The sequence below is a fragment of the Choloepus didactylus genome, chromosome 12, assembly GCF_015220235.1.
Source record: "Choloepus didactylus isolate mChoDid1 chromosome 12, mChoDid1.pri, whole genome shotgun sequence".
Lineage (NCBI taxonomy): Eukaryota > Metazoa > Chordata > Mammalia > Pilosa > Megalonychidae > Choloepus > Choloepus didactylus.
Window position 1 is genome coordinate 13,912,982 of NC_051318.1, and position 1,061,871 is coordinate 14,974,852.

The following is a 1,061,871-nucleotide window of genomic DNA, read 5'->3' on the forward strand; positions in this document are numbered from 1 at the left end:
TCACTGCTTCACATGTGTCTGAAGATGACTGTGAAAATGCCACAAGTGTGGATTTTAGGCTTACAAATACATTTAAGCAAGTAGACAAATTCACAAATACAGAGCCCACGACTCATGAGGGTCAGCTATCTGTTGGGGCATATTCAAGTTTGGGCAGTTGAGTTATGGTAAGGATTTTAGAACCATAATCTTAAAACATTAAACCCATATTTCTGCTAAATTGCTTATTTACCTGTATCAATATTGCAATTGGTGAATCTAACTGTAAATATTAGCAGTTTAGCTTTGGGGGCTGATCCGCCATGCCTAGGAGGCATTACCACCTTTCCTAAGTGCTTGATAAGGATGGAGCATCTCGTGGGCTGCTAGTGGGTGAACAACATACTGGGCCAGGTGAGCTCCTTTAGCCCTGGGCACATAGGCTACTCCGTGGGAGTGCCTCTTCACTGCCTGTTGCAGACTTTCACTGCATTTCTTCACACTTAAGTTGCTGATTTTGCATCCCTGTTCTTTTCTTCAGTGCCCATCTACGTCCCGTTCCTCATCGTCGGGTCGGTGTTTGTGGCTTTCATCATCCTGGGCTCCCTCGTGGCAGCCTGCTGCTGCAGATGTCTCCGGCCAAAGCAGGAGCCGCAGCAGAGCCGAGCCCCGGGTGGGACCCGCCTGATGGAGACCATCCCCATGATCCCCAGCGCCAGCACGTCCCGAGGCTCTTCCTCGCGCCAGTCCAGCACAGCGGCCAGTTCCAGCTCCAGTGCCAACTCGGGTGCCCGGGCACCCCCGACGAGGTCCCAAACCAACTGCTGCTTGCCCGAGGGGACCATGAACAATGTCTACGTCAACATGCCCACGAACTTCTCCGTGCTGAACTGCCAGCAGGCCACCCAAATCGTGCCACACCAAGGGCAGTATCTGCACCCCCCCTATGTGGGGTACACGGTGCCCCATGACTCGGTGCCTATGACCCCTGTGCCCCCATTCATGGAAGGCCTGCAGGCTGGCTACAGGCAGCTCCAGCCCCCCTTCCCCCACACTAACAGTGAGCAGAAGATGTACCCAGCAGTGACCGTTTAACTCACAGGCCACCAGCTGCTGGGGTCCCTGTGCAAGATGGAGAAGAAACAGCGAAGCCATGCACAGACAACTCGTGAAGAGGTCTCAAAGTGCAAGTCCCATGCATGCTGGAAGTGTTTATGGTACAGTTCTTTTGGACAGGTTCATTTGCCCCCAAAAGTATGAAAACATCTTTGCATTAGCATTTTCGGATATGTTTCATCCCGGTGCATGATTGATTTATAATGGCAAAGAGGGTTAGCTGGAGATGCATGTGCCAACTCTGATGGTTGTGCCTGTGACAAATACCTGAGCCCTTAAGTGCCCTTGAGGTATGGTTAGCAAAAGAATTTTGTAAATGATAGATTAAGGGTTTTTATTATACCATTATTATTATTATTATCATTATTTCTTTTTTGTTTTGAACTTTACACAATCAGAACACCTGTTACTGCCCTTTTACTTGGGCCATTTTTTTTAATAAACACTCAAGGTTGAGAGGAAGACATAACACAATTGTTACAAAAGGAAACCCATTTGAACTCTATGAAATTAGTCATTGATCTCACTACTTGACAGGCACATCTTAATTTCAGTGTAAAAAGATATATTTTTTTTGCCTATTTTGTGATTGTCCTTTTTTTTTGTTTTACCTTGTGTAGAGATCTTATTACAAAGTGATTTTCTACCTTTAAAAAAAGACTGAAAGAAATTGTATAGTTACTTAACTAATCATGACATTTCAGAACTCTGGGATTATTTTAATCTTGAAGTAATAAGTGGTGTAGTAATAAAACCACCCCCTTCTTGATTGTATCTCTTAATTTTCTGACTTTACAGGTGACATCTGAGAAGATGTAATAGTGAGATGTTTTTAAAATTGAAATCTCAAACTATCAACAGCTACCTTTCCATGTGACTTTTAGTTTTGCTGTGCGGTATGGCTTGGCATATTGTTCTGTTTGGCTTTCAGATCCAGATGTCTCTGTAGTACTGAGGGCAGGGAATTAAGAGTGGTTATAAATGAAGGTCAATCTTTCTGATAGATCTGATAAAACATTGTTTTGTTTTACAAAGGTGTTTAGTATAGCTCTTCAGCTGTAATCCAATATTTGGGATGAAATTTAAGCCACACATACAGATTTACTCTATAAATCATAAAAGCTTTTAATATTCTCATTAGTAAAATGGCTTATTTTTCAGGCAATAGGGACTATTAAGTCAGGAGAAAAGCTTTTCAAAGAGGTCTTGCCTTTCTTCCACCACGGAGTTACTTATTTTTGTTTTCCTCTCTGTTTAGTCCAACGTGCACTGTATTCATTGCCAGTGTTCTGATTTAAATATCCGAGTGAACTTATTTGTGTTTACTTACTAAAAAAAAGTTTACGTGTGTGCAAGTAAATTTCCAACTGCTAGCAAAACCAAGATTTGTAATTAAGCATACCTCCAGGTGGTCTTTTACACATTTATCTCTCTCTATATATATCGTGACTGAATAATGTAAAACCATTGGGTATCAACACAGGTAGTCAAATCAAAATTTTTTTTAAAAACCAAAGGCAGGGGAGAATCATTTTACTTATTAATAAATATTTTATGTTGTGAATTCCTAGGTGATTGGGGTGTTTTTTTGTGTGTGTTTTGTTTTGTTTTTTCATTTTCATTCTACCTGGTAATTTTTCAGGTGGTTTATGAAGCCTGGTAATAGAATAAAATTGGTTAAAAAATCATAAATATTGCTTTCTAGAACCAATAGCCTACTTTTTAAAAAAAGGTATGTCTGTGAACCTTGAGTGTTATTTTACGTATTCCATGGGAAGTGTTGACAGCATAAAAGAGACAGTGCTTTGGGGATCATTAAATCCCCAGGCTAACGTGTGCACCCTAGGCTGTCTTTGATGGAAGATTCCAAGTTACCTAAGGAAGTAAAATTCCTAGAACCTTTGAGTTGAAAGGGAACTTAGAGCTCACCTAACCCAGGGCTTGGCAAACTTTTTCGGTAAAGAGCCAGATAATAAATATTTTCGGCTTTGGGCCATAAGGACTCTGTTGCAATTACACAACTGCCATAGTAGTGCAAAAGCAGCCACAGATGATTCATCAATGAATGAGTGTGTCTGTGTTCCAATAAAACCTTATTTTTGAATTTGAATTTTGTATGATTTTCACATCATGAAATACTCTTTTGATTTTTTTTCCCCAGCCATTTATAGGTCTATGGCCATACACAGATAGGCTCACAGGCCATAGCTTGCCAATCCCTGAGCCAGTTCAATCTTACACAAAACAGGAGTCACCTGTGCAGCGTTCTTGACAGCCTTTTTTAAACACAGAGGGATGGAGAATGCTTGCTGTGCTTACACAAAGATTGAAGAATTTTTGCTCCTTTTTTTATGTGATAATTAAATACCATGTTTACATCAGAAGCACACTTTAATAAATGAGGTGAGGTTTTAACTTAGTGTTACTTGGTCCTTCCAAAAATGTAGTATCATTATCATCAACTCCTGATTTTTTCAGTTTTGGAAAAAAACTAGAAATTCAACTGACAAAATGTTCTAACACTTGGTTTAAATACATCTTACTGTAAAATTGGTTAAAAAAATCATAAATATTGCTTTCTAGAACCAATAGCCTACTTTTTTTTTTATCTGAAAAAATTATTTATTTGATGATGTACCAGATTTTAGGAAGTTCTTGTACCTAACTTCAAAGCAACACTTCTTAATTTTGTGTTGGTTAGACAATATATTTTATTCTAGGATCCCATTTACCAGTTTTGAGATCACAATCAATGATTGGCTAATTTAGCTAATTGGTCCCCCCATTTATAAGATGAGAATAATGTGAGATATATATATATATTTGTTACAGAAAATGTTACAGTTGTGGATGTGAATGTAATGTTTAAATGATTTACTGTCTTTTTTTTTTTTAAGTATTTTTTTTTTTAATTTTTATTGGGATTGTTCAGATACCATACAATTATCCAAAGAGCCAAAGTGTACAATCAGTTGCCCCTGGTACCCTCTTACAGCTGTGCATCCATCACCACACAATTTTTGTTCACTTTTTAGAAACTTTTCATTACTCCAGGCCAGAAATAAAGTGAAAGATTGGGGGGGGGGGGAGGAAAAGAAAAGGACACTCGAATCCTCTCGTATCCCTAACCAACCCCCCTCAATTACTGACTCGTAGTGTTGGTATAGTACATTTGTTACTGTTCATGAAAGAATGTTGAAATACTGCAAACTGTGTATATAGTTTGCAATAGGTATGTTTCTTCCCGATATGTCCCTCTATTGTTAACTTCTAGTTGTACTGTCATACATTTGTTCTGGTTCATGGAAGAGTTTTCTATTTGTACAGTTAATCATGGATATTGCCCACCATAGGATTCAGTTTTATACATTCCCATCTTTTGACCTCCAACTTTCCTTCTGGTGACATATATGAATTAGCCTACTTTTTAAAAAAGGGTGTGTGTACTGTCTTTGAGCCTTCAGTGTTATTTTACGTATTCCATGGGAAGTGTATAATGTGCACTAAGTAGAAATATTATAAAGTCTGTTGGAAAAAAAAGAGACTGTAAGATAGAAAAATAGTTTGCGGCTGCACAGCTTTAGAGTTGGTTTATGGTAGTTTCTGGAGAATGCATTATTTGCAGCTATAACTACTGCATCCCTGAATGTAGGAGAGTAAGTGCAGATTCCAAGGAAGAAATTAACCAGCTCTTTGTGTCAATCTAAGGGCCAAGAAACTATGCATCTCCTACCATTTCTGCAGCTGGAAAAGTTAAAATTTAACAAAAATATCAACATCCAAAGCAGTGAGAATACTGTCAAGACAAACGCATTTTGGCTTAGTATATATACTCTGCCGCACTCACCTTCCTGCTACCCTTCCGCTCCTGATAGTTGAAGTTCCTAGATGCTTGACTAATGAAATCTTCCGTCTGTTAAATTTATCTCGAGCTCATGCTTGCATGATAACACACTTCAATTTCCTGAGTCTTGGAATCCTTATTTTTTCCTTGTTTTGTTACAAAATTAGAATTTAAATTTCCTTCAGAAGCGCTGCCTGTAGAAACCCTGAAGATAAGAGTGACATTGACGAGAGGGGGTAGGTGTTCACAAATGCACTGGCCAAGGGCAGAAAAGTTTAAATGGTGTGAACTTTGGGATCTGAAAGAGTTGGGGTAGTAAGTTCTCATCTGTGCCTGCATCCAGGAGTCACACTGTGGTCCCTTTTCTCCCAGGACCATCGTCTGTCTGTGTTTCCTGCAGAGTCACAGTGGTCTTTTGCGTGTTGGGTATCCCTAGCACACAGAGGCTCAGCAATTCATTCAAGTGGATTAGCAGATGGTGCTTTCAGTTGTTCTAGCTTCCTATATGCTCAAAAAGGAGTAAGTTTGTTTCTTTTTAACGTATTTTAGAATTGAGCCTTCTCATTAATTGAGCCTGGTCTTCCTGATGTCAGTCTTAAGTGACTCATTAAAATACCTAACGTGTGCTTTACTGCCACGTCCAGTGCAGAGGTCCGCTCCTGGCAAGTGCCTGGGGAGCTGGATGGAATCTGCGGAGAGGGGTCCCCAGGGGCAGAGAGTGAAAGCAGTTTTAGGAAGAGACACTGTCAGTCATGAAGATAGAAAGCCAGTCTCAGGCGCCTCCCTGCTGAAGTTACTGAGTTACCGCTAAGTAAATAATGTAGCTGCAGTAATGGCTAAATGAACTGCCTAGGATTTTTTTAAGTGGTCACTTCCCCCTTTGACTTATTTCTTTTGCCCCTCGAGTAAAAGTCAAAGCAAAAAGTCCGAAGAAGCTGCGTAATCTCACAATGGAGCTTATCTTGAGCAGAGGCACCCCAAGGTGGCAGTAGCTTTTATGAAAACTAGGCGGTGTCCCCAGAGAAGGAACAGAGAGCCTGGGCCTTTAGGGAAGGCAGAGTCTTTGTGTTTTTAGGACCCCTCTGATTTTTAAAAGGGGTAGCCTAAATATTGCAAGGAGGAATAAAGGTGCATACCAATGAGAACCCCACTCTTTACCACTCAACTTTAATCCTCCTTTTCTTCTACTTGCTTAGACAGTAGGGCCTTAAGCATATTTCCATCCTGCAACCACCACCACCACCCCCCACCCCCCGCACCCTCCCTCTTTAAAAGCTGGAGATGGGCTATTTTTATTCAATCCACTCATCCAAAAATACCTATAAAGAAAGCTGCTTTGCCTTCTGAATTTTTTTGTCTTAATTAATTGAAAACATAAATACTGCTGTGATTCAAGTGTCTTTAAGAGGCTAAGTGAAAGATGACAACGGATTAAAAATTTGTAACTCTTCCTGAAAACTACAGCAAAAGAGAAGATATAAATATGTTTTATGGCGTTGCTTTGCATTCATTTGCTTTCTCTACTTTGCCCTCTGTTCTGTATGGAATCACTTAGAGAAAAAATGGAGGATTAAAACTCTAAAGAAATACACAGTTACGCCTGTTGAAAACATTAGGTATTTTTGGATGTTAATTCTGACCCCACACCGCCATGATAGAATAACTCTGAGATAAAATGGCAAGGCTTGGTGTGGGGATTTGGCTGTGAGGCTCTGTTTGCTTCTCATAGTTAAAGCGTCAGAATGCCTTCAACGTTTAAGAGAAATGAAGGACCAGGCTTGAACCAAGAACAAGAAATTAAAAATTAATGATTTTAAAAATTTCAAATTGAGAGGTGACAAAAGGGGTAAAAAATTTATGATGGCAGCCTTCAGACAGAATTTTAGACATTTAAACTTGCATCTTAATTTCAGTGGTCTTGAGGTATAGCTCTTTCCAGTTAGAAAAATCATAGATTACACAATACTGTGTTTACTCAGTAGACATAACAGCTGCAGAAGACTGATTGCCATCTGTAACATGTATATAAAGTTACTGTCTATGTGTATAGAAAGTGTCACAGGGAAATTTAAAACAGAAAGAACTTATTATATGAGGCTATCTCATCCAAGACTCTGTTCTCGTTTCTCAAGTGATCTTTTAAAACTGCAGTTTGTTTGCAATCCTCAGTTTTCCTTGTCCCACTTGTGGTTGGTTCTGTTAAACCTGCCCTGGAGTTGGATGGACCCAGTTAGAACCCATTTTTATCACTTGTGGTGTGGCCTTTGACAGTTTAAAGTCTCTAAGCCTCAGGGTACTTGCTGTAAAAAGGGGTAATAACTCCCAACTCCTAGGGTTGGTGTGGAAGCAAAAGGATATGAGACACAGTGTCAGTGGCATCCAACAGATTATAATTAATTTGTAATTTGTCTTCCTTTCAGATTTTTCCCTGTCCAATATAGAGAAATGCATATATATATATATATATATATATATATATATATATATATATATATATATTTATATTGACAAGTCAAATTTATCAAATATAGAGAGATCCTGATGACAGAACTAGCTTAGGAGATCTTTCTTATTTTTGTTTCAATGGCTAATCAATGTGTTTTGACTGAGTTAGTCTAAATTTCTTGTGATTTTAGGTTGCTAGGAGACTTGGCTTCCTCAGAATTGGCTTCCTCAGACCCTTGAAGCAATATCACTCTCTATAATACCCAAAGTGTCCTTGTCTTCTTTCTTTGCCCTCTTGCTTTGCAAAGTCACTTCCACACGTCTTCTCTTCCCTTGCCACTTGGCATCTCTCTGAACCAATCAGGATTCAGCCAAGAAAACAGAGACCACACCAGTTATTTTATTTTATTTTAATTTTCTATTAAACTAACATAAATTACACAAAATTTTTAGTGTACATTTCAATGAAACCATCACCCAGATCAAGAAATAGAAAAAATCCAGTTGATACCTCCTTCAAAGGTACATGCTTTTCTGATTTGTTTTGCCTGGTTTTGAACCCCATTTAATGGAATCATGCAGTCTGTACGTTTCTGTGGCTGCTTTCGCTCAACATCCCGGGTGTTGTCAAGTGGAACGGTAGTTTGTTCCCTTTTAATTGCTGGGAAGTATTCCATCGTATGAATATATCATGGTTATGTATCCACTCTACTGTTGATGGACCTTTGGGTGGTCTTCAGTTTGAGCTATTGGGAATAAAACATGTTCGCCTTTTGGTGAACATGAGCACTCACGGTTCTTGGGTGTTTAACCAGGAATGGAATTGCCATGCCATAGGCTATATATATATCTCTGGCTTAGGACACAATAGCCTATTGTAGATATTTCATGTAAGTGGAACCAGTTATTTTAACAGAGAGAACTGGTGTAAGGAATTGGTTAAACAGGTGTTGGAGAACAGACACGGCAAAAGGGGACAAGATGGTCACAGAGTGACAGTCGGAAGCAGCTACCACCCCAGGGGGCAGGGAACAAAGGGAGACGATTGGGGGTGTTCAAACCTAGAACTTGGAGGAAAGGCCCAGCCATGCCCTGGGAGGGGGTGTCCCCCCGCTGGTTCTGGTGCTCAGAGGGGCACAATGAGGCTGATTCCGAAAGGGCCAAGCAAAGCCAGAGCCCGGCACTGACTGCCACCACCAGGGAGAAGGGCCGTTCCCGTGATGACCCTGGCAGGACAGCAAACACAAAGGAGGGAGCCTCCACTTTGTGGGTCCCCCTAGCGCCCCCACTTGCAGAGCCTCACATGCAACCTCAGACAAAAGGGAAAGAAAGGTGGTTTGCGGAGATCAGTCCCCACCTCCTAAAGCAGGGTCTGCAAGAGAGGGTCGCGTTTGAAAGTCAATAATTGGCAATAAAAATAATTGAACATAAAGCAATTCATACGTCCCATTTTAATGCAAAAATGACATTAAACGCTCCATCAGATCTGAGTTAAGCCAGCATCCCCTGGGCTGATGCATTACACTGGTGGGGACAGTACAGACATCTTTTTTAGAAACCTTCTTTAGAAGGACATTCTTATGAGGCTTGAAGGGGGCGTGAGGTGGGTTCAAATCCCTCTTCCACCCCTGACCAGGGTGCGTTAATTCAGGAGCCCTCTCTGAGCTTTGGTTGGTTAAATTGGTACTCACAGTAGCTCAGAGGGCTGTCGTGTGGGTTAAGTGAGATAATATGACCGTTCCTGCCATGATATCTTTCTACCGGTGCGGTATTGCTTTTGTAAGCTACCTTCCAGATGCTCTGGTTTTGTGTAAGTGGTTTTTTTTGTTGTTGTTTTTGTTGTTATTCTTGTTCATTTTCAAACCATCTTTAAAATCTCATCTACTGGACTCAAACAGATACTTCTGTACACCAATGCTCATAGCAGCATAATCCACAGTAGCCAAAAGGTGGAAACAACCCAAGTGTCCTTCAATAGATGAAAGGATAAGCAAAATGCACTATAGACATACAAGAGTATTATTCAGCCATACAAGGAAGGAAGTCCTGAAACATGCTATCACATGGATAAACCTTGAAAACATTATGTTACGTGAAATAAGCCAACGCAAAAGGATAAATGATGCATGGTTCCACTTACATGAAATATCTAGAATAGGCAAATTCATAGAGACAGAAAGCAGATTAGAGGTTGCCAGGAGCTGGGGGGTGGGGGCTGAATGAGGAAGAGTTATTGCTTAATAAGTGCAGAGTTTCTATTTGGAGTGATGAAAAAGTTTTGGTAATGGATGGTGGTGATGGCAATACAACCTTGTGAATGTAATGAACATCACTGAACTTCACGCTTAAACAGTTAAAATTGGAAATTTAGTGTTGTTTTTATGTTTCTACAATAATAATTTATAATACAAAGGAGTATGGCATGTGAATATCATGTCAATAAAATTGAATTCTAAAAACATACATATATAAAAGAACCCTCACCTATCCACATGCTAATGGGATCCTTCTGTTGCTTCTCTGTTTTCATGTTATTCAACAAACCTTCAAAATTGGGCAATAAGAACTAGAGGCAGCAGAGTTTGGGTAGAGAACAGCTGCTGCTCTCTGCTTCTTTAATATACTCTTGATATAATTCCTCTCTACTCTACATTCCCATTGCACTTGCTTGTTTCATTCTGCCTGGTACTATATTTAGCTAGAGGGCATGTTCCCTGAGATGGCAAATTCCTTGAGGTTAGAAACCAAGATTTCCTCATCTCTAAATGACTCCCAGTATGCACTCAATATTTGTGGCTGTAGAAAGAATTTCTGGATATAAATACCTTTAGTATGTCATAAGAAATATTGAAGAGTTATTTTTAGGCCAACGCAATGCTATATTTATTTAAAAGTAGCATTCAATCACTATGATTGAATCATGTGCCCCAGGAAGACAGATTCAAGTTTTCTCTGGTCCTGTGGATGTGAGCTCATTTGCAAATAGCATCTATGAAGGGTCTATTAAGATGAGGCCAAACTGAATCAGGGTGGGCGTTCATCCAACACGACTGGAGATCTTATAAGCAGAAGAAGTGAAAGGGAGGCTTGAAAGAGACAGATTGTCATGTCACGGAGCAGAGATTGAGTTTCAGATGCCAGCAAGCCTCCATTAGAACCCTTCAGACTTCAAAGGGGGCACGACCCTGCTGATACTTTGATTTTGGACTTCTAGCCTCCAAATCTGTGAGACAATAAAGTCCTGCTATTTAACCAACGAACTGTGGTACGTTCCAGCAGCCCTGGTGAACTCAGACACCAGTGTAACTAAGCATTCCATGGACTGGTTCACAGGATGTTCTTTGACAACTAAAATCTTAAAATAACCAGACAGTTAACAAAGCCTGAGATGGAAGACAGTTAGCCCTATTGGTTTTATTCTAGGACCGGTTTTGTGGTCACCTTTGTGAGAATGATATTTGCTGCTTCTGTTTAGAATTAAACATAAAACACTTGATCCAACAGAACCACATGAGGACCACAAAGATTTGAAATCGTCAGAGCCATCTTAAAATTATTTCCCCCAACAATAAATTTTAAAGCTAAAGATGATTAGAAGCGGATTTTTTCTAGTTTTTAACACTGATAAGTTTTCTTTTCCTTTCTTGTTTTAAACAGTGTTAGTTGTACATATAAGAAATTTTATATCTAACGAAAGGCATATTGGACTAAAAAGAGTCCTCGTTGAATAGCTAAGGATCAGTGTGCATCCGGCAACTACTTACTGAGAAGTGCCAGCATCTCATTTGATTCAGTGACTTTTTTCACAGGGGATGTGGTTATTAGGAAAACTGTGCTTGACAAATGGCATTTGTGGCCACATCTGTCTCTACAATTAGTAGAAAAGAAGTCAGTTGTGCTGGAACTTCACAGAGACAGTTGATCTTGGAGTACATTGTAAATCAAGGGGTTTGCTGCATGCCCATTGCCTTGATTTGCTGTGGAGTGAAATGCAGAATGAGGTGCTCCACATGGCTGTGATCTGCGGGGTGCTTGGTTCCTGCAGTGCCACACCCATCTCTCTACACAGCGGTCTTGCAGCATTGCTCTCCGGGGCAGTACACAGAGTCCCATAGAGAATGTAAGGGTGAGAGTCAGATCTGTCTTATTGTATCTCATCAATTGGGAAGCAGTTGCAAAGCCTTGCCTTAATTCAATATTTACCGTCATCATCCCTGATAACGCATGGGTAGAACATTTAATGGCTTACCTTTCCAAGATGTTTTCTCATCAGTTATTTTATCTTGGATGTAACCTTCTCCTTTCCTGGAGAGTCATCTTTTTGCTACACTAGTTTAGGACCTTGTACATACTTATCACCTTGGGGAAGACTGAAAATAGCCACAGCCTCTTCAGAACTCCGCCCTTTCAGAAGTGGGGGTCTAAGTTCCCTCCCTTTGAATCTGAGTGGGCTCTGCGACTTCTGGACCTATCAATTTTGGGAAGTGATTCTGTGCCCGTTTCCGGGCCCAGGGCCGCTTCTGCTTCCTGTGTCTTGGAACACTTGCTCTTGGAGCCCTGAGCTGCCACATGAGAAGTCTGACCACTCACCTGGCTGCATGGTGGAGAGACTGTGAGAAGATTGCGATGCTCAGCTGGCCCGTGCCATTTAAGTCATCCCAGTTGTGGTTGCGGGCATCATGGAGCTGAGATGGTCCATTCCAGCTGAGCCCTGCCCAAACTGAAGATTTGTGGGCAAAAGAAATGATTGTTGTTGCTTAAGTCACTAAGTTTTGTTTTGTTTTGCTTTGAATAGCCATTTTTATCCCAATGGTTTTTAGCTAATAGCAAGGCATTTAGAAGTTCTTTATTGGTTGTTTATTTGTTATAGGTTTTAAATAATTTTTATTTTGTTGATATATATACAACACAAAATTTCCCATTTTATCCACTTTCCAGTATACAATTCAGTGGTATTAGACTCACAATGTTGTGCAACCATCACCACCATCCATTACCAATGTTTTCATCAACTCAAACAGAAATTCTGTGCCTACTAAGCAGTAAGTTTCCATTCTCCCTCCCCTCAGCCTCTGATAATGTCTAATCTACTTTCTTTCTCTATGAATTTGCTTATTCTGGGCAGTTCATATAAGTGATATCATGCAATGTCTGTTCTTTTGTGTCTGGCTTATTTCACTCAACATGATGTCTTCAAGGCTTATACATGTTATAGCGTGCATCAGAACTTCATTCCTTTTTATGGCTGGATAATTTTCCATTGTAATGGATATACCACACTCTGTTTATCCATTCCTCTGTCTGTGACACTTGGGTTGTTTGCATCTTTTGTAAGTCACTAAGTTTGGAGGTGTGTGCTGGTTTGACTCTATTATGTCCCCCACAAAAGCCATGTTCTTTAATGCAGTCTTGTGGGGGCAGACTTATTAGTCTTTTGATTAGGGTGGGACGTTTGATTGGGTTGTTTTAATGGAGATGTGCTCCACCCAACTGTGGGTGAGACCTTTTGATTGTATCATTTCCATGGAGGTGCAGCCCTGCTCACTCAGGGTGGTCTTAATTAGATCAGTGGAGTCCTTAAGAGAAGCTGAGAGAGACATTTTGGAGAGAAACTAAGATATGCAATCCAGAGTTTCCCCTGAGAGAAGCTAAGAGCCAACACAGATGTCAGGAGATGCTGGGAGATGCAGACAGAAGGACATTTGGAGATGAAGCCCAGAGTATGCCTGGAGAACCTAAGAGAGGATCGCCAGATGCTTAGAGAGAAACGCCCTGGGAGAACAAGCAAGGATGCACAGAGGCTGAGACGGAGAAGCTAAGAGAGACAGAAGCCCAGAGACATTTTGGAGAAAGCCGTTTTGAAACCAGAACCCGGGAGCAAAGGACCAGCAGATGCCAGCCACGTGCCTTTCCAGCTGACAGAGGTGTTCCGGATATCATCGGCCATTCTTTAGTGAAGGTATCCTCTTGTTGATGCCTTAGTTTGGACCCTTTTATGACCTTAGAACTGTAAACTTGTAACCTAATAAATCCCCTTTATAAAAGCCAATCCGTTTCTGGTATTTTGCATAAAGACAGCTTTAGTAAATTGGTACATGGTGTTTCGTTGCACAGTAATATATAACTGAAACACTCAATGATAGTATTCTGTTTATTTACGTCTCTCTCTCTACTGGGCTGAATTCCTTGAGAGTCTTGTTTTCCTGTGTCATCAGCATATAGCAGAGTGCCTGGCACATAGTTATGGAATGAATGAACGGGGAGTTTCACAACCAGGAGTGATATGAAAGTCATTTATCCATCTGAATGTCACCAGCCACTGACCAATCATAGTGGACGAGGGCCATGGTGCTGGGGTAGGGTCTGCAGGCCCCTGCTGGGAAAGCATCACCTCCTCGAGTGCTGAATTGTGGAAAAGTCTAGGTGTGGTGGTCGAGCACCCCAGCAAGGGAAGTGGCTATTTATCCACTGAAATGGGCACATTTCAGTATTTTAACAAGTCGTGTAACTGTGCCAGTGTGGAAGCAGAAGGTCTGCCCTGTTCACCGTTGCCCTGAGAGGAGGGAGGGCACCTCCCAACCCTGGAGGTAAGAAACTGAGGACCAGAGAAGCTAGATGGTTTCTTCAGGGCCAGGGGACTCATGACTGGCCAAGTCAATACTTGACCCCGTGTGCCCTGATTCTAAGCCCAATGCACACTCCATTACACACACTATACTGTGCCGGGAAGTTGGACCACGTGGTAATGAGGCCCTTGTCATTGGAAGTTTATAATCTCCTTGAAAAGGTAAGGCTTACTTACACGCACGAGATGCCTACTCGACAAAAGTGCAGGCCGGCGGGCCCAGAAGCTGCAGGGAAGACCCTCAGGTGTAGAGAAGGGAGCTGAGAAGCGTCCTGGGAAAACCAAGCCTCTCAGGACGGCAAGGGTTAAGCCATTGGGAAGGAGGAGGGAGAGCGAGGAGAAACTGAGGAACAGAGTGGGTGGAAAAAGACCCTGAGGTCTGGCTGAAGTAGAGGTTCTCTTTGGTAAACAGACAGACGGTGGTTAGGCTGGAAAGAAAAGGGGGCACTGTTGTCTCCCCACCCCTAGTCCGGTGTCCATACGGCCAACTGGGATAAGTCTAGTCTCAGAGAATTTTTCAGAGGTTCTTTGGATTAGAGACGGGTAATGGGAATTGTTGAGAAAGAGCAAATCATCCGGCAGGGAGCCTGGTCACCTGGCCATGGAGTTAGGACTTATCTGCGTGGTGTTATACAACAGGCTCTCGTAGCACAGAGTCGTTTGCTTATTGTCTGTCTCCCCTGCTGGAATGTCAGCGCCACGAAGACAGGGACTTCGTTTTGCCACCACAACATCTCCAACACCTGTTAGGTAGTCACAGGACAGCTCGTATTCCAAAGAACAGCAAGGAAGTGTGTCTGATGGCAGAGCTGAGGCTCCCCGGATGGACAGACAGCGGGACTCCCTCAGCCGGAAGGCAGGACCCAGGCTCTCCCGCCTCGGCCTCCCTGCTCAGGCCTTTCCGTGGGAACAGAGGCCTCAGCAGTTTGAGTGGGAAGGCACCAGCGTCTCAGACAAACATCTGGTGGCCCGGTCACTGGGGCTGAAAGGGCCCTGAAGTGTTTTCCCCTTAGCACTCACAGTTGCCAGAAAGTCAGTTTTCTCTGATCTCCAACAAGAAAAGGGTTAAGCCTTCTTTTGCATCGTCTGAGCTGCTTTGCCAAATTCTCTAGGTTAAGAATGAATATTTTTCTTTTGTGTTCATGTGCAGTTATAGCTATTTCATTTCCTTCCACAGGATCGTTTTGTGTGTGTGTGTGTGTGTGTGTGTGTGCCTGTGCTTACAGATTTCAAAAGCACAAAATGATTGGGGCTTGTTACTAAATAAATTGGAACTTTGGCTTACATTAAAAATTTTCCAGCTCAGGTATTAATTTGCTTGGAAGTAAGGAGGTTTCTTTCATAGATTAGCAAGTCTTCCCCAACCCCCACACTGCACCCCCATCCAATTTTAAATCTAATATTGAAACAAACTCAAATGCTCCAAGTATCAGTAATTTGCAGGATGCTGGGAAGAAAAAAAAAAAAAAAGAAAGAAACACGTTTAACAGCTTTGTTCTTGGCTAATGAGCTGTTCTCTTTCAGCTCACAGTAGCTACTTACCTCCTCCATTCAGAGCCATTTGGAAAGGAACCCAACCACCACCCTGTCCTCCCAGCCACGGGGCAAATGGGTGAGGTCAGCAGAGGGGCTTTTAATCCAACAAAACTTCATGTGTGCACAACCAACTGTTTTGAAAGTTGGGGGAAAATCAGGAAGCGTTTCTCAGTAATTAATTTAAAATATTTCAATTCACAACTCATTTTCTTTGGAGTAGAGGAGAGAGTAAGGTTAGCATTAAACTTTATAAACAATGCTAACAACAATTATACAGGAGCTCTTGGGACAAGACCATTCAAATCCTGTAGGCTCTGGGCATATGGCTGCATCTCTAAGGCACCTGTGTTCTCTGACTTTGTGTCCATCACTCTGGGAATGAGGCACGGACAGTTGATTGCAAAACGAGACAGCTCGAGACAGAGCTTCGAGGCCAATCCTCAAGAATTTTAACTCATTTTATTAATGTGTGGCCTACTTTTAATAAATGGAAGCTTAACATTTGTAAGCTGCACAGTGTGTGTTTGGTGCTTCTAGTTTTGGTAAGCGTAGTGGCTCTATTTTATCCTCTGGAAGTCCTGGATCCCCCAGTTACAACAAACTGCTTGGCTTTTCAACACTGCTGGAAAGTTCCGTAAAGAGAGTCCTATGTGGACAGGAAGGTAGGTAGGAGACATCAGAGTTGGAGAAAGGTGCTAGCTGCCCAGGCTCACCTGTGCCCGGTTGCTTTGATGTACACTTCAGTCACTGACACGAGGAACACATCTGCATAAACACTCTGAAAATAAACAGCAGAACCTGAAAGCTTTTCAAAGTATCTTGAGGCTTTTCCAGAGAGAATACCATTCTAAAGGACATCACTTTAGGCAGAAATGCAGTCTGCAAAATCTCCTCAGCTGATCATGGCTTCTTCGTGGCTCAAGTTTTTTCTGGTGAGCAAAAGTGAAGAATGGCCTTTCAAAACCAAACCCAAAAACACTAGCAGCAAAGAAAGATTCTGCAAAGGCATGACTAAGACCTGGCAAATGTTGGAATTTAACACCTCTCTGTAGATTGTATTAAATTGCCCGTGAAGCAACATCATTTTTCCTGATTAAAAATAGTCCTGTTTATGTAGAGCAGGGGGCAGAAGTCCTTCCCGGTTTAAGCCCGAGAACCTGCCTGGAAGTGAGAGGTGCGCCCCTGCTCCTGTCTGTGTCTGCAGATCTGGCCACCGAGGCCACCGCTGCCCTCAGCAGGCCAAAACCACTTCTAAGAGGACCTGGCCTGGCTAGGGGGAATCAAATTCAGCTCCGGGAAATGGGTAATAAACTTGAGGTGGACAAATAAGAGGTCTTCCGGGGTCCAGATTCAGCCTTCTCCTGGAAGCCTGTCTGTCCTCCTGGCTGACTTCAGGGCACTCAATGGATGCTTCTGAAAGTGTGACTCCTTGCATGGACAGGGACTCCCTTTGAAATAATGTCATGATGTCATGCTTGATGGTACAATTTGAACTTTCCAGATCTCCCTTTTGCAGGGAATCTGAGATGAACCCACGGGAATGACGCGGTTGACGGAAGGTGCCCTTCTGTGCTCGGCTCTTTGCTTTGAGTGACTGAGCATGGCCTCCTCAGCCCTCTTCTCAGATGGGAGGCCTGGCCTCCGAGGGCTCGGCCCTCACCCTCACCTGCAGCAGGCTCACCTGCGCTCCTGCCACGGCCCGGTATTTCCAGGTATGTACAACCTGTGCCTGCTGACAAAACCCTGTTAGAGTCCGAAGTCCCTATGGTGGTAACCACTTACTTATTAGTGGAAAAGAAAATTCCAAAGTAAAACGGGGTCTGCTCATTTACTTTAAGAAAAGATTTATTTGAAACAGGTTTGTGCAGACATGTACACCAGTCAACAGGATCGATCAAAGCCACAGATCACTGAATTCTCCCAAACCTCTAAACATACAAGAAAATGCCCTTCATTTGTATTCACCCCAGGAGGGAGCCCAGCCCCACTACACAGCGCTGCTGTGATTTAACAACCAGACGACAATAATAGGATGGGAAAACGGTAACACTTCCAGAGGGAGGGAACAAGGACACCACACACCACAGAAGTCCTCGCTGTCACAGCATCACTGCCCCCTGCTCAACCAGATGAAAGCCTCCCCACCCAACCCAGTAGTTAAGCAATCCAAGCACAGATGTGACAGACAGGAGAGTGCATGTGTTTACTTGCGGGAGAAGACAACAGAAAGATGTTGTGTTCAAACCCTCTTCAGTGGCTGCAGGAAGGAGCTTGTAGGGCCACAGGCTCTGCTACCCGTCCTCCAGCACTCCCCATGGCTGGCCTGGCTGCAAGTGTCTGTCCTGCCCACAGCTTCAGGGGGAAGCCAGAGCCGCAGGCCTCGGAACTCAGCAATTATCAACAACCCAGGGAAGGGAGCTGGAGCTAAAGCGTTTCAGTCCTTGCCTTGTCTTTATTAATTAAAAATAAAATTTTACTTGTACAGGTATCTTGTTGCAAGGAGAGAAACTATGATAGGGCAGTTTTCTTTCTCTGTTTTTTATTAGGGTTTACTAATTCTCTGTAATCGCAGACAAAGCTCTCTCAAGGTATCTAACTGCTTGAGTCCCATCGGAAGTGGGCTTGCATCCTCACCTCCAGGCTTTCTCCCACTTGCCACTTTCCCTTCCACCTTGCAGAGCTCACCTTTACAAAAGGCTCTTGATAAGCTCTCTTGACCCCTCAGTTTCCTGGGCAGGGTTATTTGGATAGTGCTATTACTTCAACTTTCTTCTTTCTATTTCTGTCATAAATCAAAGCCACCTGACACTTTGTTCCTGACTTTTAAAACTAACAGGTTTCCTTTCTTTCCTTAGCCAGGTCAGAAGAGATGCCGACAGGCTAATCTTGCACGAATGTTTTCCTTGGTCTGACGCCTGGGAGAGCGAGTGGAGCAGATATCTCAAAGGCAACGGGGGCGGAGGTTGCCATCTGAAAGTGAGCCAGCCTGGGGTGAAAAGAGTCACTCTTCTGTCTCCCTCAGCCAGGGAGAGAGGTATTCATCTGAAGTTAACAGTTAGGGGTTGTACTTATCTCACGTGGGTGGGTTGGCAGGTGAGCTTGCCCTCTTTTGACCACTTAGATTTATGTGGGTTCAGTAGCCTTTCCTTTCCACTCTAGACTGCATCCTTGATTCACGAATCAACCATTGGTTCACACCCAACAAACTCAGAGAGCTTTAAACAGCGCACCAACTGGAGGTTTAGATTAAATGACACTCATGTAAGGTGAAGAAAATTTGGATAATTTGGGATGCTAAGGAAAAATAAATGAAGGGAACAACCCATCAAGTCAAGTATTTCAGGCCTGTTCCTTTCCGAAAAATCTAATAATGTGTCATCATGGGGGACCATTGGCCTTCACCTCCACAACCCACTGGAAACCTTTCAGAATGTCTTTGCCCTTCAAGATGGAAAAATGGCTAATTTGAGACTAAATAATCTCCCCCAAGGCTATACTGAGACAGAAAGCTGCCTTGAGCCAAAGAACAATAAAGCCAACTGAAGTATGCTCTCTTGTTTGGGAGTTAGGGAAGGGGAGAGCTTTATTTAATTGTCTCCATCACTATTATATTTGCTAATTTAAGCACTTGCATGAAGAAAGTATGTAATTAATATGACAGGGTGCTATCTTTTGACTTGACCTGACAAACTCATCATTTCTTTGCCAAGCTATAATTTCAGGCTCTGCTTAACCACAGTTTCTCTGTTCACATTTTCTATGGATCCCAGGAGAAGGCGCCTACATTACAAATGCTGAAGCTTAATCACTCCTTGAATTACTTTGGAGCAATGACCCTGGGCAGTAACTCAAACCCTGGCTGAAATGTGTACAGGTCTTTCACACATTCAAAACTAAAGAATACCTTATCCCTATAGCAGTTTTGCAAACACTCTATTCAACTTATGGTTTAAGACATAAATCCCTAGAAACAGGAATATCTCATAGAAAATTCTCTTCCTTATGGTTTAAAAAAAACAAGATAAAGGGTCACTGTTCTAATAAATGGAGATTATAGACTATAGGTTTCTTTAAAAAGAATTCTATCTTAAAGCCTGTAATATATATGCCCATATGCATTTTCAGACATTAGCTACTAAGACTTACTGTTTTTTTTTCTTTTCATTATTCACTGCTTCTTGACAAGTTATTACTGATTTTCACTGCCAGCTCCCTACAGCAAGACCTGAAGCCTTGTCAAGGAAAAGAAAATGTCAACAGAGTTCTCAGCAGGGCTGTGCTGAAACCCAGGCTCACTTTTCAGGATACTACTCCATGAGTTGTTAAAGAAATAGCATTGGCTTTCTCCAACACACAGGTTTTGTCTGGCATAGCGATCCAAAAAAGGTTATTATCTGCACACACGTTTTCCTTTTTACATGTGTGCATGTGTGTGTTCAGGGATGGGAGAATGGGAGACTGGTCAAAAAGCCCTAAATATTCTGCAGAGAGATGGGATAGACACGTCAGTTATTCCTCCCAAATTATTTCAAAGCCTGTTGTGATCAGCAATGCACACTGCCAAGCAAAAACGGTCAGGTTATCCTGCTTTTCCACGCCCCCTCGTCCATGTGTACTTCCTGAAGCCCCCCTTGCTGGAACACGTGTGTGTAAGTGAATTCAGAATGGAGTTTGCAGAATGGCTGGTCCTTTCCTTCTGCAGAGTCAGCCAGGAGAAGGACACAGACTGGAAAAAGTATGTGTACCACACTAGGACACGGATGGGGCAAGGACTCCAGAGGACGAGATGAGTGCTGGGGCGAGATCCAAATGGGCTCTGCCAGATTAGCCCTGACCCAGATGCGGGTCCCGAAGTGCTGCCCGGGTCTGACCTGCAGCCTGCACGTCACTTAACTGTGTAGCAGTGATAAGTCCCAGGTGGCACTTCCACTGGGCCAGCAGCCAGCCTGTGTCCCCAGGGAGGGTGTGTGTGTGACACCGTGACCCCGACTTAAAGATACAGCAAGTGACATAGCCTCTGAGTCTGCCTTGGCTAAATCCTGTACATCACACATGGTGACAGCTGCTCCTCCTAGAAATCCATTCATTTGGCTCCAAGAAAGCATAATTGAATGAGAAAATAGAAAGGCATGTCTTTGAATGTTTTCTTCTGTGTGCGTATTTCATTATTGCAAAGACTGTTTCATCTACTTCTCAAAATAATCGGAAAACATACTTAAATCCCAGAAAATTTGAAATGTAATTTCAAGTAAAAATAAAAACAAAAAACCTGAAACAAACACGTACACTCACGTTTAATTCACAAATCTGGCTTGGGAAAGCTTCAAGTTCAAGAAAGAGCGGAATGTTTGACAAAGAATTGACTTTTAACTCACTCTCCAAATAGTTCTAGTTTCCAAATGAAACCAAATAGTCAAGATGCCTAACAGACATTTAGCTCTAATTTTTCTTTTCTCCTCTGTATTTAGGCTACCATCTTTCTGGGTGTGTGATAAAGACATACACTTTGTTTTGTTATGTTAATCAAAGGCACACTTTTATGGTTGTTATAATTCCTGCATGGCAGCCCTTCAATGATCCTTCTTGCTGATTGCACTATGTAAAAACTTTCTTATTCACATAGGAAGCAATGGCAATTCTCTGAGACTCGCCTTAGTTGCATTGTCCCACGTTTCCCCAAGCCCTCTTTGGATCCTGGTCTCCTTATAAGTGAGGGGTTCAGGGATTCATTTCCTTAGTCAGTGCAAATAGTACTCTAAATTATTGCAACGTCCAATATGATATGGATGTTTCCAAAATAAAGGGCTAGAAAGCAAAGTACACTCTTGTTTTATTTCTTCATTTAGCACACCCTTCCCAGAGAAACTGTAGCATTTTAACCAGTAACAGCTGAGGAGTATTTACTTTATGCCTTTCAAAACTCTGGTTTGGCAGCCAAAACAAAGAGGAGAGCGCGCCCCAGGATGCTGGCTAGGGAAGGGCTGTAGGTGCTCCCATCTGTGGCCTGTGGGATCCAGGTCCCTGTCACCCTGAAAACGTGGGACACTGTGGTCTCAGAAGCAGCGACTCACCCTTCCCTCCTGGTCTTAGATTTCAGGATCGAGAAAGGTGCTGGTAGCTAAAACTGATTGGATAAGCAAAGAAAGGATGTCCAGAGTCCAGCGAGTTTCCTTGAAATGTTTGGAACTCTTTTCAATGAAACCTGCATGTCAGATGAAAACGTTTTGCTAACTGATGGTGGTGATGGTAGCACAACATCGTGAACGTAATTAATGCCACTGAAACGTACAGATAAATATGGGTAAAATGGGACATTTTGTGTTATGTCTGTTACCTCAATAAAGATTATCTTTATTTAAAAAAACAAAAAACCACCACCCTGCATGTCCCAGCCTTGTTTTGCCTCCTGCACACGAGGCTGACTGTGACAAGTGCCTGGGCGTCAGGACCAGATTTTAGACCTTCTACCGAGATTTCGATGGAAGCATCTTCTAATGCGTCCTCCCCGTTTCTCTGTGTCCTTCTTTGCTTTCTCCTCCTGTGGTTGTCTTGCTTCACCACCCTCAACTTCCCTCTTTCTGTCTCCCTGGGTTGCCTCATCCTCTCCAGCTCTAGAGCTACAGAGTGACAGATGTGTTACTTCTCCAGGGAGAAATGTCAGGATCGCATTTTTTCCTAACAGTGAAAATCCAAAATGGGCTCTGGACTCCCCAGAAAACAAGTGTAAGTTCTAGTTTCAGCAGGTGCCAGAAGTCCAATGGTCTGGACGTTGGGACGTGAGTGTTCCCAGGGCAGAGGGTTCTCACAGCGCTGACCCCGTCATCGGAAAGAAGCAGATAAACATTTAGAATATACTGTGAATAACTAGGTTTCCTTAGTTACAGAAGGAAAAGGGGGTGGAGGAAGGGATTTCTCCCACCTGCATCTGAGTCTGCAGCAGGACAAGGGAAAGCGCAGTTCGGGGCATCATCTGCAGCCCCAAGCTCTTTGCACCCCGGCCGGCCATGCAGGAGGTCTGAGGAGGGGAGACGCCCGGAGAGGGATGGAAGGACGGGGCCCAAGGCACCTGGGAAGGGGAAACACTTTCTGGAACACCGATCAGTTTGCCCTCCTGGGTATGTGGCTGGAAGGTCAAAATAAGCATTCTTGGATTTACCACCCAGAGATCTATTACTGAGATTTCACTGCAATCAAGAAGTTTATGCCAACTTCATACAAACAGACTGTGAATCAAAGCGGGAGAGCAACCGACCTAAAGAGAAGTTTACATGCTGCCCGGCGGACTTAATCTGCGAGTTAACAAAACAGGAAGTAAATGTACCCCCACTCCAATTACACAAGCTGGGTTTCTCACGCAACATAAAACCCTTTTGCCTTTCTCCCTGAACAACTCATCCTGATGTTTAAACGTTGGTGAAACATAATGTTTTTAATTTCACACCTCAGAGAGCACAGTTGAATTCTTCATAACAACATAAATGAAAGTCAGGCCAAGCACTACAGACAGATTGGGGTGGGGTAGGGGTAGGGGAATGGCTTCCCCGGCTGTGTAGCCTTTGGGTTTGCGAGGGAATATATAACTAACAAACTGGTTGGCTAAGGCCACGGAAATGTGTCTTCCGGTGTTTCGGCTGCTGACGCCAGTCTCTTTTGATGAAGATGTGTTAACACTGGATGTGACGAGCCAAATCTCTTTGCTGATGCCAATCAGGAAAAAGCGTGTCTTATTTCTTCCTAGATTTCTTTTTGGTAGTATCGTAAGCACGGACTATTTCTTCCTGGGAAACGGGCCCATGCTCCTCTTGAGAAAAGGCATACCCATCTGAAAGAGAGAGGCACAGCAGGACTCAGTTAGGAGTGAGATGGGGAGCACGCCAGCTTTGAAAGAGCTGTGTGGTCCCACGTGGAGCTGGCCACACTGGCCACCCAGCCTTGGGGGCCTGAGACCCAGAAGGGAGTGTGGTGGCAGGAGGCAGCCTCCGGAGGGGGGGGGGCTGCGGACGCCGAGGCCGGGATGGGAACGGCTCTCTGGGCCCACCCTCTCATTTCTGAGGCGCCGCTGCTGAGCTCAGCCTGAGAAGCATAAACAGTGGGTCACTGGCCCATGTCTCCACTTTCCCACCACTAATCAAGACGAAAGGCCAGCTGCTGTGCTCCGGAAATGCCACCATCTGCCTGAAACTGAGGGCCAGCCCAGTAATTGATGAAGCCCTCACATGTCGGGGAAAACACACAGAATGTTGGTTGTGGAAGTGGGTAAAGCACGTGCAGCGCCTGAAGCGTTCCTGGTTTTCAACTGGACTGATTCAGATGGTAACAAGTACTTGAAGTGGGTTTATTTTGTTTAGGTAAAGAATAAGATCATAAGATAAAGTCAAGAGGAATTTAGCCAGGATCGGACCTTGGACACAGGAAAACTGGTCATGGCGATCAATGGGGATGATGATGATGATGATGATGATGATGATGATGATGAATAGCCAGCACTTACTCAAAGCTGCTTGTGTATGAGGCACTGTTCTATATACCATTTACAAATAGCATATTTAATCCTCCCGACCATCTCAGGAGATAAGTGATATTCTTCCCTTTTCACAGATGGGGAAATTGAGGTACAGAGAGATTTTGTAACTTGCCCTAGGTCACCGAGTAAGTGGCAGAGCTGGGAGTCAAATCCTGGCAGTGTGACTCCAGGGTCATCCCCCCACATCTCTAGCTCTGAATTTAGTCTTTATAAGCCCAAAACAGAGTTTCCCTTTCTAACTGGGCCTTCCCACAGAAGGGACATTAGAGAATTGCTCTCTGGTGGCTAGCCCTGCTGGGTCACAGGAATTAAGACATTCTGATGGAAAGACAACACAGCAAAAAGCCTGACAATTTTGACTTCCATACACATCTATTTATGATTTATTGATGGAGCGGTGAGCTCTCTGTCATACTCTTTAAAAGAAAAAGAAAAAGAACTTAGAAACGATGCCCATGTAATATCTCCATCATGGATTAATGTACTCAGACATTTGGTTTATAAAGGAACATTATCAGAGTCTAAAGGCAGGCCCTTACAATGTGTAAGAGTCTTCATGAGGACAGAGGAGGACTTGAAGGGAAAAGAAAATGCCAGTGGTGTGGTGTAAGCCATCAGTAGACAGTCTCTATCCCTGGGGCATCCCTGGGCTAGCTTCCCACAAGCCTGCCCAGCAGTGACCACCAGAGAAAACCCAAAGCTCAGGAGGGTCCCACGGCCCCCACGCCAGGGCCTGGCCACCCTGGGAAGGGGGCTTGTCTGTACAGGTAGCCTGGGAGTCGACTGAGGGCACATGGGCAGCAGGAGGGGGGCTGGGCCAGCAGAGGGAAGGCGACTGGGGAGTGAAGCAGAACAAGCAAAGAGAGAGACAACGAGAGCAGCAGAGAGGAGTCATCCACAGTGGACTTTTGTCTACTCACCTCCATTTCTAATTAACCAACAAACCCCAAACCCCACCATGTGGCAGCCAGGGTAAAGCTGCCAAGCAAGGGGGAGCCCCATAAAACCAGGTACAAGAGCAGGTGGCTTGAAGCCAAGACTGGCTGGGTCTGCCGGGGCCCTGAACGCAGAAGCAAGCTGGAGGGGTGGGCTGGGGGACACCTGCACGTCTGTTTGGACCGTGGACCCACCCCAAGGGCATTTGGGCTTCCTCATGATGGCTTTCCAAGGAGGCTCCATGGGTTTAGATTCTTTACATGATCTGCTCCTGAGCCGTGAACAGGAAGTGCCTCTGCTTACCTCTGTCCTCCAAAGAGCCTTTAGATTTTCACAGTGTGGCTCCAAGTCATTACCACGGACAACTGAAACCCCCACACCCAGCTTCGGAGGGGCTGCTCCAAACCTCCGCCTCCCTCCAGCCCGGGCAGCACATCCCACTCCTAGTCCTCACCCAGCATTGAGTTCTCTTTGTGAACAAGTTCCACAGCGGCCCAAGTGGACAGACCTTGCCTTCGGGTGTTTCAAAGCAACATCTAGCAAATAACACTGTCTGCCCCCCCAGGAACAAGGTTGTGTACTGTAGTTGACTTGGACAATTTTCATTCTTGGGCTTTTCAAAAAGGACCATTTTTAAGTAAATATCTGATGTTTTCCAGAGGGAGCCAAGCATTAGCTGGCTTTGGATCAGACGAGCTGTTGGAATGTCCGTCCTGCCCCACGCTCTGTGGCCTGGCTCCCCACTCTGGTTGGTTGCTTCTTATGCTGATAGAAATTGTTCTCACCAAGTAAGGATCACCCTCCTTCCCAGGTAATGGAGATGCCGTGTACATTAATTTCTTAGGGCTGCTGGAACAAAGAACCGCTAGCTGGATGGCTTCAAGCAACAGAAATACAGTGTCTCATGGTTCTGGAGGCCAGAAGTGGGAAATCTAAAGAGGAGAATCCTTCTTTGCCTCCTCCTAGCTTTTGGGGTTTGCTGGCAATCCTGGGGCTTCAATCTCTGTCTCCACTGTCCCCTCTGAGTCTGTCCATGTCCCCTCTCCCCTTCTTATAAGGACAGTGCTGTACTGGATCAGGGTCACCCTAATCTGGTTTGGCCTTGTCTTAACTCATCACGTTTTCAAAGACTCTATTTCTAAATGAGTTCACTTTCACAGAAAGAGGGTTTGGGCTTGGACAGGGCTTTTGGAGGACCACAGTTGAACCCGTAACACTGCGTAAATACTCTTTAGAAGACCTTCTGGTGGCAGGCAAATTCATATCGCGCTCCCTGTCTGGAAGACAGCTTCCTCCTCTCGCTCTGCCTGCATCTTGGGTTCCGCAGATGAAGTGGCTAAAGTACTGGGGGCAAGAAGATGAGTTCTTGGCCATTCGTCAGGCTTTTTAACCTCTCTGGGTCTTGTTTTACTTTTCTGTAGAATAAGGAGCCTGAGAAAGAGAGCACTCAAGAGCTCTTACAGCTCCAGTCCTCTATATGGTTTCTAGGAAGTTCCCTTGGCCAACCATACCCAGGCCTCAGAGCCCCTGTCCTTCCTTCAGTGCTAATTTACACTCTGCACCCATGGTGGAGCTCTCTAAATCCACAAGGATGGCAAGGAGCCTGTTTCAAGAATCAGTCCAAATAGAACAATTACTACTTTTCTTTTTTGATGTTTTTTTTTTTTTTTTTTTTTGGTGGTGGGGAATTAAGAGTGAGGATGAGGTTGGGAGATGGAGAAGACTTGTAGGGACATAAAAAATAAACATTATTTGGTAATGTCCTTTTGGGAAAGGTATCTTAGCATTCCACTCAAATGGAGCGTGAAAGAACCTTGACTTCTATTTATTCTGTTTTTAATTCATAACACGCCCATGCCTTCTGGGAGCCAGGCTTCTGGTCGTATCACTTCTTGGCTTGTGTTTGTATCCCTGGCACAAGGACTCAGCCGCTCTGGGAGGGGAGGGAGAGCAGAGAGGAGCATCTCACCCTACGGTCAACCTCTTCTTCCAGGGGACGCAGAGCCCCCAGACGTCCCTGCCAAGGGCTTCTCCACCGGCTCCCATGGGTGGCATCAGTCAGCGGATTCCAGAATGTTGCTTTTCTTGACTTGACTGTATGGCCCTTACAATTCAGGAATGACAGGAGGATGGTCTGGCAGGTTGATCCTAGGAGGTGTCTCCTCCCTGGTTCCTCGTAGAGACCATGCCAGGTGGGAGTTAGAGCCGCCATGGGAGAAGTTTTAGTGGATAACAACAGCCATCACCATTCAACCTGCCTCTGCCTGCCCCGCCCCACCCAAGGGCCTGACCGAGATGCAGGAGCAGGTCACCAGGCTTGGCCTAATGAATATTTAACTTCCATTTGCATCCAAATGGGAAGCTTGGAGGAAGTCTCCAGCTCTTTGCATCTCCCACTTTTATTAATGTTTCCGTAAGTCCCACCAGACAGGCAGAAAGTAATGACGGGACTTGGAGAAAGTGCTCAGTGGATCCAACTTGCGTACGCTCCCTGGCTGGCTTCCTGATGCAGCTGCGTCTTAAATACTCAGCCACCGCCAGGACTCGGGGACAGAAGGGGGTAGCTGGAAGGAGATGGAAGAGGAGTTGTTTTGTCTTCTGGTAGAACATTTGGTGAAATCTATAAAATTGTCATGTTTCACTATTCCGGGTAGCATTCCTTTGAATCTGAACTGTGATAACATCTTAACGAAAGCAGCAGTTTGCTGTCTGGAAAAAAGATTCATAATAGAAATAGCAGTGGGGAAGATCACTGGCACGAGAGGGAAATTAGATTTCATAGGAACCGCTGATCTCAATTACAGAGAGCAGATGTTTTAATAGGGTGGCTCAGAAGGGCCTAGAAGTGCTTCCAAGATTAGCGTGTCTTCCTCCCCGTTTCCTGGGAAGAGGGGGCCCTGATCGGTTGAAGGACAGATCCAGGAGGAACCGGGAAGGCTGAGAGCAGCCACCCGGAATTCCATGCTTGCCGGGCTCCACTCGGACCCCCTGACAGCTTTCTCTATTTGTCGATAACACAAACGACATGACAAATCAGGTGCTTACTACTAGTCACTGAGTGTTTTTAAAATGGAGTGTGATGTGGGAAGTTTTTAAAAAATTACATGTGTTTGTTCAGTGGATTTCTTTTCTCCCCTTCAAAATACTGAGAGTTAAGCAAAACGTTTCGTAGTAGTTTTAAAACATTTATGGTTCCTCCATGGAAGTTCTAACTCAGTCTCTGACTGCAACATTGAGTTATGGACCATGGATTCCTCTAGTGCTACTTTAAAACATGGACAAGAGAAGCAGTGTGGCTTGCAGGCATGGACTCTGCAGGACAGGGAACCGGGATGGATTTTGTATGTGCGTGGCCAGGAGACGGTGCTTCGCCTACATCATCGTGAAGTCTCCAAAAGACTGTGTAGGATATAAATTACTATCATTCCGTTTTCTTTCCAGAAGAGAAAAGAATTTTAGAGAAATATGTAAGCTTCCCAAAGTTACACAGTTAGTGGCAGGCTGAGTATATTTAACAGCCGTAGTAGTAGCAGCAGCAATAGTGATGCCTAACATTTATTGAGCTCTTTATGTTTTCAGGCACTGTTACAGGTCTTTTATATAGATGATCTCATTTAATCGTCCTAAACTTGCTCAAGGTCCCCCAAAAGTCACAGAGCTGGGACAGGATCCAAGGCAGCCTGACCCCAAAGGGGAGCCCCCAAAGAATGCACCATCAGGCCAGCCCCCATCTGATTTGACTTCCTCTTGGTGTCACCCCCCAAAAAGTGGGGAAATAGGGTCTCTGAAGATGGGATTAGTTGAGATGAGGCCTAACTGGAGTAGGGTGAGCCCTAATCCAATGTGACAAATGTCCTAATGAGAAGGGGAGAAGAGACACAGACAGACAGACAGACACAGGGGAGACGGCCGCGTGACGACTGAGGCATGGGTGGAAGTGATGCGAGTGCTGACGCCAACATGGCCGGCGACCACCAGGGGCTGCGAGAGGTGAGGAAGGACTGTCCCTGCAGGCCGGGGACAGCACAGCCCTGCAGACACCTGGACTTCAGACGTCCGGCCTCCAGAACCAGGAAGATGGTACATTTCTCCCGTTCGAGGAGTGTGGTCCTGTGTCTCAGCAGCCCTGGGAAACTAAGCCAGCCCCGGATCCCACGGCCGGTCACTGAGCCCTGGAGGGCCAGGTCCGTTGCTACCTGGAGCCTCTGTTACCTGCTCCCATGGCTCACTCACACCTCAGGGGGCTGTGGGCGGTGAAAGGAGACACAGCAGTTACCGTCTCCCATATTAAAATCCCCAGGCACGTGGATGGAGGGAGAGAATCACCAAAGGGGCTGATAGTCTCCACTTTTCCTTCTCTCTCCACTGAGAAGTACGTCTCAATGGAGACAGTGTAAACCCTTCAGTACCATGATATTTCAATATAATGTTCTTAACGCTTCTGAAACTTTTCTTGTTTTACCAAGGTTTTCTTTCCAAACTTCTCAAGGAGGGAAAGGAGAGGAAGAGGAAGGGGTCAGATAAAGAGGTAGGGTGGGCACGAGCAGCAGAGGGGATGAGGTTGAAGGAGGCAGACAGACAGACAGACAGAGACAGGGCCAGACAGCTGACCTGCAAACCCTACTGGCCCCGGGAATGGTGATCTGCACAAAGCAGCATCTCCAGGGATACCTAGACTCTAATGACTAGGTGCTAAATGGCTTGATCACTAGAAATAAGCCCCCCAAGATCCCAGAGAGCTCCTCTTCTTTCAGGGCCTCCCCTGCTCCCCTCCCCGGCCCTGCTCCCTGCTCCACACACCCTGCCAGAGCCCCTCTGGGGTCAGACCCCTTTGGTGCAAGCCAAACTCGGGCTTCTAAGCCCTCAGAATTGGGGCACCAAAGACAGGGGTGGGCAACTTTCTTAGAAGCACACAGTGTTTCCCTCGGTGCCTGTTGTTTTAATGGATGTGCTAATAGTAAATAAAACAGATCATATTGCTATCTTTGGGGCTAAATAATTTAAAAACAGTATAACTTCAACTTGCCCCTCCCCTAAAAAAATCCTATTGGGAGCCCGTCAGAAGGATCTTACGAAACATGGATTCTGCATTTAAGGATTTTGTCACTCAGGCATTTGATTGGGTCCCAGGGAATTACCTACATTCAGGCCATACTTGCCCCAGGCCACATGCTAACTCCACTTGGAAAAGTGCAGCTCAGCTTGGCTGCTGTCTCCTCCGTATCAGCACTTTAATTAAGCACCCCATCTTCTGCGCTGGGCTGGGGTCTCGCTGACCCTGGGCAGCGCGGGGCGGCTACTTACGTGGGACACCTTGCTGGAGAGAGCTGCCTCGGAAGAGAGTCGGCGGAGTTTTCCTACTAAGTCTTTTTAACAAGCGATCACGCTCATTCATCCTGCAAAGTAAATCAAACAGGGTCAGTCTCGAGCTCATTTGAACCCATCTCAAAGGTACTCAGAGAATAACGGCCGGCTGTAAAATAAAACAGGCAGCTGGGGGGGAAGAGCTTCCCCACATCAAGAAAAATGTCCCATTTCACAAGCCACTCAATTATTTACATTAGATGCTATCTTGACACTTTGAGTGCACTGCTCTGTCTTCTAAAAGGCGCTCTGTTTTCAGTCTGAACTGTACACAACGCCTCTGAACTCTGCCTTCCTCCTAATTGAAGTGCCTGACAAGCGCCCTTTTCATTCCAGCCGAGACCCGTGGCTTCCCAGAACACTTTTGCAGGGAGTGATCTGTATTTCTAGGGTAAACGTCTTAAAACGTCTTGATCCCACCTGCAGCCTGCCTTTTCCAAAGCCAAAAACCCATCCCGGGGCAAGAGACCGGACAAATGAAATCGCAGGCTCCCAGTCGAGAGAAATAGTTCTTTCGGCAGAACCAAATCTTGTTTTTGAACCACGGTGGAAATAAGGTATATTTCCTTCTAAAACACAAGGATTAGAAGCTCTTCTCCCCATGCTCCTTAAATTATTCCCTCCGAGGTTGCCATTGCTGTGAAGAAGTAGGGAACGACACTGGAGACCAGCTATGGCTTATTTCCATGTACTAAAAGGTGGTGCTTGAAAATTGCCCACGTGGGCCGAACTGCTTTGCTTTTCCCCCATCAGGATGCCACCTGACCTGGCAGGAAAGAGGCTTCTGGTGTACGGCAGTTTGCCCATGCCCCCCGATCTGCCGTTTGGGGGAATCTGAGGGCATGGGAAGCTACAGTAATCCCAAATCCCCTATCTACAAGCCTCCAGCCTGCCCAGAGTGCCCCTTAGAGCTATCCCAAGGGTCTGCTAAAGCAGATTCCACCAGGTGAAATCCATTTTGCACTTGGGTTTCCAGGGGAGATTGTTTCCTGATTGTCTTGGTAGAAATGACAATGTTTAATTCATCACCAATTAAGGGCGAGCCGCAGCTAGCGAAGCTTAGCAGAACATCCGATGGCTGAAAAGGGAAAAAATATTTTTTCTACCCCTGCACAGCAGCTCTCCTTTCTCTCTCATCTTCTTCTTCCACAAACCAAATTAATCTCACTGGGTCCTGCTGAGCGACCGTCCTGGTCTGCAGATAAATGGGCCCCCCAAAGTGTGCCTGTCTCTCTCTAGGGTGCCGCTGGGGCCAGACCATTAGCAGCTCCCCGTGCTGTGTGGCTGCAGGAGTGGGGCGTGTGACAAAGGGCCTGTCCTCCCTCTTTGGTGGTTGCCCAATGATGGTGAGGATTCCTGCCCAGGAACACTGCTGTCCCCCGCCCGGGGCATGGTGAGGTTCCTGAACCGGGGGTCTGCCCGCCGGCCTGCAGCTCCCCGGGGCAGCCTTATATGTGGAAACTCAAAGGGAAACCAAGGCACTCTTTCCCCAGAACTGGGGGCCAGAGCAGGGCTGGGAGCTGACCCTCAGCCCCTCCTCCACCCTGGGCGGCCAAGCATCTCCAACATCTCAGTCCAGAAGCTCACAGGGAAGGGGCTTCAGGAGAACGTCACCAAGGGATCTTCAGAGCAAACCTCATCGTGCAGGTGAAGAAACAGAAACTCAGACCTGTCAAACAACATGCTCCTGCCCACTCCCCACCTTCTGTGCTGGGCAGATCCAGCCTGAGATCCTCATGGAATGGCATATGCTTTCCTCTCTCTTCCTTTTAATGACAAAAATATTCCAAGCACATGGAAATGTGCTTGGAACTAGTAAAACAAATATCCACCCCCTGACTCAGCTTTAAGCAATGTTGAGTGTCACCCTTTGTCCCCAGGTTTTAGAGGGGCCACTCTGTCCCACAGCCCCCCTCTCATCCCACATGGTGGTAGGTCCATGCGGCCAAGGACACATGTCCACCCACAGCCCACGCCAGCCCCCGTCCCAGGGATTTGGGTCCCTAGAAGTCCCTGCTCATGACCCCAAGCCTGCATCCAAGGGTGACCTGAGCTCTTCCCTGGATTTGTTGCTCTGAAAGTTGACCGTGCAGCCACGTACCCAGCTTCCAGGCCTGAGGACTGGCTCTTCGTGTGGGCTCATAGGCTGGGATGTCCACACATGTGCCTGTGAGTCCCTCAACGAGTAGGGCAGAGCCGGGGATGGGAACGGAAGGGGCACGGTGGCTAACTCTTCCCCAGGTCGCCAAGTTCTGGCTCAGACCTCCAAAGGGTCTGGTATTCATAACGCTTTCCAGTCTTTATGGAGATATATCAATCTAGGTATCTAACTCTCTGCTAGCTTGATTTACAACTTTCAAAAATTTGGAAACAGTACATGGTCTCCATTTACAGTCTGGCACCAAGTAATGCAAATGTGAAGAGTGGGCCTGGCTTAAATAAAATCTTAAATATAATATCCCCTTTTTCTCCAGCCTGATCCCATTCCTCTCCCTTCCACTAAAATGAAGTCAGAAATACTCTTCCAGTCCATATCTTATGTGCTTGCTACATGCATATGTATTCCTAAGTCATATATAATTATTTAAAAAATATATATATAAATGTAATTTATGTTATGCATTCTATTTACCATGATTTTTGGCTCTTATTTTTTCTTTCTCTTTTCTTGCCTTCTGTTGAATGGATTAAGTTTTCTTATTTTCTTTTGTTTTGTCTACTAGTTTAGAAGAATACTTTATTGCTTATTTTAGTGCTCATCCTTAAGTTTTTAACATGCATATTTGACAGGTCAAAAGTTAGAAAATAATTTAACCCACCCCTTGACCAATACAAGAACTTTAGAAAGCTTAACTCTGATTTTCCCCATTTCGTCTTTTTTTCTCCAGCACTGAAGCTTTCTCAGTTTGATTGTTGTTCTTTGTAGGTAATGTCTTTTCTTTCTGGTTGCTTTTAAAATAATTCTCACTGTCTTTGATGTTATGCAGTTTCATTAAAATGCTTAGTATGATGAGGTGTAGAACTGTTTTTATAACCTGCTCAGCTGCTCAGCCCTGGAAAGCTATAACAACCCAAGAATTCATATTTCTTTGATTATGGAAAACGCTCTCTGAATTCTGCCTCTCCCCTGTTCTCTGTTTTTGGCTTGTCCTGGAGCTTCTATTAGATCTCTTCCTCTCTTTCTCTCATTCTAGCTTCCACATCCCCAGATCTCTTCCACATTTTCCATTTCCTTATCTCATGTTGGCTATATCGAAACTACTTTTAAGCTATGCAACGTTTTTAATTTGCCACATTTAAGTCAGTACATTTTTCACATCTACACATTCTATTTTCCTTCCAAAGCCACCTGTTCCTCTTATATGCTCTTGCTTTTTGATTTCTGTATTTTCTTTGATCCTTATTTTACAAACTCTTTCAGACTTTCCTTGCATCTCCAGTTTTGGGGAGCTAATGTCCCTGTCGGTGGTACCTGATGACCCTTCCTCATTGTGGTTCCTTTCCCAATGTGTTCTCTAGTTATAAAATCATGCTTCAGAGAGATTTGCCTTTTGCCTGTGCCAGGGCCCTTGGGTTACACCTATTTTATACCGATTTCTATACCAGTATTCCCACAGCATTGGGAATGGTCTACAATTGGACCTCATACATGAGCACGGGCTTCCAGTTTCTAGTGTGTAATTTTTTCTTCCATTGCTTTGGTCACACAGTATGATTCAACGCTGCTTTGCCAGTCTAGTTTCTGTTTCAATAAAACAGCAGCCCTATAAATTTCCCAGCTTTTGGCATAGGGTTCTGTCCCATCCGACATGGAACTGATGTCTTATCTCCCCTGCCTTATTAAGCCCCCAGGCCAGCCCCCGAAGCCTTTATTAAGTCTGATGGTCCACAACAGTCTCCTCTACCTCAGCTAGAGCTCCCTCTAACCATGCTGGCTTTGATGTCTCTCCATTTCTGGCACATGGGGATTTCCCTAACTTTCTTGCAAGCTTGATTGAGTATTGAAAGCCTTTCTTTCTTCATATTCACCCAGCATTTCTATGCATTTGCAAAGTTCTTCTCTGAGCCAGCATCCTCTGCTCTATTACGTCTACTTGGTTTCCATGAATACTCTGTATTTCCTTGACCCAACTACTAGAAAGCACCAGGGCTACAGAACAAGATCACAGAATTATTCTTCTCCCCAAGATTTGCTATACTTAGTGAAAGCCTTTTCTGGAGACTTAAAAAATAGTAATGGATTTAGAATGAAAGGGGGGACATTACTACCATCTCCACAAAAATAAAAAGAATCATAAGTGGACACTATGAATAATTGTATACCAACAAATTAGATAACCTAGATGAAATGAACAAATTCCTAGAAGCACACAAACTACCTATACTAACTCTAGAAGACATAGAAGATCTCAACAGACCAATAACAAGCAAAGAGATTGAATCAATAATCAAAATGCTCCCAACAAAAAAAAAAGACCAGGACCAGAAGGTTTCAGTCAGGAACTTTAACAAACATTCATGGAATCAACACCAGCACTGCTCAAACTCTTCCAAAAAAGTGAAGAGGAGACAACACTTCCCAACGTATTCTATGAGGACAGCATCACCCTAATACCTACGCCAGATAAATATAACTCAAGTAAAGAAAATTACAGACAAATATTGCTCATGAATATAGATGCAAATCTTCGGAAAAAAATACTGCAGCTCAAATATAACAGCATATCAAATTATACACCATGATCAAGTGGGATTTTCCCCAGGTATGCATGGTAGTTCAATGTAAGAAAATCAGTGTAACACAATACATTAATAGATCAAAGGGAAAAAAACAAATGATCATCTCAATTGACATAGAAAAAGCATTTGACAAAATCCAGTACCCCTTCCTGAAAAAAACACTCAGAAAATGAGGAGAGGAAGGAAACTTCCCCGATATAATAAAGGGCACTTATGAAAAATCCACAGCTAACATCCTATTGAATGGTGATAGACTGAGAGCATTTACCCTAATATCAGGAACAAGACAAAGATGCCCACTGTCACTACTCTTACTCAAATTGTACTGGAAGTTCTAGCCAGAGCAATTGGGCAAGAAAAAGAAATAAAGACAGCCAAATAGGAAAGGAAGAAGTAAAACTCTCCATATTTGAAGATGACATGATTCTAAACAGAGAATCCTTAAAAATCCACCACAAAGCTGTTAGAGCTACAAGTGAATTCAACAGAGTGGCAGAGTACAAGATATCAACACATAAGAATCAGCGGCATTTCTATACACTAGTAATGAACAATAAAGAGGAAAAGTTAAATATTCCATTTACAATAGCAACTAAAAGAATCAAATATCTAGGAATAAATTTAAACAAGGATGTAAAGGACTTGCACATGGAAAACTACAAAACATTGCTGAAAAAAGTTAAAGAAGACCTACATAAATGGAAGGGCATTAGGTGTTCCTGAATTGCAAGACTAAATATTGTTCAACTGTCAATGCTACCAAAAGTGAAATACAGATTCAATGCAATTCCAATCAAAATTCCAATAGACTTCTTTGCAGAAATGGAAACATCAAACATCAAATTCATATGGAAGGGTAAGTGGCCTGAATAGCCAAAAACATTTAAAAAAAGAAGAACAAATTTGGAAAACTCATATTTTCTGATTTTAAAACTTATCACAAAGCTACAGTAATCAAAACAGTGTGGTGATAGCTCAGTGACAGACATATAGACCAATGGAATTGAATTGAGAGTTTAGAAATAAACCCCCACACCTTTGGCCAACTGATCTTTGGCAAAGGTGACAAGTCCACTCACAGGGAAAGACTAGTCTCTTCAACAAATGGTGCTGGAAAACTGGATAGCCACATGCATATGCAAAAATTACACCACATGCAAAAATTAACTCAAAATAGATCAAAGGACTAAATATAAGTACTACAACTATAAAACTCCTGGAAAAAAACACAAGGAAACCTCTTCAGGATCTTCTGTTTGGCAATGGTTTCTTGGACTTTATACCAAAAGCACAAATAACAAAAGAAAAAGAAGATGAATGGGACTTCATCAAAATTTAAAACTTCTTTGCATTAAAGGACTTTATCAAGAAAGCAAAAACAAAACCTACCGAATGGGAGAAAATATTTGGAAACCATATATCTGATAAGGGTTTAATGTCCAGAATATATAAAGAACTTCTCAACTTAGCACAAAAAGACAGATGACCCAATTAAAAACGGGGGAAAAACACTTTACAATAGACATTTCTCCAAAGAAGACATACAAATGGCCAAAAAGCACATCACTGACTATTAGGAAAATGCAAATCAAAACCACAATGAGATGCCATCTCACATCCACTAGACTGAAGGGCTACTATTTAATAAACAGGAGATGGCGAGTGAAGGAGAGGTTGTAGAGAAATAGTCACACTCATTCATTGTTACTGGGAATGTAAAATGCTGCAGCCACTGTGGAAAACAGTAAGGTGGTGATTCCTCAGAAAGTTAAGTATAGAATTACCACATGACCCAACAATTCCACTTCTAGGTATGTATCCAAAAGAATTGAGAGTCAGGACTCAGACATTCACACACCGATATGAGAGAGGCATTATTCACAACTGCCAAAAGGTGGAAGCAACCCAGTTTTCCATCAACAGATGAGTGGATAAACAAAATGTAGTATATCTGTACTATGTTATATTATTAAGCCTTAAAAGGGAATTTTCAAGTTCTGAAACATGTGACCATCTGGATGAACCTTGAACACATTACCTTAGTGAAATAAGCCAGACACAAAAGGATCAATACTGTATGATTTCACTTACATGAAAGTAGCAGAATATGCATATTCATAAAGCCAGATAACCAGGGGCTGAGTGGGGGAGGGGAATGGGAAATTAGTTTAATTGGTATGGTGTTTCTGTTTGGGGTGATTTGGCAATGGATGATGGGGTGGTGGCACAATTTTGCATCTCTAATTAATACCACTGAATTGTATGTTTGAAAAAGTACAAAAAGGAACATTTTAGGTGTACCACACACTCACACACACATACACACAGAACTGTACAACACAAAGAGTTTACCCTAATGTTAACAGTGGGCTAAAGTTAATAACACAATTATAATGATATTGTTTCATGAATTGTAACAAAGGTACCACACTATTTTAAAATGTTAATAGTAGGGAAAACTGAGAGAGGAGCATAAGGGAACTGTGTACTTTCTGTATGAAATTTCTGTAAATCTACAAGTGCTCTAATTGGGAAAAAAAAAGGAAAAGAACAGAAAACAGCAATGGATTTGAGAAAGCGTCAGGCCATGAAAAGGATGCCAGGATTTATAAAAACACCTTACTGGAGTGCCTCATGCACTGCCCTCTGCAGGTTCTCCAACGCTGAAATGTCAAAGAATATTGTTTTCCAAATTTGCCTTTCTTCTTTGAGGTAGAAAAGACCATTGTGAAAAGACATTATAAAAAATTCTCATAAAAAAGTTGGAAAAGCTCAAGATTCAGAGGGAGTGGAAATCAGGGAAATAATATTTATAATATTATAAATAATATATAAAGAAATATATAAAGAAAAATAAGAAAAAATGGAGGAAAATGCAACCAGTTTTCTTTTTCATGTTTGTGGTAAAGACAAGAAAACAAAAGAGGAGTACAAATTAGCATGGGGAGAACAATATAGATCAATGAGATTTGTGTTTAAAAAAAAAAACAGGAGGGGAATGGGTCCCAAATCCGAGTTAAATTCCCTCCACCACGTTAACTGTTGGCATCGATGTTATCTTCACAGTTTATATCTCCAGTGGTGGTGGGGATGTTGGAGTTAATGTCATTTCTCAGATTTTTCTATTCTGGCTTAAGCAGAAATGCTGGCTGGGATCTACCGAAGTGAAAGATGTCCTATAGACATAAAACCACCAGCTTGCTGCCTCCCCAGAAATGATGCTGAAACCCAATCTCACACAGCAAATCCTTACAAACAGGCTCTTTCTAGAAGGTGACATATCCTAGAGGAGGTGTTGTATTCCTGTCACAAAAAATGAGTGGCATTAGGAAGGAAGGGAGGGATGAGAAGGGTTACGATGGGGCAAAAGTCACTCCTGCAAACATCACAAGAGCAGGCACATGGGGGGTGTGGCAAGAAACCACAAATCTGATCTTGTCTGTGGTCACACCCGATAAGAACCTCAGCTGATCACACAACAAAGTCAAAAACAAATAGGTATTTTTAGAGATAACTTTATTTTCTTAATTAGCTGCTGGAATCTTAAATGCATAGATCTGACAGGTCCCTCAAGAAAAAAGCTAATCCAACATTCACTTCCCTTCAGGTTAAGGCCAAACATCTACCAACTGGAGACTCCTGAAGTTATAATCTATTTTTAAGGATCTCTAGAGAATGGAATCTCATAGCCTTAATCAGTAACTTCTTTTATTCACTATGACTTTCATCCTTAGGAAATGAGGACCTTTGGGCTTGAGTGTCTTCCAGACGCACCAAAGGCCTTTGTAGAATCAAATAAGGTCACTTTAGTTAAATAAATTTACGTAATGAGGGAAAACAAAAATGATAAAATGAAACAAAATATATTCTCCAGCCTAAGATTTCTGTAAGAGAGAGGTTATGTCTAATTTATATACCCCGAAGCTAGAAGCCATTCATAAATTCTATTCTGACAGATTAAAATAAATTATTTTCCCCTTTCTGCTGATCCATACAAATCCCTTTGTTTAAAATCTGACTTGTGGTTAAGTAAGTGAATATCCTTGTTCTCAGGAAACACACACAGAAGTATTACGTGTTCAAGGAGGAGGATGTATGCACCTACTCTCAAATGTTCAGAAGACAAATGGATAGACAGACAGACAGATGGGTGGGTGGATATACAGATAGATGGGTAGATGGATATACAGATAGAATGGTATGGCAAATATGGCAAAATACTAAAATTGGTAGATCTGGATTTCTGCATGGTGGTATGTTACAATTCTCTGTATGGATTTTGCATTGTTTTTGCAACTGTCCTGTAAATTTGAAATTATTTCACAATAAAATGTTTAGAAAAAATCTGATTCTTGTTCACTCAGCATTTATTCTGCACTTGCTGTGTGTGAGACTCAATGAGCTGCAAACAAACTTCCCCAAGACATAGTCTCGGCCCTTATAAAGCTCAGTCTCCAAGGTGATCTCACTGTGCAGGTAAAGATGACATAAGGGGATGAGTGATAGAGAAGAGACTGTACTAGATCCAGCAGGGATAACAGGGGGGAAGTGAAGAACTCTGAGAAGGTTAGGGAAGGCTTCAAGAAGAACATTAAGCTGTGTCCTGTCTATTGGATGACTTTTTGCTGATCAACCAGGTGGGGAACACAGGAGGGAACAGGTTGAGTGGGAAAGACAATGGGTCAGGTGTTAGAATGAGGACTTTAAGTTGCCTCAGAGATATTCTGAGAGAGGTCCAAATTGGGGATACCACTTTAGAATCATTGACCTGCAGAAACTTGTGGAGAGCAGGTACCATGAGCAGGTGGTCCTGTACCTAGAGATTCCTGGGAAGCACCCAGGGATCTCTAGGTACATTTTCTGAATGTTCAACTTGAGGATTCATTCTCTCAAGCAGGGATCAAGTCTTATACATTCTCTGCATTGTTCACAGCAGCTTCCATGGGCTGAGAACACACGACATGATTTAAATAGGTACAATTTTATTTGTGCCTTGTACATACTGATTTGTGCCATGAGTAAATATCTCACTCATGTGTGTCTTTACAACTGGATCGTGGCATCATTTAGTTCTGCATCTGCCTACAATGACCAGCAATGAACTCAACACAGTGTCATTTCCAACAGTGGCCAGAAGCATTTCTCCTCATTATTCCTTAATGATGACAGCATAGGGACATCATCCCACATCCCACTCCAAACAAGAAGATGCTATGATCAAGTCTGCGACTTTTACAGAGATGGAACATTATAATTCTGTTAAGTAAAGAATCCAGGTTCCCTGGAACAGCTGGGGGCCTGGCTGGCATAGGGTTCAAGGTTAACTAACCTGAATACAAATTCCACTCCAAAAGCAAAAGATGGATTCCTCTAGTCCTCCGTGGACCCAACTCTCCTTTAACCATCAAAACTGGGGAGTAGGGAAAACAAACAGTGTTTGTGCTCTTCCATTCCAGACAAGGTCTTGGATAGTGGGGGAAAGGGCTCAATTCTAGATGTTGAAAAAAATCTTATTCTTTTAAAGTGTGGGTTCAGGTGATTTCCTGTCTAAAAGAGGAGTTTGTCCAAAAAGTTGTGGTATCAAATACTTAGACAAAGAATTTGAAAGGTAAAAGAGCAGATTTTCAGTATCCAAATGGATGGCATATGTCTGACTACCAACCATTAAGGATCAAAACATAGATGATGTACTTAGGCTAATTGTGTGGATGGAGGGAACTACCCAGGAAGCTGTTAATAAAAGGGCCGAGGACACTGAAATGATTTGAAAGCAAAAGTAGGTAATGTAAAACCTTTTCTACCATGCCTCAGAGCTTGAACAGTAATGTAAATACACTGTGGGGCTAGGAGGAATGTTCAAAAAGAAATACAAGCTCACAGCAAATCTATCACACTGTCCTTCCACCTGCAAACGCAACTTGAGTAAAATCTGTAAACATGGCTTCTTCTAAAAATGAGCACTACCATACCTATGTGCTTTTAAAAGGAAAAAAAAACTATTTTAAAAAATTCCTATTGGGACAGACTTCTCTGCTTCTGGGAAGATGAAGAAGATTTACTTTTCCCTTTTCTTCTTGCTAAGTACAATTGAAAACCCTGGACATACATATAAAACAAACATAAGAAGTCTCAGAAAAGGTGGAGAGGAGAAGGAAAACCAGTTAGGGGCCTCAGGACATGAGGGGCCTGGGTTTTCTTTTTGCCTCATATATTCCAGACTTGGCACTGAAGATGCCAGCAATCCGGAAACGTCCACGGGCGTTCACCAAAAAATCCCAACAGAAACCTGCTCACTCTAGCCAAAGAGCCAGGGATGGGGTGGGGTAGGAGGAGAGAAAACTTTTAGACAGTAACTGCTTTACTCCAGCCAAACATCACAGAAAAAACTATGTTCCTACCCCAACTCCTGCCAGCAAAGACCAAGTGGAGCCCTAGACTTCCACCCTCACAAAGCTGTCACAAGTCACTCACAAATCTCTGTGGCTGGTGTCAGAGAAGGCTATGGAATTTTACCCCTGATAGGCAAAAACAAGGTCCCTGGCGTCTGTGGTGACAAAGAGACTGGACTTCCACTCCCACCCAGTAGTAAAGAGGTGCTCTCCCTCTCTCTGCCGGGGTGTTAGAGGAGGCCTGGTGGAATACGAGGACTTCACCATTACCCAATGGCAATGAGGCCACCCCACTGCATATAGAGGCGCTGCCCCAACCCCCACACTGGGGTTCCCCTGGCATTAAGGAGTCAGGACTGTCCCTTTCCTTGCTAGAGTGGTGTCAAAAAGATCCAGCTAAAACAGAAGGCTTAAATAAAATCCAGAGTCTCATAACATCCAAATTGCTGTGGTTTCTTCAGAAAGTCACTTGTAACAAAACAAGGAAGGTCTCAAACTGGTGATAAAAAGAAATCAATAGATGCCAACACCAAAATGATAGAGATAATAGAAATATCTGACAAAGATTTTAAAGTATCCATGATAAAAATGTTTCAGTGGGCAATCATGAACACACTTGAAACAAATTAAAAAAGAAAAAATCAGCAACAAAATAAGAGAACTTAACAACACCATCAAACAACAGGATCTACTTATCTCTCCACCCAACAACAGCAGAAAACACATTCTTTCCAAGTGCATATGAAACACATACCAAGAAAGATGAAATCCTGGGTTATTAAAAAACTCTCAACAAATTTGAAAGAATAGAAATGATACAGGCATGTGTTCTTTGACCACAACGGGATCAAACTAGAAATCAGTAGCAAAAAGATAATGGGAAACCTCCAAACACTTGGAAACTAAAGAGCACACTTCTAAATACTCTCTGGGTAAAAGAGGAAGACTTGAGAGAAGTAAAAAAATACATCAAACTAAATGAAAATGGAAATACAATGTATCAAAATTGGCTGGGCATAGCTAAGGCCACACTGAGGGGAAAATTCATAGCAGTAAATACATACATTAAAAAAGAGAAAAAAGTCCCAAATCAATAAACTAAACTTCTACTTCAAGAACCTAGAAAAAGAAGAACAAAATAAATTCAAAGCAAGCAGAAGAAAAGAAACAATAAAGAGGAGAATTCAGTTAATTGCAAATAGAAAAACAATGGGAAAATCAACAAAACAAAGAGCTGGTTATTTGGAAAGAGCAATAAAATTGACAAACCTCCAGCAAGACTTAGAAAGAAAAAAGGAAAAGACACAAATTACCAACATTAGGAATGAAATGGAATATCAGTACAGGCTCTGTAGACATCAAAAGGATAATCAGGCAGCATTATTTATAATTGCCAAAGGATGGAAGCAACTCAAGTGTCCATCAACGGATAAATAGGTTAAAAAAAAAAAAGTGGTACATAAATCAGTGGAATATTATTCACCTGTAACAAGGAATGAAGTTCTGATAATTGCAACAACCCGGATGAATCGAAGTCATCATGTTGAGTGAAATATGCCAGACAGAGAAGGTAAAAATGGTATGATCTCCCAGATATGAAATAATTAGAATAAGCAAACTCATAGAGTCAGAATCTAGAATACAGGTTACCAGGGGATGAGATGGAGATAGGTAATGGAGAGTTAATGCTTAAATTGTACAGAGTTTCTATTTGGGTTGATTGTAAAGTTTTGTTAATGGATGGTGGTGATGGTACCACAACATTGTGAAGGTAATTAATAGAACTGAGTTGTATATTTGAATGCGGTTACAGGATGAAAATTTAGGTTGTATGCATGTTACTATAATAAAAATTAAAAAACCAACAACATAGAACTGTACACACAACTTACTGTAAATGACAGACTACAGTTAATAGTACAATTGTAAAATATTCTTTCATGAATTATAACAAATGTATCACATGAAGGCAAGGTGTTAATAATAGGGTGATATATTGGAACTCAGTATTTTATGCATGATTTTTCTGTAAATCTACAACTTCTCTAGTTAAAAAATAAAATAAAATAAAAAATGGAAAAAAGGATAATTAGGAAATACTATGAACATCTCTACACACAAAAATTTGCCAACTTAGACAAAATGGAACAATTCCTTGAAAAACACAAACTACTATGATGCATCCAATATGAAGTAATTTGAATACCTTAAATTATAACTATTAAGTAAATCGAATTTGTAATTTTTAAAACTCCCCAAAAGGAAATCTCTACGCCCTGATTGTTTCACTGAAGAGAATTCTACTAAATATACAAAGAAGATTTAATGCCAATTCTCACAATTTCTTCCAGAAAAAGAAGGGAATACTTCCCAACTCATTTATGAAACTACTATTATCCTGATTCCAAAAGCATATAAAGATGGCACACAAACAAATGCATACCAATATTCTTCATGAATATAAATGCAAAATTCCTAACAAACTATTAGCAAATAAATTCAGCAATATAGAAAAAGAGTTATATATAATGATCAATTAGGGCTTATTCTGGGGATGCAAGACTTGTTCAATATTCAAAAATCAATTAATGTAATCCATCATATTAAGAAACTAAAGAGGAAAAAAATCACACAATCGTATCAATCAATGCAAAAAACCTTTTTTTTTTTTTCCGGCAAAATTCAACACCCTTTATGTTGTGAAGAAAGCAAACAAAACAATAACCTTTCAGCAAATTAGGAACAGAAGAGGACTTCCTCAACTTGATATAGAGCATCTACAAAAGCGCATCATACTTAATGGTGAAGGACTGAATGCTTTCCCCTAAGATTGGGAAAAAGGCAAGGATGTCTGCTACCACAGCTCTTATTCAATGTAATGCTGGATGTTCTAGCCAGCACAGTAAGGCAAGAAAAGGAAATATGAGGCATACAGATTTGAAAGGAAGCAATAAATTGCCCCTTATTTGCAGGTGACATGATTGTCTAGGTAGAAAATTACAAGGAATCTATATGTATAAAAAACTCCTAGAACTAATAAGTGAGTTAGCAAGTTCGCAGGATACAAAATCAACAGATAAAAATCAGTTGCACTGCTGTCAGTGAACAAATGGATGCTGAAATTGAAAATACAACAACAATTTAACAATTGCTCAAAAAATGGAATACTTAGGATTTAATCTAGCAAACACGCACAGGATTTGGATGCTGAAAACTATACAAGGCTGATGAAAGAAATCAAAGATCATGTAAATAAATGGAGACATATGCTGTTTTTATGGATTCAAAAACCCAATGTAGTAAAAATGTAAATTCTCCCCAAACTGATATACAGCTTTAATACAATTCCTATCTAAATGCTTGCAAAATTTTTTTGTAAATATAGATAAGATTCTTCTAAAATATATATGGAAAGGCAAAGGAACTAGAATAATTCAAACAATTTTTAAAAAGAAGAATGAAGTTGAAGGAATTAATCTACCTGATTTCAAGGCTTATTATAAACTATAGTACTCAAGACTGTGTGGTGTTCTTAAAGAGACAGAGGCACAGATCAATGGGACAGAATAGAGAACCCAGAATTAGGCCCACACAAAGATGCCCAGCTGATATTTGACAAAGATGCAAATGAATTCAACAGAGGAAAGACGGGCTTTTCAACAAAGCATATAAGAGCAACTGGATATCCATAGGCCAAAAAAACAAAAAAACAAAAAACAAAAAAACCTTGATCTCACATCTTATGTAAAAAATTAACTCAAAATGGATGATGAAATTAAATGTAAAACATAAAACTATGCAACTTTTAGGAAAAAAAAACATTGGAGAAAATCTTTGGGATCTAGGACTAGGCAAAGAGTTCTTAGACTTAACACCAAAAGCTTGATACATAAGAAAAAACATTGATAAATTGGTCATCATCAAAATTAAAAACTTCTTCTGCAAAAGAACCTGTTAATAGGCTGACAAGACAAGCTACAGAGTGGGAGAAAATATTTGCTAACCATCTATCCAGCAAAGAACTAGAATCTAGAATATTTAAAGAATTCTCAAAACAACAGGAAAAAATTCCCAAGGAATCCCATTAGAAAATGGGCAAAAGACATGAAGAGACATTTGACTGAAAAGGATAGACAGATGGAAAATAAGGACATGAAAAGATGTTCAACATCATTAGCCATAAGGGAAACTCCAACTGAAACCACAGTGCGCTGTCACTACCCACGTGTCAGAATGTCTAAAATTAAAAAATAAAAAAATAACAGGGACAATACAAGATGCTGGGTAGAATGTGGAGAAACTGGATCACTCACACATCACTAGAGGGAATGTCAAAATGGTATGGCCACTCTGGGAAACCATTTGGCAATTTCCTAAAAATAAACTAAATCTACCATAACCTTGTGAATATACTAAAATCCACTGAAATACTTTAAACTTGTGCGTTTTATGCTATGTGAATTATCTCTCATAACAACAGCAATGAAATTAGAAGAACCTGGGCTACTGCCCACCCAACTGCCAACCTACAGAATTGTGAGCTAATAAATGGGTGCTATTTAAAAAAATACACACACACAAACTAAACTAAACATTCAACTACCACATAAGCTAGTAATTGCACACCCGGGAATTCACCTCAGAGAAACGAAGACTTAAGCTCATGCACAAACCTGTACACAAATGTCTATAGCAGCTTTATTCATAATAGCCCCAAACTGGGACCAATGCAGATGTCCTCCAGTGAGTGAATAGTTAAACAAACTGTGGTACATCCACACCAAGGACTGCTACACAGCAATAAAAAGGAATGAAACAGTGTTACACCCAACAACCTGGATGAATCTCCATAGAATTATGCTGGGTGACAAAAGCCAATCCCAAAAGGTTACATACTATATGATTCCAATTACCTAACATTCCCTAAGTAACAAAAGTATAGAAAGGAGAGCAAGTTAATGGTTGTCAGGGGCTAAGGAGGGAGCGTGGGGTGGGGGGCAGGAGGAAAGCATATTTAGTTATAAAAGGACAACACGAGTGCCCCTTGCGGTGGTGGAATCACCGTGTCTCAACGGCATCAATGTGAATGTCTTGGTTGTGACATGGTGCTATGGCTCTGTGAGATGTCACCATTGGGGGGTAACGGGTAAAGGCTACTGGCGATCTCTCTACATTGTTTCTTCCAACTGCATGCAAAGCTACTATTGTCTCAAAATTAAAAGTTTAAATAATTTTTAAAACTCCCCTTCAGCTTTTATGCCCCGCCCTTCTATTTTCATGTTCCTCTGCAGATACCCCTTCCTAAGCAGGGCTAAGAAGCGCTCCCTTGCTGAGCTGAGTTGACAGTGGTTGGGGGAGACACTCTCACCCATCTCCTGGAGAGACACAGCTCGAGGGAGAGGCTGTCCACACCACCCTGGAGCCACATGACCTCATTAGCTGAGCAGGCAGAGCTGAATGTGAATGAGCCCGGGCACAGATGGAAACCATTGCCTCATCCACGATTTGCAGTGAGGCAGTGAGGCTCATCTGAAATAAGGCTGAGCTCTCTACTACCATCAGGAGCCCAGGAAAAGGTCAGCTTAGAGTCACGGGGTTGCTAGGGACAGACAAATTAGCAGGACACCTGGTCAAGCTGAGAGGTCTCAGGCAAAATGCTGTGCAGTGGGTTGAAAAGCCCCAAGTGTAATGGAGAGAGTGAGGGGTAGTCCAGGCTCTGTATTTAGGGTTTGAGACATTGGAGAAGATGACAAATCAAAACAATCTGTGGTGGTGATGCCTCAAGCTAATCAGGGAGCTGCTGCTTTAGAAGCAAAAAGGTATTTTATCAAAATTCTACTGCCATAGCAGTCAAAGTTATCCCTTTAAAAAGGTACAGCAGACCATGGTATTTACCTGCTCAAAATCACAGAACAAATGCAAAGACCCTGGATTTCTCTCAAACCCAATTTCTTACTATGTTTCTCCTTCTTCCCTGTGTTCTAGCCACATGTCCTTCCTTACTGCTTCAGGAACATTCTAAATATTTTTCCAACTCAAGGTCTTCACAGATACTTTCCCTCTGCCTGAAATAGTCTTTCCACAGACATGGCCTCTCCCTCAGACGAGCCTCTTCGGGCTAGCTGAATGCTTTATTTTTCTTTACCACACTTATCACTATATAGTGTATTTGTGTTCATTATGTGTTCTCCATTAGAATGTAAGCTACATGAGGGCAGGGATTTTTTTTTTTACAACTATATCCCTAGCACCAAAAACATGTGGTGCACAGTAGGTGCTCAATAATTATTTGTCGAAGGGTTGAAGAAATGAAGAAATGAATGAGTAAATGCAGGCTCGACCTAATTACAAAAGGAGGGCAAAATAGATAATGCTGGATGGATTGGCAGATGGATTGGTTAACAAGATGGTAAGGCAAATGTGGAAAAATGTTAAAATAGGTGGAGCTGGGTATATAGGTGGGGAGTATACTGGAATTCTCTGTATGGGTTTTGTGTAATTTTTCCAATTGTCCTGCATATTTGAAATTATTTTGAAGTAAAAGGTTTAAGGGGAGAAAAGCAGAGGAAAAGGGAAATGGTGAGACACAGGCTTCTAGGTCTTTCTCCTTCCACAGGCTTCTGCTACCTGGAGGCGGAAGGAAGAAGCCAGCATCTGACCTTCCAGGGTTTTCTGTATTCTTTATAAAGCCAAGAATTTCCAATGCCATGGGATTACCCAGTCATATTCTAACTTTGCCAAAGAAGAGTTAACATTTTTCAGATAGATGCTTTTGTTGGCTAACAGTTATTTTCCTGTACAATGGAATTCAAGCATTTCAGACCATGTCCAAAACCCACCCCTATATGATGCTGAGAAACAACCAACTCATTTAAGGGACCAGAGTGTGGAGGTGTGATGGAGAAAAGAAAAGATCTCAAAAAACTCAACGATGATTTTTAAAAGTATTTGATAGTCACAAATAATACCTGGAGGAGAGAAAGAGAACAGGCTGCTAGAAATAAACAAAGGGAAATTTAAACCAAGTATTAAGGAAAATTTTTGAACAGTGAAGCCTACGGTGCTGGAATATAAATTCCCAAGTATATAGTGGGCAGCTCTATCGTGTGAAACACTCAGAATTGAACATGACTTGACAAAGAACCTAATATGTGAAGGTAAAGACATGGGATACAAGACTTACTGGTATTTTTAAATCAATTCAATTCATTGAATGTGAAGTTCCCCTTTTATAAAAATAACATAAAATAAATTTGCTTATAGGAGCTTAAGAAAGTTTGGATCAAGTTTGAATCTGTTGATGTCTCTTGTGGCTATGATGCTGTTTTAAAGTGGCAGAATTCCTAGGTCCATTAAGCTCCAAATTAATAGCAACAGAAATACCCCAGCCCCCAAACCTTCCCTCCTCTTTTCCTGTCACCACCTCAAATGCAAACAGGGTCCAGGGCTGGGCAGCAAACATCTGACTTTACAAATTCAAGGAAGCATCTAAACACACAGAACAATTCAAAGCTGGCCACCACGTACCCCAGATGTGATTTTTCAGGTGATTAAAGAAATATGACTTTCTTCGATTTACCTCCTAAATGCTAATTAAAGATAATAAGGATTTAAGGTGCTTGGCTCAGCCTGACCTCTCTATCTTGCCCAAGTTCACAAACACCAGAAGCACATGCAAAACTCACAAAGAGGAAAAGGACAAAGTTTCCCTGGGAGAATGAATGGACCAGTTGATGGGGGAATACAACAGATTCTCTGTGTAAGAATTACATATAGGAGAGCAAACTAAAGAGACAACGACAATTAAATCCAGTATATGACCATGGATGGGATCTAATAATGGGGGAGAAAAGGCTCAAAAGGACATAACTGAGGCATAGGAAAAAAATTGGAATACAGACTGTAAGCTTTATAGCAATGTTAAAGCTCTTCAACGTGATAACTGTACTTAAGGTTGTTACATAAATGAATATCCTCATTCTTTGGAAATGCATGTGGAAGTATTATGTGTTCATGGAGTATGATGTATACAATCTACTCTCAAATGCTTAAAAAACAAAGATAGATGGATAGATGGACAGACATAAATGGAGGACTGATGGATGGATGGACAACTAGAATGATACGGGAAATGTGGCAAAATGTTAAAATTGGTGGATATGGGTATCAGGGGCAGGGTATGTTGGACTTCTCTGCATGGGCTTTGCATTATTTTTACAACTATCCTGTAAGTTTGAAGTTATTATAAAAAAAAGTTTAAAGAACAATAAAGAAAATAATTAAATACAGGAAATTGTGCAGACCTCAGCCTAGGGTATTTGTTCATAGGACTTTACACTATTGGCAAGTCACTCCAAGTTCAGCCCACCCCCTGGAGAGAGTCGGATGAGTTAAAGAAACTACTCCTTAAGAGGTAACACTTCATTCATATTCTTGAGTCCTTAAAGTCCTTTCTGGAACGAGGCGAGGTGTGTGTAAAGATGTTAGGAAGGAGTGCATGAATGCACATTCCTAAGCACGCTGCACTTTGTGCCACCACAAACATTCAGGAGTATTTTCCGATCATCTTCCAGTCTTCCCATATGGAGTCATGTGATATTAGCAGTTAAGTCCTAATAAGACACATAAAAAGCCAAAGGAAAAAAAATACTCTGTGTGCAGCTGCATTTCCTTCCTTTTTCCAATGGGACCTGGACACTCCTACAATCCTAGTGATTGCAGATGGGAGACTGAGCCGAATGAAGGGAAAAGTGTGTGGTTGCCATTCTCATCCTGTGGAATCAAGGCTTGTCAAGCCCTCCCTGTCGCAGGGGCTCAAGCCTGTGTCTCCACACAGAGAGCAGGGGTGACACTGGAGTCACACGAAGGCCGCAGAAACAGATGGTGAACATCATTGATCGAGGGTGACCCCCACCCTTAGCTGGAGCTGCTGGCAGGAGCAGAACGTGCGAGTGCTTCTGCTGGGCTCTTCTCAGTCGTTAACCTGGCACAGGTCTCCACTAGCCAGCTAAGTTGCTTTGTAGTTGGAACTAAAATTTCGCTTTCCATAATTCTGAATCTCCATACATACCCATGGCTTTATTTCCTATTGCCAGGAAGTTGGGTTAAATCTGAAACTTCTCTCAAAGAATGTCTGGATGACCATATGAAAAAAAATTAACCCACACACTTTCAGCGGACGGTGACTTAAACAGGTGGATCCTCAAGCTATCCAGTCAGCAACGTGAAAAGAGCAAGTGTGCAGCCACTTTTCAAGTAAACACATCTGCAGAAAAGTTCCATGTGGAGGAAGTAGGACGCATGCCACCGCTGCCTTCTTTATTTTCAGTTGTGTTGACTGTTGAGATTTAAAGTCAACGGAAAGGGGAAATCATCAGTCAGTTACCTGGTGCCTGTGAAGGCTGCCCACACCAAGAGTCACGCACGTGGCCTGAGAAATGGGACCACAATCCCTTGCAGCTGGTGGCTAGGGGGGCTCTCTGCAAATTATTCAATTCTCTCTGGGCCTGGTCTTTAAAAAACGCATCTTCCAGGTAGAGAAACTCAGTGAGGTGACACCGTGCTGACTTTGCCAAGCTCTTCTTTCCTTGCCTGTAAGGCCGGGTTGACGTTAAACTAATGAACACATGGGCAGATCGGGCTGCTAGGGCTATTTAGAGGCCAAGGCCTTTGCCTGTCTCCAGGAAGAACAGCCTCCAAACATGCCCAATATTTCTGGCAAGCCATTTCTTTGAAACTTTCCAAATCAGCTGAGTGTCCACATCATGTGGTCCACTCAGATTTGCGGGCTGCAAGCAGTGCTCTCGTTGCAGAGCCTGCCCTGGACTTCCTGACGGGAGGCTGCTCTGACAGGCCCGCTGGCTCCATGACCTTCCCCTTGGCACCTAGCAGGCCGTGGAGAGATTCCTCACGGCGGAGGCTGGGATAGAGTTGTGAAAGACACGGTGAAAAATAAAAATCCATGAGCGAGGGGGAACATGTCCCTTTCCTTTCCCGATTGGAAAAAACAAAACAAAACTTTGGGTTATGAATTCTTTAAAGGAGTAGACTGAATGTTTGAATTAATAATTCATGCATTACCTGGCCTCTCTCTGGATAATCTTTAAAAACTGTGCATTACAAATGTCTAAACATCAAGGACAAGAAATCATAGAGTAAGATGCAACTGGGCCTCTGGGAAGCAATGTGATTTTTCTAAGATTAAAGATTGACAACTCGACCTAACTGTAATGCAAAACCGACATGTAGGGAGATGATGCATACATGCACAATGTTCAACACCCATTTCTTCCCTCCCTGGCTAAGGAGCCCATGCTCACAGCCAAATGTCCCCCCCACTGCCCCGCCGTCCTCTATCACCCCATCAGGTAAACCAGGCCTAAGCCCACCTACCACCCATGTCCCTGATTGCAGAGGCTGGTTCAGGGCAGTCCCCTCAAGGAAACCAGGGACTTCTGTTAACTGGTTTTCAGAGGCAAACTCTCCTCTCCCACTGGTATCTCTAGGTGAGTAAATGCATAGAAGTACCCACATGTGGAAAACTCTGAGAAGCTCTATTATGGCCCCTGAAGATTAGGAAGGCAACTCACCAAGGTTTCTAAAGAATATCACAAGGTATGCACACTCAAGACGTTTTTAAAGAATCATGATATGACTTGCCCAGCAAGTGCTGTGTGCAACCATTTCATAAGGGTTAGACTGTAAAAGAAAAAAAAGTTAAGGGAGCATTATGTCCTGCATTGCTTACAAATGGGCAGACAAAGTTTTGGAAGAACAAATGATAAACTTCACTCTTAACTCTGTGATCAGGTTTTTCTTTACTTTCTTTTGTTTTTCTTGTAGGACTATACCAAAATGCTGAATACATCAATTGTTAGGAATGCGAAAATATTTGTTGCTGACACCAACATGAAATCAGCACAGGAAATCAAAATGGATAAACAGAATGTGCATCCCACAGCCTACAATACATTTTTAATGCCGTCATGAAGTGGGACACTTTCCAAAAATCTCTAAAAAAACAAAAGTCAGAAAACATGAAACCTGCTCATGTTGTAAGCTGCTGTGTTCAAGAAAGAAACCAATAACAAAGAATAAAGCAGGATACAAACTATGAAGTCAACTTGATGGAATTATGTGGTTCTGTCCTTTGAGAATTCAAGAAGGAAGATGAAGAAAATTCGCCCTATGAGAATTAGTAAGAACCAAAGATATAAAGTACACAGATGTGGATGTCTGTTGGGCCTCATAGAGAATTCCCTGAAGATCCTCAAGAAATTGATTTATCTGGAATCAGACAGTGCACTTCGCCCGTAGACATTACAACTGTTTTTGAGGATATAAGTAAGTGTGTTTTCACTTCCAAATACTGAAGAAATGCAAGTGAAAAACTTTTTAGAGAAACAGCAAGAATTCTGTCTTCAGCCAGACAAAATCGCTACTGTATGGTGGTTTCTGGACCCAAGAAGCATGGGCCAAAATGTGGCAGAAATGAGAGGCTGGCTTCTGCATTTCTCTGGGTTACCAAGTAAAGAGCTTGCCTGGGATTTTATTTTGAAGCCACTGTCAAATGCTCCGGTATACAAGAATTTCTTTAGATGTTTGGTCAGAGAATACAACCAATTTGTCCTGCAACGTGGCAGCAAGGCTTGTGCAACAAGCAGCCCCAGTGCCACTTGCTCTTGACTGTTTGAGTGTCTTTCATCCCCTGCAGCATGTGAAAGAAACTGTGCATGAATTGGGAGCATGCAAAAGGGCTTTACGCAAGCCTGGTGACAACGTGGACAATTCTCCAGCTTTCAATAGGTTTGTGTGAGGATGGTGAAAAGATGATAGTGTAGACAATGAGCCCGAAGTTCCATATGACAAAAGTGCTTTCAGAAGTTCCTGTCTTCGGTTCTTTTGCTAAAGGCAAATGCTTTCTGAACAAGTGGGACATAAGAAAGCAGACAAAAGATCTGGAGAATATATGGATGCTTTAGTAAACAAAACAACCATCATTCTAGAAATAGCTTGCCTAATTCCCGTCTAAAATTTCCACCTAAAATCCTTTCTGATAAACCGATGAAAAGAAATATAGGATTGAATTTTAAAATTTTGATTCCATTATGTAATGATGAGTTATGTTTATAAATAAATTCAATGAGTGCATGTAGAACTATTGTTTAAATTACACTTTTCAATTTAAATACAAAATTTTTAAATTATTTATTTTTTATTCCCAAACTAGATTGAAAATAATATTAAATTAAGCAGGTTTTACCCTCTCTAAAATGTATATTCTCTCCAAAGACTTCCAAATTTTTGAAGAATTTATACTTTGGATTTTGTGACTAAACTGAAATATCAGGATAGCATATGCTTTAAGTTTACAGCACAATTTACTATTCTTTTGAATCCTAGTTTTTTAAAAGAGGGCACATAAATGTTTCATATAATACATATCAAATCTTCAGATATTGAAAACCACAAGTGTTTTCAAGTAAATGTGCTTCTGTAAAGAGCTTAGATTAAAGGTTCTTTGCCATATTTGATCTTACCAACCAGTCACTGATTAGAAAGGTTGTGATTCTATATTACTATTGTTAAAAAGCATTCTTCTATGCACATCAATATAAAATAATACTGGCAATTATCCTATTCCGCTCAAAGTACATCTGCTTGACCATGTTCTTGTTTGCATAGGTCATTTGTAGAATAAGAGAACAATCAATTTATCACATGATGCTGTTTAGAACTTACGTGAACCATGGGCTGCTTCTTCATATGACTTTTACATTGATGATAAGAAATTTAAGCAGCGGTTAGATACAATGAAAACAAAGGAGGAATAGTCTGAGATTACAAGGCAATTGTGAAAACCTGTTTAACATTGGCAACTAATCTTTATACATTTAGAAAACAGAAATAAATGGCAAATAGAGATTATACTGTCCTCCAAAACACTAGTTTCAAATTTTTGTCCTTATGTAAATCACCTCACTGTTACCTCTGATTTTAAAACAGATACATGTCTTAATCTGAATTTGTAAATAAATACATTTTATTTAACTTTTTGATTTGAAAATGGAATTCCACAGCTTTAACAAGGTATGGAAATCACACATTCTAGAAGGTGGGCTCAGGCCTTGCCTGCAGAGGCGGGGTGAGCAGGCCCTGCTGCCTCGTAAGTGACCCTGCCAGGTGTGTCCTGGGCTTTCCTGAGCAGTCACTCATTCCCCATTACAACCCCCCGTTTCATCTTCCTCAAGACACTCATCACGCCCGCACAGTCTCCAGTTTATTCTCTTGTTTGTTCATTGTCTGTTACTCCCACTAGAATGTCAGGTCTGAGACACTAGAACCCTTTTCTCTCCTGTTCTCTGCCACACCCTGACCCGGGGCCTCCCTGGTTTTCAGTCTGTGGAATGGACGGATGAATGAAGGACTTGCCCGTAGTGGGCCAATGCTGGTTCTATTTGCTAGGAAGCCAACATGTTTACTCATTAGCGAGTGTGAATTCCCAATTGCCACCACCTGAGGACTTGAGCCAATCCTAACTGCTAGAGCATGAGGGTAAAGGCTGAGGAACACATCACCACTGCCTGTTACAAGGGGAAGGCAACTTGGTCTCACTGCACGGCAAGCTCTGTGATGAGCATCCACTCCTGTGTCCCGTCTCCTGAGGAATTTACTCTCAGGTGCGCTTGCAAGGAGACGACCTCCACCCCACCCCCTCGTTTTCCCATTTGTTAATAGAGAAATCTTTCAAAAAGTCCAATAAATCTATTGTTCAGGGCAGAGATTCACCATAACTGTCTCCTAGTGAGAACTTTTACACATCCTTCTCCAACACAAAGTCAAGAACTCCACATTCACCTGTGATGCAGTGGAACTTACCTGACTTTTCAAATGCTGACCATATGCTATAGACGGGAACTACCACACCTTATGACAAAGACCATGCAGGGACCCAGAGTATCCTGGTATGTGAGATAACCCATCAAATATTAATGAATATATTCAGCACTGACCCTTAAATTCCTTTTCCCTCCTACAGTTAAAAACTTGCAGGGGATTCAGTAATTCTCTTCAATGCACGACAAAAACCACTTCACACATACTTCCAGGAGGCCAGTAGGACTGAAGGAGAGGCCCGTTGAGAAATGAGTAGTAGAATCTGGTTATTCCAGGGTTATGTTTAAATGCAGAGCCTGTTTCCGGAAGGGAGTTTCTGGTCTTGAGGTTTCAGCTGGCTGGAATGGTTCACCCTCAGCGACCCATCACAGTTGGAGGTAGGGAAGAAAGAGGAGTCAAACTGAAAAGCAAACAACTCCCGGATAATGAAGTAGAGAAGTGATTAGCCAAGACCTTCTAAATTTTCCTGAAGAGCTAATCCTTGCCTGGAATGTGTTAAAACCACTATTCAAATTATATGCCCTAGATGAGGTAAAAATCTTTTTTATTTTTAAATCTACCTTCTTATGTTTCTGCTTGCTACTTGAGTAGATTAAATAAAACAGATTTTTCAAAAAAAAGGATTAAAATGTATCATTGCTACTTTAAAGAACACTAATTAGCTACTGACATTCATTTCATGAGTAAAAATGTTTTCTGAAAAGAAGTCTTGCTGGCAAATCGAGATAGTTGACGTTAAACTAACTGAAGTCTTAATTTAAAAAATAAACATATTCAAGTCATCCCGGAAATATAAACATAACTCAAAGGAAAGCATGAGCTGACACTTAACCTCTTCTCTACCCCAGACCTCCCTATCTCACAAAAAAAACCTCTCCTTTCTTCCAGTCCTCTCTTCAGACATTTCATAAGGATGCTACATTTTTACAGGGGACAGGAGCTAAGCTCCTGATTAGATTTACATTATAACACTGATAAAGCACCACTCTAAAAGTGAGCAAGAAGTCTTTTTCCTGCTTCATAATGAATGACAAGTGATACTTATAAATATATTTCTTCAAATTATTAAACATCAGTCCGTGGCAAAAAAGGGTGGTGGGGGGATGGGGGGCACTTGGGATTTAACAGAGAGCCAATTACGTTTAGTTGACATAGGCAGTTTAGGCATTAGCTAGATGCTAATTAGGCTTTTTACTTCCTTAGCAGTTTATTTTCTTCATCCTTTCCTTCCTGTACCTGGAAGACAAACAGTCACCAGAAATCCCCAGTTGGGTAATCCAGTCATCCTTTCTGTAATTTCCTGGACCATTTACTCCCTTTGTCCCACGAATGCATTCCTCACCTGTTCTGTTTGTCAGCAAGCCCAGGGATTAACTGGCCTTGCTTGGGAGTGTTGTTGACTCTCTGTTTTTCTAAGAACTTGCCCTCTTGCCTAAATTAAAACGTTTGCTGACTTCAGGGCTTTGCCCAAGGTTCTACCCTACACGAAGATTAAATACACTTAATTAATTTGGTGATTCTGGCTGGAAATCATCTTCCAGGATCAGGCTGCTCTTTTCCAAACAGTTAACAACTTTCAGGGACTGTTTTGCCTTTATTTGCCCTGAAGCTGTCAGATTGCTTAGCTTCCTTACTCCTTTCAGGGAGATATACTTACTGCCTAGTCTTTCTATATTTAGGGACCCAAAAGGCAATGATATAAAGTTACTACTGGCTAGCCCGCTCCGAGTTCTGCACACTACTTCATCACAGCGACAGGCTCAGCCCCTTTCCTCCGGCGGCTTCCCAGATGCCCGGTCCCCACGTCTCCACCCTCCATGCCTCTCTCGGTGTTACCCTGCCTTCCAGGTGCTCTTGATTTTTTTAATTAAAGAAAATTATTAGAGCAGTTGCAGGTTTACAGAAAAATTGGAAATGGAAACTTTTGGGCAGACTCGCAATATCTGGACTTCAGAGAGCAAGGCCCGGATTCGGAGACGCCGGCTCGGCCCCTGCCTCTACCTGGTGACGCTGCGCAGGTGGCTTCACCTTTCTGAGGCTCAGTTGCCTTTTTTGCACAGGAGGAAACGTCCACTTGCAGCACATGGTGGCGTTATGAGAAAAATAAAATGGGATATCATTTCTTTTAAATACATGACATTTAAGATAAAAAAGGAAGAAGGTATTTTCAAGATTAAAAGAGAATCAAAAAGCACAAAACCCAAACGTTATGTGCGGACCTTGCTTAGATCCTAACACAAGCAAACCAACTCCCATAAGACATTGTTGAGGCAATGAGGAGAATCTGATTATGGGCTACTAGATTAAAACCAAGGAGTTATTAATTTTAGTAGGTGTGACAATGGGCATTGCAGTTATAATATATATAAAATATAACACATACATGTATATTATAACACACTATAAGATATAATATTTAGAGGCACATACTGAAGCATGTACGGGTGAAATGTTGTGATATCTGGGATTTGCCTTAAATCCTTTGGCAAAGGGCAAAGGTGGAAAGAGGATAAATGAAGTGAACATGGCAAAGTCTTAGTAACTGTTGAATCCGGACATTGAGTCTATGGGAGTTCATTGTGTTGTCTCTATGCTGTTGTGCATACTTGGATATTCTCATAATATTAAAAAGAAAACGCTGCATACGAGTGTGTTATGGGAAGCCCAAGCCGACACTATACAGCAGAGGGAGGTGGGTGGGAGTGGAAGCAACTGAGCCATGTAAGACGGCGTCTGGAGGTGATGACTTTGGACAATGTACCCTCAGGGCTGCAGGCCCCTCCAGGACAAGAGTCTGTCCCATTTCTCCTGAGTGCCTGGGGCCTGACCCAATGCCTGGGACACAGTCCCAAGGCGAATGGGTAAAACCAGTTGACAGACAGGCCAAGGCAACCCTGGCCGGACAAGACATGGCCGAGCTCACTGGGGGAAGCTGGTGTGTGGAAAGGCAGCAGGCAGGAGTCACGTAAGAAAAAGCAGGAGATAAGGCCAAAAAGAGTTCTGAGACTGTGACGGTGAGAGGGAGGTCCAGACCTCATTCCGTTGGTTCAGGGGAAACCATGGCAGGTGTGGGACCAGGAGGGGGCAAGGCTTGGGCTGCTGGAGGGGAGGGGCAGGCAGCCCGGTGGAAGGCTCTGGAGTAGGGCACCGGCCATGGGCACAGAGGGTGGGTCCACTGACAGGCAAACACAGCGGCCTGACAAGCAGCTGGACGGAAGACAAGGAGGGAAGAAAGATGAAGCCAAGAATGCGTCTGAGATATGGGGAATAATTAGGCCATTTATGCGAGGAGAGAACTTGAAGGAAGGGCTGACTCCAAGGGGAGAGATGGCATGCTCTGGCTTTGGACATGCTGCACTGAGATGGCCTTCCACATGGCATGGTTTGGCAGGAAAATCTGGACCTAGGGAGACAGCCTGGGTTGGATACATGCTCTTCTATGTAGAGAGGACTTGGTTGAAGTAGTGATCCAAAGGATGACTTGGGAAACTCTCAGGATTTCAAACTCACTAGTCTCCCCACTGCAGCTCCCCAATCCAAATCTCACCTCAAGTGTGCCCCATGCTACTCTGATGGACGTGGGGTTCAGCTGCATCTCTCTTTACCCCAGACTAGGGGTCCTCCGGATTTTTACTCAGATAAAGCAAATGAGAATCTGAATTCACATTCTCAGGAATAAGCTAAGTGCTCTGGGAAAAACCCATGTATGTTAAAATGGTCAGTGAAATTTAATTGTTTAGCTTTTAAGTTAGGGGAGAGATGGGGGTTAACATTTTTTGAATGCCTACATAAGCTACAGATTTAATCTGTATTATTTCATTGAAACCTCAAAGCAAATTTATGAGGAGAAAACTAGAGTTCAGAGATGTTCAAGAACCCTCCCAAGGTCACACAGCTTGTTGAGTGGCAGCGTGGGGCTCACAACTCAGGTCTGCCTCTAAAATTGGCACTCTTTTGACCGTATTCCAGCACAATCATGGAAAAAATGCAGCTGGGAGAGAAATAAATCCTAACCAGGTGCCGGAAGCATAACTTTGCCACCTGGCCTGGAGAGGTGAGCTAAAATGATGCCAGAATTTCCTATCGTTTTAGCTAAGAAAAAATTAACAGATATTTTAGGAGAAAAAGTGTGGGAAGGGGTGAGAAGGGAAACAAAGGGAAGCCAGAGACAGACATTGCCAATACCCGATCCTTGGAGAAAAAATTTTTCCTGAAATCATATAAAGCCTCTACTGGAAAAATAATATGCAAAGAAGCCAATGTAGCTCATATTTTAACCTTGTTTATACTCATCTTTGACTCAGCAGTTGTACCAATTTTGACTTAGAGTGTGACCATAGCAAATCAATTTTTAAACATTATTTTAAAGATCAAAGGATTTCTGTCTAAAAGATCAGAGCATAACAGCTAATTTTTAGTTGGACACTCACTCAAAATGGATTGGGGAGTGTTTTGTTTTGTTTTGTTTTTTTCTTTTAGTTTTTTAATATAATTGGTTTTCAAAAGAGTACTAGGTGAGCACCTGGAGGGGGGCCCGGTATCACCTCTGGTTTGTTTGAAAATCTTGCTGATGCGATTCGGACTCTCTCTATTTCTCGGCAGATAACAGTCCTTGAGATTCCAGAATACTCACTGCACAGGCGTAAGCAGGCTCACAGCTATCAGAGGTAAGCTTGCTGAGATGGATGCACAAGCTGCCTGTGCAGGCAGGGGTGTGAGTCAGGTTTCCTGGCAGCCCCCTGGAGAGGCTGCCTGGCTGTCTAGATTACCTGGAGATAACCCAGAGCCCAGGCTGCAGCATTCACAGATAGCACAAAACCAGGGGGAGATAAGATGATGGCAGCGCCACGGGTGAAGGCCAGTCCGCCCAGCCACTTTGACCAAAGACCCAGAGAAACCCGTGCTTGGGAGAAAGCACTTAAGTGAAAGAAAATCCTGCTACTTTGCTGGCAAAAGGTAAGGGCAGTAACTAGGACTGCTTGACACTGAAACCAGAGAAAATGAGTTCACCACCCCCAACCCTACTCCTACCAGTTTGTGAAGAAAAGAGAAAGAAAGATCTAGATGGAAAACAAAGGTTTTCTTGTTATTTATTCAAATTAAGTATAACTTGAAAACTAGTTATTCCCATCAAACATATTAAACTTTTTGTTGCTTGCCCTAGCACCTAAAATATTACAGAATAATCCTCTACACCTCAGGCCAAATAGGGAAAAAACAATTTAAAGGGCAAAAAAGTTAGCTTTCTCATCTTATGTGACATTGTAAGCATCTATTTAAATTACATTTGTAAAGGTAAGTGGCCATGTGTGTTTTTTTTCCTGCCACCAGATAAAAAAAAAAATGTACAAATTACAGTTCAGGAAGAAAGAGGGAAAAATTATTACCAAGACATTAAAAAAGGAATTCCTCCATTTAGCTCCTCAGTTTTTAGACATGCACAAAATAACCGTTGGCCTGATATGATCTATTCTACACACAAAACAGTCAGAGTCACTGTTCCATCTTGGCAAACATTACTGAGCAAGATGGCTTGGGAAAAGGTATTCCAACCAATTCAAATATTAACCAGTTTCTAGGGTTTATAGGGCAATCAAACAATAGATCAAGAAAAACTCCAATGGGGGGAAATATTTTTGCTTATTACCTTAAGCTTTATTTTTATTACACTATACTTTTTGGATATCTAAGATTGTGATCTGAATCCTTTTTCATAACCAGTATGCTTTATCTAAGCCATGAAAACAGGTTTATTTATGCATAAATTATACAGGTTAATTTTGGAAGACAACAGTTACTGATGAGAAAGTTCAGAAGCATGTTAGTGAAAATTTAACTTTTATCAAAATAGTGCATAAGTCTGAGGCTTAGACATGTTCACTAAAATGTTAGGTTACAATACTGTATTAAATCAATAAAGGGGTTAGAGAGAGATTTAGATTCCTAGCTATCATTTCAAAACTGTAATTATAACTTTCACATGAAAGAATTTTTAAAAATTAATGCATGAAGACTTTTGTACCATTTTCTATGATTAGATGCCTGAGAAAAACTGCTAGAATATCTGCCTGTGACTTGGACCTAGATTTGATTATGTGGCAGAACATCCTCTTAAGGGCCCCAAGGAGCGCTTTGGGAATTTTGCTGTGACCCTCCAGACGGGGATGCTGAGGTCTTGCTGGCCCGGGGAGACAGGCGGGCTGGGGGCTGTTGGAGGGTAACTCCCAGATGGGCAGGTTGAGGACGTTACCATCATATCTCATCTGATTCCAGGCCAGCTCTCTTCCTGCACCAGCGGCCCAGGGACTGCAGCATGCCTTCGCCATGTCTCTGGACTAACTGCCAGGAGCTAAACGCTGGGCCCCAGAAGCTCTGCTGACTGTGCAGATTCAGCTCCCTTTCCTCACTCACCACCACCTCACTGGACTTTTCCAATCCAGCCAATTAGCCAAAAGCCTCTGCTTTAGCATCAAGGAGCTTCTGCCATGTGCCAGACTAACAGCTGCAAACACACGAGTAAATGGGAATCCTGGATGGGTTTGGGGAGGTGTGGGTAGTCAGGATCTCTCAAAAGGGAATCCATGAATTTTTTAGAACGAAGCTGAGCCAGAGAATCCCCTAGTCCAGCCCTCCACAGTGGAAAGACCTACTTCGGGACCCTCTCCCACCCCTCCCAGTCCCAGAGAGGCCAGGAATTCAAGCAGGTGTGAAAGAAGAAAACAAAGGTGATGAAAGAACAATTGTGAGGCAGCTCTCCACAGGCCTGCCATGACACAATCATCTCTTGCAGAGAGCAGCACGCTGCCATTATCTCGTTTGCAGATGGACCACCCAGAAAATCTGGGAGCAATTAGAAGGGAGAAAACAAATGAGGGGGTGGGGGCGGGGAGGAGTCTCCAAACTGTCTCCTGCCTAGGGATCCAAAAGAAGGAAAATAAAGTCTCTGTGGAAGAATATAAAGAGAGAAGTGTTTCCACTGAGTGTTTCCACTGAGACTAGAGGGAAAGGAAAAAGGTCAGAGGAGCTTGTGTACGCACCCTTGCTTGCAAACTCACCCTCACTTGCACACTCACCCTTGCTTGCACATTCATCCACACTTGCACGAACACAACTGCCCAACTACAAAAGTATGTTACAAAAGGACCAGAAAACTGACTTTAAAATGAGGAAGGCTCATCACATTTAAACCACATTCAGTGGATATCAGAAGATTTAAAAGTGAATTTTGAACAGTTTAAGTGAGTTTTAAAAATTATATTTCTGTTATCAACAACAAGCAAAGATAGGCTTATGCCCTTTTTCAAGGCTTACAGTCCACAACTCCTTAAGTACCACGGCTTTCCTGCCCAAGTGAAGATGAGCAGCTGGCACTTTGATTCCTGCGATGGATCAGGCAATATGCTGTGCTGCACATATTTCATAAGCCCTAACCCAAAATAGTATTCTTAAGCATTCTTCCGGGTAACAGATGAAAAGAAAATCTCGGATACGTGAAATAGCTTGCCTGGGGTCACATGGCTTGGACTCAAAACTCAGGCTCTGGGTCTCTGAAATGCCACGTGACCCTCCAGCCTGAACGGAGGCTTTGCATATGCTGTGCCTTCTGCCTGGAACATCCTCTCATTCAAGCCTTCCATGTCGTCAAAGCCCTGTCCTCACCCCGGTCTCCACTGGGAAGCCTTCCTCGATGACATCCCGGATGGCTGCCTCTTCTAAGAGCCCTCATCATCACTGAGCCCATAGCCGGGCTTCGTATGAAAACTTCATAGGCCAGAACGAGCCCCTGTACCACATCAGATCAAACATGTTCCATGCATTCTCAGACTGTATTATATGTAAATTTTCCCTGTAAAATGTTGGGAAGGAGTTCTAGAATTTTGCTTGGGAATTCTCATTTTACTTGGAAACTACAATGATCTATCAGCCACCATTGTGAGTACTTGAGAGTTCTTGAGATATGAGAGCTTACAAGTTGTTCTCAAATATGATAAAACTTTTTGTGTTTATTAAGCTTAACAATTATTAAGATTCATATGCATTTTGTAGAGTTTATTAATTACATTGTTATTAGTTTAATACTAACATTTATTAATTTCAATTTGCAGGGTTCCTCCCCCTCCCAACCCCGCCATAGTTTGAATTCTAGGAATATGTTTTTTTTAGGTCTTGGAGTTTTGTAGGTCCTTGAAAAGCCAGTAAAGTGTCTAAAAGACAGACTAACCCTGCCCTTGGCATTGACCATGTGCTGCCTATATATAACATTTAACAGTTATATATAGACTTGCTTTAAGCCCAGCTCTCTTCCCATACATGCTTACGATTTACACTCATTGAAGACAGTGAGTTTTGTCTTGTTCACTGAAAATTTGCTCCAGTGACTAGCATGGAGGCCATAAAATAAAGGCTTGATGAACTCACTAATTAAAAAATAATAATTCATAAATACACAAGCCACAATCCCTTTCAGAAAATATCTACATTTATTTGAAACTACACTCCTGATGCCTCCCAAAATGTTTGGATTCTCTCTCTTAAAAATGAAATAAAAGTTGCTTTACCTCTGATAAACACATGAAGGATGATACAAATGAATAGAACATAAAACAAAACACAACATAGGAATCTCTAGAAGTATTTGACATTTTTTGTTTCATGAGTGGTTAGCAACAGATTTCCTTGGAAGCATTTACAGGAGAGTTCCACTCCTCAGTCACAAGACATGCCATATCTCTAATACAAATGGCTCTTTATTAAATGGCAAATTGTTGGCAGTGTATGGATTTTATTCAACTCTTAACAGCAAGAGTTTAATATATTTGAGTATGGAGAAGATTAGGCTGCCATCCCATAAACTACCTAGGAAATAGTTCACATGATGCTTTCTCAATTCCATTAGAAAAAATAATAATTCTTAAAAAAAAAAAAAGATATACTCCAAGTGGACTGTAACAAGACTTAACCAAAGAATTGACCATATGCATGATTCAGCTGCACTTCTTCATGGCAGATACTCATCCTTCAATAGAAGATTGGTCCTGACATCACACAGGCTAGCTTTTAAATACTCTTTGGCAGTGCTGCTAACCTGAACACTTCCACCTTACATTAATATTGCTACTATTTCTATGTTTTCACTTGGGTGGTTTTGCAGATGTTCAGACCCAATATAAACCCCAGTCTCATCTGGGGGCAGACCCAGTGACCCCGAAAGTCATGTTTCCAACTGCCACCAAGAGAGTGCAATTGAACTCTTACGCTCTTAGGGAATAACCAAAATGCTTAAAAATGACCACTCCATGGTCCTACTGAAAACTGAGGGAAGGAGCAATATGGAAAGGAAAGGTAGGGAAAAGGGCTGGGTAACTTGTGTTCTTTACACATTTGGAAGGAGTTGCCCTACCTTTTTCCAGTGCTGTCACGAAGCATCGCTTTTCCCATCACCCTGGACTTAGTTTCCAACTCCTGCACCTCCTCCAGCAATGTTTTTTTGCAGGTATGCTTGGCCCTGTATCATCAGGAAAAGAAAAAAAGAACATAACCTGTGAACTTTACATGGCTGTAAAGACCTATTTCTCCCCTTTTGGACCACAGCTGGATGCCCTTTGGCCAAGGGGGAGGCTTGGGATAAATCAGAGCATCCAGAGTCTCCATGCCCGACTCCATCCCATTTTCATAAAACCCAGGAAGCATCCCAGAGGGCAGCAAAAGAGATCTGGACCGTGACTGTCAGAAGCCACCACCCCAAAGAATGCTGCTGGGCTCTGAAAGCCTCTGGATTGGGCTGGGGGACACCAGATGCTGGAGGGTGGGCCTGCCAGACCCCAGCCATTTGGACCAAAGACTGGGATTCATGGAGTGTTGATGAGTCTATGGAGCTTTTCACAGCAGGACCTGTTTTATGTTCTCATCCTAGGGGATCGCTCTGATCCCTTGGTCCTAGTCCCTACTGCATCAGAGAGCTCAGGGTTAGCGCTTTCTTTTCTCCTGTTCTAGTGTGAAAACAGGCTCCTATCATGGCAGGGAAGGCCAGTGTTTGTGTTCTTAAGGCAAAACACTTGAATTGAAATTTGGGGTCAACACAAACATCTGGGCACAGCTTTTCCATCCTCCACTTGCAATGACATTAGGATCCACATATATGCACCCAAATGGCATGAAACAATGATGACACAAACCAGAGCAAGCTGGCCTTTCCGCCACCACGTGGACCAAAGCCTGGTCACATTCCCCTTCCTGAACTGTAGGGAGAGTTAGCTGCACCGTTTTCCTGATTAAACCTAAGAGGAATATCTTACAATTTTCAAATAATTGGCTCATCTCAGGGTCTTTGTAAAATGGGAACAAAAAAAGGCATTTAACAAGATACAGGCTAGAGAATGGAAAAGACAAATGTTAAGAAGGAGGCCCATTACAGAGCAACACATGGCAGGTTTATTATGACAAGCTTTGCATTCATTTTATTGCAATATAAATACAAGTGCGGCTCCCGCCAGGTACCAGGACTCAAAGATAGAAGAAGAACAAAAACTGACCGTATCTGCAGGGAAACACAAACAGTGTAATGGGAACAAATTGAAACCTTGAGTAGCTTTGGCGGAATCAACATATTCCCGCCCACCCACCACCTTCAAGAAAAAGAAAGTCTGTCAAGATAAGGCAGCCATCTCCTGGCACTCCAAGCTAATCTGTGATGGAGTATTACTACCAAAGGCACTGTATATATGCCTGTCATCTCTCTACCCCAAAGTAAACAAGGGAACTTAACCACACAGGTTTTAACACATCATACCTTAATTACATCAAACAGTGTCCCGAAACCCTCAGGACTGATAAGACATCGCAGTTCAAAGCAAGACTGTGGCATTTCAGTTTAAACACTCAACCAGAAAAACATTCAACATTTTGCTGGAAAGGAGATAGTCAAAAAGGATGTTACCGTTTATACTGTTCAAAATCATTAAATATGCTGGGCCTAAACACTCAACCAGAAAAACATTCAACATTTTGCTGGAAAGGAGATAGTCAAAAAGGATGTTACCGTTTATACTGTTCAAAATCATTAAATATGCTGGGCCCCCAGATTTTGCTTTTTATCTTATGGGCTTAGGAGGCCGTATGGATAACAAGCCTCTTGGACACACAGATCCCCCGAGGACAGGGCTGGTTAGTCCTGAAGGATGAAAATGCTCACTCACTTTTGTAGGATTTTCTTCACTCTATCATTCTCCCCCTTCCCTTTTTCCAGCACCCTCTTACTCTCAACCCCCACCAGCAAGCAGAGCCATCAGTCTCGTCGAACAGCATCCAGTGATATCTTCTGGCTTGGGAGAGGAGGGTGCCACTAAGAAGTTGGTTTGGATGAGGAAGGCTAGACCACTGGGCTCAGGGAGATGGGGAATCTACAGCTGAGCCCCTGTGCTGACCTGCCAGCTTTCACTCCTTCACCTCCAGGGGAAATATTCTGAGCAGGTCTGTGCTCCCATGCATTATGCATGTTCTCGGTAGATGAAATTCCATCTATATTTAAGAATCACTCAGCAATTTGATAGCATTTCCACTCTGCTAGCTCATGTGGGCTAGCCTGGGAACGTGGCCACTAGTTGACAACTGAACTGCAACAGGGGGATTCTGTCACTCTGTGTGTCTGGCCTGCGTCCAGCTCTTAAGCAGAAGTGATGTTAGCAATTTATCAAGAACCTTTACCAAATCAGGCCTTAATTAGTAAATGGTTCTAAAATCTCCCCTGTCAAAGTTGACAGGTGAGCTCACTGAAACCTACTACTTGTAGGTTTAAAAAAGTCAATCTATAAGCATTAGCCACGGGCATGTAATTTAGGTCTCGCCCTGAGCTGGGATTTAGCTTGTCGGGAGTCACAGCTTTGACACAGTAAAGCTCTGTTAACTGGAAATAGCTTATCCCCAGTGGTCTGGGGTTTGCCTTATCTAACCACACATCAAGAGCCCAGGGTACAGACGGGTGGGGCACCAACAGATGAGCGAGAGTCATCTGGGAATCTGCAGCTATGGCTAAGGCTATTGCCAGGTTATTAGGGACTTTAAAAACAAAATTAAGAATCTTGACCTTTTCATATTTTTGTCTCTGATTTTTTTTTTCTGTACACTTTTCTGTTGCATGGAAAGACAGCAAGTCAAAAGGCCATGCTAAATTCTAAATGTGAATGAAAATGTAAATATGATGTATCTTAAAAGATATTAGTTTAGTCAGAAAGTTAAAAAAATTCAAGGCCCACTGGTATATATAAATTGCTTATTACCTTTTATTTCTGCTTAACTCTATTTGAGATTATAATGAGGAAATGAAGTCATTCTGGAATTGCTGAATGTATTATGTGATGACTAGTAAAGTACAAGAGATACAGTTAGATAAAAAGAAACAGGTTCCTATGTGCTCAATGGCCTTGAGCATTCTATTATTTCCATAAAGCAATACTAATGAATTTCACATAGATGAGAATAATTACGTGGCAGCTTACTTAAGAATGCTGTCATAAGTAAACACTTTGGAAGAGTGTAAGCTAAAGGATATTAAAGTAGGTCTGGGTAACTTAAGCTTCATGCTTCTAATAAAATACTCATTAGCCAGGTATCACATATAATCAATCAATTATTTTAATAAAAGATATGTTGGTTTAGTCTCTCATGAAAATTCTGGTTAACAGGGAAAATAGCGTAAGTTCTTACTGCATTCCAAATCTGACTTAACAAAGTATAATAATGATGGGTTTTTATGTAGAAAATTGACAGACTTCATGGGAAAAATGACCAAATTACCTCCTTCTCTTTCTCTTTTCTTACTCTTAACAGTCCAGGTCCTAAAATGGAAGTGAAAGACCAGGCAAAGAAAGGAGAGAAATGCAGAAAGGCAGAGAAACTTAACTTTCTTAAGAGCTCTTGGAAATATATGTTGAAAAAGGCAGACCTGCCGTCTGCTGGAATTTAAAACCTTTTCAAAATAGAATGTAACCACCAACATTCAAAACCAAACCAAAATGTCCTTAGGATGAGTACAGTGTAAGATCAATACACCGCACCCATACCCCAGATGCTTCCTTAAGTAGCTCTGTGTCACCATCACTGAACACTTTCTTCACTTTCTCCTGAATTCACGTTTGCTAATTTTAGAACTTTTCTTGGGAGTTCAAGGCCCACAATCCTCAGTGCATCATGCCTCAACAAACATTTGGAAACTCACACTAAAGGGTGGGTGGTTGTGCTGAGCTGTGAACAATCAGGATTGCTACTTGTCCAGAGCAACAGTGTGTGCTCAAGTTCACAGAGAAATCAGCTCAGCCACCTGTCCTCATCAAGGAAAGCGACGGATAATGTTCTTTCTCTTCTCGGGAGAAGCACCTCCAATTTACTTGACTCAACAACAAATATTTTGGGCTCAGAGTGGGAGAGGTGATAGGTCTCGATATAGGCCCCATGATCAAAGGAAAATGTCCAAATAAACTTGCAAAATTCTTGTTTTTGATGAGAGAGGTAACAGAAAGTGTAGGCATTGAGTGCACATTGTGAATTGAGCGTGTAGTTTGGGCAAATACTTCAGGTGGTATTTAGCAGAAGCCTTTGGGGCTCCAGCCCGAAGATGAGGTGCTCTCAGCTTCCGGTTAGAGCACTGTCTGGGCCCACAGGGCAGCGGGGCAAGTGGCAGCCTGCAAGCTGCACTACACACACACAGCACCCCCAACTCCCACCCCCAACTCCCACGACCCCCCAGTATCCCCCCACTCCCACCCCTCTGCAGCGCCTGCTCAGGGCCCTGGTCCCTGCTCCGGCTCTGTCTGGCAAGCTTCTCGGAACGGAAATGCATTTTACTCTTTCCATATGGCAGGGCCGTGAGCAGGGTCACTTGATTTATCCTTGTTAAAACATAATTGGTGTTAATTTTACAGGGACAGGGGAAACAAACAAACAAAAAGGATCCTGTTTGAGGGAATAGATAATTTGCTCTGTGGTGACAGGGAAATTTTACTTGGAATGCATTGGAAAAGGTCCAGAAAGAAGCCAAGGCGTTACAGGGAGTCTGTCATCTGCAAACACTCTCTTTAAAACGGTAAAAAGATACTTTTACGAAAGGCTCCCTTAACAAATATTCAGTTTCAATAAAAAAAAAATTTTATTAATTTAAGATAGTCGAATTAAAATAGTCTAAAACTAATTCATATGCAGGTTACTAATTCTCAATCACTCTAAATGGAAAAAGTAATTTGGTGTGTGTAGCTAAGACTATAATATATTTATCTGAAATAAACGCATTTGATTACCTTCCAAAATTAAAGAAATTCAGTAAAGTAATCTATTGTGCCACAGTTGGGCTATTTGCTAAAAGAGAAAATAATAGAATTAACATTTTCTTATAGTGCTTTTGGTTTAGTAGATGAAGACAACATCTTTCCTTGCTATAATCATTTCATCTCTGAGGATTCTGAATCTTCTATTTACAGAACACAGTTTTAGGAGATAAAATGGAAGTAGTGGTAAATCAAAGCATTTAAGAAATTAGAAATATTTAATTTTAACTAACAGTTGCAAAACTTAGTGAACAGAAGGAAAAAAAACAAAATATGTGCTATAAATCTTTTTTTTCTTTCTTTGCATTAGGTGTCATCAGTTGTCAAGATAATGACAAAATGAAGACTTTTTCAAAAGACATCTTTAACTGTCAGGCAAGAACAATTCTCATTGAATGTGGGAGGAAGGGAGAGGTAAAAATGCAATCTGGTGTCTTTTTCTGGAAAGTTTGGATTAAAGTCTCAATTCTCTACCTCAGGGCCCTAAAATAATTATGCTTTGCCCAAAGTACAGCCAAACTAGGATTCTCAATTTTCAGGGAAGTTGGCAACTATTTGTAAGAACTGGGCATACCCCAAACAAAAATCAATATGATTTCATTTGGAGTAGTCCATCTTCTGCTCATGGAATAAATTAAATTTTACATTATCTTGGAATTAGTTGCTTCTTTTACATTGTACACAACATATTTCAAAAATAATATATTTTGAAACATATAAGCAAAAATTGAGGAGTTATTATTAACCTCCATCAGAATTTCATATGTGCGATTAATTCTGTCATAGACCTGTAAACCGATGCTCTAAAAAAATTATATTGCAAGATTCTGGCTGTGAATTATTTGCAATCTGAAATTATGCATGCACATTTACTAAAGCCAGGCCACGTTTGTGATCAACTTAGCATTGGGTTTTAGATATAAATAGAAATAAATTCCGAGTCATACTTCCTAGGCCTGCTGGAATGGGTCTGTATTTAGAAACTCTTCCTTATAATTAGGTCCAGGGTGACATTCATCCAGAGCTTTCCACAGCCTCTCTCAGGGCTCCTTTCTGCCTATATTCTGCTATCAAGACGAAGCACAGGTTTAGAGGAAACACACTGTCTCTTGCTAGCAGGTGGCGGGGTACCTGCTTCTTCAGAGACCCTGTGATCCTGTGGGTGCAGCTTGACACGAAAGACAATTGTGAGGGCAAATGAGCTAGACTCTTAGGGCTCCCGCTTCATTTTTCAACTTACGCTCTCCACGCCACGTCTTCGATCAAACATGCAGTAGGCACCAGAATTAATCCCAACCAGAAGTGTGCCGAGCTCAGTACCATGGCTGCCTGCAAAAAAACCAGAAGGGAGTCCTATATTGTACTTTTGCTTTCAAAAATAGTGGAAACATAATTTAATCAGCATAAAACAACCCACAATACACACACAAACGGCAGAATGCATTGAATTCAATGACAGTAAAACACAGGCCAGGCACATGTCAAGGGGGCTCAGCTCTCACCTCCACTCTTGTTTTCTCCCTCTTTTATAAAGGGCTTCAAGTCCCCCCTTTCAATCAGAATGCTCTCCAAAAATCCCTATTTTGGAGCCACTAAATTCCTGTGGAATAAATTTTACCTCACTAGGCTCCTTTCATTCATTTTTCCATCCACTCATTTTCTCTCACTTGCTCATTCATTCCCTTCAGCAGAATCCATGTCAAAACTACTTGGTGCAGTACGGCGTGATTCTCCCTGCCCGGACGAGGAAGATGAATGGGTTAAAGTGGAATTTAAAATCACATGGTGCAATCTGCATTACATAGTAGCATATCATATGTATCAGGAAAATATCTATGGGATTTAAAAGGAAAGCTGGAAGGCTGGGAAGACTTCTCAAAGAGGATAGGCACGTGCCTGGAAAGACAGAATTTCAACAGAGAGAGGGGGTGGACAGGCGTGATTCCCAGCTCGAAGCCAAGCCTTTGAGGAAGCATCCTTGCTCCTGGTGGGTGAGCCGGGGAGCGTCTGCGAGGATGCCGGTAGAGAGAGTTTTTGAGGAACAGCGGTGTAGAGTCAAGTTAGATTTTAGTTACATGCGGAGTTGAAGAGAATTCAGGGTAAAACAGAAGGCAGGAGAAGGTTGTTCTGAAGAGAAATTGGGGACAGAGAATCCAGATTCCTTAAGGGCTGGTTTCACGTGAGCAAAGGATGGCAGCCTGGAGCTGGCTGGCAGTTGGCAAGCCGGCCTAGAGAGGGTGGACTATGCGAGAGAGGGACAAGAGTTAAATTGTGACAGTACCCGTTCATGCTAGTCGGCTTTTCTTGAGTCCTCAGGCATCTGATCCCACTGCAGTATCTTTGGCTATAATTTCACTGAAAAGTGGAGAGAGCCTGATGGAGTGAGGGACAGCAGTGGGGCCGGGACCAGCCTCACTAACCTGGGGGCCCTTGTGGGTCTTGGTGAATCAAGGGGGCTGTGGGCAGGGGCCTCTCTCCAGGCTGCCCAGCCAGGGCTGGATTCCCGCTGCACCACCTCGCATCCGAGGCTCACCCCACCCTTGGATGGGAACCTCGGCCGCTGCCAGGCTGCCCACACCCTCACATCGCTGCCCTGCTCCCCTCCCTCTGCCCCGAGGGGCTCCCTCTCCTCACACCCCTCATCAGTCGCACATCCAGCCCCGTTCACCCGCGTCCTGCCCATCCGGCAGAGCCTGCACCATGCCCCATCTCTCCTGCCTCTGAACTCCATCCCACAACCCTTCTGAGGTTACCCGGTATTTAATGATAATTAAACTGAAAAGCAGAGAGATTTGGGATAAAAGAGCTGAACTCCAATCCTGGCACTGGAGGACTTGCTTTCCTTTTCTAAAAATGAGATTGCCAGCTTTCTGGAAGGATAATTTAAAAGCTTAAAACTCTGTGAGTACATTGTGGCCCATCAGTCACACCTCCCAGAATTTATCCTATGGAAATACATTAAAAAAAGAGAGAGAGAGAGAGAAAAGAACAAAAAATGTGAAAAGAGGCAAATACAAAAATATTCACTGGAGTGCTATACCATCAAAAAAAAAAAAAAAATCAGAAATAAACATCCATGAAGAGGATTTATTACATATATTTTGGTACCTACACACAACGGGCTTCTTTGCAGCAACTAAAAGTGAGGTAGAATTGTATCTGTTGCTGTGGAGTGATGTCATGATACTGCAAAGAGAAAAATACAGGCTCTAGGATAGCATCTGGTTTGGGACCTGTCATGGCCATGGGGGATTTGGAAAAGGAAGTTTGATGGGCCCAAGGCTCAAAATTAAACCTGAAATGTCGTCTCCAAATGCATTACACCCACAAGGTATTGCATCTTTGTGTTAAGTGTAAAAGTGATATGCATTGCATAGGAATCAATATATACCAATATGTACCGTCAATTGTGTAGATTTGTATGGTATTTCCTCAATTTATAAAAAACATTCTAGGACTTCAAACAGTAGAAATAGCCCAGGCTGACCCCTCTATCCATCATGTGTTTAGGGTGGTCCAATGGAGACTTTTATTCTCACATCTCTTTTTGGCTCTCTGTATGTTATAGGTTGAATTGTCTTCCCCCAAAAGACGCGTTCAAGTCCTTCCCCTCAGTCAAAGTGACCTTATTTGGAAGCAGGGTCTTTGAAGATGGGGTTGGTTAAACTGAGGCCACACTGGCGTAGGGTGGGTCTTAATCCGAGATGACTGGTGTCTTTATAAGAAGAGCAGAACTGAACACAGACGGAGGAGACAAAGCCCTGTGATGACCGACCGAGGCAGGTGACAGCACGGCCTGCTGCAGGCCACCACCGGGAGCCAGGAGAATCCTCCCCATGGCGGGCAGGTGGGCGGCCAACACCTTGCCTTTGGGCCTGTTGTCTCAGAACCAAGATGTGAACTTCTGTTGGTTGAAGCCACCCCGTTTGTAGGACTTCACGAGGGCAGCCCTTGCAAACGAAGACACTGTGCTTCCTGCTTGTTTAATTCCAAAGAAAACATACACTACTAACAGGATAAAAAAATTTAAAAGCTCCTCCCAGCAAGAAAACCAAAGGGGTTGGATTAGCTGATTTCTTCTGGAGTCTGGCTTTCCTTCCCTCTGTGGCACCATCTGAGACATGATGCATGTTCCTCCTGGTAGTAACCCCAGGAGCCAAGCCTGCACCTGGGGTTGTTCTGCTCTCACTCCACGCGGGTGATGCTTGGCCTGTGGAGGGTGGACCAGGTAAAGCAGTACTAGCGGGATACGAACGGGATCATCCACTAGGTACATATAGCAAAGAATGCAATTGTTTTTAAACACCAATTCACATCAATAATGTAGCATTTAAAATAGATCATGATACTCAGTAATAACTTTAGTTGCTGAGGGAAATGAGGAAAATGTAATTAGAACTCTTCCCCTGCTGGATATTAAAGCCCCCTCTCACCTTAACACAAAGATTATATGGAGAGTTGGAAGTACATACTTAATTATTCAAGTAATTACTCAAGCCCCTCTTCCCTACCAGGCCACGAAGGCCACACCGTGCCCAGGCCAGGATCCAGGAACACGGACACAGACTAGGAAAGTCTTTAAAAGGAGGATGAGGATGGACAAGGAGTGGTATATGGGGGAAAACGCACCAATTGCAAACTATGGACTAATTTTAACAGTAATATTTTAATATTCTTTCATCAACAGTAACAAATAAATATACCATACCAATGCTAGGGGTCAGGAATAGAGGGATAAGGGTTATGGGATGTTGTGGAGTTTTTTTGAAGTAACGAAAATGTTCTAAAATGGACAGTGGTGATGAATGCACGACTAGGTGATGATACTGTGAGCCACTGATTGTATGCATTGGATGGATTGTATAGTGTGTGAATATAGCTCAATAAAGATGCATTTCAAAAAAAAGGAAAAAAAAAGGATAGAGGATGGAGTAGCTGGGGCTGGGTGACACCACTTGTGTTTGTGCTCCACAGTGAGGGGAGAATTTTATAATATGTGACAAGGTGGAGAAGACAAGAGCCCAGCTGGGAGAAGGAAACTGAGATTTCTCTGTGCATCACCATATGCCAAGAACTTGTGTGAAGTGCTTCATTTAATCCTCCACAGCCCCCATTTCACAGAAGAAAAATTAAGTTGGCACCTCCCCACAGACAGCAGAGTCCTCAGGATTCGTTCAATCCCAGATCGTCCTGTCCCCAAGCCTCCTCCAACCCCTCTGCAGTGCACCTCTCCTTTTAGTTTGGACTTCAGCACCAGAAACACCAGGCACCATATTCAAAATTTAAAAGAATACTTGGAGACCTTGTAAAATCACACAAACCAAAAAAAAATACATTAAGGAAAAAAAAAATCCCCAACCCCTCGACCTTCACTCACCAATGACAACAATGCAACCGTAATTATGAGACTAAGAATAAATACTTGTACTTGCGATCTGCGCCTGCTCGCCTCTGCCCTCCCTACCCTTGGCCTTTTTCCCCTCAAGTGTTCTCCAGTCAAAGGCCAAGGGAGCCCCACTTCTGCCTGTGAGCTTCTGAAAATCTGGTTTTCCATTTTTGTGCAGGTCAGATGTTAGATCCTCTTCTCTCTCGACTGAGTGCTGTTTTAAGGAGGGTGACAAGTTTAGTTGTCAATTTATGTGCTCAGGGTGGTTGCCCAGTCCACGTGCTTAGGAGTTAAGGGGCAGGTGGGCTGTGGGCATCCAACTTTGGGAGGGGGGGATGCAAATCCTCAGTGCTTGCAGGACAGATTGGTGTTAGTCCTACATTGCAGCAGAAAAGAACATTCTCAGCTCAATAATGTATTTAGCGAGAACACACTAACTAGCCACAGCAAGAAGGAGACAAATTCCAGCTGATATTCAGTTCTTCCTTTCCTGCAATCATCATGCCCACTCTTCCCCCATCCAAAATGCTTATAGCCTGGTGCCAATTTCAAGCCTAGATTTACCGAAAAGGGGGAAGATATCTCAGCTCAGGACTTTGAAACTCCTTCTAAAGATTATCCTACCAAGCACTCGTTTCACAGAAGAGCCCTGTGTGATTAGACTGGGGCTGTGAAGTTATGCAAATGAATTTTTAGAAAAACAACAAAGTGAACCTGCACATCTGTGACAACTCCAAAAGTGCACAGCCCCCACCCCATCTTGCTATTTAAATATCAACCTACTGGCCTGTCTAGGCACACCTGCACAATAGGGATTTGAACTCACTCATCATTGCAAGTGGTGGTGAGTGAGATTAAACCACCACCCTTAAAACGTCATTCCTACAAATGTAGCGTCATGAAAGACAACACAAAAGAAACACACTCTTTTTGACAGTGAGCTTTATCATTTTTTTTTTTTTTTGTCCAGAAAGCATGCGGTACCTTTAACCTGGAAGCTGCTATTTTGAAAACCCAAAAGTCAGTGGTGGCTTATTAATATAGTAACCTGTTAAGGATTTCTCAAAAGCATCCTCCTATGCCCTTAGCAAGCATATCCACCCTCCAGGAGGACGAGGCAATGCTTTCTTGTGTGTAGAGGAGGGAAAGGGGTGTATAATTTAAACACACTAAAATGCACAACTCTTAAGTATTTAGTTCTAAGAGTTTTTGATAACTGTCTACACCTGTGTAACTACCACCCTCCCAAAAGATCACCTCAGACAGTCCTCTGGTGTCCAGTCCAGTCAATCCCCACCCCCAACAGACACTCACTGTCCTGATTTCCATCACTACAGCTACATTTTGCCTATTCTAGAACATCATATAAATGAAACGGTAGAGTACATATTCTTTTGTACCTGGCTTCTTTTACTCAACATAATGTTTTTGAGATTCATTCACTTTGGTGCATATATCCATAATTCATTCTTTTTAAGTTTTTGAATAGTATTCCATCGCATGAATACACCGCACTTTGTTTATCCAGTCTCCTATTCATGGACATTTGGGTTGTTTCCAGTTTGAGGCTATTAAGAACAAGGCTTCAATGCACATGCTTGTACCAGTCATTCATGTGAATATGTTTCCATTTCTTTGGGTAAACACCTCAGAGTGGGAATGTAGGTCATGTGGGGAGTTTTGATTAACTTTAATATGAAACTTCCAGAGACTTCTCCACCATGGTTGCATCATTTTACACTCCTGCCAGCCATGTTTGAGCGCTCCAGGTGCTCTATCTCCTTGTCGGCATTTGGTATTGTCAGCCCTTTTTACTTCCACCATTCTAGGGGCTCATCATGGTTTTAGTATACATTCCTCCAATGATGAATGATACTGAGCATGGGATGGAGCTACTCCAACAACCAATACCACTTTCATGTTAGTTTCTTAAGAGGGTGGCAGTTCTCTGCCATCTGGCAGGTCCACTTAGACAAGGTTAAAAGATCCAGAAAGAAAACCTTGAAGCAAATGAGGACTCCATTCTAAAGGAGCTAATTCTTATTTCAGGGCATGTAGATGGGGTGATTTTTCTTTAAATTGGTAGTAATGGTTAAATGCTATTTATTCTTTGGGATGAGGAGATATTTCCAGTTCCAAACAGGCAGTGAGGAGGTAGAGCATTGTTATTGTAATTTGCTTATTTACGAGAAAGAAAGGTGGGATTAAACCCTTTAAATTATCAATGTATTTTTCTTTTATAGGTAGTGGTCATTTTAATTCCCCATTTTTCTCTTTAGCACCCAATTTTAGTGAATTCTCCAGAGTTCTCCAGAGAAACAGAACTAACAGGATACGTTTTGTATGTATCTTTACATATAAAGAGATTTATGTAAGAAATTGGTTCACAGAATTGTGGGAGCTGTTTGAATCCTGTAGGACAGACTGGAGGCTGGAAATTTTGGTAAAAGTGATGTTGAGGTCTTTTTTTTTTTTTTTTTTTTTTAACTTTCTGTTGTAGTAACATACGTGTTGTATATTGAAATATTACTGATGATCTTGAATCCCCAAAACTTGTAAACATGTTGCCTACAATTAGAATGAAAACAACCTCAGAAAAATACCACACACTTGTAGACATGTTGACCAGAAAAAGAATGTAAACAAATTGAAAAAATAAAACACCAAAATATTGTAAACATGCTGACCACAAAACAGAATGTAAACAAATTGAGAAAAGCATGTTTTTGTAAAAAGTGATCACTAGACATTTGTGCAAAGAAAGGATATGGACTGGCTTGTTGCAAGCCGGGCTGGCACCTCTTTGCAAATCCCGTGCAGACACTGTCTTGGTGAGCTTCACGCCTGGTCACCCTGACACCTTCCTGCAATGGCCGTGCTGGGAGATTCGCTGCCCTTCTGGCTTTAGAGCCTACCTGAACACTGTATCAGATCTGCCTCCTGAGCCCTTCATCAGAAGGAACTCACCTGAGTCCAGTGGCTCTCCAGCCCAGGGACCTGAGAGACTCGGGTGTCCGCTCCCTTTAGATGTGCTGTGTGCCTGGACCCAGCCATTGTGCCCTGGGCATACTGGAAGCGGCAATTAAGTGAGCAAATAAATTGCATTGAGCATTCAGATCGTAGTTATGTGGAAACTGCTTTCCAATGTTTTCCATTTGATCTGCTTTCAGTTTGTTACAATGACTACATTTATACAATACACCCTACTCAAATTTTCCCACTTTCAAGTGTACAATTCAGTGGTATTAATTACATTCAGAATATTGTGCTAACATCACCAACTTCCATTACCCCAATATTTACATCATTTCAAAGAGACACTCTGTACCCATTAACTAGTAACTGCCCTTTCCCCTCTCCCAAACTTTGGGCCCTGGTAACCTGTAATCTATCTGTCTCTATGAAGTTTGCTTAAGCTAGGTATTTCACATAAGCAAGATCATACAATATTTGTCTTTTTGTGTCTGGCTTATTTCACTCAACATGATGTCTTCAAGGTTCATCCATGTTGTAGCATGCATCAGAACTTCATTCCTTTTTGCAGCTGAGTAATACTCCATTGCGTGTGTGTGTGTGTGTGTGTGTGTGTGTGTGTGTGTGTGTGTGTGTACCACATTTTGCTGACAGCACTAGGATTGCTGCCACCCTTTGGCTACTGTGAATAATGCTGCTATTTGATGTGCAAGTATCTTTTCGAGTCCCGACTTTCAATTCTTTAAGTTATATACACAAAAGTGGGATTGTCGGGTCACATGGAAATTCTATTATCAACTTTTTGAAGAACTTCCAAACTGATTTCTGCAGTGGCAGCACTATTTTACAATGCCACCAACGATGCATAATGGTTCCAATTTCTCTGCATCCTCACTAATGCTTGTTATTTATTTACTTATTTATTTTTAATCATAGCCATCCTAGTGGGTATGAAGTGGTATCTCATTGTGGTTTTGATTTCCCTGATGACCAGTGATGTTGAGCATCTTTCCATGTACTTACTGGCCACGTGTATATCTTCTTTGGAGAAGTGTCTATTCAAGTCCTTTGCCCATTTTAAAATTGGTTTATTTATCTTTTTGTTGTTGAGTTGCAGCAGTTCCTTATATATTCTGGATAGTAAAATCTTACCAGATGTACAGTTAGCAATTATTCTCTCCCATTCTGTATGTTGTCTTTTCACTTTCTTGGTACTCTGCTTCGAGATACAGAAGTTTTTAATTTTGATGAACTCCAATTTATCTATTTTTCCTTTGGCTGCTCAGGCAATGTTGAAGTCTTCAGTCTGAATTCCTTAGGCTGGACACTCAGGGAGCAGTGGAGGGTGCAATCTTGAGGCAGAATTCCTTCTGATCCCTGGAACCCTCAGTTTTCCTTCTTAAGATGTCCAACTGATTGAATCAGACCAACCCACATTACCGAGGCTCATCTCCTTTAGTTAAAGTCAACTGACTGCAGATGCTGATCCCATCTATGAAATGCCTCCATGCTACAACTTGACACCATAACCCAGTCTAGTTGACAGGTAAAATTAACCACCACAGAGACCAAATGGCTGATCTAAGCAAACAGCTATATTATACCAGCCAGAATGGGCGCTGTGCTCTCCCGTCATGGAGCAGTTTTTTGGGAATGAAGACAGTGCAATTCTTACCATTTTACACTGGGTGTGGTGCAGAAAACAAAATGAGGGAAGACAGCATTCTACTCCTCTAGGGTCATGCAACTCTTATTTTCAAGTTGAGATAGAAACTTTAAAAATTCATATGGTGTGGCTTAAAAACAAGCAAACTGTACTTTATTATACTGTCAGGGAAAAAAAACAAGTGACATTTACTTAAGACACATGCCTCTGTCTTCAATGCAATGAAAGCAATTTCCGGGTGGGGATTCCGGGGAAAGCTGCAGAGAAGACATGGCACCTGGCTCTGACCCCTCTAACCCTCCTCCAGCAAGGGAGACCCACTGGCTTCCAGGAATTGTGCAGTGGGCCCGTGTATATGTATATCTGTTTAGATTGTGTGCTTACAGGCAATGCCACACAATCATTGTACAGTCATTATTTTAAGCTTGCAATCTTCACGTGGTTCTACAGAAAGTCAAAAGAGGGACTGGGGAGACATAGCAGTTATCCACTGTCTTAAAGGGAAAAATTAGATGCAAAAAAACATGACTAAGTCATTATGGACATTAGAATTTAGTATTTAGGAGAGAATCCAATAAAGACGGGACAATGACCCCTCTCGCCTTCTCGCCCTCTGAGCTGCTAGCCCCTTGAAGAGAGATGAGTCCCCCTCACCCCTGCTTGTTATTTGCTGGCCTCTGCATCTGGGAGGTCCAGTGACCTGGAGACAGCGGCCAGTCAGAGCCAAAGCTGCTCTCTTGCCCCCACAGAGCCCACAGCCCTGGAATGGACAGGTAGTTCTTCCTCTCGTGCACGTGTGGTTTTCCTTCACTGGCCTGAGCTGGTGCCTGAATACAGACCCCTGCTGCACAGTCTGTGGGATCACGCACACTTTCCAAGGCAGAGACAGGAGGTGCTTTGCTTGCCCCCTTCTCCCACAAAGGGGAAAGTAACCAAGGTCTAGATCAAGCCCTTGGTGGAAGCACTGCTGTGGATGGGGTGTCGGAAAGAGCCAAAGAGGGTGACCACAAGTGTTTCTGGAAAGTCTCAGGGGCGTGAGAGGCCTCTGAGACAGGCTGTATCTAGAGCACAGTATTTAGGACCATCGACTCTGGGGTCAGACTGCAGAGCTGAATTCCAGCTCCGCCACTTACTTGTTACTTAACCACCTGTGCCTCAGTTTCTTCATCTGTAGAATGGGAAAAATATAATACTTCCTTTTCAGGGTTGCCATAAGGCATAAATGAATTAATAGATGTAAAGCACTTTAAAAAACGCCTGGTGTATGGTTGTTAGCTGTCACTAGATTTCCTCCCTCCCTCCCTTCCTTCCTCCCTCCCTCCCTCCTTCCTTCTTCTCTTTCTTTGTTACAGAGGTTGTAGGTTTACAGAAAGATTATGCAGAAAGTACAGGGTCCCTACACACTGACCCCCATTTTGAACATTTTGCATTAGTGTGGCACCTTTGTGACAACTGATGAGAGAATACTATAATTGTACTATTAACTATAGTTAATGGTTTACATTAGGCTTCACTGTTTGTGTTGTACAGTCTGGTAGTAAACGATTTTCTTTACACCACTGACTCTAACTTTAAATTTTGTTTAGACATCAAAGAAGTGGTCAGCACTGACATACAGTGACAGCCACATGAGTTTGGAGGGAAGTTGAGTTGGAAAGATTACGATCAGCTCCAAGTCAGGAGACGGTTTCTTCACCCGTTCTGTGTACCTCAGAATTCCCAAGTTGTCCTGTAAACGCCTTCCTTATGGGTGACAGGCAGTGGGTGCTAGCAGCAATGGTGGTGCCTACAGAAAGCTAAAATCCATTCTTTATACTCATGCAGAAGCACCATTCATCTGTGCTGATGGCCTCTATGCCACCTTCTATTTTATTACGGATGGAGTAAACTTCCTGCCTTCACTCCGGGCCAAGCATGGGCAATGCTGATCTTGACAGAGCTCCACTCCGGGAGACACTCAGAGGGTGCTGCGTGATGACGAAGGGGCCCAAGCAGAAAAGAGAAAAAAGTAGGTGGTTAATTGCTCACCATAAAAGTTCTCCACGTAGCTGCACACCAAAGGCCAAATCCAGATATGGTGGCTGGGGGAGCCACAGTCCAGGAAGAAGAGGGAAATTCTCAACCCAAACTGCGTTCGAGAGCCTTAACTGCTCCCATGAGGTTAAGGGATAAGAGGGTTATTTGACTGCTGTAGAAAAGGGCCCACAGCCACCTGCTGAGTCTCATCTTAGAATGAATGTGAGTTTCAGAGCTGGAAGGTCTGGTAGAACATTTTGATCATCAAGCTTTTTGTGAACTCGTAGGTGGCAGGAAACACAAACTGGAGACATATAATAATTGTTTCTGATGATGATCAAGCCTATCTCTCACCCCAAGAGCTGACCTTACAGGTAAGCAAGTCAGGCCAACAGCCATCCATGTGGCCAGATAAGAATGACATTGGGAAAGAATATTTCCCTGTTTGATGCTTTTCTACTTGAAATTACCATAGATGGAGGTGACAGAAATTAGATCATTAGTAGAAGACACACACACATCCTAAATAGGATACATTTCATCTCGGTAAAAAATCTGTATTAATCACTCCTGCCTATAATGCTAACATTATCTGGAAGAGGAGGGTGTCTTAAATTAAAGTTCCAATGTGCCAGTAGTTCCATCAAACCATATGAGAAACCAGGCACATCTCCCTGGATCTTCATCTTACCCAAAGATTCAGAAAATAAATACATTCACTTGAAAACCAAGAACATTGTCACAATAAATTTGAATGATTTTTAATTAAGTAACCTGAGCCTTCAAATAAATATTTTTGAGATGCAATGATGTAAGAAATATTCCCAGAATGTCCAGGGGTGCGTCTTCTCTCTCCTCCATGACTGGAGGCGTTTCATGGGCAAGTCTGAAGAGGTTGGAATTAACAGTCACTGGTCAGTATCTGGGTTCAAAGTTAATTAATAAATTAGGTTGTCAACCCGCAGGCACAGGACATGCACGGCTGCTGGAAGCAGGAGCCGAGCGTGTTGGGGAGGGGAGCAGGAGTGGGGGGCGAAGGTGGAGAGACCTGGGGTGACTGAACTTGAACAACATCACGATTTTGCTCGGGTCTGGGCTCCCCTGGCTCTCGGTCACTTCCGTGCCAAGTGAGCTGACAGGTCCAGAATCACACTAGTTCTGCATGGACTTCTGGGTACTTCACCATCCAAATCCCAGAACTGAGATATAGGCGAGGACAGGGGTCGTCTTGGGGACACAGCCACTGGGTGTGGTCACTCCACTGGGTGACAGTGAACATTTACTGAGGGAGTAGCGGACTTGAGCTAACTTTTTTTTCCCTCTCTCGGTAGGCGAGTATGGTAGAGTGAGGAGTCTGGGTTCAGAAGGCCCTAGAATGGAATTCTGCCTCTAAGCTTTAGACTGGGGTACTTCAGCAGGTTAGTTACTCACCCCCCAACCCCAGGTCTCAGTGTCCTCATCTGTAAAGCAATGACGGAAGTAGCACATACCTCTGGGCTCTTGTGACTCGCATACAACTAGTTATTCTCATAACCTCACACATTCCATTTCACCAAAACTCTAAGAAGCCCCGGGGCTAAATCTTCAAAAATAAGCACATGCCTCTTCCTTCCTCAAATTCCGCTTTTCTTTCTCCTCCCCCTCAACATCTGCACAGTCCCTTGTGCTGGTCTTGAAACAGCTTTGACTGTAAAATGACTAAAGGAGCAAATGAGATCACTGGCTGACGCCCGTGCCGGGGCTCCCCAGTCCCGCCAGCTGGCCGCCAGCCCACCCCTCAGCTGGCCCTCTCAGAGCCCAGCAATCCGGGGGACCCCGCGATGAGACATTTTCTCCAGTGTTTTTCTTTAACTCTGACAACTGCAACTGAAACTTAGCAGCAGCTTGTAGCCCCCCAGAGATTTCTTCGGCATTTTTCTCTGTCTCACTCTTGCTATTTTTCTTTTTACTGTGCCTCCACACCAAAGTTTGTATTTCCCTTTTAATAAGAAAGAGTTCTTGGGGAGAAAAGAGTCGGTAAAGATTTCATGAGAACCAAATAAATACTGTAAAATTTCTACCCCGAGTACCAAATTAAGAAATTAACACGATCATTCCCACATTTAGAGAGTTGATTGAGTTCTTTCATGAAATCTGCCCTCCTTCCTTCAGCAGTATTTGAACACTCACTATGTGCCAACGTCTTGGCGACACAGAGACACAGAGAGGAAAGAGGCACTGGCCCCCAAGACCTCATCTAGAGGCACATTTGACAGGATGTGGTACCTGCCGTCAGATTATAATCTCTCTCTTTCTAGTGCCTGGTGCATGTATGGGTTTACCAGCCCCCCTCGCATTAACTCAGAGCTCCCAGCAATAGGATCCCAAATACCAGCCATCCCCTAAAACCAGCCCTCCCTTCCCCCACCCCTTCCCTAGCATTTCTTATTGTCACTGACACACCTCCTGCTGTGTGGCCCCAAGCATAGGTGAGGAGTAAGTCTTGGGTTTCAGCTTCTTCTCTCTTCTACCAACCCCTCTTCCCACATACATTATTTTTAAGCCTCTCAAAAACTCCCGCCGAGGAGATGTAAAATTTCCCCATTTTACAGAGGAGGTGATGAAGTCTCAGTAGTTCATGTGGTGAGGAGCTGAATCCGGATTTGAACCCGGGTCTCCTGGCGTCTGTCCCAAGGTATCAGAGATCCCCGGCCTTAACAGACAACGCCTTCACCGTCTATTTCATCGTTCGCTAATGATGATTTGCCCACATTCCAATGTGTTTATTTTAATACATTGCAAACCTTTAAGTGTATATAACCCAGTTTCCATTTTTAGCCCAGAAAATCCTCGTCTGACTTCACTGCACATAAGATAATTCTTTTACTATATTTCTGACCCTTGTCTTTTTCTATTCTGATTAAATGTAACATTTTAAAATGATGACTTTAGTAAATGGATGATTTCCAGGGAGTGCCTTTATTCTCTCCGCACACTGCAGTTGCGCTAACTGAGCAAGCAGCCACGGATCATTACCCAATCAAGCAAAAGCTGCTCTGCCTTGGTGCTCAGCTAATAAGCAACAGGGCACTTATCTGTTACTTGACTGCCCAGAATCTAAACAGGCTGTGGGATCTGATTGGGTTTCATGGTTCCTCACTACTGCTCAGTAGGACAAGTCTGATTAATTATGGGCCCTAGGAAAGCAAAAATAGCATCTCAGTCTTCAGATCATCCCAGAGGGCATTGAAGGGTTACACAGTGGTCGTTTTTATAAAAGGGAAGTAATTGGAAGGAGGAAGGGAGGTCTCCAACTGACACCAGAGCCACCACTTTCCAAGGATTTCAAGCTGGTAGATGTTTTAAGACTTAACTGTATAGGAGGTGATATTATTCTGAAATTCTTCAGGCAAACAAATTCTCCCATCAGGGACCTTGGACCATTGCAACTCACGTCAAAGTTCAGATCTTGGAGGCAAATGCTCGTGTTCCTCTAAGCAGAAGAGGAAAGAATCCCAAAGCCCCCTCTCTGCTCAGACCCAGCCAGGGACTCTGAGCCTGCACATGAAAAGTCCCACGTGACAAAGCTCGGAATCCAGCCAAGTGTCCTTCCCGTGTTGGGCTGTGCATCGACCAGGCAAGGACAGCTAAGCAATACAAGGCCCTATGACTTATCCAGGTGGAAGGTATCAAATTAGATCCCTCCATTCCATACGCAAACATCAATTCCAGGTGGATGAGAGACCCCCAGGTAATAAGCAAAACTTGAAAAGTTTTAGAAAAGAGCACTGGAAAATATCTTTATGACCTTGATTAACTTTCAGAAAATATACAAACAACAAAAACCATAGAGGAAAGGAGATGAATCTGTATGAAAAGGGAAAACTTTTGTACTAAAAGGCACCATAAACAAAGTTAAAGAAAAACCACGAATTGAGAGATTTCCAAAGTGCATTCCATTCCTGGTTACATACTCTCGGAAAAACCTCATGCATGTCCACAAGCCGACAGTGCAGGAATGTTCAGTGTAGCATTTTTAGTAATTGCAGAAAAATGCAAACTTAAATGTTCATCAATAGGAGAATAAATAAAATGTGGTGTATTCCTCGAACTGAAAACGGCACTAAGATGAATGAACTACAGTTATATCACTATGGATAAACTTCAAAAACAGTATTGAAGAAAAAAACAATCCAGCATTGAGTAGAAGGGTAACATAGGATAAAGCTATATAAAGCTTCAAAACCTTGTTAAACCAACACTATATTGTTTATATTTTCTACAGGTTTATACAAACATAATACAACCATGAAAACAATAAATACTAAAGTAACAAAAGTGATTATATGTCCAGAGGAGTGAGATTGGGAGGGTAATTTGGGGAGTCTCAAGAATATCTGGCAATATCAACAACAAAAAAAGATCTGAAGCCAGTGGCATGTTACTATCTCGTTAGGCAGGGTATTTAATTCTATGTCCTTTGTCTCTATGTGTGAAATTTATTACAGTTTTTGCAAATTCCCCTTTTTTGGCCATGGTGCAGCTGTGGTGGATAAACCTTCTCCAGACACTTGGAATTGATCATAATCTGTTAGACCAACTCCTCTCAAATTCACCCAGGAGTCACTGTACGTCACTGTTGACCACTTCTATGATGTGTAAATAAAATGTAAGGCTACGGTCAATAGTGTAGAAACATTAGGGTACAGCTAATGTGGGTGGCATGTACCAACCCCAGGCACTTTTTTAACGTGCTTTGCATCTATTAATTCATTTAAGCCTCATGGCAACCCTAGGAGGGAAGTATTACATTTTCCCCATTTTACAGGAGGACAAGCTGCTGGATGTAAAAGGATGGGCCCACAGCTACGAACTCCCAGAGGCTCCATTCAATGTAATGCTTCCAGGGCTGCCTGGGAAACCAGAGGCACAGTCTTGTTCTCAAGCACCTCTCGGTCCACGTAGGAGGGGCAGGCAGATAACTCCAATGCCAAGTAGAGTAACACAAGATCTAGAAGAGATGCTTGTGTGGGGCTTCCTGAGATTTCACTGAGGTGCCAGTAGGGAGAAGCATTTCGGCCAGAATGACAGCAGGAGCAAAAGACACAGCAGAGAGTGGTGGGGTATGCTCTCCAGGAGAAGACTTGCTTGGATTCAGGGTGAGTGGAGAGGAAGGGAAGGATCTGGGACTGAGGAGTTTCAATTTCATTCAGGAGGCAACAAAGAAAAAACCACAGAAGGTATTTTGAACATGAATGTTAATCCAGACACCAGCTATGGGGCAACTGAAGAGAGCACAGAATCGTGGACACCAATAAGGAGGCTTCTGAAATGGCCAAGGAGAGGAATGAGCACCTGAATTGGCAGGAGGGGACACAGAGAAGGGAAAAAACATGGAGTCTCCTGCAGAATGAAGTCACAGCCAGTGATGCGGGAGGTGGAATCAAAGGGTCGGAGGCTCAGAGACTCATCTTTTCTGAGGGAAGTCAGAAAGTTCTGGCTTTGGAGAGAGGGTGAGGAGTGCAGCCCTTAGTAGACTTCCCAGAGGCAGACGTCCAACTGAAAGCTCACAGAAGAGAGGACCATGCCCTGCCCATGAGGATGGTGGGGATGGTCATACCAATGAGAAGAAAAGAGCCACACTTATTCTTGCTTATTCCAGGCAGTGTTCCAAGTCCTGCCCACAAATTAACTCATTTAATTCTCACAACCATCTCATGAGATTCCTCTTTTACTGATGCAGTAACTCAGGCAAGAAAGGTAAGTACTTGGCCAGGGTCACAAAGCAGAGCCAGGACTCAGCAGTCTGGACCCAGAGCCCAAGACCTCAGCCTCTCACAGGAGATGTCTGCGGTGATAAGTGAACCCACGGAAATATATTAGACCACAAGCAATGGTAACACATGGTTAAACAAAAGCTTGATATCAGGATCCGAGTGATATCTAAATTACGAGGCGGGGAGAAAGAAAAGGAGGCAGCACTTAATTATGTCTTAGGGAAGAGGGAGTCCTGGATGGAGCTTTGCTTTAAAGTGGAAGAAAATTTTTGGAGGGGGCAGTGGGTGTGGGTGACGGGGAGTGTGATAATGAGGATGAGTAAGTAGAGAAAGAAGCAAAGGCCAGGCAGTACTTGGCAGTGAGGGCGAGGTGGCATTGGCGAGGAGGCAGAGAGAGAAAGAATCCTGAAACGTAAAAAAATCGAGAGAGGAACTGGTGAAAAGTGGTCCCAGCGTGAGTGAGACATGACACCAGGCACAAAGCTAGAAAAGGTGCCTTTGAAGAGGCCAAGGGCCAACTGTCAACTCAGAGACAGGAGGCAAGCAGAGCCAGTACATGCTGATTCCAGGAAACTTCTGGGTGGGGAAAGGGATATCGAAGAAAGTGGTGGCAAGTGACTTCAATCTTTGTGGGCAAGTAGAAGGCAAATCCTATGTTCAGAACAAAAAAATTGGGGACTTCAGAGGAGCAAAACACCTTGGGAACTGCTGTGGGGAAAATGGGAAGATAGGCAAACAGACCTTAAAATATCAAGGAGAGTCCAACTATTAGCATAAACAGGTGAATCTGTTGCAGGTCTGGAGCACTGATTTCCTCTAACAGCACTCAACAGCCTAAGAGCACAGGGCTAAGGAATCAGACGGTGGGGCATGGCAGGGTGGGCACATCAGATCCAAAAGAACAAGGAAAAGAATGAACGCACCATTTAGATAACTGATTTTGGAGCCCAGCTGGAAGAAAGGAAGATGAAGCCTGGGTGAAGTGGTAATTTATTAGACACCAACCATAAGGTTGAGGGATTAATAAAGACAATAAAGACAATGAGCAAGTCCAGTGGGGACAAGGGCCTAGGTGAAACAGCAGAACAGGGGTGGATACGAGTCAAGCGGAACCAGATGGAAAGATCTTCTGGGTGATACAGATCTTAGTGACTGGCCGTGGGAGATGTAGCCTTGCCAGACGGGGAGGTGGTTGTGGAAAAGGACCTCACAGGAGCTGAGGAGGTCAAAGGATGATGGAGATTGATAACAGAGGAGCCATTCACATAGATACAGAAATCCCAATAATGTGGTGAAAGTGAGGAAGGAGAGTAAAAAATCAGCATGTTACTAAGAAAAAGAAGGGTAGAAGGTGCTAGAAGCTGGCAGCATGAACTAGAAGAGAGATGGCTGAGGGATGGAAAATAATGGTTTGGGAAGAAGTATGGAGACCCCTCCCTGCTGGTCTATGTCTGAAGTGAGAGAGGTACTGGAATTTATACCATATAAGCTGATCGAAAAAGATTAAAAAAACAAACAAACAAACAAAAAACAAAAAACAAAGTAGACTGGTTGCTCTGAAAGGAAAACACTGTAATTTAGTTCCATTAATGAGCCCAGTGAAGAGAAAGGGGTGGGGAGGGAAAGAGACAGAGATAGAGAGATAGAGAGAGGGAAGAAGGGAGAGGGAGGGAGTGGGGGGGGGGGGAGAGAGCGCGTGCATGGGAACAGGGCACAAAATAAGGGTAAAAGGGGAATGTTAGGAGATCTGGAACAGTTTACATGAGGCAAGCAAAAGTAAAGGAGAAAGTAGGAACAGGGAAATATTTCAATCCAATATGTTGTCTCTGGAATGTGCTATGGACTTCCTTCCACCTACCCATGGCACAAATGACTTCTTTACAACTGTCAAGCTGTGTGTGTATCTTTCTAGCTCTTTGATGAACAGCCCGACTGGAATCACAGGCCGCCTCCCGCCCACTCCGTTCCCACCTGCCAGCACGGCTGGTGCTCGAGGCTCCTGGACGACTTGTGAACCGGGCAGGCAATCCATTATGTGCCCTGTTTGCACCTTTGCTCTCATTACAACTATAATTCAGACAAAACACACACACACGTATGTTTAGGTGTGAAAGTTAACACCATTTACAGTAATATGAAATACTACATATGTGCGATGGGGTTAATTTACAGTTATGGAAGGAACCATAACTTTGTAATTTCCTGGCTTTGGTCTGTATAGTTTTTCAGACTCAACATTTTATTAACTTTTTCTCTAAACCCACTATCTGTCTTTGACTGGTATTCCCCATTGTATTAGCCTGCATACTTCCAAGCTGAATAGCATGTTGTAAAAGTCTGTCCATTTCCTCTCATCTCTCTTAGTCCATCTGTATGTCTTATATCTAACCTCCTGGGTCTTCACCTTTCTGGCTCTGTAAATTTAATTAATGTACTTTTGACTTTCTTTACCAGGTCGCTGTTGAAAATTTACATAAAACAGATGCAAGTTTTATCATCATACCCCAGAAGAAAGATTTCCGATACATTTCCCTTGCCAATATATTTCGATTTATCGTTCCAGTCCAGCTTCCCTCATTTTAAGTCCTTAGATACAATCATACTTGAATATCTTTGACTTTGTGAAGTTCCATCTCAAAATTTGATAGGATATGCCCTTCATAAATTTATCCAGATCTTTTTCTTGATGTCATTTTACCTCTTAACATTGTTAAAAGCTGAGGGATTTTATTGTTGTTATTGTTTTTAGAGAGCAATCTTCTTATAATTTTCCATTAATTTGGGGAAAATGAAGTTGTTTTGGGAGAAGGGAAGGTAAAGTACAAGAATTAGCCTTTCTTTCCAATTTATCAAAAAGAAACCAATGAGGTTTCTTCAATGCTGTTTGTTAAAAAAAAAACAACACACAATTCCTAAGAGATTGAATGAATGAACTCTAATGCATTTGTAATTTTGAGTCATAGAATATTTATTGCAAAGGTGCCTTTTGCTTTTCCTCATATTTTTACTTGCTTACTCACTATGGCCTTTAATGCCAACGAAGTACAATTTTACGTCTCCTTTATTCATTTTTTAAAAAAAACAGTATTTATTTGAAAACTATTGCCAGTTCCTTTGTTCTCCTCACAAACATCCTGACTAACAAAACCATTCACGTGCTTGCCCCAGTAAAAGCAACATATATAATACATTCTCGGAAAACAACCAAAAACTAAATCAACTCCAAGGCAGTAAGAGCTGAGCTTATAACTCCACCTTTCTTCCTACTGACATCCGTAACAGACCTCAAATAAGCCAGCAATGGAACCAAAGGAAGAGAAAAACCCGGAAAACATGTGCTTTCTCCACTTGGTCTTAGACGACCATTACTGATTGTCTTAGCTTCCTGTGGCTGCTGTAACAAATCACCACAAAGCTGGTGGCCTGAAACAACAGACCTCTAACGTCTCACCATTCTGGAGGGCGGACACTGGAACCAAGGAGTCAGCAGGGCAGGGAGCTCGTCCTTCCTCACCCCTCCTAGCTCCTGGGCCCCCCTGGCCTGGGGCAGCCTCGCACCTCCTTCCCCGACCTGGGTCTCACACCCTCCTACGAGCTCCTCCGCCACTGCATTTAGGGCCCACCCCAACTAAACCCAGGATGGCCTCTTCTCTAACCTAACTACATCCACAGAGACTCTTTTTCCAAATAAGGTCACATTCACAGGTTCTAGGGGTTGTTAGGACTTGGATACATCTTTGGCGGGGCCAGAATTCAACTCATCACGCTGATGATGAAAATTCTCATTGTATCATAGCTTTAAGGTTCTTCAAATAATCACTTTTTTTTTTACTGACAGCACTTACTGAAATGCATCAACCAATGCATTTGGAGGCAAACTCTGCTATGAGATGTATAAAACTCAGTTTCATTAAACCAACACGGTGCTACTTAGAAACACTTAAGAAAAACAGGAGGCCATCTTCTCCCTAGCTTTCCACGGACACTGCTGCAATAGATTTTGGGACTACACGTGGGTCCCTTGCTGACAGTAAGACTCCATCAATCCCCTGCATCGTCCTAGGCTCTGGACTCTTGCTCAGTGTCCTGGGTATTAGTTGAGGGGTAGACAGAACCATCTGTGGAGCAGCCATAGAGAAACTCCAGAAAAATCAGAAATGGCTGGAAAGAAAGAGCTCTCTCTGTCTTGTATCAGGGGTAACAAAGCCCAGCCTTAAAGGAATTCTCCCTGGGGTGCAGTCAGCCTTCCAGTACCCCAGAAACCATCTTCCAATGATTCACCATTGAATCAACCAGAGGATTCTACTCTGATACTTACATGCCATGATTCTGCTAATTAATTAAGACATTAGAACGTAAATGAGTATTTCTAGTTTTAGGGCTTCTTCCCCTCTCCATTTGGCATGACTTGAAGATGATGACTTACTATTTTTCTTTCAATTAAAGGATGCCAGGAAAACATTTGTTTTGACTCCTAATGTGAGGGACCACAGATGTCTATTTCCTAGAACTTCTATTGAAGCTTCAGCAGAGCCTGTCTGCATCTCCGCAATGAATTACTTCCGCAGACACACTGGCTCACAGCCTCCCCGAATCCTTCTCCATAATCCTTGACATCTGTTCTATGTCCAGAGCTGATCAACGTGGGAATCGGCAAGCATCTCCTGTCAGCGTTGCACAGATGCGCAAACAGGCTCATAGTGTCAGCCGGCCATGTGATTCCAGCTGAACACTCGGGACACAGCCAGCTCTCGACTGAACCATTCGCAACATAAAGGAAACACCTGCTTAGAACTCATGCCCCAAAAATGTGCATTGAGTATTTTGAGGGGGTTGGAGTTGACAGCAGCAGCTGAGATTACAGAACTCTGGGCACTTGGGTAAATGGCACCCCCTAAATTCCTAGAGTCAATGCTAACCTGGAGTTTTGCAATCTTTGAATTGAAGATGGTCCATCTAGAGTTAGCTTGAGCCTCATTCTTTTCTGGGTGACATGCAAAAATTTCAGGAAATCTATAGCTTTGACCTCAACCAAATGCTCCATATTACCTTGTTTTGGACTCAAACCTAGCACCTAACATAAAAAAATAAAATATAGTGTACAGTTTTTAATATAATGCTTGATTTACTTGGAGAGAACTATTTGTTCCCAATTAAAATTGGGTCTTTGTATCAGGGAAGTACTGATTCTCCACCTCTCACCTAATCAGCTGGGGAACATGACCTAATATATCCAAGTTTGATGTAGCTGGAGATAATTTACTTTCTTTGTTTGCTGTCCTGTTTTGTTCCAAATGTATCCAAGGTAGAATAGCAGAGAGTGAACATGAAACTTTAAAAAAAAAATGATACCAAGATTTAACATAAAATGTCAAATGAGACAACATGTCCTTGCCTAAGGACATGTGCCTAACTCAGTCTCATCTGATATGGTAAGTTCAATGGCTAAGTCACTTAATCTCCCTGAGCCCAAGTTTACGCATCTGTAAAATGGGGCCATCCCACCTTTGCAGGGTGGTTGCTGGATATCCAGTAACAGATATAAATAGCCTAATATAGTGCTTGGCACTTAATAAATAGTACCTGGGATTTTTAGGACATTCGTGTGAAATTTGGCAAAATCCTACCCTGTAGGATGGCATTTAGGGCCATTCGTGGTGCCGCCCCGTCAATCACTCAAGATCCAACCCTTGGCCCTCCGTCTCCGGTCAAGCTGAACTGCCTGCACTCCTCCAGATTCTCAATGTTGTTTGTTGCCTCAGCCTGCAGGGCCCCATTCTGCCATTGCTCTCACTGTGAAAATTCCTCTTCCTCCTTCAAGACTCAGTTCAAATATCACCTCCTCTGTGGCTCCAAGCTGAATTGTAGGCTCCCTCCAGTGCATTCCTCTATGGTGATGACAATCCTCCAGCTCCCATTTATTATGCAGCCACCATAGGTCAGGCTCCATGCTGGTCATTTGCCTTCCCTTCACGTAACACACACAGCTGACCCTACCACAGTAGCATTATCCTCCACTTTATCGGGGATTCAGCTGTAAGATCACACAGACAGTAAGAGACACTTCTGAGCGAGGTCCACAGATCCCTGCTCCTGCCAGGGTGCCCCAGGACCTCTGTAACATCGCGTGATCGATGCTACGACCATTTACCCATCTCCTTCATTAGACGAAAGCCTTTGTCTTAGTTCCTGGGGCTGCTATAATAAACTGGTGGTTTAAAACCACAGAAATTTACCATCTTACTGTTCTGGAGGCCAGAAGTCTGAAATCAAGATGTTGGCAGAACCACATATCCTCCAAAGTCTATGGGGAAGGATCTGTTCTGTGCCTTTTCTAGCTTTTGGTGGCTTGCCGGGGACCCGGGCCCTTCTCTGCCTCGATTGTCGCAAGATGCTCTCCCCTCTGTCTGTCTCTCTGTCTGAGTCCACTTCCCCCTTCTCATAAGGACACGGGTTATATTGGACGAGGATCTGCCCTGACCCAGTTTAGCCTCACCTTAACTAATCTCATATCCAAAGGTCCTGTTTGCCAATAAGTCTCATTAGGACTTAAACATGTCTTTTTGTGGGACCCAATTCAATCCGTAACCAAGTTCTCTTCACCCTGGTATCCTCAGAGGATGCCAGGCAGGCATTTAAAGACAGATTCAGTAGAGACAATGAAGGAGGAACTAGCTCCAAAAGACTATCCATGTGCACTATAAACTCTACACGGTGGCATAGTTGGGGTATAAACATCTGTAAAGGGAGCTGAAGCCCAGAATTCCAATACCACCCAGGTAACACCGGTCTGCAAACTTTCAGCAAACCAGCACTAAGTATCGTTGTCTGGACTCGTAAGGGTTTGTCAGTCGGCATCAGGCAAACCTTCCCTCTTGGGTGGTTTTCCAATGGTTAGATACCAGGTTAGGCCCCCAGCACATGGGTCTGCTTTGAGGCTGATTAGACTCTGCGCAGGGGTCTTCCGTGGGCTCAAGACCAGACCTGCCTCAGCCCCAGGGGATATGCTGCTTGCCTTCAGATCCGGGGCCTTGGCCGTGATCCTAGCAAGGCCTGGAGAGCGGGCTCTGAATCCCATCTTCAGAGTGAGAACTCACTGAGCGACTGGCTTCAGATGGACTTATTGCAGGAGTCCTTGTTGCTTAAAATGCCTGGTAGGAAACCCAGTCCCGTTGACGGTCACTTCCATTGACCCCACTGCGCGTGTTCGGTCTGTCATGTGGCCCTTTGAGGCCAGGTTCTACTGACTTAGGTTCTACTGGCTTAGCCTAGGCTTGCTCATGGCAGTGTGGCTGCGTCTTCCTCATGCCTTGGAGAGGGTTGCGGTGCCCACCCCTGCCAGTCTTCCTGGACCCACTGGCTGCAGCCAACTGGGGCATGCCTACCTACGTCCTCGGGGAATCACACTAATTGCTGCCATTTGCTGCACCCTTATCCTGAGCCAGGCATTGTGCTAGGCACTTTGCCATGATTTTTTTTCATTGAATAAACACAGGATACCCTATGACATTGGAGGAATTTTGACCACTGTGATCCCCATTTTGCAGCTGAGGCATAAAGAGATTTAGTGACTCGTCTGAGGCCAAGCAGACAGGAAGCAGCAGGGCTAGCAGACCCTGTGCTCTGAACCATCATGCTATATTGGCTGTCAGACAACGCTGTGCATTATTAAAGCAGAGACTATCAGCGAAAAGTTGGAAGGGATGCCAAGAACATGACTTTGAATCCCTGTAGAAAAATTGGGACGGGAAACTGGGACAGCTCTGCCAAGGAATCCCCATATTAGAGGAAGGAGAAGCTGAGTAAACAGAAGTTGGAGCAAAAGTTCGCGTTCAGTTCACAATAACGCACCAGTAACGCTAAACCGAAAGTTGAAGATGAAAAGTGAAATTTGAGGGCATTCACTATGGTTCCTTTCAGGTCTAAACCCCACGACTGACTTCCTGAGTAGGCTTTTAGCAGTCAAAACACACCAGACAAATCCCATAAGCGTACCTAATTGAATAATCCAGATTGTTTGCTTGGGTTTTTAAAGCATCAAAACTGTTCCTTTATGTGCTTACTTTGGCTCCCCTGCAATTTTAATTAAGCCTCCCAAGGCTCGCAAGCATATTAAAATTAGGCAGAAAGAGAAAACCTGCAGCCTTTGATGCTACTGACCACAAGGTACAAGTACATTGGTTTGATCTTTTGCTAGAGCCGCTAGAACTGATTCTGAGTCCAACCAAATAGATGTATTTTCTATTTATCTTCCTTTGCGGGGAGGGGGACGTCATTACTCACGTAATGAAAAGGTTTCTTTCTTGTGGGAAATTCCAACAAAACAGGCATCAGGGGACCCTAAGCAGAACGCTGCCTGGCCTTTCTTCTCTGCCAATCCCAAGAGAGAGGGTAGATGCTCTTTTCCAACGCCCCCAGCCACCAGAGGCCTTTTCCCTGTTTGTTTCTCTCTGAGATCCGTATTCAGCACAACATCCCCTCAGCAAACTGGGCCAATATCCTTCTGTGCTACTTTTCCCTACCTTAGGGGAGGGAAGTCATGTCTTGTGCACACTGTGTGGGTAAGGTTGTTACAGCTCCCCAAATCTAAACTCTCTGGCTCTGCCCTCTCCTGGATGCCTCTCAGCATTTTTATCAAGTATCATCTCTGGGGGTGGCCAAGAACTTCAGGATTCTTCCTTAAATTCAAGCTCTTTCTGAATTATCTCAGTTTGGTCCAGCCATTTCAAACAGAACACTCAGCTCTCCCTCCCTCCCAACAGCATGGAAAGCACCAGCTGCCTCCACCCACCTGTTTGTCCAACAAGTCTGTCAAACCAGTCTGCTTGGCTGTGTGATGAGCACCAAGACCAATGGCACACAGTGACAAATGGGACAAAGAGCTTCTCGAGCATCTTACACTCTAGTGCAGGAGAGAAGATGCATACCAACATTCTGTATAGAATATGACAAATGCGACAATGAAGATATACAACATACTACGGGAGACCGAGGGAGGTAGAGATCACTGCTGGTTGGGGGTGAATCCAAGACATGTTCATAAAGAAAGAGATGTATGCTGCATGTGTAAAGATGGGTAGAGTTTTGATAGTTTAAAAAATAGCCATGGGACAGAACTCCACATGGAGATCAGCAACAGCGAAGTGAGAAGGTGGCAAGGATGGACAGTTCCATTTGGCTCCATCACACGTTACATTTGTGGGAGCCGAGAGGGAGGAGGCAGGAGAGGTTGGCTGAAGCCACACCCTAGAGGGCCTTGAACAACAGGCCCGGGAGCTGAGATGCTACTTGAGAGGCAGGGAAAAAGCCCTGAGGCTCTGTTTGTTTGTCATTCAAAAAATATGTTGGAGCCTCCATTATGTGTAAGACACTGAGCTAGTAGACGGGCAGTGAAGATAGAACAGGAAGGTTCCTCATCTCAAGGTGTTTACATTCTAGGGGAGAGGGAGAGAACATTAAAAAAATAACACAAATGTAAAGTCTTGCCATTAAGGACAGTGATGAGACACATTTAGCTGCCAATACAGAAAATAATAAGGGGCCCTAAGACTTCTCTTAAGAAGTAGCATTTGAGCTGAGCCCAAAATGAAGGAGTAGAAATTGGCAAGAGGGTTTGGATGGGGGTTTGGAGTGCTATAACCAGAAAGCATAGCACATGCAAAGGCCCTGAGAGGGAAGGGCCATAGGGAATGTGAGGAAATAAAAAACAAACAGTACGGCTGGATAGTGTCTGATGATGAAGGTGGCAAGATGGGCCAGGGTTACATCAGGGCCTTGTTTGCATTTTGGTTCTACATATAATCCTAAATCATTGAAGGGTTTGAAAAAGGAAAGGGATATAACTTGCTTCACATTTTTAAACAGAACACTCCAGATGTAGTGTAGAAAACAGAAGAGAGAGGAGCAAGACAGGAAGCAGGGAGCCAAGTTAGGAGGTTATAGTCCAGTGGTGATGGTGGCTTGTGCTAGGGTAGTAGCAGTAGAGATGAGGATAAATAGGTACACTATAAAAATATTTAGGAGGAATAATGGAGGACTTAGTGATGGCTTGGGGTGGAGAGGAAAGTGCAAGGTGGTGGTCTACACTAGGGTTGAAATAGGTCAATCCATTAGGACATCACTACACTTGCCTAGATGAATGAGTAAGGGCCACTGCTCAGGTGGTAGCGCTGAAAGTTCAGGAAGTTGTGAGGAATTTTGCTGAGGGGGAATTGATAAGACTTGATGCTTGGGTATAGAACTTGAAGGAAAAGGATGAGGAAGAACCAGGGATGGCTCAAAGTCAAGAAACAAAGATGTACAATAACCTAACAGTTGGAAATGCAGACTAGTTTTCACACTGGACCAAACTGGATCGGATTTAGAATCATTCACACAGAATTAATATTTGAAGGTGGGTGTAGAGTAGGCGAGACTGTCAAGGGGAAAAGTGTGGAGAGAAGAGAAATGAGGCAGGACCTTGGAGAACTCCTACAGTTCAGGGGACAAAGAGGAAAAGAAACAGAGTAAGGCTGGACGGCTGGGAGGGGACATGACAGCTTGGGAGGACTCCAACATGGCAGAAGGAGACAACACTATCCGATGCTGCAGAGAGGTTGTGAAGGATGAAGACTAAGACTCACAGGTTTTACAGACTAGAAGGACACTTATGACCTGGGAGAGACAAGGTTAAGAAAAGTGAGGACTTGAGCCCAACTGCAAGGGGTACAGGAATAAGTGAGCGGAGCACAAGAGCAAGGGCGGGTACTTTCTGGACAAGCTTGAGAGAGGAATAAAAAGAGCACAGAGTAATTTAAGTGGAGACAAAAACAAAGGACAAGAAAGGTGTTTGGTAGTTTGTGACGGGGAAGCCTAATTATGTTTGGAAAAAAGCCAGTGGTGAGAGTTATTAAAATGAACAAGAGATTCCAGGAATAGGCACGGTTTCTGTTTTTGTTTTGTTAGGTAGGGGGAGGTCCACTTAGATTATCTTTGTGTTTGTCTGTGTGTAACCAAAAATTCAACTAGTTGCTTAAACAAATAGCGGTTGATTTTTCTCTCAAAAGGAAGTAGGCATTTGTTTCTCAATGATATCAAGTACCCGGGTTTTTTTCGGTCCTTTGGCACCACCATCTGCAGCTTGGCTTTCTTTCCTCTCGCTTGTGGCCTCGTGGTTCCGAAACGGCTGCATAGCAGTAGGCATGATATCTGATTCAAGGGAGGAAGACAATGTAGCCTTACTCAGCTCATCAGCCAATTCTGGCTCCCAGGGTCACTGACAGCTACAAGGGAGGCTGGGAATGCAAGTATTTGTCTTTTCAGTATCCTTAGTGAGATGTGGTAAGAATGAAAGCAGTTGTTAACAGCTTTTGAGTCAGCCATAGAGATGTAAAATATAATCTAGGGAAGAGGTAGTTAGCCTTAAACATACAGAGAAATTACATAGTTTCTGAGAAAGCAGGAGAAGATACATGACATAGAAGTTTTGAGAAAGAGAGACATAAAATTGAAAGTATGTGGGACAGCCCAGTCATCGAAGCGTGACATGGGGCCATCCTCGGAGAGGGAGGAAGAAGAATGGGTGGGCTGCAGGTAGGAGACAGTAGGTGAGCTCTGGAATGTCACCTGGGCAATGTCACCAAGGTCAACAAGAAAAATACACAGTGTTGACTAAAGCACATAGATCCCAGAGCAGTGTTCTCTTAGGGAAAAACCACTTTGAATACCAGTTTCCTTTTAATTATTTAAGAGAATAAGTCATTTTATTTTTTTTAATGGTTTCCTTTACAACTTTGTGGGAAATTCTTGTTCTCTATTACTTAAAATATTTAAGGAACTGGTTTAGCTAATTTTAGAGAGGAAAAATATCAATATAGCTTTCATGTAGAAATAAGGAGAGGACTGAGAAAACTTTTCAAGTATTTTCGTTTGAATACAGAGAGGTAAGCTGAATAACTGATTCTTCTACATCCTTCAATGACAGAAATAATATGCTTATGAATCAAATTAAAGATTTCTAAAACGGATGATTCCGAAGGGAGTCTTTAAAATGGAAATCTGCTGACTTTTTGCCTCTTCCTTGGAACAGGCCCCCTCAGCCCTCAGCTCAGGGAGTCAGAAAGTGACAGAGGTGGTTCTGTTTGCCAAGCTGGAGCTACTTTCCAATGGACAGGAAAAAAACAAAAAACCCAAAACAACCAAAAACTTGGGTTTGTAGAACTTACCAATTGTTTTCTCTGGGGTTTGAAAGCATAACATTTCCATTGAGAGGAAATAGTCTAGGATGTTTATTTTTTCAAACTTCATGAATATTAAAAGCAACTTAATTGAAGCCAAAGCATAAGAAAAATGAATGCAGTGATACCAAATGCGGGTGTTCTGCTTTCAAAGGAGTCTTCATCATTGTAGACTGTTTGAAGCAAGAGAAGATAAATGGTATAAACAGAAAGCTAAATCAAATACAGTTTTGGAGATGAAGTGATCACAGTTTTTTCTGGGCTTCTGCCACACTCTCTGATGGAAGGCAGCAGGAGAAAGAAAAAGTTGTTATATAAGTGGACTGCAGAGAAGAGTGAACGAACAGATATCTACTGGAAATTCAACGTGCGAGTTCTCTTTGAAAGGTTCAGATTTACCATGACTCTCTAAGGATTTACATGTCTTTAACTTAATGTGAGGAGCTAATAACCAGTGAGAGGCTTAGATAAAACCCTATGAATATTCAAACCTTTTAAATAGCTGAGTGCCAAGACTATTTCTCAACACAAACTGATTAAATTACAGCATCCATCACATTCTTGTTTTTCCAACTCTGCAATCCCACGGTTTTAAAAAAAACAGTAACTGGCATATGACAAAAAAAAAAAAAAAAAAAAGTTCCAAATGCCAACTTAGACAGCTACTGGTCTATTTTGGTATTGGGAATGATTCAGGCACGGCTCTCTCCCCAAATCAAGCCTAATTTAGTCTTTGGGAGGAAAAGCAAACACTGAACTCACTTCCAAAATTAAGAAGTCATTCAAGTTGCTCAATAATGGCAATAAAATACAGACTTTTAGCTACTCGATGAAATGCTTTATCCAACTGTGTTGAGTAGTGGAGGAGATATAAATCTGAAGGTAGCTGGGTTCCTGAGCACGGAACTGGCCATGTGGTGGCCGGGGGAGAACAACATTGAACCAGCATTCATGGGCTTGTATTAGAACAAATTTCACATCTGACTCAGGGAGAAAGGAAGACAGGGAGAGAATGGAGGGAGGGTGAGAGGAAGAGGCAATACAAGACAAGACACGAGAGGAGAGGGGGAGGAGGGGCCAGGAGAATTGAGGAAGAATGTGTTATAGAAAACGCAGGGCCTGGTGTTCCTAAGTTGCTACCAAATCATTCGTTTTTGGTTCATTAGTTCATTCTTTCAAACCTTTCCAAGAGTCACCTATATTAGCTCTGCCATAACTATTTAAATTTTAACTTTTTTGCATGTGACTGGTAAGAAATAATTTATCTACTTTCATTTTGAAACCTTAACTTTATTATCAAAACATGATGTACCAATTGTGTATTTCATTCATTCATTCACGAAACCTTCACTGAACCAGACAAAGGGACAAATATTACATAATTTCACTTATATGAAATACCTAGAATAAGCAAATTCAGAGATGGAAAGTAGATTAGAGGTTAACAGGGGCTGGGGGAAGGGGGATGGGGAGAACTTGCTTAATGGGTACAGAGTTTGTGTCTGGATTGATGAAAAGTTTTGGTAATGGATAGTGGTGACAGTAGCACATCATAGTGAGCATAATTAATACCACTGAAGTGTACAACTGAAAATGGTTAAAGTAGGAAATATCACGTGAGATATATATATAGCACAATAAATTTTTTTAGAAAATTCACTGAATACCTACTACATATCAGACAGTATTTCTTGAAGATACAGTAGACTATAAAGGAGATGTATAAGGAAAAGAAAACAATTAAGTCATTAGTACCAAGAAACCTACGCAGAGGAGAAGAGGATGCTCTGGAAGTTGATGATAGTTAGAGAAAGGGGTGGGAGGCAATCAGGAAAGAAACCCTTGAATCAGCAACTCTTCATCAGAAGCTTGAAGATGAGCAGGAATTGAGTAGGTGACAGGGTGTTGGGGATGGAATCATATCCCCCATAAAGACATGCCCCAAATAAAAGAAAAGAATAAAACAAAAAGACAAAATAATAATAATAATGAAAAGACATGTCCAAGTCCCAACCCCTGGTCTTGTGGGTGTGAACCCATCTGCAGAAGGACCTCTGAAGGTGCTCTTAGTTAAGGCACCCCCAAACTGAACGAGGCTGGGCCTTGACCCAATTTAGCTGAAGTCCTGATCAGCAAAGGGAACCGATACAGACTTCTGAGACCAGAAAGAGACAGACACCACGTGGCGGAGGCAGAGACTGAGCCACCACAGAACGCCAGAGACGCCGGGAGAAAGCATGGCTTGTTGAGGCCTTGATGCTGGACTCTGAGCTTCCCAACTGGTGAGACCATCAATTCCTGCCGCTTGTGGTATCCGTCATAGAGAGGAAGGGCTGGAGCTCCTGCTCCAGGCAAGGTCCAAGTCCCCAGAGCTGGAGAAAGCCCGGGGCGTTGCAGGAACTACTAAGGCAGAGAGCAAAGGAGAGGACCCGCAACAGGAGTGAGGTTGTGGAGGTTCTTCAAATCCCACTAGGAATCCTGCACTTTATCACAGTGTTAAGCTGAAGTTGTTAAATAAAGGGCTATAAGCAACATGGTGACATGCTCAGATTTACTTTTAAGAATGATTATTCAACTATAGAAATTTCCTATAAAAATTGAGAGATTTCACTTGAAATTTTCAACTCTTTATATTTTTTATACTTACAAATGCATCTTCAGTCACATTCATATTAATTATTTTCACTATAAATCTCAGAAGATGAGACAGTTCTCTTTTTGTCTAAAGCTACCTCTTCTTCCTGAACACTTGATCCCACTTCTTCTTTGCCCATTAATTACTTGTGCTGTGAGTCACTCTCTCCCCTGCCATATACCCCATTACTTGTCCCTGAACATGTTCTCTCCCGCTGGAGTGCAGCCCAATGCCTTAAATACTCGGAAAAATCCCTATTTTTCTTCCAGGTTTTGCTGAGGAGGGTTGCTCTTATCCTTTAAGAAATATCTACTGTTTTCTTGACCTCACCTCAAACTTGATCACATCCTTTTACAATTTTTTTTTTTTTATCCATGTACATACTTCAATCTTTACACAGAACTTGTGATATTATGTGTTTACAAGTTTGTACCCTTCACCAGCTCTTGGCAGGCACGAGCTAACCATTTCATTTTGATATCTGCAGTACCTAGCTTAATGCCTGGTAGAAAAGAGACTTGCTTGAAAATATATTTACATTTACCTGAATTTAGTAAAATACGTATCTTTACCTTTATTCAGTAAAAACAGCAAGCATCTGAAAGCTCTTGTGACATTTAAAAACCTGCAGAGAAACTTATTTCTTCTCTGAAACAGAAGGATTATACCACTTAAACTGCAATCCAGTCTTCTACTTGGTTAGTGTCAACTAAGAACTACATATAACAGAAAGAAAAACATCTCAATGACAAATCAATTTCTGATATTAATGAGTGATCAATACTTCATAACATGGTTGCTCTCATCAAGCCTTCAACAGGAGAGCCAGAGTAGACATATGGGAAAGAGAAGTTGGAATTATTTTATGAGCTGCACACTGTGGGACATTATTAACCCATCGGTTCTTGCAAACACAAGGTAAAGTAAGTTGGGGAGCAACTTAGTGGCTAGGATTTGGTTCCTCTCTCCATGTCAGCTATATGGAGAGGAACTACCCTTTGATAATGACAAACTACATCAATTTAAAAACCAGATATAACTACACTATCATTACTGATGTCTTATTCAGCCAATGAATAACACACAGAAAATGCTAGAATTACATAATCCTACCTAGGTGAAATTCTTAGAAAAATAAAGCCAGAAAAGACCTAAATTGCTCAACACCCTACTTACAGAAATAGGAAGCGCAAAGCTATCATAAAATACTAGTTCCTTAGACAAAGGTAGCATCTTTAATAAAATGACTCTATTGGACTTCCATGTGTGCCGTTTTAATAGCTTCTAGGTGACAGGGGAGACTTAACATCCCTGTTTGACAGAAGAAAAGCAAGGGCTAAAAGATTCAGCGAGCTGTTCGCACGTAACAGTGTAAGTGGGTTGGCAGGATGGAACCTGAACCCCATCAGTTACTTCAGTCTCAACAATTTACAGAAGGAAATGTTGGCTGTATGGACATCAACATTAAGAGTGTCACTTTCCTTAAGTTGGAAAACGGCGTAAAAGTGGAGAAAGATGTCACACATTGTGCATTTCATGCTATTTGGTGCCCAGGACAAGCTTCCACGGCCACAGATCAAGATTCTCTTGAACCGCTCTCCGTGCCCAGCAGAGTACCTGGCTCGTAGAAAGCAAACAATAATCGCTCGCTGAAAGTGAAATAAGAGACTTTAATAAAAGGCTATTTTAGAAGGATTTCATGAACTGGCAAATGCATAGCTGTTGCTATTGGCAAGGCTATGCCGGTGGCCCTGATTATGGGAAAACTTTACTGTTACTGTTCAGCCAAATATGATAACTGCCGCACCTTTTCCGATGGGAGTAAGGGCATTATTTTTGACCCTGTGTTCCCACCAAGGATGCGTTTCCAGGTTGTTCCTTTGTTTTCTAACACAAACAAGGTAGCTGAGTCTGGATCTGTTTAGGCCTTTTCCCTTCAAGTTGACAATAAAAAGGAAAGGCTCCACCTCAGGTTTGGACTCCAAGAACGGGGTCCAAGACCAGTCAGTTCCCCCTAAAAGAAGGCGGTTCTGTAGGCTTTCCAGCGGGCAGTGCTCTGGGTACAATTATGGAAATTAGGATACGAGGATCAAAGTCGGCCCGGGTCACAGTCAGAAAGTGCGGCTGCTCCACGGCTGCCGGGGGTGCAAACAGATGAACAACAAATGTGTATAACAGACCAAACCTCCCTTTTCCGGGAACCACACCCCTGTGCGGAATATTTGGATGCATGCAGGGGTATCGGTCGTGGAATCCTAACCCTAACAGCAAGCCAAAGAAAGAATGTGAGGAAGTTGCTACCCCCTGCCCAATGCTCTCCGAAGGGGCTGGGATAATTGCGTATTTATAACCTCGGAGCACGTGGGGGCCTTCTTGGAGGAGCCAGCAGCTGGCTGCGGGAAGCCCACCGCTGTGCCCACTGACTGCCAGCACGTTTCTTTCTGTCATCGTTGTGAATAGCTGCAATTCCATAATGTGACAGTTGTCAGCTTCTTTGCTTCTATTTGTGGTTTGCTGAAATGTCAGTATCTCAAGAGCCCGTCAGCCTGTCACCAGCCACAGTTAAAATCTAAAACAAAGCTGCAACGAGACTCATCCTACTTACTCCTGTAAAATCGTCCTCTTCTTCTAGATTATTACAGATCTGCACGAGGTCCTGTCCAGACTCCCTCAGATGTCCACATTTTGAATGTTACTTCAGATTAGAAGCCTAACAAACACAATGAAATGACCACGGAGATTTTTTTTTTTAACTGAATGTTACTGATTGGGATGATGGACACGTTCATGGAATTTTGGAGTTGGAAGGACTCATTGATCATGTGGTAGTTATACCTCCTAATTTTATATATGAAGATACACTACAGAGAATCACTATAGAGAATCACCATATCCTATACTGTTCCTGATCTGTTCTAAAATTCTAAAAATGCAGCTATTGTTCATTCTTACTCTCCAAATTTCACAAAACAAGAATATCACTGTTTTACATTTTCAAAGTCTAGGAAATAAACCAGAGGGAAACTATTTGATGTATCAATAACTTCTTTAACTTACTTCTGATTTAGAAATGCATTTCAATATATTTTTCACCCCCATACACATTTGATCAAATAAACACTGTTTCAAACTATAAATATTGTGCTTTCTACAACAGATCACATAACAAGCACACTAACATATCCCCGATTCTGGGCTTAAGTCTCTCAGGCCAGCAAAAGATTTTACAGGTAAATAAGTTAAACACAACACACAAATATGAATTTACCTTCAGTTCAGCTTTTCTAATATCTGATGATCTTTTACATACTTTAAGGAGGAAAAGGATTCCACAAAATATGTTTTCCCTGACAGCCACTTAAACTGGCTTATTCTGTTATAGGAAATGCCCTTTAACTGTGCTGTTGAATTTTGCTTGATCTCATCCATTAGTCGCTACTTGTACAGTGTACATGAGAGCACTAGAGCGGGAAGCAGGCTGGGCGGCTTCTTAAGGATACAGGGAAGGAGGATGCTCACAGTTTTTTTCTAGGGGCACAAATAAGTAAAAGCAGAATAAGAAAATGTTGGAATTATTCAGGAAAAGGAGTCTACTAAAGGCAGAGGAAGGGTGTGCAAGTTTGAGAAGCTGGGGCAGCCTGCAGGAAAGCTGGGTGGGGGCCTCCTGGGACCACCTGGGCCAGAGAGGGCGAGGTTCCCAGGAGGCCTTGCAGAGTGGAATGCGGCGACTGAGTGGACCGGCAAGGGGGCGGAATCAAGTACAGGGAAGAAAGGGCAGGCCATTTGTCATATGCTGGATGCCTTCATCAAGTCCTTTTTTTTATTTTCCCTGGATTAACCTGTGTACTTGTCCCTCACTTCTAAGTCTTGACTAGGCACGCATATGAACATTTCAAATAAAATGAACAATCTATAATTTTGGAGGAGAATATATTAAAACAAGGATGGCATCATACCTGGAAAAGTATACATTACTTTAAATGTGAATTTTGTTTACTTCCCAGGCAGTACTTACTTAGTTGACGTTGAGAAAAGAAAATTCATCATCTGCAATCTTGATTTGTGGTTTCCTTCATCCTCCAATTCATGAATAAAGTCTCAAGTGACACAGGGGCTAATGACACTTGGGAATCTCATGTAGTAATACCCCATCTTAGAGGAAGAGCATTTAAACTTTTTTTCCTACTGTTTTACTGCTATTCTTGTACCAAACCCCAGGTAGCTATTTGCTCTCTGTAATAATTATTTCATGATGAATACATGGAAATTAATTTAAAATAACCGATAATGATAACAAATACAGGTATCCCATAACATAATGTTACCAGTGGGGTCCAAATGAAATCAGATGAGCAGAGATGGTCGGCTGGGAGGGATGGGAGATAGTATCCCTGGTTTCACTGTATCAAAATCATCTTGCAGTGATTCATGAATTTTAAGCAGGACTGAAACATTCAAAAATTACAGCAAAATTATCTTCCTTTAAACAAGCTATTGCAATATTTTGCCATGTAAATGTCTGCTCATTTCCTTCAGCACTAAAAGCCCCAGTGACTTCAGAGCATGCCCTTTTCCTGGGTAGACACAGCCTTTTGCACTTTCTTTTTTTTTTTTAATTGTCTACCTGAAATTCAAATTTACTTGCGTCCTGTGTTTTTTTTTTTCATGGTGTACAATCAACTGTTCACAGTACCATCATATAGTTATGCATTCATCACCGCAATCTATTTGTGAACATTTTTCTTACATCAGAAAGAATCAGAATAAGAATAAAAAATAAAAATAAAAAAGAACACCCAAATCATCCCCCCCATCCCACCCTATTTTTCATTTAGCTTCTGTCCCCATTTTTCTTATTCATCCATACCCTAGATAAAGGGAGTGTGATCCACAAGGCTTTCACAATCACACTGTCACCCCTTGTAAGGTACATTGCTATACAATCATCTTCAGGAGTCCAGACTACTGGGTTGGGGTTTGATAGTTTCAGGTATTTACTTCCAGCTATTCCAATACATTAAAACCTAAGAGGTGTTATCTATATAGCACATAAGAATGTCCACCAGAGTGACCTCTTGACTCCATTTGAAATCTCTCAACCACTGAAATTTTATTTCATTACATTTTGCATCCCCCTTTTGGTCAAGAAGATATTCTCAATCCCATGATGCTGGGTCCAGATTCATCCCTGGGAGTCATACCCTGTGTTGCCAGGGAGCTTTACACCCCTGGGAGTTGGGTCCCACGTAGAGGGGAGGACAGTGAGTTCACCTGCCGAGGTGGCTCAGTTAGACAGAGAAAGAGAGAGGGCCACATCTGAGCAACAAAGAGGTACTCAGGGGGAGACTCTTAGGCACAATCATATGCAAGTTTAGCCTCTCCTTTGCAGTAACGAGCTTCATAAGGGCAAGTCCCATGATAGAGGGCTTGGCATATCAAACCACCAGTCCTAATGTTTGTGACAACTTCAGCATCAGTCCAAGTCTTTTGCACTTTTGAGCGTCCTACACTGCATCAGTCTTTTCATTCTTGAACCATGGAGCTGGCTCTTAGCACAACACAGTCAGCAGTAAAAAGTAACCTTGCAAATGGAATATCAGATAGTTGAAAGCATATGTAGTCCAGTCAACAAATACAATATTATGGCTTCCTTATTTCCTGTTACAAATTGCCTTCCCTCCTATTTTAGTAACTGATGTTCTCTCCAAGACAACCTCCTATCTATCACCCATATACCTCTAGCATCTTGAAGTAGTTTATTTTTATCAGAATGCTTTGGGAAAGCTATCCTTTAGGCTGCACCAAGCCCTTTATTTCTAAAAGGTTCCTTATCTGGCAGCCACTTCAAGTCCATTTATGTGGTCTGGCCAGGATTTCCACTTCATAAAAGATGAATTTACTGAATCTAAAAACATATGTCCTTCTAACAGATAATTATTCTTCTCTTCCAAACATCCGCCTTTCTTGCATTTTCTCTCATATTCTTTCTTCATTGTCAACAGCCTTTTTCCTCCTTGCAATTACTATTGAGATAAGTCACATGCCACACAATTATCCACAGTGCACAATCAATTGTTCATAGTATCATCATATAGTTGTGTATTCATCACCAGTCAATTTTTGAACATTTTCATTACTCCCTCAAAACAAAACAAAAAAATAATAAAAATAAAAGTAAAAAAGAACACCCAAAACAACCCACCCTCCTCATCCTCTCACCCTATTATTCACTTACTTTTTGTCCCCATTTTTCTACTCATCTGTCCATACACTGGATAAAGGGAGTGTGAGCCACAAGGTTTTCACAATCACACAGTCACACTGTGTAAGCTATATAGTTATACAATCGTCTTCAAGAATCAAGGCTACTGGGTTGCAGTTCAACCGTTTCTGTTATTTCCTTCTAGCTATTCTAATACACTAAAAACCAAAAAGGGATATCTATAAAGCATATAAGAATAACCTCCAGAATGACCAACTCCATTTGAAATCTCTCAGCTTCTGAAACGGTTTCATTTCTCTTCCCCCTTTTGGTCAAGAAGGCTTTCTCAGTCCTACAAAGCCTCATCCCCAGGAGTCATGTCGCATGTTGCCAGGGAGATTTGCACTCCTGGGAGTCATGGTCCACATAAGGGGAGGGCAATGCGTTTACTTGCAGAGTTGGCTTAGAGAGAGAGGCCACATCTGAGCAACAAAGAGGTTCTCTGGGGGAGAGTCTTAGGCACAATTATAAGTAGGCTTAGCCTCTCCTTTGCAGTAACAGGCTTCATAAGGACAAGCCCCAAGATTGAGGGCTCAGCCTACTAAACTGGTAGTCCCCAGTGTTTGCAAGAATATAAGGAATTCCCCAGGTGGGTAAATTTAATATTTCCACATTTCCCCCAGTGTCCCTCAAGGGGGATTTTCAAATATTTTTTTTATCCCCTGCCCAAATTACTCTGGGATGTATTGGAGCTTCACACTAACCTGTACAAACAAACCCTTTGCATGGTTCCATGTAATTATGGTGTTTGAATAAATTGACCATAGGAGTTAAATTACATAGTGTGCTACAGAAAATAAAGATTTTCCACCCAATAAACATCTCTACCTTTGGTCTCACACAGAAGTATCAACAGCCTTATGGGGCCTCTAGTATTCAGGTAATAAAAATGTATTTTCCTATATTTAAGAAAGTTTACAGTTAAACAAGGTATTTTATTCTATTTCAGTCCATTGCTATGATATACCTAGTAACAGTTTAAAATAAATCACATTATGGAGAAATTATTTTTGTATTCACTGGGAAAATAAAAGCTTATATCTCTAAATATTTATCAGCACAGTGAAAGCCATGCTATTTTTAAACTTCACAAAGATAGAAGTATGTAGTAAATTATTTACATCACATTAATTAGCAATTGCTCCTGAAATTGTATTTATATGACTCCTAATTGGTATAGCCACCTATTAATCATGTGTATCATTATACAGTATAGTGAGTAACATAATACAGTGAACAGGTCTGAAATGAGTCAGAAGTGGGACTGAGTCCTAGCTTTGCAATTTATCAGCTCTGTGGCACTGGTAATTCACTTAATCTCTCTGTTCCTCAATTTCTTCATCAAGTGCAGACAATAAAAAGTGGCACTTCAGGGTGATTGTGAGGAAGAGAGTAAAACAACTAGTACAGGAGTTGGCTTGAATTGGACACCCAGTAACCTAACCTGCAGAGGTAAGCTAAAACTGCTCTCTGCAGATACAGAAAGTCTTTGGGGAAGAAAGAAAGAAGGAAGGGAGGGGACGAGAAGAGAAAGACGACAACTAGAATACTATGCTGTCATCGTGAGTAACATTTGGGGCCATCTTTGATTAACTGTCTCTATAATGACTTCCAGAATAGAGCAGGTCACTGCAGTCAGGAGATGAGTTGGAAGATGGCTTCAAAGAGGCTAAAGCTCTACTTACCAGGTGTGGGTGGCTAGATTCGGTTCTTTAGAGGTGAGCACTAAGGAGTCACAAAAAGTCCAAGATTTAAGAACTTAATGAGTGAGACAATTGGACCCATGGAGAAAACCATCCTTCAGAATGGCCCATGAGGTGGGGTGAAAGGTTTACTGGAAGGTGGGAGGGCATGGGTCTGGAAAGCACAGGAAGCGTGCACCAGCGTCAGTGTGTAGAACTCAGCTGGTGCTAAATGTGTGGGGTCAGGATTCAGATCTCAAGTAAGAAGGTAATAAAAGGTGGCATATAGAAAAAAAAAATCAATGCAAGTAAATCAGAACTAAGAGGAAATGAATAAGGAACAAATTAGGTCACTGATACAGATAATGACACTATAATACTCTGCTAAAAGTTAAGGTTTAAAATAACTTCTGGAACTTTTGCAGCAAAACAAATTCTGGGCTAGGAGTTCCATGAGCTGGGTTCTGGATCAAGTGTGTTGCTCCCATGCTATAGGCCATAAGCAACTGCCCCCTTTTCCTGGGCCTCAGTTTCCTCAATGAGGTAGGATCTTTGAGATTTCCTTAAACTTTGTTCAGCCACCTGCCTCAAATTTTGGATCTGTCAAGGAAGAAACTGCTCTAAACAATGTGAAACAGGCAAGGATGATTTTACCCAAAGCTACATGCAATAGAGAAGAGAGATCAGAAGGCTTGTGTGTGTGTGTGTGTGTGTGAGAGAGAGAGAGAGAGAGAGAGAGAGAGAGAGAGAGAGAGAGAGAGAAACACCAGAAGACTATCTCAATTGAGGAAGGAGAGAGGGCTCAGCTCCTGGAAGCAGAGGGCTGGAGGGTTTTCAAGGACTTCGATGAGCTAATGTTAGAGGATTGGAAGGGGAGCTCAACAATGGAACTTGCCCATTACACGATGTGATTATCGCCTGAGTTTAATGCCAGGTGGAACACGTTCTATCTCGATTCTGGAAGGGCCCAGGTGAGGGAGGTCAGGGCCCAGAGAGAAGACTGTGTAAAGTTTAGTCAAGCCAAGGAAGAGTTAAGCCCATCTTGGGCAGTAACACGATGGATGGGAGATTTCTTAAGCTACGCTGTTTTCCAGAATCACAGGGTTCAGGTAAGATTCAACATGGTCAGATCCTGTGGCAGATTTTAAGTTATACCCTGTGCTCACCCGGTCATTTTGCAAAGGCCAGGAGGCATGAGAAGGTGGCAGCTGAAAGCGGATACCTAAGCCACGTGTGTTGCTGCGGTGAAAGCCTTTCTTCTTTGGAATGTCTCCTTGGAGGGAAAGCAAGGCAACTTAAAAAGGAGAAGCTGGGTCAGGCCATGCAGCTCTCCACCTCAGACCCGCTGTGCTCTGCCCATGGCAAGACCTGCTGAACTCGAAAGACTCTTTCTGCCTGTCACGGGGGAGCCTCGCCACAGACAGGGGAAGGTAGCCGGTTCAAAGGCATATTTAGGATGAGTTATGTGAAAATTGTCCACAGCGTAATTTCCCCCCTTTTCTCTCACATTGTTAGCATTTATTAAATCAATGTCTCCACATTCCTTCCTGTATTAAATCTGACTCCCAGTTGGTGGAAAGTGTTTTGGAAACCAACCCAGAGCTGATAAATAGCATGGACTTAATGTTAAGAAAGAAACAGGGTCCAGACTGAACTAAAGCTTGGGTTTCAGTAAATAATTACACAAAATCTATGATTTTTTATTAAAAAGAAATTCACAGAAATGTTTCACTTTTTGTTTTAACATTATGATAAATGGAGTCAATGTGCTGGTAGAGAACAATGTAATTTTAGTCTTGGGAGGAGACCTTAGAGTTCACTTCAATTCACTAAATATTTATTAAACCTTGGTGCAGGGCACTGTGGTTACAAAAGCAAATAAGATGAGGTCTCGCTTTTTAAACAGCTTAAAAAATATCAGGGAGGCAGATACCACCAATGCCTGTGCCTGCTTGCTCCCTTTCACGCTGGAATCCATTCCTCTCCATCCCTGCTCTGTTCTGTTTCACAGGGGCAGACCCCACCAGGCTGCATTTTTCTGCTGGCTTCCAACTGGTTCTGCCAGTGGGAGTCTCTGGGAAGAGACTGGAAGATGGGAAGAAGAGACGCCAGGGCGTTTCTTCGTCTCTGCCTGAAGGCTCCAGAAGTGGCCATGTTTCCTCATGGCTCCAGCTTCCCTGGGTTATGTAGCTCCTGGGATCTGACAATGTTGCCCCCTTCCTGTGTCCTTCCAGCCTAGGGTGGTAATGACTTTCTGCTGTCGGTCCCTCTGGTTCTCTCTTAGCCCTTCTGTCATCTAAGCAGCAAATTCCGTGAATTAAAAGACAATATTTTAAATAATTAGATTGGTCCTTGTTCTAGTGTGCTAATGCTGCAGAATGCAAAACACCAGAGATGGATAGGCTTTTATAAAACAGGGGTTTATTTTGCTACAGTTACAGTCTTAAGGCCACAAAGTGTCCAAGGTAACCTTAAGGCCACAAAGCGTCCAAGGTAACACACCAGCAATCGGGTACCTTCACCGGAGGACGGCCAATGGTGCCCGGAAAACCTCTGCTAGCTAGGAAGGCAGCTGGTGTCTGCTCCAAAGCTCTGGCCTCAAAATGGCTTTCTCCCAGGACGTTCCTCTCTAGCAAGCTTGCTCCTCTTCAAAACATCAAAACATAAATGAGTCAGCTCATTTATATGGCTCCACTGATCAAGGCTCACCCTGAATGGGCGGGGCCACGCCTCCATGGGAACATCTCATCAAAATCATCACCCACAGCTGGGTGGGGCACACCCCAAGCAAACCTAACCAGCACCAAAACGTCTGCCCCACAAGACCACAAAGATAATGGCATTTGGGGGACACAATACATTCAAACCGGCACAGTCCTGCTTAGGACCTAATATACAACTCATTTCTGAGAATACAGTATAATAAAGATTCTGCCAGCAACTTGAACAAAAATGCTTGGGAGCTATGGGTGAGCACAGAGAGAGTGATTAATTTTGCTGGGAAGTTTGGAGAAGACTCCATACAGGTCGTAACATCTTTCCTGGTGAAACCACGAAAAATGATGAGGGCTTTGTCCTTGAAAGGTGAGTGGGATCTTAACAGTGGAGGAAGGAGGAGAGGAGCATCCACACAGAGGGGCCAGCATGGCCAGAGGTGTGAAAACACGCAGCATGTGTCAGAAAGAGCATGGTCCTAGCACAGGGTGGGGTGCAGGAAGGAGTGGCTGAGCGGGCAGAGAAAGGAGCCTTGGACACTCCTGCTCAGGAGTTGGGGTTTGCTCTGTAGGTGGTTGTGGACCTCACCAAGTTTCAAGCAGAGGCAGGGATGGATTCTCGGGGAAGGTGTGACATGAAGTGCCTTCAGGGCAATTGCTGTAGTTGGGCAGAAGGTGACAAAGGTCCATCGACACGTGGATGGATAAAATGTGGCACATCCATACAGTGGAATATTAGTCATAAAAAAGGAACGAAATTTTGTGATCCACGCTACAGCATGGATGAACCTTGAAAGCATATGTTGAGTGAAATAAGCAAGTTCATAGAGACAGAAAGTAGATTACTGGTTACCAGGGGCTGCGGTGGGGAGGGGAGGATGGAGCGTTATTGCCTCAAAAGTACAGAGTTTCTGTTTGGGGTCATGAAAAATCTTGGTAATGGATCGTGGTGATGGTAGGGCAACACTGTGAATGCAAGTAATACCACTGAAGTGTACAGTTAAAAATATGGTTAAAATATATCACCATAATTTTAAAAATAAATTTAACAAAAGATGATGAGGGTCAAAACCAGCACACCAGCAGTTAGAATATGGAGAATTGCAGATTTACAAGACATATCGATGGAAGAAAGGATGGGTTTGGAAACAGACAGATGTCTAGGTAAGGAGTGGTCAGTATAAGAAAATTTCTCACTTCATTATCAAGATGAATAATGATGTTCATAAGCACACATGTTAGAGGCAGTGGGTTTGGTTTTTGAGAATGTTGAGTCTTAGATGACTATGAGAGAACATACAGGGGAAAATGTGAGGGGTTCTTAGAAATACAAGTCTGGTACTCGAGAAAAATGTGTGGACTCAAGGTCTACATCTGGAATATATCCACTGCTGATAGTCACAGTATAGGAATGGAAGACTGGCCATAGGAAGAGATGAGAAATCCAGGAAGGACTGGATGCTAAAGAACAACACAGTTAAAAGCCAGGCAGCAGGGTCACGATTAGACATTTGCACACCGATGTTTACTGCAGCATTATTCACTATTGCCAATGGATAGAGGAGGCCCAAGGGTCCATCAGCTGAGGAGTGGAAGGGTGAACTGCGGTGTGTACACAGAATGGAATTTTGTGCAGCTGCAGGAAGGAGTGAAGTTGTGATGTACACAACGTGAAAGAACCTTCAGGACATTATGTCGAGTGAAATAAGCCAGAAACAAATGGACAAATATTGTATAGTCTCACTAATATGAACTTTAACGAGCAAACTGTGAGTTAAATTTGGGAGCATAGGTTATCACGAGATAGAAAGAGGGCAGAGATTGGGAATAATACTTAAGGAGTACAGAATGCTTAATAATATTTAGAAATGGATAACAATACTGTATAATGGTAGCACAATACTGTAAATGTAATTAATGCTGAGTGTGGGTATGGTTGAAGAGGAAGGCAAGGGTCATGTATGTCACCAGAAGGAAAGCTAGAGGATAAAAACTGGGACTTTATAACTTAATGAAATCAAGAGTGGACAATGATGGTGGTTAATTGCACAAATAGAAGAAAGTTCTTACATGAACTAGAACAAATGTATGTCCCTATAAGAAGGTGTTAAGAATAGGGTGGTATATGGGAAAAAAATACAATTAACGCAAACCAAAGTCTATGGTTAACAGTAACATTGTAATATTCTTTCATTAATTGTAAAGAAGGCACTATACCAAAGCTAAATGTCAATAATAGGGGGCTATAAGGACTGTGGATTTTTTTTTTTTCGGAAGACATGAGAAATGAGGAAATGTTGACAGTGGTGGTGAATGCATAGCTATGTGATTATACCAAGAGCCATTAACTGCTCACTTAGGATGGATTGTCTGGTGTGTGGATAAAACTGTTGTGTTTTTTTGTTTTGTTTTGTTTTTAAAAAGTCAGGTAGGAAAAGAAGGCCAGCACATGAGATGGGAAGAGACTGACAGGAGGAAATCAGGCAAGAGAGATAATTTGGATGTAAATAGAGAAGAAGTATAAGAAGCAGAAGATGGTTGTAAATATATATAATGGCACAAACAAGATGATGATCAGAATGTTTTTTATCTGGTAGTATTTTCTCATTCAACAATTGAGGAAACTGAGTCTGGAGGGGTTGACTAAACTGCCCAAGGACTCAGCACTGGTTAAGATGAAAGCTGGGCTAGAATTTTGGCTTCTGATGGTCAACTGGAATGGTTGTCACTGCAGAGCCTGCTGTTCATGATAAGAACCAAGATGTCCCATGCAGATGCTCAGAAAGACTTGCTACTCTATATTCCTCCCTAATTCAAGTCATTTCAAAAACGTGATTTTTTGCATGTCATTTTTTATATTTATTTTAATTTTTAAAGAGTGAATTTACCTGCCAGACCACACATCCAAACAAACACAAAATGGACTTCTGATGAGATATTTGAGACCTAAAAGATCCTTTTACCCCATGTTGAGCCATTAGCATGTATCTCAGCATTCTCAGTTTACGCATTATACCTTTTTCTGTGTGGAAAACAAAAAGCTAGATCTTGAGAACTAAAAACCTTAAGATTAAATTCCCCTTCCCCTGATGTAAACTTGTTGGAAAGAAATATGTTTTATGAAAGGAAAACAATTTGCTGGCAAAGAAGATCAGAATGGTCTATGAATTTTCAGTTACATATAATTGAGATTTTTCTCTCACCTTCTGTTTTAAAAATGAAATAAGCATAAGTGCTTTATTTTTCATGATTGCAAAGTGTATCAATATTTTTTTTTTACATTCTAGGGATGAATTGACAATGTGGCATCCTGGGAAAAGGCTGAGGCTTTCCAGCCAAGCACTCCCTCCATCATTGATAGGCAACCTGGGGGCAATCTTACTGCAGCCGGCAAATCGAACGTCACCATTTATCTGACACTGCACTGAATAAAATAATAAATTAGCTCATTTCAGTTAGTGCTACAGTTACTTTACGAAGGAGCCATTTGTATCCTCCTGCCCCTTTCTAAAGCAGCAATGTAAACTTGGGCATTTAGTGACTTCCAGAAGGTCACACAGGCAGAATGACACTAAATTGGGAGTGAAACCTGGTTCTGTCTGACGTCACAGGGCATAACCTTTAACCAGTGCACCACCGCATTTCCGTGGTCTCACAAGCACCTGCTACCTAGATGAGGTGGGAATAATCACTAAACAAACATTCCACATGAAATACCAAGCACCAGGTAGCATCCGATCAATGTTATCATTTGGGGGCGGGGCAAGCTTTAAATGCCAGTCTTGGTTAGAATCAGCACCTAAACCTCACGGAAGGACTTTACTACGTAACCCGTAATGAGCAACCAGGCAATACCATACAGACATAATTGATTTTTTAAAACAAATTCTCCAAAAACCTCAACACGTTGCAAAATTATTTGTTGGATAGCTAATGATTTGTGATAGTAAAGAGCGAGGTAATACTAGGTTTGGGAGCTCATTCGACTGAACATCCGAAATGAAAATGTCCATTTTTGAAAAGGGACAGGTGAAATGATGAACTGTTTTTCACATGTAGAAATCTGGGCGGTGAGGGGAGTGTTGTCTCTACGTGTGCAGTGGTGGTTTGACCCATATCTCCCTTTGACCATATCAGTCCTGAGCCACCAAGCTACTAACTCGTCCCTTTCAAACTACGAACTCCCTCCTTGGTGCACTCCTTTATGATTCGGAGGCTGGGTTCTAAGGCTCTTGCCCTGGGCACATTTCCTCCTGGTTAAACCCAAATTAGTCGCCTCTCCTGGACTCCCACTGGGCTGCCTGGGTACAAAACAGAGCACAGGCTGAGAAAATCTCTTTCTAGTCTCTGCAAATCATCCTCAGACCTGCTCTTCCGACTAGGCCTGCGCTATTATTTATGATGGAATAAGCGCTAGCGATTGAGGGTCAATTATTCCATTGACCAGGCATTACAATAATTCCTGGTAATTAAAAGAGGTACTTCGGCAAATCTGGATGCATATTGAAAGAAACAGTAGTCCCTTTGTCCACTTGGCAAGTCGATTGTTCTCAGCCAGGCCCAACCAATTAACATCTTTTTGCCAATCCCCTTCAGCTGGGGCTGGAGAAAAAGCAAGAAAAGGGGTCAGTCAGATGCTAATTTAGATACAATTGTGTCAGCGCAGTCTGGAGGGGGCTGACTCTAAAGACGCCACCAGGGTTTAAAGAGGCAAACAGCTTGGGTCCCGGTGACCCTGCAGGGGTAATTTTAAAAAGACCCCGCTGTGTTCCTGTGCCAAATAGCAGAGGAGCATCACAAGGAGCCCTTCTTTAAAAAAAATAAAATAAAAAAAATTGAGAGGGATAATCATCCGTTTAATCTGCTCATTAAACAAATCTCTCAGGCGGACTTAACGTGAATTAGCACTTCTCCGAAAAGGTAAAATGTGACATGCAGCAGACCGTTCAGAGCATCTGAAAGGTCACGATTCTTTATAATAAGCTCCACTATTATTAATGTATTAATATTCGAAGATATTGAGCAAAGACCACCACCTTCATTCAGCACTGGGAGCAAACCGGTACATGTTTTCCTAACTGGGAAACAGAAACAAAAACGAAAAATACTTCCATGGGGTCCCAATCCAAGGTACACAGAGGAGCTGCCCTTTGTTTCACGTTTTTCAAACATAGGAATTAAGGGGGAAAAAATCTAGTATGTTGATTTCGTGCACTGTTTTCCACCCAGCGCCCACTATGGGAACACTTGTGGCTAGTCATTTAATAGCCACGCTTCAAGCAAACCTGGCAAGTTCTCGCCCCCGAGTCCCACAGGCCTTTCTCCTTCCATTTGGTCCAAGCCCCTTGGCTCGGGCGCTCAACCCTCAGGCAGGTTTATGACTGACCGGGTCTGGAAGGCAGACTTCCTGGAAAACACTGGAACAACCTTGTATTATGTGCAAAACTTCACACCGATACAAACACCTCCCTCGCCAATCCCCCAGTCCTCTCTAAAGCAGGATAATTCATCTTCTCTTCACATTTACTTATTTGTAGGTGCAGCGAATGGGCCTATTATTTCAAGTTGGTGTTTACAATGAGGCACAAATACTTACACAATTCATACATCATCAACCCAGACCCTCACACAGGAAGCTTACGTCCACTCAAAGATTCCTTGTCAAAAAGTATTTCCTATCATAGGAAAAAGACAGAGTGGGGCACATTTCAAAGTAAATCAACAACTCCCAGATATATTTGCAGAGCTTTCATACTCACTCAAACCATATCAGGTTTAAATAAAGACTCAATAAGTGGATATTATGGGTAAATAAGAATTCTCCAAGTTCAAGGTACATTTTACAAAATCTAGAAATTTAATACATGATTCAATTTGAAGCCAAGGATAGAATATTTAGGTTTTGTTTTAATACTTCTTAATGCTCTTTGCTCCTGTTAGCATCCAAATAATATTTTCTACTTGCTATTTATAAGTTAAGTATCACATACCAAAATTATTCAAAATCACTGGGTCAACTGTCCCCACTACAAAAGGGCCAGGAGACTAAGACGCTATAAAAGTAAATGGACGAAGGACCGTGACAGCACGCAAGAGTCGCTCCTCTCAGGTCTATTTCCTTTGAAGAAAGCAGCAGTCCATCACCGTTTGCAATGTTTTCTCTATTTGGGACTTGTTGCCTGCACAGTAAGTCATGTCAGCTTGGGCCCAGCCCCCTTGAGGCATGACCGAGTGAAGCCTGACGTGGCCATTCAGCAATCGCAGTGGCCACAAGACGTCTGGAATTTGTTGTGTGCACTGAGCTTTAAAAAGGAACAGCTGTTGTGGATTGCTGTTACAAGACCCCCATCGAGGGACCCGAGGCTCCATGGCCACCTTACCTATTTTGAGCAGGAGTGCAACCCCTGCTTCCTTACTGTCTTGCAAGACAAGGAGTTGCAGAGTTGAAAGTAGCCAAGATTGGTCTAAGGAGTAAAGGCAGAAAGTCTTAGCTCCATGGAAGTCCCCACCAGACAAGACGACTCAAGGGGTGAATATGGTCCACGCACCTTAAGTCACTGTCACCATACATGGGTGCTCAGCACAGAGGCTCACACACTGATCATCCAGTGGCTGCATCTTCCACAAATTACAGAGACCGCTGCATTAAAAACCTGCTCTATTAAAAGAAGGAGCAAAGAGTGTGTGTCTCAGTAGAAACCCAGCAGGCACTGAAGGGCTATCTCTAAGTGACATTTCTAAGGGGCATCTCAAATGATGGTATTTATGCGAATTATTTCAATTTTGATAGTCTGCTAGGGGAGATGCTAGATCATAGAGTTCATTTGTCATCACCAAACCCTTATCTGAAAAAAATGAAGGGTCAAGGGTATAGAAATAAGTCAGTCTTAAAATGAAAAAGTAATGCAGATGAAAAGAACCTTCATGAATCTGCCTCTATGAAAAGCTGGCTCTATCATTTCATGCTTTGGACCATCATAAAATGCAAAGAAAATGTTAGTCTTTATTCTACTGTGCTTATTTAAGAGTGTGTGATAATCAGCAGCTGAAAGCACAGGGGCTCAGCCTTGGATTAGAAATAAAGTTAGGATAAACAACAAAAACAAAAAGTGGGGTATAAGGAAAGCCTGTAATGGCAAAAGGGGAGATGGAAAAAAATCTGAGAGGCCTACTACTAATTAAGTAAGGTTTCTGCTGGTTTTCAGAAAATGCCATTGCTATTTTACAGTTGAAAAGGACCTTAGAAAGCAACATGTCCATATACTAGTCATTCACAAAATAGTTATGGAATGGCTGTGTCAACAAACCCCTTTACTGTATAAAGGGGTAAAGCAAAAGATATGAAGAAGTCCAAGACCTCTGTCTTCAAGAAATGCACCGAAGAGGCGGCGATCATTAGTAAATGGTTAACCTGGCAGTTTGATTTTAGTTTAGCTCCTTTTCAAAATTATTATTTGTTGGAATGGAACAACAGACCAGACCCTGAATGTTTTCAATCCAGTTGTGACTGCCCATCACTAAGACATATGGATTAGGAAGGATCTGTTTCCCCAAGCGCTCGGGGAAATAGATGTAGACCCCCGACCCAACCAGGGAATAGGGCAGGACTCTATGTTACTGTACTTTGGGTTCACTTAATCAAGTGCTAAGAAGTAACATCAGAAACCAGGATCTCCTACCACAAGGCTTTCATTTGGTCGTATTGATAATGAAGAAGAAAAGGAGTTAGAAAACCAAGGACTAAGGTTGGATGAGCTCATAAAGGAACATGGAGAGGAAGAGAAGGTGGATATGGCTACGTTCTCTGTGTTCTCTGAAGGAAGGAGAACACTACATACTGGAAGAACTAAAGCATTAAAGAAGAGGCAGGGAAAAGAGCAAAGAGTTGTCCAGCCTTGGAAGAGAAAGCAAAGGGAATGCTGCAGCTTCTTAGAGAGAACCATAATGAAAATGGTCTTTTTGAAAAGTCAAAGTTGTATGCATCGCACAGGAAGGGATGGAAGGCAGGGAGGCTGGGAGCAGTAAAGGCCAGGCAGGTGTGCACTGGGACGGGAAGGCGGCAGGTCAGCGGCACTGGATCACGGCTCCGCCATGAAGGGGAAACGAGGGGGAGGGGGAGCAGGAGGATCAGACGTTTGGGACACTGGATTCAGAAGATGATGGCGAAAGAAGAGACATTTGGAAGGAGCTAATTGAAAAGAGGTGAGGAGGAGAAAAGAGGAGATTTAGACATGTAAAGTTTAAGGTAATGACATATAATGCATATTCAGCACAATAATTTGCCAGGTGTTGAGGATCAAATGGTAGAACGTTCCTATCCGTTAGCAGTTTAGAAGCTAATCAGGAGCTCAAGACATGGAATGGTCTAAAGACACGGAAATGGAGAATTATAATGGGGTATGAGATGGGTATAATTTACAAGGTGTTATAAAAGTAACCATTAATTATTGAGGGGATGGTGCAGAATGAAAAGAAGGTGTAAGAGAAAATCCCCACATAAACATTGACATTTGAACCAAAACTTTAACCAGGAGCAACCCACTCTCCTGAGAGTGGGCAGAAAGGACTTGAGGCCGAGAAAAGGCTGATGCCAGGGAAGGGCACATGAAGCAACATGAAATCATATGCCAGGGAGACTGCACGTGCTTCAGGGGGCAGAGAGGGAGCGGGCGGGGTGCATGGCTGAGAAGTCCCTCGGGCCCATCCACACAAGGCCAGCAGTGTCACCTTCATGCGTGTGGGGCTGATTCCACAAGAAAACAGAGAACTGTGGGAAGGACTAAGCTGAGATGAAACCCAAGGTGACTTCTCTCCAGTAGCTGTGGCCCTCAGTCCAGGCTGGGTGCTGGAATTACCTGGGGGCCTTTAAAAACCATCAACCCTGGCCCCCATCTTGAGATTCAGAGTTGATAGGTCTGAGGTGGAATCTGCACAACATTGGTTTTAAAAAATTCTCCCCCAGATTATTCTTACTAATTTGCTTTAAAAATATTTATTTAGATCCTATTATTTTAGGTGAGGACATAAAAATGAATAAATTAGACAAAAACTACTACCTCATAGAGCTTTTATAAATCTTTCGTGTATGTGTGTGGAAAGAAGACAAACAAAAGAAATGAGTAAATTTAATGGTACATCAGGAGATGAAAATGTTATGGATAAAAATATTAAAAAAAATATGAAGGGTAAGATGTGTATGCGTATGTGTGTGTCTGTGTGTGTATTGCGCGTTGCACTATACATTCAGTATGGTGGTCAAGGAGGTTATCACTGAGGATCTGAGTAACGAGTTGGAGGAGGTGAGGGTGCTGAGACCTGGATTTCCAAGGAGGGGGGTTGTTGGAAAAGGGAAGAGCAGGTTCAAAAAGCCGGAGGAGAGGGTGGGTCTGGGCTGCTTGAAAACAGCAGTGGGGCCAAGTGGCAGAGAAAAATGTGCAGGGAGGGGCAGCAGAGGATGAGGTCAGAGTGGATTCAGGATGCAGGTTGAGAAGAACCTGACGGAACGTTGTAAGGACGTAGACTTACACTCTGAATGAGATGGGCAGGTTTCCAAATAGAGAGATAAACTAATTGAATTTGGTGTTGAAAGGATGATTCTGGCTATTCTATTGAAAACAGACTCAAAGGGTCAAGGCAGGAGTAGGGGACCAGGGGGATAGCAGTGGAGTTGTGAGAAGGGTTGGCTTCTGGATCCAGAGTGTCTCCAGGTCTGAGGAGAAGGGAAGGGCGATGTTCCAGTTTGCTAATGGTGCCGGAATGCAAAACACTAGAGACGGACTGGCTTTTATAAAAGGGGGTTTATTTGGTTATACAGTTACAGTCTTAAGACCATAAAGCGTCCAAGGTAACGCATCAACAATCGGGTACCTTCACTGGTGGATGGCCAATGGTGTCTGGAAAACCTCTGTTAGCTGGGAAGGCACGTGGTTGGCGTCTGCTCCAAAGTTTTGAGTTCAAAATGGCTTTCTCCCAGGACATTCCTCTCTTAGCTACTCCAGAGCAAAAGTCCGCTTTCAATGGCCATCTTCAAACTGTCTCTCATCTGCAGCTACTCTCTCAGCTTCCGTGCATTCTTCAAAGTGTCCCTCTTGGCTGTAGCTCCTCTTCAAAATGTCACTTTCGGCTGCACTGAGTTCCTTCTGTTTGTCAGCTCATTTATTTGGCTCCAGTGATTTCATTTAGACCCACGCTGAATGGTTGGGGTAACACCTCCATGGAAATTATCTAATCAGAGTCATCACTCACAGCTGGGTGGGGCACATCTCCACGGAAACACTCAAAGAATTACAATCTAATCAACACTGATACATCCGCCCACACAAGATTACACCAAAGATAATGGCATTTTGGGGACATAATACATTCAAAGTGGCACAGGCAAGTTATGGCAGTTTGCTAATGCTGCTGTTATGTAAAATACCAGAAATGGATTGACTTTTATAAAGGGGATTTATTAGGTTACAAAAATTTACAGTTCTAAGGCCACAAAAGTGCCCAAACTAAGGCATCAACAAGAGGATACCTTCACTGAAGAAAGGCTGATGGCGTCTGGAACACCTGTCAGCTGGGAAGGCACGTGGCTGGCGTCTGCTGGTCCTTTGCTCCTGAATTGCTTTGCTTTCAACTTCTTATTCCAGTGGCTTTCTCTCTAAGCACCTGGGAGTCCTCTCTTAGCTGCTCTGGGGCAAACTCTGGGCTTCATCTTCATCTCTTGGCCTAGCGTCTCCAAACATCCTTCTGTCCGCATCTCCAAGCATCTCTAATGATCAGCAAGCATCTGGCCTGTGTCAGCTTTTAGCTTCTCTCTTAAATACTCCAGTGAACTAATCAAGACCCACTCTGAACAGGCAGGGCCACACCTCCATGGAAATAATCTAATCAAAAGTATCACCCGCAGTTGGGTGAGTCACATCTCCATGGAAACACTCAATTAAAAGTTTCCACCCTAAAAAGACTAATAAAACTGCCCCCACAAGATTGCATTAAAGAACATGGCTTTTTGTGGGGGACATAATACATCGAAATCAGCACACTGCTATTATTGAGGGAAGTAAGAGGCTAGCACAAAGGAAAGGCAAAGACTAGAAAGCAGCATCGGTGTTAAAACTGGCCCTACAGGCAGCCAACTGCATGTGGAGAGTGTAGGAGAGGGAGAAGTCAAGAGTAAGTCTTGGGCTCCAGGTTTGGGTGGCCTGAAACCAATACAGGATTTACAGCAGGAGAAACAAGTTTTTGTTTTGCTTTGTCCCCCCTTCCTCCTGCCTGTCTGTCTGCAAAAGTTTGGGGGTGGGAGGGTGGTGTATAAAAAATCAATTACTATTTTGGGATGTTGATTTTGAGGGGCTTATGAGACTATGAGACATTCAGGAGGAAATCGCCAATTGAAAAAGCTGGAAATTCAGTCAACAAACATGGGCCCAAGCCTTAGGCGGAGGTCTCCATCCGCTCCTATACCCGGGGTTGAAAGCAGAGGGGTAGATGGGATCACTGAGGTCAACCAGATGGAGAGAAGAGGGTGACGGTCAGTGACAAGGGGAAAATCCACATTTAAGGGCAGATGGAGGAAGAGGGGCAGTTTTTCAGCACGCTGCAGGAAGACACGTGCGCGCGCGTGCGCGCACACACACACACACACACACACACACATGCACAGTGAATACTCTGGATGTTTTGTTTTGTTTTGTTTTATTAACTGAGACTGCTGCTATGATGTGATCAAGCATTTCCAAAGAGTGGAAATAACTGATTCAACACTGATGATCCAAAATGCAAATATCAGATACATAGAATTTATACTCTATTCTTTGTCCACCAGACATGGAGCTTTCTATGGATGGAAGCTGGGTACCTTATTTTGAAATACATATATTATTTGGACAAATAATCCAATCTGCTTGCATAGAAAACTGCCAATGTCCCTCAAGTCTGGGGGAGGGAGGTAGGGAGATATAGTTGACGTTTCACTGTGTGAGTTAAAAAAAAAAAAGAAAACCAAAACAAGATAGAGCATTGTCATCCAGAGGATGTCTTTGGACTGGCATTTGCTGTTTGAAACGTGGAGATGATGGTGGGGGAAATTGTTTCCTATTGACCAATTGAGCAATCTTTGATCCCTTTCCAAACACCCAGTGAACTTTTTATTGTCCTTTTCTAAACCCCACATTCTTGTTTCAGTTGATAGCCAAAGTTTAAAAAAAATTTGTTATCCTTTTCTGTAACTACTAGGCCAATTACTTACTAGATCCCAAATCCAGATTAATATAACTAAATTATTGTGAATTATCTCAACTCATGCATCTTCAAATTTGGTAGATGAGCTAGTATTTATCATTCTGTACATATAATATTTTCATCTCAATCCTCTTTATATGTGTTTTTCAAAGGCGTTATTCCCTCGAGCACTGAGTGATGATGATCTGTTGTCAGAATGAGCACTGTTCATTTACAAATAATCTCTGTATCCTGTTTGGAGATCGCTTCCCAGCCAACAGGCTAGAAGGAGACTCCACGGAGGGACTACAGTTTAGCTAATAAGCTCTCGAGTGAAATCTAATCTAACGTTGAAACTTCAGCCATCCACAGCATTCTCTTTGTCATCAAGGCCAACCTAAGGAATGTCTACTTACTGCCATCAGAAAATCACTTCTGAAACTACTCTACTCCTGCTTCAAAGATTTGTACATGAAAACAACAGGAAATCAGATAGATAATTAAAGCTTTTATTTTGTCCTTCCTAGTTGTTCTCTAAAGTAACACTTTCTGTGCATATCACATAGCTATGAATACACTCATGATCTATTTTGATATGAAAATATATAACCACAGAGGGTAATATATAATTCCTTTTAAGGCATACACTCATGTATTAAAATTTCTCAATTCTCCAAGCACCATGTGTGGTTTTGTTTCCTTTACATGAACATAAATGCGACTGAGCTCCTTACTTGAGCAAAGTTCTCCAATCCTGCAAATTCCCAAGGCCCTTTCAGTTGAGTCCATTTTTCTTTTTTTCTCCTCCTCAAAACAACTCTCAGCTTCTCTTACCCCCAACTCTACTGACAGAACTCTTTGGCCCAACACTATGTATTGCCCACTTCTGGTACCACCCAGGCTGGCAGAACACTCCAGAAGCATTCCTTCTCCCAGCTCTGGCCTTTCCACCAACTCTCTTCAGCCTTGTTCATTGCTACTTTAGCCAATTGCAGCACTGTCTCCAGCTTCTCCTTCCTCTCTACACAAATGGAGAATAATTCCTGGGCCCCACCTGTAGCCTGCATCCTTTAAACACAACACAAATTATACTATCCGGTCGATGATGATTGAAGTCATGCCTTGGATACCGTCTTATAGCAAGAAGGAGTTAGTCGTTTCTCCCACCTGGACCAAACTCCCTGAAGATGCTCACTGACCCTCTTGCTGCTTCTGCGTACCATCTGCTACCTTAGCAACTGTGTTAGTTTGAAGCTGTTATGTACCCCAGAAAAATCCATGTTCTTTTAAGCCATTCCTGTTGTAAGCCTTAATCCTTTGGTTAAGTTATTTCAATTGAGATGTAACCCAGCCCATTCAAGGTAGGTCTGAATCCTTTTACTGGAGTCCTTTGTGAGAGCATAAAAAACAAAAGAAGCCAGAGAGCTCAGGGAAGCCCCAGAAAAGCTGAGAGACAAGGACACACCCCCAGAAGCTGAGAGAGACACCGAAGCCAGAAGCTGAAAGCAACGAAACCCGGGAGAGAAGGACCAGCAGATGCCAGCCATGTGCCTTCCCATGTGACAGAGGTGTCCCAGATGCCAGCAGCCTTTCTCCAGAGAAGGTATAGTCCTGTTGATTTAGACATTTTCATGGCCTAAGAATTGTAACTTGTAAAGTTAATAAATCCCCACTGTGAAAGCCAATCCACTTCTGATATATTGCATTCCTGCAGCTTCACCAAACCAAAATCGCAGCTAACATGGCCAGAATGGAAGAGTTGACTTCCTCCCGCCAAACCCCTCCTTTCCCAGGGTTTTCCGTCTCGGTTAACAGCCACCCCCTCCTACCCCCCACAACTTGCTCAAGCCCAAAACCTATGTTTGGATCCTTCCCATTCTCCAAACATCAAGTCCCAATCCCTGTAAGCCTTCAGCACCCTGTGCACCCTGTGCATGCCTATTTCTTTCTCTGCCAACTTCCTCTCCAACTCAAGCTCTCCTTGTCTAACCAGGATGAGCAGGAGCATTGCCTCTGCACCTACTACTGCACCATCTATTTCCCACATATTGACCTTTCCAAGTGTATATCAGAGCATGTCATGCAATTTTCCTATTTAAAATGCTTCAAGGACTTGCCACCCATTTAGAATAAAACCCGCCTTTCTTATCCTGTCCTTACCAAGGCCTCCATGGCTTGCCTGCTGCCCACCCTTTGCTCCCGTTTCCTGTTGCAGGTGAATGGATCACTGCCTGGCGCTTAAACCACACCACCCTCTGCATCATCCATTTGTTCCCTCTGCTTGGGCTGCTCCTCCCCTGGGCTGGCACCCCTGGCTCCCATTTGCCACTCAGCTCTCCGCCTAGATGGTGGCTCCCCCGAGATGCCTCCAGGACCACCCAGGGGAGAGAAAACACCCAGTCACTTGCTATTGCAATTCTCTGCATAACAATGACACATTGTATATTTTCCCCATTTATTTATTATTCATCTGCTTCTGCCTGACTTCACTAGACTGCAAGTGCCAGGAGGGCAGGGGTCTTCATTGTCACCCTGCTGGATTCCCACGTCCCAGACCAGGGCCTGGTGCATTGTGCATCATGGGCCTTTGTGTTGAATTGACAAAAAGTGTTCCAAAATGATTTCTGACAGACTGATACTAAGAAATGGGAACAATCCTATAATAAATGCCATTTAGTAAGTCGTCTTGGTTTCCCGGGGTTGCAGTAGCAACACAGAACCACAGACTGGGTGGTTCACAGCAACAGAAATTTACTGTCTCAGTGCCAGCGGCCTGAAATCTGAAATCAAGGTGAGCTCCCTCGGAAACCCAAGAACCCTCCTTGCCTCTTCTAGCTTCCGGGGGGCTGCTGGCCACGCTGGCTTCCTTGGCTTGCAGCCGCAGTGCTTCGATCTCAGCCTCATCGTCACACGGCCTCCTCCCCTCTGACTGGGTGTCCAAATTTCCCTCTTTTTAAGAGGACCCAGTCATATTGGATTAATGGTCCCTCTGGATCCAGTTTGGCCTCTTTAACTAATCCCATCTTCAAAGACCCTATTTCCAGATAAGGGCACATCCATGGCACTGGGGGGTCAGGACTTGAACTTGTCTTTTTAGGGGACACAATTTAACCCATAACACTAAGACCCAATCAAGGGTGTGTACCAGACACCTTCACGCATTGTCTCACAGAGTCCTCACTAAATTGGGCCTATATCCTCCATTTTTCAGACACACCCAGGCTCAGGAAGTTAGAAAAGTGGTGGCATGTCACACAACAAGGGGCAGAAATGGCCCCAGTTTCCTGAGCAGAAGCTGAAAACGGCAGCCCCATTTCAGCAGGATCCCAGTGACACCTTGGGGGTCCTTACTGAGGTATCCCGGCTCTACCTCGCTCCCTGTTCAGCCTGGAACCCAGTGGTGCCCACCTCCACGCTGCCTGTAACAACCCTCCCTGGACACTGAGACAAGCAAGTTTGATTGATGAGTCCAATATGTTTGGTGGAAGCAGCCAAACTCCAGAGTATCTAATGTTAAATACCTCTTCACACTTTGAGCTAACATTTAATGCTCTCCACCCTGGTTACCATTTGGAGAATATTCTTCAATCAGGAGCCATTTAATCACTCAGGCCTCATTTTTACGTGAAAAAAAATCAACCACACAAAACTAAACCTTCATGTTTCACACAAAGGCAGTCGAGCCTGTGGTGCCAAGACAAGTCACCTGTGCTATCTAACAGGCTATAACAGAGCAGAGAGGCAGGGAGAAGCTTCCAGCCATGGCCATGAAAGAGAGAGCACTGTATTCTGTATGCACAGAACCGTCCAGAACACCGGACTAACTCAGGTGGAAGAAAGGCCACTGAGATATACGTGTGTTGGAAAAGAAAGTTTCTGTTTGTCTCCATAGCCTTTTAACTCGTTCTTCATAGGCGTCAAGAAAATTCTACCCCTAAGGCCAAGTTGAAGTTCTTATAACAAAAAAGATGCCACCCCTTCCCCCACCCCCACCACCCCATGCCAAGATAGGCTCTGCTGGTGAGCATCCAAACTGATACCACCTACTGATGAAAAATAACGAAAAAATCTAAAGGTCATACACCTTAAAAAAAAAAAAGAATATGAAGGCTTAACACAAAGCAAGCAAGCAAGCAAGCAAACAACAACAAAAACACATGTCCACTCGTTCTGCCAGATATGTTACCTTTTTAATGTGATAGGCAACAGAAAATCATCTTTGGCCTTTCCACTTTTTGTCCTTACTCCAGAGTGGGACACTCTGGCTATCTGGTGGAGCAGACACTTATATGCAGATGCAGAAACTGCAGCGCCTGCTCCACCCTTCAACTTTAGCCAGAACCCAACTCACAGGGTGCCCTAATTTATTTATTTTTAAATTCATAGGAGGGGAGGTAGCGGCAGGGATCAAAGGGTTTTGATCCAGGAAAAAACTCTATTTCGCCACCATTTCAAATGCTGTGTGCTGTGAACATGACCATTTTTGAGGGGCCCTAAAGAAACCTCAAACACCCATAGACAAAAACCACAGATAACACTGAAACCGACTGAGAACGGCATAGGGCATCCATTAAAACACATTCTTTCTTAAGAAGAGGTAAACTCAAGATAATGTAGCTCATGTTTTCAACTTTTCTTTAGCTTTACTAAGTCAACTTGGGAGGAGAAGAAGGGTACTTCTAAAGAAATATAAGGTTCATTTTGTGATCTACAGCTCAACTGAGAATGCGTGGCCTCGCCCATAAAACGGGCGTTCTTTATCAACACGGACCCTCATTTTTGAGCTCTGCTGAGTTGTAAAAATGTGTTCCAGGTTGTAACTTGGCAAACATGACTTAACCTGAGAGTAATGCTTTAAAACAAATTTTCATAACATCTGCCATGTCATTTTTAAGCAATACCTTCTGTTTCCACAGAACTTAAACACAGCTTTGTTTTTAAAAGCTAAATTTCATAGACCTTTCCTCAGCTCTATGGGATATTCACTTCTGGCAATAAAAGGCTCCCACTAGGGGAAAAAAAAGTTCCTAAATGTTTTTTTCTGCCCCATGGACTTATGCTCAGAATCAGTCTGTCCCACAAGAATAAGGAAAAAATAAGTTCTGTGAATTGTCATTTCAGTCTTCAAAATACATTTCCACAAACCTGACAGACAGAATCCTTAGGAACAACTGTGGCCTCTTGGGTCTTCATAGGAAAGACACAAATGTTGGATCACAGAAAGGAAGAAGCTGCATTCATCCCTCTAGTACAATATTGTTTTAGGGCTATTTCAACAGAATTATATCCCCAAATTGAAAACAGGAATTATTAACAAAATATGAGCAAGTTTTATACCCATCTAATGTTTATTACTTGCCGGATACTGTGTTAGGTATCTAAAGATATAGAGAGGATGAAAAAGATCAGCCTCCATTTTCAAAGAGTTGTAGGCATCTGGAAAGGGTTGAGCTAAAGATATATGTTTGCAAGTTGTCAGTTTTTAGCTGTAATTGAAGCCTTTGGTGCAAATGATGTCATTTGGGGAGAGAGTAAAAATTAAAAAAAAAAAAAAGGGGTGGCAGTGGAAAGGACCCTTCAGGCCAATTCCATTTAAGGGCTGGACCACGAAGTAGGATAGAGATGAAATAGGTGGTAGAGGAAAAGGCAAGAGAGATAGGAGAGAATTATGTTTCAGGAGCAAATGACGAATTTGGAGCAGTTCAGTGTTGATCAATGCTGGGAGATCAATACCCTGAAGGTTAAGAAGAGGTCCCTGCATTTGGGAAGGAGGATATGAGATTATCCAACAGGAAAAAAGCTCAGATTCGCATAAAAACTCACATCGAGTTAAAATAATAGTCCTTCTTAAACACTATTCCATAGGCCCACTACTGGGCTTCAGGTAAGTGTGGAAAGACTCAAGATCAGACCACACGTCCAAGTTTTTCTTAAGACAAGTGAAATCCTTCCCTAAAGAGCTCTCTAGCTAAGCAACAGAAAGAAGTGAAGAGATTCAAACAAAACTTATTCATCCTATGTTCCTCCCAGGAGAATTTCAACGTCCTGAAATCATTCTCATTATTTTTAAAAAAATTATTTAAATTATACATGACAAATGATGACAAAGCAAATTGAACAGCAGCTAATAAAAAGTGGGGGGTGGGGAAGAAGATCAGGATTGAAGCATCAACAATAACAAAAATACTAAAACAAATTGTTGTCTGAAGATGGTATACAAGCCACATTTATTTCTCCCTTTGTAGAGAAGGTACAAGAGAGGCCTCTCTTATGAGGTGGCACTTATACATCGTTTGCCTTCCAGCAGTCCCAGCCAGGCCACAGGGGAAAAACACCCTAAGTTAGGGATGAAGGAAGGCAGGCTTCAGAAATACTCTTTTCGTATCAACTCAAATATATGAAAAATATTTATTGATTCCAATAAAATTTTCACCTACACACAATGACCCATGGTCTATATGCTACCTAGCTGAACAACCAGCTCCAACACTGGAACTCACTGAATATCCAGAGCAATTACCACACGCATGGCCCATATTTTGTTGCTGCTTTTTTTGTTTTAGATTCTTCTGAACTTGATTTAAAAAAAAGAGGAAATCAGCCTTAGCCAGTTTCGGAAATTGTATACAAAATATTTATAGGCATCTTTTAGACCTAGTTCTTGAATGAGGAAAACTGTGATGCTACTAAATTTTCAGTCAGGATATTGGTTTGGCCCTGTCCTAAAATTTCACCCACAGAATGTGATAGCAGCTCAATGCCATTTCACTTTTATAATGGGAAAACAAAATTGAATTAGTCAACCAATCGTTTTGTGTGTGTGTGACTGTGTGTGTGTGTGTTAACAGAAACATAACATAAAGTTTGCCATTTTAACCATTTTTAGGTGCACAATTCATTGGTGTTACTTTTATGATGCTGTGCTGTCATCACCACCATTCATTGCCAAAACTTTTTCATCACCCCAAACAGAAGTTCTGAATCATTAAGCAATAACCCTATTCCCCATCCCCATGGCCCCTGAGAACCCTGAATCTACTTTCTGTTTCTGTGCATTTACCTATTCTTAATATTTCATATAAGTGAAATCACAAAATATTTGTCCTTTTGCATCTGGCTTACTTCATTCAACAGGATGTGTTCAAGGTTCATCCATGTTGCAGCATGTATCAGAACTTCATTTCTTTTTGTGGTAGCACAGTATTCAATTATATGACTATACAACATTTATCCATTGATCTGTCGATGGATGCTCGACTTGCTTCCACCTCTTGGCTATTGTGAATCATGCTGCTATGAACATTGGGTACAAGCATCTGTTGAGTGCCTCCTTTCAGTTCTTTAGGACATATAAGAGCAGATTTCCTGGGTCATATGGTAATTTTATATTTAACTTTTTAAGGAACCACCAAACTGTTTTCCACAATGGCTGCACCATTTCACATTGCCATCGGCAATGCAGGAGTGTTCCAATTTCTCTACATCCATTCCAGTACTTGCTATTTTCCATTAAACATACATATATATAATAGCCATCTTAGTGGGTGCGAAATGGTATCTCATTGTGGTTTTGATTTGCATTTCCGTGATGGCTAATTATGTTGAACATATTCTCATGTGCTTAGTGTCCATTTGTGTATCTTCTTTGAAGAAATATCTATTCAGTTCCTTCACCCATTTTTAAATTGGGTTGTTTGTCTTTTCATTGTTGAGCTGTAGGACTTCTGTATGTATTCTAGATATTGAAGTCTTATCAGATATATTCCAAATATTTTAACCCATTCTGTAGATTGTCTTTCACTTTCTTGATAATGTCCTTTGTTGCACGAAAGTTTTAAATTTTGATGGACTCCAATTTACCTATTTTTTCTTTTGTTGCCTGTACTTTTGGTGTAGTCTAAGAATCCATTGCCTAATTAAAGGTCCTGAAGATTTTCCACTATGCTTTCTTCTAAGAATTTCAGTTTTAGCTCTCATATTTAGACTGCTGATCCACTTTGAGTTAATTTTTGTATACGGTGTGAGGTGGGAGTCCAATTTCATTCTTTTACATACGGTTATCCAGTTTTCCTAGCATCATTTGTTGAAGGGACTATTCTTTCCCCATTGAGTGGACTTGGCACCCTTGTCAAAAATCACCTGGCCACACATAATGAGATACCGTTTCACACCCATTAGAATGGCTACTGTTAAGAAAATGGAAATAACAAGTTTTGGAGAGGATGTGGGGAAATAAGCATATTCATTCACTGTGGGAATGTAAAGTGGTGCAGCCATTCTCAGAACAGTCTGACAGTTCCTCAAGAAGTTAAATAGAGAACTACCATATGACCTGGCAATCCCACTTCTAGGTATATACCCCAAAGAATTGAAAGCAGGCACTCTAGCAGATATCTGCACACTAATGTTCACAGCGGCATTATTCACAATTGCCAAAAGATGGAAGCAAGCCAAACGTCTATCAACAGATGAAGGGGTAAACAAAATGTGGCATATCCAGACAATGGAATTCAGCTATAAAAAGGAATGAAGTTCTGATACATGTGACAACATGGATGAAGTTTAAAGACATTGTATTGAGTGAAATCAGCTAGACACAAAAGGACAAACATCGTATGATCTCACTGATATGAAATAATTAGAATAAGCAAATCCACAGAGTCCAAATGGGTCACCAGGGGCTGGGGTGGAGGTAGGAAATAGGGAGTTAATGCTTAAGGGGTATAGAGTTTCTGTTTGGGGTGATGGAAAAGTTTTGGTAATGGATGGCGGTGATGGTAGCACAACACGGTGAATTTAATTAACAGCACTGAATTATATATTTGAATGTAGTTAAGAGGGGAAATTTCAGGTTGTATATGTTACTAGAATAAAAATTTAAAAAACATGGGACTGTACAAAACAGTGAATGCTAATGTAAACAATGAACTACGGTTAATGATATAATTATAATAATATTTCATTGATAATAACAAAGGTACCACCCTAATGCAAAGTATTATTAACAGGGAAAACTGCATGCATGAGGAAGGGATTTGGAAACTCTGTATTGTCTGCATCATTTTTTGGTAAACCTACAACTTAGCTAATTAAAAAATTAGAAAAAAATCCATTGGCTACAGATGTGTGGGTTCATTCTGGATTCTCAATTGTATCCCACTGGTCTATGTCTATCCTTAGCCAATAGCCCACTGTCTTGTTTACCATAGCTTGGTAGTAAGTTGTGAAATTGGGAAGTCTGAGTATTCCAACTTTGTTCTTTTTCAAGATTGTTTTGGCTTTTTGGATCTCTTGTCATTCCACATGATTTTGAAGATCTGCTTTTCCATTTCTGCAAAAATGGCAGCAAGGATTCTGATAGGGATTACACCGATTCTGTGATCTTTGGGTAATACTGACAACTTTACAATATTAAATCCTCTTATCCGTGAACAGGGGACAGCTTTCCATTTATTTAGATCTTTAATTTCTTTCAGCAGTGTTTTGCAGTTTTCAGTGTGCATGTCTGTGATAGTTAGGTTCATGTCAACTTGGCCAAGTGATGGTATCCAGGTGTCCGGTCAAGCAAGCACTGGCCTAACCATTACTGCCGAGGACATTTGTGGCTGGTTAATAAACCAGAAGGCTGGTTTGTTAAATCATCAGTCATTTGGCTGCAGCTGTGACTGATGATGTCAACGAAGGGTGTGTCTTCCACAATGAGAGACTGCAATCAGCTGGATTTACTCCAATCAGTTGAAGACTTTTAAGCGAGACAGACAGAGGACCTTCACTTCTTCTTTGGCTGACCAGCAAAGTGTTTCCTGAGGAGTTTGTCAAAGTTGCCAGTTCGTTTCCTGAGGAGTTCATTAGACAAGTTCATGGAATTTGCCAGTTTGCTGCCTGAGGGTTCATTGAACATCTTTATTGAGTTGCCAGTTTGCTGCCTGCCCTACGGAATTTGGACTCATGCATACCCACAGTTGCGTGAGGACAGTTCTATGAATCTTATATTTATAGATACCTCTTGTTGATTCTGTTTCCCTAGAGAACCCTAACTAATACAATGTCCTTAACTTCTTTGGTTAAATTTATTCCTAGATATTTTATTCTTTTAGAAGGCATTATTAATAGAACTGTTTTCTTTACTTCGTTTTCAGATGGCTCATTGCTGGTGTATAGAGACATAACTAACTTTCGTGCATTAGTCTTGCTGCTGCAAATTTGCTGACTTTAGTAGCTCTAGTGGCTTTCTTGAGAATTCTTTGGGGTTTTCCAAATGTAGGATCATGTCATCTACAATAGTCAACCCATCTTTATCATGCAATCACTGTACTATGCCTAGCCAATTTGTGCTCACCATTGGTAAGCAGAGGGTCATTCATACCCTCTAAATGCCAACAGTCCCTTGGCGTCCTGGGTTCCATTCCTTTCTCGGAATTTTTGGAATTCTCTGTGGGCAGTGCCATCTGCTCTCATGATTTTGATTATCAGCCAAGTGGTAATAATTTCTAAATTAGCATATTGAAACAAATTTTAGGTTATTTATTACATAAGCAGCCAACTGATGCATTTTCAAGAGCATGCGATTGTGGTTCAAAAAAACTGATATGCTTATAATTGTCAAAACAAAAAAACCAAACAGGGAACCCTAAACAGACAAAACAAAACTTAATAAGAAAAGTTATTAAAAGCAAAACAGTACACAGGGGGGATGTGAAGAATGTCCCCTTCTCAAGGAGCTTGTACAGAAGACACATAATCATATGCGTTGCCTTCTTCTCCTTCCTTTTGTCTGAATTTATTATTAATAAAAGTTGGATTGAGGAAAGACATTTTTCCTTATATTCCTAGTCATATGCTCTAATGTGAAATTTTTATTGAAGTATAATATACATTCAAAAAGTGCACAGATCATAAGTTATATCTCAAATGATTTTTCATTTTTATGAAATGAATATGTGTATACCCAGCACTCAGATCAAAAATCCAGAAACTTAACAGAAGTTTCCTCACGAACTTCCATTTATGACTCATCCTCACCCCGCCCAAGCGTGACCACGGTCCTGACCCTCTAACATCGTAATTCAGTTTTGCAAGATTTTGCACTGTATGCAAAGGGACACACAGCATGGATGTCTGTAGAGACTATAGACATGCATAGTTGATTAGTACATGGAAAAACAGCCTGTGTCTGCCAGATGACTGGCTGTTGTCAACGTGCCAAAGTTGACTACCCTTTTCTTTGCAAATTTTTATGAACAACTAGCAACATGATGTGTGTAACATACCTTCCTACTTAGTGCCAAGGGGCTGGGGAGTGGAAGCCTTGCTGAATTTTTCCCATAATTTTCTGCTCTCATGGCAGTAAATTGCTAGACGCTCCCTTTGGAGAAGGCCCTAGGCGTCAGGACGTTTTTCCTAACTGGACCAGATGACACAAAGGCACTGTCAGATGGAGTGGAATTTCACAGGGTACACTGAGAAGTCGAGTCCTCAGAGCCTCCTGCCCCCACCAGAGCCCAGAGCACAAGGACTGCGCAAAGCCATCTCCAAAGTCAGCTGGCTTAGTGAGCTGCTTACAAAAAGCAGACTGCACATGCAGATGTGAAAAAATATAGGGAAGTCAAAAGGGAGAGAAGCACGCAACAGGCATTGTGTATAAATCAGAGGAACATAATCCCCCTTTAATTACAAAAACACACACATTCCATGCAGTCAAACCTAACAAGAGCCAAATGCCACCACTTCCACATTGAGACTCTTCCAGAATAAGAGCTAATTTAGATTTATGACTTAATCCCAGCAACAAATACTGTCACCACTATCGCCACCCAACATCCTGACTTCTTTTGCTGAACACTTAATTTGGAAAATGTAATGTCATTACAGATTAGTTACATATGTATCAAAATATACGCCTCATCAAAGAGATGATATAACATTGCCTGCCAGTTTCAGACCAGTTATTGTAATATTCTTGGAGAAAAAACTCTTAAAAATTAAACACAACTTCAAAACAATGGAGTAGCACTGGAGATGGCTAGAAACATCTTATTCTAGGCGACTGCACTCTTAATTCAGTTATCTTCCCACATCCTCTTTTGTAGCTTTTTTGATTCAGAGTTTCTCTGGAATTTTGAACCTGCAATTCCCTTTGCTTTTCTTTGAAAAATTCCTTCCTTGAATAGGAATCCTGGTTGTTACAAGTTAATATTGGATTACCCAGGGTACGAGAGGATGATAAGAGTTGGGTAAATAAACATCACTGAGGAGTAATGCATGAAAACAGTTTCTGTGGCTGCATAAAAGTCCAGCTTTAAAAGGAAAACATGCCTTGGTTCCATAAATATCCTGCTCTGATCGAATTCCCCTCCCATCAGGTCATGACTGTTTGGTTCTAAGAGAAATAAGACTATAGATTTAATAGGAAGAAGGTAAGAAAATCAGAAATGGTGGGACACGAAGATTCTATGAATTAAGGAGGGACCCACTGGAGGCAGTTGGTGACTGGAACACAGGCCCCTCGATTCTGTGAAAGAGCTGGAAAGGGGGAGCGACAGTCCTTACACAATTACCAGACCCAAGAGCTAGCTTGAAACTCACCCCTTTAAGAAGCATGCCACTCACCCCAGATGGGAAGGATGGAAGGAGAGAGGGGCAGCGGCAAGGAAAGAGATGCAGGAGAAAGGAGGCGAGGGACGAAAGGGGGTGACTCTTGGGGTGCAGCTGGATCAAGGAAGCGAGTCCTGGGCAAAGCAGGAAATGGAGGCAAGAACAGGGGAGCCCGTGAGTTGTTGCCGTGCAAGTCAAGTCCCAGGAAGGTCACGTGGGTGAGGCCACAGCCCCAGGTCCTGTGCATCTCTGCAGAGCGATCTGGTTCCCGGTGGAGTAAACCAGTGCAGCAGGGCATGGGGGTGAGAGTACACCTGAGAGGTGATGAGGAGGAGTAGACAATGGATTTGGGAAGGCTCAAGTGGATGCCCTGAGGCCAGTGAGGAAGGGAGAAGCAAGAGCAGTAAGGAAATCCAAGTCTGTTCACCCAGGCCCTCTGACTTGGGTCCCCTTCCTCAAACATCCTACTCTCCAAAGAACGCTCAGGAAACTTGCAAGCCAAGGTAAGGAGCGACAATTTAGCACCTGTAGCAGCCGTGCCTTTCTCCATCTAAGGAGGGATCAACAGAAAAAAAGGGCTTGCCTTTGACCCAGCTCAAGTGTTTAAAAACCTTCTATCTTTCAAAGACAGCAAACCTTGAAGTGCAAGCCAAAACAGACACTGATTTCAGGATTATCTTCCTGCTTCCTTCTATAGCCTGCTTCCTGATGACCTGCTAATGAGCAGAGGAAGCTGAAGGAGACAGGCAAGACAAAAGAGTGGGAGGAGAGGCAGGGGACCTGAATCCCACCGGTCCCTGACTATTTGGGGGTTGGGAGGATGGGCAGCAGGAGAACGACACCCTGAAATGACTTCCTGCCGCCAACACTGCACCACGCCATCCCTAAGGACCGGCATGAATGTGCTGAATCTCTGGCAGCCCCACTATGGTGGCAAATGAGTTAACACCCACTCAACAGCAATTTGCCCTGGTTTGCCACAGCCAGCCAAAGGCGGACATCCACAGAAGGCAGGCGGAAAAGCCACTGCTCTCAATTCATCATCCTTCCAAGACCTTCCTGTATGTTAGGAATGTTGAGGGTGGGCTAGAGGTATGAGCCTGAAGATCTCGATTTCCCATCTCTCCCCCTCCCTGGAATTCTCTTCCTTCTGAAGGGAAAGGCTGTGTGCACAAAAGGTATGAAATAACTAGAAATGGGAACTCCTGGCTCTGCCTTCTGTCCTCCTCAGCTAGGCTTTAAACCTTCCCCTCCTAAGCCAACAGCAGCGTGTCTATCAAGGCTGACAATCAGGGCCTCAGCTGCAAGAGCTCCCTGCGCATCCTCTTGACTTGCACCTGCAGACTCCATGGATGCTCGTGGTGGGTCCCCGCATGTGCAGCAGACCAGAAGGTGGAGATGCTTTCCCCACCTTCAGGGGAGGACTTTCCTCTAGCCGGTTAAAGAAGCTGGGAGAAGCCAGGAGGCAAGCTTCGACTTTCTTCTCCAGCATTCAACCCAGTGCTGGTAAAGCCATATTATGTCCTCCTACCGAGCCAGAGCGTGGCCAAAAATGAAGACGCTGAACCATCAGCATGCTGGAGAAATGAATTACAGGTCACTTAGGGACTAATCTACACCAGCTCCTTCTCTAAAAGTCCTAACAATCCACTGGTAGAAGGAGATTGTGATAATAATAAAAAATATTTTTTCAAAACAAAATTATGCAGAGGGAGCTCTAAGAGCACAAAGTTGGGGAGGGAATGTCTGGGGGTGGGTCAAGAAAGGAGGAAATGCTGTGTATTGATGTGTGAGAACCTGCAATTAGGGGCCCTAGATGCAGATTGGGGTCCTATCCCAGCTCCTCTACTGGCTTTGTGACCATGGGTAGGTTCATTAACTTCCCTAAGACTCACATTCTTGTCTATAAAATAGGAATTGCAGTGAGGATTAAATATGTAGAGCACACAATAAAGTGTCCAGCACTTGATTAGCTATCATCATCACCGTTACAATCATCATCACTGTCATTGCCATCATCATTGTCGTCATCATCACCATCAGCATCATCACCATCATCATCATCATCATCATCGTCATCATCCTCATCATCCTCGTCAACATCAGCGTTGGCTGAGAAAACAACTTTAAGTCGATTCCAGATAAGATTTAAGAAAGAATATGACTTTTCTCATATGCAGCCATTTCATTAGTGAGGAGGGATAAGGGACTTGTGGCTAATTTAATGCTGGCAAACAGCTTCCCTTGAGACTCCTGAATAAATAATATTTGATGAGCTTCTCAACATGGTAATACAAACAAGCACTTTCGCCCAGGACACCACATGGGGCCTAGTAAATATTGACTGGTGATGACTGCTCAGCCCCAAATAACACATCATGGACACGAAGTGCCACAAAATAAATCTATAAACATTTTACTGGTTTATGGTACAAAGAAGTTGCTCTTAACCTACAGAACTTGATTTTCTCTTCCCTATTTCTCATGGATGCAAGTTTGTTGTGAAAAAAGTGGAAGTGAATGGGTTCTTTTTTTTGGAAACGCTGATAAGCTGCACGGGACAATGTCACTGTCCTACTCCTTTTAACCCTGGACATCCAATTGGTATTGGATTTAAAATAGAGACGGGGGAAAAGTCAAGTGAGCTTAATCTTTTCAAATAATTAAGATTTTATCTATGCTAAAGCAGCCTCTCCAGTTCTAATCGCTTTGCTCTTTGGCATTTCACTTCACCTTTAAAACCTCCCTAATACGATGGTGATGGTGATGGTGCCGTCTTCACAGCCTTTATCTCCTGCTCGCAGAGCGGCTGCCCTCCCCAGTCAGGACTTCCGTCCACTGGTCCACCGGCCCCTGCATTCCTGCCCACGCCCTGGAGGGAACAGAGCCGCTGCAGCTGCCAGGGTTTATTTACACACATTCCTGCCTCAAATTGAATTAATGAGGATAATTTAACTCAGGCAATGTCCTTCCCGGCTCTCATTTCTCTCTGCCCCACTAATCCATCTGCTTTTTCCCTAGAGCCTCCCGTGGAGTTAGTCCTTACTGGAACAGACACAGGCACTCTGGTAGGTAGCATGGAGGTGACTCGGTTTCTCTAACTTGAGCGCACCTCGGAACCACTGGGGATCTGGTTAAAATTCAGGTTCTGGTCTAGCAGTTCCGGGGTGGGGCCCGAGAGCCAGGATTTCCAACAAGCCCTTGGGAGAGGCCAACGCAGCTGATCTGGGGACCACACATGGACTAGCAAGGGTTACTGAGGAGCTCGCTGGCAGGGAATGTAATAAGCAGTGTCCTTAGAATCACCCAGAGGTCCATAGTCACCTTTACTCTTTCTGATCAATCGGATGTAATTAGGCATTTATTAGAAACATATAAATAAGTTCCCACAGGGTCGCTGTCTACATTGTCCATTTCTTCCATATGCGTCAAGAAGACTGAATAAGTCAAACCACACGTCCCATTACCCCCGAAACATGGTCCAACATAAATTCCAGAGCCTGAGAGCTGAAGAGAGCATGGAATAGGAATGCTGGGACCCTTAACTTTTACACAAAAAACAAAAGTGAGCCCACATGAGAAACTTCAGCTGGCTGTGGCTGGATGCTGGAGCTCTGTTTATTGCATCGGGCAGACCAATGAGGGATTTCCTGCATTCTATGCCAAGGGCAGAGTGCGAGAAACTTTCTCTGAAGTCTGGGCAATGAAATCAACAGATCTCCGGTGTATTAACATGTGTTTACCTTTGCTGGTGATCCCGGGCAAAAAATCCTTCCAAATTCTACAAGTGTGGAAGAGGATTAAAAAGGAGGGCAGGGAGAAAAACAATGCCAACAAAAGAAAGTAAATCAATATACTTGAAACCAGCATCAGTGTGTTAGATTTCTTTCTTCCTGGATACAAACACATGTAATACCTCCAGCAATAAATGCCCTTAAACTTGGACCCAAAATTGTTTGCCTAGGTCCACACAAATGCGATAGTTGGCTGCTTTAATAAAGAAAGGCTTCCATGTCAAATTTTGCACAGAAAAGTAGACTTGGGGAATTTTTTTTTTAGAGGAAAGATTGAATTTATCATGAAACATTCTTCATTGAGAAACCGTTAAAAAGAAAAATCTTTTTACCCAAACCACAAAGACTGCAAACTCCTTTGCTAGAAAAGTTGACCGCTTCTGTTGAAAAGATTAATTTATGTTGCAAAGCTTTTGGGGTGCACAGTGGTAGACGATACTGCATTTTCCCTTTGGGGTTTACATATAAATATTAGCTCCTGGGATAGGAAGGATGGAGCTTATCAATACCATCTCCTTAGTGTAAAGGTTCTTCGAGCATATTTACATGAATTGACCTACATGTGCCCTTGAAAGATCCTGGAAATGCCTAAATTCTCCTGCAAACAACAAAGTTCATCTCAAACTCTTCATTCCCACCGAAAGGATTATGGATTAGGGAGCAACTTCCCATGGTAGTAGCGACAGGTTTGTTCATGCTGAAACTACTGCAGTGCTTTCACTAATGTAAGGAAATAATGCCGAACAAATTTTTTTTTTCTCTTCTCTTCCTTTAGTTGCTTCTGGCTTGAAAATATTCTGGGAGAACAAAGAAATTACACTTTTTAATATGATGGAATGTTTGCTTCACAGAGCAACAATTTGTCAAGAGCTACTGAGTTTTCTTGAAGCACAAGCAAGAGGAAAATTGCTACTGAAGTTGCTTTGGGCAAATTATTGACCATTATAAGTAGCTCATCTCTGACGTTAGGATTATCTGGTCCCACTCACAGTCCCTCTGCCCCCAACAGACCATTCCATGGACTGGTCCTTGCCTCCATAACGTTTTTCCATAATGACACCTCCTCTTTACGATCTTTCCATTTCTAAGCATACCAGACTCAAGTATGATTTTCTCCAAGCTCTGTGTCCCATTTACTTAAGTTTTCTCTCACTGATAACTCCTGCTTTGTCTGTGCTCTTCACTGAATATGTTTTTTACTGTCCTTGTTAAACTGACCTCAATTCTTGGTTGTCAAGCTAATCTGTCTTCTTGTTGAGAATAGCTGTTCAAGAAAAGGCCTAGGACTCTCCTCCTAACTCCTTCCCCTTCTGGAAGCCAAATGGAAATGACTTTTCTCCTCCTGTTATTTGCAGGAGAATTTAGGTCAGTTCCCTTCCATCGGGTAGAAGAACCAGTACACTAAGGATACGGCTGGGGAACACGAGACCCTGGGCTTGTCAATCAGGTGCCCCTGCCTGAACTCTGTGTTCTGAGTAACTTCAAGATGACTCACGTTAGGGGAGTCCAGAGTCCACCAAGCACCCACTGTCGGTGGCACCAGGGGTGTCTTCTAGCCAGATGGCCCCGGGTTCCTGCCAGCTTTCTCAGCTGGTTCTAAAGCCTCTCTGTACATTCTGGGGCTGCATTGTAAACTTCCATGTATTCTTTTCTGTTTATTAAGTCAAACTCAGTTTTTTGGATTGCAACCAAGGACTTGGACAGTTAATAAAATTTAGCATGTTTGGGTTACAGCCCCAGACATTTGAAGGTCAAGATCAATGGGCAGTGGGACAGTGTGCTCTCCCTCAGAACCCTTCATTCAGGGCCATACTGGAGAAATTTTCCTGGGCAGAATGGGCCTTGCTTGGTGAAGGAGTGCTCAAAAAGAGACACTAGCAGGAACAAGAGTTTAAGTGTTAAGACATCTTCTGGAACTAAACCATAAAACAAAATCCAGAGTCTTAATTTTTTGAGTCTATTTAAATTCTTGTCCTCAATGCCGAATGCTCTCTCCTGTTCTGTCATTTCAACACGTCCTAAGGACCCAATATGTGTAAAGAGTGTTAATGCCCTCCTGGAGCAAAAGACATCACTATGTCTGATATAAGACTAGCGGTATAAATGCTACAAATACTGTAGCACACAGATGAGCAACTCGGCTGCAGAAGTGACAATCAATGATGCAGGGTGGAATCTCTGAATATGGGTGATGAGGGTGAAGGTGGAAGGGGTCCAGTATGATTCATTAAGCAAAGAGAGAACAGGAGAGGGCTGAGCTAGGGTAGGAGGAAGGCAAAGGGCTGTGCTTCAGATATTTCCAATCAGAGGTGCTGGGAGGCTGGGGTGGGTGGCAGAGATTAGTCAAAATTATTTACATTCACCAAATGGTTACCATCTGTCTATCTTAGCTTAGGGCTGCATGACAAAGCACCACAAACTGGGTGGTTTAAAACAACAGAGATTTACAGTCTCATGGTCCTGGAAGCTGGAAGTCCAAAACCGAGGTGAAGGCAGAGCTGTGCTCCCCCTGAAGTCTGAAGGGAAGAATCTGTTCCTTGCCTCTCCTGGCTTGTGGCAGTGGCCTGATGACAAGCCCTGGCATTCTCTGTCTCTGTCTTCACACGGCTGACTCCCTTGTATGTCTGTTACTGTCTCCTTTCCTCTCCTTGTAGGGACACCTGCCGTATTGGTTTAAGGGCCCGACCTACTCCAGTGTGAATTCATTTTAATCTGCTTAGTTTCGTGTGTGATGACCCTATTTCCAAATAAGGTCACATTCTGAGGTTCTGGAGATGGGGACTTCAACATCCCTTACGGGGGATACAGTTCAACCCATAACACCATACCACAGCACGATTCATCAGTTGATGCAAATTATACAACAGATAAGAAGTAACCCAGCACAGTGAAGGAACCTGGATGGATGGTGATGGGGGCAGGGGGAGAGGTTTATTCGGTTCATATTCTAGTGCTGCCCTCCGGCCTCATTCGTCTATTCCTTAAACACGTACTGAATTGTCTTCCTCATGCAGCAGAGTGTGCTGTCCGCAAGAAGCTTCCATCTAAGGGGATAAGTGAAAACTCCTTTTCCTCCAGTGCTGAGGGGAGGTAACTGGTTTGACCCTTACTTCTGCCTACAATCTATTTAGCAAGTAAGTTATTTCCCAGGCAGTCTACTAAGGTTGACATGTGCATTTCGGGCATCGAGGGCTCCCTTTCTGGGTAGAGGAGAGGCTCTGTGAGGGAGCCACCCGAAAAGGGAAGCTTTCCCTTTGTTAGAAATGACATGGCTACTTTCCAAGTCATGCCAGGAGGGTTTGGGGCACCTATGAAATGGCTCCAGGGCTCAAGGCAATGGTGATTTTGGCAGGAAACATCTTGATTAGGATCTCTTGGCAAAACTGTGATAAACTAAAATTTAAACCTAAGCCATTACAGAAGTGTACCAAAGTTTAGAAAGGGAGTCACTCTAACAAACAGAACAGCGGGTATCCCAGAGCAGCTGCTGAGAAAGACAGGAGAATTAGAGGGAGAAGAAGGGGGTGAGAAGGACAGAGACATTGAAAAGAAAAACAGTCAAGAAATAACTTTAAAGAAGGCAAGATCTGATTCCGAACCAGACTCCAGAGCCTGGGGGAACACGGCCATACCTCCTCACACCAGTCAAGAATTATAGGCTAACAGGCATCACCTGCTGGGCAGAAAAGCACAGTGACCTGAGGCATCAAAGGGTGGAGCAATTTTCTAAAACACACCTGCAGGGAAACCAGATACTGAATATTTCTTCCCTCTGGGACCTGAGCCTGTTCTGGTCTGGGAAAACCTGATTTGGATAACCAAGGAAACCATGCCTAGACAACAGAAAATTACAACCTACACTAAGAAATACAAAGTTATGGCGCAGTCAAAGGAACAAACGTACACTTCAACTGAGATACAGGAATTTAAACAACTAATGCTAAATCAGTTCAAAAAGTTTAGAGAAGATATTGCAAAAGAGATAGAGGCTGTAAAGGAAGCACTGGACATGTATACAGCAGAAATCAAAAGTTCAAAAAAAAACTAGAAGAATCTATGGAAATGAAAGGCACAACACAAGAGATGAAAGACACAATGGAAACATACAACAGCAGATCTCAAGAGGCAGAAGAAAACACTCAGGAACTGGAGAACAAAATACCTGAAAGCCTACACGCAAAGGAGCAGATGGAGGAAAGAATGAAAAACTATGAGCAACGTCTCCGGGAACTCAAGGACGAAACAAAGTACAATAATGTACGTATCATTGGTGTCCCAGAAGGAGAAGAGAAGGGAAAGGGGGCAGAAGCAATAATAGAGGAAATAATTAATGAAAATTTCCCATCTCTTATGAAAGACATAAAATTACAGATCCAAGAAGCGCAGCGTACTCCAAACAGAAGAGATATGAATAGGCCTACGCCAAGACACTTAAGAATCAGATTATCAAATGTCAAAGACAAAGAGAGAATCCTGAAAGCAGCAAGAGAAAAGCAATCCATTACATACAAAGGAAGCTTCATAAGACTATGTGCGGATCTCTCAGCAGAAACCATGGAGGCAAGAAGGAAGTGGTGTGATATATTTAAGATACTGAAAGAGAAAAACTGCCAACCAAGAATCCTATTCCAGCAAAGCTGTCATTCAAATATGAGGGAGATCTCAAAATATTTTCTGACAAACAGACAATGAGAGACTTTGTGAACAAGACACCTGTCCTACAGGAAATACTAAAGGGAGCACTACAGGGTGATAGAAGACAGGAGTGCGTGGTTTGGAACACAATTTGGGGAGACAGTAGCACAACAATGTAAGTACACTGAACAAAGGTAACTATGAATACAGTTGAGAGAGGAAGGTGGGGAGCATGTGAGACACCACAAGAAAGGAGGAAAGATAAAGACTGGGACTGTGTAACTTGGTGAAATCTAGAGCGTTCAACAATTGTGATAAAATGTACAAATATGTTCTTTTACGAGGGAGAACAAGCAAATGTCAACCTTGCAAGGTGTTAAAAATGGGGAGGCATTGGGGGAGGGATGCAATCAGCATAAACTAGAGACTGTAACTAATAGGAAAAAAAAAAAAAAGAAGGCAAGATCCATATATAAACTAATGACTATAAACAACTGTACAATGAGGAAGCCAGCAGTAAAATGACGTGGAGAATTTGCAAACAACAAAGCTTCAAACGTATCATTTCATTACTCAGAGGTTGAATGTTTTGAGTTTTGGAAGGTCATTTCACCTATCAGAGTCTTAGAGGAGAAAGAGGTGATCCACAGATCACGTGGCCCCAAACTACAACTTTCTAGCACCACAACTCCCAATCCTGGAAGTTACAGAAATGATATTGAGGAATAAAGGGGTGATTACTTTTCTTTTTTTTTAAAAGGGTTTTTTTTGGGGGGGGGTGGTGGCCCTAAAATGGCACCTAATGTGTGACAATCTACTACTAAGACAACCTATGTTAGAAGAACTTCATAAAGGGCTTGAATAGTTGCACTTTAGTCCTAAACATAATATTACATCATTAAGCTTATTCCACTAAGTTTGACCCAAGGCATGAAAGATAAATACAGAATTAGTGTTGTCTTTTAACACAATAAACAAATCCCCAAGTAAACACTCTTGTGAATTATCTGAAGTTGCATCTTGATTTTCTATTTCTTGTCCAAAACAAACTATTCTGGCATAATGCCCTATTTTCTAAAATCATGATTTCAGATTAAAAAAAAAAACTCAGAATCAATATGTTTTTATTACAAAAAACTATTATATTGCTCTAATGTGATACTTAAGTGGTAATATTCTGGTTTTGTTTTGTTTTTACAGCACAAACGAAAGCATTTTTTTTTTTTTTAAGGCTTCATTAAAAATGATTTAGCAGTCAGAAAGATAACACAAAACAACACTCATATTCCTGCTATTTCCTTTAGTTTTCAAGAATAACTTTCACACATTAATCATCAGCAGGCAAAATGCTGACTTATTTATGTCACAGGACTGTTTTCATGGTCAGTCTTACTCTTGACGCCATACTTAGGAAAGTTTCTCAGAAGTCCTATAAGTGCCTTCAGTGAAAAATTTAAATCCTTTCCTTTCAGATTTCAAAACTACCCGTCCTTTTCCATCAAATGAAGACTTTTCATCCTTCCAATATCAATCACTTTTTCTTCTGTCTTTCTTTCATTTCTACTGCTTTTGCTCTTACTTAACACATAACCACTTTACTTATGGCCGTTTTTTTTCCTTTAAAATGCTGTGTTGGGGACAGACTTTTCAGAAATGAAACTTCTCTTTTCTTGCAACATCACTTCACTTTACACTAATCTCCCACGTCCCCGCTGGGCTCTTGGTGCCCGACCTTCAGTCTTCTGCTAAGGTGGTCCCTAAGCTTGGGACCCCTTACCCCACCAACGATCCCCTTTGCATGAAATCATCCCAGATTTATCAGAGGCAAGCTGCTAACTAAACTCTAAGTCTGACATCTTCTTGGCCAAAACCTCCTTTTCAACTATGTGCTTATGTTTATTACTTTAAAAATATCTATCCCTTCAATATAATAATGAAAACACTATCAAATGATATATTGGCTTGGTGTATTTTCACGTCTGCAAGTACTATCTGTGACAAAACCTTCTTCACCAGTTTCATCTCTCATGGTAAAACCTCTACATAATCACATAGAATTAGAGATTCAAGAATCCATCTTGATTCCATTTTTACCTTTCCTTTAATGTCAGCTCCAAAATGAGTATTTTTCATGAAATGATTAAATGTTACCATTAACCCTTTCCAAATATCAGGATCAATGAGCATTGCATAAACCATGTAGCTAAAATAGTTCAGTTCAAATTTTAACTGGAAATGTTCCATCATCCTTTGGGCAGAAAAGATGCACGGTTTATGCTATTGGTTTTTTTGAACACATGTCTCTCAAAAAAACTGCTAAAGTCATTAATTCACCCATCACTTATTATGTGCAGATTCTGTGTGAGGCTATTTCTAAATATTCAATATTTTGACTTCTGCTTGTGTTATCAATTCAGCAAATGGTTACTGAATACCTACAACACAAATGAAACATATTCCCCCAATTTCACATGAGCAGTGTTCAATTGTATTTTATTCATTCATCCAAATATTTATGGGATGCCTACCAAAGGTAAAAAAGATGGGAGGTGGACACCAGTGATATATTGGGGAACATTCACTGTCTTCACAGAGCTTACAATTTAAAGGGAGAAACTAATATTATGAAATTCCACAAATATAAATTTTTAATTGTGGCAAGTGCAACCAAGGAGAGGTAAATTGTGTTAAGAGAACATATCATCGGAGGATTTAACTTGGTGAAGGATGACAAAGGTTTCTCTCGGGAAGCGATGACTCACCCGAGATTGGAAATCTGTATAAGCCTTAACTAGGGAAAAGGCAAGACCGAGGCATTCGGGAAGTGAAATGAGGATGTGCAAATGTCCTGTGGTAGCACAAGCAAGCCACATTCAGGAGTGAGAGAAGACTTGGTGCAAGAAGTGAGGGAGACAAAGGCAACAGCTGAGGCTACACAGATCAGCAGGAGTCAGGCCTCGAAGGCCTACGAGCCATGGAAGTGACTTTGCACTTTATCCTGCCAACAACGGGAAGCCATGAGAGAGCTTTAAGCAGGAGGACAACTATATCAAATGTGTGTTTTGAAAGACCACTCTGGCTACAGCACAGGAAGGGATGGGCAGGTGGTGGGACACACTGGATTCTCAGAGACCAGTTACTGGGTTAGAGGCTACTGCAACAATCCAGGCAAGAAACCAAGGGGACAAGAGCTGGGTAAAAGGAGATATTTAAGAGGTGACATTAAATATTGCCTTCATCGTAATGAAGGGTATAATGAAGGGTGTGTGTGAGTGTCCCTGAAACCCAAGAAGGAACAAAGGATGGAGTTTCCACACAATCTAAGGGATTAAATAATAATCCTATTTAGACATTGCCATTTACTAACTAACTTAACCATTTGGGAGAACAGATCTGATTTATTTTTAGTGGCACAGATGCTTTCGGCTCAGCTGGTTGCAGCGTGATATACATGTGTCCATGGTTCTGGGTCCTTACCTCCAAGGTAAGGCCGTGGGGCAAGGGCCAGGATGTTAGCCAGCGCTTTGGAAACACTCAGGAAAGTCCAGACACACACTTTATAAAAGCTTGGTGCAGACTGTGTGTATTCTGCCGTCTCACCCAGGCACTTCCTTTCTCCGGCCCCCCACTCACTGTAGGGCTGAGGGGGGTCTGCTTCACGGGGTCTGCATTTATTCCAAAGAAGGGGTTTGGACCAAAAGAGTTTTATGCTATCTTTCAGCACTGATATTTTTATGATATGACGCCAGGGCAGTCGCTACTCACCAGAGCAACAGTGCATGTTCTGAAGAACACCCACCTGGGGTTACGTTCCTGTCTGGGCCGACGGAGGGGCAGGCTGGGCCTTGCCATGGAGGGTTTCTGCCGCCACTACAGGTGGGTCTGGATGTAGCAGCATTTTCCTCTTTTGTTAAAATGACGCATTTGTTTATAGCAAATGAAAACTGGCATGTCACGCTTTCCTAGAGACCCACATCATAGACTATTCATTTACCTTATATCCATTCTCTACTTCATTTTGAACAGAATCCTCATTTAGGGGTGTGTGTGTGTGTGTTTGGGGGTGGGGTGGGGTGGGTGGGAAATGTGCCCAGCCCTGAAACAGCATTTCCCAGTTTTCCTTAAAGATAGGGGTGGCCACAAGACATAATTACGGCAATGAGATGTAAGCAGAAATCTGCTAGAGATTTTGGGAAAGTTATGCTTTCCTGATATAGGTGTGACCTTTTCTTCTTTGCTCCTCTCCCCTACTTCCTATGTAACGCCTGGAATTGATGGCTGGAGCTATAGCAGCCATCTTGCAACTACAAGGGAAATGCCAAAAAAATCTCGGAGATGTTGGCCTTCACATCCTTGAGCTAATGGACCAAGTCACAATTGCCTATCCCAGACTTTTTCTTGTGTGTAAAAGAAAAAAAAGATGAATATTTAACTTGTTTAGGTTACCTGCAGTCAGATATTCTGTTTCTTGTCATTGAATACATTCCCTATCTGGTATAGGCTCTAAAGAAAATAAATCCAGAAAATTTAGAAAACAAGCCTGCTTTTATATAGTTCTTAGAATTAATCAAATACTTTTTGACCTTTTGTTATATACAGTGAGGAAGTACAAAGTCCTGTCCTCATAGGATTATGAGTTAGATATATGGTCAAGTAAAGTGATAGTGTAATAAAAAAAAAAGAGCACAAACTATACATGCTATTCGAATTCAGAGAGGATAGCACTCACCAGAAGCTAGAGTGAGCTTGACAGCTTCCTGGGAAGACAGATTTGAGCTGAGGCTTGGTATATACACCAAGAAAACAGTATTTTAACTTTAAAATTTAAAGAATAAGTGTTTAGGCTTCCAAAAGTTTCAGTTATTCAAAATAACTAGGAACCAATTAAGTGTACAGCTGTTTTAATCTTCACGTACCTCAAACTTATAAGACTATCTTCTCTCATGCATGTGTGTGTGTGTGTGTGTGTGTGTGTGTGTGTGTGTGTTGGCAGTAGGAGAAAGAGGAGTGAGCCAGGATTTTCTTGCTAACAGTTATCTTATGTTCATATTATAAAACAGACCCAGAATTAGAAAGCTCTCACAAACCAAACGTTCCTTTTAGAATTGAGTGATCAGCAAGTTCTTACTCTGCTTAAAGCAATTAATAAATCCAGACAGATTAACAGCTGGGTCGTCCTCAGATTTTATTTGTAGAGAAAATCTCATGTAATAGCTAAGACCCTTTCAATTGCTAGTGATTGCAATGGCAGTCAGGTACTGCACATCGGCGTGCCCAGAGGGTCACGGAGGCTCAGGGGTCCCCCAGGCCCCATCTCCTTGGAGGCTGGGTTTCCTACCACCTGATCTTGCTCTACTACATTTAGCTTTGGGGAGTAAACCTGCACTTCCAAATCTCTACCAGCCGTGAGCTGTGCTGTGCAATACAGTAGCCCCTGACCAGATGTGGCTGATGAGAACTTGAAATATATCTAGGCCAACTTGAGATGCAAGTGTAACCAACACCCTGGAATTCAGACCTAAAAGTTAAAAAAAAAAAAAAAGTAAAATATCTTCTTCAGAATTTCTTTTTGTCTTGACTACAGATTGAAATGATCATACTTTATATGTATCGGGACAAATAAAATATATTAACAAAATTAATTTCAAATTTAAAATTAACTATGTGTCTCATTGGGCAGTGTTGCTCAAGACGATCTGAATCTAAGCCATTTTGAATTGTTGACACCTCTCCTAGAAAAGCTCCTCTTTCCTTCCACCTCCGTTTCAGACAATTAGCTTCCACCCAAGCCTGTCTTCTTTTCTGGGGGAAAGGGGTGTGTGGGTGGGGATACGCCGAAGGCTACAAAAAGTAGGCAATGCATTTCAAATTCTTGACATTTTTCTACCCAAATCCCCTTGTACTACAGCTGGGTAGACTCAGTAGGAAAAGTTAACTGGCTACTTTTCCTATGACTTAACAAAGATGGCCAGTTTTCCAGATCGAAATAGGAGAATTCTCTCTATCTTCACTTGACCTAGACAATTTTAACTTTTGGGTCTGCAACTTGAATGATTAATTTCTTCATTCATTAGGGCTCTCTTCAGAAGTAAGAGAAACCCAACTTGAAAGGGCATATAGTGGTCTATGTACTCACAAGTTCAGAGCTGGACCCAGGGGCTCACCCCCTGCTGTGCCTCTCAGTTCCACTTCCTCTGTGCTCAGTTCAGCTCAGCCAGGCCTTCTCCCTGCCGCAGCCCCGTGTAGCTCCTGGCTGACCTCTAACAAACCCAGCAGCAAGGGAGCTTTTCTCCCCCGTGAGTTGCCATAGAATGTCCCTGAATCCTCTGATTTGCCTGGTTTGGGTCAGCACGGCATCCCTGAGTCAACATCATGATCAGTGAGATTGTCCCAGGTGTCTGAGTGCATGTTCTGAAAGAGGGGGAGGAATTTAGGGGCTGTGACCAGAGGAAGGAGAAATGGATGGAGGGCAGGCAAAACATGGCAGAGTCATCGCACCCAGCACACAAGAGACCTTTGCTGGTGCTGGGCCAAAGGGGCTTCCGAGTACACCTCGCGGAGTAGCTGCACATTTAAATATGCCCCCTTTTCAAGTGTTATCCTTCATCAAAATCAGGCCGCACTGTTTTTAAAAAAGAACAAATGTGGCATGTCCGTGCAATGGAATACTATTTGGCCATAAAAAGGACTGAAGATCTGATTCAGTTCACAACATGATGAACCGAGAAAACGTTATGCTGACTGAAATAAGCCAGGTACCAAAGGACACATGTTGTATAATCCCATTTATAAGAAATATCTAGAATAAGCCAATTCAGAGATGGAAACTCTATTAGAGCTATCCACGCGTCGGGGTTGATGAGAATGGGAGTTCATGCTTCATGGGTGAGTAGAGCCTCTGCTTAGAGTGATAAAAATATTCTGGTGACGGATGATGTTGACGGCAGCACAACACTGTGAATGTAATTAACACCACTGGGTTGTACACTCAAAAATGGTTAAAATGGTAAAATTTATGGTATAGATGTGCTACCACAATAAAAAAAAACAGACAATGAAAATACACGAATCAAAGTGCACATCAGGCACACACACAGGCACCTGGGATTTCTTCTTCCTGTCTTTAGCCAAAGGAATGCCAAACACTTGTGAGGAGCTGGTGAATCCAGGTACAAAAAGCTTATGGTTTCCTCAATGGACATTTCAATATTTTCCAGTGCCGGTGGCAACAACGGAACTCAAATGTCACCCGCTTTTAAGTCTTTTCAGTCATCTAGTCCACTTGGACACCCTCAAAAACAGCTTTGCATCCTCATTTATACAAAACGGAGAGAGCTTGGCATGTGCTTAATAGCACGTTATGCTTCTGTTTTCTCCCGTCTCCACTCTAACCTACCCCATCATCCTTTCTTGGGCAAATCGTTTATTTGGAGGCCTTTCGCACCTCTCCACCTTTGAAACTGAACCAACCTGAAGACCCCAGCGTCTCTGGGGCGACCACCCATGGCCACCAGACTGGGCATCCACCCTCTGAAGATGCCAGGGACGCAAGCCCTGGGCAGGACGTTAACTACAGCTTCCCACTACACGTTTCCATATGCTGCAAAAAAGAAAAGAAAAGCTCCGAGCCACATCAAAAGCGCTCTGTGACCACGGAGTCTAAATACTGCAAACAAACAAAATCAGCATGTAATGTGCACTTTAATTTGCTGACAGATATTTTAAAAATTTACATCCGAATGAATGACAAATGCCAACACCACAACAAAACCTTTCACCGGAGAGAAAAATGACTCACAATCAAAGCCGCCTGTCCTCTATTTAACACATGGCATCCCTGAAATGAGAGGCCAAAATAAAATAAACTGCCAAAATGGAGAGAGTTGTTGTAGGGGGATGGGAACGGGGGCAGAGACTAAAAAAAATAGGGCTTTCCATATCATACTTATTTTGAAGACAAAACATAACGGCTGTTCAAAACCTGATTCATTGCAGAGAAAACTGGGATTCATGGACAGAAGTTTTCCAGCTATTGCTGCTGAAAAGCAAAGGATGTTTATGTCTCCTACCTCTACATTTATATTTTAAAATTTCTATTATATTGCAGGATAAGTCATTTCAGATACAATGTAATGAAAGCAAAATTTGGAGGAGGACTGACTGATATTTATCAGATACGTGATAAATAGGGATAAGAAGTGTGGGATTCCCCTAGAAGGTTTGAGGGGAAATTCCAGATGTTCACCCACTGGTGAACCTTTATAAGCCTCAGTTTCCTTATATGGTTCTTGAGTAGATGCCTAGATGAGTTAAAGCATATTTCATTGTGCATGTAATTGCACACGTGTAACATATTTATATGAATGTCTATCTTGTCTGGGACATAATAATTACTCAATAAACATTACCTACTGAAATTTACATGCCTGATTTTCCTTAACGTACATATTAAGTCAAAGATGGATATTATCTACTTCATATACCTGATGAAACAGGTTCAGAAACAACACAGTGATAGCTGAATATTGTGATAAGCAGACTTAACTTTAGAAATATCTAGGCATCAGGCTAATGCAGTTCAAACCCCACTTTTGACAGCAAGGGTTTGCACCGAATAGGAAAGAAGGTCGATGCGGGTTACTTCAGTGCAGATGGATTCCGTGGGTCCTGCAGGCTGGGTAGAGAGGGAACCAGGATCAAACCTGCTGTTCCCATTTCTGCTGTAGATGGAATCTGAAGCAACTTTAAGGAGCTTCCAGATTTTTAAAAATTCTCCCTTGCTTGTTAATCAGGAAAAGAAAAAGGAAAACGACTTGGCATTACACAGAACAACTACAAAAGCCACTTTCCGACGCCCTGAGTTCCTGCTTTTAAAGCCAAATGTTTATGGGGCCTGTAGGAACCCACCTGGGCATCTGGCAAGCAAATGCAGGTTACTGGTTTTCCTTTTTGCTATCGGAGAAGAATTTGTTGCTGATAGTCTTAACAGGGTGCCATTTCTTGTGACACTGCCTCAGATGGGGGCTGGCGAGGGGAGCCTTCAAGGAGGGAAACCCACACTCCTGGGGGGCGCGGTGGGGCTGGATGCACTGACGAGAGTGACACATACAAGAGGAGGAACCGGGAAGGGCCTGCCCTCCTAAGTTTGCTCACATTGCTACTTATTCAGATACTAATGTCTTCCAGAAACACAGCCTGTTCCTTCTTATAAGCAACCCTTACTCTCACACAAAATGTACAAGCTTAAAAGCCAAAACGTAAACCGAACTTCAACACATCATTAGTTTGCCCAGGTTCAACACTCAGGGAAACTGTACCAGGACGATGCCATGACATCCTTTCAAATCAGTGCAGCAAGCGTGTCTCAGCTGGGCTGCAAGGCTCCCGAATGCCACGATCTGAACACAAGAGGCAACCAGAACCCACGGTCAGACTTCCACACTTCCGATCAACCAGTATAAATACTAGTTGATATTGCCCAAGAACTTTCCAACCGCTCCCGGTTTTAAAAACTCTGTTATAAAACGTTTAAAAATGTACACAGAAGTAAAATCATAAAAGAACCCCATATATCTATCACCTAGCTTTTGTTTTTTTTTAATAAAATTATTTTTTATGTTCTGGCTATATATATATCATAAAATTTGCCATTTTTACCATTTTTAAGTGCAGTTCAGTACCATTAATTACATTTACAATATTTTACTACCATCACAACTAAAATTTTTTCATCACCTCAAACAGAAACTCTGTACCCATTAGGCAATAACTCCTCATTCCCCACCTCCGACCAGCCCCTTGGAACCTCAGATTTACTTTCTGTCTCTATGAATCTGCTTATTCTACATAGTTCATATAAGTGGAGTCATACAATGTATGTCTTTTTGTCTGGCTTATCTCACTAAACATGATGCCATCAAGGTTTATCCATGTTGTAGCCTGTATCAGAACTTCATTCCTTTTTATGACGGAATGATAGTCCATTGCATGTATATATACCACATTTTGTTTATCCATTCATTGTTTGATGGACACTTGGGTTACTTCTGTCTTTTGGCAATTGTGAATAATACTGCTCTGAGCATTGGTGTGCAAATATCTGTTTGAGTCCCTTCTTGCAATTCTTTTTGGTATATACCTTGGAGTGGGACTGCTGGATCATACGGTAATTCTATGTTTAACTTTTGGAACAACTGCGTCACCTAGTTATGATGATTATCAACTATTGCCCTTCTTGCTTCCTCTGTTCACCTTCCTCTCCCATTTCCTTCCTTCTTTCCTCTGAAGTACTTTAAGGCAAATTCCAGACTTCACATCATTTCAGGCCTCATATTTCAGTTACATGTCTCTAAAAACAGGTCTTCTCTGACCTAACCACCATGCTATAATTAAACACACCAAAATTAATAATTCCTTGGTATTATCTAAGGCTCAGTCCTTAATCAAATGGCCTTGATTATGTAAAAAAGTCTTCTATCCATCTGTTTGAATCAGAATCCACACCCTGCCTTTGCACCATGTTCCTTTCCTTCTCGTGCCATCAGTCTGATGCAGAATCAGCTCAGCCTTCTACAGGAACGCCGTCCCCTTGTGTGTGTGTGCTGCTGCTCCTTCGTGGTGGCATTCAGCGCACTCGTCTGCCCACAGGATTTCCTGTAAACGGGAAGTTGTCTTCAGACTCGGATATAGCAGGTCCAGGGTTGCCAGCTTCTAAGGTCTTTAAAGAGCCTCTTGGGATGGCCACGTGAACACCTTTGTATTAATCTTCTACCAATCCTTCCTTTGCACTCAGCTGGTCACACACTCCTACCTATTCTAAGATCTGAAAACCGGAGGGACTATCAAACCATCAAGTCATGTATTATGAATTCTCTCCCAAAATTCACTTATTTAGCAAAGGGGAGCTATTTGTTGAGCTTTTCATGATATCATAGAAGAGATGAGACATTTACCCTTCTCTGCTTATTCTGTGTCTATACGGCAAAATAACCAGCTTCAGTTCTCACGGTCCACACAAACACAGCCTGTGCCCAGGGCCAGGGTGTCAGTCTGGTGGGACAAAAACACCAACTCCTGGCAGGTGAGGGGACTGCCAGTGCACGCCTTCCCCTACAGTCTGGCTCTGGTGGGCATATGCTTTCAGACATCTGGCTCCACCCCGGGGTACACCTACCCCTGGCGGGGAGGGAGGGGGTTCCTCCACTGCAGCACAGGAACACAAGTCGGGGTGCCCTTTGAAGAGCATCTCCCTGACTTGGCCACAGAGCGTGACCCACTGGTTACGGGACCTGACACCCAGCGGTGAGCTGACCTGCTCTGTCTCTTCTATGTGTCTCTTCTAAGTGAGGAGAACGTCTTTCCACCAGAGCCTGTGTGAGTCGTGCTTCTGCTGGCAACCCCAACATGGTTGTTGGAAGGTGTCTTTCCTTCTGACCAACAGCCACATGCCTGTAAGTCTGAGAACCATGCCAGCCTCCAAGTGCAGATGAAAGAATGTTTCCTGAACACCTGCAACACACCAGGACACACGGCACACGGAGGGGACACCCCCAAAGAGCTGTAAGTAGGGTGGGCTTCAGAGCTGTCTTCATTCGGTGTCTCAAAAATTGCAAAAAAGACTTAGATTTTTTTTTTAAAAAGGTCTTCCTATTCTATCTTTCCCAGCAGCAGTTGGATTCTAAGGTGGCTTTCCTGTTTGTGGCTGAACCATTCCTGGCTTCGCAGCGGCAACTGTATCATTCAGCAGAGGAGCCATTTCCAGGATGGGTTTCTTTAGAAGCCAACACATTTCCATCCCAGAAACCCCTGGCAAATGTCTCCTTGGGTCTCCTTCAGGGTTTCCGGGCCACTCACCATGGCGGGGTGACAGGGTCATGCTCTCTCCCAGAGTGAGGGGCAGAACAACTCCCTGAGACACAGGCCCTCTTACACCCCGAGGGTGCTTGAATACAAGCTGGGGCAACCTCAGGAAGGGGTGGAGGAGGAATGGATGCTGGGGACAACCAGCAATGTCCCCCACAGCACAGAAAGCAACTTGCAGACAAACCCTCTGCTAAACTGACCCGCAAGTGCATTCTCACTGTAAGCACTGCCTTATGGAGACATCCGGGAAACGCAGCTCAACAAAGACATTTACTTGCCCATCACCCCTCCTTCCCACTTCCTTCCTAGTGCAGGTACAACTTGGGAACACGTGGAAAATACCCACCCTGCCATCGTGAGAGGTTGCAAAGTCTGGGTGGTGGTGGGGAAATTGCTCAGGGATGATGAGCAATGAATCACGTGATTCAACAACGGCAAAATGGCATTTATTTATCATCCATTGGGATATGCATCATGTATATACCAGTGGGTATATAAAACTCAAAAGTCAACCTATTCCTGTGTTTAGTACAAAAAAAAAAAAAGCCCGTTTTATGTCAGAAACTGGTTAGAGCCCAGAGCTTGGAACTACAGATGAGCATTTTGTAGACTTCACGGTAAATGTTTTCTTTCCTCTTTTGCTAGCAATGAAAAAAACTTGAAAAGCAAAGCACCAAAGTTGGTGAGGGGTGCTTTCCCATGGTGAACAACGTAAAGTCATTTAGAAAGCTAGCTGACTGAAAGCAATTGCTGGCACTCCCTGAGCTTTTCTTATAGAACCACTACCCAGGAACAAGAAATCAGTTCTGAATATTTTAAGTGTATCATCTCCTGCTATAACACCCAGCGCTAGCTAAAACACTGTAATGGTGGGGTCCTACTTTAGGCATTTTGAGCAGTGGTTCTCTAACTTCAAAGGGAAGAATCAGCTCAGATGTTGGGGCCCACTTCCAGAGATTCTGATACAGTTGTGTGTGTGTGTGTGTATGTGTGTACGTGTGTGTGAGTGTGTGGTTGCCTGCACATATTTGGGGGGCGGGGGGTGTTTTTTTGCATTTTTAACAAGCAATCCAGATGATTTTGATGCAGGTGGTCAATGGACCTTACCGGGGAATATCACATCTTGAATCTATAAAATGTTAAACTTCTTTGGCTAAAAGAATTGGTATTTTAAATCAAAACAAGAATTCTATTTATAAAGGTTCAAAAATAATCTGTCATTCCAGGAAAAAGAAGAGCATGCATGTTTTGATTTTCCAACAAGCTCTCTTATTTTATCTTCACCACAGTCCTTTGAAGTAGTTAGGGCAGGTAATATTTTTCTTATTTTGCTGATAAAGAAATTAAGGTAGGTTAAGTGGTTTGCCAAAGGTTTCATAGCTGGTTGGGGCAGGAACCCAGGTTCTCTTGCCTTTTAAATAAAGCTCAGACAAGATGGTGTCCCCTCAGACACACCTAAAGTAGAAACCTTGGGAAATACATGGAAAAAAAAAAAAAAAAAAAAAAAAAAAGAGGAGGAACATGGTTCTTGTTTCAGTTTTAAATGAAGTTTTCCTCATTTCTCCAATTCAAAGCTCTACTTCTGCAGGCAACTTTGAGGGCTGGAAGTGAACTAAGGGAGGTGTGTAATTTTCTTATCTTTAAGCATTTGCTTTCAGGACCCATTATGGAGAAGCTTATAAACTATTATGAGGAAAATATGGTCCCCTATGGGGAAAAACATAGTCCCCTATGGAAAAAATCATATATTTTCCTTAGCTGAGGAATTGGCATTAAATTAGGAGAAACAATACCTGAGTTTTTAATTCATTTTAGATCTAGCTTGGGCCTAGAAAAATGGAAAAACAGAATGTCCCTTAAAAATCTCACAAGTGTTGTAGATTTTAAGGAGAACAAGTAAGCAGATGACTTTGATTTCAAAAACTTCCCTGGGAAAACTGGTATCAACCCTCCGCTCAAACTCTTGCAAAAATTGAACAGAAGGGAACACTCTCCAACTCATTCTATGAGGCCAACATCATCCTAATACCAAAGCCAGATAGGGATACCACAAGAAAAGAAAACTACAGACCAATATTCCTTATCAATATGGATGTAAAATTCCTCAACAAAATACTAGCAAACCGAATCCAACAGCACATGAAAAGAATTATACACCATGATCAAGTGGGATTTATCCCAGGTATGCAAGGGTGGTTCAACGTAAGAAAATCAATTATTGTAATACACCCATTAAAAGAAGTTAAGGCAAAAACCACAGGATCATCTCAATTGACACATAAAAAAGCATTTGACAGAATCCAGCACCCTTTCTTGATAACAACACTTAGAAAATTAGAAATAGAAGGAAACTTCCTCAACATGATACAGGGCATATATGAAAAAACCTAAGCTAACATCATACTCTTTGGTGAGAGACTGAAAGCTCTGCCTCTAAGATCTGGAACAAGACAAGGATGCCCACTGTTATTTCACCAGAAGAATTAGGCAAGAAAAAGAAATAAAAGGTATCCAAATTGGAAAGGAAGAAGTAAAACTTCCCCTACTTGAAGATGACATGATCCTATATACAGAAAATTCTGAAAAATCCACAACAAAGCTTCTAGAGCTAATAAATGAATTCAGCAAAGTAGTGGGATACAAGATCAACACCCCCAAATCAGTAGTTTTTCTGGATACTAGTAATGAACAATCTGAAGAGGAAATCAAGGAAAAAAATATCCATTTACAAGAAGAAATACAAGAATCAAATATCTAGGAATAAATTTAACCAAGAATGTAAAGGACTTACACATGGAAAACTAAAAAAACATCGCTAAAAGAAATCAAAGAAGACCTAAATAAATGGAAGTATATTCTGCGTTCATGGATTGGCAGACTAAATTTTGTTAAGATGTCAATTCTACCCAAAGTGATTTACAGATTCAACATGATTTCAATCAAAATTCCAATATTATTCTTTGAAGAAATAGAAAAGTCAATCTTCAAACTTATATGGGAGGGTAAGTGTCTGGAATACCCAAAACTAGGCTGAAAAAGAATAATAAAGTTGGAGCACTCACACTACATGATTTTAAAACTTATTACAAAGCTACAGTAATCTAAGCAGCATGGTATTGTCACACAGACAGATATACAGACCAATGGAATCAAATGGAGAGTTCAGAAATAGACCCTCACATTCATGGCCAATTGATTTTTCACAAGGCTGCCAAGTCCACTCAATTGGGAAAGTTTCTTCAACAGATGGTGCTGGGAAAACTGGATATCTATATGCAAAAGAACGAAGGAGGACCCTGATTCCACATTATATTCAAAATTGACTAAAAATCTATCAAAGACCTAAATATGAGAACCCAAACTATTAAATTCATAGAAGAAAACACAGTGAAGTATCTTTAGAATCTTAGGTTAGACAGTGGTTTCTTAGACTTTATACCAAAACATGAGCAACAAAAGAAAAAAAAAAATAGATAAATGGGACTTCATCAAAATTCAAAACTTTTCTGCATCAAAGGACTTTATCAAGAAAGCAAAAAGATAACCTACAGAATGGGAGAAAATATTTGGAAACCATATATCTGATAAGGGTTTAATATCCAGGATATACAAAGAAATCCTACAACTCAACTACAAAAAGACAATTAAAAAATGTTTGGCAAACAACTTGATTGGACATTTCTCTAAAGAAGATACACAAATGGACAAAAAGCACATGAAAAGATGATCAACATCATTAGTTATTAGGGAAATGCAAATCAAAACCACGTGAGATATCATTTCATACCCACTAGAATGGCTACTATTCAAAAATGGAAAATAATCAGTGTTGGAGAGGATGTGCGGAAATAAGAATACTCATTGCACATTGTTGGAGGGAATGTAAAATGGTGCAGCCACTCTCAAAACAGTGTGGCAGTTCCTTAGAAAGTTAAATATGGAACTACCATATGACCTGGCCACCCCATTTCTAGGCATTTACCCCAAAGAACTGAAAGCAGGGACTGTTACAGACATTTGCACACCAATGTTCACAGTGGCATTATTCACAATTGCAAAAAGACGGAAACAACCCAAGTGTCCATCAACAGATGAATGGATAAACCAAATGTGGTAGATTCACACGATGGAATATAATTCAGCTGTAAAAGGAATGAAGTTCTGATACCCGTGACAACAGGGATGAACCTTGAAGACACCGTGTTGGCAAAATTAGCCAGACGCAAAAAGACAAACATAGTACAGTCTCCCTGGTATGAAATAATTAGAACGCACATTTATACAGTCAGAAACTACAATGTGGGTTATGAGGGGCTGGGGTGGGGTACCGGGAATAGGAGGTATTGCTTAGTGGGTATGGACTCCCGGTGTGCGGTGATGGAAGAGTTCTGGCAATGGATGGCAGTGATGGATGCACAACACCGTCAATGAAATTAACACCGCTGAATTACATATCTGAATGTGGCTAAAAGGGGAAATTTAAGGTTGTATATATGTCACTATAATTTAAAAAAAACACCACTGGGCTGCACAGCAGAAACAGTGAACCCTAATGTAAACTACGTACTGCACAGTTAGTACAATTATCATAATATTCTTTCATTAATTGTAATAAAGGCACCACACTAATGCAAAGTGTTAAAAATAAGTGTGTGGGGGGGCAGACGGGAACTCTCTGTCTGCATTTTTCTGTAAATCTACTTCTTTAATAAAAAAGTTATTAAAATATAAAATTAAAAAAAACATGATTAGTCTGCAGCATGCTACAGAGACTGTTCTACCAAGGAAAGCACACTTCTATCTTTAACAAGAAGAAATTAGGAAATACTAAGGGATTTGAGAAGAGGAAGTTTTTCTGGGTAGACAATGAAGATTACGAGAAAAGTTCTAGATTACAGAGGCTCTGGGCAGCCTGTCAGACTGGAAAGTTGATTACCCATGAATGTAGAAAATGAAAAGTTCTCTCTAAACTGTGTGTGTGTGCGTGTGTGTGTGTGTGTGTGTGTGTGGGAGCGCATGTGTGTGTCTGCATCTATGAAGAAAGTTGATATAAAAAAAAATCTACAAAATCCTTTCAGGGGGACTTAAGGGTCTGATTGTCTTCTTGGATATGTACCACAATATGAGGTGCTTTAGGGAAGATAAAGACTCTTTGACAAGGGAGAACAGCTCTTTAATTCTACAGTCCTTCCTTTCCTTTGCCCTCAAGGGGAAACCTGTATTCTTCCCCGTGAGAAAAACTTCAAATATAATGAACAAGACAAAGAAATATTTAATCAAATCAGTTTAGGAAACCCCAGAAGAAACAATGCACCTTTTCAACAGTTTTGAGATGCCGTGAATAGACAGAATAAAATGTTTTGTGTGTCAAGTCTATCTCCAGCACTCTGGTGAGAAATGTTTGCCACGAGACACTAGTCTAATTACAGAGGTCCAAAGAACCACATTCATTTGCTAAAAAAACTACTGTTTTGTGAACTACAAAGATTGGTTTATAAAAATCACTAGAAACATTTCTTAAAATTTTTTTAAAAAAAGGCATTGTTTTCCCAGATCATTTCCTACCCGAACCAAAGGTTGACTACGGTATGGATGAAGTACTGTTTCAATAGTCCCCAAGATGAGGAATTTCCCTTTACTGACTATACTTTCCACATTTTTTCTTCACGATGGCATACAATTCCTCCCATGTCAGCAGAAAGCCTTTTGGAAACTTCAGGTTCGTTTTTGGCACTCTCCAGCCAAATGATTCTTCAAAAGTGTTGAAAAATATTTTGTTTTATGTTTAATACTTTCCTACCACATCTCAAAGAATGAACAAACCACTGAGTCAAAACAGAGAGAGGCAGACATCAGGTAAAAAGAATATCGAAGTTGACTCTAACAACAAGTTACACATTCATGATGTCCTTTCCCCAGGTAGACTCTCCCTTAGAGAAAAGACAGAAATGATAAACAGCTCTTCAAACTTAGCAGATTTCCCACTCAGAAGTTCAACTATGTGAAAACAACAAGAATTAATCATCTCATTCGATTCCTAGTGAAAACCGTGGTCTTCAGTGTTTTATTATTACTGTTCTTTAAACTTTTCTCAGTCAGCTATGTTATATTTCAAAATGATATCATTTGCCTCATGGAAACCAATCGACCAACAGGTTAAAATAACATGGCTTAGGTAGAAAAATAAGTTTTCATACTGAGTGAAATGTGATCTAATACCATCATTTCTTTGCTTTTGGACGGTAGGAGCAACTCACTAAATTTCTATTAGAAAAGTCCCCAATATGTAAATATCACTATTTAAGCTGAGCCTGGAAACCACACAGACCAGTATGCTTAAGTGACTTGTATAGCAAAAATGTCGGCCCCTTAGTGAGTGCATGATAAGCGCTCAAAAGTCGACCACCAGATGGGAGAGAGAGTCGGCAAACAGCCTAATGCATGTACATTTGAATTAGGGTTACGGATTGCAAATGTATACAGAGATGACTCCCCAAAAAGCAGCACCTCCTGAAGTTAACCATTGTTGTCAGACGCAGAAAGCACACTCACCTACTGCAAGTAGCACTAACCTGTCCTTTCATATCTGGAGCAATGGGAATGGTAGGCCAGATGGTCGAGTAGATGCCGAAAAACGCCAGCCAGATCAGCATGCTTCCCCAGACGGCCAGATGACTGAACTGCAGAAGAAAACAGATACTCATGCATGGCCTCTCTGCATGCAAAGACTGACTGCAGAACCTCAGCGTCCAAGTTACCTTTCCTTAGGGAAAGTTTTTGATGGCCCCCTAGATAGGGTGATGTGCCAGTTTGGATGTAATATGTCCCCAAAACACCAAGTTCTTTGATGCAATCTTGTGGGAGCAGACATATTAGTGTTGATTAGGTAGGAAGCCTTTGATTGAGTGTTTCCATGGAGATATAACTCAATCAACTGTGAGTGAAATGTTTGATTGGATTATTTCCATGGAGATATGGACCCTGCCCATTCAGAGTGGGTCTTGATTTAATTGCTGGAGCCCTATAAAAAGTTCACAAACAGAAAGACCTCAGAGCAGCTAAGAATGACAATTTGGAGAGTAGCTAGGAGAGATATTTCGGAGCAGAAGCTAGAAGAGACATTTTGGAGATGGCCATTGAAAGCAGACTTTTGCTAGTCCCGAGTTTGCCTGGGAGGAACTAAGAGAACACCCCCCAGACTCCTAGAGAGAAACATCCTGGGAGAAAAACATTTTGAAACGCAACCTAGGAGCAAGGAGACGCCAGCCAAGTGCCTTCCCTGCTAACAGAGGTCTTCTGGACGCCATTGGCCTTCCTTTGGTGAAGGTATACTTGTGTTGATGCCTTAATTTGGACATTTTCATGGCCTTCATATTTAACTTCATAACAAGTTAAACCCCCTTTATAAAGCCAAGCCATTTCTGGTATTCTGCATCATGGCAGCATTAGCAAACGGGAACAGATGAGTTTGTGCTTTCTAATCTTCTCATGTCCAGATGTTTAATAATTAATTCAAGTGACTAGTGCCCTAAAACTAACCTCAAGATGAAAGTCCTTTTGCTACCACAGATGATGTTCCCCTAGATCCATCCCATAGTGATAGCAGGCATCTCTCAATTCATCAGAAGCACTTGCTCCAACTTGGGGTTTTGTAAAACAAGGGCTCATTAATCCAGTAAGAGAAGGGTTGAACAAAGAAAATGCATGAGACGTTTTTATTTATCATGCTGCAACTTCAACTGTTCTTTAAATTTTCCAAAGATTTTAAAAAATCTGCAATGGATAGTGCATCTTAACAAATCCCCTTTGAGCACCTATTGAGTTGTTAACAGATTTCTCCTTTGTCCTCTTAATATGAAGATCTTGACTTCTTCCTTTCTTCTATACCCTACAATCCAATCTATCAGCAAGTTCTGTTGGGTTTTGTTTTTCTTTTTAAAATAAAAAATGCATCCAGAATTTGGCTACTTTTCATCACCTCCTTCTCTGGCACCCCAGGCTAAGCCATCATCATTGCTCACCTGGATTAACTGCCATTGTCTTCTAACTAATCCCTGATTTGGCAGTTGTTCTCTCCGCAGCCCTTCCTGACCTGCCTACCCCAGCAATAGGGGAGCCTATTGAAACCACAGCTACATCATAGCACTCCATGATAAAACAAGAAGCATGGTTATCATCCCCAAATGTTGGAAATAACCAAAAGGCCTAAAATAGGGGGTTGATTAAATAAATGATGGGACAGCTATACAATTGAATTCTCTAATCCTGAATAGTGACTTTATAGAAGTACCTTTTAAGACATGGAAAATTTCGTGATATATTTCTAAGTGAAAAAAAAAAGACTACAAAACAATATGCTCTGCAATGCATCATCTTCTAAAAGACACACATATGCACACACACAACAAAGTCTGGAAGGCTATATAGCAAAGTGTCAACAGTGATTCTCTCTCAGTGGTAGAGTTATGGAAATTTTAAATTTTCTTTTTTGTCCTGTATTTTCTGTGCATGTATGTGTATATTTATATATTTTTCATTTTACAATGAGCATATATTTTCGAAATGAGATGACTGTTAATAGCTTAGAGTATTAAAGTGCCAAGCAAATGACTCACTAGGAAACTTCAGATTGCAAATTTGCCATAATAGACATCAAACCACAATTTTTACATGCAAAATTTAAAATAAGATAGGTAGACAGTGCTTATTGTTTTCCTATGGCTTAAAAAGAAATCATAGCATAAAAAATATCTGTACCAGAGAGAGAAATGATTCTATAAAAAACTTACTTTAGTCCAAGCTGTAGTCTCCAAACCGGCTTTCAAACAAACAGTAACAACAACATACTGTGAAAAGAAATAGGAGTTCGGAAATGCATGTTATTCTTAACTGAATTACTGTACCTTTCCATGAGAAATCCCATGCCTGCCCTCTGTAGGTCCTCCAAGGTTACACTTTGAGAGGACCATCTTGGTAACTAATTCTCCAGGGTTAGTTTGGGGAAACATTTAGGCAGGTTTACTACCAAGAAAAACCCTCATTCTAGTGTTTGTCTGCTCACGAAAGAACAGTTCCATTTGCCCCTTTCTGAGCCTGGAAGACTTGGGCAATCACTTTACTTGAGTTGTTTTCTTTCACAGGTTGATGTGAAAGGGTCATTTAAAGGAGGGGGGGGTCCTCTCCTCACCTGTCTAGAAATCCTGACTCGGTGTAATTTATCAAAAAATGAAGGAAGCATTTCACAACCATTCTGAACTTTAAGGACACTATAAGGTCTAGTTTAAGGATTTGAAATAATTAGGAAATCACTACATCAAGGTTTTAGCGAGGTAAAATCTACAGGTGTGGTAAAGATAAACTTACCGTGTAAACAATATTGCCAACAAATAAATAGTCTGAGGCGTGACCATTAGCCAAGGCGGTATCTGAAAAAACCAAGAGTTTACTCTTAACTTCAAAGGAGCTGAGTGCTGCAAACTATTTCATTTAGAACACAAAAATAGAACTTTAGACACATCTATCAAAATGTAAGGGTATTGCAAAATTGCCTCATCTGTGATTCTAAAACAGTCTTCCCAATCTCTCTGGCTCTCTGAAATTGTTTCATTTTATATTCTCTCCAAATGAAGCAAAAAAACAAAATCAGGGTTCCAACAAACCAAAAAACCCAACACTTGATCTGTATTGAAACTGACATTTTTATAGATATTAAACTCTTTCTTTGGTTTAAAAAAAATGAAAGGGAAAGGAACACATGAATTGCTCTTGTTAAGTGCCAGCACTGGACATTTTTCATGAGTTCATTTATAATTCACCTTTAATTTTTGCTAAATTAGAATTGTGGCCCTATAACAAAAGACAGCTATGTGAATACAAAATCAATTACTAATGAACTCTTAAAGGATTCTGAGGTAGATCCACTACTCGCATTTTCAGATGCAACTACATAAACTTCTTTTGGAGTCTATAATTTGGGGGGAGTATAAGCAATCCAACGAGGAAGGTCTAGAAAATACAACCAGGATTTGGAAGCTTTAGTTTTTCTATCTTTTCCGATACATATTTTTTTCTTTTTCAGGATGACTACTACAATGCAGACACCACCACTAAGGCAGAACCCTAACAGAACTACCTAATTCATGTCAGCCAGGCCTGCTGAGAAAAGTCTGGTGTTTATCCCGAGGGGTCAAAGCCTATTTATTTTAAGATCAGGAACAGTTTCTTTGAACGACACTGCCGACCTCCTTTTATTCTCTTTCACACATAAATCCAGATCTGTGGTTTACAGTCCGGGTATATAGGAATACATGTGTTAAAATTTCCAATCCAGCAGCTGCCATACCCACATATTTGGGTGCCTGGATTCCCCTGTCTGCCCACGCTTTACTAAAGAGTCAAGGTCTGCTGACTTCCCTAAAAGAGTGTGATCATCACGGCACTTCATAGTTGGAATCTCTGGAAACAGTGGGTCCCTGGATCCAGCTCTTGGCTATGCCCCTTCTCCTGACGCTACATGGGAAAATCTGTGAAGAAGGGAGGATTGATCAAAGTGACATCAACAGACTGGCATTAAGCAAAGTTCTAATCAGAGGGAGGGTCACTGGAGAACACGTGTTAGTCTAGAACAGGGAAAGATATGGCCACCGGCTTAGAAAGGAGTGATGGCAAGGCTGAAGGGAGAATTGGTGAATAGAAGTCAGAAACTTAGGCAGGACTTCAAAAGTCAAAGAAGAGGAAAGTTCAAAGAAGTAAGGAAGAGGCTAAATTAGCCTTAGGAAGGCAACAAATTGATGCACTAGTAAATAGTTATATTCAAAGCTTTGGAGGTTCACTTTTCAGTAATTCACAAAGCTGGACAGAGTTTAAAAGGCAGTTAAAAGGGGAAATCTCTACCTAAGGCTTGTGAGCTAACATGTGACAAGAACACCTCCTTGGAGACACTATTTAACACTACTCTGGCAATTTGGCCTGAACAGAAGGAGCAGACAGGGAAATCTAAAAGACATTTTCCAACCACTGCTTCAAGAGTTCTGCAATGGATTCATTTCCAACTTGTGATAGCGAACACTATTGCTGGTAAATAAAACATGTATGCTGAAGGTCATTCAAACATTAAACTTTTACTTGACAGGATCAATCTACTATTTCAGTTCAGTGTTGAGGAGGGATAAGTCAACATTGCAAATAGGAGTTGTCAGTGTCAGACACAGTATCTCCTTCCCAAGTCAAAACTGATCCCTTCTGGAAATAATTTATTACCTTGGAGGAGAAACTCCCAAACCAAGTTGAGTTTCTGGGAGACACCAAGAGCCTATGAAAAGATAGCATCACTAAACAAGTTAACAAGTCCTCTCTCTGCACACCCTGTTGGGAAAATCTCCGAGGAATCGACTGTTCTCTTATTGGGTTATATTTCAACTGTTTTAATAGCACATAGCCGCAGGCATCACTCCATGTTAAAACCTGTCAGTAAGGCAGTCCCGAAGGAAAGAAGCCCTAAGGAGGCATTTGTGGACAGGGGCATTAGTAGGCTTCAGTTTGCTGATTGTTCAAGGCTGGCGGGGCCCAGCGAGACTTTTCAGTTGATTCCTGAAGCCTGTTCTTTATGTAATATCTCTTCCCACTTCGCCTGGATTGAAATTACAGTTAGGATTCTACCCCACCTCAGGAAACATCTTTTCTGGAGTATAACTGCCTTTATTTAAGTCAGATATGTAAAATCTGAAATAAGGATTTTTGATAGGGTAGGGAAAAAGAACAACCACCCCAAAATGGAGGTGAGTTGTTGGGTTCCCCAAACCAGCCTTCAGAGCATTATTTAACCACCATCTGTGGAAGTCTAGTAATACCATTACTTCATGGGATGCCACGGAATAGTATAGTGGAAAGTGGGGGCAGTGAGAGGGGAAAGGACGTTTTAAGCCAAAAAAGAAAAATAGCGGGGGCATGTAGGTGCCTGCTGAATGGTGGGGTCACTAGAGGTCAAACTGGGCAAGGCTCTAAAATATTCATTTAAGGAGGATCCATCAAAAGTGCACGTGCAGAGAGAGCATCTGACCAAACCTTGGTTTTCTTAGCTTAACTAGCACAGCGCAGAACACTTCCCAACAGAAAAACCCATCGTTTGCACGCGAAGGCTTAGACGAGCCCCTGGCAAAGGTGACAGCGATTAGCTGCCCAAGTGCATCAGAACAGCTGGCGTCCGACTCAACAGGTCTGAGAGCAGTTAGCCTTTTGCAAATGGAGGATCGGATCCACCCTCAGCTGAGGTGCAGTAAGATTGGAGGGCGTTACCAGTCCCAAATGCCCAGACCCTAAAAGCTCAGGGCCTGAGACTAGGAAAAATTTCGCATCTGCTTAGTCTAATAAAAGCACTTAGTCACATTTGGAAGAGATCCGACTGTGATTACAAGTGATTTTAAACCTACTCTAATGATGGTGCTTATTATTTATATCAAAAGTGTGATAAAATAGCAAAGAGGTGGTAACACTAGGGGTCCTGGGTAGCTAACGCCTTCTCTTAAAAGCCAATACCACGTGATGGCTTCAGAATTGAGTGGCCCAAAGGCAGTGGTTGTGCCCCCTGTACCCAACTTGTGGATCATTTGCAAAATTTGGTTGGCTCCAGGGACATATATAACTGTAGGATTAGCTGAAGGAGGTTTGGAAACACAGTCAAAAATAGAGAGTCTTGTGAACGAGTGGGACAAGACCACTCACTCTGCCAGCCACATCAGAAGAAACAGCCCCAAAAATGCTGCACATAAAAACATCCTTGAAAATATTTGTTGGGAAAAGTGCCATTCATAAGAAAAGTATGTCTCGTTTTCCAAACAGACAAAAATGATCAAGGAACTTATTCTGGAATACTCCAAAGGGCTAGGTTGATGACATTTTATAAATACACCATTCCAATTAAATGTTCATTAAAAAACATTACCTCATTGCCCAGCTAAACCACAAAATGTGTTCAGTAATGGCTCTGACAAAAGGCAAAATTTGAAGGCAAAGTTACAGTGTAGAACTGGATAGTCAGAAAAGATAGGGTTTAAAGAGTAAGAAAACAGATGGGGTGAATTAATCGACGTACATTTAATTTAGTAAGCATGTGCGGAACACCTGAATCGAAAATCACAGGCAGTACCTCATTCACATGTGACTCAGGAGGATGCAATGAGGTGGTGACGGCACCGATCCCTTGACATCAACGTGTTTGCCAAGAAATTTCGGTCGGAAAGGGAAAGCTGAGTTTTCCCTTTCCTGCCTGTTCATTTCAAGAACCTTCCACCAGTACTACCTTTGAGCAGCCCAGATTCCAGAATGTTAACTGAGTCCCTGGCCCCTAACTTGTAAGACCTCAGAGATGCAAGGGAGGTGCAATGCCAACCACCTACTGTCGATTTAGATCAAGAGTGAAGATGGAGTCCAAGTTTCAAATAACTAATTTACAAATCAACTTTTAGAACGTCACTTGCTCGTATCTGGGGATTACCTGGACTACACTATACACTATTCTTTCTGCTGCCAACACTACATACTAACCAAGAGAAAATTTATTTTTTCCTTCCTCTGTAAAGTGAGATATAAAATATTGGCAAGAGTTTTATAAAAGGCAGTTTATATAAATGTTAGTGATCATCATTGCATTCAGAACAAGTGCTGGGTTAAGTTCCCAGTTATTAAGCTTTTTGCTGGATTTTCTCCTATTGACATTTCTGCCGTATAAAGTTAAGGATATGAAACTCCAGCTTTGGTATTTCTCTTTTTACTTTTGTTTACTAATAATGGACTTGGCAAAGGAAGTATACCTTATGGAAAGACTGTTCACGCCAAACAGTCATCTAGCGTGGCCGCAAAGCCGCGTCTTACTCCTGGGAACACAGCTGAATGATGTTCTCCACCCTTTGCACCTGGATGGGGCTCAGTGACTAGTTCTTGCCAATCAGATGTGAGCAGAAGGGATGGGTCATTTCCTAATCAAGACTAAGGAACAGGAGACCCTTCTCCTCCCCCCTTCCCCTTACCACTGTCAAGGCTGACAGTGACCTTAGGACCATGTACTAAGTGGAGCTCCCCCTCACAGTGCCCTCCTCCATGAGATGTGACACACATGAGAAGCAAACCTCTGCTGGGCTAAGCCCTTGAGATCTGGGGTTAGTTTGTTGCAGCAGCTATTCCTACCCTGACTAATAGATCTCGAATCAACTCCCAGCTAGAGTTAAAAGGGTGAAATTTAGAATTCTGGTTCACATGTCGTACAACATTTAACCCAAACCCAACTGTTTGAATGTTAATATAGTGTTCATTAAAAGAGACATGAAAACCTAAGAAATATTTAACTGAGTGCAAACAATGGCCCTTCCAGCCCAATTCTGTGTTTCCAAACAGTGCTAGAGGATATGTGAGGCAGAACATGATTATATAGAAAAGTAACCTCTAAAGTTAGAGCTTTATTTGAGCAGTTCTTTACTTTGTTTAAAGTAAATCAAAACAGGATGAAAAAATCCTGCATTTGAATTGGGATATTTGGTTATACTTTAAGCCTATTATAATCATTGAGTTAGTAACCAGTAACTTAGATTCATAAGCTGCAGTTTCATCTGCCTAAATTGTAAAACTTCCAGAGTGTGCTGTCTTTTTAGTTTTTAGTAAGCAAGTTGCATTTGCTTCATTTTTGAGCTTTGGGATTTGATGACCTTCAAGCACACTCCATCTTCTCTGCAGGTTTCCCAGACGGCAGAGGTGGTCACTTAGTTATTATCTCCTCTTCCGTCCCCTGGAACATTTACTGCTCATCTCTGGATCTTTTTCATTTATTGTAATCCTTTTCCAAACTGTGCACAAAGCATCGTCTGTGATTTTTAAAGGGGATCAAAATGCCAGCTTATCATTGCACATACCCTTACTTCAAAAGATAATATCATCTTGGCCTTCATGTCTGCAGTATCACATCTTCCTGACAAATTTAGGACATGGTCTGACCAGGTAGCGTAGAGAAGTGTTAATTAACACAACACTACCTTGCAATTCTACCTACTAGGCAGCCCTTTAGTCCACCCACTTCTCCCCACTGAATCCCTTCTCATGATGCTAAACCAACAACTAGTGGGGCCCCAATAATCATTCTTTCCAGGATGGCTATATTAAAAAAAATCAGATCATATGGCTACCTGCTTAAAACCTGTCAATGCGTTTCATTACACTTAAAATCCACAAGGTTCACTTGTCCCAAAAGGCCTAGAAGGTCTGACTTTTTCCTAGTCTCCATCTTCATCACGCCAAGGCGGTCTGTGCCCGTCCCCCCATCGTTCCCCCAGTTTTACTTGGAATTACACTTTCTCACCCCAGGCTCTTCCCTCAGCTAGGAACCCCCTTTCCTTCTACCCTTCAGCTAGCACCCTCCTGTTCATCTTCCAACTCCGTTTCCGCGTCTCAGGGAAGAAGTTCCTGCTCAGCTTTCCTCGGAATACCTTCTGTTTCACTCTGACCTCCCCTTTGGCATACTTGTGCGAACTGCAGTTTTTGTTCAAAAGGCAGGAATTCACTAGATGTGAGCCCTCTGAGGGCAGGGAACTTGGCTTTATGTACACTATTGGATTAGCCTGGCATATAGAACATGTGCATTGATTTATCTCATTTAAAAAATAAGTAAATAATTGAATATAAGAAGTTGTAATCTCTGAGAACATTTGCAGTCTTGCTCAAAAATAGTTTACTGTGCAACGATGAAACTCATCAGTATTTATATTATCTAAAACAGCCAAATTTATAGGAATGTGGTACAGGTCATCAGGTTGTAAATAATTTAAACTAACATGACCCAGAAATGCCATAGGCAGAGAGAGGCAGACTAAGCTTCATTTCTACACGCACACTTTTATTTCAGTATATAAAATGTCTGATCTTAGAGTAGCACATTTATTAAAAAGTATAAAAGAGGCTTCTCGAAAATTGTTGAAAGACCCTGTTACTTAAGAAAGGTTTCCAGGGTGTGGACTGTGGGGAATCAGGAACAGAATTTTTAAGAACTTTCTCTGCCAGTAAGAATATTCTTTCCCATTGCTTTCCTCTTAAATTTCACCAAGAAAAATCTGAACCTTTTTAAAATCAAAACTGAGTCTATGTTCTTTTGCCAATGGCTGTGTTCCACCTCAAAGAGGACGTTCAAATACGCAGCCTAGATGCACCAGTGGAAAACTTGGGTGTGGCCTGACACCAAGTGTTTTGATAAATTTTGGTCACCGCAAAGGTGACATCCCTGGTTTTAACCTAGGACACTTTTCCGATCAAAGGCTGGGAGCTGTGGGCAGATCATGGGAGAAAGGCTAAGGCTGCGACGGTTGGAAGAGATCTGATCTACTGATTGCTTGAGTGGAAAATTTTGTTTTGAAATTTGAAATGAATCATCACAAACTCCATCAGTGAAACAGCGCTTTGAAAATTATATCCAAAACCACGCGAAAATAAGGCAAAGCAAAATTCTTGGAAGCATTCTCGGAAATGAATAATGTGCCCACACCTTTCCAAAAATACTCCTTTCCAACAATTACATTGCTTGAAGTGAACAGCACTGATATGTACCTGGGCTTCTCCCCATGGATGGGGGGAGAGAATTTCCTAGTAAAAATCACCGCTCTTGGTGACATAATGCACAGAGTCTCAGAGGGCAGAGTAGCTACTCTTGGGACCTTAGTCCGTGGGTCAAGCAAAGCTGCCCTGGGGTGTCCTGCAGGCAGGGGTCAAGGACAGCTTCAGGAAACGCTTGGCGGTGGGCAGGAGAGGTGCGCTTCTGTTAGATCAGGGTCCACAGGCTTTGAAAGGGCCTCAAGTGGTCTCAAATTGGGGCTGTGTTCCTACACTCCTACGGGGGTGGGTGGGACAGATACATCCTCCTAAATGGCAATTAGGAGTGTAAGAAGAACTTGCTTCTATTTAGAATGGTAAATCACCATACATAATAAACAGGTAATCCAATCCTTTGCCATATCTTGGTCTTCAAATTTACAATCTCTCTTGATTTCCACCCTTGCCTCCACTCCACTCTCTCCCCAACAACAACAAAACAGAAAACACACATGCTCTTGGCCAAACCCTTTTGTATCTCTATAGGATAGTCTGAGAGATCTTCTTTAGAGACAAACCCAATCATGTAACTCTCCCACCTCAACCCTTTCACAGAGGTGAGTACCCACCACCTCGCATGGCCTTCCAGGTAATTGACTCTCCTCTGACTGCTTTGTCCTCTCTTCCAGCCACTCTCCTCTCTCTCTATGCCAAAGCCATCTCAGCTAGGGGTGGTGGCATCTCCATCCCCCAGAGGAGACAGTGCAAATACATAGTGACATACTTTGATCCATGGTTGCCACAGCGATGGAGAAAGGGAGATTAGGACGTTGACTGTCCAGGGCCCAGATATGCTCCAGGGCTGGAAATGCTCACCGGAGTCTGACAAAGAACACTCCAGAGCCCAAGCCAAACTAGCTCAGCTGCCTGAGCAGGCCCCCTCCACTGAGACACCCTGCAGGCGGCCCCTTTCCTGCTCCCCAGCAGCTCAGGCTGGTGCACTCTGCTCGCTGAGGACTGGAAAGCTCTTGCCCCACCCTTTCCCATATATGTCTACCCCCCACCAATCACCCCTTACTCATCTTTCAAGAACCTAAATATCATTTCCTTGGAGAAGACTCTTCTCTGACACCCTAGAACAGGTTATGTTCCAGTGTTATAAGCTCCAACCGAGCCTGCAGGATCCACTGGATGGTAATTAAGCAACCATTTACGTAATTACTGATAATCAACTCTGACCCTACATAAGCACTGAGAGGGCAAGCTGGGCCTGGCTCCTGAGAGCTAGACCATCGTTTTGCTGAACGGTTTCTTCTCAAGACATGTGTCTACCTCTCCAAACACATCCCCATAACCTGGGTTTACACTCTTGTCTCAGTTTGCCAGAGCTGCTATGACAAGTACCGCATGAGTTGGCTAAACAACAGGGACTTATTGTCTCATGGTTTTGGAGGCAAGAAGTCCAAAATCCAGGTGTTGCAAAGGAATTCTTTCTCCCCAGGTTCTGAAGCGTTCTGCCGCTGGCTTGCCTCCATCCGTGGGGTTCCTTCACTTGCATCTCCACTGCCAGTTGCATGATGATCTCACTTTTCTTGTATCTGCTCTCTGGTTTCTGCTGACTTCCAGCCTCTGGCTCCTCTGTGGCCTCCTCTGACTGATTGTGTACAAATTTCTTCTTCTTATAAAGGACTCCAGTAAACCGGATAAAGATCCACCCTGATTAGTTGGGTCATACCTTAACTAAAAATAACATCTTCAAAAGGCCTTATTTACAATGGGTCCACACCCACGGGAATGTGGATTAAGATAAAGAACATGTCTTGGTTGGAGCACAAAATTCAATCTACCCTCTTCCCTGGAATACCTGGAGTCCTAACTAGTATTCTTACATCTGGTTTTCCCTGGTACCCCTCACCTTCCAAGACATGAGAGATTCATTGCCCCAAATTGCTCTGATCACAATACTTTCTTTGATCTAAAATTCTATTTTGACCATTCAATGTCTAAACTATTAAATCGCAATATCTTAACCTCACACTCAAAGGCCTCTACAATCCAGCTTCCATATCCCTTTCCAAGCTTTCCCCTTTCTTCCAACCTTCAGGGGTGGAACATCCTGTAGCTTTCTAGTCTGGCCCTGAATTTCTCTCCACTTCATTGGTTTTGCTTGGCTCTCCTCTCTGCTGAGATGCAATTTAACCCCTAAGAGATGAGCATAAGGGCAACTCCTTTCCTACACATCTAAATCCTGCTTGGACTTCAAAGATAACCCTAAATGCTACCTCCTCTAGGAAGTCATTACTAATCCCAAATGAAAGGCATCTCTCAGTCCTCTGAAATCTGATAACACTATCTGTATTTTACTTGAGACAGTAATTTTCTACCCTTTATTAGACTTAAGCACTCACATATCTAATCGCTCTTACCAGATTTCAAACTCTTCACAGGTAAGACCCACATAAATTCACTTATTTTCTTCTCTTAGAATCTATCATAGTGTCTTGGACATAAATACTACATGAATGAATAAGGTTAATGAGCAATAAGTAATGTAATAATTTGTTCTGTATTAATTGTGTGAATTTAGAAATAAATTCTAAAATATTCATTTATTTTGTTAGAGGAAGTCAACTCATGAATAAAAACACCAATGTCCTTCTGTTATTCCATGCCAAATATACTTAATATTTTGCAATTAATTTCACCTTAAACAGTTTGACTCAATAGGTTACTGTTTACAGCACAACAAAAAAGAAAACCCATATGCTGAAGGCATAATAAATATAATAAATATAATGACATTGATGATGATGGTAATAATAAAAACTAGGGAATAAAATCACCCTATTAGCTGGCTGCTGGGCAAATTTCTAAATTTGGGGGCAGCAGAATAGGGTGGAAGAAGCTAACGTGAGCGCCACTTGGCAATATATCTTAGTTAAATCAGCAACTGTTGGAATTTATACATATTTCATGTTAGGAGAATGATGGTCTTACCCCATGGAATCTAGGCAAACAATAGCAATTCCACCATGAACTACAAGCTACAAACTCAAAACCCATGATCATGGCTCCAGGGTGAGACAACCATTATCTGTACTATAGAATGGGGTCACACTGGTTCCTTTTGAGGCAGGAAAGTAAGTTACCTTCCTATAAAACTTCTGGATAGAGAGTCCAAAGGCGAGCATTTCTCGATGTTCAAATAGGAAGGGCGAGGGGTCTGGAGACAGATCTTACAGCCAGTCCAAGCTATTCGTTGTCTCTTCCTAAGTATGAATGGCTATTGCAAGAGGACACTTACCAAAGTTGCCCTTATGCTCATCTCTTAGGGGTTAAATTGTGTCCCCCAAAAAGACATATTTAAGTGCTAACCTCTGGTGCCATGAATGGGACTTTTTAATAGGAAATAGGGTCTTTGAAGATGTTGTTAGTTAAACTGAGGCTGAACCGGATTAGGGTGGGCCCTGACTCAATATGCCTGGTAGCCTTACAAGCAGGGGAGAGGGCACATGGCAGACCCAGAGGGAGATGTCCATGTGGAGATGGAGGCAGATCCATTAGCCAAGTAATCCCAGGGCCACGAGAGCCAAGAGAGAGGGAGCACAGTCTGGCTGACACCTTGATTTTGGACCCCTGGCCTCCAGAACTGTGAGACGATAAATGTCTGTTTGTTTTAAGCCATCTATCGTGTGGTACTTTGTTAGAACAGCCCTAGGAAACTAAGATGTCATCACACTTACGGCCCTCCATCATCAGTTCCACCTGGTATGAGGATGGCTGCTTCTATCCCCAAAATGTTATAGCCTCTGAACAGTCACATTCAAGGTTCTCATACTTACAAAACCATTTTAGAATACATTAAATCTACTGTGAGTAAAGATGAATCAAAGGACGTTTTAGGATGAAAAGAAAATAATTCCCCTAGAATGCCTTTGGGGATGGGTGGGGCTAGAGGCAGAGAGTTTTATTTTCTGATCTAGAGACTTAGGGACCCCTAAAGGAAAAGGACGTCTGATGAAATTGAAAGAATAGGTCATATGGTATAATAAATTGGCTGTGCATGCATCTTCCCTAACTTTCCTATCTAATAGGTTAAAAATAACAGTGAGAATGAATAATTTTTGTTTGAAGCAAAAAACACATTGACACAGGAACAAAGCAACTTGGAAATGTTATAGTCTTTGGTTCTTTGAACAATAAAAGCCCTTGTGTTGTCAACATTTGAAGTAATTTTTCCCAGGGGGGATTATTACTATGTTGAGAGAAATCAAAGAGTAGCATTCTAGTGATACATTTCCATTTTCTGGGACTATGATATGTCTCTTTGGATGTATTAGGAAACACTAACGACACAGCCTTTCTTGCACATCTTCTTCTGGCTCTAGAAAAAGACTAACACTACTTTGGAGAATTAGCCCTCCAATAAACTATAACTTGAAAAGGTGTTTGGCAAGGAAAGATGCTTTCAGAAAACTTTAGGTATAAGATTAAACTCTTAAAAGATTTGGAAAATGCAAGCCTCCGTAATTAACAGAAAAATGTCCAACTCATGGACAAGAGGCAGTGCTGCGTAATTATGGAATGCTCGACACTGATCCTCACACATTGATTAAAACAACCCAAACACTGGTAAAGAAAATGGGTTCTCAAAGCCAGGAGGGGTGACACCTACACACTCAACCTGGGGACTAGCTCCCATTAGACAGGAGGAATGCTTTTCCTCGAAAATATGTTATCGTGATCTCTAGTTCTGCAGAACTGGAAAAAAAAAGTTGTGAACACACTGGCCACAGAGAAACGGACATGCTACTTGTGGACGTTTTGAGTCGTGAGGCAGTTACCGTGCTCCAGAGCCTTCATGGGAAACCAGAAGAGGATGAGGGAGTGGACCAGGGCGTTGATGCAGTGACCCCAGAAAACCTAGGGGAAACAGACAGAGGGGGTCAGAAGCTGCCCTGAAAGCTGACCTCCATGTAATCCAACAAACGGCCCGTTGTGCAGGGGCTGACGTGCTGCACGGCTCAAACAGTGTATTATTCTTCAACTTAAAAAAAAAACCACAACTGTTTCCTCGTTTTTACATACAAATGACTGGATTCTCTCCAGATACTGTGACTTCAGTACAAAACCTACACACACACACACACTCACACACACACACACAACCACAAACACATGGACCAGCACACAAGCTGCCAACATCTGAAAAATGAGTATGATCAGTTTTCTTTAGAATCCCAAGACAGACAAGAAAATATTACAATCAATCAGAAAAGGGGTTATTACGTGAACATTTTTAATAAGAGAATAAATTTGTGTACTGTTGAAAGGCATTAAAAACATTTTACATGAATATTCTCACATAACATTCTCATTCTTGTTTTATTCCTTAAAAAAACCCTCCCATTCATTTTTTTCTTTAATTTTTGAGATTTTGACTAATATCTTGTACACTTAAAAACTCTCTTCTAGTGCTTGAAAGGTCAAACAAAGGCAAAATTTGGTTTATGCTACAATATATTTTCATTAGTGCATAATTTTTTAAACCACTCTGATGACAACTATTAAAGCCAGATTAAACTTCTGAAAATCTGCAAATTGTTCTGGGAATTGTCACAGAGTTGGATCCTAACTAGTGGTGGGATAGCAGGAAATAAATTATTATAAGAGAATGGGATTTTTCCCATTTTCAATGTTCATTCTTCTCTACCCTCCCCCTGACCACACTACCAAAGGGAAAAAATACTTTCTTCCAGGTGCCTGCAAATAAGTCCCAGGGAAGTCTTAACTTTGCTACCTTTTTAATGGGTTCATTCACTTCTCTAACTTTTCACCTCATATGGCTTTTGAATTCAAACTCTGGAGAAAACATATTTGACTTATATAAATAATAAATATGACCAACCAGTCATATTTTCCCATTGACAGATTCACAGCAAACATGGGCTGATAAAATTCATCACCCACGTACGGAAGATGGTAGAACCAGGAGGACACCTTTAACTTTTTTCCAGTCTCCGAAACACCTATTGTTATGAGTTCCCAAGAATAAGGTAGCTCTGCAGGAAGGTGATTGGCAATACCTGGCTCAAAAACGTATTTTCAGAGGCTGTTCCTTTATAGCAGCCTAGAGAGGGGCATCCCTGATCAACTTTACAAAGGTCCCCAGCAGCTACCCAAGCAAGTCATGACCACAGCCTGCACACAGGATTTTAGCTGAACTTGGCACTAATCTCTGTCTAAACCTCCCTGATCCCCTGCTGCATACACTTGAGATGGAACAAGGGCCTGCCAGGTGTGCTGCCACCCTCTCTGCTGCCAGGCAGGTATCATCCCTTCCAGCCAGTGGTCCTGTTTCCCCCTAAAAGCCGTGCTGGGCAGGCTGCGTGCAGATCTCGTTAGGCACGGAGCACTACAGAATCCCTTTACCATCTAACTCCGTTTCTGCTTGTGCCTTCTCAGGATGGCCTGTACATTTTCTTTTCTTGTCTAGAAGATTTATCTTTTCTGATTCTGCAGTCTGAAAAAACAACCACCACCACTCATGACTTACTTGATCCCTGGGCTCATATCTACCCACTTTGACTTATTAGCTAAAGAAACGTTTGCTTTTAAATGAAAAGTCAATCGACTGAGGCTAGAGGGCTCGCTAGGCCAGCTCCGAGTCCACCCAAATGTCTGTGAGGGGACTCACAGACGGCTGATCCCAAAGAAAGTAGGGCCTGATGCTGCCACCACTTCATAACGTGCAGGTGTGTGGGGACGAGGGACGAGGCCAACGAGCTGGGGTGGAGAAGGCACCACATACAACCTGGAAACTTCCTTTCCTACTTGGCATCTCAAATTCACTGGGCTTGCCATTTTAAGGGGGTCGGCTGTGCTCTGGCTACTTTTCCAATTTTCTCTCAAAGGCTTTTTACCTCTTCCTGGCAAGTGATGGGAACTGAAAGACAAAGGCTCACGCCTCTTGGAGAAGACCGCTCTGCAATAAAGCTTTGCTTACCTTCGTGTTGAAGCCTTCGGCATTCTGGGTAATTTTGTAGAGCTGAGGAAACCTGAGCATGCTCTCCTGAGTGCAAGATCTCTCGAAGATTCCCAGGGTGAAGGGTGGCAATGCGGTGAAAATCTATATGAAGAACAGTGATCCATTAAAAATACTTTATTTATAGAGCAGTTTTAGGATTATAGAAAAATTGTGCAAAACCTACAGCATTTCCCATGTGCCCTCTTGCTGTCTCTCCACCCCCTAGTTTCCTCTACTATTAACATCTGGCATTAACATGGTGCATTTGTTACAAGTGATGAACCAATATCGACACATTGTTAACTTAGAGTACATAGCTTACACAGAAGTTACTCTGTGTGTTGGGAAGTCCTATGGGTTTTGACAAATGCTGCTTAATGTTGGTCTCCACCGTTACAGTTTCATATAGAATAGTTTCACTGCCCCCCAAATGCCCTGTAATCCACTTATTAATCTCTCTTCCTTCCCTGTGAACCTCTGGCAACCAACAATCTTTTTACTCTTTCTATAGTGCTGCCTTTTCCGTAATGTCATATAGTTGGAATCATGTAGTATGAAGCCTGTCAAACCGTCTACTTTCACTTAGCAATAAATGCATTTAAAGTTCTTCCATGTTTTTTCCTGGCTTGATATCTCTTTTCTTTGTATTGCTCAGTAATGTTACATTGTATGGATGTTCCACAGTTGTTTATCCATTCACGTACTGAAGGACATTTTGTTGCTTCCAATTTTGGGCAATTATGAATAAAACTGCTATAAATATTTGCATGCAAGTTTTTGTGTGGACATCAGTTTTACCTCATTTGGGTAATCCCCTAGGAATGCAATTGCTGGATATATGATAAACCTATTTTTAACTTTTAAAAAAACCACCACACTGTCTTCCACAGTTGCTGTGTCATTTACATGCCAAGTATACAATTTAGTGCTATTATTTTCACAATGTTGTGCCACCAACAGCACTATCCATTATTCAAACTTTTTCATCACCTCAAACAGAAACTGTACTCATTAAACAATAACTCGCCATCCCCCACTTCACCCCAGCCCCTGGTAACCTATAATCTACTTTCTGTTGCTATGAATTTGCTTATTCTAAGTATTTCATTTAAGTGACATCATGTGGTTAAAAGGGGAAATTTTAGGTTGTATATATGTTACAAGAATAAAATATATTAAAAAATCTATGGAACGGAACAACACAAACAGTGAACCCTAACTTAAATCACGGACTATAGTTAACATTACAATTATAAAAATGTGCTTTCATCAACGGTAATAAATGTACCATACCAATGCAAGGTGTTAACAATAGGGCAGTATATGGGAATCCTGTATTTTATGCATGATTGTTCTGCAAACCTACAACTTCTCTGATTAAAAAGTACATTGTAAAGCAAGTATATATTTGATGTAGTGATATGATCAACCTGCAACTTATTATCATTTATTTATAATGTTAATAGTTGACTATTAAATAATAAAATGCATGGGATAGACTTCACAATTGATAGTCATGACCCCAGTGTGTCATGACACCACATATAAGATCTTCTGCATGTCCCTTATTTGGAGACCTTACAAAAAGAAAAAAATCAAGGGGGTGGCAACTGAAGTGTCTATCAGCATATGAATGGATAAACAAAATACAGCATATCCATAAAATGGAATGTTATTCAGCTGTACAAAGGAATGCCATTCTGACACATGCTACAATATGGATGAATCTTAAAAACATTATGCTAGGTGAAATAAGCCAGACATAAAAGAGGCCTTTTTGATTCCCACAGTTTACATGTTTCAATTCTATGGAATGATGACTTAATTTCCAGTCAAGTCCAAACTTGAGATTCGGTGATTCACAATTCTCTAGACACCCTCCAAGCAAAGAAAACCAGAGAAAGCCCACCTCCAACTGCTACTTAATCACTGTAGAATGAATACACTGAACACCAAAAACCATATAATAAATATTTGACTAGCCAGGGAATCCTGCTAAATTAACAACTGCCTCCTTTTGTAAAACTAGCAGTGATTTAGAATCATACCACAGCTGGCTTTGTGAAATGTTGTTTTCTGTTGGTGCTAGCTAAGGTCAATTTACAATCTCCCACCCTGACTTCATACTTGAATTTCAGGAGACACAGTGTACCTCACCCATTGTTTGAATAAGACAATAGACGTTTATTGGAAATGAATTTTGGGCCAATACTGTGGCAAGCTCCAGGGATATAGAGATTGAAGAAAGAGAGAAAAGAAGCATGATCTCTGACCTCCAGGAACTTACCGTATTACAGAGAAGGGGATGTGGGCAGCAGGAGACAGGTGTGTGCATATGAAACACAGGACTCAGCAAAATGACTGATGAGGGGAGGGGACAGAGGAGGTGTGTGTGGAGGGGGGAGTCAAGAAGGGATTCTTGGACCTAGGAGGATCTGACCTGCAAGGAACTGAACCTAAAGGATTTGGCATGACGATAAGGAATGTGGGGGTGGGTGGGAGGAAGGGAGGGGTGCAGAAGGAAGCACCCCATGAAAAGAGCACCCTTCATAAAGCTCCCAGGCATGAATGGGTACAGTGTGTTTAGGGGGAATTTCTAAGATGTACAGGATGGCCAGTGGCTGGGAAGGAGATCAAAGCAACCTCTTGTGAGCAGTGAGTTCTTGGGGCAGATGGTGGCTGCTTCGAAGACTTTGACTTTTACCTGCACTCGATAGCGGTGTGACCTGACCACGTTTGTGTTCTAGAAAGATACATTTAAATGCTGAAGAAGTAGCTTGTAACATACATGTCATCTCAAGCTCAGGATGTGTTGTGACCCTGGGAGCCATTCTGTTTGGCTGGGGTGAGGGGTCACAGAGACTGACTGGGCCACCCACTCCTGGCATGGGTCAGATCCAAACCCACCATCCCAGTGAGATCTCACGCCCGTGGGAATCGCATGTGCGAGTCTCAGAGAACTCAGAACTCACACCAGTTATCTGAAGACTGAGTGTGCAGAAATAAGTCTGAAAAGTCTGTCAGGGCAAAGCCATGGGAGATGGGGTGAGTAAGGCCAGTACAACCCGTGCTCCTTCACCCTAAAGCAGAAGCACAGTTCAAGGCTTCACGAAGCTTTCAAGGAGAAAAAGAGCCAGGGTTGTTGCCCCACTTCCCTTACAATCACAAAAACAACCACGAGAAGTTCCCTGGATAAGGATGGGAAGAAGGAACTCCTAAGGCACATCACAGAAGCTCGCTGTGCTTTCTTCTTACATATGTCCACGTGTTATTTTACCTAAATGCATAATGTGACATCAAACTGTCTGCGCGGCCGTCTGTATTTTTTCTTTTCATATTTTACTTGACTTTCTCCTTATACGCATTTCTGACTCCTGTCCCACTCTTCGCCTCCAGGCTAACATCCTCTTTGGCCCTCCCATTTTGCCACCCAGCTTACACACAACTGCAAACACACACAAAGATCATCTGGGGCCATGGTTTGTTTTATATAATGGGGATATTATGCACATTTTTCTTCCTCATACTTTCTTGCTGAACAATATATCATGGAAATCCCTACAAGTCCCTTGGGCCCAGCACTAATGCAGTCCTTTTAATGCTCCCATTATAATTCCCGGTATGGATGTACTATATTTTTTCAACCACACACCCGCTGACAGGCATTCCTTTTGTTTCCAGTCTTTGTTACCACAAACGGTATGTAACAAACCATTACAGCATAGTGTACAACACACACACTTGCTCTTTTATTTCCATGGGAAGGATTCCCAGGAGTAAGATTATTGGGTAAAAGGACACATGCATTTCAAATTTTACTAGATACTTCCTTGTTGCTTTCATAAAAAGGTTTCAGTCATTTACATTTTCACTTGCAAAAGACAATAGTGACCTTTTCCCTGAGTCCCTATCAACAATAGGTGTTATACTGGTCTTTTAATATTCTCCAGTCAGAAAAGTTAAGGACATTAAATCTGTCTCTTAAACAATCTACATTTCTCTGACAACCAGTGAGTTTGAGTATCTTTTCATACATTTGTTGGCCAATTGGATTTGTGATTCTGTGAGATGTCTATTTAGGTTCTTTGCCCATTATTTTATGCATGGTTTATCCCTTTTTCTCAGAGTTCTTTCAGTATGATAGGTATCAACTCTGCCTTTATGTTACAAAGTTTCAACCAAATGTACGCTTTGTCTGTTGGGCTTTCTTTATGGTTTCTCTTACCAAGCAAAAGCTTTCCATTTTTGTAGAGTCAAGAGCAGCTTCTGGTTGTCTGATTGTGGTTAGAAAAGTCTCTCTTCCCTGGAACTTACATCTACTTTTCAGGAGGTCCTTGCAAGAGTCGTTTAGTTTTATTTTTCACATTTAAGTCTTTAACACATCTGGAATTTATTTTGTCTGTGGTAAAAGCTAGAAGTCCAATGTTACTTTCTTCCAGATGGGGAGATGTGAGAGTACAATTAATTAATCCAAAATTTTTCCACTAAATTGTAATACCACCTTTGACATTTATTAATTTCCCATTTATCCTTGGATCTGGTTCTAGATTCCCTGACTCATTTGTTATGTTCTATGCCAATACCATATTGGTTTGATTAGGGTGGCTTTATAGTATACTCTGATATTTAATAAAGATAGGTCTACCCTTATGGTTGCTCTTTTTTGAGCCTTCCTTGAATATTTTCACATATGTGTTAACTTTAGGTACTTGGAGTTTCTTAAGATCATTTTATCCAACTCCCTTTTATCCCCCTCAAAATGATCAACTGTTAGAATTCTATTTGGAATCATATAAATTTATATAATTTTAGAAGAATTGAATCTTTCTGGATATTGTCTTCCTATATAAGAAAATGGTGTGCTTCCCCATTTTTACAAATCTTATTTTAGTTCCTTCATTGAGATTTAATGTGATTGCTTTCATATAGGACTGAAAAATTCCCCCCAAGTAATGTATAATTTTAATTGCTATTTTGAAAGGAATTATTATTCCCTTTTCATTCCTAGGTATTTACTGCTAGAATAAAAAGAAGCTATTGATTTTTATATACTTATGTGTTTGGTCACCTCAAATTTTCCTACAATTTTAGTGTTTCTTTACTGTTATCTTTTGGATTTTCTAGCTATACAAACATATACACGCATATCTGCAGGACCATATTTTTATGACCATATTTGTTTAAGCCCAGAAATAGTTTATCTTTTTTTCCAATATTTATAATAGTTATTTAATTCTCTTGGCAGTTGCTAAAAATTCCAAAACAATGCTGTATTATACAGTGATGGCAGGCCTCCTTGACTAATTTGTTATTTAAAATGAAATAGCTTTAGGATTTTACCATTTATGGTAATATGCTACTGGTTTTGGGTAAATAGTCTACATTATAGTTAATTGGCTTCTTTCTATTCCTATATTATTTAGTTTTATTTCAGGAATGTCAGCTAAATGGCTTCAATTGCTTTTGCAGCATCTACTGATGGGGCAGTATTTTCCTTCACTATTTAGCTTATATAGTGATATTTAGAAAGTCTTCTTGATTTTGAACCCCTTGTATTCCTGGAATAAATCCTATTTGACCAAATATTTTATTCTTTTGACACTTTGTGGAATGCTATTTGCTGATATTTTATTGAGAATTTTTGCATTTATGTTTATAAGTGAGGTGATCCATAGTGTTCTCCTCTAATTTATGCTGGCTTGGTAAAATAAGATTAATTTTTCTGAAACAGCTTAAAGAACATTAGAGTTGTCTCTCCGTTAAAAATAGAATGAATGTGAATATATCTCAATAAAATGAATATTAAAAAAAATAGAAAGAATAAAATGACATTTAGCTGAAATCCATCTGATCCTGGTAGCTTTTGTCACTAACCGCCTTTTTAGTCTCATTCTAGCCACAAAAAAAAAATGATCTAGAACTTTGACTATTGTATCATGGGAGTCTAATGGGGCCCCATCCATTCATTATTTAGGGAGGCAATACGAGTTTCAAGTTGGTTTTAATGCTGTTTAACCTGCTATGAGAATTAAATTAGGAATCAGTGGTTTGCTACTTTAGCTGGCTTGGGGACTGAAATATAAAGGAGAAGTACAGAAGCAGGAATAGCGGGAGAGAAATACTGCTTGGAAAAGATAGAAGGAAGAAGTTAGCCCAGAAGACGGGGTTACTAGCAAATGTCTTAGATGCCACAGACTGCCTCTTTCCCTGGGTGTCCATAGAGGGATCCAGGAAAGGAAAAATTGCTAAACAGGACATTAATGGAATGCTAATGGCAAAATCTGACTATGGACTAATATGGGTTAAATAATAGTATTATAGCAATGTAAATTTTTCTGATTTTAATCATTATACTGTGGTTATGTAAGAGAATGGTCTTGAGAACTATGCATTGTAATATTAAGCAATAAAGGGGCATGCTGCCTGTAACTTACTCTCAAATGGTTGGGAAATAAATGTGTGCATGCGTGTGTGCACGTGTGCGTGTGTGTGCATGCATGTCTATGGAGAGAGAGAAAATGTGAATGGGGGCAAAATGCTAATAATTGACAAATATAGGTGAAGGTTACACAGATTTTTGTACTCTTCCTGCAACTTATCTCTAAATTTCAATTTATGTCAACCAAAAGTTAACATAAAATAATTTCTCAGCTATGAAAGGCTTCCATAGGGGCAAAACTCCATGTTTTCAAAAGATCTGGTCCTCCTGCCTGATTGACTCAGGAGGCCAATGACCCAAGTGGGTACCAATGACCCATCTGGTGCCCACTTGCAGAGCCCTGCCCATGCCTGCTGGAGAAGCCTTCTCTACCACTACTTGCTGGTGGCCAACTCCCACAACTGCACTGTTTGAACCTGTCACAACACAGGGCTGTTTCACCTTTGAAGCTCACTTCTCCAGCTGCAGTATTTGCTTCCTTTCCCATTGCTACTGAACTTGCTTTTCATCTTTATTGCGATTTCTAGGTCTTCAACAACAGCCTACATACCCAAACACTTCTCCCAGTCTACCAGTGCCCACTGCTTCTCCACCCAGCTGGAACCACGCGAGGAGAAGCATGTGAGAGCCTTTTGTCCTTTGGCCTTCCATCATGATCTACTATGACCTTCCAGGAGTAACCATACAAGCCGTGTTTCCTCCTCCTGTTCTGGGGTTGAGACATTATAGGAGAATGTGTTATAAATCCCCCTGATCCATTTCCTTTGTGGCACACTCCCTCAGTTAACTATACACACACCCATCCTGGGAATTGCAAGTATTTTTTGCTTCCTGGCATTTCCCCCCTCACTTATAAATATATGAAAGTCTACCCTTCCATAACAGAAAAAAAAAACAACCCTCCCAGGATCCTGCTTTCTACTCAAGCTACTTCTTACTCTCATGCTCTTACAACATGTCACTGAAATTGTTTTATTTATCAGCTAATTTCCCAGTCTCTCATTTATTCCTCAACTCACAGTCATTTCTGCAGGGATACCTTTGGTGACCCTCCAGGCCAGAAGGCATTCCCTGTCACACAATCAGCAAGGTCCCTGCATCTTCCCTTCACAGCAGTTATCACAGCTTCTAGTTACGTATTTGAATTTTGACTATCTCCTCCACCACGTCATAAACTTCATGAAGGCAGGAAAAGCGTCTGTTGTGGTCATCAGTGTATTTCCAGAAGATGAGAACAGTGCCTCGCACCCAGTAGATGCTCAATCTTTTATATATATATTTCTGCAAATGCTCTACCGCAACCATTCTTTTGAAAGCCACCAATAAACTCATCATTTCTAAATTATCTTCTCCATCCACATTCTATATTGCCTCTTGACAGGGTGAATAGGAAATAATCCATGAGGATGTCACTGACAACTCAGAAGTGAACATATTAAAAACGGCCTCATCTCCCTCCCACCCTGGAAGTTTTCCTTTTCTTATATTCACTTTTGATCAGGAGCTGCACCTTCCACCCGACCATCTGTGTAGACTGAATTATGCACTCCAATGTAAACACATCATTAATCTTGGTCAGCAGCCCTGTGGGTATGAACCCATTGCAAACAGGACCTGCTGAAGATGATATTTTAGTTAAGGTGTGGCCAACTGAATGAGGTTGGGCCTTAATCCGGATTACTGGAGTCCTTTATAAGCAGAAGAAATTCCGTCCTAGACAAAGCCATGGGTAGAGCCAGAAGCCGGAAGTCACTGAACCAGGAAGAGAAAGGAGAGCACAGGGCCACGGGACGCAAAGCAGGCCTGCAAACCAAGGGATCCAAGGATCTCCGGCCGACCAGGGAGGAGGCAAGTCTCCCAGCCTCTGAAACCGTGAGCCAATAAATTTCCATTGTTTAAGCCAACCCATTGTATGGCATTTGTCATAGCAATTCTGGAAAACTTAGCCACCGGCTAAGGTAGAAAACTGTTTTCACCGCCACCACCCCACCCCGTTCCTCAGTATCCAAGCCCTAGTCACTGGAACTGGCCATATCCTCTGAATGAGCCTTCTATCCATTCTCACAGCTATTACGCATAAGCTTTTCTGGCCTCAAATGTCCCCACTTAAATCACCATCTTTGCTTAACTGAACTCCCAGCTTACCACCTATCTTTCACAGTGCCAGTTTCTCTCAAAAGCACATATCTGATGACACTGCTCTTCTGAATTAAACTCCTGATGGCTCTCCCCACTCTCTCCTAGATAAAGGTCACAGATTCCTTAGCATGAAACTCAAGACCTTCAGATACAGATGCCTACATCCTGCCTTGCTGGCTTTGCTTGCTCCTATATTTCCTCTAGAACACCATTCCCCAACCAATGGAAGTCCCCATAAATCACACACATGGACTTGTCACACCTCTATAACTCTGTCCACACCCCTCTCCATTCAGCATCACCTTCCTACCCATCTCCTCAAACTCTCTCAAAGCTCAGTTCAGATAACACATCGGAGAAGAGTTCTGCAATCTCTATTCAAAATTCATCCCTCTCCTTTCACGTCATTGCATCTCCCACTTTGCTGTTATTTTTTTGTGTGTGGTATGGTAGTAGACATTTCTCTGTAGAACGGGGGACACAAAAGTGACCAAAATGTATTCCCAGCCCTGGGGATCTGAGGTTGTTGTGGGCCTTAAACTTTAATGCGTGTAACAATCACAAGAACAATGTGTTAAATATATATAATCTCTGAGATGCTATTTGTTAAGTTGGGGTGGGGTTCAGGAATCTGCATTTTTTGAAAACAACCCCCAGTTACTGACACGCAAGTGGTCTCTGGGCCATATTTTGACAAACATTGTCCAACCCATCAGCATCTTATACATAGTGGGCACTCAATAAAGTTTGTTGTATTAATTTGAATTGCCCAAGGCTGCACGGAGCTAAGACTAGAATTCAGCCCTGGTGCCCCAAGCATGCAAATAGAGCTAAAATCCATTGGGTGCATGACCAGTGACGCTATTGCAACCCTCTCTTTGGCTCTAAAGCATACCTGCCTAGGGCTTGATGCCTATTTATAAAATATATATGCGGGCATGGGTCTTGTGTGAGGTGTCCCCCATGTGACACTGTGTCCCTTTCCTGCACTAAATCATTATAAAGGAATCAACATATTTTCCCCCAAACTGTTGCATAACTTCAGGCTACTCAAAATAGTATAAATCCTGAAAAATTAGCAATCTATGCTCTCCCCATAGTGCTCTCCCTTGAGCTGCTACTCAGGTGCTAAAAGGAAGAGTAACTTTTACAGCCCAGGTTTAGCCCTGTGCTCACCATGTCTTGTAGGGTGTAAGGTTTAGCAACCAAACTCTAGTGCTCTTGGTAGGAGTAACGCTGTATAGCTAACTGACCGACAGATTAAAATCAAGATGCAAATTTAGCTTCACTGGCATCTTAGTCTAACATCTTACCCTCTTAACCTGTAAGCACCATAGGGCACAGGGCAACCTGTTTTATTCAACATTTAACACCCAGCACAGTTACTACTTGGAAGTAAAAAAAAAAAAGGGTTAAGTGCATGGATGTCTCTTGAAGAGCCAGCCAGAGATGTATATAAAAGCTGTAAATATTTACAGCACCACAATTTAGATTATTGCATGTCTGGTCACTTTGCTCTACTCCTACCTATGGTGACTGCTCGAGAATGTCAACTCCCACAGGGGAGAGAATGCCAGAGAGAGCCCAGAGCACGTGGGATTGGGTAACTCACTGGATGGGCCGCAGGGGGTCTAAAACACTAAGCTACAGACCCTCAGCTCCTCCTGCCAGTAAAATGAAAAGCCAGAAAGTTAAGAAGCTACCAAGTCATTTTAGCCAACTGTTCATGTTTATTTCTAGCGTTTGAATTCATTACAGTCAAATAATGAAAAAAGAACTCTAAAATCTTGAAAAATACCCAAGAAACTGATTACCATTCACCACAGGAATTGGGAATCAGAATTCATAATTTTAGCACTAACTGTGGAAGAAAATATTCTTCCACAAGGACAGACACTCTTTTAAGAAGGACAAAAAGGACACTAGACCCCACGTGGTATATTCCTATCTATGCTTAAGACTTTGGAAATAAAATTATGAATTGGAGTAAGTTTAGACATCGTTTGGAAAGTTTTATATGAGTTGAAATCATGAACCTGGTGCACAGGCATTTAGCAAGGAGGTAACAAGGGCATATTATCAAGATATATGGGTTAATAATTTCATGGGGTTATTCATGAATGGTCTGCAATGATTGAAACCATATGTGGATGGTTTGGGCTTCTGCAGGATGTTGTCACAGCAACAAAGGCCCTAAAGATGTATTGTGCTGCCTGCTATGTATACAGATGATTGACTTAGATACACTTCCCAGACGTACACAGTAAAGGAATGTCACTGAAGTTCTGCACGCCATGAAGGAGGAGATGGAGAATGCTTACCACATTGTACAAGCCGATGCACCAACGTTCAAATAAAATCTGCCCAGAAAATCCATTAACAAAGGCGAACCAAAGCTGAAAGAGAAGAAAGTTCATGAAGTTTTATATCAATATTGACCTAAATGTTTCCATTCCCTGTAGAAGTAGTGGGAAGCAGGGACCACCAGCTGGTCACAGCTGCTATGGGAAAATAAGTAGCACAGGACCATAGCAGTTGTCCTTTTGTAAAATATGAATTCCCAGTAGCACAAATACCAATAATTTAAGGAAAATGTGTATTTAAAGCATACGTCAGTATGGGTAAGCAAATAATTTACGAGGTAATATGCACATGTTAATAGAAAACAATTAATTTATGACATATGTCTTGTGTCAACACCTTCTCATGGCCTGGAAGAGTCACACTTCACATTCTTTTTCCTATAAAGCAGATTTGATACACTAGATTTATCTTGGTAAGACTTTTAAATAGATAAAAATCTAAAAACAAAAACTCCTGTTGGTCACGGTGTCCCAAGTTCATACAATATTGACCCTCCTTAACTGGATGTCAAGCACCTACGCAAAGCTCAAAACACAATAATAAAAAGGAACATGCCTCATCTCCTCTTCTAGAATAACGATGGATGTACAGATAAATGCAAAGTGGGCTATTATCCGTGCTGCTATGTCATCTATAATTCTAATTGATCAGGTGAGACTGACATAGAAAATAACTACAGAGAAAAGTGCCCGAATGCAACTGGTGCCACACGACGAGTGAATAAAACTATTCTAGAAAAGAGAATGGTCACCCAGGGTATAATCAGGTTGGGACATGGAGGAGGTAAGAATGGCGTGGAGGTAAGAATGGCGTGGAGGAGGGGCAGGATGAGCCACTGCGAGGATGAGTCATGGCCTGAAGTAGAAGGGAAAGCACAAAATATGCACGTACCATGAGGGTTTTAACCTAATTTCCCCAAGACTGTCTTATGTATCTGTTCTCCTATACAACAATTCAAAGAACTCTGATAGATATCTAGTCAGCCCTTAACTATTTTGTTGCTTTAGTCAGTTAATTTGTTGTCTTGTCGAAGGTGGCAAAGTGGTGACAGTTCTGTTGCCCTCCACTCCCAACATCAACTGAAAATGAAAAAATAACTGAACACAGAAAAGAAATCACTATTTGCAACGAAACCATGATAGCCCTAATTAAAACTACAAATGACAGAGAATGAGTGCTGTTAAATATGGTAAGATCAAGTCAAGGGAGAATGGGAGAATGCCAAGAGTACAGAAAAGGTAAAGATTGAGCCAGAGTAAAAAGATTTTCAGGAAATAGGTGAAATGGCTCTGAACAGCTGAACCAGCAACCCATATTCATAAGGGCATAACCCAGAGGACAGAACAATCTTGTGCTGAGGTTTCTGGACCAATTCACCACAGCAGGCAAATTGAGGTTGACGGGCAGTCTGTGCACACATGCCAATGTCGTTTATTTTTGCAAGAAGCAAGTGGGATAGACAGGATAGAGCAGGGAGCATGAATGACAAGAAACTGGCAGATGCCGATCAAAGTAAAGTGAAAAGAAATAAATGCAAAATATCCCACAGAAAACCCGTAACATACAGAAATCCCCTGTGAGGCACACAGGCCTCCTACTCCCCCAAGGGGCAGAAGTGATGGGGAGAGAAGTGCTTGCTATCGAAAAGCGATGGGTAGTCTGTGGAGAAGAGATAGAAAATTTGATGAGAAAGTATTCAGAGGCAGCAGTGAATCCACCCCTCCCCAGCCAACTGCCATCCACTCTTCCACATACAATTCTTCTGCAAATACCTATGTCAAAAGAAAAAAAATGAGTAGCTATATTTAAAAAAAAAAAAAAAAAAAAAAAAAAAAGAGTAACAGCAAAGAAATAGTGTGGGACTTAGACATTAACATAATAAAAAATAATAAAGGAAAAAACACCAAAGAAACATAACAAAACACACATGAAATAATCTCTGTAGAAGAATGAGGCCACAGGGCAGAAAAAAATTTCAAACACTCTTGGCAAGACTAAAGAAACCAAAGAAAACATGGCTTTTCATTAAAACAAGAGCTCAAGTAAGAGGTGTAAGATATCAAAGAAGGAAACAATTAGGAAGAGGTCAATATTATAGATAAAAGACATATAAGGAGAAATAAAAACCAGAAAAGATGCTGCTGAAACCACAGTCAGAGCTAGGTAAGATAGGCTTGAGAAAACAAATGCTAAGCAAAGGACAAAAGGTTAACATTGATTTTAAAAGAAACTGTTAGATACAGAAACCTTTCAACGAATAATAACAAAAAGGTTTTATAAAAAAGATATACTTGGAAAAAAAGAGCCAGGAGAATAGGAAAACAAACAAACAAACAAACAAAAAGGCACAAAGATACAATAGAAGAAAAACTTCTGAAATATTCTAAAACCTTAATCAGTAAATAGAGAGGGTACCTGGTACTCCCCAGGAAACAAAACAAATACAGAAAGATCAACAACCACATGTATCTTGGTTTGTGAACTCATGAGTTTTAAAACTTAAAAAGAATAATTCTCTACTATCTTCATGCAGAAAAAGCAAGCAAAAGGGGGAAAAATCAAGCTGGCTTCATAATTCATTCTAGCAGTATACAGAAACCAGCAGTGAATATTACATGTTCTAAGGGAAATAAATTGTGACAAGAATTTGGCAAAAGATAGAAACCAAGGAACAAACAAAAACCAAAAACAAAACATGAAATGTGATGACAGGATTAATATCAAATATATGTTATATTAATAATAACATAAAAATAAAAAGATGCTAAGGGGGATAAAAAAATTAAATCCAAAATAAATTTTACATATAAAAGAAAAGTAAAACAAACATGAAAAAGTCACACTATTCAAACAGGATCAAATTCAAAACCTTGACCTATAAAGCCCTGTATGATCAGGTCTTTCCTACCTTCTGAAACATGGCCTTTTGCCCACTAAGCTCCAGCTTAGGAGCCTTCAGCTGGTTCCTTGCACACAACAAGTAGGGATCCAGTTTTATTATTTTGCCCACAAATAGTCAGGCTATTATATAACAGCATTTGCTGAACAAGCCGTCTTTATCTCACTTCTTTGAAATGCCCTATATCACATAATAAATTACCACAGGATTCAGAAAAAAAAATATATGACATATAATTTATTATCATAACATTATATGGTCTCTACTCAAATTAATTACACATGAGTGGAACATTCAATAATAAAAAATGAAATTCTGAGAGCATTAGAGAAGAAAGCATGAAAAAAAGGTTTTTTGGTATGTAAAAATAAACATCAAATTCAGAACCCATGCAGAAAGAGTAATAAATTTGTAACTAACTCAGAAACTAACTTCTATACCGCAAAATATCAATAAAGTTGAAAGAAAATCTGTAAACATAAAACACATTTGTAACATCTATGAAAACAAAAGCCTAATTCTCTTAATGCATAAAGGATTCCTAGAAATCAGAAAGAAAAAGTCCTACAACTGCTAGGGAAATGGGCAAAAAGTATATGAGGTCTGATCACAGGGACAAAAATAAGACATAAATATAGGAAATATAAATCATTTTTTATTAAAAACATACACACACACACAAACACACACACACACAAAGGGATACCATTTTTTACCTATCAGATGGGTAAAGATGAAAAGCTTGATAATCTGGGGAAATAGTTAGTTCCATACCCCACTGATAATGTAGTATTGTCTACAGGTATCTTTAATGTATTCTTCATTTGACCCAGCAATTTCAGTTTTAGGAACATGTTCTAAATTATATTTTAAAGCCTACAATCACACAGTATTCAACATGAAAATGTAAGGACATTTACCATGGCATTATTTGGAAAAACAACCTGCATGCCATTGACTGATGGCTGTTCTGGTTTGCTAATGCTGCCATCATGCAAAATACCACAAATGGATTGGCTTTTATAAAGGGGGTTTATTCGGTTACAAAGTTTCAGTCCGAAGGCCATGAACATGTCCAAATGAAGACATCAACACGAGTATACCTTCACCAAAGGAAGGCCAATGGCATACTGAAAACCTCTGTTAGCTGGGAAGGCATGTGACTGGCATCTGCTGATCCCAGGTTGTGTTCCAGCTCCTCTCTCAGCTCCTGTGCATTCTTCAGTATCTTGCTTGGCTGCAGCACCTCTTTCTGTCTGTGAATACTTTTATAGGACTCCAGTAATTCAATTAAGACCCACCCTGAATGGATGGGTTAACACCTCCATGTAAATTATCCAATAAAAAGGTCTTACCCACAGTTGTTGAGTCACATCTCCATGGAAACACTCAATCAAAGGATGTCAACCTAATCAACACTAAATACGTCTGCCCCCACAAGATTGCATCAAAGAACATGGTGTTTTGGGGGGACATAATACATCCAAACTAGCACAATGGCTAACTGGTTAAATCAATTATCATTTACCCATACAATGAGACAGTATGCAGACAGTAAAAAGGGTAATGTAAATCTATAGGCACCATAATGTGAAAATATCACAAAGTATTAAAATGAAAAATATCAAGACATATATGTTAAATGGTCATGATTATGTACAATAGATGTACATGCTTATATACACATGGCAAATTTCTGGAAGACACATAAGCAATTGTTAATATTCATTATCTCTAGGTAACAAAAGTGTTCTCTAGGGCGTAGCGGGGAGACTCGCTTATACCTCTTGCATGACTTTAAACTTTCAAGAAGTGTCCGTGCTTTATTTTTATAATTGATTCAAGCAGTGGATCTCAACTGGGTTGAATTCCCACCCCATCTCCCACCCCAGGAGGTATTTGGAAATGTCTGGAGACCTTTTTGGTTGTCACAACCTGGTGGAGGGTGCTACTGGCATCTGGTGGGTAGAAGCCAAAGATTCTGCTAAACATCCTACAATGCACAGGGCAGCCCCCTACAAAAAATAATTACCTGGTCCAAAATGTCAGCAGTGCCACTGCTGAGAAACTCTGGATCAAAGAAATCAATGTCTTTAGGTCAACTTGAAACACATTAGAAATCTTATTGTAACAGATATTTGTTATAAGAAAAATAAGACGTGACTGGCTGTATGCAGCTGTGATTTATGTAAGTGTGTATGGGGGTGTGAGTTCAGAAAGTGTTTCTCCATTTTGGAAAACTCCCCTCTAACCTGACCTCATATGTATTTATTATTTAGGGGTTATGGTACCTCTGGATGTGAATCCAGTAGTTACCTAAATTTAGATCTCTAAATATATATATATATATATATCTTTGCAAATTATTAATTAGAAGTCATTTTAAAGACCAAGAGTGAATTTTGTATAGTCAAGACACTCACATAGTTGAAAATATACAATAAAAGAAGAAAATCTTCAGAAATTTAGTATCTCCTTCCCAGCACTGACCTTTGTTCTAAGCCATCCTGAATCAAGTAAAAAAAATTTACTCTTCACTTAAGGTTAACATCACTGATCAGCAGAAAGTTAGAGTACTTTCTCTAAGCAGTGGTGTTCTGATTTTGTCCAAGTTGGCACTGGCTCAGTCACATGTTTCTTCAAAGAATTTTGATATGTTTATACTAATTTTTATCAGTTGCAGGTGCTGTAGCTTTTGAAAGGTATAAATAAGATCATTCCCAATATTTTCAACTCCATTTCATTCTTCATTAAAATAATCCATCATTAGATGATCAGACCTGTTTATTTCACTAGAACTATTTATTTGGTAGAGAAAAAAAAGAAAAACCAAAATAAACAAAGCAAAACAAAAAAAATCCACCTTCTAACTTCAGATTCCATGAGCTGGTTTTCTCATACATTGTAAACACTCAAACTTGATTTCAATTTGGCAAGATTTCCCATAGGTGAAATGGAAAAAGTATGAGAACGCACGTATTTTAAAATATTTATACAAACATGCTTGGTTTTTATTTTATTTATTCATGAGACAGGTACATGATGGCTTTCTGACACACTGTAAAAACCACTTTTTCAGACCGGTTATTCATATACAAATGTTAATTCATATAAGAAAAGAAGGCACCGTCCAATTCCTAGACATTAATGTCATTTTTTGGTGGACCACGTGTTCCAAGCAGCGTACACCAAACACACAGCCCTCAACCAAAACAGATGGCCAGGCCCCCAGCTGATGGGCACTTACTTGGACCGCGGCTTGCTTATAGCCACTCAATTTTACTCCTTTGGATTAATGGGAAAAACGATTCCTCTGCTTTTACTTTCTTGTTAACTAGGAATGTTATTAAATGAATATGGTTAAAGCTGAACAAGCCTGATTCTGGCTGAATTGACTCACACTTGGTGAGCTGCTGGGAAAACCTGCCAAGCACTGCTGGCTTGCCAAGCTCCTGGGGTTTTGGGTCCTCAAATGTAGTGCTGTTATGAGCAAACTGACCCAACTTATTAAATGGCTTTTCCTTCTTGGAAAAAGATCCCTCTTTGCTTTAACTGCCGCCTGCCTGCCAAAAATGCAGTAACTGTCTTGGCTAATTGCACAGACTCCTGTCTGGAGATCCCACCAGCCAGTGGACAACCTCGTTGCCTTGGATCTGAAACCAATCTCAGGATCCCAGCACCCAACACACTAGAGAGATGACCGTTTAATTCGGGAAACGGATGAACTGTTCCTCTATTTACTCTGTCCTTCCAATATCCATAGGAAAGATTGAAGAGAAAAGTGTCCTACTGAGAATAATTAAATTAATTTGCCATATGGTCTCTTTCGAAAGTGGCAAAACAATCATCATCTACTAAATTTGCACATTGGCTCTGAGCTGATTAACTGGCATTAAAGATCTCTGTCGAAAAATCAAAGTGCTGAAATCTTGCTGGAAAATATGATCTGGCAATACATACTAAAATATTAAAAAACCCACATACTTGGTCTAGGAATCCTATTTCTGGAATTCCGTTTCTCATAAATAAAAGTATATATATATACACATAATATCTTGTTTTGCAGCATTATTGGGAGTTGAAGATCAAACAAAATGTAGAGCATAGGAAAAAAAAAAAACCCACAATCCTAAATGTCCTTTATTAGGGGGCAAGTAAAGCAATTCTACAAAATATGAAGACATTTAAAATGTTAAATCAATAAGTATGGAAATGGCCAAGGAGTAGTATTAAGATTGAAGTAAGAAGAGGCTAAAAAATAAATGGGAAATCAAGGGGAAAAAATCAGAGAGATTATGACAGAGCAGGCCAGGGTGGTCAGAAATAGAGGCGGTAGCAGCAGTAATAGTTGCAAGATACTCTAAAGACCTCCCCTCAAGTATTTTGTCCAATAAATTATGGGATCAAGTGGCCAGAACAAACAGATACGAGAGAAGACATTGTAATAAACGGGCAGGGCTCATCTGTAACAGCTTTGTGGAGTTTTGACTCGCTGAATCAGTCTTGGACAGGTACAATGGTGGCTGCAAACACCATATTCTCAATAAAAATCCCATGGACTTTTCAAGGCAAACAAACAAAAAGAAAGTTGCAAAGTAATGTGAATAGTTCCCATTGTCGGTAAAACCCCAACCAAAACGCTGTTTAAATATATATGTATTTGTATGATCCCAAAGGAAGGTATGGAAGGCTAACCAAACTGTCGTTATCAATTGCCTCAGCAGAAATGGCAGCAGATGAGGGGAAATTATTGTCTTCTTTATGCATCTCTATTATTATTACAAGTATCATTTCAACTTTCAAGAATTACGTAGAAGGAATCAATTCGTTTTCTCTAGCACTGTGCCATGTTCGTTTCTCTCTTAGCTTGTCGCATTCTATAATTTCTTTGCTGCACTGTTACCAGTACACACCGCCATTCATAAGAATGTGTGAGGCTAGAGATTATATGGATTCCACTCACTGCTCAACATCCGGTATCGAGCACAGTGCTTGGCAAACAGCAGGTGCTCAAAAAAACAAACATAAAGAATATTACTATTTACTATTAAAGAAGAACAGCTGCACAAAAGTGAGTATAGGACAGGTATGGAATTGGCCAAACAGGCTTCATTCCAGCACAATCACTTAAGCACTGCTGAGCTCAGGGGTCAAACTCCCTGATTTTCCAGAGCTGCATATATTTTATGAACTAAGGGAACAGGAACAACAAATTCTGTAGAATTATCGTTTTCGTTGTTTTGGATGATGATGATACAAGTTGACATGCATTTAATACTTACTCTGTGCCAAAAATCTTGCAACACTCTGAATGGATTATCCCATTTAAACCTCATGGCAATCCTAAGTAGGTGTTATCCTGCTTTTGCAGATGAGAAAATCCTGGCACAGAGATGATTAAAGATATTTTAGATCAAATACTGGGCTCAATAAGTGATTGCTATTAACAGTAGACTCCATATAACAAGCAGTTTTTAGAACATCTAAGTTAAGGCAATTCAGAATCAAATCAGTATTTATGGATATTTACTTAAAATGCTGTTGCTATTTTAAGAATGCAACATGAAAAAAAAAATTACAACTATGAGAACATAAGCAGACCAAAGAAATTCTTAAGAAAAATGATCCAAATCTTCAACCTCCAATGCCATGTGAAGGAAACTAAGGAGTTTTCTTTAGATTAGGGTATAAACTATTTTGAAAAGTAGGCTACAAAAATCATCCCCATTTTACAAAACAAAATGCAATCACTCTGGTTTGAAATATTTTCCTAAAGTATTTTGAGCTACAACATTGCAATCTTTTGCTAACATAGTTGAGACTGACCCAGTAAACAAACAGAAGGAAACTCTCACTTTTCATTATTCAAATTCTTTGAACAAAACAAACCACCCACAATAATACTAGTGGGACAATCTCAGTTATATTTTAAAAGGATTATACTTTGAATTTCAAAAGTATGAAATAAAATAGAAATGATTGCATGCAAATAAACGTGGCATATGATATGCATACATAAAATTTTTACTATAGTTTAACACCTTTTTTTCCATTAAAATCCCAAATGATGCAGAAAGTTGAATCATAACAGCTCACAAAAGTCAATAAAGGGAAGTCTGGTAAAGCATTGAAAAAGTTTTCTTAATTACTCATTTCTCAGCCCCCAAATGTCTCTGTTTCTGTAAAATTACATGCTTTTACCTTGGAACATCAGGTATATACAAGATCGTGTTTCTGCCCCTTGTCCCCTCTCCCATAAAACCATAATACTGACCAGATGGGGTATGCACAATTAAACCAATTTTTAATAAGGAATTCTTGGCACAATAGAATGTAATAGCTCCAAATTATGTCAAGGACTATGTAAATTTTTTTATAGTTCAAGGCTTAGACTCTTCAGCCCAAATCCTACGCAAGGGAACCAAATAGCTCTGGAGACCAGTAATGAAATAATGAGCCTTTCATCTGGAGGTCACCAGTTGGGATCTGCTATCGTTCATTAACGACACAGCTGTTTCCAACCTCCTGGTGTTGGAACAGTGGCGGGGGATTTATTATTGAAGGGGTAGCAGAAATATGTATAAGACCATTTCATTTATGGACAGGACCTATGGCAAATATATGAGAACATGGGTTTTATAACCAATAAAGTAATGCTCTTAACTTATTGACAGTCAGATTTAGTGCCTGGCCCCACAGACAAGGAACGAGGGCACAGAACAGAATTCAACACCACCCCTCAGCCCACATCAGCCACTGAGTGCCTGGAGCCTGGGCAAAGCTTAACATTTCTTTGCGTCTTATTTTCTTACTCTGGAATACAGGGAAAAGGACTGTCTACTCTCTCAGAAGAGAATTTCAATAGAGTAATGTGTTTTTTAAAAAGCAACTAGTTACTGAACTATTTACTAAGATCCTGCTTCAAATTCTGTTCTGTGACAAACGTTAATGGGATGCCATCCCTGCCTGGAAGAAATCAGTCTGGCTGGGGACAGGCATGGGTTGTATCAGAAATATGAAAATGTTCTCTGGGAACATAGTGGGAGAGCCTGGTTTTTTCTAGAGGACTTAGCACAGACTTCCCAAAGATGGTGGGCATCTGGGCTGGTATAGAAGCATCAGATTCCATTCATGAAATGGGCAGGGGGAGAAGGGGCTCTGGAGGTAAGGGGGAAGGCCTGTACAGCTGTGCACTGCCGGCAGGTTCAAGGTGTTTGGAAGAAGGGAAATGAATGAGAGAAGAGGGCTGGGATCAGGTAAGCGTTGGTCACATATGTGACTGGCTGTCACACAGTCCTAAGAAAAACTGAAAAACGACATTATCTATTGGTGCATCTAGAAAGTAGAAAACTATAGCAATATGGTTTTAAATTAACAACTAATTTTTTTAAAATCAGGGTTAAGTAGCTGCAAAGGATATACTTTCTGACAAACTGTATATATTGATATTTGCGCCAGTTTGAATGTATTATGTCTCCCAAATGCCATTATCTTTGATGTACTCTTGTGTGGGCAGATATTATCAGTGTTGATTAGATTGTAATTCTTTGAGTGTTTCTTTGGAATGTGCCCCACCCAGCTGGGGGTGATGACTCTGATTGGATAATTTCCATGGAGGTGTTGCTTCGCCCATTTGGGGTGGGTCTAAGTTGATCAGTGGAGCCATATAAATGAGCTGACATAACAGAAGGAACTCAGTGCAGCTGTGAGTGATGTTTTGAAGAGGAGCTAACAGCCAAGAGGGACACTTTGAAGAAAGCACAGGAGTTGCAGATGAGAGATATTTTGAAGATGGCCATTGAAAGCAGACCCTTCTCCAGGGAAGCTAAGAGAGGACAAGTACCCCAAGAGCAATTAAGAGTGACATTTTTGAGGAACTGTAGCCTAGAGAGGAATGTCCTGGGAGAAAGCCATTTTGAAACCAGAACTTTGGAGCAGACGCCAGTCATGTGCCTTCCCAGCTAACAGAGGTTTTCCGGACACCATTGGCCATCCTCCAGTGAAGGTACCCGATTGTTCATGCATTACCTTGGACACTTTATGGTCTTAAGACTGTAACTGTGTAACCAAATAAACCCCCTTTATAAAAGCTGATCCATCTCTGGTGTTTTGCATTCCGGCAGCTTTAGCAAACTAGAACAATATTTAAAACTAAAAGTTACAAAATTTTAAAAATGTAACCAATGATTCTAAATGCCATGAAGGGACGCTCATCACAATCCACTTTAAAAAATGCATGAATAAATACCATTTTTTCTATATTAAAATTCTCATTTACAAACACTCTTTGCCCACCAAGGAACCCCATCCCCACCATACTTCTTTAACAGTCAGAATTTTTATGTCATTCCTTTTCTCCTTGAACTTGGTTTTCCATTCCACTTGACCCACATTAATTTTATCTGAATTTCAGGTATTTTTGCTTGAAAGTCTTTTGTTGACCACTCTATTACACTTCACAAAAATAATGAATGGAAATTGAAATTTTCTTTTAATTTTCTGTGGTCCAATGGCTCTAAGTCTTAAAAAGTTCTTCTGGATTGAGTTTTTACTACAATCATTAGCAGTATACCATTGATAAAAATATGTTTTCATAATGATTAAATAATAAGTAAAATATTGCTGGAACGATATCTCTTAGTGAAATGGATGGAACTGGGTCCTCCCTCTGCCCATTGGTTCATGCAACTGTGGAAGAACATAACCTATTGTTAGACTGAGACAGCTGTGATGGGTTGAATTGGGTACCCCCAAATATGTTCATTCTTGTTATTCACTCCTGTGGGTGTGAACCCATGGTAAGTGGAAACTCTTGAAGACGGTATTTTTAGTTAAGGTGTGGCCCACTGAATGAAGGAAAGCCTTATTTGGGTTACTGGGGTCCTTTATAAGCAGAAGAATTTCAGATGTAGTAAAGGAATGCCATTGGGGAGGGGAGCGAGAAGCTGGAAGTCAAGGAGAACGTGGAAGAGAAAGGACAGGACATCGTCAGCTGACAGGAAAGGCACAGAACCCAAGGACTGCCAGACTGCTGAACGCTCCTGACCCCAGGAGGAAGCCAGCCTTTTAACCCCTGAAACTTGCAGGCAATAAATTCCCATTGTTTAAGCCAATCCATTGCAGGGTATCTGTCATAGCAGCCTGGAAAACCAGACAGACAGAGGTCAGAATCATTTCTATTCCTACTGTTCATTTTTAGAGATCTGCCACCTGAGAAATCTTGTCCACATAATAGATGAGAATGTAAAATTTGGTTATGGTCATATCCACCAATACTTGGGACTTTTACTGAGCCATGTGCCAAAAATAATACTGTGATTGCTATGTACTGAATTGTGTCCTCCAAAAGACATTTTCAAGTCCTAAACTCGGGCCCCATGAATGTGAGCTTATCTGTTAACAGGACCTTTGAAGATCTTGTTAGTTAAGGTGAGGCTGACTGGGCCTGATCCAAGATGACTGGTGTTCTCATAAGCAGAGGAGAGGGAGGGAGACAGGACGATATGATGGAGGCAGAGACAGAATTGTCCCACCACAGCCAAGGAACTCCAAGGACTGCTGTCACCCACCAGACACCAGGGGAGAGTCCCAGGATTGTCCCCTTTAAGAAGCAGTGTGGCCCTGCGACGCTTTGGTTTTGGACTTCTAGACTCCAGGACCAGGAGACAATAAATTCCTATTGTTGAAACTAGCTAGTCTGTGGTCCTTTGTTACAGCAGCCCTGGCAAACTGAGACAGTGAGCTACTAGAAAAGTTACTTTAAATTCATCTATCTTCTGACCACTTGAGTAGGTTCCTTAAAAATGTTTCTGAAAGCAAGGAAACAGAACTCACTTGACTTGCAGAAGAATTTGCTCACTAGTTATGAGAATACTGGCTTCTGGAAGTATACCTAAAAGGCCTGCACCAAGAACTTTCAAATGACTTCTGATTATACATGTTATTTGCTCATCTGTTTGGGAGAACATGATGGTGAACACAGCCCAGAGAGCAACAGAGAGTCAGGGGAGGCTTTTAGGAGGTGGAGACACACAAGCAAAGTCAGGACAGGTGAGGGGGTGTGCTGGTTTGGATGTATTATGTCCCCCAAAATGCCATGTTTTTTGATGCAATCTTGTGTGGGCAGATGTATTAATGTTGATTAGATTGTAATTCTTTGATTGTTTCCATGGAGATGGGACTCACCCAACTGTAGGTGATAACTCTGATTGGATAATTTCCATGGAGGTGTGGCCCCACCCATTCTGCACGGGCCTTGATTAGTTCACTGGAGTCCTAGAAAAGCTCAGACAGAAGGAGCGAGCTTGCTACAGCCAAGAGAGACACTTTGAAGAATGCATGGAAGCTGAGGAGCTGAAGCTTACAGAGACATTTTGGAGACAGCCTTTGAAAGCAGACTTTTGCTTCGGAGGAGCTAAGAGAGGACAAACACCCCAAGAGCAACATTTTGGAGAGAAGCTGAAGCCTAGAGAGGAATGTCCCGGGAGAAAGTCATTTTGAAACCAGAACTCTGGAGCATAAGCCAGCCCCGTGCCTTCCCAGCTAACAGAGGTTTTCCGCTCACCACTGGCCATCCTTCAGTGAAGGTACCCCCTTACCTTGGACATTTTATGGCCTTAAGACTGTAACTTTGTAACCAAATAACCCCCCTTTATAAAAGCCAATCTATCTCTGGTGTTTTGCATTCTGGCAGCATTAGCAAACTAGAACACGGGGTAAGGTAGAAGGGGAGACAGGCTGGGGGAAACCACAGAGGTAGGAAACCACAAATGGGAGGAGGAAAGAATGATCACTGAATCTTTCAGGCATCCAAGAAACAAGGCAGAGGACCCTGACGGTCTGTTTGACTTCCTGTCCTGCTGCTGCCTGTCCAACATCTTATCCTTCAGGGGTGTTGAAATGTTTGCAGTTTCCTAAACATGCCATGCTATTCTGACCTCCCTTTCCATCCTGTTTCCCCTGCCTGCAATGTTTGGCCCACCTTATCTACCTGGCCAATGTGCACTGACTTCAAAATGTAGTTTAGATGCGAGCTCCTTTGTGATTTATTTGGGTAGAAGGCCCATGTGATGTAATAGTATGTCTCTCATCTTGTTATATAATTAACTGTTCACCTGCCTTTCTGCCCTACTCATTCATAACTCACTTAAATGCAGAGCTTTAGTTTGCAAGGGATGCTATGACAAATACCACACAGTGGGCTGGCTAAATCAACAAGAATTTATTGGCTCATGATTTTGGAGGTAAGGAGTCCCAAATCAAGGTTATCAGCAAGGCCATGCTTTCTCCCCCAGGCCTGCAGCGTTCTGCCCTTGGCTTGCCACAATCTTTAGGGTTTCTTGGCTTCTGCCTTCCTTCACATGGTGATCACTCTCTTGTTGGGTCTGCTCTTCCGATTTCTGTTGATTTGTAGCTTCTTCCTGTGTGGTCTTCCCTGACTCTGGCTTCCAGTTTCTTCTCTTCATAAGGCCTCCAGGAGTATGGATTAAACCCCACTCTGATTCAGTTGGGTTGCACCTAAATAGAACCTTCCAAGTTCCTATTTACAAATGAGACCACAGACTAACTCACTTCAACATTTTCAAAGACACTATTTAAAAATGGTTTCACACCTACAGGAACAACGATTAAGATTAACAACATGTGTTTTCTTGGGGTACATAATTCAGTCTTTCACAGGTAGGGACCATGTCTTATTTACCTTCATATCTCAGACCTAGCACAATGTCTGGTCATGAGTGTGTGTGTCTGTGTGTTTGTGTGTGTGTGTGTCTGTGTGTGTGTGTGAATGTGGGTACACACATGTAGGCCTGTATATGAATTAAATGCCAGTTGAATAGAGGGGCAGTGGGAAAACAGGAGAAATATTTTAATCCTTAGTGACTAGAAGAGTGATAGGGAAGAATCTGGAAGATTTAATGAGTCAAGATGGAAGCTGTCATTGTGCATAAAGTACTTTAAGATGGAGTGAAAAAATCATTTCATAAAGCTTCCCCCAAACAGGTTTTAAAAAGGAGATTATCCTGTGCCATCTAAAAATCAATAAAGCATGACGAAAAAAATCTGAAGTTACTAAGTGCTTCACGATTGCACAGGATTGAAAATAAATATAACCTGGTGAATACCTGCTGAAATAGGCTGTCCAGGGTTGGTACAGCAGCTCACCAAGGCCATCAGGGATCCAGTGGGTTGTTCTTTCCTCTCCACCATCCTCAGGTATTAGAAATTTGCTCATTACCTTGGATTTTTAAGATGGCTGCTTTACCTCTGGGCTTCACATCCATGTTCCAAATAGGAAAAAGGGAAAAAGGAAAAGAGAAAGGGGGTATGCCAGTGGAGATTATCCCTTTTCAAAAGCTGTTCTGGAGGTCCTATCTAGAGACTTCCATTTACATGTGACTGGCCAGAACAAGAACACAAGCCCTCCTCCAGAACATCATTGAGGTAGTTATGGAGAAAGGGGTTGAAATGAAGATGGGTTAGTCCACCAATCCTGTCTATCCTATCAGATCAAACACTAAATGGGGGGACTCAAATAGAACCTTGCACACCAATGTTCATAGAAACACTCAATGGAACATTATTCAGCCATAAAAGGAATGACATTCTGATACATGTTACGACACGGATGAACCTCGAAGACTGAACACTATTCCAGCATCTAAACACAAAGGATTGAGAATCACAATTGCATTGAGTTTCTCTCTAGGAAATCAGAAGGAAGCTAAAGGACCACAGCATTCTGAGAGAAACAAGATTTTAGCATGCATTTTATATCCAGCCAATCTACCAACCAAATATAAACATAGAATAAAGATATTTTTGGTTATCCAATGACTCAGAAATGAACTTCCCATTTCTTAATAATCTACTGACGTATGTGCTTCAAGAATACGAATGAAGAAGCTAAGAATAAGGAAGATAAGGGATTCAGGAAAGAGATGCAAAGAGAGGCAAGGGGTAGCAGCTAGAGGCCTAGAGAATGATCAGTCTCTTCTGTTGGCTGGAGGAGCCAGGGATCAAGAAGGGAGAGGAAGGTGGACAGGATATTCAAGAAAGTGCACGTTACAATGGGACATCTGGAGAGTATTTAACATATGTGGAATTCAGGTAATACAAGAGACTTCAAGAAAGTCAATTAGGAACTCCAGAAAATTCTGACATCTGAACAAGAAAGGAAAAAATTACCACAGTTTATTTCCGGGATCTACAGTGAATATAACTGTGCTGGTTTGAACCTGTGATGTAACCCATAAAAGATTATGTTCTTTTAATCCACTCTTGTGGGGGCAGACCTACTGTGGGTGGGACTTTTTGGTTAGAATATTTCCATAGAGATATGACCCCGCCCATTCAAGATGGGTCTCAATTAGTTTACTGGAGTCCTTAAGAGAAGCTGAGAGTGACATTTTAGAGAGAAGCTGAGATATGTAATCCAGTGTTTGTCCCTGGGAAAAGCTAAGAGAGAGAGAAGCCCAGAGACATTTTGGAAAAAGCCATTTTGAAACCAGAACCCAGAAGAAGAAAAACCAGCAGACATCGTTATGTGCCTTCCCATGCGACACAGTAACCCCAGATGCCATCAGCCTTTCCTTAGAGAAAGTATTTACCTCCTTATGCCTTAATTTGGACATTTTCATGGCCTTAAAACTGTAAATTTGCAACATAATAAATCCCCATTGTTAAAAGCAAGTCCATGTCTGGTATGTTGCATTTTGGCATCTTTAGCAAACTGGAACAATAATTTACATAATCTTAAAGAAGTTAACATGGATCCTTGAAATAATTAAAATTAGAGAGGTAGATATTGGAAGGGAGGTGGAGGGGAAATAAGGCTGTAGGGTATGGGATGGAAGCCCTAACCCATCAAAAAGGAAGTCAAGAGATAATGTATAAAATGGACAAATCAGTATATAGCAGAGTAAGTACATTATTTCATGGATAAGAAGATAACTTCCAGGAGAAACATCTATAAAAGGTTTAATTTGGGGATTATGTCCAGAGGAAAAGTACAAGTTGGCAGCACAGAATGCCATTTTTCCTGGTATATACTTATATATACACATGTGCAAACACATACTTTGCTGCTGGTATTATGAGTTTTAAATAACTGCATGTTTTATTTTGATTAAAAATACAGTGTAATTAACTATAATTTCCCAAAGAAACAGTATCAAATCATCAACTACCTGGTACTGTTTTATTTCTGCATTGACATTTGGATCACAGTCAGTATTTTTCTACTGCCAAAGTTACACCACTGATGTAGCAGTATGTTTCACTGCCAACTGCCTTCCACACAGTAATTATCAATTAAAAATCATGTTATTACATCCCACTCAGCATAGTTTATATAATTAAGAGAGGGGGGGGGAAACAACAACCAGGGAACAGCTGCCTCTTAATTAAGATGACAGGGCCTTTTAAAACAGTTGCAAAAATTTCTTCTTTTAGGGAGTCAAATGACAAAAGCTCTGTATAGCTCTTTATTAAAATCATCCCCAAAGATCCTTAACTATAACATCATGGACAAAATGTATAGGGCAAACTCAAAACAGAAGACGGAATAAAATGTAAACCTGATCACAATTCTATCCTTTAATTTTACGTTCCGAAAAACTGACAAAGTTCCTCAATGATTTGTTGGCACCAACTAACAGACCATTATCCCATCATCACCGTTCAGAAAACCAGAAGGGTCTAGGCAGGAACAAATACCCTGCCTGCAACTGAAGGCTGAATCTGGCTTCTTCTGCTTCCTCCCTCTCTTTTCTCAATACCCCAGGCTTCTCACTGACTCATTAATAGCCTATATCTGCGTTTCAGGCTGTCTTGGTCTGCTAATGCTGCAGAATGCAAAACACCAGAGATGGATAGGCTTTTATAAAACGGGGGTTTATTTCACTACACAATTACAGTCTTAAGGCCACAAAGCATCCAAGGTAACACATCAGCAATCGGGTACCCTCACCGGAGGATGGCCAATGGCCTCCGGAAAACCTCTGTTAGCTAGGAAGGCAGCTGGCATCTGCTCCAAAGCTCCGGCCTCAAAACGGCTTTCTCCCAGGACGTTCCTCTCTAGCAAGCTTGCTCCTCTTCAAAACATCACTCCCAGCTGCACTCGTTTCCTCGCTCTGAGTCAGCTCATTTATATAGCTCCACTGATCAAGGTCCACCCTGAATGGGCGGGGCCGCACCTCCATGGGAACATCTCATCAAAATTATCACCGACAGCTGGGTGGGGCACACTCCAAGCAACTCCAACCAGCACCAAAACTTCTGCCCCACACAAAGATAATGGCATTTGGGGGACACAATACACTCAAACCGGCACACAGGCACTGAGGATGATCCCCACCACTGAAAACAGCTTTCCAGGAATTAATTTAATTTTACAGACACAGTCACACAGATTACTGCTGTTGGAAGGTGGATCCATGAATCTGAGATATCAGAGTTTAAGAGCTGGGAAGGATTCATTAATTCAACTTATTTTTAGTGAATATTTATTATATATATTACATATACACACATATATACACATATATCCATACATATTACACATATATGTATGGAGAGAGAGGGAGCCACGTGTGACAGCTGCAGAGATTGAGTTATCTTGCCAGTGGTCCTATAAGAAGACACAAGTCCACAACTGTCAGACAAGCACCTCCGTGGTTCTGAGCCCCTACTTGGGGCACTTTGTAACTGCGGCCCTAGAAAACTAAGACAGAGGTAGACAGGGATTCTCTGCATGGGTAAATAGGCAGGGTTGGCACTCGCCAGTCAACTGACATTTTTAACTTGCTATGCAAGAAACAGAATTTTGAATAAATTGATCTGTGATGACATTAGAGGTCAGGATAAATTCAAAAACAATTAAGAAGCCTAGTTCGGAGAAAGGGCTTTTCCCACAAGTCAATGTTGAATGAAGGGCTGGGGCTATGGGAGTTGAAGGGGAATTACTTTCCTGGGGGGCAAAGCCCAGTGAAAAACAAAACAAAACTAAACAAAGTGGCAATGCCTTCACCCTTTCCTGCGTTCCAAGGCTCCGGGTGCCAGCAGTCCAGGAACTGAGTGGCTGACGGAGTCTGCTCTGTGGCCACCTGTTAATCATGCTTTACATCCACACACGCATTCTCACGTCCTCTGGGGTGTCGGCTCTTGGTTTTAACTCACTACAGTTTGGCCACGTATTGGACAAATATTTATGGAGCATCCACCATATACTAGGAGAATTAGGGGGAAAAAATAGGTAAGGTCCTTGTCTTCAAGGTGATCCTGGACTGGTGGAGGGATCAGGTAATACAGGAATAAACATATTTATTGAGAATGTGGAGCTATGAAGAAAACAAACAGGGCATTGTGAACCAGGAGGGGGAGGAATGGAAACTACTTCTCAAAGTGGGGAGTCTAGGTGGGGGCTCCCAGCCAGAAAGGATGAAGAGCTCGGGATGTTCGAATAACAGGGAAAGAATTTAGTCTGTTCACATTGCAGTAAGGAGGCCGATGTGGCTGTAGCACAGTAAGTAACTGGCAGAGTGGTGGACAGAGATTGAAAAGATGGCCAGGGGTTAGGTCAAACGGCTGGGAGTGGGACATGGGCAGAGGGAACAGAAAGGAGGGGTTCTCTTTTGTCATATTAAGTTTGAGAAGGCAAAACAATACAGATTTAATTTTAAATAAGAAACTTCATTTTTAAGAGCAGCATTTCACTGTCTGACATTGTAAAGCTAATATTATTTCATATACAAGCCAAGTCATGCCAAAGTCAGATAATTTAAAATGCAGTGTTTGAACATTCGACCTCACCATAAATTTAAAAGAATATTGCAAGTGTTTTTCATGTCTAGCTCTTAAGTAGGGCATAAGTCTTCCTTCCGAGATTTGTATTCCTTAGATCTCTTTCAACTTTTTGGACAACCTCTCGGCTCTCTGAAAATACGGATTCTCAGTTTGGTTCTCAAGAGATCTCTCTTTGTTTATAGGTATGAAGGTTGCTAAAAGTTAAATCATGGATAGTAAAGCATATGTATCTGAAGGATTTTTAAATTTCAAGTGGAGATATGCTTTGAGTAGATATTTCATGCATGAAAAAGTCTTTTGGCAGCAAATAAACCAGTTTGAACTTGGGATCTAAAACATTTACGTTTTTTTCAGGACATTTTCATTTCTTGCCCTTAAATTAAGGCAACCTGTGATTCAAAGCACTAAGGAAAATATTTCTAAAAGTGTATTAAGGGACCATCTAAAGGCACAGCTGTTGTAGAGCCTCAGTACTGCCTGCAGTAAATCAGTAGCTTATGGTAGAAAATGGGAAAAACAAAATATTAAAAGGAAATTTACTCCTTCCTGTTTGTGGGGTAGGGGCGGGAGCACAGACAAGTGATTTTTAAGGGTCAAGCTGATTTGCAGTGTTCCCTCTGCAGCACATAGGAAAAGAAATGAGCAGTAAATAGGAACAAGAGTGAGTTAAAACAAACAAACAATATGTAAAGGAATAACAGTATGTAAAGGAATTAAATGGCCTAAATCTCATTCAAGGGAAATAAAGCAAAGTATTCACAGTGATGGCATTATAGATACTTTTATCTATTTTTCACAAGGATTTAATAATGGGACTAAAGTAATGTGCTCACTATTTGTTTTTATTAAAATAATTTTAATCAATGGAATTGAATGGGAAGTTCAGAAATAAACTCTCTCATTTAAGGTTGATTTTTGACGAGTGCCAAGACAATTCAATGGGTCAAGAATAGTCTTTTCAATAAATGATGACAGGACAACTGGATTTCCACATGCAAAAGAATGAAACTGGACTCCCTACCTCACACCATACAAAAATTAATCAAAAATGGATCATACACCCAAATGTAAGAGTTAAAACTATAGAACTCCTAGAAGAAAATGCAGGAATAAATCTCTGTGACCTTAGTTAAGCAAAGGATTCTTAGACATGACGCAAAAAGTATAAACAACAAAGTTTAAAAATAGATAAATTGGACTTCATTAATATTAAAAACTTTTGTTTCTCAAAGGATATCATCAAAAAAGTGAAAGGCAACCCAGAGAATGGGAGAACCCATTTACAAATTATATATCTGATAAGGAACTTGTATCCAGACTATATAAAGAATTCTGGTAATTCAATACTAGAGACAAACAACCCAATTAAAAATGGGGCAAGGACCTGAATAGATATTTCTCTAAAGAAGACAGATAAATGGCCAATAAATACATGAAAAGATGCTAATGAATACAGAGTTTCTTTGGGGGATGATGAAAATGTTCTAGAATCAGTGGAGATGCTTTCACAATTCTGTGAATATACTAAAAAAAATACTCAATTGTACACTTTAAAGGGTGAATTTTATGCTGTGTGAATTACATCTCAATTTAACAAAAAGAACTTAGCTTTCAGCTCTCACCTCTCAAACAATACCAGTTATCTATCTGCAGCTACCTAAGAGTCATCTCATTGGGCTGCCTAACCATGAATCAGCTCAAACTCTCCATATCTGCTGGAATGTAGCAGAAGAAATACAGGGTTCAATGAGAGGAGACCTTAATTCTAATCCAGATTCTGCCTCTCACTTAACTGTGACCTCAGGCAATCTACACAACCTTCCTTGGTGCCATTTTCCTTCTTTGAAAGTTGAATGTGTAGGACATGATCATTTCTCTAGGGTCTTGTGACTTAAAAATGATGCTCTTTGGAGTATGTTCAGAGCATTTTACTGTGAGAGATTTCAAATTTCAAAGTAGCTATGCTCCAGTTGGTGCAACATCTGAAACACCAAATAATTATCAGACACAGTCAACTATTACTTTATTGTAAACAAAGAGCTGAGAAAAGTTTAGTCTTCTACCTAGTTTCTTTGCAACTCAAAATCTCTGATGACAGGCCACTGTTTGTCTATCTTCCAATTCCATCTGGTTTTGGAACTGCATCTTAATCAGAATCTTAAGTCCACTTTCATCTTGTTCTACCAATTATCCTTTTTCTCCCAAATGTCTAGCCTTTCCCAGAATTCTGGCTCTTTGGCCTTTTCCTATAGACAGATTGTCTTCTCCATTCTTAAAAAAATAATAAAAACCATTCTTCAACTCCCTAAAAGAAAAATGGTTTACTTCTTAAAAGGAATCTATACTTTAAACATCCACTTCCACATCAATTTAGTCTTAGCCCCTGATAACCTAATTCATCAACTATGAGATGAATTAGGTTCATGATGAATTAGAGTCAAAACTCATAGTTTTGACTCTCTATGGCAGATTTCTCCCCAGCTAATTATCTAATTTAACGGCCATTTAAAATCCTCGTTATTCTTCACCTCTTAAGAACATTAGCACTGATCAAGCCTTCCTTCACATTCATCTCCTGCATGGCTGTCCTCCTTTTTGTTTTTTTCCCATCATTCTTCTTTGGTTTTCAATTCCTTCTCACCGGCCAGTCCCCTAAATGGGAACACTGGGAGGCTCAGGGCTGGTCCTTCCTTCATGCTTTCCCATTCATTTCTCCCCTTCTAAGTCAACACCTTCTAATGCTCAAAGAGCATCTTTACAGAGATACTTCAAAGCTGCATTCCTCGTGCCAACCCTTCGTCACTGATAGGCTACTCAACATCTTCATCTTTATTGATCACTGCAATTTCAGTTCCTCTAAAATCAATGTTATTTTCTTTACCCAAACTACAAATCTCTTTAGAGGTCCCCATTGGAAGCTTAAAATCTTGCATTCAAGATTTTGCTCCTTCCTCTCTCACTCCCCCTCATTCATTCTCTTTGTGGCATTTTTTGTATATTCCCTAGCTTCATTTCAATTTTTTGTTCTACTTAAATTGTGAGATTCAGTTCAAGCAGGGAACTTGTCTACTTAGTTTTTTTATACCAAGTATCTCCAGGGCCTGAAATTAAATCAGTCTTCAAACAAAAGCTCAATAATAACTACCTCACATTTCATTACCAGGAGCCTGATCATGTGATATGCCTCCCAAAGTAGCAAATGTTATATTATACTAAGTACATGTTGTTACTGTTTTTTAGGTTAAAGTGTTTGGAAGTTTTTTCACTTTCTTTTAAGTATTAAGATATACCTAACGTTAATTAACAGTCCAGAAAAACAAACAGATCTTCAAGGTTGGCAATAATTTAACATCTATGATTGCCTTAATATCAGTGTAAGAGTTTAGTGCTATAAGACCTGTATCCTCCATCAAGACAGTAACTTAAGCATTTCCCCAGTTTCAAAATTAAATGCCATAAATTCTTAGAAACAAAAAGCAGATTAGAGGTTTACAGGGGCCTGGGGTAGAGGGAATGGGGAGTGTCTTTGTTTGCCAAGCTTCTATGACAAATACCACACAATGGGTTGGCTTAAATAGGAATTTACTGGTTCGTAGTTTCAGGGGTTAGAATGCCAAAATTAAGACACTGGCAAGTCTGTAGCCTTCTGGTATTGGCTTGCCTCAATCCTTGGGGTTCCTTGGCTTGTACCTCTGCCTCCTGTCACATGGTGTCTGCTTTTCTGGTTTCCAGTGACTTCAGGCTTCTTTCTGTGTGGCTGCCTATGACTTCTGGATGCTTCTCTTTATAAGGTATGCTGGTTTGGATATATTATTTCCCCCACAAAAGCCATGTTCTTTAATGCAATCTGTGGGGGCAGATTTATTAGTCTGTTGATTAGCGTGGAACCTTTGATCGAGTGTTTCCATGGAGATGTGACTCACCCAACTGTGGGTGATAACTCTGATTGAATTATTTCCATGGCGATGTGGCCCCGCCTATTCAGGGTGGGTCTTGATTAATTCACTGGAGTATGTGAGAGAAGCTAAGAGCCAACACAGACCCAGGTGCTTGCTGACGCTTAGAGATGCTTGGAGATGTTAAGCTAAGAGATAAAGCCCAGAGTTTGCCTTAGAGAATCTAAGAGAGGAACCCCAGATGCTTACAGAGAAACACCCTGGGAGAGAGAAGCAATGATTCACAGGAGCTGGGAGAGAGGAACTGAAACACAACCCGGGAGCAAAGGACCAGCAGATGCCAACCACGTGCCTTCCCAGCTGACAGAGGTGTTCTGGACGTCATCTGCCTTTCTTCAGTGAAGGTATCCTCTTGTTGATGCCTTAATTTGGACACTTTTATGGCCTTAGGACTATAAATTTGTAACCAAATAGACCCCCTTTATAAAAGCCAATCCATTTCTGGTATTTTGCATAATGGCAGCTCTAGCAAACTGGAACATAAGGTCCCCAATAATATGGATTAAGACTTATGCTGATTCAGTTGGGCCACACCATAACTAAAAATAAAATCTTCAAAAGGCTCCACATGCCTTTAACATGGATTAAAAACATGCCTTTTGATGGGGTACATAATCCAGTCTACCATGGGGAGCTATTGCTCAGTGGGTGCAGAGTTTCTGTTTGGAGTGATGAAAAAATTTTGGTAATGGATGATGGTGATGGTACAACACTGTATATGTAATTAATGCCACGGAATTGTACAATTAAAAATGGTCAAAATGGTAAATTTTATGTTTATATATATTTATATATATATACACACACATACATGTTACTACAAAATTTTTAAAAAATTAAATGAAATGTGTGATTTTATAAACAGTTTTTATACTTAATTTATGAAATGCCAACATGGCTTCAGTAGAGAATAGCTTTAGAGACTATACTCATATGCACAGCTTTGGATTTCAAGAATGTTGAGATTTCAAAAGCAAGTTCTCCTTTTAAATACATTATACATATTATTACATATTATGGTTTTCATGAGCAGACAAAAGATGAATTGCCTCATTACTCTTGAATAAAGGTAAATAAGAAAAAGAAATCTAACTCCAAACATCTACCTCTTGGTGGGTTCTAAAGCAAAGTCAGTATTTGCATGAAATAAGAATGTGAACAAGAAAAGTTATTTTAACAAAATCCTTAGTGAAACACCTAAAGTACATGAACTGAAAATGAACAATCAAGAAAAAAAAAAACCCACACTGGCAAATTAATGTTTAATTTCAGTTAGCTGTATAACTGTTACGTTCTGGACCTAAGATATCAATACTTCGAAAATTATGCAACGATGCTAAAAGTCCAACGGCAGTTTCTACCTGCTTAACACTTCATTTTACCCTTAACCAAACCTCTTAAACCTCAGCTAGCTTGTGCCTTTGCTTTATGCTAAAAGTCCCTTGGGCTGGTGCTATGTGCTATGACTTCAAATTCACAGGGGTCATTCTATTACACGTTAATTAAAGAAGTATTAGGCAGGACCACCTAAAATCCAGCCTATGGCAGCTCAGTAGCAAAGTATGTTAGGTAGGAGCTCCTTTATAGTGAAGCAAAATGCCAGCCCATTTGAAATGCTGTGTTAAAAAGAGAAAAAAAAAGTGTTCCTTTCAAAAGACACTTTTAGATTCATAATGTTTACAGAAAGCTCTTGACAGTTTTGGGGATCCAATAAAAATGGAAAAACTAGTCATATAAATGCAGAAACAATAGTTTCTCTCTATTTAATTGTTAGATCAATACAATTACAAAGGAACAAACTCATTATATGAAATTGGTTGGTGTCTTTGTTTCCCAGCTGCTACGACAAATACCACACCATGGGTTTGGCTTGAGCAACAGGAATTTACTGGCTCACGGTTTTGGAGACTGGAAGGCTTGCTTCTTCCCGGGGTTGCTAGCTTTCTGGCTGGCTGGCAATCCTGGGGTTTCTTGGCTTTCCTGTCACGTGGCGATGTCTTCTTTCTCTTTCAGGTTCCACTGACTTACAGCTTCTGCTCCTCCATGTGGCTTTCTCTTCATAAAGCCTCTAGTAATTCAATTGGGCCATACCTTAACTAAAACAACATCTTCTAAAGGTCCTATTTACAATGGGTTCGCACCCACAGGAATGGATTAAGATTAAGAACATGCCCCTACCCCTCCTCCCTTGGGTATATAATTCAACCCACCACAGTTAGTATCATGGAAATTTAAACTGCAAAACACAGGGAGATGACATTACAAAGTTGGAATTAGCTTCTTGTCGCTTGTCAAGCAGGTCGGCTTTTAAATCTTATGGTTTTTCAAGCAGGCAGCACTTAGAGCTACCTTCAAACTCGTACTACAGGTTGTCATATCTAGTAATACTTCTTTCCAACCAAGAATCCACTCTATGTTAACATCCTTAAAATGGCCATTCCTCACACCTTCCAGAAAATGATTATAAATTAGGACAGGCACTTTAATACGTACTGGCAAAACTAAAAGAATCTCTAAGTTTAAACAAAAAGCTTTCCAAAGTATACTATACCCTATTCATCAGGCAGTCTCTTCACCAGAAAAATATTTATTAATGTACTCTTTTTTTTGCTAAAAATGTATCTCTGAACTTGCTCTGATAATTATTGGTTGTCTCTTCTAATACATAAATGGACATTTTTGCCACTCTTTCCGTATTTCAGTATTCTGCTATCTTATGGTCTGTGAAACTGCCAAAGACAAAGCGTTTCAGAAAAACTGGAGATTTGGTGATATGCATAGGCAAACATTTATACCAGGGCAAATACAGTTCTCGGATGCTTGTTCAGTATATGGCTCCCCAAATCAGTTTTCTCTAAGGCAAACAATAGGTAATAATCCAATGTATCATTGGCAAACAAGTTTCATGAATCAACCACCATTTCACATAGGAAAACCTTCTAGAAAAAGTATCCTCTGAGCTGGTTTTTGAAGGATGGGAGGAATTTTAATACTAAGATATGGAGAAAGAGGGAAGTGGCAATTAGGGTTCAGATGTTGGTCTCGACAAAGGCATGAGGACAGGCAGCACATATAATCTGTGTGATAACTAATACGAAATTACTGGAGCTAAAGAGAATTTATAGCTGGGCCAAATCCTTATAAATACACTAATAATTAGTGTACATATACATATATATTTTTATATAATATGATATAGCCTTCAAATTATAACTATGAACCTCTATTAAATTACCGTGTTGTAGCCTTAAGTGTTCCCAAAAACAGAGGGATGATTTTGATATTCAGTTACAACCTGTTGTTCATCAATATAAAACTCATTTAGGGTCCTGCCATCTGATTTAGCTGAGACATGAAGTAAGCCAATTGACTGATGATGCAGTCAAAGCTGCTCCATACCAACCTTTTACCTAACTTAGAAGATATGAAGGTACATTCATTCACCTACCTTTTGTTCTAGAGTCAAGGACTACTGTCTTATTTGAAGTTCTATTTTCTCTATCCTAATTAAGCCATACCCATAATGGATTAATATGATTTCAGTTGCTACAAATTCCAGTTTGAGGGCTTTTTTGTTTTCTTTTGTTTTTTAAATAAAGAAAAAACTTGCAAGACAATTTGAGTATAAAACCCTTCATGGTTTTTAAAAATCATCCTGTTTTTCAAAGTTGTCTCTTCTATACCTAATTAGACAGCTTAAAAACAATACTCACCTTTGAGATTTTCCAAAGCATACAAACTAGTTTTCATTAAAAAACAAACAGCACCACACACACACACACACACACACACACCTTCCTTACTTTTTTGCACATGCATTTCATCATGTTATGTAATAGTTTATATTACAAGGTTACAATAACTTGCCCCACTAGTAAGGCAGTAAGCACTTCAAGGGTGCATGGAATGAAAAGTAAATAAACCCTCATATTTCTTACATCACAAGTAGAAGACATAAGAAATTCCAGTGTGGAAGGTGAGAGGTTTAGTTTTATGATGAAATAAAAAATAAGTTGATTTTCAAATTTATCTATTATAAGTTAATATCTAGCATCCAAGCCCTCTATTTCACAACCACATTAGCACTGACACACATGCCGATAACAAAATCCCAGAGGTTATATTTCCTACTGTTTCCCAGTCTGCCCTTTCTAATTTGAGAAAAAGTTTTCAAATACAATTAACATTTATTCTATCGCTCTACTTTTTGTGTAGGAAAAGTGAGAAGCTCACTTAGGATTACTATACTTTCTAATTAAAACATACAATTCATTCCTCATAATCCTAAAATCGATCTGTTTATATTCTGAAAGTTGGCAAGCATTTAGCAGGCATTAGTCATTGAGACTCTTTAGACTTTTGCCTGTCCCCAGGTGAACACGATGGAGAACGTTCGGAACCACTGACCTTTAGGTCTCCAGGAGGTGCCACGATAGAAAATGTGCCTCAATTACTGAATCTTAATCATTCATTTCACTGCAATTATTCATCGAGTATATTTGTAAAGACAAGTTCTAAAATGATGTAGGATTCTGTTTAACAGTAATGGGACATGCCTCTAACGCAAGGCAATATTTTTAAAGTTCTATTATTCAAATCCTGAATGTAATTAATGTAGGCTACTAAGCAGATTCCTTTTCAATATTGAAATATTCAATTAACATTTGCCAACACCCAACTACTTAATTATCTTTAAGTTTCATGTATACTTTAAAATCTCCCAACAGCAAATTCAAGGTCTCTAGGAAGGGGAAGGAAGATATCCAGAAGCGATTCCTCTCCGATCAGTCTGAAACTTCTTGCCCTCTCCGCAGGCAGACCCCCCAGACAGTGATGTGGGAGGGAGAATTTCTGGACAACACTGTGTAGAATTTGCCTGCTTGAGCTTCAAGCACAGTCATGTGTTTGACCAACAGGCACGAGTGGGGAGCAACACTGAAATGGCAGCAAATTCTGCCTGGAGCTGAGAAACAAGGCAATTTTATATGGGGCAGTACATTAAGCCACACCAGGTAAACAGCTCAGACAGACTTCCAGAAACAGGGAACACCTTACGGAGAGATGCCCTTGGCCCCACAGGCATCACAGGAGGGGCACAGATCCCAGAGCACCCCGAGAGCCAGCAATTCCACCCAGCAAATTTTAATTCTCTTTCCGCCAGGCAGGTTTCAGGTCTGGCTGTAACTCAGGTGTATCTCATCAGACGGTAGCCCAATGTTCTCCCACACGCAGACCTCAGAAAACCAAGCAAATTAGGGTTCAGGCCTCAGGTTTTGTGACTGCCTGAAGTGCAGTTTTGCCATGGGTCAAGATCTCATTCATTCCTGACCCCGAAAGAGGCTTCTGCCCAAGATTACCACCGAGTTGAGTGACTGACAATTTTTAAGGAAGATCTTAGGATCTTAAGTCCCTTTGGGCTGCCTGAACCATTTCCTCATAATACCCCATTATTATTTTAGCTGTTGCCTACTGATAATTTCACAAGGGTTAAATTATCCTCCCAGCATGGATTGAGATGATGGGGCATGGTTGGTGAAGCAGGGACTAGAGATAGAAAAGCTCACTACGACCACAAACAGCTCAGGTACTGGTTACTTCTCAGAACTGAGACACATGAATTTCTCACAAGATGCTCAGTTTCTCAGTTTAGTATTCTCCTCCCTAGGGACAAAATTTTAGGAAAATAATCCATATAGTGCCTCCAGATTTTCAGGAACCTGCCGTACGGCTCCTTTAAAGCCAAAATGAGCTGCTGTTTTGAGTCACAGGCCCGATTTTTGAAAGTCACTGGAAAGAAGGCTTTTATTAGACATCTGCACTGGATTCAAGATCCTGCATGATAATTTCTGGTGCATCCATCTTTTGCCTTACTTCTTAGGTCTGACCTGTTGTCCAATTTGAGATTTTTTTTTTTTTTTTTTTTAGTTTGTTACTCTATTTATTACCTTTCCCTTTGGTAAGTAATTGGCTTGAGTGCTGCTCTGACCTGTCAGAACAGATTCTCTGTACTTGTTCCCGCTGGTTTCTCAGAGACAGTTATTATGGCCGCAGTCTACATACTGCGTGCTCTGGACCCAAACACTGGAACATGTTGGCTCAGCCACTGTCTGACCGGGACAAGCTACTTAACCTCTGGGTGCCTTGTTTTCCTCGTGTAAATGGGGATGACAGAAGTATCTTACTTTCCCAGGGTGCCAGAGCAAAGTCTCACAAACAGAGGACCTTAGAACAACACACATTTGTTGTCTCAGAGGTTCTGGAGCCAGGAGTCTGAAATCAGGGTGCTTACTACAGTGGATGGTGCACAAAAGGGTTCAGCGAATGACGGCTTTTACTATTGCTATTGCTACTGCAGAAGACTGAATCCTCAGAAAAGATCTCGCCTCCTTAACCTCCTTTGAAAAATGTATTACATTTTCTTGAAGATCTGTATGCTCTTTTGGAAATATCCAAATTTTGTTTCAGGAAGAAAAGTCACTGTTTAGCTCTCAGGTCAAAAGGAGAAAAGTGGTGTTTTGTTGCTTCATAATGTTCCTCTGCCCTAAAAGGGCTTCTTATAAAGCCATCTGTAATAGCAGCTGAAATGCTGGAATCTGAGGTGGGCTTGCAGAGAAGGAGGTCCTTAAAATACACATAGAGAAATTTGGGTGGTGAGGGAGAAAGGGTTTCTTCTTGAATATACTCCTTCCTCCACTCTAGCCCACTTCTGCCCTTCAATGAGGAGACTTGTTTATCATTATCTTCAAGTGACAACTGTCTGTCATACCCAACACAATCACCGCCCAACACAGCTCTTTGGCTAAGCAGGGAGTGACACTGAGGGATTTAACTCTGGTAGTGGCTCATAGGTTAATCCCCGTCATAACTATCCCATGATGTCAATTAAGGCCCATTTTATAATCATTAGGACACTGAAGTACACAAAGATTATATAACTGGAGCTAGAATCTACAACTCACTGCAAAACAGGCATGCCTCCCAGCCCCTTCCTTGTAAAGCTAAGCCTTTATAAATCTCCTAGCCTCCCAGTGCCATTTTAATGGACAGCAATTTGATATTACACTCTTACTAAGCAACTAAAACTGTTTAATATAGTCTTTCTCCATTGAGGATGGAACAGTTGTAAAAAGCAATCTATAAAAACAAACCTTAAAAAAAAACAAAAAAAAAAAACAAAAAACAAACAAACAAAAAAACAAATCTTTCTTTTTGATAGGCCAGTTGGACAAAAGACTTCCATCAAAGCACAGGACTTCTGCAATAAATACAAAGTGGTATGCACCAAATCACTAAATGTAGATGCCACCCTGCCTTCTTCCCATGTCCCTCCTAGACGCGCACATATAAAGCTGAGAAAGTTCTTAGAGTACTAGGTGACATTTCCCACAAATAATAGATGCTTCGCAGCGGTATTTCCAGAGTTACATGAATCACTGATCATTTTATGATGTTTCTTCATGGTAGAATAACTACTGTTTCTTGCAGTGCAAATGAAGCAAACAAGCTTGATTTTAGTCTGGACATGGTGGTCATTCGCAACCTTAATCAACTGGAGATAATCCAAGGAGTGAAAGAACCTTGCATATTAAACAGGGAAAAGAGTGTTACAGAATTAGTGAAATAAAATTAACAATGAAACATAAAAAGGGATTCATTACCATTGGATACAGATCCAATCCACATAAATCATCTAAAAACCTACAACTCACATATCTCAAAATGGGTCAAATTTAACCCTTCTCATGGATAAACCACTCATACTTCAAAGAGAATCAATTTGTCAATTCTACAAGTAACATCAAGACCTTTAATTTTTATGAATTCCAAATGGAATGTTTAAGAAAACTTCAAAATGTGCACTTCAAAATGTGCCATTATGAATAATAAACTTGCTGCAAAAGAGCTGAGGCCCTTGAGACCCTACCCATAAACATCATAACATTAAATGAAACTTGGTGGGGGGGGGGGTCCTCTCAAACTTAATGATATAGTAAAAAATGGAATCCAGCCTGAATAAAGGGAACCTAACCTGAATAAAACCTCTAGTAATAAGACAACTTATGTCCACTTTCCACAAAAATGTGCATGTGTACCATATGCGCTATATAGATAATTATAGAGACTATGTAACTGCAGATGAAATAGTTTCTTTCAAGTCAGATTAGTTAGCCAAAAGCTTTATTTGGATGAAAGTATGTCTTAAACACTTGTAATTTACTACCAATTATCACTTAAATGTAAACTTTCATGTACAAAAACACATTTTTTTATAGCAAAAAGGCACTAATTAATATCTAAGAATTTAATACAACACAATACTGCTGACTACAATGGGAGCTAAATTGTGCTTTGGTACAATGTCAATATGAACACTGTACCTGAAACTGGAAAAAGTAAAATGAAATTATGAATTGAAATAATAGATCTTGCAACAGAGTTTTGTTTACCCTGAACCTGTGGTGAGTTGTATTATTATGTTGGTACATCTAAATCCCAACTCATGCAAAGATGCAAACTACGTAACGTCTATTCTAGACCCTAGAAGAGCTAGTGCATGAAACTCTGCTGAGGTGCAGCACCACATAAGAAATTATTTAATAGTATTTATCTTTTAGAGAGAAATATTTATAAATAAATATGTCAGCATTCTTGAGAACAAAAGGCATTTTGATAATTTAAGATTCATTAAGTGACACTCTTTCTCATAATATCCCAATTTTTCCTGCAATGGCCCACTTTTGTTTCTATGCTGTTGTTTTGTTTTGGGTTTTTTACTGAAGATTGCTTTGCTTTCAATATGTACGCCAGCTGTAACATCTGGTTGCCTTTCTCCTAACCCTTTTCATTACAGCATCTATTCAGACACATGTGAACATTAAAATATGACATTTTTTATGATTATAAAAGCAATATACTATTTTAGAACATAAAAGCATTCTGTAAAGCAAGAGAAGGAAAAATCACCTATAAATTTACTATCCAAACATACATACATTAATACATTCATGTCCTTCTTTTTTATATGCACATATATTAACACAGTTGAGTTTATATGGTATAAAAAATTGTCATTATTTACCTTAACAAAGCCTTCTTTTGTTCATTAAAAATGCTCAGGAATCATACTTTTAAATACAAACTTGTAACTGTAAATAAAGTTTGAAAGTGACCCCACCAAAAAGAAAAAAAAAGTGACCTATGCATACAAGGGAATATTATTCAGCCATAAAGAGGAATGAAGTTCTGATCCCTGCTGCCACATGGATGAACCCTGAAGACACTGTGCAAAGTGAAAGAAGCCAGACACAAAAGGACAGATGATTCCACTTACATGAAATATCTTAAAGGGGCAAATTCATGGAGGCAGAAAGTAGACCAGAGGTTATGAAGTCCTGGGAGAAGATGAATGATGAGTTATTGCTCAATAAGTAGAGTTTCTGTTGGGAGTGGTTAAAAAGTTTGGGAAACGGGGAGGGGGGGGATGGCTGCACAACTCTGTGAATATAATTATGTCACTGAATTGCACAATTAAAAATAGTTACACAGGCAAATTTTATGTTTTACATATATATGTAACCACAAAATAATCACAACGTAATTTTTAAAAGTGCTCCTTGCCCATATCAACTCTCACCCCTAAAAAGGGCCCTCTGACACAGTGAAGCTCAAGGGCTCTACTTGGGCAAGGGATACGGTTTTGGTGTCAGGAGTGACACTGTGAATGGCACTTGCGTCTGCAAAGATGTTTCATTAATTTTATATTTGTATTCTTCTCTTTGGATTAATCCAGTCTTTGATTTGTTACCACTCTTAGCTTCTTTTTTCCTCCTTTTATCCTAGTAACTGGTGCAGTAATAAAACCTGGGGGAGGAGAACCTAAGATGGTGGCTAGGAGAGACAGGACAAAAAAACACCTCCGTGAAAAATACTAGATAAAAGCCAGAAAGTCACCCAGAACACCAGCTCCAGTGATGCACCAGCTGGACAAGGTCTGCTAAATCCACAGGGACCATGCACTTGGTGAAACCAGGAGTCTGCGATCTGAAACGAGTGAGTAAGCCGGCTGAATATCTGGCAGCCATGCTGCAATGTGGCGAAACCATGGGTTGACGTTTGGAAGCGGACTAGCTCTTTTTAAAAAAAACCCAAAAGCGGCTGCAGATACGGCAGTGAGAACCACACAGTGAAGCACGGCAGGAATGTGCCGTGCAAACGCCTCAATATCTGGCATGGAAGATAGCCTTTCACACACCCGCTGCTAACTGTCTCGGAGTAAAGAAGGCAGAGATGAGCCAAAAGGGGGAAATAACCATGCCCCTTGCAGCCATCTTCCCAGCGGGCTGGGAACACTCCTGCCCAGTGCAGGCGCCACAGCCCAGAGCCGCACCAAAAATCCCAGTGTGACAGGAAGTGTTTCCAGCAACACATGCACACACCACAATATCGGGCGTGGACAATAGCCTTTAGCGCACCCACAGCTAATTGTCCCGGAGCTGGGAAGGTGGAGCTGTCTGAAAAGGGGGAAATTAACACACCCCATTTAGCCATCCTTACAGCAGGCTGGGAACGCCCCTACACGGCCCGGCAGCCCAGAACTTCCCTTGAGGGATGGTGCACACTTGTGACGTAGCACAACCTTCCCTCAGCAGAGGCCCTAGAAGGGCATGGCTTGGAAGAGAGACCCACTTGGAAATCCCAGGGACCATACATCAATACCAAGGACTTGTGGGTCAGTGGCAGAGACAATCTGTGGCGAGACTGAAATGAAGGTTTAGACTCTTGCAAAAGCCTTAAATCTCCAGGAACACCTGGGAGATTTGATTATTAAAGCTGCCCTCCCTCCCTAATTGCTCAGACACATGCCCTACATTTGGGGTGGACAGCACCAACAACACACCCAAACTTGGTGCACCAATTGGACCTCACAAGAATCAGACTGCCACACACCACAAAGACAAAGTTGGGGAGAACTGAATTGAGGGGAACAGGTGACTCGCGGATGCCATCTGCTGGTTAGTTAGAGAAAGTGTACGCCACCAAGCTGCAGATCTGACAAATTAGAGATTAGGCTTTGAATAATCCTACATATCCTAAAAGAACCCTAACAAGTAAAGCATATGCCAAGAGGCCAAAAACAACAGAAAATTTTAAAGCATATGAAAAAAACAGACAATATGGATAACTCAAACCCAAACACCCAAATCAAAAGATCAGAGGAGACACAGTACTTGGAGCAATTAATCAAAGAACTAAAGACAAACAACAAGAGCATGGCATAGGACATAAAGGACATGAAGAAGACCCTAGAAGAGCATAAAGAAGGAATTGCAAGAGTAAATAAAAAAATAGATGATCTTATGGAAATAAACAAACTGTTGACCAAATTAAAAAGATTCTGGATACTCACAGTACCAGACTAGAGGAAGCTGAACAACAAATCAGCAACCTCGAGGACCACAGAAAGGAAAATGAAAGAACAAAAGGAAGAATAGGGAAAAAAATAGAAAAAATTGAAATGGACCTCAGGGATATGATAGATAAAATAAAACATCCAAATATATGACTCATTGGTGTCCCAGAAGGGGAAGAGAAGGGTAAAGGTCTAGAAAGAGTATTCAAAGAAATTGTTGGGGAAAACTTCCCAAACCTTCTACACAATATAAATACACAAAGCATAAATGCCCAGCGAACTCCAAATAGAATAAATCCAAATAAACCCACTCCGAGACATATTCTGATCAGAGTGTCAAATACTGAAGAGAAGGAGCAAGTTCTGAAAGCAGCAAGAGAAGAGCAATTCACCACATACAAAGGAAACATAAGACTAAGTTGTGACTACTCAGCGGCCACCATGGAGGCGAGAAGGCAGTGGCATGACATGTTTAAAATTCTGAGAGAGAAAAATTTCCAACCAAAAATACTTTATCCAGCAAAACTCTCCTTCAAATTTGAGGGAGAGCTTAAATTTTTCACAGACAAACAAATGCTGAGAGATTTTGCCAATAAAAGACCTGCCCTACTTCAGATTCTAAAGGGAGCCCTACCAACCGAGAAAGAAAGAAAGGAGAGAGAGATATACAGAAAGGTTCAGTACTAAAGAGATTCAATATTGGTTCATTAAAGGACATGAAGAGAGAGAGGGAAAAAATATATCTGACAAACATAAACCAAAGGATAGGATGACTGATTCAAGAAATGCCTTCACAGAAATAACGTTGAGTGTAAATGGATTAAATTCCCCAATTAAAAGATACAGATTGGCAGAATGGATCAAAAAATATGAACCATCAGTATGTTGCATGCAAGGGACTCATCGTAGACACAGGAACACAAAGAAATTGAAAGTGAAAGAATGGAAAAAATATTTCACGCAAGCTACAGCCAAAAGAAAGCAGAAGTAGCAACATTAATCTCAGATAAAATAGACTTAAATGCAAGGATGTTATGAGTCAAAGAAGGCCACTACATACTAATAAAAGGGGCAATTCAACAAGAAGAAATAACAATCATAAATGTTTATGCACCCAATCATGGTGCCACAAAATACATGAGACAAACACTGGCAAAACTAAAGGAAGCAACGTATGGTTCCACAATAATTGTGGGAGACTTCAACACATCACTCTCTCCTATAGACAGATCAACCAGATAGAAGACCAATAAGGAAACTGATAACCTAAACAATCTGATAAATGAATTGGATTTAACAGATATACATAGAACATTACATCCCAAATCACCAGGATACACATTCTTCTCTAGTGATCACGGAACTTTCTCCAGAGTAGACCATAGGCTGGGACATAAAACAAGCCTCAATAAATTTAAAAAAAAATTGAAATTATTCAAAGCACATTCTCTGACCACAATGGAATACAATTAGGAGTCAATAACCATCAGAGACTTAGAAAATTCACAAACACCTGGAGGTTAAAAATGAGGGGGAGTTGAAAACATTCCCAGATAATCAAAAGCTGAGGGACTTCATCACCAGTAGATCAGTCCTATGAGAAATGCTAAAGGGAATTGTGCAGGCAGAAAGGAAGGGACACTAAACAATTGACTGAAACCACATGAAGTAAAGATTTCCAGTAAAGATACATGGTAAATATAAATACCAATACTACTGTATTTTCGATTTGTAACTCCACTATTTACTTCCTACAGGATCTAAAATACATGAAGAGTAATGATAAATCAGTGGTTTTGGACTCCGTGTAAAATATGCAATTTTTGACAAGAACTACATAAAGGTGGGGGAATGGAGGAGTATAGGAACATAGTTTATGTGTCCTATTGAAGTTAAGTTGGTATCAAAGAAAATAAGATTGTTATAGATTTAGGATGTTAAATTTAAGCCCCACGGTAAACACAAAGAAAGTATCAGAGAATATGATCATAGAGATAAAAAGAAGAGTATGGGTTATAAGAAGAGGGGGAAGGGGCAATGGGGAGTTAATAAGAAATGATTGTAGAGTTTCTGTTTGGGGTGAAGGGAAATTTCTAGTAATGGATGGTAGGAAGGTGATGGCATTGCAACATTGTGAATGTGATTAATCCCCCTAAATGGAAAGCTTGGGAGGGGTTGGAATGGGAAGATTTATGCTGTATATGTGTTTCCACAATTGAAAAAAAAGACAGTGTAAATAGATAATGACAATTAAATGCCATAGATGATCCTGGATGAGACCTCAGAATAGAGGAGAAAAGGCTCAAAAGGACACAATTGGGATATAAGAAAAAAATGAAATACAGAATGTAAGCTTTATATCAATGTTAAATTTCTTGAATTTCTTAACTACACTTAATGTGATTACATAAATGAGTATTCCTGTTCATAGGAAATGTATATGTGAATTATATTATTTGCTCAAGGATGTGTGCTACTTGCTCTCATATGTTCAGAAGACAGAGCAATAGATGATGGATGATAGATAGGGAGGGAAAGAAAGAAATGGTAAAGTGACAAAATAGTAAAGTTGGTAGATCTGGGTATCGGTGGAGGGGGGTTGGGTATGCTGGAGTTCTCTGTAGCGGTTTGTATTATTTTTGCAACTGTCTTGTAAGTTTGAATTTATTTCAAAATAAAAAGTAAAACAAAAAACAAAAAAAAAAACCTGGGACTTCTTCTGGAGGAAGAGGAGGATCAGGGTGGACTGGGGCAGGAAAAGGAGCCTTTCAGTCTCACCAGTGAGTCCAGCCACACAGGGCTAGACGTCTGTGGGGTTTGAACCATATTCTCATAGGACATGGGTGTGGATTTACCCATATAAGCTGCAGTAACGATCACACCAAGGAACCTATGCTTGTAGGTATCTGTTGAAGGACCCATGGTCCCCTGCAGCTTTTAATTGTTTTCCATAGAAAATATAAACTGTTTTCTCATCTACATAAAATTTAACTTCAACAATTTAATCCCTAGGTTCCAGGTCTTTAAAGTTGTCTCCTTCCTGGTTCAGAGGAATCAAGTTGAGGCTTCCAGCAGGCAATGCTGTTGAGTAGCACAAGGGCCATGTCAAAGGAGTGTGAAGAAATACATCCCCTTGGGCCAATACCAAAGATTTAAGACAGTCTCCGTGGGGATCCAGGCCTATTCTCTCCAGTGAGGACACAGCTCTGCCTGGTTAGGTCCTCGACTAATCTTATCCTCTGGAGAACCACCTTGGGCCTTCCTTAAATGAAAAGCAATTGAACACGTTTCCTGCTCTCCTTTCCTATCTCTAGTCATCACAGCTTGTACACAATGAAGAGATCACCCCAAATGGGCTCAGAGGTATAGAAAACAATAAACATAACCTTCTTATTGAATATTTTTCAACGTTTCCAGGTAGCAACCAGGTCATAACCATACAATTTAGCCCCTAGTCCTAATAAAGCATTCTTAAGAAACCAAGATCCTTTGATGTCAACATAGATTTTAGAGCAATAGTGTTGTCTGAATTCCAGATTCTAGTTCAATCTCACAAATATACATGAAGCAATTCCTTCTCTTTCTACCAAATTCTGAGCATTCCTTCTTTCCCAAACATTACCTAAGTAATAAAATGCAATAAGGTAAACTCATTCTCAACTATTCCTAAATAATTTTTTTTCTCCATCTTGGGCCAAGAAGAATTGAGATAAATGTCTTTAGTTTTTATTCAGCACAAATCAAACAGCTCTGTTCCAGTAGATGTCAGAATGTTTTCCTGCAAACTCACAATTTCTTTTTTATTTTGCAAGATACTTGCTAAATAATAACTAATTAGGTTGACCATAACCCCAGAGGGAAAAAGAAAATTCCGTAAGTTTGACACATGGAATAACAATTCTTTTCCATAAAATATAAAATAATCTTATATTTCTGAGAAATGCTCACTTAAAATTATTCATTTCCACTAAAAATATACATCTGAAACAATCTGTGTCAATGTACTGTCAATCTGTCATACTAAAGAAATTTATCCAGCTGTCATTGAGCAGGTATGGAAAAGAAACTGAATAAATATGCTAAATGTGGGCACATAAGGTCTTTCTTTGTATTTATGAGTTGTGGCTTATGATTTACAATAATATTCATATTTGAAGGTTAAAGAAATGTAGAGAAACATGAGCATTTTAATTATCTTCTTGCAACTCTAGAGTATTGAAGAATATGAAGTTTGATTGCCCCAGTGGCAAACCAGAAAGTCCTTGCTCAGACACCCTTGGACCATCTAATCCCTCAAGAATGAGAAAGTAGAATGGAAGAAAATTGTGTGTTACTATTCATACATGCATAACTTTTCCAGGCTTAAATTGTGTCCTTCAAACTAAGTTTGATCAAATGTTCCCTGGGTTTCTAAGGTATAGAACCAATATCTTGATCACAGTCCTATAACTTGAATCAGAACTCTGCCATGAATTGATGGCATCTCAGCAGCCCTGTTAGGGACCACAAACAAGAGACTGACACTGGGTGTGAGTTGTAAACGCTCCATAAATCCCATAAAAATGATTATAAGAATGTGTGCAGGTTTGTGTGAGTATATATGAGAGAGAAAGAAAGAGAGGGAGAGGGAAGAGAGACAGAGAAATTAGTTCAATGTAAATAAAGATGTTTCTGATATCTGGGGCACTTGGTGGATTCAAACATCAAGAAGCAATGACTGGAATGTCCCTCTTCTTTTTATTTAATCTTTTTGAGATATAATTTGCATGCAGAAAAATTCACTCTTTTTAGTACACAGTTCGATGAATTCTAATCATGGCATTATGATCATGATATAAAATAGCTTCGTCACCCCAAAAATTCCCTCCCTTTTGTAGTCACCCTTTCTTCACACTCCAAGCCCCTGGACACCACTTATCTGTTTTTCTGTTCCTAGAATTTTGCCTTTTTAATTCCTAGTCTTTTGAGTCTGGGTTTTTTCATGTAGCATAATGTATTTGGACTCAACAACCCATTGTTGCATCAATAGTTTGTGCCTTTTTACTGCTGCATTATGCCCCATTGTATGGATAACATACACAGACCTCAGTTGAGGGACATATGGGTTGTTTCCAATTTGGGGAGATTATGAATCAGGTACAGGTTTTGGTATAAAGGTAAGTTTTCATTTTCCTAAAACTGGGATTGTTGAATTGTATGGTGTTTTAATTTCCTATGTTGTTTAAAGCGATACCATGAAATGGGTTGGACTTAAACAATGGGAATTTATTTGCTTACGGTTAGAGTCCAGCAAAATGTCCAAATCAAGGCACCATCAGGGCAATGCTTTCCTCTCAAAGATTGGCTGCTGGAGACCCTTGGCTCCTCTGCCACCTGGCAAGGCACATGGTGGTGTCTGCTTGTCTTCCTTCTCCTCTAGGTTTCGTTGCTTTCAGCTTCTTACTCCCGTGGCTTTCTCCTCTTTGTCTGAATTTACATTCTCTTATAAAGAACTCCAGTAAGAGGATTCAGACCCATTCAGATTGAGGTAGGTCTCACCTTAATGGAAGTAGTCTCATCAAAAGACCCTACTTACAATGGGTTCACACCCACAGGAATGGGTTAGATTTGAGAACATGTTTGTCTGGGGTACACACAGCTTCAAACCACCACATACGGTAAGTATATACTCAGCTTTATGAGAAACTGCCATCTGTTTACCAAAGTGGCTGAACATTATATTGTAAGGCCTAATTTCAAGTGCTGCCTTGACATCTTTGGTTCTCACAGAGCCCCAGGTCTAGCCATGAGTTCCCCTATTCTCACCAGATACGCCCCACACCCAGCAGGAAAGGCTCCCCACCCAGCTAGTTCCCCCATGAGCCAGATCAGCTCACCCCTCCCCACCCAGTCCTTAATCTAACGGGTTTCAGTTCCCTGCCAGCCTGCACAATTCTTCAAACAAGCCAATCATCCTCCTGTCAGAATTAGGGGCCACTTCATCCTCTTGTTACTACAGAGACCGCCTCCCATAGCCCCTGCGGGTTCACTCTGCTCCTGAGTGCAACCCAAGCATGGTTCTGCCAGGTGTGTGGTGTCCTCCTCCCCCAGGCTATGAGTATACGTGACTAATAAACTGCTGTCATCTCCCCTGCCCAGTGTCAGGTGTCACGTACTCTGCCATCCCCAGACCTCTGGGGCGGGCAACTTTTCTCCACCATCAGGGTGGAGAGGAGACAAACAAGACAACCATTTTCAATTCCCACCTCTTTTTTCCTCTTAATTGGAAACATGTCACTATGGCTATCAGAACACTTATCTAAACTCACAAACTTCTTACAAGCCTCTGTCCTCTCCCCCAACATTCCCTATCTCAAAAACAAGCCAACCAGGTAGCAAACACATATGGAAATTTGAGAGAGGGAAGAGGTAGGGGTGGCACGTGTGTGAAGATTAACTCCTTCTCCCACTCCTCTGCTCCCCAACCGGCTTCAGTGAACCTCTAAGGACCCAAGGTCATGGAGATGGGAGGAACACAGACCATACAGACAAGGCGCGGTTCTTCAAGGCCAAGTTTACTCAGAGCTGGGGAACAGGACTGTTTCCAAAAGCAGAAAGTATTCACAGGTAACATCCAAAAAATCCTCTTTTCAATGTTAGGCCCAATTCAGTTTTCTAAAATTGGCCCAGAGAGTAGAAAAATTTTATCTACTATGAACAAGAGGAAAATCTGGCACCCTTCTGTTCCCAGCAAACTGGACCGTTTCAGTGTTGGAGTCAGTCCAGGGGAACCCAGTGTAGGATGAGCAGGTTGTGCTGCGGGCAGTGGGCAGCTGGCCTGGGGCCTGTCACTGAACTCCAGTGTTTAAAATATTCTCACAACTCGGTTCCTTTAGGATAAATTTGCCATCTTGTGCATTTAAACTGCTGGTTGCTTACCAAAACACTCTTCGGATCCCCCAAAAACGATCGACTCAGAGGTACATGAACCAACAGATAAAGAAACATATTGCCCTGATAGGACATTCAATAGTTATTTTTTAATGACAATCGGTAGAACATTTTTTTTTTCTGGTTATTATGACTGCTTAAAAAGTTGTCCCCAAACTTAGTGGTTTAAATCAATGACAATACTACTTTTGCTCACGCATCTGTAATTTGAGCAGGGCTCAGCAGGGACAGCTCATCTCCACTCCACTCGGCCTCAGCTGGGGAAGCTTGGAGGCTGGGGCTGGGATCATCTGAAGGGTTGTGTGTTCAAACGTCGGGCAGTTGATGCTGGCTGTTGGCTGAGCTCTAAGCAGGGCCTGCTGGCCAGAAAACTACATGTGACTTCTCCTTATGGCCTGGGCTTCCTACAATTTAATGGCTGGATTCCCAGGGTGAGTGTCCCATGAGAGAGAAAGAGAACTGCCTTTTGTGTTCTCAGCTCAGAAGTCCTCAGTGTCTTTTGCTTGAGGCAGTTACAAAGGTCTGCTCAGCTTCAAGGACAGGGAACACAGACTCAGCTGCTCAGTGGGAGGAGTCAGAGACCCTCTGAATAGAGAGCATGGAAGACAGAATATATGTTGGTACAGCCATCTTTGGAAAATACAATCTGCCACTCTATTATCAGTCATCAAGGTACATAGCTACCAGAAGGATCTTCTGGAAGTGCAAACCTCACCACATCACTGCTACCCTGCTTGCAATGCTAGAACTCAAACTCCTTAAAGACATATACAAGGTCTCACTAATGTAACCCCAGCTTTCTCTCACCTGGGATTTCTAGCCACTTCTCTCATGCCAACTCTAATGGGCTAAGTTGTGTCCCTTCAAAAGGTATCTTTTACAATGTGGGTTATAAGAAGTTCAGAGAAGCAAAGAGCTGAGTCGGGCAGGAAATCAGTGTGGATTTCATGGAGACAAGGGCATTTGAGCAGGGCCTTAAGGATCTGTGCAGATAAAGAAGCACATGCAAAAGGAGGGATAAAATATGCCCAAAGCAACCACTGTCTGTATTAGAAGGCCCAAAACCCCAAACTCTGACAATACCAAATGCTGACAAAGATATGGAGCAACAGGAACTCTCATTCAATGCCGGAGAGAATGCAAAACGGTACAGCCACTGTGGAGGACAGCTTGGTGGTTTACTACAAAGGTAAACACAGGCTTGCCACCTGATCTAGCAAGCACATGCCTAGGTCTTTACCTAAGGTAGTTAGAAATTGATGTCCACCCACAAACACGCAGATGAGTGTTTATAGCAGCTTTATTCATAATTGCCAAAAATTGGAAGCAACCAAGATGTCCTTCAATTGAATGGATAAACAAACTGGCGCAGTCATACACAGGAGTATTATTCAGGAATGAAAATAAATGAGCTATCAAGCCATGAAAAGACACGGAGAAACCTTAAATGAATGTTGCTAAGTGAAAGCAGCAGTCTGATCAGGCTACATACTGTGTGATTCCAACTACATGACTGTGTCGGTTTGAGTGTATTGTGTCCCCCAAATGCCATTATCTTTGTGGTCTTGTGTGGGGCAGACATTTTTGGTGCTGGTTAGATTTGCTTGGAATGTGCCCCACTCAGCTGTGGGTAATGATCATTTCGATGAGATGTTCCCATGGAGGCGTGGCCCCACCCATTCGGGGTGGGCCTTGATCAGTGGAGCTATATAAATGAGCTGACTCAGAGAGAGGAAACTTACGGAGTGCAGCTGGGAGTGATGTTTTGAAGAGAAGCAAGCTTGCTAGAGAGGAACGTCCTGGGAGAAAGCCGTTTTGAGGCCGGAGCTTTGGAGCAGACGCCAGCTGCCTTCCTAGCTAGCAGAGGTTTTCCGGACTCCATCGGCCATCCTCCGGTGAAAGTACCCGATTGCTGAGGTGTTACCTTGGATGCTTTGTGGCCTTAAGACTGTAACTGTGTAGTGAGATAAACCCCCGTTTTATAAAAGCCTATCCATCTTTGGTGTTTTGCATTCTGCAGCATTAGCAAACTAGGACAATGACATTCTGGAAAAGGCAAAACTATAGAGAAAGTAACAAGATTAGTGGCTGCCAGGGGTTCAGAGACAGAGGTGGAGGGAGGCAGAGGTGGAGCCCAGGGCATTTTTAGGGCAGTGAAACTATTCTGTATGATACTGCAATTCTGGATACAGGACATGACGCATTTGCCAAACCCATAAAACTGTACAAGACAGAGAGTGAACCCTAATGCAATCTATGGACCTCAGTTACTAATAATGTATCAGTACTGGTTCATCCATTATATCAAAGGTATCACACTAATGTAAGGTGTTAATGAGGGGAAATTGGGTGTGTGTGTCTGTGAGGGGGATATATGGGATCTCTCTGTACTTTCTGTACAATTTTTCTGTAAATCAAAATTGCTCTAAAAATAGTCTATTTTAAAAACTGCTAAAAGGGACTAAGCAACATTATTTTGTTATTTTTATAATTTAAATCACTAAAAAACCTAAACTTTTTAGACCTGAATTTCACAGAAAACATAACTGGATCATAAGCAGTGTCTGATAATAGTGCATTGGTTACATGAGGTTCCTGATTATCAGCTTTTTATAGCACAAGGGTGAATGCTGACATGTTATTTTATTTATTTTTGGTTCTTAATACTGAGTTTATCAGCTCTACTCATGGACAGAAATAGAATAGACACTGCTGTAAAAGTTTATTATTTAAACAGTTTGGTTCTGGTACTACTAACACACACACATTCACAATAGCTTCTGCTTAATTTCTGCAAATAGACAATAGCTAGGTTAGCTTTTGTGTAGGTTTCTCTTGTAAGTGCAAACAACAAAAAAAATCAGCATATACAAAATGTTCTAGATTTTATAGATTTAAAATACACTCAGCAACAAAAAGAGCAATAAGAGTCTAGGAAACCCTTTTTTTGCGGGAGGGGTCTATTTTCATATTAACACCTACTACTGCCAACACATATTTCATTGTTGCTTGCTCTTATGATGGCCTGTTCCAGAGCAGGTGAATTTGAAAAGCACCCTAAAGACAGGAGTAACTCATTGACCAACTAGATCCTTTAAGGCTACAGTCCTTCCTACAACACTGCTCTTGCATGAAAGCGATGGCATTATCTTTATTGGTAGCATAAATACTACAAGGTTGAACTCAGGGAGAGCAGAAGTGGTGTTTCCAGCCAATTAGCAGATATCTGGAGGGCCTGCTTATTTTGGCCACTACAGCGGGCAGATGTTTTGATCCAGTGCATCCTGGAGAACCAGTCTCAGTCAACCTGAGACGGGTTGGCTTGGAAAGCAACTAGCAAAATGCATGTTTTGGGAGCAGAGGGAGCCACGGTCACATGGATTCCTTCTAGCGACTTCCAGGCAAAGGCCAAAGGGACTGTTAATGGGCTGGACCTTCAAGGGACCAGCATGTCAACTTTAGTGTTTCATGTGCCTTCTCTTGATGCAACTCAGACTAAGTTTTTGAACTGCAAGGGCTCCGGGGGGTACCACCGTGGGTTAGGAGAGAAGATCAGGCCACAGATGATGTGAGAAGAATTATTTCTATGTCGTGAACATGTGACCACATGACTGGAGTGCAGTGATTTGTGGGCACCTCAATTATTAGCAATGCACAGAGAGGTACGAAGCAAAGTTCATGGAATCCTGGTTATTTTGCACAGAGGGAGTGCTATGGTTTTTGCTCTTTTGTGATTGTACACAGCTGTATGTTTTCCGACAGAGGGCAGACACCTCCAGCTATTGTGTGGAGAAGATCCCTGCACTGGAAGGAAGCCAGGAACATAAGATCCTTGAACCCTTAACAACGCTAAAGTGCTATGGTTCATCAAATATTAAATTCCTAAAATAATGCTAAAGGCAAATTTGAAAGCTTATTATGTGGTTGGCAGATGCTAAAAAATAGTCTTCACACATATGATTTCATTTAATCCTCAAAAACTTATGATATATAAACTTCAAGAAAAGCTTTATTATAGTAACATATATAAAACTCAAAATGTCCCATTTTAACCACTTTCAGGTATACAATTCAGTGCTACCATATAATATTGTGCAATACATGGATGAGTCAAAGTGTGTTAGGCTCAGTGAAAGAAGTAAGAATCAAAAGACCATATGATATGCAATTCCATTCAAATGGCATTTTGGAAAAGCAAAACTGCAGGGACAGAAAAGAGACTGGTGGTTGCCAGGGGCTGGGTGTAGGGTCAAGGGGTGACCACGAAGGGGGTGGGGCAATTGCCTGGAGTGACGGAACTGTTCTATATCTGACTTTGGTCCTGGTTCCATGACTGGACATGTTTGTCAATATTCACAGAACTGTGCACTACTAGGGTTAATTTTACTGTATGAAAATGATACCTTAATAAAAAAGAGAGAGCAACATAGCATACTAAAAAATACCTTTGAAGGTGTAAAGAAAACCTCTAAAATGAGGCTAATGAGGAGACAAAAGCTTTTGGTTATTGGCTAATGTTGGGAAAAAACAACTTTTAAATTGCCAAGGGGCCGACAAAAAGATGATCAAAAACAACATGCAGCTTAGTTAAAATAGCAATGATAAACCTCATCTTATAATCCCTGGATAAACAAGATCAATATTTTAATCAATAGTCTTTTATTGGCATGCTCTGGAGGTACAAGTGGTATTTAAGAGAAAGAATCTACTTTGCCTCCCTTTGGTTTGAAAAACCAAGCAAGAAAGCAAATCCATCACTCCTGTTCTTGAGCCTTCTTTAAATCGTCTACTTGATCTGATGAGGCACTGGAATTAGAGTGAAGGACACTCGAAACTCCCTAGACATCTGCTGGGAAGCCAATACAGCAGCTCAAATGAGCTGTCAGCATGCAATGGAGACTATATACCATGTAAAGTGAACAGACATTTACTAGAGAAGAGATGAGCTTCTTGATGTGTTACTTATAAATAGAAGCTATTTTAATTGAAGGTCAAAGGCAACAAATTCATATGTACAAGAAAAAGATGAATTACATAACATAAATGATTACATTTTATTTGTACTTATAAAGGTGTTTTAAAACTATGGGCAGAAATCTGTCCCTTTCTTAAAATCAGGGTGACTGGTTTAGAGAAAATAAGCAGAAGAGACACTGCTCCTGATTCTCTCTGAGCAAACATAGGATCATGAAACCAAGGGAGCAGACATTTTAGAAACTCCCTTTGTCTCCTTCACCTTATCTTCTCCTTCATCTGCTACAAAAGATATTCTTTCCTGATGTCCTTTTATCTACCAACTATAATTGCTTCATTCTTGATCTTAGGATTTCTAACCTACTTATCAAAGGTCCCTGAAAGGTCACACAGAGATAAAAATGGATAGACAAGCGTGATCTCGTAAAGGCATGCTCACAAACTGTCGTACAGTTAATTCACAAAATTAAAGGAAAGCTACTTTCAAACATTTGAGAAACCTAGGTACTCCCAGAGCAGTTACCAACTAAATGGTGAGGAAAACCAGTAGAAAAAACCTAATTGGTTAAATCATCTGCCCGAGGCTGAAAACCTATTTGAGAGTTTCAGCCAAAATAAAAATCAGAGTAAGACAGGAATGAGTTTAAGGGATGTAATCAAAACTATCCTTTATTCCCTTGAAAGATGAGGTTAAACAAACTATAATATAAATTAATCTTCTAATACTTAGAGGGTATGTCTCTACCTGAAAATTGTGCCAGGAAAGACTTAAGTTAGATAAGAAAGGCATTTCCCACAAGGAAAGACAAATAATATCATACGCTACTTAAGTAATCTTTTCTTCTATCCTAAAGAAAACAAAAAATGCTCAAAAGATCCTTATGGGCCCGCCTCAGCTGACATGCATCCAACGGGCCATCCATTTATTAAGCATTATATACTTAGTCCTGGAGGGGACAAAGTAAAGAAATGGGACGTCATAACCAATTTGGGGGGGGGAAAAAAAAAGTTGGCCCCTTACAAGCAATCAGCACTAACATATGTGGGTGCAATCTATGAATGAAGCGGGACCTGGTGGAAGGAAGGAAATTGGAATAAGGGAGAGTGAGTGCCCAGGTGAGCTGAGCTGGACTGCTGCAGGTTTGTGTTTTACTCCTCTCTGCAGCAGGGGCAAGAGGGGAGAGAGCACGGGCATTCTGGATATGGGCAATCTTCGGAGTCCTGGAAGGCCTTTGAGTGAATTTTGGTTTAAGACTTCTACTTTCTTTTATTCCAGGGAGATTTAAACATTTTATGGTGTTTCAGAGACTTCATTTTTAAGCCATCAATGCTTAAACACATTTTTAAAAAAATGCTGGGTCTTCATAATGATCCTTTCAGGTAGGACAGCTGCAAAAACACCATTCAAAAGTATATACTGTCACACGTAAAAGGCAGTAAGAGTCTGTTTTTATAAAGTTCAAAGTGACTGTGTGTCTTGTAAGTGAATCCCTCCAGACAGCTAATATTTCTCTGGCTCTATAACAGTCTCGTACACACACACACACACACACACACACACACACACACACACGCACACACACACCTTTTGCTAATAAATTCCCAGGTCTGTAAACAAACATTCCTAAGCACATGGCTAATTCTGCAGCCATCTTCCTACTGAAATATAAAACCCAGCAAACTGCATTCTTCCCTGTTGTTTACTAAAGAGCCCGGCTGACTTGGACATTTATCATAGTGCTGGAATAAACGGGGAGGGTGGAATGGGAAAGACAGGTGCTTGCCTCCTTGGGGCATCCTGGCCTGACCCCCATTCCTCCCCTTCACATCGACTCCTACTCATCCTTCAGGTCTTAATTCCTTTCATCCTGGAAACCTGAGGCCCTGACCCACAAAGGCCGAAAAGTACTTCTAAGACTTCCCAGTGCAAGCTGTCTCCCTCGAAGCCCGCACTGAACACATTGGACTGTAACTGCCAGGATTCTGAAAGCAGTGACGCTATGTTGTTCATCAGGTTCTCAGACCCAACAACGCTTGACTTGGGGAAGGCGCACCCATGAGACAAGAGGAGTGGTATTCAGAATTTTTCTATTCCTAGTTAATTCCCATTTTCAAAGTGCCCATTGGAAACTCTCTCCCTACTTTTCTCTCCAGCATATTAAATTTGGAACGATTGCTCGTTAATTATCAGCATGAAACATAAACCACCCAGATAACCACGATGCTACAAGCCAGAATGTGCTTGGAATGGGTTTGGCCCCATGAACCGAATTCCTGGAGCATGCAACTACTGGAGCACTTTTCACGCTCTATTCCTGTTCCCAACAGACAGGACTTCATCTGCAGGGACAGAGCTTGTCTTGGTGCCCTGGTCTTACCGGGTCCTAGCACCCTGCCTGCCGTAGAGCAGTTAGTCAACACCTGCTTGTTAAACCAACATTATTTGCAGGGTACAGTTCTCCTGATTCTTAAAATGGACTTCAGTTTGCAAAGAGAATTCTAACACTAAAGTCTATGCAAATAGTGTGCCTCTACAACAAAACTTTCTAGTGGTGAAATTAAATGTATAGAAATGAAACCACGGGTAACAAGAAACACAGTATATTCCCATTCTTCTCCTTATAGCTTTTAATAGGAAATGGGTGGCTTCGTACTTGATGAAGCCACAGCCTTTACAGAAAGGTGCACTTGCTGATGGTACTTTCCAGTTCGCCTTGCTCCTATTACCAATGTTAAACTCACGGCCGCCACCACGGGCCTCAAATAAAGAATTCACATCCGGGAAGCTAAAGCCACCCCTGACAAGACAGCTGCAGGGGCCAGAAGAGGAAAGCTTGGCTCTCAGTAATTTTGCCTTTTACCGTAATAAGATTTCCTGTGTGTCGAGAATGAAACACTTTTTTTTGTGTGGTATGTTTAATCCATTCATATTCAAGAGGGAGACGAGCTGCTGGGTGAATTTTTTTCATCATGGTTTAAAACATCTATTCTCTGTCTAATTTAACATTTAAAGCAAAATACAATCCCATAATAGATAATGCAGTCTGGGTTATTATAAGAAATAGGCCTAAACAACTCTGCAGAATTTCTGTAGACTAATTTTTCCATTGAAGAATATAGAAATCAGTCATATATTACATAGAAAAAGAGGCTGCCTACAAGCAATTTTAATAGAATTATTTTCCCACCAATAGGCACCTAAAAATGAAGAAATACCCAAAACCTCTCAGAGGTCCAATAGGAAAAAGTGATGTTGTAAAATGGCTTGAAGAACTATGTGTATAATTTTAGAAAAAGAAAAAAAAATCAAAGTACACATTTACAGATAATTTTTGTTTTAAAGTGGCAATTTACACATAAATCATAATTCATTTTACTCTTTTAGTTTGCAGGCCCAGAAAATGAAATGCTGGTAAGTCTTGTCTCATAACCCATAGCAGTATGTAATACAGGCTTTTTGTTTGTTTCGGCTTGCCAGATTTTGACACATCCTAACTAGCTCTCAACTAAACTGTTGGGTAGGATTCATTTTGCCCAATATTGTTTGGGTCTTAGAATCTCTATTTCTTATGGAGTGCTATTTCCAGATCTCTATGCCTCCTATTTCCTGGCCTTTATTCCATACCAATTTAAGACCCCAATAAAACATTAAAGTTTCTTGGGTATGTTGCCAAACTAAGTCGACACTATACGTGACACATAATTTCCATTTTTTCACATCTGATATGATATGGTTGTACTCTGAATTAGGAACTACGAGCTAATCATTATCATAATTTCAAAATCTCACCTCTATTTCAAAGATAACTTTGTATATCTACTTTACGTTATGCCCAAGCTTACCATAAATCTATTATCACAATTTTTTGAAATTTAGGTTAAAATCAAGTAACTTTCCTATTGTTTTTCTATTGAATTTTATTATCACTTAAAAATTTTATCTATTCTAAATAACTTTTTCCTAGGGAATCAGAATGTCCCATGGACATTTAACATACTGATAAGGTTATATATGCTACTTAGAAAATTCTAAATAACTGATTCCTAGTATATTAAATAGTATAGGTACTTTAGAGAATCCACTCAACTCTTCCCTTTTGGAAATACCACAGAGGGATCACATCAGGAGTTCAAAAATTTATAGGAATACACCAAGGTTTATAGCAGCATTATTCACAATGACCAAAAGGTAGAAGCCACTGAAGGGTCTATCAAGAGATGAGTGGATAAAGAAAATATAGTACTTACACGCAACAGAATATTATTAAGCTGTAAAAAGAAAAGAAGTTCTGAGGCATGTGACAACATGGGTGAACCTTGAAGACATCAAGTTGAGCGAAATAAGTCAAACACAAAACAACAGATATTGTTTGACCTCACTTTAGTGAAAGTCCTAGAAGAAGCAAATTTCATAGACAGAAAGCAGATTACAGGTTACCAGGGGATGGGGTGGGGAGGGAAAGGAGGAGTTATTGCTTAATGGGTGCAGAGTTTCTGTTTGAGGTGATAAAAAGTTGAGGTTAAATGGGTATTGGTGAAGGTAGCATGATACTGTGAATGCAACTAATGCTATTGAATTCTATACTTGAGAGTGGTTAAAATGGGAAATTTTGAGTTGTATATATGTCATAACAATAAAAGTTTTAAAATAATCCATTAGGAAATGTTCCTTAACCTCCCCACCCCCAATTCTGGCATCTAAAGTAAATTCCTCCCATTGTCAAAAACAGAGTTTTAAGAAATCTGCCTATCCTTTGTGCTCATAAAGTATATGGGGAGACAGTTATCTAATGGTCATGATTTATGCACCAGGCTTAAAAACTATATTTAAGCTTGCTGCTTCCCATTTCTGAAATTACTTTTATCATGTAACTTGCCTATTCTGGAATGAAAAAGGATTCACAGCTTCTAACTGGAACAAAACTCCTGTGGTTATTCAGATCACCTCAGTGTCCCTTCCCATATTCCACCAGGCCCTCTCTCCTTGCCTTTGCTAATTTAATTCCCATCCCTGCCCTCCAACACTGACCCACTCAGAACGCATCCCCGCCGGCTGGCTGATAGGAAGCCCGTCTGTCCAGCAAGACACAGCTCTGGCAGCCTCCTCCTGGCTCTGACGATCTCTCTATTCTAGCTCACTGCAGAATTTACCTTCTGAGAATTATGGTCCATCTGGCCAAGACCACGACATTCAGCACTTAATTAGTTTAATGTAAAGCAAAGCCATATGGAAAGTTTGTTTTTCCGATCTTCAACAGCATCCAAAAGTCTAAGGCCTGTCTACTCATTTTCGTATCCCTCAAGGTAACTATAGAGCACTGAAGGCAAACGGGCCTTCAACAAATACTCAGGGCTTGTGACCCTCCAGTCTACTGAGGCAGACAGAAAACCACAAGCTTCTAATGATAAACATCCAGTTTTATTGTTTCAATGTGCTAATTTGTTACATGAAAACATTAAATTGCACCCTGATTTGTGAATGATCCTGTTTTGTTTTTTAATTTTAGTGTGATAACATAAAACATAAAATTTGCCATTTTAAACATTTCCAAGGTGTTCGTTACATTTACAACACTCTACTACCATCACCATGGTCCATTACCAAAACTTTTCACCACCCCCAAACAAAAATTCTATGCCCAGAAAAAATTTCCAATTTTAATTCAAAGAACTGTACACCTAAAAAGGATGTATCTTACCATATGTAAATGATACCTCAATAAAAGTGACTAAAAACAACAAAAAATGGAGGGTTATAGTGGGACAAAGGCTGGCAACAGAGGGGCAGGTGAGTGGAGGGAGAGTTTGGGATCTTATTAGAAGGCTGGGGCAGGTGATGGCATCATTCATTCACTCACTGCCAGCATTTTTGAGCACGTATGTTCCACAAACCATGGAACACAAGTAAATCAAATATTTTAGAAATCTCACTCCAGCTGCATTACAGATGACTGAAGGGGCCAAACTTGTGGTTTCTGCAATTATCCAGGTAAAAGGTACTAATATAAGGCAGCTGCAGTGGGGGTCAAGAGAAAAGGTCATATGTATTTTCAGTCCCATTTATTAACAGAGCCACCAAAAAATCACTAATTCCATCATTTTGTTCCTAATTTTTAATCACTTAAACCTACTGGGTTGAATGACTTTTTCTCTGATTTTAGCAGGAATACATTTTATGTGGCCCACCAAGGAAGCATTAAGATCTGTCAGCAACAAAGATGAGAAGAAACAATACGTAAAATGAGCCTGCGTTCGCGCCCTCTTTCATGGGGCCTGCCCTTATGAAGTTTGTTACTGCAAAGGAGAGGCTAAATCTGCTCATAACTGTGCCTAAAAGTCTCCCCCAGAGAACCTCTTTGTTGCTCAGATGTGGCCCTCTCTCTCTAGCTAACCCAACTTGGCAGGTGAACTCACTGCCCTCTCCCCTACATGGGACCTAACTCCCAGGGGTGTAAATCTCCCTAGCAACGCAAGATATGACTCCTGGGAATGAATCTGGACCCCACACTGTGGGATTGAGGGCATCTTCTTGACCAAAAGGGAGATGAGAAATGAAACAAAACAAAGTTTCAGTGGCTGAGAGATTCCAAATGGAGTCAAGAGGTCACTCTGGTGGACATTCTTATGTACTATATAGATAATCCTTTTTACGTTTTAATGCATTGGAATAGCTAGAAATAAATACCTGAAACTATCAAACTACAACCCAGTAGCCTTGACTCTTGAAGACAATTGTATAGCAATGTAGCTTATAAGGGGTAACAGTGTGATTGTGAAAGCCTTGTGGATCACGCTCCCTTTATCCAGCATATGGATGGATGAGTAGAAAAATGGGGACAAAAAACTAAATGAAAAATAGGGTCAGGGAGGGATGATTTGGATATTCTTTTTATTTTAATTTTTTATTCTTATTTTCACTTTTCCTGTTATAAGGAAAATTTTCAGAGAATGGACTGGGGTGATGAATGTACAACTGTGTGAAGGTATTGTGAACAATTGATTTTCATTTTGGATGATTGTATGGTATATGAATATATTTCAATAAAATTGAATAAAAAATTTTTAAAAATGAGCCTGCATTACGCTCAAGGCAGTGTGGTGGAAGTGGTCTAACTAGATCAGTATCTTAGTGGTGGAATCTTTTAGGATTGCATATTCCATGGGGCTTTATGGTGGCAAAATTGGAGTTGACTTGAAGGTTTATCATATAGGAAAGGTTAAATAGCTTGTAGGAAACCACACTGAGAAACACCACATGATGGATATATATGGAGGTAGTAATGGAGAATGATCTCCAAAGTACTGTCACATAAAAGTTGAATTGCTCAACCTATTGCATAACATGATGACATTTATATAAAACCATCTACTTGTTTGTATACATACATAGCTCTGTGAATACACAGAAAAAGATCAGGACAGAATATACACAATGGGATTGGTGGAGAGGGTGTGGCTTGAGAGTGGAGGGAACTTTCCATTCATGCTCCATATATCCATGTGTCCCTCGTATAGAGAAAGCCGGTTTTCTGGGTTAGCATGCCAAGTAAGAAGACTGTCTTATACCACAGGCTCACCGCTCTTCCACACAGTTTTTCTGGTAATTCAAATCATTCCATGATCCTCATAATAATGGCTAAAGTCATGGAGTGTGTGTGCGTGTGTTTTAATTTGCCAAATCACTTTTTGACTATATTGTTAAATGACTGTATAAAAATAAAACTTGGTATTTACTTGTATCAGAGGACATCTGAGATGAGACCATATTTGAATATTGCAAAAGATTTCTCTTTGAATTACAAGAACACCATTTAAGAGAAACAGGTAATACATTTAATTTATTCACACTTAAGTACTTAATTATAAGATTACTCTTAGAATGTAAAAGTATGTTTTACAAATGAGCAAATCAAATCACAACCATCTTTGATCTTGTAGTTCAAAATAACCTAAAAGAGCATGTGAGCAGCCCTTCTCTTAATCACGTCTGTTTTTAAAATCATATTTGAAGCATATGTTGATGCCATAGCAGTTATGTATTTGGCGATAACGGACACGGTCTGAGCCAAAGCTCCAGCCTGGCTCACTCAAGGGCTTAGTTTCCTTGATTTTGAAATCAAGAACTCCTAGAAGTTCTAAAAGAAAATTGGGCCTAGAGTGATGGAGACTTAAAAATATATTTTTAAAACTGTTTAAAGACTTTAAAAGTACTGGTTATAGAAGACCACTTAACTGTTTTTTAGTTCAAATTGAAAGATTAATTTGAGGCACTCATATGGCACTTCTAGGGCCTACTTCCAAATAGATTTTTTTCAGACAGACTAAAATTGTCCTCTTCTCAGCCTCACCCCAGTTGAAGTTAAAAAAAAAAAAAAAAGGGTGAGATAGTAGAAGTAAATGACTAAGAAAGGCCCTGAGAGATGTTCTGAAAAAGCTAAGGGGCTGGGAGCTTCGTATGGAATGTTTCGATAAGACGTCTAGACTATTGGTAATTTGCTGATTGTGAGGAAAACCAGATTATTGAAACCCTGTGAAGTCAACAGCTATCGTAGTTTGAAATGCATGAGAAACTTGGGATGACACTTAGGAGCAGAGATTCCAACACTCCTTCACTTCAGTCCACCACACCAATTATCTGTGACCCAGAGGACATTTAGGAGTTACTCCTATCACAGCTGCAGAAAACAGGGCACATGGGAATTGTAAAAATGAAGACAAGACAAAAAGAGAACCTACAAAATGCACTGCAAATAATGTCTACAAGTTCTTGAGTTGAATATCACAGCATTAGGACACAGACAAATTGTGGATCATTTTTTTCTTACAGATTGATTTTTAAACTCACCATACTGAATGAAATTGCACTTATATCCCCAAATTTCTCAAGACCCTGCAGAGTATTTTCTTCCTAGGGACATAATACATATTACTAAGAAATTAGTATCTCAGAGCAGACAGGACATCTTGCATCAAAAGGAGCTTCCTCTCAGATTAGGAAAAACAGATCAGTTTTCTGGACCTTTCTCTTTGATCACTTGTTACATTTGATAAGAGTTCCTGTTGTGGTTGAACTGTGCCCCCCCAAATCCATGTTCAAGTCCTAACCCCACCCGTAAAGGGACCTTATTTGGAAATAGGGTCTGTGAATATGTGGCTGGTTAAGATGAGGCCAAAGTGGAGTAGTGGGTCCTCACCCGGTAAGCCTGGCATAATAAGGGCAGATACAGGCAGGAGGCCGCATGGTTTCTGATGCGGAGGATCAAGCGTGGCATCTGCGAGTCCAGAAAGCCTAGAATGGCCTGTAACCACCAGCAGCTAGGAAGGGGCAAGAAAGGATTCTCCCCTCCAGCGTTCCAAGGGATCCTGGCTGTGTGCACTCCTTAATTTCAGATGTCTGGCTTCCAGAATTGTGAGGCAGTAAATTTATGTGGCTTTAAGCCACCAGGACCCTTACAGCACTTCAGGGGACTAAGTACCAAATCCTGCTCAGCCAGGGCTGCCCCAACCTACAGAGACAGCCTCTGTGCAGACAGAGCCCCACCCTAGGGTGCACCGTGTGGCAAGTGGGCTGCCCCTTTGTGCAAATCAGAAAAATGCATCTCTTTTTCCAGATGGGCTTGGTGCCAGCCATTTGCCCCATTTGGCTGCGCAGCCTTGTGCAGACAGTATTCTGCACCACCAGAAAGATCACTTGAAGTCGTTCAGTTACAGTATAGTAAAACAAACTTGTGTGTTTGACTTGAAAGATTCGGTAGGGAGAAGCAGATAATTTAATAGAGATTTGGTGAATCACAATTAGATTAGCAAGCCGCTTGTTAAATTATCTGAATTGAGCATTTTAGAGGACCATATCAGAGAAAGATGATCTCTGCCTCAGTTACCATTTTATGCCAAGAGTTGAGAAACCAGAACAGAATGAGATAGAAAACATAATAAAAATTAACATTGGTTTTCTATTCCTCCAGGAGCAACCAGCTGCTTTCTCCTTTCCCAACAGAAGCCACCTTTGCAAATCCGTTAGCCACGAGGACCTCAAAAGTCACACCTCACAGCCGAGCTGTGCTTAGAAAGGAAGAACCAGGCGGCTGGGTCACCTCCCACTGATGGCAAACAGTAAGTGCCTTTTCCACCTTTTCCTGTGCTCTCTCCTTTCTTCCTCTAGTCCCTCTAGAAAGCAGTTATTTGACTTGTAACTGAATCAGCATCTTGAAAAGTAGTTTGCCAACAGAATTTGAGCTCATTTTAAATTACCTTGTTGGTTTCCTCCCCACCACCTTACTCTCTCCCACTTCCCCATATGGAAGTGCCAGTGGCAGGGAATGCTCAGGAAACTTGCAGATTCCATGAGAAGTACAGTAAGAGATCAGGGCCTGATTATTCCAGTAAAGAGAAAAAATGACTGGGTTGCCTAGAAACCTCTTGGTGTCCACCGAGGAGGGCCACAGCACTGTGTGTGAACATCTGCCACCCAGGCTCTGACCTCACCCGGGGAGAGGAGGGTGCGAGTGACAGCGACGGTCAGCCCCGGTCAAGGACACGAGGGAAAGGGACAGGCAGAGGGGGACATGAGTCAAGAGAGGATTTATCCATCTATCAATGGCAGAGTGAGGCAGGAAGGCACAGTCGTGCAGGAGAAAAGGCTCTGGTTTTGGTTATTTGACTGGAGGAGCTAGATCTGGAAGGTATACCAGCTTCGATGAGGTTATCTGCACCACAGATTTCAAGACGTCACAGCATCATTTTTCTTTAATTAGTTGTATATGAACAAACTCTTCCTGAGTTACTTTCAACATCTAAAAAGTCTTCCTCCTCAAAGGAAAAAGAAATAATAATAATAACGCTCTCTCACCTCGATGATGTATAAGACCACATTCTTGTAGAAGCAGTACAGTATGCATTTGGTCACTCGGTTGTAGCTCCAGGCTCCGTGGACCAACAGAAGCTTCTCTAAGTAGGAAAACTGAAAAAGGAAAAGAACAGAGTTCAGCCCGGCCAGGAATAAACATTAGAACATGTCCTCCTCCCAAACCTTGAACTTCAGGGATACCTTATGAGCAGAAGATGGCAGAGAAGGTAGGTAGAGAACACCAGATTCTGCAACCTGAGAAAACCATCCATTCACTAAAAGCAGAGCTTTCAGTCCTGGTGAGAACTATAATCTTTTAATTTAAATAATTAGTATTTTCCCCAAACATGATGTTGGGCATTTGTTACTCTCATAAAATTCTATTTAAATTAATTATTTTCAGGGTTTTAATGATTTAAGAAGGTGATCACTTGAACTGGAAGGAAAGAAAATCACAGTGGAAACCAGACACCGCTTCTTAATCCCAGATTTTACTGTGACATCAGGAACAAGGGCCAGTGACACTCATGCAACAGTATCATGTTGCTGTTGTTGTTTTTAAAGATACACACATACACCCATTGCCTGTTTCTACCGTCAGCCCTCAGGTTAAAAAAATGACACACAAGTGCTCAGTCGTCCCTGAGCTCTTGCCTCCACTTCCTTCCTCATTGTGTTCCCGTTTCTCACCTCCACCAATGCAGAGAGCACCTTTTGTCACAGTAATTTGTCAGGATAAAAAGGAAATCAATGAGCAGCTAATTGATTCGAAGTTGATACTGATTTAATGACTTTTGCAGTTTGCAAGGAGGAGCCAGGAATATTTCAATAAAATAAATGAATCCTCCTTGTGGTCGGGGGGCTTTTTGGCACCACTCAAATCATAACACCCTCCTCTTAAGCTTGGCTTTGCCTTCTGTGTCCTATTTCATGAAGGGTCCCCAGAAGTTTGGACACTGAGCAGGAGGTAGGAAAATGAGTGTTTTGGTTTTGTGGGTTGTATTGTGCTCTGGCATACAGGCTCCGCTGGGGGTGATCCTGTTTAAATTCACAGTTCCGATGCATTAAATGAGCCACACACAGGGTTGAGTTTCCCCCTTGAATGAAATCCTTAATTCCTCCTGTTCTAACCCCAGCTTCAGAAGGTTCCAGTCTCTGGGCACAGCCCACAAGCTCAAGCTCTATCACTTTACTAACAGAGACCATCAGGCTGGATCCAGAATGTCCCCAAACAATAGAAATCCTCTTGTTATTGTAAACTCCTATTAATTTCAGATTACTTTGATATTAAATTTAATTATTGGTAAGAAAAAAGACCCTGTGGAAAATAATCCAGTATTTTAAAAACAAACAACATATTTTTATAAAGAAGTAACCATGTAATAATTTCCATGAGCACAAAAGGGGACTGAGTCCAATATGAAATCACATTTTCATGAGTTATTCCAGAAGATCAGGGCAAGGCAGCATAACTCCAAAAATCTAAATGACAACCTCAAAATGGCAAAAGTAGGTACATATGGAAAAATTAAAGGATTCCAAAGGGGAATGGGGAATCATAAAATAACGAACTAAACAAATAAAAAGGAAGTTTGCATTTGACCTGGGCCTCCTGCTGTTAAACTTCAGTGGGCACAGAGAACATCTGCTTGAGCCATCCCGAATGTCTCCACTGGAGTACTACAATGATTTGTTTTCAGAAAAAAAATACATCCTAAATCAAAATGCTATTTTCATGAGATCGTTTAAAAAACATTAAGAAGGTAGGGGGCAGGAATGAGTCTCTCCAGAGGGGCACAGGAAGCTGTTGGTTATGGGTGAAATATCACATTTGCACCACCAAAGGCTGTGCACAGACAAGGCAGCAAAACAGAGTAATTGTTAGGCTCAGGGTTGTCTGTGGATACAAGTACCAGGCAGGCAGGAAAGAAAAGGGAAACAGGACTTTGCCTCCTCCAGAAATTTCCTGGGGACAAGGCTTTGAGCTAAATTTCTTTTTTCTTCAGTATGTAACCCTTGCAGTTTCTTTCCCAAAAACACAATTGAAAACTTATTCGGCCACATTAAAACACCAAAAACAGATAAAGCTGAAAGTGTTAACTTCGAACAGACACACTGATCATTTCAATAGGGGCAAAGAAGGAGAAAACGAAGGGCAAAGAAGGAGAAAACGAAGGCCAAAGAAGCCTGGGGCCATTTATCAGTTTCTTCAGTAAAGGCAACTGTTAGGCTGGAGGGGCAAGAAAACCCCCAGACAGAGTTCTCAATCCCTGCTCCCCGCTCCACCCTTCTTTGACGTCGTTTAACTTGAAAAGAGCGATTGCTCAAGATTGCACCTCCCATCGGTACTCAGTTTCAATAAAGGCGGTCATGGAATCTCCCTTCCCTGCACACTTTAAAGAAAAAGACAGCCAAACATTTGCCTGGAACTCCTAGGAAACCCCGTAAGATCCCTTCCAGCCCTGTGATGCCATAACTCAAGTATTTAATAACGCTGGGGTGCACAACATATAGAGTTGCTGACAGACTGCAGGAAGTGCGATTCCCGGAGGCCTTGGAGCAGTTGTCTCGGGAGAGGAAGTGGGCAGGTGTGCGGGGCTGGACCGCTGTTCACAAGCAGGGCTGCTGTCCTCTGGCCCCTGGCGCCGGGACCCCCGGCAGGCCACCTGATGGAAAGGAGTGCCAGATCCCCCACCTGTAAAATCAGAACTCCTTTCCTTACCTACTTCAGCAACTATCTTGAGGATTTATTTGAAACCAACAAAGGAATGAGATTGATTTCATATACTTTTCAGAGCCATGAGAATTTCCCAAGTTCCTCAGGAGCTGGAAGGGATTTGGGGGGTTGATCTAACCCAGATCTCTCTCGGGCAGGTGGAGCCCTAGAGCCATGGAGGAACGGCCTGCAGCCCTGGGACAGCATGGAGCTCTTCAGCATTTTAGAGGCAGCTTCCAAGTTCTGCTTGAAGAGGGGAAAGCTGTCATTTCTTGAACCCATTCTTCAAAACACAAAATCCCACAGTGTAGAAACACAACAGTGTAGAAATATGAAGAGCGATAGCTAGCCGGCAAAAGACTAGGCATTTTATCACAACGGAATGCAACCCAGAGGTGAGGATGGATTCTGGATTTGCTGCATGAGCAAGCAGGCTGGGGGATCTGGCTCAGTAAGGCGCTGGGCTGCTTCCCTTCACCTCTTGACCATCATGAAGGAATAAACCTTTCTTTCCTCCCAGGGCATCTTGTGCAGAAACTACAGTGTGTGTCCTAAGCCTCTGAGTGCACCACGTGACCCCCAGAGGAAGGGATCAGACTCCTAACTGCAGAGGCCACTCTGCCTCCTCCTGCCCGTGGGGTTATCACGGCCCAACCTGGCGGAGGCAGCAGCAATGCATCCCAGGGCCGTGGTCTTGGGCAGTGACCCCTGCTCCTGTCTGAAGGGTGTAGTGGCTGTAAACACTTGCCTTCTCCTGACCATATAGACTGACAAGAGTATACTAGGGGTTCCAGAGAAGGGGACATGCTGGGATGGGAATTACAGGGAGTGGCTTCTAACAGTACAACCCTTCTAGGTTCAGGGACAACATGGGGAAAGGCACACACAGCAGATCCAGGAGTTGGGGGTGAGAAATGAGGCTCTTAGCAGGATTAGAGCTGTCAGGAACAGCATCTTGCCTGGAGGACAGAGTGGCTTGGCCAACCCCACAGCAGGGGCCCAAAGAGACCCAACCAGCAGGACAAGGCCTCCAAACTGCACACAATCAAAACGGCAGGGAAATTCAGAGACACCAGACTTTTCCTCTAGATGGTGGCCTCAAAAGATAGGGCAGGACTCTTGGAGACAGAATGAAGGTCAAGTGCCAGGTCCCATGCCCAGACAACACCGCCGTCTACGTGACGTGCCAGCTGGTCACCCCCTCCTCTGACCTGGGCGATGGCGTAGTCTGAGTTGTTGGTGGCCTGCATGCCCTCGTTTCCGCTGATCCCCACGCCCACATGGGCCGTCTGGATCATCCCCACGTCATTGGCTCCGTCGCCGATGGCGAGGGTGATGGCTTTCACCCGCTTCTTAACCACGTCTACGATTTCAGACTTCTGCAGAGGAGACACTCTGCAAGGGAATGGAGAGAAGTGATCACTGTACATGTCTTTCCAGAGGCAACAGCTGTCATCTACATTTAGCTGCATTAAAAGGGCAGTTGTTGGACAATTTCCAAATTCAATACATACGTTTTCTGCTCGTGTGCAGAGAAGCTTTCAGAAAACAGTAGCTTGTGGCTTTCAAGTATTTGCCAACTTCACAGATGAAATACACAAGTCAAAGCTAAGTTAAAACACAGCCCATTTGTAATCACCCTTCGCAGGAATTATGCGGGTGCACATACGCCCTCCTGAATGACAAAGACTCAGTTCCAGGGGTCTTAGGAAATGACCTCCCAATAAGTCAGGAAAGTAGCACAGACTCCGTTTTTAGTTTTCTGCACAGCATTCATATCCAAGGGAGTTTTCTGTAAAATCTGCCAGTCACTGAAAACTGGGTGGGTGGACTGTGCAAGGGACTTGCAAATCCTTCCCAGGGGGGACAGTCCCCTCCCCTGTGGCCTCCCACTCGTGCAAACACCTGTTCCCAACAGACCAACTCAACTTGTATCTTATGTTTAATTTTACCAACTCTTAAAACAAATGCATTTGGGGAAACAGCAAGCTGAATTTAAAATACAGGGATCTGAAATCCTTTGTTTACAAAGATAAAAGAATCAGCAAGTTAGAAAAACAGAATGTTTGGGTTGAAGGGGCTTTAGCAGCCGTCTTGTACAATCCAATAGCCCTTTTATCATTTTCACAGGGATTTTCAATGATGGGAATTCACTCCCTCCTGGGGCAATTAAAATCATGATTATTAATTTTGTTCTTGTTGAGCATACTTAAAAGTACTAGTGCTGTCCTCTGAGCTAGACTAGAACATATATACTCCACCTTTCAAATATTTGGAAGGCTAAACTCTAGAGGAAACTATCACACCCTTCCTCCTAAAGCTCAGTTTCTACTGGCTAAATATTCTCAGGTCCCTTAACCATTCTTTAATTGGCATGCTTCAGAACTTCAAAACAACCTCCAGATATGATTTTCTAGACTGCTGAGAGCAGACTACAACAGAACCACCCTCTCCCTGGTGTTGGACGCTAGACTAACCTTAATGTAGCCTGAAATAAAATTACTGGAAGCTTTAACTATTGATTATTATTGAACTTCCATTAAACTAACTGTAAGCCACTTTAACATACAGGGATATTAAGCTGTATCTATTCCCTCCGAGATTGTATAACTGCTACTTGGAGCCAAGTTTTGGCCTTTACATGCCTCTCTCCTGTTAAACTTCTTACTGGCAGACACAGGCCATGGTTCCAATATGCTTGGCAATTGTGGCTCCTCATTTCATTTCTGAAGTCAATGAAAGCAGAGATCAAACAGAGCATAGAGAAAACACCTACACAATGTTAAATAAATCAGCAGGACCTTTTCCTGTGCCCTGTACTGACTGCTGAAGGAGGGAAAGTAATTCCATGAGGCCCTATCCTCGCATGAATGAAATGAGGAAAATGAGACGTACCTATTTCATAAGATGGTTGTGAAATCATTACGGTAACTATCAAGTGCTACGCAAGCGTTACCTCCTACCCCACACAGCATAGCCTTATCTGCAAAACCTAAGTTATTGGGGAAAACAACGAAAGAACACATCTGAGCATTGCCTTCATCTGACCCATGGTTCCCAAACTGTGCGTGTAGGTGCCCTGGGGGTGCTACAGTGGGATATTTTAAATATTTAAGGTAAACACAGTGACATCTCTCAGGGACTGCTAAGAACGATGAGCTCAAGGAAGCACGCAGTTTCAACATTAGACTGCTCTACATTCCTTGTCATTACATCTTTGGAAAAAAGCAAGTTCCTTGTAAACATCAATGTAGGACACAAAATGGTTGGTTGACCATGACACCAAGGTTTGAGGAGTTGTGCAAGGCTCAAAAGGCACACGCATACCACTACTAAGTGACTGTGGTTACTGAAGGATGAAAGAAATTAAGTATTCTTTTCTTCCATTTACGTATGGTATTGTTTCAAATGACTACCAAGTTGTTAGGACCTAAACACTCTGTAATTCGTTCGGCCCTAACTGCTTCCTGGCTGGAGGCTGTTCGGTTTTTCTTTGGTCCTAATGACTGGGACAGAAAGGAAACCATGACTCAAGAGCATCTGGGACCTCTGCTGTAATCCCGTCTACCCAGGATCACAGAATCCACTTTCTATGTAAATTATGCACCCTTTGAGGTATAAATTCACCTAGCAGTGGCGTCTTTTGGGCTTCAACTCTTCTTCAGTGTCCATGAAGGCATCGCAAGAGAACAGGAACAGAAATTTAAATTGCACCGGGCCAGGTCTGAGGGGTGCAGCTCCTGGAAGGTCTACACCCCCCCCAAAGGACCAAGCAGGTTGGCCTCTTTACCAACAAACTGGACTGAGATGGGGAGCTCCCCACTCAGCAAGGGGGCCCGTGGGGCCGAAGGTTCAGCCACAGGAGCACCTTGCTGCAGGGGTGGAAAAAAGGAGCTCAACAGATTCAAGGTTTCCTTTGAGGTTAACATGCTATTGCCTTTCTTGTAGGGAGTTTAGCTATGAGCCAACCAACGTAAGACAAGTAGTGGGTCAAGTAGACTCACGACATTTGTCACTCTGGAATTTGGATCTCAAGTAAGTCAAGACAAGTAACGATTCCAATGGTCTAAAAGGCAGTATGTGAACATCCAACAGCTGTCTTTTACCCAAGAGCAAAAATAAGGGGAAAACTTATCTGGGGGTATAAACCAAGTCATATTCTTGTGCTTTAGAAGCATGAAATTCTCATCAAGGATTTATTATACCCTCAGCTGTAATGCCTTGAGAAAACATAATTCTAGCACACACTAGGGGTTCAAAACAGATGTCAAACAGCTAATTTCTAGAGAACTAAACAGGCACCACTATGCTTCAGCCATATGTAGTATCTTTGTATGCCAAGTTACCAGGCAATGCAAACCAGCTCTTTTCTAATCTTAACATTGTGACTAGGAACCACATGCCACATTTAATAAGTATTCCCAGCATATAATACACTCAACCCATAAAATATGAACCCAGACCACATCTGAGCCAAGCTAGGTGTTTGTGGCACTTCCATAATATGTTTTGGTGAGTGATGAATAAAAATATAAAGTCTAAGCTCTTTAATCAACTGGAGAGATAGTTTATTTACCCCACTCCCAACCTTTTCTTTAAAATTTTTTTATTTCTTGGCTAACACTATAGATTCTAACATGAGTTACAAGCTTTCCTATTGAGACTTTTAAAAAAAATTCAGCACCCCGGAGTACCTCATTTTATGGGATATGTGTTCCTGAAATTTAAAAACTAGCTTTCTAAAGTCATTTCAAAAATAACACTTAAGTAACACCTTTGGTAAATGCTTTTATGGAATTAATGATCATGCTTTAATTTAACTGATCTACAAAAGCCTTCTTCTCAGGGTGAGTTTTTAACTTGTGATCCTACGGGGTGGACTGAGCAAACGAACCTTCCCTGGACCTCAGCTGCCCCACCTGTCAGTAAGGGGCTGGGTCAAGATTCCTGTTCTGCGAACTGTCCTCAGTTTAACCAGAGGAGTTATAGGAAACACAACCCAGGGGCATCCAAGAGAGCTTTAGCCAGAGCCACAACCCTTACTAATAAACCATTACATTAGTCCTTATGACTAAAAAGAAGATTGAAGACGACTGGCCTAGATCCAGGGCTTCTCAAACTTTAAGTGAGTATCAGAGCCAGCAGGAGAGCTGCTCAAGTACAGATTCTGATTCCGGAGGGGGAGGGCAGGACTCAGGGATTTGCATTCCCAAATAAGTTCCCAGGTGATGCTGGGGCCGCTTGCCTGTGACCCACAAGAGTTAGTGAGCACCGGCCTAGATAATAACAAAAGTTCTCTCTGGCTCAAAGGTTTTAAGTAGCTAGACTTGGGCTTCCATATATATATATATAATTTTCATATAATGAAATTTAACAACTAATTAGAAGAAACATTGAATCCCATCCCCTTCTTGTAAGCTTTGCATACAGGGGTTCTTCACTGTTTTAAACCAAAATCTAGTAAGTACAAATTTTGGTTGGAATCTCATTTAGAATATTCCTCCAGTCTGAGTGTTTCTTATAAGAGGTTGGCAGGCGGATACTATTCAAGGCTACTGGGTTGCAGTTCAACAGTTTCAGGTATTTCCTTCTAGCTATTCTAATATACTAACAACTAAAAAGGGTTATCTATAAAATATAAAATGCACAAGAATGCCCTCCAGAGTGACCTCTCAATTCCATCTGAAATCTCTCAGCCACCGAAACTTTATTTTGTTTCATTTCTCTCCCCACTTTTAGTCCAGAAAGCTTTCTCAATCCCATGATGGTGGGTCCAAGCTCATCCCCAGGAGTCATGTCCTGTGTTATCAGGGAGATTTACCCTCCTGGGAGTCATGCCCCACGTAGTAGGGAGGGCAGTGAGTTTACTTGCTGAGTTGGCTTAGAGAGAGAGGCCACATCTGAGCAACGAAAGAGGTTCTCTGGGGGTGACTCTTAGGCAGAATTCTAAGTAGGCTTAGCCTCTCCTTTGCAGTAACAAGCCTCATAAGGGCAAGCCCCAAGATCGGGGGCTCTGCCTACTATAATGGTAGCCCCCAATGCTTGTAAGAATATCGGGAATTCCCCAGGTGGGGAAATTTAATATATCCAATTTTTCCTCAGTCCCTCAAGGGGGCTTTGCAAATACATTTTTATTCTCTGCCCAAATTACTGTGGGATGTATCCGGGCTTCATGCTAACCTGTACAAACCAACCAGATCTTATTCCCTATTCAAAGTTCCATGTAATTATAGTGTTTGAATAAACTGACCATGCAAGTTAAAATATACAGTGTGCTACAGAAAATACGTATTTTTTTCACCAAATAAACATCTCTTCCTTTGGTCTCACATAGAAGTTGAAGTTTCAAAACACAGTATCATCTTTTTCCCTTTAATCTGGTTTACCTTAGTCCTAACCAAGTCTATTTTGCTCATATCTCTAATTAAAGTCTGATCTCTTTTTCAGCTTCTTTAACATTTGCTGTATAGGATAATGCTGACATTCAAAGTTGCCAAACTCTGGCTCCGAGTCTCAGGAGTCACACAGATACCCAAAGTTCCAGGGACTGACCAGGTTATACACAAACAGATCATCAGCTCAGAATTTAGAAATAACCATTACAAATCTTGAATAAGATGTAACTGCTGAAAGAGCTTACAATCTAGGAACCTTTACCATAAGCCTTCCCCTGATAATCTATGCTCTCAGATTCAATTCTCAGAGTTTGCACATTATAGTTAATCTATATTAGTGAGGGGTTGCAACATTCATCTTTTCAATTCTGGCTTATATCACTCAATATACTGTCCTCAAGGTCCATTCACCTAGTTGCATACCTCACAACTACATTTCTTCTTGCTGCTGCTCAATATTCCATTGAATGTATACACTGCAGTTCACCATTCCGTTTATCGGTCAGTGTACTCTTAGGTCACTTCCATCAGTTACAAATCATGAAAACTGCCACCATAAACACCAGTGTGCAACGTCCATTTATCTCCCTGTTCTCAGTTCTTCCAAGTCTATACCCAATAATGGGGTTGCAGGGCCATATGGCAACCCCATAATTAGTTTCCTGTGGAACCACTACATTGTCCTCCATATGGGCTGCACCACTCTACTTCCCTACCAACAATGAATAGGTATATCCCTCTCTCCACATTTTCTCCAGCACTTGTATCCCTCTGTTTATTCTTTAAACAGCTTTATTCACACACCATACAATCCATTCTAAGTAAGCAATCAATGATTTCTGGTATAGTCACATAGTTATGCATTCACCTCCACAACCTATATGAGGACATTTCCATTTCTTCTGCAAAGAAAGAGGAAAAGAAGAAAAAAATGAAGATAAAAATATAAAAGTTAGAAGAAAAATGAAAGTAAAGTAAAATATAATGAAAAGGTCAGACAACAACACCAAGAATCCCACATCACTCCCTTATAACCCTCTCTTGTAGACATTTAGCTTTGGTATACTGCCTTTGTTACAATTAACGGAAACATCTTACAATGTTACCATTAACTATAGATTCTAGTTTGTATTGATTGTCTTTTTCCCTTGTACTATCTGATTTTCAACACCTTGCAATGTTGACATTTATTTGTTCTCCCTCTTTTTTAAAACATTCTTATATCTGTATATTTAATCACCTTCATTGACCACTCTAGGTTTCACTAAGTTATACAGCCCCAGTCTTTATCTTCCAATCTTTCCTTTTGGTGTCATACATGCCCCTAGCCTTCTTCTTTCAACTGTACTCACACTCATCTTTGTTCAGAGTACTTTCAATATTGGGCTACACAGTATTAGACTATCCATTTCTGGATCTATATAATCAATCCTGTTTACCCCTTATGTACTCCTTCAGCATCAAATGCCCAATTCCTAACCTCTTTCTATCTCCTGATAACCTGTGTTCTCAACTTTAACTCTCAAATTTTGCCCATCAATGTTAGCTCATATTAGTGATTACAAAGAGTACCTGTCCTTTTGTTCCTGGCTAATTTCATTCAACATGATGTCTACTGTCTATCATTTGGACTTTTGGAATTTATATGTCATACCTTATTTTATTCTATTTTATTTTATTTTCCCTCTCCCTCTCTTTTTACTCTCACTGATAGTCTTCATTTCTACTCTCTTCTCCAAACTTCTCTCTCCTTGCTTTTCCTATCTGCCTGTAGTACTTCCTTTAGTATTTCTTACAGGGCAGATATCTAATTCACAAATTCTCTCAGTGTGTTTGTCTGAAAACATTTTAAATTCTTCCTCATTTCTGAAGGACAGTTTTGCTGGATATAGAATTCTTGGTTAGCAGTTTTTCTCTTTCAGTATCTTAACTATATCACACTACTGCCTTCTCGCCTCCATGGTTTCTACTGAGAAATCTGTACATAGTCTTATCGAGCTTCCCTTGTATGGGATGGATCGCTTTTCAGAATTTCTCTTTGTCTTTGACATTTGATAATCTGATTACTAAGTGTCTTGGAGTAAGTTTATTCAGATCCATTCTGTTTGGGGTACGCTGTACTTCTTATATCTGAAATTTTATGTCTTTTCATAAGAGATGGGAAATTTTCATTGATTATTTCCTCCATTATTGTTTCTGCCCCTTTTCCCTTCTCTTCTCCTTCTGGGACACCCATGACATGTACATTCATGCACTTCATGTTGTCATTCAATTCCCTGAGACCCTGCTCATATTTTTCCATTCTTTTCCCTATCTGTTCTTTTTTGTGTAGGACTTCAGATGTTCAGTCCTCTAGTTCCTGAATCCTTTCTTCTGCCTCTTCAAATCTGCTGTTGTAGGTCTCCACTGTGTTTTTCATCTCTTCTATTGTGCTTTTCATTCCCTTAAGTTCTGCCAATTATTTTTTCAAGCTGTTGCGTTCTTCCTTATGTTCACCCAATGTCTTCTTTATGTCCTACTTCTCTTTTGCCATATCTTCCCTCAACTCATTGATTTGATTTTTGAATCAATTTAGCATATCTGTTTGAAGATCTTTAATTAGTTGTTTAAACTCCTATATCCTTGAAGTGCAAGTTTGTTCCTTTGACTGGGTCATATCTTCATTTTTCCTTGTGTGAATCATAATTTTTGGGAATCTAGGCATCTGGTTTCCATGATTATCCCAATCAGATTTTCCCAGACCAGATGGGCCCGGGTGTCAGGAAGAGGGTGCAATCCGCATCAGGTTCCCTGAGGATTGTTGATGAAAGTTGTGAGACTTTCCTGTGAGGCCTCTAGTTGCTGTGCTTTTCCTATCCCTCCCAGCAGGTGGCACTTGTCGGTCTGCAGCTCCCCACCAGCACCAAGAGGTGTGTTGCCTTTAATTCTCAGCAGACCCTGTCCTGGCCAGGAGCTGAGAATGTCATAAGCCAAGCTTAAGCTGTTTCTGTTTATTTTTCCCCCAGACCCCAGGTTCTGAGTTCTCTGAGGGAGAGCAGCCACTTGAGCTGGGGCCCATCTTCCCCTTTTCTTAGGGAAGATAAGCCTTTATCGCCTACATTTGACTTCTTCCTTTGTCTCTCTAACTCTCTTAACTCCACCTTGCCTGGGTGAACCCTGACAACTGAAAATGCCTGAAGCTTTCTCTAATGAGTTAATTATAATGAGAGAAAAAACAGGAAAAAAGAAAGAAATCTTCTTTTTAGGGCCAGTCCCCAGTCCCCCAGTTACCAGTCAAGAACCTGAGTTGGTGCCCGGTTCTTTGTGCCCCTTTTCTTGGCACAGCCCTTTTTCAGTATTCTGAACTCAGCTGACTCCAAAAGACTGTTTTTATTTATTCATGCATATTTTCCATCAGTCCCTCCTCCTCTCCACTGGGAGAAACCTCTGGGTTCCTTTCCTGCTTGTTCTGGGTTTATCTGTGCTCGTAGCTTGTATTCAGTAGTCCAATCCATTAACTAAAACCACAGTTGGAGCTTGGTTGAGCTACTTTCCCTTCCTTCCAGTAGAAAGTTTATTTTTCCCACAGGGAAGTGTTTCAGCTCAGCCTGCCAGGCCGGTGGGGGAGGGGCGCCAGCTCTGCAGTTTGGGGAGCTTCACTTACCGTTGTTATGCTGTGATCTCAACCATTCGACCCATTCCAGACTGGTGTACAAAGTGTTTCTGGTCACAGATGTCCCCCAACAGTTGTTCCAGGCTATTTACTAGTTGTTCCCGGCTATAGGTTAGTTGTTCCAGAGGACTAACTAAATTCCACACTTCCCTATGCCACCATCTTGCCCTGGTGCCCATAATTTTTTTAGTGATGCAAAAACACTACTATCCTACTGAAATACACAATAATTAACTATAAACCAAAGTTCTGCCAACATATCAAATGATTTCATTTGTGACAGTTTCCATTTGGCCACTGAAAGGGATTTTCTTTGATTTAAAATAAAACACATAGGGAAAAGGAGCTATGGTCCAAGAGGTAGCAAGAGGACCACATCACAAAGACCTGGAAGAACAAAAAAATAAACCCATTGTTTTAGTAATGGAAGGTGGTGATGGCAGCACAACATTATAAAAGTAATAAATGCCACTGAACTGTTCACTTAAAAACGATCAAAATGGCAAATTTTATTTACCACAAAAGAACAAAAAAAAAATTACAACTGATTTCTTACAGTGGTCAGTTATCTTAAATGTTTCAAAATTTATCATCCACAAAAGCTGTTAAAAACACCACACTTTTCCCACGGTCTATGGACCAACTCTTTATGCAAACATCCCAACCAATGTGCCAGTGCTCTTGATGCTGTTTTCTACTAATATCTGGATGGCAACCATCCTTTGCTTCATATAGGGCTCTCTTGGGCAAGACCAGCATGAGCTTGGTCTGTTTGTTCTGCCTCTGTAGATCATAATACTTCAACTAAAAACCCAATCAGACCTGAGCATCATCTTGCTTAAGTGCTTTGACAGCTTAACAGACACTGGATTACTGAGCCTTTATGAATGATCTCGGGGATGGTGGGTGCTGCAAATCACCCAGACAGCGTCTTTATTTGTAAGCACCTCACCATGTATTTGCTTTCTGTGCAGCAATTTAAGTCCAGAGTCCCATTCTACCACAATCGTGTTCACCTCTGTTGGCCCACTACACTGTTAGTAAATATTCCACACAGTGCTTGCTACAGGGTAAGCATTTAATTTGCTAAATGAATAAAAATGATGCACCTACATCTTGTTATTGTTGATAAAATTCACAAAAATAACCATGAACCCTGATCTGATCATGTCACCCCTGTGAGATATGGGTCCATCTGCCACAGCTGATGGATTTGCAAGGAACTAAACAAAGAGTCCCCGATTGCTGACAGCATTACTTACTTTTGGACAGCTGAGGCACAAGTGTTCTAGTAACATTCCCCATATTTCCCGTACCATACGATGGCTTCCATTCTACCAAGAGCAGCTGGGACGCCTGCTCTGGTTACGATAGTTCAGTGTGACGGTACCGAGGGTAGGGGAGAACCAGGAAGTCGTGCAATCAACTTGCTTTTCAACTGGGGGTACAATTCTTCGGTCATTTCAAGAATTCAACACATATATTAGGGCGTATATTCAATTTCGAATTTTAGAAAGTTTAAAATCCCCGAGCCATCCTATAAGTACAAAGGTTATTTTCCACATAGAGTAAATCCGTTTTTCAAAAATACTAAGGTTAAATGTTTCCATACTCCAGAACAGACTCTTCAGGTATAAACCAACTTTCAAAAACAAGAGTTGAGCTCTCCTTCACACTCTACAAAACAAAACAAAAACTCCAGAGAAGTTTTTAAAGATACTCTCTATATAGTTGCCAATGTAACAATACATTAACATTTACTAATAATTTCCTTGTACAAAAGAACCATTTAATTCATTTTCAATATTTACTATTTAATAATAATATAAAGTGTAAGGGGTCTCTGAATATCTCAGTGCCATACAAACACAGAGCACACAAAACATAATCTTGTTTCTCCTACAAATCCTTCTCGTTTTATGTATCTTGAAAAACTATCTTGCTAATCTCTTAATCAAAGTACAGTGCACCCCTCCACTTGGATGGGCACACATGCAGAATATGATGACCAGCTACTGTACTTGCCAGAAGTTAGCCTCATAGGGCTGCTAAATTCTGTTTCCAAACTCTAAAAAAAATCTCATCAAACAAACAAGAATTTTTAAGGGGAAAAACCCTAACAACTGACTTAGGGATGAGGAAATATATGTACATATGTATGTGTGTGGATGTGTGTGTGTCTATAGCTGACTTAATTAGGACACGGCTGGTGATTGCTTTCAACATCCTACCAGCATTCTCTTCTCTCCAAACCAGAAGTTGCAGACCAACCCCAGTACAGTTGTGAGATGAGAGGGCAACTCGATATCCTTTATTAACCAAAAAAAAAAAAAACAAAACCCTTATAACCCAATCCTCTGCCGCAGCCATAAATGCTGCCTTTGCAGCCAAGGCTTTCAGAGACTCTCAGAAAAGGGAGGATACCCCTGTCTGCTCGAGATCAGTTTACTCTGCAGCCAATAAAGGGCTCACTTAGAAGTAAATGTATCCTGCTGTGGGGGGTGGGGATGAGGGTGGGGGGGGAGGGGGTGTTCAGAATTTATGCATCTGTACTTAGTTCTATGACAATTTTATCACACATCCTAGGAACAGATTAATTAAAGCGGCACTCAGACAGGAGTCTAGCTTTTGAAAATCTAACATCTCCACTAAATGATGTAGAATATATTCGGATCCGGGCAACCGCATTTTATGTAAAAATTTAATGGGTCATATGTTATGAATTACATACAGTTTTATGTTCACTGAAATCAACTGGTTATGGTCTGTTTCTTCCTGTTCTAGATTGCAAAGAATGGAGCAGTCTAGGAAGGCTGGGATTTAAATAAAAGATATTAGATCCTTGTGTTCCCAGGCTGAAACGGGGATTAGAATAACACATTTAAATACGTTAATGTTTTTAACACAGAAAGCATTAATTTGATACTCTGCTTCCTTGAAATGCTTTATTAAGACCCCAAGACCCTCTCAGGAGTGTCTGCCTTTCTTGAAGTTAACATATGTTTATCGTACCCCACTGCAAATTTCACTTGCGATGCACACAGCGTGCCTGACCTCTGCCGTGGGGAAGGTGGGAATAGGAAACAGCACTGAGGGGAAAGCTGAGAAGTGTTTGCATTTGGACGTTTCAGAGCAAGCTTATAGCTCCTTCAGGACCAGGCATCATGAGCTCATGCTCCACTGAAAATTAATGATGACCGAGATGCCTCATGCAATGATTTCAGACAGACCGACCCTTCACCTGTCACCTGTGCCTGGAACAAAAGGCCACCTGGTTACTGAACCCATATATCAGTGGACCCGTTAGCTACATGTGCTCTGGAAAAAGGGGGCAGCCTGTCTACCTCTGACCTTCACCCAGTCCTAGAAGTGACACTGGAGCCTCAGTGATGGGTGTCACCAACACCACGTGCACCACCCACCCAGTGGAGTTAAGTCACAGATCAGTGCATCACTCCCCTTTACTCCTTCCCTTCTCCCTCCCTCCCTCCCTTCTTTCTCCTACTCCTCCTCCCCTTCTTCTTCTCCTCCTCTTCCTTTTTCCTCCTCCTCCTCCTCCCTCCCTCCCTCTCTCTCCTTCCTTTTTTTCTCCCTCCATACCTTTCTCCCTTCCTCCCTCCCTCCCTCCCTTCCTTCCTTCCTTTCTTTTCAGTGATATTTATTGGGGGGAGACGGAAATAAGTTACACAAAGCTCTGTTCTTCAAGCAGCATAGAAGTTTTTTAAAACCTAAATCCTGTATTTAACCAGCCATGAATTCTCGATCTGGACAGTGAGAAATGATGTTTTTCGTTTTCATTACCATGTATGTAAAACTTAGAAAAAGAGGCAGCAGCACTCCACCGTTCCCCAAACAGAACAGGAACATGACCCCTAACGATTCTATACATCTGTGTATGTCCTGGAGACTGACAGAGAAAGACAGACAGACATCAGGCAGATGCAGGGGTGGAGGTGGGGGATTGTGGGTGGTGAGTGAGGGCAGGTGGGGGCCTGGAGAGCAATAACACGATGGTTTATATAAAGATGGGACATGAGTCCCCAAACACTGTACACCTGCAGAAGGTATGTTCAATCAAAATACAATCATCAACTATTAATGTAATCTACTGCAAGGCATAATTTGCAACTTGCTCTTCTAATTGATTAATGTCATCATAATTGCACTTCCTTGGACAAACTCCCATCTGAATTAAAGCTGGCTGTGTACTGTCTCCATAATGAGGCTATGAACTACCTGGTAATGGAGATTTGTTTTACTCATCTTTAAATACCCCAGCATCAAACACAATAGGTAATAAACACATGTTTATTAAACTATTTTTTTACGGTTTTTGGGCTTCAAACATAGTTCTCTTTTTGTTCTCCTTCTTAACTACAATCCATGTTCAAGGATAAATTTATTGTAATGAATGAATCTCATGCAGTAATGTAATGAATGATTTTCTTGCAGTCTGGATAGAAAAAAGTGAAGAATTAAGACTGAGTTCCTTATAACCACTGTTCAGAAGACAACACCAAATCTAAACCTTCAAATTCACCTGGAAGCTATATTTTTCAGTGTAAATGAATGCACGGACAGGCAGGTTTATCAGGTTGCCACCTGTTGAATATAACGGTCAGGTTTGCCCTTACATGGTTTGATAGGCAGAGGACAGGTCACGTTTTCCTTGCCTGGCAGCCGGCGCAAAGGAGTGGGCAAGACCCACACTACCATCAAGGCAAATGGCCGTGTCACATGGCTTAGAAAGGAGATCAGGGCCAGAGTGAGCTGGACTCACAACCACGTGGATTAGGGCTAGCACAAAAGGAGAGTTTAGAATGAAGAAAGTTACAGCTAGGAAACTGGAGAAATAGAGGGGAGATGCTCAGGAGACAAATCCCAGCGTCACTGAGAAGGGCTTTTACTTCTCAGCCCCTACAAGTCTTGAAATACATGCCCGGGCCAGGCAGTCACACTCACTTCCCAGCTGAACATGGGAGCTAGCAGCCCCACTGAGCCCCCAGAGTGTGTGAAAATCCTAAAGTGACGTGACGGAGTGAGAGGCTAAAGCAGTGCAGCATCAAGCACCATTAGAGCGAATCTACACACACACACACACAGAGACATATCTCATTAAATTGACCTGGGTAGGTATTATAGATAGAACCTAAAATAGTGGAAGCTGTAGTGATGTCATTTTTTTCCCAATCTAATAAAAATGGCATGGCCTATCAACCCGTTAGATCCGAGTCACCCAATTTCCAGAGCAAGATGACAATGACATGCTAGGTCTTTGTTTAGGCTTGAGTGAAATAAAGGTGAGTAAAGCATGCCCTACGTCCAAGGAAGTTTCAAGGGAGGCTTTAGTTTTTTAATCCCAGGGCCATTATCCCAGATTTGTACCAGAACCCGATTCTGTGACTGGTTTAATCACTCTGAGGCGATTAAAACCTACCTGCGGGGAAAGGCTGTATGGTTCTCTGCATTGCTAAGAAAATTCCACACATCCTCTAAATGCTGCCCTCAATCCCTTGGAGAGTCAGTAAATTCTCTTCCCTACAGGTTTTTAGTACATTCATTGTTAAAGCTTGTGGAGACAGGAGAAAGTGATTCAGATGATGACAATGTGTGAAAAAATAAACAAGGGGGAACACTGGGGAATGTGGAATGCTGGGAGTGAGCAGGAAATTGAGAGAGAGAGAGAGAGAGAGAGAGAGAGAGAGAGAGAGAGAGAGAGAGAGAGAGAGAGAGAGAGAGAAGGAGGGAATAAATGGGATCCTTGCTCCTCCTTGTCTAGATAAATAACCTCCCTGGTCGTCCTTCTCCTCCTCTGTGAAGAGAACAATAAAGATTTCTAACGTTCCTGAAGCTCTAAGACCTGTGCTTTTTAAGTTGAAAGCAAAAATATGAGAATATAATAATGATGAAGATGATAGGATTAGCAGCAGCAGAAGCACTGATTTAGCACTTACCGTTGATGAGTATGTGTGATAAGTGCTTGACATGTACTTCTGATTTAATCCTCACTACAACCCTATGAGATCAGTCCACCGTCCCCTCCTCCGTTCCATGTATGGGAAAGTCAAGCTCAGGAAGGTCAATGCAGTGTGCCCAAGGTCATGAGCCTGCAAGTGGCCAAGGCAGGATGGCAACACATCTTGACTCGCCCAGGGTGTGCACGCTCATAACCAACCACCCTGCCACGCCCTGTGGTTCCCACAGAAGTACACTCATGTGGACGTTTTAGACAGAATTCCCAGTACTGCTGGATAGTCCCAGCACAGACACTGTGGGGGAAAGAGCACAGCACAGGAGCTTCTGGGGCCCACTTACCAACACTGTTACTTTATCAATCTCACTCTCCATGCTTGGCATACAATATGGGGATATACTTTACAATACAGCCTTGAAGACTGAATAAACTTGAATACTGAAAAGTATTTTGAAAGATAGAAAAAACATCTTTCTTCCTGACTCCTTGATTAAGCGTGTCTCAGCTTGCAGGCTGCTATGACAGAGACCATTCAGTGGGTTGGCTTCAAACAACAGGAATTTATTGTCTCCTGGTTTCGGAGGCTGGGAGGCTTGCTTTTCAAGCAGGGCCCCTCGCTTTCTGGCTGACTGGCAATCCTCTGGTTCCCTGGCTTTCCCATCATAAGGCAATCTCTTCTTCCTCTTTTGGGTTCCATTGACTACGGCTCCTCCCTGTGGCTTTCTCTTTACATATCTGAATCTCTTCTGCTTATAAAGTACTCCACTAATTCAGTTAAGACCCTCTGTTGTGCAGTTATTATCATTAACAAAAAATAATATCTTCAAGAGGTCCTATTTACAATGGGTTCACATCCACAGGAATTTAGATTAATAATGTGTTTTGGGGGGTACATAATTCAACCTACCACGAAGTGCCTCCAATATACCTTATTCCAAAGCACCCCTCATTTAGGTTGATCTGTATTTTCATTTCCATTGTGTATACCTTCCAGGCACCAAATTCTTCCTGGCTGGGAATAAGAAATTCCCTTTCCCCATAAACCCCAGGGTCTCTCAAGGTCATAGGGAAGGAGAAGGAATTCGAACCAGGCAGAGAAGAATTTCTCTTCCTTTCCGTAAAGCTCTGTACAGACTGTTGTTATATATCATTTTATATACCAACCCACTAAATTGTACAGCGTTTTCACACAAATATTACAGCACCCTGAAAATAAAGACATGTATGCACAAACGAAATTTTGAGCACTTACAAGGAAAAGATTATGACTTATTTTGTTAATTCCCCACATATCCAACAAGGTGTGTTGCACACAATAGGTACTGATTGTCTTGCTGACATGGATCAGATTCCAGTAATATTGGGAACAGTTCTGATATATGGTATGAGTGAAATGATACACATGTATGTTTGGAGCATGGTGTAAATTAGTAATAAAGAACGAATTTTGGCACTGTCTGCACACTTACTCTCTTTCAGTAGCTTGACCCCTGGGTGAAGCGTGGAGGTGAAATGGGGACTTCCTGCCTCTGGAGTTTAAACTGTAGTAATGTCATTGTTTTTCTTGAAGGATCAGAACTGTGCATTTAGGCTGATCTCTATTCATGCCTTAAAATAACGTCAGCTGCTGACTAGAATAAATTACAAACACATGAAAAATGTGCAGTGATTACAACTATTATCTCCTCCTCAAGTAATACCAAACACCAAAGTAATTCTTTTTCATTCATGTACTGGAAATAGCTTTCCCCTTACTCCTCTCCGAAAACCAAAAGCAGCAAATAGCCCAATCTGGATGCAATTAAGGCAAGTGGAAGTCTCTAATCCATTTTTCTCCTTATAGAAAAATTGACAGAAGTTGACATAAAACAAATTTTTAAAAAGGCTACCTATGGAAAATAACATCAGACAATAAACAAGTGAAAAACAAAACTACTCACTCCAACAGACCATTTTCAGTTAGCTAAAATCCTAACCAAATCTATAATTCTGCCCTCATATTGTAGAAAATCTGTCCATTACTATTGTAAAGAGTAGAATCTAAAAACACTTCATATCTGTAATGATCATTTAATATTACTAAATATTGAAATATATATATATACACACACACATATATTTGAGCTGAACAACTTAAAAACCTCTCTGCCTGTTTTCTTTGACATTAGGCTATTCTCCAGAATCCTCTTATTTATATAGGGCTTTACCAGAGATCTTCTAAAATTGAAGGCTTTAATTTTCAGTCAAAAGGAAATACTTTCCAGCATTAATAAAAAGATAGTTTTAACTGGCTTCCAAGAAACTAGCTGGAGTCCTTCAAGTCATATCAGTAAAAGCTCAAAAAAAATTGCCTAGTTTTTTTTTTTTTTTTCATTCTAAATGTTTAAAAGTTTGAGTTTTCCTAAGAAGCAACAGAAGGCCATTGCTTCAGGGTCCCGTTTGCTGGAAAGAAAATGGCTTGATAAATCTACACAGTCAGCAGGGTAATAAGTCCATTCTATTTGACTTGCAAGCTGATATTTTGAGCAGCAGAGAAGCAGGAGCCAGCCTCCACTGGCTAGTTTAACAAGGAAAGAATATCCTTTGCCAATTTTCTTTTACATTTTTGAACTCTTCATCGGCATGTTAAAAAATGAAGTTCAAGTCATTAGTGGAACAAAGAAAAATATATTACACAGTCCAGCCATGCAGATGGCAGCCAACTAGTCAACCACTGTAAATGCATCAGGCAATTAAGTTAGATTGGTAGATTGGCACCATGATAAGGGGGGGAGGCTATCAATCTTGGCTGAGTCAACCCATATATGCAGTGTGCCTAAAAGCTCAGCGGACGAGTCTCGGAGATGTTGATGCCAAATGCAAGTAGAGCAATTTTTTTCCCAGCCCTTGAGTGAAACAAGGAAAGAAAAATACACACAAAGTTTGGCTTAATATACTTTAACAGTAATTAGGAAACAGCCTTTTTCTATTTCTTCCAGATGCTATGCTAACTAAGGAAATAGACTTTTCATTAACTCTGGGGGCTGATTTTCAACACAGGTGGCGTTTGATTTTTGCAGGCACACCCACACTCCAAACACACAGGAAAAGAAAAAAAGAAAGCCCTGCACACAATCAGTGAGCAGCTTCACTCCCACAGTGGTTGCCAGTTCTATTTACAAAGTATTTCCACAAGATATACTGGGCAATGATAAAACAGCGATTGAGAGGTTATTGCTCTAAGCTGAGGATAATTTTCCCTCTGTGGGAATGACCCCAGGTGGGTGAGAACCACATTCATCCCCTTCATAGCTTAACCCCCATGTCTACCATGACACCTGGCACAAAGTTGGCGCTCAAATAGCATCTGTGGACAGACCTAACGCACTAGAATGAGATTCTTCAAATTGCAGTTGCCTGTTGCTACATTCCATAAAAAGGTAAGCGGAGTATCAGATGCAATAAAGCAAAAGGGAGCTGATAACCAAACAAACAAGAGTGTCTGTTCAACATTCAAATGAATGAACACTGAACCGATGGCAACCAACGGCTGAAAATTAGCTAGAAGGGGCTCTGTAAGTGCGTGTGGGTCGAGCCAGGTGAGCAGCTGCGTGACCCCACCCAGAAGCTGCGTTCACTTGGTTATGGGTTCCTGATGTGCATCGTGCACATTTCACAGATTTACCTGCCCTTCTGCTCACAAAGCTCATCCCTGCCGAATGCCCACCCGGCCAGACTTTCAATGGACAGTGGTGACCTGAGTCCACTACTCCACCATGCCTCATTCGTTTCCTTCTTTCAGCAAATGGTCTTCACACCCAATGTGCTGAAGAGTGCCATGCAAGGGTCCCGGGGTTCCAACAGGGAAGCACACGTGGCCCCTGTCCTCCAGGGCCCCCTGCTCTAGCAGAGTGGATGAGACTTGTTTGTGGATGGCTCCAACCAGGTCCAGAGAGAAGACTGCCACAACAGAGCATCACGGACAATCCGAGCAAAGACCCGCTGCTTTGGAGGGAGGTGAGCAAGGAGAAGGAGTAGCGTTAGAGAAAGATCACAGGAGTCTTTTTCAGCTAGTTCTCAAAAAATAGATGGAGATAGTGGGCTAAAGCTGACAAAAGACCATTTCAGGTGGTGGAACAAAGTTGGACAAAGATTAAATAAACTAAAAATGCATAGTGTTGGTGTTTTATACTATGATGGGCAATGTTGCATAAAGGCGATCTAAAAAATTTTACATGTGTGTAATTTCTCAACAGGCATCTGAACTCAAACTTATACTAGAAAATGAATTGTAAGTGTACAAAAGGTCACAGGCAGACGCACAGGCACCACGGCTTGGTTCCTAGGTATCATTTGTTGAAAATGCCATAGATACGAAACGTACTGACACAGAACATGGAAAAATGTTCACTATGTGTCGAATGAAGAAAGCAAGTTACAAAATTATAGATACAGTGAAATCCAATTTTAGACATAAGTTAAGCAGATTCATGTACACATATACATGCATAGCTAAAACTTCAGAAGAAAATAATTTAGTAAGTGGTTATCTCTGAATAGAATGGATTTAGGTATATTACTCCTTCATGTTGTTCTCTCTGTTTTACACCATTAAAATGTACCACTTTGTAATGAAACAGTAAATAAGTTATTGAAAACAGAAGCCATATGGATAACATGCAAGGCCTCACTTAATTCCAAACTCCTAGTTAAAAGCCTTTTATGATAACACTTCCCCTAAATCATAGTCATCTGAATTATACTACATTTCAGGGCATTTATATTCTCCGCGTGATATGTCTGAACTTTCCAAATGCAAACTATATGGAAAAGGCCTGGAAAGCAAGATGTAGGTATTTCTTTGCATTGTTCTTCTATCCCTCTTGTTACCAGCTTAAGTTTTTAAAGTATAGTTCCAGGCTCGCTAAACATTTATTAATGAGGTTGACTCAAAATAAGTTGAGGAGGTGAGGAGGCGGAGTAAAGCTAAATTTCACCAGGAAAATGTGGTGTTTGTATCCTAAAGACAGTGGAGCTGGCTGTGCACCCAACAGGTCATTTGTACTTACTACTCCGGAGCCCACGATGAGTTTTCCAATACACCGTGATACAGCCAAAAAAATCCCTTCGATTTTAGACCCGAGACAAGCAGAACAGTAAATGCTTAGGCTTTAAAAATGGATACACAGTCACTAGGAATATTTTCGTGAACTATCAACATAATTCCAAAAGGGTTTCTATTATTTCTCAAGCAAGTCTCAAAATAGAGACTTTTCCTCCTGAGTTTTGGGTTCTCTTTCTGTCTGTATAAACGTGTTCCCAGCACTCGTTGTACCAGCTGGAACCCTCACACTCTCACCTACTCTTCTACATTATTTGAATGTATTGCTTTCTAAAGGGCCTTTGTAACAGGAAATATCCCCTCAACCTTTCCGACAGTCAGCTGAAACCACCTGATCTTGGGAATGGAAGCTGGAGAAAATAATTCCAAAGCAAGAAGGTGTCTAGAGGAGAGCCACGTGTAACATCTCGTTAAGTGTGGGGCCTTGGGCACAGCGTGAGAGACTGGGGACTGCAAAACAACTGGAGTAACCAAGGAAGAAGCAAGCAAGTACCAGGGATAAATGTTTTGTCTTTGGAACCTCTGGTTTGGATCTGAAAAATCTGGGCACAATTGTGTATCATTTCACTAAAACTTCATTCCATTGAGTGTCATGAAAGCTTACCAATAGCTCCAGTTAGAAGCTGTTTGCGAAACTTAGCCTGCTCTATCTCCGTGGTGAGCTCTGCCAGCATCGACATTCCTGGCCAGTCTCTCGCTCTAACATGGCCATTTACGCTGCAGAGGATGTCACCGAAAGTCTCTTAAGGTTTTATAGGGACACGGATAAGTAAACAAATACTGATGAAGTCATTCAATGTATAAAGATGAAATCGGTTGCAAAATATACACATAGGAAGTAGACTTAGAAGTCAGTGATCAGAAAATAGGGAGAGAATATTACAGTTATATGCCCAGCAGGTAGTCTTAAGGAATTCATTCTCTTCAACAGTAGCCAGAAATTCCCATTTTAAATTCATTTTCATTTTTAAATAAAATCTAAGCAAACACAATGGGTTTGGCCCCCACCCCCACCTCTTACTGCCCATTGCAGTCCTACTTTGTGATTAAGGCAAATCTGAACTCTATATTTTTTTCTTTTCTCTTTTTTCATTTTAAATTTATTTATTTATTTAAATTAGAGAAGTTGTAGGTTTGCACGTAAATCATGTAAAAAGTACAGTGTTCTCATATGTTGACACATTGCATTAGTGTGTTTCCCTTGTTACAACTGATGAAAGAATATTAAAATTGCACTATTAACTATAGTCTGGAGTTTATATTAGGTGTATTTTCCCCATATACCACCCTATTATTAACACCTTGAATTAGTGATGTACATTTGTTATGATTCATGAAAGAACATTTTTATATTTGTGTTATTAACCATAAACCATAGTCCATCATTTACAATAAATATTTTAATTTTTATTCTAATAATATATATATAACCTAAAAGTTTCCCTTTTAACCACATTCACATATATAATTCAGTGCTATTAATTACACTCACAATGTTGTGCTACCATCACCATCATCCATTTCCAAAACTTTACAATCAACCTAAATAGAAATTCTGTACAAACTAATTTCTCACCCAATCCAGCCCCTGCTAACCTATATTCTATATTCTAACTATGAGTTTGCTTATTCTAATTAGTTCATATCAGTGATAAGCATACAATATTTGTCCTTTCACATCTGGCTTATTTCACTCAGCATAACTTCTTCAAAGTTGATCCATGTTGCCCCATCCATCAGGACTTCAGTATTTTTTTTGGCTAAATAATAGTCCATTGTATGTATATACCACACTTTGTTTATCCACTCATAAGGTGATGGATACTAGGGTTGCTTCCATTTTTTGGCAACTGTGAATAATGTCGCCATGAACATCAGTATGCAAATAATTGTTTGAATCCCTGCTTTCAATTCCTTGGGGTATATAACCAGTAGAGTGATTGCCAGGTCATACGGTAATTCTATACTCCGCTTTCTGAGGAGCCGCCAAACAGTCTTCCACAACAGCTGCACCATTTTAAGTTCCCACCAGCAAAGAATGATTGATACTTTTTCTCCACATTCTCTCCAACACTGTAGTTTTGTTTTTTTAAATAGCAGCCATTCTAGTGGGTGTAAAATAGCATCTAATTGTGGTTTGATTTGCACTTCCTTAATAGCTAGTGATGTTGAGCATTTTTTCATGTGTGTTTTAGCCATTTGTATGTTCTCTTTGGAGAAATGTCTATTTAAGTCTTTGTCCATTTTTAAATTGAGTTGTTTCTCTTTATTGTTGGTTGAAAGATTTCTTTATATATTCTGGACATTAAACCCCCAACAGGTATTTGGCTTCCAAATATTTTCTCCCATTGAATTAGGTTGTCTTTTCACTTTCATGACAAAGTCCATTGATGCATAAAAGCTTTTAATTTTGATGAGGTCCCATTTTTCTAATTTTTCTTTTGTTGCTTGTGCTTTGCATGTAAAGTCTAAGAAACCATTGTGTAACAGAAGATCCTGAAGATGCTTTCCTACATTTTGTCCTAGGAGTTTTATAATCCTGGTTCTTATAGTTAGGTCTTTGATTCATTTTGAGTTAATTTTTGTATATGGTGTGAGATAGGGGTCCTCGTTCATTCTTTTGCATATAGATATCCAGTTAGCCCAGCACCATCTGTTAACAACACTGTTCTTTCCCAATTGAGTGGTCTCAGCAGCCTTGTCAAAAATCAATTGGTCATGAACACAAGAGTCTATTTCTGAACTCTCAATTTTATTGGATGATGTATCTATCCTTGTGCCCGTCTCATGTTGTTCTGTCCACTGTAATTCTGTAATAAGCTTTAAAATCAGGAAGTGTGAGTCCTCCCACTTCTTTCTTCTTTTTCAAGATGTTTTTGGCTACTCCAAATAAATTTGAAAACTTGGCTTTACCATTTCTGCAAAGTAGGCTGTTGGAATTTTGATTGTGATTGTGTTGAATCTTACATCATTTTGGGTAAAACTGATATCTGAATGATATTTAGTCTTCCAATCCATGAAAATGGAATGTCCTTCCATTTATTTAGGTCTTCTTTGATTTTCTTTTAGCAAGCGGCTGTGTACAAGTCCTTTACATCCCTTTACATCCTTGTAATTGGTCTATTGCGGTCTTTTATTTCTTCTAGAGTCAGTGTAGATTGTTCATGCATTTCTAGGAATTTGTCTGTTTCATCAAGGTTGTTTAATTATTATACAATTGTTCAGAGTATCCTGTTACAATTTTTATTTCTTTGTGGTTGGTAGTAATGTCCCCCTTCTCATTTCTGATTTTATTTACCTGCATCTTCTCTCTTTTTTACTTTGGCAGTCTAGCTAAGAGTTTGTAAATTTTATTGCTCTTCTCAAAAAACCAACTTTTGATTTTGTTAATTCTCTCTGTCGATTTTTTATCTTCAATTTCATTTATTTCTGCTCTAATCTTTGTTATTTCTTTCACTCTGCTTGCTTTGGACTTAGTTTGCCATTCTTTTTTTTTTTTTTTTTTTTTTTTTTACTTCCTCCAGGTGTGCAGTTACATCTTTGAGTTTGGCTTTTTCCTTTTTTAATGTAAATGTTTAGGGCTATAAATTTCCTTCTCAGCATTGCCTTCTTTGCATCCCATAAGTTTTGATATGCTGTGTTCTTGTTTTCATTAGTCTCAAGATATTTACTGACTTCCCTTGCAATTTCTTCTTTGACCCACTTATTGTTTAAGAGCATGTTATTTAACTTCCAAATATGTGTGGGTTTTCCAGTTCTCTCTGTTAGTGATTTCCAGATTTATTCCATTACAGTCAGAGAAGAGGTTTTGTATTATTTTAATAATTTATTGAGACTTGTTTTGTGATTCAATGCATGGCTTATCCTGGAGAATGATCCATGTGCACTGGAGAAGAATGTATATCCTTCTGTTTGGGGTTGCAATGTTCTGTATATATCTGTTAGATCTAGTTCATTTATCATATTATTCAAGTACTCTGTTTCCTTATTGATCCTCTGTCTAGATGTTCTATCTATTGATGAGAGTGGTTTATTGAAGTCTCCAACTATTATTGTAGAGACATCCATTTCTCCCTTCAGTTTTGTCAGTATTTGCCTCATGCATTTTGTGACACCATGGTTAGGTACAAAAATATTTATGATTGTTCTTTCTCTTGGTGGATTGCTCCTTTTATTTATATATGGTGTCTTTTTTTTGTCTCTTATAAGAGTTTTGCATTTAAAGACTATGTTGTCCGCTATTACTACAGCTACCCCAGCTCTTTTTTCTTTCTTTCTTTTTTTTTTGGTTACTGTTTGCATCGAATCTTTTTCCAACCCGTTACTTTCAACCTATTTGTGTCCTTCGGTCTAAGGTGAGTCTCTCATAGATAGTGTATAGATGGGTCATATGTTTTTATGCATGCTGCCAATCTGTGTCTTTTGATTGGGGAGTTTAATCCACTAACATCCAATGTTATTACTGTAAAGGAAATACTTCAATCATTTTAACTTTTGGTTGTTATATGTCATATCTTATTTTTGTCTCTCTTTTTACCCTTTTAGTTACCCTTATTCATAATCTTCACTTCTACACTCTCCAAACTTCTCTTTCCTGTCTTTTCCTTTCAGCCTACAGTACTCCCTTTAGTATTCCTTGTAGGACATGTCTCTTATTGACAAACGCTCTCAGTTTCTACTCCTCTGTGAATATTTTAAACTCTCCCTCATTTTTGAAGGACAGCTTTGTCAGATAAAGAATTTGGGACTGGCAGTTCTTATTTCAGTACTTTCAATATATTATACCACTGCCTTCTCACCTCCAAAGTTTCTGATGAGAAACTGACAATATTATTGTGGTTCCCTTGTATGCGATGAATCCATTTTCTCTTGCTGTTTTCAGGATTCTCTCTTTAACTCTGGCACTTGACATTTTGATTAGTATGTGTCTCGGAGTAAGTCTGTTAGGATTTATTCTGTATGTTGCGCTTCTTGGACATGTATTTATGTCTTTAATAAGAGTTGGGAAATTTTTGGCCATTATTTCTTCAAGTATTCTTCCTATTTTCCCTTCTCTTCTGGGACATCCTGATGCATGTGTTTGTGTGCTTTGTGCTGTCATTCAATTCCCTGAAACCTGCTCAATTTTTTTTTCATTCTTTTCTCTCTGTTCTTCTGTCTGTAAGATTTCAATTGTCCTGTGTTCTCATTCACTGATTCTTTCTTCTGCCTGTTCAAGTCTGCTGTTGTATGTCTTTAGTTTATTTTTAATATCTATTATTGTGTCTTTTACCCCCATAATTTGTTATGCTTCCCTTTTTAAAATGTACTTTTATTAAGATATATTCACACACCACATAATCCAGCCAAAGTATAAAAGCAATGGCTCACAGTATCATCATATAGATGTGCATTCATTGCCACAATCAATTTTAGAACATTTTCATTACTCCAAAATAAATAAAAATTTAAAAGAACACCCAAAACATCCCATATCCCTAATCCCCCCTATTATTTATGTATTTTTGTATTTATTTTATTACTCATCTGCCCATACACTGGATAAAAGGAATGTCAGTCACAAGACTTTCACAATCACGTGGTCACATTCTAAAAGCTATATAGTTATACCATCATCAAGAATCAAGTCTACTGTATTACAGTTCAACAGATTCAGGTATTTCTTTCTAGCTATTCTAATACACTAGAAACTAAAAAATAATATCTATATAAAGCATAAGAATAACCTCCAGAACGACCTCTTGACTCTATTTGAAACCTCTTAGCCATTGCATTTCTTTTTTATACTTTCAAATTCTTCTTTACCCTCACATATTATCTTCTTAATATCCTTTAGCTCTATATCCATTTTTTCCTTCATCTCCTTGAATTGGTTTAGGAGATTTGTTTGAACTTCTTTGATTAGTTGTTCCAAATTCTGTGTCTCCTCTGAAGTATCAATTTGTTCCCTTGACTGAGCCACATCTTCCTGTTTTTTAGTATGGCATCCAATTTTTTGCTGATGTCTGGGCATTTGGTTACCTTGATGACTTAACACTGAAGGTCAGTTTCTCCCTCTTGTCTAGGGTTTTTTGTCGATTGGTTTTGTGTTAAGGCTCTTCTTCGATGCTTGGTCCAACTTATTCTGGATTTTTAGAGTAGTCCATGTTTAACTGTTCAGATTTTTCTCAGCTCTTCTCCATCTGATTCTTGCTCTGGATATGCAGTACAATTTTTAAGACTGCAAGTTTTGTGCAATTCTTTAACCTCCAAGAGAAAGCTTCCTTTCCTCTGTTCCTTCTCTGGGAATCTTGATCTGTTCCATTTTTGTGTAGAATTTTCTCTCCACCTCCTATTAGTTATTTAAATTTTCTACCTCACTCAGGGCCCCCTTTCCCTTAATACTTTTCAGTTCTGGGATATGTCCTGTCTGACAGCAGTTCAGTTTATTGCCCCCCTTTATAATGTAAGGCTGCCTCTGGTTTCTTCCCTGTTAGGGTATACCATCCCGTACAGCCACATAGGGTCAGTCCAAAAAGGTGGCTCACTCCAGAAAAGTCTGTTTTGCATTTAGGAGGTCTAGCCAATAGGAACCTGGGTTGAGTGCAAGCACTTCCTGCCAACAGTTATGCTGTGGTCTTTTTTTCCCCTGGAAGCTCTTTTGTATGCAACATGACTTAGGGGCTTGTATTTCTGGGTCTCTACAGACCTGGGTCCCTGTGCCTGGATTTGTGTGGGGTTCTAACTCTCTGCTGTGAGTGGCTTTACAGTCTGCATCCATGGCTGGAGGGACCCAGGACATGCTGTCCCTGCACAAATCTCAAGCTGAGTGAGATCAAGTGAGGGGGAGGGGTATGGACTGGTGGGTCCAGGACAGAAATTTGCTACCTGAAGCTGGAAATTATTTTTCTCTTTCTTCAGTTCAGCATTTGTGAGTCCTTGTCCAGTCTCTACCATCCTCCAGAGTTCTAAGCAAGTGGGATTTGTCCTTTTATTAGATGATTCTCTGGGGAGACTTTTTCAGGGGAAGTCTTAAGTTGCCATGTTGATGATGTCACCCGCACTCTTTCTGAAATTCCTTGGCAGCTGCCCTCTGTGAAAAAGTCTGAGCCAATCAGAACACCACTCAAGACTATACCCTGCCCAACACTGCTCCTTTCCCCAACATTGTCTCCTCCTTGAAAATGTATGCATCCAGAACTATTTGTCTGCATTTGTCTGCATGCTCCATCCACCCACATTACTTTTTATTGTGGCAATATCTATGTAACCCAAATTTTCCATTTTAGCCACTTCTAAAGTGTATATTTCAGTGGTATTACTTTTACAATGCTGTGCTGCCACCACCCCATCCATTACTAAAATTTTTCATCACCCAAAACAGAAACTTTGTACCCATTAAGCAAAAACTCTCCATTATCTCTTTCTGTCCCCTGCTCCCCTAGCCTGTAATCTACCTTCTACCTCTTTGAATTTGCTTATTCTAGATATATCATATAAGTGGAATCATACTATATCTGTCTTTTGTGTCTGGCTTCTTTCACTTAGCATAATGACTTCAAGGATCATCCGTGTTTTAGCATGTATCAGAACTTCATTCCTTTTTACAGCTGACGAATATTCCATTGTATAGATATACCTGATTTTGTTTACCAATTTATCTGTTAATGGACAGATGGCTGGCTTCTATCTTTGGCTATTGTGAATAGTGCTGCTATGACTTTGGTGTGCAAGTATCTGTTTGAGTCCCTGCTTTCAATTCCTTGGGGTATAAACCTAGGAGTGGAATTGTCAGGTCATATGGTAATTCTATGTGTAACTTTTCTGACCCACATTCTTGCTGCTGTTTTCTCTCCTGGCAAGATCTCTACCTCCAGCTCCTTAGCTTCCTTTCTTGCCTCAAATAACTCCTACTCAGTTTTGAAGACCAGCTCCATCACCACCTCCTCTGGGGAAGAGGTCTTCTTCTCTGACGCTTCTCTCCATCTCGAGCCCTCTCTCCTAGACATCCCCCTCCATATTCCCACAGTACTCTGGAAAACACACCCCTCGTAGCACTCACTACATCACACTGAAATGACCAGGTATACGTCTGCCTCATAGCACTAATTCCTTAGAGTGCAAAGACTATTTATTTTGTATCCCCCAGTGCATGGCAATTGCATCTTGTCTATTTAATGGAAGACAAATTTGATCTAATGGAAGACAAAAACAAACCTAAAGATCCACAATTTCATATGATTAAAAACTATTCTGATAGCATATCTTAAAAAGTATTATAATTTCATGTCCTCTAATGACAAGGTTTAGTTGTTATACACATTTTAGCTTTCAAACTTTATGAAATATTTTGAATAGAATCAAATTACAATCCCATATTTTAATCTCTCTATATTATTATTGAAGCATTTATGGTCTATAGAAGGTGGTGATGGTGTAACAAATACTAAAAACCTTAAAATAAATTGAGGGGGAAAAACATTTGGAGATGATATAACCCAAACCAGAAAAATTGCTAATACAAACAGGCCCCCTCACAAATGTAAGCGGGTCACAAGTAATGGCTCACTCAAAGCAGCCGTACGGGGTACTGTTTACTCTCCATTTAGGGCTTAAAAGCATTTTAGTTGATGAACAGGCCCTGATGCAGACAAACTAAACCCATGCTCATGCCCAGCAGAGCCACGACTTCTCTTGATTAATTTACCAGTACCGAAAGCACACACAAAAAGAGATCAGACCAAGTTCTGTATGAAACAATTAAATGAGCCGCCAGTGGCTTCCAGGATGGTGTTCGTCAGGATGAAAGCTGGACGGGGTTGAATGAAAGAGCAACAAATATCTTTCACTGATTAATGCTTTTAGGAGTTCTCCCCTTACATGTCATGATGTTTCATTCTGTGGTCAAACCAGAGAGTTTCCATAATATTTAAAACAGAAAAAAGTTTCAAGGAGCTTAAGAAAATTCAGCTGTTTAATGAGGAGAAAACTCAGGTCAGTTCCAAAGAACAATCAAAACAGTTTGTCAGGAACTCCAACCAGTTTGCTTAAAGATCTTCAATATGAAATACTATAGGGAGGAAATCTCATCACCTCCTTTCATAAAAAAAAAAATAATAATTTTTCTTAGTGAAACTTTCTTAATTTAAACTATTTATCCCACTCACAACATTCAGCATTATCTATACATGCCATTTAGAAAATACAGAGCTAAAACGTTAGTTTTAACAATGTATCTTTACTTAAAAGTCTTTATTTTTTTCAAACTGAAATTTAAGCCAACTGTGATTCTCAAATCAGAATGAACTACCAATGTATTTATCAGTCATCCTCATAAATTCTCTGAATGATTGGCTGAATCTACTTTTAGATACCCAAAGAGTCTCTGCAATAGAATAGAGTTAGTTTACACACTTGTGGAAAAATATCAGAACAGTTACAGATATCAACTGATGAAAGTCAAAATTTGCTGATTCGATGTCTTGGAGGAACACTTCTTATGTAATTCAATATTATTTTAACCAATTTATTCGAGTGCCCTTGGGCTAATTATTACTACTCTTTCCTAAGCCGTAAAATGGGGATAGCAAGGCATGCCTTGTAGGATTTTAAGATGAAATGATGAAGTGTGTTTACAATGCATAAATCCTCAATCCTATTACACTCCTCCCCCCACACTCTACCCACCTCCTATCCGAAACTATTTGCAGAGCACCCCCGGCCTCTGAATGCATCCCCCACCTCCGAATCCATCCCCTACATGGCCAACACCTCCTCAGTAGCTGAGCTTTACCCTTCTGTTTTAGCACGTGTCACACTGCATCCTAAGGGCTGCTATGCAAGTTTGTCTCCCTCAATACATCGTAAGCACCTTAAGGGTGGAGACTGTTTTGCCAAGGGTTCTTTGGGGTATGGAAGACATTAAATAAACATACGAATAAAGGGACCCTATGATACCCTTTGCCACTTTGACCTTTGAATCCCTTTCTATTTTCAAACTCTTAGGTGGAAAGGCCACAAACTTTAGAAACATGAAACTGAAGACGGCTTCTTCTGCTGCCCTTCCCACAGTGTCATGAGGACACACGAGCCCGAGAAGCATGGGCACTTGACAGCTCTCATAGGCTTGAATGCCCAGTACTACTACACATGCATCAAGCAAATAGGTTGTGGATGAGTTCCTTGTGAGACGTTTCAACAGATCTGAACTTCTGATTTCTTATGTGTGTGTTGTCTTGGTTTGCTAGGGCTGCTGTAAGAAAGTACCACAAACCAGGTGGCTTAAAACAACAGGCATTACTGTCTCACAGCTCTGGAGGCCTGAAGTCTGAAATCAAGGTGTCTGCAGGACTGTGCTCCCTCTGAGGTCTCCAGAGCTGGGGAGAATCCCCCCTCGCCTCCTGTGGTGGTCAGTGGTGGCCGGCAATCCTTGGCGATCCTTAGCTGACAAGTGACGCATTGCTCCAATTGCCTCTGGGGTCATATGCCCCTTTCCCCCTGGTGTATCGCTGTCTCTTCGCTCCTTATAAGGACCCAGTCATATTGGATCAGGGCCCTCCCTGCTCCATTTGGCCTCATCTTAACCAATCACCCCTTGCAAACCCTATTTCCAGATAAGGTCATAGTCACAGGTTGGGGATGGGATGTGAACATGTCTTTTGCAGGGACACAATTCAATCCATACAAAACATGTACAGAAAAATAAAGAAGATTTGAAATCTTTTAGAAGATGGTGACATCCTCCTTCACTAAAAATTAATTTTAAAACTCTTGGGTGAAATCAGGGAACCACAAGGAAGAAAGACTCTTGTTTTACAGAGGAAGTAGGAAAAGTGGCATAGAAGTAACACGATCCTCTGTAGGATCCCCCGAAATGAAACCAAATGTATCGTATCTAAAAAGCTATGGTAATGGGGTATTTTGAGAGCCCAGGTTAAAAAGGAGGAGATGATATCACAATACTTAAAACATAATATTAAGGAAAACCTATGAATTATTCCATACAAATTTCAGCTCTGGTTCCAAAAATATGCTTTCATTCTTACCTGTTTATATAGTTAAGTCTTAAATGCATTTCTCTCCAAACTCTTTTCAGCTAGAATTGTCAGACTGTTAACTATTAAGGCAATGTTTTATTGTCGTCCTTGTTGAGGTATCTTTCCCCAGGAAGACATTAGATCCCATTAGATCTCCAACAGACGAACAGCTAATGCAATAGACTCTACCTGGGTTACTTTTTATTCCCTGACCATGATGCAATTTGACAAATCTTTGAGCACCTATAATATATGAAGTAACCTTGGACATATTTTTCTTTAAAAAGAGGCCATTAAATATATGAAAAGAATCACTGAAAGTCCTCTGAGTCAAATTCGAACTGTTTAATCAGTTTCATTCTGAAGACTTCTATTTGCCTATGCGCTAGATTTAGTCTTCTCATTTCCCAAGTTAAATAATCAATGAAATGCCCATCACGTGCATCCATCCTGCTTGAATTTCATGTCAGTAGTTAAATTATTACAGCTTCAAAGCTAAGAAAACGTCTTCTTTGTTGTCACTGGAGTTTTTTTGTTTGGTTTTAGGTATTTTGGTCTTGCGTTGGCTTTTTCAACAGTTCCTTGAGAATGCCTCTGAGAATGCCAAGTTCAGCCAGAAAAAAAAATGATTAATATGAATTACCTTTGCCTGGATTTAAGGTCTTTGATGAAAAGCATTAATGGCAATCAGAAACTCTTGGGTATTGAATAGCATTTTTACAAAAGTTCACTGTGTAGGAAGGAGAAATCATCCCCAACAGGCATTCCGGTTTGGTGAAAACAAAATGCCCACAATCACAGGAGGATTTAGTGAGCCTCGTGCTTGGCATCCTGTCAAATCCAGAGAGATCTATTCTTACACCATTTCTTTTTCAATAAAACATCATTTTATGGCACTGAAAAAAAAATGTTTTCTTCCTAGGAAACTGAACTTCAGGATAAAACTAGGTGTTTTTTGTTTGTTCGCATAAAATCAATCTTATTAAAAAAATTTTTTTTAAAAAAACCAACATAAACTCTACTAGTATCAAAAACTTGCACTGGTGCTAATTTCATTCATACAACATTGATTTCATTCACTGAATACTGACCTACCTTTGTATCAAGTGCACCTTGGCCAGACTCATCTCCACTCTCACGTAAACACTGCAGAGCACCCCCAGCCCCCAGTCCAAAGCATACATGGATTGGGATCAAGCAAACGAAATAGTCCAAGGGCCCTCGTGAGACAATCCTGATAGCGATGCCAAGAGAGACGTAAGCATCTCATCTCCAGTTCTTGGAAACCAACCAGTATATAAAGAAAGATGAGTTAATTGTCCAGGTGGCTTTAGATGGGTTCCCCATCACTGAGTACACATTCCACTGGCACCAACTTGTTTGCACCATGAATTATTAACCTCAGTAAAACAAGGAAGAAGGTGAATTATACACCATCCCCCAATCCCAAAGGCAAATCCAGAACAGCTGGTCTCACAGTTTGGTGCTCTCCAATGAATCCCCCTCCAATCATGGAATTCAACCATAAAATCACTGCCGTCTTCTCAAAAGGTGGAAATTTTCCTTTCATTATCTGCAGAACATGGGAACACAGCCTCTGAAATACTTTAGAGGTCCTTTCCTCTGCAAATGCAATCTTGTGTCAAAGAACTCTGGTACTTCTCTCAGAATCGACATCCTTTAAGATCCCAGAAGGCCTTACAATGAGTGTTGCATCACGAATGGCGTCTGAGGTACATCACGTTCACCACAGTGGCTGTGGAGATTTCTAACCAAGGCCACTTAATAAGGTCATAGTTCAGCGAGGACTGGAGGTGCCTCCTGATTCCAATCTAAATATCAGCCCACTGATAATTCCTAATTAGTAATATCACTGACATAACTGAAATCTAAGAATTTCAAAATGTGGAACTCTGCATGTGACTAATTCTCCCCTGCCTCCACCACAGTCCTTTAGAAAGGACTAAGGAAAGTGCACCCTAAATGAAGTGTACAAAATTATGTCCTGTTTTCCAGTTCACAAAAGCCTCTCTGACCCATACACTTGTCTATTGGGGCAGCATGAACTACCCCCTCACAGAAGAGTGACACACAAATATATAAGGGAGGGAGGAAACTGCAAGCAAGAGTGAGCGCAAGTATCAGAGTTTATTTTACTAGTGCTGAAACAGAAGCGAACGGAGGAAAAATATTTTCCCTACAGTTTCAGAGTTACATGAAATCTACTGCATTCATTCATACTGGCTTAATAAGCTGAGAAGATGAAAACAACTGGGCAATTGTCTAAGAAAATTCATACTTGGGGTAACTGGACTTCAGTTTCTTCTCTCTTACAAGATAGAGCCACATATTGGAAGATGTTCGTTTATAAAAATCACTAAATCAAATCCATAATATAAGATAATGAAAGGCTTTAAACGTTTACACTACAGTAAATGACAGTATATACTTTTTTTTTTATAGAAGTAATAGATGTAGTCACAGGATTAAGTTACATCTTAACAACATTTCAAAACACTTTTTTTATAACTTGAAATCCTCTTCCCCAGGACATTCCATCAATGAATAAATCAACTGTTACCTGATAGTGTGCATGTCCCTTGGAGGGTCTTCACCTCATCCATCAGTATAGGTTTTCATAACTAATTAGCATTCTTGCTAAGGTTAAGAAAAACCCAACAACAGGTGAAGTGGATGAAACTGATCAACGTGTTGAAAGCTCCAGAGCAAATCACTGCAGCACTCTTTCAATGAGGCTGCCTGACACCCCGGGACACATTTGCCTAATATTTTTTTAAGCTTTTCCAGAGCAACACATGCCAGAACCTGATGCACCATCTACCATTACAAATGAGAAATGTAATGGTGAGTTCCATATGCAAAAATGAAGCCACAGTCCCAGAGGAACTGTTCCTCTGGGAACAGTTCCTGTGGGCTCCTCCACACCCCCAACCTCGTTCTTTGTCCTTCCTTGCCCTGGGACCATCCACCACTCCCCATTCTGCTAGAATTCTGCTTCAGGAGACGATCACCTCTATTTCTTCAAAGACTTCCCACCTCCCAACCTGAAATTTGGCTCCCTGCATATTGTCACACAATCCACAGGGGAGGTGGAGTCCTCTTAGACATCCAAAGGCCATTTCCAAATCACTGCTTCCTCCACCTGCTCTAAAATCCCTGGTTATGAGCTCCTCAAGTGCATCCCTCAGAATAACCGATCCCAATGATTCACCCCCCACCAAACAAAAGTTTCAAATAGATCAAGTATGTTTGAGAATCATTGCTTAACTTTGTGTCCCTGTTCTGAAAATTCTAGATAAACAATACCAATTACATTGTTGATGGCAGTGGAGGGGAGGCACAAAATGTTTGGAGAACCACAGAGCTTAAGTTTCTAATTGGCTCCTAACTTGTCATGACATTTTCTTATGATGAAACACATTAAAATGTGTCCCTAATTTGCTATCTGCTTTCGACATGTGATCTTTGCAGCAAGCTGGCATTAGCAACAACATACATATACATCAAATACTCATCAAGGCATTTGATTATTACAAATACCTATAAGGAAGATTGCTGTGATTTCCATCAATAAACATCTACAAAGCCTGAAAGTCTACAATGAAGATAAGACACAAGAGGAAGACATGGCTCCTGCTCTCAGGCATCACAGACTCAAGCTCTGAGATCTCGAGAGCCTCGTCAAAGCTCTCCCATCTAAAGGCAGTGGACCCAGCCTGAGAACACCAATTCTTCTGATTTCTGAGTCCAGCCGCTCTCCCAGTGCTGGGCCCTCATTTTGCAAAGACTGCATTTCAGTTGAGGATCAATAATCCAGCTTTCCTGAGCTTTCAAATACCTGGGGGAAAACACCTGTCTGGTTCTCTCTTAAGAACTACAATTTTGCTTGAGTGTATGCTTCAGCTATTTCACAGATCTGTCTAAACTGGATACCATGCTCATTAACTGCTAGTTAATACCAAGGGATACAGTCAATCCAGTATTTTAAGAAACTAAGTGACCCTCTGATTTCAGCCTTGCACATCAGCATCCATCGAGTGCTGGACTCACACCCAGTACTCAACAAAATTTCCATGATTTTTGAGAATCAGTTGATTTTTAAACAAACTTTTTCAGGCCAAGGCCTTTCCTACAAAAACTAAAATGTGACACCTCATATGAGCTTTCTTAAAAATAGTTATCTTCTAATACAGTTCTTAAAAGCTGTATGTGCTTTTCAATGTCTGATTATTAAAATAGTTTTATCCACTATAGCTACATTTAAGCAAGATAAACAAGCAGAGTCTTATGAAAAGAAAGGACTGCTTGAATGCTTGGTTTCCACGGTTTTGTCCAAAGTGTCTGAGAGCCCCACATGTTTCAGCCTTTTGGGATATAATGTCAAATAAAGGTCTATGCAATATAATTACCTGAAATTTCATATCAATCACTAACATCAAATTAGCCTGCAGATTATCCCACTGGACCTTAACATCCAGTCGTATACTAGAAACTCCTACAGCTGAATATCCCTTAAGCACCTGCAATGCACTAATATGGAATTCATCATCTGTCCCACCAACTCTGATAATCCTCCTAATAAACACTCTCTTAGGTAGTGACAATGACCACTCAAATCCACCAGGCCACACTGCGGAGGCACCTTCATCTTCTCCTTGGATCTTCATCCTATTGATTTTGCTTCCTAAAATTTTTGTTCAAATCGTTCAGTTCCTTCATACCCCACTATCACTGTCTCAGTTCAGACCGTCATCATACCTATTGCTATACCCCCACCTTCCCTATTGTTACTTCAATTTCAGCCAATGACTGGCTTCCCATCTCCTCTCTTAAACAGCGAAATCATGAAAATGAAGCCAAACACTGCTGGTCATCCTTCTGCAAACATCGTCATCTCTTTCTCTATTGAGGATGAGTGATGTAGGTGGCCCCTCAACTTGATCCACTGCAGTGTATTTCAATCCAATGTACACTCCCCTGGATCACTCCCCTTTGGCAAATAGGTACACATTTCTTATGTTCACTTGGGTTCCATATTTTACGTTATTTCTTTCTGCTTGTATTAGTGCTCATTTTCCAAGCTGCATCTCATTTTGTTATTTCCTGCCTATAATTTTAATATCCACAAGGTATATTTATAATATTTCTGTCCTTCTAGATATTTGAAATCTCCCCTGATTCAGGATCATCTGCCAACTTCACTACCATGAAGTTTATTCCCCCTGAAATAAAATGAAACATATCGTACCAACTCCCATAACATCAAGCTACAAGTGGTCACACTGCCATTTACTATTACATTTCATTTACTGTCTTTCAACTATTTTCCATCTGTGTGGCTCTTCTCCAAGCCTAGTTGAATTTATTTTGCAATGAACCAGGGTCAAAATTTCTTAAAGAAAAAGAAAAGACATCCTCCCTCTGCACTATATAAGGTTGCTGTACCTCACTGTCTAGTTATAGGGCAAGCAACTGAAACCACAGGCTTCACTCTTTAAATCTTTCTGCTTCACATACAGCTTCTGTTCCACTACAGTTGACTGGTGGAGAAAAGACTGTTTCTCCTGGAAACAAGAGCATCCAGTCAACAACCTCTAAGATAGCGGCAGGGTTCTGGGGATGCATTAAAGCCTCCGAGCAGGCAGCAGCTGCCCCGTGTACCACCCTCACAGCATCCCAGAGATGCTTCTGGATCTGCGTTGCCAGCACCGTGGAGGGCGGGCGTGCCAGCATTCCTGCTCTGTGACGGGCATCAGGTCGTGCAGACATCTGAGGAAAATGCCAGACAATTTCCTTCCCCTCCTCAAGTGCAGGACATGACTCTCCTGGCTCCAGAAATACAAGAGAAAGGGGAGAGCTTTGACTCACCAACTTCACATGCAAACGTAATTTCCAATCAGGCTCCCCTCCCACATGCACCACGAAGGTGGTGGAGGTTTGCTTGTGATAACTTTGATTGCCAGTTCAATCACTTTCAATATTTTTAGACCTTCAAAGCTTTATGCTTCCACCATTCTTTTAAAAGAGAAATCAATATTCAGATCCCCTATGCTGAATGGCTGTAGCAGATGCAGCCTTATCTCGCCACCTCATTAGAAGAAACAAGCAATCATAAATCTTGTACTCCATCCAAAAAGTTGTCAGCCTGAAATAAAAGCTGGCCAGGATCCAAGTGGCATGTGCCCCTGATTTGAGTCATTTTGCCTGTAGTTCCTAGATATGTAAATTGAGAAGCCAACCAGCTGCAAACAGATGTGTTTAGGATACAAAGACACGTTCGTGGGTCCCTCCAGGCCCTATCGCCTTCCCACCCTTCACCACAAACCCCTTTCTGCTTCCTCCACTGTGCTCCCCTGCCCACCTCCCACCTCCCACCGCCCTCTGATCACAGCACATTTTTATCATTTACTATTCTAAGTTCACATGCCCAGCCTTGGCGGTAGACCTCAGAACGAGGCTACAGGATATAATAAAATTCCACAGCCCTAGAACCTTCTTAAAGATGAAACCACAATAACTACCAGAAAAAGGGGAGCGGAGGGGGAGGGCAGAGACAATTAGGTCAAACAAGGCTCCTATGTTTCAGAATTTGCCATCAATGTCACTCGCTCCAGAGATGTCTCTGGGACGCCTGAGAGTTTGAATCTCAGCCCCACCACTTACCATGTGGGTCATCTCAGGTGCTACAAGGTTTTTCCAAGTGATAACATGGAAGGAGCACTTCAGAAACCAGAGGTTTACATTACAGTTATAAAGCCTGCATATAAAGATTCAGTAAGCTAGCATGCCTAACACACAATGCACAGTGCAGGCCACCGTCAGACTGAGCGAGTGGTATCACATTTACAAAAAAAAAAAAAAATCTGGATTCTGAAAAGGAAAGTGATGATACAGTTTATAGAAATAAGGAAAACAGTCTGATGCAGATTACTTTAATAGGAGTTGCTTTTACCTGTATACTCAAATGGGGAATGAGTAAAGCAACAGGGAACTCTTCTGGGTAAAACCAGAAAGGATTCCCTTAATTTGAGACTTTGCCAAATCACCAAGAGAATTAGCTGGGGCTCAACTAGTAGAGTACAAAAATAATACAGACACATAAGTTTGAATCCTGACTCAGACTTGAGTAATTTACTTTGCCTCTGTGAGGGCCAGTTTCCTCATATTTAAATTTTGGGGGAAAAAAATTCCTGCTCTTAAGGCAGTGGGGAGTTAATGCACAGTGTGGGCAGGGTTTCTGTTTGGAGTGAATGGGAAGGATGGTGGTGAGTATTGCAACATTGTGACCGTGATTAATTCCCCTGACTGGTATGATTGGGAGGGGTTGGGATGGGAAGGTTTAGCAACTGAAGAGACAATGGCAAGAAAATGTAATATGTGATCCTGGACAGAATCTAATAACAGAGGAGAAAAGGTTCAAGAGGTCATTATTGGGAGATATAAAAACATTAGAATATAGACTGTAAACTTTATATCAATGTTAAATTTCTGAAGTGTGATAACTGCACTGAAAGTGGTTACCTAAGCGAGTATCCTAGTTTTTAAGAAATGTACACGAAGTATTAAGTGTTCAGGAAGCATGATATGTACAACCTGCTCTCAGGTATTCAGAAAATAGATAAGTAAAGAGACAGACCAATAGATGGATGGATAGATGGATAGACACACAGACAGACAAGTAGATGGATAGATAGAGTGATAAAGCAAATGTGGCACAATTCTAAAGTTGGTGGATCTGGGTGGGGGCATGTTGGAGTTCTCTGTATGGGGTTTGTATTATTTTTGCAACTGTCCTGTGAGTTTGAAATTATTTCAAAATAAAAAGTTTAAAGAAAAAAAAAATCCCTGCTCTCGTATCTCCTAGGTTTGTTGTAAGCTCTCAAAGAGATGACATGCAGGGCACATGGTCTATACTCACTGTCTTCTCGTCCTTGCCTTCTAGTCATTCTTCAAACCACTCCTATCTCCACTAAGACACTAAAATTTCCCTCCTATCTAATGGACAAAAGCCATGAGCACTTTTCAGTCATTACTTTGGGATATCTCTGCAACAGCTGACTTCAACACCCCTTTCTCAAACACTGAAAACTGTTTCCTGCTTTGGTCTTGACCCAATCGATAGTTGTCATTCTCCTTTGCTGGCTTGTCTTCCTCCTTCCTCTACCCATGCTGTTTAGTATTCCCCCGGATTCTGTCCTCTGACCTATTCCATATTCCCCCCACTCTCATCATCAACTATGACCTATATGTTGACAATCATCTGGACCAGAGTCAAATCCAGCCCATTGCCCATCTCAGTAAATAAAGTCTTATTGAAACACAGTTACATGGATTTGTTCATGTATCGTGCATGGCTGGTTCTGTGAACAATGGCATAGTTCAGTCGCAAGGCAAACCATTTAGCTAACAAAGCCTAAAATATTTACTATCTGGCCCTTTACAGAAAAAGTTTGCCACCCCTTGATGTAGTCTTGTCCCAAGTTGCACACATACTTTTGTCTCTGACTAAATGTGCTAACCTGTATGGCCCACAGGCCCCTCACATCCAAATGTCTGAAAGTGAACACCTCAAACCATGATCGTCTCATCCTCCTGTCACATTCTGAGCTAATGGAAACAAGGTCTGCACCAGGAACCTGAGGTCCATCCGGGAGGCTGCCTTCTTTGACAACATCCATTCGTGACCCAGTTCAGTCATTCCAACCTCCTCCTCTCTTCTAAATTTGTCTCTGGTGCCATCCCCATGGCATCTCCAGCCACTGGCCATGCTGCCACCCTCTCTCTGCTTATGTTCTCTCTCGACTTGCCCTTCTCTCGTTCATCTGCCCCCTACTGTCAGTTATTTCTCTAACATGAAAACTTCAAACTCCTGTTTCTCATTCAGTGTCCTCTAAGACATGGCCCCAACTCTTCAGCTGCATGTAAAATCTCTTATTCTTTGCCTCCAATGCTCTAGTTGGCCAGGAACTTTGCAAGGATTTCCAGGCTGCTAAACCCAGCACCTTACTTTTAGTCAAGGTAATGGGCCTAAACAATTTCACTAAATGAAATTATATTTCAGGTATTGGGCTATGAACCAATTCATCCACCTGTTCTTGGGTTTTCCTGACCATCTGGTAGAACTGATCCCCTGTTCCTTTCTACATCCTTTGCACCTTGACCTCACCTCTATGACAAAGCTTCTCCCAATGTGCTGTGGTTGTTACATCCCGTCCCTTCTATTAGGCTGTGAGCTTCCTGTGGGTGAGAGCTGCTTTACGCAACCTTCAGTTCTAGCACCTAATCTACTGGGTAGCACACAGTAGGCACTCAACGCTCTGTAACCTGCAAAAGGGCTACACAAATAGTTGAAAAGAGAAATCCAGGCTATCTAATGTCCTTTGCTCATTTTACTTCTCCTTTCCTGCCCTGCAGACATAAACTGGGGGGTAAGAAAGCCTTTGGCTAAGAATTTGATCAAGTCATTACAAATGGCCTTTCTAAGCGCTGTCTCAGCTATGGCCCTAGGTCCTTTCCCCAGCAGACTAGGGGGCTTTTCCCAGCAGTACCTATGAGGGGAAAAAAATGGGAATAGGGATGGAGATGCGCAGAAGGTAAGAAGGAAGGAAGGTGATGGTTTATTTACACAGCAATTAACTGCCAATGCTTAAGTTTTTCAAACTTATTTCCACATGCTGGGAACTATGTTTTTGGTGTTCCTAGCAAGATTTTCATAGTAAAAGAGAAGGACTAAAAGAAGAAATTTAGCACAAAGAGAAAGTTAAAGGGTAATTTGATCTTGTTTGTATATTGGGAAAAGGCAACTTTCAAAAGAGGTGACCAGATGTTCCCCATTTCCAGCGAAGAAAAATCAAAAGGAAATGGGGTCAAGCTATGGCTTAGGGAGTTGCAGTCAGGTAGTAGAAACAACGTTTCTGACATCAAAGGGTGTTAAACACTATTTGTGATTTACAATTCTATTTTCAGGAGGTCCTAAAGCAGTCTTGGAGGATCAGGGTAGCTCGATTTGAAGGAGATGGAACTGATGGATTATCATGATACAACTTTGGACCATGAGAGAATTTTTTTCCCTGAAAAGTGGGCCCATATATAAAGATACTAAATGATTCACTACTGACATCTACTATATACCCCTCCTTGGGGAAAACTATTCAAATCCACTAAGTGAGATAGCTGACAAAGTATAATGAACAGAATAAATAAGCAATAACTACTAAATTAGCACAACTTACATGGTAGAAGTTCTTAGCGGGAAGAAGAGAAAGTTGGAGTCCTAGTGACCCAGGTTCCCAATCTCCTCTCCATCATTTAGTACCTATTTCGCCTTGTGAAAAATGTCCAATCCTAAATATACAGAGTTAACCATGAAAAATGACACACACTGAAGGATGCCAACAAAGAGTACGGGTAAGGAGATAACATCAGGATGGTGTCACCATTAGTGATTCCTATTTCCTTCATTTTTCCAAATTTCCACAATAAACATCTATTACTTTTACAGTTAGGGGATAAAAAAAGAAACTGTCTCTTCCCTGATGCAAAAAAAAAAAAAAAGTCTGGCTTGGTTTTTTGGACAATATAATCCTTCATGCCATTCTTTATTATGCTATAAACTAACTTCTCTGTTAATCAAAACACCTGCTGTCACTCAGCTTATTTCCTTGTTAGGCATTTAAGACTTTCATGAAACACATCACCCTCCATCTATATTTCATCATAAAGGCATGCAAAATTGCCGTTTAACAGCTTATTATTTTGAGGCCCTACCCACTCAATTTTCATATGTGTGGGGAAATTACACCACTGAGATATAAGAATTGCCCCCAGCCGACTGTAATCATTCTACATTTTGGATGGGAACAAAGAACGGGTGGGTGTTTTGCACTGAATTTTTAATAAACTTTCAATAACTTCCAAATGTTGATGCTTTCCACATTTATTCACACCTGTGGAACAAAAACAGCAATAATACAGGGTACCATATACTTTTCTTTTCTTTTAACAATTAACTAGTTACTTTACTGGGATAAATTAAGTGTGTCTTTTCATAATTTTTATTCCATTGAGACCACTGATTGATTTGTAAAATGCAATGTCCACTCTATTATCACTTAATTTATTAGGCCAACTCAGCTCATGGACAAGCAGAATACATTACAAAGGACACAGTGGAATTAAAAATTTTAAGAATGACATAATCTCATAGAAAATATAAAGTACTTCTTGAAATGATTCCTTCATATCAGTGAATGTTCTTGGCCAGGAACTACATATTAGAAACAAGTTCAGAAGACATTTCATTTACTTCTCTTAGGTGTTAAAATTCAAGTAATACATAGGATTTTAGAACAAGAAAAAGTACCTTGGAGATAATTTAGCCTATCCCTCTTATTTCACAAACATGAAACCGAGGCCTCAGTGTGAATGGTTTGCTCAAGGGATGGTAGCTGGCTAGAGACCGAATGATGGCCACAACCCACATCTTTTGAATTCTGGTGCAGATTCCTTTCCGCTATGCAATGCTGAGTATCTCTGCAATGACAGTGGAAATAGCCTGGAAAGGATCATCAGTACTTCCAACTTCCAAAGAATTGTTTTGGGGGAAAAGACATTGTCTCCTTTCTCTAAACACAATGACTGGACTATGGGTTCTTCTTTCTTTCCCCTTGGAAAAGCCCAGCTTTTTGGGCCAGGGGAGAGTAAAGCTGGGTTTTACCCTGACTCTAGGGACATAGGCAGTGTGTCTGAGGCACAAAAGCACAAGAGGGAAGTCAAGTGTCAGGGAGGAAAAAATCTAGGAGTTCGGAGATAAGTCGAGTCCAGCCTGGGAGGCTTGCAGAGTCAGACACCAGAGAGCTGAGAGAAAATGCCTCACCCACAGATGAAATAACCAGTTTTCCAGTTTTTACATCATCACCCTCAAATAAGACTTCTGAGAGCCCAAGTTTTGTACATCCTTCTACATAAGTGAAAAAAAGTTCCACATATGGATGTTCACACTTTTCTGTAAGACCCTGTCTTTCCTTTGAGTAAAAAGAACAAGACAGTGACCGTGTCCTATTGCGATGCTTTTTCCTGGTTCTAAGCTACACGTCTACATGAGTCACCTTGTGTGTGTCATTCACATTCTACCATTAATCTCTCCATTTTTTTTTAACTGAAGAGAACATGAGAGTCTACTTTCTGTAAATTTGGTGACACCAATAGGCACATTCTACTAACCAGCTGGGTGCCCATAAATAACTGACATGAGTCCTTGAGAACTCAGTTCCTTTACCCACAAAAACTAAAAGCACAAGACAGAACAGCATTTCCTCCTGAACCAAAAGCACTCTGTGGCCAAAAGAGTTTGGGAAGTGAATGGGGAAAACAAGCACAAGAGTCCAATGAGTCCGTATTTTAAACATTACGGCTTTAATATTTATCTTCATTCCCTCATTTAAATATTTAGCACAGAATTTAAAAAATCAAGAAATCCATCTTACATAGTAAGCTTTTCCAGAATAAGTAAATTGGGCAAGGATTCTAAATTTTCAAAAACTTTTTCCATTTGGCCTGCATTATGGTCTTCATGCTAGGTCTATTAAACATGAAAAATTGTAAAGAGTGAACACAGGACAAAATAAAGAACCTCAACCCATCAGGAGTAATCTGTGATTTGTATTTCTTTTGAGTGTAATAGATATAAAACTACTGGAGACCACAGCCTCTAAGGGCAGAAACTACATATGAACTCTCTTTGAAATTTTAATAAATTTTGAACACCAGCAGTGAAAAGCAGGAGAACACCAGTATAATCCCAGGTGGCCCTGACATGGCTGAGATTGTCAAACCACTATTCCCTTTTGTTCTTCAAAACGAAAATCAATCTGATGGAATTAAAGACAAATCTGTCCTAATCTGTTTTTGATTTCTAATCGATTAAGTTAGACATGAACAAAGATTAGTTTGAGAGGTACCAAATGCTACATTCCCCTCTGGCATAATACACATTAGCAGACTAAAGGCTAGGGGGTGGTTAGAATCAAATTCAACAATTGCACATGTTAATTTGTGCAGGGATACACTTCCGTCCATGTTCCCATTAACATCCTGAATGATTTCCCTTAACCACAGTCTATGAAGTACTAGACTAGATGAGTATCTAGGTTTCTTGTGGACCTTATATCTTATCACTATTTCTAGTTTTTTTTTTTTTCCCAGTAAAAACAAAGTCATCTAAAAGAAAAGGAGAAAACAAACAAGCACACAAACAACATCTTGAAGACGTCATACTTAGTTAAGGAGTGGCCCAATATTATGAGGGTTCAGCATGGGTAGGTTCTCGGCTCAGTGTCTCCAACGCTAAAATCGAGTACCTGCCAGGCTGGGTTCTCATCTGGGGTTCGGGTTCCTCTCCCAAGTTCACATGGTGGAGGCAAAATGCATTTCCTTGTGGTTGTAGGACTGAGGTCCCCACTCCTCTGCTGGCTGTAAGTTGGGACCCCTTCTAAGTCCTAGAGGCCACCACATTCCTTACCATGTGGTCACTTTCACCTTCAACCCAGCAATAGCCCAGGGAATCCTTCTCACTCTAACTTCCCCTCCTCTGACCTCTAGCCCAGGATAGAAGGGCTCGTGTGATGAGGCTGGCCCTACCCCGAGAGCCTCCCTTTCCTAACGTCAACTCTCTCAGCTGTGCACAGAACACGATCACATGGATCACATCCACAGCCTCCAGTGTTATCCAGGCCTGCAGGCCAGAGGGCAGGACGTCAGGGGCATCTGAGAATTCCGCCTCCCACAATCACTCAAGGGAAACCCATTCTCCCTCCTTTCCCACCCCAAACAATAACAGTTTCCACAATCTCTATATAAATGTGCAAAATTCTCCAGCTACAAAGACCCTCCGACTGGAATTAAAACCAAAAACAAAAAAAACCCAATTGTATGATGTTTTAAAGGAATACAGAAAAGCCAAAATAAAAGGGTGGAAGTAGATATGCCAGGCAAATGCCAACTAAAAGAAACCAACTAGAGCCAAATTAATATCAGGTAAAGACGGTAAGGCAAAAAAGAAAAAATGCTAAAAATAAAGACTGTCATCTCCTTAGCAAGTAGGGAAAAACAAAATTGGAACAAAATGATACCATTTCATACTTGAAAGACTGGTAAAGATTAAAACACTTTTTAAAAAAAAAAGAGTCTCAGCAAGGATGTAGATCTATGGAAACTTTTATAAACTCCTGGCAAATCACTTAAGAGTATAATTTTGCATTATTTAGTGAAGTTGAAAACACACATTCCCCATTACCAAGCAATTCTACTCCCAAGTATTACACCTTAGAAAAATATTTGCACATGTGCACAAGGAGACATTTACTATTTTTTCTTAGCCACATTGTATGTAATCACAAAATTATGGCAACAAGCCAAATGTCTATTGACAGAAGAATAATAAAATAAGTTGTGATAGTCATACGATGGAACTTTCTATAGGGGTGCAAACGAATCAACTATAGCTACATGAACTGACATGGAGTAAACCCAAACAGCATTGAACAAAGACAAAGTGTAGAAAAACATAAAATTCCACTTACTCCATATTAAAATACCTATCTAGGAAAGTAACTGAACCATAGATATGTAGAAACTATGAAAAAAAGTAAGTGAATAATGAAACAAAATCAAGGGAAGCAGCTACCCTCTGTGGGGGCGAAAGGGAGATGTGATCTTAGACACACAGGGGATGTCAATGGCTTTGATAAGGTTCTGTTACTTGGGCTGGAGTATGGGGATGGAAGGATTTATTTTATTTTATTGTGGCTCCTATATGTTATGTGCATTCTTGGTATGAACAAACAAAAGTCAAAATAGATAAATAGCTAATGCAAAGCAATACATTAGCCACATTGTATGTAATCACAGAATTGTGGCAACAAGCCAAATGACTACTGACAGAATAATAATAAAATAAGTTGTTGTGATAGTCATAGGATGGAACTTTCTAAAGGGGTGCGAATGAATCAACTGCAGCTACGTGAATTGACATGGTGGTTCCTTAAAAGGTTAACCCAGTTTCCATAGGACCCAGAGATTCTATGCCTATGAAAATATCCAAGGGAAATGAAGCATACGCCCACACAAAAACCTGTACATGAATGCTCACATCTTACACATGTTGCTGTAAGAGCGTGGAATAAACCCCTGGAGCCAGCTTAGGCAGGAAGGGTTTGGGGAAGAGAAGAAGGATTGCAGGAACAAAAGCTCTGAAGTTTCAAAGTACACAGCATGGGCAGGATGCGACGAAGGTATCAGTCTCACTATCAGAAAGCCTAAGATAAAAGGAGAAAGTAAAGCTGCGTCCAATAATGGTGTACCTGCAATTCCAGTGAAACCAGGCAGATGCCACATTGTAGAAAGTTCTAGGACTAAACAGTATTTTAGTAAAGCTCTTGGGTAGTTACCTGTTGATGGAGGTTCTGGAGGAGACTTGACTGCAGGCAAGGAGGAAGGGAGAAGCTTGGGAACTGAGATCGGTACAGCATGGGGGTGAGGAGCCCATGGCTCCACGAGACCCCACTTCACAGCCACGAGGATGGCTAGCATCAAAAGCTCAAGACATAACATGTCACATAATGACAAAAAGTCACATGACAAGTGTCGGCCAGGATGTGAAGAAACTGGGCCCCCTGTGCAGTGCTGGTGGGGATGTAAAATGCATGGTGTGGCTGCCATGGAAAACAGTCCAGCGGTTCCTCAAAAGGTTAACCCAGTTTCTGTAGGACCCAGCAATTCTACGCCTATGAAAAGACACAAGGGAAATGAAGCTTTTGGGCACGCAAAAACCTGTACATGAATGCTCACAGCAGCATGATTCAAAACAGCCAAAGGTGGAAACAACCCAATGTCCATTAACTGATGAACGGATAAATAAAATGTGGCATTTGTGCAATGGAATATTATTCAGCCACAAAATAGGAAAGAAATGCTACACCATGGATGGCCCTGGAAAACATTAAGCTAAGTGAGAGATGCCACTCACAAAAGGCCACATAGTATATAATCTCATTTATATGCAATGTCCAGAATAGGCAAATCCATCAAAGCAGAAATGTTTTAAAATGGACTGTGGTGACGGTTGCACTTATCTGTGAATTTACTAAAAAACACTGGAATTATATACTTTAAATAGGTGAACTGTACAATTTGTAAATTACATCTCAATAAAATTGTTATAAAAACAAACAAACAAGCAGACAGAAACAGCCTATGAGTTGGGTCAAGCAGAGCTGGGGTCTCCATTCCCAGCTCCCCCACTAGTTGCAGACCTGGGGCTGGTCATTGGCCTTGCCCCCCGGGTTGTTAGGAGAACTGAATGAGTGCAGGTGCTTGGAGTCCTTAGCAGAGGCAGAAGCACAGTGAGTACTTCAGGAATATTTGCTGAATGCTGAATGAATGGAGAGGAAGGGTTAGATTTGAAAGAAATAATAAACAAGAAGAACTGCCACACAGCATGGTTAAGGAGGTTAAGAAGGAGAAATGCAAAGTACTCTCAGGCTTCCCACCAGAGCAAGTGTCATTAGCAAATGTGCAGGATCCCCCTTTCCCGGGGAAGGAAGAGGCGATTCTGACTGAACTGAAGGTAACACTCTCCGATGGGAACCCCCAATGTCTCCAAAGATACTTTCTTCGTCAAGTCCTGAAAAGTAGTCTGACATGAAGTACGTTATCTATCATAGCTCAAGTGCAGATAACAGAGATGACTCTAAATAGCAGTTGAACTAAAATAGGGAATTTTATGCAGGCATTCGGAGCTTACAGAACCATCGGAAGGACTGGAGGAGCAGCCTGTGAGCTGAGCCTCTAGGAATATCCTAGAACACCATCTTCGAGAAGTGCCAAGTCACCTGCTGCCTCTACCACGCTCGGGAAACCGGGCAGAGGCCTGGGCCAGGGAGGCTCCAGCACCACTGGCTGCCGGCTGCTGCCGGGCCTGCCTCACCGGAGGTCGGGGGCGGGAGAACCGGGTTTATCCACACCCGTCTCCTTCCCCAGTGAGTTCTGTTCTGTGTTCAAGTCTCTCACAATGAATCTGACTAGCTAACTAAATCATTTCCAGAACCCTGGCTGCAAGAGTTTCTAGCTTTCCTGATTCTACAGTTCAGTAAGGGATATGAGAAAGAGGTGGGAATGGATGTTAGGTGATTCTTCAATCTATCACATCTGCCGCGCATCTCAAAATTGTAACAGCTAAAATTCGGTAAGGTGTGTAATATTTTTCCTTGAAACACTTGCCTGGGAATCTATCTATCTATGTATCTATGTACGTATGCATGTATGTAGGTATGCATCTATCTATCTATCATCTATCATCTATTTACACCTATTATCTGTCTACATCTATCCATCCCCATTACCTATTATCTACCTATCTATCCCTATTATCTATTATCTATCTATATATCTATATATCATCTATCATCATCTATTTCTCTATCACCTGTCTATACATCTTTCAATCTATCCATCCATCTACCTATCGTCTATCAGATATCTTCTCTTAACTATCATCTATCTAGCCCTATTATCTACCTAATCTACCTAATCTATCAATCATCTATGATCTATTATCTACCTATCATCTATTATCTATCATCCATCTATTACCTATATATCATCACCTATCTTCTGTTAATCATTTATATTATCCATTTATCATCTATTTATCTATTATCTCTCCTTCTATTATACCTCTATCTATTAATCTATCATCTATATCTATCTAGTTATCTCTCTCTCTACTGTATTTTCAATTTCAGAGAGATTTCACCTAAACTTCAGACCAGCTAAGCAGCTCCTACCCCTAAGTGCCCACATAGACCCAGTAAGGCCACAGCCCCCTTAGGAAAACATCATTCACCGAACCTGAAAAAGCCAGTTGGGTCAAAGCAACAGTTACTCTGATGTTCTTTCTCTCATGCACCACCTCATCAACACGGGCAACCTCTGAAGGATGAGCAGTTGCCCAACAGCACAGGGCTGGGATGCAGTGGAAGTGTTTTATTTTCGAAGACATGAAATGGGAAGACATTCAAATTTAAAGCCGAGAGCTAAATCTTGAAGTCTTTGTCCAGCACTGAGCTGGACCCAGAGGATCAAAGTGTCCATCTGGGAAAGCCAAGGAAGAAACCATTCGCACAGGCTAACCAACCAGTTTCCACTCAAGTTCTAAGTAAGGCAAAGTGGCCAACAAGGCGAGAGTCTACTGAAACCCTGAAATACACAGAAAAATGTCACTGAATGCATGTAGGTTTTCACACACGAACAGAGGCCATTCCCTTTCACTTCCTCTGTCACTTTGGCACCAACCTGCTATGTCTGTCTGTTGTAATCAATGCCAAAGCCAATTACAACAGAAGAAACACTGGCGGACCTCATTTGTCACCAAATAAAAGTTCATGTTTGTGAGTTTTTAATTCCAATGAACTTCAAAAAAAAATTTAAAACAATTTACTGGTGTTTTAATCTTTCATTGTTATTCTTGGGATAAAATCCAAAAAACTTCACAAAACTTGTTTTCCTTTCCTTTCCCCTGCTCACATTCTGTCTCCGGAGGCTGAGCCTGTGTGTGTATTGGTGTTCTTGGCTGAAGTTTCCTAGACTGCTGCTGGTTTTTTGACATTCTCTGTCTTTCAGTACAATATTGATTTTTGCAGCTCATTGGGCAAAAAACAAACAAAGGAAAAAAACCAACAACAATAAACCTCCAGACACAACAGACTGGTAGCAAAATAACAGCAAATCAGCTTTCAGCTTTGTGTACCAGCTAGCATGCACAACCAGAAATGTGCTAAGCAGAAAGAACCAAGAGATTCAGAGTATGAGGGCAATAAAAAGGAAACAAACGTTAAAAAGTGAATAGTAAATAGAAAAGTCTACTTATTTATATGTCTAGTCATTAAAATGTTTTCTGACCCCAAGACGCTGAGATAGTAAAATGTTCCTTAATAAAAGTCTTAATACAAGACTTGCTCCAACTCACAGAACCTATACAAATTATGTTCCACCTAATTATGGCCAAAAAAAAGGATCTCAACCCAAATATCCTAATGTCACTCTCCCATTCTACAAAAGAGCACAACACACAAATTAAAGTCCAATGGCCAAGATATCAAGGGAATATAGCACCGGAACATACTCGATATAATTTAGGAACAGGCAACTCACACTAAGCCCCCTGAGCCCACTGCCATCTATTCCATCAAACCCGCAAGCCCTCACAGACAATATTGTTTCCTTTTCCTTGTGAACCTTGACTTTTAAACACTATCATAAAAAAATACATTGCATAGTAAGAGGAAGGAAATTAAAATGCCAAAGGTAAGCAACTTAATCTCAGTCCTTAAAGCTGAGCTGAGTGTATCAGACATTTGCTGCACCGTCAGGAACTAAATGGAGCATGTGCTCCCAGACCAGAACCTTCTCCACAGAGGGCTTCTCTCCCAAGACAGAAGCAAGTCCCACAAAGATAATCAGCCGTTCATTATGGAGAGCCAGGGAGACTATGGGAAAGTTACTGTATTTTTTGGTCAGTTTTTCTCTCCAAACTTTCTCCATTCAACATTTAATTAGAATTATTATAAATACATATAAAAAACACAAATATACTTAAATATTTCATTCAATCTTTGGCTACTTTTTGAAAAGAAGAGCTCAGCAAAGGAGCTCATTAGAATAACAGAGGAGCAGTAAGCTTTATTTCAATGTTAAGTTTCTTGAACTGGATAACTGCACTTAAGATGGTTACATAATATCCTTATTCTTAGGAAATATACATGAAAGTTTAAGTGTTTGAGGAGCATGATGCATACAATCTACTCTCAAATGCTTAGAAAATAGATAGACAGACAGACAGACAGAATGATACAGCAAAATGTTAGAAGACAGTAGATCTGGGTATCTGGGCAAGGGATATGCTGGAGTTCTCTTATATAGGTTTTGTACTGTTTTTGCAACTGTCCTGTAAGTTTAAAATTATTTTAAAATAAGTTTGTTTTTTTTTTAAATAGTAAAGGTACCATCATTTATCCAGTTGCACAGTTCTGTGATCTAGAGCAAGTTACTTTATCTCCCCAAGCTTTGGTTTTGTCTAATGATGGTGGTGTGGGGGATGCCTGCTTTGGAGGGTTTCTTGAGCATCACATGAGATTCTGCCTGCAAAGCCCAGAACACAGCCCAATTTAAGCACTCAATAGCTATCATCACCATCAAATTTCTAAATCCCCGATGCCATTCTTGACAACCCTCTCTTCCTCACCCTCATGTTTTACACTTGATTACCAAGTCCTCTCTGTTTCACAGCTAAACCTCTTCCAATTCTGTTCATTTTTCTTCACTTTCTGAATCTAAGCCATGAGCTGATATACAACAAACAAATGATAAATGAATGAATGAAAGAGCAGGCATTTCTTCAGCCTATCAGCCTCTGACAGTGCTGCCAGGAAGCAGACACAGAAAGTAAAGACTCGCTGATGAAAGTCACGAGTTTGGGCCAATGAGAGACACATTTCTTTCCAGAGGAGACTATAAACCTAACTCGACTCTACCAATCTGTTTGTGGCTTGGCATGTTCAGCACAAGTGGGGAGACATTTGAAATATAAAGTTTAAGTTAAAAAGGAGTACAATGAATGTTTTATGTATTCAGTCCAATATCCATGTAATTTATGATGCACAACAGCACTCCATTTTTTTCTTTCACAGTATGTCATCATGTCATTGGCTCGTTCTGGCCTGGTTACAGCCTCATCCTCAGTTCCTGGTTGTAAGCTCCAGGAGGATGGGGCCACATCCAACTTGTTCACCATCATCGCTCAACCATGAGAAGAGCTCAAGAAATGTTTGTTGAATTAGTCTCTACTCCTCCACTCTATCCCCTCCTTAAGCCATTCTCCTCACTTTAAAAAATACATACCTGACCAATACAATGCAATGGGGAAAAAAAAGCCTTTTCAGCAAATGGTGCTGGGACAATTGGATATCCACGTGCAAAAGAATGACGTCGGATACCTACACCTCACACCACATAAAAAAATTAACTTAAAATGGATGAAAGGCCACTTTAGTTCTGAAACTGCAGGAGTCTTAGAAAACACAGGGGAAAATCTCCAAGACATTAGGCAACATTTTCTTGGATATGACACACACCAGAAGCACAAACATCTAAAGAAAACAACAGATAAATAAGACATAATCAAAATTTAAAATGTTTGTGCTTTAATGGACACATCAAGAAAATGAAAAGACAACCTACAGAATGGGAGAAAATATTTGCAAATAATATTTCTAGTTAGGGAACTTTATCTAGAATATATAGAGAATGCCTACAACTCAATAATAAAAAGATAAAACCCAATGAAATGATGGACAAAGGAGGAGAATAGATAGCTCTCCAAAGAAAATATACAAATGGCCAATAAACACATGAAAAGATTCTCAACAGCATTAGCCATCAGAGGTATGCAAATCAAAACAACTATGAAATATCCCTTCATCAATAACAACTGTTGCTGAGAATGTGGAGAAATTGGAACCCTCATACATCACTGGTGGGAATGTAAAATGGTGCAGCCACTGGGGAAACAATTTGGCAGTCTCTCAAAATGCTAAACATGGAGTTACCATATGACCCAGCATTTTCACTTCCAGGTACATATCCAGGAGAATTGAAAACACATGCTCACACAAAAACTTGTACATGCATACTCAAAGCATCATTATTCATAATAACCAAAGTGGAAACAATCCAAATGTTCATCAATTAATGAGTGAGTGGATAATTAAGATGTGGTATAGCCAAACAATGGAATATTATTTGGCAATAAAAAGAAACGAAGTACTGATACATGCTACTGATACATGGATGAGCTTTGAAGACATCAGTTTGAGTGAAATAAGCCAGACACAAAAGAAGAGACATTGTATGTTATCACTTGTATGAAATACCCAAAACAAGCAAATTAATAGAAACTGAAAGTAGATTACTGGTTTCCAGGGGCTGGGAGAGGGAAGAATGATGAGTGACTGCTAATGGATATGGATTTTTTTTGGGGGGTGGTGGTGAAAATGTTCTAAAATTGACTGTGGTGATGGTTGCACAACTCTGTGAATATACTAAAATCCACTGCATTGTACAATTTAAGAGGGACCATTGTATGGTATGTGAATTATATCTCAATAAAGTTATTACAAAAAATACTTACCCAATCATGTCATTACTTGGTTAAAAATTTTCAGAGGTTTCCCATTGTTCTTAGGCTCAATTCCAAATTCCGTTATGATCCAATTTCAAAATCCAAGCTTGCTTCCCCAGCCTCATCTTGCACCATTCTCTCAATGCATACACACAGTAGTTGCTCAAGAAAAACCAGCCCTACTGCACTGATTTTATAACAACATTCAGCAGGATTAGTTGTAAATGGAACCAGCTTCACTCTCAAGGAGTGGCATGAGAATGAGAAGGGAAAAGTAAGGTACATAACTTTGAAAAGAAGCACTTACTCAAATTTCTGGCCAAGACTTTTTTTTTCTATTCTGAATGTGTCTAAGTGGAGAACTTAGGAGCATCCTGTGTTCAGAATTACATGCTACTCAGACACAGAGGCTCTCGGCTCCTCCAAGGGCTTTTTGTGTAACCTCACATGGATGCAATTTTCTTCATGTGGGTAGCAGAGAACGTGCAGGTTAAAGCATCTGTTCAAACTTTGTGGTGATGAAAGCACAACTATGTGACGATTCTGTGAACAACTGAGTGTACACTTTGAATGATTGCATGTTATGTGATTATATCTCAATAAAATTGCATAAAAAATGAAGTCTAAATAAAATATGTACTTCAAATGCTAAAAAAAAAAAAAAAAAAAAAAAAGCCTCTAACTAGGTGCCCATGAATAGGAAAAGTAATTAAGGGAGAAAAGGTTTAACTCTGCTCCGTGAACATTTTCATTTCCTTCATTACATCGCCACCAATCAGCATGATTTCAGCAGTTGTCATGAGAAGGCATGTGGCTGCCTCCACGAAAATAAAGGCTTAGATGGGGCATCCTGCCATTCGTTCATTCACAGATATTCACTGAGCACTCACTATGTGTCTGGCATTGGTGTAGCAGCAGGGGACAAAAGAGCCATTGCTCCAATAGAACTGAAATTCTGTTGGGTAGAGACAGATGATCAACAAGCAGAAGTATAGTATATCAGGTAGTGACGAGTGCTATGAAGCAAGAGAGCTAAGAGGAAGGAGGCACTTCCTTCGCCAGGGTACTCAAGGACAGCCTCGCTGAGCAGGTAGTATCTGAGCAGAGACCTGAAACAAGCGCGTGAGTTTGCCATGCAACATCTGGGAAACGGGCTTTCCAGGCGAAGGCAACTGATTCCGGAGTGGGCCTGAGCCAGCAACCTGCTCGGGGCGTCCAAGGAACATCAAGGAGTCCAGCGTGGCTGGGGCGTGGTGAGGAGCAGGGAAGCAGCATCTGACTTCACTTGGAGAAAAAGGGGAAGCCACAGGAACGTATTTTTTAGCAGAGAAATAGAGCTTCTCGTTTAAAATCAAACTCCAGGATATCAAAGCTGATTGTCAAAGGTAACCAAGGAAATTTGCATCAGAAGCGGTTACATTTAATAGTTCAATCGACCAGAGATCAAAAGCACCTACGTAAAAAATACAACAGACCAAATATCAAATTCATAACTGTACAATGCATGTCATTTTCACTGTCCAGCTTTCCCTGCAGATCCCGAGTCCCACAAACCTGGACCCCTGTGGATTTCGTCCACCACGGAAACTGCTATATCCTACAACCGAGCACTGGGGCGGCGTGTGGGAAAGCAGCCCTCTGCAGCACGTGCCCTCAGGATCCATTCAGCACATATGCAGAGAGATTTCCAACTCCTTTTGAGAAAGGCAAAGTGGCCTACAATTGAGCTAATCCTTAGGAGACTTGAATTTGCTGGAATAATGGCAGAGAATGTACTTGAGGTGCAAGCAGGAAAAATGTAGGAATCATTAATAACTATGGAATTCAGGTTGGTCCACTATAGAATCTTAACTGAGAATCTCAGTTCAGGGTGAGAAGGTATTTTTCCCCCCAGATAATATCTATGCGAAAGCTGTAACACTAAGATTAATGCTAATTAACTTCAGGATTTTGAAAAGTGGACGAATATAAATTTGTTGTAAACCAGTATCCTTTTTTAAACACATTAAAATATGTTTGAACAACATAATGCATATAAACTGGTGAAAATCTCTAAGCTGATAAAACTTGCCTCTCAGTCCTATCAGAAACATCAGACAGTGAGAATGATGAAATTGCAGAATTGTTTAAAAAAAAAAGAAAAAAAAAGGCTTTTGGGTTGGAAAGAGTAGAAGAATTTCTGCTTTCTATCTTTTAAAAATTTATATCAAAACTGAAATATGGACTCCCAATGCTAGGAATTTCAGTAAAAGAGAAGCAGACATCATTCTGGGAAAGGAGGGAATTCTGTACAATGATCACCACTTACATTTTTAGGGATTAAGTTGCTAAAGTTATACTAAGAGAATATAAACCAAGTTAATCTTAGGGTAGCTTTAGTGGAAGATTGGTATAATAAACTGAACTCAGTATTAGGTTTTTAGTTCCATGAGCATATGCTTCACTTTTGCTTTTATCAGATGTAATAATTTAGCCATTGTTGGAACAGCATAGTTTTAAACATAAAGAATTACCAGGGATATTTTGCAGGGAAATATTTTAAGGCTATCTTCTCCTACTCATGCATTACTCCCACCCATCACTACCAACCCACCCCCCAACTCCTTTGCATGCACAAATACAGAGTTTATTAAGGCAACACAGTAACTATAATGCAAATTTTATTAATTAGCTTGGACGGTAAGCTTAGTATCAGGTTTACTTTAATTATGTCTGCTGCTTGGGGAGTCACCTGATAAACTTTGGACGCATCACCTAGTCCCTTAGAGTCCTTAGAATTTCAGCAAACCCACAGGGTGGGCCCTGCTGAAAGTGGCACCTGGATCCCTCTAGGCTTATTTCTCAGCAAGGATTCTTACAGTCTGGTGTCACCACCTTAGCGACCTCTGAAAGTCACCTTACCAGAGGGAGAGGGGAATGAGGGAACCTGCACCTACCTCAAAATTCCCTCCTGCCCTGGATGTGCACGTAGAAAGGGAGATTTCCTACAAGGCTAGTCCTCTGGGATCCTACAGGTAGCAGCAATGACCCATGAAGGGCTTCTCGGCACCCTGAAGATGGAGCCCTCATGGTGCTGTGCAAACCCAGACACAAATGGAAGAATCATTTTCTCATATGGAAACTGCTCGAACAATCCTGGTTTGCAAATCTAAAGTCACACCGCGGCCTATTAAACATATTCTGATCAAAGCAAAACAAACTGATGCAAGAGTGCACATGATTTGGCTGGTTACAGATGCTACTTTATGCATCAAGAAGATCACTACAGAAAAGGAATTGCCTCCTTCGATTGACTTAGAATAATAAAACAACTACAAAACATTCCCAGTTTCTTCCAACAATTAAAAAAAAAACTAACAGTGCCGAATGGTGTGTGAATGAGGTGGAAAGGGGAAGCTCAGAGTCATATATGTCACCAGAAGGAAAGCTGGAGGTCAAAAGATGGGAATGTATAAAACTGAATCCCATGGTGGGCAATGTCCATGATCAACTGTACAAATACTAGAAATCACTTCCATGAACCAGAACAAATATATGACAATACAATTAGAAGTTAATAATAGAGGGGCATATAGGGAAGAACTATATACCTATTATGAACTATATACTACAGTTAGTAGTATTTCAACATTTTTTCATAAACAGTAACAAATGTACTATACCAATACTACGAGTCAACAATTGAGGGGGGTTGGTTAGGGATAGGGGAGGATTAGAGTTTCCTTTTCTTTTTTTCTTTTTTCATCTTTCACTTTATTTCTTGTCTGGAGTAATGAAAAGTTTCTAAAAATTGAACAAAAATTAAGTGTGATGGATGCACAGCTGTATGAGGGTACCCAGGGGCAAGTGATTGTACACTTTGGATCTTTGGATAATTGTACGGTATCTGAACAACCTCAATAAAAATGAAAAGAAAAAAAAAGCATGAAACTGTTCAATGCATGAAGATGACACCTAGATTTCTTCAATCGTGATGCATATACTTTCCAAAGCCTTGCCCTTCTCAAATGCAGACTTTTTCATCCTTGAGGAAATTATTTGGTATTCCCCAAATTTAAAAGCAAGACATAAAGGGAACTCACTTTCCGTAGAAAATTTCCCCCATTAGACCCAGCCCAAAAGCAAATAATGGAACTTGCAGCTGTATGATATTTAATTATCGATCAGTTTTTATGTCCCACATGTGTTGCTTATTTTCTAAGGTTGTATTATGTTTATGTGTTATGTTTAGGTTCCTTTTTTCCAAATTGCAAGCCAAGGGAGGCAGACTCTTTGAGTCATTGCTTCTATCCCTTTTTATACTGCAGTAGCATCTACTACAGTGATCGACTCAAAATGGACATTCTATAAATTAAATTCTACAAATTAAGTAAATAAGGAGGCATTTTCTATAGCTTCATTCAGATTGACAGACTGTGTCTTGGTTGGCCAGGCTGCTATTATAAATACTGCACAATGGGTTGGCTTAAACAACAAGCATTTATTGTCTCATGGTTTTGAAGGCCAGATGTCTGAAACAAGGCACCTGCAAGCCACACTTTCTCCCTGAAGTCCGTCGCATTCTGGTGCTGGCTTGCTGCAGTCCTCGGGTTCCTTTGGTTGCATCTCTGCCTCCTGGGGAACTCTCTCTCTTTGGGTCTGCTCTTCCAATATTCACTGACTTCTGGTTTCTGGATCTCTGCCTGCATTGGAATTTCCTCTCCTAATAAAGCCTCTAATCACACAGATTAAGACCTACCCTCAGTCAGTTGGGCCACATCTAAATAGGATCTTAGAAGATCCTATTCATAAATAAGTCCACGCCTTAACTGATAAAGCATCCTCAAAGCGTTCTATTTACAAAGGGGTTCACATCCGCAAGAAGAACTCATCTTTGTGGGGGTACGTGATTCAATCTACTACAGACTGTAACTGGGAGAATCTGGGCTCAGGGAACTCCCATCTGTACCAGACTTGAACCCCTCACAGCTGCTGGAGATCATACAAGTTTTTAGGGTCCCCCAGACCACCCTCAGATTCAATGATTTGCTTAGAAGGACTCACAGGACTCAGAAAAGCCATTACACTCATGGTTACAGCTTATTACAGCAAAAGGATACAGAATAAATTCAGCAATGGAAAAAGGCACAATGGCCAAAATCCAGGAGAGACCAGGCCCAAGCTTCTAACTGTTCTCTCCTAGAGGAGTCACGCAGACGGAGCTCAGTTCTTTCCCAGTAACGATGTGTGATAACATCAACAGAGTATCCCCAGTCAGGTCAGCTCACCCCAGCCTTGAGGCCCAGGGTTTTGGTTGAGGGTTGGTCAGGTGGGCATGCCTGTCCACCCACATGGATGACCTTAGTCTCCAGCCCCTCCAGAGGTCAAGCTGATGCCACATAGCCCAAGACCCCCATAAATCACACTGTTATCACAGACAACGTGGTGTGGCCCAAGGCCCCCAAGTAAACAGACTTATCAGGCAGGACATTTCCAGGGCTTGGAGGTGATCTCCCAGGAAGTGGACAAAGGCCACATTCTCTTTGGAAATACACAAGGTTATTTCTTTACTGCACACAGCACCTCAAAGTGCTGAACAAATTCCTCTTCTATCACTTCTTACAGGAATTCTCAACTTCTCCCCCAATCCTGCCAATCCCAATCACATCCAGTCAGTCACTAGGAATTACTGATTTTGACTCCTTCATGACTATGAAGTTGGAAATTCAGTCCAACATACTTTTGAATACCTACCATGTCCCAGCGACTTGGGATACCACACACTAGTTTACGTCCTCATTAGAAGTAAACCGGGATACTGTAATGGGCCTCATACCTCGCATAAGTACTCCAACTTGACCTTCATCTTGTTGCCTTCACCTAACACATGCAAGCTCTGTTAACCTGCTCAAAAAGTGCCAAGTCCCCACCATCATCTTTAGAATAATGTCTTTCAGCATAAATCTGCTAATTTAGAGCTGCAGGATCTCCGGGAAATTTCTTCACTCCTCAAGCCTCTGCTCTCTAAGCTCAACAGTAAGGAGCATAACATTTCCCTCCTTGTGGGGTGTTTCTAAGGATTTGCAGCAGGTGTTAGATGCTCACAGATGTCTGCCCACAGTGATGGCTCAAAGGTTAGCTTTTGTGTCATCAGTATTTTCCACCTGATGCCCACCCCCTTGAATTCACAATGCTCCCTCATCTTCCTAGATACGACTCATAGAGCCCTCACAATCTATGTTATCATTTGTCATATCTGGGCTGGCTCTCCCACCAGACTGGGTCCTCTTGGTGGGCCAAGGTTGTGCCATTCGTATATGATAACATTAATCAATAACGCTTCCTTCGTTGGGCCACAGCGAAGGGCCTGCTGGATCCTGGGACCCTGGGCTCTGGCCTGTTGACACAGTAGGCATCTTGTTCAACTACCCTGAAATGATGGGTTTTCAAAAGAGAACAGGATTAAAAAAAAAAAAAAAAAAGCAAAACATAGGACTGTGCAACACGGTGACCCCTAATATAAACTATTGACTGTAGTTAATAGTACAATTATAATAATATTCTTTTATCAGTTGTAACAAAGTTTCCACACTAATGTGAGGTGTTAATAATGGGGGGGAGTATGGGAATTCAGAATTTTCTGCATGATTTCTCTGTAAACCTACAACTGCTCTAATAAAAAAAAGATTGCATTTAAAAAATAATAGGGAAAAATATGTCATAGGATAAAATAGACCTTTGGTGGTTTTAGAAGATGTTGAAAAGCCCTCTTATTCACCACAGCGTATCTAAACACACAGACACTCAATCCAAAGAAGTCTTTAGCTTGTGACAGTCTTAAGTAGAAATGTGAGATGCCTGGTGATGGAATCACAGTGAAGAATTTTGGCAGCCATTTCCCAATAGAGGAAACACAAATGTGACCACAGCAAACTTTTACCTTATTTCTATAACTTCCCCGATCATAAATATTTTTAAACTTCATGACATGTTGGTAGCAGTCTTAATGCATTCATTATTTATTATTCTTAAGTAGCTATGTTAATATTTACATGGGTTTGTATAGAATTGCAGTTATATAGGAACATAAATTCAGGTGTCAACTGTCATTAAAATAAATTAGCATCATTCAACATTTATTTGTTCCCTTTTTAAAAAAGGCTTCACTTCTTTTCATATTCATCTTATAGTTGTTCCCATATATGGTAATTCAAAATTTATATTTTGATGTGACGCACTAAAGTTTGAAAAGACATTACCTATACTCATAAGTTCACTTATCTACATATATACATATATTCCCTTATTGTTTTTTTCTGTTCCAGGAAAAAAATTAGTATATATTCATCATGATTTTATAAAAATGCAATAAGAACTTAAGGTTCAAGCATCTATAAACAGGCAAAATACTGTGATACCATATGACTAATTTCTCAAGCTCTAATATTTTCAAACACCTAGCATTAAAGCAAAGGCAAAATGCACACGATTGGCAGACAGTTTTAACTTGGTACCTGTGCATTTTTGAAGGGATTAGCTTCAAGCTGGGATATTTACTTTGGTCTTGAGTAACTGATGTGTCCAAGTGGTGAAAGGACACCACTATGAATATTTGCTTAAGAGGAGAAAAAATGTTCTTTCCTGGATCTGAATCTGATGGAATGGGGCGGGGGGTGGGGTGTCAGACTGTCTGTCTGTCTTTCTCTCTCTTTCCTTTGCCAGCCTGTCAGAAACTAAGCCGCTGGAGACAACTCAGCCCTGGAACTCGGACAAAGCTCCGTTAGCTGATTAACAAGAAACAACAGAAGCCAAATCACTCATCAGGAGCTCTCAGCCTCTGCTGACCCAGCAAAACTTCGCAGACGACAAGGGTAATAAAAGTTTAGAAATCACCAATCATAAAACTCAACAAAGCACAGGCTTCCGAAATCTGGCAAGTCAGCTTGGCTCCATCAATCTGATGTATCTCCTCTTGACAATTTACTTGTGGTCCTACATGGTACTAAATATAAATATAAGTTCAAGAACTCCAAGAAATAAAAGACATAAATGTTTTGTTAGTTGTGTCCTCTCTAGTGTTAAGCAAGTAGAGATCGAACCAGAGAGGCTTAAGCCAGAGGAGCCTTAAGTCCAAGTGTTGTTAGACGTGGTTCTGCTGCCTGACTGTAAACCCAAGGAATGGGATCCTGAAGCTTCCAAGATGGAATATTCCTTCTGGATTTCAAAGTCAAAAGAGGAATACCGGCTATAGTTCAAAATCAGGAACAGGAAGTCATCGATAATTCAGGAGCTGATAAATGAGGGAAATTGTCAAACATATATAAGGAGGATGGAAAACATAATTTTCTTTGGGACCAATTAACTAAAGAGCTACTTTGCATACTCTCAATCAAAAAGGTGTCAATGTCAGCAGAAGGGGAATTTTTTTAAAAATGAAAGTTAACGTGGCACTTTCTTGTACTAATGAAACATTCGGAACTACTTCACAGGAAAGAGAAAAAAACACACTTTAAGCACAAATACTATCACAAGGCAAGGCTGGGGGCATAAATATTCATGACGTATTCCATGTGTTTAATTAAGCTTTTTTTTTTGGTTTGTTTTTCTAGTAGGAAAGATGCCAGATATTATGAGTTTCTGCTTCAGAATTCTGGATCACGGTTTGGCCTCACATCACCCTGTTTTATTTGGCAAGTAGAATTGTGAAAAAACGACATATACCAATGAATTAATCATTCATGAAGAGGGAGAGAGAAAAAAAAAAACAGGAAGAAACTTGAAAAGCGATGGGTCTATTAGCTCTTGTGGCATCTCATGTGGGTTCCAATGTGTTGAAAGCGGAGGAGAGAATGGATGGGAGATTAATCCACAGATACCCACACCGCAACCCTTAGATGACTGCTAAAAGGGGAAAAGGCTGTTTTACTTCCGTTGTTCATTTTGTATCTCAGCTTATGTGTAGAATTGCCAGTGTGAAGATAAATCAGCTGAAGATAACTTCTATTATGCAGACAACTTTTCAGTACTGTTACAGAAAAGCAGTTCCACCTACAGAAAAGTTATGACACTGATTTTATAACTAAAGAACAAAATTAGATACAAGATGTGTTCCTAAATACACAGCATATTATCACAGATCAAACTCTATTATTAAAGGTCCCGGGGTAGACATTTCTGTCATGTTATCATGCCATAAATGCTGCATCTTTTAATTTGGATTACCTATATGAGTTTTCTTTTTATTCTCAATTTTATACTAAATATTTTTCCACATTTTATCACATGTACTGTATCTCCCTACCAAATTATTTCATCAGTTCAGGACACAAGTAGCAAAGTTGGCAGGTTAATTTTTTTCTACTTCCCACCTGAAGGAGTTACACATAAATAGTGATGATATCTAATATTTAGCTGGGGGGAAATAAAAAACATCAGATAAGAAATCCCTAAAAGTCAAGAGTTGATCTTGTATAGTGGTTGATATAAGTCACTTCCTATAATAGTTATTTAAGATGAAGATAGGGCTTCATGTCTATACATAAGTCAAAAACAAAATACAGTTTTGCTTTCAAAAAGTTCAATAAAACATATTTTTTTTTCCTCACAGCTAGAAATATTTATTTAGAAGTAGTTTCATTTTTCTACTTTGGATTAATGCTCCAAAGCCTCCAAATATTCTGGTCTGTACAATGGTTCAAAGGAGCTATTTTTTATATAGACACAAAATCTAGATGAATCTAATTTTCATTCTAGAAAAATACCAGTTAAAGAAAAACTGTGGGGGCAGGGGTCGGGGGGAGAGCATTTTTTTTCAACTTGTGGGCTTTTAGGAATTGTTTTTATTCAACAAACTGCTAAAGAACCATTAGATGTGAGCACAAACATAAGCAGAGAAAGAGTAAAGCCAGTTAGGGCCAAACAAAATCGCCTTACTCATTCAAATAACAGCATTCATTTCAGAGCTAAAGGAAAAGAAACCAGCATAAAAATAAATTCTACTCTTTGCATTTCATCACCAAATGGGCAAATATACACTAAGCCCTAATACAAACAACTCAAGGATAGGCTTACAACCTGGCAAGTCAATAAGGTTCCCTGGAATAAAATGCCAAAGTAGGAAACTGACTTATAGCTAAACATGTACAACGCTAAGAAATCGCAATCCTGAAAGAAATTAAAGAACAGATTTATTTGTGCAAATATATGATTGGACCCCCATCAACATAAAGGCCAACCAAAACACAATTGGTGGTACAGTTCTAATTACTGTGTCTCAGCTGTGTTACGATACTAATTCTCATGAGTAGTTCATAGGCTGAAAGATACCACACACAAAAGACATAAGGCCCTAAGTTTCCCTATTATCCATTATGCCTCATTAATGTAAAAAAGCTAAGCGGGGGGGAGGCCAAATTAGAACAGCCAGTTCTTTTCTACACTAAGTATTATAAAGGTAGGACAGTTGTACGGGTTTTCAGATGCAAGCTAAGTGAGTTATGTGCTTAAAAGATTCCAGAAAATGGGTAGAAGATTGAGTAGGCTATGGGAACTGACTGCCAGTGTGCTAAAATGCTGGCCTTTTCTGTTCAATAGGGCAAACTGTTGATTTATTTTTAGCTTCTGCATATATATGTTATGTATCCTGCCACAAAATAATCTCTCAATTGCTCCCCTTCTCTGGTTCAGGTCATCAGACCCCTAACTGGGGCTAGGAATACAGGCTATCCTTAATAAAGAGAGGAAAATACAGTTGTCCTGATGGGAAAGAACCACCAACCATATCTCTAAGTCAAATACCTTCACTTGCTTACGTGAAGAGGGCAGCACTGCTTGAAAGTCTCTATGTGACTTGTGCTTGAACCCCTTTATTATTTTATGGAAGGCATCGTATCTTGGCAAAGATTTAGCTGTAAGGTCTTCTTTGTGGTGATGGTCACAACAGTAAAATTTGTTAACAACCACCAGTATATCCAAAGACTAGGAAAAGGTGAAATTAATTATCGTGTTTTCATACAACAGAATGTCAATAAGCTTTTTTTAAAAATTAACTTCATTTATCAAATAAAAAAACACTTCCAAACAAAACAAGCAAAGCAACTGGAAAAACAAACATCCTAAAATAACTTCAATAAGCTTTTAAAAACTATATTCTATGTCAAACTAATATTTGACATAGAAACTGTTTATAACTTTTTTTCACTTAATATATTTGGAACAGTAGATCGACTCTTCCACCAGTCGAGAACAGTGACAATCTCTACTTCATGGGATTGTAACAGCAGTTTCCTTTCTTCTTCCTTATCTTTATTTTCCAATGTTTTCTACAAAAATGATAAATCACTCTTAAAGAATTAGAAAAATAACAAAAATGCTTCTAAAAACATCCATTGAGCTCACTTCTGCCTTCTTCGCTTCACTATCTTTATCCTACGGTATCACCGTAGGTTTATAAATGTTTATCTTTGGGTCTATCCTGAAAGACAGAAGTCTAAACATGCCCAAGAAAATAAATGATGTCTTCTGAAGCCCTTAATTTGTACATCCAGTTGAAATCCCGGCCGTGGTGTTTTCCTTCTACTCCATCTCCTGCCCCGTGGACGTCAGAGCCATAAATCAGCTCTGCTAACAAAGCAGGGCTCCCACAGCCCATGAGCATCCCCTGGACGTGCAGGGACTTCTGGTGGGGCCATAGACCAACTTCCCCACATGGGGAGAGCTGATGATTCTTTCATGACTCTTTTCCTGACAATACACAGAAACTTTTAAAATATCAGAATGTTCCCAAGAGGTCTGGGTCCAGCCCCCAATAGTCTTTGCTGACGAAATTTATCTCCATCCTGACAAAAGTAAAGTTCTTCAAAGTAGAAGGAAAATGAGAAAACAAGAAAGATGGTGATTTTGAGAAAAGGAAATAGGGAAGAGAGACCAGAGAATTCTTTCTTGAACATACTCGAAACGTTTTACACATTTTCCACATGACTCTTATCCCTATGGGGAATGACAATTCCTCCAGAACTTTGTGCTGAGTAGGTTTAAACTAATTCTATCATTTTGAGAAAATATGTGAAAAGCAAATACTTTCATATGAAACTGTGACTGTTAACAGTAATAAACACATGTGACTACGAATTAGGTGACAAAGCCAAGTGCATGATTTAAGAGCTCAGATCCTCTACTTAGATCTGGGATAAATTGCCAGCTCTTCCATTATCAGCTGGGACCATTGATAAGGTATACGATTTTTCTGAGGGCTTTATTTCCTTATTCATAAAAACAAAGAAAATACTTCCAGAAAGGACTAGAAGATTCTGCTGGACCTGGCCAGGCAGAGTCCTGGGGACGTGAGGTTAGCTAGCTTCCCCAAAGGCCTGAGACGGGGCATAAAGGAGATGCAAAGAAGAAGCCAACACTATAATATACTCTGATGTCCATTATTAAAACTTACAAAGCAGAGGCCACGTCTTTTACTTCTTTGTTCTCCCAAAGCACCTAGGACTGTACTATGCAAACAACAAGCCCACAATAAAAATCTTATTGGTCTGACCAATAATGTGGCAACATCCTTTCCAGACACAACAGCAAACTGCAGTAGGAATACACACTCATAACTGTTGTTCTGACCACATTAGGACCTTTCTAGGATTGTGACAACATGGAGAATATTTGGGTAGAGCAATATACCATTAACAAAATTGCTGGGTGCTAATCTCAGTTAAATATTTAACAAATTCTCACATTTTTTCTTTTTCACTACCCAAAATACTGTTTTAGTTTATTTGTTCGTTTTTACGCTAAACTTAACAGTCTTTGAATCAAAATTATTAAGAAACCATGCTTCGTGAAATCATGAAGAAAAAAATTTCCTTCTATTATTAGAGGAAAAGGGTAACACTTTATAACAATTACATTTTAAAGAGGACAACTGAGAATGAAGGTCAACCTTCTACTTGAAGCCACATATTAAATTTATCTTAAATTTAAATTCACGGTGAAGAATAAGTACATCTGACGTATACAAGTGTATTTTTTTGAAGCATGTGTTGATTTTTTTTTAATCTTAAATGTGAAACCAGCCAAGAAATGTCTCTGAGAGCAGGAGAGTAGCACACTATCCCAGATTCCTTTTTTCAATTAGTGCTCCTATTTTGTAGACAGTAACAGTATTTAATTTGAAATTTCCTTTCTCTGTGCCAATTACAGTTTGAACTCCTTCCTGTGAAGTCTTAAAGTATCCAGCCTTGTGTGACACAAAAAGCACTGTGAAGGCAGCCAAAAGTAAGAAGGGGAAAAAGATGTTTTTCTTTGGTATCAAGCACCTGGCAAGAAAAGAGCATGTTCCTGTAAAGCCTGGAAGGCATTCCTGACTCTCCCCTGAGAAGCTCAACGTACTCGTTTTTATTTCCCTTTGGAAAACCACAAAGTTAGATCATGTTTGCTGTGATTTACAGGGTGCCAGACTTCTCCGCATTGTTCCTTGTTGTCACCGCGGCTGCTGCTTGTTTCTGTTCACTGATATGTCAGACGGCTCCTTGACCGAGGGCTGTAGGAAGGCCGATGGGACGCTGGCTTTGGGCAGCAGCGTGTCAACCTCCAGTGTGGGGGAATTCACAGAAACCAGGCAAAGACCTCCTCGGCAACGTCAAAGTTCGACACAAAGGGAAAATTCTGAGCAAAGAAGTGTTTCCCCCACTCCTCTTTCTACCCTGTGTGTGTCCACAATCAAAGGTGGCCAAATGGAATCCAGGAAAGAAAGCACAGCATCAACTGCTTAAAAACAGAGGGCCCATTAGGTATGACAACAAAAGAACCAGGGACAAATGAAAAAAAAAATAGATAAATTGGACTTTGTCAAAATTAAAAACTTGTGCTGCAAACAATGCCATCAAAAAGGTGAAAAGACAACCCACTGAAAGGGATAAAATATTTTCAAAACATGTATCTGGTAATGTATTTGTACACAGAATATATAAAGAACTCTTACAACTCAATAATAAAAAGAGAAATAATCCAATTAAAAATAGGCAAAGGATTTGAATAGACATTTCTCCAACAGGAGATATACAAATGGCCAATAAGCTCATGAAAAAATGCTCAACATCGTTAACCATCAGGAAAATGCAAATAAACACCATAGTGAGATAACACTTCATACCCACTAGGATGCTATTTTTTTAATTTAGAAACAGGAAAATAACAAAGGTCAGAGAGGATGTGGTGAAACTGGAATCTTCATACAGTGCCAGTGGGAATGTAAAATGGTGCAGCTGCTTTGGAAATCAGTCTTGCAATTCCTCAAAAGGTTAAACACAGAGTTACCATATTTCCCTGCAATTCTATTCCTGGGCATCTAACCAAGAGAAATGAAAATGTGTCTCCACATAGAAACTTGTACTCAAATTTTCACAGCAGCATTATTTCTAACAGTCAAAAGGTAGAAATAACCCAAATGTCCATTAACTGAGGAATGGATAAATAAAATATGGTATATCCATACCATGGAGTATTATTCAGCAATAAAAGGGAAGGAAGTACTGATGCATGCTACAACATGGATGATCCCTGAAAGCATTATGATAAATGAAAGAAGCTAGTCACAAAGACTACTTAGTGTATGGTTCCATCTCTATGAAATGTCCAGAATAGGCAAATCCATAGAGACAGACCGTAGCTCGGTAGTTGTTTAGTACTGGGGACGAAAGGCAGTTGGGGGTGGGTAGAGGGATTTGGGAGGCTATGTAGTTTCTTACAGAGGGGATAAAAAATGTTCTGAAATTGATTGTGGTGATGGTGGCACAATTCTGTGAACACGCTAAACACCACTGAATTGTAGACTTTAAATGGGTGAATTGGATGGTATGTGAATTATATCTCAATCAAGCCATTTAGTAAAAGAGACAGAGAGCCCATAATAAAACCAGGACGCATGGTATTTCATTTCCAGATGCTGTGGATGCCATCCTCCTGGCACCCACATCCCTCTTAGCTGCACCAAGTTTCCTCACTTAAAGGTAAAACACAGACTTCTCATTTGTCATTTCAAACACATTTGAATTTGTTCCTCAGCCCCATGGCCATAATACATCCTACAACTACAGGCATAAAACCAGCTTTCCTTTTCACTATGGAGGCCCCACTGACCACCCCAGATGTCCTTGGCCTTTGGTGGCATGTCTCAAATTAAGAAAAGCAACTAGGGCATAAGAATGAAAGGATAGAGGGCTATCACTATGTGCAGACAGACAGTTCAGGGTTTTGGGTAGGGAGTTCTATTCATGGAGGAAATGAGAAAGATCATCAGGTCCCACGTAGGAACCAGTTGGTGGGGTGGAAGGGGTGGGGGGCAAGGTTAGGAGACCTGGGTGAGACACATGTGGCACCAAGGAGGAGACAGCTTCTGTGAGGACAGGGTGGGTGGGATGCTCAGCGGGAAGCGACTTGCGAGGAGTGAAAGGACATCTCTAGGACCTCCTGGTAAGGCAGAACTGGCAGGGCTGTCTTGCCAAGTAACAACTGGTTATTCCAAGCAGACCATGCCAGAACCCACAAAAATATCCAGAGAGTACTAATGTAGTTAGGAATGTAAAACACATACTGATAACTGGCTTCAGAGAACATATGCTAAAGAACAAGGTAAAAACAGTCTGTAATCACAAAATATCAGAACAGTTACAATTATTATTATTATTAATTAATAAAGGATATTAATTCCATTCTATCCATTGACCATTTAACCATGGGCCAGGCACTGTGCAAGCACAGCAAGTTTAGGCATGGAAAACTCCTCTGACCTTCCAGATTGTTACCACATAATTGGGGTGGTGTCACTCATCTCTCTAGTTTATTTTCTTCATAATTCTGCCCAACATTCAGGTCTCTATTGGAAACGGACCTGTGTGCAACCAGTAATCAATGGAATGCACCAATTTCTGCTCTTGAAAACCCTCCCAGACTTCATGAAAAACCAACAACAACTTCTAGTTAGGCCTTAATGCAAAAATTGGTATAGCTTCGCCCCAAACAAAGCTGCTTGCTGATTGAAAAGAAATGCCCACTGAACCTCAGAAAAGATGCCTAAAAGGACCCCGAGTCTTGGAAATTCAGCTCAGACATGCACAGCTAAGGAATCAAGCAGATAGGACCCTAAAACATTCTCACACTGGCTGGAGGCACTTCCGATTACTCTCCGTTGTGACTATGACTGCCTCAGAAGACAATAAACAAAACAAAAATTTATGAACTGCAAACTGCCTTCTGCAAAGATCTGTGACTCGACAAGGTTACATTCGCTATTTTTGTTTTTGTCTTTTCCGGGATGCAGAACGTTCAGCCTAGAATCCCCATGCACCGATTTCTTTTACATGAACACAGAAGACAGTCATGCCAGAAGAAGAATCATGCACAGCCGGCACGTGCCTACCTACAACATATCACTGCTTTGCACGAGAGCGCCAGGTCCAGGAAGCTTCTCCTGACTTCAAAGGAGAGCGCGTACTTGAGTGTGTGGCCGTCGATGATGAGGGCCACGTCGTTCTCCTTGCCCAGCAAACATCCCAGGTCGGTGCAGTGCTGCGTAATGGCTGCTCTCGTGGCCTGAAACAAGAGAAGGGGGAAAATCACGTATGTGTGTGTTTCAGATCTCAAGACCAAGGCAGATATCAAAAGCGAGAACCCTGAAATGGGAACATGCCCATTCTAATATAAAATATACAGACACTATTCAACTTGGTACACGTGTATGTTAAAATTTCATTAGAATGCCCTCTGAGTCTGTTTTATGGGTGGAAATGTCCTCACAATTGGATCCATTTGATATTTACAATAAATCCGACTGGTTGTGGGTCTAAGGCTGATCTAAAGCATCCAAACCACTCCCCGTGGAAATTTCATTTGCTGAGGTTCTCAGGACTCTCTTTCTCCCCTCCTTTACACTACATATCCATTCTTCTTGGTGCCCTGGGAAGATGAGATTCCATATAAACATACGTGCTTCTGGAAACAGACAACGTTGCTGGAACTTAAGTGGTGGAAGCTAACATTTCTCAGTTTGTACAAGATTCTCTTGAAAGCATCCAAAAAAAAAAATCAGGTGATATAAAAATAGCACAAAAGATTAATTTCTGTTTTCTGATGAAATCTTCAAATTAAAGCGTTTTCTCCATATGCCATCAGGATAAGAAACAAATCTATCATTTTCATGTAGAATATATCTAATCACATGAAAACAGCCAATACCTACTAAAACATTACTACCCAACAAAATAAATGCCTTGGTGTGATGTCTATTATCAGGTGGAATATAAGCATAGAACCATTCTTAAATTTTTTTTAAGAAATGATGCTCTGATCTTCATAGTGAATCTATGGCTGACTGGCTTGTATAGCTGGCTCAAGTAAGAGAAAGCAATTTTTGGCTCATTTAGGAAAAAATCTGGTTTAAGTTAAGGAGTGCAATACAAAAAAAGTCTGCTAAAATTATTCTGTCTAGATAACTCTCCCTTGGTTATTAAGTTACATTTGCATGTAATTTATCATATGATCATACGATAGCATAAATTGCAGTCTTAAAGAAACAAATATGTTTAATGAACAGGAATCTTCCTACTTCTAGTTAAATTAGGATGAGCTACCGTTGCAAAGTGAGAAATGTGTGCTGTGTGCTGGCATACGGCTCAGTTTTTCATTCTCAACAACAGACTAGCAGGAGGGTGTATGTAAGGCAAGAGTGTGGCCTCCCCATGGCCTGGCCTCTAGTTGTACTCTCCACCTACCTCTGTGACCTTATGACCTTGGGCAAGATACTTAACCTCTTGAAATCTCCATTCTCTCATGTGTGAAATGGGGCTAACAATATTTACTCCATAGGACTTCAACACTTACTGTGTAGGACTTTTGTGAGGACAAATGAACTAATCAAAGTCAACTACTTAGCACTGAGACTGGCACAATGTCAGCGCACGCGCGCGCGCGCACACACACACACACACATATACACACACACACACCCATCCTTCTTCCTAATACTGTTTATTCATTAAGAACTTCCCATATCAAGGAAACTGCACGTTTCGGATACTTCAGTGAATACATGCCATCATCGACACTGCCTTCTTTGCCAACGTAATAATAGGCTGATTCGATAGAATAACGCTCAAAGAATAAAATGTCAAGCTGATTTTTATTAAAATTAAAAAATAAAGGAAACTATATATTTTTGTTCTTAATTAGTTGTGTCATTCTGAGTCTCTACCAACCACACTGAAACATCCATGTTTCCTTTATCTGTGAAACCAGAAGGTGGGTAGGGAGAAGACGAACTTCCTCTTTAAGCATGTCTCCAAGTTAAGCATATCCCAGACTGGCAGCCTAAGGGTGCTGCCCAGGGACGTCTGGCAAGCCTGGGCAATTCCGGAAGGCAAGCCTGCCAGAGGTCATGTGTATGAAGGATGGAAAAACTTCCTGAGCAATCTCTCGCCTAAGGGATGAGTCAAGGGCACTGGATGAGTCGAGGGGAGGAGATTTGGTGTAAGGGCGTCTCAGTGCTGTGGCAGAGGCACCGTGATGTCTGGTTCAGTGACTTTTCCTCTTATTGGCCTGCCCCACAGACTTGTGCCAGAGCTAAGGAGGAAGGGGTTTAGGAGTAAAAGTGCCTTGAGGTGTGCTGACAATTGCTGTGGTCTTTTTTAGAACAGGACACAGTGAAGTGGGTTTGTACAGAGATAGTAATTTTCTGAAGTGTGCTTTCTCCACTTGGGGTTGTTTCTGGAGCATGCACGAGGGCACACTGCACAGGGATGCTGCTCCTTCATCAGCTGGAGGAAGTGTGGAGAGGCTGTAAGGACGGGCAGTTAATCCCATATCTGGGCCACCACTTGGAGCACGAACACAGACAATGTCACAAGAGTGAGCCTCAGTACTGGGAAACTGAGGGGCAGAAATGCAGGACCTGAGAAAACGATGTCTCTGAGATGTGCACCATCTGCCCCACCACTCCTCCAAAAAGTGTAAGACCTGAATGGGAGCTGGCAGAGTGATGCATATGGCAGCCCTTCCTGAGAGACTCTCAATGTCCCACAGCCGGCCTGGCCAGGGGGAACCCAGCTGATATCAGTTGAAAATAATGTCGACTTGAATCATAAGAGGCAAATGCTTGGGCCCCACTGTGGATGCAGCTCACTTCTCGGCATCAGGGACCCCGAGATGGAAAGAACATGGTTCCTGCCTGCAGTGGGAGGGCTGAGTGCAAACCAGCAGTGAAGACCCACATCAGGGCTTCGCATATAGTGCAGAGTCAATGTTTGCTCTTATTTGACTGCCTAGAATGAGACTTCTGACACATGACAGTACCTGCAGTGGCAGATACAGGTATAGCATAGCGTGGGACGTGGGGGAGACGACCGCTACTGTGTGGCGTGGGAGGGAGAGCATGGGGGAGGGAAGGACAATTCACTGGCTGTGCTGATTTGGAAACCATGGGTGAGAGGTGGCAATCTTCTCCATGCACAGGCAGAGCACCCAACATTGCTAAGTTAAGCCATGGCAATAAAAGAAGATAAATTCCACATTTATAGTCCATCCTCAGGGCATTTTTTCACACACTTATAAAGAGCACAATGCATTATTAAATCATTTTCTCAAGTACAAAATGGGTTTAATGAAGCAGTTACATGAATCAAATCCATTAAAACCAAGCAACCAAGATGGAGCTACTTTTGTTCCTAATGTGCTCCCATAGCCACAATAAAAATGCCCACAAATGTTTCATGCCTCCTACTCCCATAAATCTGAAAATGCAATCAGGGTGTCACATGCAAAACGAGGGATAAAATCATGAAAAATTAATCTTATTGGCAGATTCTAGATATCAACACCATCACACTTTGGCCAACTTTGGCTCATTTTTGTGGTTGGCTGGATTTACACTAACTTACAAATATACAAAGGCAGAAACTCTCTTTGCCGTCCTCTGATCATGCTAACACACAGCAGAAGCTAAATAAATGTGTCAAAGTCCTAAATGATCTGATGTGTCTGAGTCTCGGTTCTAAATATTCTGTTGTAATATACAGGAGATCATTCATGGATCTTGGGAACATCTCTTTGTCTGACCTCCTCATGAGCTGTGCAGCCTTCTTGGTACATTTTGCACGGCCTTAAAAATGGCTGGTTCACATTTTTCCTTATTCCCATCTCCTGACCTTTTTGCTCTCGGCATCTTCTACTCCAAACCTCCCTCCTTACTGATTTTCCATCCTGTTCTCCCCTCACTTCATCTGCTCGGAATCACACCTTTGTCTTTGAGATCGAAAACCTTTCCTACTGCTAAAACCTTGTCTGATCCCATCTTTCCAACTCCACCCTTGACTTGTCTCCAGCCTCCGACTTTACTTTTAATTCCTAGGCATCCAGTGCCCACTCAGCAGTAATCTTTGATCAAGCCCAGACCAGTAGGCTCACCACACGTGCGACAGAATATAGGTCTCCGCTGTGCAGTTCTCAAGCAAGCCAACCGAAGGTATTACCATCACAAACAGCTCCTTATTCTCCAATGGACTATGATTCTAAAGTCTATTTGTAAGTCGGTTATTGGGCACTTAGACTTCATTCTCCCAAAGGAACGATGTTATACATTGTGGTTGGAGTCCCAGGGCCTGTTAATATATCTTTAGCCCAGTCGCTAAACTTTCCACTGCAGTCCCTTATTTTAATAAGAAACGAATTACTGAAAGCTGTAATGGACCTGCCTGTTAGGAGGCAGGTAGGAAGCTGGGGCTGAGGGTTTCGTTCCCCAAAAGGTAAGACCCCATTCCAAAATATTTCATTAGAATTTGCCTCTCAGGAATTAATACTAAACTATATATTTCCAGTTTTTCATATGTTTAACAATTTTCTTTTCCTCCTCAATTAAAAACACAAGTGATTGTGCAGCCAAAAGTGAATGGCTATAACCAAACATCTTCTTCTTGGCCATGCCAAATAATATCCATCTTTTTCTAAGTTGTGTTATATGGTGATCCCTGTATTTCTTGTCATTAGGAACAGCACCTGACTTTGCCTTTCCTGTTTTCAGAATAAAATTAAACACCATATGCGTGCTACCTGTGATGCCAGGAAATGCTGGTTCATCCGCTGATCTACAGGGGATCACAGGTTCATTTGGCGGATGAAAGGCTACAGACGTCCAGAAACTGCCCAATCTATGAGCAGATACGATCTGAAAGGTGGTTCCACTGTGAAAAAGTGTTTCACTTTGAACTTGATAAAAGAAAAAGTTAAATTTCTAAAACCTGGATGCATTTCTACCAATTTACAGATAGCAGGAAGTGGTTTGCTAAATTAAACCATTTCCACAGCACTGAAATGTGCCAAGGCAGGAACCCTGCTCCTCCACAATCTGAGCAGTGTCCCGTAAGGAATTTCTTAGACGCTATGCTAGCAGCAGCTGCCCCAGCCCTCACTTTGATGTTCTGCAAATTCCAAGGGGCTCAGAGCTGATGATGCCAAAAGCCTGATGGTTCAAATTTCATTAGAAGCCCTTCAACCAAGCCATGCTCAGCCTTCAAGTTGGAGAGCAAACTCTCTTCTTCTGAATTCACCGTGGGCTGATGAGCACCTGATAATAATGTTCATTTTCTAGCCCATGTGCTCAAAAACACTATTCTTGCATTGCATTAGTCTACTTTTCTGTGAGTTGCAGGATGTCACATGCCTCTTTTCTTGTCCACTGTGCTATCCCAGCCCCTCAGCCCATGGGCTGCTGCATTCACCATTTCCTCACTTTCAAGGTATTTTTTTTAATTATCTTTTTTTCATTTCCAATATAATTACACAGCTCTTTCTTGACAGCACTAATGCACTCAGTGCTTCTGTGCTTATGGAATTCAACCATTCTAAAAGTACAAACATAGAAAATTCTTCATAAGCTAAGACAGTGAAGGCCAAAACCAAAATAATTGCACATGTTCTCTAATGGTGATGGCAGGCAGAGCTGATTCCTTTTTAGAGAAAGTTCAAAAGTAGATGAAGATCATAAGTAAATCTCATAGTAGATAAAGTTCATAAGTAGATAAAAGGAAGATCTATTAAATGGATAATGTTTCAAGGATTTTCTATAATACTTGTAATTTCGAGAAAGATGGAACAATGTTTCGCATGAAGGAAGCAAATCTTTTTGAGATAATTTGCCCTCTTGCCTACAAGCACCCAGGAGCCTGTCTTGTGCTCCCAGGTGACCTTCTGACAGACACACATACACACACACTCACACAGTGGCCATCCCTACCTCCCACAATGTTTCTATTTCCAATAAAAATTCTTATCTTCAGCCTAATTTACTGAATTCACAAATTCCCATGAGCATATAAACCTCTACAGAGATATTACCTTTTTAATACGTTATTAACATACAATGAAGTTGGTCCATTTTAACTGTACACTGCACTGAGCTTTGACGATGTATCTGGTCTTATAACCACCACGACAATCAAAATACACAACATTTCCACCGTCCCAAAATGTTCCGTGCTACTTTGCAAGCAATCCCCTTTCCATCCCCATCCCCTGGCAACCACTGATCTACTTCTGCCTCTATAGTTTTGCCTTTTCTAGAATGTCATATAAATGGAGTCATTGTCTGTAGTCTTTTGTGTCTGACATATTCACTTACCCTAGAGCTTTGAGTTTCAGTCAATATTTTTCAACATATCAATAGTTGATTCTTTTTATTTCTGAGGAGCATTCCAATGTATGAATATACCACAATTTGTTTATGCATTCACCAATTGTTGCACATTTGACTTGTGTCCAGTTTGGGGACATTATGAATAATCCTGCTATGAATATTTGCATACTAGCACACTGCCCTCCAGAGGGTCTGCACATTTCCACTTCCCTACCAACAGCGAATAGGTGTACCTCTTTCTCCACAGTTTCTCCAGCACTTACAGTTTTCTATCTATTTTTTCAACAGTTTTATTCAGACACTGTATCACCCATTCGGTAGATACCTAAGATTGGAAGGATCATACATAGATACATACACAGTAAGTGTATGTTTAACTTAATAGAAACTGAAAAACTAATTTCCAAAGTGGCTACACCATTTTGCAGTCCCACCAGTAATGGGTGAGCGCCCCAGCTTCTCCACATCCTGCCCACACTTGCAAGGCGGTCTTTAACTTGAATCATCCCAGAGGTATTGTAATGTTAGATCTCATCATGGTGTTACTTATTTCCCAAATGACTAACGATGTTGAGCATCTCTTATTGCTTAGGGAACTAAATGAATTTCTATTTGCTGGGAATTCAGGACATATAAGTAAGGAAAGTGGAATAACTCAAGTGGTATACAGGGGACATTTTCATGCAGGGTTATAACAGCCACGCACATAGTGATACCTTTCTAAGCATCTCTCTGCAGTATGAACTACCCTTAGCTATATCCTTTTCTTTTATATCTGAAATCTCCCAAAGCTCCATGTTTTCTGAAAACAGCATCCCAGGCAGTATTAGAGGAGAGATTCAGGAAATGGGGTGTACAAAATAAGACAAGCACCAAGTATCATCTATTAGAAAGAGACTATTTGTTCATTAAGGCTTCAGAGTCTACCAAGTTTGAAAACTATCAAATCACCACTATTTATTTAATGAAAGAAAAACTGGCTAACTGCAGTGGCAGAGCTCAAATCATTGAAATTTAAAATCTCTGTAAATAGGTACTTTTTTTTTTTTTTTCACTTCTCAAAGGATACCAAATACCAAACCTAATATGCTTAATTTATTTTCTTCTAAAAACTAGACTTTATTTTTAGTATTAGGCATCCTATGAAATACTAAGCAAATATACTGTTGAAAAACAGGGTACAATAAGATCTCAAAAATAAATGTACATGCTTTAAAAAACATTTGTTGAATATAGTGATATGTTAAATTTGTGGATCTGGGTATCTAGGAGGGGGGTTGTTGGAGTTCTCTCTATGGGTTTCATATTATTTTTACAACTGCCCTGTAAGTTTTACATTATTTTAAAATAAAAGTTTAAAGAAAAAAAAGAAGGCAAGAAGGAAGGAACAGAGGAACAAGAAAAGAGAGGACAGAAAACAAAGAGTAAAATGTATTGTAGGACCCCAAGTCCTACAATAGCAATAATTACATTAAATGCTAATGGACTAAAAAAAAACAGCATTTGCTATTTGAACCTCAAATGTGAATCCTTTTTTTCAGAACACACCTGATTTTTAAAATGCAGAATTCACCTGAATGTAGATAAATCTTTCTCTATTATTTCAAAGTGATACTCTCCTACAAGAATGTGAAATCAGCATTTTAAGCAACCACTCAGCTACGTGTAAAATGACCTCCGTAATTCCATGGAACACTTGCCCATCACACTTACCCAGATCAAATCCCTGGAAGTCACTGTATACTTCTAAGATACAATGAATCACTGCCACATTTAACACCATCACACTGACTAGGAGCAATTTTACTATGAATACAACCTTAGCTAATTATTTCATTTCCTGACCTTGGGTGATTTAATTTCTTAACTTTATTATTTCAATTGATGCAGCCATTGCACTTACTATTATTCCTAAAGTCTCCTAGATTCTTAGAGGAATTCTAAATTGCCCAAACCAAACACAATGGTGACTGAATTTATAAATTTTAAAAATCACCGCAGAAATTAATTTATAGACAAGGAAGTTTGCAGAGAGAGTGTTTTTAGTGAACTTTAGCAAAGGAAGATAGCCCTCACACAAAGAGATAAAACACCAAAGACAAACTAAAGACCTATATTTGACTCACAATGACAAATGCTAATATCTATTATGTCATCATAAGTAGCACAAAGTCATTTCAATTCATGGACTCCTTATTTCCTTTATGATAAAACTAGTCTCTTAAACAACATAGTTAATTTTTTAACCAACCTTACACCTAACATGTGAGAAAATGAACATCATAATCTTAGCTTAATTATTTAATTTCCTGACCGTGGGGGTCTTACATTTTTAAATTTAAAATTTCAAAGATACAGTTACTGCATGCACTACTTCTAAGGTCTACTTGGCTCTTAGAGGAATCATAAAGCACCCAGGCTGTGTTTAGACTTGTGCGAATAGCAAATGAAAACAGTAAAATTTCTGAAAGAGAAATATTCAAAGGAGGACATAAAAAATATATATATATTCTGAAGCACTTGTGTGGCCACTACAGGCTGTACAAATAGGAACAGAAGAATGCAGGCACATGACAGAAGCGGGCCCTTGGGTTCACGGGCATTGCCTATTGAAGCAGGAGGGGTGGACAGACAGGGCTGGGGACAGCCTGTCCCCCACTGGCTCCAGGACTGCAGCAGGTCTGAAAAGCATCTGCCAAGGGGAACTGGTACCTCATCGACTTCCCCTGAAACGGTAGAGGTGGAAGGATGGAGAGAGTGACATCAGGAGAAAGAACAGCTGTACACAAGTCCTGTGCCATATTAGGAAAACACCTCATGTATATGTGGAACACTGTTGCTACATCAGAATTGGAAATACTTTCTAAATGATAAACTACAGTTAGTAAAGTAGTATATGGTATGCTCTAGTATATACTACTTTTTTTAAAAAATTAATAAAACCATATGAATAAGCAAAAAGTACAGAAAAAGTCTCATTTCCACTGCAGAACCTCCACCCTAAAGATAGAAATAGGAGGAAATCTCATCTTCCCCCAACACACACACCTGACCACAAGGCTCCCCAAATTGGGCCGAATCCTAACCCACTATCAAGACGTGGGTGAAGGCTGGCTTTGGGGTAGGCTGGGACAGCTCTCACCCTTCTCCTCTCTACATAGTCTGCCAAGGATTTCAAGGTCGTGGAGACAGATTTTTAGGGGAATGCGGAGGAAGAAGGCAATCCTGTTATGTAAACAAGATTCTAGATGCCAGGGAGTCCTGGCTAGACAGAGCAATACAGACAAAGGCATGGAGTGGCAGAAAATCACTGTGCATCCGACATCAGGCAGCAAGTATCAGAGGCCTGTACGGTGGTGATGGACCGTGGACTTGTGTTAGGAAGATTCTGGAGGGTGAAGCACCTAGGACTTCTCCCAGAACCTACAGGGAGCCAGCAAAGGCTTTCACATCTAAAACTAAGACTCGGATTTTTACATGCATTGACCGCGCACCAACAGTATGGAAGTTAGACTGGAGAGAGGACAGAGACTACTTAAGGAGGTTTCAGATGTGGAGGGCCTAACCTCTGACTGTGACAACAGAGGCACAAACAAGAATAAAGAGTACTTGGTAAATGGTAGGGGAGCAGGGAGGAAACAAGGATGAGGTCGCGTTTCCAGACAGGTGAATCAACTCGGCCATTTGCTGGGAAAAGGAATAGAGGAAAAGCTGGGGGAGGGTTGGGGAGGGTGTGACTGGGGATTAGAGGCTACTGGATTTCGACTTTGTGGAGGGAGAGCTAGCCATTTGGTTTAAAAGCAACACCTTTGCTCAACCCTACCTTCTTATACTGATGTCAACCTGTGAACCTCCTTGCTTCCTGGGAGACTGGGGTGGGATTAGAGGAGCCTCTTCCAGCCCTAGCCCCTGCAAAGCTGCTGGCAGGGAATACTGTTATGCAGGACAACAGCCTGGTGGGAGCCACACAGACTGGGATGCCTTTTTTAACGTCCGCAAACTTCCGACTTAACCTCTGAAGGCAACTGCTTGTTTTTGGTGGATCATATGACCTTTCAATCCATGTTGGTTGAAGAAAAGAAAAAGAAAGCATTTGGGTAGTCTCCTCACCACCACCACCCCCCACCCTGGGTGAGAAAAGCAAACAAATCACTCAGCATACAGCAGGTGCTGAAAAAATGCTTGTCACCTTACTTGGGAAATATCGGCTGCTTCCTGAAGGCTGACCCTAGCTGGAACAATCCACTCACTGTGTTCTGTGCACGACTGGCTTTTCTCTGCTCAGGCTATACCCTTCTGTCCATCGCAGCATCAGTCTGTGACAATAGCCTTACATGAAAATTTTTAAAAGTATCTGAGACGTTAGCTTGGTGGACTAGTCATACTTCCAGTACACATCTGTGGATTGCCAACTGTGAGGACACAGTAGTGAATAAAAATACAAAGGTCCTGCTTTCAGGGAGCTTACACATTAGTGAGGGGACAGATACTGAGCAAACCAGTGTCAAGTGGTATAAGTGCCAGAGAAAAATAAATTAACATTTGGGGGGGGGGATCCTCCTAACTTTAGGAAACATCAGGGGCCTTGGTCAAAAAGACTGATCTATGCTATGACTTAAGAGCAGAAGTGCAAAAGTTTATGTTTAAATGAACAAATTGATTTTCGAGTGGGCAAGAAATAAACCAGAGGTCAATTATTCGTGCTACCTTAAAAAAAAGCCAAAATTTAAAAGCCAGGAGACTTCACAGGAAAACCCTTATATCTAGCTTCTCTTGAAAAAATTACAGTATCTGGGAACCCTGGACTGATGTTCCTGCAAAGCAACAGTCATCTAGCTGTATAACATACGGGCTTGAGAGTCTGTCACGTTGACTCCCAATCTCTATGATTTCCCCCATAGTACTACACCAGTTATCACTGGTTATTTGGTATGGACTGTTACATTTCACTATACCCACCTCTCCATGAAACCTGGGTATAAAAATTACCCACGGAGGCCATACATTGCTGTTTCCTGTACACAGATCTACTTTAAACATCTACTTTGGCTTCTGCAGGCATGCGTTCCCCTCTCATCTCGGTGAATACACTGTTCTTTGATTTCTAATGGGACACAACTGGTCCCAAATTGGGATCTCCCAAGGACTCGACCCAACTTCTCTGTGGGATGATCATGGACTGTCTCTAATAAAGCACAGGGCCAGATTCTTTATTCCGCCTGGTTGACTAAGATTCTGCCCCAACATTAAACTAGGAATTTTGTGAGAACATGCAAGGTCCCAGATTTAAAAAAAAGTATCCACAGGGTTAAAGATTTCCTGAAGCTTTTCAAATTGCTTTCTTCAGGGATTTTACCTTCCTGTTAATGCACATGCACACACGAGCAAGTACAGACACAGTCCACACACAATTTTCCAGATGGCTAGCATTTCTGTGGGAAAAAATATAGTGTCAGCTTTACTACTTATAATTTTGAGTAGTATGGCATATTGGATGGGGCTAGTAGCTTCTAATGTGCTTATGAGAGTTTCCTTCTTTGTATATGTATTTTTGGGCTCCCAAGCCCAAAATGCTTTAGAGAAGAGAAGTTATTCTGGAAAAAATATACACATACATACACATGCAATATATGTGTATATACATACAAATACATATATAAGTACCTATGTATAGTAGAAACCACTTTTGTAAAAATAGAATCAAACTTCTCAACTCAACAACATACACTGTGTTGATACATACAGGTGATATTCAAAGTACTGGGGATATAAAGACGAATAAGACCATTTTGTCTTCAAGCAGCAGTCTATTAAGGACTCAGGAATAAAAACAAAACAAAACAGGATAAATACTATTATAGCGGAGTGTAAAAAAAACAATAATATAAATGAAAAAGAAATTCTAACAGGGGAGGGGAGGGAAGCAGGAGGCTTTACTGGAAACTATAGAGATTTGTTTTTAATTGTGTGGCCCTTTAAGGAGGACTGATACACGACAACTGACTGGGATTGGGGGTGGGCAAAGGGGCCTTCCAGCAAGGAAACGCCTGCAAAGAGCTGCAGCTTGAAAATGGTCCTCATCTGTCAACTGCACACATGGCACTGGGGTTAGGGGGTAAAGATCCTTGGCTAAAAACTCCAAATTTCTCAAACCTGTAAGAAAAACGCTTCAGGGATCAGTCCAAGGACTTTTCCGTCTGTACCTTTGGTGATCTCATCCAGCCTGTGACTGTAAACATCATCTCTGTGTTAAAGATGCAAATTTATGTCTCCAGGCAGAACCTCTCCCTTCAGTCTCAGACTGAACCATCCAACTACCTAACTCAGTATCTTCACTTGGCTGTTGGCTAAGGCATCGCAAACCCGAGCTAGATTCCCTCCTTCCCAAGCCTGTTGTTCCCGGCAGGAAATACTTATGGAACACCAACTATGGGGAGATGGCGGTGAACAACTCTCTCCCTCTCGATTAATGACAACTCCATCCTTCCAGGTACTCAAGCCAAAAATATCAGGGTCATGCTTACTCTTTTCTCTTGTACCCACATATTCAACGGATCTGTACTTTCAGAATACATGCAGAACCTGACCCAGTTGCACCTCACCACTGCTGGAGCTGCCCTCATCATTCACCTGCATGATCAGAACAGCCTCCTAAATTAACTCTGCTTCCACCCTTGCACCCCTATGGTCTATTCTCAATGTCACCGAGTGATCCTGTCCACACAAAAGGTAGATCACATCGCTCTGCTCAAAGTCTTCTGAAGGCTTCTCTTACTGTCTGGGTCCAGGCCAAGGTCCTCCCAGTAGCCTGGGAGGCCCTGCACCCTCTGAGCTCATCTCCTGCCACGGCCCCAATTACCTGTTGCTGCTCCTCAAACACGCCAGGCCATTCCCTTCCACCCCTTCTCCCCAGACTCCCATGTGGCTCGCTCCCAGCTCCTCGAGGTCTTCAAACAAACATCACCTTCTCTGGGAGACCCTCCCGAGCAACCCTATTTAAAATCACAACCCCCGCACCTGCACTCCTTACTTCCTGAGGTAGACTGAATCATGTACCCCAATTTAGACATGCTCTTAATGCGCATTCCTGTGGGTGTGAACCCATGTGTTACGGTTTGCTAATGCTGCTGTTTGGCTTTTATAAAGGGGGTTTATTTGGTTACACATTTGCAGTCTTAAGGCCATAAAGTGTCCAAGGTAAGGCATCAAAAATAGGGTATCTTCACTGGAGAAAGGCCATCGACATCCAGAAAACCTCTGTTAGCTGGGAAGGCATGTGGCTGGCGTCTGCTTGCCCCCAGGTTCCGTTTCAAAATGGCCTTATCCAAAATGTCTCTGTGTCAGTTTCTCGGGGCAAACTCTGGGCTAGTACCTCCAAAGCGTCCGCAAAACTCTGCCTTCAATGGCCATCTTCAAAACGTCCCTTTAAGTTGCAGCAGTAAGCTCCTTCTGTTTGACAGCTCTTTTATATGGCTCCAGTGATTTAATTAAGACCCACGCTGAATGGGCAGGGCCACATCTCCATGGAAATTATCTAATCAGAGTTATCACCTACAGTTTGGTGGGTCACATCTCCGTGGAAACAACCTAATCCAAAGATTCCAAGCTAATTAACACTAATACATCTGCTGCCACAAGACTGCATCAAAGAACATGGTGTTTGGGGGGAAATAATGCATCCAAACCAGCACACGATGGTAAGTAGGACCTCTTGAAGAGGCTATTTTAACTCAAGGTGTGGCCCAACTGAATGAGATTGGGTCTTAATTTGAATTATTGGAGGCCTAATAAAAAGAAAGAAGCCACAAGGCAGGGTCACAGAAAAGCTGCAGGGAACAGCTGGACGCCAGAAGTCAGTGGAACCCAGAAGAGAAAGGAAAGGAAACGGCCATGTGACCTGATGCAGGGATGCGAGCCAAGGAACCCCAAGGATCTCTGGCAGCCAGCACCAGAATGTTACAGACTTTTGAGGAGAAAAACACCGCCTTGCTGACGCCTCTCTTTTGCACATCTTCCAGTCAAAACCGTGAGCCAAGAAATTTCTGTTGTTGAAGCCAAACCCATTGTGTGGCATTTGTAGCAGCTAGGGCACACCTAAGACACTTCCCATTCTTGCTTTCTTTTTCTTGGGGCACTTACCACGTTAAACATTCTGCATCTTTTACTTATGTATTTTGCTTACTGTCTGCCCTCTCCACTAGAACATAAACTCCTCAAGGCCAGGGAGTTTTTCACTGACTCGCTTATATGTTCAGAACCCAGAATAGAGCCCAGCCCGTAGACTATATTCACATATATACTGAATGAAAGGATGGCTTAGAAAAGGCAAAGAATGGAAAGCAGGGAGACAAGTCCAGGGATCCTGCCAACATCCACACACAGAATAAGACCTGGACTAAGTGAAAGGACTGAAGACTTTTCAGGAGTGGAAAGCACCGAGTTTGGTAATTAAATATGAGGGCCATGGGAAGGAGATGCTTCGGGGGTTAACTTGAACCCCAGCTTGACAACCTTCCTGGAGATGAGAAAGCCACAGGGAGAGAGACAGGGATGGGGATGGAGGCCAACAGGGAAGGCTGGTCATAAGTTCAAGTTTTGAGCCTGCCTACTGAGGTAGAGTACGCATTTAAATATTAATTCAAAGCCTAATAAATCATTCATGGACAATTTTTTTTTAAAGTTTAAATTTTCCTAAATTTAATAAACCCAAAGGCTCTCAAAGGCTCAAATGCACTCAGTGTATGCTACAGATTATACTCTGTCCACCAGAATAAAACAAAAATTAACAAACACCAGAAATATTTGGAAAATGATGCTCTGCAGAAGACCAAAGGGTCCCCAGTGCTTGAAACTATGTAGAGAATAAAAAGAGAGACGGGCTCTGTTCTCCCAGGCTTACATTTAATGGGTTCTAAATCCAGCACAGATCTGACCTTTGCTTTAAATAGATTTTCTTGCAGAGGAGGAAAGAAAACACTGATTCATCCGAGACTCCTGAACAACCTACTGTTCACATAACTTGAAATAAAGTCTGCTTTAAATCAGAATTCTTGAGACACAGAAATAAATATACCAAGAGGTTTCTAATTCTATGCTTTCACCAACTGATTATTTTCATTCACAACAGTGGATGAACTCAAGATGCTCTCTCCAGGAGAAAGTCACTGACCACAAAGCAGAACACACAACAGAATCACTGTCGCCCATCTCTGCCTCCAGCTTGTCTCTCAATCGACACTTCCAATGGAACAAATAAGATAAGTAAGCGAAACAGAGACGACTTTTCGAAGAGTTTGGAGGCCAGGGTTACTTTAGCAACAGTTGGGGAATAAGAGAAACCCAGGAGCAGAAATGTTTCCAGCAGGACTGGAAAAGGGTAAACCAGAGGCATTCAATGCTGGGACTGTTCACTCTGTAAGCCTGAAACATACAAGCTTTCCTCTCTGCCACATGCAGCCGTTAAGATCAATGTCACAGATTCAAGGGCTAATGAGTCAGCTAATGTATTATCCTGGCCCTAAGCCGTCTTATTTCCATTCCTGAGCAATTCCGTTTTCCTCTTAAGCCCTTTGAGCCTTTCACTGTGGATTATAAATCATCATCAGAAGACGTTTGGAGAAACAAATAAAAATACAAATCAAATAGAAATCTGCTTTGCTCTCTATTTACTTCTCTTTAGGGATGAAATGTGAAAATATACTTTGGGTTCCATGTAAATAAATGACTTCAGGGTAATGAAGGTCTGACTGAACATTGGGGAGTGGTGGGGCCTGTGGCCTGCAGGGATTAGCTACCCCATAGCAGCTAATCATAAAAGCACAGTGCTATCCAAGCAAAGAGCCACTGCACTTAAATGCGGCCCACTGACCAACCATTCTCCCTGAAAATCAAATGTGAACAAAAGACTCATAACAAAAAAGATAAATGATTGATTCATATAGCATATTTTAAAAAACCAACTCTGAACAAACCCTTCAACATGCTTTCACAGCAGCCATCATTTGGAATTCCACGCCGCCCTCCCTGCTGGTTAAAGGAAAGCAATGACGACAGGCATGAAAGCTGAAATGAGAAACCATCCCTACAAACCATCACTGCAGGGCTCTCGTGGCAAGAATAAAATAAATATGTGCAGGCTGAAGCAAAGAGCAAACCCACGGATGTTCTAACACACGCACAAAGGTACACCCCAAATCCAGAAGTATATCCCTCTTCTGCCCAATCAAGCATTTTAAGAATCTTGTGGGCCCAAAGCACAGCTGCAGCCAGTGGCGAGAGCACAGATGCAGAGGACCAAGTGGAAATCACTCAGGACACTCTCAACCAGAACCTACCTTGGATGTTACAGCAGCCACAGCTGAAAGCCTAAGGGCAATGTGTGAACCCCAAACCTCTCTCCTAATTTATTTCCTAGCTGTTTCATCTTGTACACCATTCTTAAAATAGACTTACTTTTTAATGTTAGCAAGTCACATCTCTTTATGATCTTTCACTCTCCATCTATGTCTTCTCAGATGTAATATGTAGAGATCAGTTTAAAGTTTGCTCTTTCATTTGTGCTTTACATAATCAGAGCTTTCAACTTTTTATGGCAAATAGCCACAGAGTCTCTCTCTAATTGCATGAAAAGTTCCTTCTTTAAAACCTAAGTTGAGATGATTAGGTGTAAAAGAAAACTATAAATATATGTGGAACGAGGCAGAGAAAACTGGCCTGAACGTCCAGTCCCGGGACAGCACTACCTTACAGTCCTAAAGTAACTTACCCATGTACTTAGGGAGAAAGCCTCAGTGTTATTATTGTAAACCGATCCCCACTTCTGAATCCTCAGCGCCCGCCCTGCATACAAGAACTTTGGGGAAAGACATGATGCAGCTGAGGGGAGCGCTGAACATTTTTCGGGGTGTAACTCAGTCAACCACTGAGGAAAGTCACCAGATGCTCTCTTACGAAAACGAGCAGAGGGGCCCACTCAGAAGGCACGGGACCCGACCAACAGCAGGCTACCCCATCAAAAGAACACAGCCAGCAATAAAGAAGTGGGAGAGAATTACTCGGGTCTGAGTTTTAAGAGTTTTCATGACAGACGCAGAGAATGGTGGTCAATTAAAGCAACGATACACCTAAGAAAACAACTGCTGGGGAACGTGCCAGGCCGCGCCAGTCTTTCAGTCTGAAAGGTGACCCGGGTCCTGGAGCCAGGCTGTGGGAAAGGATTTTATTCCTGATAATCATCACTCAGAACTTAAGGTGTTTGGAGAGAAGGGCGGAAGCAGGATCTGATTCACAACAGGAACCCACAAGTAAAAGTGGAAGACTGGGAAGCGAGAGGGTTATTGACTTTGAAAATGAAAAGTGGCTAACATACCAGTATCTTCCCCAAAGCTACATGGCCCTTCGTATTTTAATAAAGAGTCTGTTATAAAGGACGATGATCACAGTCTGTTTTAATTTCGGTCTTCTTTAGCTATAGTTACATGCATTTGGTGAAAGCGGGAAGCTGATATGCAACCATTTTGCTTCTTTTTGACACGTTTTTCTTCCACACATCAGCCCCGGCGCCAACCGTTCCTTCAGAGGGTGAGAGTCAGCCCCCTCTTGGTTCCAGATAAACCAGACCACATCCAAAGTAGTCCAAGTCTTCCTCTGCTCTCATCTATTTTTAAAGGTCCACAAGAATGGAACAAACCAGTGACTTTTGGGTCAACCTCTTAGATAACTGTTCTCAGACATCTTCAGTGAATAAATCATTTTGAAGTGTTGTCAAAAAGTTTTTTGTTTTATTTTGATGGGGTTTGAGAGGGAGGGAAAAAGAGAAAAAAATTAAATACTCCTATCTAAAAGAAGGGGAAAACAACCTGTCCACAAGTTTATATTGGCCCCATTTCTCTGTTTGTACCAGGAGCAAGCTGCTGTTCTTATGCAAACTATGCTGAAAACCACAATGAAGGGCTTCCTGCTAACATATGTACCCTGCAATAGATGGTGCAAGAGGCACCAGGGCCCTGAGCTCCACAGTGGCGGGGACCAGAGAAAAACAGACAGGGTGTGTTGTTACCCAAAATTATAAACTATCAACCTCTTGAAAAATTATGAGAGTGGAAAAATGAAAGTAAACGCTTAAGTGAGGGATAGACAAACATTTAATTCTGCACCCAATAAAGGAAAAATCTTCTAAAACTTGAGCACTACTCTCAGGTTCATTTTCCAACACAGGAGCTCTTGGATAACAAATTAAAGACATTTCTTTTCATCAGACGCAAACTCAGGAACCACGGGAGAGAAAAGCAATTTATCCTGTAGGGCGTTTTGTCACTCCCTACATCCTCAATATTGCCAAGTCCAGGTTCTTGGACAAAGATTTCCCAGCTCACCCCAAAGCGTTTCTCAGCTTTCAAAGGCGGTCTTCTCCAGAAAGGTGGTCCCATCCTGGATGGTCATGCAAAAGGAATTAGTTACCTCAATACCAACTGTTTTCTTTTCTTGAGAAAAATGTACTACGGTGTACCGTTTAATTGAGTTTTCTGAGATGAGAATTTTGGCAGGGTGTAGGAGGCACATTGAACCATTTCAGCTAAAGACTTTTTAAGATGCACAGAGCCCCTTTTTTTCCCCAAAAGAAACCAAGTACTGCATATGTAACACAACCCAACACTAGGAACTATTAGGCCTAGACTGCTACGATTAATAAAACTATGAATGTAGAAGGCACCTTCTTGGTAATGGCTAAAGCCCTTGCTTTACTTCTAAGGAAACTAAGGCACAAAGATCCTTATGACTACATGACCAGTTATCTTGGGAGGCTACAGAACTCTGCCCTTATCAGTTCTCTGTACCCTCAGTACTGGCATCAATGTCTCCAAACATCTTGGACTTGCTGACCATCATTTCTGCTTCCCTTTAGCCACCCAGTTAGCACAATTACACCCAAGAACCCAAAGCATGAGTTTCCCCCATCACTCAATTTCTCCAACCCATTCAACACAGTCTGCCATATTTACTTCCAAAGTCACTGACTCCTTCCTTTCTAGTGAGGTCCATTTTTTGGCTTTACCTACCTTTCCACCCACCTTGGACTTCAAGATATTGATGCTGTGCTCGCCCCCTTGCCCTTCTCTTATTTCTATTTTTTCCCTGACCTCCAATCAACAACATATGTTCTCAAATCACATTCTTAATCTATTGAGCAACAGAGGTGAAACATACTACGACTGTCAACTGGTCCCATCTTAATAGCACTCAACCGAGATGACCCCAGGATGGTCCCTGTGGTGGTTTGGAGCTATATGCACCCCAGAAAAAACACTTGTTGTTAAAGTCACTCCATTCCTATGGCTGTGAACCCCTTGTTAGTAGGACCTTCTGATGAGGCTACTTCAGTTAAGGTGTGACCCACCTCATTTAGGATGGGTCTTAATCCTATTACTGGAGTCCTCTATAACTGAAATGAATACGGGGGTGGGGGCAAGGGGAGAAGCCACAGAAGCAAGAAGCGGAAAGCAATGAAACCTGTAAGAGAAGGGAGAGGCCATCAGATGCCACCATGTGCCCTGCCACATGGCAAAGGAGTCAAAGATCACCAGCAGCAGATCTTCAGGAAGAAAGCATCGCCTTGACGATGACTTGATTTGGGACATCTTCCAGGACTCTAACCATGAGCGAATAAATTACCTTGTTTAAGCCAAGCCATTTTATGGTATTTGCTTTAAGCAGCCCAGGAAACTAAAACTATATCCCTGACATGGTCCTCTCCTGATCTACCTTCACCATGACCACCATTGTTTCAGAGCATTCATTCATTCATTCATTCATCCTTTAATACAAATATTTACACAAATTTACTGAGTGCTTCAGTTCAAGTTTCAATGGAAAAGAAGATTAATGCAATCCCTAACCTCCCAGAACTTCAGTGTGTCAGGAATAAGGACAAGTAAATGTACAGTGGTAAGTATGGTGAGTGCCAGAACAAAGGCAGTTTAGGAAACTAAGGAAGCATCAAGGGGTACCTAACACCAGAGGAAGTTAAATCTCCCAATATGCCCCCAGAGCCTGTCTCTGGCCATCTTCTAATATTGTAGCTCTTCCTTGATGATGGTATTCTTTTCCAAAACCACTGCTTCTGAGTGGTCGGCTCCCACACCAGCCTTCATTTTTCCCACTGTGCCTATAACCAGCATATCCTCTTGCCATTTTCTATCAGGATGTTCCAGTGGTAACTGGAATCAATTGGTACCAAAAAAGGTCATCGCCTGATTTCCATTCTTTCCCTGTCCATCTCCTCAGTTAATTTTCCTGCCTTTCTCCCAGTCATCCAAAGGCAGAATCTTTAGACCTTTCTCAGTTCTTCCTTCTCCCTCATCACACAGCCTCTTTCTCCCTGGTTAAAACTGGTTTACACATGGAATTTTTAAACTCTGTCTAGAAATAGTCTATCTGCTGCCTCTCTATTCTTTCCACTACCATAGCCTTGAGTCATGTTCTCATTAACTTGGGGTGACTATTGGGCAGGACAACCTCCACAACTCTCTGCCCACTGCAGCACAACTCACAAATGGCTTCTTGCATTTTTATGGCATGTGAGAGCTTATAAAATGCTTTTGCATACATCCCCTTTCATCCCCCCAACAGCCTGCACTGACAGAATAAGAATGCCTCTCCTTATGTTATAAAGAGCAAGGCGCCTTGGAGGTTAATAGACTTGCCCAAGGTCACAGAGCATGTGGGGGGCAGAGCTGCAATTCCACACTAAGTCTGATTTCACATTCAGAGCTCCACGCCCCCACTGCTGCCAAAGCTATCATCCCAAGGTGCATTTCTTATACCAAGGCTCTGCATAAAACACGTGCTCGAGAGCAAGCCCACCACTTGTAGATGCCTACAGTGGCCCTCTCCTCTCTTTGACTCCACAGGTCCTGCCCTCCTGCCTCCACAGGACCCCACCCCCAGGGGCTGCTGTCCGCGCCAGAACCAGCCCTGGGATGGAGGTGCCAGAAGCTGAACCAGCAGCGTTTACTTTGGCACCTTGGAGCTAGGTAATTCAATCAACTCAGCAGCTCCCCAGTGGGCCTTTTTAATTTCATAAACTCAGCAATATTGCTGGCCACAGCCTCTACCTGCCACCACCCAGTCACTCAATACCTCTACCTTTCTCCCCAGTCTCCTCCACTCAATGCTGCAGTTACCACCCTGGGCATAAAGATCAGTTTAGCACCATCCAGCAACTCCACGACTATGCAGCTTGGTGAACCCCCACCATCCCCACCCAGGCCACAAATGTTTAATAGGAATCACTCACCATCAAGTACCCTGCAGGTACTAAGGATGTCAAGGTGAAAGTTTTGCCATCAAGAACTACCTGGGCCTTCAATACTCTATCTATTGGGTCCTACAGAACCCTTGAGCTATTGCAAGTCGTCTTCCCTCCAGACTATCCTTTTCAAAAGACTCTCGCCTTCTTGCCATCATCAAAATCTGACTTTCTCTGAAGATACCACTCGCCTCGTTACCCTATACACCACCCCCTTTCTCTCCCTCTCTCTCTCCCCCCTCTCCATTTCTCCTTTGCAGCAGACCACAGTGCTCCTTACAGAATCTTTGCACCTCAGAGTCTCCATCATCACTCTTCCCTCTGGAGCCCACACCATCACCTGACACTGTCGTTTCCACCTTCTCTGCTATTCTTGAATTAGTATTTCATGTTCTCTTTTATAGGACAGAGGAGATAGAAAATGTTTGAATCCAAACAGAGGCTGAAGACCGTGAAAAGACAGCTATATAAAACCCTAACAGAGACTACAAGGCCATCATTTTCTCATTTCCCTTTATTCGCCTTAAACTTCAACCAGACCAAGATCCTCCACAGTCCGCAACTTGATCTCCACATCCCACGTTCTCCCAGAACCACCTTCCATTGTCCTTCTGTCTGGCAGAGCACTGTGCATTCTTCAAAAGAGAAGTGAATGCCTGTCTTCTACCAACCAAATCTCCCATGATCTCAGCACATGGAGTTCCCGACTGCCTTCCACAGCCCCCTTCTAATAAATTCCTTTCTATCTGTAGAGATAGCAGCAATTTAGGAGGCTTAGAAGCCAGACTAAAGGCTTTGCATTTAAAGTCTTGAAAAACAGGAAACCATATGGATTCAAAGCCAGCAGTGTCCAAAAGAAATTTCGGTGAGGATGGAAATGTTCTGTGCTGTCTGCAAGTACCCACAGAACAGCTGACAAAGGTAGGGCAGGTGAAGAAGTCAACGTGTAATTGAAATGAATGGAATTGAAATGCCATTTAAATAGCCACAGGTGGCCAGTGGCCTCCGTATTCGGCAACAGAATTCTAGGTTGAGTTGCTCCCACAATGTTAGAGCTTTTAAAAGATGAGCCTGATCCGGTAGGAAGGAAGACTGTGTGTGTGTGTGCATGTGTGCATGTGTGTGTGTGTGTGTGTGTGTGTGTCAGGGTGGGGTGGGTAGAGCAAAGGAGACCAGCATGGCACCCTCAGGAGTGTTTGCAGCATGAGATCACCTTTTCCTAGACCAGAGGAGCAGCAGAAGAGAGAAGAAAAAGATTACTCTGCTCTATCACCGAGACACCAGGGGAAAAAAAGAAGAAATCAAGGAGCTGGAGGGTTTCTTAAATCCCTTCAAAAGAACAAGCCTACAGAACAAAAGACACTTCTTTGGGAGTCTTCACTTTTGACTGTACTGAAGTACACATGGTTGAGACATAAAAAGTGCTATTCTCCAGAGATACTTAGATTTGACCACAGATAAAACTGAACAAGGATGTCTTGGTTTGCCAGGGTTTCCATAACAAATCCCATAGACTGGCTGGTCTAAACAACAGGAATTTACTGAATCACGATTTGGAGGCTAGGAGTCCAAAAGCAAGGCCTCAGCAGGCCACGCTTCCTCCGAAGTCTGAGGCTCAGTCTTGCCTGTATCCCACGGCCATCTGTCTCCTCTCTCCTCCCGGGGCTTCCACTTCCAAGGCCAAATTTCCTTTGCTTTTAAGGACTCCAGTCATGCTGGATGAAGGCCTGCCCCGATTCAACTTGGCCTCATCTGAACAGGATCTTCAAAGATCTACTTACAAATGAGTGCACACCCACAGGACCAGGGCTTGGGATTTGAACATGTCTTTATGAGTGACGTGATTCAATCCTCAACAGTGAGAAAGCACTAACTGGGGCATTTCTGTTTAAAACGCTATTTTTGTGAGCACACAAAGCCTTCATCTAGTCCTGTCTATTAAAGGCTTACCCAGCTCATGAGCTGTGGCCCAGTCCACTTCTCCAATGCAGGAGAGGACTTTCAATTCTCTTCCTAGCACCTTCTCTCTCCAAAATATCCTCACCAGAACAACATCAATTTCAAAACATTTTATGGGATATTCTTCTTTTGCACGCCTTTCCTCTTTATGGCAGCATGCTTTCATGATTCCATCAAAAGCACACAGTATATTAATGAGAAAAGATTGTGTCACCATATTTCCCAAAATAGTAAAATGAAAAATTACTTGATAAAACTTTAACTTCCACAGAGTTGCAAGCATCTGAAAAACAATCGGAGGTATTCCTCAATGTACTGCTCTCTATCTGACCTGGTTTGATTTTGTCTGTCCTGTTCTGCAACTCATCTATTGTCTGGACTTGATTTAAATAGCGTAAATGTGTAAACACAGGATGCCCTCTGGAAAGGAAGCATGCTAGACACTTTAAAGCACTTAAAGATTGACAGCTGCTGAGTAGGGGCACAGGAGAAGTTCAGCATGGCATCTGTTCAACTCCTCCTGGCACTACCGCCACACAACGCAAATTCTAAGAACAAAGCCAACATTATGACGTAGAAATTTCTGCCATTCCAAAAATTCTGTCCTGCTAGGGCCTCTCCTTCCCCTCCAGACTCCACCATGTCTACTTCATATGTTCATCTTCTTTGCAACCCCTGCACACTAACAATCTGGCAATATACTCAAGGGAGCTATCTGGATTTAGGGACAAAGGAAGTGAGAAAAAGCAAGATTACCCACATTTGGCTCCTGAACACTTCCACAAAAACAAAGAAGTGAAGAGAAAAGAGAATAAAGGGCCCTTCTATCATTTGGCAACTGCAGTTGGCTTCCAAACTGCTCAGACATGAGACAAGTGAATCTGTTATGTTCCGAAGCTCACCAGTGAAACGATCTTCTGGTGGTAAGTGGGAAATCATTTAGACTTGGTTTAAGCCTAGAAGCATATTCTCACTTCATCACCAACCTTGATCCCATTTTGTTTGCTACTGGAGTCAGATAATAAATTTGAAAAATTAAAGTTTCACTCTCTCGATAGCCAAGAAATGGGAGGAAATGCTTGGTTGAGATACGGTCATGGGGTGAACATGCCAAAGGGCGCTTCATCCTTTCTCTTTAAAATTCAACCTCATTTTGTTCTCTGAGTCTGACTGGAATTTTAGACTCTGGAGTAAAGAGGAATCAGGAACTCTAGTCTGCTGCCGGGATTGTGAACGAACACACCGTCCACTCCCCTGGAGAAGCAGCAATGGAGAGGGCAGCACTGGCAGGGAGCCCACCCCAACTTTCTCATGCTGACAACATGCCCACAGACACCCAAGACTTGAAAGCAAGCTTGGCTCAACCAATTCCAGAGACTTAATGACTTGGTCTGGAGGCCTAAAAACCGATTGGAAAGAAAACAACAAATTGTTTGAGGGGGCATAATTTGTAAAAGTACCCAATTTGCATACCCAATCCCTGTCTCAATTTGCCAGGGCTGCTATGACAAATACCACACAATGGGTTTTGGCTTAACAGGAATTTATTAGCTAATGGTTTATAGGCTACGAGAAGCCCAAATTCAAGGTATCAGCAAGGCCTGCTTTCTCTCAGAGTCTGTAGCATTCTGGTGCTGGCTTCTAGTGATCCTTGGGGTTCCTTTGCTTGTGTATCTGCCTCCCATGGCAATGTCCACTCCTTTCTCTGGCTCTTTCAGATCTGCTGACTTCAGCTTCTTCCTATGTGGTTTTCTTCAATCGGCTTCCAGTTTCTTCTCTTCATAAAGCCTCCAGGAATACAGATTAAGACCCACCCTCATTCGGGGGCACACCTGTGCCAGTCTGAATGTATTGTGTCCCCCAAACGCCATTATTTTTTATGTAATCTTGTGTGGACAGACGTTATCAGTGTTGATTAGATTTCTTTGAGTGTTTCTTTGGAGATGTGCTCCACCCAGCTGTGGGTGATGACTCTGATTGGATAATTTCCATGGAAGTGTTGCTCCACCCATTCAGGGTGGGTCTAAGTTGAGTCACTGGAGTCATATAAATGAGCTGCTGGGCAGAGGGAACTCAGTGCAGCTGCAGCTGTGAGTGACGTTTTGAAGAGGAGCTACAGCCAAGAGGGACACTTTGAAGAAAGCACAGGAGCTGCAGATGAGAGACAGTTTGAAGACGGCCGTTGGAAGCAGACTCTTGCTCCAGAGAAGCTAAGACAGGACAAATACCCCAAGTGCAACTGAGAGTGACATTTTCGAGGAACTGCAGCCTAGAGAGGAACATCCTGGGAGAAAGCCATTTTGAAACCAGAACTTTGGAGCAGACACCAGCCACATGCCTTCCCAGCTAACAGAGGTTTTCTGGACACCACTGGCCATCCTCCAGTGAAGGTATCCAATTGTTGATGCCTTACCTTGGACATTTTATGGCCTTAAGACTGTAACTGTAACCAAATAAACCCTTTTATAAAAGCCAATCCAATTCTGGTGTTTTGCATTCCAGCAGCATCAGCAAACTAGAACAACACTTTACCTAAAAATAGAATCTTCAAGAGGTCCCATCTATAATGTCTTTACATCCACAGGGAAGTGGACTGAGATTAAGAACATGTCTGTGTTGGGGTACATAATTCAATCTACCACGGTCCCCAGGCATGACTGAAGACAAGAAAGAAGCAGCTAAGAGAGTGTCCCAGGTCCTCATGGAACAGATTTAGTTTGCTAGGAGCTCAGGCCTGGGCCCTCAACAGCATCCCTGGGAGGACACTAGGGCCAGGATGAATTTGTTTCCTCAAGCATAAAAAAGGGGCAGAGGCTTGGTAGCTTCTCCAAGAGTAGAAACGCTACTTTGTCCAGAACATAGAGATTCTTGGATGGTTGGCTTTTAATTTAAGACACCCACACCATGATAATCTCTAGACAATTCCTGAGACTTATTCTTCTGGGAGATAAAGCCATGATGAAACCAAAGTAAAACAGGATTCCAAAATTGCATCATGCTTGTTGTGCTTCCTCTGTAGGACCATGAGAAAATAGGTTTAAAACATCAGGTTAATGATGACAGAGCAGCATCACAGACTATGCAATTTTCACCAAATGTTCAGTCCCATCTTTTGCTTTGTTCTTTCTTCCCCTGAAAGTGTCTTTGCATTTTTCTCCTGTTCCTACATCCCTATATGAAACCAAGGAAAACTAGGATGACACAGGCAAATCAGATTCTAAATATAACTTTTTGTTTGTTTGTTTCAGCTAAAATGCAAAAATACACCATTTTAATTACTGGATTCTTTTTAAGATAGTTCAGTAGCCATTTTTCCCTTCCTCTCTCTCTCCCTCCTCCCTTCCTTCCTTCCTTCCTCTCTTTTTTCCTTTCTACTGCTTGAATTATCATTTATTAGACTAAATCATTTTCCCTACTCATCAATAGCTGTTTTGGTTGGGTAGATGGAATATTATGATGAAATCTGTGTCCGGAGTAAACAAAGCAAGCTTACCAGAGGTACAAAGCAGAGTGAACAGGGAGCAATAAATGCCAATTTGTAAAATATCATGAAATACAGGTGAAATTAGTAGGGTTATATCATTTTCAGAATCACATTTGTTGAAATATTTTTGACTTCTATTCCTATAATTACATCAGTATTGTACATGAGAGGATTAGAGTAATGAGGCTCAATTTCTTGTGTGATATATGGAAGTTAGAATCATTGCTTTATAGTTATCCAATTGGTTCCATTTGCCACATAATGGGTAATCTTCTCGTAATCTCTGTGAAGTTAAACAAGAATTATCAAAGAGGATCCCATGTATATTTTTGGAAAACCACCAGTATTCACTGGTTATAATTTCTACATAACTCAGCTAATAGCACCTGTGAAGACTACGGGACCATCAAAGAAGTAGAGAATAATGCATTCTGTCCCTTTTCGTCCATCTCCTTTTTCTTTTTTCATCCTTGTAGGGAAAAAGCAGGGGTTGAATGGAGAGTCAGGGCTAAGCTGGGAATGCTGTGGTTTTCAATCAAATGCATTATTCATATCTTCTTTGTGAGGAAGGAAGCTGGAGAGACTATTTTCAGGGAATATTAACTATAAAAACTACTGGTTGAACAAAGATTTTTGTCTCTATCCTGCTCCTTTCTTCTTTTCTATCAATTCCTTATATTGTTCATGCCATCCCCAAAGTGTCTTCAACTACTAAAGCCTAACCATTCCCACTCTATTTAATTGCCTCCTTCTTCCTCTGTAACCCAGTGTCTTCCGGTCTTAAATAAGCATGTTTGCAGTTTTGAGATGTTTTAATAGCTATCATATGCAAAAGAAATTGGATTGAATACATTGGCTCAAAAAGGCAGAACCTTTGAGTAAAGAGTAAAGCCAATGCTCAACAACTCTCTAGAGGTAGCTCAAGAAATACTAGAGACTAAAGGAATTCAGGGAATGAAAAAAAGTACCTGGGAACAAGAATCAGAAGTGAGGAAGTGGGGAAAATTAAGTGCTCTATTTATATTCAAACAAGGCACATATCTAAAAAAACCAATTCCTCAGAGTTTTGGATTTAACGTCCCTTACCAAATACGTTATACCAGAATACCTTCCTAACCTCAATCCCCACTCCAAGGAGAAATGGAAAGGTTTTGCTGGCAAAACAATGCTCTGAGGTGAGACTATGAGAGCAGCCAGCACTGCAGATGGTGCTACAGGATGGAAAAACAAAACACCTAGTATTCCTTCTCTGTGCTGCCTTGTAAGGACAAGCTGAAATGGAAGCAGAGTATCTTACGCTGCTCCTCGAAGAAAAGCTGCAATCTTGTAATGAAGGCAGAAGAACACCAAGGATTGGATGAGAGAGAGGGACAAACTCCAAGCTGGTGTCCCTCCAAGGTGGCCTGTCCAGCCTGCAGGGTCTTCCACCAGGCTGAACTGTACCTGCTCCTTTGCTCTTCTCCAGAGATTGCAGCCCGGCCACGGCAGGACACATGGCAGAACTGCCAGCAGGAGCTGAAGTAAGGAGCACCTTGAAGGTCAGCCCCAGAATCTGAGGCTTCATTTTGAAGTTATTCAAACGTTTCTTGGAAGAGTGACCAGATGAAAGCAGTACTTCAAAAACATTAAGCTGGGAGAAACACTGAAAAGTGGAGTGAAGCATGGAGAGATAAGCGGCACAGAGCTACTTTGGCACTACTTTGACTACTGAGGCAGAGTCAAGCCTGAACCCAGAATCAGTTGGGGGAGAAGCGAACACCTCACCCCACACTCCCAACCAAGAGCCCCGGGGGCTTTGACTGCAGGGCAGGGGCACTTCCGAGAACATCTGCTTCAATAAGCCCCAGGCAGAACATTCCCATGCTCCAAAAGCCTGTTTGAATCACAGCACATTTAGTTAAAAATATCACCACTCAGATTTCCATAACCTGAGACTATCTACCTTCAAAAAATAATTACCCCCAATTTTGTTTTCATTCTGCTAGGGGTAAAAAGAAAATAACTAAAGCATATTCTTTATGAGAACAGACTGCATAAGATTAGTCCTTAGAGAGAAAGAGATACCAGAAGTAGTTTTAGGATCATCTCAGCCTCGTGTGTACCCAGAAATCCTTAATCCGGTCGCAAATCCCTGTTGGAGATTTACTCCCTTCCCCTAATCTTCCTAAAAGCAAAGTTAAATGCATGTTCATTTTTCACAGTGCAGCTTGGTGTCATCAAAAGACTTAGAGCTTAATAAATAACAGTGAAAGAGAGGGAAAAATACTGAAACTACCTGCATTTAAAGCAAACAAAATCAAATGATGATTATAATTAACCTCACTATCTCAGATAACAGAAGTTTACCTGAAATCACTAATTTAAAACCAAATGCTTTTAAGATGCATCAATTAAGATGCTCCAACGACAGCTTCCCTGTGAAGTTTAAATACAAATATACCCTACAGTATCAATACTTAAAAACATGAAGACACCCATTGTTGGCCCGTGTAAACATTTTACAAATTTGGCTTGAAATCCATTGATGTCCTTCTCAACAGACCAAAGGAAAGAAGCACCATTCTTAGTCGTAAGATTTCTATTGCATATTTTATGAACATACAAGGCTTAAAAACCTGGCTCCGGATCACACAGCCTAGCCAACCTGGTTTCTGTTATATGTAACTTTAAAACCCTTGATTTCTGGAATTTAATATTGAATGACAGGAGGCAGCAACTGATTTGGATTGAACCTTTAATTGGCAAAGGCATATTGCTTTGTGCCTACATCCTTGGGCACACTCCCACACATACTAAAACAAGAATGAAAGTTGGATACCGGGGAATTAATTTTTGCACATCACATCTCTGTGCTTGATAAGAATAATAAATTATCCTGTTTCTGACATACCCATTCTAAAAGACTCAAAAACGTTGCATGATCTGTCTTGACTGCTAACTTACGTTGACATAATCCTGGTCAGCTGGATGTTAACTTGAATGCCAACGTTTATCAGGAAATAGTTCCCCTGAACTTTGAGGAAAAGGGTTGCATTCTCTGCAGGCTGTGCACTGAGACTTTCACCAACACTGGGACTCTGCTGGCCAGTCCTTTCAGTGTTCTACTGCCAAGCACATCTGAGCTCATGAAGAAGTTATAGTCGTGCTGTTCCTTATCCTTAAAATCTTTTGTTTTAGTTTCCCAGGGCTACCACAACAAAATCACAAACAGGATGGCTAAAAACAACAGAAATTTATTCTCTTATAGCTCTTGACTAGAAGTCCAAAATCAAGGTGTTGGAAGAGCCATGCTCTTCTGAAGTCTGCAGGAAAAAATCTAGTCTACACCTGGCTCCTGGATCCTGGCACTGACCAGAAATCCTTGGTGTTCTCAACTTGTAGCATAACTCAATGTCTGCCTCTACTATCACGTGGCCATCTTCTTTTCTGTCTGCCTGTGTCTTGTCTCCTCCCCCTCTTTATAAGGACCCCAGTCAGACTGGATTAAGGGTTCACCCTACTCTAGTATGACCTCATTTTCATGTGCCTAATTCCATCTTTGATAACTGAATTTCCACATAGGATCACATTCTGAGGTTCTGGAGATGAGGGCTTCAACACACCTTTTTGAAGGACACAATTCAACCCATAACAATCTACACTCTTGCCTCCCCAAATCCATGTTATTCTCACATGCAAAATACATTCAATCCTCCCCAATATCCCAAAGCCTTAAGTCATTGTAGCATGAACTCTAATTCCAAAATCTCATCTAAATCAATCAGGTGCATGGTCCATCCTGGGGTAAAATTCCTCTCCATCCATGGACTTGTGAAACAGAAAACAAGTATCTACTTCCAAAATACAATGGTGGGAGAGTCATCAGATGGACATTCCCACTCCAGAAGGGAAAAACCAGAAGGAAAAAAGAAGTCAAGGATCCCAAGCAAGTCTGAAATCCAGCAGAGCAAATTTCATTACATTTCGAGGTCAGAGAGTCATTTTCAGTGGCTCCAGTGCTTTGACCTCCAGGCTCACTGGTATGGTAGCACTCTCCAATTACCAGTACAGCGACTCTGCCCTCTCTCCGCGCTGTGATGGCAGCCTTGCTCTCTCCAAACACCTGGGCTGTAGCCCTGCCCTCCTGAACCAAGAAGGTTCACTTGGCCCAAGCTTCTATATCCATGTTTCTGCCCTTCAGATCACCCTTCTTTTCATCCCCTCTCTGCCCCTTTCAGTCCAGGCTGTCAGTGTTTCTATGGCATAAAAATTTTCAAAAACCTTGTTGATCTCCTGTGCAATTCATGGGAACAACACATCAGACAGAACGGTCCTCCAAAGATATTTTCTAGATAATTGCATCTCCATTCCTGGATTCTTCTAAGATGGTTGACTGGATCCACAAGTCCTATGCCTAATATTTTTAGCAAGCAGTTATCCAGCCATGCTCTTGGCCCTGTCTCCAGAGCATAGTATGTGGACAGGCTGAGAGTTTTCCAAATCATCAAGTAAGTGCTGATCCCTTTTTGCTTAACAGTTCATTCCTCAATTTGTTTCTTTCCTCTTGCATTTTACTATAAGCAGTAAGGAAAACCAGGCTGGATCTTACACAATTTGCTTGGAAATATTCCCAGCTAAATATCCAAGTTCACTTCCTATAAGTTCTGCTTTCCACATAATACAAGCACATAATTCTGCCAAATTTTCTGCCACTTTATAACAAGGACCACCCTTTTTCCAGTTTCCAATAACACATTTGTCATTTCCTTCTAAGATCTCATCAGAAGCACCTTTCATGTTCATATTTCTAGCAACTGTCTCTTCAAGGCAATCTAGGGTTTTTCTATCAAACACCTCTAAATCCTTCCCACCTCTGCCAATTACCTAATTACAAAGCCACTTCCACATTTTTAGGTATGTTACAGCAGCTTCCCGCTTTCTGGTATCAAACACTGTCTTTGTCTCTAGGGCTGCCATAAAGTACCACAAACTGGATGGTTTGAAACAACAGAAACTGTCTAATCAAGGTGTCAGCAGGGCCAGGCTTCCTCTGAAGTCTGTGCCTTCCACGCCTCTCACGACTTCTGGAGGTGGCCAGCAATCCTTGGCATTCCGTGGCTGAGGGCAGCATAACTCAGTCTCTGCCTCCACTGTCACGTGGCGTTCTTCTCTCTGTGTCTGTCCGTGTCTCCCTCCCCTCCTTATACGGATGCCAGCCATACTGGATTAGGAGTTCACCACACTGCAGTATGACCTCATCTTAACTTGTCTACTTCCATTTGGAATGACCCAATTTCCAAACAAGTTCACATTCTTATGTAGTGGGATTAGGACTTCAACATATCTTTTTGGGGGACACATTCATCCCATAACAGCTCTATCTATCTCTGATGACAGAGGAAATTGTTTTCAGCATCCTAGAACAAAGTGCAGATCTTTTTCTTGACCCTACGCAATAGATTTTTTTTTAGAATCTTTCTTCTTAACAGTGATGGCTCTTTAGCACCCAAGGAAATTGGTTACATCACATGTTACCCCAAGGAAAAATGTGTATATTCACTATATATGAAAGAGAAATGAAAACCAGACCTCAGGAAGCCAGAAGGTGGTGGCAGAGGAGACGTGTGAACAAATCTTTCATGTCTCTTTGATGGTATGTCTGCCTCCCTCTGGGGGTCTTTCTATATCTTCTCAATCAACGTGGCCCCCTCTGCCTACCCAGTTTTGGTTTCATGTGGTCCATCGTCGCCAGAGCAAGCCCAACTTCATTTGGCTCCCCAGCTCCAGCACAGTGCCCACCGGCAACTTCTCTCTCTGTCTCTACACAAGTCTATCCACGGGCACCTTCTGTGTGTGCTCATCCAAGGTCCAATAGGGCTAGAGAGAAGGCAGGTCCATGCTCATCCATGGTCCAATCAGCCAAAAGGAAGGCGGGTCTGTAACCCACTGTCTGCTTAGGAAAAGCTATGGGTGGGGAAGGCAATGATAAATTGTCAAATATCAATACCATTTATTTTACTTCACATTCTCTTCTACAACCTAATAAATATTTAAGGCCTTTCACTCAGCATATGAGAATGTAAATTGTTCTTTTAATCATTCATCTTCTAACTTTTATAGTTGCTAATTAAACTTCAACATTTTTTTCCCTCATTCTGCTACTCTACTCTTAAAAGTTACAGGTTTAATAATGATTTTTTAAAATTATCTGTGGTTAATAAAGATTTCTATTAAGGAGACCACTAAAACTGTCTTTGTTCTCAGTCAATGGCTAGAATAGATGCAAAATTCATATTAGTTCTACACATTATGGGTTGCAATAAAGTCCTGTTGCCAGAAACTAAGCAGGTCAAAGGTGCTTTGTCTTTATATTACCAAATAACAGGTCTAGAACAACTGGCAATTCTAGTTCTGAAAAAGCAGCTGGTCTGTGATCCTTGACATAGAAAAAATGTATGATGCAATTCCAGAGTTCAAGGGATAAAGTCCAGTAGCCGAATTCGCCTTCAGTGAAACATAAAAGATGGATCATGAGACTATTTGAATATTACATCAGGTAATGAAGTTAAGACAAGGCGTTCACAATCTACTTACTCAATTTCAATTGCAAAGCTAATTTGAAGAACAACTCTCCAGCCTGCAAACCCATAAATGGGGCTTGCCAAGTAACAGAATAGAAAGTTCAAGTCAAGCTTTAAAGATAAGAAGAACTTGAAATAACTCAGGAGCGAAAAACTGGAATTAATTTGGGTGCAAAGATCACACTGGCACTGAATTAACTTTTAGGTATATTAATTGCATTTGATTAAACCTACAAATTTGGGAGGTGCATCAACTTTGGAATTACTCAAAATTGAATTTGAATCCTGGCTCTACCATTTACTATGTATGTGACCTTGGCCAAGATACTTATCTTCTCTGAGCTTCAAGTTCCTTAACATGCCAAATGGAGCCATGACATCCTGCTTTAGACAGCTATGAATGTTCACCTGATGGCCCCTAGCACAATGCACAGTACACTGTAAGTGGTTAAATATCTATCACTTTCCTCTCTTCCTGTTTTTTCAGTTCTGGATGGTCCACTTTCCTTTGTATTCAGGGTGCTGACATCTGTTCATTGATAGGGCACTTGGAAATGAGCTTATATTGGCATGTATGGATTTTCTTCTGTATTATAGAAGGATGCTGCATGCAAATTTTATGAAAATACTAAAAGACCTTCAGCACAGACCCAGATTTCTTTAAGCCTTTCAAGTCTTAAAGATCCACCAGCTAATTGTTTCAAGGAACAGTCACATCCTAAAGACAATTTCATATAGGTACCCTGAAGTATAAGGCTTATTTGTCATGCGCTCATTTTTTTTTTCTAGATTAGATTAATCACTAATTCACTTGGCCCAATGTTGGTAAAGTCACACTTCTGTGAATAACTGCTGCATCTGCAGCATCTCACTGTTAATTTGAAGTCAGGTATTGGTCAGTAACACAGAATGTTTCAAGAATATTCTTATTTTTATATCAAAGAATCTAAAACTTAGTAAGTCCACTCTTCTGTTGGATAACATTAGGGAAAAAAATAAGCGACAGGTGTCTTAGTTTGCCAGGATGCTATGACAAATACCACACGCTGATTGGCTTAAAAATAGGAATTTACTGGCTCATGGTGAAATCAAGGCATCAGCAAGCCCATGCTTTTCTCTCTGAAGTCTGCAGTGCTCTGGTGCTGGCTTGCCACAATCCTTGGGGTTCCTTAGCTTCCATCTCGGCCTCCCGTCACATGGCAATGTCTTCGATCGCCTCCTGTGTCTTTTGCTGACAGACTGCATCCCAATTTCTTCTGCTTACAAAGGACTCCAGCAATATGGAGTAAGGCCCATCCTGTTCAGTTGGGCCACATCTAAATAGGATCTTAGGAGATGCTGTTCACAACTGAGTCCACACCTTAGCTGATAACATGTCTCCCAAAGGGTCTATTTACAAATGGGTCCCACCCACAGGAACCCAACTAATGATTAAGAACATGTTTGTAGGGGGTACATGATACAATCTACCACCAACAGGTACAGCTAAAGAACATCAGAGTAAAACAGCAAACTCGAATCCAATATAAAAGCAGTGAGCATTTAGGCTTACAGAAATTCTAGGCTAAGCCAATTAATTCTTTCTTTCTAAAATATGGGGAAATCATCTTGGGCAGGCTACAAAACTTTGCCAAGGATGCATTCCCCCTCCCCCCAATAATTTCATCTCTGATGCTTTGAGCTTCCTTTTTGTCCTCGGTACCCTTTGCCCATTAATGAATGCAAATAACAATAACTAACATACAGGCAGCTTATACTATGCTATGCACACTTTAAGGAATCTGCACATTTAATTCATTTTAATACTCACAATAGTCCTTTGAAGTAAGGCACTATTAATACCATTTTGCAGATGGGAAAACATAGGAATAGAGAGTTTAAGGAATTTGCCACAAGTCAAAGAGCTAGGAAGTGGTAAAACCAGGATTCCGGTTTTACCAAATCAGCAGTCTACCTTCAGATTCTGGAGTTAATCACCACCCTATATTGCCTCAACTGTCCTGGGAAACAAAGACGTTCAAAGTATATAATTCTTATTAATCTCACTGGTTCTTGCCACACATCTTCAAAAGAATGCTTTCCTTTGGGTAAATCACACAATCACTGCAATTAGCATCTAATCCTTTCTTCAATTAGCATCTAATCCTTTCTTCTCACTTTAAAATTTGTTGCCTTAGTTGTTTTGTTTTGTTCAGTTTTATTGAAATAAATTCACACATCATACAATCATCCATGATATGCAATCCACTGTCCACAGTATGATAACATAGTTATGCGTTCATCACCACAATCTATCTCTGAACATTTTCCTTACATCAGAAAGAACCAGAACAAGAATAAAAAATAAAAGTGAAAAAAAAAAACACCCAAATCATCCCCCCATCCCACCCCATTTGTCCTTTAGTTTTTATCCCCATTCCTCCACTCATCCATACACTAGATAAAGGGGGTGTGATCCACAAGGTCTTCACAATCACACTGTCACCCCTTGTAATCTACATTATTATATAATTGTCTTCAGGAGTCCAGGCTGCTGGGTTGGAGTTTGGTAGTGTCAGGTATTTACTTCTAGCTATTCCAATACATTAAAGCCTAAGAGGTGTTATCTATATAGTGCATAAGAATGTCCACCAGAGTGACCTCTCGACTCCATTTGGGTTGCCTTAGTTTTGAAATGCTTTTATATAAATCACAAAATTGCCTGTCACTCCCCAGAATCTGTTTATTCGTATTTCAATGACCATTCAGGTGCTAGAAATGCACACTCTGGGTAAGCCACACTACCCAGGGTTCAGATATTAGATCCATATCTTTTAAATTTTACCTCACAGGAGTGATGCAAGGAAAGGCAGCCTATGCCAGAGCTATGCAAATTGTTTTAGCCTTAACTTCCTAATAATCTTGCCACTCTTTCCTTAAAGTAATTTTCACATTATTTAGTACATAATTGAGATATCACAAGCCAATGAACTAATGAGAAAAAGATAAATCGTGGGCTCCACTCAAGGTTCTATCTGAGTTATTATAGTCAAAAGCAAAAATTATGGAACTATCCTAACTAGGCTCAAAAGACCAGACAATATACAGATAAACAAAAGGAATGAATGAATATCAACAGGTATTGACCTTTACTGCCATGCACTCTTTTTTTTTTTATCATCATTTTATTGAGATATATTCACATACCATGCAGTCATACAAAACAAACTGTACTTTCGATTGTTTACAGTACCATTACATAGTTGTACATTCATCACCTAAATCAATCCCTGACACCTTCATTAGCACACACACAAAAATAACAAGAATAATAATTAGAGTGAAAAAGAGCAATTGAAGTAAAAAAGAACACTGGGTACCTTTGTCTGTTTGTTTCCTTCCCCTATTTTTCTACTCATCCATCCATAAACTAGACAAAGTGGAGTGTGGTCCTTATGGCTTTCCCAATCCCACTGTCACCCCTCATAAGCTACATTTTTATACAACTGTCTTCGAGATTCATGGGTTCTCGGTTGTAGTTTGATAGTTTCAGGTATCCACCACCAGCTACCCCAATTCTTTAGAACCTAAAAAGGGTTGTCTAAAGTGTGCGTAAGAGTGTCCACCAGAGCGACCTCTCGGCTCGTTTTGGAATCTCTCTGCCACTGAAGCTTATTTCATTTCCTTTCACATCCCCCTTTTGGTCAAGAAGATGTTCTCCGTCCCACGATGCCGGGTCTACATTCCTCCCCGGGAGTCATATTGCACGTTGCCAGGGAGATTCACTCCCCTGGGTGTCTGATCCCACGTAGGGGGGAGGGCAGTGATTTCACCTTTCAAGTTGGCTTAGCCAGAGAGAGAGGGCCACATCTGAGCAACAAAGAGGCATTCAGGAGGAGACTCTAAGGCACAAATATAGGGAGGCCTAGCCTCTCCTTTGCAGCAACCGTCTTCCCAAGGGTAAAACTTATGGTAGAGGGCTCAACCCATCAAACCACCAGTCCCCTATGTCTGTGGTCATGTTAGCAACCATGGAGGTGGGGTAGGCGAATACCCCTGCATTCTCCACAGGCTCCTCAAGGGGGCACTACATCTTTTTTTTTTCCTTGTTTTTCTTTCTTTCTTTCTTTCTTTTTTTTTTTTAACTTTCCCTTCTTTTTTAAATCAACTGTATGAAAAAAAAAGTTAAAAAGAAAACAAACCTACAATAAAAGAACATTTCAAAGAGACCATAACAAGGGGGTAAGAAAAAGACAACTAACCTACGATAACTGCTTAACTTCCAACATGTTCCTACTTTACCCCAAGAAAGTTACATAATAAAGCAACCTTTCTGTGAACTTGCTCCTACTATATCCATCAGAAATTAACAGACCATAGTCATTTCTGGGCATCCCCAGAACGTTAAATAGCTTATCTGTTCTTCTTGGATTATTGTTCCCCCTTCCTTAATTGCTCTCTACTGCTAGTTCCCCTACATTCTACATTATAAACCATTTGTTTTACATTTTTCAAAGTTCACATTAGTGGTAGCATATAATATTTCTCTTTTTGTGCCTGGCTTATTTCGCTCAGCATTATGTCTTCAAGGTTCATCCATGTTGTCATATGTTTCACGAGATCGTTCCTTCTTACTGCTGCATAGTATTCCATCGTGTGTATATACCACATTTTATTTATCCACTCATCTGTTGAAGGACATTTGGGTTGTTTCCATCTCTTGGCAATTGTGAATAATGCTGCTATGAACACTGGCGTGCAGATATCTGTTCGTGTCACTGCTTTCCGATCTTCCGGGTATATACCGAGAAGTGCAATCGCTGGATCGAATGGTAGCTCTATATCTAGTTTTCTAAGGAACTGCCAGACTGACTTCCAGAGTGGCTGAACCATTATACAGTCCCACCAACAATGAATAAGAGTTCCAGTTTCTCCACATTCCCTCCAGCATTTGTAGTTTCCTGTTTGTTTAATGGCAGCCATTCTAACCGGTGTTAGATGGTATCTCATTGTGGTTTTAATTTGCATCTCTCTAATAGCTAGTGAAGCTGAACATTTTTTCATGTGTTTCTTGGCCATTTGTATTTCCTCTTCAGAGAACTGTCTTTTCATATCTTTTGCCCATTTTATAATTGGGGTGTCTGTACTATTGTCATTGAGTTGTAGGATTTCTTTGTATATGCAAGATATCAGTCTTTTGTCAGATACATGGTTTCCAAAAATTTTTTCCCATTGAGTTGGCTGCCTCTTTCCCTTTTTGAGAAATTCCTTTGAGGTGCAGAAACTTCTAAGCTTGAGGAGTTCCCATTTATCTATTTTCTCTTTTGTTGCTTGTGCTTTGGGTGTAAAGTCTAGGAAGTGGCCGCCTAATACAAGGTCTTGAAGATGTTTTCCTACATTATCTTCTAGGAGTTTTATGGTACTTTCTTTTATATTGAGATCTTTGGTCCATTTTGAGTTAATTTTTGTGTAGGGGGTGAGGTAGGGGTCCTCTTTCATTCTTTTGGATATGGATATCCAACTCTCCCAGCCCCATTTGTTGAAAAGACCATTATGGCTCAGTTCGGTGACTTTGGGGGCCTTATCAAAGATCAGTCGGCCATAGATCTGAGGGTCTATCTCTGAATTCTCAATTCGATTCCATTGATCTATATGTCTATCTTTGTGCCAGTACCATGCTGTTTTGGCAACTGTGGATTTATAATAAGCTTCAAAGTCAGGGAGTGTAAGTCCTCCCGCTTCGTTTTTCTTTTTTAGAGTGTCTTTAGCAATTCGAGGCATCTTCCCTTTCCAAATAAATTTGATAACTAGCTTTTCCAAGTCTGCAAAGTAGGTTGTTGGAATTTTGATTGGGATTGCATTGAATCTGTAGATGAGTTTGGGTAGAATTGACATCTGAATGACATTTAGCCTTCCTATCCATGAACATGGAATATTTTTCCATCTTTTAAGGTCCCCTTCTATTTCTTTTAGTAGAGTTATGTAGTTTTCTTTGTATAGGTCTTTTACATCTTTGGTTAAGTTGATTCCTAGGTACTTGATTTTTTTAGTTGCTATTGAAAATGGTATCTTTTTCTTGAGTGTCTCTTCAGTTTGTTCATTTCTAGCATATAGAAACATTACTGATTTATGTGCATTAACCTTGTATCCCGCTACTTTGCTAAATTTGTTTATTAGCTCTAGTAGCTGTATCGTCGATTTCTCAGGGTTTTCTAGATATAAGATCATATCATCTGCAAACAATGACAGTTTTACTTCTTCTTTTCCAATTTGGATGCCTTTTATTTCTTTGTCTTGCCGGATTGCCCTGGCTAGCACTTCCAGCACAATGTTGAATAACAGTGGTGACAGCGGGCATCCTTGTCTTGTTCCTGATCTTAGAGGGAAGGCTTTCAGTCTCTCACCATTGAGTACTATGCTGGCTGTGGGTTTTTCATATATGCTCTTTATCATGTTGAGGAAGTTTCCTTCAATTCCTACCTTTTGAAGTGTTTTTATCAAAAACGGATGTTGGATTTTGTCAAATGCTTTTTCAGCATCTATTGAGATGATCAATTGATTTTTCCCTTTCGAGTTTTTAATGTGTTGTAATACATTGATTGTTTTTCTTATGTTGAACCATCCTTGCATGCCTGGAATGAACCCCACTTGGTCATGGTGTATGATTTTTTTAATGTGTCTTTGGATTCGATTTGCAAGTATTTTGTTGAGGATTTTTGCATCTATATTCATTAGGGAGATTGGCCGGTAGTTTTCCTTTTTTGTAGCATCTTTGCCTGGTTTTGGTATTAGATTGATGTTAGCTTCATAAAATGAGTTAGGTAGTGTTCCATTTTCTTCAATGTTTTGAAAGAGTTTGAGTAAGATTGGTGTCAGTTCTTTCTGGAAAATTTGGTAGAATTCCCCTGTGAAGCCATCTGGCCCTGGGCATTTATTTGTGGGAAGATTTTTGATGACTGATTGGATCTCTTTGCTTGTGATGGGTTGGTTGAGGTCTTCTATTTCTTCTCTGGTCAGTCTAGGTTGTTCATATGTTTCCTGGAAATTGTCCATTTCCTCTACATTATCCAGTTTGTTGCCATACAGTTGTTCATAGTATCCTCTTATAATTTTTTTAATTTCTTCAGGATCTGCAGTTATGTCACCTTTTTCATTCATTATTTTGTTTATATGGGTCTTCTCTCTTTTTGATTTTGTCAGTCTAGCTAGGGGCTTGTCAATCTTGTTGATCTTCTCAAAGAACCAACTTTTGGTGATATTTATCCTCTCTATTGTTTTTTTGTTCTCTATGTCATTTATTTCTGCTTTAATCCTTGTTATTTCTTTTCTTCTACTTGGTTTAGGATTGGTTTGCTGTTCATTTTCTAGCTTCTTCAGTTGATCCATTAGTTCTTTGATTTTAGCTCTTTCTTCCTTTTTAATACATGCGTTTAGTGCTATAAATTTCCCCCTCAGCACTGCTTTTGCTGCATCCCATAGGTTTTGGTATGTTGTGTTCTCATTTTCATTCGTCTCTATATATTTAGCAATTTCTCTTGCTATTTCTTCTTTAACCCACTGATTGTTTAGGAGTGTGTTGTTTAACCTCCAGGTATTTGTGAATTTTCTAAGTCTCTGATGGTTATTGACTTCTAATTGTATTCCATTGTGGTCAGAGAATGTGCTTTGAATAATTTCAATCTTTTTAAATTTATTGAGGCTTGTTTTATGTCCCAGCATATGATCTATTCTGGAGAAAGTTCCGTGAGCACTAGAAAAGTATGTGTATCCTGGTGATTTGGGATGTAATGTCCTGTATATGTCTGTTAAATCTAATTCATTTATCACATTGTTTAGGTTTTCAATTTCCTTATTGGTCTTCTGTCTGGTTGATCTATCTATAGGAGAGAGTGATGTGTTAAAGTCTCCCACAATTATTGTGGAAACATCAATTGCTTCCTTTAGTTTTGCCAGTGTTTCTCTCATGTATTTTGTGGCACCTTGGTTGGGTGCATAGACATTTATGATTGTTATTTCTTCTTGCTGAATTGCCCCTTTTATTAGTATGTAGTGGCCTTCTTTGTCTCTCAAAACATCCCTGCATTTGAAGTCTATTTTATCTGAGATTAATATTGCTACACCTGCTTTCTTTTGGCTGTAGCTTGCATGAAATATTTTTTTGCATCCTTTCACTTTCAGTTTCTTTGTGTCCCTGTGTCTAAGATGAGTCTCTTGTATGCAACATATTGATGGTTCATTTTTTTTGATCCATTCTGCGAATCTATATCTTTTAATTGGGGAGTTTAATCCATTTACATTCAACGTTATAACCGTGAAGGCATTTCTTGAATCGGCCATCTTATCCTTTGGTTTATGTTTGCCATATTTTTCCCCTCTCTCTATTAATATCCTTTATTGTACCCATACCGAATATCTTTAGTACTGAACCTTTCTCCAAGTCTCTCTGTCCTGTCTTTGTTTCTCTGTCTGTAGGGCTCCCTTTAGTATCTCCAGTAGGGCAGGTCTCTTGTTAGCAAATTCTCTCAGCATTTGTTTGTCTGTGAAAAATTTAAGCTCTCCCTCAAATTTGAAGGAGAGCTTTGCTGGATAAAGTATTCTTGGCTGGAAATTTTTTCACTCAGAATTTTAAATATATCGTGCCACTGCCTTCTTGCCTCCATGGTGGCTGCTGAGTAGTCACTACTTAGTCTTATGCTGTTTCCTTTGTATGTGGCGAATTGCTTTTCTCTTGCTGCTTTCAGAACTTGCTCCTTCTCTTCTGTGTTTGATAGTGTGATCAGTATATGTCTCGGAGTGGGTTTATTTGGATTTATTCTATTTGGAGTTCGCTGAGCATTTATGATTTGTGTATTTATGTTGTTTAGAAGATTTGGGAAGTTTTCCCCAACAATTTCTTTGAATACTCTTCCTAGACCTTTACCCTTTTCTTCCCCTTCTGGGACACCAATGAGTCTTATATTTGGACGTTTCATATTATCTATCATATTCCTGAGGTCCATTTCGATTTTTTGAATTTTTTTCCCCATTCTTTCTTTTATGCTTTCATTTTCCATTCTGTCATCTTCCAGGTCACTGATTCGTTGTTCAACTTCCTCTAGTCTTGTACTATGAGTGTCCAGAATCTTTTTAATTTGGTCAACAGTTTCCTTAATTTCCATAAGATCATCCATTTTTTTATTTAGTCTTGCAATGTCTTCTTTATGCTCTTCTAGATTCTTCTTGATTTCCTTTATATCCCGTACTATGGTCTCATTGTTCATCTTTAGTTCTTTGAGTAGCTGCTCTAGGTGCTGTGTCTCTTCTTGTCTTTTGATTTGGGTGCTTGGGCTTGGGTTATCCATATCGTCTGGTTTTTTCATATGCTTTATAATTTTCTGTTGTTTTTGGCCTCGTGGCATTTGCTGAACTTGATAGGGTTCTTTTAGGGTTTGTAGACCTATTGAAGTCCTTATCTCTAATTTATCAGATCTACAGCTTCGTGGAGTACACTTTCTCTAACTAACCAGCAGGTGGCGTCCACGAGCCACCTGTTCTCCACAAGCCAGTTCTCCCCTGCTTAGCCTTTTTGGTGAGTGGGGGAGTGAGTTTTGTGGGGCCCAATTGGTGTACCAAGCTTGCGTGTGTAGTTGGTGTTGCCTGCCCTGTATGTGGGGCGTGTTTCTGGGCAGTCAGGGAGGGGGGGTGGCCCAAACAATCAAATCTCCCTGGTGATCCTAGAGTTTTAAAGCTGCTGCAATAGTCTAATCCTTCAGTTCAGTCCTGCCACAGTTTGTCTCTGCCACTGACCCAGAAGTCCTTGGTATTGGCGTATGGCTCCTGAGACTTGCAAGTTGGCCCCTCTTCCAGGCTGTGCACCCCGGGTCCTCTGTTGAGGGATGACTGTGCTATGTCACAGGTGAGTGCCGTCCCCCCAGGGCAGTTCTGGGCTGCTGGGCTGTGTATGGAGGCTCCCAGTCTGCTCAAATGAAGGCTGAATGGGGCTTTGTTAATTCACACTGCTCCACCTTCCCAACTCTGGGACAATCAGCCTGAGGTTGCAGGGAAGGCTAATGTCCACACCCAGTTTTGTGGTGTGTGCCTGTTATTTGAAGCACTTCCGTCACACTGGGTTGTCTGGGGCAGCTCTGGGCTATGGGGCTGGCGATGGGCAGGAGTGTTTCCTGTCCACCAGGATGGTGGCTGAGAGCAGACACCCCCCTTTTCTTGGGAAGTTGTGGTGTTTAGTGAATTTTCTCAGCCACTGAATTATTGCCTTTTTTCTCAGAGCTCTCTTAGTTCTGCTCTTGACTTGACGTGCCCAAATTGAAAGTCTTTGAAGCTTTCTGTATTGGGCTTCTTAGAGTAATTGTTTTAGAAAAAGAAAAAAGGATTAAAAAAAAAACAAAACAAAACAAACAAAAAAAAAACGGGCCCTCCTCAGAGATCTAATGGGTTATTGAAATGCTAAGAGACAAAGCAACCAGGGCCATTAAGGAAAGGTCCATAGGGCAGAGAGATCAGCTTTTCTTCAGGATTTGCATATGCGCCTTAGGGCCTGAGCTCCGCCCTTCCCCTTTCTGTGTTCACCAGAACTCCAAAAATCCTCTGCTTTTATTTTGGAGTTTTTCGTGTTGTTTTTTTCTTTCTATGCCTGTCTCCTCTCTGCTGGGCTGGCTGCTCTCAGATTCTCTGGTGTCTGGTCTCAGTCTGTCTATGGTTGGAGTTTGGATCAGCAGAATGAGTTTCCGATAAGGGCTGCCACTGCAGTTCTCCCTTCTCCTTCCCGGAGCTGACAGCCCCTCCTCCCCCGGGACTGAGCCTGGCCGGGAGGGGCGCGGGTCCCCTGGCCGCAAAAACTTACAGATTTCGCTGATCTCAGCAGTTCGACATTTTCATGAGTGTTGTATGAAGTATGCCCAAAGACAGATTGCTCTGTGGTGTCCAGTCCACGTAGTTCCTGGCTTTCTACCTACTTTCCTGGAGGAGTAACTAAAACATACAGCTCACCAGTCTGCCATCTTGCCCCGCCTCTGCCATGCACTCTTATAAGTAATAAATACACGTAGGCCTAGAGGTGTGGTCCCAGGCAGTGGCAGACTTTTTGGAAATGGAAGAATAGGAGAGAGGGTTCCTATAGTCAGCATCCCTCAGGTGGGCCAGGCTGTGTTCCTAAGTTAGAGACCTGTGTATCACAATACCCTTGGACTTCAGGGAGCTCACTTTCCAGTTGAGGAATCTAAATATCATATATACAGGCAAAGTTAACTCTCTCTCTCCAGACATGTTTGCAAAGACACACACACATACACACACAAATTGGCCATCATTTGAGATTTATTGCTAATACATGCTCAAACTATGCGAATATATCCCATAAGGTTGCTTCGAGAACTAAATAATCCTTACTTTAAAAGCATCACCATGGGTGAGCACTCAACAAACAAATGCCTATTATTATAACAACATCATTATCATCAACATGAGACATACAGAACAAAGTAATTTCCCTACTACTGGGCCAAAGCCTTTATATAAGTTAAAAAGCATATATATGGCCATATACTTTAAGTTTAATGTTTCCCTCACTTTTACTGAAAATATAGTAAGTGGAAAAGTTTTTAAAAAGGTATCCACAAGGCAATCACTCTAGCACAATTACTTTTACTTTGTATAATGCCTCACACATTCATGCACACCAGTTCTCATGCTGGTATTTTCACAAACAGCATTAATAATTCATATACAGCAAATGTGTAGGCTTTTACTAAGTAGGTTTGTTTGGTGCCAGAAAGCAAAAGGTTACCAACCAACCTTGGTCTCAAGGATATAAAGTGGGAATATTTGTAGCTTTATGACTTAGGTTATTGCTTCATACCTGAATCCATTCTCTTTCTTGCCATTATGTTTTCAACAATTTGATCATTCCTGCCACCTACAGTTAACCTGTAGCAGAATTTTATTTGTTTGTTTTAGGTTCATAGAGTGGGATGATCTAACTTTTTGGCTCCAAATTGCCATCTCCCTATTCCAATATCATTCATAAAAAGTTCTCATGTCTAATTTGTGAGCGTTAGGTGATACTAAAATAGTCCCAACTTGCCAGCTAGCTAATTCTCAACTGCCTTCTGAGTTTCTATAATATGATGTTGGCCCCAGCATTACACTGCCTCAAGAACTAACTGACTTCTTAATTTGGATTCTAATATTGGATTGGGTGAAACCCTCTTCACAGGGCTGTCATTACAGAATGTTACCGGAATTTCTGGCCCATTTCGTTTCACAACAAATTTCAGAATCATAGAAAGGCTTCATGAAGGTGATTTATTTTACTTTAAGTAAGAAAACTCAAGCATGAGGAGGCATGGTGAAAATAACGTAATGGCACTTCCCATTCTGTTGTAATTAAAAAAGGAATGAAGACCTTATAGAAGACTATTAAAAATTCTAAGACTTAGAAGAATTATATTTGTGTAAAATAAGGGGGCTGATAGTAAAAGATCATGAGCACCTTTCTGCACACTGTTAGAAACAACTGGCTTCAATTTGGTCTTGTTCATTAAAAATAAAAGGGGGGAAATGGCTAATAGCAAATTCAAGAGGGTAGGTTTCCTCTCAGTAATTTAATTCTAAATGTAATAACATGCCTGTTAAAAATGGAAGGTCACTCTTCCAAAAATTTCCCTAAAGGCAGAGCTGCCAAATTGACTTCTGATCCAGCCTTTGCAACATTATTAATTCGATGACATAACAAAGCCGGCAAGGGATAACTCCATGTTTGGATTACAAAGGGAGATAGCAGTGCCTGAGAGAGGACCTTGCATGTTTCCTTAAAAAAGTAACCTGATAAAATACAAGTCAGCTTACTTTTGCCGTCCTCTTGCTTTTAGGAAAAGCCTACCAAATCAGATTTCCCACTTCTACAGCCCTACAGGCTTGGCTTTGCCTTCATGCATTAGCAGGGAAGGATTCTCTATCCAGTAGCATAGAGGTAGCATATTTCAGGGTGACCCACTGGGATTTGGCCTAAAAGAGGGTGGTGTAGGGGAAAGGCAGGGCATCCCTGCAGGCTCTCCCCTGCCCAGGCAGGCCACTGTTGAAAGAAAGGCACCTGGCAGAAACATCCGCTTCAAAACCATGACTTGGCCAAAAACTCTCATTAAATGAAACTTGGCCACAAAAGGCTTGTTGAAATTAACTTGTCTAAAGTTCCAGACTTGGACAACAGGTTAAAACCTGCTCTGATTGTAATCCTCACACAGTAATCTATAGATTTTTAGAAGGTACTTCTTCTAAATAGGTTTCCAAGGTTCATCTGCAATTACTATCTTCAATGCAAATCAAACTACTTTTGCAAATCTGCCTCTAGTGACTTACTGGCATTTGCAGACATTGAAGAGGCAACAGAGAAATAACCTTGAGAGGGTGACAATTTGCTAAACAGCTTTTTTGGGAAACAGATAATTGTGTTCCCACCGTCAATCTTTCATAAACTCGTCTCCCATGATAGGTCCTGCAGCCTTTAATTTTTCACAAGTATCAAAAAGGAGAAATACAGTAGTGCAAAAAGGAAACCTAAATACAGTCATATACAGGTAACAATATTCTTTATCCAGTGACCCTTGGGAACCAACCTGCAATGGAACCAAGTTGGGGTTATTGGCTCATTGTAATGAGGGAGCCAGCCCACTATGGGGAACTGGGGGGTGCTCAGAAAGAGAGGTTTAGGAGGGCCTTGTGATGGATTTGGGCTCTTTTTAGATGACGCTGGGAAGGGATCACAGAAGCATGATTTTGATCTAGATTGGGTGCTGTAAGAAAGCTGAGGCAGTTCTGTGATTGGGTTTTGTAATCATTTCATCCAGAAGATGGGAACAACCAAGAAAGGCTAAATCTTTAATGGGGAAAGCAGCAGCAGTCACTTGGATTAAGAAAGGAGCCTGGATGGTCATTATTAGGATTTGGATATAGGTAATTCTAGACGCATATGTATCTGTACGGAAAACTTTTAAATTCTTATAAGTTTTCCAAGTAATACAGCTTGGGAAATAACTGTCTGCTAAGGCAGCCATTCACTACCAACAATCAATCAACCATTATTTCACTACCAACAATCAATCAACCATTATTTACTAATAGTACTGTATGCACAAGGATACCAGTTGAGTAGGAGCCAAGTCCTCCAATTTCTTCAAATGCTTCAGTGAGTTTGTTTCAGTTTGCCAGGGCTGCTACAACAAACACCATACTGTGGGTTGGCTTAAACAACAGGAATTCATCAGCTCCTGGCTTTGGAGGCAGATGTCTGACCTCGAGGTCTTGACAGGTCATGCTTTCTCCCTGAAGTCTGTGGCATTCTGGTGCTGATTCGCCGCAATCCTTTAGTTCCTGGGTTTGCATCTCTGTCACCCAGCTTGTCTTTCTGCTTCTACTTCTCCTGTTCAGTGATTTTATGTCTCTGTCTACATTTCCTCTCCTTATAAGGACTTCAATAATATGGATTAAGCACCCCCTATTCAATCAGGCCTCATTTAATAGGATCTTCAAAGATTCTTTTCTTCATTAGGTCCATGCCTTAACTAATAATTACATCTTCACAGTCTACTGTACACTGTGGATTAAATTTGAACATGTCTTTGGTAGGGGACATGACTCAATCCCCTACAGAATTTAAGGCTTCAAACCAAAGAACTACATTATTTAAAAGATTATATTGTCAAAAGTAATGTCACCTTTTTTAATTTAATCAAACATAAAAGGCTCCTGGCTGCTAAATCAAATACCATGCAATGGGTTGGCTTGAACCATGAGAATTTATTGTCACACAGCTTTGAGGACAGCAGAAGTCCAAAATTCCAGTATCATCAATGCATCATTGAGGCGATGCTTTCTCCCAGAAGACTGTGCGTTCTGGGGTGGCTGCCGGCCATCCGTGGTCCTTGACTTCTCTGTCACATGGCAATGCGGAAGGCAGCCTCTCCTGGCTTCTCCTCCCGAGTTCCACTGATGCGCAGCTTCTGGATGCTCCTGGCTTTCTCTCTCTCTGTGACCTGCCTATAAAGCCTTCAGGAAGAGGGTTAAGACCCATCCTGGACTGAACTAACCTCATCAAAAGGTCCTATTTATAAGACTTCACACCTCCAGGAGCAGAACAGGTTTAAGAACATGCTTTTCTGGGGTACATAACTCCAAACCACCAAATATTTTACGGAATGGCAATCTGCTACTTCTGGGCCACGTTTTGCTGGTATCAACTGCTCACTCCAAAGAGAGAATATCAACTAATTAGCTAATTAAGTATTAACTCACACATACATATACCCTGAATAACCAAAAGAAAGCGGGCATTACCTGATAATTTAAACTAGGCCATGAGATTTCATTCTACTCAAAGATTCTAGTAAAATTACCCACTTATCTTGCAATGTTTGTGTACTTTATGTGTAACAATATTTTCTTCCCATTGCAGAAATTGCTACCTGGTGGTCCTCAGTCTAGGTCTAATGTAAAGATATGAATTATTTGGGCCACACAGTACTTTTAAAACTTTGAATTCCTTTCCAGCATGTGAAAATTGGGAGATTTTTTGTAAAAAACCAGATTTTCTGTTTCACTGGAAAAACCAAAAATTCTGGAAGGCAGGGCCTCAATACCTGTATTAAGCAACTAGTTGTAACTGAGCAGGGGCTGCCCTTAAGGGAGAGAAAGTGCTCTGCCATTGCCACAGGCCTCACCTGGCCTGCTGTGGGCACGTATGTTGCCTCTCCAGCCCCTGGAGACAGCTGAGCTTAGAACTCCCTCCTTACAGAAAGGGAAACTATGTCCTATGTAATAACTAAGTATCACAACTGGATGGCTTCCAAAAACAGAAATTTATTCTCTCCATTCATGAGGCCAGAAGCCTGAAACCAAGGTGTTGGAAGGGCCGTGCTCTTCTGGAGTCTACAGAGAAGAATTTGCTCCACGCTTCTCTCTTGGCTTCTGGTGGTAGTCAGCAAACCTTGCCGCCCCTTGCCTTGAGAAAGCATCACTCCAACTCTGTCTCCACCATTACGTGGCTGTCTTCCCCTGGGTCTGTCTGTCTCTCCTCTCCCCTTTGCATAAGGACTCCAGCCTGTCTCATTTTAAGTTGGAATTCATCTGGAATGACCCTATTTCCAAATAAGGTCCCATTCTCAGGAGCTAGTGGTTGGGTCTTCAACATATCTTTTTAGGGGACACAATTCAACACATAAGGGAAACTGAGGCACAAAGCCAATTTCTAAGATGGAAGGGAAGAGATCGCTGACATCCTGCAGTGGCTCATTACCTCTCACTGCTCCTAGAACTTAGTGCTTCTCAGCACCCTCCATGTCTCTAGACAAGGCACTGGGAGGAGAGAAACATTTCCTCCTCTTGCTGTAACACTTTGGTTTCCTAGCCTCCATGCCTGAGTTTTAACTCAATTCATTTTATTTGGCTTTCTGGAGTTTAAAAGCAAGTGTAGCTTCTGGACAATTATTTCCAACCTACTTGGACAATTTACATCCTAAATTAATGAGTAAACATAGTTTAATAATAAGAGTATGAATCTCAGTGATCTGAATCTTTTAATTAAAAACAATCCATCTTTTAAGTGACAGTACAATGCACTAAAAGTCACTTAATTTCAATTAGCATTTTGCTTATAAAGCAAAGCTATATCTTAGGAAGCACTTCATAACACCGGAAGCTAACATTTGCATGCTAATGCTTTGTCAGATACTGCTCTGCAGGCTTTACATGGAGGCATCTACTGAATCCTCACAACTTTCCAAGGGGATTACTGTTATCCCCAATTCATGAACAGGGAAACCAAAGCACAGAGAGTTTAATTCATTGGCCCCAGGTCACACAGGTTGGAATCAGGGTTTCAGCCCAGGAAACGTGACTCAGCCGCTGATCTCCTGCCTTGTATTTAACTATTCTATTTGTTGAAAAGCCTCTTAGAAATAATGAGTTGCTGTCTTTAGAAAGAAGAGCCTTTTAGTTTATCAACATAAGTTTAAATCAAGTGATCTAAACATTGACATAAGACTAGCTGGCCAAGCTCCACCAATTGCCAATTCATTCTGCCCATTTGCACACAAATATTCTAAAACAAAACAGAAATTACACAGGATTCACACCACATTCATCATAATCAACTTTTAGTGGTGATTCACTTAAACCACAGAATATGGAGAGTCCAGTAACTATGTTGCAAGACCTAATACTGTACAAGTTTGGAAAGTTATACGGAGATGTTTAAGGTCAGTTCTAGGGAACCCAAGGGCTCTGTTACCAGCAGAAACATTTGACAGCTGCTCACCTACTGCGTCCCTTGGTGTCTCACCTCTCTACTGCAGGAGATACTTGCAGTTTAGGGGAGCATTTCATTTAAACAATGGCATCTCTTATCTCCAGTTCAACTCCCTGATGGTGTTCAACTGCATCAAAGACAATATTCTGAAGAATGCTAGAAACTTGGCTGAATTAGCATTGACAAGATACCGCCCATCATGAGTGAGAGCAAATTTTGTTAACATAGAACACAAAACTCTTCTCAACTCTTCCACTGCTTCCAACCTTCAAGGCACCACCTGGAATAACATTTCAGTTCACTGAGAGGTTACCCCGGCCGCCTTCCACCCAGGTGCCTCATCCTTCAGTGTACCAGGCAATGAGTAGAAAGCCAGGCTGGTGATGATGTGAAGGCTTAAGCACACTGGGGTGTAAAAATGTATCCCACATAGAGCACAGAACTGCTGAAAAGTGCTCAGGTCACCACCTCACCAAAACAAGCACCACTAACGAGGCCACTGAACCCCCTGCACAGGGCCACCTGCTGAGACACTTGGAAAGGGCAGTGAGGAGGGGGCTGCCCCCCAGCAACAAGGAAGGCAGGGAGGCAAAGCAAGGGAAGGTGACCTTTTACACCTACAGTCAAAGGGCTCTCACTTTAAAAGGACTTCCCACCCTAGAGGAGACCCCACAGCAGCCAGCGCCTGTAGATGAAATTCCCAAGTTGTATAACTGGTAAAGCAAATGGATGGCCTAGTAATTCAGTGCAGTCTTAATATTATAACAGCTATCTTCAAACTCTGCCACAGACCTTGCAACCATTTATTAGAAAGCGCAAATGGGCAAAAGGCAACTGTTGTCTATTCCCACTGTGCTGGTCTGAAACTGTTCTGTATGCCAGAAAGTGCCACGTCCTTTTAATCCTTTCCTATGGGTGTGGACCTGATGTGCGTGGGACCTTTTGGTTAGGTTATTTCAACTGAGATGTGACCCAACCCATGTAAGGTGGGTCTTAATCCTTTTACTGGAGTCCCTTATGAGAAGATAAAGGACAGAAAAAGTCGAGAGAATTTAGAGAAAAACACTCAGAGAGCTGAGAGAGAAGAGCCTGGAGGAGCTAAGAGGGGACCCACAGACACAGGCAATGTGCCTTCTCATGTGACAGAGGGGCCCGGACACCAGCAACCTTTCTTCAGAGTCCAGGTATCATCCTGCTGATGCCTTAACTGGGACATTTTCATGGCCTAAGAACTGTAAATTGTAAGTTAATAAATCCCCATTGGAAAAGGCAATCCATTTCTGGTATATTGCATTCCGGCAGCTTCAGCAAACCAAAACTCCCACCTGAAAGCAGTTTTGTTGGGTTTTGAGGCAAATAGCTCAAGTACCTCTTGCCTGAACTCCAGGGTATTTAAGAGAAAAAGGAAATGTCAGCACCCTCCCCCCCACCTCCTGTTGCCAAGGCCAGCTCCTCTGGGGGTATGCCCTTCACCCAGTTCTCTCACCTTCAGCAGCACCCAGTTGGCACCTAAACCATGCCAATCACCCCCTGTGACTCCTAAATCTAATCCTTATTCTCTATTCCAACTGAGTCTATCTTAGTTCATACCCTTATCCTCCTCTGCCTGGAAAACTGCCACAGATTTTACTTAACATCTGCATCTTCTCTCCTATTCCACACCAATCTCCACATTGACAAAGCGATATTACTAAAACACAAATTTCATTCATTCATTCAACGTATTAAATGTGTCTTGTGCATCTTGCATTAGGTGTTGAGGACACAGCAGTAAAAAGGACCAAAATACTCCTGGCCCTCAAGGAGCTTATGATCTGGCTGCAAAGCACCATTCCAGGAGAGAAGCGTTGTTGGGAAGCATACAGCAGGAAGACAGAACCTAGTTAAAGAATCAAAGACAACATCCTAGTGGAAGTGGCAACTCATCTGAAATCTAAAGCTTGGGAAATAGCCTGATATACAAAATACAGGAAATAAATAGATGGGGTGGCAGTGGAGGGAGTGATGGTGAGCATTCCAAAAAAGAAAGAGGCACAATTAATAAAAGGACAAGTGGCTCATCAGGAGCTGAAAGAACTTCATACTAAGCCAAATGTGGACTGTGCCTTAAAGACTCTTCCAAAAGAAAATCAGTAACCTTCCTAGGTACAAATACAAGCCAGTTAGAAAATCACGGAAATGACATCCTTTTCACAAACTCAAAGGAAAAACAAAAGAAGAAATAATCATAGCAAGAAAGGGGTGGAAATAAACTGAAAAAGATGATCATATATAACAGACCATGTTTTGAATGACATGCTTAACTGGAAAAAACATAACTGTATTTCAGAATAGAAAGATGAGATAAGTTTTTAAAACAGAAGTAAGGAAAAGGAAGGACTAGCCTTAATAAACATTAAAGCATTTTTAAAAACTATATTAAATCTGTGATGTTGGTACAAGAACAAACTGATCCATAGAACCAAAGGCCTTATCAAAGACCCTAGTATACACTGGAGTTTAATACATGGTAAAAGAGGAACTTCAAACCAGCAACAAAGGGAAAGATTTGCTCAATAAATGGTGCTGGAGCAATCAAGCAGTTATTGGAAAAAATAAGCACATTTAAATCAGTGGTTCCCAACTCTGGTTGGTGCCTCAAGAACTAACTGTGATACTTTTTTAAACTAACATTCCAAGATCTCAACCTCACTAAATTCAGGGTTCAGTAAGTCTGAAAGGGGACTGGTCAAAGGTCTTGTTAAAAACAGTTTCAGATGAATTCTAACATGAGGCAGGATTCTGAATCACTGATTTGGAGTCTTATTTTACATCACAGGTCAGAATCAAATTCCAGATTAGAGATAGATTAAGAGTTTGATTAGAGTTAGAGACATAAAAAAATTAAAGTTAGAAGAAATTCTTAAGTCTTTAATTTCTAGATAGAAGATGATTTTCTAAGTTTAAAAGTGATAGAAAAAAATTACAAACAAAATATCTCACTAAAATCAAAATTAATGCAAATTGGTACAACCACTTTGAAAAGCAGTTGGCATCCTTTCACAAAGTTGATATAAGCTCTAACCTGCAATTCCACTCCTAGGTACATGCCAGAATCCTCACGAAAGTGCTATTCACAACAGCAAAAATAATGTGAGCAACCCAAACATCCGTCAACAGGAGTAAGGATGAAAACATTATCCTACAATGCAACGTTACACAGCAGTGAAAAGAAACCACACCAGTATTAAAACATAGATACATTTTTTAACGTGATGTTGGATGAAAAAAAGCAAAACTCAGAAGATCACATGCAACTTATTTGTTAAAACTCAAAAGCAAGCAAAACTAAACATGTTTAGGGAAACATGTTATGTTGGTAAAACTATTGTTAAAAGCCAGGGAATAATAAACCCAAAATTCAGGATAGCATTAGGGGTGCAGGCAGAGAGGGAATTGTGTTAGAGGAAAACCAAAGAGGTGGCTTCAGAAACTGGTCATTTTCTAGGTCCCAAGTAGGGTGTTGGGTTTCATGAGCCATGGCTTACATGTGCGTCAAATCCACTTTGTGACTATCGATATTACTTTTTTTAAAAAAATAATAAGATATGGTATCGCCAGGAAAGCTAAGAACATGGGGTCAATTAGAGATAGTAAATACCTAAAAGTAAAAATTTGCAACCCTCAAATGTCACTTGTTGATATCAAAGGCAACACCATCCATGGGATTCTATGGTGAGATTCACACACGCATATAAAAACACTACAACATTCTTTATGAACTAAGAGTAGTCATGAATACTTAGCAGCATGAAGACTTTGCACTTGATAATATATTAATTTAAGCAGTCACTAATATCTCTGGACTGTCGACTGTGCCAGGCAGGAGTTGAGAGAAGACACAACAGTGAGTCCAAAAGTCCCTGAGGTTAAGACTTAACTCCCTTCCAGGCCGATACCAAAGTTAAAATTGTAATTTTGAATAACCCTGAATAGATTACAGGCGGAAAGTTGTAAGAAATGCCTTCCTTCAAATGTTTTTCATTGATAGAAACACTAGGGCAAGAGGCAGTAGCAGAAGCAACAGCACTCTTGACTTATTTTCAATGCCTCTATTACATCTCGGTAAATTTAAAAGAAAATTTCATCAGTTCAAACTTTCTATGAGATCCTTGAGATCACTTGAGTCATAACATACAAGCTTTAAGATAAACTATCACTCATTAAATGTTGAATTCTTTTTATAGCTTAATTGCAAGTTGAGTTTACAACACATTAGAATTTTTTGAATGCACACTTTATGAGACTGATTGTATCATGCACTCTAATAATATTTACTGCAGTTAGAACATAATGTCAGCATTTTCAAGGGCAAGTGATTTAGAGTTATTATGTATTTACTTTTAAGAAATTATTAATTCTCATGGGCCCAATTTATTTGATGCCTACTCCATCAAGAGCAGTTTCCAGTTGCAGTGATGACCCCCAGAGGAAATCTGACGGCTTTCTTGACAACTCACTTTATGCCACTGTCTCTTGAAACATACTGTAGCTAAAAAAAAAGAGATGGCTTATGGCTCTGTTGAGCTAGACAGAATCTACTTTAAATTCTTAAATTTTCTGATCAGAGTTTCAGTAGATTTTTAGATACAGTACTCAAGTTCATTTTTCTCTATCACTCTTCATATTCACTTGTTTTTTTCCCACAATAAACAATAGGTGCAAGGCTGGCTGTATTTCACTATAATCTCGGTTTAGTTAATATTATGGGGCATCCTATGAACCTCACCCTGAAATTCCTGGGATGCAGGTTTTCCCCAAGGCAAACATAGAAAGAGGCTTACTATATCATAGTCACCATTATCACCAGAATTATGTTGCTGCTGTTGTTTGAAAAGACATAGTAAGAAACCCTGGATTAATTTTTACGCCCATATATTAGATTTCTAAAAAGACCAAGAGGTGATTTGTTCCATATGCTCACTCTCTGTGCCAGTTTACATACATTATCCCTCAGAAAAAGCCATATTCTTTAATGCAACCTTGTGGGGGCAGACGTATTAATCTTTTTGATTAGGGTGTGACCTCTTGATTGGATGTTTCCATTGAGATTTGATGCTGCCCATTCAGGGTAGATGTTCATTAGTTTACTGGAGTCCTTTAAAAAGAGCTGACCCCAGCCCAGATGTTGCTGATGCTTTGAGACACTAGCCCAGAGTTTGCTCCAGAGGAGCTAAGAGAGGACGAAACGCCCCAAGAGCAGCTGAGAGAGACTTTTGGAGAGACGCTTGGGACTGATAGAGATGCTGAAAGATGCTTGGAAATGTTTGGAGATCGTTGCCCAGAGTTTGCCCTGGAGAAGCTAAGAGAGACCCAGAGACATTTTGGAGGAAGCCTTTTTGAAACCAGAACCCTGGAGCAAAGGACCAGCAGATGCCAGCCACATGCCTTCTCAGCTAACAGAGGTTTTCCAGACCCATCAGCCATTCTTCAGTGAAGGTATCCTCTTGTTGATGCCTTAATTTGGATATTGTCATGGCCTTCGGACTGTAAATTTGTAACCTAATAAACCCCCTTTAAAAAAGCCAGTCCATTTCTGGTATTTTGCCTAATAGCAGCATTAGCAAACCGGAACATTCTCTTTCATTTTGGAAAGGAAGGCAAGGCTGGAATTGAAATAAGCTATTCCAAGGCTGATCACCCACAGCTTATATTCGAAGAAATCATACTCCAAGATGAGCCACCTTAAAAACAGACTCACAGGCTGTGCATGTGGAAGATATGACTCCAGGAAGGAAGACATCTCCTTGTGCATCTTTCTGGAAGGGAGGTGACTTACGTGGTCTGTAGACTTTGTGTATCAAATCCTGACCCTGAAAACAAAGCCGACTCAGCCAGATCGACATCAATCCCCGAAGGTTGTGACTTGGTACTTTCATATGAACATGTGGCTCTGCTACAGCCATCGAGAGCCTCCTCCCTAGGGAATGATGAAAACCTGGGAGGTGAGCAGAGCGCCGTCTCTCCCACTGGAAAGGGCACTTCCAGTTGAGTCAGATAATTAAAAGGCAGCCTCATCGCAGAGAGCCAGCTTCCCACTCTAAATCTCACTAAATTAAAGATACCCTCATCAGACCACCCCTGCACAGCACACCCACTCAGTGAGCTACTCTTGTGCTTTTTTTTTAATGACCCCACACCCACCCAGTGAGCTACTCTTGTAGTATTGTCTCACTCAGAACCTACAGAACCCAAGCAGGTAAAACATAGCATGCAGTGAAGTGTAGGTGATTTAGGGCAAAAAATCAAGCCAGTTATGCAATAATACACAAAGCTGAATGAAGTGGGGGGTATGATGCGTGTGTTGATATAGCAGGATTTTAAAAATACCCCTACAAACACTCTGATAGTGGTGGATGGGTCATTAAAATGAAAATCAGCATCATCTGAGAAAGGAGACTACCAAGTCCAGGTATAGTGTTTGGCCCCTTAAGCTTGTGAATGGGGCAGGAAACCCATCAACCACTCCTTTTGCACGTAAACAGCAAACCTTTTCTTTTAGAGTAAATGTGACCATCAACCAGTACTTGGAAAAATGACATTATGTAAACAGAAAGGCTAGATGACTACAAAAATGTAAGCCTCTTCTCCAACCACCAATTTAGAACCAAAAATACTCAAGTTTCCTGGAGTACATCTAGGTACATGATATCTATTCTGAACCATCAGGTAGAACTGTCTTCAGTCTTTAAAAAATATTCTAAATCAACATTGTCCAATATGGTAGCTACCAGCCACATGTGATTAATTATAATTAAATAAAATTAGAAATTGAGTTCCACAGTTGCAGTGGCCCCACATGATTAGAGGCTAGTATATTACACAGCACAGATAGAACACCATTGCAGAAAGTTGTATGAGACAGTGCTGTTTTAAATTCTGAAGACTAGTTTATCCCCATGCAAAAATCACATTATGGTTTTTTTTTCCCTTAATCCGCAATTATCTGAGAAAAGTTACTCACTTCCTGGGCCAGAAAATTAAAAGGCAAATCACACTTCCCACTCTCGCTGAAAACCCCCAGTCACTGATTCGAGATGCAAATATTGCAATTAAGCTACAGCAATAGGCCCACCCAGGCATTTCCTAGGAGAAGCCTTGGGCACAGCCAAAAGCCTTTGAACCAGACTTGATCCCCAGAAAATATTCCTAGTAAATCCCAGAAGCAGTTACTGCTCTTGTAAATTAAAATGAAGGATAAGCAAAAGATCTTTAAGGTTTTTTTTTCAATAGATGATGCAACTGTCATTGGTATGCCCAGAGTTTTAACAGAGAATAAACATCCTGTTTGTTAGCCAATCAAACTGCTCAAGTTATCAGCCAATACCCCATTTATCTGATTAACATGAGCCTGTATTACTAAGAAGCATATTTTACATGTATCAACATAAGGGCCATTTCAAGATGTCCTGTAGAAGCATTCCCTCAAGGAAATATTTGGAAGATCTCCCTATTCTTGACAGGACCTCAGAGTCAGCTAGTTGCATTTAGCAAAGCACAGCTCCATCACTCTGTATTGTTAGCCAGAAGCCAAGTTTTGTCAATGCTGGGATGAACACAGATGCTTAGGAAGTGAGGGTGGGCAGGGGCACGTCGGCAGGGAAAACTGACACTGTGAAATCAGTGTCACAACAAATAAATGTTGTCATATTACAAAGGGAAAGGACTTAGTGTCTGCTGATGAGTCATCTCCATGGAGATGCAAGCTGCCACCTGTCTCCAGACACACCACAATATGTCCAGTGGCTTTTTGTCAATAGGTCTGGGTGAGCTAGACATTGCTCCATGCATTATTTCTCAATAATTGTAGCCAAAGCTAGAAACAATTCAGGGCCACAAGATTAAATCCCTGAACCACCTCGCCTTGTGTTTATGTGACCATATGGTCTCAATTCACTTAGAAATAAAACATTAGAAGCAAGCACAAAAAAATCCTGGGCTGGTTCTCCCGTTTAGTCTCCTTGCTCAGAGGGAAAAAAAGGGTCTTCAGCAGCTTCAGGGCGATGTGCACGTAGATGACAGAATAATTAGCATGGCTTCTTTGAGAGAAATTGCCAACACAAAGCTTTCACTACTATAAACACCTCGCTATTTCTACAGTCATTGATTTTGCCCTAAAATTAAACCACGCTGCCACATGAACTGTGGTATTATATTACCCCTTTTCTCCCACATCTTAAGGTCACTCTCAAATATCAAAATAATAAAAATATTAGTATAAAGTTGTCATATGAAGCGGACCAATTTACACCGTTATGTTAAACCATCATTTCTTCTGTTGAGGTCAGGAAGACAGAAGGCCCCCTGGGATGGGTGAGACGGTGAGATGGTGAGCAGAGGGAAAACTGGTGGGTGGGAGGGGTAGGTGGCCACTGAGAGAAAAGAAAGAACAAGAGAGGGACGCTCTGATGGCCCTCCTGGCTCCTTCACCTGAACAGAGTGGAGCGAATTAAAATCAAGTAGGCTCTTTCCCCCACCAGCCTGCTGCCTCGGCATCTAAGGGGCTTTGCACTGACATGAAGGCTTCATATCTCAGACCCTATTATTAGGTCCCTTAGTGACCACCCCTGATGCAAGACAAACAGCTTCTCCTTCTCCTTGTCCCCAATTCCAACCCAGATTTGAGCCTTTGCAAAGGTCAAGTACAAACTCCCCAATCCCTACTCTTGCTTGACTAGCCACACAGCTCCAGCCCTGTAACAGTAGAAAGACACAGAGTCCCCAGCTCCCCACCTGCCTGGTGGAGCCTGCACCCACCGCGTGCTGCCCCGTGGGGCCCAGCGGGACTGGCCGCTCCTCTCTCCTCTGGGACCCATGAGTCCGAACACACATCTCTTTCACACATCTGTGGGGCCACTAGTCCTGTCTACATAGAGAGCCTTGCAAAACACAAGGGGCCAGGATGTGTGCGAGGCAATGTTGGCACTGAGAGACGAGGAAACACCTGAACTAGGAAAGGAGGAAACGGGGTGCAGGCCAAGGGATCGGAGCAAAGACAGGGAGCCAGGAAAACAACACAGCACATTTGAAAGCCCAGACAGCAGCAACAGTGCAGAAGCAGCGGATGGGAGGCAGCAGACGCAAAAAGAGACACTCCAGCCCCACCTCCCAGAATCTGGAAATGTGGAAAGATTAATTAATCTCAAACCAAGGTTGTGCAGTAGCAATTTAAAAAGACTAAATGATTCCTGGGTCAGAGGATCTCAATTACATATTTTTTTTACCTTTTTTTTAAATTCAATTTTATTGAGATATATTCACATAACATACAATCCTACAAAGTGTACAATCAATTGTTCACAGCACCATCATATAGTTGTGCATTGATCACCCCAATCTATTTTTTGAACATTTTCCTTGTACCAGAAAAAGTGAAAATAAGAAAAAAAAAAGTAAAAAAAGAACACCCAAATCATCCTCTGCCCGCATCCTATTTGTTTTTTTTTTTTTAATTCAGGTTTTTGTGGTTTTTTTTGAGATATATTCACATCCTCAACTATAATGTGACTGAAGAAATTAGCATTAAGGAAAGAATTTGTGGATCAGAAAGGGGTTGGTCTAAAATGAAAGACTATAAAGATAGTTACAGGCAGACGGCATGGATTTCTAAAGCAACAAATGGAAAACTGCACAGAGACATAACCACACCACTGGAACTAAGTACCTTTATAGCTTGAGTCCACAGTCATCAATCAACTTCTGACAGATAACAAGGTTTCTCATATAATTTAATCCACCCAAGCCAGACAGTTCACTTGGATAAAATTTTCATTGTCAAATAATACCCTTGCAACGGGGTCACAAAACTTGTGCCTTCTGACGGTGAGAATCAGCCTCCCCAAACATGACCACTTCTGAAACCAGCAGGAGAGTTTGCATCCATACAGATGAGGTGTGGCCATTTAACCTGAGTGACCGTGCCAAGGACAGGATCCACTTCTCCCAGTCTTCGCCCACTCAGTCCACAGCAGTTCCCTTCAGTGAAGTCCTGGTGCATTTAGAGGAATTCTGCTTCATTCCGTGTCCAACCAGGCCCCACAGGGCTGATCCTTGCCTGCGTGTGGGTCTCAGGCAGCACCTCTTGCTCCTAAGTCCCACCACACCCCCTCCACAGAAACCCTCTGGGGCACTTGCACTTGTGGTTCCTCTGCCAGCCGGGCTCCTCCCCACGCCCCACCTCATCACCAGGTCTCACGGAGGAACCCCTCAATCAGCCTATCTGTGGTAGATTGAATTAGGTGCCCTGACTTAGACATGTTCTTCATTTTACCTATATTCTCCTGGGTATGGACCCACAGGATCCCTTGGACATACTGTTTTAGTTCAGGTGGGTGGGTCTCAATACAGGTTCCTGGAGGCCTGTGTAAGCAGAAGAAATTTAGACATGGAGAAAGCCACAGGAAGGAGCCAGAAATCAGAAGTCAAAGGAACCAGAATAGAAACGAGAGGACTTGGCTATTTGATGTGAGGCAGGAAGACAAGCCAAGGAAACCAAGGATCACTGGCAGCCAGCACCAGAATGCTATAGACTTTGGGGAGACAGCTTTACCTTGCTGATACCTCGATTTTAGACTTCTCCTAGCCTCAAAACCACGAACCAATAAATTCCCATGTTTTAAGCCAACCCATTGAATGGTATTTGTCACAGAAGCCTAGCAAATTAAGACACTATCTAAAGATGCCTTCCTTTACCCCAAATCACTCCCTAATACACCATCCTGGTACAGGTCCTTCAAACCACCTATGCTATCTGGTTGATTCTTTTTTTTTTTCCTTTTTTTTTTTATTTTATTTTGAAATAAATTCAAAGTTATAGGAACAGTTGCAAAAACAATACTAACCCCATACAAAGAATTCCATCATACCCTGACCCCCCTCCCCCGATAGCTCAATCCACCAACCTTAACATGCTGTCACATCGCTATTTCTTTCCCTCCCTCCCTATCTATCATCCATCATCTATTGCTCTGTCTTCTGAACATACGAGAGCTAGCTGCACACATCCTTGAACATACACTATAATTCACGTACACACTTCCCATGAACAAGAACATTCTTTTATGCAATCCCATTAAGCGCAGCTAAGAAGTACAACAGGTTCAACAATGATACAAAGCTTACATTCTATATTTCCTTTACCTTGTGTCTCAACTGTGTCCCTTTGAGCCACCTGTCCCCTATCCTCTAATTCCATCCAAGTTCATCCTTGGCATTCAATCATCTATTTAGACTGTCTTTTTTTTTTTAGTTGTGGGAACATATATACAGCCTAAATCTTCCCATTCCACCCCCTCCCTAGCCTTCCTTTAGTGGGATTAATCACCTTTAGAATGTTGTAATGCTCTTTCCCACCATCCATTACTAGAAATTTCCCTTCACCTCAAAGAGCTACTCCACCCACATTTCTTAACTCCCCATTGCCCCTTCCCCCATTTCTCTTACCCCGAACTCTACAATTCATCTCTATGGTTACAGTCTCTGATAGTTTCTTTGTGTTTGCTGTGGGGGTTAAAATTAACCTCTTAAATCCATAACAATATTGTTTTTCTTTGATACCACCTTCACTTCAATAGGACACATAAACTATGTTCCTATACTCCTCCATTCCCCATCTTTATACAGTTGTCTAAAATTACATATTTTACATTGAGTTCAAAACCACTGATTTGTCATTAGGGTTTGTGTAATTTATATCATGTAGGAAGTATATAGTGGAGTTACAGTTCAAAAATTATAGACTTCTATTTGTATTCCATTGTGGTTGGAGAATGTGCTTTGAGTATATTCAATTTTTTTTTTTTTTTTTTAATTTCTTGAGGCTTGTTTTATGTCCCAGCTTATGGTCCCTTCTGGAGAAAGGTCCGTGATCAGTAGAGAAAAATGAGTGTCCTGGTGCTTTGGGATGTAAGGTACTATATATTTCTGTTAAAATTCTCTATATCTCTTTCTTCTTTCTGCTGTTTCTCTGTTGGTAGTGTTCCCTTTAGAATCTGAAGTAGGGCAGGTCTTTTATTGGCAAAGTCTCTCAGGATTTGTTTGTCTGTGAAAAATTTAAGCTCTCCCTCGAATCTGAAGGAGAGTTTTGCTGGATAAAGTATTCTTGGTTGGAAATTTTTCTCTCTCAGTATTTTAAATATGTCATGCCACTGCCTTCTCGCCTCCATGGTGGCCACTGAGTAGTCACAACTTAGTCTTATGTTGTTTCCTTTGTATGTGGTGAATTGCTTTTCTCTTGCTGCTTTCAGAACTTGCTCCTTCTCTTCAGTATTTGACAGTCTGATCAGAATATGTCTTGGAGTGGGTTTATTTGGATTTATTCTATTTGGAGTTCGCTGGGCATTTATGCTTTGTGTGTTTATATTGTGTAGAAGGTTGGGGAAGTTTTCCCCAACAATTTCTTTGAATACTCTTTCTAGACCTTTACCCTTCTCTTCCCCTTCTGGGACACCAATGAGTCTTAAGTTAGGACGTTTTATTTTATCTATCATTTCCCTGAGATCCATTTCCATTTTTTTGATTTTTTTCTCCATTCTTTCTTTTGTTCTTTCATTTTCTGTTCTGTGGACTTCTAGGACACTGAGATGATGTTCCACTTCCTCTAGTCTTGTATTGTGAATATCCAGAGTCTTTTTAATTTGGCCAACAATTTCTTTTATTTCCATAGGATCTTCTATTTTTTTATTTAGCCTTGCAATGTCTTCTTTATGCTCTTCTAGGGTCTTCTTTATGTAGCTTATATCCTGGGCCATGGTCTTCTTGATGTCCTTTAAATCCTTTGCCATGCTTTCGTTCCTCGATTGTATTTCTTTGGTTAATTCTGTGAGGAACTTCGTTTCTTCTGATAACTTGATTTGTGTGTTTGGAGTTAGAGTCTCCAAATCGTCTGGTTTTATCATATGCATTGAGATTTTCTGTTGTTTTTGGCCTCTTGGCATTTGCTCTGCTCGACAGGGTTCTTTTAATTTTTAAAAAAAAAAAAACCTATCTAATTTTTCAGAAACACTGTTTGGTGACATACACTTTCTCTAACTAACCAGCAGATGGCGTCTGTGAGTCACCTATCCCTCTCAAGTCAGTTCTCCACCTTGTCCCCACGTTATATGGGGAAACGATTCTTGTGGGGTCCAGCCGGAGAACTCAGCCTGGGTGTGTTGCTGGAGCTGTCCGCCCTGAATGCAGGGTGCTTGTATGGGTGGTCAGGGAGGAAGGACAGCCTCAATATTCAAATCCCCCCGGTTCCCGGAGATTCAAGGCCGCCGCAAGAGTCCAAGCCTTCATTTCATTTCAGCCCCAGCCCCTCTCTCTCAATATCCCACAAACCACCGGACTTGATGTAGTGTCTCTGGGATCTCCGAGCAGGTCTCCCCGCCCAGCCGCGATCCTCCAAGACCTCTGCTGAGGGAATGCCATGCTACATCACCAGTGCGCGCCATCCCTCAAGGGAAGCCCCGAGCCACCAGGCCGTGCCAGCTCGCTTTCAGCCTTATGCAAAAATGGCTGAACGGGGCGTCTCCACAACCCCTCCTCACACAGTTCCTCCTTCCCAGCTCCGGAACAACTGGCAGGGCTCTGGGCTGTGGGCACGGCCCCAGGCAGGAGTTTATCCAGCCCTCCCGGGAGCAAGCTGCTAGCCGCGGGGATTCTTTTGGCTTCTGGCTCTCCACTCCGTTCCCCTGGCCCCAGGGATATCTGCAGCGGGCTATCTTCCAGGCCAGACACCGAGAGGCCAGCCCAGCCCCCTCCTGCTGTGTTTTACTGCGTGTTTCCCACGATCGCACCTGCAGTCGATCGCACCTGCAGCTGCTTCTGGGTTGTCCCCTTTTTCCTTTTTTTTTTTTTTTTTTTTTTAATTAAAAGAGCCCATTGGTCTCCAGACGCCAAACCCTGGCTTCCCTGGATCACCACGTGGCTGCGGGACTTCCAGCCAGCTTACTCACTCGTTTCAGAATGCAGACTCTCGGTTTCACCAAGTATACAGCCCCTGGGAACTAGCAGATCTCATCCAGCTGGCACATTGCTGTAACTGGTATTCTGGGTCACTCTCTGGTCCTTATCTAGTGGTTTCCACGGAGGTGTTCCTTAGCCTTGTCTCACCTAGCTGCCATCTTGGTTTTTCCCTCTGGTTGATTCTTTGGTTTCATTTGTCTACCTCTTCCCAACTAAAATCTGAGCTTCATTTAAGGGACCATCTATGTACTTTCTAACCACTCAGTTGCCTAAAATGGTGCTTAGCACCCTATAGTTATTTAATAAACTCAGTGAGTCAAAGAATAAATCTCTTGTTTAATGAGCATCCAGGCTCCATTCTCTCAGCCCAGAATGGTAGATCAAAACAACTCTAGAATCAATTCTGACAATGAAACACTTGAACAGCCAAGACACAGGGTAAAAATCCACTCTGGAGCCAGAAAAGTCAGTCTCAGAAAGTCTATATAGTTGTGTGACTTTTGACAAGTTGCCTTTCTGAGCCTCAATATGCCTGTCTGTAATATGACACAGAGCCAATCATGCCATAGGCTGATGTGAGGGTAAAATAAAAATAATTGTTATGTACCAAAGCATGCCTTTTCATTCACAATGAACTTCAAATAGTGTCTACTCATTCAGAGACCAACACAAAACTTGAAGTAACAGTCAACTGACACAAGAGACCTCTGCCTTTCTTAAACTCCATATGATATGAAGGGTTAGTAAAATCCACACTCTTGGGAAGGAGCAAAACCCATAAGAGATCCTCAGTAGCAAAAGCTGTAACGAAATACCCAGCATCCCTATTTCCACAAAGACCTTCATTACTCACTGCTCAAATGAACTAATGTTGGTTCCCACAAGAAGGTGTAATTTAATAATCTTTGAGTTGCCGAGGCCTGTGTATTTTTAAACCTGAAGGCTCAATTAGCAGCTGGAGTTCAATCACTAGAGCAGCACTTGTAATCTTAGACAATGTCTTCACACTGTGTAGAAACTCTGGATGTAAAGGGCTGTGTATTTTAAGGCACATTTATACTACTACATTTCTACACCCTTTTCTAAACACTTAACGTTTTCAAAGACTGCATTTGTTCTTCCTCAAAAAAAGGAACTGACATGTAACAAAGGTAGCACACTAATGCAAGGAGTTAATCATAGGGGTTTATATGGGAACTCTGTACTTCCTGCATGATTTTTCTGTAAATCTACAACTTCTCTAAAGAAAAAGAGAGAAATAAAGGAAACTGACAATGTAAAAGGTTACCTCTTAGGAAATAACGTGTCTCGTATCTCCTGACGACTGCACTCAAACTTTAGTGTCGCCCCTAATGAATAGCGCCTCAGTTCTCTACTTGCTCAGGTAAACACAATCCTTGGATGTGAAACCGAGTTTTTCTTTCTTCCACTGCTAAATGTACATTTTCCCTTTGCCTACTCTTGCCAACTTAAAGTTCTTTCCCCCAAAATGTGACTACATATAATTTCATCCTGTGCAACCCATTGTTCCTATGAAATTTTCCTTACACTATGAAAGAAAAAGATAGACTTTCATTGTATTTATGGGCAATTCATATGCAGAACCTTACAGATTCCATCTGATTCAAGTAGGTCAGAAGCAACACAGTACTGCAGATAGAAGGACTTTCTCTTTTTAATGACACACTTCTAAAACCTACAGGAGCTGAAACAGAAATGAAAAACTTAGAGGAGTGTGTTCCGGTTTGCTAATGCTGCTGTTATGCAAAAACACCAGAAATGGATTGGCTTTTATAAAGGGGGTTTATTTGGTTACAAAGTTACAGTCTTAAGGCCATAAAAGCATCCAAACTAGGATGTCAACAATAGGGTACCTTCACAGAAGAACGGCCAATGGCGTCCGGGACGCCTCTGTTGTCTGGGAAGGCACATGGCTGGCATCTTCTTCCTTTGCTCCCAGGTGTCTTTCAAAATGGCTTTCTCCCAGGATGTTTCTCTCTAGGCATCTGGGGGTATTCTCTTAGTTTCTCCCAGGTAAACTCTGGAGTAGCAAAAGTCTACCTTCAATGGCCATCTTCAAAATGTCTCTCTTGGCTGCAGCAGCTCTGAGCTCCCTCTGTCTGAGGTCTTTTATAGGACTCTAGTGAACCAATCAAGACCCACGCAGAATAGGCAGGGCCACACCTCCATGGAAACAATCCAGTCAAAGGTATTACCCATAGCTGGGTGGGTCACATCTCCATGGAAACAACTCAATCCAAAGATTCCAACCTAATCAACACTAACACATCTGTCCCCACAAGATTACATCAAAGAACATGGCGTTTTGGGAGACACAAAACATCCAAACGGGCACAGGATGGTCATCAGGAAAGTTGTACCGCTCACTTTATTTGGGTAAATTGGCTTTTTCTGAAAACATCTTATGCAGACAAGATCACCTCTGGGTAAGTATAACTTACACAACTTGTCCTTACCTACTAATTGCTAATCACTTGATAAACTGGATAAACACATAATTGCATACATACCTCAAATGCCTTTAGAACATATAATTTTGGGAAAAAGTATAACTCGTGCTTTGGAAGTGCACTGTTCAACCTTCATGCAGTATTGTACAATACAGGTGCCACTGAAAATATACAAAAAGACTAGTGGACATAGAAATAAGTATCCTGCTAAAGCTAACTGGGTTTCACCAAACACTTAGCAAAACATAAATTGAGGTGAAATGAAAAGGTAAAGCACTTGACCACAATTATATAAGAGAGCTGAGATTATAACTCAAATCATCTTGAGGTAGTTTCTATAATAATTGTCCTACTTTTCCTCTTCTATGTTCATAAACCACAAGCTATAGGTAGGTGATGGAGAAAGCCTTAACTAAACGTACGGCTCTTCCAAAGCCATAAACACCACATACCAGAAGCCTGTATAGATCAGCAAAAGCAAGAAGAAACCACAGCCCTTGTTTTAGGGATTATGTAAACTAGAAAAGAAATATACAGACGAAAAAGCAAGGCAGTTTGCTCATAGGCAACATGCTTCTTGGGGATTTCATTGCAGTAAAAAGTCTTAAGCAACATCTGTGTGCAAAATATTTTAAAGATCAGTACAACAGTTTACCTTCAAGAAATCATGTATTAAAACAAAGTTTACGGTCCTAAGGGAAATATTCAAGCACTGCACTATATAATCAATACAGGACAGGATACACTCCCCAAAATAAGCACATGGAGAGCTAAATCTAGTTTGAGAGACGGGGGGAAAAAAAAGTCAGGAAAGGCTTTATGGAAGAAACGCTATTTTTACATGAGCAGGATTATGGCTTGGGTTGAGGAGCAGGGCTCAGGGACTAGAATTTACAAAGCAAGCGATTCATTCTTTCAACATATTGAGCACCTCGCACAAAGCCAGCCAGTGTGCCAGATGCTAAGGATATAATGCTGAGGAGCTTGTCCAATAAAGCAGTTAAACAGAATTGTAGGGAAAGAGTGATTTAGATAATCTTTCGGGAGGCTTTCTAACAACACTTGAAAGGTTAGTGCAGTTTTATTTCTATCAAGGTAAAAACCTTTGATGTCCAAAAGTCCGTGAAGGTGGTAAGTGCAAAGAAAGAGAAACCCGCCATATGATAGAATCAGGAAATGAGACTAATTAATTAGAAAAACTATGTAGCAAAACACATATTTAGCGATTAGAAAGGATTTTTCTATTTATCTCTTCAAATCCTGCCTTGGGGGGAAAAAAAAACAAATTAAGAGAAAAGAAAAAACTTTCATCACTTCTGAGTTGACACAAAGAACTTAAAAAAAGTTAATAATACTGGCTTTTTAGTTCAAGTTTGACATTTTTTGGAGAGGAATCATCTAAAAGAACATGTTCTTTAACATTCAGTTGCTCATAACTTCATTATAACAAAATATAAAAAATATTTAACTAGTACATTTCTAAGGGACTTACACATTGCCTTTAAAATCACAAAATCTTTGCAAACCAATTTTTCACATTGAGATGATGGCTTAGATCTGTAATACTATAAGCCTTTCTGTTTCAGACTATTAACTCTCTTCCAAAGCATGCGCTGGAGTATGACAAAGGGCTGGGCAAGAATCATTCCTTTTCTAGGTTGCCAAATATGATAGTTTTATATCTCAACATTGCACTATCCTGTGATATTTTTTCTCCTTGCTTCTTCTTGTCTTCACTCCTCTCAGTGTTACTTATCTCATTCTGATCAATCCCATTTCTTTTTTCTCTCCAGAAGAAAAGTAACTTGGAAGCTGCCAAAAATTTCTTTAGTTTTATTTCAACATCTCCCTCTTGGCACATAAATTCCCTGAAAGTCTTAATTGATAAAAATAATACATGGTCAGAGTTGCGATCACGTCACATTCACAGGACAAAACTCTGGGCTCACTGGATTGTAAAAGCAAAAACTATGGGGCAAATTTGCTCTAGGTTCAGTGCATATTTGTTTTTTACAAATTTGCTCTGGGTTAGGGCAGTTTTATTTCTATTGAGGTAAAAACCTTTGATGCCCAAAAGTCCATGAAGGTGATAAGTGCAAAGAAAGAGAAACCCACCATATGACAGAATCAGGAAATGAGACTAATTAATTAGAAAAACTATGTAGCAAAACACATAATTTTAACAACTAACTTTCAGTGCATCACAGGGAACAGATCTCCAGGTCCCTAGAGGGTAATCCACTCTCCCATAAGCAGCCCTTTTTTTTTTGCAGTTTCCATGGGGATGGACCCTCAGATATGTATCAGGACTGAACAGGACTGAATCTGGTAAATATCAACATTAGCTAGTGAAGAATAATGAGCTTTCTCTAAAATGGTAGGATGGCTTTCTGTCTAACAAAAACCAAACCTATGAAGATCGCCGTGGGTAACACCTCTAGTTGGGAAGAACACAGATTATAGAATAAATATTTTTTAATTCTTAAAAACCCCAAGACACTAAATAGCAGAAAAGGCTAAGGGAAATACAAACGAAAGAGTAAATATACTCAATCAAAAATAGCCTAAATACTATCCTTGATTAAATTTTCCTCCAACCTAGGAATGCTACCCACACTGAGCCCTGGGAACGAGGAACCTGGCCTCTGATGCACTTAGGTGGATTTAATACTTCTTAATTCACAAAAGAAGTTATATTAAGAATAACTCCCCTATTTATTAAGTAAACATTTCTTGATGCATTTTAAGGCACTTTCTTGTGCACTAGTGAAGAGGACAGAGCACAAAAGAACAAATGAGATTACTTCCCTGGGACTGCTTGGTCCAGTAGAGAAGACACTTAGCACCATAATTCTAACCCAGTACGGGAAGTGACACAATAGAGGCCAAACTGGAACATTCAAAATCCCATTACTCACCCCAGGGACACTGGCCAATCCCAACCTCCCTCAAAATAACTTCCCATCATAATTATGGATTTATTGTGGCTTTTATATTACTTTAGTTCTTTCTTTTCCTCTCTCTATGATTTCACAAAATTTTACTGGAAAATAAGTACAATTTCATCATTGGATCACTGATTTCCGTATTTCCCTCCTTGCTCATACAAGCACCAAGTAATATATTTGATAGTGCCTCTTTCTAACATTTTGTTCTATGATTCCACTGAAAATAGAGTATATTGGTTTTTTGTCTTAAATTAAGATTTCTATCAATTGTAAAATTGTTTGTGTTAGAGAATTATTTTTCCAGATACTGTGAGGACTTTAACACTTTAAATTTATTGCCCTCTCTTCTCAACTTGTAGGCTACTGTTGTCTGATATTTAAAATCAATATTTTTAAACCCACAGTCATCATTATATACATTCAATATTAATCTAGGCTTAATCATATACTATATTCTTTGCTTTTTATTCTTTCCACCCAAGATCATTTACTTTCTGTACAAAGTACAGTCTTTAAAATTTCCTTTAGTAAGGATCTGGTGGTGGCAAACTCTCAGCTTTTGACTCTATAACCTCATTCTTGAAAAATTTTCTGTCTATAAAATTCTAGGTTGCGGGCATTTTCATTTAACATTGAAGACGTCATTCCACTGTGTTCTGGCTTCCATTATTGTGAGTGAGAAGTCACATGCTTCTCCTAAGGAAGTAACCTAGCACATTCCCCTGCTCCCCCATCTGCTTTTTTATTTTTCCTTTTCAGTAGCACATGTTTTTGGTTTAACAGCAGTTTAAAAATGAACAAAAAAAGGAAACATCTCATGCAGACACATCAGGTGGCATAAAACAATGGGCAATTTAATTTGGAGCATCATTAGCCATTCTTCTGCTTTCCACACACAGGACTGACTGCACTTCAAGGGCAGCAGCAGTTTTAGGGTCAAATCTCCAACCCTCTCTCCTCTCCAGGCAAAAAAATCCCTCTATCACGGGCCTCAAGCTAACCCCCCCTCACCTGAGCTCTCAAGAGAATGAGCAGATGCAAGTGCCTTTAGCACAGCACTTACTATCATTGTTTTCAGTCCCTTCCCAACCAGACAGGATGTAAGATGCCACTTGAGTGGAATACGAAAATTAAAACATTTATCTAATAACATAGTACCATTGATAAAGTCTCCATAGATTTTCTAGCCCAAATGTGTGTATGAATATATATATTATACAAAAGTATATAATACATATAATAATTTCTATATATTTTATATAAATTACATATAAATATAAATAAGTACTTTCTGTTGCCATTATGATGCACTGTTCAGAGGCACAAAACAACAATGCAGATATGTAGAAATGTCCCAGGAGCATCTCATTGTGTTGTGCACACAGCTCATTTCACACTGCTGTGTAGCTGTTCAGAGTCTGTCTTTCCATCAGTCCTCCTCACTTCTCTTCGCTTCTGCTTGATTTTCAAGAAAACAATGACTTAGATGCACTTGCATCCGTACGAGCACTTGGGAAAGCTCCGTGCAGGAATGGGCACAGTGACACGATGAGTGAGATGGCATCATCCCCCAAAATAAACTAAAATGAAACAAAAAATTAACAAAAAACAGAACAGGACTAGAAAACATTTTTTTTTTTTTGAAATATCGAAGAAAGGGGACAAGAACAGTAGTCATTTGCTCTCCTCGTGGGGACAGGAATAAAGAGGGAGAAAGAAAGGGAGACTTGATTTCTTCTGTTCACAAGAGAACGGTTGGAAGGGATTCTTCAGAGTTTTTCAGGGGATGGGATCCAATGTAGTGCCCAGACTGGTCCCCAATGATTTGTTTGATTTTGTTACAAATCTCTTCCAGTGAGTCACCCTGTGCAATGGCTGTAAGGTATTCTCCAAACTCCTGCTCCAATTTCATGACTTTGCCATAGATCTTATTTGCTTGTTCATATGTCTGCCACCGGTTCATTTCCACAAGCACCTCAATGGACATGGGCTTGAAGAAAATGGCAATGGGGTGAAGTGCTTGCAGCAGCCTCTTCTCAGCATTGTCAGAAACATCTAAGATACAGTGCTTGCCCCTCTTAGTGCCTGCCGGACTGACCGATGTTGGTCCCATAGAGATTATCATCGAACTGGCCTGCCTCGATGAACTTGTCTGAATATCCTTCTCCACTTATTCTTGGGATACCACATCTACCTCATTATCACACTGAGGCCGGATAGCATGTGGCACAGGGATCCAAATGTATGTGGGCACTCAGAGATCAGGTCATCCTTGACTAGGTCCTTCATTGGGCGCAGATGATCACAGGCCTTGCATGGCGAATTTCTTGCTGAGTCACGGGCTCATATGACAAAACAGCATCCTGTTGTCCTTTGCAACTGCTTTCGCTGTCACTGGTGTTGGATGACACTCCTGTTCCTGTATGTTGCTTTCCTGGGCCATGTTTTCTTTGCTCTTATAAAATAGAAACTTTCGAGAGAGGCAGAAGCTCTTTTTATGTTTCGTTCTGATCAACCTGTTAGACTCAGTCATCCCCATCCTGGCATGAAACTTGATGGTTTTCTATCAAGCCCTTTCTTTCTTTCCCACCCTCTTCTTACTGGGGAACACACCAGTTTGCTCCCTTTCTCTGTGACGGGTCACCAGTCTTGCTGCCACCACGTGTCATCGGATGCATTAACAACATGCAGGATGTCACCATAAGACAAGCTGAGCCCCTGGCTCAACAGGACGCTGTCCCAAGTCCCATCATAATCAAACAGAGCTCTGACATACAAAGACCTCTTCCCGCTTGTTGGGAGGGACCTGAACCCAGAGCTCATACTGCTCATCACTGGTTCTCGCAAGTCATGTATCTTCAATTCAAAGCAACTGTACTCTGGCGCTGGATCAGGGTCCAGGTCTAGTCCTGAGGAAGCACAAGCTCCAGACGGCCCCCCGTCCTGTGCAGGAAACCACAGACACAAAGGACACAAAGCGGGGTGCAGGAGAGGAAGGAGGGAAGGGGAGGGAGGAGAAGGGGTGCCTGAGGCACATGAGGGGTAAAGCGGGGAAAGGAGGGGCACCCAGCATCCCCGGCCCGGGTCAGGGGCCCGGCGTGCGGCTGGAAGCCAGGCCCTCCCGCCAATCGCCACCCCCCGGCCCGCTGGCCAGGGCATGCCTTCCCCACCTGCTTTTAAAATCTTCTCCTTGTATCTGGTGCTCTGAAGTTTCACTGAGATATGTTTTGGTAAGGATGTTTTACTGATCCTGTTTAGGATTTACTGGGTTTTTTGAGTTTGTCCATTGGTATCTTTCATCATTTCCGGAAAATTCCTAGCCATTATTTCCTCAAATGTTTCCTCGGCCTTCTTCTCGCTCTTCTCTCATTCTGGTGCTCCTTCTGGGGCTCTGAATAAGTATGTGGTAAACCCTCTCGTTCTACCCTGCAGGCCTCACCTCTCCCCTGCTTTTTCTGTTGTTTCTGCTCTCCACACTGTATTCTAGATCACTGGCAGTAAACGATGGCCTGGGGACCAAATCTTGCCCACGGCCTGTAATCTAAAGATGTTTTTTTTACTGTTTAAAGAGTGGCCCTCCATGACCTTCACAGAAAAATGTCAAGAACACATCTGTGTTCTAGATAATTTACTATTACTATTCTTTGATTCACTTACTCTTTCTAGAGTGTTATCTAATACATTGTTCAACCCCTTCTTTGAGTTTTTAATTTGTTATTGTATTTTTCATTTCCAGAAATTCTATTTAGTCATTTCTCACATCTGCTGTGCTACTTTGCAGAGTTTACAGTTCTCTACACATATCCTTAAGCATTTTTCAGATGTCTGCATTTAACCTGATTCTAGAGCAGGTTATTCTAGTATCGCCAATCTTTGTAGTTTGTTCCTAGTATCTTTTTTGTACTGCTCCTTGTTCATGGTGTTTTCCCCCCTGTGCTTTATTATTTTTGATGGTGAACACATTATTTTCATTTAGAATAAGACTGCCCTCCAACTAAGAGGATCTGCATTTGCTTTTGACAGGTGCATGGTTTGAGGGTCCCTAGGCCATTTAGGTGAGGAGAACCCAGGCTTGAACTCAAGAAGAAGCCAGTTTCACTAGTAATTCACTCATCCTGAGGGTGTAGCCCTTTGAGTTCCCCAGCTTTTGGGGAAGAAATTCCCTGGACGGGAGTTTCTGTCATTCTCCCCCTGCAGAGACGTCAAAATAAAGGCTCAAATTCACTGGAGTCAGCAAATGTGGCATCAGTGTTCCACTATTCCTCTGTTTACCTAAGACTCCCTTACTATCTTATCCTCTCTACAATGTTTTTAAAAATATACTTTAAATATTTTATTCAACAGTTTTATTTATTTTCAAAAGGGTTGGTTAGAGTAATGTGGTCTACCATCACTGGCAAACAGAAACCAAAGTTCAATTTTATATTTTGTCATTTAGAGAAGTGAGTTTTTCCATTTCAGTGTTAAGAAGGTAATTAAGCAAGCTCATCCCCATCATCCAAGGAACCTAATAAAAGTGCATGTTGGCTGCAGTCCAGGAGTGCGCTATTCCACGTGTCCCCAAAACGTCTTAAGGTAACTACTAACTGCTACTAGGCATTATATTTCTACCAGTGATATGAAATGTTTCTATCCCACATAAAGATCCTGCTGAAAAAGGAAACTCTATAAATCCTACAGTTTCTAAAGAAGGACAGGTATTCCACTTTGCTAATAGTGCCGTTATGCAAAATAGCAGACATGTATTGGCTTTTATAAAGGGTTTATCTGGTTACAAATTTATAGTCCTGAGGCCATAAAAGTGTCCAAATTAAGGCATCAACAAGAGGCTACCTTCACTGCAGAATGGCTGATGGTGTCTGGAACACCTTTGTCAGATGGGGAGGCACGTGGCTGGCGTCTGCTGGTCCTTTGGTTCTGGGATGCGTTTCAAAATGGCTTTCTCCACAATGTCCCTGGGTTTGTCTCTCTTAGCTCCTCCAGAGCAAACTCTGGGCTAGCATCTCAAAGCGTCAGCAAGCATCTGAGTCTCCTGGCTTAGCATTTCCTGGGGCATTTTTGTCTCTCTGCTCTCCATGTGAGATCCCTTTAAAGGACTCCAGTAACCTAATCAAGACCCACCCTGAATGCGGAGGGTCAAATCTCCAAGGAAACATTCAATCAAGAGGTCACACTCTAATCAAAAAGATTAATCAATGTGCCCTCACAAGATTGCATTAAAGAATATGGCTTTTTTGGGGGGACATAATATATGCAAACAGGCACAACAGGGTTCACTTTTTAATCAATTTTTACTTCAATTAACAGAGTTCTTTGCTGCTCAAGAGCTCAAAAGAAACTAACTCCCTAAGGAATTACTCTAAACATGGCTATCCAGCAAATACAACATTCTAGTCATACGACGGCTTAACGCAGGCCATGTCCCATCCCAGTGCCCATTCCAACACAGCATGTTATTTCCCCCAAGCCTAGAAATCCTTCCAGACAGAAACAAGGCAGCCTGGGGGCAATAACAAAACCCTACATGGAGAACCACCTAAGCATTATCCTTTCCACTTCTTCCCATCACTTCCTCAGCTCTCAGCTCAGAAAATCATGTCTCGCATACACAAACATATGCTCCTAACTAATCCGAGCCAATCACTCTCAACCTCCCCATTGTATTCAACATTTAAAAATTTCTGAAGGCTCAAAAGCAGTAGAATAGTGGCAGTTATACCCATGTATTGAGAGAAAGCAAAATCAGAAATCTACATGAAATTAACTATAAGACTAAGCCATCAACATCTTTAGTACTTGGGTATATAAGAGATATCCTTTCACAGTACCACCTAAATAGCCACCATGCTCATATTATTATAATGTCTGCTTTTCCTTAGCTACAAGACTTCATTTTAATTCTATTTTTATTTTGGCCAATTATCAATATTGCATCCATCTGCCATCTACTCCTCAAAACATTGTGTGGTCTTTCAGCTGCTAAATGTCTCTTATAGGGTATGCACCTTGTCACAAATTTTAACACTGCTTTCATGAATATAGCATGCTTATATGCTGGGAACTTGCAAATAATTTACATATCAATTTCTGGATTGTGTAAATCTATAATACAAAACATGGGAACCCAGACATTAACTCACATAAACAATGTATCGTTGGGCAGCAGGGGATTAAATGGATAGAAAAGATTTAGAATATTTTAAAACTAATATAAAACACTTGTATACATCACATCACCAATTTCTGTATTTTAAAACAGCAAGAAACTTCCTTTCTCTCCCTTTATTAGTTCTTAGCAAGTGTGCCTATTTTAAATGTAGACATTATGATTGGTAAGGGGAAGATTCAAGGAGAGAATGAAGGAAGAGGGTGTTTCTTAAAATATTCACCCCAGACCACCCTAATTTTTCTAATTCTGTTAAAGAAGAAAAACCATGGGAATTTTTTTTTTTAATTCTAAGTTATTCAGTAAATTTTGGGACAGAATTCTAATAAAATTAATAAGTCTAATAAATTCATAAATATAATCATAACAAATAGCAAAGCAGGGGTAATGCCAAGTAAGAACCAGGTCAGCAAAGTGAATATACAGTCCTTTGCCTGGTACCTAAAAAGAGTTTTGTCAAATAAGCCAGTTCTTCATTTTCTTCTACCAAGCTCTGTAACTCATTTCATACTCATTAAATCATCCTGTGAGCTCTCAATAGAGAGAACTGAAACACTGAATACTGATGGCAACTCTTGGATTCAATAGAATATAGATCCCAAAATTTAAATAAATTTAGATATAAATGTAATCAATCCCTAAAATCAAAATCTGAGTTATAACTTCTGTAAATTCCATATGAATATCAAGGAAAAGAACTTCAGACTAATATGTTGGACAATGATAAAGAAATTGCATGTGGCCATTAAGTAATAACTATCCATATAATTATAGCAAAAAAAAATTATCTTTCAGAAAATGAAACTATTTTTACGTTCAACTTGACATGATGTCTTTGTTATTTCTATACAAAGATAGCAAGATTTTCAGTCCTACCTGAATATATCTTTATGGCAATTTATCAATTGAGTCTTTCTACTACTAAAACTATAATTAAACTGTACAATAAGCTATTTATATGTCTGCAATAATTTCCTTTTCAAGATACAATAGGCTTCAATTTTCTTCTGCAAAATCATTTTCAATACGTATTTAACCTCTATACTATTGCTTAAATTACAAATGTACCACCTTCTAGCTCAGATTCAGAGGTTATTATCATGTTCAATAGCAACCGCGTGCCAGTCTGCCTCAGTAATTTGTCCTCTATGATCTACTCTATCCCATCAGATTTTGCTAATGCTTTTCAAAGTAACAAAGGGTGATTCCTGGTAGTCATGACTCAGAGAAAATACATGTTCCAGAGGTGAAGCATCCTAGCAGTATCACCTTCTGTCTTGATACCAAAGCAGAAAACTATAATTTTTAGGGACTTGGAAAATCTTACAAGTTAAACTATCTAAAATATTGGCTCTTAAATTTCAGATTTCACTAAGTGGTCACTAACGAATGGAAACAAGAAAAGGATTCATATTCAAGTATCTGGGAAAAAAGGTTTGCTCTAGTATCCTTTTTGCTCACAATGAAAAGTAGGGACAAGCCACCTAAAAAAGATATGAAGGGTATATTCGTGTCCAAGATACCTAAAAAAGCAACAAGGTTTCAAACACTGATAAAATAATTCTTCACACAGGGCCTGGCACACTGGTGATGAATCAGATGTTATCTGCTGCAAATTTTTTTCCCGAGGAACCAGGAAGCAGGGTAATCAAGTTTCACTTCACAATGACGCCTGCATGGTTGGTAGCAGAGAACGCTGACATACAAATCTGTATGTCGAATTAAGCACTGCGCATCTGTGTATTGATGAGGATATGGAACAATGGAAACTTGTAGACACTTTCGGAGAAAGTGACACTGGCCAAACCATTCTGGAGAGAAATTAGGCAATACCCACTGAAGATGGACAAGTCGAGTCGCTCCATTTCTGTTTCCAGCACATATCCCAGAGATTCTCCTACTGGCACATAAGGGTTTTGCAGATGAAATGTTCTCGGCAGCACTTGTGATAATAGAAAAAATGGAAAACTATCCAAACTAGCTATCAACAAGTTGTAAATACTGCATGGCAATTAACTAGAGCTAGACATATCAATGTGAATAAATGTGAAACACAGAGGCAAGAGCCTGCATAAAAATACATGAAGTAGGACATCATTTACAGATAATTGAAAAGCTCAAAACGGGGTTTATATAAAGTTTATGGATACATACACATATATGCTAAAGGCATAAAACATAACCACCAAATCCAGGATAGAAGATTTCTCTCAGCTAATTGGATAAAGCAGGAGAACAAATGTGGCTTCAATTATCTGTAATGTTTCATTTCTTTCAAAAATCATCTAGCCATCTCTCTTCACTCCTGATTAAAATGATTCATCGGTCGATACTCTTGTATCTTCCATGTAGACAGTCATTATCATATTATCAATTACAGTTGTTTCTCTTCTATATTCATCTTTATAACTTTTATCTTTCCTTCTTTTGTCATACTTTGAGCTAGCATCTTCAGCATAATGTTAAAAAGGACTACTGGCAGGGAACATGCTTATCTCACTCTTACTTTCAAAGAAATGATTCTATCATTTCACCATTAATATGATATTGAACATAGGTTTCTCCAATGATGCTTGTTACTCTTCAAAAAACATTGTTTTAGAAGATGCAGCTGCAGCAGACTATGGAACTAGAACTGTGTCAGTTTCCATTTGACTGGACAGCCCAGGGGTCAACAAGCCTTATCTAAAAAGGACCGAATAATAAATACTTCAGGCTTTATGAGCCATATGGTCTCCGTGGCAACAACTCAAATCCACCATCATAGTATGAGGGCAACAACAGATAGTATGTAAATGAATGTGCATGGCTGTGTTCCAATAAATCTTTATGTACAAAACAGGTGGGTAAGCTGGATTTGGCCTGTGGGCCATAGCTGATCCCTGTCCTAAGGGACTAAAAAATATCTACACTGTGCTGTCTGGTGTAGCCACTAGCTACATGTGGCTATTTAAACTTTAATTTTCATTTATTATTTATTATTAATTTCAATTTTTAAATAATATTTATTTATTATTATTTTTATTATTTGTATTTATCAAATTTAATTTAAGTAAAATTAAGTAAAATTAAAAATTCAGTTCCTCATTCAGACTAGTTATGTTCCAAATGATTAGTAACCAGTGGCTTGCTACGATCTTAATGGATAGCACAGAAAAACATTTCCACCACCAGGGAAAGACCTACTGGTCAGTCCTGATCTAGAAAAATAGAGTACCACAATCCTCTGATCTCTACCCACAGAGTGCTAAATATTAGCAGCTAAAGAAATCAGGATTTATTGATTCAAATGTCTAGACTAACAAATTGTAGGCCTGTATTTCTAAATTTATTTTCTATCACATAACATTATAAGATTGTTCATTTCTCACTAAGTGCTATGAAAAATATGTTCTTCTGTTTTAACACAACAATCACCATTTCATTTTACATTGTTTTTAAACTGAACTTCTGGGCAAAAAAGGGAGAAAGGCCTAAAGGATCTCAATGAAATAAAATGCTAAAGGCCAAAGGAATATATTCAGCTGGACCAAAATATTTTCCAATCCAGTATAATTTAAATTTTAGCAGAAAAACTAAGCCATTAAGCTGGATGAAGGAGACTGTGCTAACCTGGTAAGTCAAGAATTTCCCAACTGAAAGTAGAGCACAGCTCATCTCTAAAGGATATTCATGTGTCTACTTACATTGTAAGCTTTGCTTTTTTCTGCCAATAAATTCTTCTTTAATACGTTCTTAAATCATATGTTTGAGATTGTTCTCATGATGAAAGATTTAAAAGAAAATCGATACATTCAAACATAAAGAGAAGCAGGGGCAGCTATTATATTTCTTGATTCACCTAGCTTGGCATGCTGAATAAGAAAAACAGAAAAGATCCACACAAATTTAAAATTCAATTTGTTTCAAGTTTTAAGATATGAGGCCAACTGAAGAATTCATTTTTTTATGTAATAGCTTCAAATTTAGAACATATTAAATACAATCTCACTTCACAGGTTTTCAACTCTACCAACAATGCTGAGAAAATACCCATGTTTCCAACATTTATTCTACCTGTACAAAACTGCAATAACCTCTCTTCATGCATTAACAAAAATATTACAGGTGAATTGCCAGAAATTATCTGTTTGGGAAAGAGGAAAATATGAGTATGTGTGTATTTGCAAGTAAACACGCGTGTGCATAATCTCCAGCCAAAAAAATAAATTTCCTGGGACTTAGGGGTCTTACTTCCGGGATTTTATTCTAATGAAAGGCAAAAAAGAAAATAAAGAATCGCCCTAAACACAAAAGGTTAGAAACTACCTAAAGGTGCAATAATAAGTGAAGAGCTCAATAAATCATGGCAATATATACAATGGAATTCTATGTAGTTCTTCAAAAGGGGGCTGGAGCTACATATTTATTGATCTAGAGAAAAGACTCCTGCTAAGAGAAAATAACAGGTTAACAAGAATACCTAATTTCTAATTTACATATGGAAGCATGAGCAATTCCCTTTTTGAAAAGCTGGCTATATATACATAGATATACATACGGTACATACGTACATGCATGCACACACACACATACATACACACACACATATATATATATATATATAATTCTTCTATTTATCCCAGAAAAAAATTTCTTAGACCATTAACCAAAATGTTATTTGGAATTCATTCTATGGGTAGTGTGATTTTGAGTTATTCCAATTCTTCTTTTTTTCTCACTTATATCTATATTTTCTACACTAAATGGAGCAGATAATTTTTTTAAAGGGGGTAAATGTAGTATAAAACTATTAAATTGACAGAAAGCCTAAATTATTCTCAGAATAAAGCCCAATGGTAATAATTCCATTTATCAAATGAACTACATCAAAGGTTCTGTCCTAGAGATATCTTAGAAGTCATTCCAATGAAACATGCCCATGTCTGCCTCAGTCACCTTCTATAGGAAAACGGTGCTTGGAAATTTGACCACAGAGTCAACTTCACCAATAAAGGAATTTGACAGACTTAAGCCTCTGATGTAATAATTTTTCTCTTACAGTACCTCAACAGCAACCCTGGCTTCACTGTCACAGCAAAGTCGGTTGTTATCTCAGCCTAAGAGCCATCCTTGTGATGTTAAACATTTGTCATGATATACTTTTACAATATACCATGTAATTACTGATTTTCTCCACTTAGGCAGCCAACAGTGGGCAGCCAAGGATCGTCGGTCCCTGACAGGTGACGTTTGCCTGTCACTCCTTGTGCTTTTGTGAATTCTGAGGACACCATTATCAATCACTATGGTTGGGCAAAGTCTTCTGAGATCAGCCCCCAAAGCTGGATTTCACAGAGATAGATTCTCTATCATAAATAAACCTACTGGTTGGGAATGATTTGTTAAGTAGATCCGGTAGAAAAAGAGGAGCGCTACCACCTCTGTTTTGTGAAAAGCACAGACAAAAGTATGTTACAAGTACTGGTTTGTATATATTTTGTCCCCCAGAAAAAGCCATGTTCTTTGATGCAACTTGTGGGAGCAGACATATTAGTGGGGATTAAGTCGGAACGTTTGGATTAGGTTGTTTCCATGGAAATGCACCCCATCCAATTGTGGGTGATAACTCTGATTGGATAATTTCCATGGAGGTGTGGCCCCACCCATTAAGCCTGGGCCTTGATTAGTTTAGTAGGGCACTATATAAGCTCAGACAGAAGGAGCAAGGTTGCTACTGCCAAGAGGGACACTTTGAAGAATGCACAGAAGCTGAGAGAGGAGCTGCAGATGAGAGACAGTTTGAAGACGGCCATTGAAAGCAGACTTTTTGCTCTGGAGAAGCTAAGAAAGAACGAACACCCCAAGAGCAACTGAGAGTGACCTTTTTGAGGAACTGCAGCCAAGAGAGGAACCTCCTGGGAGAAAGCCATTCTGAACCCAGAACTCTGGAGCAGACACCAGCCACATGCCTTCCCAGCTAACAGAGGTTTTCCGGACACCATTGGCCATCCTCCAGTGAAGGTACCCGTTTGCTGATGTGTTACCCTGGACACTTTATGGCCTTAAGACTGTAACTGTGTAACCAAATAAACCCCCTTTTATAAAAGCCAATCCATCTCTGGTGTTTTGCATTCCAGCAGCATTAGCAAACTAGAAAATTATGTTATAAAGAGTTCACTACTTTGTTTAAAGTTCTTTATTATTTCAAGGCTTTTGGTAATAAACATCCAGTATGTTCAATTAAACAGACAAAATGTTAATGAAAGAATAATCTTTTCATTGGTTGAATTTATAAAAAATATCTTGGTTTATTACACATTAAAAGAATAAGAAAGTACCCGTTAATATGTTAAAAATTTTCAGAAAAACTCACTGAAATTTTCAGTTTTTCTCCATGCAGTCACTTAAACCCACACCAGTCAGGTAATCATTTCCACAATGCCATCCAAACGGCTACTGACAAAGTCATCAATGGCCTCCTCATCACTAAATGCAATTATTAATTCTTGGACCTCATCTCACTGGATCTATCAGCATTTGGTCCAGTTGCTTCTTCCTGACTTCTTAAAAGTCTGTTCTATTTCACTGCCAAGATACAAACCTCTGTAGTTTCTCTAACTACCGTAATGGCCAAATTTTCTTGGCCACTTTTGCTGGTTCCATCTCATCTCCCAAGCTTTTAAACAATGAAGTACTCCCAGAACTTAATTCTTAATGAGATACTGTTGCAGAATTGGAAAAGCCAACCAACAAATTCATATGGAAGGGCAGGTGCTCCGAACAGCCAAAACCATCTTGAAAAAGAAGAACAAAGCTGGAGGACTCACACTTTCCAATTTCAAAACTTAACTACAAAGCTACAGTAATCAAAACAGCAAAGTACTGGCAAAAGGAAGGACAAGTAAACCAAAAGAATAGAATTGAAAGTTCAGAAATAGACCCACACATCTATGGCCAATTGATTTTCGACAAGTGTGTCAAGTATATGCAATGAGAAAAAATAATCTCTTCAACAAATGGTGCTGGAAAATCTCGATGTCCACATGCAAAAGAATGAAATCAGACCCTGATCTCACACCACATACAGAAATTAGCTCAAAATGGATCAACAACATAAATATCAAAATTAAAACCATAAAACTCTTAGGAAAAAAATATAAGGGAAACATTCAGGACCTTGTATTAGGCAACAGATTCTTAGACTTTATACCAAAACATCAGCAAAAAAAGAAAAAAGTAAACTGGACTTCATCAAAATTAAAAACTTTTGTGTGCTCTGCCCTCCCCTCTATGTGGGATCTGACACCCAGGGGTGTAAATCTCCCTGGCAACGTGGAGTATGACTCCTGGGGAGGAATCTGGACCTGGCATCATGGGATAGAGAACATCTTCTTGACCAAAAAGGGGAAGTGAAATGAAATGAAATAAGTTTCAGTGGCTGAGAGATTCCAAAAGGAGTCGAGAGGTCACTCTGGTGGGCATTCTCCACACAAAATAGATAACCCTTTTTAGGTTTAATGAATTGGAATAGCTAGCAGTAAATACCTGAAACTATCAAACTATAACCAAGGACCCTTGAATCTTGAAGACAATTGTATAAAAATGTAGCTTATGAGGGGTGATAATGTGATTGGGAAAGCCATGTGGATCACACTCCCCTTTGTCCAGTGTATCGATGGATAAGTAGAAAAACGGGGGCAAAAAAGCCCCCAGTGTTCTTTTTTACTTTAACTATTCTTTTTCACTTTAATTTTTATTCTTATTATTTATGTGTGTGTGGTAACGAAAATGTTTAAAAATTAATTTTGGTGATGGACACACAACTATATGGTGGTACTATGAACAACTGATTGTATGCTTTGTATGACTGCATGGTATGTGAATATATCTCAATAAAATAAAATTATTAAAAAAAACCTTTTGAGTATCAAAGGACATTAACAAGAAAGTGAAAAGACAACCTAGAAAACGGGAGAAAATATTTGGTAACTATGTACCTGCTAAGAGTTTAATATCCAGAATACATAAAGAACTCCTACAACTTAACAACAAAAAGACAAACATCCCAAATAAAAAATGATCAAAGGGCTGGAATGGACATTTCTTTAAAAGGAATGTACAAATGGTCAATAATTAGCCATTTGGGAAATGCAAATCAAAACCACAATGAGATCCCATTTCACACCCACTAGAAGAGCTATTATTTTTTAAAAAAGGATAATAACAAGTACTGACAAGGATATGCAAAACTTGGAACCCACGTGCATTCCCGGTGGCATCGCAAATTGGTGCAACCGCTGTGGAAAACAGTATGGGAGTTCCTCAGAAAGTTAAACATAGAATTAACCATATACAAGTCCTGGAAATTCCAATCTTAGGTATATACCCCAAAGAACTGAGAGCAGAGAGTCTAACAGATTCCTGCACACCAATGTTCTTAACAACATTATTCATAATAGCCCCAAAATAGAAATAGCCCAAGTGTCCAACAAAAGATAAATGGATAAACAAAATCTGGTATATACACAATGGAATATTATTCATTCACAAGAGGGACTCACGTTTGAACACATGCCACAACACGGATGAACTTGGAAAATGTTATGCTATGTGAAATAAGCCAGACACAAAAGGACAAATATTATATCATTGCACATATCTGAACTGTCTAGAATAAACAAATTTACAGAGACAGAAAAAATATTAGAGGTTACCAGGAACTGGGGGAAGAAAGGGGAAAGAGTTTCTGTTTTGGGTAATGAGCTTAAGTAATGGAAGGTGGTGATGGTAGCACGACATTGTAAGAGGAACCAATACCCCTGAAAGGTTTAAAATGGCAGATTTTACATAATATTCATGTTACCACAATAATTTAAAACAGGTACACACTGACTCCTCCCATGTATCTAACCTCTCCCCTGAACTCTCAGGCATGAATATATAAATATATCTTCAATTGCCTGGGAATTCCTAGCAGTCACTTCAGCCCTAACATGTCACAGAGGATTCCTGACTTCCCACACCACACCTGCTCTTCCTACAATTTTCCTTAACTCGAGTGGCAACTCCACCCTTCCAGTTCCTCAGATCAAAACCTTTAGAGTCACTCTGACCTCTGATCCTTCTTCTACCCCATATTCAACCTATCAGCAAATCCTGTCAGCAATCCTGTCCAAACATTATACACCCAGAACCTCACTCCCATCACCACTACGGCCAACACCCTGATCCAGTTCTCCCTCCTCTCTCTCCTGCACTGGGCAACTGCCTCCTAACTGGTCTCGCTTCTGCCCTTGCCTCCCTTTAGTCTGTACTTGCCTCGGCAGCCACATACTCTTTTAAAAGGTAATTCAGATCATGTGTCTCTTGGGCTCAAAATCCAGCAACAGCTCCTTCATTTCACCCAGAATAAAAGCCACATTGTTACACTGCCCTACATGGCTACAGGATGTAGTCCCTGCTATTTCTTTGACTTCTTCTATCATCTCTCCCTCATCTGCTCCACTCCCGCCATGATGCTGCCCAACTACATTTAGAATGCATCCGTCTTGCCCTTTGCACTTGAAGACGATTCCCCCAGAGAGGGCGATGATATAATTTACAATCCAAACCAGGGCACCTTGGGGAGTAAGAAGAGGTGCTCTTAAAATTATGTCAGGACTGCAAGTGTAAACTGAGGCTATTCCAGGAACACTGGGCTCTGCAGGCCCCTATCCAGAGAGCCCCTTGGCTCTGTCCCTCACTTCCTTCACGTCTGCTCAAATAGCATCTTATTACAGGGAATTTCCCTAACCATCCTATATAAAATAGTAACTAACCTCTGCCTTCCTCTCTAGCCATGTCCCCCTCACTTGCTTTATTTCCCAAAATAATTCTTAAGACTAACACATACAATATGTTTCCTGGTTTTTAAATAGTGACTTTGCCCTCTAAATGTAAGTACCTTCAAAGGATGAAATGAAGTATTAATTGAACACATCTAAAGATAGAGCAGGAAAAATATTTAGAAGCAACATTTGCGGTCTACCACAATCTTACTCCCCTCACAAAGAGAGGTTGCAAAAAAATTTTAGTTATAAAGTGTTCTCACCAAGCAAGTAAATATTATTAGGAATTTAGCAGGTAGTAGAAATAAAAACAGAGAGAATTTTCAAGCAAATACGTTAGCACCAGCCTTGCAAAAACAGAAAACTTCACCACCCTTTAGAGTTGCCAGGAAGATTAAGAGAAATAAGGGTCATCGTGTAACTCTGACTAAACACTAAATCATGCATGTGTAGGGTGAGATGCCATGAAATATAGATAGATATACGAGGAAAAAACAACCATTGGGGCTGTAAGGTGAAGAATTCCCAGAGCTCACATGTTGGGAGACACTCAAATAACTTCCAGTTGCAGTGGGGAAACTATTTATAATAAACACCCAGGATAAATTAAGTGGCAGCTTAAGTTAAATATCATATTTAAAATAAGTCCCCCTAAGATCTAGCCTCTATAACAGGTTAAGAAAACAAATAGACAAGACAGAGACTAGTGAAAAATATTTGGAATACTTATATCTGACCAAGACTTGTATCCAGAATTTATAAAGAACTCTTATAACTGAATAATAAGATAATACAAAATCCAATTTTTAAAATGGGCAAATGATTTGACCAAGACTGCATGAAGGAAGGTTTTTAAATGGCCAAGAAACACAAGAAAAGATGCTCAACATCATTAGTTATCAGGGAACTGCAAATTAAAACCACAATGAGATACCATTACACACCCACCAGAATGGCCAAAATCAAAATGATTGAAAATAATAAATATGGGTGGAGAGGTGGAATTCCAAGAACTCTCACATAGCTACAAGTGGGAGTATAACATGGAAACTCTTTGGCATTTTCTTAGAGAGCTAAATAGAGATCTTCCTTATGACTCAACCATTCCAATCCTAGGTATTCATCCAAGGGAGATGAAAAAATATGTGTCCACACAAAAAGTTGTGCAAAAATGCTCACAGACGCTTTATTCCTAATAGCCCCAAACTGCAAACAACTGAAATGTCCATCAACAGATGAATGGATAAACAAATCATGGTACATCCATACACATTTGGGCAATAAAAAGGAATGGACTAACAATACACACAACAAGATGGACAAATCTCAAAATAATTTTGCTTAATGAAAGAAGCCAGACCCCCCCCCCCCCCAAAAAAAAAAAAAACAACAAAAAAAAACAGAACACAGTGTTTGGTTCTATTTATATGAAATTCTAACAGAGGCAAAATTAACCTATAGTGAAAGAAAGCAGATCAGTAGTTGTTTGGGGGTTGAGAAGGGGTGAGTGCAAAGGGGCTCAAGGGAACTTACTGGGATGACAGAAATGTTCCAAGTCTTGAATGGGGTGGTAGTTACGTGAGTATATACATTTGTCAAAACACTTCAAATTGTACACTTAAAATGGGTACCTTTAATTGCATGTATGTAAACTACACCTCAATAAAGTTGATTTAAAAATTGTTACCTATGGTCAACTTGCAAATCACATCTCTGGCAGATCAAGCAGTTGCTGACATAAATGTTACAACAGGAAGAACATACCAGATGGTGTGTAAGTTAGCCACTTACTGCACTGGTGAGCGTAAAGCAAGACAAGGACAAAAGCAGGGCTCCAGGCAAAGTCAGAAGACAAAAGAGCGTCTATGACAAGCTTCAGAGAACCTCTTCTCTCTTGAAGCAGCACAACATATGCAGTTTTATAAAGTTAATTTTGTGGGTTGCAGAAATCAGTGAATGTTTTACTCAGACTCACCAGATCTCTTCTAGGAAAGCAATGACTGGGGAAGAGTGGGACTTTAAGAACTGGAATAGGGACACCCTTATGAATTTAAATGAATCCAAATCCCTTGACCAGCAAATCCATCACTCCTTTGCTAGCAGAAGCGAATGCCCCACCCTGCTCTCTGAGGACAGCCCTGTCTTGCTTAAAGACTCTGCATTGACCCCCCTTTTGGTGCCGTACTCCAAGCTATGTAACTTTTCCTCACAAAACAATCTAGAGTGAATCAGCAGATTTTGCTCCTTAAAATCACCCAGAGACCTAAACTGGGGAGGGGGTGGCACTCTGCTGTCCTCGCTATGCAGTGTGCTCAAGAAGTAGCTTCCCATTGCCCCAGCTGGTGCCCTTTCCGGCCAGCAAAATGCAAAGAGCTGAAACACTTGGGCAAAGGATTTCCTTTCCAGCGAGTAACACAGAAGCTTCCCACCTTACTTCTGTTCACCTTCAGCCGGTGGCTGTACCAGACACAGGGAGCCAGGGAAACGTGCTTTCTGCCATGAGCGTGGCTAATGAATTTTCATGATTCCATGTTTATTCCTAAGTAGCCATTCCATCAGTGGTTATACACACTTACGTCATAAAACTTTGGGGGTTGAAGGATTAATGCTTGCCAATACATCTTTTCCTGGGTGGCTCATCAACAATTGCGGTCTTTGGTGTATTTTAGAAGTTAACACATGTTAAAAACAGCTACCCTTTTGCCCAAATGTGTAGCAAAGCTCCTAATGTTTCATAGTTTTTTCAATTGTTTCTTATAAAATTCTAGCAAAGTTTTCTAAAGGTCTTCCACCTACATTCATTTTAATTGCTGCCAAATTGTTTCCTCTACATTATCACAGCAGGAAAAACAAATGTTCCCCCAATGGCATGACATTTTTTGTATTTTACTAACAAATAAATATCAAAAGACATTTATCATTCAATGGCTATCAGTAGGTTTAGTGAAATTTCAGAGAGTATTGGTTTGAGTATTACATGTTTTTTAAAAAGTGCTGATAAAGTTGTAGATTTTTATCGTTATACTCAGGATTCTTGGTTTTAAAACGCATCACTAATTATGGTTACGTATTATCACAGCTAATGTTTCAAGATCCCATATTCATTTAGGGCAAGATCTATGGTTAATGACCACAGCCTTGGGGGTAATTTTGAAATAGTGTCTAACTTGTCAGATCTAAGCCTTATTTCACCCTCTCAAGCAGCCGGAGAAAAGCCGGAACCTGCCAAGGGCTGCCATTTGTTTGCTGCTGCTTCTTACCCTGTTGGTATCCTCATTTCACCATTTCTTTATGGGAATCCTTTTAAGACCACATCTTACAAGAGACAGTTTAACCAAAACTAAGCATAGTCCATAAATCTCTTTAACAAACACACACAAAAGGCAATCTATCATAACAGACTAAAAGTGAACCAAAACCTGAGTCCCACTGTCAACCCCTCTTACTTTTGGAACTACCACCCATTTCTCCCTCCTCCCACCCATTTCTGACCAGTAAACCAGAAATAAGGGTTGGGCGTGTCAATGGCAATCTGTAAGTTATTACCAATAAAGCTTACCTCGCCTGTACATTTTTTATCCCCAAAATTGAAAATTACAATATGTTCTTCCCAGATCCTCATAGATCACTTAACCGGTCCCCTGGCGTGCACACCACCATCCGCCTTGTTCCAAAGATCACTGGTCTCAACCACATTACAAACAGAGCTTCCATGTTATTTTGGCAACAGCCAAAAAACTCAAAACAGAAAAACAAATTCTAAGATTTACAAATATATGGAGCCCTATCCCAGATACAGGGGTCAGCCAAGTAAAGACGATGCAAGTCTGCTCAGGGTCTTTGAAGTACATCCCCAATTCCCTCCTACCCATATGATGGATGTAGAAAGGGACGCCAGGCCCAGTCTTTCCATGTCCTGGGCCATTTGCTTTTCCTTGTCTTGAGCATTTAACCATCAGAGCCCTGAAACCTTAAAGGCTCAACTTGGGAGCTTAACTAGGGATCTATTGTACAGCTAATTTATTGGCATCCTAGAACTCTGCTTTCATTCCACAACTACCAAATGAAATTTTAATAAGAACAGGAATGTCTCCAAACCAATCTTAGGAAAAAAAAGAAGTCTCCTCAGTAGACGGTCAGAAATATGGAGTACTCCTCCCCTGAGTTTCAAAAAGCAACCAAAAAAAGTTATTAAAAAATTCAACTATTTTCAGCAGACACTGAACATATTAAAGTCACTCTACCAAAAAACGGAGTTCAAAAATGATTAAGGAAAAAACATTGTTCACGGTTTAATAAGGGAAGTCAGGCATACACTCATAAAATCTTTTTAGTTTGGCACTGCAAACCATTCCTTGGTGACTTTCAAAAACTAAACAGGTCTAAGTGAGCCAAAAGCCTCCAACTCTTAGAGTATTATGCAGACTCAAAGTTCATAGCCTAGATTCCAGAGAACACCTGGTTTTAAAGGAAAATGTAGACTCATTTGAGTTACCATTAAAGTTAAATCAGATTCAACATAAACTATCCCATTTTAAATGCAGAATTCTAGATGAGTAAAATGAAGCATTATCATGAGGCATAATTTTAAGCTTACAAAATATTTTTCTCTTTAAAGATATGGCTATATGATATCTTTCATAAATAAAGCCAGAAAACACATACACATACAATAGTTTTATTATTGTTTTCTAGCAAAAAACCAACAGTGGTTATCAATCACAGGAGAGACAAATAAATAAGAATTTAATAAAGTTATATCAAATATAATTTTTGGAAAACTACTTACATCCAGAGAATCTTCCTTCAGTAGGATAAGGGCCATGTTCTGTGACACCAATCGACAGGAATACCCTAAAATTGGCAAAGGAACAACATAGGTGAATTTATCATTCCTTTCATGAGCTCAACATTTTTCAATGTTTATTTGAATTCAGCCTCCCTTCTTATATTTACCACCCTTTTAAAGCCTACTGATTCATACATACAGCATTTGGGCAAGAGTGAGAGGGGTAAACTTGGATTGCTTTTATTTTATTTATTTATTTATTTTTGGATTGCTTTTAATTCTTGCAGACAGCTTAAATAAAACTTGTTGCGGAGGTCATCATAACAAGAACGAAAATAAGTACTTGTCAATGTTCTATGGATTTTTCTTTATCCTTGTTTTCCTTGTATAACATCAGGACAAGCCTTGGATTATCTAAGATAACAGCAAACACTTTAGAAAGACAAATGGAATCTAATGAAATTCCTAAATCAGCATAAACATGCCTTTCATAATATCAAGATCCTTCATTTGCTTTAAAAATTAGGTAATTTTCATAGCAGGTTTCAAAGGAACACTACTGTACAAAGAGGCAGTCACCTTTCCTTCCAAAAGCTGAAGTAATCCCCAATTCAAGAATGAAACCCAAGTTAGAAAACAAAAAACTTCATTTGGAACAAAAGTATTCCAATACCAATTCTTATTAACAATTTCCATTATATTTTTAAATAAATTTATTTCTATAGGTTAACCAAGATTTTTTTTCTACTTTTCCTCCAGTAGGTGTCTATGTCAAAAAGATCTTTCCTAGTCAAGATTTGCAGTCCACAGAGGCACATGAAGATACTGATGGCCAGAGAGCAAGATATCTCTAAGGGCCAGAACCACTCCTGGTTTCCCCGGCCCGGATCCATGTCCTCTGGGGGAAGGGGGCTCCTGCACACCCTCAGAGTAGGGTTTCCTGTCTGGACTCTATAAACCCCTTTCAAATCACCCTACAACCTCTCAGTGCCCTTGGAGACGGTGGGAATCAACATGTGCTTCCAACAATCCCTCTTTCAACTTCTCTCACTGAGAAAAGCCAAGGAAAGATTCCTCCTACCTAGAAAACAGCCCTTCACAACCAATTTTTCTTTTCCAGCATATTTAGATAACGGATCAATGATTACAGTAAAATGAAACAAATCATCAGCTAGTAGAATTTCAACCTTTGATCAAATATGTACGTGGCAACTCAAGACAGGGCTTTAACCAAGACTGCTCCTAAAACAAGGAGAAAGACTGGATTCTCAAGGAAACATACTAAAACATCTGTTCCCACAAGTATTGTATTTAACTAGAAAAGGAGCTAGGTATTTGACAAGTCATAGAACTGCTCCATTTATGTACTCAACCCTACTCAGCAGCTCTTCTTTTCATCCCTACGAAACCTTATTAGGACATACAAAATAGAATTCAAGACAGACAAAGATTAAGACCAAGAAAAAACATTGTATTTTGGCAGGTGGGGAGACAAATATTTTTATTTGTTTACTTTGGAATGTAAAATGTATACCCTTCTCTAATAAATGTTCTTTGAAAGGGCTATTTTATAAATCACCTCAGAATGCAAATTTTAAAGCATAAAATTATGGCTTTTGATCCAAAGGTTACTTTTTCAAAAGCAATACCATAAAGATACAGTACAGACTGTTAACAATGGTTAACCACTCAAGGGAGTGAGATTATTTCGCTCGTTAAAGCAACCATGTATTATTTTTTAAAACTAAAAATATAATTGAAGTATTTAAACATTTAAAAATTTAAATAATTTAAAATCACAATGCTACATGGGCAAATATCTGCTAGGTCTCTAAGGCAAGAAAGCAGGCAAATCTGAAACAATTTTCTATAAATTTTCCAACTGGTTCTTAATAAAGTCTGTATTTTAACAAGAGTGATGAGTAAAAATGAGACTTTCTCAGAATGCCATTAAAAGTTTTGCATAGTAGAAATCACAGAGACAGGAAGTGGAGCAGAGGTTTCCGGGGACTGGGGGAGGGGAGAAAGGGGAGTTATTGTTTGGGGTGATGGGAAAGTTTTGTTAATGGATGATGATGGTGGCAGCACAACACTATATATATACTGAATGTCACTGAATCAAATACTTAAAAATGGTAAAAATGGCAAATTTTATGTTATATGATACCACAATTAAAACATTTTTTAAAAAAGTTCTGCATGGTAGGATTGAAATAACTGAACTCTTTGCTTCCCATTAAAATTCTACAAATGCATTCTTCCTTCCTACAGGTTTTTAGATTAGGTCCAGAAGAGAGGGAATATTGCAACTTTAATTATTTCCCTCTATGTTAGGCTTACTTTTATCCCCAGAGACAGCCAGCAACTGCATGCAATATAGACTGGTAAAAATGTAGTATAACTAATGCAAAAGGATTTGCTGGTAGTTTTTGATTTGAACAACAGCTGCAGAAGCAAGCTATAACTTTTAAACTCTAGCTTGCTGCTTTATTTTATATTTTTCAACTTAAGCAAAATGCCATTTGACAACTGAAGCTGCACAAGGATTTTATGGAAAAACTCTAAAGTATTTCTCTCACTGTGCTGAGGGAGGGCAGTAAAGAAAACTACTGACACTTTCATGTATTTAAATATGCACAACAGTTTCTGAGAAGAAACAGTTTACAGTTTTTGTTTTTTCTTGTTTTTTTATTTTTAAATTTGGAAAATGCAGTAAGATTTGGTTTAGGAAATTATCACACAGAACACTTACACTAGACAGACCACGGGAGTTTAACGCAGTTAACTGCAACTTAGCTAATGTGGCAAATTAAATTATGTCAATCCAAGTTTAGTGTGCTTGGTTTCTAATGTTTATGGATAAAATGAGATCAACTCTTGGTAAACAGCCAGGTATGAAATGTCAATCCACACTTGTAAATTGAGGTCTAGTTCTTTAATCTCGCAATTTAACAGAACTACCATAAAATCACTGAGATGAAAACCGTTGGGATTTTACTTTTTTACTATAGCTGAAATTAACAGCATGCTACAAAAATGTTTATACTTTTTACCACCTGAGTACAACCAACACTCAAAAAAACCAAACTCTTAAAGTCTAAGGCAAAGTAGAACTTCCTTTTAAGACAATAAAATAATACTTTACACTAGAAAATATTACCAAACCAAATCTCTCAAATCTCTCAACCAGTGTCCCTTTCTTAGGTGGCTCACATTGTCAAAAACATCCCAATCTGAGAAATCCAGACTTCTCTGGAAACCTCGTGTTCAAAAGGTCAGACACGATTCATACTTACTAACCATGTCACCTGGGATCACATTGATCAAGCTACCAATCCATTGGGATTCAACATGGTTCCCAGTTCTCAATAAATGTTGGCTCTAAATATTTTCACAGAGAACTTGCTCAATCAACATTTGAGTGGGAGTGTGTGAAAAACACGGTCCAACACCGCAAATGGATTGTGAAAGATGGTTCCCTAAGGCTTTTCAATGTGGGAACTAAGAGGCTCAGCCCGGGGTCCTTCATCCTCCCGGATGGCTGAGGATCCTTCCAGAGACTTACAAGCCTCGGTGCCTTTCCTCCAATGCTCCAGCCCTTTCCTCCAGCTGCTCCAGCCCCTTTCTTCCAGCTGCTCCAGCCCCCTTCCTCCAGCTACTCCAGCCCATGTCCTCCAGCTACTCCAGCCCCTTTCCTCCAGCTGCTCCAGCCCCTTCCTCCAGCTACTCCAGCCCCTTCCTTCAGCTACTCCAGCTCCTTTCCTCCAGTGCTCCAGCCCTTTCCTCCAGCTGCTCCAGACCCCTTCCTCTAGCTACTCCAGCCCTTCCTCCATCTGCTCCAGACCCCTTCCTCCAGCTACTCTACCCCCTTTCCTCCAGCTACTCCATCCCCTTTCCTCCAGCTGCTCCAGCCCCTTCCTCCAGCTACTCCAGCCCTTCCTCCATCTGCTCCAGACCCCTTCCTCCAGCTACTCTATCCCCTTTCCTCCAGCTACTCCATCCCCTTTCCTCCAGCTGCTCCAGCCCCTTCCTCCAGCTACTGCAGTCCCTTCCTCCAGCTGCTCTAGCCCTGTCTCAGCAGTGTTCTGACTGGTGTGAGAGAATACACTGCCTCAGGCTCACCTCATGATCTCCTCAAAATGGACAGTCCTAACCCATTCTACACTTAGTTGCTTTTTTTTTTTTTTAACAAATTTGTGAAGGCTCAAGATTTAAACTTATCTTATCCATGAAGTCTTCCTCGGTCATTTTCAACTCAGGGAATTTTTCCTTCTGCCAGGTGACTGTCAAGTACAGCAGTTAAGTGCTCAGAATTTCAGCACCCTCACACCGATGTAACCTGGGGTAAATCACCCAACCTCTCTGTGCTTCAGGTCCATCTTTGAAAAAGGAATAAAAGCTACCTCAAAGGCAATTAAAATATAAAACACATGGAAAGGCCTTAGCACAGTACCTGATATAACAGCTAATGCTTATCGAGTATGTTTTATTAATGCCAGTCATACTTGATGTCTATACTGCACAATTAGTTCTTCCTTATCTATTTTGTACTCCAATTTGTCTCCTAATTAATTTATGTCCCAACTAGGGAATGCCAGTTTTCCAAGCCTCTGTGGGGTACCTGGCAACAAAGCTGGCTGCAGATAATCAAGAAACGCATGTCTGCATTTCCTGTTAAGACAACACTAAGATGGAGAATGCCACCAAGGAACGCTGTGACCATCACACCCCAGCTGAACTGGAGATGGGGAATTATCTCCCTTTGCATGGGAAAGGCAACTGTGATATGGTGGGCAAGCACCATATATGCTCAATTTTTAACAGGAAACTTCTAGGATGATGAGAAATGGTTTAAAAGTATCAAATGATGGGTGACAAAATGTATAAGGGGGTGTTTTACCTCAGAAACGGTTTAAGATGAAAGTTGTTTTCCACTTAATGGCTTTCAAATGTAATACTCTCTAGGATTGTTCTCATTCAGCCTACATCCATTAGAAAAAATTAACAGGCTCTGAAAACTCCACATCAATTGCATAACTGTTTAATAGATGTTTTATCCATGGTAATGAGGAAATGATGACTATGCAATTCACAAAGGCTACATCTGAAATTTCACTTCAGACGAACTGATGCCAAATTTTTAAGCTAAAAAAGAAAACTGCCAACTCCCTGAAATGCAGCTATTTAGCATAAATTCTAGCACAGCACACAGGACTCTGGCAGCCTGCCAGCTCCAAACTACCTAAAATCCATAAGCAAGATGACCGTCTACCAAATACCCACTGACTCACCCTTGCTCGCATGAGATACAAATGTTAGAAAAAACAGCTATTCAGACAGACAGACAGACAGACAGATAGATGGATGTGTGACAGAGAAAGATGGCCAATTTGGCAAAATGTTAAAATTGGTAGATCTGGGCATGGGGGAGGTAGGTAGTGGGGGGTAAGTTGGTGTTTGCTGTATGGGTTTTGTACTATTCTTGCAAATGTCCTGTAAATGTGACATATTTCAAAATTTAAAGTTTAAGAAAAAAAATGAGGGACATATATATATATATATACACGAAGGATATATAAAGAACCAAATGCTAAAGATAACAATATCCCAAATGCCAAACTTACCAAATATCACCAAATACAAAGATGAACTCTTACTATATCTGCCACTAAGAAAACGCTGCCAATTAAAATCCTAAGCATCAACAATCATAAGACAACCCAATTTCAAATATGTCAAATGTAAAAACAATGCATACATCAAAATGGGTAAAATATAGTACCAGTCACTCCCACACCCCCAACCCACTCTCTTCTAACTCAAATTTCAGAGACGGGTTCTGCGGGAAGCTCTGGGCATCAGTTTGAAATGAGCTTGCACAAGAAACCTGGAGTCCTGGGACCTAGTACCAGGCTGGTCATTAAGTAGAGTGTACCTCGGCAAATTGGGAATTTCCCCCATGAGCTATAAGACTGGGTAAAGACAGGAGAGAGTTGCCAAAAAGTACCTCCCAGCACAGTGCCCAGTACTCAGCAGACACTCAATTAATTTACTTTCTTTTCCTTTCTTTATCTAGAAGAATCACTAGATATTTGATCTTCTTCCCAAATAGCTTGTGCACACCCTAAACCACACATGGGATGCACTAAAATGTAATGAACAACCAACACATCCTATGGCCTATGGCCAACCGATCAACAATGGTTCACATTAGCTTGATTTTATGACTAAACTTTATGACTAAAAACAGTCATAAAATCCATACTCTAGCAGGAGTGGAGACCTCCTGCTGCTTACAGTTGTTGTCTATGGTCTGACACTGACAAATCTAATAAAATTCCTGGATGTATAAACTTTGCTGAGCCTTCTTTATAATTTGTAGATTCAGCTGACATCCTAAATCAGAAAACTACATTTAGTCCCTCAACATCACTCGGGGTTACAAACTTGATCTTGGAAGGTGAAGTGAAGAAATAATTTGGATAGAGCTCTTCCAAAGAGCTCTTTCAATTCCCAGCTGTCAGAAACATGCTTAGTAACTCTAAAGGGCTGTCTGAGTTCGACTAATAGACTAGAAAAACATGAACAGAGGAAACCTCCAAGGTAATTATAAGTCTATGTCAAAGACAGCAGCCAATAAGCAGAAGGCATCCTCTTCTACAGGTCTTGAGGAATATTCCCTAAGAAAAACCAAGTAAAAATCATCTAACGGATGTGAGTTCTTCTGGTAACATAACTACAAATGCTACTATACATTCTTTTAAAAAAAATGTAAACATAATATAATGATTATATATTTTAAAAACCCGTTTGGACAGGTATCAGCTATCTTGTAAGACTCACAGAAGCCTTACTCAATGCAAGTAAAAATCTCCTTCATGAGCCTTAACTCGTTGTTTTCTGGACTGATTCCCAGCCAGCTTGCTTCCATGTGGGTCCATCCCAAACTTAGCTAGACACTGATGGGGTTGACAAAATGGACAAGCAAGGAAAGAACATATGTGCCTCCCGAGAGCAGGATGACAGGCTGCGAGGTGGAGGGAGAGGGCACTTGTCCTTTTCCAGAGCACACTAAAGCACGCTTTTCATGGTGCACACAAGAAAGCACCTAGGGAAGGTTAAGTCTGGGGCTAGGGATGTACAAACATCCTGAGACCAGCAGGAATACTCAAGATCTGTGATCAGAAGAAAGGTTATCACTACAGTTTGATTTTAATTGATGGGCTATGCATTTCTTTCACACCGCTCTAAAAGAGCAAAAAGCCTACCACCCTGAATTTCAGGTATTTCAGGTAGCAAGCAATTTTATGTGCCATCTATGAATAACAGGAGCCGTATGTCAATAGGTATTTTAGACTAAATTTATATGGGAAATAATACCTGAAGGACCAACCTATAGAGAAAGACATTACACAAAAAGGCAGTGTATTGTCCTTCATTTATAAACAGGTGGCCAACACATCCCCAAAGGGCAGTAAGCTTTGGGTTATTTTTCAGCAGTAGTGACGGTGACAGTTTGCACTGAAACAGCCTTATGCTCTTGTCCAGAAACATGCATTTGAGTGACAACCAGACGAAGTGACGGAAAAAGTCCAAGGGCAAGGCTTGGGGATGGTTTACAAACCACATGTCACTCCTCTGTGACTTAATCTCAGTTGACTGGAAGCCCAAATTGCACTTGATCAGCTGCTGCCTTGATAAGAAATAACTAAATAGCCTTTCTCTATTTCAAAAAAATGAAATGAAATTCGCCCCAGAGAACAGGTACTGCCTACAACTGTGGTTCTCTGAAAGACAGAGAAAGGGTTTTAAGGAAAGGAGGCACTGGTGGATGAGGACAATATTCCAAGGAGACCACCCTGGAGAGGTTCTAGTGGGCTTCTTTCTAAAGTGAGCCATCACATAGGGGCTATTTCCATCAACACATTTTAGATCATCCAGTCTTCACTTATTCATTCCATCCAAAATGTACAAGAGCTTGTTATACCATAATGGTGACAGAGTAAGAGATGATTAAAAAATACTTCAAATAATCAGAATTAGATTTTTAAATTAGTGTTTTAAACTCCTCCTCACACTTAAAATGTGCCTCTTTAATAGAAAAGCTATTTTGACTTAAATTCTCCTTTTTTCAATTTTCCTGTCTGTGATCCTTGGCAACCAAGGAGGTTGCCAACCAAAATGGGGAAGGGAGAGAAACAAGGACCTTGGAAAAATCCATCAATTGGTAAAGAAAATGGTTATAATTATATAAAATAGTAATGCAGATTCAAACTTAATGACATTATGCTCCAAGAGTAAAATTTTGTGGAGAAAGCAATAAGAAGATCCATGTTGTCAACTCGACTCTTGAATTTTATATTCCATACATAAGTGCATCCGATACTTTTCAGGGAGTTATAATAGTTTGAATATTCATAAGAAACAGATACTGCTTATAAGAGCTCCTTCATTTGATTTAGGTAGACTAGTCGTTGCCTTGTGAATAAGGATTTCTACCGAACGTCATTTGTCAGTACATTTGGGGAACCTGTACACACCTCTACCAGACATTCTAAAAACATAATACGTCAGGAAATTATTTTTAAAGTCGATTACCTATATTAATTGCAGTTTCCTGTTTGTCTCCTGTCAACACCCATATTTTAATTTCTGCCTTCAACAGAGTCGCTATGGTTTCGGGAACACCTGCCTGAAGGCGATCTTCTATGGCTGTGGCTCCGAGTAACAGCAAATTCTAGAATGAAAAATATGCTCAGTTAAAGACTAGAACAAAGAGCAGCATTAGGGAATTACTCTGACAAAAGAAAGGCAGTTACGATGTTCTGAGAGGTGACACTATTTCCTCTACACTGAACCTTTATTTGTAGATGGTCAATGATTTCCAGTGTATGACATTTCAAAACTACACACAATGCTGGAACCGCTCAGTACACAAAGCCAACCCAAAACTCATCATTTATTTCTTGGTACACAGGCATGTTGGACTTAGAAAAGAAGTCATCTGTAGCAGAGAGCATGGGCAAGTTTTACTTTACAGGAAATGAGCCTTCCTCTCTCACTGTGCTAAGGAGTAAAGTCTTATGTTATGTGGAATGTATGAGAAAACCTGATTCTAGATGTTTCTATAGAGATCTAGCAGGAGAGCAAAAGAGAAGTATGATGCTAAGAATTTAACAGCTGGAGAAGGAAGCATCAAAAAATCTTAAGACCAAGGAGCTATAAAATTGTGCTCCTCTGAGTCCTCTTAAAGCCACATGGAGTGTCTGCTGTCACTGAGGATGGGCGGCTTTGCCGTCCCCTGGGCGGCCTGTGCTGTGGCCTGCGGGTCTGGTCGGTTCCAAAGCCTCTGTTAACCTCGTACCTGCCCCTGATCCTCATGAGTCAGCACCTCACCTTGAGGAAAAGACCACAGGAAAAGCCAGACTAACTCTTGAGCATCTAGCACCCTCCTGGTACCACGTGGGCATGGTACCTATTTAATAGCTTTTTTTCTGATTAAAAAAATAATTTGGATATCTTCAGTAAAACATGGCAAATGAACACTTGAATTCAGCTCTACTCTTACCCAAATTCCATTAAAACGACAAACAACTGAGTACAAAACTCATGCAAAAACTGAATATAAAAACAAAATCAAAGGGGAATTAAAAAGAATGGAATGAAGATGCAAACAGGTGATGGCTTCAAAGTTAAAGAAACTAAGAAAATGGACAGACCAAGAATTACTGACACGAAACAGAAAAAAATTGTAACCTAGATCCCTAAATGGAGGAATTCAGTAAGTAGAAAGCTACCTAATGCTTTGAGAGAAACAGAAAAGAACAAAAAAAATCGAAGTGGGAAATACAGAGTAACAATGGAGATGCTTATTTTTTACTAGAGTAAGTAATTGTGAAAATTCTTAGCACAATGTCCAACCAGCCTGCAAAGCATTCTGATTGTCTATGAAATTCACTAGGGTGACCTAATCTCATTAAGCCAAATTTTCCGCAAACGCAGAAAGTCTTTGATGTGGCTTTTGACCTGGTGCTCCTTAACATGCCACTAGTGCTTAGCTGAGGGTGGCTTGATCTTTCAGAGAATCCATCAAAATGAAGTGCTTCTTGAAGCAAAGAAATAAATGGTCAAAAGCCAATGGTTAAGACACTCACAAGAAAAGAGAACATCATTACACAGTGGAAGGATTCCTGCTCAGATACTTTGTTCATTAGGTGGTCGTGTCCTTCACTAGGCATGTAACGAGTATGTCATGGGGATGGACGTACCTTTTCAATGATCTCGTAACACTCTTCCAGGCGCTGAGCTCTGTCTTTCAAGATGGTGCAGGCTTCCTGGTAGACTTTCAACCACGCCCCATACTCACTCTCAGAGAGGTCAGCGTAGGCCACACACAGAGTCCGCAAACCTGCAGAAGAGCCACAGTGCATCCTGGTCACCCGCTGGGGAAGTGGGCACATAGAATATTTTACCTCCCACAGGAAAGCATGGGGCTCCAATTTATATCAGAAGGTCTAAAATGATACAGAAATCCCCTACTTTTTTAGATCCCTTTCACTAAACTTTCACACCCCTAAAAGGGGAAATTTTTAAAATAACTATGCTGTATTTTACTATCAATCACCTCTTCTATAAATTTGGAAGCACATGAGAAATCACTACAAGTTCACTCGCCCCATAATCCAAGGGAGAGGATGCAAGAAGTATGTTTCAAGACAGCAAAAATCCAGGCTTTCAAGCAGACATGCTTATTTGTGAGTGTGTGTGCACGTGTGTGTATGTGTGTGCAGCTACGGGGACACACCAAGGCGAGAAGTCAGCAGTCAGCACTTAACCAAGGCTCCAGCTTTCATCACGTTCACTAGCAGGAAAACTTGACATCATTGTTATTTAAAGCCTTTCGAAGAGCTCCCTTCCTGTTCACTAGGATTCAATGAATTATTATTTCCTTAAGACAAGGACAAGCCGGTGTCAAAAGAAACCAAGAGAAGGACAGGGAAATAACATGAGTCTTTCGAGAAAGGGAATAATGACTATAAACTGTCTCCACACATTGTGAATTAGCTGGTCTTTTCCCCATCTGTGTACATCCTGTCCCTGCTGGTTAAGAGTTAGCAGTCATACATCGGTAACTGAATATGGACTCTGCCACACATTTCATCACCATTATAGGCTCAGAATATGGACGGCGGAAGGGACAGAGATTGGCTCTAGAAAAATAGACTCCTAAGAAGCAAGCCAAGTGCTACACAAAAGTGACACATCTCCTCAGAACCTGACTCCTTACTCAAGCACTTGAAAGTGCAACAGCCATGGTTAAAAATAACATTCCAAATTTCACTTACCTTCCGTGGCAAAGTATTCCAGATGGCATAATGTTTCCTCCATGTATTTTGAATCTTTTGAAAGTCTCTCAAAAATTACATTATCCTATAAAATAGGGAAACATTGTGACTTGCAAATCCTTATGTAAACTTTGCAGGCAGCAGTCTAAAGTCAGCTCTGTTTGGCTGGTGTTTATCTAATGCACATGACAATACTTGAGTGGGCAACCAAGAACTATAACTCTTGGCTGGATTGGTCATGAGCTTTGAAAAGCAAATTGGGTAGGGATGGGTCCCAAAAAAACGAAATCTATTATGTGCCCTAAAACTCAAACAGTAACCGTTGGGGAGGACGATGGGTGTCAGGAGAAAAATCAAAGACGATGGTGCTTGCACTCACCCAAATTTTCAAAATTCATAGCAAAGCTCAGAGCACCTTCTTGCAGAAGTAGAAAGGGTAAAATTGCATATTTGAAATTACTTAAGTAAAACCTATCCTATTCTCTCCCTCTCCCTTCCTTCTTTCCCTCCTTCCTTCTTTCTTCCCTTCCTGCCTGCCTGCCTGCCTTCCAACCACTGGAGAAAAGGAACAAGGGAAGGCACAACCACTTGGCACTGAACCCAGTCCAGCTGAGAAACACGCTGGCATGACACAGCTCATCATCCTGTGACTATTTCCAGGACTGACAGGCAGGGCTGGGGGAAATGAACACCACAGATCATCACATAGTTTTAGATACTAACGTTAAAAGAAAAGAAATCTGGTTTGTTGGTTGTGTTTTTTGGGGGGAGGGGGATTGCAGAGAAATAAATCCTACAGAAATACAAAGCACCATTACAGGATTTTCATATTCACCCTGTTCTATATTTGCAGCCTTCCTCTCCTGCCACTCACACTGACCCCTTTTGCATCTGCCGTGGTCTTTAAAACACAATGGCAAAAATACATAAATACTAAAAAGTCAAGAGAGACTCTCACATTAGAACATAAGGGGACATAAATTTAAGTTGTTACTAAAGACAGAATTCTTTAATGGGTCTAGATATAATGCATTTAGTAGTGACACGAATTACTCATTTTTTAAAAGTCAGAGTGTACTCAACGAAGACCATCCTTCTTCAAAGAATTAGTAAAGATCAGTAAGATTGTCAACAAATCATTGCTCCTAGAATAGCTTCTTCTCTAGACATGATCTCACAAATGAGCTTAATAATTCTTTCCTTCAATATATCAAGCCAAAATTTAACAGGATATAATTTTGCAAGTGGGTCCATCAACAATAATTTCTTTCTTTATATTAATCTAATGAGTTAGATTTGATTACTGGGAGGTAGAGGCAGGGTAAAAGCCTGACCAAGGAAACTGACTCCAGGAGTGTAACAAATGGACATTGTCCTCATACCAACTCCACAGCAACTGAAAAGAAAGCTGCTAGAGACTCAGTACAGGTGAGAGTACTTGAAAGAAGACAATCACGTGTATCGTCTCAAAGTCACAACACGATGGTGGTAACTAGAACGTGAATTCATCCTCCAAGGTTGAATCACACTTGGAGTGGCTGTTTCTGAAACCAGCCACTGGTTAAAAGTCAGTTGTTCACCGACCATATTTGCCACGCTGGCACAAACCACTTTTACTGTCAGCGGGCTTTTCCTATTAAGTCAACGTTAAATAGCCAGCCTGAAACAGCCTTTCAGCCTTGGGCAAATGCTCAGAAAACAATGATGATGGCAGATATTGAGAGTAACAGATGAACAAATAGTCACCAAAAATCCCCCGCTCTGTGAGACACTTATCCAAGACTTACAGCCCCTTTACAGTAGAGTCGAAGTTGTCCTGAAGGAGTTCGAACAATTACAGACATCCTTTTCCTGTCGCTGTAAGAGTTTAAAAAAAAAAAAAGTTGTCATTGGTCAAATGCTCCTAGGGTCCACATCCCAAAATAATTAAACACCAATCAAAAGGTGGCCTGGCAGCTCTAAATATGGCCAAGCTCCATTTTTTCCCCTACCTTTTTCCTCATAGTAGTACTCTATTATACATTTCCTACCCTTTTTATTTTATATCTAATTGACATAAATCTGTTTCTTTTTCTCCCACGGAAATTCACTAGCACAGCTCTTTGTAGTAGTAGAAACAGGAAAGGAGAATTTGAGCACTACTATGTATGTCTAATTTACTTCCGACAACATGTTCTATATCAAGCATTTTTCTTTCTTTAACAGCTCAAAACTATTAAGTAAATTTCCTACAAAGTAGCAAAGTGGGAGATTCAATACAGATCCATTTAATTCAAAAGTCTCTCCCCATTTTTTCTTTTAACTGGAGTCGAAAGAAATTACAAATTAGCACATTCCTAACTCAGCACCCAGGTACTCTCTAGCTCTCCTCTTTCCACTTCAGCATAAACACCTGCTCACACATCTGTCATCATGGCCCATCCTCTCTCACAAGCCTTCAGTGGCTCACCATTGCCTCTAAATTTCTCTTCAACCCATCTTTCTAGACTCACCTTGTATCCCACTAACCCTCTCACACACCAGAAGACTCACCTTTTTCCTCCTCTGTACGTTCTGTCCAGGCCTTTGCCAATAGCATCTCATTCTCCTGAAACACGCTCCTACTGAACGGGCCACCCATCTCTCTGGCCTCGCACTATGGTGATTCCCCTTGGACTATAAGCTTCTAAGAGTCGGGGCCATTACCTCCTCAGCTTCAAATAAATCCCCACATCCTAACCCACTGCATTCTTTCTGACCTGGATTTGAATTCCCTCAAATATTATTTAACCTGAGTTTCAGTTTCTGAATCTGTAAAGCAGGCTTACCACTAACTACCTCAAAGATATAGTGTCAGGATTAAGTGGCACCAGGAAAAAAGATGTCAATTCAAAAGAAAGAGAACAAAAACTTTAATCACAACCAACCCCTCTATTCTCTCATAATGTTTTCAGTATATCCTGTTTTCCTCTCTAACTCCTTTTCTTGTCCTAGCCTCTCCGTTAACTGCAGTCCCAGCCACTGCAGCCATGAAGCAGTGCGCAGTGGCCAGGGCTCAGCAAGGGGTGAGGCATAAAAAGCCTGGAGAGGGGTCTGGGATGACTCACACCCCAGAACTCAGGAACACGATGACCCACTCCCCAGACGACCCACTCCCCAGACAACCCACTCCCCAGGTGACCCACTCCCCAGGTGACCCCCTCCCCAGGTGACCCACTGCTGTTATCAACCAGCCCCAGCCCCATCACTAGATCTCCAACCCCACGGCTTCTGACCTCGCCAAGTTCAAGTTTACAGTCCTAAATCTGAAGACTGGGACTGGAAAGTATTTCCTATAAGAGGATAAAACTTGACCTTTTCCAAGTAGTTTATGAAGCAGCAGAACAAAAGCATGTGTAAGTAATTTAACAAAGGTCATTTAATAAGCCACCTAATTTTAATAATAGGAAAATATGCTTTTGAGATAGCAACAGAACCTTCCTCTAGTATCAACAGTTCCATGTTAAGGAGAAGGAAAGAAACAAAACATTAAGATGTGTTTTCTTACAAAAAACTATGAACGTTCCAGGGCTACCAGAGAATCCAACAAATATTCTTCAATTAACAAAATGTCACAGGATACCATTCCACACTCTAGAATGGCTATTATTTTTTTAAAAAGGAAGAAAATAAGAAGTATTGCCAAGGATGTGGAGAAATAGGAATGCTTATACATTGCTGGTGGCATTGTAAAATGGTGCAGCTACTGTGGAAAACAGTTTGGGTGGTTCCTCAGAAAGTTGAACATAGAATCACCGTACGATCCGGTAATTCCACACCAATGTTCACAGCAGCATTATTCACAACAGCCAAAAGGTGGAAACAACCAAAGTGTCCATCAACAGATGAATGGATAAACAAATGTGGCCTATACATACAATGGAATATTATTCAACCATAAAAAAGAATGAAGTTCTGATACGTGCAAAAGACAACATGCATGAACCCTGAAAATATCATGTTGAGTTAAATACGTGAGACACACAAAAACAGATGTGGTATGATTCCACTTACATGCAATAACTAGAATATGCATATTAATAGAGACAGAAAGTAGATCGCAGGTTACCAGGGATTGGGGGGTGTGGAGGGGGAATGGAGAGTTACTGCTTAATGTATATGCAGTTTCTGTTCAGGGTGATGGGAAAAGATTCAGTAATGGATGATAGTAACTAATGCCACTGAATTGTACACTTGGAAGAGGTTAAAATGGAAAATGCTGAGTTATATACAAAAAGTTAAAAAACATATATATGAAGGTAAGAAGAGAGGAAAAGAAAGAAAAGAAAGAGCACAAGAGACGAATGCTTCAGGACAATACTAGAGAAGCGCCCTGACACGCCAAGCTTCTGGTGGGACATTCTGACCTAATCTGTCATCTGCAGCAGCTTCTCAGATCTCGCCTGAGGAGCGCTCAAATGGGGCAAGAGGTAAGGCTTCCTGAGACCTGCGAAAGGCCAACAAAAGCGATCCCTTCATCAGAACACTCCAAACCATGCAGACACATCTGCAGCTGCCAGTGCAAGCACACCAGGCCCTGGAAGTCTAAGGAAAAGAAGGATATGGAAGTATAATGTTTCATGAAAGGAAAGAAAGGAAAGAAAGAAAGAGAGAGAGAGAGAGAGGGAGAGAGAAAGGAAGAGAGAAAGAAAGAGAGAAAGAGAAAGAAAGAAAGAAAGAAAGAAAGAAAGAAAGAAAGAAAGAAAGAAAGAAAGAAAGATGGATGATCAACTTCAATATCTTGTATAATCAAAGTCACAGGTTCCAGGGAGAAGAGGATTTGCAGAGATACATTTATTCTATTTAACAGCTAAATGTTATATTTAATCATACCACACAATCATGCAAGCTCTCTGATCAACCAGCTAACTATATATAAGTATTTCAAGTGTAGGAAAAGAGAAACATACCTAGAAAATTCCAGGACATTAAGGATTCCAAACGTCTGCTCCTGCCCCATCTAAAGGAAGGGAGAAAAAAACTTATTTTTACCTGAAGTGCAAAGGTGCAAAGTATTAACATCTCAAAACAATTCTCTCCCGAGACATAAATACACACACACTTTCCTCCTTCTACCCCTCTGACTTGTACTCTTAAGTCTGGTGGGGCCACAGCTCCCTCTTCTGGTAGAAGCTTCTCACTGTTCTCAGTGTTGGCGTCAACACCTGGCTGGTACAGCAACTTCCAAAGCATGAAGACAAAGGGCACACTCTTCAAGACCTACTGTTTCTTCTCTGAAACCTTGGGGCCAGGTATGTCTCTGAATTTAGAATTTTACAGATTTTTTAAAGGTCTATGCCTAGACCATACACCACAATGTCCCCACTGGGGTCTGTAACACAATACATCAATTTTCCTCAGCAAAATATATGGCAATTCACATAAAGTAAGATTCATAAAGACCTTAAGTGGCCTCCTGTCAGTTCTGGTTAGGCTTGGCTGCCAAATGACACAGTCCCAAACTTGAGGGAAAACTTTTGGACTTCAAAACTTTTCTTTGGAGTTTGGATTTGAGGATAAAGTCTGATGAATCTGCATTCGATTTTAGAGCAATTAATCAAATGTCCTTTCTCTTCAGGTTCTTTCAAGTTAGACCTCAATATTCTCCACATAAAAATTCCAGATAATGTGCATGCCATATTCAAACTCTTTTAAACCTAACCTGCTCTCTATTTCCCCAACACATCAGAGTGGGAAAAGCATGGGCCTTGGAGTACAACAGATGTGAGTTCAAACCCAGTCTCTGCCACGAAGCGAGTGACTTCTTTCTGCTTGGTGATAGCATGGCCAGCTTATTTGAGCCTTCCTCAGCCTCATTCAACTCTTTCTGAATCCACCAGTCCCCTTCCTTCCCAGTCTGCCCCAGCTTTGCGACCAATCCGTCCAGAAATGGCCTCTTTGCTGCCCAAGGAGAGGCCTCCTTTTTGCACCCACTATTCAGTCCCTCTTGTGTGCGGCCAATGGACTCAGCCTGGAGAGGGAGATCGAATCTGCTATCTGATTCTCAGTATGGGCATTTTATGTAAACAGCTGGCAAGTAATTCAGAAATTTTTGATTTGGTGATATCCTGGTTGTGATGGTTTGAAGCTGTATATACCCCAGAAAAGATCGTGTTCTTAAAGCTAATCCATTCATGCAGGTGTAGACCTATTGTGGGTGGCACCTTTTGATTAGGTTGTTTCAGCTGAGGTGTGCCCAGGTGGGTCTTAATCCTCTCACTGGAGTCTTTTATAAAAGAAGCTGAGAGAGAAGCAGCCAGAAGCTGAGAGAGAAGACAGAAAAAGGACATAGAGAAAACCAGAGAAGCTGAGAGAGGACATAAAGAAAATAGAGAGAAACCACAGAAACAGAGAGGAAGCCACTGAAGCCAGAAGCTGGAAGCAATGAAACCCGGAAGAGAAGGGAGAGATCAGCAGACACCGCCGTGGGCCTGCCCATGTCACAGAAGAGCAGAGGAGTGCCTGCAGCCAGTCTTCGGGGAGAAGGTATCGTCCTGTCGATGCCTGGACTTGGACATTTTCACAGCCTCAGAACTGTAAGCTTAGATGCTAAAAAATCCCCATTGTTACAAACCAATCCATTTCTGGTATACTGCACTGAGTCAGCTTTAGCAAACTAAAATACCGGTATTAAAGACCGGAAAGGATTTTTAGAATGATTATGAGTTATGAGCCCTGCCCCGTCAGGTACTGTTTGTTACTCCCAGAAAAGGCCTTAACACTTTGATGAGATAATGCAGGGGCAGCAGCATCTAGCACTATGATGACACGGCCAGTGGGCTCCCCGGCGTTGTTAGGAAAGCAGGAGCAGCTGGCTTCTCCCCGGCCGCGCCCACCCCTAGATGCTCAGAGCTGGCCATCGGCGCCCATGTAACTGACGATACTGCAATGATGGTGAAAAGTCTCCTCAAACCGAGGGGAACAGGACCTCATGTTTGAAAAGCTTCAGTGGAGGAGATGCAAACTTCACAAAGTGCTTCATTCACTTTGAATGACTGCACATTTCCCTCCACTGACTGAAATAAATAAAAATAAATACGATCTGGTCTCTGCACTCTGTAAGAAAAGAAAGAAAAATGCCAAGAAGTGGGCACTTCATAAAAGGTACAACATCTTATAGATTTAGTGTGTAAGTAAAAGAAAAAAAAAACTGACTACTACCATGTCAGAAATGATATCGAGTTATCATACCAGTTGTAAGTGAGCTTTCAATGAATCAAAGAGGTTTAGGGTTTTAAGGACGAACAAAGCCAAAAAGTAATCATATAGGAGTCCTTCCCCAACCGAGGGCTGGGGAACGGCAGAGACGGCCTCTTCACCTGACCAAACCAGACAGAAATAAAGTGCAGTCCTTATAACCGGTAGTCACTGAAAGTGCCCAGTTTCACTGATCCTCATCTTCATGACCCTCTCTTCCCCCCTCACCTGTTGATCTTATTCTTGATTTGTTTTTCCTATCACCAAACTTCTCCCTCCATCCCTAGTAAGGAAAACTCAAAATAAAATAAATTAAATAATAATAAAATTTTAAATAATAAAATAAAATAATGTCAGGAAAAAAACACAGACTCAGTGCAGACAAAGAGATCTTAAACTCTGTCTTCCTTCTCTTGTGACTGAGGACACACCGTTACGTGCTACGGCAAAAAAGCTAAAGACGCAACCCTGTCCTCAAAGACCAGTGGGTCATGAAGTTACTTTCCCAACTCTCAGGGAACGAAGAAGAGGTTTGTTAAGTGCTTTGCTACAAATAACTTCACATCAGCGTCTAGAAGGCTTGTGGCGACTCATCTTCGGGAGAGAAAATGACTGCTGTGCAAAAGCAACAAAGATAAGCTAATAGGACCACACGATCTCCCCGTTTCTCACAGAAAACAAAACAGCAATTTAATTACCGTCTCCACAAAAGGCATGCTGTTTTAAACACATCATCATCAGAACAAGCTGAGTCTAAAACGCTGCGAGGGGAGCAGGCGCTTCACTTACGGCCTCTATGATGACCGAGTAGGGGGTTCTGCCGGCGAAGACAAAGCCGAGCTTCCTCGCTCCTTTCACCAGGGCGGCTTCATCTGTCAACAAAGAGTCTGGGGAGGCACTGACCAGTGGCTCCAAATGACATAACCCCGCATGGAAAGGATTCTTTCTCAAACGAGCACACCCCACGCCAGCTCTAGAGGCCCGGCCGTGTCTGAACGGCGGGAAAGGACTCGGGGTGGGTTGCTCACCTCCCACCACGCGTGTCCTGAAATGGGCACATCTGTCCGTGTGGCCTTAGAGTTAGTGCACCAGGGCAAAGTGAACTGCATGCCTACTTCTCCCGGCAGGGGTCAAGTCCTCTCTAGTTGACATCCCCTTTAATTGCTGACTAAATATCTTCTCTGAGTGCCATGGATTGAATCGTCCCCCAGCCCCAGGATAGGCTGAAGTCCTGCTCCCGGCACCTTAGAGAGGAGGCACAAGTTAGAACAAGGTTGCCCTGGAATGGGGTGGACCTGCAATCCAGTATGACTGGGGAACTTTGGAAGGGAGAGCGCCATGAAGTTCCCGGATGCCACTGGGCCAGGGGACAGGCACGGAGCAGATCCTCCCCCACAGGCCTCAGAGGGAGCCGGCCCCACCGACACCTGGATGTCGGACCTCTGGCCTCCAGCGCTGCAGGACGATCAGTTTCTGAGGTTGAAGCCACCAGGTGGTTGTACCAAGCAACCCAGACACCAAGCAAGGCAATGTCTTGGTGCCAGCGCTGTGGGGTCCCAGCACACAGGATGTGATCAACACTCCCATCCGGTAGGACAGATTCTCCAGCAGTTGGAAAATCCATGAGGTGTTGGGTAAGCAGAGATGCCAACCCTGGTCTCGCTTCAGAGCTTTCACTCAGACCCTCCCTGCTGCCCGGACATGTGCGGCGACCCGGGGTCTCCTTCCCCATGGTCAAAACGTCAGGAGAGCTGGGATAGCCCAGCACCTGGGGCCTGTGGTCTCAGCACCTGTAACCTGTAACCTGTTACCGTGAAAGGGGTGGGGCCAGAGGCAGGGAGCAGGGTCTTTCTGGGGTGGCTGCCCCCCACATTGCCCACAAGTCACCAACAGCACCCGGGTCTCCAGGGTGGGGACCGCAGGGCCCACCCCGCAGGGAGCACTCACCTGGGGAGGAGGCCTGGTAGATTATGTCATTCCCATCCTTCTCGGGCACGACGGTGTGACAGACGGCCAACAGGGTGAGGAACTCCTGGATGCACGGCGCTGTGGGCTGCAAAACACAGGGCTGAGTTAACCCACCCGCGCGACGCCAGGGGTCTGCATGGGACTTACACCCTTCCCGAGGTTCTGAAATTTGTACAGAGAATGCGGTTTCAGAGCTAGGAACCTGCAAGGGCACCCCACAATGCTGAGGACACTGTTCGGCTTTAATACGTCAGAAGGATAAATGCTGCAAACCTACAAAATTAACTTCAAAACAATGTCACTCTGAAAAAAACTAAAATGTGAAATGTACTATTCAAAATTCGAATAAAGAAATCAGCTTACAAATTTAAAGAAGTAAACGTTCAAATGATGTTTAGGAACCTTATGCATTAGTGAAAAGCTATGCAAACAGCCGGAGCCCCTCAGTGCTAAAAGGAAAAACAAAACAAAATGAACAAAGTAACACAGTGGGTTCAAAGCAGGACTCAAATCCAATCTGCATGTTTTTGAATACGGTAGGCATCACTGGCAATGCTAATACTTCAGGTGATTTACTGATTTTCTTGGGTACTTGAAAACTCCTCACTATAAATCTGGGAAGTTACAAGAGTTGATAAAGATTTCTTGACAATGGTTTTTTACATCTTTCAATAAAGGTTAGAATTGATTCCAATTGCTCAGAATGCTTTGCCGCCGTCTCCCAATTGGAAAGCACAATCAGAAGGCATCAACATAGAAAATGATGTAATTGATTTTCATCGTAAAACCAGATATATGTTTGTATGGTGTGTGAATACATCTCAATAAAACTGCATTTAAAAAAAATGTGTGTGTGTGTGTGTGTGTGTGTGTGTGTGTGTGTGTGAGATACTTTTTAAAACATGCTTTTGCCACATTCCAAATGTCCATACTGGTCCAAGGGGGTATGGGTGTGTGTGAAAGTGTGTGTGTGTGTGCGTAAGAAAGAGAGAGAACAATTTGAGAAAGTACAATTCTGCACTGTAGTTACATTAGAGGTTATTTATAAATATGAAAGCAATCAGCCAAAGCCAGAATTTTAATTTTCAAAGTTCTAGAGGTTAAACAATTGGAACTGAAACACTGCTTTGGTATTTTACCTGCAGCCAGAGATCAGCTAGACAATCCTGGACACACTCAGTAAGTTCACTCCACTTTGGTTTCCTCATCTGCAAAATAAGGGTACCGACTGCCCTGCAGGATTACGAGGACAGCGAAGACTAAACAAGGGCTTGGGATACCAGTAAGACTCAACAAATGACAGCAGTTATCATTAAGAATATAAATGAAAATTCACACCAACACAATTCTCATTTCTACATCTGTTTCTGCTCCATTCTGAACCAAGTGGGGATGATAATTGCAAATATAAGCTGGAGGCCCTGAAACATTTGCGGCAAAGCAATGCACCCAGATTCCTGCCCAGGGGTTTCAAGCCTGCCCACTGTCCCAGACGTACAGTCTTTACATTTGTTCCTGCCATCACAGTTTGGCGGGTTCTCTAATAGGTCTACAGCTTACAAATCAGAGAATCCTTAAGGCCTTACTCATCGCTGCCACCCTCCAAGACCAAATTTAATGCCCCTTTATTTCATTTTTAAAGTTTTATTTTTAAATAATTCCAAACTTATAAAACAGTTGCAAAAATAATACAAAACCCATACATACCCCCACCAGATATCCAGATCCACTGACTTTTAACATTTTAACTTTTAACATTTTGCCACATTTGCCACATCGTTCTATCTATCCATCTATCCATACAGCCATAAACACATATAAACACACATACATCTCTGTCCATCTGTAATCTATCTATCTGCCTGTCCGTCTATCTAATCTATCTAATCTATTTTCCTAACATTTGAGAGTAGGTTGCATTCATCAGGCTCCTTGAACACTTCTACTTCCATGTACATTTCTTAAGAACAAGGATATGCACTTACGTAATCACCTTAAGTAGTGTTACCAAGTTTAAGAAATTTAACATCGATAATAAAGCTTACAGTCTATAGTCCTATTTTTCCATGTGTAACAATATATCCTTTTGGACCTTTCTCCTCCCTTATTAGATCCAATCCAGGATCATGTGTTGCATTTAACTGTCATTGTCTCTTCAGTAGCTCTTTTTTTTAAAAATGTGGAAACATGTTCCCTCAACAGCTAAGCAGGTAAAAATGGCCCTAATGAATAAGTATGAGTTTTATAAAGAAAAACCAAATTCAAATAAATTATTTATTTAAATAAATAAACTGGTACTGTGATACAATATGTCTCTTCTTTCCTTGTATCTATTTCATTCATAAAGGGGCAAACCACAATATATGAAAACATACCCTACTTTAAATGTGGTACCATCGTTTCAAAAGCAGCCCAATTAATTAAAAATATTTAATCATAATGAAGAATCTCAAGTTACATTTAGAGCCAGCACTTTCATAAAGCCCTCAGTGGGACTGACATCAACAAAGTTTAACGACAGTCTTGTATTTTAAGCTCACGCTTTTTGGGATACATTCTCAGGTCTTTTTTAATGAGGGAACTGCAAATATAACTGCCATTACCTGGTAATGGGAGCTAAAGACTGTCAAGTCCTCTTGTAAGATTAGAATATCCCTTTCTATCTATTAGTCCTTCAAGGACAGGCAGAATTTTTGACTAATAATCCCATCCTGTGAATAGATTGGTTACTCTTCACTTTGTAAAGGTGGTAACTGAGCTATACAAAGTTTGATTTCAACTGATCTAGATTTCTGAGTTTCAGCTATGGATGAAAACGCGCAATTTTATTACCCCTATCATGAGTGTGCAGATGAAAGCTTATCAGCAAACTATATTGTCTTAGTTTGCTAATGCTGGAGAATGCAAAACACCAGAGATGGATTGGCTTTTATAAAACGGGGATTTATTTCGCTACACAGTTACAGTCTTAAGGCCACAAAGCGTCCAAGGCAACACATCAGCAATCGTGTACCCTCACCGGAGGATGGCCAATGGCGTCCGGAAAACCTCTGTTAGCTATGAAGGCAGCTGGCATCTGCTCCAAAGCTCTGGCCTCAAAACGGCTTTCTCCCAGGACGTTCCTCTCTAGCAAGCTTGCTTCTCTTCAAAACATCACTCCCAGCTGCACTCTCTTTTTCCCCCCAAGTCAGCTCATTTATGTAGCTCCACTGATAAAGGCCCACCCCGAATGGGTGGGGCCACGCCTCCATGAGAACATCTCATCAGAATCATTGCCCACAGCTGGGTGGGGCACACTCCAAGCAAATCTAACCAGCACCAAAACTTCTGCCCCACACAAGACCACAAAGATAATGGCATTTGGGGGACACAATACACTCAAACCGGCACATTCCACCCCCTGAACCCCAAAATGACATTATCTTTCCAAATACAAAATATATTCATTCCATCACAATATCACAAAAACTTAAATCATTTCAGTAACAAAAGTTAAGTACAAAATCCCATCAAAATCAGTTTAGGCTTGGTCAGTTCTAAGGCATAATTCCCCTCTAGCTGTGGATCTGTGAACCTAGAACAAGTTATGTGCTTCCAATATACAAAGGAGAGACATTCATAGGATAAACATTTACATTGCCATAAGGAGAAACAGTAAGGAAAACAGGGTTAACAGGAGCAAAACAGTTCCTAAAACCCACAGGACAAAGTCCATTAGATTTCAAAGTCCGAGAGTCATTTACAGAACAATGTTGCATCCTTGGGGCTTGAGAGAGTGGGAGCCTAACCCTTCCCAAGGGCCTTTTCTGCAGCCCGTTCCTCTCCAAACACTTAGGTGAGTGCTCCAACATTTCCACACATTGGGGAGACCACCTTCTCGGCCCCACCCTCCTCAAACATCGGGGCAGCTCCCGGATTCCCTTCCATCTCCGGGGCACACGCTCAACCCCTTCAGAACAGTGTGGTGGCAGCCAGGCTCTCCCCAATTCCCTGGGAATGTGCTCCACCCTCTTTGGGGCTTGGGGTGGCAGGACATTTCCTGAGCAAGGAGGCGGAAGGCCCGCCCTCGACCTCCAGGGCAAACTCACCCTTTCCCTGCGTGTGGGCTGCTCCGCTCTCTCAGCCCTAGACCTCCTGACTCCAGACCTCAACCTCCATGGCTCTGTCTTTGAAGAGATTTTTCCTTTAATTTTTTCCTTGTCTGTCTCCTCCAGTCCAGACCGGCAATGGCTCTGTCTATAAAGATCTCGCAAAAATTCTGTTGGCTTTGCATGAAGCATGCAGGGGTCAAAGCCATCAGACAATAGGACTTTCCACAAATCCTTTCTGCTTAACTCCTTATCCAATCTTGGCTTGTCCTCAGGTTGGGCTGTAGCTTCTGGGATTCTACCCACTGGAAGCCCGTAATTTTCCAAGCCATCAACTTCTGGTTTCTTTGAACCCAAAAGTTCAGTTCTAAGTTTATCTCTCTCTGCTCGCATTTTACTATAAACTGCAAGGAGAAGCCAGGATACGTCCTCCACACGTAGTCTGGAGATCTCCTCAACTAAGTATTCCAAGTTGTTGCTTCCAGATTCTTCCTTCCATCTGACACCAGGACTCAATTTTGCCAAATTCTCTGCCACTTTAAAACAAGGATCGCCTTTCTTCCAGTTTACAACACATTCATCATTTCTGCTTAAGTCCTCATCAGAAGTATCTTTAGAGTCCATATTTCCATAAACAGTCTCTTTAAAGCAGTTTTGGCCTTTTCTATCAAGCTCCTCACAATTCTTCCAGAAACTTCCCCTTATCCACTTAAAAAGCCGTTCCAACATGTTTGGTATTTGCAAAGTCAGCAGCAAAAGCACCCCACTTCTCTGGTACCAAAATCTTTCTTAGTTTGCTAATGCTGGAGAATGCAAAACACCAGAGATGGATTGGCTTTTATAAAACGGGGATTTATTTCGCTACACAGTTACAGTCTTAAGGCCACAAAGCATCCAAGGCAACACATCAGCAATCGTGTACCCTCACCGGAGGATGGCCAATGGCGTCCGGAAAACCTCTGTTAGCTATGAAGGCAGCTGGCATCTGCTCCAAAGCTCTGGCCTCAAAACGGCTTTCTCCCAGGACGTTCCTCTCTAGCAAGCTTGCTTCTCTTCAAAACATCACTCCCAGCTGCACTCTCTTTTTCCCCCCAAGTCAGCTCATTTATGTAGCTCCACTGATAAAGGCCCACCCCGAATGGGTGGGGCCACGCCTCCATGAGAACATCTCATCAGAATCATTGCCCACAGCTGGGTGGGGCACACTCCAAGCAAATCTAACCAGCACCAAAACTTCTGCCCCACACAAGACCACAAAGATAATGGCATTTGGGGGACACAATACACTCAAACCGGCACATATATCAAAAGAAGTGTCATAATGTCTGATTCAAAATGGGCAAAAGCAAAAGACTAGCTTCCCTTCAAGAAGGATAATTCCAGACCTATGAAAAGGACAATACTAATTTAAAGTTGTATATATAATAAGCTTTCAGAATGTCAACAAAACAGCTGCAAGTTTTGTTTTGTTTTGTTTTGTTGCAATTACAGAGTGGTATTCAGTTAACTGGACAATAATTATTTCAGATAAGCTGCATCAGAGGCAACTGAAGATGAAAAACCTACCATCCCCATACATAACTGATTTGTGCTGGGCACCAACAAGAACCTGCTTTAAATTTCCATGCCAATTTCCAACCCCCGTACTGTATCAGGCAAGGTTAGTGGCTATTGAAAAGAACACCAGGACAGGACTATTTAAAGACACATTTGTTAGTGTGTTAACTATACAAAAAAAAGACACTGTACAGTTTAAAAACAAATCTTACACAGCTTTATATTTCAGTTTTTGTTTCTTTAGAAGGAGTGAGCTGTGTACAAGGGGGTTAAATGCTTTCTAGTCAAGAAAAAAAAAAAAAAGAACTGTGCTAGAACTGACTTATTCATCATCTTCATCTTCGTCATCTTTTTCGTTTCCCTCCTCCTCCTTTTTCTTGCTTTGCTCAGCCTTGACGACTCCCTTTTTGCTGCATTAGGCTTTCCTTTAGCCCAGTATGCAGCAATATCCTTTCTGTACTTCTCCTTCTTTCCATAAGGCTGCTTGTCCTCTGCCATGCTATCATTCCACAGCTCGCCCTGTTTCCTTCCAACATCACCAATGGATAGGCCAGGATGCTCGCTTTGATTTTTGGGTGATAGAACAAAACAAGAAAGGCTGAGGGAGCCCTCTTGGGTGCACTGGGTTCCATGAGCTTCTTTTTTGTTTCCCCTTTAGGAGGGATATGGGTTTTCATTTCTCTTTCATAACGGGTCTTGTCCGCCTTGGCCATGTCTTCAAATTTTCCTTCCTCTTTAGAAGACACAGTCTTCCCCCTCTCCGAGCACTTCTTAGAAAACTCTGAAAAGTTGACAGAAGCATCTGGGTGCCTCTTGTGTTCCCCTCTGCAGGTTTGGATGAAGAATGCATACGATGACATTTTGCCTCTCAGCTTCTTAGGGCCTCCTCTGCCCATGTCTGGTTATTTTCCATCCGTGAGTCACCCAGCACCTGCCCAGCTCGCACCAGCCCCGGCCAACTCTATGGAGCTCAACATGCTGCAATGGCTGCAAGTGCAGGAGCCGGACACAGCCCCTGCCTCATGCTTAATGGGCACATGCTGTTCCGTAATTACAGCACAGTCCCCTACAGATGAACCTTTCATTGCTTTTAATTTTTCATAATGATTAGCACCACTCTGTTTAACACTTGCAAACACATACACTTGCACACAACGCCTATCTCTATTGCTATTTTTCTGGAAGACAATTAGTTCATAAAACATAAGTTCTTTTAAGTATTGATGCACATTGCCCAGCTTCTTTCCGAAATATACTTTTATTATATTCTCAACTACAGTACACCATTTCCCCCAAAGCCTCAGTAAAGCACACTATCATTCACTTCAAAAATCCCATCTCAATTGGCATTTCTTTGATTATGAGATCAAACATATGTTTATTTGACATTTGTAATTAGAAATGTATAAATCGTCTGTCATGTCATTTATTTGTAAGTGTATTTTAAGCACTAAACATGTCTGCATTAGGAATGTTTTGTCCTAACTTATGAGTTCATACCTATATGTTGTTTTTCACAATGTTAAAAAAAAAAAGTTCAATTTCAATGTAGTGAAATAGGCACATAATTTCCTAATTTGGTTTTGTCTTTGATTTCATGCTTTGGAGCCCAAGGTTATATAATGAATTTCTTCTATTTTCTTCTGCATTTTTAAAGATTTGCAAGTGGAAAAATAATCTAAAAAGTTTTTACTGTAAGGCAGGGGCTGGCAAACTACAGCCCATGGGCCAATTCTACCCTGCTGCCTATTTGTCTATAGCCTGTGAGCCCAAGAACGGTTGTTACATTTTTAAATGGAAAAAAATCAAAAGCACAGTAACATTTCATGACAGAAGAAAATTACATGAAATTCAAATTTCAGTGTCCATAAATAAAGTTTCATTGAAACACAGCCACGTTCATTCATTTACATATTGTCTGTGGCTACTTTCTTGCAATATCAGTAGGGTTGAGTAGTTGCAACAGAGACCGTATGACTCACAAAGTCTAAAATATTTACTATTTAGTCCTTTGCAGAAAAATTTTGCCAACCCCTGATGTGAATTATAAAAAGGGATCTAAATATTTAGCCAGGTGTCTAGCACTGGAGAGTCTATCCATTGCCTACTGATTTCAAATATTTCCTTTCCACCTCCCCAGCTCCTCCTCTGCCACTGGCCACTGTACCTTAGAGCTTCTCCGTGGACTCCATCCTCTTTGGTCTTCTCTCTCTGTGCTCTCCTGCTCAGACGCCTCCTCCACTCCCTTAACTTCTAGCATCATCTATGGTCAAAATCACCCAAATCTATATCTCAGGCCCTTTTCTAAATTCCAAATTGCATCCAATTACTAACTAGGGACCTCCCCTCAAACTTTTCACCTATCCCACAAGTGGAACATGTTAGAAACAAAACTTCAATGACTCCTTCCCCTTCCACAGCCTTTTCTTCCTCGCTGAACTTTCCATTTCAGAAAAAAAAGCATCGCTACCCTAACAACTGCTTAAGCCAAGGACCCCAGACATCATCCTTGAATCTTTGTACTCCTGATGTCCCTAGGCCTCGGCCAGCAGGTCCTATCAATCCCACCTCCTAAGTCTCCTAAATGTGTCCGTCTCTTCCCTCCTCCACTGCTATCTCCTCATCCCAACACAATGAAAGCTCATTCGTTCAACAGTTATTAACGAGGGTCTACCCCGAGTCAGGCAGGATGTTGGGATCATTCTCCTGCAACACTTGAAGAGGCTCCTCCTAACTGGTCTCCCCACACTGATTCTTGGTGCCCCTTTCAGTTCATTTTCCATGCTGCAAGTTTAGTTGCCGTGTCAGCCAGGTTTCCAGGGAAATTGAACCAATAGCATATAGGTATATAAGTATAAAGAGATTCATTTAAAGGAATTGGCTCACATGATTGTTGGGATTGGCAAGTTCAAAATCCATAGGGCAGGCCGGCAGGCTAGAAATTCTGGTAAGAGTTCATGTTGCCATCTTGAGTTTGAAATTCGTGGGGGAGGCCAGTGGGTTGGAAACTCAGAGGAGGTGATGTTGTAGTCTTGAGGCAGAATTTCTTCTTCAGGAAACCTCAGTTTCTTGCTCTTAAGGCCACTAACTGATGGGATGAGATCAACCCACACCATCGAGGGTCATTTCCTTTAGTCAACTGAGTGTAGATAATAATCACATCTACAAAATACCTTCACAACAACCTATGGACTAGTGCTTGACCAAATAAATTGGACAGCAGAGCACAGCCAACCTGACACATAAAATTAATCATCACAGTCGCCTTCTCAAAATATAGATCAGGTTAAGTGATCCCCTGTAATGGCTTCCTGCAAATATCCTTCACGTGAAAAACCAGGTTCCACGTGAGCTAGCACCTGCTCCTCACCCAGCCCCATCTCCTGCCACTCTCCTTCTCGCGTTCTCTACCAACCATTCTGGTTGTCTTTCAGTTCTTCAAACAAGGCACATCCTTTCCTACTGTTCCATCCCTCTCCTCTACCTGCCTTCAGCCAGTCTTCTACCTGAAACTTCAGCTTCTTTTTAACCCTCACCTCATCTGAGAAGACTGTCACCACCCCTATCTTGGGGCACTGTTCGTGACGTGCCAACCCATGCCACCAGGTGAGAACCAAAGAGACCTATCCCCTCCTAAAACATCAGTCATATCTAACACGTCTATCACCTACATGCCTCCTTATTGCTTCTGAAAGATTCAGGAGGGCAAGCAAGTTGTCCACTTCCCCCACTCATGCAACCTCAGGCCCAACAAATAGGAGATTCTCAAATATATCTTGAACCAATGTAGCAAGAACTGATTCAACAAACATTGTGTCCCTGTCTACTCACATCTGTTCTATACAAATGTCCATTCTCCAACTTTACAATCCCTTAAAACACATAGGGTAAATGCACTCCTCCACGTTACCATTTAATTGAAACAGAATTGTCCTGGACATATTTTTAATCCACTGCTCCCACCCTCCCTCCAAAAAAGTTCGTACAGCTTTAATTGGGATTAGACCACATTTATAATTAGTGAAGAAATGAAATATTAATACTGTCTTCCCATCTAAGAATACAGCATTTCTTCCTTTTTATAAAAGACTTCTAAATCTTCTAAATCAAGGTGATGGCATAATTCCTATTTGCTTTTTTTTATCTATTAGGTAAATATTTGACTGCCTACTGTATGTAAGGAATACATATCTATCTCTTAATGTGAGGCATTTTATCTATCTCTTTTATATTATAAAAGGAATCTTATTCCTATTATATTTTACAGCCCTTTATTGTTGAGAAACAAGTAAAAACATTGGTTTCTGAATTCTTACTAGCTCTCTGAATTTCAGCTGACTCTTCTGGGTTTTTAAGGTGGCCAATTATATCATCCACAAATGATAAACTTTCCCTTTTCCTTTCTAGTATATATACTTGTTTAGTTCTCACCTGCCTGTGTGGGCTAGTACTTCAAGGGATGTGAACAGGTTTCCTCGTCTCGTGGCTATTTCAATGCTGATGTTTTTAATGTTTCATTTTTAAATAGCTGGTTATATATTTGAGATAGGTTTATATTTTCACATTAAGGAAGAAACTCCGGGTTTGCTATTTTTCTTGGACTTTTGTTTTGTTTTTATTTTATTACTTTAGTCATAAGTGGATAACAGATTTAACAGAAACATTTTAGTTTCTCTTCCAACCTATTAATGTGATTTAATGTCAATTTTATGAAAGCAAATCACAACTGTTCACATGGCTACTTCTTATCTGCCTAAACGAAAAGATAAACCACATTAAATTATATCTCTGTGAAGTCAAAAAAGTTAGATTACAGAGCTTACAAATTTCCACAAGACCTGCACTACAAAAATGGTAAGAAATGTTACCCCAAAGCCCTTTAATTTCAGATCAATCAAGATTTGCCTTCTCCTGTATTTGAATACTAACTACCTGCTTATAGCCCTTGTCCCACAGTGAAACAAAAGGGGAGAGTCTTTGATTTTAAAGCTAACAGATAGCTTAATAGTGAAATATTTTCTGAGCGTTCAGAAAATATTTCAGAAGTTCTGAAATATTTCAGAAGAGGTTCACACAGCCTCAAACTGAGTTTCAATCTTGAGTGTAGTCCAAAAAATTCATAAATACTAAGAAAATGAATTCCTAAGACAAAATTAATCTACCTTTAGTTCTATACTTAACCTGAGATTTTAGAATAAGTTAGGGAAAGGAGACAAAAATTAATCTGAAGCTAAGATGCTTGTAATATATTTCAGACAAGCACTCCATCTTTGAAAGCAAACTTTTTAATGTAACTTACAAAAAGAAAAACTTTTTATAGTTTCCAAGAATTAGCTGTTTATCAGAATGTATATGTGTATATATGTATGTATATGTATATACATCATCTCAGAAGTTACAACTTCTTAATCTGGACAGAATGCTATATATTTAGAAACGAACAGCTCCAATTTATTTGATGACAAAAAAATAGCAGGAAAATGTACTCTAAAGTTGTTTTGCATGACAAATTCTAGCTATAAAGTATCTAAACAATTTACATATACAGATGGTTTCTTTTTGAAGATTCAAGCTCCAGACTTCTAGGTACGATAACCCAAAAGAAAGCTGTGTCTTCTTCCCTGCCAAATTTGTGGAAAATTATCCCACAAATAGGAAGTCACTGTTTAGCAACTTTATCAAGGGACACATGCTTTGTTCCTTGAAATTTTCCATAGGCTGATTCTCTGAGTAAGAACCAAAATCCATCTTGGCCATCAGCCCACAGAAAACTGGAAACATAGTCCTAAAGGATCTAGAAAATCAGAAATGATGAACCAGGACAAAACGAATTTCTGCAGCAGATGAAGTACTCTCTTGGGAGCAAAGGTGTTCTCAGTTCAAATGCTTTAATTTTAGTCAACAGTCCCAAGACAGTTCAAATAAAAATGTAGGGAATCTGTAGCCTAAAAACCTAAAATGTTTCTTCCCTCCTCCAAATCATTTTTTGGCAAAATTACCAAGTGATCATTATAGGCCTTCATTTAAACTGTTTAAAACATCCATTGTGTACACTTAACGCAATCCCTCATCTTCCCAAAGAAAAATACTGGAAGCCGTAGTTATTATTTATGATAAGATGCTAGAAGTCTAAGGGTTTAAGTAATGCAGTAGCCAAGACGACAAACACTACAGAAGGCCTCAAGGACCCTGGAAACCCTCAAAAGGGTAAAACATAGTCAAGTAAGATTTTACTAAAAAATTGAAAATAAATTTCCCAATTCAATGGCCATATAATGCTTTTAATGAACTGTGAATATCCAGATTATTAAAATGCTCTTAAAAGTCCCCTTGTTTTCCTTGATGCTCATGAGACGCTCCCCAGAGCAGGGCTTCCTCTCTGCTAGGGATGCATCGATTCACTGGCCTTTCCACTGAAACAAAAGCAAGTTTGGCTCAGGAGTGCAGAAAATGAGCAGGTTTCTTCCTCAAATGCTTGTTGTAGTGGTTTAAAGCCATTATGCACCCCCCCCCCCAAAAAAAAAACATTTTCTTAAATCTAACCCACTCCTGTGGGTGTGAACCCACTGTAAGCAGGACCCTGTGATGAGGTTACTTCAGTTTAGGTGTGACCCACCTCAATCCGGATGGGTCTTAATCCTATTGCTGGAGTCCTTTATAGGTGGAATGAAATTCAGACACAGAGAGAGAAAGCCACAGTAAGTAAAAGGCTGGACAGACGGAACCCAGAAGAGAAAGGAGAGACCAGGAGACACCACCAGCCGCCTTACCACATGACTAGCTAAGGACCAAGGCTCACCAGCAGCTAGCCCCAGAACACCAGTGTCTGGGGAGAAAGCCACCCCTCGATGATGCCTTGATTTGGACTTTCTTTTAGCCTCAAAACCATAAGTTAATAAATTCCCATTTTATGATATTTGCTTGAGCAGCCCAAGAAACTAAAACAGTTGCCATTCACCATGAAATAGAAAATGTTCTTGAGGAGAAGTTGGGAAGAAGCAGATGGTTAGGGGAAAAGATGGAGAGGGACATGATCTGTGCTCAGGTTTTGACTCAATGTCAAGAAAGAAGGAAAATTTCAAGAGCATAGGACTGGTGGTGAAAAACCCCATAGAGATCCACCCCACACAATGGGAGGTCAGTCTTGGAGCAACCATCTGTGTGTGTAAATTAGCTAAGTATTTAAAGATTCAAGCAGAAGTATTCCTGGAAACACATCTTGCGGGTCCCCAGAGGGTCTCTGCTAACACTGAGGGCTCACTGCTGGCCACCAGGCTTCCATGATGGCCCAGGGTGGGTCAGTGCAAACAGCACCCAGCAGCATTGACTGAGTGGACACACGGCCCACATTTCAACAGTTAAGGCAACCAGGACAACCACAACCACTTGCACAGAGTCATGCCATACCCATCCCGTGATGCAAAGCGTATAAGGCCTCAATAATTCCACATCTCTCTCCCCAATTAACAGGAATCCCTTGAATGTCTTTTAGTCATCTCTTCCCCCATAACTAGCGAGGTACTTGTTACATCCTAGGCCCTTGAACTGAATGGATAAATAAATGAGTCTCTTAACCAGGGAGCCAGTAGTTTGCTTCTACGCCTAACCCAAAGCAGGGATTCTGAGGTACTCCATATAGTATGCTCCTCTCCTCTTCTATTTTTTCAACTGTTGCTGTAGTCTAGGAAAACAAAACCCATACAACTACACGACCAGCAGTGTTGTAAGCCTCCACATCACCCTTCCACTTTCTCCCTTTCTTCTTTCCCATCGCCCACCCAACTTGACCAGACACATCCAGTGGACCTCCTTGGTCATCACCTTCCATCAGAATACTACCTGGAAATACTTGTTTCCTCTTTCGGAAAGCAAGCCCTCACAGCAGTGCACTTGATAAAAATTATCCTCCTTCAGAAAAGATTTTCTTTTTGAGACACCACTCCTCTGCTGCATCCAGTCCCTGGATTACCTTGAACAGACTCTAAGATCCAACCCCAAAAGAACCTCGAGATGCCCGCGACTGTGAACACAGAGCGTGGACGTAAGCAGTGGTTCCCAGTGTGGCCTTGGACAACTGATGGCAGCACCACCCAAAGTGCACAGTCAGTGTCGCTGCATTAGAGCCCACGGGTGTGGGTTCCTTACACACTCACACTTGAGAACCACTGTTGGAAAGGTTTTAGCATCAACAGATGGGCACTAATTACAACAGAGAAGAGAAAGATTTCTCCACGGAAATTTAGAGAAAGTTCTAAACACATCTATTTCATTATAAAATTTCAAAAACAAAGTTTTAATTCTGCTCACATTACCTAACTTTATATCTAGAGTATTTTTTGAGAAAAAATAATCATAATGGATTAAACTGATCTAACTTATACTGACTAAACTAGTGATCACTGAATACTTTTATAAGTTGGTGGTTTTTCAGGGTAACCTTTAAAATGAGAATGAAGTGTGTGATCTTGCAATTATTCTTGGTTTGCTACATAGTTGGGACATTGTGGTTAAGAACCCAGGAGATTTAGGTTGTCAGTCTCAGTTCTACATTGATCACCTGGGTAACTCTTGGCCAAGTCACTTAATCTTTCTTCACAATTTCTTCATCATCTCATTGGAGCTATTCAAGTGCTAAATGACATATACATCAATTATCTGGTACATAATAGGATTCCATAAAGGCAACCTGTTGTTATATCTTACTTTCGTTTCCTAAAGTTTCGTAGTCAAAGAATATTACAATCACTTTTCAAAATATAAGTCCTCTTGACCTCATACCTGTGAAGAAATAGTACTGCAGAAATTTCACAAGACACGTTTTGATCTCTGTGCACTTCTTTAATTTCACAACATATTGAAATTCAGCCTTACACTAACTTATGCATAGTGTTCACCACAAAACACTATTTAAGAAGGCTTCCCTGAAGTGCTGACATCATGAAATTGAGGCTGTGCCTCTCCCTCAGGATCCAAAATTGCAACTTCCAAGATGCTTTCATAAAAGTGAGCTTTAAGCTACTGGATGTCTCAGAAGCAAAACGGCAGACTTACATGGTGATCCTCAATGTTCTTCAACAGCCTAGGATCGTCAAAGTCACACGAGTCACTAGTGGGAGGAGCCAGTCGGCTATAAGAGAGAATAGAAAACACTTATTTTATTTGATTCAAGGTTCCTGGTAAGATGATCACACCTAGTAAGAACCTGTCTTCAAGAAGAATCACACCTAAGGAGCCTACAGAATCATACTAAACATCTAAGGATTCAGAATACTATTTATTCTTTCAAACCTCAAGACACCAAATCCTTAACTTTGTTATAAATAAATATTTATAAATAAAATATTTTAAAGTAATTATAAATAACAAAATAGTTACAAAAAGGGAAAACAGAAGTTGAGGATTGTGCCAGTTTGAATGTATTATGTCCCCCAAAATGCCACTATCTTTGATGCAATCTTGTGTGGGCAGATGTATTAGTGTTGATCAGATTGTAATTCTTTTGAGTGTTTCCATGGAGATGCGACCCATTCAACTGTAGGTGCTAACTCTGATTAGATAATTTCCATGGAGGCATGGCCCTGCCCATTCAGTGTGGGCCTTGATTAGTTCACTAGAGCACTACATAAACTCAGACAGAAGGAGCAAGCTTGCTACAGCCAAGAGGACACTTTGAAGAACACACAGTTGCTGAGGGAGGAGCTTTAGCTTACAGAGACATTTTGGAGATGGCCTTTGAGAGCAGACTTTTGCTCCAGAGAAGCTAAGAGAGGACAAACGCCCCAAGAGCAACTAAGAGTGACATTTTTGAGGAGCTGAAGCCTAGGGAGGAACGTCCTGGGAGAAAGCCATTTTGAAACCAGAACCACGAGCCTTCCCAGCTAACAGAGGTTTTCCAGATGCCACTGGCCATCCTCCAGTGAAGGTACTCTGTTGTTGGACACTTCATGGCCTTAAGACTGTAACTGTGTAACCAAATAAACCCCCTTTTATAAAAGCCAATTCATTTCTGGTATTTTGTATCCCGGAAGCATTAGCAAACTAGAACAAGGATCAACAGCATGAGTTTTTCATTTTAGCTGCTCCCTGGGTAATTTCTACCAGGGAAAACTTCCAGAAGTGCCTGCTCAAAGCAGGTAAAACAAGAGGAATTGCGGCACTGTACATATGCAATCATTTACAGCCAGAGCTCATATATAGAGAGAGAAGAAAGTAAATGCTTATAAGGAAGGAAATGTAACATGATGGCTGTGTGCTATAACATCCTGAAGAACACGCAAAGGGTTTAGTACACGCACTTATCTCTACTCCCTCCTGAAACCCTTTCTTCAAGACAAAGACAACGGAAGAGACAAAAGCAAAGTTGATAATGAGAAACTTCTCAACTGTGAATAGGTATCAGGGAATTGCAGAGCAGAGAAAACAGAAACCAACAGCTTGCAAGAGGAAGCACCTAAAACACAAGCTCATGGACCCAGCAGAACGTGTGAAGGTGGAGATGGCAAAGGTAGCTGTGAGACATGGGAAGGGCTGAAAACAGAACTGATTCCAAATCCATCTGAGGAAGACTCAGCCTGCAAAAATCCTCCCGCAATCCACACAACCAGCAGCAGCCTGTAAAAATCCTCCCACAATCCATGCAACCAGCAACTGAACCTTCTGCACCCAGGAAGAAATGAAAGGTTCATTCTTTGGAGACGTTAGATCAGAGTAGCCCTGGACCAGGCTCACATGTGGATGAACAAGAGCATCCTCCCAAAACAGGAGTGTGAGTGAAATTCTATCTACACCAAAAGGTACGATCCCCCAGCCCACTGCTTCCGCTCAGCTCCTATAAAAACTGCAGCCAGGTTTAGAGCCTCAGCAGGAGATTGGAGGTTTCTTCTCATTAGAAGAAAACGAGCAGTCCACAAAGATGACCCACAGATTTTTACTGATATCCAGACATCCCCTAATAAAATAGTGGGGTCCAAGCTGATCATCCCACAACAAAGCCAACCAGTCCTCAACCACACACCCCACACACATACCTACAGCCAAAGCCAATCAGCTCTGTTCGTGTAGAGATCTTAAAATAAGAGCAGAGAGCCGGTGGTCACCAGGCCTTTGAAGAAAGCCTCTAAAATAAAAGTTAGAGACCCAAACACAAGAACATTTGGGAAGGAGACAAGGAGACGGTGGATAGAGGAGACAAAGCAGGGTTCAGGCACGGGTAAGAGAATGCTCTTGAAACCAAATATGAGAGTAAATTAAAACTTCACCAGAAAGGATAGAAGACCAAGCTGAGGAAACACCAGTAAATTATAAAAATATCAGCAAATTACAGATATATTATATATATACAATTGTGTGTTATTTTTCTTTTCCATTTTCCACACAATTGGAGGATCAACGCAAGAGGTTCAGAATCTGACAAACAGAAAAGCCAGAGGGAACAGAGAAGTTGGAGGGAAGGAAAATTATCACAGATATGACACAAAGGCATTTCCAAAAATTAATTTTAAAAAATGTGCAAATAGAAAGAGCCCACAAGTGGCCCATTAAGTACCCAATATAATTAAGAGCATGAGGCACGTGGCTGAAATTGCCTAAGCAGAAAAACTTAAATGCTTCCAAGAGGGAAGGGGTGGGGGGGGGTGACATATCACACACCAAGGATCAGCTCTAAACCTTCATCTTCCATGGCAGGGAATCTAGAAACAATGTTGGAAAAATGGAGTGAAAACATTTTATTTTGAAATACGGAAATAAATACCAAAACAAAACAAAGCAATAGAAGCTTAGAAAGTTGAAGCTGGCTGCTTCCAGGAAGTAGGAAATGGATGAGAAGTATTGGGCTAGGAGCTGGCTATTTTTTTTGTTTGTTTAAAGTCTATAGTATTATTGGCCTTTTAAAACTGTGTTCATGTTTAAATTTCATTCTGGTTCTCTCTTAAAATAGCATACATGCAAAAAAAAAAAAAAAAAGCTGAAAAAGAGCCCAAACTTCAATTAGTGATATGAATGAAGCAGGTCTGGTTAAGACCAGGGCAAGCCAGGCTAAAAGATAAAGGTTGAACCTGATTGTGTTTTAAAACTTCAACTTTCATATGAGACCAAGGGAATAGATATCTATTTGGTACAGGATCTAAATTTTCTAAACGGTACAACTCTACAGTCGATTTGTTCAGGCACCACAATTGCATGGAACTTTGAATAGGAAGTGAGATACGGTAGGTTAGTATAGGCTGGAGTGAAATGGTGACACATCCTAGAGTAATTTGGGCAGACAATAAAAAATATATTTACAGCCTCCCCCTCCCCAGCCCCGAGGATCTGGGGGAAGGTGCGGATGTGTTGGACATCCTCACTTGGACTGGTGTTGATGTTGTCACAAACACTGGGACTGACGATTTGATGTGCTGAGCCCTCGAGCATGGGACTTGCCCTTATAAGGCTCATTACCACAAAGGAGAGTCTAAAGTTGTATGCAATGGTGCCTAAGAGTCTCCCCCTGAGTACCTCTTTGTTGCTCAGATGTGGCCCTCTCTCTCTCTAACTGAGCCATCTCAACAGGTGAACTCGCTGCCCTCCCCGCTACGTGGGACCCGACCCCCAGGGGTGTAAATCTCCCTGGCAACGCAGAGTATGACTCCCGGGGATGAATGTGGACCCGGCATCGTGGGACTGAGAGTATCTTCTTGACCAAAAGGGGGATGCAAAATGAGACGAAATAGTTTCAGTGGCTGAGAGATTCCAAATGGAGTCAAGAGGTCACTCTGGTGGACATTCTTATGCACTATATAGATAACACCTCTTAGGCTTTAATGTATTGGAATAGCTAGAAGTAAATACCTGAAGCTACCAAACTCCAACCCAGCAGTCTGGACTCCTGAAGACAATTATATAATAATGTAGATTACAAGGGGTGACAGTGTGATTGTGAAGACCTTGTGGATCACACCCCCTTTAGCTAGTGTATGGATGAGTGGAGGAATGGGGATAAAAACTAAAGGACAAATGGGGTGGGATGGGGGGATGATTTGGGTATTCTTTTCTCACTTTTATTTTTTATTCTTGTTCTGGTTCTTTCTGATGTAAGGAAAATGTTCAGAGATAGATTGTGGTGATGAACGCATAACTATGTTATCATACTGTGGACAGTGGATTGTATATCATGGATGATTGTATGGTGTGTGAATGTATTTCAATAAAACTGAATTTAATAAAAAAAATAGCATACATGCACCTTCTATTTACATACAAGGATATTCTAATATCTTAATATGTAAATGATAAATGCCAATATGAAAACGTCCCAAAGTCTTTTCCACAGAAGCTTCAATAAGTGTCGGAATCTACTTACCAGAAGTCATCTGAACTCATCTCTCTTGTCAACTCTGGAAAATGACTTCCAAGGAGAAAGAAAACATAATGGTCACAAAATTGTGATCAAAAGACAAACATTAAGATCAAATCATGAGTAAGTATAAACTTACAGATTCCTTTCTCACTAAGTTAATATTTGCAGAAATCAACTGTATTTTAACTGTTCAATGTTACATTAGGAATACATTTCAACAAATTGAATAATTACATATCTACATCCCCTATAAATATCCTTTCAAAATACCAGAAATTCATGGTATTTAACTAAGCAGCTGAAAATATACCTACTTTGTTGGAAGAATAAAAATGAAATTTTTAGAAGGCAATAAGCACACTTACCCATAAGTTACTCCCGCAATGCTACACTTCTTGAAGTTCATGATATTGCATGTAAGGGTTCCAGTTTTATCAGAAAACAGATATTTTACCTAAATCAAATAGAAGAAACACATTAAGAATGTATTAAGTTGCAAAAACCAATTGATGAAGTTCTTTCCTTCCACATTTTTCAAAATCTGTATTAAATTAAAAGGGGAAAATTTCCTCAAGACAAGCAAATCACTTGCAAAAAATGTACTTTCTTGCTTAGAACACTTACAAATCCTTTTCTTAAGCAATTCTAGAGTCAAATTGCATAGAAATATGGAAAGGAAGCTTCTATAATAGCCCTGTGCCATTTTAGATCTATATGCAGAAGCAATAAGCTCTGTTGCAAGGTATCTCAATGATGAATTATTCTCCAAGATGTTCCCCTGGACTCACACAGTATTCTGTTCTAGTGTCCAGTATGTCAAGACAAGAAGCTAAAACTTTGGCAGCCCTCAAAAAAATTTAGGACTCTGCCCCATCATTGGATTAAGAAGGCATATGCAGAAATGCTACAGAATAAACCCTGAAGCCTCTCAGTGAAGCTTCTTGGTCACTATCACAATTAAGACAGCATGGATCTGCTATAGATTATAAACTTTCCAAGATACAAAGTTTTAGATTTAATACACAAAGCTCTCAATACATGAAGATGAAAGGAAATATTATTGGAGGAGATTACCAGGTATGTCAACTCGACATGATTAACTGAACGCAAAAGAGACACACTTCATATGAAAATAGAGTACGCAAATTATTTTAACTCAAGTGGATAACATATTGGAGAATCGGGAAAAGAACCCACAACCACAAGACAACAGAAATAGCCCGATTCAGGCTCTGGACACAAACTAGTGTTGTGGATTCTGGAAAAGTCACCTCATCTTCTTGGCCTCAATTCCTACAACTACACAATAAAAGGGTTTGACCAGAAGATACATGACATCATTCTACAGTTAACATCTCACTGACACCTCCACAGAGGGGACACTGAGGAAGGGGACGGCACTACTCCTACACTGGGCAGGTAAGCAAGCAAGACCAGCCTTGGACAATCTGCAGTCCCCAATCTGTTATTCACTAACCAGGTATCCTTGGGTAAATTAGGTTTAAATAATAAGATGAATAATATGATATTATAATCTCTCATTACAAGGAATTCAAGAGAGGTTATGGTAATTCCCTGTAGTGATTTCAGCATCAGAAGAAGACAATTATTAAAGCAAAACTCAGTAAAGGCAATGGAGGTTTGGAAGTGAACATGGAAAAGATGATAGTTCCCAGGCATATTCCAGAGAAAAAATTGGGAACATGTGAGGGAGTTAATGGATCAATGTCTTTCAAATCAGCCCCCACAAGTTCCGCAACTTGATTTCTAAAAAAGCTAAACTGTAGCAAATATTAGGTTATGTGCCCTAGTACACATCTGCTGACCAGGCCTTGTCTACTCAGGTTCGCCATCTCATCACAGTGTTGTGGGGTTTTACTTTTTTAATTTTTGTTGTTTTTGTAATTGCAGAAGTTATAGGTTTACAGAAAAACCATGCATAAAATTCATAAAATACAGAGTTCGCATATATCACCCAATAATCAACACCTTCCATTACTGAGGTACATTTGTTAAAATTCATGAAAACATTTTTATAATTGTACTATTAATTAGAGTCCATTGTTTACAATAGGTTCACTATTTGTGTTGTACAGTCCTACATTTTTTTAAATTTTTATTCTAGTAACATAAATACCACCTAAAATTTCCCCTTTTAACCACATTCACACATATAATTCAGTGATGTTAATTACAATCACAATGTTGTGCTACCATCACCACCATCTATTACCAAAACTTCACTAAGAACCCAAAGAGAATTTCTGAACAATTCAAGCATTAAGCCCCCATTCCAAATCCCAACACGGCCACTGGTAACCTATATTCTAGATTCTGACCTTATGAGTTTGCTTATTCTAATTACTTCATGTCAGTGAGATCATAGGACAATATGCATCCTTTTGTGTCTGGCTTATTTCACTCAACATGATGTCTTCAAAGTTCATCCATGTTGAAGCATGTATCAGGACTTCATTCCTTTTTACAGCTGAATAATATTCCATTGTGTATATATACCACATTTTATTTATCCACTCATCAGCTAAAGGACACTTGGGTTGCTTCCATCTTTTGGCAATTGTGAATAATGCCACTATGAACACCTACGTGAAAAATGTCTGTTAGAGTTCCTGCTTTCAATTACTTTAGTTATATACCTAGAAATGAGATTGCTAGGTCATATGGTAATTCTATATTTAACTTTCTGAGAGACTGCCACAACAGCTGCACCATTTTACATTCCCACCAGCAATGAATGAGTTGTTCTTATTTCTCTATATCCTCTCCAACACTTGTAATTTTCTGGGTTTTTTTTTTAATAGCAGCTATTCTAGCGAGTGTGAAACGGTATCTCACTGGAGTTTTGATTTGCATTTCCCGAACAGCTAATGATTTTGAGCATCTTTTCATGTCCTTTTCGGCCATTTGTATATCCTCTTTGGAGATATGTCTATTCAAGTCTTTTGCACACATTTTAATTGGTTTGTCTTTTTATTGTTGAATTGTACGGTTTCTTTATATATTCTAGATATTAAACTCTTATCAGATAATGTGGTTTCCAAATATTTTCTTCCATTGAGTAGGTTGGCTTTTCACTTTCATGATAAGATCCTTTGAGGCATAAAACTTTTTAATTCTGATAAGGTCCCATTTATCTATTTTTTCCTTTGTTGCTTGCACTTTGGGTGTAAAGTCTAAGAAACCATTCCCTAACACAAGATCCTGAACACGTTTCCTTATGTTTTCTTCTAGGAGTTTTATAGTCCTGGTTCTTATATTTAGGTTTTGATCCATTTTAAGTTAATGTTTATATATGGTGTGAAATAGGGGTCCTCCTCCATCCTTTTTCATATGAATATCCAGTTCCCCCAGCACCATTTAAGAGACTATTTTTCTCAATTGAGTGGACTTGGCAGTCTTGTCAAAAATCAATTGGCCATAGATGTGAGGGTCAATTTCTGAACACTCGGTTTGATTCCAATGGTCTATATGTCTATCCTTGTGCCAGAATCATGCTGTTTTGAGCACTATACCTTTGTAAAAAGTTTTGAAGTCAGAAAGTGTGCTTCTTCCAATTTTGTTACTCTCTTTCAAGATGGTTTTGGCTATTCGGGGACCCTTATCCTTCTATACAAATTTGATGATTGGCTTTTCCATTTATGCAAAGAAAACTGTTGAACTTTTTATTAGGATTGCATTGAATCTGTAAATCATTTTGGGTAGAACTGACATCCTGACAACATTTAGTCTTCCAATCCATGAGCAAGGAATGTTCTTCCATTTATTTAGGTCTTCTTTGATTTCTTTTAGCAATGTTTTGTAGTTTTCCATGTATAAGTCATTTACATCCTTGGTTAAATTTATTCCTAGATATTTGATTTTTTTTAGTTGCTATTGTAAATGGAATTTTTTCTTGGTTTCCTCCTCAGATTGCCCATTATTAATGTATAGAAACACTACTGGTTTTTGCATGTTGATCTTGTACCCTGCCACTCTGCTAGTAGCTTTGCTGTAGATTTTTTCAGGGCTTTTTATATATAGGATCATGTCATCTGCAAACAGGGAAGTTTTACTTCTTTCTTTCCAATTTGGATTGCTTTTATTTCTTTTTCATGCCTAACTGCTCAGGCTAGAACTTCCAATACAATGTTAAATAACAGTGGTGACAGTGGACATCCTTGTCTTGTTTCAGAAGGCTTTCTATCTTTCACCACTGAATATGATATCAGCTGTGGGCTTTTCATATATGCCCTTTATCACACTGAGGAAGTTCCCTTCTAATCCCAGTTTTCCAAGTGTTTTTATCAAGAAAGGATGCTGGATTTTGTCAAAAGCCTTTTCTGCATCAATTGAGATGATCACATGGTTTTTCTCTTTGTTCTTTTAATGTGATATAATACCTTAATTGATTTTCTTATGTTGAACCACTCTTGCACACCTGAATAAAACCTACTTCATCATGGTGTATAATTCTTTTAATGTGCTGTTGATTTCAATTTCCTAGGACTGTGTTGAACATTTTTGCATCTATATTCATAAGAAAAATTAATGTAATTTTCCCTTCTCGTAGTATCTTTACCTAGCTTTTGTATTAAGGTGATATTGGCCTCGTAGAACACATTAGATAGATTAGTGTTAATTCTTCTTGGAATGTTTGGTAGAATTCACCTGTGAAGCTATCCGGTCCTGAGCTTTTTTTGTTAGGAAATTTCTGATGACTGATTCAATCTCTTTACATGAATTGGTCTGTTGAGATCTTCTATTTCTTCTAGAGTCAGTATAGGTTATGTGTTTCTAGAAATTTGCACATTTCATTTAGATTGTCTACTTGTTGGCATGCAGGTTTTCATTGTATTCTCTTATAATCCTTTTTATTTCTGTAAGGTCAGTAGTAATGTCCCTTCCCTTCTCATTTCTAAATTTATTTATTTGTGTCCTCTTTTTCTTTGTCTGTCTAGCTGAAGGTTTGTCAATTTTATGGATCTTTTCAAAGAACCAACTTTTGGTTTTGCTAATGCTTTCCATGGTTTTCTTATTCTCTATTTCATTTATTTCTGCTCTAATCTTCGATATTTCTTTCTTTCTCCTTGCTTTGGGTTAGTTTGCTGTTCTTTTTCTCATTCCTCAAGGTGTGCAGTTAGACCTTTGATTTTAGCTCTTTCTTATTTTTTAATGTGCTTAGAGCTATAAATTTCCCTCTGAACTCTGACTTCACTGCATCCCATAAGTTTTGATATGTTGTGTTCTCATTTTCATTAATCTCAAAACACTTAACTGATTTTGTGATTTCTTCTTTGACCCACTGATGGCTTAAGACTGTGTTATTTAACATCAATATATTTGTGAATTTTCAGGTTCTTCACCTGTTATTGATTTCCAACTTGATTCCTTTGTGGTCAGAGATGATGCTTTGTATAATTTCAATCTTCTAAATTTATTGACTTGCTTTGTGACCCAACATGTGTTCTATCCTGGAGAATGATCCATGTGCACTTGAGAAGAATATGTATCCTGCTGTTTGGGTATGTAATATTCTGTATATGCTTGTTAGGTCTAGTTAATTTATCAAATTATTCAGATTCTCTGTTTCCTCCTGTCTAGATGATCTATTTATTGATGAAAGTGGTGTACTGAGGTCTCCAACTATTACTGTAGGGATGTCTATTTCTCCCTTAAGTTTTGTCAGTGTTTACCTCACTGTGGTTAGGCACATAAACATTTATGACATTATTTCTTCTTGGTGGATTGACCCTTTTATTAGCATACAGTATCCTTTCTTTGTCTCATGTAACGGCCTTTGACTTAAAGTCTATTTTTTCCAAAATTAATATAGCTACCCCAGTTCTCTTGGTTACTACTTGCATGAATTTTCTTTTTCCATCCTTTCACTTTCAACCTATTTGTGTCTTTGGCTCTAAGGCAAGTCTCTTGTAAACAGCATATGGCTGGATCTTACTTTTTTATCCATTCTTCCAATCTGCGTATTTTGATTGAGGAGTTTAACCCACTAACATTCAGTGTTATTACTGTAAAGGCAGCACTTACTTCAGCCATTTTGTCCTTTGGTTTTTATATGTCTTATATGTTGTCGTTTTTTTCCTTTCTTTTCCTTTATTGCAGCCTCCTTTTCTGTACAGTTGATCTTTTGTGACGTATATGACTGATCCTTTCCTCATTTCTGTTTTTGCAAATTTTTAAAATACTTTCTTCGTGGTACCCTGGGGTTTGTATTCCACAACTTAAGTCTATAATCTACTAATATGAGAGGATACCAACTTAACTCCAATAGTATACATGTTCTCTGCTCCTGTATCCCTCCATTTCCCCTCTTTATGTTGTCTTTGTCCCACATTACCTCTTTGAATTTTGCATATCCATGATCAGCAAATATGACTATTTCTTATTCAACTGTATTCTAACTTTTATAGGACTTAAATAATAAGAGTTATATATCAAGGACACGGTACTATTGGGTTTTGCATTTACCCATTTAGTTACCTTCACTGAAGATCTTTAGTTCTTCACACTGCTCCAAGCCACTCTCTCCTGTCTTTTCCATTCAACCTGAAGAATTCCCTTTAGTAATTCTTATAAGGCAGGTCTTTAGTTAACAAACTCTCTCAATTTCTGTTTATCTGTGAATGTTTTAAACCCTCATTTTTTAAAATTCAGTTTTATTGAGATATATTCACATACCACACAATCATCCATGGTGCACAATCAACTGTTCACAATACCATCACATAGTTGTACATTCATCACCCCAATCTATTTTTGAACATTTTCCTTACACCAGAAAGAATCAGAATAAGAATAAAAATTAAAAATAAAAAAAGAACACCCAAATCAACCCCTATCCCACCCTATTTTTCATTTAGGTTTTATCCCCATTTTTCTACCCATCCATCCATACAGTGGATAACGGGAGTGTGATCCACAGGGCTTTCACAATCACACTGTTACCCCTTGTAAGCTACATTGTTATACAATCGTCTTCAAGAGTCAAGGCTACTGGGTTGGAGTTTGGTAGTTTCAGGTATTTATTTCTAGCTATTCCAATATATTAAAACCTAAAAAGTGTTATCTATATAGTGCGTAAGAATGTCCACCACAGTGACCCCTCGACTCATTTGAAATCTCTCAGTCACTGAAGCTTAATTTCGTTTTATTTCGCATCCCCCTTTTGGTCAAGATGTTCTCAATCCCACGATGCTGGGTCCAGATTCATCCCCGGGAGTCATATCCTGAGTTGCCAGGGAGATTTACACCCTGGGAGTCAGGTCCCACATAGGGGGGAGGGCAGCAAGATCACCAACTAAGGTGGCTTAGTTAGCAGGTAAACTCTCCCTCATTTTTGAAGGACAGTTTTGTCAAATAAAGAATTTGAGGATGGCAATTTTTCTCTTTCAGTACCTTAAATATATCATACCACTGTCTTTTCACTTCCATGGTTTCTGGTAAGAAATCAGCACTTAGCCTTACTGAGGATCCCTTGAATTGCTTTCTCCTTGCTGCTTTTAGAATTCTCTCTTCATCTTTGGCATTTGACCTTCTGATTAATATGTGTCTCAGAGCAGGCCTATTAGGGTTTACTCTGTTTGGAGTATGTTGCAGTTCTTGGACACATATATTTATATCTTTCATAAAAGTTGGGAACTTTTCGGCCATTATTTCTTCAAATATCCATTCTGCCCCTTTTTCCTTCTCTCCTCCTTCTGGGACTCCCATGATGAGTAAGTTGGTTTGCTTCATGTCCCTTAGACACTGCTAAATTCTTTCTCTTCTTTTCTCTACATGTTCTTCTGACTGAATGATTTCAATTGCCCTGTCTTCTCATTCACTGTTTCTTTCTTTGCCTGTTCAAATCTGCTGTTATATGACTTGTGTATTTTTAATCTCTATTATTGTGCCTTTCATCCCCATAATTTGTTATGTTTCTTTTTAAACTTTCAAATTCTTCTTTATGTTCACACATGGCCTTCTTAGTGTCCTTTATTTCTACATCCACCATTAGTTTATTTCTATCCATATTTGAATTGATTAAGGAGATTTGTTTGAATTTCTTTGATTAGTTGTTCCAAATTCTGTGTCTCCTCTGAAGTTTTAATTTGTTCCCTTGACTGAGCCCTATTTTCCCATTTCCTAGTATGGCTTGCAATCTTTTGCTGATGTCTGGGCATCTGATTAACCTGATGTGTGAACTCTGAAGGTCAGCTTCTCTGTTTTGCCTAGGGCTTTATCATAGAGTGGCTTTGTGTTAATGCTCTTATTTGATGTTTGCTCCAACTTATGCTGGACCTTTAGAGTAGCCCACACTTAACTGTTCAGCTTTTCTCAGCTCTTCTGCCCATGATTCTTGCCCTGGATATGTGGTACAACTTTTAAGATTTCCCTTTTTGTGCAATTGTTTCATCTCCAGGAGAAAGCTTCCTTCCCTCTGTTCCTTCTCCAGGAAACTTGATCTGGTCTGTTTGTTTCTGTGCAGAATTTTCTCTCCAACTGCTATGATTTGTTTAACTTCTCTCCCTCACTCAGTGCCCCCTTTACATTACACTTCTCAGTTCTGGGACTCATCCTGTCTTACAGCAGTTCAGTTCCCCCCACCCCTTTGTTTTCTGTGAGGCTTTTCTGCTTCCAGTTACTTCCCCAATAGGGTATCTTGCCCCAAGGATCCACATAGGGCTGTATTTCTATTCAGGTGATCCAGCAATCAGAGGCTGGGTTGAGTGTGTGCACTTCTTACCAATGGTTCTGCCATGGTCTCCTTTATTTCCTAAGGGCCCTTTTGTTTGCACGTGCTGGTCAGCTGCTGTGTTCCGCCCTGGGTTTCTGCAGCCGTGGGTCCCTATGGCTGGATATGCATGGAGCTTTCACTCACTGCTTTACTGGCTTTATGGTCTGCATCCACTGCAGGAGGTAACAGGGCTGTGCTGCATCTGTGTAACTCTTATGTGGCACTGGAATGAGTGGGAGTGGGGGTGGGGAGTCTGGACTGGTGGGTCCAGGTCACAGATCTACATTTTTCTGTGTTTCTTCTTCTTCTTCAATTCACAGTTGGTGGAGTCCTTCTCCAGTCTCTATCATCTTCCAGCATTCCAACCAAGTGGGATTTGTCCTTGTATTAGTTGTTCCTGATGGGAGATTTTTCCAGGGATTGTCTTATGGAGCCATGTTTATGATGTCACTCCTGTCTATTTAGATTTTAAATACTTTTGTTCAAATCAGAATTATTCATTTTCACTCATTTCTTTGGCACCTTCTGGGTATTTCACCTGAGTTTATTTTATACAAATTTATATTAATTGGTTAGAGGTAAAACAAGTTAACAACAGTCCTATGCCCTGTGAATATATTCTAGATGGCTATATTAATTTCAGGATTAAAAAATCAATTATTTTCCCTTTGTCTAAAAATCCGCCCAAGACCAGAAAACTATCATATTTGCTCTTGATCAAGATGGGCTGAAGTGAACATTGCAAAAAATCCTTTTACATATCATTTTATCTGAGTAAAACTGAAAATAAGGAAGTCTTTATATCATAAACCCATAGTTTAAAATACTTTTTAAAATACTCTTTTAAATAGTGTTTCTTACCATATATTTAACACATTATTCCATGGCTAAGTGATCACTCTCTCATCACGAGCACTAAGAATAAATCCCTAATACTCAGCAAAATAAATTTTGCATGTGTTTATGATATATGGGTATCCTAGCCAGTGTTTCCCTTCAACTTCCTCCCAATGCACATTCATAAAAGTTCAAAGTGATGTTGTACTATACTTTGTACTATCTTTTTCTTAAACTACTTATTTCAAAATAATTTCAAATTTACAGGACTGTTTCAAAATTAATACATACCTCACTGTGCCAGTTTGAATGTATTATGTCCCCCAAAATGTCATTATCTTTGATGCAATCTTGTGTGCGCAATGTAATAGTGTTGATTAGATTGTAATTCTTTGAGTGTTTCCATGGAGATGCAACCCACTCAACTGTAGGTGACAACTCTGATTAGATAATTTCCTTGGAGGTGTGGCCCTGCCATTCAACGTGGGCCTTGATGAGTTTACTAGAGCACTGTACAAGCTCAGACAGAAGGAGCAAGCTTGCTTCAGCCAAGAGGGACACTTTGAAGAATGCACAGGAGCTGACAGAGGAGCTGCAGCTTACAGAGACATTTTGAAGATGGCCTTTGAAAGCAGACATTTGCTCCAGAGAAGCTAAGAGAGGACAAATGCCCCAAGAGCAACTGGGAGTGAAATTTTGGAGAGAAGCTGCAGCCTAGAGAGGAACATCCTGGGAGAAAGCCATTTTGAAACCAGAACTCTGGAGCAGACACCAGCCATGTGCCTTCCAAGCTAACAGAGGTTTTCCGGACGCCACTGGACATCCTCCAGTACCCAATTGTTGACGACTTACCTTGGACACTTTATGGCCTTAAGACTGTAACTGTGTAACCAAATAAACCCCCTTTTATAAAAGCCAATCCATTTCTGGTGTTTTGCAAAAGGACAGCATTAGCAAACTGGAACACCCACCTTCCACCTCACAGATACCTAGATACACCAATTTTAACATTTTGCCACAATGGCCACATCATTCTAACCATCCATCTACCTATTTATCTATTTCCTAAACATCTGAGAGTAGGTTGTATACATCATGCTCCTTGAAATATAATATTTCCCTGAGAATATGGTATTTAGTTATGTAACCACCTTAAGTATAGTTATGATGATAAAGAAATTTAACATTGATGTAAAGCTTACGGTCTGTATTCCAATTTTTTTTTATTTGTCCCAATAATGTCCTTTTGGGCATTTTTTCCTCCAATATTAGACCCAGTTGTACTACTTTTTTTTTGCAGGTACTCTCTAGGTGATAAGATATACGCGTGCTTCAAAAAGCATGTCAAAACAAAATATTTTTCATTTAATAATACTTTTGAATACAACATAACTCTTCAGACGTAATAACCACATTCATGAGGAAAGAGTCTTGCAAAAGCTCTCAGTGGTTCTTCTCCTGACCCTGGGCTCTCTCAGGCTCAAGCCACTGCTGCAAAGTTCCCAAGGAGACGCTCACCTGCCCGAGTTCCTCATTGAGATTTGATGTTCTGGCCATCGCAGGAGTGTCATTTCCTATGTAATACATGTCTGTGTCCTGAGGGAGGAGGGGAGAGAGAGAGAGAGAGGGAGAAAGATGGGGAGATGGGGAGAGAATGAGGGAGGGGTGGGGGAGGGGAGAGAGAGGGAGAGGGATGGGGGAGGGAGGAGAGAGAGAGGAGAGGGAGAGGGATGGAGGGAGAGCGGGAGAGAGAGAGCACTTCAGAAAATGGATACCATTAATCCTCCAGCTAGATTAACAAAGAAAAGAAGTTAAAAACAGGTAACTCAAAACCCTTGCATTTTAATATAAATGCTAATTTTATTTTTGGCTGAAAACATAATAGCTATTAGTGCAGAGAAACATTGTGATGCAACGTGAAAGCCTGGTATTTTATACAGATCTGATCTCCATACGATTGCTTCAGGACTGAGACTCCCTGAAACTTCTGAGCTCAGTTAACACCTCTTACACATGTCTGTGTCACAAAAGGACGAGGTCTGCAAATACTGGTTGCTGAAAGCCATTGCTTGAAAGCATGAGAGTCCCCTTCAGCTTAGAAAATCTGCGGTATGTATTGAGGAATAATAATAGTAGTAGTAATACAATAAATTCTACCGAAAAAATCCCACTTCTGCCCTTAAAATGGAATTCAAGTTTACTATCACAATGAATTCTGATAATTAACACTAAAGTAGACACACCTAAGAGACCTTTTCTTCAGTGCTAATTAGATATAGTAATGCCTCAAAAAGCAAGTCAAAATAAATAATATTTTCCATTGAATAATGCTTTCAAATATTACATAAGTCTTTAGACGTAATGACCACATCAATGGCTACGTACAAATGGCAGTTGCAGACATTTCATCACTGCTCACCAGATGTCAAGCACCAGGTAAGAGTCTATCTCCATGAACTCAATCTTCACAACCCCCTACCCAGAAGGGTCTATGGTCTTCCCCATGTCATGGAACGGAAAGTTGAGACATTAGGTAACTGGCCACCTCCACTGGCTCCAGGGCTGACCTCTTACTCACTTTATTACAGTGTCACGAGTCTGCTGACACCTTTCCTCATCTGCTCGACACACGTTAAACTTTATTTACTAGGGAACTCAGCCTTAATACTCACCCAGTTTATAAAAAGGGCTTGAGTGTATTTCACAACCTCAAGAGTCACCAACAGACTAATGGGAATAAGATTGTTGTACAAGATGATGAATGTCAACAGGTTGTATCCAAAGTTATCCGAGCTTGTGTCTGTGGAAGGAAACCAGAATATCTATATAGCTTTAGTTATAATCTCTATTCAGTTTCTTTTTACTTTGTTATTTTGGACTTTTTCTAAAACAGGTTCACAACGAAAGTCTATTGGTTTACATAGAAATTTAGAGAGTCAAGCTAAAATAATTACTGAATACCTACTATGTGTCAGGAACTGTGAATACAAGTTCTGTTAAGATACAGTCCCTGCCAACAAAGAGCTGGCTCCTAATTGGCAGGGAGGGGGTGGTAAGCGGCAGCAAGCAGGCCCTACAACATAACCATGCACCAAGTTACTATATAAAAGAGCAGTTCATAGGGCATTGCAGGAACCCAGACAGGGGGTTTTTAAATAAGGAGGCACAGGCACTGAGGGCCACCCAGAAGAAGAGATGTTCAAGCCAAGTTGTGAAAGACAGAGGGATGACAGCTAACTACAAAAGATGCAGAAAGGAGGACAGGCATTTGAAATGGTAGTAAAGAGCATCTACAACCTCAATGAGGAATGAGTACATCTGGGACAATCCAAGGAGTTAGAAAGATGGAAAGGAATGTGTAAAAGGAAGACGAGAGAAGGACAATTTGATGGAACAAGATCCCTAGGATGGAATTCAAAGCCGAAGCTGGTCGAGCTTGGACAGGAGAAAGGACGAGAACAGAGGAAGAAGTACAAGGTCTGAAGTTATCAAAAAGGAAGCTCTTCCCTGATGGCCGTGATGTCCTAGGAGGCTGAATAAAAACAGCAGCAGGCTAAGGGTTTGACTAGTATTAAAGATGCCTCTGACGGGAACCAGAATTAGATTAAAGGTAGCAGAAAGTCAGGACTGGAAACTAGAGTTTTTAATGGTTCCAACCACAGTTATTGACATTTTTTCCCAAAAAATCAAGTCAAATGGTGTTGGCTTGATTCAGATTTAGAGCTTCGGGAGGTAGGTGTTAAGTAATGAAAAACTTCTGAAAAAGTATAACAAGGATGAGCGAACGCAAGCTGGTCAACAGCTGGAACTTTCCACCATACCTTTGTTTTCTACTCACTATCAAGTCTTCTATTTTTTCTGACTGCTTTTTCTTCTGATTACTACTTTGTTATCTGGTTCTTCTATCCAATTAAGGAGTTGTTAAATAGGATCTCTAAGTACTCACAGTTAACAAACATCCCTGAGGAACAACATTTGCTTATAAACTAATCTCTAGCTGCCAATTAGAATCCTACATTAAGAAAAAAAAAAAGTCATTTATGGAACACTGGCCAAAAGAGATTCATGTCATCATGTATGGTGTTTTCCCCAGCTTCGAAAAGAAGAACACATTCAGGGAAGACACAAATCTAAGGCTGAAAAAAAACCCTTTTAGGTTCTGGTTCAAAGCCAGGAAAATGGAGAGAAGCAAAAAAGAAAAAAAGAAAATCTCTAGCCATTTGTACAAAGGTTCTGACCAAACAAAACTAATAAGTGGAGATGAATAATGAGAGAATGGGATAGAAATGGAAGTCAGGGGTCCAATAGTAACAATGCAAAAACGTGAACTTGGACGGCTGTTACCAGCACTATTCAGACATTATCATAAGGATAAAAGCTGCTCATATGACAAAGCATTAGCAGTGGGTGAAACATTATTCTGCCGTGGCAGATAATGCAGCTAGTACTAGAGTATGACATTATCCAAGCAATTTAAATGTCACTGAGTTTTTCCAAGTTCAGTATCCAAAGATAGCATTAATAGTGTATGTTTACCCCAACCCTGACATTTTGAAGCCCAGTATCCACATACAAAAATTATCAGGCTTCATATCTGAAGCTAGGAAAACAACAGGATCCAAATCCACATTTTAAGAAATAAAACCAATGGGCTACAACTGAAGCCCCAGGCTCATTTCTCACATTTGTAAACCAGTGACAAGGGACCCCATGGGCAGAAGAGAGTCTGAGTTTTCTACATGAAATAATTAGAAAAAGAAAAAAAAGTTTTGATCAGTTTATCCAGAAAATAAAGATGAAAATAACAGTAACCCCAAGAAACTATCCCCAAGTTTTAACATTCAAATTTACCATTAATTATTTTTGTCATTAAATGTTACTTATTTTCTAGAATGGCTGTGTGAGGAGATCAGCAAATCTTATTCCCAAAATGGCAGCAACAAAACTGAATAAAACTGTCAGGACAACCATTTAAAGAATCTGGAAACTGATCATAAAGTATACAAAAAATTGAAAAGCATGTATTCAAGAAAATCTACTGAATCTCGGTAAGAACAGTGGGATTGTCTGGCATTTAAGCCAGAGGCTGTTCCCACCCCACCACCTCCTCCCACTAGCTCCATGTTGCTGAAATTCTATCCCAGGTGGGGAGGTGGAGCCGGACATAAGTACTGGCAGCTCCCATTAGCCCCAACCTTCACCCCAGCTCCACCTTGCAGAAATTCTACCCGAGAGTGGGACAGGCTGCCAGGATGGGCAACAGCCTGAGGTAGCTAATATAGTTTGGAGCAGAGCACAGAAAAATAGAAATAACAGAGATCCCAGTGGCTAATCATCAGGGCAGGTTAATATGTCCACACTCCTAGGAGGAGCAGGCAAAGGACCGGACCAGCCAGAAATTTAACAGGGCTCTCCAGAGAGACAGCCAGAGAAGCCTTGCTGAGATCTCATTCATCCCTGCTGGTCCAGGAGGCTGTGTGAGAGTGAAGGACAGACCAGAGAGGGCCCCTGTGAGCTACTGGTGCCCAACTGAACCTGGGCCAGACTTGTAAACCCCTCAAACACTGAAAGTATTCCCCAAGCCACACCATATCCAACAGGAAAGAGATTTATTGGCTTAAGGGGTCTTAAGCACAACCGCTGACCAATCGTTGGCTGACTTCTAAACTATACGGACCCAAGGGTGAACCCTAGGAGTGTGGGTTTAAAAATAAAAACAAGGAAGGGAATGATGGTAAATGGGGGATGGGGATTCTTTTGAGGGGGATGAAGAAAATGTTCTAAAATTAGACAGTGGTGAGGTTGCACAACTTAGGAGATGTACTTAAAACCAATGAACTGCACACTTCTAAAATCTTAAAAGTAAGAACAAAGAAGACTGAGCTGTACACTGCGGGAGAAAGAAGACTTCACAGAATTAGTTCAGCAAGTCACTAAACAAATAAACAAATAATAACAATGAAAACAATAGCAACAACAAGTCCCAGAGAAAAGAGAGAGTCAGAATCCAGAGTTGCTGTGGTATATTATCTAAAATGTCCAGTTTCCAACAACAAAGAAATGAGACATGCAAAGAAACCAAAAATAAAAAAGTAATAGAAACTGCCTCTAAGGGGACCTAGATGATAGGCTATGCAAAGATTTCAAAGCAGTTATTATAAATGTATTCACAAAGAATGAAAGGAAAATGTATTTAAAGAATTAAAGGAAAGTATGACAGCCATGATTTGTCAAATAGAGAATATCAATAAGGAGATAGAAATTATTAAATAATAATAATAATAATAATAATAAAGAACCAAATGGAAATTCTCAAGTTGAAAAGTATAATAACTAAGATGAAAAAAAACCACTAGAATGGCTCAATGAGCTGGCAGAAGAAAAATCAGCAAATCTGAAGACTGATTAAAAGAGATTTTGCAATTGAAGAAACAAAAGAAAAGGAACAAAGAAAACTTAATAGAGCCTCAGAGTCCTCAAGTATACCAAAGTTTACATGTAATGGGAATGCCAGAAAGAAAGGAGAAAAAGGGACAGAAAAAATATTTGAATATCTAATAGCCAAAGTTTCCCAAATTTGATTAACAATATTAATTTGCATACCAAAAAAAATCTGGTAAACTACAAAGAGGATAAACCCAAAATGATTAAAAGCCAAAGGCAATCAGAAAATCTTGGAAGCAACAAGAGGAAAAATGACTAATGTACAAGAGAAACACAATAAGATAAACAGTTGACTTATCTATCAGAAACAACGGAGGCCAATAGTCAGTGGAATGACATTAAAGTACTAGATAGAAAAAAGTATGTCAACCAAGAATTCTATACCATTTAAAATTATCCTTCAAAAACAAAGGAGAAATTAAGACATTCTCAGATAAAAACTGAGAATTTGTTGCTAGCCAATCTGCCTTACTAGAAATAGTAAAGGAAGTTATTCAGGATGGAAGGAAGTGACACCAGTCAGTAAATGCACACGAAAAAACAAAGAACTAAAGTAACTATCTAGGTAATTATAAATTACAGCATAATTTCATGTTTTTAACCTTTCTTCCTTACTGGTTTTAAAACAACTACATAAAACAATAATTACAAAATTTCATTGTTGGACTGGGAAAAGAATGAAGCTACATGGAACAAGGAAACGGTACAAGGTGATGACTCAAATCCATAACATGAAATTAAGAGTACTGAAAATGGTAAATAAGTAGGCTAATAAAAAAACTATATATTTTTACATTTTTCTTTTCACTTCTTTAAAAGATTTGATTATATAAAATGAGAAAATAATTGAAAAAATAATCATCTGAGTATAAAACAATCCCCAAATGTGCCCATCTTCACTTCATTGCATGGCTCCTAATCATCGATCTTCCTTCCAAGGGTCACCATATCTTTAGTAGCCAAAGAGAAAAAAAGACTGCCGTGGCCACCGCACAGAAATCATGCTTGGAAGGACTTGGCAAGGATGGTTCTGTCCCACTCAATAAGAAACCCACGCCAGCACTTACTCATCTTCTTGATGTACCAGATCTTTTCGCCGTGAGACCCATTCCAGTACAGGGCCCCCACTGAGCTCACCAGGGCCATGACCAGGAGGATGCCAAACAACACCAGGATCTGCACGTTGGTCACCTTTTCAACATTTGATCTCTTGAGAGGTGCTTTGGTTGAATTCTGTATGGAGCATTTCAAGTCAAGAAGGGTCACGGGTTTGGAGGCAAGAGGTGGGGAGAAAAGGAAGAAAGATAATCAAATTCAGCAACTGAGGGTAAAAGACTTTTCTTTTTTTTTTTGCAAAATAACCAGTGAAATTAAAAAGTATATCATGCTCCTAAATTATGTCCCTCCTCTACAAGCTAGTTTTAAATGAAAAAGACAGAAGGCACCCTCTACCAGTTTAAAGAACACATTCCAACTCTACAAACTATACTTATGATTACATCTTAGGGTAAAAGTGGCTATATTCATCGTCTTAGAACAGAACAGTTTCCAAATAATTTAAGTTTAGAGTAAAAGATATCAGGATGTGTCTAAATCAAAAGAAACTTAAAGAATTTATACCATAAAAATCTAGAGAGAACCTTCTAAGTAACAACACAGCTCTAAATAAATATATTAAGGGATATTAATAAATACCTATGGTCCTTGCAATGGCTCAAAATTTAATTGAGAAAAGAAAAACCCACACAAACACATACACTTCAATAACACATGACAGAACATCAATGGATGTCAAAATACGTGGATGGACAAAAAGTTTATTTGGAGAACTGTGAATAAGAAATGAACAGGAAAAGTCAGGAATGGCGTCCAGAACAGCAGGGGCTGGAACTGAGTCCTGAAGCATAAACAGGGTGCACGCAGGAAGGTAAAACAAAATGGGAAAGTCAGGTTGGAAACATGGCACTATCACAAGTTCAGCATCCAAACACGTGAGAGGCTGCTTTCTCAGTGCTGACAGGAAACCAGCCTGGCTGAAGCTGAGGCCACTCTTGGGAAACAAGTTCAGAAAGATTCGTTAAGGCCAGACCCAAGGATCATTGCATGTCAGGCTAAAAATTAGGGACTGTATCTTCTCAGCAGTGGAAAAGTCAATAGAAATGCTTGAACAAGACATTGAGGCATCAGAATGGCCATTTTATAAAAAAGAGTTCTGAAGTTTGTTGGGGAGGGGAGAACAATGGCCCCCCAAAAATGTTGACATCCTAATCTCCAGATTCTGCAACTATGTTACCTTACAGGGCAAAAGGGACTTTGCAGGTGTGATTAAGTTAAGGACCTGGAGACGGGATTATCCTGGATTATCTGAGTGGGCCCAATTTAATCACATGGTCCCTAAAGCAGAAAACCAACTTTTGTGTTGAGAGATCAGACAATGGAAGAAAAGAGAGATGCAATGTTCCTCGCTTTGAAGGTGGAGGAAGGGACCATGGAGGAAGGTGGAGGAAGGAATGCAGGTGGCCTCTAGAAGCCGGAGAAGGTGAGGAAACAGATTCTCCCCTAGAGACTCCAGAAAGGAACGCAGCCTTGACAACACCTCGATTTTAGCCCAGTGAGACCCACGCTAGACTTTTGACCTACAGAACTGTAAGATGATACATTTGGGTTGTTTTAAGCCACTGAGTCTGTAGTAACTGGTTACAGCCTCAATAGGAAATGAACATAGTAGCATAGCAGATGGTTGAAGGAAACATTGGGAAGAGGACGGCCAGGTGGGAAATGATTATAATGATCCATTCCTGGAGGTGAGCAAAGTCTGGATTAAATCAGAAGCCAGGAAATAGACAGGAAGAGATGGGCACAAGAGCTTCAACCCAGTGGTCAGCTTCCATAAGCCACAAACCCTGCCTCTTTAGAGGCAGCACTGATTTGCATCTAACTGATTTCATAAAGTACTAACGGACTATAAAAATGGTTCCTTGCACCAAACTTAATTCAGCCCTCTCCTTCACTATTCTCACATTATCTGGTCATTAAAAGAGTAACCGTCTCCAAAAATAAAAATACGAATAGTCACAATGTGAAAATAAAATTGAGATGAAAACGGGAGGCAATTCATCACCAAGTTCCATAAAAGAAGCTCATACTGCAAGATCATGAAAATTGTTACCTGAATTCTATCGCCAAATCCAGAAATACTATTATTGTCATACTTTTCCTTGGGGCAGGAATTGCCATTCTGGTGATTTTGAAAAGCTAAGTACTTCAGGTGGCAAAGCAGCTTGGTAACATTTTCCTTTATCTGCACGTTCTGTTTTGTCCTGTTTCGTTTCGTTGCCTTTCACCTTAGTTCTCTAAATTACTTGTCCTTTACAGACTTCTTAATTTAAAAATTCATCTAGAATCTAAGTGGAAATCCATTTGTAAAGGTAGAACTATCACCAACCAAATACCACGTAAATGTCAGTTGAATCCCAGCTCCAGCTCTTTCCAGGTATGTAAACCCTGGTAATGGGTAATGCTCTATGCCTCGGTTTCCTCATCTACAAAACGGGAAAAATAATAGTACCTTCCTCATAGGGCCATTGTGAGGGATAAATGAGTTAATGTTCATGAATTGCATAGAAAAATGCATGGCACTAAGTGTTTTCTGTAATAAATGTGATATGATCTGTTTCCTATTAAATCAACTAATAGAAATAGTAGACATTATGGTTGAACCGTATCCCCAAAGAGATGTGTGCCAGTCCTAACCGCCAGTCCCATGAACGTGGCTTTAGTTGGAAAGAGGGTCTTTGAAGATATGAGTTAAGATGAGACCTGGACCAGATTCAATTACGTACCCCAGAAAAGCATGTTCGTAATCTTAATCCATTCCTGTGAGTGTGAATCACTGTGAATAGGAACTTTGGGAGACGTTGCTTTTAGTTAAGGTGTGGCCCAACTGAATCAGGTTGGGCTTTAGTCTGGATTACTGGAGTCCTTCATAAGCAGGATAAAATTTAGACAGAGAGAAAACCACATGAAGGAGAAGAAACTGGAGGTCAACAGAAATGGAAGAGAAAGGTGCATTGCCATGCGATGGAAAAGCCAAGGACGCGAGGACAGTCTCAGTCAGCCCCAGACCACCACCATCTTTGGGGAGAAAACATCGCCTTGCTGATGCCTCCATTTGGACTTCCAACCTCAAATCCCTGGGCCAATAAATTCCCGTTGTCTACACTGACCCTTCATATGTTATTTGTTTTAGCAGCTGGGAATCTAAGACAAGGCCACACTGGATCGACGTGGATCCCCATCCAATATGAATGGTGTTTTTATAAGAGGAGGAAATTTGGACACAGACACAGACACAGAGGAGGACACCAGTGCAAACAGAGGAACAGAGATTGGAGAGAGGCGTGTCCAAGCCTAGGAACACCGAGGACGGCCAGCAAACACCAGAAGCTGTAAGAGACGGGAAGGTTCCTTCCACACAGGCTCAGAGGGAGCAGGGCCTGCTGGCGCCTTGATTTCAGACATGTGGCTCCAGAATCACAAGACAATAAATTTCTATTGTCTTAAGCCACCCAGTTTGTCGTAACTTGTTACAGCCACAAGGGTGAGAGTTTAAAAAAAAAAAAAAAAAGTAGAATAAGCATCCCAGAGCAATCACGCTTTCTCTCTGTGGTCAAGCGAAACAAGTACAGGCAAAAAATGTTATTACACAAACAGGATGGCTTCCAGCTACACACTACGTTTCTTTTGAAAGCTCATTACTTTTACATGTTGTTTCAACCCTAAAGGCACAGAAAAGCCAGCGCAGATGTTGCTGTGGCTTTTCATTATTCTGAACTCAAGCAGTCAAAAGGTACTGAGCTTTGCAAAGAGGAGTATTAAACCTGGGTGCAAGGAAGTGGGACCATCCCATTCAAGAAGTAATTGAGTGCAGACCCTGCTCACTGAAGAGTTGATAGGATTATTTTAACTCCCACTTTAGCCACAAAGCTATATTGCCAACATATAATCTAGAAAACAATATTACAGACTGAAAAAATCACCCAGTGTCCAAGGAGTTTTGGCAAGTGGTTAAAAGTGTAATCTCTTTGTCACTCTATCCTATAAATCAGGAGTGATTTGTGGTTAGCACAGCTCCAAAACTTAAAGCAGTGGCTACCGGCAATGGACTGGGGAAGTTGGAAGATACTTGCTAGATGGCCGAGCAAAAAACTATTCATCAAAAATAGTCTTCAAGCACAGGCTTCTCAGAAGCAATCAATTTTAAACATCCTGATCACCACTTATGAATGGATGAGAATCTAGCAGGAGAGACAGATCAGGCACAGCTCAGCTAGATGCTAAATGTATAATCCTAAGTAAAACTTTTTAACCGCCACGGACTCCCTAACACACTTCATCTGCAGCCACTCCACCGTGCCTGCAGCCCTACCGTTCCACGACAAAACCTTCCCCATGTGCTCCCCCTCCTGGATGAGGCTTCCCCTACTCCTGCCTTACCAGCCGCGGACACTCCTCCCTGCAGCCCACTTAATTAAGCAGAGGGTAAAGAGTCCCACACCTGGAGTCGGAAGGTAAATTACTGGACAGGGCCCAGTGATACTTCTGAACCTCTATTCCTCTAATGCCGTAGGAATTTAAAAACCCACCCTTTTAAAATTCATGCCATTTGACTACGCTACCTTCTGCCCCTTCCCTAAGCAAGTCCACCAACCTCGCCCTTGCTCCTGCCACCCCCCACTCACCAGAGACTTTGAGCACTTGGCTCATGGGGTTCCTCTCTAGTTCAGCCTGGCCGTTATCCTGTCTTCAAAATCCACAGCACCAACCCATCGAACGAGAACTGAGTCTCTCAGTTCCTGACGTCTCAACCTTCCACGACCTTCGCAGCTCACTGCTCCCATGTTGGCTCACTCCCAGGTGGCATCACTCTCCAAACCCTCCACCCCAGAAACACAAGGACACACATCCAACACCCTGATCAACCTCTCACCCGGGAACTCCAGCAGTCTCCAACGTTACTGAGTCTCTAGATCCTTCTAAACCTTCCTGTCTCCCTTTCCTATTACCTAAGTTGTCTGGACACCATGGTCTACCATTTCCTCTGTTCTAATAAATATCTAACTCTTTCATCATATTATCATTTGACCTCAAAGAGCCATACACCAAACAGATCGACTTTACACAGATCTCCAACTCTCTAAAACATATTTTGGCCCAGGGATCATTCTTAGTACCTAGTCAACTGACACCCCCAGACCTGATGCTAGCTATACATCATAGCACTCTGTAATGACATAGGTTACAACAATTGACTCTCTGCTTTGCAATTCCTTACTACCTTCTTAGTCTACCTAACCCCTAAAAGGCAAAACTGGGTTCCTTTCAATATTGGATCCACAAGGCCTGGCACAGGATTTGATGCACAGTGGTCACTAAATAATTCCCATTCACAAGTATAACCCAAAATGTGCTTCAGAAGGGATACAAAAGGGGTTACAAGCTGAAAAGCCAATGTTCATTACTAGCAACCATTAGCAATTGCTAATTCAAAATAAAATGGTGAGGGATACCTAAGGAATGTAGAAAATGACTCATGGTGTCACTGATTTATTCAAATTTCAAAAGCTTTCTGGAAAAATATGTCATAATAGAATTATGAGCTATAAATTCATAAATAATGAGAAACATTAACAAGGAGAAAGAGCAAGATCATTTTAACTTAATATTTTTTCTTTGGTATATGAACAATAAACATTAATTTCAAAGTTCAAAAATAATTGATTTAATAATAATTTTAAATTAAATTCAGTTAAATACGACAGTTTATATTAAACTCCAAATTGATGGGGTAAAGAGGAAAAGTAGAGAGAGAAATCAAGAAGTTGGAGCTAATCACCCCTTAAGTTAGAAGCAACTGTCCCCCTAAAACCAGAAGACAAAGACCATTTCTATTTCAGGCAAGAGGTAAACAATATCTGATAACAGAAAATCAGAAGAAACTACCTAAGAAACTAAAATAAAGGCACTTCCTTTCCAAATTGAGATTCATAAAATTTGAAATTACAAAATCGACATCTGCATTTTCTACCCTCTACTCAGTAAGAACAAGGAGGAAAAGAAATACTAAAATCAGTACCATTTTTCAGCATAAAAATGTTTACCTGCATGAGCTTGGTGTCGTGGCCAGTATAAACAACTATGCCAAAGACCCACTGAGTATTTCTAAGCTGTGTGCCTCTTAATAAGATCTGGTCAGGCCCAAGGGGAACAGTTCTAAAAATGAGAAACAACATTTACATTTAATGATATTCTGGAAAATAAACAGGAGATTTCCCCTCAAACATAACCCCACGTAATGTTTCCTTCCGTCAAATTTGAACTGTTTCACTGAGAAACAAAGGGCAATAAACGTTACCCTGTGTTTAAACATACAAAATAAAAAGAAGAAAAGGTTTATCTTCTCCATTCCTCACTATAGAAAAAAAGATTCTATAAAATGTTAGCGGGAATAGGGTCTCTTACAGCCCCATTACAAAAGTCAATACCCAGAAGGAAAACTGCTAAAATACCAACAAGCAGCTTACCCATTTGGGAAGCACAGTTTATTTTATACACTAAGATAAGAAAAATAAAAAGCAATAAACCTATGATATCAAATTTGTCAAAGATGACTCAAATAAAAACCTGAATGAATCAGAAATTCAAAACGGGGCGCCTATAGAATGGAAACCAAGACAGCAGTCACCCTTACAGGGGTCAAATTTATTTTGCGTTGATTCTCATGACAAGGTCCTTCCCGGCCCTGGATGGCCCGATAGCCTGCGGGAGGTGCTGGTGAGAGGCATGCAAAAAAAGAGGACGGGAGATAGGAAACTGCATCCCAACAAAACGACAAAAGATGACTCTCAAACAATGAAACAAATGCCAAGAGGACAAGACGAGAATATAGACAAGACGGCACACACCATTCAAAAGGAAGAGAAATTATTGTTCATGTCATTCCACTTTCTAAAAACAAAGGAATGCTACTCAAACAAATGCTGGCAAGAAAAATTGATGTTTCAGCAATAAGTGTATTCCTCATTTTCATACACCCCACCCTCTCTTATTCAGCCAAAACCATCTCTCTGCCCTGACTGATAATATATACAGAGAGAGCAGGCTACATATTTTGAGTCTCACTGGAAACTCTCAGGCATCTATTATTCTCAGAAATCAGAAATTCTTTCCTTAAATTTAAGGGAAGGTACAAATTGACTGAAGCAGTGTTTCAAAAAAACCTCAGTCTCTAATACATAAGCGTAACATGATAAATCTCACTCTTTTAAGATATCATCAAACTAGAGGGCAAACTTTTATTTTTCAAAGCTCCAGTCTGCCTTAGTCACATGAAGAAACAAAAACGAAAACCCAAGGAAAGGAAAAGTGATACTACCTCTCCCCATCCAAGTTCAAGTTTCCAGTGAAGTCATAGAGGTGGCGATTGGGTCCTTCACATTCGATGGTCCCAGATAACTTCATCAAGACTTCCCTGGTTTGCATGTCCGCAGTGAGACTCAGACCCTAAAATGTTAAACCAAAGGAGAAAACTGAAAGCAATCTTCAGGGTGCAGGGGCAATGATCAGCATCCCCGCCATTAATTAAAAGAAAATAATCATCTAAATGGAATAATTTGGAGGGCTAACAAATCAAACTATCAGCCTGTAAGACAGACTTTACCAAAAAATTTTGCCACAACAATCTAATGCCAAGGTTTCAAAATAATTCAGCAAAGCATCAAATTAAGATTCCACCAGTGTGCTGGAAACATCTGTGTGTTAACAATAATAAACATACTCAAATATCTTAGAGAACAGATAATCTATTAGCTGTATTCTAAAACGGGTCGTAAAATTAAAGTATCACTAAATGTAAAAAGTTGACTTTACCTGACGTATTTTAAGGTTTGTCTCCCCATCTAGATTAGCTGTTTCAACATAACACATTGCCTGAGGTTCACTAAGGAGAGAACAAAACAGCCAAAGTTCATTAAGACCCTCTCTACCAAATTCATAGTTCATCAGGGTTCTACGACGGAAAGTATGTCTGCTGATTTAGCCCTTCCAAACTAAACTATTATAAACAACTACCTTAGTAGTAATAATTGATTTAAAGGGCAGACAAACATTCATCTTTGTTGCTCAACACCAATACACAGTTATTTGCCCAAAAGATCCAACCAACCTTACAGCCCCCACATAATTACTGCAGGATCTCAAGCAGACAGAAGTAACTGAGGATGATGCGAATGGGCATGTTATCCGAAACACATGATGTTCCTGCTAAGACCCAACTGTTGAGTTCAAGTTGATCCCTGAAGTCTGAGGCTCGGCCTTCTTTCAAACCCAAGGGCAACTCCTGACCAAAAGAGATGCCCTCGGTGGGGCCAGTACACAAACACCCTTTGAAGAAAACTACAGCCAGCAAAGTTAAGGGATCAAGGCTTGGCAAGCCTCTGCGTCACTGCATTTTTGTTTGACTGCAATTTTTACCATGTCAAACGCAACTTCTTAATCAAAACCTATAATTTTAAGGACAGAAAACTCAAATAATAAAGGTAAGCACAGCAGATGCTGTACTTCCAATCTTCAGGTATTGTAACACAGTTAGTAGTTAAGAGAATGGGCTCCCCAATCACACCAGCCAAGTTAAAATCCCCTAGTTCTACCTTTACTGCCATGTCAAGTTGTTTAATCTCCTTGCACCCTGGTGTTCTCTTGTATGAAATAGGATGATCAATGGCCATTGGGAAGATTAAAGGGAATAATGTATGGAAATTCTGAACATGCTGCTTGGCACAAAGTACATGCTCAAATATTAGTAAACAAGCATCCTGCAAACACGATGTTGGTTTGGACAAACAATCCTGTATTAAAACCAAGTTTTCTGAGGGTCACAGCCAAGACTCATGCCCCATAACTATCAAGTGATCAATATGCTAATATATTTTTAAGAAAAATTTCTTCATTACCAATCACTAGGGGCAAATATTAACCCTACCATGTGCTTTTATGGTACTTTGCCCCCTTGATAAGCCTGGGGTCCTATTTTTAAATCTTTTCTCTCAAGCAGGAAGTTAATGCTGAGGTTTAAAATCCAGTGAGTTATCAAATCCAATGCAAGAAACACTATCGGCCATCAAAGAAAATGCAAACAGAGTAAGTATCCATGATTCTCAACAGCACATAAATATGGGAAGTTAGAGTCTTAACATCATATAATGTAATCTTGAACTGAAGAATAGAAATTTATTCCTACTCTAATTTTGGCTCCTTCTTTGATATATACTTTAATGCATTAAGCTATTCTAATGAGAAGTCAAAGGCTGTGTTGTTCATTATTTATGGCACTGAGTAATGAAAGCTTTGCAGCACAAAACTACCTAGAGAACGTGGAACTGATAGTTGGGCAGGAAAGGGCAAATATTGGGCTAATGAAGAGGAAATACCATCTGCAGGTCACATCTGCTCTGAGAAAAGGCCCAGGGTTCTCTGAACGGCTAGTCAAGGGAGGCATTGAGTTCCGTGAGAAAGATTACAGGCTGGACCCATCAGGAAACTGGTTCTGATGACTCGACTTTGCTGCAACCTGGATGTTACTGAACGTATGAGTCAACTGCTCTTGGATGAGTTTCCCTATAAGTGAAGAATACCCCGGAAGAGCCATGAGACTAAAATGAGGCAAAAAATGAAAAAGAATTCAGAAGAAGTTCAAAGGAATGAATGGGAGAAGGTAAACTAAGGGTTCAGGCAGGAGAGAGGCAAATGGTTAGGAATGGAAGAAGAGGATGTGGAGAGAAGGATGGTGACTCTGGGGTAATAGAGAAAGGTGGCTCAAGATACTGTGCAGTTGTCATTTAATGCTCTATGGTTCTTATCATTTATTTCAGGAGCTGGGCCCACACACACGCCTGACCTGGAGGAGAGCAGGGCCATGTCTGCCGGAAGATACTGCCCATTCACGACCTTCACAATGTCCCCCACGGCCACCTACAGACCAGGGACAAGGGCAGAGGGGCAGGAAAGAAAGAGCACAAATGGGGAGAGAGGGGGTTAAATACTTGAAGGAAAAACTACTATATAGCTAAGCCACAAAGCCAGAGAAGGCCAAATTATTTTCCTTGACAAGAACCAAAAGAAAATGCTTCAATATAGATACCTGGTAATATTGTGCTTTTTTGCAAAGATGCTTTAAAATGCTTCAGTACAGACACCTGGTAATATTGCCTTTTTTTGCAAAGATGCTTAATGAAAAAGAAAAAGGGTGGGGGCAGGTATAAAAGGGATGAGTCTGGACAATTCTCACAATCTTATTTTCTTACAATCATTCATTCGGTTACACATGCTTGAATGCTTCTGTAGCTGCACACTGGGCAGTGGGGTGGAGAGCACGGCTCGTCCACCTGGGCTGGAACTCCCAGGCCGCGTCACGCACTGGCTGTGTGCCCGTGGGCAGCGAGTTACACACTCTGCCTGCCTCAGTTTTCTCATCTGTAGAATGAAGACCACAGCGTGTCTTTCATGGGTCATAGTGAGGATCAACTGAGTTAACCCAGGGACATTTCCCCCATTTACAAATGGGGAAACTGAGGCTTGGAGCTAAATAACCTGCCCCTGGTCACAAAGCTAGTAAGTGTTAGAAACCTGGATTCAACACGAGGCAATCTGATTAGAAGGCCGGGATCTGATTAAAAGGCAACACTCAATTCACCCTTAAACAATGCATCTAAAAGGTCCCCCAGGATACCACAAAATAGAAGAGTTGCATAGCTTCGAGAAATTGCCAGAAAAAAATAACCATGGCCAACGTCAGGGACAACCCTGGGAAACAGACTCCACTGGACAGAAAGCCCCCAGCCAAGGAAACAGGCCCTGGTCTCCGAACAGTGAGCCCCATGGCCAAGGAGCTAAAAATCCTTTAAATGACAGCAGAGAAGCACCACACTGCACAGAGCAGGGCATTCAAATCAGGCCCAGGTTCAAGTTCTAGCTTCTCAAGCACATTCTAGTTCTGTAACTTGACAAGCTTCTTCACCTCTGAGCTTCAATCTCCTCACTTACAACGGGGGGAAATAATGCCATTGACCTTGTCGGGTTGATGCAAGGGTTAAAGCTGGCATATGCAAAGCTCCCAGCATGGCCTGGGTATGCGCTAGGTGGCACAAGTGTGAAAGTCAAGGGTGCTGGAATTCTCCCATGACACAAGAAGAAAGTTCATTCCTCGTGCAGAAATCATTTCACAAAAACTCACAATGGACACTTCTGTTTTCTGTTTTGTATTCTAACCCAGGTTACTATTCACTTAGAAATCAAGAATTTCAATTGAAGGAAAAAAACAGTGGCTCTTATAAGCTAGGAGAATGAGCCCCGCAGGTGTCCACATTTAATTTTCTTTTGGAAGAAAGGCAAGTTTACTAAAAGGCGTCCTCCCGGCGCTTCAAGTCACTTATCAAAGCGCATGGGGAAGTCAAAGCCATCAGGCTCAGCATAGAAAAGGACAGTAAGAATTAAATTCTAGAACCACTGTACATTTGAAGTCAGTAGTATCCAACTTTGTCAAAGAGAGACAAATAATTCAAGTATATTCCACAATAAAGAGAAGCTAAAGAACAGATGCTACCCAGCTATTACAACAGCCACCAGCACAAAAGCAAGGGATACCTATATAAACTGAAAATCTTTGTTAAAAGTAAAAATATTTTATATGAATAGTTTAATTACATAGAAAAAAGCAGAAGAAGCAATTAGTAAGAAAAACGAGCCATACCTCTCAAAAGAAAAAAGGCAGTGGATTTTTTTTTAATTTAAAGTGGGAGGACAAGGGAAATTATGGCTTTCTCCCATGTCTCCTTTCTAAACAAAGAAACAGTTCATCCCAGTTACAAAGTACTAAGAAGTTTTATGTACTGGAGAAACTACTTACTCAGGACTTTGAAAAGCATTTTCCAATTTAGATCCTTGTGCATGAATGTCCTTTGAGTGCATGAAACTAGCTAGAAGTTCCAATTCCTGTGGTGGGAAAGAGCCCCCTCCAAATGGTGGGACCACTGTAGTCTCAGAGGGTTCTCAGGTCTCTAAATCTTGAAGAAGAACCAAAAAGATCTTCCTCTCAGACTAAATCAGAGCTATGGAGATCCACTCAAGAGCTGCCTCTCAGCATCCACCAACTCTACAACTAGAGCCCAGGGGCCAGATTCCAATTTGAGCTTAGAGTTTAGTGCTTCTGGAACATTCAAGATAGCTAACTCCACCTGGCTTTCCATCTCTGCCATCTGTAACCACTGCCCAAACTCAATGCCCTCTCATCTCCCATTGTCTCCCAGATTCTTGGCCCCAAACTGAATGACCAGCAGCTTTGCAGACATGCTTGGTTTCCCGGAGTGCAAAGCTTGGACCCAGCTCCCTCTGTCTTGAGCATTTTCCTCTTAAACCAGCTGCCTCCTACTCATCCTTCAACACACACTATGGCATCTCCTGAAGGGAGCCTGCCCTGACCTGAGCCCCACCCAGCATAGGCTCTCAGACTCCAAAGGACGCCACTCCAGAGCCACAGCCCACGACGCATTCCGTTCACTGGCCTGCCGCTGCTACTGAGGGGTCCTGGGTGTGCTCCGGAGAAAAAGCAGCACCAGCAGCTCCTGGGAACTTGCTCAAAATGCAAACTCCAGGGCTCCACCTGGACCCACTGAATCAGAAGCTCTTGGCGTGGGGTCCAGGCCTGCAGAGTTTGAGAACCCTACCCGAGACTCCTCACGGGCAGGGTCCGTGCTTTATTCTTATTTGCATCTCCCAGGCCTGCCACAGTCTCTGGCACAGGCTAAGAGCAAACAAAATGTATTTCAAATGAAATAGAAAATGCATGTGGCAAAGCATATAACAGGTTCTTTTTGTTGGGTTTGGCTTTTCCAAATGTGTGGGGGAAAAGGCCATCATCTTTAAGCCTGCTAAGCATACTCCTGAACCCAGAATCCAGAGACCATCACCCCATTTTCTGCTGTTTCAGGGCCCCCATAGCCGAATCATGCTCCACTGTTGCCCGTACTGGTGCTTTTCTTGGGGAAGATGGTGACAAGAGGAAAACTAGAGAAATGGAGGGGCGATTCCTCAGGGCAGTGGGAACCCTTGGTTCCTTCGAGCACTGGGAAGGTTTCTATTCTCTGTGAGATCAAGAATTTCCCATCTCTTGACCAAGAACCACTTCACTTCCAATGTAGGTTCCAATGAGGGTGAGGTCAGTTAATACAGAACTTCCAGACTGCCATGAAGATTAAGATGTTATCACGCAATACTACAAAAGGGAGATATTTTTAAATGGGGGATGGTTCTCCCAAAACAAAGTAAAAACAAAACAAAACTCAAATGCTGAATTTACCATAACATGGGCATTTATCATATATAAAAGGACATAAGTATTTTAAAACACTGTTTATTTAATATTTAGTAAAAGAAACTTTTTAAGTTAACGTTCTAAAAAGTAGTTTTCTTTTGAAATTGTGTTAGTCAGCTTTGAATTCTGGGACAGAGTCATCCCCCAAAACATTTTGTGACTGCTAAGAAGGTCCAGCTAAAACGTTGAAAAAGCTATTTTTATCAGACACAAAATACCAGATGGCCCAGCATATTTCTTCTGAATTGACTCCTCATTACTATAAACAACCCCCAAACCATGCCATTCTCAGATCCTGCAGACTTCACACTTCTAAGGATGTGGAGACAAACCCGTCCTCAATATTGTAAAATTAAAAGCAATAACTGTGGCCATGCTAAGCCACCCCTGCCTTGGAACCAAAACTAGAGCTCTGATTTTCAACCTCATCATAAACACAAAATTATTTCCACCCAAAATGTTAGAAGTGAGAATCTTAAAATAAAATTTGAAAAAAAAATTACTATTTTTTTTTTTAATTTTCAATTTAAGCTAGAACAGCAGAACACCAAGGAAAATGTTTCCCAAACTGGATTTAGAAACTAGAAAATTGCTTTGAGGTTTCAGAAATACCCAGCAAGAGCAATGAAGTTCACAAGTCTGAACTGATACAGTGGGTTCCTTCTAGAAGATGCCAGGGAACAGGGCAAACGTGTCAGTTCTAAGTAAAGCTCACGGACAATGCCACAAAGTGACACTTGCATAACATGGAGATGGCCTATGCCCTTACACAAACTGTACACTGCAATCAACACTAGCAATTAATTTCCAGTCTCCAAACTAACACTTTCTGGCATGTCTTTAAAATTAGTTTTTACCTCTTTCCACATAATGGTATGCCACATACCATTTCTTAACACTGCAAAAGAAAAAACAACATATAGGTTAATTCTGGTGATAACCAAAATAAAACCAGCTTTTCAAAGCCAAAAAAAAAAGGCTCTTTAAAAATTCAATTTATTAATTCTAATATTCCTTATCAAGGGTTAAAATTTATCCTTAAACATAAGGGTATAATACTAACCTGCTCCCACCCCAAAAAAATTAAGCCTCAATCTATGTACCCATGTAACATATATACCTTAATGAAGACACATAAATATATTCATGTTCATCCGAAAAGAAGAACAAAAAAAAAAGTCTGTTGCTACAAGATTTTAAAAAAGAGAGAGAAAGAGAGAGAGCTGATCTTCTAGAAATCAATATAATAAAAAGTAGGTTGGTGGGAATAATTGATTGTTTACTTAGGAGGGAATGTATGGTGTGTGAATAGCACTGTTTAAAAAATAAAAAAAATAAAGTAGGTTGGGAGAGATTATGAACCAAGGATGTAAATGCCTGGATGTTTTTATGGCCATTGAAAACTGTCTAGGTCCTGACAATTGCAATGTTTTCTAAAATTCTAAAATACACAAATCCTGTTCAGATTTTAATTAGTAGTACTAACACTTTGATTTGTTTCTCATTTTTCTAGACACTTAAAATATTTCATAGATCATCTTCCCAGTTTATCTCAATACCATTAACTATTCATTACTTAAACTTTCTTCAGTGCAGACTTTATTTTAAGTTTTACAATAGAAAAAAATCATTCAACCTGGTTTCTTACCTATGGTTTTCTTTTTGTTGATTGCATTGTCTGCCTTATGTCGCTTCTGTTAACAGAAAGAAAAGAGTCCTTAGATCCCAAAGTTCCAAATGAATAATTGAAATCACAAACAGTAAGATCAGGAAAAACTAGGGGACAAGGAAACTAACTGTCAGAAGCACTAATGCTGCAAAATTAAGTTCAACAGTTTTAGGACCTAGCATTATCCACTCAATTTAGACGTAATCTATGCTGCTTTAAATGATTATATTTTGATACTAGCAATTAATAAGCACTTTGAAATATGAAACTTCTCTCTCATTTGTTTTAGATCAGAGTAAAAGAATTACTCAGTATGATAATCTAAACAACAGACAACTGATTCATTTTACAGATAAAGTATCTTTTGAGCAAAGTACATTGCTTTGATTTGAATCTCACTTATTCATCAATTCCTAGAAGGTTGTATTATGCATGAGCGAGGGGGAGGAAGTATATAGGGTGTGGGGTATGGGGGTGTGAGAGAGTAGACAATATGAGTGTGGTTACAGACAATGAACATGGAGATACATATTTTCTGGGATAAGTGTGAGGAGGGAGTGGATTAATATAAAATCATCTCCAGCAAAGCAAGCACAACACATCTATAGCAGACAGTACAATCCTTCGTTTGCTACCCACATTAGTAAGCTCTGAAGTAGGATGTAAGGAATGTCGGTGATAAAAATCAAAGAGGCGCCAGAGACCTAACATTTGAAAGCAGAGTTTGAACTACCTGTTTGTCACTGTGTGTCACGTATTTAAGACACTCATGTCCCCTTCCAAAAAATACCATCACAAGTCTTAAGAGACTGGTTCAACAACAGAACAGTCCTCTGTCTTAAACACGTAACCCAAGGTAACTAGGAAGTTATGTTATATTCAGTACAACAGCTATATTATCTGAAAGCAAAAACTTACAAAATCTTCTACAATCTCCTTGATGCCTGCAATTGTTAAAATAATGATCAATGGCACCAGGGTGGTGTATCTTCCTGTGGGAGATACATCGGGAATTTGCTGTAAGATAAAAGAACAAAAGAAAGGAAGTTGGCACATTAAAATCTACACTATGAATAAAACAGCACTTGGCCACTCAATCCTTTGTAATTCTGTTCCTTTTCTGTTACACAAAAATGTTTACCTGGTTTTGAAAACCAGCCACGTATTTTACATACTTTCAAAATTTTATCCAACATTGCTGTGTGTTTGGAACAGAAGAAGGTTAAAGGTATGACCATGGGGCTATTTTTCAATGTCTCTTTTAGTGACTGCAATTATCCTTAAGGCAATTTCAAAAGAAGACTGCCTTTACACAACGATCATCTTTGTTCACGCTTGCAAACAATGGATGCATGAAGGAAGCAAACTATATTCAAATATTGCAACACTTTTCTCAGTGAAGTGGCCTTTTAGCAAAACCTCATTTTGCATGTAAAGTTACAAACTTTAGAAAGCTTTTTTAAAAAAATTACCTGTAATAAGGCAATGAAGAGGAAGAAGGCATTTGCAGCTCTTCTAATCTGCTCGTACAAGAACCGAGGTAGAAAAGTCAGCAAGCTGTACTTAGCTGTACTGTAAGGACAAAGGAAACACCCCTCTCAGTTAAAGACGTCAACTCTGAAAAACTAGAACGAAACAGAAAGGTTCAAAAACATACCCACGGTTTTAATAACAAAATGCTTCAAAACAAAGGACAAGAAAACTGGTATGCTGGCACTCGTTTACAAAGGCTTTATTTCGTAAACAGACGCACCTGACAGGAACATCTTCTCCCCACCCAATCATCTGGAGGCCTTAAAGGGAGAACTGAGAATTTTAACAGTCAGAAAGAAGAATTTCTCTCTCTACTTCAGCCAGCCACCTTCTCCTGGGGAATTCAACATCACTGTCACCGGAGTTTCCAGCTTCATCAAGTTCCCAATTTGGGGCCTGCCCTACAGAATCCAGACTTGACAAACCACACAGCTGCATGAGTGAATTCCTATAACAAATCTCAATAGTCACATATCCCTTCGGTTGTGTTTCTTTGGAGAGTCCCAGTGCAGCCACTTTTGCTCATACTTTTGCTTCTGCCCAGGACACCCTTTCTCTCTGTGACTAAACTGTCCTTCCCTTCTTACCCTCCCACTGAATCCCGATATTCCCTTAAATTGGCCAAATTCATAATGACTCATCTTCCTTTGAGCCCACAGTCTGGTGCTTATACGTGTATTACAGTCAGCTTTGCTTTGATTCAATGTATCACACAGTAGAGAGCCCATGCACAGCAAAATAACCCAAAGGCATAAACAGAGAACCTGGATAAAATGAACCATTCCTCCTCTGTTTGCACAAAGGCTTACCACCCCCACCCCCAACCCCTCCCCGTTCAAACCGTGAGTATAACTTGATTCCCAACTCACCCTCTGAAGGCATGACTCTGAGCCTACTCTTAACTGAAACGCAATTTTAGCAAGACTATCCATCAGGTTTCAAATACACAACAAATTAGAAGCACCAAAGTAGAAGGGCAGGGGCTCAGGGGGATAGAAAATGCTAGAGGCATATGCACTGCTGGAAGACTAGACAGCAACCAATCAGTGGAATGACAAAAATAAAACCAAAGCGGACAACTCGCTATATAACAGCCGGAAGTTATCTGATGGAGCAGGGAATAGCCCCATGTTCCACTTTTCCTGCCCCTGCCTCAGAGAAAATCACCTAGAGCAGCCTGGGATTTTACAAATGTAATCATCAGTCTTCCTTAAAGATAAAATCGTGTTTAGCCTTCTTCTGTTTAAGGTACTAAAGATAAATAAGATAAATTAAAAAAGCACTTCTAAAACAGCTTAAAGAATTTGACACTTGAAGGGAAGTAATCAAATTAGCTAGAAAAATTTGCTTACGTGGAGCCCCTTCTCATTTATCTAGCCCAAGGGGTAATAAGACGCCACTTTAAAATTTTGCTGGAGAAAATAAACTAGCTAACATTAAACTTGTTCAAGAGTAAGGAAAATATATCAAACTTTTGTCCATGACAGCTCACAGCACAGTTTTCTTAACTGTAGCTCAAAGGATAAACAAGGTCAAATCAAACACTGTGCATTCTGTTAAAGCAATACCTTAAAGGAACTCTGAAAGAAAGCCACCGACATTTATTAATAAAGAAAACATGAAAATTCTAAGACTGTAGCAAGTATCTTGCAGTTTGACAACATCTATATCTAACATCTGAATCTAAGATTCCAGCTGGATGAAGCAGACACACACACACACACACACACAAACACACAGTTAGTCCATGACCTAGTCAATGGGCAATTCCCACTTACAGTGACCCACTTGTGTCTGAATGCTGTGAACACAGAGAAAGGGCTGGAGGCGAAAGGGATCCTGGCTTATAGGGGTGAGGGAAGAAGGTGGGGTAACACTAACATTTACTCTACTAGAACTAGAAAAATGAGTCAAATTTTTTCTTCCTGGGATACAATCAGTATAATCAATAATTAAGAGAGACTGATAATCATCAATAGAGGGCTATTATAAAGCATTAAAATAATTACCTTAATATACCCATCAAAATGGCTTAGGTTAGAAGAGGGCAGTTCAAACTTTAAGGCACATACAGATATCCTGGGGACCTTGTTAAAATGTCTATTCTAATTCAGTAATTCTGGGATGGGCCTGAGATGCTGTATTCCTAGTAAGTTCCCAAGAGAGGTCAATGCTGCCGGTCCAAGGTTCGTACTTTGAGTAGCAAGGGTTTAGGGTTGGTGCTGAAGAGGGAAGTGTGTTCAAATCTCCTATTTGAAGGCAATCTAGCTGAACGCTATAAGACGCAAGGGTCATCTGTTAGTAGGATGGGAGAAATTTTACATTCGCTGTACCAGGAAAAAGAATATCCATGGTGGGAGAAAGGAGTTTCCAGCGAAATAGTTGGCTTACCCATGTGAAACGTCACCCCCAAAAGATTCTCGATCAAACTGCACGTGCCAGCTTCTTAGCCAGTGCTGGTGATCACAGCAAGAAAATGAACTGACTGCACTTGAGTTCAGGGATTTAACAAGTCTCAGAGGCATATGAATTGGGAGGGACTGGCCATGAGAAAACCTTTCCTTGTGATTCATTCTGTTCTGTTTCTGCTTAAACATCTGGTAGACCAGTGTTTCCTGAAACTGGGTGACAGGAGAATAAGGTAGGGGTCTGCCAAAATCTGCCCATCCATCCTTTCAACAGATATTTTCTGAGTCCCAACCCTGTGCCGGGTCCTGTCCAAGACACCGGGAATACTGCAGGGAACCAAATGGTCCAAAAAGCCTCCATTCTAGAGGAGTGATGAGATTTAAAAGAAATAAATGAAACACAGAACAGGATAGATGGTAACTAGGTCAGTTTGAAACCATTATGGACCCCCAGAAGAGCCATGATCTTTCAAACGAATCTTGTTTGGTAGAACATTTTGATTGAGTGTTTCTATAGAGATGTGACTCACCCAACTGTGGGTGAGGCCTCTGATTAAATTATTTCCATGGAGATGTGACCTCACCCATCTAGTGATTAGTTCACTGGAGTCCTTTAAGAGAAGCCGAGAGAGACATTTTGGAGAGATGCTAACAGCCGACACAGACACGTGGAGACACGGGGAGATGCAGACAGAAGGACATTTGGAGATGCTAAGCTAAGAGATGAAGCCCAGAGTTTGTCCCAGAGAAGCTAAGACAGGACCCTCAGATGCTTGGAGAGAAATGCCCTGGGAGAACAAGTACAGATACACAGAAGCTGAGAGAGAAAAGCGGAGAGAGCGAGAGAAGCCCAGAGAACATTTTGGAGAAAGCCGTTTTTTAAAATTCAGTTTTATTGAGGTATATTCACATATCATACAATCATCCATGATGTACAATCAGCCGTTCACAGTACCATCATATAGTTGTGCATTCATCATCTCAATCTATTTTTTGAACATTTTCCTTGCACCCAAAAAAGTAAAAATAAGAATAAAAAATAAAAGTAAAAAAAGAACACCCAAATCATCCTCCCCACCCTATTTTCATTTAGTTTTTTGTCCCCATTTTTCTACTCATCCATCCATACACTGGATAAAGGGAATGTGATCCACAAGGCTTTCACAATCACACTGTCACCCCTTGTAAGCTACACTGCTATACAATTGTCTTCAAGAGTCAAGGCTACTGGGTTGCAGTTTGATAGTGGAGAAAGCCATTTTGAAACCAGAACCGGGAGTAAAGAACCAGCAGACACCATCCACATGTCTTCCCAGCTGACAGAGGTGTTCTGGGCACCATCGGCCTTTCTTCAGTGAAGGTATCCTCGTGTACATGCTTTAGTTTGGACACTTATGGCCTTTTAACTGTAAATTTGTAACCTAATAAATCCTCTTTATAAAAGCCAATCCATTTCCGGTATTTTGCATAATGGCAGTTCTAGCAAACTGGAACAATGACAAAGACCATGGAGGAAAGCAGCCCAGGGAAGGGGAATACAGAGTTTTCCTGGGCTGAAAACTCCCTTTTTTTTCAACACTCACCTAGAATTCTGTGAAAACAGTATGTTGCTCAGTTTGAAAACTGAATGAAATACCACTTTCATTGACTCCTATGGTGTTTTCCTGGGCTGAAAACCCACTTTTTTAAAAACACTCACCCAGTGTGGAAGGGTGGGAGATGGTATTAATTTCAACAGAATGATCAGAGAATGTTTCACTGCGAAGGTAACATTTGAGCTACGCCCTGAAGGAAGTAAAGAAGCAGGAAGAAGTCACATTGGTATATAGAGCGGAAACTTTGCAGAAAGAAGGAACATCAAGAGCAAATTCCCTGAGGTGGGAGAGGCCCTGTTGTGCCTCCAACAGGAGGCCAAGGTGGGTGGAATTAATGTGGAGACCTACAAAGAGAAATAAAGTCAAAGACTCACTTGGGGCCTTATAGCTCAAGTCCATACTCTGACCTTTTCTCTTCAGGGGGTGGGAAGCTTCTGGAGGATTCCAAAGTCAGGAAAAGGATCTGACAAGAATACCAATTTGCAAGTCCCTCCTCTGGAGATTCTGATTCAGCAGAGGTGGAACTTGGTTACATGTAAGTTGGAAATGGACACTCTTCTCTTGAAAGTTCTTATGATCTGGCAAGTATGGGAAACAACCCATTAGAAAATAGGGCCCGGCCAAAATACGGGTCCAGGGCTACCCAACCACCACAAATCACCAAGCACTAGAGAAGTCTGATCTCCAGAAGAGAGAGGAAGGCAAGAACCCATAGATAATGTCTGAGCATGATTTTTCAGCTATGGGAAAATCAAAGCTGGCCACTGCACTCTAGAGGTGAATCTAAAACTCAGTAGCTGCTCAAAGTGTAACTTCCCCTCTAAGGCAAGCCTCCAGAAACCCAGAAACCAAGCTAGCTTAACACTCCTCTTCAAAAACATGAGCAGTAAAGGCACATTAAGGTTTAAAACCAGCCCAAACCAATCACCTTATTCCTACATTATATGTATGAGTCCAATGTCCAGTGTGTTTGATATTTACTGGAAGAATTGAAGGACCCTTTAAACTTCCCCAGGAGAAGCTTCCCAGCTCCCTGGAAGACTCCATTCACCTGTCACCTCTCAAAATTCACTCAGAATGAGGTCTGGATTATTGGGACTTGAAGGCAGGAAGATAACACTACATGTCCTGAGAAGGCTGTTCATATCTTTATAAACAGGTAAACTCATGTATACTCTAAAATGTATTACACCAACTGAGAGGAAAGAGCAAGGGCACCTGAGACCACCAGACACAAAGGCACCTGTCCATCTCCTTGATGGTGGGTGCTGCCTGCATGCATGGGGTCAGCCAAGAGGGCAATCCAGTGGACAGCAAAGCCTGTGACCCACCACACTTGCATGATCTCCTGATGCTCTGCCAGCTCCCTCCCAAATTATATTCTGGAAATCTCCTTGTTCTGGTTTGGTAATGCTGTCATTACGCAAAATACCAGAAATGGATTGGCTTTTATGAAAGGGGTTTATTTGGTTACAAAGTTATAGTCCTAAGGCCATAAAAGTGTCCAAACAAAGGCATCAACAATAGGGTACCTTCACTGAAGAACATCTATGGTATCCAGAAAACCTCCATCAGCTAGGAAGGCACAGGCATGTGGCTGGTGTCTGCTCCAGGGTTCTGGTTTCAAAATGTCTTTCTCCCAGGATGTTTCTCTCTAGACATCTGGGGGTGTCCTCTTAGTTTCTCCCAGGCAAACTCCAGACTAGCAAAAGTCTACCTTCAATGGCTGTCTCCAAAATGTCTCTCTTGGCTGCTCTCCAAAATGTCGCTCTCAGCTGCTCCGAAGTCCTTCTGTCTGAGCTCTTTTATAGGACTCCAGTGATTAAATCAAGACCCACCCTGAATGGGCAGGGTCCATGTCTCCATGGAAATAATTCAAACATTTCACCCACAGTTGGGTGGGTCTCATCTCCAAGGAAACAATCTAATCCAAAGATTCCAACCTAATCAACACTAACACATCTGGCCCCCACAAGACTTCATTAAAGAACATGGCAATTTGGGGGGACATAATACATCCAAACTAGCACACTCCTCAAATCAAAGATTACCTTAACAATGCTACCATCAATAAAAAGAAGCAACAAACGTTTGTCAGGAAAACACTTGTCTAAAGGCAAGTACAGAACTAGTCACAATTCAGTTCTGATTCTACCCCAACCCCAAGAGAAAAAGAAAATGGATCAAGGTATAAACTCTAAGGCCATGATATATTGCATTTAATTATATCTTTATCTCTTCACTCAGAATTCAATATATTTTTTCCAAAGAGAGGGTAATAAACCCTATCAAAAGGAAAGACATATGGCTATCCTGGGCGCTGGCATGCTGCAAATGAAATAAGGCACGACTAGACTCTGATATCACATTATCAAAAGAGAAGCACCTAAATCCCTCCTGTTCACACTCCCCAAGCCTCAGCTCTCAGTCAAGAAGGCAGTGATACTGGCTGGAAGGAGAGGACATGGCTAGTTAAAAAGGACACTTCCCAAGCAGACAGAGTTCAGGAACTGTAATAATGAGCAATATCTGAGAGGGAAGCGAGGCTGACACAGGCAAACTGGGAGATTAGCAGAAGGTTAAGGGATTAATACATAGGATCCACTGGTATGCAACAGACAAAAGTTCAATTTAGGTCCAGACATGAAGAAAAATATGTCAGTTCTTTGTGTTGCAGAGTAGAGGGAGTTTACAGATATCAAAAACTCGAGTCAAGCTATAATATTTTTATTACTCTGAATTTCTCACATAATGGCCAAACTTTATTCAAATGTTAATTCTAAATGAAATTTTTCTAAGTTATTTTATTATGCATATGAAAAAATGCACAATGTCTTTTTCATAGAGTGAATACATCCACATAGTCATCTCACTGAATTTAACATTTAGAAATGAGGAAATTAAGTCCTTATGTGTAGGATTCTAACAGCAGTGAAGGTACAATCTAAAGGACACCTGGCTTCTGATTCACAATTGTAAAATGGACACACATTCATCACCTCCACCCACGAGACACCACTAAAAGAGGAGAACAGAATTTCAAAATATAGTCAACTCACATTATTCACGGTAGTCGTGGTCTATAAAATCACTGTAAATGCTAAATGAGGGAATATGGAACCATTGCTTCTAGGGGAAGTCCAGGGTCAGGCTCCTGCCAGCCCCTATTCACAACATTTTTGTCAACCGATCAATGAACAACCTTGTTTTATCAAAGTGTATTTCTGTTTAAAGACGTCTTATGTAGTATATATCATTGATTCTGTAACACTGAATTCATAGCCCACAGCACTCATGCCTGAATGAAGCTTATCTAATGCACGTATCTTCTCCAAATGGCACATCACAGCCTTCTTGCATTTGGAAACACTGGACAGCACTTCAGCACTACACTTGAGGACATTTTAAACAACAAAATCACCAACAAAAAGCATAAAAGCAAGAAAAACAGGCATTAAATATACCATGGGAAGGACACTTGCTTACAGTCTGCGAGCAGAAATAAGAAGGCAGAGTGTTGCACTGTTTGACCTCTGCTGGGATCATGCCCATCAGGAGACTCAAATTCTTCACTGCTCTGTGCATATCCATGAATGGACTACAAAAGACCCCCAAGAACTGATTTTGCATTACAAATAAATCTTAGCAAGTAGGCGAATTCACAAATATGGAATCTGCAAATAATGAGAATCAATTATAGATATTTTCAAAAATAGGAAAGGAATCAGCAGCAAAGGAGTGTTTTCTGAAACAGACTCCTTTCTCTTTTTTGGCAAGAAAGGTGTCTGCATGTCTCCAAAGTGCTTTCTGAGTATGACTTTGTGATGGCTTGAAGCTGTCATGCACCCCAGAAAAGGCCATTTTTAATCCATTCCTGTGGGTCCATTGTAGGTGGGACCTTTTGACTAGGTTATTTCAGTTGAGATGTGACCTGCCCCATTCAAGGTGGGTCTTAATCCCCTTACTATATCCTTTATAAGTGGATAAAAGACACATAGAGAAAGCCCAGAGAGCTCAGAGAAGCCCCAGAGAAGTTGAGAGAGAAATTAAGAGAAGCTTATAGAGAAAAACCTGGGAGGAGCTAAGAGACAACCCACAGAAGGTCAGAGAGGAGGCCGCTGGAACCAGAAGCTGAAAGTAACGAAACCCAAGAGTGAAGGATCAGCAGACTCCGGCCATGTGCCTTCCAATTGACAGAGGAGCCCTAGATGCCAGCAGTCTGTCTTCAGAGTCCAAGTATCATCCTGTTGACGCCATGGTTGGACATTTTCATGGCCTAGGAACCGTAAATTGTAAGTTAACAAAGCCCCATTATAAAAACTAACCCATTCTGGTATATTGCATTCCAGGAGCTTTAGCAAACCAAAACAGACCTGCAGCAGGAGAGGAACCACAGAGGGGGACTGTAGTCTTAGGAAAGGGAAGCCAGGTCCTTTTCCAGAACTGTTTTCTAAGGAGATACTTTGATCCATTTTTAAGGAGTAATGGAGTTCTCAGAAGGGGGCACAGCCTGAGTGTGTCAGGGGGGGCACAGGGACAGGAGCAAGCTGCTTCGGCCTGCAAAACTGAGATGGAAAGGGGTTTGACACAAGCGTGGAAATCAAAGAAAAGTCTATAGACAGAGGTGTTGGCCAGGAGAAACTCCAGGGGACAAATTCTAAAGAGCTAAAAGCAAAATACTAAATAAATGAAACATTATTCCTCTCCCACAGCTAGAAGGTTACACTGATGGCCAAACAACCAAAGATTAATACCTGGGGCAAGCATATAAACCTCACAGGAACTAAAAAAAAACAAACAAACAACAACTCCATATACTCATGTTTAAAGCCAGAAGTGAAGCTGGAGATCTGACCCATTCTCACAGAGCATCCCATCAGCCTTCTCTCCTAGTACTTTGGAAAATTACCATGTATGTATAGAAAGTCCCCAGTATGAAAAAGAAATTCCAAAATGAAAACACAAGAAAGGGAGAATGGAGGCAACAGACAGTGCAGGAAACTTTAAAAGAATACTTTAAAAATGCTAATATCCTCAGTTATAAGAAGATAATACATCCATTAATCAAGAATAAGATGCTGTTTTTAAAAGTTAACAGAATAAAAGAACTACTGGCAATTAGAAGTATGATATCCTAGCTAAAAATTGCAATAAAGAAGAGAGAAATAAAAAGTAGACTCAAATAAAAGATTTAAAAAAAAGAGATTTATTGGAATACCAACATGAGAGCCAATAACCAACCACTATGAGTCCCACAAAAACCAGAGAAAAAGAATATTAAAAAATTATATAAGAAAATTACCCAGAACTCTAAGAAATGAGGTTTTTGATTGAAAGGGCTCACCAAATACCCAAAAGAATAAAAGACACATAACCAAAGATTTAAAAAAAAAAAAAAAAAACCAAGATCATAAAAGAGCTTATTTATAAAGGGAAAAAAGTCAGCATGGCATTGAATTTAACAGAAACATAGAAAACTAGAACAACACTTTAGACTTCTATACCCAGCCAAGCTTTCATACACTCAACTATAGTTTACATGTAAGCTTGCATAAAAGCTACTGTCAAGTGTGCTTCAATGAAACTAAAGAGTAATCCAAGAAAGAGAGAGAAAAAAACTGTAACCAAAAACCAATGAAGCCAATTCAAAAAGGAATAAAGCAAATTTCTGGGATGATCACTTTACAACACACTCAGAGAACAACCAGTCTACCTCAGAAAGAGGTCTCTAGGGGGGAAATAGTGGAACTGAGAGATTATTTTGAATTATAGAGTGGTTGCATAACATAAATACATATTGATCTGATGGAAAAATAAGGGTTTATATGTAAAAAAAAAATGTTCAAGAGAAAAAATGAGGCAGGAAAAGCAAGTTCTACTGGAAAAGAAGCAAACCTGAGTACACTATTACACTACTTGGCCTTGAAGCAAATAAGTTAAATCTTTTATCTCTAAGAGAATTCAGAGAGATCATTTCTAAACTTAATTTAGAAATACGGAGAAAGCCAACAAGAATTAAAAACAGAAAGAGTACATATTGGTTGCCTTTGGTGGAAGAAGAACAGGGTGAGAGAGGTAGAGCTGGACACTTGATTTCCATGATGAGAACTTCCTTACTATTTGAACTTTTAACCATGTCCATATATTATTTTAATAGCAATTTAATATTTTTAAAGAAATAAATAGCATCCAGATATAACTGTCAAGGGGCAGCCGGCTCTTTTAGCTAACTTCAGGTATGGTCATACATGGGAAGCTGTATTTTAGAACATAAATTAGGCTAAAGACCTGATTTATTCTTATATGACTTCCCGCCACAAAAAGATACAGGAACCACCCATATCTGATATTACCCCCTCAGTCACTTCCTTCAGCCAGTGATCACAGAGAAAAGGAAGAGAAATTCTAACCTGTTCCATGAAGAGCCTAACAAGAAACAAACATGAGTGCAGCACACAGAGCACATTTCTAAGCACAGGCATCCTTCTGACTGAGTAGACTGGCTTTCAGAACAAGAGGGGTCTTTACTTTATAACTCAGCCCACAGGGAAAATGAGAGTAAAGTTCTCTCTTGAATGGAAATCACTTTATTCTGCAAAGTATTAGCTCTTATTAAGTTCTCTTGCATCATTTAATCCTCAGCCAAATTCCTAGAACATGGTTCTTTCTTCTTTCCACCAAACCACATCCTTCTCCTGTCAGCCAGCAGCCCAAGGGGTGATCTTCTCTGGCCAGCTTTCCCCTATTTATGTCTGCTCAATGCACAATCTGTAATCTATCCATTCATCTCAATGCTGTGTGCGTGTGTTAAAGCAATTTCTTCTCCTCTTATACAGTGAGCTCTAAGCTGGCCACATCAAATATTTACTGTCTTCTCCTTACCCCCTCTAAGTGCCCTGCAGGCTGCAAATGCTCACAGCACATCTCAGTTCCGACAGCACAGTGCCCCCTGCTGGCCAGCCATCATAACTGTATTTTCTGCCATATCGTCAACACTGGAGCTGCAGGTGAAGCTCAAGGCTCTCAGCAAAGGTCTGGCAAACTCGGACCCAGGTTCAATGGGGCCCAGATACAACTTGAATACAATACGTATACAATTTGGGGGTCTCGATTTAAGAAAAATACAAAACTACAAAAACAAAATTGGGCACAAAAGCAAATGTTTATTTAGAATAAGAAAAGAATCACAATATAACACGTTTATAAAGCTGAAAAATACTACAGCACAATACCCAGAAAATGTAGGAATCTTATTAACTGTCAAGTATTCTGTAATACTTTTCTCCTCACATTTTTAAAGTCATTTGCTTAGATCACCTCTTTCACAACTTTGCAATTTTTTTACTAGAAAGAATGAAAAGTAAATGGGACATTATGCCATTTTCTGAATTTTCTTCTCACTCAACACTGCAAAATCCTTCCAACTCGGTGATGTAGCTCGAATTCAGTCATAATATTTCAGAATTTGTTCACCCATTCTGCTATGTTGGGCACAGTAAATTCAGAGTAAATTCTAGCAATGGTTGATCAATTATTTTCATTTGGTAAAGCTTCTTTCAGCATCCACAATTCATGAAGAGAAACTTTAAAATTTTTTTTAGTTTGAAATAATTTCAAACTTACAGGACAGTTGTAAAAATAATACCAACCCCATACAGAGAGCTCCAACATACCTACCCACTCAGGTGCTAAGTTCCACCATTTTGCCACATTTGCCATATCCTATCTATCTATCTGTCTGTCTGTCTGTCTATTTTCTAAACATTTGGAAGTAAGTTGTTTACATCATTGCAATTTGAACATCTAGTATTTTATGTACATTTCCTAAGAACAGGGATATAAAATGGAAGAATTTCTGCAGACTAGCTTCTGGCTCCCTACATTTCACACATTGTGCCTCTAAAATCACTCACATACTTGGAGTGTAATGGGTCACACTGACATTTTGATGCTTCTAATCCTGAATCTTCGCATCACAGCCCCAGGTGCTGTCGTGGGCAACGGGACACTATCTGGTACTTATTCCTAGCCTGGGACAGTTTAGAATAACCTATCTATTCACAAAAGTGACTGCACACCACATAAACATATCCCTAAGCTCAAACTCAATGTTATTTCCAGCTCAACTTTCCCTTCCCCAGATCCCCAAAATGCCATTCCTACATTAGTTAATAGGAAAGGAAATGTGACAGAAGGGAAATCTGGGTGAAAAGAGACAGCATCTTAACCAATCAAGGTTAAAATATATTTCTTAAGTTAAACAAAAAATACTTGGCCATCTAAACATACTGTAGGGTCCCTCCCGGGGTTTCGAGATGAGCAGATGCAAGTGAAGGGACCTCAAGCTTAAGTTCCATTAGCTGCAAGTAAATCTGCATGATCTAATTATGTAAGTGACCTGCAATATTTTAATAACAATGTATATGGCCTCCCACAATTTTCTTCAAGCTTATATAATCTTATAGGGATGTGCATATGTACCCACACATATAATACAGTGTTACCAATATTCCACAAAAATGGGACATTATGACATTTTCTGAATCATCTTCTCACTCAACATTGCAAAATCCCTCCAACTCAGTGGTGTAGCTCTAATTCATTCATAGTATTTCAGGATTTGTTCACCCATTCTGCTAGGTTTGGCATTCATTGTATTTCCAAATGTTTTATACTATAAAACATGTTATAATGGGTATCCATGTTCATATATGTCCATGAATACTGGTGATTTTATTTCCGTGAGATAAATTACCTGGAGTGGGATTAATGAGTCTACAGATCATGGGGCTTTTTTTTAATTATTAACTAAAGTCCACACTTTATTTAGATTTCCTTAGTTTTTGTCTACTGTCCTTTTTCTGTTCCAAAAGGATCATATATTTCTAATTTAAATAGACAGCAGATTACATTCCAAAAGCATTTTAAAACCTCATCATTCTACCAGCAAGGTAGGGGAATATTCTTTATCTCCACATCCCTGCCAGTAAAAGGTACTAGCAGTCTTTTTACAGTACTTAGGTCAAGTAATATTTCATTGTTAGGTTAAATTGCATTTCCTTGAGTATTAACAAAGTTGAACATATTTTCATACATTTGTGGCCACATGGCTTTGTTCCATCATCACCTCCTCACATACTTTGCCTATTTTCCCATTGGTTTGTCGGTCTTTTCAGTGTCCATTTGTACAAATTCTTGGGATTCTCTAAATATTAATTCTAATTTACATTAAACCATTTTCTAGATCACGCATTGGTATATTGAGTTTATTTATGGTAACTTTGACATACAAAGAAATATCAAACAATAAATGTTATAGCACCTTGGTTTCATATTAAGAAATTCTTCCCCATCCTTCAATTGTAAATGTAATCTCCAGGATTTTCTTTGTAGATTTTTTAAAATGTCAGGCTTTAAATTCTGCAATCAGAATGTATTTTTATATACGATATAGTATGGGGTCCAATTTTGTCTGCATCCTGATAGATAGCCATATTATTTAATAAACAGTACCAGAACAATTATCCATTCAACTGAGATATCACTTTATCATACATTGGCATTTATTTAGTTTCATGGATACCTCTGTCAATTCCTATGCCCATGGATTGATTTTATTACAGTAGCTTCAAATATGTTCTGACTCTTGGTAAGGCAAGTTGTCCCTTGATACTCTTTCTTTTCCAAACTGTTCTTGGTAATATATATATATATATATAAAATCTCCAAGTTCTCAATGGGAAACTAACACCACAAATTAAAAACAATAGTAAGGGAAGAACATTTATTCCTATGTCTGTTAAAAAAAATGGTTATTGCAGATTCAGATATGATCAGTTGATGGATTAATACAGAGAACATGGTTTCATCCTAAGCACCTCTAAAGATTTTTTATGTCACCCACATATATGCTTTATACCGAAGTATACAAACTCCTTCATTTTTAGGTAAAGATTTGGCTTCTTGAAATGTTTGTCACCATTTTAGGGTTATACACTTGCAATTTTTCTAGAGGAAGTTTTACATTATGATTAACAATTCCAATTAACAATGCTTTTATAAATAGAATATGGGGAATGGAACTCAGAATGAGCTAGTCACAAAATGGCCACATGACTGTGGCAATAATCAAAACAAAAAGTCATTAACTCAAGACTGTACAATATTTCAGACAATTTTTCAATGCTTTAGATTTTCAACTGAAAAGCAGACTCTATCTCATTAATAAGACAAAAAAAAAAAAAACAAACCTGAAAGGCAAACAATTTAAGATGCAAGTGAATTCTTAGAAAATGAGCAGATATTTTGGTTAGAAAAAAGTGTTTTTACTCAGAAACTGGGGTGGAGTGGGGGGGCTGTGTGTGTGATTTTTCCTCACATAACAAGAATTCCAGAGGGAGGCAATCTGGAGCCGAGGCAGCAGCTCCCCACATGTCGATACCCTCAGCATCTTTTCTCTCCCTACTCCCAACCTCATGTTTGGCTGCTCCCTCTTCAGATTTGTGGCTATGTTCCAGATAGGAAGAAGGAAAACCAAAAGTTCTGCACCTGTATCAGGGAAGTGGAGCTTCTCCAAAGACCCTCAGTTTATATCTCATTGGCTAGAACTGTATCTCACAGCCATTACTAGTTTCAGTTACATTTCACTGGGCACAACTGTAACAAAATTGGCAGGTGTTATCTGGCCTACTGCCTTTTTCCGGGGATAAGCAAATGTCCTAGACCTGGACAACTTGTCTCAGATTTGTGGTAGGTCTGCCAGGTGGTACACAGCCCCCAGTCCACCCCCAATGAATGAGTCAACATGGGTTGAGGCTCAGAGTTGAATCCAGACTGCCCTACACATTGCTTAGTTTAGGGAAGAGCTAAATTAGTAATGGGTTGTGTTTGGAGCACGGCAAAAATAATTATGCACCCATTTTTAGCAACCATACAATGAATGATCGAACATGGGAAGAAACTTGTCATCACCCTTCAAATGAGCCTCTAGGAACCAGAAAATAACCAACTTCCAGCAATGAGAGCAGGAAGGATTCTGGGAATCATACATAGATAGTATTGATGATAGATACAGAATCGAAAATTATTTTCCTTTATAGTTAACACTTAAAGTAATTTTCCTTTATAGTAAACACTTTGCAAGTATTTATTAGATCTACTGTCCTCAGAGTTACATAAAGGAGAGGAATATGGCAAGCTGGTTTCTAATCCAACTCCAGTACATATTTGTGATTTGACCCCTCTCTGTCTCTTATTTCTGCACTTGTAAGTGGAGACCCTTTTTTCCTTTCTGTGACACCAGTTTTGTGAAATTTGGCTAATTTATAACTTTAGGGCAAGAAAGAACATCTGTGCAGAGAATATAAAGGAAGACTAGAGGATGTCTGATTTTACAACATGAAGGCATAACAGAACAGCAGGAGTGGCTGACAAGGGTTCTGGAAGGAAAACAAAGGGACATCCTCTCACCATGAATGACGCCCTGAGACCTGAGAAGCTAAGAGTTGAGGAAGCTTATGTTGCAGAAAAAGTTTCTCTAGATCAGAAGCACTGAAAACAAAAAAAGCAAAGAGCAGAGGATCAACTAAGAAGTTAAAGTAATATCAGACTGCATTTTAAGAAGTTTTGAAGGTAGCAAAATTATATGTGTGAAGGTGTCTTTAACACGTATAACCAGTTATATACAGGCAAAATGGCAAAACGGTTTCACTATTTAGACTTTATACCTAATACCAGACATTAAGGTACATGACAGATACCTGGGAGGAAAATAATGATCTTACAAGGAAAAATAAATCAAAAAATTTTATACAGTTTGGAGAAAAGAAACTGGAGGAAAGAGGAAAGATCTTATAAGTCAAGTGCTCTCAGAAAGAGAGAGTTAACAGTCAGTTCCAATGATGAGAAAACAGCTGTGACAAAAATATATGTATCATAGCTAACAAACCTAGAAAAAATAAGTTTTATGATCTGCGACCTTGCGATCAGGGCCAAAGCAGCGGATTTCACAGCCATCTAATCCAATCATTCGAAAACCCAAGACACACCCCTTCTTGCTAAAGTGTCCACCACCAGGATGTTACTTCACAGAAGCAAAAGAGCTTAATTTCCTCAGTAACTAAACACTAACTGTTGAGCTTCATTAAAATCACAATTCTGACAATACAGACCAACGTCAATAGTGACAGATGCGCAAGCCTGCTGACCCGAGCAAGGGTTTTAGACATAATGAGAACAATTGTTTGGCTTATGGACATACCCTTACTAACAAAGGGACCAAAGATAATTATATGTGACCTTTCTCACCACACTGTACAGTGACTTGGTCTGCACATAATATACTAAAAGAAAAGAAACAGAAAAATTTATTCTTAATCCCCTATAATAACTTCCAACAAGCATATGAAACAGGTGTCATACTAAGAGTTTGAAAAGAATAGAGTACCGTTCTGCTCTACCTTTTCAAAACTCTATACCAATCCATGAATCATTCTACAAAAGATCTAATCCTCATCCCTTTTAGACACACAAAGCTGACAGAAGTCAACCCAAAACCTGACTGGGGAGTGGGGGGATAGAGACACTAAAAGTAATTATGAATAACATCCCATTGGCATGAGTATGAGGTATGAGGCAAAGGAGACAGCAAAATCCCCACCAGATGCCTTCAAAACCTGCCTTACAACATATAACATACCTGCGTACACAAGGTGATCACCTTCTCTTACAATGGCCCGAGGGATTCAGACATGGGAAGTTACTTTGAACCGTTTCAGTAATCATTATCGAGGGAAAATCTCAATATCCTATTTGAGATGTTTTTAAAGGCCTTGCACTACTGCACTTGGCTGTGCCCCCACCTTGATCTCGACAGTACTCTGCTCTCTGCAAGGAGCCCTTGACTAGGTTATGAGCTGCCCAGAGCAACGCCACAGAGTCTGGCTGAGCTATGCACTATCTCATTGCAGTGCTTTGGGTAAATCTCTGCTTCACTCCTCCTCTGTTTCAACTATGCATGAAGGGGCATGGTGAGGTCAGACGGTATCTTGTGTCAGTGACTTCAGAGAGGTCCTTCCACCCACACGGTGCTCGGAGCCCAGCCCTGTCATCCGTGACACCTGCCGCTGCTTAAACACCTCCAGTGACAGGACACTCGCCTTCCAAAGCAGCCCTCACCCCCACCGCAACCTGCACTGCCCTCACCTTCTGAACACTTGGGGACTCTCCTCCAAGCTAAGAATCAAACAAAAACCTCACCTCTCAAGCTCCCCAACAATTCCTCTTTAAATGTAATTGCAAAACAATATCCATGAAACACCTAATAGGTCTGAACACTAGTGTGTTAGATGCCAAGAATACAAGGCTGATCTCAGGAAACTGAGAAACCAGACAGTTGAGATGGCAATTATACTACAGAACCATAAGCAGAACAACCAACCGCAAGAAGCACTGGATACAATAGCAACACAGAGAACCTGACGTTTGGTCCTAAGGAAGAGTGGGAGTCTGTTCTAAGAAGAGGACGGGGCAAACCAGATCTTTATTCCAACTGTCCTCTTCTGAGTATTATAACAACGGTTACTAATTGCAACTACTCTTTGCAACTCCAGAGTTAACTTGTCCAGTGTCACCCAAATAGTAAGTGACCATTCATGTTTCAAACCCACGCCTGCCCAACTCCAGACCCTGTGGTTTTAAGGCACAGATGACTTGTTGGATTCCAGACCCCTTTAGAAATCAGACGACAATAACATTTTCTACAGAAAACCAAACATTCACCCATTTGCAACATTCTTGGCTTCAATATTTGACAGTAAATCCATCTTGCCCCAAAAGACCACTCTCTATTTCTTCAATACTCACTTTTTGCCAATGACAATATTATGGTGTTATAATGAGGTGCAAAGTCTGAGGTCTTCTCTGCCTGAATTATATAGCCCAATATCTCCCATGTATTCCTTCTTTTTCGCTCCCAATGCCACACAGCCTACTGGAAGTCCTCAGCACCTCTCACCTAATTCATCTCCCTGAACCTATTCCATACAGTGACATCTGACTGCTCTCTGACATGCCACATATCATATTTTTAAAGTACCATGATTCAACTAATACCTAGATTTAGAACTTAATATTTGCTAGGCACTTGACCTATTATCTACTTCAGAGGGTTGCTTTGTAAGTAACTTGCTTTTGAGTAAGAGAGTCGGTAAGCAAAGCCCAGGGCACAGGATCTGGGGTTGGACTGCCAACAAGCTCAGAAAGCCTCTCTCTGTGCTCCCCAGCCTGAGGGTAAGGCACCCAGCCTTCAGCCCTCTCCAGTATGAACCCCCTGTCTCAGACACGCTGGTCCCTGTCCCGTGAACTTCCCATGCTGTTTCTCTCTCCCTGGGGTCCTTCAGGACCTCTCCTCAGAGCCCCTTCCCCAAAGTCTGAGGAAATCTGGTTCACCCTGCAGCATTTAACCTTATACTCTCCACCAGTACAATTTATCCATGTATGTGCGCCTTGTCCTTCCGATTTGATTATAGAGGCCTGGACGGTTCCCACCAGGACTACCATAGCTTTCATGACTACCCCCCTCTCCCAACCATTCTACTAAAATGCTGTCATATAGGTAGGAGTTGAGTGTGACAAAGAAATACTGGTAGGCAGGAAGCACCAGCTTCTCAGAAGAGAACAACCACACTTCGGGGGAATCACAACCGCATATACAATCTATTTAAATGCCTCAAAAGAACAAAAAATGTATTTTGTTTTATTTTTTCAACAGACGAATTTTATTGCATCTTTTCCATATCGGTCTTGGGGATCATCTAGCATCTTGTTGTTTCCACAGGTGGACACCTCTTAGATCTTACTTGTCAGCCTCCTGAACTGTTCCTTTTTCAGAGATAGATTCCGGGCCCAGATTTCCTCCATAGGGCAGCAATTTTTCAAAGAAATCAATTGATACTGCTAAGTTAACCTCGGATGATTCCCAGAGGAGAGCATGGCATCAGGAACGACTGGTCTGACTGTAAATAAGCATGAGTCTCAGTCAAAAGAGCTCTGGTGGATGAGCTGTTCAGCTGTGCTTCCCATGTGAAAATGGACACAAAAGCATCATGTTTCTGTGTCCAAAGGGTGCTGATCTAGACAGAGAGACAAAGCATCTTCCCTCAAGGAAGGCCTGAATTGTACAACTCAAGCCAAGTTGAAGCACAATGTGAAAGTATGCTAGAATTGAATACGGGAAGCCAAAAAATAGTGATTTAAGAAATACAAACAGGGAAGATGGGAAGGTGGGAGGGGGGAGGACACGAGAGGAAGGGTCTTCTCAGCCTGTCTACTCCCCACACAGAGATCCAGGCTGCACAATCCTCTCCAATCTTCCAAAAGCCAATGCCAAGTGTTCCTTAAAACCAACTCAAGCACAATTTCAACATTTTAAACGTACGTCATTTCTAAGGTTATGATATAATTTGGCCTTTTCTGCAAAAAGACAGTGCAGGTAAAGCTAGACAAGCCCCGCCCTCCAGGACAGAAGAAGAGGGCTAGAACTGGGACATCCTCAACTTTCCATTCTTTTTTCTTGGCACAAATCTCTCCCCTCAGAACCCAAAAGGACAATCCCAAGGATGGGCTCACCTAGGTGCTAGGCTGGGAAACAGTTAGCCAAAGGGCAACCTCGGAGGATCTAACTCAGACCACTTAGGAACGGGGATGTTAAATGGATGCGGGAGGCGAAAGCTGTGAAAAGGCAAGGATGGGAACCCAAGGATGCTGGGCCCAAGAGGTTCCCAGGAGGACATGGTTGGATGCTAAGGGCTAAACCCTGAGGTCTGTCTGGAGTTGCCAACCTCACCATGGCCTGAGAAATCATTACTATGTCAGCCTCACCAACAGCGGGGAGGATTCAGACAGGAGGGGTCCACAAGCATCAATAGGGAGACAGGGTTAACTGTGCTTTAACACAACCTGAGAATAGCTTTGAATCCCTTTTTATTGGCATGTGTTCAGTGTTTTAAACACAGATGAAAGCCCTGAGAACTGCACAAGAGCAAAGCTGTTCTAAAATACGGAGACAGCTTCCAAGGGCCTCTGCTCCTCGCCAAAACGAAACAAACAACACAAAACCCAAGCTACTCCCTTCCCTGTGTTCTCCCCTCGAGTATAATCCCTTCCTACATTCATCCCTGCCAAACAAGCTTCCACACCCTTTGCAGCATGGTTTTGCTCCCAGGAAACCTAATAACATATTTATGAATGTTTCAATATTAGCAGCAAGAGTCCTCAGCAGCGGCAGAAAGGTCAAAGCTATCCCCATCGCCACCTGCACACACACACACACACACACACACACACACTCATGCACGCATGCACTCACAGCACTCATATACACACACAGATGCTCATTCACACTCACACATTCACACTCACAAATACACATATCCACACACATGCACACTCACTCACACACACACTCACACATGCTCATAAACTCACACACACCACTTGGAGTTTATATCTACTACACACAAAATAAAGGTAGCAGACCCAAACTAATCTTTTTATTTCATTTGGGTTTTTCTAAAAAAGGATTTAAAAAATAAAGCACATTTTTCAACAAAGCAAAATTAAGTGGATCCCTTTAAATGCACTGCCTGGCGATCATTCGTTTCCGACCACAGACCCTGGACAGCTCCCTCACCCACTCTGGGCAGAGGCTGCTCCAACCCTCCACTCGCTCCATGTCTACCCTAGCCCTCCCCTCCATCCGGAGCCCAGTTTCCCACACCCTGTTCTGGGGGTAAACAGAAGCTTTCCACTGGATTTGATTCACTGTGTCGCCCACAACATGCCAACTGAGCTCCCCATGGGTTCTCTGCCCTTTCCAGCCTGTCTTGGGAAGGAATCAAGTCTGTCTCCCTCCTGCCCAGGTCTGCAATCTCCTCCAGAATCTGGAGTACCTCCAACCGATCCATCCCCTTCCTCCGCTGCTTGCCCCTCACCTACAAATGGGCACAGGAATCTTTTCAACAGGATATTTAAAAGATAAAATCCCTCCCAGCCCTTTCTCCTCTTCTACGTGGTGAGGAGCCCTCTTCATTTTCCTTGGCTAGCACCCTGTGGAAGAGGACAGCTCCATCCTGCTGTCCTTCGGCCTCTCGTTCACCTTTTAACCCACTGCTTCCTGGAGACCAGCCCTCTCGTGAGCTGAAGTGGCTCAGGGATTTGATGACCACACAAGAGGAATTTTACCCACTGCCCTCCTCCTGGAAAGGCTCACCTCGGCTTCTGTCACCCTCGCTTCCTAGCCACCAGCCTCCTCCTCTGAGGGTCCCTTTTCAGTCCCCTGGGCAGGCCCGTTCTCACCCACAGACAGACTCCCCAACAGTGATGTTCCCTGTGCCTCTGTCCTCAGTCTTTACTCGGCTTCCTGAGCCACCCTCCCCATTCCTGTGGCTCACATCAGGGTGCTCACAGCCAACAAATCCACGCCCAGCCCTGACCTGCCATGAGCTCTACCCAGACTAACACATTTCACTTCCTCTGGCTACACCTGCCCAAATGTCCCACCAACGTGACCATAACTGACCACTCCGCCTCCAGTCCTCCCATGTGTTAAGTGCCATTGCCCAAGCCAAAGAGTCAAGACAAGGAAGCAAAAAAGAAGCATAAAGCAAAATGAAGGCACTATCCCAAAGTTATAACAGACACTCGGGACCCATAGAGAGGTGGCTACTGCAGAAACTGACCAACAGGTCAACCCAAACACCTGCTCCCTCAGGGCTAGGTATGACCCGTTCTGCCACAGGATTTCAGAATCAGGAGAACTCAAAAATGCTAACTAAACCCTTGGTTTTACACATAAGAAAAATGACATCTTTAAAGTCACCATGCTATATCTACGTGCCACATCTACACAGGGGCAGGAGGAGTTGCCGGGAAGGGAGGTTTGAGGGCCCAAAATCGGGTCAGTCCCAGCTCCACCAGCATGAGGGCTGTGGCTGGTGCCCCCTCTAGAGAGGCTGACACCCAGAGCAGATTGGATTTTTAACCGCCCTGTAATGGGTTGAGTTGAGTCCCCTAAAAAGACATGTTCAGAGTCCTAAGCCCCCAATCCATGAAGCTGACCTTATTTGGAAATAGGGTAACTGGAAATGTAATTAGTCGAGTTAAAATGAAATAGGGTAGCGTTAATTCAATATGACTGGTGGCCTTATAAGAAGGGAGAAGAGACATAGACAGACAGCGGGGAGAAGGCTGAGTGACGAATGAGACAGGGATGGACGTCCACAAGCCAAAGAACCCAAGACTGGTCCCCCCGGACACCCAAAACCAGAAGAGGCAGGGAAGGCTGCCGCCCAAGGCTTCGGAGGAGCCCCTCTGCAACAACCTGAGTTCAGACTTCCACCTCCAGAACAGGGAAGCCACACATCTCTGCTGCTTCAGCCGCGCAGGGTGTAGTACTTTGTTACAGCAGCCCTGGGAAACCACTACAAGTCCGCTCTTCTACCTCTACCTGGCAAAATCATTTCCAGTAATAATCAGGACATTAAAGCACAGAGAAGACTGACCAGAAAAGGAACACGGATGCAAAAATTGTCTTTATCAATAGTCTTATAATCTTGCCAGTCAATAAATAAAATAATTAAATTATTATAGAACAAAAACAAAGGAAAGAGGGTAATGATTTCTTCAATAGTTTTTATATCTACATAACAGTTTGAACTGTGATCCTTTTCAGGGTGATATAATATTTATGTCAATAACTGTCAAATAACAAGTGAAATTTAACAAAACCAAAACATCTGCAAAAGGTATAATTTAGGCAACTACTACATCGTCCCAGGAATGTTACACTTTATTTTCTTGATTCAGTTTTCATTTTTTAAACAATGATGAATTAAAAGTAAATTTCCATTTTAAGGATATTATTAAATTTAGTAAAATTTTAAATAAACTAAAATTTGAACTTAGCAAACAAAAATATTATACCTCACAGTTCATACTTCTGTTTCACTGTTTCAAATTTTAAACACAAAATTGCTATGTGGTCACCTAAGATGACAGAACTGAAGTAACTCATTTCTTTTCTTTGTGTTTACAAACAGTGTGTTGTCATTGTTTATTTCATGCTCACTGTTTAAACTCAGGAATATGCAGTACTCCAGAGATTGTGGTGACACGGAACAAGTTCAAAACCTTAGGTAGGAAGTGACTCCCAAAATGAATATACAGAGCTGAATCCACATGCTTGGGGGCCGAAAGATTAACTGCAGGTTCTCCCACTTGATTTCCATCTAGAATAAAATACTCATTAAAAAGTAGTAAAAACGTGCTACTTTGAAGTGCTTATATATACAGGTATATCTAAAAATATATAAATAAGTTAAATTAAAAATAAATATATATCTACATAAATATAAAATAGCAACCTCAGCAGTTGTTTAGGACTTATATACCTTTCAGGGAGGAGTCCTTTAGCACTGACACTGCTTAGAATTTCTGGTGCATGGTGACGATAAAAAGCACATCAACTTTTAGATAGATTTATCATTTACACCCTCTTGCTGCCCACAGAAGGCTCCCCCTCCACTCAGCACTGTCCCTGCTACTCTTCGGACTGGGGGAACTTGGGAGAATCATCTACACTTTTTTTTTTGGTTTCCTCATCTATAAAATGGGGATAATCATTCCTATACCACAGGAGGCTTTTAAGGATTAGAGAAGAATATATAAAGTATTAAAACGGCGCCTGGCACACTGGTTAGCTATTCTAATTACTTTCCAATACTGATACCCTTTCCACAGCATCCGGGACACTCCTCTCCTCTGGTTTCCTTCTGAGAGTTCCGTCCTCACCAGCATGTCTTCGGCCCACCCCTCTATGCCGAATGGACCCTCTGCCCCCGGTCCTGGCCCGGCCTCGTCCCAGCCAGGGCTCCCCCCACCGCCCGCAGCCGAGCAGCTGAGCGCGCATCCGCCCCGAGCGCGGCCCCAACACTGGGCTCGGCGGCACCCGCATCCCGCTGCCCCCTGCAGGCGGTGGGTGACCTGCACGAGATACCCCTCCCCGGGCATCTGATGCCAGCGCCAGGGACCACCAGGGCGAGAAGCTTCTCTGGTGATTCATCAGCTGACCTGTCAGCGACATCCCCCAGTGGAACTCACTCCACTCAGGACACGTCCCACCTTGAACCTTTCTCCGCATTGCACTTTCCTCTTAGCCTCACCTCGGGGCGCAGAGCACGCTCGGGCCAGCGAGCCAGGGCTCCCACAACTGAACCCACCCACGTGGGCGCCCCTGCGCGCCTCAAAGGGGCCGGGTGAGGCAGGAGCCAGGCAGAGCCGCTCCCCGCCCGAGGAACGCCTGCACCCCCGGAGACCCCGGAAGGACACGCCGGAGGCTCCTTGAGTCTTTCTCATGCACCTTCTCCTCAGAAGGCAGAGGACATGGGCCAAAAATGGGTGGCAACTAACTCAGCCACGGAAATGGATAATTCATCACGTGTTTTCTATCTCCTCCTCCTTCCTCAAACCCACCTGCCAAACTGAATAGAAGTATGAGGGAGAGGGGAGAGAAAAGAGTGACAAGATCAGAGCCACAAACGCAGAACCTTGTTTTTTTCCATCACTGTTTCCCCAATGCTAAGCACAGTTACTGGTGTGCACGAGGCACTAAAAATAAACTTGTGGAATGAACACATTTCAGCTTCAACTGGTATTAATAACTAAGGTGCCAGCTATCATATTAAATTCCAAATGTACCTGCATTTGAGGGTAGATATCAATCTTTCAAGTCTGGAGAATTGACATTAAAAGCATTTAACTCAGTGGCCCCATTTCAAGAGTAGTTTATATTTATACACACACAAGTACATCAAAACCATACATTACATCAATTTTCAAAGCTTTTGTAACCTGTACATCATTGTGGGGTTATACCTCGTTCAATAAGCAATTAAGTGTGAAGGGGAAAAAAAATCTTAGAACAAGATGTTAAGCCAATTTCTATTTTTAGCCCAAATCTGACCTCCACCTGCAGACTAGTCATTCAGCAAAGATTTTTCACTTCCTATGGGCCAGGAACTGTGCTAGGTGCTGGGCAGAGCCTCAGATGAGACAGACAGACTTTGCCATCACATACGACACAGCATAGCAGGAGAGGCAGAGACATATAAAAATAGATACGCCGGAACAGCAGAGTCTGTGAAATGCCCTGGCACACACAGGGGGCGGTTTGACCTGCAAAGCAGGGGGATGTCGGACAAGGAAGAAAATGCTTTTTAAGTGATATACAAGCTGAGCCTTACAAGACAGAGATCACCAGGAGGAAGAGCTCTCATAGTGAAGGAAAAAGAAGAGCATTCTAGAAAAGTGCCAGGACTAAAGGTTCAGGGAATAACTCACTGTAGCCAGAACACAGGAAGAGAAGGAATTTGGAAGATGGAATGGTAAGCCAGGGATAAAATGAGAATAGCCTTGTGTTCCGGTTTGCTAGAGCTGCCATGATGCAAAATACCAGAAATAGATTGGCTTTTATAAAGGGGATTTATTAGGTCACAAATTTACAGTTCTAAGACCATAAAAGTGTCCACACTAAGGCATCAAGAAGAGGATACCTTCACTGTAGAAAGGCCAATGGTGTCTCCAACACCTCTGTCAGCTGGGAAGGCACGTGGCCAGCTTCTGCTGGTCCTTTGCTCCCTGGTTCTGGTTTCAAAATGGCTTTCTCCAAAATGTCTCTCGGCTTCTGTCTCTCCTAGCTTCTCTCTGTCAGCTCCTGTGCATCTTTGCTTATTCTCCCTGGGCATTTCTCTCTAAGCATCTGAGGGTCCTCTCTTAGCTTCTCTGGGGCAAACTCTGGTCTTCATCTCTTAGCTTAGCATCTTGAAACATCTTTCTGTCCACATTTCCAAGCATCTGGGTCTGTGTTGGCTCCTGAGTTCTCTTAAGGACCCGGGTAAACTAATCAAGACCCACCCTGAATGGATGGGGTCACACCTCCATGGAAATAATCTAATCAATGGTCTCACCCACTGTGGGGTGGGTCACATCTCCATGGAAACAACCTATCAAAAGATCCCACCCACAATAAATCTGCAACCACAAGACTGTTTTAAAGAACACAGTCTTTCCTGGGGTACATAACAGTTTCAAACCAGCATACCTCACATATTTTACTAAAGACAAAATGGAAGTAGCAACAGTCATTCAATAGGGAGAACTGGGGTACCCGAACTGTTTTAGGATGATGACCACCAGCAAGATGGAAGACTTTCTGTGAGAAGAGAAACAGGAGTAGAGTCAAGCCAGAAGCTGAGAAATAAGGGACTGAATCAGTACAGTAGAAACAATCTAGTTGACAAAAAGCAGATCCGATGTAAAAACCTCGTGCTCAGCAACACCAAACTTCTTCCTCAGCCCTGTAATTCTCCAACTTACCCAGGATCATCAGAGGAAAATGGGGGTGCTATACCCCCATGGCAGAAAGGGGAAAAAGTTATTCAAATTCCCTTTAAATTTTTATACCTATTTTAAAAACCATGGTGCTTAACTTGGTATGCTGCAAGGCAGAAGGTAAGTGGTACAAAAAGTAAAGGATAGAGATGTCACTTAAAAATGAAAACTAGATAGAGTACTTATAATGTAGAAAATTACTATTTCAAAGAGCAATATGCCTATCCAACACATCAGGGAGGAGGTGATATACAATATTCCCTGTGTATTATGTTCTACACATTTTTACATTTGTAGCCTCATTTATTTTCACAACTAGCCTTCAAGAGAAGTATGTCCCCATCTGACAAGTGAAGAGACAGAGGCTCAAAAAAATTATGTAATTGGCAAAAGGTTACTGTATTAGTTAATTTCATGTGTTAACTTGGCAAGGTTATGGTGTCCAGATTGTTACTGTAAGAGTATTTTGTAGATGGATTTGCATCTGTAATCAGTCGAATGCATCTTTAACTGATTGCATCTACAATGAACAAAGAGATTGACCTCAGCAATGAGAGGATCTCCTCATCCAATAAATTGGAGGTCTTAAGGCCAGAACTGAGGATTTTAGAACTCAGAAAGAAGAATTTCCATCTTTACTTCAGCCAGCCAGCTTTTCCTGGGAAATTTGACCTCACCTTCATCAGAGTTTCCAACTTGCAGCCTGCCCTATGGAATTCAGTCTTGCCAATTCTCACAGTTGCATGAGCCAATACCTATAATAAATCCTATCATTTCTATTTCTCTGGAGAACCCTGACTAATACAGTCATTCAGCTAGTCACTGGTAAAGCCAAGACTTATCTAACAGGTTTATTTTGCCTCTTCCACTGTAACATAATTGCCCTCCCTCTATGGCTATTCCAAAACAAAGGTAGCTTACAGTGCTAGATGTTTTCCCATGATCATTTTCCTATTAATTTCTTAACATTTTAAAGTTCTCCAGGATAACCTCAGGCAAATAGAACTAATCTTAAAAATCAGGTTACTGCAATAAAGAAAATGTTTCTACTTTGTTCCTTAAATACACTCATCCTACCCAATTTGCACCTTTTAATCTCTACTAATATAATTCAAAACCTGTTTCTTTGCTTTTTTAACTCAAGTGATATGTACCCAGTTTGGGTGGGGGGAGTATCAAACATACCATCTAAAACACAAACACCGGTAATATCGAAGCTTGTAAAGCACTGTTGAAAGTGTTTTACGCATGCACATGAAATATGCACTGGGGGACCAGGTGACAGTGAAGCACCTGGAGGGCTTGTTTCAGATAGACTTCAGAGCCCCATCCAGACAGAGGAAACTTGGGTGGGAGATGAAATCATCAGCCCACCTGTTTAATACGCACCCTAGATTTTTCTTACACAATTGAAGATTAAAAAAATAATAAACTGATCCAGATATCAAGGTCTCAGCAACCAAGTTACCTTTACATGCATGCATTAGGAAATGAGGCACATTACAGCACATGAAGCACAAATCACGCATCCAAAAACAAAAATGACAAGAATGAGATGTTGAGAACAAAAGTAAATATCAACACTGGCATCATTTTGCAAAGAGTCTATAAAAATGCATTTGTTAATTTTATGAGGACCATAGTCCTTGGCAATAAAGTAGTAAGAGACAAAATAGTTCACTAACTTTTCAGCCAGATTTTCTTCAAAGTCATATTAAGCAGAGAATACATCTCAGAAGGAACTACATAGCTATATCACTTCTGCAGAACTCAACCATAGGCTATTATTATTATTATTTCATGGATGGAAGTGGACCCAATTTTATGCTGTTCTAATTTTAAAATGTCCAATATATATTAAAAAGAGAACAGCATACAGATTTCTCTAAAAGGCCAACGTTCTTATTGAATTCATTTTTACTAATCAGGAGATCCCAAAATTCATGAGGTCCCTTAGCACAATAGTTCAAAGAAATTTTGATGAGTAATCAATTTATCTTCGACCGCTAAGTGAGAAAACATGCAGAAGAATATCAAATTGATATTTTCAAACTACTTCTATAAAAAGTATTATGATTTAAAATCAAGGTCAGTTAACTTTCTTATAAAGCAACCCTCTATTCCAAAAGCCTTAAATCATAGGTTGATTTCTATAAAACACTTGCTCTACAGCAAATGCCAGCATTGTTATAAAGAGTTTGTTGTCTAGTTAAGCGTAGCATGTGAAACAAACTTTTTTTTGGAAACACTCTATTGTGCCCATCAACCATCCAAAGAAAATAACTAACAAATGGACCACAAAACAAGAAATATGTAGTCTTCAGGAAGTGAAATAGAAACACATGAAAAAATTGTCAGTAGTTGTCAATCTCTGGCTGTCTTGGCATTTTCTGAAAGTTCATACAATTTAACATGTAGTCTTGGAATTTTCAGGTACAGTAAAGACAAAAAATGAAGATAGCTTCCAAACCTCATTTTAATTTTTGTTGAGAATGAGTGACATAAATCAAAGTAGTCTTCAATTAATAAGTAAACAAACCCTTTGCCAAGGACATGACAGAAGACAATATATGAAGAGGCCATGTGCACTCCAAGAGACAGCACTAAAAGGCTCACAAGGCTCACCCCTCTACAGATGAGTCTGTGGCAGCTGCACCAAACACTAAGAGCTTCATGAACACCACTCCAAGCGTGGAACCAGGATCCATACTGTGTTATAGCAACTAAGATGCTTTAGAACCAACTGCAGCTTTTTCTGTCTGGGAGTCACAGGATGCCTCAGCATAAAGGATGGACTTTCAACACCAGCTAACCATGGACTGGAATGGTTTACCAGATGGATTAATAAGCTCCCAATGGACTTATATATGGGCCAGATAAATTATAAGCATTAAATAAGGGGTGGAGGGTGAATGGTGTGTACATGCGTGCATACATTTACACAAAATGGTGGAAGAAGGTTGGTAAATGAATCGGTGGGGTCTTCATTACACTATTTTTTGCTTTGGCTTACAAGTATAACTAACCTATGTCAAGACCTCCATATAGAGAATAACTCTGTTTCAGACACAGACACACACACACAATTCTCTGTCCTGTACTTAAAATCACTTCTCTTGTACTGTCTAAGCGTACGGTGAACAAAACTTTTTTTAAAAATACATGTGGTGATGAAATCGTGTGACAGCTGGCAGGCAAAACGGTAATTCTAAAAGAAGTTAATGTTTCCTTCTCCCCTCGGCACAGTCTTTCTTTGAAATAACTTAATTTACTCTGATCCATCAGCACTACAATGATTAATGAACTCTAATGTGTAAAGGTAGCATTAAAAATTAATATGAGCCAGTTTGAACAAAGATGGAATACTGGGGAAGTAATTATGATAATACTCAGCAAATAGCTTTCTTATTGTAAAACAAAGAGCCCTATTTAAGAATTGTCTAAATGTTTAAATGTTTAAAAAACATTTCTTATGTAGACAGTAATACTTTCAAAACCTTCACCCTTTACTGGAGTAAAAACAGAGTAATATTTTTAACTGGATAATTTAAAAAGCATATGTTTATATAATTGAATCTATAATTAAGTATTCAGATTAAATATTATGCATAATACCAGATTCCCTTAGGAATATACAAAACAGAGACCAAATGCCTGAAAAGCTGACAGCCCAAAACAAGGAAGGTAGGGGGAAAAAATGAAGGGAGAGAGAAAGATACAGGTTTTATGTTCAAAATTCAGTAAAATTCTAGTTCTCCACTTGGATGAAATATAAGGGTGAATTTTCTGTGAACTTGTACCCAACTTTGTACACAAAAAGGAGGTGAAATTCTTGATTGAACAACAATGCACACTTGCACGTGCACACTCGAACACCTCTTTGCTGCCTTATGCTCAGTGCTTGGTTGTTGCAGCTGTGAGCTAGAGAAAACACATTCAAAAGCCACTAACATCCAGAATTTACCTTGTCATTCTATAGCCTGCATATTTATTCTCCAGGCAATCTATGCCCTGTGCAGAGCTGACTATCAAATGCACTTTCCCTTTCACCCAGTTACAGCTTATCAACTCACTGGGGATTGAAAGAAATAGAGAGCGAGACATGGGAGTTGCATGAAACAACAATATTAGTCAGTAGCCCCTGTATATGCAATGACACAACGCATCTGACACTGCCCAGGGGGCTATATACACACGCTCCTCTAACTCTTACCGCACTGTCAAGTTGGGCATCACTAAATGGAAATCAAACTCATCTAGAGGTGGGGAAGAGTTGTCTCCAACTGGGATGTCTCTCCAGTAGCGTTCATGCCACCCCATTCCCTTCCTTCATTACACAGTCAGTGGAGGCCACTCAAATGCCTCTGATCTCCTGGGATGGTGGAATACTGGGGTGAAGGGGGATTTGGGGCTATTCTGGGTCAATGACCTTGCTCCCAACCCACTGTTCAAATAGTTTTAAAAAAAAAAATCCCCAGTAACACTAGAATCAGTGCCACCACCTCTGCTGTCACCAAAATTGGGAATCGCGCTTGTCTATTCCTCCTTCCACTCCCAACCTCACTTCCAACCACTGCAAGTGGCTTTTTTTCCTTCCCCTACAGCACTGCAGCCTCACATCTTTCCCCCAGGCGATTACAGCACAGGGGCCCTGAAGGGTCTCAGTCACACATGTTCCTTTTGCCTTCAGGAGCGCTTCCTGGCTGCAGCCCCCCATGTCCTGCAGCCGGCCCCTCACAGCCCACCAGCCACCATTGCCTCCAGCCTCAACATCGTTTCTGGAAAGGCTCATGCTTGGCTGCTGGGCTCTGCTGCACTTTTGCATGTGCTGTTCCCCAGGTCCCGGAACCCTCCTTATCCGCCCCACCTCACCGTCAGGCTAACTCTGCTTATCCCATGCAAAACCCAGCTCGTTGGTCACCTACTGGAAGCTCCCCCATTCTTCTACTCTCCCTGTCCTACGGTGCTGTACTACCCCACACCCCCACTCACAGACTTGATAGAAGGCGACTGAAAGGTTTACCTACTATTTACCAAACGCAGGATTAAAGCGGCTCTTTGTCTCCTTACTAAGATCAGTCTCAGCACTGCTGATCAGACTGGGCCCGACAAGTTTTCTCCAAGGAGAAGGGTGAAGAGCCCTACTCGGAAATCTGAGGCAGGTGGCTCAGGGGGTTTGGGAAGAAGTGATCAGAGCTTATATTTATAGGTATCTTCAAAAAATTAAGCTTCGTTAACATTTATTGAATACACTGATGCCAGGGCACTCATGTGGGTCTCTGTTAGGTCGCTGGGAGGGAAATTCAGAAGGACAACAGCGGTATCCTCCTGTTTGTTCTCTTTCGTGTGTCCAGTTAAGTGGATCTGTGGGTTATGCTACCTGATTTCAGCTCAACTCCTCCCAAAAAGAGCAAGTGGCTAAAGAATAGTACAATGAAACTAACAGCTGAAAATGACACTCTCTCTGCAATTACAAGTAAATAGGAAGACAGCAGAATTGAAGCCTGTATTCCTAACAGGAGCTCTTCAAAACCATCTTAAAAGGGTTGAACATCAGAATAACTTAACCATAATCTGATGTCAGCCAAAAATATTCAAAATAATCAAGACGACTGTCCTAGTTTGCTAATGCTGCAGAATGCAAAACACCAGAGATGGATAGGCTTTTATAAAACGGGGGTTTATTTCACTACACAATTACAGTCTTAAGGCCACAAAGCGTCCAAGGTAACACATCAGCAATCGGGTACCCTCACCGGAGGATGGCCAATGGCCTCCGGAAAACCTCTGTTAGCTAGGAAGGCAGCTGGCATCTGCTCCAAAGCTCCGGCCTCAAAACAGCTTTCTCCCAGGACGTTCCTCTCTAGCAAGCTTGCTCCGCTTCAAAACATCACTCCCAGCTGCACTCTCTTTCTTCCCCCCGAGTCAACTCATTTATATAGCTCCACCGATCAAGGCCCACCCCGAATGGGCGGGGCCACGCCTCCTTGGGAACATCTCATCAAAATCATCTCCCACAGCTGAGTGGGGCACATTCCAAGCAAATCTAACCAGCACCAAAAACATCTGCCCCACACAAGACCACAAAGATAATGGCATTTGGGGGACACAATACATTCAAACTGGCACAACGACTCTTAACAATATGGATTTGCATCCACAATTCCTAACTGAGCATCTTGCTATAAGTAAGTATTGGGTTTTGAGATAATCACAATAGCAGTACATGGAAACAGTTATTTAAATAAACATGTTCAAAGGCTGATGGGACAGGCAATCATAAAAGTCTGGACACCAATGACATAGACACAGAACATATGTGACAGAGGCGCACTCTCGAGAGGATGTCTCTCCTAAAGCAGGCCTGGAAACGGAAACCAGCCAACACGCTCCAGCGGCCCTTACAGTGACGGCATAGGTGGGAAACACTGAAGATTACAGAACAATCCCTTGAATAACCAACAGGAATATCCCGAACTCAAGAGCCCAGATCATTTTAATCACATCAAATATAAAAGGATAGAGAAAAACCTAGGATGGAAGTTGTAAAGAGCTGGATCATTTAAATGATCAATTCAATCTCATGGATTTCTCAGGAAATTTCTTTATAAAACATCTCTTCCAACAATGGGCAGTCCTATCCTTTTGTTCTCTGCAAGCATTGTCCCCTTGAAAGTATTGCTGATGAGCATTTCTGAGAAAGCTTTTGCTGTCTGTTGAGTGATTCAGCCAGTAAGTAGAATAAACACTTAGATGCTCCTTTCTAGATTACTACACAAAGGCTCAATTGACTAAACTCTGTGATCACAGAATGTTCTGCAGTCCACTTTGCTTTTTCAACCGCTATACGACTATACTGGATGGTACATAATTAGTGCTGTCATCTAAGGGAATGTTGTTTGACACCCAGCAAGTGTTTTCCCATCTATGTAGCACAACAAATGTGTAAAGATATGTCTGTCCAGCGTCACCCAGACCATCATCTCTTTAAAACCATGTCTGGTGCCAATAAAGCCAACCAAACCTTTTCCAAAGTATCGACAGAAAGGCAAGCGCTTAGCACATAGTTCCTCCTCTCCCAGGTACTTCTGGTTAATTTTATTTTTATCTCTTCATTTTGCAGTAATTTTATACATACAGAAGAGCAACAAAAATAGCACAGAGAATTCCCATATACTCTTCACCCAATTTTCCCCCAAGGTTAACATCTTATACCACCAAAGTACAATTATCAAAGCTAAGAAAATAACACTAGCTGAATACTAACTAAACTATACGCTATATTCAAACATCAACAGTTTTTCCACAACGTCCCTTTTCTGTTCCAGGATCCAACCCGGGAACCTGCAATGCATTCTGCTGTCAGGCCCTCAAGTCTGGTTAAGTTTTAACTTCTGAGTTTCACAAATTCTGATGCCTTATTCTTTCCAGTAATAGGAATCAGAAGTGCTCTCACGTTCTTATTCTTTCCAGTAATAGGAATCAGAAGTGCTCTCACGTTCGCGGGGACAATGAGTTAATTCAATTAACTTATGCGTTAACTTAGCAGTTAAATTAAAAATAATGGGGGACAGGAAAAATAAGTCCCTAACCAAACTCTTAAGCCAAACGCCTTGGCCTATTTTTACAAATGGGAATGGCACAGATGCTCCTTTGGTCAAATTCAACCCATGCCCCGTACCCTCCACGCAAGGGTCAACCTGATAAAGAAATCACCACGTAAGTCTGTTCTCGGAGACACTCAGTTTCCTTCGAAAAGTCCAAGATAAAACAGGCCTGTGGCTGACATGCTTTTCGGTTTCAAGAAAACTCATTCCTTCCATGTTTATCTGAGAGACACAATGCAAAAGCTCCTACAATTTGTGGCTTTATCTGCAGGGTGCCTGCAGAGCCTCTGCCAAGGGCTTCGACTGATAAAAGTTCTAATTGCAAGACTCTTCTACCTCAACAATGCTGCCATTAGGTGTAAATGAAGGACTAACATGCTATGCTATCATGTTCAGAAAACACAGTTTCTGTCTGGAGATTAACCAGGTATACCTGCCTCTAAATTAACAACATACAGAAGGAAAATCTTGAGAGCTGTTTTAAGGTAGGTAGATAGATTGCTTTTAACACAAGCAATTACATTTTTAAGAATTTTTGAATAACTCGTTTACCTTTGCCAGACTCAACTGAATACTCGTTTACCTCTGCAAACAGAGCTGTCTCAATTCAGAGACGGGCAAACGCTGGTTTTTAAGACAATAATCTTTACATACCTCAAAAGGAAGTTATGATCCTTACTAGGATCTTGACATTGTTTCTTCATTAATAAGCAGCCTGAATGTTAATGCCAGATCCTCCCTAAATTCCGTAGCTTTAAAATGTTTAGATGGAGATTCTGATCTGAGGTTTCCTGGATTTTTTCCCCCCACATGGCATTTGAATGAAATATTTCTTATACTTTGGTTTTAGGGAATATATGGTTAAAATTTCAAAAGTAATACTTTGGAATAATAATTTGGGGGGGCTAGACTGGAGGAAAATAAAATACATTGTTTTTAGAAAAAAGTAATTATTTAAATAATATAAATAGATCTCAAACTGAAGATCATGGTTTTAATCTTATCCTTTTAATAGCAAAGATACAGAAAGGAAATAAGGGAATGGCTTATAATTGGGCAGCTCTTTCACTTTTGATTTAAGTTGTGTTATTGTCATATCTTTAATAATAAGAGTGAATAAGTAAATTGAAAAGTTTCCTAAATTCAAAAATCATAAAATTTTATAAGCATAATTTCTTCATTACAGGGCCATCATGGTTATAGTTTTTTTCAGGATAATATTTTTCTCTACCTGTGTTGTTACTGTATACTATCTGTTAAATAAATAAAATCTGCTCCTCATTGTGAAAAAAGAAGTCTGATTCTTATCCCTCATTCTCCTGGTACTTACTAACATTAGATGTAGTAGTAGCATATATGTCATCTATTACCATTACTCATGTAAAAACTCATTATCAAAGATGATTCTGCCTTCTACATTCCTTAAGACAAAAATACCCTCTCAGACATTAGGAACCCAGCATCGTATTATAAAACCACGATCCTGTAAACCCCAGCACAACAGTGTTCAATTCCCTTTTCTGTAAATGCAGTGTTCTACTTGAAACTTGTCTTGACAAGGTCACAAAATATTTGTAAAAAGCAATTTTCTTTTAAGACAAACCAATCTGAAGAAATGCAATAACTTGACAAAGCTCAAGTCATTGCTTTCACGAAGATTTTTGCTAGCTACACCTCGCACCTGAAATGAATGAGTCATTCAGAACTATCTGAAAACATTCCTAACTTGCTTTGAAGACCTCATTTCAATCATTGATGAAAACTGCTTTACAGCTTTGAAACTCACTATATCAAACAGCAAGCTGATAATCACATAGAAAGATGGCATATGCTGGATTTTGACTGCACATGTATTGCTCATTCCTTTTATCAGTAGGTTATTTCAAGTACTTAAACTTTTGTTTAATTTTAAACATCTCTGAAAACAGACACTTGAAATTAAAAAGTTCACCACCAGGTTCCTCTAAATAACAAGCTCTTTTGCAAGCATTTAATATTTAACTGAAAATATTTAAAAGGAGGTATGATTTTCACTTCAGAAAAAAAAATCCTGTTAACATTGGACATATACACAACACTACATAGGTAAATATGTACAGCGTAAATATTCTATTAATCACTACTTATTTCTGGAGGATGAAGATGGTAATTTTCCTTACAGTTAATGCATTGTAGAAAATCATTGCCTAGGAGAAAAAGATGACTTCATAATTTTCCACAATCACAATAATTCAAATTCATTTGCTTCAATAACAGAAAATGTCAATAAACCAACCACAGGCTTCAGATCAAACACTGGTATTATTATTTTAAGTGTAACGAACAAGATTTGGAGACATCCACTTCCATGGCGCAGACCCTACCAGAAAGTCAAGTATTGCTCAGAATTTGGCATTACCCATGTGGGAGATTCCCTGGGAGGAATCAGGGCCCCACCCGGATCCAGCTCTTTCTCGGATGACTCTAGTTCCAAATGTCAACCCGGACCATTCAACATCCTGGATTGGACCACGCTGCCTCTCACAGACCCCCCTCACCCCCAACCATGGTCTCCCTCAGCACTGAACCCAGATCCCTTTCTCGAAGCCCAAATGCCAGCCAGCTACCACCAAGGCCATCACAGAACAACTGCCGCTAGCCACAGAGTTCCAAGACCCCAAGGGTTTGGGTTTGGGATGGGGGAGGAAGTGAGAGGACCCTATTCCAGAGCTGTCTGGCCTCCTCAGGTGCACAGCTCTCAAATCAGACCCTGCCAATTGGGTAAGATAGCATGCACCTCACCTGCCCCACATGGCTCTTCTTTCCAAAACCTCTACTGAGACGCAATCAATCTGGAGAAGACGCCACACCCCTGCCTCTAAGAAAACCATTAACCTTTTCCAGAGAAAAAGTACATTAAGGAAAAAAATCCTTTATCAACTCCCTTTAAAAAAAATTCCTTTCACTATCTTGATCAGCTTTTAGCAAACATCAACAGCCTAGATAAAGAGCCTTATTTTAAAAATCAATATTTTTTAAAACTTCAGCAACACTAAAGCACTAAAAGTACCATGGTTCAATGTTTGTAAAATCCTTAAACAAGAAATCCCAAGAAGCTTTATAATCAATTTCTTAATGAACTGTAAGTTACTAATAACCATTAGTAATTGCTATTAAAATACATGGTCAAGGTGAATCAAATACTCAAAGATCATTTGATAGACTATCTGGGCCATATTTTAACTTCTTAGACCCTATCCACTGTATTCTGAAACTTAGGCTTGCAACATAAACCATGAACTCAGAAATTGTACAAATTTTAATATTTAATATGATATATTTCAACTAATTAAATTATACACTTATACAAGGCTTTAAATAGAGAAAATAGATGGTATTTGCCTACTTCATTCCTAGCCAGCCCTCTGTATATTCCTACATTTTTCTCCCTTCCCCAGAAAAGTATAAATGAAACTGTACAACAGGTAGCCGCTTGAAACCCACCTGATGGATAATAAAATAAGCCTCAAAAGTCAGCTGAGTCTCGACTACAGACCAGGTGATGAGGCCCCATTAGCAAAGCTCTTAAAAACCCTCACCTTCCATGGAAACGAGATAACTGAGACAAAAGCAAAAAGCTCCCATTTCTTTCTTCTGGGGTTGAAGCATGCACAAATGGATACAGAAATTGAAGAAATGAATAGGAACTACGCAAAAATACTACTTGAAAATATACTAAAGCTTAAAAAGAAAAGTAGCTCTTCAATTTCCATATCGTAAACAGTATTTATCTCTTCAGAAGTAATTCAACAAAAACTCATATAAGGTATGAAGCAATGCAATCACAATCACAATTAAGTGCAAGACACGATCCTGGACTGGATCTAATAATGGAGGAGAAAATGCACAAAAGGACATTATCGGGATGATTGGGGGGAAAAATGGAATAGAGACGGTATGTTTACTAGCAAATGTTAAATTTCTTGAACTTGATAATTTTACCTAGTGAAGTCACCTAAGTGAATATCCCTGTTCTTAGGAAATATAGATGGAAGTATTAAGGGGGAAAGGAGCATGATATACACAACTTACTCTCAAATGTTTAGAAAACAGAATAGATGATAGGTAAGTAGGTAGGTCGGTAGAATGGTAAGGGGATACTGGAGTTCTCTGTATTATTTTTGCATTCTTTTTGCAACTTCCCTCTAAGTTAGAAATTATTTCAAAATAAAAATTCAAAAAAAGAAGACAAAGAAATGGAATTGTCTTAGCAGTGCAGGATTCTAGATGCTCTGTAGCATTTTTTTTTAAATAAAAGTTTTATTGAGATATAATTCACATACCATACAATTCACCCTTTAAAGTGAACAATTCAATGGTTTTTAGTATATTTACAGAGTTGGGCAAACCACTCACCACAATCTATTTTAGAATATTTTCATCACCCCAAAAAGAAACCCCATATATATTAGCACTCACTTCCCACTTCTGCCTAGCCCCTTTCATCACCCCCAAACCCTGGCAAACCACTAATCTAATTTCTGTCTCAATTGATTTGCCTCTTCTGGCTATTGCATATAAATGGAATCATGTTATACGTCTTCTGTGTCTGGCTGCTTTCAATTTGCATAATGTCATAGCGATTATCAGCATTTCATTACTTTTAATGGTCAAGTAATAATTCCATTTTATTCCTTGGACTAAAATTACATTTTATTTATCCATTTATCAGTTGATCCACATTTGGGTTGTTTCTACTTTTTGGCTATTATGAATAATGCTGCTATGAACATTTGTTTTTGTGTAGACATATGCTTTGATTTCCCTTGGGTATATACCAAGGAATGGGACTGCCGGGTGATACGGTAACTCTATGTTTAACTGTTTGAGGAACTGTCAGGTTGTTTTCCACAGCAACTGTGTCATTTAGCATTCCCATCAGCAGTGGATGTGGGTTACAATTTCTCCACATCCTCACCAACACTTGTTATTATCTGTCTTTTTATTAAAGCCATACTGGTGGGTGTGAAGCAGTAGCTCCTTACGACCAATGCTCCATATCTTAAACCAAGGCCACTCCTTGGCCATTCTCTAAGCTACATTTTTTAAACTGGAAAATATGCCCAGATGGTCATTCTTAAAACCCTGAATAATCTAACATTCCTTTAAATAAGTAAATTAAGGTATCACCTCCACATAATACGCACCATCATTCTACCCCAAATCCTATGAAACTGCAGTAATGTCCAACAGTCATAACCCTTTCTAAATAAAGATGTCAGGCTAAGCAGCTTGTACAAGTGCAATGCTATTGTGGAATATTTAAACTTTAAACAACAACAAAGTTTTAACCAGAGCTTCCAAGAAGGAGCACCAGATTGCAATTCAGCTTTGTCAATAACCCATGTGTAACCTGATCAATCACTTAATTTCTCTATACCTGAACATAGTGTTTTGCAAAGTTCACAGAACTAGATTATCTGAAGACACTCCCAGATATAAAGTTGTCTAAGCCTGAAAGTTTCATGCAATTTGAAAACATAACTAATACCCATACCTAAAAACTGGAGACACAAGCAGAAAGAATTTGAGCTTAGTAGTCAGGCAGGCCTGGATGCAATTTCTGGCTCTGCCATTTAGTTGCTCTATAACCACAGGTACATCATGTAACATCTTTAAATCTCAGTTTCCTGATTTGGAGGAATTCCGCCTTCATCAAAGGGCTATGAGAATTCATTAAGCTAGTACAGTAAAAGCATCTGACACAGCGGCCAACAAAAAAGCAGGCACTTAAATGTTAGTGTCTGTCCATCGTTCCACTAACTCTGTCTCTGGGCAAAGTTTTCCAGCAAATAGAGACCTCTTAACAAATGTCCTGGACCACTTAGAACTGACGCGGAGCCCTTGTGATCCGTGGGATTCCCTTAGGAAGCCCTTCCCTTCACTATGGTCTGCAATTCGCTAAGAGCTATCAGTTGACTTAAAACAGGACTAAGGGGAATTCTTGGAAGGACGCCTAGGGATGAAAAGATACCAGACTTCATGTTCGGCAGTGACCATAAGAATAAAAACTTCCTGGGGACACACCGACAGCCTGGCCACAGAATAGATGAAACGGAGAGAAAGGTAAAGGCTTTGTTCACGTGACCCCAGTGGAAGCGCCGGTATAGACTGGAAGGCTCTAAATGGAGGGGGAGGGGAGGGCAAAGCGCGGCGGCTGCAGACAGGGGCGGGGGCTGGAGAGGTGCACGGAAAAGAGAACAACGAGAGATGAGCACCATCCCGCTGTGAATTCACCGCAGCTGCCTCCTCTCGGCCGCCTTCTCCTACCTGATCCGGTTGTCACGAAATTTGTTGAGATGCGGCTGGTTGAGGTAAATGGTGCGGGCTGGTGTCTCCAGCTGGTCCCCAGTGGACGTAGCCCGGGACATCTCATCATCTGCCTTCTTATAGCCCGAAGAACAAACAGGTCCTGCAGAGGAGGCGTGGGGCAGAAAACAGAGCACAAAAGAAGTCAGACGCCCGGGAGAGGAGGCAGCGAGCGGGCTGCGGCGGGGACCGGCTGGGGAGAACGCTCCGGGCGCGAAGCTCGGTTGCGCCTCTGTACCTTGCACCCCTGGAGACCCGGCGGCAGCGGCGCGGACTCCGCCCCGCCCCCGGGCCCCGCGCGGAGGGAGCCCCGCCCCCGAGTAGGGACCGCCCCTCGGGGGAGCCCGCCCCTCCGGGACCGTGGGCGGGCTGCTCGGCCCCCTCCCGCTCCCCGCTGCAGGCTGGAGAAGCCCGGGCCGCGGCTCCATCCCAGTGCGCTCCTCTCGGCAAGACAGGGCGAAAGCGCTTCTCTTTCTTGGCTTCACCAGGAACCCTTTAAAAAATGAAAATTGCAAACCCTGGTGCAGAAGGCTTGCTCCCATCGTTATCTTGAACGCACCACCTGTTTTTTTCCTTCCTAGATGTGCTTGGCAACCTGGAGTGTGGCAGCTTTTACCAATCCCAGCTTTTGGCCAGATGCGTGATCTTTCATTTTTCTTTGGTTAAATTACTGTTTCTGTGGTTACGACACAAGCCAGCCTATTTCCTTGTGATTTGATTCCAGCCCTTCAGTCAGACCTCCGGAGGTGAGCCAGATCTCCCCCATAGCCCTCACTTACGGAGGTGTCACCATGGAGAATAGTATACCCAAAATAAAACTGTTACACACACAAGCACAGAGGCCCGGATCCACATCTCCAAATGCGAGGCACTTTCCTTCATTAGATGAGGGAGGCCCACCTTGAGAACTGACCTTTGGGGGGGAGCTTCTGAGGTAGAGAATTCCAGAGCAGTGTCCTACAGATGAAACTGTCACCTTGTTTTCCTTAAATACACATTCGATCTAATACCGGTCATGCTCTTTCCCCTCTCAAAGAAATGGAAGTCCTGCTGGAATCCTTTAAGAAGTCCAAGTCTCCTTTGACTTAAACATCCACTTCTCTGCTACAAAGAATACTGTTCACTGACATAGAGAAACATTTTGAAAGAGAAAATTTGGGCTGTGAATGTCATCCTTTTAAAGACATAATAAGGATCATAATCCTTACAAATTAAAGGGAGACATCCAAATTAAAATCAGTAATTGAGAGCCAACAAACCATCCTAGTTGGGCTAAGGCTGCTCCCATCGCCCAGGTGGAGGGCACCTGGAGTGGGCAGGTGCCACTGGCCAGACACACTCATGTTTTTCCTGGCCCCACAGCAGCTCAGCTGTTCCTCATTGCAGGAGCCCATCCTCACCTCCCTCCTGCCTGACGCCCACTCTTTCATTTCCTCCCACTCCCCCTGGACACTGCTCTGTCTTCTTATCAACAAGGGGCAGCAGAGAGCACCCTACTCCAAGACTTGCTAGCCAGCAAGCTGCTGCTCCCTACCGTCTACCAGATAAGGCTGGATTTCAAAGCATTTACTGATTTAAAGAAGATAGAGAATATTCTTTTAACTAGCCTACCTGGAAGTACTGCTTTTCTCTCTGCCCACTTACTCCACTTTTTCTCCACAGCATTTATCATTACCAGACACTATGTATTGTCTGTCTCCCATGCTCAAGAGTGTAAGCTCCAGGACACCATGGACATGCTTTGTTCACTGTAGTGACCTCAGCCCCCAGACCAGTGCTTGGCACATAATGGGCATTCATATTTATGGGTTGAACAAATTTTTACTCAATCTTATAAAAAGGTCCCTTTGAATTCTCGCAAGGCAGAGATGCAATGATAAGCACAAAAGGCTTAAACCAAGTACACAAGTGTCGGTCAAAAATTGTCCATTGCCTGTGTTGTGTTCTGCTAGTGCTGCCCAATTCTGCTTGCATATTCTTTTTTTTTTATTAAATTCAGTTTTATTGAAATACATTCACACACCATACAATCATCCATAGTATACAATCCACTGTCCACAGTATGATAACATGGTTATGCGTTCATCACCACAATCTACCTCTGAACATTTTCCTTACATTAGAAAGAACCAGAGCAAGAATAAAAAATAAAAGTGAAAAAAGAACACCCAAATCATCCCCCCCATCCCACCCCATTTGTCCTTTAGTTTTTATCCCATTTTTCTACTCATCCATACACTAGATAAAGGGGGTGTGATCCACAAGGTCTTCACAATCACACTGTCACCCCTTGTAATCTACATTATTATATAATTGTCTTCAGGAGTCCAGACTGCTGGGTTGGAGTTTGGTAGTTTCAGGTATTTACTTCTAGCTATTCCAATACATTAAAACCTAAGAGGTGTTATCTATATAGTGCATAAGAATGTCCACCAGAGTGACCTCTCGAACTCTATTTGAAATCTCTCAGCCACTGAAACTATTTTGTCTTATTTTTGCCTGCATGTTCTTATCACCGAGGGAGATTTCATGACTTACTAGATCTTGGGCCCCATCCTCACAGAATCTGCCTGGGTTCTGTTCTGTTTTGTTTTATAAGCTCCTTAAGTGATACTAACCGCAATTAAGGACCACTTTGTTAGATGCTGCTGGAAACCCAAAAATGAAACACCTGGACCCTGCCTTCAAATAATTTACCTCATTTAAGGGGCTATGGTAAGCCACAGCCACACACCAGAGCATGACAGTTTATGATGAGGCAATAAAGAGTGATCTTGAATGGATCAATGACCTAAATATAAGAGCATAAAACAATTACAAGAAAACATTGGGGAAAGTCTTCAGGACCTTGTATTAGGCAACAGATTTTTAGACTTGACTTCAAAAGCACAAGCAGCAAAACAAAAATTAGATAAATTGAACTTCATCAAAACTAAAAACTTTTGTGCATCAAAGGAGATTATCAAGAAAGTGAAGACAACCTACAGAATGGGTGAAAATATTTGGAAATCATATATCTGATAAGGGTTTAATATCCAGAATATATAAAAACTCCTATAATTCAACAACAAAAAGAATAACAACCCAATTTAAACATGGGCAACAGACTTGAATAGACATTTTTCCAAGGAATAAGCATACCCAAAGATACTCAACATCATTAGCCATTAGGGAAATGCAAATCCAAACCACAATGAGATACCACCTCACATCCACTGGAATGGCTCCCATTAAAAAAATGGAAAATACCAAGTGTTTGTGAGGATGTGGAGAAATTGGAATTCTCATGCATTGCTGGTGGGAATGTAAAATAGTACAGCTACTGTAGAAAACAGTTTGGTGGTAAAAAGTTAAGCATAGAATTGTCATATGACCTGACAATTCCATTTCTTGGTATGTAACCGAAAGAACTGAAAACAGGGACTCAAACAGATAACTGTACACCAATGTTCACAGCAGCATTATTTTCAATAGCCAAAAAAGTGGAAGCAACCCAAGTGCCCATCAACAAATGAATGGATGAATAAAATGTGGTCTATCCATATAATGGAACATTATTCAGCCATAAAAAGGAATGAAGTTCTGGTACATGCTACAATGTGGATGAACCTTGAAAACATTATGCAAAGTAAAAATAGACAAATTTGAAAGGGCATGTATTGTATGATTCCACTTAATTGAATTATCTAAAACAAGCCAATTCAGATACAAAAAATAAATTAGAGGTTACCCAGGGCTGGGATAGGTGGAACGGGGAGTTTTTGCTTAATGGGTACAGAATTTCTGTTTGGGGTGCTGAAAAAGTTTTAGCAATGGAAGGTGGTGACTGTAGCACAACATTGTAGAAGGAATTAATGCCACGAACTGTACATTTAAAATGGTGAAAATGGCATGTTTTATAATTTTTTTAAAAGGTGCTGGAAGATGCAAGGATGTTCAGGGGTCAGCAGCCCCTGTGCTGGGGGAGGGGAAATGGTCCAAACAAACTTTGAAGACAGATATGAGTCTTAAAGTATAGGTAAGTTTTATATTAGGAAAGGGGAGTATATTCTGGGTAAGAACAAGAGTTAAGCAAAGGCCCAAATAGACAAAACTATATCAGGAGACCAATTTAAAAACAAAAAAACAAAAAAACAGGGTCCAAATTGAGAAGAGTAGAAGAAGCTCCAAAAAAAATAGCCTCTGGCCAGACTCTAGATGACTTAAATGCAGGCAAAGAACTTGAGCATCATCCTGAAAGTCACAGGAAGCTGCAGGAGGTGTCAAAGCCGGAGAAAAGTGCATCTGGCAGAGATGTCCAAGTAGGGGCAGAAATAGGGAAGGGCATGGAGGTAAGATCAGAGAGGAAATTATTTCCACAATCTAGGGGAGGGGGGATGATAAAAGCATCAATTAAATGGAGAATGGAGGAGAGCGTGGACACGAGAAACATCTCAAAAGAAAACTGCAAGACTTTCCCCAGATTGAGAATGTGGGTATGGAAAGCATAGGAAGCTCTGGATGACTGGGGTTTAAGGACAAAAAAGCGTTACCAACAGAAGTAAGAAGGGTAAGTTTATCCAAATGAAAATTTCAATGTTGGATAACAAATATTGGGATGAAAAAATAATTGACACACACAAGTAGTGATTACTGACTTATGTGAAATAACATCTCTTATGAACCTACCATGCATCAGGTCAGCCCATCTTTCTGTACTACAACAGGGCCGGACACGGGAATTTTATTCTAGGTAGAAATAGTTATAGTTTCCCTCCCAAATCTCAAATAAAATTTTTTCTGTCTTAGTGGCCTCACCTTGACATGACCTGCTTTAGAGAAAAAGATTAATATTTTCAAAATAACACAAATTTGTTGAAAATGTATTGCCTAAGGAACGTGCTATACCATATTTAGCAAAGCACATTATGACTAAGGTCTCAAATTCAGATTCATGAGACAAATCCTGAGTTAATGCATTTTGCAAATATCACTATACAAAATGAGGGTATATGCTTACAATGCCCCATAAAAACAAGTACAGTGTCAGCAGATAGAGGGAGTTCAATAAATATCTATTAGTTGAGAAAGAAACCAAAGTGAAAGGAGAGAATATAGAGAAACAGCAGCAGGCAAATGGTAAGCGCTAAGTTTGCTCATTCCAAAGTGGAAAGGCAGACGCAAACAAGGTCAAGGCCGGCGGGGGAAGGGGGGGGAAGGTGCAGGGACTTTGCCCTGTACCTGCTCTGTCCCCAGCACCCTGTAAATATATGTTAAATGAATAAATAAAGGGCCAATGTGTTGGGTGCCTCTTGAAGGTGCCTACACAGCTGTTATGGATCAAATTGTGTCACCCAAAAGATATGTTCAAGTCCTCACCTTGGTCCTTTGAATTAATTTGTAAAAAAGATCTTAATAGTTAAGATGAGATTAAAAGGGATTGGGGGAGCCCTAACAGAGGTTGAGTGATGCCTCAAATTGCCAGCAAGCCAGACTGCCAGAAGCTGTAGACTTCAGAGGGAGCATGGCCCACCTGACACCTTGACTTTGGACTTCTAACCTCCAGAGCTGTGAGACAATAAATTTCTGTTATTTAAGTCAACCAGTCTATGACACTTTGTTGCAGCAGCCCTGGCGAACTGAGACCCCAGCCAGTGACCACTGACTTCTCCTCCTTTGTTGACAGAGCCCTCACCCTCTCACATAAGGGTGGGGTACTGCAGCCATGTCTATACTGCGTGATGGATACATCCACCAGTCACAGCAATTTGCACCAGGGAAGGTTACTTGATCTAAGATGGGCCACTTAGGGTCACCTGGGAATTTTGACATGGGACCTAGAGGAAACAGCCTCTGCATGTAGCTGGACTGTTGTCGTGGCATCCATGGCCATCTTCCAGCCACTGACAGATCGAGAAGCAGAGAAAGATTATGTTTTTAGATAAGAAGGAAGTGGATCCATGGACAGCAACAGATACCATCCTGCCAGCTTTTTGGATCCTGGATTCCACGAACCACCCCTGAATCATCATATCCATTACTCGTAACCAGAAATCCCAAAGAATGCAGTAGAGGAACACAGAGAACCTATTTTACCCTGTAAAACAGATGAGCATGTAAGTTTCAAGAGGAGGGACAGACACCTGGTCACTTACAGATCACCAGAGGAACCTAAGGACTTAGATGCCCTCAGGCACAGATGCTGCCAAATTAGCTTCAGGGACAGTGGGTCTGACAGGAACATCTTCATGGCAACATTTGGGCCGGATGATTTAGATGAAGCCCAGATGTAGCTGGAAGGTGATGGTCTAAAGAGGCAGGCACCCTCGTCCTCCTCCCATTGGAGCTGCTGCCATGTTGGGAAAAAAAAAAATTTTAAGAAACAGAGAGAGACGTTTGAGTATGCCCAACAGGAGACTGTAAAGAAGAAGTGTGCAGAGGGAGGAGAGGCTAATCATAGGAAACATGCTAGTGACCCACAGAAGGGTGAACAGGAGTTGGAGGGAGAGGAACCCATGCTACAGCTATTCTGGCACCTTCCGCAAGGCCCCTGTCCCACCAGCACCCCCCACCCACGCCTCACCCATGGGCCTCAGCCTCTCTGCAGCTCCAGCTTGCCTGTGAATCTCTTCCCCTCTCACTTTGTTCATGTCATTGTAGTCATATTTTCAATTCCTCACTGTGTCCCTCAAATGTGATGTGTTTGCGGTGATGGGATGTGGAGGCCACTGGTTAGGAAGCAGGGACAACAACAGACAGACGGACACAGACCTTCCACTGGTAGGAGGAGGTGCCTCATTTCTATTCAACTGCATTAAATAATTCCACAGAGTTTGACTGGAGGAAGAAAATGAAAACTCCAAACAGTTTTTGGAAATTAAATAATAAATATTATTTTAATTTAGAATAAACTACCTAGGTCCAGGTAGTTAAGGACCTCAAATAAGAAAATTAAACACAAAAGGAGAGTTTATGTAAAACAAGTTATTACTAGGCATTTTATTGACTTAAGTAACACAAAAACAAAGTCCTTCGCTCTGAACCACAGTATTTTCCCCTAATTCAAATCAAATGTTCAAGTCTCCAAAAGATGCTCAAGACCCTTCTAGCCCATTTCCCTTACAAAGAAGTTTAACTCTTAGAGTAGAGATTCTTAGAAAAGAAATACCCTAAGTCAGAAACTTATTAAAGTGCTTAACCTTGTGGCAGCCCCTCGGTAACTAGGTCTGTGCTCGTTATTTAGTGGAAAGAGAAGTAGCAGGAGAGACCTGGCTTGGACATTGCTGAATGAACTCCAGAACAGCAAAGCCAAAAGGGAACCTTACCGGCAATCACAAAACCATGTTAGCTCAAAAGAAAGGGAGGTTTAAAACCTAGATCTGCAGAAACTTGCATCCAGTTCTCCTTCCCTAGAATAGGCTTCTCCTTGCAAACTTAGACCTGGCAAGCTACCTACCTTCTGAGCCTTAGCTTCTTCATGGGTAAAATAGAAATTGATTATTCTAAACCAGGGGTTGGCAAACTTTTTCAGCAAAGGGTCAGATAGTAAGTAAATATTTAGGGCATTGTACCACAAAGAGTCTCTTTCACATATTCTTATTTTCCTCCTCCTCCTTCTTTTCTAAACACAAAACACTTTAAAAATGTCAAGGCCATTCTTAACTCACAGACCAGACTTGGCCCACAAACCATAGACCCCTTATATAAAATAAATTCTTTCACAACTAACAATCTGATTCTGTCCCAACTCTCAACTCAAGGAAGTACTATCTTAAATTTCTTCTATAACAACAAAAGACATAACATAGAATTCCTAGCAGACACAGGCATTCAGATTTCTGTTTCATGAGTTAAGAAATTGGTTGTGTCTTTTTCCTAATTTTTTATGTGCTTGAAAAGCATGTAAGGATGGTTTTCTCTTTGTCCCCAGATAAATTTCTAAGAAAACAGTGCAATCATCATAGAGCTTTTTAACAAGAGGCATGTGTGCATGTGCATGCACACACACACACACACTACCCTTCCCAAAAGAGTTTCAAGTTCAACTCTGGCCTCTACCCCATATTTACAGAGCTGCTGCACATCCTTCAGAACACAGACACATCAAAGCAGCCCACCCGCGGGGGGAAGCATTTGAACTGATGATTTTTCTTAATCAAACAAACACAATTAAAATGCTGTGCAAATGCAAAATGTGATTATTCTAGCTTTGGCAGACACATTTTGAAGGCCTTTCCAAGACCCCACTTTGCATAAACTACATCTCTCCAAATATAGCATCTGTGATCCATTTCTGCTCAAGAATTCTAAAGAAAAAAAACACAAAGGAAAAACAACATGGAAGAGTCTGCATTTCTCATTGCCACAAGTACTTATTCGTTTCTCTTTGCTCTCTTTTCAGGGGTAGAGAAGATGGGAAAGGAAGTAACAGACCTTTGGCTATTCAGGATTGAAAATATTGTTGGGTGCTGGAGTCACTCAAACAGCTACTGAACACCTACACATAAAGCATTTTGATAGGCACTGGGAAGGGAAAGGAACGAAGTTTAAGGCATGAGCTTACATTTTAGTAGCGCTAACAGAAATGACAATGACACGACTATGAGAGAGCAAGAAATATGGGAGTGCAGAGGACAAAGGTGACTTCCAGTATCAAATAGGGCCAAACAAACAGGGCAATTTCACTAAGGAAGCATTTGAACTAGACTATCAAGAATGAGTATGGTTTGGTTGTGCAGAGAGAGAGCCAAGTGTTCCAGGTGTAATTACGTGTGAACAGAGGCACATGCAGGTAATATCATACCTATAGCCTAGTTGGCTCCAGGATGGTGGTTGAAAGTTTAGCCACAGTAATCTGAAGTCTTGTTTCCAATAAGAAAAGCAATACAGATGGGCCTTCTGTTCCTCGAAACCCCTTTTATACCTTAGATATATTAAAACTGGTCATGCAAACTAAGTAAAGCCAAAATAAATGTGCTTTAAAGGAAATTTATTTCCTATATAAAACCAAAAGCAACAAAAAATAAAAGCTATTTTGCAATCGCTCGATCCAGAGGATTTTTCTATATGGACTGGATTGGCTGAGGCTTAAAGTACAAGCCTTCTGCTCCTAGGATAGATGTTCCTCATTGACCCTAAGACCTCAAAATCAGGTTCAAAGTTAGGAACACCAACTTTAAAATCCCACTGCCAAGTCAGTACACTTGGATGCAAAGTCTTTGAATTCATGACTTGAGTTTCTCCTAAAGGAGTTTCCATTTTCTTTGAAGTTGTGGTTTGCCCACCTTAGCACTCTGAAGACCCACAGTGCTTTGGCTAAGGGCCTATGGATGGACCACCTCTGGTCACACAGCCACCCCAACTCTCTAGGGTCATCAGCGACCATGTCCCCCTGCTCTTGAAGCTCCACCACTAGTGCCCTTCTTCCGGTGCCTTAAAGGAACATCAACTTTGTTCCCTCTCCCGAGACTTGGCACCTGCCTTCCTTTCCAACGAGAATTCTATTCTCCTAGTCTTTGCTTTGCTAACTCCTTTCTGGCACTTGGGCCTGAGCTTAAATATCACTTCTAGGGAGAAGCACTCCCCGGCTCCCGTATCCACAGTACACCCTTTTAGTTGTTCCCTAACACCACATCTCATCTCTTTCATTGTACATACCACTCCCTGAAATGTGTTTGTTCCAACAATGGACACGAGCTCCATGGGGGCAGGGCCACACTTATCTTAATCACCTTTCCATCCCCAGGGCATGGGACACAGAAGACATTCAATAAGCATGTTCATCGGTGAATCAAGGGAGCATGGTCTCAACACTTCGCATTCTACCTTAAGTGTACAGAGAAAAATGTAACTTCTTAAATTAAGGCTACAACTAATCTGACCCAGCCACGAAGGTGCTACCCCAAGGAGAGCTGCAAAAAAATTAAAATGTCCAGTTTGGTTGAAGCTTAGACCAGTTTTTAGCGATTTTAAAAGTTCATGTAAGTGATATTCCACCTCTCTTGAATACAGATGTTTTGGCTCCCAGTTCCTCCTCTTCTTTCCTGAAGAAAGAGTTGGATTAGTGGGGGATAGGGATATGGGTGGTGGGAAGAGCTGGGATCCTTGGGCACAAATTTGTGCCCATCTGGTCTAGAGAATGATCTTCCTGATCCCCAATGGCTCTGCCTCACCCGGGCTCTCTCGGCCTCGACCCCGTATCTGTCACTCTTTACATCCACCTGCAGCCCAGCAAGAGCGGGCGCTCGGGAGGCCCATCAGCCTTCAAATCAGCCCCCAGACCACAGAAGGATAAGGTGGGTAGTTCAGGAAGACTAAACCTCCTCTTGCCCCTCAGAATCATCCTTACTTACCCCACACACCACCCCTCTCTGAGGGAGGAAACTTCCTCCAGAGAGAGAAAAATCAAGACATGCGTTATCATCTTGCTTTCTTCTCTCCCCACCCCTTTCCTTTTCACCTCTAGAAGATCAAAAGAGAGGCAGGCTTTTTAATGTACTTCCCTGACATCACTCTCCTTCCTGATTCCAAGCTATCCTTTAAAAACAGCTGAGATATCTCTTCTTCACTGTAGATGATACTGAGAGTCAAGTCCCCAACTCGATTGTGAATATGATACAAAAAGGGAAGAAAATGAACCAACAAAGTCTTTTCACAATCAGAAGGCTAGCTGACCTATATCTGCTGTTTTTGAAAGGCATCGGATGAAAACCACCTATATGTTTCTCTTGGCATTCCTTCTCATCTTTCCCAGGAAGGTGGAGGCTCGAAACAGACAAAATTCAGCTGTCAAGTACAAGAGAAAAGCACATTCATTTGCTTCAACCATTAACCCAGTGTCACATGCAAAATCAGCCTGTCATGTTTACTTATGCCCATTGGTCACGTTAACCTAACACGCTTTACTTCCTTCAACAATTGTAATGTAACCTTCACATTTATGCAGAAAAATATGAGCAAACCATAATGGAGACCAAGTCATTCACCTTTATTCCCAACTCCATTAATTCAAACTGCTCTTTACCAATGGGATGGCTTTTCCCGATGTTCTTGCAGATTGACATTTTACGTATCACATTCGATTCTCAGACATAGAAGTGAGAAAGCTTCAAATATGAGAAGACTATAAAATAAATTCTAAAATAAGAAAAGCACTGCCAAAGAGAAGCAGATTGCATCATTTGAATCACCAGCAACCTCAACCAATTCATTGTTACCAGGTCCATCAATTGTCTTGATGTCAACTGTCATGTCACTAAGAGGACATAAATAATTATGTTTAAAAAACTATCTTTTGTTGATCCTGGCACTATTCTAAGCACTCTACATGCATCAACCCTCTTCTCCTCATAACAATCATCTGGGGAGCATGGTCCTTTTTAGACGCAGTAAAAATAGGGCAGAGAAACTTGCCCCAAAGTCCGCAAGTTGAATTCTTTCTTTGTTATTATAGGAGTTTTTAATATGATCTTTGTTGCAAATAACTTTGTGAGGGGCTTGCTAGGCAGTCCCTAAATTAAAATAAATTAAAATAAATATATGTTGACTGAATTTTTTATGCTTATTAGGTTCTGGTTTTAATTTTTTTCCTTTTTTTTAATTAATAAGAAAGCTATAGTACCAGTGTCAATGCATTAAAAAGAAAAAATCCCCAGCACCATTCTAGGCTCACAGGCATCAGTGGAGGTGGTGGTGGTGGTGACAAGGGACAAACCAACAACTGTCTCCTTACCTTCAAAGAGCTTGTGACCTGGTGGGGAAACAGACGAATTAGAATGTGAAATATTTCCTTTCACCTGGAATTTCTTCCAGTTAACCTGTTCTCTGTCTACAACTCACCCTTTAAACCACTTAAAACACTTCTCGGGTCTGTCTGAGAAGAATTCCCTCATTATACATCCCCAGGCTGGTTTAGATGACTCTCCTCTAGGCACAGGTTCCCCACGGACAGCAGGGAGGGGACAACTCCAACCTGCATTACCACTGCTGTCATCCCATCTGTGCATTTTCCATCTTATAATTATCTGCTTATGTGTCTGTCTTTCCAATTGGAAATGTATGGACCCTGCCTTATAAGTGTCACAATTCTCAGCCTCTGTGGGAAAGCAGGAAGAGGAGATAATGAGGGCTATGGATAGTGAGAGTCTAAGAGAAAGACCAGTATCTCCAGCAGGGTTGGAAAGGTAAGGGGAAGCAGGGGTGTGGTGTTGGTTGGAGAGATTTAAAAAAGATGGCTTCACTGTAAAATCAACAACTGAGCTTCATCCAAAGGCTTCCAAAAGGTAAAGGTAGAGAAAGACATCCCATGCAGCAAGACAGAGCCGTGAGCAAACGTGCTACATGAGCAGCTATCGTTTGGCCTTCCGGGCACGTCCCTTCGTTTAGGATCATACTCTACTACCCTCCGTTCCCAACAGACGTACAAAAAGGACAAAAGATCTTGTTCTACTTCTCTTCATTACACTACCCCAGAAGAGGACATAAAATGTAGAAACTGCAAAAATATTTTGACAGGTCAGGCATAAGACTGAAAACATGTACAAAATTGCACAGTCCTAGAACAAGATACATTCTGAGAGAGGTAAAAACCAGTTAAGGGCATTCCCACAAAGGAAGGCTCTGGGGTTGTGGGTGAGAGAGCCTGGGATGGCAGAGGGGGAACGGCAGACCTTGAAACAGATCAAAGGAATTGATCAACAGAGCCGGGCAGTTGACTGGAAGGCAGGAATGGAAGACAAGGGCCTGGCACTTTCTGATAGTGTTTCTTTGCCTATTGGATTTCAATCATTTGAATGGTGAGTTCCCCCTCATATGAATGAGTTTTCACTCAAATGAACTATGAAATGAAATTGGAATGCCTATACAACCAAATAGAATATCTATATAGTATGATTTCCTTATAACCAATAATTCTATGAAGATGAGAGAATTAGAGGCTCAAGTAATAAAAGTATCATGCACCATTCTTGGGCAAGAGTTCACCCCAAACAAATTTGGTATTCTACCAAACACACTACAAACAAATGGACTGAGCGTTACGAAACATGCCAGAATTGTTCCAAGTTCAAAGTGGTGTGTAGCATACAGTCCTGAACTGTGAGTGAGTTGCTACAGCACACTCCACTCAGCAAACCCTTTGCCAATGAGCTGGCAGCAAGACATGCACAAAGACTCTTGTGTTGTGCTGACAGTCAGACCTGGTCTACACACCTGCAGCGGGTGATACTGGGGGAAGAGGGAGGACCAACCGTGGAGTTACAGCCCTCCAAAATTTGGAGGCTCCCTCTGAAACTGAAACTCATGCAAATACAGATAAAATGGATTTACTGGTAAAATGCGAAGAAAAAAAAAACAGCTTCTTGAAGACATTAGTAACTGTGACGATCCTAAGAAGAGAATCTCTTAAAATTCTACACTCTGCCAAAATGTAGTTAGGATCAGCTAAAATGATGTGAGCAATTCCATGGCCCATTTTAACAGAATGAAAAAGCTTATGTAGTCTTCAGGAACAAGAAACTCAAAAGAGTATCCAAGAGAAAGAAACTATCTGAAACAAACACACATTCTAATCACTAAAAAAGCAGTCTTCATTTGGGTAACTGTGGGCCCTCTGGCTCTGTTGCAATTACTCAGCTCTGCTGTGGCACCATGAAAGCAGTCAGAGACAATTCACAAACAAACAGGCACAGCTGTCTTCCAATAAAGCTTTATAAAAACAGGTGATCGCCCTGCAGGCTGTAGTGTGCCAACCTCAGTTCTAGAGGTTCCCAATGGGTTGGCCAAGACTTTGTCAGTCTGCATTGCTGTCTGGGGCTTTCCCAGCCCCATTCTACTTCCATTCCTCTCTTTCTTCTGTGAGATCAGCATTGCTGCATGAAGGCTTTTTTGGCCCAATCCCACTCCCTCCCCACCTTTACCTTCGAGAACCATTGCCCCCTAAGTCCATCTCAGCATCTGCACGTGGGGGACCTGAATCAACCCATCTCCTCTAGTTTCTGCTGCATTTTCATCCTCACGGAAAGAACAGTTTCTAGTGTTATCTGAATAACACAACAGTGCTTAACCAAGTACTATATAGTGGGTTGATGATAGACATACCAATGGCAAAGCAAATAAAATACACATTACATTTGCGAATAAACTCCAAACAACAAAGGATAGAGCACAGAAATAAAACAACCATAGAATTTACCCAGGAGACAGAAAGTAAGCCAACAGCAAAGCTCTTCAAATGCTTAATGAGACCAATTTCAGAAAACAACATTCCATGAAAAAATTAATTCAAGCATTGGCCTTTTAGCCCTTACACACAGGGAAATCACCCACATTAGTTTCAGATACCAAAGCAGGTTGGGGAAGTGAGGGATGAGAGCATTTGAAGTTATTTTGGTAAGACACATTTCTCAAGAAAAATGCCAATAAAGTGCAAATGCCTTTCAAGTCCGTGGATTCATATGTACCACCTCTAAATCTTTATAAGTATAGATGCTTTACTTAAAAATCATTAATTATCCAGGATATATAAGGTGTTGCTTAAATTCAAACATCTCTTCTTTCAGCCTCACTCTCACTGCTCTAGCCATTATTCAAAAGTCTAGCCATACTGGACCATCTGCAGTTCCAAAAAGGGCTAAATTCATTCTTCTCTGAAGTTTGACACATGCAGTTCTACTTCTTTCCTTCAGGGCAAACACTTACCAATTGTTCAAAACTCTACCAAAGCATCCCCTGTTCCCATCCCACCCGAAATGGGAGTTAGGTGCCCTCCTACATGGCACTTCTCACCTACCATGACTGTAGCTTCAGACATTGTCTTTCTTCCCCAAGACTGCGGTAACAAAGTACCAGAGCCTAGCTGGCTTAAACCACAGAAATTTATTGTCTCACAGTTCTAGGGGCTAGAAGTATGAAATCCAGCTGTCATCAGGACCATGCTTCCTCTTAAAGGGGAGAATCCATTTCGTGCCTTTCCCTGGCTTCTGGTGGGTGGCCAGCAATCCATGACATTCCTTCATCTGTGGCAGTATAACTCATTTCTGCTTCTGTCGCATGGTGCTCTCTCGCGCGCGCTCCCTCTTTCTCTCTCTCAGCGTCCTCTGGACCTCCTCAGAGGTGAGAGGGTTCTGTTGAGAGGTTAATGCCACTGCTGGGGAAGAGAAAACAAAGTGGGAAAGATGAGCATGGAAATCAAATGTGGAAGCTTCCTGGCAGGGGTGACTCGCAAGCAATGACAGATGGGGGTCGTAATTTCTGCTGCTTATAAGGACACCAATTATATTGGATTAAGGACCCCCCTAATCCTGTTGGCCTCATCTTAACTAATAACATCCTCAAAGATCCTATTTCCAAATGGGGTCACATTCATGGACCAGGTGTAGGACTTGAATATATCTTTCGAGAGGATGAATTCAGTCCCTAACAGATGGCATACAGGGAACTCCTCTGTCAGTCCTGCTTTTACATATACAAACATGATTACCCCAGTATAAAAGCAGGCCCGTCTCCAAGGAAACCATTTCAACTGCCCGGTAAAGCCAAGACGGAGGGAGACAGCAGACAAGAAGGGGCCGCCACGCAGACGCTGCCTTCTGCCGTCCTGGAACAGGACCCTGCCTCCCCATCTCCCCATCTGTCACTGCTTGCGAGTCACCCCTGCCAAGAAGCTTCCATGTTTGATTTCCACGCTCATCTTTCCCACTTCGTTTTCTCTTCCCCGGCAGTGGCACTAACCTCTCAACAGAACCCTCTAAGGAGGTACAGAGGTCAGTCAATAAAGAACTTCAAACACTCACACCTCTCACCCCGGAAAGACTGAGTCACAGATAAACTTTGGGGTCATTGGCTGGAACAGCACTCCTCATAGTGTTTCGGGGGGACAACCTTAGACTGTGAGCTGGATCCGAGGACCTTGGGCACTGCGACAGCACACCCATGAGGCCAAGGGGCTGAGCAGACGATGATGCACAACTCAAATAGGTATTGACAAGGACGATGATGATGAAGAAAAAAGCAACTTCATGCTTCACTCAGGCACAAGAGGAAACAAACCCATAAAGCCCAGCAGCACTTCTTGCAGCCCCCATCCTCCTCCGCTCTCACACCCCACCCCACACTGGACACATCCTCTGCCAAAACTGTTCCCTCTATTGGCTTTCTTTCTCTCCCTCTCTTAATTATGGGGATTGACTAAACTTCTTTCAACAAGTCCTTCTTCTAGAGTTCTTGAAGTCAAGGGCCATCTTGTTTCCATAGAACATCTGGTATTTACAGTGTGCTCCGACTGAACGAGTAGATTATCGTCCTTATACTGTGCCCCACCCCCCCCCCACACACACACCCCAAACAAGGACTGACTTGAATTAGGAATAGTTCAGCATCGTCCCTCCCAATTTTACTTCCCATATATGTGGACTTATCTTTTCAACCACGCATCCAGGAAATCTAACAGTTCTCCTCCCAAATAGATCCTGAATCTGACTTCTTCTCACCCCTCTGCTGCTACCCTAGGTGACCCCACCATCATTTCTCTCCTGGGAATTGCAGAACATGCTAACTCATCCTCCTCCTACTGGTATCCTCAAGAACCTGTTTTCCACACAAGAGACACAGTCATATTTTTAAAATGCAAACCCAGATCTCAGTCACATCTTCAGAACCATCTGGCAGCTTTCCATTCTACCTCAGGCGGAGAGTAAGTTCCCCATCATGGGCTATAAGGCTCCCCTCTGGACACAGTAGCCTTTTTCTTCTGTCCCTCATGTCCATCTAGCTCATTCCCACCTTGGCTCCTTAGCTCTTACCTACTATTCCTTCTGCTCCATATAACCTCGGCTGGAACGCCTTTCTTCTACAGTCTCACGTCTCTGGTTCCTTATTGTTCAGGTCTCTGCTCAATGTCATATCTTCAAAGAGTCCTTCTTTAACCATATTTATCTCAAATAGTTCCTCCCTTTGGTCTTTCTCCACCCCTGCTTGATTTTCACTCTAGCAGTGATAACTCCCCTAAAGGTCACTTTTTCATATGTTATCTGTTTACCTCCCTGGTAAGCTCTGTGAGCTGAGCTTTTCTTCTTTGCTATCTCTCTTTTACCTGGTACATGGTAGGGACTCATACTCATCTTTTGAATGACTCAGTAAATGGAAGCGCTTTAACAAGTCTTAGTAAATAAACTACTCAATTGAATTGCTAAGATTTATTAATAAGCTGATGTGTATCAAACATTCTATATGAATTGCCCCTTCTCAAAGCAACCATAAGCAGATATTTTGCCCTATTTCAGTAGACCCAGGAGTTGAGCCTAATTTTCGTCACTTCCTCACTCCACTATGTTTTACCTACAATTTAAAACTTCACATCTGAGATTTGGCTTCTTTATCTGAGAGATGAAGACAATATCTACTTTGCCTATTAAGAGTTTCATAATGCCAAGATGAGACCTCCAGTTTGAAAACACCAAATAAACTATAAAGTTCTTTAATAGAAAGGAGGTCTGTTCTAAAATTGCAAGCTAGGGACCTTACTTAGAGACTGTAGGTTAATAATTAAACTAACATTTTCTAAGGTCTACCACCTGCCAGAAATGCTTCCCACACAAAATCATTTTCAATTCACACCACCACCCTGTGAGAGAGGTATTGCCACCATTTTACAGATGAGAAAACTGAAGATCTAGGAGGTTGAATAACTTGCCCAAGATCACTTAACTCGTAGGTGAAATATGCAAGGTTTAAACCTGGGTCTGTCTGACTCCAGAGCTCAGGCTTTGAATTTAGAGATTATTATTTCATAAAGATGTTTCACGATAATAGTACAAAAATCGTAACTGTCTATACAATGTTATTGAGGTGAGTAAATCGGAGAATCTTTTAATGTCGACTGAATTACCCAGTCAAAAGGGTTATAGAGAAAATAATTGTGCTGGAAGAATGCAAATTAGCATTTTAGTTTACAAAGCAAATAAGTGCATTGCCGTCAATCTAAGCAATGTGAGACATGTTCAATTTCTACTTTGAACTTTACTTTCACCTTCTAAGAATAACAACTTTAAATCAGTTTTGAAAAACATTATATTATGCAAAAGTTTGAAGGTCAAAAGTCAGTGACCCAGAGTAATAACATAATGACAAAATATATAAATAATAGGGGGGGATAAGAGGTGTTGGGTGGTTTGGGTGTTCTTTTTATTTTTATTTTTTTCTTTATCTTAGAGTAATGAAAGTGTTTTAAAATTGATTGTGGCAATAATGTACAACTGCATGATGAAACTGTGAGCCACTGATTGTATACTTTCAGATGGATTATATGGTATATGAATATATCTCAAAAAAAATTGCATTAACAGAAAAGTCAGTGATCTAAATACTATAAAATTTTATAGGGGGAAAATTACTATCACCAATCCCCTCAAAAGGAATTCCTTGAAGGAAATTTAAGGTGTAATTAACTACAAGAAATCTACAATTTACTGTCAAGAGAACATCTAACTAAGAAATACTTTTGCATAATTCAGTAATCTCACCATCTGCTCTGTTATGAAGGTGCATATCTGTCAAATGTTCATGTGTCTACTTTTTTCTCCTGGCCATATTACTCCTGTACCTTAAAATTCTAAGTTGAATCCCATAAAGTTCTCCTTGCACAAAAAGTTACTTGCATATTACATTACCTGTCCCAATCAACTCACTTTTTCCAACTGTGTATGTACAGTTCATGTACACCTGCATATACATCCACATTTAGGAAACGAGAACTACAGTATCTCCAGACAACCCAAACTCCTGAAAAATATTTGCTCTGTTTAAGGTTGCACTCAAACTTCTATCACTTTGAGGCACTGCTTTCTAAAGATTATCTGTCATTACCTATATGGGTATCATTATCAGGAGTACAGTACTGGTAAGTGTAGTTATTAACAACCAAAGATCAAAATCTATAAAATATTATTTCATGATAGCTGTCCAAATTGATTTAAATGAGAATTTTTAAATGATCAGGACTTAACCTTATACAGCAATTTGTGTGTGCATAAATGAACCTTGAATAGTAAGAACACTATTTAGGGAGGGCTGCAGAAAGCTGCATTGTTTACACTTGGTTCACGGCTTGTTAGAGGGCTGTGAGGTGGCTGGTTAAAAAATGCCTCCTGGCTGGAGGGCATGGCTCAGGCAGAAGCCCGGAGGCCAGGAGAACGCAGAGGGGCTCCCCCAAGAACACAGAGGGCCCCTAGTTGTGCCTGAGGGTGAGCCTTTTGAAGAGACACTGGTCCAGCCAGCAGGTGGAGGTTGCTCAGGTGGGTGCCCATCTTCTTGATGAGTTTCATCTCCTCATCTAGGAAACCGTTCTCCAGGAGTCAGAGATGAGGGGCTGTGTGGGCAGAACCCAGGGCATGCAGAGCCAGAAGGGCCTGGTTCAGGCTCTTCTCCAGGGCCAGGGCAGCTTCCGTGGCATCCAGGGTTTTATCCACTCATCTTGGGACAGTTTCTGCACAACCTAGAAGATGGTGCTGGTTTTGCACCTTCCAGAGATGCTCATCACCCTCGTGCTCCTTCTTTACCAACTCTCAGAAGAAGCAGGCTGCGCCCTTCAGGGCCACATCTTCATGGTCAACATAGAATCCAGAGAGAGGCAGGTGCAGGCGGTCTGCAGATGCAGGTCGGCCAGTTGGTTAACAGAGGCTTCCACTTCAGCAGAATAATTGTGACAGAGATCTGGAGTTCATGGTTGGTCGACAATGAGGAGCTAACACACATAAAAAGGTGTCAGCCTGTCCTGGAAGCAGGGGAGGGCCGAGAAGATGGTAATGGACATTGCAACTGGAGAGGCAGTTGGAGGGTGGTGGAGGCTAAAGAGGTGGGGGTATAGGTCCTGGGTCTGTTATGTTCAAACACTGTTGAAGCAAGAGACAGATCCGTGAGATCACCGCGTGCGCTGCAGCAAGAACACTATTGATCAGAGAAACACCCAGAGAATTAGACTATGCTGCCTAATATGGGAGCCACCAGCCACATATGGCCGCTGAGCACTTGAAAAGAGGTTCGTCAGAATTGAGATGTGCCGGTAAGTATAGAATACACTTAAGATTTTGAAGACTTAATATGAAAAAAACAAAGAAAAATGTCTTAATATTTTTATATTGATTACATGCTGAAACAATACTTTGGCAATACTGAGTTAAATGAAATATATTAAATTACAAATATGTTCACATATTTATATTAGAGCTGGTCTATTAGCTACAAGTCCATTATTAATAATTATCTATCTTTTCATTTGCTTCTTACCTTTAAACAACAAACCAGTTCTCTTCCTCCACTCACATACCATCCTACCCCTCAATTAAATTGACAATTTATACTTAAAGGAAGAAAAGTAATTCAATCCTGGGTGAAGGAAAACCTGACAGGGAAGATAGAGCTGTATCCCAGAGCTAAGTACCAACACCTATCTGTGACTTAGCTCTCTGGCAAACTCCCCTCTCCCGCTGTGATTTGGGGATCAAAAGCCCTCCAGAGAAACCCAAGTTAATGTCAGAAAGTTTTTCACTAAAATATGAAACACTTTTCTTACAGGAGAACTTTACTTCTGCCTTCAAGATATAAGGACATATTTAGTTTTTGCCCTTGTTTCTAATAGGATTAACAAACTAGTTCCAATCCTAACTCATAGACGAGACTAATAGAGAAAGGAAAAAAAAAACAAAAAGATTGCTACAGGCAGGTACACAGGTCAGTAGTCAGAAGTGAGAGTTCACAGCGAGGAAGGGCACAACCTGTAAAAACACACATTTTACAGTAACCCCTAAGGCCATAAGCTTAGAAGGAAAGCATTGCCCTAAAACCCCAACCACAGATATGGCCCTAATTAGGCACCATGTAATCACTTATGTTCACAACTATCATTACGAATCATTAAGAAAAGTCCATATAAAACGTTCCTAGGGGTCCTGACACTTTGCTCTAAGTTATTTTTGATTCAGCAGTTTTCTATTATTTTTCAAGCATCAACCTTAAATTATTAATTCAGTATCTATTAATCAAGCTAGAAAAAGATATTTGGTTTTTAAAATAATTCAGCTCTTCCTGGGAATATAAAATGTCTAAAATGGTACACAGTAATGTATATTTAAAAAGCCTATGTGTTATAGACAATTACTGCCATATAAATAAACATTATCAAAGATGCTTTTATAATGTTTATTTATATGGCAGTAATTGCTGTTATATAATTGAAATGAACTTAAATAGGATATCTATCAATCTTTAATAGCATCTTTTTCAAGCATACTATATTGGTATTTGATTTACACAAAAATATCACAGCCAATAAGACATAAAAACCAGTCATACATTAACAAGCAGAGAAAAGCACCTAAATAGAATTGAATTATTTTAGTGCAGAAAAGAGAAAGATGATACCCTTGTTGCACCTAAAGAATACAAGATAACATCCTCTTACTGTACTCTTAGCCCTTGATGGTAGGGAAGACACGACAGACAAATGTGAAGCAGCCATCACTTTTCCTTCCCCATGTCTCAGCAGTCTCTTGTGTGACCCACATCTGGACTTCTGCACTCTAAGTTCTCTAAGTAAAACTAGTGGACTTCTTTAAATTCAGGAAGATATTTCTACTTTCACAAAGGATGTGCCTCTTCCCCTGCTATATTCTACGCTGAGATTTTAAAAACTGAACCCAGCATGTTACCCATGTTTTTGGTATGAGGTCACTTTCCACTACTGAAATAACAACCCAAGTTAGATGATACCCAAGCAACTGGCTCCCTCAAACTGTACCATGATAACCCTAGAAAGTCTGAGCTAATCTAGAAAACAAAAATTGCACATCAGTAACCAAAGTATATGTATTAAAATAGGAATACATAACCTCACAAATAGGCAAAGTTCAAAATATACTAGTTGGAATTTCTATTTCTGACTATGAGAGTGGCACAAAGTCCAGACTAGCCCTCCTACTTTTACCAACTAAAAAACTGGACAAACTATAGGAAACAGCTTTTTTCAGATATCACAGAAAGGCAGTGTGAGAAAGTGATCCCTGAGATAAGAGAAACAATCAGTGATCTGTGATCACACCAGCTTTCTGCATAGAAACAATTTCTGAACCTCAGTGCTATAAGAAGAGAACGCAAACAAAATCCTGGCAGTCTAATTAATTTGAGGAGATAAAGACCACAGTTTGGGAGGCTGATATGCTTGAATTTATAGGGCAGAAGACTGGAGAGGAGGGAGCTATACAAATCAGAGGCTCCAAAATTTGCATAGGAGTGGCCTTTAGTGTTTGACTGAATTTCAATCTGTTCATCTATATGACAAAACTTGTCAAGGCAACCAAAGAACAATAACCAGGAAAAGAACAATTACCAGGGAACCATCAGAGTTGCCACAAATCAGTGTGGAGAGGCCTCACTGAACACACAGGGCACCCTATAGAAACCTTAGAAGAATCATGCCCTAACAGCAGAGCTATATAGACCTATAGGAAAAATAACCATAAACTCATCCTGAAATAGCTTTAAAACAAGCCTCAGTAGGACTAAACTGATCTACAAGTAATTTATCCAGAACAACGCCCAACACTCCTTATAGGAATCAACAAAATCCAGCCCTAGATTAATAATGCTGGGCATTCAATCAAAAATTACTAGACATGCAAAGAAGCAGAATACCCATATGAAGTATGATCCATAACCAGAAGAAAAATCAGTAACAGAAACAGACCCAGCAATGAAAGAGATGTGGAATTACCAGCTAAGGATGTTAAAATAACTAATATAGATAGGCTTAACACACTCAAGGATTTAGAGGGAAATAGAACAGCAGAAGGGAAAAATGGAAGATACATAAAAGAAACAAATTAAAAATAGATTATCTGAAATGAAAATTACACTGGATGGGATTAACAGCAGATAAGGCACTGCAAAGGAATTTAAAGGCATAGCAATAGAAACTATTCAAAATGAAGCACAGGGAGAACAAAGCATTAGTGACCTGTGAGATAATATCAAGGGGATCTACCATATGTATAATTGGAGCCACAGGGAGTGGGGTGTTGTGTTGGAGAATGGGGAGTTGGAGGGATGGGACAGAAATACTTGAGGAGGAAATGTGTAAAAATATTTCTTAACTTGACGAAAACTATAACTCAAAGGTCTAAGAAGCTCAATGAACACCAAGCAAGATAAACATAAAGATAAACATAACAAGAAAATCTCAAGGTATGTGATATACAAATTGTCAAAAAAAAAAAAAAAAATCTAAATGGTAGCCAAAGGAGACAGATTACATACTGGAGAATAACAAAGATAAAGATCCTTTCAGATTTCTCATCAGAAACCATGCAAGTCTAAAGACAATGGAGTAAAGTCTTTAAAAAGTATAAAAACAAAGCATGTCAACTGAGAATTATATACCCAGCAATACTACTTTCAAAAATGACAGTATTATAAAGATTTTTTCAGATAAACAAGAGCTGACAGAATTTATGCTCTATAAGAAAAGTTAAAGGAATTTCTTCATGCTGAAGGAAAAGAATACCAGATAGAACTTGGATCACACACAAAAAATAAGGAATGCCCGGAATTGGAAATATATCAGTTAATGAGAAAATTCCTTTGAAGATATTTACATTTTATTTAACAGATAATCAAATATAGTCATATATTGTGGAACTTATACCTAGGAATAAAATGTTTGAGTCTGTACTGGTTTGTATATATTATGTCCCCCAAAACACCATGTTCTTTGGTGCAATCTTGTGGGGGCAGACATATTAGTATTGATTAGGTTGGAATCCTTTGAGTGTTTCCATGGAGATGTGACTCAACTGTGAGTGAAATGTCTGATTGGATAATTTCCATGGAGTTGTGAACCCCGCCCGTTCAGGGTGGGTCTTGCTATAATTACTGGAGCCCTATAAAAGCAGAGAAGCAGAAGGACTTGAGAGGATCTACAGCTGAGAGACACATTTTGAAAATGGCCATTGAAAGCTGACACTAACATTTTGGAGAACACCATTTTGAAACACAACCTGGGAGCAAGCAGTCACCAGCCATGTGCCTTCTGAACTAACACAGGTTTTCTGAACACCAATGACCTTTCTCCAGTGAAGGTACCCTATTGTTGATGCATTACCTTGGACACTTTATGGTCTTAAGACTGTAACTTTGTAACCAAATAAAACCCCTTTATAAAAGCCAATCCATTTCTGGTATTTTTGCATAATGGCAGCATTAGCAAACTGGAACAGAGACTAACAATGTAAAATATGGAAAAAGAATGAATAAAAGTATTGTAATATGGTTCTTGCACAAGACATAAAATATTATATTGTTATTTTAAGGTAGAAAGTGCTAAGTGAAAAGATGCATATAGGAAATCTCGTAATGACAACTTATCATTAATAAGACCATGACTAAGTTACAATAGAATACTTAAAAATACAATTAATACTTAAAGAGGCAAGAAAAGAGGAAAGAAAGGAACAGAAAAAGACAATGGACAGGTAGAAAACAAATAGCAAGATGGTAGATTTAAAACCAACCACAATGATAATTACATTAATTGTAAATAGTCCAAATATCCCAATGAAAGGGCAGAGATTGTCGGATTGGATTTAAAAAAAAAAAAAAGGCAAGACCCAACTATATGCTATCTACAAGAAACCTACTTTAAATATAAAGACACAGGTTATAAGGAAAATGGAAAAAGATGCACCATGCAGACCACCATAACAATGCTGGAGTACAATAACATCAGAAAAAGTCAATTTTAGAACAAGAAACATTACTAGGGTAAAAGGATGCATTTCATAATGATAAAGGGGTTGATTCATCAAGAGGACTTCACAATCCTAAATGTGTGCATCTCATAACAGACATATAAAACAAAATTGATAGATACAAGGAGAAATAGGCAAAATCAAAATTATACTTCAATACTTCTTTTCAGTAATTAATAGAAAGGAAATCAATAATTATACACAACATGTGCACAATACTCTAAAGCAACTTGATACAATTGACATTTATAGAAGACTTCACCTGACATGTGATGAATACATATGGGCCATTTAATAAGATAAACCACAATACGTATCATTAAGCAACCCCAACATATTTTAAAGGACTGAAATTATACAGAGGATACTCCCTGATTACAAAGTCATTAATTAGAAATAAATAATGTAAAAATCTCTGGAAAATCCCCAAATATTTGAAAATTAAACAATGTACTTCAAACACTTGGGTAAAAGGCGAAATCAAAATGGAAATTAGAATCTATTTTTAACTGAAAAAAATAGAAAAATATCAAAATATGTGTGATATGGCATAGAGGGCAATTTATAGCTTTAAATTCTTATATTAGAAAAGAGGAAAGTTTTAAAACAAATGAGCTAAGCTTTCATCCTAAGATACTAGAAAAAGAGTAGCTAATCAATCACAAGAGTAAAAGGAGAGAAATATGAGAAGGGAAATCAATTAAATAGAAAAGATATAAATAATAAAGAAAAATTAACAGTCAGAATTGGTTCTTTGAAAAGATAAACATTCTTTTTCTAGAAACTTATCCTATGGAAATAATCATGAATGTATCCAAAGATTTAGTTGAAAGATTTTTTTTGCAGTTTTATTTATAATAACAAAAGGTAGAAATTATTCATTTTACTGAGAGAACTTTGTTAAATGATATCTGTCCACATGAGAGTACCATGCAGGTGACATATCCGATAGATATACAACCTACACTAGTAGTAAGTGATAGGCTTATTAAGTGTGATTTATTTTCCTTTCACTTCTCTTCCCCCATTTTTCTCTGTTGAATTTATATGCTTTTTCAGATTACAGAATTAAGAAATTTTAATGTAGGTCATGGTTAAAACTGTTCAAACAAAAAATAAGCCCTCTAAAAAGTTCGATTAACATAGTTACTAATTAACAGAGAGGGATGGTTTAGTAAACAAGCTCTGGGTTAATTTAAAAAAAAAATTGTTGTTGGTCAAAACCTGAGTATCTCTGTTGTTTTAGCAAGAAGGACATATATTATTTAGCACAGAAATGAAAATTTTAGTTTGTTGGCAAAGCAATGACAAAACGTAAAAACAAAATGAGCAAAAGATTTAACAGGTACTTCACAAGAGGATTCTAAATGGCCAGTAAACACAAGAAAAGATGCTCCACATCATTAGTCATTAGGCAACTACAAATTCAAACCTTACTTCACATCTACCCACAGAGACTCCTTAGGTTCACCGTAATGTGGTATGAATGTAAATTAGGCCACCACTTTAGAAAACTGTTTCTAAAAGTTAAATATCCATCTACCCTGTGATCGAGTAATTCTACTCCTATGTATTTTACCCAAGATAAATGAAAAATTATGTCGACAAAAATACAAACAAGAATTTTATTGTTAGCAAAAAAATGAAAACTATTCGGATGTACATCAGTAAGGGGAACAAACTAATTATATTACACAATGGAATGCTACACAGCAATAAAAAGAAATGATACACATAACAACATCAATAAACCTCACAGAGGTTTTTGTGAAGAAAGCCAGATACAAAAGTACCTACTGTAGAATTCCATTTATGTGATGTTCAAAGGCAAACTAATCCATGAGTCATCGAAATCAGAACAGTGATTGCACCTGTGTGGTGGATTGAATTATGTGCCCCAATTTAGACATGTCAATCTTAATCCACATCCCTGTGGGTGTAACCCAAAGTAAACAGGACCTCTTGAAGATGTCATTTTTAGTTACGGAGTGGCCCCACAGAATGAGGGTGGGTTTTAGTCCATGTTACTGGAGGCCTTAGAAAGAGAAGAAACCAGAAGCTGGAAGTTGGGGAAGGCCACAGAGAGAAGCCAGATGTCAGTGGAACTGGAAGAGCAGAAGAAAAGAGAGGGCATCGCCATGTTCACAGGAGGCAGAGATGCAAGCCAAGGAACCCCAAGAATCACCAGCAGCCAGCTCCAGAACGCAACAGTCTTCAGGGAAAAAGCAAGCTTTACCGATATCTTGATTTTGGACTTCTGTCTACCCGTAAAACCTGAGCCAATATGTTCTTATTGTTTCAGGCCAATCTATTGTGTGGTATTTGTGTTGGCAGCCCGGCAGACTAAGATAATCTGGCAGAGAAGGCATTCTCTGGGAAAGGGAAGAAGGGAACTTCTAGGGGTAATGGGAATATTCTATATTTTTATTTGGGTCCTGGTAACAACTACATAGATGTATAAAAATTAATTGAGCAACATACTTAAGATTTATGTCCTTCACTTTATATAAATTAAATCTCCAAAATGTAAGCTATAAGAAATAAAATATTCCAAATGCATTTGTCATTGAAGGGATTTATTTTACTGGCAGGACTTTATCATTTAACTGGTATTTTCTGAGAACCTACTATGTGCCAGGCACCCCTCTAGGCACTGAAGATACGGTAATGAGCAAAATGGACGGCAGTCTCTACCTCATAGAGCTTACACTTTATAACGGAAAGAGGCAATAAACAAAATAAACAAGTAAATTATAGAATGTTTTATAAGAAAGGTAAGGTAGCAAAAACTTTTAAATGTTAATGAGGGTAGGGAATTGGGGGGATGGATTATAATCCTGACATTGACCACATAAACTACCATTTAGAGTGATCATGATGAATAGGCATATACAATAAATTCCATATATGGCTTTGACTTTTTAAATGCATTTCCATTTTATCATTGAGAAGTTATGACTCATTCACAGTACATACTTAAAATGGCAGCTCTCTCTTCTTCCAAATTACCTTTACCTCAAATTAACTTATTATTCCTCTTTTTGTTTTTTAAGGAAGAGTTTCTATTGTTTGCAAAGCCCCAAAGGGAGAAAAAATCCAATAAAGCCCATATTAGTCCTTCAATATAGTTCAAGGAAATGGTAGCATTTCTTTCCAGGAGACTCTTTTTTAATTTTTAATTTTGAAATAATTTCAAGCTTACAGAAAAGTTGCAAAATAATAAACAACACATAGAACTCCAATGCACCCCCCCTAGATACCCAGATTTATCAACTATTAGCATTTTGCCACAATTTTATATCATTCTATTTATCTACCTATCTGTCTATCCATCCATCTCTACATGTTATCTCTCTCTCCTCTCTCTCTCTCTCTCTCTCTCTCTCTCTCTCTCTCTGTCTCTCTCTCTCTCCCTCTCTCATTTCCAGTTTGGATATATTATTTCCCAAAAAGCCATATTTTTAATGCAATCTTACGGGGGCAGAGTTATTAATCTTTTTGATTAGGTAGTGACCTCTTGATTGGAAGTTTCCATGGAGATATGACCCCACCCATTCAGGATAGGTCTTGATTAGTTTACTGGAGTCCTTTCAAGGGAGCTCACACAGAGAGCAGAGGGATGAAAACGCCCTGGGATAGGCTAAGCCAGAAGACCCAGATGCTTGCTGATACTTTGAGATGCTAGCCTAGAGTTTCCTCCAGAGAAGCTAAGAGAGACAAGCCCAGAGACATTTTGGAGAACGCCAAAACACACCCCAGGAGCAGAGGACCAGCAGACACCAGCCACGTGCCTTCCCAGCTGACAGAGGTGTTCCAGACACCATCAGCTGTTCTTCAGTGAAGGTACCCTATTGTTGATGCCTTAGTTTGGACACTTTTATGGCCTCAGGACTGTAACTTTGTAACCAAATAAATCCCCTTTATAAAAGTCAAGCCATTTCTGGTGTTTTGCATAACACAGCATTACCAAACAGGAACACTATGTATCTTCTAAACCATTGAGAGCAGGTTGCGTATATCATGCTTTTCTGACACTTAACATTTCCGTGTACATTTCCTGAGAACAAGGACACTTATGTACATAACCACCTTAAGTACCTTAGCATTGATAGAGAGCACACAGTTCATATTCCAATTTTTCCATTCTCCAGGTAATGTCCTTTTTGCCTAGGAGAATTTTAATGTTAAAATAAACATAAAATTCCATCCAAAGTTAAGATTGATTATTGTCTTTGAAGTTGGAAACTAAATTTTATTTAGTAGACTTCATTTCATTTGTTACACATAGTAGTACAACAAGAAAAATTTCCATCTACCTCACTGTTTTAAGGATAGAATTCAACTGTAAAAAAAAAAAAAAAAAAAAAAAACCTAGCCTAACTGTTGAAAGCATATATATACACAAAGCCAACGCTGTAGTGTTGGGTACTAGTTCACCAAGGCAATTTTCTTGATCATCCAATACTTCTATCAAGTGTGTCTGAAAGAATCACAATATTATCTAGGTGGCAACAACCTGAATCAGAAGTCATATCTAGGTTGGTAAATGAATAAATGGAGAGGCCAGGAGAGGACCACGCAAAGTTAAAGTCATTCTCTCATCACGTGGATTTGGCATCATCTCTGTCGAGTCTTCTGTGTTGAAGTCCCTGACATTGCTCCCATTGTAAGGTAAGGACCAAAATATTCAACTGTCAAAAGCACTATATCTTGACTAACAGTGCTTTAGGTTCTTCTCCAACTACGATGTTCAACATTTATAACTTTTACCAATTAAAATAATTTGCCCAGAGATTCAGAATTCAATTCATAATCTTTGGATTCCTATATTTTATCAGCCATTACACCACAATTCTAAACTGCAAAAACAAATTAAATACTTAGCAGCAACTTGGTATGATATTTAAACTAAAAGAAATAGTATAAAAACAAATTTGGGGGGAGAAAAGTTCATTTTCAGTAATGTGAACATCATGATCCCCAATCAGGAGCTAACGGTTTTGAGCTTACAGTTCTCTTTATGGTGACATTAAGGAAAACAACCTATTCCAACACTGCAGAATATTGCTAGACCATTTTCATATATAACTGCAGGGTTTCTTGCTGTCTGCATCCCATTTAATTTGTCTTAAGGTTTCATCTAAATATTTTTAATGCAAAAACTATTTCAGGATCTCAGCCTATTTGAAATATAATGGACTAAAATTTACAAAAAGAAAAAGAATTCTTTAATCATCTAGGTCATTTTTGCTTCATTTTAAGCTATAGGACCTATAACCCATATCTAGAATGTATGGGACTAGAGAATTGCTAACAACAGGCTAACCATCTGCCCTCCAAAATTGCTGCTCTTATCACTTCCTTACCCATACCTTGTGTATGCTGCATATATATATATATATATATATATATATATATATATATATATACATATTAAATTGGTAGATAGTATCCATTACCTATGGAGCAACATCTTCTCCAGCCGTGAGTCAGAGGCATGGTTCTCAGTCTTTTACACTGGATACGTGAACACAGGACAACAGTAACCTTTCACAGATTCCGAAGTATTAAAGGAGCTCAAGGGAGATAATCTGCGGAGAATTACATTCTGCCCTGACGCTGTCCTGTTCTAATTCACCTGGCGTAAAGCACAGCTCTTGAGTACAATAAACTTAGGACAGACACTAGAGAGTTATATAGGATGAGGGAGAATGACTTTCAGTGAAAAAAAACAAAATTTCACCTACCAAATTTGCAAAGGAAGAAAACAGGACATGAATAGCAGCCCTCGCTGCATCCTAAATGGATAGGGAGCCTCCTGAGCTTGCTTTATTCCCTCAATAACATCCAAGGATTCATTCCTAGAGCCTGTGAGCAAGGTTTAGGAAGAGGAAGACGAAGACCCGGCTTCTCCATCATCAAGTAGGGCTCCTGCCATTTAACTGCATCTTCAGGCAGAATTAATAGTCTACATGATATTTTCTTTGTGCAGAACTCTTAAATAAATTAAAGAAGAGCAGAGACAAAATTCAAAATAATAAATCAACCATATGTTTTCAGTGGAGGAAAAAACCCACAAGATCCATTAACTGTGCAAATAAGACTCAAAAGGAACAGAAAGTCCAACCCAACAAAAATCAAACAATATACCATCAATTCTGGCGACATTCCTGGCAGAGAGGGATTACATCAAACTTGAGGTTAGATGATCTCAAAAGGAAAAATCTCCCCAAAGAGTGTATCGATAAAGAAACAAAACTTAAACTTTACTGGTTCTCTCTCCCAGGGGATGTAGCTATACATCACTCAATTTATTGTATAATTAAAGGTTTCCTATAGTCAAAAACTCCTACAGTTCATAAGGTTCTGCTCTTTTCACTTTCTGGTGATACTTTTCCACCAGGCTTCAACAGATTAACACACAAGAATTCCAAGGTGCCCCAGCATGGAACAGGTGCAGAGACACCAAAAGAAGAGTCAGGGTCTGTGATGGTTAGGTTCATGTGTCAGTTTTCCCAGGTGAGGATGCCCAGTGTCTAGCCAAGCAAGCACTGGCCTAACCATTACTGCAAGAACATTTGTGGCTGGCTACTAAACCAGAAGGCTGGTTTATTAATTCATCAGTCAATTGACTGCATCTGTGGCTGATCACATCAATGAAGGGCATGTCTTCCACAATGCGATAATTCAGTCAGATGGATTTAATCCAATCAGTTGAAGACTTTTAAGGGAGAGGGGAGAGAATTTTCTCTTCTTCTTCAGTCAGCCAGCCTGTCCTGGGGAGTTCATCAAAGACCTTCATCAGAGTTGCCAGCTTGCTGCCTGCCCTATGGAATTTGGACTCATGCAGCCCCACAGCTGCATGAAACACTGTTATAAGATCTCAGATTTACAGCTATCTCCTGTCAGTTTTGTTTCTCTAGAGAACCCTAACTCATACAGGGTCCACAGGTTCTGTGGCTGCTTTCCCTCAGCCTCTCCCACTATCACTACCCACGAGAAAGACACAATGACAAAGAAAATGCTACACAAACCCAACTTCCATCAAGAGCAGCAGGATGTGTCCATACCAGTAGTGCATTTTCATGTGGGAGAAACGAGCATGCACATGCAGCAGCAAGACAGCTTAGACTTCATACCTTCTATTCTACTGCACTTTGATGCATGAATAAAAAAATTAAGAATGAGAAAAGAGCCGTCAACAAAACACTGAGTGAATGGGGCTGGGTGCAGGGTAATGGTGGCAAAAATAACTCCGCGGTTGGCAGCTGCTGCACTTAGAAAACGTATAAGAAGAAGAGCCCCATGGTTCTCATCATTCAGCGAGAGGGGCCCCCAGTTCTTTCAGCGGGATAACTGCAACGTTGTGGGTTGCAAAGTGTTCCAAATGCAACCCCACAGGCACGGATAGACTCGATTTTCACCATCTTTGCTGAAGTCCTTCTCTGTTTAGCACAAACCAATGCTTTCCCTCAGCAGGAGTTCAGCACTTCTGCTACCGTCCGGCACACAACTTCTAATGCATTACAGTTCCATGTGCAGCGAAGCATTTCAGCCAAAACACAGGAATCAAGCACATGCACTTTATGTTCCCATATGCAGGGAGAACTTTAAAAACAAACCCAACAACATGAACTGCAGGATCCATCTGAGATTTTCAGAGAAGGTCCATAATACCACTCCTTCCTCCATGCAATACACAAGGAATAAATGTATGAGAAAATGCCTTTTCTATGAGATCATGGAAAGACCTGGGGCCAATGCTTAGGGACCCAGAAAGACCTTGCAGTAACTTATCCCACAATTCAGATTAAAAGGAAATGAGAATTAGACTTCATCTTCCAGACTAATTTAGATGTCTCTCAATCTGTGACAAAGTACCCAGTGAGGCTCAGGAAAGCTGACAGCTCCCGAATTCCTACAGGGCCGAGAAGAAATCAGGTTTGGCTGAGTCTCATTAGATAACATGAGTGCCGCATAACCTTGATCACCAACTGTATCTGTCTTTACTCTGTGCCTGTAGAAATAAAATGTGCATATTGAAAAAATAATAATCAAGGATTTTAGGCTCCAGGAAAGAATATCTACCACTTAGCAACATGAAAAATACCCAGAAGTCCACTTAGTTATGCATACTACAATGGACTTCTCTGAGAGCGCTTGCGCTGCCTTTTGAGAAGTGCAAACACAGTCATTTCATCTATAGAAAAACTGGACGAGAAGAAAATGCACAGGCTGGATTGCTTGCTGTGATGCACAGGACAGTCCCTTGGTGCCCAGGAACCCAGATAGGGATGTCCCAGCCCAGGAGCTCCTAACAGGTCTCTGAGAGCCCTGATTAGTTTGCAAACACACAAGATGCATCCCTAGGATTTTGTTAGGAAACCCCAAAGCCCCCAAATTAAAGTTGTCAATGTTTACCAGGAGAAAAAGCTCACTCTGTGTTCATGCAAATCTAAGCATCTCCAGGAAAAGAGAGTCAATTAGCACACTATGCCTGGGGTTCTGCTCTATTCTTGGGTCCCCAGAAACATTCTATTCCCTCCAGAGCAAGGAGAGTAAGATACAGAGCTGCACCAACCCTGCACTGACGCCCCTCAGTGATGGGGCCAGGCTCTTTCTTAGTGTAGCCCTTCTGCAGGGGACAATAGGAGTCTTCCTGCTCAAAACTAAGCCCCCAGTCTTTCAAATGAAAACATTTTAAAAGGCAATCATGATCCTCGATTGATGCATGAATATACAAAAAGTGGCATATTCATATAATGGAATATTATTCAGCCATAAAAAGGGATGAAGGCTGAACATACTAAAACATGGCTGAACCTTGAAAACGTTATGCTAAATGAAAGAAACCAGACACAAAAGGTCATATATTGTATGGTACCATTTATAGGATATATTTATAGGATTATAGGATATATGGTCCCTTCTTAAATATCTAGAATATGCAAATCCATAGAGACAGAAACTAGATTAGTGATTGCTAGAGGTTGGGAAAGAGAGAGATGGAGAGTGACTGCTTAATGGGTATGGGGTTTCCTTTTAGGGTGATGAAAATTGTTCTGGAATTAGATAATAGTGATGGTTGCATGACTTTGTGAATATATCAGAAACCACTGAATTGCACACTTCAAAAAGGTGAATTTTATATATGTAAATTATATCAATAAATATATCTTTTAAAAATGTTAAAGCAATCATACACTTTTCTGTATGTAAGCTATATTTCAGAAAAGAGTTAAAACTTCAAAAAAGCAACAAGCACACATGTTGCTAAGAAGTACTTCATGTTAAAGCACGGTTATTTCTTAATTAGAAGTTAAGCTAGAGGAGGAACCTAAGATGGTGGCTAGGTAAGACAAGGCAAAAAACTCCTCCATGAAAAATAGCAGATAAAACCAGAAAGTGACCCAGAACACCACCGCCAGTGACGCACCAGCCAGACAAGGTCTGCTAAATCCACAGAGAACGTGCATTTGGTGAAACCAGGAGTTTGCATTCTGAAACAAATGAGTGAGTGAGCCAGCTGAAAGTCCCGCGGCCACACTGCGGTGTGGGGAAATGGTGGGCTGGCATTTGGAGATGGACCAGTTCTTTAAAAAAAAAGCTTGGGAGTGGCTGCAGATACAACGGGGAGAGCCGCACAGTGAAGCACAACGGGAGTGGGCTGGGCTAACGCCTCAGTGTCTGGCATGCAGGATACCCCATCCCACACACACTGCTGATTGTCTCATGACCAGAGGAGCAGAGGGGAGCCAAAAGGAGAAAAAAAAAACTGCATTCCTTGCAGCCATCTCCCCAGCGGGCGAGGGATGCTTCTGCCCGGGACCAGACCCACAGCCCAGAGCCACACCAAGAAACCCAGTGTGACAGGGAACCTTTCCTACAGCACTGCACACATGCCACAATATCAGCCGTGGACAGTGGCCTTTAATACACCCATGGCTGATTGTCCTGGAGCTGGGAGGGTGGAGCTGTGCGAAAAGGGGGAAGTTAATGCTTCCTATTCAACCATCTTTGAAGCAGGCTGGGAGCGCCCCTGCACAGCCCAGCGACCCAGGGCTTCCCTGGCAGGCTGGTGCACACTAGTGACGTGGCGCAGCCCTCCCTCAGCAGAGGTCCTGCAAGAGCACAGCTGGGAAGGGGGAACCGCTCGGAAATCTCAGGGATCCTAAGCGAATACCAAGGACTTGTGGGTCAGTGGTAGAGACAATCGGTGGAAAGACTGAAATGAAGGCTTAGGCTCCAGCAATAGCCTTAAATCTCCGAGAACACCTGGGAGGTTTGATTATTAAAGCTGCCCTGCCTGCCTAACCACCCAGACACATGCCTGACATTCAGGGCGGACAGCACCAATAACACACCCAAACTTGGTGCACCAATCGGACCCTACAAGAATCAGACCCCCACACACCACAAAGACAAAGTGGGGGAGAACTGACTTGAAGGGAATAGGTGACTCACAGACACCGTCTGCTGGTTAGTTAGAGAAAGTGTATGCCACCAAGCTGCAGTTCTGTCAAATTAGGGATCAAGTAAAGCAAATGCCAAGGGGCCAAAAACAACAGAAAATCTTAAAGCATATGATAAAATGAGATGATATGGAGAACCCAAACCAAAACACCCAAGTCAAAAGATCACAAGACACACAGTACTTGGCACAATTAATCGAAGAATTGCAGACAGGCAACAAGAGCATGGCTCAGGATATAAAGGACATGAAGAAGAGCATGGCACAGGATATAAAGGAGATAAAGAAGACCCTAGAAGAGCATAAAGAAGAAACTGCAAGAGTAAATAAAAAAATAGAAGATCTTATGGAAATAAAAGAAACTGTTGGCCAAATTAAAAAGACTCTGGATACTCATAATACAAGATTAGAGGAAGTTGAACAACAACTCAGCCTCCTCGAGGACCGCAGAGCAGAAAATGAAAGAACAAAAGAAAGAATGGGGAAAAAAATTGAAAAAATCAAAATGGATCTCAGGTATATGATAGATAAAATAAAATGTCCAAATTTAAGACTCACTGGTGTCCCAGAAGGGGAAGAGAAGGGTAAAGGTCTTGAAAGAGTTTTCAAAGAAATTGTTGGGGAAAACTTCCCAAACCTTCTACACAATATAAATACACAAAGCATAAATGCCCAAAGAACTCCAAATAGAATATATCCAAATAAGCCCACTCTAAGAAATATTCTGATCAGACTGTCAAATACTAAAGAAAAGGAGCAAGTTCTGAAAGCAGCAAGAGAAAAGCAATTCACCACATACAAAGGAAACAACATAAGACTAAGTAGTGACTACTCAGCGGCCACCATGGAGGCGAGAAGGCAGTGGCATGACATATTTAAAACTCTGAGAGAGAAAAATTTCCAACCAAGAATACTTTATCCAGCAAAACTCTCCTTCAAATTTCAGGGAGAGCTTAAATTTTTCACAGACAAACAAATGCTGAGAGATTTTGCTAATAAAAGACCTGCCCTACTTCAGACACTAAAGGGAGCCCTACCGACAGAGAAAAAAGCTGAGGGACTTCATCACCAGTAGATCAGTCTTATAAGAAATGCTAAAGGGAGTTGAGCAGGCTGAAAGGAAGGGACACTAAACAATTGACTGAAACTACATGAAGAAATAAAGGGTACCACTAAAGATCACATGGTAAATATAAATACCAATACTACTGTATTTTTGATTTGTAACTCCACTCTTTACTTCCTACAGGATCTAAAATACATAAACTGTAATGATAAATCAGTGGTTTTGGACTCAATGTAAAATATGTAATTTTTGACAAGAACTACATAAAAGTGGGGGAATGAGGCAGTATAGGAACATAGTTTATGTGTCATATTGAAGTCAAGTTGGTATCAAAGAAAAACAAGACTGTTATAGATTTAAGATGTTAAATTTAAGCCCCACGGTAAACACAAAGAAAGTATCAGAGAATATGACCATAGAGATGAAAAGTAGAGTAAGGGTTCCAAGAAGTGGGAGAAGGAGCAATGGGGAGTTAAGAAATGAGTGTAGGCTTTCTGTTTGGGGTAAAGGGAAATTTCTAGAAAAGGATGGTGGGAAGGTGATAGCATTGCAACAAATTTAAATGTGATTAATCCCACTAATGGAATGCTAGGGAGGGGGTGGAATGGGAAGATTTAGGCTGTATATGTTTCCACAATTGAAAGAAAAAACAAAAAAGACAGTCTAAATAGATGACAATTAAATGCCAAGGATGATCCTGGATGGGATCTGAGGATGGAGGAGAGGAGGCTCAAAGGGACACAGATGGGACATAAGGAAAAAAAAAAAGGAGGAAGTATAGAATGTGAGTTTTGTATCAAGGTTGAATTTCTTGAACTTCTTAGCTGCGTTTAATGGGATTGCATAAAAGAATGTTCTTGTTCATGGGAAATGTATATGTGAATTATATTGTTTTTTCAAGGATGTGTGCAGCTTGCTCTCATATGTTCAGAAGACAGAGCAATAGATGATGGATGATATGGAGGGAGAGAGGGAGGGAGGGAAGGAGGGAAAGAAAGAAAGAAATGGTGGTGTGACAGGATGTTAAAGGCGGTGGATCGTGTTATTGGGGGAGGGGGGCTGGAGTTCTATGTATGGGGTTTGTACTGTTTTTACAACTGTTCCTGTAAGTTTGAATTTATCTCAAAATAAAATTTCTTATAAAAAAAAAGAAGTCAAGCTAGAATTAAAACTGGATCTCAGATAACCTCAGGATGTTTTCTAGAGCTCAAGAAAAAAAAAATCAATTCCCATTCCATTGTGACTGTATAGGATTTGTTCAAAGTAAAGGTCACCATTAGAACTCATCGATTAAAACCTTTTTATAGAAAGCATGTATAATTAACAACATTGAGATTTTCTGGCCGACTCAAATGGTATATTACCAAAATAACCAAGAGGCAGATAAAATTATATATATCTCAACCTGTCCTCACGTCTAACCACCAGTCAGTCATTTCTCAGCCCACCACGGTGACTTCCTGGGACTACCTTCTAGAGCTGATCTCCCAGAGATGAGTGACGACTCCTTACCTACCCAATTCAGTGGTCCACAACTTCCTTTTCCTATCAATCCTCCCTGCAGCATTTGGCCTTACACAGTGTCCCCACTTCTAGTTTTCACTTCTAGGAGTTTCTGTCCCAAGATCTCCTCTTGGGGTTGATGTTTTCTTCATTTTCTCCCCTCTGACCATCCTCACATGTCAAGATTTCCCACAGTTCAGATGTCAGGTCCCTTCTCAAACTCCACATTCACCCTAGATTAGGGCATCCTTAGCCCAGCTCAACTGGGTCCTAGACCTTTCTCCTGAACGTGAGCTCACATTTCTAGCAGTTTACCAGACATCTCCACCTGGAAGTCCCCATTGCGCCATCAACTCTCTAAATCCCAAAATGAATTATTTACTTTACCTCATCAAAGCTACTATATAGGTAGACTCTCAAACCACAAACATCACAGCCATCAGTGATCTTCTGCCTCTGAGGCAAATGGTTACTAAATCATATTTAACTCAGTCCTAGTATTTAACTAGCAACTTAAAGAGTTAATAAAACTCTCTAACTCTGCAGCCCCTCCTCCCAGTCTCCACAGCCATCATCCACTTCAGGTTCCCACCCTCTCGGCCTGGACTACCACACAGCCTGCTAACTCTCGCCCAATCAGTGCCCCTTTTCACCAAGACCTGCTCCATCACCCCAGCCCAATGATAAGTTCCCTGTCTAACAACCTCAGGCTCCTCCTGCTTCCCAGAGGAAGTCTAAACTCCTTGGTAAAACAGACAAGGCCCTTCCCAGATAGATTCAAAGTGACTTCTCATGCTGCATCTACTATTTCACCCTAGAATACAGGAATGTTCGCATACTTAAATAGATCAAATTCATTTATAACCATGGTTTTTCACATGTTTTGGGCAGTCTTTTAATTACTCTGATTTCTTCAATAATTAATGCATTTTAAAGGGAAGCATTCAAGGTGTACAAACGGGCATAGAGTGAAGGATAAGTCCCCCAACATCCATACATCCAGCTGTCAGATTTTTCTCTTTGAAGGCAACTACTATTCCCAGATTTGGGGGAATCCTTTCAAACAACAAACACACTGTATGTCTTGTTCAGAAAACAGCCCCCTCCTTCCCCTGATATGGCAGGGAGAGCTGTCGATCAGAAACCTTTCCACAGTCTGGAGTGGCATTTGCCAGCTCTCCCTGTATGTAAGTGCATCTTCCTAATGCCACGTCCTACAGAGTGATGCGGGTCAAGGCTCAGCCAAGGTAGTTGTCTGGGTTGAATTGTGTCCCCAAAACAGACATTTTCAAGTCCTAATCCCCAGTCCTGTGAATGTGGCCTTATGTGGAAATAGGGTCTTTGAAGACATCATTAACTAAGATGAGGCCAAGCTGAATCAGGGCAGCCCTACTCCAACATGCCTGGTGATCTTATAAAAAGAGTAGAGTTGGACATGGACTGATGGACACAGAGAAGAAGGACAAGTGGTGATTGAGTCAAGGAATACCATAGTTTGCAGCATGTCCCTGTCAGAAGCCAGAAAAGAGGCAGGCAGCAGATTCTCCCGTTTGAGGGGAGCCCGGCCAGGCAACACCTTGATTTCCAACTTCTTCTGGCCTCCAGAACTGTGAGACAATAAATTGCCACTATTTTAAGCCCCCCCAGTTTGCGGTCCTTTGTTATGGCAACCCCAGGGAACTAAAACAGTGGTTATACTGGTTCCTGCCTCTGCTTCTCTTTCTCCACACCCTCACCCCCACCCCAGCTTGAAGCAGAGAAACATAGCAACCTCAGAAAGGCCCTGGGTTACCAAATAACTCCTCAGAAGTGAGCTACCTGCTGAACCATTTTTGGATCTCTGTGAGCAAAAAACTCAGTCTGTCATGCTTGAGCCATTACATATTTGGGGTTTGTTAGAGCTGCTACCATGACCCAGCAAACAAGCACCTTGCCAACCCCCAACACTTAAAAAACCTAAGTCAGGCCCCTCCTCCTCTAGGCAGCTCCCTTCGCTCTCCCGGCAGACTGAGCCAGTGTTTCCTCTGTGGTCCCACGGCACTGGGATCGTATCTTTACAAATCTCAACACAGGGTGCTGAGCACCAGTCACCTGTTCATATGTCTGTGTCCCACACTGGATGAAGAGCTCACAGGTGGGGCTACAGTCCTCACTCCTGAATCTGGGGCACCCAGCACCAGGCTGATGCTCAGTCCATCAACTGAGCGAACCAACTGACACCAAGAGGTAGTGGTCAGTGCCAAAATAGTGGTACCAGCATACAGAGCTCTGTCAGAGGGGAAGCTCAGAACAAAGGCTGCTTTATAAATTCTGTCACCTATGGCCACTTAGATTTGCCAGCCCCTTTTACATGAAAAGGGACTTTGCATCTCTCATCCTTCCGGTGTGCCATCCTTCAATGGCCAACTCTTGCACCTTCTTCACCCTTGTCTTCTATTCCCCTTTGTGTTCTGATAAAAACACCTGAAACCCCTGTGTCCAGCAAGGTCTCCTGGCCCAGCAGCCAGCAGAGGCCAAACCAGTGGTGCAGAGACAGGCCAAGGCTGGGCAAGGGCTATACAAGGCGTCTCTCTTATTCCTCAGTCTCAACTCAAAGGCTGCGTATTTTATCAAAGACTTGGCTTCTGAGGAAAACTACAAAGAACTGAGAATTGTCACTAACTCATTTCAAATAAGAAGAGAAACTCTTGTACTAAAAAAAAAAAGAAAAAGAATTGCTCTCAAATATCTCATTCTTTACAGAGTCACTCTATACTTCTCCACCCTACCCTCGCCAAAAAAGTTGAAAATATTCAAAAGATTTAAAGTAAAGCTCAATATTAAAAATAACAAGAGATCATTTTTATTCAGGTTCATCAGGAAAGCTCTAAGGCAGGGAGAAATGGAACACAGCAAAACAATGTCAACCTAGTCTGCAGTACTGGGCTATCCCATCCAGTTTCTTGACCTTGTTGAACCTCTTCTCAATAGACCTCAGCAAAGAACCATTCAGATTGCTTGTTTTCTCCATAGATGCTGTTTCTAGCATTTTTGGGGGAAGCTGTTAGCTCTACAAACAGAAACAGATTGATCTTGGGCAACAGAGGAAATGCAAACAGGCAAAATATATATTCAAAGCACAGCAGCAGTGGAACATATAGACAATGCTGTAATGTTAGTCCAAGGAAAGAGAGAAGACTGTTGGCGGAGAGTGATATGCTAAATAAGGGTTTGTACATCAGTCAGCGCCTTAATTTTTCAGTAATGTGCCTATGACTATCAAAATCCACTAGTGGCTAGAAAACAAGATAAATCTCAACTGTCATCACTGAAATACACATGATCTACTCAAAAAAATTCAGGAAGTTTCTTTAGTTGCATAAATTAAGTCATCTTAATCTTTATTCTTCAATAATAATCTTTATTGAATGACTCAAGTAAACTTATTTAACTGGCTATTTTATAGTCACATATCATAGGAGACATATAAATACTTCAACCAGTTTGCAATGCACTCCATATGAAGTGTAACAGCAGTTGAACCTAAATGCAATGTGGATAAAGGATGAGGACACTGCCCAGAAGTTCCTGCAGAGATCAGGAGCAGCACTTGGAGAACAGAAGAAAGTAATAGCCAATTAAGTAGCACCACAGTTGAAAGGCGGCTGGAATTCTAAACAACCTTGGTTGATGGTGTGATCTTAAGGAACAAAAGGTTAATACAAAACTGCTGTTAGAATGATCTGCTGTGGAAGAATCAACACAAGAATAGCAAGAGTGAATAATAGACTAAGCAAGGCTCTGAAAGCATGAACTCCTATATTCAGTTGATACTTAAGTACAAGCATAAGAAAAACACTTCAAGGAGAGCAGGATAAGGTGATCCCCCACTGACCCTCACAGAGGAGACTCCATCTCCTGAGCACCCTACAGCCTGCTCCGTGATCACTTTTCCAGCTGTATTTCCCACTCCTTCCCCCTGAGGACCCTTCTCTCAAGTCACACAGGACAACTCACCTTTCTAAGACACCATGTGCTAGCAAGTCCCTACTCTTGTGGGGCCCTCCGCATCTGCCTTATTCTTTCCCACCTGGCAAAATCTTCAAACCTGGCTCAAACCTCAACCCCTGACACTCTCAGCCTCACATTCCTTCCTTCAAACTTTGTCCACATGGTCGAAGTGTCAAATATGAACACAACTCCTTTTGGGGATTATTTCTGCATGCCTCACTGCTGCTCACTAGTTAGCATGCTCCTTAAATGAGATTTCACCTTATCAACCATCTTAATAATCTCTAAATTTCCAGCACCTACTTGTCCCCTGCTGTGCAATAGCTTTCAAATTTTTTGTTGAAAGATCTGTGTCAAACAACAGATCTCCCACTAATAAAACTGAAGAAACATAAAAAGGTGCTCACTTTAATGGTAGTAATTCACCGATTATAGTAACGAGAAAGACTTTGATGTCCTTTTGATGGGCACAATCCAAGAAGATTGGTGTCATTCAGTATTGCGAAGACCAAGTGGAAATGGATGTTCTCATAGATTGTTCACTTAAATATGGACTGTATGACCTTCAGGATAAGTAATGTGAACATACAGAACAAAATCCACAACTCAATTCCACCCTTAGGTCTCTATCACACAAAAATACTCACAACTGTACAAAAAAAAATGCACATGTCCTAGGATCACTCAGCATTCTTGGTAAAAACAAAACACCCTAAATGTTTATCAATGGGGGGATCATTTTGTAATATTTGTACATACAGATTATGGAATATACTATATCATCAAAAGTATGGTCGACATGTACAAATTGGGAAAGGTAAGAAAGTTGCAAATATGTATAACCTGATCAAATTAATGTCTTAAAAAAAAAGGCTGTGTATATATGAAAAGACAAAGAAAGCGTTCTGGAGGGTACACCCAACTGGTCAGAGGGTGGAAGTAGACAAGAGTGTGTGCTGTCACAGTGGAGGCAGAAGAATGAATGGGGATGTGTGAATAAATTTCATAGTTTTATTAAATGTATGAGTATTAATGGGAATCTCTTACGAGAATATATTCCAGTATCTTTTGGAAATTTAAAAAAATGTTGCACCAACAGCAAAACGGAGAAAGCACAGGAGTTTATTGACAGACATCTACAATGACAATGAGGGTTTTAACTCACTGGTCTAATGGTGACATTTTCTTAAATCTCTAAGTATGGTTTTGTGTCATCTACCAAGTGTACACACTATCAAACCTCACCCATATCCCAATGCAAAGCATTTAAAATAAGCCATTGCTGTTAAAGTAAAAATCCTTTAGTCTATTGATCAAATGCTTATGTCAAAACACAACCATCCTGTGATAAATAATGCATGCTTTTGAAGATGCTGCTGTATAAATTTATTAAGGCCTTAAGGAATTCTTTATTACTCTTGTCTATTCATAAGTGTTTTATCATTTAAATAATACTATAGTTAAAAACAAGCCAGAGAAGAAATGGCAACTGAATTGCTGTCTTTTCTGAAAACCAGAAAACAAGATTTGATCCCTCCACCTGTTTTAATTACCTTACAATAGTTGCTCATCATCACCATTTTATAACTTGGGAAGTAGGGAGCTGGCAGAGGATATGATAAGAGGATCTGTTTTAGGGAATATATGATGTGGGGGAAAATGCTGGTAAGTGAAAAAGAGCAAAAAAAGAGAGATTTGAATATCTACAAAAAGAGCTTCAATCAAATGTTGCCTTTGTCAGACCTGCCAGGAACCTGAGTTCAGTAGATATACACCCACAATTATTTCATCTGCCGAGACTTCCATGGCACCAAATAGAACCACTGCAAGACTGTAGAGAGATTCCATGCTCATTTTCTTCTCTGATATTTAGTTCCAGTTCTGTGAAAGCATAAAGTAATAAATTGCTTGTGTAATTTTCAAGTTGTCATACAGTTGACTTCTCTTTTAAAAAGAAGAACCCAGACATCATGAAGAAACATTTTTTAAAATGTAAAAAATATAGTTGCCACATCTCACACAACAGTAAGAGAACTCTGGAAGGAACCGGGGGAAAAAAAAAGCCCCCCTAGGTAATTATCTTGTCATCCATTGCAATGCTGGACCCAGTAAGCAAATATAATAAGTGGAATTAATTTTGACCTCTGCATTTTATGCCAAGATGATTAATAATAGCACTTCTAAAAGAAATTGAGCTCTCTGTCAATCTAGGGTTGTATTACACTTTATTCAAAAGATGAAATCCTAAGAATTTCATGTATCCTTTGCAACTTGAATAAAAGTTTTAGAAATAAAGGGAAGGCATGTTTTTTTTTTTCTTAAACACCTTTTGGAGATATCCCAAGGAAGTAATCAAAAAATAAATGGGATAAAGCTTCCAGGAAGATGGCGGATCAGGAGAGACAGAGCAAAACACTCCTCCTTGAAAAATACTAGATAAAGGACAGAAAGTGCTCCAGAACAGCAGTTCCAGGATTCCACGGGCTGGGCAGGGACTTCTACACCCATAGTGAGTATGTACTTGGAGAAACCAAGAGACTGCATTTAAGACAGGTAAGTGTTCAGCCCAGAACGGCACTGGGGAATGGGCCGTTGGAGCTGGCTGATGAGCGCGGAGGCGAGCAGCCTCCCACGCCCTGGGCACCCTCCTCAGCATTTGGCTTGGGTGATAACCCTACACAGACCCGCGGCCAAGCGCCCCTGTGCCAGGGACTGGCTGTTAGAGCAGGCAGACAAATGAGGAAGGGGGCAGCTTTCCACATCCCAATCTTTGCAGTTGGCTGGGAGATGACCCTTCAGAGCCCTGCCTGTGGCCGAGAGCTTCCTTGAGGGAATTCAGGATTCAGAGGCCTTGTGACAGCATCCACTCTTCCTCCACAGAAGCCCACGGTGTGCACAGCCTAGAGGAAGGGGTGCTGCACCGAAGTGCCAGGAGCCCACCCTAATCCCAGGGACTTGTGGGTGCACAGCACACGGGGACTGTGAGGCACATGAGCTGGGAGGTGAGACACACAGCTCTGCAGTTGCAGAGTACTCCACCTAAGGGAAGGACTGGGACCACTGTGTCTTGGAGCGGATTCCCTGCCAAACTGTGCAGGGTATGCCCCCCACCCACAGGGCTGGCAGTCCCCAGTACACGTGGAAAATTGGTGCACTGATTGGACTTCCACATGGTTTGGACCCCCTGTCAGTACATAGATGAAGTTGGGGGAGAACTGGCTAGAGGGGAAGACATGGCACAAGAGCGCCATCTGCTGGTAAGTCAGGGAAAGTGCACTCCACCAAGCTGTAGCCCTGCCAAATTATAGATAAAAGCTCAAATCATCCTGCATATCCTAAAAGAACCCTATCAAGATAAGCAAATGCCAAGGGGCCAAAAACAACAAAAAAATTATAAAGCATATGAAGAAACCAGAAGATATGGATAACCCAAACATCTAAATTAAAAAGCCAGAGAAGACACAAAACTTGGAGCAATTTATCAAAGAAGTACAGGCAAACATCAATGTCATAGCTCAGGATCTAAAGGACATGAAGAAGACCCTAGAAGAGCATAAAGAAGAATTTGCAAGAGTAAATAAAAAAATAGCGGACTTCATAGAAATAAAAGATGCTGTTGATCAAATTAAAAATATTCTTGAGACACATAACAGCAGATCTGAAGAGGAAGAGGAATGAATTAGTGACCTCAAGGACAGAATGACGGAATGTGAAAGCACAAAAGAACAAATGGTGAAAAAAAATTTGAAAAATTTGAAACAGAGCTCAGGTAAATGATGTACAACATGAAGTGCACAAATATAAGAATGATTGGTATTCCATAAGGTGAAGATAAGAGTAAATGGATAAGAAGAGTATCTGAAGACATTGTTAGGAAAAACTTCCCAACCCTTCTAAATGACATAAATATGCAAATAAAAGATGCCCAATGAACTCCAAATAGAATAAATCCAAATAAACACACTCTCAGACATATTCTGATCAGACTGTCAAATGCTGAAAGCAGCAAGAGAGAAGGAGTTCACCATAAACAAGGGAATCAACATAAGACTAAGTACTGACTACTCAGTGGGCACCACAGAGGTGAGAAGGCAGTGCTATGACATATTTAAAATTCTGAAAGAGAAAAATTGCCAGCCAAGAATTCTTTATCCAGCAAAGCTCTCCCTCAAAATTGAGAGAGAGCTTAAAATTTTCACAAGCAAATGCTGAGAGAATTTGTTAACAAGAGACCTGTCCTACAAGAAGTACTAAAGGGAGCTCCACCAGCTGAACAAAAAAGACAGGAGAAAGAGGTCTGGAGAAGGGCACAGAACTTAAGAGTATTAGTAAGGGTAACAAAGAAAATAGAGGAAAAAATAGATCTAACAAATAAAAACCAAAGGATAAGATGGCTGATTCAAGAACTGCCTTCACAGTAATCACACTGAGTGTGAATGGATTAAACTCTCCAATTAAAAGATAAGAGATTGGTAGGATGGGCTAAAAAATATGAACCATCAATATGCTGTTTACAAGAAACTCATCTTAGACCCAGTGACACAAAGAGATTGAAAGTTTAAGGATGGGAAAAAAATATTCCACGCAAGCTACAGCCCAAAGAAAGCAGGATGGCAATACTAATTATAGATAAAATAGACTTTAAGTGCAAGGATGTCATAAGAGACAAAGGAGGACACTATACCAATTAAAGGGAGAATTCACCAAGAAGAAATAACAATAATAAATGTTTATGTATCCAATCAAGGTGCTCCAAAATACATGAGACAAACATTGGCAAAACTGAAAGAAGCCATAGATGTTTCCACAATAACTGTAGGAGATTTCAATACACCACTCTTTCCTATAGATAGATCAACCAGAGGACCAATAAGGAAATTGAGAACCTAAACAATGTGATAAATGAATTAGACTTAACAGATATATATAGAGCATTACATCCCAAATTACCAGGATATACATTCTTCTTAGTGCTCATGGAACTTTCTCCATGATAGATCATATGTTGGGGCATAAAACAAGCCTCAATATTTAAAAAGATTGAAATTATTCAAAGCACATTTACTGATCACAATGGAATGCAACTAGAAGTCAGTAACCATCAAAGACCTAGAACAATGACAAATATCTGTAGGTTAAGCAACACACTCTTAAAAAATAAGTGGGTCAAAGAATAAATTGCAAGAGAAATTGCTAAATATCTAGAGACAAATGAAAACTAGAACACAACATATCAAAACTTATGGATGCAGTGAAGGCAATATTGAGGGGGAAATTTATAGCTCTAAATGCATACATTAAAAAGGAAGAAAGAGCTAAAATCAAAGAACTAATGGCACAACTGAAAAAGCTAGAATATGACCAGCAAACTAACCCTAAGCAAGTAGAAGAAAAGAAATAACAAGGATTCAAGCAGAAATAAATGATATGGAGAACAAAAAAAAACAATAGAAAGAATGAAAAAAAACAAAAGTTGGTTCTTTAAGATGATCAACAAGATTGGCAAACCCTTAGCTAGAATGACAAATTAAAAAAGACCGAAATAAACAAAATAATAAATGAGAGGGGGGACATCATGGCAGATCCCAAATAAATTTTAAAAATCATAAGAGGATACTACGAACAATTCTGCACCAACAAATTGGACAATTTAGAGGAAATGGATAATTTCCTGGAACAACGTAAACCAACTACACTGGCAGGAGAAGAAATAGAAAACCTCAACACACCAATCACAAGCAAAGAGATCCAATCAGTTATCAAAAAGATTCCTAAAAATAAAATCCAGGGCCAGATGACTTCACATGGGAATTTTACCAAATTTTCCAAATCCTACTTAACTCCTACTTAACACCAATCCTACTTAAATTCTTTCAGAAAATTGAAGAAAATGAAACACTACCTAACTCACATTATGAAGCCAACATCACTCTAATACCAAAACCAGGTAAAGATGCTACAAGAAAGGAAAACTACAGACCAACCTCCCTCATGAATATAGATGCAAAAATTCTCAACAAAATACTTGCAAATCAAATCCAAAGAAGCGTTAAAAAAATCATACACCACAACCAAGTGGGGTCCATGGCAAGGATCGTTCAACGTAAGAAAATCAATCGGTGTAATATAACACATAAACAAATCAAAGGGGAAAAATCAAATGATCATCTCAATAAATGCTGAAAAAGCATTCAACAAAATTCAGCATCCTTTTTTGATAAAAAATACTTCAAATGGTAGGACTTGAAGGAAACTTCCTCAATATGATAAAGGGCATATATGAAAAACCCACAGCTGGCATAGTACTCAATGATGAGAGACTGAAAGCCTTCCCTCTAAGATCAGGAACAAGACAAGGATGCCCACTGTCACCACTATTATTCAACTTTGTGCTAGAAGTTCTAGCCGGAGCAATCTGGCAAGACAAAGAAATAAAAGGCATCCAAATTGGAAAGGAAGAAGTAAAACTGTCATTATTTGCAGATGATATGATCTTAGAATTGGAAAACTCTGAATACACACTACTACTTGAGCTAATAAACAAATTCAGCACAGTGGTGGGATATAAGATTAATGCACATAATTAGGTAATGTTCCTATATATTAGCAATGACCTAACTGAACAAACACTCAAGAAAAAGATTCCACTCACAATAGCAACTAAAAAAATCAAGTACCTAGGAATAAACTTAACCAAGGATGTGAAAGACCTCTACACAGGAAATTACTTAACTTTACTAAGAAATAAAAGGGGACCTAAAGAGATGGAAAGATATTCCATGTTCATGGATGGGAAGGCTAAACATCATTAGGATGTCAATCCTACCCAAACTGATTTACAGATTCAATGCAATAACAATCAAAATTTCAACAACCTACTTTGCTGACTTGAAAAAGCTAGTTATCAAATTTATTTTGAAGGGAAAGGGGCCTCAAATTGCTAAAAACATTCTAAAAAGAAAAACAAAGTGGGAGGACTTCCACTTCCTGACTTGAAACCTATTATAAAGCCACAGGAGTCAAAACAGCATGGTATTGGCACAAAGATAGATATATTGATCAATGGAACCAAATTGAGAATTCAGAAATAGAACCCCAGATCTATGGTCTACTGATTGTTGATAAGGCTTCCAAATCCACTGAACTGGCACAGAACAGTCTCTTTAACAAATGGGGGTGGGAGCACTGGATACCCATATCCAAAAGAATGAAAGAGTACCCCTACCTCATACCTTACACAAAAATTAACTCGAAGTGGAACAAAGACCTCAATATGAGACAGTATCATAATACTCCTAGAAGATAATGCAGGGAAACATCTTCAAGACCTAGTATTAGGAGGTTGCTTCTTAGACCTTACACACAAAGCACAAGCAATGAAAGAAAAAATAGATAAATGGGAACTCCTGAAAATCAGAAGCTTCTGTACCTAAAAGGAATTTATCAAAAAGGTGAAGAGGCAGCCAACACAATGGGAAAAAATATTTGGAAACCATGTATCTGATAAGAGACTGATATCTTGCATATATAGAGAAATCCTACAACTCCACAATAGTATAGACAGTCCAATTATAAAATGGGCAAAAGATATGAAAAGACATTTCTCTGAAGAGGAAAAACAAATGGCTAAAAAACACATGAAAAAATGTTCATCTTCACTCCCTATTCAGGAGATGCAAATCATGACCACAATAAGATATCATCTCAAACCAATAAGAATGGCTGCCATTAAACAAACAAGAAACTATAAAGGCTGGAGAGGATGTGGAGAAATTGGAACTTTTATTCATTGCTGGTGGGACTGTATAATGGTATAGCCACTGTGGAAGATAGTTTGGCGGTTCCTCAGAAAACTAGATATCAAGTTACCCTCTGATCCAGCAATTTCACTTCTCGGTATATACCCAGAAGATCTGAAAGCAGTGACACGAACAGATATTTGCAACTGATGTTCATAGCAGCATTGTTCACAATTGTCAAGAGATGGAAACAATCCAAATATCCTTCAACAGATGAGTGGATAAACAAAATGTGGTATATACACATGATGGAATACTATGCAGCAGTAAAAAGGAACAAGGTCATGAAACATATGCCAACATGGATTAACCTTGAAGACATAATGCTGAGTGAAATAAGCCAGACACAAAAGGAGAGACATTGTATGTTACCACTAATGTGAACTCTGAAAAATGTTAAATAAGTGTCTTAAAACGTAGAATATAGGAGACCTAGAGATAGACCCTAGTGAAGGGAGAACAATAATCTAAAATGTACAGATGTGATCATTAGGATGATCTTAATGGTATGGAAATGGTCATGAGTGACCATGGTACATTAATGGGATTAGAAGTATCAGGGACGCAGTGAAGGTCAACATGTTCATAAATGGTTGTTTAAAAGCAAGTAACCCACAGAGTAGCACCACAAACCTAATTAAGTGTTAGCATGATATACTTATAAGGTATGACACTGCTGCAGAGGGTTAACAACAGAGTGGTATGGAAAAACTACCCATTACATATTAATGACTAGATTTAATACGAATATCTTACCAACTCTACACTAATACTAGGGATAAATAATTAGCAGCTGATAAGAGCTCTGGGATGTATTATGTTATGATAATTTTTAAAGTTGAGAGTGATGATGATTATACAACTAAGTGAACTGATTGTTTATCTTGGGATAGAATACAAATTACTTAGCATAGATTCTGTATCAGTTGGTATATATTATGTCCCCCAGAAAAAGCCATATTCTTTAATGCATTCTTGTGGGGGCAGATGTATTAATATGGATTGGGTTGGAACCTATTGGTCCAGTGTCCATGGAGACATGACCCACCCAACTGTAGGTGATAACTCTGACTGGATAATTTCCATGGAGTTGTGGCCCCGCCCATTCAGCATGGCCTTGATTAGTTTACTGGAGCACTATATAAGCTCAGACAGAAGGAGCTCATAGTGAGCTGGAGCTGAGACAGACATTTTGAAGACAGCTGTTGGAAGCTGATGCAGACATTTTAGAGAACGCCATTTTGAAACACCACCTGGGAGCAAGTAGATGCCAGCCACGTGCCTTCCCAGTTAACAGAGGTTTTTCCAGATGCCAATGGCCTTTCTCCAGTGAAGGTACCCTTTGTTAATGGACACTTTATGGCCTTAAGATTGTAACTGTGTAACCAAATAAACCCCCTTTTATAAAAGCCAATCCATTTCTGGTGTTTTGCATTCTGGCAGCATAAGCAAACTAGAACAGATTCTTACTTAGTAAATCAAACCCTCAACTTGAGGCTTGCTCTTGTGAAACTTAGGGTTGAAAAATGGGAGGCTGAGCCTTCCTATAATTATGCCTAAGAGGCACCTCCAGGGAGCCTCTTTTGTTGCTCAGTGTTGCCTTTTTCTCTCTGAGCCCAACTTGGCAAATAAATTCATTAACCTCACCCCCCACGAGGGACATGACTCCCAGGGCAATGAATTTCCCAGGAGACGTGGGACATAACTCCCAGGAATGAGCCTGGTCTTGGCAGCGAGGAATTGAAAATGCCTACTTGGCCAAAAGGGGAAAAAAGAAAGGTAAAAAGCTGAGGTCACAGTGGCTGAGAGATCCCCAATAAGAGTCAAGAGGCAATCCTGGAGGTTTTTCTTATGCAAGCTCCAGCTACACATCCCAAATGGCCATAGTACACCCTGCTCTTTCCAACAGTAGTCCCCAAATATCAAGGTCCCTATCTGAGATTCTATGAAAGATTTATCACTAAGTTTTATCTCTCAGAAACTTAAATCCACCAGTGTTCCTATGCCAGACAAGTCCTAAAACCCAGAGGCAACAGCCTCTTTAAGAACAACAATCAGATGGAGCTCCCTTCCCCATACTGTCGACACCCCCTTTCAATATGAAAAAATTAGGGTGCTCACTGCCTAGACACCCCTGAAGATGGAGAAATTGATTAAGAGGAAGAGGTAATAATAAGCAAGATAAGATTTAACAAAAGTCTATGAATACTGAAAATTCATATAAATATAAATATATATATTTTTTTTTAGAAGTTGGGGTGTTGGAATAGCTGGCAGGAGGTAAATGACATGGTGGAACTGTACCCTGTAACATCCTTTGAACTTTGCTCATAGCTACTCATCAAATTGTGCTTTGAAAGTCTTCACCTTTCTATATATACCTTATATTGCATAACAAGGAAAGAACTGAAACTGTGGAACTCTAACATTAACAATTTTTGAAATTACCTATATAACTGCTTCTTGAGCTGTACATCGAAAGCTAACACCTTTCTGTAAGTATGTTATATTTTACAGTAATGGCAATAGCTGAAGTTGTGGAACCGTGACCCATGATGTTCTTTGAAATCTGTTCTCTAACTACTTGTTAAATAATACTTGGAATGTTATCACTATTATGTATATATGTTAAAGTTCACAATAAAATGCATTAAAAAATAAAATAAATAAATGGGCTTGCAGAGGTTTGAGGATGAGGGGGAGGAACAGGTAGAACACGGGATTTTTAGGGCAGTGAGACTAGTCTGTATGACATAGCAATGGGAGATACGTGACATTATGCATTGATCAAAACCCATAGAAATGAACAGCACAAAGAGTGAGCTCAAGTGAAATGATGGACTTTAGTGAATAATAATATGTCAACATTGGTTTATCAATTGTAACAAACGGACCACACCAATGCAGGATGTGAATAATAGGAGAAACTGTGTGGGGTGGGGTGGGCTGGGAAGATGGCATCTATGGGAGTTCTCGGTGCTTTCTGCACAATGTTTCTGCAAACCAGAACTGCTCTAAAAAAATAGTCTATTAAAAATTAATTAATTAATCAATGGATTTAACAGGGGATTAGTTCAGAGATGTTCCTAGCTTTACCAACTAAATCTTTAAACACCCTTGAGGATGGGGGGCCTGAATGCCTTACACTAACAAAGAACCTGCCCTTACATTAACACAGTAATGTGGCCTGCAATTAAGAATGGGCTATGAAGACGATATCAAAATGCCTTTGAATCACTTGAGTTCACTGAGTACATACTCTGTCCCTAGATACCCAGGTCCCACACAAAAGAAACAAAGCTATCCTGCCCTTAAGAAGCTGACAGTGGGGAGAAAGACAAGCAAGAAAAACAACCAGAGGGTATCAGGGATAAAAACCAAGGAGAATTCAAAAGTATTGAGGAAGGCCACACTGAAATTTCAAGACCGTGTTCGGACAAAAATGAACGTGTTATCTTCTTGGTAGCAGTCCATTATCCATTTATTATCAAGTTGTATTATGCTTTTCAAATGGAAAGGAAGATATATCTTATTTTTGGATTTTCTTAGGGGAGTAGATTTGTTTTCAGGCTGATCCAATGAAGCAAAATTCACAGAAGAAGATATCAGATTCTACTTGGCTGAACTTAAACATGCTTTAGACCATCTGTAGAGCCTGGGAGTAATCTATAGAGACTTAAAATCAGAAAATATACTTCCTGATGAAGAATGTCACATCAAGTTATTTGCTTAGTTATGCCCTAAGTAAAGAGTCTACTGATCATGAAAAGGCATGTTGTTTTTGTAGAACTGTGGGATATACGGTCCAGAAGTAGTTAATGGTGGAGGTCATGTCAGAATATTGGTTGGTGGTCCTTTGGTGTGCTGATGTTTGAAATGCTCCAAGGAAAAGACTGGAAAATAAACAATGACTATGTTTCTTAACATAGCCAAGCTGAGATGCCAGTTCTTGAATCCTGAAGCCTGGAGTCTTTCATGAATGCTTTTTAAATGGAATCCTGTGAACAGTTTAGGCATAGAATCAGATGGAGTCGAAGAAATTAGGATTCATTTTTCTCAATGACAGACTGGAATAAACTGTACAGAAGAAGCAATTCATCCACCATCAAAACCTTCAACTGCAAAAATTTTGATCCTGAATTTGCTGCAAAAACTCCCTAAGATTCACCTGCATCCCACCTAGTGTGAACGTCCATCAGTATTTTCCAGGATTTATTTTGTTGCTATCACTTTAGATGATGAAAGTTGGGCTATGCAGACAGTTGGTGTGCATTCAATTGCCCAGACGTTTCACAGGAACATACTCAGTTTACTGATGGATATGAAGTCAAAGTAAACACTGGCATAGGCGCCGACCCTGTTTGCAAATGCTGTCTGCAAAAAACCACAAACAGGGAGTGTGCAGTGAAGATTATTGAAAGAAGTCAGAGACACTGTCACAGAAGAAACTGAAAGGCTTCTTTGTTAATTGCAGCACCCAGTTATTATCACTCTAAAGGATATGAAGGTGGAATGTACATGCATGTGGTAACAGACGCAAGAAAGGGAGTGAATTGCTGGAAACAATTCTGAGATGGATAGTTGTCTCTGCACGAGAAGCCAGCCTCCCATTTATTAGAACCAAAACTGCTGAATATCCGCACACTCAAGGCGTGGTTCATGGAGACCTGAAACCCAGCAATGTTCTTTATGTGAATAAATCCGGTAATCGGAAGCTATTCAAAATTGTGATTTTCGGCTTTGCAAAACAGCAAAGAGCAGAAAACAGTCTTCTCCTTGTTCTGTATTATACTGCAAACGTTGTTGCACCAGAGGTTTTTAAAAGACAAGGATGAGAAGTTAGGATTTAACAAATGATATGACTACTGAATCCTTCTACAGATATTTCTTTTTTGTTTCTAATGTATTAGAACAGCCAGATGGAAATACCTGAAATTATGGAACCCATACTATACTTTGAAATTTGCTCTATAACTACCTGTTAAACCGTATTATGAAATGTATCACTTTTCTGTAATATATGCTATATTTCACAATAAAAAATGTTTAAAAAAAAAAAAAAGACAAAGCTATGATCCTGTTTGTGATCCATGGAGTCTGGATGTCCTCCCCTAATCAGTGCTCACTGGTTACAAGCCATTTGCAAATGGCCCTGGAGACACACCAGAGGAAATATTGGTGTGAACAGGTAGTGCAAAATTCTCCGTCAGGGGTTCCTGGAATTCTGTGTGACACACGGCAAAGGATCTGGTGTCAAAGAGGTTTCACAGGGACCCTCCTCAGAGCTGACTGCTGTCCTTGGCTGGTCCACTGGGACCTAGTGTCACAGGGCCAACTGGATAGACAAGACGGCTCCAGGATAGGGTGCCACGGCGGCTGCCTATGAACCGGGAATGAGCCACCAGTTTTGGAACCACTCAGCTCAGCAGAAGGTGTTTAAAAAATCACCTCAACAGCTCTGTGAAGCAACCTCAGGGAGGAAGTTGGTACCACGGTGTAAGCCAACAGCACCAGCTCTGGGGACACCTAGCACATATCTGAGAGGCACCTGCCAGGACGCACCTTCCCAGCTGCACCGACAATGCTGCAGCTTCCACTTTTCCTCTCCTTTTAAATGAGGGCCAGCCAATGACATTGTCCTGGAGCTTTGGAAACCAGGATGGATCAACAAGAATAAAGAGCACCACTCAAAATACACTGAATAAAGTACTCGTGCCACACAACATTATTTGTATAGGAAATATTTCATGTTCCTTCAATATTCTCTGTTGGTTTGTGCTAAGCATTTAGCTTAAACGATCTGTTTCTATTAGCACTGGATCCTTTGTGCCACCCAACATTTGGTACGGTTTTTAAACAGTTCGTATACAGTACATTTCTATACTGCTTCCTTTAACGTAGACATGTCCTCTTTAACTTGGAATCTGGTTAAATTAAATCTGTTTATTATTAAATATGGTTAAGTAGTTCAAAAGAAAAAAAAGAATTCAGAAGAAAGATGACAGTAAATGGGGAGTGTTTGCAATTTGCACAGGACAGCTGGGAATGACCTCGCTGAAAAAAATGACATTTGTGTACATACTTACCGGAGGTGGGGAAGCAAATACAGGCATCAGGGACCATAATAAGTAACTCAACGATATAGTCACTGTAAGCATATTCTAAAATTAAGTCTAAAGATAGGCTGGGAACAAACTACACAATTGAGACTGTCTGAAGCATTGAGGCTTTTTAAATTATTACTTTTGTAAAAAAAAATTAAAACCAATAAATTCTACTACTAATAATAAATATACTAATAATAGACTGAAATACACTAATATACTAATAATATATGTAATAATAAATATAATACATACACTAATTAATTATTACTTTTATAAAATAAATTGATACTAATACATTTTTAAGAGCACCTATAAAGAAGTTCCTTATTTAAAGCAAATGAGCATCTCAATTTTTACATTCAGTAAACAATATTTTACTACAGCATTTCAGACACCTGTATAGCAAATATAAACACATAAAATTTCCAAACTAAATAAATGTACTCTGCGTCATGCAAGATAAGAAATGGCAAATTCTGGTACTTGAGAAGTATTTGGACAAACACCAGAGCTGCCCATTTTTCAGGAGTGTACATATCTATACATTACGCTACCAGATACACAGATATATTATTTACACTATATATCTGAAGGAAGCTTGTGCCTATGCCTTACTTTATCTAAAACTCTGCTCTGTGCAAAAATAACAGAATTGTTTCCAATTTTATTCTTTCTAAAATACACATAAATGCGATTTGTCACTTAAAGCTTAAACTTAAAAAGAGAAGACTCTAAAGATGCTATGTCTCTTTTGTTCAAATCACTAGTTTCAATGTCCATTTCCACCCTCAGTATTCCACAGATATTTACTGAGAACTATCTTGTGCAAGACATCATGTTAATTAAAGCATTCGACTTTGCAAATGAAATATTAAGCCACTTTCAATTATCACCCAAAATTCCATTTTGTACTCACAGCATTGCATTGAAAAGCATATTGACCATTCAGTGTCAAATGGGGTATCACATTTCTGTGAAAAACAGTTTATAATTGCTAACAAAAGGGGCCTATGTGTACCCGTTTGCAAAGCCTTGCCTCTGCTCCAGCGGAAACCACCCCTGAACCACCTGATGCTCTCCTGTTTGAGTGCCACTGGGCCAGCGGTACTTTCTTCCTGCCTGTGTTGACCTTCTTCCCACCAGTTAACTCTAAAATGGTTTTTAAAACAATAAATAAATAAATGGCAGAAAGAAAGGAATATGTCCTAAAGGAAAGCAATGAATCCCATTCAGCCCTCTCCCCACCTTTCAAAATGGCGTCAAATTATGAGGTGCTTCCAAGCTTCCGCTGGAAGACTGTTTCTGCAACTGGTTTTTCCACAGCAACCCTCCAACTCAGAAGTCTAGGACTCTGCTAAGATCAGTTATTTCTTCCATCTGTCACCTGCCCAGTACACAAACAAACACACACACACTTTTCCATGAGTTAATTCTATTCTTTTCTAGACCAATTCACCTCAATTCTTTGCTCCTTTCAATTACCAGTAGGATCCCACTCAAGATCTTTATTCAGCTTGTTAGAAATATAAATAAAGGGTGAGGACTCTGCAAAACACCCTTTCCTAAGATCCTACTGCATTATTGTATGTTTATATTATCCCTCTTATTGGCACTCGATGACATTTTATTCTTTCAGCATTTCATTATTATTTACTTACCTGTTAGCCTTATTACTCCAATTAAATGTAAACTCCTGAAAGTAAAAGATATCTTACATTTCTTTAGAGGCCTGCAGAAGATAAACCCTTATATTAAACACATTGTAATTGATGAAAAAAAAATCTTACTGATTGATCCCAATGACTGTTTCCTATTTGAATCACAGCACTTCTTTTATTACTCAAAATTCACGCTGTCCAGGTTAAGTGTTAGTTAAACTCCATGGTAGTTTTGTCATTTGGCAGTTGTGGGGAGTAAATGCCCATCCCTTAACCACCCACGTGGCCCTCTCCCCAATCCAGGACAGAACATCTGTGGACCAAGGAGAAATGGGCAGCAGAATGGAAGCCACCTCACCTTTGTGGAAGACCCACTAAGTGCCAGGTACTTGATATTATGATTTCGCTGCAACTTTACAAGATCCTAAGAGGTGGATCATGTTATCTCAGTTTTAATGATGAGAAAACTGGAGCTCATTGAGGTTGAGTGATCTGTTCTAGTTGGCACAGCTAGTGAAAAGGAGAGGTGTCTGCCTGACTCCAGAAACTATACCCCCTCCACTCTCTCCTCCAAAATCAACAAGGGCAGAAGCGATCTAGTTGGAATTCAAAAACCCATGTGCCAGTGAGAACACAGCACATGCAAAATGTCTCCATACACAACATCTGAGCTGATCCTTGAAAGAACCTGGAAGACATGCACGTCTGGGATTTCTCCATGTTTTAGATGAAATATCTGAGGTTCAGTGATTGGGCCACACCCCAAGGGTGTAAGAGGTTGACTGTGACCAGAACTATTTCAGGGATAAGTGATTGGAATCACGCATTATTGATAATAGTTAAAGCAGTCATATATTTCAACAAAGGGGTGAGAAACATTTTCAAAACACACACAAACACTCTTAGTCCTACAGGTGATTCCGATATGTCCTCCTTTCCCACATTTCTCCCTTCCCCATTCGCCCTTCTCCCCAATCCCCTTCCCAAACACAAGGACATGGATGAGGAATCTCGGACCAGCCTGACTTGGGAAAAATTCCCTCCTGCCAATTGACTGTTCAGCATAAGGACATACAAACAAGGAAGGGAAATCTAGTGTTTCAATGGATTTGAGTCTAGCCTTTCATTGTCTTCAAATAATTTTACAACTCTGTACGTTGTATATGACTGATAACAGTGCAAAATAATTCCTATCTATAGACAAAAAAATTATGCTGTGGGGTGTTCAATGGGCTTCGCTCTCCCACTGTGGAAGATGCCAGTTTTGCCTCTATTTGAACATTTCTTTCAATATTCCTGATCTATAGAGGAATCAGTTCTGTGGATCCTCCTTTGAACTGATTGAAAACATGTTACCAGTTATCTCTCTAATTCTGAATAAAATCTTTACTGGTGAATAACATTGTTGAATAAAATCTTTATTTTTTATCTGTAGGAGAGTTGTGATTTTACATTTTTAAAATTTTCCTTTAACCCAATTTAAAACAAAGTGATACTAAACCAAGTGGGAGGCAGAGTAGCCTTGTCCCCAGGGAGACTAGAGGTCCTCAGTAGAGGGCTGGAAGCTGCAAGGCTCAAAACTCTGCTCCTCAACTGCAGTGGGCATTGTCATTTATCCAAGGACTTTAAGAGGCTGCAAGAAAACTTCAGCTGATGCCTCTTTAACACTGAGCTTTCTTTGGTTCTGTGCAAATGTCAGTGCATATTACTATTAGAGGGGGTGCAGGATCATTTTATACAGACCCCATTGGACTGCATTTGAGGGTATGAATGTTCCAGACTGCGAGATCTTTGGCCCTGGCTGGACTAGGCCATCTAAGGGAAAAAGGGTTGAGAGTCTGTTAAAGGGGGATAAAAACAGTTTATCAGTGTTGTGTGTGGGATTAGAAGCATGTGGCATGTGTGGTAAAGCCTGAAGGTCCCAGCACTGGAAAGGAGAACCAGGAGCAAAGCACACTGAGCACCAGTTAATTTTACTTACTGATGACTGAAATGCCAATTAACTGGTTCTGCAATGATGTCGCGTTGCCCACTGCATCCAATACATAGGCTGTCAACTATTTGTGCTTAAAAGCTCTAAATATCTATTTGTATTGGTAAATACTGACTTGAGATTTGTTGTCCATAAATGAAGTCAATAAACATTTGAAGAACATCCACTATATGTCAGACACTGTTAGCCCTAAAGGCAATATTTCTTTAGGTGCAGTCAGCAAATCCCTGTCAGCATCACCTGTCATTGCTCATTAGCAGTGTAGATTCATGGACTGTACCCCAAAATACAGTGAATCAAAAACCTCCATTTTTAAACACACTCCCTATTTATGCATGAATGTTTGAGAATCACTGAAATAGGATGATTACACTGAGCAGCCTATATTGAACAATTGGACTATAGAATCAGGAAGCTTAGGTTAACATGTCAATTTGTCTAAGTGATGGTGTCCACTTGTTTAGTCACAGAAGCACTGGCCTGATTATTACTATGAGGGTATTTTTAGGTGGACCCGCACGTATAGTCAGTTGATTGCATCTGTGATTAATTGATGTAAAAATCCACAAAGGGGATTGCTCTCAGCAATGGTCTCCTCAGCCAATCAGGTGGAGGTCTTAGAGCCAGAACTGAGGATTTCAGAAATCAGTTTCTGAATCTACTTCAGCCAGCCAGTGTCTCCAACTTGCAGCCTGCCCTACAGAATTCAGACTTGCCAATCCCTCCATAGTCACAGGAGCTAATTCCTATAATAAATCTCTTTATATATCTATCCTGTATAATGTAATATATAATAATATATAATATAACAAAACATAATATATACACACATAGATCCTGTTGGTTCTGTTCCTTTGGAGAACCCTAATACCAGCATCAAATCTAGGGTATCAGAATAGCCTTTTGTCCCATTTGTACCATTGAGTTAATATCTATATGACCCCCCTCACGGGACTATCATGATAATCAAAAGGGATAATACATGTGAAAGTGGTTTGTATGCTATAAAAGCAAATATTAATTATTAGTTTTCTTAAATTCTGTCTGAAACATATCAGAATACATGAGTGAATGAATGAATCAATAAATCAAAGAAAAGTTATCCAGGGTCTGAGAAGACAATGGCCCATAAATATTTGTTGATAAATGAATGCACTTACAGATTGGCTAATACAACTCTCTCGTTCTGTGTATGAAGAAACTGACAGCCAAACTTTTTTTTTTTATCTTCATTTTATTGAGATATATTCACATACCACGCAGTCATACAAAACAAATCGTACTTTCGATTGTTTACAGTACCATTACATAGTTGTACATTCATCACCTAAATCAATCCCTGACACCTTCATTAGCACACACACAAAAATAACAAGAATAATAATTAGAGTGAAAAAGAGCAATTGAAGTAAAAAAGAACACTGGGTACCTTTGTCTGTTTGTTTCCTTCCCCTATTTTTCTACTCATCCATCCATAAACTAGACAAAGTGGAGTGTGGTCCTTATGGCCTTCCCAATCCCATTGTCACCCCTCATAAGCTACATTTTTATACAACTGTCTTCGAGATTCATGGGTTCTGGGTTGCAGTTTGATATTTTCAGGTATCCACCACCAGCTACCCCAATTCTTTAGAACCTAAAAAGGGTTATCTAAAGTGTGCGTAAGAGTGCCCACCAGAGTGACCTCTCGGCTCCTTTTGGAATCTCTCTGCCACTGAAGCTTATTTCATTTCCTTTCACATCCCCCTTTTGGTCAAGAAGATGTTCTCCGTCCCACAATGACAGCCAAACTTTTAAAGTGACTTGGCCGAGATCATACAGGTGGATTTTGACAAAAGTCTTTAGGTAAACCATGACGGCAGTGCACAGAAGCCAGACCTCAGGGGAAATGGAGAAAAGGAAGGGAAATAGGAGCAAAGGGTACTGGTTAGTTAGGACACAGCTTTACAGAAGGTGGAGACTCAATTACAGCAGCAAGTTAAAGAAAGGAGGAAATGTGGTTCTGCCTAAACTGGGGAAAACCAAGCAACACCTGCTTCCACAAATGGCCAAGAATCTATGAAAAACAGGGGACAAAGTTGCCAGGGGTCAAAGACAGGCTTTTCTGACTAGTGGAGAGAAACTAAACATCCTAATATATCATAATAAAAGTAATACATGGCTTTTGTTAATCTGGGATCCAGTTTTCTAAACTGCCTCCATGGTAGCCCAGTTTTGAACTGCATGAAACAAATGTGCTCAACACCTCCCCTCTTCTTATCAAGATCACAGCTTACAATGATAAAGCACTGGGTTTTTTGTGGTTTGATTCAAATACCTCTATTTTGTTTATGCCTCAATATTGTCAACCTGATGAGGAGTGTTTGATTTTACTATCTCCTGTGACTAAAAGAGAGCAGGAAAAGCTAAAAGAAATCATTCTGAGATTAATCATAAATATTTATAAAGTTGGCAGTTCTGGAAGGACTATTGACAATTTATGCTTTTCCTGGGCAATTTGTAATTCTTGTGATACAGCAAATTAAGCAAATAATGACAGTAATTGTCCAAAGCTAATGTTTCCTGATGGGTTTGGGGAGGACTAGGGGAGGGATATACAGATTCTAAAGTTTCTGTAAAGGAGATAAGCATTTAGACATCAAAGCTGCCCAGAATCAATACACACTGTCTATGCTTGCTGATGGTGGATGTTAGAAAACAGCAAAAACACACACAAGGCTCTTACCTTCTGACCCTGGTGCCAGGACTTACACTGAAGTCTTCCCAGAAATGTTCACATGAAATCTATAGGTAAAATTTTATGAAATAAATGGGGGAAGTAGAAAGGAAGGAATAGCAGCATCAACAAATTCAATGACAATGGCAGGTGGGGGGGAACCTAGTATTTTAGCATTTGAATGTTTCCAGGACCTTTCAGTCCAAATGTGGAGCAAAGCTTTTGGCTTTAATAGGAATTTTAATAGTTGCAATACAGTGCTCAGATAATCCCAATAATTTGTTCAACAAATACTTATTTCTTATTGCAAAAACAGAGCCTACAATCTAGTTGAGGAGATCGATAACAAAGAAGCTCATGTATAATAATTCAGTAGGGAAAAATAGAGGGTAAAGCAAAAGAGAGTGACGAGGGAATTGAACTTTAGAAGGGGTGGTCGAAGTGAGCCTTTCTGAAGAGGTGACATTTGAGCAGACACTTGACCGAAATGAGGAAGAAAGCCCAGTAAGAGAAGAGCATCTAAGATGGAGAGAACAACAAACACCAAAGACTGAGACAGGGATGCACTTGGTGCATTTGAAGAATGTAAAGAAAGCTGGAGAAGAAAGAAAGAAAGAGGAGGAGACTGGTAGAACCAAGTCTAAAGTTCCCCAGGGCCTGATCATGCAGCACGTTTATCCTGGGTGAGTTTTGGACTTTATTCAAAGTAGGACTAAAAAAGCCATTTAGGATTTGGGCAGGACTACAATATGATCTAAGTCACTAAAAAGATCAGCTTGGCTGTGGGCTGGGGAATAAATGGTTGGGGAGGGAGCAAGTTAGGATTTCAAGGCAGACCCCAGCTGAGCAATGATGGTGGCTTGGCCCTTGGTTGTGAAGGTAGCGAGAAGAGATTATCTTTGGGACATATTTCAAAGGTAGAGTCAGCAGGATTTGCAGGTGGAATAGATGTGGGGTGTGAGAGAAAGTGAGCAGCCAAGGGTTACTCTCAGATGTCAGGACCCTCAACTGGATGAATGGTGATGCTATGTATCAAGAAGGGAAGTTCTGCTTGGGACACACTACATTTAATATGCCCATAGATGTGGTAGGTTGAATTATGCACCCCAGTGAAAGGTGTGTTCCTAATCTTAATCCATGCTCCCGTGAGTATGAATTTATTTATAAATAGCACCTTCTGAAGATGTTCTTTTTAGGTAAAGTGTGGTCAACTGAATCAGGGTGGGTCTTAATCCATCTTACTAGAGGCCTTATAAAGAGAAGACACTGGAAGCCAGAAGTCAGAGAAGGCCAGAAAGGAGATAAAAGTTGGAAGCCAGTGAAAACAGAAGAGCAGAAACAAGGAGGGAGAGATAGCACATGACAGAAGGCAGAGATGCAAGCCAAGGAGCCCCAAGGATTGCAGGCAGCCAGCACCAGAACGCTACAGACTTTGGGGAGAAAGCATGGTCTTGCTGACACCTTGATTTTGGACTTCCAGCTTCCAAATCCATGAGCTAATAAATGCTTATTGTTTAAGCCAGCCTATTGTATGGTATTTGTCATAGCAGCCCTGGCAAATGAAGAAAATAAGACATTCAATGAACTCAGCATGTTCATAGGCAAACATATGAAGGTAAATAAGATTCCCTAGTATAGACTCCATAGCGGTGAAACTTGAAAAGCTTAGACACTATTATATCTGCCATATGCTCAGTTTGCTTTAGAGCATCAGTTTTTCCAGAAATCATCCACCTTTATCATCTCCTTGACCAACCAAAGTGACATGATCTTTTGAACCTTCTCTGGAAAATTTGAAATATGTATGCTCTCCTGATTAATTATTTACACAGTAGCTGCTTTACATGACCCTGTGCCACTAGAAACCGATAAAAGAACTAATAAAGAGATGAAATAACAGCTGGGTAGCAGTGAGAGAACAAAAGGAGGAAAAATTATAAAAAAGTAAACAAAAGCAATTCACCAAGAACAAAATGTACATTAAGTAATTAACCACAAATTAGGCAATGAAATCCAGCATTATTTGTAGTTCTCAGACTTCGCACCATGAATTAATATCATGCCTAGAGTTATTAACATGTAAGAAGCCTCAATTAAATAAATGAGGGCACTCAATTTATGTAAAAATGATAAACATAAGAAGATTCCAGGGACTGGTTAATAAAGACATTTCAGATTATGTCCTAGGGTTAAGAGGAGCCAGCTTAATCTCCTAATTTTTTTTATATTTGCTTCTATAGATTAGTTCAATGGATACTTCTGTTTAGAACTACAGTCCTTTGTGATAAGATAGTCAAGGATTCAAGCGTCTCAGGTTCCAATCACGACTCTGATTTCTGACGAGTCTTTTGGTCTCTAGGGGTCTCAGTCTCCTAACCTGAAAGTGAAAGGCTCAGTGTTCACAGCTCGGATACTCTGTGGTTCTGCCCTCTGGTCATGATCATCCCACATGGAAAACACCGACAAACCCTCACGTTCACACTGCTGCATTCACCAAGGCAAGGAAAGAACCATCCACTTCTTAAAGATATCCCATAAACCTCTGGGGGGAATGTAAACCTCATTTGTCATCAAAGAAAGGCAAATTGAAACTGGGAGTTACTGAGTGAAAGTAGAGCAGCCTCCAAGGAAACGACCAAGCCCCTATTCCAGTGACAGCCAGTTCCTCAGTCAGGGAGAAAGAAGTTGGGATGAGCAGTCGTGTGCTGCAGTGCCTGCTCTGCCTCTAAACAGCCGGGGGCTGGACGAGTCATTTAACTTTCTTGGCATCCATTTTCTCATTTAAAACAAGAGTGGCTTGAACTCTATGCAACATTTTACATTTCGATGCTGGAAAGATAAACCCTGTGGTGGACTGAATTTCATCCTCCGGTTTGGACATGTTCCTGGGTTGGTCTGCGTTCTGGTGGGTGTGGACCCTTTGTGAATAAGATCTCTTCACAGTGTTACTTCAGCTAAGGTGTGGCCCAACTGCATCAGGTTGGGCTTTATCCAGGTGACTGCGGTCCTTTCTAAACAGAGTGAAAGTCAGATGGAGAGAAGAGGAGCCTCGGGGAGAAGCCAGAAGCTGTAGATCAACAGGAACCAACAGGAAAAAGGAGAAGACACCACCATGTGCATTGCCATGTGATGGAAAAAGTCAATGTACCCCAAAGATTGCCAGAAAGCCAGAAGTCACCAACACCAGGAGGAAGCCAGCCTTCCAGCCTCTGAACCCGTGAGTCGGTGAACTCCTGTCATTAGGCCAACCCATCGGATGGTATTTGGTTTAGCAGCCAGGAAACCAAACCAATCCCTTTAGCCACCAGGCCCTGGGTACAATGATTTAAGCTATACCTTTTTGTATCATAAAAAAAAAGAATTCTTTACTTTTGCCTATTGTTTTAGGTCATACTAGCTGTCTGCAGGACTTAACACTAAGTGTCCATCACTAAATAAATTTCTGGTTCTACTGCCCCTGAAGTATCCCTAAATAGAGTTTTGCATTTGCATGTTCCAGGCAGCTCATCCCAGTCCATCCCCGTTCCTGTCCTGCAGAATGACGGCCTGTCTCTGCGGGGTGCAGCCTCCACACCCCACCCCACCCCAGGCCTGACAAAGTGGGCTTCAAAGTCATCTATATTTTGAATCAGACCATCAAAAACATCCCCTGCCAGTTTAGCTAAAAAAGAAATCTGAACAGCCGTTTTGCTTTGATTCAGGAAGAAACAGAATAACAGGTAGACAAAAACTGCATTTTATTCCTGTGGCAAAAGGAGGAGAAGAATTTTAGCGAGAAGACTTGTGGTTCTTTTCATTGATTTGTTTTTAATACTACAAAAGAGAAGGTAAAATCACCCAGAATCCCACCACTTAAAATGATGTAGATAAAAGAAATAAAATTCCTCCCTGCAACTCAACATTCCATTGCACTCACATCAGTCCTTGTTTTACATATCTATATACATAAATACATACACACACATATCCATATGTACAACACATGTATAGTCTTCAGTATTCACAAATTCCGTATTTGCAATTTTGCCTACTAGATAAACTTTATTTGTAACCCCAAATCAACACTCTCAGCACTTCCTGTCATTTGCAAACATGCACAGAGTGGCAAAAAATTTGAGTCGCCCGACACTCACATTCCCAGCTGGAGTTTAATAAGAGATCTAGACTACGCTATGCCTTCTTGTTTCAGCTCTCATGCTGTAAACAAGTGTCCTTCTTCTGCTGTGTTTTTCACATTTTTGTGCCTTTTTCTTGGTGACTTCACTGTTTAAATGCCCCCCAAGCGTGGTTCTGCAGTGCCGTCCAGTGTTGCTAATGTCCCTGAGCACAAGGCTGTGATGTTCCTCACAGAGAACATGCATGCATTAAATAAGCTTCATTAAGGCATGAGTTATTGTGCTATTGACTGTGAGTTCAATGTTAATGAATCAACAATAGAGTAAATCCGGTGTCTTTAACAGAAACGCACATAAACAAGTTATGTATTGATCATTTAATGAAAATGTTCTAACTATAGACCCACAGAAACCTAGCCCTGTATTTTCCCAAGGAGCAGTGGTTCAGTATTTGCTAATTCAGTGTTTGAGACAACTTCATATAAAGTAACTACCACAAATAAGAAAAATACACACACACATACACTTTGTTTTTACAAAAAATGGAATTATGCTGTAACTTTTTTTAAACAACATACTACAAATGTCTTCCCAGAGCAGGGACTGTAGAGCTAAGCCATCCTTGAGTGGCTGCCGGGTTTCCCATTCTGTGGATCACCTAATTTGTTAAACCAGTCTCCTCAGTCTCCTAATAACGGTACTAAACATTTTTGCTTACGAGATAGACAACAACTTTCTGAAGTAGGCAAGGACTATCCCCATTTATACCATAAGAAAATTAAGGCTGAGAAAAGTTAAATAATTTGTGAAAAGCCATGAAGAATATAAGTAGGAGGACAGGATTCGAACATCAGACGCTCCCTCTTAATCCAGGTCTCCTTCCATAGAACCACTACCTCTCATTAATCAGGTGGAAATAAATAGCTGATATTCTCCTTCAAGCTAATCAGGAAACAGCACGAGCTACAGCATGGGAAAACAATCCTCAGTCTTTGCAAAAGAAATCTTGTTTCTTAAAATTCTTGAACAGTGGGGTGTATCCCTAGAGCAGACTTAATAAAAAGGTCTTTAAAAATCTGTAAGTTTGATGACATCATTAATAAGTCAATGTCTTTTACTAATATTGTCCTAATGGAACACTTTCAGAAGAAAAGTGATGACCCTAATTGGGAGATGAGGAGCCCAGAACTCCTAGAGGGCGGAGACAGCTGTAAAAACCAGAGAAGTTAAGAACAGAGGAGAGCCACCTGATGAACCTAATGGGACAGATGAAGGCATTAACAGCAAGGACAAAGGAACACGACCGAAGGAGTGGTCATCAAAAGTTGAAAGCACCCTGCAGGCCTAGAAGGGAATAGAAACCAGCTTAGGGACTTTCCCCAAATGGAGTTCCTGGGATGAAGGCAGCTCAGTCAACTGCCAAGAGAGGAATTTCCCAAGCTGCAACAAGTGGCTGCCATGTGCTGATCGCCTTTCTTGTGCCGGGCACTGGACACACGTAACTTGGTTTTCATAGCCATCCTCAACAGAGGAGGCAGCCTGGGGCTCACAACAGTTTGGTAACTCACTGACGGCAGTTGTACAGCTGGTCAGTGGCAGTGCACTTTCTTCCACTCCTTGACAAGGCTGTTTCAGTTGCCTGGCTGCTCAAACAAATACCATACAATGGGTTGGCCTAACAACAAAAATGTATTGGCTCATAGTTTCTGAGTCTAGGAGACTTGCTTCCTCCTGGGGTCAGTATCTTCTGGCTGGCCGGCAATCTTGGGGGTTCCTTGGCTTTCCCATCACGTGGTGATGCACATGGCGGCATCTTCTCCTTTCTCTCCCAGGTTCCACTGGCTTCCAGCTTCTGGCTGCTCCCCACGGCTTCTGTCACTCTGAATTTCACTCTGCTTAGAAAGGACTCCAGTTATCCCAACTAAAGCCCAATCTGATTCAGTCAGGTCACACATTAACCAAAGTAATATCTTCAAGAGATCCTATTTATAATGGGTCTACACCCACAGGACCAGGGATTGGGACTGAGCATGGCTTTTGCGGGGGCTCTCCATCAACCCCCCCAAAAAAGAGCACTGCTTCTTCTGGGGCTAAGTGCTTAGCAGAATATCTCCCAGGAGTATTTTAAAAATACACATGAACATGGAATTACCATATGACCCCACAATCCCACCTATAGGTATATATCCAAAAGAAATGAGAGCAAAGACCCAAACAGATACTTGTACACCAGTGCTCCTAGCAGTGTTATTCACAGTAGCCAAAAGGTGGAGGCAACACAGGTGTCTATCAACAAATGAATGGATAAGCAAAATGTGATACATGCACACAATGGAACACATGCGACAAACGGATGAACCTGAAATAATTATGCTGAGGAAATAAGCCAAACACAAAAGGATAAATGTTGTATGACTCCACTTACATTAAATACCTAACATAAGCAAACTCATAGAGATGGAAAGTAGATTAGAAGTTACCAGGGGCTGGGGCTGGGGAGATGGGGAGCCATTGCTTAATGGGTGCAGAGTTTCTGTCCAGGGTGATGAAAAGCTTTTGATAATGGATATTGATGATGGTAGCACAATGTTGTAACTGTAATTAATGTCACTGAATTGTAGACTTAAAAACGGCTAGAGTGGAAAATTTTATGTTTTCTATCTATCTGTTACCACAATAAAATACACACACACACACACACACACACACACACACACACACACGCATACTGATCTAACGTGATCTGCTGGCCAAGGAACTAATCCTTTTACTTTGTTTAGAAATAATTTATTTCTCCAGCAAACATTTACTGAGAGCCTCCTACTCACCAGCAGCTGTGCAGGGCATTGGGAATACAAATAAGAGTAAGAGATGGTGGTTAAGTTCAACTAACTTCAACTCTAATGGGAGAAAAAGACATGAAGATGATAATATAAGTCAGTGAATTGTCTACTTTAAAGAAACAGACAAACTGTGCAGTAGGGCTTTTAGGAAAAGTTAAATCCATTCTGACAGGGAGGAAAGGTTTCACAGAGGAACTGATATTTGAGTGAGGTCTTGAAGACAAACATCAATTCCATAATCAGAAACTGGAGGGAGAACATTTTATACCAAGGAGAAAAAATCCACGAAGAACCGTCTGCATACATTCATTTGTACTTGTAAATACCATGGCTTATTAGAGATGCCGTCAGTGTCCTTGTGTGAACCAAATGTGGCCGTGAGAACCATACACAAGACGGACTGTATACCGAATTTCATTAATTTTGGAAAAGCACTGTACTGATGGGGTCAGCCTCTTTGGCCAGTTCAGTCAGATTACATCCCAAGCCTGCCACTTGCCATAAAACAATTAGATGTGGGAGCCATAGAAAAATTCTATTACCTCTACTGGAAAAACTTACAAGGCATGGAATTCTTCCTGACTGCAGTTCAGTGCGTCTTGTTCATTGATGTACATATATTTTTCTTTATTTTTCCCTCTTCTCCCCCCGGTTATCCTATTTCAGAGGAGGTACTACATTCAACCTAAGTTTCAGTGTCTTTTTTGAAGCTCATGATAAAGCCTTGCAAGCACCTGACAAAGTATTATTGCTCTTTTGAATCACTTTTTCCATTTATTCTTCCAGTTTATCTATTTTACCATCTATTTTCTTTCCTCGGCTCGGCTATTTGCTATGATATTTGCAATTCTCAATCTTAGATCTTGAGTGCTGCATGTGCAGGATCTTGTCATTTTGTTTTATGCTTTTCATGCTTTATAACAACCATGCTCGGGGCATTGTACAAATGTCAGTGACAATCCCCATCCTTCCCAAAGGAAATGAAACCCAGGCAAATTCCTTTTCTGCAAATAGACACATAAGATATTACTACTAAGGCCACAGACTTTAAGTCAATACTTGAGCAGACAGAGCATGTCATGTCAGAGAAGTAATGAAAGCAGGCCTGTTGGTCTAGCCGGTAGTGTTATTTCCAGAAATCGTTGCAGAAAAAAGAATGCTTTACAGGAAGATCAAAAAAGAAAAGAGCTCCATCAATACAAGCAGGGAACAGAAAAATAAGGAAAAAGCATTTTAAATAACAATTCCATGAAACAATTTATAAATTTGCAAACTATAATTGAAGGTAACAAAATCAATCAACACAACAACACTTCATTTCTCAGTGTTTTGTCTTCGTATGTTTGCAAACAGCCTATTCCTTCTATATTTAAGATGCTCCTTTTGCAGTGCCCCAAGGGATCACAGTATTGTTCTGCATCTATAAGCAGAAATTCAAGTTTATCAGATGTAAAATCAGTTTGCTTGCGCTATCTGCTCAAGAAACCGTGAAAGCTGTGCCAAAGTGTGAGCAACACGAGAATTCCCTAATTGAACAGTCTTTTAAAATAAGGCCAAGATCACTTGGGGAGAGGGAAGAGTTTAAGGTAATGGCTTGGTATAGGGCACCCATTAATAAAGCTCATTAATAAGACACTAATAAAATACCCTGCAAATTTTCATTTGCCAATAGTACAAACCAAGCGACTATCCACTGAGGGAAGGCTGGAGAAAAATTTCTTTCAACAAGAAGAACCTATCAAAGTGCCTGATCCTGCCACAAGAAGCTTCATTCCTCTCCATCCCGTCCCACTGGAGACCGAGAGGGCACAGCCACCTCCTCTGGGATCCGGATAAAATGTCTTAATGCGGGGAGAGAGGACCCTCGCTGGCTTCAACAGGAGCGTTATCTTTGGCCACGACGGGCACCACTTGCACAGCAATAAAAATTAGGCCGATTGCACCATCCGCACAGCCACGAAGCCGGCTTCCCTGCAGCCGGCTCACTCATTCCACACAATAGCATCTCCCAGGAAGGAGTGGGGCCTTCAGCTGGTCACACCGGGAGCGTCCAGCACCAGGGGAAGGGAGGACACTGTGGGGAGAGGCAAGAGTGGGGAGAGAGTTGCGATCTTCCTGCCAGTGGAAGTTCAGAGTCTGAAACCAGGAAACTGTCTCAGGGTGCTGTAAAAGCCGAACAATATGATCACACGAATAAACCAGCAGCGAACCAATTAAAACAGGGTGAAAACAATTTCCAGAACTTCATAATGGTGCCAAAAAAGGGATGGAGCTTTTCTCTCCTGGACACTTCCTAAAATTCAGTGGTCCAGGGGATACTGAACCTGCAGATACCTGTATCTCCTTTGCTTGTGTCTCTGGGCCAGGTGTAGCCTGAGAAAACTGAGAAGGGTCCAAAAAAAAAAAAAAAAAAAAAAAAAAATTAAGTTGGAATCAGGGCCAAATACAGAGCCCAGAGTCTTCAGGAAAAGGTTAAGGAGCTGGCTGGGATGAAGGGATGTTGGTAAATGTGCCCGGACCAATGGCAAATCAGGAAGGCAAAATATTTATCATGCTGAATTTTCAAAACTGTTAGCTGGAATAATTCATGATCTCAAATGAATGACTAGGAGAAGTTACCATTCCACAAAGCCCCTTTTGTAAGTCAGAAACCATGCCTTATACTCTTTGGTATCCCCCACAGTTCCTCATATGATGCTTCCTATATACTCCATACACATTTGTTGATTTGTTTCAATTATTCACAAAAGGAAAAACTGCAGTCTTCTTTGGCTACCCATCCTGGTCCTCCCAGTCTGAGGCAGGCAGGGAATTTTCCCTAAAGGCAAACGTCCTCTTCAATTTTAATCTACTTTCTTCTAGGTCTTTTGATTGTTGTCTTAATAGTGGTTTATTATTTTCCCCATAATTCCCTTGTATATTCCTCCTTTAAGTTGAATAATCCCTGTTGTCCAGTCTCGCAATCATTTTTTCAAACCCCAATGTGAAGGGAAAGCCTTGGCAATGAGAAGAAAGTTATCTTTTTTTTTTTTAACTTTTCATTAATTTCATTGGATATTTGGGATATAAATTTCTCTTTGAAATTATGCTTCAGTATTAACATAAATAATTCAAGTTGTACTTTCCAAAATACATGCAGTTTGAAGAGTCTGGCTTTTTAAAACTCCTTGTGTGTTTGCCAGACTTTGACTCTTAGTAATGAGTGAAGGCCTTCACAGGGAGCAGAAAAATCAGCAAGGCTTCCTCTTCTCAAGATGTGGGGAGGGGACTGGGGCGGGGGTGGGGGTCCTCCTTCCTCGGACCTACCAGCTCTGTGTACTGACCAGCCTCTCGGTCCCAGGGTCTTTTCTCACTTTCGAGTCAGCAGGTATCTGCTAAAGTCTGACATTCTTTCAGAAGAGTTTGCATTTTCATGGGGGCCTTGGATCTAAATGGATGATGACTTGAGACCTTCTCACCACACTGCTTCCAAATCATAAGCTTGGCCTTGTCAGGACATCAGGGCTCCCAGAGAGCTTTTGAGAATTGGGGTTGGCTCTTTTCATACGGACCAGTTCCTAAACCACCAGGCTGTACACCAGGCAAACAAGGCCTGCAAGAAATATCCAGAATTGCATCTGTGAGTGGACAGAAAAATATCCCTGATTTCTCACAGGCTGGTTTCCTTCAACTACTTGAGGATGTATGATTTCCAGATAGTTCTGGGTAGTGAAAGAATTGAGCCAGCCTACAAAGACGCATTTTAATAAGTTCTCAAGCAAGAATAGTTAAAATTGAAGAAGAGGGGAGTCAACAATACTTGTCTAGTTTATTTATTGTAGGTCTGTACGTGCTAACTGGAGAGAGTGCTCCCAGCCTTAATTCACAAGCAGAGAACTGAGACTGTTGGTGTATTAGTCAGTGTTCTCTAGGGAAACGAGAGATCTGTAAATATAAGATTTTATAAAAGTGTCTCACGCAACTATGGGTATGAACGAGTCCAAATTCTGCAAGGCAAGCAGCAAACAGGCAACTCCGATGAAGGTGTTTGATGAACTCCTCAGGAAATGCTTCACTGGCTAGCTGAAGAAGAAGTGAAGGTCCTCTTTCTTCCTTAAAAGGAGAAACTGATTGGATTAAATCCAGCTGTTTAGATTAAATTCGGCTGATTGAATTCACTCATTGTGGAAGACATACCCTTGGTTGATGTAATCAGTCACAGCTGCAGCCAATTGACTGATGATTTAATAAACCAGTCTTCTGGTTTATTAACCAGCCACAAATGCCCTTGCAGTAACGGTTAGGCTAGTGCTTGCTTGACCAATCACCTGGCCAAACTGAAACATGAACCTAACTATCACAGTTAGTGTAAACTTAAACTTTCACAATCATTTGGCCATTGCAATCAGAGGGAAACTTCTACATGTTTATTATCTCCTGCATCAGTTTAACAAATATTCATGGTGAGTTTGCTATGTCCTGGAACAATCCAAAGTTTACAAAGTACCCTCTGCAAAAATTTATTTTCCATCTTACTGAAACTAGCCCATTCAAAATATAGTCTAGATAGGAAACTTTATATCAGAATTCAAAAACATTCTTCTTTTTATTTGAAAAAGACCTTTGAGAAAAAATTCCTAACTTTTGTTTTCCTTTTAAATTACTTCATAAAGAAAAATGTTATAAACTCAGGATTATGGAACACTGATTCTCTTCTCCAGCACCAGTTTTCCCAGTTTTATTATATTTAATGATAGAGCCTTTTGTATAGTGAAACCTTGCATAGAGACTGTCTTAGTTTGCCAGGCTGCTATGACAAATAACATCTTTAACAACAAGTGTTTATTGGCTCACAGTTTCAGCGGCCAGAAGTCCAAAATCAAGATGTCAGCAGGCCATGCTTTCTCTTTTAAGTCTGTGGCATTCTGGCACTGGCTTGACACAATCCTTGGGGTTCCCTGGTTTGCACCTCTGCTTGTGTCAGCTCTTCCAGTTTCTGCTGACTTCCAGCTTCTGGCTCCTCCCTGTGGCTTTCTCTGACTTCTGGTTTCTGGTTTCTTCTCTTTATAAGGCCTCCAGCAATATGGATTAAGACTTACCCTGGTTCAGTTGACTACACCTTAAATAGAAACAACATCTTCACAGGTCCTAGTTACCAAAGGTATTAAATGCACAGGAATGTGGATTAAGATTAAGAACATGCATTTTGCTGGGGTCCCTAATTTGGCCTACCACAGATGCTGAGAATATTGACATGACATTTAAGAGCATGGCAGTCTCCTAGTTCTTAATCCAACCCAACCATGGTATCTTCAAATGCTCCTTGCAGATATCTCTGCCATGCAAGCTCCCCCTTCTCAACAATTCCAATAATTATGTCCAGAATCTGGAAAGAGTCAAAACAGTTTTAAGCAAATAGAGAGGGTAGCTGTCATTATGACACAACTAACTGAGGCATGGCCATCTGGCAGCCTGAAGACATAAAATAAACTCTATCAAAGTCACTGCTTGAGTTGAGGTGTTAGTTATACAATGGCATTGTTAAAACAAGATTATCTTACCTAGAAAGGGAAACACATTTTCTGGGAAGGGTAACAAAACTGGTTCATCAACTCCATAACCCCGAGTGTGGCCTTCCCAGGGAGACTTGAGGGCCAAGTAGGAAGGCTGATATGGGAGAAACAGGAGAGGCCAGGTGTGCCAGTTTGAATGTATTGTGTCCCCCAAATGCCATTGTCTTTGTAGTCTTGTGTGGGGTAGACGTTTTGGTGATGGTTGGATTTGCTTGGAATGTGCCCCACCCAGCTGTGGGTAATGATTTGGATGAGATGTTCCCATGGAGGTGTGGCCCCGCCCATTTGGGGTGGGCCTTGATCAGTGGAGCCATATAAATGAGCTGACTCGGGGGGAGGGAACTAACAAAGTGCAGCTGGGAGTGATGTTTTGAAGAGGAGCAAGCTTGCTAGAGAGGAACGTCCTGGGAGAAAGCCGTTTTGAGGCCGGAGCTTTGGAGCAGACGCCAGCTGCCTTCCCAGCTAACAGAGGTTTTCTGGACGCCATTGGCCATCCTCTGGTGAAGGTACCCGATTGCTGATGTGTTGCCTTGAACGCGTTGTGGCCTTAAGACTGTAACTGTGCAGTGAAATAAACCCCCATTTTATAAAAGCCTATCCATCTCTGGTGTTTTGCATTCTGCAGCGTTAGCAAACTAGGACACCAGGCATGGGACCCAGCTTTGCTCCATCTGGAAAATCCAACTCTTCCTTCAAGGCTGGGCATGAATATCATCTCCTCTGTAAGGTCTACCTGTCCTTTCTCCGTTCCTGAGTAGATTTATTAGGGCCTTCTTTGGAGTTCCCACTTCACTGTACACATTGTTCTGTTACGGCATTTATCACATTGCCCCACAGGGCAAAAATCCCAACTTATTCATCTTTAAATCTTTAGGGCTGAACACACCCTGCCACATGTAGGTCCTCAAAGTATTTTTGTTGAATGTGTAAATGAGTGAGTGAATGAATGAATGAATGAGACATGGCTCAAGAAGCCTGAAGCCAGGTCATCAGAAACTAGATGTGCGGAAATAAAAGGGTGCCCAAAGTGTAGCAGAGAAGGCTGTTACTGAGGATAATCACCTTTTCCTCAGTTTCCCCTAGAGCCCTAAATGTCTGGAATGTTCACTTTGAAAAACACAAAGCAATAGTGCATATAATATCATATCCTGACTTCAGTGTAATAGAAGGTATTTGGGATTCTGTCCATTTATTCAAAACTCATGAACCAGAGGATGTGGCACTGAGGCAGCCTTATCTGTTTGCTGGTCGAGATCCCCAGGAGAAAGCAGGGTATAAACAGATTCGGGCAGTACCTCATTGCAGAGGGAGCCTGGTCCCACCTAAGATCTAAAGGGGCCCAAAGAGGCACCAAGAAGTGCAAGAGGGATCCGAAGTAGAGGAGGCTGCAGCCCACTGGAGAGACAAGGTGGTCCTCTGAGATATGAGGGATGTCCCGAAAAAACTGGAAGACGGAACGAGGGGAGATGGATTTTACTGAGAACTGTCTTGTTCTAGTTTGCTAATGCTGCCGGAATGCAAAACACCAGAGATGGATTGGCTTTTATAAAAGGGGGTTTATTTGGTCACACAGTCACAGTCTTAACACCATAAAGTGTCCAAGGTAACACATCAACAACCAGGTACCTTCACTGGGGCATAGCCAATGGCGTCTGGAAAACTCTTTTAGCTGGGAACGCACATGGCTGGCATCTGCCCTAAAGTTCTGGTTTCAAAATGGCTTTCTCCCAGGACATTCCTTTCTAGGCTGCAGTTCTTCAAAAATGTCACTTCATTGCTCTTGGGGTATTTGTTCTCTCTTAGCTTCTCTGGAGCAAGAGTCTGCTTTCAACAGCCGTCTTCAAACTGTCTCTCATCTGCAGCTACTCTCTCAGCTTCTGTGCATTCTTCAAAGTGTCCCTCTTGGCTATAGCTCCTCTTCAAAATGTCACTCTCAGTTGCTCTTCAAAATGTCACTCACAGCTGCAATGAGTTCCTTCTGTTTGTCACCTCATTTATATGGCTCCAGTGATTTAATTTAGACCCACCCTGAATGGGTGGGGTAACACCTCCATGGAAATTATGCAATTAGAGTCATCACCCACAGTTGGGTGGGGCGCATTTCCATGCAAACAACCTAATCCAAACGTTCCAACTTAATCCCCACTAATATGTCTGCCTCACAAGATTGCATGAAGGAATATGGCTTTTTCTGGGGGACATAATACATTCAAACTGGCACATGTCTATATTCTAATTTCAACTTACATGGCCACTCCTTAGGTAGTAGACATCATTTCTCTTCAGGACTCTATTTTCTGTACTTTTATTCATTTGTCAGCAGTGTTTTCCCATCCCTCTTCCCAGGCCTCCCCTCAAAGCTCAACTTTCTGAGCACAGTCTCCTCAGGGACTGCAGCTGAGCTTCCGTTCCTAGCTGTGGTAGGTTGACTTATGTACCCCAGGAAAAAAATACATGTTCTTAATCTTAATCCCATTCCTGTGGGTGTGGACCCATCATAAATAGGACTTTGAAGATGTTACTTTTTAGTCAAGTTGTGGCCAACTGAACCAGGCTGGGTCTTAATCCTATTACTTGAGGCCTTATAGAGAAAGCCACAGGGACAAGCAGAAGTCAGCAGGAACCCAGGAGGGAAAGGAGAGGACATGTGTGCCGCCATGTGCTGGAAAAGCCGAGGAACCCAAGGACTGCCACAGCCAAGCAGAAAGCTGCAACCCCAGGAGGAAGCAAGCCTTGCAGCCTGTGAAACCATGAGACAATAAATTCCTGCTGTTACGCCAACCCATCGTGAGGTATTTGTCTTGGCAGCTCTGGAAAATGAGACACAAGCCCCTCAGTGAACTGCTCTCATCAAGGTCTCCCACAACCTCTTGGTTCTAAAATCCAAGGACCCTTTTACCACCTTCACCTTACTTGACATCCCAGCAGTATTTGAGCCCGCTGGCTGACCATGCTGGGCTTGAACACTCCCATCCCTTTGCTTCTGTGGGACCACATGCTTCTGGTTCCTCCAAAGTCTCTGGCCACTTCTTCTCAACATCATTTATAGATTCCTCTTCTTCTGCCTATTCCTTAAATGTTGATGCTTATGGTAGTTTTCCTCAGGACACTTTTCCTCACTTTACCCACCTTCCCTGGGCTTCTCATCCATCACCACAGCATCAATTCTCACTAGTCCCCATCAATGCCCCCTGACTCCCTCACCTCTCAGCTCCACACCCTTGCAGCCATCTACCTACAAGACACCTGCCCTTGGCTCCCTCATAGGCATCTCAGGTCATGTCCAAAAACTTAAAGGAATTATCTCCCTCAAAGCATTGCTTCCTCTCTCATGTTGTCCACATCAGAGACCTGAGCACCGTGCTTCCCTTCTTTCTCCCTCATCCGCATTTAATCAGTCTCCCAAGGTTCTCCTGCATGCATCCACTTCCTTCTACCCTCATGGCCACTCCCTGGCTCTACCATTATCTCTCTCCCTATGCCATAATCACTCTTATCTCTAAGCCATTCTCCATAGTAAACTGGAGTAAAAATTCTTAAATTTTAAATCTCATTTGGAAATCTTATGTCACTTTAAAATCCTTCAAAGGATTCTCCACCTTCTTGAGGATGAAGTTTGAATTCTGTAACAAGGCTGAGTTTTCCAGCCAACTCTCTCTCCCTCCACAAGGGCCTGCCAGACTGAAATATTCCTAGTTCTCTTAGCAGTTCTCTGGAACTTAGTTCTCTAAGACTGACTCAATCTTCAGTCTTAGATAACACTTCCTCCAGGGAGACTTTTCCAGCCACCAAGTCTGGGTGCTTTCCCTGCGTGCTTCCCTCAACTTTCCCTGCTGGAGCACTTACCGTTGTACCGGAAAAGACTCTCTGTGTCCGTATCTTCCACGAGACTCTAAGTTCCATGCGAGCACAGATCATGTCCTATTCAACAGCAAATCCTCAGCACTTAACATAGTGCCTGGCACAGAGCAAGAGCCAATAAACTTTCCACCTGATGTGTGAAGGAGCCTCTCTCCATCCGTTTTAGGCTATTAGCTTTGTGTTACTTATGAGAAGTAAATCAAACTGGTAACTTTCATACAGATTGTAGCAACCATATACATGAGATTTTCTTCGGCAGTCCCAACTTCAAGTCTTCTACATTCTATACCCCCAATCTTCAAAGTGCCAAGGCTGCAACTTGCTACAGAATGAGTCAAATCAGTAGGCAACATTCCATTAAAAAATAAATATATGTTAGGAAAAAAATTTTTCCAGGCCATGTGTCACCACTGGGTTCCAGAAAAATATGATAGCCACAAAAGGTAACCACCAAATCTCGCATAAGGAAATCACCAAATCTCCCCATGTAGAAAGCTGACCCAGAATGAAAAATCTGGATGCAGAGGAATTTAAAAACTAATTGAAGGTCACCCAGTGAGTTCCTGGCAGAACTGAAGATAGAATTCCCAGCTCCACCTGATAGAGATTTTTTTCCTTTACTTTTCTCCAGCATTCTATGATGCTCACTTTCTCTCACAGCCTGGCTCAATAAGTCTCTTTTAAATCAATATTATAGCTGGAGTTGAACTGGTCCATAGAACAAAAATCAACTTTCCAAGGAAGCACCACCTCTGCCTGGGTATGAGGAAGTTAAAATTAATAGGACAATATTTCCACAAGGGTCTTTTGAATTGATGCACAGCCTGCCTCAGCTACTCCCTACTGAAAGAATGAGATTGAACTGATAAGTCATACGCTTGTTTCTGTGTGACCCAGAAGCCAGTACCACGGCAAACCAGCATGAAAGGAAAGGAAAGAAGCTATTTTTAAAAGGCACTGTTTTATTCAACTTGTCCTTTCGTTAATACAGCAAGACACAATCCCCCTCACCCACCACAGGGCAACAGCCCCTGTTTGCAGCTGATAACTCTGTCTCGTAAGCTTGTCTGATTTATTTTTTCTCCCTGAACCAACAAGCACTTATCTTTGACATTCACAATGCAGCCTAAATTGAAATCATTACTAAAGAAAGAACAGCTTGAAGCAAAAGGGTAGCAATGAAAAATGGTTGTTTTTGGAGAGAAAAGGCTTTTGGCTGCCATTTACAAGAAACAAGAGCCTCCTTACTACATCCTGAGTGTGCATTTATTAAATAACATTGCTGCCAGTCCTTTTTTCAGATTCAATTTATAACTTGATACTTTGGGCATTTGCTAAAAATATGTAAGAAAATGCTGCTTCTACTGTACCACTGTGCCACTTATCTGTAGATCCTATTTTTCATGCATTGAGTAAAAAGAATAATAATCCCTTTCATTTGTATGATACTTAACCATTTTGAGGACTTTCACATATGTTTTCATTTTAAATTTATTACTCTGCAATATGAGAAGGGCAAGAATGGATTCAAATTTTACCAAGAAAGAAATCAGTCTCTGAGAAATGAAGGAGCCTGTGCAATATCCCAATTGGGCTGCAGGCTCACTGCATGCCTGATTCATTGTTGCATACATCCCAGTGCTTGGTGGAGATGTTCAGTGAATGATTAAAAGTTAAGAATAAATGATAGCTGGGGGCTTGATAACAACAAGAAAGAAACACTACACAATCAAGACTATCCGTTATTGAACTGGGCAGTCTCTGAACCAACTAGGCTAGCCTTACTGTCGCTGAAATACTAAAATGTGTCTGGACCAATTGGTAAATAGCTATTGTCCCAACCCCTGAGTGACCCCCGGAGGCCTAGCCTTCTCAGACCCTCCCCCAGGACTCCCAGGCCCTTCCCAAGACCCAGCAACTGATAGGTCAATGCCTGCCCAAGCAGAAGCCCCTGGATCCCACTCCACCACTATGACAAGGGTCTGTCCTGCTTGGTGTGGCCCCAGGCTGTTTGAATATCACCTCTGTGTTTATTACTGTATATAATAATAATGGATGCTCATTTTGATAATCCCAAGTCATCAAGAAAGGATCAGATGGTGTTCAGTGTCCTTCGGTTAAGAAAGCAAAGAAATGCAGAGTTCATTTTAGAAAGGGTTCCCTTAGTATGATTTAAAGGAACCAAGGTTTTATATTTGGAGAGATAAGCTTTAGTTATCTGGACCAGTCATTTTGGTAGAACCCTGGGTCCCTCAGAAGTGCCAAGAAATCAGGATCTTGTTATACACCAGGGATTCTCAAAGAGTGACCATGCACCTGCCCCATCGGCTTCATGCATCTGCCCCATTGGCTCCAGCAACACCTGGGAATCTGTTAGAAATGCAAATTCTCAGGCCCTACCTCAGGCAGACTGAATCAGAAATTCTGCAGGTAGAGCCCAGCAATCTGTGGTTTAACCAGCCCTCCAGGTGGTTCTGGGGCTCACTAACATTTGAGGACCAGTGCACTCCACCAGCGGTCCCCATTCCTGGTGTCACCTGGGGAGCTTGTTAAATAGCTTAGATACCCAGGTCCCAGCTCCTATCATTTTGCTTTACCCAGTCAACAGGTCGGCATTTGATAACCACTGCTATAAATTGCAGGAAACTTTTGAAGCAGAGGTAAAGAATAATAATAGTAATAATACCTTACTGTACATATTTATACCTATTTATTAAAATAGGGTCACCTCTTTTCTCATACTTTATTTCAGTTAAATGAGGGCACTCTATACAGTATTGCTTTCTCTTGTGAAGCCTTTCTTGATCTCTTCTCCTCCAGGAAGAACTGATGCTCTCTCCTCCCTGTCATCTCTCAACCTCATCTACATCTCTTTAATAAGAATTTATCACATTGCACTGAAAATACTTCTAGAAATATCTTCCTCCCCAAGGACAGGGACCAAGCCTCATTCGAATTTGCATTTCCAGGATTGTACTCCAGGACTTTTTAAAAATTCAGTCTACAACATTTATGGAGCACTTAACATAGGCACTAGGAACACAAGAATGAGGCAAGTGACATGGGCTGGCCTCATGAACCTTATGGCAATATCTGACAATCAGATAATCATGCAAATGGATGTCTAATCCAATGACTAATTAAAAGGAATATTCCAGGAAACTATAAAAAAGTTTCCCAACAAAAAGAGAAACTGGTCCCCCAGAAGTGGGATATTGCATGCTACGGGTCCTGAAATGTTGGAATTGGGCCAAGTCGAGGTGGAATGAGGATCCCCCTTCCCTGATTAGGAAGTTGCAAGCTTTGTTACATGGAGCAAAGCAAACAGGTCCAACGGTGCCCTTTGCATTTAGTGATTTCAGCCATGTACCAAAGAAGCTGGCACTCCTGGACTTGATAGAAAAATATCAGGATGTTACTGGGTGTTGGCTACTTCTTGTGGGCTTCACAAGGTCCAATAAGGAATAAGCTTTACTCTAAGTCACCTGGTCTGAAAGCAGAAAGAAAAGGAAATGCAGCCTTGCTAGAGCAAGGCTTCCCGCCTATGGCTGAGACTCAGTGCTGAAAAAGTCAAATTTTCAGTCTCAAAACAAAGTTAGTGAAAGTAAAGGTGGGAGGGAGAGGAACCTAAGATGGCGACTAGGTGAGACAGAGAAAAAAACACCTCCGTGAAAAACACTAGATGAAAAACCAGAAAGGACCCAGAACACCACTTCCAAAGTAGCACCAGCTGGACAAGTTCTGCTAAAGCCACAGGGAACGTGCGTTTGGTGAAACCAGGAGTCTGCATTCTGAAACGAGTGAGTGAGTAGGCTGAATCCCTCGGCCATGCTGCGTTGGGGGGAAACGGTGGATTGGTCTTTTTTAAAAAAATAAAAGCAGCCCAAGAACAGCTGCAGATAAGACGGGAGTGGTCTGGACTAACGTCTTGGTGTCTGGGGTGGAGGATACCCCTTCCCACACCCACTGCTGATTGTCTCGGGTCCAGGAAAACAAAGGGGAGATGCACAACTTGCAGCAGTCTCCCCAGCGGGTGGGGCTACTCCTGCCCAGCTGAACACACAGCACAGACCCGAGACAAGAAACCCAGCCTGACAGGGAGTCTTTCCCGCAGCATTGCTCACACAACACAATATTGGCCGTGGACAATGGCCTTGAAAACACCCACAGCTGATTGTCCCGGAGCTGGGAGAGTGGAGCTGTGTGGAAAGGGGGAAGGTAACGTGTCCCATTCAACCATCTTTGAAGCTGGCTGGGAACGCCCCTACACAGCCCGGCGGCCCAGGGCTTCCCTGGAGGCCGGCACTCACTTGTGACATGGCATGGCCCACCCCCCCACCCCAACAGAGGTCCTGGAAAAACACAGCAGGGAGTGGGGAACCACTCGGAAATCCCAGGGAACCTACGCCAATACCAAGGACTTTCGTGTCAGCGGCAGAGAACAGCCTTAAATCACCAGGAACACCTGGGAGATTTGATTGTTAAACCTGCCCTTCCTCCCTAACCACTCAGGCACACGCCCCTCATTGAGGACAGACAGCACCAACAACACACCCAAATTAAGGGCACCAATTGGACCCCAAAAGAATCAGATCCGCACATACCACAAAGTTGGGAACAACTGACTTGAAGGGAATAAGTGACTCACAGACACCATCTGCTGGTTAGTTAGAGAAAGTGTATGTCACCAAGCTGCAATTCTAACAAATTAAAGACTCACAGATGCCATCTGCTGGTTAGTGAGAGAAAGTGTACGTCACCAAACTGTGTCTCTGAAAAATTAGATAGATATCCTTTTTTTTTGATACAACTTGAAAGAACCCTATCAAAGAAAACAAATGCCAAGAGCCCAAAAACAACAGAAAATCTTAATGCATATGATAAAACCAGACGATATGGAGAATCCAGCTCCAAACACACAAATCAAGATTTCAGAAGAAACGTTGTACCTCGCAAAATTAATTAAAGAACTACAATCAAAGAATGAAAACATGGCAAAGGATTTAAAGGACATCAAGAGGACCATGGCCCAGGATATAAATGCCATAAAGAAGACCCTAGAAGAGCATAAAGAAGACATTGCAAGAGTAAATAAAAAAACAGATGATCTTATGGAAATAAAAGAAACTTGGCCAAATTAAAAAGACTCTGGATATTCACAATACAAGACTAGAGGAAGCTGAACAACATCTCAATGTCCTAGAAATCCACAGAATAGAAAATGAAAGAACAAAAGAAAGAATGGAGAAAAAAATTGAAAAAAATCTCAATGGATCTCAGGGATACGATAGATAAAATAAAACGTCCAAACTTAAGACTCATTGGTGTCCCAGAAGGGGAAGAGAAGGGTAAAGGTCTAGAAAGAGTATTCAAAGAAATTGTTGGGGAAAACTTCCCCAACCTTCTACACAATATAAACACACAAAGCATAAATGCCCAGCGAACTCCAAATAGAATAAATCCAAATAAATCCACCCCAAGACATATTCTGATCAGACTGTCAAATACTAAAGAGAAGGAGCAAGTTCTGAAAGCAGCGAGAGAAAAGCAATTCACCACATACAAAGGAAACAACATAAGAGTAAGTAGTGACTACTCAGCTGCCACCATGGAGGCGAGAAGGCAGTGGCATGACATATTTAAAACTCTGAGAGAGAAAAATTTCCAACCAAGAATACTTTATCCAGCAAAACTCTCTTTCAAATTTGAGGGAGACCTTAAATTTTTCACAGACAAACAAATGCTGAGAGATTTTGCTAATAAAAGACCTGCCCTACTTCAGATACTAAAGGGAACCCTACCAACAGAGAAACAAAGAAAGGAGAGAGAGAGAGAGAAAAATTTAACAGACATATATAGAACATTACATCCCAAATCACCAGGACACACATTTTTCTCTAGTGATCACAGATCTTTCTCCAGAATAGACCTTATGCTGGGACATAGAACAAACCTCAATAAATTAAAAAACAAACAAATAAACAAACAATTGAATATATTCAAAGCACATTCTCTGACCACAACAGAATACAATAGAAGTCAATAATTTTTGATTTGTAACTCCACTATTTGCTTCCTACAGGATATAAAATACATAAACTCTCATGACAAATCAGTGGCTTTGGACTCAATGTATTATAGGTAATTTCTGACAAGAACTACATAAAGATGGGAGAATGGAGGAGTATAGGAACATAGTTTACGTGTCCTATTGAAGTTAAGAAAAACAAGATTGTTATAGATTTAAGAGGTTAAATTTAAGCCCCACAGTAAACACAAAGAAAGTATCAGAGAATATGACCATAGAGATGAAAAGTAGAGTATGGGTTATGAGAAGTGGGGGAAGGGGCAATGGGGAGTTAAGAAATGAGTGCAGAGTTGCTGTTTGGGGTGAAGGGAAATTTCTAGTAATGGATGGTGGGAAGGTGATAGCATTACAACATTCTAAATGTGATTAATCCCATGAATGGAAGGCTAGGGAGGGGTTGGAATGGGAAGATTTAGGCTGTATATATGTTTCCACAATTGAGGAAAAAAAAAAAAAAGAAGACAGTCTAAATAGGCAATGACAATTAAATGCCAAGGATGATCCTGAATGGGATCTGCGGATGGAGGAGAGGAGGTTCAAAGGGACACAGTTGGGGCATAAGGAAAAAAAAAAAAAAAAGGAAATATAGAATGTAAGCTTTGTATCAATGTTGAATTTCTTGAACTTCTTAGCTGCGCTTAAGGGGAATGCATAAAAGAATGTTCTTGTTCATGGGAAATGTATATGTGAATTATAATGTTTGTTCAAGGATGTGTGCAGCTTGCTCTCATATATTCAGAAGACAGAGCAATAGATGATGGATGATAGATCAGGAGGGAGGAAGGGAGGGAAAGAAAGAAAGAAATGGTGGTGTGACAGGATGTTAAAATTGGTGGATCAGGGTATCGGGGGAGGGGGGACAGGGAATGCTGGAGTTCTGTGTTTGGGGTGTGTATTGTTTTTGCAACTGTTCCTGTAACTTTGAATTCATTTCAAAATAAAATTTAAAAAAAAATGCAGGTAAAGCCTAATGCCCAGAAGTCTTTCTCCTTAAAAACTGGTTCTTCACAGAGTTCATTCCACTTTATCTCCAAACTGCTCCATCACCACCATTAGCAATATCTAAATATATTCATCCTTCAAAACCTAACTCAAGGGAACTGGTGAATGAATATACAAATTGTGGTACAGCCATACAATAGAATACAACTCAGCAATACAAGGGATTGCAACCATCTATACATGCTACAACATGGGTGAATCTCAAAAGCATTACCCTAAATGAAAGAAGCCAGACACAAAAGGCTGTATACTATATGATGCCATTTGTATAACACTATGGAAAAGGCAAAATTATAGGGACAGAAATCAGATCAGTGCTTGTTAGGGTCTGGGAGAGGGGGGAGGGAACTGACTACAAACAGGCATGGAGGAACTTTTTGGATGATGGAAATATACTATATCTTAATTGCACACAACTGTGTACAACTGTCAAAATCATCAAGCCATAATGGTTTGCCTTAACAGGGTAAATTTTACTGTATGTAAATTATATCTTAATGCTGACATTTAAAAACACAAACAGTGAACCTTAATGGAAATGGTGGACTATAGTTAACAGTACAATTATAAAAATGTTCTTTCATGAATTGTGACAAATGTACCACACTAATGTAATGTGTTAATAATAGGGTGGTGTGCCGGTTTGAATGTATTATGTCCCCCAGAAAAAGCCATATTCTTTGATGCAATCTTATGGGGCAGATATAATAGTGGGGATTAAGTTGGAATGTTTGGATTTGGAGATACGCCCCACCCAACTGTAGATGATAACTGATGGGATATTTCCATGGAGGTGTGGCCCCGCCCATTCGGGGTGGGCCTCGATCAGTGGAGCCATATAAATGTGCTGACTCAAAGAGATGGAACTCAGTGCAGCTGTGAGTGACGTTTTGAAGAGTAGCAAGCTTGCTAGAGAGGAACGTCCTGGGAGAAAGTGATTTTGAAACCAGAACTTTGGAGCAGACGCCAGCTGCCTTCCTAGCTAACAGAGGTTTTCCGGACGCCATTGGCCATCCTCCGGTGAAGGTACCCAATTGCTGATGTGTTACCTTGGATGCTTTGTGACCTTAAGACTGTAACTGTGTAGCTAAATAAACCCCCATTTTATAAAAGCCTATCCACCTCTGGTGTTTTGCATTCTGCAGCATTAGCAAACTAGAACAGGTGGTATATGGGAACTCTGTATTTTACACATGAGTTTTCTATAAATCCATGACTTCTATAATGGAAAAAAACTTAATTCAAATCCTCCTCTTAAAAAGCCTATCAAGCCTCTGCTTGAAATGTCCATTTATCATCCTCATAACTCATTAAGCAATTAATTCTGCCTTCTAGGCATCTCTACTGTTATTGTCTTGAAATTGTCTCTTCTATTACCTTTTTTTATGTACACAGGTGTTCAGGTCTTATCTCCCCAACCACATTGCAGATTCCTTGGAAACAGGGACTATGACATATCATGCATCCTTTGTCAACAACTATGTATCCAGGTCATTGCCTAAAACATTACACTTTAGAGATATTAAAAAATATATATTTCTTGATTTCAGTAGAAAACCATCTAAGCGAAGATCTTTTATGTACTTGAACATGATAAACAAGCTCAAAACTGCCTTTCCCCATGAATTGCTAAAGACAACTTTCACTCGAAGCCTCTAAGACTGTCTAAATCAAACACTTTTATTTTAATCTCGATTAGATTCCCAGTTGCATTTATCACTGACGTAAGAGGCTAAAGATTTCCAAGTAAACCTTGGAAAGGAAACGAGGCCTCACAGCAGATGCTCAGAAGTGCTGATTTATCTCCTTGCTTCTAACATCCTATTGCCTTTGAGGAAGATTACTCATTACGCCCAGATTTTTAGTTTAGTTTTTTTTTTTTTTTTTGGGGGGGGGGGTGTTGCAAAAATATGACAGAAATAGTGTCAGACTAAACAATATCATATTCCTGCTTCGATATTACAAAATCCAAAAATTTCTATTTGATCCTCACCACATCTAAAATTCTGGTATTTCCTATTGCCAAACTTGCCTATTTTCAACACCTGAAAATTAAACCACGATTACTTCCCTCCCTGTATTCCCCCACTGAGTGACACGACCTTAAGTAAGTTATTGTTTGTCTTCTTCCGTTCTTTTAAAAGGAAATATAATCTCTGTTAGTCTCCTGATTGGTGGCCGCTTGTCCCAGACTAATTGAATCCCCTGTAGCCACAGAACTGCAGTTCTTTCCCATTTCAGAGGTTTTGCCTTTGACCCGTTAACTGGTTCCATAATGGATATCTCTTAGCTTCTTGACTGAATCTCTTTTAGTGAGTCATTTCCTTTGAATGCTCTTTTAGACGCACACTTGCCCTTCACCCCTTGCTGGCCTCAGCCAGGGCTTCTGGCTTCCCGCCTCTCCCGAGGAGAGCTCTTGGCGGAGCCCCACGGTCCTCCCGGCCGTGCAGCCGCTGGTTTTCCAAGCTGTTCGCCCCTTTTCACAGGGGAGGGCTCTCTCCTTTTTCCTTCTTTTCCTCCCTCCCTTCCTTCTTCTTTCTTTTTATTTGACACACTCAAAAAGATAATACAACATCTCCCCCAGAAAACAACAAACATATTTGAAAACATTAGTAAAGCAGAAAAGGTTTGAATTTATGTATAGAAACATATTTAGAGATTAAAGAAATGCCTATTTAAACAGCTCTCATTTACAAAAATTCTTGCAACTACAAAATTCTCATCAGAGTTGTAGGAAGTTATAGCACCAAATAACTTTTAGTTATCTCAATAGTTCTTTTTCCTAAGGTGGCCTGAAGTAAACTGGCAAAGGGGAGACTTATTTATATCCATTTTAGAGACCAATGAAGTACCTGAGGCAGTGAAGCTGTGCACTTTCAAATAAAAGAGGCAGGGCCGACGCTAAACACGGTCTCCACTAGACCAACCTCTTCAAGTGCTTGGCCCAACAACACAGTCTCCTCCACCCTCCGGGGTTTACCTTCCTGGAGGGGAAAAGTGCTGCAGACAACCAAGAAGCGAGTAGGCCTCACAGCTCAGCTCACGGCGACCTCAAAGGGCAGAAGCAGGCGTTTGGAAATGAGTGTGTACAAGCGAGTGAAAAGAAAAGTTTACACAGCGGAGAGTGCATGTCCATTTAGACCCTGGCACTTCTGAGTGAATCCGATCGCTCCCCTCACTTGTGCTATTTTAATTTCACTAAAATATAGTTTGGGGTTCAGGGCTTCATGCTGCCCCCAGGGAAATCCCCAACGGCTTTCGCGACTGAGCCGCCTTAGCACCTTTCTCTCGGGCTCTCTCGAGCCTTTCCCAGGCATAGGATGCCCCTGTCCTCTTTATTCCCAAAACTAAAGAAGGGGGCAGGGGGTTATCCTATAACAGTGCAGAGAGACGGTGATTTCCTTCTGTACTCGCAGCGTCAGCCGAGGAGACAGAATGTAGAATGTCCTTAAAAGAAGTCCTTTGCGGGGAATTCAAAGCAGGAAAAAAATGACACCATTAAATTGTTCCAGAACCTGGAGCTAATGTGGTGTGTACCTCTTTCATCTTTAGTGATCAGCAGAAAGGACAATTTGGAGTCCAAGAGAGGGAAAAATCTAGCCCTGGCAACCCCGACAGCACACCTTTCAGTGATCGTAAGGAGGCTGGGGTGGGGGAGACAGACAAGACTTTAAATAAATCGAATTTGAATTTATCTACAGAACCATGTGGACAACGGTTTCTTCACAGGCAGAGGCAAATTCTCCCACCCTTTCACTGACATGAGCAGAATTTTAATGTAATGAAATGTCATGTAATATCATGCAATCTCATGTAATGTAATGTAACATAATGAAAAGTCATTAGACTTCCCAAAGAAATTTGTATCCATACAGATTCTGAGTTCACATCACATAAGGAGAAGTTAACAATCTAGTCTTAGACAAAATAAAATGGACGGGGATCAAAACTCTGTATCCTTTGCATATTATTCTTAAAATAAGTACAATATCATAATAGTGGTTATTCTTTTAACTATTAATTTTATTAAATTACTAAGTAACACATTCTGAATTTCAGGTAGCGTTAAATGCTTCATGTATGTCATTCTGTTTAAGTCTCTCAATAATCCAGTGAGGTAGATAATATTACCACCTACATTTCATAGATGAGGAAACTGGGGTTGAGAGAATTAGGTAACTTCCCCCAGACACCCAACTAACTAGTCAGTAAGGGTGAGAGTCAAAATTCAGAAGCAGGGCTGAAAGGAAGTTATCTGGGTTATATCCTTGCCTAAAGAAAGACTGCCTTCAGCCTAAACTACAGCACGAATCACAGGGAAATACAGTCATTTGGTCGGCTTCCCCTCCTCAACCAACCTGCATGCATTTAAGGGAAAAAGGAAAGAGCCAAGCAAAGTTGTTCACCCGAACCCCATTCCCAACCCCTCACACCGCTAATGTGGTTAAACCACTAAAACACTTGCCCTTTGGAAATTGATAGATTGAGTTATCCTCTGGAGAGGCCTTCCCTCTCTTCACGGGGTACAGATCTGTTTACACGGAAAGAAGGGAGAGCTCAGTTCTCTACCTGGTAGCAAGTCCCACCTAGGCCCTCATCTCACAGAGAACAGGGTGGGTATCCCAGCAACTTTTCTTTCCCCCCTCCAGGGAATCTCGACTGCATAAAAGTGAGTTCTGGAATCACAGGTATTTAAGGTGCGTGAACACCATGAGAAAGAGAAAGCAAATAACGAAGCAGCCTGAAAAGACTTTTAAATAAAAGCAATTCATATCCTCTGGAAAATATGAGTGAGGATCCAGTATGTGAAGCAATACTAGACTGTTATGAAGAAAAGAATCAACTGAAGATTTTAGAAAGAAAAAGTACATAATTGTTGAATAAAAAATCAATAGATAAACTAAAAACTGGGGGTGAGGGAAAACCAAAGAGTAAATTAGTGAACTGGAAAACAATGCAAAGCAATCAATCCAAAATGGGGCATAAAGAGATGAAAAACATAAGAGGAAAGTTAAGAACACTAGTGTGCTGGTTTGGATGTATTATTTCCCCCAAAATGCCATGTTCTTTGACGTAATCTTGTGGGGGCAGACATATTAGTGTTGATTAGATTGGAATCCTTTGGTTGAGTGTTTCCATGGAGATGTGACTCAGTCAAATGTGAATGAAACATCTGATTGGATAATTTACATGGAAGCGTTACCCCGCCCATTCAGGGTGGGTATTAATTGGATCACTGGCATCCTATAAAGCAGTTCACAGACAGAAGGAATGGAGCAGCTAAGAGTGACATTTTGCAGAGCAACTGAGAGCGACATTTTGGAGAGAAGCTGCAGCTGAGACAGACACCTTGAAGATGGCTGTGGGAAGCTGATGCAGACATTTTGGAGAATGCCATTTTGAAATGTAACCTGGGAGCAAGCAGATGCCAACCACATGCCTTCCCAGCTAACAGAGGTTTTCTGGAAGCCAATGACCTTTCTCCAGTGAAGGTACCCTATTGTTGACATTTTACTTTGGATACTTTATGGCCTTAAGACTGTAGCTTTATAAGCAGATAAACCCCCTTTATAAAAGCCTATCCATTTCTGGTGTTTTGCAAAATGGCAGCATTAGCAAACCAGAACAACCAGGGAGAGATACGGAAGGTCCTCAGTAATTTAACTGCAGTTGGAAGACACACTAGAGACAAGACAGGGCAGGTGACACTTGAAGAAATAAGATCCCAGAATTTCCCAAAAAAAGAGACATAATCCTCAGATTGAAAGGACTTTCCAGTGCTGAGCAGATAACTAATAGAAAAAAGAAAAAATACTTAGACCAGCATAGTGAAATTTCAGAACTGTTGAATAGCTATCCTACCCTGGATATCTTAATTCATTCTTTATACCTACACTCATAAAGCCATGACAGCCATTGTAAAATAGGGTAGTCTAAATATAACAGAGCTCTTCATTGTATAGTTTCACAGACTGTGAATCAAATCCTATCCCTAAATCAAAACAACCACATACTAATGACGCAAGATGTCAGGCTACTCCAATAAACTAGTGTCACCTTTGTTACAGCACTGTGTTTATTATCACACACTGTAATTTCATCAGTGTCCTTTAAAAGAAATTCCTGAAAACTCAAAGCAAAAGAAACTTATTCCTGCAAAGGAGAAGCTAAGCTTACTTATAATTATGCCTAAGAATCACCCCCAGAGAACCTCTTTTGTTGCTCAGATATGGCCTCTCTCTCTCTCAGCCAACTCTGCAAATAAACTCACTACCGATGAGCCTGGCCCTGGGATCATAGGATTGAAAATGCATATTGACCAAAAGGGAGAAAAGAAGTGAAACAAAATAAAGTTTCAGTGGCTAAGGGATTTCAAAGAGTTGAGAAGTCATTTTGGAGGTATCCTTATCCTTTTTATTTTCTAGTATATTAGAATAGCTAGAAGGAAACACCTGAATCTGTTGAACTGTAATCCAGTAGACTTGATTCTTGATGATGATTGTATAACCATTTAGCTTTTATCATGTGACCATGTGATTGTGAAAACCTGGTGACTGACACTCCCTTTACCCAGGGTATGGGCAGATGAGCAATAAAATAAAGACCAAAAAAAAAGTAATGGGGGAGGTGGATAAGGGATATTGTGGGTGTTGTTTTTTATTTTTATTTTTTCTTTATTTTATAGTAATGAAAATGTTCTAAAATTGATTGTGGCTATGAATGCACAACTGTATGATGATACTGTGAGCCACTGATTGTATACTTTGGATGGATTATGTGGTGTGTGAATATATCTCAACAAAATTGCATTTAAAAAAAAACATAAAAGCCTACAACACAAAAAGTGCCCACTAATATAAACTATGGACTTTAGTTACTAAGAACGTATCATATTGGTTCATCAATTGTTAACAAATGTACCACTCTAATGCAAGATATGAATAATAAGGGCAACTCTGTGAGTGATGTGTGTGTGTGTGAGGGGGAGGAATATGGGAACTCTCTGTACTTTCTGTGCAGTTTCTCTATAACCTAAAACTACTCTAGAAATAAAATTTATAATCTCAAAGAATAAAAATAAAAGTTTTGGGGGAAAAAGTCTAGCATCATCCTCTTATAATAAAACCTACCTTTGTCTTCTCAACAGGATTCAGGGCTGCTAACAACCTAATGGTGTTCTGAACACCATTTGCTTGGATCTGTCTTTTGTATTTACTGCCTCCATTCTTCTGGGACACTTATTTGGGAAAATAAATTGTGGAGAACATATACACTAAGAGGGAAACATTTTACAAACATGTTGCTTAAAAAACACACACAGTTTGGCTCCAATTACTGACTAGTCTCTGGGAAGAGAAAACTGCCCCTGAGATGCCCACTGGTTTTTAGTGGGGTTTTTCTATGAGCCGCTAAGATTTGCCAGCTGCTCTCCCTAGACTGGGCAATGCATGGTCAAAAATTCATGTAATCATAAACTGTGAGCACCTGATAACTGAAGATCCTCTCTTCAAATATTGACTGATGATATCAGACAATAGCCAAAGACTCAAGCAGTTAGATTTTATCAGAGATTTGATTCAAAGAAATATAATAGAATTTCACTGTACCATGACCCAGTTCATTTTCAAAATTAATTTAAGGTGGGTATTTTAGCTCAGGCCCAGGGGAGTCTTTTACTCATTGTAAGAGGAAGAGGAAAGAACACAAAAAGATTGTGGGAGTGGTCAAAGACACCATGCTAGTCCCAGCTCTGTCACTATCCCTGAAACCCCAGGCACCTAGCAGTGAGGGAGATGGATCATCAGATCATTATATTTCTGTTAAGTCTGCAATTTCATGAAGAGTCGATTAAAAATGTTTTGATTAGATGATATACTGGTGTTGTCCCACAGAAATATATTGCAGACCACATGTACAATTTTAAGTTTTCTAGTAGCCACAACCAAAAAAATTTTTAAAGAAACACAGGGATTAATTTTAAAAATATATTTCTAACCTGACATACCCAAAACATTATCATATGTAATAAACATAAAAACGTGATGAATGAGGTCTTTTACATTTTTTTCTTACTAAGTATTCAAAACCCGGCATGTGTTTTACACTCACGGCACAGCCCAATTCTGACTAAAGACTTTCCAATAGCTCAGAAGCCACCTGCGGCCAGTGGCCACCACACTGGAGAAAGTCACCTTCAACTTTGATAATTTCTGACTCTGAAGTAGTGACTACGCTACAAAGTATCTTGAAATCTCCTAAGGGCAAATTAAGACAGGCAAGGTGGGAATACAACTTTCCTACTTGGATATGCTCAGAAAAGGCTTCTCCCTCATCTCCCATCTCCCAAATTCCTTCTCCATGGCTGGTCGATTCCAACCCAGCAGAGTTTCCCACAGTCACTCTCTCTTTTTAATCCCTGAGGTGGCCTGTTTCAGGCCCTCATTATCTCTCGCCTGAAGTATTATAATAGCCCCTTCTTGACCTCCTTATCTCCAAAATCTTGCTTCTTAACCAATCCTTCTTGCTGCTTCCGCTAACTTAGTTTTAAAACAGATGCTGACATGTCTCTCTCTTTGCAGACACCCGCATTCGTTGCCCGAGCCTCCCCCAAGGCTCCCTGGTGTCATGAATAAGACAAGGCCTTCAGGGACTGAGGACCTGGGTTCAAGTCCCAGATCTTCCCCGTGTTATCCGTGAGAAGCTTCGTCAAGTGTGATCTCTTTCGTGTCCTCATTCCCTTGACTATAAAAAATGGAAGTTCACCTTACAGAAGAAATATTAGGTTAATGCATATCCTGACACCTCAACCTGGTGTCTGATGCTCTCTACAGAACGGCCCCAACCTCCTTCTCCAGCTTTTCCTGGTTATCACCCTTAAGTCCCACCAGACAGTGTGTCTCCAGGCATGATAACCTTCACCCTGGAGACCTCTGCTCTGGTTGCTTCCTCCCCCTGTCATTCCCACGCCACCTCTTCTGCCTGCCAACCTCCTACTAATCCCACGGTATAGTTAGTTGTTTACGCGTCTATCTCCCTGATTAGAAAGGAGACTTCTCAAGGTGGAGACCACGTTCTGTTAACCCATGTATGCTCACCCCTCCTACAGCTTTGTTACATGTGTTTTACAGAGTCTCACAGGGTTACACCCTGTGAAGATCTATTTGTCATTCTCATTTTTTATGTGAGAAAACTGATATCAGAAAGGGCAAACAAGGTATCCAAAGTCACAAAGGAAGTGGTCAAGACAGGACGTGAACCAGCTCTGACCCCAGAGCTCCTGCTCTGCCTGCTGCTCCAGGAGGAGACGGAGCTGAATTTTGGGCGTTTGAATTTAAGGCACCAACGGGACAAAGAGACAGAAACGGCCAGCCGTTAGCTTGAAATTAGGAACTGGAGCACAAAAAAGAAACAAAAGGGAGAAGCAAGACAAATCACAAAAAAAGAAACAGGTGGATGCAATCAAACAAATCACGGTATACACATTCATCAGATGGAATTATAAATAAAAGAATATTTAGCACAATTTTAAGTTTTAAAATTTTCAAAATACAAAACAGTATTCTGTAATATAGCCAATGTCTAAAAGATATGTTAACAGGAGAGAAAAAAAGACCATCCATAAAAATATAGAAAAGAACATAATGGTTATCAAGCGTGGGAGGAATTCTTCATAAAGTTTATTTTCTTGTTTATATTTCTCTGTATTTTCCAAATTCTCTATATTAAAGATGCAGTACTTTTATATTTAGAAACAACAAATGGCAAATTTTAAAATAATTAACAAAGTCCACATAAGGGTATTTAAATCCATGGAAATGGAGAAGATCACTAGAACATAGAATATAGGAAAAGAATTTTTTTCAAGTGGGCAAAGCTTCAAGAAATGCCCACACATGGCACTAAAGAAGAGAGGGGCTGGGAGACCAGATGGGGCAGCAGCTCCACAGCCCATAGAAAGCAGTTTTCACGAAGGAAAGGATGTAATCCAGTGTCCACATGGGGGGGGGGCGCCTAGGGGCTGACAAGGGGCTATTTGCCCCCACCCTGCCATGACCCATTGGTGACCGCGAAGAGAGTGATGGCAGACAAGGAACTGGGGTATGGAACAGAAAGCCAGATGGCAATGGTCAAGGAGGAAGGGTAGTGAGGAAGTAGAGGATGTGGGAGGGACAAGAAAGGATAAAGAGAAATAAATTATTTATTAGGTAACTGGATCAAGAGAAATTCTGTTCAGGAGAGGGAAGACAGAAACATAGATTGTGTGAAAGTGGAAGGAGCTAGTGGACATGGAGAGCTAAGAGGAGCTACAGAGCAGCACTGCCCAGCGAAAATATAGTGTGAGCCACAAATCAGACCATATATTGAAACCATCTAGTGGCTATATTTAAAAAGTAAAATAACAGATAAAGTTAATCTTAATGATATATTTTATTTAACCCAATATATCCAGTAACCCATTTCGACATGTGAGAAACAAACAAAAAAATTTGAGATCTTTTACATTCTTTCCTTTTTCATAGTCTTCCAAATCCGGAGTGCATTTTACATGTCACGCGCGTTTCAGTTTGGACCAGACACTTTTCAAGTGTGCAGCAGCCACATGCGGCTAAGGATTGCTGGGTGCAGCTAGAGAGTTCGAGAGTAATTGAAAGAGGAAGCCCTGTAGGCATGCACAGTTCAAATGATGTGACCAAAGCCGCCGGTAACAGGATTAACTGCGAAGACACCTATTCTGCTGAGACAATAAGAGAAGAAAAAAATGGGATGATGGAGAAGAGAAGGTAGTGAGGGGAATGTGGGGACAGAAAGCAGGAAATTGTCCTTGTCAGCCTCTGCTCAAGAAACCAGGAGGCAAAGTTATCAGCTACAAGTGAGGAGTTGAAACTCAGAGCTCAAAGAGAATCTAAAAGGTTTGGAACAGCCTTCCTGGGTGTCTGGCTGGCCCTACATTTTTAATCCAGCTGACCTGTCCCCTGATAGATGGCCAGCCCCACTACGAGCAGGCACTTGGCTGCCTGGTTAATCGCAGCCAGGAAGCCTGGTACTTTCCTGGTTGTTTCTCTTTCTGTTTCCTCCCTCCAGCTCCCATCCCCCAGCCAGCACTCCCATCTTCTCCTGTTGCCCCTTGACTTACAATCTGGTGTCTACACTCACCCAATCTATCCTTACCTGAGACCCCTTCTAGTTGTCAGCCTCCACTGTTAGCTTCCCTTCCAGAAAATCTGCCCAAACCCCACCCTCAGAAAATCAGACAGTGGAAGAGTCAAATAGAAGTGAATAAGTGTGAAGTGGAGGCGGGGCAAGATGGCAGACTGGTGAGCTGTATGTTTTAGTTACTCCTCCAGGAAAGTAGGTAAAAAGCCAGGAACTGCGTGGACTGGACACCACAGAGCAATCTGTCTTTGGGCATACTTCATACAACACTCATGAAAACGTGGAACTGCTGAGATCAGCGAAATCTGTAAGTTTTTGCGGCCAGGGGACCCGCGCCCCTCCCTGCCAGGCTCAGTCCCGGGGGAGGAGGGGCTGTCAGCTCCAGGAAGGAGAAGGGAGAATTGCAGTGGCTGCTCTTATCGGAAACTCATTCTACTGATTCAAACTCCAACCATAGATAGACTGAGGCCAGACACCAGAGACTCTGAGAGCAGCCAGCCCAGCAGAGAGGAGACAGGCATAGAAAAAAAACAACACGAAAAACTCCAAAATAAAAGCAGAGGATTTTTGGAGTTCTGGTGAACACAGAAAGGGGAAGGGCGGAGATCAGGCCTTGAGGCGCATATGCAAATCCCGAAGCAAGGCTGATCTCTCTGCCCTGGGCACCTTTCCTTAATGGCCCTGGTTGCTTTGTCTATTAGCATTTCAATAACCCATTAGATCTCTGAGGAGGGCCGTTTTTTTTTTGTTTGTTTGTTTTTTTGTTTTTTTTTTTAAATCCTTTTTGCTTTTTCTAAAACAATTACTCTAAGAAGCTCAATACAGAAAGCTTCAAAGAATTGAAATTTGGGCACGTCAAGTCAAGAGCAGAACTAAGAGAGCTCTGAGACAAAAGGCAATAATCCAGTGGCTGAGAAAATTCACTAAACAACACAACTTCCCAAGAAAAGGGGGGTGTCCGCTCACAGCCACCATCCTGGTGGACAGGAAACACTCCTGCCCATCGCCAGCCCCATAGCCCAGAGCTGCCCTAGACAACCCAGTGTGACGGAAGTGCTTCAAATAACAGGCACACACCACAAAACTGGGCGTGGACATTAGCCTTCCCTGCAACCTCAGCTGAATGTCCCAGAGCTGGGAAGGGGGAGCAGTGTGAATTAACAGAGCCCCATTCAGCCATCATTTGAGCAGACTGGGAGCCTCCCAACACAGCCCAGCAGCCCAGAACTGCCCTGGGGGGACGGCACTCACCTGTGACATAGCACAGTCATCCCTCAACAGAGGACCCAGGGTGCACAGCCTGGAAGAGGGGCCCACTTGCAAGTCTCAGGAGCCATACGCCAATACCAAAGACTTGTGGGTCAGTGGCAGAGACAAACTGTGGCAGGACTGAACTGAAGGATTAGACTATTGCAGTAGCTTTAAAACTCTAGGATCATCAGGGAGATTTGATTGTTAGGGCCACCCCCCTTCCCCGACTGCCCAGAAACACGCCCCACATACAGGGCAGGCAACACCAACTACACACGCAAGCTTGGGACACCAATTGGGCCCCACAAGACTCACTCCCCCACTCACCAAAAAGGCTAAGCAGGGGAGATCTGGCTTGTGGAGAACAGGTGGCTCATGGACGCCACCTGCTGGTTAGTTAGAGAAAGTGTACTCCACGAAGCTGTAGATCTGATAAATTAGAGATAAGGACTTCAACTGGTCTACAAACCCTAAAAGAACCCTATCAAGGTCAGCAAATGCCACGAGGCCAAAAACAACAGAAAATTATAAAGCATATGAAAAAACCAGACGATATGGATAACCCAAGCCCAAGCACCCAAATCAAAAGACCAGAAGAGACACACCTAGAGCAGCTACTCAAAGAACTAAAGATGAACAATGAGACCCTAGTACGGGATATGAAGGAAATCAAGAAGACCCTAGAAGAGCATAAAGAAGACATTGCAAGACTAAATAAAAAAATGGATGATCTTATGGAAATTAAAGAAACTGTTGACCAAATTAAAAAGATTCTGGACACTCATAGTACAAGACTAGAGGAAGTTGAACAACGAATCAGTGACCTGGAAGATGACAGAATGCAAAATGAAAGCATAAAAGAAAGAATGGGGAAAAAAATTGAAAAACTCGAAATGGACCTCAGGGATATGATAGATAATATGAAACGTCCAAATATAAGACTCATTGGTGTCCCAGAAGGGGAAGAAAAGGGTAAAGGTCTAGGAAGAGTATGTTGGGGAAAACTTCCCAAATCTTCTAAACAACATAAATACACAAATCATAAATGCTCAGCGAACTCCAAATAGAATAAATCCAAAAAAACCCACTCCGAGACATATACTGATCACACTGTCAAACATAGAAGAGAAGGAGCAAGTTCTGAAAGCAGCAAGAGAAAAGCAATTCACCACATACAAAGGAAACAGCATAAGACTAAGTAGTGACTACTCAGCAGCCACCATGGAGGCGAGAAGGCAGTGGCACGATATATTTAAAATTCTGAGTGAGAGGAATTTCCAGCCAAGAATACTTTATCCAGCAAAGCTCTCCTTCAAATTTGAGGGAGAGCTTAAATTTTTCACAGACAAAGAAATGCTGAGAGAATTTGCTAACAAGAGACCTGCCCTACTGGAGATACTAAAGGGAGCCCTACAGACAGAGAAACAAAGACAGGACAGAGAGACTTGGAGAAAGGTTCAGTACTAAAGAGATTCGGTATGGGTACAATAAAGGATATTAATAGAGAGAGGGAAAAATATGGCAAACATAATCCAAAGGATAAGATGGCCGATTCAAGAAATGCCTTCACGGTTTTAACGTTGAATGTAAATGGATTAAACTCCCATTTAAAAGATATAGATTCGCAGAATGGATCAAAAAAAATGAACCATCAATATGTTGCATACAAGAGACTCATCTTAGACACAGGGACACAAAGAAACTGAAAGTGAAAGGATGGAAAAAAATATTTCATGCAAGCTACAGCCAAAAGAAAGCAGGTGTAGCAATATTAATCTCAGATAAAATAGACTTCAAATGCAGGGATGTTTTGAGAGACAAAGAAGGCCACTACATACTAATAAAAGGGGCAATTCAGCAAGAAGAAATAACAATCGTAAATGTCTATGCACCCAATCAAGGTGCCACAAAATACATGAGAGAAACATTGACAAAACTAAAGGAAGCAATTGATGTTTCCACAATAATTGTGGGAGACTTCAACACATCACTCTCTCCTATAGATAGATCAACCAGACAGAAGACCAATAAGGAAATTGAAAACCTAAACAATCTGATAAATGAATTAGATTTAACAGACATCTACAGGACATTACATCCCAAATCAACAGGATACACATACTTTTCTAGTGCTCACGGAACTTTCTCCAGAATAGATCATATGCTGGGACATAAAACAAGCCTCAATAAATTTAAAAAGATTGAAATTATTCAAAGCACATTCTCTGACCACAATGGAATACAATTAGAAGTCAATAACCATCAGAGACTTAGAAAATTCACAAATACCTGGAGGTTAAACAACACACTCCTAAACAATCAGTGGGTTAAAGAAGAAATAGCAAGAGAAATTGCTAAATATATAGAGACGAATGAAAATGAGAACACAACATACCAAAACCTATGGGATGCAGCAAAAGCAGTGCTAAGGGGGAAATTTATAGCACTAAACGCATATATTAAAAAGGAAGAAAGAGCCAAAATCAAAGAACTAATGGATCAACTGAAGAAGCTAGAAAATGAACAGCAAACCAATCCTAAACCAAGTACAAGAAAAGAAATAACAAGGATTAAAGCAGAAATAAATGACATAGAGAACAAAAAAACAATAGAAAGGATAAATATCACCAAAAGTTGGTTCTTTGAGAAGATCAACAAGATTGACAAGCCCCTAGCTAGACTGACAAAATCAAAAAGAGAGAAGACCCATATAAACAAAATAATGAATGAAAAAGGTGACATAACTGCAGATCCTGAAGAAATTAAAAAAATTATAAGAGGATATTATGAACAACTGTATGGCAACAAACTGGATAATGTAGAAGAAATGGACAATTTCCTGGAAACATATGAACAACCTAGACTGACCAGAGAAGAAATAGAAGACCTCAACCAACCCATCACAAGCAAAGAGATCCAATCAGTCATCAAAAATCTTCCAACAAATAAATGCCCAGGGCCAGATGGCTTCACAGGGGAATTCTACCAAACTTTCCAGAAAGAACTGACACCAATCTTACTCAAACTCTTTCAAAACATTGAAAAAAATGGAACACTACCTAACTCATTCTATGAAGCTAACATCAATCTAATACCAAAACCAGGCAAAGATGCTACAAAAAAACGAAAACTACCGGCCAATCTCCCTAATGAATATAGATGCAAAAATCCTCAACAAAATACTTGCAAATCGAATCCAAAGACACATTAAAAAAATCATACACCATGACCAAGTGGGGTTCATTCCAGGCATGCAAGGATGGTTCAACATAAGAAAAACAATCAATGTATTACAACACATTAAAAACTCGAAAGGGAAAAATCAATTGATCATCTCAATAGATGCTGAAAAAGCATTTGACAAAATCCAACATCCCTTTTTGATAAAAACACTTCAAAAGGTAGGAATTGAAGGAAACTTCCTCAACATGATAAAGAGCATATATGAAAAACCCACAGCCAGCATAGTACTCAATGGTGAGAGACTGAAAGCCTTCCCTCTAAGATCAGGAACAAGACAAGGATGCCCGCTGTCACCACTGTTATTCAACATTGTGCTGGAAGTGCTAGCCAGGGCAATCCGGCAAGACAAAGAAATAAAAGGCATCCAAATTGGAAAAGAAGAAGTAAAACTGTCATTGTTTGCAGATGATATGATCTTATATCTAGAAAACCCTGAGAAATCAACGATACACCTACTAGAGCTAATAAACAAATTTAGCAAAGTAGCGGGATACAAGGTTAATGCACATAAGTCAGTAATGTTTCTATATGCTAGAAATGAACAAACTGAAGAGACACTCAAGAAAAAGATACCATTTTCAATAGCAACTAAAAAAATCAAGTACCTAGGAATAAACTTAACCAAAGATGTAAAAGACCTATACAAAGAAAACTACATAACTCTACTAAAAGAAATAGAAGGGGACCTTAAAAGATGGAAAAATATTCCATGTTCATGGATAGGAAGGCTAAATGTCATTAAGATGTCAATTCTACCCAAACTCATCTACAGATTCAATGCAATCCCAATCAAAATTCCAACAACCTACTTTGCAGACTTGGAAAAGCTAGTTATCAAATTTATTTGGAAAGGGAAGATGCCTCGAATTGCTAAAGACACTCTAAAAAAGAAAAACGAAGTGGGAGGACTTACACTCCCTGACTTTGAAGCCTATTATAAAGCCACAGTTGCCAAAACAGCATGGTACTGGCACAAAGATAGACATATAGATCAATGGAATCGAATTGAGAATTCAGAGATAGACCCTCAGATCTATGGCCGACTGATCTTTGATAAGGCCCCCAAAGTCACCGAACTGAGCCATAATGGTCTTTTCAACAAATGGGGCTGGGAGAGTTGGATATCCATATCCAAAAGAATGAAAGAGGACCCCTACCTCACCCCCTACACAAAAATTAACTCAAAATGGACCAAAGATCTCAATATAAAAGAAAGTACCATAAAACTCCTAGAAGATAATGTAGGAAAACATCTTCAAGACCTTGTATTAGGAGGCCACTTCCTAGACTTTACACCCAAAGCACAAGCAACAAAAGAGAAAATAGATAAATGGGAACTCCTCAAGCTTAGAAGTTTCTGCACCTCAAAGGAATTTCTCAAAAAGGTAAAGAGGCAGCCAACTCAATGGGAAAAAATTTTTGGAAACCATGTATCTGACAAAAGACTGATATCTTGCATATACAAAGAAATCCTACAACTCAATGACAATAGTACAGACAGCCCAATCATAAAATGGGCAAAAGATATGAAAAGACAGTTCTCTGAAGAGGAAATACAAATGGCCAAGAAACACATGAAAAAATGTTCAGCTTCACTAGCTATTAGAGAGATGCAAATTAAGACCACAATGAGATACCATCTAACACCGGTTAGAATGGCTGCCATTAAACAAACAGGAAACTACAAATGCTGGAGGGGATGTGGAGAAATTGGAACTCTTATTCATTGTTGGTGGGACTGTATAATGGTTCAGCCACTCTGGAAGTCAGTCTGGCAGTTCCTTAGAAAACTAGAGATAGAGCTACCATTCGATCCAGCGATTGCACTTCTCGGGATATACCCGGAAGATCGGAAAGCAGTGACACGAACAGATATCTGCACGCCAATGTTCATAGCAGCATTATTCACAATTGCCAAGAGATGGAAACAACCCAAATGTCCTTCAACAGATGAGTGGATAAATAAAATGTGGTATATACACACGATGGAATACTACGCGGCAGTAAGAAGGAACAATCTCGTGAAACATATGACAACATGGATGAACCTTGAAGACATAATGCTGAGCGAAATAAGCCAGGCACAAAAAGAGAAATATTATATGCTACCACTAATGTGAACTTTGAAAAATGTAAAACAAATGGTTTATAATGTAGAATGTAGGGGAACTAGCAGTAGAGAGCAATTAAGGAAGGGGGAACAATAATCCAAGAAGAACAGATAAGCTATTTAACGTTCTGGGGATGCCCAGAAATGACTATGGTCTGTTAATTTCTGATGGATGTAGTAGGAACAAGTTCACTGAAATGTTGCTATATTATGTAACTTTCTTGGGGTAAAGTAGGAACATGTTGGAAGTTAAGCAGTTATCTTAGGTTAGTTGTCTTTTTCTTACTCCCTTGCTAGGGTCTCTTTGAAATGTTCTTTTATTGTATGTTTGTTTTCTTTTTAACTTTTTTTTTCATACAGTTGATTTGAAAAAAGAAGGGAAAGTTAAAAAAAAAAAAAAAGAAAAAGAAAAAAGACAAACAAGGAAAAAAAAAAAATAAAGATGTAGTGCCCCCTTGAGGAGCCTGTGGAGAATGCAGGGGTATTCGCCTACCCCACCTCCATGGTTGCTAACATGACCACAGACATAGGGGACTGGTGGTTTGATGGGTTGAGCCCTCTACCATAAGTTTTACCCTTGGGAAGACAGTTGCTGCAAAGGAGAGGCTAGGCCTCCCTGTATTTGTGCCTAAGAGTCTCCTCCTGAATGCCTCTTTGTTGCTCAGATGTGGCCCTCTCTCTCTAGCTAAGCCAACTTGAAAGGTGAAATCACTGCCCTCCCCCCTACGTGGGATCAGACACCCAGGGAAGTGAATCTCCCTGGCAACGTGGAATATGACTCCCGGGGAGGAATGTAGACCCGGCATCGTGGGATGGAGAACATCTTCTTGACCAAAGGGGGATGTGAAAGGAAATGAAATAAGCTTCAGTGGCAGAGAGATTCCAAAACGAGCCGAGAGATCACTCTGGTGGGCACTCTTACGCACACTTTAGACAACCTTTTTTAGGTTCTAAAGAATTGGGGTAGCTGGTGGTGGATACCTGAAACTATTAAACTACAACCCAGAACCCATGAATCTCGAAGACAGTTGTATAAAAATGTAGCTTATGAGGGGTGACAGTGGGATTGGGAATGCCATAAGGACCAAACTCCACTTTGTCTAGTTTATGGATCGATGTGTAGAAAAGTAGGGGAAGCAAACAAACAGACAAAGGTACCTAATGTTCTTTTTTACTTCAATTGCTCTTTTTCACTCTAATTATTATTCTTGTTATTTTTGTGTGTGTGCTAATGAAGGTGTCAGGGATTGATTTAGGTGATGAATGTACAGCTATGTAATGGTACTGTAAACAATCGAAAGTACAATTTGTTTTGTATGACTGCGTGGTATGTGAATATATCTCAATAAAATGATGATTAAAAAAAAAAAAAAAAGAAGTGAATAAGTGTATTTCCTAGCATCACTCACATTGGGCCCAGAATGCCTATTTCTATGTCTATTTCTATCATTTTCTCCAGCACAAATAACCAGCGTGGGTAAGTTTCAGAAGAGGCATATAATAGGGGATGCAACACACACCATCTTACAGGCTTAGCAATTTGGTCAGGTTAAACTCAGCAGCTGAGTGAGTGTCTCTGAGATTGCAGAGGAGAGAAGATCATTTGGTTGGTTTGCTGGATGTCCAGTAATTGTCTCTACCTCTTTTGGAGCTTAAAGACAGGAATTTGATAGTTTTAAAACCAAAGTCGTTCTTCATCAATGCATTAGAATAAAGAAAACCAAAAGAATGGAAGAGTCTTAAATAAGGATAATCAACACGTGGCTAAAAATGGTGATAAAGGCGTGATGCCGTGGAGGGCTGCCCTGCAGATATCATCAGGAAGAGCACCACTTTCCCCCTTTGAAAATGAGTGAACTTTCCCAGGACATTAAGGTGTCATTTCAGTACCATGGAAAAAAGCAACCGTTTCTGAACTTTGTATCTGGAACGAGATTCCAAACGTCAGAAGAGAGAAGTACTTACTCCACGTGGTCAGATGCTTAGCCTAGTTTCCCTGTAATTAGTCTCAGTAATGTGCTTAAAATATTCACAGTAATCCCAGGATCCTCCCTGCACCTCACGGCTCACACAGTACCTCTAGAGAGAGGAAAAGGAGAAGTAGCACCGAAAGGTTTCATCCAAAAGCTGGACTGCTTATTGTTTGCCATAGCACAAGAGTGGAAAACTTGCTTTCAAATGCATAACCTCCAAATCAAAACTAAGCCAGATTATGCTTTTTAAGGTGAACTAGGATGCTGTCTCAGATTATGATTCTTGCCGAGAGGCAGTGAGGGAGGTAAAAGATGAACTATCAAAGCAAGAGACTTGTACCCCAAAACACTATACATACACATGCACATAAATATATACATATATGTATGATAATATGTTGACATTGTGAACCCTCCGTAGTTATTGCTGAATGAATCAACAACCGCAGACATGCCCTCCTCTAGACATACCTGTGCGCACAGGTGCAGGCCGCCCTGCAGATGTGGCTGCATCTCTACCACTGGGATACCTGCCAGGCTACTTCCACATTCCACCAAGCATGCCCACTTGAATGCCGCTCTGACCAGAGGAGGGCTTTCTTCTGGGCTGCAGTGGTCCTATCTCAGTGTTTGCCCTTGGTGATGATGGGGGAAAGCTCCTGGGGCAGGGCACTGAGCTCACTGATGTTTTTAGCCTTTCTTAATAGTTGCTAAAATTCACTCTGAGCACTTTTACCAACCTAAATGGAAGTAAATAACATTTATATCCAGCGTGGTATTACCAGAGGTTATTTTTAGTAAACATCAAGATCCAAGGTGGAAAAGTAGACCCATCTTTAAAGGCACCATCTACACATTCTCCCATAAATGTTTGAAAAATGTTTGAGAGAGTAGTTTTAATTTAGTCCATTTGTCTAGTTGGCACCTCTGGGAGAGGAGACTTTAAGACAAAACAGTTGTTGTAAAAATCAGTCAATTGTTAAACAACTGAGGGCATCAATTGAGGTGATTATTGGCCACGTGTAGTGTGGATGATAACCTCTGAGGCGGGGTTCCTCTTAACAGAAGGTGATCACCTTCAGAGGCATTAGAGGATGGGCGCTGTCTACAGTCTACTTACAGCTTGGTGAGTAATCTTTATTTCTGTAATCGTGCAAACTGGGATAATGAAACTTAACAAACATTCCAATTCTCCAAAATGACCCTATGCCATCATCTTCTACCATCATCAGATGGAGAAAAAATACTGACAAGTGAAGATTTTGCTAATTCTGCTTCTAATGCAGGGTAAATCTCTAGAGCAAGGAGTTTATCTTGGATGATGATACGGCAGCAAGAGAAAGATGGGACATATTGTTGACATAAGTTTAGTTACCATCCTAGAGTCCTCTTAATGTATCATAATTAACATGTGCACCTTTATATACATCATGCATTTACATGTATGTACATGCATATATATTACATATTACATACATAACTAATCACCACAGCAAGCCCATGAAGTGCAAACTCTTTCTTTTCACCCTCATCACAGAAGTAAAGGAAACTGTTTAATGTCATACAGGTAGGAAATGACAGTGTCAGAATTTGAACCCAATTCTAACCCTAAAGCCTGGTGTTTTAACCCCTCTATGACTGCCTCTTAGAAACTACCAAAATAACGAGACCATTAGGCCAAGTCCAGAATTAATCCATAACAGAGCTCAGCCAAACCTCGACTTGTCAAGTACCCATGGAATAGACAGCACAGAACATGAGAGCAAGGAAATTAAACCCGTTTCCTGATGTCCTATTGAGGAACAGGAAACAATACAGAATGAGTGAACTTGTTCTATTGGACTTCTGACATTGCAGTCCTCAGATTAGAGAGAGTAGAGAGCATGTTGGGCTAAGAACTAGCTGGTCCTGCAGGAATTGATCCAGCCAGCAAGCAACTTAACCTGAGTTTCCTTTTCTCATCTGTGAAATGAGGGGATAATACACTCTGAGAACTCTTGCAGCTCTTATATTCCAACATGAGAACTCCCCAAATTCTCAGCTGCCCTAATTCTTCCCCTTGAAACTTGGGAGCAGGTTGTTCATGTAGAAACCCACGAAAAACAAAAACAAACTAACAAAAAAAACCCACCTTCGATGGCCAGGAGAGGGTAGGGGAGATGGATGGGTCGGGGGTGGGATTTGGACCAGGACTCCCTAAACAGGTTCTGGAAGGTCTGGAATCTTCTGGGTTCTGTATTTGATCTGTGCACTTCCTGCGTGTTTTGCTTTTTATTGCTATCATTTCTCATTTCATCAAATCGAGAAATTCAGTAAGATAGGGAGGAAGCTTCTGCCCCAGATAATGCCAATGCCACAGTCCATAGAAAACAAACCCTCTTCCTTTCTGTCCCCACTACTCACCCTCTCCATGCACCCATACACACCCTTGCCCACTAACTTCCCTACCCACCTCGGACACAGTCTGTGAGTGTTCCCTGAAGGAGGCTGCATTTAACCTAATTTTATTCATGCTTGCCCTGGAATGGGGGGTAGAACATTCAGTAAAAACATCAGTAAAAACAAAATATGTCTTATCATGTACAGCTCTTAAACTGCAATAATGATATACCTTAATTACTTACATGCACACAAGTCTAACTTCTGTTTTTAAAAAACACAAACACAATTAACACTTCTAGGAGCACCTTATAAAAAAGTAATTCCTAATGTTTTAACAGTAATTTCCAGAAGTAGGGATCAGTGAGTTCAGAGCGCTTACCCCATGTTATTGTGATCAGCTGGTAGAGCGTGAGAGCTCCTCTGCTCTGTCACTCTGTGTCCCCAGCATCTGGAACAGGGCCTGTCATGGAGGAGGTTCCCCACAGGTATGTAAAACCTATGTCTGTGCTTCTATTCTGTCTCCCTTACTAGACTAAAAAGCTCCACCCTGAGCAGACTGTAAGCTCGAAGAGGGCAGGGGGACTCCCCTCTTTGTATTCCCATCTTTGTATTGCCATCACCTGCTAAAATATCTGAGACACACTGCCCTTCAGTATGTCTTTGGAGAAAAGTAGAGCTAAAATAAAAGTACAGTTGAATATCCCAAAGATTAGGGGAGAGTCAAAGATGTCTCATTGGCAAGAAACAATAGTCCCAGAATTAATTTACTAAATGGTATACAGTTCAGCTCAGAATCTTGAAGCAGGCTGTGACCTGTGACCTCCTTTCACAGATGGTTTGAAACGCATGCATCTTTGCTTCAAATATTTAAGGGACTACACACTTGTCTCCCCACCGCAGACCCTACCAAGATACAGCAAGCAGCAAGTAATGTGCCAAGCACGAAGAGTTAAGAGCTCTTGACTCTGCTGTTTTAGAAACAACTGGTGTGCAATTTAATTGTCCCAAGGGAACAGCCTACCAAGGAAATTATAAGATAATTCAAATGTCTTCAGTGAGAGTAAATTACAAGATCTGAAACATGACAATCAAATAATTATTTTCCCTCTGATGAAAATTTACTGTGGTTTACTTTTTTATTTAAACTTTTTATTTTGACATCATTGTAGATTCACATGAAGTTGTAGAAACAATACAGACAGATCCTATGTACTCTTTACCCACTTTCCCCAGTGGTAACATCTTGCAAAACTGTGGCATAAAATCACAGCCAGGATATTGGCATAGATACAGTCCAGAGACAGGGATAGTCCATCTCTGCCTTTTTATAGCCACAACTACCTCCTCCCCCTTGCCCCTTTTCCCAAACCCCTGGCAACCAATAATCTGTTCTCCATTTCAATAATTTTGTCCTTTCAAGAATGCTATATACATGGAGTCGGACAGCATGTAACCTTTTGGGACTGGCTTTTTTCACTCTGCACAATCCCCTGGAGGTTCAAACAAGTGGTTGCATGTAACAATAATTCATTCCTTTTTATTGCTTAGTAGTATGCCATGGTATGGATGCACCACAGTTTCTTTAATCCTACTGAAGGACATCTAGTTTTTTGCTATTATGAGTGGAGCCACTATACAGGTTTCTGTGTGAACATAATTTTCCATTTTTCCATAACACCCAAGAGTGCAACTGCTGGTCATAGAGGAGTTGCACATTCAGTTTTTTAAGAAACTGCCGAAAATGTAGAAAAATGTTAAAATCAGGGGATCTGAATATCTAGGAGCATAGGAGTATGATGGAGTTTTTTATATGAGGTTTGTATTATTTTCATAACTGTCCTGTTAGTTCGAAATTATTTCAAAATAAAAAGTTTAAAATAAAAAAAATAAAGAAACTGCTGAACTGTTTTCCACAGTGGCTGTGTCATTTTACAGTCTCACCAGCACTGCAGGAGTGATCCAGTTTGTCTGCATCCTTGCTAGCATTTGGTGTTGTCACTACTTTTTTTTTTTAATTTTAGCCATTCTGATAGCTGTGCCCTGACTTACTTTTAATGAATGCAAAGATCCAGGGAGGAACATTCCAGAGAAGAATGCAAAGATCCAGAGTGTTTTCTTGGTCCATTGTCACTATTTTAAGATGCACAACAAATATGCCTCTGCCCTTAATGAAGCACTGGGTAGGAACAGGAAAATATTTCCTTGAATAGCTACCAAAACCTGACAGCAAAAGGCATACTCAAAATGAAATTCTGGGAGATTCCCTGTAATGTTCTAGGAGCAAAGCAAAAAGGATTCTGGCCAACATTTTCCTGCAAGTTTTTGCAAATATAATTTTTAAAGAAAGTTATAACAGTGATAAAGGAAGAAACCAAATCATTATTTGCAGATAAACACAGGCCTACACAAAAGTATCAAGAGAATCCACAAACTATCAAAATTTATAAGATAGTTCAGCAAGGTGCTGGATAAAAGATCAACAGAAAAGCTCAACTGCCTATTTTGCAGAAAAAAAAAAAAAACAATTAAAAATGTAATCGTGAAATGATACCATTCACAATAACAAAATTATCTTAGAATAAATCTTTTAAAATGCCTAGCAACTTTATAGAGAAAATTATAACATTTAAAGGGCATAAAAGAAGACATATATAAATGATGAGATGGACCACGTCATGGTTAAAGATTCAATATAGTAAACGTGCCCATTCTCTCCAAACTAATCTATAAACATAATGCAAATCTAATTTTTTAAAAATCCTAACAGAGTGTTTCATTGTTTTTGCTGTTGTTGTTCATAAAAGTCGCTTTTCAAATTACATCTGGAGAAAACCGAGCCACTTTTGAGGAATGGGTGACAAAGGAGCCCAAAGCTCTGAGTTCTAGTTCTGCCCAGGACCTTCCCCTGCCCCTCCCCCTGTCCAGTCTCTATCCCCTGGACAGAAGAAGGGGTCAAAGCTCAGGACCCTCCTGGTGGAACCTCCAGCATCCAGCTAACCCTCCTTTCTCAGGAACCCCACAGGCTCAGCACCCCAATAGGTCTTTGATCTTCATGGAAACCAATCCCATCAGGCTCTTACCCAAGTTTCCATGAGACCCCCAAAGAGCCCACCTGTCCAGGTCCTCCTCCATCCTCATATTATTATGTATAGACACTAGACTCCGTCTCTTAAAAACCTTCTCCTCTGTCTTCTGAGACCTACAGCCTATCATCAGCAAGCTCCCCTCTGTCCTCCACTGCGCTTTTTCCGGACTTGGCCTAACTGCTCTGCCCTGCTGCTTCCCTTCCTTGTCACTGCTCTGAAATCACTCTCCCCGCCTAACAAACCCCTTACTTTGAAGTTCATGCCATCAGACTTAACCACTCTAATAGCTGTCCTAAAATAAAACAAAACCAAACAGCCTCTCTTGAATGCACATCCTCCTCCAGCTAATACTTAATTCGCTTCTTCCAATCTTTCTGAAAAATTCTCCCCAAGGTGGTTTTCTGCACTTCCTATCTGTCACTTCTGTCCCCATAGTCTCTCTTAAACCCACTCTCTCAGGCATTCTTCCACAAGATGATGCAAAAACAGCTCCTTTCAAGGTCACCAGTGACGTCCACGTCACTAAATCAAACAGACAGTTCTCAGGTATCTGTCACGCTGCCAGCAACATTTGGCAGAGCTGATCCCTCCCTCCTTGCTGACCATTTGCCTCTCTTAGCTCTGAGCACCACCCTCTAGGTTTTCTCTGACCTTACTGGCCATCCTCTGAGTCCCTTTTGCTGTTCCCCTAATTTCCCTAACTTCTAGATGTTGGACTGCCCAGGACTCCTTCCTGGGGCCCTCTCTTTTAGGCTCCATCGATAAACACTGACAACTAGAACGGGCTACATAATTTGCCAGGCTGAGAGCAAAATGAAAATGTAGGGCCCCTCATTCAAAATCATTCAGCATTTCAAGATGGCAACAGCAGAGCATGAAAGCAGGCACCTCAGGCTTAATATGTTCAAAACCAAATTCCTGCTGCCCACTCCCCTAAACAAAACCCTGTTCTTTCTGAAGTTTTTCCATCTCATGATACATTTGTCCAGCTTCTCAGACCAGAAAACTTGGAGCCATCTTTGACTCTCCTCTTTGACTTAAGCCCACAGCCAAATCATGAGCAAATGCTGTTGTCTCTACCTTCAAAACTTAGTGAGACTGGCCCCCCTTCTCCCAGCCATCATCTCTCACCTGGCTTAGTGCCATGGCTCCCAGCTGGCCTCCCTGCTTCCTCCTTGCTCCCCACAGTGGTCCTTTTAAACCCCTATTCTCAAAACGAATTTTGAAGGTGCCCTTAGACCAGAAACACTGGCGTAAATTACCTGATAAGCTTGCTTCCCTCTTACATGGCTCAACTACAGAAAGATGAAAGTGGCTTGTTCGTATATGCCTATTTTCTCAAAAAAGAGAGCCCAGCTCCACCCTGCAAACCCTATACCGTCCTTGCATCCAAGATCCACCTACAAATTGCACGGAGTCCTGGAATGCAAGAAATCAAGTCATTTTGAAGCTCCCTTTCTATTTTTTATTATCTAAGGGTCTAGGAAACCAATTACTGTACCATAACCACAGAGACATGTGGCTCACCAAGATTTTGGTTTCTAAATATGTTTTTAAATATAATGCACAAGATACAGGCCTCCAGCGATAGGAGTGATTGGGGTTGCTGCGTCTGAAGCACTGAAGGTGAATGACTTTGAATGAATAAGAATCCCCGCGCTCGGTGCCTGCGGCAGGCGGTGTGACCGCTGTGCTTCGCTGCGGCGTCTGGGGTGGCTGCACCGTGGCCACGGGCTCCGGGTCGCTGCAGCGCGTGAGGACCCAGGCCCCAAATGGGGAAGGTCACTCGTGTGACCTCTGCGCTCCCTCTGAGCCCTGCAGCACACACCGCCCACGGCGCTGCCCGCCAGCCGAGGGGAAGAGACATTCTCGGCGCCCACCAAATGGCGCCCACGCTGGGGGTGCCGTCGGGACTCCGTCCTAAGGGGGTGGCATCAACCGCGTCGTTTCCCATAGGGGCGGACAGGCATGCGCGCGCGCACACACACATGCACACGCACACAGCCAAGCGCACACACGGTCTGCGCGGGCCATCCGACGCCCCCTCGCCCCGTCGCCCCCTCGCCCGGGACCCGGAGCCCTGCTGGCACGCGGGGTCCGCGATCCTCCTACCCAAAGCCCCCGGGCAGGGGAGGGCGGGGCGGGGCGGAGAGGTGTCAGGTAACGCGGGGCGCCCCGGCCCGCCCCCCACGGACCCCCGGGCGGCCCCGCCCCGCCCCGCCCCGCGCACCTCCCGGCTCACCCACGGACGAGCGGATCCTCGCCCTGCGCGGCAGGGACATCTTAACAGCCGGGTCCAGGCCGGGCCGGCCCAGCATCGCGCCCGCTCACGGAGGTCGGCGGCCCGGGACAGAGCGCAGCGGCTGCGGCCCGGGGGGCATGGGCGGCTGGCGCCTCTGCGCGCCGCGGGGCCGGGGCCGGGGCCGGGAGCGCCCGCCCGAGGCTGCGCGGTCCGTGCCGCAGCTCCAGTGCCGCAGCTCCGGTGCCGCAGCGCGCGAACGCCGCCGCCGCGGGCACCGCCGGTGGTGGAGGAGGGCGGAGAGGGGGAGGCCGGGAAGCGTCCGGAACGTTACGCGGGACGGAGGACTTCCTGGCGGCGGCGAAGGAGGTGGTGTGGGGGTGTTGGGGAAAAAAGGATCAGTGCCTTAGGGAGCTCTTCTAGGTGACGGGCGCCTCGCGGTGTCCCGTTTTTTTCGTTTGTCTGCTACTTGCCTGTCGCTTGTCATTTATTCAATGTGGAGGGACCGTGTCGCGTGTGACTAGTTTGAGACTCCTAAATTCGTTTTGAGAGTCCCCATCCTGCTCTTTCCGTGTGCTGACTGTGATTCTTGGTGGGAACAGGTATTTGCAAGGTGTCTGTCCCCAGGCTTTGTGTGGCCTGGCGTCAGAGAAGTCCTGGGTCTCCACGCCCCCTCCCCGCCTCCCTGCTGCTTCATCCCGGATACACTCCAGCCTGCTCATAATTCCAACTAGTGGGATGTAAAAGCTGTAGGAAACCCTAGGGAACACTTAGCACCCCCCACCCTCCACACACACACAAACTTTTTTCCATAGAGACAGAAATCATTGGAGGTGAAGTGACTTATCCACGGTCACTTTATCTATTTTTGTTTTTACTTGTCAGTTCATATGTTTGAATGGTGGTTGGTTCTTTTGGACACAGTTCATAAAGAAAAAAAAAAGCTAAATCTTTAGCATATCTAATGAACAACTTACCTCAGAAGTAAAAAAAACAAAAAAAAAGTGATTCAGGTAAGAGTCTGACCCTGCATTTACCGATGTGAGTATTATATTTTGTTTAACATCAGTTAAACATCAGGCACTGGCAAAGAGAAGAATAGAGTTCAGCAGAAAGAATCCATGCCTGGGAACACAGAGCCATGCCCACCCCCTTGCTCGCTCCTCCTTCTAGCCTCTACTGTGGATTTCCTTAGAAAAATCCAGAAGGGATGAGCAACTTTCATTGAAAACTGTAGGCTGGCCAGAGCCTATACAAAATGTTAGCCTCTAGTGGGATCTCTTGCCTTTCTATTCTGGGGCTCTGAGGGTGCGGAGGGAGTGTTTCATTGAAAATGAGTCTTAAGCAGGAAGTTGCAGAGGAAGAAAATTTTCTAAATTGTTGAGATTAGCCTCAGGGTGGGAGATGTTTTCTCAGGGGGACATCATAGCTATTAGGACAAACATAAAGCAAGGGTTAACCCTAGCAATGAACTTGTCAAAATTTTGTTACTACTAAGCCAATTTATGCTGATGGCAACCCCTTGAGGATCTAACTGAATTGAAAGGGACTTGAATTGGAAAATATGGCTTTGAGATAAACAGAAAATTTTTTGCCATAACTGGATGAGAACAGAAAAATAGAGGTTAATTTTAATTTTAAACAAAGAAGGAGAGTTTGTTCAAATAGAACATCTGCCTTGATCTCCTCCAAATGACCCAGTACCCCACCCTGATTTCATGCAGCCCCATCATACAACCCAGCCTGTTGCTGCTTCTAATCCCAGGTTTATGTTCCAGTAACCCAAACAGTCCTGACAGCTTGGTAGGTGTGTTGAGATAATTCTGCTGGCACACCTTGAAGACCACAGCACAGAGTGCGAGGAGCCCTAGCCAGCTGTCCATTTGAGCTTTGTTCTCAGTTCACTGACAGGCACAGTTACTTCCTGTTCTAGTTTGCTAATGCTGCCACAATGCAAAACACTAGAAATGGACTGGCTTTTATAAAGGGAGTTTATTTGGTTACAAAGTTACAGTCTTAAGGCCATAAAGTGTCCATCAACAAAGGGTACCTTCACTGGAGAAAGGCCATTGGCATCCGGAAAACCTGTTAGTTGGGAAGGCACGTAGTTGGCGTCTGCTTGCTTCCAGGTTGTGTTTCAAAATGGCGTTTTTCAAAATGTCTGCATCAGCTTCCAACGGCCGTCTTCAAAATGTCTCTCAGCTCCAGTTAGCTATGAGCTCCTTCTGTCTAAGCTCATATAGTGCTCCAGTAAACTAAACAAGGGCCACACCTCCATGGAAATCATCCAATCAGAGTTATCACCTACAGTTGGGTGGGTCACATCTCCATGGACACTGAACCAATAGGTTCCAACCCAAACCACACTAATACGTCTGCCCCCACAAGAATACATTAAAGAATATGGCTTTTTCTGGGGGATATAAATATACAAACCCAAACACTTCCCCTGATCTGACTGCTGGTTGGTTGGGTCTCTCTGTTATGGAGTTGGAGAGAATAGGGTGGCATCTGGGCACAGAACGCAGACCTAAACCCTATCTGGGAGGTCTTCCAGGGAAATAGATGCAGGAAGGACTAAAGCTGGCAAACGATCAGGAGCTATTATTGGACTTAGGCTCCAGATGTCACTTTGGAACCCCCTACAGTCTGTTGACCTTGTGGAGAAGCCCCTTGACCGTTGTCAGAGGCAGTCTCTGGCTAGAATCAAAGAGACAAAGAGGCCTCTAACAACAGGAAGAGCAGGTACAGAACACAGAGTGAAAGGGCAATTCAGAGAAATATGTCTCTAGCTTTCCAGAAGCAAGAACTTCTCAGGAAAAGACAGTTTGCCTCAATTCCTGGAGCCACTACCTCAGACATTTGCAAGTCAGGTCACAGAAGCAGCCAGCAGAAGGAAGGAAGAGCCCAATAAAAGACAATCCCAAGAGACACAAACCATCCCCTAGCCCTGAGGGTTGATGAATATCAGTGACTCCAGGGCAGCCCTCTTCCTCTTTGGGGATGAAGTGGAGGGGAAAGGGGAGGTCGAGTTTTCTCCCTCTGAAGTCCACCTGCCTCCATCCCCTCTCACTGTTCTGTGTGCCCCACCCCTCCGTAAGCAGGGAGTCCAGGCCAGACAGACCAATATTCCAAAGACAGAAGCCAACCCTCAGGCACTGACAGCAGAGAGACTGTCTCAATTTTTCTCCAGGTATTCCAAGGAAGGAGACTGCGTAGTCTTTCCTGGTAGTTCATGTCAGTGTTCAGGACTAGGATTTTCAAACAGTTCTTCTGGAGACCATCTTAAATTCCTCTGTGTTAGCCTAAGCCCATTCTTCCTTATTTAGCCTCCATGATCCTAAAGAACAATCAGCTCACATATTTCTCAAGAAGTCCTTCCATTCACAAGAAGACTTCCCTATGATCCAGAAATTCCACATCTTAGTATTTACCCAAGAGTAATGAACACATGTGTCTACAAGAAAGAGACTTGTAAAAATGTTAGTAGCAGCTTTATTCATAATAGCCCCAAGCTGGAAGCAACCCAAATGTCCATCAATAGGGAAATGGATAAATTGTGGTATATTCATATAATGGAATATGACTTGGCAATAAAACAGAAATAACTCCACGTCACACCCACTAGGATGGCTACTACTCAAAAATGGAAAATAAAAATGTTGACAAGGATGCAGAGAAATAGGAAGTGCTAGTGGGAATGTAAGATAATGTAGCCACTGTGGAAAATAGGGTGGCAGGTCCCTAAAAAGTTAAACATTGAATTACCATGTGACCCAGCAATTCCACTCTCAGTTATATACCTAAAGAAATGAAAACAGGGACTCAAACAGATACTTGTACACCAGTGTTCATAGCAGCACTATTCACAATAGTCAAAGGTAGATACAACCCAGGTATCTATCCGCAGATGAATGGACAAGCAAAATGTGGTCTGTCCATGCAATGGAATATTATTCAGCCATAAAAAGAATGAAATGCTGATACACTCTACAACATGGATGAACCTTGAAGACAACATGCTGAGTGAAATAAGGCAGACAAAAGGGACAAATACTGTATGACTCCATGTACGTGAACTATCTAGAATAAGCAAATTCATTGAGATGAAGTAGATTACAGATTACCAGAGGGTGAGGAGGGAAGGGATGGTGGAGAGTTTATTGTTAGATAGGTACAGAGTTTCTGTTTGGTGACATGAAAAGTTTGGGTAATGGATAGTGCTGAGGATAGTACAATATCATGAATGCAATTAATTGTTGAATTGTACACATGAAAGTGGTTAAAATGGGATATTTTGTTATGTATATATGTTGCCATGATAAACATTTTTAAAATGTAGCAAAGTACCCACAAATACAACAACATAGATGAATCTCAGAGACATTGTGCTAAGTGAAAGCAAGACACAAAAGAGAACATACAGCATGCTTTCAATTCAGTGGCACTTAAGACAAAAATAAACTGATGGATTGCAAAGATATATTGGGAAGAGTCTCAAGGAAATTTTTTAGAGTGATGGGAAGGTTCTATTTTTTTATAAAGGTGTGGATATAGATGTATGTATTTGTTAAAACGCATCAAACTGCGGTTATGTTCTACAATTTCACTGTAAATTATACCTCAATAAAGATACTAATAAATGAAAAGAATTTTTAAAATGCACTAGCATATTCATAAAAGTGTCATTTATAATAACAAAAGCCTGGAAAACAAGCCTGAAAAAAGAGAATGAGCAAATAAGCTAAAATGCTTTCTTAAAAATAAACATGACTCACTTTAAAAATTAAAATTTTGAAGAATATTTAATGGCTTGAGAAAATATTATAATGTTAAATGAACAAAAGGGAAAGGCAAAACTGTATATATATGTTGCCATCCATTTTTAATATACATATATGCAAATATATGTAAATAACATAGATATAAATAGAGATATGTATCTTTAGCAATCTGTTGATAAATACATACATGTCTGTATCCATATCTATAGAGAGAGGTTGTGGAGAGAGGGAGAGATGTACATAAATGTTAACAGTAATTATCTCTGTATGGTGATTTTTATTTCTTTATACTTCTTGGTATCTTTCAAAGTTTTTGCAATACAGTAGAAAGAGTGTCTTTTTAAATGAAGTCTAGGGGTATAGCAGTGCATCAGCACAGAGATTTGACTTCGACACAACTCCACTTGGCTGAACACATGCAAAGGAAGAATGTTGCCAAGTTACCAAAACAAGAGTTGATTGCCAAGCTGAACTGAGGCAACAGAAGGGATGGCATAATAACAGAATAAAGTACCCGGTCAGGAAATGCAACACAGCTGTCGAATATTGGGAAATTCTACAGCTAAGGCCGTAACTTGATGGCAAATGAACAAGTCAACAGCTGATGAAGTCGCTTTATAATAATGATAATAATAGCTAGCATTCTGAAGCACTTACTTTGTGTCAGGCAATAGGGCAAATGCTTTGCTTGCATTTTTTCATGTGAGTCTCAAATTAATGCACAGAGATAAGTTCATTATTACCTCTATTTTTGCAGATGAGGAAACTCAGGGTTAGAGAAGTTAAGTAATTTGCCCCAATCACACAGCTGTGTAGTACGGGAAGCCAGAGTGAGAGTACTTAGCCTGGCTGTGGGAGTGACCGTTCCCAAAATGCTTGTCCTGTCCTAAGCCTCCAAGAAGAAGCATTTTTTCCTTGCGTGGGCTTCAATCATGGTGCACTTCTGATTAAAGAAGAGATGGGAGAAATGGGTGGATCAGCTTGGTAGCTTGGAAATCCCCTTTAAGGACTCCAGGCCCTATCGGCCAACTGAGAAGAGAGTGGGCTTGGGCATCTGTCGGCCTTCTGTACTCTGGAAGCAATTCAGGAGAGCAGGGCTTTTTACTAAAACAAACTTGGAGAAGAAGCTGCCATTCCAAACCATCTTTCCTCCTGCCTATCCGCAGCCACAGCTGGAAAAGTGATTTTGACCAGTCGTGCCCTCCCTGACTTCTTCCCAGGAAAACACAGAAGTTTTTCCTCTCCCCTCCACCTTGAGGCAAGAGAAGGCTGAGGAACACAAAGGAATGCATCAGTGTCCAGAGAAAAAGAGAGACCGCTGTGGACAGAGAATGGAGCACACGGGGTAATCAAGGGGGAGTTTGTAGAAACATTGGCAATTTACTTGCTCCATCACCTCTCCATTAACAGGCACTTTTGAAGAAACTTATCCACTTCATGAGGGTTATTTTAGCTAAACCTAGACACCATGATCAGTACAGCCACATAGCCAGGTATATGTAAACTGCAATATATCACAGTGCACTAAGGTGAGAAGGGAGGTAGGAGATCACTGCCCCCCCGCTCCTGTCACAGAACAGGACACCTGGAGCAACTACATGGTCCGTGCATGTGCCGACTGATTTGCAAACTGAGCGGGGACCCTGTGCAAATAGTTGCTAATCAGGTAAATTTCTTGACTTTTAAAGAATACTCTTAACAAACAGTGCTGGAACAATTGGGTGTCCACAGGCAAAAAGATAAATTCAGACCCTTACATCTCACTTTATACAAAAATTAATTCAAAATAGGTCACAGACCTAAATATAAGAACTAAAACTATAAACTTCCAGAAGGAAACATAGAAGAAAATCTTCGTGGCTTTGGGTTAGACAAAAAGTTCTTAGGACACCATGAACAATCCATAAAAGAAAAGAATTGACTAATTGGACTTTGATAAGATTGAAAACTTTTGTACTTCCAAAAACACCATTGATAAAATGAAGATACAAGTCACAAACTGAGAGGAAATATTTGCAAATCATGTATCTGATAAAGGATTTGTGTCTAGAATATCTAAATAACTCTTATGACTGAATAGGACAACCTATTTTTAAAATGCATAATATATTTGAATAGACATTTCACCAAAAAAGATACACAAATGACTAACAAGCACATTTAGAGATTCTCAACATCATTAGTCATTACGGAAGTGCAAATGAAAACCACAAAGGCTATAGTAAAAAGGACAGACAATAACAAGTGTTTGTGAGGATGTAGATCACCCAGGAACCTCATATGTTGTCAGTGGGAATTTTAAATGGCACAGCCACTTCAGAAAACATTTTGGCAGTTTCTTAAAAAGTTAAACATTAATTTACCCTGTGACTCAGCAATTCAATTCCTAGGGATCCAAACAAAAGATATGAAAACATCCTCCCTTGCAAAAACTTCTACACAAGTGTTTATAACAGCGTTATTTCTAAAAGCCAAAAGTTGGAAACAACCCAAATGTCCATCATCTGGTGAATGGATAAACAAAATGTGGTATTCCCATACAATGAAACACTATTTGGTGAAGAAAACTAAGTAACTATTAATACAAGCTGAAATATGAATGAACCTCATAAATATTAGGATAAGTGAAAGAAACTAGATGTAAAAGACTACATATTGTATTATGATTCCTTTTATATGAAATTCACAGGAAAGGAAAAATTTATAAAGAAAGCAGATTAGGGATTGCCTGGGTCTAGGATAGAAACAGCGATTGACCAGAAAGGGACATAAGGGATCTGTTGGGGGTGATGCAAATGTTCTAAAATTGGATTGTGGGGAGAGTTGCACAACTTTATAAATTGACATAAAATCCCTGAATTCTACACCTAACTTGGGTGAATTTCATGATACATAATTTATGCTGCAATGATGCTGTTAAAAATTTAAGGAAGAACCAGGATTATGAATTTGTGAATTTCATAAAAGGAACATCAAATTTAAAAAATAAACATAAATCAGTAGAAGTTCTAAGATTTCGTTCCATACTTCAGTGGATCACCTTCGCACCTCTCAAGGGACGGGCGCCCCATGTTGAAAACCTCTGCTTCAGGGTGTTTCAGCGCCTGAAGAACTTATCAAAAATGTAGAACCTGTGCCAAATTCATCCCATCCTGCCTGTAATGGCTCTGATTCCATGTGTCTGGGTGGACCCCAGGAATCTGAATTTTTAACCAGACCCCAGGTTGAGCATTGCCCTAAAGCTGAGCCACCTCCAGCTCTCCAGCCTCCAGGACTTCCAGGAACAGTAGTAAGGGAAAGCGAGGCCTATGGAGCAGCTGTGCCCTCACTCAGGGAGCAGGGAGGACTGAGAGCTGGAAGGAAGGAGCACGGAGCCTTGGCCCTGGGAGGAGGAGGAGGCCCAGGGAACCCTGGGGGCAAGAAAGAGCCCTCCAACTCTTTCTTTTGGTGGCTGTGAACGCCTGTGCACCTACCATGAGGACTTAACCTTACACAGACTCCAGGGAGACTTTAGCACGGGTGCTGCCTTACAAAGAATTGAGTCCTTCACAGATTTTTTCAGTGCTGAGTGCTGAGTACAAGGGAGAGGAAAAGGCATAGGGCTGCGAAATGTGCTTTGCCTTTAGCAGTATGAAAGTGGCTATAGGCCCCTCTTACTGCTTATGGCTAGAGACATTATTACAGTTTATTATTCCAAGTTCTACAATGATTATCCTCTTCTTACTCAGGGGGGACTGAATTTGTCTGAATCAGATCTTCGGGCGTTCCCAGCTTGTGTTGCTCACCAGCGTGATGGGGTACACGACAGATTTGTTTTTGATTGGGCAGCTCACAGGTGCCTGGCTGGGAGGGTCTTAGGGCTGCATGGAGGGCCTGGGGTGGCCCCAGAAGGGTTAGGGCAAGGCAGCAGCTCCAGGGGGAGGTGAGGTCAAGGGTTCTGCAGGACACGAGCAGGAAGGGAAGGAGACGCCCCCCAGCTCCACCCTCTGCCACCCTTCTCTCTCTCTACCTTCTCTCTCTCTCCCTGAGCAGTTAACTCAGGGAGTGGCACCAGGACAGAGGCAGGGTCACCAGTAGATAACTGCCCAGGGCCCACCAGAGCTGAGGACAGTCCTGAACCCCAGAGGAGACACTCACAACGCACCTGTGAGGTGTGAGTGGGTGAGTGGTTGGAGGGGCACCTAGGTGGTACGTGAGGCCCTGCTAATCTACTGCAGTGCATTTAGCATCTGGTTTCTAGGTATTGTTCAAAAAATGTGCACATCTTTAAGGCTCTGACTTCAGGCTTTCCTTCTGTCATCTGAGAACACAGCTTTGCTAGTCATCTTTGATGGTCTTGTGTTGTAAAATCCAGTCCCGAAATGTAATATCCTGATACATTCCAGAGTGTTTGAGCCAGATAATAATAAAGTATTTGCAAAGTCCAATTCATCCCAGAGTAATGTGGGCAGGGAATAAAAATATATTTGCAAAGCCCCCTTGAGGGACTGGGGGGAAATGTGGAAATATTAAAATTCCCCACCTGGGGAATTCCTGATATTCTCACAAGCATTAGGGACTCCCAATTTAATAAGTCAAGCCCTTGATCTTGGGGCTAGCCCTTATGAAACTTATTCCTGCAAAGGAGAAGCTAAGCCTGCTTATAATTATGCCTAACAGTCACCCCCAGAGAACCTCTTTTGTTGCTCAGATGTGGCCTCTCTAAGCCAACTCTGCAGGTAAACTCACTGCCCTCCCCACTACATGGGACATGAGTTGCAGGGGTATAAATCTCCCTTGCAACATGGGACATGACTCCCAGGGATAAGCCTGGCCCCTGCATTGTGGGGTTGAGAAAGCCTTCTTGGGCCAAAAGAAGGAAGAGAAATGAAATGAAATAGAGTTTCAGTGGCTGAGAGATTTCAAATAGAGTCAAGAGTCATTCTGGAAGTTATTCTTACGCATTACATAGATATCCCTTTGTAGTTTTTAGTGTATTGGAATAGCTAGAAGAACCTCTTTTGTTGCTCAGGTGTGGCCTCTCTCTCTAAGTCAACTCAGCGGGTGAAGTCACTGTCCTTCCCCCTATGTGGGACATGATTCCCAAGGGTATAATCTCTCTGGCAACCCAGGATATGACTCCCAGGGATACCCAGCCCTGGTATCATGGGATTGACAATGTCTTCTTGACCAAGAGGAGGAAAAGAAATGTAACAAAATAAGGTTTCAGCAGCTAAGAGATTTCAAGTAGAGTCAAGAGATCATTCTGGAGGTTACTCTTCTGCAATCTTCAGCCAGATATTGCAAACTGCCATAGGATGCCAAGCCCCAACCAACTGTATTCCTAAAAACCCTAAAGAAAATTCAGGTCTCTTTCTAAGACTCAACAAAAATTTTCTTTATCAAGTTTATTTTTTCAGAAACTTAAAACCTCCAGATTGTTTCTATGCCAGATAAGCCCTGAAACTTAGCAGTACCAGTTTCTCCCAGAACATCAACCAGTTGCGTTCCCTTACCCCATAATGCCAATATTTCTTTTCAACACAAAGAATTTAGAATGGTCATTGCCCAAATATTCCTAAAGACTAAGAAAATGATCAAATGAGAGGATGGAGTTGTAACCAAGAAGTTAGGATTTAACAAATGATTGTAACTACTGAATCATTATATAGATATTTCTTGTTAGTTTCTAGCATATTAGAACGGTCAGAAGGAAATTCCTGAATTTGTGGAACTGTAGCCCAAAACATTCTTTGAAATATGCTCTCTAACTACTTGTTAAATCATACTTTGAAACCGATCACTTTTCTGCATATATGTTATATTTCACAATAAAAAAAAATGTTAAAAAAAAATCCAGTCACCAACAAAATGGTGTCGATTGCCACTGTCCTTCAGGAGGACACAAATGTTCCATCCTGGCAAGTCATCAAACCCACTCTACACAAAGTGCTGTTCACAGATCTCAGAGGAGGGCACAGTGCTGCTGCATCACGCTCAGCAGAATCTTCCGCAGCCTCCAGCAGCCAAGGGCACCCAGGCACATGGAGCTGGAGAGCCGAGTGGTCAAGCCCTGCTGCGGGTGGTCCCAGGGATCCTCTCCCCCTCCCACCTTCCCACTTCCCTGCTTGCTGGAGCAAGTCTCAGCAGAGCCAGCTGTGCTACTTCCTGACAGCAAAGTGCTGTGGCGTGGCTTAAGTGTACATTTGTGATCCTGCCAAAATGCAACCCAAAACATTTTGGGTATTAAATAATTCAGAAATAGCCTCGTTCGAAATGTTCGTCTCATCTTGCAGCTTCTCTTAAAACTCAGAATGAGGAAAGTGGAAAAAACTGTTTACAATTAATGTTCTAGGAGCACTAACGTTTCTAAAATATTTTTAGCCCGAGGTAGTGAAGAAGCAGATAACAAACCAAATTTTAAATGTTAACTTCTCAAAATATTGCCTTCAAGTTCTACCTGTATAATTTATTCTCCAACTTGGAAGCAGTTTGCCAAGAGGATAATTTTTTGGTCCTGGATTTTCCCTCCGTTCCCTTTGTGGGAGATGAGGAGGCTGTTAACCCCAACCTTTGTACTTTTAGTAAGATATTTATTGTTTTGGTAACAGTTGCCCGATTAGGGAAGAGTGTTAAGGGCTTAGGAAATTTTTTTCTAATTAAATTGAATCTTTGGACACTGTAAATTTTAGGAGTGCTGTTTCTGTTCTGGAAGAGGTTAAAATGGGAAATTTTATGTTGTATATATGTACCACAAAAAATTTTTTAATAAAAAATAAGCTGATGTATTCTGGACTCAGATCACTTACTGTGAAAATATTGTAGATCATCTTCTTTTCTATATTCACTTAAAGCATCAGTTAAAAGCAGGTGTCCCTTTCGCCCAAGGATGTTTGGAGGACAAATGAATCAAAAAAGGTGAAATAGGCCTGTAAGTGTATTTAACTCTGCAGAAGAACTGTGTTGACTTTATGAAACAGAAATCTAGGGGCCAACCTGGGTATTTTAACGATTCAGTCCTTAAATAGCACCCTTTTTGCAGACAGCAGTTATGGAGGCACCAAAAGAACGTAAGAGCAGATTGCTAAGACCTCCAGGTTCCTGAGGTAATGACAGCCATCTAAATCTGAATCTACCCACACATACTACCACAAACAACACCGTTAAACAAGCACAGATCCTACACAGTCAATACCACCAGGAGGCAGAGGACATTAACTTCAAATTATTTGAATATAGAAAAATAAACACCCATTTCCAGAAGAGCTAATCTAAAGTACTCATCACAAGCCTTTGCAGAGCTAGGGAAGTCTCCATGGAAGAGAAAACAAAAGAAGAAAAATCTTAAGATTTACCAAAAAGCATTCCCAGAAAGGAAAATTCCACCCCAGGAATGAAAATGCTGGAAAAGATCCCTAGTACCAGGGAAGGCCCTTCAAAGTGTGGGATCTGAGGCAGCAGCCTCAAAAATCGTCACTTCCGGGGGAGAAGAGGCTGAACAAGGAGAGATAGGTTTCGTTTGGAGACTTGGTGGCAAAGGAAGTCAAACTAGAAAGAGAAATTTAAGATCCTCAGAGACAAATGAGAACAAACAGTCAAAGGACACACAACCCCAACCTTGGCCTCCCTCAAAAAATCCATCCATTAAAAAGCAGCAATTTCTTACAGAAGAGGGTGTTCTGAGAACCCACAGGTTGTTCACAAAGATGGGTGCAACAATTCCTCCAATTGATAGACACGTGCTCCTTTGCTATGTGCTTTGCATTCCACTTCCCCTCTCCTTGAATCTTGGCTAGTCCTATGATCTGCTTTGATCAATAGAATGCTGTAGAAGTGACACTATGTGGCTTCTGAGCCCAGGCCTCAAGAGGCCTTGCAGCTTCTGCTCTTACCCTCTTGGAACACTGCCCTGAAGATGAAAGATTACAAGGATAGAGAGTCCCAGTGCCCAACCCAGCGGATCCCAGTCTCCACCTAAATGTGGCTGCGTGAGTCTGTCCGAGTGGGACACCTGGAGAACCACCCAGTCAATACATACTTTTACGCCACTAAGTTTCTGCTTTAAGCCACTGGTTTTGTTTTTGTTTTCTTTTTCATTTTTATTAGAGAATTTGTAGGTTTGCAGAAAAATCATGCAGAAAGCACAGTTTTCACATCTCCCCCCCCCACATACACACCCAATTTTCCCTATTATTAACATTTTGCATTTGTGTGGTACCATGGTGTGCTATAACTGATGAAACAACATTATTATAATTATCATATTAACTCTAGTCCATAGTTTACACTGGAGTTCATTCTGTGTTGTACAGTTCTGTGGTCTTTTTGTTCTAATTTTTATTCTGGTAAAATATATACAAACTGAAATTTCCCATTTTAACTACTCTTAATGTACAATTCAGTGGTGTCAACCACATTTACAATGTTGGGCTATCATTGAGCATCCATCACCAAAACTTTCCCATCACCCTAAACAGAAACTGAACCAATTAAGCATTAACTCCCTATTCCCCACTCCTACCCTGGCACCCAGTAGTAACCTAAATTCTGGTTTCTGGCTATATGAATTTGCTTATTCTAATTATTTCATATCAGTGAGATCATACAAAATTTGCCCTTTTATGTCAGGTTTATTTCACTCAACATAATGTCTTCAAGGCTCATGTATCAGAACTTCATTCCTTTTTAAGGCTGAATAACATTCCATTGTATGTGAGGCCACTAACTTTTAGCATGTTTTTTGTGCAGCAATTGATAAATGATAACATGCCACAAACAATAAATCTTGCCCATAAAATGTAAAGATTTAAGCAGACTTCATCTATATAAAGTTGCTATAAGGAAAAATAAACAAAAACAGAAAATAAGAATGAAAGAATTTCAACAGATAAACTGCTCCCCATATCAAAAACAAGAAAACTGTAACATAGTATTCCAAAAAAGAATTAAACATTCTCCAAGAAGCATTTGAGTATATAAAAACCACCTTTAATGAGGAATTTTCTTTTTAAGAAAACAACTGAAATGGACCTCAAATGGGAAGAAATAAAATGAAAGTGTCTTGAACTGTGGAAAGGAATGATAGCAAAAGACAAAATTGTATAAGAAACGAAGAGTAAATTTTATAGTTTGGAATGGGTGGAACGGCTGAGATTGCAGCATAGAACTGTAAGTAAAGCTTCCCAAACGGCGGAACTGGTGCTCCTCCCCCACCGGCACTGCAGGCTGAGTTGGAACAATTCCCTGGGGAAAAAAAGAAGCAATCTACTACCAGAAAGGGAAGGTAGCTTAACCAAGCGCCAATTGCAGTTTTAATTAACAAATTTGGACTACTGAACACAAGCTATGAGCACAGATAAACCCAGAGCAAGCAGGAAAGGAACACTGAGAGCTCTCCTGGCAGAGAGGAGTGGGACTGACAAAAAAAAAAAAACTAAATAATAATAATAAATTAATTAAAACAGAGGCTTTTGAAGCGGCTGAGCTCAGAATACCAGAAAATGGCTGTGTATTAGTTAGGGTTCTCTAGGGAAAAGAACCAATGGAAGATATCTGTAAATATGAGATTTTATTAAAGTGTCTCACGCAGCTGTGGGGATGCACAAGTGCAAATTCCGTAGGACAAGCAGTGAACTGGCAACTCCAATGACGGTCTTCAATGAACTCCCCAGGAGAGGCTGGCTGGCTGAAGAAGAAATGAAAGTTCTCTCTCTCTTCTCCCTCAAAAGTCTTCAACTAATTGGATTAAATCCAGCTGATTGAATTCTCTCATTGCAGAAAGCATGCCCGTTGTTGATGTAATCAGCCATAGATGCAATCAAGGGACTGATGATTTAATAAACCAGTCTTCTGGTTTATTAACCAGCTACAAATGTCCTTGCAGTAACAGGCCAGTGCTTGCTTGACCAGACAACTGGGTGCCATCACCTGGCCAAGTTGACACATGAACTTAACCATCACAGTCCACCCCTTGTCAACTTGGCAGCTATACACATCTCCTTAAACCATACTTAATCTCTAAATAGAACACAATAACAGACATGTGTTTCACCTAAAAATATTCAGCTGTCCTGCATACAACTGGAAACACACTAAATCTCTCCAGAATAGGGTGCAAGTCCTTGGGTAACATTCACCTTAAACTTGATATCCTATAACTTAATTATTATGAAATGAACAATACAACTTATGTCATATGATAAGGAGATAAGATAGAAAACAAAAATTATGGACAAATACAAACATACAAATAACAAAACAAGGAGGAAATATTCATGCCATCAGAGTCCTTGTTTCTTAACTGGTCACATGATCTTAGTTCATATTTATCACTACCTTCTTCCATACAACCCATTCCATGTTCCCTTTACCCTTAGCAAGCATTTCAACTGACTGTAGTTCTTTGCCTGGTGGGGTGACCCAAACTTTCACTCCTGAAGTTTTTGGGCCATTGGTAGTCCTGCCTGGATTGGGTTGTTGCAGTTTTCCATTGACTTTAATCACAGGGCAGGGTAGTACTAAGAGATACCCTAGCGGATCTCCTGTACTCCAGGAAAACTCTTCTTTACCTCCATTTTGTAGTTGCAGTCCTATTTCCCCTTATCCATTTAAAAGCCATTCCAATATGTTTGGTATTTGCAAACTCAGCAGAACCCCACTTCTCTGGTATCAAAGTCTCTGATACATCCTAGAGTAATTTGGGCAGAGAATAAAAAATATTCACAAAGCCCCCTTGAGGGACTGGGGGAAAATGTGAAAATACTAAACTTCACCAGCTGGGGAATTCCTGATATTCTTGCAAGCATTGGGGACTACCAGTTTAGTAGGATGAACCCTCGCTCTTGGTGCTTATGAAGCTTGTTACTGCAAAGAGAGGCTAAGCCTATCAATAATTGTGCCTAAGAGTCACCCCCAGAGAAACTCTTTTGTTGCTCAGATGAGGCTTCTCTCTCTAAGTCAACTCTCCAGGTAAACTCACTGCACTCCCCCCTACATGGGACATGACTCCCAGCGTTGTAAATATCCCTGGCAATGTGGTACATGACCCCCAGGGATGAGCCTAGGCCCAGCATCATAGGATTGAGAAAGACTTCTGGACCAAAAGGGGGAAGAGAAGTGAAACAAAATAAAGTCTCAGTGGCTGAGAGATTTCAACTGGAGTTGAGAAGTCATTCTGGAGGTAACTCTTATGCATTATATAGATATCCCTTTTTAGTTTTTAGTTTATTAGACTAGCTAGAAGGAAATATCAGAGACTGTTGAACTGCAATCCAGTATCCCTAATCCAGTATATGAAGATGATCATATAACTATATAGCTTAAATAGTGGGACCATGCGATTGTGAAAAACTTATGGTTCACATTCCCTTCACCCAGTGTATGACAAATGAGTAGAAAAATGGGGACAAAAAGTAAATGAATAATAGGAGGAGAGGAGAGGTATGGGATGTTTTGGGTGTTCTTTTTTACTTTTATTTATATTCTTATGATTATTTTTATTTTTTGGAGTAATAAAAATGTTCAAAAATTGATTGTGGTGGTGAATGCACAACTATATGATGATACTGTGAGCAGCTGTACACTGTGGATGATTGTATGGTATGTGAATATATTTCAATAAAATTGCATAAAAAGAGTAAATTATAATGTGCCTATGGGAAAATAGACTCATGAAAATTTAATAAGAGACATTAAATAAATGTAGGAAAACAACCAAGAGAATTGGAATGCAATTTTAAAAAGAAGAAAATGGTTGAAATGGAAGACAAGAGAACAAGAACCCAAATATTTATAGTCTCCAACGGAGAAAGAGATGATAAGGAAGAAGAGGAGGAGGAGAAGAAGGAAGAGGAAAAGGAGGATGAGGAAGAAGAAAAAGAAAAAGAGAAAAACACTCAAATAGAGCTTATAGAAAAACTATAATCCAAGAAAACCTTATAAAAGAATACCTGAACCTACACATTGAAGGGTTACCCACATAATTGGGAAAATTGACATAGCATAGTAAACTATTAGACTGTAAAGATAAAGGGAAACAAACATCCAGGAAAAAAAGGTCAAATAACATAAAAGAGTAAGAGGGAGAGGCGGGGCAAGATGGCAGACTGGTGAGCTGTAAGTTTTAGTTACTCCTCCAGGAAAGTAGGTAAAAAGCCAGGAACTGCGTGGACTGGACATCACAGAGCAATCTGTCTTTGGGCATACTTCATACAACACTCATGAAAACGTGGAACTGCTGAGATCAGCGAAATCTGTAAGTTTTTGCGGCCAGGGGACCCGCGCCCCTCCCTGCCAGGCTCAGTCCTGGGGGAGGAGGGGCTGTCAGCTCCGGGAAGGAGAAGGGAGAACTGCAGTGGCTGCTCTTATCGAAAACTCATTCTACTGATTCAAACTCCAACCATAGATAGACTGAGACCAGACACCAGAGACTCTGAGAGCAGCCAGCCCAGCAGAGAGGAGACAGGCATAGAAAAAAAACAACACGAAAAACTCCAAAATAAAAGCAGAGGATTTCTGGAGTTCTGGTGAACACAGAAAGGGGAAGGGCAGAGCTCAGGCCTTGAGGCGCATATGCAAATCCCGAAGCAAAGCTGATCTCTCTGCCCTGTGCACCTTTCCTTAATGGCCCTGGTTGCTTTGTCTATTAGCATTTCAATAACCCATTAGATCTCTGAGGAGGGCCGTTTTTTTTTTGTTTTTTTTTTGTTTTTTAAATCCTTTTTGCTTTTTCTAAAACAATTACTCTAAGAAGCTCAATACAGAAAGCTTCAAAGAATTGCAATTTGGGCACGTCAAGTCAAAAGCAGAACTAAGAGAGCTCTGAGACAAAAGACAATAATCCAGTGGCTGAGAAAATTCACTAAACAACACAACTTCCCAAGAAAAGGGGGGTGTCCGCTCACAGCCACCATCCTGGTGGACAGGAAACACTCCTGCCCATCGCCAGCCCCATAGCCCAGAGCTGCCCCAGACAACCCAGTGTGACGGAAGTGCTTCAAATAACAGGCACACACCACAAAACTGGGCGTGGACATTAGCCTTCCCTGCAACCTCAGCTGAATGTCCCAGAGCGGGGAAGGTGGAGCAGTGTGAATTAACAAAGCCCCATTCAGCCATCATTTGAGCAGACTGGGAGCCTCCCTACACAGCCCAGCAGCCCAGAACTGCCCTGGGGGGACGGCACTCACCTGTGACATAGCACAGTCATCCCTCAACAGAGGACCCGGGGTGCACAGCCTGGAAGAGGGGCCCACTTGGAAGTCTCAGGAGCCATACGCCAATACCAAGGACTTGTGGGTCAGTGGCAGAGACAAACTGTGGCAGGACTGAACTGAAGGATTAGACTATTGCAGCAGCTTTAAAACTCTAGGATCATCAGGGAGATTTGATTGTTAGGGCCACCCCCCCTCTCCGACTGCCCAGAAACACGCCCCACATACAGGGCAGGCAACACCAACTACACACGCAAGCTTGGTACACCAATTGGGCCCCACAAGACTCACTCCCCCACTCACCAAAAAGGCTAAGCAGGGGAGATCTGGCTTGTGGAGAACAGGTGGATCGTGGACGCCACCTGCTGGTTAGTTAGAGAAAGTGTACTCCACGAAGCTGTAAATCTGATAAATTAGAGATAAGGACTTCAACAGGTCTACAAACCCTAAAAGAACCCTATCAAGGTCAGCAAATGCCACGAGGCCAAAAACAACAGAAAATTATAAAGCATATGAAAAAACCAGACGATATGGATAACCCAAGCCCAAGCACCCAAATCAAAAGACCAGAAGAGACACAGCACCTAGAGCAGCTACTCAAAGAACTAAAGATGAACAATGAGACCATAGTACGGGATATGAAGGAAATCAAGAAGACCCTAGAAGAGCATAAAGAAGACATTGCAAGACTAAATAAAAAAATGGATGATCTTATGGAAATTAAAGAAACTGTTGACCAAATTAAAAAGATTCTGGACACTCATAGTACAAGACTAGAGGAAGTTGAACAACGAATCAGTGACCTGGAAGATGACAGAATGGAAAATGAAAGCATAAAAGAAAGAATGGGGAAAAAAATTGAAAAACTCGAAATGGACCTCAGGGATATGATAGATAATATGAAACATCCGAATATAAGACTCATTGGTGTCCCAGAAGGGGAAGAAAAGGGTAAAGGTCTAGGAAGAGTATTCAAAGAAATTGTTGGGGAAAACTTCCCAAATCTTCTAAACAACATAAATACACAAATCATAAATGCTCAGCGAACTCCAAATAGAATAAATCCAAAAAAACCCACTCCGAGACATATACTGATCACACTGTCAAACACAGAAGAGAAGGAGCAAGTTCTGAAAGCAGCAAGAGAAAAGCAATTCACCACATACAAAGGAAACAGCATAAGACTAAGTAGTGACTACTCAGCAGCCACCATGGAGGCGAGAAGGCAGTGGCACGATATATTTAAAATTCTGAGTGAGAGGAATTTCCAGCCAAGAATACTTTATCCAGCAAAGCTCTCCTTCAAATTTGAGGGAGAGCTTAAATTTTTCACAGACAAAGAAATGCTGAGAGAATTTGCTAACAAGAGACCTGCCCTACTGGAGATACTAAAGGGAGCCCTACAGACAGAGAAACAAAGACAGTACAGAGAGACTTGGAGAAAGGTTCAGTACTAAAGAGATTCGGTATGGGTACAATAAAGGATATTAATAGAGAGAGGGAAAAATATGGCAAACATAATCCAAAGGATAAGATGGCCGATTCAAGAAATGCCTTCACGGTTTTAACGTTGAATGTAAATGGATTAAACTCCCCAATTAAAAGATATAGATTCGCAGAATGGATCAAAAAAAATGAACCATCAATATGTTGCATACAAGAGACTCATCTTAGACACAGGGACACAAAGAAACTGAAAGTGAAAGGATGGAAAAAAATATTTCATGCAAGCTACAGCCAAAAGAAAGCAGGTGTAGCAATATTAATCTCAGATAAAATAGACTTCAAATGCAGGGATGTTTTGAGAGACAAAGAAGGCCACTACATACTAATAAAAGGGGCAATTCAGCAAGAAGAAATAACAATCGTAAATGTCTATGCACCCAATCAAGGTGCCACAAAATACATGAGAGAAACACTGGCAAAACTAAAGGAAGCAATTGATGTTTCCACAATAATTGTGGGAGACTTCAACACATCACTCTCTCCTATAGATAGATCAACCAGACAGAAGACCAATAAGGAAATTGAAAACCTAAACAATCTGATAAATGAATTAGATTTAACAGACATCTACAGGACATTACATCCCAAATCACCAGGATACACATACTTTTCTAGTGCTCACGGAACTTTCTCCAGAATAGATCATATGGTGGGACATAAAACAAGCCTCAATAAATTTAAAAAGATTGAAATTATTCAAAGCACATTCTCTGACCACAATGGATACAATTAGAAGTCAATAACCATCAGAGACTTAGAAAATTCACAAATACCTGGAGGTTAAACAACACACTCCTAAACAATCAGTGGGTTAAAGAAGAAATAGCAAGAGAAATTGCTAAATATATAGAGACGAATGAAAATAAGAACACAACATACCAAAACCTATGGGATGCAGCAAAAGCAGTGCTAAGGGGGAAATTTATAGCACTAAACGCATATATTAAAAAGGAAGAAAGAGCCAAAATCAAAGACCTAATGGATCAACTGAAGAAGCTAGAAAATGAACAGCAAACCAATCCTAAACCAAGTACAAGAAAAGAAATAACAAGGATTAAAGCAGAAATAAATGACATAGAGAGCAAAAAAACAATAGAGAGGATAAATATCACCAAAAGTTGGTTCTTTGAGAAGATCAACAAGATTGACAAGCCCCTAGCTAGACTGACAAAATCAAAAAGAGAGAAGACCCATATAAACAAAATAATGAATGAAAAAGGTGACATAACTGCAGATCCTGAAGAAATTAAAAAAATTATAAGAGGATATTATGAACAACTGTATGGCAACAAACTGGATAATGTAGAAGAAATGGACAATTTCCTGGAAACATATGAACAACCTAGACTGACCAGAGAAGAAATAGAAGACCTCAACCAACCCATCACAAGCAAAGAGATCCAATCAGTCATCAAAAATCTTCCCACAAATAAATGCCCAGGGCCAGATGGCTTCACAGGGGAATTCTACCAAACTTTCCAGAAAGAACTGACACCAATCTTACTCAAACTCTTTCAAAACATTGAAAAAAATGGAACACTACCTAACTCATTTTATGAAGCTAACATCAATCTAATACCAAAAACCAGGCAAAGATGCTACAAAAAAGGAAAACTACCAGCCAATCTCCCTAATGAATATAGATGCAAAAATCCTCAACAAAATACTTGCAAATCGAATCCAAAGACACATTAAAAAAATCATACACCATGACCAAGTGGGGTTCATTCCAGGCATGCAAGGATGGTTCAACATAAGAAAAACAATCAATGTATTACAACACATTAAAAACTCGAAAGGGAAAAATCAATTGATCATCTCAATAGATGCTGAAAAAGCATTTGACAAAATCCAACATCCCTTTTTGATAAAAACACTTCAAAAGGTAGGAATTGAAGGAAACTTCCTCAACATGATAAAGAGCATATATGAAAAACCCACAGCCAGCATAGTACTCAATGGTGAGAGACTGAAAGCCTTCCCTCTAAGATCAGGAACAAGACAAGGATGCCCGCTGTCACCACTGTTATTCAACATTGTGCTGGAAGTGCTAGCCAGGGCAATCCGGCAAGACAAAGAAATAAAAGGCATCCAAATTGGAAAAGAAGAAGTAAAACTGTCATTGTTTGCAGATGATATGATCTTATATCTAGAAAACCCTGAGAAATCAACGATACACCTACTAGAGCTAATAAACAAATTTAGCAAAGTAGCGGGATACAAGATTAATGCACATAAGTCAGTAATGTTTCTATATGCTAGAAATGAACAAACTGAAGAGACACTCAAGAAAAAGATACCATTTTCAATAGCAACTAAAAAAATCAAGTACCTAGGAATCAACTTAACCAAAGATGTAAAAGACCTATACAAAGAAAACTACATAACTCTACTCAAAGAAATAGAAGGGGACCTTAAAAGATGGAAAAATATTCCATGTTCATGGATAGGAAGGCTAAATGTCATTAAGATGTCAATTCTACCCAAACTCATCTACAGATTCAATGCAATCCCAATCAAAATTCCAACAACCTACTTTGCAGACTTGGAAAAGCTAGTTATCAAATTTATTTGGAAAGGGAAGATGCCTCGAATTGCTAAAGACACTCTAAAAAAGAAAAACAAAGTGGGAGGACTTACACTCCCTGACTTTGAAGCTTATTATAAAGCCACAGTTGCCAAAACAGCATGGTACTGGCACAAAGATAGACATATAGATCAATGGAATCGAATTGAGAATTCAGAGATAGACCCTCAGATCTATGGCCGACTGATCTTTGATAAGGCCCCCAAAGTCACCGAACTGAGCCATAATGGTCTTTTCAACAAATGGGGCTGGGAGAGTTGGATATCCATATCCAAAAGAATGAAAGAGGACCCCTACCTCACCCCCTACACAAAAATTAACTCAAAATGGACCAAAGATCTCAATATAAAAGAAAGTACCGTTAAACTCCTAGAAGATAATGTAGGAAAACATCTTCAAGACCTTGTATTAGGAGGCCACTTCCTAGACTTTACACCCAAAGCACAAGCAACAAAAGAGAAAATAGATAAATGGGAACTCCTCAAGCTTAGAAGTTTCTGCACCTCAAAGGAATTTCTCAAAAAGGTAAAGAGGCAGCCAACTCAATGGGAAAAAATTTTTGGAAACCATGTATCTGACAAAGACTGATATCTTGCATATACAAAGAAATCCTACAACTCAATGACAATAGTACAGACAGCCCAATTATAAAATGGGCAAAAGATATGAAAAGACAGTTCTCTGAAGAGGAAATACAAATGGCCAAGAAACACATGAAAAAATGTTCAGCTTCACTAGCTATTAGAGAGATGCAAATTAAGACCACAATGAGATACCATCTAACACCGGTTAGAATGGCTGCCATTAAACAAACAGGAAACTACAAATGCTGGAGGGGATGTGGAGAAATTGGAACTCTTATTCATTGTTGGTGGGACTGTATAATGGTTCAGCCACTCTGGAAGTCAGTCTGGCAGTTCCTTAGAAAACTAGATATAGAGCTACCATTCGATCCAGCGATTGCACTTCTCGGTATATACCCGGAAGATCGGAAAGCAGTGACACGAACAGATATCTGCACGCCAATGTTCATAGCAGCATTATTCACAATTGCCAAGAGATGGAAACAACCCAAATGTCCTTCAACAGATGAGTGGATAAATAAAATGTGGTATATACACACGATGGAATACTACGCGGCAGTAAGAAGGAACGATCTGGTGAAACATATGACAACATGGATGAACCTTGAAGACATAATGCTGAGCGAAATAAGCCAGGCACAAAAAGAGAAATATTATATGCTACCACTAATGTGAACTTTGAAAAATGTAAAACAAATGGTTTATAATGTAGAATGTAGGGGAACTAGCAGTAGAGAGCAATTAAGGAAGGGGGAACAATAATCCAAGAAGAACAGATAAGCTATTTAACGTTCTGGGGATGCCCAGAAATGACTATGGTCTGTTAATTTCTGATGGATGTAGTAGGAACAAGTTCACTGAAATGTTGCTATATTATGTAACTTTCTTGGGGTAAAGTAGGAACATGTTGGAAGTTAAGCAGTTATCTTAGGTTAGTTGTCTTTTTCTTACTCCCTTGCTATGGTCTCTTTGAAATGTTTTTTTATTGTATGTTTGTTTTCTTTTTAACTTTTTTTTTCATACAGTTGATTTGAAAAAAGAAGGGAAAGTTAAAAAAAAAAAAAAAGAAAAGAAAAAAGACAAACAAGGAAAAAAAAAAAAAAAGATGTAGTGCCCCCTTGAGGAGCCTGTGGAGAATGCAGGGGTATTCGCCTACCCCACCTCCATGGTTGCTAACATGACCACAGACATAGGGGACTGGTGGTTTGATGGGTTGAGCCCTCTACCATAAGTTTTACCCTTGGGAAGACGGTTGCTGCAAAGGAGAGGCTAGGCCTCCCTGTATTTGTGCCTAAGAGTCTCCTCCTGAATGCCTCTTTGTTGCTCAGATGTGGCCCTCTCTCTCTGGCTAAGCCAGCTTGAAAGGTGAAATCACTGCCCTCCCCCCTACGTGGGATCAGACACCCAGGGAAGTGAATCTCCCTGGCAACGTGGAATATGACTCCCGGGGAGGAATGTAGACCCGGCATCGTGGGATGGAGAACATCTTCTTGACCAAAAGGGGGATGTGAAAGGAAATGAAATAAGCTTCAGTGGCAGAGAGATTCCAAAACGAGCCGAGAGATCACTCTGGTGGGCACTCTTACGCACACTTTAGACAACCTTTTTTAGGTTCTAAAGAATTGGGGTAGCTGGTGGTGGATACCTGAAACTATTAAACTACAACCCAGAACCCATGAATCTCGAAGACAGTTGTATAAAAATGTAGCTTATGAGGGGTGACAGTGGGATTGGGAATGCCATAAGGACCAAACTCCACTTTGTCTAGTTTATGGATGGATGTGTAGAAAAGTTGGGGAAGGAAACAAACAGACAAAGGTACCCAGTGTTCTTTTTTACTTCAATTGCTCTTTTTCACTCTAATTATTATTCTTGTTATTTTTGTGTGTGTGCTAATGAAGGTGTCAGGGATTGATTTAGGTGATGAATGTACAACTATGTAATGGTACTGTAAACAATCGAAAGTACAATTTGTTTTGTATGACTGCGTGGTATGTGAATATATCTCAATAAAATGATGATTAAAAAAAAAAAAGCAAACAACAACAAAAAAAAAAACTGCAGTCACTTTGAGATATAAGTTGCATCATGGAAACAGTTAACTAAAAAGCCAAATAATAAACTAGTAAGGCTTGGGCAGGAAATAAAGGTAGTAAACTAGTCTGCAAAAAAAAAAAAAAAAAAAAAAAGAGTAAGAGGATTAGACTCCTATATAAAAGTCAAATGCAAATCAAGGCAACAGTGGAGCAATGTTTTTAGCAAATAGAAGGAAAGACTGAGAACCAAGAAATATACGGAAAGAAAGCATAAACTAAGAGTGATCCAGCCAAGCTGCTTTCAAGATAAATGCAATAGAAAAACAGTTTGAAACACGCACAGAGCTTAGGGACCACTGGGGTTACAAGCTTTTCTTTAGGAGTATTCAACAAAAAAAAATTATAGAGAAAGAAATAGAAACCCTCCAACCGAGAGAAGACTAGAGAAACTTCAGCCCAAAGGATTGATGGTGAACACTTAATATATTTAAATATTAATCTGACTAAAACAAAGATGGTCAAGAAAGTGAAAAGACAATTTACACAATGGGGCAAAAATAGTTGCAAATCATATATCTGATAAGGGTTTAATATCTAGAATAGATAAAATACTCCTACAATACAACAACAAAAAGACAAACAACCCAATTTAAAAACGGGCAAAGGACTTGAGTAGACATTTTTCCAGAGAAGATATACAAATTGCCAGTAACTCAACATCATTAGCCATTAGGGAAATGCAAATCAAAACCACAATAAGATACCACTTCACACTCCCTATGGTGGCTATTAATAAAAAAAAAAAAAAGGAAAATAACAATTGTTGGAGAAGATGTGGAGAAATCGGAACCCTCATGCATGGCGAGAAGATAAAATTGTGCAGCTGCTGTGAAAAAGTTTGGCGGTTCCTCAAAATCTTAAATAAAGCATTCCCTTATGACCCAGCAGTTCCCTTCTTAGGTATATACCCCAAACAATTGAAAACAGGGACTCAGACAGATATTTGTACATCGACATTCATAGTAGCATTATTCACAATAGCCAAATAGTGGAAACAACCCTTGTCTATGGACAGATGATGGATAAACAAAATGTGATATATTTTGATAAAATACAATATTACTCAGCTGTAAAAAGAAATGAGGTTCTGATACATGCTACAACATGGATGAACCTTGAAAATATACTAAGTGAAATAAGGCAGACACAGAAGGACAAATATTGTATGATTCCACTTAAATAAAATACCTAGAACGAGCAAACTCATGGACACAGATAGAGGTTACCAGGGGCCAGAGAAAGGGGGTAGTGGGGAGTCATAGCCTAATGGGTACAGAGTTTCTGTTTTGGATAATGCAAAATTTTAGTAATGGAGGGTGGTGATGGTAGCACAAGATTGTAAAAGTAATTAATGCCTCTGAACTGTACGATTAAAAATGGCTAAATGGTAAATTTTATGTTACATCTTATCATGAAAAAAATATTTTTTAATTAAAAAAATACTATCACTCACTTCACAGACGGTATCTGTAAATTGTCAGGCAGCATCTTTCATGAAGATACGCAAATATTTTTTGAATAAAAAAATGTATTTGGCAAACTAGGAATAGAAGTAAACTTCCTAAACTAGATAAACAGAATCTAGGCAAACTGAACAATGGCAAGATATTGGCAACATCTGCTTTAAGATCAGGAAAAATGCCAGGATGCTGACTATTACCACTTCTATTCAATGTGGTCCCAGCGCAGTGAGCCTGGAGAGTAGGAGAGTAAAACAAAATAAAAGATATAAGAATCACAAAGGAAGAAACAAAACTGATTATTTGTAGATGATGTAATTGTCAGAGTGAAAATCTCTAAATAGTATACAAATAAATTCCTAAAATTAATAAGCGTTTAGTTATACTGTCAGATACATATTCATTATATGAAATTCAGTTGCATTTCTATATAATAATAAATGTTGATTTTTATCTTTACAATGGCAATAGAGCTTTTAAATAAATTTAACAATGTACAAATCCTATTGTGGAAAAAATGTAAAACTTTATTAAAAGATATTAAATAAATAGAAGACCCTTATACCATGCTCATTGATAGGAAGATAGTTTTACATGATATAATTCTGTCCAGATTAATCTACAATTCAATGGAATTCAAAACAAGCTTCCAATAGGAATTTTCACAGAATTTAAAAGCAGATTTTCAACTTCATATAGAAAGGAAAAGGATCAAAAATAGACAAGACTCTCCCAGAATGAACAAAGTGGGAGAACTTAACCTACTCGATTAATTATGAAGTTAAAGAATTTAACTTAGGATTTAAATCAATGTGAAACTGATGCTGGGATAGATAAACAGACCAGTGGAGCAGAATAAATCACTAGAAGGGATCGATATATACCTGAAACTTGATCTACAACACAGGTCACACTCAGAGCAGTGGGAAAAGAATAGATTATTCAGTAAGCAGTGCTGGGCCAAGTTTCCATGTGAAAAAAAATACAATCAAATTGGGTTTCTCAGACCATGCACAGGAGTCAAGTCCAGCTGAATTAAAGACTGAAAGCGAAGACAAAACTATTTTTAAAGTTCAGCAGTTAATACAGAATATCTTTATGACTTGTAGGTAGGGAAAGATTTTTAAAATAAACAAAAAAGCCATATAAACCATAACTTAAACTACATTAGCACTAAGAACTTCTGCTCATCAAAAGATGCCAGAGATTGAAAAGACAAACCACAAACTGAGATTAAATATTTGCAACATACATATAACCAACCAAGGATGACCATCTCGAACCTATGAATCAATAAGATAAATAATACAATAGAAGTGGGGAAAAGGTATCACAGGCATTTCACAGAAAAAGAAGCATCTCCCATAAACACAGGAGATACCATTTAATACCAATTAGACAGGCAAAAATTAGGAAATCTCTCATCGCCAATGCTGGCAAGATGTGGAAAACAACAGGAATCCTCACATACTGCTGGAGGGATGTAAACTCATACAAGCCCTGTGAAAAACAATTCGAACATTTTCAGTCTCAGATACTCTAAAGAAGTGGCTTTTCACCCCTTGATCTCCAAAAGAAATACATTTTATATCCTAATCCAGTATACAAATACATTTACAAGTGAAATTAGTTGAATAAAACAATTCTTTTTCTTACTATGTGTGACATACTCTGATAGTGTATTAGAGTACAGGAAACAGAACCCATAGGAGATATCTGAATATTATGAGATTTTTATAAAAATTGTCTCACGTGACTGTGGGGATGCACAAGTCCAAATTCCATAAGGCAGGCTGCATGCTGGGAACTCGAATGATGGTTTTTGATGAATTCCCCAGGAGAAGCTGGCTGGCTGAAGCAGAGATGGATATTCTTCCTTCTGATGGCTGAAATCATCAGATCTCCTTTTAAAGCCTTCAACTGATTGGACGAGATGCCTCTCATTGTTGAAGGCAATCTCTTCAGTTGATTGTAGATGTCATCAGTCATAGATGCAACCAACTTACTGATGATTTATGTCCTTGAAACGTCCACACAATAACAAGCAGGTCAGTGCTTGCTTGACCAGACAACTGGGCTCCATCACCTGGTCAAGTTGACACATGAACCCAACCATCACAGACACTTTCTTTTCCATGTTTTCATACAAAAGTCTTCGTTTCTCTTATCCCAATTGTGTTATGGATTTTCACAGAATCGTTCCTGGCAGCTTAGATTCCTTACAGTGGGAGTTCCCAAACTCTTTCCCTTGGATGGAGTAGGTTAATGTGTTTCAGTTGAACTCAGGCACCTGCATCTTCAAACTTCCATTTCTGGCTGACCATTTTTCTTCACATTTCAGGAAACTGCCTCAGTTCCTTAGTTCCTTAGAGTGCTTAAAGTGCTCATATCACACGTTAATGCTCTTGGGGTGGTCCTCCTGGATCCAAGAAGTTCAGCAGCATGGTGTGCGGATACTGTCGATGCTTTCCTGTGTTGCCATGGTAACGTTTGTGAGGTCTTCCTTTTAGAACAGTGTTCTTGAGGTCTGCAATATCAACTTCTTGTGGATCCCCAGATATATGACCAAAGGACCAACTCCAAGTTTTCAAAAAGCCTAGGAAACTCTACGAAGTCCCCTCCTTTTCCCTTTTCTGATCATGTCAGTGATTACTAATAGATGCCAGTTCTAGTTGAAACATACCTTCCCCCCACTTCTTTTATACATGCTGGTTGCATTCTACTAAATTTGTTTTCATGACTTACTAATGGATCCTCTGACCCAGAATTTGAAAAAAAACACTCCCCTAGAGACACACTCTAAATGGTGTGTCAGGAAAGACGTATAAAAATGTCATGACAATGATTTGTGCATAATAGAATATTATTCAGACACAGAAAGGCATGAAGTTCTGACACATGATATAACATGGATGAACATCGAAAACATTATGCGGAGTGAAATAAACCAAATATCGCATGCAAATATCACATGATTCCCCTTCCATGAAATGTCTAGAATCAGCAAATTCATAGAGACAAAAAGTAGATTAGAGGTTACAGGAAAAAGGGAAATGGGGAGTTATTGCTTAATTGGCACAGGGTTTCTGTTTCAAGTGATGAAAATGTTTTGGTAATGGATGGTGGGTGATGTTAGCACAACATTGCAATTGTAATTAATGTTACTGAATCATACACTTAAAAATGGTTAAAATTGCAAATTTTATGTTATGTATGTGTTACCATAAAAAATTTTAAATGCAATGTTTACGGAAATATACATATGTAATAAAACTATTTTTAAAAATCAAAAGATAGGAACAAAATTTAGGATAGTGGTCATTTCTGTGGGGGAGATGGGACTGAGAAGAACACAAGGTAGCTTCAACACTGTCCATCCTGTTCTTGTTTTTAAAATGGATGGTGGCTTCGTGAGTGTTTATGAGTATTCCTCATAATTTATACTTATTTCTGTTTTATACTTATTTACTTTAGTTGTTATTATATAGTTATTATATGTATTATAGACTTGTTATTATATACTTATTATTATACCTGGACTTATTTTGTTACCCCACATGACTATACTTTCTTCTTTTGCATGTATGCCATATATTTTTTATTTGAAATAAATTGTGGATTTGGCCCAATTTCCCATGTGCAAGAGTCAGAGGAAGCCCCACATGCTTAGAGCGAGAAAACCTTTGCCCCAGGCTCCAAACCTCCACTGGCAATTCCTGTGAGAGTGCTAGAATTCTACATGCTCCAGGCAAGACACTGGACACACCTGCCACTCAGCTCCCACAGTCTTGACACCCTCAGAGCTAGACTCATTTATGCCCTTGATCTTTATGTCCAACCCAAAGATCTCAGATTCCCTAGTCACCCTTCATTTTCCCTACTCAGACTCTATCAGCCTCTGCACATTGACCTCCCTAAAATCCTCTTCCATGTTTCCCCAATCCTGGACTCCAATGTCCTCTGCAACACAAGATCAACCATCAGCAACGTCCCCTAAACATTCCCTTCGCATTCTTACTATAATTGAAAGCTCCCTCTCCCCACTGAGCACACTGCTTTCCTTGCAGCCCTCTCATGGAGCTCCCGCTTTCTCTGTCATATTGCTGGTAACACCTCACTAGCAGATGGTGTAGATGTCCTTCTTACTCTCCATTGCTGCTTCCACACCATTCTCCCTCCTTCCTCCAGAAGATCCCTGAGCTCTGAAGCCCAGGCCATCAGACTAGACCACTGGCTACCCCAGTCATTCCTCCTGAGCTCATTCCCAAGACCTTAGTGTCTGATTGACGCTCACTCTTTCCAACACTCCTCCTGCTGTGATTCTGGGTAACCTCAATATCCATGTGGATGATCCATCCAAACCCCTGGCCTCAGCGTTCCTCCACCTTCTCTCCTCCAATGATATTATCTTCTCCCCACTTTAGTGTTCACTGCCATGGCCATGCTCTCAGCCCTGTCCAACCCAACTGTCTCTGACGATGGAAATGTCCTGTATCTATGCTGTCCAGTAAAATACTCACTAGTCACACATGGCTTTTAAAATTGGCTAGTGTGACTGCAAAACTGAATTTGTTTTCAGTTTATTGAGGTAAAATTGGTGTACAATAAATCACACGTATTTAAAGTGTACAATTTGACAAGATTGGGCATATGTATACACCAGTGAAACCATTAGAATCAAGATACACATTTCCTTATCCAACTGTTTTGTTCTTGTCCCCCTTTTCTGCTTTCCCTTAGATTATGTGAACATATTTAACATTTTATTTTAATTCATTTTTTGGCTTTTTGGCTCTATTTCTGTATTTTTGTTGTCATTGGTGGTGGTTACTTTAGGTATTACAATACAGATACCTAAACATTCAAGTCTACTTGGAGTTAATATTGTATCACTTCACATAAGTTGTAGAAGCCTCAAACCATATAGGTTACTTTACTCTTCTCCCACTGCCCTTCATTGTAGACTTGTCACAAGCATTACTTCTACATACATTGAAACTCCTTGTATAGTTTGATCATGATATGACTAGACACAACATCTTTGAATTTGTTCTGTTTGGAGTGTGGTGAAAGTTTTGGATCTCTAAATGTTATGTGAATTCTGTAAATCGTCCTTGGACTTGTATTACAGATATGTTGGATTTTTAAAATCTGTTTTTCAATCTTTTCCTCTCTGTTCTTCAGGTTAAATAACTCCTATTGCTTTATCCCCGATTTCACTGACTCCTCCCTCCATCGTTTTCTGTTATTGATTTCATACACTGAATTTTAATTTTAGCTATTATATATTTCATTTAGTTCTTCCTTATACTTTTTATTTTTTCATCAAGATTTCCTGTCTTGTCAGTCATGTCAATCGTTTTCTTTTGTTCATGGAGCATCTCAGAGTTGCTTTTTCTCTTGGGTTGGGTCACATTTTCATGGTTCTTTTCATCTCAAGTAATTTTGTATTGTATCCTGAATATTGTCAATGTTATGTCATATAGACTCTGGGTTCTGTAAATTCTTCTAGAGAATGTTGATGCTTTGTTTTAGAAAGCAATCAACCAGTGAGTGCGTAACTATATGGTGGTACTGTGAACAATTGATTATACGCTTTGTATGACTGCATGGTATGTGAATATATCTCAATAAAATTGAATTAAAAAAAAAAGAAGAAAGCAATCAACCAGGTTAAGTTCAGATCCTAAGTTCTGTTTTGCCTTCAGTAGTTTATATCCCAGGCCATTTCTCTAAGATTTTGCTACCCTAGTTTGGGTCTTCCCTGCATACACATGATTCAGGGTTTAGTCTGAGACTTGTGCAGGAACCCCCTTCTCCAGCACTTTTCCCCTCTGGAATTCACACACACTCACATATACTCCAGTCCACAGGAACTTTTTTCCCTGATTCCTCTGGCCTTAAAGACTGGGAAATTTCTATTGGAGTTTTGGCTACCTGGATTGCACTACTCTTTTAATGGGTCAAAGCACTGAGAAAAAAATCATTAAAAAAAAAAACCCCAAAAAACAAAAAAATGGGGAACCTGCCCATGTGTAGGTTGCTTCTCCAAGTTTTGACTCCCTTCCACAATTTGCCTTCTGTTGTGTTCTTTTCAAAATCCTCAGGTTGTTTTGTTTTTTTTTTTCCTGTTTTCTGGTGTTTATGTTTGTAATCAGCAAGATGGATGTGCTACAGGGAGATTATATCCCAATAACAGAACCAGAAATATCTCCAGTCATTTTTTAATCCAGTCAGGTTTTCCTTCTTGCTGCTTCACTGAGACTGTGCTTCTCAAGGTGGTCAAAGATTATCTCATTTGACAGGTAAATCCTTTCTCCTTGTACTTCATTGGGCATCACTTCTAAGTCTCCTTGGCTCGTTCTTCCTCATTACCTTGACTCCTAATGTCAGAGAGCCCCACGTCTTCCCTTTTCTCTATGTCACTCCTTTGTTGATTACATCCAGCCTAATGAGACTTACGAATTTATATCACCAACATAGGCCTCTATCCTGACCTCCTGGCTAGTATTTCTAACTGGCCACTCAACATGTTCACTCCTATGTCTAAAGGCATCTCAAACTTAACATGCCTCAGATCACAACCATGATATTGCCACCCCTCACCCACTCCTCCCTCCATCTTACCCTTCACAATTAACGCTAACTCCATTTTTCCCAACAGTCACACAAAATCCTCAAAGTCCTTGAATCCTTGATTCTTCTCTTCTTACCCAATATTCCATCTGTCAGCAAGTCCTATCAACTCCAACTTCAGAATTGATCCAGATCATTAAACTTCTTAACATCCTCTCAGCCCCACCCTGATCCAGTCACACTGTTCCTCATGAATTTCAGGGATAGCCTTCAACTGACTGGTCCTCCTTTTCCTTCTAGCCCCAGGGTTTCTCAGCAGGGGTCCTATTGACATTTTGTGCAAGATTGTCTTGTGTGTTGCAAAATGTTTCTCATCCCTAGTCCCCAGTCATTGTGGCAACCAGAATACCCTCACACATGTGTGAATACACACATATCTCCAAACATCCTGTTAAACAGAAGTCATCATGTCACTCCTCTGTACCAATCATTCTGCGCTGCCTTTCCAGCCCAGGTGCTTCCATTTGGAGGCACCCTTCATGGGGTTACAGGACCGAGGTGGTGGATTCTTCTGCCCAATGCACTCAAATGACCAATTCCTGAGACACTGGGGTTTCAAAGACAAAGAGAGTTTATTGCTAGGTGTGAAGCAGGGGAGCAGATGGCCTATTGGTCCAAATTCTGTCTCCCCAAACTGCAATAATTCTGATCGTTTTATAGTGTCAAAAGATGGGCAGGTTTTAGGATAATGAGTACAATGGCCCCAGATGATGTAATTAAAAGTGATTTAATTACTAAGCACAAGCAGATTGATTACATGCTTAGTGACAGAACATATCTAAGAAAATGGCAGCCTTAATATGATGGTGGGTGTGATTTTTAGTATTATAATGAGGTAGAGGTAAATTATAGGTTAGAGTCTACACTACTGCACATGTCAAGCAGGCCCATTTTGGTTAGATCCAGCTTCAGTTATCAAGATAACTTTGGACTTGGGGTGGGTTAGTTCTGTGCTGACCCAAGACCCTTCATTAATAAACATTAGGGGCTGTCTTTAGTAATCATAAGACTCTAAAGTTGAAAAACTGGATAAATGGGTACAACTGAAGGTTAGTCCCGAGGTTTTACAGTCACAAGGGCACAAGATAAAGGCTCTACAAGCATTATCAGAGCTCAAGGCAGCTGGATGACAGTTCAGGTTTCAGGTATTTCCCTCTGTCTACTCTAATACACCATAAAGTAAAAAAGAATATCTATGGGATGATTCAGTAATCATAATCAGTCCTTAAATCCTAACTTCTTGGTTGCAATGGAGGCCCTTGGCTAAAGCCTTCCCTAGGGACCTCTGCTGAGAACTCCTTGTTGGGGGGATGGAGGAGGGGACTTGAGGTCACCTGTTCTCCTCTCTGACTCAAGATAAATGGGTACAAGTGAAGGTTAGTCCCGAGGTTTTACAATCAATCACAAGGGCTTTTCCAATCCTCGCCCTTCTCTGTCCTTCACCCCTACCTGGCCCCTGAGTCCACAAAATGGGTTTTGTACAAGGTTCTCTCAGGAGTGAGACCACCCTCCTGTCTGTGCTGATCCATGTGGCCCTTGCCCAGCATCATTCCAAGGGGAAAAATGGGCCATTGGGAGAGCCAGCTCTTCTTCTGGTCCAGCCTCCTGCTTCTATCATCACAGTAAGTGATCAAAGCCTTGACCGTTACTTTCCGTTCGGTTTGTTATCTTAATCAACCTGGAAGCTCAGCTTTCTCCAGTTCAGCTTAGATTTTGATACCTAGGATTTGGGAATGGGGGTGATGGGGAATGAGGAGCAACTGCTATGACACATGGGGTTTCTTTTTGGGGTGAAACAAAATGTCCTAAAATTAAGTTGTAGTCAGTCAATTTGTTCAAATACCACAATTGCATGGAACTTTGAATAGGAAGTGAGATACGGTAGGTTAGTATAGGCTGGAGTGAAATAGTGACACATCCCAGAGTAATTTGGGCAGATAATAAAAAGTATATTTACAGCCTCCCCCTCCCAAGCCCGAAGGATCTGGGGGAAGGTGCAGATGTGTTGGACATCCTCACCTGGACTGGTGTTGATGTCACAAACATTGGGACTGGCGGTTTGATGTGCTGAGCCCTCAAGTATGGGACTTGCCCTTATGAAGCTCATTACAGCAAAGGAGAGTCTAAACTTGCATGTAATGGTGCCTAAGAGTCTCCCCCTGAGTACCTCTTTGTTGCTCAGATGTGGCCCTCTCTCTCTCTAACTGAGCCATCTCGACAGGTGAACTCGCTGCCCTCCCCCCTACTTGGGACCCGACTCCCAGGGGTGTAAATCTCCCTGGCAATGCAGAATATGACTCCCGGGGATGAATGTGGACCCGGCATCGTGGGACTGAGAGTATCTTCTTGACCAAAAGGGGAATGCAAAATGAGACGAAATAGTTTCAGTGGCTGAGAGATTCCAAATGGAGTCGAGAGGTCACTCTGGTGGACATTCTTATGCACTATATAGATAACACATCTTAGGCTTTAATGTATTGGAATAGCTAGAAGTAAATACCTGAAACTACCAAACTCCAACCCAGCAGTCTGGACTCCTGAAGACAATTATATAATAATGTAAATGACAAGGGGTGACAGTGTGATTGTGAAGACCTTGTGGATCACACCCCCTTTATCTAGTGTATGGATGAGTAGAAAAATGGGGATAAAAACTAAATGACAAATGGGGTGGGATGGGGGGATGATTTGGGTGTTCTTTTTTCACTTTTATTTTTTATTCTTGTTCTAGTTCTTTCTGATGTAAGGAAAATGTTCAGAGATAGATTGTGGTGATGAACGCATAACTATGTTATCATACTGTGGACAGTGGATTGTATACCATGGATGATTGTATGGTGTGTGAATGTATTTCAATAAAACTGAATTTAATAAAAAAAAAAAATTAAGTTTTAGTGATGTTGCACAACTTTGTGAATCTACTAAAAAACATTGAATTGTATATTTTAAATGGGTTAATTGTATCACATGTGATTTATATTGCAATAAAGCTGTTTAAAAAAAGAAGGAGTTGCAGAATTAGCATTAACAAATATTTAATTCACTGTACTTGGTCAATTGGAGTTTGCATCAACTTTTCCTCTTCCATTTGTGAATGTTCCACAGTTTCTTATATACACTGAATTAATGGACTATTGCTTCTTTAAATGCTCCCAGTATCTGGTATATGATCCCTTAGATTGTCCTTAAAAATTAAGGGCGAGAGAGGCGGGGCAAGATGGCAGACTGGTGAGCTGTATGTTTTAGTTACTCCTCCAGGAAAGTAGGTAAAAAGCCAGGAACTGCGTGGACTGGACACCACAGAGCAATCTGTCTTTGGACATACTTCATACAACACTCATGAAAACGTGGAACTGCTGAGATCAGCGAAATCTGTAAGTTTTTGCGGCCAGGGGACCCGCGCCCCTCCCTGCCAGGCTCAGTCCCGGGGGAGGAGGGGCTGTCAGCTCCAGGAAGGAGAAGGGAGAATTGCAGTGGCTGCTCTTACCGGAAACTCATTCTACTGATTCAAACTCCAACCATAGATAGACTGAGGCCAGACACCAGAGACTCTGAGAGCAGCCAGCCCAGCAGAGAGGAGACAGGCATAGAAAAAAAACAACACGAAAAACTCCAAAATAAAAGCAGAGGATTTTTGGAGTTCTGGTGAACACAGAAAGGGGAAGGGCGGAGATCAGGCCTTGAGGCGCATATGCAAATCCCGAAGCAAGGCTGATCTCTCTGCCCTGGGCACTTTTCCTTAATGGCCCTGGTTGCTTTGTCTATTAGCATTTCAATAACCCATTAGATCTCTGAGGAGGGCCGTTTTTTTTTTTTTTTTTTTTTTTTTAAATCCTTTTTGCTTTTTCTAAAACAATTACTCTAAGAAGCTCAATACAGAAAGCTTCAAAGAATTGAAATTTGGGCACGTCAAGTCAAGAGCAGAACTAAGAGAGCTCTGAGACAAAAGGCAATAATCCAGTGGCTGAGAAAATTCACTAAACAACACAACTTCCCAAGAAAAGGGGGGTGTCCACTCACAGCCACCATCCTGGTGGACAGGAAACACTCCTGCCCATCGCCAACCCCATAGCCCAGAGCTGCCCCAGACAACCCAGTGTGACGGAAGTGCTTCAAATAACAGGCACACACCACAAAACTGGGCGTGGACATTAGCCTTCCCTGCAACCTCAGCTGAATGTCCCAGAGCTGGGAAGGGGGAGCAGTGTGAATTAACAGAGCCCCATTCAGCCATCATTTGAGCAGACTGGGAGCCTCCCAACACAGCCCAGCAGCCCAGAACTGCCCTGGGGGGACGGCACTCACCTGCGACATAGCACAGTCATCCCTCAACAGAGGACCCGGGGTGCACAGCCTGGAAGAGGGGCCCACTTGCAAGTCTCAGGAGCCATACGCCAATACCAAGGACTTGTGGGTCAGTGGCAGAGACAAACTGTGGCAGGACTGAACTGAAGGATTAGACTATTGCAGTAGCTTTAAAACTCTAGGATCATCAGGGAGATTTGATTGTTAGGGCCACCCCCCCTCCCCGACTGCCCAGAAACACGCCCCACATACAGGGCAGGCAACACCAACTACACACGCAAGCTTGGGACACCAATTGGGCCCCACAAGACTCACTCCCCCACTCACCAAAAAGGCTAAGCAGGGGAGATCTGGCTTGTGGAGAACAGGTGTCTCGTGGACGCCACCTGCTGGTTAGTTAGAGAAAGTGTACTCCACGAAGCTGTAGATCTGATAAATTAGAGATAAGGACTTCAACTGGTCTACAAACCCTAAAAGAACCCTATCAAGGTCAGCAAATGCCACGAGGCCAAAAACAACAGAAAATTATAAAGCATATGAAAAAACCAGACGATATGGATAACCCAAGCCCAAGCACCCAAATCAAAAGACCAGAAGAGACACACCTAGAGCAGCTACTCAAAGAACTAAAGATGAACAATGAGACCCTAGTACGGGATATGAAGGAAATCAAGAAGACCCTAGAAGAGCATAAAGAAGACATTGCAAGACTAAATAAAAAAATGGATGATCTTATGGAAATTAAAGAAACTGTTGACCAAATTAAAAAGATTCTGGACACTCATAGTACAAGACTAGAGGAAGTTGAACAACGAATCAGTGACCTGGAAGATGACAGAATGGAAAATGAAAACATAAAAGAAAGAATGGGGAAAAAAATTGAAAAACTCGAAATGGACCTCAGGGATATGATAGATAATATGAAACGTCCGAATATAAGACTCATTGGTGTCCCAGAAGGGGAAGAAAAGGGTAAAGGTCTAGGAAGAGTATTCAAAGAAATTGTTGGGGAAAACTTCCCAAATCTTCTAAACAACATAAATACACAAATCATAAATGCTCAGCGAACTCCAAATAGAATAAATCCAAAAAAACCCACTCCGAGACATATACTGATCACACTGTCAAACATAGAAGAGAAGGAGCAAGTTCTGAAAGCAGCAAGAGAAAAGCAATTCACCACATACAAAGGAAACAGCATAAGACTAAGTAGTGACTACTCAGCAGCCACCATGGAGGCGAGAAGGCAGTGGCACGATATATTTAAAATTCTGAGTGAGAGGAATTTCCAGCCAAGAATACTTTATCCAGCAAAGCTCTCCTTCAAATTTGAGGGAGAGCTTAAATTTTTCACAGACAAAGAAATGCTGAGAGAATTTGCTAACAAGAGACCTGCCCTACTGGAGATACTAAAGGGAGCCCTACAGACAGAGAAACAAAGACAGGACAGAGAGACTTGGAGAAAGGTTCAGTACTAAAGAGATTCGGTATGGGTACAATAAAGGATATTAATAGAGAGAGGGAAAAATATGGCAAACATAATCCAAAGGATAAGATGGCCGATTCAAGAAATGCCTTCACGGTTTTAACGTTGAATGTAAATGGATTAAACTCCCCAATTAAAAGATATAGATTCGCAGAATGGATCAAAAAAAATGAACCATCAATATGTTGCATACAAGAGACTCATCTTAGACACAGGGACACAAAGAAACTGAAAGTGAAAGGATGGAAAAAAATATTTCATGCAAGCTACAGCCAAAAGAAAGCAGGTGTAGCAATACTAATCTCAGATAAAATAGACTTCAAATGCAGGGATGTTTTGAGAGACAAAGAAGGCCACTACATACTAATAAAAGGGGCAATTCAGCAAGAAGAAATAACAATCGTAAATGTCTATGCACCCAATCAAGGTGCCACAAAATACATGAGAGAAACATTGGCAAAACTAAAGGAAGCAATTGATGTTTCCACAATAATTGTGGGAGACTTCAACACATCACTCTCTCCTATAGATAGATCAACCAGACAGAAGACCAATAAGGAAATTGAAAACCTAAACAATCTGATAAATGAATTAGATTTAACAGACATCTACAGGACATTACATCCCAAATCAACAGGATACACATACTTTTCTAGTGCTCACGGAACTTTCTCCAGAATAGATCATATGCTGGGACATAAAACAAGCCTCAATAAATTTAAAAAGATTGAAATTATTCAAAGCACATTCTCTGACCACAATGGAATACAATTAGAAGTCAATAACCATCAGAGACTTAGAAAATTCACAAATACCTGGAGGTTAAACAACACACTCCTAAACAATCAGTGGGTTAAAGAAGAAATAGCAAGAGAAATTGCTAAATATATAGAGACGAATGAAAATGAGAACACAACATACCAAAACCTATGGGATGCAGCAAAAGCAGTGCTAAGGGGGAAATTTATAGCACTAAACGCATATATTAAAAAGGAAGAAAGAGCCAAAATCAAAGAACTAATGGATCAACTGAAGAAGCTAGAAAATGAACAGCAAACCAATCCTAAACCAAGTACAAGAAAAGAAATAACAAGGATTAAAGCAGAAATAAATGACATAGAGAACAAAAAAACAATAGAAAGGATAAATATCACAAAAAGTTGGTTCTTTGAGAAGATCAACAAGATTGACAAGCCCCTAGCTAGACTGACAAAATCAAAAAGAGAGAAGACCCATATAAACAAAATAATGAATGAAAAAGGTGACATAACTGCAGATCCTGAAGAAATTAAAAAAATTATAAGAGGATATTATGAACAACTGTATGGCAACAAACTGGATAATGTAGAAGAAATGGACAATTTCCTGGAAACATATGAACAACCTAGACTGACCAGAGAAGAAATAGAAGACCTCAACCAACCCATCACAAGCAAAGAGATCCAATCAGTCATCAAAAAGCTTCCCACAAATAAATGCCCAGGGCCAGATGGCTTCACAGGGGAATTCTACCAAACTTTCCAGAAAGAACTGACACCAATCTTACTCAAACTCTTTCAAAACATTGAAAAAAATGGAACACTACCTAACTCATTTTATGAAGCTAACATCAATCTAATACCAAAACCAGGCAAAGGTGCTACAAAAAAGGAAAACTACCGGCCAATCTCCCTAATGAATATAGATGCAAAAATCCTCAACAAAATACTTGCAAATCGAATCCAAAGACACATTAAAAAAATCATACACCATGACCAAGTGGGGTTCATTCCAGGCATGCAAGGATGGTTCAACATAAGAAAAACAATCAATGTATTACAACACATTAAAAACTCGAAAGGGAAAAATCAATTGATCATCTCAATAGATGCTGAAAAAGCATTTGACAAAATCCAACATCCGTTTTTGATAAAAACACTTCAAAAGGTAGGAATTGAAGGAAACTTCCTCAACATGATAAAGAGCATATATGAAAAACCCACAGCCAGCATAGTACTCAATGGTGAGAGACTGAAAGCCTTCCCTCTAAGATCAGGAACAAGACAAGGATGCCCGCTGTCACCACTGTTATTCAACATTGTGCTGGAAGTGCTAGCCAGGGCAATCCGGCAAGACAAAGAAATAAAAGGCATCCAAATTGGAAAAGAAGAAGTAAAACTGTCATTGTTTGCAGATGATATGATCTTATATCTAGAAAACCCTGAGAAATCAACGATACACCTACTAGAGCTAATAAACAAATTTAGCAAAGTAGCGGGATACAAGATTAATGCACATAAGTCAGTAATGTTTCTATATGCTAGAAATGAACAAACTGAAGAGACACTCAAGAAAAAGATACCATTTTCAATAGCAACTAAAAAAATCAAGTACCTAGGAATAAACTTAACCAAAGATGTAAAAGACCTATACAAAGAAAACTACATAACTCTACTAAAAGAAATAGAAGGGGACCTTAAAAGATGGAAAAATATTCCATGTTCATGGATAGGAAGGCTAAATGTCATTAAGATGTCAATTCTACCCAAACTCATCTACAGATTCAATGCAATCCCAATCAAAATTCCAACAACCTACTTTGCAGACTTGGAAAAGCTAGTTATCAAATTTATTTGGAAAGGGAAGATGCCTCGAATTGCTAAAGACACTTTAAAAAAGAAAAACGAAGTGGGAGGACTTACACTCCCTGACTTTGAAGCTTATTATAAAGCCACAGTTGCCAAAACAGCATGGTACTGGCACAAAGATAGACATATAGATCAATGGAATCGAATTGAGAATTCAGAGATAGACCCTCAGATCTATGGCCGACTGATCTTTGATAAGGCCCCCAAAGTCACCGAACTGAGCCATAATGGTCTTTTCAACAAATGGGGCTGGGAGAGTTGGATATCCATATCCAAAAGAATGAAAGAGGACCCCTACCTCACCCCCTACACAAAAATTAACTCAAAATGGACCAAAGATCTCAATATAAAAGAAAGTACCATTAAACTCCTAGAAGATAATGTAGGAAAACATCTTCAAGACCTTGTATTAGGAGGCCACTTCCTAGACTTTACACCCAAAGCACAAGCAACAAAAGAGAAAATAGATAAATGGGAACTCCTCAAGCTTAGAAGTTTCTGCACCTCAAAGGAATTTCTCAAAAAGGTAAAGAGGCAGCCAACTCAATGGGAAAAAATTTTTGGAAACCATGTATCTGACAAAAGACTGATATCTTGCATATACAAAGAAATCCTACAACTCAATGACAATAGTACAGACAGCCCAATTATAAAATGGGCAAAAGATATGAAAAGACAGTTCTCTGAAGAGGAAATACAAATGGCCAAGAAACACATGAAAAAATGTTCAGCTTCACTAGCTATTAGAGAGATGCAAATTAAGACCACAATGAGATACCATCTAACACCGGTTAGAATGGCTGCCATTAAACAAACAGGAAACTACAAATGCTGGAGGGGATGTGGAGAAATTGGAACTCTTATTCATTGTTGGTGGGACTGTATAATGGTTCAGCCACTCTGGAAGTCAGTCTGGCAGTTCCTTAGAAAACTAGAGATAGAGCTACCATTCGATCCAGCGATTGCACTTCTCGGGATATACCCGGAAGATCGGAAAGCAGTGACACGAACAGATATCTGCACGCCAATGTTCATAGCAGCATTATTCACAATTGCCAAGAGATGGAAACAACCCAAATGTCCATCAACAGATGAGTGGACAAATAAAATGTGGTATATACACACGATGGAATACTACGCGGCAGTAAGAAGGAACGATCTGGTGAAACATATGACAACATGGATGAACCTTGAAGACATAATGCTGAGCGAAATAAGCCAGGCACAAAAGAGAAATATTATATGCTACCACTAATGTGAACTTTGAAAAATGTAAAACAAATGGTTTATAATGTAGAATGTAGGGGAACTAGCAGTAGAGAGCAATTAAGGAAGGGGGAACAATAATCCAAGAAGAACAGATAAGCTATTTAACGTTCTGGGGATGCCCAGAAATGACTATGGTCTGTTAATTTCTGATGGATGTAGTAGGAACAAGTTCACTGAAATGTTGCTATAGTATGTAACTTTCTTGGGGTAAAGTAGGAACATGTTGGAAGTTAAGCAGTTATCTTAGGTTAGTTGTCTTTTTCTTACTCCCTTGCTATGGTCTCTTTGAAATGTTCTTTTATTGTATGTTTGTTTTCTTTTTAACTTTTTTTTTCATACAGTTGATTTGAAAAAAGAAGGGAAAGTTAAAAAAAAAAAAAAAAAGAAAAAAGACAAACAAGGAAAAAAAAACCAAAAAAAAAAAAACGATGTAGTGCCCCCTTGAGGAGCCTGTGGAGAATGCAGGGGTATTCGCCTACCCCACCTCCATGGTTGCTAACATGACCACAGACATAGGGGACTGGTGGTTCGATGGGTTGAGCCCTCTACCATAAGTTTTACCCTTGGGAAGACGGTTGCTGCAAAGGAGAGGCTAGGCCTCCCTGTATTTGTGCCTAAGAGTCTCCTCCTGAATGCCTCTTTGTTGCTCAGATGTGGCCCTCTCTCTCTGGCTAAGCCAACTTGAAAGGTGAAATCACTGCCCTCCCCCCTACATGGGATCAGACACCCAGGGAAGTGAATCTCCCTGGCAACGTGGAATATGACTCCCGGGGAGGAATGTAGACCCGGCATCGTGGGATGGAGAACATCTTCTTGACCAAAAGGGGGATGTGAAAGGAAATGAAATAAGCTTCAGTGGCAGAGAGATTCCAAAATGAGCCGAGAGATCACTCTGGTGGGCACTCTTACGCACACTTTAGACAACCTTTTTTAGGTTCTAAAGAATTGGGGTAGCTGGTGGTGGATACCTGAAACTATTAAACTACAACCCAGAACCCATGAATCTCGAAGACAGTTGTATAAAAATGTAGCTTATGAGGGGTGACAGTGGGATTGGGAATGCCATAAGGACCAAACTCCACTTTGTCTAGTTTATGGATCGATGTGTAGAAAAGTAGGGGAAGCAAACAAACAGACAAAGGTACCTAGTGTTCTTTTTTACTTCAATTGCTCTTTTTCACTCTAATTATTATTCTTGTTATTTTTGTGTGTGTGCTAATGAAGGTGTCAGGGATTGATTTAGGTGATGAATGTACAACTATGTAATGGTACTGTAAACAATCGAAAGTACAATTTGTTTTGTATGACTGCGTGGTATGTGAATGTATCTCAATAAAATGATGATTAAAAAAAAAAAAAAAAAAAAAAAATTAAGGGCAAGTTCTCTTTCCAGAATTCCGAGTATCTTGACCAAGCTCACGTTATGCCTTACAGAATTCATCTTAAATGGTGAGATTCACGAAATGAGAATCAGAAGTTCCTTGCAAAGTAGACAGTTGTTGATTCAATGACTGCTCAGAACAGGATTTTTCTTCCTACTTCATTGGCTTCTGTAACACTGGGTTTTCGAAATCCAGTTAAAAACTGTGATTTGTTGCCTGAGGCAAAGAGAAAAATAGTTTAGACTGTATTATGACAATTGTAATAGTTGATGTTTATCTTATGGTTAGCTTGCACCAGGCACATAATTAAACTCTATGAATATGCTATCATTTCAATTTTCACAATCAACCTGTAAGATGGGAATTATTATCTCTGCTTTACCAATGAGGCACAAAGATGTTAAATAATTTGCCCAAGGTCATACAGTTACTAAGAATGGAGCTGAGATTCTAACCCTAGCAATATGGTTCCAATGCCCATATGGAGAAAGGTCAGAAGAGGATCACTGAATTAAACCTTTCGCCACCAAATTAATTATTCAATCTACAGGCATTTTATGGAGTCCTATTATGTGCTAAGCATTGAGGATACGAAAACAAAACAAAACAAATACCTCACAGGGCTCCTGGCCTGGGGTGTCCAGTTTAACGTGGGAGACAAATAGGCCATCAGATAATAAAGCCTATAATGTGGTAAGCCTATAGCATAAGGTACAAAGTCTAACCAGAATGAAGAGGCACAGTAATTTTGCTGGAGGAGCTGGGGAAGGGTGAGGAAAGGAGGAGCTGAATAGCTAAAAAATTTATTTATTCCAGACAAAAGAAACTGCATGTGAAAAAGCAAAGTACTAAAAGTAACCCAGAGTTTTCTGGAATGGCCTTGGTGGGTGGATGTGTCAGAAGAAGGGCATAATAAAAAAGTAGGGGCCAGCCTGGGAGGGGCCTTGTATATTGTATAATGGAGTTTGGAATAAAGTGTCCTGAAGGATGGGCCTGACCTGCTCCCATTTGTATTTTGAGAAGAGAACTGTAATAGCTCTGATGAGGGACAAGGGATACTTAGGAGGCTGTTATAACAAATGATGAAAGAGATGAAGAAGCAAATTAAATAGCTCTAATTTATTTCCCTCTGGATGAATTATAAGCCCTATGTGGCCCCTGGGTCATGGTTAGCATCATCTAAAGCAGCATCATCCAACAGAAATATAATGTGAGCCTCATAGACCACTTTAAACTTTCTAGTAGTCACGTGAAAAAAGTAAAAGGAACAGGTGACATTAACTTTAATACTGTGTTCAATTTAACCCAAAATATTATCATTTCAACATGAAGTCAATATAAAAAAATTAATGAAATACTTTACCTTTTTTTTCCTACTAAGTTTTCCAAATCCAATGTATATTTTCTACTTAAATACATCTCAATTTGGATGTTAAATTTTCCTTGAAAATACTTGATTTGCATTTAGATTTCATAAAATCAACCATTGAAAATGTAGTCATATACCTAAATTGCTCGAAACATATTTAAAAGTTTCCCGATATTTGAATTGTGTCAGATTTTAAATTTAAAATTAGATAAAATTAAAAATCCAGTTCCTCTGTTGCACTAGCCATATTTCACGTGGTCATCATTTGACCAGCATGGATTAAAGCACTGATTCCCACTCAAGGACAGAATGACTTATCAAATACTTGTTTGGCTTATAATAAGGGTTCATTAAATATGTTTGTTATTATCAGAAAGCACAGGATTTAAAAAGTGGAGAATTACTAATTTTAAATCAACTTCAAATAAAACATAGTATTTAGGAAAAGAAGGAATTCTTCTTGAGACCTAAAGGAATAAATGCTTAGCACATTTTTCAATTTTGGCTATGTTATTTAAAAGAACATTATTTATTTATTATTAATAGAGAATTAATTAATAGAGAAGACACAAATATTGATTTGAAATAATAACGTTTCTATTAATGAAACTGTAAAAGAGTAAAAACATGCAAACAAATCCCATTATAGAATTTTAAACCATAAAATAACAGGTCATGCACAATGCCTTGAATAAAAGTGGAAGAAATTTATAGCCCTGTGACAGGAGAAAAATTGTCTCTCTTGTCCCCTGTCAGCTTCACTGTACTGCAAATTCCTAATTTTTGATTCACTGCTTCCAGAGAGATGATTAATCACCAGAGGCTTTCCATACCATTGAGAAATTGACACAGTGAGTAAGTTTCCATTCCTAATGCTTATTTGTAGGAGGATTATAACTCTAATATCTGTGTGAACAGGGAAGTCAGCAGCCTGGCTCTGTGCAAGTTAATTCCACTAAATCAGTGTGTTCTTTTCCTTTTATAAACTGGAGAAAACACAGATGAATGGATAAACAAAATGTAGCATATACACGCACTGGAATTTTATTCAGCTGTAAAAAAATTAAAACTGAAGTTTTGATACATGTTACAACATAGTTGAATCTTGAAGATACAAATATAAATACAAAAGGACAAATATTGTATGATCTCACTGATATGAAATAATTACAATAAGCAAATTCATAGAGTCAGAAACTAGAAGACAGGTGATCAGGGCTGGAGTGAGGGTAGGGAAAGTGGAGTTAATGCTTGTCTTAGTTTGCCAAGCTGCTATGACAAATATCACACATTGGTTGGCTTAACAAGCATTTATTGCCTCACAGTTTCGGAGGCCAGAAGTCCCAAATCAATGCATTGGCAAGGCTGTGCTTTCTTCCCAGAGTGTCTAGTGTTCTGGCTCTGGCTTGCCACAATCCTTGGGGTTCCTTGGTTGTATTTCTGCCTCCCTTTGCATGGTGATTTCTTCCCTTGCATAGGCTCTTCCGGCCTCTGCTGACTTCCAGATTCTGCCTCCGCCGGCTGCCACAGAATTTCCCATTAATAAGGCCTCCGGTCATATGGAACAAGGCCCAGCCTCATTCAGTTTGTCCGTACCAAATAGGATTTTAGAAGATCCTTTTCACAAATGAGTCCACACTTTAACCGATAATGCATCTTCAAGGAGTCCTATTTACAAACCAGTTCACACCCTCAAAAATGCAGATGAAGTTTAAGAACATGTCTTTGTTGGGGTACGTATTCAATTACCACAAAGCTCAAGGGGTACAGAGTTTCTGTTTGGGGTGATGGAAAAGTCTCGGTTAAAAAAAGAAAAGGCATTGGCCACAGTGATTGAACTTTTCTTCTGCCTTCTCAGTATTTAACAACACAGTAGGCATTATCATTACAGTTGGCAATGATGCATATCAAGTGCTATCCACTTGATGATAGATTTCAAAAGGTTTCACTAGAATGGCATCTGGGATTCTGAAGTTTGAATCTTAGCATAATCACTTAGTATTTATATTAAATTAGGCAAGTTTAGCTTCTTCTGCCCTCTGTAAAATGGAAATGACCCTCTCATGGACTTTATTGTTGCTGCAATGCTCAACAACTTTATGACATAAAAGCACTCCATAAAGTGATGTGTGGGGGAAACTCTGATTCAGTCTGCTTACTCTCTAAGTGTAGATGGAACGTTTAAACATCTTCTTCGTAGAGTCATGAAGTTTTAATGATATAATAAACAAGAAAAACTTCATAAAACTGTAAAACTTTACAGTCATTCTTTTCTCCTCCCATTGTGATCACACTCATTCCAGGAAGTCGCTTAAAAAGACTAATGTTTTGACTACATAAAAAAATTAAAACTTCCACACAGTAAAAAGCAAAACAATAATCATAAAGAGGTAAAAAAAAAAAAAGGGTTAACTGTAGAAACATTTTCATCACATAAGATGATTGAAATTTAAGCATGTTTAGCAGCATTATGAAACAGAGATGATGACATGATTTTCATTAATAAAGTATGGAAGTCATTTGGGCCCAAGATTAAGGGTTTTTAAATTGTTGATCTTCCCAAATGTCTCTATAGATAGAATGTGATTACATCCAAAGAGTTCTTACAAATACTTAAGACAAAGATTAAAGGTGTAAACCAAATATTTTATATCCTTAAATGGCCAATAACCATGTGAAAATATGTTCAAATTCAATTCACTTACAATCAATGTCAACTAAAAAAGGCATGACCCAACTATATGCTATTTTCAAGGAACTCACCTTAAATTCAATGACACATGTAGGTTGAAAGAAAAAGGTTGGAAAAAAATACATTTGCAATAGTAACCAAAAGAGAGCTTGTATAGCTATATTACTATAAACTAAAATAGACTTTAAATTTAAAACTGTTACAAGAAACATAGAAGGTCATTATATATTGACAAAGGGGTCAGTTCAACAAGAAGACATAACAATTATAAATATATATGCACCTAAGGGCAGAGCCCCAAAATATATGAAGCAAATATTGACAGATTTGAAGGGAGAAATAGTTCTATATAAGAAGTAGGAGACTTCATTACATCACTTTTAATAATGGCTAAAACATCTAGACAGATCAATAAGGAAATAGAAGGCTTGAACAACACTATAAACCAACTGGACCTAACAGACATACAGAATATTCACCCAACAGCACTAGAATACACATTCTTCTCTAGTGTACATGGATCATTCTCCAGGATAGACCATACGTTGGGTCACAAGAAAAGTCAATAATTCTTAAAATATAGAAATTGTACAATGTAGCTCCCCCAACTTTAACAGAAATCAGTAATAGAGGGAGAACTGGAAAATTCACGGATAGGTGGAAATTAAACAATGCACTCTTAAACAATCAATGGGTCAAAGCAGAAATCACAAGGGGTATTAGGACATATCTTGAAGCAAATGAAGATGAAAAAAGCAACATACCAAAACTTATGGGATGCAGCAAAGGCAGTGATGAGAAGGAAATCTATAGCTCTAAATACATTAAAAAAGAAGAAAGATCTCAAATAAGAGACAAACCCTCATAACTGTAAGTTCTAGAAAAAGGAGGGCAAACTAAACTCAAAGTGAGCAGAAGGAAGGAAATAATAAAAATTAGAATGGAGATCAATGAAATAGAGAATCAGAAAATAATTGGGAGAATCAATGAAACAAAAAGTTGGCTCTTTGAAAGGATGAATAAAACCAACAAACTTTCAGATAGACTGACAAAGGAAAAAACGAGAGAGGGCAAAAATATTTAAAATCAGAAATGAAAGAGGGGATATTACCACTGACCCCACTGAAATATAAAGGATTAGGAGAGTGTACTATGAACAACTATTGCCAACAAATTAGATAACTAGATGAAATGGACAAATTCCTAGAAACACACAAACTACCTACACTGACTCAAGAAGAAATATAAAAATCTCAACAGACCAATAACAAGTAAAGAGATTGAACTGTTAATCAAAAACCTCCCAAAAAAGAAAGCCCAAGAACACAGGTGACTTCACTGGTAAATTTACCAAACATTCCAGGAAAAATTAACACCAATCATGCTTAAACTCTTTCAAAAAATTGCAGTGAAGGGAAACATTTCCTTACTCATTTTTGAGGCCAGCATCACCCTAATAACAAAGCCAGATAAAGATAATACAAGAAAAGAAAATTACAGACCAATATCCCTTATGAATATAGATGCAGAAATCTTCAACAAAATACTAGCAAATGGAATCCAACAGCACATTAAAAGAACTATACATCACGATCAAGTGGGATTTCTCCCAGGTACGTAACCGTGGTTCAACAGAAGAAAGTCAGTTAATGTGACATACCACATTAATAGAAAAAAGGGGAAAAAAACCACATCATCATCCCAATTGATGCAGAAAAGGCATTTGACAAAATCCAGCACCCTTCCTGATGAAAACATTTAGAAAACTAGGAATAGAAGGAAACTTCCTCCACATGATAAAGGGCATATATGAAAAACCCCTAATATCATACTAAATGGTGAAAGACTAAAAACTTCCTCTAAGGTCAGGAACAAGACAAGGATGCCCACTGTCACCTCTGTTATTCGACACTATACCACAAGTTCTAGCCAGAGCAATTAGGCAAGAGAAAGAAATTAAAGGCATCCAAACTGGAAAGGAAGAAGTAAAGCTTTTTCTATTTATAGACATGATTCTATGTATATATAAAATCCTGAAAAATCTACAACAAACTAATAAACGAATTCAGCAAAGTGGTGGGGTACAAGATCAACATGCAAAACTCAGTAAGGTTTCTCTACACTAGGAATGAACAATTTGAAGCAGAAACCAAGAAAAATACTCCGTTTACAATAGCAACTAAAAGAATCAAATACCTAGGAATAAATCTAACTGTGGATGTAAAGGACTTTTACATGGAAAACTAGAAAACACTGATAAAGAAATGTAAGAAGACCTAAATACATGGAAGGGCATTCTGGCTTCATGGATAGGAAAACTAAATATTGTTAAGATGTCAATTCTACCCAAAGCAATTTACTGAGTCAACACAATTCCCATCAAAATTCTAACAGCCTTCTTTGTAGAAGTGGAAAAGCTCATCATCCAATTTATATGGAAGAGTAAGGAGCCCTGAATAGCCAAAACTCTCTTGAAAAAGAAGAAAATTGTAGGACTCACATTTCCAGATTTTAAAACTTATTACAAAGCTGCAATAACCAGAACTTCATGGTACTGATACAAAGACAGACATTTATACCAATGGAATCAAATTGAGAGTTCATAAATTGACCCTCACATCTAAGGCCAATTGATTTAGGACAGGAATGCCAAGTCCACTCAATGGGTAGGAATAGTTTCTTCAACAAAGGGTGTTGGGAAAACTGGATATCCACATGCAAAAGAATGCAGGTGGACACCTACCTTACACCATGTACAAAAATTAACTCAAGATGGATCAAAGATCTAAATAACCAAAACTCTTACAAGAAAACATAGGGAGGCATCTTAAGGACCTTTTATTAGATAATAGTTTCTTAGACTTTACGTTAAAAGCATAAGCAACAAAAGAAAAAATAGATAATTGGGGCTTCTTTAAAATTAAAAACTTTAGTGCATCAAAGTACTTCTTCATGAAAGTAAAAAGGGAAACTACAGAACAGGAGAAAATATTTGGAAATCTCATATCCAATAAGGGTTTAATATACTGAATATATAAAGAAATCCTACAACTCAACAACATAAAAATAAACAACCCATGTTAAAAATGGGCAAAAGACTTGATTAGACATTTTCTCCAAGGAAGATACACAAATGGCCAAAAAGCACATGAAAAGATGCTCAATATCACTAGCAATTAGAAAATGCAAATCAAAACCATCGCAACATTGCATACCCAATAGAATGACTCTTAAAAAAAAATTTGTTGGAGTGGATGTGGAGAAATAGAAACACTCATTCATTGTTAATGGAAACGTAATGTGGTCCAGTGTGTGTAGAAGACAATTTAGTTGTTCCTTAGAAAGTCAAGTGTAGAATTACCATATGACCCAGTGTTTTCATTTGCTAGGCTGCCAAAAGCTGATACCATAAGAAAGGTTGGCTTTTAACAACGGGAATTTAATAGCTTACAAGCTTACAGTTTTGAGGCCGTGAAAATGTCCAAATGACGGCATCATCAAGGTGATGCTTGCTTCCCGAGGGCTGGCTGCTGGCGATCCTGGGCTCCTCTGTCACGTGGCGCCATCTGCTGGTCTCTCCCTTCTCTTCCAGGTTTCGTTACTTTTGGCTTCTTGCTTCTGTGGCTTTCTATCTCTCTCTGTATTCATCCCATTTATAAAGGACTCCAGTAGGAAGACACAGACCCACCTTGGGCCATGCCTTAACTGAAATAACTTGATCAAATGTCCTATTACAATAGGTTTACCCCCACAGGAGTGGATTAGCTTTAAGTACATCATTTTCTGGGGTACATAAAATTCCAAACCAACACACCCAGCATTCCCACTTCTAGGTATATACCCAAAGTAATTGAAAGCAGGGACCCGGACAGATATTTGTACACTGATGTTCATGGTGTGATTCACAATTGTCAAAAGATGGAAGCAACCCAAGTGTCCATCAATAGATGGATAAACAAAATGTGATATACCCATACAATGGAATATTAATGTGACGTAAAAAGGAATGAAGTTCTGAGTGATGACATGGATGAACCTTGAAGACATCACGTAGAGTTGAAATAAGCCAGACACAAAAGGACTAATACTGTGTGATTTCACTGATATGAAGTAATTAGAATATGCAAATTCACAGTAGAAACTAGAAAACAGGTTACCAGGGTCCAGGCAGGGGGCAGGGAATGGGAATCGAATGCTTATTTGATACAGTTTATTTTGAAGGTAATGCAAAAATTTTGGTAATGGATGGTGGTTTTCATGGCACAACATTGTGAATGTAATTAGCACCAATGAATTGTTTTTTTGTTTTTTTTTTTAATTTTTTATCATTTTTTATTGAGATATATTCACATACTACACAGTCATACAAAGCATACAATCAGCTGTTCACAGCACCACCACACAGCCGCGCATCCATAACCAAAATTTTTGAACATTTTCATTACCACACACAGAAAAGTAATAAGAATAAAAATTAAAGTGAAAAAGAACAATTAAAGTAAAAAAGATCACTGGGTGTTTTGTTTTGTTTTGTTTTGTTTTTTTGCCCCCGTTTTTCTAGTCATCCATCCATACACTGGACAAAAGGGAGTGTGATCCACATGGCTTTCCCAATCACACTGTCACCCCTCATAAGCTATATTTTTACACAATCATCTTCAAGATTCAAGGGTTCTGGGTTGTAGTTTGATAGTCCCAGGTACCCACTGCTAGCTATTCCAATCCATCAGAACCCAAAAAGGGCCGTCTATATCGTGTGCAAGAGTGCCCACCTCGGACCCGGCTATCCGAGGCCAACGGAGGCTTCGCGGCGCTGCCGTATCGTTCCGCCTGGGCGGGATTCTGACTTAGAGGCGTTCAGTCATAATCCCACAGATGGTAGCTTCGCCCCATTGGCTCCTCAGCCAAGCACATACACCAAATGTCTGAACCTGCGGTTCCTCTCGTACTGAGCAGGATTACCATGGCAACAACACATCATCAGTAGGGTAAAACTAACCTGTCTCACGACGGTCTAATCCCAGCTCACGTTCCCTATTAGTGGGTGAACAATCCAACGCTTGGTGAACCAATGAATTGTTTTTGAATGTGGTTACATGGGAAATTTTAGGATGTATACGTTACTAGAATCAAAAACTTTAAAAATTTAACCACTGGACTGTTCAACACAGTGAACCCTAATGTAAACTATGGACTATAACTATAATATTTTTTCATCAATTGTTAACAAAGGTACCACACTAATTAAAACTGCATGTGAGGAGGGGGAGTATATGTGAACTCAATATTTTATGCATGATTTCTCAGTAAGCCTACAACTTCTCTAATTTAAAAAAAAATGGAGGTACTTAAACAGTAATGGCAATATCTGTTTTGCAGCTATTAAAAAGAATGAGGAAAATCTGTATGTATCAAGATGAAAACAAACTTATAAAAAACTTCCTCTGGAGAGGGGGGGTATATACCTTTTATTTTAAACCCCTTTATATTGTTCAAATCTATGAATATTTAAAATTAAACATACAATGGTATTTTAAAATTGTGTGATTGTGTAACTATATAGCTTATACAATGTGACCATGTGATTGTGAAAACCTTGTGGTTCCCTTTATCCAGTATATGGACAGATGAGTAGAAAAATGGGGACAAAAAGTAAATGAATAATGGGGGCAGGAGGGGTATGAGATGTTTTGGGTGTTCTTTTCCATGTTTATTTTTATTCTTAGGAGTAATGAAATATTCAAAAATTGATTGATGCACAACTATATGATGGTCCTGTGAACAAATGATTGTACACTTTGGATGATTGTATGGTATGTGAATATATCTCAATAAAATTGCATTAAAAATTAAAATTATGGGTTTCATAAAATATAAATTTTATTCATCATACTCATTACTCAAACCACCTACCATTAAAAAAATTTTTATTCCCTCAAGTAGTCGGTCTCTCTTCATTGCACTTAAAAACTTTTTTTGCTTCGTATCACTTATGCCCTTCTTGTATTATTCTTATTTGCATATAGTAAGAGTTAAAAGCCTACATTCTAGCAAGACTGCCTGGGTTTGAATTCTGGCTCATCCACTTAACTAGTTAAGTGACCACTGGAAGTTATTTAACTTCTCTGTACCTGTTTTCTCATCTGTAAAGAAGGAATAATACTCACCTTATTGGCCTGGGGCTTAAATCAATTAATATATGTAAAGGTCTTAAGAGTAGGTTCTGGCATCTTCTCAACATCCAATAAATGTTATTACTGAGAGTAGACATATTCTACCCATGCTTATAATCCTCCAAGTTCCTAGCAGTGAGCAGCACACAGCAAATGATTAAGAAATGTTACTGAATTAAACTGTCTTGCTCCCCGGAGATTCGAAGTGGGGGGAAGATGACAATAGCAAGTTTTCTACAAGCTAAGTTTACAGCATGCTCTAAATTTAGGATGGCAATCTTTGTGAACCTGGTAGGTTTCTGTTGTTTGCTTATTGACAGATTAGGCAGAAAAGAAAAAAAATTGCACTAGCTTGAATGAATGGGAAAAGACAAAAAAACATTCTGAGCCATAACCAATTTTTCCAGTTGTCCCCACTCTTTCCTTTATCCACTGCTATCTCTTAGCAGCTGAAGCTTCTTACCCATTTCCCATGGTTCTTTGGCTTTTTGAAGGATTAATCAACCTTTCTCTCCAGAGAGCTAGCAAGAGACCTAGAATCTCCCTTGGCCTGAGCTGAGTACTCTTTTGGGTTAAAGGAGTCATGCAAGGATTCCTGGGAAGGCTTTCTTGTTAAACTTCGTCTGCAGTTCCTATTCCAAAATTGCCTTCCTTGCCCTTTCCAAGGTGGGCAGACCACACCCCATGCTAGGATGGCTTCTATTTATGAGCCTTTTCATAGAGAAACTGGCGAAAGGTCAGAGATAGCTGCATAATCCAGCCCTTCCATCCTTCCTTCACAATATCCTTTATACCCTAGATCTGATTATTCTCCCTCCTTTTATTAAGTCCTATAGTCGTTGGCACTTACCTTGCCCTGATCTAGAGTCTGTTGTGTACTTTTAATTTCTCCTATATAAACTACATAATCACATTACCCTCAGTGCCTTTGTAGAAGTTAGGCATGAAAATCAGTACGCTATTCTATGACCTGGAAATCAGTGTACTGCTCCTGTACCACAGAATGGCAGTATAACTTTGTGATCAAGAGGACGTGCTTTGGTATCAAGCAGATGTGGGTTCAAATCCCAGCTCATGACTTAATAGCCCTGTAATAAGCCTTAGTTCCGTCATCTGTAAACTGGAGATTTCTGCTTCATATGGCAATACTGAGATGAAACAAGGTCAAGAATATAATGCACTGAGTGTAGTGCCTAGAAGAGAGTATGTGCTCAATAAACGGGAGATATGATGGGCAAAGAAGACTTTGTGAATGAGATTTACAGTAGGCGTTCCAGCTCAGATGTTCCAGGATGCTGGCTACCATGTCAGCAAGTCCCAGGATCAACCCACCCAAGAAATAACCCTCTTAGTGTGTGCCTCGAAAAGGCAGAGCAGCCGTTGTTTATTCACAGTAAGAGACTGAGGTGAAGGTTGGAGGAGGAGGATACTGAAGCAAATTATCTTGTGATAGACCACTCAGAATATTCAAACCTCAATATTTCATAAAACAAATATTGCATGACAATATTTATAAAGGCACTATTCAAATTCCCTTTTTGCAAAAGGCATTATTTCAGATTAGTAGAACATTAACTTGGACTTGTTAATATAGTATCAAAAAAGAATAGTTTACATTTTTAATAATGTGACTTTGTACCAACTACAGGAAAAAAATCCACACTCAAAGAAAATTAAGTTGTGTTAAGAAAAACGATTAAGCAAGAATGTAATAAAACTGTAAAACCTTGCTGAAGGACATAAACGACCTAAATGAATGCATATACCATGCCCCCAGGTATTGTCAAGATGTAGTTTCTCCCCATTTCATAATATTAATGTATTTTATTGTGCAAATCCAATAAAAATCCCAAAAAGAATCTTAAAAAAAAAAAACTTGACAAAATAGATACTAAAGTTCATCTTAAAGAAGTCTTCTAGAATAGCTAGCCCCCACAAAATAAAAAAAAACACAAGATATAGCAGCTTGTCTCAGGTACCAAAATAGTGTGGCACCGATGCAGGGAGAGTTAATGCTTACAGTGTCTCAGATGTCATGCTACCCAAGGGCTGTATAGTAGATTATCTCTCCTAATTAATATAACCACCCATTATATTATCTCCATTTTTCAGATGGTGAAACTGAGGCATAGAGAAGTTGAGTAATTTGCCCAAGATCATAAGTGGTCACTGAGGAATCTAAACCCAGCTGACTCAAAGAGCCCAATATACTTACAGAAAAAATATTACTATCCATTATCTAGAAAGCTCCTACATATCATGCAGAAAAAAATTCCTACATAACCTGGTATAAAAATGGACAAAAGATATTAACATGCAATTCACATTAATACACAAATGGGTAACATGTATGTAAAAAAGTTCAACCTTACAAGTATTTATTATTAATACCAGGGCTACAGAGAATGCTAGGTAATGGGTTTTCATTACACTGCTAGTGGGAGTATATATTTACATAGCATTTTTGGAAGGCAATCTGACATTAAAACACACAATTATATGTCTTTTTAGCAATTCCTCTAAGAATCAATCCCAAAGAAACATTAAATATAAGCACAAAAAGTCATATACAAGGAGTACTCACTGTAGCTTTTCCTATAAAAGTGAAATATTAGAAAGAACCTAATGGTCCATCAATAGAGAAAAGTAAAATAAATCTATATGGACTATCATGGAAAGAAAGGGGAAAAAAAGCAAGTCACAGAATACACAGATTTTTAACTTGGCTGTTAAAGAAGAGAAAGAAGGAAAGAGAAGGATAAAATGTAATACAGTGAGAAACAGAGACAATAAAGAGCATGAGAAAGAAGAAAGGAGAATGAACAACCTATACACATACATGCTGATAAAAAGATTTTTTTAAAGGGTCTGCAAAGAATAACCATTAAGGGAAGGCAGTGGGACCAGGAGGGCCAGGAGTCGGAAGGGGCTTTTACTTTTTACTTAATATTCTTCTGCATAACCAAAAATGTTTTATTACAATTTTTAATGTTTTTGTAATTTTGAAAGGACAAAAGTTAAGTGACAAAGAACTTACTTGTGTTCAGTCATTTGTTAGGAAAAAAGTGAGAAGTATAAACCAGTGAAGGGAAAATACCAAAAACCAATCACAGAGAATAAAAGAGCAATAATTAGCAAAACTACATATTAAGAACAACTACTGACACCTATAAAGATTCAAAGCAACTGACACAAATTTTATTGTTTACATATTATCAGCTCTGGACAAAGTGAAGACAATGGTGACAAGGACAACACATTTAAACTCCTATGACAAAGTAATCAGCTACAAAATTCCCAGTGGTTCAACATATTAAAATGTAAAATACATAAAGAAAAAACAAGAAATATAAATATTCAGATTTTTGCAGCTCAATATCATTTTTAAAAAAGAATTTTATGTAACTATATACTTAATTCTGACAGTAATTCAAAACACAAAAAAAATCACACTTTTTCTTAACCTTCCCCACAATTTGGATTTGGGGATTGTAGAATTAGAGATGTACACAAAAATAAAAGCAAGTTTAGTGCTCAGAAGCAAATAATTTTCTATATTTTAATACATCAAGGTGCATAAATTTTAATTTAAAAAAAGCCAATCACTGCAAAATGCAGATAAATAAAACAGAGTTGACAACATCTTTATAATCAAACCCAACTAACATTATACTAAAAATATATATTTATATATAATGCAATACTATTTTAGAAAAAAAGATGCCTTGGTGAAAATGATTCTGAAAATATTCACTTGATGCACATTATATACAAAACCTTCTATATAAAAAATTAAACTATTTTCAATGAAATTCCATGTTCACATTCCATCTGAAAACTGTACTTGAAAGAAAAATAGGTCTACCTAACGGTTTCTCTGGAATCATGGCTAAGGCAGTTCTCTTTCAAAGCGCTCTCTTTTTTACCCACTCTACTTCCTTCTAATACTAATATAGACAAATTTTATGCAGAAGCACAACCTGACATGCGTATGAGTTATGACCTGGCGCTTTGTTCACTGTTAAAACGGGATAGTTTATAGTTGCTACAAAGAACATTTTTCTTAAAATATATTGTTTCTCTATTCCATTTATACACTTACTTAAGACATTAAGAGGCTGATAAGCCACTCCATTTGGTGTCGTTATCAATAGCCCTGTAATAAAGAACTCTGTATTGGAAGAGCTGGAAAAGTTTCCACTAAAGTAATAGTGCATCCTTCACCTGCATAGAATCAATTTGGCTTAATAGCTCTTTGCCCCAGAACACCAGCCTGGAGTCCAAATATGCTCCTGAAGGTCCATCTCAGATATGAAAAACACTTCATATAAGCAGTAAGCAGTATGAGGATATATAGGGTAACAAAAGTTGTTAAGATCTGTCAGACCAGTCTCACAACATTCCTCATTTGGAGTAGCTGCTAAAAGTTAACGTGGAAACAAAACTGGAAAAGGCTGGGGCAATGAAGCTGAGTCGGTCACATACCAGTAACTATTTCAACAAGTCTTCAAGCAAACAATTACAGTGACCTGGTACCTCTATAGCTCATTTTACAAGCACTGAGGATTTGAAGCTTAAAAGGTGAAAAATTGAATACCCTTAGAAAAGGGGAACAGTCTGAGGCAAGAGCCATAGGTCTGTAAATAGGTTTTATATGTACACACCACTGTGTGTATTATTCTGTATATATTTACAAACATATTCATAAGATGCCCTGCAGTGTAGATCAAATGGCCTTTATCAGGAACAAAACTGATTCTAGTAGAGATCTAGAGTCCATATCATCTGTATTAAGAAACAAATGTGCATATATCCACACAGTGTAAACCTTATTAACAGAAACGCTGCTATCAACACTAGGTTAAATAGGTTTTACTAGTCAATCAATGATGTAATCAGAACATTTCTTACACGGAGAATCAAAATAACAAAAAAATACACAACTGGGTTTTAAATTCACAAGGAAAAAGCAGTTCAGCATGGCAAATATGAACAAAATTCAAATTCCAGAGTAGAGAAAAATAGTAAAACTTTATAAATCTCCTGGGATGCAATTTAATTACTGCATCAGTTCTAGAAAAATAGAGTGAACGATGCTGCTATGGATTCTCTTAATACATCAACCCATATGTCTATCTTTTTCCTCTTTTGTTTCCAGCTGGAGGTTTCTTCAACTGAAGGAGCTGTCCTCCTGTTCCAAAACCTGCAGAGGCAGGATTGGACACCCCAAATGTCAAACCAGCTGAAGCCGTGATGCCAGGATTGCTGAAGTTAAACCCAGATGTACTTGAGCTGCCAAAGCCTTATGTTTAGGGAAGAAAATATTTATATCAGAAGTTAAATCACAACAGCAAATATCAAAAATGGGGATGAGAGGTCAATTTCTATCTGAAAGAATACATACTTTATAAGAATATCAAATATCTTAGGGCCCTAAATTTCTAATTTCTGATGAATTTTACAGGAAAATAATTAAGCTAACGCTAAGTGGCACCTTGAAAAACAGTTTAATGATGCAAGCCAACAGAAAAACCTTAGCGCAAATAATTGAACAGAAAACTTGAAGTTGCCAGAATCTTTCATGTTGATTAAATATGCCAAGGTGCCTTTGTCCTCAGATCCACCATAAAAAACTTATCAACAGGGAGAAGACAGAGTTTTACAACATCTGGATACATGCTTCAATTTCAAGTCCTCTGAAAAATCCTCAAACCCACAATTTTCAGAACAAACACACTGAAGAGCAGTTCTTACTGTTTTGATTTTATAAGGACCCTTGCATAATAAGGTTAAGTACTATTACCACCTAGTTAACTAAGACCATATTTAGATTATAGTCCTGATACCACTGAATTTTACTACTAACTTAACTTACTCTGCTGGAACTGCTGATTTTAAATAGTACTTAATATTAAGTGCAATTTCTTTCAAATTCTCAAATCTAACACTATTTTATCAATATTATGCCATTATTTTAGACATGCTATTTATGTTTAAGCATTGCACATTAAAACAAGCTATCATTTACAAATACAGAGTAAATGCACAAGTAGCTGCAATATGGAATTTTCACTTAAAAGAGTCAAAAAAGATGGCACCTGTATCAAAAATGAACAAGGAACCCAATTAATTACCATTTGTAAGTCTGTTACTCTTAAAACCAGTCTGTAGACCTCTCTTTGGAATAGAAATCATTCTCCTGACTGTCAGAATAATGATGAAAACTGGGTTAAGCTTTCACAATAATGGGTTCACTTTTTGCAATAATGAGGAAAACTGTTTAACCATGAATCTCTATGTAGTTGAGAAAGGAAATAATTGTTTAGGAAATCAAACTAATAAGTCTTGTTAGAAATATCTGACAAACCTGACCTTAGTTTATAAGAGAGATAAAGGCATTTGATTAGCCAGGCTTGCATGCTTCATCTGGGGAGTAGAAATTGAATCAGTGATCTTTTTTTTAGATATTGAAAATAACAATGCTTGTATTTTTAAATTAAGAAATTTGCACTTGTAAATTTGCCTGAAATTCAGACAGAAACACACAAACCTGCACTAAGACTTCCTGAGGGTTTATTTGTTGTTCCAAATCCAAATGTGGAGGCCCCTGTGGTGCTGCTTCCAAAACCAGAGCTAGTTCCAAATCCTAGTGGAAGGGTGATAGAGAAATATACAATGGAACATAAAACACAGTTGTTAAAGTTTACTAACAAATAAGGCTTACAAGTATCAAAGGTCTAACATACAACAGTCTTGAAACATGACCTGGTTAAGGAAATCTGCTCTATAGTCCACTGCATCAGATTTTTGAAAGAACCAGCGTAGTTCTGAAATAATTTTAGACCAAGTTTATGATCCATCAGCAATTTTCCAAGAACAAGGTCATTCAGAAACAAGATGTAGCCAAATAGGTATAAACTAATCTACTTAGGAGGATATTTTATTTTGTGGAAAAAAGACTAAATTCATACACAGGCATGACATGAACAATTTAAACACTGAGTACCACAAGATCATTTTACTCTGCTCTTTGCCAAAACATTTTTACTTAATTAAGACTCTTTACCACTGAAAAACTCTGCATAACTACATAACAGTTATCACTTTAAATCTACTGAACAACAGTAGGTTCCTGCCATACCACCAGCCAATGCAACGGTCAGAAATGCGGGGTGAGGGGTAAGGGTGTCATGTTTTTCCTCTAAACAATACTATTTTCATGATTTTAAGAAAGAAATATTTTTCACAATATGAAGTTCATGAGGAGTTTCTGCTAAGTACCTGAGGACTTGTTTTCACTTTCCTAAAAAGCTAGGTGCTCTACGAAGAGTTCAAACTCTTTTTAGACTACTTTGCAACAGCTTAACCAAAATACTGAACTTTATTGACTGTAACTTTTCAGAACCATGATAGCAAATTGGGTAAAAACAATCATAGAAAATTATGCTATCTGCCATGATTCTTATAATTCTTAGTAGAGTTTACTATTTTAAGCATAAAAGCTTCATTATGAAGATATATTTTGGTGGAAATAAGGGAACCTTACTCATTACATTATATTATGATGCAATTGTGAAAATATAATCAACTTTCAATTATCCATACTGAAGAATTTTGAATGTATTTGCATTTACCATTATATTTTTGCAGAGGACTTACCTTATTAATTATAGTTAACTTATGAAACTATTAAAAACTGTAATTCTTTATGTATACAAGTATGCATAGGCAATTAAGCCAAAAGTGCTTAAGAATGGACACAAGTCAAGCTGTTCAATTTATAATAAAATCATTTCCCCCAGTGTTCTCTCAGAAAAAGACATATTAGGAGCATGTATATACAGAGTAGTTTGGACTTTAAATTGGTGTTAAAACTACTGATATTTTAAAATTTACTTTAAAATTAAATTTATTAAAAACAAGGAATTTTCAAGTTCATATTTTAGCATATTCTTTGAAAATACAAACCTCTCTACCACTTAATTTTAATACTTTTTCTTATTTACTATTCACAGAAGACAAAATGATTCTTAAGCTCTAATTCTAATTCTAGAAGGCATTAATTAAGTTTGGAGAATCATTATTGCCAGGTGGAACTTAAACTTCCAAAATACCAGATCCTCTTAAGAGATTTTATTTTTACAGGCTAGTACAAATTCAAATGTTTAATTAGTCCAATAAAATATTAGAAAAGTTAAAGAGTACCTCCAAGGTTTGAAGAACCTAAGCCACTTGATTGCAAGCCAGTGCCAATACCTGAGCCGAATGGCGTTCCAAAACTAACTCCCAGAGATGGCTGTGGCCCTGGTATAAAAAAAAAAAAAAAAAATAGGGGAAGGGGGAAAAAAAACAAATTTTCCTTACTCTCAAGATTAGATTATTTTGAAATAATTTTTAAAGTTATGAAATTATTTTTAAAATGAACAATGTTTACTTTTAACAAATTAAAAAGCTTACTTTTCAGAATGTTTTGCTAGAGTAACTTATCTATCCTAACTGATTAACCTATCCAAAAAACCCAATTTTTAAATTAACTTGTTCAGTGCTAGATAATTAAAATAGCCTTACAACATTGAAAGACGTTAGTTTAACCTAACAAATAATTTGAAATCTTTAATGTATTATAAATTATAGTTCTTTTAGATTTACTTCTAGAATTGTTTTAACTTTTTCCACTTGTTTTCTGATAAAACTAGCTGGTATAACCAGTAAAGGTTTTTACTTTTTTTTTTTACAAAAAACTCCTTACCGTTAGGGTCAAGTCTCGTTTGATCAAAGAAGACTGACGCTAACATGGCAAAACTATCATGTTACTTCATAAGAGTAAGTACCCAAAGAACTAGGCATGATTTCTCATACGAAATATAAATGATATGTACAATAAGTAGATAAAAAACAAGACAATGTTTTATTTTATTAAATTTATTGTTCAATTTTAAAGCAAATCAATTACACAGTAACATGACAATTCAAAGTTGTTCACAAAAAGTGATGACTGAGTTCTATTGTTAAGCTCTGCTACATTACACCACTTATCACTTGATTAAAGATCGATTAGCGAACATTTACAAAGGCACCAATGTGTACCTTGACAAATTCAATACATTCAAGATTTCAATTCAGAAATTTCTTTCCAACATTTTGGAAAATTTACTCAGATGCAGAATGATTAGTTATCCTTTTCCCATTCATTACTTTAACGATTTTGGCTGAGTTTGTTTGGCAAGAATAGCATCAAACTTTACTAGCCTCTCTTTTTTAACTAGTTTTTTTTTTTTTTTTAAACTAAGCAGAATACAAAAATCTAAAAATCTCTCAATTGATAAATAATTTATGAAAATTATTCAATAAAATTTCAAAGTACAATCTTCAGTCTTATTTTCAAGCACAGTGATCAGTGCATCTCAACGTTGAGGGGACTGCCAAAGTAATAAACAGATTAAAATTTAAACTTTTCAAAGAAACTAAAGACTTCAGGTTGCCCAATGAAGAATGAAGTTTGTATATTCAAAAGGTAAAATTATAAAGCCTTTTAAAAAAAACAAAACTAAGTAACTACATTATGCTACACTGGGACAGAATCTAAGACTTTTTAAATAGCCTCTTCTACCCAGAAAATAAAAAAATAACAACTAATAGCAGCCAGAGTTTTTATACTATTAAAAAAATAAATTAAAAAAAGATTTTTACATCCAGTTTGAGACCAGTTTGAGAATAAAATATCTGCCTAGCAGCTCTTTTGTAAAATGTTGCTATAGGAAAAAGAAACTAAGCATATTACTTTCTTTTTTTCTAACAAAAATAGTAGGTAGAAAATACATGTCCAGTTTCTTTAACATCGAGAGACTTAAGTGTCACATGTTAACAGGAGGCACTGCTGGTGGAAGACCCTAAAGAATAATGCACACCACAGCCCTCGGCCCTCCAAGTCACCACAGTTACTCAAATCACAGGCTTTCTGTTGCAGGTGAGTCTGTAAGAGCAATAGAACACAGTTTCCCTAATCATCAACATTCAGGATATAGATAAACAAGATTTCATACCTAATGATGACAAAATTTTCCATTGCACAATGGGGACATGATATTTTGAGTTTTGTACCTTCACACAAATTCTGAAGGCCACATCATTTATAAAACTAGTAGGCAAATGTATAACATTTTTTAATAGTAAAAACTCATGATAAATATCTCCCATGCCAAAGTATTAGTATATATTACATCTGGTCACCATATAAATTAGTATCACTACAAGAAAGCAGAATCTAAATCCTTCAAGGCAAAAAGTTAAGTAAACAATTCAAGAAGTCTGCTTCAAAATCTCAATCAATGAGAGGCTCTTAGTTCTATAAATAAAACCAACTTAGTAGTAATATACCCAATGATGGCCCAAAGTGAAATTTTTATGTTGAGTAACATTTTACAAGTTACTGTATAACACAGTCACACAAACAAAATCAGGTTTAGCATTGCAATTCAGGTATTCCAGAATAAATTCTGTTTTCTTAAAAGCAAAACTGCAATCACAGGAAAAGGATTAAAGTGCTAAAAATTCTTTGTAATTTTCCATAATCACTCATAATTAGTACGGTTATTTTAAAATAATTTTTCTTAAAAAAAAAACAAAAAATGCCTCCTCCCCAGTTTAAAAATCTTTACTCTTACTGATTTAATGGGGAATGTTCCTTTGGTTCTTAAATACAACAAAATCACAAAACCACAAGAAACTAAGGTTAAATACTCAAAGTTTCCTATTTAACACTACACCTTAAATTTCCAAACCTACACTAAAAGCTAAAAAGCTAGAATTCCTAACAGAACGTCTCAGCTCTCCTTAAATACAGCAGCTAAGCCACATGAGAAAAGTCTTATTATGAAAACATCAAGAAGTTTTAAAATAGTCAAACACAACAGGAAAACTCAATCCCAGGACATTAGCTTAAAAAATCTATTCTAAATTAAAATTATATTGAAAAGCCTAATGTAAATGCCTTAAGTTTTTTACAAGGCTTGGGAAGCACTTGTGAACAAGTATACTCAAGATCTACAAACATGTAACTTAGCCATGTATTGATGCCTATCTAACATATAAATAGCCTGCTGGTTTTTTATTTTTATTTTTTTTTTTTAGCAATTCTCTTCTGCTTTCAGAACCAGAAACTGTAAATCATACATGCCTAAGCCATATTATATATATATCTATTTTTTTTTCATTAAAAAAGCATTAACAAAGGCTCCAGAAGTTATTTAACTCCATTCCTCCATGTCCAAGAAAGACTACACATGAACCATCTTCATTCAGGAGGTAGCAGTCTAAGAAGCCACCTGCTCTGTGCCCATATTTACATAATGAAGTTAAGCTCCAATATGCAAATAAAAACAAAACCCTTCTGACAATTCAAGTCTTGCACAAATCAACACTGATACATAAAAACAATGCACAGTCTCTATTTAGCTTCATCTGTATGGTCTTTAAAATTTGTTATTGGCACTTAAAGATGTTATAAAAGTCACAGGGCAGCACAATGCAATAAACAGGGCAATTTCAAAATGAAGTATAACCCCTAAAATCTTTAAGTACATATCTAACAGTGTTTGTAAATCTCTTGATAATGGTGACATGACTAAAATGATTAATATTTGACTGGGAGAAGAATAAAGAAATGGACTATGGAGACTGGGCTATCCTTAGAGGAAAAAAAGGAAAAAGATAAGACATAATGCAAAACTGTATTAACTGTTTCATTTTTCAGTTCTAAAAATCCTTACAATTCAAAATGAAAACACTTCAAGATTGTTTAGGTTGAAAAACTGTAATTCCTGCCTCCTGATTTGAAACCCCTTTATATGGATTTCAAAACTGAAGGGAATATTGGAAGCACTCAATTTCCCTGAGGCCTGGTGAAAACCACAGATAAAATTAGAGCATATGAGCAAAAGGCTCCCCAAGATTATTACTCTAAATTAAACTAATATTCTCTACCACCATAGAGGGCAAAGACCTCATCTGTTTTATTAATCTTTAAATCCTCCAGCCTAACTCATAGCAGGCACTCAAATTTACTAAATGAACATCTATCTTCATATATCCATGAGCCAAAATGTATGAGGGAAAACCTACAAACCTCTAAAGATAAGACTGTCAATATAAGATCATTTTTAAAATCCCTTTTGACAGGAGGTTTTATTTCAATTTTAGTTGTATACCATTCACTTATAGCATAACATTTTAGATGACCAACTTTTCTTTAGTTTTACTTCTTAGAATGAAAATCCATTACGCTTAAAGAACACTTAAGCAAACCCATCATTATCTGATCTACTTTAGTAGTTAATATTGGCTCTGAAAAGTAAACCGTTTTACATGCGGTTTGATAAGCTGGTTAAATAATCATGAGACCTGATAACTGAAATTATGGGATTGATTCCTTTGGGAATCTCCATAAATTGAAAACGCAATCTTACACTCCAGCCTGCCAGAAAGCCACTATTCATGTGGGTCCAGCCCATAGAGTATGGAGGATTTGGCATAAATCCACCACCAATTTTTTTTACTGATGACAAGTCAATTCTGTCATCCAAATATGAAGATCAGTTTTTTAACTGCCTATAGTGAAAAACAGAGAATGCTTTCCTAGTAGAGGCAGCCTAAATGCAACTTACCTAGGTATATGATTTTTACTTTCTTGTACTATAATTTACTACTTGACTATTTGGGACTCTTAGCTAACACGTCAGAAAGACACAAGCCATATAACTAATAAGCATTACCCACAAACTTAAGAATTATTTAAAAAACAGAATCAATATCCTTTATCCAAATATCCATTTGACATTGTATTTTACTATGTCAAATTTCAAACCAGACAAAAGGGGATGCAGAAGTAAGACAGACAAATAATAACCTCAGAAATATAAAAGGATCAAATTAAACATTACAGAATTACACCAGAAAGTTGTTTCTGGCTAAAAGTAGAATTAAACCAAGTACTAAAATTATCTGCTTTCCAATATCTCACCAATTCTTCCATTGGCTCAACTTCTCAGTTCATACACGATGTGCAATCTAGAGCATCTCAAAATGTATCTTTTTCCTGGTCTTGCCACTGTACTGTCCACTTTGAAAAGTCTACTAATATATCTAGCATGTATCTTTTTCAAAATTTAGTTTAGAGGGCCTATACTGTTTTCAATCAACATACATATAAACAAACCTACTAATCTTCAACACACTTTCAGGCAATAAAATTGTACCTCATCCTGAATGTGGGTATTTTATAACCACTATGTATGAGGAAAATGAGAATGCACCATTTATCTGTATCATATATGAAAATTGTAAGCTATGGCTGGATTACCTCTGACTCTAAACAATAAATAACACAATCACAATTATAGAGTCTGTTTACCTTAAATGTAATTCAGTAGCGAAACACCATTTTCTAAAGGGCATTTATAGCAATACAGCAAATTTCATTAGTTAACAATATTCAATATCTAGTTGATGTATAATTATTGCTAAGACTACCCTGCATTTTCTATTAGGTATATGATTATAATTGTGTCCATCACAATTTTTAGATTGTGGAACAGCTATTCATAGAAATTTCTTCAGTGTTAACATAAAAGGAAGACTTACGAAAATGCACGTAAACATTCTGCATTTTAGCACAAGAAGCTATAACTTGAATGCATTCAGACCTGTAGCAGGCTGTTGCTGCTGTGTAAGTGTTGCAGCCATGGCAACGGCTGCTGCGTTTGGCACGTTGCTGAAAGGGGTGGGTCCAGTGGTAACTCTGGGAGCGTTCTGCCACTTCTTGGCTTCTGCTCGCCTGGCTTCAAACACATCTACAGCGTCTCCCAAGAACATTTTCCTGTAGCCAAGGTACTGTTCTTTGAGCACCTAAAGGGATGAAAAAGAAAAAAAAAACTAATCAAATGCTATGCTGACATGAGTAATAAGTGAATGAATGTAACTATGCAATAAGCTATCCATGATAGATCATAGGCAATGCCAATATTGTATGTTACACCTAAACTGCAGGTCAATGCTGGAAGTGCCCACTGGTGTGGGAAGTGGCATCTCTGGGAGTTCTAGCACTCTTTTGAATACTTCTTCCCTGTTTTTGTCACACATCTTTATGATACATAGCCAACAATTATTTTGGCTTTGTGAGGCCCTAAATAAAATGAGTTAGCTAAGTTCTCATTCATGCAGAATATTTTAAATAGCATTTTAAACATTCCTGTTTTTTGTGAACCACCCCCCACAAAAGGTCCAACCTTATAAACTTTAGACTCAGAAATCTTAAAAAAAAAAAAAAAAAAAAAAAAAAAAAAAAAAAAAAAAAAAGGCCGGCACTAAATATCTATTTGTTAAATACATTTTTTAAGAGGCCTGTGTGACATGTTAAAATAAGGTGTTCCCTCAGCAGAGAGAGTCTGAAGGGGATAAGGAAGACTTCCACTTATCAATCAATATTGTTTGAATTCTTTATGAGAACAGTTCAGGTTGAGCTTGTATAACCAAAACAGAAAAGAAATAAGTGAGTTTACACTTTAGTTCAGAGTTAGAAAGAAAAATTGCCCAAGTTTGTGAAGTGGGCTGGCTTATCCAACCCAAAATCTGCCTTGATTAAGGCTATTGATAGGAATTAATCTTTTCACATTAGAATCATGAAATACTTTCATTAAAGGTTAAACCTAATTTAGATAGGCTTTATACCACTTTTTGAAGAGATACAGAATTTTGTATTTTCTACCTGTTGTTAGCAGAAATTACTAAATATTAGGATCTTTGGTTATGACAGGTAATCTTATTTTTTTTTGTATTTGAAAGCTGTCATCTTCCTTTTGTGAGGATGTCAGAATTTGAAGTTCTAGTTCCAAACTTTGTTACCTCTATAAAAATTAGGGAAAAAGCAAGGAGTCAGAAGATGGGCATGTGATATAAGAGAAAAAAAAACCTTATTAAAATTGACTTCCCCTAATTCCATTTTCCCTTTTTCTGTGCAATTACATGTATACACCCGTACAATGTTTGGTGTCAGTACCCCATAAATTTTAGTTCTACTTCAGAGTCTGAGAAATAATGATCTGCCTTATAAAAATATGACAACTAATTTTAAAAACTGACATCAGCCTTGACTTACAAACTAATTACTAAAACTTCTAAATAAGCTAATGTCACTGAGGCCATCTGGGGTAGAGTAAAAGCCTGTTTCAAAAGATTATCTAATGAAAACCAAAATGAACAATAAAACATCATCTGGGATTTCTACAAGAAATGAACAAGTCTATTTTGCTCACTAAATTCAGCTGATCATAAATGACAACATACCAAATCTGATCCTGGAACATTCTTCCGTTTGAGGGAATGTATAAGAAAAGAGTAGGTAAAAAAAACACTCATGTTAAGTAACAGCATGAGCTGAGGCTGTTCTGTGTGAATCTCTGTCTCATTCATTGCTTTATGGTCATGTTACCAAAAGGGGTATATAGTTTTCATACCAGAAAGGAACCACAGAGGAGAAAATGTGACAGAAAAAGCTGGCATATCCAGAAATCACAAGTATGTAATTTGCTCTAAAATACTCTAGGGGAAAAAGCATCTCTGTGTGGAGAACTGAAGGGACAAGGTTAGCGGATCTGGATAACAGCTGAAGTTGGGTGATAGGTACCCAAAATTTATTAAATAGTGCCCTACTTTTGTATATCTTTGAAAACTTCCATAATAAAAGTTAATCATACAACAAAGACATCAAAGTGCCGATGTACAATCTTAATACTTTAAAAAACTAAACTAATATTTACTATAGACTGATTAATAATACAAGAAAATCTGATAAAAATTCCTCCTTTAAAATGAAGTTATTTTGAAGGTTTGGTTTAGTGTTTAATCTATTAAAGCAAAAGTTCTACAAGTGCAATTTAATGTAATTTAACTTTTACAAAAATTCTGTTATTAAAATAAAAAATGAAAATCTGATACTCTTGATTAAATTCTGCTCTATACAGTTAATAATCTATTTAGAGTCAGGCTACAGTGCCTTAAGTTATTTTGATCATATAGAACTTCAAGAAAGAATTTAATTACCTTAGCTTGATTAGGTTGGAAAAACTGTACTTATCTCCAACATTTCACTTACTTAAGTTTTAAAAAAGAACTAACATTGATTATTACATGAGGAACAAAATATTTAGTGACAAATTACTTTATTTACATAATTTAATAAACACAAACATTTCCATGTATTTAGAAGGGAGAAATGTTAGAAGCAAGTTTTTTCTGAGGTAGCCAATAAATACTTAAAACATACATAAAATTAAGGCAGTACAAGATGATTGAAGTACTAAGAAAGGGCTATTTATGATAGTAAAGGGATGGGAACAATGATGTAGGATGGGTTAAACACACTGACACGTGCTTACAATGAAATACTAAGTAACCACTAAAAATGACACTGAAGAAATGTCATGGAAGGTATTCACAGTATATAGCTGGAAAAAGTTTATTTAACAGATTGTACAGTATACATGGACTTTTTTTTAAAGCATAGATATTAATAATGGTTGTGTTCGTGTATAATTACGATTATACTAGTTTTAGTCTTTTAGTTATATATAATTTTAGCTATTTCTATAATAAGCACAAACACTTTTCTCCCCCAAATGAACAAAAATCACTTGAGAAGATTAAAAAAAATCCAGATAGATGAACTGTGCCGGTTTGAATGTATTGTGTCCCCCAAATGCCATTATCTTTGTGGTCTTGTGGGACAGACGTTTTGGTGCTGGTTAGATTTGCTTGGAATGTGTCCCACCCAGCTGTGGGTGGTGACTTTGGTGGGATACTCCCATGGAGGCGTGACCCCACCCATTCAGGGTGGGCCTTGATCAGTGGAGCCATATAAAACATGCTGACTCAAAGAGACCAGACGGAGTGCAGCTGTGAGTGACATTTTAAAGAGGAGCAAGCTTGCTAGAGAGGAACGTCCTGGGAGAAAGCCATTTTGAAACCAGAACTTTGGAGCAGATGCCAGCCATGTGCCTTCCCAGTTAACAGAGGTTTTCCAGACGCCATTTGCCATCCTCCAGTGAAGGTACCTGATTACTGATGTGTTACCTTGAACACTTTATGGCCTTAAGACTGTAACTGTATAGCCAAATAAACCCCCTTTTTATAAAAGCCAATCCATCCCTGGTGTTTTGCATTCCACAGCATTAGCAAACTAGAACATGAACTAACAATGAGAACTCACCTTTACATTTTCATGAATAGACTGAAGTTGTGCAGCTAAAGCTACAAATGTTTGATAAATTTTCTGCATAGCCATTGACAAATCTATAAAAGAAAATTATATTATCGTTATATATATATATAAATGTAAAACAAGTTTATTTTTCTATTATTTATGAATATAATTTTTGGTACTGTGAATGTATAGGAAACAAATTATCACTGATATTTCCATGAAGAGAAAAGATGTCTATGTCAGTAACGTGGGGGGAGGCACTAAGACTTCTTCCCTTATTAATGCATTCACAAATTATAATACAGCATTTTATATTTATAGGAAACAAAGATCTAATCAAGGATCATTAAGGACATCTTCAAATGGAAGCTTAATATCTGCTGCACAACCACGGCTTAATCTTGCTTCTACCAAAAAAAAAAAGGACTATTAAAACAATTACTACAGAAAGCGTGTTACCTTGAGGAGTTATATGTGAGTTATTTGCTTGAGTAGCAAGATGGTTTTCTAGGTCTTCAATCTGCTGTCTGTACTGCTGAAGCTGTACCTCAAACTGCTGAACCAAGATTCTGAAGTAGCTATGTAAAAATATTTTAAAAGCCAGATCAGATTTTTTAAACATTATTTTCTTCATATTCTAAATATCAAATAAATAAATGCCCCATTTGAGTAAGGCCTTTCAATTAGTTTGACAGCATAACGTATCTTCAAATGGAACAGATACCATTATTGAAACAAAAACCGACATATCAAAAACAGATACATATCCTTACTCAAATCATGAGTGACAAACCTAAGGTAAGGGATCCTCTACAAAATAACTTAATACTCTTCGAAATTATCAAGGTCATGAAAGAAAAGGAAAGAGGGAAGCTACAGACTGAAGAGACTAAGGGGAAATAACTAAATGCAGTGTGATTCCTGAACAGGATCCCGGAGCAGAAAAAGACATTAGTGGAAAAACTGGTAAAATTCAAATAAGGTCTGTAGTTTAGTTAATAATACTGTATCCATGTTAATTTTCTGTTCTTGATGATCATACAACAGTTACAAAATATGTTAACATTAAGGGAAGTAAGATAAAGGATACAAGGAAATTCTTTGTACTACTGTCTTGCGAGTTTTCTTTAAGACGAAAATAAGTTCAAAATAAGAAGTTAAAAAACAAGTGCAATTGTCAACCAGATTTTACAACCACATACTTAAGTTCTCATATCAATAAAATTTATAATCTGAAAACACTATAATGTACTACAGAAAGTATGTAATTACTGTTACTGTTCTGGTAAATTTAACCACAGAGAATGCTAAAAAAGGGACCTTGAATAACATGTAAAGGAGTTTGGACATTACTCTATAGCAAATGGGGGACTATGGAGGCTTTCTGAAGTAGAATAAGATTCAATTCAACCCATTTCAAAATGTGCTTTGATGGCAATGTGAAGAACAGAGGGATAAAACCCTAGAGGGAGTCCACCTAGAAGGACATTACTATAGGTCTGTTTTACCATTCTGGGAGCCTATCAATAGGCTATTACAACATATGAGAAATGATAAGACATAAATCTTAGAAAATTAAAAAAAAAAATGGTATAGGTTAAAAAAAAAGGAGCCTCAAGCTAAATTTGAACTTTAAAACAATTAATGCAGAATTATACTACAGGATTATGATCTACATTATTGTCTTAGTATGATGTTTTCTTTGTTTAAAAACAAAAGTTCCTACCATGTACCATATCCCATGTTAATCCACAAAAGGTCTGCACTTTAGATAAACAGGAGTGTCACTGTCATATTAATTTCCTGATTTTGACAATGGTACTGTGATTATGTAAGAGAATATTCTTATTTTTAAGAAACACACAGTAAAGTACTAAAATGTAAAGGAGCATCACATCTGCAAATAAACTTATCAGGAAGAAAAATGTGTATACACACATATATAGAGAGGAACAAAACAAAACTGGTAAAAGTATTAACACATAGAGGGCCAGGATAAACAGATCTGGTATATGGGAACTCTCTGTTCTATTCATGAAACTTTTCTGTAAGTTTGAAATTATATAATAATAAAGTTGAAAGGAAAAAAGAATAAGGGACCAATAGTTAGAGTGTAGTCTACCACTCACAAGCTCACGATTTCACCTCTTTCACCTCTAAGACTGGCTTAGTAACAGAGAGGTTTTGTGAAAAATACAAGATAAAACATGGAAAGTGTTAAGCACGCTGCTCAGTACATAGTAAGCATTTGATATGCAGTAGTTATTATTATCTCTGTAAACATGGAGGAACACAAGAAAAGAGAAGCTATCACATGTATGGAAGCTAGATGGATAGACGTGCTGAGTGATAAGGGTTGCACATGGGTTTTTTTCTTTTGCTTTTACTTATTGGTGTTTTCTAATTTTTCTGCCTGAAGATCTATTCCGTACATAAATAAATAAAAGCTATGTAAATAAGTTAAAGGGTTAAACTCTGTTTAGTATGCCCTATTTAAGGATGGGCCTATTGCAAAATTATTTTTAAAGTCCTACTGGATAAAAGTATAAGCTTCTACTACTTAACAAAATTTAGTAAAGGAGAATAGACTTCCTTGTGAGCAGCATGTAAATGAAGTGTAACTGCATGATAATGGTTAAAAGGTCAAGTCTTCAGTAAAACCCATGTAAAGTGCTTATTTAACCAACGCCTGCCACATAGTAAACAGCTAAAACTTCTTAGTTTGTATATTATTATTACCATTTGATTTCTTAAAGTGAGAAATGTTTGTTTAAAAAATCTAGTAACTTACTCAGCAGGAGCTGTATTTTCATGATGAAATCCAGGTGGAGTATTCTGGGTTCTTAAAGCTATTTCAGCATTCTTCAACTCCTAATATATCAGAGGTTAAAAAAAAAAAAAAGCCAGTTAGGCTAAAAATACCAACTATCCCTGGCCTGAACTTCAAATTACTCCATTACTGGAGGTTCATGCTTTGAGAACCTATTATGGATTCAGCCGCTTTATAACAAATTGCTAAAAGCTATTTCCAGAGAAGACAAATTACACTTGCAACAAACTTTATGGTAAAATGATAATGAGCTGCTGGTCCATTTTAAGTTATTATATTTCTCTAAGACTCACAAGGCTAATTCATCCACAATTAAGACCATACTACTATTTTTTAATGTACTTTAATACAGAGATCTAGAAAATACTATTTAAAAAAAAAAGTTGTGACAATCATGTTAAGGCTGACGATGGCAGCAGATAACATTCAGGTGCTTACTCTGTGATAGGCACTATGCGAAAGGCTTTATTTTATCTTGGTCAATCCTCAATATTAACCCTATACTATTGTTTCCCTGTGTAGAGATGAAGAAATTGAGTTCTAGAGACATTAATTAATGTGCCCAATGCCATGGAGCTGGAAAAACTGAGAAATGAATCTAAGTAGCCTAATTTTTTAAAGCTTACACACATAATCCTTCTCATATTGCCTTCTACTGTTCCTCAATGCCATTTCTATCTTCTAGTCAAAGGTTTCTCAAGACTAAAATTCTGCTTTACCCCCTCACATCCTACACTCCTACATTTCACTGCTTTTTTGACTTCTATTTAAGTTTCTCTTATTAGGAAAAAAAATGTACCTTTCTATTCCTATCTAGCAATCTCTTGCCCTATTTTACTAAGCTTCTCAAAAAATAAAAATAAAAAACAAAAAGCCTATTTTTTTAAAGTCTACACTATTCTTTCCCCTTCCTTTTCACTCTTCAGCTCTGACTCCCTCCCACCCCACTGTAACACAAATTCCTGGGGACTGACTTGTGCCAGGCCCAGACACACACACCTAGTGCTCCCATAACACCAACTGCTACACACAGTTGAATGTGCCTATTTCACACCACCACACCCTTGGTTCTATAGCTCCTTTTCCTGGGATGCTGTCTCCCACATTCTCCTTCTTTCCTACCAACCTACATGTCTCAATATTCAGTGCAAAAGTATCCTATCCTGTGAGCCTGGACCTGGCATCAAGGGAAAAGAACGCCTTCTTGACCAAAAGAGGGAAGAGAAAAGAAACAAATTAAGTTTCAGTGCTGAGATATTTCAAATGGAGTTGAGAGGTCATTCTGGAGGTTATTCTTATGCATTATATAGATATCCTTTTTAGTGTATTGGAATAGCTAGAAGGAAATACCCGGAACTGCTGAACTGCAACTCTGTAGCCTTGATTCTTGAAGATGACTGTATAACTACATAGCTTACATGGTGTGACTGTGTGATTGTGAAAACCTTGTGCCTCACACTCCCTTTATCCAGTGTATGGACAGATGAGTAGAAAAATGGGGACAAAAAGTAAATGAATAATGGGGGTGGGGGGGATGAAGGGGATGGGATGTTTTGGGTATTCTTTTTAACTTTCACTTTAATTTTTTTTGAGTAATGAAAACGTTCAGAAATTGATTGTGATGATGAATGTACAACTACATGATGGTACTGTGAACAACTGATTGTACACTGTGGATGACTGTATGGTATGTGAATAAATCTCAATAAAACTGAATTTAAAAAAAATATATCCTTTCCAAGCCAGATCATAAAAGTGCCCACTCAAGCCTTTGTGCCCTGACCGTATCTTGTCTCTGGAACACATTAGCTGACTGACTTAACTCTCTCTACCCAATATACTGTAAGCCTTTTGATCCCAAATGCATTAAAAAGCCTGGCACATAAAAAACCCTTAAATCATGCTCATTAAATAAATAGAGCTGAACTCAGCAATATAACTTCATTCTATTGAAGCTGGGATACCCATTTGGCATCTCATTCTCACCCAAAAAAAAAAACAAGCACTTGAACCATCCTACTTATATAATTCTCAAATTATCTACCAAAAAATGAGGTAAAAAGATTTTGTTTTATTTTCCAAAAGGCTCTGGGCTGTGCAATCACAGCATCACCCCTCACCCCAGAATCAGTTGATTATATCTCCCAGAAAGGCTTTCTTTGAAGAAAAGCTTTGGGGGTTAAATAAGATTGATAACTATTTCATTGAGAGATTCAGAACACTTTAAAAAAAAAATTAGTAATTCACCAGACTCTAAGTAGAGCACTAGTTCCTGAATACTGGATAACAGTAATATAATATCAAATTTCTTTGGTGTCTTCTATAAAATTTTCTAAACTTAGCTGTGATGTGTTTTCCTTAAGGAAACTTTAACCTCTACTCTCTTCTTCCTTTGCCACCTCTGTACTCTGCCTAATCTTTTATTATTCCACTTACCCCATTAGACTTTCAGCACCTTTGGAGTTATCTTTTCTTCTCTGAAAGACCACTGACAAGTCTGGTACATAACAGCTGTCCCACAAGTATCTATGATATCATCCAGTTTTAAAGTTACAGTGGAGTCTACCATAAACAACATTCATTTCTCTTTCTCTAGAGGTTGTCTCCTACAAACTCATATAATTTAAATAATGTCATATTTCATTTAATTTACATGTGAAATTTTAATTTCGTGTAATTTACATACATTCTCCGTCTAATTACATAACTAAAATCTTCTTCCTTCTAGGAAGTACATAGCTAATGATATAAAAAGGAAGACTAAGTAGAGAAAAAACAAGGGGACTATTTTATTTCTATTTAACCAAAGAATCTGTAAGAGGCCAGGAAATCTGAGAGCAGACCTCAAAGCCTTTGAATTCCTTTAAACAACTTCATAGTTTAGAACAGCTATTTTAGTAAACATTTTCATGAACAGACAACAAAGGATTCTCCAACAGCTGCCTAAAAGATACATAAGCACCTTTAAAATTTTAACTTAAAATATTATCACTTCATTTATGAAGAACATAGCACTTAAGTCTACAATAAAGAGGCATATCACAGGAAATTCTTTAACAGATCAGGCCAACTTTAGGGAAAGAAATCTAGACTGCCATGATCAGATCAAGTATACTTTATAATTGTGATATATAAAACACAAGTAAATTACTGATCATAATTCTTCTGGACTAAGTAGAACTATATATTATATTAGACTATTACATGATACAATAGGGAAGAAAAAACAAGTAGACATGAGTGACAAGATATCAGTATCATCACCATTTTTATTAACCAAGATACAAAAAGTCATCAGTTAAATTTAGTATCTACAAAACATGATACAGTTTTTAGATAATAATTGACAGATTAAAAGCCCGTTACTTTCTTCCGACCTATCTTCCATCTTGTAGGATATAACAATTTACCCAGCAGGCACTCTTAGGAAACAAAGTGTGGAAGAGCATAGCTCTAAAGTCAGAATGCTACGGTCAGAATCCAGCTCCTCCACTTACTAACAAAGCTCTCCACCTGTTTTCTTATTTATAAAATGAGGACAATAGCAGTACCTACCTCACAGGGATATGGGGAAAATTAAACTGCGTAAATTGCATAGAACACTTTCTCTTACATAGAAAGCACTCAATAAAAACTGGCTATATTATACAAATTTAAAAGCATATGAGCTGATTTCCTATGTTTGTATTAAACTTTATAATTAAAAATAAAAAGCTATTTCCATTAAAAAAAACAGTAAAGTGGTTATAACTTAGTATACCTGAGCAGTTTCTATTTTCAATTTGTCAATATTGAAAGTGTTTCTCTGTAATCCACTGGCAGCCAATGAGAGAAGCTGCTTTAGAGCTTTAATATCTTCTTGTACTTTAAGCATTGCTTTTGAAGACATTCTACTAATTTCTTCTTGGACTTGTTTTTGTTCCTTCACAAATTTCCTAAAAATAAATAAACAAATAAAAACTGAGTTTTAAAAGAAGACATCTTTGGTTTCCTAAAGGAAAAAAAAAAAGACATTTAAAACATGTTGGCCAGACACAGGCTTCTTTACATATGGTAGTTGTTGTATTTTAATTCCTGTTGCTCTGCTTTTCAAATTTTCAAAAAGCATTAAAATTTTAATCCATGTTCAAGTGTTTAGGAGGAATAGGAGATGTTCCCCCTAAAATGTATTCTATAATTTTTTCAGTATTACTTACTTACTTATATTTGACACTTACTGGAGATTTTCAACATCTTGGCAGATGACAGGAGGTAGATTTTCATCCTTTAGTGCCTTACTGTCCCTAAGGAAAATGCCACCAATTTATTAAAATCATTGGGATTAAAAAAATGGACAGCTTTTATGAAAATATATGTTAAAAGACAAGAAAATATAGAAAATGGTCCTATTTAGATTTACCTTGAATGATTTCAAAGTTTTTCATAAAGAACAATAAATTTCCTGATCTACTGATACTTAATTCATTTGACATGACTTCTTCTCTACAAAGACTGACATCCATTATAAATACACATGAAATAAAAGTATTTGACTAAATGTTTATGGCTCAGTCTGTCTCAGTTTCTTCATGTATATAATTGGGCTAAAATACCCACAAGATGTTTGTGAGGACTGAACTTGGTAATTTATTTATAAATGCTTTATTTATGGAATGCAAATCGGTGAGAAAATATAATCAGTAATAAAAATAATGGTCTTCAAACATAGATGATGTATAATGGAGACTGTTCTCCCCTCTTAACTGAAGATATCAGGAAGTAAAATTGAAATGGTACTCATGGCAATTTACATATAAAATAAAAGGTGCACCAAGAGTAAAGTTTGACAAGTTATTCAATATTTAATAAGTTGAAAGAAAATACAGTATATTTTTATTTGTTTATATTGTTTGGAGGAAAAGCCACCCCACATTCCTAGAAAGAAGTGGTTATAAATTTTCTTAATTGACAATAAATTAAAGATTTAACCTTTTACAGTCTTTGCAAAGCATATGTTCAGTATTTTATTTTTGACAAAAACTGGTTAAATGGGAAAAATATTTCTTCTAAATGTGTACATGGTTCCATTTACTTCCAACCATACCACCCGCCTACAATTTAATAAGTAAAATTCTTTAAAGTATTTTTAAATTAAATTGTAAACTTACTCTGGTCTTGTTCCTGTTTTATCACCTAGAAAATTCAAGAAGCTTTGTGTAAAAACAGGTATTTTAACAACATATTCCAAACACAAGCATTAAATGATCACAAATAAAGCATTTATTCGATTGCCTTTTAAATATTATGTCATGAACTGAAGAACAAACATATCATCATACATATTATGTAGCTGGTTTGCATCTACTTTCAAAGGCAAGAATCTTTCTTTCTCAACCATCTTCCATAAAAAATATCCTATATTTATGATCTTATCTAGCAGTTTAACTCCTAATGGCTTTACTTTTCAGGCCCTATCAGCATGGAATAGAACACTATAATATGTTAGATTACCTGAACTTTTCCAAATATTTTTCAAAAGCCACAAATTTAAAAATATATATTTTAACACATATTTCAACAGCTCTCTCAATACCTATTTGATAATTATTAGTAGTAGATACTTAAAAGTAGACTGCTCCTTTAGTAAAATGATACAGTGACTCACTTTTCCAAATTTACATCTGACTACAAAAATAACACCTACTTATTGAAGAAAATATGGAAAACACAGAAACACACAAAAAACTTAATCCCACCAAGCCCAGAAAACCAGTGGTTTTTTCCAACCTTTTTTGAACTTATACACACATTTTTCAAAACAATCAAGATTATTGTATGTTATATGTTAACATATTTTCCCTGCCATGTTATATATATTTTCCTATGTCACTTAAAATTATTTTAAATGACCAGAGTACTGATGATATAGCTGTATCATAATCTTATATTAGTGAACATTTTTTACTATATAAGGAATGCTGCTGCAATGAATGTCTTTATTCACAAATATTTGTGCACTATTTTATTTCTATTCCTGAAAGAAGAATTCATAGGTCAAAGAGTAAACCTTTACCATATTACCAAACTCATCCCTTAAAACAATTGTCCCAATTCAGCTTCTCATCTACCACAGATAACAGTGTCCTTTTCATCACACCCTCAGCAACAATGGATATCGTATTTTGAAAACCTTTGCCAGTCATATACCCCTCCATTATAATCTTAACTCATATTTCCGAAACTAATAGTGAACACTTATTTCAAATGACCACTGGACACAAGTATTTCTTGTTTTGTAAACAGTCTATTCAAGCTATTTGTACATTCTTCTATTGAGCTATTTTTCTCAGTGACTTCTAAGAGTGTTCAATATTGAGTGTATTAATTTTTTGTCATGTCATATTTCTTGTGTCTATTTCTAAAATTAGATCCTTATCTCATTAATTGCAAAACACACCTCAATTTCAGAGATCTTAAAATGTGAAAAAATAAGTAATTAAAAATGAAGTGATTTATTTTCAATTTATTATTTACCTCTCATCCTTGTACATGGGTTACATATTTTTACCTTTAACTCTTTAATCCAACTGCAGTTTATTTTTCTACATTTTGTATTTCATTGATTCTAAGGCTTTTTCTTTCATATTTTAACATTTCTGAAATCGGGACCCATCTTTTATAGATGTTCTTAGATTTGATGAGACATCGTAATGAACTATAGTAATTCTATTTTTTCCCAAGTAGTTCTATCACCTCTTCTATTGACCAATGTATGATTTTAGTATTTCTTTGATATTCTTTTATTATATTTTATAAATATTTATATATGCATAAACTTGTATACATAAAATGTGGGCCTGTTTTTAGATTTCCATGGACCTGCAATAGCTTTGCCCCAGTAACATACGTGGACTACTAGAAAAGCATCCTAACAGTTCTCCATATCCATTCTTGCCTTCCTGCAGACTATTTTCTACATAGCTGTCAGAATATTCTTCTTAAAATACAGATCTCATCATGTCTAACTACCCCAATCAAAACCCTCTAGTGACTCCTAAGTGTCCTCCGTATAATGATAAAACTCCTCAATGTGGCATATAAGGCCCTTCGTCATCTGGCATTGCCATCTCTGGAATCTGATCTTTCTATTCCATAGCTACATTGGCCTCCTATCTGTCCAAAAGAGCCAAGGTCCTCTCATCTCTAGGTCTTGATACATGTATCACTGGACACTAATACTTCAGGTACCAGGCTAATTGAAAGAGCTACTAGAAAAAAGATTAATTCTTTAGAGAAAAGCTTTTGTAGAAATTGCTAAAAAACTTTCTGGAAAGCAATTTTACAATATATACCAATAGTCTCCAAAACATCTCTCTCTTTAAGCCAATGATTCAATTTCTAGGTATATGCCCTAAAGAAATAATCAAAAATATGAACAAAAATTTATAATAAAAGCAAACAAGCAGCATTTATATATACCTGAGTCTGCTATGATTTTACAAATAGTCATCTTCAATCTAACCTAATGAAGTAGGTACTGTAATTTTCAACCACTTTATAGATGAGGAAACTGACACACAGAGAGGATGAATAACTTGAATAAAAGATCACAGCACTTGTAAGTAGTTGAGTCAGGATTTGAATCCAGACAATTTAGCTCCAGAGCTGACAGGCTTCACTACTAAAATATGCTTGCTGCCTCTCTATGTAAAGATGCTCAATACAAAATTTCCTAGAGTAAAAAATCTGGAAACAAATACCTAATAGAACAATGGTTGACTAAATTATGATATATCCACTCATAAAATTGATACTAAGCAGCCTTAAGTTATCTTTAAGAATTACTGACATTAACAAATTCTCACGTTATGTTACAGGAGAAGGAAAAGGTTACAAAAACAATATATGTATTATGATCCCAAGTTTAGAAACCATATTAATAAACATATTAAGATAGCATGTAATACATATGCACAAATCTGTCTCTTACAAAAATAAAATTTAAAATGCACAACACATGCAAAATTTGTAAAATATTAATGATCATGCAATCATCCTTAAAAGTAAAAACTTCACTACTGAATGTATAACTAATGATCTTCCAGACACAGAAATTATGAGTAAGCTAGAAGTTCCCTCAACGTGACTGTTAGAACATAAAATTACAACATTACTTACTCTTTTTATCTGATGAGCTACTAAAATCTATACCACCAAGGCCTTCACTGCCTGCAGTTGAAGTAGCTGCAGTGGTTCCTGAAGTCAAGCCCAGAGCATTCTGTCCAAGTCCTACAAATTAAGTCAAACATTATTTACACATTTCACTGAAAAGACTTTATGAAAATTTCCCATTTTCCCATGACCAAAGCACTCAAATGCTCTTGATTTGGATACTGGATTTTATTCATATTTGATTTAAGCAAATGACAAGAAACAAGTCTACGGTATGTTCTGGCAAGGACTGATAGTCTTGCTTGGATACAGTGGTATAATCTAGTTTAGATTATGTTATTTTTCTTTATTAAAAGAGTCAGAATGTATTTATTAATTCAATAAATATTGTACGCTCAACTTTTATTTGCTAGTAATGTGTGTTAAAACCCTCTCTACAAAAGCAGTTTTAGCTCGCATCCTTTCAGGTGAAAACATTGTATCCTTATGCTCTGGAACTACATGCTTTTAAATAATCTAGTACAGATTCATAAAATTTGAGAATAACATTAAGAAAATAGTATTATTATCAATGAAATTTTAAAGAACTGGTAATTTGAAAGTTTTAAAGTTAAGCAAACATCAAAATTTCATACTCCAAGTCCTTTTCATAAAACTTTTTTTATAAACAGACTTCATTAATTTAAATCCGATCTCATTGCCAAAAGAAATTAAAGGGGCTAGACTAGGGCTAGAATATAGTTAATCCTAAATCATTAATGTATACTTATGAATCAAGTAGCAAAATTTCAACTGGTGTTGATTAGTCTATATTTATGTAAGTCCATGCATTCCCAAGCTGACACAATTATTCTTGTAGGACAAGATGCTACCTTTTTACAAACAGAGGAAACAGAAGGATGTATAAATTAAGACCACAGGAAACTGAAAACTGGGTTCAAATCCTAGCGATGTGTGACAAAAACATAATGACAACAATTATAATAATTAAATTAAAATCAATGGCACCTTTAGGTTAATATACTACAAAGTAAGCAATGAATACTATGCCAAGAGTCAAAGAAAAATTAGGGCAGACCTAAAAACTCAGTAGAGAGAACACAAACTACGCTGTATTTATCCTTTTCATTTTTTTGCTTTCATAGGAATTTTTGTGAAAGATGTTTAAACATATATACTGCAAAGATATACATGGTCACCTAGTGACTTGGTAACCAGGAGGCATTTCAAATACCTATAAAGTTAGACAATAATGACAAAGATACATAGGTGAAATATCAGTACAAATTTGAACCCTACAAATTTCTACAAGTAAGAGTCTGAGTATCCTGATGCATTTTCTCCCATTCCCCCTACTTGGATTTCCTCTGTTAAATTTAGTATTTAAAAAGAGGACATAAAAACACTATAGTTTCTTTAACCAAAAACATTGGCATATTCTTTCCTTGTTCCCCACAACCAAGTAAAGTATTTGATACATATTGGTGCTCAAAAACCTTCTGAAATTAAATAGCCTTAAGTATTATTGGAAATTGTGATTTCAACATATGTCACCTTTTTCTAATCTGTAAATTGTTCAACAAAAATTCTTGATATGACATTGCTATGTGAGGTAATTATACAATTTATTCAAACAGTAGAAGAGCTTTTTTCACTCCCACAAATCCCCTCTGGCTTTTCAAAATAGGAATTTCCCATATGGTATAATACTGTCAGTGTAATTTCATTAACTTACATCTGCAATTAAGAATGCTATTAAAACGGTCATTAGTTCTTATATTAACATTACGTATAGCCAATATTCAAAATATCTGTAGAAGCCTTGACATGAGGCTAATTTTAAAGTAAACAAGAAACAAGAAATCAACCTGAAATATAAAATATTCAATAATTCCATATTCTCTGCCAGGTGAATCAATTAACATATCAGTGTTTTAAAATCTTGCATTTAAAACATGCCAATACCCTTCCCTGATGTCCATAATGGAAAGCCATTTCTAGCATTATGACTTAAAAAGTCAAGTTACTATATAATGAATTTAGGCTCTAAATGATCCACAACTATGCAACCACCATTTATTAAAAAGACAAGTTTCTCTAGAACAGTATATTGACTCCTTAAACAGGCCCCTCTTCATATTTTCTCAGTCAGTCATTTATGGAGAAACAGGAAATTTTATTTCTAAAGTATGGCTAAGATGTCCAATTATGTATGAAAAACATTTCATAATACATTTTTCATATTAAAAGAAAAACATACAGGTTAAAGTGACAAAGTGATCTGTTCAAAAGGCCAAAGTAAATATAAATATAAATATTTAATATTTCTGGAGAATAAATTACCTGATGTTGCTGTGTTTGTACTTTGGAAAAGCGAACCTCCCAAACCAGCTAAGGCTCCCCCTAAAGAGAGGCCCGTTGATGCGGTGGTTGTTGTGGCTGTTGTTCCACTCAAATTATTTAGAGTAAATCCTGTAGAAGCTATAAAAGATGAGATAGCAAACCTTCAAATGGCAACGTTATTTCTAAGAACACTGTAGAAAAATCCATATAACTTTTTAAAACACCTGATTTCCACAATAAAACTGGTTCTTTGGAAAAACTACTCAAAGACAAAATCATACATACTTAAGAGCAACAAGAAATAATAACTTTGAAGCAAAAACCAGTGACAGAAATAAGGGCTTCGCATAATACTAGAATGACACCAGGTTAACCAATTCCAGGCAGTAATAAAGAGTTTTCAACCCAGGCCACCAACTCTACGAATCCTAAGCCAAGCAAGATTTATGTGAACTCTATATCCTTTCCTGTCACCAAAACACTCCTTAAAAACAAGTAGATGTTAAAACACAGGTTTAGAGTTTACCCCTCTTGGCCTCTCTCCTTCTTTGCTCTGTAAACAGAGACCACCTCCCAAGATGGCCTCTGCTGCTTTAATGCCCAATGCTGATTTTGCTCCTTCCAAAGTCATTTGTTAGTGAGTCAAAATTGCTGAATGATTGAAATGAAATTTTTCCAAAGTTATATTTAATAAAGGTGTATACCTATATTCACTAACCAAACAAAATTAAAATATAACTATTAAACACAACTTTTTGAATTCTGCCTTACCTGCTGGAGTTGATGTCAGAGCAGATGAAAGAGTGAGACCACCAGCTGAGGTAGAAGTAATAGGTAAAGCAAATGGTGTGGCGGATGCTGCAGGTTTACTGAATCCTAAACTGAAACCTGTTGTAGATGTAGATGTAGTGGCTGGTGTTCCCGTTTTTAAAAAAAAAAAAAAAAAAAAAAAAAATCTCATTTAACCTTAAGTGTATATGTATTATACCCGTTCTCAGTTGGAATCCTACATTTTGTAGGTAAAACAAGGTGTATGTACTTGGGATGTGTGAGTTGAGACTAAATCATGAAGAAGAACAAAAAGATGGCCCTGTGGGTTAAGAAAAGCAAAGAAATATCCAATCAATGTAATACCGCAAGCCAATTTCAACTCCATCCCGAGATTTACCTAGAACAGTGTTTATCCTTCTTCCTTCCCTTCGGCATCAGAAGAATGAACCCTCTTCTTCAAGATCATTTAAACAGCCATTCTCTACACCTTAAAAGTCTCTTCCTTTTTGGCTTGTGTTTCTGTTAGGTCCCAGTGCTTTCTCTACTCCTCTTTGCACCTCCTTTTCAGTCATCTTTTATAGATCATCCTCTGTTGACTTCTTAACCGATATTCCCTAGGATTCCATCCCTTCCTGAATGATCTCAACTACTTTCAGAATTTTGACTTTACATGCGAGTCTAAATCCATAGCTACCTGAGTTTCCAATAGGAATCTTTACCTTGGTGCCCCTTTGGATCCCAACATGTCCAGAGCTGAACTCTTATCTCTCTTCACAAAAGTTTCCTAAATTCCCCACTTGATCAATTTGGTTCCTCAAGACAGAAAACACAATCATCCTTGATATCTCTTCTCTCCCCTACATTCCATTAGTTACAAATTCTGTCAATTCTATGTCAGAACAATCCCTAGATTCCAGGCATCCTAAAATACCTTAGTGCAGGTCATCTTTCTCTCAAGAAATATTACAATAATATCCTAATTTGTTGCTCTGACATCAGTTTCTTCCAACTTCCAATCTATCCTTGGAATTACCTCAGTTACCAAAAGAGGGGGAAATAAACATCCTGGTGATTCCCTCTGATTTAAAGTTTCCATTAGGCTCATAGTTCTCTAAAATAAAGGCTAAAGGATTAGCATACAACCATCCTTCACTATATGGTCCCAACCTGCTCCTAAAATGTCCTGTCTGCCTACCATTTTTACTTCTGAATCATAGGCTCCAAGTAAAAAACATTTTTTATATTTCCCTGAACCCTTTTAAGATCGGGCCTTTGCACTTCTCTGCCTGGAATAGTTTTCTGCCCACAAAATAAACTCCTACTCTCTTCTTCCTCTTCCTTCCACAATGCCTTTCATACACTGGTTAGAGCATTTACAGATGACAGAGGAACATATTAATATGCATGCTAGTTGGTTCACCTCAGAAGACTGAATTCCTTGAAGGCAGAAACCACATGTTGCTCACTCAGCAGTCCCTGATGTCACCCTCAGTGCCACCACCACCACCAGAACCACCGCACCGACAGCCAATGTTGACTGTTCAAGACGCAGTGCTGGGCATGTCCTATGTATTTGTTCATTTACTAATTAACAGTATTATTCCTATTTTACAGTTGAGGAACCTGAGGCTTAAAGAGGATATGTAACTTTATCCAGAGCCACACAGTTAGGAAGTAGAAGTTGCTCAAAAAAATATGAAATGAATAAATGTATAGATGAGCAGCACTTTGGCTTAGTCAGATATGCTTCCAGATTGCCCTGCCTGAAACTGCAAATTACTGCCAGTTACAGTACTTTGAAATCATGTATGGGTTCTTTAGCAGGCTCACAAAACAAGAGGACCAAATTGCTTGCCCTTGTAGCTAATCCTGTCCAAAACTCTGGCAGTAAACAGATATATTGTGCTTTGCAGCATCCAAATAGGCAAGTAGCAACCAAACGAAGAAAGTTGCTACTTCTTAATTTAAATTTAAAAGGCCCCTCAATTTCCTTTCATCCCTCATTTCCTTTCACATTATTTACTGCCGTCCAGATTTCAGGACCATTCCTTCAGCTATAGAGAACCATGTTTGTGACCTGGAAGGGAATCTAAAACTTTTCAGTCCAATATCCTTATTTGAATACTAAAAGCTCCCAGAAATTACATGACTATCTTAGGCCTCACAACTATTTGCAAATACAACCAGGTCTTAATCCCAAGACTTCTGACTTCCAGTTTAGTGCTCTTCCCTCTACAAAAGGACTCAAAAATACTGGGAACCATAAGGTGAAACAGGTTTCCACATTAAAACCATTTTTGTATTAAAATTTTTTTTCCAAATTATCAAAAGATCCTAGAAAATCACTTATTTCTTAAAATATTCAAATACTGGAAAGTTCTTTGATAATTCAGTATCCATGATCTATATTCAGTTTCTTAAAAGCTTTCTCCTCTACCCCAGCTCTGCGAGATATTAGAAAAAGAAGAGTAGAAAGATCGCTCAACTAGTTTAAGTTATTAGAAAACCACAGATCTGGGATCTTTCCTCAAATTCTTACCCCGAGTTAATCCTGTAGTTATAGGTGTTGCTATTCCTGGGGACAAAAAGAGAAATAAAATTTAATCATCAATGGAGGATGCCATTCTTTTGGTTTATCTGTCATAAGGGAAAACTTGGAATCAACCTCAAGGGAGTGATACCACTTCTAAGACCACAGTATCTTCTACCACAATCACTAAGTAACAAGCATTTTGCCTATAGCATTGGTTTTCATATTACAGGCTACATGTATGTAATTTGATTAATTAGGAAATAAGACTTGTAAAATGGAAACTATTGCTTGTAACAAAATTAGGCAAGAAGGAATAAAGACAGTCCAAGCAAAACACAGGAACACCAAACAGTCTCAAGGCTAACTAACTGGCCTGCTCACATTTACTTCTGCAGGTCTTTTATTTTCTATATGTGGTTTTGAAATGTGCTGCAGTCAAAGCAAAAAGTGATAACATAGACCATGAGGCTTTGAGGGTATACAGCAAAGGGTAAACAAGGAAACAAATTTTTTAAATGGTCATTTCTAGTGAAACATTCAGTCATCTTTCTTATTGAAATGTCCACCAGGAACTTTCAAGTCCTTTACACTTCTTGCCCTTTTCCCATTGAAACAATTGTTTTAATGCAACAATTTAAATCAAGTTATAATGTGTTATGATGTTATAGCAAAACAGAATGCTGTCTGTCTCCCATCTATGTTAAATTAATATTCCAAATTGTTAAACAACTTCAAAAACTATCTTCACTGAAATAAAATGGGGCATTATATAATCTAACATAAAATTTATAACTACCTTAATTCATTATACTTGAAAGAAGGTATCAATGTTTGTATAGGATTTTTTCCCCTTCCTTATACTGGACTAGATCATAGCCTATGATGGATCCTTAATTCCAAATCCCTGTATTTATTTTGATCTTAGTATTTGACTTTTTAGGTCTTCCACCCTGATTCTTTACAGTGACAACTGTGTAAAGGGAAGAGACACAGAATGGAACCTGAAGAACAAAAAATCCCAGCCCACTCCCTAAAAATGTAACAATCCCTCTTACCTGTATTTGTTCCTCCTAGAGTGAACCCAGTGGCAGATTTAGATCCAAAAAGCCCAGTTCCAAAACCTCCCGAAGGAGCAGATGTAGTTGCTGGGGTTGCAGTGCTTCCAAGAGTTCCAAAATTGAGCCCCACAGAAGGGTTACTGGTTTATTAAAAAAAAAAAAAAAAAAAAAGTCTACTAGACCCAATATTCACTTAAGAAAACATAAAAATTAACTCTTCAGGGTTAATTATTTTCTTCATTTAATGTATCTAATACATTTCTCTTGAGCCAAACTAAACAGCATATTTTCCTTTAACAAACAAGTTTAATATTTTTCTGTTCTCCTTAAAAATAAGTCTTCATGTAAAAGTATTCTTTAAAAATACCAGTAATTAATACCAACAAGTATATATTTAAAAATGGTGAAAATGGGACATTTTGTTATGTGTCACCACAATAAAAAAATTATCCTAAAGAAAAAAACCAATACCAGTTGGGTGGTTTGAAGCTGGGTATACACCAGAAAAACATGTTCTTGAATCTAATCCATTCCTGGGGGTATAAACCCATTCTAAGTAGACCTTTTGATGAGACTACTTCAGTTAAGGTGTGACCCACCTCATTCAGAATGGGTCTTAATCCTATTAGTGGGGTCCTTCATAAAAGGAATGAATAGAGAGAGAGAGAAAGGGAGAAAGCCATGGAAGCAAAGAAGCTGAAATCAATAAAACCCGGAAAGGAAAGGAGAGATCAGCAAATGCCACCCCATGTCTTGCCAAGTGGCAGAGGAGCCAAGGATCTCCAGCAGCCGGTCTTCAGGAAGAAAGCATAGTCTTAATGATATCTTGATTTGGACATTCTCCTGGCCTCAACTGTAAGCGAATAAATTCCCATTGTTTAAGCCAACCCATTTCATAGCATTGCTTTAAGCAGCCTAGGAAACTAAAACACCAGTCTTCCAGAAAAGCATACTCTAGCAATTAGGATTTCAGAAATCACACCTATTCTGTTCTACCAGTTTTTATTTCTATGACTGAACTCTGCATATTTTCAAACAGCCATAGGAAATTGTATGAATATGGACCACTTTCCTTTTGAATGACATAGGAACAGTTAACATTTCTAAATTCATTTGTTCTTCCCCAATGTTAATATAAACAAAATAAACACCTTTTTGTGTGTATAATGTATTTTACAGTAATGGAAGTGGCTGAGGTTGTGTGGCTGTGACCTGTGACGTTCTTTGGAGTTTGCTTTCTGACTGCTTGTTGAGTCGTGCTTTGAAGGTTATCACTGTTATGTATGTGTGTTGGAGTTCATAAGAAAAAATAAATTTTTTTTTTAAAAATTATTTGGGAAAAAAAAAAAAGGTAAAACATTCCAGAAACAGAAAAGTCCTTCTAAATTGTCTTTCGCACCTCTCTATTGCTACGTTACCATATTTATGGGAATAGGAAAGGCAGTGTATGATCAGGTATCTTGCTACCAAAAAACAGTAAGAAGAATTTGGGGGAGATATCCTGCAAGAGTAAAACACAAAGCAAACTTACCCTCTATCAAGGTTATCTGTTCATCAGCAGAAATTCTCTTCAGAGAGTTTTAGAAAGTTTAAAAAGAGCAGCTAAGATGTAAACAAGTGAATATGAACAAAGTTTACAACTTTTCAACTGTTCTTATCATGCTTCACAGGATCAAATTTGCTCTCTACAGGTGGGAAAGCAAATCACGAAAATATACAAAAAATCTTGATTTGAGACATTAAAAATCATGTAGAAGAGTTAAGAGAGATTTTAACATGTATACATAATGGGAAATCCCATTTATTTGATAAACTTACTTTCATTACTTCCCTCCCTGATCTTCCATAAAAATATAAACTCGAGAGAACCCATTAAAAAATGTAAAGGCCCTGAGATGTTTCAATTTTGAGACATTTCAATTTAAGGGGAAGGCAGCAGTGCTGTGATAGGGTTCCAATACGTTCTGCCACTTGCTGGTACTTGTGTGACACTGCTTTACCTTTTTGAGCCTCTATTTCCTCATGTGCAGGATAGGAATAACAGCACCCACTTCACTTAATAAAGATTAAGAGAAGACCAAGATGAAATATAGATTAAGACAGTGTGCAGGGCAAAATAACCTCCCTCGATAAATGTTACTACCACTATCATTAGGAATACTAATGAACACAATTAAACACATTATGCACAAGGCACTACTCCAGGTAGCAAGGGAGGGCAAAGATAACTAAACTGCCCTGCCTTACCAAGAGGCTAAGATAAAGCAATAACTGTCATCCAAGGCAGAATTCTCCAGGTTACTTGGGTTCAGACTTCATCAATTCCATCATCAGCCCAAACTGATTATGTTTTCTGCCTACATTGGGCATTTATAGGGATAAGAACATTATGATGAAATAGCAAAAATTTATACTTTCAACAAGTTTATAATCACTAAAAGGCAGATTATAATTAAATACCAAATTACAGCAAACAGATATTGTTGAAATTTGAGGTAAATAGCTAATCACCCTGAAGGGAGTGGAGAGAGAGGAGCTTAAGGATGTACAACTTGAGATGAGTCATCAACATTGAAAAATGATCCTTAAGAGCAAGTACCTGAGTACCATTGGGGTTGGGGGAAAAAGGGGATAGAGCAGGGCTGCAAGATCTCATTGACAATTAAAGCATAGAACTTTAAATATTTAATCTACTGAAAAATTAGGGGTATTTCAGGAAACATTCTCATATATTTTAAAGATATCAAATTAGAAAAATGGTTATTATGCTCCCCTTCCTCCAAACACATCAGTGATCTCATTTTTTTAAAGCTGTGCCCTACTGCTATTCCATAAATGTACAAATGATGAACAATGAAAGGTATGTATTTTCAGACAATGAATTAAACTTTTTAAAAATTTCTTGATAACTGAAGAGACTGAGAAGTTCATGACTAAAACTGAAAACATTATTAAAGACACACATCAAAGAGAAAAACCTTTCATTTTATACTCCAGAAGAGAAGCAAAAGAGGAATTTCTCTGTGACAGAGTAATTTACTTTAAGAAAAACAAAAGCTAAACAAAACACCACCAATTATTGCCTTAACCCAGTATTATCTGCTAGGATGCACTGTTAAAAAGCGAAGTTCGCTCCATTGGGTCAGGAATGTTATTTTAAGTTCCCCTGCTTGCTACAACTGTGGGTTTAGGAGCTAACATAATAACTAATGCTTATCCAGCATTTACCAAGATGCATTTAAAGGATGCTAAATACTTTCCATGCTTTTACCTATTCGACAACTCCGAATTGGAACTGTGAAGAGACAGTCATCAGGCAGCACCAGGAGAAATCAAGCCTCCAAGCCAGTACTCTAACCGGCAGATGTCAGGCATCGCTTTCATTCATTTATCTAAAACTTTCTAAAGCCTGTGTAAATCTTTCTAGTATATTACCTAATAATTCATTTATTCAGTCATTCAGCAAGTTATCAGGCCTCTGTTTTGTGCCAGCACTTTCATAGGGACTGAGAATGGCATGGTGAGTAAGACTTAGACTCTGTCCTCAGGAAGTTTCCAATCAGTGTGAGAAATAGATATTCATTAACTCAACAAATATGAACTGAGCACCAGGCACTACATCCACTGGAAAAACAGTGTGAAAAAGACAGATAAGGTCTCTACCTTCATGGAGCTTACATTCTAGTGCTGGGATCAGATAACAAACTAGTAATTAAAACAAACAGATTACAGCTGTGAAACGGTGCTGTAAATATAGAGTACTATGAGAGCAGAAACCTCTAGACAGATAAGTCAGAAATGTTTCTCCAGGGAAGTGACACTTTTGAGTCTCAAAAGGTTAAGAAGGCAAGGAGAGGCTAAACCTGCTTATAATTGTGCCTTAGAGTCTCCCCCTGAGTACCTCTTTGTTGCTCAGATGTAGCCCTCTATCTCTAACTAACTCACCTTGGCAGGTGATCTCACTGCCCTCCCCATGTGGGACCTGACTCCCAGGGGTATAAATCTCCCTGGCAATGCAGGATATGACTCTCAGGATGAATCTGGACCCGGCATCGTGGGATTGAGAACATCTTCTTGACCAAAAGGGAGATGTGAAATGAAACGAAATAAAGCTTCAGTGGCTGAGAGATTTCAAACGGAGTCGAGAGGTCACTCTGCTGGACATTCTTATACACTATATTCACTTTTTAGGTTTTAATATATTGGAATAGCTAGAAGTAAATACCTGAAACTACCAAACTCCAACCCAGTAACCTTTTAAACTTATTTTTATTTTTTATTCTTATTCTGATTCTTTCTGGTGTAAGGAAAATGTTCAAAAATAGACTGGGGTGATGAATGCACAACTATAGGAAGGTACTGTGAACAGCTGATTGTACACCATGGATGACTGGTATGTGAATACATCTCAATAAAACTGAATTAAAAAAAAAAAAAAGAACCATGAAATGTTCAAAATGTCCCAAACTGCAGCACTGCAGCGGAATTTGAATTTTCAGGGAGAAACCTAATCGTCCTCCTTACAAATTTCCATTCATTAAGTGCCTCTAACACTCCACGATAAACTATTATTTCATTCATTCGTTCCACTTTCATTCCACGCTTAAGACGCACGCATCGCTAAGGCTCTGGAGTGTGAAACCCCAGGTCCTTTTACCAGGCAGATCCCACTCGGTGGGAACAATGCCTGACTCCTCCGTGGCTTCCGGAGACCTCACAAAGGCCGCCTCCCCTCCTTCCCACCAGGCCGCCGGCGGCAGGGTGGCGGACAGGGGACTACGAGGTCGGCAGCTCGGCCGGCGCAAATCTCCGGTCCCACAGAGACAAAGGCCAAGGGGAGGGGCCCACAGGGAGTCCCACGGGCGAGGACCCGGGCCGAGAAGGAGAGGAAGAGCGGTTACCTAGACGCCCCGGTTCCGAAGGAGAAGCCACCGGCCGTGCCGCCGGTGGTGGAGCCCAGAGTCCCGGTGCCGAAGGAGAAACCGGTGGACATGGTTGCACCCTGTGCCTGGCGCCGTCCGCGAGCTGAGAGTAGTCAGGACGCTCCTCTCGCCTCAAAGCCGCTGCGGGCCCGGAAGCATTGCTCTAGTCCATGCCGGACCCGGCGGGAACTTCAAGCCCGGGTGACCAGGCCAAGGGGGTGGGCCGACGCGCGCACGCAGCCCATCGGGAGCGAGCCCGCCGCGCACAGCACCCTGGGAAGAGGGTGCGGTCGACGTGCCGGGTGCGGTCGACGTGCCGCGCACGGCACTCTGGGACAAGGGTGGGTCGATGCGCTGGGGTATCGCGTTGAAGTGTGTGCCCTGACTTAAAATAGAAGAAAAAAAGGAAAACAACCGTTCTTTCGTTTTTCTTTTAGTTCTTCTATTTGGCATCTGTGCTGACGTAATCTATATTTTATGGCGTTGAATCTCAATTATTGCTTTTATACTGCCTCCTGCCAAAAGGACGAGCAGAATAACAGAATGGGCAAGGGCCCCATTGACAATCAACAAGCACTTCCTTTTGCGAAAAAGAAGGCGACTAATAATTCACTCAGCTGGTCGAGGAGTTGAGCATCGACTCGGTGCTCAGTAACATTCTGAGACTGTCCGCTCTCAGCGCGGACGATGCAGCCACGGATAGGGCTCCGAGACGCCCCGATAAATTTTGTGGGGTGGCGACGTGGGGCTGTGCGAGGTGCTGAGGGAACCTAATTGTCCATGCTCCCTGAACGTCATATGATTTAGACATGTCGATAAATAGTGTGAAGGGGAGGGATACGAAAAATATAGAAGTATAATATTCGGCGAAATTTATTATTTTGGTAACGTAAGAAAAATTTACCTTCGAAGAAAATATCTTGGGCGGAAGGGTCGTGACGGGGGGACATTTGGGTCTTTATTTTTCCATCAGGGATTGTTTCATTAGCCTCCGTTAAGTAGTTTTCTACCTGCTGTCTCTTTCAATAAAATCCATTCCATAAGCAACCACCAGATTAGTTTTCCTAAAATACAGTTCTTACCAAGACGCAGTCTTGATCAAAAACTTAAGTGATTTTTTTGGTCTGGCCCTCAAGGTCCTCCCTATGACCCATCTTTCTCACTTCCTCTCTCACAAATCCCCTTATCGCAACACTTTCTCCTGTGTTGAGCCTGGGCGTTCCCACTCTGTTTCCATAATTAAAAAGAAATAAATAGCATTTAAAATATTATGGAGATTGCAATGGGAATGATAAATAAGAAAAGGGAAGGAACATGTTTGAACACTTATAAAGGAAAAATTCATAGTAAATTACTGAACGGGAAGAGAAAATATATTACAGGTTTTACAGCTTCGGCTATCTAGACAATGTTATTTTCAATGACGGCTAAAACCTACAGTAGTTCTTTGTGACTTAAAAAAAAAAAGTGGATTCAGATAATTTTTGTAGGAAGATAGAAAGCTGCTCCTTACATCTTTTCATTCCCTAGTATATTCTTTTCAAAACTTTTGAAGAATACCACATAGTAAGAGCAAAATACTTGGTACTAAAAAATTTTAATTAATGAAGACATGTAAGATTAGCTGGATGAAAAGAGTATGTAAAATCTAGTAGGAACTAATGCAAGATATTTGTGATAGGGAAAACTGGTTATGGGATATACAGGAATTATTTGCAATAATTCTGCAAATTTAAAGCTGTTTTAAAGTTAAAAGTTCATTAGGTAATAAAGAAGGGAAGCAGGAAGTAGCAATAAAAGGGTTTTTGGGGGGAGCATTTAAATTAACAAGCAAACAATTCTTTCAGTTTTGTTTTATAAAAATTGTAGTATGACACTCCTGCTGTATCTGGAAGAGTGTTTAAAATTATGCTGCAATAGAAAATGGCCCCTAAAAATCCCACAGGGAGGAGCACTACTGAGAGAGAAACTGGAATATTTGATGACCAGTGTTCTAATCTATCGCATGCCAGTAGATGAACCAAATGTAAGACTGAACCTCAGAGATCCTATTTCATCTCCTATATGTTCTGCTGATTGTCCTGTTAAAAAGAAGAAAGAAAGAAAAAACACTTTACATCCTTAAATTTTACAGAATCAAAACTTCAAAGAAAGCAGTTTCAATAATCCCAATTGTTATCAATTGAAAGCTTGACAATAAAATGGCAAAAACCTGAGCTTTGTGTCTACTCAAGCCCTTAAAGCCTGCCCTCCAGCCAAGCAAAGCCATGGAGCACTGCGATTTGGTTTAACATCCCTTACCTAGTGAGAGTAACCAACCCTTATTACAAAGGATGTTCCAAATATCACTGTCTTTGAAATCATGGAACCTCAACTCAGTCATGAGTCAGTTCTGTGTGAATTACTGCTTCCCAAAGATGAAGCAAGTGATTCAGATTCTCAATTCTATGGCAAGTCACTTTGTTTCCTGTTTAGAAACTCCATCTTTTGTTGATTAGCTGCTGGCTGGTTGATGACCTGTTAATGTCAAAATCAGAATGAATTATCTTAAAGGCAATAATAGCACTGTAAAAAAAAAAATTCCTAATTTGTATTTGCATCAACCTATATGAACAGGCTTGTTTCATTGGTGTATTCAGATCATTCCAATCCATTCAGAGGCATCAGTTAAGTGGTTCTAACACAAAAAGGAAGTGGAATATGAAGTTATTTAAAAGGATGTGTGGTATCCATGGTTGTGAACCTCAGAAATATTCAATGCAGAAGTTACCTTTTAGAAACTACATATAAACAGTTGTCTTCAGTCACAGCCTCTTGAAAATTTTTCTCAAAAAGGGTCTTTCTTAAGATTTCATTAGTGTCCTTCCTCTTTAGAAACCCAATTAAATTCTCAAATGATTCAACAACCAAATGTACATAAAAGAGACAGATCAAGGCAAATGTGGCAAGATGTTAAAAATGGATGATTCCACAAGCAAGGTATGCTCATTGTACTTCTCTTTCAACTTTTCTGTAGGTTTAAATTTTTCAAAATAAAACATTAAGGGGCACAATACTTTAAGTGTAATTAACAAAGCTGAGTGTGAGTATGGTTGAAAAAGGAAAGCTAGGGTCATGTATGTCACCAGAAGAAAAGCTAGAGGATTAAAACTGGGACTGTATAACTTAGTGAAACTTAGTGTGGATGATGACAGTAATTAATTGTGCAAATATATTCAAGTTCTTACAATGAACTAGAACAAACATATGTAACTATTACAAGGTGTTAACAATAGTGTGGTATACAGAAAAAATTTAATTAATACAAACTGAGGTCTATCGTTAACAGTAACATTGTAATATTCTTTCATTAATTGTAACAAAGGCACTATACCAAAGCTAAATGTCAATGATAGGAGAATATAAAGGCTATGGGATTTTTTTTTTTCAGAAGAAAAAAAATTGGCTGTGGTGATGGATGCATAACTATGTGATTATACCAAGAGCCTTTGATTGTACACTTAAGATGGATTGTACAGTGTGTGAATAAAACTGTTGAAAAAAAAAGTTAACGGGTAAAAACCTAAAGCTAAAACAAGTGTTCCCAATCACAGTTCAGAACATTGGTTGTCTATTTCCCGATAAAGTTTTCACTCATTACCCCAAAATGAGAAAAATTTCATGAAGCTAAATGTATTTAATTCAAACTGTGGTAATTTATTTTGAAATTGTGTCCCCCCTACGGTGGGAGTGAGGGATGGGAAGTGAAAAGTAGTTTTAATGACCTAGTGATGATAGTAGCTGATAGTTATGGCAAGTTGAATTATGTACCCCAGGAAAATAAACATGTTCTGAATCTTAATACCATTGCTGTGGATGTGAACCCATTGTAAATAGGACCTTTTGAACATGCTATTTTTAGTTAAGGTGTGGCCAGCTGAAGCAGGATGGGTCTTAACCCCATTCCTGGAAGCCTTATAAAAGAGAAAGCCAAGGGGAGGAGCAAGAAGTAGGAAGTCAATGGAACCTGAAAGAGAAAGGAGAGGACAGTGCCGTGTCCTCCTGAACTTCCTGAAGGTGTGCCTCAATCTCTGTAACTATTAGGAATGAAATGTAATAGTTGGCAGAAACATTGTGAGGAAACAAAGGCATGTAGCTGTAGAGAAGGAAGCCTGATTGAGAAACATTGGAGGTTATATTTGTGTCAGCAGAAAACTCATGTGAGATGGAAAGAAAGACATTATGTATGGCTGTGGCTAGATGGTCAGTATCAAATGTCATTATAAATTAATTATCTGGCAGTCTGTGATTCTAACTTTTTTAAATTTGTAGAAATGTACTCAGAATGTAGGAGGCTATGTAAGGTACTACCAAAGACCAAGGATAAGATCAGGAAAAGAAATCAGGTAGTGCCAACACAAAATAAATCAGAGTAGCTATCTAGTTGCCAACAATATTCGTTCTTCCTTTTTTCCTTAAAATCCCAATTTTGTCAAGGTAGCACAATAACCAAATAAATACTACACATCTCAGCCTCCTTTATAGGTAGAGGTGGCTGATTAGATATGAGAGAGATGTGAGGTGAGAATTCCAGGGTGGCTCTTTTAGAAGGGGACAGATAGCTAGCATATATCCTTTTTGCCCTTCTCCCCTTCTTCCTTTCTGCTGCCTGGAAATTAGACACAGTGGCTGGATCTTCAGTGGCCGTATTTGACTCTAAGTGGCCTTACGAATGGAAGTTATATGCTAAGGGAGATATAATAGAAAAATAGTATGAGCCTAGATCCCTGATGAAACCACAGAGACTCCATATCATCACTGTATTGCCTACATTCAGACTTCTTTTAAATAAGAGGAAAATCAGCTTCTATTCTGTTAAGAGTCTTTCTTGTATTATAGTAGGGTCTCTATTATCCACGAAATTTAGTTTACCATCCTTAGTAGGAATCCGCTCTAAAAGAAGAATTTCATGTGCGTTACTGAGCAAACCTAGGAAATGCCCAAGATTGAACTAGCTTTCCAAAATATAGGACTGGAATATAACAATAAAAGCAACAAGGACAACAATCTGTTATCTAGTTAATTGTCTTGAAACATGCTAATAGAAGGACAGTGATTCTTATCTAGTGTCAAAAAAGGGAGCCAAAGAGGAAGAATTTATCAGCATTTATGTATCTCTTCTTTCAAGGAAACTAGTCACTGTATCAGATGAGTATTCTAGGCACTACACAGATGTACTGCAGCTGTAAGCAGGAATACGTTGGTAAGTCTTCTCCATAGCATAGATAAAATTTCCCTCCACTGTCTAATTACATTTGCTCTGATCAATATCCCCATTACTTAATTAGAGCTCTTTTGGTTGTAAGGAATAGAGATCCTCTCAAAGCAGTTCAAGCACAGTGGGTGCATATATGGGCGAGACATGGGAAGAGAGTGTTATTTTACAGATGCAGAGAAGTTTCAAGGGAATCTGGAAAAAGAGGACTAGCCAGGCCTTGGAGCCAGATGGTGTGAAATACAGTGGAGAGAGTTGCACCTACTGCGGGGAACTGAGAAGTGCTGGAGGCCCCAGAGGTGGGGGGAAGTGTTAATTAATTCACCGGGTGCCCCAAGGGAGAAAGAAGAGGCATTCAGACATCTGTCACACACACAGCAGTGATGCTCCATTATAATAGCACGAGTCAAGTATGATCTGGTCCTCAGGGAGCAAAAGCAGAAACTAGCAAGCAAGTGGGGAGGAGGTAGAATACGATTGTACTAAGTCCTCCCACCCCTGCCCCCACCGAAATCCCCACTGTTACCAAACCTGGGGTGTGAAAGGAGAGGGGAAGAGATTTAATAGGACACAAGGCCAAATTTTTATTTCTGTTAGACTGGGCTGTTTGATTCCTAAAAATTAGATTGTTCTAAAACCAAAGAGTGACTGGTACTGCTCTAGGATCTGTTGAGGGTCCAGTTGAGGAGAGGGGAAGGGAAAGCCCACAAAGCAGGCTTGAGGGATAGTGGTAAGGAAAAGGGAAGTTGATACCTACTTGTACCCCACAGAACCCAGTTTCAGTAAAGAAGCTGCATAGAATAGGGCATGGCTACTGTGTTAACCAATATCAATAGCAGGTACAAATGGACTGAAAGACCAGCCATAGATTCCATGTGGTCATCATCAGGATTTACTTATCTAAAGAGAGAAAAAGTAGCACAATCAGGATACTCAGGAAAATGAGTAGTAAACTTCTGTGGAAACAAACAAAGAACACCCAGATGAGAACAAACAAAGGCTATCTATTCAGGGCTTATTATAGCAAGGGGATCAGCCACCATCACTTGCATTTGGCATAGACTCAAAGGCAAGCAAAGGAGTGGAAAAGCTTTTTAGCAGAAAAGGGGGAAGACTGGTTGGAGACAGCATGAGGAGGTTGGAGGCAGGCTGATTAGGAGTGGGGCATCCTATGTGATTGGTTATGGGAGCATATTTGGCTTTCTCCAGTTGGTCCCAATATACTTGGCACCTTGCTGGCAACAGTGCCAAGCAGAAACCCATTCCAGGTTCAGGACTCTCACTGAGGAAAGAATTCAGAGACGAAAGGAGCCAGCAGAAATAAGTAGTAAAGTTTATTAAGGAAATAGAGAAAGAAGACATGCTAAAGAGATAACATGGGCATGTTCCAGGGAGAAGCATGGGCTGAGTGGGAGTGGGTTGCTGTATTGTACAGGAAAGTTTTATTGTGATCTTCTTATCTCGATCTTTGAATACCTGAAGTCTTCTTTGTTCTAGGAGGAGATCCTTATCACAGTGATGAGAACTTGTGACCTGCCCTCACATATCTAAAATTTGTCTTTAGGTGGATGTTTAACAACCTTTATGACCTCATGTTTTTTGTCATTAACTGAGAATATGATTTGGGCCCATAATTTTACAAATGTTTATGGTTTGGGGAGACTTCAGAGCTTTAGGGGAAATTTTGGCTCCATGAAGTCTGCAGTTGGAGCTTTGCAGGTTTGCACTACCTCTTTTGAAGCTGAATATAAGGCCAGGGACCACAGCCTTGGTGCCCTGTTCTATCCTGCCTCACTAAATTGGATGAGGGGGCAATAAATAGGGAAGCTGTCAGTTGTTGATCAAGTCCTGGCTATTTTGGGTTTATTGTTACAAGGATTGTGGTTTCACTTCCTGGTTGTTTTAGATAGAGGCCAGCTTCCTGGATTTGTATTAAACAGGGAGTGGGCCACAGTTTCCTGTGAGTATTCTGTGGATAAAAACTTGTAAACTCTGCTTCTGCTTCAGCATGCATATAGGCAGAAGACTGCCTTTGTCTAAACTATCGAAGATGATGGGAATGTCTTGCTTTGCTATGCTATGTTCTTGCACATAGTATATTCCACTCCCAAGGCCAGGCCTAGCTGTTGTCTACTTGCCTGTCGATCTTTGTGTCATAAAGGTCAAAATGTCCTGCCTCCCCTCCTGCCTCCCTAAACAGCCCTGAGTACCAGCACATCTCCCTACCCCAAAAATCTCAATAAAAACTGAGATGAGAATTGCTGGGAAGGACACTCTCCCTTGAGTTGTTCTCACTCTCGCCTCTCTTGACTTTTGTCTCGAGTAATTCATTGCATCACCGTGGTTACTACTGGACAAGAAACCATAGTTTCCTGGTCTGGTTGTTGAGAAAAGTGGGTCAGAGTTTTCTGGTCATTGTCCTTTTGTATATTTAGTCTCCCACTTCTTTAAGACAGAATGAGGAGCAAGCTTCCAAAACCCCCAAATCCTGAGACAGTGAAGGTCACATCAACCATCTAAAACATAGTAATAAGTCTCCTTTCTACCATCTGAAAGGCTGAGGTAGCCCTGCCTGTTTACCAACCTGGATATGTGCACTTCCCTCGCCCAGATGCATCTCTTGATCTCAGAGTTATAGAGTATGTAAAATAGAGTGCACTCAGACAAGAACAAATGTTCATCCTTCACTTCAGTCTCCCCACACGAACGCAGCCTGACCCACATAAAACTCTGTGTTAAAGAATTAGAATGAGGAAGCAGGTATACAGATCTCTCTGAGGGTTCTAGAATTCATTCTGCTTAAGGCACATACACATACACACACTCAACCATTATTCATTAAGGATTGTTTCAGTTTGCTAAAGCTGCCAGAATATAATATACCAGACATGGGTTGGCTTTTTCAATGGGGATTTATTAGGTTGCAACTATACAGTTCTAAGGCCATGAAAATGTCCGTATTAAGGCATCAAGAGGTAGATACTTTCTCTGAGGAAGGGCCAGTGGCATCCGGGGTTCCTCTGTCACATGGGAAGGCTCATGGCTGGCTCTGCTGATCCTTCTCTCCCAGGTTTAGCTTCTGGTTTCAGTGGCTGTCTCCAAAATGTCTCTGGGCTTCTGTCTCAGCTTCTCTGAGTTCTCTCCAAAATGTCTCTGCCTTTTATTCTCTCATAGAGGACTCCAGCAAGGGGATTAAGACCCCCTACTTGAATAGGCAGGGTCACATTTCCATGAAAACAACCTAATCAAAAGGTCCCACCCACAATAGGTCTACTGCCACAAGATTTTATTAAAAGAATATAGGCTTTTCTGAAGTACGTAACAGATCCAAACCAGCGCAAGCATTTATGGCTGCCAGCTATTGGGCTGTTCATTATTAATTTAACCCCCTCAACTAACTCAATAGAGAAGATAATGATAAGTATCACTATTTACAGAAAAGGAAAATGAAGAGGTGGAGAAATTAAATAATTCGACTAAAGTCACACAACTAGTCAATGGAAGAAATGACATTTGAATTCAGATATCTTTGATTTCAGAGCCAATTCTTATCATAAACTTCACTATCTACTATAAAACACCTAAAAATAAAAGTTGAGAAATATAATCAAGTAAAATATTCTTGCTCTTCTAATGATTTATGTTTATTGAAAAAGCACCCCGATTAAGCAGTGTGATTGTTTTTATAATATCCCATTAGCTGGTATTCAGTAAACATAATTATAAAAGCATCAATGTTTGATTTTAAAACGCAAAATGTTTTCTCACATGACAATCATAATATCAGGCATTACTTGTGCCTTGAATGAGGGAACCAAGTGTTTTTTTGTTTTAATAGTGTAAAAATAAACATTACACATTGAAGAGAAAAGATAGTAGAAGACTGTTTCTTCATTATTTCAAACCATCATGATTATTTTATTTGATGCTTTTTGTATATTTGCTGCATTTTGATGCAAAAAGAAAAATCTACTCTAATTTAGGTGCAAGTTCAATTAAGAAAATAATTTTTTAGTAAAGTCATCAATAACTTGTCACTTGACATTTTAAGTTGTTTTTCTAAGTATATGTAAGGCAAACACCTAGGTGTCCCCAAGAACTTGAATACTAAAGGAAATTATAAATACTCATATCAAACCAAAAATGAACCAAAGCACAGATATGTCATCTCCTTAAAAAGACAGCATGGCTTCTAGACCACATCTTGGTAGGAACCTAGTTGACCAAATGGCATAGCTAAAGAAAGAACACAGCCCTTAGAAGAGGGGTTGTTCAGCAAGAAAGCCTAGATTAGGGAAATTTAGAAAGGCAAACACCAATAATGAGCCTCCAGGCCTGCTTCCAGTGGCTTCCTTGGCACAGGAATACTATTATCTTGCCTTGTGGTTGGTACTCCCAATAGTGTATAAGGATGCATCAACAGCTTGGTTGAATTACAACAGCCTCTCATATCATCTAAATAATGCCTCCTGCTGTGAATGCATGCAAACTAGGCAAACTTCTCTATTTTAATATAGCTTCCTTCATAGCTTTACAGGAAGAGAATTTGCTGATCCTCATTCTGGTCTATTTCAAATTTCTGTTTCCCATGGTAAATGATTAATTGGTAATTTGATACCCATCAGTCTAACTAACAAAGAAATAGATCTATTTTTGGCCAGCTGGTCTTCCTCAAGGTAAACCTGCAAGCCACAGTGGACTCTTTCACTGAAACTCTGACAGTATTAACTGCCCTTGTTGCATAGTGATGAGATCAGGACAGCAGAAAATATTTAATTTGATGAATTTTATCAGATACCAACATTTTAAGGACAGATAGGATTTAGAAACATTGGTGTGCATTGAAGTCCTCTTAAATTGGGCCATATGCTTTATAGACATTAACAACAATTAATAACCTTTCTAGTGTTTCTTTATTTCCCTTGAGTAAACCCTCTCCCTCTCTATATTAACAGGGTAATTGGGGGCTCTTTGTGTCATAAAATAATCACCAAAGGAGGGCTAGTGACAGAGAAGCAGATGGCCTGGATCACTTGGGTCTTATAAATGGTGCCTGACCAGGTCTGCTATTCAGGCTCTGCTACTGCTGCCAGCAGGACATCCGTTCTCAGAGCTCCTTGTCCCTGATCACATGCACAATACTTTCAAATAGTGACTTCTGTTTGGGGGTCCCCAACAAATCCAAGTCTCCACCTCATAATTCTATAGCAAAACTCACCAATAGACTAGATCTCCTGCAATGATTATGTTTCCAATTAGCATTTTATTGCCTGAAAGGACAGCCAAAGGTGATCAGATATGAGAGGAAATCTTCTGAAATGAGAAGAGACCAAAACAAATCTAGAGGGAGTCTAGAGGGAATAAAGATAATTCAGGAAGAAAAGCAAAAAATAAAACCGATTGTATGGCTAGAGAGATGATTAGCTCAGGAGATCACTATCACAAAATCAGAAGAGGATGCTATTTAAAAAAAGGGAATTTTATTTTGAACAAAGAACTCCTGGCCTAGAAGTATCAACATCCCAGTTGGAACAAGCACACCCAGCACCCAGATCTTAGTTTCTAACCAGTTCTCCAATAAAAGGAATCAAGACTCCAGGACTTCTTAGAGAAATGGCTGATTTTAAGACTGGGGTGGGAAAGATGCAAGATGAGCCTGGAACATCTTGTAGTGCCAGAAAATAAGGAAGTGCTTGATACCAATCAAAAATGGTGGGTTCTCTGCCAGATATGCTCAAAGGACCAATTCCTGAGACACCAGAATTTCAAAGAAAGAGAATTTATTGCTAGGAATGAAGCAGGAGATCAGATGGCCTATCAGCCTAAAAATCTGTCTCCCCAAACTCCAGTAATTTGGATGGTTTTATAGTACCAAAAGATGGACAGGTCATAGGATAATGAGCACAATGGCTTGAGATAACAAGGTTAGAGATGATCTAATTATTGAGTGAGTACAGTTCAATTACAGATTTAGTCACAAAATGTATGTAAGAAAACGGCAGCCTTAAAATGTTGATGGTTGTGATTTTTCATATAATAAGGTATAGGTCATTTATAGGTTAAAGTTTAAGCTATTGCACATGTCAGGCTGCCCAATTTTGGTTTGATCCAGCTTTATCCATCAAGATAGTTTTGAAATTGGGGTGTGTTGGTTCTGGGCTGACTCAAGGCTCTTCATTAACAAACTTTAGGGGCTGTCTTTAGTGATATAAGACTCTGAAATTGAAGAACTGGATAAAATGGGTACAAATGAGGGACAGTCACAAGTATAGTTTGTACAATCACAAGGGCACAAGACCAAGGGTAAAAAATCATTATCAGAAATCAAGGCAGCTGGATTAAGTTCAGAGATTTCAGGTATTTCCATCTGTCTACTCTAATATACCAGAAAGTGAAAATGAATATCTATATAACGATTCAGCAATCATCCCCTAAAATTCTAACTTCTCAGTTACAACTCCTACCTTTCATTTGATCATTCTCTCAATCTTGAGGAATATCTGGGCAATGACCATTCTAACTTCTTCATGCTGAAAAGGGGTGTTGATATTATGGGGTAGAGGAACTGGTTGCCGTTCTCAGAGAGGCCAGTATCTCTGGGTTTCAGACTTATATGGCATACGAACAATCTGAGATTTCAAGTCTCTGAAAAATAAACTTAATATAAAACTTTCAGAGAAAAAAAAAAAAACCCCTTTAGAGTCTTAGACAAAGCCCAGGGTATTCTTTAGGGCTTTGAGGAACATTCTTGGTTGGGACTTGGTATACTGTAGCAATTTGCAATATCTGACTGAAACTTGCATAAGAGTAACCTCCAGAATGACCTCTTGTCTCTATTTGAAATCTCTTAACTGAAACTCTATTTTCTTTTATTTCTTTTCCCCCTTTTGGTTAAGAAACTATTGCCAAATCCATGATACCAGAGCTCATCCCTAGGAGAAATTAAAGCATTTGACAGGGGGAGGAGTTAAGATGGTGGCATAGAGAGGAGTGGAAGACTGTTAGTCCCCCCTGAAACAATTCATAAATAACCAAAAAACTAGTAAATAGCCTGGAATAACTGAGGGGAGACAGACATGACTGTCCACTCATCATCCACCAACGTGAATTGGGAGGAATGCCCGAGATCACAGCATAAAATCTGTAAGTAAAAACTGCAGACCCACGCTGAGAGCCGAGAGCTGACAGCCCCTCCCTCACGGAAGCCTCGTGGTGCTAGAGAGCAGCACTCTCCAAACAAGCTAGTGTACCTCAGCCCAGCTCCAACTGGGGTTTTAATGTTAACTGCTCAATACAGACAGCAAATCCCCAACAAGCAGACAGAGGCTTTTGGTGACAACTGACCTTGGGAGAGTCAGGGGACATATCTGTCTCAGGGCGGGGAGCACAGAGGATCGGGTGCTATCTCTGGCTGACGGGTGAATCTGGGAGCTTTCTGTCCCTTTCTCTCTCTGTGGAGAAAGCCTCAGCTGTTTTCAGCTCACAGCGCTTTGCAGTAAAGAAAGCCTCAGCCATTTTTAAATCGCAGCACTTTGGCCAGCAGAGTCAGAGAAACAAAGAACTTATTGATATACAGATGACCTCTCTGAAGGGGGCTTAGCTTCCCAAGAGGAAATGGAGGGGCCCAGCTCTACTGCCTGCCTTACCAGAACCAGACCCCCTTACACCAGCCAGTGACAGGCTGACAGGTGCACCTGCCAGGCAGAAAAGCACAGGGTGTGTCAATCCTCTAAGAAAAACCATCAGGGAAACCGGATACTGAATATTTCCTCCTTCTGTAACCTGAGCCTGTTCTCCTCTGGGAAAAGCTGATTGGGGTGGCCTAGGAGGTCAGATGCCTAGACAACAGAAAACTACAACCTACACTAAGAAAAATGAAGTTATGGCCAAGTCAAAGGAACAAACGTACACTTCAACTGAGATACAGGAATTTAAACTACTAATGCTAAATCAATTCAAAAAGTTTAGAGAAGATTTGGCAAAAGAGATAAAGGCTATAAAGGAAATACTGGGCATACATAAGGCAGAAATTGAAAGTTCAAAAAAAAAAACAACTAGCAGAATCTATGGAAATTCAAGAGGCAGAAGAAAACACTCAGGAACTGGGGAACAAGGCACCTGAAAGCCTACATGCAAAGGAGCAGATGGAGAAAAGAATGAAAAAATATGAGCAACGTCTCCGGGAACTTAAGGATGAAACAAACTACAAGAATGTATGTATCATTGGTGTCCCAGAAGAAGAAGAGAAGGGGAAAGAGGTAGAAGCAATAATAGAGGAAATAATCAATGAAAATTTCCCATCTCTTATGAAAGACATAAAATTACAGATCCAAGAAGTGCAGCATACCCCAAACAGAATAGGTCTGAATAGGCCTACGCCAAGACAGTTAATCAGATTATCAAACATCAAAGACAAAGAGAGAATCCTGAAAGCAGCAAGAGAAAAGCGATCCGTTACATACAAAGGAAGCTTAATAAGACTATGTTTGGATTTCTCAGTAGAAACCATGGAGGCAAGAAAGAAGTGGTGTGATATATTTAAGATACTGAAAGAGAAAAACTGCCAACCAAGAATCCTATTCCAGCAAAGCTGTCCTTCAAATATGAGGGAGAGCTCAAAATATTTTCTGACAGACAATGAGAGACTTTGTGAACAAGATACCTGCCCTACAGGAAATACTACAGGGAGCACTACAGGGTGATAGAAGACAGGAGTGTGTGGTTTGGAACACAGTTTTGGGAGATGGTAGCACAGCAATGTAAGTACACTGAACAAAGGTAACTATGAATACGGTTGAGAGAGGAAGGTTGGCAGCATGTGAGACACCAGAAGAAAGGAGGAAAGATAAAGACTGGGACTGTATAACTTGGTGAAATCTAGAGTGTTCAACGATTGTGATAAAATGTATAAATATGTTCTTTTACGAGGGAGAACAAGCAAATGTCGACCTTACAAGGTGTTTAAATGGGGAGGCATTGGGGGAGGGATGCAATCAACATATACTAGAGACTGTAACTAACAGAACCATTGTATTATGTTTCCTTTAATGTAACAAAGGTGATATACCAAGATAAATGCAAATAAGAGAGGGGGATAGGGGAGGCGTGTTATACACTTGACATTGGTGGTGTTGTCTTACACTTTACTCTACTTTGATTTAAGATTATCTTTCCTTTCCCTGCTTCCTAGTTGTCATTTTTTTTCCTTTTTCTTTTTTCTTTTTCTTTTGCCTCTCTACCTTCTTTGACTCTCCCTCCTGCCTTGTGGAAGAAATGTGCTGGTTTGAATTTTATTATGTCCCCCAGAAAAAGCCATATTCTTTGATGCAATCTTGTGGGGCAGACATATTAGTGGGGATTAAGTTGGAGTGTTTGGATTAAGTTGTTTGCATTGAAATGCACCCCACCCAACTGTAGGTGATAACACTGATGAGATATTTCCATGGAGGCATGGCCCCACCCATCCAGGGTGGGCCTTGATCAGTGGAGCCATATAAATGAGCTGAACAAACGGAAGGAACTCAGTGCAGCTGATAGTGATATTTTGAAGAGGAGCTACTGCCAAGAGGGACACTTTGAAAAATGCACAGAAGCTGAAAGAGTAGCTACAGATGAGAGACAGTTTGAAGATGGCCGTTGATAGCAGACTCTTGCCCCAGAGAAGCTAAGAGAGGACAAATACCCCAAGTGCAACTAAGAGTGACATTTTTGAGGAACTGCAGCCTAGAAAGGAATGTCTTGGGAGAAAGCCATTTTGAAACCAGAACTTTGGAGCAGATGCCAGTCATGTGCCTTCCCAGCTAACAGAGGTTTTCCAGACAACATTGGCCATCCTCCAGAGAAGGTACCCAGTTGTTGATGCATTACCTTGGATACTTTATGGCCTTAAGACTTTAACTGTGTAACCAGATAAACCCCTTTTATAAAAGCCAATCCATTTCCGATGTTTTGCATTCCAGCAGCATTAGCAAACTAGAACAAATGTAGATGCCCTTATATAGATAGTGGTGAAGGTGATGAACATATAAATATGTGACCATACAGAGAACCATTGATTGTTTACTTAGGATGGAATGTATGACATGTGAACAAAACCATCTAAAAAAAAAAGAGTTGATGAAGAAAACTTGAGGGCAATATACTGAGTGAAATAAGCCAGACACATAAGGACAAATATTGCAGGGTCTCACTGATAGGAGCTAATTATAATATGTAAACTCATAGACATGAAATATAAGGTACCAAGATATAGGACAAGGCTAAAGAATGGGGAGTCATTGCTTAGTATGAGCAGAATGTTCAACTAGGATGAACTTAAATGTTTGGAAATAAACAGAGGTGTCGGTAGCAAGATGTGAGAATAACTAACAGTGCTGAATGGTGTGTGAATGAGGTGGAAAGGGGAAGCTCAGAGTCATATATGTCACCAGAAGGAAAGTTGGAGGTCAAAAGACGGGAATGTGTAAAACTGAATCCTATGATGGGCAATGTCCATGATTAACTGTACAAATATTAGAAATCTCTTCCATGAACCAGAACAAATGTATGACAATACAATTAGAAGTTAATAATAGAGGGGCATATAGGGAAGAAATATATACCTATTGCAAACTATATACTACAGTTAGTAGTATTTCAACGTTTTTTCATAAACAGTAACAAATGTACTATACTAATACTATGAGTCAACAATTGAGGGGGGTTGGTTAGGGATATGGGAGGATTCAAGTTTCCTTTTCTTTTTCGTTTTTTTGTTTTTTCTTTTTTCATCTTTAGCTTTATTTCTTGTCTGGAGTAATGAAAAGTTTCTAAAAATTAAACAAAAATTAAGTGTGGCGATGAATGCACAGCTGTATGAGGGTACCAGGGGCAACTGATTGTACACTTTGGATCTTTGGATAATTGTATGGTATGTGAACAATCTCAATAAAAATTAAAAAAAAAAATTGACAGTTGACTTATATTGGGTTCATCAACTACAAACCACAGCAGTAGTTTTGTCCTGTCTCACTTTTACATATTTACCAGAGTTATGTTAATTAACAGACAGAACACAATTTATATACTTGCCTTGCTTTTCTTTTAAAGTCACTTTATTTCGAAGATGAAGTGCTGACTTATAGCTGACCACATGTACTTTTAGAGAGGACTTTAAGCAAAGTAGTGTAACCAATAAGTAAATTTGGTTGTTTCCATAATCTGTAAACTTATTTTAACAGAGAGAAAAGTAAACTCCAGTTCTCTATGAATATACAGCTCTTTAAAAAATATTATAAACAGGCCTATCAAATTTTTGGTAAGCATTGACTATGACAGAATTCACTTTCACAAACCTTCTACAACTTTCCATATACATTAAGATTTTGTCTTACACTTTAAAACTAGCCACTTTACTTTGGGACAAACCATACTTCCTTAGACAAGTTTATCAAATTTTAGTCAGCATTGATTACAATAACCAAAATTCACTTTTACACTCCTTCTACAACTTTCCATATCCATTCAGGTCTAGTAGTCAGCAATGACTACAAAAAACAAAATTCACTTTCACAAACCTGCAACTTTCCATATTTACTCAGCCTTTATCCTACACATTTTTGAGGATAAAATTACACACTTTTCTTTAACAAAGCACATCTTGTATATTTTACATAACTGCACACGTTAAATTACTTAAAAGATCTTTGATACCATCTTTAAACATCTTAAAAACATAATTATTTTTAAAACAAAGTCTGTCAAAATAATAACTTAATTTCATTAAACACAAACTTAGATTTTTTCATAATAAAGATAATGCTAGAATCTTTGATACTGTCATTAAACATCTTAAAAACATAATTATTTTTAAAATAAAGTTTGTCAAAATAATAACTTAATTTCATTAAACACAAACATACATTTTTTTCATAATAAAGATAATGCTAGAAACTTGTACAAATTTAAGGAGAATATACCTAAGTAGAATAAAATCGTATTTGTTTGATTCAAAAAGTCATCATAGAAACAGGAATAGGACTAGACTTTGCTGCTGCATTTTTGCAGCTGTATATGCTTTCTTATTGCTTCTATTAGAGGTTAAAAGAATCTCTTTGTTTTCATAATATCCCAAAATTATGATCAACCTTTAAAGTATATTGACTATCAAGCTCTGGAAAATATACTACAACTGATTAATTTTTCTCAATCATAAGTGCAGGAAAACTTTTCCATGGACTCTCAAGAACATCTTTTTTTACTTACTGAAATTTGTCAATTAGATCTTATTCAAGTACTCCTATCCCAAGGCTATTTATATTTTCATAATGACTTGTTTACTATGTAAACTTGTTTACAGTGTAGAGGGATTATTGGAAGAAATAATTTTAAGTGGGGAATTCTTTCGAACAAACATGGACTACTTTGCAGCATTTCTTTTATGCCTACCATTTCTAATCTCCAGGCCCAGTAGACAGAATTCTAAACCGAGCCCACACCTCCCCCACATTTATGCACCCAACCCATGAGCCCCCCCACAGCTTCCTTAGCTGGTGTATTAATTAGGGTTCTCTAGGGAAACAGAATCAATGAGAGATATCTATGAATATAAGATTTATAAAAGTGTCTCACACAACTGAGGTTATGCATGAGTCCAAATTCCATAGGGCAGGCAGCAAACTAGCAACTCCAATGAAGATGTTTGATGAACCCCTCAGGAAATGAACTGGCAACTTTGATGAACTCCTCAGGAAATGCTTCACTGGGCAGCCGAAGAAGAAGTTAAGGTCCTCTACCTGTCTCACTTAAAAGTCTTCAACTGATTGATTGGATTAGATCCAGCCAACTCCATCTCTCATTGTGGAAGACATGCCCTTCATTGATGTCATCAGTCATAGCTGCAGCCAATTGACTGATGATTTAATAAACCAGCCTGTTGGTTTATTAACCAGCCGCAAATGTCCTTGAAACAATGGTTAGGCCAGTACTTGCTTGACCAGACAGCTGGGTACCATCACCTGGCCAAGTTGACACATGAAACTAATCATCACATTCCACGCCTTGTCAACTTGGCAGTTACACACTTCACCTAAAACCATACTTTACCTCTAAGTAGAGAACAATAACAGACATATATTTTGCCTAACAATACTCCACTGTGCAGCATACAACTGGAAATGCACTAAATCTCTCTAAAATAGGGTGCAAGTCCTTGGGTAACATTAACTCTTACAATTGATTTCCTGAGGAGAACCTAAGATGGCAGCTAGGAGAGAGGGCAAAAAACACCTCTGTGAAAAATACTAGATAAGAGCCAGAAAGTGACCCAGAACACCAGTTCCAGCAATGCACCAGCTGGACAAGTTCTGCTAAATCCACAGGGAGAGAACACTTGGTGAAACCAGGAGTCTGCATTCTGAAACGAGTGAATAAGCCTGCTGAATATCCAGCAGCCATGCTGCGGTGTGGGGAAACCACGGGTTGGCATTTGGAGGTGGACTAGTCCTTTTTTAAAAGACCCAAAAGCAGCTGCAGATACGGTAGCGAGAACCGCACAGTGAAGTGCAGCAGGAACAGGCTGTGGGTACGCCTCAATATCTGGCATGGAAGATAGCCTTTCACACACCTGCTGCTAATTGTCTCGGAGCAAGGAAGGCAGAGGTGAGCCAAAAGGGGAAAATAACCACGCCACTTGCAGCCATCTTCCCAGCAGTCTGGGAATGCTCCTGCCCGGCACCGGCGCCATAGCCCAGACCTGAGCCAAAAAACCCAGTGTGACAGGAAGCGTTTCCAGCAACACGCGCACATGCCGCAATATTGGGCATGGACAATAGCCTTTCACGCACCCACAGCTAATTGTCCCAGAGCTGGGAAGGCGGAGCTGTGCGAAAAGGGGAAAATTAACATGCCCCATTCAGCCATCCTTTCAACAGGCTGAGAACACACCTACACGGCCCAGTGGCCCAGAACTTCCCTTGAGGGATGGTGCACATTTGTGACATAGCACAACCTTCCCTCAGCAGAGGCCCTAGAAGGGCACAGCTTGGAAGAGGGACACACTCGGAAATCCCAGGGACCATATGCCAATACCAAGGACCTGTGGGTCAGCGGCAGAGAAAATCTGTGGCGAGACTGAAATGAAGGTTTAGACTCTTGCAACAGCCTTAAATCTCCAGGAACACTTGGGTGGGTTGATTATTAAAGCTGCACTCCCTCCCTAACTGCTCAGGCACATGCCCCACATTCAGGGCAGATAGCACCAACAACACACCCAAACTTGGTGCAACAATTGGACCCCACAAGAATCAGACCCCCACTCACAACAAAAACAAATTTGGGGAGAACTGACTTGAGGGGAATAGGTGACTCACGGATGCCATCTGCTGGTTAGTTAGAGGAAGTGTACACCACCAACATGTAGATCTGACAAATTAGACATTAGGCTTTGAATAATCTTACATATCCTAAAAGAACCTTATCAAGTAAAGCAAATGCCAAGAGGTCAAAAACAACAGAAAATTTTAAAGCATATGAAAAAACCAGATGATATGGATAACCCAAACTCAAACACCCAAATCAAAAGATCAGAGGAGATGCAGGTCTTGGAGCAATTAATCAAAGAATGAAAAAACAAACAATGAGAGCATGGCACAGGATATAAAGGAAATGAAGAAGAGAATGTCACAGGATATAAAGGACATGAAGAAGACCCTAGAAGAGCATAAAGAAGAAATTGAAAGAGTAAATAAAAAATAGATGATCTTATGGAAATAAAAGAAACTGCTGACCAAATTGAAAAGATTCTGGACACTCATAGTACAAGACTAGAGGAAGCTGAACAATGAATCAGTGACCTCAAAGACCACAGAATGGAAAATGAAAGAACAAAAGAAAGAATGGGGAAAAAATGGAAAAAATCAAAATGGACCTCAGGGATATGATAGGTAAAATAAAACATCCAAATATGACTCATTGGTGTCCCAGAAGGGGAAGAGAAGGGTAAAGGTCTAGAAAGTGTATTCAAAGAAATTGGTGGTGAAAACTTCCCAAACCTTCTACACAATATAAATACACAAAGCATAAATGCCTAGCGAACTCCAAATAGAATAAATCCAAATAAACCCACTCCGAGACATATTCTGACCAGACTGTCAAATACTGAAGAGAAGGAGCAAGTTCTGAAAGCAACAAGAGAAAATCAATTCACCACATACAAAGGAAACAACATAAGACTAAGTAGTGACCACTCAGCAGCCACCATGGAGGTGAGAAGGCAGTGGTATGACATATTTAAAAATCTCAGAGAGAAAAATTTCCCACCAAGAATACTTTATCCAGCAAAACTCTCCTTCAAATTTGAGGGAGAGCTTAATTTTTCACAAACAAATGCTGAGAGATTTTGCTAATAAAAGACCTGCCCTACTGGAGATACTAAAGGGAGCCCTACCGACAGAGAAACAAAGAAAGGAGAAAGACATATGGAGAAACGTTCAGTACTAAAGAGATTCAATATTGGTTGATTAAAGGACAATAAGAAACAGAGGGAAAAAATATATATGACAAACATAAACCAAAGGATAGAATGGCTGATTCAAGAAATGCCTTCACAGTAATAATGTTGAATGTAAATGGATTAAACTCCCCAATTAAAAGATATAGATTGGCAGAATGGATCAAAAAAAATGAACCATCAGTATGTTGCATATAAGAGACTCATCTTAGACACAGGGACACAAAGAAATTGAAAGTGAAAGGATGGAAAAAATATTTCATGCAAGCTACAGCCAAAAGAAAGCAGGAGTAGCAATATTAATCTCAGATAAAATAGACGTTAAATGCAAGGATGTTATGAGAGACAAAGAAGGCCACTACATACTAATAAAAGGGGCAATTCAGCAAGAAGAAATAACAATCATAAATGTTTATGCACCCAATCATGGTGCCACAAAATACATGAGACAAACACTGGCAAACCAAAGGAAGCACTGGATGTGTGGGAGACTTCAACACATCACTCTCTCCTATAGATAGATGAACCAGACAGAAGGTCAATAGGGAAATGGAAAACCTAAACAATGTGATAAATGAATTTGATTTAACAGACATATATAGAACATTACATCTCAAATCACCAGGATACACATTCTTCTCTAGTGATCACAGAACTTTCTCCAGAATAGACCATATGCTGGGACATAAAACAAGCCTCAATAAATATAAAAAATTGAAATTATTCAAAGCACGTTCTCTGACCACTATGGAATACAATTAAAAGTCAGAGACTTAGAAAATTCACAAACACCTGGAGGTTAAACAACACCCTCCTAAAATAAATAGCTTATAATGTAGAACGTAAGAGAACTAGCAATAGAGAGCAATTAATGAAGGGGGAATGATAACCCAATAAGAACAGATAAGCTATCATGGGTAAATTTAATGTTCTGGGAATGCCCAGGAATGACTATGGTTTGTTAATTTCTGATGAGTATGGTAGGAACAAGTTCACAGAAATGTTGCAATATTAGGTTATTTTCTTTGGGTAGAGTTGGAATATGTTGGAAGTAAAGCAGTTATTTAGGTTGGTTGTCTTTTTCTTACTCCCTTGTTATGGTTTGTTTGAAATGTTTTTTTACTGTATATATTTAAAAAATTTTTTTTGATACAGTTAATTAAAAAAAAAGTTAATTTAAAAAAATGAAAAGGATATGCAGAGCCCCCTTGAGGAGCTGGTAGAGAATGCAGGGGTGTTGGGCTTCCCCACCTCGGTGGTTGCTGATGTGCTCACAGACATAGAGGACTGGTGGTTTGATGGGGCTGAGCCCTCTACCACGGGACTTGCCCTTGGGAAGACTGTTGCTGCAAAGGAGAGGCTAGGCCTCCCTATAATTGTGCCTAAGAGCCTCCTCCCGTATGCCTCTTTGTTGCTCAGATGTGGCCCTCTCTCTCTAGCTAAGCCAACTGGGCAGGTGAAATCACTGCCCTCCCCGCTATGTGGGATCTGACACCCAGGGGAGTGACTCTCCCTGGCAACGTGGAATATGACTCCCGGGGAGGAATCTAGACCCAGCATTGTGGGATATAGAACATCTTCTTGACCAAAAGGGGGATGTGAAAGGAAATGAAATAAGCTTCAGTGGCAGAGAGATTCCAAAAGGAGCCGAGAGGTCACTCTGATGGGCACTCTTAGACACAATATAGACAACCCTTGTTAGGTTCTAATGAATTGTAATAGCTAGCAGTAAATATGTGAAACTATCAAACTACAACCCAGAACTCATGAATCTTGAAGATGATGGTATAAAAATGTAGCTTATGAGGGGTGACAATGTGATTGGGAAAGCCATATGGACCACACTCCCCTTTGTCTCGTTTATGGATGGATGAGTAGAAAAATGGGGGAAGAAAAAAAAAAGGCACTCAATGTTCTTTTTTACTTTAATTTTCTTTTTTACTTTTATTCTTATTCTTATTGTTTGTGTGTGTGTGGTAATGAAAAGGTCAAAAATTAATTTTGGTGATGAATGCACAACTACATAATGGTAATGTAAACAATTGAATATATGCTTTGTTTTGTATGACTGCATGGTATGTGAACATATCTCGATAAAAGTGTATTTTAAAAAAATTGATTTCCTTTAGCTTAAATACAGCAAAATGAACAATACAGCTTATGCCATGTGATAAGGGAATAAGACAGAGAAGAAAGCAAAGATATTTGCTTTATAGACAAATACAAACATAATCATAACAAAACAAGGAGGAAATATTCATGCCATCATAGTCCTCATTTCTGTAACTGTTCACACGGCCATAGTTCATATTTATCACTACCTTATTCCACTACCCATTCCATGTTCCCTTCCCCCTCAGCAAGCACTTCAGCTGGCTGTGGTTCTTTGCCTGGTGGGGTGACCCAAGCCTTCATTCCTGAAGTTCCTTGGCCATTGGTAGTCCTGCCTGGATTGGGTTGTTGCAGTTTTCCATTGACTTTAATCACAGGGCATGGTAGGACTAAAAGATGCCCTAGGAGATCTCCTGTATTCCAGGAAAACTCTTCTTTACTTCCATTGTTTAGTTGCAGTGCTATTTCCCCTTGATAGGATCAATCAGCCCAGCCAGTACAGTAATCCCCTTCCTTGCCTGTTGATTCAGAGGCATAAGAAGCCCAGAGTGGACAGGTGGCAGTCTTAACTTCCAGTTCAATGGGATTATTGTTGTGTTTCCTGGTGGAAGCACTCCTCCTTTTAGAACAAAGACTTGTAGACCAGCAGAGCTTAAGTTTGCAGGGACAGGAAGCAAAAATTTACCTAGTGGGTCACTAGGAGTGATAGTGAGTGGTGTCACTCCTGTTTCCACACCTTGATTCCTGGAATTAATGTCACTTCTGAACTAGTGTCTAATAATCCATGAAATATCTGGTCATTTCCTTTTCTCCAATGCACAGTTACCCCAGTAAAAGGTGTGTCCTCTGGACATTCCAGGGGTGTGTGAGCAGGTCTTCCATGATAAATCCACTCTAATGTTCCAATCCCTCTAAGCCTTTGAATCCCCTCCTCTACATTATACCAGGACAGTGCTGGCATTTCAACCTCCTGTAGTGCCAGTGACCTTTTGATCCATGTTTCAGCCAACCACCCAGTTAATGCCCTTTCTTTCTCCTTGAGCTACAACATTGAATGCAGAATCTCTGCTTAGTGGGCCCATATCAGTAAATTCAGCCTGATCCAACCTTATATTCCTTCCACCATTGTCCCACACCCTTAATATCCATTCCCAAATATATTCCTCTGGTTTCTGTCTGCATAATTTGGAAAAGTCAAACAGTTCTTTTGGAGTATAACATACTTTCTCATGGGTCACACTTTGTGCCTCACCCTTCAGGGTCTGTTGGGACTTTGGTCTAGTTATAGGTCTAAACTGGTGGTGGTGGTGGGTCATGAAAATATTTAGAAGTATCCCTCAAGCCGTTTACCTCAGGACATTCTGTTGCATTTTCATCTCATAAAACAGGATTAATCTCTCCAGACAGAGGCGTGAGGACTGCTTCCTCAGGGGAGGTGAATACAGGATTAGCAGGCACTAAAGGGTTAATCTCTTTAGGTGGAGGTTGGATAGCAGGCTCCTTAGGGCAGATTAGAGGTGGGGAAGCTGTTTCCTCAGGACAGACCACTACAGGTAAATCTAACAATGACTCAGCAGAGTCCAGGGTTCCAATGTCCTCACTGCCATTATTATCATTCCATATGTCCCCATCCCAAGCTTCAGGAACTCATTCTTTTCCAATCAATGCCTTTACTTTAACAGCAGACACCCTGAGAGGCTGAGATTTTAGTTTACATTGTAAATCTGCTACTCACACAATGAGACTCTGCATCTGGTTTTCAGAAATCTCAAGTCTGTGGCCACAGGAAATAAGATTTTCTTTCAGGGCACACATAGAAACCTTTACATCTGTCATACAGCATTTAAATTTTAAATTTGAAGCCTTTAGCTCATCCCTTTCTCTTACAACTTTATCCAACGTATCTAAGAGCAGCCAACCAACATCATTATAACTCTTAATTCTGCAAAACTCTGTGAAGGTGTCACCCAGAGCTTGCATCATACAAGAGTATGATTAGGAGAATCAGTGCTATTTTGCATATCTTCTTTGCCAACTCATGCAATGGACTGTCAATGCCCTCTTGATTACTGGAAATGGAGTCATTAGTGCCTTTGAATCTAACCAGAGTAGAAAACAAATTGTAAAAGCCCATTTTAAGATTCTGTTTCTCAAGAACCACTCCTGGTACCAAGTTGTATTAGTTAGGGTTCCCTAGGGAAACAGAATCAATGAGAGATATCTATGAATATAAGATTTATAAAAGTGTCTCACACAACCATGGGTATGCACAAGTCCAAATTCCGTAGGGCAGGCAGCAAACTAGCAACTCCAATGAAGATGTCTGATGAACTCCTCAGGAAATGAACTGGCAACTTCAATGAACTCCTCAGGAAATGCTTCGCTGGGCAGCCAAAGAAGAAGTGAAGGTCCTCTGTCTGTCTCACTTAAAAGTCTTCAACTGATTGATTGGATTAGATCCAGCCAACTGCATCCCTCATTGTGGAAGACATGCCCTGCATTGACGTCATCAGTCACAGCTGCAGCCAACTGACTGATGATTTAATAAACCAGCCTGTTGGGTTAATAACAAGCCACAAACATCCTTGAAGCTATGGTTAGGCAAGTGCTTGCTTGACCAGACAGCTGGCTACCATCACCTCGCCAAGTTGACACGTGAACCTAACCATCACAGCTGGTAAGGTCCTGAGGGCAGGGGATAGATGAGAGAGAAAGAATGAAGCTTGGTCTGTTGAAATAGGTTTTAAAGGTTTTAAATGAGGGTAGCAGGATTTAACACCCTAAGGTGGCCTTAGTGTGGATGAGAGTTCCTATACACTTATTTTAATTGTTTCCAATTATTAGATCTATTTTGCCTAAAGGTGTGACCTGGACCATTGGAAAAGGCTAGCCATTTTCTGAGGCAGCCCTCTGCTGCCTCTGGGAAATTTAAGAGGGTGGTTTCTTTCCAGTGTCCAGGTTTGCTTACAGTAATTCCAAAAACCATGGCTTTTAACCCTGGTGACTAGAGGTTTTGGTTTTTTTTTAATCTTTTTTCTCTGGGACTCCAGGAGTACTAATTTATTTATATATGAATTATATATGCACTGTGTATCTTAAAACAATTCAAATAGAGCTCTTTAAGAATTTTTTTGTTAATTTGCTATTACCATCCAGAAGTATGAAAATATACACTGAATAAGCAAATGCAAATAAATGAGTAAATGTAAATGTGCCAGTTTGAATGTATTGTGTCCCCCAAACACCATTATCTTTGATGTAGTCTTGTGGGGCAGACGTTTTGGTGCTGATTAGATTTGCTTGGAATGTGCCCCACCCAGCTGAGGGTGATGACTCTGATGAGATATTCCCATGGAGGCATGGCCCCACCCATTCAGGGTGGGCCTTGATCACTGGAGCCATATAAATGAGCTGACTCAAAGAGAAGGAACTCAGTGCAGCTGTGAGTGACGTTTTGAAGAGGAGCAAGCTTGCTAGAGAGGAATGTCCTGGGAGAAAGCCATTTTGAAACCAGAACTTTGGAGCAGATGCCAGCCACATGCCTTCCCAGCTAACAGAGGTTTTCCGGACACCATTGGCTATCCTCCAGTGAAGATACCCGATTACTGATGTGTTAACTTGAACACTTTATGGCCTTAAGACTGTAACTGTGTAGCCAAATAAACCCCCTTTTTATAAAAGCCAATCCATCCCTGGTGTTTTGCATTCCACAGCATTAGCAAACTATAACAGTAAGCAAACATTAACTGCATTAAAACAATGATAAGTTTTGTGAGGTTGAAAATAGAGTTCAAATATATAAATTAGAAGTGAGATAAGGTGTTCTAGGACCCTTGTATTGCCCTGGAAGAGAGTAGAAATATTAGTTAATTTTAGCCTTTAGCAAGTTTTGTTTATATATTTTAATTTCTAGGGTAACTGCTAAAATAATGGAAACAGCATAAAAGTTCCAAGTAAGTAGAAATGAAAAATGGAACTTTAAAAAAATCTACTTGCCACGTCATAAAAATAATATCAAATGTATATGAATAAATTTTAAAAGATGTGAGATCTTTATGGAGCATGTCATAAAACTAGATGATAGATTTACTAGATAGATCATATAGATATAACATATATAATATACACACACACTAAAGGAAACCTAAATATATGTAGTACTGTACTATATTCATTGTTCCAACCCAGCTGTTGAAGGGCTCGGGTTGGTGCAGGCCCTAGACCAAAGAGTGCACCAGGCATGGAGTCAGACATAAGTTTTATTAGGACTTACGTACAGGAGAGGGGTCCCCAGTGTCAGCCATCCAGGGAAAACAGACTTAGCACTCTGCAAGGGCGGGGAGCACAAGGGGGGCAGCGTATAAGGATTTAGGACAAAGGCATTACATAGGGTATGAGAGCAGAGTTTCAGCAGGGTCTAGCAACACAGGGGTCTGGAGGTTTGCTATCAACAGTGATCAGGGGAGGGGAGTTTTAATGCTTTGTTTCAGATACCATCTGTACATTCTTTCCCTCTGTGAGGAGGCCTGATGACTTTTAACTTCTGTCCTGGTCAAGCAGGTGACTATGTGCAATAATTTACTCTCAATATGGAGGAGGAGCCGGGCCCTGGGTCTCCACATCATGGATTAGAAAATTCAATTAAAAATGTTAATTCTTCTCAGACTGATATATCTATACATTCAGTGTATATTCCCAACTAATATTCTAACAGGCTTGGTGTGTTTGTCTGCATATATTGTGGGAAGGGGAGTTGTGACTGTGTGTATGTGTATGTGTGATATGCTGATTCTACAGTATATATATATATGTATACATGTATATGTGTGTGTGTGTGTGTGTGTGTGTATACCCTATCATATTACCACAAATGGAACTTTTATATGGTTTTGAAATACAAGTCAATATAGTATATTGATTAGGAATACAGACTCTAGAGGAAGACTGCCTTGTTTTATATCATGGATCTAGGCTTTATCTGCTGTGTGATATTGGGCAAATTACTCAACTTCATTGTGTTTCAGTTTCCTTATCTCTAAGACAAAGAAACAATGGTATTTTCCTCAATATATTTAAAGCATTTATTACCTTTTCTGCCACCTGATAAGCACATAATATAAAGTACTAGCTAACATCATCAACTCTACATGAGAAATGGTAAGAGAGGGAAGATGAGAAATGATGAGAGAAGAAAAGGGGTAGTAATTATATGAGGATAACCTGTGTGGGAAGAGAGGATGAAAAAGGCAACAGCAATTTAGAGGAAAAAGTATATAAAAAGACATTTTAAGGAATTCTTCCTTTGTGTTATGCAACATAATTCACCCATTTCCACTTTCTCAAAAGGTCATCAGTAAAGACCTACATTACTTCCCGTTTTTTCCTTTTGGAGTAGGATTTGTGTTTCTTTTGGATGTGACACTGTACCAAGATTGGTTTCTAGGAGGCTCAATCATTCTTATTGCCTATTTGCCTCACAAGAGTAAGCAATTCCACTGTAGAGACTGTTGTGCTTATTGAGTGTCTTCATTGCTTTCAAAATGTCAGAAACAAAGTGGGCATTCAAAACAACAATGACAACAGCAAAAACAATGACAAGACAACTTGAATAAAGTGAATGAATGAATTTTAGGCCAAGCAAAGTAAAATTTTTAATTGGAAAAGGAAATGGATGTAGAAAGGATTTTGCAACACCCATCATAGTAAAAAGGATGATAGAATCATTTCCCTCCTTGACTTTTTAAAAATTCAGTTTTATTGAGATATAGTCACATACCATGCAATCATCCATGGTGTACAATCAACTGTTCACAGTACCATTATATAGTTGTGCCTTCATCACCCAATCCATTTTTGAACATTTTCTTTATACCATAAAGAATAAAAATAAGAATAAAAAACAGAAGTAAAAAAGAACCTCCAAATCATCCCCCATCCCACCCCAATTTCATTTAGTTTCTGCCCCCATTTTTCTACTCATCCATCCACACACTGGGTAAAGGAAGTGTGATTTACAAGGTTTTCACCATCACACTGTCACCCCTTGTAAGCTACATAGGTATACAATCATCTTCAAGAGTCAAGGCCACTGGGTTGGAGTTTGGTAGTTTCGGGTATTTACTTCTAGCTATTCCAATTCACTAAAACCTAGAAAGGGATATCTATATAGTGCATAAGAATGCCCACCAGAGTGACCTTTCAACTTGCATTCGAAATCTCTCAGCCACTGAACTCAGCCATTCCACTTCCCCCTTTTGGTCAAGAAGATGTTCTCAATCCCATGATGCCAGGTCCTGGTTCATCCTCAGGAGTCATATCCTGCATTGCCAGGGAGATTTACACCCCTGGGAGTCAGGTCCCACATAGTGGGGAGGACAGTGAGTTCACCTGCCAAGTTGGCTTAGCTAGAGAGAGAGAGCCACATCTGAGCAACAAAGAGACACTTGGGGGAGACTCTTAGGTACAGTTATAAGCAAGTTTAGCCTCTCCTTTGCAGCAACGAGCCTCACAAGGGCAAGCCCCAAGACAGAGGGCTCGGCATACCAAACTGTCAGGCCTCAATGTTTATGAGAACATCAGCCACAACCCAGGAGAGGAAGTCCAACACTTCCGCATTTCCCCCCAGCTCCTAAGGGGGTCCCAGAGAATATATTTTTATTCTCTGCCTGAATTACTCTGGTAAGTGTCGCTATTTCACACTAACCTGTGCAAACCTACCAGATCTCCCTTTCTGTTCAAAGTTCCATGTAATCGTGGTGTTTAGTGTTCTACAGAAAATATAGATCCTATTCCAGATAGTCTCTCTTCCCTTGGTCTCACAAGAAAGTTGAAGTTTTAAAACATAGTCAGTATCATCCTTTACCCTTTGGCCTAATTTGCCCTAGTCCTAACAAGATCTGCTTCATTCATAGCTCTAATTGAAGTCTTGACCCCTTTTCAGCTTTTTAAACAGTTGCTGTATGTGTTAATACTGACGTTCATATCTGCTGACCTCTAACTCTGAGCCTCAGATGTCACACAGATACCCAAAGTTCCAGAGACAGATCAGGTCATACACAAAGGGATCAACATCTCAGGATTTGGAGACAGCCATTACAATTCAGGAATAGATGTGACCACTGTAAGAGCTTACAGTCTACAATGAGTGTTCCCCTGATAAGCTGTGCTCTAAGATTCAATTCTGAGTTTACACATTGTAGTTAGTCCATAGTGGTGAGGCATTATAGTGTTTGCCTTTGTTTCTAGTGCACTTCACTCAAAATGCTGTCTACATGATCCATTCACCTCATTGAGTGTCTCAGAGCTTCACTCCTTTTCACCATTGCCTAATATTCCATTGTATGCATACACCAGAGTTCACCATTCTGTTCCTTAGTTGATGTACCCTTAGGCCACCTCCACCCATTGCAAATCATGAATACTGCCTCCAAAAACACCAGTGTGTAAATGTCCACCCATGTCCCATCTTCCAAGCATATATCCCATAATGAGGTTGCAGGACCTTATGGCACCCACATATTTAGCTTCTTTTGGAACCATCACACTGTCCTCTGAAAGGTTACAACAGTAAATAGGTACATCCCTCTCTCCATGTTTTCTCCAGCACTTTTATCCCTATTTATATTTTTTCCTATAATTTTATAGAGATATATTCACATACCATATAATTATCTACAGTGTACAATCAGTTGTTCATGGTATCATCATATAGTTTTGCATTTATCACCACAGTCAGCACTTGAGCATATTGAATACTACAAAATAAGTATTTTTTAAATGAATAATAAAAAAGATAATAAAAAGAAAAATAAAATATCATACAATAGTAAGGTCAGACAACAATACCACTACCAATAATCCCATATCTCCCCACTTATATTTCCCTCTCATACACATTTAGCTTTGGTATATTGCCCTTATTACATTTAATGAAAGCATATTACAATGTTACTCTTGACTGTTATCACTCTAAGGGCAGTACTTCTACCATTTTGTCTTTTGGGTTTTATATATATATCTTATTTTTTCTCTCTGTCTCCTTTTACCCTTCCTGATAATCTTCATTTCTAAACTCTTCTCCAAACCCCTCTCTCCTGTCTTTTCCTATCAGCCTATAGCACTCCCTTTAGTATCTCTTATACCACTGGTCTCTTACTCACAAACTCTCTCAGTGTCTGTTTATCTGAAAATATTTCAATCTCTCCCTCATTTTTGCAGGACAGGTTTGCCAGGTATAGAATTCTTGGTTGACAGTTTTTCTCTTTCAGCATCTTAAATATATCTTACCACTGTCTTCTCACCTCTATGGTTTCTACGGAGGAATCTACATTGTCTTATTGAGCTTCCCTTGTATGTGATGGATTGCTTTTCTCTTGCTGCTTTCAGAATTCTCTCTTTGTCTTTGATATTGGACAATCTGATCAGTGTCTTGAAGTAGGCCTATTGGGATCTATTCTGTTTGGGGTACATTGTACTTCTTGAACCTCTAATTTTCTGTCTTTCATAAAAGTTGGGAAATTTTCAGTGAATATTTCTTCTATTATTCTTTCTGCTCCCTTTCCCTTCTCTTCTTCTTCTGGGACACCCATAACACAAATATTTGTGTACTTCATGTTGTCATTCAGCTCCCTAAGACCACGCTTGTATTTTTCCATTTTTTTAGTATCTGTTCTTTTATGTCTATGAATTCAAATGTCTTGTCTTCCAGTTCACTGATCCTGTCTTCTGCCTGTTCAAATCTACTGTTGTATACCTCTATTGTGTTTTTCATCTCTTCTATTGTGCTTTTCTTTCCCACAAGTTCTGCCATTTGTTTTTTCAAGCTTACGAATTCTTCTTTATGGTCATCCAGTGTCTTCTTTATATCCTTCATCTCTTTTGCCATATCTTCCTTAAGTTCATTGAATTGATTTTTGAATTGATTTAGGAGATTTGTTTGAACATCTTTAATTAGTTCTTCCCTCAGTTCATTGAATTGATTTAGGATTAGTTGTATCAACTCCTGTATCTCGGTTTAACTATTAGTTTGTTCCTTTGGCTGGTCCATATCTTTGTGTTTCCTAGTATGACTTGTTATCTTAAGCTCTCTAGGCATCACATTTTCTTTTGTTTGTTTGTTTGTTTCAGTTTTATTGAGATATATTCACATACCATACAATCATCCATGGCGTACAATCAACTGTTCACAGTACCATCTTATAGTTGTGCATTCATCACCCCCAATCTATTTTTTTTTAAGCTTTAATTTTATCATAGAATTAATGACCCCACCATAAAATGTGTTGCCAACAGCCACATCCCAATCCCCTGTGTGAAGAATATTTTGGCTGCTATTTAAACCCGAAGGAAAAAAATCTTTAACTTCTATTCACCTTAAAATGACAGTGCTAGCAAAAGATTTTTGTTTTCCACAATAAGAACCAATCCACATATCTTCAAGGTCATATTTGACAAAATTTTCACATCTGCAAAATTTCACCGAAATAAATATATTTTTCTCATTTATCATTCCCACCCAGCGTTCGTGTTTTCAGTTAATTTTTAGGAATATAATTTCTAAAGTTAGGACAATCAGATAATAAATTTCATGCTTTCTACTTCAATGTTTCAATTCTCCTCCAACATAAATTACACAGTTGTGGAGGATGAAATAGCTGACATCTGACTCAGAGCATGGAAGAAAAACTATGTGCTAGCCAGTTAGGAATGATGAGCTGCTTTCCACATCTACCACAGATGGATTAATGAAATGTTGAAAAATGAGCCATTTCATTTCAAATGGTTTTAGAGAAGGATCAGAGAGAATAGGCTCTTAGACAGCACACATTGTAAATGTACTTGTTTCCATACAATTTCACAGCACAGAAGCTTCCTTAGGTTATCAAGTCTATTATCTGGGAAGCATATAAGATGCTCTTCTAAAATAGGTCTACAATGCCCTGGCCGCACACACCGTGGCTGTTTTGAATATAATGTAGGGCTATAGTTATAATTCCCTTTAACCATAAGAATTAAAACAATACTTATAACCATACAGTTTGATATTACTTCCAATAAGTACAATATTTATTAAACATATCTTCAGTTGTTTTGTTACATAGTGTGCAACAAATTACAATATTCTGCAGCCACAAATTATATGCAGAGTATGAAGAAACTGTTAATCAGATAGTGTACTCTTTCCATTTATAACTCTATAGGGAAGAACTAGCAAATCAGATCTTACATATAACATCTCACTAAACTTTATCATGGAAAGTGACAGACACTAGTCGTGCTCTTTGATACAAAATGGCTGAACTTCATCTTCAGATAAACCTGACGTCTAAACATACCAATATAAACATCAGAACAAAATATATTCTAACCAACCACAGGAAACAGTCTGGTATCAGGAAGGCAAGGATTACACACATTATTTTATAAACCAGCACACAAAGGTTTAAAACCATTCTGAAAATGAAGTTGGCTGTCTTGAATCAAGGGAATTAAAAAAAGTCAGTATTGACCATTTATAATCTCTGACCTTTGTGGAGATGATAAGAATCTGTTGTAGTGCAGCTACATACGGTACAATTCAGGCAATTTTGTTTTTTCATTTGGGTTCAGATTGCAAATTCACTGTTGTGAGACATGGATGGAGGCAAATTTTAGCAGCAACCTCCACCTGACTGCTCGACCAGAGTGCTCTGAATTTTAACATTGGACTTCTCTGCACCACCAGCTGTTGCTCCAGGGCCCATTTGCTTTTTAGTCTCAGCTGCCATCATCATGAAAGACTGTTCTACATTCATTACATTCTTAGCACTGGTTCCCAAAAATGGAATTACAAGGGAATCATCAAATTCCTTGGCTGTTGTGTGGTCTACTAATTTCTTTGTGGTCAAATCACATTTGTTCCCTACCAACAACTTGTTGACATTTTCACTGTCATAACGGTCTATTTCCTGCAACCACTGTTTAACATTATTGAAGGACTCCTGATTTGTCACGTCATACACAACTGTGATGCCATGGGCTCCTCTGTAATAACTGGAGGTGGTTGTTCGAAATCGTTCTTGGCCTGCTGTGTCTCGTACTCGAAGCTTGATTGTTTTCCCATCTAATGCTATAGTTCTTATTTTGAAATCCACACCAGTTGTGCTGACGTAGCTTTCTGTGTATGTATCATCTGCAAACCTAAGAAGGAGGCAAGACTTTCCAACTTTCCAAGACTCACCAATCAGAAGTAACTTGAATAAATAATCATATTTGGGATTCATGCTCGGCATGTCACTGCAGCTGCTGCTGCCACCACCGCTGCCCTTGCTGCCGCAGCCGCCGCCCTGACTCTCCGCGCCACGGGTAATCAAAGGAAAGGGCTGAAATAGGCTGTTCCAGAAGAGCAAACATCTTTCCCCACTCTGTCATCTTGGAACACAATCAGCAGATGCTGCCACTCCACCCCAATCTATTTTTGAACATTTTCCTTACACCAGAAGGAATCAGAATAAAAAATAAAAATAAAAAAAGAACACCCAAATCACCCCCTCCAACCCACCCTATTTTTCACTTAGGTTTTGTCCCCATTTTTCTACTCATCCATCCATACAATGGATAAAGGGAGTACAATGCACAGGGTTTTCACAATCACACTGTCACCCCTTGTAAGCTACATTGTTATATAATTGTCTTCAAGAGTCAAGGCTACTGGGTTGGAGTTTGGTAGTTTCGGGTATTTACTTCTAGCTATTCCAGTATACTACAACCTAAAAAGTGTTATCTATATAGTGGGTAAGACTGTCCACCAGAGTGACCTCTCAACTCCATCTGAAATCTCTCAGCCACTGGAGCTTTATTTTGTTACATTTCACATCCCCCTTTTGGTCAAGAAGATGTTCTCGATCCCCCAATGTCGGGTCCAGATTCATCCCTGGGAGTCATATCCTGCATCGCCAGGGAGATTTACACCCCTGGGAGTCAGATCCCATGTAGGGGGGAGGGCAGCGAGATCACCCGCCAAGGTGGCTTAGTCAGAGGGAGAGGGCCACATCAGAGCAACAAAGAGGCACTCAGGGGGAGACTCTTAGGCACAATTACAAGCAGGTTTAGCCTCTCCTTGCAGCAACAAGCTTCACAGGGGCCAGCCCCAAGACAGAGGGCTCAGCACATCAAGCTGTCAGTCCCCAGTGTTTGTGAGAACATCAGCAACAATCCAGGTGAGGAAGTCCAACACCTCTGCATTCTCCCCCAGCTTTTCAGGGGGGCTCTGAATATATATTTTTATTCTCCGCCCAAATTACTTTAGGATGTGTTGCTATTTCATTCTAACCTATACAGACCTACCATAGCTCACTTACTATTCAAAGTTCCATGTAATTGTAGTGTTTGAACAAACTGACTGGAGAAGTTATATTGTTTAGAAAATATAGATCCTACACCAAATAAACATCTCTTCCCTTGGTCTCATACAGAAGTTGAAGTTTGAACACAGTCCATTTCAACCTTTACCCCTTGGCCCCCTTTACTCTAGTCTTAACCAGATCTGCTTTATTCATATCTCTAATTGAAGTCTGGGCTCTATTTCAGCTTTTTTTTTTTTTTTTTTTTTTTTTTAACAGTTGCTGTATGCGTTAATACTGACATTCATATCTGCCGAGCTCTAGCTCTGAGTTTCAGGTGTAACACAGATATCCAATGTTCCAGAGATCAATCAGGTTATACATTAAGGGATCAACATCTCAGAGTTTGGAGACAGCCATTACAATTCAGGAACATATTTGACTGCTGTAAGAGCTTGCAATCTAGGGACTACTACAATAATCATTTCCCTGTTAGGCTGTGGTCTCATCTCATTTTCTTGATTAGTTTATTCTGGAGCTCATTTTCACTCTTTTACCTAGGGTTTTGTTGTTGGTTGGTTTGTTCTCTAACCTTTGGTGTTCAGTTCAACTTATTCTAGATGTCTAACTTAGGTTCTATTTAGTAGACCAGTATTTTTCACCTCTTGTTTTTCTGTTTCTTATCCTGCATCTATGTTTTTGTGAGAGGGTCTCCTCGTATGTGGTCAACCTCAGTCAGGTTTTCCCAGTCCAGAGAGGCCCAGGTCTCAGGAGGAAGATATAGAGTTTCCCTGAGAATGAGACCCTCCTGCAAAGCATTTAGACTCTGTGCTTTTCCTATCCTGTCCAGCAGGTGGTCTTTGCCAGCCCACAACTCCCCCATCAGTGTAAAGAGGTGTAGTGCCTTTAGTTTTCTGGATGACTCTGTCCCTGTTGGGGGCATGGCTGACTGAAGCTGGTTTCTGATTTCCAGCCCTGGGGTCTGAGTTCTTTGAAGAAGGGCTGCCAATTGAGCTGGACCATACTTTCTGTAAAGAGCTACTTAGAATAGTTATTTTAAAAAAAAAAAAAGAAGAAGAAAAAGAAAGAGAGAGAGAGAAAAAAAAGAAATCCCTTTTTAAGGCCCTTCCCCAGCCCTCAAGACTTGCCTACTGTTTTAGGCTACTGTCTGGACAGTTACTCTCCAACAGCTTTAATTACATCCTTTCCAGGAGGCTAATGAAATGTAAAAAGATAAGGAGTCAGAAACTGTGAATAGAAAATGGATAAAATGTAGAAAAAAAACCGAAGTCTTTTTGGAGCCAAAGAATGGGTGCCTGCTTCTATGTGCCCCTCTTCCCAGAGCCCAGCTTTCTGTAAAGAGCTACTTGGAATACCTACTTTAAAGAAAAGAGAAAGAAAAAGGTAAAGAAAAAAACCCCCTTTTAAAGCCCTTCCCCAGCCCCCAAGCCTTGCCTAGTGCTTTAGGCTATTGTCTGGATAGCTACTTTCCAACAGCTTCAATTCCACCCTTCCCAGGGGGCTACTGAAGTGCAAAAATATAAGAAGTCAGAGAAAAAAAGGAGAAAAAAAAAAAGAAGCCTTTCCCTCCTCATAAAGAAGACACACCCCCTAGGGTGTTATCTTTTGCACTTGAATTACTCCTTTGTCTCTCTGTTAGCTCCACCCCTGCCTGGGTCAGAGCACTGAGAGCTGAAAATGCATGAGGCTCTCTCCAGTGAGCCACTCAGACTGAGAGAGAGAAAAAAGGGGAAAGAAAGCCCCTTTTCAAAGTAAGTCTCTAGCCCCCAGTTTTGCCTATCAGCCAGATAGTGCCTGGTCTTCTGTGCTCCTTTCCTTGGGACACAGGCTTTTTTGAGTATTCTAACCACAGTCATCTCCAAAAGCCTCTGTATTTTTTTCCCATCAGTCCCACCTCCTCTTAACTGGGAGCAATCTCAGAGTACTTTGCTGCTTGTTAGGGGTTTGTGTATGTTTGTAGCTTGTACTTAGCAGTCCACATTTGTTAATTAAAACCCCAGTTGGAGCTAGGTTGAGCTATACTTGCTTGCTCTCAACAAGGATTGCTGCTTTCTCCCACAGCAAGGTTTTGCAGCTCAGCCTGCCATGGAGTGAGGGAGCTCCCAGCATGGTTCTGCAGTTTTTACTTACAGTTTTTATGCTGCACTCTCAGCCCTCCCACCCATTCCAAGCTGGTGTTTGATGTGTGGACAGTCACAGTTGTCTCTCAGCAGTTGTTCAGGCTATTTACTAGCTGTTCCTGGCTATTTACTAGTTGCTCTAGAGGACTAACTAAATTCCACTCCTCTCTATGCTGTCATCTCTCCCCCCACCCCCTTCCTTGACTTTTAAGAATAAATTTTCTAATTATAAAAGTGAAACTGCTTAGTTCAGAACACTTGGAAAACAGAGGGCAAGGTTTCTCCACCTCTGCACTATTGACACCCTGAATCAGGTAATTTTTTGTTGTGGAGGGCTGTCCTGTGCATTGTAGGATATTTAGCAGCAGCCTTGGCCTGCACTCAACAGACACCAGTCACACTCCCTCCTCCCACCCATAATCAATTTTCCAAGGAAAATGACCAGTTGTGATAACAAAAAATGGCTCGAAATATTGCCAAATGTCCCCAGAGAGGCAAAATCTATCCAGACCTCTGACACAGAGGAATTACAAAAATCACCTGTAATCTTACCACCTATAAATGCTAATTTTTTGTTACAAAAAAAAAAAAAAAATTACAAAACATGTTCACACTGTACCTACTGCTCAGTAGTCAACTTTCTCTTCTTTCAGTAACACGGCGTCAACATTTTTATTATGTAAAATCACTCTACAGCAGGCTTTTAAATACTAACATTGTAAGAACATGCCATGATCTGCCTAAGTAATCCTCTAGTACTGGTGCATTTGATTGTTTCATATTTTCCTCTCTTATGAATAAGACAGATTGAATATATCTTATTATTTCTTTAGAATAAATTCTTTTAACTAGAATTCTAACTCATACTAAAGAGAAACTATTTAAATTTAGTGCTGTTCCCCGGTATGGTGATGGTCTCCTGTGCCATCCAATCTCGCCTCACCTCCCATATGCTCTTTACCCACTTATGTCCTCAGGATCCAGTCTTGGGTGGAGAAAGTCTTTTCTGGACCCCCCTGACACCCATGCACTCCACGCCCTCTGCCAGCTGGAAGACAAAGGACCACCTTAGCTGAGGGGTGGCGAGCCATATTGTCCCTCCACGCGCAGGGGGCGCTGTGGGACTCGCGGCGAGCCCGGGCGCACCAGTACGACGCTCTCCCTCGGGAACGCTCTGCCGCTCGGTGGCCGCGGGGTTTCGGGAAGCGTTTCTAGGAGACGGCGCTCGCTGGCCGCGCCTGCGCAGTGGACGCGGGCCAGGGGCGGGGTGACCGACCGAGGCAGAGCCAGCGATTGTCGGTCGCTGTCGCCGCCAGGTTACTCTTACTTCATGGTACGCCTGTGAGGTGGGCTGCAGGCGGACCTCTCCTCGGCATGGAGCACATCCGGACGACCAAGGTAGTCGGGCGTGGGCGAGCCATTCGCTTCCGGCCGGCCGGGGCCTGCCTCGGGCTGACGGGCCTGGCTGCGTCCTGGTCTAGAGAGACCAGGAACGGCTTGGCAGGGGGTGTGCTGCGGCCGCTCGGTCTATCCGGAGTGGTGGTCTGTCTCCGTCCCTGGTGTTGGGGTGCATGCAGATGGTGTGGGCTGCTTGGGGGATCCAAGTCCCGGGGATATTGGTGGCCGGCCTCGCAGCGCTGCACTTTCTTGGGTAAAATGTGGATGGAGGCCAACATCCCCGCTGTTTTAACCAACGGGCTTTTAATCATTTGCCGCCTCATAGATCGGAAAATCTGTTGGTCCCCAAATTAATAATTCGATGCTGTATCACTTCCTTGTTCACTTTTAATCGTCCCGTGTCACACTTTCTTGTCTCGGTGCCCAGTCGTTTAGATTTGGTGTTTCCGTCTCTGTGCTTCAAACTTGTGTCACTGTCTTAAGTGCCAGTAGTCACCTTAAAGAGAAGTTATAGGGAAGGGATAAATATTACCCCACATTTTTAATGGCTTTGTTGGAACGGTTCTTCAGTTGAACTTATTAAATCCCATGCTTAATTTTTGTGTGTGAAAGACATTTATTTGGAGAACAAATATGCCTATGATACCGTTACAAATAAAATATTAAAACTGAACGAAATGACATAAACTATTACCTGATTACCAGCATTTAAGTTAAACTTCAGCTTGGGAAGGAGAAAAACATAAATTGAGACTAGAAGAATTGACATGATTTCAAGATCACTTACAGCCTAACAGAATCAGGAGGAGAACCCACCTGCGAACTTCGACTTCCAGTGTTTTGTTAAAATTGTCAGCCCGTTGTTACCCATCTTAAAGTTAGCCTTTCATTTAGAAAAATAGAAGACATAAGTTATCTTGATTTGTTCCAAGGAGAATTTGAGATCCATGTCTTTAAAACGTTTCACAAATCTTTTAAACTGCACATGGATTTTTTTTTTTTTTTAAATAACCCTTTTATTTTGGAGTAATTTTAGATTTACAGGAAAGTTACAAAAATAGTACAGAGTGCTTTCTGTGTACCCTTCATTCAGTTTCCCCTAATGCCAATCTTAGATCACCATGGTACATTTGTCAAAATTAAGAAGTTAATATTGATACAGTACAATTAAATAAACTACAGACTTTATATGGATTTCACCAGTGTTCCCACTAATGTCTCTTTTCTGTTCCAGAATCCAATCTAAGACACCACACTGCATTTATTCATCATGTCTCTGTATGCTAACAGTTTCTTAGTCTTTCTTTGTATTCTAGACCTTAACACTTTTGAAGAGTACTGGTCAGGTATTTTGTAGAATGCCCCTCAATTTGGGTTTTTCTGATATTTTCTGATGCTTATAAGGGGATTGTAATTTTGGGGGAAAAGCACCACAGAAGTGAGGTGCCCTTCACATTACATCATATCAGGGAGTACCTGATATCAATATGACCTCACTGATGATGCTAACAAAAATATGGAACGCTTCACGAATTTGCGTGTCATCCTTGTGCAGGGGCCATGCTGATCTTTGTATCGTTCCAATTTTAGTATATGTGCTGCCGAAGCGAGCACTGCACATGGATTTTTAATAGTGCTTTTTAAAATATGGCATATAGTATTACAGAATAAAATTACAGATGCTAAAAATGATCTCCCTTTTAAAAAAATTCTGTTTTTTAAATTAAGAGAAGAAAGGTAGGAGTAAGTCTGGGTTTCAAGCTGCTGGCACTTAAAATTTGAAATTAGGAGGGTGGTTAAGTACATAACCAAACTAGTAGAAGGTGCAAAGGTAAAAAAGAGGATTAGAGTAGGAATCAGATCAGGTTCTTGTCCTGATTCCTTGATTCCAGGTGTGTAATATAGTAGTTGTGTGCCCATGGCTTCTTTCTGTACCACATTGAATCTCCTCTTTGCATCTTCCAAAATGCTTGCAACAGCCCATAAGACACAGTAGAAAGCCAGTAAAAGTGAACTGAATTTTATAGACTAGAACACATCTCATTCCCAGGTGATAAGAGTGAACAGAAAGTTGGAAAAGCTTTAGAGTCCCTTGGCGTATTTTAAGCCTGTTCTCCTTAAATTTATAATGAAAATATAAATTTGTTTATAACTATATAAATTTGTTATAACAACTAAAGCCCTTCTTATTATTTCCTTGATGATCATTGCTGGTGATTTTCATTTTGGTCTGATGTTCCTCCTTGTAAGCTGATGGGCTTTTTCAATTAATCTTCTGATTTAGTCTTACATTTTTCACAGTGGGCCTATGCAGCTGGTTTAGTAAGGCCTCTTTATGCCTTTTAAAGACTACAAGATTTCTGACTAATTTTCTATTAAAATTATTACTCAAGTGTGCTCTTACATTACTTTGGGTTATTTTTCTAGCATTGGCCCACTACTCTGGAATAATCTTAAATGGGAGTATGTAGACCATGATTAAACAAATAATCATTAGGTACTTATTATGTGCCACCACTGCTCTGGACACTGGGTATATAAAAGTGAGCAAGAAAGACATGAACCTCATAATACCCTCTGATAATTGTACATGCTATAACATTTTCTTCAGTTATTAAGAGTATTGGGGAAATAACTTATTCCTAAAAGATTGATTTGAGTATCACCAACTATTTCTTTCTGTCATCAGAGCCTTCATCTGAACATAGTTAATTTGCAGCAAAAATAATTGGAAATATTTCGAGACCAAAAATGAATTGCTTTGGGTTTATTAGCTGTTTTGAACTCTTATGTTGTTTAGTAAGTATGGTGAGGAATTGACTGTATGATGGGACTAGTACTTTGTTCTGTCTTTAACTGTATTTGAAAAGTAATAATTACTATTTGTTGAGTAACTGTGTTTCAATATAGTCAATTATACAATGTTATGTTAATTTCACAGTATTTACAATTTCACAAATATGTTAATTTATAAAGATTATTACTCATCTTCTAAATAACCCTGCCAGTTGGGTATTATCATCTCCATTTACAGATGAGGAGGAAATAGGTTTAGAGAGCTTAAGTAACTTGCTCAGTTAGTTCATGCGGGGTAGAATTGGGATTTAAACTAAGGTTTGTCTTAACTCCAGACTACATGTGCTTTTTTCACTGCTTCTCTAGTTTTAGTCTAATTGTTAAATTTGTATTAAAATTACTTCAGAAATAAATCCTGACTGTAGTTCTAAGAGCATTTTCTTCCCCAAACCTCTTCTTGATGTAAGTAAGTAATATTTATGTACTATTATAATTTATTGTATTGTTTAGGATCATTGTTTATTTTATATCTTGCTAGCCAGAGATCTACCAGATAAAGTATTTTAGCTGAGTATTAATTCAGTAGCTTTAGAGTTTGAACATTCAGGAACATTTATATCATCCTGTTTTGGTCACATTTGGTTTACTAGCTGTATAGCATCAATAAACAGTGTCAAGTCTCTGAATTTGAATTTCTAAAGAGCATTTCCAAGCTATACTTAGGAACAGCGTAACTGCTGCCTTTCACTTGAGCTTTCATTTTGCCATAGTGAGATAGTCCTGCTGAGAAACAATGAGAAATATGCAGAGACAGATCTTTTTTATTCTGTCTTTGTTCTTTCCCTGCCAGGCTCCAGGACTTTGGCTGACATCATATATTGATGTCAAATGATGTACTATCTGTGAGTGGAACTTTACAGAATGGAAGAATGTTTTCCTAAGCCATATGTGAAAAGCTTTGCTTCCTAGAGTTTGTTAAAGAATGGAATGTCCCACTAAAATCTCAAGCTGAGTTATTCCAAAAGTAATGTACAATTTGATCTTAGTATGCTCCAACTTTTTGTCATCAGAATGTGAGATAATGTATTTAGGTATACAAATATTGGCTATCTGTTACAAAGAGGTTAGGACACATAAAACTAAGAATGGACCAAGAATAAGGAGAAACTAATATCTTAATTTTCTATGAAACAGGAGCCAATAGGTTTTGAGGAGCACCGGAACACATTTTCCCCAAGTAGAGGGCTATTTTGCCCATCAGTAACATCATCCGCATTTTACAGATGAGAAAACTGAAGCTTGCGGAGATTAAATAACTCGTCCTGGCTCACACAGTTAGCCCTAGTAAGGAAGTGGTAGCATTGGGTACTTGAATCTGGCCAGGTCTTTCTAATATCAGGCTTGTTCTCTTACCCACTATACTCCACTGCTTCACATAATAATTTTCTAATTAAGGGGTTTTAGAAGTGGGTTAGGGCAGTGTGAGTAGAACAGAGAGGAGAAGGTAGTTGGGAGAAATTTAGGCATTAGAATATTGTCTGGTAGCTAGCTGATTATGAGAGTCTAGAGCTAGGGAAAAGATCTGGCCCAGGAGAATAAATTTGGGAGTTGTCAGTGTGTAGGTAATAGTTGACATTTTCTATGTGGATGAGTTTATTCAAGGAAACAGTGTAGAAAAGAGTGCGAAGTTTAGAGTCCTGGGGGACCTTACCACTTAAAAAGGGGCAGGCAAAGGAAAAGGATCCTGAGAAAGAGTATTAAGGATAAAATTGGAGGAGAGTGAATCACAGATGGGAAGGAAGGAGTTTTCCCTTCTAATTTTCTTCTCTGCTTCCTCCTTCTCTGCTCCAGCAAATGAAATGATTGAGTGCCTGCTGTGGGCTGGACACTGTTCCAGGTACTAGAGAAATGGCAGTGAACAAATCAGACAAAAGTCCCTTTCTTTAGAAAACTTATTTTCTAGTTGGGGGAGGCATAACAATAAGCAGAATTAATAAGTCAAATATATCATTTGTTAAATGGTGGTAAATGCCATGTATTAAAAATAAAGCAAGCAAGTGCTATGGAAAGTGCCAGGGTGGGGTTGACAGAGTACAATTTTAAATAGGAAAGTTAGGGAAGCCCATACAGAGGTGACAATTGAGCACAGATTTGAAGGTGGTGAGAGAGCGAGCCATTTTTGTATCTGGGGGTAGAGCATCCTAGGTGGAGGGCAAAAACCTTATGTCCAGGATGCCCATTTGCTGAGAACCAGTAAAAAGGCCAGTGTGGATAGGGCAGAGTGAGTGAAGGTGAGCATAGTTGGAGAAGTTGGACAAGTTACTGTAGGACCTTGAAGGCCATTGTGAAATCTTTGATTTTACCCTGAGTGATATGGGAAACTGTTGATGGATTTATCAGCTGGGTCCAGTGCAGCAGAAAAGCAAAGATAGGACTGCAAAGTGTCCACTGGATTTATGATCTGAGATACTCTCTCCTCTATTAGGAAAGCTGCAACTGTTTCTTTTGACGATTTGTGCAGCCAGACCCTGTTCTAGAAACTGGTGTGTATATGTGAACAAAAAAGATAAAAGCTCTGCCCTGTGATGCTTATGTACTTTTTGGGAGACAGCTTGATGTACGCTTTCTCTTTGATAGCTAATTATTGGCAGGATGTCAGTGCTCTGGGGTGTGAACTAATGATTTTAAGCCTTCTAAATAGGGAGGAAGCACAAGAAGCCAGAGAAGCTGTGACAGTGCCTTTTCTGTTTTAGTAGCCGTGGCATCCATTATCATGTAGTTGTAGAGTAACTACAACTGTTGGTCATACAACTTTGATTGAGGAAGGCCAGTGGGCACTTCCTCTTTCCCAGAGGCAACTTCTCTGTCTCGGAGAAGCTGTCTGAGTTTTCTGAATGTGATTGTGTGTGTGTGTGTGTGTGCATGTGTGTGGAGATCCTTCTTTCCATTTCCAACTTTGCACTCAGCTGAAATTTGAACTTCCTGTATAGACCATTAGGGTACATTTTAGTGCCCACAGTTGGCAACAGTTCAAATCAGGGTCTTTAAGGTAATGTGTGTTGGCATTTACCATTCCTCACATGACCATGCCCTCCAGTTCCTTTCTCCCTGACCCATTTTTTTCTTCTTTGTTTATTCTTTTTTCCCCATAATCTTTTTTTCCTTTTCCTCATTTACCTTTTGCCTGTTAGTGAGACCTATAAATAAAGGACCTTGACACTGTTTCTGTAGTGCCCCCGAGACAGTGACCTGAAAGTGTTATAGTTGCTTCCTAAATATCTAACTGAAAACACTTCCAAGAAAACACAGGAAAATCTGTAGCAACATCTATGAAGTACTTTCCATTCCTTGATAAAACGGGGAAATAAAAAGAAGCAGTTGGTTTCTAGAAATCGGCTAAGTCTGTGGTTTCAAATTTGAATGCTGATGATTTTAGCAAAAAAGAAGATTTGATCTCCTTTTGTTTTTAGGATTTGCAGCAAAGAACAGCATAGTCAGTGTATTTCCTCAGAAATTCTCTTATTTTCTTGAGGACTTCAGACTTAAATAACTTAATAATTTCAGATTAATTTTATTTGTCTGTCACATCCACACAAACAGTGCTATATTGCAGTGGTTCTGTGTGATGATTTTCTGCTATTGTATTTTCTTGATTTGAATATAATTTTGCAACTACTAAGGCAATAAATAATCCTCAGTTTACTTTATTCACAATGGGCCTTCTTTTCTTTCAAACTCACTTTTCTTTCTCTATACTCTTATCTTAGTGAACGGCAACCAGCCTGACGAATTTAAAAAATCTTTAAGAAACCTTTTTTTCCTCCTCTTCTTCCTTTCTCACATCCAGTTTTGTTTTCATCTCATGATGGGCTTTCTCTTTATTCCCTCTGTTACAGCTTGGTCCAGGCCCTTAATGTGTCTTTCCCAGGCGCCCCTAGATTCCTTCAGTAATCTTTTACTTGATTACCCTGCTACCAGTTTCTTACCGACTCAGCATTTTCAACACATTATCACTGGAGTGATCTTAAAACCGTATCTGGTCAGGGCCTACTGTGCTTAAAAACCTTTGTTTGTATTCTTTCCTCTAGAGCACAGATTCTTTTTCATCATGTGTTTCTTTTTCATCAGATAAAATGTAATACCTCTCCCTTATTGTGTTTTGTCTCCTCTAATGAAAATTCCTTATTTTCTCTGTGTTCCTACTAATTAAGAAAATTCTGTTCATATTTGCTATCAGCATTTATATTTGGAAAACAATAGTTTTTTTTCCCCAACTATAGAGCATATTAGAATATTGAATATGCTTTTTAAACTCCAAGTACATCCTCTTCCTTTCTGCATTCTGACTTAACTGCACAATAGTTTAGCACAGAAGATAGTCAGGACTCAATTTACCTTTCCAGCTTAAAAATAATAGTAATTTTTGCGAACATTTACTTGAGCACTTTATTGCTTACTGTTTGACAGGTAAACTGTGTTAAGTACCTGCCCTTTGTTATTCAACTTTTCTACAGCCCTTTGAGGGAAAAATTATTGCCCTTATTTTACAGATGAAGAAAATGAGACCCAGACAGGTTAAGTACCTTGCTCAGGATAATGCTTGGACTGTCAGTTAATAGCCAGTAAATTTTGTTGAGAGAATTAGTTAACTATTTCCCGATATTGTACATTTATGTACCCTATGTTCTTCAAAGATATGATGTATGTTTATGCGTGTGTCATAGATTGTATATTTTAAAGGGTCAGAGTTGTAATAAGCTCCTTTAAAAAGGGGGAGGACTGGACAAGCTTGGGGCCTCAGATGTTTGGGATAAGAGTCTAAGGTAGAGAAGGAAATTAGCCTAACCTGAGTTAATTTAGAAGGAATATTAATTTGGAGTTAAAGTTAGAAAGAATAACAGTTGTGTAAGAATGACCTGATGACCAAGATAGGAAATCTTGGCCTCCATCTCCTGAGATGATTCAGTAGATTTGAAGTGGGGCTTGGATTTGTACTTTTGCAAAGTTTTGGAATGGATTCAGATGATTATCTAGGCTTTGAAACTTGTATACAGCTGACCAAAGTTAAAGACCTAACAAAAGGAATTTCAGATAATTTTGGATATAGAAACTAGGGAGAATCAGGAAATTGGCTTACAGATTGGAAAGAGTATATTGAGTCTGAATTTCTCATCTTGAATAGGACCCAGCAAGAAGGAACTATGTTGTCCTATCCAGCTCCAGCAAAAGAGTGATTTTGCCCTAATTGGGTGATAAGTTGGGGATAAAGGACTGAGAATCTGGACATGCGTTAAAAATAAGTACAGGTGAATAATAACTGTACACTCTACTAGTTATCTGTCTACTTGGTACTTTGTTACTACTCAGTGAATATCTGCTGCTTGCCCACTGTGTAGGGAACATGTATGAGAGAGAAATGAGGGATAGTATAATGATATGAAGGAAAATCCTATTTAATAAACCTCTTGCTCAGCAAAAGAGACCACTGGTAAATTGTGGGCCCCTTCTGTTTTTCTCCTATGGCAGTTCACCTTAGTGCAACAAACATTTATTGTGTCAGGCACTATTACTATTTGACAGGTAAACTGTATAAAGTACTATCCATTAGGTGTTAAGATAGAAATAAGAGACAGTTCTTGCCCTGGAGCATAGTGTAGTCTTTAGTGGGACAGACAAGTGAACAGATAATTTCATTATAATGTAGGAATTACTTTAATAGTGGTGGAAGGGACAGATGTAAAAAATGTTTAAGGGCTAAAATTGATAGGAATTGGTGATTAATTGAATGTGAGTGTCAAGAAAAAGGCATAGAATGATATCCAGATTTCCAGTGTGGTTGACTTGATGGGGATGGATAACATCAACTCAGATCAGAAATAGAGAATTAGGAACAGATATGAAGAGTGAGAGGGGAACTTAGTTTCATTTCCAGTATGTTTAACATGACTCTGAGACATCCAAGTGGAGGCAGTCTAAGTGGTGGAAAGATGTTATGGCTTGGAAATTGGACCACATTGGATTATAAGTTGCTTTACCACTTGCTGGCTTTTTTTTTATTATTTTGGGACTCAAGAAATTGTTTACTTTTGTTTTACAGATGTGAACTTTTTTTTTTTTTAATTTTTATTGAGATTGTTCAGATACCGTACAATTATCCAAAGATCCAAAGTGTACAGTCAGTTGCCCCTGGTACCCTCATATAGCTGTGTGTCCATCACCACACTTAATTTTTGTTCAATTTTCAGAGCCTTTTCATTACTCCGGATAAGAAATAAAAGTGAAAGATGAAAAAAAACAAAAAAAAGAAAAGAAAAGGAAGCTCAAATCCTGCCATATCCCTAACCAATACCCCTCAATTGTTGACTCATAGTGTTGGTATAGTACGTTTGTTACTGTTTATGAAAGAACGTTTGAAATACTACTAATTGTAGTATATAGTTTGCAATAGGTATATATTTCTTCCCTATATGCCCATCTATGATTAACTTCTAGTTGTACTGTCATACATTTGTTCTGGTTCATGGAAGAGATTTCTAATATTTGTGCAGTTAATCATGGACATTGCCCATCATAGGATTCAGTTTTATACATTCCCATCTTTTGACCTCTAACTTTCCTTCTGGTGACATATGTGACTCTGAGCTTCCCCTTTCCACCTCATTCATGCACCATTCGGCACTGTTAGTTATTCTCACATCTTGCTACCGACACCTCTGTTTATTTCCAAACACTTAAGTTCATCCTAGTTAAACATTCTGCTCATACTAAGCGACTGCTCCCCATTCTTAAGCCTCTTCCTATATCTTGATACTTTATATTTCATGTCTATGAGTTTACATATTATAATTAGTTCCTATCTGTGAGACCCTGCAATGTTTGTCCTTATGTGTCTGGCTTATTTCACTCAGTATATTGCCCTCGAAGTTTTGTCATCAACCCTTTTTTTTTTTTTTTAAGATGGTTTTGTTCAGACACACCATACATTCAATCCTAAGTAAACAATCGATGGTTCTCTGTATGGTCACATATTTATGTGTTCACCACCTTCACCACTATCTATATAAGGGCATCTACATTTCTTCCACAAGGCAGGAGGGAGAGTCAAAGAAGGTAGAGAGGCAAAAGAAAGAGGGAAAAAAATGACAGCTAGGAAGCAGCAAAAGGAAAAATAACCTTAAATCAAAGTAGAGTAAAGAGTCAGACACCATCACCAATGTCAAGTGTCCAAATGCCTCCCATATCCCTCTCTTATCTGTGTTTACCTTGGTATATCGCCTCTGTTACATTAAAGGAAGCATAATACAATGATTCTGTTAGTTATAGTTTATTGTTGATTGCATCCCTCCCCCAATGCCTCCCCATTTTTAACACCTTGCAAGGTTGACATTTGCTTGTTCTCCCTCGTGAAAGAACATGTTTGTACATTTTATCACAATTGTTGAATACTCTAGATTTCACCAAGTTACACAGTCCCAGTCTTTATCTTTCCTCCCTTCTTCTGGTGTCTCACATGCTCCCAACCTTCCTCTCTCAACCGTATTCATAGTTATCTTTGTTCAGTGTACTTACATTGCTGTGCTACCATCTCCCAAAATTGTGTTCCAAACCACGCACTCCCATCTTCTCCTATCACTCTGTAGTGCTCCCTTTACTATTTCCTGTAGGGCGGGTATCTTGTTCACAAAGTCTCTCATTGTCCGTCTGTCGGAAAATATTTTGAGCTCTCCCTCATATTTGAAGGACAGCTTTGCTGGATATAGGATTCTTGGTTGGCAGTTTTTCTCTTTCAGTATCTTAAATAAATCACACCACTTCCTTCTTGCCTCCATGGTTTCTGCTGAGAGATCCATACATAGTCTTATTAAGCTTCCTTTGTAAGTGATGGATTGCTTTTCTCTTGCTGCTTTCAGGATTCTCTCTTTGTCTTTGACATTTGATAATCTGATTATTAAGTGTCTTGGCATAGGCCTATTCAGACCTATTCTGTTTGGAGTACGCTGCGCTTCTTGGATCTGTGTTTTTATGTCTTTCATAAGAGATGGGAAATTTTCATTGATTATTTCCTCTTTTATTGCTTCTGCCCCTTTTCCCTTCTCTTCTCCCTCTGGGACACCAATGATATGTACATTCTTGCAGTTTGTTTCATCCTTAAGTTCCCGGAGACTTTGCTCATATTTTTTCATTCTTTTCTCCATCTGCTCCTCTGCGTGTAGGCTTTCAGGTGTTTTGTTCTCCAGTTGCTGAGTGTTTTCTTCTGTCTCTTGAGATCTGCTGTTGTATGTTTCCATTGTGTCTTTCGTTTCTTGTGTTGTGCCTTTCATTTCCATAGATTCTGCTAGTTGTTTTTTTGAACTTTCGATTTCTGTCTTATGTATGCCCAGTGTTTTCTTTACAGTCTTTATCTCTTTTGCCAAATCTTCTCTAAACTTTTTGAATTGATTTAGCTTTAATTGTTTAAATTCCTGTATCTCAGTTGAAGTGTACATTTGTTCCTTTGACTGGGCCATAACTTTGTTTTTCTTAGTGTATGTTGTAGTTTTCTGTTGTCTAGGCATCTGGCCTCCTAGGCCACCCCAATCAGGTTTTCCCAGATGACAACAGGCTCAGGTCACAGAAGGAGGAAATATTCAGTATCCGGTTTCCCTGATGGTTTTTCTTAGAGGATTGACACACCCTGTGCTTTTCTGCCTGGCATGTGCACCCGTCAGCCTGTCACCGGCTGGTATAAGCGGGTGTGGCCTGTGGCTCTCTTCCCCCAGGCTTTGGGGTCTGGTTCTGGTAAGGCAGGCACTAGAGCTGGGCCCCTCCCTTTCCTCTTGGGAAGCTATGCCCCCTCCAGAGAGATCAGCTGCATATCAGTAAGTTCTTTGTTTCTCTGACTCTGCTGGTCAAAGTGTTAAGATTTTAAAATGGCTGAGGCTTTCTTTACTGCAAAGTGCTGTGGGCTGAAAACAGCTGAGGCTTTCTCCACAGAGAGAGAAAGGGACAGAAAGCTCCCAGATTCACCTGTCAGCCAGAGATAGCACCCTATCCTCTGGGCTCCCCGTCCTGAGACAGATATGTCCCCTGACTCTCCGAAGGTCAGTTGTCACCAAAAGCCTCTGTCTGCTTGTTGGGGATTCGCTGTCTGTATTGAGCAGTTAACATTAAGACCCCAGTTGGAGCTGGGCTGAGGTACACTGGCTTGTTTGGAGAGTGCGGCTCTCTAGCACCGCGAGGCTTCTGAGAGGGAGGTGCTCTCAGCTCTTGGCTCTCAGCTTGGGTCCGCAGTTTTTACTTACAGATTTTATGCTGCGATCTCGGGCATTCCTCCCAATTCAGGTTGGTGGATGATGAGTGGACAGTCATGTTTGTCTCCCCACAGTTATTTCAGGTTATTTACTAGTTTTTCGTCCGGGGGGAACTAACAGTCTTCCACTCATATCTATGCCGCCATCTTAGCTCCACTTGCTGGCTTTTTACTAACTGTTTGACTTTGTGGCATTTATCTAACCTTTCTTAATCTCAGTTTCTCCATCTGTAAAGTGGGGATAGTAATAGTATCTATCACATAGCAGTTGTGAAAATTAAAATAAATATTGTGTGTATGTTAAGCATGTATCATACTACTGGGCACAGAAGAAGAGCTCAGTACCATGTCAGGAATCATTATTGTTATATGTATCGCAGACGGTCTGAACTCTGGAGAGATCAGAGCTAGATACAGTTTTGGGAGTCATAAACATATAAGCTAAAACAATGACAGTGGCTAAGCTTGCCTAAAAAGAATGGAGCCCTAAGGATAATAGTCGTGAATAAGGAATGGGCAGAAGAGGGTTAAAATCCAAATGAAAAATGGTATGGTTATTTTGCATATGTATATAAACTTTGTAGATAATTGTGTGTCTTGTAGAGAAATTGCAGTATAAAGCTTGTAATTGGAGCATATCTAGAAATAAGTTATAATCTTTTAAAATCTACAAAGGAAAAAACCATGTGGGCTTTCAAAAAAAACTTACTATTTAATGAAATAAATGGTAATCAAATCAGCCTTTTTTTAAAAAAATTGTGGAATATAACATAGTTACATAGATGTGATAACTTTCCAAGTGCAATTTAACAAGTAGTTAGAGAGCAAATTTCCAAGAATGTTACGGGTTACAGTACCACAGTGTCAGTTATTTCCTTAATGTGAAATGCAACATATATACAAAAAAGTGATAATGTTCAAATTACTATTTAACAAGTAACTGTATAGCAAATTTCTAAGGATGCTATGTGTTACAGTTCTACCATTTCAGTTCTTTCCTTCTGGCTACTCTAATATTCTTAACAACTAAGAAAAAGAAAATTACATAGAGAGTCAGTATTCATAATCCTTTGTTAAATTCTATCTTTTCTTGTTGCTACCCCTTCCTCTAGTTTAATCACTTTCCCGATCTTCAGGGCTCTCTAGGCAGTAACCACTTTAACTTGTTCATGTTGAAAAGGGGTGTTGACATTATGGGAAAAGGGGGCACAATTGGTTGATGTTCTTGAAGAGGCTGTTGCCTCTAGTTTTGGGGACTTAGCTGGCATAGGAGCTCTCTGGAGGATTTAAGTTTCTGAAGAATAAACCTAGTGAGTGAAACTCATAGAGTTTCAGATAGGAACCCAGGTATTCTTTAGGGTTTCCAGGGCTACTGTTGATTGGGTTTATCATACCTGTGGCCATTTGGCATATCTAGCTGAAGCTTGCATAGGAGTAACCTCCAGGACAGCCTCTCGATTCTTATTCGAAATGTTGTAGCCACTGAAATCTTATTTTGTTGACTTTCTTTTCCCCCTTTTGGTCAAAAAGGCATTCTCAGTCCTTCAATGCCAGAGTCAGGCTCATTTCCGTAATCCGTGTCCCACATCGCCAGGGAGACTCACTCACCTGGGGTGTCCTGTCCCACATTGGGGAGAGGGTGATGAATTTATTTACAGAGTTGGGCTTAGAAAGAGAAAATCCACAGTTGAGCAACAAAAGAGGTTCTCTGGAGGTGACTCCTAAGCATAATTATAGGTGGGCTTAGCCTCTGCTTTACAACCGTAAGTTTCACAGGAGCAAGCCTCAAGAGTGAGGGCTTCTCCCCCCTACGTGGGATCAGACACCCAGGGAAGTGAATCTCCCTGGCAACGTGGAATATGACTCCCGGGGAGGAATGTAGACCCGGCATCGTGGGATGGAGAACATCTTCTTGACCAAAAGGGGGATGTGAAAGGAAATGAAATAAGCTTCAGTGGCAGAGAGATTCCAAAACGAGCCGAGAGATCACTCTGGTGGGCACTCTTACGCACACTTTAGACAACCTTTTTTAGGTTCTTAAGAATTGGGGTAGCTGGTGGTGGATACCTGAAACTATTAAACTACAACCCAGAACCCATGAATCTCGAAGACAGTTGTATAAAAATGCAGCTTATGAGGGGTGACAGTGGGATTGGGAATGCCATAAGGACCAAACTCCACTTTGTCTAGTTTATGGATGGATGTGTAGAAAAGTAGGGGAAGCAAACAAACAGACAAAGGTACCCAGTGTTCTTTTTTACTTCAATTGCTCTTTTTCACTCTAATTATTATTCTTGTTATTTTTGTGTGTGTGCTAATGAAGATGTCAGGGATTGATTTAGGTGATGAATGTACAACTATGTAATGGTACTGTAAACAATCGAAAGTACAATTTGTTTTGTATGACTGCGTGGTATGTGAATATATCTCAATAAAATGATGATTAAAAAAAAAAAAAAAAAAGAGTGAGGGCTTGACTTATGAAGTAGGGAGTTCCTCATTTCACATAGCATATGTTCTGTCCACAATAATCAATCAGTATCTCACATTATCATCACTTAGTTGTAGACTCCTCATCACTCTCCATTTTAAATAATTCTCTTGACCTGAAACACCCCACAGCTCTTTTCAGTCCTAAATTATTTGTCCCTATTATTTGTGAGGTACTAGTAAGGTATTCCTATTAATTATAGTCCCTAGTATGCAATAGGTAGATTTTTCCTATATACAGGGGTACCTCAGTACTCATCGTTAATTGGTTCTAGGAGGCATGATGAGTACCAAAAATAATGAGTACCAAACAAATTTTTCCTATATGGAATAATGTAAATAAATTTAATGCATTCCTAAACCAAAGATGATGCACACTTTTAAGGCAATATGTAAAAAGATATGGTTGCACTTGAGGTGTTCTTTCTCTTTTCTGCCTTTTTTCATCTTGCACCACAGGCTGTAACACACTTTGTCACCTTCACTAAAAACTTACCAATGAGGACTGCTTCTGTCTTTTCAGAATTCCTTGAAAATGTGAAATTGTTTGGTCATTCAATAAATTCACGTTTTTGCTTGTCAGAGCTTTGCCCAGATGGTACTTCTCCACAAAGTTTTGAATTTCTACTCATTTTGTTTATCAAGGAACTGGGGACATCCTCCCTTATCTCCTTCTCACCTGAAGAAATCTCAGGCACCTCTTGTTGCTGCTCCTTCTGCACTTCCTGCAGAATGCTGCTTTGTTACTGCTTTAACTCCTTTTGTAACATCACCCCCTTTTTTTTTAATCACTTCTTTATTCTTAATGATTGTGGAGACCATTGTCCTAGGCGTACTGTATTCCCTAGCAAGATCCATATTGTGACTACCACTCTCATGTTTGCCTATTATTTCTGTTTTTTTGCTCAATGGTGGTGCAAAGTAATTTTCTTTTCTGCTCAGCACTATCACTGCTCATTTTCTTAGGACTCATGATCAGAAATAAAGCACAAAAATACACAAAATGACCGCAGAAGCTAAGATATGACCACAAGGGGATATGCACAGGGCAAGAGCTACTGCCTGATTAACATGTGAACCTTTTTTCAGCTGGAAAGGGTAGTGAGTCATAAGGCAATTGACACCTACAAGTTCTAGCTTGCACATCGAGTACCAAACAAATGATGAGTACTGGGACAAAATTTTCGTGTAAAAATGCGTTGAGCACCAAATTCAATGAGTTTGAAAGCAGTTGAGTACCAAGGTACCACCGTACCACTCTGTTGTCAGCTCTCTGTACAGTGTCATACCTTAAAAGTATATTATGCAAGCTCCTATCTATATTTGTAGTGCTGATCTGTGGGATACATGCATTTAAACAACCCCTTTCATTCCTGTTTGCCTTCAGTACGGCTCTGATACTTATAATCCCATGAACAAACAGTCATCACCCCTATCTATTCCCATACCTGTAAATTCACACTCATTAACATCTGAACATATTAGATTATCATTCCCCCTCACTAGCATCTGTTTATCTCTAGGTCACCAATGTTCTACATCATAAGACACTGATTTTACATTGTTCAGAGAGTTCATAGTAATAGTAACATACAATATCTCTCCTTTTGTGTCTGACTTATTTCACTCAGCATTATATCCTCAAGGTTCACCATGTTTCCATATGTTTCAGGACCTTGTTCTTTCTTACTGCTGCATAGTATTCCTTCGTATGTATATACCACATTTTGTTTATCCACTCTTCTGTTGAAGGACACTTGGATTGTTTCTCTCTCTTGGTAATTGTGAAAAATGCCGCTATGATCATCAATGTACAAATGTCTGTTCGTGTCACTGCTTTCAGAATTCTGGGTATATACTGAGAAATGGAATTGCCAGATCATAGGGTAATTCAATATCTAGTTTTCTGAGAAACCACCAAGCTGTCTTCCACAGTGGCTGTACCATTATACATTCCCACCAGCAATGAATAAGAGTTCCAATTTCTCCACATCTCCCCAGCATTTGTTGTTTCCTGTTTATTTAATGGCAGCCATTCTTATTAGTGTGAGATGGTACCTCATTGTGGTTTTGACTTGTGTTTCCATAATAGCTAGTGAAGATGAACATTTTTTTCATGTGTTTTTTAGCCATTTGTAGTTCCTCTTTGGCAAAATGCCTTTTCATATCTTTTGCCCATTTTATAATTGGGCTGTTTGTACTACTGTTGTTGAGTTGTAGGCTTTCTTTATATATGCAGGAAATCTCTTATCAGATATATGGTTTCCAAATATTTTCTCCCATTGAGTTGGCTGCCTCTTCACCTTTTTGACAAAGTCTTTTGAGGCACAGAAGTTTTTAATTTTCAGGAGTTCCCATTTTTTTCTATTTTTTCTTTTGTTGCTTGTGCTTTGGGTGTAAGGTTGAAGAAGCTACCTCCTATTACTAAGTCTTGAAGATATTTCCCTATATTATCTTCCAAGAGTTTTATTGTGCTCTTGTATTGAAGTCTTTGATCCACTTTGAGTTAGTTTTTTTTAAGGTGTGAGGTAGGGGTCCTCTTTCATTCTTTTGGATATAAATATCCACTTCACCCAGTCCCATTTTTTGAAGAGACTGTTCTGTTCCAGTTGAGTGGATTTGGGGACCTTATCAAAAATCAGTCACCCATAGATCTGGGAGTCTGTTTTTGAACTCTCAATTCAATTCCATTGATCAAATGTCTATCTTTGTGCCATTACCTTTCTGTTTTGACCACAGTGGCTTTATAGTAGGCTTCAAAGTCTGAAAGTGTAAGTCCTCCAACTTCTTTCTTCTCTTTTAGAAGAAAATTTTTTTTTTGTAATTTGAGGCCCCATCCTTTCCAAATAAATTTGAGATCTACCTTTTCCAAGTCTGCAAATTAGGTTGTTGGAATTATGATTGGAATTGCATTGAATCAGTATATCAGTTTGGGTAGAATTGACATCTTAATGATATTTAGCCTTCCTAACCATGAACACGGAGTATCTTTCCACCTCTGTAGGTCTCTTTTGATTTCTTTACTAACAATTTGTAATTTTCTGTGTAGAGGTCTTTTACATCCTTGGTTAAATTTATTCCTAGGTACTTGATTTTTTTAGTTCTATCGTGAATGGAATTTTTGTTTTTTGATTGCTTCTTCAGTTCAATCATTACTACTGTGTAGGAACATTACTGATTTATGTGCATTAATCTTGTATCCTGCCGCTCTGCTGAATTTTTTTATTAGCTCAAGTAGCTTTTGTCAGTTTCTCAGGATTTTCCAATATAAGATCTTAATCATCTGCAAATAATGATAGTTTTACTTCTTCCTTTACAATTTGGATACCTTTTATTTCTTTGTCTTGGCGAATTGCTCTGGCTAGAACTTCTAGTACAGTGTTGAATAATAGCGGTGGGCATCCTTGTCTCATTCCTGATTTTAAGGGGAAGGCTTTCAGTCTCTCACTGTTAAGTACTATGCTGGCTGTGGGTTTTCATATATGCCCTTTAGCATATTGAGGAAGGTTCCTTCAATTCCTGCTGTTTGAAGTGTTTTTATCAAAAGGGGGTGCTGAATTTTGTCATGTTTTTTCAGTGTCTGTCTAGATGATCATTTGATTTGTTAGTGTGTTGTATTACACTGATTGATTTTCTTATGTTGAACCATCCTTTCATGCCAGGGATGAACCCCACTTGGTCGTGGTATATAAGTTTTTAAGGTGCCTTTGGATTTGATTTGCAAGTGCTTTGTTTAGGATTTTTGCATCTCTATTCATTAGGGAGATTGGCCTATAGTTTTCCCTTTTTGTAGTATCTTTACGTGGTTTTGGTATCAGAGTGATATTAGCTTCATAAAATGAGGTAGTATTTGTTTTCTTCGATTTTTGTGCAAGAGTTTGAGCAGGAATGGTGTTAATTCTTTTTGGCAAGTTTGTTCAATTCCCCTCTGAAGCCATCTGTCCTTGGGGTTTTATTTGTAAGCAGATTTTTGATGACTAATTGGATCTCTTCGCTTGTGATTGGTTTGTTGAGGTCTTCTGTTTCTTCTTTGGTCAGTCTAGGTTGTTCATGTGTTTCAGAAAATTGTCCATTTCCTCTAAATTGTCTAGCTTGTTGGCATACAGTTGTTCATAGTATCATCTTATGATTCTTTTTTACTTCTTAAGGATTCATAGTAATTACCGTGCTTTCATTTCTGATTCTGTTTATTTGGGTCTTCTCTCTTTTTTACTTTGTTAGTCTAGCTAAGCATCTGTCAGTCTTGTTGATCTCAAAGAACCAACTTTTGGTTTATTTATTATTTATTCTCTCTCTCTTTTTTTTTTTTTTTTTTTGTTGTTGTTGTTGATCTTGTTCTTTTTCTCCAGCTCATTTATTTCTGCTTTAATTCTTGTTAATTATTTTCTTAAACTTGCTTCACAGTTAGTTTGGTGATTATTCTCTAGCCTCTTCAGTTGTTCAGTTGATTTTAGTTCTTTCTTGCTTTTTGATGTATGCATTTAGAGCTATGAATTTCCCTCTCAGCAACTCCTTCACTGCATCCTCTAGGTTTTGATGTGTTGTGTTCTTGTTTTCATTCGTCTCTAGATATTTACCTATTTCTCTTCCAATTTCTTCTTTTGACCCACTAGTTGTTTAGAGGTGTGTCGTTTAACCTCCATATATTTGTGAAAGATCTGGTTCTTTGGGGGTTATTGATTTCTGCTTACATTTCATTATGGTCAAAGAATGTGCTTTGAATAATTTCAATCTTTTTAAATTTATTAAGACTTGTTTTGTGCTCCAGCATATGATCTATCCTGGAGAATGTTCCATGAGCACTAGAGAAGAAAGTATATCCTGGTACTTCGGGATGTAACGATCTATATATGTCTGTTAAGTCTAATTCATTTATCATATTGTTTAGGTTCTCAATTTCCTTATTGGCCCTTTGTCTAGTTGTTGTATTTATATAAGACAGTGCTGTATTGAAGTTTCCCACTATTGTAGAAATGTCTTTTGCTCCCATAAGTTTAGCCAATGTTTGTCTCGTGTATTTTGGAGCTCCTTTATTGAGTGCATACATATTTATGATTGTTATTTCTTCTTCGTGAATTGTCCCTTTTATTAATATATAGTGTCCTTCTTGGTCTCTTATAACATCTTTGCATTTAAAGTCTATTTTGTCTGATATTAGTATAGTTGTCCTTGCTTTCTTTTGGTTGCAGCTTGTGTAGAATACTTTTTTCCATCCTTTCGCTTTCAGTCTCTTTGTGTCACAGGGCCTAAGATGAGTCTCTTGTAAATAGCATATCAGTGGGTCATATTTTTTAATCCATTCTACCAGTCTGTATCTTTTAATTGGAGAGTTTATTCACATTCAAAGTTATTATCTGTGAAGGGAGTTCTTGGACTAGCCATCTTATCCTTTTTTTTTTTTTTAATAGTCCGTAGTTTGCATTGGTTGTTTTTTTTCCCCTAATACCACCCCATTTTTAACACCTTACAAGGGTGACATTCATTTGTTCTCCCTCATGTTAAAACATACTTGTACATTTTGTCACAATTGTTGAGTACTCTAGATTTCACTGAGTTATACAGTCCCAGCCTTTATCTTTCCTTTTACTTCTGGTGTCCCACATGCTCCTAACCTTTCTGTTTCAACCATACTCACAGTCATCTTTGTTCAGTGTGCTTACATTGTTATGCTACTGTCACCCAAAATTGTGTTCCAAACCTTTCGTTCCTGTTTTTTTCTGTCCGTCTGTAGTGCTCCATTTACTATTTCTTGTAGAGCAGGTATCTTGTTCACAAACTCTCTCATTGTCTGTCAGAGAATATTTTAAACTCTTCTTCATATTTGAAGGACAGTTTTGCTGTATATAGGATTCTTGGTTGGCGGTTTTTCTCTTTCAGTATCTTAAATATATCACATCATATCCTTCTTGCCTCATGATTTCTACTGAGAAATCCGCACATGGTCTTATCAAGCTTTCTTTATATGTGATGGATTGCTTTTCTCTTGCTGCTTTCAGGATTCTCTCTTTGTCTTTGACATTTGATAATCTGATTATAAAGTGTCTTGGTGTAGGTCTATTCAGATCTATTCTGTTTGGGGTATGCTGTGTTTCCTGGATCTGTAATTTTATGTCTCTCATAAGAGATGGGAAATTTTCATTGATTATTTCCTCTATTATTGCTTCTGCCCCTTTTCCTTTTTCTTCTGGGACACCCATGACACGTACATTTATGCACTTCATGTTGTCTTTCAGTTCTCTGAGACATTACTCATATTTTCCCATTCTTTCCCCTATCTGTTCTTATGTGTGTAGGATTTCAGGTGTCTTGTCCTCCAGTTCCTGAGTGTTTTCTTCTGCCTCTTGAACTCTGCTGTTGTATGTCTCTGTTCTAGTTTGCTAATGCTGCCGGAATGCAAAACACCAGAGATGGACTGGCTTTTATAAAAGGGGGTTTATTGGGTTACACAGTTACAGTCTTAAGGCTATAAAGTGTCCAAGGTAACACATCAGCAATCGGTTACCTTCACTGAAGGATGGCCAATGGTGTCCGGAAAACCTCTGTTAGCTGGGAAGGCAAGTGGCTGGCATCTGCTCCAAAGTTCTGGTTTCAAAATGGCTTTCTCCCAGGACGTTCCCCTCTAGGCTGCAGTTCCTCAAAAATGTCACTCTTAGTTGCTCTTGGAGTATTTTTCCTCTCTTAGCTTCTCTGGCGCAAAAGTCTGGTTTCAACAGCTGTCCTCAAACTGTCTCTCATCTGCAGCTCCTGTTCATTCTTCAAAGTGTCCCTCTTGGTTGTAGCTCCTCTTCAAAACATCACTCACAGCTGCGCTGAGTTCCCTCTGCCCGTCAGCTCATTTATATGGCTCCACTGATCAAGACCCACCCTGAATGGGTGGGGCCATGCCTCCATGGAAATTATCTCATCAGAGTTATCACCTACAGTTGGGTGGGGCGCATTTCCATTGCGAACAACCTAATCGAAACATTCCAACTTAATCCCCATTAATATGTCTGCCCCACAAGATTGCATCAAAGAATATGGCTTTTTCTGGGGGACATAATACATTCAAACTGGCACAGTCTCCATTGTGTCTTTCATCTCTTGTGTTGTGCCTTTCATTTCAATAGATTCTGCCAGTAGTTTTTTTAGACTTGATTTCTATCTTATGTTCACCCAGTGTTTTCTTTATATCCTTCATCTCTTTTGCCATATCTTCCTTGAACTTGTTGATTTGGTTTTTGATTTGATTTAGCATATTTCTTTGAAAATCTTTGACTGTTTCATTAAAGTGAAACAATATTTCAGTTGTATCTTGATTGAGGTGTAAGTTTGTTTCTTTGACTGGACCATATCTCCACCCTTCCCAGTGTAGTTTGTAGTCCTCTGTTGTCTGTGTATCTGGCTTTCCCAGTTACCCCAATCAGATTTTCCCAGACAAGAATGGGTTCAAATCTCAGAATGGGGTTATATTCAGTTTCAAGTCTCCCTGAAGGTGTGCCTTAGAAATTGACAGACTTTCCTGTGGGGTCTCTAGCCGCTATGTTTTTCCTAACCTGCCCAGCACGTGGCACCTCTCACCTTGTTGCTCCCGACTGTGTAAAGAGGTGTGGCCCCTTTAGTTTCTGTTTCGGCTGTTTTCCCCCAGGCTCTGGGGTCTGAGTTCCGAGGGGAGGGCAGGCCCTTGACCTGGGCCCCACCTCCTTCCTCTTAGAGAAGATATACCACCTAAGGAGCTATCTTCAGCATTTCAATAGTTCCTTTGTCTCTCTCACTCTATCAACTCCACCCCTATCTGGGTCAGAGTGCTGTGAACAGAAAATGGCTGAGGCTCCACTGAGCCACTCAGGTTGAGAGAGAGTAAAGGGGAAAAAACGCCCCTTTCAGAGCCAGGCCATAGCCCCCCAATTTCACCTGTCGGTCAGATAGAGCACCTGGTCTTCTGGGCTCCCCCTCCCAGGGCACAGGTGTTTTCTGGCTCTCTAAGGTCAGTCTCTAAAAGTTTTTGTATGTTTCTTTTCTTTTTTTAATTAAATTTTTTCCCCTCTCTGACACCCCAACCTCCTCTCCACTGGGAGCGACCTCAGGGTACTTTTGTGCTTGTCCATGTTTGTAGCTTGTATTCAGCAGCCCTCATTTGTTAATTAAAACCCCAGTTGGAGCTCAGCTGGGCTATATTCACTTGTTCAGAGAGTGCTGCTTTTTACCACAGTGAGGTTTTGCAGCTCAGCCTGAGGTCGTGGGAAGGGGCTCCCAGCACAGTTCTGCAGTTTCTACTTACAGCTTTTATGCTGCAGTCTCAGCCTTTCCACCCAGTCCAGGTTGGTGTACGATGTGTGGACAGTCACAGTTGTCCCCAAGCAGTTGTTCCAGATTATTTACTAGTTGTTCCTGGTTGCTTATTAGTTGTTTCAAGGGACTAACTAACTTGTACACCTCTCTGTGCCACCATCTTAGCTCCTCTTATTCATTGGTTTTTAATTGTCAGGTCTATTTTTTCCCTCTTTTTGTTTGCTTTAAGTTACCCTTACCCATACTGATACTCTTCAGTTCTGTGCCCTTCTCCAGACCTCTCTGTCCTTTCTTTTTTTCTCAGCTGGTAGAGCTCCCTTTAGTATTTCTTACATGGCAGGTCTCTTGCTAACAAATTCTCTTAGCGTTTGTGAAAATTTTAAACTCTCCCTCAATTTTGTAGGAGTGTTTTGCTGGATAAAGAATTCTTGCCTGGCAGTTTTTCTCCTCAGACTCTTAAATATGTCATACCACTGCCTTCTTGCCTTCATGGTGCCCACTGTGTAGTCAGTACTTAATCTTATGTTGTTTCCCTGGTATGTGGTGAATCACTTCTCTCTTGCTGCTTTCAGAACTTTTTCCTTCTCTTCACCATTTGCCCATCTGATCAGTGTATGTCTCTGACTGGGTTTATTTCGATTTATTCTATTTGGAGTTCATTAGGCATCTATGATTTGCATATTTATGTTGTTTATAAGTGTGGGGAAGTTTTCCCCAACTATGTCTTGAAACACTCTTCCTAGCCATTTATTCTTCTCCTTCTGGGACACTAGTGATTCTTATATTTGCAGGCTTCATGTTGTCCATTTTTCCCTTGAGGTCTATTTCAAATTTTTCAGTTTTTGTCACCATTTGTTCTTTTGTGTGTTTGCATTGAATCGGCTTGTCCTCTAGTTCATTTATCCTTTCTTCTGCCTCTTCAAATCTGCTATTGTTTGTCTCTAGTATATTTTTAATTTGATCAACAGTGTCTTTTATTTCCATAAGCTATGCTGTTTTTTATTTACTCCTTCAAATTCTTCACCCACTCTGCCATGTTCCTGCAAATCCCCCTAGAATCAGCTTTTTAAAAAAAACTACTTGCCAGATATACTTTTTTGTCTTTTCTTTGAAGTGCTACAAAGTGATATTGGTGTAATTTGTTATCTTCAGCAGTGCTGATTGATAACTTTGATAACCTTCATTTCCATGTATATTAATGACTACTCTTTGTAATAATCTTTGTAATTAAAACTTTGTTTTAATTGCTTAAGGAAATCATGTAGGTAAGATTAATATTACAGTAATTGCTGTTTCTTGGTTCTAGTGCCATTACCAGCCAGGTGTAGTATAGTTGAGGAGTAAACAGTAATTGATCCTATGGGTCTTACAAGGTGTTTAAATTTAAGTTTTGGTTTGCAGTGTGTGGTACAGTGAGGTCAGATTTTTATTTAAGGAAGAAATTGTCCTAAACAATGAAATAAATGTTGATCTCTAAGAGAAATCTTAATTCGGGTTTATAAAAAGGAAGCTTTCCTATTGTTTTAAAATAAAATGTATAATGATATGATTGTTTTTGTCTGTTAAATCAGCTGGCAGACCTGAGCTATGTAAATCTATATCTAAGTTTCCAGAGGAAAATTTAAAAACTCAATTCATTGCCTTACACAAATGCAAAATAAAGGTTCGGGTCAGAAACAGATTTTAAAATTTTTACATGAAAATTTTAACTTACTTGAACGGGTGCTGTTATAAGCAAGAAAAAAAAAAACCCTTCATGGAAGTAAATTTGTCGGGATGAGGGGAAGCTAATCAGCCTTTTAAATGGTGGTTATTGATTGCTTGGAAATCATAATTTCATAATTGGGGTATTTTATTCTTAAACTTTAGTAAGGGAAAGAAAAATATATGTAGGAAAAAAATATAGAACTAATGAAATAATGGTTAGTTACTTGATTTTGAAGAAAACACAATTTAAAGAGTTATCTACAATCTGCAGCTGTAGCGGTGAATTAAAATGTTTTTATTAAACATTTCAATGTGAGTTAAAATGTTGGTAGTGGATATTTTACTTTTTTTCCATAAGAATAGATAACACTGAATATTATCTTTTCAGAGCAGTAGTGTCTGCACATTGCTAGTTGACCCTAGTCTGACTCTTCAGAGGCAACTTTGTGTGTACGTGTGTGTGTGTATATCTAATAATGTTAATAAAGACATACTACTTGACTTGGCCAGCTTTAAATAAAATATATTGACTCTTTCATATGAAAAATGTTTTGCTTATTTTATACTGCATGCCTCCTTCCTGGTCTCCTAATATTTGTTTTAATATTTTTTTTACAAAGTTCTTCTTTATCAGTTACATTTGTATCTATAAGTAACACCTATGTTGTTTGTAGTTTCTAAATTCTCCCGAAAGATGTATGAAATTTGACAGTGAATATTAAATAAACTCCTATACTTTTGAATAGAAGAAGGAAAAAGATTGAAAATGGTGCTTGTAAATCCTAGGATAACAGAAAAAGAATTTGTACTACTTTTGAAATGAGAAATAACATCTTATTCTTTTTTAGGTTGAGCAAGTGAAATTACTTGATCGATTCAGTACCAGCAACAAATCACTAACAGGAACACTGTATCTTACAGCTACACATCTATTATTTATAGATTCTCATCAAAAAGAAACTTGGGTAAGGAGGACTCCAACTATATTATTTAACAACACAGTAATAATTTATTTGGTATGTTGCTATGTTCTGTTTTGAATATGTATTAAAATGTTTTGATCATTGGCAATCTGTCTCAACCAAAATTTTTTCAAAGTAGCCAAATCACTTCTGCTCTCCTTCTTAATAAAACAGAGATATCATGTGGAAGGTGAAATTTGTGTAGAATATCAGAAAATCTTTTTACCCCCATAAATAATTATAATATACCTATTTGTTCCTTTTAATTTAAAAAATCTAAATAATACAAGTACATATTAACAGATCAAATAGCATAATCCACAGTATTTTTATACCAAATTGTTGTTAGTGTGTTTACATTTATTTTTTGCTAGTACAAACATTGAAGTAACGGACTTCTTGTATATGTTTCCTTGTATATATGTGCCAGAGTTTTTCTGCAATATTTGCCCGGGAGTAAAATCATTGGGTCTTTGATAAGTGCATATTCAGCCTTCCTAAATGTCACCTCTCCAAACTGGTTGTTCCAATTTATTTTCTCAGTAGAGTATGACATTGTTCCATATCTTCAGCAGTATTTGTTGTTGTCAACTTAAAATTTTTTATTTTTCTGGTGAGTGTGTAATTGTGATTTTAATTTGCTGATTACAAGGAAGTTATATTTTGGCAATTGGATTTTCTTTTTTTTTTTTTTTTTTTTTTTTTTCAGGTTGTTTGTCTTTCTTTTTTGATTTTATATCCATATATTGATATATTGTCCTGGCTTTAAGGCTCTATCAGATACATGTCATAGATAGCATCTCAGTTTGTGTCTTGTCTTTTGTGTGTGTTTGTACATGTATGTGTATGTATTTTTTAATTAAAAGTTAATATTTTAATGTAACTTATCAGTTTTTTATTTTGTGATTTATGCTCTTTTGTGACTTAAGAAATCCTTCCCTACATCAAGTTTATAAAGAGTCTCTCATATTTTGTTCTAAAAGCTTAAGTTTTGCCTTCCACATGTAAGTTGTTCATACATCTGGGAAATATTTCAATGTATGGAGAGAGATAGGCATTCAGTTTTACTTTTGTCATATGATAAAACCAGTGCCATTTGTTGACTGTTCCATTCCATTGATCTATATTACCAGCTCTGTCATAAATAAAGCTTCCATATATGTGTGGGTCTACTTTTGAGCTCTCTATTCTATTCCTTTGATATATGGACTGCACTGTAGCAATACTATATTCTAGCTTTTTAAGGAGTCTTGGTATCTAGTAGGGCAACTCCTTCCAAATTGTTCATAATTGTCATGGCTGGTTTGGGCCCTTTGTTCTTCCTCTTATGTTTTAGAATTCATTCATTTATTTACTGATTCATAGAGTGTTCCTGTTTGCTAGAGCTGCTGTTATGCAAAACACCAGAGATGGACTGACTTTTATAAAGGGGGTTTATTAGATTACAAATTTACAGTTCAAAGGCCATAGAAGTGTCCAAACTAAGGTATCAACAAGAGGATACCTTCACTGAGGAAAGGCCAATGGCGTCCGGAACACCTGTTAGCTGGGAAGGCATGTGGCTGGCATCTGCTGGTCCTTTGCTCCTGGGTCCAGGTTTCAAAGTGGCTTTCTCCAAAATGGCTCTGGGGTTCTGTCTTCACTCCTCTGTCTCAGCTCCTGTGCATCCTTGTTTCTTTCTCCCAGGGTGTTTCTTTCTACGCATTTGGGGGTCCTCTCTTAGCTTCTCCGAGGCAAACTCTGGGCTTCATCTCTTGGCTTAGCATCTGCAAGTGTCTCCAAGTGTCATCCAGCATCTGTCAGCTCTTGAGTTCTCTTAAGTTATCCAGTGAACGAATCAAGACTTACCCTGAGTGGGCAGGGTCCACACTTCCATGGAAATAATTTAATCAAGGTATCACCCATAGTTGGGTGAGTCACAACTCCATGGAAACACTCAATCAAGAGGTTCCACCCAACAAGATTGGGTTAAAAGATCATGACTTTCATGCGGGACATGATATATCCAAACTGGCAGTAAACACTTATTCAGTACTATGTGTTTTGTATCACTATTCTAGGTATTTTAGAAATGGTAGTCAATAAAACAGATAAAAATTCTGCCCTCGTGGAGCTGGCATTCTAGTTCAGGGAAAGAGGCAATAAATTGGATAAATAAGTAAAATGCATAGTGATAAGTGCTAAGTGGGACAAGGGGATAGAATGTGGGGTTTATAGGTCAGTGTGCTTGAGAGGTTGGGTTGCAGCTTTAGGTAGGGTGGTCAGGACATTTGAGGACATTTGAGTCAGGCCTGAAGAGGTGGGGAGTGAGCCATTTGTTTAGGTGGAGAAGTGCTCCTGCCAGAGGGAACAGTAATTGCAAGCTCTGGGGTGGGAATGTGTCCGGTTCGTTTAAGGAACGCTGATGAGGTGGAGTGAAGGGGAGAGTAATAGGAAATGAGAGGAATGAGGGTAGAAATGTATTGGGGGGGAGGTGGAGGTATAAGGTCTTTACAAGTTCCACCAAGAACCCTGTGGGAATTACATTGAATTTTTAAAATTAATCTAATTAATTTTTAATTTTTAAAATTATTTTTGTCAAGATGTCAATTCTTGGCAAAACTGAGTCTTCTATTCCTGAACATGGTATAGCTCTCTATTTAGATCGTCATTAATGTCTTCTAATCAAGTATTATACTTTCCACTTGGAATGTGATACTCATCTTTTGTTAGATCCATCCATAGGTATGAATTTTTTTTGTATCTAAATTTTTTGTTGTATCTAAAGATGACTTTAAATTGCATTTTAAAAACTGCTACCTTGCTATGGAAAGTCAGTTTATTTTGTGTATTAATTATATACCTAGCAACTTTGTTGAACTTAATTTTTCTCTAGCTTCTCTTGAGTATTTTACATGTTTCAGTCACCTTTGCTGTAAAGACAGTCTGTTTGTTTCTTCTTTTCCACTCATTATGCCATTCCTTCTTCTCATGATGTGCAGAGCAGGACTATCAATATAATGGTGAATAAAAATATTATGTCATGCGTTCTTGTCTTGCTTATGATTTTAAAAGGAATCCTTCTAGGGTTTCATCATTTAAGAGTGATGTTTGCTGTAGGTTTTGGTTTTGTGCAGCCATCCTTTATTAGGTTAATGGTGTTCCCTTCTATTACTGATATACCAGCGGGGTGCCAAGTGCTTTACAGGTATTAAACCTTTTATAGCTTAAAATAACCCTATGAGGTAATTTCATTATTATCGCTATTATTATCCTCATTTAACATGTAGTAATCTGAGGTTTAAGGAGTATAAGTTACTTGCCTAATATTACACATGGAGCAGGGATTCAAACCTAGACCAAATTACTCTTGACTACAAAATTAATATTTTCTAGTGTAAGAAGAAGTGGGAGAGACAGGAGCAGATTTCATTGCTACTGTTCATGGCAGGTTTTGTTACCTCCAGTCTGTAAGTAAAGACATTGAAGCCAGGGAGATGGTGACTTGTTCATTGTGACACAGGTAACTCAGAACGTGAGTGAGCTTGGACTTTCCTTTCAGATAGCTTTGGGCTCAATTACTAGCTCTGCTGCTTACTGGCTGGGTGACTCTGCTGCTTACTGGCTTTCTGGTCTAAGTAGGAATAGAATACCTGACTAAAAAATTGTGCTAAATCTCTTAAAGCAGGAAGTGTGGGTGGGCTCTTCTCAGTACCCTCATTTCCTTTTGATCAGGGAGGAAAGAATTTCCAGAAAGTTCCCAATGGACTTTCCCTAACATCTTATTGGAAATGGGACACATGGCAACCCCTACCTGCATAGGAGATAGAAAGAGCAGGTTTCTGGCATTTTGGTCTTTTATAGGAGACCGGGGTGGGGGGATGTGGGGGGATGGGGGTGGGGGGCAGTGGAGTTGCAGCTAAGCAAGGCGGAGAGGAATGGTAACCTAACAGTGTCTGCTAAGAAGTGCTTAACTTTTGAGCCTTAGCACTTGTGTAAAATTGGGAAAGCATCAGTAATCACGTACGACTTTGTGAATCTTAAATAAGATAAAATATGAAAAGCACCTGTTCCTGAAACATTAGTAGTGACTCAGTAAATTGTAGCTGCTTTTACTATTTATCCAAGCAGTCCAATCAAGATTAGAGTTCATCTTTGTCTCCCAGCCCAGGGGGTGTCATTGTTCAGTGATACAACCCTTACGGCATATGCCACATTCTTCCCTCCCTCTCCCCTCCCCTCCCCACTCCACCTTACCCCACCCCACCCTACCGTACCCTCCCCTACCTTTACAATCATGGAATCATTACTCATGTCTACCTTCCTTTGTCCACCTGCCTCAGTGTCTTCTGTCTATGTTCTCATCTCCTAAAGATAGCAATGAAAATTTCCCTTGTAGCTGTTGTTTCAGATATTGGGAACTTAGTTTTGGGGGCCAGCTAAAAGATATCTACATTTTTTCTCTCCTATTGTTGTTTTAAAAATGCATTTTTATCAGTGTATTCCCATATGTCTCTCCTGAGTGAAGTCTGTTTAGTATACTAGAGCCATAGAAATGGGCATTCTAGATCTACGAGGAAACTTACTAGTCTTTGATCCTTCTTATTTTACAGATTATTATTATTATTAGTAGTAGTAGTAGTATTTTCAAGATCACATAGCCAGTTAGTGGTGGAGCCAGGACCTTCAGCATTCTCTTTCTGCAAATAATAATTGGAATCATAATGGTGAAATAATATTACAGTTAGGCTCTTGTCCCTTATTTTCTAATTAGATGGTGCTGTTAGATCATTTGGAATAACTTGGCACATGTCCACTACTGTGTATGATAATAGTGGTAAATCTTAGCTATAAGTATTGACTACATATATGTGTATGTTAATTGCCAATTTTAATTTCCATAGGGCAAGTTCTTCCCTCATTAATTTTTTTCAAGCCTTTCCAATTTTTTATTCATTTAATCTTGCATATGAACTCTAAATTTAATATATAATATGATTAATATAATAAATGTTAACATGTAATTATCATATTACAATTACACTATGCTTGGTATGTGTATATATGATTATAGTATACATACTTATCCATCCCTTACCCTTTCACAAAAAGCATAAGGCAGGTTGGAATTTTTTACTATAGTTTATTTTAATTTTTTGGATTAATTTGGGATGAATTGATCTCTTGCCATGATTGAGTCTTCTCATTCAAGAACATGCTATGATTGTGCGATCTTTTGCTCTCTAGAAGAGATTTCTATACATATTTTTAGTTAAAATGAATGGTACTGAGGAACAGAATTTTTTTTAGTAGAAAACTATTTTTGGTAGCAGCTGAGAATGGTCTGTTTAAAATGCCATCTGTATTGAGTGGGACTTGTTTTTCATTGATTCCATAAACATGTATTGAGCAACTGAAATGCTTCAGATACTGTGTTAGGTGCTGGAGAAGTAGTGCTGTTAATCTTAGCTACAGGTTTGGTCCTTATGAAGTGCACAAAATCTAGCTGGAGAAAAAAACAGTCACCACACAACTAATTACTCTTGTACCAAGTTCTATGAAGAAAAAGTATAGGTTGGTATGTGAAAAAAATGAAGGTGGACTAACTTAGTTGGGTTGAGGAGCAGGGGACATCAGGCTATACTTCTCAGAGATACAAGTTTTAAGCAAAGGTCTGAAGTTGACTCAACTTCCTTAGGCAAAGAGGTGAAGCTCCATTATCTCAGTTAGTGGGAGCAACTCAGAGCATGTGTGAAGGAGCTTGGCACATTTGAGGAGCCAAAAGAAGGCTGTCATGGCCAGAACGTAGTCAGTGATGGAGAGGGACACTTGAAATGAGGCTGGAGAAGTGGGAAATAACATGACTGGACTGCTTTTTTTTTTGTATTTTAATTTTTATTTTGAAATAAATTCAAACTTACAGTAACAATTGCAAAAATAATACAAACCCCATACACAGAACTCCAGCATACCCCAACCCCCCTCCACCAATACCCCGATCTACCAACTTTAATATTTTGTCACTTTACCATTTCTTTCTTTCCCTCCCTCCCTGTCTATCACCCATCATCTGTTGCTCTGTCTTCTGAATATATAAGAGCAAGTTGCACACATCCTTGAAGAAATAATATAATTCACATATACATTTCCTATGATCAAGAATATTCGTTTATGTAATCACATTAAGTGTAGTTAAGAAGTTCAAGAAATTTAACATTGATATAAAGCTTACATTCTGTATTTCATTTTTTTCTTATGTCCCAGTTGTGTCCTTTTGAGCCTTTTCTCCTTTATTCTTAGATCTCATCCAGGATCATCTATGGCATTTAATTGTCATTACCTATTTACAGTCTTTTTTTTCAATTGTGGAAACATATATACAGCATAAATCTTCCCGTTACAACCCCTCCCAAGCATTGCATTTAGTGGGATTAATCACATTCACAGTGTTGCAATGCCATCAGCTTCCCACCATCCATTACTAGAAATTTCCCTTCACCCCAGACAGAGACCCTGCACTCATTTCCCCATTGCCCTGTCCCCCACTTCTCCTAACCCATACTCTGCTTTTTATCTCTATGATCCTGTTCTCTGATACTTTCTTTGTGTTTACCATGGGGCTTAAATTTAACATCTTAGGTCTATAACAATCTTCTTTTCTTTGATACCAACTTAACTTCAATAGGACACATAAACTATGTTCTATACTCCTCCATTCCCCCACCTTTATGTAGTTCTTGTCAAAAATTACATATTTTACATTGAGTCCAAAACCACTGATTTATCATTACACTTTATGTATTTTAGATCCTGTAGGAAGTAAATAGTGGAGTTACAAATCAAAAATACAGTAGTATTGGTATTTATATTTACCATGTGATCTTTACTGGAAATCTTTATTTCTTCATGTGGTTTCAGTCAATTGTTTAGTGTCCCTTCCTTTCGGCCTGCACAATTCCCTTTAGTATTTCTTATAAGACTGATCTACTGGTGATGAAGTCCCTCAGCTTTTGATTATCTGGGAATGTTTTCATCTCCCCCTCATTTTTAACCTCCAGGTGTTTGTGAATTTTCTAAGTCTCTAATGGTTATTGACTTCCCTTTGTGTTCCATTGCGGTCAGAGAATGTGCTTTGAATAATTTCAATCTTGTTAAATTTATTAAGGCTTGTTTATATCCCAGCCTATGGTCTATTCTGGAGAAAGATCCATGATCACTAGAGAAGAATGTGTATCCTGGTGATTTGGGATGTAATGTTCCATATATGTCTGTTAAATTTCTCTGTATCTCTCTCTCCTTTCTTTGCTTCTCTGTTGGTAGGGCTCCCTTTACTACCTGAAGTAGGGCAGGACTTTTATTAACAAAATCTCTCAGCATTTGTTTGTGAAAAATTTAAGCTTTCCCTCAAATTTGAAGGAGCGTTTTGCTGGATAAAGTATTCTTGGTGGGAAATTTTTCTCTCACAGAATTTTAAATACGTCATGCCACTGCCTCTCACCTCCATGGTGGCCGCTGAGTAGTCACTACTTAGTCTTATGTTGTTTCCTTTGTATGTGGTGAATTGCTTTTCTCTTGCTACTTTCAGAACTTGCTCCTTCTCTTTAGTATTTGACAGTCTGATCAGAATATGTCTTGGAGTGGGTTTGTTTGGATTTATTCTATTTGGAGTTTGCTGGGCAGTTATGCTTTGTGTATTTATATTGTGTAAAAGGTTTGGGAAGTTTTCCCAACAATTTCTTTGAATACTCTTTCTAGACCTTTACCCTTCTCTTCCCCTTCTGGGACACCAATGAGTCTTATATTTGGATGTTTTATTTTACCTATCATATCCCTGAGATCCATTTTGATTTTTTTTATTTTTCCCCATTCTTTCTATTGTTCTTTCATTTTCCATTCTGTGGCCCTTGAGGTTGCTGATTCGTTGTTCAGCTTCCTCTAGTCTTGTACTATGAGCATCTAGAATCTTTTTAATTTGGTCAGCAGTTTCTTTTATTTCCATAAGATCATCTTTTTTTTATTTACTCTTGCAATTTCTTCTTTATGCTCTTCTAGGATCTTCTTCATGTCCTTTATGTCCTGTGCCATGCTCTTCTTCATGTCCTTTATATCCTGAGCCATGCTTTTGTTACCTGTCTGTAATTCTTTGATTAATTGTGCCAAGTACTGTGTGTCTTCTGATCTTTTGATTTGGGTGTTTTGGTTTGGGTTCTCCATATCGTCTGGTTTTATCATACGCTTTAAGATTTTCTGTTGTTTTTGGCCTCTTGGCATTTGCTTTACTTGATTGGGTTCTTTTAGGATATGTAGAATTATTCAAAGCCTAATCTCTAATTTGTCAGATCTACATGTTGGTGGCGTACACAGTCTAACTAACCAGCAGATGACGTCCGCGAGTCACCTATTCCCCTCAAGTCAGTTCTCCCCAACTTTGTCTTTGTGGTGTATGGGGGTCTGATTCTTGTGGGGTCCAATTGGTGCACCAAGTTTGGGTGTGTTGTTGGTGCTGTCTGCCCTGAATGTGGGGCGTGTGTCTGAGTGGTTAGGGAGGCAGGGCAGCTTTAATAATCAGACCTCCCAGGTGTTCCTGGAGATTTAAGGCTGTTGCAAGAGTCTACACCTTCATTTCAGTCTTGCCACAGATTGTCTTTGCCACTGACCCACAAGTCCTTGGTATTGGTGTAGGGTCCCTGGGATTTCCAGGTGTGTTCCTCTTCCCAGCCATGCCCTTCTAGGGCCTCTGCTGAGGGAATGCTGTGCTATGTCACAAGTGCGTGCCTTCCTTCCAGGGAAGCCCTGGGCCGCCGGGCCGTGCAGGGGTGTTCCCAGCCTGCTGTAAAGATGGCTGAATGGGGCGTGTTAATTTCCCCCTTTTCTCAGAGCTCCGCCTTCCCAGCTCTGGGACAATTAGTTGTGGGTGCGTGAAAGGCTATTGTCCACGCCTGATATTGTGGCATGTGCACGGTGTTGCTAGAAACACTTCCCTTCACACTGGGTCCCTTGGCGCGGCTCTGGGCTGTAGCTCCAGCACTGGGCAGGAGCATTCCCAGCCCGCCGGGAAGATGGCTTCAAGGGACGTGGTTTTTTTCCCTTTTTGGCTCACCTCTGCCCTCCTCGCTCTGAGACAACTAGCAGTGGGTGCGCAAAAGGCTATCTTCCACACCAGATATTGAGGCATTTGCACAGCCCTTTCCTGCCGCGCTTCACTGTGTGGTTCTCGCTGCCGTATCTGCAGCAACTTTTTGGTTTTTTTAAAAAAGAACTAGTCCGCCTCCAAACGCCAACCCATGGTTTCCCCACACTGCAGCGTGGCTGCCGGACATTCAGCAGGCTTACTCACTCATTTCGGAACGCAGACTCCCAGTTTCACCAAGTTCGTGGTCCTTGTGGATTTAGCAGACCTTGTCCAGCTGGAGCATTGCTGGAACTTGGTGTTCTGGGTCACTTTCTGGCCACTATCTAGTATTTTTCATGGAGGTGTTTTTTTGCCCTGTCTCTCCTAGCTGCCATCTTAGGTTCTTCTCTGGGCTGCTTTTGAAACGTAATTCAACTGTATTGTAGAAAATAGACTAGAGAGGATCATGAGTTAATATGAAGAGATCTTTTAGGAGGCTGTTTACAGTAATTCAGGTACATTGGGGACATTACAACTAGGAGGTGGCAATGGAGATGGTTACAGATATTTAGGAGATGGAATCCTTAGGATTTAGTGATGTCTTAAATATGTGGGGTGATGGAGCACATATTAGGGATGATACCCATATTTCTGGCTTGGGCATTTGTCATGTCAAAATTTTAAATTTGAATGTGTCGTGTACAGCACTTGATACTTTTTTTATTTAAAGAGCACATCTAACATTTATACAGTGTGGAAAAGAATAAGATATTTAGTGCTTTTTATCATGGTTACTTCAACTTTTTTTCATGCTGTAGATATTGCATCACCATATTGCCTCAGTAGAGAAACTCGCTTTGACTACTTCTGGATGCCCGCTTGTGATTCAGTGCAAGAACTTCAGGATTGTCCATTTCATTGTTCCCAGGGAGAGAGATTGCCATGATATTTACAACTCTTTGCTACAACTGTCAAAGCAAGGTATTGCTCTTAGAGTTCAACACTTACATGCTTAATTTTGAGATGGGTAACTAAAGATATTCCATTTAACGTCTCATTCTTGCTGTTTTGTACTTTGTTACTCTTATTATCAGGTTCCTGTGCACCCTATGCCATATAATATGGCCTAGAACTAATTAGAAACTACTGATCTGAGTTATAACCATGGTGTCCAAAGAAAGGGCAATGAGAATAAGGAGAAAGTAGAGCATTTACACAGACTTAAGAAACCTCAAATTTATATTAATGTTTTCAGAGCCTGTTGATGGCTAATAGCACAACTCTTTTTTTTTTTTTTTTTTTTTAAAGTGAGTATTCCACAATCAGGGGGAATGACTTGGAAACTGATATTATTAAACAAAAAGTTAAGGAAGGTGTTCTAGTTTGCTAATGCTGACGGAATGCAAAACACCAGAAATGGATTAACTTTTATAAAAGGGGGTTTATTTGGTTACACAGTTACAGTCTTAAGGCCATAAAATATCCAAGGTAACACATTAGCAATCGGGTACCTTCACTGGAGGATGGCCAATAATGTCCGGAAAACCTGTTAGCTGGGAAGGCACGTGGCTGGCATCTGCTCCAAAGTTATGGTTTCAAAATGGCTTTCTCCCGGGTGTTCCTCTCTAGGCTGCAGTTCCTCAAAAATGTCACTCTTAGTTGCACTTGGGATATTTGTCCTCTCTCAGCTTCTCCGGAGCAAGAGTCTGCTTTCAACAGCCGTCTTCAAACTGTCTCTCATCTGCAGCTCCTGTGCTTTCTTCAAAGTGTCCCTCTTGGCTGTAGCTCCTCTTCAAAACATCAGTTTCAGCTGCACTGAGTTCGTTCTGTTTGTCAGCTCATTTATATGGCTCCACTGATCAAGGCCCACCCTGAATGGGCGGGGCCATGCCTCCATGGAAATTATCTCATCAGAGTTATCACCTACAGTTGGGTGGGGTGCATTTCCATGCAAACAACCTAATCCAAACGTTCCAACTTAATCCCCACTAATATGTCTGCCCCACAAGATTGCATCAAAGAATATGGCTTTTTTGGGGGGGCATAATATATTCAAACTGGCACAGAAGGTTAAGTTTCCTGGTAGCAGTGAGACTAGTATATTTAATTGTTTAGAGAGATGAGCAGAGGGAAAAGAGAGGGTGAATCCTATTTTAGTAGAGGTAGGATTGAGAGGGACATAGGCCCTAATGAGGAATCTTCTCAATAGGCTTTGTTCCATGACAAGACTGAAATTGCATAGGTCTCTTGAGGGAAACAAGGCAAACTGGTTACTGAATGTTACTGTGTCTCCCTTTTTTGTTGTTGTTGAACACACGCATACAAAAGATGAGCCTGTGGAGTGATGTAGGCTCAGGTCTGTGTTCACTCTTCTGACACATAAAGCTTGTAGCATTTATCCCATCATCCCACGTTAAGCCAGATTTTAAAGTCAAGAATAGTCAAGATGGTTTCGTAACTATCATCGTTCAAAAGTAAGTGCTCTCTTGAGCTCTGTTCAACTATTGCCATTTTTGTCCAACAGTGTTCTATAGGAATATATAATGCAATTTTATGTTCTATATGCCAGCTCAGGGTTTTTTTTTTAAATTACAGCATTACACTTGACATTTTATATTTCATTTGGGAAAAGTGGTAAGGGGAAGTGTCTATTTGTGTTTTAAAATTTTTACTTTTAAAGAAAAGGAAATACCACAATGAGAACTTACCATGTAAGTGACTGTATTATTTACTAGTTTAAGTTTTGGTGGTGACATTAATTGAATCTCAGTGATATGTGTGCCTTTAAAAATCATTTGCATCAAAGAACTGAGAAATTTAGATTCAAGTACTTTTAGGTATTAGCCATCTCTTTGAAGATTTTAAAGAAAAATGGGGGATATAATTGAAGTTACTTTTATATATAGTGTATTATGTCCCATAAGTTGTATTTCAGTATTTATGTATTTTATATGCTGTAGCAAAATATGAAGATCTATATGCGTTTTCTTATAATCCCAAACAAAATGATTCTGAACGACGACGAGGCTGGCAGCTCATTGACCTTGCCGAAGACTATAAGAGGATGGGAGTACCAAATTCAAACTGGCAGTTGTCTGATGCAAACCGCGAATACAAGGTAATTTAGCATCCTTTTGGAGAAATTCAGAGATGCTTATAGTAGCAATCTGTCCATGTATTACTGCTATGTAATGTTTTTGCATTTAGTATTTTTTAAAAGGTGTTTTTTGCCTCATGGCTTATGACTATATGTGTAGCATGGTTATATTTTATTTGATATTTACAGATTTGCGAAACTTATCCCAGAGAACTTTATGTTCCCCGAATTGCAAGCAAACCAATAATTGTTGGCAGTTCCAAGTTTCGGAGCAAAGGGAGATTCCCAGTTCTTTCATACTATCATCAAGAAAAGAAGGTAGGAAACTTTTCTTTTTCTTTTATAAATGTATTTGCCTTCTTCAGGTTTAAGTAACTAAAAAATAACACTAATTTTTATATTAAAAGCTCATTATTATAATGTTGCTAATAGGAAAGTGCTGGCTTTTCCCTTAATTACATTTTTGAAATTTTAAAACAGAACTACCCTGAAATACAGAGACTTTCATACGTTCTTCTCATCTTCGCTTCCCTTCCCTCCCTTCTTTCTAGTAGTGACTTTGAAAATAATGGAATTAGTAACTGATAGGTTCTTCTTCCTTCCCTGTGGTTCTCTTTTGGTCCTTATTGTATCTGGGGAAACCAAATAGTTTTGATAAGGCAGCCATTGAGAAAAGGGAATCAGGGGCATTCCAGGTTCCCATTTCCATAGCAAGCTCTTCAAATCTGAAATATTTTGCAATATGAAGAGGTGGAGGAAGCAGCTTTATACTGAAATCTGATAACAGGAGTTGCTCATTACCTTTGTAGCTTACTAACTGAAGGCCTGAAAGTACTGTATGGTAAATGTTTTATGTGCACAAAATCCTCATAGTAACTTTATAAAGTAGGTTTTGTTGTTAGCTGTAAGTTTCAAATGGGGAAACTAAAGTTGAGAGAGGGGAAATCCCTTTTCTTCCTGAGGGGAGGTGTTCAATGCCATTTCTGACTCCCAGTCCTTTGTCTGTGACCTGATTTTTTTCTCTAGATGCTTTTAGAGTCTTCTTTCTTTTCTTCTGAAAATTCACAGTGATTTGCCTTCGCATGTCTTTTTAAACTCATGTCTCTCAGTTTGGGGAAGTTGCTTCTCTATATGTCTTTGGTAACTTCCTCTCTTTATTTTCTTTCTGCTTTTTAAAAAAATTATGTTATTTGGCAATTGGGGTTCCTAGCATAATCCTTCATTTTTCTCAACTTTACTGTTTTCCATCTCTATATTTTCTGGACGAGTTCCTTAACTTTATCTCTAATTTATCTCTTAGATCTTTTATTTTTTGCTATAGTGTTTTTAATATCCAACAGCTCTTTCCTATTTTCTGGATTTAGTTTTAGACGGTTTTCTCTTCTTGGACGTGGTATGTTCTCTTAGTTCTCTGAAGATGATAGAGTTTTTTTTTTTTTTTTTTTTTTTAAGAATTCTTGTACTCCCCACATGAATTATGTTTGCTCAAGTTCATTTTTCTCTGTTTATTTTGTTTTTTGCATTTCACATCTCTCAAATACCTGATCCTTGGCTGGCCTCATATTTAAGCCTGAGGCACTACAATGCTCTTCAGAACTTTGTGTGCACGAGTGATCCCTATCATTGGATTTTATCTGTTGTATGAGTTGTTGCCCTTAGAGAGGTATCCTCTCATTGTTTCCCCAGTGTGGGTAATAAGTCTGCCCATGAGCCAAATGGGGGAAGAGGGAGGGGAGGGTCTCACCCCGTGTTTTGTAGGCTTTACTTCATCCTCCCTGGCTTCTGGTCCAGAGCTTTGCCCCTGCCTCAGAGTGCCTGCTGTCCAGAGCCTTCAGGTTAATCCTCTTCATAGAACAAACATTGTCTCCAGGGTGAGGGGACTTCTGAGGGTCTTCACTGCTCCTGGGACAGTTATTCAGCCACTTCATATGTGTTCAGTCGTACCCCAACTCGGGCCTCAGAGGTACTACGTTCTGAGCTTTTCTGGGATTCTGCTGCTTCAAATACTTTGCTTTTGATTGACTTACAGGGGATGGCTGCTTTCTGTGCTTTGCTAAATCTTGTCGATCTGTTTTCCTCTCCCCAGGTTTTATTGTTCTCTCTCCTCTGTTGTCTCCTTTTCCATTTTCTTAGTCCTTTTGGTTTTATACATTTGAAATTTCTTTATTAGAACTTTAGTTGGGTTTGGAAGGGAACAGAGCATGTTTAATTGGCAGTGTTTAAACATATTTTCCTAATCTGCTTTTCATGACTAATTCATGGGGAGATTACCTGGTTATGGCCTCTTTTTTCCAGTTTTTAAACTGGAAAGCTGGGCTGAAAGTATTCAGTGCCCTTCTCAATAGCAATCAGGAAGTAGGCCTGAAAATAATTTAATAAAGTAATCCCCACTTTCTTCTACTTTTTATTAAATTTTCTTGGTTTTCTTTTGTGTGCAAATTTAAAGTGTACAAGCTGGTATATGAATGAGTTAAGTTGGAGTTGGCATGGATGAGATTGGAGAAAAAGCATATGAGTTTAAATCTTTTTATTTTAAATTATTTGCTGTGATTTAAAGTCTTGAGTTCCCATTCTGCTTAGTTTACTGACTTAGTTACTGCTCTCCAATTTCTGTGAGTTTCTGTATATTAAAAAAAATTCTCACATTTAACAAAAAAGTATTGAATGCCTACTTTAATACCTACTCCATGTGCCAGGCAATGATAAAAAGAAGTTTTATTCTCAAGAGCTTAAGTCTAATAACCATTTACTGGAAAACTTCCCAATGCACCTAATGGCACCTGGCACAGAGTTGCTGCTCATTAAATGTTTGTGAAATATTTAATGCAGATGTGGAAGGCAAGTTTTATCATTATTTCATAATAAAAACATTAAGTCTATCCTTAACATTCTCTTTTTCAAGGCATTTAGTTTAGTTCATTGAATTTTTCTTAAGCTCTGTTATTTTAGATCTATTTTTACTTGAAAGTTGTTCTAGGTTCTCTACCTATAAATTGTGGGCCCCACTTTTCTTATATTTAGTTATTGATTATAATAGAAAAATGACCAAATGTTGACTACAAAGCAAACATTACTTTGTTTTTACTTTTTATACTAGTTATGTGCCCTTTCATACCAATTCTTATGTCTGCATGAAGACAAATTATTCACTGTGATTTTGCTCCCCCCTTCAGTTTTTTTCTCTTCCAGTGGGTAGCATCCTTTATTTGAATTTATTGGATTTCAAGTTATTCACTCTGTCCACTGTATCAGTTTGTTTTAGTCATACTTAGTTTTCCTCAAAAGATCTTGTTTTCTATTTTATCATCTAGGTTATTGAAAAAAAAGTTTCCCATGGTTAGTGTCAAAACAATTATCATGGGACATGTATTTGCCTTTATATATATATGCTCTGATAAAATATTCCAAATGCTTTCAAACATTTATGTATCTTCCTAACAGTTGTTTGGTTGTAAACCAGTGTTTCTCAACCTGAGTACTAGTAACATTTGGGACTGGATAGTTCTTTGTTGTGGGGGTCTGTGCTGTGATTGTAGGATGTTTAGCAGCATCCTTAGCTTCTACCCCAATAAGATGCCAGTAGCACCTCTCCTCTAAGTTGTGATGACTAAAATGCCTCCAGATGTTGCCAAACATCCTTGTGGAGCAGGGAGAGGGGAGGGAATCACTGGGGAGGGAGAGAAAACCTCTGGTCTAAACTAAATATGGAAATTATTTATAAACTTGCCTCATATCTAATTCAGCCATCTACTACTTTTTATAGATATTCTTGCCCTTCTGGATTGACTATATTTTAACCCAAATTTGAGTTGAAGTCCATTTTTCTCATTTTCTGTCTCGTTTTATTATAAAGATTGCTGAGTTTTAGTCCTTTACACTCAAATTAGAGAGGAAAACATTTGTAAAGTAAAAGTTCAAATGTTGCCACTTAAAAAAAGATCGTATTCTATTTGTAATGACTAATTCCTTACTTGAACTTGAGTTGAAAGAATCCTGTAATCTAAGTAGAGCTCAAAATGCAAGTATCTTAACAATAGTTTTCTTGATAGAGAATTGTCTAGGTGCTGCTTCTTAGGACCTGAGATTTTTTTCCATCCAACTAGGTAAGGAAGTGTTTAGGTTTCTTGGGAGAAGAGAACGTTGGAAGCTCTTAGGGAGTATCAAGATATTGAAATAGTATTTAATTCAAACAGTATTTAAAAGTTAATGCCCTCTAATTGTCCTGCCAACTTTTAAACAGAGGGCATATTTGATTTAACATTTGTGTGTCTGTGTATGTATGTGTGTTTTCTTTTTAGCATTTTTTGACACCTGTCTGGATAATCTGTTTTCTGTCTTTTTCAAATTAGGCTGCCATTTGTCGGTGTAGTCAACCACTGTCAGGATTCAGTGCCAGGTGCCTGGAGGATGAACATTTGCTTCAAGCTATTAGTAAAGCCAATCCAGTCAATTGTTATATGTATGTCATGGATACTAGGCCCAAAGTAAGTATATGGAATGCTGTAAAGTATTTAGCATTATTACTTTAATTAACAGGAGTATCTGAATTCCGAATTTTAAATGAACTGAGGCCAATGCTATTAAGGAAATCATTGAAATTATTTTAATTCTTTATGGAAATGAATTGACATTTTTAATGTTGTTGCAAGTAATTGTCTTATATTTGGCATTCCTGTTGATATTTCTTTTTTGAAGGGTGGCATAGTCACAGCCTTGTGTTTTTTTAGTGGATTTTCTAAGATGCATGTATAGAAACCTCTTTGTTGCTGAGAAATGATGATGGTCATTGTTTACATGTATTTGTGGTAGTGGAGGCCTTTATAATCATCAGGACAGTGGTTTACTGAATAGGCCAGTTTTCAAATTGTTGTACATGTAATTAAGGTCAAATACAAAGAAGCATTTCAGGGTTTAAGGAAAGATTAAGTTATAAATGATAGCTTAACTGGGCATATGTAAGGTTTAATGTGTAGAAAAATGCTTCTAGTGTTTTTGGGTGAGGGATTCAGTTTGCAGTGCTTTTCAGCTATCTCCCACTGTAGCCACTAGCTGATGGAATCGATTATACAGGTCCACAACTCCTTATCCCAAATTCATAGGCATTCTTACATTTTGTAATTCAGAACTTTTCCGATTTTAAAAAGTAACACAGTGTGTATATTGTGATCAAACATTGATATTCTGAATTGAAACAGATGAGTGTTTTCACTAAGTGGGGGTAAATAAAGAGTAAACACAGCTTCACATGAGGTTTTGCTGCCAAGTGAGTTTTGGAGCCAAATCTTAGAAAAAGCTTTTGGGTCTTATACCTTTTTAATTTTGTTTTCTTTACATCCAGTAAAATTCATCCGTTTTAATGTATAGTTCTGTGTGTTTTGACAAATATATACGTTCATGTAACCACCACCACCACCACCACCACCACAATCAAGTTATAAATTAGTACCATCAACATCCCAGAATTCCTTCTTGACCTCTTGCCTCTCCCCTCCCCATCCTGCCCTGTCAACTGCTGATCTGTTTGCTACCCTTATAGTTTTACCTTTTCAAGAGTGTCATGTAAATTGAATCATACGGTATGTAGTCTTTTGTGTCTGAGTTCATTTAGTTAGCATAATTCATTTGAGAATCATTTGTTGTTGTTGCATGTATCAGTAGTTCAACAGAGAGATGGAAACTATATGAAATAATCAAATGGAAATTCTAGAAACTTAAAAAAAAAACCAAAAACAGGCTTATCAGTAGACTCAGCCCAGCTGAGGAAATAATCAATAAACTGAAGATGGGTCAAGAGAAATGAATTAACTAAAGTGCAAAGGGAAGCAGAAGTAAAAACAAAACAGATCAGAGCATCCAAGAGCTGTGTAACAGTATCAAATGGTCTAACATGTAATTACAATCCTAGAAAGAGACAAGTTGAAAGAGATATTTGAAGTGATAGTTGCCAAGAATTTTCTAAAAAGTAATGAAAGACGTCAAACCACAGATCCCAAAACCAAAATAAATACAAAGCGATACTTAAAAAAAAAAAAAAAAAAAAAGAGAGCGAGAGATATTCAGACTGCTGAAAGCCAAAGAGAAAGAGAATATCTTAAAGGTATCTAGAAGGAAAAAAGACAGGCTACATACAGGAAAACAAGAAGATGTGAGGCAATGTACTTCTGTTAGGATCTTTAAAGAGAGTAACAAACAGCAACTACTCCTGCCCTATTTATTCTCTGATACTTTCTTTGCTGCTTTCTGTTGTTATCTGAGGGGTGGTGAGAACCTTGGATTCTAAAGTGGCACACTGGTATGTGTGTACATACACTGTTGTAAAATGCCAATTGCAGTCCTTTAAAGGATACCAACTTAGGAGACCAATTTCCCAGTAACCTAGAATGGTCATCTCTTATGTCTTCTCATATATATTCACATATATATATATATTTAGGAAAACTGAATTTTATATTGGGAACTCTTGATTGTATGTAAGTCTTGTTATTATGAAGAAATACTAAATAGTGTGTGTGTTGTTGAAAATTCTACTCTTTGTAGAATTTTTAATTTGCAGAATACTTTGTGTTAAATAATGGATCTAAATTGGAAACATTTAAGAAAATGAAGAAAGCAGAGAATGAGTTCACTTAGGAAACACTGAGCATGAAAATGATAAATGTTGAACAGGAAATGCTTGTTCTGTTAGACATCTATATTGTAAGGTCAAATTCTTATCAGGACAGATGTCAGAATCCCCCCACCCCCCACCCCCCTTTTTTTTATAAACACCGTTAAACAACCAATTCATATAGGATCCTGAAACTAACGTAATTAAAATCCTCAATGATAATAGCTAACATTACTTTTAATTTTCATTATAGCATCGCATGCAGAGCTGGTGGGCTACACAAAAGGACATTGGCAGAATTATAGTGAGGATTTCTTCAAAAATCTGGAATGATGAGAAAATAAGAGAAAGCGATGAGAGAAAGCGAGTGAGCGATATAGAACACAAACTATTTTAGGCAGCTTTGTGAAAGGAATGGTAGTTGTTTGAGAAGTAATTCTCATCATTATGCAGCCTCATGAGACAAAAGAAAATGGGGAAAACTGAAGATGAAATTAATTTGAATAAATTAAGTATTAACATTAGAAAGGATATCTTTACATTTGATAATCTTTTATTTTGTTTAAAGTAAAAGATTTCTTGGGAATCAAGAGTGTTGGTGACATCTCCCATTAGAAAAATCTTTGTTTTACTTCTTTGTATAATCTGGGTTGATTAACAAGTTTGAGCTATTTTTAGGTAATATTAGATATAAAAGGTGATTGTAATGCAGGACTTCTGAAGATGAGATGTGAGGGTGATTTGTTTCTTAGGATCTAATATTTCTTATTTGTATAATTGTCTTCTACACAGAAGAAGTATTTTTGATTGTTGTATTTGTCAAGTAGTAATAATATGGAAGCATTTTAAATATGTAACTCTTAATTTTACTTTAGTCAAGTGGTGATGGTGAACAACCAGTGAGTCAGTGGATATAATGTAACTGTACTTGTTACCAATCTGGAGCCCTAATCCACTAAATGAGAAGCTACCTTTTCTTTCAGTTTAGATTCTGTTTCATCCAAGGTCATAAGAATATTTAGTAAATTGCTAATTAAATACATATAAAATCCTGGTCTGAAACAATTGAAGATGCCAAATCCTAAGTGAAACTCTGGTGATATTTGGCCTAATAACCACAGATCATGGGCCTACAGGTAGTCTCTTTTCTCCTTAGAGACCAGTTAATTTTGGGCCCAGCTCTTAGAGGTTTATCAGGATTAGAGGATTGTATGCTTTACTATATACTGAATGGGCTCCAGTCATCTCTAATATGAAGGACCTCAAGTAATCTAAGGCATATTTTAGATCTGATTTTCAAGGTCCCTGTGGCTTTCTGAATGATACAGCACCCCAGGCTTGTTCTGTAGTTAATCTCATAGATTCATTCTGTAAAAGAAAAGCTCCCCAGGTCTGTTCACTTCTGAATCATTTAGGATTTGGATAGACAACCTTTCTTTGTACTTGTGAATGATTACAAACATACGGAAAATTGACTAAAAACATAAATGAATTAGCTTTATGAATTATTTATGGGGAATTTCCTACCTGGACCTTTCCATTATATAGCACTCATATTGTTACTTTGTAGTATCCTTCTTTACTATTAACAACATATTGAATTTTTCTTATTAAAAAATGGTAGCTTATTCAGTTTTGATAAATTCCTTTAAACTTTCTGCTAGCTGAATTATGGTTTACGTAGTGCTTTCATGACATTTTGAGAAGCTAATTTAAAGGTTAAAGGTAATTTGTCTCTAAATTCCTGAAATTTTTAATTTTAGCTGAATGCAATAGCCAACAGAGCAGCTGGAAAAGGTTATGAAAATGAAGACAACTATTCTAATATTAGATTTCAGTTTGTTGGAATTGAAAATATTCATGTCATGAGGTCCAGCCTTCAGAAATTATTGGAAGGTATGATTCCTACTTACCTTCTAGGAAGCTTTGTTCTATAGAATATAATATTAGTCACATGTAATTTAAAATGTTCTAGTAATCACCTGCAAAAAAGTACAAGGAAACAAACAAAATTAATTACAATACTGTATTTATTTAATTGATACATCAAGAATGTTCTTATTTCAACATGTAATGAATATAAATTAGTAAAGAGATATTTTATTGTTTTTAAATGAGTTTTCAAAATCCAGCGTCAATTTGGAGTAGCCTAGCTACATTCAAGTGGCTAATTAATTTATGATACTGTTCCATTTAAATATTAAGGTATCTTTGCAGTCATGGTATGGAATTTAAAAATTGAATTATCAGGCAATTTTTAGTTAAAAAGTTGGGTACAAAAATATTTTTTAAGGAGATTGGATTATATTTTTAAGCACAACTAATGAAAAGGCACTAAAAATTCATTATTGAGCTTTTAATAATATCTTTTCATTTATAGAGTCTTGCCTGTTTGTGTTGCCCTCATCTTCTCTTCCCCAAATTCACTTCCTAGAGATATCTTGAACAGAAGTGGAGACTCCAGCCCCATTCTAACTGAAGTGCTTTCCCTTCCTTTTCAGTCAGTGGTACCAGAGGGCTTTCTGTCAATGATTTCTACTCTGGTTTGGAGAGCTCTGGATGGCTTCGCCATATCAAAGCTGTTATGGATGCTGCAATCTTCTTGGCCAAAGTAATTTTTTATTTCTAATATTTGTGGGGTTTATAATGGTTGAGAAGAAGCAGATTTATCCTACTGGGTGCTGGCATCCATTTTAGTCAGATAACTTTTATTATGCTTTACTGCTGATGAGACTAACATTAATTTGATCTTCAAAAATATCACGTAGCACTTAATGTTGGAATTTAAAGAGAAATTGCAAAGTACTTTGAAACAGCACTTTTGGCTTTGTACTTTTTCGTGTGCTTTGTATTTTTATAGTTCTTCTGTTCTGTTTTGTTTTTTGGAAATAACACTTCAACAACGTTTTCATTGCAGCTGTAGCTGCAATGCTGTTGTAGAAGAGTTGTAGCTCTTTTTTTATAATGCAGTACTTGCTAGTATGGTTTTCGAGTAAGTAGGACTCATTGTCTGACCTGAAATAATAGTCTGCTAGAATGTAAGTATGTGATCTTTCTTTTCAGGCAATAATGGTTGAAAATGCAAGTGTGTTGGTGCATTGTTCTGATGGTTGGGATAGGACTTCCCAGGTTTGCTCCCTCGGCTCTCTTTTATTGGATTCCTACTATAGGACAATCAAAGGATTCATGGTAAGGATTTTTTTGAGTAAGCCAGTGGTTCTCAAATAGTAGTGATTTTACCCCCCAGGGGACATTTGGCAATATCTGGAGTCATTTTTTGGTTGTCAATACAGAAGGGAGAAGGGTGCAACTGGCACCTAGTGGGCAGAGGCCAGAGATGCTGCTAAACATCCTCCGTGCACAAGTCAGCCCCCCACCATAGAGAATTAGCTGCCCAAAGTTCAGTAGTCGGAGTTTGAGACGCTCAGAGTTAGACCAATTTCCATTTGTGCCACCTCATAGACAAATGTGTTAGGTTTAAGTTTTTTTTTTTTTCTTCTAAAATGTTTAAAGAGAAATATTTAGTGTTTTCTCCCTTGTTTTTATCTAATGTAAATCATACAATAAAATAAGGCATAAATAAGGGTACTTAAATATTATATTCTGGAGGAAACTTTCTATTTAAAATGCCTTCGTTTGTTAATTAATAGTAATGTGTCAGGAGGCATGTTTTAGAGCTGAAGATTAAATTTCTTGTTGAACAGATTTTCTGCTTTGTAAAAAATAAAGCCCTGGCTCCTATTTTTTTGTTTGTTTTTTTAACATATGAGCAGATTAACTTATGTTTCCAAGTTTTACTCTTAAATAAATCCGTTTGTTACTCTTAACTCATGAGGTGTAAAGTAAATGAAGAGATGTTAGAAAGTTTTTATTTGTCTGGCATTATTAAATACAGTTCCATCTTAGAGCAAGGGAAGGCTTAAAATCAGCAGGCCCCTTTCAGCACCATCATTTTGTGGTGCTAATATTTTGAATCTGGGACAGGCGAAATGGGAGTGCTGCTAATAAGAAAACAATGTTCAGCTTACCTTGAGAGTATAAGATAAGCAATATCTTTCTTTGCTACCTTTGGTTTTGTTTGCAAAACATCCAAATGAAATCATAGAATAAAATGATGAGGGACAATGAGAGAGCTTCCCAGGCAAAAGGAACAATGTGAATAACACATAGCACCTTTAGGTGACTACAGGTGTTTCCATTATGGATGGAATTCAGGATGTATGTTGGAGTGGGGACTTGGGTGCAGAGGACTATTTTGGGTTAAGGCCCAAGAAAAAGAAGTCTGGAACTAGAACTGCACCTTCTCTAGTTAGTGAGAAGCCATTAAAAGCCTTGAAACAGAGGAAATGGTAACTTGATTAGATCTGCTTTTTTAAAAAAAATTCAGTTTTATTGAGATGTATTCACATACCATACAGTCATCCATGGTGTACAATCAACTGTTCACAGTACCATCATATAGTTGTGCCTTCATCACCGCAATCCATTTTTCAACATTTTCTTTACACTAGAAAGAATAAAAATAAGAATAAAAAACAAAAGTAAAAAAGAACACCCAAATCATCCCCCCATCCCACTCCAATCTTCATTTAGTCCCTGTCCCCATTTTTCTACTCATGCATCCATACACTGGGTAAAGGGAGTGTGATCTACAAGGTTTTCAGTAGATCTGCTTTTTAAAAAGATAAGGTTTCGTGTTTTGTGGAAAACAGGGTATGGGAATGGATGCTGGAGACCAGTGCAGAAACTGTGATGAGAGAGAGAAAAGAGGTCCAGAACTAGTAGCACACAAATGGAGGGGAGATGATGGGTTCCGATGATGTTAAGGAATAAGCATCAGTAAGAATGGGTTGTGGATTGGCTGTGGGGATTAAGAGAGGGGGCGTCCTCTAGGCTGATACCCCAGTTCCTGAATCAGTTGCCAAGATGGATGGGACTGTTCTGCTCTTCGCTGACATAGCAGAGTAGCAGGTTTAATGAGAAAGATACTGAGCTAAGTACACGGGTTGTGGAAGAATGGTGGAAGGTCCAGAATCAAAGATGAGACTCCAATCCAAAAGTCATTCGCCCAAGGTGGCACAGAGAGCACCTAGGTGGGGAAGCTAGGGTTGAGTCCATGCAGTGTCCTCCAGAAACTGCCTTCTTAACCACTACAGTCTGTGGCCTTCTGCCCAGGTCAGGGAGATTGAGGAGAATATCAGAGGAGCTAAAAGTGGAAATTTTGACACTGCTAACAATGTGCTTGGTGATTATATAATAAAGTATAAAATATATTAAATACTAGGAAGATATGTTTAGATTACACTGAAAAAAATTAGAAACCAGTTCTGTGGTGTTGCTAAGTATATAAGCTGTGAAAGAAAAAACAGATGATGAAGAAAGGCAGTGTTTGGATTTGAAGATAAGCCCTACCATTTGTATTAGTCTATTTATAATTGTTTTTTAAGTATTGTGTAAGTAATGTACAAGTAAGCCAAAAGGTTTAAAACATCTCCTTCAGTCTACCACCTAGAGTTAATCACTGTTAACAAAATGTTTATATTTTTCTAGTCTTTTTTTAAATGCAAATGTCATTTTCATACTTACAAAAACTTAGATGTAATACTGCTTTATAACATGCACTTTTCACTTAAAATGTGATGAATGCAACTGAAATAATTTAAGTCACAAGAGCACTCTGTTTCTTTTTAGGTATCATTTTTTTTATTCTTTAACCCCAGCTCTACTCAGGTTCTGGCTATCTTTTGCTTGTAGTTTTTTTGGGTTTTGCATACGTAAATTAAAAGTGTACATGCTGTTTTTAAACTAGTGGGATTTAATCCATTCTAAAGGCAAAAATTGAAAGTCGTTGTAAAATGGATTTTACTATTTTCTCATTAAGGTTTTGATAGAAAAGGATTGGATTTCCTTTGGACATAAATTTTCAGAGAGGTGAGTCACAGCTATACATTTATATATTTTTAAAAATTAGTAAAAATAGTTTAGAATGCCAAAATATTTCTGTTCATAAACTTGCATGACCAGTGGGAGGTGAAAAGGCTATGGTTTTGTACTGTATTTTATATATGAACTCTGATTTAATTTTTTTGTCATTTCTTTCAATTCTAATAACTGCTCATTTTCGTGGCTATGTATTGCCTTCCTCTTTGGCTGGATTGCATTACGTAAAAGATAACAGGTCTTTTAAAGTTGTGGCTGTAAAACAATACAATAGTATAAATTATTTCAATAAAAACATTCAGTTCTTGTGTGCTAATGTAGCAGTGTTTTAGGATTGTTATTATTATTATTTGATATGTTTGTTTAGAAATATCTGCATAATGGACTCCTTTCAGAGGCATTTTTAAAAGTTTGTACTTTTTTGTGGGGCGGGTTAGGTGTGGCCATTTGGATGGTGACCCAAAGGAAGTATCACCAGTGTTTACTCAGTTTTTGGAATGTGTGTGGCATCTGACCGAACAGTTCCCACAAGCCTTTGAATTCAATGAAGGATTTCTTCTTCAGATCCATGAACATATTCATTCTTGCCAATTTGGAAACTTCCTTGCAAATTGTCAGAAGGAAAGAGAAGAACTCAAGTAAGATGATTTGATTGAAAAGGGTTTTTTTCTCCCCCTTCCTAGCTGAGGTCTAACAAATCATAATTAAACCTTGTAAAATATCCTGACAGTATGAAATAGAGTAGAACTTTATTGTAAAGATTTTATCTTCTATATTACCTAATCTAAGTTCCCTCTGAATATCCCCTATCCTCATATATATACTCCTATATAAATATACATTTTTTAACTTTTAAAATTTGTTTTGTGATATATAACGTACATACAGAGAGGTACATATAGCATGAGTGTGACTCTCAATACATCTTAACAAACGGATTCACCTATGTAACCAGCACCCAGAACAAGAAACATGATCAGCATTCTAACAGCCTCCCTCATGCTCCTTTCCTGCCTGAATATATATTTTAGAACAGTGAAATCTTCACATTATTTCATTTTTCAAGAAGTGTTGATAACTTGCTTCAAAGTGTGGTGAAGATTTAAAAACAGTTTATTTTGAGGTAAGATGAAACCTATAGCTTTCCTCATTTTCTAAACAAACAGTTCTTTGAGAAAAATAAATCATCCTGTGTTGGCTGTGATGTGTCTGTCCTTGAGTAGGATCCTAGGTGAGCTCTGAGACACCCTACTTGGCTCTAGTTCCCCTGTGCTCTCCTGACCAGTCTTTGATGGTAGGGGTGGCTGAATTTTAACATTAAGGGACATCTGGAATAAGGCCGAGAGGTCCAAGTTCTTTTTAAGTTTAGGTATCTTAGAGGAGGCAATAAGGAGCAATTATAGATTCTTGAACATAAAAGTGACATATTAGGGAAGCTAAATCTGGTGGCAGTTTGAGGCCATGAACCCTCAGTCCAACAGACTTGATGGCAGTACTGAGAGTATGTGGAAAATTCTAAAGATGTTGCAGGGAATAATGCATCAATAAAGATTATAATAGAGATGAACAATCAGAGAACATTAAAACTTTAGTTCTGTGCTATAGTAGTAATTCACAGTAGTTTAACATAATTTGGAGCAGGTGACTTTTCTCATAGTACAGAGATATGTTAGGAAAAACTCTTCTCAATTAATGCCGGACGTTCTCACAAATGGGAAGATGCTAACAAGCACTGACCTTTCCTAGTAGTCTCTCTCTAAGAACATGGCTATGGGTCATCCTAAGGTCATGGAAAAATGAGATGATTGTCCCTTTTTCTTTTCCTTTCTCATCATGTATCCCTACCCAGATTATATGTACATTTACTCCCTAAAACCCACCTACTGTTAGATTTGAAATGTAATTGGCATTTTTTACTCCTGAATAATGTCCTGATTTTGTCCTAATTCTCTTTTTGTACTCATTCACACTTAAATTTGCCCAGAATAGGAGTTAAGAGAACAAGGTCAAACAGGGCAATAGCTTAATTTCTTACTCACTGAATGTGCATGTGTTGATGTGAAATAGGTGTGACAGAGTACAAGTTTATGAAATTGGATAAGTTAAAAGAATCTCTTAAAGTGTGTGGTTATGAGAGAAAATGGTATACCTGTGTTGTGTTCAAGAGATATGGTCTTATTTATTACATGATTATGAGTGATAATGGAGAAAAGAAAATACAGAATTCAGAGACAAGGTGAGGTAAGACTGAATAGAAGGGAAAACTAAAACCTAAATCTACTTTGGAAACAATTGCTGATTTTTTAAAACTGAATGTTTAGTACTACTACTTTTTATCTATAGGAAAGATCTTTGTTTTTCTGATTACATTAAGGTTGGAGGAGAAGACTTATTCGCTGTGGCCATTTCTTTTGGATGACCAAAAGAAGTACTTAAACCCTCTCTACAGTTCCAAATCTCAGAGGTTTACAATTTTGGAGCCAAATACAGTGTCTTTCAATTTTAAGTAAGTTGGCAAGTTGTCATAATTGAAGCATTTATACTTGATTTTTCACAAACACAATTTATTGAAACCTTTTTTTTTTTTTTTTGTCATAAAGATTTTGGAGAGCCATGTACCACCAATTTGACCGAACATTGCATCCTAGGCAGTCTGTGTTTAACATAATTATGAACATGAATGAGCAGAATAAACAATTAGAGAAAGATATTAAAGACCTAGAATCTGTAAGTATTCTGAAATAATCTAATCTATTTGGAATATTCAATTAGTTTATATCCTTACTTGCATTGTCAGCATAAATCAATATATATAAAACCTCTTATTTTGGTAATGGATGGTGGTGATGGTAGCACAACATTGTGAACGCGATTAACAGCACAAATATATATCTGAATATCATTAAATGGGGAAATGTTAGATTGTATATATGATAAGGGAATAAATTAAAAAATAAAAAATCCGTAGAGCAACACTATACAAACTGAATCCTTGGTTAAACCATGGGCTTTAATTAATAGTATAATTATAAAAATGGGTTTTAACAAATGTACCATACCAGTGGAAAGTGTTGATGGTGGAATCTTGTATTTTATGCATGATTTTCTGTAAACCCGCAATTTCTCTAATAAAGAAAAAAAAAAGCCTAAAAGGGTATCTGTGGTATTTGTCTAAGGTATAAAGGGCAACAGACAGCATGAAACCCATGTGCCCTTCCCTCAGCTTAAGAAACGGCAGGTTTTAAAACTTTCCATGAAGGCTGACATAGTTCCTATGCTTCATTTTGTTCAACATCGTTTTGAAATTTACCCATATTGATTCATGTAGATTTAGTTCATCTGTTTTATTGATAAATACTTTCTATGGTGTTGTGTGAATATATCACAATCTGCTCATTCAGCTACCCACAAACATTGAAGTTGGTTTCAGTTTCAGAATTCCATGGTTACCCATGAAGTTGAATGTCTTTTCATGTATTTGTTGGTCATTTGGTTTTCCTTTTCTGAGAATGGCCTAGTCAAACTTTTGCTCATTTTTCTGTTGGCCTATTTGTATTTTTCTTGGTTTATGAGTTCTTTATATACCAGACACTAATTTGTCAGTTATATATATTTTGAATGGCTTTGTCTGGTCCATGCTTGTCTTTTCCAGTTTATTTATGGTATGTTTTGTTTAGATATTTTGAATTTTAATGTAGTCAAACTGATTAGTGTTTGTTTTGTGCTTTTTTATGTGTCTTGTTTAAGAAATCCCTCCCTACCCTAAGGCTTTTCCTATAATTTTTTCTTTGCTGTCATATAAAACAAAAACCAGTAAGGATGTATATCTTTTTAAAATCCTAGATACTTGTTAGAACTCCGTAAGACTGTCTCAGTCTATAGTTTAGGCAGAAGTGCTTCTTTGTCATCTTTTAGGTAAGGAAGTAATTGATTGCTTAGGTAAATTATAGGAGGATAGGTAAGTCCAATATTTAGGTAATACAAGAAGATAGTCTGAAGATCAGTCCAAGGATTTGAAGAGCATGATGCTGCTCTGTCAAAGAACACTTTTCAAATCTTCTGCTCTGTAAGGGGGAAAAAAGCTTTGTTGTGTTCTACAGCCTTTTGTGTTCTCTAGCAAACCATGGTAGAAAAACCATGTAAGAAAAAGCTCTTTATAGTCAATAGACCTTTACCTAAATAAGTTTGTGATAGTTATAATATACAGTTGTGATTTCAGGGTATGTCTCCCATTTATCTCTTTCATCATAAAATGTTTCCATGTTATGCTTTCTAGGTAATGTATGTCCTTTTCAAATGCAAAGGCCTAATGATCTTCTGTGGTCAAATCTGGCTGAATTGATTTTTTAAAAAAATAAATATAAACACAACTAAACATATTCATTTACCAAAGTTGTAATTAATTACAATTCTCAACCATGTTTTATTCATCCATACTATTTTATTAATTTTTTGAGATTTAATTTTGTCTCATTCATAAAAAGAACATTTGTAAACGCATGTTTGATTCTTCCAACTAACACACATTGACCATGTGGTATGTGCAATTAGTAATTTTTTTCAAATTTGGATTTGTTTTAGGTAATTAAGCAACGTAAAAATAAACAAACAGACGGAGAGATCACCAAGGAATTGTTAAATTCAGTTCATCCTGAATCACCTACTCTCAAAACTTCCTTGTGTTTTAAGGAGCAGACGCTGCTCCCTGTGAATGATGCTCTTCGAACCATAGAGGGCAGCACCACCGCAGATAATCGTTTCCGCGAGTATGCGGAAGAGTTTTCCAAACCGGAACCTGCCATTGTCAGCTTGGAGTATGGTGTGGCAAGAATGACCTGTTAGACTCGTGGAATATTTTCTGGATCGACTGTAATGCAGGAAAAAAAAAAAAAAAGGGATTCTTGTGAGGATGGTCTATGCCACATGACCAAAAAAGGAATTTGTCTAATAATGATCTTAGGGTTTAACAGTTGGTTCATAGTTGAAGAAAGGATAATAACTGCTCATCTGGGAGAAATAAGTCACTTTAATGGCAATTTTTGCAAGGAATGGCATTCAGTTCCATGAGAAATGAGTGATTTTTGAGGGATTTATTCAAAACACAATTTGCACTGTCTACTAGAATTGACATTTCTGTATGATTTATATGTTAATACAGCCAAACATGAATAACCTTCCTTAAAATATTTAATTGCAAGAAAAGAAAACTTGACACAATGGTCCCTTACTTAATAATTGACATGGCATGTACTTTCAGTTATGTAATGTAACTATGAATATCTACCTATTTTGCCTATTAGTGATGTTTAATGTTGAAGTGCCATGATAAGTATGTCTAAGAAAGCCTTAAAATAAATTTTCAGCTCCTCCTTTGCCGTTAACAGTTTTATAGCCTGGAGCAAGATGGTTTGGTTTGGTTTGATCTGGTCTGGTCTGGTTTGGTTTGCTTGGTTTTGATCAGCCTTGTTATGTTTGTAAAGAATTGCACTTTCATAACTGCAGGAGTTGCATGTTACAATACTCCCATATAAACATTTGCAGAAGTACACTATTTGGTACATGGTTAGCTGGTCCCACCTCTATATTCAAAATTAGTGAAAACTGAAGGTTTTATTCTAATTACAATTTCTTTAGTGCTACATACGATGGCATTCTTTATGGCTTAAATAGATTATTGATTTCTTGTACATGTATAAGCATATTTAACAGTCTTTTATATATGTTGATTCCTGTTTTGTGGTTGGCTTTATCCTTTGGTAACTATGTAAGTTTTAAGAGCTAATGCTCTAATACTGTTCTTAGAAACAATGAATTGTACACAATTTAAAAAAAAAACAAACAACTGCCTTATCTCTCAGTGAGTTGCTATTTCTAGAATATTTAACTTTCAGTTTACTCAGAAACTCCTGGGTAAAAAATTAAAGGGAAGCACAGATAGTTTAGATTTTGCTTGGTGGCATGAATTTTAAAGTGAAACATTTTTTCTTCTCTGTTAAATATAGAAGGAAAAAAAGGGAAAATTCAGGAATGCCTAATATAAAGTAAATTTTAACAAAAGCACCTTAAACTCTGGGAACAGTTTCATTTTGCCAGGTAATTCAACTGTCTATTCTATGTACTAGTGCATTTCTTTAAATTACAATAAAAATCGCATGCAATTGGCAGTATCACCAGCTGGCTTTAAAATGGGAGCTTTAATATGGGTGGCACTAGGTACAACGCAAGGGTACTAGGAAGTCTGCATAGGACCCTCGCACTTTTCCTTATTACTCCTATATCCGTTATATTATTTTGAACGTAAATAAACATCTTTTTTGAATGGAAAATAGCTTTATTGTATGAGAGCTATTTTTTCTATTTATTTTTCAGGGCTTTTCTGTGGCACATTATGTAATAGGAAAAATGCTTCTTTTTAAATAGTAACAGAAGTGCTCTGTAATATTCAGTTTGTGATTTAGCCAAGCCTATTTCCATTTTTAAGCATTGGGAGAGGAAACTTTTAATCTCTGTGACAACAAAGGAAAGCTTTTGTGCCTTGTTACTTGGTTCTGGTCACGGATTTTGGGTTTTGGAATCTTCCCTGGCAGACGTCTTGTATTCAACTCTTTGGTTTAACATCTCGATCTTCAACTTGAGACATATATCTGTGTTTATAGCACACACATGGACTGAGAAATCAGTTAACATCCTAAGTGACCTACAGGATATATGTTGGTAAAAAGCAGATTGTGTGTATGTCTTGTAAAATTGGATTTATGTTCAGAATGTTTGGGGATGTATAGCATGTAAATTATTTCATATATTTTTTAAAGGTAATTAAATGTTTGTGTTTAACTTTGAATGTTTTTCTTTTGGAGAAAAAACAATGAGATCACTTTGTGGTATTTTTTTTTTCACCTAAGTAAGTGGATCTGCATGTTATATTAATCATAACAAGGTGTAAAATTTGAGCAGTTCATTTTTCAAAAGATTGATGTTGATAAATAATGACTGTGAACAAAAATAATTTCCAAATCTTTAAAATAGGCATAGTGGGCTAAAAGTTTCAGCAGATATAGTTTGAAATGTTGTTAACTTTTCCTTTCACTCCTGTCATTTCCCAGTGTTACCATCAATATTTTCTTGTGCCCTTGCCACCTTGTTGATTGAAGGCAGGGTCGGATGAGAATGTGCATGCAAGGTGGAATTTCTGTCCAAAGGGAGGTCTGGATGAAAATGCAAGGGAGAAAATGACTGACAGAGAAGAGTACAACTTTATTTGGAGGTGTTTGAACAGGTGTCAAATGGTTAGCTAGGCTAGAAGTAGCTAAGGAATCTTGAATAAATAAAGACAAAGGGAAGTCTATATGCATTTTTAAATCTGGTGAGTAGCAGGGCATGATGATGGTGTCAGTCTAGCCTTTTTTGAAATTCTATTTTTTGCAAAAGGTCAACTTTAGAAAACTGAAAAATTTCCAGTTGGTATTCTCAGTGGGATGAAATGCTGATCTTCTGCAAAATGATATAGAGCAGCTGCCTACTTTTATCAGTGACATTGATCCATTTTCATTAGCCAAGTTTTAGTGACTTTGTTGAGTTTTCCATGTAGTTGTCCGATTGGCATTGGCACAATTGGTCCAATTAGCGAAATGTGGAGTCTTATTTTTAAAAGTATATAAAATTATAAGCTTTAGGAACTGCAAAAAAAAAAGGGCACTGAACACTGATAAACAGGCAAGGATGACTTTATTCAAGGCTGTTGCAATAGGGGAGAGAGACCAGATCTAAATCTGAATGCAACTCTACTGAAGCAGAGGGTGGAAGGGTCTTGAAGAGCTGGAGTGTAAACTAGTAGAAAAGTACTGGAAGACATTAAAGGGAGGTCAAGGTATGTCATCACATAGTGTTATCTCCTGTGTTGACTCTCAAGGCCAGGTGGAACAGGTTCCATCTGGATTCTGAAAGGGCCAGGGTGAGGGAGGTTAGGGGCCTTGGATCAGGGAGAAGGCTGTCTAAAATTTAGTCAAGCCAAGGGCAAGTTGAGGCTGTCTTGGTCAGAACTGATAACTAGAAAAAGGAGTCTATAATCTAGAGTGGTTAATTATATAAAAAAGAGTGTGTGTGTGTGTATATATGTGTATACACACACACACACACACACACACACATATATACACACCATTGTACTTGTCATCTACAAAAATTTAAAAAAAAGCAAAACAGTAATTCTTGCCAATTTTATAAGTAGTATTAGTACTACTCTAGTTATTTCCATGGAATTAAAAATCCTTTTGCCCAGCAACTTTTACAAAATTCTGGCATGTGTAATTGAAAGCAACTTTCAGAAGCTATTTAGTAATAAAATCTAAAACTCTAATCTTTGGGTTTCTGATTCAGTACTAAGTATGGATTGGGTCTCTGGAGAATTTAAAAAGCATTTGCATAGGAATAAGATATTTGCATTTAGCAGTATTTTGGATATTCTGATGCAAATGGATTGGGACTCACATTCAGAAACACTGCCCTAAATCACCCACTATGATCAGTAAGCATCTCTCTGTTCTTAAAGTGATGCAGAATTCCTCTTGTATAAAAAGCAATAGATGGGGGAGAATCAAACTTGGGAAATATTGTTATACAATATTTATTCCCCCCTTTTTTAAAGAAAACATGTGTATCATATTATACACATGGTTCTACACCTTGCTTTTTTCACTTAACAATGAATCTTGGAGATTACTCTGTATCACTACATACAAAGTTTGCTCTTTCTTTGTGGCTGCATAGTACTCCATTGCGTGGATTTTTATCAAACTAGTCTATTCAATTAATTTCCTGTTTTTAGACTTTTTATTATGCAACTATCCAAATGTTCACAAATGTAAGCTCTTAATATATCCATCCAGAGCCAATTATTAATGGCATTTTGCCAATCTTATTTCATCTGTTTTCCCCCTCTTTAAAACAAATGCTAGGCACACACATTTTATCCAAATAGTTCAGAATGTGTGTGTGTGTGTATAAATATACGTATTTTGTTAGATGTGGCAAAGACATTGTGACAATGGATAAAGCATATTGTGACATTGATGAACAAGGTCTAAATGTTGGTTTTCACTTTTTCATATGTTTAAGGTCATTGGCCTTTTTTCCTATGAATTGTCTGTTCATGTCTTGCCCTTGTTTCCAGTTTTTGTTTTTATTAAAACAACTTTATTGGGATATACTTTACATAACGTACAATTCATCCATTTAAACTGTACAATTCGATGGCTTTTAGTATATTCTCAGAGTTGTACTTCCGTCACCACATGCAATGTTATAACATTTCCCAAAAAGAGACCCCACACCCCTCATCCATCAATCCCAATCCCCCATCCTCACCAGCCTTGGGCAAACACTAATCTTTCAGTCACTAGAGATATGCCTATTCCAAACACATTGTTCTTTTTTTTTCTTTTCTTAGGAACTCTATGTTTTATGGATATTAATCCTTTATGATATGATATACAAATATTTTCCTAGCTTGTCATTTGTTTTTTGTGCTTTTTGCCATGTGGATGAGTTTATTTTTTAAGAGGTAGAATTTTATTACTCTTTCATCGCTTCTGTTTTGAGTCATAGGTAGACTTTTCCAATCCTAGTTATAAAGGAATTCACCCGTGTTCTTCTGGTACTTCACTAGTGCTTTATTCTCTGATCCATTTGGCATTTACTCTGGTGTATAGAAAGAAGTAGGAATCCAAATTTATCTTTTACCAAATGGCTATTCAGTTGTTGCAATCAGTTATTAAAGTTCATCTACTCAGTGATTTGAGATGTTTGCATTTATATAGCTCTGGATTTCCTTCTGGAGCTTTGGTGTATCTGTCTGTTTGTGTAGCACAGCTATACAGTTGCATTTATCAAGGCTTTATAGCATGTTTTAATATATGGTGGAGCTAGCCCTGCTCTTCATTTTCAAGGTTCTCTTGCTATTCTTTTTATTTTGCAACAGTTTTAACCTGCAGAAAAGTTGCAAGTACAGTACGAGGATCTTTTTTTCCGGAACCCTTTGAGAGGAGGATGCTGACATGATGCCCACATCCTTAAGTACTTGTAGTATATATTTCCTAGAAACAAGGGTACTTTCATAAAATCAAATACAACCATCAAAATTAGGAAATTACCAGCATTATCACTTTCTAATCCTTGGGTCCCATTTATATTTTCTAATTGTTCCCAGATTCACCTTTATTAAAAAAAAAAAAAAAATCTTGTCCAGAATCACATGTTGAATGTGGTTGTCAAGTCTCTTTAGCTTCTTGCATCAGGAACAGTTTCTCAGTGTTTCCTTGATTTTCATGATCAGTATACATCAGTTATTTTGTAGAAGGTCCCTCAACTTGGGTTTGTCTTTTTTTTTTTTAGATTAGATGCAGAACACACACACACACACACACACACACACACACACACACACACACCTTGTCTGGAATATAAAAAATTAATGCTGTATTATTTTCTTGCATCATGTCAGAATGGCACATGATTTCAATTTTTCAATTTTTTCTGTTACATTAAATAATGCTTATTTTGATCCCCTGATTAAAATGATCTACGCCAGGTTTCTTCACTGTAAAATTGCCTGTTTTAATTTGTAATTAATATTAATATTTTGTGGGAAAATTCTTTCAACATACATAAATAATATCCCTTTTATCATCAGACTTTCAATATATTCATTTATTTATTTTAAAATGGACTCAGGTTTGGTTTTCTCTCTGCCATAATTACAGTCATATTTACTGTATAATTTTCTATATTTACATTGTATCTTTTTAGAATATAGTCTGTTTTCTTTGATTTAAAAATATTTTTAAACATTTGGTAATTATGTATTTGGGTTTTTGTTCTAGTAGTTATCTTTTTACTAATACTCTGTATACAGCCCTTAGTTCCTTTTTACCTTTTCTGCTTTTGGGGCTGTCAGCTTTATATAATGTTCTTGGACTCCCACCTATTACTTGCATGTCAATCAATGAGTGTATTCTACTTTCCCCTTTGTCTCTTCTCCCTTCTCTTAGCTTTTCTCCACTTTGTCAAAGCGTGTAACCTTGACCAGCTCCAGAGGGTCTGATCCCCTCGGAGATTCCTCAGAGTGGCTTCTGAGGATATTATGTCTTCCTAAGGCTGCCACATACTTTTCAATCCTCTTCCTTTGACTTCCAAGTAGTCGGTGCTCTGAGCCACCAGGTTTCAGACATGGTGTCAGTACAATTTCACTTAGAGAGGGAACCTCTCTTTCTAGGAATAAACAGTATTTGGTATTAACTTTCCCATCACCATCAAGAATTTATTTTACTTTTTTGGCACTTTCCACCTGACTCTCACTATGATGTGATCTGTGGAATCTGGAACCAACTCTGATTGTCTCAGATCTTTATTTTGTCAGTCATTTAAATTGGAATTTAAATAATTATCTGATTCCTAGTTATGCTACAGATGTGTGCCAAGGGTGACTTCATTTGTCCTCCTGTTTAATATATATAGTTGTTTTGGTGCATGTATGAAGAGATTCTAATTTGGGTAGCCACCGTTATCCTGTGGGAACCCAGAATCCCCCCACTTATTCTTTACTGTTGACATGATATAGGTTGGTAAACCAGAGGAAGGGTAACATGAAAAGCTGATACGCCAAGAACAAAATGGGAGGAGAGGAGAGGCTGCAGGGGAGTAAAAGCATTTCTCAGCTTCATTAACTCAACCATCAGCCTTTAGCTCATCTTAAATTACTCTTGATATGGTTGCCAAAATTTGAAAATAAAGATAAACTTGGTTAAAAGGATCATGTGAAATGATAAATTCTAGACTCTCAACATACCCACCTGAAAGCTATCATGGTATATAAAAGAAGTGCAATAGAGACATGTCAAATAGCACACATAAATGTGAAATTGCTCTTATTCAGATTATTAGGTCACCAAAAATTACCTGAATGTGTTCCTGTGGTAAAGTAGTGACTGAAAAATGGTGGAGAAAGTTTAGACCAGTGCTCTTTAAGAGAAATATTATACAAACCACATACATAATTTTAAATTCACTTATATAATCACCTTAAGTTGGATTATCAAGTTCAAGAAATTTAACATTGATATAAAGCTTATATTCTATATCCCAGTTTTTTCTCATGTCCGAATAATATGGTCTTGAGCCTTTTCTCCATTCTTAGGTCCCATCCAGTTTGATATATTGCATTTAATTGTCATTATCTCTTTAGTTTCTCTTTTTTTTTTAATTTTGGAAGCTTATATACTATATAAATCTTCCCATCCCAACCCCTCCCAAGTATACCATTCAGTGGGATTAATGACATTCACAATGTTGCAGAACCCTCACCACCTCATCACTTGCCTTTCACCCCAAACAGAAACCGTGCACTCATTTTGTGAACTCCCCATTGCCCCTGTTCCCCCCCTCCCGTAACCTGATTCTAATTTCTGTCTCTATGAGCTTGCATATTCCCTGATAATTTCTTTGTGGTTAACATGGGGCTTAAATTTAACATCCTAAATCTATAACAAGCCTGTTTGCTTTTTTATTTTATTTTATTTTATTTTGAAATAAATTCAAAGTTACATGAATAGTTTCAAAAACAATACTAGCCCCATACACAGAATTCCATCATACCCTGACCCCCCTCCCCCGATAGCTCAGTCCACCAACTTTAACATGCTGTCACATCACTATTTCTTTCCCTCCCTCCCTCCCTCCCTATCATCCATCATATATTTCTGTCTTCTGAACATATGAGAGTTAGCTGCACACATCCTTGAACATACACTATAATTCACATATGTACTTCCCATGAACAAGAACATTGTTTTATGAAATTCCATTAAGCACAGCTAAGAAGTATAAGAGATTCAACAATGATACAATGCTTACATTCTGTATTTCCTTTTCCTTATGTCTCAACTGTGTCCCTTCGAGCCACCTGTCCTCCACCCTCCAATTCCATCCAAGTTCATCCTTAGCATTCAATTGTCATCTAGTTAGACTGTCTTTTTTTTTTTTTTCCTTTTTTCAATTGCGGAAACATATATACAGCCTAAATCTTCCCATTCCACCCCCTCCCTAGCCTTCCATTAGTGGGATTAATCACGTTTAGAATGATGTTATGCTCTTTCCCACCATCCATTGCTAGAAAGTTCCCTTCACCTCAAACAGCAACCCTACACTCCTTTCTTCACCTCCCATTGCCCCTTCCCCCATTGCTCTTAACCCAAACTAATTTCATCTCTATGGTTATATTCTCTGATAATTTCTTTGTGTTTACTGTGGGGCTTAAAATTAACCTCTTAAATCCCTATCTATCTTGTTTTTCTTTGATACCACCTTCACTTCAATAGGGCACATAAACTATGTTCCTATACTCCTTCATTCCCCCACCTTTATATAGTTGTCTAAAATTACATATTTTACATTGAGTTCAAAACCACTGATTTGTCCTTAGAGTTTGTGTATTTTTTATCATGTAGGAAGTAAATAGTGGAGTTATAGTTCAAATATTATTGACTTCTATTTGTATTCCATTGTGTTTGGAGAATGTTCTTTGAGTATATTCAAATTTTTTTTTTTTTTTTAAATTTCTTGAGGCTTGTTTTATGTCCCAGCTTATGGTCCCTTCTGGAGAAAGATCTGTGATCACTAGAGAAAAATGAGTGTCCTGGTGATTTGGGATGTAAGGTACTCTATGTGTCTGTTAAAATTCTCTATATCGCTTTCTCCTTTCTTTGTCTCTCTGTTGGTAGGGCTTCCTTTAGAATCTGAAGTAGGGCAGGTCTTTTATTGGCAAAGTCTCTCAGCATTTGTTTGTCTGTGAAAAATTTAAGCTCTCCCTCAAATTTGAAGGAGAGTTTTGCTGGATAAAGTATTCTTGGCTGGAAATTTTTCTCTCTCAGAATTTTAAATATTTCATGCCACTGCCTTCTCGCCTCCATAGTGGCCACTGAGTAGTCACTACTTAGTCTTTTATTGTTTTCTTTGTATGTGGTGAATTGCTTTTCTCTTGCTACTTTCAGAACTTGCTCCTTCTCTTCAGTATTTGAGAGTCTGATCAGAATATGTCTTGGGGTGGGTTTATTTGGATTTATTCTATTTGGAGTTCGCTGGGCATTTATGCTTTGTGTGTTTATATTGTGTAGAAGGTTTGGGAAGTTTTCCCCAACAATTTCTTTGAATACTCTTTCTAGACCTTTACCCTTCTCTTCCCCTTCTGGGACACCAACGGGTCTTAAGTTTGGATGTTTTATTTTATCTATCGTATCCCTGAGATCCATTGCGATTTTTTCAATCTTTTTCTCCATTCTTTCTTTTGTTCTTTCATTTTCTGTTCTGTGGATTTCTAGGACACTGAGATGTTGTTCAGCTTCCTCTAGTCTTGTGAATATCCAGAGTCTTTTTAATTTGGCCAACAGTTTCTTTTATTTCCATAAGATCTTCTATTTTTTTTATTTAGCCTTGCAATGTCTTCTTTATGCTCTTCTAGTGTCTTTTTTATAGTGCTTATATCCTGGGCCATGGTCCTCTTGATGTCCTTTAAATCCTTTACCATGTTTTCATTCTTTGATTGTAGTTCTTTAATTAAATTTGCGAGGTATAACGTTTCTTCCGAAATCTTGATTTGTGTGTTTGGAGCTGGATTCTCCATATCATCTGGTTTTATCATATGCATTAAGATTTTCGGTTGTTTTTGGCCTCTTGGCGTTTCTTTTGTTTGATAGGGTTCTTTCAAGTTGTATCAGAAAAAAAGGGATAGCGATCTAATTTTTCAGAGACACAGTTTGGTGACGTACACTTTCTCAGAGTAACCAGCAGATGGCGTCTGTGAGCCACCTATATCCCTCCAGTCAGTTCTCGCGTAGTGAGGGGAAATGATTCTTTTGTGTTCAGTTGGAGAGCTCAGCCTGGGCGTGCCGCTGGAGTCGCCCGCCCTGAATGAGGGGCACACACACGGGTGGCCAGGGAGGAAGGGCAGCTCTCTCTCCATGTCCCCTAAACCACCAGACTTGGCATAGCGCCCCTGGGTTCTCTGAGTGGATCCCCCCTCCTAGCGATCTTCCCTCAGCCAAGGGGGATGCCGTGCTACGTCATCAGTGTGCGCCGTCCCTCTAGGGAAGCCCTGGGCCGCTTGGCTGTGCCGCGGGGCTCTCAGCTCGTTTCAGAATACAGAATGTGTGAGGCTGTCTTTACTGCAATGCCTTGTGGGCTGAGAGCAGCTGAGGTTTTCTCCACAGAGAGAGAGCGAGAGACAGAATATTTCCCCCGATTCTCCCAAGGTCAGTTGTCACCAAAAGCTTCTGTCTGCTTGTTGAGGATTCGCTGTCTGTATTGAGCAGTTATTATTAAAACCTCACTTGGAGCTGGGCTGAGAAAGTGCACGGCGCGGCTTCCATGAGGGAGGGGTTCCCGGCTCTAGGTTCTCGGCTCTCAGTGCGGGTCTGCAATTTTACTTACAGATTTTATGCTGTGATCTCAGGCATTCCTCCCAATTCATGTTGGTGGAAGTTGAGTGTACTGTCACGTTTGTCTCCCCGCTGTTATTCCAGGTTATTTACTGGTTTTTTGTTCATTTATGAATTGTTCTGGGGGAGACTAAGTCTTCCACTTCTTTCTATGCCGCCATCTTCCCAGAATCCCCTGCCTGTTTGCTTTTATATCAGTTTAACTTCAATAACATACATAAACTATGTTCCTATAACCCTTCATCCCCCAGTTTTCTGTAGATTTTGTCACAAATTACATTTTTATACATTGAGTTCCTAACTATTGATTTATCATTGCATTTTATGCATTTGCCTTTTAGATCCTGTAGGAAGTAAAAATTGGAGTTACAAACCAAAAATACTGCAGTAGATATTTATATTTAATCATGTTGTTACCCTCACCAAAGATACTTATTTCTTCATACGGCTTCAGTCTGTTGTCTGTTGTCCTTTCCTTTCAATCTGCAGAACTCTTTAGCAGCTCTTATAGGGCTGGTCTCATGGTGACGAACTCCCTTAGCTTTTGTTTATCTGTGAATGTCTGAATCTTCCCCTCATTTTTGAAAGATTGTTTTGCCAGATATAGAATTCTTGGCTGGCACTTTTTCAACACTTTAAATATGTCATCCCACTGCCTTCTTGGCTCCATGGTTTCTATGAGAAATCACATTTAATCTTATTGAAGCTCCCTTGTATGTGACATGTTTCTTCTCTCTTGTGGCTTTCAGAATTTTCTTTGGTATTTGACAGTTTGATTATAACATGTTGCAGTGGGGGTCTTTGTGTTTATCCTGTTTGGAGTTCATCGAACATCTTGATTGTGTATATTCATGTCTTTTGTTAAATTTGCAAAGTTTTCAGCCATTATTTCTTTGCATATCCTCTCTGTCCCTTTCTCTTTCTTCTCCTCCTCAGTCTCCCCCTAATGCATATATTGGTACACTTGATGGTGTCTCAGAGGTTCCTCAAGCTCTGTTCACTTTTCTTCATTCTTTTCTCTTTCTGCTCTTCAGACTATATTATTTCAGTTGTCTTACCTTCAAGTTCACCACTTCTGCTGCTGTTGAACCCTTGTAGGGAATTTTTGTGGTTTATTTCCTTTTCCTAATTTCCATCTTGTTTATTCTCTTTGTGTTCAACTATTGTTATCCTGATTTCCTTTAGTTCTTTGTCCTTGTTGTCCTTTAGTTCTGAGCATATTTAGAGCCATTTTTTTCAAGTCTTTGTCTGGTATCTCCCAGGCCTGATACTCTTTGTTGATGGTTTCTTATGCTTTAATCTCCTTCTTTGCTTGGTCCATCACTTCCTGTTTGTTTGAATGTTTTGTGATCTTTTGTTGAAACCTGGACATTTTGATATGTTAACATGTTATTACTGGAGTTTAGACCATGAGGCATCTGTTCCTTAGTATCCAGCTAGTTTTATGACAGAGCTTTCTTTGAATGCCAGGAGCTAACAAAAATAAATAAATAGATTAAAAAAATACCTTTCCCAGTCTTTGCAGATTGACCTGTATGAGTGCTCTCCTTCAGGGCTTATACATACAGTAAGTTTGGAAAATAGCCCCAGGCCAAAGCTTAGGTGCTTCTCTGATCCTTTCTGCACATGCTTCTTGTCTTGGGCATGTGTATATAGCCCTAAGAATTTCCCCTTTTACATGGATACAAATGTTTCCTCTTCCCTAGGAAACAGTTTCCTCACAGTCCTGGATACTGCACTGTATGTCCTACAGCAATAAACGCTGAGTAGGCAGACAGGTTGACATCCTCACGTAAGGCTGAGGGAGGGCAGGAGTGCACGAGAGTGAAGTCCTAGGGCCAGGTGTGTCTTAGGACCCTAGGTGTACGCCAACATCATCAGTTCACATGCTTCCCCAGTCTTGTTCCATTTTATTTTCCCTTTCATATCCCTCATATTTCTCTCCCCCTAATATATCGATTTTAATGTATTTATGACTTTAAGATGTTCCTAAAGGTTTTTTGTGTGTTTTACATGGTATTGGGTTTACATAAATGATATTGAGCACTTCTTCCTGCCTGTTCTTTCTATCATTGGCTCACTCATGCTATCTTCTTGCTGGCTGTTCTAGTTTGCTAATGCTGCCGGAATGCAAAACATTAGAGATGGGCTGGCTTTTATAAAAGGGGGTTTATTTGGTTACACAGTTACAGTCTTAAGGCCATAAAGTGTCCAAGGTAACACATCAGCAATCGGATACCTTCACTGGAGGATGGCCAATGGTGTCCGGAAAAAACTCTTCTTAGCTGGGAAGGCACGTGGCTGTTGTCTGCTCCAGAGTTCTTGTTTCAAAATGGCTTTCTCCCAGGACGTTCCTCTCTAGGCTGCAGTTCCTCAAAAATGTCACTCTTAGTTGCACTTGGGATATTTGTCCTCTCTCAGCTTCTCCGGAGCAAGAGTCTGCTTTCAACGGCCATCTTCAAACTGTCTCTCATCTGCAGCTCCTGTGCTTTCTTCAAAGTGTCCCTCTTGGCTATGGCTCCTCTTCAAAATGTCACTCACAGCTGCACCTGCACTGAGTTCCTTCTGTTTGTCAGCCCATTTATATGGCTCCACTGATCGAGGCCCACCCTGAATGGGTGGGGCCATGCCTCCATGGAAATATCTCATCTGAGTTATCACCCAGAGTTGGGTGGGGCACATCTCCATGGAAACACTCAAAGAATTACAATCTAATTAACAGTGATAGATCTGTCCACACAAGATTACATCAAAGATAATGGCGTTTGGGGGACATAATACATTCAAACTGGCACATTCCACCCCCTGGACCCCAAAATGACATTATCTTTCCATATACAAAATACATTCATCCCACAACAATAGCACAGAAACTTAAATCATTTCAGTAACAAGAGTTAAGTACAAGATTCCATCAAAATCAGTTATAGGTGTGGTCAGTCCTAAGGCATAAGTTTCCTTTAGCTGTGGATCTATGAACTTAGAACAAGTTATGTGCTTCCAATATACAAAGGAGGGATATTCATAGGATAAACATTCCCATCACCACAGGGAGAAAGAGTAGGGAAAACAGGGCTAACAGGACCAAAACAGTTCCTAAAACCTGCAGGGCAAACTCCATTAGATTTCAAAGTCTGAGAGTCATTTACAGAATGACGTTGCATCCTTGGGGCTTGAGAGAGCGGGTGTCTAACCCTTCCTAGGGGCCTTTTTGGTAGCCCTTTCCTCTCCAAATGCTTAGGTGAGTGCTCCAACATATCCACACCTTAGGGAGACCACCTTCTCGGCCCCACCCTCCTCAAACATCAGGGCAGCTCCCAGATTCCCTTCCACTTCCAGGGCACACGCTCAACCCCTTCAGAATAGTGTGGTGGCAGCCCGGCTCTCCCCATTTCCCTGGGAATGTGCTCCACTCTCTTTGGGGCTTGGGGTGACAGAGCATTTCCTGAACATTGAGGCGGAAGGCCCACTCTCAATCTCCAGGGCAAACTCACCCTTTCCATGCATGTGGGCCACTCCGCTCTCCCAGCCCAAGGCCTCTTGACTCCAGACCTCAACTCCCATGGCTCTGTCTTTGAAGAAATTTTTCCTTCAATTTGCTCCTTGTCTGTCCCCTCCAGTCCAGACCAGCAGCGGCTCCTTCCATAAAGATCTCGCAAAAATTCTGTTGGCTTCTCATGAAGCACATGGGTTAAAGCCGTCAGACAATAGGACTTGCCACAAATCCTTTCTGCTTAACTCCATCTCCAATCTTGGCTTGTACTGAAATGGCGTTCGGGTTCCATGTTTGGTTAAATCCTTATGCTGGGGTGTAGCTTCTGGGGTTCCATCCCCTGAAAGCTCAGAGTTTTGCAGGCCATCAATTTCTGGTTTCTTTGAAACCGAGAGTTCAGTTCTTAGTTTATCTCTCCCTGCTCGCATTTCACTATAAGCTGCAAGGAGAAGCAAGGGTACATCCTGCACACATAGTCTGGAGATCTCCTCAGCTAAGTATTCCAGGTTGTCGCTTTCAAATTGTTTAGGTTTTCAGTTTCCTTATTGGTCGTCTGTCTGGTTGATCTATCAATAGGAGAGAGTGATGTGTTGAAGTCTCCCACAATTACTGTGGAAACGTCCATTGCTTCCTTTAGTTTTGCCAGTGTTTGTCTCATGTGTTTTGTGGCACCATGATTGGGTGCATAAACATTTATGATTGTTATTTCTTCTTGTTGAATTGCCCCTTTTATTAGTATGTAGTGGCCTTCTTTGTCTCTCATAACATCCTTGCATTTAAAGTCTATTTTATCTGAGATTAATATTGCTACTCCTTGTTTCTTTTGGCTGTAGCTTGCATGAAATATTTTTTTCCATCCCTTCACTTTCAATTTCTTGTGTCCCTGTGTCTAAGATGAGTCTCTTGTATGCAACATATTGATGGTTCCTGTTTTTTGATCCATTCTGCCAAGCTATATCTTTTAATTGGGGAGTTTAATCCATTTACATTCAACGTTATTACTGTGAAGGCATTTCTCGAATCAGCCATTCTATCTTTTGGTTTATGTTTGTCAGATATGTTTTTTCCCTCTCTCTCTTAATGTCCTTTATTGAACCAATACTGAATCTCTTTAGTACTGAACCTTTCTCCATATCTCTCTCCTTTCTTTGTTTCTTGGTAGGGCTCCCTTTAGTATCTGAAGTAGGGCAGGACTTTTATTAGCAAAATCTCTCAGCATTTGTTTGTCTGTGAAAAATTTAAGCTCTCCCTCAAATTTGAAGGAGAGCTTTGCTGGATAAAGTATTCTTGGAGGGAAATTTTTTCTCTCTCAGAAGTTTAAATATATCATGCCACTGCCTTCTCATCTCCATGGTGGCCACTGAGTAGTCACTACTTAGTCTTATGTTGTTTCCTTTGTATGTGGTGAATTGCTTTTCTCTTGCTGCTTTCAGAACTTGCTTCTTCTCTTCAGTATTTGACAGTCTGATCAGAATATGTCTTGGAGTGGGTTTATTTGGATTTATTCTATTTGGAGTTTGCTGGGCATTTATGCTTTGTGTATTTATATTGTGTAGAAGGTTTGGGAAGTTTTCCCCAATAATTTCTTTGAATACTCTTTCTAGACCTTTACCCTTCTCTTCCCCTTCTGGGACACCAATGAGTATTATATTTGGAAGTTTTATTTTATCTATCATATCCCTGAGGTCCATTTTTATTTTTTCAATTTTTTCCCTATTCTTTCTTTTGTTCTTTCATTTTCTGTTCTGTGGTCCTTGAGGTCGCTGAGTCATTGTTCAGCTTCCACTAGTCTTGTACTATGAGTATCCAGAATCTTTTTAATTTGGTCAACAGTTTCTTTTATTTCCATAAGATCATCTATTTTTTTATTTACTCTTGCAATTTCTTCTTTATGTTCTTCTAGGGTCTTCATGTCCTTTATATCCTGTGCCATGCCCTTCTTCATGTCCTTTATATCCTGTGCCATGCTCTCGTTGTTTGTCTTTAGTTCTTTGATTAATTGCTCCAAGTACTGCATCTCCTCTGATCTTTTGATTTGGGTGTTTGGGTTTGGGTTATCCATATCATCTGGTTTTATCATATACTTTAAAATTTTCTGTTGTTTTTGGCCTCTTGGCATTTGCTTTACTTGATAGGGTTCTTTTAGGATATGTAGGATTATTCAAAGATGAGTCTCTACTTTGTCAGATCTACAGCTTGGTGGTGTATACTTTCTGTAACTGAGCAGCAGATGGCATCCGCGAGTCACCTCTTCCCCTCAAGTGAGTTCTCCCCAACTTTGTCTTTGTGGTGTGTGGGGGTCTGATTCTTGTGGGGTCCAATTGGTGCACCAAGTTTGGGTATGTTGTTGGTGCTGTCCGCCCTGAATGTGGGGCATGTGTCTGAGCAGTTAGGGAGGGAGGGCAGCTTTAATAATCAAACCTCCCAGGTGTTCCTGGAGATTTAAGGCTGTTGCAAGAGTCTAAACCTTCATTTCAGTCTTGCCACAGATTGTCCCTGTCGCTGACCCACAAGTCTTTGGTATTGGCGTATGGTCCCTGGGATTTCCGAGTGTGTCCGTCTTCCAAGCCATGCCCTTCTAGGGCCTCTGCTGAGGGAAGGTTGTGCTACATCACAAGTGCATGCCATCCCTCAAGGGAAGTTCTGGGTCGCCATGCCGTGTAGGTGCGTTCCCAGCCTGCTGTAAGGATGCTGTATGGGGCGTGCCAATTTCCCCCTTTCTGCACAGCTCCGCCTTCCCAGCTCCAGGACAATTAGCTGTGGGTGCACGAAAGGCTATTGTCTACACCCGACACTGGCATGTGCAAGTATCGCTGGAAACATCCCCCGTCACACTGGGTTTATTGGAACGGCTCTGGGCTGTGGCCCCGGCGCCAGGCAAGAGCATTCCCAGCCTGCCGGGAAGATGGCTGCAAGAGGCATGGTTTTTTCCTCCTTTTGGCTCACCTCTGCTTTCCTCGCTCAGAGACAATTAGCAGCAGGTGCGTGAAAGGCTGTCTTCCATGCCAGATATTGAGGTGCTTGCACAGCCTGTTCCTGCCGTGCTTCACTGTGCAGTTCTCGCTGCCGTATCTGCAGCTGCTTTTGGGTTTTTTTAAAAAAGAATTAGTCCGCCTCCAAACGCCAACCCATGGTTTCCCCACACCGCAGCGTGGCTGCTGGATATTCAGCGGCTTACTCACTCGTTTCAGAACACAGACTCCCAGTTTCACCAAGTGCACGGTCCCTGTGGATTTAGCAGACCTTGTCCAGGTGGTGCATCGCTGGAGCTGGTGTTCTGAGTCACTTTCTGGCTTTTATCTAGTATTTTTCACAGAGGTGTTTTTTTTGCCCTGTCTCTCCTACCCACCATCTTAGGTTCTCCCAGTTACTGCTTTTTTTATAGCAGGAAATGACCCAATATTTGGTATCCTGGGAAGAGGCCCAAGTTAAAATCCTATCTTTCCAATGTGTGAATTGATCAAGTTAACCTCTATAATCTATTTCTTTATCTGTAGGTAATACCAGCCCTGCTGGGTTTAAAATAGTTGACAGATATATGTGAAGCACTTAATCTTGTTGGTGTCAAGGACTTGATATTTTAAAATTAGTAACATTCTTCTGGTGGCAATGGATTGGATTGGAGGGGAGCTGGTAGTTCAGTGTTTTTCAAAATATCGTTCCCTGATCAGCTGCATCAAAATCACTGGTGCACATTGTTAGAAATGTAGATTCTTGAGTCAAATCCCAAATCTGATGAATCTGAATATTGGAATGGGCTCTAAAGATGAGCATTTTAACACATTCGCAGGCAATTTGTGTGTACATTTGAGAACCACTGTGACTGGTTAGCACTGAGTAAATCTTAGTTATTGTTTTGGTATCTTTTTTTGCTGTTGTTCTTGCTGAAGTTATTATTTTTATAGCATAGGGAAGTTCTACCCCAGCTTGAGGAGGGATCATCAACAGCTTTCTCTTGAACTGAGATCAGACAAATGATTAGGCTTTGAATGAATGTGTAGGCTTTAGCCAGGTAAAGAAAAAGAGTAAGTTTTCTGGTTAGAACATGTGCAAAGGCACAGAAACATGAGAGCACATGGCTTTATGGTGGAGTGGGGGGACTATAAGTAGTTCAGAATTTGATCATAATGAAAAGGATGACTAGAGAGTAGTAGAAGTGGATATTGGATGTTATATTGAAAAAAGTGGAAAAATGGTTTCAAACTTTGGTTTTAAGCAACAGTGATATAAGAACAGGCTTGTATTTTAGAAAGATTGTCTGGACTGTAGGTCATCAAAAAGAGGCTGCTGAGATAACCCAAATGAGACTTCGTCAATGGAGAAAGTGGGAGAGGAATGGGTGAAGAGAAAGAACAAACAGGGCTTGCTGTTGAGGGCATGGGTAGGAGCATAGACAGAAATCAATGATGACTTCCAGATTTCTTCCAAGGGTAACTGGGTGTGATGGGACTGCCATTTACCGAGACAGGGAATAGAAGAGGCGAAAGATGTGTGGGAAAGATTTGGGTATACTATATTGGTGATGCCATTGGGGTATCCAAGTAGAGATATTTTATGAAAGTTGGACTATGGGACTGATATTGAGAGAAGAGACCTATTAAGTGAGAAATGGAGGTCAGGAAACGACCATCTTACAGTGTGGGAAGCCATGGGTGTGCATAAAATTGTTCAGGAGGTCTTAGAATAGAGAAGAGATCTGAGAATGGAACTTTGAAAGGTAGGCAGAAGAAGATCCTGAGATGACATAGCAAGAAAGAAAGCATTGAAAGATAAAAAAGATACAGACTAATAAGGAAGAGAGTTTGAGAAAGTTATGAACTGTCAAATGCCGCAGAGAGGTAATTTAAGACCAGAAATTGTCCATGTCATTGTCACCTGGCAAGAGCAGTTTCAGTATTAGGTAGTAGAGGCAGAAATCAGATTCCAGTGGCTTTATAATTGAATGGGAGATGAGTAAATAGAGACCTTGAGGGAACAGACTAAATTTAGGATTAGAAAAAAATTCTTATCTATGTATCTTTTCATTAAAATAATTGAAGTATATTAAAGATCATTTTCTCAGTTTGCCAGGGCTGCTATGATAAATACCACATATTGGTTGACTTAAACAACAGGAATTTATTGGCTCACAGGTTTAGAGTCAATAACTTCAAAATCAAGGTGTCTGCAGGCTTTCTCTGAAGTCTAGAGTGTTCTGGTGGTGGCTTGCAATTAATGCAAAACTCAGTCTCTGCCTCTGTCACATGGCCGTCTGTCTCCTTCCATTTCCTCTGGCTTCTCCTGCTCCTGCTCCTGCTCAGTCATCTGAATCTCTGTCTACATTTCCACAGACTCTAGTCATACAGGATTAAGACCCAACCTGATTCAATTCAGTTCCATCTTAACAGGATCTTCCAAGGTTCACACCCACAGAACCTGGCATTATAACTTAAACATATCTTGTGGGAGACATGATTCTACCCCCAACAATCACCAATTTTAAAAACCTGAATAAATATATTTTATGGACTGGATATGGAAAAAGAAAAATGTCTCATAGGGGATTTTTGTTGGCCTGTAAACCTTTCAAGGACAGGAAGTATCTTCCTCTTTCTATGCACAATGCATAAGCACAATGCCCAGCACCCAGTCGTTGCTCAACAGATGGGACTGATTGGATGGATGGACAGATGTCCAGGCCCAGATTTTTTTTTTTTAATTTCAGAGGGAGCTAAAAGAGGGAATTAAAAGGAACTATGTTAAAATATTGATACATACCAAGAATGATACTTTTAATTTTCCAAAGCCCTGTAATTTTCTCAATTTGTTGAGCTTGTTCTATTTTTAATATGCTTTCTCTCCCCTTCCCCATAATTTGAGGCAAGCATTTAATCTAAATATTTTAATATCCTATAGAGCTTAGAATTAAGTTAGGATTTTAAAATTTGAGTGTTGGTACCACATAATAAGAATATAGGATTGCAGTGAGGATTCACTTAACACTGCTTGCAGCCCTGGTGCCACTGATAAGAGATTCTACTCAGAGGGCCCCTTGTGCTCTGAAAACAGCCTCCCAGCTTTGGGGCATTCCAGGAGCCGGGCCAGGGGGCTGTTTGCCAAATGGTTTCTGAAAATGGGCAATACTAATAAATGTTTAATGCTGCTACTTCCCATGCAGCTGCAAGAGAAGTGCTGTTCTTTGAGATGCTGCATTTGTGTGCCGTTGCCCTGACTGTTTCCACTGACTGTTTCCACCCTGTTTCTTGCTCTGCATTGCCTTTGTCTCCATTTACCCTTCCGCAATGCATTCCACTCCGAGCTCTATTTAGTGTCCATTTTCGAGTTCCCAGAGATTTGACTTGAACTTATAAAATTGACAGCAGTTGCTCTCTCAGGACTCTATTTTAAAGGGTAAAATATAAAAAGAAAAGAGAGAAATCTGTTCTTTTTGGTAGAGAAAGATAAGCGGTAGAGGACTGGAACCTTCTGCTAGTTATATCTGCGTCTGTCCATTTAACCCCTTTGCTGACTACACGTTGGTAAGACTTCAGGTGTATTTGATTCGGGTAAGGTTTCGGTTCCTCCATGCATTTAACTGAAATACGCATTAAATACTTAGCAAAATGGCTAGTGATCAATTCATGTTGTTATTCTAAGAAGCTTTTAGTGTATGACCTGTGGGTCCAACATTGTTTAAGTCACTTATAGTTCAAAAATAAGTAAGACATAGTAGGCCTTGCCCTCAAGGGTCTCACAAGGCAGTGGGGAGGAAGGCAGGCACGCAATACAAGAAAATTCGTGGCTTGAATAGCAGAGTCCTGTATGTTATTCCACCTATAACATTTCTTTCTCATTATTTGTTATGGGAACAAAGGAGGGGAGCTCTAGCACTCTCTTTGCAGACCAAAGTGGGGAGATGTGGCAGGAGTCAGGAAGGTTGTACAGGGGGAAATGGTATTTGGGATTGAGTTTTAGATGGAGAGTAGAAACACATCAAGTGGAAAAGGAGAGGAGGAACATTCAAGACAGAAGGATGAACAAACACAAAGGAATGAGAAAAATCATGATTGGTTCAAGGTGATGCAGGCGTCGGTATGGCTGGAGCCTGGGTATTGATGGGGATGGGTAGGTGGGGTCAAGGTTAGAGAGAGGGCAGGACCGGATCATGAAGCGTTTCATACTCTGTCCAGTAGAAGTGAGTAGTCTCTTGGATGTCTCAGTGACCTGGAGGATTTTAAGTGGGGAAGTTATATAATCCAATTTATATTTTGGAGGGTGGGTCAGATTGGAGGGGTATCAGAAGCCCGTGGTGCATTGCCCACCTCCCTTCACCGTGCCTCTGAAAAGCCACAGCTGTGGTGGGCAGGGCCATTGACTCCAATTAGGGCCTGCCCAGCTTGGGAAGTGATGGATCGAATTGTGTCCCCCCAAAGGACATGCTCAAGTCCTGTCGCCTCGTCTCATGAACGTGATCCTCTTTGAATAGGTTCAGATGCTATTAGTTAAGGTGAGGCCAACCTGTATTAGCGTGGTCCTAGCCCAGTATGGCTGGTATCCTTTTTCAGAGCGGAAACTTGGACACTGTGAGTAGGGGACAGAGAAAAGACGGCCATGTGATGGAGGCAGGGATTGAGTTATGCCACAGATTGCTGGTTGGAGGAAGTGAGACCCTGCTGACACCCTGATTTCAGACTTCTAGCCTCCAGAACTGTGTGATGATAAATGGCTATTGTTTTAGGCCATCCAGTTTGTGGTACTTTGCTGTGGCAGTCCCAGCAAACTAAGACAGACACCCTCAGGGACTACCTTTAAACAAAGTGGGATGGGAGCCAGCGCATAAATGCCTCACCTAATCCATGTCCATTGAACACTCCTCAGAGGCCATCTGCATGTGCCTCAGGTGGCCCTGGGTAGGATCACGTCCACAGTTGCCTTCTCCCTATTCCTGTCCCTAGAGCACCTCCCAAATCAACTCTCTATTCACATGTTCTAGTTTTAGGCTCTGCTTTAGGAGAGGAGGACAAGGGGACCAGGCTGCGACCACAGGTACCAAAGAGGAAGCTATTGCTCAGGTGAAGATGATTTTTCCAAAGACCAAAGCAAACCATTGACTGCTGGGATGTAGAGTTGGGGAAAGAGTTGAGAGAGTGGTAGCAGATAGACTTGAAGGATGCTGAGGACCAATTAAATGTGAGGGGTAGAGAAGAAGTAGACATTTCTGACATCTGGGATTGCTGACTAGGATGGTGGTGTCATCAACCAAGTCAAGGAATTTAGATGAATGTGGGGGAGATGATGAGTCCCATTTCTCACAGGAAGAATTTAAGGCACTTGTGGACAATGAGGTGAGCTGATTGGTAGGGAGGTTGAGTCAAGAGTCTGGAGCTCAGGGGGAGGTCTGGCCTGGCAGTTTTGTGAATCAGGAACATACAAAAAGAGAGTGCCTACATTTATTTGAATATCTAATATCAGTTAAACATAGTTTTTTTCCCAGGCTTTCAGGGGAAAAGGGAGAGGTGAAGCTGGGAGTGCCATGACAGTGAGCTTATTTTCTGCATTCTATTGTTTAATTTCCCATCATGGTCTTCTGAGATAAGAGAAAATTTATCAATTACAAGTTGTATTATCATAGTTTTTTAGAGTATTTAATTTTGTTTTCCTAAAATAAAAGGATTCATGATAAAACCAAAGTGCCTTTCCCCACACTTGAGTGCCGTGCATGAAGGAGAGTGAGGCAGGCAGGCATCACTGCAGGTCAGGGTTTGGAATTTATTCCAAGGACACTGGGAAAGCATTGGAAGATGCAGCCATTCAAGGATGGTGTGTGCTGGGGAATTTAAGAGGTCTGCCTGGAATTGGGGGAAGTCCATTGGCTCTGCCAATGCCTCCCATGTGCTTACTCTCCCCCACCCTATTTTTGAATGGCCAACTTCTACTCATTCTTCAAGTTTCATCTTAGGCTGATGAATCCTTGAATTCCTGATAAACAGAGGATCTCTCTTAACCCCCACCCAGGGCTGAGTGGTCCATTGGTGATCTCCCAGCAACTCTATGTATGTCTTTATTGTAGCACTTAGCACAGGATGAGAGAGTGAAAATATTTATGTCTGACTCCTCAAATACATTGCAAGCTCCTGGAGGATGGGGACCAAGGCTTGTTTCATCTTTGTTCCCTCAGTGTTTGGCATATAACAGGCTCTAAATCATTGTTGAAAAGCACTGAGTATGACATCCAAGAGAACAGGTAAGGTATGGTGCCTTAGTTTGCCAGGCTGCTATGAAAAATGCCACACACTGGTTGGCTCAAGCACCAGGAATTATTGTCTCACACTTCCAGACACCAGAAGTCCAAAATCAAGACTTCAACAAGGCTGTCCTTTCTCCTGCGGTCGGTAGTGTTCTGGCACTGGTGTGCCACAATTTTGGAGTTCCTTGGCTTGCATCTCTGCCTCCATCACATGGCAGTGTCCTTGGTTTCTTCTTGTGGCTTTCTCTGAGTTTTCTTTATAAGGCCTCTAGTAATACAGATTAAGCCCTACCCTCGTTCAGTTGGGCCACTTAACTAAAGAAACATCTTGAAAAAGAGCCTGTTTACAATGGGTTCACACCCATAGAGACACACATTAAGATTAAAAACATCCTTTTGCCAGGGTATGTAATTCAATCTACCATGTATGGATATGGCCAGAGGTTCTTGAAAAGACTCAGAAGGAGCTGCTAGAGAGAAAGGAGACTCAAGAACTACAACCATTAAAAATAGTTTGTACATATGGTAGAAACTGGTAAGTGTTATGAAGAAGCAAGTACAGAGTTAGTAGGGCTGAGGAGTGGGGGAGGGATGTGGGCTGCATAGGGTGATCATGGTGGGCCTCCCCAAGAAGGTGGCATTGGACATGCATGAGGAGTTAGCTGTCAGCAATCTAGGGAAGGAAGCAGCTAGTGAAAGCCCTAGGCAGGAGCCTGCCTGGCATGCTTGAGAAATTGCAAGGAAGAAGTATGGCAAAAGCAGGCCATTGGCCTCCCTGTGCTTCTATCTCTGCCCACACTTTTAGTCCATTTTCAACAGAGCAGCCAGCATGATCCTCTTAAAATGGAAGTCAACTCAGTAGAAACGAGGTCTATGAGCCCAAGGACATCTGTGATGTGTGTGATGTAACGCAAGTGCTTGTTGCCTAGTGGACACTCAGGGAGCATCTGTTGAATTAAAGAATGAATACAGGATGTCACAAGGCAGAGACCTCTGGAAAGCAGACTGATCTACCATTTGAAATGTGTGAGAGTGGTCAGAGAAAATAAGCACAGAACAGAACCTGTTGACTGGTATCCTATCCATGGCGATGGGTTATTATAACATATAAAACTTCTGAATATAAGCAAATCTTCTGTGTGACTCTAAAATTAAACCATGTTCTTCCTGCGCTGGCCACTTTATTGACTTATGAAATGTCTTCTGTCTTCTATCCTTCGATTTGAATTCATGTGGACCCTGCTAAAAGCCATGAAGACTTCGTTCTTATTTATTTGAATCATCTACTTGTATAATCTACTTATTTTTGGTCTCCAAAGTTGGTATGTAGAGGTGAACTCGCTGCCCTCCCCACTACATGGGACCCGACTCCCAGGGGTGTAAATCTCCCTGGCAATGCAGAATATGACTCCCGGGGATGAATGTGGACCCGGCATCGTGGGACTGAGAGTATCTTCTTGACCAAAAGGGGGATGCAAAATGAGACGAAATAGTTTCAGTGGCTGAGAGATTTCAAATGGAGTCGAGAGGTCACTCTGGTGGACATTCTTATGCACTATATAGATAACACCTCTTAGGTTTTAATGTGTTGGAATAGCTAGAAGTAAATACCTGAAACTACCAAACTCCAACCCAGCAGTCTGGACTCCTGACAACAATTATATAATAATGTAGATTACAAGGGGTGACAGTGTGATTGTGAAGACCTTGTGGATCACAGCCCCTTTATCTAGTGTATGGATGAGTAGAAAAATGGAGATAAAAACTAAATGACAAATGGCGTGGGATGGGGGGGATGGTTTGGGTGTTCTTTTTTCACTTTTATTTTTTATTCTTGTTCTGGTTCTTTCTGATGTAAGGAAAATGTTCAGAGATAGATTGTGGTGATGAACACAGAACTATGTTATCATACTGTGGACAGTGGATTGTATACTATGGATGATTGTATGGTGTGTGAATGTATTTCAATAAAACTGAACTTAATAATAATAAAAAAAAGTTGACCTGTAGAGTGTTCAGTTGTTATCCACAATGGTTTTACTAGTGTGTTTAGAAGACAGGAATGAGCTCTATAAAAAATAATCTTGGAATTTTATTCCATGGTTCAAATATAGCCAATGAAAACATCTTTGCTTGAAGGGGTAGCTTTATATCCAAAATCAAATGTATTTCACTCTTGGAGAATGTCCTGGTGTGTCTATTTCCTTGTAGGTAAACAACACATATTTAACATTGGCATGAAAATGAATGCGGGTCAGGTAGTCAAATATCTCTTCTTAAATAGTAATAGGGCAGAAACTCCTTAATTTAGAAATCTAGTATTTGGCATCCACTTTGTAGATTCAATTTATAATTAGTGGTCTGCTGTGGAGTCTTTTTTGTTTTTTAAACAAAGGAATTTATTGTTTCATAGTCTAGGAGGCTGGAAATCCCAAACCAAGGATCATGCTTTCTCTGAAGTATGTTGCATTCTGGTGATGGCTTGCTGGCAATCCATAACTCAGTCTCTACCTCCATCATATGACTATCTGTCTTCTCCTACTCCTATGTCCAAATTTCCTCATTTATAAGGACTCCAGTCATACTGGATTAAGATCAACCCTGATTCAGTTTTACCTTACCTTAATTAATAACATCTTCAAAGATCCGATTTGCAAATTAGCTCACCTCTAAAGGACTGTTGGTCAGGGCTTGAACATGTCTTTGTGGAGGACATGATTCAATCCATAACAACTCCTAAACAAGTACAGCAAAAACAAATGGTGAAAATATTGAAAAAATCTAAATACAAAGAAAACAAGAAAGGATTAGGAAAAAGGGATCAGCATAATCTTCAGACTAATGTCTAATGTCTTTCTTTTCAACATACAGAACTCTCATTATCATCTCTTGTAGGGTCAGTCTAGTGATAATAAACTCCCTTAGCTCTTATTTCTCTGGGAATGTCTTAATCCTTTCCTCATTTTTGAAAGACAATTTTTGCCAGATATGGAATTATTGGTTGTCATCTCACTGCCTTCTTGCCTCCATGGTTTAAAATGAGAAATCAGCAGTTAATCTTATTGAGGCTGCCTTATATGTGACATGTTCCTTCTCTCTTGTGGCTTTCAGAATTTGCTCTTTATCTTTTGGCACCTTACAGTTTGATTATAATATGTGACAGTGTGGGTCTATATGGGTTTATCCTGTTTGGATTTCGTTGAGCAACTTGCAGGTTTTTATTCATATCTTTCATTCATTTTTAGAAATTTTCAGCCATTATTTCTTTGAATAGTCTCTCTGCCCATTTCTCTTTTTTTTTTTTTCCTTCTGGGACTACCACAATGCATATTGGTATGCTTTGCTGGTGTCCCCAATGTTCCTCAGGCTTTATTCACTTTTCTTCATTCTTTCTTCTTTATGATGCTCAGACGAAAAGGTTTCAACTGTATTATCCTCAAGTTAACTGACTGTTTCTTCTGCAAGCTCAAGTTTGCTTTTACCCCTTCCCCCCCAGGGAATTTTTATGTCTGTTACTCTAGACTTCAACTCTATTTGGTTCTTTTTCATGATTTCTATCTCTTTATTGATGCTCTGTTTATGTTCACCTTTCATTTTCATGATTTCCTTTAGTTCTTTGTCCATGTTTTCATTTAGCTCTTTGAGCATGTTTACAACCATTTTAAAAATGTCTTTGTCTGGTGTATCCCGTATCTGGTCCTCATCATTGATGATACCTAATGCTTTAATCTTCTACTTTGCCTGGACCATCACTTTCTGTTTCTTTGTATGTTTTGTAATGTTTTGTTAAAACCCAGACATTTTGATATTTTAATGTGTTATCACTGGAATTTACACTCTGAAACATCTGTTCCTTATAATTGTATCAGGCTAATGTTATGATAGAGCTTTCCTTGAATGCCAGGGGCTTCCCTGGAGAAAGGCCGATGGCATCTGGGGTTCCTCTGTCATATGGGAAGGCATATGGCTGGAGTTTGCTGATCCTCTCCTGGATTCAGCTTCTGGTTTCTGTGGCTTTCTACAAAATGTCTCTGGGCTTCCATCTTAACTTCTCTGAGATTCTGTGGGACCTCTTACTTCTTCCAGGGGCAAACCTGGATTATATATCTTAGCTTCTCTCATGCCATGGAGTTCTTAACATCATAGGGAACTTGTATGAGGAGAATGTCTTATTCTTTTAAAAGTGAAAGTCGGTGCTCACTTCAGTAGCGTATACACTAAAATTGGAATGACACAGAGAAGATTAGGATGACATGCAAATTTGTGAAGTAGTCCCCATTTTTGATTAATGGGTGCAGAGTTCCTGTTTGAGGTGATGAAAAAGTTAGGGTAATGGATATTGCTGATCATAGCACAATATTGTTAATGTGATTAAGAACACTGAATTCTACAATTGAAAGTGGTTAAAGTGGGAAAATTTTTAGTTGTATATATGTTACTACAATAAAAAGGTAAGGAAGAAAAATGAACATAATCAGAAAGCCAAAGACAAGGTTAGAAGGGTTGTTTGGGGGGGGGGGTCACAAGCTGAAATTGAAGCCTTTTAAGATCTGAGATTCATTTTTTGTGTGTGCAGCAAGTACTGTTGTTTTAACAGGGATAGCCTGCTTTTATTCATCTCAAATATTTATGTACTTGACTTCTTTCCAACTCATCCATAGAATAGGAGTACATTTAAAAGGTAAGTGTTTCAACCACAGAGGAGAGTAAAGGTTGCTGATGGAGAATACTAAAAACGTGTGATTGTGGGAGAAGCGAGGAGACTTTTTATTCTGTAAAAGCAAAAGCGAGTACCTGAAATAGCTTCTATGAGTTTCTGCAATCATAGGGATATTTTTGAAGAAAAAAAAGATAAATTGACAATCCACACCAGGGAAATTCAAGCAATTTCCAAACATGGTAAGTCCATTTTTCCTCATGGAAAATAAAGTCATGTATGGGAGGGTGGCCCTGCTCTGCTGAGCAATGTGAGGGGCACACGGTCCTCGCTGGGAGATGTCGCAGCTCCATTCATCTACCTGAGCAATCCTAGGCTTCCCTCCGTAGACTTGCAGCCTGGTGGATCCTCTGTGACCTTTTCAGCAACCTGGGCATTCTCTGCACCCAACATTCCTTTTCTTCCTGCCTTCTCTGAAGCAAACACACGCCATGTTATGGGGATTAGCTGCTACAAAAATTTTAAATGTTAAGGGAAGTTTGCACATGCTCAAGAGATCTCAGAAAGTTGCCAGCCTCACGTTTGCACCAAGTAGCTAATGTCTCCCTTTCAGGTTATGCCCACAAGCTTTCTTTCCTCAAACCTCCCGTCTCTTGGATGATGGCCCTCCTTCCTTCCTCATTCTCTGAGTAGGGTGGGTTGATCTGTACCCCCCAAAAAACACATGTTCTTGGTTTTGATCTGTATTCCTGTGGGTGTGAACCCATTGTAAGTAGGACCTTTTGAAGATGTTATTTTTGGTTAAGGAGTGACTGAGTCAGGGTGGGTCTTATGAGAGAAAGCTATGGGGAAGCTAGCAGCCAGCAGGAACTCAGAAGAGAAAGGATAGGACATTCCCATGTGATGGAAAAACCCAGGAACCCAAAGATTTTCAGCCAGCCAAAACGCTACCCGCCACAAGAAAAAATAAGCCTTCCAGAATCTGAAATAGTGAGACAGTAAGCTCCCCTTGTTTAAGCCAACCTATTGTGTCGTATTTGTTATAGGAGGCAGGAAACTAAGATACTGAAAAAACAGACAGCTGCCTCAGCTTCCCAACCACAAATCTCCCTGTGACCATATCCAGTGGCCAGTTTTCATTGCTCCTTTCATTTGGTCTTCTAGGAACATTGGACATGTTTGGTCATCCCTCCTTCATGAAACATTTTCTGCAATTGGCCTCTGTGCACCCCAAGCTCCCCTGCCATTACTGCTTCTGGAAAATGTCTATGACACCGCCCCTGCTGCCCATTCCTACGGGGCTCTGCACAGCTCTGGTTCTCCCATCATTGCCTCTGACTTAAGAGTCCAGAGCCCATGTCCTAGCATTTGGGAAACTGGGAAGGTGTCTGGAAGTTTCACTTTACATAGGATCGGTAGGCTCTGCTTTATACAGTGGGGAATTCCTCAAACATAAGAGGGTTTAAAAAGAATGACAGTTGACCTACAGCTTCTCTAATAAAAAGAAAAGGGAGAGAGAAAAGAAAAAAAAAATGACAATTGACCATGTGGGGACTTGACCCAGGGAAATCTGGGTCATTGGTGTGATCTTGTTAGTATCCAGACTGCTACGTCTGATGAAACATGTTTGGCTACATATCTGATTTATGGGATGTACTTATATTTCTGAATGAAAGAAACAAGTGAACTAAGCATAAGAATCTAAAAAGAGCAATAACAACAACAACAAAAAAACAAAAGGTAGAAAGAAAGGAATGATGGAAGTAAAAAAAAAATAATTATTGAAAAGAGAAAATGAAGAGTAAATGAAGAGAACAAAGAGCTGCTGCTGAGATAGAAGCAATCAAGGATGCCAATTTCCGCCCAGTTTCCTGGGGCTGTGGTAACAAACCACCACGAACTAGGTGTCTTAAAGCAACAGATACGTATTGTCTGACAGTTCTGGGGTCTGGAAGTCTGAGATCCGGATGTCGGCAGGGCCAGTCTCCCTCTGAAATCTGTGGGTGAGAATCTGTGGGTGAGAATCTGTTCCCTGCCTCTCTCCGGGACCTTGACGTTCCTTGTCTTGTGGCATAACTCAGCCTCTGCCACATGGCCATCTTATCTGTGTCTGTGTCCAAATTCCTGCTTCTTATAAGGACTCTGGTCATACTGAATTAAGGACCCTCCCTACACTTGACCTCATTTTAACTTGTCTGATTCCATCTCTAAGGACCGTATTTCCAAGTGAGGTCACATTCTGAAGTACTGGGGATTAGGACTTAACATAGCTTTTGGGGTTCCTCAATTCCACCCCTAATACTTCCAGAACATCTACCCCATGGAGAAAAACACAACTGCAACAAAATGAGAAAAGGGATTTAGCAGTTAGCCACCACTTTCCCTTCCCCTCTTGGCCTAGGCAGCCCCAGGACCTTCTAACCAGCCTCCAGCTGCCACTGCTATGCCCTGCCCCAATCTATGCTCCATGTAGCAGCGAGCGTGAGCTTTTAAAAATGGAAATTGGAAAATGGAGAATCATTGCTCCCTGTATCAAATCTTCCAGTATCTTCCCACTGCCCTTAGAATAAATACATCTCCTTAGGATGCTCCTTCGTGACTTCATCTGGGTCTGTTTCTGAGCTCATTTATTGTTATCTGGCTTCCTTTCGTCTTGCCCTTCTTTCCATTGTTGACCTGCCACACTTGTTGTGGCTTTGCAGCCTTGGTCCTCACTAGGCTCCCAACCTGGGAACACTCTGCCATAGTCCTTTGCATGCCTTTGCATGACTTTTTGCCATGATATCTCGGCTCACTCCTGATCTGACGCCCAGTCCGAAGCAACTGCACTCTCCAGCCTCTATCGCATTGCCCTGTTTTCCATTCTCCATGTGCTGTTTAAAATCCATTTGTTTTCTTCACTTAGGGTTTCCCCCCTAGCATGTTAGCTCTATCAGAATAGGACTTTTCCAGTCATGTGCATGACTCTTATTTCCAGCAGCCAAAACAGCACCAGGCACAGCTCAAATCCCCAAAATGCCAAGTCTGTATGGCAGATGCCTCAGTGTGAACTGAATCTATAAAGTCAAACATGTTCAATAAATGTTGCTGAAAGGATGAAGGGGATGAATAAGCATAGAAGAGTTTTAAAAGATTATAAAACAATAAATACTATTAAATAGAAAAATCTTTAGTACTTGGACAAACTTGGAAACTTGAGTAGACTAGTAATAAAACATACATTTTAAAATTCCATTAAATATTTATTTCCCCCAAATTCTGGGCTTAGATGAACTTACTAGTGAATTATTTCCAGCTTCCAGGGAATAGCTCATTTCAATGCTGTACAAATTATTCCAGTAGGCTGAAAATGATTGAAAACTACTCAATGTTCTTAATGATGCTAGTATAACCTCAAAACTCTGAAAATTGCATTTAATAAAAAACTGTAGACCTGGCCCACCTTGTAGCACAGAGGTGAAATCTTACAATACTACCAAATTAAATTTAACAGGACATTTAAAAATAATTTACTATGACTTTGTAGGATTTATTATAACAATACAAGAATAACCGTATTACAAATGTATTTCTTTTTTTTTTTATCTTCATGTTATTGAGATATATTCACATACCACACAGTCATACAAAACAAATCGTACTTTCGATTGTTTACAGTACCATTACATAGTGGTACATTCATCACCCAAATCAATCCCTGGCACCTTCATTAGCACACACACAAAAATAACAAGAATAATAATTAGAGTGAAAAAGAGCAATTGAAGTAAAAAAGAACACTGGGTACCTTTGTCTGTTTGTTTCCTTCCCCTATTTTTCTACTCATCCATCCATAAACTAGACAAAGTGGAGTGTGGTCCTTATGGCTTTCCCAATCCCATTGTCACCCCTCATAAGCTACATTTTTATACAACTGTCTTCGAGATTCATGGGTTCTGGGTTGTAGGTTGATAGTTTCAGGTATCCACCACCAGCTACCCCAATTCTTTAGAACCTAAAAAGGGTTGTCTAAAGTGTGCATAAGAGTGCCCACCAGAGTGACCTCTCGGCTCCTTTTGGAATCTCTCTCCCACTGAGGCTTATTTCATTTCCTTTCACATCCCCCTTTTGGCCAAGAAGATGTTCTCCGTCCCACGATGCCAGGTCTACATTCCTCCCCGGGAGTCATATTCCACGTTGCCAGGGAGATTCACTCCCCTGGGTGTCTGATCCCACGTAGGGGGGAGGGCAGTGATTTCACCTTTCAAGTTGGCTTAGCTAGAGAGACAGGGCCACATCTGAGCAACAAAGAGGCATTCGGGAGGAGGCTCTTAGGCACAACCATAGGGAGGCCTAACCTCTCCTTTGCAGCAACCGTCTTCCCAAGGGTAAAACCTGTGGTAGAGGGCTCAACCCATCAAACCACCAGTCCCCTATGTCTGTGGTCATGTTAGCAACCATGGAGGTGGGGTAGGCGAATACCCCTGCATTCTCCACAGGCTCCTCAAGGGGGCACTACATCTTTTTTTTTTTTTCCCTTGTTTTTCTTTTTTTCTTTTTTTAACTTTCCCTTCTTTTTTAAATCAACTGTATGAAAAAAAAGTTAAAAAGAAAACAAACATACAATAAAAGAACATTTCAAAGAGACCATAACAAGGGAGTAAGAAAAAGACAACTAACCTCAGATAACTGCTTAACTTCCAACATGTTCCTACTTTACCCCAAGAAAGTTACCCAATATAGCAACATTTCTGTGAACTTGCTCCTACTATATCCATCAGAAATTAACAGACCATAGTCATTCCTGGGCATCCCCAGAACGTTAAATAGCTTATCTGTTCTTCTTGGATTATTGTTCCCCCTTCCTTAATTGCTCTCTACTACTAGTTCCCCTACATTCTACATTATAAACCATTTGTTTTACATTTTTCAAAGTTCACATTAGTGGTAGCATATAATATTTCTCTTTTTGTGCCTGGCTTATTTCGCTCAGCATTATGTCTTCAAGGTTCATCCATGTTGTCATATGTTTCATGAGATCGTTCCTTCTTACTGCCGCGTAGTATTCCATCGTGTGTATATACCACATTTTATTTATCCACTCATCTGCTGAAGGACATCTGGGTTGTTTCCATCTCTTGGCAATGGTGAATAATGCTGCTATGAACATTGGCGTGCAGATATCTGTTCGTGTCACTGCTTTCCGATCTTCCGGGTATATACCGAGAAGTGCAATCGCTGGATTGAATGGTACTTCTATATCTAGTTTTCTAAGGAACTGCCAGACTGACTTCCAGAGTGGCTGAACCATTATACAGTCCCACCAACAGTGAATAAGAGTTCCAATTTCTCCACATCCCCTCCAGCATTTGTAGTTTCCTGTTTGTTTAATGGCAGCCATTCTAACCAGTGTTAGATGGTATCTCATTGTGGTCTTAATTTGCATCTCTCTAATAGCTAGTGAAGCTGAACATTTTTTCATGTTTCTTGGCCATTTGTATTTCCTCTTCAGAGAACTGTCTTTTCATATCTTTTGCCCATTTTATAATTGGGCCGACTGTACTATTGTCATTGAGTTGCAGGATTTCTTTATATATGCAAGATATCAGTCTTTTGTCAGATACATGGTTTCCAAAAATTTTTTCCCATTGAGTTGGCTGCCTCTTTACCTTTTTGAGAAATTCCTTTGAGGTGCAGAAACTTCTAAGCTTGAGGAGTTCCCATTTGTCTATTTTCTCTTTTGTTGCTTGTGCTTTGGGTGTAAAGTCTAGGAAGTGGCCACCTAATACAAGGTCTTGAAGATGTTTTCCTACATTATCTTCTAGGAGTTTTATGGTACTTTCTTTTATATTGAGATCTTTGGTCCATTTTGAGTTAATTTTTGTGTAGGGGGTGAGGTAGGGGTCCTCTTTCATTCTTTTGGATATGGATATCCAACTCTCCCAGCCCCATTTGTTGAAAAGACCATTATGACTCAGTTCAGTGACTTTGGGGGCCTTATCAAAGATCAGTCAGCCATAGATCTGAGGGTCTATCTCCGAATTCTCAATTCGATTCCATTGATCTATATGTCTATCTTTGTGCCAGTCCCATGCTGTTTTGGCAACTGTGGCTTTATAATAAGCTTCAAAGTCAGGGAGTGTAAGTCCTCCCACTTCGTTTTTCTTTTTTAGAGTGTCTTTAGCAATTCGAGGCATCTTCCCTTTCCAAATAAATTTGATAACTAGCTTTTCCAAGTCTGCAAAGTAGGTTGTTGGAATTTTGATTGGGATTGCATTGAATCTGTAGATGAGTTTGGGTAGAATTGACATCTTAATGACATTTAGCCTTCCTATCCATGAACATGGAATATTTTTCCATCTTTTAAGGTCCCCTTCTATTTCTTTTAGTAGAGTTATGTAGTTTTCTTTGTATAGGTCTTTTACATCTTTGGTTAAGTTGATTCCTAGGTACTTGATTTTTTAGTTGCTATTGAAAATGGTATCTTTTTCTTGAGTGTCTCTTCAGTTTGTTCATTTCTAGCATATAGAAACATTACTGACTTATGTGCATTAACCTTGTATCCCGCTACTTTGCTAAATTTGTTTATTAGCTCTAGTAGCTGTATCGTCGATTTCTCAGGGTTTTCTAGATATAAGATCATATCATCGGCAAACAATGACAGTTTTACTTCTTCTTTTCCAATTTGGATGCCTTTTATTTCTTTGTCTTGCCGGATTGCCCTGGCTAGCACTTCCAGCACAATGTTGAATAACAGTGGTGACAGCGGGCATCCTTGTCTTGTTCCTGATCTTAGAGGGAAGGCTTTCAGTCTCTCACCATTGAGTACTATGCTGGCTGTGGGTTTTTCATATATGCTCTTTATCATGTTGAGGAAGTTTCCTTCAATTCCTACCTTTTGAAGTGTTTTTATCAAAAACGGATGTTGGATTTTGTCAAATGCTTTTTCAGCATCTATTGAGATGATCATTTGATTTTTCCCTTTCGAATTTTTAATGTGTTGTAATACATTGATTGATTTTCTTATGTTGAACCATCCTTGCATGCCTGGAATGAACCCCACTTGGTCATGGTGTATGATTTTTTTAATGTGTCTTTGGATTCGATTTGCAAGTATTTTGTTGAGGATTTTTGCATCTATATTCATGAGGGAGATTGGCCGGTAGTTTTCTTTTTTTGTAGCATCTTTGCCTGGTTTTGGTATTAGATTGATGTTAGCTTCATAAAATGAGTTAGGTAGTGCTCCATTTTCTTCAATGTTTTGAAAGAGTTTGAGTAAGATTGGTGTCAGTTCTTTCTGGAAAGTTTGGTAGAATTCCCCTGTGAAGCCATCTGGCCCTGGGCATTTATTTGTGGGAAGCTTTTTGATGACTGATTGGATCTCTTTGCTTGTGATGGGTTGGTTGAGGTCTTCTATTTCTTCTCTGGTCAGTCTAGGTTGTTCATATGTTTCCAGGAAATTGTCCATTTCCTCTACATTATCCAGTTTGTTGCCATACAGTTGTTCATAGTATCCTCTTATAATTTTTTAAATTTCTTCAGGATCTGCAGTTATGTCACCTTTTTCATTCATTATTTTGTTTATATGGGTCTTCTCTCTTTTTGATTTTGTCAGTCTAGCTAGGGGCTTGTCAATCTTGTTGATCTTCTCAAAGAACCAACTTTCGGTGATATTTATCCTCTCTATTGTTTTTTTGTTCTCTATGTCATTTATTTCTGCTTTAATCCTTGTTATTTCTTTTCTTCTACTTGGTTTAGGATTGGTTTGCTGTTCATTTTCTAGCTTCTTCAATTGATCCATTAGTTCTTTGATTTTGGCTCTTTCTTCCTTTTTAATATATGCGTTTAGTGCTATAAATTTCCCCCTCAGCACTGCTTTTGCTGCATCCCATAGGTTTTGGTATGTTGTGTTCTCATTTTCATTCGTCTCTATATATTTAGCAATTTCTCTTGCTATTTCTTCTTTAACCCACTGATTGTTTAGGAGTGTGTTGTTTAACCTCCAGGTATTTGTGAATTTTCTAAGTCTCTGATGGTTATTGACTTCTAATTGTATTCCATTGTGGTCAGAGAATGTGCTTTGAATAATTTCAATCTTTTTAAATTTATTGAGGCTTGTTTTATGTCCCAGCATATGATCTATTCTGGAGAAAGTTCCATGAGCACTAGAAAAGTATGTGTATCCTGGTGATTTGGGATGTAATGTCCTGTATATGTCTGTTAAATCTAATTCATTTATCAGATTGTTTAGGTTTTCAATTTCCTTATTGGTCTTCTGTCTGGTTGATCTATCTATAGGAGAGAGTGATGTGTTGAAGTCTCCCACAATTATTGTGGAAGCATCAATTGCTTCCTTTAGTTTTGCCAGTGTTTCTCTCATGTATTTTGTGGCACCTTGATTGGGTGCATAGACATTTACGATTGTTATTTCTTCTTGCTGAATTGCCCCTTTTATTAGTATGTAGTGGCCTTCTTTGTCTCTCAAAACATCCCTGCATTTGAAGTCTATTTTATCTGAGATTAATATTGCTACACCTGCTTTCTTTTGGCTGTAGCTTGCATGAAATATTTTTTTCCATCCTTTCACTTTCAGTTTCTTTGTGTCCCTGTGTCTAAGATGAGTCTCTTGTATGCAACATATTGATGGTTCATTTTTTTTGATCCATTCTGCAAATCTATATCTTTTAATTGGGGAGTTTAATCCATTTACATTCAACGTTATAACCGTGAAGGCATTTCTTGAATCAGCCATCTTATCCTTTGGTTTATGTTTGTCATATTTTTCCCCTCTGTCTATTAATATCCTTTATTGTACCCATACCGAATCTCTTTAGTACTGAACCTTTCTCCACGTCTCTCTGTCCTTTCTTTGTTTCTCTGTCTGTAGGGCTCCCTTTAGTATCTCCAGTAGGGCAGGTCTCTTGTTAGCAAATTCTCTCAGCATTTGTTTGTCTGTGAAAAATTTAAGCTCTCCCTCAAATTTGAAGGAGAGCTTTGCTGGATAAAGTATTCTTGGCTGGAAATTTTTCTCACTCAGAATTTTAAATATATCGTGCCACTGCCTTCTTGCCTCCGTGGTGGCTGCTGAGTAGTCACTACTTAGTCTTATGCTGTTTCCTTTGTATGTGGTGAATTGCTTTTCTCTTGCTGCTTTCAGAACTTGCTCCTTCTCTTCTGTGTTTGATAGTGTGATCAGTATATGTCTCGGAGTGGGTTTATTTGGATTTATTCTATTTGGGGTTCGCTGAGCATTTATGATTTGTGTATTTATGTTGTTTAGAAGATTTGGGAAGTTTTCCCCAACAATTTCTTTGAATACTCTTCCTAGACCTTTACCCTTTTCTTCCCCTTCTGGGACACCAATGAGTCTTATATTTGGACGTTTCATATTATCTATCATATCCCTGAGGTCCGTTTCGATTTTTTTCAATTTTTTCCCCATTCTTTCTTTTATGCTTTCATTTTCCATTCTGTCATCTTCGAGGTCACTGATTCGTTGTTCAACTTCCTCTAGTCTTGTACTATGAGTGTCCAGAATCTTTTTAATTTGGTCAACAGTTCCTTTAATTTCCATAAGATCATCCATTTTTTTATTTAGTCTTGCAATGTCTTCTTTATGCTCTTCTAGGGTCTTCTTGATTTCCTTTGTCTCCCGTACTATGGTCTCATTGTTCATCTTTAGTTCTTTGAGTAGCTGCTCTAGGTGCTGTGTCTCTTCTGAGCTTTTGATTTGGGTGCTTGGGCTTGGGTTATCCATATCGTCTGGTTTTCTCATATGCTTTATAATTTTCTGTTGTTTTTGGCCTCGTGGCATTTGCTGAACTTGATAGGGTTCTTTTAGGATTTGTAGACCAATTGAAGTCCTTATCTCTAATTTATCAGATCTACAGCTTCGTGGAGTACACTTTCTCTAACTAACCGCAGGTGGCGTCCATGAGCCACCTGTTCTCCACAAGTCAGTTCTCCCCTGCTTAGCCTTTTTGGTGAGTGGGGGAGTGAGTCTTGTGGGGTCCAATTGGTGTACCAAGCATGCGTGTGTAGTTGGTGTTGCCTGCCCTGTATATGGGGCGTGTTTCTGGGCAGTCAGGGAGGGGGGGTGGCTCTAACAATCAAATCTCCCTGGTGATCCTAGAGTTTTAAGGCTGCTGCAATAGTCTAATCCTTCAGTTCAGTCCTGCCACAGTTTGTCTCTGCCACTGACCCACAAGTCCTTGGTATTGGCGTATGGCTCCTGAGACTTGCAAGTTGGCCCCTCTTCCAGGCCGTGCACCCCCTGGTCCTCTGTTGAGGGATGACTGTGCTATGTCACAGGTGAGTACCGTCCCCCCAGGGCAGTTCTGGGCTGCTGGGCTGTGTAGGGAGGCTCCCAGTCTGCTGAAATGATGGCTGAATGGGGCTTTGTTAATTCACACTGCTCCACCTTCCCAACTCTGGGACAATCAGCTGAGGTTGCAGGGAAGGCTAATGTCCACGCCCAGTTTTGTGGTGTGTGCCTGTTATTTGAAGCACTTCCGTCACACTGGGTTGTCTGGGGCAGTTCTGGGTTATGGGGCTGGCGACGGGCAGGAGTGTTTCCTGTCCACCAGGATGATGGCTGTGAGCGGACACCCCCCTTTTCTTGGGAAGTTGTGGTGTTTAGTGAATTTTCTCAGCCACTGGATTATTGCGTTTTGTCTCAGAGATCTCCTAGTTCTGCTCTTGACTTGACCTGCCCACATTGCAGGTCTTTGAAGCTTTCTGTATTGGGCTTCTTAGAGTAATTGTTTTAGAAAAAGAAAAAAGGATTAAAAAAAAAAAGGGGGGGGCCCTCCGCAGAGATCTAATGGGTTATTGAAATGCTAAGAGACAAAGCAACCAGGGCCATTAAGGAAAGGTCCACAGGGCAGAGAGATCAGCTTTTCTTCGGGATTTGCATATGCGCCTCAGGGCCTGAGCTCAGGCCTGGGCTCTGCCCTTCCCCTTTCTATGTTCACCAGAACTCCAAAAATCCTCCGCTTTTATTTTGGAGTTTTTCGTGTTGTTGTTTTTTTCTATGCCTGTCTCCTCTCTGCTGGGCTGGCTGCTCTCAGATTCTCTGGTGTCTGGTCTCCGTCTATCTATGGTTGGAGTTTGGATCAGCAGAATGAGTTTCCGATAAGGGCTGCCACTGCAGTTCTCCCCTCTCCTTCCCGGAGCTGACAGCCCCTCCTTCCACGGGGCTGAGCCTGGCAGGGAGGGGCGCGGGTCCCCTGGCCGCAAAAACTTACAGATTTCGCTGATCTCAGCAGTTCCACATTTTCATGAGTGTTGTATGAAGTATGCCCAAAGTCAGATTGCTCTGTGGTGTCCAGTCCACGCAGTTCCTGGCTTTCTACCTACTTTCCTGGAGGAGTAACTTCAGATTTCCTTCTCCTTGTTCCTCTTCAAGAAAACGCCTACACAAATGTATTTCTATAACAAATCAATAGCTTCAATTAAGGAAAAAATTAGTCTCTATATGCCAAATTGATATTTATGAAATTCAGTGCTCTTACCCTGTTGGGAGATGGAAAGAAAAATCCTTAAAATATCAGGGATTTGAAAGTACACATTTTTTTCATGGGATGGAATATATAACTCTATTAAATAATTGCTAATTTAAATGTGGAATACCAGATCTATTTCCATTAAAATCAGGGGTGAATACCCAAGGATGTTTTCCATTACTATAATTATTTATCGTTTCCTGAAAGTTCTGGGTGATACAATTAGATATGAAATAGAAATGAGATAGAATTTATTTAAAAGAAGAAACAATTTTCAACCAATATTGTCTACCTTTAAAAAAAGGCACAAGGTAATCAACTGGAGAAGCATTTCATTTGATAAAGAATTAGTAAAGCTGCCAAACCCAAGATAAATATCTAAAAGTCAACAGCTGGCTTCTAAACCAGCAAGAGTGGGGAGAGGCAAGAAAAATGCAACCCAATGTCTTGGTGCCGCTTAAAGGGTGACTTGGAAAAACACTGAGAATTACCTAAGAAATCAATATCAATTGGAGCAATTTGAATAATTCAGGATCTTTCAGTGTTCCAGCGGAAAAAAGAAATCAAGAGTTTACTGATCTCTGGAAGGAAATTAACCCCATGAGGCCATGGAATGGAGTGGAAGAAAAAGTGGGGTGAGCTGTTGCCTTTTTCTGAGCAAAGGCATCAAGGAGATGATGCGTTTAGCAGTCCTGAGCTTTTATAGTAGCAGACCCTGCAGAACAGAGGCTCCAGGCAAAGCAAAGGGCCACACGGCCCAGTATGCAAAATTCTCTTGCTTCCACAGGACACTTTCTATCCTACCTACTTAGAGAGGGACTCTGTCAGTAGAGTTCTCTTCGGTCTCTGCTGGTCCCAGACCTTGACAACATTTGCCAGTCAAGCAAGGACAGTGTAGACTACATGTGTTGGGAGAGGTTGTTACCGTCTTCTCTTGGGACAGATGTTCCTTGTTTCTGAGAGTATGCCATGTCTACATTTTTGCTATTACAATGTCCTTTCTTTGTTTTTGGTTGTTTGTTTTAATGATCTTATTTGGAGTCACTGACTGTTATTGTTCCGTCTACCTAACCCTAATCCCCCTTTTGTCAGACATACATTTTATTCTCCTTTCTATTTTTCTCCCTCCCCTCCCCTCCCCTTCCCTTCTCTCTCCCTCTCTCTCTCATCTTCCTTCCTTCCCTTCTTCCTTCCTTCCCTCCCTCCTTCCTTCCTTCTTTCCTTCCTTCCTTCCTTCTTGCTTAAGTATATTGAGTTATTCATTTATTCAACATTTCGTAACCATTTACCATGAAACTCAGTGTAGCTTAAGCAAAAAAAAAAAAAAAAAAAGAATGTTACTCCCATTAAAATACACGTTAAGCTTCATCAGTTCCTTAAATCTCAGTGTGCATAAATTTTAGATTCTGTCCTGAGGGGATGGAATGAGGAGAAATAATGAGAGATTCTTAATTCTGAAGGGACTAGAAAGGATACAGAAAGTTAGTGGGCAGTTACCAAATTCAACTTTGTCAGTGTCTCATCTTCCCAGGCACTGGAGTGGGTGGCTGCTGATCTTGGTATATTCATTAATGTCAAAAGAAACAGTCGTTCTTAAATCATACACAATTTAAGGATGACTGAGGAAGGCTGCGAAACAGAGAAAATTGGGTTTCATTCTTTAACTTGGGGTGAGTTTATCAAACTTATCAAAGCCAGATGAAAGTTTGTTGTCAGGCCATTGGAAACGCTCTTTCCAGCCAGATCTCATTTACCGCCTCCCTCCACCAATGGGATGGAACCATCCTGAGAACAGGGACTGAGTCTGGTTCATCACTCTTCCTAGTGGCCGTCACAGTGCCTTATAGTGCCAAATAAAAATGTATTAATTGATTGAACGAATAAATGTTGCCTGGTAGTCCAGAGTTCCACAACCCCCTTCCCAAATTAAACTTAATTCCATACAAAGGTGGGATCCTGTGAAAATAGCTGCATATAGGGAAAATCCAGGAAACCAAGATTTGGGGAAATTGTTTCTTTTGATCCTAGTTTTCTACCATGTCATTAAAATTTATGGGGGTGAGGGTAAAGCCAATAAGCTCCCCCTCCTCCCAATCCCAGGGGGAATGCTGCTCCTTCCAAGGACTTCCCAGTGCCTTTGAAATGAAAGTCAAACCCTTCACCACACAGATAACCTTCTCCCTGCCCAGAATGTGATAAATGGAAACTTTGTCCTTGTCAGGAGTCCTTTCCTAGGGAGACAAAATCAAACACACTAGCAAAACCACGATATTACCAGTCGTCATGTGTGAATGCTTGTTTATTGAACAAAACAGCAATGGGAAATCACACAGTGGGGTGCAGGAAATAAGGGACACTTTGACAGCACTCTTGGCCTGGCTGCCCCCTTTCCCCAGAAGGCCTGGGAAAGGGCTCTGCCTTTTACCGAGTCTGCCTTGAAGAGCGGGAGCTTCATTGTGCCGATCTGGGTTTCCTACTGAGCTGCCACTCACGTGGCAGCATAATTGGAAGCAGACAGCCCTGTTGCCATGGCCAGATGAGCTTCCAGGGACCATCTCCACTGAGAGAGAGCTGTGGGAAAATCCGGCTGCTCTCTATAGCATCGGCAGCAGCATCTTCATCAGCACATTTGGAGCTAAAGGGCTAAGGCCCTAAATCCCCTTTAGGCTCCCATAACCGAGGAATGGCCAGCCCCTGGTGGTGGGGTAAGTTTCATTGGGCAGCAGGAATGCCAATCAGAGGCCTCAGTATTGATTTATCATCTTTCCATGAACATAGTCCTGGCACCAGAGGAAAACATCTGATTCAAATTTCCTTGCTGCCACTGCAAATGCAATTTATAGTTCAGGGATGTGTTCAAGCGGGATTACCCAGAAAAAAAAAAAGAAGCAAAATCTGAAACTCAAAATTTAAATAGGATCATAGTCCAGTTAATCTTTTCTAATTAACTACTCTAGGTACTGACACTGATCATTTCAAATTCCCAATTCCCAAATCCAAAGAGGTAATTGTAATTTGTTTAAGTCTTATCTGCTTTTGGTTCCATTTGTGTCAACTTAATTGCTGTTTTAAGGAATAATACACAGGTGTTGTTAAGCTTAGATTTTTCTCCCTTAGTTTCATATTCCTCAGTCTTACATAAATGATTTAATATTGTTTTAGCTTAGATTCATCTAATTTTTTTTAGATAAACATTATTTTGGAATAGTTTTAGATTTACAGAAGTCTTATAAAGATGGCACAGAGAGTTCTGCATAAGCCATACCCAGTTTCCCCCACTGTTAACATCTTATGTTACTATGGCACAGTTGTCACAACTAGGCAGTCAACATTGGCACATTATCATTCACTAAACTCCACACTTCATTCAATTGCCTTAGTTTTTCCCTGATGTCCCTTTTCTTTTTCAAGGTCCCATCCAGGATTCCACATTACATTTAATCTTCATGACTCCCTAGCCTCCTCTGAGACAGCCTCTCAGATTTTCCTTGTTTCTGGTGACCTTGATAGTTTGAGGAGGAACGGTCAGGTATTTTGCAGAATGTCCCTCAATTGGGATTTGTCTGATGCTTTCCTAATGGTTAGCTTGGGGTTGTGGGTTTGGGGGAAGACCCCAGAAGTGAAGCACCTTTCCCATCACATTATATCAAAGGGACATCCTATCAACATAATAACTGCTAACGTTAAACCCATCATCTGGTTGAGATAGTGCTTGCCCTCTTTCTCCACTGTGAATTCACTTTTTCCTCTTTTCCATACTCTACTCTTTGGAAGCAAGTCACTAAGCACAGCCCACACTACAAGGGTGGGAAATTAAGCTCCACCTCCTTGAGGGGGGAGTATGTACATAAATTATTTGGAATTCTTCTGAAGAGAGATTTGTCTCTTCTCCACTTATTTATTTGTTCAGTCATTTATTACATCTACATAGAACCATGAATATTTATGTTATATTATGTTTGGGTTCTAGTACAATACTACATTATCTGTTTTGTTGCTTAAATTTTTCCAGCTTTGGCTATTGGGGCTTTTTCAGGTTGGAGAGACATCTACTTTAAAAACTGTAAAATCATTTCACACAGCAATTCCGCTTCTAGATATATACACAAAAGAACTGAAAGCAGGAATTCAAACAGATACTTGTATACCAGTGCTCATAGCAGCATTATTCACAATAGCCAGAAGATGGAAAAAACCCAAAGGCCCATCAACAGATGAACAAATAAACAAAATGTGGCATGTACACACAATGGAGTATTATTCAGCCATAAAAAGGAATGAAATTCTGATACATGTGACAATGTGGATGAACCCTGAAGACATCATATTGAGTGAAATAAGCCAGACACAAAATGACAATATTATTTGATCTTACTTATATGAAATACCTAAAAGAACAAATTTCACAAGAGATGGAAAATAGATTAGATACCAGGGGCTATGGGGAGGGGAAAGGGAAGTTATTGCTTAATGGGTACAGAGTTTCTGTCTGAGGTGATGGAAAAGTTTTCGGAAATAGGTAGTGGTAATGCTGGCACATTTGTGAATGTAATACCACTGAATTGTACACTTAAAAATGGTTAAAATGACAAATTTTATGTTATGTATATCTTACCATAATAAAAAATTTTTGAAGAAGCAAGCAAGGGTGTATATTAGGAAAAAATTATAAAATTATTTTGAAGTTTTGAACGTAAATCAGAGAGAATATGGCCCTAGGGTTGGCCTGTTTTGAGAGCTGCAAAACCAAGGACAGCAGCTGAAGTAGCTCATCTCCAAGACGGCTGCCTTCAATTACTTACGTCCCTTTGTAGACACGCCATCTCCCCTTTGAGAGTGGAGTCCGTACCTTCCTTCCCCTTGAATCTGAGCTGGCCTTAGTGACTTGCTTGAACAACAGAATGTGGCCAAAATGACTTTCTGGACTTCCAGCTCTAGGCCAGAGAGGCTTTGCAGCTTCTGCCTGAGCCGCCTGGAATGCCCGCTCCTGGACTGTGGCTCTGTGGGAAGCCAGCCGCCACGTAAGGTGGCCATCTGCCTTGAGACCACTATGCTGGAGACGCTCCAACACAGAGAGCGGCCTCGGAGGACGAGGCAGCATGCAGAGGGGGAGAGCGGCCAGTGCCCGAGGCGGCAGACGGCGAGTGCGGCGGCCACCTTGGAACCGGCTCCTCCAGCTCCCCCCACCCCGGAGGCCCCGAGGCCAGCCCTGCCCTTCCCGAGCTGCGAGCAAAATAAAGAGGTTCTTTCAAGCAGCCAAGTTTTGGGGGTAGTACTGTCACGCAGATAACCCGAAGAGCCGGGGTGAGGGTGTCTGGGGAGCACGGCCACATGGGGGCACTTGATCGGTTCCGGGAGCCCTGCTGGTTTCCCGGACGCGGGGACAGCGGGAGGAGCGGGACTCCTTCCCTCCGACCCCAGAAGGATGCTTTGCTCAAAAGACATTCATGATTTCAACATATTTTCACATTTAAAAAGAAGGAGCAGGCAGAGTGAACGACACCGCAGTGAGTTGAGGTGCGCACGGGCATGTGATAGAAGAATGAGCCACGCGCTGTGGGGGCAGAGAGGAGGAGGAGGGGGCCGAAGGCTGCGGGGTGGGGGGGGGGTGGGGATAGTCAGGAAAGCTTTACGCAAGAGCTGATCTCTGGGATCTTTGCAGTCGAGTGTCCCGATGATGGCCAATTGGTTGTTCATCTCTCTAGGTGGAAGGAGCTGCAACTGCAATGTGGGATAGGGCTCCCCCAACACCCTTTGCTCCTCCACATTCAGGGCACTAGCCTGCTTGATGACCCACATACCACAGATGTCGTCTGTTAAAATGTTAATCTTCCCATTGCCTTAGAGCTGGAAAACCATTGTCTTGGGAGGTACATTTTTAAGTATCCCCGTTGCCAAATGTCATCACATCTGACAGGGCGTGAGGCCGCGGCCCAGCTGCCCCTTTGGGAGAGGGGGGTCCACCACCGGCCCGACGGGCCCCGTACCCTAGTGAGACACCCACGGATCGCAGAACCCCGACACCAGCGACAGGATCGAAGGCTCCCAGGGAACTTGTCAACACAGTCTCCTTCCTCAGAAACCCGGATGGGGCCAGTGATATGGATTGAATTGTGTCCCCCCAAAGTCAGGTTCCAGTCCTAACTCCTGGCCCTGTGGATATGAACTTATTGGGAAACAGGGTCTTTGAAGAAGCTATTAATTAAGATGAGCCCAAACTGGATCCTTGATCCAATATGACTCGGTGTCCTTACAAGGAGAGGAAGTACGGACACAGAGAGACAAAGAGAGAGAAGGCAGACGTGTGGGGTTCTGCCACAACAAGCCAAGGAATGCCATGATTGCTGGCAACCGCCAGCTGCCAGGAAAGAGGCGTGGAACAGATCCTCCCTTCTAGGAAGAAGCCTGGCTCCTCTGCCACCTCAATTTTGGACTTCCAGCCTCCAGGGCCAGGAGACAAAGAATTTCTGTGTTTGAGCCAACTAATCTGTGTCCTTTGTTATAGCAGCCCTGGAGTACTAGGATATCTGGTCACTCTTCAGCAATGCCAAACCTGGGCTTTGCCCCTGTCCACCCCTCTGGGCCTCCAAAGGACCCCAGGGAGATGAGATTCCAGCAGCACCTGCCATCACCAGCCACCCCGACCTCTCATTCACTACCTCGGAGAAAAGGGAAAAAAATATCTGAGAGACTCAGCATTTTATTTTAAGAAACTGGCCATGTACCTAAAGGTAATGCCTAAATCATTATGTCAGATGGAGTTTACGGACTCCTGGGACATTTAGTTCCCACCCCCCTTCCCTCCCATACACAGGGTCCTGATGGTGACCAGCTCAGGCAGAGAAATGAAGAGGCCATTTCCTCTGTTTACCTGGGGCAAGGGGTAAATCTGGGACCCTGTGGCACATGCCACACTTTCCAAGTAGAGAGTTCATGTTCTGCCACAGCCACAGTGGGGGTGGAGGTGGGGGGGATCCTAAGACCATTTTCCATGTTTTCACAGACCCAGCATTTCTTTAAGCACTGGCGGTATAGATGGACTTCTGTACTTCCCAGTAATAAATTTCATCTTTAATCATTACTCCCACCCAACGACTCGCTGTTGGTTTCATGATAATCCCAGAATAATGGCATGAATAGAGGCCGCAGTGACAGACCTATTTATGTGACATGAGAACCATTGCTTGCTAATGAGTCAGAGGATATATTTATGACCTTCATGTTTCACTTTGAACCAAAAGCCTAGACTACTTCATAAATGTTATTTTATATCAAAGCTTGCAGAATCACTTTTCCAGAAATATTTTATTAGCAATATATTTTCTCTCTGAGGTTGTTCTCATGAAATCAGACCTCTGCTTGCCATCACACGGTGCCAGGGCAGTAGGAAACCCGAGGCATGATCATGGAGCAGTGACAGTGGAAAAGGGACTCTGGATGCTAATCTTGTTCGTCGGCATCAGTTTTATGCACAGACAAAGTGAAGTCTGAAATAACATTTGCAAATAAAATCAGACTCTTGCGTAGGTCCAATTTTCTCTTTTGCCTTGGGGGGTACACAATGAAGCGACTTACAGTGTCAAGTGAGGCAGAAAAATAGAAAGCCATCTCCAAAGAGGAAATAAAAGCTCCTCACATTGGGGTAGAGCGTTATGGTTTGTTTACATAGTTACGTCACAACATTCCCTTGTAACCCTCCCTATAATCCAGGGAGGCTGGCATGCTCACGCTTGTTATGCAGTCAAGGAAACAGAGACTGAGAGAGGATGTGGATTTGAACTAGTGGCCTGGGGTGGTAAGTGACAGAAACATTGCTGAAATGCAGAAACTTCTTCCACTACCCCAGAGTGACCTGTAGACAAAACAAAACCCCAAAGACTTTGCTTGCATCATGCCTCAAAATTTACAAGGACTCTTACCATTTACCACTGCATTCACTCTTCACTACAATCCCATAAATCATGTATAACATAGCATATTATTCCCATTTAACAGTTAGGGAATCTGAGGCTCAGAAAGGCTCACTGATGTTCCCCAAATCATGCAGCAGTGAGAGCTGGTGCTAAAACTCCATCCCTGCCACCCTGTCTGGGATCCACTTCCAGATGGAGGAAAACATAGCCTGGTTGTGGGAGATGTTGGCTGAGTGGCTGCTAGTTCTGGCATTTTACATTCTGGTTTCTAAATGGGCTAAGGAAATACTTACATGGGAATATAGAGCCGGGGCTGTTTTCTCTCCCCTCTTCAGATCATAGCACATTGATCAAGAACATGGACGTTATGGACCAATCAGTGTGACTGGGAATCCTGACTCAGACATTATCAGGGCAGCTTTTAGCAAGAGAGTGTGTGTGTGTGTGTGTGTGTGTGTGTGTGTGTGTGTGTGTGTGTGTTTAACTCGTCCCCTGAACTTCATTCTTCTCCTCTGTACAAGGAGGATCATAAATAAATAAGGACACACAATATCCAAGAGAAATAAAAACATATGTCCAAATAGAAACTTGTACACACATCTTCATAGAAACTTATCACAAGAGTCCCAAAGTGGAAACAACTAATGTCCACCATCAGATGAATGGCAAAATAAAGGGTGGTCCATCTGTACAATGGAATATTATTCAGCTATGAGAAGGAATGAAGTTCTGATATGTGCAACAGCAGTGGGTGAACCTCGAAGACATGATGATGCGAAGTGAAAGAAGCCAGACACCAAAGGACAAATATTGTATGATTCCATTTATATGAAATATTCAGAGTAGGTAAATCCAAAGAGAACAAGATTGGTGGTTGCCAGGGATTGGAGGAGGGGGGACTGGAGAGGGACACTTAATGAGTAGGGGATGTTCTGGACATGATGAGAAAGTTAGGGAACAGGGGAAATGTAGTGATGACCCAGCATTGTGAATGCAGAACATGCAATGAACGGCACACTTTAAAATGGTAAACTGTATGTCGTGAATTTCATCTCAATAGTAAAAACCACATACCTGCGCATGCACGCACACACACAAAGTTAGGGTGTATGAAGATGATTTGTTTAACAGTGTCAATAGTTAATTCATCTTGCAGGCTTGCTCTGTGCTAAACACTTTGCATGCATCTTGTCATTTGGCCCTCTTAACCCCTCTTGAGACAGGTCCTAATATTATCCTTGCTTTATCAGTGAGGAAACCAGGGTGTAAGGAGTTCCAGTCAGAAGGGGAGCTCTTACCTCATCCTCACCCTGCCTCTCTGAGTGCCTGGCACATGGTGAGGACCAGTGGATAGAAATTACGGCTTTATGGCCATGATCTTCTACACAGAACCAGGAAGTTCACAAGATGCCCGGGGCCAGTCCACCTGGGGTGTGACCACGCAACAAAAGCCCAGGAACCAACAGGCCTCAGCTGGCCTGGTGTTCAGTCTCTTGTCAGAGAACCCATGTCATTATTTTACCTCAGCCAGTGTGCATTGTTTATTTTTACAGAAATGCCTTCTTTCAGAGGCTTCACATTTAATGCCGTTCCCACCAGGGAGCTTTTCTGGTAAAGAGACTTTCACAACATTCATCTTTAGTAGAGCAAATATGAAAAAGCAATTAAGATGGTTGTAAAACAATATAATTTTGTGGGAAAAATTCCTAGAATGGTAGGGCATAGGGTGTGATGAAATGAGCCACCCATTGAAGGCTATTTATCATTCATTCCTTCCCTGCCCCCCCTTGTTACACCTTTAATCAACATGGAGAAGAGAAGGACCTTCCCTTCCCTTCCTCCCTCCTTCCTGCCCTTTCTCCCTCCCCGCCCTTCCTTCCTTCCATCCACAAGTATTTATCGAGTGTCTGCTCTGTGCAGCTAGGAAGCTAGTTAGTGGGGATACCAACCAACAAGCCACATGAGGTTCTCCCTTGTAAAGTCTACAGTCTAAAGAGAGGGTTACCCAAATACCCAAATGCCCATTTACCCCCAAGTGTAAGACATGCTCAGAAGGCACCCAGTGCCATGAGAGTATTTAGTAGGGCAACTTCACAGGTGGCTGAGAGATTTCTTGGAGAACTTTCAGCTGAGCCCCAATGGTGAGTAGGAGTTTCCCTGGCGTGGGAAGTGGGGAAGTGGTGTGCTCTGAGGCAGGGAATGCTCTCAAGGGCCAGGAGGCTGGAGTCAGGGGATGAAGGGGACAAAGGGACAGGCGGGAGGTGGGGTGGGACCGATGGCCAAGGGCTGTAGCAGCAGAACATGCAGACCCGGTGAAGGACTCTAGACTTGATCATCCTAAGGAAAACAGGAAGTTACTGGAAGGCTTTAGGCAGGCGAGGACTTCATTCCCAACCTGTCCCCCTTGAGAAGTGGAAGCAGAGAAGATGCTGCTTGGTGTGGCCGTGTGGGGCTCCTGCTGCCCACTCTGGGTCTGGAAGCTCAGCCCTTCCCACACAATCCCCTATTCCTGCAGATGAGGCCCTCAATGGAGACTCCAGCTGCCTACTCAGGTGGTCTCCCTCAGAGCAGGCTTAGGTGCAGCTGAAGGGGCTAGGACAATCACCTGTTGGTGAACTCTGGCCTCAGATGCAGCCTGCATACACCGCCAAATTTCTAAACCCAGCTGGGATGAACTGCCCATCTGCAGCAGTGAAAGGAAACATTTCCTTAAGGCATTATCTTCACTGAGGGTAAAAATTCATGACTTTCTGCAATAAAGGATTTACTGATGGATCAGTGAATTGGGGAAGATGTTATTCTCCTCACATGCAATTCTTCATCAACTGCAGTTACTGCATGTTGCAATGATTTTGGATTACAGAAAAAGTCTGGAACCACTAGGCATGGTGTCTTTCAAGCCAGTGGAAGAACCTCCATCCATCCATCCATCCATCCATCCATCCATTCATCCATCCAGGCCTTTCTGAGTTACACACACAGAAGATACAGAAATGAATGTGACACAATCCCTGTCTTGAGGGATTATCTCAGAGTCTAGTGATAGATGCAGAGTGATTCTTTCATTCAGCGATTATTTACCACGTCCCTCCTGCCTGTCAAGCACTGTGCCAGGCACAGCAGGTAGTGATGGAGCGATAGTTCTAACTAGAGGAGATCTGAGAGTTATTTTTAAAGCAACAGCTCATCTGTTTTGTGGGCTATGGGTTTTTGTTGTTGTTGTTAGCCAGATACTTGGAAGCCCTTCCCTTCCCAGGATGTATATGGCTTTGGCTCAAGACTTATGTGGCAGCACTCACGGCCATTCAAGGAGAACTTCCAGGGAGCACAAATGGAGATTTTTGTCCCTGTAGGCCAAAAGCTGGTCTTGTCTGGTGGAAAGAAGTGTCCATGGTATCAATATGTAAGATACAAAGGAAGATAAGACGCAGCCAATTTCGCCTCATGAATCACCCCTCTCCTCCTGTCTTGGCTTGCCAGGGCTGCTCTGGCAAATACCATAAACTTGTTGGCTTAAAAACTAGAATTTATTATCTCATGGTTTTGGAGGCTGGAAATCCAAAATCAAGTTCTCCATAAGCCATGCTTTCTCCCAGAGTCCGTAGCATTCTGGTGCTGGCTGGCCACAGTCCCTGGGGTCCTTGGCTCACATCTCTGCCTCTGTCACATGCCGACATGCCCCATTCTCTGGTGTCCTCTCACTTCTGGTTTCTACTGACTGATAATGCCTGAGTCTTCTCTGCTCATACAGACGCCAGTCTCAGGGATTATGGTCCACCCTGATTCCATTTGGTGTCATCTAAATAGGATCTTCGAAGATCCTTTTCACAAAGAAGTCCACACCTTAACAAACAACATCTTAAGGGTCCCAGTTACAAATGGGTTTACACCCACAGGACTGGGGTTAGGAATTGAACATGTCTTTGATGGCAGACAAGATTCAAACCCCAACCATGTGCATGTTACTTTCTGGAAGGAAATGAACAAAGCTATGCAGTGTATCTCACTGAGGGCAGATTAACACAGCCAGAATGGTAAGAATTTTATCAGGTGAAAAGTCAAAAAACTTCATGGAGAAAGGCTTTTTCAAATGCTTTACTTTTTAGTTTAGTTTTGTTCATATTAATGGGCTAATTTCTTTGAAGGCCCTTCGCTTGTGAATTGAAAGATCCTAGGCTTGGTTGCTTGCCAAGAATTTTCCATCTTGGGCCTGTATTTCTTCATGAGTAGTGCGAGCTGGGGATAATTGCTCTCACTTGTTCCAAGAACTGGGTTGTTGAGGTATGTGTGTAATAAAATCTCTTCCCAAAATATAACAGTGTTTTGTCATCATCTTTGAGCACCTGGAGCATGTGAGAGTCCAGAGGATAATGACGACTAGATAGTAAATACAAGCATCTAATTAAATAGTATTTTTTGAACCTAAAGTCCAATTATTGCAATAAGTAAGAAAAATCATTCTTGGCTCCTTTAAAAAGTGTGCCTAAAACCTATCTCTCATGTCCAGGTTTGAAGGATTCCAAGAGAACAGGTGAATTATTGGACTAATGAATGATGCCACTTCCTAAAAAATAATCACTTAAGTGAAGTTCAGTTGGGCTCTGCATCCAGCCCTTTGATTTTGGCCTTGAATCAGCCAGCCAATTAGTTCCTCCAGATCCTTCTCCCTAAAAATCCAAAATGTCACCAGCAAATGCTCGAGCTCAGTGATTAATCCTAGGGAAAGTTGGCATCTAACATACAAGTCACATTTCCTTCCTTTGGAATACACCTGAACCCTGGCACACAGGAGCTCACACATCTTGATGGCTCTTTTGGATAAATCATTTGCAGCATTACAGTCACACCTGGCCTCACACACTTTATTATTTTTCAATTTTAAAAGCCAAATATGCAGACCTATCATTGTCTGGAGGGTAGCTGTTGTCCCTGCCACTTGTGCCATGAACTGCTTCGGGAATCATCTGGCTCCACCATGAGCATAAAGAGGGGGCTTCTCACTCCGGGCCTCGAGTGGGCCTCCAGATAATGGAAGGTCAGGTCTGAGGAGTGGCTCTGAAGAGATGGGTGCTTGGCAGGAGAGTTTCAAATTGTCCCCAGAGGACAGGCTGCCTGCCTGGACAGGACCAAGTACACTGAGGGACGGCCCTGTCCCCTGGCCTAGAGGGCCCCAGTGCACACCTGATGACCACTTGGCTCTCTGTCTTCCATCCCCACAGGAAACAGATGGTCTTGCATTTCTTTCACCTTCCTTCTTCCCTTGGGGCAGTGAAAGTCATTTTAATCTCTCTCTTCCTCCCTAGTTCCCTTGTTTTCAGTTGCAGTTCTTCCTTGCTCTTTTCTAAGGCATGAAATATCCAGGATAGCACTGTAACGCTTTAATGCTTTAATGTGCATATTTGTTAGCGTATCTATACCCTTTACCAGATGCCATCTATGTCTCTTTGAAACCTTATAATCTGGCACTTACTATGTATTAAAAAGATGTTCGACGAATGAATGAACTAATGAATGAATGCACGTTTTGATCATACAGGCACAAACCGGTCCACGCCCAAACCCAAACAATGATGTCATTCATGAAGAGAAAAGTGGCACACATTTCACTATCAGAAAAATATTATTATTGATTTGGGATCAACAGAAGTAATAAATTGAAGAAACTTTAACAGTAAATGCGGAACGACTGTGTTAACAAGATCACCTGTGTTAGCGACAGGTGCTCACCTGCTTCCTCTAAGTGAGCAGGATTTACTGAAGGAATATATGAGGAACTGAGAAACGAGGTTCTCAACACATGGCCAGGAGGCTTCGGGAGGGCAGAGTGGGAGGCTGGCTTCCTCATTCTGCAGGTAAAGCAGCTCTGCAACAGCATCGCCCACCTCCTGCTGGTAGATCTTCCTTCCATCTCAAATCCACATGGTCCTCTCCTCTCCTTCTCTGATGTCAGTACTCAAGTCTACCCCAGAATGACTTTTTTCCAGCGATTCCTTTAGCCCCTGTTACTCACTGTATTGTGTTCTTAGGCTCCTGCGGCCTCCTGGCCTGGCTGCCTGCCTTCTGTCTTTCATTTTGCTTCCACTACGTTCTGTTCTCTGTATTTCATGTTCAAGTTCTCTAAGAGGGAGAATATGATTAGCCTGTTACAGTGGTGAAAATTAAATTAACCCCAATCCCAGAGCATGGATCTTCAAACTGATTAAAACAAGGCACACTATAACCTGCTTAAGTGTTCAGCAGAAACCAGAAACCAGTAGAAAACAGGAATAGAAGGACAATCTCTCAGCAAAATCTGCAAACTCTTTTCTCCTCCCTCGTGCTTCTGTTCCCTCTTCTTCACCTCCCCCTTCTCGCTTCCATCTAGACTGATGTTTACATGGTTGTAGTAGCAGCTGCATCTGCCATGAGGGAAGGAAGAGCTCAAATATCCTTCACACTTGCTTTTGGCTTATTTTCACATTACTTCTGTGACGGTTAATTTCACGTGTCAATTTTGCTAGGTTAGGATGTCACTTGTTTGGTCAAGCAAGCACTGGCCTGATTGCTACTATGAGGGTTTTTAGCAGATTTAAATCATTAGTCAGTTGATTGCATCCGTGGCTGGTTATATCTACAATCAACAAAGGCGATGGCCTTCAGCAATGAGAGAAGTCTCATCATCATCAGTTGAAGGCCTTATTTCAACAGGCAGAAGGAATAATTTCCATCTCAGCCAGCCTCTCCTGGGGAATTCACTGTCTCCTTCATTGGAGTTCCCAGCTTGCAGCCTGCCCTTTAGAATTCGGAATTCAGACTTGCCAATCCCCCAAAGTGGGCGAGCCATTTCCTATAATAAATCTCTAAATATTTACATAAATATATATATCTCCTGTCTGTCCTGTTTCTCTGGAGAACCCTGGCTAACACCATTTCCCAGCCCTCTTCCCATTCCTGCTCTCTCTTGCACAAATCCCAAATGCTGCTAAATTTATGTTATTTCTTCGGGGCTTTGTGCGTCCTTATCAGCGTTTCCCTCCTGTAGCTGAACAAAGGCCTGGCTTCCAGCTGGGAAAAGCAGCAAAAGTGGAGGCAGGCTGGCAGTATCGCCCAGCAGAGGGGCCGGGGCACTTGGTTTTCCTGGCCAGATGAAGAGGGTGGGGCCTGCTCAGCCAGCACCAGCACCAGCCAGCCTGGGGGATCACATCTTGGGTTTTCTGCTCTTTGATGCAGCCTTTCCAGGGACTTCCAAAGAGCATCAGCAGGAACAAGCCTTTTCAAACTGGAGAGCTCAGCTCAGTTCCCAAGTGAGGACTGATGAACATCCTCTGATGACTTGGCCTAGGCAGAATCATAAAGTAGAAATAGGTGGTGTTCTTCTTTAGCACCTGTGGGAGACAATCCCAACGTTGTTCCGGGATTGTCTGGCTGAGGGAAGATGGAAGCAGCGTAGAGGATAAAACATGATTAGTCTAAACCAATCTTGAAAATCCTATTCCCTTTTGCTAATGATTGGATTGGGACAAGGTGGGAGTGGGGGCGTGTGACTCTATTCAAGCCAATGAGAGGCAAAGGAAAGCTTGTTATAGAATTTGGGCAAGATTTTCCATTCTGTTAAAAATGGAGATACACGAAGAGAATTTGTCCCTTCCTGCCTGCCTTTGCATATTATTGTGAAATGATGTGGTGCTTGGAACTGTGGCAGCCATCTTGTGACCATCAGGAGAAAATCAAAAGAAAGCAGAGAAGTTGGACCAAGCCCTGATATCATCAGACCACTGTCTAAACATGCAGCTTCCTACCTCTATACCTTTTATTATGTGAAATAAACCCCTATTGCTTAAGCTACTCTTAGATCTAATGTCACTTGCTGCCAAAATCCCCGACTGATGCAGTATACCTCAGCACCTTCTCAGAGAGGCCCATAGTGATGGACTTAGTCTGGGGAAGCCTGTTGAATTCAAGGCATAGAGGAAGAATGGATGGGGGGGATGGAACGGGTTCTTTTTTTCATAGCTCTTAGCCAAGAAATAGCACTAGCCCAGCTCCCTGCCTCCAGGAAATGTTAGGATCTTCTGTTTTATCCACCCTAAATACTAACTCAGTCAAGGGTAACTATTTGTAACTTTCATGAGACTTGGAAAGGAAATAAATGAAAATTCCCTGAGGTCAAGAAATGCCCTCTATCCTGTTGCTGGGGAACTGGGCTTGCATCATTTGTGGGCTACAGGAAGAAGGAACCAGCCTGGAGCCATCTTAAAAGGGACTTCATCCAAAATGTTACGTCAAGACACTGGGATGGCAAGAGAGAGAGGCTGGGGTGGGGGATGGGCAGGTGAACTACTGGAAATCAGGAACCTGTGGGGCTGGATGGAGGGGAGAGAGCAAGAGGCCTGCCCCAGCCAGAGGGGGCATTGCCCACACTAAGGGAACTGCGGGTGAGCGATCCCCAACAAAGGAGAGGTCTCCCAAAACAATAAAATTCGCTCCTCCCAAAGAAAAGACTCGGCTTTGAACACCTGCCAGGTCCAGAAAAGAAAAACATTATATCTGAATGGCACCTGTTGAGTGAGACATTATCTACCTGTGATGGTTAATTTCATGAGTCAACTTGGCTAGGTATGGCATCCAGATGTTTGGTCAAGCAAGCACTGGACTGATTGTTACCGTGAGCACATTTTATAGATGGATTAGCATGTACAGTCAGTTGATTGCATCTATGGCTGATTGCATCTACAATCAACAAAGGTGACTGCCCTTAGCTATGTGAGGAGTCTCCTCATCCAGTCACTTAGAGGCCTTAAAACCAGACCTGAGGATTTTGTAAGTAAAAAAAGAAGACTCCCTGCCTCTATTTCACCCAGCCAGCTTCTCCTGGGGAATTCAACTTCACTTTCATTGTAATTTCCGAATTGTCGCCTGCACTATGGAATTTGGAATTGCCAATCCCCCTGGTTGCAGGAGCCAATTTCCATAATAAATCTCTTGATATTTACATTTCTTGATTCTGTTTCTCTGGCAAACCCTGATTAATACACTGCCCCTTACCTCTCCTCCCATCCCCTGCCCAAGGAGGGGCAGGAAGATCATCAGGTGGATGGAAGCAGGGACAAGGTAAGGCAGGGGGCTCCTGGGGAAATAGAGGAATTGCTGACAAAGCCCCCTCTCCCCCTGTGGCCTTCCAGCCTGAAGAAGAACAGGGCTGGGGAGGGAGGAGAGAAGTTTTAACTTTATTTAAAAATTTTAAAAGATTATTCTGGAAAATTTCAAATGTACATAAAAATAGAATAATATAGTGAACCTCCATTTACACATCCCCTACTTTCAACAATTATTCTGCCTTTTATACTTTATCTACTCTTCCCAACCTTTTTTTTTTCTTGGAGTATTTTAAAGCAAATTCTAGATATTGGATCACTTAGCCGGAAAAGACTTCAGTGTGTCTCTGAAAGATAAGGACATATTTAAAAACACAACTGCAATGCTATTATCACAGCCAACTAAACTAACACTATCCCCATAATGTCTAATAGCTAACGTGCAGTCCATGTCCAATCGCCACCCCTTGACTCAAAAATGAATTTTTCAGTTGATTTATTCGAATCACAATCCAAACAAAGCCCTCACATTGCATTTACTTGACAAGTCGCTCAGGTTTTAACATTTCCCCTGATGAGGAAAAAGAAAGAGTTCCACCATTTCTTTGGAGGGTTGCAAAATTTTGTTTTCCAACCATATAATTCTTTCAGCATTAATTAGCTGGGTTCTTCTATGAAGAAAAAATTTCCCCCATCAATTATCAATTCACTCTGAAACCCAGTCTCCATAGGAAAGGCAGAACAGATGCTTGATTCTTTCCTTTTATCTATTAATTTCCAGAATAACCGCATAGGCCTCCTAATGGATGAGTTTCCTGTCACTGCGGAACAAATTACCTCAACCTTAGTGGCTTAAAAGTAAAGAGACTGACCGTCTCCCGGTTCTCAGGCCGGAAGTGTGAAACCCAAGGTGTCTGCAGGGCCGCGCCCCCGGAGCCTGTGGGGCCTCCTTCCGGGTCTCCATCGGGTCTCCTTCCGGGTCTCCATCCGGGTCTCCTTCCGGGTCTCCATCCGTGCCTAGTCGCGGCTGGCGCTCGGCGGCTGGGGGCTGGTTCGCCCCACGTACTGCCTCTGGGGTCACGTGACCTCCTCCTCCCCGTCTGCATCTCTCCTCCGGGTGTCTTTTAAGGGCTCTTGCCATTGGATATAGAACGCACCGGGATGATCCCAAGTGATCTCATCTTGAGATCTTTAATTCCATCTGCAAAGACCCCCACCCCCATCCCCACCCCGATTTTTTTTTCCAAATAAGGCCCATTCAGAGGTTCTGGGATGTGGCCATATCTTTTGGGGGCCGCCACTCAATCCACTGTGCCTAGCAACCTCCAAAGTAGTCAGTAATTTGGGGTTTTGTTTGTCTTAGTATTGTTTTGAAGTCATGGATTTTTTATGTATTTGATTGCAGTCAGAGTTCTTTTTGATTCTCAGATTGGCTCATCTTTGGCCAGGTGTCGCTTCACATTGTGGTCTGTCGTTCTGAAAATCCACGGTAGTCTTTCATGGTTCCCTGGCTTTCAGGCTCCATGTCTTAGGCTCACCTGGTACATTTACTGCCCCAAACTGGCATCAATCATGTCCCCAAGGAGCTCTTGTTCCTTCTAGTGGCAACTGGTATTTAGAGACAAAATTTGCGTGGAGAGGCTTTTAACTTTAAATGAGGTTCAAACATTATGTGGAATTGGACATTTTTAATTCCAGAAATGAGGCTGTGACTAAAAATGACCCAAAGACTTTAATTTTCTGAACGTGATGAGAATGGTCATGGGATGTGCTCTAACTCACTGTCTGCTTCTGGGCAAGTAACTTAACATTGCAAGCCTCCGTTCTCCTCATTTGTAAAATGGGAATAGCAGTATCTACCTCAAAAGGCTGTGATGAGAAGGAAGAAAAGTATCTGCAGGAAGTTCATTTTCTAGTAAATGTCCACCAAGCAGCAGTGGTCATCATGATTACTGTTATCCCTGAAACCCAGAGCAGAGGCTGGGGCCCTGCGAAGGCCTGGGGTGCAGGAGAGTCACCCACAGGATGGAGGATTCAGAAAGGAGGGCCAGAAGGGGCAGACCAGGGGCAGACCGGGGCTGGCGGGAGGTGCCGCTGACAGCTCTGCTCACGGGCCCACGCTGCACGACAGAAGGTCGCTGTGAGAGGGCCTGTCAGGCGTCCTGAATCGTGGGCTATCGTTGGTAGTAATTGCAGTAATCACACACACATTCAACACAGCTCTCTTACTACTGCCCCCCGAGTTACGGGGTTAGCAACCGGCCTTTTGGAAGAATGAGCACATGATGCTTTTGGGCAGGGAAAGGAAAGGAAGAGGAGCCTCCTGTTTGGGACCGGTGGGGACACTGAATTCTTGGTGGAGAATCAGTGGTCATAGTTAATCTACCGCAGGATGCCGCAATCCTGTCCTCAGACTGGGCCCCCGGGGGCGAAGGGCAGAACAAAGCAGACCCCACCCCACTCCATCTTTTCATATTGTTTCCCTGGCTGCAAGGCTGTTCAAGGTGGTGCCTACTTTTAGGAACCCCAAGTGACGTTCTGTGAAACAAAGCTTTGCAGAATCCCACAGCAGAAGCTTCTGTCACTAATGAGCTCCTGGACATCGTCCTCAGTTGGTCCCGGAGTGTGGTACCACCTGGTTCTCTGGATGACTGACCTTCGCACTAGTAGGATGCTCCACCCCAGCACCTTACCTTTAGGGCTCTCAGTATTTGTTGATTGAACAAATGAATGAATGTACCTCTACCTGTCAATCGGTTCAGTCTGCCTCATATGACTCTTTACAATCAGATTTGCTTCCTTTACCAGATTGCACAATTTAAGGGCAGGGGTCCTGCCTCATTGAAGTATGGTCATTCATATGTTCATCCATTCAGCAGGAATTTACTGAGCAGCTCCCATAAGCTTGCTAGGCACTGTGGCTCCAGACAAATCAGACCCTTACTCTGTGAAGCTTGCCACTCAGCCATGAATACAGACAGTGAATAGGGAAAATAAAGCTAAACGTGATGCTTATTTGACTAGGAGATTCACCCTTCTGCAGGATTTAACAGAGAGCCTGACTCTCAAGTTTTAATTGAGTCAAATAGTGAGCTCCATTGTGAGCTCTGATATTGATGTCATATTCTTACCGTGGGATGATAGGGAAATTAATTTCATGCTTGTGTTCACAACTGTTCCCATTTCAACCTCAAAATTAAAGTAGAAATTAAAAAAAAAACCAAGATACTAGCAATATATTGAAACCCAGCTAATATAAATCTTAAATTGGTTTAAGTAATAACACGATTTGGCATCTGTTGTCTCCCGGAGGCCCTGCTATGTGTTGCCCGCACAATGGCAAGTACTTGTTCTTGGCCCAGCAAATGACCCAGACAAAAGTGAAGTGCTCTGTCTCTCTCTGAAGTCAAACCCGCTTCATCTCTCCAACATCAACTGCTTTCTCCTCTTCTCTCCCTGGAATATTCTCTGCGGAGGGTTTTCAGACCTTGAGTGCAAGGCTCACCATCTGGACCTCCATGGCCGTCTCAGTAAACAGCGCACAGAGCACCCCTTGTTGCGAGCCCCACTGATGCATCCCTCTCCTTTACCAAGCCCCATCCCAGCCTCCATCAGTACATCTGTGGTTGACAATGAGTCTCATTCTACATTTTGGCCACCTCATAGGCATTGTCATGGGGACTGAAAACACGCCTAAAGGATTATAAACAAGGGACTGTTCAACAACACGTATCAACACACATAGAAAAGCTGAGCTGTTGTGTCTCACTTTTCTTTCTAGTTCCCCTGAATTCCTTCACAGGGCTTCAGGAACACTGTCCAGCGCTGTCCAATGTACTGTCTCCCACCCAAGTGCTCAAGGCTTCCCTGGAGAGAGACTGCAGCATCTCTTGGGAGAAAGTATGCTCCCTCCAGTATGTCCACTCTATGGAGCTTTGTCCACCTGCCGAAGAAGTGAGCATGACTATGGGGAGAGGGCCCAAGACCCTTGGCATGATGCTGATGGGGTCACCAGGAGGAAGAGGGGGCAGGGAGTGGAGTTGTAGCCGAGTCTGCTGTTAAAAGAGTCAAGTATCATTGGGGAAAATCATGGGATGTTGGTGGGGTTGAGGGGTGTCCATAGAGTGGGGAGAAGAGGCAAGTGGTGCTCCCAGAGCCATCATTTCCAACCCCAGAGCACCCTCACGGGCAGGTCCCTCTACATGTTTCTTCTCACCCCCCATCCATGGGGCTTCCGGAAGGTCTTCCTCTGAGCTTGCCTCTCCCTGAGTAGGTCCTTGTTCACCTTGGAGTCCTCAGGGACTCATGATATTCAAGGTGTGAGTCTTGAGCATATTGCTTACCTAGGGGACTTATTCTACGTACAAAAAAGGGTGAACAAAAGCCTTGTGCTTATTCACCAGAGGGCTCACAAACAGGAATGCCTGTGTTCTCGTTCAAAACACGCAGTGATGCTACTTACTTTCCTATGAGTAGGCTGACTGATTCATCCCAGTTGGACAGGGGCTCTCCTAGTTTAAAATTGAAAGCCCCTTACCCCAGGAATGCCCTTAAAACCAGGAAAACAGGAGTGGTTGGTCACTCTACTAATACAGGGATTTGTAAAATTTTCATATGTTCTCTGAGGGCAGGGTCTGTGTTTTTCTGGTCTTTGTATGCCCTGAACAAGTGGCCAGAGCTGGCGCAAAGTGAATCTGTGCTCGATAATTGTTTGTGGCGTTTCCTCCTCGGATAGTGGAGATAGATTGTGAAGCATCCACAGATTCTCAGTAGCCCCCTGACATGGAAACTTGCATTTAAACTAGCTGAGCTAGTGAGGCTGTAAGACAGATTTTTTTTCCTACATAAAAATAATTGACCTATTCCTGGAACTCTGGAAACAAACAGCCTGGGTTCAGGTTCTCACCCTCCACCTGCCAACTGGGTACTCCAGGAAAGGGGCTTAACAAGTTTGTGCCATGACATCCTCATTTATAAAATTGGAAGTTCACCTCTCATGAGTGTGGGATGGTTAAATGTTAATACATGCAAAGCACGTAGCATAGTGCCTGGCAAATAATAAGCACCCAATAAATGCTAGGTGTTGTTATTGCTACTAAACAACGGGGCTATTTGTAAATGGTTCTGTATTTTCTGAGAATGTTTGGAAATTAAATTACAAGAGGGAAACCAAGCCCTATTAAGAGTGGGCTTGAAAACAGCCTAACATCTGAATTGGTGGTTAAAAGATTCAGTAAACAGATCAATTTTAAAGAGTGACTTCACTTCAGCTATTTGAAAAGAAGGTGGAGATATTTTGAATAGAACATCTTGATTGGTAGGAAGAGGGAAGGATTAAAGGGAATAAGCTCTTCCATCTCTAGCTTTTGTAGACTTTTTCTACATTATGAAGATGTATGTGTCTCAGGGAAATAATTTGATACAGTTTAAAGGTTAATTAGTGAATTTTCTCTGTGTTATCCTAATTTTCAGAATATATAGCCAAAGGAAAATAAGCAACTTAATCTGCACTTCCCTGACCTCAGCCAGTTTCAGGAGACATCCGTGGGTTATGGCTGCCTTTATTCTTCATAAGCATTCTCTAAAACAAGAAAAAAATGAGGATCAGCTAGGCTCTTTCAGGAATAAGGGACTTGCGTATGGCTTGTTTGTGGTAGTCACTCAAACTTTGCAAATGATTGATTCATTTTAAAGGCAATATAACCATATGTCATTTCAAACATTCAGTTTGGTTAAGGAAAATCAGTTCCTCCTCCAAGTGCTTTTACAAAGCATATGAAGATGTGGTCTGGCTCCCAAAGCAGAAAAAACCTCACATATGCCACAAAGTCAAACTGATCAAATTATTCTGGGTTAGACATAGGGCTGGACCAAGCGCAGATTAAAACGATCTGACTTCATTAGCGTAATTAGGTGGCTCCAAATGAGATTTTTTGCAGCTAAACTCGAGCCATGCAGGGAGAGCAGCTGTTGCCGAGGCGGCCAACCTCAAAGGTAGAACTTGCGAAGCTGTCTGCCGAGCTCCCTGCCCTTTCCCAGCGCTGACCTCCATGTGAACGATTATGGGGAAAGCTAATGTGATTACACCCCACAGTCTCTACTTGTTTTGACCTACAGGGCTATTTAAAATATTATTTCCAGGAGAGACCCCACTGACCTCTTCTGTTATTTCTTGGGCCTGTGTTGAGCTCTGCAGCAGGACGGGCCACATAATTTGCAGGGCTTAGGACAAAAGAAAAATACAGGGCTCCTTTTTCAAAAATCATTAAGAATTTCAAGAGGCAACAGCAGAGCGTTAGCTCAGCACGGGCCCTGGGTGCACGTCCGTGAAGCCGGCGCTGCTCTGCATCCTGAACCATTCACACACACCACTGAAGCCAGTGCTTCTCTCTGCGTGTTCCACCACCCTGTTCTGCAGGGGAAGCAAGGCCTGAAGACTAGAGAAAGTGTGTTTTGTATACAAAGTATCCATGATTGGATTATTTACTGGTAATGGTCTTGTTATTTTTCTTAATGTACATACATACAGCATGACATAATCCCTCAAAGTAGCATTTAATGAAAGGAAATGCACTTTCACCAGCCAAAATGTACAAAAAGGTCCACTAAACCAGGGTTCTAACAATGTTCGATATCTTTGAGATATGTTGCCAGGAAGACAAAAATACTATTTATAGAGTTCTGGAAGACTGCAAATGCAGGACTATGGTCTGATGAAAAACTTGGAGACTAAAAAGATTGTGGACCATATTCTATGACAGAAATTTTGCCAAAGATCTTTCTCAGCAACAAGAAAGTCAGTTTCTTGGGCCTTGTGGTATCCAAGGAAGTAGAAACAGAATACCCAAACAAGGGAACAAGGAGGTCTTTGGAACATTAGCAAGTCAGCTGTGATGCCAGGGTGGTCTCAAGTTCCAAACAAACTAAAAGTCTACAGAGCAGATATCAACCAAATCTTTTGATAATTTCTATGCTTGCTTCTTCCCATTTGTGCTCCTTAAATGTGTGTTTTCTCCAAGTTTATTCTTCCACTCTCTCTTGCCTTCCTCTCTACGTTCTGCATTCTCCTCTCTTGGCAGTTTCATCCACTCCTGATCTTTGACTTGTATCTCTAAGTAGAAGGCTCAGAGGCATCCCAACCCCAGCCTTCCTGGGTGCTGGTTATGCGTTTCCAACTGCCTGCTGGGTAACCCCACCCTAATAAACCGGATGCACCTGGAATTCAGTTAGACCCAAGCAGCCACTCTGGACTCCCCTGGTCATTAAACCTCAGCATCCTGTGGTTCCCTTTCCCCCTTCCCCTTGCGCCTCCGTTCAACCAGATTATGACGTTGTGCTTTTCTAGCCTGGGCCATCTCTTTGTCCAGTGCCAAACCTGTGACTGTTCTCCATGTCCCAGATTTGCCCCCTTCAATCCACCTGCAAACAGGCAACAATCTCTCTCTTAAGCTCCAGTACTCTCCTACTCAAAAACCTTCAATATTTCCCAGAGCCACAGAATAAACCCTTTAGTTTAGCATTTACCACCTTCTTTAAACTTATCTAAAACTACTTTCTCTTCCAGTAACTACTCTGTGTGAATCTTACCCTCTGGCCCAAACCACCACTCACAACCTTTGGGCACACTATACTATCCTAGCCCTCTGCAAATGTCATTGCTGAGCCTAGAAATCCTGTTTTCATTTGCCAGGGCTGCTCAGGCAAATACCACACACTGGGTGGCTTCACAACAGGAATCTATGTTCCAGTGGTTTTTGAAAATAGAAGTCAAAACCAAGGTATTGGCAAGGCCATGCCTTCTCCTGGAATTGGTAGTGGATTGGTAGTGATCCTTGGGGTTCTTTTTGCATCTCTGCCTCTGACACATGGTAATCTGCTTCATTCTCTGGCTTCTCCTTCTCTGTCTGATTTCCTTTATTTTATAAGGACATCGGCCATGTTAGCTTAAGGCCCACTCTCATTCAGTTGGGTCACACATTAACTGATAGTAACATCTTCAGTGGTCCTATTTGCAAATAAATTCTCACCCCCAGGAACAAGGGTTAGGACTTGAGCGTGTGTTTTGTGAGGGACGTGATTCAATCCCCAGCAGACCCCTCCCCTTCTCTGCTCACCAAGATCCCATCTGTCCTCGGTGCTTCGGCACAGCTGGGCCTGCTCCACAGTGGGGCCCTGCCCCACTCCCCAGGTCACTGCGGCTGGGGGTGATTTTCCCTCTTTGGAACCTCTGAAGTCCTCTGTTTTGTACTGTACTTCTCTAATGGCACTTGTCATAGCCAGTCTCACGACTATCTCCAAAAGCAGAATTTTCAGTTCTGGATTTTATAAGCTACTCACATATAATTTGTTTCTTATTTTCCTTTACTGAGCATATGCTCAATAAATAGCTTTGACTATTAATTATTAAATGCAAAAGTAGCTCCATCATAGTCATGATCTTAGATGTCGCATGCAGCTTTGTAAGTGGTTTTAGCAACATCATGTCTAATGTTGACTTAGAAAGAAGCATCTCTAGCAGTGAGGTCTAAGAACTCACTCCATTAGCAGAGGTCACCTCCTCTCACCATCTCTCTTGCCACCATTGTTCAAACCACCATTGGCTCTCCTTGGATTGCTGAAATAGCCTCCCAACTGGTCTCCTGGATTCCACCTTTGTCCCCCAAATCCAATGTCCACAAAGCAGCCAGGTAATATTTTTTAAATGTATGTATCAGTTCTCATCAGCCCCCTGTTTAGAAACCTCCAGAATTTCTACAGAGGAAAGGCTGAGTCATAATCTGGTTGGAAGGGAAGGTGAGTAGAGTTGTCTCAAAGGTGTATCTGCACACCAAGGACAATGATTTTCTGTAGTGTGTGTACGAATTTGGAGTTGCTTTGGGATTACTGCTGGAGCAAGCTAAAATATTTCCTAATGCACCCCTGCTGCCAGTACCTGGTTCCACCAGAGTGTGTTTAACTGGGAAGAATGGGAAAGGGAGATGGAGTCCTTTGCAAATCTGGGCTGCACCTTGGTTTGGAACCTACCAGACAGCGGGATCTCTCCTTCCTTCCCTCTTCCTTCTTTTGCCTTCATTCCCCTCCTAATTCTCAAATCCCCCTGCCCCGAGCCTTCCTCCTCTCTTTTCTCTTGTCTAAGTGCAGCCAGGGCTACTTTCCGTGGTGTCTGTAAGGGCCAGGAATTCTTCCTTGACTTCCTTGGGCTTCGTTTTTGCCTCAGAAGGAAGAGTGAGGAGAAGCAGAAATATGCAAGGGAGTGTCCCTACCTCTTGCCTTCGAGGTATAAAATTAGAGGATTGGAGCCATGACGTTCAGTGAAAATACAGCGAGTCACAAGCTAATAAGGCAACTCCATTCGATGGGAACGGCAGAAGGCTGCAGGAAGCACTGCCTCGGCCCCACGGAGAACTGACTGCTTGGAATAATTAAAGTAATTAAAGAATAGTGTTGTGCACACCATCTACAAGAAATTGCATGCACGTTATTAATGGGGAAAACACTTTCTTCTAGGGCTTCCTGTTTTTGCAGGGAGGGAGAGAAGAAAGAGGCTTATTCAGGTACCACGCGCCCACGAGCTCCCTAATGTACGCCGAGCTGTGAATAGCTGGTGTGTTTCGAGACATCCCAGAGAGTAAGATCTGTGTGTGATCGCAAGGCCTTTCTGTGAAATCTCTAGGAATTTGCTTCACACTGAAATATTGGCAGCCTTTCCTTCCCAGGCCTCAGTGCTCCCGCATCTGTGGAAACGGACCTGTTAGTTGTACAATGGGGTGTTGTTTAATTGGGGGTGAGCTTCAGGAAATCAGTCTAAAGCGAAATGTTTAACCGAGGTAGTAATAAGGTGAGGGCTTGCCCTTGTAACTCCCTTGCTTTTGCTCAAACAAGCAGGGAAGGGGAACCCATCGACCCTGGAAGCCACATTGCACTTGTGAGCTTATGGGGAGGTACATTTCTGTCCTCACCAGCAGGTGACACCCCCCAGACCCTGCCAATGTCTCAGAGGCAAGCTGGCAACAGGATGAGAGGTCAGAAAACTAGATTCTGCCTTTTTTTTTTTTAATTAACTCCCAAAGTTTGACTTTGAGGCTGTTGGTTATCAGCCCAAGGCAAGTGCTGCAGAATCCACTGGAAGCCTATATCCATGCTGGAAAGAGAAGGAAACCAGCATATACCTTTCCCAAACCGGCTTCTCCTGGTGTTCCAGTTTGCTAATGCTGCTGTTAAGCGAAATATCGGAAATGGGTTGGCTTTTATAAAGGGGGTTTATTTGGTTACAAAGTTACAGTCTGAAGGCCATAAAGTGTCCAAGGTAACACATCAACATTCGGATACCTTCACTGAAGGATGGCCAATGGTGTCTGGAAAACCTCTGTTAGCTCAGAAGGCACGTGGCTGGTGTCTGCTTGCTCCTAGGTTGCGTTTCAGCTCCTCTCTCTCAGCTCCTGCGTGTTCTTCAAAGCGTTCCTTGTGGCTGCAGCTTCTCTCCAAAATGTCACTCTTAGCTGCTCTGAGCTCCTTCGGTCTGTGAAATCCTTTATATGACTCCAGTGATTCAATCAACACCCATCCTGAATGGGTGGGGTAACACCTCCACGGAAATTATCCAATCAAATGTTTCCCTGACAATTGATTGAGTCACATCTCCATGGAGACATTCAGTCAAAGGATTCCAATCTAATCAACACTAATACATCTGCCCCCGCAAGATTGAATCAAAGATAATGGCATTTGGGGGGACATGATACATCCAAACAGGCACATATGGCTTCTCAAGTTTTCATTTTCCTGAACTGTGACATGGTTCTCCCAATAGTTGCATTGTCTCTTGTCTGCCCACTCAGCCCCCTTTTCTCTTGGATAACCATGGCTCCAAATGGATGGCGAAGATGGTTACAGGGAGGCTTCCCTGCCTTTGGACTGGGTGTGGGTGGGGTTAGCAGAGAGGATTAACCCCTTGAGGCCAGCCCCAACAGGCAGTAGGGTGACCCAAAACCTTGCAATGACTTCACATCGGCTCATGAATTAAGCAGCCCAGCATCAAAGTTTTCTCACCTGCTTTTTCAGTTTTATATTAAACCTTCATCCAACCATTTTCCTAGACTCTAGCTTGGATTGCTGGCTATTTCTCAAACAATCTCTAGGTTTCTCCTTAGATGACTGTAGTCAATAGCTCTTTTGTCTAGAACTCATTCCATCACCAACTCTACCTGTTAGCATACAACTCATTATTGAGACCATTTTTCTTTTTCTGGATTATTAAAGTAATATCTGCTCATTGCTGAAGATTTGGAAAATATACCAACATACTGGAGAATGTATAGGAGAGATAACCCACCCGTAATCTTATTCCCAGACACACCACTGCTACTGTTTGATTAATATTCCCCTTTAATGCATATTGTTATAATTTTAAGATGGTATCTTGCCTTTTTGCCTGCTTAGCTCATGTTATCATAAGCATTTTCCCATGTCACAAAAGATTCTTCATACAGTAATGTGTGGGAAAATGTATATTTTTAGCAACTGATACAAGAATTCCTTTTAGGGAAAAACTTGACATTTTTGAGAACAAAGCTTTGGGGATGAAGCCTGGGGAATAATTCATCAGGGAGCTGAGAGAGGAAGAGTATGAAAGTAAGGAGTGAAGCCCAGCTGCGTCATTTGAGTCCCCTCTGCGGATCCTCAAAAACGGTAATAAAGTCACCAAAATCATGAAATACTTTAAACAAGTAGATTTTCCGTAGAAATGTTTGAAGGCTCTGGAAGGATATCAGCAGCCTTTGGCAGGACACACACAGATAAAAGCACCAGAACTAAAGCTCTTGGTAATCTACAAAATTAATGGAAAGAATTTGCCTTCTCGTAAATCGAGAATCGAGAATCAGGGTCTATAAATCAGATATCTGAGAGATGGAGGGAAGGGCTCTTGGGTTCCTAAGCTAGTATCAGGTTTACATTCATAAATAATATTTTGATGGTAGCTCAATGTTCCATTAAATGGAAGTATTATTTCTATAATGCTTTGAACAACATTGTATTTGGATTATATCCTTGGGTATGGAAATCACTAGGTCAAATACTACAAAATTTTAAAGGAATTTGCTATATTATCACCTGGTTGAGTTAAAATATGTCTCTAATTTACAGATCTCAAGGCAATGTTCCCTGTGAGCCCTTTCTCTGTGCCCTTGCCAGCACCTACCTGTCAGACTCTCTTTCAAATGCCACTGCTTCCAAGAAGCCTTCTTTGATCTGCCCAAGTAGATATAATTTGTCTTATAAACCTTGTGATGTTTCACTTTCACACTTATAAAGGCAGTGATTATATTCTCTTTTATATGGTAGTTATTAGTATACATATCTCCCCATCAGTTTGCCAGGACAGCTATAACAAATCCCACACAATGGGTTGACTTAGACAATAGGAATTTATAGTCTCAGAGTTTTGGAGGCTAAAAGTCCGAAACCAAATTCTCCATAGGCATTGCTTTCTCTGGGAGTCTGTGGTGTTCTCATGTTGGCTTGCCACAATCCTTGGGGTTCCTTGGCTTGCATCTTGCCTCATTCATGTGGCTTCTCATTTTGGATTCTCCTTCTCCTGCTCAGTTCTCTGTATCTCTCTCTAGATTTCTTCTCCTTATAAGGACTTCAGCCATATGGATTAAGACCTACCCTGATTGAGTTTGGCCTCATCTAAATAGGATCCTCAGAGATCCTGTTCCCAAATGACTCTACACTTTAATAATAACAGCTTTGAAGACCCTATTTATAAATGGGTTCACCCCACAGGAATGTGTGTTAAGATTTGAACATATCTTTGTGGAGGACATGATTTGATCCCCAATACTATCCGGCTATACTGTAGTCAACTTGAGGGAGAATCGGTGCCTGTTTTGTGCTTGTTTGCAAATAAATATTTGGGGGAGTACAGAAGCCCAAGTTTCTTGGACATAGGGAGCAGCAACTGGTTACTCAGACTTCATATCTCTTGACCCAGTTTCATAAGAGGATCAGGTTCTAAGCAGTGTCGTGATTAAGGCGACTGCCCCCCTGAGGTTGTCTCTGTAGAACTCTGGGGAGCAGGAGGAGAGCTGGAAGACTGGAAATCAGTGAGCAGCATTGTAGTGTCAGAAATGGGCAGAAGGTGCGTTAGATGGGGCCAGATTCTAGCACAGAATGCTAAAGAAATGGTTTGGGAGGGGTGTTCTGATCACCAGGGTTCTACAGGGCCGTAAGAAAACTCAGTTCAGATTAACCTAGTTTCTTTTGCTGGCAGAATCATGGGAGTGGGACACCAGAGAAAAGCAAAGAGAGGAAGTGTCTGCAATTGAACAGGCGCTGGTGGTTGTTCTTGTGACAGCCCTGAGACAAGGTGTAGACATGTGGGTTGAATGCAAAGACACATTGGTGAATTCATAACTGTCAAGAACAATCTGCTCTATATGTTTTTAAAAGTTGCAGATTAAAGGCTAGTTCCTTTGAGAGCTCTTCCTGTGTCCACGCAGATCAATTGTTCTGTCAGTGACTTGGAAGATATTGTAGAAGGAAGGCTAAGTCACCAAATGTAAGTCTTGACTCAAAGTTAGGAAGGACTGTGAATATGGTGGAAGGCAAAATCAGGATCTGACAGGTCTCAATAAATATACAGTACTGGACTGAATTTCATAAAATGAAATTTAACTTGGATTCATCCAAACAATTGCATAAGTACAGAATAGGAGACATCAGAGTTTTAGGAGATAGAATGTCTGTGTGATGCTGGTGGGGCAATAAAAAATTTCCACTTGATTCAGTGATCATATCTGGAAGACAGGCAATGATGGTCCTATCTGCACACCCTGGAAGGTGGCATTTGGTTCTGGAACAAACTCAGAGGAGAGGAACAGGCAGGATCTACGGCTGGGCACCATATATCATTAGGAAAATTTGAAGGAAACAAGAAGGTTAACCTGAAAAAGAGAGGATTCAAACATACTTGAGAGCAAGTTTCAAATGGCTGGAGAGGTGTCATCTGTGGACATATATGAATTTATTTTTTAGGGAGGCAGTGGAGTGTTGTGGTTGTGGTTGATGGTGTTTGCAAAGATGACAAGAATCTCTCCCATCTTGCATGCTCTTTGTGTTATAATCTTGACATTCTCCAATAAAGTGGTGGAGTTTAATTACCCTCCCCTGATTCTGGGCTTGCCCCATGACTTTTTATTATAATTATTAAAATGTATTCATTTTTATTTACAAATACTTTTGGCAAGCAAAACCTCCTCCTCCTGCCCTCTCCTTATCCCTTGGTAAACTTTTTTTCTCTGTGAATTTGCTATTTCTAGAGATCTCATATAAATGACATCAGAAAAAATTTGTCCTTTGGTGCCTTGCATATTTCACTCAGCATAATGTTTTTGAGGTTTAACCAGACTTATTTTGACCAATAGAATTTGCTGGATGTGATGTTGCATAACTTCTGAGGCTGGGTGGTAAGAGATATGCAGCTTTCAGCTTTGCTGCTCAGAATGCTTGCTTCTGGGATCCAGCTGTCATGAAAAGAAGCTCAAGCTGGTAATTGGGGAGAGGCACATGGAACCTCTTAGCTGTCCTTGCCTGGGTTCCAGGTGTGAGGGAAGCCATCTGCAAAATTCCAGCCCCAGATGCCATCAGACCGCACCCCATGAGAGCCCTCCATTGATGTCATGTGGAGCTGAAGATCCACCCAGCTGAGCCCTGTCAAAATCCATGACCCACGGAATCGTAAGCCAATAAGATGGTCATTGTGTCAAGCCATTAAGCTTGGGGTGGCACGTTATTCAGCAAAAGGCAACAGTGCCTGACTGCTTTGCCACTTACTAGCTGTTTGGTACTGAGCAAATCATTTGACTATAAAATGGAGAGGACCAATCTCACGTGACTACTGTGGGGATTAAATGATTTAATGCATGAAAATCACCTGGGACAGTACATGACTCATAAAAACTCCTCAATACAGGGATAGAACTAGGACTAAGAGACAGAAGCTGTGAAGATGCAAAATAAATAAATAAATACGCTGGACAAAAAGAAAAATCTCCGGTGGAATTTTCCAGAGATGCCTCTACAGGTGGTGAGTTTCCCTTCACTGGAGTCATCTGAGTCATGTACAGTGGCTGTTTGTAGGAATTTGGGATTGATGACCCTCCCAACCTTGAGATTCTGTTTCTGTAGTGCTGGGGCAGTGTCGCTGTTGGAGTAGATGCTTTTCTTGAACTGGCTTGAGTTAGCGGTGTGAAACAGAAGGACTCATCCGGTCAAATCACTAAAATTTTGAGATGACCTAAGGTATTTTATTTGCCATCATGTTTTCTCATCAACCATTAGTGTTCCTGGACACATCCTTCTGAGGTCAGCACTATCGCTTCTGTAAGATAAAGGACTTGAAGCCAGAAGAGCTAAGTGGTGTATTAATTATTTAATGGACGGTTTCTCGTACTTTTCTGCCTGTGAATTCGAGGCTGGAATGAGACCCAAGTGCAAAAAAGACCGTCCCGACATCCTGAATAAGCAGGGGTGGAAAGTCACAAAGACACACATCAGCCTCACGTCCCTCCTCTCCAGCTTCTGAGAACAACTTATTAAAAAACAGATCAAAAATAGCCCTGGAATTATGGAAGTTCAAGAATGGAGCAGTCACCTCTGTCCTCAATACTTAGCAAAGGAAAAGGAGGTCTGGCATTGAAACTTCCACGTCTATTGTGATCTAATAAAGTGTCCCCAGACCTGTTCCCAAGGGCACTGTGAGATGACAATCCCAAAGTTACTTGTAATTCAGTGGAGCATTTCTTACCAGATAAATCTGGGACAGGGCGCAAGATTGAGACAGAGAAGCATGAGGGCAGAATTACTGGGCTGGAGGAGGGCTCCCAGCCTGCTTCCTGTGCTATTTAGTTTCTTCACACCAGAGGATCAAAGAGACTGATAGTAAGGATCTAAATGAGGACAGACTGACCCACAGAAAGAGGGACAGGTGGTCACTTTGCTACTTACTCCGAAACCCCACATGGGGTATTTTAATAGTGTTCTCCATCTGTCGCATCTCCAGGGTTAATCCCTTCCTAATCTGAGCTGTAATAATTGGGTAATCAGACAAGACACTCCAAAAAGCCCAGGCCACAGTTTTGCTGTTCTTTTTGGCTAGACTTTTCTTTTATTAGAGCAAAATACAGCTGACCTAGAAATTTCCTGTTTTGGTCTTCTGCTGAAAAAAAGCAGGTGCTCCTGAGAAGTATGCATGTTTACAAAGAAAAACCCTCCATTTTGGGGGTGATTTCAGTCACCATTCACTGCACATACAGGAATGAGAGCTGCTAGGAGGGATCCTGTTCTTTGCTGTGGAAGGAAGGAGGGAGGGAAGAAGAGGAGAGGAAAGAGGAGAGATGGAGGAAGGAGAAAGAATGAATGAAAAAAAGAAAGAAAGGAGGGAAAGAAGCCCCGTAATTAGCTTGGGCTAATGAGCTCACTGGGGTGTGTCCGGGAAACATCCCAGAATGAATACTTCTGCTGAGATTTTTGTGTTTTGAAAAAGTAACCTTGCTGTGGCGGACAGTAAATGAAACATAAATGAAACCTGCATGACGCTGGGTTAGGGATTTAACCTCAAGCCTACAAAGAAAACCCAGTAGGTGGTTAGGAGCTGGGACATAAATAAGCCTATTTGGGGATTAACTCATCATGGAGAAAAACATGTTTTGTTTTTTTTTTCCAAAGGAGGTAAAAATAACAGCCAAGCTGCCAAGCTCCAATCACACTGGCCTAGCACACGTGATGGAACAAAGGTATTGTTCAAGTTTAATGAGCCGGAGAGTTTCACACTGAACTAAGTCTCCCAGTGAGTGAGCCTCCTGGTCCCCATGGAGGCAGGGGTCACGTTTTCATCATCACAGCACCCAACACATAGCAGACACTCAATAAATGCTAATTTATTGCAGCTAAGGCAAGATGGAAGCACTTCCTGTCTCAGACTCCCATAAGAAGCCACAGAAGGTCAGGCCATTTTTCATATACTATCCCTCATCGTGTTGCCCCAGTCAGATATTTACTTTAGTTGATTTCAAGCATGTATTAAATATATTTGCTTCAACCAGAAATGTTCCCCTCACAGGAGAAGGCTAAAGGGGATGAAGAAAGCTGGGTGTGAGTGGTCGAGATTGGTACAAGGAGGCCTTGAGATCTAATACACCATCCTGTGGGAGGAGGAAGCATGAAAGAAAGGGTCCCCACCGTGGGAGGTGGAAAGCTTCCTTCTACCTGCATAGCTGTAATGTCAGTTTATTTGTGGCAGATTCTGTTAGCTGTCGGCTGTAATTGGCTGTCTCCTTTTGTAGTAATAAGAATATAGCTGGGCACATGGTTAGACCATGTTTCCCCACCTCTCTTGTAGTCAGAAGTGGCCTGTGACTAGTTTACATCCACAGAATGTGGGAGAGCAAGTGACATGCACCATGTCTGACGTGTCTCTCCCAGGACCTCTGTCTCCTTCCACCAGCTCGATGCAGTTACAAGGAGAGCCACAGGGTGATGTAGCCTGGGGCCTGAGTAACCACAGGGAAGAGACACATCCACTGACTTGAAGACCTGCCTGCCTGGCACTGCTATGTGGGCAAGAAGTAGACTTCAGCTGGGTCAGTCATTATATTTCAGGATCTATTTGTTATAGAACCTAGCATGATCCTGAGTAATACATTAGAATACTAAGAGAAGTGCCACACCCTCTCATGTGACTCAAAAAAGGGAGGTCAGTGTCCCAGAAACTGTCATCAGTCTCTATTTGAGATGATATAGCTACTCAACTGCAGCTTTGCTGATTGGCAGCTGTGCCTACCAAGGAGGAGAAGAACCGTGCTCTTCTAATACAGGTGTTTAATTCTTGCTCATTCTCATCACAACCCTCTCTCCCTAAAAATCAATCAATGGGAGAGGTCCCTGGGGCAACATGATGAGGAATAGTGTGTAAAAAATGGCCTGACCTTCTGTGACTTCTCATGGGAGTCTGCTGGGCCATAGAGAGGCTTAGGGGAGCGGGATTTGTTCACCCATGACATGGGGAAGGCAGACTTGAGGAATGCAGGGGAATCCATGAGCTGCACAGGTGGGGCAATAGTCTCACAGGTGATAGGTACAGTGTTTACAAAATCAGAGGACTGTGGCATATTCAGAGACTATGTTCAGAACTCTTGGAGCACAGACTATGACAGCAAGTGCATGTTGTGCATAGGTTAGTAAGGATGGGATGGTGCCAGGAAATTAGAGTAGGTAGGTAGAAATCAGATCAATTATGGCCTTTTTGCAGTTGGATTTCATCTTGTGGACAATGGGAATCTGGTATCACAATTAAATTTACATTTTAGAAGGTCTACTCCTAGATAGATTGAGAAAATTCTACTCTTGGCACAGTCACCCATTAACTACGTGGCTTTGGAGAGAGATCATCTCTCTGGAGCTCAGCATTTTTTGCCTATTACATTAAGAAGCTGAAATAGATAGTTCTTAAAACTTTGGGGATCATTTACTCCTTTGGAGAACATACTGAAGGTCATGGATGCTCTTCCCAGACAAAGTTGTGCACTCACACAGACATGATTTCACACACAATTTGAGGGGGTTCACAGACACCCAAAGTCCATCGATTGCCCGCCTAAATATCCATGTCCTCCAGGGGTGGTTTGTACATAGTCTCCTACATGCAGAAGATGGAACCAAGCGCTATGTGTGATGCTAGTTTTGTGTCAAGAAGCAGACACAAAGTAGAGTTTCTTTTAAGATGAGCAAAGGTCTTTGTTGTGGCACTAATTTTTCCAGCAGTTCCCCTCCAGCCTCACACACTTGAGTTCCCATCCGTGCCTCTTCATTCACTCCTGTGAGCTCTCATCTTGTTCTCTGGCTCCTGTTTGCATCCCAGCTAGGATTAGATGTTCCCCATGGCTGCGTTTGGCCCGTCCCCACCTCCGCATTTATCCCTGTCCGTGCTTCCTCTGGTATCTGACCTCCTGCACAGATTTTGGCTGTCATTGCACCCACCTTGGCACTGGCAGCTTGAAGAACTCTCCACCTACGCACTCCCACCACCATATGCAATCAAGATAGACTATTTTCTAAGAGTAGTGCTAGCTAAAGAACAGACCAGAAGGAAAGGGGATTTATTGGGAGGAGCAGCAGTTATTATGGTGTAACAAATTTCTCAAGCCACTCTAGCTTACGTGTAGGAAATAGGCGAAGAAAAAGAGCCACAAGCCATTGTTTCTCTTGTTCTACCCTATCCACCATGTGAGAACTCGAACGCCCCACCTAAAGTCCTCCTGCATAATCCTGAGAGATCCCAGGGGTCTCACATATGTGCTCCAAAGATCTAGCCTTCTTGTCCAACACCATTTTCTTTCCCGTTTACTCTGGCTGGCTGCAGTACTGCCTCTCATTGCTGCCAATCCCGGAAGTGCCATCCATGACCCTGAAATCTGCCAAGGGTCCAGCCCTGCTGGAGCAGCCAGTGCTCAGTTTGAACTGAACAATGCCTGAGTCCAAGGACACGAACATCTGTGCCAAGGGCACCGACGGCCACGTTGAAGGACTGATGGTGAGGCAGAGGCTGCCACCATTGCTACTGATCCTGCTGAGTCCTCAGATGCCAGTGGTGCCAGCTGCTGGCTGGCCAATGCCCTCACGGGTCCACCGGCAGTATAGAGATGCTCACTTTGCTTTCATGTGGTCTTTAATTGCACACACATGCATGCACACACACACACCCACCTTGCTCTAGGAGCCAGGTCCGGATCCATGGGGGCTGTGCCAAGGTGCATGACAAGGGACTGGCCTGGATGAACTTAGTGCCGCTCACCCCTGACGCTTTCCTGTTTCTACAGAGCCAACCAACGTGGGATTCTGTCTTCTGAGAAGAGCATTTTTCTCTCGGCAGCCTCAGCTGTTTTCTAGGGTTAAGCTGAAAATTTATGAGTTGTGCTGTGCTTTTACATTTGCAAGTTACTAGTTAGAAATGGATTTCTCCTCTGAATAAACATAAACCCAGAACGGCTATTAAGCCTCAGTAAAAGCCGATGTTCAGGAAAAATCGGGAATGAAAACACACGGAAGTAAACATGAGAACTTCCATCTAAATTGGAACATACTGTGTTTAGGCCTTCCGAGGCCTCATCCTGCCTGCCCCAGCCTGCCGCGGCCTCGTGCCCCCCCCCCACTGCTGCTGAGCGCCGCCCTGTCCAGGCAAAGGGAGAGGAGGAAAGCGCTGGCAGCCTTGTTCCCCTGGGCCAGGTGCACTGTGAGGAGCAGCCACACGTTTCTCTGCTGGCACCTGCACACTCCCCTGGGGGATCTTCCTTGTAGGAGGCCCTTAGTATCTCTTGTAGGGCAGGGGCGGGCCTCAGACCCAAGGCAGAGCTGACTGTGGAGTGAGGCCTCAGGGCTGGCAAAGCTGGGCTTTTGCTGGTGGACCTCATTACAAGGAACTTGGGGTGGAGGACATTTGAGACTCCCCACTCACATCACAGGACTTCCACAGCTCGTAGGGGATAAGAGCTCAGAGGACCATCCCACCGGTAGAATGCACAAGAGCTGGGAGCTAAAATTTCAGACTCACTAAGGGCTAGAGCAGAAAGTGCTCCTGGGACCCCAAAATCTGGTTCAGGGATGGAGAGGGGGGCTTTTTATAGACTATTTTTCCCCAGTCCCAATCATAAACTCTTTAGACTTACAGTTTTATAGTAATCCTAAATCTAAGCAACTACAGGTTGTATCTAACAGAGAGAAAGAAAGAGAGAGAGAGAGAGACTGACTCAATGGTCCTTCAAAATGTCGTGAAGAAACATTTTTGTTATAGGTTTCTCTGTGCAGTTTGGCAATGAGGGCTCTGATTCATGTCGAGTCATCGCTTAGAACCGTGGAAATCCTTTCTTTTGTCTCAGCGTTACATTCAAAACTGGGAGAGAGCAGGTTGGTCAATTCAGGATCTGTTGGTCCCAATTCAGGTATCATTTCCAAATCTCATTGATTAAACATGATTCCTTTAAAGACCTAAGGCATGTGTAAGGGAAAGCCAGAGGCGGAGATTACTGGGGATCCTGTGAAATGGGGAGCCTCACAGAAGCATCCAAACCAGGGCCAAAGGTGAGCCCCTCACCCAACCAGAATTTCCCCTTTGTGTTCTAGGGGGTTCCCTACGAGAGAAAATCCCACGTAGGAGGAAGGCAGGGGCCAGGCTCCTTCATAGACATCCTGAAAAAGAGAATGATGCTGGTGATGATGTGAAGGCGCTCAGATGACGCCACCTGATGTTTCTCTTCTCTTTCTTTTTCCTGTTTTGATTTTCCTCCTCCAGAGACGCTCACTGCACAGACAGAGAAGCCCCAGACTGAATGACAAATGCTCTGCTGTGCCAAAAATGAAAAGCACGCACATGTCTTCCAGCAAAAAGCACTAGCTGAGGATGTTTGTGAAGCATCGTGTAATTTTGGAACAACTTTTCCTTGAAATACTTCTCAGCCCCTTTCTCTATTCCCTTCTGCCCTAATTTTCTGCTCACTCTCTAAACTGGGGCAGAGCAGGGCAGTGGCAGGGTAGGAGAGAAAGAATGAGAGAAGAAAGCATAAACAAGAACAGGGGTGCATCGGGTAAAAGGATGTTCAGTCTTTGGGTATGCCTTTCAGGAAAAAAAAAAATGCCACCATCTTGTGCAAATGCCATCTTTGCTCCCCCCAAGCCCGACTGTGGTGAACAATAAAATGTGTGGATGAGCCATTGCCGTGGATAATAAAAATGGCCTTTGACTCCGACCCGTCACCCAACAGTTTGAAGGAGACTCTGAACATCACCGTCCCTCACCCTCCTTCCCTGCAGGCTGCTGGGCCCTGAGGAGGCTCCTCTCCTCCTCTGGTTGATTCTCCTTTTTTGGGTAAGTTCCTGGTTTGCTGGCCACACTCCTCCCTATTTCTGACAGTCCCCCTAACCTTGGGGTGGCGGCATGCGAGGGGCCCCACTCACACCACAAAGCACATCAAGCTCGTCCCCCCAAGGCCTGCAGAGGGTTTGCAGGTGTCTCCACTTTCTTCCACTTTAGGGCCAAGGCCCCCCCTGCCCACCTTGAGCAACTTCCCCTGAGACTGAAGGGTGCTTTGTCCCCGTGTCTTTGTTTGTCTGTGTCCCAAAGAAATGCTATCCCTCCCAAGAGTCCCCTGTCAAATTCCTCCAGGGAGCCCTGGGGTTCTCATGAACTCAATTGACATTTGGCCTGCCCTGGTAGTTCAGAGCTCCCCGGTGCATCCACAGGCCCACCTTCCCCTGGGACCCCAATTCTCAGCTCAGGGATGGAGACAGGACATTTTCTATAGAGTACTTCATTTCTATCTGATCCCAAAAGTAAGCGTTTTCAGACTTACGTAGTTGTATCCCCAGGTCTAGGCAATTGCTATGCATGTATGTGCTTGTGTGTGTGTGTGTGTGTGTGTGTGTGAGTGAGTGAGAGAGCGAGAGAAGAGAAGAGAGTTGGGTGGGGGTGGGGGTTGGGAGAGAGGGATTGGTTCTTGATGGCCTCTAAGAGACTGTGAAGAAATAACAAATGGGTTTTTCTGTGCAGTTTCTCACTCCTTTCTCACCCCATGGCAAAGAAGGGCTCTGATTCAGCAGGTGGTCAGTTAGAGTGGTCGGTTAGAATTCTGAAAAACCTTTCTTTGGTCTCAGCTTTACATCCTGTACTTGAAGAGGTAAATGCTAATAGTGGGAGAGAGCAGATGGGATGTAAATTCTGGGAATGAAAACCTCGCCTGACCCTAAACTTATTAATTTCTTAGCTTGACAAGCAGGATTCTTGCAGGGGGAAACACAGAAAAGTACAAGAATACAACTAATAACTCCAAGGCAGAAATTCAAAGCATCTATGTTTTGTGACTACGGAAGCTGCAATAGCTGATCCTTGCTATGATGGGCAAAAGTGATGGGGATTTCTAGGTATCATGCAAGCAGCACATAAAAACTAAAGCTCCAAGTGAGTAGAGAAAGTACTGATATTTGTGTATATATGTACATGTCATTTATATATTTATATTTCTCCTTGTCGATAAGAACCCCTCAGTTGGGGTCATCAAGTCAGGTGTCAAGGCTATAACATTAGCAGTCACCCTAAAAGTCAGAGCACAGAAAGGACACCCTTCTCCCCTGCACACTGGCTGTCCCCTGAGACAAGGCCAGGTGGGTCAGGGCAGCTGTAGAGACAAGAGTCCTGTTGTTCTGAGCCCTGGGCACTGAGGGACCCCGGCTGCCTCTCTCCTGCCATTTAGAGGAAGGGGCTGCAGGACAGTCCTGTGAAGAGGTGAAGTGGGCTGCGGCTGCTGGGGCAGGAACCACACCTGTATCCTGCAGAATGGAAAAGGAGAGGGCAGGCCCAGTGGCTGCCAGGACGACCTGCAGAGCAGACCCCGAGCCTCCTCCGCTGTGATCCCCTGATCCTCAGCCTGCACACCGTGACCACATGCTGGCCAGGCAGTGGCTTCTGTGAGCTCAGGTCTGGCCATGGGAGCCTGGGATGTCCCTAGGGACCAGCTGACCTCTGCCCCATGGACCGGTGGTGCTTCCATCACTGAGAGTTGTTTGTGGTATCTAGCTGTTGGCTTTTGTAGGAAGAATCAGAACCGTGATGATAAAGATTCGACACGGGTGGAGAGATTGTACTCAAGACCCAGCTGTAAGCAGAGACACCCATGCCTACTGGGCTTAGTATCTAAATGACACAGACAGGCATGGACAGCGTGAGAAAGGAATGACGATCCCCCAGGATGGATGCTTAGAGAACCAAGCTGTTCATGCGGGGTGGAGCTGAGTTGCCCAGCTGAACTGGCGTGTCTCTCTCTCCCTCTCTGTGTGTGTGTGTGTGTGTGTCTGTGTGTGTGTGATCTACTGGAAAGAGCAAGCCTAGAGAAGGAATTTGAGGTGTCCAGGATCTAAGATCAAGTGGGCTTTGAATGCCATAACGACCCCTCTAATCTCTGCCATCAGCTCCAGCTCTGTCACTGGCTCTTGCCACACACACAGACACACACACACACAACCTATGCAGCGCCAAGCCAAGTCGGATCAGAAGTGGGTTAGGGTATTATGTAAGCCCTTTTTCGGGAGGGGACGACGTCTTCTCCGCGTGTGCCCTGGCGGCGGCGGCAGCAGCAGCAGCCGGGGCGGCGCAGGCTGACCTGGGCTCCGGCTGACAGCGGCCCGCGCGCCGGCGGGGACGGCAGCCCCGCGCCCGCCCGGTTTCCATGGCGACGAGCAGGAGCAGCGGCAGGCAGCGCCGCAGCCGCGGGGCTGTCAGGGAGCGCCCCGGCGAGCGCGCGGCCGCGGGGCGCTGCGGGAGGAAGGAGGAGGCAGGGCCCGGGACCCCCTCGGCAGACATGGACTTGCATTGTGACTGTGCTGCCGAAACCCCGGCCGCCGAGCCGCCGGCCGCCAAGATTAATAAAGCCGCCTTCAAACTGTTCAAGAAGAGGAAATCGGGGGGCACCATGCCCAGCATTTTCGGGGTCAAAAACAAAGGGGACGGGAAGAGCTCGGGCAAGACCGGGATGGTGAGGAGCAAGACGCACGACGGCTTGGCCGAGGTGCTGGTGCTGGAGAGCGGCAAGAAGGAGGACCCCAGCGGGGGACCCCAGGGCGGCGGTGGCGGTGGCAGCCGCGGGGACCAGCTCAGCCCCGATGCGCCCAGGGCCGCCGCCACCGGCGTGGGCTCTCTGGCTAACAGCTCGGTGGCCAAGTCCCACAGCTTCTTCTCCCTTCTGAAAAAGAACGGGCGGTCTGAGAACGGCAGAGGGGAGCCTGCGGAGGCAAACAAGGCTGGCGGCAAACAAAAGAGGGGACTGAAGGGGATCTTCCACAGCATGCGCTGGCACAAGAAGGACAAGCGCGGCAAGGAGGAGGACAAGGAGGAGCCGGCCGCCGTCCAGGGCAGCCTGATCCTGCCCGGGTCCCTCACGGCCAGCTTGGAGTGCGTCAAGCCGGAGACGCCCAGGCCCCCGGACCAGGCTGGAGACCCCAGCAAGGACAGTCCGAGAGACCCCGCAGGTGAGCTCCGAGGGGGAGAGGAGGTGGCCGCCCCGGCGCCTGCGGCTCCAGCCAGGAAGTCCGGAGAGCCCGTGAGCCCCGGGGTGCGGAACCACAGAGACCCCCGGGGCCAGATCGCTGCGGGGGAGAAGCCCCCGGGACCCCCCGAGCCTGGGGCCGGCGAGGTGCAGCCGGCCGAGGACGCCTCCGGAACAGGTGACGTTCTGATAAAGACGGTCCCCCTTGTTGACTCTGAAGGTGGCAGTGGCCGCGAGTCTGCTGCCCCCGACCCTTCCTCTATTGATCCGCCCTCAGAGCCATCGATTGATCGTATTTGTTTGATGTTTTCTGACGTGACTTCACTGAAAAGCTTTGACTCTCTTACAGGCTGTGGAGATATTATTGCAGACCAAGAGGAGGAGGCAGGTGCCGGCTGTGACAAGAGCGCCCCTGGGCCGGGCAAGCCAGTGCTCTCCAAAAAGACCCCCGGCATGGTGGCCTACCAAGGCGGCGGGGAGGAGATGGCAAGCCCGGACGAGGTGGACGACACCTACCTCCAGGAGTTCTGGGACATGCTCTCCCAGACCGAAGATCAAGGGCAAGGGCCCCAGGAGGTCGCGGCGCCGGAGGCCAAGGCGGGACCCGAGGCCTCCAAAGACGCCCGGTGCGCGCAAGCGGCCAGGGACGTGTCCTCGGTCAAGCGCAGGAGGCTCAGCCGGATCCCCGTCGAGCTCCAGCCGAAGGAGGAGCCCAAGCGCCCCGAGAAGGAGCAGCAGGAAGGCGTCCCCAACAGCGACGAGGGCTACTGGGATTCCACCACCCCGGGCCCCGAGGAGGACGGCGCGGGCAGCGGGAAGAAGGCGGGCCTGCCTCGGGACAGCTGCAGCGGCGACGCCCTCTATGACCTGGACGCCGACCCCGAGGACGCGCCGCCGGCCCTGCCCGCCCACGAGGAGACGTGGTCCGGCCTGTCGCGGTTAAAGCCGGTGTCTCCCAGCACCATCACCTGTCCCTTGAGAACGCCGGGCAGCTTGCTGAAGGACTCCAAAATCCCCGTTAGTGTCAAGCACCTGGCGAGCCTTCCGTCCAGCCATCCCGTGGCGCAGCCGCAGCCAGCCAGGAGCGAGCTGCGCAGAACAAAGATCCCCGTGTCCAAGGTGCTGGTCCGCAAGGTCAGCGGCCGGGGCCTGGCCGGGACCACCCTGCGGGCGGCCGCCTGCCACGACAGCACCAAAAAGTTGTGAGGGCCCCGGAGGCCATGATGGACCACGTGGCGAGGAGTACAACTTCCCACCCGAAGCCACCACGAGGGGTTTGCTGCCCCCGAAGAAAGGCTCTTAGGACCGTCCCTGCTCTAAGGAGGGCTGCGCGCCCCGGGCAGGGGCAGGGTGACACCAGAGAGGCGGGTGCTATGCTTGGGGTGCTCCTCTCAAGATATGTCCCCGAGAATGATTTTCCAGCATTTTTTTTTCTTTTTTACCTTTTGATCTTTTTTAATTTTTTTTTTTTTTTTTTTAATGCACTGAACACTCAGAAGTCACCTTTATTTGCCTTTGCAGAAAACAGGACCTAACCAAATCTTTGTAAATGTCAGAGGGCCAGCAAGACTCACACTGCGAAAAACAAGATCCTTCTTCTTCCAGAACACTTTTTTTCCTTCCTTTCCTTTTCCTTTCCAGGGGGAAAAGAAAAAGATGACTTTGCTGTATCACTGTGTGGGAAACAACCTACAAAGCTGAAAGAGCCATGTATTTTCTTGATGAGCAGAGGGAATCATTGATTGGCAGCAAACTTCCATACTTTCCATTACTAGGTATGAAAATAGGTTAACTATCTACCACTAGCAAAATAGAGGAGAGTTTCTATGTGTTTGGTTTAGACAATCTGTTTGAGGAGAAATACTTGGCTCCGCAGAACAGATTTTTGCTTTTATTTTATTTTTCTCACCCAGTGCAAAAATCAGGATCAGGGAACTATTTCACTAATTGCTGATAGGTACAGTATTTTAGCATTTATAAACTGGAACTTTCAATGTGTAGTTAATGCTACATATTTTACAGTTTATCCGGATGTTAACATTTATAGTCTGCCAGTAAACTAGAATTTAAAATCTGGCTTTTTGCTAGATACGATGACAGTCCCCAAACCATTGATGTTCATTTATGTATCATAACCTGAAGCAACTCTGTTTTTGTTTTATATGGGTTCTCCGGCTCTCAAAAGAAAAAAAAAAAAATCTATTGTGCTCATGTCACAGAGGATGGGTTTTGCCTTGTCTTAGGTAAGGGTCTACTTGTTTTTCACTCCAGACCCTGATTTTCAGAGATTTTACCTTGGTTATAAAATTTTGGATCCAACCACTCCTCAGTATGGGAGTCCAAATTGAAGATCACAAAAAGGAAAACAATGGAAAAAATATAGCTTTTCCTGTCATTTTACTTTTGCTTTATATAACTATGACCAAGACAGGTGTCTTCAGAATATAATATTAGCAAGCAATGTATCATAAACACTTTATACCAAGATTTTTTGAAAAGTGGTTTACTTATATGTATGTTTTCTACTATTTCAGAGGAAACATTTATTTCAGAAAGGTTTACTATATGCCTAGTTAGTTTGGATAATAAACTGAAGCAGTTCCTAGAATGCTATTTGAGTTTAATGATTAAATTCATATGCTTTTTGAAATGCATTTCAGTGTATTTAATCAACAGATCAGAGCTTCTGTTAGAAGGTATCAGGAAGATGAGACTTATTCAAGTGAAATTAATACATATCTAAATGACATAACCACTTCTATGTAAGTCTTGTCTTCCAGAGAGATTGCCTAAATGATGAATTGGTAGTTTGTTTTCTGCTTTATAAAGGAAAGATGAAGGCAAATTAAATATATGAAAACTATTTTAATAATATTAAGGAAGTAACAAAGTAAACAGGCATCAAGGGAAAACAAATTTGAGCCAGAAGCACAAAGCAGGTAGTTCCCCATTTTGAATTTGCAGTGACTCAATTAGAAGAGGTGATAGAGGTTTGCTGAATTTCTTAGCTGCTTCTTTGTTAGTCACATTACTGGTGTTTATTGAATTGTGTCAGATCCTTAATGTTATTTCAAAGTGATGTTTTAATATTTAATTTCCTTCTCATGTCTATAGATGAGGCCCTACACTCAGATATAGCCTTAAGCCTTCTGAATTCATCACCAGGACTTCATAGAAGCACAACACACTCACACATGTTCATGCCCTCACTTAACCAATGCAAACTAACCGACAAAAGAAGTCTACGATAGCTCTAGAAATAATTTCGGAATTATTTCTGTCTTGAGAAAGGGAGTTGAATTTGATTGAATACTAATGTACTATTTAGACTCCAAATACATTCATTTTTCCCCAGTGAATGGAGAGAACATAAATTTTATTATTAGCAGTAAAACAAAGGATCTTCGTTTGCTTCTTGTGCATTTTCATGCATAGGTTACATTCTCCTTCGCATGAATCCATGGCAAAGTTACATTTGTCCAATTGTGGGCAAGTTAAAAGTACCTGGAGAATTGGTGAGAGTATTGTAAAAGCAACGGCAATCTGTTTCTTAAGCACTCGAAGAAACTATTTTGCTTTCACAATTTTAGGACTTATTTCTGCATTGACACCACTTTACCGCATCCTCTTTAGGATAAGTAAAAGAAAGCATTAGCAAAGTTTTACCTTCATTTCCCCTTGCCTGTAAATTAACCAGTTATACAAGATTTAAAATACTTCTTTTCTTTTTCCACGTATTTTCCAAGGTTTTTTTTCGCTCAATATATCTTTAAAGAATTCCACCCATACCAATCAAATGAAGCCTTCAGGCAATGAATCAAATGGCCATAGTAACTTGTTCGGAAAAGTGCTGAGGTAACAAGAAGATTGGATGATCAACCTTCCCACCTGTGGAAAAGGGATCACTGTACAAGGTTATAGTGGCTTTCTGGTGCCAAGGGTTACTTTCTCATTGATCTTCATGGAGATTGTTTTTTTATTGGTGTTTAGGATTTTAATAGGTTTATTTTCCAAATTGCTATTTGTACATTATTTAATTACCTTGTGAGGATTATACAGGCCCAGAATTGCTGATGCTTTAAGGAAAGTAATGAATATGGGTATGTATGAGTCTAAGACACTTGGTTGATTAAGACATTTTGGTCAAGGAGCTTGGAAAATAAGGAAAAAGTCGAATCAATTATTTGCCCTGAAGTTAGTTGGCTTATTAGCTCTGTGTAGACAGCCTCTCTTTAATATCTACATCATACATATGTTACCTGAAACACTCCGCTTTAGTATTAATAGTGACTGGTGCTTTTATTCTTCCATTTGCACCCATGGGAGAAAGTTTACTACAGAATTTAGATAATCACAAGAGGAAATAGATTTTTATGTCACCTAATAACAATGGAACATAGAACATTAAGGACTCCCCTTAGATACATTTTCCACTAATTGTCTGCCTATTAAGTACAACACGTTTCACACCTATGAAAGTGACAACTTACTGAGTTTAATGGGTCTATTCATTCATCTCAGAGGTAGTTTTCAAGTATTTGCCTTTGAAAGTACTTTGCTTACACTATTGTCAAGGACAAAAGGCTGTATCAGGTATCAAGATTTCTTTGACCTTTCTTTGAGTTTGCAGTATTTCCACGTTGGTGTAGAATCTTTCTCCATGTGACTTTGCACTGTTAAGTTTGTATGAAGTTATCATTCACGTGGTTTCTTCCCTGGACCTCTGTTTTCATCCTCACAGCTTAATGCCCTCAGACGTCACTAATGGGATATTTCACACTGACCATGTGTGCCATGGAACTCATTACCTCTTGTGGGTATACCAAATCTCTTTCTTGAATTATAAATATATTTGGCTTCTACTAAGACATGTTCCAATATATTCACATATATTTTGCTCCCCTATCACGAGATTAATCCAGAGAAGCTTATACTCTTAAACATTAGGAAAAAGCATCACAATGTCCTCTTCTCACCATTGAGGACAGCCACCCAAAGTACCTGTAGGAAATGGGGAGAAGCTCACCAGCCTCAACCCCACCCAGCTCCCCTTCTCCCTTCTCCAGTGAGGCCAGAGAAAGAGCCCCACACTTCTTATTTAAGTAAAGTCACCCAGAGAAAATTTCAAATCATTAAAAAAATATATTTATGAAATAATTCAGGCTATTGTGACTAGTATGGCAGACTGGGGAGCTTTTATAGTCTGTGTGGAGAAACGAGGCAGGCACTTCATAAAAATAAGCAAGCTGTCACATTGTCTGGGTAGTATGGAAGTGTGGTTCCCCCTCAAAGGCAGCCATTGATTTTGTGACCTCATCCTGCTCTGAAGATTTTCTGACACTGTCTTGGATTGTGCCTCAGAAGCCTTTTCACTGCGATAATGGTTTAAAAGAGACAGTTTGTTGCAACAATAACCACTCATAAGGAATGTTATTATCTCCCTGCAGATAAATGTTTTTAAAGGGTGATTCAGAATGATGGTTTCATGATTATGGAAAGGAGTTCCTCTTCAAATTGAAAAAGGAAAGATTAAAATAGTCACAAACCTCCAGAACTGAGACATGTCTTACTATGGATATTAGCTTTCATTCAATGCAACACATATTTATTGGGCATATGCTGTACCGAATACTTAATAATCCCCATTAAGTTGGAACTCACACACAGCTGTACTGTAACTGGATTTTAATATTCATTAAAAATACTTTTATTTTACTTTACCTCCCCTTTTTTGGTATTTGTATTTGTTGCTTATAGTTTGTAGGGTGGAGCAGAGTGGGGTGAGTTTGGGGAAGGGTGGTGTGGATTATGCCACACAAATTCCTCTAAAATTGATAATGATAATTATGACAATGATTAACATTCATTGTGTACTTACATGTGCCAGCCACTGCTAAGAGCTTTATAAATATTTTCTAACTTAGTCCTCTTAGCTGCCATATGGGGTAGGTAAAAATATTGTCTCCCTAGTATGTCATTTTTAATTCTAGCTTTTGTGTTTCTTTTTATTCCTGTCTTATTTTTTCTTAGTTTCTGGGACAGAGATATAAACTCAATAGTGACTGTAGAATCCAGGAAGGTTAAAATTGCTTTGTGTCAGAGATTACAGCGTCCACCATCACTTAAAGCAGGATGTGCTACTATTTTACAGTTAGTAGGCAAACAAGCTGCTTGCTTTGTAGATACCTTCTCTGCAGGATTAACCCTGAAAGAAGAGACAGAAAGCTCTTCTGTTGTCATGGTGATACTGCTTCCCTGATAGAATTTCAGTCATTCCCAGCACGTTTCACTTTTTGTTTTTCCACCTTACGCCCCTTCTAGACTCATTCTTGGTGTTCTGTGTTCTTTGTTAAAATGGTAGCTGGCTTCGTTATTCCTCGCCTGGATGCAATTCTTCATTCTAGACGAGAACCTGGCTCCTTCAAAGTAGCACATCCTATATTCCGTCTACAGCCATTGAATTCTGGCCCATATTTTCTGATTAATTCATGCACCTAACATTTATTGAACACCTTCTATGTGTCAGTCCTTGTATATTTGAGCATTTTATTATTAATTCAAATAACTGACATACACTATGTATTCAATATGTGCCAGTAGTGATGCTCTGTGCTTTCTTTTGTTTTGTTATCTTTGTTCACAAAAACCATGGAAGGTAGTATTGGCTCCACCCAAGAGAGGAAAAAAATGATGCTTGGAAAGGCTAAGTACATTGCCCAAAGTCAGCTATTTAATAAGTAACAGGGACAGAATTCGAGCCAGAAATCTAACTCTAAAGCTCATGCTTTAATTATAAATCCTTTTTTAGCCATAAGATTCCATTTTTGTGTAATTTGTTTAAAGTAAGAAACTGATCAATGTTCTAAATTGCGAGAGCCAAATCAGACTTTTATGATTTTGGATAGCATTAAAATGATGACTATTTTAGTTAAAAGTGATCTTGCTGTTTTTTTTTTGTTTTTTTTTTTTTAATTATTTGGGGTTTTTAAAAAATTACTTAACAGCTTTTATATAATATAAATTACATGAAAGTCTAAAAGTTAGATCTCAGAGTTTAGCAGGTATTTTTCTCACCAGGTAGGCCAGCCAAAATTTTGGGCCATATCCTCCAATTATTTTAGAGCTACATATTAGTAGGTCTACATACAGATTTTATAACTGATGAGGGCTTTTTAAATAATAAAACCAGCACATGAAATTTCAGTCATGATTCTGGCAGGTTGTAACTTGAGCTTTCTTCCACTTTTGGTATTTAGGCAAAATCAGTTTGAAACCATATAGCTGTCACAATTAATGAGGTTGGTTTTACTAAATGTGTGCTGGTCAAATGCTTTTTTCCTGAATTTTAAACCTCATTTTAATGAGATGCAGTGGAAGAGTTCAATAACGGGTAGTCATTCTATTGAATTGTATACTGGAGTAACTTTTGGAAATTATTTAATGATCAGGTAGAGTAACTTTATGCTCTATGTGAGAAGATATATTTTTAATAGACTATAAGCTAAGCTACTGACAAATGGATATAAATGTATTCCATGTAATAAATGGAAGCAGAAATACTAAAAATGTCTGATTAAACAGCACAGGAGCATTGAGTAGACATATAGTAACACTGGTTAACAAGTCACAAAATGGCCCCTCATAGCCTAAAGGAAATAATGTACTTTCTTAAATATCTACATTGCAACCATTTATCCCCCACTACACATTTATTTCTAAATAAAGGAAAGAGAAACTCTAAAGAAATAATATTTAACATTTTCTTCATTAAATTTAACATGGCAGATCTGGTAGTGGTAGATTTATCAGAAATATTAGGGAAAATGGTTTTGATGTTACAGCCAGAGTAAGTTCCTCTCATTTTTACTTGACACCAGCTACCAAACAGACTTATTGTTAACTTCAGGTTTTGCCCAAGTTATTTATGTAAAGTATCTCAGTGCAAAACAAGCACTTGTAGGTTATTTGAAGACAATGATAAAGAAAACCCAGATGAGGAACTCCATTTGTATCATTAATTTTCTGAAAGTCAGGTATGTCCTTGAGGACAAGCTTGTGGCTGTATTATTTTTGTGCACAGGAGGAAAATTGTTAGTAGGTTTATAGATATTATTTTTATAATAGAGTGTTAGACTCTCCAAAAATATTGAAAATGGTCTCTGAGAACTACTCTATGTTTTAAAACTTGTTTTAAAAATAATTCTAAATTGTGATATTCTTTTTCCCCTTTCTCTGCTCCAATGGCTAATGAGACAGATGAATCAATGTTTATATTTTTAAACCTGTAAATATTTTATTTTGAGTATTTTGTATATCTGTTGATATAATTCCATTTTATGTGTATGTACCATTGTGCATGTTACTGTTTTTTTTGATAGTCACTCTTTTCATGAATGTAAGAAGCTTGGACTAATAGCACTTTTCTTGTTTCATTCGAACCTCTTAAAATGAAAATATGACTGCCATTTTAACTGTTGTGTTTAATTCAGCCAATAAATTTTGTTGTCCCTTTGCATCTAAAGAGAATGCCATTGGCTGTCATTTTTCTAGGATGAATTTTATTTCCAGTCTTTTCCGTTTTTAGAAATGATAGTGATGATGGTGATAATGATACAGTGATGGGTGTGTGTGTGTGTGTGTGATTGAGTGGTGGAAAGAACAATAGAAGGCCCATTTCTTTCCCTACTTTGAAACAGATGAAAAGCTGGTCTGGGCAGCTGCCTTTTGAAAAGCTTATTTGCGACTCTAATCTGATTTCTGAACCTTTTACTCAGAAAAATCGCCATTCCTTGTAAACCCATATGAAGTCAGCTAATCAGCAGTGACTGTTAGGTATCTGCCAACATAAAGGCCATTGGAGTCTTTTTAAAGAACCATTTTTGCTTTTTGTTTGTTTTGTTTGGGAGGTACGTTTTTGCTTCATATGCTTAACAGGTTCAGATTTATAGTATTTTGAAACTCAACGCAAATAAAAATGAGGCTGTTGCATTTTATATTCGAAAAATAAGAATTGAAGATTGTTGGCATAAATGGTTTTGAAGTACACCTCCTTTAAAATAGGCTTGATCATACCACTGCAGTTGCTTATACTTCCCTTAAATACCAAGAAACAACCATACTAACTTTATCTGTAGTATATAATAAGGATAAACTTCCAAAAGGATCTCTTTAGTCATAGGAAAAGAGATTAGTCAGAGTAAATATATATAGCAATAGAACCACAGAAAATGAGAGAGGAAGTTCACATACCTCTACTTCCTTTCCACTGCCCCTCCCCTCCACCTTCCAGCTCCTTCCTCCTCGCTCCTCTTCCTCTCTTTTCCTAGAATTAAGAGGGAAGGTACTTCAAGATAATTGTCCAACCTCCTTTACTTAGGCAATGAGGAAACTGACACTCAGAGATGCTAGGAAATTTACCCTAAAGTCTTTGAAGTAGTAAAGTATGGTAAAAAGACCCAAGTTTGGGAACCAAACTAGATCTGGGTTTGAATCCTGACTAGGACACATACCAGCTCTGTGAACCAAGGCAAATTCCTTAATTCTGTGAGTCTCAGTTTTCTATTCAATCAAATAAGGATAATGAGACATTTTGGGGGGTTGTTGTATCACCATTAACTTTCAGAAATGTAGGTGCTCCACACATAGTATGATTTTGCATATATCCCCTTAGCTTCTTTTGTAAACAAGATATTTATAAAAAGTGGGTTGGGGTTCAGATCTTCTTGACCAGAGAACTTGTTTTGATATAGATAGGGTAGGGACTTGTTTGGTGGGGGTTGAATTGTGGAGAGTTGAAGTGTGCTTTTATAAAAACAGGGAAACAAATGGGAGAAGAGGTGGTTTGAAGTGTGTTGTTCTGATGTACAATATTCTAAAATTAAAAAACCTATGTATGATCAGGGGAAGGAGAGAATAGGGGAAAAACTGGATTCTTGATGGATGAAGCCAGGGGTAGTAGCTAAGCTGTTTGGGGAGTCAGGAGCTAAATAGCTGGAATGGAGCTTCCACTTCAGACACCAAAAGATAGGCTCCAAGGGATAGCTCAATCCATCATTGAAGGCAGATAGCTGGGTGGTCTATTACAGGAGAGATGAAAATCGATGCACTTAACCTAATAAATGCAACTATATGGGCTTTACAGAGAGAAGATAATTTAAGCAGGAGGGCAATTTGAAGCAATGAATGAGTAAGGTCTATGCTCTGTCAATCTCTTGTTCCCTTGGTCCCTCCATTGGCCTCAGTTCCTGAATATCTCTCATGGGATGGGGTCCCTCTGCCCTGAGTGTGTTGTGTGATTCTAGAGTTCAAAGCTAACATTGTTTCCATACCACATGGCACTCAAACTCAAGGCAACATCTTATCTAGTGCTCAAAGAAACACCATCTCTCTGACTCGGAAGGAGTTCTTGAAGAACGGAGTACAGTTTGAAGACTGAAGGTCAGTCTCCAACCTGTGGCCTTCATAGGCAAGTTTTGAGGGTCCACATGATTTCCTCCTTTTATGCTGCTTTCACTGTATGAAGATCTTTAATTCTAAGGTTTAGGGTCCTACAGGTGAACTGTGAACTAAAGGGGAATGAGAACAGGCATCCTCAGAAGGGACAGTTTAATGTCATAAATCTAAACCAGGAGAACAAATTAATGAAAAATTATCCTTGGAATTTTCTAAGCCACCTTTTCTTTGTACCAGTGGGTTCCTGCACACGCTAGGATATGTCAGCTGCTCATGAACCAGTTGGGCATGGTGGAAGACTGGTGAGGGGATGGAAAAGGGATATTCCCAAGAAAGAATAGAAGCTGTGGGCAAAGGCCAGGACCCACATGCTGCAGATAAACCCCTTTCTCCTTGTTATTCCTGGGTGGTGTCATCAAAGTGTGAATTTGTGTTGAGTGTCACCACCTAAGATCACCCCTTTGATGTCTTTCCGACTTCCAGGTCTGTGAGAGGTGGGCTTCCTCCTCACCTCCTCAGATCTTTATACTCCACATGCTCTGGGGAAAAGGGGCCCTCTGGAAGGTCTTTGAGAGTCCCTGGGGGTTGTTCTGAATGAGAACACTGTTGTTGTTCAGCAGACACTTTCTAGAGGATTCCGGTTCCTCTAAACAACAAGACTTGTCCCAAGCCCAATGCCAAATTCTTCTTGCAGGTTTACATCTAATGAAAAATCATATCCATTATATGCGACATGGTGTTTCAGTTTGCTAACGCTGCCTTTTTGCAAGATACCACAAATGGATTGGCATTTATAAAAGTGGGTTTATTTGGTTAAACAGTTACAGTCTTAAGGGCATAAAGTGTCCAAGGTAATGCATCAACAATCGGGTACCTTCACTGGAGGATGCTTATTGGCGTCTGGAAAACCTCTGTTAGCTGGGAAGGCACATAGCTGGCATTTGCTCCAAAGTTCTGGTTTCAAAATGGCTTTCTCCCAGGACGCTCCTCTCTAGGCTGCAGCTTCTCTCCAAAATGTCACTCTCAGTTGCTCTTGGGGCATTTGTACCTGTTACCTTCTCTGGAGCAAAAGTCTGCTTTCAAAGTCCATCTCCAAAATGCCTCTGTAAACTGCAGCTCCTCTCTCAGCTCCTGTGCATTCCTCAAAGTGTCCCTCTTGGCTGTAGTAAGCTCACTCCTTCTGTCTGAGCTTATATAGTGCTCTAGTGAACTAATCAAGTCACATGCTGAATGGGTTGGGGCCACGCCTACATGGAAATTATCCAATCAGAGTTATCACCTATAGTTGGGTGGGTCGCATCTGCATGGAAACAATCAAAGAATTACAATCTGATCAACACTAATATGTCTGCTCACACAAGATTGCATCAAAGATAATGGGATTTGGGGGGACATAATACATCCAAACCAGCACACAAGGCAAATGGATTCCTGATGGTTGGTTTGGCTCTGCAGTGGGCTCTCTGCCATGCATGGGCAGTGGGGGTGGGGTGCAGCAGCACAGCAGCCTCTTTGGCTGAAATCCTGCATGCCTCTGTTTCTTCTCCTGCACCCAAGAGACCCCCTGCTGAGCCCTCAGGGCTCTGTGAGTTTTCCTAAACATGCCTGAGGATGCCATGAGTTCTCTGAATGAAAGGTTACAACCTAACATCTTAGGTATTTATAGGAAGAGTTCAACAAGAGTGCTTTTAACCAGGGTGTTAACTTGAGATTTGTTTTCAAGTTAATGATAACAAATATGGCTAACATTTATTGATCACTTACTATGTGCCAAGCACTTTACAAACTGTCTCTGTTTGCCAGGGCTGCTATAACAAACACCGCAGACTGGCTGGTTCACACAACAGGAATTTATTGACTCGTGGTTCGGAGGACAGAAATCCAAAATCAAGGTATGGGCAGGGCATGCTTTCCAACAGGGGCTTGGCTGGCAATCTGTAACTCAGTCTCTGACTCCATCACATGGCCGTCTGTCTCTCTCCTCCTGTGGCTTCCACTCTGCCCAATTTCTTTTGTTTGTAAGGACTCCAGTCATATTGGATCAAGGCCCTCCCTGATTCAGTTTGGCTTCCTCCTAACAGGATCTTCAAAGATCCCATTTAAAATGAATTCACACCCACAGGACTGGCGGTTAGGCCTTGAACATGTTTTTGCTGGGTCATGACTCAATCTACCTCACAGCAAAGTAGACTCTGCTAGTAGATGCCGTGCTGTGCCACCAAGGCCTCATCTTCAAGTCAGAGGTGCTCATTCCCCAAGCTGCCTGGAATTGGTGCCAGTGCCCCTCACAGGGGATTGCCCTCTGCCAACTGGAGCTGCCCCTCCCAAGGTTACACCCAATCCAGAGTGAAGACTGGATCCAGTGTCTGGTCAGTGTAAGAGTGTAAACACCAGGTCCCCTTGCCTCCATCAGGGACCGCCCTGAAAAGCCACCCCAGCTCCAGAGCTCCCCGTGGGATTGGCCAAAGCCTTTGTTGCAACCTGTCACATTCAACTTCTCCCTCTGCCCTGTCCTGCTGCCCTCACAGGTGGCTTCCTCAGGAGCGCTCCCCAGTACACTCACACAAGCAGATCTCTATTTTAGTGTACTTTCCTAGAGAACCCCCACCTAACCTGACAATACAGAAGATTAGATACTGTGAAACTATTATATTCCTTGTGAAGAACACTTAAAAATGCCAGAAAAAGGTAATTTTTATCTCCTTAAATGCACAGTTGAGTTGTTAAGAAGTGAGGCCAGAAATCCTGGATGTAACTGCCAAACCCTGGTAGCCTAGAACTTTGGGTTCTATGGTCCCAGGATGGACTGGGGACTACGAGAAAAAATAGGTAAATCCACACTCAAAGTGGAAGGGCTATTTAAGAGAACTTTATTGGTAATTGATAGATCAAGCAGACCCAAAATCAGTAAGGATAAGCTTTGAACAACACATTTGGACCCATATGTAACCCTGGACCAAACGATTAGAGAATATACATTCTTTTCAGGAACAAATAAACTATCTGTGAAAATCTATCACATTCTAGGCCACGAAGTGAGTCTTAACACATCTCAAAAAATTTAGTAACATGCAGAACATGTTCCTTTACTACCATGCAACTGCACTAGAAATCAGTCAGAAACAAAACAAACAAACAAAAAATCCACTATACCCTTCATACATTTGGAAATTTTTTTTTAAACCACCTTAAATAACTATGGGCCTGAGATTAAATCAATGTGGAAATTAGAAAATACTTAGAAATGCATAATCTTGAAACTACTACGTATTAACACTTGGGAGATACAGCTAATACTATAGTCTGAAGGAATTTTAGAGCCTCCAATGCCTAGATTAGAAAAGACAAAAGACTGAAGATGAATGAGCAAAGAATTCATTTTAATCAAATGTAAGAAATGAGAAAAAGAATAACAGAATAAACCCATAGAAAGTGTAAGAAGTAATAGGGATAAAAGCAAAAAGTAGTCAAACAGAAAACAGATACACTGGAGTACATCAACAAAGACAAAAATTGATTCTATTGACAAATAACAAGACTGAGTTAGAAAAAAAAATAGAGAAGATACAAGTAAGGAGGCATAACTACAGTTGCAGCAGAGAATAAAAGATAACGAAAGATATTATGAATAAACTTATGCCAAGAAATTTTAAAACTTAGACAAAACAGACCAATTCTGCCTCCCCCCACCCCCCCCCCCAAAAAAAAAACATTTCAAAGGTGACTGGAGAAGAAATAGAAAACCTGAAGAGTCCTAAAACTATTGGAGACATTGAGTTGGTAGTTAGGACTCTCTCTTCCTTCAAACGAAACAAAATAAAATAGCAAAAACATATAGCAGGACCAATGTTCTACCAAACATCTATTGATAGGTAATCACAATGTAACACAACCTTTTTAAGAGAAGAGGGAAGAGGAAATATTCCTCAACACATTGTCTGAGATTAGCAATAAAGGAAAATTACAAAACAATCCCTATCAGAAATTACCGTTTCTAAATAAGGCAAACTGAATCTAGTAGTTTATAAAACCAACACTCCATTATGATCAAGTTGGATTTGTTCCAGGTGTGCAAATATGCTTCACCATTCAAAAATATGTTAATATAATTCGTCACACTAAGAGATTAAAGGAGACACATGATTATCTCACTAGCTATAGATTCACACACCTGGAGGCAGTTCTCAGGGTCCTTTGACTATTTCAGAATCTGTTTTCTAAAGGGGACATCTAATTCCTGTCATGTCCCTGAATCACTCAAGTTCTTCAGGGTAGTGAGCTTCTTTAAACTTGAAATGTTTTATCTAGTGGTTGTTTTTTTATTTTTTTGGAACAATTATTCATTTTTCACCCAATCTAATATGATATAGATGCACCATTCTTTCACATATCACGAAGAGAGAAAAATGCTACCGATTATTATTGTAAGACACCTTTGGGAAGAATTTTATTCCCAATTGAAAGATGAACCCCAATTTCAGAGATATGAAATTGTGAAAAATGTGTGTCTTGGTATGGATGAAATAAATACATATACTGATATATTTGTTAAAAGTTTTGACAATGCTTTTCTTGAGTTTGGGGAATGTAAAGGTTTTTGTAGAAAAGCTACTTATCTGAATGTTGGGTCTACAGATACTGAATATCCAGGTATTTGGAAGCACTTAAATTTAGTGAGGTACATATTAAACAGACATAGTCAAGGTCCCAAGCATTAGGAAAATTGCATATTCTTTATTATATATAATTATACTTTCATGATATGAACATCTAATAGAATTCATATGTACACAAGGCTATTTTACAGGCTTCTCACTTGGAAGAAAATGAAGGTCTATGAGCTGACATCTTTGCCCTTTGTCTCTCGCCGTCTCCCAGACCTCCCAAGTTGGCAGCCAAGTAGTGATGATTTTTCTATCTTTCTCTGTCAGCTGCTAGCACCTTAGTCTCTCCCAGAAGATGCTGATTTCTTACAGATGTAATCTCCCACTGCTTTCCAGATGGTAACGTGTTTCTTAACAAGCTTCTCGGTCTTTGCTTTGTGTTGGGGGCTGCATCTCAGAGGACGCGTGTCACATCTTGTTTTCTCAGTCTCGGGCATGTCCACCAGCCTGGTGTATGACTTCCTGCCAAGACGAGGGAATGCTGGGTATCAGGTTAGTTTCTTTCCTTCTGACTGGGGAGCCCATTCACTGGTAAATTTAAGCCCAACATTTTGTTTAAGAGAGTATAGGTCTTCCAACGGTGATTTTTCTCATCCTGCAGGTCTTGAAATAGCAATAAAAGGTGAAACACTGCTTGGCTCCACCCTTTCAGATGGTCTATAGTGCCCCCCATTGCACAGGCTTCCAGTTTTTAATCGATCATTTCTTTTAGATTTTAAATTATTTTAGATTTGAAAGATTCTTTTAGATTTTAAAGATTTTTGCTTAAACTTTCCTACTCCCTGCTACGTATTTGTTCTTGAATAGCCTTTTTTCATGCTAACCTTTAGCTCACCATTATCTCCCCAAGAATTCAGTTCTTCTCCTTTGGGTGAAAGTCCATACCATACTTGTTCTTTCGGGCGACTTGTCCTGAGTAAGTAGTGTTATTAGGAAAAGTGACAAGAGAAGCTTTTAACTTTATCAGGCCTAAATAAAACATTTTAACAATTATTTTTATTATATTATCTATGAATAAGGAAATAAAAATTGCTATTAGGTTCTCATAGCTTGAATGCCCAATTATTCTACCAGCTGCACTTGTTTCCTAGTTATTAAAAGAATACAGTATTTTATGAGGCCCTGTTTTTCTGAACATTTAGAGTTCCTTTTCTGCTCCCTGCTAGGGCGCTAAGGAGACACTCCTCAGTGATTGGTGAGGGAATGGATCTCCTCAGCCCTCAGGGAAGCCCCCAGGCCAGGAGTGGCTGATCAGCAGCCTTGTTTGGGACTCAGGAATGGATTGAACAAGGTGAGGTTGGGCACAAGACTGGATTGGACGAGGGTGTAGACTGGGCTCAAGACTGGATTGGACGAGGGTGTAGGTTGGGCTCAAGACTGGATTGGATGAAGGTGTAGGTTGGGCACCATCCCGTGGTACCCAGGAGCTGAGAGCTGAGGAGGACATCTGGACCTCCCTGCAGTGTTCTAGAGAGGGTAAGCCAGGTGTGTCAGCACCTGGAGATGGACTTCAGCAGCCTGTGGCCCACTTGGTGGATGAGAGCATGGAAATGCCTGTGGAGTTTGTGGTGAGGGTGTCCAAGGAGCAGGTTTCCAGAGCCCAAGGCATAGCCAGTTTTAGGGAATTGCTGTGAGAGACCAGCTGTGCCAGGCTCCACCTCTGCCTCCCCACTTAGCCTCGTCTGTCTGCCTCTGGCCGTGTTGTGCCCCTTGAGTGGAGTCCCGAGGGTGACCACTCCAACCGTGGAAGAGAAGCACACAAGACCTAACCCTGTGAAATCTTTGCTGTCACAAAGTCCAACTGGATTCAAAATCTATTTGCCCCTATTACAAGGCATTTCATCATGCATGAAAAGAAAGAGTTGTTATGTTCTTGAAACCTAATTTCAACTGTTATAAATTTTGAAAGGCTTTAAAAATAGCTTTAAATTTTTTATCACCCATCCCTGTGATCACGTTCTTTCCTCAGTGAAGACGATCTAGCATTAGAAAAGGAATGTGGAGCCATGTAAGGCACGAAATCTGAGAGACAAAACTTATGACTGACCATGAGAACAAGCACAAATTTCTCAAAGTTTTTGAAGAGATTTCATTTGAAAGTGTTATAGAAAGTCAATACAAAATGCTTTGTATGTTATTTTTCTTGATGTAATTATGTGATAGAATATGAAGAAAATGTAATGTTTCTTACCAAGTCTCATAGAGTTGTCCTTTAACCTCTTCTGCCTTGCCTTGGTGTGGCATATAAATATCCTCATTTTCTATGCAAGCCTTGACAGGAGAAGGCTGGGAAGGCCCCTCTTTTCTCATAGCCATGAGGTTCCCAGACCCATGTGAGACTCACTCATATTTTAGGGTCAGTATTCAATTGTCTTCCCTGTTATATAGCAGAAAAATCACTTTATATTGTTCCCATGCCCAACAGCTGTCAAATAACATCACAGACCAATGAACCTCAGTGGATTTTAATGTGATATGCAATAGCAACCGCTGGTAAATACACAGGTTGAATACAATTTTTTAAAAAGTTGGAAAGCGATATGGTTTTGCTGTGACTAATGTAACGTAAGTGATACCAGGGGCTGCTTGTCCTTGTGTTTCAATGCAGTTTGGCTCAGAGGCCTTTCCTTCCAATGGTGGGAAATCCGGTTCAGTGACGGTGTGGTTTCATGGCAAGGTTAGTGTTGGCCTGATCCCACGGGGAGCTCTGGAGCAGATACTTCACCACAAAGTCTGTCCCACCTTGAGGCAAAGAAGCAGAGCCTCTGTATGCCTGACCTCTCTGCCATTAGCTGTGAGACTGAGCATCATTTTATATATTTATTGGCCATTGGGGTTTCTTTTTCTATGTTCTGCCTGCTCATATTGTTTCCCTTTGCTTCCTTATCTCCTTAATAGTCATGATCTCACCTGCCCCAGACACAGGTGTTTTTCTAAACAAGTGTTTCCCTAGTAAGAAATCCAGTGCCAGCTATTAAAATAATAATTTTCCCATCCTTGCTATATAAGAGAAAACAATAAAGGGCAAATGGAATGCAGCAAGGGGAGAAGGCTGCAGCCGATGCTAAGGCAGCCCTGCCCGGATCGCCAGGAAGCCTGCCCAGGTTTTTGGGTGCTAATAATGACACACCTGCAACCTTTGAAGGATTGCCCTTAGGTGATTGGAGCCACCTCTCCAGGCCTGCTTGGAAGCGGCCCCCACCCCACCCCAGCCGGCCCCCAGCTAACCAAGCTGGGACATGAAAGCCCTGTTTCCTGACCTCCACACTTTGTGGTGAAGTCTGAGCTCCAGGGGGCCTCAGTTCCAGGCCAGACTCACCCTGAAACCACATTCTTGCTCAGCTTTCCTCTTTCCTCCCCTTCATCTTTTAATCCCTTACAGGACACTACTGAGAGCCCTCCCATAATAAAACACTTGCACAGGAATCCCCATGGAGGGAGAAGACAGTGCTTTCTTGAGTTGAGATTTCCTGAACAAAATTTGGAGGAAGGAGGAAAAGGAGTAAAAGGATTATGAGTGTGAGAGGCTAATTTGAAAGTCACAGCTGTGAGCAGAGAAAGAAGGAGAGCAAAAGGAAAATAATGGGGAAATTCTGCCTCTCAGGAGGCATAATACGAACGTGAGGAAGATGATTTGTTGGATGACTTCCTGTGCTTATGGATATGCAGGAAAGACCTCTGGTGGAGCCTGAGGTGTCAGTGGGTCTCTCTTAGCCTTCGTGGGTGTGGTCATGGTTTTGTTTCCTAAGGAAGCTGTTTCGCAAGGGAGCACACCAGAAAGAGTTCAGACAACCCAGGTGTTCCTAAATTTCTGCCCTTCTGTGGCTGTACTTGAAATTTTTCTGGGAGTTTTTCCTTCATCTACTCTGCTTGTGGCCTTACTGCCTCTGCTCACCTCGAAACATGCTCAGTGGAGACCTGTCGCAGCAAACCTGGCCATATTCTCAGAACTAGTGATGATAAAAACGTTCCCTTTTATGTTAATTAAATTAAATTAGCACATTTCCTAGCATATGGTGAGCTTTCCATGAATGTTAGCCATTATTAAAACTTTAGTGTCAGTTGGAAGTGAAGCTGATGAATTAATGCCTTGAGATTTAAAATCTAATAAATCAGGTATTCTCAAACACTTGAATTTTTGTAATTAGAATTCCAGGCTGGAAGGGGCCTTAGAGATTATGTATTCTAGTACCCTCATTTTATGAATGAAGAAATTGAGGTCCAATGAGGGGAAATGATTTTCTAAAGATGACATGGTAAGGCTTGGACTTCTCTGATCAACCAAGATGATGGTGCTATATGCTCTAAGGTACTACCCCCTACCCCCAGCTGAATCTTTGAATAACTAGCAAAAACTGGCAGAGCTATCTTCCTCAAAAGTCTGGAAAACAGTTAAAGGGTGCAGTAACTGCAAAGAAATAAATGAAAGTACATTCTGTGTTCATGGATCGGAAGACTGAATATCCTTAACTTGTCAGTTCTACCCTGAGTGATACACAGAGTTGTGCAATCCCAATCAAAATTCCAAGTCTTCTTTGTGGAAATGGAAAAACCAATAATCAAATTTATATGGAAGGGTAAGGGGCCCTGAATAGCCAAACCATCTTGAAAAAGAAGAACAAAGTAGGAAGGCTCATACTTCCCAACTCTAAAAAGTATTACGAAGCTCAGTAATCAAAACAGCATGGTATCAGTACAAGACAGACATATAAACCAGTGGGATCAAGTTAGGAGTTCAGAAATAAACCCTCAGGGCCGTGACCAATTGATTTTTGATAAGGCTGCGAAGTGCACTCAATAGGGAAATAATAGTCTCTTCAAAAAGTGATGCTGGAACTGTTTAAAAAACAACAACAATAACAACAACAAAAAAAAAAAACAGCTGAAAAAGAGCCCAGACTTCAATTAGAGATATGAATGAAGCAAAGCTGACTAAGACTAGGGCAAATTGGTCCAAAGTGTGAAGGTTGAAACTGACTGTGATAAAACTTCAACTTTCATGAGAGACCAAGGGAAGAGATGTTTATTTGGTGCAGGATCTATATTTTCTAAACAGTATAACTTCTATAGTTAGTTGGTTCAAACACCACAATTACATGGAACTTTGAATAGGAAGTGAGATAAGGTAGGTTTGTATAGGTTAGAGTGAAATAGTGACACATCCCAAAGTAATTTAGGCAGAGAATAAAAATACATATGCAGGGCCCCCCTGAGGAGCTGGGGGAAAATGCAGAAGTGTTGGACTTCCTCACCTGGACTGATGATGACATTCTCACAGACATTGAGAACTAGCAGTTTGATGTGCCAAGTGCTCTATCATGGGATTTGCCCCCTATGAAGCTTGTTACTGCAAAGGAGAGGCTAAACCTGCATATAATTGTGCCTAGGAGTCTCCCCCTAAGTACCTCTTTGTTGCTCAGATGTGGCCCTCTCTCTCTAGCTAAGCCAACTCAGCAGGTGAACTCACTGCCCTCCCCTCTGTGTGGGACCTTACTCCCAGGGGTGTAAATCTCCCTGGCAATGCAGGATGTGACTCCCGGGAATGAATCTGGACCCAGCATTGTGGGATTGAGAACATCTTCTTGACCAAAAGGGGGATGCAAATGAAACAAAATAAAATTTCAGTGGCCGAGAGATTTCAAATGGAGTCAAGTGGTAACTCTGGTGGACATTCTTATGCACTATATAGATAATGCATTTTAGGTTTTAATGTGTTGGAATAGCTAGAAGTAAATACCTGAAACTATCAAACTCCAAACCAGTAGCCTGGACTCTTAAAGCTACATTGTATAACAATGTAGCTTACAAGGGGTGACAGTGTGATTGTGAAAACCTTGTGGATTGCACTCCCTTTAGTGTATGGATGGATGAGTAGAAAATGGGGACAAAAACTAAAAGAAAAACAGGGTGGGATGGGGATGATTTGGGTGTTCTTCTTTACTTTTATTTTTTACTCTTATTCTGATTCTTTCTGATGTAAGGAAAATGTTCAAAAATAGATTGTGGTGATGAATGCATAACTATATGATGGTACTATGAACAGTTGATTGTACACATGGATGATTGTATGGTATGTGAATATGTTTCAATAAAACTGAATTTAATTTAAGAAAATGGTGCTGGGACAACAAGATATCCATATGCAAAATAATGAAAGTGGACCCCTACCTCACACCATATACAAAAATTAACTCAAAATGGATTGAAGACTTAAATATAAAAACCAAAACTATAAAACTATTAGGAGAATACATAGGGAAACATCTTCAAGACCTTGTGTTAGGCAATGTTTCTTAGACTTTACATCAAAAGCACAAGCAACAAAAGAAAAACTAGATAAATGGGACTTTGTCAAAATTAAAAACTTCTGTTCATTATAGTACTTCATCATGAAAATAAAAAGACATCTTACATTATGGGAGAAAATATTTGTAAACCACATAGCTGATAAGCGTTTAATATCCAGAATATATAAAGAAATCCTACAACTCAACAACAACAACAAAAATCCAATTTAAAAATGGGGAAATACTTGAATAGACATTTCTCCAAAGCAGATATACAAATGGCCAATAAACATATGAAAAGATGTTCAACATCATTAACCATTAGGGAAAGGCAAATCAAAATCACATTGAGATATGATTTCACAACCACTAGAATGGCCACTATTTAAAAAATGGAAAATCACAAGGGTTGGAGAGGATGTGGAGAAATACAAACACTCATTTACTGTTTATGGGAATGTAAAATGATGCAGCTGCTGTGGAAGGCAGTTAAGTTTAGAATTACCATATGACCCAGCAATCCCACTTCTAGTTATATACCCAAAAGATTTAAAAGCAAGAGCTTTAACAGATATTTGCAAATCAATGTTCATTGAAGCATTATTCATAATCGCCTAAAGATGGAATCAGCCCAAGTATCCATCAGCCAATGAATGGATGAACACAATGTGGTATGCACATACAATGGAACATTATTTGGCCGTAAAAAGGAATAAAGTTCAGATACATGCGACAACATGAATGAAACTTGAAGGCGTCATGTTGAGTGCATTAAGCTAGACACAAAAGAACAAAGATTGTGTGATCTCACTGATATGAAATAATTAGAATAAGCAAATTCATAGAGTCAAAATCTAGAATATATGTTTCCAGAGGATGTGATGGAGGTAGGGAATAGGGAGTCAAAGCTTAAAAGGTACAGAGTTTGTATTTGGGATGATGGAAAAGTTTTGAAAACGGGTGATGGTGATGGTAGCACAATGTTGTGAATGTAATTAACAATATTGATTTATATATTTGAATGTGGCTAAAAGGGGAAATTTCAGTTTGAAAATAAATAAAATTTAAAAAAACAAACACACACACACAAACAACACTGTACAATATAAACCATGAGCCCTAATATAAACTATGGACTATAGGTAATAGAATAATACTGTTTCATCAGTTTTAACAAAGATACCAAACTAATGCAGTGTTAATAATAGGAAAAACTGTGTGTGTGAGGGGGAGTACATGGCAACTCTTCTCTGCGTGATTTCTGCAAACCCACAACTTCTATTTCTAACAGAAATAGAAATAAATTTTTTTTTAAGTAAAAAAAAAAGATGGCATGGTGAGCGATGAAACAGGTCTAAAGCCAAGGCTAACATAAACCCTTATCTGATTGTCTTTTCCCCTGATGGATGGAATGGCAAAGGGCAAGACTGGAAATATAAAACCAGCCTGAAGGCTCTTGCTATGACTCCAGGTGAAATGACCATAATTCCTGAAAAAGGCCTTATAAACTACAGCAGAGGCAGGGAAGAGGGAGGGAGAAATACAGATTTGAGAGCTATTTAGGAGGTAGTAACCATCCTTGTTGACCAACTGGATGTGAAAGGAGAGAGAGCAGAGAATGGCAGATGACTCAGGGGTTTCTAATTTGGGCAAAAGATAGTGGGTAATGCCACGAACTGAAATAGGAAACACTGAATAAAAAGCAAATTTTGGAAGGAAAACAAGTTAATTTGGGAAATGTTGAGTTATGATATTTTCAGCACTTGAGATAAAAATGTCCTTTAAAAATAAGAAAATTTGGGTCTAAGTGGAAAGAGTGCTTAGGAACATTATAGTATATCAGCTGATTTCACCAGGCTATGATTTGTTTTTCCTTTATCCCAGGAACATGTGTTTATAAACAGTGACTATAAGGTTGTCACACCCAGACTGCTGGGCCTTTTCCCTGGAAGATAAGCTATACTAAGGGAGAAGAAGATACACCACCAACAGGATTGTTCAAAATCATGCTAACGAGAGTTAGAATTAGAGGTGACCACTGAACCTTCCTTAAATGGGATAAAAGAGTAATAACTGACTATCTCCAAGGATCCACAGTTCTGTTCTTTAGGAAGCAGTAATAAAGATTTTTTAGAAATCTCCCCTTTGTGGGCAAAAATTTGTTGTCCACCATTTTGACCAAGTGAGCTGAATTACCTGACAATGAGCAATTCCATTTCCAGCAGAAGATGAGACGAAACGAGAGTAATTTCAGAAGGTTGGTTACCATTGGCTTTTTAAAATTCATTAGAGAATTTGAACAATCTCATGCATGAAATACAGGACTCCCATATACCTCCCCACCACCTACACCTTGCATTGGTGTGGAACATTTTGTTCCAATTGAAGATAGCACATTTTTATAATAGTACTATTAATTAAAGTCCATAGTTTAACTTAGGGTCACTGTGTAGTATAGTTCCACAGATTTTTTTTTTTTAATTTTATTCTGTTACCATATATACAACCTAACATTTCCCCTTTTCATCACATTAAGATATATATTTCAGGGCTGTTAATTGCATTCAAAATGTTGTGCTACCGTCATCACCATCCGTTACCAAAACATTTCCATCATTCCAAATGGGAACCCTGTACATTGTAAGCTTTAATTTCCCATTCTCTATTCCCTTCCATCCCTCAGTAACCTATATTCTAGATTCTGACTATGAGTTTGCTTATTCTAATTGTTTCAAATCATTGAGAGCATACAATATTTTCCTTTTGTGTCTGTTTACCACTGTCTTTTATAAGGAATAAAAAGTCAGTGCCCCGCCTCCTTCTATAAAATGCCTGTCAACTGGACCCTATCTTTTGGTGACCAGAAATTTCCATTTCATTGAATGAAAAGAATCAAACTTAGATTTAACCCAGAGAAAGGACTCCTAAGGCAAGTAGGATTTGAAACCAGGGAAGGAGTTGGGATTATCCAGAGGGAATTTTGGAGCAGAGGGCAGGGGACGGATCCTGTCTTAAGGACTAGCTCTTGAATTTGCCTTCCCAGCATGAGTCCCCCTGCTCCTGATAACAGCCTATTGTTTTCTTTCGGGGACACCCCCACTCCCACCCCTTGGCCCACTTGTCCATGTCGAGCTGACCCCACAATCAGGACCCAGAGTCATACAGGAGTCAGCCATGGCCCGTCAAACCACTGCATTCCCTGGGCACGATGGGGAATTCAGGAACGGGCCCCTGACTTCTTGGTCCAATGGGAGATCATCCCTGGGCTTTTGCTAAAACTGTGAAGAAAGGGGCTTGCATTGCTGTACTAGTCAGGATATGAGCTTGGAGTTGCCGTTGGCCATCTAATCACCCCTGGAGAGATCGTGCCCAAGGGAGCAGCCGTGGACGGCAGAACTGAGCCCCGGAGCAAGAATCCGAGTCAGCAAATCCTGATGCCAAAGTTCATGGGCACACATGTGACCAAGCTAGGTCCATCCAGGGTCCTTTCCACTGTGTGTGATAAATTCCCTCTCCTCCTGCTAAAGGCAATTTGAATTGTGATTTCTGACACTCATAGACCCCTCCACCCAACCCACCCCCCAAAAAAGTCCTGACTAAGGTGCTTAAAAGTTGTCTTAGCTCCCTAGGGCTGCTGTACCAAAGTACCACACACTGGATAGCTTAAAACAACAGAAATGTATTCTTTCAGAGTTCTTGAGGATAGACGTCCAAAAGCAAGGTGTCGGCAGGGCCGTGCTCCCTCTGAGGTCTTTAGGGAGGAATCTGTTTCCTGCCCTGATCCTGGCTTCTGGTGGGCGGCCGGCCAGCCCTGGCACCCACTGGCTGTGGCATGACTCAATCTCTCCCTCCATCATTCCACGGCCACCTTCTCCCTCTGTCTGCCGGCCTGAGGTCAAATTCCCCCTTCTTAGGAGGACACCAGTCTGATTGGATTAAGGGCCCTTTCTACTCAACTCTGACCTCATCTTAACTTGCCCAATTCCATTTGCAGCACCCCTATTTCCAAATCAGCTCACGTGCAGAGACACCAGGGGTTAGGACTTCAACATATCTTTTTGATGGGCACAATTCAACCCATAACAAGAACATTTACGTTTAAAATGTGGTTCTTACACTTCCATCTTTAAATTTTGCATTTACATGTATTCGTGATACAGCAGATAGACTGGCTTAACACCTACTCCAGCCCTTTGTAGAGAGCAGATGTGGGGTACAGGGCACCCATTTCCCAGGCGCAGATCCTGCTAGAGGCGGGATGGTTTTAGTGCCATTAGTTGGGTGGCAGATTTTTATTTGGAAACTTTCTCATGGAGCCAGAGGCAGCCCAGTTCCATTGTGTGGTCTCAAGTTCCTGAAGGTTTCGCCCTCTCAACCATGATGTGAATTATCTGCACCTCTTAGAAAATCTCTTTCTGCTTCAACGAGTCAGAACATATTCCCTAGTTTGTTACTAAGACCCTTGACCAGCACACACATGTTTCTAGGGAAATAAGCCTTAGGCTTGTCAAAGTTTCAACAGGTTTTGTGATCCAATAAAGGCTAAGAGTCATTGTCTTCAGGGATGGGACATGGAGGAAGAGCCAGTGAAAAGGGGCAGCAAGATCTATAAAGGGAGAGTTCTCAAGGCCAACTGAGCAGGATAAATCAGCCGAATCAATGGCTCGAGAGGAGTGAAGGCTGAAAGTAGGCCACCGAGCTTGGCTGTTTCAGGAGCTTGAAGGGCACAGAATCCTAATTGCCGTGGGCTAAGCCAGGGAATGTTGGGAAAGTACAGCTAGTGTAGATTTGGGGGTTGGGGAATGGAGAGTGGTTGTGAAGTAAAGGAGAGAAAAAGGATGATAGCTTTATTTATTTCCAGGAAAAAAGAACGGTTAAAAAAAAAAGGTAGAAAAGTTTTTATCTTTTCTCTTTTTTCCTCCCTCCCTCCTTTCCTTCCTTTTTTCTTTCTTTTAGCGGAAAGGAGTACGTATGTTCATATGCTGAAGATAAAGAGTCAGTGGAGCAGGAGAGATGGAAGTTAAAGAAAGAGAGAGTAGTTAATAAAGCCAAGTCCAGGAGGGGGGTGGATATTTTATGATATTCCAAATATGACAGAGGTGAAGGTGGACGAGAGAAGCTGGGAGCTTTGTGCCCGACAGTTTTGGTTTTCCTTTTGTGGTAGGAGGCGAGCCATCTGCTGAGGGAGAGGGCGATGGAGTCTGTGCAGCCTGGAAAGTTCTGAGAGGCTGCCCAAAAGAGTGGGTGAGGGCACTGGATTAATCTGGAATCTTCCAGGAACAGGTGACAGAAAACCCTGCTCAACGAATCTTGAACACAAAGCAATCACACTGGTTCCTTGAGTGAGAAGTCCAGGGCTAGTTTCAGGCAGGACGGCATCTAGGGGTCCAAACAATGAGAGTTGGTTTCCTGTCTCAGGAAAATGGTATGTTGGCTCCATTCTCAGGCTCCACTGCTCAGTCCTTGGCAACAATGATTGCCTCCTCTTTGGATCAAGTACAGCAACAATGAAAGGAGGTTCCTCCTGAAGGTCATGCCCAAGTCCCAGCACTGACTAGGACTAGATCCATTTGGGTCTTAAGCCCATCCTTGAACCAATGACTGTGGCCAGGAATTTTAACTCCCGGGACATGTAATCATCTGACCCCACCATTGTGGCTGGGGGATTTCGGAACACCAGGGAGCCAGATTAGGTCTCCTGCTCCATCCCTGAAGATCACTGGTGTCACACTTAAGCCACATGTACTGAGTGAGGCAGGGAGTCATTCCCCCAAGGAAACTTAGGATGCTGCTATTAGAAGATGAAGAATGTGATATAGGGAAAGCAAGAACATAAGTGTGAGCCACAGCATTGCTTTAGGACAAGTTGGTCTCTCAATGTTCTTTGTAATAGAAAGTGAAGCCTTCTGCTCTGAGGGCTAGAGTGTGCTAGAGGTTTAAGATGACTGAACAAAATCTGAAAGAGCTTCTGTGGACAGTAGTAGAAGGGAGAGTCAAGTATGAATAAAAGTATTGTTAGGCGCACCTGCTGAGCTGAGCTAGCACCCATACATGGTTGACACAGTAATGAGACTATTTTTCAGCAGCATTTGGTAGCCAGCCCTAGAGCGTGAGAAACTTTAGTAGAAATACATTCACTGAAGACAGACTTATAACCGGAATTTAAAGTGCTCTATTTCAATGACAGTGGGAAACTCCTGGCTTATCCTTACAGGCAGCTTCTTTGGGGACGCATAGACCATTGGGCAAGTTACAACCAAAGAGCATACATGGTCCACACTGCAGGGAAATTTACTGTTGGGAAAAATATAACGGCATAGTTTTGGAACGATCCCCAAATTGGCCCGGACACGGTGGGTTGATGTGAGGGATTGTGAGTGTGTGCCTTCTTGGATTTGATATGCTTATGTTAATCCCATGTAACTAAGCCAGTTCTTAAAATAGATGGGCCACCAGTGGATTGGCATGCGATTTGCTTTCAGTTTAATTTTATGTAGCCCCCCTTAAGGGGTTCTTAATAGCATTCATAGTATTTCTTGATTCCTGATCTCCATCCCCACCCTCAGTTTTAATTATTCTCATTCACTCATTACAGGAACCAAAATCTTCTCTGCCACAGATGCACAGTTGAGTCAGAAGGAACATTGAGCCTGGAAGTGAGAAGAGACAAGGAGGCCTCCAATAATCCCTGTGGGACATCATTGCAGCAGGGCCTCAGCCTGTAGAGACAGAGTTAAATATGCATGACAGAAATTAAAAAGCAAGAGAGGAATCTTTTATATAACTGAAGCAAATATGTCCATTGTACATTTCCTAGCTAATATAGTAGGTCACACCATATTTCTTATAATAGGCATTTTGCAACAATTTCCCAGTGTAACGCTTTGCCTCTCGACCTTCTCCTTTGTCACAATTCTAGGGGGCCAGCAGTCATCTTCCTACAGCACAGCTCCAACAAGCCTGCACCCTGCTCAAACACTTCTAACGCCCAGAGGAAAAAGTTGAAAATTCCAGGCGTGGTATTCCAGATCTTCTGAATCCACCTTCAAACTTCCCTTTCTTTATTTTAATTTTTTATGCTTAAATATTAAATATTTCAATGTGCAGAAAAATTCAGAGAAGAATATAATAGACATCCAAGCCCACAACCAAGATTTAACTGTCAATTGGTTTGCCAGATTTGCTTCTTATCTTTGATTAGAGAAAGGATTACAGATCCAGTTGAAGCTTCCACTATCCACTCGTCCCCATCTGGTGTGATCTCTCTTGGTCTCTCTAGGGGGAATCACTGTCCCAAAGTTGTTGTGTATCTTTCCCATCCATGTTTATATAGTTTTATTAATTATATGTTTCTATAGACAATATATACTATTATTTGAGGAGCTTTAAACTTTTGTATCAAACAAATCATGCTATATGTATCATATTTCAACTTGCTTTTTATTCAATGATATTTTTAGATTTATCCATCTTAATGCAGCTCTAATGCATTCATTTATTTTAACTGCTGTATTACATTTTAATGCATGGATATATCAAAATTCATTTATCCATTCTCCTAATGAGGAACTTTTATTTTCTTCCAGATATAAGAATGTTTAACAAATATCCTTGTGCATGTTCCCTCAACACATATGTGACTTTCTCTAGGGTTGTGTTTTTTCAAAATTGTGTCCTATTAACGTAGTTTGAAAACATTACAGGTAAGTGCAAAAAGTAATGAAAGAAAAAACACTAATGTTACCACTCGTTTATAAGTCCGTCAAGAACTTGTGGTCACCAGCCACAACAGAGAATTTTCTCTCAGGTCTTAGACTCAGGAAGTGCTGTACTTCTGAACAACTGTTGTTGAGTTTTTCTTTTCTATGACACGTAATAATCGAGATGCCCTTTTTGCTTTGGCTGCTAAGAAGCTCTGCACCCAACTTGTAGCTCCCCCTGGCACCTGCATAGGACTTGTGGCGTATGTTTTAGGTGCTGATCTCATCTCAGGCCTGGTTCTTTTTCCTCAGCTTTATCAACTCAACTAGTGTGTGTGTGTGTGTGTGTGTGTGTGTGTGTTGTATGATTGTGTGCATGCTTTGTATGTTGCGTGTTCTCCTTAGAATCCTTTGTGGAGTGCAGCATAAATGAATTATTGGATGAGTAAATAGATTACTATAGCAAGACCAGAAAGGGCGGAATCGACAGATGAGATGTGCTGTACCCATCACAGAATTCTGCCTTAAAACTCATTTCTGTCAAAAAAAACATCCTTCCATGAATAACATAGTTTTTAATTTTATAATTTTGGCATTTTCTACTAGGGAACTAAGCTCAACCTCACCCTCTATAAATACCATTTGAAAGGTTAAAGTTTAGTTTGTCCTGTTTCCTTGTCTTGATCAGAAGTGTCAACATATAAATCAAAAGGATAATTCATGGCCTGACTAATATTCAGTGGTTAAAGGCAGAAACCACAGAAGCTGATGGAGCTCTAACACATCTAAAGGAAATCCTCAGTGGTGATAAATGTATCCTTCTCTTTGGGGGTAAAAAAGAAAAGATCAGACTTGTGAATGCTATAATCTGCCCGGAAAAAGATTATCTGTAAATCATATGTAAATTTCCCCCACTGGGCTGACAGTGACTAAAAGCAGTCATTGTGTCTACTTGTTCAGCTACCAAAAAATGTGGGGAGTAACTAGTTCTTCAATAGTGTTCTGGGATCTAAGCCATTCTCTGGCTTCAAGTGAATTAAGACTTTCAAGTGTCTTGCCCTGATTAACCTTTTGTGTTATGTGTTGGAGTCTTTTTCCACCCCAATTTAATAACTTCTTCCGATGTTCGGCCACTTCATTTCATGATAAATTTCTTGCTTGTATCTTTTGTGATTATAGAAGCTATCCGTCCTATGATATGGGAGCAATTTTAAGTGCGTCTTTTTTTCCCCTCTGCCCTACTGTTCTGCTTTGGCTCTGTCTAAACATGCAGAATGGTTTGGCAGTTTTTAGTAGCTTGGCAGGTGAAAGTAAGTTTCTGGTAAAGAAAGAGGCAGAGAGGAGGGAGAGAGAGATAGAGGAAGAAAGAAAGAGAGAGAGAAAGGAGGAAAGAGAGGAAAAGCCGGTCAAACCAGATATATTTTGTACAAGCTGACTTCATCAGTCCTAGTGATCACTTTCATTTTCTGGTTTAATGAACAATGAAGTCAAAATTAAATGAATACAAAAACCCTACTTAAATTATTTTCACATCAGTGGGTTTTCTTACCCCTCCAAGTGTCAATTTTCTTAGTTTGGTTTTATCTCATGCATCTTAAAGTCCTGTGGGGGTGGGTAAATTGCCCCACAGGGTGACAGGATTGCTTTACAGTCATCAGGCCTCCAGGTGGTGGTGAGTGCATTTAAATTGCCTGTTGAATCTTCAGCCATTCTCTAAAAGTAATTCATTTCTTCTTTATTATTGCCCAGACAATATTATAGGGACATTTAAAATGAAAGAAAAATCATCTCCAATTTTACTCTCCTAATTGCTGTTCTTGCTTTTCTTTTAGAGAATTTGCCTACAAGCACACTTTTTGCATAGTAACTGATATGAAGCATTTTAAACAAATTTTGTTGTCCATTTATGAAAAATGCCATTTTATCTGTGAACACTTGCATTCTGGATACAAATTAAACCCTGCGTCCCATTTGGTCTCTTTCAGGGTTTTCTGCCTCAGCGCTGTTGCTATTTGGAGTTGGATGCTTCTTCGTCTTGGGGGGGCTGCGGTTTGGAATTGGATGATTCTTCATCGTGGGGGGCTGTCCTGGGCATTGCAGGACGTCGTTGAGCAGCCTCCCAGGCCTCCCCACTAGCTGCCAGGAGCCACTCCCACCTCCAGTTGTGACAACCAAAATCATCTCCAGACATTGTCAAATGTCTCCTGGGAGTGGGGGTGGCAAAATTGCCCCAGTTGAAAACCACGGGCCTGTTTGTTCTTATCTGACGAAACCCAAGGGATGGTGAGAATGGAATGCCATGGTCCAGCTGGGAAGGCAGGAATGAGCTCAAAGTGGCAGGGGCACTGGACGCCAGGGAAGGCACGCGGGCTCCCCGGCTGACCCTTAGAATGAAGCGAATCAGGCAGGCGCCAGAACCCCAAACCCAGTTCCATGAAAGTCAGGAAGAAATAGCTGCTATCTACTGGGAAGGCATCGTGTGCCAGGCACTGGGTCCTGACTTCTGAGGGAGGTCACGTCACCCACATTTTACAGAAACTGAGGCCCAGAGCTATAAATAAAATGCCCACTGGTAAGCGAGGGGATCCAAGATCCAAACCCTGACAAGGAGGTACTATCAGGACTCCCTGAACAAAGGACCACACGCTGGGCATTTAAACAACAGGAATTCTTTTCTCTCACAGTTCTGGAGTCTAGAAGTCCAAAATCCGGCAGTCGGCAGGCCCATGCTCCTCTGAAGTCTCCAGGGGAAAATCCTTGCTGCCCTCTTCCAGCTCCTAGTAACTCTCAGCACTCCTTGGCTTGTGACCCAGGGCTCCAGCCCCTGCCTCAGTCCCCTCCATGTCCATCCCTTTCTGTCTGTGTTTCTTTCTCCTCAAAAGGGCACCAGTCACAGGACTTAGGCCCCCCAACCCTGTATAACCTCCTCTGCAAAGACCCTATTTCCCAATAAGTTGACATTCACAGGTGTTGGGGGTGAGGATTTGGACACACCTTTTGGGGGGGCACAATTCCACTCACCACAGACTGCACCACACTTTCCATCTGTGGCTGCTACACTTGGAGAAAGTGCCAGTGGGGTGAGGCTGTGGACAGGAGCAGGCGGCCCGGGAGCTCTCCCTTCTGCTTTGGAGCAATTCCTCAAAACCCGTCAGTGACTTTGTTCTCTGGGTCACTTTAAACCGCGGCTGTCAAACTTTAAACTTTAAACAGAGGCTGTCAAACTGCATCTGGTTAAACTGCACCCAGGCAGGGCTGGATCAAGAAGCCGTTCATCTGCTTCAAGCCTGTGGACCGTGCAGGTGGGGTTCTGAAAAGGAAAGGACGTTAGGGTCAGAGGCCTGGGTGTGAACCCCTAAACCCACACCAGCTGCACACACTTGAGAGCCCCAGAAAAACTGTAAGCAAGAGAAACCTGTCCTTCCTGACACTGGGACTGGCTTGTGTTTTGTTTTGTTTTATTTTTTTCATTCAGTTTTATTGAGATATATTCACATGCCATACAATCATCCATGGTGTACAATCAACTGTTCACAGTACCATCATGTAGTTGTGCATTCATGACCCCAATCTATTTTTTGAACCTTTTCCTTATACCAGAAAGAATCAGAATAAGAATAAAAAATAAAAATAAGAAAGAACACCCAAATCATCCGCCCCCCCATCCTACCCTATTTTTCATTTAGTTTCTGTCCCCATTTTTCTCTTCATCCATCCATACTGGATAAAGGGAGTGCGATCCACAAGGTTTTCACAATCACACTGTCACCCCTTGTAATCTACATTGTTATACAATCGTCTTCAAGAGTCAAGGCTACTGGGTTGGAGTTTGACAGTTTCAGGTATTTACTTCTAGCTATTCCAATACATTAAAACCTAAAAAGGGTTATCTATGTAGTGCATAAGAATGTCCACCAGAGTGACCACTTGACTCCATTTGAAATCTCTCAGCCACTGGAGCTTTATTTCATTTCGCATCCCCCTTCTGATCAAGAAGATGTTCTTAATCCCACGATGCCAGGTCCAGATTAATCCCTGGGAGTCGTATCCTGGTTGCCAGGGAGATTTACACCCCTGGGAGTCAGGTCCCACATAGGGGGGAGGGCAGTGAGATCACCTGCCAAGGTGGTTTAGCTAGAGAGAGAGGGCCACATCTGAGCAATGAAGAGGCACTCAGGAGGAGACTCTTAGGCACAATCATAAGCAGGTTTAGCCTCTCCTTTGCAGCCAGGCACAATTATAAGGAGGTTTAGCCTCTCCTTTGCAGTAACATGGCTTGTGTTTTTGACAGCACAGAGGAAATTCCAGAGAGAGATGATTGGGCCAAAATTCTGGGGCTTTGGAAGTGCCCTCCCTGCCAGGGGCTAGTGTGTGTTTTGCAGAGTGGGCCCCGCAAGCTGAGGGAGGGAACTGATTGCTCAGGGCTATCAAGCGAGAGCTCTAGAATCTGGGTTGTTGGGAGAGTAGTTGACCGTGAGAGCTTGTTTACGGGCGAGAGAAGTGTTGGAAGAAAGAACTGAGATGTTTGATGGGGAATTTTAATGTTTCTACTGTGGCTTGGCGCTGAGAGCCTTCTCCACCGAATCCTCATGAAACCGAGAGTAAAACATGCATTTGAGATCATTGTGCCACGGAGTTACGGCTCCCTTTGGAGATGGGTCACAGCGCTGGGCCTAGTTTGAGGGGAAGCTGAGTGCATATGGTGAGACATCAAGGTTATAATGATGATGACAACAGAGCAAGAGGGACAGAATTACCTCTTACTCTGCACTGGACACCTTATACTCATTCCTCCTTCTGAGGTCTGTGATGACTTTTTCCACTTTACAGTTGAGGGACTTGAGGATCAGAGAAGATCTGCAACGTCCCCAAGAACATGCAGGCGGGAGGTAGCAGAGTGGAGGTTTGACACCCTGATTGACTAAGCTCTCTTAGCTGCTCTCTTAACTGCTGCCTCATACTGCTGATGAGAGGGACTAGAACTCAAAGACTTCTCTTTTCTCGGGTTCCTTCCCTGGCAGATGTGCCCTGGGTACGACACTGAGGAGGAAGCAGAGGGTCCTTACATGCTCCATAGAAGCCAAGTCCTATCAGCTCACTCGGCGGGAGGAGAGGGCAGGCCCTAGGGAGAGAGAGGCTCCACACCAGCCTGTGTCTTGTGATATGCAGGGCTTTGGGGTCACCTGGAAAAGTTACTTGTTCCTATACTACTTCCCCGTCTCTCCACTCTGGATTCCAGGCAAATACATGAGTGTCCTCAGGTCCTGTTAATCTTGGGTAGGTATGTAAATTCTTTCAAAAAGGGAAAAAGCAGGGTTTACTGACTTCTCCACGAGTGGCTTCAGGTGAAATCTGTGGGTTAACGACCATGTTAGCGAGCCCAACAATTGAGCCTGTCCCCACCCTTTTGGCGGGTCTTGCCCCACTGCTGCCTCTGTCTTGGGGTGAGCAGAGACTGGCCCAGCAGCTGATGTTGTTCCCTGAGAGCAGTTAGTTAGAAGAGACCGAATATATGAGAGGACGATGACTAGAGAATTCTGACCCTCTGTCTACAGCAACCAGCCCAGGAATCAAACCCCAATCCCCGAAACAATCATCCCCAAATAGCCAGGACTTGATCAATAACTGACAGCTGCCCTAATTTTTGCTCCCACTTCTAGCTTAGGGGCCACCTGGAGAAAGGCACCTGTGTCCCTCCTAACCAATCACTGAGATGTCCCACTTCTGGTCAGCCTGCCTCCAGCTTCCCCAGGCCAACAGCCTCAGCCAGGAACTACATGAAGCCTTCCCTTTATACACTGTAGAGCTTTCCCACTCCTCTGCTTGCTTTTGAGTCTCTGCCAGATACAAGTGATGAAGAAATAGCCTTTGCATGTTTTCATTTGGGTGGTCTTTATTTTCACAGTTGCATATAGCTGACTACCAGCCACTGGCATGAAGGAAAAACTGACAAGGATGCTATAGTGCTTGGAAGAGCCCAGAAGTCAATTACTTTGTTTTTAGCTGATATCTGGATGTTCAAAGAAGTGCATCAAGGGTAAGCAATGGGAGCAAAGAAGAATCAAGGTCTCTTTCCAAGCTGGGTTGGGAGACATTGATCTGGGGTAAAGCAGAAGCACCCCACTGGCTGGCCAGGGACCCAGTAGGACAGTGCCAAGCTGGAGAAGCCAAGAACGAGTAACTGGAGGCACACACTAAGTGTAAGGAAGGCTGAGGATTTACAGAACTATGAAGCAGGTGCTGCCTTCACAGAGAGCTGATAAAATGTGTCCCCCTAAAAAGAAAACTCCAAAGAAGATCAATGAGCAGCTCTCTGAATTCTGAGGAGGGAGAGTGCCTTTATATTCATTCAAATATGTATATGTGTATATATATATATATATATATATATATATATATATATATATATATATAGTCTTCTCTGGCTAGCACTTTTCTAGGTGCTTGAGATAAAGTAATGAATAATATAGACAAAGCAACAAACAATCGGTTTTCTGGAGATTGCATTATATCTATCTACATATCTATATATGTTTGTATATGTATGCATGTATCTATCAAATCACATTCTCAAGCCCATACTAATGGCTCCAAAGTATTGATAAACCCTTCCCCTTCCTTTAAAGAATAAATGAAGAATGTAGAATCCAGAGCACTTTAATTGACTTTGCAAATGATGTTGCAAAATGTGAAAGCATTTTGTCCTGTAATGAGATGAGATATTCCCTGTTATTACCTCACTTATACTACTGATTGATCTAACAGCCTTTCTATGAAGAAAAGATGCTGCAGAGGGTAGACCACAATCCATTATGTGTTCACAGTCTCATGGCTTGGGGATTAGAGGGTTTGGAATAACAGAGGTTTGCAGTCAGGGTGGAGCTTTTGGATTTGCTGAGTTTGGACTGAGTTAACGAAAGTAGCATGGATTGTCTCAAGATACTAACATCCTTTAAATAGAATTAAAAAAAAAGGTACAGAAACCATTCATCTACTTGGTCAAAACTTTCTTATGGAAATTAATCTATTTTCCTACTTCAAAACAGGAAAGAATTCACTGCAGTTGGAAGTAAAAGAGTATGTCATTAAACAACCAACCATCCTTTCCTTGAGCTTCTTTATCTCTATCTGTAAACCAGGGGTAAGAGCACTGGGCTGTCAAAATATATTGCACTAATATACTGCCTTTTCCAAGACACTTTGCAAAAACTCACTGTGGTTTTAATTTAAAGACCCAGATCTAGATCATGAAAATATTACCACACAGATAGGTCAGGCTCTAACGTCCGTGTGACCAACAACAAACATGTACAACAATGTTTGTTGGCTGGACTTGGGCTCACTCCCTGAAAAGCGGAGTTCTCTTTTTTTTTTTCTTTTCTTTTCTTTTCTTTTTTTTTTTTTTTTTTTTTTGCCTTTGGCAAGATTTGCCAGTGCATTAATGGTGCTTCTCTCTGTTGTTTTTTTTTTTGTACCCTGAAAGCTGCATTGTGTAAGCTCAGCCTCCATGCCATTGGCAATTTTCACTAATTGTTTACAGTGCTCTAATTTTTACACTCTCCTTAAAGGATCTTTGTGTGTGCTGATTGCAGAAGGTAATATTTCTGGTATCAGTAACCATGGTAATGAATCACCCTCCTCTCCGAGTTGGTGCCAGCTGCGCTGTGTCTAGATAGTAGCACCCCAGCATTTTGCTGATGAGTGACTTTCATTTGCTGCACGAGGACACCTCCACGTCTCACATGCCTCCTTGTGTTTGGTCAGAGACTCTTCCTTGAGAAAAACATGTGAAGAAATAAATCCCACTTGGTAAAACCTTGATCTCACAAAGAAACGATTCCTCCTCATTCCAGGAGGTAGAGTGGGAAGAAAGGAGCCCTTTGAAGATTCTGGGGAAGCCTTCTCCGTGGCTTGGTCTAGCCTGCAGCATCCATCTGTATCAGTGTCAATCATGTGCAAAGCTTGCCATCAGCAGTCTCCTCTGCCTGCTGCATAAAGGCATTTGAATAGTTTAAAGATTTATTTTATGAATAATTTAAGAGAGAGAAAGGAAGCTCCTAAACTCTTTTTGAATTATGTCATGGGAGATTTGAAATACGTTAGCATTTCGCCTTATCAGATTCAAATAATTTTTTGTGGGAAGATTGAAGTGGAAATGTAAGCCATTGTTGCCTTTTATTCTACTGACTAACGACGAAGCGAGGATAGAGAGCTTTTTAACTTCGCGGGAGAGATAAGAACCTGCAGTAATGGATGCTCTTTTCATCTACACGCTATTTCCACAATTGACAGAATATCCTTACGAACTTTTAAAACATTTGGATCCCAAACCCCTGCTACTTCTATTATGGGCTGCTGCTCCTTGGTTTTATTACCAGTCTTTCAGCCTGGGTGGTGTTTGGAAGAAAGTTAAGGATAGCTGATAGCCAGAATAACTGCTAATTTTCTTTTTTTCAGAGTCATTTAGATATGGCTCCCCCAGTTGTATGATTCTGGTGCAGCTGCTGTTGTTATTTTTTAATGCTGAGCATTCCCTAGCAGTAACGTAGGTGTATGAGATGCAGCATGATGTAGTCATAATAAAGCAAACGTGGTGAATTCCATGCTGTTCTATGTGCTTCTGCATATATTAACTTAGTTTATCCTCAGAGCAAGTTATAAGGAGATGTTAACATTCCCATTCTACAGAAGAGAAAACTGAGGCACAGAAAGTTTAAGTAACTTGCCCAAGACCACCCAGGTGGTAAATGGCAGAGCCAGGATTCAAATCCAGGAAGCCAACTCAGCAGGTGAACTCACTGCCCTCCCCCTACATGGGACACGACTCCCAGGGGTGTAAATCTCCCTGGCAATGCAGGATATGACTTCTGGGGATGAACCTGGATCCAACATCGTGGGATTGAGAACATCTTCTTGACCAAAAGGGGATGCAAAATGAAACAAAATAAAGTTTCAGTGGCTGAGAGATTCCAAATGGAGTCAAGAGGTCACTCTGGTGGGCATTCTTACGCACTATATAGAAAACCCATTTTAGATTTTAATATATTGGAATAGCTAGAAGTAAATACCTGAAACTGTCAAACTGCAACCCAGTGGCCTTGACCCTTGAAGACAATTGTATAACAATGTAGATTACAAGGGGTGCAGTGTGATTGTGAAAACCTTGTGGATCACACTCCCTTTACCCAGTGTATGGATGGATGAGTAGAAAAATGGGAACAGAAACTAAATGAAAAATAGGGTAGGATTGGGGGTGGGGGGGGTGGAATATTTTGGGTTTTCCTTTTTCCTTTTATTTTTATTTTTACTTTTTTTTGGAGTAAGGAAGATGTTCAAAAGTTGGGGTGATGAAGGCACAACTATATGACAGTACTGCGAACAGTATATTGTACACCATGTGGTGTGTGAATAAACCTCAATAAAACTGAATTTAAAAAAAACATCCAGGAAGTGTAGGTGCACCGTTGGTGCTATGAACCTCCACACTCTGCTATGGAAGGTCGCACACAGGCTCGGCTTCGATTCCCAGCTTTGCCATTTGTCCCATGTGAGCTTGTTTATCTCACTCTATCTCAATTTCCTTCTCTATAAAATGACAATAATAGTACATGCTTCACAGGGTGTGTCTTACTTTGCCAGAGCTGCTATGACAAATATCACACAACGGGTAGGCTTAGACAAGTGTTTATGGGCTTATGGTTTTGAGGCTAGGAGAAGTCCAAAATCAAGGTATCAACAAGCTTTGCTGCCTCCCAGAGTCTGTACATTCTGGTGCTGGCTGCTGGCAATCCTTGGATTTCCTTGACTTACATCTCTGCCTCTGTTGTTGAGTTAAATACCCCATATTCATTACTTACTCCATTCCTGTGGGTGTGAACCCATTGTAATTAGGACCTTTCAAAGATGTTATTTTAAGTTATTGTGTGGCCAACTGAATTAGGATGGGTCTTAATCTTGAGAAGGTCACCAGGAGAAACCAGAAGTCAGCAGGAACCCAGAAGAGAAAGGAGAAGACATCTCCGTGTGCATTTTCATGTGACAGGAAAGCCAAGGAACCCTAGGATCACAGGCAGCCAGCACCAGAAGGGCACAGTCTTCAGGGAAATAGCGTCACTACCATATGATGATGTCCTCTTCTTTCTGGCTTCTGTGACTTCCAGGCTCTCTTTATAAGATCTCCAGTGATCCAGATGAAAACCCACCCTGATTCAGTTGGGCCACACCTCAACTAAAATTAACACAGTAGGTCCCGTTTATAAATGGGTTCACACACACAGGTATGTAGATTAAGATTAAGAATGTGTGTTTGTTGTGTGTGTGTTTCAAAATATTGTTCCTGTTGATTGAATTAACGTGGAAGGTTAAAACATATAGCTCCAGAATAAGTATGAGACACATTAAAAATAGAGTCTTGCACTGTCATTGCTATTGTTTGAAAATACCTATCATTTCAGAGGGATTGACATAATATGGCACTTAAGCAAATAAGAAATTATTTTATCTGTCATTTTAAACAACTCAGAGTAAGAATGAGAAACAACTGGTCCAGCAAAGTGACATCCTTGATGGGAGCCAGGAAGGGCAGGAGCAGTGGCCATTAGATCATTAGTATTTAGAATGATATATGATGGAAATAAAACATAGCCACAGCAAAGGAACTTTGCAAAGGATAAAAGAAAAGCAAATGGCAGAAATGTTACTGCACGCAAGGTTTGAGGTTCAGTTGGCAAGATAAGGTTGAGAGAGAAAGTAAGGAGAAATAGGGAGTGTTCTAGTTTGCTAATGCTGCCAGAATGCAAAAACACCAGAAATGGATTGGCTTTTACAAAAGGGGTTTATTTGGTTACGCAGTTATAGTCCTAAGGCCATAAAGTGTCCAAGGTAACACATCAGCAATTGGGTACCTTCACTGGAGGATGGCCAATGGCATCCGGAAAACCTCTGTTAGCTGGGAAGGCACGTGGCTGGCATTTGCTTGCTCCCAGGTTGCATTTCAAAATGGCATTCTCCAAAGTGTCAGCTTTCAACGGCCGTCTCCAAAATGTCTCTGTAAGCTGCAACTCCTCTCAAATCCTGTGCGTTCTTCAAAGTGTTCCTCTTGGCTGTAGCAAGCTCACTCCTTCTGTCTGAGCTTATATAGTGCTCTAGTAAACTAATCAAGGACTACGCCAAATGGGCAGGGCCACACCTCCATGGAAATTATCTAATCAGAGTTATCACCTACAGTTGGGTGGGTTGCATCTCCATGGAAACACTCAAAGAATTGCAATCTAATCAACACTAATATGTCTGCCCACACAAGATTGCATCAAAGATAATGGTGTTTTGGGGAACATAATACATTCAAATTGGCACAGGGAGAGTGGGAGGGTAACTGGGAGACAAAGGGACTTGGTAAAATTTGATAGTTACGTTTAAGGCTTCATAAAGGTCTAAGTATTCAAAAACAAAGAGGTTCGTTTTTCTTTCATCCCAGAAATGATAATCTGGCTCTGATTTTCTCCTGGGGTATTTTTCCAGTAGATAAAATAATTGCAAAATATGCTTATACAATTATCTTAAGAGGACTAGAATAATATGTCGTGTTAAATGGAGATTTGTTTTTAGAACTTAGCTACTACTATCCAAAACTGTTAAATCCTTTATTGTCATAACTATTCCAGAATCAAATTGACAAGTGGAAAATAAGGAGACCTTGGGCTTTCTAATAGAAAACCACAGTGCAGCTGGCTTTGATGATGTCGCCGTTTAAGATAGTACAACCATCTTCCCTAAAAAAATGATTTTAGTGTTGTATCTGTGGGTCATGGAAATTTAAAGTTCTGAGAAGCAGAGAACAGGTAGGAACTATCTTTATTAGCACTGGTAAAGGTGGGAAGCAAAACAGGACAGCTGGCCATGGAGCGTTTTTGCATACGCTTATCCCACATCAAAACCTGTGAACGCCTTGGAAGGGCTCCATTAAAATAAACTCAAAAGGACAGATGGTGAACGAGAGAGAGAGAACGCTACGGCAGAAAAGGAGGTGAATTAGCTTCGTAAGAAATCAGTGACTTGATATAACATGGCAAGTTTCCATGGAATACTACATGGGGTTTGATTCAAAGAGGAGAGGGATTTTCCAACAGCCTGCTCTGAAATAAGGATTTGTCTTTGGATCACCATAAATTACATTCATCTTTTAAAACAATCCTTCCCAGAATCTTAGGATTCTGTCACCGTGATCCCCCTGCTTTGCTTCCACCACTGATTCCCTGTGTCACTGTTTTCCACACTGCTCCCCACTTTATCCCCACCACCACTGCACAGTTAAATTCTCATTGTTGGAGTGCCTGCTCTGTTCCAGCACGTGCTAGGCTCTGAGGGAGAGACAGATGTCTCCAGGAAGATCTTTATTGTCAGGTGCTCACAGTCCAGAAGAGGAGAGAAACAGGGAGAAACGTCATTTAGTGATGGCGGCAGAGTGTAGACAAATGAAGTGGCCAGGTGTACAACCTGGCCCAAGTGGGCCTTTGCTGCCGAGAGGCCAAAGAAGACACCGGGCCTGTTCAGAGGTATGCACTTTTTGTTCGGGGCTTACTTAAAAGGAAATGGAAGTTGGTCACGTTGCCTGGATTCAGGAGCTGCTCTGAATGGCAGCGGGTTCAGAGCTCAACATGAAGATACTCTGCAAAAGCAGGGGGTGCCAGGGAGTGGTTTATAAGGGTTAAGACAAAGATGTTTCAGTGAGTATGAAAGCATAAGTCCGGGAGCAGGGGTCTTATGACATAGAGAGGGACGGATTGTAGTCAACAGGGAAGAGGGGAGGATTATAGTTTATCTTGTAGATAATGGCATCTCAGGGAGTTTCAAGCAGGAGGTAGTTTCAGGAGGGCAAGCTGTAGATTATTTTAGCGCTGGAGGCCTGATCCTACAAGGAGAGTAGGTCAAACCTTAACTGACCTAGGTCACACAAGCTGCTGTGTGCACAGACTTCAAGGCCCTTAGAGAAGGCTCTGGGCCTGGGGCTTCCACACTTGGGGAGTGCTTGGTACTGGGGCAAGCTGGAAAGAGCAAATGCTTGCATGAAATTTTTAATTTGTAAAATACTTATGGCGAATTTGGCCTGTGGGTCATCAGTTTGCACCTTCTGGTGAGAGATGGAAGAATAAGGGGCCGGAGGGGAGAGTGACCCATACACAAGCCCCTTCCTTATTTCCCCCGGGAACAGCCGAGTGAGGATGGTAACAGAAAACAAAACAAAACACTCAAAGGAAAACAAGAACAACAAAAAGCAAGTACAGACAGCTTAAAATCCCTGCAAAGCACCAGAGTTTGGTGGTAGAGACTGACAGAGTGGGGGCCTGGCTGCCTGGGTGTCAGTCCTGGCTCCGGGACTTGCTGGCTTTCTGGGCTTGGGGGAAGTGACTTTATCTCTCCAAGTCTCAGTTTCCTCATCTGTGGGATGGAGATAATATCCTCAGCCAACTCACAAGGTTGTTGTGATGATTAAATGAGTCGATACAGGTAACGTGCTTGGAGGAGTGCCTGGCATCATGTATGTGTTAGCTACGATTATCCCTATTAAAACAGATGATTTCAGACTGGAAGAATCCCCATAAACGCATTAAAGAGGTTTACTTGTCCTCGTTCTCTGGATAGCCCTTTCCCTATAGCTGTGCATCCCTGGGCTCAGTTTGTTTACATCTTCTCCAACTCTTGCCTCCACCCTAGGCTATATATTCTTTCCAGATCTAGACCTGCACTAAATAGGGTTATGGGCACATGAGTCACCGGGGGATTTGCTAAAATGCCTGTTCTCATTCTGTAGCTCTGCAGTGGGACCCCAGACTCTTTATTCCTAACAAGATCCCAGGTTTGGCTGATGGAGAAACAAGGAGCTAAAGAACATGCTACCTCAATACCCTTTTCCAAAACAAAATTCTATAAGAAATTGTGCTTTTGAAAATTTTAAGTCTCCTTTAGTCCCTGAGGATCAGTCTGTCGAAAGCGACCCTCTCCGCCTCCCACTTCACAGCAATCTTGGGTGTCGGCGATGAAGGATGGACGCTGTCCCCACAGAATATTCTAGCGTGTTGTCGGCTCCATCTGCCTCTTCATGTTCCCTGTGTCTCAGGCAACACACCTCCTCCCAGTGGGAGTGTGCAGTGTCTCCCATGAATAGAGTTTTCAAAATAGTTTTTCAATCTTAAAACACCATAGATACACTGTGAGGACGGTCATTTTCTCCCAGAATAAACATGACAAGAAGGAACCTTATTTGACAGTCTACCGTATTTGCCTCTTGACTTGTCTGCCTTCCTTTCTAGACAATAACCTCATAAAGGCAAGGACCTTGGCTTCACTGTCAGGCTCCCAGCACCCTAGCTGTATTAGAGCCATAGTCGATCCTCAACAAACGTGTGAGGGATAAATGGATCCGTTTCCACACTGTGTGAATGATTTGCCCACATTTCACATCACACTTCATTCCAAGATGCCCAAGCTATGGATATCCCATTCATCTATGCAGATATCACAATTCTTGGCCCAGACTCTCACCAAAACCTGCGCTTTTCTGTATGTTGGTGCCGTCTAACCTGGTTCCAAGCATCCCATCTGCACTGTAGCAGAAGAGAGTGTTATGGGACGAAAGAATAATCTGGGAATAGATATTTCAGAATGGAGAAATGACAATGACTTACAGCATGGTCATATCACACCGTCTTTCAAAGTTCCCCTGTAAGTAGTTCCAGGGTCATTTATACTTTGTATTTGGGCCCAGAGCATCCTCAGGGGAGTTTGGGAGCAGCCTCCACCCTCACCCTCGCTCCACCGCCCACCCTTACCTCACACACTTCCAGGGACTGGCCACCACATCAGTGATCCTCTCCTTCTATCAGTATCATTTATTTTTTCACTGATTTTTAAATTTAGCATTTATTTATGACCTGCTCATGCCTTATCCTGGGGGGACACATATGGACAGGATGTAGATGCTTGTACGCCCCTTGTTCCCTTGTTGTAAGACTTAGGGAGAATCAAGGGTCTGCCCCCACCCCCAACACACAAGCAGTGGCTCCCACCTTTGCCAAGGTCTGGCAAAGCCCACGACATTTTCCTTATCGTTAGGTAGAAGACAGGGGCTGGGCAGTCCAATTGCCAGTAATCTCACGGAAAAGCACTGTTCACTGCCTTCTTAGCCAGATGATATAGTCTTTCCTTCTATAAGTCAACAACAACGACGGCGATAACAATAATAGCTGACACTTAATGAGTGCTTACTGTGTGGAAATGTTCCAAGTGCTTTTCTTGAATTAACTCCTTTAATCTTCACTACAATCTTTTGAGGTAGCTATTACTATTCCCACTTTATTGTTGAAGAAACTGAGCCCAGAGAGGTCAAGTAACTTGCCTTGGAGGGGCTGGGATCTGAGACCAGCCAGTCTGGTCCAAGAGCTCCACGCGGATCCGTCCCAGGGGCTCCCCGGTTCCAGCTCCCTGCGTGGTTGGGGACGTCAGGGCTAGCAGTTAGAGTCCAGCTCTAGCTCAGTGGATGACACTTATTATTGTAGGGTCAAGTGGGTATTAAGTTACACTTCTCTTTCTCACTTGGGTTCTGAACCGAATGAGAGATAAGACCAGAGAGGAAGGCAGAAGGACATCCAAATGTCACCTCAATGACAGATAAAACTATTAGGGAGAATGTGGCTGATGCCTGTGGAAGGGTGGGCATCTTATTGGCTCAGGATGAGATAGCCATGCCTACCCGTGCAGGTAGGGCTGGCCCCTGAAGGCCGTCACCCTGGCAGGCCCTGGCATAACCTACAGCGTGGAGGGAAAGCAGAACATGTTTGTCCTTCAAGGAGCAGCTGCCATGGGGAGGAGGAGAGGGTGGGCTAGGCTGCTCCTTCCTGGGTCCCCTCTTGGGCATGGAGTGGCTGTCAGGGAGGCTTCCACGGCTGAACTTACCCCACAGAGGAGAACCCTCACCAACACAGAATGTACACTTCATAAGCAAAAAGAATTTCACTACAGACTTAGAGCTTACTTCCACATGTGGCCAGCACCTCTTACTTTGTGTTGAAAGATGAACCGACAAGCAGGCTCTAAGGGGCCAAAAGACAAAGACCACAGGGGCCATTCCGACAGAATGGATTTCCCCAAAGAGACACTCATCTTTTACTCCTATACCCTCCTCCAAGTCATCTGAATCCTCCCTAAAGAAAATACAGGATTTGAGTTCCTGATAGGTGTCTTAGAAACTCTGTAACGCAGACTGGATGGTGTCTGGTGCTTCAGCTTAGTGAGATCCAGAGGAGTTTAGTGGGAAGGGTGTTAAACCACGAGAGCTGAGTTCTGTCCTCCCTCCACACAGTAGTGGTGGTGGGGGGAGAAGGGGCAGCAAGTTTCTTAACCTCTGGACTCAGTAGTTCTTGAACTTCAAGGTATTTCTAAATCACCTGGAGAGTTCAAAATGCAAATTCCTGAGCTCTACCCCTCCAGAGACTGTGATTCTAGGGATCCGGGGCAGAGCTGTGGAAACTGATTTTTTAAATAGGTGCCCCCATGTGATTCTGATGTGCATGATGTATGGACCACAATATGAGAAGAACTGCAATTTGTTTTCTCATCGGTCAATTTAGAATAACACTGTGTCCCACACAGCTGCGGTGGGGAGGACACGAGACAATCTGAATCGAATCACTGTGTAAATTGAAGCTTCTATACAACTGCAGCATTGCTCTGTGAAAAGAGCTTTTATTATACCCCATAAAACCTTTCATGCCCCCCATTCAAACAGTCTGGATTCTTTGCTACAGAGAATTTGGGTACATAGTATTTTATGATTTCTATATTCTCTCTTATGATTTCCCCCATTTTCTCTATAAGGTGTTTTTCCTTACTCCATTTCTTCCCCCCAAAGTCAAGCCCTTCTTTGCATTTCTGGTTTTCTATGGTGCATTCAATCACACTCAATCCAGCTGCATGTCACTTGGAACAGATTCTCTTTGAGCCCCTGTTTTGCCAATCTCGTCATCGAAACCGTCACTACCAGGTGCAGAGCTGTCAGCAGCAGAGCTCGCGACAGATTTTGGTCATCACAGCCAGGCTGAGTCCCCATTGGGACAATATCCAGGCATTAGGATTTGTTCTAGCTTTAGTTGCTGCTGCTTTTATTCCCGGGCTCTTGGCTCTAGCGCTCACTGCCCTGTGTCTCTGACCTTCTGTTGACACCCTCCGTTAACAGTCTCTCAGCAAACGACAAGGGGGTCTTCTCAGAGGTACCCCAAAGGGGCTGGCTGGGCATGGGACTTATAACCAGACCTCCTTTCTGGCCTCTCCACACCCCAGCCCCAGCAAATGACACACACATCATCTGTGTGTTATTGAATTTCCATCCTTTTATCTCCTTCTAACTCGAATATACTGTACCATATGCTCTGACGTGCCAGCCATTCTCCCTATTTAGTAGCATCCAGTGTAATGGCTCCATTTGAATCGGATTACCTGTATTTAATTGAATTTCTCTTTCATTCCACTAAAAATGTTCCAGCATTGAGGTGAAACAGAACCTTGACTCACTGGGTTAGTTGCAAAGTCCCCCAATGTGTATCTGCTGTCAATGGACAGAGTTTATCCAGGAATGGGGTTGGCTGGCAACACTCTTCTCCACCCTTTTTTGTTATTGAAGCAACAGAATTGTGGCAGCCCTGTGCCTCCCTCCTGTTTGTAAAACATCCTGCACTAGCCTTTGTAAAAACAAATAAATTCACACGCTCAGACCAAGATGGCAGCCATAGCTCGGACAGCGGTACCAGCTCTGAGTGTGTGGCCATCTGAGATGGGCTCATTCATATCCCCCATCCCCCTCCCCCCCAGACACACACACACTCCTTCCCTTCCTCTCTCTGACCTCCTTTTCTTGCTTTCAGTCTTGGAAGTGATGTCTTTTCCCACGATTGCTTACAAACTCAGGAAACTCAAGCATTAATTAGATTGTAATGGCTGAAGCATGGCACCACCAATATCCACCCCCAGAACACCCAAAGGCAGGTGAGGGCTGTGCTCTAACTGCCCTGGCACGGCACAGCCTCAGACTGCTCTCCTGGGGTTCTTGGTTCCACACAGCCAGAAACCTCGCCAGGAAGGTGGTGCCTCTAGGGCATGCTGTTTATGCCCTACAAGTACACTGACTGGCAAAGACTGCCTGGCCCCTCTTCAATCTGAAAAACACCTGCTGTCCGAATGGCCAAGAAAATCAGTTATTTTAAGTGTCTGGTTTACACATTTTCATGTGCCAGATACTGTGTGATTTTAAATAAGAACGGGGGGAACACAGAGTGTTCAGAAAGCAGTAAGGTTCAAATGAGAATTGTGACTATAAATACTGTGGGGCTTTCGGGAGAGAGATCCCCGACATCTGGAGTGTTCTGAGAAAGATTCTGAGAGTTGGCTGTGAAGAACAGATCCAGTGAAGGTGGGCATAGAGGAAAGGGGAGAGCATCCTAAGCGGGGAAGGGCAGCTCTGTCACCTGGCCTGAGGGGTGTCTTCTGCCTCTTCCAAGGAGTGGCAGGTGATCTCGGAGTGATTTGACTGTTGAGTCTTTGGCTGTGAGTCTTGAGGGCCACAAGCAAAAGCTGTCATGCATTGGCCCACGAGGGACAGAAGCTGCCCTCCTGAGGGTGCAGGGGGGCATAACTGTGAGCACGGCCCCGGAGCGTTTGCTGGCTGCCACCTGCCCCGGGCCTTGGAGAGCCACCCTCAGGTCCAGCCGCCCCAGGCTCGGGTTTGCGTCACTTGCTCTGTTATGTATTTGCTTGCCTCTTTCCCCAGGTCTATCACGTCAAAGTACCACATACCGGGAGGTTTAAAAACAACAGGAATTTATTGTCTCATAGTCCCAGAGGATAGACGTACAAATCAAGGTGTCATCAGGGCCATGCTCCCTGTGAAACCTGTCTGAGAGAATCCGTCCTCGTCTCTTTCTAGCATCTAGCAGTTGCTGGCAGTCCTTGGTGCCCCTGGCTTCAGCTCAGCACTTCACTCTCCGCCTCCATCCTCACAGGGCCTGCTCCTCTCTGTCTTTGTGTGTCTTCTCCTTTTCTTCATGTAGGATTAGGGCTGCTTCCTATGCCAGGATGATCTCATTTGAGGAATGGGGTTAGGACTTCAGCATAACTTTCTGGGAGTATACAATTCAACACATAACAGCTTGTATCTATTAAGTCTAATAACAGACTTAATATTAATAATATTAGTTAATAATAAGCTTAATAATATGCTCCCACTCCCCTTTTTTCAATCTCTGGATTCTCCTCCTCAGCTCTAGAAGTACATCTTTTCTATTTTCTTTGTTGACCCCTCTCCTTTTAATTTATCACCCAGGAATGTGTCCTTTTCTCTTTTTATTTTACATACTCTCCCTCAATGATCTGATCCACATCAGATGGTTGCACACTTCCATCATGACTCCAAAATCAATATTCAAGCTCTATTTCTAAATTGAGCTAGAGACTCACATACCTGTAATTATTCATTTTGGATGTCCCTCAGGCATTTCAAACCTAACATGTTCAAAATAGAACTCATTTTCTTCTCCCTAAAAATGCTCCCAATCCCTTTCTTCCCTCATCTCTCTTACTCAATTTATTCCACATTGTGTCAGTGTATCTAAAATTTGTTCCCCCATATTAACCAACTTCTTATTCCGTGTAATTAACAGGCTACCTCTCACAGAGACAACAACCTTTTAACTAGACTAGCTACCAGCAGCATATCTGCCTTTGAGTTCATTTTTACATTGCTTCCAGAGCTATTTTCCTATGAATAAATTCTCATCGTGTCCTCTTTCTCTAAAATCTTTGGCTTCTAGCTATTATAGAAAAAAGTTCAAATTTCTCTCTAAAAACTTAACCTCTTCAATATCACCTTTCACCACCTCCATCACTTATTTTATGTTCTTGCTATATCAAACTTGTCATCAGTCCATAAATGAGCCCTTTCACGAGGTCATGACTTTGCACATGCTGTTCTGTTACCCAGAACGACTTTCCTCCCATTATCTATCTGGTGAACTCCTACACATCCTACAAGACCTGGTTTAAATGTTGTCTCTCCTCTAGGAAGCTCTCCTGACTCTCTCGTTAGCAAATCTTTACGCTCACATCTGAGATCCCCTGGGATGTAAAAGAAAAATCCCACTTGGCTAAGTTGCTGATTTTTAAAATCAGTGCCAAATGTTTATATATACAATATGTTTATGAATGTTAAGTGTATTCATGAGCATTTTGTTATCTCTGAGAAATAAAATGTTTAGAAATATGTGATTCATATTCTTCACTCTCTGGATGAGGAACATCAGTTTTGTTTTGTTTTGTTTTAATTTTCATTTTGGTTTTTAAAATTCCAAAATTTGCAAACACTCTATCTCCACCAAGCAACAACTTCCCCCATCCCTTCCCCCATCCACTGATAATGCTAATTTATTTTCTCCCCCTATGAATTTTTCATCATTTACTATTTTACCCACAAATAGTGCCCGTGTTTCGATTACAATCCCTTCCATTAAAATGGAAGAGGTGTTGCTTCAATTTCACAAATGCAGTACATTGCGCAATCACCCACTGTGGCTCCAGGTGAAGCTTTCTGATCCCTCTGGTCTTGCTTCCCCTTCCTCGCCCCAACAATCGTTGTCACCTTTTCAGCCCATGGTGTAGGGGAGAGGTTCTCAGAACCTGGAGGGCACAAGCCCTGTTCCCTCTCGCTCATTTTCTTGATATTCTTGGATGTCCATGCAGGATGAAGTGGGGCCTGGTGAGCATATGTCACTGGATGGGGTGATGACAGTGTATTCAGATGGAGGTCTCTCCAGAAGCCTTCCTGCCCCAAAGTCCCTCTTTTCCCCCAAATATGTCCTCTGAGTGCCACCTCAGACAAGCAGTGGTTACATGCTGAGTTCAAGGGGCTGTTTCCTTGATCTGGTCCAGGAATGATGACACCAGGGCTTCAAGAGGTATAAAAGGTCAAGGATCAAGGATGTGATCCCAGCAGGGATAGCCTGACTTGTTCCTGGAGGGACCTATCACAGGATTTGGTGCAGAACATTGTTTCCAGGAAAGATGTCCAAGCATGGACTGAGTTCTAGGAGTCTGCTGGAGCTTTGTAGATATCTCACAGGATGATTGGGTTTTCTTTGACCTGATTATGTCCATGTTCTATTCATCTTTTTATTCCCAAAGCCCCTTTGTTCAATAAATGAATATCCATGGTTCAATTTATTAACAAGACTAGAGTTCAGAGTTTCAAGGGTTTTTCTGTTTTCTTTCCTTTGATTTTAAAATAATGTATGATCAAGGCAGATTTTCTAATGAACCCATTGCTCAAGTAGTGCTTTGCTAAGCTTGCTGCAGGAACCAATGGTTCTGCATTTGTTTTAATTTCTCAGCTGCTAAATCAAATACATACAATGGGTTGGCTTAAACAAATGGAATTTATTGGCTCATGGTTTTGAGGTGAGATTAAGTCCAAAACTGAGGCTTGTTTTCTCCCAGAAGACTGTGATGTTCTGTGGCTGGCTGCTGGCTGCTGGCAATCCTTGGTCCTTGGTTTTTCTGTCACATGGCAGCATCTTCTCCATTCTCTTCTGGCTTCCACTGACTTCCAGCTTCTCGGCTCTGGCTGCTGCCTCATGGCTTCTCACTCCATCTGGCTTTCATTCTGTGTGCTAGTTTGAAACTGTCACGTACCCCAAGAAAGACTATGGTTTTTAATGCAATCTTGCAGGGGCAGGCTTATGGGTGGGATCTTTTGATTGGGTTGTTTACATGGAGATGTGACCCCGCCCATTCAGGGTGGGTTTTGGTTAGTTTACTAGAGTCCTTTAAGAGAGCTCAGAGAGAGAAGGAGCTCAGAGAGGCAGAGGGAGACATTTTGAAGAGAAGCTAATATATGAAATCCAGAATTTGCCCCCAGTAGAAGCTAAGAGCCGACACAGACCCAGACACTTGGAAATGCAGACAGAAAGACATTTGGAGATGCTAAGCTAAGAGGTGAAGCCAAGAGTTTCCTTTGGAGAAGCTAAGAGAGATAGCAGCCATGCTTAGAAGCTAAGAGAGGACCACCAGATGCTTAGAGAGAAACACCCTGGGAGAACAAGGAAGGATGCACAGGAGCTGCGAGAGAGAAGCTAAGAGAGACAGAAGCCCAGAGACATTTTGGAGAAAGCCATTTTGAAACCAGTACCTGGGAGCAAAGGACCAGCAGACACCAGCCACGTGCCTTCCCAGCTGACAGAGGTGTTCCAGATGCCATTGGTCATTCTTCCATGAATGAAGGTAGTGGGTCCTTCTCTGCCTTTGCAACCTCAGTGTCTCAGGAGGGGCTGGAGTGAATAAATGACTATGAGAAGAAAGAAAGAAAGAAATGAATATATGAAGTGCAATCTGACCTTCAACAAGGGCCAAGGATGAATCTTCTTGTGATCTGTTAATGAGGTTTTCAAATCTCATTCATATGTTGAATTGCCAGTGCTGAAATTATGAGTATTTAAAAGTCACTTTTAAAAGGGTAGAACTGAAACTTGAGGATTTTATTTCCTGAACTAGGGAAAGAGGTGCCTTGGGAAGGCCCTGAGGGAAACAGCCTTTAGAGGGGTGGGTGGGAATCCCCACTGTCAGGGAAAGGAGGCCGCTTCTAAAAGGGGTAGCTGCCCCAAATCTGGGGAGGTGGGGAAGAGGAAGATGGGAAAAGGGAAAGTGGCCAGGAGCTTGTACCTTTGAGGTAAGTGGTCCCTGAACCAATTCAGAGCAAGCTCTAGAGTGTCCGAGTTTGGAGACAGTGCTGCATGGGAGCCAGGAGGAAGACCGCTTGAAGGAAGGCCTACAGGGAGTGGAAGATGCTCCATGCTGCTTATCGTGGCATGCTGGCCGACCCCCCAGGCCAACGGTGGCCCTTCCACCAGGGCGCACCCTCTTGGCAGTGGTACGGGACAATGCACAATTCCTGTGTAGGATGGGGAGAAGCCCCTTACCAATTAGTTGTCTGGGATTCACTTGCAGGGCTGCTTTTTATTCTTAAATGTCTTCTTTCAAAACCTGGCTAGGGAACTTGCTGGGCAAAGAGACAGGATGCAAAAATTCTTATTCAGAAGTGAGGGTATGCCACCACGGAATTTACCACATTACCTTTGGCTACTAAATAAAGATAATGTTCTTACAGATGGGAAAATGAGGCCATGGGAGCACGCAGAACGTCATGACCCTGCAAAAAAGAGATGAAGCTGTCTGCAAAGTTTCCAACCAAGAGCTTCCTGTTTTGACATCTCCATAAAATACAAGATCATCTGCAAAGATGGCCTGAGGCAAATTTGTGTTTCCATTATTAACATCTCACATTCCAATGGCAAATGGAGACCTGGGAGCTCTTAATTGCTAAACCACATCACATAAGAAAGGAGCAATTTAAAAAAAAAAAAAAAATGGCACGGGAGAACTTAAAGGAACCTCAGAGAAAAATCTATTCCCACCCCTTCATTTTCAGATGAGGGCGCAGAGGCATGGAAAGGCCACATAGTTACAGAACCAGGAGCTGCAGAATTGGGATTAGAATCCCTAGTTTGGGCCTTTTTCTGCTATGTCATTCCTTCCCCTAAATAAGTTGGGTACAAAATATCTATTTTTTGACTTCTAAATAAGTTTCTAGACAGTCCCATAAACCTGTGGATTTCTAAGTTTTGCTTTAGAAATTGTACTTGATAAATTTTCCTGAAATGCAATCATCATCATTTAGAGGAACAGGGTGCTTCTTGCAAGGATTAAGCCTGGTGTACAACTCGTGCAGCTGGGAGAATTTATCTGGGGCACTTAACTGAGAATTGAAACTGTCCTGAGGAGGAAAGTAGTAGCTGGGACCAAAAAAAACGATCCATCATCAGGCAGTTCAAAGACAAACCCCCACTGAGCTGGGGGGTGGGGTGGGGGAGGCTGCGCTAAATTCTGCTGTGGAGAGGGCAGGAATGTGCAGTTGCCAGCAAATCTGCTCAGCAGTGTGTGAGGCGTGGAGGCAGAGCCAGGGGGCTCATCTGCGAGAAAAGCAGGTAGGGGCGGGGAAGCCCCGCCTGGGTTGACAGCAGGCACTTCTGATTGCGCAGGCATTCAGCTAGCGCTGATTAAATTGGATGCAAATACAAATGGGGTGAATCCTGACCCAAACAGGAAAGCACAAAGGCAAGCCTGAGGCTGTAGGAAAGAACCAAGCAAAGCATCCCTGACTCTCCAGGAAAACAAGAGAAACAGTGTCATTTATATAAAAGGCAGAGCTGGATTTTCCAGGAGGCAGATGAAGCTGTTTCTTGGCCACTAGAAAAACACGAGTACAAAAATGAAGGGAAAAAAACATTCAGCAAATTCCTGATTTTGCATTAAAAGTATAGAAAAAGGCGATTTTAATTTCAGCACACATGCATTTTATTTATTTGAGTGGCAGCACAATCTTTTCCTTGCTTAGGGCTGAGAACTGAGGTAGGGTGAGGGCTCTGCAAAAAGAAGATAAAACAAAACTGAAGGCCTTCAGGAGCCTGCCGGAGAGAACGCCTGTGCAATTTTCTCTGCTGCACTGAATTTTGTTGTGAACATACCCCTAGTTTTTGCTGGAACTCATCTTCCGTAATATTCCGTGCCTGTCTCCTTCATCTCCAGCCTCATCTCTCCTCCTGGCGACACAGAAGTTTGGCCCTTGGTTTGCCCCAGGTGGACCGTCCTTTCCACGGCTTCTTCTCCGTGGGCCAAGGGTGTTTGGAAGAGATAAACTTGTCTACCTAATTCAATCATGGTGCATCTTTCCTAATTCTTCACCTCCCACTGCTTTAACTTTCCTTTTTATACAGATTTTTTTCCCAAATCTGCATCTCTAGCTCTGACCTTTTCCTCTGGACCAAAATCCAGTCTCTCATTTCTAATGGTCTGCTGATCAATAATACTTATGTCTTCCTTTCTCTTTCAATCAGTCTGTTTCAGAGGGAACTCACCAACGTCCCTCACCAATTCGTCTTTGCTGTCTTTGTTTCTCTTACCAGCGATCTCATTCTCCTAGTCACCAAAGTTTGTAACCGTAGATTATCTCTGATTCTACTTTCTCTCTCCATTTAGCATTTTGTCAGTTACTCGGTCCTGTAAAACTTCCCTTCTCAATGTGTTTTCTCAAAACTGAATGTTCCTTTCTCAAAATGGAATTGCCATGAGAGTTCAGGCCGTCATGTTATTTCATGCTCTGCAAGTAACGGTATCGGTTGGTAAAGGTTTGGTGGAGCAGACAATGGAAGAAAGAACTCCCTGGTTTCCCAGCTTTCATAAGATGAGGCAGGAACGAGGCTAAATGATTCCCAGGGACTGACAAAATCACCCCCCCCCTAGCAAAATAAGCCCCCTAACAGGTCGATTGTGTTAGTTAGAAGGAGAAGAAATGAAAAAAAAAAAACAACACCACCACCTAACTGGACTTCTTTCTTCCAGTCTCTGCCCCTGCTAACCCATCACTATTAAACCTTCATAAATATTTCAGATTTTCCAATTATTCCCGTGTTCAAAAACTTCAATTTCGTGTATACACACTTCTTTGTGTGTCTTCCAAGGATTTATGCGTTTGGTTTCAAGGCAGAGGAGAGGTGAGTGCGTGGTGTGTGAGTGTGTAAAGGCTGGGTGGGAAAGGGGTGGGATTAGAGTGTATGAGGAGGAGCGGGGAGAACAGCAAGTACACTCAGCTGTCTCACACATTTCCCCCTGGGGGTTCAGGTAACAGGTTTTCTGAACCTGGATAATGATGACTTGATGGATCAGAAGCATTTCTCTGTTTACTTCCAGGGAGATTTTGTGCTTGTGCAACCTCCTGGGCTGGGATTTCTTCCCATTATCTACATTTGGCAGAGGCTGTGCCTTCAGTAACTGCCAGGTGGGCCTCTGAGGACAGCTCCTGGGGCCCCGCAGCAGGAAGTGAAGCCAGACAGGTACGGGGATGGGTGGGTCACCTTTGGACCACTGGAGCCAGCCAGAGAGGGCTTGCCCACTGAGAAGTTAGGATTTAAGGGACAATTATGATGACTGAATCATTATATAGATATTCCTTTTTTCACTTTCTGGTATATTAGAGTACACAGGGGGAAATACCTGAAATCTCTGAACTGTAAATCGCTGCTTTGATCTCTGATAATGATTGTATAGCCTTTATCTTGTGCCCTTGTGATTGTAAAAATCTTGTGCCTGACCCTTACTTGTAAACATTTTATCCGGCTTTTGGACTTTGGAGTCTTGTGATCACTAAAGACAGCCCCTATTGTTTAATAAGGAAGGGTCTTGGGTTAGCCCAGAGCTAATCCACCCCAAGCCCAAGCTTATCTTGATAACCGAAGCTGGATCTAACCAAAATGGGCCCGCCTGACATGCACAGTGGCTTGGACTCGAACCTGTAAGTCACCTATACCTCATCATAACACTCAAAGTCACACCCATCATCATAGTAAGGCCACCATTTTCTTATATATGTTCTGTGGTTAAGCATGCTCAATAATTAGATTACCTCTAATTACATATCTGGAGCTACTGTGCTCATTATCCTAAAACCTGCCCATTTTTTGATACTATTAAACTATCAGAGTGATTGCAGCTGGGGGAGACAGAGTTTTAGGCCAAAAGGCCGTCTGATCTCCTGCTTTGCACCTAAGAATAAACTCTCCCGTTGAAACCCACCATTTTTGATCAGTATCAGTGGGTTCTAAACTTGTACAGATGGAAGGAGAGAAAACAGCGCTGATTTTTTTTTTTCAATAGTACTTTCTCAAGCAACCTGGCATCATAAGAATTAGTGAAGACCCCAACCCTGCCATCCAGCCTTCGTGCCTGGAAACCCACTCTGCCCCCTGACTGCTGATAGGCAGGCAGCTACTTACTTCTGCAGAGACAGGTCTGGGGTACTCTGGAAATAATATTGTGGGTGCTGGGCCCATTTCTGATTTAAAGTGGTCAAAAGAACAGGGGAGAGGGGCAGTGTTATTACATCACAGGATGGGTTCTACTCATGAGCTATTTCAAAGTCATTTATAGGATCAAGCAAAAATGATGCCCTCCTTCTTAGGAATCTTTTATGATTTCAAGCATATTTCAGGAAGCCAGAATTGCCCCCCTGCAAACACACCTTAAGCAAATGAAGCAGCACTGGATTTTACCGTAAATGAGGCTAATCATTTGGAGATAATTTCACAATTTAAAAGCCATCTGCTCAAGGTTGCTGAGTTGAAATCTCCAGCAGATGGCAGCAGCGAGTCACCATCGCCCAGCAAGACGGGGTCACAATCATTATCCTTTTTTTTAAATTGTGGTAACATACATATAACATAAATTTGTCATTTTAACTATTTTTACGTGTACAATTCAGTGGCATTACTTTTACATTGTTTATCCTCAACACCAAAACTTCTTCATCACCCCAAACAGAAACCCGGTACCCACTAAGCAATAACTTCCCATTCACCTTCCTCCCAGCCCCTGGTAACCCCTGGTGACCCCTGGTAACCTTTAATTTATTTTCTGTCTCTATGAACTTGTTTATTCCAGATATTTCATATAAGTGGAATCATACAATATTTGGCCTTTTGACATTACTCATATTTTGAGGGCTGCATTCATCTTGTTGAACCTGTATTATTTCTCATTCATGGTCAAAATATTCACTATATGTAGAATATTAATAATAGGATGATTCTTTCATTCAATATTATTGAATCATAGAATGAGAGAAATTGGGAAGACCATTTTCCTGAGGCCTCTAATCCAAGCTCTGGGTGTTATATCTCATCTTTCAGAAAATAAATACTGCATATGCTTTTGGAACTTATTGCTTCAATATGACATAAGATCTATTGCTTGAAATTTTGGTTTTTCTATAGAGTAGAAAAACTGAAATTTTGGTTTTTTTCCTATCTAACGTAGACTTTTGGTAAGAGGGGTTCTCAGTATTTTGGGTATCTCAGAAACGACGCCAGTCTTCTCTCAAAAACTGGAAAATTGAACTTAGTTGTTTCAGGGACAGTTTAAGAGTTAATTTTATTCCTAGAAAGACGTCAGTCAGTGGGATTACATATACTCTTCTTGTTAATATAATTACACTGAAGTGTGAACATAATTACTGTATAAAAAGAAATGCAAAATTCCTTAAATTAAGCAAATATCTCTGTATAAGCTTGCACATATATGTAAATATATGCATTTATAGCTTGGCACATTTTTTACTTTAAGGATATTTGAGGGATATGTATGTGTTATATACCACTAACATGCAGATAAAGATCACAGAATCACATCGTAGGAACATTCTTTTAAGCTTAATTTCACTTTATATTAAGACTGTAGATGGCTTGAGCTGACTGGTGTTTCCTAAAAGCCAGCCTGTCTGCATCTAGCAGTTTGTGGCTGGCAAATCCTGAAGCTGATTCTAAAGCACAGGCACCTTATGTTAGCAGATGTAGTGAGTGATGGAAATTGCATTTGGGATGAATGCCAGCTGATTTGGCTGTACCTGAAATTCCTTAGAGAGCCATGGTGGAGATGAATAGCTGTTCTATGAAAATGGAATTTGCTGACGCTTACTGTCAGTAAGCCTCAGCCTGTTCTGAGCTGTTCTAAGGAAAAGAATTTTTACATTTGCTTCACCCGAGTTGCGGAGGAGACAAGCCTCATTCCCACCAGCGAGTATTTCTTTCTCTGGTGGTATTGGGAGAGGATTGAGGATTTACTACCACTACCCTCTTCATCTGCCCAACTCGGCCAGAGATTTGCAAAAACACTCTTTGTTTCAGCACATTCAGGTGTGTCAGCTAAAGAGACATCATGCTGAGGACAGGTAGAATCTCCACCAACTCCCTGAAACTTAAAATTCATATTTTAAGCATACAGCTTTTGGTATTAGCTTCATAAATTCCAGATTCCTACAAAGGCAAATATTGTCTTTTCTGTGGCTATCTTCCAAAACGCAATTTTCTGTCTTTATGTGCCTTGCTCAGGGCAAGAAGCAAAAGTCAGTTTAGTCCTGTGTAATTGATATGTGACATCTTAGTTTCAAGGCTTAGCCAAAGCAGTTACTAATAGATTTTAGATGATGGATATGGAATTTTTTTTCTCTTGTCGTTCACTGGGAAAATTCGAAAGACAGGATGACGATGGTGGATTTTGATGCCTTGGTGGTAATTTTGGAAAAAGGGAAAGCTTTTCATTTCATATTATATAAATGATGTTTTAGTCGTCTGTATACTGAAGACATATTTATTGAATTGATTTGTGTGGTAGAGTGAATATTTTTTTCTGATGATTATTATTGTCAACTTTCTTCAAACCGAGAAGCATATTAAAAACAAACAAACAAAAAAACCCACTAGAACAGTACATGGAACACAGTCACTTAACAAACGTTAATATCTTTTTTATAGTTTGTACTTGAAGGGTGGTTATTTGTAATCGTCTCAGGAACATCTAGATTATTAATATGATAGCAGCTCACATTAGGAGACTAAAGATAAACAGATTTTCTCTAATGAATGTTGGCTAGTTTCACTCAAGGTTTATTTTAGACTAGGATCTCGTGGGACCTAATAACTTTGAGGCAGAATCATCCTGTCAGGGAGAAAATGAACTTGGCCCCTCTAGTCCATTTTATTCCTTCTGGTCTCTCTTCCTTTAATTTCAGGTACAGAAGCAAAAAAGACCAATGTGTTCAGCCTCTTTTGGTCTGGAAGCTTTCCTTTTAGGCTATAGAAGTCATGGGAAACATTGGGCAGGTGCTAAGAGCTAAGATTTGCTAACTTACGAAGTTTTTATATTTTCACGTGAAGTTCTGCATAAAAAGAGCCCTACCCCCTTGCTTGATTACTGACACTTCTGATAATTCTTAGCCTTTGCACTGTGCAAGAGAAAGCAGAGGTGTACTATTCATTCTTGGGGTGCTTGTTGATTATGGCAGATGCAAATTCAATAAACAATTGATGGAGAGACAGTATTTCTTTTAGGGAAACAAACGCCTTTTTGTTTGCAAGAGTGCTGTCACGAAGTAAATGTCAGTGTAATGCAAGTTGTAGCCTACACTATTCTCTATTGCCAGAGTTGCTGATTTAGTGAACAACCCTAACATTTTGGAGTAGCAACATTGCATGATTTTATTTTTCCATTAACGACCATTAGCAGTGCTCTACTGAACACCACAAATCCTTTCTCTCTAAGAGGACCTGCTTAATGACATATCAGTCCAATTAGATAAATCGTATTTTCAATTATTAAAATAGTCTCATTTTAAAAACAACTGGTCCTGTTTACTTTCTTTTAAAACTGCATCTTTTTTTTTTTTAAGGAAACTTTGCATACAATGAAATGTGCAGATCTTAAGCATGAGATTCATCGAGTTTTGACAAATGTATAACCCTGTGTAGATGAGATGAATATACAAAAATCAATTGTATTTCTGGTAAATAAAAATAAGAAAATGAAATTAAGTAAACAATCCCATTTACAATAGCATCAAAAAGAATTAAATATTTAGGGATAAATTTAACAAAAAAGTGCAATGCAAGGCATACACTGAAAACTGCAAAACATTGCTGAAATAATTGAAAGAAGACCTAATTAAATGGAAAACGCTTCCTATGTTCATGGATTGGAAGACTTAATATTGCTAAGATGATAATTCTTCCCTAATTGAGCTACAGATTTAAAATGGCCCCTATAAAAATCCCAGCTGCCTTTTTTGCAGAAATTGACAAGCTGGTCTTAAAACTCATATGCAAATTCAAGGGACCTAGAGTAGCCAAAACAATCTTGAATTTCAAAACTTACTACAAAGCTACAGTAATCAAAAGAGTGTGGCACTGATTTAAAGATAGACATATAGATTAACAGAATCAAATGAGGGTCAGAAATACACCCTTACATGAATTGACTGTTCAATGGAAAGAAGAGTCTTTTCAACAAATGGTGGTGGGACGATTGAGATCCACTTGCAAAAGAATGAATGTGGGCATTTACCTCACATGAAACTGAAAAGATCTGGGGCAATGAGATACAAGGAGAGGTTTGTTGGATGCTTCTGGGGAAGTTCTTCCTTGCTTTTCTGGTGTCTTTCAGTAGCAATCATCTCTTCCATGAAGGAGGAAGGATGTAGCCTAGATAGCAATTATCTTACAGCACAAGGGGACCCAGCTCTAAAATGAATCCAACACCACAGATGGTGGAGGGGAGACAGGGAAACAGCCTGAGTCCTCTGTGACTGTACTGCACACCTGGATCACCCAACCAGAAATTTATATGGTAAGACTTTTCTTTAGATGAAGCAAAAACTTTCCTTGCTGTTTAAGCCAGGGGTTTCTGTTATTTTCGGTCAAAAGCAAACTACCTGAATCAGAAGCAAAATACAGATGCGAAGAGAAAAACCACCAATTATGGGATGGGGAGAATCAAAACTCAACCCTACTTTTCTTCCCTCTCTCACACTTTGAGCCTCATTAGCAGTGTGTGCTCACACATAGAGGCAATTAATTAGGAATGTTCTCTACTCAGTGTGATGTTTCACTTTACTGAAACAGTTTGTTGTTTTTAGAGCTGTAGCCCTCCCACAGTAGGGCAGAAACTTTGTTTAGCAACTGCCAGGAGAATGTGTTGCTTCTGCTTCTCCTCCTCTGCCTTCTGCAATTTCTAAAAATTGATATATAGCTTAAAAACAATATAGTGCATAGATCTTAAATGGACAGGTTGGTGAATTTTTACACATTTATCTGTCCATTTAACAACCACCTGGATCCAGATGGTCATCATCACCCTAGAAATTTCCCTCATGCCTCCTTCCAGTCAATGCTTTCCCCAACTCACAATTTAGTTCCTATTTTTTTCTATCACTATAGATGAGTCTTGTCTCCCTTTGACCTTCTTTTAAATATACCATTCAGCACATAATTTTTCAGGTCAGGTTGCTTTTGTTTAGCATATTGTCTGTGCGAGTCATTCATCTGATTAGGTTTATTAAATTTTTCTTTCTCATTGTAGTAGCATGCTCCACTTATAAAATATCCTACTATTCATTTATCCATTTTTTAGTTTATAGACATCTGGATTATTTCCAATTTGGGGATATTATGAATAAAGCTGCTCTGAACATTCTTGTACATGTCTTTTTGTGGGTATAGGGACTTGTTTCAGCGGGGCATATACCCAGGAGTGGAATGGCTGGATCATAGAGTAAACCTATGTTCAGTTTTTGTGGAGTGCCAGTGTTTCGGTTTGCTAATGCTGCCATTATGCAAAATACCAGAAATGGATTGGCTTTTATAAAGGGGGTTTATTTGGTTATAAATTTACAGTCTGAAGGCCATGAAAATGTCCAAATTAAGGCATCAACACGAGTATACCTTCACTGAAGGAAGGCTAATGGCGTCCAGAAAACCTCTGTTAGCTGGGAAGGCATGTGGCTGGGGTCTGCTGATCCCAGGTTGTGTTCCAGCTCCTCTCTCAGCTCCTGTGCATTCTTCAAAATGTTGCTCTTGGGGTGTTTTGTCCTCTCTTAGCTTCTCTGGAGCAAACTCTGGACTAGCATCTCCAAAGTGTTAGCAAAAGTCTGCTTTCAATGGCTGTATCCAAAATGTCACTCTCAGCTGTTCTGAGGTCCTTCTGTTTGTGAGCTCTTTTATAGGATCCCAGTGATTAAATCAAGATCCACTCTGAATGTGTGGGGTACGTATTTCCATGGAAATAATTCAATCAAACATTTTACCCACAGTTTATTGAGTCACATGTCCATGGAAACATTCAATCAGAGGATTCCAATCCAATCAACACTAATATGTCTGCCCCCACAAGACTGCATCAAAGAACATGCCATTTTGGGGGACATAATGCGTACAAACTGGCATAGCCAGTTTTCCAAAGTTATGGAAAACTTTGGAATTGATTTTCAACCTGGGTGCCAAGACTATTCAATGGTGAAAGAAGAATCTTTTCAACAAATGGTGGTGGGACAATTGAGATCCACTTGCAAAAGAATGAATGTGGGCATTTACCTCACATGAAACTGAAAAAATTTGGGGCAACGAGATACAAGGAGAGGTTTGTTGGATGCTTCTGGGGAAGTTCTTTCTTGCTTTCTGGTGTCTTTCAGTAGCAATTGTCTCTTCCACCACTAGCAATATATGCACATTATAGTTGTTTTGAATTCTTACCATCAATTGGTATTGTCTGTCCTTTTAGTTTAGCCATTCTGGTGGGTTATAGTGATAGCCCATTGTCATTTTAATTTGTGCTTTCTTGGTCAGTACTGATGTTAAGCATCTTTACAAGACTTATCGGCCATTTGGATACCTTCATTTGTACTTGCTTGTTCAAATCTTTTGCCCATTTTGTTTAAAAGTTGGGTTGAGTTTTGTTGTTGTTTTGTGGGAGTTATTTGAATATTCTGGATATGATCCTTTGTCAGATATATGTGTTGCAAATATCTTCCCCCAGTCTGTGACTTGCCATTTTACCTTCTTTGTTGTCTTTTGTTGAATGAAAGTTCTTAATTTTAAAGAAGACCAATTTCTCAAATTTTTTCTTTTATGGTTACTGATTTTTGTTTTCTAATAGTCTTGAAAATATTTTATTTTTTTTTTAGAACTTTATTAGAACTTTTTGCTGTTAGGTCTATGGTCCGTCCCAAGTTACTTTTGGTGTGTCTTGTGAGGTAGAAGTCAAGGTTTACTTTCTTTCCATAAGGATATGCAATTGATACAGCTTCCTTTATTGAAAAGCATATCTTTTCTCCTTTGTTGTAAATCAGATGACTCTGTGTGTGTGTATCTGTTCTGGCACTCAAATTTATCCTATTATTTTATTTGTCTATCCTTGCACAAATATCATAATATTAATTACTGTAGTGTTATATCTAGCTGTGTAAGTCCTACAACTTTGCTCTTTTCCTCAAGATTGTCTTGGTTATCTTAGATCCTGTGCATTTTCATATAAATTTTAAAAAATCAGTTTGTCAATTTCAACAAAAATTAACTGCTGAGATTTTATTTGCAATTACATTGAATCAATAGACAAAGTTTTATAGAATTGGCATTTTGCCAACAGTGAGTCTTCCAATCCATGAACATGGTGCATCCTTCCATTTGTTTAGATGTTTTAAGGTTTCTCTCCACAGTGTTTTGCAGTTTTCAAAATATTTGTCTTGCACATCTTTTGTTAGATTTATTCCTAAATATTTGATGGGTTTGGGGAATTTTTAAAATTATAAATGGTATTTTCCCCACAACATATTTGCGTTTTTTAAAAATTTTTTAAATCATCTTACAGCTTTTTTTTCTTTTTTTTTTAAAGATAACTGCTTTACTTCCAACCTGTTCCTACTTTACCCCAAGAAAGTTACATAATATAGCAACATTTCTGTGAACTTGTTCCTACTATATCCATCAGAAATTAACAGACCATAATCATTCCTGGGCATCCCCAGAACGTTAAACAGCATATCTGTTCTTCTTAGATTACTGTTCCCCCTTCCTTAATTGCTCTCTATTGCTAGTTCCCCTACATTCTACATTATCAAACCATTTCATTTTACATTTTTCAAAGTTCACATTAGTGGTAGCATATAATATTTCTCTTTCCGTGCCTGGCTTATTTTGCTCAGCATTATGTCTTCAAGGTTCATCCATGTTGTCATATGTTTCACGAGGTCGTTGCTTCTTACTGCCGCTTACAGCTTTATTGAGGTATCATTGACACAAGATAAACTGTACCTATTTAAGCATACAGTTTGATAAGTCTTGACATAAGTATATGCCCAAGAAACCATTACCACAATCAAGATAATGAACATTTCACCCACATTTCCTTGTGCCCTTGGTAAGGCCACCCTCCCTTCTCCTCCCTGCTCACCTTGCCCTTCCCACACTTGGCACGAATGATCCCTCCCTGACACTGAAGATTACCTTACACTATGTGCTCTTATTTGTCTAGCTTCTTTTCCTCAGAATAATTATTTTGAAATTCATCCATGCTTTTGCATGTATCACTGGTACATTCCTTTTCTTTTATTTACTTTTTATTAGAGAAGTGGTAGGTTTACAGAAAAATCATGCATAAAATATTACCCTATTATTAACACCATGCATTAGTGTGGTGCATTTGTTACAATTCAAGAAAGAATATTTTTATAATTGCACTATTAACTATAGCCCATCAATTACAAAATGACTCATGGTTTGTGTTGTCCAGTCCTTTGTTCTGTTTTTAAAAATTTTTATTTTTGTAACATATATACGACTTAAAATTTCCCCTTTTAAACACATTCAAATTTATAATTCGGTGCTATTAATTACATTCACAATGTTGTGCTACCATTAGCACCATCCATGACCAAAACTTTACAATCAACTGAAATAGAAACTCTATACTATTTAAGTATTAACTTCCCATTCCTTGCCCCCATCCTGGCCCCTGGTAACCTATAATTTTAGATTCTGACTCTATGAGTTTGCTTATTCTAATTACTTCATATCAGTGAGATCATACAATATTTGTCTTTTTATGTCTAGCTTATTTCACTTAATATGATGTCTTCAGGGTACATCTGTGTTGTCACAGGTGTCAGTACTTCATTCCTTCTACTGTCAAATAATATTCCATTGTGTATGTATACCACATTTTATTTATCCATTCATCGGTTGATGGACATTTGAGTTGCCTTTTTCTTTCGGCAATTGTAAATACTGCTGCTATGAACATCAGTGTGTAAATATCTGTTTGAGTCCTGCTTTCAAATCTATGGGTATATAACTAGAAGTGGGATTGCTGGGTCACGTGGTAATTCTATGCTTAACTTTTTGAGGAACTGCTATACCACTTTACATCCCCACCAACAATACATGAGTGTTCCTATTTATCCACATCCTCTTCAACACACGTAATTTTCCATTTTTAAAATTACATTTTTGTTTAATAAGAAGCCAGCATGTGTTTTATTACATGGGACCCCTTATGTGATTTCAGTTTCAGCAAATCAGTGTTCATATATGATCCACTTCTGGATTTCATAAAAGATCTGCAGATATACCTCTGGGACCCTTGAAAAAATTAGTTAGAACTGGTATGTTCCTCTGTGCCTTCATTTTAACTGTGTCTCTGGTAACGTTGCTAGAAACAAAGCAAGCCTGATTGGCCGGCTGAGGAAGAGGGTGTGAGGAAGGCTGGAAGGCAATGCTTGCCACTAGGTATTTTTGTCTGTGCAAAGTGAATGATGAATTGAAATAAGCTTTATGAATTCTTAGGAGGCACCCTAATCTCTTACAACTTCCCAAAGAGCTTCAAGAAATTACAAAGAATATTTTAATAGACATTGGTCCTTCCTGATTTAAAGAGACATCCAGAGACAAAACACCCATAATACAAGTGGGGAAGGAAAGGATAGTAAGTTCAGTTTGCTACGTAATTCAGAGGCTACTGTTACAACTACTCGGCTGTGTACAGGGGGTCATGGGCAGTATCAGTAACTTTAAAACCCTGTTTCAGACAAGAATTTCTTGCTCTTCCCCTTCCATTCCTTTGTAAAATCAGAGCTGAAGCCAGTTATTAAAATTGAAAATTTGTTTCCCTTTGTCCTAAAAGACACTCAATAAAACGAGGCCTTTGACTGATTGGCCCCTGAATGTAGAGCTGTTGGCATTTGCAGAATGCTCTTTTGATTGCTATTTCCAAATGGTTTTAGTAAACAAGCATGCAGTAGAAAAAACGTCATTGGGTTGAAAAACTTCTTCAACATCCAGCCAGGTATCTTGATTCTAAGGGCTGCTGCAAAATCCACAAGGTAGGACTTACTGGAAGAAAATGCATGTACTGTGGGACTTTTTGGGATGAGGGGAAGCAGCTCTGGAATTTACAATAATGAAGTGTTGCTACTCCCTAAAGCCTAGGAATTTGTAGTGTCAAAACAAATGAGATGAGTCTATGTTAACTGCAGGAAATAATAAGCAACATGTTGTTGAGAAAAGAAAAAAATAAAGGTGTGTTAGTGAACTTTTGTTGACATAGTTCCTCTAGCCAGTAAATTTCCATGTTTGATAAAAACACAACACCAGTACCCCCAAAAAACTTTAGTTTTAACAAGAGAACAAATACAAAAAACATACAGTCATGTTTAAGTGACATGTACCTGTTAAAGCATCAGACATGACATGAGCAAAGAAGAATTTATATTTATTTTATATGTAGCTTATTCTTGGGGCCAGTATTTTTTAAAATCTGTGGATCAGGCACTGTGCTAGGCGTTTTTAAAATACTATTTAATGCTGCAAAGGAGAGGCTAGGCCTCCCTATGGTTGTGCCTAAGAGCCTCCTCCCGAATGCCTCTTTGTTGCTCAGATGTGGACCTCTCTCTCTACCTAAGCCAACTTGAAAGGTGAAATCACTGCCCTCCCCCCTACGTGGGATCAGACACCCAGGGAAGTGAATCTCCCTGGCAACGTGGAATATGACTCCCGGGGAGGAATGTAGACCTGGCATTGTGGGATGGAGAACATCTTCTTGACCAAAAGGGGGATGTGAAAGGAAATGAAATAAGCTTCAGTGGCAGAGAGATTCCAAAAGGAGCCGAGAGGTCACTCTGGTGGGCACTCTTATGCACACTTTAGACAACCCTTTTTAGGTTCTAAAGAATTGGGGTAGCTGGTGGTGGATACCTGAAACTATCAAACTACAACCCAGAACCCATGAATCTCGAAGACAGTTGTATAAAAATGTAGCTTATGAGGGGTGACAATGGGATTGGGAAAGCCATAAGGACCACACTCCACTTTGTCTAGTTTATGGATGGATGAGTAGAAAAATAGGGGAAGGAAACAAACAGACAAAGGTACCCAGTGTTCTTTTTTACTCCAATTGCTCTTTTTCACTCTAATTATTATTCTTGTTATTTTTGTGTGTGTGCTAATAAAGGTGTCAGGGATTGATTTAGGTGATGAATGTACAACTATGTAATGGTACTGTAAACAATCGAAAGTACGATTTGTTTTGTATGACTGCATGGTATGTGAATATATCTCAATAAAATGAAGATAAAAAAATAAATAAATAAAGTATAAAAAAAAAAAGAAGCAAGGCAAAAAAAAAAAAAGGCTATTTAATTCTCACACTAACTCTATGAGGTAGGTGGCATTATCTCATTCTACAGGTGAAGGAAATTTAGCTCAGTGAGGCAAAGTAACTAGTTCCTAAGGGTTAACCCTTCCCATCTGAGAGGACATGGCACATTTAAATGTAATTCTGCTTGGACAGTGTTCTAGTTTGTAATGCTGCCAGAATGCAAAACACCAGAAATGGATTGGCTTTTATAAATGGGGGTTTATTTGGTTACACAGTTACAGTCTTGAGGCCATAAAGTGTCCAAAGTAATGCATCAACAATCAGGTACCCTCACTGAGGATGGCCAATGGGGTCCGGAGAACCTCTTTTAGCTGGGAAGGCACGGGGCCAGTGTCTGCTCCAAGTTCTGGTTTCAAAATGGCTTTCTCCCAGGATGTTCCTTTCTAAGCTTCAGCTCCTCAAAAATGCCACTCTTGGTTTGCTCTTGGGGTGTTTGTCCTCTCTTAGCTTCTCCGGAGCAAAAGTTTGCTTTCAAAGTCCGTCTCCAAAATGTCTCTGTAAGCTGAAGCTCCTCTCTCAGTTCCAGTGCATTCTTCAAAGTGTCCCTCTTGGCTGTAGCAAGCTCACTCCTTCTGTCTGAGCTTATATTGTGCTCCAGTAATTTAATTCAGACCCACCCTGAATGGGTGGGGCAACACCTCCATGGAAATTATCCAACCAAAGGTCTTGTCCACAGTTGATTGAATCACGGTGTCTCTATGGAAACACCCAAAGAATTACAATCTAATCAACACTGATACGTCTGCCTACACAAGATTACATCAAAGATAATGGCGGTTTGGGGGACATAATACATTCAAACTGGCACAGATAGCTATGCAATTTCTTCATTTTAGATGAAGACAGAGATGATTTCAGTTGTCTACCAAGAGCTCAGTGACTGGAACAGAGGCAGGTGTTCAATAAAAATTTACTAAATGGATGACTATTGCCTTCACGGAAAAAATACAAATAAAGGTTACCTCTCTAGATCCTAGAATGGAAAGTTAATTTCTTCCATTGGGAATGTGCTACCTTTTCTTTTAACAAGCTGACTTTGTTAAACTACTCACTAACACAATTAATAAAATAGTGATATTTCCCCCATGCAAATAGTTCATTCTCCCTAATTTGCTCTCCTCTTATGTTTGCACTATTGATTCAAAAGGAATGGTCTAGAAAATGGCAATGATCAAAACAACTACCCAAATCATTGGTTTGAAGGGCAATATTTCTTTTTAGTTTATTAATTGTTGTTTTTGCTCTTACTTGATAACAAAAGGTTTGCTCTGAATCTTCTGTTTTCAGGACAAGAATTTATTCTAGATATGCCACCACCCCCACACCACCCACACCAGAATACCATTTTCTCCCCCAAAGGCTATACAGCGGAAGTAGAATTTCCCAAACTGTACAGAATTATCCACAGCTATCACTTTCAATTTTGAATATTTTTTTCAGAAAATCTGGGTTTTGTTTAGTGATGTGTTTTTCATGCACAACTTCTGTCAACGCTTAGTATGATTTGAAAGTTCTCTCAGAGAACTTTCCATCCAGATCAAACCAAGGCTGAGAATAATGAAGAGAAGCTAAATCTCCATTATTTTTGTGATAGCTGAAGCTTAGAAGTGAAGTATCTATAAATAAAGGATACTTTTTGGTGTTAGTTGGGGTGTCACACAGATCAATGTTGTAAAGATACTGACTTTACCTGACAGGTCTATCATTCTAAGACCAAATCAAATCTTGATTAATTTAAACCTCAACCATAAAACTAAGGTAGAGTGAAGACCTTAATTAACAAACTGTTTCCTCTAAAAACCAGTTGAGTCTATCAAAGCAGAATCCAGAGAGAAATGCACACAGCCAACATACCTCCATCTACCATTGTTTCAATTATTTAAAAAGAATTTCCACCTTTTACAAATAATTGCGTTCATGGACCAGACTTTCAACCTAAAGAAAAGAGTAAGGATTTAGCTCATATTGCAGAGGCTCCAATATAGAGCTCTGGAAATTCTAATTTGGCCCCTTTTCTCCTCGTGTTTGGCTAGTTTCCGAAGCCCTTAAAGTCCAGCCGATACTTGGACTCTTTCTGAGAAGTGGCAAAAGCATCCTGATCCACCTCTTATTTGCCTGCACCAAAGGACCCTTCTAACTATTCAAGACCCGAAATGCTCTCAGTTCAACTTTTGTATCCTGATATCCTCTCTTTATCTAGGTGCCAGGCTCCTGAGGCTAAACCCAGAATTATAAATACCCACAAATTGGCCCCACTGGCTTCCAAAAATGAAATCATTTTTTAAAAATTGTCTCAGTTCATTTATTTACTCATGAGTAAAACCAAGTTGAGATTTGGAATTCTTAGCCTCTTACGGGGTCACAGAAGCCTCCTGGGTATCCTTCTGCTTCATTTAACAGCCTGTGAAGGTCTTCCCTGGAAGGTAGGTTAAGTCACACTCAAACATTTCCGTTTGTTACTGTCAGCAATGCGCTACAGACTGAACTGCAAAGATGAGGCCACAGCACTAGCTAAAAAGCTTATCTGAGGATTCCAATTAAGATTTTTAAAAAATTCCTACTACTGGAGGAAGTGAACACTGAATATGAGCTCTTAATTACTAATATAAATATAGTTTCTTGCCCCTATTCATAACAGTTGAACTAAAAAGCAGGTATACTATTTTTAAATGTTTAAAAAAAATTTTTTTTTTTTTTTAAACGCACACCTACTTGTCTATTTAGCTGTCTGTCTGTGCTGGAGGCTCTGCTGTACCACGGGACAGAGGCCGCCATTTAACTTCTTGGTAAGGAGGCGGCGCCTTCACGCCTCCCTCCTTGAGCCCCCTTACAGCAGGTGTCACCCACAGCGCCCACCTTGGGTGGGGGGCTGGCGCCTGGACGGACATTCATAAACTTTCCCAGACACAGGCTACTAGTTCCCGTGTAGTCTGCCCAGGGCCTTAGCTAGTTGCGCCAGATGCCGTGGACCCGGCTAATTCTCGGCCTCTTTCACCAACCCTGTGCTAACTTTTGCCTGAGAAAGCAGACCCAGAGCACGCCCAGTGCAGCGCTGTGTCCTGATTCTCTCTCCGCAGGTGCCTCCTTCGGCCCCACGGCGGGCGGCCTCAGGGCGCGGCGGGCTTGTCGTGGGGGCCGAGCGCGAGCTTCACGGCCTGCTTGTCCATGCTGGAGTTGAGGCTCTCGTCCCCCTTGACCTGCTCCGGGACGCAGGTGCAGCCCACGGGCACCGTGACGTAGTGCTCGGTGTAGACGTAGCGGCCCCCCGCGCAGGCCGCCGAGCGCCGCAGGACCACCGTGGGCATGTAGACCGGCGCGCTGCGAAAGTGGAAGTCCTCCTCCCCGGACAGCCCGGTCAGGCAGCCCCGGCACAGGCAGTAGGCCTCGGGCAGGTATTTGGGGGGTGGGGGGGTGGTTTTAGGAAATTCTGTAGGCCCAGGGCAACGCGAGGCGTGGGCGGGCCGGGCTGGGCTGGGCCGGGCAGCTCCCGTTGCGCGCCTGCTGCGCGGGCCCGGCTGCAGCGCGTGGTGAAAGGCACCGAGCACACCGGCCCCCAGCCGCCTGTCCTCCTGCTCCAGGAGCTCCTCCGGCCGCTCCAAGCAGGCAGCGCCAGCAAGAGGCCGGGCAGCAGCCTTCACACCTCTGCCTTGCCATGCCCACGGCCTCCAGTGCCAGGGCCACGTCGACTCTTGCTGCAGGCTCGGACCTGCACCTGCACAAACTGACCACCGTGAGCCCTAGTTTTTAATAGTAGCCGACCAGTGGGTGTGAAATGGCGTCTTGTGGTTTTGATTTGCATTTTTCTCTAATGACTAAGCACATCTTTTCATGCGCTAATTGGCCATTTCTATATTTTCTTTGGAGAAATGTCTATTTATATCTTTTGTTCATTTTTAAATGGGTTGTCTTTTTATTGTTGAGTTGTAGGATTTCTCTGTATATTGTGGCTCTTAAGTGCTTATGGGATAAGTTCCTAAATATTTTCTCCCATTGAGTAGGTTGTCCTTTTATTTGCATGATAAAATTCTTTGATGCTCACAAGTTTTAAATTTTGAAGAGGTCTCATTTATCTACTTTATCTTTTGTTGCTCGTGCTTTGGGTGTAAAGACTAAGAAACCATTCCCTAACAAAAGGTCCTTAAGCTGCTTCATACATTTTCTTCTAGGAGTTTTACAGTTCTGGTTCTTATATTTAGATCTTTGATTCATTTTAAGTTAACTTTTGTGTATGGTGTGAAAATTGGTCACCTTTAATTTTTTTGCATATGGATATCCAGTTACCCCATGCCAGTTGTTGAAGACTATTCTTTCTCAATTGAAAGAACTTATCAGACTTGTCAAAAATCAATTGACCATAGACTTGAGGGTCTATTTCTGAACACTAAGTTTGATTCAATTAATCTATATGGCTGTCCTTGTGCCAGTACCATGCTGTTTTGACCACTGTAGCTTTGTAATAAGTTTCAAAGTTGGGAAATATGAGTTCTCCAACGTCATTGTTCTTTTTTCAAGATGGTTTTGGCTGTTTGGGACCCCTTACCTTTCCAAATAAATTTGATGACTGGCTCTTCTGTTTCTGCAAAGAAGGTTGCTGGAATTTTGATTGGGATTGTGTTGAATCTGTAAGTCATTTTGGTTAGAATTGACATCCTGACAACATTTAGTCTTCCAGTCCATTAGCATGGAATGTCCTTTCATTTATTTAGATCTTCTTTGATTTCTTTTAGCAAAGTTTTGTAGTTTTCCAAATGGAAGTCCTTTACATCCTTGATTAAATTTATTCCTAGATATTTGATTCTTTTGGTTCCAGTTGTAAATGGAATTTTTTTTCTTGATTTCCTCTTCAGATTGTTTATTACTAGTTGTTGTGGTTTGCTAAAATTGCCAAAATGCAGTATACTATAAATGGATTGGCTTTTTCAATAGGGGTTTATTGGATTGCAAATTTAGAGTTCTAAGGCCATGAAAATGTCCAAATTAAGGCATCAAGAGGTAGATACCTTCTCTGAGGAAAGGCCAATGACATCTGGAGTTTCTCTGTCACATGGGAAGGCACATGGCTGGCTCTGCTGAACTTTCTGTCCCAGGTTTAGCCTTTGGTTTCAGTGGCTTTCTCCAAAACGTCTCCGTACTTCTGTCTCAGCTCCTGTGGGTCCTTGCTTGCTTCTCCAGGGGGCAAACTCTGGATTACATACCTTAGCTTCTCTGAGCTCTCTCCAAAATATCTCTGCCTTTTATCCTCTCATAGAAGACTCCAAAAGGGAACTATGACCTACCTTGAATGGGTGGGGTCACATCTCCATGGAAACAACTTAATCCAGAGGTCCCACCCACAATAGGTCAAGATTGGATTTAAAAGAACATGGCTTTTCTGGGGTATGTGACAGATTCAAACCAGCACACTAGTGTATAGAAACACTACTGTTTTTTGAATGTTGCTCTTGTTCCCACCACTTTGCTGAATCTATTTATTAGTTCTAGTAGCTTTGTTGTAGATTTTTCAGGACTTTCTATATAGAGGAACATATTATCTGCAAATAGGAAAGTTTTACTTCTTTTCCAATTTGAATGCCTTTTATTTCTATTTCTTGCCTAATTGCTTTGGCTAGAACTTAAGTACAATGTTGAATAACAGTGGTGGAACATCCTTGTCTTGTTCCAGATCTTAGAGGGAAAGCTTTCAGTCTTTCACCATTGAGTAAGATGTTAGCGGTGGGTTTTTCATATATTCTCTTTTTCATATTGAGGAAGTTTCCTTCTATTCCTGTTTTTCTAAAGTGTTTTTATCAAGAAAGGATGTTGGATTTTGTCAAATGTCTTTTCTGCATCAATTGAGGTGATTCATGTGTTTTTCTCCCTTTTTTTTCTATTAATGTGATGTATTACATTAATTGATTTTCTTAGGTTGAATCATCCTTGCATACCTTGGATAAAACTCATTTGATAATTGTGTATAATTCTTTTAATGTGCTGTTGGATTTGGTTTGCTAGTATTTTGTTAAGGACTTTTGCTTCTATTTTCATTAGAGAAATCGGTCTATATTCTCAGTTCTTGTAGTATCTTTATCTGGCTTTGTTATTAGGGATGATGTTGGCCTTATTGAATGAGTTAAGTAGTGTTCACTCCTCTTCAATATTTTGGAAGAATTTGAGCAGGATTCGTCTTAGTTCTTCTTGGAATGTTTGCTAGAATTCACCCATGAAGCCATCTGGTCCTGGGCTTTTCTTTGTTTGGAGGTTTTTGATAACTGATTCAATCTCCTTACTTATAATTGGTCTGTTGAGATCTAATTTCTTCTGAAGTCAGTGTAGTTTGTTTGTGTGTTATTAGGAATTTGTCCATTTCATCTAGGTTGTCTAATTTGTTGGCATACACTTGTTCACAGTATCCTCCTATAATCTTTTTTTATTTCTGGAGGTCAGTGGTGATGTTCCTACTCTCATTTCTGATTTTATTTATTTGCATTCTCTCTCTCTCTCTCTCTCTTTTTTTTTTTTTTTTTTTTTTTGGTCAGTCTAGCTAGAGGTTTACCAATTTTATTGATCTTTAAAAAAAAAAGCTACTTTGAGTTTTGTTATTTCTCTCTATTGTTTTTTAATTCTCAATTTCATTTATTTCTCCTCGGATTTTTGTTACTTCTTTTATTCTGCTCACTTTGGGTTTAGTCTGCTGTTCTTTTTCTAATTCCCCCAGATATGCCCTTAGGTCTTGATTTGAGCTGTTTCTTCTTTTTTAATGTAAGCATTTAGGGCTATAACTTTCCCTCTGTGCCTTGCCTGCATTGTATCTGTAAGTTTTGATATGTTTTAGTATGTTGTATTCCCTTGACTGAGCCATATCTTGCTGTTTCTTAGTATGACTTGTAATTTTTTGCTGATGTGTGGGTATTTGATTATTTTGATGTGCTAACTCTGAAGGTCAATTTCTCCCTCTTGCCTAGGGTTTTATTGTAAATTGGCTATTTGTTAAGGCTCTTCTTTGAAGTTTGGTTCAACTTATACTGAATATTTAGAGTAGCCCTTGTAAATGTTCAGATTTCCTGAGGTCTTCCGCACCTGTTTCTTGCCCTCAACATGTGCTACAATTTTTAAAATTGCCCTTTTATGTGCAATTGTTTCACCTCCAGGAGAAACCTTCCTTTTCTCTGCTCCTTCGCTGGGAATCCTAATCTGTTCTCTTTGTTTTTGTGCAGAATTTTCCCCTCAGCTCCTATGATCTATTTAAGTTTTCTCCCTCACTCAGTGCCCCCTTTTCATTATACTTTTCAGTCCTGGGACCCATCCTGCCTTATGGCAGTTCAGTCCTCAGCTTTTTTTTTTTTTTTTCGGGAGACTTTCCTGCCTCTGGTAACTTCCCTGTTAGAGTATCCCACCCTGGTGAGCCAGATGGGGTCAGTGTTCAAAAGGTACATTTTTTGTTTAGGTGATCCAGCACACAGTGGTCAGGTTGAGTATGTGTGCCTCTTGCCAACAGTTCTGCTGGGGTCTTTTTTTGTTTCCTGGGGCCCTTTGGTATGCATGAGCTTGCCAGCCACTTGGGTTCCTCCCAGGGTCTCTTTGGCCTTGGGTCCCTCTGCCTGGCTGTGTGTGGGGTTCTAACTGGCCACTGTGAGTGGCTCTGTGGTCTGTACCTGCGGCAGGAGGGACCTGGGCAGTGCTGTCTCTGAGACTGTGGGCCCAGTGAGGGGAGGGGTCTGGATGGCGGGTCTGGGTTGTAGATCTCCTACCCTGTTTTTAGTGTTTTCTTTTTCTTTTTCTTTTTCTCAGATTCAGCATTCATGGAGTCCTCCAGTCTCTATCATTCTCCAGAGTTCCAAGCAAGTGGGACTTGTCCTTTATCAGCTGTTTCTGAGGGGAGATGGCTTTGGTTTGCTAAAGCTTCTGGAATGCAATATATAAAAAATTGGTTGGTTTTTTCAATGGGGATTTATTAGGTTGCAAATTTACAGTATGAAAGTGTACAATTAAGGTATCAAGAAGAAGATACTTTCTCTGGGGAAAGGCCGCTGGCATCCGGGGTTCCTGTCACATGGGAAGGCACATGGCAATGTTTACTGTCCTTCTCTCCTGGTTCTGGTTTCTAAATGGCTCTTTCTCTCTCCAAAATGTCTCCGAAGGTTTTCTCTCCATGCATCTCTGAGCTCTCTCCAAAGTGTCTCTGCCTTTTATCCTCTCATAGAGGACCCCAGCAAGGGGATTAAGACCCACCTTGAATGGGCAGTCACATCTCCAAGGAAACAACCTAATCAGAAGTTCCTACCCACAATAGGTCAGTCCACACAAGATGGATTAAAAGAACTTAGGCTTTTCTGGGGTATATAACAGATTCAAACCAGCTCAGAGACTTTCCCAGGGGATGTCTTATGGCTCCATGTTGATGACGTCACTCTAGTTCATTCCTTTTTATTGCTTGGTAGTATTTTATTGTATGGCTGTACCACGATTTGTTTATGCATTTATCTTTTGATGGACACTTGGGTTGTTTCCAGTGTAGAATATTACAAATAAAGCTGTTTTGAACATTTGCACAAGTCTTTATATAGATATGGCTTCATTTCTCTTGGATGAATACATAGGAGTTGAAGAGCTGAATCGTATGGGAGGCGTAAGTTTGACTTTCTAAGAAGCTGCCAAACTTTTCTAAAGTGGTGGTTGGCATTACTTTTAAAAATTTATTTTTAAATTGGTTCTTGCTAGTATAGAGAAATATACCTAATTTTTTTAGTATATTGAAGTTGTGTTCAATGACTTTGCTAAATTCACTCATTAATTGTAATTGCTTATAGATTGTTTTGTATTTTCTATTTATGCAATCATGTCATCTATGAATAATGATAGCTTTACTTTTTTCTTTCCTATTTATGTATCTTTAATTTCTCTTTCTTACCTTGTTGTACTGCCTAGGTCCTCTAGTACAATGTTAAATAGAAATGGTAATAGTTGATATCCTTTTCTTATTCCCTAATTGATAGGAAAAACATTTACTATTTCCAAGTTTAATATAATGTTAGCACTCAATTTTTGTAAATATACTTTATCTAGTTCTAGTTTAGTGAGTTGTTCTCATGTGATCATGTGGATTTTCTCTTTTATCCTTTTAATATGGTGAATTACATTGATTTTCAAATGCTAAACCATTCTTGGATTCCTGGAGTAAACTACAAATGCATCATTTTGTAACACCATGCTTAGGAAACGAAGGATTTCACAGAAATGATTATCACTTCAAGAACAACATTATTTAATACTTATGGTTGTGGGTATATGGGAAAAATCTACCTATTGCATACTAGGGACAGTAATTAATAGGAATACCATGCAAATACTAGGGACAAATAATTAAGGGCTAACAAGAGCTAAGAGATGTTTTGGGTCATGAGAATTGTTTAAAACGGAGAATGATGAGGATTGTACAACTAAGTGAGGGCAGTGTGAGATATGGATAGATTATTGTGGATATAACATATGCTATGTGGACTTAGGATCCCCCTACTTTGTAAGTCAAGCCCTTGATCTTGAGGCTTGCTTGGGTGGAACTTATGGTTGTAAAGGGGAGGCTAAGCCCACCTATAATTATGCCTGGGAGTCACCTCCAGAGACCCCAGTTGGGTGGGTCTTCCTGGCGGCATGGGACGTGGATTCTGGGAGTGGGCCTGGCCCTGGCATCGAGGGATTGAGGGTGCCTTTTTGATCAAAAGGGGGAAGAGAGGGGCAGCAAGATAGGGTTTCATTGGCTAAGGGAATTCAGATAGAGTCAAGAGGTTGTCCTGGAGGTTACTCCTATGCAAGCTTCACATATTTATATACCAGATGACCACAATATGTTAAGCCCAAGTCAACACTAGTCCCAAAAACCTTAATGAATACCTGGATCCCTATCTGAGACTCTATGAAAGTTTCACTCACTAAGTTTATTCATCAGAAACTTAAATCCTTCAGAGAGCTCCTATGCCAGCTAAGTCCCAAAACCCAGAGGCAGTAGCCTCTTCAAGAACATCAACCAGATGTGTCCCCTTTTCCCATCAAGTCAACACCCCTTTTCAACATAAACTAGTTAGGGTGGTCACTGCCTAGAGATCCCTGAAGGTCAAGAAAGTGATTAAACTAGAGGAAGGAGTAGCAACAGACAAGATGGAGTTTAACAAAGGATGATGAATATGAATCTCTATATAATTTTCTTTTTCTTAGTTGCTGGGGTATTGGAATAGCTAGAAAAAGAGAATTGAAATGATGGAATTGTAACCCATAGCATCCTTTGAAATTTGTTCTACTTGTTAAATTGTAATTTGAAAGTTATCACCTTTTTGTATGTATGTTATATTTTACAATAAGGAAATAACTGAAATTATGGTACTGTAACTCATAACAATTTTGGAAATTTCCTATATAACAACTACTTTTAAAATCATGCTTTGAAAAATGTTATTTTTTTGTATATATGTTGTATTTTACTTAAGGAAATAACTGAAACTGTGGAACTGTAACCCATAATATTCTTTGAAATTTTCTAACTACTTGTTAAAGTGCATTTGGAAAGTTATCACTTCTATGTATATGTTATATGCTACAAAAAATATGATTTTAAAAATATCTATATAATGTACTGAATACAGATATGTTTTTTCCCTGTTGACTCAGAGTTATCATTGTCATCAACATTTATTCCCCAGATATTTATTGTAGACCTTCTATTTACTGTGCTGATGGGTGGGTTAAAGATCCTCAGAATGTGCTGTAATATTCACATGCTATGAAGATGTTCTACACAAACAGCTAGAGTTCTGTTTTGTTGTTGATGCCAATGTGTTTGTTGGGTACTTATATTGCTTTCTGACTCCTTATTTCTATTTAACTACCCAGTGTTACTTTTTACAGCTTCTAGTGTACTTGCTTCTGGTAGCCTGCTTCTCTCCCTCCCTCCCTCTCTCTTTCCCTGCCTCTTTCTCTCCCTTTCTCTCTTTCTAGTGAGCAGGAAACAGCTAACGAACCTTGTTCAAGTCGTAAGTAAAGAAAGAGTAGCTTGTTTTTAAGGGAGGGTTTAGCTGATATTCTTGGAAGAAAAGTTCATGGTCTTTGTATCACTTGTTCTGGCAAGCCCAAATAGACTTCACACATATTCCATTCTGTCTTAGATAACTGAGATTGCTGGATAAGTGAGATGTTGTTATGATATTTTAATATATCATAGACCAGGCAGACTGGACTTAATTATTACGTTTGTATAATTGACAGAAAGTAGATCATTGGTTGCCTGGTGGTGGCAGGGAGGGGAAGGGAGGGAGGGATCATCAAGGACACAAGGACATTTTGGGGAGTGATGGATATGCTTATTATCTCGATTGTGCTGATGGTTTCATGGGTGTGTAAATAGTCAAAACTTATCAATTATACACTTAAATAGGGGTAGTTGATAGATGCAATTGTGCCTCAATAAAGCTGTTAAAATGATTTTAAAAATTAAAAAAACCCACGAATATGTTGTGGGAAAAATACCATTTATAATCCAAAAAAATAATATTCAAGTCAAATACCAGTAATATGCCCATTTTATGTATAATCTAATCTTTAAAAATTATACCTTATAAATTCATTGAGCCACATCAGTTAGAAAGACAAAAAGAAATGCAATTTTTCAAGAATAAATTATATTCTCTCGTTACCAAACGTAACTGTAACCTACTTCTGCTTTCTTTGTAAGTTTGTTTTTCTTTGTGCTTTGCTTTGCGTACAGCTCCTGGTAAGGCTCTGACCTAATCAGCCAGCAAGCTTGCTGTATGCCAGTCCTTGTTTTATCACCAGGAATGCAAAGTTGAAACCGTCCCTAGAAGAGTTCACAGACTAAAGCAGAGGTTCTCCCCAGGGGAGGGCTGCACCGCAGGGGCAGTGGGCAATGCCCAGAGGGATTTTGGGTTGTCACAGTAGTTGGGAGGGGGTGGGGTGCTGCAGGCTGCTGGTGGGTAGAGGCTGCTGTTGGTGAACATCCTCCAATGCCCAGGAGATTCCCCAGAATATGGCTTAAAAAGGGTAGTTGTGGGGAGGTTGAGGAACCTGGTCTATAGGGATGATGAGCACCTAAACAGGTAAAGCAAGGGGAGAAATGCTGGGGAAAAACAAAAGTGTAATTTACTAACAGAGTAACAAGGAAGGAGTGTTTTTGAAGATATATTCAAGGCAATTACTTCCTTCTATGGCTACTTTTTTTTATGGCTACTTTTTTTATAGCTACATTTAAAAAGTTTCTTATCATGTAAAATTTTACACATACGCCATACAGAAAAGGGTATAATAAGCCCATATACCCATCACCCAGCTTCAGTCATTACCCATGTTTTTGTCAATCTTATTTCATATAGGCATGTATATATGCCTCTTCCCACTTTGACGGATTATTTTAAAAGCAAGCCCAGACATCATATACTTTCACTTGTAAGTACTGCAGTATGTATTTCTAGGAGATAAGGAACTCTTATATTTTAAATATAACTCTTTTAAATCACAGCAAAAATAGAAATCCTTAATAGGTAGACACATTCTCTACATGAAAAAAAAAATGATGATACAGATGTTTTGGTTCATCTTGCTCTTACATCTTCTCATCTTGAAATGAGCAATAGAATAGCTGAAATCTTTCTTCCTTTGCATGCCTTGTTGATCTGCATATTCTTTCAGAGGATTCCATACTGGCTGACGCTGCTTGGGCAATAATCTCAACTATAAAGTTTTTCTGTGTATTTATACTGGCATGATCTATAGAACTGATTAAAATTCTGCTGCACATCCAGACTTTTGAGTTGGGACATGATTGATAACATTGTGTCTTTATTCCAAGTTCGTCAGGACAGGATGTAAATTTCTCCATCTAGTTGGTTGTCTCCACTGTGAACAAACTATTCCTCACATAGAATTTCACTCTGATGCCCGAATTTGTGGGTGAGGGAGTGGGAGTGGCATTTGTATTTGGTGGGAGAAGCCAACCATGACAATCCATAGGGGAACTAAAGAAAATCAGTCAGTAGAGGACAAAGATATTAAGATGAGCGTGTAGCCTCCTGATTCTCTTTTTGTGAGGTGCATTGGAGACTGTGAATTTGAGGAGTGCTTTGAGAGTACAGGTTTGGCTCTGGAGGGAGGGTGCTTGGGTTTAAGGCCTGGCTCCTCCTTAGTCACATCACTGCCACTTGTTTAGCCTGTTTCTGTAGCTCTAAAATATGTGAAGAAATAGTACCTAGGGGCAAACTAGATGAAAGGATTAGTGGAAAATGCTTGTGATGGACACTTGGGTGGCTTCCACCTTTGGCTATTATGAATAATGCTGCTGCAAACACTGGTGTACAAATATCTATTCAAGTCCCTGCTTTCAGTTCTTTAGGGTATATACCAAGAAGTGGGTTTGCTGGGTCATATGGTAATTCTGTTTTCAAGTTTCTGAGGAACTGCCAAGCTGACTTCCACAGTGGCTGCGCTATTCTACATTTCCACCAGCAGTGTTTAAGATCCTATTTCTTCTCATCCTTGGTAACACTTACTACTATTATTACCATTATTATTTTAATAATCACCATCCTAGTGGGTATGAAGTGGTATCCCATTGTGGTTTTGATTTGCATTTCTCTGATGACCAGTGATGTTGAGCATCTTTTCATGTGCTTATTGACCATTGGTATATCTTTAGTGAAATGTCTATTCAAGTCCTTTGCACATTTTTCAACTGGGTTTTTTTTTGTTGTTGAGTTATAGCAGTTCTTTACGTATTCTGGGTGTTAGACCCTTACCAGATATGGGGAAGCAACCAAGTGTCTATCAACAGATAAATGGATGAGAAAATGTGTTATATACATACAATGGAATAATATTCAGATGTAAAAAGGAATGAGTTCTGATCCATGCTACATGGATGAATCTTGAAGACATAATGTTGAGAGAAATAAACTAGACATAAAAAGACAAATATTGTATGATCTTGCTTATATGAAAAACCTAGAAGAAGCAAACTTCATAGAGGCAGATGGTGGTTTATAGGTTACCTGGGTGGGGCAGGGAGAGGTTGGGAAGAGTGAGTTATAACTTAATGGGTAAGTAGTTTCTGTTTGAGGTGATGCAGAGGAAGGGGTAATGGATGTCAGTGATGGTAGTACATTATTGTGAATATAAATAATACTACCGAATTGTGCACTTGAATGTAGTTAAACTGGGAAATTTTGTGCTCTGTATTGTTTAGTACAATAAAATGTTTAAAAACAAAGCAAAATCCTTATGATGGTGCCTGGTAAAGTAAATGCTTAATAAATACTAGCCCCTGTTTTCTGTCGGAGAAGATGTTGTTGTCCTAATTCTACTAAAATGGGTGGGGGAAGTAGATGTTTAGTCTGTGTCCAGTATGGTGTCCAGGGCCCCATGTGACTGTTGAGCACTGAAAGTGTGGCTGGTTTGAATTGAGTTGTTATGCTGGTTTGAATCTGTTATGTACCCCAGAAAAGCCATATTCTTTTGACCCAGTCTTGTGGGTGCAGACTTATTGTGGATGGGACCTTTTGAATAGATTGTTTCCATGGAGATGTGACCCGGCCCTTTCAAGGTGGGTCTTAATTAGTTTATTGATGTCCTCTATGAGAGGATAAAAAGGCAGAGACATTTTGAAGAGAGCTCAGAGACACTTAGAGAGAAAACTCCCAGAGACATTTTGGAGACAGCTATTGAAATCAGAGCTAACAGGGACCCAGATGCTTGCAGATGCAGACAGAAAGATGTTTGGAGATCTAAGCTAAGAGATAAAGCCCAGAGTTTGCCCTGGAAAAGCTAAGTGAGAACCCACAGACACTTAAAGAGAAAGTCACTGGAATCAGACTCTGAAAGCAGCACAACCTGGGAGCAAAGGACCAGCAGATGCCAGCCACGTGCCTTCCCAGCTGACAGAGGAGTTCCAGACGCCATTGGCCTTTCCTCAGGGAAGGTATCTACCTCTTGATGCCTTAATTGGGACATTTTTATAGCCTTTGAACTGTAAATTTGTGAACTAATAAAACACCCATTGTAAAAGCCAGTCCATTTCTGGTATTTTGCGTTCAGGCAACTTTAGCAAACTGGAACAGTTGTGCTCTAAGTGTAAAATTCCCACCAGATTTCGAGGACTTAGCCTGACCAAAAAAAAAAGTAAAATATCTCATTAATGATTTATATATTGATTCCATGTTGAAATAATATTTTGGATATACTGGCTTAAAAATAAGTTATCCAAATTAATTTTACCTCTCTTTTTATTTTTGTTGATGTGACTACTAGAAAATGTAAAATAAAATTTGTGGCTTGCATTCTTCTTCTCTTGGATACGCTGGTCTAGGCAGAGCCATCTGAGATGTGGGCAAGAGGCTCCCCCTCAGCACCCCCAGGTCCTGTGCTTCCAGGGCCCCTGCACATCACACATGCACACAAAACGAATTTATTAAAGAACACATGGACACTTCTGACTCAGGATCCAGTGCTTGGCTCTGGCACAGCCTGGCCCAGAAAACTAAATATGTGCTCTTCTGGTCAACACCGTTAAGGCCTCAGGAAATCAGTTCTTTACATCCTCATGTTGTGAAGCCTTGTGGGTTGTGCTATCACTGACTTTGGAGATGGACATTGCTTCAAAGGATGGGGAGGATTTGAGTGGTGGAAGTGTTTTGATAAAAGACAGTTAATGAGTATATCAAAGCTTTCCTCTCAGCATATAACCGAGCCTCATTTCCTGGTAGTGTTGCACATCCATTTCGTGTTCTAATCAGTGGCTCTGAAAGCATGTGTGAAGTCACGCAATTGTCCATGGCAGTGGAGAGGCGCTGGGTGCCCACCCAGACCGCACTTATGGGTCCGGCCACCCTTGTCCATCTGCTGGAGTGCTGCGGCTGGAGCCTACCTGGTGCCATCTCCAGATACCTGTGCTTGGAGGTAGCCAGGAGGTTGTATTAGTGATCTGTGCTGCAGAACCCTCACAGCTGCAGCCATCTAGGCTTCTCTGAGACCACCCTTGCCCAGCTCCTGCCCTTTGCCTCTTCCTGCTCACCTGGCTCCCTCACAGGTATTTTTCCTGGGAGCCTCCTTGCATAAATTTCACACTAATCCCTATCTCACATTCAATTTCTAGGAACTGGCCTAATGTAGGAACATTTTGCAGCATTAAACACCGTGTGTGTGTGTGTATGTGTGTTTGTCGTCTATACATAATGTGTAAAATGTGATATGAGCTGCTTATATTAGCAATAAAATAGGTGTGCATTGTTTTTCTGAAAATGGAATGCACAGACTCTGAAAAACAGTTTAGAAAAGATTTATTGAGATAGAGTAGCATGCATACGGAGCAGAACTTAAAGTAAGTTGCTGCTCAGAAGACAAGCTTTGGGGAAGCAGTTTACATGGCTGCTAGGAACCAGGGAGGATATGGGGGGATGGGGAAGGCAGAAAGGGAGTGTGAGCTACATGAGTTGCTGGGGGCATGATGTCCTTGAGTGGTTTCATTAAATTGCAACTGGACAGGCAGGGTGATTCTGCAGGAATGGGGCTATCTAGTGAAGATAGGCAGACTTGCTGGTGTCAGTGTGACATGTTTCTTCTCTGCAGCAGTCGAGGTCTTAGCAGCATGAAGGATTATTTGCATGTCAGCCTGACTCAGTTGTTTTTTGTTTCTTCTTTGTAGTTCCCTGGACAAAAAGGAAGTTCAAATCAAGATGGTTAGTGAAACTATTAACTTTTACATTTTCATAGCATTGAATACTAGACTCACAGAAGGTTTTATTTTTATAAATATAGTATGCAAAAATTTACATTTTCATAATATTAAATATTTAAATTTTTGAAAGAATACAGTTTTCAGCTTTAACTAATTTTGGATTTAAAATTTGATATTAATTATAATTTATATTTTGCCCTTAAATTTCAATAGAAAATTTTAATATATTATAAAACTAATTTTGAAAATATTTATGAAAATAATTTAATTTTCTCATGTTTTACATTAACTTTAATTTACCTTTCAATAATATTTAAATTTTCCATATTTGAATACAGTTGCATTTTCTTTTTAATCCTGTAGATTGTTATTGTCAAAGAGCATAAATTATGTAAATATCTTGATTTTATAAACTTCAAAGTGAATTTCTGGGCTTTTAGTCATATAAAAATCACAGCTCTTCCCATATTTTTCTGTTATTCTGTTATGAAGCTCTATTTGACAAGGCAACAGTATAGAGAATATTTTATTTAACTGTTAATTTGATTTATGACTTTTAATATTAACTATATGTCTAACTTTCAAATACGTAGACATATAGTGGGCAGACCTCTGTTTGTTCTTGTGACTGCAAATTGGTAAATGTCAACCGGGCTATACCAATTTGGCAGGCTCTGTAGACTTTTGGTTACCTACCATTTTGAAATTTGTTGCATAAACTATTTTATAAAATACTTTCCTTCTAATGCATTTTATAAAATGCATTAGAAGGAAACAGCTCCTTTGAAAATGTTGGGGTACATTTTTGGATGATTGGCACAATTGTCCCCAAACTTCCTACTTAGTCCATGTGCCTGCTCGTTGTGCTCAGCCTCCCAATTGTGTTCTGTCTCTGAAACTGTGTTAAAAATATCAAGGTATATTTGCAAGCTTCTGCAGTGCCCAGTGTTGGTGCCTGTATTCAAGCAGATGCTGCTGACGGGCTATCACATTGTTTCCTCTACCTTTTGAAAGCGAGAGGTTGCGTCCTTCACTAAAATAATGTGCACATGTACTGATGCTGTTAAAGTTGCTCCATTTATCTTTGGTCTAGATGCACCCAGGTGGGCATGGTCTGTCTACCTGGGCTGGAATACCCTGGGCAGTCAGAGCTGTATCCTTCAAAGAGACGCCATATTTCTGATCCATGAAAGCTCCTCATCTACAGATACATAATCCCTTTTGATATACACAGTCCCTTCCCCTTTACAAGAGAATGCTAGTCCCATGAACACTGCAGCCTTCTTTTTCAAATGATACCTACCATATATATTTTTTGTAAAAGGTAAAGCGAGAATACATGAAAATACCCCATCTTATAGCAAATCACTTAAGTGGAAGCACTGATAATCATTTAGTAGTATGCCTGGGTTTATTTCTCAAGGACTTTCTCCTTGGGGTTGACTGTTGGATTCTCTTGGCCAATGTTGCCCTTAGGTTGAAGGTAAAGATCAAGAAACTGACAGTTCTTTTCTTTTTTATCTGTACAGAAGTGGTTCCTCACAAATCATTGTAAGAGAGAGCGTTTATTAGGATGGCTAATGATCAAGGTGGTGGGTTCCACCTGTGTTTTCACATACCCCTGAGTGCGTTTCTGTCAATATACATATTTATGCAGACCTGAAGATAACAGGAACTATATAGATCTGTGTGTGGTTTTGGGTATGTGTCTTAATGCACGTTTGATTTGGGAGGGGAGTAGTTCCTGTTCATCTAGCAGCTGCTGCCTTTTTAAAGTTTCAGAATTAACTTGCCGTTAGGGCTAATGGTTAAATGTTCACTGGCTGGTGTCAGCTTAAGTCAAATCCAGTGGTATAATCAGATTTGACATTAATTTTCTGATCCAATTGCAGGCCTTTGTCGAAAGCCCTTTATCTTTCGGAGGCAATCCTTTCTTGCTTCTGGACTTTGGACTCTTGGGGCAGTCAAATTGTTTCCCCTCATCCATCAAGCACACTGCCCAGAAGGTGCCGGTGGCTGTCTTGTTCCACTGTGTTGGTGCTTCCTATTAAGAGAGATGCTCAGGTGGGGGCTCCCTGGTGAGACAGCCCTTGTGAAATGACCAGAGCGTGACAGTGTTAATGAATCAGTGATTTCCCTGTGGTGGGACAGCCATTGACTGCCTGAGGGAACCCAAAAGAAGACTTTTCAGCAGAAGCAGCAGCAGGGCCTTGGGAGACAGGAAGTTTCCTCCTTAGGGGCATCTTTGTGTCTCTTTCCCTCAGTCATTAGGCCTTGGCCATTTCCCCATGTCTCCTCCACCCCCTGAGCCTATTCCAAGGGAAACGTGTGGTAAAAGATAGGCGTCCTCTTTTCCTCCAATATTTTAACTTACTAGAAGCTTCTTGTTGTAAGGGTCTCTTTGGGTGGTAGATGCCAGGAAGCCAGAAGACTGTGTTGCGACCATATGTCCCAGCTTGGATATTGATAAGCTTCATATTTTATTCTCCCCTCTGGTTCCCTGGCTCAAGCTTCAGCTCCAGCCTAATTCCAGTGAGTGTGATCCTGTCCCTCCTTTAGGCAGATCTACTGTGTGGACATGTCTTAATGTAGACATATAGTTGGGTAATCCAGTGAGAAAGCTCTTCGAAGGTGCTCTGCCCATTTCAGCCTGTGTGTTTGTTATGGATGGAAATGTGGCCCCCAGAGAGACATGTCCAAATCCTAACGCCTGGTCTCATGAATGACATCCAGTTTGGAAATAGGTTCTTTGAAGATGTGATTAGTTAAGATGAAGCCAAACTGGATCACGTTGGGTCCTAATTCCATATGTCTCACTTCCTTATTAGGAGACGAAGTTTGGACAGAGCCACAGAGAGGGAGGGAAGGGGACAGCCAGTGACAGGGGCAGAGATTGGGTCATGCCACAAGCCAAGCAAGCCATGGTTTGCCAGCCGCCACCAGAACCCCATGGACTTCTGAAGCAGCATTGCCCTACCAGCCCCTTGATTTCAGACTTCTAGCTTCCAGAACTAGGAGACAATACATTTTTGTTGTGTTGAGCCACCTAGTTTGTGGTACTTTGTTATGGAAACCAAAAGAAACTAAGACAATTTTGTTGAAGATTGAGGGGCTCAATTACTCACCCCATTCCTGCTGTGAGTTCTAAAGAGTTGATGTTAGACACCAGGAACCAAATGGAGATAGAATAGTAACTTTATTCAGGGATCCCTGGTGATGGTTGGATTGGAGAATGGGGTGGCCCTCTTCTCATTCTTAATCAAAGATGGTTGTGGCCCACCTGGCAGGGCTAGCTCTTCTTGCCCATCCAGGTACAGCAGGAGAAGCAGATTGGCAAGCCCTCTTCCTGCACGCCTCCAGTCTCCACCTGGCCCCCACCTGCAAAGTCAAGTCTGTTGCTCACTCCTAGGTTGGAATGCTGGCTGGTCCAAGGGGAAGCAAGAGTTTCCAGCCAGGTACTGCATTCATCTTTCTCCAAAGAGGAACCCATTGAGAGGCTTGGGTTCTTAGGCAGGATTCCTCATTTGCTCAGGTGGAGAGGGTGGAGGTGCTAGTGGAAGTCCTGTTGCTATGCAGTGAGACAAGGGGATAAGGGGAAGAGGAGAAGGGCTTCTGCTTACGTAGGCCCTCATGGCTAGTCATTAATTGCTTCTGCAGGCCTAATATTGGGAAGACAGGATTTTATGGGGAAAGAATGGGGAAAATATTTTGTGAGCACTAATCTTCAGAATAAAAATGGGAAGCCTAAGGCCAGTTGGGCTTTGATTATCATCTGCTCCCTAAAAGACATAAATATGATTGCAAGAACATGGTAAACTTTGTAAAATTCTCATGCTTGCTACTTTTAGTCTGTTTTCCTATCATCAGTGATGGGCAGAAAAGTCTTTACAATAAATGTGTTTTTCTTTACGATCCGTAAGAAAGTGGATTTGCAGCTGAGGAGACATTGTCATACAGTCAATCTAGCCTTAGGAGGAGAAGAACTTTAAGGGTTGGACCGGGTGGTGACAGTTTTAAGAACAAAAAGAAGACTGGATCCCAGGGGACTGCTGAAAGGAAGAAAAGAAACTCTGGGGAGCTAATACAGGCCCACAAAGTAGGCCTGTGACAGAATGGCAGACAAATTGGGTTGGCATCCTGACATCATCTTCATCCTTGGCTACTCTGTTTCTTGCCAGAGATAAACCCCAAGGTCCCCTTTTTCTGGAATTTTGGAAACCATCACCCTGCTACTACCTGGTGCTCACAACTCAGGGGCTTTGCCCAACTCAAACCCTGCAGGTTTGCAAACACCTTGTGGTTTCACTGCTTCTCATGTTAATCTTCCGTCTTTCACCCAGCCTTCACATGTGAGTCAGAGAGATTCCCTGTGAAACAGGTTGATCTTGCAGTACTTTTCTGCAAAAATCATTAATGGTTCTCCCTAGCCTCATAGAATGGTGTTCATCTGTGCTTCACCTTTTGCTGCCTGTATGCTACACGTCTATCCATGAATCCTAGCCATGGAAGTCTACCCACCATATTTTCTGAACTTGAATGGTATTTTCATGTTTCCTTGTTTTATTAGTTAGGATAAAGCCTACTGCTGAAACAAATGAACCCCACGTTTTGGAAGTCTAACACAGTGATTTATCTTTTGCTCATGCAGAAGTTCAGTGTGAGTGTTCCTAGGGATGGGCAGCTTTCTTCCTGCAGGGACATCCCAGACTTTTGTCTGTGGCTTCACCCTCTCTTAAGGGATTGGAAGGCTCTGCATCCAGGACATGGGGGAGAGAGAGAATGGAGAACACATCTATTTCTTAATTGCCTTGCATTGAAGGGCACGCACCTCTTCCACCAACATTCCATGAGTGAGAACCAGTGATGTGGCCACGTCTAGATGCAGAAGGGGCTGGGATGGGTGCTGCTTCCCAGAGACAACTCAAGGAAGGGAGGGGACCATAAAATGTGGTGAATAGTTGGTTGCCTCTCCTCTGCCTTTGGCCAAATTCTCTTTGTCTGGAACACGTATTGTCCTCTTCACTATCTGCCAAAATCTGTTCAACTTTCAAGCCTCAATTTAAATGCCCTCTCATTCATAAAGCCTTCCAAGGTATCTCTGTTGGAATTAATTGGTCCTTCCTCTGTATACTTTGCTCATGCCTTTATTATAATACAAGAAGTTACTTGTTTCCATACCTGCCTCTCCTTCTATAGGGGATGTTCTTAAGAGCATAGACTGGGGATTATTTTGTTCTATATGTCTCATATCATCTAAAATAGCACTGTAGATGCAAAGCATCATTCCCTAAGTTATTCTGAGAAATGTTATTAAAATTTAAGCACTTGAGCATTTAGTATATATAATTACTTAGAATATATGATTTTGCCCAATCAATACACATCTTTAATTACATGCTATGCCAAACCCAGTTTGTATTTAGGATGCTTGTAATCTAGTTTGTATTTTATTTAGGAATTTGTATTTAGATGCTTGTAATCTAATGGAGATGTAAGATATTAGCCCATTGGGGAAAAAAAAAAGATTTAAATTGTTGTGGTGGTGACAAGGCCTTCAGTAAGCTGGTATTTAACAACCTGGAAACTAAGGACATCCTTTTATTGTGGAACTGTTATATATACATGCACACCAAACATTATCTGTAAATGATAAGCAATATACCTCAAACCTTTTGTATTTTTTTCAAATAGAAATATTCTGATTTTGTGTTATAAAAATCATTTAAATGTTACTGTAATCATAATGAAGTTATCTGTAATTTTTGAATACAAAGCAAATTAACAGCATTTATATCATTGTGATATATACGTTTGCACACGTGTAAACATATTTAATAACATCCATATGTTTGTATATACTAATTCTGTGTGTGTGTGTGTGTGTGTGTGTGTGTATGTGTGTGTATGGTTTAATGCAAACCATGTTTCTTTCTATATAATTACAATGTCATTACCCCTGTGCATCTCAAAGGAGAATGTTCAAATAGGATATCCTTTGTGCATTTCACCAGGTGCTCAAAATCATGTCATGTTTTGTATTCTTTATATTTTGTGCTCAGCTGATTGTTTATTTCTTGGAGATCCTGGTTGTCTTTTTTCTTTCTAATTTTAAAATTTGTAAAAGACATGTCATATTTTCTACTTCTTGTTTTGTTTGTGATTTGTGCTTTTTTTCATTCTAATGTTTATTTTTTAATTTATAAAAAATTTTTACAAACAGACCCCATCCTCTCTCCCCACATTCCTCCCTTCCTGTGTAAACTCTAATCTGCTTTCTATCTCTGAATTTGCTATTTCTAGTCATCTCTTATAAGTGATATCATACAATTTTGTCTTCATGTGTCCTGCTTATATCACCGAGCATAAGGTTTCAAGGTTCTCCCATTTGCAGCATATCTCAGAACTTCATCTTTTCTTATAGTTGAACAGTGTTCCACTGTATGTACCACGTTTTGTTTATCCATTTGTTTGTTGATGGACACTTGGGTTGTTTCCAGTTTTTGACTACTGTGAATAATGCTGCTGTAAACATTAGTGAACATGTATCTGTTTGCAATCTTGTTTTCACTCTCAGTATGCACCTAGAAGTGGAATGACCAGGTCAAATGGTAATTCTATATTTAACTTTCTGAGGAACTGCCAGATTGCTTTCTACACTGACTGCACCATTTTACATTTCCACCAACAGGGCATTAGAGTTCCAGTTTGCCAGTTTTGCCACATCCTCTCCCAAAACATATTTTCTGTTTGTTTCTTTGTTTTGTTTTAAATAATAGCCATCCTGCAAGTGTAAAGTGGTATTTCATCCTAGTTTTAATTTGCATTTCCCTAATGGTTAATGATGTTGAGCATCTTTTCCTGTGTTTATTGGCCATCTGCATATCTTCTTTGGAAAAATGTCTATTCACATCCTTTGTCCATTTTAAATTGGGTTGTTTGTCTTTTTTTGTTGTTGTATTGTAAATATTCTTTATAATCTGGATATTGAGCCTTTATTAGATATGTGGTTTCTAAATATTTTTTTTCCCGTTTTGCAGGTTGTCTTTCAAATCTCTGATAATTTCCTTTGATGAACAACAGTTTTAAGTTATGATGAAATCAAATTGTCTATTGTTTTTTTTGTTGCTGTACTTTTGGTGTCATATTTGAGAATCTGTTGCTGAATTCCAGATGATGAAGATTTGCCCGTATGTTATCTTCTAAGCATTTTTAAGTTTTAGCTCGTACATTTAGATTCTTGGCCCATTTTGAATTGATTCTCATATATGTTGGGAGGTAGGGGTTTAACTTCCCAACACCCATTTGTTGAAGATTTCCATTCTGCAAGTACTTAAGACCTTTGTCAGAAATCAATTGGCCAAAGATGTATGGGTCTATTTCTGGACTTTCAATTCCATTCCACTGATCTGTTTGTCTATCTTTGTGCCTGTACCACACTGTTTCTATTGCTGCCACTTTGTAATGTGGTGTGAAATTGGGAAGTAGGACTCCTCCAACTTTGCTCTTTTCCAAGATTGTTTTGGCTATTTGAGCCCCTTGCAGTTTCCATATAAATTTGCGGATCCATTTTTGCATTTCTGCAAAAAAGACTGCTGGAACTTTACTGGAGATTGCATTGATTTGTATATTGCTTTGGGTAATATTGACATATTAACTCTTCCAGTCCAGGAACATGGGGTATTTGCCATTTATTTAGATCTTTAATTTCTTTCAGCCTTGTTTTGTAGTTCTCAGTATGCAATCTTTTGTATCCTTAAATTATTCCTAGATATTTTATTCTTTTAGATGCTATTGTAAATGGAATTGCTTTTTTAATTTCCTTTTCAGATGCCTTTTTCTTTATATTAATAAAGTAATAATTATATATTCTGTCCTATGAGATCCCTTTTTCCTTGGAGATTTTCCTTCTAGTACTATCTTCCTGTTCTAATCTAGACTGATTGTTCTCTAAGCTATCTGATTAGCTCTCATCCTGAGATTTCTAGTTATTTTTCTGCTCTGGATTGAATCCACTATTTCCTGAATCCCATATTTTACTCTTTCTTGGTTTTGCCTTGCTTTTCTGGAGTTCTTCTTCAAGTAATTTCCTTGATTACTGCATGGGAGATAAACTTTTAGAGCCCTGGCATGACTAAAATTGCTTGAATGCTAGTTCTGCTAGATTTAGAATTGCAGTTTCAATTTTCTCTCAGAACTCTGGAAACTTTGTTTCATTGTCTTCTAGCTCCAGTGTTACCACAGCCACTGTGCTTCTTGTTCTTTGGTAAGGGGCTTGCTTAATCTCTTTTAGCATCTTCCCCTTATCCTTGGAATACTAAAAATTACTGGTGCTTTATAAGCTATGTCCATATAAGGACTTACATATCCTCTCAGCTCTGGCATATTTTCTTGTACCTTTTTTTTTTTTTTTTTTTTTAATAATTTCTTCTCTTGCTACCTTTTTCCTCACTGTAATTTCTGTTAGTTGAATGTTGGACATTCTAATTGATACTCACTATTCTTTTCTCTCCTCCTGTATTTCCAGAATCTTTCTTTTTTATAATGGAAGCATTGCTTGGATTTCCTTATACTCTTTTGGTGTTTTGTTGTTGTCTCAGTGGTAATTTTTAAACTTTCCTGACTTCTAACTTGTTCTTTGATTATTTCTTTTTCATAGCATTCTGTTCTTTTTTAATGGATCCAATCAACTTCTTCAGTCTCTCTGATAATACCAATTAGAATGAAAAAAAAAAATGCTGTCAAAGTTTACAAGTAAAATGTGAAGCTACAAGTGACAGAAATTGGAGAGTGGAAGGAGGAGGAAATATATAAGGAAACCTAAGATTGCTAATATCCTTACCTACAAGCAGGGAATCCAGAGACCCTGCAAAGCTGATGGGACAAGAAATAAATGTTTATATTAAAAGACTAAAAATCATGATATATTATACTAGGAGAAGAAGGGATTGTGGGAAGGGGTAAATAAAACATATCCTCAACTCTCATAGTAGGAAATCAGTAGTTAAATTATAAAGTTGAAAAACCAAAAAATAAATGTGTACAGTTATTAGAGAACACACCAGCTACCAGTAACACTAAAAAAAAAAATAAATAAAAAAAAATAAATAAAAGGTTAAAAGTGATTGCCCATTCAAAAACCAACCAACAGGGAGGCGGGGCAAGATGGCAGACTGGTGAGCTGTAAGTTTTAGTTACTCCTCCAGGAAAGTAGGTAAAAAGCCAGGAACTGCGTGGACTGGACACCACAGAGCAATCTGTCTTTGGGCATACTTCATACAACACTCATGAAAATGTCGAACTGCTGAGATCAGCAAAATCTGTAAGTTTTTGCGGCAAGGGGACCCGCGCCCCTCCCTGCCAGGCTCAGTCCCGTGGGAGGAGGGGCTGCGAGCTCCGGGAAGGAGAAGGGAGAACTGCAGTGGCTGCTCTTATCGGAAACTCATTCTACTGATCCAGACTCCAACCATAGATAGACTGAGACCAGACACCAGATAATCTGAGACCTGCCAGCCCAGCAGAGAGGAGACAGGCATAGAAAAAAAAAAATAACACGAAAAACTCCAAAATAAAAGCAGAGGATTTTTGGAGTTCTGGTGAACACAGAAAGGGGAAGGGCGGAGCGCAGGCCTTGAGGCGCATATGCAAATCCCAAAGAAAAGCTGATCTCTCTGCCCTGTGGACCTTTCCTTAATGGCCCTGGTTGCTTTGTCTATTAGCATTTCAATAACCCATTAGATCTCTGAGGAGGGCCCTTTTTTTTTTTTTTTTTAATCCTTTTTTCTTTTTCTAAAACAATTACTCTAAGAAGCCCAATACAGAAAGCTTCAAAGAATTGCAATTTGGGCACATCAAGTCAAGAGCAGAACTAAGAGAGCTCTGAGACAAAAGGCAATAATCCAGTGGCTGAGAAAATTCACTAAACACCACAACTTCCCAAGAAAAGGGGGGTGTCCGCTCACAGCCACCATCCTGGTGGACAGGAAACACTCCTGCCCATCGCCAGCCCCATAGCCCAGAGCTGCCCCAGACAACCCGGTGTGACGGAAGTGCTTCAAATAACAGGCACACACCACAAAACTGGGCGTGGACATTAGCCTTCCCTGCACCCTCAGCTGGTTGTCCCAGAGCTGGGAAGGTGGAGCAGTGTGAATTAACAAAGCCCCATTCAGCCATCATTTGAGCAGACTGGGAGCCTCCCTACACAGCCCAGCAGCCCAGAACTGCCCTGGGGGGACGGCACTCACCTGTGACATAGCACAGTCATCCCTCAACAGAGGACCCGGGGTGCACGGCCTGGAAGAGGGGCCCACTTGCAAGTCTCAGGAGCCATACGCCAATACCAAAGACTTGTGGGTCAGTGGCAGAGACAAACTGTGGCAGGACTGAACTGAAGGATTAGACTATTGCAGCAGCTTTAAAACTCTAGGATCATCAGGGAGATTTGATTGTTAGGGCCACCCCCCCTCCCTGACTGCCCAGAAACACGCCCCACATACAGGGCAGGCAACACCAACTACACACGCAAGCTTGGTACACCAATTGAGCCCCACAAGACTCACTCCCCCACTCACCAAAAAAAAGGCTAAGCAGGGGAGAACTGGCTTGTGGAGAACAGGTGGCTCGTGGACGCCACCTGCTGGTTAGTTAGAGAAAGTGTACTCCACGAAGCTGTAGATCTGATAAATTAGAGATAAGGACTTCAATAGGTCTACAAACCCTAAAAGAACCCTATCAAGTTCAGCAAATGCCACGAGGCCAAAAACAACAGAAAATTATAAAGCATATGAAAAAACCAGACGATATGGATAACCCAAGCCCAAGCACCCAAATCAAAAGACCAGAAGAGACACAGCACCTAGAGCAGCTACTCAAAGAACTAAAGATGAACAATGAGACCATGGTACGGTATATGAAGGAAATCAAGAAGACTCTACAAGAGCATAAAGAAGACATTGCAAGACTAAATAAAAAAAATGGATGATCTTATGGAAGTTAAAGAAACTGTTGACCAAATTAAAAAGATTCTGGACACTCATAGTACAAGACTAGAGGAAGTTGAACAACGAATCAGTGACCTGGAAGATGACAGAATGGAAAATGAAAGCAGAGAAGAAAGAATGGGGAAAAAAATTGAAAAAATCAAAATGGACCTCAGGGATATGATAGATAATATGAAACGTCCAAATATAAGACTCATTGGTGTCCCAGAAGGGGAAGAAAAGGGTAAAGGTCTAGGAAGAGTATTCAAAGAAATTGTTGGGGAAAACTTCCCAAATCTTCTAAACAACATAAATACACAAATCATAAATGCTCAGCGAACTCCAAATAGAATAAATCCAAATAAACCCACTCCGAGACATATACTGTTCACACTGTCAAACACAGAAGAGAAGGAGCAAGTTCTGAAAGCAGCAAGAGAAAAGCAATTCACCACATACAAAGGAAACAGCATAAGACTAAGTAGTGACTACTCAGCAGCCACCATGGAGGCAAGAAGGCAGTGGCACGATATATTTAAAATTCTGAGTGAGAAAAATTTCCAGCCAAGAACACTTTATCCAGCAAAGCTCTCCTTCAAATTTGAGGGAGAGCTTAAATTTTTCACAGACAAACAAATGCTGAGAGAATTTGCTGACAATAGACCTGCCCTACTGGAGATACTAAAGGGAGCCCTACAGACAGAGAAACAAAGACAGGACAGAGAGACTTGGAGAAAGGTTCAGTACTAAAGAGATTCAGTATGGGTACAATAAAGGATATTAATAGAGAGAGGGAAAAATATGGCAAACATAAACCAAAGGATAAAATGGCCGATTCAAGAAATGCCTTCACGGTTTTAACATTGAATGTAAATGGATTAAACTCCCCAATTAAAAGATATAGATTTGCAGAATGGATCAAAAAAAATGAACCATCAATATGTTGCATACAAGAGACTCATCTTAGACACAGGGACACAAAGAAACTGAAAGTGAAAGGATGGAAAAAAATATTTCATGCAAGCCACAGCCAAAAGAAAGTAGGTATAGCAATATTAATCTCAGATAAAATAGACTTCAAATGCAGGGATGTTTTGAGAGACAAAGAAGGCCACTACATACTAATAAAAGGGGCAATTCAGCAAGAAGAAATAACAATCGTAAATGTCTATGCACCCAATCAAGGTGCCACAAAATACATGAGAGAAACACTGGAAAAACTAAAGGAAGCAATGGATGTTTCCACAATAATTGTGGGAGACTTCAACACATCACTCTCTCCTATAGATAGATCAACCAGACAGAAGACCAATAAGGAAATTGAAAACCTAAACAATCTGATAAATGAATTAGATTTAACAGACATATACAGGACATTACATCCCAAATCACCAGGATACACATACTTTTCTAGTGCTCATGGAACTTTCTCCAGAATAGATCATATGCTGGGACATAAAACAAGCCTCAATAAATTTAAAAAGATTGAAATTATTCAAAGCACATTCTCTGACCACAATGGAATACAATTAGAAGTCAATAACCATCAGAGACTTAGAAAATTCACAAATACCTGGAGGTTAAACAACACACTCCTAAACAATCAGTGGGTTAAAGAAGAAATAGTGAAGCCAGGAACTGCGTGGACTGGACACCACAGAGCAATCTGTCTTTGGGCATACTTCATACAACACTCATGAAAACGTGGAACTGCTGAGATCAGCGAAATCTGTAAGTTTTTGCGGCCAGGGGACCCGCGCCCCTCCCTACCAGGCTCAGTCCCGGGGGAGGAGGGGCTGTCAGCTCCGGGAAGGAGAAGGGAGAAATGCAGTGGCTGCTCTTATCGGAAACTCATTCTACTGATTCAAACTCCAACCATAGATAGACTGAGACCAGACACCAGAGACTCTGAGAGCAGCCAGCCCAGCAGAGAGGAGACAGGCATAGAAAAAAAACAACACAAAAAACTCCAAAATAAAAGCAGAGGATTTTTGGAGTTCTGGTGAACACAGAAAGGGGAAGGGAGGAGCTCAGGCCTTGAGGCGCATATGCAAATCCCGAAGCAAAGCTGATCTCTCTGCCCTGTGGACCTTTCCTTAATGGCCCTGGTTGCTTTGTCTATTAGCATTTCAATAACCCATTAGATCTCTGAGGAGGGCCCTTTTTTTTTTTTTTTTTAATCCTTTTTTCTTTTTCTAAAACAATTACTCTAAGAAGCCCAATATAGAAGCTTCAAAGAATTGCAATTTGGGCACATCAAGTCAAGAGCAGAACTAAGAGAGCTCTGAGACAAAAGGCAATAATCCAGTGGCTGAGAAAATTCACTAAACACCACAACTTCCCAAGAAAAGGGGGGTGTCCGCTCACAGCCACCATCCTGGTGGACAGGAAACACTCCTGCCCATCGCCAGCCCCATAGCCCAGAGCTGCCCCAGACAACCCGGTGTGACGGAAGTGCTTCAAATAACAGGCACACACCACAAAACTGGGCGTGGACATTAGCCTTCCCTGCACCCTCAGCTGGTTGTCCCAGAGCTGGGAAGGTGGAGCAGTGTGAATTAACAAAGCCCCATTCAGCCATCATTTGAGCAGACTGGGAGCCTCCCTACACAGCCCAGCAGCCCAGAACTGCCCTGGGGGGACGGCACTCACCTGTGACATAGCACAGTCATCCCTCAACAGAGGACCCGGGGTGCACGGCCTGGAAGAGGGGCCCACTTGCAAGTCTCAGGAGCCATACGCCAATACCAAAGACTTGTGGGTCAGTGGCAGAGACAAACTGTGGCAGGACTGAACTGAAGGATTAGACTATTGCAGCAGCTTTAAAACTCTAGGATCATCAGGGAGATTTGATTGTTAGGGCCACCCCCCCTCCCTGACTGCCCAGAAACACGCCCCACATACAGGGCAGGCAACACCAACTACACACGCAAGCTTGGTACACCAATTGAGCCCCACAAGACTCACTCCCCCACTCACCAAAAAGGCTAAGCAGGGGAGAACTGGCTTGTGGAGAACAGGTGGCTCGTGGACGCCACCTGCTGGTTAGTAAGAGAAAGTGTACTCCACGAAGCTGTAGATCTGATAAATTAAAGATAAGGACTTCAATAGGTCTACAAACCATAAAAGAACCCTATCAAGTTCAGCAAATGCCACGAGGCCAAAAACAACAGAAAATTATAAAGCATATGAAAAAAACAGGCGATATGGATAACCCAAGCCCAAGCACCCAAATCAAAAGACCAGAAGACACACAGCACCTAGAGCAGCTACTCAAAGAACTAAAGATGAACAATGAGACCATAGTACGGGATATGAAGGAAATCAAGAAGACCCTAGAAGAGCATAAAGAAGACATTGCAAGACTAAATAAAAAAATGGATGATCTTATGGAAATTAAAGAAACTGTTGACCAAATTAAAAAGATTCTGGACACTCATAGTACAAGACTAGAGGAAGTTGAACAACGAATCAGTGACCTGGAAGATGACAGAATGGAAAATGAAAGCATAAAAGAAAGAATGGGGAAAAAAATTGAAAAACTCAAAATGGACCTCAGGGATATGATAGATAATATGAAACGTCCGAATATAAGACTCATTGGTGTCCCAGAAGGGGAAGAAAAGGGTAAAGGTCTAGGAAGAGTATTCAAAGAAATTGTTCGGGAAAACTTCCCAAATCTTCTAAACAACATAAATACACAAATCATAAATGCTCAGCGAACTCCAAATAGAATAAATCCAAATAAACCCACTCCGAGACATATACTGATCACACTGTCAAACATAGAAGAGAAGGAGCAAGTTCTGAAAGCAGCAAGAGAAAAGCAATTCACCACATACAAAGGAAACAGCATAAGACTAAGTAGTGACTACTCAGCAGCCACCATGGAGGCAAGAAGGCAGTGGCACGATATATTTAAAATTCTGAGTGAGAGGAATTTCCAGCCAAGAATACTTTATCCAGCAAAGCTCTCCTTCAAATTTGAGGGAGAGCTTAAATTTTTCACAGACAAACAAATGCTGAGAGAATTTGCTAACAAGAGACCTACCCTACTGGAGATACTAAAGGGAGCCCTACAGACAGAGAAACAAAGACAGGACAGAGAGACTTGGAGAAAGGTTCAGTACTAAAGAGATTCGGTATGGGTACAATAAAGGATATTAATAGAGAGAGGGAAAAATATGGCAAACATAAACCAAAGGATAAGATGGCCGATTCAAGAAATGCCTTCACGGTTTTAACGTTGAATGTAAATGGATTAAACTCCCCAATTAAAAGATATAGATTCGCAGAATGGATCAAAAAAAATGAACCATCAATATGTTGCATACAAGAGACTCATCTTAGACACAGGGACACAAAGAAACTGAAAGTGAAAGGATGGAAAAAAATATTTCATGCAAGCTACAGCCAAAAGAAAGCAGGTGTAGCAATATTAATCTCAGATAAAATAGACTTCAAATGCAGGGATGTTTTGAGAGACAAAGAAGGCCACTACATACTAATAAAAGGGGCAATTCAGCAAGAAGAAATAACAATCGTAAATGTCTATGCACCCAATCAAGGTGCCACAAAATACATGAGAGAAACACTGGCAAAACTAAAGGAAGCAATTGATGTTTCCACAATAATTGTGGGAGACTTCAACACATCACTCTCTCCTATAGATAGATTGACCAGACAGAAGACCAATAAGGAAATTGAAAACCTAAACAATCTGATAAATGAATTAGATTTAACAGACATATACAGGACATTACATCCCAAATCACCAGGATACACATACTTTTCTAGTGCTCACAGAACTTTCTCCAGAATAGATCATATGCTGGGACATAAAACAAGCCTCAATAAATTTAAAAAGATTGAAATTATTCAAAGCACATTCTCTGACCACAATGGAATACAATTAGAAGTCAATAACCATCAGAGACTTAGAAAATTCACAAATACCTGGAGGTTAAACAACACACTCCTAAACAATCAGTGGGTTAAAGAAGAAATAGCAAGAGAAATTGCTAAATATATAGAGATGAATGAAAATGAGAACACAACATACCAAAACCTATGGGATGCAGCAAAAGCAGTGCTAAGGGGGAAATTTATAGCGCTAAACGCATATATTAAAAAGGAAGAAAGAGCCAAAATCAAAGAACTAATGGATCAACTGAAGAAGCTAGAAAATGAACAGCAAACCAATCCTAAACCAAGTAGAAGAAAAGAAATAACAAGGATTAAAGCAGAAATAAATGACATAGACAACAAAAAAACAATAGAGAGGATAAATATCACCAAAAGTTGGTTCTTTGAGAAGATCAACAAGATTGACAAGCCCCTAGCTAGACTGACAAAATCAAAAAGAGAGAAGACCCATATAAACAAAATAATGAATGAAAAAGGTGACATAACTGCATATCCTGAAGAAATTAAAAAAATTATAAGAGGATATTATGAACAACTGTATGGCAACAAACTGGATAATGTAGAAGAAATGGACAATTTCCTGGAAACATATGAACAACCTAGACTGACCAGAGAAGAAATAGAAGACCTCAACCAACCCATCACAAGCAAAGAGATCCAATTAGTCATCAAAAATCTTCCCACAAATAAATGCCCAGGGCCAGATGGCTTCACAGGGGAATTCTACCAAACTTTCCAGAAAGAACTGACACCAATCTTACTCAAACTCTTTCAAAACATTGAAGAAAATGGAACACTACCTAACTCATTTTATGAAGCTAACATCAATCTAATACCAAAACCAGGCAAAGATGCTACAAAAAAGGAAAACTACCGGCCAATCTCCCTAATGAATATAGATGCAAAAATCCTCAACAAAATACTTGCAAATCGAATCCAAAGACATATTAAAAAAATCATACACCATGACCAAGTGGGGTTCATTCCAGGCATGCAAGGATGGTTCAACATAAGAAAAACAATCAATGTATTACAACACATTAAAAACTCGAAAGGGAAAAATCAATTGATCATCTCAATAGATGCTGAAAAAGCATTTGACAAAATCCAACATCCCTTTTTGATAAAAACACTTCAAAAGGTAGGAATTGAAGGAAACTTCCTCAACATGATAAAGAGCATATATGAAAAACCCACAGCCAGCATAGTACTCAATGGTGAGAGACTGAAAGCCTTCCCTCTAAGATCAGGAACAAGACAAGGATGCCCGCTGTCACCACTGTTATTCAACATTGTGCTGGAAGTGCTAGCCAGGGCAATCCGGCAAGACAAAGAAATAAAAGGCATCCAAATTGGAAAAGAAGAAGTAAAACTGTCATTGTTTGCAGACGATATGATCTTATATCTAGAAAACCCTGAGAAATCGACGATACACCTACTAGAGCTAATAAACAAATTTAGCAAAGTAGCGGGATACAAGATTAATGCACATAAGTCAGTAATGTTTCTATATGCTAGAAATGAACAAACTGAAGAGACACTCAAGAAAAAGATACCATTTTCAATAGCAACTAAAAAAATCAAGTACCTAGGAATAAACTTAACCAAAGATGTAAAAGACCTATACAAAGAAAACTACATAACTCTACTAAAAGAAATAGAAGGGGACCTAAAAGATGGAAAAATATTCCGTGTTCATGGATAGGAAGGCTAAATGTCATTAAGATGTCAATTCTACCCAAACTCATCTACAGATTCAATGCAATCCCAATCAAAATTCCAACAACCTACTTTGCAGACTTGGAAAAGCTAGTTATCAAATTTATTTGGAAAGGGAAGATGCCTCGAATTGCTAAAGACACTCTAAAAAAGAAAAACGAAGTGGGAGGACTTACACTCCCTGACTTTGAAGCTTATTATAAAGCCACAGTTGCCAAAACAGCATGGTACTGGCACAAAGATAGACATATAGATCAATGGAATTGAATTGAGAATTCAGAGATAGACCCTCAGATCTATGGCCGACTGATCTTTGATAAGGCCCCCAAAGTCACTGAACTGAGCCATAATGGTCTTTTCAACAAATGGGGCTGGGAGAGTTGGATATCCATATCCAAAAGAATGAAAGAGGACCCCTACCTCACCCCCTACACAAAAATTAACTCAAAATGGACCAAAGATCTCAATATAAAAGAAAGTACCATAAAACTCCTAGAAGATAATGTAGGAAAACATCTTCAAGACCTTGTATTAGGAGGTCACTTCCTAGGCTTTACACCCAAAGCACAAGCAACAAAAGAGAAAATAGATAAATGGGAACTCCTCAAGCTTAGAAGTTTCTGCACCTCAAAGGAATTTCTCAAAAAGGTAAAGAGGCAGCCAACTCAATGGGAAAAAATTTTTGGAAACCATGTATCTGACAAAAGACTGATATCTTGCATATACAAAGAAATCCTACAACTCAATGACAAAGGTACAGACAGCCCAATTATAAAATGGGCAAAAGATATGAAAAGACAGTTCTCTGAAGAGGAAATACAAACGGCCAAGAAACACATGAAAAAATGTTCAGCTTCACTAGCTATTAGAGAGATGCAAATTAAGACCACAATGAGATACCATCTAACACCGGTTAGAATGGCTGCCATTAAACAAACAGGAAACTACAAATGCTGGAGGGGATGTGGAGAAATTGGAACTCTTATTCATTGTTGGTGGGACTGTATAATGGTTCAGCCACTCTGGAAGTTAGTCTGGCGGTTCCTTAGAAAACTAGATATAGAGCTACCATTCGATCCAGCGATTGCACTTCTCGGTATATACCCGGAAGATCGGAAAGCAGTGACACGAACAGATATCTGCACGCCAATGTTCATAGCAGCATTATTCACAATTGCCAAGAGATGGAAACAACCCAAATGTCCTTCAACAGATGAGTGGATAAATAAAATGTGGTATATACACACGATGGAATACTACGCGGCAGTAAGAAGGAACGATCTGGTGAAACATATGACAACATGGATGAACCTTGAAGACATAATGCTGAGCGAAATAAGCCAGGCACAAAAAGAGAAATATTATATGCTACCACTAATGTGAACGTTGAAAAATGTAAAACAAATGGTTTATAATGTAGAATGTAGGAGAACTAGCAGTAGAGAGCAATTAAGGAAGGGGGAACAATAATCCAAGAAGAACAGATAAGCTATTTAACGTTCTGGGGATGCCCAGAAATGACTATGGTCTGTTAATTTCTGATGGATGTAGTAGGAACAAGTTCACTGAAATGTTGCTATATTATGTAACTTTCTTGGGGTAAAGTAGGAACATGTTGGAAGTTAAGCAGTTATCTTAGGTTAGTTGTCTTTTTGTTACTCCCTTGTTATGGTCTCTTTGAAATGTTCTTTTATTGTATGTTTGTTTTCTTTTTAACTTTTTTTTTCATACAGTTGATTTAAAAAAGAAGGGAAAGTTAAAAAAAAAATAAAGAAAGAAAGAAAAACAAGGAAAAAAAAAAAAAACATGTAGAGCCCCCTGGAGGAGCCTGTGGAGAATGCAAGGGTATTCGCCTACCCCACCTCCATGGTTGCTAACATCACCACAGACATAGGGGACTGGTGTTTTGATGGGTTGAGCACTCTACCATAAGTTTTACCCTTGGGAAGACGGTTGCTGCAAAGGAGAGGCTAGGCCTCCCTATATTTGTGCCTAAGAGTCTCCTCCTGAATGCCTCTTTGTTGCTCAGATGTGGCCCTCTCTCTCTGGCTAAGCCAACTTGAAAGGTGAAATCACTGCCTTCCCCCCTACGTGGGATCAGACACCCAGGGGAGTGAATCTCCCTGGCAACGTGGAATATGACTCCCGGGGAGGAATGTAGACCCGGCATCGTGGGACGGAGAACATCTTCTTGACCAAAAGGGGGATGTGAAAGGAAATGAAATAAGCTTCAGTGGCAGAGAGATTCCAAAACGAGCCGAGAGATCACTCTGGTGGGCACTCTTACGCACACTTTAGACAACCCTTTTTAGGTTCTAAAGAATTGGGGTAGTTGGTGGTGGATACCTGGAACTATCAAACTACAACCCAGAACCCATGAATCTCGAAGACAGTTGTATAAAAATGTAGCTTATGAGGGGTGACAATGGGATTGGGAAAGCCATAAGGACCAAACTCCACTTTGTCTAGTTTATGGATGGATGTGTAGAAAAGTAGGGGAAAGAACAAACAAAGGTACTCAGTGTTCTTTTTTACTTCAATTGCTCTTTTTCACTCTAATTATTATTCTTGTTATTTTTGTGTGTGTGCTAATGAAGGTATCAGGGATTGATTTAGGTGATGAATGTACAACTATGTAATGGTACTGTAAACAATCGAAAGTACGATTTGTTTTGTATGTCTGTGTGGTATGTGAATATATCTCAATAAAATGATGATTAAAAAAAAAAAAAAAAAAAGAAATAGCAAGAGAAATTGCTAAATATATAGAGACGAATGAAAATGAGAACACAACATACCAAAACCTATGGGATGCAGCAAAAGCAGTGCTAAGGGGGAAATTTATAGCACTAAACGCATATATTAAAAAGGAAGAAAGAGCCAAAATCAAAGAACTAATGGATCAACTGAAGAAGCTAGAAAATGAACAGCAAACCAATCCTAAACCAAGTAGAAGAAAAGAAATAACAAGGATTAAAGCAGAAATAAATGACATAGAGAACAAAAAAACAATAGAGAGGATAATTATCACCAAAAGTTGGTTCTTTGAGAAGATCAGCAAGATTAACAAGCCCCTAGCTAGACTGACAAAATCAAAAAGAGAGAAGACCCATATAAACAAAATAATGAATGAAAAAGGTGACATAACTGCATATCCTGAAGAAATTAAAAAAATTATAAGAGGATATTATGAACAACTGTATGGCAACAAACTGGATAATGTAGAAGAAATGGACAATTTCCTGGAAACATATGAACAACCTAGACTGACCAGAGAAGAAATAGAAGACCTCAACCAACCCATCACAAGCAAAGAGATCCAATCAGTCATCAAAAATCTTCCCACAAATAAATGCCCAGGGCCAGATGGCTTCACAGGGGAATTCTACCAAACTTTCCAGAAAGAACTGACACCAATCTTACTCAAACTCTTTCAAAACATTGAAAAAAATGGAACACTACCTAACTCATTTTATGAAGCTAACATCAATCTAATACCAAAACCAGGCAAAGATGCTACAAAAAAGGAAAACTACCGGCCAATCTCCCTAATGAATATAGATGCAAAAATCCTCAACAAAATACTTGCAAATCGAATCCAAAGACACATTAAAAAAATCATACACCATGACCAAGTGGGGTTCATTCCAGGCATGCAAGGATGGTTCAACATAAGAAAAACAATCAGTGTATTACAACACATTAACAAGTCAAAAGGGAAAAATCAATTGATCATCTCAATAGATGCTGAAAAAGCATTTGACAAAATCCAACATCCGTTTTTGATAAAAACACTTCAAAAGGTAGGAATTGAAGGAAACTTCCTCAACATGATAAAGAACATATATGAAAAACCCACAGCCAGCATAGTACTCAATGGTGAGAGACTGAAAGCCTTCCCTCTAAGATCAGGAACAAGACAAGGATGCCCGCTGTCACCACTGTTATTCAACATTGTGCTGGAAGTGCTAGCCAGGGCAATCCGGCAAGACAAAGAAATAAAAGGCATCCAAATTGGAAAAGAAGAAGTAAAACTGTCATTGTTTGCAGACGATATGATCTTATATCTAGAAAACCCTGAGAAATCGACGATACACCTACTAGAGCTAATAAACAAATTTAGCAAAGTAGCGGGATACAAGATTAATGCACATAAGTCAGTAATGTTTCTATATGCTAGAAATGAACAAACTGAAGAGACACTCAAGAAAAAGATACCATTTTCAATAGCAACTAAAAAAATCAAGTACCTAGGAATAAACTTAACCAAAGATGTAAAAGACCTATACAAAGAAAACTACGTAACTCAACTAAAAGAAATAGAAGGGGACCTTAAAAGATGGAAAAATATTCCATGTTCATGGATAGGAAGGCTAAATGTCATTAAGATGTCAATTCTACCCAAACTTATCTACAGATTCAATGCAATCCCAATCAAAATTCCAACAACCTACTTTGCAGACTTGGAAAAGCTAGTTATCAAATTTATTTGGAAAGGGAAGATGCCTCGAATTGCTAAAGACACTCTAAAAAAGAAAAACGAAGTGGGAGGACTTACACTCCCTGACTTTGAAGCTTATTATAAAGCCACAGTTGCCAAAACAGCATGGTACTGGCACAAAGATAGACATATAGATCAATGGAATTGAATTGAGAATTCAGAGATAGACCCTCAGATCTATGGCCGACTGATCTTTGATAAGGCCCCCAAAGTCACTGAACTGAGCCATAATGGTCTTTTCAACAAATGGGGCTGGGAGAGTTGGATATCCATATCCAAAAGAATGAAAGAGGACCCCTACCTCATCCCCTACACAAAAATTAACTCAAAATGGACCAAAGATCTCAATATAAAAGAAAGTACCATAAAACTGCTAGGAGATAATGTAGGAAAACATCTTCAAGACCTTGTATTAGGCGGCCACTTCCTAGACTTTACACCCAAAGCACAAGCAACAAAAGAGAAAATAGATAAATGGGAACTCCTCAAGCTTAGAAGTTTCTGCACCTCAAAGGAATTTCTCAAAAAGGTAAAGAGGCAGCCAACTCAATGGGAAAAAATTTTTGGAAACCATGTATCTGACAAAAGACTGATATCTTGCATATACAAAGAAATCCTACAACTCAATGACAATAGTACAGACAGCCCAATTATAAAATGGGCAAAAGATATGAAAAGACAGTTCTCTGAAGAGGAAATACAAATGGCCAAGAAACACATGAAAAAATGTTCAGCTTCACTAGCTATTAGAGAGATGCAAATTAAGACCACAATGAGATACCATCTAACACCGGTTAGAATGGCTGCCATTAAACAAACAGGAAACTACAAATGCTGGAGGGGATGTGGAGAAATTGGAACTCTTATTCATTGTTGGTGGGACTGTATAATGGTTCAGCCTCTCTGGAAGTCAGTCTTGCAGTTCCTTAGAAAACTAGATATAGAGCTACCATTCGATCCAGTGATTGCACTTCTCGGTATATACCCGGAAGATAGGAAAGCAGTGACACGAACAGATATCTGCACGCCAATGTTCATAGCAGCATTATTCACAATTGCCAAGAGATGGAAACAACCCAAATGTCCTTCAACAGATGAGTGGATAAATAAAATGTGGTATATACACACGATGGAATACTACATGGCAGTAAGAAGGAACGATCTTGTGAAACATATGACAACATGGATGAACCTTGAAGACATAATGCTGAGCGAAATAAGCCAGGCACAAAAAGAGAAATATTATATGCTACCACTAATGTGAACTTTGAAAAATGTAAAACAAATGGTTTATAATGTAGAATGTAGGGGAACTAGCAGTAGAGAGCAATTAAGGAAGGAGGAACAATAATCCAAGAAGAACAGATAAGCTAACGTTCTGGGGATGCCCAGAAATGACTATGGTCTGTTAATTTCTGATGGATATAGTAGGAACAAGTTCACAGAAATGTTGCTATATTAGGTAACTTTCTTGGGGTAAAGTAGGAACATGTTGGAAGTTAAGCAGTTATCTTAGGTTAGTTGTCTTTTTCTTACCCCCTTGTTATGGTCTCTTTGAAATGTTCTTTTATTGTATGTTTGTTTTCTTTTTAACTTTTTTTTTCATACAATTGATTTAAAAAAGAAGGGAAAGTTAAAAAAAAAAAAAAAGAAAAAGAAAAACAAGGAGAAAAAAAAAAAGATATAGTGCCCCCTTGAGGAGCCTGTGGAGAATGCAGGGGTATTCGCCTACCCCACCTCCATGGTTGCTAACATGACCACAGACATAGGGGACTGGTGTTTTGATGGGTTGAGCCCTCTACCATAAGTTTTACCCTTGGGAAGACAGTTGCTGCAAAGGAGAGGCTAGGCCTCCCTATATTTGTGCCTAAGAGTCTCCTCCTGAATGCCTCTTTGTTGCTCAGATGTGGCCTTCTCTCTCTGGCTAAGCCAACTTGAAAGGTGAAATCACTGCCCTCCCCCCTACGTGGGATCAGACACCCAGGGGAGTGAATCTCCCTGGCAACGTGGAATATGACTCCCGGGGAGGAATGTAGACCCGGCATCGTGGGACGGAGAACATCTTCTTGACTAAAAGGGGGATGTGAAAGGAAAGGAAATAACCTTCAGTGGCAGAGAGATTCCTAAACGAGCCGAGAGATCACTCTGGTGGGCACTCTTATGCACACTTTAGACAACCCTTTTTAGGTTCTAAAGAATTGGGGTAGCTGGTGGTGGATACCTGAAACTATCAAACTACAACCCAGAACCCATGAATCTCGAAGACAGTTGTATAAAAATGTAGCTTTTGAGGGGTGACAATGGGATTGGGAAAGCCATAAGGACCAAACTCCACTTTGTCTAGTTTATGGATGGATGTGTAGAAAAGTAGGGGAAGGAAACAAACAGACAAAGGTACCCAGTGTTCTTTTTTACTTCAATTGCTCTTTTTCACTCTAATTATTATTCTTGTTATTTTTGTGTGTGTGCTAATGAAGGTGTCAGGGATTGATTTAGGTGATGAATGTACAACTATGTAATGGTACTGTAAACAATCGAAAGTACAGTTTGTTTTGTATGACTGCGTGGTATGTGAATATATCTCAATAAAATGATGATAAAAAAAAAAAAAAAAAAAAAAGTGATTGCCCCTGGAATCAGAAATGGTGGGCATAGGGAAGGGATGGGTGAGATTGAGAACTATTGCTTTCAAGTAGCCCCTTTATTCAATTAGATTTTTAAGCCATATGTGTATTTGTCTTTGATTAAAAAAATCTATAAAATTAATAATTATGATTTTTAAAAAGTTATTGAATTTATAGTTGCTATTTTGTCAGTATATATTTTCTTCACTATTGGATATTTAAAATGAACACTATTATATAATGCTCTGAAATTTTGGTGAAAAAGGTGATTTTTATATTTGAAATACATTGGGAGATTTGACAATCATTGTTCAGAAGAAGTAGAGAAGGGTATCAATAAAATTAATGATTTTTCTAAGAAAGTTTTCAGAGTCCAAATTTATTTTTCTATGAAAAAATAAGGGAAACATTTCTTTTCCTTTATTTATTTTATGCATTATATGTTCTATTTCATATATTGTATTTTCTGTATTATAATTATATATTAATATGTAACATATAACTATATAATGTTAATTATATCATATATATATTTTCTTGAGATCATATGTTAAGTATGTGTTTTAAACTCATAAGTAAAAAACCATCACCTTGGTGCCTAATAGAGCTACATATCTGAATAATAGACAATCTGAAATAATTCCATTTAAGAAAATCCTTTTGTAAATGTCCAGTACTACAAGGAAGATCAATCTGGAGGATCTGTTCATATTACAAAGAATAGGGCTTCTTGAATTGTGGTTTCTCCAATGGAAAATTCAGATAAAGGTTTAAAAATTAAATTGATGCACAGCTTTTTAGGAATACATCCATCATTTCAAGAACGTAGGCTTGTAGAAAGCAAGTGCTATGAAGGGTGTGATTACTTAAAAACGTGTGATGAATTCTCTGCCTCATTAACAACTGCAAAACGCTCTTTTCTTTCACAGACAGCATAGTAAAACCATTTCCATGTGTAAATGGATAGGAAAGCAGGATCACAAAGATGGAAATATAGAGGAGCTTTTATTCCTTACAGATGCTGCCCATGGAATATTCTCTTGAGTGGGATAGAATTGGGATGAACTCCCCAAAATTCTGGGCTTATTTAAGACTGATTATTTAATTTGTAACTTCATTTTCACATTTCCCAGAAGTTCTGAGGATTATAATCCCCTTCCCTATAGATAGAAAGACATTTGAAACAAGACTAGACCAAACATTAAAAGGTCATTTACATTGGGCAACTCATCTCTCCATTGCATTATGTTTTATAGAAAACCTTGATTGCCGCTGGCAAATAAATTGATTTGTGTGGAAAAATTTTGTCTTGCAGGAATGAGAGCTGAATAGATCAAATGGCTTTATTCCTTCCCAGAGGCCCCTGATTCTGTATTGACATATTGTTCAATCTGAGATCTCTGTTACCAAAATAAAAGGGAAAATAAATTCAAATGTCTGTTGTAGCCATTGAGGAGCTCGCGCCCTCTTCCCTTCTCTTTTCTGGAGCTTGCTTTTCAATTCATGGTTTTCAACAGTTTTAGGTTTGAGTGTCCATCTGCTGAAGAGGCAGTGATCTGTAGAAAGCAGCTACAGATTTTTCTGTTTCCAGATAAAACTTAAGGTAGCCATATGCATTAATAAGAGAAAAAAGAATGGATAAAGAAAAGCCTCAAACGTGTCTTCGGGTTAAACGATTGGTAGATTGGTATGCGTCCACAACGGTGTTGCATTGTGGGCTTGTCACTGTTGCAGTGGTATATATTATCTTGTCCAAATAGCGAAGCACAAAATACATGCTTTTGAAGGTGGTGGAAATCAGCATATGTGGGAACTCACAGACAATGAATAGAAAGGGAATTACACTTAGGGCGATTCTCATCCGTCAGCCCAGTCAGCCTGCTTAGGAGCTAAACAATAAGAATGTGTCTCATCACATCTCATTAACCCGACTGGGAAACACAGGCTACAGGGCCTCTCTTTTCCTGATGGTCCCTTCTCCCTGAAGGAGGACAGAAAATGTTCAACTCAATACGTGGGTGACAGTGAAAAGTACCCATTCTAAATTAAGGAGTGTTGCTTAGGTGACATACAAATATTCTTCATTCTAGGTTTTTGCTTTTAAGATTCATATATTTGTATTTTTTTAAAATCTCAACTAAGAGGTATAATGACAGGATTCAAATCCCCCAAATTATAAAAAGGTAAATGATGACAAGTCTCCCTCCCACCCTCCCACCCTTGTCTCTGATCCCCTCCACTGTCATCACTCCTCCTTTTGCCCCTCAGGTAACCATGGCACTAGTTTCTTGCCTATTCTTTTAGATTATTCTTATTTATGTGCAATCAAATGCAAATTATTAATTCTTGCTTTCCTTTCCCCTTTTTTTACACAAATTGTAGCACACTATATATATTCTTCAGAACTTTGCTTTCTCCAGTTAACATTTCCAGTTACGACATATCAGTACACAAATTCTCATTTTTTTTTTTGTTTCAGCTGCAAAGCATTGTATAAATATAGCATAATTTATTAAACCAGTTCTCTATTATTGGATATTTGGATTGCTTCCACTTTTTCTTTGTTTGTTTTGGTTTTGGTTTGGGGTATTTTTTTTTCCTATTATAAACAAAGCTGAGATGGGAAATCTGTATTGACATAATTTTGCACTTTTGCAAATATATCTGCATACATAAAATTGCTCCATCAAAGAGGAAATGTATATGGAATTCTAATAGATGTAGGTAGTAGCCCTCTTTAGAGCTGGTACCAATTTATACTCTCAAGAGCAGCTGGGTAGAACTTGTTTTTCCACAGATGCACCAGGAATATCTTATCATCTGTTTCAGTTTTCCTACCCGAAAAGTGCGCAGTGGTATCTCAGGGTTGTTTTAATTGGTGTTTCTTTTATTATTATGAGGTAGGTCAGCCATCTTTTCTTATGGTTAAGAGTCTTTTTATTTCCTTTTCTATGAACTGCCTGTTCATTTTTCTGCTCACTTTTCTCTTTCCCGGTTATTGCTTGTTTGTTTTTCAAATGAATGTTAGAACTAGCTTGGCTAATAAAAAACAAAACAACACCAGCAAGAATAACAAAAAAAAAAGCAATAAAAATCCCTATTGGCTTTTAATTTCTAAATTAGCAAAACAAGAAGTGACGTCTGTATGATATGGGAGGCTTCTCAACCAAATGCAGGGATGTCGTTCCATTTCTTTAAATATTCTTTTGTTGATTTTGAGGTGTTCTTTATATAGCTCCTTCAGTTTCATCTTCCTTAATTCCAATGTTCCTTAATTTTGTTGTTATTTTGAGTGGATTCTGTATCATTAATGATTCCAATAGGAAACAGATGACACAACTTAATTTGGATAACTTGGGAGATAAAAATGGTATTTACAAAAATATGAACAAAGTACATGAAAACCAAGGGACAGAGTAAAACCTTTGGGCTAGTAGCTGCAGTCCCTGGGCCCCTCATTACCTCGTCTTGATGTGAGTGGTTGAGGGGAAGGAGTGGTTGCTGTATTCCCAGTCAGAGCTCCTGTTGGAGAAAGGTCACTTGACAGCAGCTGTAATGTTTGTCTGAGGACACAGCTAGTCCCTGAGCCAACCAGGAGGGAGTGGGATGGAGGCAGGAATAAATACACCACCTCACCCTTCTCCCACCCTTAGATCTGCTGTTGGGGTTTCCCATTGTCCAAACCCAACCAGAGGCAAGAAGGCAAGAGGGCCCATTGAAGCAGTCAGTGTAATTAAACCTTCCCAGGTACAGAGCAGGGTGGAGTCCAATGGGGAATGAATCTAGAAGGCCAACAGGATATACAACACAGTGTCTTTCTTCCATGGAACAGTCTACTATTATTTTTATGTATGAAAGGTATTGATTTTTGTATATGGATTTTTTTGTATTTATTTTTGAGGTATAATTTGCATTCAGTAAAATGCACACATTCTAAGAGTATAGTTCAGTAACTTTTGGCAAATGTATACAATTGTGCAAGCCCTATCAAAGTCAAAATATAGTATCTAACAATCCCCAGAATTCCCTTGTACCCCTTTTCAGTCAATCTGTTCTCCCCAACCCTGGCCAAAGACAACCACTGATCTGCTTTTTGTCACTATAAGTTTGCCTTTTCTAGAATTTTACATGCATGAAATAAAACAACATGTTGCCTTTTGCATTTGGCTTCTTTCACTTCACGTGCTGTTTTTGAGATTCCATCCATGTTGTTGCATGTATCAGTGCGGTCGCAGTTGATTCGTCTGGTGGGGGGGTGGCGGCCGGTTGCTAAATCCTAAGCTCTCAGGATTGCTCGGAGGGTACCGGCGGCGGGGGCTCTTTCCCGGAGGCGAAGGCGAGGCGGGGGACTTAGCCAGGTCCCCGGCGGGGGGCGTGCAAAGTATGGAGGGCGGCGAAAAAGGAACAGGCGGGACACGGTTCTTTTAGGGTGAAACATCCCAGAGAGTTTATTAGGGGAGAGTACAAGCTTATATCGGGCATTTAGAGGGCGGGGTAGCTGTAGAGGTTAAAGGCTTGGATTGGTTCTGAGAGGGCGCGGAGGTTGATTGAAGAGGGGTGAGATTTGCTCTGGTAACGGTGTCTGGCAACAATGTATGCTCACTGGTGGTGATGGGAGTTGCACTGGCAACGGGGAGTGTCCGGGCAAGATAAGGGGGTGGGGAAAAGGCGGTTCCCTCCGGCAAGCCTCCCCTAACAGTGGTATTTTGGGTGAGGAAATGGGGCCTGCCTCCGGCCTCACTTTCCCAGGCCTGGGGGGCTGTGGAGGGCGCTGTCACCCGTACCCACTACCCTCCCCAGGGGTTGATCAGGTCCCCCAGCCCAGGCCCGCCAAGTTGAAGCACGTAATCAGTGTCCCGCATTTCCCCTTTCTTTTCTAATTAAAGGAAGAAGCTTACCGGAGAGGTCCGCTAAGGGATGAGGGAAGGGGGAGGTCGGGGAGGGGAAAAGGGGTTGACGGTGGCTCAGCGAGGCTGGAGCTCGGCGTTGGTGTGGCGCCCGGGCGCTCGACAGGGGCCTTGCTGCTTGCGGGATGGACGAGGGTGGGGGGTTAAAGTTGGAGGTTCAGAGAAGCTGGAGCTCGAGGTTGGTGCGATGTTCGGGCGATCGAGAAGGGCCTCACGGTCGGCGGGTTGACCGGTGGCGGTGAGGTCGCGGAGGGTAGGTTGTCGTCTCGGAGTAGCGAGCGTCAGAGGTGGCGAGTCGCTGGTACTGGACTTGCACGAACGAGGAAAAAATAGCATCCGTTTGTTTCCTTACAAGCTGGACAATTCTTTCGAGCGCAGGTTTCTTCGACTCTGGAGACAAAGGTGGCGAAAGGCTCACTCGGCTCCTGGAAGAGCTTGGTGAATTTATTAGGCCGACAGGCGGAACAGCTGGCAAAAGCTCGCAAGGCGATTCCCCGAAGGATAGGCCAAAAGGTGGCAGGTGCATTAATATAAGCAGATGCATTTAGAAATGCTCCCGTGCCTAAATAGGCTTCGGGGTGATGATAGACTCCAGTGGCTGCGTCTTGCTCACTTTGCTTAGCTGCTTCCGCCTGGAAGTGAGCACGCCAATCAACAAACTGGCCGGGGTTAAGAATGGAACGGGCAAGCGAGGCCCAGTCTTGGGGGATGCAAAAGTCCATGGCGAGATCCTGCAGTATTTGGGAAGCGTATGGGCTACCCAACCCGTCCTCCTTGACGGCCCTGCGAAGCTGCTTGATAGTATCTAAGTCAATGGGATACCAGTCGTACGGTTTCTGTGGTGTGGGGGTAAGGTTAAGAGGAAAGCAGCGAAAAGCACGAGAGAAAGGAGGGCGCGCTTGCAGAGGGCTTGGCGCGGGAGTGGGGGTAGGGGGAGCGTTGCCCCAAGGGTTGCCTTGAGGTGTAGAAGGCAGCCAGGGGTTGTTAGTCGGTGGGGTGGGAGAAGCGGCGGCAGCTGCCGGTAGCGGCTCCGAGGGGGAGCTCGCCGAAGGGGGAGGCGGAAGTGGGAGGCCCCAAGCGTCGCAAGACGGCGGTGCGGTGGGAGTGGCTAAGGCATAAGATGGTGGACTAGCCCCGTCCTGCGAAAGGGCGGGGCCCAAGGCATAAGATGGCGGACTAACTCCGCCCTGTGAAAGGGCGGGGTAAAGCACATGTGGTTTCCGGCCCAGCTTAGGGCTGACGTCATCGCCGGGGCACTTCCTCCCCTCGATGGAAGAAGAAGGAGGAAGTTCGCCATCTTGGCGAGGCTTAGTATTGCTTTGTTTTTGGGGGGCGACTTCGAGCGCGTTGTTAATTTGCTTGACTAAGGATTCTGTGTCCGAATCGTGGTCTACATTAGTATCGCTGTCTGAATCTGTTGACTGGGTTGATAGGGCCTCCTTGGATTTAATGGGGCCTCGATCAGGGGGGAGGGAGCCTTGAAGGCAGGAGCGGACGGTTATTAAGGTGGGGAGCAAGCCGGGAGGGAAGCGCTTGCTCTCATGTTCCATGGCGTTGGTGACCCGATCAATAAGGCGATCATAAGTAACAGGGTCCCAAAGATGGCAAGTGGTGAGCCATGGGTTAAAGGGCAGCAGGAGGTCCCAGTATACCTGCAGCTGCCGGACAGACACTTTACAGCGATGTGTGTCTAAGAGACCCGCCAGAGCGCGAACTTGGGGTGCTTGTCGTGCAGATAGACGATTACCCATAGCGGAGGGAGAAAAGAAAAAGGGGGGGTTGATTATTGAGTAAAGAAAATGAGGTAAATCGTGGCCGCGAGGCTGAAAGAGACGGTGAGAATAGAAGGCAGGACCCTCTAGTAGCGAGAGCAGTTTGGAGGGGCGGTTGCAAAGAGGCACACCGCGCTAAACAAAGAAACAAAGACACAGAGGACCACAGCAAAGTAATGGAGGGGAAGAGGGAAAGCTACTGGAGGAAGAGTGTTAGGAGGAATGGGGGGGACATAGGAAGAGAAGACGAAAGGTAGTCGGGGGCAAGAGTTAGGTTAATGCGGGAAAGGAAGAGCGGCCCCGGCGCGGAGCGGCGTGGGAGAGGCGGCTCCAGACGTGGAGCGGCGAGGGAGAGGCGGCTCCGCGGGGCGGCGAGGGAGAGGCGGCCCTTACTTTGCAGGCGAGGAGAAGGGGAGCTGGAGAGGCGTCCGGGCGAGCGGGCGGTTCCACTGGACCGCTGCGTGGAGAGGACCTTTAATTCCAGGGGCCCCACGTTGGGCGCCAGTTGCGGTCGCAGTTGATTCGTCTGGTGGGGGGGGTGGCGGCCGGTTGCTAAATCCTAAGCTCTCAGGATTGCTCGGAGGGTACCGGCGGCGGGGGCTCTTTCCCGGAGGCGAAGGCGAGGCGGGGGACTTGGCCAGGTCCCTGGCGGGGGGCGTGCAAAGTATGGAGGGCGGCGAAAAAGGAACAGGCGGGACACAGTTCTTTTAGGGTGAAACATCCCAGAGAGTTTATTAGGGGAGAGTACAAGCTTATATCGGGCATTTAGAGGGTGGGGTAGCTGTAGAGGTTAAAGGCTTGGATTGGTTCTGAGAGGGCGCGGAGGTTGATTGAAGAGGGGCGAGATTTGCTCTGGTAACGGTGTCTGGCAACAATGTATGCTCACTGGTGGTGATGGGAGTTGCACTGGCAACGGGGAGTGTCTGGGCAAGATAAGGGGGTGGGGAAAAGGCGGTTCCCTCCGGCAAGCCTCCCCTAACAGTGGTATTTTGGGTGAGGAAATGGGGCCTGCCTCCGGCCTCACTTTCCCAGGCCTGGGGGGCTGTGGAGGGCGCTGTCACCCGTACCCACTACCCTCCCCAGGGGCTGATCCGGTCCCCCAGCCCAGGCCCGCCAAGTTGAAGCACGTAATCAGTGTCCCGCATATCAGTAGTTCATTTTTTCTTATTGCTGAGTAATATTCCATTATGTGAATATACAGTTTCAATTAGTATACAAGTTTATTAATTCACTAGTTTATAGATAATTGTGTTGTTTCCAGTTTAGTATTACTAAGAATGATGTTGTTTGTGGACATATGTTGTAGTGTGGACATATGTATTCATTTCTCTTGAGTACATAGTTAGGAGTGTAATTGCTGGCTTGAATGTTAAGAATGTATTTAACTTTATAAGAAATTGAGAAATTACTAACTTGTTTTCCAAAGTAGTTGTACCGTTATAGTATAACCATAATAATATTTGAGTATTCCAGTTGCTCATTATTAGTGGCAATACTAAACATTGTCAGGCTTTCTAAACTTTTTATACCCATTTTAGTATGTGATGGTAACTTACTGTTGTTTGAATTTCCATTTCTTTGATAACTAGGGATATTGAGCATCTTTTCAATGCTTATTGGCCAATTTATATATATTCTTTTCTGAAGGGTTTGTTCAAATCTTTTGCCCCCCCCTTTTTTTATTGTGTTGTATGTCTTATTACCAGGTTGTAGTAGTCCTTTATATATTCAAGACATAAACCCTTTTTTGGAAATATGTTTTACAAATATTTTTCCAATTTTATTTTCTAAAGAGGGTGTTTTGAAGAACAAAGAATTTTAGTTTTCATTAAATTCAATTTACTAATATTTTTCTTTTATGATTTATGCTTTTGTGTCTTAATAAGAAATTATTTCCTAACCCAGTGTCACAAAGATTTTCTCCTATGGTTTCTGCCTCAAGTTTTAAGATTTTTAACTCTTAAATTTAGGTCTATGATTCATTTTGAGTTAATATTTAAAATATGATAGAAGATAAGAATCAAGTCTCCTTACTCCTACTTACCCACAACTGGAGAGCCAGTTCTGGTGACATTTGTTGAAAAGACTGTCCTTTCCCACATTGAATTACTTTGGCATTTTTGTTAACAAGCATTCGAGTATATATGTGTAGGTATATTTCTGGACTCTGTTCCATTATTTATGTGCTCTTCCTTATACCAATCGCACACTCTTCATGATTACTATGGCTTAGAGTAAGTCTTCACATCAGATGAAGTCCTCCATCTTTTGTCTCCTAATTTTAAAAGTTGTTTTTGCTATTCTAGGACTTTTGCATTTGCATACAAATTTTAAAAGCCTCCTGTGATTTTGATTAAGATTTCATTGAATCTCTAAATTGGGGGAGAATTGACATCTTAACAATATTGAATCTTCCAACTCATGAATATGACGTATCTCTCCATTTATTTAGATTTTCTTTATTTCTGCCAGCAGTGTTTTGTAGTTTTCATTGCACAGATCTTTCATATGTTTCATTAAATTTATGCCTAAGGGTTCTTTTTAATGCTGTTGTAAATGCAATTGTTTTTAAATATTTTCAATGCTTTGTTGCTACTATATTGAAGTACAATTGGTTATTGTATATTTACTTTTTATCCTGTTATCTTACTGAATTCATTTATTTAGTAGCTTTTTTGTATATTTCCTTAGGCTTTTCTTCATACATGATTATGCTGATTGTAAATAAAGACAGTTTTCTTCCTTTCCAGACTCTATGTTTTTCATTTCATTTTTTAAATTATTGTGCTGTTTAGGCTTTCCAGTACAATGTTCAATAAAAGCTGTAAGAGTAGATATTTTTATCTTATTCCTGTTTTAAGGTAGGAACATTTAGTCTTTCACCATTAAGTATGGTGTTAGCGCTAGGTTTATAGGTGACCTTTTTCCAGTTAAGTAACTTTCTTTCTGTTTTGAGTTTGCTGAGAGTTTTATCATGAGTGGGTGTTGAATTTTGTCAAATATTTTGCAGCATCTGTTGAGATGACCATATGGCTTTTGATGAATTACATTAATTGATATTCATATACTAAGCCAAGCTCGCATTCCTTGGACAAATCCCATTTTGTCATGATGCATTATTCTTTTATGTATTGCTGGATTTGATTTGCTAATATTTTCTTTAGGGTTTTAGCATTTACATTTGTGAGGGATATTGGTCTATAGTTTTCTTTTCTGGACTCATAATACGAGTAGAGAAATGTTCCTCCTCATTTTCTTGAAATAGTTTGTGTAAGATTGTTATTATTTCTTCCTTAAATATTTGTTAAAATTCACCATGAAGTCATCTGGAATGGGGGTTTTCTGTGTGGAAAGGATTTTAATTACAAATTCAGTTTCTTTATTTGTTATATGGGTATTCAGGTTTTCTGTTTCTCTTGAACCTCTTTTTGAAATTTGTGTGTTCTAAGGAATCTGTCCATTTCATCTAAGTTATTGAACTTTTTGGCATAAAGTTGTTCATAATATTCCCTTATTATTGTTTTAATAAGACTGAAAGAACTGTAGTGATAGCCCTCTTATGTTTATGATAATATAATATATGTATTTTTATTGACCAGTTTGGCTAGAGGTTTATGAATTTTATTGATATTTTCAAAGAGCCAGCTTTTTATTTCATTGATTTTTCTCTTTAGTTTGTCTGTTTTCTATTTCATTGATTTCCACTCCTATCTTTATTATTTCTTTCCTTCTACATAATTTGGGTTTAGTTTGCTATTCTACTAGTTTCTTAAAACGAAAAGCTTATAACATTGAATTTAGACTTTTCTTCTTTTTAGTGTAGGCATTTTAATGCTATTGGTTTTCCACTAAATAGTTTTTACAGTATCACACACATTTTGATACATTGTATTTACATATTTTCTCTTTTCAAAATATTTCCTCATTTCTCTTCTGATTTTTTCTTTGTTCCAGGGATATTTAGAAGTGTGTTTAATTTCTTAATATTTGAGTATTTTCCAGATAGCTTTGTTTTATTGTTTGCTGGTTTCATTCTTTGTTGAATAATTGGATTAACATTGTGTTTATTGAGTCTTGTTTAATGGCTCAAAATATGGCATATCATGGTGAATATTCCATCTGTACTTGAGAAGAATGTGTTATTGTGTGGAGTATTATATAAATGTCTGTTAGATCAAGCTGGTTGATACTGTTCAAGACTTCTATACCATTATTTATTTTCTGCCTACCTGTTCTATCAGGACTGTTCAAGTTTTCTCTTTACTGATTTTCTGTTTACATATTCTGTCACTTACTGAGAGAAGATTGTTTCATCTCCAGCTATAATTGTGAATTTGTCTATTTATTCTTTCATTTCTGTCAACGTTTTATGTGTTTTAGAGCTCTGATATTAGGTTCATATACATTTGTAATTATTATATCTTCTTGCTTTATAAACCTTTATGTCATTATAAAATACTTGTCTTTGTAGTGATATTACTTCCTTTAGTCTATTTCTCTATAACAATATGGCTATTCCATATATCGTTTGCTTATTCTTTCCATGATATATCTTTTTCCATCCTTTAACTTTTAACTCATTGGTGTTTTCACATTTAAAGTGCATCTTTGTAGACAGCATAAACTGAGTCTTCCTTTTGTATGCAGTCTTTCAATCTCTGTCTTTTGACTGGAAGCTTTAGTCCATTTACATTTAATTTATCAATATGGTTTGTTTAATTCTACCATTTTAGTGTTTGTTTACACAACTCTCTATTTTAATCACTGGCCCCTTTTCTTGTGTTTTATGTGTTAAACATATATTTTTTAGTATACTGTTAATTAATCTATTGCATTTTTAGCTAATTTCTTTTCTCTTTTTTTGTGGTGATTCTAGGAATTACAATATGTATCTTTAACTTATCAGCATGTAGATGAGAGAAAAAAGTTAATATTGAATTACTTCTGTTAAAATATAGGAACTTTGCAACAATAAAGTTCTGTTTATCTCTCATCCTTTTTTCTATTATCATATATGTTACTTCTACACATTTTATAAACCTTTCATCCACTGTTTTAATTTAGGCTTTAGCCACTCATGTCTTTTAAATAAACTAAGAGAAAGAAAGAAAATGTGTTTGTGTGTGTGTGTGTGTCTCTCTGTCTGTCTGTGTGTGTAGTCTTGTATAACAGCTCACAGTTTTGGTGCTTTTCATTTCTTCCTGTATATCTGAGTTACCACCTGGTGCCACTTCTTTTCAGCCTGAGGGACTTCCTTTAGAATTTCTTACGGTACAGGTCTGTTAACAACAAATTTTTTCAGCACTTTGAATATAAATTTCAATGTTTTCTGGGATCCATTCATTCATGTGGGAAGTCAGTTTTAAATTGTTCCATGCCTCCACTCTGTAATGTGTCGTTCACTTTGCTGCTTTCAACGTTTTGAGTTTTAGATGTTTGACTATGATGTGCCTAGGTGTGTCTTTCTATTTTTGCATTTTGTTGTGATTTTAAATAAAATTTGGGGATTTTTTTTCCATTATTTCTTCAAGTATTTTTTCTTCTACTCTCTCTCTTCTTCTGGGATTCTGATTACATATATATTGGACTGCTTGACATTATCCCACAGATTTCTGTGACTTCATTCATTTTTTCAAATTTTTATTCTCTATTATGTGACAGTGGTTTCTATTGATCTATCTTCGTGTTCACTGATTCTTCTCTCATCTACATGCTGCTATCAAGCCCATCTAGTGAACTGTTTATTTCAGTTATTATACTTTGTAAGTCTAAATTTTCATTTTATTCTTTTTGTGTGGTTTCCATTTCTCTGTTGGTGTTCCCTATCTGTTCACTCACTAATAATATTTTTTTTTTCTTTTAGTACTCAGGACATATTCATTTTAAGTGATCTAATGCCTTTATATGCTGACTCTAACTTCTGGGCCCATTTAGATTGTGTTTCCACCAATTTTATATTTTATTTTGATTTTTACTAATTCCCCTCCTTCTTCTTCCACATCTAATAATTTTTGGTTGAAAACTGGACATCATTTGCAATATATTGTTGCATCAGTGGAATCTCTTTTGTTCTTCTAAGGATTGTCATTCTTTCTTCTAGCAGGCAGTTAACTTGCCTGGCTAAAACTATGAAATTGGTCTCTCCTGTAGTTTCCTGCGGCTGACCCTTCTGTTCAGTATTTTTGGCTTCTAACTACTGCTTTTTTTTTTTTTTTTTTTTTTTTGAGATTTAATTGTTTTTAATTATAAAAACCTACCATGGAGCATAAAACCATTAATAGTTGAAGAGACATGCCATATTCACAGATGAGAATATAGTTTTAGACTTATATTTGCAAACAAATCAATAAGAGACTTAGAATATGAACAACATATTAGATAAAAGTATTTAATGGTTATGTAAAAAATGTTCTTTTCTTAGGAGATATACACTGAAATCTTTACGGATAAAGGGCCACAATGTATGCAACTTCAGGAAAAAAATCATATATATATAAACAAATATAAAACATTATTACCCCATTCTTACTCTTATTCTTGCAACTTTGTTCTAAGTTTTACATTTAAAAAAATCCACATGATAAATATAAAAATGTTATCCTCATGAAATAAAAACACAATGCCAAGGGAGAAGGAATAATCAGAGAATTAAATGATTCTAAAATTCATTAAAAATAATGAACGAATAAAACTGACAAAGTACATGCCTTTCCTTCTGTTACTACAGCATTACTTTTTTTTTTTTTAATCTTCATTTTATTGAGATATATTCACATACCACGCAGTCATACAAAACAAATTGTACTTTCGATTGTTTACAGTACCATTACATAGTGGTACATTCATCACCCAAATCAATCCCTGACACCTTCATCAGCACACACACAAAAATAACAAGAATAATAATTAGAGTGAAAAAGAGCAATTGAAGTAAAAAAGAACACTGGGTACCTTTGTCTGTTTGTTTCCTTCCCCTATTTTTCTACTCATCCATCCATAAACTAGACAAAGTGGAGTGTGGTCCTTATGGCTTTCCCAATCCCATTGTCACCCCTCATAAGCTACATTTTTATACAACTGTCTTCGAGATTCATGGGTTCTGGGTTGTAGTTTGATAGTTTCAGGTATCCACCACCAGCTACCCCAATTCTTTAGAACCTAAAAAGGGTTGTCTAAAGTGTGCGTAAGAGTGCCCACCAGAGTGACCTCTCAGCTCCTTTTGGAATCTCTCTGCCACTGAAGCTTATTTCATTTCCCTTCACATCCCCCTTTTGGTCAAGAAGATGTTCTCCATCCCACGATGCCAGGTCTACATTCCTCCTCGGGAGTCATATTCCATGTTGCCAGAGAGATTCACTCCCCTGGGTGTCTGATCCCACGTAGGGGGGAGGGCAGTGATTTCACCTTTCAAGTTGGCTTAGCTAGAGAGACAGGGCCACATCTGAGCAACAAAGAGGCATTCGGGAGGAGGCTCTTAGGCACAACCATAGGGAGGCCTAGCCTCTCCTTTGCTAACTACTGCTTTTATAGCCTGGGGGAGCCTCATCAGCATCAGCATAGTTAAGTCATTAACCAAGGATATAGGCAGAGTTTATAGTTACAATTTGGGACTCACACTCTTTGGGATTTCCTTACTTCCTTGCTTCTGGGTTCCACTCTGTAACTCCATACCAGTTGTTCTGCCAGCCCTGAACTTTGCTAACTGATACCTAATCCAATAAGCCTACCACTTTCTGCTGCCATTTGTTGTATTTGGCTTAGAAATGCAGTCAAAGGCAAACTCACAGATTTCACTGTGGGCAATTCTAACTTTCAAGGTTAGGAAACTCCCTCCCTTAAAAATCCTTCTTCTCCAGGTTCCCTTGGGCTTTCTATTCTTGCATGCATAGTTTATCAGTGAGTCAGGAACTTGGGCAGAGTTTATACTCAGATTTTGGACTTTAGTCCTTCCAAAATGTCCTCAATTTCAGAATTTACCCCCCTAAATATGCAGCTGCTCTATTGTTCTGACATCTTTCTCCTCAATCCTGTGAGGCCAAAATCCCACCACCAGATCTGGGAATTGGTGAAGTTCTCAAGCATGGAAACTATAAATTTATAAATTTAAGAGTTTTCTACCTAAAGCAATAACAGTCTTTCAAGAGTAAGCTTATTTTTTAAGTTTTTGCCTAACTTTGGTCATATTTCAATGCTTTCAAATAGTTGTTTTTAATAATTTTGTCCAGTTTTTTAATTGTCTGTGGAAAGAATTGCCACCCTTTCATGCCTTCATCACCAAAAATTCCTCCCTCTCTCTACATTAATTTTATACCTTGTAACTCCATGAATTCTCTTATTGTTTTTTAACTTTCTTTTTTTTTTTTTTTGCTTTTTTTAAAATTAGAAAGCTGTAGGTTCACAGAAAAATCATGCAGAAAATATTGAGTTCCCATAACCGCCCCCCCCCACACGTGCAGTTTTCCTTATTATTAACACTTTGCATCAGTGTGGTAACTTTGTTACAAATGATGGCAGAATGTTATTATAATTGTACTAATAATTATAGTCCATAGTTTACATTAGGGCTCACTGTTTGTGTTGTACAGTCCTATGGTTTTTTTAAAAAAAGTTTTACCTAGTAACATACGTCCAACCTAAAATTTCCTCCTTTAGCTACATTCAAATATATTTCAGTGCTGTTATTACGTTCACATTGCTGTGCTACCATTACCACCACCCAGCAGAGAAGAGTGGGTAAGGATGTAGACTCTGGAGCCAGGTGTCCTGGATTTACACACACGTGTGCAAACATGCACAAACACATACATTGCAGCAATCCTTGGTTCTGCTAGATTTTGCCAGTGGATCAAAGATTCTGTGGGGGAACAGCACACTCGAGCATCTTTTACCACCATCTCTGTCAACCAGGACCTTCCTTATTGCCTAACTAGTTTAACAGTGGCTTCTCTTGGGATATAATTGTATCATCTTCCAATAATGGTGTATCATCTTCCAGTATAATTATATTATCTTCTGAAATATCTTCTTTATGATTTTTATATCTGATTTCTTTCTTTTATTTAAATGCACTGGGTAAGATTTCCAGTAAAGAATGGTGGTACCTGTAGGCCCCATTGGCTCTCCCAACACTGGTGGGTGTCTCTAGTGTTTCTCTAGGAAATCTGTTGCTAGTGTTTGAGCTAAGATAGGATTATATTTTATCATGTTAAGAAAATATGTATTTATTCAAGCTTTATTGAGTCATTTAAATAAAACATGGCTGCTGATTATTTTGAAATACTTTTCAGAGTCCATTAAGAGGATTATATGATTGGTTAATGTATTATATTGAAATATTTCCTAATACTGCATCATCCTTGCAATGCTGAAACAAACCCCATTTGCTTGTGCTATGTTACTCTTTCAATATGATCCTTGATTATTGAGTTTTTCTCCTAGTTTCTTATTTAAGATTTTTAAAGTAAACATTTACAGATGTTTGTGTTTAATATTCTCTTTTGTGCAATTTTTTTTTTTCAGGTTTTGATATCAGTGTTTTACTAGCTTGGTGAAAATCATTTGAAATTTTCCTTTCTTTTTCTGGGTTCTGGAACAATTCAACTAGCAACAAGATTATCTTCTCCTTGCAGGTTTCAGTGGAATTCCTTTTTGAAACCTGGTCTAAGCCTGATACATTTTATGAGGAGTTCCTTGAAGGGTAATGCTCTCTTTTTCTTCTTTGTATAATGACCTAGTTTGAAATTTTTTATCTTTTCTGAGATAAGTTCTTAGAAGTTTCCCAGTAAAATTTCCATTTCATACAGATTTTCTATTTGTTTTGCATTGAGTTGAGCAAAGTATTTTCCTATTATACATTTAATTTGTACACTTTCTTTGTTTAGTTTCCCCTTCTTTCTTATTTTGTATATTTGCTCCTGCAATCTTTTTTCTGTTAGACTAGCTAGTGGCTTATCTATTTTATTGGTTTATTTAAAAGAATCAACTTCTGGATTTACCTATTAGTTATATTGTTTTTCTGCTTTTAAACTGATCGATTTCTAATTTTAGTACTTATTTTTCTTTTTACTTTCCTTCAGTTTTAAAATATTTTAAGTTTACTTTCATTTTATATTTTGTTTAAATTTATCCTAGTAATGAAAATTATGAAGTTTTCTTCTGGACTCTGCTTAATTTCAACTACAGAGTATAATATATAGTATTTTCAGTTATTTTGTTTTCTTAAAATTCTGCAATTGTGGCTGCTTGTTCCTCTTCTATAAAAGAGTTATTTAAGAGAGTTTTAAAAATTTCAGTTGAAAGGGTTTTAAAAATTTTTTTTGGCTTTTGCTATTAATTTTTAGTTTGTGGGTATTATGAACAGAAAATATTTGCATTATTTCTACTTTTTTTAGTCTATTAAGGTTTTCTTTGTGGTGTAGTAGGTGCACAGTTTTTACTAATGTTTCATGACGAGTTGAAGAAAGATATATCTTCTGTTTTCAGGTTACAGAATTTATAGAGATCTATTATATTCTTAGTTTCTCCTACATGTTCTTGTCATGGGCTGAAAGAAGTGATTTAAAGTTTGCTGCAAATAGCATATTTCTGCCTTTCATGTTCAAAATGCTTGTAATTTCTGATTTATGAATATTACTGTGTTTAGATATTCATAACAGTTGTGTCTTCATTGTGAACTCTACTCTTTAGGGTTATAAATGGCTTTTTATGGTCTTGTGTAATATTTTTAGTCTGAATTCCACCGTATCTGATACTAAGTTTGTGGCCTTGCTTTCTTTACGTTTCTATTTGTCTGGAATGCCATTGCCTATTTTTTTATTTTCAACTTTTCTGACTCATACTTTTTAGGTATGTTTCTTATATATTGCATGGATATGGAATTTGCTTGTCTCATCTAATATAAAAATCTTTTCTTTTAAAATACTGACTTAAGCCCATTTACATTTGATGTGCCAAATAAGTTGTGTCTTGGGCTAGTCATATCATTTTGATTTATTTTCTATTTTTATAGTTTTCCAAATTCTTTCACTGTCTATTTTGAATTTTCTGTGAAGCTCTTATAAAGTTGAGAAAGGTTTGTATCTGTTCTAGCAAATATCTTTATAGTTATCACATAATAAAATACTTCCTCTATTCCTTTAAATGGTATATGTTAGTTCCCTACTATAGAAAATTTAATGAATAATATTATCCATTGGCCAGTTTTGTAATCCATAATATTTTCATTTTTGGTATTGACTCATATTCTTTTAAATATCTGCTGGATTTGAAGTCCATCTATTTAAGTTTACTAACTGTGTGACTTTCCCAGCTGTGTGACCTTGGGAAAGCGATTTACATACTCTGTGGCTCAGTTTTCATTATCTGTAAAATGGTAATAATGAAGTTATCTGTCCTATGGGGTTGTTGTGAGAATTAAAGCATATAGAACAGTGCCTGTTACTTGGAAAGCACTGTGTAAGTGTCAGGGGAAAAAACAAAAGTCCTCTCCCAAATTCTCAGTAACTTTTCTAGCATTTCTCTTTGTGGTCTTCGTTAATGGAGGCAATTGCTTCCATATGTTTTCTGAATTAATGGTGATGTTGGGTCACATTTTTGTTTACTCCATTCAATACTTTAATGGTAATAAATGAATGTTTTTTATTTATTGGTAATTTTGAGGTTCTTTTTTCACCTTTTAAAATAGCATCTTTTTAATTGATACTAAGTCAGTCTCTCTTTTTTTCCTTTTCTTTTCTTTCTTTCTTTTTTCTTCTTCTTCTTTTTTTTTTTTTTTTTGTACTTCCACATATCCTTGGGATAAATTGAATTTTCCTGTGCTATGCTAGGCATTTGTTTGCAGGAGTAGGCATTTACAGGAATTTCGTGTAGAGGGGGCAAGAGAAGGGCCAGAGAACCTTTCAGGAGTCATATCCAAAGTCTCTCTTTCTCAGTTGCCACAGAGATCCTTTCCTGCCTGCAAATATGGCTCATCTGTGTGCTGAGACTTTGCTTACTCAGCTTCTGTAAATCATCCGGTCTTGGGAAAAGCTCCTGCTGCCAGTTTCTCCAAGCATTGTTGCCAGAATGGGATATAACTTTAGATCCTCCGCTGCTGCTGGGAGCATTCACCACTTTCTGTGTCTCTTCTCTTTGTCCCTCCCATGTTGCTTGCACCCAGAGCCAGCATTTTGGGCAGACGTATATATATGCATATGTATAGTCCTATATGTATTAGATTCTGTAGGTAATATCTGCCACTAATTTTGCTGAAAATGGATGTTTGAGGGTTTTTATTTTAATTTTCTAATTTTAAATTTATTTTGTATGATTTTCAGGAGGAGAGGGGCGCTATACTAAATTATACAGGAATGTCCCTATCAGATATCCAAGATTTTGTGAAGAAAACTCATCAGTCATTCACAATCCTACTTAGTTGCACTCTTATTATATACACAGTTTCAACAGACTCAATGAATTTTTCCGTATTTTCCTCTGAGCACACCTATGTTTTTTGTGAAATCAATGTGGCACAGAAAGGGCAGGCATGCTCATTTCTACCTACATTCACAAAACGGTGATAAAACTATATTTTCCACCTACCTTTATTATCCCTGAAGATGTTCTGGAGCTTCATTGCCATTTTCCTGAGCACTCAGCCTGCTTAGCTCTTATACTTGCTTGGCATCTGTGTGCTAATCAGTGCATGTGTGTAGTGGTATCATTTTCAGGGGTCAGAACTCTCTTTTAAATAACTGCAGATGTATTTATTTCCAGAAAACACATTTATTTTTTTTTTCCATTTCAGAGCAAACTGTTTCCATTTTCCTCAATGTGTAGCTGTTTTCGTTTGCAATTCATTCACAAAAATAACTTCCTCACTTCCACAATCTGTCAACACCAGCTAAGCTTATCGAAGCTTTACCTTTTAACTGGGATTTAGTTTCTTTCTAAAATGACAGTTTGGAGCAGATGGTCTTAATTTCAATATTGGGGAGCTGAATCCATCGATTAATGCCAGAAGTCTGGCATAAGATATTGGCAGTATATTGATGTGTGACTGGGAGAAAGAAGATATTTTACACCTAAATTTGATGGCACATGTGCAAAAGGAACAAGACCCCAGAAAACATATGGGAAATCTAAATTTAAAAAGAAATTAATAATGATATGGCAAAGCCTGCTCAAATACATTAATCATCCATTTGTAGATTATTATTCAGCAATAAAATGGAATAAACCGTAAAACACACTCCATATGGATAAGTCTCAAAAATATTGTGCTCAGTGAAATAAGCCAAACATAAAGAAATATGTATCCTAGCATTTCATTTTCATAAAGTCCAATGACAGTCAACATTAATCTATGGGGATAGACATCTAAGCATTGACTGTTTCTGTGTGGGGAGGGAGATAAACTAGAAATGGACATGAGGGAACTTTCTGGGCTGAGAACAATGCTCTTTATCTTTATTAAGGTGATGTATATACATGGATGTCCATTTGTCAAAGCTCCTCCAACTCAAATTTAAGATTTGTGCATTTTCCTGTATTCCATTATACCTCAATTTTTAAAAAAGATGGTTATCAAATTTGTTCATTTCCCTTATGGCTTTATCAAGGAATTTTAAGTTGATTAGGAAATGCTTTGATAAGAGCAAACCTCCCTCCAGAGAAACGAGAAACGTTTGCTTAATGTATCTTATCACTACTAACACATGGAGAAATAATGGAAAGAGCATAATTTGGAGATAGACAAACCGGTTTCAACCAGTTCTGTGAACTTGGCCAACTTACTAACCTTCAGAGCTGAGATTTTTTTGTATGTGAACTGGTGGTGATAACAAACAAGACCTTGTAGGGTTGCGGTGAGGAATAGAGATGTAATACATACCAAGGACCTAGTAGATATAGTTGGTGAACAATAAATAGTAGCACCTCCCATGTGTAGCTGGGATGTCACATATATTTCATTTTTGTTAAATTTACAAGAATAGATTCTTGGAACTAAAAATTCTGGTATACGTCTGGAATGATTTTCTTACAAAAATGTTGATACCCTGTACAGTCATGCAAGTTAGTCTTCTTAGAATGTAATGACTTTTCTTGGTTGGGGCTTGGCAAAAGGTGGGAATGGAATTCCCTCACTCTGGAACTATTTCAGTAACCTCCTAAGGGGTCTACTCACAACCCCTGACCCCCTCCACTCTGCTCCCAGACAGATCCTTTCAGAACACAAATGTGTTCAGTTCCCTCCCACTCCTACCACCCTCCACTCAAAAGAGTTTCCATAGCTACAAGGCTAATTCTGTAATATAGTCTACTCAGTGGACTGAGCCTGCCCAGCTCCTGGGGCCTCTCGTTCCTAAGTCCTCAGAGCTTTGTTTTGTTTCCTCTCCCTTTCACCAAGTAAGCTACCATTACCCTTCTGTTCTTAGCTTGAGCATCACCTCCCCAGGAGAGCCCTTCCTGGTTGATGAGGCCCAACCCACTCTTGCAGACTTTAATGGCAACACATCGCTCTCCTTTATAGCCCTTGGCGCAGTTGTGATTTCACCATTGTGTGTGTGATCAGTCAAGTCATGTCTGTCTTTTCCAATAAACTGTGAGCTCCATGAAGGCAGAAAACAAGTCTGTTTCTGCTCTCCAATGGATGGCAGGCTCCCAGGGTAGAGCCACATGTATAAGCAGTGCTTGTTACCTATTTGTTGAATGAAAGCATGAATGGAATTTGCACAGTTTGTTTCGGACATGAAAGAGATCAAGCAAGTACCTTTGGATGACAATTCCGATATTGATTTATGAAGAAAGATATCTGTAGGAATCTGGATGTTGGAAAAAGACATACTTAAAAAAAATATATATATAAACATTTAAAAATAAATAAACAAGAAAGAGTAGCCGATCAATTCAGAGAAAGAAGGTGGGAAGAATTAGGGCATGAGATTTAAAATTTTTCGACATTCTCCTTCTCAAGATATTTTCTTTCCTGCTTTTGTCTCCCTTCACATGTGCACGTTCATGGGTACTCAACATACATATTACTTTTTATACATTTGTTTTCCTTTACAGGTAGCAAAGGTCTTATATGGTAGGTGACTGAGTCTTTTCCATTTGTAACTTATGCTCTTCGAAGAAAATCTTTATTAACTTTATTTATTCTCTTGGTTTATGTGACCCAAGAAAGAACTGGATTTGTGGAAACATGTTGTATAACCTGGGTTAAATCATAAGTGGAATTTCTTTGAATCTCTTTTGAAGTGAGATGCTCTTACCATGTAAAGTACTGTGGATTTGTTTTTGTTTTTTTTTTTTTGTATTGAAAACACCCAAACTTAATAAAACTAATATCAGTATATTCTCAAGAGAAATTTTTATGAATTCTTAAAGGTCTTATGACCCCTTTAAAATCTCCTAAAAAATATGGACTCTCTGGGGATAAAATGCACTTATGCACCTACTCAGAGATTTTTCATGTAGCTTTGGGAGGCTCACAAAATCCCTGTTTTCCACTTATCAACCCCCCCTAAACTACATGGTAAAGCCATACTTTAAAAAAGTTCTAGAGTGACCTAAATTCTTCTGCCAAGAAATGTATTACAGACTCTCAACTTTTCTAACATTACCCAAATAAAAAACATTAGCATTTAAACATAAGCATTTAATCGAAGAGCTAAGAGTACTCTGCAGACATTCTTTCATAGACACGAAGAACGCAGAAACATGCATGGCATATGGTAGTCAATTAACACATACTTGCTGTAAGTATCATTATTTGAGCTGGCTTGTGCACTGATGTAAGGCCAGCTTGAATGACCACTGAGGCTTGCTGAGTGTACAGCCCCCAGGCAATGCACTTTACAAATGTCATCCATAGCCCTGCCATGCACAGCCTTGTCAAGTAGATTTCAAGTTAGTTTTTATTTTATCAAAGTAATATATACACAGCTTTAAAATTCAAATGCCCCACCATTTCCCATCTGTTCCGGTTTGCTAATGCTGTCGGAATGCAAAACACCAGAAATGGATTGGCTTTTATAAAGGGGATTTATTTGGTTATACAGTTACAGTTTTAAGGCCATAAAGTATCCAAAGTAAGATATCAACAATAGGAGGCGGGGCAAGATGGCGGACTGGTGAGCTGTATGTTTTAGTTACTCCTCCAGGAAAGTAGGTAGAAAGCCAGGAACTGCATGGACTGGACACCACAGAGCAATCTGACTTTGGGCATACTTCATACAACACTCATGAAAACGTGGAACTGCTGAGATCAGCGAAATCTGTAAGTTTTTGCGGCCAGGGGACCCGCACCCCTCCCTGCCAGGCTCAGTCTCGTGGGAGGAGGGGCTGTCAGCTCCGGGAAGGAGAAGGGAGAACTGCAGTGGCAGCCCTTATCGGAAACTCATTCTACTGATCCAAACTCCAACCATAGATAGACTGAGACCAGAAACCAGAGAATCTGAGAGCAGCCAGCCCAGCAGAGAGGAGACAGGCATAGAAAAAAAACAACACGAAAAACTCCAAAATAAAAGCGGAGGACTTTTGGAGTTCTGGTCAACATAGAAAGGGGAAGGGCAGAGCTCAGGCCCTGAGGCGCATATGCAAATCCCGAAGAAAAGCTGATCTCTCTGCCCTGTGGACCTTTCCTTAATGGCCCTGGTTGCTTTGTCTCTTAGCATTTCAATAACCCATTAGATCTCTGAGGAGGGCCCTTTTTTTTTTTTAATCCTTTTTTCTTTTTCTAAAACAATTACTCTAAGAAGCCCAATACAGAAAGCTTCAAAGACTTGCAATTTGGGCAGGTCAAGTCAAGAGCAGAACTAAGAGAGCTCTGAGACAAAAGGCAATAATCCAGTGGCTGAGAAAATTCACTAAACACCACAACTTCCCAAGAAAAGGGGGGTGTCCGCTCACAGCCATCATCCTGGTGGACAGGAAACACTCCTGCCCATCGCCAGCCCCATAGCCCAGAGCTGCCCCAGACAACCCAGTGTGACGGAAGTGCTTCAAATAACAGGCACACACCACAAAACTAGGCATGGACATTAGCCTTCCCTGCAACCTCAGCTGATTGTCCCAGAGTTGGGAAGGTGGAGCAGTGTGAATTAACAAAGCCCCATTCAGCCATCATTTCAGCAGACTGGGAGCCTCCCTACACAGCCCAGCAGCCCAGAACTGCCCTGGGGGGTCAGCATTCACCTGTGACATAGCACAGTCATCCCTCAACAGAGGACCCGGGGTGCACAGCCTGGAAGAGGGGTCCACTTGCAAGTTTCAGGAGCCATTCGCCAATACCAAGGACTTGTGGGTCACTGGCAGAGACAAACTGTGGCAGGACTGAACTGAAGGATTAGACTATTGCAGCAGCTTTAAAACTCTCGGATCACCAGGGAGATTTGATTGTTAGGGCTACCCCCCCTCCCTGACTGCCCAGAAACACGCCCCATATACAGGGCAGGCAACACCAACTACACACGCAAGCTTGGTACACCAATTGGACCCCACAAGACTCACTCCCCCACTCACCAAAAAGGCTAAGCAGGGGAGAACTGGCTTGTGGAGAACAGGTGGCTCGTGGACGCCACCTGCTGGTTAGTTAGAGAAAGTGTACTCCACGAAGCTGTAGATCTGATAAATTAGAGATAAGGACTTCAGTTGGTCTACAAATCCTAAAAGAACCCTATCAAGTTCAACAAATGCCACGAGGCCAAAAAGAACAGAAAATTATAAAGCATATGAAAAAACCAGACGATATGGATAACCCAAGCCCAAGCACCCAAATCAAAAGATCAGAAGAGACACAGCACCTGGAACAGCTACTCAAAGAACTAAAGATGAAGAATGAGACCATAGTACGGGATACAAAGGAAATCAAGAAGACCCTAGAAGAGCATAAAGAAGACATTGCAAGACTAAATAAAAAAATGGATGATCTTATGGAAATTAAAGAAACTGTTGACCAAATTAAAAAGATTCTGGACACTCATAGTACAAGACTAGAGGAAGTTGAACAACGAATCAGTGACCTGGAAGATGACAGAATGGAAAATGAAAGCATAAAAGAAAGAATGGGGAAAAAAATCAAAAAAATTGAAACGGACCTCAGGGATATGATAGATAATATGAAACGTCCGAAAATAAGACTCATTGGTGTCCCAGAAGGGGAAGAAAAGGGTAAAGGTCTAGGAAGAGTATTCAAAGAAATTGTTGGGGAAAACTTCCCAAATCTTCTAAACGACATAAATACACAAATCATAAATGCTCAGCGAACCCCAAATAGAATAAATCCAAATAAACCCACTCCGAGACATATACTGATCACACTGTCAAACATAGAAGAGAAGGAGCAAGTTCTGAAAGCAGCAAGAGAAAAGCAATTCACCACATACAAAGGAAACAGCATAAGACTAAGTAGTGACTACTCAGCAGCCACCATGGAGGCGAGAAGGCAGTGGCACGATATATTTAAAATTCTGAGTGAGAAAAATTTCCAGCCAAGAATACTTTATCCAGCAAAGCTCTCCTTCAAATTTGAGGGAGAGCTTAAATTTTTCACAGACAAACAAATGCTGAGAGAATTTGCTAACAAGAGACCTGCCCTACTGGAGATACTAAAGGGAGCCCTACAGACAGAGAAACAAAGACAGGACAGAGAGACTTGGAGAAAGGTTCAGTACTAAAGAGATTCGGTATGGGTACAATAAAGGATATTAATAGAGACAGGGAAAAATATGGCAAACATAAACCAAAGGATAAGATGGCCGAATCAAGAAATGCCTTCACGGTTATAACGTTGAATGTAAATGGATTAAACTCCCCAATTAAAAGATATAGATTCGCAGAATGGATCAAAAAAAAAATGAACCATCAATATGTTGCATACAAGAGACTCATCTTAGACACAGGGACACAAAGAAACTGAAAGTGAAAGGATGGAAAAAAATATTTCATGCAAGCTACAGCCAAAAGAAAGCAGGTGTAGCAATATTAATCTCAGATAAAATAGACTTCAAATGCAGGGATGTTTTGAGAGACAAAGAAGGCCACTACATACTAAAAAAGGGGGCAATTCAACAAGAAGAAATAACAATCGTAAATGTCTATGCACCCAATCAAGGTGCCACAAAATACATGAGAGAATCACTGGCAAAACTAAAGGAAGCAATTGATGTTTCCACAATAATTGTGGGAGACTTCAACATATCACTCTCTCCTATAGATAGATCAACCAGACAGAAGACCAATAAGGAAATTGAAAACCTAAACAATCTGATCAATGAATTAGATTTAACAGACATATACAGGACATTACATCCCAAATCACCAGGATACACATACTTTTCTAGTGCTCACGGAACTTTCTCCAGAATAGATCATATGCTGGGACATAAAGCAAGCCTCACTAAATTTAAAAAGATTGAAATTATTCAAAGCACATTCTCTGACCACAATGGAATACAATTAGAAGTCAATAACCATCAGAGACTTAGAAAATTCACAAATACCTGGAGGTTAAACAACACACTCCTAAACAATCAGTGGGTTAAAGAAGAAATAGCAAGAGAAATTGCTAAATATATAAAGACGAATGAAAATGAGAACACAACATACCAAAACCTATGGGATGCAGCAAAAGCAGTGCTGAGGGGGAAATTTATAGCACTAAACGCATATATTAAAAAGGAAGAAAGAGCCAAAATCAAAGAACTAATGGATCAACTGAAGAAGCTAGAAAATGAACAGCAAACCAATCCTAAACCAAGTAGAAGAAAAGAAATAACAAGGATTAAAGCAGAAATAAATGACATAGAGAACAAAAAAACAATAGAGAGGATAAATATCACCAAAAGTTGGTTCTTTGAGAAGATCAACAAGATTGACAAGCCCCTAGCTAGACTGACAAAATCAAAAAGAGAGAAGACCCATATAAACAAAATAATGAATGAAAAAGGTGACATAACTGCAGATCCTGAAGAAATTAAAAAAATTATAAGAGGATACTATGAACAACTGTATGGCAACAAACTGGAGAATGTAGAGGAAATGGACAATTTCCTGGAAACATAGGAACAACCTAGACTGACCAGAGAAGAAATAGAAGACCTCAACCAACCCATCACAAGCAAAGAGATCCAATCAGTCATCAAAAATCTTCCCACAAATAAATGCCCAGGGCCAGATGGCTTCACAGGGGAATTCTACCAAACTTTCCAGAAAGAACTGACACCAGTCTTACTCAAACTCTTTTAAAACATTGAAAAAAATGGAACACTACCTAACTCATTTTATGAAGCTAACATCAATCTAATACCAAAACCAGGCAAAGATGCTACAAAAAAGGAAAACTACCGGCCAATCTCCCTAATGAATATAGATGCAAAAATCCTCAACAAAATACTTGCAAATCGAATCCAAAGACACATTAAAAAAATCATACACCATGACCAAGTGGGGTTCATTCCAGGCATGCAAGGATGGTTCAACATAAGAAAAACAATAAATGTATTACAACACATTAAAAACTCGAAAGGGAAAAATCAATTGATCATCTCAATAGATGCTGAAAAAGCATTTGACAAAATCCAACATCCCTTTTTGATAAAAACACTTCAAAAGGTAGGAATTGAAGGAAACTTCCTCAACATGATAAAGAGCATATATGAAAAACCCACAGCCAGCATAGTACTCAATGGTGAGAGACTGAAAGCCTTCCCTCTAAGATCAGGAACAAGACAAGGATGCCCGCTGTCACCACTGTTATTCAACATTGTGCGGGAAGTGCTAGCCAGGGCAATCCGGCAAGACAAAGAAATAAAAGGCATCCAAATTGGAAAAGAAGAAGTAAAACTGTCATTGTTTGCAGATGATATGATCTTATATCTAGAAAACCCTGAGAAATCGACGATACAGCTACTAGAGCTAATAAACAGATTTAGCAAAGTAGCGGGATACAAGATTAATGCACATAAGTCAGTAATGTTTCTATAAGCTAGAAATGAACAAACTGAAGAGACACTCAAGAAAAAGATACCATTTTCAATAGCAACTAAAAAAATCAAGTACCTAGGAATAAACTTAACCAAAGATGTAAAAGACCTATACAAAGAAAACTACATAACTCTACTAAAAGAAATAGAAGGGGACCTTAAAAGATGGAAAAATATTCCATGTTCATGGATAGGCAGGGTAAATGTCATAAGATGTCAATTCTACCCAAACTCATCTACAGATTCAATGCAATCCCAATCAAAATTCCAACAACCTACTTTTCAGACTTGGAAAAGCTAGTTATCAAATTTATTTGGAAAGGGAAGATGCCTCGAATTGCTAAAGACACTCTAAAAAAGAAAAACGAAGTGGGAGGACTTACACTCCCTTGACTTTGAAGCTTATTATAAAGCCACAGTTGCCAAAACAGCATGGTACTGGCACAAAGATAGACATATAGATCAATGGAATCGAATTGAGAATTCAGAGATAGACCCTCAGATCTATGGCCGACTGATCTTTGATAAGGCCCCCAAAGTCACTGAACTGAGCCATAATGGTCTTTTCAACAAATGGGGCTGGGAGAGTTGGATATCCATATCCAAAAGAATGAAAGAGGACCCCTACCTCACCCCCTACACAAAAGTTAACTCAAAATGGACCAAAGATCTCAATATAAAAGAAAGTACCATAAAACTCCTAGAAGATAGTGTAGGAAAACATCTTCAAGACCTTGTATTAGGCGGCCACTTCCTAGTCTTTACACCCAAAGCACAAGCAACAAAAGAGAAAATAGATAAATGGGAACTCCTCAAGCTTAGAAGTTTCTGCACCTCAAAGGAATTTCTCAAAAAGGTAAAGAGGCAGCCAACTCAATGGGAAAAAATTTTTGGAAACCATGTATCTGACAAAAGACTGCTATCTTGCATATACAAAGAAATCCTACAACTCAATGACAATAGTACAGACACCCCAATTATAAAATGGGCAAAAGATATGAAAAGAGAGTTCTCTGAAGAGGAAATACAAATGGCCAAGAAACACATGAAAAAATGTTCAGCTTCACTAGCTATTAGAGAGATGCAAATTAAGACCGCAATGAAATACCATCTAACACCGGTTAGAATGGCTGCCATTAAACAAACAGGAAACTACAAATGCTGGAGGGGATGTGGAGAAATTGGAACTCTGATTCATTGTTGGTGGGACTGTATAATGGTTCAGCCACTCTGGAAGTCAGTCTGGCAGTTCCTTAGAAAACTAGATATAGAGCTAACATTCGATCCAGCGATTGCACTTCACGGTATATACCCGGAAGATCGGAAAGCAGTGACACGAACAGATATCTGCACGCCAATGTTCATAGCAGCATTATTCACAATTGCCAAGAGATGGAAACAACCCAAATGTCCTTCAACAGATGAGTGGATAAATAAAATGTGGTATATACACACGATGGAATACTACGCGGCAGTAAGAAGGAACGATCTGGTGAAACATATGACAACATGGATGAACCTTGAAGACATAATGCTGAGCGAAATAAGCCAGGCACAGAAAGAGAAATATTATATGCTACCACTGATGTGAACTTTGAAAAATGTAAAACAAATGGTTTATAATGTAGAATGTAGGGGAACTAGCAGTAGAGAGCAATTAAGGAGGGAGGAACAATAATCCAAGAAGAACAGATAAGCTAACGTTCTGGGGATGCCCAGAAATGACTATGGTCTGTTAATTTCTGATGGATATAGTAGGAACAAGTTCACAGAAATGTTGCTATATTATGTAACTTTCTTGGGGTAAAGTAGGAACATGTTGGAAGTTAAGCAGTTATCTTAGGTTAGTTGTCTTTTTCTTACTCCCTTGTTATGGTCTCTTTGAAATGTTCTTTTATTGTATGTTTGTTTTCTTTTTAACTTTTTTTTTCATACAGTTGATTTAAAAAAGAAGGGAAAGTTAAAAAAAATAAAAAAGAAAAAGAAAAACAAGGAAAAAAAAAAGATGTAGTGCCCCCTTGAGGAGCCTGTGGAGAATGCAGGGGTATTCGCCTACCCCACCTCCATGGTTGCTAACATGACCACAGACATAGGGGACTGGTGGTTTGATGGGTTGAGCCCTCTACCATAAGTTTTACCCTTGGGAAGACGGTTGCTGCAAAGGAGAGGCTAGGCCTCCCTATGGTTGTGCCTAAGAGCCTCCTCCCGAATGCGTCTTTGTTGCTCAGATGTGGCCCTCTCTCTCTGGCTAAGCCAACTTGAAAGGTGAAATCACTGCCCTCCCCCATACGTGGGATCAGACACCCAGGGGAGTGAATCTCCCTGGCAACGTGGAATATGACTCCCGGGGAGGAATGTAGACCCGGCATCGTGGGACGGAGAACATCTTCTTGGCCAAAAGGGGGATGTGAAAGGAAATGAAATAAGCTTTAGTGGGAGAGAGATTCCAAAAGGAGCCGAGAGGTCACTCTGGTGGGCACTCTTACGCACACTTTAGACAACCCTTTTTAGGTTCTAAAGAATTGGGGTAGCTGGTGGTGGATACCTGAAACTATCAAACTACAACCCAGAACCCATGAATCTCGAAGACAGTTGTATAAAAATGTAGCTTATGAGGGGTGACAATGGGATTGGTAAAGCCATAAGGACCACACTCCACTTTGTCTAGTTTATGGATGGATGAGTAGAAAAATAGGGGAAGGAAACAAACAGACAAAGGTACCCAGTGTTCTTTTTTACTTCAATTGCTCTTTTTCACTCTAATTATTATTCTTGTTATTTTTGTGTGTGTGCTAATGAAGGTGTCAGGGATTGATTTAGGTGATGAATGTACAACTATGCAATGGTACTGTAAACAATCGAAAGTACGATTTGTTTTGTATGACTGCGTGGTATGTGAATATATCTCAATAAAATGAAGATAAAAAAAAACACAAAAAACTAAAGGACAAATGGGGTGGGATGGGGGGATGATTTGGGTGTTCTTTTTTCACTTTTATTTTTTATTCTTGTTCTGGTTCTTTCTGATGTAAGGAAAATGTTCAGAGATAGATTGTGGTGATGAATGCGTAACTATGTTATCATACTGTGGGCAGTGGATTGTATATCATGGATGATTGTATGGTGTGTGAATGTATTTCAATAAAACTGAATTTAATAAAAAAAAAAAAGATATCAAGAATAGGGTACCTTCGCTGGAGAAAGGCCATTGGTGTCTGGAAAACTCTGTTAGCTGGGAAGGCACGTGGCTGGTGTCTGCTTGCTCCCAGGTTGCATTTCAAAATGGCGTTCTTCGAAATGTTTGCATTAGCTTCCAACAGCCATCTTCAAAATGTCTGTCTCATTTACAGCTGTGAGCTCCTTTTGTCTGAGCTTATATAAGGCTTTAATAAACTAATCCATGTGTGGCCACACCTCCATGGAAATACCAAACCAATAGGTTCCAACCTAATTCACACTAATATGTCTGCCCTTACAAGAATGCATTAAAGAATATGGCTTTTTCTGGGGGATATAATATATACAAACCGGCACATCATCATTTACGCTTTCAGAGGCAACCACTTTTAACTCTTTTAGTTGTTTCTTCTGTCGCTTAAACATACCCATAGTGCTAAATAATGTAATGTTTTCATTTCATTCTCCAATTTACACATAATTCCTTGCCTTCCCATACCTCCTAACACCATCATATCCTCCATTTTCACCCCTGCCTTCTTGAAAAAGATTCAGATCATAATTTTTAATTAAATCCATATTCCCTGTGCACATTATTCTGCTTATGTAAATATTATTCATAGTTGAGTGTTTTAATGTGCTTAGATGGTAACTTTCTTACTTTTGTTTTCCTGAAGTCACTCATTTTCTTATTCTTTTATTTATTTTTTTAACTTGGTGCAATTACTCGTTTTCCCAGTGCCCTCCAGTAGCCTCTCCCTTGGCCAGCCACACCGGGATACCCTGCAGTTCCATTTTTCCCTTGGCAATGCCACTGCCCAGGATCTGGTCCCATCCTGTGGGGCTGGCTGCCAGCCTCAGATTTGCTTTGCCCTTTTCTTAGAGGGATTCCCTGCACCTCCTCTTTCTTGGTTTAATCCCTGGCTTTGTAGGCGCTCGTCCTCCAGTCGTTCGATCAGATCCAACATGGGTACAGAGGCAGCGCATGGTCACCCGTGCCCAGCAAGGCAGGCTGCTCAGGTCTGGACAGGCTGCCCACTGGGCCAGGAAACAGTGGTCACTGTGGTCCCCTCATCCCTCCCTGGAGATTCCCCTCACTCTTCTTCTCCTTTGGATCAGACTTCCAGATCCTCCTTTTATCTCTTTCCCAGTTTACTTCCCCACTGGCAAACTGAGGATCAGAAGCAAAGGAAAGCCCCCATGGCTCAAATTAGTGAGTGGCAGAGCTGGACTTTGAACCAGACTCTTCTGCCGACCTAAGTGCACGCTCTTTCCACCTACCGACAGCACAGAGAGAAGGAAGGGGGTCTCGCAGATTCTTGTTCCTCCCTTCGAGGGAAAGAGAAAGATGGCCTCTGCCCAGAGGTGTGTTGGGGTTGGAGACCTGGCCATTTGGGGCAGGTGCTGGGATCAGTTTTATGGGCTTTGGGAATCCTTAGGTGATTGAAAAGGAGGATTATAGTAGAAAAGTTTTTCAGCTCTCAGAGTTAGATGTGGTCTGCTCTGAATATGAGAATGGCTTCTTAAGTCTCCTGCCTTGGGTCAGCCTTCAGTGTCACTTGCCCTCCTGTCATGGTTGCAGTGGATCTCTGCACTGCTGCAAGAACTGCTAAACGAGCACAGAAGAGTTAAAATGGCAGTGCCACCCTCTCTGTGACTTTCTTTTATTTTCTTAAAGGAAAAAAATTGAAGAAGGGAACAAGACACTGACATATGGGTGACTTAAAAACAAAGGAGACTTACTAACAGGCGTTATATCTGCAAGTGATGACATGAAGGGTAGGCACATTATTGCATTTTGTAATCTTGTATAAAAAGGAGGTTTCTATTTATGCCTATCCATATTGGTATATTTTTTCTCTTGGGATATTTATGACTGCATAAGCTCAAAAGGGGCTTACCTGAACCAGGCTATTTGGAGAAAAAAAGAACAAGACAATTGGGATTTGTAACAAGTTAATTAGCCAGTTTATATACCCCATGTAGCCATTACCTCCAAATCAATATAACTTGGCTCCTTCTATTGAGCATTTGTGCCTTCATTTGTATGTGTGTGTGTGTGTGCGCACGCACACGTGTGTGCACACATTATGTTTTCACCACTTAATAATGTATCTATTCTCTGCCTTTTTTACAATCAGGGATGAAGTTGAGAGGAATCTTACCTGATATCAAAATACCAATCATTTGAGAAACAAACAAACAAAAAAAACAGTGACTTTTTATGAGGGTATAATGACCTTTTTTTCCCCCCAACAAAATATTGGGGCACATTGTCTGATAGCTGTGAGTTTTCTTTTGGAAACATTGGAATACTCTATTTGAAAGTGGCACTGTCAGGAGAATCCAGAATGTGGGGCTGCCAAAAAAAGAAAGGCATGGCTATTCCAGAGCTATTTTCATTCTTCCATCTCTGAATTCCTATTACATTGCTTATTTGTACTTATAATAATAATAATAACTAATATTTACATCAATGTTTACTATATGCCAAGCTCTGTTCTAAAGCCCTTAACACATGTTAACTTATTTGACCCTCACAACCCTATGAAATAGTTGTCATTATTATCCTCATTTCACAGATAAGGAAACTGAGACACACAAAGGTTAAGTAACTCGCCCAAGGCCACACAGCTGGCAAGAGACAGAATGCAGGGAGTGCTGACTGTGGCTTTAGGTGTGTTCTCTGGATTTTCCACTTTCTTGTCTCGTACTGAGGAAAGCCCCCTACCCCTTTATAATTCCCACCTGTTCTAACTCAATCTTATTTTTCATGGCATTGTTCAGTTATGTCTTCCTTGAGAAACTATGGCCGAAACAGTAGCAGTTGCTTCCCTTTCTGAATTCTCTTAATATTTACCTGCTCATATCTCTTTCTGTTTCCACTGACCCATGCACTACACATGTATTAAGTGCCTGACACAATTCATTAGTTCAGCAATCAGGTAGTTCCCAAACTGATCACTCTGTGGACATCCCATGGGAGCAGACCAAGTCAATTAATTGTTGAAAACATCCAAGCAGAACTCCCTGGAATCACATTACAAAAGGCAGAAGCAGCGCATGGAAACCAGAAATGCAGCAGTAACGAAAGCACCATTTAACATTATAACATTGTTTGTTCTGGAAGGAACAGGCTCCTGGTCAGTTGAGCCTGCATTCCAGGCTTTTCCTTTTCAATTTGGTGTTTATGCCCATCCTTTACTTTTACCCTCAGTATCAAGCAAAGAATTGTTGGGCTAAAAAGAACTGCTCTCTTAGAACCCAAAAGAATAAAGAAAGAATCATTTTTTTAAAAAAGAAAAAGAAAAGAACCAGCAGGGCATCGGACCCTAGGATCGGTGCTGTGCTAGAGCTGTGTACGAGATGCTGTGGTGCAGGAGGTCCGCAGGCTGCAGAGACAAGGAAACGCTTCCTGCAGGTGGTGTTGCTTTAGCTGAGTTCCCATGCTCAGCTGGAATAAAGGGTCAGGGTAAGCCCTAGGCTGTGTATGCACCCCAGGTTCTGACCCTCGTGACAGATGCCAGGGTGGGGTGGTGGGGGCTTTATTTACCCAGTGGGCCACTTGGTTCCCCAAGAAAGGTGAGAACTGACCCCACAGAGGCAGAGGCTTACTCAAGATCAGCATCATGGAAACCAAGTGGGAAACCAAGGCCACCTGTCACTCTTCTTGGCTGAGAACATGCCAGGGAAGGAACTCAGTCTTGTAGGGGTTGGGGGGTGGTTAAGGGGTGCAAAGCTGATTTGGGGATTCCTGGTTGAGAGTAGTGAGGAAGGCATGGCTGGGTGTGCACTGTCACTCTATTCCCATTGGAATCCACCAGCTTGAATTGTGCTCTTCTTTATTTTAGTCCATTTCCTCCCACTCCCTGGGACACAAGTATGGCTTTGAGGCTATTTTGCAAAAAGCAGTAGACGTGAGACCTTTACAGGTTCATCTCGGCTTCTCTCTTCCCTTCACCTCTTCGTTCTCCTCCCTGGAGTTGGTGCACTTGCTTCTCTCAAGGGCTCCCATCTTGGCAGGGTTGTTAGGAGGTGCCTGTGAGAAAGGACCCCCAGGGAACTTAGAACTGCAAGTTCAGACAGAGAAGTAGCAGCAGTGGTGGAAGCAGTGTTGGCTACAGTTACATATGTGCTTGCTTTAGAACACTGTGGCCAAGGAGAAGGGAATTCCATCAACAAATTCAAAAGATGGTATTTAAGTGGGTTGAAATTTCCACCATCTAACTTCCCTCTCTTCCCACTATTCTCCATGAAGACGTTATTGCTTTCTGACTCTAAACTTCTGAGTCTACTATCAGTTGCAATGTTCTTTAAGGATATGTGGGATGACAACACTGAAGTCAGGATATGGCATTGAACCACATGGATTTTTGGTGCAATTCTAAGGCATAGCATAGTCTTCGTGGGCCCTGTGCTTTGAGAAATTCCTTTGTCTACATTGTGTGTATATGTGTTGGTTTGAAGCTGTAGGTACCCTAGAAAAGACCATGTTCTTTTAATCCATTACTGTGGGTGCAGACCTATTGTGGGTGGGACCTTTTGGTTAGGTTATTTCAATTGAGATGTGACCCAGCACATTCAAGATGGGTCTTAATCCTTTTACTGGAGTCCTTTGTGAGAGGATAAGAGCTCAGAGAACTAGAGAGATGAAGTTAAGAGAAGCTCATAGAGAAAAAGCCCCCATAGGAGCTGAGACAGGAAGCCACTAAAGCCAGAAGCTGAGAACAATGAGAAGGACCAGCAGACGCTGGCCATTGCCTTCCCATGCGACACAGGTATCCGAGATGCTGATGGCCTTTCTTCAGAGAAGATATCATCCTGTTGATGCCTTAATTTGGACATTTTCATGGCCTAAGAACTGTAAATTGTAAGTTAATAAATCCCCATGGAAAAGCCAAACCATTTCTGGTATATTACATTCTGGCAGCTTTAGCAAACTGAAATGGTATGTTTTTGTAAACTAGTAACTGTAGCTAGAAAATAAAAGCACACCTGTGATACCTGCTCAACATCTTACTTTCTGAACACCCTCTAAACTCATAGGGAAAGGTAGTAGACACATATTATCTTCCCCCTTAAAAATTGATGAGTACCGAGAAGCAAGTCCTACATGTTGAAATGCACAATTAGTTTGATGAATGGTTTTTGAGCAGATATCTATTAAGTCCCAGGCACTGTTCTAGCAGCTGGGGATATAACACAGAACATAACAGACAAAAACCTTGTCCTTATGGTGCTTGTATTCTAGTGGGAGGGGAGAGACAATGAACAAAGAAGTAAATATATAGAATACCAAATGGTGGGAAGTGGGATGGAAAATATACATATGTTGTGTGTGAGGTGGTGTGAGTGTGTGTGTGTGGTGTGTGCATATGCATAGATTGTGTGAGAGCCAAGCAGGTGTGTGCACGTGTGTGATGTATGTGATGCTTATGGTGTGTGGTATGTATGATGTATATTAGTGTGTATGTCTTAGTTTTCCAGGCTGCTATGACAAATACCTCACAGTGTGTTGGTTTCAACAATAGGAATTTATTGTTTTATGGTTTTGAGGCAAGAAGTCCAAAATCAAGGTATCGGCAAGGCTTGCTTTCTCCCAGAGTCTGTAGTGTTCTGGTGCTGGCTTCTGGCAATCCTTGGGGTTATTTGGCTTGCGTCTCTGAATCCTATCACATGACAGTGCCCTTTTCTTTCATTGGTTCTTCCAGTTTCCACTTGACTTCTCTCATTTCTGGCTTCCAGTTTCTTCTCTTTATAAGGCCTGCAGTACTATGAATTAAGACCCACCCTCCTTCCATTGGGCAACTTTAATTAAAAATAACATCTTCAGAAGGTCCCATTTACAATGGGTTCACATCCATAGGGATGCAAATGAAGATTAAGAACACATGTTTGTTATAGCACGTAATTCAGCGTACCACAGTATGTGTGGTATGTGTGTGTGGTGAGCATCTGTACATGTTTGTGTGTGAGCATCTTTGGTGCTATTTTATATCATGTAATCAGAGAACTCCTCCCCTAAAGGGGAACAGCGGAGAAGAGATTGGAAGTGAGAGAATGAGCCATGCAGACCTTTGGGAAGAGGAAACAGGAAAAAGCTGGTCACAGTCTGGGAGGCTGGAGATGTACAGTTTGATGGTTTAAAAGCATTGATTGCTGTTTAAATGGTATAAAGCAATGTATTTAATTTTTTACTTTCGTTGCTTTGTCAGTATTCAGGCCATAAACACATCTCAACTGAATATGTATCCATCTGTGCTCAAGAAACATTAAGAGTTACCTGTCAAGATTTGAGAGCAATTTCTAACATGTGATTTACCAATTTCCAACAGGGAGCCTCTATATGTTCAGAGGCAACAGAAGAAAAAGCCTCTTCAGTTCTCAGGCTTTTAAGTAAAGGTCTCAAGGCAACTGTATAACAGCACTCCAGTAGAAAGCTTTAAAGGGCCTTCCCCTCTCAGGAGTCAAGAAACTTTCAGCATCCGTGAACTGAAATTGCAAATTGCAGAGTAGTCATTCATTTTTCAAAAGTTGAAGTGAACCAACTGCTGACACTACTCAGCCTGATCTGTAGCTAACGCTGGGATTTTTGAGTGACTTTTTTTATATGCACCCAGCTTTCTTGGTGAAAACACTCATATTCTTTTGAGAGCAGTTAGTCATCAAAGACTAATCCATGCATTATACATTCAGGGCAGGAGGTTTAGTATTTATGAACAATTTAAGCAGCTTCAGCTTCTGGAAACCAAAAAGACACACACGCACGCACTCGGGATCAGTTCTAGAGTGCTAGGTTCTCAATGTTTTTAATTCAAGTGGATGATAAAATGAAATAAAAATCAGTCCTACAGTGCAGTTGCTAATTCATATATTAGATTGACATTTAAGAGTGAGACACTGAGGGCAGAAGCTTTACTTTGTATAAGATTGTGTCCACAATTGGAAGACTCTTCAAGTTCAGGTTAACCTCAAGAAGGTCCAGAATCTAAGGAGGCTTCCATAATGGACTGAATAAAAAGACAAGGATTGTTTAAATTGAAAAGAAAGAGTCTCAAGGCCATGAATTCTAGGGTGGAAGTGACAAGTTATTATGAAGCAGTCCACAGGTTTTTAAGGTAGGCATTTCTCTACGGCGCTCCTAAAACACCTTGCTCAGATACATTTACCTTGCATTCCAGGTGTAGTATCTTTTCTTCCAGTCTGTCTCCACCAATAAACTGTGAATCCCTAGAGTGCAGGGACTGTGTTGTTTTTTATTTCCTGTACCTGCCACAGAGCCCAGCATATGATTGGGCTGAATAAATGCTTTTTTGAGCAAATGAACAGATGAACAGAGGATGGCAAGCAAGAGTGGGGAATGAGGGTGAACCCTCCTACATGTTAATACGTATATTAGGGCAAGCAAAAAACAAGTGCCCATTTGAACAATGATTGTAAAATAAATGAAACTTTTTTCCCAAGAATGTGCACATACTAAAAATATAAATAGTTCAAAATAAGCTAATGAATGGTGATGTCAGAATAGATTATTTGAAGGAAGCTGAGAATGGAAAAGATAAAACATGCCACTAAAATATTTGCATCCTGACAGCTGAACAGAGGTGATGGTGGCAGGTATTCAGAGGGTGCTCAATAAGAGCACGGTTGGCCACAATTAGTGCTTTGGGGGGAAATCTGAACAACACTTCTTAAGGGTTTACTAAGGGGTGGATTTTCTAAGAAACTTCAAAAAGAAATCTCATTTCTCCTCCACCCATTTCTACCTGGTAGACTGAGTACCAGGCAGTATTTGTGCATCAGCAATATCTTCAGAGAATTCTGTGTTATGATTTTCAAGTTTGACATTGATGGTTAATAACACTGTCAGACCTTGCCAGTTTTATTTATGTGCCTATTTCTGAGGTACACAATGAACATGACAGAAAGTGACTTTAATCAGAGTCTCCAGGCAAAATGCTTGTTTAATGATTAGTGCAGTGGAGATGAATGTCTGTTACCCGACCCTGATTTCCTTTCGTTTAAATCAAGTCCTGATAATGCACTAGAATAATTCATGGCAATAGTGCATTTGTAAATTTGAAGGCATTTTGAAGTATGCGTTTGTGTCTGTATAAAGAGCTACCCTCAGGATTAGCCCAAGATTTGTGTGTTAACTTGGGAATCCAGGAAAGGGACACAATGCAGATATCTCTTTGTGTTTCAAATGCAGATGAAGTTTTTATTAAAATTAATTAACCATCATTGGTGCAGGAAGCTAAGAAAAGAAACGAGAGTGGTAATTGAGTTAAATCTTACTAACAGCAATAGCTAAGGAAGTAGGGCATCTGCAACAAGGTCCAAGATCTCCAAACAAGTGAACAAATATGTTATTATATTTATTGCATTCTAGTAAAAGGCGTCTTTAGTGTTCCATTTACCTGAGGAGGACTTTATACCTTTTGGGGTGTGACTGAATTATCCGTTCCCTTTTCTGGTGTCCCAGGTGCTCCTGATTCTTGGAGCTGTGCCCCAGAGCCGCCAGTTCATCACTGCCGCCTTCCCCTTCCATCTCTTCCTGATCCTTTGTGTGCAGGCCTGTGTACGATCGAGAAGCACTATCTAAATTCGTTCATGGACAAATTTATGGTCAATGTCTAAAATCAAACTGAACTCAGCCCTTCACAAGAATAAGCAAAAGAAGGAGAAAGGTTCGTCAACAAGTCAGAGAATAAGTATTTATTGAGGGCTTACAGGGAGCAGAGTACTGTGTTAGGGTTATATCTAAGGGGAATTTAGATACTTGTTTATTCCCAGGTCTCTAAATGGCTTTATTAGCATATTTTCTTAACTCTTTGGAAGTGAGTACTAAAGAGTACTAAAGAGTACTTTGGAAGAGTAATAAAGGAATATAGAACCATGTACACATATGGTGATTACTTTTACTTTGTTTTCCTATCATAGTGTTTTATGTACAAAAAGTACACAAGGCAAATACATACACTGTAAGGAATAATTATTATGATTGTTCTCTGGAAACTTCTAGATCTCCCTGCCTTATCACAACTGCATCCTTCCTCCCTAAAGACAATATATTTTTTTCATGAAATACACGATCTCTCTTTATTTTAAATATTCTAAAGATTTATTTTGCATGGTTCCTGTACAACAATACCCTTTTAGAGTTAGTTCTAACAGCATCTTGATGTAATAGATAGAAATATGTGATTTTACATAGATGTAAATATATATATACCTGTTCATTTTTTCTAGTTTCATGTCCTCCGTGTCTCATTTTCTTCATCTGCCTATTTTAATTTCTCTTGTTTTCTATTGTATTCTATGTATTTAATTATGCTAATTAAATTCTTTCTGGGTCAAATTGTGATTTAAATAAAACAATAAGCATATTTATAAGGACATGCTGGCACTTAACATTAGCATTCCCAAAAATTTAAATTAAAAACGGATTCCAATTTGTGTAGCAGAAAATAAAACTGGGAAGCAGATTACGGCAGGGTAGATTTAGTAGTGTGCTCTGAGATCTTCATGTGTCAGCACGCAGAGCACAGCCTTGTGTTTTTTGAAGGGCTGTGTAGCAGTCCTGGTGTAGGTTCCCCTCACACATGCAGTTTTTATTATTAGCGTTTTGCATTAAGGTGGTACTTTTGTTACAGTTGATGGCCCAGTGCTATGTTAGTTATATTATTAACTATGATTCATAGTTTACATTAGGGTTCATGATATTGTACAGTTTTATGGGTTAATTTTTATTTTATTTTATTTATTCATTTATTTATTTTACTATTGTAATGATACCGATCAAAAGCTGTGGGTTCTCTGCATTCAAATGACCAATTCTTGAGACGCCAGGGTTTCAAAGAGAGAGCTGATTGCTAGGAGCGAAGCAGGAGATCAGATGGCCTGTAGGCCTAAAAATCTGTGTCCTCAAACTGCAGTAACTCTGATAGTTTTGTAGTATCAAAATAAGGGCAGGTTTTAGGATAATTGAGATGATGAGGTTAGAGGTGATTTAATTGTTGAGCATGTGCAGATTGATTACATGCCTAGTCATGTAAGAAAATGACAGTCTTAGTATGATGATGGGTGTGATTTTTTAGTATTATAATGAGGTATAGGTCACTTATAAGTTAAAGTTTAAGCTACTGAGCATGTCAGGCAGGCCAATTTTGTTTTGATCCAGCTCCGTCTAGCAAGATACTTTCGGAGTTGGGGTAGGTTAGTTCTGCTGACCCAAGGCCCTTCCTTAATAAAAATTAGGGGCTGTCTTTAGTGATCATAAGACTCCAAAGGTGAAAAACAGCATAAGGGGGTACAGGTGGGGATCAGTCACAAAGTTTTTACAATCACAAGATAAAGGCTATCAAATTATACAATCATTATCAGAGATCAAGGCAGCTGAATTACGGTTCAGAAATTTCAGGTGTTTTTCCCTGGCTATTCTAATATACTAGAAAGTAAAAAGAAATATCTATATAATGATTTAGTAATCATGATCATGTGTTAAATAACTTCTTGGTTATAGTAACATACATACTACATAAAATTTCCCATTTTAACCACTTTAAAGTATACCATTCAGTGCTGTTAATTAAATTTATAATGTGCTACTATCACCACCGTGGAATCTTCTTTTCAATCTGTAAAATGGATCTAGTGGGAGCTAGTAAGCCTTAGCCTTCCCTCATACTCCATATCCTCACACACCTTGTGAGTTGTAAGAAGTAGAATGCAAAGTTAAGTCCTTGTGGTAGGCTGAATTACATGCCACAAGAAAAACATGTTTTTCATCTTAATCCATTCCTCTGGGTTGAACCTCTTGCAGATAGGACCTCTTGAAGATGTTATTTTTAGTTAAGGAATCAGGATGGGACTTAGGCCTTATAGGAAAGGCCACTGAGGGAAAGCCACATGGAGGACAGAAGCTGGAAGTCAGTGAAACCCGGAAGAGAAAGGAGAAGATGCTGCCGCGTGCTTTGCCGTGTGATGGGAAAGCCAAGGACAAGGATGACGACAGGCAGCCAGCCCCGGGACATCACGGTCTTTGGGGAGAAGGCATCACCTTGCTAGTGTCTCGATTTTGGACTCAGCCCCCAAACCGTGAGCCAATAAATTCCTTTTAACAAGGAATTTAGTTGGCCTCCTTGAAATTTCCCTTGCTCCTTTCAGGCATTAAGAAGTGGGGCCTGTGTCTGTGTGTTGGTGTGCCCTTGCTGCCTGGGATTGGAAGAAGAAATTGTGAAATAGGAATCCTATGTTTATTTATAAGTCTTTTCCCTATCCCAGTCTCCTAGTATTTCCTTCCTACCCAAAATTTATCCGATTCTTTCCATCTACTTGCTCAACCCTGGAGAATTTCAAGAGATGGAAGGTAACTCCACCTTCTTATGAATATGCAACAGCTAGGGGATGGG

The 1,061,871-nt window shown here is 40.4% G+C and overlaps 6 protein-coding genes, 1 non-coding gene and 6 pseudogenes across 11 annotated transcripts in view; 6 read left to right on the plus strand and 7 right to left on the minus strand.

Moving 5' to 3' along the window:
• Positions 1–2,697, plus strand: part of SHISA2 (shisa family member 2) — a 6,344-nt gene extending 3,647 nt beyond the window's left edge. Inside the window, exon 2 of the mRNA XM_037800112.1 lies at positions 521–2,697. Within this exon, the coding sequence (XP_037656040.1) occupies positions 521–1,074 (554 nt within the window). The 3' untranslated portion in view covers positions 1,075–2,697. The remainder of the gene's footprint in view (positions 1–520) is intronic.
• Positions 2,698–22,955: 20,258 nt separating this feature from the next.
• On the minus strand, positions 22,956–528,754 carry ATP8A2 (ATPase phospholipid transporting 8A2). The gene is made up of 36 exons (XM_037800280.1): positions 528,501–528,754; positions 488,075–488,174; positions 487,521–487,619; positions 486,582–486,627; positions 485,791–485,831; positions 481,463–481,536; positions 479,437–479,506; positions 478,943–479,070; positions 477,669–477,780; positions 471,576–471,741; positions 466,737–466,864; positions 465,583–465,660; positions 454,859–454,947; positions 454,497–454,541; positions 450,206–450,281; positions 435,489–435,594; positions 434,331–434,413; positions 431,255–431,304; positions 428,114–428,183; positions 426,327–426,411; positions 425,250–425,389; positions 423,580–423,718; positions 414,982–415,046; positions 323,967–324,139; positions 254,390–254,573; positions 250,466–250,576; positions 192,599–192,673; positions 181,679–181,801; positions 179,517–179,595; positions 167,473–167,534; positions 166,899–166,955; positions 164,682–164,789; positions 70,950–71,038; positions 64,795–64,899; positions 30,310–30,401; positions 22,956–23,367 (listed from the first exon to the last, which is right to left on the minus strand). The coding sequence occupies exons 1-36, from the start codon at positions 528,599–528,601 to the stop codon at positions 23,270–23,272; spliced, it is 3,447 nt and encodes a 1,148-aa protein (XP_037656208.1). The 5' UTR covers positions 528,602–528,754; the 3' UTR covers positions 22,956–23,269.
• LOC119507413 lies at positions 395,987–397,376 on the minus strand (annotated as a pseudogene).
• On the minus strand, positions 441,477–442,050 carry LOC119507171 (annotated as a pseudogene).
• Positions 528,755–581,340: 52,586 nt separating the features above from the next.
• LOC119506770 lies at positions 581,341–582,302 on the plus strand (annotated as a pseudogene).
• A 91-nt stretch (positions 582,303–582,393) lies between these two features.
• LOC119506771 lies at positions 582,394–583,430 on the plus strand (annotated as a pseudogene).
• A 115,402-nt stretch (positions 583,431–698,832) lies between these two features.
• Positions 698,833–735,778, minus strand: NUP58 (nucleoporin 58). Of its 2 annotated transcripts, XM_037800275.1 has the most exons (16): positions 735,502–735,778; positions 730,598–730,740; positions 729,549–729,584; positions 727,010–727,150; positions 726,239–726,376; positions 723,902–724,012; positions 720,892–720,916; positions 719,962–720,027; positions 719,505–719,679; positions 715,706–715,785; positions 713,374–713,492; positions 712,921–713,003; positions 709,361–709,562; positions 703,866–703,964; positions 702,211–702,306; positions 698,833–700,962 (listed from the first exon to the last, which is right to left on the minus strand). In XM_037800275.1, the coding sequence occupies exons 1-16, from the start codon at positions 735,591–735,593 to the stop codon at positions 700,793–700,795; spliced, it is 1,776 nt and encodes a 591-aa protein (XP_037656203.1). In that variant the 5' UTR covers positions 735,594–735,778; the 3' UTR covers positions 698,833–700,792. The 2 variants fall into 2 exon arrangements, with proteins under 2 accessions (XP_037656203.1, XP_037656204.1); XM_037800276.1 differs by lacking the exon at positions 729,549–729,584.
• A 33,246-nt stretch (positions 735,779–769,024) lies between these two features.
• LOC119507189 (ras-related protein Rab-1A-like) lies at positions 769,025–769,645 on the minus strand. 2 transcript variants are annotated; one of them, XM_037800296.1, is made up of 2 exons: positions 769,454–769,645; positions 769,025–769,222 (listed from the first exon to the last, which is right to left on the minus strand). In XM_037800296.1, the coding sequence occupies exons 1-2, from the start codon at positions 769,643–769,645 to the stop codon at positions 769,025–769,027; spliced, it is 390 nt and encodes a 129-aa protein (XP_037656224.1). The 2 variants fall into 2 exon arrangements, with proteins under 2 accessions (XP_037656224.1, XP_037656223.1); XM_037800295.1 differs by having other exon boundaries at positions 769,025–769,645.
• Positions 769,646–774,054: 4,409 nt separating this feature from the next.
• Positions 774,055–829,852, plus strand: MTMR6 (myotubularin related protein 6). Of its 3 annotated transcripts, XM_037800066.1 has the most exons (15): positions 774,071–774,234; positions 799,636–799,752; positions 809,659–809,821; positions 811,801–811,958; positions 812,127–812,255; positions 816,287–816,421; positions 818,798–818,911; positions 820,308–820,440; positions 821,046–821,155; positions 821,608–821,733; positions 824,426–824,475; positions 824,922–825,122; positions 826,859–826,990; positions 827,085–827,211; positions 829,066–829,852. In XM_037800066.1, exons 1-15 carry the CDS (start codon positions 774,211–774,213, stop codon positions 829,324–829,326), a joined length of 1,980 nt encoding a protein of 659 aa, XP_037655994.1. In that variant the 5' UTR covers positions 774,071–774,210; the 3' UTR covers positions 829,327–829,852. The 3 variants fall into 3 exon arrangements, with proteins under 3 accessions (XP_037655992.1, XP_037655994.1, XP_037655993.1); XM_037800064.1 differs by lacking the exon at positions 818,798–818,911 and having other exon boundaries at positions 774,055–774,234; XM_037800065.1 differs by lacking the exon at positions 818,798–818,911 and having other exon boundaries at positions 774,158–774,234; positions 799,709–799,752.
• Positions 775,745–775,848, minus strand: LOC119507509. The gene has a single exon (XR_005211267.1). It is a non-coding gene; the product is annotated as a U6 spliceosomal RNA (small nuclear RNA).
• Positions 829,853–856,881: 27,029 nt separating the features above from the next.
• On the plus strand, positions 856,882–856,971 carry LOC119507534 (annotated as a pseudogene).
• Positions 856,972–910,102: 53,131 nt separating this feature from the next.
• On the plus strand, positions 910,103–919,424 carry AMER2 (APC membrane recruitment protein 2). The gene has a single exon (XM_037800530.1). It carries the CDS (start codon positions 910,220–910,222, stop codon positions 912,107–912,109), a length of 1,890 nt encoding a protein of 629 aa, XP_037656458.1. The 5' UTR covers positions 910,103–910,219; the 3' UTR covers positions 912,110–919,424.
• Positions 919,425–981,045: 61,621 nt separating this feature from the next.
• LOC119506772 lies at positions 981,046–993,806 on the minus strand (annotated as a pseudogene).
• Between the last annotated feature and the right edge of the window lie 68,065 nt (positions 993,807–1,061,871).

Coding starts and splice junctions, on each gene's coding strand:
- ATP8A2 (XM_037800280.1), bottom strand. CDS start 528,601: ATGTCCCGGGCTACGTCCACTGGGGACCAGCTGGAGACACCAGCCCGC. Junction 454,948..465,582: donor TCAATGAGGAACTCGGGCAG/GTGAGCGTCTCC, acceptor TATTTGATTTAG/GTAAAATATCTGTTTTCTGA. Junction 192,674..250,465: donor TGGTCTTATACATCATCGAG/GTGAGAGAGCGT, acceptor CTTCTCTTTCAG/CTTTGGTTCGCCTTTGTTAA.
- NUP58 (XM_037800275.1), bottom strand. CDS start 735,593: ATGTCCACCGGTTTCTCCTTCGGCACCGGGACTCTGGGCTCCACCACC. Junction 727,151..729,548: donor AACTACAGGATTAACTCGGG/GTAAGAATTTGA, acceptor CGGGAACACCAG/CCACTACATCTACATCTACA. Junction 709,563..712,920: donor CTATTCATGAAAATGTAAAG/GTGAGTTCTCAT, acceptor TCATCCCTTTAG/GTGCTCAAAGAACAGTACCT.
- LOC119507189 (XM_037800295.1), bottom strand. CDS start 769,645: ATGCCGAGCATGAATCCCAAATATGATTATTTATTCAAGTTACTTCTG.
- MTMR6 (XM_037800066.1), top strand. CDS start 774,211: ATGGAGCACATCCGGACGACCAAG. Junction 774,235..799,635: donor AGCACATCCGGACGACCAAG/GTAGTCGGGCGT, acceptor ATTCTTTTTTAG/GTTGAGCAAGTGAAATTACT. Junction 825,123..826,858: donor AAGGAAAGAGAAGAACTCAA/GTAAGATGATTT, acceptor GATTACATTAAG/GTTGGAGGAGAAGACTTATT.
- AMER2 (XM_037800530.1), top strand. CDS start 910,220: ATGGACTTGCATTGTGACTGTGCTGCCGAAACCCCGGCCGCCGAGCCG.